This window comes from Myotis daubentonii, chromosome 1 (genome assembly GCF_963259705.1).
Source record: "Myotis daubentonii chromosome 1, mMyoDau2.1, whole genome shotgun sequence".
NCBI classification, from domain to species: domain Eukaryota; kingdom Metazoa; phylum Chordata; class Mammalia; order Chiroptera; family Vespertilionidae; genus Myotis; species Myotis daubentonii.
In genome coordinates, this window is record NC_081840.1 from 160,565,611 (window position 1) to 161,546,942 (window position 981,332).

At 40.9% G+C, this 981,332-nt stretch overlaps 1 protein-coding gene across 17 annotated transcripts; it reads left to right on the forward strand.

The window, feature by feature from the left end:
• Positions 1-415,960: 415,960 nt before the first annotated feature.
• On the forward strand, positions 415,961-973,781 carry CELF2 (CUGBP Elav-like family member 2). Of its 17 annotated transcripts, none has more exons than XM_059663928.1 (15): positions 415,965-416,124; positions 553,154-553,189; positions 810,455-810,651; positions 859,384-859,466; positions 891,283-891,331; positions 899,330-899,464; positions 908,215-908,294; positions 912,301-912,459; positions 916,783-916,846; positions 926,657-926,791; positions 952,916-953,047; positions 959,915-960,112; positions 964,718-964,861; positions 968,245-968,415; positions 969,767-973,781. In XM_059663928.1, the coding sequence occupies exons 1-14, from the start codon at positions 416,021-416,023 to the stop codon at positions 968,370-968,372; spliced, it is 1,644 nt and encodes a 547-aa protein (XP_059519911.1). In that variant the 5' UTR covers positions 415,965-416,020; the 3' UTR covers positions 968,373-968,415; positions 969,767-973,781. The 17 variants fall into 17 exon arrangements, with proteins under 17 accessions (XP_059520027.1, XP_059520043.1, XP_059519919.1 ...); XM_059663945.1 differs by having other exon boundaries at positions 952,916-953,035; XM_059663955.1 differs by having other exon boundaries at positions 415,967-416,124; positions 959,933-960,112.
• The last annotated feature ends 7,551 nt before the right edge of the window (positions 973,782-981,332 follow it).

Genomic DNA, 981,332 nt, shown 5'->3' on the forward strand with positions numbered 1-981,332 from the left:
GGAACCACGATAAGGTGGGTCCTCAGAGACTTTGGTGGTCACAAGAACAGAAAAGATATTCAGAACTAGCAGATGCCAGGGAAAATCAGTGGAAGGAAGGCAGAGCAGAAAGTGGTTGAGTTCACACAGGCATCAGGAGTCCATAGGCCATCCTCAGATGAAGACAAGATTCTCACTCAGGAAAGCACTTGTAATATGCTTCCTGTTTCATCACAAAATATATGCAACCCAGCCTACAGAGATGCAAAAATCAGAGAGCAGAAAACTGTTTGGCCTTTGAAAAGAGAAATGGTAATCTGTCTCTACATGTTCATTATATGCTTCTAGAGTAGACCAAGCAATGTTATTATCTTCATGTCACCCATACTACTCAGCACAGATTACTTAATAACTCTAGACTTTAATTTATGAATAAAGTAGTTCAAGCAAACATTCAGTATACCTGTGGACACCACAAAGGTGCTGCATTGCCCACCTTCAGGCAATGCTATTTACACAGTCATTATGAATGACAATTCCAGGCAGGCTGCCATTCTTCCTATTAGAAACTTATAAAACCCTAAATTAACAACATGTGTAATCTCTATTGCCTTAACTATAATATATAACTAAGTCTCTGTTACATAAATAATAATATTTCTGATGTCAGAGAGTATAAGAAACATAGAATAATCCTTTACTATATGAAAGTAGCCCATCAATTTCAGTTTGTCCCAAATTCTTGTTTTCCCTATTATAATTTCAACACATGTATCTTATGTCATTGAGATAATTCCATTTTTTATATAAAAATAAATTAGTAGTCCTTAAGACATGAATGTATATTTCTGTAATCACAGAGTATTACAGAATATAAGCACATTACCTGACTTCTGTGAAAATAATCCTGTCTTATTGCATCTCATATAAGAGAAGAACACGCTATATTAGACATGGCATAATAGGCATATTAGTTTGAAATCCATTTCAGGTAAAATTTCCATTTTCCAAAGCTTCGTTGGATATCAGAACTGCAACAGTGCAGTCAGACATCAAAATAAAAGTTTGTTTCTAAGGCATACAAAGGGAGACTCTATTGGGTCTTTTCTTAATTGTTTACATAGAGCAGATGTTTAATGCACATTCCCTTTACAAATAATATACTTTTCTTTTGCTTTTTATGCCAAGAGGGGCATATTGTGGACTTATCAACTCTATTTCCTACGAGTAAAATGTATTTGTACCTGTATGGACCTAATTTTCTCTATTTGCATTTGAATGTAACATGAGAGGTTCTTAATGACATTTAATGGTATCTAAAATGCACTCTTGGTGGTAAGTGTGCTTCTTAAATGTGCCCATTATTTAAATTTGTTCTTATGAAGCCTGCTTCCCATATTTGGCTCTAGGTTGTGAGCTTTTTGAAGGTATGAATGCATACTATTGTTTTTTGTATATAATCAGATATAAACATTTAATAGATGTTCATAAATATTTGTTGAATGAATAGGATTGCAATAAGTCTACACATGAGCCCAAATGGCAGAGCTATTTAACCTATTTAACAGAAAACTAAAAAATTTGATAGGACTGCAAAGTCAAAATCAACAGCTGAATGTGAGAAAGTTGGTACAGAGGAAAAGAATAACACAGATTCTCTTCCCACAGGTAGTACTCTGATGCAAAAGAAAAAAGAAAAATGAAAGGGAGGAAGAAATGAAGGGAGCGAGGAAAGGAAAGGAGGAAGAAAGGGAAGTAGGGGAGAAAGAGAGGGAGGAAAAGAAAATAAGTATTTATATTTTATTCCTGCTAAAAGACAAAGTTTGGGGGAAAGTCTAAATGTGAAGACTTATTTATATCTTATTGTGAGAACACATATAAATATAACTTTATATGTAGAAATAATATAAGACAAATTCTTACATTTATCCTCTTGCTTAATGGTCAGAAATTTATGAACACATTAATTCAATAAAATTTTTATTTAATCTTATAACATGCCACCTCTTTAGAAATATGATGCTATTAGTTTTTTGCTCAGACACAATACCCATAGTTTAGGAGGCAAAAAATTGAATGTCACTTACAGAATTAATTCTATATGAATTGTCATGCATTGTTGAAACATGGATAGTTAAGCAAAAGATTTTTAAATTCCCAAATTTCTTGCCCACCTTAAATATAAGCAAAGATGTTTTATATCTTTAACTAAAGGCCTGCGGGATTGGGCTGAAACTGGCTCTCCGACATCCCCTGAGGGGTCCCAGATTGAGAGAGGGTACAAGGCAGGCCGAGGGACCCCACAGATGCGCTATCGCACTGACAAGGCAGGGAGGGATACAGGAGGTTGGCCAGCCAGGGAGGGACCACGGGAGGGCTCCAGGGCTTGTCCAGCCTGTCTTGCTCAGTCCCAATCGGCTGGACCCCAGCAGCAAGCTAACCTATCAGTTGGAGCATCTGCCCCCTGGTGATTAGTGCACTTCATGGCAAGTGGTTGAGCGGCCTTAGCATATCATTAACATATTGTGCTTTGATCAGTTGAACAGCCGTCTGGTCAACCGACACTTAGCATATTAGGCTTTTATTATATAGTACTGGTTTTTTAATTGCAATTTTTGATCATGGGGTAGATTCAGTAATTTTTCTTCTTAATTATAAAAATAAAAAATATAGACTAGCTCTTGAGACCTCATCTTAAATTAAATATCACTTTCATCCATATTATGTAGTCCAAGCATGTCAAACTCATGGCCCACGGGCCCCATGCCACATTTATTTGGCCCATGTTAGCCTCTGAGTTTGACATGCTTGATGTAATCCATTCAATACCCATATATTCAAGTTTAAATTTGGGAAGGGAGCTTAGCATGAGAGGTACAGAGATGAGAGATGTGGTTCCTGACTTGGATTAACCTATAGTCTAATGAGGAAAACAAAGTAACAAAAACAAAGATCACAGCCTAAAGAAATTAGGGAACATTTCCTGGGAAGAGAACTTGATTTTTCAGCTGCAGGAAGTGTAATTAGCCAACTTCTTCTAGCTGCAATGTCTTTTTAATTTTTATTGTATTTATTGGGGTGACATTGGCTAATAAATTTTATAGGTTTCAAGTGTACAGTTCCGTAATACATCATCTGTATATTGTATTGTGTGTTCTCCACCAAAATCAAGTTTTTCCCCCATCACCATTTATCCCCATTTACCAGTACTCTCTTCTACCTGCCTCCACCCCCCTTTCCCTCTGGTAATCACCAAACTGTCATTTGTGAGGATTTTTTCCCCTTCATGGTCGGTAATAGTGTTTGAATTGAGAGCATACTTATCCCGAATAGCCCCAACCAGAGACTGACAAGGCTATAGCAATAGGCTTTGGTCATTTCTGCCCAACATGGGATTTTTCTGATAGTCAGTCTCCAGTGCTGAGTTCCCTGCTGGGTTGATTTAGATTCTGTAAGTATGAAATAATACTTCACTGTGGCTTTTATTTGCATTACCCTGATAATTAATGATATTGTGTACATTTTATATACCTGCTGGCCATCTGTATGTCTTCTTTGGGAAAATATCTATTCAGATCTTTTGACCATTTTTTTAATTAGCTGGGTTTATTTTTTCTATCAAGTTGTTTGAAGTTTTTTAAAAATACGTTTTGGATATTAACCCCTTACTAAATATGTGATCTTCAAACATTTTCTTCTACTCAGTAGGTTGCCTTTTTATTTTATTGATGTTTCCTTTGATGTATAGAAGCTTTTTAGTTTTATGTAGTCATACTTAATGATTTTTGCCTTTGTTGGCTTTGCTTTTGGTGTCAAAACCAAAACAAACAAAAAAAAATCACCAAGACCAACGTCAAAGAACTTATTGCCTATATTTTCATCTAAATGCTTTTTTAAAAAAATGTTTCTATCTATTTTAGAGAGAGAGGAAGAGAAACATCAATCAGTTGCCTTACTCTGGGCATGTGCCCTGGCCAGGAATCAAACCAGCAACATTTTGGTGCACTGGACAATGCTCAACCAACTGAGCCACACAAGCCAGGGCTCTTATTAGGAGGTTTATGGTTCAGGTCTTACATTTAACTCTCAAATCCATTTTGAGATAATTTTTGTATATGGAAAAAGATAGTGGTCTTGTTTCATTTCTTTGCATGTGACTCCAGTTTTTCCAACACGATCATTTAAGAAACTGTTCTTTCCCTATTGTATATTGTTGCTACTTTTTCATATATTAATTGACTATGTATGCATGGGTTTATTTCTTGGCTCTCTATTCTGTTCCATTGGTCTATGTGTCTGTTTTTATGTCAATAGTATACTGTTTTGATTACTGAAGCTCTGCAATATAGTCTGAAATCAGGGTGCATGATGCCTCCAGCTTTGTTCTTCTTTCTCATGATTGCTTTGGCTATTTAGGGATTTTTTTGGTTCCATAAAAGTTTTTAAATTTGTTCTATTTAGGTACAAAATTCTATTGAAATTTTGATAGCAATTACATTAAACTATAGATTTCTTTGAGTAGTATTACATTTAAATAATATTAATTCTCCCAACCCATTATTACAGAATATATTTTTCAATTTCTTTCAATGTCTTGTAGTTTCAGTGTAAAAATCTTCCACTCATTTGTTTATTTATTACCAGATATTTTATTTTCTGATTCAGTTATAAATGGAATTGTCTTCTTAATTTCTCTCGTTAGTTATTTGTTATTAGTGTATAGAAATGCAACTAATCTTATATATGAATTTTTGTATTCTACAACTTTCCTGAATTATCTGTTCTAAAGTGTTTTGATAAAGTCTTTCAAATGTTCTATATGTAAAAGACATGAAAGGGAGGAGAAACCAAGATGGCGGCATAGGTTAATGCCGGAGATTGCTGCCTCGAACAACCAATCAAAAATACACCTAAAAGACGGAATGGACATCATCTAGAACCACAGGAAGGCTGGCTGAGTGGAAATTCTACAACTAGGAGGAAAGAGAATATCATACCCAGACTCAGAGGAGGCGCAGTGCTGAAGTGAAATACTCAGGTGCGGAGTGCGCGCACGGAACGGGCTGGCGGCAGAGGGAGCGGTTGTTGTTTTCAATCTGGAGGGAGTTTCAGACTCTGAGCTCCAGAGCCGGGCGAGTCTCTAGGGACCCAGACTCAAATGGGAGAAGCGGGACTGTCTGGCTTTGGTCGGGACTCAAAGGCAGCTTTCTCTCCAAGGTTTGCAGTGGTTACTGGGACTCTGTGAGGCAGAGCCCCTAGGGACGGAACTGAGAGCAGCCATAACTGCTCTCTCTGGCCCGTCCTATAGATCCCTTGGACCCGCCCCGCACAAGCCCTGCACAGAGGCATTTTTGGGATAGCCTCAGGCAAATGCTAGATTAGCACCGCACTAGAGATCCAGCACAGAAGCTCTCCCACTGCAGACACAGCTGAATCTCACAGCCAGTTAGCCTGGAGGTCAAATCACCCCCCGGTATTGCCAACAACAATCAAGGCTTAACTACAACAAGACTGCGCACAGAGACCACTAGGGGGTGCACCAAGAAAGCATAAAAAATGCAGAGACAAAGAAACGGGACAAAACTGTCAATGGAGGGTATTGAGTTCAGAACCACACTTTTAAGGTCTCTCAAGAACTGTCTAGAAGCCGCCGATAAATGTAGTGAGATCCTCAAGAAATCTAATGAGACCCTCGATGTTGTGATAAAGAACCAACTAGAAATTAAGCATACACTGACTGAAATAAAGAATATTACACAGACACCCAACAGCAGACCAGAGGAGTGCAAGAATCAAGTCAAAGATTCAAAATGCGAAGAAGCAAAAACCACCCAACTGGAAAAGCAAAATGAAAAAAGAATCTGAAAATATGAAGATAGTGTAAGGAGCCTCTGGGACAGCTTCAAGTGTACCAACATCAGAATTATAGGGGTGTCAGAAGATGAGAGAGAGCAAGATATTGAAAACCTATTTGAAAAAATAATGACAGAAAACTTCCCCCACCTGGTGAAAGAAATAGACTTACAGGTCCAGGAAGCACAGAGAACCCCAAACAAAAGGAATCCAAAGAGGACCACACCAAGACACATCATAATTAAAATGCCAAGAGCAAAAGACAAAGAGAGAATCTTAAAAGCAGCAAGAGAAAGAAACTCAGTTACCTACAAGGGAATACCCATACGACTGTCTGCTGATTTCTCAACAGAAACTTTGCAGGCCAGAAGGGAATGGCAAGAAATATTCAAAGTGATGAATACCAAGGACCTACAACCAAGATTACTTTATCCAGCAAAGCTATCATTCAGAACGGAAGGTCAGATAAAGAGCTTCACAGATAAGGAAAAGCTAAAGGAGTTCATCACCACCAAACCAGTATTATATGAAATGCTGAAAGGTATCCTTTAATTAGAGGAAGAAGAAGAAAAAGGTAAAGATACAAATTATGAACAACAAACATGCATCTATCAACAAGTGAGTCTAAGAATCAAGTGAATAAATAATCTGGTGATCATAATAGAATCAGGGACATAGATAGGGAATGGACTGACTATTCTTGGTCGGGGAAAGGGGTGTGGGAGATGCGGGAAGAGACTGGACAAAAATCATGCACCTATGGATGAGGACAGTGGGTGGGGAGTGAGGGCGGAGGGTGGGGTGGGAACTGGGAGGAGGGGAGATATGGGGGGGGAAAAAGAGGAACAAATGTAATAATCTGAACAATAAAGATTTGATTAAAAAAAAAAAACACCAATGTTCTATATGTATATGTCACCTGCCAATAGAGACCATTTTGCTTTTTCCTTTCTAATTTGAACACTTTTTTTTTTTTTTTTTTTTTTTTTTTTTGCCTAACTGCTCTAACGAGGATGGCCAAAGCTATGTGGTGAAAGTGGGCAGGCATCCTTGACTTGTAACTGGTATTAGAGGAAAACCTTTCAGCTTTCATCATTGTATATGATGTTAGCTCTGTGGGCTTGTTATATAGGGCCTTTGTTATATTCAGAAATGTTCCATATTTACCCTCTATACCCTCTTTGATGATATTTTTATTATAGATTGATGTTATAAGATCATATTTTTTAAACCCTCTTTTAGAACACATGACATAACAATTTTGTTACTTTTATGGGTGTCTATAGATAGCCTAGAAAAGGCAGTGAGTATGACAACATGTTGGGGTTTTGTGATATTTTAACTTTTAATAGAATAATTAAGTAGGATATTTGGATTGAAGCCTATCCCTAAAGTAAATGATTGTCTTAAGTATGGGAACTATTCACTATCAACAACGCTATAATACTAAATTGTTTTATGTGAATAAATGTAAAGCCCAGGTAAACATAGACATAAAATTCATATCATTGAAAGCCAGTGAATAATATAAAAAAACACTAGTGGCAGAAAATAAAGACTTTCATGTTGTTCAAATAGCATACATATTCCTTTCAAGTTAGCCCCATGTTTATTCATATGCCAAACTTGGATGACTTTTTAGTGTATATATAATTTAAATATAATTTAGCATTTATAACCTCTGCATCACGTTAGTTCAGAGAGTAGGAACATGAATAGTTCAAATGAAAAATTATTATATATTTTGAATGAAATATTATATCTATTTAGAAATCAGTCTGTGTTATAGATTGTTTCCCTCTGACATCTGGAGGCATCAAGTTCATTCTTATATGTAATTTCATGTCAGTACAGGTTGCTAAATTTGCAACTTAGTTGAACTAGTATCATTGCAAAGCAATTCCACTGTGATGGTTTTAACAACTATAATAATATTTCATCCACAGTTGGCTCATAGAAATGATAACTGATAGTAACTGGCTGAAATTCCCACCCAGTGCTAAAATTCTTTGGCAATTGGCCATTCAGATTCCATTTGAATTCAGTGATGGAGACCTCACTACCTGATGAGGTGGTGCCTTTATGGTTTGACAGCTCCAGATTTTAAGCAATGCTATAGCATTTAAATATTCACAAAGTCCAGCATATTTCTTGGCAGTTAACTTATGGCAGAAATAAAGTGATTGATAAGAATAAAATAATAATAGTTTATATTAATGCCCTTTGCACATAGTATGAATTTTACAATAGAACATAAGCTGTATGAACAAAGGTTACACTGTGCGTCTCATTAGGAAAGACAAAGCACCCAAGAATTAAAACTAGCATAAAGTGCCTTTTCTACCCTAGTACAAGGATCCATGCTTAAATCTCAAAAGTTCACACAGACTGAAACTGAAGGGATGGAAAAATATCTTTCAGGCAAATGGAAACGAAAAAAAAAGCTGGGGTAGCAATACTTATATCTGACAAAATAGACCTCAAAGTGAAGGCCATAACAAGAGATAAGGGTGGCTACTTCATAATACTAAAGGGATTGATACAACAAGAGGATATAACCCTGATAAACATATATGCACCCAATGCAGGAGCACCCAAATATATATATTAAAAAAAAAACCTCCTGGAAGATATCAAGGGAGAGATCAACAACAATAGAATCATAGTAGGGACTTTAATACCCCACTGACATCACTGGATAAATCCTTTAGACAAAAATATCAGCAGAGAGACACCAATCCTAAATGACTCACTAGATCACATGGACTTAATTAACATCTTCAGAACATTTTACCCCAAAGCCACGGAATATACATTCATCTCAAGTGCGCATGGCACATTTTCAAAGATAGACCATATATTGGGTCATGAGCAAAGTCTCTCCAAATTCAAGAAGATTGAAATCATATCAAGCATCTTCTCAGACCACAATCGCATAATATTAGAAATAAACTACAATAAAAACAATCAAAAAAATTCAAACACTTGGAAGCTGAATAGCATGCTATTAAACAATGATTGGGTTACCAAAGAGATCAAAGAAGAAACTAAAAATATCCTGGAAATAAATGACAATGAAAATAAAAGAATCCAAAATCTATGGGAAACAATGAAAGCAGTCCTGAGAGGAAATTTTATAGCTCTACAGGCCTACCTCAAGAAATAAGAAAAAATGGTAGTAAATCATCTAACTCTACAACTTAAAGAATTAGAAAGAGAGCAAAAAGAAAAGCCCAGAGTTAGCAGAAAGAAATCATAAAGATCAGAGCAGAAATAAATGACATAGAGACCAAAACCAAACAAAAATACAAAATATTAATGAAACCAAGAGCTGGTCCTTTGAAAGGATAAGCAAGATTGATGAACCTCTAGCCAGGCACACCAAAAAGCAAAGAGAGAGGACCCAAATAAGCAAAATAATAAATGAGAGAGGTGAAATATCAACAGACCCCACAGAAATACAAAGGATTGTTAAAAAAAATACTATGAACAACTCTATTCCAACAAACTAGACAACATGGAGGAAATGGACATATTCCTAGAAAAATACAACCTTCCCAAACTCAATCAGGAAGAATCTAAAAATCTCAATAGGATTATAACTATGGAGAAATTGAAGCAGTCCTCAAAAAGCTTCCAGCAAACCAAAGCCCAGGGCCAGATGGCTTCAGAGTGGAGTTTTACCAAACATTCAAGGAAGAACTAAAACCTATCCTCCTCAGAGTATTCCAAAAAATTTGAGAGGAAGGGATACTTCCAAGCTCATTCTTTAAATCCAGCATTACCCTAATACCAAAACCAGATAAAGACAACAAATTAAAGAGAATTACAGGCCAATAAGCCTCATGAACATAGATTCCAAAATTCTCAACAAAAGTCTAGCAAATCAAATCCAGAGTTACATCAGAAAGATCACACATCAAGATCAAGTAGAATTAATACCAGGGATGCAAGGATGGTACAATACCTGCAAATCAATAAACGTTATACATCACATAAACAAATTGAGAGATAAAAATCATATAGTCATATCAATTGATGCAAAAAAGGCATTTGACTAAATCCAACACCATTTCTTAATAAAAACCCTCAGCAAAATGGGAATAGAGGGATCATACCTCAACATAATAAAAGCCTTATATGACCAACCTACAGCCAATAGCATACTCAATGGGCAAAAACTAAAATCATTTCACCTAAATACAGGAATGAGACAGGTGATTCCCACTTTAACCACTCCTCTTTGACATAGTTGTGGAAGTGCTAGCCATAGCAATTAGACAAGAATAAGAAATAAAAAATATCCAAATTGGAGAAGAAGACATAAAACTGTCATTATTCACAGATGACATGATACTATACATAGAAAACCCTAAAGACTCCATCAAAAAATTATTAGACTTAATAAATGAATTTGGCAATGTAGCAGGATACAAAATTAACGCCAAGAAATCTATGGCATTTCTGTACACCAATAGTGAACTTACAAAAAGAGAGACTAAAATAACAATGCCATTTACCATCGCACCAAAAAAATTAAGATACCTAGAAATAAACTTAACTAAGGAGGTAAAAGACCCATACTTGGAAAACTACAGGACACTGAAAAAAGGGATAGAGGAAGACATAAACAGATGGAAGAACATACCGTGTCCATGGATTGGTAGAATCAACATCATTAAAATGTCCATACTACCCAAAGCAATCTATAAATTCAATGCACTCCCCATTAAAATACCAGTGGCATATTTCACAGACCTAGAATGAACTCTACAAAAATTCATCTGAAATAAAAAAGACCCCAAATAGCTGCAGCAATCCTGAGAAAGAAGAACAAAGTAGGAGGGATCTAGATACCAGATATCAAGCTGTATTACAAAGCCTCTGTTCCCAATACTGCCTGGTACTGGCACAAGAACAGACATATAGATCAATGGAATATACCAGAGAATGCAGAAATCAACCCAAACCACTATGCTCAATTAATATTTGACCAATGAGGCAAGATTATACAATGGAGTCAAGGCAGCCTCTTAAATGGTGTTGGGAAAACTGGACAGATACATGCAAAAAAAAAGAAAAGAAAAGAAAAGAAAAGAAAAGAAAAGAAAAGAAAAGAAAAGAAAAGAAAAGAAAGAAACTAGACCACCAAATTACACCATACACAAAAATAAACTAAAAATGGATAAAGGACTTAAATGTAAGATGGGAAACCATAAAAATACTAGAGGAATCCACAGGCATATGCCAAAGCAATTTCATAAAACTGTCATTATTCGCAGATGACATGATATCGTACATAGAAAACCCAAAGGACTATGTCGAACAGGAATGGTGAAAGCGGGCATCCCTATCTCATTCCTGTTCTTAGGTGAAATGGTTTTAGTTTCTGCCCATTGAGTATGATGTTGGCTGTAGGTTTGTCATATAAGGCTTTTATTATATTGAGGTATGATCCCTGTATTTCCATTTTGCTGATGGTTTTTCATCAAGAAAGGGTGTGGGATTTTGACATATGCTGAAGCAATTTCTTCACTTTACAGCTCCCAGGGCAATAGAAACTAAAGAGAAAATAAACAAATGGGACTACATCAAAATAAAAAGCTTTTGCACAGCAAAGGAAACCATCAACAAAATAACAAGAAAGCCCACTGCTTGGGAGAACATATTTGCCAATGTTATCACTGATAAGGGTTTAATCTCCAACATTTACAGGGAACTCATACAACTTAAAAAAAGGAAGATAAACAACCCAATCAAAAAATGGACAACGGACCTAAATAGATACTTTTCAAAAGAAGACATAAGGAAGGCCAAGAGACATATGAAAACATTAGTTCAAATTCACTAATCATCTGAGAGATGCAAATCAATACAACAATGCAGCACCATCTCACACCTGTCAGAATGGCTATCATCAACAAATGAACAAACGACAAGTGCTGGCAAGGATGCGGAGAAAAAGGAATCCTCCTGCACTGCTGGTGAGAATATAGCCGCTGTGAAGAACAGTATGGAGTTTCCTCCAAAAACTGAAAATGGAACTCCCATTTGACCCAGTGATCCCACTTCTAGGAATATATCCCAAGAAACTAGAAACACCAATCAGAAAGGATATATGCACCTTTATGTTCATAGCAGCACAATTCACCATAGCTAAGATTTGGAATCAGCCTAAGTGCCCATCAGTAGATGAGTGGATTAAAAACTATGGTACATCTACACATTGGAATACTATGCTGTGGTAAAAAAGAAGGAATTCTTACCATTTGCAACAGCATGGATGGAACTGGAGAGCATTATGCTAAGTGAAATAAGCCAGTCAGAGAAAGATAAATATCACATGATCTCACTCACTTATGGAATTTAAAGAAAAACATAAACTGATGAACAAAAACAGATCCAGAGACAGAGAAGCATCGATCAGACCGTCAAACCTCAGAGGGAAGGTATAGGAGGGTGGGGATAAGGGTGAGAGATCAAGCAAAAGACTTTTATGCATGCATATAGCCTAACCAATGGACACAGACACCAGGAGGGTGAGGGCATGAGTGGAGGGGGTGGGGGGCAATGGGGCGATAACAACACATAGATAATACCTTAATCAATAAAGAAAAAAATAAATCTCAAAAGTTCTAGCAATTAGCTACTTATGTTCTTGCCCCTAAACACTCAACTGCTATTTGCCACCCCACACCCTTGTCCCCAGTTGGTAGTATGACCTCTTTTGGATTGTTCTTATTTAAGGATTCAAATATACCATCTTGACATTATAATGATTCCTGATTTTGATTGATCGAACTCCTGGTTCTGCATGAGAGACTCAAGGCTCTCTGCTAACCACCTTTGTAGGTAGCCTATTAATGAGAAAAACTATATGGAAATATTTAGCAAGGATAATGAGGGGGGAAAAAATAGAAGGATAGAAACATTAAATCAACTGATGAACTACGTGAACCATAACTAAAGATGAGTGACGATAGAGAGCCGAATCTCAGTGTTTACATCTAAAATTACCACTTTTCTCCTTAGGTGAGCCAACTTTGGATTGAAATTATGTAGTAGAAGAAAGTGACATATCTGGACAATAATGTGTGCTTGTCATGTTAATTGGATATCCTTAATATTTCTTATCTGGAATTTCAGCCTCAGAAATAAAGTTCAAGCACATAGCCATTGCATGATGTTCCACTGAGACATGGGTGGCCCTGATGTAGGTGGGTGTCTCAGGAGATCATTATCTGGCTGGAAGTGCTTTAAGAAGAATGTCTGTGGCAGAGATCTGAGGAGCTCACAAAATTTAGAGCAGAGAGTTTGGATCTGTAATTCAAAAACTTTTGACAAATTCTTCAAGGTGTGGAGGGAAGAATAACAAAGATTCCAGTTCCCAGTTTCCCGTGTTCCCCTGCAGAGTTTCCATTGATTTCAAGGACGTGCCAGGCTTGCATCAACTCTGTGGGGCATGAACCCAGGTGAGAAATGGACCAAAGACAGGAAAAAGGAAAGGCTGAACTAGAGAAAAGAAAAGTTCTGTGGATAAATTTTACTACAAAAGAGTGCCCCTTTTTTCTGACCCACCTGAGTGCTAATGCAACAGATATAAGCATCCATCATATATTTATAAAGCATGTTTATAATATAAACCAGATCATATATAAGGTATAGCTATGCATGTTTATAGAGCATATACAGAATAAAGAAAATGCCTATGTCTTTTTTTTTCTCTGAGAAATTTAACCTGAAAGAAAGTGGGCTAGGAGCAGTAAGGATATTAGAGAATGCCACAATAAATCCTTGTGTTTTTTCTTACCAATTAACCACTGTTGCCTATTTTTTCATCAGTGAGTTAATAATGAGAGATACCACATTATTCAAATTGATTTAGGGCCTGAGTAATAAAAGCTTAAAGAGTGAGAGGTTAGCTGGGGAAAATGTATTTTTATATGAAGGCTTTGTAGAACAGGTATATCTGTTAAGTCTTAAATTGTAGCATTTATTTGTGTGCATTTTGTGGCATGGGAATTTATTTTTTAAATTTTATTCAGGTAACAATTTATCCCAAATTGTTTATGAAATGACGTTCTTTTCCCAGTAATGCAGAGTGGTATCTCTCTCATGTTCAGTTCCCATATATGCTTGGGTCCATTTCTGGCTCTTCACTGAGTGTCATTTGTCTACTTTCTACTCTTATGCTAATGACAAACTATTCTAATTGTCATAACTTCAAAATAAATATTGAAATATTGTGGTGACCCAAACGTAGACACACATCTCTTCTTTAAAACTGGTTGGTATTTGTTTTGTCAAGTAAATTTAAGATCACATGGCCAAATTCCACTAAAACTTTATAGGTAGTTTACCTTAAAGTACATTTAGATTATATAATAATTTGAGTTCATATCTAGTATGTACTATTTAGTTTTCATACTGATTAACATATAATCAGAAGAGAATTTCCATAGATTCCAAAGAGCACATCTACTTGGCTACCAATGTTGGCATCACCACACTCTATATGTTGCTGTAGATGAACTATTCTTCTCCTCTGAAACCAATACTACCCATTTTGTACTCTTTTGCCTTATCAAGCACATCTCTCCAGCAATTCTATTCTCTTTTTTTTTACATCTCTCCAGACTTTTTCCCATTAAGATGCCATTTCTGCCATCTTAAAAAAATACCTCCTTTTGACCTCATTTCTTCCTCCAGTTCCCTATTTGCATATGACATAAAATTATTCACGAGCATAGTTTTGAATAACTCTAATTCCTCTCCTTATAATCACCCTAAAACTCATTTAAATGAAAATTTCTCACCAATCCATTAAAACTGTTCTTGTCAGTATGGTCATATTCAGTTGAGGTTCAATTTTTCTAGGAAATTTTCAAATATATTAGCATATAATAATTTGTTATAGAATTATATAATCTTTTAAATGTTGCTAACATATGTAGAGTGATTTTGTCTATTATTTCCACCATGTTCCTCTGTTTTTTCCCTTTCTTTCTAAATAATGAATATTTTTCTAAATTGATGATTTAAAATCAATTTTTACTCTTACCTTTAACATTTTTCTTTGTTGTTTTACTTTCTTTGGACTCATTTTGCTAATATTTTTTTTCTACAGATTCAAACTTAATTTTGTCATTTTAAATATTTTTTTCTAATAAAAATATTTCTTTTTCTAAAAATTTTACTTGGGGTAATTTATTACCATTAGTTTCAAAATATTTTCTAATTTTCAATATTTTTTCTGTCGCTTATGAGCTACTTTGACATGTACTGTATCTCTAATTTTCAAAAATAAAATTATCTATTATCCTTTAAATTTTTACTTTATTGCCTGGAGGTCAGATAATATGCTCTATCTTGTTAAACTCCTTTGAAATGTGTTATAATCTATACAATTAAAAGCCTAGGTGGTCCTTGTGTGTGACGTCATCACAAGATGGCCACCATAAAGATGGCCACCACAAATGGCTGCCACAAGATGTCCACGCACTCTGCAGAGGCAGGGCCCGGCGGCCATTCCACATGGTGAGGCCTGGGGGTCCTGCGGCTCTGGCAGCATGGAGGAGGCCAGTCCCGGCGGAGGCAAGTCGCAGCAGGGGAGGGCAGTTGGGGGTGATTGGGATGGCAGGGGAGCAGTTAGGTGTCAATCAGGCCAGCAGGGGAGTGGTTAGGGGGTGATCAGGCTGGCAGGCAGAAGTAGTTAGGGCAATCAGGCAGGCAGGTAGGTGAGCAGTTAGGAGCCAGTGGTCCCAGATTGTGAGAGGGATGTCCAACTGCCAGGGATGTCCGACTGGCAGTTGGACATCCTGACTGGCAGTCGGACATCCCCCGAGGAGTCCTGGATTGGAGAGGTGCAGGCTGGGCTGAGGGGACCCACCCAACCCCCTGTATACATTCCATGCACCAGGCCACTAGTTTGCTTTATAATCTAGCATATGATCAAATTCTTTACATCTTTTATGTGAACTTCAAATGAATGTATATTGTGCAGTATTAGAGTGCAGAACTTTATGTAAGTCACTAGACAAAGTTTGATAATTATGATGTTCAAATATTCTACATTCTTCATTATTTTTTGCTTAATTATTCTGTCAATTACTAAGATAATTTTGTTAGAATCTCCATTTGTGAGATTCCATGTAACAAATAAGAAAAAGATAAATGAAAGAAATACTGTGGGATTGATTGGAAATGTATTGACTTTATAGATTAATTTGGGAAGAATTTCAAATATTGAGTCTGCCAATCTACAAACATGGTACTCAAGGTAATTATTTAGATTTTAAAAAAAAAAAAACAGCATTCATTTAAATCTCCACCAAATGCTAACTTGACCTTGATGTGACTGATGCTGATTGTTCAGAGGAGTATTAGGAGGAGGGCAGAACAGAAAGGCAGGAGACTATTTCTTTCACCAGGTAGGGGAAGTTTTCTGTCATTATTTCTTCAAATAGGTTTTCAATAACTTACACGTCCAGGAAGCGCAGAGAACCCCAAACAAAAGGAATCCAAAGAGGACCACACCAAGACACATCATAATTAAAATGCCAAGAGCAAAAGACAAAGAGAGAATCTTAAAAGCAGCAAGAGAAAAACAGTCAGTTACCTACAAGGGAGTACCCATATGACTGTCAGCTGATTTCTCAACAGAAACTTTGCAGGCCAGAAGGGAGTGGCAAGAAATATTCAAAGTGATGAATACCAAGAACCTACAACCCAGATTACTTTATCCAGCAAAGCTATCATTCAGAATTGATGGTCAGATAAAGAGCTTCACAGATAAGAAAAAGCTAAAGGAGTTCATCACCACCAAACCAGTATTATATGAAATGCTGAAAGGTATCCTTTAAGAAGAGGAATAAGAAAAAGATAAAGATACAAATTTTGAACAACAAATACACATCTACCAACAAGTGAATCTGAAAATCAAGTGAATAATATGATGAACAGAATGAACTGGTGATTATAATAGAATCAGGGGCATAGAAAGGGAGTGGACTGACTATTCTTAGGGGGGGAAAGGGTGAGGGGGATGCAGGAAGAAACTGGATAAAAATCGTGTACCTATAGATGAGGACAGTGGGTGGGGAATGAGGGAGGAGGGTGGGGTGGGAACTGGGTGGAGGGGAGTTATGGGGGGAAAAATAGGAACAACTGTAATAATCTGAACAGTAAAGATTTAATAATAATAATAATAATAAAAGGCAGGAGAGTGTTACTTTTCTAAACTGTGGTTCCCTAAGCTCTCACTATTTAGACCCTAAGCCTCATCTAAGAGGACAGTGAGGGGTGAGATTCTTTTCTTAATAGTTATTTACTTGGCCATTATAGAGTCTTCTGTTTTTTTTTTCCAACTTTCATTTCTAATTTTTATTGAATTTATTGGGGTGACATTGGTTAATAAAATTATGTTGGTTTCAGATATACAGTTCTATAATTGAACTCAGTAACTGCAATTTTAGCCAAAAGTCTTTGCACATATTTTAGGTTTATTTTATGTTTATTTAAGCTATCAAAGTTTTAATCTTTAAAAAATTATTCTTTTTTGTTTTTCTGATATGTAAAAATATAATTAATTTTTTATATAAGCCTTGTATCCAAAAACCTTGGTAATTTTAATTATTAATCTTAATATTTCATTTGTAGATCTTTGTGTTTTTAACATATACAATTTTACAATGTGCAAAACTATTATATTCTCCTTTCCCCATCCTTACAATTTTATTTCTCTTTACTTGCTGAGACTAGAATGTAATGATAAATAAAGCTGGTGAGAAAGGCTATCTTTGTCTCATTCCCAACCACAGGAAAGTCTCTACAATATTTCACTATTTTTTATTTTCTTTATAGATTAAAGTATTACATACGTGTCCTTCCCCGCCCCCCCCCCCTTGCCTCCCCGCTCCCTCGCTCATGCTCTCACCCCACAGGAGTCTGTGTTCATTGGTTATGCTTATATGCATGCATACAAGTCCTTTGGTTGATCTCTCCCCCTTACCCCCACCCTCCCCTACCTTCCCTTTGAGGTTTGACAGTCTGATGGATGCTTCTCATAATTACATGCTTGCTGTAGGATTTTTCTAGATTCTCTCCATCATATTAAGGTACTCTGCTTCTATTACTGGTTTGGTAAGAGGTTTTTGGCCTAAATTAATGTAGTGTTCTATCAAAGGCTTTTTCTTCATATATTGGAATGATCATATGATTTTTTTTCTTTGTTTTCCTTCTTGTCTATGTGGTAAATTACATTATCTGTTTTCAAATGTTAAACAATTAACTGCAAATACCTGACATAAACTCAACTTGGTTAAGATGTAGCTCCACTGCATATTGCTAGAATATATCTTTTAATATTTTATTAGGATTTTTGTATCTACACTCAAGAGGTGATGGCTTGTGATAGTGCTTTCTTATAATGTCGTTTTCAAATTTTAGGTTTTTTTAAATTCTCACCTGAGGATTTTTTTTCATTGATTTTTTTTTTTAAGAGAGTGGAAAGGACAGGGAAAAGGGAGAAAGAGAGAAGCATTGATGTGAGAGAGACACATCGATTGATTGCCTCCCACATACACCCTGACCAGCTGGAGATACTTATTTTTCAACTACAGTAACTAAAATACAGGTTGCTATTGGGAAAAGGATAGAAACTAGACAAATGGAACAGAACAGAGAGTTCACAGGCAGACAAACATTTGATTTATGGCCAAGTTGATAGTGCAGTGTGGTGCAGAAAGCATTATCTAGTAATAAGTATGTGGGTGAATAGGGCATCTTTGTGGAAAAAAAATATTATGAGCCCTACCTTCTATCATATACAAAATATCAGTTCCAGATGCACTATACACCTAAATGTGAAAGGTAAAATATATATCAAAATTCTAGAGAATATGGGGCAATCTATTCTTGATCCTGAGGTAGGCAAAAATTTATTAAATAGGATATATAAAGCATCAACTATAAAGGAAAACTTTGATAAATTGGAATCTATTAAAATTAAGAGCTTCTATTCAAAAAGACAACAATAAGAGAGTAAATAGCAAACTACAGAGTGAGTAGTCAATCCTCATTTTTCCTAGATTTCACACTTGTGACTTTGCTTAATACCGTTTTTCACTTGCAACCCCAGAATCAATACTCCCAGTGCTTTCGTGGTCATATACAGACATGTGCAGAGTCGCAACATTTTGAGTCACTCAAAGTGCACATTCCCAGCTGAGGCCAAACAAAGTGACTCTACCTTCTTGTTTCAGCTCTCATAATGTAATGAAGTGTCCTTTTCCCAGGATATTTAGTTCATATTTTTTTTTTGCGTTTTGAGGGGGCTTTTGTTTTTTATTTTGCTGTTTCAAATGTCCCTGAAGCAGAGTGTCAAATTGCTGCTTATTGTTCAAAGTTCAAGAATGCTGTTCTGTGCATTATTTATAAAATGCATGTTAGACAAGCTTCATAGACATGAGTTATAGTACTGTTGGCCTTGAGTTTAATGTTTCATTCTGTTTGTTAATCCTCACTGGATGATACTGAGAGAGAAAGATAGAGAGAAGAACATTGAAGACAGACAGAAACATTGATTGTGTGCCTCCTGTACGTGCCCGACAAGGAATCAAACCTGCCACCTTTTGTGTACAGGATAATGCTCCAACTAACTGAGCCACCCTGCCAGGGTGGCCAAGAGTTTAATGATAATAAATCAACAATATATATCAAAAGAAATATATTTACACAGGAAACACATAGAATAATGTGATATATCAATCAGTTGACAAAAACGTTGTGACCAGAGGCTTGCAGGAACCTAACCCTGTATTTCATATAGAAGTTCATTATTCATTAACTCCGTCTTCATGATGACTTTATAGAACATAATTATTGCAAATAACAAGAATTCACTGTATGTGTAATACACAGGTTTTATAAAAACTCATTTTCCTAATATATAACAAAGTCTTATAAAACAATAAGAAAATAATAGGCATCCTAATATAAACATAGGCAAACCACTGTACAGATATTTCATGGAAATGAATACCCAAGTGAGGAATGTCCTTATGGAATGGTGGACTCTAAAGTATATGCCTTACCTATTCCCTGTCCCTCAGTTTCACTCAGAAAAATGATAATCTATAATTTGGATAATATAAAGTTATTTTAAAATAACGATTTGAGCTTGGTGGGTTTTTAATGCAAACATATTGTACTATCTTTACAGCAGTATGTTCTATGAACAATGGAAGAGCCATGCCTATGGGTCTTCGCTCATGGATTTCCCTGCATTCCTTGGCTTGCTGCAGTACTAACCCTAATTCACTGCCCAGCTTAAGTCTCAACTGATATGATGAAAGATTAACCATGTGACTATAATTATTCAGTCAATCAAATATCACTTGAGTTCTATAATCTATTTGCAGAGCTTAAAAAGTGTCTGAAATAATATTTGCTGAAATTCATATAATAATTAAATGTATAGGGTTTTAATTCATGGTTTTAGTATTTTTCTAAGAAAACTAGAGGCCCGGTGCATGAAAATTCATGCACTGGAGGGGGGGGGGGGTCCCTCAGCCCAGCCTGCCCCCTCTCATAGTCCAGGAGCCCTCAGGGGTGGGAGGCAACCTGGCAATCAGGGGAAGGCAAAATCCCCATCACACCTCTGCTGCTGCCACTGCCAGCAGTGCAAGCCTTGGCTGGTCCTGGTTACCTGAGCCTTGGGCAGCCCTGGGCAGCTGGGCAGCTGACATCCAAGACTTGCCTGTGCCTTGGGCGTCAGCTGGGCAGCTGACATCTAAGACTTGCCTGTGCCTTGTGTGTCAGCTGGGCAGCGGACATCTGAGGCTTGCCTGTACCTCGGGCCAGCCCTGGGCAGCTGGGGGGCGAAGGGCAGGTCCAGCCACACCTGTGGCTATGAGTGCTGCCATCTTTGTGATAGTGTGATGGTCAAATTGCATATTCTTTCTTTATTAGATAGGATAATGGGAATTATAAAATTCAATTCTTGTGCAAAATCATAAATAAATAAAAGATTTTATCAAATTATACCCAGACAGGTTTGTCAGGGCCTCTTTTTTAAAATAGATCTTTGCTCATTTCAGAGAGGAAAAAAGAAGGAGAGGGGGAGGGGGAGGAGGAGGAGGAAAGGGAGGAGGAGAGGGAGAGGGAGCGAGAGAGGGAGATGATGATGAGGAATAATCAATTGACTGCCTCCTGCACCACCCCTACTGGGGATCAAGCCTGCAACCCTGGTATGTGCCCTGACCTGGCATTAAATTGTGACTTCCTGGTTCATCTGTCAACCACTCAACCACTGAGCCACTCTGGCTGAGTTGTCAGGGCCTCTTTGAAACTGCTATTTGCTTTGCCGTTGCTCGATCTTTGCTCATGGATTTCCCCACATTCCTCTGCTTGCTGCAGTACTAACCCTAACTCACTGCCCAGCTGAAAATGTTACTACTCTTTGCTCTTTTCTGGTATACCTAGGAGTAATTTCTTCTGCTTCTTAGCTTCCATTGTACATTTCAGACTTTTAGCCCTTTCCTTTCAGTTTGGCAAAATATACATAATTATTTATGTGTAATCCCTGTAGTTCCAATCTCACATAGAGACATAAAACTTGAGAAGTATTCAATAAGTACATAACAATTTAAAGAAAAATTACTTGCTCTATAAAATAAGTTTTGCCCTAGCCGGTTTGGCTCACTGGATAGAGCGTCAGCCTGGGGACTAAAGGGTCCCAGGTTCGATTCTGGTCAAGGGCATGCACCTTGGTTGCCGGCACATCCCCAGTAGGGGGTGTGGAGGATGCAGCTGATCGATGCTTCTCTCTCATCAATGTTTCTAACTCTCTATCCCTCTCCCTTCCTCTCTGTAAAAAATCAATAAAATATATTAAAAAATAAAATAAAATAAGTTTTAATCATAGTTTTCTAGGGAATGAAAAATCTCCCAAAGAATATAGGGAATAATAGAGCAAAAACAAAGAAAATTCTCAACAACAAAAGAAAATAAGCAGTGCAAAGTAGACAAAAGCAGTTACGGACAATGTGTGATCAGGTAAAATAAGTTCCTTTTCATTGTACCTTTTCCCTCTATATCCATCTCTTCCTAGTTTTCCTGTTACTGGATTTCCTTGCTCGGCTTCCACCTTTCACTCTGCCTTTGATTTCTGAGTTCCTTTTCCCCACCCACCTGGCTTAGGCTCATGCCAGTAAGAGCTAAGACTGACCGTGACCATAGCCAGGCCTCTGGAGATCTGTGATTTCATCACTTGCAGTTTCCCTACCCCACACACTATGAAGTTTAGTGTCATGTGAGCTCCAAGAGCACCTGACCAGTGTGACATGAGACAAAAAAACAAAACAAAAAACATTTTCCTGCCTACCTTTAATGAAGCAGCATTTCCTACCCCCTCCCCAAATTTTCATAGACAGTTGACTGAAAAACAATTTCACATACCACTGATGAAACTTTCTAATGTAAGGAAGTCAGTCGATTGTTTACCGGTAAGAACAGTGTCTCTGAAAAACCATTAATCACTCAGAGCAATTTGAATCAAATTTCTTATATTTATCCCAATAGATTAATACTTTCATTTTCTGCACACATAAATAAACATATTATTGGAAGTTTTAAGTTTTAAATTGGATGGGTCACTGGTCTGCTGGAATAGAGAGAGAATAAATAAATAACACAGCACCTCACGGAGTGCCTGAGGCAAAAGCTGATTAACGTTAGTGGATGATGATGTTTAAAGCAATATTTTCTTTCCCCTTGGTTTTGAGAGAATGCACCATCCTAATGCTCTGGAGACAGCTGTTTTTTCTCATGGCAACAGCTGGAGCTACGGTACCCTGTGGGCAGCATCAGATCACTTCATGGACCATGTATTTCCCAGGAGAGACTAGTTAGAGTCTCACTGCAAACAAAGGACACATCAAAGGAAATGACACAGCAGGGCAAATAATCTAATGGAGCCATCCAACTTGTTTTAAGCCAACCTCGGGAAAAACCCTGCCTTGCCTAAATTCTATCACACTGATAGTATACACATCTGATTAAAGATCCATCCCCATCAGTGCCATAATTACAACCGTCATCAAAGACCTGGAATGAATAGCTACAGAGCCAGGGCCAGGTGGTGGGCTCAGGGGACACACAGAGGATGAGACACACACCCAGCCTTCTTCCCTGGAGCTCCAGATCCACACTTCTTTTTTTTTTTTTTAATATATGTTATTGATTTTTTACAGAGAGGAAGGGAGAGGGATAGAGAGTTAGAAACATCGATGAGAGAGAAACATCGATCAGCTGCCTCATGCACACTCCCCACTGGGGATGTGCCCGCAACCAAGGTACATGCCCTTGACTGGAATCAAACCTGGAACCCTTGAGTCTGCAGGCCGACGCTCTATCCGCTGAGCCAAACTGGTTAGGGGGAGATCCACACTTCTGATCACCTGCTGGGCAGTTGCCTCAGATGATCCTACAAATACAAATGTGCAAAAATTTAACTTAAAACGTCTAAAACAAACTTTTCTCTTTAAATTTTCACACAGCTTCTCTGCTTCCTATTCCATTCCTTTCCCTGTTAATGGCACCAGCATTCACCAAGGTAATCAAGGTACAAATGTGGGCATGATTAGATGCTTGCCCCACACCTCTCATTCACCAGCTTCTTTAGTTATGTCACCTAAGTAGTTCTTTATAACCAATTGCCACCTCCTTAGTCATTTCTTATTCAATTTACTGCAAATGTACCATGTGTTAACACATTCAGGCTGCTTTAACCTAAAGCAGGCTTAAATAACAAACATTTATCTCTCACAATTCTGGAGGCTCGGTAGTCCAAGATCAACCCCCCAGCAGATGCTGTGTTTGGGGAAGACCCACTTCCTAGTTCATAGACATCATTTTGCTGTGTCCTTCTATGGCATACAGGGTAAGAGAGCTCTTGGGTACAATTTATAAAGTCATAATCCCATTCGTGAGGGCTCCACCCTCAAGACCTAATTACCTCCTAATACCACCATCTTGGAATCTATGATTCCAACGTATGAATTTGGGGGAGGACACAAACATTCATTCCACAGCATTCACCTTCATTCTCATCCTCCTGCAATCCATTTTTTTATGCTGCACCAAAAATTAATACTTTCTATTGCTCACTTGCACAAACCATTGCATAACTTCCTTTGGCCTTAGGATAAAAATCCAAGCTCTTTAGCATAATAGACAAAACCCTTAATCATCTGAGTCCAAGACTTATCTCCTACTGATCGCCACCATTTTAAATCGTATGCTCTACTGGTACTGAACTACTTTCATTCTCCAAATGCGTCAGATATTACATGTTTCAGTCTTTTTCACATGCTTGCCTTCTGCCTGAAATACAATTATCCTTTCCCTCTCCCTACTCTTCACTAAGACACATCAATATTTCCCTAGCTTATCACAGATGTCACATGTCCAAGGACCATTTCCTACACCTCTTCCTTTAGCCCTTCTACCTGTTCCTTTGGCCTTACTTCAGTGGTTGTTCTTATTCTACTCAGCTTGGAAAGAATGCCAGCCTCCTTATCTATATATTAAACTGTTTAATGGAATCCAGGGACCATGTCTTGGATATTATCCTTGGCACCTCACACAGTCCCTGACGTGTAATAGGTACAGAATAAATATTTTAAACTGAGTGGAATTGAATTGATCTGAATTACAATCTTATGGCTAAGGGAGTGCATGCAAATAAAAGATTCAAATGCAAAGTGCCAAACAAGGGCTCATAGCTGCTCAAAAGAGTGAGTGGGCCAGGGGGAGTGGATGAGATAGGACATTTGATACTATCAGTGTTGCATTCATGGGCTCTTATGTTCATTCATTTTGGCCTCCACAGAGATACTGTAAGTGTGGAAGTGAATGATAACAAAATGCAGAGATAGTAGCAGCAGGCCCCTCTTCTAATATGTAATGTGTTCTTTAAAGGACTTGGAAAGTTAGGCAACAGAGGTGTCTGTGTGTGTCTGTTGGGGACAGAAGGGGAATTTTATTTCCACAAAGGTAGGAAACTAGAACTTCTCACATTTATTTTTCTTCTGTTGTGACAACCACTGCTGCATCCCCCATCATGGAACATAGTTTTACAGGTATAAACAAATAATTACTATCCCAATCTGAAGTACATTCCTGTGGGTCACTTTGCCAATATCCAGCATTAATCTAAGGACAATACATGGAAACTCATCTTGCATTATCTGCCCACGAGGGTGGACCAGAGACACTTCTGTCAGATCCAAGAGTCAGCCTGTAAAACAGATGGCCACTTTTGTCCATAGAGCATTAAGAGACACCTTTATGGCAGTTTTGGAAAAACATTTTGTCCCTTCTTCCAGCCTTCACCTTTTCAATAATGATGAGTTCCAATTGTGAACATCCTATTGCAAAATAAAGAATTTTAATTGTCAAAACAAAAAAATGAATATTTACATTTCTGGTTTATTTACTTATTCTTTTTAAATATTTTTATTGATTTAATAGAAGAAGAAAGAGAGAGCTAGAAACATCAATGATGAGATGCAGCCACACAATGGAGACCGAGATCACAACCCAGGCAAGTGTCCTGACCGGGAATGGAACCATGACCTCCTGGTTCATAGGTCGATGCTCAACCGTTGAGCTACGCTGGCCAGGCTATTTACTTATTCTTTAACCAGAAAGCTAAATACTGGATAGCCTCATGCAAAATTTGACACCTGTCAATCTATAGTGTTAGTTTGTTCAGGAACCACTTCTCTTTAAACCCAGGCAACCCTTCATCTAAGTAAAAATGTCACAGATGTCAACCAGAGTAGGAGAGTACTCTAGCTATCCCAGAAAACTAGGGATTCTGAGTATCTTGCACAGACTCCCTGCCCTTCCTTCCCCTGATGGCTTCTAATTTTTGAACCTGTCTCAAGGGAGCTCACCAGTTCCTAGAATATAAGTGGGAACTGTCTTTCTTGGTCATAATTAATTGTTGGCTGGGGCCATAATGGCTGAATTTCCTACATGCTCTTGAATAAACAAATGAATGGCTGCCTGAGTGAAGGGCCCCAACTCTTTCTTCCCTTATCACAGGGCTGTGACTGGAAGAGGAGGTAGGAAGACATGAACCTTTTGTGAGGAGAGGAAGTTGCCTCTCACCAAAAGAAAACTGCTACAGAACACAACTTGTGATTAAGCCAGCTCCAGACTTATGGGTTTAATTTAGAGGCCATCACCTTTCAGAACTTGCCCATGTCCACACTTTGTCTCCTGCAACCCTCAGAGCCAGGACTCAGCTTGGTTTAAACAAAACAAACAAACAAACAAATAAACAAATACAACACAACACAACATTGCCCTGTTGACTGAAGCTCAGCTTTCCTCCCATAAAGAACTTCTCTTGCGCAGAGCTCCGTTAGAAGGCCTGAAATGTTCATTCTTCCATGAGCCCTAATAACTAAATCCTGCAAAAGAAAGGTAGTATAAGTGTGTCAGTACCTATTGTATGAAGTTGGAAGTTGTGGAAAGTTGAAAGTGTGACAGCCACAGGCACTGTGCATATAGTTTTGTTGAGAAAATTTCCTCTAATTTGAAAAAAAACACGTCGTGTCAGCCTTCCTGAGCATGGAAAGCCATTTCCTTTTCTGCCAGGAAATTCAGTCTTGCAGTTCTGACCTGAGGAGATGGTGTTATTTCTTTACTGAAGCTAGAACCTGCTTAGTGATTATTTGTTCACTGGAGGCCTTGCAAGATGATATAGGAAAGAGTCACCATCCTATACCCAAATACAACCCACTGTTCTAGTCTTGTTTAGACTACATACAAACCATATTCAATGGAAGTACACAGACTTTTTTAGTCAACAGTTAAGTAGGGTCAAATATTTGTCTTTATCAGAAGGCCAGAGGGGGGGAAGGAGAGGCCTGGGTCTAGGTGGGTAAAGGGGGGAGGGACATCTGTAATAGTGTAATAAATAAATACATTAATTAATACATTTTATCAGATAAAGAAACAAATGAAAAAATATCAGGAATACACACACAAAATGGATTATTTACCCTGTCATCAGGAAGCAAACCACTATCTTGTTCAGTAAATGGTGCTTTCACAAATTATCCTATGAAGAGGTTCCTCATCTTTAAAGTATCTCCTTGAGGAACTGAGGACATGGGTTGTATTTTCTCCAAGTTAAAAAAGAAGTTCTTCAAGGTTGAACATTTTTCATTGCAAATGTAGCATTGAACTTATGGTTGTGAAATTGGACCCTAGCGTCACGGTGACTAACATAATTTTATCACAGAATCTTAACAAAATCTAGACTCAGAAATATTCCATGAAATTCTACAGCTGTTCTAATACCAGGTGGCTCACCTTCGCCTTTTATTTCCAGTTATTTATTGTTAAAATGTTTTGCAAATTACTTTCATTAGTGACCAAATGAATACACAAGTAAATGAAAAATTAGATTAGTGGTTTAAAACCGATGCCCTAACACATTTATTCATTGATTTAATAGATGTTCACTGAATATATTTCATGTTCAAACTCTATATCAGGGTGATGGCAGTGTGTTGAAGGGTTCAGGAGGAAGCAAAGGGAATAAGATAACAGTCCTGCTTGCTAGGTTCTTGCACCATAGTAGAGGGAATTACAGTGGAATGCAAAGAATTAAGTATGAGGCAGAATGTCAGATGTACTATGAGAAATGCACCCAAAATGCCAGGGTGAGGATAGAGAATGGGTCATCCATATCCAGTTAGTGAGAGTAAAGAAGACAACGCAGAATATCACATTTGAATTAGATCTCACAATGTTACCTGGGATATGATGAAAGAATGTAAATCATAGAATAGTATGAAAAAGGCTGTCAAATCAGAAAAGTGCAGGGTAATTCCATAGACCCTCAGAGAGTTTACATACTTACCCTATAAAATTCAGTGTGTAATTCCTCCGTAGAGAGGATCCCCAGCTTTCATCAAAATCACGAAGGACGTATTTGGTTTTATTTGAACATTAAGATTATACAGTGTCATCTACATAAAATTCATGTTTTTCTCTTTGGTGAAACAGCAACAGCAAAGTTCACATAAGTTCATGTTTATGAACCCTCTAGTGCAGATCTTAGAATAGCAAGATATTTGAGTTATTTAATGTGCAACACACATGTTACCCTATGAACAGTTAAGGTATAAAATCAACAATCGCCAAAAAGGAAACATTTGCAACCCCTTCATTTTTAAATCAAGAAAAAGGGACTTTGAGAGGTGATGGGTGATCAAAATCACCCGGGCTTATTAATAGACTAGATAGAAGTAAGGCTAATTTTTATAGAACCCTTATTAAAAATATGTGAAGAATAGATTTGTATTTACTAGGCAGCCTGAAGTAATTAAACTGTTTTTGGACAATGAGTGTGTATAAATATGTCTGGCAGAACTCTTAGTTTTATTGGAGAGGGCAGAACCTAGACTCAAGAAGGCCAATTGAAAATATATTGCAATGGCTCACATAGAACTAAATATGATCTAAATCAGAATGATGGCAGAGCAAATGAAAAGGAGGTAGTAGATTCAAAACACTTAATGCTGGTGAACTCCGCAACATTTAGAATGGAATAGATATGGAATGGCAAAGAAGAGGCAGATGCCCCAGATGACTTAGAGATTTCACTCTTGTAAACTGAGAGAAAATCTTTTTAAATTTTTTCAATTATAGTTTATATTCAACATTATTTTATATTACTTTCAGGGGTATAGCATAGTGGTTAAACAATAATATACTTTACAAAGTATTCCTCCGATATTTCCAGTACTCTTGAAGTATGTAACCCGTGAGAGAGTCAATTTCAGGAGGAAGTGAAATTTAGTTTGGGTATGCACGGTTTGATTAACAAAATGAATTTGCCAACTTTGTAACACCATTTATGGCTCTACAGTTAGTTTTCAATAGAGAAATGGCACCAGTCCAATAAAGAAATGGCAACAGCCCAGTTTCATGATCAGAGCTGACATCCATTTATTAGTCTCATACTGACTTCCTACTAGGGTAACAGCATCATGTGAAAATAATAGAATGCAGTTAACTGAGTATGTCTTGTGGTCATTATATGGAATAGTAGATGTAGAAAAAATCAGAAGAAATTTTATATTGCATATAGTTTATGAGTATTTATTATTATAGCTACATCAATCTGTACAACTTATAAAAATCATGATACTGACTCATTTACATATTTAATAAGCTCCTCTGATATACCAATGACTGTAATAGGTGTTTTTAAGGGAGAGTGCAAAAAATAGTAAGACATAATTCTGAACTTTAAGTGACAGGTAGTTTAGTTAGAATTGTCAGAAATAAATGCACTTATTTCATATTGGTGCCATATTGTTTAAATCCAAAGTGCTGGAAGCCTTGTAAAATATGCATATTCCTTTTGCTCTTCCCTTTAAAAGAATTTCCTTCTATTAGAATTTGAAGGCTGGTGAAGATCAGCTGAAAAGCCAAAAACAAACCTTGTCACTATATGATAAAAAGAAACACATGCGGTCTTGTTCCTTCAGCTTTGCGCTTCTCCATGAAGTTGATGGTGGCCTTTGGCTGTAAGAGTAAAATACTCTAGTTTCAGTCTACAGGTATGTGTTCTGAGTTCCAACTGTGATCCAATATGGACTGTCTTAGTATCTGATTATTCTTAGTTCAATGTCTGGGCAAACACATGAGACTCAACACATCACTCCACCTTAAACTCTCTAATTTCTGTCCTGTATGAGAGGTGTACTTCTTCATTATTCTTGAATTTCTACTTTAAGCGTCTCTCTCTGTTCACTCAACTTTTTTTTTTTTTTTTACTTTTCTATCCTATTGACTATACAAGTTTTACTTTTCTTTCAGTTACACTTTCTTAAGGTCAGAGTAAAACTAAGGGACTAAGAATTAAACAGTAAAACCAGGATGGGCGCTATTGTCTGACTCTCCTCCCACCATGCCTTTTGTCCTACTGCAAGCTGCAGGTTTCTCTGAAGAGATTCCATCATTTGTTTGAAACCCTAGAGCTCTGGACCAACAGCTGGCATATGTCATAATTACTGTAGAGTTGAACTATTCTGAAAGCATTGAAACATAATGAGATTTGCCTGAAAAATTATTAGCACATCTTAAAGACTTAGATCAAGTTTTGCCTGTTCTTATTCAAAAGTGTTAAATATGTTAATGGTGTGGCTTGAGACAAGAATACTCTTCCTGCAAGTGTGAATGGCACAGAAATCAATTTGTGGAAGTAAGAACATCTGAACTGTAAATACCAGTATATGTGGTGCTGTTGTCAGCAAGTGGAGTTGTTTAGAGAGCAGTAATAACCTCTCCCTGATGGTTGGACTGACAATAAAAGGGCATGTCTCAGGGGACTAAATGAGCTTCAAATGATAATCATACCTGAAACTGTGTATCTTAACCCCTTTATTTCAATACCCCATCTTACTGAGGCTTCCAGCAGTTAAGGCTTTCCTTCATAGGAGCAGATGGCCTCCTGGAAAGTAGCTTTGCCTATCTGAAGGCAGTAGACTATAATTACTAAAAAGTTAGTGATCCGGAGTGAGATGATTTTATCTTGAATTAAATTTCACTTGTCACTTACTAGTTGCTTGACCCTAAGCATTATTTAAACCAAGATGTCCTCATCTGTATAATGAGGGTAACAATAAGCTTTGCTTTAGAAGGTTTATGACAATTAGATACATTTAAATTGCTTAGCAAAGTGCCTGGCTCTTTTCTTTTTTATTGCTTAAAGTATTACAAAGGGTATTACATATGTGTCCATTTTTCCCCCCGCCCTAGACAGTCCCCTAGCCTCCCCTATCCCCCAGTGTCTTATGTCCATTGGTTATGCTTATATGCATGCATACAAGTCCTTTGGTTGATCTCTTACCCTCCTGCCTCCTGCCCCCCAACCCTCCCCAGCCTTCCCACTGCAGTTTGACAATCTGTTTGAGGCAGCTCTGCCTCTGTATCTATTATTGTTCAAAAGTTTATAATGGTCCCTATTATCCATGAATGAGTGAGATCATGTGGTATTTTTCCTTCATTGACTGGCTTATTTCACTTAGCATAATGCTCTCCAGTTCCATCCATGCCCTTGCAAATGGTAGGAGTTCCTTCCTTTTTAGAGCAGCATAGTATTCCATCGTGTAGATGTACCACTGTTTTCTAATCCATTCATCTACTGATGGGCACTTAGGCTGTTTCCAGATCTTAGCTATGGTGAATTGTGCTGCTATGAACATAGGGGTGCATATATCCTTTCTGATTGGTGTTTCTGGTTTCTTGGGGTATATTCCTAGAAGTGGGATCACAGGGTCAAATGGGAGTTCCATTTGTAGTTTTTTGAGGAAACTCCATACTGTCTTCCATGGTGGCTGCACCAGTCTGCATTCCCACCAGCAGTGCACAAGTGTTCCTTTTTCTCCACATCCTCTCCAGCACTTGTCGTTTGTTGATTTGTTGATGATAGCCAGTCTGAAAGGTGTGAGATGGTACCTCATTGTTGTTTTGATTTGCATCTCTCAGATGATTAGTGACTTTGAGCATGTTTTCATATGTCTCTTGGCTTTCTGGATGTCCTCTTTTGAAAGGTGTCTATTTAGGTCCTTTGCCCATTTTTTGATTGGATTGTTTATCTTCCTTTTGTTAAGTTGTATGAGTTCCCTATAAATTTTGGAGATTAGGCCCTTATCAGATATGACATTGGCAAATATGTTTTCCCACGCAGTGGGTTTTCTCGTTGTTTTGTTGATAGTTTCTTTTGCTGTGCAGAAGCTTTTTATTTTGATGTAGTCCCATTTGTTCATTTTCTCTTTAGTTTCAAGTGTCCTAGGAGCTGTATCAGTGAAGAAATTGCTTCGGCATATGTCTGAGATTTTCTTGCCTTTGGATTCTTCTAGAATTTTTATGGTTTCTTGTCGTACATTTAAGTCCTTTATCCATTTTGAGTTTATTTTTGTGTATGGTGTAAGTTGGTGGTCTAGTTTCATTTTCTTGCATATATCTGTCCAATTTTCCCAACACCATTTATTGAAGAGACTATCCTTGGCTCCATTGTATGTTCTTGCCTCCTTTGTCAAATATTAATTGAGCATATTGGTTCGGGCCAATTTCTGGGCTCTCTATTCTATTCCATTGATCTATATGCCTATTCTTGTGCCAGTACCAGGCAGTTTTGAGAACAGTGGCTTGGTAATACATCTTGATATCTGGTATTGAGATCCCACCTACTTTGTTCTTTTTCAGGATTGCTGCAGCTATTCGGGGTCTTTTTTTATTCCAGATGAATTTTTGGAGAGTTCGTTCTATATCTATGAAGTATGCCATTGGTATTTTAATGGGAAGTGCGTTGAATTTTTAGATTGCTTTGGGTAGTATGGGCATTTTAATGATGTTGATTCTACCAATCCATGAACACGGTATGTTCTTCCATCTGTTTATGTCTTCCTCTATATCTTTTTTCAACGTCCTATAGTTTTCTGAGTAGAGGTCTTTCAAACAAAAGCCCAGGCCCAGACGGCTTCACAGGGGAGTTTTACCAAACATTCAAGGAAGAACTAAAACCTATCCTCCTCAGACTACTACAAAAAATTCAAGAGGAAGGAACACTTCCAAGCTCATTCTATGAAGCCAGCATCACCCTAATACCAAAACCAGGTAAAGACAACAGAATTAAAGAGAATTACAGGCCAATATCCCTCATGAACATAGATGCCAAAATCCTCAACAAAATCTTAGCAAATCGGAAGCAGCAGTGCATCAGAAAGATCATACACCATGACCAAGTTGGATTTATCCCAGGGATGCAAGGATGGTACAATATCCGCAAATCAATAAACGTGATACATCACATAAACAAATTGAAAGAAAAAAACCACATGGTCATATCAATTGATGCAGAAAAAGCATTTGACAAAATTCAACACCCATTTTTGATAAAAACTCTCAGTAAGGCGGGAGTAGAAGGATCATACCTCAACATAATAAAAGCCATATATGACAGGCCCACAGCCAACATCATACTCAACGGACAAAAACTAACATCATTTCCCCTAAGAACAGGAACAAGACAGGGATGCCCCCTCTCACCACTCCTGTTCAACATAGTACTGGAAGTGTTAGCCACTGCAATTAGGCAAGAAGAAGAAATAAAAGGCATCCAAATTGGAAAAGAGGAAGTAAAACTGTCCTTATTTGCAGACGACATGATATTATACATACAAAACCCTAGAGACTCCATCAAAAAGCTACTAGACTTAATACATGAATTTGGCGATGTAGCAGGATACAAAATTAACCCCAAGAAATCTGAGGCATTTCTATACACCAATAGTGAACTTTCAGAAAGAGAGATTATAAAAACAATCCCGTTTACCATCGCACCAAAAAAATTAAGCTACCTAGGAATAAACTTAACTAAAGAGGTAAAAGTGCCTGGCTCTTAACAAATACTCAATACTATTGATATTGTTATTATTATTAATTTTCATTATTCATCCTAAATTTCTTATAGAGTATTAAGCCATCTATCCATGAAACATCTCCCCTAGTGACTCATTTCAGTAACCCTTCTGACATATTGATGTATCTTCCTTCTCCAAGACTTTGCTTCTGTGTGTTGATCTACAGTCTTGTGCCACTCCACTCATACCTACTTGAATCCTGCTACCACGACTGTGTAACATGAAATTTGTGGCAACTGATGGACTCACCCTCTTTTTCTATTTCTGACATTTGGTTATGTCTAACTCAGAGTTGTATCTTTTCTAGCATCACCTTCTTAAACAGTATCAATGTGTGCATGTGCTTTACCCTGCCAACAGGAATGATTACATTCTATGTCACCCTCATACTTTATTAATTTGAAACCAACTAAGGAAATGAAATTAGACTTTTAGAAGTATAATTGGAAAATGAAATCTTCCACAAAGACAGTACTTTGAAACATAATTAATTTTTCAGTTTAAGGACATAGTTTGCTATTTAGACTTACAGAAGGAAAAGAAAAACGTTTTAATGATTCCTACTTTTTAAAAAAAGGAAAAGGGATTTGCTAAAGTCAATGTATAGGTCCATAAAGGTGAATCATTATCCCTAAAGTTGGATCATGGAAGTAACAGTTTGTTAATCTATTTTTAATATGGATTCCTCCCTAAGAAATATATAGTCTAGCAAGAGAAATCATGTGTATGTAAACATAACATAAGGCAGAAAATTGGGTATAGAAGATGTTTAAGATAAAGTGTTAAGGGAGCTCTGAGGAGAAAAAACAAATTTCCCACTACAAAATCAGAATAGGCTTAGAAATTGAGCTGGGTCTAGAAGAATTAGGTTATGTGATTATGTCTTGCATATTTGTTGAGTACATTACACAAGTGTAGTGTATACAGTCAGTGAGTTTGTCTGTGGTTAACTGTCAAGCTCCCTGTCATCCTATCATGCAATTTCTATTTTATCTTTCTACCCTAAATATTCCTAAATCAACTAATGGTATCCTGAATATTTGGTTGCCTTATTTTTCTATATAATAAAGAGCCAGATAGTAAATATTTTAGCCTTTGCAGTCCATACAATAGCAGCTACTCAGTTCTGATGTAGTGTAAAAGAAGCCATAAACAACATGTAAGTGATGTGCATGGTTGTTTTCAAACAAAACTATGTTTACAAAAACAGATGCCAAGCCAGATTTGGCCTGTGGAGGGGGGTGGGAGGTGATAGTTACTAATCTCTGGTCTAAAACATAGGCTTACTGATCAGTCCAAATGAAATATTTCTGTTATCTGATATTCATGAAAATGAAACTACAGCAAATAGGGAATCAGCACTCCCACTAGCCCGAGAACCTAGCTGTCAGTAACAGTAAAGGTCCTGGCACTGTACTCTAATTGCAAGTGCATACTTTAGCCCAGTGGTCGGCAAACCGCGGCTCGCGAGCCACAGGTGGCTCTTTGGCCCCTGGAGTGTGGCTCTTCCACAAAACACCACGTGCGGGCGCGCACGTACAGTGCGATTGAAACTTCGTGGCCCGTGCGCAGAAGTTGGTTTTCGGCCTGGGCGAGTCTATTTTGAGGAAGTGGCGTTAGAAGAAGTGGGGGGGGTGTTGGTCGGTCAGACAATAGGAGATGCAGCACAGGTGGGCCGCGGGATATGCAGCGCAGGGGAGGTACATTGTTTTGAGGTACATTCCCTGAGGTCGACCCCTTCCAACTCTCCCATCCACACCCGTCTATCTGAAACAAGTATACAAGACGAGTGTGGATGGGAGAGTTGGAAGGGGTCGACCTCAGCAAACGTACCTCAATCAGATTGAGGACGTTTTTAGCAAAGGCCAGCTTAGGGGTACCCTAATTAAGTTAATAACAATGTACCTACCTATATACTTTAAGTTTAAAAACTTTGGCTCTCAAAAGAAATTTCAATCGTTGTACTGTTGATATTTGGCTGCCTTGACTAATGAGTTTGCCGACCACAGCTTTAGCCTGACACATTTTTAAGGATATTGGTGTAAGACACAAGATTTCTGGGTCAGAAACAAAGGAAAATTTATTACTAACAGTCATTGCAGAGTCAGAGCATCAATATTTCTTGTTCCACTTCCCCACATCTTAATTCTCACATGGCATCACAAAAAGAGCTAGGTAATAACTGTACACAAGGAAAAGAAAACCAGAGTTTAGAGAACACGAATCTTTTATAATGAGCAATAAGCCTGCCTGACATTTTCCCCAGTGAGATACGTTAACTTTATTACACTCAGCAGTAACTATGTCTGCCCTTTGCTCTGGAGGGAGATACCATCCCTATTTTTCAAATATGTTTATCATACATGTATTCTTGAATAGATAATGCAGAACAAAAGTTGATAGCACTTCTATCTGTGAGTCATGCAACTTCCAAAGAGTCATGGAGAATTGTCTGCTATCCCAGCATCCCAAATTATCCCCATGCTTTTGCAGGTCTTGAATCCTTTAATAGAAATGCAGGGTTAAATGAGACACACTTCAATTTAAATCTCCCAGAACTTACCAAAACAAGTATGTAAAAATGTAGAAAACGGGCAGAAGCATGCTGGACCTTTTTAATTTAAGACCCAAGCTCTTTTTCTATCCCATCCCTGGAACTATATTTCTTCAAATGGTATTACATTAAGGAGATCCAAGATGATGGCAGAGTAAATGGAATCTACACAAACCCCCCTCAGGACCAAACTGGAATTATAACTAAATTACAGAAAAATAATTCTAAGTAACCAATTGAAGATTAGTTGGAGAGAAGAATTATAACCAAGGACTTACAGAAGAAACCACATGGAGACTGGTAGGAAATGCAGAAGTTCGAGAGAGCTGTCCAAACTCTCATAGATGGAACTGAAGGTTTGGAAGGATATGTCAGCTGTTGGATGTTCCCCGTGAGCAGTGTTCCCCTGAAGCAGTGTTTGCTTCAAGGAGAAGGAGAAGGAGAAGGAGAAAAAGAACAGAGGAACATAGTTAAAAAAAATAAAATGGCAATAAATACAAACCTATCAATAATCACTTTAAATGTAAGTGGCTTAAATGCTCTAATCAAAAGACATAGGGTTGCTGAATGGATGTAAAACAAGATCCACAGATATACTGTCTTCAAGAGACCCAAGTCAGAATGAAAGATACACATAAACTAAAAGTAAAGGGATGGAAAAATAAACTTCATGCAAATGGGGAAAAAAAGCTGGGTTAGCAATACTTATATGTGACAAAATAGACTTTATAACCTAGACTATAGTAAGAGACAAAAAAGAGGAAACTACAACGGCAAAGAAAGCAATCCAACAACAGTATATAATCCTTATAAACATGTATGCACTCAACATAGGAGCACCTAAATAGGTCATGCAAATCTTGATGGACATAAAGTGAGAGATTGACTGTATTGCAGTCATTGTAGAGATTTTAATATCCCATTTATGTCAATGGGTAGATCTTCCAGGAAGAAAATCATAAAGGAGACAGTGGCCTTAAATGACACAAGAGATCAAATGGATTTATTTGATATCTTCATATCATTCACTCCAAAGAAGCAGAATATGTATTCTGTTCAAGTACACATGGAATGTTTTCTAAGTTGGACCACATAGTCAAACATAAATAAGTCTCAGTAAATTTCAGAAGATTGAAATCATACCAAGCATCTTCTCTTAACATAATTCTATGAAAGTAGAAATAAATCACAAGAAGAAAGCTGAAAACACAGCAAAATATTGAGGCTATATAATAAGTTACTAAACAATGAATGGGTTAACAATGAGATCAAAGAAGAAATCACAACTACCAGAAAACAAAGGAAAGTGAACATACAACAACCCCAAATCTGTGGAACACAGAAAAAGCACTCGTAAGACAGAAATTTATAGCATTAGAGGCCTATATCAAGAAATAAGGTAAAGCTCAAGTATCCAATCTAATTTTGCACTTAAAGGAACTTAAAACAGAACAACAAACAAAGCTCAAAGTGAGTAGAAGGAAAGAAATAATAAACATCAGAACAGAAATAAACAAAACAAAGTATTAAAAAAACGCTAAAGTTAAATGAAACCAAGAGCTGGTTCTTTGAAAAGATAAACAAGATCGACAAAACTTTAAACTCATCAAAGGTGTGTGTGTGTGTGTGTGTGTGTGTGTGTGTGTGTGTGTGTGTGTGTGTGTGAGAGAGAGAGAGAGAGAGAGAGAGAGAGAGAGAGAGAGAGAGAGAGGAGAGAGAGAGAGGAGAGAGAGGATCTTCCCTATTCAGAAACCTTAGCTGATTGTAGCATCATCCCATGCACCAAAAAGGTATGGGTTCACATCCCTGTCAGAGCACATACCTACCTTTCAGGTTAGATCCCCATTCAGGGCATGAATGGGAGGCAACCAATCAATGTTTCTCACTCACATCAATATTTCTTTATCTCTCTCACGCATCCCCTTTCTCTCTCTCTAAAATTACTAAACATATCCTTGGGTAAGAATTTTTTTTAAAAAGAGGATTCAAATAAATAAAATCAGAAATGAAAGAGAAGTAACAAATGATACTAAAAAAAAATACAAAAGATTGTAACAAAATATTATGAACAACTATATGCCAACAAATTGAATAACCTGGATTCAATTGGATAAATTCCTAGAAACATACAATCTCCCAAAACTGAATCAGGAAGAATAAGAAAATCTGAATAGACAGATTACAACTTGTGAAATTGAAACAGTAATAAAATAAAACTCCCATCAAACAAAAGCCCTGGCCCACATGGCTTCACAGATGAATTTTACCAAATTTTCAAAGAACTAACATCTATATTCTTAAACTATTCCAACAAATTCAAGAGGAAGGAAGACTCCCATGCTCACTTGATGACACTAACATCATCCTATTTCCAAAACCAGATAAAGAATCTACTATTTGCGTGCCACTTATTTAACAAAGAAAGAAAATTATAGGCCAATATCCCTGATGAATATAGATGCTAAAATCCTCAATAAAATATTAGAAAACCAAATCCAGTAATAAATTAAAAAGATCATACACAATGATCAAGTGGGAATTCTTTCAGGGAGGCAAGGTTTGTGTAATATCCTCACATCAATAAATGTGATGCACCATGTAAACAAAATGAAGGCTAAAAACTACATGATCATATCAATAGATGCAGAAAAAGCATTTGATAAAATCCAGCACCCATTTATGATAAAAACTCTCAGAAAAGTGGGAATAGAGGAAATATACCCCAATGTAATAAAGGGCATATATGACAAAAACCATAGCCATCATCATACTTGATGGGCAAAAACTATAAGCATTCCCCTTAAGACTGTTACCAAGACAGGGATATCTGCTTTCACCACTATTATTGAACACTAGAGGCCCGGTGCATGAAATCATGCACAGGTACGGTCACTAGGCCTAGCCTGTGATCAGGACCATCTTGCTGCCACCCACCCTGGTTTCCTATTTCCCATAGGAGCCTGCAGGCGGGGGTTGGGGAGGGACCAAGAGGTCAGCCGTTCTGCCCACGTGGCAGTCCCGTCCCCTCACAACCATGGTTCTCCATTCGCCATCTGACAATGGGAGCCTGATGGCTGGGGGAGGGACCAAGAGGTCGGCCATTGCTGCCGGCTTTCCAGACCCCTCCTGGCCACAGGTTGCCCTCTGTGTGTGGGCAAATGGCAGGGTGGGGGCCTTGGCCTGGCGCCACCCATATCACCCGCCACCCACCCCGGTTCCCATTTGCCATTGGCAATAGGAGCCTGCGGGCTGGGGAAAGGGACCAAAAGGTGGTCAGTGCACCTCATAGTGACTGGTCAAGTGGTCATTCTGGTTATTCTGCTATTATGGTTACTGGGCTTTTATTATATAGGATAGAATAGCACTGGAAATACTAGCCACAGCAATCAGACAAGAAGAAGTTTGCAGGTAACATGATACTGTACAGATAGAACCCTAAAGATTCTATCAAAAACTACTCTGATTGATAAATGAATTAAGCTAAGCAGCAGGATACAAAATAAATATCCAGAAATCAGTTGCATTGTTTAAAAAAATAATAATGAACTATCAGAAAGTAAAACAAAAAAAGTAATCCCATTTACAATCGCTTCAAAAAGGATAAAATACGTAAGAATAAACTTACCAAGGATGTAAAAGTCCTGTACTGAGAAAATTATAATACACTGAAGAAAGAAATTGAAGAAGATACAAATAAGTGGGAACATATCTGTGTTCATGGATAGGAAGAATTAACATCATTAAAATGTCCATACTACCCAAAGCAATCTATAGATTCAATGCAATTCCTATCAAGATTCCACTGGCATATTTCACAGAACTAGATCAAATACCCCAAAAATGTATATGGAAATAGAAAAGACCCCAAATAGCGATAGCAGTTTTGAGAAAAAAGAGCAAGTTTGGAGAATCATGCAACCTAATAAACTGTACTACACGGCCACAGCAATTTAAACAGCATGGTACTGGCATAAAAACAGACAGATCAATGGAACAGAATAGACACCAGAAACAAGCCCATGACTTTATAGTCAATTAATATTTGGTAAAAGAGGAAAAAAATACAATGGGATAAATACAGTCTATTTAATAAATAGTGTTGGGAAAATTGGACATATATATGCAAAAATATGAAACTAGACTACTTTCTTACACCACACATAAGAATAAACGCAAATGGATTATAAACTTAAATGTTAGACTCAAAACCATAAAAATTCTAGAAGAAAATATAGACAGTAAAATCTCAAACATTCCTCATAGAAATATTTTTTTCTGATATATCTACTTGGGCAAGGGGAAAAAAAAGAAAAACCTCAAATGGGACTACATCAAACTAAAAAGTTTTTGCATAGCAAAGGAAACCATCAACAGAATGAAAAGACAACCCACTGAATGGGAGTATATATTTGCCAATACATCTGATAAGGGCTTAATATAAAAAATGTATAAAGAACTAATAAAACTCAACACCAAAAAACAAACAATCCAATTAAAAAAATGGGCAAAGGACCTGAGTAGTAACTTATCCAAGAGGACATACGGATGGCCAATAGACATATGAAAAGATGCTCAACATCACTAATCATCAGAGAAATACAAATTAAAACCACTATGAGATATCACCTCACACCTGTCAAAATGGTTATCACCAATAAATCATCAAACAACAAGTGTTGGTGAGGATGTGGAGAAAAGGGAACCCTAGTGCACTGTGGTGGGAATGCTGATTGGTGCAGCTACTGTGGGAAGTAGTACAGAGTTTCCTCAAAAAATTAAAAGTGGATCTGCCTTATGACCCAGCAATTCCATTTCTGGAAATATATCCAAAGAATTCTAAAACACTAATTCAAAAGAATATATGCACTGCTATGTTCATTGCAGCATCATTTACAATAGCCAAGATTGGAAGGAGCCCAAGTGCCTTTCGGTAGGTGAGTGGATAAAAAAGCTGTGGTACATTTACACAATGGAATACTACTCATCAGTAAAAAGGAGAAAATTTCATCCTTTGTGACAGTATAGATCAAGGGTCCTCAAACTTTTTAAACAGGGGGCCAGTCCACTGTCCCTCAGACCGTTGGAGGGCCAGACTATACTTTAACAAAACACTATGAACAAATTCCTATGCACGCTGCACATATCTTATTTTGAAGTAAAAAACAAAACGGGAACAAATACAATATTTGTATTTGCATGTGGCCCGTGGGCCGTAGTTTGAGGACCCCTGGTATAGATGGACCTGAAGAGTATTATGCTAAGTGAATAAGCCAATCAGAGAAAGACAAGTACTGCATGACTTCACTCATATGTGGAATCTAATGAACAAACTGAATTAAGAAGCAAAATTGAGACAGACTCAAAAATAGAGAGCATGCTGACAATTGGGGGCAGGGGTTGGGTGGAGGGATTGAGCAAAAAAGAAAAAAAAGAGAAATAACTCACAGACATGAACAACAGTGTGGTGACTGCTGGAGGAGGGAGGTGGGGTCAGTTGGAAGAGGGTGTAGGGGGGATTAGTGGTGATTTCAAAAAATAAAATAAAAAATAAGGAATAGATATCTACACATAAAGAGATTACATTAAAATCAAACTATTTAAATGCCACTTATTTAACTACTAGAGGCCTGGTACACAAAAATTTGTGCACTCGGGCGGGGGGAATCCTTCAGCCCAGCCTGCGCCCATTTGCAGTCCAGGAGCCCTTGGGGGATGTCCACCTGTTAACTTAGACCCACTCCCCAGGGGATCAGGCCTAAGCTTGCAGTCAAACATCCTTCTGGCACCCAGGGACCCCTCAGGGGATGTCCAACTAAAGGCATAGGCCCCCAAGGGATTGGGCCTAAACCATTAGTTGGACATTCTTAGTGCTGCCACGGAGGTGGGAGAGGCTCCTGCCACCACCTCTGTGCTGGCCAAACATGAGCCAGCTTCTGGCTGAGTGGCACTCCCCATATGGAAGTGCACTGACCACCAGGGGGCAGCTCTTGCATTGAGCATCTTCCCCCTGGTGGCCAGTGCGCATCATAGCAACTGGTCATTCTGCCATTCAGTCAATGTGCATATTAGCCTTTCATTATTATTATTATTATTATTATTATTATTATTATTATTATTATTTATTATTATATAGGATATCCCTATTTCCCCCCTTTTGCCCCCTCTACCCAGCTCTTGCCCCCCACTTCTCTCTGGCCATCACCATATTGTTGTCTGTGTCCATGGGTTGTGCATATATTTTATTTGGCTAATCCCTTCTTTAAATTCACTTCTTTAAATTTTTATTTTCAGATAAGTGCTTATAACTGCACTGTTATATATTTTCTATTATATCATTTAAAATTAAGATATTTTTTAATTGAACCCTTGTAAATTTTAGCACAATTTAATAAATTCTGCTAGAAGCAATTAGGAGATTTTTCACGTAATGCAGATACATTTCAATTAATACTTTATTAATTTTTAAGTTTTTAATATTTTAATTTGAAATAATCTCATACATGTAAAAAAAAACCCTATAAAATACTACAGCATATTATATGTACCCTTCACCCAATTTCTTAGGTGTTAAGAATTTAAACATAACCATTATACAACTAACGAAATTTGGAATATATTTTTCTTATAATCTCTTTAATGTTACTTACTCCATTTACTTTGTTTTGGTTAATCTTCATCCAATGATATTTTTCCATTGAATTTTAGAGAGAGTGAAGGGAAAGGGAGAGACACATTGATTGGCTGCCTCCTACACATGCTCTGATAGGGACTGGGGATCAAGCTAGCAACTGAGGTACATACCCTTGACTGGAATCGAACCTGGGAACCTTCAGTCCAAGGGCTAATGCTCTATCCACTGAGCAAAACAGGCTGCAGCTTAATTCATTTACTTTTAATATATATGTGTCCTTATATTTAAGTGGGTTTTGTTTTTGAGTCACCCTCATAATCTGACTTTTAATTGGTGCATTTATGCCACTGACTTTCAGAGTCCTTACTGATAGAGTTACTGCCATATCTGGTGGCTCCTGGGGCTTATGGGGCCGGAGTGCCTGCAGCCCGGGACCAGATCCAGTCCCGGCCGGCAAGCAAGTGGCTTCTGGTGTCACCCACGGGGGCATGGATGGCAGCTGGCGCTGGCGGCTCGCACTGTCCCACCCTGCCTGCAGTATGCAAATTAGCTGCCATCTTTGTTGGCGGTTAATTTGTATATCTCGCTGATTAGCCTATGGGAGGTGTAGCGATGGCATGGTCAATTATCATTTTTGGCTATTATTAGATAGGATGGTTTTATACATGTGTATATAGGTTTGTATATGTGTATACATATATGTAAAAGTGTCCTTTTTGTACTTATCAGACTTTACTGGAAAAATGAAATGAAACTGAAAATAAGTTAAAATGCCTCAAATTTTAAGTAAACTAACTAGGATTTCAAATTTTTTTTATAAGAGACACCTTCTTAGAATGTTTAAATTTAAATTAGAATCTCTATAATCACAGTGCTTGGTAAGAGATGACCTATACTTTTCACAATTTGCAATACTGGGAAATAGCGATAGATGTGCATAGAACTAAGCTGACCAGGGACAATAGACAGAATTAAAACATTTCTTAATTTTAAATTTTATTTCTTTTCCAAGCAAAATATCTCACATATTTATTACTGAACCAGTCTACCAACAAAGAGGCTTTGAAATAAATTAAAAAGCCATTATTTTCTCAGTAAAACATATTCAGATAGTGGTGGCTGTTTCAATTTGGTATAGCAAGATGTTAATGACCTTGATGCAGCATAAACATATGAACCATTCCTTAGAGACCTACCTTGGCTCTTCTCCAATGTCTATTTCTGAATTGTACTTGATTTTATCACCCGTTTTTCATAAAAATCCATAAGAAGAAATGCAAAATCCTGCTTCCGTTTCTTGGCCAGGAATTGCTTGTGAGAAGACAGGTGAGGAAGAAAGCCAACCAGTCATGGAGGGGGCCCATTACTGCAGAGAAAGGGAGGGGTGTTCAATAATGTTTTAACAGAGTACATTTTGAAACACAATGCCAAGGATATTTTATAGAAATGAACAATGTGTGAATTTTGCTCTCGTAGTCACTCTTTAGGCCTTTGCACGTTGCTATGACAGTATACTACATTCTATGGAGGAAGCAGGGTGTAGGATTACGACCAGTCCTTGCAAAAGGCACTATGCACCATCAGGACGCATACCCCATACACATGGATAAGCAGAATGCATAAACATGAGAGCAGCCTGGTCCATGACAAGCAGAACGCTAATGACTGGGAACTGAGAGAAAAGGTGCCTTGTGCTCCTCTGCTCCCTTCCAAGAACACATTTGTTTCTACTTTAAACAGTTCACGGAATACGAGGAGAAATGTGCATGTGTGCAAAGGGCAAAATGATGTCGGTGTTTTCACTTCTAACGACTATCCTCCTTACCCCACTGACTCTTTGGGAAACATATACATAGTTACTGTGAAACTTCAGCCATTTTTAGCTTGAACTAAAGACAACTGATTCATTTGACAGATATTGAATCATGTCGTTCCTGTGTATAGGAATTCTTCAAGTATGTCCCTGTTTATAGGTATGGACATCAAGATTCCCACAAAATGCTATTGATGTGTCACTGTCACGCATCATGGAAATGCTAGAGAGGATTTGGTGATGAGAAAACACAACTGTGGCAGGCACCAGGTTTTAAGTTTTACTTTCACCATGCTTGCACTTTGTTCTGCTTTTAGAAGCAGCATGATGTCAATCACATTTAAATCAGATGAAAACCTGAATTTTCATATTAATTAAAGTTCAATGGATTCTTTATAAAGAATACATGAAAAGATTAGTAGTGATGGAGACAGAGGCAAGTCACGTGGGGTGGATTTTCTGCAGATTAACTGTGGCTGAGTTGAACTTCCTCCTGGGTTTTTTGGACTGGTTCCAAATTTAGAAAGAGATTGACAAACAATGTTACTTTATTCTGCCTGTGTTTTGTTGTTGTTGTTGTTTTGTTGTTTTTTTCTCTTGTGAAGAGGAGCACAAACTAAGGGAGAAGAAATGCTTCCAATGAGTAATGATGTAGACAAGTTCCTGTGTGTGTGTGTGTGTGTGTGTGTGTGTGTGTGTGTGTACTATGGTTCTCCCATGAAATAACAAATATTTGAGGGGGGGAAAAAGCTGCTCTGTGTGCATGTATCTCTAGCAGCATAAGACAAGAAACATTATAGTCTACCCCCCACCCCCAAAATTCCCTATTTCAGCTATTAACAGGTGCCTGTGACTGACGCCTGAGGATTCCATTAAAGCAGAACCTGCCCAAGTTCCTATATCATCACCAGGTAATCAGCTAAATCCATCTGCATTTAATTATTAATTTTCTAACTCATAAATCAAAATTGTTAAAACTGTATTTGGGATACAGAGGGGTAGATAAAAAATAAATCAATACTATGTAGGTGTGTATAGTCTTACTAAAATCTAAGTTTGAACTCAAAAGAAATTCAAATTATGTCTCCAATGGACTGCCTGTTACCAATTCTAAAGATTTATAGAATCTGTCACTCTGAGTGGGTGAGTTAGCTTTTGTTCTTTTTCTGTCCTCCTTGGGTTCCACCTGTCCCCATCCTGTCAGCTGTCTTCTTCCCATATGGTTTCCAGAAAGATCCTGACTATAGAATGTACAGAGATTCTCTGTGCCCTTATGAGCATCAGATTTCTAATGCCTAGGGCTTTCCACTTTCACAATCACTGCTGCTATAGTTACTGCTAGTTATTACTATTAATGTGCCTACTTTATCTATCTGTCTCTTTGTATTTGGACTGCTCATTACAATACAATGGTCTCTAGTTAGGAAAACCTAAATTATGCTTTTAATCTTTCACACTTTGCTCTTGGTGCACCAATCTGTGATGGCCCCTCTTTCCCCACATTGAATTAATTCCTCTTGTGATCCTGTTTAAATCTCCTTTCTCAAGGCTTTGCTAGCTGTTTGATCAGTTGGCATAATCAAAGTGGAGTTTAAGATATTCTGTCCTTAGGAAAAAATATATTTCTTGACAGTGATTCTCCAATTATAGAGCAAGAACTGGTAATAGTACATAAAAATAAACCAGGTATTACGGAATTTACAAAGTCATTAGTGAGGCATTAACAAAAATCACATAAATATAAAATTGTGTTAACATTTTAAAAAAGGAAAAGCAAAAGCTTAGGTTTTTATCATGGTAGAACTGAGATTCTTTTATGTGGTGATTGGTTAAAATAAGACCTGTAAATGTTATGAACTATAGCTCTGGTCACTGAGCAATGTGATTCCACTAGACGCATCTGCCTTCCTTACCATCATCTCCTCACATTGTAATTGTACCTCTATTGCTATATAACACAAAAAACATTGTACCCTGTCCTTGTGTTTTTGATAAGAATGAATTGAATGGTTTCCAAGGACAGTGCCTCTCTGAAATGCTTCTCCCCAGAAAACCATTGAAATTTATCACTGCTGTTTGTTACTATTTTTTTTAAATGCCCCAAACATCAAGGCAATGGAACAATGAGTAACATGTCCATGTAAATATGTATTTGAAGAACTGACATAATAACAAAAATTGTCTTTTAAATATTTTACTATTTTATGCTTCTATCTATATAATGAAAGTCTAAATGACCATTACAGTGGAATGACCAGAACGACTGGTCACCATGATGCTCACTGACCACTAGGGGGCAGACGCTCAATGCAGGAGCTTCCCCCTGATGGTCAATGCACTCCCACAATGGGAGCGCCATTCAGCCAGAAGCCAGGCTCATCGTTGGTGAGCACAGTGGTGGTGGCAGGAGCCTCTCTCACCTCTGTGGCAGCGCTAAGGAGCAGCTAGCCAAGCAGTAAAAAGCAGCAAGCAGGCAGGCGATAAGGAGCAAGGGGTCCCATACTGCAAGAAGGCGCAGGCCAGGCTGAGGGCCCCCATTGCACAAATTTTGTGCACCAGGCCTCTAGTATTATAATAACACTAGAGGCCCGGTGCACAAAATTCATGCACTGGGGGGATGTCCCTCAGCCCAGCCTGCAGCCTTCCAATCTGGGAACCCTCGGGGGATATCCGACTGCTGGTTTAGGATATCGGCAGCCAGATATCCCTCTCACACTCTGGGACTGCTGGCTCCTAAGGACTTCTGCCTGTCAGCCTGATCACCCACTAATGGCTCCCCTGCTGGCCTGATTAACACCCAACTGCTCCCCTGCCGACCCGATTGCCCCCAATTGTCCTCTGCTGCCAGTCTGATCACATCCCCAACTGCCATCCCCTGAAGGCCCAATCCCCCCCACAACTGCCCTCCTCTGCTAGCCAATTTGGTTCTGATTGCTCGGTTTCCATGCCAGTAAGCATCAAAATCTCTGCCTCCTATGCAGCCATTGGCTCCTCACACTTCACCCAGATTTGGTTCTGATTGGTCAGTTTCTATGCCAGTCAGCATCACTGGGCCTATCAACGAGGCCTGATCAGAAAGGTGGGGCTAATCAGCAGCCCTGGTGGATGCCTGGAGAAAAATGGAGGCACGGCTGCTGGCCAGACCAGGAGAGAAAGAGAGAGGCAAGTGCTGATCAACAGATGCCACAGAGGCTATGGATCAGACTCTGCTTCTCTCTTCAGGCCTCTCACTGGGCCTGATCTGTAGCCCCCTCAGCAGTCAGTGCTGGATCACCACGCCCACTGCCATAGCTGTCAGTGCTGGGTCACCACGGCGACCCAGTGCTGACTACAGGACTGACTTCTGGTTTGTTGAGCCTCTGGTTATGACGGACCCACGGTTTTTATATACTAGGATATCATTGAATTGCCATAAGCAAATAAGACAACTGCTGGTTGGGTTTAAAGAAGCATAGTATTATCTACAGAACTCTAAATCATTGGAGTAGACAGGGACTTTTAAAAAACTAAAAAAAAAAAATGATCTAATGATCTATAAGTTAAAAAATAAGAAACAAAGACAGGAAAAGAGCAATAAAATAGGAAGGGAGCTTGGTAGGCTATATGAAGTAGAAATGAGCAGCATTAAACTTTCAATCATGCAATTTGGTTGCAATTTTTTAAAGTCCAGTAAATAATTTATCTGATATAAAATCTGGTACACTAAATAATTAGAAAAAATAAAGTTTCATGATATTTTATCAGTGGTATTTATTACTTGAGAAATAATATAAACCCATTTTGTTCTCCCTCTCGATTGCATCTAACTTGTTTAGCACTTAGTGAAGCAAACAAGTAAATAATCCTAACTGAGACAGATGATAAATTCTGTAGAGATAAAATGTTTTTTTCAAATACTAAAGGTCAAAAAATGTATTTATAGCATAAGAGTAAATCTAACTCAAAGGAAAATAATTTTGAGTGGTAATTATGTGCCTGTCATTATTCTCAACTGGTATGCCCTTAGTTAGCAAAATTAGAGTTAACTCTCTAAAAAATAGTAAAATCAAAATATGTGAAGAATGGATATTTATAGTGAATGTTTGAGCTTTTAAAAATCATGATGGTTTGGCTATAGATGGTTTGGCTAGTGGATAGAAAGTCAGTCAATGAACTGAAGAGTCATGGGTTTGATTTTGAACAAGGGCACATACCTGGGTTGTAGGCTCAATCCCTGAGGTTGAGGGTCAGGTGCATGAGGGAGGCAGCCAATTGATGTGTCTCTCTCACATCAATGTATATATTTCTCTCTCTGTCTCTCCCCCTCCCTTCCACTCTCTCTAAAAATCAATGGAAAAATATCCATATAATAAGAAATAAAACATTGGTTTTCAAAGTTGTTTTTTAATACTCAATGATAAATTTGAATAAAACCAGCCACCATGAATCTTCTGTACTCACTCTGAATCATCATAAACAGGGCACTTATGCCTTCCTTGCCTTTAATAGTAAAAGACATGAGGGAAATGTTTTATTTGATAATAATTGAAAACCTTGGTATTGAGCAAATTTATTTCCTACCATTATACTTTTTTATGGATTGAGTGCAATACATTTTCTAATCCATCATTCAAAGGCTATGTTCATTAATCAATTTAGAATGTACTTTTCTTTCTAGCATTGCTTTTTTTTGTAAGAAAAAAGAGAATAGAAAAATCTTTAAAATTACATATGTATTTTCTATTTTCTGATTATTTAACCAAAAGAAAGTATGGTTTTATATTGTTGTTTCTTTGAGAGAGGGAGAAAAGCTAACTATTTCTATCTTGTCTCTTTCATCCTATAGAATGAATGTTTGTGTCCCCTCAAAATTCACAGGTTGAAACTTAACCTCCAATATGATGGTATTAGGAGGTTGGGCATTTGGGAGGTTATTAGGTCATCAGTATAGAATCCTCATGGTGGGATTAGTGCCCTTATAAAAGAGATACTACAGAGCCCCTGGGCCCTTTCCACAAGGTAAGGACATAATGAATATAGTATTCTATGAACCTGGAAGCAGGCTCCTATCAGATAGGAATCTGTCAGAGCCTTAATCTTGAATTTTTAGCCTCCATAACTGTGAGAAATAAATTTCTGTTGTTTATAAGCCAGCCAGTCTATGATATTCTTTTAGTAGCCTCAGTGGACTAAGATAGTGTCTGATATAATATACTAGAGGCCCGGTGCATGAATTCGTGCATGGGTGGGGTCCCTAGGCCTGGCCAGCAATCTGGTCAATCAAGTCCGGGCCAATCAGGGCCTGCCGGCCAGGGGAAGGGTCAAGGCACAGGAGTTTGGCCGCCAGCCCTGAGAAGGAAGCAGGTCCTTGGCCGCCCTAGGAAAGGGGTCACATCCACTGCCACCCACTCCCAGTTCCCTGTCCCAGTGTGGGGCCCAAAGGCCCCACTGGGATTGGAAGAGGAGGCAAAGGTTTCCAAACCGGGCACAGAAAGAATGGACGCAGCATGTTGACACTGGCGCCATACCACCTCACGGTTTCCTGCCTCCTCTCCTCCTTCCCTCATCTTCACAAGGCAACCACAGCAGGCAGGCAGCAGGGCAATAGGGGCCTGCTGGTTGCGGGGAGGAACAGGGCTTGGGAGGTTGGCCATTGGCCCCAAGGAAAGAGCCGGCCCTCAACACCACTGGGAAAGAGGCCGCGTCTACCACCACCCACTCCCGGTTATCAGTCCCAGCCTGGGCTGAAGGCCCCAGTGGGGTAGGGAGAGGAGGCAATAGTTACCAGGATGGGGGCTGACACCGCCGGCTGGCCAGCCATGGGAGATTGGATGTGGGAGCACACTGACTACCAGGGGCAGCTCCTACATTGTGTGTCTGCCCCCCTGGTGGTCAGTGTGCATCATAGCAACTGGTCAACCAGTCATTCTGGTCTCTTGTTTGTAATGGTTGCTTAGGAATTTATATATATACTAGAGGCCTGGTGCACAAAAATGTGTGCACTGGCGGGGGGGGGGGGGTGTCCCTCAGCCCCACTTGTGACCTCTCACAGTCTGGGACCCCTCGGGAGATAACGCCCTGCTGGCTTAGGCCCACTCCCAGGTGGCAGAGGGCAGGCCCAATCCCTAGGTGCAGCCCCTGGTGGGGCTCAGAGCAGGGTCGATTGGGGAGTTGGGGCACCTCCCCCTGTCATGCACAGAGCAGGCGGACCGGGAGGTTGCGATGTCACCCCCAGTCATGCTCAGGGTAGGGCTGATTGGGGGGTTGGGGCGCCGCCCCCAGTCACACTCAAGGCAGGGTCAATGGGGAGGTTGCGGTGCCCCCCCCCATCATGCACAGAGCAGGGCCCATCAGGGGGTTGGGGCGCTGCCCCCTGTCACCCACAGAGTAGGGCCGATAGGGGAGTTGGGGCACTGCCCCCTGTCACAGAAGCAGGGCCGATCAGGGGGTTGGGACACTCCCCCCCCCGTCACACTCAGGGCAGGGTCGATGGGGGGTTGGGACGCCTTCCCCTGTCACTAACCAAGCAGGGCGGATAGGGAGGTTGTGTCCCCGCCCCCTGTCACACACAGAGCCGCAGGGCAATCAGGGGGTTTGGGCCCTGCCCCGTCATGCTGCTCCAGGGGCCAGGAGGCCTTGCGGCTCTACTGATCCCAGTGCTGGGAGGCCTCTCGGCTCCGCTTAACACCAGGGCAGTGAGGCCTCCCTGCTCAGCTGATCCCAGTGCCAGGAGGCCTCGCGGCTCCGCTGATCCTGGTGCTGGGAGGCATATTATCCTTTTACTATATAGGATAGAGGCCTGGTGCATGGGTGGGGGCCGGCTGGTTTTCCCTGAAGGGTGTCCTGGATCAGGGTGGGGGTCCCGCTTGGGTGCCTTGCCAGCCTGGATGAGGGGATGATGGCTGTTTGCAGCTGGTCACATCCCCTTCAGGGTGAGGGTCCCCACTGGGGTGCCTGGCCAGTCTGGGTGAGGGGCTGATGGCCATTTTCAGGCTGGCGGGTGACTGAAGCTCCCAACCTCTCCTTTTTTTCTTTTTTTTTTTTATTCTGGGATTTATTTTCCTTCTATGGCTGTCACTGGAGCTGAGAGCCGGCTTTAGCTCTGAGGCTCGGCTCCAGCTCTGAGGCCTCGGCTGCTGAAGGCAGGTATCTGGGTTTGTTTGGCTTCTTTAATTGAAACATTGTTGCAACTCCAGCTCTGCCGGCTGGCTGAAAGCATGGGTTTTTTTTAGCTCAGGGGTGGGCAAACTTTTTGACTCAAGGGCCACAATGGGTTCTTAAACTGGACCGGAGGGCCGGAACAAAAGCATGGATGGAGTGTTTGTGTGAACTAATACATGTTAACAATGATGCTGGTGAAGGAGTGGAGGGGAGAGCAAGAGAACCCTCCGCTCTTTCGGCTCCGCGGGCCAGATAGAACAGCCAAACGGGCCGGATCCAGCCCATGGGCCGTAGTTTGCCCACGGCTGGTTTAGCTTCTATAATTGCAACATTGTTTCTTAGAGTGCAAGCTCAGATCCCAGCAGCGGCAGGCAGGGAACCTTGGCTTCCTCCTTCACTGGAGCAAGCAAGCCTCCTGTTCGCTTCAGCTGCCTGGCTGCCGGCCGCCATCTTGGTTGGCAGTTAATTTGCATATCACCCTGATTAGCCAATGGGAAGCATGTCAGAGGTATGGTTAATTACCATGTTTGTCTATTATTAAATAGGATATTTTAGTGGCCCGGTGCACAAAATTTGTGCATGGGAGGGAGGGTGTCCCTCAGCCCAGCCTGTACCCTCTCCAATCTGGGACCCCTCAGGGGATGTCCAACTGCCAGTTTAGCAGGCTGGCAGGAGGCCAGTTGGGGCCCGATCATACCTAAACCAGCAATGGGACATCTCTCTCACAATCCGGGACTGCTGGCTCCTAACTGCTCACCTGCCTGCCTGCCTGATCACCCCTAACCACTCTGCCTGCCAGCCTGATCACCCCTAACTGCCCCCCCACTTGCTGGCCTGCTTGCCCCCAACTGCCCCCTCTGCCAGCCTGATCACCCCTGACTGCCCCCCTGCCAGTCTTCTTAACCCCAACTGCCCCCCCTGCCAGCCTCACCTCCAAGTGCCCCCCTGCCAGCCTGATTCCCCCCCAACTGTCCCCCCGCTGGCCTGCTCACCTCCAACTCCCCCCCTGCCAGCGAGCTCGCCCCCAACTGATCCCCCTTCTGGCCTGATCGCCCCCAACTGCCCCCACTACCAGCCAGCTCACCCCAACTGCTCCCCGCCGGCCTGTTCACCCGCAACTGCCCTCCCTTCTGGCCTGCTTTCCTCTAACTACCCCCCCATGCCAGCCAGCTTGCCCAGATCTGCCCTTCTGCCAACCTGCTTGACCCCAACTGCCCCCCTCTGCCGGCCTGATCACCCCACCTGCTCCCCCTGCTGGTCTGCTCGCCTCCAACTGCCCCCCCTGTTGACCAGCTCACCTCCAACTGCACCCCCTGCCAGCCTGATCACCCCTAACTGCCTCTGTCTTGGCCCCACCATCATGGCTTTGTCCAGAAAGATGTCCGGAAGGTCTCCTGGTCTTTTATTAGTACAGATAGATATGTAGTAATAGAAGGTCAAAACAAATAATAAATAGAATATTAACAAAGTATGTTATTAAAAGAATACCAAGTATTTAGTTAATTTTTAGTAATTCTCTACAGGAAATTGGAAGATTGGAGCCTCTGGGTTAAGCCTTATTTAGTATCACAGCTTTAAGGACTCCATTTCTTTGCAGCTTCTGCTCTCAGAGTGGAGGATAAGCATAATAAGACTTGTGCTCATATGCAAATCACTCATTCAAGGAAAATATTTTGGAAAGGAGAAAAACTTTTCTTCCATTTTCGCTGAAGGAGTGATGCTCTTGCATATCAATAATGGAATAAACCCTGATTATTTTTTTCATTTTGATTTGCCTGAAATATATTTTTCTATCCCTTCACTTTTAGTCTCTGTGAGTCTCTTGTTCTGAGGTGGGTCTCTTGTAGACTGCATACATATGGGTCATGTTTTCTTATCCATTCAGCCACTCAGCTCCTTTTGATTGAAGCACTTAGTCCATTTACATTTAAAGTTATTCTTGATAGGTATTTGTTTGTAGTCATTTTTATTTTTTGTGCCTGTGTTCTTTCTCCCCCTCCCCCCTTTTTTTATTCTTTTTAAACAATCCCTTTAGCATTTCTTTCATTGCTGGCTTGGTAGTGATAAACTTCCTTAGCCTTTTTTTTTTTTTATCTGTGAAGCTACTGATTTCCCCTTCAATTTTGAATGATAGCTTGCTGGATAGAGTATTTTTGGATACAGTCCCTTGCATCACTTTGTATACTTCCTTCCATTTCTTTCCTGCCTGATGTGTTTCTGTTGAGAAATCATTTGATAATTTAATGGGAGATCCCTTGTAGGTAACTTTCTGTCTCTCTCTTGCAGCCTTTAATATTCTCTCTTTGTCATTAACATTTGCCATTTTAATTATGATGTGTCTTGGTGTGGGTCTTTTGGGTTCACCTTCTTTGGGACTCTCCTTGCTTGTGTACTTTTTTTCTTCCCCAAATCAGGGAATTTTTCTGACATTATATCTTCAAATAGGTTTTCTAAACCTTGCTCCTCTTCTTTTCATACCAGCGCCCCTATGATGCATATGTTGCTTTATTTCATGTTGTCCCAAAGCTCCTTCAAGTTCTCCTCCTGTCTTTTGCTTTTTTTCCCACAATTGCAGTTCAGATTGGGTGAGTTTTGCTTCCCTGTTTTCTAATTCGCTAATTTGGTCCTCCACTTCCCTAATCTCTACTGTCTAAAGATTCCATAGTGGTTTTTATTGTAGCTATATCACTCTTTATGTCCTCCTGATTCTTACATACATTGCTGATTTTCTCATCCATCTGGTTTATGAACAGTATGACCCTAATTCTGAATTCCTTTTCTGACATATTGCATGCCTCTATTTTATTTAGTTCATTTTCTGGCGAGTCCTCCTTTTCTTTGTCTCCCCATTTTGCTCTCTTTCTGGCCCTGGACTACCTGCTTTGTGTCCAAGGGGTCAACGCCCCTCACAGTCCAATGGTTCTGGATGCGATAGCCCTGGGGGTTATGTCAAAAATTCATCTGGAATAAAGCCCCTGAATAGCCATAGCAATCTTGAGAAAGAAGAACAAAGTTGGAGGGATCACAATACCAGATATTAAGCTATACTACAAAGGCACTGTTCTCGAAACTGCCTGGTACTTGCATAAGAACAGACATATAGACCAATGTAACAGAACAGAGAACCCATAACTTGACCCAAGCCATTATGTTCAATTAATATTTGACAAGAGCATATAATTGAGTCAAGACAGTCTCACCAATAAATGGTGTTGGGAAAAGTGGACAGACACATGCAAAAAAATGAAACTAGACCACCAATTTACACCATACACAAAACTAAACTCAAAATGGATAAAGGACTTAAACATAAGATGGGAAATCATAAATATCTTAGAAGAAGCCATGGGTAGCAAAATAGCAGACATTTGTCATAGCAATATCTTTACTAATACAGCTACTAGGGCACTGGAAACTAAAAAGAAAATAAACAAATGGGACTACATCAAAATAAAAAGCTTCTGCACAGCAAAAGAAAACATCAACAAAACAACAAGAAAGCCCATTGCATGGGAGAACATATGTTATCTCCGATAAGTGTTTAATCTCTAAAATTTATAGGAAACTCATACAACTTAACAAAAGAAACATAACAATCCAATAAAAAAAATAGGCAAATGACCTAAATAGACACTTTTTGAAAGTGGAAATACAGAAGGCCAAGAGACATATGAAAAAATCCTCAAAGTCACTAATAATCTGAGAGATACAAATCAAAACGACAATGAAGTATCATTTCACACCTGTCAGAATGGATATCATCAACAAATCAACAAACGACAAGTGCTGGAGAGGATCAGAGAAAAAGAAACCTTCTTACACTGCTGGTGGGAATGCAGACTGGTGCAGCCACTGTGGAAAACAGTATGGCATTTCCTCAAAAATTAAAAATGGAACTTCCATTTGACCCAATAATCCCACTTCTCGGAATCTATCCCAAGAAAACAGAAACACCAATCAGAAAGGAAATATGCACCCCTATATTCATAGCAGCACAATTCACCATAGCTAAGATTTGGAAATAGCCCAAGTTCCCATCCACAGATGAGTGGATTAGAAAATTGTGGTACATCTACACAATGGACTACTACACTGTTATAAAAAATAAAAGAACTCTTACCATTTGCAACAGCATGGATGGAACTGGAGAGCATTATGCTAAATGAAATAAGCCAGTCAGAGAAAGATAAATATCACATGATCTCACTCATTTGTGGAATATAATGAACAACATAAACTGATGAACAAAACTAGAACCAGAGTCATAGAAGCATCAGACTGTGCAACCTGTGAGGGGAGGCGGGGTTGAAGGGGTAAGAGATCAACCATAGTACTTGTAGGCATGCATATAAGCATAACCAATGGGCACAGACTTGGCAGGGGTGGGGGTGAGGGCATATGCTGGAGGATGGGGGCAGCCAGGAAGAAGTCAATGGTGGGGGGAGGAGACTTATGTAATACTTTAAACAATAAAGCATTTATATAAAAAATTTAAAAAGAATGGAATGAACCAATTAATTTATGAAAACTTTTGTGCAGACCAAAGATAATTGAGGACACTAGTGAATAATAATAGCAGTTGTTTCTTTACTGTCTACTTTGTATCTACTGTTTTGTGTCCTTATCTTTAATTCTGCAATCATTTTCCAGCCAAATTTTAATGAGCAAAATAAGATTTAAAGAGGTTAATGATGCAGACAAAGACAAAGAATTAGTAATTTTTAAAGCTAGACTTCAACAGAGCTGGGTTTTTCTCTTCTACAAATAAGAACTATAAAAGCGCCTTTATAAATAAATATACTAGAAGCCCGGGTGAAATATCATGGCCCTGCCCACCCATGTGGCCTAATTGTGCTCACAGCCCCTCCCACCCATGCACGCACCACCCACCCACCTGCCACCCTGCTGTCCTTGCAGCCCCGCCCATCCATGCTTGTATTTGGTGGTTATGGCATTAGGGCCACAGGCTTTTTATATATATAGATTTCATTAATAAATATATATATTAATATTTAGTTTGTAAGTGATAGGACTTGCTTATACAAAAAGGGAGAGAGTTTATTTTTAAAATAGTCCAATATATTGTGGAATTAAAAAAAAAGAGAAATAGAGTTGGGCTCAGGAAAAACCAGAAGCATAAATGATATCAAAACTCTCTCTTCATTTTAATGTTTTTGCTCCTTTTTAATTTTTCCTCTTTCCCTTCCTCTCTCTCTCTCTCTCTCTCTCTCTCTCTCTCTCTCTCTCTCTCTCTCTCTCATTGATGATATACTACCTTTCATTTTCTAATCCAGATTACAATATTCAGAATGATCTGTAATGTCAAAGCTGTTTTTCTTACAGACATCATCTGAGTTCTAAATTCACCTGACCCCTGATGGGGTTAGCTTGGATGAATTCTAAATCTACCTACCTCCTGAAAGGGCTAAGCTGGAGCCAGCATGAGTCTTATACCTTCTTCTGAACGAATTAGCTATATCAGTGAGCATAGGGTTATATATACAAAAGAGATCACAATGGCACTAATGTGAATAATGGTTGTAAATCCCAAAATTGAGGTATAGATCTCTAGGTGTAAAAGCTTATAAATGTCACAATTCTATACATTTAAATTACTTCTACATTGTCAGTTGTGAATAGTAGTCTCATTAACTTATCCATCTGCTCTTCAAGACCTTAAGGCATATAGGCCAGTCCTACTTGACTCACCACAAATCAACGATAAGTTTAAGATGTTTTCAGAGTTTGGACTCATGAAGCATTTCCACTGTATTTGGCATGACTTATTGAGTACACTGATAGAAGCTGCCAAAATGTGCAGAGTGTCTTTGGCAGAAGAAAAAAACAGATGGTCCCATCAAATGGATCACGTACATGGGCATTAAATTAGATTTGAAGAGAAAAGAGTGATATCTACCTAGGGAATATGTTTTAAAGGGTTAAGTAGCTCTGTTATCATAAGCTCAATCATAAACCTTCAAGAGACTGGTTATGAATTTGAGCATATAGGCTGGATTCCAGATATTGAGAAAATGACAGGAAAGAATGTTTCATGATTAGAAACACTACAACAGAGCTGCTGGGGGCTACGAAGTGGATGACATATCACACTGGAAAAGGGCGTCAGACATGAGCAAGCAATTTTATAGGCTTCAATCAAATGCTTTAGAGACTTTATACTATAAAGCAGTGGTTCTCAACCTTCCTAATGCCACGACCCTTTAATACAGTTCCTCGTGTTGTGGTGACCCCCAACCATAAAATTATTTTCGTTGCTATTTCACAACTGTAATTTTGCTACTGTTTTGAATCGTAATGTAAATATCTGATATGCAGGATGTATTTAGGAGACCCCTGTGAAAGGGTCGTTCGACCCCCAAAGGGGTCGCGACCCACAGGTTGAGAACCGCTGCTTTATAGCATAAAGTGAACTTTTAGATCCTTCAGTCTGAACCCTTCGTTTTGCAGTGAGGAAACTGATGTCAAAAGGGGCAAGTGTTCAGTGGCAGTTCTCTTAATGACAAGGATTGTGCTCTTCTTTCTAGTATTAAACAGGAACTTGGAGTTAATAATCAAAAAGGAAAATAATCTGCTGGGTAAGACTACCTTCATATGAATTCATCCAGCACTGCTTTGCCTAATAGCCACTTTGCTTCTCGCATGCCCTCCTGGTTTAGTCATTCACGTCATAAACGCAGGAGTACTGTTCTAATTTTGGGACAGGACTAAGTCCAAAATCCAAGTTATGGTTTAAAGAAGCGGATAAAAACTCATGTGTGAGACGACACTTAATAAAGAAACACAGTGACCTGAGCATTAAAGGACAGAGCTTCCCAATTACTGTGGCCCAGTGGTTGAGTGTCGACCTATGGGCCAGGAGGTCACAGTTCAACTCCTGGTAGGAGCACATGCCTGGGTTTTGGGCTTCATCCCTGGTAGGAGGGAATGTGGAAGGCAGCCGATTGATAATTCCTCTGATCGTTAATGTTTTTGTCCCTCTCTCCCTCCCTTTTCCTCTCTGAAATCAATCTATATGTGAAAGCCTAAGTGACCATTTGACTGTTTGACCATTCAACCATTCAACTGGCAGCTATGACGTGCACTGACCACCAGGGGGCAAAAGCTCAATGCACAGGCATGGAAACATGGAACAGACTGATGAATCTCAGAGGGAAGGGGAGAGGGGGAGGGAAGGAAGAGATTAACCAAAGATCTTATATGCATACTAGAGGCCTGGTGCAGGGGTTTGTGCACTGGTGGGGTTCCTGGGCCTGGTCTGTAGGAATTGTGCCCAAACTGGTCCAGTGTAGGGTCCCTCATGCATCGGTAGGGTCCCTTGGCCTGGCCAGTGGGGATCGGGCAGAAACTGGCAGTCCAACATCCCCCGAAGGATCCTGGATTGTGAGAGGGTGCAGACCAGGTTGAGGACCCCACTGGTACACAAATATCATGCACTGGACCTCTAGTATATAATAAAGGACAGGGCTAACACAAGCCTCCTACTATTAATTGATATATCAGATGGGTCAGAGTTGATTGTTGACATCCATACTTCTCCTCCACAGCACAAAGTCACCCTGAAGAGTAACTGTCCCTTCAGGGACTGCATTTCCCAGCTGTCCTTATATTATGACCAGAATGAGAACAGACGTGATGCACGTACTATCTCTAGCCAAGAGGATTAAGAAGCAGTATACTCTTTCTTGCTGTCTATTGGCTGGAATCCGAGGCCTCTAGAGCCCTGAAATATGATGGAGCTACAAGTGGGAAAGAGCATAGGTCCCTATATAACAGCATGGAGGACAGTTTTCCAGAATCCAAGAAGATCCATATTCCATTGTTACTTTTGCAAGAAATAAACCTCAGCATGACTACATTACTGAAAGTTTGTGGTTATTTGTTAAAGCAGCTAAAATTACTGCAATTGATAAAATAGACTATTTCCTTATGTGGATGCTGTGTTGGATATGTCTGACAATGCATGATAATTGGCCACGTATTTGAATAAAGTAGGCCTATGAGAAATGTATAATGTGGTGGAATTACAGACCTGAGCATCTTGTTAGTTTTCCAGCATTTCTTTGGAGCTTCAGAGCTGATCTGTCTTTGTATATCAGAAAATAAAGCTTTACACTACAATGACAGAATTTGATGTCATTGTTTGAGTCAAAGAATATTATTAGAGTGAGATTTCCAAAGAACTATTGGAGATTACATAAACTTGAAGAATTTTTAACATGCTTCTCTGGGTCTTCCCCTTTGTTAGGGTCAAAATAGCCTCATTTGTTTGTGACCAAAAAAAAAAAAAAATCTCAAAAAAGATGATCAAGGCACTTAAGCATCCCAACAAGTAGAACACAGCCTCAAATGGTATTAAGATAGTAAAAGGCATACAGAATATCTTATCAAGACAGCAGCCTGGAGTCATATTGCCTTCATTTTACATAGGAGAAAACTGGCTTTACTTTGTAATGTCACTCAGCTAACAAATGACTGAAAAATTTTGAAACCCCTGACATTTACCTTAAAATGAGAGTTTTCCACTATGAAACACTATATCTAGTTTGAATTTATCACAAATTCTTATTTTCTTTTAGTTATCTCTTCTCTCCTTTATGTCTCAGACTAGTTTCTTTCACTGACTTATGTACATGGGGGGCTTATGCATACCTAATACAGATCTTTTCTAAGTACATAAGCTTTATATAACAACTAGAGGCCCGGTGCACAAAATTCGTGCACTTGGGGGGTGTCCCTCAGCCCGGCCTGAGCCTCTCACAGGCCGGGAGCCCTTGGGGGATGTCCAACTGATGGCTTAGGCCTGCTCCCTGCCATCAGTTGGACATCCTTAGTGCTGCCACGGAGGCAGAAGAGGCTCTTGCCACTGCTATTGCACTCACCAGCCGTAAGCCAAACTTTTGGCTCAGTGGCACTCCCCCTGTGGGAACGCACTGACCGCCAGGGGGCAGCTCCTGTGTTGAGTGTCTTCCCCCTGGTGGTCAGTGCATGTCATAGCAACTGGTTGTTCCATCATTTGGTCAATTTGCATATTAGCCTTTTATTACATAGGACTAGAAGCCCGGTGCATGACATTCATGTCAGGGTTCCCTCAGCTCAGTCTGCCCCCTCTCACAGTCCAGGACCCCTTTGGGGATGTCTGCCTGCTGGCTCAGGACAGCTCAACATCCCTGAGGGGTCCTTAGCACTGACACAAAGGCAGGAGAGGCTCCCGCCACTACCGCTGCACTCTCCAGCTGTGAGCCCGGCTTCTGGCTGAGTGACACTCCCCCTGTGGGATCCCACTGACCACCAGAGGGAAGTTCCTACATTGAGCCTGTACCAACTGGTATTCAGTGGGCATCATAGCAACCGGTTGTTCCAACATTTGGTTGATTTGCATATTAGGGTTTTATTATATAGGATGTTTACTTCTTAGTTTTTCAAAGCTGTTATAGAGAAGTATACTTTTCCTTGCCACCAAATATTCCTTTGAATAATGTAAAAGTATAACTTTAGTATGTCCATATTAAACCAGGAAAAACTTTAATGGTACACAAGAATGTTGGAGGAACTTCTCCAAGTTCCTTCTAATATCCATTCTATGAGAGATGGGATGACTTGCACAAAAACTTCTCCAAACTGGCACTGATACCTGAAATTCTTGATTTTGTGTCTTGTACTTAGTTTCTTAAGTTAGAAGGAACAGTAGTATGTCATCCATATCATCCAGTATTTTGTTGTTGTTGTTGTTGTTGTTAAATAGAGTGTGTTTGAAAATTGACATTGTCACCTTTTGCATAATGAAGGCACATGATGAGTTGTGGAGAAAAAAAATATTCAGTTTTGTTTTACTTCTAAAGTGAAAGATATCATGTTCTTAATAACATGATCTCAAGTAGAAGTAAGGAAAGTAAGAGTTATGCTTAAGTTATAAAGTGAGAAGATGCATGGATTCCTGAGCTTTAGCAATGACTTAGCTGTTGCCAAGAGCCTGGAAGCCACTACACTGAAATATTGTAAACAAACAAGAGGAAAATAGACATGTGATGGATCCATGAATGTAGGAGCAATCTAAACCTACCAAAAGGAGAGACACTCAACAACTAGATAGACAGTGTTTGTGGATGAACATCAGGCAGGCCCTATCATTGACCATCTCCTATCCTTGTATAATTAGCTCATAAGTGGAGAATTAATGACCAAAATGGAGGCTATGCATGAGCCCACTGATTCTTTTTTAATTAAATTTATTGAAGTGACACCTATATATATAAAAGCCTAAGTAACTGAATGACTGAACAACCGGTCACTATGATGCACACTGACCACCAGGGGGCAGACGCTCAATGTAGGAGCTGTCCCCTGGTGGTCAGTGCGCTCCCACAGTGGGAGCACCACTCAGCTGACCAAGGGGCATCAGATGCAGTGCTCACGGCTGGTGAGTGCTGCTGTGGCAGCGCAAGCCTCTCCTGATCAGGACTGATGATGCGAGCCCGTGGCAGGCACAGCAGGGCCATGATGAGCAGGAGCCGCAGGCATGAGCGGCAGGTGGCATTGGACTGCAGTTTTGGCCCGATTCCCGCTGGCCATTGGGGATCAGGCCAATACTGGCAGTCCGACATACCCCGAGGGGTCCCGGATTGCGAGAGGGTGCAAGCTGAGTGACACCACCAGTTCACAAATCCGTGCACCGGGCCTCTAGTTGATTAATAAAATTATATAAGTTTCAGGTGTACAATTCTATAGTGCAGCATCTATACATTGTATTGTATGTTCACCACCCCAAGTAAAGTCTCCTTCCATCACCATTTATCCCCCTTTACCCTCTTCTACCTGTCCCTACCCTCTTTCCTTCTGGTAATTACCATACTGTTGTCTGTGTCTATGGTTTTTTGTTTATTTGCTTAATCCCTTCAAGTTTTCACCCAGCCCACTGATTCTTTTTCACCAAGGCTCTTTCTCACAAATGCTTGACTATCTTTGCTGTTCTGAAATACCCAATCCTGTCAGCAGCAAAGCCCAAACCTCAGCCCTCAATATGGTACCCTCATGCAAGAAGGGCAGCCAATCATGGGATAAAATCTATTACATTAGACACCTCCTATCCCAGGACTGATAATCAGCATATTGATTTTCCTTATGTACTCTCAGTGTAAGGAAACTGAGTTATATAACACTGAGCTTTCCAATTCATGAACATTTATCTATTTACTTATTTAGATTTTTTGTATCCGCTCTCAATAAAATCTCATTCGGCTTTATTCTTATCATGCACAAAATTAGATTTATTTCTTTTTCCAGATTCATTTACAAATATCCTATTGTTGATAATAATTAATAAATAGATTGGTTTTCATTTTCTTCACACACAATCATGTCTTCTGTAATAAGAGAATTTCTCATTCTTACACCTCTGCATCTACTTTATTTTCAATTCATAGGGTCTACGGCATCCAATACAAAGCAAAAACAACATGGTGATATTAGATATTTCTTAGGGACTTTTTAAAAAGGTTTTTACCATTAAGAAAGGCTTTGGGGTGGGAGGAGAGGTCAATGGGGAAAAGGGGAACATATGTAATACTTTCAACAATAAAGGTTAAAAAATTGAATGATATTTTTAGGCTATCCTTTATTAAATAGACATGCCCTAGTTTTCTAAGAATATAAATAAGAACTGGTGTTAAAATTAGTTTAGTTTTACATTTATTAAGTTGATCATATAGATATCTTTAAGTGTATTAATAGGATGATTACATTATATATGCATATATACATATATGTAAACTTGGTCTGTTTCATACAATATGGGATTATACTGTTTTAAGATGTTTTGGATATATGTTCACAATTGAGACTGGATTCAGAAATTTTCTGGTCTCATGTAATGAGTTGGAGAGTATTTTCACTTTCTACCATTTTCTAGAAGAAGTAGAATAAAGTGAAATGATCTTTCCTTCAAAATTTTGTAGAATTTACTGTGAAAATTGACACTAGTCTGTATGGATGGATGGATGTATTTCCACACTCTCTGTTTTGTTGCATTAATCACTTTCTCTATCCTTGGGCAAATACCACACTGTCTACTGCTTAATAATAGGTTTTTACACCTTGTAAAACAACACTATGCAAATATACATATTTTATCCTTAATTAGAAATTTTTAAAATTTTTGTTAAGAATCATTTGAGCTGTGTGACCTTTATGGGAAGTTTCATGAGATTATATATTTTAATCCTCACCAGAGCATATGTTTATTGATTTTGAGATAGAGAGAGAGAGAGAAAGAGAGACTGATGTGAAAGAGAAACACTGATGGGTTGCTTCGTGTTTGAGGCCCAATCAGGAATTGAACCCACAATCTAGGTGTGTACCCTGACTGACAATGGAACCTGCAACCCTTTGGTGTATGCGTTGACACTCCAACTAACTAAGCCACCTGGCCAAGGCCTCATGAGATTATCTTTAATAGTAATTTTATTGCTGTGGTTATAATAAAACTATGTTTCCTATTTATTCTTGAGCATTCTGCAATAACTTATTTTTTTTCTAAGAATTAGTCTATTTGGTCCAAGTTTTCCAATTTAATGGCGCCAAATTGTTCATGATATTCTCTAATTATATTTTCAATCTCCTGTTTCTAATTATGTCCCCTTTTGTTGCTAATATTGTTCATTTAACAAGCAGTTTGTCGGTTTCATTATCCTTTTGAAGAAACAATTATTAAGTTTTTGAACAGCTGGTATCTATCTTTATGTTCTACCAGTATGTCATTGTTTCTAATCTTTGGTTTATTTATTGCCCTTTTATATTTCTTTTTACTTTAATTATCCCCAAATATAAACATTCATGATATTCAACTTCCCTCAGTTTACTATTATTACTGCATTCAGAATGTATTGGTTTATAATTTTAATTTATTTCATTATACTTTTATTTTACTAAATTCTAATCCTATATAATAAGAGCCCTAATATGCTAAGTGTCCAGTTGTCCAGTTGGTCGTTCAACTAATCAAAGTGTAATATGCTAATGATATGCTAAGGCAGCTCAACCACTCACTATATGTAAACTGGCCACCAGGGGGCAGACAGTTGAAGAGTCAAACAGTCGTTATGACGTGCACTGACCACCAGGGAGCAGATGCTCTGACTGGTAGGTTAGCTTGCTGCTGGGATCTGGCCGATTGAGACTGAGCGAGACAGGCCGGACATGCCATGGAGCCCTCCCACATTACCTCCCCTGTTGGCCAACCTCTTGTGTCCCTCCCTGGCCCCAATCATGCACTGGTGGGATCCCTCAGCCTGGCCAGCTCCCTCTTGCAATCCAGGACCCTTCAGGGGCTGCCAGAGAGCCAGTTTCAGCCCAATCCCATAGGTCAGACCGAGGGACCCCACTGGTGCACAAATGCATGCACTGGGCCTCCAATTATTTATAAATTTTATTGTGATTTTTAAATTAAAATATGAGTTACTTAGTGTATATTTAATTTGAAAATATAAAAACATGAAAATTATCATATAATCTTACGATAACAAGATATTTCAATCTGATAAAGAAAAAAGGAACAAAACTGATAGAATTTAATAGTTCAAACCTCTACATTTCTTAATAAAAATGTAAACTTGTCTAGAAGGACACTTAAGTTTGAAAACTTGAAATAATATTCACAAAATATAAAGTTCAATATCTTTAATATATGAAAGCTCTCACTAGTTAATAAGAACATGAGCTGAAACCGGTTTGGCTCAGTGGATAGAGCATCGGCCTGCGGACTGAAAGGTCCCAGGTTCGATTCCGGTCAAGGGCATGTACCTGGGTTGCGGGCATATCCCCAGTAGGAGATGTGCAGGAGGCAGCTGATCGATGTTTCTCTCTCATCGATGTTTCTAACTCTCTATCTCTCTCCCTTCCTCTCTGTAAAAAATCAATAAAATATATTTAAAAAAAAAAAAAAGAACGTATCAAAACAGAAAGTTAGGAAAAACATGAAAACAAACTCCCAACAAGATATATAAATGACTAATATCAATGAAAAAAGTTCTTTAAATAATCTAGAAACAAATTGAATAAAAATATATGTAATTGTAATTTATCAAATTAATAAAGCCTTTAAAAATAAAGAATTCTAATATGTCAATATTTTATTGTAAATTAGTTTAATTTTCTTGGAAGGAAATTTAGTCTATTTGGTTTTGACATGTAATATATGTCAAAACCTTGAGAATTGTGTATATCTTTTGCCTTATAAATTTAACTAAGGCAAAAATAATAATAATGAGAGAAGATCTTACTGGCAAGAATGTTCATTTTACCATATTTTTAAATATATTTTTATTAATTTTAGAGAGGAAGGGAGAGGGAGAGAGAGATAGAAACATCAATGATGAGAGAGAATCATTGATTGGCTGCCTTCTGCATGTCCCCCACTGAGAATTGAACCCACACCTGGGCATGTGCCCTTGACTAGAATCGAACTTGGGATCCTTTAGTCCACAGGCCAATGCTCTATCCACTGAGAAAACCAGCTCGGGCCATTTTACCATATTTTTAAAACAATATGGTAATTTATGCATCACATTAATATTAAAAATATTAAAATAGTGGATAATATAAATTCACCCAAGCTAGGGCTCAAGGTCATGTCTAAATGACCTCATCAACATTTATTCACTGTTAGCATGGACTGGACCTCAAAAATAATTCCATTTATTTGTGTATTATATGTTTGGGCCTACTTTAAAATGCATGGAAGTTTGCAAATTATAACTTCTAGGTGAATAGTAGGTTTTATTATTATCTAGTGATCCTCTCTATCCTCAATATATTGTGTCTTAAAGTACATTTTTATATGAATATACCCATTTATCTTTATCTTACTTTCTGTTTTCTCTATGTATCTTTTTCTATCTTTTTCCTTTCAGCTTTTTCATTTTATATGATACCGTTTAAAGCTATAGCTTTTGAAATTTCATTGAAAAATCTTTTTTTAATAACTTTAGCTCATCCACATTTATTATAATTACTAGAGGCCTGGTGCACAAAAATTTGTGCACTCGGGGGGGAGGGGGGTCCCTCAGCCCGGCTTGTGCCCTCTAGCAGTCTGGAACCCCTCGGGAGATAACGACCTGCTGGCTTAGGCCTGCTCCTGGGTGGCAGAGAGCAGGCCCAATTCCTAGGTGCAGCCCCTGGTCGGGCTCAGAGCAGGGCCGATTGGGGGGTTGGGGCACCACCCCCTGTCACACTCAAGGCAGGGTCGATGGGGAGGTTGCGGAGCCACCCCCTGTCACACACAGAGCAGGGCGCATCAGGGGGGTTGGGGCTCCGTACCCTGTCATGCACAGAGCAGGGCCCATCAGGGGGTTGAGGAGCTCCCCCCTGTCACTCACAGAGTAGGGCCAATAGGGGAGTTGGGGCACCGTACCCTGTCACTCACAGAGCAGGGCGGATCAGGGGGTTGGGGCGCTGCCCCCTGTCATTCTGATCCCGGTGCTGGGAGGCCTCTCGGCTCTGCTGATCCTGGTGCTGGGAGGCATATTACCCTTTTACTATATAGGATAGAGGCCTGGTGCATGGGTGGGTGCCAGCTCGTTTGCCCTGAAGGGTGTCCTGGATCAGGGTGGGGGTCCCCACTGGGGTGCCTGGCCCGCCTGGGTGAGGGGATGATGGCTGTTTGCAGCTGGTCACACACCCTTCAGGGTGGGGGTCCCCACTGGGGTGCCTGGCCATCTGGGTGAGGGGCTGAGGGCTGTTTTCAGGCTGGGGGTGACTGAAGCTCCTAACCACTCCTTTTTTCCTTTTTTTTTTTTTTTTTAATTCTGGTCCAGCTTTAGCTTGAGGCTTGGCTCCAGCTCTTAGGCCGCCTCTGCTGCTAAAAGTAGGTTTCTGGCCTTTGCATACAATGTTGCGATCCTGCTGGCTGAAGTTGGGCGGTGTTTGTTACAGTGTTTGAAACTGCCAGCTCAGAGGCCTGCAGCGGCAGGCGGGGAACGTTGGTTTCCTCCGTCACTGAGGCAACCAAGCCTCATGTTAGTTTCAAGCTGCCTGGCTGCCGGCCGCCATCTTGGCTGACAGTTAATTTGCATATCTCGCTGATTAGCCAATGAAAAGGGTAGCGGTCGTACGCCAATTACCATGTTTCTCTTTTATTAGTGTAGATTATTTTGGAATTCCTTCCATTGCAATCTTTTAAACTTCTTTTTCTCACTTTTTTGGGGATGAACAAGATATTGATTCTAATAATGGACTTTGTAGCCTCGTCCTGAATCTGCTACTTAGTAGCTTTAAGAAATTACATGTCACACTCACTTGATCTATAAAATGAGGATAGTGGTAAAGGCATAAAGTTGTGTTGAAGGATTCAGTGAATTATAATGTGTAAAGTGATTAGGCTGTGCCTGGGTTGTACAATTACAATTCTTTCTCTTTTATAACTTTTTCATTTTGTTTGTTTGCCTATTTTATTTTCCATATTTCCCGCTACTGATTTAAAATTTAAGCTCCCTAAATCAATTTTTTAGTGACTGCCTCTAAAATTTTCCATAGATGTTTAACTTAATAAATTTAAAAAACAAATAAACCCTTTCTAGTTTGTTTATTTTTACTGCTAACTAGTATTTCATTGTATGAATCACCAAAATTTGATTATACATAATCTATTAAACATATTCTTATTTTAGTTTTTGGTTATTGTGAATAAGTCAATTATTAACATCAAGTATAATTGTTTTGAGGATATGTATTTTCTTTATCTTAGTAAAATTTCTGAGTGTGGAATTGCAGAGCAATTGGGTAGGCACATATTTATGTCATAAAATATTTCAGACTGTACATTTTTTCTTGTAATGTCTATGTCAGGCTTTGTTATTACAGTCATGATAGCTTCATAAAATTAATTGAGGAGTGTCCTGTTCTCCCCCATTTTGAAAACATTTGTGTAAAAATGGACATTATTCATTTGATAGGGTTCAGTAAGTGTATCTCAGTCTGGATATTTTTTTTTCAGAAAGATATAGTATTATAATTATGCTAATATTTTTAATAATAAAGACTTGCTGGTTTCTATTTCTCCCAGTGTCTGGTTAATATAATTTTTTCAAAGCCTTTGTAAGTTATCTGATTTCTTACTGACATTAGTTTTAGATATTTTCTTATTCTTACAAGGTCTATAAAATGTGTTATAATACTGCTAATTTTTTTCTATATTTTTTAATCTTTTGAAATGCACTAAGTCTTGTTTAAAGCCCAGGATTCAGTATATCAGTGACTGTTTCATGTACCCTTAAAAAAAAGTTTTTTTAAAACGTATCCTTCAGTTACTGGGTGTAATGTTCCGATCTTCTATATCCTTATTGATTTCTTGTCTGCTTGGTCAAACCATTCCTGAGAGAAGAGTCAAAATCTCTAATTCCAGCTTTAAATTTGGTCTATTTCTCTCTGTAGTTCTATGAGCTGTGCTTCATATTTTTTGACCTTGATTTGTATTTTGGCACATACACATTTAGGATTGTATGTTTACCTGTTGAGTTTAACTTTTTATCTGTATAACATATCCCCTTCTATCTCTGCCAATACTTCTTATCTGGAAATATACTTAGTTTGCAGCACATTTAGCACTTTGTATGCTTTCATAAATTTCATTATTTTCATATGCTTAATGTTTTCATAGTAGTAGAATATACCTTAGTTTTTCTGTTACTTTAAACCTAGTTGTATCTTATTTTAAAGCAAGTCTCATAGATTGCATTTTGTTGCTTCTTACTTTTTTAGTCCAATAATCTCTAATCTTTAATCAGAGTGTTTGATTCATTTACATTTAATGTAGTTATTGATATATTTTGGATTAATTCTACAATCTTTCTACTTGTTTAATCTCTGTCCTATCCATTGTTGCTCAGTTGTTTGTATCGTATGCCTTCTTTTGGGTTAAATAAATGGACATATTTATTTTCTTGCCTGTTATAATTTCTACAGAATATGCAAGGATGCTGGTTAGTATGGGTAATCAGTTATAATAAGTCGGGTTAATGTCTTTTTTTTAAAGAATGTTGAATTTTGTTAAAACACAAAGTTAATTTTTTGGCATCATTACTCAATTTTGTTGTAGCTTACTTTTAGGCTTTGTTAAGAAATATTACAGTAAATTTTGGGGCATCATTGTTACCCCTAAGGTATAACCATGCTGGTATTATCAGCTGAATTCTGAAGGTGTTAACAAGGTCCTTCCATTAAAATTGGGTCAGAGTACCAGCATTTCCTAGAACTGTGCAATGTCTCGGTTCCACTCTCAAAATTTTCGCAGCCACTCTCTGCTAGGCAATGCAGAATTTCACCCTCGCCTTAAGCAAGCAACTCATGAGATTCTCTCTTCATTGCTTCCTCCTCCTGGCAACCTGTCCTGCAAATTTCAGCTGTTTCAGTAGCTTTGAACTATGTTCTCAGCCTTCTCATGCCTGTGAGACCATGATGCCCTGCTTTAGCTCTACTTTTTTTGCATTTGGGAGTCTCTCCCTCGGCAGAGAGTTGAGGTGAATATGGTGCTCACTACATGTGTTCCCTTCTCTCTGGGATAACAGTCCCGAGTTGCCTATAGTTTAATGTTTGAAAACAGTTTTTTCAGACATTCTACTGTTTCATAACTGTTCATGGAAGGAAGTTTACTACAACAGTTAGTTCTTGAATCATGGATGGAAGTTGAAGCCTCCTTTAAAAATATTTTCGCTTTAAAAAAATATTTTCTTTTTGTCTTCATTTTGTATCATTATAAATTTTTAAATTCATTTTATTTGGGTGCTTCCTGAAGCTGTGGTTTTATATTTTTCATCATGAAATAGCTGGAAAATGTTCATATATTATTCCTTCAAATATTGCCCTTCATTGATTCTCTCTATTCTTACCAGGGACTCTTATAGTATACTAGAGGCCCAGTGCACAAAAATTTGTGCACTCTCGGGTTGGGGTGGTGTCCCTCAGCCCGGCCTGTGCCCTCTCGCAGTCTGAGACCCTTTGAGGGATGTTCACCTGCTGGCTTAGGCCTGCTCCCCAGGGGATTGGGCCTAAGCTAGCAGCCAGACATCCCTCTGGCATCCCGGGAGCCCTCAGAGGATGTCCACTTGCCAGCGGAGATCAGGCCTAAGCTGCAGTCGGACATCCTTAGTGCTGCTGAGGAGGCAGGAGAGGCTTCTGCCACCACCGCTGTGCTGGCAGCCATCAGCCTGGCTTGTGGCTGAGCAGAGCTCCCCCTTTGGGAGCGCACTGACCACCAGGGGGCAGCTCCTGCATTGAGTGTCTGCCCCCTAGTGGTAAGTGCGTCAAAGTGACCAGTCATTCCCAGTAGTTCTGCTGTTAGGATCAATTTGCATATTACCCTTTTATTATATAGGATAGAGGCCTGGTGCACGGTTGGGGGCCAGATGGTTTGCCCTGTAGGGTGTCCAAGATCAGTGTGGGGGTCCTGATGGGGTGCCTGGCCAGCATGGGTGAGGGGCTGATGGCCGTTTTCAGGCTGGCCACACCCCCCAGTGACCCAAGCTCCCATCCTCTCCTTTTTTTCTTTTTTTTCCTGGAATTTATTTATTGTCTATAATTGAAACTTTGTATCCTTGAGCAGAAGCCAGGCCACTGGAAGCAGGTATCTGGGATTTATTTATCTTTTATAATTGAAACTTTGTAGCCTTGAGCGGAGGAGAGACCCGGCCAGGGCAGGCGGGAAGCTTGACTTCCTCCATCGCCAGAGGCAACCCAAGCCGTCTGCTCATTCCAGCTCCATGGCTGCCGCCATCTTAGTTGGATTAATTTGCATACTCGCTCCTGATTGGCTTCTGGGTGTGGCTTTGGCATAGCGGAGGGATGGTTAATTTGCATGTTTCCCTTTTATTATATAGGATTATGTTAAAATTTCCTTTTCTCATCCAATATTTCAGCTGATTTAAGTTGCTTGCCAGGTCAGCAATACCAATACTTTTTCATTCCTGAGGGATCTGGAGCTTTTGTTGTCTTGCTCTTATCTTGCCGTGGTTGCTGTGATTGCCTGCTTACTCTATTGTGGGCATGAAAGTACATGCTTATGAGACTTGATCCTGTAAGCCAACAATATAGTCCTCGGTGTATAGTGTTTAAAAACTAAGAGAAGTATGTAGCAGGGAACATGTGCTTCTTATCACAGCAAAATAACAGAAATGTGGAACAGATAATAGATGGCATTGAAACCAAAATCAAAAATCTAGAAACAACCCAAATACTTTTCAATGGGAGATTAGACAAACAATTATGTTATATGAACAATGAAATATTCTATATGAGTGCCTATGCATTATCTAGAGCTATAATGTTTGCATGCTTATTGGATAGTTAATACTAAGTGAAACAACAAATTTCAGAAGGCCCAATACAGCTTAGTATCATTTATATAAAGCTCAAAAATAAGCAGAAATAACATTATATTTTGGGAAGGATAGGTTGTAGGTGTTCACAGCACAACAACCCTCCCATTGAGAAGAATGTGAAGATTCAGATACGCAATACACATAAAACACTTAAATATGCCATAGAGCTGTAGAAGCAATAAGAACTAAAGAGAGTCAAATTCTAAAGAAGAGACCATCTTTCAGGAGTGGAATGAGGAGCTGGGCTAGCTGTGGAGTCCATTTTCAATCCTGGGCATGTGTCAGGTACTAAGAATCTGAACTGGACCCAGACAAAGCACTACCCTGGGAAGAGGAAAATATGCAGAGATTTTATTGTGAATGATATTCTTATATTTTCTTATACTACTCTATAGTTTTCAATATATTCATTTAAATGTTTATTACATAGTACTCTTTCTAAATAAATTTTGATAGTTTTAAAACTATTAGTCTTGATCATTTTACTTTGTCTATTAACAGACTCATTTTGTTTTCCCCTTAATTCACTTAAATATGAAGAAATTTTTAAATATTCTAAATTCATTTGAGTAAAGTTGTCCATTCCTTTGTTCCCTTTGAATGTGACAATTCTATTTCCATTTCCCTAATTTCTTCTTTACTTATTTTCTTTTTTCTCTTAAGGATATCACTTCTTCTTGGAAGCCATCTCTAATCCCTCAAGTCTTAGTTGGAACTATACTTTCTTTGTCTTCCTATATTGTGCTACTAGAGGCCCAGTGCTCAAAAATTTGTGCACTCTGGGGGGGGGGGCGGGGGGGCGGGGGTGTCCTTCAGCCCAGCCTGCACCCATTCACAGTCCAGGAGCCCTTGGGGGATGTCCACCTGTCGACTTAGGCTCACTCTCCGGGGGATCAGGCCTAAGTTTGCAGTCGGACATCCTTCTGGCAGCCAGGGAGGCCTAGGGGCATGTCCAACTAAAGGCTTAGGCCCCCAAGGGATCGGGTCTAAACCGTTAGTTGGACATTTTTAGTGCTGCCATGGAGGTGGGAGAGGCTCCTGCCATCACCACTGCGCTGGCCAGCCATGAGCCAGCTTCTGGTTGAGTGGCACTCCCCATATGGAAGTGCATTGACCACCAGGGGGCAGCTCCTGCATTGAGTGTCTGCCCCCTGGTGGCCAGTGAGCATCATGGCAACCGGTAATTCTGCCATTCAGTCAATTTGCATATTAGCCTTTTATTATGATTATATAGGATGTCCCTATTTTCCCCCTTTTGCCCCCTCTACCCAGCTCTTGCCCCCCACTTCTCTCTGGCCATCACCCTGTGTCCATGGGGTTGTGCAAATATTTTCTTTGGCTAATCCCTTCTTTAAATAAACTTCTTTAAATTTTTATTTTCAGATAAGTGCTTATAACTGCACTATTATATATTTTCTATTATATCATTTAGAATTAAGATATTTTTTAATTGAACCCTTGTAAATTTTAGCACAATTTAATAAATTCTGCTAGAAGCAATTAGGAGATTTTTCATGTAATGCAGATACATTTCAATTAATATTTTATTAATTTTTAAGTTTCTAATATTTTAATTTGAAATAATCTCATACATGTAAAAAAATCTATAAAATACTATAGCTTATTATATTACCCTTCACCCAATTTCTTAGGTGTTAATAATTTAAACATAACCATTATACAACTAACAAAATTTGGAATATATTTTTCTTATAATCTCTTTAATGTTTCTAACTCCATTTACTTTATTTTTGTTAATCTTCACCCAATGATATTTTTCCACTGAATTTTAGAGAGAGTGAAAGGAAAGGAAGAGACACATTGATTGGTTGCCTCCTGCACATGCTCTGATAGGGACTGGGGATCAAGCTAGCAACTGAGGTACATGCCCTTGACTGGAATCGAACCGGGGACCCTTCAGTCCATGGAAAAATGTTCTATCCACTGAGAAAAACAGGCTGCAGCTTAATTCATTTACATTTAATCTATATGTGTCCTTATATTTAAAGTGGGTTTTGTTTTTGATTCACCCTCATAATCTGTCTTTTAATTGGTGCATTTATGCCACTGACTTTCAGAGTGCTTACTGATAGAGTTACTACCATATCAGGCGGCTGCTGGGGGCTTCTGGGGCGGGCGTGCCTTGCCGCCCTGGGACCCGCCAATGGGGTCCCCAGCAGCCGGCCTGCCCTGCCTGTAGTATGTAAATTAGCCACCTTCTTTGTTGGAGGTTAATTTGCATATCACGCTTATTAGCCAATGGGCGGCGTAGCGAAGATACAGTCAATTACCATGTTTGTCTATCATTAGATAGGATACTTTCCCCATTATTACACTCACTATCACAATTGTCTGTTACCTTGTCTTCATGCCATTAGCCTGTGAGCAAATATTGAGTCTTGTTCTCAGTTGTATTTTTAGTGACTAAGAAGGTGCCTGGCACAAATTGTGTGCTTGATATTTGTTTAATTGATTTGTTAATTGCTGTTTTCCTTGCTTGTTTTAGGGCTGAGGTGAAGCATTTGATTATTCATTTTTCCATGTAAAATGGTAATCACTTGCACTTTGAAGTAAGGTTTGGCCCACGTATGACCAAAATCAGGCCCAGTGAATATAAAATATAAATGTTTGTGTCGAGAAAGTTGTTTAATACAACATTCTGGGAGGTCTCCATGAGAATCTATGAGAGAAATGCCTTTCCAATTTCCCACCTCAAAGATCTGTATTTCTGCTAAACAACTGTTTTTTTTCTCGTCTTAGGAAGAGTATGACACAGGAAGCTGTGTTTTCTGCTTCACCTTTTTTGGGGAAGCTTAAATCCAATTGCAGAGTACCTCCACCAAAAGTACAACTTATATTATCATTGTGTTTATTAATTTAATTGCTGTTTTTCTTTTGTATTTGTACCCTTATTTTTCCCTCTTGTCCATATCTTTACATTGTATTTTACATTGTCGAAACATTGTATGTTTCCCTCAAAACTACCTTAAATCCCTTTTAACCATGCAAGGTAAATTATCATCAGGGTAGTATAGTATTATTGACGAAATTCCCAGCACTTCAACCTATTTTAAATGCTGCTAGCAGATTTGTCTTTCAGTAATACTTATACAATGATGTCTTGATTCTGCTTAATATACTTCAGTGATTTCCCCTTGCTTCTGAGACACTAGCTTCTTAAGAAGTTGCACTTGGATCTTCATGGCATCATTACTCCATGCACTTTTGATATGTGATAATTTAAGCACATCATGTCATTTGACAGAACAATTTGGAAAATAAAATATACAAATAAATTTTTATGACAATATACTGGTTTATCTTTCCACCAAAATTATAAAGTAAAACATTTTCCTTTCACAATAGTGAGCTTAGGCATAGCTATTCTTGTTTGTTTATTTTGTGTGTTTGTTTTTCAACAATGATATATATTGAACTGTGTTTGGCAAGAAGTGGAAATTCTAGAAAGTTTATCCGATGGTGCTCAAAACAGGGAGCAAGAGAGAGCATGAAGATATAACCATCAATTATTCAACTGATCATTTTAACATGCTACTCCTTATATATGTAAGTTGAGTCCTGGAAAACTACACCTGCAATCCCCAAGTTTGAAGCCCTTTAAATGAAAGAAAAGTGTTAAATTATTCCAGAAAAAAAATTAATATTTTCAGGACTTAAGTCTAATCTTTTCTACTGTGTCACCCCCTTTCTTTTTCTTCCTACATTTAAAACAAAAACTGTGTCACTTCTGGTAATTACAGAAAATCATGGCTTGAGAAAAATAACTCTGTTCTTCTCACTAGTGGCTTGAAAAGAAATTATGAGTTTTGTTATAAATTGTTATATCCCTACATCAAAGTGACAAATTCATTTGATTCTGCCTGACTAATAGAATCAGAAAATAGATGTGAAAGAGCATTTTGCAGAGCAACTTTTGGATGGGAGGATTCAACTTCCTTATAAGTCAGTTATAAAGATCTTAATTTGAGAAAAATCATAAGCTACAATAGGTCTGAAACAAGGGTAGAATAATCCCAGTTCAGATCAGTATGAAATTACATAGTACCATATGATCGCACTTATATGATCTCACTTATATGTGGAATTTAATGAATAAAATAAACTGACGAACAAAATAGAAACAGAGGCATGGATACATGAAACAGACAGCTGTCAGAGGGAAGAGGTGTCTGTGTGTGTGTGTGTGTTTGTGTGTATGTATGTGCATGTGTGTATGTCTGTGTGTGTGTGTGTGTGTGTGTGTGTGTGTGTGTGTGTGTGTGTAGGGGGACTGAATAAGAGAAGGTGATGAGATTAGCCAAAGAACATAACCCATAGACAACAGTGTGGTGATGGCCAGAGGGAAGGGAGGGTGGAGGCTGGGAGGAGGTGAGGGAATGGGATGGGGGAGTGAGGACATCTGTAATAGTGTCAACAATAAAAATAAAGTTTAAAAAAAGAAAATATAGTGCACCATTTGAAACAACATCATACATTTACACTGTGATTTCTAAGATATTTATTTAAATATAAGGTACATTAAAGTGCACTTCATGTATATATATTTGCTTAGCCAACAAACATTTTCTCAGACTATTAGGTGTGCCATAAAATTGTCTCCTTTGAAATGACACACATATATAGTACCTGCCAAATTGAATGCCATATGTTGGTAAGAGATACTTATAAATGCATTTATGTACATTTGTTATCTTCTCTGCCATATCAAAGTTTTCTCTACATGATACAGAAAGATTTCTAACATAAAGCTTAAAATTCAATTGTATATATTCCAAATAGATTGGAAGTAGGGACCTTTAAGTCTAGTTTTTCATATCCCTGATTTACCTACTTAAAACCTAAACTCAACTGCATTGCCAGATAGGACTGCAGGAAGGTGGTAAATAAGTTCTAATTAAATTAAAGTGTGTGTTTTTAACTCCATGAAATGTTGCCCTTTTTTCACCCATGCCATCTGGCAGTTGACACCACCACTACAATGAAATTGCTTTGCGAATAGCCTTCAACTTGCTATTTCTGTTTCTTTCTTTTTTAACATATATTTTCTTTTAATAATTATTTATTGTTGAAAGTATTACATATGTACCCTCGTTTTCCCCCATTGACCCCTTCCAGCTTGCCACCACTACACCCCACCCCTCACCCCCTGCCCCAGGCCTTCATCACCCTATTGTCTGTGTCTATGGGTTATGTATATATGCATAGAAGGTCTTTGGTTGGTTACCTCCCATCCACCCACCCTCCCCCACCTTCCCTCTGAGATTCTGCACTCTGTTCTATGCTTACATGTCTCTGGATCCACTCTGTTCATCAGCTTATTTTATTACTTAGATTCCACATGTGAGTGAGATCATGTGATACTTTCTCTGACTGACTTATTTCACTTAGCATGATACTCTCCAGGTCCCTCCATGCTGTCACAAAGGGTAAGAGATTTTTCTTTTATATTGCTGCATAGTATTCATGGTATAAATGTACCACAGCATTTTTATCCACTCATTTCCTGATGGGCACTTAGGTTGTTTCCAGATCTTAGCTGTTATAAATTGTGCTGCTATGAACATAGGGGTGCATACATTCTTGTTGATTGGTGCTTTGGGTTTCTTAGGATATATTCCTTGAAGTGGGATCACTGAGTCAAATGGCAGTTCCATATTTAACTTTTTGAGGAAACTCCATACTGTTTTCCATAATGGTTTCACCATTCTACATTCCCACCAGCAGTGTACTAGGGTTCCCTTTGCTCCACATCCTCACCAGAAATTATTTTTGCTAATTTGTTGATGGTAGCCATTCTGACAGGTGTGAGGTGATACCTCATTGATGTTTTAATTTGCATTTCTCTGATGATTTGCATCCTTTTGAGGATTTGATTTTATATGTCTCTTGGCCATCTGTATGACCTCTTTGGAGAAGTGTCTATTTAGGTCCTTTGCCCATTTTTTAATTGTATTGTTTGTATTCCTTTTATTAAGTTGTATGAATTCCTTATATATTTTGGATATTAACCCTTTATCAGATATATCATTGCCAAATATGTTCTTCCATACAGTGGGCTCTCTTATCATTTTGTTGATCGTCTCTTTTGCTGTACAGAAGGTTTTTTTTTTATTTTGATGTAGTTCCATTTATTTATTTTCTCCTTAGTTTCTTTTAGTAGATGTATCTGTAAACATATTGCTATGAGAGATGTCTGCCAATGGTTTCTTCTAGGATTTTTTTTTTTTTGGTTTCACAACTTATATTTAAGTCTTTTATCTATTTTGAGTTCATTCTTGTGTATGGTGTAAGTTAGTAGTCTAGTTTCATTTTTTTTTTTTTTGCTTGTATCTGTCCAATTTTCTCAACACCATTTATTGAAGAGACTGTCTTGACTCCATTGTATGTTCTTGTATCCTTTGTCAAATATTAATTGAGTGTAATGGCTTGGGTCGATTTCTGGGTTCCCTGTTCTGTTCCATTGATCTATAAGCCTGTTCTTGTGCCAGCAACAGGCTGTCTTCATTACAGTGGCTTTGTATTATAGCCTGAAATCTGGTATAGTGATTTCTCCAAATCTGGTATAGTGATTTGTTTTTCTTTCTCAAAATTGCTGCAGATACAACTTAAAGAAATAGAAAGAGAACAACAAGAATATACCAGAGTCAGTAGAAGGAAAGAAATAGTAAAGATTAGAGCAGAAATAAATAATAAAGAGACTTAAAAAAATACAAAAAGTCAAAGCAACCAAGAACTGTTCTTTGAAAAGACAAACAAAATTGATAAACCGTTAACCAAACTCATCAAGAAACAAAGAGAGAGGGCTCAAATAAATAAATGAAATCAGAAATGAAAGTGGAGAAGTAACCACTGACATCACAGAAATACAAAGGATTGTAAGAAAATACTATGAACAGCTATATGCCAACAAGCTGGGCAATGTGGATGTAATGAAAAAATTCCTAGAAAAATACAACCTCCCAAAACTTAATCAGGAGGAATCAGAAAGCCTGAATAGGCCAATAACAACTGATAAAATAGGAGCAGTAATAAAAGTCGCTAAGCAAGCAAAAGCCCAAGTCCCGATGGCTTGACAGGGGAGTTTTACCAAACATTCAAAGAAGAACTAACACTTATACTCCTCAAACTTCTTCAAAAAATTGAAGAGGATGGAACACTTCCAAACTCTTTTTATGAAGCCAGCATTATCCTAATTCCAAAACCAGATAAAGACACTACAAAAAAAGAGAATTGCAGGCCAATATCCCTGATGAACATAGGTGCTAAAATCCTCAACACCATATTAGCAAATCGCATCCAGCAATATATTAAAAATATCATACACGTGACCAAGTGGGATTTATTCCAGGATGAAAGGCTGGTACAATATTTGCAAACAAATAAATGTGATACATCACATAAACAAATTGAAAGACAAAAATCACATAATCATATCAATAGATGCAAACAAGCATTGGACAAAATCCAACACCCTTTTTTGATAAAAACTCTCAGTAAAGTGGGAATAGAGGGAGTATGTCTCCAAATGATAAAGGCCATATATGACAAACCTCCAGCCAAAATCATACTCAATGGGCAAAAACAAACACTATTTCCTCTAAGACAGGAACAAGACAGGGATGTCTGCTTTCACCACTCTTATTCAACATAGCACTGGAAGTCCTAGCCACAGTGATCATACAAGAAGAATAAATAAAAGGCATCCAAACTGTAAAGGAGGGAGTAAAACTGTGATTATTCACAGATGACATATTGACATAGAAAACACTAAATACTCCACCAAAAATCTACTAAATTTAATAAATTAATTTGGCAATGTAGCAGGATACAAAATCAACACCCAAAAAACAATGGCTTTTTTATACACCAATAATGATTCTCAGAAAGAGAAACTAAACAAGCAATTCCATTTACCATGACAACAAAAAAATTAAGATACTTAGGAATAAACTTAACTACGGAGGTAAAAGACCTATACTCAGAAAGCTACAGGATGTTGAAAAAAGAGATAGAAGAAGATATATACTAGTGAAAGAATATACCGTGTTCATGGATTGGTAGGATCAACATCATTAAAATGTCCATACCACCCAAGGCAATCTACAGATTCAATGCAGTCCATATTAAAATAGCAATGGCATATTTCACAGAGCTAGGACAAATACTCCAAAAAATTATATGGAATAAAAAAATACCCCAAATACTTGCTATTTTGTATTAATATTGTCTAGTCTATTCCAGTTCCGATTATAAATATTTGCAATCTTTGCAGAATTGGATGTCCTCAAGTAATCCAAATCATCTTGCTTAAATTCTTTTATCCCACTTTGTTCCATATTCCTTCTTGCTGCTGGTTTCATTGCTCAATCTGTCACTTGAGTTCCTCCTCCTTTGCCATCCCAGGAATCCTTCTCTGATTTCCTGGCATTCTCTTGAAGATCTCATTATGTGCTTTCTGTTACAGGCTCATGATTTTCATCACTATGTTTCTCCACTGCTCACTTACCTGAGAGCTAAACCCAGAGAAATTGGCCATCTTCCCTACTCTTTCCAACCAAGTTTCTGTTTAAACATGTTCCAAGTGGCCTTGCTATCTCCCTGACTATGCTAAACTTGAAGCTCCCTGCAGCCCCCACAGAATGAATAGCGCTGCTAGCCACCTCTTATCTAAGTGAGAAGTCACCGCTCCTCTTTGGCACCAAATGGTTCTGATACTATTCAAAGAGCTCCATGTCATTCTGTTCTGTCCTTGGTTGGTATAGGGATTGTAGTTTCCTTGGGCTTTTACTTTCACTTAACTTTCTCAAACTACAATGTCTTATAACTGATTTGTAAGGAATTTGCATTGCTTCTTTCCAATATGCTCTGCAAAGTTCTAGCAGCCAGTTTAACCAGGTGATGCACTTTTCTATAAAATCTTCTAGTTCTTTACATATGTCTCAAACTCAGGTATTTTCATTTACATTTTCCATGGCTTACATTGTTCTCTGGTTATATATTGTTTGTTATTATACCTATTAGAGGAGTAATGTATACTTTCAGTTTAGAAATAGAAATTAATAGTTTCCCATTATAAAATGACAATGACTTTGTACATCACCTGTTCCCAGCACCTCTATTAAAGGGACCATGATGTTTAATGATTTGAGCCCACTCTCATATGGGCTGCCTTTCTCTTCGGAATAGAATTCACTCTGAAAGTGTAGTCCATTTGTAGTATGTTTTCTTGTCTATAAGTGCCCATCTGCAGATGAGTGGATTAAAAAATTGTGGTACATCTACACAATGGAATACTACACTGCAGTTAAAAAAGAAGGAATTCTTACCATTCAAAATAGCATGGATGGAACTGGAGAACATTATGCTAAGGGAAATAAGCCAGTCAGAGAAAGATAAATATCTCATGATCTCATTCATTTATGGAATATAATTAACAACATAAACAGATGAACAAAAACAGATCCAGAGACAGAAGCATCAATCAGATGCTCAAACCTCAGAGGGAAGGTAGGGTGGGGGTAAAGGGGAAAGATCAACCAAAGGACTTGGATGCATGCATATAAGAATAACCAATGGACACAGACACCAGGGGGGTGAGGGCATGAGTGGGGGGTGAGGGGGCAATGGGGGGATAAGGACACATATGTAATAACTTAATCAATAAAGAAATTAAAAAATAAATAAAAGAAAAAGAGATTTTTAAATTAAAAAAAAAGAATGTGGCAGGCAACAAGATAGACATGACCAATGGAAGTTTAAAATATTCTTCTGGTATTTGTTCTATCCTAGGCTAAATATCAATTTCTGAGATGATCTGATTGTAATTTACACTAGAGGCCCAGTGCACAAAATTCGTGCACTGGGGTGGGGGTGGGGTCCCTCAGGCAGCCTGCATCCTCTCCAATCTGGGACCCCTTGAGGGATGTCTGACTGCCGGTTTAGGCCCGATCCCTGGGATCAGGCCTAACCAGCAGTTGGACATCCCTCTCACAATCTGGGACTACTGACTCCCAACTGCTCACTTGCCTGCCTGCCTGATCACCCCCTAACCGCTCCCCTGCCAGCCTGATCGATGCCTTACTGCTCCCCTGCCAGCCTGATTACCCCCAAATGCCCTCTTGCTAGCCTGGTCACCCCCAACTGCCCTCCCCTTCTGTCCCGGTCACCCCTAACTACCCTCCCCTGCTGACCCGGTTGCCCCTAACTGCCCTCCCCTGCAGTTCTGGTCACCCTCAACTACCCTCCCCTGCTGGCCATCTTGTGGCTGTGGGCGCCACCATCTTTGAGGCCATGACAGTTAATTAGCATATTCCCTCCTTATTGGCTGTGGGTGTTGCCATATTTGTAACAGCATGAGGTCAATTAGCATATTCCCCTCTTTATTAGATAGGATACCCAGACTATACTGTCCACAACCCTGTGTGTACTTGTTCCCAAAGAAAATGATTGTGAAAATCTCTTAATATCTGGAAGTCTATGTGTGTGCATTTTTTATTGATTTTTAAAGAGGGAGGGAAAGAGAGATTGAAGAAGAAGCAGAAGAAGCAGGAGGGAGGGGGAGAGAGAGAGAGAGAGAGAGAGAGAGAGAGAGAGAGAGAGAGAGAGAAAGAGAGACATCTATGTGAGAGAGAATATCGATTGGTTGCCTTCCATATGTGCCCTATAGGTATAGAACCTACAACCTAAGTATGTGCCTTGACCTAGAACCAAACCCAACATCTTCTGGTACACAGTGATGCTCCAACCATGAGACATACCAGCTAGGGCTGTGTGTGTATTTTTAAAAACTGAAATTAATTTTTTTTCATAAATTTAATAAAATTAATTTAACAATGGAAATATTATTCAAAAGATAACCGAAGAGTAGTAAACCATTTTTATGACAGTGGTAAGATATTTTTCTGGTTTTTTAATCAGATTAAAGGGATTAATAATGACAGCGATGTGTTAGAATAAATGTGAGCATTTTCTCAGAATTCTATTGAAATTAACAAAAACATTATTCATTGACTGTTATAGTCATTAAGACATCAGGGTCACAATATAACATCCATTAGTCAGTGTTTTGCAGCCCCAAAGACAAAATAATAAAATCACACTGAACATAGTTGATTTAGAATGAGGGAGACATTTACCAAAAAACAATAAAAATAATTTAAAAATATTCAATAAGTTTGAGAAACATTTCATTGTCAATTATAACACAAAAGGTAAAATGTATTATACTTAAAAAATCAACTAGCATTACCCACGCTGATGTTAAGTTTCTCTGAGCACAAACATTTACTAAAGACTATTCCTTCTCTAAAATTCAGTGTCAGGACTTTTTATTTGATTAAGACTAATATTCTGTTAATTGTAATTAGCAATGAGAACCATAAAAATATTTTTTCATCTTCATTTAAAATAGATATTTTCAGCCCAGCTGTTGTGGCCCAGTTGTTGACCATCAACCTATTAACAATGAAGTCACAGTTTGATTCCTGGTCAGGGCACATGCCCAGGTTGTGAGCTTGATCCCCAGTGGGGGCTTGCAGAAAAAAGCCAATCAGTAATTCTCTCTCATGACTGATGTTTCTATTTCTCTCTCCATTTCTCTTCCTCTCTGAAATCAATACAAATATTTAAATTAAATAAAATAAAACAGATTTCCAGAATATAGACCAACATGCACTGCTCTGTGCATATTTGTATAGTATCTAAAACTAGAGGCCCTGTGCATGAAATTCATGCACTCAGCAGAGGAGGGGTCCCTAGCCAGGCCTGTGCCCTCTCACACTCCAGGGGAATGTCTGATTGCCGGCTTAGGCCTGGGAGCAGGCCTAAGCCGGCAGTCAGACATACTTAGCGCTTCCATAGAGAGGCTCCCACCACTGCCACTGTGCTCGCCAGCCATGAGCCTGGCTTAGGGCTTCTGGCTGAGCGGTACTGCCCCTGTGGGAGCGGACTGACCACCAGGGGGCAATTCCTGCATTGAGTGTTTGTATCCTGGTGGTCAGTGTGTGTCATAGCAACCAGTTGTTCCACTGTTCAGTCGATTTTCATATTATCCTTTCATTATTTACTAGAGGCCTGGTGCAAAAAATTTGTGCACTAGGGGGGTCCCTCAGCCCAGCCTGTGCCCTCTTGCAGTCTGGGATCCCTCAGGGGATGTCCACCTGCTGGCTTAGGCCCGCTCCCCGGGAGATCAGGCCTAAGCTGGCAGTCAGACATCCCTCTGGCAGCCCGGGAACCCTCAGGGGATGTCCACTTGCCAGTGGGGAGCAGGCCTAAGCTCCAGTCGGACATCCTTAGCGCTGCTGAGGAGGCGGGAGAGGCTCCCACAACCAACACTGCGCTGGCATCCGTCAGTCTGGCTTGTGGCTGAGCAGAGCTCCCCCTGTGGGAGCACACTGACCACCAGTGGGCAGTTCCTGCGTTGAGCTTCTGCCCCCTGGTGGTCAGTGTGTGTCATAGTGATTAGTCATTTCCAGTTATTCTGCTGTTAGGGTCAATTTGCAGATTACCCTTTTATTATATAGGGTAGAGGCCTGGTGCACGGGTGGGCGCCGGCTGGTTTGCCCTGAAGGGTGTCCCAGATCAGGGTGGGGGTTCCCGCTGGGGTGCCTGGCCAGCCTGGGTGAGGGGCTGAGGGCCGTTTTCAGACTGGCCACACCCCCTTCAGGGTGGGGGTCCCTGCTGGGGTTCCTGGCCAGCCTGGGTGAGGGGCTGAGGGCCGTTTTCAGGCTGGCCATGCCCCCAGGCAACCCAAGCTCCCAGCCTCTCCTTTTGGGCTGGAAGCAGGTATCTGGGATTTATTTACCTTCTATAATTGAAACTTTGTAGCCTTGAATGGAGCCAGGGCCAGCCAGGGCAGGCAGGAAGCTTGGCTTCCTCCATCAACGGGGGCAACCCAGGCCTCCTGCTTGCTCCAGTTCCGTGGCCGCCGCCAACTTAGTTGGGTTAATTTGCATACTTGCTCCTGATTGGCTGGTGGGCATGGCTTATGGGTGTGGCAGCATGGTGGAGTGATGGTTAATTTGCATGTTTCTCTTTTATTAGTGTAGGCTAGAGCCTGATGCACATCATTCGTGCACAGGTGGGGTCCCTAGGCTTGGCCGGAGATCAGGGACTATTTGGGCCGTCTCACCAAGTCTCAATTGGTGCCAGGCTGGCTGGGGCCTGCCAGCTGCTGGATGGGCTCTGCCTATCAGGGCCTGACAGATTGGGGGAGCGACAGGGAGAGGCCATGGGAGGTTTGCCGGCTTTTGGGAGGCACTGGTGGAGGTTGGCTGGCCATGGGAGGTTGTCTATGGGAGCAAACTTACCACCTGGGGAAGCTCCTGTGTTTTGCGTCTGCCCCCTAGTGGTCAGTGAACACCATAGCAACTGGTTTACTGGCTGTTTCACTAATTCCAATCATTCTGGTTGTTCAGTCGTAATGGTTGCTTAGGCTTTTATACATAGAGAGAATATTATTTAAGTGTTATGTTACAATGATACCAAATTATTTAATACTAACATCCTATATAATAAAAGCCTAATATGTTAAGTGCCCGGTTGTCCAGTCATCTGTTTGATCAATCAAAGCATAATATGCTAATGATATGCTAAGGCTGCTTAACCGCTCACTATGACATGCACTGACCACCAGGGGGCAGACACTTTGGTAGGTTAACTTGCTGTTGGGATCCAGCTGATTGGGACTGAGCAAGATGGGTTGGACATGCCCTGGAGCCTTCCTATGCTCCCTTCTTGGCTGGCCAACTTCCCACATCCCTCCCAGGCCCCAATCGTGAATCAGTGGGGTCCCTTGGCCTGGCCTGTGCCCTCTTGCAATCTGGGAACCCCTCGGGGGATATCAGAGAGCTGGTTTTGACCCGATTCCAGAGGCCAGGCCGAGAGACCCCACTGGTGCACAAATTTGTTCACCAGGCCTCTAGTATTAGTCATAAAAATTTGTAACTATAAAGTGAGATACCAGTTTAAAAGAACCATTATCATTTTTTTCAGCTCTATGTATTTTTTCTTCTCTATAATTTTTTCTTCTACATATTTTCAGCTCTACATATCTTTCTGGCCCTCTTTTTTAAAAGAAAACTATTGAGAAAATGTCACGTGAAATTACAGAATGCTTCAGGAAAATAAAATCTCTTTTCAATTAAATCTTTTGAAAAATATACACATCACACTTTCCAAGTCAAGGCATGAGTTGGTTTTATTGCATTTTATGCTGTGACAAAGTACCATAATTAGTACGTTGGTGTAATTTACCACTGCTTCATTAAAGCTGATTGCCTAACTACCTGGGAAGTTAACACGGCTTCTTGAGTACTTGACCTACCTTATATTTCTACCCTACCCTACAGCTGTTTGTGGGAGTTCAACAAAGGCATTTGTTGCAGAAAAAGAAATAATCCAGATAAAGGTTTTAATACAAGAAAAATATGTCCTTTTGTTATTTGCTTCCGTGGTTCTTTCAATTTTTAGTGGGTTTGATTTTATGATGAGACCTCAATGACTACATAGAGATCTGGTACTCTGTTAATTTTTTACCCATTTATGAAACTAACTCATGTATATTTAATTTATATTATTAATCATTTCTCTTCTTAAAAATCTGACTTAAAATAAAAATTAAAAAAAAGAAAAAAAAATCCCCCCCACCAATGTTCATGTCCCAACCCCTGAATCCTATGAATATATTACCTTATATGACAAAAGGCGCTTTGCTGTAACTCACCTTATCTCAGGTAAATTGGGTCAAGCATATCAGAAGTAACATATGACAGTAAGTTCACATTGTTTCATTTATCTAATCCAGTGGTCAACAAACTGCGGCTCGCGAGCCACATGCGGCACTTTGGCCCCTTGAGTGTGGCTCTTCCACAAAATACCACGTGTGGGCGTGCATGTACAGTGCGATTGAAACTTCGTGGCCCATGCGCAGAAGTCGGTATTTTGTGGAAGAACCACACTCAAGGGGCCAAAGAGCCGCATGTGCCTCACGAGCCACAGTTTGCCGACCACTGATCTAACCAGTAAAATAGGAGATTCTAAATATATTTATAAAGTTCATTAAAGTCCATTAAGTCATACCCATTCTTGATTTTCAGGGTTCTACAAGTTATGCAGAAATAGTGAAGTTCATTTAAATGGCTTGAGGTAGGGATAAGAAAATTTTTTAAAAAATATAAAAACTAAGAGACAAAAGTAGATTAAATGCTGTTGTGTCAATAAGAGTAACTTTCATGATTTCTTCCGTTGCAAAGAACCATGTGCATTTTGTCTTTTACTCTCCAATCACCCCACCCCTCAACTAAGTGACAGGAAATATCCATCAGCATGGAACTCATGGTAAAGCATTAGAAGGATCTAGCAAAAATCCAAATCTTAATAGGAGAACCAATGCTATGTACCATTACAGAATCAGTGCTTCAGATCAGGAGGCAAACCTATAGAAAGCGCATACTACTTGCACGCTTGAAATAACGTCAGTACCAATGTAGTCTATAACAGCCTCATCTGAAATGAACATTTAGAAAACAACCAAAAAAACTCATTGTAAATTCTGGGTAAGCGATTTACATTCTGACAGAAGGGTGGGCTGTATGGTGTGCTGCACATTAAGGAACAGTTTTACGTTTGTTGCTAAAATTAAAGTGGATTTCTATTGGACTCACCTGATGTTAAATTGGCAAAGTAGACCACATTTATCTATATGATTTTTAGATCTTTCTCCAAATCATAAATATGAAAATGAACACTTTGGATTTGGTTGCAAAGGCTATTTGCATTAATATTTGATCCTTCTGGGAAGTTTCTGGTGTTATGGAATCTTCTTTCTAGGCCCTCTATCCCTTGACTAATTCTCAACACTACATGCTCAAAAAAGAGATATCAAAGGAGAAGTAAAATCCCTGGTAATATTGACATTCCCATCATTCCTGGAAATTTCAGTGTTTATGAATTAAAGGAAAAGTCAGGAGACAATGTGTCTTGGAAGAGAGGACAGGACAGTAAGGAATGCAACGGACAGCAGTAAGCAGGGAACAATAGCAAACATACAAATAATAATAATAACTGTAATTATTATTCAGCTTTAGAAAAAGACAAAAACAAAAGGAAAAACACCCAACCACTAATCAGACCCCATTACCACGAGCTGTGGTGAAGCAATTAAAATGGAAGGGAATTACATGCAGATGCTTCAAATAGAAAATGTAGAATACCTTTCCACTGATGATTTTTAGTTTTCAGGACAAGTGAGACCCAAGCTGCAGACAGAATGGTCCCAGCATGCTTGTTGCCTTTTTTTGTTTGCACAGTAGCTGTCAATTCCAGGCTTGCAGGTAGTGGAACCCAGCAGGAAGAAGGGGCGGGACCCAACGATGCAGACTGAACTGAGAGCAAATTTAAATTACTGAGCCTTTTTCCCCCTTTTTTATTTTTCTACTCTGCGACAAACTGAAAAGATTCCAGCACGCTAATTTAACCACCCTGCTTCTTCTTCTTTACTTTCCCCCCACCCCTGCTTCCAGGATAATTAAAAGAGAAACCTGTAAAGGCAACATTCCTGTGAGCGAGTTGGTGCTGCAACGTGCTGGTAAGAAAATGAATTTAATTTTTAAAAATCTTTTCTTTTGCTTTTTGCTTTTTATTTTTTTAAAAGAGCTGAAGGCTTTGTCTGTCTAATGCAGTCATAAGCGTGGCTTCCCTGCCGTGAGGGGTTAGCATGTAATGAAAAGGTGTAATTGCCTGATATGTGACCTTCGCGTCATACTTATAATGGGTGATAACAGCATTCCTGTGTTCCCTGATGATGCTTCTCTCTGTGAATTGACTAGCTGCCCAGTTGCAACAGGGCTAAGATTGTCACACTGTGGCAATTTGTTGATCTTTTAGGGTTGTCGTTTCAGTGTCCTGTCAGGGAGAATTCTTGAGTTATCTAAGTTACTTCCTTGCAGGGGTGTTATGGGTTTTAATAGGTGTGTGAGAGACCGTAACTGTTTTGTTGTTTACTTATCAAACAGGAAGTGTAATGATGGAACTTTTTTTAAGTTACACTGTATTGTCCAAGACTTCCTGAGTACAGATAATGAAACAGACTAAAGTGAGCGCTGAGTAAAGGTATTTTAATACCTTTCATCTGGAACTAGCCGGGAGTTGATTAGGCAGTCAACTGTGGAGATCCTAGATCATTAGGGACTTTGAACTTGAGATACTAACTTTATTCTTTAAAAGGACTAATTTTAATTCAACCCAGTTAAATCCAACAAGTATTTCTGTACACTCTGCTTGGCACCGGTACTGACAGAGTTCATGCCTGTTGTTCTGTTATGAAGAGAAACTGAAGCTAGATGGTGTAAATTTTCAGAAACTAGCTATTTTTACTACTGTTAAAGCTGATCAAGCCATTTAAGAAACACTTCAAAATGCATGACTGTTGACTATGAGATTAAGTTCAGCAGGTTAAGTCTCTTACCATCTACTCCTTTTGTGCATGTAAATTTTGTTGATGTCAATTTGCAACTATGGTCAGTGAATTTTCGGCTGCGTTATAATATTATAAAGAAGAAAACAGGAATCTTCTCTTTCTTGCAAACCAAACATGTCATTTGAGAATATATCCATGTGGCAAACTTTTTTTGAGATTACCCAGATTCTATCTTCATAAGCTAGTAGACACATGGAAAGATTTAGACTTGTCAATAAGTTTGCTTGGATTTGTGTCAAGAATCTTAGGAACAGCCTGGCCAATGTAGACTTATGAACCAGGTCACAGTTAGATTCCTGGTCAAGGCACATGCCTGGGTTGTAGGCTGAGTCCCCAGTAGGAGGCAGCTGATCAATGATTCTCTCTCAGCATTGATGTTTCAATCTCTCTCTCCCTCTCCCTTCTCCTCTTAAATAAATAAAAATAGATTTAAGAAATGAACCTTGGAAACAAAGATTCTTTCTCTCTCTCTCTTTCTCTCTCTCTCTCTCTCCCTTTAAAAACACATAAAATGTCAAGGGATATTTTCTGTTGTTCTCCAGTGTTTATAAACTATGATAGTTTGGTGTTTCTTTTTAATAGATAATTAAAAATGTAATGGGAGAGCATAAAAAAATGAAGGTACTAATTGTCCATCAGCAATGTTTTCTGAAGAAAAAGCCTCCTGTGAATGTGGGAAGATTGGATGCCATTTGCATCTGATCGAGAATGTGGCATTCCATACACTGGTAAAATCTGACTGCTAGACTCTGTAGCTATTCTAATTGTGTCATTTTTACACTTAACAGCTCTGCACTGTGCTCTCCTCCCCTGAGTCCTCACCAATGCTCCCAGATCGCTTTAAATGTCTAAAAAGACCTTGGAACATTAGAAAGTGTCAATTGTTAGAATAATTTCTGTCTCATACAACAAGAGATAATACTATGGATTTAATAGTTCATTTTTTAAAATCTGTTTTTAGCTACCAGTAACTGTCTACTAGGGACATTTCAGTTATAATTGGAATAAATGGTTGCCCAGTAACAAGCAAGTAACTCTGAAGCTACTTTCCATAGAATCAGTGACTAGAAATAGCTACAAAGAGCTAAATGCAAGTCAAATCACAGCACGTTGCTTTAATTTTTTAAAGAGTCATTCCAATTTTACCTTTCTACTTAAACTCTTAAATGTTCTACTCATTTTCTAATTGACCAAAATCTCATGTGTGAATAATAAAGGCCAATAAACCTTTGGGGGAGGGTGTCTTCCTGCTTCAAAATAAGAATGAGTGAGGATAAGCAGAACCTCTCAGAAAAGGAGTGGTAACAAGATTCCAGGCTAGCAATACCATTAAATGTGAAGAACTGCCATCATCTCTTACAGAATGTAATGTGAAATTATGGGTTTCACTGTAGGACTCTGTCATTTGAACCAGTAATCAATCCATAATACTATAGATTGCCGCAGTTATATTCTTTCCCCATTAATAAATATTGAATAACACCAAAGTTACTTTCGTTAGATTTTACCCTGTTTTTTTTCAATAGAAAAGGAACCAGGAATAACCGCAGATTCTGATATCTCAGCATAAAGAATATCAGATTATCGTTTCTTCTTCCCTCGCTGAAGTGCTCTGACATTACAATCTGAAGAGCAAAATTCTTTCATAGTAGTTCTGCATTTGTCATTGAGCCCTTGTGGCGCTGGGGACTAGTTTTCACCTTCTAATTGCACCGGTGTTGAAACAGAGTATACCTTATGGAGAGAGTAAACAGTTATTTTACACAGACATACAAACAGACAAAATTGCACATGATGCCAGAATGAAAATACAAAGTCACCATAAAAATACAAGTAATGCTTTCTGAAAATATGACACTGAATATTTGCTCAATTTATTATAAATGTATACTGAGTGTCAATCATGTTAACCTATGGGAAACTGAAAAATGAAAAAGCCATATATTGCCCATCAAGAGAATGACCATGTAGTAGATATTCAACTGGTAAATTAGAAAGTGTGCTTTAATTAAGTAGCCCATGATGAACATAGTATTGTTTTAGGCTCTCTGGATCATGAGAAATTAAAACATATTGCTTCTAACCTCTCAGAACTGGCATATTCTTTACTTCCCACCTTTGCTTCAGTTCTTTTTCAATGGCATATGTATTTTCTATTTTTTTTTTAAATATCATTGTACAGAGTGTTAGTATCTGTATTTTTTTAATATAAAAGAAAAGAAGCAAGAGGCATTTGCTTCAATATCGGTATATATCCATCCTAATCCCTAATTATCCACGGATATGTTGCTTAATCTTCTTAGGCCTCTGTCTCCTCATCTTTTCAAAGAGGAAGTGGCCCCATCCAACAGTAAAATGTTTTTATTCCATCTAGCTGAACATGGGTGACTTTAAAGGAAGATAAAGAGTATGTTACTTATGTGGCTTAGTGGTTTAAACAAAGTACAAGGGAATTATCAATGAATGAACTACAAGTCCTAGCCTCTGCATTTGTGCAGTTGATATGTGCTTATGCCAGTCCTTGATTTCACTACCTATTCTCTCTATGCTGACGTGGTCATGCTCACAAGACCAGAGAGAAACATTGCAATGGAACAATAATGTATATAAAGAATGAAAATGCTTCCACATGTGACCCAAGAAAATAAAAATAATCTCTCTCTCCTTAAAACTAAAATGTATAGCAATGCTTTTCTTTTTTAATTTATGTAACACTAGAGGCCTGGTGCATGAAATTTGTACACAGGTAGAGTCCCTAAGCCTGGCCAGCAATCAGGACTAATCAGGTTCCCTGCATCCCAGCCTCCCCGCCTCCTCTTTCCCTCACTCCCTTAGCACCCCGCCATTGCCGCTGGTCACCCACCATGTTCCACACTGCCCTTGGTGTTTAGCACACATCATAGCAAGCAATTACACTCCCAATCTCCCGCTCAAACTCCCGAGGGGACACTTTGCATATATTAGCCTTTTATATATATATACACTAGAAGCCCGGTGCACAAAATCTGTGCACTGGAGGGGGGTGTGTCCCTCAGCCCAGCCTGCACACTCTTTAATCTGGAACCCCTCAAGGAATGTCTGACTGCCCGTTTAGTCAGACATCCCTCTCACAATTCAGGACTGCTGGCTCCCAATCGCTCGCCTGCCAACCTGCCTGATTGCCCCTAATCGCTTCTGCCTGCCAGCTTGATCACCCCGTAACCACTCCCCTGCCAGCCTGATTGATGCCTAACTGTTCCCCTGCTGGTCCAATCGCCTCCAACTGCCCTCCACTGCTGGCCCAGTAACCCCCAACTGCCCTATCCTGCTGGCCTGGTCGCCCACAACTGCCCTCCCCTGCAGGCCATCTTGTGGCAGCCATCTTTTTTTTTAAAAATATATTTTATTGATTTTTTTTAGTGAGAGAAAGGGAGAGGGATAGAGAGAGGGAGAGGGATTGTGGGTTTGATCCTGAAACATCCTGAAACATCAATGAGATGTTTCATAGGGATAGAAACTGATATCTATCCTAGGGATAGAAACATCAATGAGGGAGAGACACATTGATCAGCTGCCTCCTGCACACCCCCTAATGGGGATCTGCCCGCAACCAAGGTACATGCCCTTGACCGGAATCGAACCTTGGACCCTTCAGTCTGCAGGCCAACACTCTATCCACTGAGCCAAACCAGTTAGGTCTGTGGCAGCCATCTTATGGCCACATGGGGGTGGCCATCTTTGAACACATGGGGGCGGCTATCTTGTGTGTTGAAGTGATGGTCAATTTGCATACTGGTCATGACTACTTAGCATATCAGAGCTGATTAGCATATCCTTCTCTTATTGTGTTGGAGTGATGGTCAGTTTGCATACTGGTCATGACTAATTAGCATATCTGGTCATGACTGTGAGGACATCAGGACCAATTTGCATATTACCCTTTTATTAGTATAGACTAGTGGCCCAGTGCACAAAATTCATGCACAGGGTGGCGGGGTGCCCCTCAGCACAGCCTGCACCTGCTCCAATCTGGGACCCCACAGGGATCGGGCCTAAACTGACAGTCATACATTCCTCTCGCAATCCAGGACCACTGGCTCCTAACCGCTCATCTGCCTGCCTGCCTGATCACCCCTAACCACTCTGCATGCTAGCCTTCTTGCCCCCAACTTCCATACCCCCCCACCCCCCACTGGCCTGCTCGCCTCCAACTGCCACCCCTCTGCTGGCCTGTTTGCCCAAAACTGCCCACACCTTCTGACCTGATCATCCCTAACCACCTCTGCCTTGGCCCTGCCACCATGGCTTTGACTGGAAGGACATCCAGAAGGTCTCCAGGTCTAATTAGCATATTACCCTTTTATTAGTTCAGATATAAATTGGTTAATAACATTATATAAATTCTAGGTATACAATATTATAATTTGACTAGAGGCCTGGTGCATGACATTCGTGCTTAGGGGTTTGGTCCCTCAGGCCAACCTGCACCCTCTCCAATCTGGGACATCCCTCTTGCAATCCGGGACTGCTGGCTCCTAACCACTCACCTGCCTGCCTGCCTGATCACCCCTAACCCCTCTACCTGCCACTCTGATCACTCCTAACCTCCCTCCCTTGCTGGCCTGGTCACCCCTAACTGCCTCTGCCTCAGACCCTGCCACCATGGCTTTTTCTGGAAGGAGGACCAGATGACTGGAAGATGTCTGGTCAACCTGGTCTAATTAGCATATTACCCTTTTTTTAGTATAGATATCAGTATACTCTATTTTGTTCTCACCACCAAAAGTCTACTTTCCATCCATTACCATAAATTTTATCCCCTTTCCCATTTCGCCCTCTCCCCACATCCTTTCCTTTCTGGTAACCACCATTCTGTGATATCTATGAATTTGTTTTGTTTATTTGTTATCTTTATTAATCTATATTTTTAATGATTTCAGACAAGAAGGGAGTAGGAGAGAGAAACATCAATTATAAAAGAGAATCATTGATCAGCTATCTCCTGCATGCCCTACACTGGTGATCAAACCCACAACCTGGGCATATGCCCTGACCTGGAATGGAACCATGACCTCCTGGTTAATAGATCAACACACAACCACTGAGCAATACCAGCCAGGCTATTTGTTACTTTTTTGTTTTATATTCCACATATAAGTTAAATTATGTTTTTGTCCCTTTTTCTTTGTCTGAGTTATTACACTTAGCATAATACCCTCAGGATACATCTTATGTTGTTGCAAATGGAAATATTTTATCTTTTTTTATGGCAGGGTAGTATTCCAAGCAATGCTTTGCTTCAAGACATAAAATATTCTTAGGTGTATATTAATACCTATTTCTGACACTTTAGTGAAATATTTTTAAAGTCAGTTTACAGCCTATCCTATCTAATAATAGATAAACATGGTAATTAACTGTACCTCCAACACACTTCCCATTGGCTAATCAGGGAGATATGCAAATTAACTTCCAACCAAGATGGCGGCTAGCAGCCAGGCAGCTGAAGCAAACAGGAGGCTTACTTGCTCCAGTGATGGAGGAAGCCAAGGTTCCCTGCCTGCCGCTGCCGGCCTCTGAGCTGCACTCTGAGAAACAATGTTGCAATTATAGAAGCTAAACAAACCCCAGAAACCTGCTTTCAGCCAGCCAGCCTTGGAGCTGGAGCTGCAACAGTGTTTCAATTATAGACACCAAACAAACCAGATACCTGCTTTCAGCAGCCAAGGTCTCAGAGCTGGATCCAAGCCTCAGACCTAAAGCTGGCTCTCAGTTCCAGTGACAGCTATAGAAGGTAAATAAATCCCAGAATAAAAAAAAAAGGTAAAAAGGAGAGGTTGGGAGCTTCAGTCACCCGCCAGCCTGAAAATGGCCCTCAGCCCCTCATCCAGGCTGGCCAGGCACCCCAGTGGGGACCCCCACCCTGAAGTGGGTGTGATCAGCTGCAAACAGCCATCATCCCCTCATCCAGGCTGGCAAGGCACCCAAGCGGGACCCCCACCCTGATCCGGGACACCCTTCAGGGCAACCAGCTGGCCTCCACCTGTACACCAGGTCTCTATCCTATATAGTAAAAGGGTAATATGCAAACTGACCCTAACAGCAGAAGGACTGGGAATGACTGGTCACTATGACACACACTGACCACCATGGGGAAGACGCTCAACACAGGAGCTGCCCGCTGGTGGTCAGGGCACTCTCACATGGGAGGAGCTCTGCTCAGCCACAAGCCAGGCTGATGGCTGCCAGTACAGCAGTGGTGGTGGGAGCCTCTCCTGCCTCCTCAACAACGCTATGGATGTCTAACTGCAGTTTAGGCCTGCTCCCCACTGGCAAGTGGACATCCCCCGAGGGCTGCCAGGCTGCCAGAGGGATGTCTGATTGCCATCTTACGCCCAATCTCCCGGGGAACAGGCCTAAGCCAGCAGGTGGTCATCTCCCGAGGGGTCCCAGACTGCAAGAGGGCACAGGCCGGGCTGAGGGACCTCCTCCACCCTGAGTGCACAAATTTTTGTGCACCGGGCCTCTAGTACATTAATAATATAAAATATATGATAAATATAAATTTAGATTATTTCTAATGCCTATTTCTAAAAATTTTGTAAATTATATATATATATATATATATATATATATATATATATATATATATAATTATTCGAGTAAATATAAAACTGCTTAGTTATACTGTATCTCCTAATCCTACCTCCCTGGTTTCCTTTTATTCTATGCATATGAGAAACTAGTTTACATCTTTTTCTTTATTCCCGTTCACATAGTAATTAATCTTTAAGAATACCAGGTCGATGGGAGGATGTGGAGGAGACATTAGTTGCTCTTACATTTTTTCTGTGAGAAGACCAGCAAGACTGAAGGACTTGTGATTTCTTCATTGGTTCATTTATTTATTCATTCAAAATTTGTTCTTAAGTGTCAGTTCTGTAAAAGGCACTAATATACCCTCATTAAAGAAAAAGACATAGTTCCTGTCCTCAAGAAGCTTGAACTGTAAGACAATTTTCAACAAATGACCACAAAATTTATAGTTATGAGTGGTATTAAGTACTATTAAGGAAAAATTCAAATACTGATGGCTGGGAGTAGGGAAAGATGTTCTAACCCAAAAGTATAGATGTACATTCTTTCTAAAGTTAAAAAAAATACACATTGTGCGCCCATCACCCCAAGTGAAGTATCTTTCCATTCCCATTCCCTAAACCCTTTACCTCCTCCACTTATCCTCCAACCCCCTTCCCCTCTGGCTATCACCACACTATTGTCTGCTTCTATGTGTAATACATTTGGACAGAAAAACTGTGGTACATGTGCACAATCCTGTCTAATAATAGACAAACATGGTAATTGACCGTACCTTCGCTAAGCCTCCCATTGGCTAATCAGCACAATATGCTAATTAACTTTCAACAAAGATGGCGGCTAATTTGCATACTGCAGGCAGGGCGGGACAGCACCATCCCACCTGTCCTGCTACCATCTGGGCCTGCTATTTGTGACCCGGGGCAATGGGATGGGACAGCACCACCCTGCCTGCCCTGCCGCCATCCGGGCCTACTATCTGCCACCCGGGGCGGCGGGCGTTCTTGTGCAAGCCGACCTGAACCACCGGATTGGCCCTGCTGTGTGCGCGACCTGGGGAGGTGGGGCAGGCACCGAGGGATCGGGCCTGCCATCTGCCACCCAGGGAGCGGGCCTAAGCCAGCTGGTGGTTATCCCCCGAGGAGTCCCAGACTGTGAGAGGGCACAAGTGGGGCTGAGGGACACCGCCCCCACTCCCTCCCCGGCCAGTGCAAAAATTTTTGTGCACCAGGCGTCTACTAGAATATAATAAAATAGGAAATCTTACCTTTTGCAACAACATGGATAGACCTGGAGATTATTATGTTAAGTGAAATAAGCCCATCAGAGAAAGACAGATACTGTAAGATCTCACTTAGATGTGAAATATAATGAATAAAATAAATTGATGAACAAAATAGAATCAGAGACATGGTTACATGGAACAGTCTGCTGTCAGAGGGTAAAGGGTTTGGGGGGCTGGATGAAAGAGGTGAAGGGATTGCCCCAACCTCTTTTTAATACAGCACCATGAGTGGTCCATTAGAAATAGAAGTCAGATTATGTCACTCCTCTAGTCAAAACACTGACATAAAGATACCTAGACTCCCATTTGACCCAGTGATCCCACTTCTAGGAATATATCCCAAGAAATCAGAAACACCAGTCAGAAAGGACATATGTACCCCTATGTTCATAGCAGCACAATTTACCATAGCTAAGATTTGGAAACAACCTAAGTGTCCATCAGAAGATGAGTGGATTAAAAAACTGTGGTACATCTACATAATGAAATACTATGCTGCTATATAAAAAAAAAGAAGGAATGCTTATCATTTGCAACAGCATGGATGGACCTGGAGAGCATTATGCTAAGCAAAATAAACCAGTCAGAGAAAGAAAAATATCACGTGATCTCACTCATTTGTGGAATATAATGAACAACATAAACTCATGAACAAAAATAGATCCAGAGACATAGAAGCATTGAACAGATCATCCAACCTCAGAGGGAAGGCAATGGGGGGAGGGAGTTGTAAGAGATCAACCAAAAGACTTGTATGCATGCATATAAGCATAACCAATGGACACAGACACTAGGGAAGTGAGGGCACATGCTGTGGTGGTGGTGGTGGTGGTGGTGGTGGTGGGGGTGGGGGAACGGCCAGGAAGAGGTAATGGGGTTAAAAGGAGACATATGTAATACTTCAAACAATAAAGAATTTTTTTAAAAAAATGTAATTAAATAAAAGGATAGTTAGATACTAATAGCAATGGTTGCTTGGAGGAAGGGAAATGGGATTCCTGGTGCTCAGGGGTGAGAGAAAGGGCTTGCATTTACTCTATATACTTCTATACGCTTTTGCACCTTTGAAACTGAAGATATCCATGCACTACCAACTTGATTAAATACATGATTTTAATTAAACTGATATTTTACAAAAATATCTCCAATGCTTTCCATCATAGAGTAAAAGTCTGATTTATAAAGGTCTTTAAGGTCTATGTTAGAGTGAGTGTATGATTTTTCATTTAAATCAGAGCACTTTTGAGAGTGAAAAGTGATAATATTAATAATTACCATTGGACAACCAGCATAATGCAGAGGTGTCCAGGGCCAACATATACCAAGGCCTGTATATCGCCTTAACTCTCTTGCCTGATTTGTAAGACCCCCTGTACTACAGCCACATTCACCCGTGCTGATGAAGACAGAGGCAGTGAACACATGATAAAATCAGAGGTGATAAGATGCAAGGAGTGGATTTCATAAAAGAGATGGCAAGTGAGGACGGTAATGGAAAGATTTCTGATGTTCTATTTGTGTAAAAAATCTACTAGATTGTGGGCTGGCTCATCTGGAATAAGTTAGATCTTTCTTAACCTGTAACTCTGGCTTCACTCGGATTTCTGGATGACTTTCTTAGGGAACTAGTTGACTTGAATAGTCACTAGCTGATCTAACAAGTGATAGTCATCTGAAACTAAATAACATTCAAAGGAACTGGGAAACATTTTACTAAAGTTTTTATAACCACATCGTACAATGTGTCATTTTCTATATATATCTATATTTTTATTGTTGACATATTACGGGCATCCCCCTCCCGCCATTGTTTTTCTTCCCTCTACCCCTCTCTGCCAAGCCTCTACCTCCCCAAGGTTTTCACCACACTCTATGTATTTTTTAAAGTAGCTTTTGAGCAATACATTTAGCATTCCTGAGAATCTACTAGTTACAGGATGATGTGAGCAGGGCATGGAGAAATGAACAAACGTTCTTTTGTTCATCTCTGATTCTATAATATTTCTATGTAAAAACAGCACTTTGTTTTAAAGACTATGTTAAAGAGAGATAATACACTCTAAATAGTCATCTTCTGTAAAGGTTATTAGAAGAAAATAAGGGTGTGGTGACATGCTTTTCTGGTAAAGAGATACTTCTTGATATTTTTATTATGCTGAGCCTATTATTTATCTGACCTATTTAGTGAGTGGTTGAGAGTGAATAAAAAAAATCTGCCTTAATTTTGAAAGATATTTGGAAAGGGCTTTAATCAATTAAATTGATTTGTAATTTACATACAATATGCTATACCCATAAGTGTACTGTTTGATGAGCTTTCATTAGCATGTCCACCCTTGAAACCACTACAGCAATAGGTACAGACATTCCACCCATAGGATTGCAATCAAGCCTATCCTTCACACATTGCCTTTAGGCAACCACTTATTTGCTGTCAGAATAGATTAATTTTGCATTTTATAAACTTATGTGTAAATGCAATCATACAGTATATACTCTTTTGTGTCTGGCATCTTTCATTTAAAATAATGCCTTTGAGATTTATATGTTATGTACATCAGTAGATCTTTTATTGCTGAGTTACATTCCATTGTGTGGATATGCCATAATTTCTTTATCTATTCACATCTGAGTAGTTTCCATTTGGGAGATATGAGCAAAGTTGTATGAACCTTTATATTCAAATCTTTATGTGGCCATAGGTGTTTGTTTCTCTCAGGTAAATTCCTAAAAGTGAAAATGCTGAGTCTTATGATAGGTGTATGTTGACTTTATTAGGAAAAACCAAGCAGTTTTTCAAAGTGTGTAAAAGGAATACAAGAGAGTTCCAACTGCTGCACATCTTTGCTAACATTCTAATGGGTATGTGGTGATATCTCACTGTGGTTTTAATCAGCATTCTCCTGAGAAGTAATGATATGGAGCATCTTTTCAGATATCCATTCGTTTACTGTGAAGTGTCCAAATTTTTTGTCCACTTTTTATTGTACTGTGTGTTCTCTTTCTATCGAGTTGTAGTTCTTTGCATATTTTTTATGGTTCATATGTTTTGTGTTCTCTCTAAAAAAGAAAATAACAAAGATTGTTTTACCCATGTTTTCCTCTATAAGTTTTATAATTTTAGTTTTTATTATAATTGCTATCTTTGGTATGAAATAAAAATAAGTTTTATTTTTTATACAAACATCCAATTACTTTAGCATCATTACTGGAAAACTTACTGTGTCCCCCATTTAATTACATTGGACCATTTGCTAAAATCAATTGATCATATATATGTTGGCCATTTTCTGGAATCCCTATTCTGTACTATTTAGTTACTTATCTATGTTTTCACTGCACTGTACTGACTGATTACCCTAGCTAGTAATCTTGAAAACAGGTAGAGTAAGTTCTCCAATTTTGTTTTTCTTTTTCAAAATTTCCTTGGCTATTCTAAGTTGTTTTCATTTCCATATAAATGTTAGAATTACCTTGCATTTTTTGCCAAATAAAAAGACTGCTGAAATTTTTATTCGAGTTGCATTAAATATATAGTTCAATTTATAAAACTGACATTTTAACTAAATTGAGTCTTCAGTCTATAAACATTTATTAGTTGATCTTCATTTATTTATTCTTTAGTCTTAGAAATGGGTTGTAATTTTGAGTATTTTTGTTAAATTTATTCTTAAATATGTGTAATATTTTTGTTAAATATATTCCTAAATATGTGATTTTGGGGATGTTAATTAAGCAGAATTGTGTTTTTTATTTCATCTTCAAACTTTTGTTGCTGTTATATGTAAATACTATTGGTTTTTGTATACACACCTCCTGGATAGATATTTTAACAAATGCATTTATTAGTTTTGGTGGGTGTTTTTTACATATATATTTCTTAGGATTTTATAAATACCCTCTCAACTCTTTGATCAAAACCACTCATCTTTTCTAATCTGTATTTATTTTATTTATTTTCTTAACTGATTAAAATAGCTAGGTTTGCAGTAATATATCGAATAGAAGTAGAGTGAACATATTTGAGTTATTTTCAATTTTAGGGGAAAACACATTCAGTTTTGTTTTTTTTCCAGAGTATGGTTTTAATTGAGGGCTTTTTACGTATACCCTGGATCACATAAGAAAGTTCCTTTCTATTTCTAGTTTGCTAAGAGTTTGTACAATAAAAGAGTATTGTCATTTTATATACTGAGAATTTGATTTGCTAATATTTTATTGAGGATTTTTGTGTTTCTGTATATGAGGGATACTGGTTGGCACCTTTATTTTCTTGTAATGTCTTTGTCTAGTGTGCTCTCAGAGTAATACTGATCTCATAAAATAGGTTTGGAAATATTTCTTCCTCCTTAATTTTATGGAAGATTTTGTGTAGAATTAGTAGTTTTTGTCTTAAATGTATGATAGACTATAGCTATCTGGGCCTGAAGTTTTCTTTGTAGAAAGACTTTTAGTTACAAATTCAATTTCATTTATTTAAATTTTCTGTTTCCTTTTATATTAGCTTTGGTAATTTATGTTATTTAAAGATATTTGTATATTTCATTTGAGTTATCACAATCCTATATAATAAAAGCCCAGCGACCATAACGGTGTAACAACCAGAATGACCGCTCGACCAGTCACTATGAGGTGCATTGACCACCTCTCAGTCCCTCCCGCCGGCCTGCAAGCTCCGATCACAGCATGGCAAACGGGGAACCATGGGGAACTGGGTGGGTGGCAGCGGGATGGGACTGGGGACTGGCAAGTGGACAGAAGATGGCCCTGATCACAGGCTAGGCCTAGGGACCCTACCCATGCATGATTTTGTGCACTGGGCCTCTAGTTACATAAAATGTTCATGCCCCCTTATCCTCTGAATGTTGTAGGATCTGTGGTAGTATCTACTTTTTCTTAATATTAGTACTTTCTCTTTTCTATCTCTTTAAAAACATCAATCTATTAGTTTTCTACTTCTACTATAGCAAATTGCCACAAACAGTGTTTTAAACAATATAAGTTTATTTCTTTATTAGAGGCCCGATGCATGAAATTTGTGCAAGAGTAGGCCTTCCTTCGCCCAGCTGCTGGCACCAGCTTCCCTCTGGCACCCGGGACCAGGCTTCCCTCCAGCTGCTGGCAGGCACCCGGGATCTGGGCTTCTCTCACAGCCCCGGCTTCATCCGGAAGCTCATCCGGTCTAATTAGCATATCACACTTTTATTATTATAGACTAGAGGCCCAGTGCACAAATTCACGCACAGGTAGGTCCCTTGGTGGCCTGCAGGCATCGGACCAAAACCCACAGTCCAACGCCACCTGCAGCTCCTACCTGCCACTCGCACTCATCCTGGCTCTACGGTGCCTGCCACAGGCTTGCACCCAATCGTTCCCAATCGGGAGATGCTCGCGCCACCACAGTAGCGCTCACCAGCCATGAGCCCTGCATCTGGAGGCCTCCTGAGTGGAGTGGCCTGCAGGATCGGGCTGAAACCAGCTCTCTGACATTGCCCGAGGGGTTCCCGATTGCGAGAGGGCACTGTCCAGGCCAAGGGACCCCACCATTGCATGATCGGGGCCGGAGAGGGACTGCAGGAGGGCTCCAGGGCATGTCCAGCTCATCTTGCTCAGTCCTGATCAGTTGGACCCCAGCAGCAAGGTAACCTACCGGTTGCAGTGTCTGCCCTGGTGATCAGTGCACATAATAGTGACTGGTCAACCGATTTACTGTCTGCCCCCTGGTGGTAGTGCATGTCATAGCGAGTGGTTGAGTGGCCTAGCATATCATTAGCATATTACGCTTGGTTGAACAGTCGACTCATCACCGGATGACTGGACACTTAGCATATTAAGCTTTTATTATATAGGATAGTTTATTATAAGTCTGACAGCAATTTCACAAGACTCAAGTCAAAGTGTCAGCAGAGCCACATTTATTTCAGGACACTCTAGTGGAGGATCCCTTTTCTCATTCATTTGGATTGTTGGCAAAACTGAATTCCTTGTTGTAGGAATGAGATTCCCATTTCTTTGTTGGTTATAATGGACAGTCATTTCCAGCTTCTAAAAATCATTTACATTCTTTAGCTTTTGGGTTCCTTTCTCAATCTTCAAGCCAGCAATGATGGGTCAGGTCCATCTTACACTTCAAATCTCTCTTCCTTCTTCTTCTATCTCACCTCCTAACCTAACTGGAAAAGATTCTTCACTTTTAGGGACCCAGTGTAATGATACTGGGCTGACCTAGATAGTTCAAGATAATCTCCCCTTTCCAAGTTTCATACTATTATTCACATGTGCCATCTAAAGTCACATATAGGGTGGGTCAAAGTGGGTTTACAGTTGTGAATACATGAAACAGTTTAATCTTGTATTATTATTTATAAATGATTGTATTATTTTTCATGTGAACATGTAAACCTACCTTTGCCCACCCTGTTTTTATAGGTTCTAGGGATTAATGAATAAAATCTTTGGGGGTCCCCTCCAGAAGCTTTCATATTGATTTGAGCTTTTCCTTTTTTTCTTAATATATATTTTTAAAGCTATAAATTTCCTCCTAACTACCACATTAGCCATATCTCACAAAAATTTAATTACTTTTATTGATTATTATTATTTTATTCTAAATAATTTTAATTTTTTATTGCTTCTTTTCCTATTTTTTAAGTGTGTTTAATTTTTAGATATTTGGATCTTTTCTACATGTATTGTTTTTGCTGATTTCTAGTTTAGTTCCCTTCTGGTCAGGGAACTTAATATAATTTTAAATGTATGTCCTAACATATGGCTTACTTTGGTGAAAATTTCAAATATTTATTAAAAGAATGTGTATTCTACAGTAGTGTTCTATAATTACCATTTAGATTAGAAGTGTCCTTCTGATCTTATCGTTTCTTTCTGGGTTTTTTTGTTTGCTTTATCAGTTACTGAGAGTCAGATAAAGTCTTCATTCATGCTAGTAGATTTTTCTATTTCTCCTCTTAGTTTTCTTGGAGTTTGCTCCATGTATTTTGAATCTTTATTAGGTTTATATGCATTTATAGTATAGTTGTTATAGGTTATTGTTGTATTGTCTTTTTCATTATAAAGTCTCCTCTTTTTTCCTATAGAAGTACTTTATTTTTATTAACTTCTCCTTTCTTTGGTGTTAATCAGATGTTTTAAAATTTTTATTTTAATGTATTTATTGTCTTACTAGTTATATCTCTCTGAATTTTACCCTATGATTGCTTAGGAATTATAATATTCATTTTCAACATAATATTGTTGATTTTTCAACACTATATTTAACTTTTTAGCTATTGTTGTCATACACTGCATTTCCATTTACATACAGTATGAACTCATTAATAAGTTGTATGGGTTTTTTTGCTTTAAACAATCATTTTTCTTTTAAAGAGATTTAGAGAAAGGCATACGTTTATATAACTTAAACATCTTACTTTTCATTATTTGTAATATAATTTTTCTGGTACTTTATTTATCTGATCCCCAACTGGACCCCAGCAGAAAGCTAACCTACTGGTCAGAGTGTCTGCCCCCTGGTGGTCAGTGCATATCATAGCAACTGGTCGAAGGGTCAAACACTTAGCATATTAGGCTTTTATTATATAGGATTTAGGGTTCACCCTTTCTATAGTTTCTTTACTTCTAAGAATTTCTTCTAAATAAAGCTTCTGTGGCATATCCTTAGGATTTCACTTTTGACACTCCAAATCCCTGAGGCTTCAGCTTTCTAATGCTGTGTTTCATGCAACTGGAAAATGTATTCAGCTTAAAAAGCAGCAAAATTATATATCTTGACCCATGCTTCTTTTATCTTTCAAAAGTTGATTCTTTTCTGACCTCTTCCTGCTTTGTTACCAGGCCCCACAGTATTTGCCCTCACCATGCACAGTTTATCTTCTGTCACCAGACACTATGGACTTTTTGGTTTCATTCCTCTACAGTTATCTTGCTCTTGCTCTAAAGACTTTTTTTTTCCATTTCAAGTGCTTTTCCAGCCCTGATTTCAAAAAATTTGCTGACCAGTCTGCATATTTCAACCACCATTTTCCTCTGCTCTAGCCAGGGGTTGGGAAATAAACAATACGTATGCTCTATAATTATGTGTGTGTATGTGTTTTTTTCAAGAATAAATTCTCTCAAACTTTTGTCTATAATTGGATACATCCCAGTATCTTTAAACACATAGCTATGGCCAATGTGGCTCAGTTGGTTGGAGTTTTGTCCCATACACTGAAAGGTTGGATTCCCAGTCAGAGCACATACCTAGGTTTTGGGTTCGATCCCAGGTCAGGGTGTGTACAGGAGGCACCCAATCAATGTTTCTCTCTCTCATTCTCCTTCATCCTTCCTCTTTCTCTAAAATCAATTAAAAAAACAACAACAACATATTCTTGGGTAAGAATTTTTTAAAAATTGACATGACTATAAGTGCCTTTTGTAGGCATATTTGTGAATTCTCTGTGTTTGATTTGTCACAAGGGTTCTTTAAAATGTAGGAAATAAACTATACAAAGAGGGATTTTTTAAACTTTTTCAAGTATGTCAATTTTAAACATGCCCTTTTGTCATTATACTCTGTTATTAAATAGTTAATATGCTCACATATCACTCATTTTAAGAATTGGAAGCCTTAAATTTCATAAAAAGCTCTGCGAATTAACAGCATTGTGAGATCTTTGCCATTGTACTTTTGGGTACTGCTGCGGGTTGTATTGTGTTTCCCTCCCCGCCACCCCCCCCCCAAATAAGATAAGTTGAAGTCTTAATTCCCAGTACCTCACCTTGTGACCTCATTGGAAATAGAGTCATTGCAGATGGAATTGGTAAAGTTAAAATGAAGTCATCCTAGTGTAAGATGGGCTCTTAATCTGGTATAACCAGTGTCCTTATAAATATAGTGATGTTAAGACAGAGATTAGAGTTATGTAGCTGCAAATCAAGGAACATCAGGGATGGCTGGCAAACCACCAGAAGTTAGAAAGAGGCAAGAAAGGATTCATTCGTTTGTAGGTTTCAGGAGGAGCATAGCCTTGCTAACACCTTGATTTTGAACTTCTAGCCTAGCCTCCAGCACTGTGAGACAATACCTTTCTGTTGGTTTAAGCCACCCAGTTTGTGGTACTTTTTTACAACAACTCTCAACCCTAGGAAAATAATGAAGGTGCTATTGCTAGGTATGCATTTTGCAGATTTTAGTAAACATAGACACTTTTCTAAGGAAAAGTCTTAAGAGTGAAATCCCGGTGAGGATGATATATGCCATAATGTGTTGCAGAGATGTTTGGTTGTTCTTGCTGTTCTTGAGGCATTATTTTAATGCAATGGTTATATGCCTATATTTACCTATCATATTTATTATGCAACTCAAGGGGAATACTCATTAAGTCACTGAAGATAAAACTGAGTGAGGCTCCTTATGCTAAACTCTTTGTCCAGAGCCACATACTAAGCCCTTGTAAGAGCTTAAAAAAGGAGAAGCATGTCATTTTTCACTCTCAATTTGTCCTCTAATCTACATCGGAGTCATTGAACATCAAATATCTGATATGTAACACTGATTTTTAACAACTAAAATACTTAACATCTAAAATGGAAAGAGTTTGAATTCAAACAAACTAGGAATTATATCTTTGAAAATTATTGTGTGTATTTTTAATTTTATCACCATGCTATTTTCTGTAAGATTGTCAAGGAAGATCTCTCAGGGAAAGGTAACATATTCTAGAGTGATGAGAGACAGGAAGTCAGAGGATATCTCAGAGCCAAAGGAAACAGCATATAAAATAGCAGTGTGGCAAGAACACGCATAAAAGAGTAAGCTATCAGCACGACTGGAGCAGAATAGCAATGAGAAGAGTGGTAGGAAAGGACAGGGGTCAGACCCTGTGGGTAGAGGTTTGCTAACTTTTTCTTTAAAAAAACTAGATAGTAAACATTTTAGGCTTTGCAGGCCATACTGTCTATGTAGCAGCAACTCAACTCTGCACTGTAGTTGAATGAAAGCAAACATGGGCAATATGTAAATGAATAAACATGGCTGTGTTTCAATAAAAGTTTAGTTATTGACACAGAAATTTAAATTGTATATAATGTTCATGTGACAACCATTTAAAAATTTGAAAACCATTCTTAGCTCATGAGCTGTAGAAAAAACAAAACACAAAAACCAATATTTGCCATCCTGTCCTGTGGGGTGTTGTAGGACATGGTGAGGATTTAGGATAAAATTCTCTGCATGAGAAGAAATCATCGGGAGTGTTTTGAACTGAAAAGTGACAAGATACAATATTTATTTTTAAAGGATTACAGTGTATGTTGTATGGTGGAGTATAGCCTGTTGAAGAAAGACACATGGCAGTAAACAGAATAGTTAGGTTAGTTCTGTAAAGATGATGAGGCCCTGGAGGTGGTCAAAACAGGGAAGCCTTAAGACATAATTCAAAAGTATCTCAGAGGGAAGGCAGGGTGTGGAGAGATTAATCTGGGAATTTATATGCACATATGCATTGCCCATGGACACAGACAATAGTGTGGTAAAGGCCTGGGAGGGGCGGGTGCAGGGTAGAGGGGATCAGTAAAGATAAAAATTTTAAAAAAGTAGATCTGAAAGATTTTGCTCATGAATAGGGAAGGTGCCCCCAACACAGGAAATATGAAGAAGAGGAGAACTAAGATGTCAAGGTCAGAACATCCAAAGTGGTATTCCAGAAAATAGTTTAGGAGCTATCTGATTGGAAACAATACTTATGAGCAATATTTTGAACAACTCCCTAAAGTTACATTTCTAAAGCACTTTTCTATAAACACAATAATGCCTTCCCTGTACATCTCTCTGATAGGATAGGGCATTTATTATTATAACCACTCTAAAAATGAAGCTGCTGGGCACAAGGGATTACAGAAATTTTTCAGAAGCATGCAGTAGGTGCCTATTGTCCTCTGGTTTCATGTTCTCAGACACCATGACCACAGCCTTTTTTATCACATTTGTCTGCCTCTGCCTCACTCAGATAGATGTAGATGTTCAAAAAGGCAATGGCATTGAGTTATCAATGTCCCAAGTCAGGTATTGGCAGAATTACTCAAGCTCTTGTGCTTGGCCACTCAGAGAAAAAAAACAATAGAAAAACAATTTTCTCTTTTTACTTCCAGATCAACTTTTCAGGGTGGCATTATCATGTAGAAAGAAACAAAAATGCAATTATATAAGTTGACAGCCTTTTTGTGGGGAACAAGTGTAATTCAAATCATTGGTTAAAAAGAACATAGAACCCATAATGTAAAAATTGAAATATTTCCCCCCCTAACTCATATGCTCAATATATATTGTTCTTATAGGTAATTTAAGTCTAACAAAAAAAATGTTTCTGGTTACTTGTAAACACTTCATTCAGACAATCTCTGTATATTTTATGAATAAAAGCTAACATTTAAATTATTAGCCCTTAAACTTCCAATTTTGTATAATTAAGATAATGGAGTTCATTTTTCTGAGTGAGCAGACATTTTCTTTTCTTCTTTGTATATAGTATTCCACTTTTAAGCGATTTAGGTTCTCTTTTGTAAGGGTTTTGATAATTATTTTTTATTTTGTATACTATCACTTCTGAGTGACTGTGGTACTTGGTTCTACTACAGTTTGCTGCTTTCCAATACTAAGATCATCGGGTTCTTGTGCTCTAATACCTATTCTGAGACAGAGAGTTGGTTATCAGAGATTAGTAAGAAGCAATTGAAAAATAACTTAAAAATTTTTCTCAACTCAAGAATGTCCATGGCAAAATCCCATGATTTCAACTTGCTTCACTGTCATACTATTCATGTTTATAAAGGAGGTTGTTGTTTGTAATTACTCTGCAGCTCTACTTTCTTATATAACTTTAATCAAGCCCATGAGTTCCTTGGTATGTTCCCAGAAGAGTTGAAAACCTGACCACACAAAAACCTGCACACTGATGTTTATAGCAGCTTGATTCATAATTGCCAAAGCAACCAAGATGTCCCTTACTAGGTGAATGGATAAATTGTGGTATATCCAGCAATGTGAAAGAAGCCAATCTGAAAAGGCTGCATACTGTATGATTCCAACCATATAACATTCTGGGAAAGACAAAACTAGAGAGATAGTAAAAATATTAGTTGTTTCTAGAGGTTTGAGGGTAAGCAATGATTAGGCAGAGCACAGAAAGTTTTAGGACTGTGAAACTACTCTGTATGATGCTATAATGGTGGATACATATCATTGAATATTTGTCCAAACCCATAGAATCAACAAACATCGAGAATGAATTTGAGTATGAACTACTAGAGGCCCCTCAGGGGATGTAGCAGTGTGCCAAGTGGCAGGTGGTGAGGGAGGAGCCTGAATCAGGGCTGGGAGCTGCTTGCGCTCATCCCAGCCACTGAGGAACCCGGCTTCTGGCTGAGTGGCGCTCCCCCTGTAAGAGTGCACTTGACCACCAGGGGGAAGCTCCCATGTTGAGCATCTGCCCCCTGGTCATCAGTGTGCATCATAGCGACCCGTCATTCTGGTTGTTCCACCCGTTACGGCCACTTAAGCTTTTATTATATAGACTAGAAGCCTGGTACATGAATATGTGCACCAGTGGGGTCCCTCGGTCTGGCCTGTGTGATTGGGCCAAAACCAGCTCTCTGACATCCCTCAAGAGGTCCTGGATTGCAAGAGGGTGCAGGCCAGGCTGAGGGACCCCACCAGTGCAAGATCAGGGCCAGGGAGGGATGCAGGAGGACTCCAGGGCATGTCTGGCCTGTCTCACTCAGTCCTGGTTGGCCAGACCCCAGCAGCAAGCTAACCTACTGGTCGGAGTGTCTGCCCCTTGGTGGTCAGTGCACATCATAGCGACTGGTTGACCAGTTGACTGTCCCCTGGTGGTCAGTGCACGTCATAACGAACAGTTAAGTGGCCTTAGCATATCATTAACATATTACGCTTTGATTGGTTGAATGGCCGACCAGTCGACAGGACACGTAGCATATTAGGCTTTTATTATATAGGATGGACACTATGTAATGATGATGTATCAATGTAGGTTCATTGATTATAACATACATACCACTCTGGTGGGGGGTGGTGATAGTGGGTCAGGGAGGCTATGCAAGTTTGTGTGGGTGGACAGGAAGTATAGGAAAAATTACGCTTCCTTCTTTTCAATTTTTCTGTGAACTAAAACTGCTCTAAAAAATTTGAGTCTTTAAAAGTGTAAGATTATTGGAGATAATGGATAATTAAAATTACTGTTCTGTCCCCCCTATATTGGTGCTGCTTTTGATGCAGAGGGTTTTTGCATGACTGCTGAAATATAATGAGTTGGCCCAGAAATGTTTTATCTCTCTGGTTTGCCCAAGTCATATTCATAACTAAGTAGGTAGAGAAAATGGAAATACCTGTTGAGCATTCAGACATCCAAAATTATGGAGGTAATCCTTTGTTAATTAAAAGCCTGGTCAATCCATGTCCTACCTTCGTGCCTCAATACTTTTCTTGGCAGAGCATTATCATTATATAATATTCCTAAAAAGTAAACATGATTAACAGACCCTTCAGCTGAAAATGTTTCTATATTGTTAAGGGTTGTAAAGAGAAAGCAAGACAGAGGGGAAAAAAGGAAGGAGCTTGATAGGGAGGAAAGAGGAGAGAGAGAAATATGAAACAGAAAATGTATTCCCATAGAGCCTAGAATAGTTATAATCTGGCTCTTGAGAGACAAACTTTACCAATTTATAAATTAAAGAATTCATAAATTTATTCTTTATAAATTAAAGTATTTTAAACTCTATACATAGAATACTTCAATAACTTACATTATTTTAGTAAGAATATTAATGCATGTTAACCAAGAAAAATAAACTTTGCATATAATGTGGCAGGTTATTTATGTCCTGAGAATAGCTGTAATGCAATTATTGCTATGAGCATAAGACTCTTTTACAGGTGTTTTGATTCAATATTCTTATTATTGAATCACTGCCAAGCATCAATTAAATATCACACAAACTAGTTTCCATAAGAGCAGTTTTCCTACATAGAAAAGCATGGCCTTCAAGAAAAAACATGGCCATCAGTTTATCTATCTTTTGTCTGATAGAAGATTATGTTCTGCAGCACGTAAATTGCTTTTGTCAGCAGGTAAGCCAAAATGTGGATGGGAAAAACTTTGGATGCCAATACTATTTATTTCTCTATTACCTTATAGGATTCCACCTACAAAAAGTTGAAATCTGGCCAACATTAGGCTGTTTTTAATTTTTGAAGCTTACAACTGCAGTTATACTTTTTTATTATAAAATAATATATTGCATGTTTTGTACATTTGATTTGTGTTTACTGAGATTCAAACATTTATCAGAAAATTCCTAATTGTGAAAGAAGAACCTAATGTACACATTTCTCTTTACAGCATCTAATGCAGTTTAGGCATCTATGTATATAAAAGGCTAAGCTACTGTCCAACCATCCAGCTGGTAGCTATGACATGCAATGACCTCCAGGGGGCAGATGCTCTGACTAGTAGCTATGATGTGCACTGACCACCAAGGGGCAGATGTTCAATTCAGGAGCTGCCGAGCTGCAGTGACTTGGCAATGGCGGTTCTTGGGTGATGCACCCCAGAACCAGAGAGGAGGAAGCCCGATTCCTGGGTGTGACACCTGAGAACTGCCCTCTCTCAAGCTGGGACCCCTCGGGGGATGTCAGAGAGCCGGTTTTGGCCTGATCCCCACAGGCCAGGCCGAGGGACCCCATCTGCCGGAGGGACCCCACTCACTCTGCAGGTGCCCTTCCAGCTGCAGCACTGCCCCAGGTGTGGCCGCCCTGGGAGGGACCACGGGAGGTTGGCTACAGGGCGTGTCTGCCCGTCTTGCCCAGTCCCTCCCCACCAGCCACCTTCTAATTAATTTCCTTTCAATGTGCATGAATCCATGCACTGGGGCACTAGTTGTTATTATATCTAATTTTAGATTTAAAAAACAGAGAAGTTAAATCCCTCTTTAAATTTGTCCAAAACTAAAAAAGAGAATTATATAATAATTAGAGGAAAATATATTTTTGAGTTTTATTTGGATTCATCAGGAATATAATGCATGAGAGAGAATTCTAAATAAATTATTAAATCTGAATAACATTGCAGGGTCTGTGGTTATAAGATTTAGTAGCTCATGCTTTTCTTTAGCCCCACACATTTCTGGAAGCAGACCTCCATCACTTCTGTCTGGAACAATTTTAGCTGTAAAAGCATTCACAATAAAGTGCAAATTACTAACAGCAGTTGAATATTTTATCTGGTTTGGGAACAACCAGAGGGTAAAAGCATAAAGAATTGGTTAAAGTAATTGGTTTCCTTTGATATGGTTTGATAAAACTGGACAATTTCTTCATGTCTTTTTAAAATATATATTTATTGTCCCATTTTACCTGGAAATATTCCCTCCCCAGGCCTTCCCAGCACTATTTTCTGTCCATGGGTTATGCATATATGCATGTAAGTTCATTGGTTAATCTCTTCTTGCCCCCCCCCCCCCCCCCGCGCCACTTCTCTCTGAATTGTGTCAGTCTGTTGCATGCTTCAATATCTCTGGATCTACTTTATTCATAAGATTATTTTGTTCATTAGATTCCACATATGAGTGAGATCATGTGACACTTGTCTTTCTATGACTGGCTTATTGTTCATGTTCCAGTATCTCATTGGCAAACAACTTGTACATCCCTGATTTCTTATACCACTTCCTTTATCCTCAAGCAAGGACTGCCTTTCACATTCTGCAACAGGTGGAGGAGTAAAAGGGTGCCATCTTTCTACATTTCCCTCAGTATTTATTAGTAATAGTTCATCTGGATTGATATGCAAACTGCATAAAAGTTATGATGGAAAAGAGTTAAGTATCATGACTACTTCATCAACTTGTCTATACTTCTCCCTACTAAAAACAGGCCCTACTTGTTCTGAGATGAGATCTTGTAGGTTGTGATTAAGAACATGATCTATGGGATCCAACCAATCCAGGTTAAATCTCAGGTCTGCCGGTGGACCTTGGGCCACTTATTTAATATTTCCAACCTTCAGCTTAATCGCTTTGAAAATTAAAATATTAACACTTCCTCAAAGATTCATTGTTCAGAATAAATGACATAAAGTGTTCAGTCCTGTAACTTAATGGCTTCTTAATAAAAGGAAATAATAATTATTATTCACATTTTAACCTTGTTCACCTTTTTCTGTGCAAAGAAAGCTTAACTGAGCATTAAAAATATTAACCAAGCATTATTAAGCTTGACCTAAAGATTTGGTCTGGGTCCCAGGATCTCACTTTTCATTTCTAGTGTCTAGAATTTTTGTGGACTCTGGGCCTTGCCTGGGCCATGGAGGTATAGTTCTCAGCTCTTTCTTCACTGAATAGTTCAATGGTGTGTAATTTTTTAATAAACAGAGCATTTTTCCAAGTGAAATTATATATATAAGCCCAATATATAAAAGTCAAAAGAAGAGTTACTCTAGTTTCACCCTACAGGCCTCAGAGTAATGTTGCAAGGACCCCAGACTTTCATCAATCCCTTTAGAAAACCCCTGGTTGGCAAATCCCCTTGACCTTAGTTCATTGTTGAAGTTCACTAAAGAACAAGCTTTCCCACTTTCTAACTCAATTCCTTTCTTTGCATGCAGATACCTACAGCTTAAGTTCTACTGGCCCAGCCTAGTGCTCCTTCAGTTTGAGGTTAAGTCATAGCAATACTGGGATATACTCCTTATTGGAATCACTAGAGGTACAGATGAGATATTTGTATTTTAACTAGTTTCCCAAGTGAGTCTGAGGCTCCCTCATTTGAGAATCATTGCTATAAAGGACAAGAAGGTCAAGATTTCCTAACTCCCAAATTAAAGGAAATTAAAGGCATTTTGTATGGAGCTTAAGCATTTGAAGATGGTTGTTTAACAACTACTTCAAAGAGTCATCTATATTCCAATAAATCCTTCTTTTCTAAACATTCCATTAGCTTATTTTTATCTCCAAATACCATTAATCATGTTTTGTTATTTACACATCAATATTATTCAGATGATGAGGAATCTTGCCCAGTGTATTTTGAAAGGAGAAATATTTTAATGGAACGCTATATCCTGGTTTTTTTTCTTTTCATTCAGTTCAGTCATCTCCTTAGAGATTTCTTCCTTGACTGCTGATTTCATAGCAGCAAATAAGACATTCACCTCCACATCAACATTTTTATTTTCTGTATATCATATTTTGCTATGTATTTCATGTTTACTTACTTATGACCTTAATTGTGTATTTTCTTACTAGAGGCCTGTTGCACAAAGAGATTTGTGCAATAGGCCTTCCCTTCCTCTGGCTGTCGGCACTGGTTTTCCTCTGGCACCCAGGACCCAGGCCTTTGCTCTGGCCGGAGCCTTCAGTCTTCACTGCTCTGGCCAGAGCCCCCTTCAGTCTTCAAGGCTCCAGTCGGAGCCACCTTCAGTCTTCGCTCTGCCGCTTTGTGCCTATGTATGCAAATTAACCGCCATCTTTGTTGGGTTAATTTGCATACTCTCCTGATTGGCTGGTGAGTGTAGCGGAGGGATGGTTAATTTACATGTTTGTCTATTATTAGGTAAGATTGGTTGTTACCAGTGTTAGACTTTGCTCTGTGAGCACTGGGACTTTGTCTTCCACCAAGTGCCTGGCTATTTGGGCTCATAATAAGTATTTATTGAATGAAGAATGAATTCATAAACTAGTGAAGTGAGCTTTTGCTTTTAACTACCATAAAAAGAATCTGGGGCAGGGGGCAGGAGTGAGGGAGGAGTCAGAAATGCATGACAAAGAAAAAATTCTCTCAGTAACAATTTAACTCTGAAGCTGAGGTAATGGACTTCCTTACTCTCCATTTTCCCCTTTTGAGTTGGGTCATTTTAGACTCGGAGATATCATCCCATTAACAGATATTCTGGAAGGGCTAAGATATTGTCAGTACTTTTCCATTTGGATTACATATGATGCTATTGGAAAATTTATAATTGGGTCAGTGAGACTTGAGAAGATGATGAAGGACAACAATATCATTTCTTTCTTTGAAGAGCTCAAGATTTGATGGGATGATTTTTTTTCCCTTTTAATAGTAAATTGTTGACTCATTTCTATAGTATAGAGGAAATCATGCAAATGTTATGCCTCATTTTCCTTCTAATAACTCAAAATAATTATTCCCTGGCACAAGTGTGGGCTTAGTGGCACATGAAATAATACAGTATCAGGTCTCATTGCATATGGAAAAGGTCCAATTTAGGCAAAAGTTATTTCTAGCAATGCATGATTCTGAATCCTCAATTGCCATGTTTTGGATCTTCTTAAACTTATTAATGCTAAGAATTGTTTTTCCTATATCTTTAAGCACATATAGGAATTAGCATTGTAGGAACTGCTGTAAGTGGGTGAACAATAATTATTTACACATGTACTCTGAAAAAGAACTGCAAGTTGTTTGCACATTAAATGTCTTTGAGAAGATTATTCCATTTTAGAAACTGGTGATTGTATTTATACCTTTCATTTCATGAAGAAAACCTCTGTTTAGAAAGATAACTGTTCCCAAATATCACAATGCATATATTAATTTTTGAAGCATAAATTATTATGAATACACAGAGTATGTGAAATGTGTGTTATGATTAATGTGCAACAAAAGATTTATAAAACCCACAGAATTTAAAATATGAAAAAGTTGGTTTAAAATATATGGTTTTGTAAGATTATTGTTCTGCTAAATATCAATAGGTGTTGGTTGCATAGGCCAATCAATGTAAGAAATTTTGGGTTAAACACTATTAAGAAGGCTGGAGCTCCAGTGGTGCAATCGGTTAGCGCGCGGTACTTATAAGAAGGTTACTTTACTGTAGAATATCATATAAACTTAAATATGCTAATAGGCATTGTGAATATTCAAGACAGCAATAAAGTTTGTATTATTTGTCAAATTCACACTAAAGAAAATTTTCTTTTTCAAACAATACTTTTAAATTGTCTATAATTTATGATGCTTTGACATCTTGGGGGGCCTTGCTAATTCTTGACAGACTGCTCTTCCCAGGACTCTAATTCTTCCTTTTTTTTAATCCTCACCCAAGGATATGTTTTTATTGATTTTTGGAGAGAGAGAAAGGGGGAGAGAGAGAGAGAGAGAGAGAGAGAGAGAGAGAGAGAGAAGAACATGGATCAGTTGTCTCCCTTATACACCCTGACCAGGGATCGAACCGAAAGGTTTTGATGTATGGAAGATGCTCCTACCAACTGACCCTCCCAGCCAGGGCCTAGCTAATTCTTGAAGACAGTAAATCTTCTGGCCATCTTAGCCCATTTGGGCTGCTATAATAAAATATTGTGGACTGTGTGGCTTATAGCCAACAAAAATGTATAGCTCGCATTTCTGGAGGCTGGAAGTCCAAAATCAATCATGGTCTTGTTATGGTGAGGATCCTCTTCCCAGTTCACAGCTTACACCTTCCTCCCTTTGTCCTCATGTGGCAGAAGGCGCTAGGGACCTCTCTGGGGTCCCTTCCACTAATTCCATTCATGAGGGCTCTGCTCACACAGCCTCAGCATCTCCCAAAGGCCCCACCTCTTAATGCCATCACATTGGAGGTTAGGATTTCAACATATTAATTTGAGGTAAACACAGACACTCAGACCATCACGCCTGCCAACTTCTGCAAAAACATATACAAACCAAGCAATCACCAGTCCACCCTCCAACTACCTCCCTTTTCTAATTCTCACACATTGGGCCAATATTTCCCCTGTTCCAAATCACCCCAGAACTAGGTACTAGACAACCAGGGGCCAATGTTATGGCCCACTGAAATTATTTAAACTATCCAATCCTATGCTGTGCTAGCCTTCCTTGCACCTTCCTTCCTGTGGAACAAAATATAGGCTCTGAGACTTGCATTCCTGTCACTCCTTCTGCCTTCTGACAAAGCCTGGTGCTTTCCCCTCCATGTCCTGGTGCGCCCTCTTCTCTTGGAAACTGTAAGTGATAAAAACTCCCTCCAATGGCATTGACCTCTCTGTCATCACTCAGCCACCTACAAGTGAAGTAAGTTTTACATTAGCCAATTTTACCCTCACAATATGAAGAAGACATATTTATTTGCCCATAAATAAAATCAACCAGTTTGACCAAGTTCAAGATTGCTCACTGTCTTTGGTTTTGCTTCACCTTAGTTAGTGAAATGAAAAGAGAAGTCAGGTCTTCCTAAGATTAGTTTCATTTTATATCCATTCCATCTACCAGCCTAGTCTAAAGACTTCAGTTTGTCCAATGAGAAAATGAAAGGAGGACTCCAAAAAGGCAATTCAAAGCATTGTATATAGAAAATGTTTACTCCTGAACTTTACAAGTTATAAAATTGTATTTCTCAAGAGAGCTGTCAATAGTATACTTGTGATCTTTTGTTGGGTTAGGAATATGAGATATTCTCCTATCTATATGCAACTAGCCATTGTTGGCTCATTTTAATGATCAAAAAAAAGTAACTTTGCCCTAACCGGTTTGGCTCAGTGGATAGAGCATCGGCCTGCGGACTCAAGGGTCCCAGGTTCGATTCCAACCAAGGGCATGTACCTTGGTTGCGGGCACATCCCCAGTGGGGAGTGTGCAGGAGGCAGCTGATCAATGCTTCTCTCTCATCAATGTTTCTAACTCCTTATTCCTCTCCCTTCCTCTCTGTAAAAAATAAATAAAATATATTTTTTAAAAAAGTAACTTGACTTCCATCATGTGAAGAGTCTAAAAATTAAACATACCAAATAAAACACTGACATAAATCATATGTCATTCTTAATTAGTACACCTAATAATTAGGCAGGGAGTATATGTGCTTTTCTGGATATGGGTTTTGGTTTGTAATTGTGCATTCCCAATTAGTCATAAGGAAGAGGGAATATTCCAGTAGAGTTATGAGTCCTTTGTTTAATTGTTCTTTTTAGATAGCTTCTTGATGGTGCTTCATGGTCATATCTCTTTATGTACTCCTTCGGATGCTACCAGGAATTGCCCTCAAGAGACACTATAACATTTCACTGGGGCATTAGAGTAATAATTTTCACGCGGTCTGTTAAAGTGATTGGCCTCACATGAGAGTCAATTCTACATCTCTTTATTCAGTCATTGATAATAGATTTAATTACGTGGTCTTCCATTTATTAGCCTCATTGCTAAAATAAAATTCACGCTGTTACAGCATAATCTTTATTAAAATGTTAAGAGCAATGATGAGTAATGCAAAGGACCTGCACTTGTAAGGCATGACTGTCCAGAGCTGACGTATTCATTTTCTTGTTCAACAGATGCTCTACCCTTTATATTTCAATATACCATAGGAATCTCTTCCCATGGGGTTTGCAGTGGGAAGTCCCTGCATATGTATACACTTATAAGCTTGGGATATTTATTTTCCTCTGAACAAGTCTTCAGGTGACATTTGTGAGTGATCAGACAAATACATATAAGCTGGCATGCACAAAGCAATCCAGTGAATCATTCCCCTTAAGAAATGTGAGGGAAAAGTTGTCACTCTTCGTGCAGTGAAAGAAAATCATCTCTGTTCTATTTGTGGCACTGGCAGCTTTGTTCTAACAATGTTCACAGCACACCCACCTCATGAGATGGTATGTGGATGAATACAACCTTCTTTGCAGCGTGCTTTGTGTTTATAAAGCACCCCTTCCCAGAATCCTCCCAGGGGCGGTGCAACAATTGTCACTGAAATTAACTGTCTCTTTCCTGACATTTCTGACAGAGGCATAACAGTGAAAAGCCAAATTTCAGAACCTTAGGATAATCAAGATGAATAGGAAGCTTGTTTGTGTTAAAAAAAAAAAAATCTGGAGATTGCAATGTAGGGAAATACAGGAGAGCAAATGAGATCACCCATATAATTGTCAGTGTTTATGATCAGAAACTTTCCTTGCTATACTTGGCAGTGATGTGAAGAAAGACACCATTTTAAAATGAGTTAATTGCTTTTATTGGAGCAGAGTAGAATTAGAATTATAGAATTGGAAAGTAGTAGCATCTGGAAATTGAAGAAACCTTATAGCTTCTGCAGGATTATCCTCTTAATTCTCCTGAAAGGTCAGAGAGCCTCCAAGAGTGTGTGGATGAGCTGAGAGTGGGGAAATTAGGGTTCTAATCTTCTTGCTGCCAAATTTGGACTAGACAGAGCAATAAGAAAGACAATGAACAGATACTGTGAACACAGAAGGAAAGAACCCAGACCGTTCCTGTTCTGACTGATTCATTAAGCATACCCCGACACGCAAACACATACACACTCACAGGAAAGCTTAGATGCTGGCCTCTGCGATGGCTTCTTAATACCATGATTTAGTTATTTGTGATTTAGAGACAGCAACTGCTAAACATCAGAGCTAAAATGAGTCTTTCATAATAAAGTGTATTTTTTGTCTTCTGTACAAAAGCAGCATACACATTTCACGCCACTGAATACTATTTTATTGAAGGTTTACTATCTTTATAGTGTATTCTATAAAATATTCTTTAAAAATAATTGTGGTAAACATGCCCGGGTTAGTTCCTCTGGGGTTTCTGCATGAATTTAGGAAGCTGTTGCCAGGAGGTTTAGAGCAGATCCCACAGCGATGAGGAAGAATTAGCTGAAGGTCAGAAAATGGAAAAGGGTCCTGAAAGCACTTATAAAGAACTCAAGGCGGCAAGTTGGTAAGTAGGTTGACTACGTTTTCTGTCCCTTCCTCCCTTACTTTCCCCCAATAGGAAATAAAATTTCCCTTTCTGTAGTATATGCATAGGGATGTTTATCATTTGACTAGAGGATGTATAAGCATTTTCGACTTGAGTCGTGGGGTGAGGCTGTTTCAGAAGTGGAGAGGATTTCTTCTATGGTTTCTGGAATGGCTCTCAGAGAGCAACATGTGGCTGCTGCAATGTTTTATTTTGCTCTTTCCAGACACCTCTTCTTGGTTTGTATTTTCAATTTTTTAAAATTATTATTACACATGAGTTGCCAGTGTCTCACTCCCAGCACAGATGTAAAGGGCCAAGTCACCATGTGAGAAGTCAGGGCCACATTAAGGCTGGGTGGTTATTGTCAAAAGCTTCCTTCTCTTATGTCTCAGCTTTTGAAAAGCCAAACTGCTTATTTCTTCTGAATGGTTTGTCTCATGGATTGGAGTGGATCTGAAGGTTTGTATTTTACCTCCATAAATTTCAGTATAAACATACCAAAGTACATTTGTTTGTGTTTTTAACTGTGGGTAGTTTTAGACTGGATTTTTTTCATGATTTCTATGGTCCCACCTTTCTATTGGATATTACGCTACTGTATCTACATTCTGAAGAAAGGGAACTGCTTTGGTTCTTTCTTTAACTTTGGCTATTATATAAAGAAACAAAACATTTTACTTTGATGTGTGTTTGAGAAGCTATTGAAATAACAATAGTCTATTTAACTGGTAAATTACAATGAATCATTTAGAAATTATACATTATATCCACATTTATATTAAATTAATACATCATGATTAAAGGTCTTATAATGAATACCAAATGAATTAGTAATGATGGTTTTCATGCACAACCATTTAAATAATACAAAAATATTTGTAGCAAAATAAGAATTGGAAATTGAAGTAAGGTAAGTTGTATTTGTAATACAACAGTCACAAACTTTTATTTATGACTTTTTTAGGTCCCTGTTTTTGCTTTAAAATTTTTCATTGAATGATTTCTTTTATATAATAATGAAAGCCAGTGTATTATTTATTACATAAGCAAATCCCAATAAATAGTTTGTGGGGAGACAAACATCCCCAAAGTAGAAATAAACCAGTTATAGTCTACTGCTATGAAACATTCATTTTAGTAAGCCAACATGATTTATTATTTATTTTTAAAAGCATTTGATAGGAGCATTTTCTTATTATATTACCTAACAACTCAGTAAAGTGGAGTCATTAATCCTAGTCTTCATACTGAAAGAAACATACAGCCACCAAAACAAATGACTGAACTAGTTAAATATTTGAAAAACATGGGCATAGAGTCAAACTATCCAGATTCTAGAAGTTATTCATTCAGTGTATGACTTGGTCAGATTATCTAACTTTCTGGTCCTCAGTTTTATCATCTGTAAGAATGGAACTAAAAATACTTACCGCATAGATTTATGTTCAGAAGCAAATTAGATGGTTTCTGGAGAGTGTTTTGCCTGGTGCCTGGTACCTAGATTTATTAAATCTTATTGAGTACTTGGCCATAGATCGTTATGTGCTACATATGCACTTTACATGTATTTTGTCATTTAATCATCACACAGTTACAAATATTCCCATTTTATAGATACTAAAACACAAAGAGATTAACTGCTCGATAAATGACAGGTCATATTACTATTATGATAGTGTGTCTACATTTTTATCATTGTATCCACTGTCTCTCAACATAAAGATTTATCTCTATGGGAATCTGTATATATAAAAAGAGGTAATATGCAAATTAGCCAAGAGGCCGTAACAGTCAGGACGGGTCAGGAGAAGGCTGCGGGCACAGGCGAGGCCCAGAGTGGAGACAGAGACAGGGGGCCTGCCCAAGCTGCTGTGCTGCTGCGCCGGCTCGAGCAGTCCCGGAGGGCACACAGGAAGCGGGGCACGGGGGGCCTGGGGCTGGCCGAGCTGCCCTGCCGGCTTGGGCAACCCTGCAGCGGACACAGGCAGGGGGGCAGGAGGGGCCTGAGGCAGCAGTCAGGCCTGGGTCCATGGTGGCTGGCGCTGCAGCAAGTCAGGCCCAGGTCCCGGCTGCCTGCAGCACCAGTCAGGTCTGACTTCTGCAACGGCCTTAGAAGTAGGCAGAGGTCAGACCACTGAGGGTCTTATATACCATAGCAGGGAGCTTAGATTTTATTCCACAGAAGGAGGAAAAGTGAAGAATGTTAAGCATGGGAGCATCCTGGTCTTGCTTTCATTTTAAGTGAACCATTCTGGTGGCTGTGGGAAGGATCAATTTAGACAGCTGCAGTGTTTGGGGGCCCAAGAAAAAGAGAGACTGATGTTGGGGACTAGGACTAGACAGAGGCAGTGGATCAGAGACATATTTATGAGGAAACCTGATGGAACTATTTGGCTGATTACATAGGGATGAAACCAAACAAAGCAAATGGTATTAGCCCAGGTTTTCCAGTTTGGGCAACTTCGTTAAATGAGCGATTCTAATTATTGGGAGAAGGTATAGAGGAAAAAGAACAGTGTAAGGGAGCTTGCTTAGTTCAGCAATAGCCAAACAATTAGGACAGGAGATAGACTTAGTGCTCTTTCTTTGCTGCAACGTTTGTTTTTCTGCCTTCAGCCACCACCATGTAAGGCTAATGTGCCGTCTTTTCTCCTAATCTAGGATATTATCTATCTACTACACATTACTATCAGCTAAACTAGCTTACCTGCATGATCCCTTAAAATTCTTACCAAAGTCATTCAATGCTCTGTGAGTATGGGGAGTTTCAAGATGTGGAAACATTATGAGTCTACATAGATTGATAAAGAGATATTGGGTGCTCAATTTTTAACAAGAAAAATCAGATACTGAATGTGGGCCTGCCAGAGACATAATTTTAATGAGCCAATGTCTCTTTACTTAAGTGTCACACTTCAAAAGAGATCCTCGCAAATAATACAATGCATAACACTCATCTGGGTTGCCTGTTAAAATGTAGGACCACACCTTGAAAAACATTCCTTCTAGAGCTCATTTTGGTGGATAAATCTTCCTCCAAGTAAAGCAATCCTATATAATAAAAGTGTAGTATGCAAATCGACCAAATGGCAGAACAACTGGTCAGTGGGGGGCAGGGCCGGTGAGCAGGTGTCACCAGGCCAGCTAAGGTGCATGCCAGTAGGCATAGGGAGGGGACGGCAATGGGGTGGGGGAGCAGCGGCAAAGGGCGATGGGGGCTGGTGCCATCCCCTGATCGCACACCTGGACACCTCCTGCAGAGGGAGGCCATGGGTGGCAGCAGCGGTGGGGCAATTCGGGGCAGGGCTGCCCAACACCATCCCCAGATAGGTCTGCTGGGGTTGCCTCCCGCAGAGGGAGACCACCAGTGGCCATGGGGCAATTGGGGGTGGGGCCGGCTGCTCACTGCCTGCGCCATCACAATCGGCCCGCTTGTCACCTCCTGCAGAGGGAGGCCAGACTGTGGCTTAGGTCTGCTCCCCGCTCCCCTAAGTCATCAGTAGGACGTCCCCTGAGGGATCCCAGACTGTGAGAGGGAGCAGACTGAGCTGAGGGACCCACCTACCCAGTGCACAAATTTTGTGCACCAGGCCTCTAGTACAGTATAAAGAAATTAAACAGATGTATTCTTAGAAATTGATAATAATTTGAACCAGCAAATTACTGTAGGTTCCATTCTTTTTCTTTAGGGAAAAACAATCACATAGAGAATAGGTGTTTTTGTTCAAAATCCTCAGCAAAGACAGAGATGATATACTTGAACATTCTCCCCAACTGAAAGTGGCAACATTGTGAGTGGGGGAGTGGTGATGGTAGCTAAATTAACTTCCAAGAAAAGCCATGGGAGTCCCTGTCAAATCTTCATTAAATCATCAGAGAACACAGTTCCACATGGACCTTAAACACCCAGTCCTGCAAAATGCCTCTGGGAGCACCATTACATCTCACGTATGAGTAACGTATTTTCAAACCAACTTTTTCACTAAAAATCCCCTTCATGTAATCCACACTGTGCAGAACATAAATATTGAAGGATAATAATTTAACCTAATAAGAATGACACCTCAGCTCTGTAAAGTACCTCTCTTACAAAGAGTCAAAACATGTTAGTCCTGCCACAGCCTTTACCCAGAGTGACAACCAGCCCCTGGATTAAAAAAATTTAATTAGAAAAGTCTATGTATACTGACAGTGCACTGAGATTCCTCACCTCTGACCATGTAGAAACTAGACACATTTTTCTGTGTCAGCTCAGCCTAGCATTCATTATTTTGATAGCATCCAATCATGTTGTGTTTTTCATGTATCTTCTCTCATTTGTTAATTTACATTATTTAATCATTTCAGTTAGGGCCCCCCAAATAGTCACATAATTAAATGAGTATGCAGCACTCAATTTCATTAAACTTGGATTTCTATATAAGCCAGTCAAGTAAAAATAACAATTGTAGTTAAAGATTACCATCTAGACATCACATACCAAAACATTTTGCCACTTTTAGGGCAATACTTGGGATTTTCAATATGCTGAAGAAATTTTATCATAAAGTAGACCATGGATTATTTGAAAGCAATTAAAATTTAAATGTGAGAAAAGTGACTAAAATGGCAAGATTTCAGGAGTAAAGTTGATTATTTCAATTCAATAACTTCATAAACTCTATAATTTCAGCAACATAATTCGTTTTCCATTTGTTTTCTTTTTTTATTGTTGACACTATTAACAGATGTCCCCTATCTCTCTTCCTATGCCCTCTTCAGCCAACCCTCCCCCCGCCCCCCACCGGCCTTCACCAACTGTTGTCTGTGTCCAATTTTTAATCTACATGAGTATATCCCAGATTAGGGGGAAAGTGTGGCAGATTTATATTTATACATGCATACCAGGCACATTATTTAGAACAAACTTCCAGTTTTGTAACAATTTGGTGCAGAGGTTCAGAGTATTCAGAGCTTCTAGGGTTCCATGGCAGAGTACAGAGTGTTTTATGGCATGATAATTCTTTGTTAGTTATCTGAAAAATCACATTTGATGATCCTTCCAATAAAATTCCCTGGCATGGCATGTCATGAGGAAACACATCACTCTTGCCATATTGTCATGAAATAAAAATACTAAAATACTTGAATTTTAATAAATTGTTCATCATTTTTGAGAATAATATCCATTTGATATTAAGACATGGGTAATATGAGCCTTTGATTTGCCTGATTACAGATAGCAAAATAGGTCAGTTTTGTCCAAATTGGAAACAATCCTATCGTTAAAAATTATTGGGGGAGGGGGGCAGAGACTGTAGTTGGAAATTTCAGTTTTAAAACTTGCAAAACTGCTGTGAGCAGAAATCACTTTTATCCTTTATCACATGACATCTGCCAGTTCGCCTAGTAGGACTATTCTCTGGAAAATGTCCTTCTCTGAACCATAAAGTTTTACTGAGGTGACTTTTTGGACTTCGTTCAGTCAGACACACTAATGACTACTCATTAAAGTCAAGCCTATCTTTAATGATTTTGGAGAAGAAAATATATTTTTAAAGAAATGGAAGTACCTTCTTGTGATAATGTCTGTTCAGAGAGAGAGCACATACACAATAATTTTGAAATTATTCATGCATACACTCATATACAATAATGTAAAAATATAGATAAGTGATAGATAAATAGATAGATAATTAGAATAAAAAATAAAGAAAATGAGGCAGAAGTGAAGGATGTAGGAATGTGTGGGTAAGTTATGAATTAATATAAGGATCTGGACTGAGAACGATCCTCTTGTTCTTATGAAGTAAATTGGATTGTCATCATGTGGAAACCATAAATCTGAAATTGATACAAGTTACCCAAGGAAATTAGTAAAGAAAGGCTATGTGGAACTGAAGATAAACCTTCATACGAAAAGGAAAGTCTTAGAATGGGAGATATTTCACCTCCAAAAGATGACCTCCCAAGCTGAAAATAAGAAGGTCATATAAAAATACAGCATTATTTGGGTAGATGATATGAAGTTTTTACAAAATTAATCATTATTTGCTCTCCTGTGACTATTATAAACAAAAAGAAAAAGAAAATAAATACTATTTAAATGTCTATGGGGGCAAGCTAAAGAATACTTAAATCTCATCACAATTAGAAAACCTCTTGATTCTGCCTGCACTGAGGCAGTTTATCTCCCAAGATCAAGGTTAGAGAAACTTGCTTGGCAAGAAAATTTCCCCAAGAATAATCAAATGAGTTTAGATACTTCAATCCAGCCCCTTCCCTAACATTAACATCTATTCAATGCATTGTATTCAGTGTGCTTCAAAAACTCCATCCAGACATATTCAATAAAGGCAGAATTGTCTTGCACAGAAATTACCCTTGTTTGCATTGCATATCCACTCTAAAATATGACTAAATGAAGTTTCCAGCAGCATCTCCAGTAGAAATAGTTTTAATTCACTTGGTACTCTTTTGTTCTTTCTCTTCAATATCTTCAGAAGATAATCTTCCTTCTAATTTCTCTTAAAAACATAAGAAGAGGGCCCTATGTTTCCCCAACTATGAGTGGCAACTCGACTGTATTTCTAATCTTAGGATTTTCTCAGCCAAACTCAACTGTTTATGGTAAGTTTCTTGCTTTCGTGAAAGAGTATTTGTGAATCATTTTGGAATGTGTATTCCTATCTCCAGTCTCTGAAACAAAAGTGTCTTTTACATTCACACACAAAACCAGTGAGCTCTTTTTGCTCTGTTAAACAGGCAATTCAGTTAAACCAAATGATCAAAGTGATTGAACTACCTGGACTTTTCTAGAACTACCTCATTCTTATTTGATAAACATTTATACCTCCCTCATCTCTTGCTTTGTCCACCATTTCTCAAATACATCTAAATAAAATAATAAAAAAATTTATGTTGCATATAAACCCATATGGTCATGTTTTCATGAATATATACATCAGATCAGTTTCTTTGGTCTTTTTTCTTTTTTCCTTGGATTTTCATATTCCACTCTCTCCTCTTCCTTTTCTCATCCCTTTCTCTCTCCCTCTCACTGCTTGTGCTATTCCATTCTCCACCCCTTCTGAGGTAATATAGTGACTAAGAATTTATTCTTTCCTTAATTTCCCTCATGGCAAGGACTATTATCAGTAATACCACTATGGCATAACTTCATTAAGCACTTGATTGCACCTCTCAAAAAATAAATCTCTGCAACTTATCATCTATTTTTTATTGAATTTATTGGAGTGACATTGGTTAATCAAATTATATAGGTTTCAAGTGTATAACTCTGTAATACATCATGTGTATATTGTGTTGTTCACCATTCAAAGTCAAGTCTCCTTCCATCACCATTTATCTCCTCTTTATACTCTTTAACCTCCCTTATACCCCATTCCCTCATACTATTCTTATCCACACAGGACCAGCCTTAGTTTACATCTTTCTCATCTCTAAACTGGTTACATGACAGCCTACTTCCAGCCTTCCCACGTCTTATCCATTTTCCACACAGCAGGAAGACAGTGAACTCTCTAAACCAAACTACTCAGTCTCTCTCCCTAGCTTAAAATCCTGTAATATCAAGCCTTGTTTGGGCATGTAAAACTGTAGCTACTGTGGAAAGCCATATGGCAGTTCCTCAAAAAATTAAACATAGAATTACAGTATCATCCATCAATTTCACTTTTTATGTTTTTAAATAATAGAGCTTTCTCAAAGACTGTTACCACCAAATGCCTCTGGAAATGGGGAGGAGACATTTTTGTTGTTAATCTGCACCCTAGGCTATTTTTCCATTGATTCTTTTTTTAGCGAGAGTGCAAGGGAGGGGGAGAAACACAGAGAAACATCAATGTGAGAGACACACAGCGATTGGTTGCCTCCCACAAGCACCCCTATCAGAGCCAGGATGGAACCTGCAACTGAGGTACTTGCCCTTGACCTGATTTGAACCCTCCCCACTCCCAGACCATGAAGTCTGAGAGCCAATACTTCATCCACTGAGCCAAACCAGCCAGGGCAGCAATTTTACTTTTGAGTACATATCCAAAGGAAACAAAATCACTATTCTAAAGAAATACCCATACCCCCATGTTCATAGTAGCATTACTCACAATACCCAAAAGATGAAAGCAACCCAAGTTCATCCACTGGAGAATGAATAAAGTGTGGTACATACATATAGTGAATATTAGTCACTATTAAACAGGAGGGAGCCTGGCCCAGGGTGTCTCAGTGGTTGAGCATCATCCTATGAACCAGGAGGTCATGATTTGATTCCCGGTCAGGGCACATACCTGGTTGCCAGATTGATCCTCAGTAGGGGGCCTGCAGGAGGCAGCTGATCAATGATTCTCTCATCACTGATGTTTCTATCTCTCTGAAATAAAAAAAAATATATTAAATAAAAATAAAGGAAATTCTGATACATGATACAACATTGGTGAATCTTGAAGACATTGTACTGAGTGAAATAGCCAGTCATAAAAAAAACAAATATTGTATGATTCCAATTATATGAAGAAACTAAAGTAGTCAAATTCATAGAGAAAACAAAGTAAAATGTTGCTTGCCAGGGGCTAGAGTAAGGGAGAAATGGAGATTTATTATTTAATAGGCAAAGAGTTTCAGTTTTGCAAGAAGGAAAAAGTTCTGGAGAAGGATGGTAGTGATAGTTGCACATCAAGGTGAATGTGCTTAATGCCACCAAATGTACAGTTAAAAATCATTAAAGCAATAAATTTTGTTATATATTTTACCACAATGAGTTCAATCTCATGGCAGTTAGTACACAGCTCAAATGTCTTAATAAGCCATTGCCTTCTCTGTGCCCACATTGCTTCAAGTTCTGCTGCTGATGCTTCTTCTGCCTAAAAAGTGCCACTTTGCCAACCTACCTCTGGCCTTATCCTGACAACATGAAGCAGCGTATATGCCCACCCCTTGAGGACCCAATGGTTCCTTCTTCTCAGGGCCCTACAGCATGACTACAGTGAAATCCCTGAGGTTTATGCTAATATCTCCCACAAGAGAGGGTGAATGCTGAAAAGTAGAGCAGTCTTTGCCAGCACAGAGCCTGGGCTTCATAAACATTGAGTGAGTGAATGAATTTTAATCTTGTACTATCTAGACCGTTCTGTAAGAATCACCATATGTCCAGTTGACTACTTTTCCTTTAAAAAGGCACTAAAAGACAGTTGCCACAAGATAAATAGAAGTAGATTTTGAAATATTAATAATGTTTTCCTTTAAAGTCAAATTGGATTGATATAAGCACTTCCATTCCTAAGGCTATATGGACATTTTGTTACTGATCGATAAAATGTGAAAAGTGAGTAACCCAATGTCTTTGACAATTCCCAAAGAAATGGCATTGAAATACCACAGTATATTCCAAATTCTCTTAATATTGGAGTCATTCATTTTCCATAACTCATCTTACAAATGGGAAAATTGATGCATACAAAATCTAATTGATTTGTTCTAATTAGTTTAAAAAAGCAATAGGTACATTATTGGAAGATTTGACATTTTCTTCTTCAGCTTATTATTTTATTTATATGTAAAAGTTACTCACCATGATGTTCTATAGTAAAGTTCTCATAAACACTAAACAAATCAATAAGGGTTTATTGAACATCTATTATGTATTCAGCCCAGTACTTGACATAAGAGAGTGAGTGGAGGGAGATTATGTAAAAGGCATAGTTCATGTTCCCAAAATGTTTATTATCTCCATGTTACAATCATTATCAAAGACCTGTATGAGAGGTATAATATGATTAAACTCTGGACTTTTGATATCTCAGACAAGCATTCTATTTGCTGTATTCTTCAATGGCTCCTTCCGTCCCAGCAGAGCAAACTCACTAGTTAGACTTGATCCACTCTCTGAGGACTAGAGACATTTTCTCTTTGTATCCACATTTCCCAGGAAATAGTGTATACAATCTAATTGAAATAAAAGTATTTATTTCTATTAAATAAGTGATATTTCAATTTGTCACTCTTTAAGTAGTTATATTTAACATTTATTATCATGTAAATAGTAGTAATATATTGGTCATTTAGTACCAGTAACAATGTTTAATAACCATGGTAATATATTGATCATTTAGTTCATGCTAGACCTTACTAATTGCTTACATGCATTTCCTTATTTAATCTTTGAAACAAAACCTATGAGGTGGGTTTTGCCCATATCTCTATTTTATACAGAAGGAAACTGAGGCTTGGAGAGTTAAGTAATTTGCCCAAAGCCATACAGTTAATAAACAGAAGAGTTTAGAGGAATTCAAACAGATCTGTACAGCTCCAAATCCTGATTTTTTTTTAATAAGCCACTCCTTTCTTTTATGGCAAATAAAGTTGCTTCATTTATTCAGTAAATACCATTGAAAGATGATTCTATGTAAGCCTTTTATCTCTCTCACATCTGTCTACTTATTTCCATCAATACCACCCCTCCTTTGGAAGGTACCTATTTCTTACCTACACTCTGATAGTGGTATCCTAGTTAATTGTTTTTTTTTCTTAGCTGTGTCCTTGAAACCTGGTTGCTCTTAATGCTCTTTCTATTTTTACCTCATGTTCCCAAAGCCCTAGCACAGGACCTGGCACACAGTGGGTACTCACTAAGCATCTGTTGCTGAATACTTGTTTGGATGGATACATACATGAATAGTGATGGTTCTTGCCCCAAAGCAGGTTGACAGACAAAAGGAAAGAAAACATATATTTATTCCTATAACACAAGATAGAAACTGAAGGTCTTTATGATAAACAAGACTGAAATCATCCCTCAGTGAATGCTACCTGCTCATTTGTGCCTCTCGCCCTCCAGGATCTGGAGTGTGTAACACCCCTAACTACAGTCAAAGGTCTGTGATAAATGCAACAGGGAAGGCGGGGTGACCACGAATTGGAGGCAGGGATCAATGGTGAAGGAAGATGGGGTGGTAAAAGAAAGGAAGGGGAAAAAGAGGAGACGAGAGCACCAAGGCGGAACTCTTGGGGACATACCTGCATTTATGAAGCAGAGGGCCAAGAACAAGAGAACATAAACAAACGGAGTCAGAAATGGAGAGACACAGGTTTATGGTAGGGTTGGCAGCTCATTTATGAAAGTGTTAAGTTTGAAAGGCCAATGACCTATCCAAAGGCAGATTATGACTAGACAGCTTGCAGCCCCGTATTAATGAGAACCAGGGGAGGGCAGCATTATTGAAACTGGGAAAGGAGGTGGGTGGTCAGGCCAAAAGTGGCAGATTGGCTAACAATGGGGAAACAGGGCCAAGTCTCTTGGATGATTAAGAGAGAACACTTGGAGCTCAACTACTCTGACTGCCAGTGGTTGCGAAATGAGTAAGAGGTGAGGAAGAAAAATGTGCCGCATAAGAAGATTGCAGTTAGATGAGCGGGACTAGACACATACTGTGCATGATGCCTTCTAAGTTCATGAGACAATGCCTTTTGGAGAAGCTTTATTTGGCTGAGTGTAGTCAAGCTTCCCCTTCCTCTACCCTCTTGTCCATCACAGAGCTAATAGCTAATGCAGAGCCACGCTGCTGGAAGGCGCTGTGTAACAACAACAAGCCATGTGAGTGAGAGTGTTAAATCCATGAAAAATTAGGGAGTAGGGATTTGCATCTAAACTTTGATTACCCCATTTCATTAAAAAGGTCATTTGCACACAAACTAATGTAACACAATTAATGGTCTCATTAAACTATTTACTTACAAATTAGAGAAGGACCAAAAGGAGATGGGAGAGAGTTGCAGGCAGAAGAAAGGGCAGGAGAAACATATAACTTTGGCATTTTTCTAGCCCTCCCGGTTCTCTTTCACTGAAATCCAGATGTGAAAAGTCAAAGAGAGACTACATTTTCTCTTTCCTACTCTTTTACAACCACTACCCACCTATGAACAACTGGGTCTCCCCAAAGCATTCTACCAATAGGAGAGTAATTTAAATTAATTTTGTTTCTTTAAAAAGAAACACATCCAGAAGGAGGGGTAAACTTACTAGTAACTTGCACCTGATTATATACTGCTCTAGTTTCTTCGCTTGGTAACTTGGATGGGCAGGTTACATTGGGGCAAGGATGGGAAAGGAAGGAAAGAGTGCTAATGCAGGCCTTTAAAATGGAAGCAGGCTGGGATGAGATTGCACATAATGGTAATCCCGCACCATTAATGGTGATTTCAGGCACCAGAAACCATGACTAGGGCAAGAGTGGGACATATGTGGAGGTAGGCAAAGTCAGTTTACGTTTCACTTTTGCTAACTGTAAGTTCCATGAAACATGAGGGTAAACTTCAGCCTCACCATATAAGCTAGAACAAAGAACAGTGTTTCCATAACATTTACTTGAGGCATGGGAACTGCAACCTGTAAATTGAAGCTTCTGACTATTTCAAATCTCGTTTGTGCATTAAATAATAATGATGTGGCATTTCGGGGTAAGATCTATTTTACTTTGTTGCCTGGAACATTATTACTTAGTGTATTCTCTTAGTTTTTTATTGTTGAATTGGACTTTTAATTGATATTGTTGTAGATTCATGTACAGCTATAAGACATAATACAGAGAGATCGCATCTATTTTTTAATTTATCTTTATTTGTGAAAATATAACAGATGTCGCCCTTCCCCCCCCCCCATTAACCCCCTCCCCCTGCTGAATTCTAACTCCTAATATTTTATTAAGGATTTTTGTATTATTTCATGAGGAAAATTGGTCTTCAGTTTTCTTTCTGTGAACTGTCTTTGTCCAATTTTGATAATACTAGCTTCATGAAAAGAATTGGGAAATGTTTCCTGTTATTCTGTTTTTTGGTTTTGTTTTTTGGGGGAAGAGATAGTGTAGAATTGATATTAATTAATTTTTATGTATTTGGTTTTGATATCAGGGTCCCAAATTCTCTTGTGAAATCATCAGGGCCTGGAAATTGTCTTTAGAGAATTTTAAATTACAAAATAATTTAAAATATAACTTAATAGTTATACAGCTATACAAACTTTTCATGTTGGCTGAATTGTGGTTATTTGTTTGTTTGTTTAGGAAGTGGTCCATTTCATCAAAGTTTTCCAATATATTTGTGTGTAAAGTTTTTTGCAGTATTTTCCTATTGTTCTTTTCATGTCTGTAGGTTGTGTATTTATGTCTCCTGTTTCATTCCTGATATTAGTAATTTAAATACTCTTTTTTTCATCCTTGCTAGATATTTGACAGTTTATTTTTAAAATGCTATATTATTTACCTACTTTTTCTTTCAATGTTTTATGTTCTTTATTATTTCCTTCCTTTTTTTTTTACTTGCTTTGAGTTTATTTGGCTCTGCTATTGATAGGTCTTTGAGGTGAAAATATAGCTTATTGATTTGAGACTTTACTTCTTTTCTAATTATGCATTTAATGTGCTAAAAATTTCTCTCCCCACACTGTTCTGTGTCCCATAAATTTTGATATGCAGTGCATCAATTATTATTCAGTACAATTTTTAGTATTTCCTTTGATATTTCCCCATGGCCTATGGATTATTTAGAAGTAGGCTGTTTAGTTTTAATAAGTTTAGATATTTTTATTATCTTTCCAAAATTCATTCTAGTTTGATTACATTATTATTGGAGAGCACACTGTATAATTTCAGTGCTGTGATTGATGGTATTGTTAAATTCTTCTACATCTTTGCAGACTTTCTGCCTAGTTGTTCTATCAGTGTCTTCTCATATTTGTTTTATACATAATACCCAGGGACTCCAGCAGGAGGAATAAGGAAAAGTACATCTATTCCATCTATCTGGAAGAAGTCAGTATTCACTTATACTTAAAAATTGTTTTACTTTGAATCAATTGTTAAACCTCTTGCAACAGTAAAATCAAGAAGAAAAATTTCTGGGTGGTGGGCATATGGTGCAATATATGTATCTTGTGACATAGAAACCCTCACCTGAAACCTATATGATCATCTCGACCAATGTCACCCCAATAAATTTAATTTTAAAAATTTTTTAAAAAGAAAATACAAAGAATCAAATTATATTTTAATAACAAGGCATGTATTTAAAATAATTCATACCCAACACTAGAATTAATAAAATGTACCACTCTATGTTAAAAAAAAGAAGACAAACTTCTTTAGGGTGTCCATTTTAGTAGGAAATTATCAGTTCTTTATACTTGAGTCCTGTACTCTTTTACTTTTCACCCACCTCTCATCAAATTCTCAGAATGATTATGTTGGGCGTGTGCAGCCTTGTATGTGTGTGTGTGTATGTGTGTGTGTGTGTGCACGCGCATGCCCACACATATGTATGTCTAGTGATAAATAATCCAATTCATACTGAATCTATACTGCCAACTGGTTTTGCAGTGAGTAGGGCTCTTAAAGGCCTCTTCAGATAGTATCAAATGCTTCTCAAATATTCGTTTCTCTTCCAATAATGCCAAAGTAGCATACCAGAAATCATTTGGTAGAACTTGAATTCCAGAGACAGCCACCATACTGACCCACCCATTCCCTACCCCACTCTAGTTTCCATTAAGAAAGAGAGAAGGTCCAGGACTTGACAAAATTTAAGGAAGAGAAGAGACTTCAGAACTTAACATTGGGAAACAGTTCTAACCCAGGGCTATGGGAGAATACATACATGGAGCACCTATCATTTGCCACACCACTCCATGTCCCGTGCATATTAAAATCATCTTCCATAGCGGAGATTCGGACAAGGGCTATACTTTAACCAGATGGTGGATATTTGGGGGTGTTTGGTATTCAGATTATACGTTTGGTCATAAGCAATTCACTTTCTTACCTCAGCTGCTCCTGCCTCAAGTTTTAAGGACTTCAACATTACATTAAAGTGACCCCTTTTTTCTTTCTTCTTATTTTTTCAGTAGCCTGACTGTAGTTATTTCCTGATTCTATAGCATCTAAGTCCAAAACATGAAAGGAAGCATCTAATCCTACCTCTATTAACATCTAGAAATACTTCAAGGAAACAACAATTTTGAAAAGCAAAATACCTAACAGCATTTGTACCAATTTGTGGAATATCTGACACTACCGCCAATTTCAAAGGCCTATTTGTTTTATTTATTTTTCCTTCAAAGCTGCATTGTGCTAAGTGATGGAATCACTTTACCCTCCCCACCCCACCCCTTTTGGGAGGGAGAGCATGGCAACCATTTGCCAAAATGCACGGGCTAGAGGTTGAATATTTTCCAGGTCCCACTTTACAATTGCCAACATGAAAGGGAATAAGTAGCTACTTCATCTTCCTAAATAAATCCTTGTCCCTGCAATGACACCACATTATTAGAAAAAGCAGGGCATACCTGGTTATCATTTTTTGGCACATTTAAACTCTGAGTATAAATGAAATAAATAAAACAAGCTGGAGAAACCAATAAACCCTGTGCCTATTTGGAAAATACTGTTCTCAAATCTCAAGAGGCCAGCTGCAACTGCAAAAAAAAACCAACACACACACACACACACACACACACACACACACACACACACACACACAAAACACCAGTACAAATATTAGGAATTAGTCCTGGGATTAATCATAACCATATAATTCAGAGGATATGGTATTCCTCAGCATAATCCCATGCAGTTAAGTTAGTGGGTAGGGAGGAAGTGGTAATTAAAAAAATTGCCAAATAAGTGCATCACCAAAACTGCATTGAAAATTCATGGCAATTGGGATGGGAAACAGAGGAAGTTGTGGCAAGAGCAGGATGTGTAATATCATGTGGCAGTCATCTGAATGTCTTTAAATTTCAGTTTCCTTTATCCAAATGAAGGCTGGCACTATCTAACCACATTTGGGGGAGAAAGGTATAAGGGAGAATGGTGCTAAAAACTTGAGATCAGATATAATCATTAATATTAAAAGTCCTCAAATTTAGCAGAAGTTTGAAGGAGTAAAGCCCTATTCCAGAAGTACCATTTAATTTCATCTGTAGCTTTCTCAATCAATAGTAGACTGGTGATAAAATAAAGCGAAATAACCAGCTTTACATAGTGTTTACCTTTAGTTTTATGTATTACATAAGGCACCAGGGGAAAGAGCACTTAGAAAAAAAATAAAATTAAAAAGCCATAACAACTTGGGAATACTACCTAAGGCTTACACTGGTCCAAACTGGAACTCTTAGAAGGTGTCTGTGCTGTCTCACACAGAAAAATTAAAAATTCATGTGTTTTGCAATTGGCAGCCAAATTGTGCATCCTGCCTCCAGCAGATAAGCCCTGAGGGTTGCGCAATGCTGTCTAGCAGGTAAAAGGAAAGCCACTGACCCCACTGAGCTACTCGCAGTCCTACTCGCACATGAAAATACCAGATGGATTGAAAGTGACAGACCTAATAAGCAACTTCCCCAATCTGCATGAACCTAATTGCAGAAAATCCTTAGTGCAGCTGCTTCCATTTGCTTTCTCAAATCCTTAAGCCAAATAACCTAGATCAGAGAGCCTCAGCATGCACTTGAACTGCTCAAGCCATCTTTAATGTGCTGTCGGTCGGATTTCTCTGAACCATGGCCCCAATTAGGAATTATTCAAGGAGGTTTTCCAATATTCCACAGAAAGGAATGTCAGTAATACTGGTTAAGTCTGTATCTAATTGCTTATCATTTCAATACTTTCTTCACCCAAATTTCATAAAAGAAAGAGAAGCACATTTTCTATTAATGAAATAATAATGATCAAATGTCTTAAATCCTAAGGTGGCTGTATAGTTGGGCAAGCTGAGAACATTCTTTCACTGAGAAATATGTAGTTTTTTTCAGAATTAGACACGCTCGGGGATAAAGACTTTATTTAACTTTATTCCCTACTGTTGTGTTAATTCCCCTTATATAAATGACTTGAGGTACTGGAAGAATTAGAGGTGGCTGCAGTGAGATGGGACATGATGGATTCATGGAGTCTTCTTTGAGTAAATTGTCCTATTTCCATCACGTCTACTTGTGACATTCTACTACAGAAATATTCCCAGCCTGTCCCAGGAGGAAAACCTTCATTTAGAGAATAATCTCTGAGACTTTCCTGCCATTCTTTGGCAGATTTTCTTCACGATTAACCATATGTCCCGCCAACACACTATTTTAGCTTTGGTGCAGTCTTAGAAAAGTGGGACAGTGACCACTGCACCCCACTTCAGGAAATCTCCATGATACCTTAACACATTCCTGGAGGACTCAAAGAATTAGGTGTTTTCAGTTGCCCTATCAACATGCACAACAGTGAGGTAGAAGGTGGAATGGACACCAGTGACTCTGCATCGATCTGGCCAATGAACTTGATTTGTGCTATGTCAGCAACCAAGGTGAAACACCTGCACAGGCATTTCTACACGACCAAGGAAGAGTTCGGCTTCTGAACCTGTGTGTCCTTGCCCATGCATAACACTACTAGATGCTTTCCCCCTTTTCTAGAAAATAAGTTAAAATTATATTGCCATTAATATTAATTTATTAGTGATTTCTTGGTTGAGTATTCATTTTAGTGATGATCCCTCTACATGCACACTGCATCATGATAGTCACGTTTATTCACAAACGTCGAAATGCTGTTAGCCTGAATGAAAAGTTGACATTTTCACTGATGAAAAGTCAGCCATTAATAGTTGATTCAGAAAGGCTCCTAGCTCCTCCTGCACCTACCTACCTAGAAAAATACATTCTCAGCAGAGCTTCTTTTAGGTTGTACAATTCAGAGATGTGGTACTGGAAACAGGAGAACGAGGAGAGTTGTATATAAAATATCAAAATCTTTTAAACTTATTTTTACCTGACAAAATGTTTATCTTCCCTGGAGTGATGTTTTATCAGGTTTTTTTTTTTTAATTTAGTCATTCATTTATTTACCAAATACTTATAGGAACTGATACTGTATGGGGCTGTGTTCTTGTCACTGGGGTGGTAGCAGTGAACAAAATGGATTTAATACAGCTCTACTTAGGATTTATGTTCTAGTAGAAGTTTTACAGACAGTGAACAAATACATAAATGATGAATTTTTAGATAGTGATAGCATCAAAAAAGAAAGTAACAGCAGTAAGAAAATGTGTGGGCGAGGTGATGGGATGACCATTGTAGATCTTATCCAAGAAGGTAGTATCTGAGCAGAGATCTTAATAAGAAAGGAGTGAGCCATGCACAGAGCTCAGGTACAAATCTTCTAGATAAAAGAAATAGCAAATGCATAGGGATTGAAGAGAGAATGAGCATGGGATGTTTCCAGAATAGAAAGGCCAGGGAACTAAGGGGTGATGGATAAGGGAGAGGAGGAGCTCAGAAGGACATGGAGGCCCTGTAGGCCTGTGAGGGAGTATGGATGAAGTTGTGCATTAGACAGATAGCGATTCAAGGGTTTTAACCCATATCTGTTTCTAAAAACATTATTATTCTGACTGTTTGCAAAATAGTATGTCACTATATGTATATAATCCTATATACTAAAAGCCCAGCGACTGAACGGTGGAACGACCAGAATGACTGGTCAACCAGTCACTATGATGCACACTGACCACCAGGGGGCAGATGCTCAATGCAGGAGCTGCCCCCTAGTGGTCAGTGTGCTACCACCGTGGGAGCACCACTTGGCTGACTGGGATAAGCGGCCCGCGAACCCCCAGCCCACGGGTAGGAACCTTGCCTCCTTCCCCCAGGCTTCTCCTCCTCGCTCCCTGCTGCCTCCTCCAGAAGCTCGCAGGCCATGCAGAGCTGCCGCCGGGCTTGCAGAGCTGACCCCAGAGGCTGGGAGATGGGTTTGTGGCCACAGCAGAACTGAGGCCTACTCTGCTGCTTCTCAGTGCTAATGTCCCTGGGCCCGCCCCTACAGGGTCCCCTGGAGAGGTGAGTGGTCCGGCTTCACTGAAAATGCCGGACCAGGGAGCAGCTGCTCAGAGGGTAGGTCCACAGCTGCTTGGCTGACCTGGATGAGCAGTGCTCCCACCACAGGCTGATCCCCACAGGCCATGCCTGGTCTCCCCTCCCCCTCCAGTGCATGAATCCCATGCACTGGGCCTCTAGTAAGTAAATAAACTCAACATTTGAAGCCCCCCTAACATGGGGCTTTTTGTCTGGGGGACAGCGTGTGTGTGTATGATATGTGTGTGTGTGTGTGTGTGTGTGTGTCTGTGTGTGTGTCTGTGTGTGTGTCTGTGTGTCTGTGTAGTGGTAATCAATACAGACCTGCAACTGCTCTCCTGAGCTGGGACATGAGTTCTACCATGATACCTTGGATAAGTTATATCAACCTGTCTGTGCTTCAGTTTCCTCATCTATACATGAAAAATAAAATCACCTACTTCAAGGGTTGTTGTAAGAATTAAAGGAGTAAATATAAACCACTTAGAACAGCCTATAACCCACAATAAGGACCATAAAAAGGCTTACTATAATTTTTTAATTGTTTTATTGCTTAAAGTATTACAAAGAGTATTAGATATGTCTCCTTTTTTTCCTGCCCTTGACAATACCCTGGCCTCTGCTACCCCCCAGTGTCTTATGTCCATTGGTTATGCTTATATGCATGCATACAAGTCCTTCAGTTGATCTCTTACTCTCCCCTCCTGCCCCCCAACCCTCCCCGGCCTTCCCACTGTAGTTTGACAGTCTGTTCAAGGCTGTTCTGCCTCTGTATCTATTTTTGTTCATCAATTTATAATGGTTTCTATTGTCCATAAATGAGTGAGATCATGTTGTATTTTTCCTTCATTGACTGGCTTATTTCACTTAGCATAATGCTCTCCAGTTCCATCCATGCCGTTGCAAATGGTAAGACTTCCTTCTTTTTTACAGCAGCATAGTATTCCATCGTGTAGATGTACCACAGTTTTCTAATCCATTCATCTACTGATGGACACTTAAGCTGTTTCCAGATCTTAGCTATGGTGAATTGTTCTGCTATGAACATAGGGGTGCCATATATATCCTTATAATTTTTTTTCTTTATTGAGGTCAATGCTTTGCAATCATGGTTTCTCTTTCAAATTGATTAAAATATTTTTCAATGCAAGAATTGTGTATTTTTCCTCTAACTTGTTTTTATAGAACCAACAAGAGATTGCAATTATTAGACCTTGAATAGATAGGTATCTGCTGAATTAAATTATTGTAACCTTAAAACATATGTGTATTGAAACAGATATATTCCTAAAGGACCATGAGAGTCTGTCAAAGTTACCCTAATTTTTCTTTCTGGTTATTCAATTTTTATAAACTAAGTAGCTCTTTGTATCAAGGTAGAAATAAAGTAAACAATTTAGAAATTTTCTGTCATCAATCAGCATGCCTCCCCTTCGTTTTATCTTCCTACAGTTGGAACTCAGTAAATATTTGTGTTTCTGATGGCAAAATCTATAGTGACAGGACTTAGAATTCAGGACACCATGTGTCAATAGTTCCATACCATTACATCAGGAAAAAATGATTTCTTTACTATCATGCATATAAGGTCCTTCTTCTGGAAGGTTCAGTGAAGATACTTCTGGGAACTCTAAAGAGGATCAATTAAAGACATTTTGGTTTCTGCTTCTTGGAAGCTCCTGCCCTCTTGTTAAACCCACAGTCAACTCTTTAGTTTCTTCTTGGAATTTTCTTTGTCATCAGAAGATGGAAAGATCAGCTATTATTCTTAGTGGGAAGACAAGTCAACACTCTTGCTTCTATAGCAAACTTAAATACTCTTCTGATAATTTTAGCCTATTTCTTTTCTAAGAAGCTACATGTTGCTTAAAAGGGAGGCTCAACCATTCAGTAGTGCACCTGACACAGTGAAAAGGATGTGAAGGTGGTTGTTTTCTAGAGATACATAAGGTCCTCTGGGACACCCACTCTTTTGTTTACAGATTATGGCACAATGATAATAATCAGTGTCCATTAAGAGATTCAAGCTAAGCGTGAATAATGGACCAAATGGTGGGAACCTTAATACCTGAACAGTTCAGGAGGCACTGGGGATTTTTGTCCCTTTCTTCTTATGAGTTTGCTATGCCATACTTAAGAAAGGACATTACCCTACCAACTCTAGCTATCAAAGGGCCATGATGTCACAACCATATCACCCTCACACCAGTCCTGATTTGTTGAAAGGGCAGCATTTCCTTTATCCTTCTATATCAACTTGTTAAGGTCAGAATATTTTCCCCTTTTTTCTATTTAAAAGCTTTATAAGAAGAAGATGAAATCTATCAACTCATAGGAGTAAATGCTTTTGTCAAATTAAATAAAATTCTTCTTCATTCAGTATAAAGTAGGAGAGAGAAATGCCAAAAAACAGAGTAATACAGAAAACTGTGTTCATCCTATGATCTCAGGATTGTTTTAGCAGAGCCTCCCACTCATAATAGTTCAAATTACAGTAACATAGCCAAGATGTTAGCATCATTTCATCTAAAAGATATAACATAAGTTTGTTACAAAGCATCTACTTTCTTTAAAGACTTTTAATTTTTAAAAATACAAACATTCAAAATCCAATTTGCTACAGACCCTCCCGACCTCCAAATTAACTCCAAAGAAAGGGCAAAAGTAATGTATGAAAGCAAAGCCTGGGTTCCTTCTCTAAACAAAAGCCTAGCTGCTTCCTCTTGCCAGCAGACCTCCCACCATCCATCACCTACTCAAACACCCTAAAGCCATCCAGTCCTTATGGTTGCCTCCTGACAGGCTCATTCACATTCTGTGCAAAGTACACAGAACCCCTCAAGGCTTTAGAAGATGTTATCCCCAGGTCCTCAGGGAATGTTTGCAAATATAAAGTTTTTGATGTCAAATATTCTGGAATGAGAGACGGTAAAACTCAGTTTGGAATAGTGGAAAGGAAGAAATTTATTGAGAGAAATGGCCCTAGACTAGCTATAGACTCATCCATTCATGGGATTGGTTTTCAATCATTTGGTTAAGAACACAACTGGCCTACTGATGGGTGATAATTAACTGAATCAAATATGGATTTTGTTATGAGTAATAGTCATATGTTCATAAAAATCCAGTTGAAGTATAAAATAAAGTAAAATAACGTAAAATAAAATAAAATAAAAAAGACATGGCCCCTCCTACTCCACAGTAACCCACTGAAAGAACACTAACACATGAGACAACAAGCACAAGGCAGATAAGATGATCAAGTGCCAGAAGCTTCATGGTCCAGAAAGTGTCCTAAGGGGAGTGCCATGTGTCCTGGCTGAGAGCAGAGGCTTAAGATGAGGCAGGAAGAGTCAGTAAGCTTGTGGATTCGCTACCTGGTGAGGAGAGCAGCTGGTGTGATTGAAAATAGTTGGGGGTCTGAGATAGCCGCATTGGCAAGAGAGATGCTTTTTAGATCATGTTCCAAAGGAAACAAGTAGCCAAAGATTGTTTAATCCTTGGCTTTAAACGTAGAACTAAGGAATCAAGAACGTGCATGAGTGCTAATTCCTGAAACTGCCATTGTCACCATTTGGTGCGATTCAAATTATTGCTCCCAATAAATTGTACCCTCCATTCCCTCATCAGCAAAATCAGGATGACCTCTGGATGCTTTGCAAAGCACAGCTATTTGGCATTGATGAAAAAGAAGGAATTACATAAGAGATAATATACATGTGTAATAGCAGCAAGGACCAAAATGCTTTGCCTGTGGCATTTTGACTTGAAAGGAGATATGAAAATATCGACAATAGTGTGGTGAAGGCCTAGGGCAGGGGGCAGGGGTAGGCGAGAAGAGGTTAATGGGGGGAAAGGGGACATATGTAAAAATTTCAACAATAAAGATTTTGAAAATAAATAAATAGGCAATTAAACAAAATAATAAAACAAAAACCTCCAAGTATGGTGAGAGGGTACTGAACACATGAAACACCCTCTGAACTGTCTGTACACAGCTGGACTCTACACAGTATCTGATCACGTTTTATACACATCATGCCAAGTCTTCACTACTAATTCCATATATGTAATGAAGCTGGCATGCACTAGCTGTGTAAACTCATGAAATCACAGAGTTATGCTGTGTATTAAAATCAGCCATATTTATACAATGAGATCATCCCAAATCCTCCTTGAAGTCATATCATGTATTGTCTTAATTGCTTTCACTAAAAGTCATTAATTTGAGCTGAAATCTCTCCTCCTACTGCATAATTTTCAAACACTAATATATAGTACTTAAACATTTATATTTAATAATTAGGAAAAATGAACCTCATTCCATCTGGTAAAAGAGAAATCAAGTGACCTTGAAAGGGGCCAGCAGGATTATTTGAATTCAAAACATTCCTTTTAGCCCAGTATCCCACTGTGCCTTGCTATTACTCTATTATCATCATTGTTAACTTCATGTTAAACAAAGGGAAAAAAGGTAGCACGAAGGGAATTTGTGACTACTCAAGGTCACAACGCCAAGTTAGAAAGATCTTGGGAGCTTCTATGTAAACTTTTTTTTTTACTTTTTTTCTTTATTGATTAAGATATTACACATGTGTCCTATGTAAACTTTGATCAGTCACTACAGTAGTTTTCTCCTCTGAAAAGCAGTGATTACATATTTCATAGATTCTAAGATCAGATTTTTTTTCCCCATTGAACATCTCTGCAACAGGGAAAAATCCTAACAACTACTGGTGTAGCATATTGCAGTGGACAGTACTTTTTCTTGCTTAGTGGTAAATGAAATAATGCTGGGTCTTAAAAACCATGCATGTTAGATTTGGTAAGAGACAATAATAATAACCAGCTCTGGTGAGAATACGTGAGAGGGCTATAAATGTGAAGAATATGAATATACAAATGATGAGACTGAGAAGGCTACTCCAACAAAGGAAACTTATTCAGTGGCTGGAATTTGCTACGTGGATGAAAAATTAACTTAAAAAAGTCCTCACATCTTGGTCTAGCACCAACTTTTGGAACGTCTGACTGACACCTTTAAAATACCTGGCCACAAGTAAGGAATAAGCATTGCTCAGTCAGTGCAAAAAAAAACAATCAGAAACTTCACAGAATATATCTGAAGTCTATTATTTAAATCCAAATTCCACATTAGCTTGTCATGATGATATGTTTGACAAGTGCATGTGAGGATTCTGACACCAAGGAAGTTCCCAATATACTTTTACTCTATGAAAAAATAAATGTAAAATACATAAATGTGTTTCTAAATTGCCACTGTTTATTTTGAGAAATAAAACATTCATCATCTTCAAATTCTGTACTTCTGTACACTGATTGCTATGTAGTAAGGGTGAGGGTAGCAGCAAATTATAGTCAACTCGGCAGCCCAGATAAACTGCAGCTGTTTCCAGTTCTGTTTCTGCAACATCCGTAGTGGAATTCAGAATTTACTGAGAGCTGGCTTTTCTCATTTTCCTGGCAAAGGAATTGCTGGCTTAATTACCCTTGGGGGTCCTGTGTAAATTATGTCCCTAGATGTGGAGAGAGAAGATGGCAGAAAATAAATATTCAGCAGCATTAAGGGAGAGAGAGAGAGAGAGAGAGAGAGAGAGAGAGAGAGAGAGAGAGAGAGAGAGAGAGAGAGAGAGAACAGAAAAATTCATCTCTGCTGAGTTTGCATTTCCTCCCTCGACTCCTCTGGAGCTTGGAAGGGGACATGTTCCCTCTAGTACTGGATAAAATCATCATTTCTGCCACAGCCCACTCAGCCCAGGAGCATCTTTCTCAGCCTGGTATCTACATGCACCATGATCAAACAAGCCTGGCCTTGTGTGGCTGTGTTGAACTCCATTTATCTGACACAGGCCGGCATTCCCACCCTTTGAGGGACCCCCATGATCTTGTACATGGCCTCACTCGTCGTTGAAAGCTAAAACTGCTAGAGAGATGCATGAAAAATTCACAAATTAATTAAGATGTGGATGTATTAATTTCTGCCATGAAATATCCACCAGGGACATAATAATATCTAACATTCGTTGAAGTTTGCTCTCTGCCATTTATCTCATCTGAGCTTCAGTCACCGTGGCCATCCGCAGGCATTATTGGGAGTACCCTTCACTCGGTGGCTGGACTTTGGAACAACTGGAGGAGAATTGAAATAAGATACGGGCATCCCAGTCTGGGTGGTAACTGCCCTGAAGGAGAAAGAGGTGGAGCCAGTTTTCATCCAAACCCAGGCTGTCTGCCCTTGAGTTCACTCTTTTAGCCAATGTATGCATGTTTTGCCTTCCAGGTATGAGAATTCTGGGTATGAAGAAGGACATGAGAGTAGAGTGAGAAAAGTGGGGAGGCTGTCAACCCTTCATAATCCTGACCTTGGTCAGCTCAGCTCATATAGTAAGAAATACAGTGGGGCCTTGACTTACGAGTTTAATTCGTTCCGAGACTGAGCGCGTTAAGGAGCTCGTTAACTCAAATTACTCTGTCAACTCAAAGCAAAAAATCGGTGAGAGACAGATGGTATCTCAAAAACTCGTTAGTCGGGACACTTGTAAGTCAAGGCCCCACTGTACGATGTTTTGACATGTGACTCTCTCCTGGAGTTCAGGCTGACACTCAGAGCCCGTATTTCACCTTTGAAGCCTGAATACGTTAGTCAAGTGCATTGAAGACATCAGCAAGTGCTAATGTCAGACATCACAAGAAATGAGCCCAGTTTTAGGGAGCAATTTTGATTGGCAGCACTAAAAAGGGAGACGAAGGGAGCAGGATGAGGGCGTAGTCTCAGTAGGTGCTGAAGTGCTGCCATAACTCTCCACAAGAGCTCTGACGCTCTTCCAGAAGCAATCCCACTCTGGCAATTATGTGGGAGAGGGCTGTGCTTTGCACAGAGCGTGCGATCCTGCTGAGGAATTATGCAGTTAATGTGCTAGAAAATCTTTTATAAAATGGCATTTCCTTCACTGGCTTTCTAGCCGCCCACACCTGGGGTGTGCCAGTTTTTCGTACAAATACAATGGCCTCGCTAGCATTATTGTATTTCATTTCCATTGAAAAGGTGACAAGTCGTGTCATAACCACCCACTATCTTCTTGAAACCCACCCAGCTATCTGGACACCCCAATCACACTTAGCATCTCCTTCTGTCATTAATAGACCAGGGCAGTCTCTCAGCAACAACACCTAGCCCATCTTCTACTCTCACAGGAAAATGATGCTTCCCTTTTTGTCACTTCTTTATCTTTCTCTCTGATCTTAATTGAAATTGTTGTGAGCAGGTGTGAGAAGGTGATTCTTTCCCTAGGTCCAGAACTATACTTAGAAATGGCCCTAAGACAAACATTGAACTTACACCAGCCCAGATTTCACACAAACATGTGTACATTAATTGTGTCTGATGGGAACGACTGTGATAAAGGAAAAATACAATACAAAACAGGATATATGTGCCCGGAATTTGGTCTGCCACTGTGTGTGTGACCTTGGAGAAGGGACTTAATCTCTCTGGGCTCTAGTTTTCTCTTAGATGTTGGGAGAGGACTATACTGGAGAATGTTTATGAACTCTTTGAATGTAACGGTCCTGTAATTCCAAACACTACAAGAGGAGGAGTTCTCTCTTACCTTGAACTGAAAAGTATTAATCAAAACTCATTAAAATTCTTAATTAAGTACTAAGTGGTGATGCACAGAACCTGAAAGAAGCTAAATATTTGAACCCAGTGTTGGTACATACCTTTACCTGATGGATGTCAGAGTAGATATAGCACATCACAAGGTGGCAAGAGACACAAAAGGCAGCATACTCAAGGACCATCCTATCAGTGACCCAGGCCCCAGAGGTGCAGAAGAGGACAGAGAAGCTGAGAGGCTACCATCTAAGATTGATTTCCCCAGGTGGATAGGGAAGCACTTTGCTGGGAGCCAGACACATGCGGTGAGGCCGACCGAGCTTTCCAAGTGGACAAAAATTTGTCAGGAGTTCAATCCAAAAGGAGTCAGGAGGGGGATAAATAAGAGCCAAGCTTTAGTAAAAAAATAGCAGAAGTGCACTAAGTCAACAAAAAAGTAAAACAACATCAAATAGAATGATCTGAGGCTCAATATGAATACAGGGCTAAGGGAAGCCTGGCATAGATATTGGGGAGATAGGCCAACTAGCAAACTAGAAACAGAATTTAGCCTAAGGGGAGTTGCTAAAGTATCAGAATAGGAGTTGGGCAAGTTACTTGGCTGTTTGGGGGCAGGTTCCATGTATTTATGAAGCAGAATCTCTTCTCTACTGATCTCTAGAAACAATTATTTAAAGGGTCAGGCTCAGGAAATCCTGTTAAAACAGAGACATATGAATACTTTGGATAAATCTTCTAAGCAAATAAATGTGGCTAATATTAGGCTAAATAAAAAAATAATAATTCAGACTATGAGTGAATGAATTGGAACTTTAATAAATGAAATGACCACATTACTTTTGACAGCTTTTGTTATCACATGTTAGATGTGTCTGCATTTGTACCATTTAGGATAACATTGCAGAAGCATTGGAACTTCACAAGTCAATAGCTAATTTGACTTCCTTGTAGTAGAAAAAGAAAAGAAAAATAACCCTGACAGATGTATTCCATGAAAGCAAAGTGCTGAAAATTAAAGAATGCCTGTAATGCTCCTGTCAGGTCCCATTCTCCTCAAGAAAGCTTTCTTATAGGTGAACAAATGCAGTTTTTTCCATTGATAAAAACCACCTCCCACATGCTGAGCTAGGCCAGGCTGTAAGGCCTGTCCTGTCTTCACAGCCTAAGGAGAACATGGAGTTAGACCTGGTTAAACCAGCAAACATTCAGTTCTGGAGACACCTATGAGACACAGGTGAATCGGTGAGGCTCTCTGCCTCCTAGTTACTCCAGAGTGACAGATGTGTCTTTGTAGCCCAAGGGATATAAGGAGGCCTCCAGTATAGATGAGCCCAGGAAATTCTGGCTGGTTAAGCAGGAGAGGGGTCCCATGCCCTTAGCCCACCTCCCTCCCCTTATTACTAGCTGAGGAAATCCACACCACAGTTACTAACTTCACTGCTCTGTATTTCACTTCAGAATTGGGTCTACTAAATCTTTCAGTGCATCGGGTCAGGCAATAGACAAAATATTTGAATGCGCTTCACATTTTAAAAACTATATGACAACATTAGACTGTCCCCTGACAACTGTATAAGCATGTATTTAAAGATCTATGGAGAAGCCCAATATTTCTCCCAATTTTCAGGGCAGTGGGAAAGGACCAGGAGAGCTGGTATGGAAGCCCTTTCATACCTGACACTCTGTCCAACTGTCACAAAAATCAACCAACGTTATTACTAAAAACTCCAGATTACCCAGACCATGGCCAAACGACAAGCCTGCTGGGTCAGTGTAGGTCAACTTTCCAGAACATGCTTGAATACTTTAAAATTTTTGCCAAGCACTATATACCACAAGAGCCAAATATTCTTATTCTCCAGCACTTGAGAGCTTGTCCTCAAGCTTTCACCCAGCTAGCGATTCTATGGAAAGCAAAACCCACGCTGAGTTTTAAGCTGCCAGGAGAAAATGACATGCAGAGGGAAAATGAGGGCACAGTGCTGAAGGCAAGGGTAAGGGAATAGGGCACGTGTGATATGGGGACAGAGCCGGAAAGCCAAAGCACAATACGAGATGCAACTAGCAAGAGAAACAAAGGGCAGCTAGACAATATTTCACAAATACATTAGGAACAAGACAAAGGAGAATGTAGACCCACTAATTAGGAGGGAGGGAAAACAAATAGCAGATGCATGAGAAGGCTTGAGCTTTTAATACCTATTATGCTCCAGGCTTCACAAAATGGTTAGCTATCATCAGAAGCTGAATATAAACCACAGTAATGAGCACATGGGGGGAAAAAGAAGTTTAAATGGAAACCAAACAGATTAGTAACTACTTAGTCAAGCTCCATGGTTTCAAATCTGGCCCTGACAAGAGCCAGAGTGCTTTAGTAATAAAACTAGCTTCTGAAATTCAAGTTCTTGTAAAAAATTCTGTTGAAGGAGTGGGAAGATTTCAGGTGGCTAAGTCTGAGGCAAATGCATGGTCAGCATTGAGCAAGAGGAAATGAGAGGTGGCTGGAAACAAAAGCAATGACCCCGGAAAGGGGCATGAGTGTCCCTACTGAGTGACACTCAAAGTTAGTTAAATAGATAGACTTATCTACCCCAGACCAAGCACAGAAGTGAGGGAATCTCAACTGGCCAGGGTACCATGGTAGACAAGACCTTGAGGTGAGGCCCTGGAAGTGCCACACTTCAAAATAGAGTCACCATGTCTTCATGTAAATGTCAGACACTTGGCCAAAGAAGGCAAAAGTGGGAGCCTAAAATGGCTCTGGGAACCTCAGATGGAGAGCATAATTGGGGGCTGGGGGAGGAGATCAAGCCTGGTAAGCTGAGTTAAGTACCTTTCATTTTCAGATCAATATACTTGAAATAGCTTGCATCCCTACTCTGTGTCATGCCTTGCACTGTGCTAATTACTTCATATGTATTTTTTAACTGAATATTCTCAATAACCCAATAAGATAGGCACTGTTGTAATTTATATTTTATAAACTCTAAACATCACTGGGTATCAGATCCTTCATGTAAATGATCTAAAGATCGGTGTAAGAAAGTGGTTGCATTTATCTGTCTATTTGCTCACTCTAAGCTGCATATTCTATACAGCCTCTTTGATTTGTTAACTAAAGCAAAGTATGTGTAATTCAGTTTATTATATTATTTTGCCATCTACATGTAATTCCCAGGGTTTCTTCAAGATGTTAATGCTATTTTTTTATATAATTCTATTTATTTCAGAAAGGTAGAGGGAGAGATAAATAGAAATATCAATGATGAGAGAGAATCATTGACTAGCTGCCTTCTGCATGCCCCCCACTGGAGATCGAGCCCGCAACCTGGGCATGTGCCCTTGACCAGAATAAAACCTTCAATCCACAGGGTGACTTTCTATACACGGAGCCAAACCAGCTAGGGCTGCTACTTAAAAAAAACACACAAAACAAAACAAAACAAAACAAAAAACATAAGCAGATGTGTTACTTTTAACAAAAAATATGAAGCAGAATTATCACATCCTTTCCCAACTACCAGATAATGAAGAAGAAATGAACAGGGGTAACCAGGCAGTGATGGTCTATATTGGCTGCAGTTAATGAAAGAAAATGGCCACAGTTCTGCAAGGACCTTCCAAGTGGCAGCATCTTGGGGAGGTCACTCTTATCTGAGGGCAAGGATGACAAAAATAAGCAAGCCCCTCACATTTGCTGTACCCTTGACAAATGTTGTGAAATAATTATAGCACTCTCTCTCTTGGAGTCCATGGGCCCCTAAAGTTCTTTTCTGCATACAAGATTCTGTTTGCTAAAATACAAGTACCTTATAGAGTAATTCTTCTTGGTATCAAGGTATCTTGGGCATCAAATGAACTGTCAGGATGTTTGATGAACATGGACTCAGGAAATAAAATTCCTGGCTTGATTTTTTAAAATTTATTTATTCAACAAACACTGGTAAATGTTGAGCTCAAACAGGCACATGGATTTCTTTACCATAGCACTTCTCAATCTTTAACATGCTGATTTGAATTGTAAGTCTACTTAAATTGGACATAGCATACAGAATTTCCCAAACTTGGAGACCACTGGGACCATCTTCCCACAAAGCTTGTAACATCCTATAGGGAACTCCACAGTTCATATTTTTGAAAGGTCAATAGCATATTCCTGTCAGGGAACCAAAGGTTATTGTTAATTATACTCAGTGTGATTCTTGCTTGGATGACATTAGCACAATGGTCAGACTAAGATAAGTTTAAAACAGAGTCAGGCAAACAGAAAAGATGCTCAATGCTGAGGTCCAGACTAAAGGGTTGGAACTCTTTCAATCTCTCCTGCTGAGAATGGGGCCACCCTATGGAAAGGCAAAGCAGTCCATCTCTGGGAGATGAATTGGGCAGGATCTGGCAGCCAACAATGACTCAATGGATAAACCCTGATGGATTACTATTGTCCAATTTTCCTTTTTATGTGCATGATGCAGTTACTTCAGGCCCTTGAGTTGTAATGCAGTTTATTGGATCACAACACTCTTTAGTAACATTCCATTCTTGCTTGAGTATACATATGTCTTTCAATGTGTTTATAGGAGCATTTTAGATACTTTAGCTGAAGGCACTTTAAACCATTTCTCAGAGTGGGTTAGTCTGCAGATGCCCACTTATAGCCATTGTACTTCAACTTCTATTAATTGTCAAAGATGACTTGTGCCCTGATTCTGGAGGCATCTTATTTAGAGTGATGCATACACTCAACAATATGTTGCTGGGGATCTAGTGAAACTTTGTTAACTTAGTATAAAACCAACATAGAAGACCCCGTTAGTGTGCACCACCAAAGCTGTCATTTCCCAGTGTCAAAATAAAAAAAATCCATCCTTGTGGTTGGGCTAGGGTCATCATACATCCATCCAGTGTCCACTCAGCATTCATTCGTTTGTCAAATATTTATTGAGCACAATTCTTCATTAATACTAGAGATGCAACAGGCAAAACAGATATAGTCTGTGTCCTCACAGAGCTGATGGTCTTGTGCAAAGTCAGCAGTGGAGCTGTGCAAGAGTGAGGACAGAGCCTCCAATGCTGGAGCCCAGGATTACCCAGTTTCCATTGCATATGTGAATTATTTCATACTTCAGTCTGGTTGGTCTCACAAAACATGAGATCATCTTAAACCTTAGAACATCACCATCTAGTTTCCAATGCAAGTCCTGCGGCCAGCAAAGTTACTACAACCCTTAATTTCTGTACATAAACTGTGTTAATGATTAATGCAGGTTTAAATTCAATTTTGCACACACAAGTAGATATGTAATTTCTATTTATATCTATTTATCCGGAAGGATTTTCAATGAATGAAACCTATAGATAGTTGGTACTTAATAAGAAATGTGAAAAGATGTAAAAAAATAAAATAAAATGAGAGGAATAAGAAAAAACTAGAGTGGCAAAGTATGTGGGGACTTTTAAGAGACCTTTTGCTCTTGGGATAATGTATTTTTCAGAGGGTAGAGTTCATTAGAAAAGTTTGAAAGACTGTCTCATGCGTGTGTGTGTGTGTGTGTGTGTGTGCATTCCTGGATGTGTTTGCATAAATCCAAAGGAAAAATAATCTTCTCCAAGGAGGTTCAGAGGCCTTGAGGCTCAATCAGTTTCTGCTTTATGTGAACACAAGATGAACAGACTCTTGAAAAAAATGCTCAAGCATTATTAACACAGGATTGAGATTTGGTTACTGCCACCGCCATTCGCATACACACAAAATTACACTGAAGGCAATTCATGACCTAAATTTTAAGTTGATTCAAAGGAAAATTTACTTTCAAGAATAATGATTTGGGAGATTGTCCTTAGGAATGACAGAATTTCTCTCTGGAATACCTTTAGGAATGGGTAAATGGCTTTCTTAAGAGATTGCAAACACTATCTTCTATTTCCTATCACAGCATAATTTAAATGATGCCTCACACTCTGAGAATGTGAGCATATACTTTTGAGCTAATAAATTACCAAGGTAGTTTTATAACTTTGGATGTAACTTAAGAGCTTTTGTTTAGAAGTACAGGCTGTGTATTTCTTGAGAAGAGGAACAGTATCTACTACTTATTTAGATAAGTACCTGAAGGACTAGAAAAATCTCTTATAGGCAGTGAAAGTTAAGTCCTTGTGTATGTGAATATATGCATATATTTCTGATAACATCATTGCCCTAGACCTAACAATAGAGGGTTCTGAAGTGGTGCTATATTTCTAAGTTGCTCAGCTCTTTAAAAAAATAGCTGTTAAAATTTTGCTTAATGAATATGTTATATATTGTATCTGGTTATAATCTAATTATACACATCCATTTCTTCTCTCACTATAAGCATATTAGAAAATATAAAATAAAAACTTTAACATGGCAAACAATATTCTCATAAAACTCACTGTAATTCAATACATAAATTCCCCTAAATATCTCTTTTCTGGAATTACAACTTCAGATAAAGTTATATGGAGAAACATCACAAGTAATGTCACAAAAGAGCACATGGGACTGGCCTTCTTGCCTGTCTGATGACTTCTTTAGTCAGCTCCTCTGTACACATTCAACTGTTACTGTTTGATGGGCTTCCCTCTATCATCATTACTTGCCAGCCCCATAAGTTTTCAGGGTGACTTCATACACAGCCGATGCTGATGGCTTCTAAACCAGTTATCAGGTCCAAACATGCATATCCAGGTGCCTGCTGGACTGCTCCACCGGACAACCAGCAGACACAAACTCCACAAGTCCATGCTGAGCTCATCACCCATCACCTGATCTCTTAGCCACTTTCTGTTCTTCTTTTATGGAATAAATGTTTGTTGAATAAATGAATTAAGGATTTTTAACAGTTACTAAATGAATGTCATATAGAAGACAAGTATTTATATAATGAGACGAGCTGGTTGGAATATTTTTAAACAGAGTTGGTTCTTCTACAATCTCTGGAAACCACAGGTTAGTTAAATGCCTTAAAACTGAACTTCTAGTCAACTGAGCAAAGAAACAAATTGCAGGCTAGGACCAGAGGAGACCACAGTTCATATAAACTATTTATGGCATTTTCTTTTGAACCATCCAAGAAAAGTGTTATCGTTTCATTACAAGCCAGACAAAATCTAGTTGTGTTTCTTTACACACACACTTTCTTATGTTTACTTACATAAAAGTAAAACAAGTCAGTTAATAGTTGGCTGAGGATCTTCCACCACTGCAGTATTAATGATGTCACACCCCAGTGATGTCTGAAGCCATGAATCTGGACTACTCTTTGTTAACCAACCTACAGGGTAGAATATTGTGTTAATGCATGATGCTCCTTTTAAGATAATATACACCACAGAGTATGTGGAGCTATTTGCTTTTCCAAGTAACTCCAAGAGTTGAGTTTTTCTAAATGATGCTCGTATTTCTTTTATGAGTCTTTAACTTCTTACTTAGCGGGAACTCCAGAGGGCTTTCTGGCTAACATCCAAGGAATCTCAACCAGTGATTGAGGAAACAATTATTGCTTCCAGTGTGAGACAATAGTTCTTTACAGGAAGAAAGGGACTGTTGTTCGCATAGCTTTTTTTTCCTCTGGGGTTTTGACACTGTCACGAGTATGTGCATGGACAGAGCCAAACTGTCATGAAGGAGTCACTGCAAAGAGTCCAAAGTGGCCAACACTCCTTGACTTGTCTCTGTAACCTCATTCAAGAAAAGCTTTCATTTCAGGAAGGGCAGCAAATTGACTCTATGACAGGTATGCAGAGCTTTTACTTTTAGTTTTTTTTAAAATATGCTTTGTATTTATTTCAGAGAGGAAGAGAGATGGAGAGAGAGAGTTGGAAACATCAATGATGAGAAAGAATCATTGATCAGCTGCCTCCTGCATGTCCCCTATGGGGAACCAAGCCTGCAACCTGGACAAGTGCCCTGACTGGGAATCGAATCATGACTTCCTGGTTCATAGGTCGATGCTCAACCACTGAGCCACTCCTGACAGGCTTTCTTTTAGTTTTGATAAGATTTTTTCCTACATTATATCCTTCTGTCCCTAAATAAATTAAACAATTTACCCCAAGATCAGTTAACGGATGCCCTCAAATTAGAGCCCAGGCCATCACATGTCTAGCTCATTGTGCAACATCCCTAAACAAACCACCCCACTGGATTTAATTTTAATTCACAGATTCTTGAATTTTCACACTTTGCGATATACCCCTTTTCTTTATTATCACAAAACAAATGTACCTGGAAGGGATAAGTAGTATCACCAAACTCTCTGGCAGTAGATGATGATAAGATGAAAGACATAGAGAATAAAAGGCAGTTTGCCAGAAGGGCAAAAGGAAGGCATGTGAAGGCTTAGAAATGTGATCCTAGGACAGCAGACACCTGTGGTCTTCCTCACTATCATGTTTGTAGCCATTGACATTGACATTTAATATTATTATTGAAGATTTTCTGTGAAACAAACACTATTTAAATAACATTACAAGAGAGGCCTCAAGCTAGAGGACTGACTCTTGAACCTAAGAAATTAGTATACTAATCCATCTTCCTAAATCGGCAGAAGACTTTGGGAGTAACTAATCCTATAGCATGGACCCCACACGGGAGTCTGTCTGCGATGCAGGAATGTATCAATGCTGAATTGATGTTCAGCCCACACCTGTTGTAATCCATTTTTCTCCACTTTCTTCAATTACTATGGTACTCACACTCCTGAAAAGAGCCTTTGTGCTATTGCACATGGAAATGTTTGTTTAAGTTCCTTTATCACCAAGCAAATGAGACAAAAGTGCAAATGGGGCCTTAATTAAAGAAGTGTATTTTGATCTTAAAAGGAGAATTTTGTCCTGAAAAACAGTATTCCTATTATTAGTAGTAGTTTTATTTTGACACTAGCTTTATCCAGAAAAATCTATCACAGCATAGCCAAGAATGGTAATTGAATGTGAAATTGATTTTTATTATATCTAATAAAAAGCAACTCTTACTATTATTACAAATTGCCCATAATTATAATTGTCTAGAGACTTCTTTATCAGTCTGAGTGGGATAGACATAAGCTACATGTACAATAGCACTTCCTATCTATGAGTTAAATATGTACACTCATTACTGGCAATATAAATTAGCATTATAGAGAATATAGTCTATTTCACTCTCCTGGACAGAGTCTAATACTGCTGATGAGAGATATTTAGTAGGCAAGTCATTTATTTCTGTTCTGTAACATCCAGAGGTGCATAAATGGTGGCACTGGTATATTCTTTCTAGTTAATGGAGATCCTGTCAGCCTTTCACATCAGAGCTTGGTTCATAAAATATTAGGCAGCTGTCATGCTCTTTGTGTACATCAGTCTTAAAGATTAGTAAACTATTTACTAGCCATATTTTGGAGAGCACTTATTTTATGAACATGTCATCCAGCCACCTTCACATCCAGTTCCTTGGTGGACAGCTAATGTAGATTAAATCTACCCCATCTCAGTTAAGAACACTAACGAATTCCAATGTAAAGACAACAAAAACACTCTATTCCAGAGTGTTCATCATCAACTCTGAACCAGATCCCAAGGCAGTGCCAGCATCTCCAAGCTGTGGCTTAGCAAGTACTTAAGGACTATTGTCCATCATCAACACAATATCCAAGCTTTGTAGGAGATGATCAATTTCTAGAGTTATTTTGCTACCTTCATGGGAGATGAGATGGATGTTTATGTTCTTTTCCTATTCAAGTCCCTCCCCAGCCACTACACACACACACACACACACACACACAAGCACTGATACCCAGGGGCACTCTGTTTCAGTGTCTAGAAGCCCTCCTCTGCCTGCCAGATTGAGGATGCAGGGAAGGTTAAGCCATCTGGGGAAGGGACCATTCTTAATTGCTATGTAACTATCACTTATTGAGGCCTGGTTATTTACAAAGTTGTTTGAAAACAGTGAGTGCTGGGATGGGATGGGTGTTTTGAATGAGGAAAATTTTCTGAAGCAGCAAATGTAGCAAGCTATTCACTAATTCTTACTAAAAAACTATTTTCAGTGTTGAGTTGCTACTATTCTTTTATCCCAGGTGCAGAAGAATGGTCTCTTTAATGTCATGTCTTCAAATTACATAGGAGTAAGCCAGGGGGTCGACCTACACCTGGAGCTGATGATTGCACATAGTATTTATAATGCAAAGCAGCTAATTAAGATGATGGTCAAGTGGTAGTTTTCTGGTGGTATTAGCGCAGAAAATCAGGGTTGTGTCTCTATTTTCTTTTATGCTGTACAGTATCAGCAAGCTAAAAGCTAATGATTAATTTCAGCACCAGAAATTTAAAAAATGAGCTAGCCACATCTAAGAAATGCATTTGCATTTACCTATCATCTCAGTCTAAACTGGTGTTCTTACACCACCGTCTCTCAAAGTAGGACGTGAGGATCTCGTATACCAGAATCCACTGGAGACATTTGTAAAATACAGATTCCTTTATCTCACTCTGAACTTATTGAGTTAGGTTCCAGGAATCTGCATGTTACCAGTGTCTCCCAGGTGATTTTGATGGACACCATGTGTAAAAAATCACTCTCTAAGGTAATTGACCAGAGTATTATAGTGCCTTCATAATAACAAAATAACCAGCATCAAGAGTCCTAAAAAGGAAAATACTGTTTACCAGGCTCTGATACCTGACTGCATGCTCCAGATCCAGGCCTCAGATCCTATTCCTGATCACTCTTTCAGGCACCTCTTTAGGCAACTTTGAACTCTGACATCAACCCTGCATCTCCCGCGCTGAACCAGCTCTGCCCAGGCCAGGGGCGCTAGGCAAGGCACTCTGTTCACTTAGGGCTGAAATGTCCTTACCTGTGAATTCTGCAGGAGGAGGCTGCTGTTTACATTCTCTATGTTCTATTTCATTTTCACTTCTTTTTAAATAAATTGTGAATCATAATTAATTGCCTGTACTAAAATTTCCTTGAAAACACTGTTTAATTGGAAAGATGGCAGTTAGCACTCTTTAGTCCAGTGGAGGCCCCCAGCATGCCACAGCACTCCAACCCCACTGACAGTACTGCCGTCGCAGTAATGGCTGCATCTACTCCACCCAAAGGGGAAAGTAGGCAAGCAGAGAGCTGAGCATCGCTAGGTGAAGATGGTTGAGAGAGAAGAAAATACACAATATTTTAAGTCTTAAGTATTCTGAATATGCCTAACAGTCAATGCAGTAAAATGTCCTCAAGGTCCTCAAAAGACAGGCAACATCTTTTCAGTCCCCATTGTCACCATTGTGGTTAAGTGTTAGAGTGGACAGGTCTTTTTAAAAAGTTCAGTTGAACCCTAGCTGTTTTGTCTCAGTGGATAGAGCATCAGCCTGCCAACTGGGGAGTGGTCCCTGGTTTTATTTCAGTCAAGGGCACATGCCTGGGTTGCAGGCTCGATCCCCCATAAGGGGCATGCAGGAGGCAGCTGGTCAATGATTCTTTCTCGTCATTGATGTTTCTGTCTCTCTCTCCCTTTCTCTTTCTCTCTGAAATCAATAAAAATATATGAAAAAAAAGTTCAGTTGAGCCCCTGCCAGTGTGGCTCAGTTGGTTGGAGTGCTGGCCTGTGCACTGAAAAGCCGTGGGTTCCTGGTCAGGGCACACGTCCAGGTTTCATGTTTCATCCCTGGTGGGGCTGAGCGGCATTTGGTTGATGTATCTCCCTCTGTCTCACCTCTCTTCCCCCCCTATTCTCCCTCTAAAACCAATGAAAATACTTTTTAAAAAAAGTTCAGTTGATACTATTATAAAACGCCTTAGTCATACATTTGGAAAGTCTTTAGTAATCATTTATTCCAATAATTTAATTAAAATTTAAACACACATCTGTTTGAAAACATATCTGCAGAGATAGAGGGGCTTGTTCTTGGGATGGTGATTGACAGGGAGAAGCAGATTGACTTGGCATGTATGTAGAACTCATTAATCTTCTTCAAGTACATTCCGGGAAACATGGAGTTCTCTCCACAAGCTGTTACCAAAACAGCACATTTATTCGCACAGTTGGAATTCTAATAGTTTAAGTGGAAGTTACAAGTTAAGGGAGAGAGGGATACTCTCATGTGATTAAGTTTCCCATGATTATACAACCTAATGCTGTAAACAGGGCACCACATGTTAAATAATATCACAGTGTTTTCCCAGTTGCTGCGGTTTTAGTATCTAATAGGCTATAGTTGATTGTAAGGTCAGTCTTAGATGCCATTTGATAGATGTTGATCCTTGCATGTTAGAGTATTTTGTAAATCCTTTAGGTATCAATATGTGTATTTCAAAAAAATCATTTAATCACTAGAGATCTGGGAGCTTTCTGAGTTATCTGAGTATATCATTGGGAGATTAGATGCTACAATGATACAAGAGGGAAAAAATTAAAATGTAGCTATCATTTTGTTGAAGAAGGAAATCAGTCAATCTGAAACAAATGTAGAGCAGCTGCCCTCAAATAGACGTCCTCCAATATATTGGCGGGAGGTTTGGGCTGATGGAATTTTCATGAACTTAGCTTTCTGGCTTTCTCTGAATGCTGTCTCTGCAGATTTAAATCCATCTTACTTCAGAATGCTGGGTTTATAACTGAGAAGAAATAGTGCAGATGGCTAAATTATCCTTGCTTGTTCAAAACCATGACAACTTACTATAATATAGCTTTAAGCACCTGAATTTAATTAGACTACATTTGAATGTGGAAAGTATGATTTACAATATGTGCTTCAATATGGAGACATGTTTTGATTTCAGGTTGTCATTTATTATTTTAGCTATAAATGTTGATCAAACAGACTTTGTTTTGTCTTTTAATGAAGACTGTCTTAAGGGGCAGTGGGAATGGGGTGTACTGCCCAATATTTAAAGTATATAAATTTTGGAAGAGCCAGAACAAATTTTTCTTATAATCATGACACAAATCTTTACTGATTATTGTGGGAATGTCGGAAGACACACTAACAATTTTGAAATACTTATGAAGGGTCACTAGTTTCTTTAGCGTTATTACATTTTTTAAAATGTCAGGTATATTGAGGTTTAATTTACATAAACAAAAATCATTCATTTTTTTATGTATCTTCCAATGATTTCTTTCTTTTTAAATTACAGTTGACATTCAATATTATTTTATATTAGTTTCAGGTGTTCAGGTGTACAGCATAGTGGTTAAATATTTATATAATTATTTTAATGCTTGGGAGTCATTTTATATTTTTAATTTTTTAAAATAATTCTTTTTATTGAAAGTATTACATATGTTCCCTTCCCCCCCATTCACTCCCTCCAGACTGCAACCTGCCCCTCACCCCAGGCCTTCACCTCCCTATTGTCTGTTTCCACTGGTTATGCAAATATGCATACAAGGTTCTTGGCTGATTACCTCCCATCCCCCCACCTTCCCTCTGAGATTCTGCATTCTTAGCCATGCTTCCATGTTTCTGAATCCACTCCATACATCAGTTTATTTTGTTAATTAGACTCCACATATGAGTAAGATCATGTGATGCTTATCTTTTTCTGACTGACTTCTTTCACTTAGCATGATACTCTCCAGGTACCTCCATGCTGTCTTAAAGAGTAAGTACATATAAACATACCACAGCTTTTTTATCCACTCATCTACTGATGGACACTTGGTTTGTTTCCAGATCTTAGCTATTTAAATTGTGCCACTATGAACATAGGGGTGCATACATTCTTTCTAATTAGTGTTTCAGGTTTCTGAGGATGTATTCCTAGAAGTGGGGTCACTGGGTCAAATGGCAGTTCCATTTTTAGTTTTTGAGGAAACTCCATACTGTTTTCCACAGAGGCTGCACCAGTCTGCATTCCCACCAGCAGTATATGAAGGTTCCCTTTTATCCACATCCTTGCCAGCACTTATCATTTATTGATTTCTTGATGATAGCCTTTCTGATAGGTGTGAGGTAATATCTCATTGCCATTTTAATTTGCATCTCTGATGATCAGTGACATTTTTTTCTTATGTCTCTTGGCTATCTGTATATCCACTTTGGAGAAGTATCTATTTAGATACTTTGCCCATTTTTTATTTGGATTGTTTGTCTTTCTTTTGTTAAGTTGTATGAGTTTCTTACATATTTTGAATACTAACACTTTATCAGGTATATCATTGCTAAATATGTTCTTCCATACAGTAGGCTCCCTTTTCATTTTGTTGATGGTTTCTCTTGCTGTGAAGAAGTTTTTTATTTAGATGTAGGATTTTTATGGTTTCACAACTTACATTTAAGTCTTCTTTCCATTTTGAGTTTATTATTGTGTATTGTGTAAGTTGGTGGTCTAGTTTCATTTTTCCCATGTATCTGTCCAATTTTACCAACACCATTTATTGAAGAGACTCTCTTGATTCCATTGCATTCTCTTGCCTCCTTTGTCAAATATTAATTGAGCCATAATACCTTGGGTCGATTTCTGGGTTCTCTGTTTTATTCTATTGATCAATATGCCTGTTCTTGTGCCAGTACCAGGCTGTTTTGATTATAGTGGCTTTGTAGTATAACTTGAAATCTAATATGGTGATTCCTTCAACTTTGTTGTTCTTTCTCAAGATTGCTGCAGCTGTTCAGGGTCTTTTTTGGCTCCATATGAATTTTTCAAATATTTGTTCTAGATCTGTGAAATATGCTGTTGGTATTTTAATAGGGATTGCATTGAATCTGTACATTGCCTTGGGTAGTATGGACATTTTAATGATGTTGTTTCTACAAATCCATGAACACAGTATATTCTTCCACTTGTTTATATCTTCTTCTATCTCTTTTTTCAACATCCTGTAGTTTTACGAGTACAAATCTTTTGCCTCCTTGTTAAGTCTATTTCTAAGTATCTTAATTTATTTGTTGCATTGATAATTGGGATTGCTTGTTTAGTTTTTCTTTCTGTGAGTTCATTATTGGTTTATAAAAATGCCACCACTTTTTGGGTGTTGATTTTGTATCCTACTACATTGCCAAACTCATTTATTAAATCTAGTAGTTTTTTGCTGGTGTCTTTAGTGTTTTCTATGGACAATATCATGTCATCTGAGAATAATGACAGTTTTACCTATCCTCCTTTCCAATCTGGATGCCATTTATTTCTTCTTGCCTGATCGCCCTTGGCTAGCACTTCTAATACTATATTGAACAAGAGTGGTGAAACAGGACATCCCTATCTTGTTCCTGTTTTTAGAGGAAATGGTTTTAGTTTTTTCCCATTGAGTATGATGTTCACTGTAGGTTTGTCATATATGGCATTTATCATGTTGGGATATACTTCCTCTATTATCACTTTTCTGAGAGTTTTTATCCAAAATGGATGCTGAATTTAGTCAAATGCTTTTTCTGTGTCTATTACTATGATCATGTGATTTTTGTCTTTCAGTTTATTTATGTGATGTATCATGTTTATTGATTTGCAAATATTGTACCAGCCTTGCATCCCTGGAATAAATCTCACTTAGTCATGGTGTATGATCTCTTTAATATATTGCTGGATCTGATTTGCTAATATTTTGTTGAGGATTTTAGCATCTGTGTTCATCAGGGATATTGGCCTTAATTCTCCTTCTTTGTAATGTCTTCATCTGGTTTTGCAATTAGGGTAATGCTGGCTTCATAGAAAGAGCTTGGAAGTGTTCCTGCCTCTTGTATTTTTTGGAATAGTTTGAGAAGTATAGGTGTTAGTTCTTCTTTGAATGTTTGGTAAAACTCCCCTATGAAGCCATCCAGACCTGGGCTTTTGTTTGCTGAAAGTTTTGTATTACTGATTCTATTTCATCAGATATTATTGGCCTATTCAGGTTTTCTGATTCCTCCTGATTCTGTTTTGGGAGATTGTATTTTTCTAGGAATTTGTCCATTTCATCCACATTGTCCAGCTTGTTGCCATATAGCTGTTCATAGTATTTTCTTACAATCCTTTGTATTTCTGTGGTGTCAGTGGTTACTTCTCCACTTTCATTTCTGATTTTATTTATTTGGGTCCTCTCTGTTTCTTGGTGAGTCTGGCTAACAGTTCATCTATTTTGTTTATCCTTTAAGGAACCAGTTCTTGTTTTCATTTATTTTTTTGCATCCTTTTTTTAGTCTCTATGTATTTATTTCTGTTCTAATATTTATTATATCCTTCCTTCCACTTACTCTGGGCTTTTATTGTTGTTCTCTTTCTACTTCTTTAAGTGGTGGGGTTAAATAGTTTATTGTTTATTTTGCTTGTTTTTTGAGGTAGGTCTATAGTGCTATGCACTTCCCTCTCAAGATTGCTTTTGCTGTGTCCCAAAGATTTTGGGTTGTTGTGTGTTCATGTGATTTTTCATTTGTTTCCAGGAAGATTTTTATTTCTATCTTGATCTCATGGATAACCCATTTATTGTTTAATAACATGCTACTTAGTCTCCATGTGTTTGAATTGTTTGGGTGTTTTATTGTAATTGATTTCTAATTTCATTCCACTGTGATCTGAGAAGATGCTTGATATGATTTCAATCTTCTTGAACTTGTAGAGACTTGTTTTGTGGCCTAATATGTGGTCTATCTTCATGAATGATCCATGTGCACTTGAGAAGAATCTATATTCTTCAGCTTGGGGGTGAAATATTCTATAAATGTCAATAAAATCTATCTGATCCAGTGTGTCCTCTTAAGGAGGACTGTTTCCTTGTCACTGTTCACTGTTTCCTTGTCAAGTTTTTGTCTGGATGATCCATTCATTGAAGTCAGCAGGGTGTTAAAGTACCCTATTATGACTGTACTAGTAGCTTGGTACAAAAATTCATGCACATTGAAAGGAAATTAATTAGAAGAAATATTTTAATATCGCTATTCACCCTTTCTCAAATTCATGATCAACAATGACAAATCAAAACACATGCATGCAATTGCGCCAGTGAGAGCTTTATATGTATTGCACATGCATAAGTCAACTTAGCCTTTTATAGATATAGAAAAAAAAACTTGCTTAATAAGACCTGCTTTCTGATTTAGCTAAACTTTTTCCAGCTCCATGAAGCACCCCAACTTCTCTTTCAAGTAATTGTCAGCAACACAGCAGTAAATATCAACACGAAGCAGATTATTATTGTAGATCATGCAGGGAGAACAAAGGGTAAAATATTTAACTGTAGCATTGTTTGACTATATTATGAACAGTGAGAAAACCTGAAGTCATTTTCAAGATCCACCATTTCTTAGTTCTTCTCATTCGGGTCAAGTTTCAAAACTTTCTAAATCTTCGTTTTTCGACCAATGAAAAGAAAATAAGATTCAACTGAGTCCTATGTAACTACTCTGAGACTTTTGTGAGGATCAAATGAGATGAGGCAAGGGAAAACGCTTCACAGACATTTGGTTAAAGTGTAAAATGTTTATACCTAGCTATAAAGCAAGTCATGTTCCTGGGCTGAAGAAACTCCAAGGAGGCTAGTCGGTAGGGAGAGGAAGCCGGACATTGCTACATGATGTCATTACCTGGTGCCCACAACCACTGTTTCTGGGCTGGGATGGGCTGGGCTGTGCCGCATTTTGCACCACGGGGTCTTGGCAGAGTAGGCTACGTTTGGTGGGGTGCTGCTCTGGGGTGGTGGCATGGCCTGTGTCCCACTTGGGGGAAGCCAAGTGTTGCTTTATGGGCGCCAAGTCTGTGATGCCATTTCTCTGTAAATGGTCGGTGTGCGTCACAGCAGCTCCTACATTGAGCATCTGCCTCCTGGTGGTTAGTGTGTACTATAGCAACCAGTCAGATAGATACAACATATTAGACTCTTATATATATAGATTATTGTCCATCTCTCCTTTGAAGTCCTCTAGAAGGTTTTGTTATTTTTTGTTTTTTAATTTAGATGCTCCTCTATTGGAAGCATTTAAGTTTGCTAGGGTTATATACTCTTATTGTATTTATCCCTTTAGTATTTTGTAGTGACCTTTGCTGTCTCTTATGATGGCCTTCATTTGAAGTCTATTTTGTCAGATATGAGTATTGCTATGCCAGCTTTTTTTCTTTTCCATTTGAATGGAAAAATATTTTTCATCCCTTCACTCTCATCCTATGTGTCTTTTGTTCTGAGGTGGGTCTCTTGTAGACAGCATATAATTGGGTCATGTTTTTGTATCCATTCAGCTACCCTATTCCTTTTGATTGTAGCACTTAATCCATTTACATTTAGGATTATTATTAACTAGAGGCCCGGTGCACAAAAATTTGTGCACTCGGGGGGGGGGGGGTGGTTTCCCTCAGCCCGGCCTGTGCCCTCTCGCAGTCTGGGACCCCTCAAGGGATAACCACCTGCTGGCTTAGGCCCGCTCCCCAGGGGATTGGGCCTAAGATGGCAATCAGACATCCCTCTGGCAGCCCGGCAGCCCTCAGGGGATGTCCACTTGCCAGCGGGGAGCAGGCCTAAACTTCAGTCGGACATCTTTAGCGCTGATGAGGAGGCAGGAGAGGCTCCCACCACCACCGCTGTACAGGCAGCCATCAGTCTGACTTGTGGCTGAGCAGAGCTCCTCCCATGTGAGAGCGCCTAGACCACCAGAGGGCAGCTTCTGCATTGAGCATCTGCCCCCTGGTGGTCAGTGTGTGTCATAGTGACCAGTCATTCCCAGTCCTTCTGCTGTTAGGGTCAGTTTGCATATTACCGGTTTACTATATAGGATAGAGGCCTGGTGCATAGGTGGGGACCAGCTGGTTTACCCTGAAGGGTGTCCCGGATCAGGGTGGGGGTCCCGCTTGGGTGCCTGGCCAGCCTGGATGAGGGGATGATGGCTATTTGCAGCTGGTCACACCCCCTTCAGGGTGCGGGTCCCCACTGGGGTGCCTGGCCAGTCTGGGTGATGGGCTGAGGGCTGTTCAGGCTGGTGGGCGACTGAAGCTCCCAGCCTCTCCTTTTTTCTTTTTTTTTTATTCTGGGATTAATTTGCCTTCTATAGCTGTCACTGGAGCTGAGAGCAAGCTCTAGCTCTGAGGCCGTTCCTGGCTGAAAGCAGGTACCTGGGTTTGTTTAGAGTCTATAATTGAAACTCTGTTGCCATCACTGGCTGCTCTAAGCTCTGAGGTCGTGCTGGCTGAAAGCAGGTTTCTGGGGTTTGTTTAGGTTCTATAATTGCAACATTGTTTCATCCGGAGCTCTGAGCTGAGCTGCGGCAGGTGGGAATGTTGACTTCCTCCATCACTGGAGTAAGCAAGCCTTATGTTCATGTTCGCTTCAGCTGCCTGGCTGCTGGCTGCCATCTTGGCTGGCAGTTAATTTGCATATCTCGCTGATTAGCCAATGGGGAGGGCAGCGAAGTTATGGTTAATTACCATGTTTCTCTATTATTAGATAGGATAGGTACTTATTTATTATCATTTTTATTATGTATGTCTAAGTTTTTCTTTCTATTTCTTTTTCTCAGTACAGCAATCCCTTTAGCACAGTGATTCTCAACCTTCTGGCCCTTTAAATACAGTTCCTCATGTTGTGACCCAACCATAAAATTATTTTCGTTGCCACTTCATAGCTGTAATGTTGCTACTGTTATGAATCATAATGTAAATATCTGATATGCAGGATGGTCTTAGGCGACCCCTGTGAAAGGGTCGTTCGACTGCCAAGGGGGTCGCGATCCACAGGTTGAGAACCACTGTTAGCATTTCTTGTAATGTTGGTTTGGTGGTGATGTACTCCTTTAGCCTTTTTGTTTTGTTTTGTTTTGTTGTTGTTGTTGTTGTCTGGGAATCTCTTTATTTGACTATTTTGAATGATAGCCTTGCTGGATATAGTAATTTTGGTTTCAGATCCTTGCTTTCCATTGCCTTGCATAATTCATGCCATTCTCTTCTAGCCTGTAGAATTTCTGATGAGAAATCAGGTGTCAAGATTATTGGAGCTCCTTTGTAGATAACAATTTTCTTTTCTCTTGCTGCCTTTAAGATCCTCTCTTTTGAGGGTGTGGGTCAATTGGGGAAAAAAGAGACATATGTAATACTTAAACAATAAAAAAAAAAACGATTCTCTTTATGTCTTTAATTTTTGACAATTTTATTATGATGTGTCTGGGCGTGGGGCTGTTTGGGTTCTTCTTGCTTGGGGTTCTCTGTGCCTCCTGGACTTATGTGACTTTTTCTTTTACCAGTTGGGGAAGTTTTCTGCCATTATTTCTTCAAACACTTCTTTTATCCCTTCCTCCTTTTCTGCCTCTTCTGCCACACTTGCTATTCAAATATTGTTACATTTCATGTTGTCCCACAGCTCTCTTAATCTGTTCTCCTGTTTGTTTGTTTGTGTGTGTGTGTGTGTGTTTTGTTTTCTAATTGAGTGATTTTTTCAACCCTGTCTTCTAATTCACTGATTTGATCCCCAGCTTCCCCTAATCTGCTGTGTATTCCTTCCACTGTGTTCTTTATTTTTGCTATGTCATTCTTTATTTCTGTTTTAATATTACTATACCTTTTCTCATGTTGTTGAGCATCTTTATCATCATTACTCTGAATTCTTGTTACAGATAAATTTCTTATCTCAGTTTCATTTATCTCTTCTTCTGAAGAATTCTCTTGTTCTTTCATGTGGGGCTTGTTTCTTTGTTTCCTTATTTTGACTGCCTGGTTGGTTTTGTGACTATGTATTAGATAGATCTGCTATGTCTCTCAATTTCTAGTTAGGACAGTGTTGAACACTGTTTCTGACTAATTAGATCAGGCAAAGACTCAAATACTCCAGAGACTGCCTCTGCCTACAGACTGATATGATTCCAACTTGAATTGCCCTCAGGCAATTGTCCTCAGGTGTGGTGAGAGTTTTTTCAATAGGGTGGGGCAGTTGCTTCTGCCTGGAGGCTAATTGTTGTTTTTAGTCTCTTAAGTGGCCTCAGGAACTCCACACTGGGGCAAGGTATTTTCCAATGGTGTGGGTCAGCTGTTTTCCCCTAAGGCCACCTGTATAGAAAATGTCTGTGTGGGAAAGATGTCCTCGGCTGCATGAGGGAATGACAGAGCATAGGAAACCTGGTGTCTACCTCCTGAGCTCTAACCCCAAAGCCCCCAATCCTGACTTATACTTGCACAGCTCCAGTCCACTCTTCCCTCTCTCTGCTGGAGCACAAGGTGGGTAGCTCCACAGAGAATTTTGTGAATTGGCCCTTTAAGAGTGTGCCTGAATTTCCTGCTATCTCTCCCTGGCAGACAGCAAACTCACTGCTTTTAACAGCCAGATATTATGTGGGTACCATTCTCAGTTCTGGTGCTCTCTGCTGGGGGACCCAACTTAGGGGTTAGACTACAGAGTTCTCAGTGACAACCCCCCACAGCTGAGATATCTCTCCAGAACTTCAGTTGCTAACCGTGAGCACCTGGCCAGCCCTTTTGTGCCCCCGCCTGTTCTATCAATCTCTATGGGGTCTCCATTTTCGGTCATTAGGAATCAGGGTTCTCTCTAGTGAGTCTTCTGTTGATTATTCAGGAAGTTTTTCTGTATTTTAGTTGCAATTCCAGTGTGTTTCTAGGTGCATGTCCCTGAAGCATCCACTTACTCCACCACCATTTTTAATCTCCTGACATTTATATAATTTATGAACCAATCCCCTAGTACTTACCTGATATCATACATAGTTATTACAATATTATTGACTACATCTCCTATGCTGTGCTTTATATCCTATGACTGTGTTGGAACCATCAATTTGTACTTCTTAATCCCTTAACCTTTGTACCTAGAACCCAACCCCCACCTTCTTATCTGGCAACCATCAGTTTGTTCTCTGTATCTATGGGTCATTAATTTTTTTATGATAGCATTTCCAAAACTTTATTAAGGCCCTTTAAAAACTGAAACTAGACCTTATGAATTTCTTCACCTTTGAGTAACTTATTAGAGAAAAAGCATAGTGTGTAGTGCAGTCAGACAAATTCTGTTTTGAATCTTGACTCCACAACTTACTAGCTGTATAACCTTGGGCAAATGGCTTAACCACTCTGACAGAGAGGGATTATTCACAAATGATGGAGAAATAGAATCAGAGATAATGGGGCACAGATTATGCTCAGACAGGGCAGTCTCTTAGAGGAAATAACTAATTAGTTAGCATCTATGTATGTTGAATCTGAGATGCTGGTGCACCATTCAGGAAAAGGTATATGACAGGCAGTGAGGAATCGGGGTCCAGGAGAAAGCAGGAGTATACAGATGTGTACTTGGAAATTACTGGCAGATAATATTTGAATTTATGGAAGTGAATGAAATCACTAAAGGAAATAATATAAAGAAAAAAAGAATAATTAAAGATATCCTTGGAAAATTGAAAGGTCACTAGCAATGAAAGAAACCAAGAAAGGACAATCTGAACATAGGAAGAAGTTCAAGATACTACCATTTCATGTGGTGTTTGAATGGAAGATAGTAGACCACAAGATCAAATGCTTTCAAGTGGTCAAAAAACAGACTGGAAAAATAAAAGGCAAGGGGTTAGCAGTAAGTATAGTAAGAAAAAGCAGGAACTAAGTATAGACAGCTTTTAAGAAGTTTTGAGTTAAAGGAGAGGTGACAAATAGCAATATGGTTTGAAGCAATTCAGAGAAGCTCTTTTAAAGTTTGGAGACCAGAGTATGTTTGTTGATGGGCAAAGGACTAGAGAGAAAGAGAAATTGATTGAGAGTTGCCAATGAACCAAGAAAGAAATAAGGTGAGGGACAAAGAGTTTGGGTAACCTTGGAAAAGAGAGACTCCTCTCTGAGCCAGAGAGAGGAAGGATGAAGAGAGATACCGATAAATGCTATGACAGTTCACTAAATTGAATTTCTCTCCCCTCACTTCTCTGTTGTTCTGTGCCCTGTCATTCTATCCCCCTTCTAAATACACACACACACACACTCACACCCCAGATATTAAGAAAAATTCTATTTTTGAGAAGAACAGAATGTGTTAATTTTTAAGAAATGGTTAACTTCAGGCCCTTGAGGTATTTCTGTGAAAGAAAACCAGAGGTCATCCTAGTACATCTGTGGCCTGAAAACACTGATAAACTTTGATAAAGGGAACAATGTAATTCTTTCCCCTAGTAGTTTGTGCCCTGCACCTATGAGGCTGGCCAGTGTAGAAGGTGACCCTTTGCTGGACCAACTTTAGAGGGAAAATGTATGGATTTCAAAGAACAAAGACTCTCCCTCTCTGTGCTACTTTCGGATTTCACTCATCACCATTGCAGCAAGAGGAGAAGTTGGGAGAGGTATTTCACTCCTACTATCCAGGTAGAAAGTCAAGACACAGAAAGAAACTTGCTCTAAACTAGGGCCGCATGATGCCTGGCTGCTGGAGCTACACATAAAACTCTGAACTCCAACTCCTAAGTGATTAATTTTATTTCTACACTGTGTCACTGCTTTTACTCAGCTTGCATTGAGAATGCCTCCCAGATAGAAATTTTACCACTGGGCATTAGAACCATGTGCAAAGTCCATCACTGAAAAAGGCTGAGGCATAATAGAACACATTTGAAATAGCTCAGCAAATACACATGTTCAGTTACAGAAGCTTTCAAAGTAAATGACTTGGCTACTTGAAGCAGAAAGTAAGAAAATAAGCCAGGCTAAATAAGGAAGTTCTTTCTAGATTTTTATTTCTCTCCCCTTGGGTAGTCAGGGAAGATTGCCAGGTGTAGTTCTAGCAAATTGAGGAAACAGATTACTGCAACAGAGGTAAAGGGAGAACTGGACTTTTCTGACTCCCTTGTTTGTTTGTGTGTGTGTGTGTGTGTGTGTGTGTGTGTGTGTGTGTGTGTGTGTGTGTGTGTGTGTTGTTGTTGTTGTTGTTGTTTTTTAATATTTATACTCCAATTATCTCCAAACAACATCAACAGAGTAGTAATTCCTCTTACTCCAGTGTCTCAATTTTGAAAATCAGTGCTGCTGTTAAGAGCCCTGCAACTTCTCAGCTTTTCTTGCTGGAGGCAACCTTCCTGGGTTAGGTAAAGGACTTCAAGATGAAGTTTTAATTCTGTGTCACGGTCCAAGGTGTTTCATTGCAAAGTCTGGAAGCATGCATGTCAGCACATACAAGACACCAATAAACAGAGGTCTGGGTTCAACTTAATGTGATACAATGGCCTGCATGCTCCTGGCTTTCAATGCTACTTTATTCTTATCTCCTGCACACAATTCTGGGCTTCAGGCTCTGACACTGAGATCTTCCCAGGAACTTTTTGGTTCGGGAGTTTTTCACAGTAGTCTTTAAGAAAAATCACATGGATTGCCTATTTTCCAGCCAGATATTTAAACTGAACTTGCCTTTTGACAGAGCAAAAGGGATCTTTTTAATTCCTAAGTTTTAGAAGGTCTGCCAACCGACACAGTGATTCATGACTGAACAGGAGGACGTTGCAGAACAGCAGGGAAAGAGAGTTTGATCCTTTAGTCCAAACCAGGGAATATTACCAATGATAAATTCTTCAGATAACTTCCTGATGGACATAAATGAAAAATCTGCACGGAGAGCACAGGATACCTTTCAGGGAAGGGGCCCATCTATTTCCACTAATAATTAAAACACATGAGGTGACAGGACTGAGTCCAATGTGAAAATCCTGGCCAGGTTAAGTGGTAGATTTCATGATGCTGGTGTCTATTCTCCTGCATCCTCCCTAATGACCCATATACACCCTGAAGAACTGAGTGTCTTCTTACTATTCTCAACCCTACAAAGTTCATTTGATGCCCACTGAAGTTCCTACTCACCTCACAACCCAAAAGACCCATACACGTATGTAAAGCCTTCTTAAGCCTTCGTGATATCAAATTTCAGAATTCTTCCTAGATTAGTTAATAATATTATATACTAATTCAAATGAATTTGTGAATAAATGTCAACAGTTTCAAGTGCTGCCTTTCCTAGATAGAATTTACATATTGTAGATCTTATACCTGATAATTTAGGTCAAAGGAAGGAATCAGAGGACAATGGACTTAATTGTAACAGGGCTGGTAAAAAATAATTACCACTAGAACCTAGAATAGATAGTGTTCTAGATGTTTAATGGATATCATGTCACCTAACTTGCATCTACCTTATTATGCAATTCCAGTTATCATCCCCATTTATAGATAAGGAAACTGACACACAGAGGGTTAAGTAACCTACCAAAGGCTACACAGCCAGCAAGTGTAGAGAACTGTATTCAAAGACAAGTAGGTGTGGGTCTGTAGCCCCATACCTAATTGCTATATAGCACAATGGGAAAAGAACATTTGGTGATGTGCAAATAAATGAAGAGGAAGCCAATGAAAATAGAAAAAGGCTATTTATTGAGCTGTTATTAAATATCAATATCTATATCAATTGATAGAATATATATATATATATATATATATATATATATATATATATATATATATATATCCCTAATGTGCAAATAGACTGAACGATGGAACAACCAAACAACTAAACAACTGAACAACCAGTCACTATGATGTACGCTGACCACCAGGGGGTGCGTACAGAACACGGCGGATGTCTGCAGCAGGTGGCAGAGCACGGAACATGGCAGGTGTTGATGCGGCGGGAAGGTGGAGCAGGTGAAAAGAGATGCCATACCAAGGCGGGGCACCAGTAGCTGTCATCGGACTGAGCCTCTGGTGGTTACTGAAAATTCTTTGCTCCAGCACACTGTGGTCCCACCTGACACTCACACCTGCTGCTGGTGCTGGAGCTACCACTCGCACCCACTGCCTGCTCCTGGAGCCAGCCTCAATTGCTCAGCGCTGTCAGTGGGTGCAAGCAGTGGCTGCCAGCCCCAATCACCCCTCAGGGCTTCTCCACCTCCCCCTACTCCTGAGGAGTGATTGGGGCTGGCAGCCACCGCTCACACCCACTGCCAGTGCTAGCCCCGCTCACACCTGAAGCCAGCACCAGAGCCGCTGCTCACACCCACTGCTGGTGCCTGGTGCCGGTCCCGATCACTCGGTGTGAGCAGTAGCTGCTGGCCCTGATTGCCCCTGAAGGCTTCTCCACCTCCCCCTCCTCCTGAGGGATGATCCCACCCGCTGAAAGTGCCAGCCCCAATTGCTCCACACCATCAGCGGATGTGAGTGGGGCCTGGAGTGGGGCTGCTGGCAAACAGGTGACTGGGGGAGAGGGGTGGCGCAGCAGGTGGGGGGCGCGGAGGATGGGCTGTGCCCACTGCAGCCTGGTGGCCCACAGTTCCTTTCAATGCGCATGAATTCGTGCACTTGGCCCCTAGTATTTATATAAATATATATGTAAAAAGAGCAGGTCAATGTCTTTTGTGTTTTGGCCCAGACTCAAAGGCAGGGAGAGAAGTAAGAGGGCTTTATAGAGGAAAAGTAGGAAGGCTCCAGGGATGCACTGATTGGAGGCTGTTGGTACAGGGAATCTGTAGGTGGGCTAACTAGAAGTGAACTTCCTATGTGATTAGTTAGAGGTGCATACTTGTCTTTTTCTGGTTAGTCCTAAGTTGGAAACAGATACAAAAATTAGGAAAGCTATCACTTATTGATCAAGCCCTGATCGTTTTAGGTCAATTGTTATAAGGGTTCGTGGGCTCGTGTTTAACTTCCTGGACTATGTTCTGGAAATAGTAGTATGACTCCTTACAAGTCTGACTTGGAAGGTAGCTTCCTGAGCTGGTTACTGAAGATAAGGGGTTGGTTTCTTGGACTGATTGCTGCAGATAGTAAGTCATAGTTCTATTTTTATATGTAATCTGGTCATTGTCACTCTGTATTTTCAATCTCTCATGCCGAAGAGTCCGCTGGACTCATTCATTTGCCTCCAGCATGGAAGGAGGCCTCCTGCTGGAAAGGGATCTTCAGCTAGCAGCAGGGTTTTTTACTGAAGCAGGTTGGTGAATTAGGTTGAAGTCTTGATTTCTGACAAAAAGATATCTATTGTGTTTCTTTGTGCTGATCTCTCCTATGCTGCTTAATATTTGCCTGGCAGAGAAATTGTTATTTCTAATCATGCCCCCAAAGTTAACGTCAAAGGCTGGCCAAGGTCCTAGCTGGTAAAGAAGGAAGGAAGAACATTCTCTCTCCATCTCCTCTGCATAAGCTAAAACGCAAATCTCAAAATTATCGCACAAGTGAGTTCAGCCGTTGGTCACCTGCACAGCAGCCTCTAACCTTTCATTAAGTTAGCAGATGGTTCTGTTTGCAAGAGGACCAAGCATATCCCAGAGAACCTCAAATATAAGTAATACAGGCAGGCAGTAAATGTGTCCTGAGCACATACTCTGTGTTCATTGTGATAAAGGAAGTAGAATATAATGCCTTTGCTTCAGAGGGCCCTACAGCTTTTATGTGTGATGCCATTTTTCATTGACTAGAGCAAATGATAAACAAATTCAACACTAAGCATCCAGTGAGTTTTGCCTTGAGAAATACATGAGCCCCTAATGAGATATGGCTCTAGCTGTGATTTTATTGCCTCTTTCTAACACGAAGTTAATATGAAAGTGCTTGCATTTGGGGACATGAATCAATTACATACCCACAACAACTACAGATGTATGTGACATTAAAGGTATGCCAGCATGCTATCTATTATAAGTGTTCTGATGTAACAAATGCCAGGGACTAGTGTTAAAATCGGATTCTCATACAAAATAAACAATGGATCCTTCTAGCCACCAGGGGAGCACAAACCCAGAGAAGTACATTCCCCATTGGCAGTGTAGGTGAAATGCTGGTGAAGGCATGAGGTGATTGGTCAAGGCCATGGTCTTACTCCCCTGGGCAGGGAGCAATTTGGGACCAGGGGAAGGATCACAGGAGAGCAGATGTAAAGACTATTTTGTTACATAATGTGCAGTTTGACTAACCTGGGTTCTAACCTGATTCAGTTACTACTTAGTGGAGTGACTTTGGGAAAATTGCTTCCCTTTTGGGGCTTCAATGGACATTATACCTGACAGAGCTACCTTGGTAATATATGTGTGATATTTTTTATAGATTTGTGCAGAGGCATGTAAAGTGTTTTAAATAAAAATAATCCATGTAGAAAACTATTAGTATAATAGTACTAGTATACATTAAAATGATGGCTACATAGAAGAAAAAATGAGTGGAAGATTAAAGGAAGAAAAGGACAAGCCTAGAATTTTGCAACTCTTTCTCACCATTAACTATGGACACAGAGATAACAGAGAAGAGAATTTTCCTTTTATAAGCCACAAAGGTAACAGAAAAAGGAGTGTAAGAGATCACTCTCTAACCAGTGTTGAAACCAAGTTGGACATTCCTTCCAGTAGCACATATAAAAAATAATACCCTGATTTGATGTTCTGCTGGTGAAAAGTGGTGACATAACCTCAGTCCAGTCTTTCAGGGACACTTGAATGAATGTCTAGGTGTCTACATGTGAAAGAAAAGATTTTGACCAGCTATCCTTTTTATTCTTATGCCTGAAGTGCCTGGCTTCCTAATAACTGTAATACACAGATCTCAATGGGTATTCTGCTTCTCTTTGATGGACACATAGAACTAAGCAGTCAGCCCTGGCAACTTGTCAGCTCTTCATGATCACTTGATGCATAAAATGAGAGACCACAATAACACCTGCAAGATTGTGCTTTCTATTTTTAATGTAAGGATTCCCATTGCTACCTTAAAACATTCATTTGTGATTTATTTTGAAAGCTATACATGATCTGTGAGATACATGTGGGCAGTTGCGAGTGTGTGTGTGTGTATGTGTGTGTGTGTAAAGATATGCAATTACACAACACATCCCTGCTCAGGTTATAGAGGTTTCTCTCAGATATAAATATTCCACTTAAATGTGGTATGGCTTGTAATCCTGTAATCAGATTAACTCGATATCTGCCTACAGTCAAAAGAAACCCAAACAAGGTCCACTACAAAAGAAATGGCACCAAGTATGTTTCTCTAAATAAGAAAAAAGATGTTTTAATTAATGAAAAATTATGTCCTGTCTTATAACCAATTAGTGGGTCACCCACTGCATTATGCTTAACAATGAGCCTGAAAAAAAAATAAAATACAAAGCCACAAATAAAGTGATGCTTTTGTTACATTTCTTGACTTCTAATCATAATTTCTTATTGGGTTGATATTATCCTAATAATAGAAATAGATATATAATCTTTTTATGGTAAGAAAGAGTAAACTTTCAAACAGAAGACAATTATTTTTAAAAAGAGAGAGAAGTTCAATATTTTCAGTATGAACAAGATAGCAAAGCCACTGAAGGAGGCTTTTGGCAGTGCACTAAGAAATAATAGCAGTGTGCCCTGGCAGGTGTAGCTCAGTTGGTTGGAGTGTCATCCCATGCACCAAAGGGTCACAGATTTGATTGCCAGTCAGGACACATACCAGGTTGTGGGTTTGATCTCAGGTCGGGATGCATGCAAGAGGCAACCAATCAATACTTCTCTCTCACATCAATGTTTATCTCTCTCTCCCTTACTCTTTCTCTAAAATCAATTAAAGAATCCAATTGAAAAATGAGCAAAGGACCTAAATAGGTACTTCTCCAAAGTGGACATACAGATAGCCAAGAGACATATAAAAATGCTCAAAATCACAGATCTTTAGAGAGATGCAAAATAAAACGATAATAAGGTATCACCTCATACCTGTCAGGATGGCTACCATCAACAAATCAACAAATGGCAAGTGCTGGCAAGGATGTGGAAAAAAGAGAACCCTAGTACACTGCTGCTGGGAATGCAGACTGGTGCAGCCACTGTGGAGAACAATATAGAGTTTCTGTAAAAAATAAAAATGGCACGGTCATTTGACCCAATGATCCCACTTCTAGGAATATATCCTAAGAAACCCGAAACACCAATCAGAAAGAATGTATGCACCCCTATGTTCATAGTGGCACAATTTATAATAGCGAAGATCTGGAAACAACCCAAGTGTCCATCAGTAGATGAGTGGATAAAAAACTGTGATATGTTTATACATACTTATCCTTTAAGACAGCATGGAGGGACCTGGAGAGTATCATGCTAAGTGAAATAAGTCAATCAGAGAAAGACAAATATCACATAATCTCACCCATATATGGAATCTAAGTAACAAAATAAACTGATGAACAGTGTGGATCCAGAGACATGGAAGCATGGAACAGAGTGCAGAATCTCAGAGGGAAAGCAGGGAAGGGTGGGTGGATGGGAGATAATCAACCAAAGACCTTGTATGCATATATGCATAACCCGTGGACACAGACAGGAGGTGGTGAAGGCCTGGGGCGGTGGGCAGGGGCAGGCTGGAGAGGGTAAGTGGGGGGAAAAGAGGACATATGTAATGCTTTCAAAAATAAAGATTTATTAACAAAAGGAAAAAAACAAACATATCCTTGGATGAGGATTAAGGAAAATAAAAGAAATCATTCCAGCAGATGCATGAGTTCTGGCTGAAGCAGTCCTTAAATGAAGAGTGTATCAAAATAAGGCATGTCTATGGTTAAAGGCACTGAGACAAGTGGGAATATGCCCCCAGAGGAGGAGTGTAATGTTGGCTATATTCCTAGAGAATGGTATCAATCAATTCAATGAGAGGTTCCAATAGCAGACTCTGTACTGAGAACCCTCAGGATATAGGATGACTCTGAGAAGAGTCAGGGAAAGAAATTTGACAAGCACTTCAAAAAATTATTCATATCTAAGCTACCTGGTACCAATAATCCACTCAAAATAGCTTTAGAAGTGCTGGGGCTATATATCCAATGGTGGTTATCTGCAAAATTGCTGCTAAACACTTAATACCATTGCTATAGATTGCCATACAATGGGTGTTATGCAAATTCACACAGTGCAGGGTAATGTGGCACTCATCACCAAATGATCTCTATATTGATAATTTTACCCACCAAATTTTGATAAAGAACCTATAAAGAATAGAACATGTGCTTTTGTTCACAGAGTGCAGACATCTTTTTCAAGAGATATTAATTTGGACTAGATCGATGCAGATTATGGGGAGAGAGTTTTCATGGTCATTGGTGAATTTAAGTCCAGGACACTTGGTTAGATGAACTTTATACTTTTAATGGTTAAACTGACCACATCTATAGTAATAAAAGGGTAATGTGCTAATTAGACTGGACATCATTCTGGCCATCCTTCCTGACAAAGCCAGAGCTGGAAGGAAGCAGCCCAGGTCCTGGGTGCCAGTGGGAAGCTGGTGCTGGCAGCTGGGGAAAGGAAGGCCTCTATTTATAAATAAACTTCTTGTAAGTGTTTTCATGCTTCGGGCCTCTATTTATAAATAAACTGGTTGTAAGTGTTTGAGTGAGTCAAAGCATGTTCCACTTCTACTCTGATGGCCATGTACTGAGGGGCAAGGAGCCAGCTCATCCAGATAATTACATGCCATAATTACTCTCTGGTTAAGAACACAATATATTACAATGGATTTATAAGTTGTAGGTACATTATTTTCCTGACTTATGTTTTTAAAAAGTACTTAACACAAACCTTACGCACACACACACACACACACAAGAGGAGAAAGGGAATGCAAGTACCTAATGTACATTTTCCCCCCATAATTGTTCCTTGAAAATTTATTTTCAAGGAAGCAACTATGAATGAAATGATTTTATATGTATGTTGGAGAGTGGGGATGTTAGGAGAGACAAGTGTTTTTAACTTGACCCCACTCAAAACTTGCCTATCAAGAATTATCCATTATAACATCCTGGCTGATGTGGCTCATCTGGTTGGAGTTTCATCCCATACACCAAAAGGTGGCAGGTTCAATTCCTGGTGAGGGCACATACCTGGTTGTGAGTTCAATGATCCCTAGTCAAGGCCCATATGGGAGGCAACCAATCAATGTTTTTTTTTATTGTTTCTCTCTCTCTCTCTCTCTCTCTCTCTCTCTCTCTCTCTCTCTCTCTCTCTCTCTCTCTCCCTTCTTCTCTCTCTCAAATCAATAAAAACATATCCTTGGTAAGGATTAAAAATAATAATAAAATAAGAAATATCCATTATAAGCTTTTTATTGTTTTACCTGAGCAGCAATCCACCTGAGACCATCTGACCAGCCAAGCTGTAAACTGAGTTGCCACACCACACAGTAATTACCTTAATTGGTTCTACAATGGTAAGAAATATGTTTTGGACAGCAGGGGATTTTATTTCCACTGACTTTCTCCTTCAACAAAAAGTTAACAAATAAATGTTGGCTTGCCTCCCAAATGTATACAATAGGACATTCAAAAGCAAAGCACAGAAACAGGAGGTCCTATGTCTTTTAGCTCAGTGTCTTTTGAAGATGCAACTTCTTCTTTAAGTGTATAGAGCAGTTGCCTCTTTTTCACAGGGAGTCACCCATGTGAGAGCCACTTGGTCTCTGTGGAAATCTTATCACTGTTGGGCCCTTCTCCCAAAAAATATCATTGCCTTTGTTCTTAAAACACCACAGAATACAAGTAGCCTGACAGTGCAATAATTTTTTTCACCTCAGTAAAAAATTCTATTTTAATGTCTATTTTTCTGAATAGCTTATTCATCAAATCTGTAAAATTATTAGGTCTATTGTTCTCTAACCTTTTCTATTGAGCAAGTTTTGCTTTATTCTATATAAAATATTTATGATTCCACTCTTTAAGAGCTAACATTTTATCATGTGACATAGAATAAAAGCATATGCACAAATTATCACATTTACATGCAGAGATAAATATCATTCATAAAAGGTGTGGCTCTATTTAAAAGCTTATTTTGGAGTTTACCTTCTATAGAAAGAATAGGCAGCAAGTTGCTTGTGCTATTGCTCTGGGGATTTTTTAATTATTAAAAAAAACAACTTTGCATGGCAAGAAAAAAAAAGAAAGAAGGTAACAAATAAACGGGAGCAAGTTATAGGGCATAGAACCCTGGATGATCAGCCAGGGGCTATTGGTTCCAGCCCTGACTCCAGCACTAATGAGCTTATGACCGTGGGACATCATTTAATCTTTCTTGGCCCCAGTTCCCTCATCTATTAAATGGGCTAGAGTCTCCAAAGTCCCTCCCACCCTAACATACAATCCAAAATCATTCATTGTCAACCTCCCTATTTATAATTACTATTGCAAGCATGCATTTGCTAGTTCTTATTGCATCTTCCTGAAGGGGATTTGTTATAATCTCAGCTTCAGATTTCAACCTTCCACTGCCTAAACACCAAGGTAATCATTCAGCCTTTCCAAGTACAGAGAGTAATTCTAATTGGCGAGACAAAGCTTTAAGTGATTCTAATAAGGATTTATTTTTAATTATGTATATTCTAATCAATATCCCGAGAGTAGAAATACTTCAGTACATTTGACATATTTGAACTTTAACAACTTGACCAGAAGCATCATTATTTTATGGTTATGGGAATCACAGTATTTTTAAAAATTATATACAAACTGGTGGCCCGGTGCATGGATTTGTGCACATTGAAAGGAAACTAATTAGAAGAAATATTTTAATATTGCTATTCACCCTTTCTCTATAATAGACGTGTCAACCAAATTCATGATCAACAATGACAGATTGAAACACACATGTGCAATTGGTGCCAGTGAGAGCTTTATATGTATCGCACTTGTGAGAGTCAACTTAGCCTTTTATACATATAAAATAAACTTGCTTAATAAGATCTGCTTTCTGATTTAGCTAAACTTTTTCCAGCCCAGTGAAGCACCCCAACTTCTCTTTCAGGTAATTGTCAGCAACACAGCAGTAAATATCAACATGAAGCAGATTATTGTTGTAGATCACGCAGGGAGAACAAAGGGTAAAATATTTAACTGTAGCAGTGTTTGACTATATTCTGCACAGTGAGAAAACCTGAAGTCATTTTCAAGGTCCACCATTTCTTACTTCTTTTCAGTCAGATCAAGTTTCTAAGCTTTCTAAATCTCCATTTTTCAACCAATGAAAAGAAAATAAGATTCAACTGAGTCTCCTATGTAACTACTCTGAGACTTCTGTGAGGATCAAATGAGATGAGGCATGGGAAAGCGCTTCACAGACATTTGGTTAAAGTGTAAAATGTTTATACCTAGCTATAAAGCAAGTCATGTTCCTGGGCTGAAGAAACTCCAAGGAGGCTAGTCGCTGGGGAGAGGAAGCCAGGCATTGCTACATGATATCATTACCTGGTGCCCACAGCCACTGTTTCTGGGCTGGGCTGGGCTGTGAGCTGCATTTTGTGCCATGGGGTCTGGCAGCATCGGCTGCAATTTGGTGGGGTGTCGCTCTGGGGTGGTGGTGGGGCCTGTGTCCCACTTGGGGGAAGCCGAGTGTTGCTTCATGGGTGCCAAGTCTGTAGTGCCGTTTCTCTGTGAATGGCCGGTGCACATCATGGTAGGTCCTGTGTTGAGTGTCTTCCCCCTGGTGGTCAGTGTGCATCATAGTGACCGGTTGGGCAGACACTTAGCATATTAGCTATATATATATATAGTTTTTATCTTCCAGGTTGGATCAAGAATATTCCCTGGGCTAAGATTAGATCATGATTGCTTATTTCTTAGAAAAGTGATCAAAGTTGTTCAAAGTTGTCTTAATGTCTCTTTTGAGATTGGGTTTAAGCTATTTTAGTTTTTCTAAGTAAATGCCTATTGTATATCTTGTACTTCTTTTTCATGCCATATAGTACCTTGAATTGTATAAGTTTGTATAAGTATGTTTAGTGTGGAGAAATATGCTATTTTAATGATTAATAAAGTAAATAAAAAGCAATTTGTGACTTCTTCCTCTTGATCAACCCCAATTACAAAAAAAAACTTCATTCTGGACAAAGATTAAATAAGATTGAATGTGAATTTGTTTCTTAGAATCTTGTTGGGCGGTTAACAGTTGTTACAAAGGGATCAGCAGATGGCAGTAGGAAGTTTAGATTTCATCTCATGGAGCAGAAAGACATGGACTTTGGGTCAGGACTTTTTGTATTCTGGCTCTGTCAGCTTATACCAAACTAGAGGCCCAGTGCCTGACATTCGTGCATGACAGGGGGTGGTCCCTCAGCCCAACCTGCATATTCTCCAATCTGGGAGCCCGCGGGAGATGTCCAACTGCCAGTTTAGATATAAAATAAACTTAGGGATCAGGCCTAAACTGGCAGTTGGACATCCATCTCGCAATCTGGGACCTCTGGCTCCTAACCGTTCACCTGCCTGCCTGCCCTAACCACTCTGCCTGCCTGCCTGATCCCCCTAACTGCCCTGCCCTGCTGGCCTGATCCCCCTAACTGCCCTCCCCTGTTGGCCTGTTCATCCCTAACTGCTCTCCCCCGTTGGCCTGGTCACCCGTAACTGCCCTACCCTGTTGGCCTGGTTGCCCCTATTAACTTTTTTTTTTAATCTTATCCCGTTCACACACAATTGTATTTGACTTCCTTATTGGCTTCTTCTTGTCACACAATTTTTCTCTCTCCTTTATGTAACACTTTTTCCTATTCATTCATCATTTATAAACTTTTCTTTCCTCCTTATTTCCTACTTCTGTTCCATCATCCTTCTTCCCATCTTTCTCCTACCCTCCCCTCCCTCCCCACATTCCTTCTTTCCTTTATCTTTACCCTGCCCTCCCTCCCCTTTTCCTTCCTTCCCACCTTAATTTTTTTCTTCACTTCCTCCCTCAGACCTGCTTTACTCCCTCCCCCATTTCTTCCATCTTCCCATTCTCCTTTTAAGCTCTACCAGCTCTTCTTTAAAACTTCTCATCTTGCCATAACCGGTTTGGCTCAGTGAATAGAGCGTCGGCCTGCAGACTGAAAGGTTCCAGGTTTGATTCTGGTCCAGGGCATGTACCTTGGTTGTGGGCACATCCCCAGTAGCGGGTGTGCAGGAGGCAGCTGATTGATGTTTCTCCCTCATAGATGTTTCTAACTCTCTATCCCTCTCCTTTCCTCTCTGTAGAAAATCAATAAAATATATTTTAAAAAAAAAACAAGCTTTTCTTCCCTCCCTCTTTCTCTCACATCCACATTCCTCTCTACTTACTTCCACTGTTTTAATATTCATCTACCTGCCTAATCATTCACTATCATTTATCCTTTTTTCTTTTCTGACTCTTACTTTTAAAATCTGTCTCCAGTACACAACTATACTTGATTTTCATTATAGCTCCTACAGTTCACTCACACATCCTCTTTTCTTCTTTAACTCTGCTGTCTACTGACTCCTTTATAAAGTTCTTCTCTTCCTCCTTCCCTTCTTAAGGCTTCCATTGGCGTGGGGGAGGGGGGCATTAACCCCCAGACCAGGGCTCAGCCCTGGCCAGGTATTCACTGCTCCCCTGTTTCCCAGCCTCCCCACCGCTGTCCTGCTCCCATTACCTGCCCAGGATACCTGGCCCAGAGGGTGGCCAAGGCCCGCATGGCCTGGGCACTGCTGCTGCGAAGCAGGAGGGCTCCCCCAGGAAGGCCTTGGACCATCCTTCACTCTCTCCCAGACCCATGGGCACTTCCCTGCCATAGGCCACCACTGCCCTCCTCCTGCATCTGGGCGGGGCTCTCTGCTCTGCAGCACCTGCCCCTCACCTGGGTTCACCTGCTCCGCCCCCTTTGGTCACCACCCCCCTTCCCCATGCAGTTTCCTTCCCCTCCTATAGTATCCTATCCTACCCTGGGCCTTGCAGCTGCCTGAGCAGAGGCGGGAGACGTAGCCTGCTTATACGGTCATGACATGATGCTGTAATGGACAAATTTGCATATTCCTCTATTATTAGATTAGATGTTTTGTGTCTCTGACCCTCAGATTCTCATTTATAAAATGGAGAGACAGGAGCAGTTAGAGAAGATGTCTTGGGTAGTATATTAGTTTGGTAGGGCTTCCAGAACAACATTTTGTTTTTTCATGGTTCTGGAGGCTAGAAGTCCAAGACCCAGGTGTGGGCAGGATTACCTCCTTTTGAGGCTTCCCTCCTAGGCTTGGGGATGGCTGCCTTCCCTCTGTGTTGTCACCACTGTCCCGCTGTGTGCATGTGTCTGATATCATTCTCTCTTTGTCCACAATTTCCCTTCTCAGGACTCAGTTCTGTTGGATTAGGACCCACCTTAAAGACCTCACTTTTACTTCATTACCTATTTAAAGATTTTATCTTCAAATACAGTCACATTTTGGGAGGTGAAGACTTCAACATATGAATTTGGGGGGGAACAGAGTTTTTGGGAAACATTCTGAGATGCTATCTACATGCAGCAGATTTATGGTGCAGGGATGGGAAATCTCAGAAACAAAAAGCAAAAAGAAGTGAGGGAAGCAAGAGTGGGCAGTGGGAGAATTTGAACCACGATAGAGTCGTAACAAAGGTCTGCATTGATTCCACATCGAGCTTTGGAGCTAGGATGGCCCTTGCGAGTTATCCTGAGTTGGGCAAGGGGGCGGGGTCTTTGCACCTTGACTTTAACGTCAAGGAAAGGCACACCCTCCAAGGGAGGAAAGGAGGAGTATCCTTGGGCCAGGAAACTTCCCTCATTTGAAGGTTATTTGTCTAAGCCTTCAGCTTGCTTTGGTCTTGAAAGAGGAAAGCAGGGTGGTGTGCACAAGTCCATTAAAGAGCTAAATGCCAATTTGACCATCGTATAGAAATGTGATGAGGACTTGCTGAGGCAAGTATAATCCTTGGCAGGTGGTGGGATCGCTATTGACATCATTTCCCTTCCGTGGACCCAATCTTCCCGTTCCACAAGCCCCTTCCTTAACAGCAAGATCCTCAATCATCGGGAAATCCTGGCCTCCCACACACCTCTACTTAATGTGTTTCTGCTGAATAGGGACAGAGTCCCAGGGAGCTGGTTTTCAGGGACTTTCTAGTGTTGATATTTAACTTCCCTTCCCTCTGACCTCCCTTCTGTCATCCAGATAGATCAAATCCACAATCCATAAACTCTCTGAACTCTTTATAAAAGGAGCTCTTCAGGGAGCTGCATGCTGCTCCCATACAAAGCTCAGTAATTTTCAGGGTGTTTTTTTATTATGATGATTATTTTTAATAATACCCTACATTTAACATTTCCCATTTGCAGAGCCATGGAGAAGAGCCTGTGGAACATGAAGCGCAGTGAGCACAGGAGGAAAACAAAAGAGGAGTGGGTGGGTTCAGACAAAGAGGTTGCCTTGTATCTCTGACACAAGGCTTTGTGGCGGATGTTGATCAGTGCAAATGAAAATCCAACGGGGAGAGCCACGTGCCTCTCCAAACTGTGAAATAATGCTTCATGGCAGTGAGTCCTTGGGAGGAGGAACAGTTAGGCTTAGAGAGAAGCTAGATGGCAGCCCATTGTTACAGGAGATGTAACCTAGCAATGAATGGATGGGGAGAAAGAAGTGACTTTAAATAAAGAAAGGCTATGTGTGGACGTGAAAGAAACACATAGCATCCTTCTTTTCTCAGCTTTTCCTAATGGAAACTAGCAGGGCATAAATGGAGATTTGCTCCATGTATTTGTTCTCCCAAGGACAAGACCTCCTGTGGCCTGTACTTCAATACTACCTGGACATGGATGCTATTTCCAGGTGTTAACTCACACTCACAACATAAAGTAGGATAAAAAAGCAAAATGGTTCAAGCCATGAAAGGAAACAGTTTGTTCTGACCTCCCATGAGCCTCCTGCGTGGTGAGGGGGTGGCAGGAGAGAGTTATTTCCTTGTAATGGACAAATGGGAGAAAAGGCTCTTTCACATTAAGTGACTCGGGGATCAGAGACACTCCCAAGGCAGCATTCGGCTTATTGGGCCACCATTTCCCTTCTGACATTGTTCACTAATTCCTCATTTAATTAGTCAGCTCAGGCTTCCGTAACAAAATACCACAGACTTAAAAAAACAGACATTTATTTCTCCCAGCCTCAGAGCCTGGGATTCCAAAACCCAGGTACCATCAGATTCTGTTCCTCATTGAGCTTCTCTATCCAGATTTCGCATAGCTGCCTTCTCACTGAGTCCTTGCAAAAGTTAAAAGAGGGAGAAAGGCAGTAAGCACCCTGGTGTCTTTTATTTTAAGGGCACTAATCCTATCAAGAGAGTCCCACCTCAGGACCTTATCTAACCCTAATTACCCCCCAAAGGTCCCACCTCCTGATTCCATCCCATTGGGGAGGGAGGGAGGGCTTCAACACCTGAAAATGGTGAGGGCCAAGATTCAGTCCAAGCACCCTTTATGCTAGAGAGAAGGAGAAAGTGGGGATACTCCCTGAGAGATAACATAGTTAGGAAAGTAAAAAACTTCCCCAAAGACTTGACTTAGCCAGAATCTGAGAGATGAGCAGAGGACAACTAGGAAAGAGCATTTGAGGCAACTGAGCAGTATGAGCAGAGGCCCCAGGAGGGAAACAAGGCATGTTCAAAGCCTGAAGAAGGCATTGCATCTGGAGCAGAAAGCTCAGGAAAGTGAAATGGGCAAAGGGTTGTTGGGGGCCAGACCTGGCACGGCCTTACCAGGCCTGCTAAGGAGCTGTCATTGCCCAGCACAATGTGAATCCTCCGAAAAAAATTGCACATTCAAAGTTTCCCATCTGCAGAGCTCTGGAGAAGAGCATGTGATCGTATTTACCGTTTGAGATTGTCCTGCCTCCATTGTGAAGAAGAAACTAAAAAGTGACCTGAGTTGGAAAGATACTGGTATACAGCTGGGAATAATTGCAATAATCCATGCAGGAGATGGCGATGACTCGGACGAGAATAGTGATGGTAGGAAAGATGTGTGAACTGACCCAGGAGTTATTGAAGAGGCAAAGGAGGGGACATGGTTTGGCAATAAATTAGATACTGAGGACAATGGGGAGGGAATTAGAGATTAGATCCCTGGCTGGTTAGTTCAGGCTCGGTTGGTTAGAGTGTTGTCTCAAGACACCAAGGTTGTGGGTTTGATCTCCAGTCAGGACATATAGAAGAAGCAAAATCTCTCTCTCTCTATCTCTATCTATCTATTTATCTATCTGTCTCTATCAATCTCTGTCAAATCAATAAATAAAAAATAAAGATCTCAATATCCTTGACACCTGACAGAAGAATCTGGCCCAGATGTGTGCATTCGGTACATTTCAGATCTTATACCCCTCAATCTTCATGTGGAGCCCCAGGGCATACCTCCCATAATTAGAAAGCACATTATTTCCTGTGGCCTTGGCAAGTCCTGGCCAGTTTGCTCTCAGACCTCCTCTTGACCCTCCTCCTGCTCTGCTCTACATGCAGAGAGATTGGCTCTGCAGTCTTGGTTTTCCAGGCTCACTCCTGGACGCTTTTGGCCACTGGGAGGCCCTCTAGAGCAGTGGTTCTCAACCTTGGCTGCACATTAGAATCACCTGGGAATCTTTTTAAAGTCCTGATTTCTGGGCCTCATCCTCCGGAAATTCTGTTTCTTTGTTACTAATGTTGTGGCCCCACCCCATAACAAAGAAACAGAATTTCCAAAGGATGAGGCCCAGAAATCAGGATTTTAAAAAAGATTCCCAGGTGATTCTAATGTGCAGCCAAGGTTGAGAACCACTGCTATAGAGTACAGTGGGGCCTTGACTTACAAGTGTCCCGACTAACGAGTTTTTTGAGATACCAGCTGTCTCTCGGTCGATTTTTTGCATTGAGTTGATAGAGTAATTTGAGTTAACGAGCTCCTTAACAAGCTCGGTCTCGGAACGAATTAAACTCGTAAGTCAAGACCCCACTGTATAGGGCAGGAAGAAGAAAAACGTGGATACATCTCTAAGTCTCAGGAAGTATCTATCCTCTGGGATTCCAGCTCCTACAGAACAGGTCTGCCTTGATAGTCTGGCCTTCTACTCCCAGGACACTACTTTTCCTTATTGTGCCCCAGACTAAGAGTCATAGTGATTTTCTGCAGTTACCAATCTCCAGGTGATTTCACTCTCCCCTATTTGGCTTCTCAACTCTTTCATTGCTTATATAACTATTTCCCCGAATTAGCATCCATCTGTTTGCCAGGTTTGACCTTATTTTATGCAGTTCTGAAAGTCACTAAGACCAGAAATACAACTCTTCCAACCACTTATCAATGCCTGAAATTCATTTGTTTCCTCCTCTATGAAATAGAAGACTTAAGAAGCAAATAATCTGAGGAGACTTTACAAATTGAATTACTCACAGGACATGGTATTCCTCCCCCCATAGATCAGTATATATTTGGTATAAGTAAACAACAGTCTGCAGTGGGGTAGGGTAGAGGAGTGCTAACAAGAATCACAGGGAGAAGGACAAGGACTAAGGAAGGTAGAAAAAAAAAAGTGTAACATGCTAAAGATTTACTTATTTCAAAATTTGCCACAGGCAAGCCACAGGGTGACACCATTGCTGAACATATATTGGAAAGAATGACACCCAAGTGTTAGGTGAGTTAACAATTAAACAAATAAATGTAGGATCTCAAGAGGAAAGTTATAAAGCTCCATTAGCAAAGAGAAGCGTATGAGACCAAATGTCTCTTCTGTTTATTTTTTAACTTTATCTATGGTCAAGTTAAAATAATTTCCATCTGAAGTCTATATATACCAAGCTATGATAGCCAATCAGTCTCCATTCTATACTGTTCTATACTGAATGTCATTTACAAAAGAACATGTGTTTATATAGTCTACATGTCACTAGTAGACACATGCCTAACATACTGGGGCAGGGAACTAAAGCATGAATCCAGGGTATTTTTGTTCAGAGCTTTTTATACTCATGAGGATAATTCTAGTGTAATACAAAATTGGATTTGCTTCGTTGTAAATATAACCTGTGTTTTAGTGATCTGTGGTATGAATGACTCAGGTTGTGGCTTTTACTATTTTTTATTGAATTTTTTGGGGTGACCCTGGTTAACAAAATTATACAGGTTTTGGATGCACACACACAATAAAGTCCACAGATGATGTGTTGTGGCTTTTAGAAATAGCTCACATTTATTATATCACTTGGTACATTGAACAAGCCAAATTCTGCAACCCCTGCACCTCCCTTTATGACTTCTCTCTCTCTCTCTCTCTCTCTCTCTCTCTCTCTCTCTCTCGCTCTCTCTTCCATCTTATAAACACTGTTAATGCAAGATGTTATAGTAAAGTTCAGTAAACTACAACACATGCCTTGCATACATGAATGAGAGCCTCACCTGGCTCTCAGTTGCCATGACCCTCGCTGTTCCATATTCGGACTCTTCAGGATTTATGTGATTGTAGACAATCCCTCATCACTCTCATAGTGAAATGAGAGATAGAAGAAAAATGAGACAGAGATGTGTATATATGTACTTTATTACATATATACATAGTAGTTTATTGAACTTCACAAAGCTTTCTGACCACATCATTGATGATTTGGGAAATGCAACATTTCCTCTGGGAGATGTGAAGTGTAGGAAAATAAAATGAGATTGGTAGTCTGTACTTAAATGTGTCAAGTAAAAGCTCTTAATAAAAAAATGTTTAGACCATACACTTTTTAATGGATCACATCAATTATAATACAGGTTTCCATATATTTATTTCTGTATCAGTTTTTATTTTTATTGACTCATTCCTTCATAAAGTATTCAGATGCCAAGTATGAATTGGTAACCTCCTGTGTCATTGTGCTCAGTGCCAGTCTTCACGTCCACAGCACCTACAGTCTGTATCTGTGCTGTCTGAGACAGCAGTCACCGGCCACCTATGGCTACTGAGCACTTTCAGTGTCGCTAGTCTGAATTGAGAAGTGCAGTAGTGTAAAATGCACATTGGATTTCTTTGAGATTTAGTATAAAAATTAAGTAAAATAGTTCATAAATAATTTTTAATTGGTTTTCTTTTTTTCTATATTGATGATAGTATTACATATGTGTCCTTATCGCTCCATTGTCCCCCCTCCCCCACTCATGCCCTCACCAAGTCCTTGGGTTGATCTCTCCCCCTTATCCCCACCCTCCCCTACATTCCCTCTGAGGTTTGATGGTCTGATCAATGCTTCTCTGTTTCTGGATCTGTTTTCATGAATAATTTTTATGTTGCTTACATGTTGAAGTAATTACATAGATTACATATACTTATAACTGTTAAAAATATATGTTGAAATTTAATTTTAAATGTTTATTTTTATCTTTTTAATGTGGCTACTAGTAAACTAAAAAACTACACATGCTGCTAAGGGAAGTTTAAAAAATAATCACTAGCTGATGACAGGTTATAATAAGCACTATGAAATTCAAACCCCTTCCACCACGAACATGAAGCATGTCTGACCACATCATTGGTGATTTGGGAAATACAACATTTCCTCTGGGTGATGTGAAGTATAGTAAAATAAAATGAGATTGGTAGCCAGAGAAATGTGACTTTGAATCTAGTACTCACTAGCTCTGTGGCCCTCAAAAAGTTATTAAGTTTTCTGAATCTTAATTGACTCATCAGTTAAACACCCCACAGGATTGGAGACATAGTTAGGATAATGAATGTAAAGTACCTAGTTCAGTGCTTGACATATACTAGCTGCTCAAAAATAATACCAATTATTTTGCTTGTTTTTCTTTAATTAAGTATGTAGGGGGGACAAGTGGGTAACACAGGACTGATTTTGCAATAGTGTCATCAACTCAAGCAGCCTCAAAGGCCCTGATACACAGTGGAAATCATATACTGATGCATATTGAGGGAAATGCCCCACTAGCAAAGTATTACTTGGTTAGGGCTCACTTCACCCTTTGTTAATTTCAAAACATATAAATTTCCAACCCATTCAAATGTCCTACCTGGGAATTACAAGGTAGCATTTATGCCAATGGCATAATAAGAGACATGAGCAAGGTCCAAGTCCCTCTGCTCAGAGGTAGACTTAATACTTTCACCTGCCAGCCACATTCTGCCCATGTGACTAAGGCCTCCATAACCTTAGCCATGATCTTTGGTGAGCCGCTCTAGAAGTATAACAATATGTGCTGAAATTATTATTGAATGCAAATATACCATTCTATGAAGATTTAGAAGTCTGTGATAGTTCTCTGTATTTCTAAAAAAACATACTACAAGGCCATCTACATACTGCTTTAAGTTAGATTACCAAACAATTAACCAAGTAAAAGAGGAAATCTTGAATGAAGGCTCAGTGTCAGAAAATCGTCAATCTGATTTATATCTATTGTGACTCTGGGCAGGTTTCCCAAAACTCAGGTCAACTTTCCAAGAATAGCTGTCATTTAATAGTAAGCTACAGTCTATCCAAAAGGGAATTTGAATCTGAATCCATTCTTTCTAAGGTATGTAGCTCTCCTCTTCCTTTTTCTTACCCCAGGAGAAGGGTAGCTAGGCATAAATCAAAAATAGGCATTCTAAAAAATGCATGCTATCATTGCTTGAAACACAGAATTTATTTTCCACATTGCTACAATATTTTGTATGCCTCTGGAGCATACTGAAGTGTTACTAATAGAGAACCTAATGCTCTACTATTTCTGTGGGGAAATCAGTCCACCATCTAACCTTAGTCAACCATACACTCCTTTGTACACTGATGGGATCAGGAATATAATTATCTCACCTGCCACACCCTTCTTTGATTCTCTCACTTATTTCTTCCACCTGTAAAGAAATTTTTAGCTTTTTCTCTCTCCTACACACCCATGTCCAATTGCTCTTTCCCCATCCTGGTTATCCTGCAACCTGAAAGTAGAAGACTTGCTTATATGATTGGTTAGCATTCCAGGACATTTATCAGGGTATTATCACTTGCATGGATTACTATTTTTTAAGAGGTATCCAGACATGTTCCATATTTTTTTTCTTCAACCTCTTTCATTCAACAGATATTTTAGTGCCTACGCCATTCCAGGTACTGTTTTAGTTGCTGAGATAAATTAATGAACAAGACAAACCAAAATCCCTTTCTTAATGGAATTTGTATTTTAGTTCTGAATGATCTTTAATCAACAAGCTCAATAACTTAAAAATTAAATACCTCAGATAATGATCAGTGCTAAAGAGAAAAATAATGCAGAGAAATGAGAGGGTTGTAGGAGTTTCATTTTAAGTCAGAACAGATGAGTACAATATCACCTAGAGGCGGCTTTTTGACCTAGAATCTAGGTATAGGAACAGACACTTTGCTCCTTCCTTCTCCTTGACTTCATTCCTTCATGTGGCTGGCTAGAGAGTGGTGTAACCTCAAGATTAAATTCTGCAATAAAATTCTAAACTGTGTGCTCCAATTCCAGCATCTACCAGAGGGCTTCATATCTACTAACATGACTAATCAACCCTGTCCATTGCCTAGTATTCCCTTGGGAATTTCCCCAATGTTAGCAGGGCAGGATTTTAGAAGTGCTGGCGTTTCAGCTATAATAGCTACAAAATACACTAACAACACTCTCACACTCTGGCATCATTCTCTCTCCAGCTCGTTGGGTAGGGAGGGAGAGCAGAATCCCAATATATAACTGTGAATGATGACTTCTGGAGCCAGGCCTGAGTTTCTAGTTCAGTGAAGAATGAAAAGGAGTGGTTCTGTGCAATTTCAGATAAACAAACATAAGCACTCACTTTGTATCACTGATAACTGATGTTTTATTGACAGTCCTACATTTTAACACTTTTCTAAAAAAATTGCATCTATCATTTTATTTTATCTTCATGAAAATTTTGTTACATGTGTATAATTATCCACTTCTCTCATTTTTTAAAATTTTTTTTATTGATTAAGGTATTACAAATGTGTCTTTATCCCCCCCATTGTCCCCTCATCTCCTAGTCTTGCCCTCACCTTCACCCCCTGTTGTCTGCGTCCATCACTTATGCTTATATGCATGCATACAAGTCTTTTGGTTGATCTCTCTCTCTTACCCCCAACTTCCCCTACTTTCCCTCTGAGGTTTGAGCATCTGATCAATGCTTCTCTGGCTCTGGATCTGTTTTTGTTCATCAGTTTATGTTGTTCATTATAATCCACAAATGAGTAAGATCATGTGATATTTATCTTTCTCTGACTGACTTATTTCACTTAGCATAATGCTCTCCAGCTCCATCCATGCTGTTGCAAATGATAGGAGTTCCTTCCTTTTTACTGGGGCATAGTATTCCATTGCATAGATGTGCCAAAGTTTTTTAATCCACTCATCTGCTGATGGGCACTTAGGCTGATTTCAAATCTTAGCTATTGTTAATTGTGCTGCTAAGAATATAGGGGTGCATATATCCTTTCTGATTGGTGTTTATGGTTTCTTGGGATATATTCGTAGAAGTGGGATCACTGGGTCAAATGGGAGTTCCATTTTTAGTTTTTTGGGGAAACTCCATACTGTTCTCCACAGTGGCTGCACCAGTCTGCATTCCCACCAGCAGTGCACAAGCGTTCCTTTTTCTCCGCATCCTCGCCAGCATTTGTCATTTGTTGATGATAGCCATTCTGACAGGTGTGAGATGGTACCTCTTTGTTGTTTTGATTTGCATCTCTTGGATGATTAGTGACTTTGAGCATGTTTTCATATGTCTCTTGGCATTCCGTATGTCCTCTTTCCAAAAGTATCTATTTAGAACTGTTGCCCATTTTTTGATTGGGTTGTTTGTCTTCCTTCTGTTAAGTTGCATAAGTTCCCTGTAAATGTTGGAGATTAAACCCTTATCAGAGATATCGTTGACAGATATGTTCTCCCATGCAGTGGGTTTTCTTGTTGTTTATTGATGGTTTCTTTTTCCACTTCTCTCATTTGAAGAAGCTAGAGCATAGAGAAGTTGAGGAACTTGTAGATGGTAATGGCAGATCTAAGACGCTCACCTAAGCCATCTGGCTTCAGGGCATTCATTTAGAGACCATGCAGTATTGGCCCTGAAATACCAAATGTGGTGGCTTCAAAGGAAAGGCTCTCACTGGTGAAGTTACCCACACAAGCTTTAATTCCTCAAGGTTCTATGGAATTCATTGTTCCTCTCTCTCCCTTCTCTCTTCCCTTTCCTTCCCTTTAATTTCTTCCTAATTCCTTCCAGTTAAGGATACTTTCCCTCTCAGGATCTCCAAAGACGAATAGCTCTTTCCTCTACGCAGCACAAAACCTTTGGGAACTCTTTCTAATGCTTTTTCTAAACACTAGTAACAAAGATAAAGAGACAGAAAGTAGATATTTTTTCCAGAACACTTCCTCCTTACCACCTCTCTCTTCTCTCTTACATTCTCCTGAGAATGACAGTTAACACTGTAGGGAAGGGAGGACTGTGTGTTTTATTCCCTTCTATCCTCTGAGGTTCTCCAGTGGAGGCCCTATAAATTGGACTGAAAAAAAGACAGAATAAGAGAAAAACAAACAGAAATTTAACATGAGCATCATGCATTTACATGGGATACCCAGTGATGAGTAGTCAAAGGGAGTGAAGATGTATAGTCTAGGCACCTAACTTAGTGGAGAAAGGGAGGAGAGAAAGGCCCTTATGGAAAAGCAAATGATTTTTGGAAAGATAAGGCCCTTAGGAGAATAGATTGGAGACCTAGTAATTTGTGACAATGTCTGGACGTGATGCCAGAAGAGGTTAGAATTGTCTGAGGAAGGGATTTATGACAATTGAGTTCTTCAGTGGAGGTTCTGCTTTTAGGCAGATAGGGATTTCAGGAACTCAGATGTCTCAAAATCATTCTTATGTCAAAGTGGCATAAATTTGGGGGATGGCATGTCCTGATCTCCTTCACAATGTAAACAAATGTTTGGGAAGTGCCTTCTTTCCAAAAACCCGGGTATGTGGCCCACAGTGTCTCTGGATGAGGGGGGAAGAGTTGGATGAAGAGTCTGTTGGCCACTGGGAGAGAGAAAGGCTTACCCTTCTAGCTTTTAAACCCTTGTTCTTTGTCTCTTCCAAGGCTTCTATCAACAGCCCTACCTAGATGGCACCCAATCTGAAACGGTCTTGGGTGAGAGATAAGGTGCTAGGATAAAAAACTGTGATAATGAAAGGGAGAAGAGAGCACCTAAAAAATTACTGATCCTTGGTTATAAGTCATTCTTAAATCACTATTCAAATAGAGGACACATACTAAGACTGTGTAATCTATGAATGAACATTCTGTAGGGTGTGTATTCTGTTAGCTTGGGGTCATACAAAGGTGACAAAGCTCAGCTTTCCCCTTTAAAGATCTCCAATACAGATAAAACTAATTAATTTCCTTAAAAAATATTTAACATTCTCATTGTTGAGGTTGTTGAGAGGTGATTAAAAGTGTTGATTTCGATAGAAATGTATCATTATTACACTCTGTTCAACAGACAGGAGTGTTGCTCAAGGCTTGTAGCTTGATGCTAGGCATTTTGGGTGTTTTTTCTATTAAAAATTGCAAGCAGAAGTGTAACATATCAGGCTAGTTTATCTGCATTAAAAATAAAATCTTTCTCTTTTCCATCCTTTTCCTCCCCACGTTTTGCCTCCAATATCTCTGTGTGAATATGAACCACTTCCAAACAAGTTAAACTTGAAGATCTACTTAGTTTCTCGGGCTCATTACCAAGGATTTAAAACCTCTCTATTCATTCACCAACAATGGTTTCCATGGCAATTACTGCAACACATGACATCCCCTGCAGCTCTGCTTAAAAATGCACCAGCAGAAATGGCTACACATCAACACATTCATAGGAAAAGCTAGGCTAGGCAGGTCTCCTCACTGGCACTGAGCATAAGAAATTAATTTTTATTTTAAAAGATAAATCAATCATTTTGATTTCTTTGTGTAATATTGATTTTCTCCTCTTTTTATTTCAACCTATCACACATGTGAAGATATGATTTTATAGCAAATCACTTTAATTGCATTTATGTGAAAGTGACCAAAGATGAAGACAAAGTGTTTACCATAATGTCCATAACCCTTTACCCTCTTCATCTGTTTCTGACTCTAGTCATTACTCCTAGCCCTTTCCCCTTCCAAGAGAGACGTAAATTCTAAAAGAATAAGTAAAATGCCAAAGTAGAAGCACAAATCTAGCAGAGAATCATGATTTATACAATCTGTCCACCCTTTCTATCTTCAACCAAGAAACCATAGTAAAAGCTCTGCATGAATCATTTCATCGCATGCATATGAGATTTATATTTTTACCATTGTACAAATTAAAAAAATGCATGTTCAGAAAGATAAAGAAATTGAGTCAGAATTGATATTTTTTAAACCCAATTGGCCCAGCTCCAGAACCCATGCTCTTGAATTAATTGATAAAGAGACTTATTCTCTCACTCAGGTTTCAGTGAAGATAAAGTGGCGAGAGGAGTGCAGTCAAGAGATCTAGGCTATTATCTGAGCTCTTGAGAGTCCCTATATACCGTTTGGGATCATCTTAAACAAGTAACTGCAGCATTACTCCTTCATTTTTCTGAGAAATGTTAATAGTGATGTTGACCTGCTTTCCTGGGTCATGTAACAAGGGACTGTGCAATAAACAATAGGTGAGAGTTTTGAAATGTTAAGTAATGAAGGTGACCAGAAACTTTCAGAGATAGACCTACGCACAGGGAAGACAGAGAGGAAATGTACACAATATAAATGATTTAAAATGAATAGGAAAAAGGGGCTTGCCCAAAGAGAATGCATAGTGTAATTTAATTACCTTCATTCTATCAAGTCCTAAACAGATGTGCTGGATGAGAAATCATGTCCAGATTCTGATTTCTGTGAGACCTGGCTCTAGAGATGTAAAGGTGCCTCATGAGGAGACTATCTAAGTCATTTCTGGCTGTTTCTGGTCCAAGAATATATAAGTATATAAAACCCTGGAAAACTTTATGTGTGTGCATTAATTTCTCTGCAAGGAAGAATTTTTGACTTGGAGGTTTTCTTTTTAGCAAGCATCAGTTATTTTCAGCTTGGGAGCCTGAGTGCATAATCATTAAGTAAGGAGCTATATTAGTTTCATATTAAGGTAATAGTTAGGCTTATCTAATTTTGCATTTGCTTTACTTAGGTTCAGTCCTTAATGATGTATAATACCTTTAATTAAGGGTCAGCAATTAATGAGGCAGTTGAGGTTACCATACTTGACTTTACACTTTAGTTAGCAGAAACTAGTCATGATGGTAACTTTGCATCATTTTCTCCTTTTCTTGCACTTTGGAGATTATCTAAAAGATAGCTTTGGAAATAGCACAGAACTGTGTCTCGACACATACTCACCTATATATTTATGTCACAAGCATTTATTCAGTAACTAAGGATACAAAACAAGAGTCCTGCATGGTCCTTACATTCAAGGAAGTAGGGGTCTAGGCATAACCATAACAGATATTAACAGGCATCATTTAAAAAGAACTATCGTCGATGTGATGAAGCTGGGGCCCAAAGACTTGAGGATTTTACTTATATGGAAAATGTGTAGAAAAAATGTGTCTCAATTGCCAATGATTCTTCCAAGCTCTATCAAGACAGTATCAAATAAAGGCACTTAGGAATTTTAATTTTCAGAAAAAACATTAAGCAATCACATTTTACAAACTTTTAGATTGGTCATTTTTGTCCATAGCTTACATAAATGGATTATAACTGAATTTTACAGTGGGTCTAAATGACTAGATTTTTGCTATTTGGGGATATTTTAAAAAAACACTTTAGGAAATTGGTTTAGCTTCTTGGAAATAAATAACTCTTCTAGAATGTGTTTCTTATACATAGGTCTACTTAAATGTTTATGTTTTTGCAGATTATACAAGCTATAGTCAAAACACATGAATGGCATTTTGGCTTTCAGAGACATTCCTGTTTAAATGTAAATATGCATCAGTATACATATTTAAATATTGGTCACATCTGCTACTAAAAGTGAAGAGGGTCATTACAAAGAGGAGAGTGGTCATTTAGAGAATATAATCTTGACATACAAAAGGCTAAAACTTCCAGATCAATTTATTCTAAACTAAATAATAGATATAACTAAATTTGATGAGTCAAATAAACATCTATAATAATACAAGGATAATATGCTAATTAGACCAGACAACCTTCCAGATGAAGCCGGGGCCGAGGGAAGCCCAGGTCCTGGGTGCCTGCAGGCGGCCGGAGGGAAGCTAGCCCAGGTCCCCGGTGCCAGAGGAAAGCCAGTACCAGCAGCTGGGGGAAGGAAAGCCTACTCTTGCACAGATTTCGTGCATCGGGCCTCCAGTTCCCTATATTGCTCAATTCAGTTTTAATGTTACAAGAACTGAAGAGAGACACTAAGGGAAAGTTTATCTTAAAACTAAAGAATCATGTAAGATTTCCAACAAACACATAAGGAAAAGTGCATTGACTATAATTCAGAAGACCTTGGATTGAATCCCAAGTTGTCATTTATAGTGGTTTCCTCCTATCCTCAGAGGATATATTTCACTGACAGTGGATGCCTGAAACCATGGATAGTACTGAAATATATATATACACACTAGGTTTACCTATACCTATGAGAAAGTTTAATATATAACTCAGGCACAGAAGAGATTAAGAACAACTAATAATAAAATTAAACAATTATAACAATAAGTGTTACTTGAATGCAAGCACTGTGATATCATAACAGTCCATCTGATAATGCAGATGACTACTAAATGACTGACAAGTAGCGAGTTTATGTAGCACGCATATATTAGACAAGGGATGATTAACATTCTGGACAGGACAGAGTGGGATAGCACATATTTTTATCACACTGCTTAGAAGAGCGATTCTCAAGCTGTGGGTCGCGACCCCTTTGGCGGTCGAATGACCCTTTCACAGGGGTCGCCTAAGACCATCCTGCATATCAGATATTTACATTATGATTCATAACAGTAGCAACATTACAGTTACGAAGTAGCAACGAAAATAATTTTATGGTTGGGTCACAACATGAGGAACTGTATTTAAAGGGCCAGAAGGTTGAGAACCACTGGCTTAGAATAATATATAAGTTAAAATGTAGAATTGTTTGTTTCTGAGATTTTCCATTTAGTATTTTTGGACTTCAGTTAACCATGAGTAATTGAAACCATAAAAAGTAAAATTGCAGATAAGGGAGGGAGTACTGTATAGATCAAGTCAGCCTTGGTAAGTGTTAAAGTTGAGTTCCCTGGAGAAGCCAACTCTAAAGCAGAGATTAACCTAGAGGAGCTTTAGTTAGGGGTGCAGTTGGGAACAACATCCAGAGAAAGGAAAGGAAGAAAAGGGATAGAAGCAAAATTGGGCAGAGAGAGTAGAGCTTTTCTGCTGTTTCAATAGAGGCTTCCGTTGGCTCTACTAGAAACTCTGAAGCTGGGATGGCCCTTCAAAATGGTCTTGAGTTTAGGTGAGGGACCAGGCTTCATAACTCCCACACTGATTATTCATTGGATGGGGCCTCCCTGGAGGGGGCCCTGACTTTGGGCATTGTGTCTCCCTTCAGCAAAGGCAAAAGCAAAGATCCACCTGCCATAGCTGCAAGAGGATAAAGTGTCAAAAAGGGTCAGATTTTTTCTTAAGTTTTTTTGCAAGGTAGTGAGTAGAGAGAAAGGGAAGGGTGAATTAGGAGAAAATGGATAAATGAACAAGCAAGTTTCCTGTCAAGGATTAGCAAACTAGAGCCCTCAGTTCAACCCCGCATCTGTTTTTGTAAATAAAGTTTTACACATCCATGCCCACTTGGTTACTTATTGTGTATGGCTGATTTCACACTACAACTTGAATACTTGTGATAGAGAATTTATGTCCCACAAAGCCTAAATGTTTTACTACCTGGACCTCTAAAATAAAAGTCTGCTGACCCTGGTTTAGAGGAAGCAAGATGGAATGGGATACAGTGTAGATCTGAAAAGAGCAGGTGCCCTTTGGGGGATATAATGTGAAAGAAGATATACAGACAGGTAGGTTTGTGGATTTGAGGATGTGGAAGAGAAAAATGTTCCATTTCAGTAGCTTTTAATTTCTAAGTGACAAATAAGAGTGTGAGGGGAGGAGTTCGGAAATGTTGAAAAGAGAATGGAGGTTTTGAAGTTCTTGGTTTGGAGAGTAAAAAGTTAATTTTATCCAGAAGTGAAGTAGAATCAAAAGAGGTGGTATTGAGTACCCAGTTGGAGCGGGTAGCCATAAATTTAAAGTTATAAATTTATGCTTTCCCATTACTTGCTACTCAGTTGGAACCCAGGCTCCAGAAAGAGGGTCTCTACCTCACTTGCACTTTCCAAATCTACCATGGATGTACTTCACTGGTTGAATCTAAATCACATTTGGGAAAGAGTTTACAGCCTCACCTGATAAAAGGAAGAAGAAATGGCAGGTGGGGAAACCAATCTGATATGCACCATGATGAGATGCCAAATGTGAAAAGGTTGCTGACCTGAGAACTATGAGTCTGTTGGGTTGTCAAGGAGAAGAGAAAGACCCCAGCGGCAGAAAGTGAATCAAATCACCTTCTGGATCAATGGTCTGTTGAGCCCTAAAACACCATTGTAAGACTTGTTTCTAAGTTTCACACCCAAGAAGCAGTGGGGAGGCAACTGTTAGATTAGAATTAGTGACAAGAAAGTGAGAAACAGAGAATAAAAAAACTTCAATTCAAAATTAACCTAGCAACCTAAATTTATTCTACAAAAGTTAGCAACAAGCTCAGCAATTGGAACACAAATTCACTGCTGGTGAAATTAACTATGTGTTGAGAATATTCCAAAGATAAATGAGTGAATAGTAACTTTAAAAGTATAATAATTTTTAAAAGAAAATTGACTAAAAGTAGATGGAAGTAAAAGAGGTCCACTTAAAAACTATGAATTAAAAATATGATTACTATTTTCTTTTAAATCCACAGAAGCCATAAATACAAAAATAGCATAGTTAAGTAGAGAATTAGTAAATTGGAACTCATACTGAGAAAATCACCAAGTATACTAGTAGAATGTAAACAAGGAGCTAGAAGTTGTAGAATATACCTTGAGAGGCTTTTTTTTTTAAATATATATTTTATTGATTTTTTACAGAGAGGAAGGGAGAGAGATAGAGAGTTAGAAACATCGATGAGAGAGAAACATTGATCAGCTGCCCCCCGCACACCTCCCACTGGGGATGTGCTGCAACCCAAGCACATGCCCCTGACCGGAATCGAACCTGGGACCTTTCAGTCCACAGGCCGACGCTCCATCCACTGAGCCAAACCGGTTTCAGCTAGCTTGAGAGGCTTTTATATTAGAAGTAGAGAATGCAGGAATAATGGCAAAACAACATTTGGAGACTTCTGAAATTTTTGCAAAAAGTAAAAAGATAAGTAGCTGTTCATAGATGGAATGTGCACTGTGGATACAAAGTTCAAATAAAATGAACCCACACTGAGATGAGTTGTAATTAAATAAAAGCACATCAAGAATAACGTTAACATCTTAAGAGCTTTTAGAGAGAAAATGACGATGACTTAAAAGAAACAGACAAGTACACTACTATCAGAATTATTATAAACGGTAACATAATGTTTTCAGCAGTAAAGGCCACGCTAACTTCAGAGAACTGAAGAAAAACATAAATGGCAACAAGAATCCTGTGTCTAGATTGACTAGAATTTTTTTAATGACAGCAAAACAAAATATCCAGACATTTAAAAACAGAGTTTTTACCACCATAAACCTTTACTAAAACTATTACTGAAGAATGCACTGCAAAAGAATAAAAAGTGGATATATAGTTGGCATGGGATAAAAGAAAAAGTGCACTGAGACATGGATTTAAATGTTGATAAATATTAATCACTGTTGACAGTAAAAAGAAAAGGTAAATTCAGTCACCCAGAAAATATAATTTTTCTCCAAAATCTATGTATTTTAAACAGCTCAAGAGTTGACAGAAAAAGTGTAAATAGTTGGGCTTTTATCACATGAATTCAAGAGCAGGAGAGATAGGTAAGATTGTTGTGTACCAGGGAGTAGAAATGATGGTGGGCTATGAGTTGTAAATGGAGTTACAAAGAAAGTGAAGGCATCTCAGCAATGGTAAATAAGCCAAATGGTGGGATCATTAGGAGTTCTCAGTGTGGTCAAGGAAATGTTGCAGTCAGGATGCTTGTAGGATAGGATTTAAGTCTGGGTCAAAGAGTGGATCTTTATAGTGTATTTCAGAAGTATTGTTCTGAGGGGTGGCCATGGGTATGAGTCATAAAGTGAGGCAAAAAAATAATTAAAAATGAGGTATAGAGAGTGACAGAGTTCTATCATTCTTTAGAATGAATGGGAGAAGGAATGGAGGAGAAGGCAGAGGATCAAGTCTCTGATGAGTAAATAGAGTAACAATGTGATCTGTACATGACAGCAATAAGGAGGAGGAGAAGGAATAGCCTGATGGAGTAGGGTGTTGAAAGAACCTGGGTATTGCCATGAGGAGAAGTTCTTAAATGGGGTGATGTTTAAATTTGCTCTGTAGAATGAGTCTTTCAAGGGTTCCTACTTGCAAGGCTTAAACTAGATGTAGAGGAAGTGAAAACATTCATTTTTTTATTGTTAAGGACAGTTTAAGGACTACTGAGTTCCCTTGCTCTTTCTAGATGTTACTAGATTAAACCTTATGACAATTTCAGAATACTTTGATGGGATTTTATGCCTTGTTTGCATTATTTTACAATTCCATGAGTATCCAAGGGTATGGAATTATATATTATTCATTGGGGAAGTAATCTCCACCAAAAGAGATTCAGAATTTTTTCATCAAGGAATTTACAGTCCAATTAATAGCAAAAAATACATCACTATGAGTGCATGCACTTGTATTTTTATTTTTTTATCGATTATATGCTTATCCTATATAATAAAAGCCTAATATGCAAATAGACAGAATGGCAGAACAACTGAACAACCAAACAACCAGTTGCTATGATGTGCGCTGACCACCAGGGGGCAGGCACGGGACATGGTGGGTGTTGGCAGCAGGCAGCAGAGTGCGGAACATGGCAGGTATTGACTGTGATGGGATGGTGAAGTAAGTGAGCAGAGGTGCCAGACCAAAGTGAGGAGCTGGTCACTGTCATCAGGGCGAGCCTCTGGTGGTTACTGAAAATTCTTTGCTCCTGTACCCAGTGATGGTGCCAGAGCTGTCACTGGCACCTGCTGCTGGCTCCCAGCACCAGTCCCAATTGCTCAGCACCGTCAGTGGGTGTGAGCAGTGGCTGCCAGCTCCCATTACTCCTGAGGGCTTCTCCACCTCCCCCAGCTCCTGAGGGATGATAGGGGCAGCAGCCACCACTCGCACCTGCTGATGGTGCTGGCCCTGCCTGCACCCACTGTTGGCGCTAGCCCCAATCGCTCCGCACTGTCAGCAGATGCGTGCAGGGCTGGTGCCGTCAGCACGTGTGAGTGGCGGCAGCAGGAGCAGGGCTGCCAGTATACAGAGGACTGGGGGCCATGTTGGGAGCGGCTAGGCGGGGGCTCAGAGGATGGGCTGAGACCTGCCCCTGTGCCTACTGCAGCCCCACAGCCCACAGTTCGTTACAAGGTGCACGAATTTGTGCACAGGGCCCCTAGTTATAAATAAAACTAGAAGCCCAATGCATGAAATTCATATGGGGGGGTGGCGTCCCTCAGGCTGGCCTGTGCCCTCTCGCAACCTGGGACCCCTCGCTCCTAACTGCCTGTCTGCTCACTCCTTACCTCTTGGCTTGCAGCTCCTTAGCACTGCCACAAAGGCAGGAGAGGCTTCCACCGCCGCTGCTGCACTTGCCAGCCATGAGTCGGCTTCTGACTGAGTGGCGATTCTGCTGTGGGAGCACACTGACCACCAAGGAGTAGCTCTTGCATTGAGCATCTGCCTCCTGGTGGTCAGTGTGCATCCTAGTGACCAGTCTTTTTGGTTGTTCAGCAATAAGGCTCATTGGGCTTTTATTATATAGACTAGAGGCCTGGTGCAGAAAATTCGTGCACTAGAGTGGGGTCCCTCAGCCTGGCCTGTGTCCTCTTGCAGTCCGGAGCCCTGCAATTGATTGCCCCACAGAGGGAGGCCCCCTCCAACCCACCGCAGTTCGCCAATCTGTGACCCCCCGATTGATCACCCTGCTGATGGTGGCCTGGACCTCCCTCTGTGGGGCAATTGTGAGGCAATGGCAGAGCCCTCCGACCAATTGCATTGCACCCGCTTGGCTGGCCTGCTGCCATTGCGTTTCATAGTGTGGTTGTCCAGATGTTCATTCTGCTGTTCGGCCGTTTGGTTGATTTGCATATTACACTTTTATTAGTATAGATATGCAAACATTTCATATGTAGATGAAATATGTTAATAATATAAATTTAAATCTGTAATTTAAGGCTCAGATTAAACAAGGTATAGCACATTCTGATTAATCAAGTATTTTAGGTTAACATGATTAAAAATAGTCAAGCAAAACTATTTATTGAGGTCCTTTCATATGTAGAGTAATGTTTTCAGTGTCATAGGTGAAAAAAAAGTTTAAGACAATGTCCCTGCTTCCAGAATTTTAGTTTACATATTTTAAATATATATAATCCTATCAAATAATAGACAAACATGGTAATTAACCATACCTCCGACATGCTTCCCATTGGCTAATCAGGATGATATGCAAATTAACTGACAACCAAGATGGCGGCCTGCAGCCAGGCAGCTGAAGCGAACAGGAGGCTTGCTTGCTCCAGTGATGGAGGAAGCCAAGGTTCCCCACCTGCTGCCGCCCAGCTCTGAGCTGCAGTCTAAGCAACTATGTTGCAGTTATAGAAGCTAAACAATCCCCAGAAACCTGCTTTCAGCAGCTGAGGTCTCAGAGCTGGAGCGGAGCCTCAGAGCTAAAGCCAGCTCTCAGCTCCAGTAACAGCCATAGAAGGTAAATAAATCCCAGAATAAAAAAAAAGAAAAAAAGGAGAAGTTGGGAGCTTCAGTCACCTGCCAGCCTGAAAACAGCCCTCAGCCCCTCACCCAGACTGGCCAGGCACCCCAGTGGGGACCCGCACCCTGAAGGGGGTGTGACCAGCTGCAAACAGACATCATCCCATCATCCAGGCTGGCCAGGCACCCAAGTGGGACCCCCACCCTGATCCGGGACACCCTTCAGGGCAAACCAGCCGGCCCCCACCCATGCACCAGGCCTCTATGCTATATAGTAACAGGATAATAAGCAAACTGACCCTAACAGTAGAAAGACTGGGAATGACTGGTCACTATGACACACACTGACCACCGGGGGGCAGATGCTCAATGCAGAAGCTGCCCTCTGGTGGTCAGGACGCTCTCACATGGGAGGAGCTCTGTTCAGCCACAAGCCAGGCTGATGGCTGCCAGCACAGTGGTGGTGGTGGGAGCCTCTCCTGCCTCCTCAGCAGTGCTAAGGATGTCCAACTGCAGTTTAGGCCTGCTCCCCGCTGGCAAGTGGACATCCCCCGGGGGCTGCTGGGCTGCCAGAGGGATGTCTGATTGCCATCTTAGGCCCAATCCCCCGGGGAGCAGGCCTAAGCCAGCAGGTGGTCATCCCCTTAGGGGTCCCAGATTGCGTGAGGGCACAGGCCGGGCTGAGGGACCCCCCCTCCCACCGATTGCACAAATTTTTGTGCACCGGGCCTCTAGTATTTTATAAAAGCCAATACACATTATATTCTAAATCAGCCATGGGCAAACTATGGCCCGTGGGCCTGATCCAGCCCCTTTGAAATGAATAAAACTAAAAAAAAAAAAAAAAAAAAAAAAAAAAAAGTACCCTTTTATGTAATGATGTTTACTTTGAATTTATATTAGTTCACACAAACACTCCATCCATGCTTTTGTTCCGGCCCTCCAGTCCAGTTTAAGAACCCATTGTAGCCCTCGAGTCAAAAAGTTTGCCCACCTGTTCTAAATAGAAGTATTATTCAGATTATTTTTAGAATTTCTCTGGCTGTTCAGAGTAGAAAAGGGTAAATATGGTCAGAGCTGGTCAAAGAGAACTTCAGAGAAGTATTTTAAAGAGGAATTGCAAAGTTAAAAATGGATTGATTACAAATTTGGAAAAAGATATGCGGAAGACATTTCATAGAACAAACATTCTTAAATAAAGGGTCTTTGTATGGGAATAATGGGAAATATAGATTATATGGTAAAAGGCTTTGAATATCAAGAACATTAACCCCAAAATATTTGGTGCTAACGAAAGGCTTTGGGGCAGATAAATAACATTGTGGAGGCAGCAGTGTAGGACCAGTTACTGGTGACAACATACAACAAGGATTGTGTAAGGGAGACATGAAGCTCTGTTAGTGGCATAGTGCAGTGCTCAGCATGGAGAGATATAGGCCTAATCCTGAGGTAAGGAAAAAAGTGAAAAATAGGTTGTGGGAACCACACCAGGTCCCCAGATGGTCAAGGCCAATGGGAGCACAGAGGCCTTGTTATCAATACACCAGAATGGCCAAAGGCCATTCTCAGCATGAGCTTAATCAGGATGTCCAAGGACTATAAGCCTGGGAACCATAATCAGGCCAATTGGTATAGTCGGCAGGATCCAGATGATGTACAGATGTGCAGATTGGACTAAGTTCCTAACAGTTAATACAGTGGGCAAGGTTCAAGAAAGAACCAGCCTTGGCATAGTCGGAAAGAATTTAGAAGAATATAATGGACTCAGAGCCACTCAGAGCAGTAGTGCTGAGCAATGATCCTGCTGGTCCTGACAGTGGTTGAATACAAAAGGCATTATGATCAAACAGCAGACTTTGTTACTAATTATTAGCAATGAAGTCACAACAAAGAATAAATCAGGGACTCAAAAGAGTCCAAGAAGAGTTAAGTTTAAGCAAGAAAATTATGGTATTTTTCATGAAAATAGTGGGAAATAGGAAAGAAAGCTATTTGAGCTTAAACTAAGTATTCTTATATTGTGAAGAATAATAGCTACAAACAACCCTAAAATGAGTAGCTAACGGTGTGTATATTAATGTTTTATCTCAAGCAAATAGCTTTTTAGTTTGTTAATATTAGAAATGCTAATTGCATCTAATAACTTAAAAAACAGCTTTAATGGTGGATAAACAAATAGAAGAACAATTTATCACCATGCCAGACAAAATGTTTCACTGAGTCAGTTGTTCATAATCACAGCAAAAAATGAATTAACAAATAGCCATTACTTCTTAGTTCATTCTTGATGGACACCAGATACTAAGAAAATAAGAACATATAAAAAAAAAAACCAATATAGCCCTGGCTGGGTGGCTCAGTTGGCTGGAATGTTGTCCCAAACACAAAAAGGTGGTGGGTTCAGTTCTTGGTCAGGGCACATACCTATGTTGTGGGTTCAATCTCTATTCAGAGTGTGTGTGGGAGGCAACCAATCAATGTTTCTCTTTCACATTGAGGTTCCTCTCTCTCCAAAAATCAATGAAATGTTTAAAAAGTTCAATGTAGAATAAGATCCAAATCATGAAGGAAATCTTAGCAAATCCATTCTGTGTGTTCAGTTTATACTTATTATTTTGCTTTATTAACAAAAGTTGTTGGCCCTGGTTAATTGGTATTTTATATGAAGTACTGACCAAAGTTGCTTCATGTTGGAGATTTATTCTTGTAAAGAAATTTTCATTTGCAAATTATCTGATCCAGACAGGTTTTTCTTTTGTCGACTGTGTTTTATGTGCTATGTCAGGATTTTTTTCTCCCAATGCAGGATCCATTCTACCACCATGCAAAATCACTCTGTGATTTCTCTGTCTGACCGAACATCAAATAGCAACAGTGTGTTCCGAGAATTAAAAGCTTAGTTTTCCTCTGACTACTAAGGTCATGTCTTTAATTTTTTAGGTCAATACACCCAATTAAAACAGGTTCAGTAGAGAATAGCCAATGAAAGGGGAAAGGCTTGCAATGGACAAGATATTCACTTGTCTTAAGTTATAGAAATAAGAGGAAAATAAAATTTATTAGTTGCTCTGCTGTGAGTGTTGGGCACTCTAAGTAAAATTCAATGATTCAAAAAACAATTTTCAAGATAGCATCAAAGGAATTCTGTGGCCCCTGGCAAGGTCAAGAATAATAAACAGACATTATCTCCAGATTTGGAGGAGGAAATCATATCAAAGTGATTTTAAATCAAATCAGAGTGGACGTCTTATCAGTCTCATGGACTAATATAAAAGGTTCTGCATTTTTAACCCTTCACAAAACCTGAAAAACTCAACAGTTATAGCATCCGGCATCCCGCTGCTTTGTTATCTGGCTAGGCCTTTAGCCCAGAGTTTCTCTGTTTCTCCCATGCCCAGAACTCCAAGAGCCCTGTGACATCCTTGTAGGGAGATAGAAACCACATCAGGGCTTCAGGCTGAAAGAGAAGTTAAAGAACATTTCAGAAGGGTCAGATGACTGGGTTGAACTGACTAAAAGTTTCCTTCCATTGCCCCTTCCTCTATGTTCATAGTTAACATGGCACAGGAGATTGCCCTGATTAAATTTTTTAGTTGTTTTTTGTTTTTTTTTTAACAAGTTGCACAATGAACAAAACATTTTCTTTCTTGGACCCATGTTTGGACATTTTATACACCCATGCAAGAAGACATCAATCCCAGAAAAGGCTTCTTATTCTCTTAATCAGCTAGTTGGTACATTATTACTATGAATTCCCCAGTGGATGGGTTAGGGAGATGTGTCTTGGTTCTGCTACTTATAAATGTGTGAAATCAAGCAAATTTTTTAAACACCATAGGTCTTAGTTCCTCATCTGTAAAAATAGTGTTTGCTCCAAAGAGCTGTGAAAATGAAATTGGAGCTAACACATATAATACATTTAGTCCAGTGGTTCTCCCCCTTCAAGTGCTCAATAAATGTCAGTTGTTATTATGTGGTTACTCTGTGAGCCTACTTTAATTCACAATGAAAACTTGATAGTATCAAAATAATACTCTACTTTTGTGCAATTGCCTTAATTTCCCTGGGATGACTATACATAGACATAAATTGACTATGTATTGCCAATATTGTGCCTTTACTCATGCTATTTTCCTCTTTTTTGGAATATGCATTAACCATCCCTCCACCAAACTATAAAACTTGGCATACTATTTATCTCATTCAGGATGCTTTCTCTGGCTCATGCAATTCTATCTACTCTGATCCTTTCTCTCATGCCTCATCTATTTAATAGTTATTTATGCAATGTATGCTACATTATCCTGAATAACCTACATAAAATAAACTAACATTGGAGTTACTCCTGCCATTAGCATATTTAATTGTGTAGTAAAGGAAATATAGTGTTGCTTATGCATGTGTGAGTGAGAAATCAGTTTTCATTTTAGAAAACAAACAGGAAGAGGCTACTCTATCCCCAAAGGGGTTTACAGATCTATTTCCATTACCACAGCAAGAAGGAAATCTCTAATCACACAAGGAGAAGGCATCTATCAAAGCAGAGATCTCAGATCATAGCAGAGAGAAACTCAGACGCAGAATACTGTACTTTGAACAAGTGCGTAAACAAAGCCTAAATAGGGGCCTCAAGCAAGAAGAAAACTGCCTTTGACCTTTAGTAATGATGGGAATATGACAGGACACAGGGAAGATGGTCTAGACCAGCAGTTCTCAACCTGTGGGTCGCGACCTCTTTGGTGGTCGAACGACCCTTTCACAAGGGTCACCTAAGACCATCCTGCATATCAGATATTTACATTATGATTCATAACAGTAGCCACATTACAGTTATGAAGTAGCAATGAAAATAATTTTATGGTTGGGTCAAAACATGAGAAAAGGGCCAGAAGGTTGAGAACCACTTGTCTAGACTGTCTCAGATCTGCTCGCTGACCTCCATGCTGTGGGTTATACAGGGTGTCCCAATAAATGTACACACAATGTCTGTAGATTCTTACACTTTGAAAATGAAATGAATTTTAATAAACACTGCCTTTATAATTATTCAAAGTGTGCATACATTTTTTGGATACCCTATATGTCCTAGTGGAAAGGAGCTGGAGGTACAGAAATTACTTCAGCCGTGGGCAAACTACGGCCTGAGGGCCGGATCCGGCCTGTTTGAAATGAATAAAACTAAAAAAAAAAGACCGTACCCTTTTATGTAATGATGTTTACTTTGAATTTATATTAGTTCACACAAACACTCCATCCATGCTTTTGTTCCGGCCCTCCAGTCCAGTTTAAGAACCCATTATGGCCCTCAAGTCAAAAAGTTTGCCCACCCCTGACTTAGCTCTTCAGGTGTTTTTAGTAGGAGTAAACATCTATTTTGTTCTTATTGTGAAATTTGTCCATTTATTCTCAACAAAACAATTTATCAGTTTTCATGAAGTCTTTAATTTTCATGCATCAGAGAAATAATCTAATGTGTGCAAATATTTAGGGTTTGTCCTATAGGACTATTTCAAGTGGAATATTGATTTAAAAAGTGGGCAAGGTACCCTACGATCATACTCAAACCACAATATAATTGTCCTAACCAGATATGCTTCTCTCTGAATTCTTTCAATGCAATTGCATTTTTCATTACAAAGACTTAAGTTGTTCATGTTTCATATATTTATTTGGTCCTTTCATGGGTTCAGACACTCCTTAGGCATTCAAATATTCATGTTAATTTCTTCCTATAAAACCTAAGACTAACTTTATTTTACATTGGTCATTTTAACACTCAGTATTTTCATATGTTGTTAAGATTAATAACTTTTACAACCATTAGCTGTTTATCTTGTACCTATCTTGGCTCTTCAATGACATTGCTATGGCTAGGTCTCAGACATAGGAATTCTTTTTCCTGCTTTTGAAAATTTCAAAATGATTGGCAGTTCTCTATTCATAGTAGAACATATATTTTTGTTTAATAAACAATCAAAGAAACAAATGTATAAAAGAACAAATAAGCATTGTAAGATGAAAACAGGGTTTTTATTTTTTGGAATTTCAAACTGGACATCTAGAAAAACAGAAATCCCATCAAAATTCTTCAGGGGAGTGTTATAAATTTAGTGTTTGTGAATCAATAAGGATGAAAATGTGTGATTTAAATTCATTGGGGAACATGCATGTAAGAGCTGTTTTATTCATTGTCTTTCAATGTTCTTCATGTCACTGTCTTTCTTCAGGGGACAGAGGAAGCCTCATTTTGGCTTTGACTATTTCCTCAAGGATCAGTATAGATGGTATGATGGTTACTTCAGATGACTTTTTCATTGTGTTGAATTTGTTACTGGCCTTAGAACTTCTGTTCTAAGTTTTGGACATTGAACCTTCGTTCTAAGCTTCCCACACTGGACCTAGACTATTGCATAGTTTTGGTATTAAGAGAAAAAGAAAAAGAAAACATATAACCTAGAATAAACTCTTCCTACCACCTTGAAAAGGCGGCATCTTTGAGAGAGGGTAAATATAGGCAATATCTTAACATGGCAATGCTGCTCTAGAATAATAAGAATATTCAGCCTTTGGCACCATACTATTCCCTTCAGAATACATTTGAGGGATTTTTCATCACTTTTGGGAAACATTCATTATTAGATACTACAGAATACTTAAAAGATCCAAATACTTAGAAAATAAAATTGTTTTCGAGTGTTATCTGCAAAGCAAAAAAGATATGGCCAGAACACATTGAGGTGTTGATGGAATGTCTTATAAATAGAATACAGATGCGGGGGGGGGAGAGATTTTAATTGTAGGAAAATATAAATAAAAAGGGTAGATATGGATTGACATCTGGGGATTCAAGAACATTTTGGAAAGGGTTTTCATAATTTATGCTCTCCTGCTACACAACAATGATAGTTACCACACAAGGAAAATGCATTTAAAACTTTGTCCTTAAAAGAAGGAAAAATGCATCACAAGTGTGTTTTCATATAAAATTTACAATGAGAGAATGAGTTGGCAAGGTCAAGCCATTTGAGAAGCTGGTAGTCACTCTTGATTTCATCAATAGAGGGAAGACTTTATGCAGAGGAAAGGCGAGAAGGAGGAGGGAGCGATTCTTTTCCCAGAGTCATTCTGTGCACTTTGCAAGGATTAGTTTATTTAATATTGCTGGTCCTAAAGCTCTGACTTCAATAAATTAGTACAAGGCACCGATCATAATACATGCAAAAAATAGACTCTAGATCATTGTATTTCACAGTTTCCAAGCTTATTCTTCTTGGCAATTAGGCCTCCTGAGAATCAAAGACAAAGCAATGGAAATGGCTGAACATGCTGCATTCTGTTGGATTGGTAAATATTTACTGTATTACTGAGTCAATGGTGAATTGATCTTATAGTGACTGCATAAACCATGTAGAAATCAATAGAATTGTCTGAATGCAAACAGTAGAAAATAATTTCCATTTATAAATTATTCTTCCTTGTGGTAATGTCTATGGGAAGGTTCTAGTTTTAGGGAAATAGATTTTTTTTTTAAGTCACAATTGCACCTCCATAGTTATAGCTTTTTGGTGGTCCTTGTGGCTTAGGGTGGTCATTACTGTCTGCACGTTAGAGATAATGTGTTTTTAGTTATAAAATATTGGTGAATTATGCATATTTTAATCTCCTGACAAAGATGTCAGTATGTGCACATAATGATGTTCTGAAAGATACACGGCATTTACAAGCTAATGGGTAGCATTCACTGAACAAAGGAGTTGGCCCTATTCATTCAATTTGGTTATACTTGCTCCCCAAATATTAGTTGAATATTAGTCTAAGTATAATTTTAGCTGTAATTTGTGTATTTAAAGCAGTTCTAGAAGTTGCCAATCATCTTAGTCAAGAAACAATCTATGAAAGCCAAGTTGGAAATAGGGCCAATTTTGATCCATTCCCTGTCAAGAGGACACCTTGATGGAGAAGCCCGAAGCCCTGGAACTTGGATTGGCCATTGCAAATAGGAGATGACAGTCAAGATGAAAAATGACGAGATGACTTTGGCAGGGATGGAAATTACGTCAATAGTACTCAGAAAAGCTGACACACTGACACGAGTAACAGAAAAAACTACTCTGTCACCCTTCCCTACCTCACATGTTCATGCAGACATTTTAGTCACATGTGGTTTCAACAAGAATGACTGAGAAGGAGACAGAAATTGGCAACCACTACCATGATCATCGCAGGAGACGAATTCTATAAAACCATACTCAAATTCTTTTAAAAAATCAAGAAAATATCTAGTCTAAAGATTTGGTAATTATTAAGACACCTTCCCATACTTAAGTTAAAGATAAAAGAGTCACATGTTCCAACCAGTAGGAGCAAGATGAACTCATTCTTGAAAACATTTCCCTGGTTCTCTCTATAACCCCATAAAGATTCTTTTCCAATCAAACTTAATTTCTACTTGACCCAATTTTATTGCAAGCTACCATGTGTTTGTGAATCCCAACTTGGTGTTAAGATAGGTATTTTAACTAGTTGATGTAATGTTTCTTCAGCAAATCCCTTACGAGACTTTAAAGGTTGCATCAAAACTTAAATATATCGATGAAACTAGTTGTTAAATAGCTTTTGATTATGTGTCTTTGGTGAGGCTTTTAATCATTTTTAAGTAACCAGCATATTAGAAAGGTTGCTGGTATTTTTGTTAATGCCTGACATTGCTTCTTACAATTCAAATATTTTTTTCATAGAAATATATAAATTAAGCATAGGCAGGAATCTTAGTGATTATGGAGTTCAGGCTTCTTACTTTAGTGATGAACATATTCTTCATTACCCAGAATTTTCTCCTAACCAGCTCTCCTAATCCTTTCCAATTCCAGTGAACAATCATGTTATTATATTTGTTTATTTTGTAATTTCTTTAGTCATACACATTCTCTCAGACTTTCAAGCAATCAATAAGCACTTTGTTGCGTACTCATAATATTCTTTGAACTATGTTAGCTGACCTAAGGATTGCAGATGAACTATTTACTAAATAGTTATTTTTTTGATATTTTCCTAAAATCATTATAATCTGAGAAATCGAGGTAAAATAAATGAAGGAATGGAGACCACTGGGTTACAAGCTTCTCCTATATTTTGTCAGTTTCTGCCTTCAACAAAAAGTGGTGGTGACAGCACAGATTTGTGTTACTAAATCTATAAGACTTACAAAGAAGGAAGTAATGGTTTCATTCTATTCAAAGGTGATTAAACCACATCTGGAATAAAATGTTCAGTCTTGGACTCCTCAATTTAGGAGGAGTTAGGCAAGCCACAATGTGTTAAGAGGCTAAAGAACAATTCTAATATTATGTAGCATAAAGAAAGATTGAAGGATAATATGCACTTTAGCCTAAAGAAGAAGGGATATAGGAGGATAATGAAAGATGTCTTCAAATATTTTGCAGTGCAATTGTGTGAAAGAGAATTAAGCTCCTACAGATATGTGTAACCTGAATGTCTCTAAAATCATCAACCCAGAAGTATAAATAAGGTCCCATCGATACCAGGACTATATTTTTCTGACACACCTACTGCAGGGTTTTACCCCACACCTCAGATTTATTTCTGTTTATGCATGTGTATCCTCAGAGTATTTTATAATTTGTCACCATTTGCCCCCTCATGTTTTTTCCTGCTCTTCCCTCCATTGTCCGTTAACCTCACAATGGAAGTACTTCACATCTACCAATGCTGCCAGTAGAAACACTATTTCTCTACCAAGGATGTGTTCTCTTGATGCCCCAAAGCTTCAAAAATGTTCAAATGCAAAAATATATGAGCAGCTGAAGTTGCTTCTGTGTTGATCTAAATGAGGAGATAATCCCCCCTCCCAATAAAGCACAAGACCTGGAATCTGGGGCAAAACTGGAGACCAGATTCTCTCCCATCACACCCAAGGCAGCTCACCAAAAATTTCTCTTTTCTGAAAGCCTTCCATAAAATCTATTCATAGATCACAGCACCTGAATAAGAGGACGAAGGCAAGCATGAGCTCCTCACACCCAGTTATGATCGAGCTTGGACCAGAGAAAGCTAGGACTGATGAGAGGAAGCTTCTGGGAGATGCTTCAGTATAAGGGAAGACTAGTCCATAATTGGGGGTTTTAGCAGATCTAGTGTGCTACCTTGAGAGAATTTTCCCCACCACTACTTCTGTTCCAGTATATATTCAGGAGCACCATTGGCAAGTTGTCTGGAGAGGATCCAAGCAGCAAATGAGTGTTTGGACTAGATAACCTTGAAGATTCCTTCTGACTCCAAGACTGTAGGAGTCTAAAGTTGTCTACTCACCTTGTACAATGAGCTAGGATGTTGGTGATGGAGATCCATCAGTAGGGCAATGATAACACATCATCACCACAGGCCTAAAAACAAATGAACACAAGGTGTCAGGATGTTTTCATGCCCTCTTCTATGTGTTAGCCTTAGTGCTGTTTCTCCAAGCATGATGTGTAGACCTTGCAGCAGAATCACCTGCTAAGCTTATTAGAAATTTAGATTCTTGGGGTGAAAGCTTAGGAGCCACTCTTTAAAGCCACACTATCCAATAGAACTTTCTGTAATGATGAAAATGTTTCATCACCTTCAATCCAGTAACCACAAACCACAGGAATATGTTGAGCATTTCAGATGTGGCTGGTGTGATTAAGGAACTGCATTTTTAAGTTTAGTTCATTTTAATCAATTTAAATTTGAATAGCTATGTGTGGCTAGCAGCTACCATGTTGAACAGGGTAGTTCCAAAGTCTTAGAAGAAGAAAGCTTAGAGAAAACTAAGTTTGTGATATATAGGAATAAAGGTGGGCAATTGAAGGAAAACATGAGCTCAGATCAAGGTTGCAGCAAATATTAAACAAATAACAGGACAGGACCTTATATATCATCTAATACAATTTCCCACACCCCTTTACTATGGTTCTGGAACCCTTTGAGAATTATTGCAAGCAATAGATATTCACAGTCAGTAATATATGCTCATTCTAATTCATATGATAAATTTATATGAGGTTTTGGAGCAGGAGAGTTAGAGAATCCTTAAAACTCTTCCATTGTCCCCTTTCCAAACCACAAATCCCTGACTAGAAATTCCTGATGTAGTAAAATACCCCTCTGTCTATAGACAGAAAACTAAAACACAGAGTTTCAGGATTAGCCCAAAGTCATTCATTTATCATTAAACTTGGATTCTATTGTCTCCCTCTCCTGTCTTCTGTACATCTTCTTTACTATAGGTCATGTAAACTTCACATTTTTATATGAATAGCAGAACTAGCTAAGATTTATACACAAAAAAAAATCAGCTGGGTTCAGCTGGGTGTGTTGGAATGAGCACACTTGGATTTATTTGGAAGTGCAGTGTTTTTTGCAACACTAATGCTCTCCTGTTTTGGGAAATGAAGTTACCTTTAGCTCAATAGTCCAACTGCAGGAAGAACAACGAAGTGCTTTTGATTATCTTTCCTTTCTCTTATAAAAATAAAATGTGGTTAAAATGAATCAATAAAGAGAAGTCTTGCTCCTCAGTGTTTGATTAGGGGAGCCTTTATCCAATTGATTTTCTAAGCTCTTAGTCATATTGCAGAAAGGTCCCCGTACATTTCAGGAGTATTAACTGTTAAAAATAGTTTTCAGTTGCTGGGAAAATACCAATTTGCAGCAATAGGAAAGAAAAATTTAGCATGACTGTTTACATATATTGAAAGAGAATGTTAACATCACCTTGAGCTATCTGTTGTTTGCTTGTATGTGTGAAGAGAGAAAAACCAATGCTTAAATTAATACATCACTTGGAAGTAACTAGCATTTGCTATTGTATGTTCATAAATATTAATCTAGAGAGATAATTAGCTCTTTAAATTTTACAATTAGCCTTTCCGAAAAGAAGTGGATTCTAATAAAAATAAGGCATGCTTTTAAGCTTCTCCACTGCAAATGTTTTCACTAACAACTCAGAGGCAGGGACTGTCTTTTTTTAATTTTTTCCTGAAATAGTCATGCTTTACACTTATTTCATCTCTCCCTTGAGATCATAACCTTGCAACAGGGAAAATAGGTTTTCTATTCTTAAATCTAGTTACCATATATTTTAAAAAATCTTTTTCTTTCTTTTTTCTCTGAAATACCCTGGGATAACAAAAAGGTCATAGTTCACTTTATAGAAGATTGCTCCAATTCAGGCCATCTGAACGCTACAAAAGTTTGTCACCCAGGTGAAATCAATATGTTTGTGTTTGCATGCTTTTCTGCATGTAGTGATTTTAACTAATACTCTAGTCCTTAAATCTGAGCCTTAAGTCCTACAATTTAATGTTAGTCACAAACTGGGAAGATGTCAGTCCCAAAGACATTGTCAGTACTCTCTTTTATAAATTAAGAAGAGTAGTGAGAAAACTATTCAACTGGAAGTCAGCAGTGATGAATTCTAGTTTAATGAGTTAACTAGTATAAACTTGAACAAATTGCATAAATCTTTTCTTTGAAATTAAGTGTCAGCTTGATTAGTGGATTCCTTATCTGTCTGTACATTTGAATCTATTGAATACAGATTCCTGGGCCCCTCTCTAGCACTACTAGAGAATTTATTTAAGTTAGAATTTCCAAAGAGTGGGGCCCATGAAATTTTTGTTGTTGAAAACAAGTTCACCTAATAGTTCTCAGATACCCAAAGGAACCAAATGAATTGTATATGGCAGCTAATGAACCCAATGGCTTTTACTGTTCCTTCCTGTTCTAAACATCTGTGATTGAAATATTCCCAGGAACTGGTGCAGGGGACAGGGCTCTGGAAGAAAGAGGTTGCTAGTTGGGTCACACAAATAAAATACAAAATATGAGTAGGACCAGAGGTGGGCTGCAGCCTTTCCTATTTACTCATGGCTGTTCCTTTTTTAAAAAATATATATATTTTATTGATTTTTTACAGAGAGGAAGGGAGAGGGACAGAGAGTTAGAAACATCGATGAGAGAGAAATATCAATCAGCTGCCTCCTGCACACCCCCTACTGGGGATGTGCCCGCAACCAAGGTACATGCCCCTGACTCCTGACGGGAATCGAACCTGGGACTCTTCAGTCCCCAGGCCGACGCTCTATCCAGTGAGCCAAACCAGCCAGGGCTGTTTCTTATCTATATAATGAAAATGGTTGTAAGACTGGTCAAACATTTTATGGAGGCAGCCTACAAAATTCCCAAGTTGGGGAACAATTCCTTTGTGTCATATAAACTATAACTGATTAGTGGTGAAGCCTAGAACCCCATGTTAAGAAGAACAGTAAAGGTAAGTCGAGAGCCAGCTGAGAAAGATCACCAAGATGTATAGTTAATGGAGTAGTTACATTAGCATTATATGCTTTCCTTTTAGACACTGCAAGAGGTCTGAAACCCACAGACTTCAAAGTCAGCCTAGATTCAAATCTAAGCCTTATGATCCATGGCCATGGCCTATGGAGGTCTGCTCCCCTCTCTTCACATTCATTAAAAAATAGGGGTAATAAAACTTACAAAGTAGTTTGAGGAATACATCAATAATGTTTCAAAAGTTCATAACATAGCTAGCACCTAAAAGGTAAAAACATATTCTTCACTCTCCACTTCCCTCAAGCAAAGGATTCATTATCTGCCCCATCGACATAGCTCCCAGTGAAGCCAGTACAATATAATACCTGGAACATGAGAGATACTTGGATAATACAAATGGATGGTGAATGGATAATAACAGTATTATTTTCTCTATGTCTTTCGCTTCTAAAATACTGACTAAGGCTCTGGACCTCTCTTGGACACTAGGATCAGTGTCTCAGGACATGTGAGGCCACTAAACTGATGTTCATTCACCTCCAGGGTGATGAAACCACTATTTGACCTGAAGTGTAGGACACTGGGACACAGGCAAACACACACACACACACACACACACACACACACACACACACACACACACCCTGCTGTAACCTCTCTCTATTTGGAGTGGAGGAGTGGGGAGATAAAGCTTCTTAAAGTGAGTTCTGTGGGGCTTTATTTATTTATTTGTTTATTTATTTATTTATTTATTTATTTGGCAACTGGGGTCAAGGAAAGATCGGTTATTTGGAATTCAGAGATAATCTTTAACCCTTGATTTTAGCCTTAATTTTTTAACATTTCACAGAGTAACTTATGAGCAAACTCACCCTAGAGCAAGAGAAACCAAAAACCAGAACAAATTACAAATGGAGTTATCAGACTCAACTGGATAGTAAGTTATATGATAAAGGGAAAATTATCAGCCCCAGATCAAGAATAAGTGCATAGTGACAGGCAGAATGTCACCAGGCTATTTTCATCTCTGCTTTTCTTTTGGTCAATTTCTTGCACTTTTACTACCAGCAACACTAAAGGAGCCCAGGGCTTTCTTGTGCCATCTTCAGCCTCTCTCAATATCCCACATGGCAGCCCAAACATGCCTGCTCTTCACAGCAAAGCCCTGCCACATCCCTGGCTCTCCATTAAATCCACCTGCCAAACTTTTAGGAAATACCAATGTCTGGTCCCTCTATAATCAGTTAAATCAAACCTTCGTAAGTTCTTCAGCTGACTCTGCCGTGCAGCTATGTTTAGGCTCTGGACATTTCTTTCTTTCCTTGTCTTTTTTCACCAGAACTTGTTTGTCTGTGTACCATTCTTTCAAGCCCTATTTCCTTCTAAGGAAAAATACACAACTAGGGACTATGGGAGCAGGAAAATAAACTTGTTTATCTCTACTAAGAGCAAAAGAAATGCAAATTAGAACAATGAGAGAGACCTCTTCACTTGTCACATTGACAATTTCTTAGAGTATTTAATTCCTAGTATGCACAAGAATATGATAAAACATGCAATCTCATATACCTTTAAGTGAGTATATTAAATGTTCTGAGAAAAAGGAAAAGTATGTCCTTCCTGCATAGCTCAGTGATTGAGCGTCGACCTATGAACCAGGAAGTCACAGTTCCAATCCTGGTCAATGCCCAGCTTACAAGCTCAATTCCCAGTGTGGGGCATGCAGGAGGCAGCCAATCAATGATCCTCTCTCATCATTGATGTTTCGAACTCTCTCTCCCTCTCCCTTCCTCTCTGAAATCAATAAAAATATATTTTAAAAAGAAAAAGCATCACATAATCAGAAAAACAAACATGTATTTTTATTACAAATTGCTATAGAACTGGAAGTTTAATCTGTTCCATATTAAACTTATTTACAGATAACATATTTTCACTTTTTCAGGAACCTGACTTTCATTAGGACAGAGGGTTTCCATGAGTTAAGTCTGTAGCAGTTCAGAGAGAGAAGATAATTCTGCAGAGAAGGCATTTCCCAGCCTCTCCACTACCACTGCCAGGAGCAGCTTTCTTCACCAGCAGCTGGAACACAAATGCTCTCCTGCACTCACTGTCAGACATGGGATTCTGGCTTAGCACACACACACACACACACACACACACACACACACACACACACGCGCGCACGCGCCCTCTTGTAATTGTATATATATTTGTTACATTAAATTCACCCAGTCAGCAGTTTCTGCTCTAAACAGTCCCTGGGGTCTAAAGAAAAAAAAGTCTGTAATCAACATACTACTTTCAAGTACAGCATACCAACCTATCTATAAAAGAAAATTAAGTAAAACCGGTAATTATAACTAGAGTACAACCTTTCAACATAGTCAATGAGAAATTCAATTTGCTTAAAATAATGAGCTACTCTGGCAGGAACAATCTGTTCGTGCGCTGTTCCCAAGAGCCTCGGGAGGGAAACAGGCCCTGCCTGACATTTGATACTATCTGTCAGTTTATCAACTCTGTCTCAGGGTGAATTTTGCCATGTTGCTAGGAGGTTTGGGATGGAGACAAAAAGAAAGAAATCTCTTGTCTCTCTTCTACCAGTCACAGGAAAGCGGTTAGAAAATGAATTCAGATTTCTATTTTGAACACATGAGCAAGTTAAGTAATCTCCCTCTGACCTATTTAGGGTGGGTTTAAGTTAATTGCCTTCCACTCTTCTGCACCATCATCCAAACCAAAGGGTTAACATCTCTGAGATATATGCTAGCTCACAGCCCTCTTTGCCTAAAGTTCATTTGATGTTTTCTTGTTGAGTTCATATCTTATTGAGGTAAGATGAAAACATATAAAAGTTGAATTAAAGAATGTCCACACAAGCTACTATCTACTAATTTGGGTGCCTTTCCCTAGGTAAATACAGCCTACCTTCAGATTTTCTCCCTTCCTTCCTTCCTTCTTTCCTTCCTTCCTTCTTCCTTTCCTTCCTTCCTTCCTTCCTTCCTTCCTTCCTTCCTTCCTTCCTTCCTTCCTTCCTTTATTCATTCATTTATTCACTCAAGTTTTACTGGCTACTATTAAGTGTCAGCCACTCTGCTAGATGTTGGCAGAAAATAAAAAAAAGAGTGAACAAAATATAGACCATGTCTTCAGAAACCCCAGTGTCTACCAGGGGAGTAGACCCATAAACAGACCATTCTAAAATTATTTTGAAGCATGGTGATAGGAGTTTTTGAGAATGGTTAGAAGAGGTGCCTACCTAACACAGCCACATAGAGAAGGGTTAAGAGAAAGTGTCAAAAAGGAAATAAAAAGATAAAATTGAAACCACAGCTATATAACACAATGACTCAGTATTTGTATATATTGCAAAATGATCATCACAATAAATCTAGTTAACACCCATCACCACACATAGTTAAAAATTTATTTCTTGTGATGAGAAATTTTAAGTTCTACTCTCTTAAAAACTTTCAAATATACAATAGATTATTATTAACTACTAGTGCCCTAGTGCACGGATTAGTGCACATTGAGAGATAATTAATTAGAAGGTAGTCAGCAAGGCAGGACTGGTTGAGAAGGGCTGGACACGCCCTCCCTGGCTTGCTGCACCTGGGGCGGCATCTGTGGAGTGAGCGGGGTCCCTCCAGCAGGTGGGGTCCTTTGGCCTGGCCTGCATGGATTGGGCCAAAACTGGCTCTCTGACATCCCCCAAGGGGTCCCGGATTGCAAGAGGGCGGTTCTCAGGTGATGCACCCTGGAATCAGGCTCCCTCCTCTCTGGTTCCGGGTGCATCACCTGAGAACTGCAGCTGCCAAGTCACCTCAGCTCAGCAGCTCCTGCATTGAGCATTTGCTCCCTAGTGGTCATTGCGTATCATAGCTTCCAGTCGAATGGTTGGAAAATCAGATGGTCGCTTAGACTTTTATATATATAGATAGTCATTGTGTTATAAATTATATCACCAGGACTTACTTAGTTTATAAGTAGAAGTTTGTGCCTTTTGATCCCCTTCACCCATTTTTGCCCCCTCTCGACTCCCCACGTCTGGGTACCACTGATTGATTCTCTGAATCTACAAGCTCAGTTTATTAGTGTTTTTATTTAACCCATATAAACGAGATCAGACAGGATCTGTCTTTCTCTATTTGTCTGTCTTATTTCACTTAGCATAATACACTTAAGGTCCATCCATGTTAGCAAGATTATATATATGATGTCACACTTTATTCATTCATCCAATGAAGGATACTTACGTTGTTTCTATAACTTGCCTATTGTAAATAATGCTCAGTGAACAAAATTGTGTATATATCTTTTTGAGTTAGTGTTTTCATCTTTTTGGAAAAATTACACAGAAGTGAAATTTCTGGATCTTATGGTAGTTCTATTTTTAATTTTTCGAGGACCCTCCATACTGTTTTGCATAATGGCTGCACCAATTTTCATTCCTACCAACAGTGCACAAGAGTTGTTTTTTTCCCCTACATCCTTGCCAACAGTTGCTATTTCTTATCTTTATGATAATATTCATTCTAACAGGTGTGAAGTGCTATTTTATTGTGGTTTTGTTTTGCATTTCTTTCATGAATAGTGATATTGAGCAACTTTCTATGTTCCTCTTTCCCATCTGTATGCCTTTTTTGGAAAAAAAATGTTTATTCAGATCATGTGCCCATTTTTTAGTGGATTGTGTTTTGTTGCTATTGAGTTAAATTAGTTCTTTATATATTTTTTTATATTAACCCTTTATCAGATATATAATTTACAAATATTTTCTCCTGTTTAGTAGGTTGCATTTTCATTTTATTGATGGCTTTCATTGCTATGCAGAAGTGTTTTAGCTTTATGTAGTCCCATTTGTTTATTTTTGCTTTTGTTGCATTTGCTTTTGGTGTCAAATCTGAAAATCATTACCAAAACCAATGTCAAGGAGACCACCTATGTTTTCTTCTAGGAGTTTAATGGTGTCAAGTCTGACATTCAAGTTTTTAATCTATTTTGAATTAGTTTTTGTGAATGGTGTAAGATAATGTTCCAGTTACATTCATTTGCATGTAGCCATCCAGTTTTGCCAACATCATTTATTTCCCCACTGTATATTCTTGGCTTCTTTGTTACAATTAAATTTATTACATATTCATTTGTATTTGTATGTGGGCTCTCATTCTGTTCCATTGATCTGTGTGCCTATTTTTATGTAAATACTATATTGTTTTGATTACTATAACTTTGTAATATAGTTTGAAATCAGGGAGCATGATGTCTCCAGCTTTGTTCTTCCTTCTTAATTAAGATTGCTTTGATTATTTGGGGTCTTGCATTTTTATACAAATTTTAGAATTGTTCTATTTCTGTTAAAAATGCTATTGGAATTTTGATAGGGATTGCTTTGAATCTGTAAATTGCTTGGTTATTAACACTATTGATTCTTCCATTTCACGAGCACAGAATATCTTTCCAATTATTTGTGTCTTTAATTTCTTTCATCAATGTCTTACAGTGTTCAGTATACATTATTAATGAACAGAAATGCAACATATTTTTGTATATTGATTTTGTATCCTGCAACTTTACTGAATTTATTTATTGGTTCTAACAGTTTTGAGGGGGTGTAGTTGGTCGAGTCTTTAGGGTTTTCTATATATAATATCATGCCATCTTCAACTAGTGACAGTTTTAGTTCTTCCTTTCTGATTGGATGACTTCTATTTCTTTCTCTTGCCTAATTGTGCTGACTAGAACTTTCAATACTATGTTGTTTAAAAGTGGACAGAGTAGCCATCTTTGTCTTGTTCCTGATCTTAGAGGAAAAGCTCTCAGCTTTTCATCACTGAGTATGATGTTAGTTATGGACTTTTCATATTTATATTTTATTTATATTTTAAGGAGACAAACCAGAAAAACTATGACTTCAGAGAAATCATCAACTCTGTGATAGAAGTTCATTCTCTGAAGATAGACTGACCTGAATTATTATTTTGTTGCCACTGCATTCTAAATATGTGACTTTGAGCAAGTTCCTTGACCTCTGCAAGCCTCAGTTTTTCCATCTACCCACTGGAGATAATGACAACAAATTCCTATCCTGTAGGGTTTTAGTGAGTTTTATATGAGATAAGACATATGAAGCACTTCAGCATAGTCTAAAGCTTGTGACAAGCACCCATTAAGCATTAGCCATCATTACTATTTATTATTATTGATTTGAGGAGTAGTTAGAACCCAGATACACAATTTCAGGTTAGAGATGACAAAAGCCAGAAATTGGCAATAGTAGTTGAGGCAGAAAAGAGAGGATAGATTTGAGAAATATTAGGGGTTACCATTGGAATAAAAAGGATATTGACTGTATGTAGAACTCTAAAAAGAAGGAAGATCCAAGAGAAATCTGCAGATTTTCTAGCCTAGGTTGCTGAGTACACTGCTACTAATTAATATAGCTAATATAGGAGGGAAAGCTTATTTTCTAAGGAAAAAATGACGAGTTGTATGTGAGGTGAGTTGGAGATGCCTGTGGCAGTCTAGGCAGTTGGGCATCCATTGGACAGATACTGTGAGTTTAGGTTCAAGCCTACATGTACCCAGTCATACAGTATGGAGGGGGGAAAAACAGCCTCTAGCTTTAAATTCTAACTATGATTGCAGGTAAAGGGTCAGCTTTTTAGAGGAGAATAGAACCTATTTCTTTATAAAACTCAAGCCCTAATAAGCAAATGTAGGTGGCTGGAATTCCTTGTCTTGTTCAGTGTAATTTAACTGACTTCAGTTTCCCTAAAAATAAGACAGAGCTTACCTTGTCATCCAATCATAGGTTTCCATTGGAAGGGGCTAAATTAGGGGAAATGTTCTTAAGCAGATAAGACCAAAATGAGGGAAGGGAAGCAGATACCTGTGGAAGAGGGAGAGGATTTTGCCTTCTATAAGAGGGAACAGCTATTCAAGACTGCTCAAAACAAGGGCACTGCAGATTTCCAATCAAGTGATGAGACTCAAGAGTCATGAGGCAGGACATAAAGAAAACTACAGCTTTGCTTAAGAATTGTAGAGCTTTTACTGGAAGAGTGTTGAGTACCAAGTCATTTTTTTTAGGAATTCTCTGAACCCTAATTCTCAGAACTCTGGGACATCTAGAAGAACTCCATCTGTTTCTCTGGTGGAGGCCATAGAGTCTTCTAGGCAGAAGAGATTTCAGAGGGTAGACTAGTTGCCCTCCTTTGATATCTTGAAGATTTTCTCCAGACAGCATAATGGAAGTGGCCAGTACCTCTGGCCTTGGCATTGGACAAACAAAATAGTTTTCAGACATGCTAGTGTATAGGGCAAAGGATCTGGAAATAGTGACCCACTAGGTCATTAGTTCTTAAACTGATGAAAACCAGGGACCTCCTCACCAATAAAAATTCACGTTCACATACAATTACCCATACAATTTCAGTGCTTGCAAAAGATGCTTAAGGGCAAACCAAGGAAAACCTGAGGATCAGAGGATCAAAAGCTAACAACCTGACACAGAAAGGGGGTTGGAGGGAGCACACAATTTACCAGATAATTGAGTCCTGATTTGGAAGAGTTGTGCAGGAAATAGATCAGGACAAGGATATGCAAGAAATGAACAATTTCACTATGATGATAGCTGGAATGACTGAGAGATTTAATAATGACATGCTGAAAGTAGTTAATGAAAACTATCATTACTGCTCCATTTTGGTATTATGAGTACTGAAGCTAATGGGATTGAGCTTGGTGAAAAAAAATAAGGATTTTTGGAATTTGAGAAAGGATTCCAACTTCTATCTGTACAAAAATTAGCAATACCAAATTCAAGTCTGTATTGCTTTGAAAGAGGAAGAAAGTTAATTTTCACTTTTGGGAGGGTTTCCATTATCATTACAGGGTAGTCCTCCCACTCTGTGCATTTGTCTCAAATTTGCACGTGGCTCGGTGTCCTTCCAGGGAACATTGTGTGCATGAGGCTTGGGTTTGCTTTGCTGTGGTGGGTGGGCAGCAATCTGTGCAGCAGGAGACCCAGTTGCTACTGCAAAGAGCGTAGGTGTCCCAATAGCATCAGACAGTTCTGTGTACAAAGCAAATTGGAGCCTAGAGGACACAGTTTAAGTCCTCTCGGGATACTTCACAACTTCCAGCTTTAATTAAGAGTTTGAAGTTCTCTGGTGTGGGCTCCTGTTCAGCACACCCATGTGTATTTTTTTGTTTTGTTTTGTTAATCCTCACCTGAGGATAATTTTTCATTGATTTTTAGGGAGAGAGAGAGAGAGACAGAGAGAAACTGAACCCTTATGAGAGGGTGTAGATATCCTCTTCCTGAGCTACCTCTCTGACTTCTCTCAGATTCTCCCAATGTGAGAAAAACATCAGTTGGTTGCTTCCTGCACAACCCCCAACCAGGGTCTGGGCCAGGGAGGAGCCTACAACCCAGGTATGTGCCCTTGACCAGAATCGAACCCGGGACCCTTTGGTCCACAGGCTGACACCCTATACACTAAGCCACTGGTCAGCAAACCATGGCTCGCGAGCCACATGTGGCTCTTTGGCCCCTTGAGTGTGGCTCTTCCACAAAATACCACGTGCGGGCACGTACATACAGTGTGATTGACACTTTGTGGCCCATGCGCAGAAGTCGGTTTTCGGAAAGGAGATAGATAAACAAGTATACAAGACGAGTGTGGATGGGAGAGTTGGAAGGGGACGACCTCAGCGAACGTACCTCAATCAGTTTGAGGACGATTTTAGCAAAGGCCAGCTTAGGAGTACCCTAATTAGGTTAATAACAGTGTACCTACCTATATAGTTTAAGTTTAAAAAATTTGGCTCTCAAAAGAAATTTCAATCGTTGTACTGTTGATATTTGGCTCTGTTGACTAATGACTTTGCCGACCACTGCACTAAGCCAAACCAGCTAGGGCTTTAAAGGGGATATAAGCCATGGTCTCATTGCTCTTTCTTCCTCTTGTTGAGCATTTTCCATCTTTTCCTCTCTTCAGGTTGAATTATAGGTTTGAAATGTGTGAGGATTGCACGAAATTCAGACAGAAGGGTTCAGCCTCACTGTGAGTGTAGATATCCTCTTCCTGAGCTACCTCTCTGACTTCTCTCAGATTCTCCCACTGAACTTCCTCCTCCACGGCCCACTGAAATACAGCCATTCCTCAAAGCTCACACAAGAGACCAACACCTCTCAGGCATCCACTACTACCAAAACACCAAAGCTATGTCCAAAGCCTGCCCATGTTGTGGTCACCTGTTGGATTACCCCAGAGCATCCTCTCTTCAGGTTAGAAGACTATAAAACTGAATCCCTCTCCTCCTGTCAAACCAAATCTGAGTTTCTTAAGTGTGTTAATGGAGGATAGAAAGAGACATGCTTCCAGTAACTTAAATGTTGGAAGGAGATAGAGATGATTCAATCTAAGAGAAGGAGGCACCCAATAAGTTAGACAAGTTGCATGTGGAAATGCAGTGAACTGTAGTTGTCCATATTGAACTCTGAATGAGGGTGCATCTGCAAATGCCATTCTGAACAATGGGAATATTTTCAAATAAGACTTGAGAGTATAATTTCTTTTTGTCTTATACCAAAATCTTCTAGAAAGTTAACTGAAGCAGTACATCTGACCCTGCTGTGGATATCGGACTGCCAGTTTTGGCCCGATCACTGAAGGCCAGGCCGAGGGACCCTGCTCCCTCCGCAGAAACCCTTAGAGCCCTGGCACTGCCCCAGGTGCTGCTGGCCCGGGACGGACCATGGGAGGTTGGCTCCAGGGCAGGTCTGGCCCATCTTGCCCAGTCCCGCCCCACCTGCCACCTTCTCATTAATTTATTTTCAATGCACAGGAATCTGTGCACTGGGCCTCTAGGTAGTAATGATGATAAGCCACACTCCTAAATCCTTTCCAGGCAGGCACAAATGTGACATAGACAAATCAACTCTAATGAACAAGAGGACATTTTGGATAATAACCTTTTGATATTACATAGTAATTATAATTAACTTCAAAGGACTAGTGTGTGATATACAGTCCTTTCAAAAATCCTTGTAGTGGAGTCCAAGTTAATGGTAAGATTGGACAAATTAATGCAATTAAGTGGCACAACATTAACAAAAATCACATTTCAAGTGCTCTGATCCCTAGGCCTCTTCTACCACAAAGCTCAATGTTTTTCAATCTTTCTCAAGTGCTTATTCTAATGACTCAGACACACTTGACTATAGATTGAGCAACATATTGTCCAAGTAAATATTTTCTCTTAAATATTCCCTTGTGTATTAAAAAAGAAAATGGTTTCTAAGATTAACACATATATATCACTTCTCAATGAAATCCAGGTATGAGCCCTTTATTTTATTGAACGTAGTTTAAGGAGACACCTTTTATGCAAAGAGGATATCACTTATCAATACAGTGCTCTCTGGTGAAAGGGTACCCCTTGGTGCCTGGACTAAAAAGCTTTTTGAATAATACTTTCTCTTAAACTGATAGAAGTGTTGAGTCCTGAGAGGATTGGAGTCCTAATGAATGGAACACTTCTACAGCATTTTATTTCAAATCTCATATTCCACCTGAATATTTAGTGTGAGACGCTGATATGCCCAGTGATGGTGTTTTGGAATCTCAGAAAGGCATGAATAAAATATGAACATATCTATTACATGTGGTCTCAGTCTCCCCTCATGAAAGACCCTTTATAGATTAATGTCACTCATCATCCTTTCAGAGGAGCTTTTTAAACTTTTACTGCAGTTCTTTAGGGACTTGGCAGTGGGTTATGTAAAATGGCTGTGACTCATGTTGGACAGCTGTGATAATCAATACTGAGATGTGAAACCCAAACACTGCAGCAAATGCCTTGTGTCATGCAGCTGTGGTGTGGGAAGCAGCTGGGGTCTCTGACCTGACAGCACGTGGGTCAGGGGCCACTGATCTCATTTACAGAGTCACAGTACATACACATTTGGTTGGGAGGGTATTCAGATCTGTAAAAAATGTTGTGAATGTATGCAGGTATTCAGAGCACACTATTTAGATGAACTCAACTAAAGCTAAAAATCTTAGGCATGATGAACAATCTGGAGGACTTTGTCAACTTTTGAAAATCAGGGCTGATTTTCTAAATTGTGCACAATTCAGCATTTTGCTTCTCTTCCTTCCCCATGCCCACTTCTGGGATTGATTTTTAAGCCGACTGGTATACTGGATGAAAATAATTAACTAATATGAAATTTGAAGAATAGTTTATATGGTCTGAATAATTGTGCCCCACAAATTTCATATGTTGAAATTTTCAACCCCAAAGGATAGTATTTAGAGGTGGAGCCTTTGGAGGGTAGATCCCTCATTAATGGGTTCAGTGCCCTTATTTTTTTTTAAAAAAAAGACCTCCCTAGCCTCCTCCACAGTGTGAGAATACAGTGAGAAGTTGGCGGTCTGCATTGGGAAGAGGGCTCTCACCAGAATACAACCAGGCCAGCACCCTGATCTTGGACTTTCAGACCCCAGAACTGTGAGCAATACATTGTGCTGTTCATAAGACACACAGTATGTGGCATTAGGTCATAGCAGCCCCATTAGGACAAAACAACAGCATAGAAAAGTCATTAAGAACAATGGCTTTGAATGAGATTTTAATTGAAATTTTGGCACTGCCCTTTTATACACTGACATGAACCTGTCATAGTCTCTTAAACGGATCATGAGAATTCTTGTGTTTTCCATTCTTAGGCTTGTGGCCAATCACGAGAATTCTTTTTTTTAAAAAATATATTTTATTGATTTTTTACAGAGAGGAAGGGAGAGAGATAGAGAGTTAGAAACATCGATGAGAGAGAAACATCGATCAGCTGCCTCCTGCACATCTCCTCCTGGGGATGTGCCCACAACCCAGGTACATGCCCTTGACCGGAATCGAACCTGGGACCTTTCAGTCCGCAGGCCGACGCTCTATCCCCTGAGCCAAACCGGTTTCGGCACGAGAATTCTTTAAAAAGAGATTAGCTTGTAAGAATATGTAATAAATAACTTCAAAATGCAATGGGTATTTAATTTTAAAGCATGCCTTTAACATTTATGTAAAACTTTTTTTGTACTCTTTCAATAGAAACTCATCTGGCCACTGGGTAAAGCTAGCAACAAAACTACTGGTACACAATGTGTTAACTTCTCTGAGATTCAAGTTTCTTACCTGTAAAATCCCTCTTGAGTTACTAAGAGGATTAAATGAGATGATTCACTAAAAGCACTAAGCACTGTGCTTGGCTCCAAATATCTACTTAATACATATTAGCAATCTCTGACGTTTACTGACAGTAGACAAAGTCATATTATTCTGTTTCTGAATTCCAGTTGACATCATTAAGTGTGCCCATCAAAACTGTAAAACTATGGGAAGTTGACATTAGCTTTGAAGCTAGCAGGCGTGCAAAGGAGAAAATAGAATGCATGCCGTAAAAGGGTGAAAAGATTATCACTGTGCTCTTTGCTGCCAAACCACCTGTGACATGTTTTTTAATTTTTTTTCTGTTTTCTGAATTGTTTAGTCTCTGCCCCCTTTCTTTCTCTGCCTTTATGCTGACCTCCTGCACAAATGCGCTATGACGTTCTTAACAGTTATTATCAGTTGATGTGATGGGGTCTAATGGACACTGGCTACTCTGTCATCAGGAGAATGCAGAGTAATCCGTGCATCCCAAGAGGGGGGCTCGAGGAAAGAGAAAGCTGGTTTATGATTTGAAGATCTAGACTCTGCAGAGTAAGCCTTCATTTAAGGGTAATTTTCTCAATTGGCATTCATAGGGAGTCAATTACCAAAATCTATTTTGAAAACTTGTTAATAGGAGCCTGGTCCGTCTCTGAAGTCCTTTGGATGACCACAGCATGTAACATGTCCAGTTGTCATTCTCTTTAGTATTCTTGTAATTGAAAGGATTAAAATGATTTTTGCTTATAGTTGTTGTTTTTTAAATAAAAGATTTGTATAAAAACAGAAACATGGAAGTTGCGTGCATGGTGATGCTATCTGTAGCCATGGAAACAAATAAAATCCCAAAGTAGAAAAGGAAGCATGAAATCTGGGTGCAGACCTTTGGGGAAAGCCTTCGTTCAGATGATGGATAGAGGAAGAGGAGACAAACCTAATAGTCTAAGACAGAGAAAAATCAATATATTTATAATTGACACATAATACAGAGGAAGGGACAACATTTGAACAGCGATTTTCAAATATTTTTTTAGACACAGATCCTTCTCCTCAAAGGATTTTACACAGAGTTCGATAAATAAACTAACAAGAACAAAATGGTAGGACTTACTATGTGGCATTTTGAAGCACTCATTATCAAGTCACTTATTTAAATGTGCAACCTATAAAATAGGTACTTTATTACTTTGTTATATTTGCTTATTTTACAGATAAGCAAACTGAAGCACAAAGAAATGAAATAATCTGTCCAAAGTCGCACAGTCTTTAAGGGGTAAATACAGAATTTGGATCCAGAATGACTGACTCAGGGTGAGAAAAAGATATGGAGGAGGAGAAATGGGTCTTAAAGAGGCCAGAGCAGCAGCCAGACCAGGATAAATGGGGAACAATAGAGAAGAGTAATCTCTTAACTCCAAGAAGTTCAGCCAGTATCTTAGCTATTAGAACTCCCTTATCTCCTCATTGTTCACAACCAAATGCAATGTTAATATCCCTGCTGAAGATAGTCCCAGTCTCCAGCCTCTCTGTAGTGGTTCAACCCAAATCTAAAAAAAAAAAAAAAAAAAAAAGTTTCCAGGGGGAATGGAAGGAAATGGAGAGAAAATCACTTTAAATCATTGTTATTTTGACAGGGAGAGCAGAGAAGGGGAGTAACAGTTGAGAAAATGAGAGGATGGTGCTATAAAGTTTGTAGTATGTCTCTAATCAGGTTGGTAGTATTTAATAAGGAAGCACAAAGAACTTTGATAGCCCCAACCCACACTGCACACCAAAAAACCTGCACGTAAGGGGAAAACAGACCCTACTCCTTAAAATTTGGCCCAGGAAAGCACATAGTGAATGAGGATCATTTAAACTGCACTTGGTTTCTCTTCAAAACATTCTTTCTCTAACCTTTTAAATGTCAAACTTACTGCATTGTAAATCTAAGGAATGGCCCATCTGTGCTCTATTCCCTCTTTCAAACAAAAAACAAACTTAGCTCCTAAATTTGCATTGTCTTAATATCAGTTAGGCTTAAGCATCTGGTTTCTTAATTCCTGGAGGTGGCGGCTGCACCCACTGTGACAGGCTGTGTACATGGGTTTTCCCTGAATTTCCCAAGGCTTTGCTGACCTTGCACAGTTTTACAAAGTCACTGAAACCTGGCTTCAAATCTGGGCTCCTTAAATACAGACACTCACTCTTACTCATGTCTGTTCACACCCCTCCCCCCCACAAAAAAAAAAAGCCACTACAGGTTCATGCACAAAGTTGATACTCAATCACTTTTTAAAAATAGAACTGGCTCAGTGGTTGAGAGTCAGCCTATGAACCAATAGGTCAGGATTCAATTCCTGGTCAGGATGCATGCCCAGGTTGTGGGTTCCATCCCTAGGAGGGGCCATGCAGGAGGCATACAATCGATTATTCGTTCTTACCATTGATATTTTTTTTAATATTTTTCCCTTTATTGAATAAGATATTACAAATGTGTCCTTATCCCCCCAATGTCCCCTCATCCCCCTAATTCTGCCCTCATCTCCATTGATATTTCTATCTCTCCCTCCTTCCTTCCTCTCTCTGAAATCAATTAAAAAAATAGAACTGAATTGCCTAAAGTAATATTAAAAAGCAGCAGGTACTGTGACTTGAAAATCCTTTATATTTAGGTAAATTCATTTCCATTTCACAAATATTTTACTGTCTACTGTATACCAAATTTTAGATTTGGTAATGAGGTTTTCAAAATTAATAAAAATGTTTTAATTTGGGCAATGATTTTTTTTCTCCCCAAAGCTGGAGGAAGATAAGAGAGTTTTATTTCCTAACATGATGTTCAGCTGTTTTTTGATTGATTGACACTTGGTGAGCACACATCCATTTATAAAACACAGGCAGGCATCACAAAAATATCTGTGATGGCACCAGGGAGCTGGTGTTTTGTTTTTGTCAACTCGTCACAAATGAGCCACAAAATGGATAAACCATAGGCGGATAATTTACAGATAATGTTTCCTGTATTTTCCTGACTGATATAGTTTGGGGGATTTAGAATTGCCCCTAACACATGAGACTGTGCATAGCAAAGAGAAACACAAAGAGGGAATATACATTTACATTTAAACATATTTGGGAACTCAAATGCATCTTTGCCAAGTAGTCATAAAGCTGCTCTTACACCAGCATTTTTATCATCACACCATAACCATAAATCCTTAATTCCATTTTTTATTAATTCTCACTAAAAGATGAGTCATATAAATGTATGCAGATTGAAGCACCTAGTAGATCTCTAATAGTGCCCTGCTCTATTGGATGGAGAATTGGAATTTCAGTCTTGTAAGGAGACTTAACTTTGTTTTAAAGCAATGTTAAGTGTACTAGGAAGGCCCAAAGAGTTCCATGTAGCTCCAAAATGAGAAAAATAGCCAAGAGGACAATGAACTGGAGGTAGAATTATTTTCCATATATTTTGCAAATCTAGGAAATGCATTCTCCATTCAAACCACAAAATGAATGGGCAGCTAAGGGAGCAAGCCAGAGATGAAAGCTCAAATTGCTTTTACCTTGGGGCCACTGTCTTCTGCCTCTCAGGATGCATTTCAATCTAAATTCTCTGTTTATTTTGGGAGAGTGGGGAGGAAAGGAGGCTAATTGTCACAAAGTGGATTTCATTGCTAATCTTATCACCAGAACTAAACATTGAACTTAAATAAAACTTGAAATATTTTATTGTAAAAATATCCACTTTCTGAATAAAATAAGGATAGACCTCTTTTCTCAAATAGTCTCCTGATAAACCTCTAAGCCTTTAATATTTCTGTAGAAAGTGGTCAAATCCCTTACTGCCTAGAGACAAAGTAAGGAAGCAATGTCTTGGATATTTTCACACACACAGATACACAAATCAGCCTCACAAAGAAAGCCTTTAACTTATAAATTAATAATATATTTCATCATATAAATGATAAAGGGTGGAACACTTCAGAGAGGGATAAAATTAAGAGGTTGTTTAGGAGATTTACAAGTAAAAGCTAACTCTCATAATTAAACAAATTAGCTTAAGGCTCTATATATTTAGCATTTTTTTCTTGTGGTTGACTAGAAATTAATGAAAACAAAGGTTCTGGTCAAAGAGAAGTTTGGTGGCTACAAAGTCTTGGCAAAAAGGATAAAAATTGTTGAAATATTAGATTTAGTGGGTTTACTTCCTATGAACTGAGTAAAATGACCTCTAAGATTCTTCATAGTAGAAGTAATAATAATAATTCACTGATTCATTATGTAAGTTATGGTAAGTAAGCCAGGGAACAAACATAAGTGCTTAGGAAAATTTACAAAATTTTTCTTTCTCTCAAGAGCTACTCCACTAGATTTGACTAGAATTATCTACCTACCCTAGCCAGCATCCAATCAGTTAGCAACACAGAAGTCACAAACAGATAAGGAGTAAAATAGTCAGATAAGCATATCTAACTTCACTTTTGTTAACAAATGTTTTATTTAAATTAATAATTACTGATGAGGATACCTTTATCCTTGTATTGAGAATAGAAATATTTTATGTTTATCCTTTAAATGTGTGTATTTTATGACACTATTCTATTACTTTCTTTCTAAGAATAATGTTAGAAATAAAAATACAGAATTCCAACTACAGAATGAAGTTTTGGATTTTCCACGTGATCAAGAAAACCTCTGCCTTTACAGTTGAACCACCCCTAATATGATTACTCCTTTGGCTGGCTTATTGGTCAAATCAGAGGGCATGGCTGATTCTGTGGTTTACCACAGCGTCAAAGCTAAAGTCAGCAGAGAGCATTGACTGAACCGCACCATGGCCAATTTGAGCACACTAGGCAAGCATGTTTACTTTGAGAAGAGTCCAGGAAATAAAGATTGTGTGGGTTTGCAAAATGTTCTGTAAAACTCCAGGCAAGAACATAGGGTCACCTTAGCCACATGAGAAAGAGAAAAGTGATATAGCAAGTGGAAGGCTTGCTTTTGGAAGTTTTGCTTTAATCAGTCCAAAGGACTTAGTACAGAAAGAAAATACAATGAATTATTTGGAACGTCACTAGAGCCTCATCAATTGCTAGCCTGTAAATGTGAGCCAAAAAGCCTTTGCATCATGTGCCTGAAATGCATGATCTATGCTGAATGTTCTGCCAATATCTTCAGGGCTATAAGTCATTTTACAACCCGTCATGTGACTCAGAGAGTTGGAAAGCACTGGTGTTCTGTTGTGCTCGATGCTCTTTCCCATTCCCCTCCCATTCCTTTCTGTCCCAACCTTTCTTTCCCCTTTAAACTGAGTAGAACGGGCCTTGGATTTCAGAGATTTACCAAGGGGCTGCTACAATTCACCAGCTGTGTTGGGTTCTGCACGTTAAGACACATTTAATGGAATATCTGCAGCACCAAGATATCTTGGCCGGTTTCACTCCTCCAGGGGTGCTTGGGAGGTTTTAGACTGTGATGGAAAATTCCCTGGACAGAGAATTAAAGACCTGAATTTTAGTCCCAGTCCTAAAATGAAAGGCAATTACATAATTTTTGAGCATAAATTTCCTTTATAAATCAACATATTGCTACTGATTCATGGTTAGTTGAGGATGAGATTTCAATTGGACATGATTTACTAATGATAAATTGAGGAGAAGCAGGTACCATAGCCACTCTTTGGCTAATGGCACATATTTTCACAAGTTACAGGTGTCTATTATGGCATTGTATGGGGTTCCAATCAACAAACTGGGCTCCTTGTAACATGTTCTAACCAACTGACATTTTATGAAATAAGTTATATTGGTCTCTTTTTGAGCTGTACCTCGAATCACTTTGGAGTAGCTAGAGTAAAAATAGAATACTGAAATAATAATTTATTTGATAAAATTGGAATGGGCTAGCTCTGATAAAGACTGGAAACACCTTGTTTCTCATTTATCTAGAGCTACCTGGATTTGTGGAAGGATGTCAAAACTGAAAGATAACAGATTAGGATTTTAGACAGGATCTGTTAAGAATAAACTGTGTAAACTAGGGAAAGGTTATACCCATGTTATTCTCAAGTTCTTTCTAGATCTGAAATTCATGATTATTTTAATCAAAGGAGATATGGAGGGAAAATGTCACTGATACTGTCTTTAAACACCCTTATGGGATTCCATGTTCCCCAAAGATATTTAAAAGCTATTTAATGCTAGAGGGTGACCCTTGACCTAGAGCAATTTTACTTCCTTACTCAGTTCATAACCTTAGTAATATTCCTAACACTGAAATATTCAGTGAAGATCGCTCATCAGCCAACCGCTTGGAATGAGTAATGTGAGTGCCCTTTGGTACACTCATCATGTGTTTTTGTTCAGGTGCTTCATTTTCCACAGTGTTACATTTTATTTATGTAAAGGGAATGTTAAAAATAGGAAACGGCAGCGAAATGAGCTACCTGACAGCCTAACAAAATGCCTGCCACAGGAATTGTGACTTCCATTTGTAACTGGTGGGCTTAAGCTACAAGTACTGAAATGACAGGTTATTTCTTTGATAGATCGCAAAGCCAACCATGGGTAGAATCCCGTCCTGAAAAAGCAGCAGGTGTTTTCCCCTCATCCTGATGGGGAGCCCCCGAAATACAAAGGTATCAATAAAAAAAAACACATTGTAAAGAAAGGCAGTTAAATACTGTTTCTCTGTTCATTTTACACCAAGACCACTAGGTAAATGTTCTTTCTCAGATGCAAGATGGCAGGGAAGAAGTAAAATTTTAAAACCTAGTGAGTGACTCATTTTCAATCAGGCTCAATTCCCTCCCCATGATCACTGAAAATGAGAGTCCAGGCATTTTAAAGTGACATAGATTCTGTTTCTTGGACACCAACAAAGGAAAGGTCTAAATAGTCGAATAAGGAAAAGCATATGTTATAACTTTGTTACATCCTGGAAATCCATAGAATTACACAAAAGATATTTGGTTTGGGGATTTCCAGCTTAAAGTAGCCATTTGATTTAGATGAGAGAGAGAATTTTTGAATACCAGATGTATTTACATTCAGACATTTACATTCAGATTAATACTGGCCAGGAGACCCAAAATCATTCATCCTTAGCAACTGTCCATTACTTGAGGGAGAGAGAAAAAACATCCTGGACTTAGTGCATCCCACAGGATACTTAATTAGTTCCAAAGACAAAATCAGACACTAGTGATGCCTCTGCGATTTCATCTGAGAGTTTGAGGGGTTGAATGGATCTGGGAGCCAGACTATTTCATCATCTTTAATGAGTGTTCTTTAGGGCAAGATTAAAATTCTATCCAGGTTGAATTGGAGGCAAGGGAAAACAATCTGGATGAAATCAAAGCAAATGAGGCCTGACCTCATAGACAGCGCTCAACTCTTGTTCTACCAGCAATACTTTCCCAGGTCTCCAAACTCTCTCCAGCCCAACCACTTGCCTAATGTGTAGGTCCAGAATCACACTGAGACCAAAGAGATGGCATGAGTTAAGGAGTCTCAGAGAAGTTCTGACCTTGCCAATATCGTCTCCACTTTCTGGAATTCCTCAGTGTATAGGCAGTAATTCTGAACTAAAAACAACTATCTAGAAATACCTATCACAAACGCCGGCTGAGTCAAAGGGCCCCCTGAGTATCTATATGTATAGATACTCAGCAGGCTTACATTAGAAATTTTAAATGCCCTGGAGATGGGCATGACTGTGATTTATGAGTTGAGAACATTAGCCTACATAGGCAAGGACTAAAAAGCAGTCTTCTTGCAAATGTGATCTCCACTGAGAGAGTCACTGATCTTGCCCACCTTAAATGAACAATTTCCATCACATTCTCCTATAATTTTGAAGTCAGCTCAGTCTGAGTGTTCATGTAGTCTACTCTGTTCTGCCTATATTCCAGGTGAGGGAACTAAATCCAGAGGGGGGAAAAAACATGTATTAACCAAATCACACAGATTTAGAGACAATAGCCAAAGCCAGAAGCCAGTTATTTTGTTTCTGATTCAGTAAGCATTCTACTTTGCTACCACCTGCACTGCCATTGTCAATTTGTTTATGTAGCATCCATCATGTATGTCAGTGGTTCTCAACCTGTGGGTTGCGAACAATGAAAATACATCCTGCATATCAGATATTTACATTACGATTCACAACAGTAGCAAAATTACAGTTATGAAGTAGCAACGAAAATAATTTTATGGTTGGAGTCACCACAACATGAGGAACTGTATTAAAGGGCCGCGGCATTAGGAAGGTTGAGAACCACTGATGTATGTCATGAAATATGGTCCCACTCCAATAAGTGGTAGTGAAGCTGGAATGAGAAAGTGGTACCCAGAGCTGCATTTAGAACAGAGGAAAAGGTTAATAGATGTGTCCTTTACCAAGGATCTTTTATCCCCTGAGTATCTGTACCACTCTCTTTGTGTCACAAGTAAAGGCTTTGAATAGCTGATGAGAATATTGTGGTTGCATGGGAAGTGGGTAATCAAGAGGAGTGGGTGCATGGAGGAATAAGAAGTGCAGGAGTGGGGAAGTTTAAGCAAACTTTCCTGGGGCCAGCTCTATCCCTACTAATAGAATCAACAGACTCTTCTGACAAAAGAACAGATAATTGGCTCTTAAAGACTTTTTAAAGAACAGATGGGAGGTAGGAGTTGAGAACTCTATTCTGGGATTGCAGTAATCACTGTAGATGCTGTGGTTTTTGCCAAATCATCCAACTGGCTTGTGACTCAGTTCTCTCCATCTGCTAATGTGCTAAAACCATCTTCTGCACCTACTTGCCTCATAGATATGCTTTGAGGAACAACATTTCAAAGCCTCTCAGAGACTTTGGATTAATTTAAATTAATCCTCAAGGTACAAGAAACCCAACTCATCACTATTGTGAAAGGGGAAATTAGTTTTAACTTTTGGAGTCAATGAGTTTCTGAGGTCCTTTCAAAAGGTAAATATTATTTTCAAAAGGACAATTGATCTTTGACCAATTCCTGTGGATCAATACATTTTTCTGTGCATCATATCAATTAAAATAACTAGTATAGGTTGAAATATTCTTTAATATTTTGATCAAAACTAAAAGGCAGCAACAATATGAACCTTGTTTTTTTTCGGTCAGTTAAATAAGATCTATCACAATGAATATGCTAGGAGCTTGATTGAATGTGTCACTACACTCAGCATTACTAATTAGAGCTGCATCTTTAAGATATTCATTGTTTTAAAAAATGAAAATATTCTTTCTGTACCACTGATGATACATCTTCACATTCCTCCTCCCTCAATGCTGCCTTAAAATGATGCCAAACAAAATTTTTCATTCTACATTTCGAGCATGTGTGAAAATGATTTTATTCTGTGAGTGGATGGTAACATTTTTTTAGAGTTGACATTATTTGACAGTTCATTTAAAATGATTATTGCTCCTAGTTGTTTTTGCTAATGTGAGATAACTTCAAAATCTTAAATTTCCCTTTAGACAAGCTTATACACTTTTTGAGATAGAAGTTAGAAGTTTAAAGAAAGAAAATTTCCTTGATTGAACTCCTCTTAACTTACAGAAAATTTTTCTTTTGTGCTAATAAAGGTTTGTGTTTACGTGATATCAAAACAGCAAACAGTGGATTCAGAAAGGTTAAGAAAAATACTTTGGGATAGAGAAAACCAGGTAACTCTCTCAGCGTCTCACATTTAGACCACCGACAGTGGTTCAGTGAAAGAAAATGGTAGAATTCTGGGTAAAGAAAAGAAAAATGAAGTTGATGACAGAGCCAGCAGACATTTTTGAAAGTCAATATTGGTACAAAGAAAGAAAGCCAGGAACTAAAAGACCACAGAGCTTCATAGGACTGAATTACTTTCTGTCTCTCAGGGATGAGATAGCAGAGGTAAGATGATGAGTTTGGAGGGGGCATTTCCACATGTGCCACTGTGTTGTACTATAGTCCAACTAGTATGCTGTGAGTTGAAAGGAGAGGCTGGAATTACCCTCTGGTGTCATGAAGTCAGGTGTGTTACTCTGTTCCCCCTGAGTAACTATGTGTGGGAGGAAGGCACTGTCACAGGCCTGGTGTAGATATGCCAGAGCCAAGAAGGCAGCCAGAGGCCTGTGCACCCCAGTTTACTGCATGGAGTCTAGGAGACCTCTGTAGCTGGTGAGTCCTTCTAAGGCTGGTCCTATAGTCAGACATAGAGTCCCATTGGGAGATAGCTCAGCAAGCAGTTGTTCTAACTTCCTTCACTGAGTTACTTTAAGAGAACTTTGCATGTTTCTGCATCATCTCATTTGACCTTGCTTCTTTGAGATGTAAGGATGCCACTTCCAGCTTACTTACCTTGGCAAAGCATGGCACCATGGTTACATTAGTAATGCCTTCTAGAACCCCAAAATCACCAACACTTGAAATGAAGATACAGTTGGAATAAGCCATTTTTATAAAATACGTAACTGAGATCACTTCCAATTACTGCCCCTAAAAATCCAATGTAGCATCCTTTCCTTAAATGAATCCTGAAAATCAGTGTCATTTCTGTCCATGTCTAATTGGATTTCCTGATTTGGTTAGAGATTAATGATAATGATGCCAGACACACATGAGGCCCTTTAATTATATACAAATAATCAAAAGTTCATGTGCATGCATATATACATACATAATATTATATATACATATATAATCACTTTTTATAATTCTATTTTATCACCCAACTGTCTTAAAAAGGCAAGCTATTTGTGAGAAGGAAGACCAGGCAGGAATTTAGTATAGCCCATCACAACTGGGGAGGGGCAGGAAGCAGGGGTTCTGTATTCATTTGTACATTACCTAAACATTAATTCCTGACTCGAAAGAGAGCTGTTATTTCAGTGTAATGCTAATTTGAGGGGAGGAAAGAAGCACCCTATCTACTTATGATGGTATTGTGTAGCAGAAACAATCAGTCAGAAAAATGAAAATGTCCCTTCCAGTACAATTGTTGCAATACTAGGTAGCCCCACCCATAAAAATATGGCAGTGCTTCTATCCAAAGTATGGCCAGTGTGATTCTCATAAAAGAAATAACTTTTAAAAGGCCTCATTATACTAACTGTAAGATTCCAGCTATGTTACATTCTTGAAAAGGCAAAACTATGGAGACAGTGAAAAAAAAATTAGTGTTTGCCAGGGGATGGGAGGTGGGAGGGATGAATTGAATGGAGCACAGAGGACTTTTAGGGCAGTGAAACTACTTTGTATGATACTATAATGGTAGATACATGTCATTATCCAGCGGTTCTCAACCTGTGGGTCGTGACCCCTTTGACAGTCTAACGACCCTTTCACAGGGGTCGCCTAAGACCATCCTACATATCAGATATTTACATTACGATTTATAACAGTAGCAACATTACAGTTATGAAGTAGCAACAAAAATAATTTTATGGTTGGGTCACAACATGAGGAACTGTATTTAAAGGGCCAGAAGGTTGAGAACCACTGCTACGTTTGTCTAAACCCATAGAATGAACCCAAGAGTGAACCCAAAGATAAACTGTGGACTTGGGGTGAATAGATGTGTCAATGTAGGTTCATCAGTTATAACAAATACATCACTCTGGTGGGGTTATATGTCAAACCTCTGTACTTCTGCTCGATTTTGCTGTGAACCTAAAACTGCATTGAAAAGTCTACTGTTTGGGGGCCCCATTGGAAGAAAAATGCCCGTTTGCCTTATGGATTAACAAATCCAGTTGTACATTTCATCGTCCTTGGTTACTTTCCCCAGAAAATAATAAAATGGTAAGCTTTGCTATGGATTGTGTGAAGAGGAGGAAGTACGAAGTAATAGGCAAAACACACACACGTACATACATGTGAGTTCTACCATCAGATCTGTTCCTAATTAGCTATGTGACCTTAAGCATCCCATCACCAAACAATTACTAAGAATTCTATGTGCTAAGAATTCTGCTAGATGCAGGGACATAGAAGCCAGAGGGAGAAAAGGGCAAATAAATCATTCTGATTAACAGAAGCAAGTGACTTACTCTTCCTGAACAGAGGGAACACTATTTGCAATGATATTAAAGTTCTGCAGCACAAGATACTAATAGGATGATAGAAGGAGGGTGAGCCATAATGAGCAAGCCTTTTAATTCCCCCAGATCTCAGTTACACATCTCTTTTAAAGTAATTGATTTGTACTGGACACCCTTTTTTCTGCTAACCCTATGATACCCTTTGTTACTCCAATTTGGAGCCACCACATCTAATCAATTTACATGAACTTTCAAAGCCAGAATCATTTATTGGGTTTTCTTGACTTGGCAAAGGTGACTGATAACTCTATTCTGACAAAAAGCCTTGTTTTCTACAAATAGGAAGGTCTTGTTAATGTTTGAGTTCCAAGGACAGTCCTAGCTGGACACTGCAATCAACAGTCATATAAGAGCAATTGTTTTAATTACCCAATTAACATGAAGTGATGGGTTTATGGAAAAATACAATAGCATGAGAAGAAGCAAAACAGTGTAATGAAGCCTGTATCAATGTCAAAAATAACAAAGTCTTAACTTTTAAAAAGCAGATTTTTTTGGTATTTCTTTTTTCACAAATCATGAAACAAATCTCAAATAGAATGACAAAGAGTGTTCTCTCTCTCAGTAGTAAAAATGAGGGTGGGCCATGTGGGGGAAAGGAATATTACTGTTGCTTGACAACATTAAGCTCAGAAAATATCAAAAAGCAAAGAGAGTTTAAAATGGGTATTTACATATAATATCCATGCATATTTACACTTAATATTATATTGGATTTAATTTTATTACTTTCTAGAAGGCAATTTGGAGAAAAATAAACACAGTGGAATGTTATCTCATTGCCATGCAGAATCAATATAATCACATGGCTGATATAAACTCATAAGAAAATGCTTCTGACATTTCATCGGAGCTTCTTAATTTAGTATTTACAATGCCTGTGTGAAATGATATAGTAATTTTATTGTTTAATTATGGAGATGGCAGAATGTAGCCGATTCCTGACTTTCCCCCCTTAATTACTATTAGCCTACTCTCAAACTGTTGAATGTAGAAGGATATGTTGGTCTCCTGTTAGGGTTGCTATTGCTCAGATTTAAAATAATTTGTGATTCTCCATGAAACTGCTCTTTAAAAAAAGCTTTTTCTCTCCAATATGTGGACTTTTATTATGAGCAATAATGGAACACAGGGGTATAATTATGGTGAAATAATCACAGTGCAAAATAAAAATGATGCTTTGGAGCACCATAACCTGCCTGAAATGATTCTTCATCTTGCTGATGTCCCTTAGATTTATTGCTCCTTCCTGTTAGGTGATCAGGTCTTTGGGAAATGGGGTCTGAATTTTTGTTATTACACTCCATGTGCATAATTTTTAATGACATCATTTGCACCAGCAAATATATCATAAAGGATAAGTCAATATGAGGGGACAAACAAATGCCTTGGACCTCTCCCCAACTAATATAGAATGCATGAACATGGGCCGTAACCCAGAGTAATGAATGTGGAAAGGAGACAGGGCTTGTGTTTCTAAAGTAATTTGGATTTGAGTATCTGGGTTAACTGAACCCTAGGGTTGATGAGGTTGGCCAGATATCGCCTTTTCCCTCCATTGCTCCTTAGGTAATTTTAGCAATTCTTATTATGCCCTTGAATTTAGCACCAGTTAGATGTCCATTAGCACTTCTACACTACTAGAGTAATAGAAGCATTACTTCCCACACCCCACCCCTGCATTTCTCTCCAAATAAGCAATTATTCCCATTCCTGGGACACAGGCCCCACTCAGAAGCCAGTGTGAAATATAAGGCTCTCCCCCAGCAGCAATTTCCATAAGGCAATCTCCGCAGAAGTTGTTATTCTGATGTTAAAGGCAGATTTGTCTTATGGCAAATGGCTCCATTTAAACAAAACAAAACAATAGTAATAAAATTCCACTGTCTCCAGAACTGATAGTGAGTGATTAACATTCCCCACAAATTCACAGTGGCTGCCACAAGGAACTCAGCAAGGGGGGAATGATTGAGTCGCTTATTCAAAAATAAAAATGAACAGGGTGTCAGGTTGACAGGGAGAGATATGAGTCCAGCCTTATCTTCATGTTATTGCCCTTGCCAGTTGCTATCACACTATTAAGATAAATCAAGTTATCCGGGTTTATAAGCTACTGATTGGAAGTTGGATAGTGAATTCAGGATTTTTCTCTCTGAGTATTGGCCTAGCCCAGTCAAAGATGAGTCGGTAAATGAAAAATCTATTCTCTAGGAAACAGACATAAGGAAAAAAACTAAAGCACTTAGGTAGCTACTCAGAATTTTTACCATAAAATGGTGGGTAGTGAGTGATCATGTGATGGGAACTGGTGAAGAGGGGAACTCTGAAGGGTTTGATGGTATCTATAGACATAATTAAATAAGGGTTCAATTTAGTCACTGTGGCTACTATTCCCCAGCCCCTAGGAACCATCTTCCCATCAATAAATGAGGTCTAGTAAGTTCTAGTCCTTGTTATCCATGCGGCCTTTTGTTGTAATTTCTGAAACCATGAAGTGGAGATAAAAATACTTAATGCAATTATTGGAGAGACAAGATATGTATCTAAATATAGTTGTTCCCATTCTTTGTTGATTCTATGTTGTCAATTGGCCTACTCACTAAAATTATTTGTAACCCTCAAATCAATAGTTTGTAGTCATTTATTAACACGTATAGAACAGCAAAAAATTTTGAGTTACCAGATGTACATGTTCCAAGCTGTGCCTTCTTGTCTTAGTTCCCATAATGTAAATAAGTATTCTCTTCCAGGTCTATTGTATGCCTTGTTTTCTGCATTTTTGTGCTTTGTGTTGGTAATGTTGCTGTTTAAAATGGCCCCCAAGCATAAAGTTCTGAAGTGCAAGAAGTCTGTAATATTCCTTACAGAGAAAACATGCATTAGGGTAGATCAGCTTCATTCAGGTGCAAGTTATAGTGCTGTTGGCCAAGAGTTTGATGTTAATGAATCAACAATGTATATAGTAAATGGAGTGTCATCAAACAGAAACACGGGTGTCTTTAAATTTTAAACACATAAACAAGGTTATGTATTGGTTGGTTGATGAAAATGTGACCAGAGTTTCCCCCACAAACTCTAACCAGCTTGACTCTGCCCAGGTCCCTCAGACCTTTTTTTTTTTTTTTTTTTTTTTGCTTAAAGTATTACAAAGGGTATTACATATGTGTCCTTTTTTTTTTTTCCGCCCTTGACAATCCCCTGGCCTCCCCTGCCCCCCAGTGTCTTATGTCCATTGGTTATGCTTATATGCATGCATACCAGTCCTTTGGTTGATCTCTTACCCCCCTCCCTCCTGCCCCCCAACCCTCCCCGGCCTTCCTGCTGCAGTTTGACAATCTGTTTGAGGCAGCTCTGCCTCTGTATCTATTATTGTTCAAAAGTTTATAATGGTCTCTATTATCCATGAACTAGGGGCCCGGTGCACAAAATTCGTGCACTGGGTGTGTGTGTGTGTGTGTGTGTGTCGGGGGGAGTGTCCCTCAGCCCAGCCTGCCCCCTCTCACATACTGGGAGCCCTCAGGCGTTGACCCCCATCACCCTCCAATCGCAGGATCAGCCCCTTGCCCAGGCCTGACACCTCTGGCCTAGGTGTCCGGCCCGGGCAGCGGGGACCCGCAGCTGCAGCAGCCCTGCGATTGTGGGCTCTGCTTTAGGCCCAGGCAAGGGACCCCTAGCTCCTGGGACTGCCAGCTTCGACTGTGCCCAGCTCCCATCACTGGTTCCACCCCTACTTCCTGCTATCACTGGCCAGGGCGGAAAAGGCACCTGATTCTCCGATCATGGCTGGGGGGCAGGGCAAAGGCGGCCCCAGGGCCACCTTTGCCCTGCCCCCCAGCTCTTAGCTCCCCCCTGGGTTTCGGATCACTGTCAGTGGCAGGGGGCTTCTTCCTGCTTTCCCTTTCGCCTCCCTGCATTGTGCCTACATATGCAAATTAACCGCCATCTTGTTGGCAGTTAACTGCCAATCTTAGTTGGCAGTTAACTGCCAATCTTAGTTGGCAGTTAATTTGCATATAGCCCTGATTAGCCAATGAAAAGGGTAGCTCGTACGCCAATTACCATTTTTCTCTTTTATTAGTGTTGATGAGTGAGATCATGTGGTATTTTTCCTTCATTGACTGGCTTATTTCACTTAGCATAATGCTCTCCAGTTCCATCCATGCCGTTGCAAATGGTAAGAGTTCCTTCTTTTTTACAGCAGCATAGTATTCCATCGTGTAGATGTACCACAGTTTTCTAATCCATTCATCTGCTGATGGGCACTTAGGCTGTTTCCAGATCTTAGCTATGGTGAACTTTGCTGCTATGAACATAGGGGTGCATATATCCTTTCTGATTGGTGTTTCTGGTTTCTTGGGATATATTCCTAGAAGTGGGATCACAGGGTCAAATGGGAGTTCCATTTTTAGTTTTTTGAGGAAACTCCATACTGTCTTCCATAGTGGCTGCACCAGTCTGCATTCCCACCAGCAGTGCACGAGTGTTCCTTTTTCTCCACATCCTCTCCAGCACTTGTCGTTTGTTGATGTGTTGATGATAGCCAGTCTGACAGGTGTGAGATGGTACCTCATTGTTGTTTTGATTTGCATCTCTCGGATGATTAGTGACTTTGAGTATGTTTTCATATGTCTCTTGGCTTTCTGAATGTCCTCTTTTGAAAGGTGTCTATTTAGGTCCTTTGCCCATTTTTTGCTTGGATTGTTTATCTTCCTTTTGTTAAGTTGTATGAGTTCCCTATAAATTTTGGAGATTAGGCCCTTATCAGATATGTCATTGGCAAATATGTTTTCCCACACAGTGGGTTTTCTCATTGTTTTGTTGATGGTTTCCTTTGCTGTGCAGAAGCTTTTTATTTTGATGTAGTCCCATTTGTTCATTTTTTCTTTAGTTTCAAGTGCCCTAACAGCTGTATCAGTGAAGAAATTGCTTCGGCATATGTTTGAGATTTTGTGCCTTTGGATTCTTCTAGAATTTTTATGGTTTCCTGTCGTACATTTAAGTCCTTTATCCATTTTGAGTTTAGAGTTTATTTTTGTGTATGGTGTAAGTTGGTGGTCTAGTTTCATTTTCTTGCATGTATCTGTCCAATTTTCCCAACACCATTTATTGAAGAGACTATCCTGGCTCCATTGTATGTTCTTGCCTCCTTTGTCAAATATTAATTGAGCATATTGGTTTGGGCCTATTTCTGGGCTCTCTATTCTATTCCATTGATCTATATGTCTGTTCTTGTGCCAGTACCAGGCAGTTTTGAGAACAGTGGCTTTGTAATACAGCTTGATATCTGGTATTGAGATCCCACCTACTTTGTTCTTTCTCAGGATTGCTGCAGCTATTCAGGGTATTTTTTTATTCCAGATGAATTTTTGGAGTGTTCGTTCTAGATCTGTGAAGTATGTCGTTGGTATTTTAATGGGAAGTGCGTTGAATTTATAGATTGCTTTGGGTAGTATGGACATTTTAATTATATTGATTCTACCAATCCATGAACACGATATGTTCTTCCATTTGTTTATGTCTTCCTCTATCTCTTTTTTCAACGTCCTGTAGTTTTCTGAGTAGAGGTCTTTTACCTCTTTAGCTAAGTTTATTCCTAGGTAGCTTAATTTTTTTTGTTGCGATGGTAAATGGGATTGTTTTTATAATCTCTCTTTCTGAAAGTTCACTATTGGTGTATAGAAATGCCTCAGATTTCTTGGGGTTAATTTTGTATCCTGCTACATTGCCAAATTCCTGTATTAAGTCTAGTAGTTTTTTGATGGAGTCTCTAGGGTTTTGTATGTATAATATCATGTTGTCTGCAAATAAGGAAAGTTTTACTTCCTCTTTTCCAATTTGGATGCCTTTTATTTCTTCTTCTTGTCTAATTGCAATGGCTAATACTTCCAGTACTATGTTGAACAGGAGTGGTGAGAGTGGGCATCCCTGTCTTGTTCCTGTTCTTAGGGGAAATGGTGTTAGTTTTTGTCCATTGAGTATGATGTTGGCTGTGGGCCCCTCAGACCTTTTTTTTTTTTTTTTTTTTTTTTTTAGCTACCACCATCTCATGCCTGAATTACTGCTACATCCTACTCTAGTCCCTAGAATTGAATCTTTTCAACTAATTATCTAAAATCAAGCTTAATGGATCTTTTCAAAGTATAATGTTGATACTTAAAACCATTCAATGTCCCTAGAAATAAACCCATTTCAAAATGCCTAATGAATTGGGCCATTCTTTCTACCCAAACTCTTCTTCAATTTCCCCACTTTGGTTCAATGTCCTATATTTTCCTTAAAAAGGGGTATGCTACCTATCACCTCAGGTCCTTTGCACTTCCTAGACTATGGCTTTCTGGCTCAATATAAAATTTGCCTCATGGAACCCCATTTGTCTTTTGCATATCTAATGTGCATCATCCAGGAAGTTGCCCCATATTGGATTGGGTTCAGTCTTCTGCCATGGGAGTAAAAAGCACCCCAAACAATCCCCATCACATGGTTTCTCACAGTGCACTGTACCAACCCCCATCAGACTACAAGTTTCTTGAGGACAGGAACTTCCCTTTGTCTGAAACAGTATCTCCAAGGCCCACCACAAGGTGTGGCATATAGTAAGTAGGATTTCAATAAGTATTTGTTAAAGTACTCTGCCCCTTACCAGCTGTAGAGAAAAACACTGGGACTTGAGTATCAGTTTCAAATGTGTAAATTCATGCCCACAAATCCTACCACACATCTTGCACTGGTAATCATTGGGCTAACTTTAGTCTGTCGGTTTATTGAGCAAATGCACACAGTGTTGTTTTTAAAGATCAATGTGAATTCCTCAGGGAGAGCATGCCTTTCCAGTTCACCCCCACCCCCCACCCCCGCATTTGCCCCTCCCTGTAGTCTGACCTTCCTGGCTCTGCCTGTTCTTGAGGGCATTATAGTTTTTGACCACTGACTTAGAGGATTGTTTGAGATGAAAGAAACGTAATGAGGCAGAGAACATTGTATTATCTAAACAGTTAGCACTAGAATCCCTTTTAGTAGGAAAATTGTTTCTGCTTGGAAAAACATTTTCACAAGAGTTTGGAGTAGAAATTGAGACCCCAGGGACTCAGGTACCATCTGATGCCAAGGTTCTGGAGGAAAGGAAAGAATTTCTCTGTATAGGAAGAAAAGAGAATTTAGAGTTATTAGTGATGACAGAGATGAGGAATAGGATTGACAAAAGGACTAAAAGAGAAGGAAGAAAAAACCCACAAGATATCAAAAGGGCCCTAACCGGTTTGGCTCAGTGGATAGAGCATTGGCCTGTGGACTGAAGGGTCCTGGGTTTGATTCCGGTCAAGGGCATGTACCTGGGTTGCGGGCTCATCCCCAGTAGCGGGTGTGCAGGAGGCAGCTGATCGATGTTTCTCTCTCATCAATGCTTCTAACTCTCTATCCCTCTCCCTTCCTCTCTAAAAAAATCAATAAAATATACTTTTTTTAAAAAAAGAAGAAATATTACTAAAAAAAAATAGATATCAAAAGGAATACTTTAGGGAAAAGGTGGCAATTTTGACCCAGCAGCCAGATTCATTTTTTGTTTATGTTATTGAAGCTGTATTGAACACAGCCATGATCTGTTTGCATATCATCTACAGCTGCTTTCCTGCTATAAGGGAAGGTCTGAGTGGTTGTGATAGAGACCATATGGTCCACAAAGCCTAAAATAGTTCCGCTTTGGCCCTACACTGATGTTTGCTGAGCCTTGATCTAGGGAAATAGCCAATAGGCAAACCCTTCACTTGTTAGAGTGGCTAAACAAAAGTTTTTCAATCAAAAAGGCCCAATGTGCAGTTATTGAGTGTGCAATGTAAACATCCTCTACCTCCTTAATTCTTTGGGAAGAGCTAGTTTGTACATGAAGCTTTTATAGATAAGACTTTGTATGGCAAGTTTGAAGAAAAGTTGAATTTTACATTCAGGACAAAGGAGCCTATTCTTATAAATGGAAACAGTTTATGTGGCCATGAAAGCTATGACTTCTGCTCATAATGCTCTAGAAATATCTCTCAGGAATTGAGTAGGCTATAGAGGATTGTAGAGGAGGCGTGCTAAATTCAAATCCTCCCCCCAGCCGCCCCCCCCCCCCCCCCCGCTCTCCTGTCTCCTGAGGGAGGAAAGGATGACTGACATGAGTTACATGTGTAAATGCTCAGTACAGTGCCTGGTGCATAAGGGCATTCAAAACACAGCAGGAGCCCTGGCCAAGTTGCTCAGTTTGTTAGAGCATCTTCCCAATATGCCAAGGTTGCAGGTTCAATCCCCAGTCAAGGCACATAGAAGAATCAACCAATGAATACATAAATAAGTGGGACAACAAATCAGTCTCTCTCCCCCTCCCCTACTTTCTCTCCTTCTCTCTCTAAAATCAATAAAATAAAACCCAGCAGGAATTATTATTATTATCATTATTTAGCTCATTTTGCCATTTATTTTAAAGTTGAGAAAATTGGATGACAAAAACAAGAAGCAACTCCACAAAGAATCTGAAAAAACTCACAATGAAATACACCATTAGTTGACCCTTGAACAATGAAGGGGTTAGTAGCACCGAGTCCCCCTCTCTACACAGTCAAAAATCCTTGTATAATTTTTGACTCCCCCAAACCTTAAATACTAATATACTACTATTGACCAGAAACATAAACAGTCAATTAACACGTATTTTGTATGTTATATACATTATATACTATATTCTCACAATAAAGTAAGTTACAGAAAAGAAAATGTTATTAAGAAAATCATAAGGAAAAGAACATATATTTACAGTGTTCATTGAAATAATAATTCATGTATAAGTGGACTTGTGCAGTTCAAACCCATGTTAAAGGGTCAACTGTATCACACAAATATTTATGCGTGATATTAAGATTAAATCCAAAAAGAAGGGCTCAAGTACACTTGCTATGAGAACAAAGATGGCCACTCTGATTGAACCTTAAATTGACTCTAAACTTTCTTATACTCAGGATATATAAGAAATATAGTATATTATAAGAATCTCTCTCTTCTTAGGAGAAGAAAGATGAGTCATTACTAGAAAAATAAAGTTTCCTCAGCCTTAAATTCTCAGAGGAGTTTCTCACATTGGACCTTCGGAGTACTTGGAGCAGCAGAATGGAAAGCAGAGTGGTTCCCAGGCTGCCTACACTGTGAGCCATGTGAAGTTTTCCAAAAGTGTCCATCCCTAGGCTTGCACCTACCTATTCGCCATCTCTAGGGCTGAGACCCAGATGTCCCTGATAAAATCACCATGGGTGACTCTTAGGTAAGCCAGGAAAGTCCATTTTCTGATTTAGAAAATTATAGAAGCAGATTTCAAATGAATATATTTTTGGGTAAGAGACATCTTTAACATTTAAAATTTTTTTTCAATTTATTTTTTAATTACAGTTGATATCCAAAATTATATTGCTTTCAGGTACACAACATAGTGATTAGATATTTACATAACTTGTAAACAATCACTCTAACAAGTCTAGTATTCATCTTTCAGCATACACAGTTGTGACAATATTATTGACTATATTCCCCACGTGGTACTTTACATCTCCATGACTGTTTTTGTTACTGACAATTTGCACTTTAACTTTTTCATCCATCCTCCAGCCCCCCTCCCATCTGGTGACTATAAATTTGTTCTCTGTATCTATGAGTCTGTTTCTGTTTTGTTTGTTAATTTATTTTATATTTAGATTCCACATATAAATAAAATCACATGGTATTTGTCTTTCTCTCTCTCGCTTATTTTACTTAGTATAATACCCACTAGGTCCATCCATGTTGTTGCTAATGGCACCATTACTTTTATGGCTGAGTAGTATTCCATTGTATATATGCACCACATCTTCTTTATCCATTCATGTATCCATGGACACTTAGGTTACTTCCATATCTTGGCCATTGTCAGTTATGCTGCAATAAAGATAGGGGTGCATATATATATTTTCAGATTAGTGTTTTGAATTTTTTTCAGCTAAATACCTAGAAGTATAATTTCTGGGTCATTATGGTAGTTCTATTTTTAATTTTTTTGAGGAACATCTATACTATTTTTCATAGTGCCTTCCCCAGTTAACAGCCCCATCAGCAGTGAACAAGTGTTCCCTATTCTCCACATCTTCATCAACACTGTTAATTTATTGATGATAGCCATTCTAAAAGGTGTAAGGTGGTATCTCATTATGGTTTTAATTTGGATTTCTCTGATAATTAGTGATATTGAGCATCTTTTTCATATGTCTGTTGACCATCTGTGTGTCCTCTAAAGGAATATTTATTCAGGTCCTCTGCCCATGTTTTAGAAGGTTTGTTTCTTTAAAGATATGTTTCTATTGATTTTAGAGAGAGGAAGGGAGAGGGAGAGAGATAGAAACATCAATAATGAGAGAGAATCATTAATCCTGCATGCCCTCTACTGGAACAGAGCTGGAAACCTAGGCATGTGCCCTGACTGGGAATCGAACCATGACCTCCTGGTTCATGGGTCAACCCTCAACCACTGAGCCACACCGGCTGGACAGATTGTTTCTTTTTGTTATTGTTAAGTTGTATGAGTCCCTTACATATTTTGGATATTAAACCCTTATCAGATGTATCATTGGTGAGTATCTTCTCCCGTTTAATAGGTTGCCTATTTGTTTTGTTGATTGTTTCCTTTGCTTTTTTAAAAAAAATTTAGTTTGATATAGTTCCATTTGTTTATTTTTTTCTCTTCTTTCCCTTGCTTGAGGAGACATAGCCAAAAAATAAAATATTGCTAAAAGCCATGTCAAGTAGTTTACTGCCTATGTTTTCTTCTATGAGTTTTATGGTTTCAGATTAAACCTCTGAAAGGCGGAGTGATTCTTTAAAAATGCTCGGGTTGCTGCCATGGATTGGGGAAAGAACTGAGCATTTTAAAGTTGAGATAAAGATTAGTAATTGGACTAAGGAGTGGACTCCAGCAAGGATGTATGTTTGTGTACCTGGTTTCAAAATAGTGCCTGGAGCCCTCTTTACAACCATAAGCAACCTTGTTTTAAACAATTTGATGAAATGTTTTCATTCAGCTGGGAGATGCAGCCTGTGGAATCTGCTTCTATAAATTATAGCACGGCCATCTCTAATTCAAAACTTCTCTGCAGAGAGCATCTAGGGTTCTTCTTATCTCCAGAGGGCAGCAAATGTGGGTAATCTGTGTCATAAACACACACCAGAAATAGCTCCATATTTTGTTTTACTAAAAGTAGAAGGGTAGTTTGCAAGTAGATTGTAGAGTAATCATTTAATTTCCTCTGCGTTATCTCTACCAAAACTGTATTCTAATTCTGCAAAGATGCGAATTTTAGCAGTGGGAAATTATGTCATGTTGGCAGTATTCTAATGGCATCACGCCTCTTTCCCTTGGGCAGAGTTGGCTATCACTGCATTTTCCTGAGCCAGGATGTAACCAAAGGCCACTGCAAAAGGAAGGTCCCTGGAAACAGCATCCCAGCCTGGATCTGAGGGGAAGCCTATCAGAGCTTTAGTATTAAGAAGTGGGAGGAGCCAACAGGAACCAGAGATAATGAAGGGGAAAGGCAGCCTGAAATAATGAGGATGATGAGGATAAGAGAAAGTTTATATTTATTGAGGATTTATAATGTGTCTGATGCTGTAGTAAGTGCTTTATTTCATCAAATGCCTAACACAACTCTATGAGAAAGGGTCTATTATATCAAATTTACTGATCAGGAAGTTGAGATGCAGGGAAGTTAAGTGGACTGCCAAGTGTCAGCCAATGAGTAAAGTTGGCACAGTTGGCCTAGAACCCAGGCAATTTGACTATAGAGTGATGTACTTAACCCCACACCCAAGAAGGTAGAGAGCCCATCTGATCTGTTAAGTCTGATAAAACTGGACACGAGCCTTTCTGGATTGAACTGTCATTTCTCCATTTCTATTGGTTATTTATTCAGTGTTTTTTCTTTACATGTCTCTGACTTGGAATGAGAAAGAACAGAGTGTTCTAGGCAGCACTAGTGTTGTGCACTCTTGGTCCCCGTGTTTCCCATGGGCAACAAACAGATCCCTTTATCCATGGCCTTTGCTTCATTTTCAGCATCTCCTCTATTTCAGTGACTGTTGGCATGGTTCATAGCTGAGCTTGTGTACAAACTTCTACAAATACCAGAAATCTGCGCTGTGACAATTTCTAAACAGAAAGTCCTTTTAGCACCTTTAACCTTTCACCTTTGATCCAGTACATATGCACTGCACTGGAACAAAGTCACTGCACATACATAATCACTCTGTAATACATTATATTATTCTAGTCACCTAAAAGATTTGGTCTGCATTTACACAATCAAAATGATTGTCATTTCAGTACAATCAATTAGTAAATCTAGCTACCTTAATCAGTTCACATCACACTGGAATAATTTTGTCAATCGATGCATAATGGCTTGTAAAAATGACCCCAATTAATGCCGCACCATGTTTTCAGCATATAAACCTAGTTGTGATGTTATTACATATGTTGACTGCAGAAAACCCTTAGAAATAGTTTCAAATACCAATAGGTCTAAAAATCTGTGAATAACATACTATACTCAGGTGTCTTCCTGGATTCTGACAAATTAAGACAATCATACTGAGCACTGAGATTTTTGAGAGATTACTGCACCACTAAAATAACTATCTATAATAATAAAAGTGTAATATTCTAATTAGACCAGATATCCTTCTGGATGTCCTTTCAAATGAAGCCGGGGCTGCGAGGGAAGCCTGGGTCCCAGGTGCCAGAGGGAAGCTGGTGCTGGCAGCCAAGAGAAGGAAGGCATACTCTTGCATGAATCTTGTGCACCAGGTCTCTAGTCAGATAATAATCTCCCTCCAGGGAATGAGGGAGAAAGTGCAAATGCAGGATCATAAGGAGGCAGAAGGCAGGAGGAAAGGTCCTGGTTCTACAGCTTCTGTTAACAATAAAATAAGATGTCACACAGACACCTATATTCTTGGCTAATGGCTTTTACCCACAGAACCATTACCAAGTCTAAGTGGTTGAGAATATTTATTTGAGTTTACCCCCCAAATATAATACACAATAGAATAAACAAAGTAACTAAAAAAATTCAGTCTTTGGACTGCAATTCTGTGACTTCATTTTCCCCTTAAAGTTTTCAATGTTTAGTTTTCAGTTTAATTTTATAGCAACTGAGTCATAAGGAGGTGGGAGATTTTCCCTAATCATGTAGGTATAGTGTTGATAGAAGAGACAAATAAAAAATGTCCCCCATGTGGCCTTTAATCCACTTGCTGTGTTATCATTTGCCTGCCTTCTAAGTGTCATGGTGGGCAATCTTTCTATGGAAATATGGCCATAATAACCAGAAGAACAGCAGCTATAGTTCATTGACCTTGTACTATGTGAGGCTGCATTGTGAATTAATTCATTTAATGTTCATGGTAAGCTTTTCTAAGGTACTTTAGGGGATATTAATATCAATCCCATTTTACACAGGAGGCAACTTTGCATAAGTTGGAAGCACGATAATAATGTCTTATATTCTCATGGAACAAAAAGCATCATGCTTTGCTGGATCAGCTGGAAATGGCGTAAATTTCAAAACTTCAAATCTTGATGCTCTGAACAGCTAAGTTTCCTCATAATGAAATAACCTAAGGGCCAAAGTAAAAACCTGCCATTTGATCATTTGTGACTCAGGCTGGGTTTAGAAAGTGTCCTTGTAGGGCCAGCTTCCTTGAGCTTCCCTTTCTTCCTTGCAGCTTTCCCTTCAATCCACAGCCTGAGCTCTCTCTCTACATTTGGGCTTTTCATCCATTCTCTCTTGAAGAAATGAGAAGGCACAAGGCACACGCAGTATCCTCCTGAGCTCCAGAGGATCCAAGTGTTCACATGTCACTGAGCCGGCAGCATTTGGTTCATTCTCTGCAATTCATTTTTCTTTTAAAGCTCTAGCCGTTGCATCTATTTCATGTGGTATTTTTTCTCTAAAAATACCAAGTTGTCTGCTAACAAGAGTCAAGCCTGTGACAGTGCAGTTACATCTGGTTTCACTTTCCACCAGAGTCCTGCTTTCACCTAGAAAGAGAACATTTTGGTATTTTCTCTCAACTGGAACCAAAATAAAAAGCTCACGTAGACTTGAATTTATTTTCATTAAACTTGTGTACTTGCATGCTTGCACCAACTTGTGAAGTATGTTGGTTGCTTTATTGATTTACAGTACATTCCAGGTTTGAAGCTTCAGAATCACACCTTCTCCAAACTGCTCAGGAATTACATCAGGGTTGTCATTCATATGAAAGGGAAGGGTTATTGTCAAGGCAAGACTTACTAATATGTATTCAAGTGAAAATGAATTTGTATTAGTAATCAGTATGGATTAAATGAAGTAAGACTGATCCAGGGTAGTAAATCTGCCAGATTTAAGTGAGTTTCATATGCAGTTAACATCATGTAAATTTCCTAAATGTGATTAACAGCCTCATGCATGTGAGACCGACCCATCAGCTACTGACAAAGCTTTCATCAGTGAATGAAAAAAAGAAAAAAAATAGGTCACAAATAAACAGATTTTCTTGAATTCTACCTCTAGGGTTTTGTTTTTGTGCTATAGATTTTTATTCTTTATATTTTTTCTCTTATTTTAGAGCTTAAGGTGTAATGCTTTTAAGGGTGGCTATATTATGCAGTGGAAACAGAATGACTTTTCAACTTGGTAGCTCCCATACAAGGCAGCAGTATATTTTCTATTTGGGGTACTTCATTGACAGCTTATTAAAATATGCTGTCTCTTATGTATATTAATTGTGGAGTCCACAAATCCTGAAAAGAAATCAATCTCTAATCAATTACTTGTTTGCAATATAATTATTATTGACTAAAGGCCTGGTGCACAAAATTCCTTCACAGGTAGGGTCTCTAGGCCTGACCAGCAATCAGGGCCAATCTGTGGGGTGACTGGAGGGGCATTCAGGGGGGCCCCCACCTTGGCTGGCCTGGGCCCTGTGGGCTGGGGGCAGCTCCTGCATTGAGCGTCTGCCCCCTGGTGGTCAATGCACATCATAGCGACCAGTTGTTCCGCCAGTCATTCCACCTTCGATTAGACTTTTATTATATAGGATTTTTTTAGAGAGGATGGGAGAGGGAGAGAAAGAGAGAGAAACATTGATCTGAGAAAGAGAAACATTGATCAATTGCCTCCTGATTGGAGATCAAAACCTAAACCTAGGCATATGCCCTGATCAGGAATTGAACTGACGACCTTTCAGTGTATGGGAAAATGCTCTGCCAACTGAGCCATACCAACCAGGGCTGCAATAGAATTTTAAGATGCTGAGTATTTTTCTCTGTCATCACCACATGTGTACTAATTTCCTATAAAGTATTACAGGACTCAGGGGCCTTGGATTATTTGATGGGTTTGGGGTTTGTTTTTTTTTGTTTGTTTGTTTTTTTTACTTGTTAGTTTGTATATACCTTTGGAGGGAAAGGGTAGAGTGCAGATTTTGGTGAGTTCTTTAGGGATGATTAGAATTCAGATACTTATGTCTAAATGTCACTGCTTGTTGACTAATATTAAATAAGTGAGTGGTCTCAGTACTGCCTCCCAGGGTCCTCCCTGGGCCCAGGGAGTTGATATCTGAGAGTAGAGCAAGGATAAATACTACAGGAGGTCAGAGTTCCCTAGAGTGCAGGCCTGCAGAGGGCTGAGGCAGAGCCCTAAATTATTAAAGTGCCTCTTTTCTGTCTAGCATGATATATATTCCAAAACTCTTTCACATGTTTTTCTCATGCGTGCTTCACCACCTGACTGTAGGCAACTGATGGTCTCAGTGGACAGTGACACTGGGTAGCATGCAGCATGAGGAAGGAGTGAACGTGTGTGATGCAAATCAGACCCCACCCTGAACCGAGCAGACCCAGCACTTGTTCTGGTTTCCAGGGTCTCTGAAGGTCTCAAACACTTCAGCACCTTCCCTTTGAAGGAAACTTTCTACATGACCTCTAAAAAATTGGATTCTTTTTTATTTTCTACTAGAGGCCTGGTACACAAAAATTTGTGCATTCGGGGAGAGGGCCCCTCAGCCCAGCCTGTGCCCTCTCATAGTCAGGGACCCCTTAGGGGATGTCTACCTGCTGGCTTAGGCCTGCTCCCTGGGGGATCAGGCCTAAACTGGCAGTCAGACATCCCTCTGGCAGCCTGGGAGCCCTCAGGGGATGTCCACTTACCAGTAGGGAGAAAGCCTAAGCTGCAGTCAGACATCCTTAGCGCTGCTGAGGAGGTGGGAGAGGCTCCCGCCACCACCACTGTGCTGGCAGCCATCAGCCTGGCTTGTGGCTGAGCAGAGCTCTGCCTGTGGGAGCGCACTGACCACCAGGGGGCAGCTCCTGCATTGAGCATCTGCCCCCCGGTGGTCAGTGTGTGTCATAGTGACCAGTCATTCCCAGTCATTCTGCTGTTAGGGTCAATTTGCATATTACCCTTTTATTATATAGGATAGAGGCCTGGTGCATGGGTGAGGGCCAGCTGGTTTGCCCTGAAGGATGTGCTGGATCAGGGCGGGGGTCCCGCTGGGGTGACTGGCCAGCCTGGGTGAGGGGCTGAGGCCGTTTTCAGACTGGCCACACCTCCTTTAGGGTGAGGGTCCCCACTGGGGTGCCTGGCCAGCCTGGGTGAGAGGCTGATGGCTGTTTGGAGGCTGGCCAAGCCCCCCAGCAGGGACCCTCACCCCATGGGGGTGTGGCCAGCCTGGGTGAGGGGCTGATGGCCATTTTCAGGCTGGCCACACCCCCAGCGATCCAAGCTCCCAGCCTCTCCATTTTTTTTCTTTCTTTTTTTTTTTTATTTTTTTTCGGCGGGCTGGAAGCAGGTATCTGGGATTTATTTATCTTCTATAATTGAAACTTTGTAGCCTTGAGCAGAGCCCAGGGCCAGCCAGGACAGGTGGGAAGTTTGGCTTCCTCCATTGCCGGGGGCAACCTAAACCTCCTGCTGGCTCCAGCTCCGTGGCTAATGCCATCTTAGTTGGGTTAATTTGCAAACTCACTCCTGATTGGCTGGTGGGTGTGGCTTGTGGGTGTAGCGGAGTGGCAGAGTGATGGTTAATTTTCATGTTTCTCTTTTTTAGTGTAGATTTGAAAGTAAGCTTCAGAGCAGTAGGACCATTTATATACAAATTCTTCATCGCTACATTCCAAGTGTTTAATATATTTGGATGCTGTGGATGCCTAATTCTTATTTAACCCTCTTAAAAACAATACCACATGCAATTTCAAACTTTTTATCAAGATCAGGTGTTATAGAGCCAAATATATTACTATTATGTAGATTAAGCTGTTCCCATTCCAGTAAAGAAAGCAGAGGAAAAGAGGGAAAGAATCTCATTTACAGAGCACCTACCATATGCCAGCTACTCTGCTAGATCCTTTCTGTGTGTGTGTGTTCCACCAATCCTTCCAAAAAGTATATGAAGTGAGGAGGATAAGCTCCACTTTAGAAATGAAATAAATCAAGTGCCAGAGGTATTAAGTAGCTTATCCAAGTCTCTGAGCTAAAAGTGGTGACACCAATACTTACATGTTTGACTATGAAACTTTTCTCTCTACCAGTCTGCCTTCCCATAAATTTGTGTCTATAGAAAAAAATGATCCCCAGAAAAGGAACATGACTATATATAAGAATATCATGTTCTAATATCAAGACCCTAAAGCTTCTAAAGTGTAGAGAGTATCCACATTTTTAATCCAATGCATTAATTAACTGTGCTGCAAAGATGAGGTATTCCATTCTTCCTAGAAAGGTGGTTAATGCACAGTCTCCCACTTCCTGGACTCTGGTCAGTAATTGTCCCAAACTCCTCCAGCACCCTGACCTTACACCTCTGCTCCAAACATTTCTTGGTTCTGATCTTCTTTGTCCTCTTGCTCTTTGGTTCATTCTCCTATCCTCTGATAGTAGCCTCAAGTCAATACCCCCCCCCCTTTTTTTAGAAGAAAACTGTGAAAGGCACTCCTATTCCTGGAATCCAGGTTACAATTTATTGAACTAATGTGTGCATTTGCTTTTTAATGTTAGGGTCTTTATATTCCCTAGAAATCTCCATACTGTTTTTAGCCTTCATTTTAAAATTTGATTTCCTTAAGTTTAATTAAGGCTCCCTTTACATCATCTTAGATAAACATATAACTATCATGCTTTCTGCAACATAAATTTCAAAAATAATAATTATTTGAGCTACATTCTTTTTGGATTACATGAACCAATATACTTTGGGAATAGCAATCTCTCCAACAAAGGAATTGGTGTGCTTAAAGATAGTAAGATTCTTCCAATGAAATACTTTCTAGTGAAAATGTTGGAGTGCCCATGTACTCCATTTCAAATTACTAATTGGAGATATTTGTTTTAAGAATCTGGACACATTGCACATGATGTCATGTTATGCAGTTGCTCTTTGCATAAGTGAACCTTTACAAAGCACAAATGAAGACAAAATATCAAGCTTTTGTAAAGCTATTAAACAATAGCCTATTAGTTGTCTTGGCCCTGAAGGAGTTTTACCTAATGTTTTATTTCTTACAAATCTGTACCTACTATTATTCTATGTGCTCCCATTTCAGAAGATAGATAATGAAAGAATAATGGAATAATTTCTTGCCAAGCAAGACACTCCATCTGCTTTTATTTGTTACTTTTTCCCAACTCATCTCCCACATTCCCCAAATGCTTCCTCTAATGCAATAATTTGCCTTTAACACAGACCTATGATTTTAATCAGCCCATCTGCATGGCTCTGTCTGGGGGAAGGGATTGAGGAATTAGCATTTGTCCATTTCATATTCTGAATGTAAGGGCACTCAAAGTACACAGTTGCCTTATGAGACTCAGAATTAGCAATTGTAGACACCATCCAACAGTCTGCAATCCTCATCCACTTTTTATTTTGCTCAGTCAGGGGTTGTTCTAAATATTAAGCAAAGGATTGTGTATCATCTTGGGAAGAGAGATAATTCTTACAACTCACTGTCTGTATTGGACACCACTCAGATTCAATAGTGACTGGTCCCCTAGCTATAAAAGGAATCCAAAATCATGAGTAAATGTGACAGCACTCTAGTGATTAGTTGAAACCAGACCCACTAGGTACAGATTGTCATTGTAGCTATTCAACCAACAGTTGGTAAAATGAGTGAGATTTAAATAGGAGTAAACATGGAAACTGTTAACTGTTAACAGATCTTAACCCATAAGATCTTATGGGTTAGAAGGGAAATTAATGAGTGGGAGAAATGAAATATGAAAAGAAATTGACTGATATCACTAAGCACTTATGGCATATGCAATACATTTGAATTACTGAAATTATAAAAACTGCAAAAAATATAATTGCAAATAAAACAACTGCATATATTAAACATTATAGCTAAGACTTCAAAGAGATGACTCCCACTCTCCTCTTATCTCTAATTCCCCTACCCAAAGAGGACATTTTAATACCTCATTAGATAAAACGTGATGTCACAGAGTGATAGTTGCCAGGGAGCTCTAATTTGAAATTGCCAATATTATATACCTTAAGATTCTCAACTGTAAGGCAGCATTAAAACCCTTCTTCCTGAATTTCCTTAATAAAAAACACAGCTGTGAGCATTCACTCAAATATGTACTTATCGTGTTTTATTCCGATGAGTAATCACTTCCAGATTCAGCCTGGCATTTGGAACTTTGTTTCTAAATGGAAGACTTTAGAATGAACAAAGCCACCTTTCCTCATTAGAAACAAATCCAAAGTCATGGTGAATTTGAACAAACTATGCTGAAGCTAACAAAAAAAGCTAGTTAGGAAGCATGTACACGTGTTTGGAAATTATAATTTGGACCTGATACTCTTCTATTTGTTCACAAAAGTAACTAAAAGCCTCGACACAAACCTACCATATCCATCCCAGAAATGTTCTTCACATCTGTCTCTATGTCATGCCAATCGGAAAGATGTCAGCTTTAGAAAAATTTAGAATCTCCCAAAAAGCAGGGATAAAGAACAGGCATCCCAACATAAACTAGTATACTAATGACTTAAAACTTGAAAATAAAAGTACCTAAGATACTTAAAAATAAGAAATATCTAATTTTACTTTTTGTTAGGGAAAGATGAGGGAAGCTGTATATTCCTGAAATGTGAATGAATTAAGGTTTTAGTGAATCGCCATACCTTTTCTTTCTTGTAAGAACATCACATTTGACGTTCTGCTCCTCTTTTGAGTTCTTAGTATCAAAATTTTCCCCAGTATAGGTGAAATTCTATTTATGAAGGAAGATTGGTATTCTACAAAATGGAGATAAGAAAATGGGAAAGCATTGAACGAAAATGCCAACTAATGTTCAAAGCTGTGATGCAAGACAAAGTGGATTGGCAACTTGGTTTGCCTCTTACCAACTACATCAAATGATTGTGATGATACATACCTCTTAGTGTTATGAAGAATAAATGAAATATCTATGTGAAATGCTTAGCACAGTGCTCACCACACATTCTTTTGGCTCCCACATACCAACCCATTCTCATTCCAGCTCTCCCTTTCTGCTTTCAAATGCCAAAATGTCTTAGACTATAGTCTCATAACTAAAAACAAATTGGAGAAGTTATTATTTCTGAATTTATTTCAAGACATAAGTCTGATCCATACCTTCACACACTAGAGCAAGGCAGATGTTTCATTCGTTTTTCTTAGAAATATAGATACAAAGGGTGGGGTGCGGTGAGGGATGAAATGGGTATCATATTCATTGTTCAACCTTGTAAGTAATCACCTGGCTCATCCAGTGATTTCTCTGATGTTCACACCTAGTTCTAGAAACCTCACATTGTATATTCAGTAAGCACAATTTTCTTTCTAATTTCCCCTAAAAGTTAAAAAAAAAGTACAAGATTCTAGTATATGAAAGAGGAAATAATCTAGGAAAGGTGAGAGTAAAGTGGAGGTGCTCTGTCATCTGGCAATCGGATTATTGTAACAACCAACCCTAAAGTCAAATTTGTCTGTTACAGTTCTATTAAAATTGCTAACACTTAGTAAACCTGAACTCTTCATAAGAACCCTAAACCTCCTTTTTGTTTATTATTTGTGTCTGCCAATCTTGTTTTAAATATTTATTTTAATCATTTTAATAGAGGATAACTATGAAATTCACAAGACAGAAAGGAAGTCTTCTTCCTACCTCTTGTACTAAAGGTAACCATTATTGCCAAGAATCTACAATATTTTTTCAGACTAATACTATGCACACAAAAAGGCACAAATATAAACATCAATGTGAGCATGAGATAAACATTGTTCTGCACCTAAACCTTGTAATTTTTATTTAACAATATACCTTGTAGCTTGCTCCAAATTAGTCGTAGAGAGATGCCTCATACTTTATCAAGGCTGCATAGTATTCCATTGTATGGATGCAACAACCTTTTTTTTAAACCTAGTTCTCTATTTATAATCATTAAAGTCATATCCTAATATATAAAAGGCCAGGGTTGTAACAACTGATCACAACCCGGAAGTCCTTCAGTCAGTGCTGGGTTGCCTGGTGACCCAGCACTGACTTTCCAGGGGGATGATACCCAGAGAGAGAGGCAGGGTCTGATCCACAGCCTCAGTGGCAGCTATTGATAAGTACTTGCCTCTCTATTTCTCTTCCTCTTTCTTTCTGAGCTTGGCCAGCAGCCAGGCTTTTCTTTCTCTCGTGGCCTCCACCTGTAGGCTGCTGTTCAGCCCCACCTCTTTAATCAGGTTCAGAGATAGGCTCAGAGATGCTGACTGGCATAGGAACCGACCAATCATAACCAAATGTGAGTGCTGTGAAGAACCAGTGGTTGCCTAGGAGGTGAAGTGGAGCTTCTGAAGCTGACTGGCATTGAAACTGACCAATCAGAACCAAATCTGGGTGCTGTGGGGAGCCAATGGCTGCTTAGGAGGTGGAGCTTTGGATGCTGGCATAGAAACCGACCAATCAGAACCAAATTGGCCAGCAGAGGAGGGCAGTTGGGGGCAAGATCAGGCCAGCAAGAGAGGGCAGTTGGGGGCAACCAGGCTGGCAAGGGAGGGCAGTGCAGTTAGGGGTGATCAGGCAGGCAGGCAGAGGCAGTTAGGGGCAACCAGGCTGGCAGGGGAGGTCAGTTAAGGGTCATCTGGCTGATAGGCAGAGTGGTTAGGGGCAATCAGGCAGGCAGGCAGGTGAGCAGTTAGGAGCCAACAGTTCCAGATTGCAAGAAGGATGTCCGACTGCCAGTTTAGGCCCGATCCCTGGCCTATGGGATCGGGCCTAAACCGGCAGTTGGACATCCCCCAAAGGGTCCCCAATTGGAGAGGGTGCAGGCTGGGCTGAGAGAACCCCCCCTCCATGCATTAATTTTTTGCACTGGGCCTCTAGGTTCTATCATAATCATCATCATCATTAATTATTACAGAAACTATTTGAGGGGCTATATTTGTGTCTAACTCATTGAACATTTGAATATAACTGTAAGACAAATTTACAGAAATTAAATTAGTGGTTCAAAGACAATGGAAATTTTTTTTGAAAGGTAGATACTTACCAAATTACTTCCACAAAGGCTTTGTCAGTTATACCATCAGAAATACAGGAAAGTTTCTATTTCCCTATATCTTATCAACATTGTTTATAGGTTGTTTTGATTTTTGTTAATCTATGAAAATAATCTCTCAGTGTAATGTTTGCTTGCTTGGTATCTTTTTGTATGTTTCTATTCCCTTGTATGTGCTTTCTTTTACATCCATTGCTCATGTTTCTATTGGCTTGTTAGTGTTTATATTGATTTATATCTTTTTATATTAAAAATAATAACTTCATCATATGAATTACAACTATCTTTTAAGACTTTGCTATTAACCTTTAGTATTTGATACTTTTGACCACATAGAAAATGTTTTTATTTTTATGTACCTAAGTTTTTTATTTTCACCTTCTACATCTTCTGGACTTTGTGTCACATTGGTAATACCTTTCCTACTCTGAGATTATTAGTTTTTTTTAGTAGTATTTTAAGTTTTTTAATATTTAAAAAAGTTGACTTTTCTACTATGTATATTTGTGTAAAGAGTGAGGTAGAGGTGTCATATTTTCAAAATATATATCCATTTTTATTTAATAAAGGTTACATCTTTTACCACTGATTTAAAATACTGTTTTTTATCATATATTAAATCCTTGTATGTATTGGGCTTATTCCTAAATATCTACTCTGTTCCAATTGTCTGTCTGACTATTCAAGTACTAGAATCACCAGTTTTTATTATTGTAGCTTTATAATATACTAGAGGCCCAGTGCACGAATTCATGCACCAGTGGGGACCCTCGGCCAGGCATGCGGGATCGGGCCAAAACTGGCTCTCCAAAACCCCCAAGGGGTCCCGGATTGTGAAAGGGTGCAGGCCAGGCCAAGGGACTCCACGGGGCATGATCAGGGCCAGGGAGAGATGCAGGAGGTTGGCACGCCGACGAGGGACCCCGGGAGGATTCCAAGGCGTAACCAGCCCATCTCGCTCAGTCCCAATCAGCCAGACCCCTGCAGCAGGCTAACCTAACAGTTGGAGGGTCTGCCTCCTGGTGGTCAGTGCATGTCATAGCAACCACTTGACTGACTGCCCCCTGGTGGTCAGTGCACATCATAGTGAGCGGTTGAGTGGCCTTAGCATATCATTAGCATATTACGCTTTGGTTGAATGGCCGACCGGTGGAACAGACACCTAGCATATTGGGCTTTTATTATATAGGATTTTAGTAAGTAATAAGGTAGTCTACTCCCTATTTCTCTGTTCAATTTCCCAAGAAGTTGTGCTTTTCATTTAACTGTATGCATTCTGAAATAACTTTGTCTTGATATTTTAATAAAACCACATGAAATGTACAAATTAATGTAGAAAATTCTTAAATCTTTATAATGCCATGTCCTGAATCCAAGAACATTACATGCTTTTATATTCATTCAAGTTTTCTTTTGAGTTTTTTACTAATGTTTAAAAATTTCCTTTATGTGTATTATGCACATCTTATTAATTTTATTCCTAGGTATGTTCTCAATTTGGGGGTGTGTCTATAAATAGAGATTTTAATTATATCATACTTTTATATTTATTGTTGGTTGTATGTATGAAGACTATTCATTTCTGTATATTAATTTTTCACCATTTTATTGAATATCATATTGTTTGTGTTAGTTTGTCAGCTGATTTCTTGTGGTAAGTAAGTAATATACCAAAAGTAAATATGTCTTCTTAATTTGCTTATTAGTTTCTATTAATCAGAATATGGTAGGTTATGAAGCAATTCTTACCATCCCCAAATTCTTAGAGGTTTAGCACAAGTTTATTTCGTATCCAACCAAAGTGTGCTGTGGGTCCAGGTAATTCTCCAGGACAGCAATCCTCTATGTGTTGGCTTGGCATTCCAGTTGGCATGAAACGTATAGCACCTTCATATTAACACATGATTCCATGGAGACTATGCAGCTGAAGAGATGGACAACAGGCTGGGTATCAGCAGTCAAACCCAGTAGGCGATGTGTCACTTCTGAGTACATTTCATTGCTCAAAGCAAGTGACAGGCTACACTCAAATCTAAGGGACAGGGAAGGGTTACCTTACTTCACACCTGGAAGTGGAGGCAATTAGGATACAATGCAAGGCCCCTTCTCCCTTAATTCTGTTGTCCATCTTAACAAATTTTCCAGTTGTCCTCAGCAGAATTAGGTCCTTAATGTATTTGTCATCCTATAAGTAAAACATTTACATGTGAATGTTTCAAAATTTTACTTCAAATCTTGCTGAAAGGAATTCTTATTAAAGTTTAAATGTACCTGAGGAATGATTCCAAGCCCATCTCCCTTTCTCTGTGGAAGGTCCCATGTATCAGTCTACCTGTGTTTCTTCCAGGGTCTCTCCCACATTCTGATCTTATCCCACTGTAAGGTTTGCCTCCTTGACTTTTTCTTCCATGTTTTATCCCTTTAATTCTAGATAAAGTCTCTTCCCCAGGGAGGCAGGGGTAATGAGGGGAGAGATTCTATTATTTTACGTACTGTGCATTAGATAAAATCTTTTGTATAAAATGTGTGTAGGAAGGAAATGTATGTGTGTATACATACATGTATATTTGCCTTCTCTATCTGTTCTCCTCAGAATCCACAACATAAAAAATAAACATATTCAAGTGTCTCTAAACTATTAGCAAAATAAATAATGTTGGCATAGGAGAGGAGTGATATTACATGCGTATGAAAAGATTTTTAGGCATTTTCTTTAATTTCTATCTATAAACAAGGTATTCACTTGATTGGTAAATAGATACTATCAGTAGGACCTTTAGGTTCTTTCTTTTCAGTGGTTGGCATGGTGACTATCTGTCATAATAAGAGTGTAATATGCTAATTAGACTGGATGTCCTTCTGGATGACCTTCCAGACAAAGCCGGGTCAGCGAGGGAAGCCTAGGTCCCGGGTGCCAGAGGGAAGCCAGTGCCGGCAGCGAGGTGAAGGAAGGCCTACTCTTGCATGAATTTCGTACATCGGGCCTCTAGTCATAATATAATTTCTGACAACTAATTTTTTTAAGAATGCCTATTATCTATTAGAGAAACTCCTTTTTTGTCATACCCATTTGGGTCTATCTAAACAGAAATGTATGTGACAAACATCCTAAAGACAAGGTTATTGGGCAAAAATTGTTTTTTACATAAGCAATATATCAGAGAACCTAAAGGAATACAATTTTAACACTTCTAAAATACTATCTTAATGACCAATTAGTCAAAGTTTATATTTGCATTATTTCCTTCTGATCAATAACATATTCACAAGAAAATATCTTTTTTAAATCTCTACATGATCAAAACAATATATAATTGCTACTTTACTTGACTTCCTTTGGAACAGAGCTAATATTTGGCTTTTCAACCTGTAATAAATACTTTCCTCTCTATTCTCTTCTGATTGTGTGATAATTAACACCAAGGAAGGACAAGTTTAACTATATATGACAGATATTTATTTAAAATACCTTCTGCTGCATATATTAACATTTTTCTTTCTTCTTTTTAAAGTAGCCTTGAGTTCAACAATAAAATGAGATTCACATTTCTGTTATGTTAATAGCCCCATGCCAGGGCAGAATATATTATATCAGAGGAAGTCAGTGAGAAGCATCACAATAGTGTGTTTACTGCATTGGGCAATTTAAGTAGAGAAGATGCTATGGAAATATGGCATCCTCAATCTCCCCTGCTGTCACCAGGTTCAAATGTGGAAGTTATATCCAAGCCAACTAACAGTAATCCATTAGATCAGTGCTCAATATTCAGTTTGTTTCTAATTTCTGAATTAGAAATTAGAAATGCCCACCTCTTGAGAATCTCCACCCTAATATCATTGGGCTCAATAATTTAAGTATGTCTATTGTCAAAAAGACCTTCCATGTGAAGTTAATCTGTACAAAAGATGATGGGGAGTGTCTCACCAAATTCTGGAAACCTAGACTTATGAAACACATGCATGCTTCACAGTGAAATTATTAGGATAAAGAAAAACAAGTGTTGTTTGCATGTTAGGATATATGTTTTAAAATGTATCTCTTCCTAGGGAAAATATATAGGTGGAACACTCCATCAATTCTACAAGCAAAAAATGTTCAAGGTGATATCATGATGAATGTATGAATGAGGGAACTGGGGTTCAGAGAGTTCTGATAGCCACATGGCTTGTAGGCAGTGGCACATCAATTGGAGCCCACTGCCCTCACCCACCCACACCCATTTTTTCCCATTCTACCTCATGAGTGAACAACCCCTGGTAAGTTATTATAGGAAAACTACAGGTGTTGGAGTAAAGCCTGTATCCTGTAGGGATTTACTGTGCCCACTCACAACATACTGTGGTGTCCAAAAAGCCAGGCACAGCGACAGGAAGATAATTTATTTTTTTGTTTTGTTTCAGCACTAGGTTTGGGACTAGAACCTGAGTTTTCTCAGATCCCAGACCAGAGCAGTTTCCCCAGCACTGGATAGTCTTCCTTTCCACACAGAAAGAGTACATCCCACAGCCATTGCCTTTGAGCTTGTTTTTTCTCAGAGCAGGGAAACATTCTGGACAGCATTGGCTCTGATAAGAGGTGGTCAGAGAAGAACCTGGTTCCATCATTCAAAAGTTAGAGAACATAGTGTTTTCAGAACTCTGACGCATCATCATCTCAATACCGCAAAGCAGGAAACTCCCAGCAAATGTAACTGTGGGAAAACCACTCTATTTCAGTGGGCCTGTGATCACAGCAGCTATGTGAAACAATCTGATTTCACCTCTCAAATCAATAGTGAGCCTCAAATGACTTGAACTTGTCCTAGGATCTCTGCTCTGCTCACATTAACTTGAATAGAACATTGTTGGCCCCTTTTGGTCCTTTGCATCAAATCTTCATGGTTGCAGCTGCACTAAATTCCACATCCTGAATAGGTTTAAGTAGACTTTCTGATGTCCTAAAAAGAAGCATCTTATTTACAAGGTTCAATAATAATTAACAATTATACTTATTTTTTTAAAAAAGAAAAGAACAATCATAAGGTTATTATTTACTAGAGGCCCAGTGCATGAAATTTGTATGGGGGGGGGGGGCCCTCAGTCCGGCTTGCACCCTCTTGCAATCCAGGACCACTGGCTCCTAACCACTCTCCTGCCTGCCTGTCTGATTGCTCCTAACCACTCTACCTGCCTGCCTAATTGCCCCTAACCATTCTGCCTGCCTGCCTGATCACCACTAACCACATTGCCTGCCTGCCTGATCGCCACTAACCACTCTGCCTGCCTGCCTGATCATCTCTAACCACCTCTGCCTTGGCCCCTGCTGCTGCAGCTTCACCTGAAAAGACATCCAGAATGACGTCCAGAAGGTCATTTAGCTGTCTGGTCTAATTAGCATAGTATTCTTTTATTATTATAGATGGTTTCCCCTTTAGTTCAGTTGTTGAATAGTTCATAAAAAAAGAGAATCTTGAGAAATATTTTGTTTAATTAAGGGCACTAACAAGGATAAAGTGAAGTATCTTTAAATATTGTAAGCAGTGTTGCCAGCGTCTTTCTGGTACATAGAATATAACACCTACTGAGCTGTTTGGTTGTTTGTTTTTTTTTTTCACTTATATAAATTAATGCAACCAGATAAGCATCATTGACACTTATTACTAAAGGGCCTCAACTTATATAAATGGATCCTTTCAGCTTGTGTATCCTCTGCTGCAAGCCTATAGTTAATTTTACCATCAAAGGCTCCATTCATTAATTAATACCTTCCTGAACCCATTGATTCACTCATCCGTCCATCCATTCATTCAGTCATCAATGAGGGAGAAATTGGCACATAAAAAGAGCTTGGAACTGTGAAATAATCTGTATAATATCTACTGGAAGGTCATGAATATCATGAATAAGGTTAATTTCAGATTCTCTGTTTGAGACATGAATGGAAAGAAACATAGCATTTGCTCCTCTAAGATTAGACTTTTTTTCCTAAAAATTTTAATTTAAAATTGTTAATTAAAATATAGCAGACATATAACATTTTATTAGTTTCAGATAATTTGATATTTGTATATATTATGAAATGATCACCACAATAAGTTTGGTTAAACCCTTATCATATATAGTTACAATATTTTCTTAAGTGAATTTTTAATCAACTTAATATCATATAATCTCACTCATTTGTGGATAATAATGAGCAACATAAACTGATGAACAAAAACAGATCCAGAGACAGAAGCATCTATCAGATGCTCAAACCTCAGAGGGAAGGTAGGGAAGGCTGAGGGTAAGGAGGAGAGATCAACCAAAGGACTTATATGTATTTATATAAGCATAACCAATGGTCACAGACACCAGGGGGTGAGGGAATGAACGGGTTTGGGGGGGTGGGCAATGGGAGGATAAGGACACATATGTAATACCTTAATCAATAAAGAAAAAAATATCATTTTTAATTGAATTTATTGGGGTGACATTGGTTAATGAAATTATACAGGTTTCAGGTATACAATTCTGTGATACATCATATGTATATTGTGTGTTTACCACTCCAAGTCAAGTCTCCTTCCATCACCATTTATTCCCCCCTTTTCTTTCTTCTACTCCCCACATCCCCTCCCTCTGATAATGACTATACTGCTGTCTGTGTCCATGAGTATTTTTTTTAATTCTTTATTGTGTAAAGTACTACATACATTATTACATATGTCTCCTTTTTCCCCCATTGACTTCTCCCCAGCCACACCCATCCCCCAGTGCATGCCCTCACCACCCTAGTGTCTGTGTCCATTGGTGAGGCTTATATGCATGCACACAAGTCCTTTAGTTGATCTTTTACCGGCCCCTCACCCCTGTCTTCCCTTTGACATTTGATGGTCTGTTCAATGCTCCTAGATCTATTTTTGTTCATCAGCTAATGTTTTGCATTATATTACACAAATGAGTGAGATCCTGTGATATTTATCTTTCTCCTACTGGCTTATTTCGCTTAACATAATGCAATCCAGTTCCATCCATGCTGTTGCAAATGGTAAGAGTTCTTTCTTTTTATAGCAGCGTAGTATTCCATTGTGTAGATGTACCACCATTTTTTAATGCATTCATCTGCTGATGGGCGCTTAGGCTGTTTCCAAATCTTAGCTAATGTATATTGTGCTGCTATGAACATAGGGGTGCATATTTCCTTTCTGATTGGTGTTTCTGGTTTCTTGGGATATAGTCCTAAAAGTGGGATTACTGGGTCAAATGGGAGTTCCATTTTAGTTTTTTTAGGAAACTCCATGTTGTTTTCCACAGTGGCTGCACCAGTCTGCATTCCCACCAGTAGTACACGAAGTTTCCCTTTTCTCCACATCCTCGTCAGCACTTGTCATTTGTCCATTTGTTGTTGTTTGATAACCATTCTGTCTGGTGTGAGATGTTATCTCATTGTTGTTTTGATTTGTGTCTCCCGGGTGATTAGTGACTTTGAGCATGTTTTCATATGTCTCTTGGCCTTCTGTATGTTTACTTTCCAAAACTGTCCTTTTAAGTCCTTTTCCCATTTTTGATTGGATTGTTTATCTTCCTTTTGTTAAGTTGTATGAGTTCCCTATAAATTTTGGAGATTAGCCCCTTATCTGATATAACATTGGCAAATATGCTCTCCCATGCAGTGAGCTTTCTTGTTGTTTTGTTGATGGTTTCTGTTGCTGTGCAGAAGCTTTTTATTTTGATGCAGTCCCATTTGTTTATTTTCTCCTTAATTTCCATTGTCCTGGGAGCTGTATCAGTAAAGATATATTGCTACAACATATGTCTGATATTTTTCTTCCTATGGATTCTTCTTAGATTTTTATGGATTCCCATCTAACATTTTTAAGTCTTTTATCCATTTTGAGTTTATTTTTGTGTATGGTGTAAGTTGGTGGTCTTGACTCCATTGTATGCTATTGCCTCCTTTGTCAAATATTATTGAAAATAATGGCTTGGGTCGATTTATGGGTTCTGTTATGTTCCATTGATCTATATGCCTGTTCTTGTGCCAATACCAGGCTGTTCTGAATACAGTGGATTTGTGGTATAACTTGAGATATGGTATGGTGATTCCTCCAACTTTGTTCTTTCTCAACTTTGCTGCTGCTATTTATAATATTAATTATAGTCACCATGCTGTACATTACATTCCCAGGATTTATTTATTTTATAATGGGAAATTTCTACATTTTGACCACTTTCACCCCCACCCCCACCCTACCTCTGGCAACCACCAATCCATTCTCTGTATCTATGAGTGAGGTGTGTGGTTTTTTTAATTCCACATATAAGTGAGCTCCCATGGTATTTGTCTTATTTCACTTAGAATAATGCCCTCAAGGTCCATCTATGTTGTTACAAATGGCAGGATTTCCTTCTTTTCATCGCTGAAAAAAAATACCACTGTGTACATGTACCACATTTTTTTTATCCATTCATCCATCGATGAACTCTTAGGTTGCATCCATGTCTTGGCTATTGTAAATAATGCTGAGATGACCATGAAAGGTGCAAATATCTTTTCAAGTTAGGATTTGATTTTGTTTGTTTTTGCTAAAATCCAAAGAAAAACTTTTAATATCAGACTGGCTACCACTTTATGATCATAAAAAAGCTAAGATATAGCCTAGAAAAATGTGCAGTTGTTCTGGATTGTATGATTAACATGGGCATTGTGAAATTCTTCCTAAGTAATTGAATACTCTAAGTGTTTTGAGCATTTTCAATAGCTAATATTATTGTTAACCTGTGGCATATGGTGCTTCTAATTATGACAAAAGAAATATTTTCCAATCTAGACTATTCCAAAAATTGCACTATATCTTTTGAGAAAATTATCTCTTTGGATACTGGAATAGTTGTTGCAATTTATAGTACTTGTACCGTTTTGCAAATGTTCTTTTTTAAATTAAATATTTAATGAAAAACATGTTTGGTTTATTTTTAAATTTTGGAGGACATATCTACTCTCACAAATTATTGATGCAAATGAGTTTATTCTTTTATTTTTACTATTTCCACTTAGACTTTGTTTAAACTGTATTTGTAAAAGAGTTCACAATAAATAAATTTTAATTGTTCTGACAATATCTTTAAATTTTTTCAAAAATATTATTGGAATAATGAACGAGCTCAAGGCAGTCCCCAGTTGACATTTGATAATGTGTTTTCTTTAGTGTAGTTTCTTGTTGGGGCAGATAATTGCCAAGAGTTAAATTCCAAAAGTGAGGACTTCCCTGTTGTCTATACCAAGCAAATAAGATTCACTAGGGGCAGTAAATGAAAGTAAGACTGTGGGAGGAGATGTTATCAAGGCCAGACTCCTTTCTTATTATTCCTCCTATGTATGCCCTGCTTCAGCCACAGGAATAGCTTCCATTCCTGGAATAGGTCACAACTTCCTGTCTTTGTGCAAACTCTTCTTTCTACCTGCAACACCATCTTCCAATCCTGTCGATTAACAAAAGCTTGCTCATCAAGCAAGCTGCATTTCAAATGTTATCTCTTCCAAAAGACTTTCCTGATTCCTTAATTAATTATCCCTTCCAGACTCTCAGCATGCTATTTTCACCCTGATTTAACACTATTTTCATTATACATTTATTTTCCTTTATTTGTGACATTATTTATATATGTCTCTCCAATGTGATCTTAAATATGCTAAAAATAAAAACCTTATTCTCTCTTTGTATCATTGTGCCCCTAAACAATGTTTTGACCATATTAGGTGTTCAGTAAACGATTGGCTTCAATCATTTGTGCAGTTATGTGAAGACATTATTTCTCCCCTTTATGTCTTTGTCCATGCTGTTGTTCCTTCTGCCTGGGATACCTTCTTTCAAGCCCTACACCCTTCTCTACCTAACTCTCACTCAGGACCTCCCGGATTATCATGCCCCTGTATTAACCTTTTTGGATTTTTACCTTCTCCTGCACTGTCAGGAAAGATCTGAGTCTTTCTTCTACACTTCCATAGAAATCTATGATTCCTCAATCATATCAGGAAATGCCTGATTTAAAAAGTGGCTTTTTAAATGGCTTATTTAAAAAGTGGTCTTAGTCAATAATCTTGTGATTTCCTTGCAAACAGAAATCATTTCTAGCATGTTTGAATTTTTAAGCCCAGCATAGTAGGCACTCAATAAATATTTGCTAAATGAAATAGATGGATGGATGGACCCAGTTGTGGCAGTGGGTGGCACACCTCACAGACTTCTTTGTTTTCTTCCATACTTTCCTTAACACTCAATTCTACCTACTTGGCTTTAAGGAACAGAGAGATTCTAATGGCTAGAAGTCAATTATATGAGTACTAGGGGCCCAGTGCACAAATTTGTGCACCTTGAAAGGAACTGTGGGCTATGAGGCTGCAGTGGGCACAGGGGCAGGTCTTGGCCCATCCTCCATGCCCCTGCTTGACCCCTCCCACCGTGGCCCCTGGTCCCCTCTCTTCTGGCAGCCCTACTCCTGCCACCCCTGCTCCCACCCACTGACAGACTAGTCCCTTTCACACCCGTTGATGGCACAGAGCGATGAGGGCTGGTGCCATCAGCAGGTGCGAGGGGCAGCTGCTGCCCCAATCACATCTCAGGAGCAGGGGGAGGTGCAGAAGCCCCCAGGGGTGATTGGGGCCGGCAGCCGTTGCTTGCACCTGCTGAAAGTGCCGAGTGATCGATACCAGTGCTGGCAGCAGGTACAAGTGGGGCCATCACCGGCAGCAGGTGAGAGAGATGGCTGCCAGCCCTGATCGGCCCTCAGGAGCAGGGAGAGCTGGAGAAGACAGTGACTGGCACCCCGCTTTGGTCTGGTGCCCCCACTCACGTGCTCCACCATACCGCCATGGCCAACGCCCGCCATGTTCTGCGTGCGCCCCCTAGTGGTCAGCACACATCATAGCCACTGTTTGTTCAGTTGTTCGGTTGTTCCGCCATTCAGTCTATTTGCATATTAGGGTTTTATGTATATGATATACCTTCATTAAGGAAAAAAGAAATGTTTTAAAATCTGACTGGCCCAGCTGATATGTCTCAGTGGTTGAGCACTGACCTATGAACCAAGAGGTCACGGTTTGATTCCCAGTCAGGGCACATGCCCAGGTTGCCGGCTTGATCGTCAGTGGGAGACATGCAGAAGGCAGTCAATCAATGATTATCTCTCATCATTGATGTTTCTATCTCTCTCTCCCTCCCCCTTCCTCTATGAAATAAATAAAAATATGTATGTTAAAAATATCTGACTGGAATATAAGCTACACTACATCAACCTTAATTATATGTTACTGGAAATCCTGGATAAATACAAAATTTTACCAATTTCTCATAGTCTGAGCTCATCAACAACAATAATATTTTCATTTGGAAGGCAGCAGGTAGTTGTATAAAAAATTACAGACTTTGTATACAGGCAAATCAAGTTTTAAGTTGTATACATTCACTTCCTAACAGACCTTAAGCAAGTTACTTAGTCTCAATTTATTCATCTGTACAATGGTAATAATGTAGTACTTTGTCATATTGTTCTTAGGAAGTAAACATATATGTCTATACTTGGCACAGTGTCTAGAACATGCTAAGTATTATTTTTCTTCTCAGTAGCAATAAAGTGTTAAAGAGTTTTAAAAACAGATATTTCATTATCTATGCTGTCTCACATTTCTCACCCAACTTTCTATTATCATTTTTAGATTGAAATGGGCTGAAATAAATATCAATATTAAACTCAATAAACCTCAGGCAGTATCAGGTCTCCCTCCTTGTTTTCCTGACATATCGTGCATTTTCTGCTGTTGTATCATTTTTCATGCTGTTTATTTTAATAAGCCTCCAAACCAGATCAAAACCCCTTGAGAAGAAGGACACAGCTTTTATTTCTGATTCCGAGTGCCTAGTAAAGGCCTGACAGTAAATGGTCAGTAAGTGATTGATTCACTCATTCATTTATTCAATAGCCAATCAAGATCATCCTAGAATAAAAAAAGAAAACAGGAATTCTGGTACACATAGACAGAAGAGCTGAAACAGGTGATTCCCTTTGCCTTGGAAAGGATATTCATAAGAGTCCCAGAATTGTCCACTTAAAAAAAAAAATTATCTGAGGCAAGTTTTCCTCCCTCTCACACCACTATTGCCCCATACCTTGCCACAATAGTGGCGGAGCAAAAAGGACTTTGGACAGGTCACACCAACTATCCTACTCTGAAACACTTCTCCAGGAAGGTCCCAAAGCCAAACTCAGATTACCTTAAAAACCTGCATTACCCTACAGACAGGAGAGTTGCATGGTTGTTGCATTAATAATGATGTCACAGCCAGACTAAGGATGTCTTTCTAGCAAAGAGCAAACGGGAAAATGAAACAACTAGGGAGAGAAAGTGTTTATTGAAATGCAAATGAATCCTTTGTGCAAGTGCCTTAGAGCTCCTCAAAAAGAAAATCTGTTAGGAGATAGCATTTGTGTTTCTCCCTCCCTTGCTTATCTCTACAGTGTTATAGGGAACAAATAATATGAAAATATATAAATTCTGGAGACAGAATATTTATTTTAAAAACGCATACTTCCTCTAAAATTAGCAATATATATATAGTAAAGGTTCCCAGAAGAGTAATTTAATGTTGGTTCAAAATCATTCTTTTTCCCAATGGGTCCTTGGACAGCAGGAGTGCAGGTAGAGCCGGCCCCTTCCCAGAAGCCATTGGTGGGAGTGCCTGTTGACATCCCCAGGCCTGTCAGGCCATCTGAACTCCGTGCTGTCACTCCGCATGGGTTGCTTCTCAGACAGCCTGGCAGCTTCTTCCCAGGCTCAGAGAGCAAGGACAGGCCTCATCTTCACTCTGGTAAACAGCAGTTGTGAGAATTGGAGCTGGCACAGCCCTTTGAGTTCTGCAGATGAGAAAGTTCTCTTGAAATGTAAAATATTAAAAACTGTTTTAAGATCATGAGGTGACAGTCACTGGGAGGCTGATGGGGCCAGCAGAAGAGATGTGTGTTTCTTCATCCCGGTCCAGTGAGACCTTTTCAGGCTCATATTTCTGACAATTATTTAATTTTTGTCAATGTGAGTTTTGGAGAAGTTGGAGCACAGAGTTTTAAATATTTTCTCGGTCTATACTGGACTCTGTTATCAAATGCTCTCTTTTATTTGTCATGGACCCTATGGACCAACATCTAAATATTGTGCCCGCTACGGAAGAAACCATCTGGGCTTTTCCATCAATCTAACCCCACTTCTCCTAGAACTGAAATGGAATATCGCTTGTTTACTTTCTGTTTTTATGTACCCTCTGAAATTCTAGATTCTTTAGTCATAAGCGGCAATTTCTTAATCTCCATTGGCATTTTGAACATCTGACATGGTTACAATTAAATCGTTTATAAATAGTAAACTCATGTAGTCCCTAGTCAGAAATAAGCACTTTCTCTCCATCTTCCAAAAGATAACTTCTTGGATATTGTCTTAGCCCTGAGGTAAAATGCAAGATTATGGACATCCTTCCATTCTGTCCCCCACGCCCCAACTTTGCTTTGTTTTTGATTAGGGACCAAGAGGTTTTACCCTATGGCTAATAAGATGCTATTGCAATTTAGGCTTCTTCACAAACTCATGTCTTCTCTCTACCACCCCATGATAAATAGGATCTGTACTGCCTGACACTGGTGAACAATGGGTGGAATGGATATTAGAAAAATCTCATTTATCTTCTGCTTTGTTTCTTGATAGGGGTCCTTGTCACTGGAGCTATTGTGTGGCCAGCTCTGGAAAGGGCAACTCATTAGTTTTTCTTATCAAGATAGCAAGGTCGTTTTAAGCAGCAAAGCACTTACATTTTAGATTCAATTAGGAAACTGCGTTGTGTGTGTGTGTGTGTGTGTGTGTGTGTGTGTGTGTGTGTGTGCGCGCGCGCATTCACTTCAGAGCCACTGCTTTGAGATGGAGTAGTGTCTCACAGATTCGGTGTTCACCGCAGTTGGAACCAGTGGACCACCCACTTGAACTCCTTGACCACCTCCATGGGGGATGGGCTGGCTGGTCAGCACACTGTCATCGGGTCCCATTGTTTTATAGGAAACAGAGTCCATCTGAGCAGGTACAGGAAGCAGAAGGCCATAGGCATATTGAGGGATGCTCATGGATTTCTTTTCTGAGGTAGTTTGACTCAAAATTAAACAAAAGCCCTTTTTCTGAAGCTTCCCCTTGGTTTCCTCAGTCCCCTCTCACACCCGGGGCTCTCTTGACAAGTGTGCTTTTCAGAATGCCTCACAGTTGCCACCTGGACAACAGGGAGAATGTCAACAAATCAGCAGTATTTCTAATATGTCAGATGGAATTCAACTTTTTCACACCATTTCGAAAATCATAGTGACAGGTGAAATGGGACAACTGCGTCAGGCCACTAGTTGGTAAATGTAGCCGACACACTAAGAGAGAGCTCCTCTCCTCCAGCAGCTGAGAAAACAAACCAAAGTGGAAACATCCTGCCAGGGTTGTGAGTGATCTCCTGGGGATACTGCCTCTTCTGAAAACACAGTGATTTCTTTCAGAACAGTAGGATGCCATGTAGCTCACTTGTTGAGTGGCTATGGTAAGTAATTGGCTAGCAAGGTAGAATCCCCTCTTATGGAATGCTGTTGAACTCCCTCTTGTCATTCACTTTCCTTGGAATAGTCACCACTCATGACTCATACTCTTCACAGTTATGATGAAGAAATGATTTGCTTGATGGTGGATAGGCTCTCAGAGTGCTGGATGAGTGTTGTTCATTGAGTACCCCTATGTCTGGCAGATGTCTGATGGAAAAAAGGCACTCAGGACATTTCTTTGTGAATGGACTAATGTCTGCATACAAAGATGTTCCTGTCTAAACTTTATTTCCCTTTTTGAAGAAACTCCAGTCTGACATTCTATGGGACTGCCGTGTAGGGTGACTGAATCCAGCTTCTGGCTTTGTGGACTGATATCAGGGCTCTAGCTTCCTGGGGCCTCAGTTTATTCTCATATGATAAGTAGTGTTAACTCAAGCTTTCCCAGATGTTCTAATCCTAGTCCCTCAGGGAGCTTGACAGTTTACACTTATCTGAATGTGCAAATTCTCAAAAAACGGTTAGTACATAAGTTTGCTAACAATTTATTATGTTGTGTTGGTCCTATTTTTTTCTTTCAGTCAGGGCATCTGAGACCACCTAAGGACCACAAAGAGTCAGGGGTCTTGAGTAAAAAAAGAAAGGGAGGTAGAAAAATCACCCAAACCAAAACTCACCTACTTCACTAGTTTCCCAATTACCCATCAGTAAACACCCACAAATAAAGGCAGAGTACATTCCTGGTAAGCATGAAATCCAACAAACCCATGCAAATGAAAGCCATACCTAATGGATACTAATACCACAATTTTTCCATAAAACATAGGTCTGTCATGAGTCGCCTCATACGAGTGCTTGGTTCCCCGCACATCGTTATTTGACCCCTTACTTTGCTCCCACATTATTTCACCAAGTACCTTCCATCGCTACAGCACTTGACAATGTTCAATATTAGAGTAGTCACATCCATGTTCATGCATAATTAAGAAATGGATTAGATACTCCGAAAATTGAAATAACTGCTACAACTTCCAAGGCTAGAAAAATTACCCAAATCCAGTATTACTTGCTGGGTTTTGTTTCATGGAATATTTATGACAAGCGCTGATAAAATATTAAACCAGGCTGTTCTGACTAGAAACAGGTGTCACTGAGGTGGAGCTTGCTTGGCATTTGTTTGCAAGAGCTCTTCTCTGATACATGGGCCTGGCTTTGCACTTGCCTTATCAGCTCTGCTATTTTAATGCTAAGAATGAAGAAATGGGCCCCAGAAGGGTGAGTGGCTTGCTCCGCATTAATGAATTATCCCTACTTTTCAGTCAGCTGTACACATCCTGCCCATTGTATTTGCCGTCAAGCCCCCTCATTGGTGTGAATAAAGATGAAGGGAGGAATATATCATATTTCCTGCCATCAGATATCTCCATGATCTTATAAATATGGTCATGGGAACATAATTGATTTCCCCTTCATCTTGGATTCAGCCCTGAAATCTGAGTTTGATGACCTGGCTCCATTCCATAATGCACAGTCCATCCCTTGCACCCTCCCTCACTTCACACCCAACTCCTCTTGTCTCATTTCTCTTCCAAACTAAACCCTAAGCCTCCTACAGGGCTTGACTGAAGCATCACCAACTGTAAGATATTCTTGCTAACCTGGTCCCTGAGGTTTCCTGCCCATTGAACCCACTCCCACACTGCCCCATGTGTTGGAGTACACAAATATCACTGCCTGTTCCTAACAACTGTTTTTCAAATTGATCTCAACTCTTCTGTGTGTTTTTAACCAATAAAGAATAAGTTTTGAATGCAAACATAAATGTGGCTCAGGTTTTGCCATCAAATTCCAAAGCCATTTTCTCTATAGCTGACGTGTAGCTCTTGCTTGGTGAAGATTTAGATGACTTATCAATAAATGATGAATGCAAATCAAGACCACCATTTGAATAGACCCTGCTTTTTATCCAGTGACTCCATAGCCAGCACTTCTCAAGAGTTTCCCCCCCCTGACACAGTGGATGTACCCATCCCTAGGATTTTGGGATATACACTGAAAATACAGACAACATAAAACATTTTAAGCCTCTTGCTTTGTTTTAAAACTTTGCCGAAACCGGTTTGGCTCAGTGGATAGAGCGTCGGCCTGCGGACTGAAGGGTCCCAGGTTCGATTCCGGTCAGGGGCATGTACCTGGGTTGCGGGCACATCCCCAGTAGGAGATGTGCAGGAGGCAGCTGATCGATGTTTCTCTCTCATTGATGTTTCTGACTCTCTATCTCTCTCCCTTCCTCTCTGTAAAAAATCAATAAAATATATTTTTTAAAAAAAACTTCATGTGAACATTTTATCTTTCATGATTAACCTTCTCATTTTCAATTTTTAAATGTTTTAAATTACTCACCATTAAGTAAAAAGACCAGTCTAAAAAAAAAAAAGATCTCATGGGTCTACAATACCAGATTGAAAAACATGTCGTTGAACATAACCCTTTTCACCTTTCAGTAAAAGAGGCGAGACATTTGTTCTTAACTCCTTGTTATAGGAGAGAAAATAGATCCTCAGTTTGATTCACTTCCCTGAGTGACAGATTAGTGACATGTCAGGATTCAAACCCAAATGTGGGAACTCCAAACCTCCTGCAAAAATGTATTTGCCCTTTAAGAAGTTTTCCTGTGCCACTGGCCTAATCTTATATGACAGTGTGTCTTTTACCTACCACTGGCTACCTAGAAGCAGAGCAGTGAAAGACAATGCCCACTGCCCTGCACTACTGTCCCCATGCTCAGGCTGGCTCACTCCACTGGAAACCACACACCCAGCTCTCAGTCTGGTCCCTTCGGCAGCCCCATCCCTCATCCAAACTAGAAACCCTGGGGAAACTCTACAGACTCTCTCTCTATTCCCATCTCATAGCTCCCTGGAGCACATTATTGGCCTCGTTATTATCATGCCTCTGTGTTTTTTGTTTGTTTGTTTTGTTTTGTTTTTTTATAAATAAGCTATAAAGCCTTTGGTCATAGTAATAAGATCTTCTGCACCTTAGTGCCATTCCTCTCAGCTCAGTGTCTGGCTTTTTGTAACGCTCTTCTCTTTGTGTTTATCAAATGAATGAGCTAGCTTCCTCATTTCCCAAGACTGGGCAGGGAGAGTTGGAGTGGGTTTAAAAAAAAAACAAAAAAAAAACAACAAAACAAACAAACAAAAAAACAACAACAAAAAAAAACCATGAACCATTTACCCAAAAGCCAAAGCTGAAAATAACTGCAACAACGAATCACAGCGCAGTGTCACTCCAACCCAGGCCACAGCTTTCCCTCTCACTGTAGGTAATGACATACAGCATTCTTAAAGGACTAATGGTTTATATCCTAAATGAGCCAGGTATGTACTCTGATTTCCTCTTACTGGTGAAAACTATTTTACAGTTTTGTAATTTTGCTTCTTAATATCCAAGATGATTGACCATACCACCCAGCAGCCTGAAGGAAGACATCCTTACATGTCATGATTATTTATCCCAAAATATCAGAACAATTGTATTTGAAATTTGATTTTCTCAAAAATATTCCTATAACTGCCTTCCCTTTGATTGAATGACTGGAATAGGAGGGAGGGACAGGCTGCTTCCAGGCCTGTCGCTTTCCCATCACTCTGCTTCTCCCCCACCCCCAAGAGAGCCATGGAATTGAAATGTTGCATGTCCCTCATCTTTTCTTATGATATATTGTAACTTCTCAAGGCTTGAGATTTCAATCCTGGATTTTCAGCTGATAGGCGAAAACTGATTTCCTATATATTCCACTTTGAAAGAGGTGCTATGTCTGAAGAAACCATTATCCTCTGATATTTTTACTCTGGTGAAACCATGGATCCTCGCAGATAATCCTACACATACTTACACACTCTTCAACGCCAAGAATGGCGAGGCTTTCATTTTTCTAAATGACCTAATAAATCAAAGGTAACTGCATTTTCTGAATATACTCGCCTTCACAAGCAGGTCTATTTTTCTATAGGGAAGGTTGGAAATTGTTATAAATGGTTGGGGAATGCATCTTCTCTTTCATAATTTGCTTTTATATTTTCTTGTATGTTATTCAGGTCAATTTCTTCTGGGGCGGGGGACACGGGGGGGGGGGGGATGAGCTGGACCATCCCCCAAGGTGGTGTTTATATGTTTCACATGTGGATACATACTATAGAGAGGCAAATAGCATCAGAGGCCACACAGTTGTCTTAGAGGACAGTTTTAACTCACAGGCATCACCTGTGTGTAATAAAAGACTTGCGGAGCAGATTCTAAGTTGAATCTGGAGGTGTAACGATTCACAATTCTAGAAGGAACAAGCAGATTCCCATAGCCCCAGATATCTCTGGAGTTCCCAAAACTCTGGGTCCTGACTGCACACTTGCCAGCATGGGAAAGACCCAGCCTGCAGTGTACATAAACTGAAAATCTCTAGCCAGGCCCACTTGCTTTTAGGGGATACTCTGTCGCCTGAGAGTCTGCACTCAGATCCCCTGGATTGTGGCAGCCCTCCTGCCCACTTCTGCCACCTCCACATTGATCTCTGGGGAGGGGGGGGTGATTTAAGTGGCCATTTAGATCAATTCCTGAGACAGCCCAACAAAGATACCCACCCTGCCATAATCTGCTCATTCTCCATGGAGTGGCGTGGGCTTAGCTCCTGGAACGCCAATCGCACTGCAATCTGCTGAAAACATCTACACTGTTGAACATCCACACTGTTCCCACAAATGTGGAATCCAAGGAATAATAAAAAGCAATGCAAAGTACAGTGTCCCTTAGTAGTATTTTATTAAAGCCTCAATTTGAGGCAATAAAAGGTAATTGAAAATAAAAAATCAAACAAAGAAAGCACTGTGCCACACCAGCACGACCAAGGGTGATCCTGAGTTGGGGGGTGGGGGGGTGGGGGTGTGTGAAAGGATTAAGGAAAGACAGATAAGAGAATAATAGCTGGGTCTCGCTGGGACGCTGCTCCCTGATGAGGAGACAACGACAGTGCCCACAAGCCGTGTCTTTATTTTATAGCAGATGCCAGGAGGCAAAGTAGGGGCCTGATCAAGTTGTTTACAGCATTCTCGTGAGTTTCAACCTCACTTAACTGCATGCACCCGAACTCTATCACAAGGCACGTGGGGCTACGTGTTTGGACCATAGGGTCAAGCTTACAACCACAGCTGTTGGCTATAATTGTGCTGGGAGGGCCCTGCCCTCCAGCTGGGACTTGCACGTGTCAATGAGAGGACCCTGTCCTTTCATTAGTCCGAGGCTTGAACCTGGCCAAAACACTGTAACTACGCCTCACAAAGCACAACCAAAAGCCCCTTGGATGTATTGTGAGTATTCTATCAAAGCGTTCACTTCTATAAAAAGAACCCACAAAGAGCAAGATATCTTAATAAGGGAATAAAATTATTTTCATTGAGCATATTCACACTTCAGCTATCCATTTTCTACTCATTTGACTCAAATTCTTTGTTAAAAATTAATTAGCATAATTTTTCAAAAAGTTGAAGATATGCATATCCTGAATATATTCCTAAAGGTGCACAGAGAGGCCTACATAAAAATATACATACAGCATTATTTTAAGAGGAAAAAGAAGAAATAACCTAAGTATCCCCTAATAGGAGAATGAATTTTATTAAAACAAATTGAAATACTAAACGGGATTTAAAAATGAAATAGCATCACAAGATACTGTTTCACATTCTCTGGGATAGCTATGATAAAAAAGACAGAAAGTAATACATGTTGGCAAGGATGTGGCGAAATTGGAATCCTCATATATTGTTGATAGGAATGGAAAATAGTGCAGCCACTTTAGAAAATCAGCTTGGGAGTTCCAAAAAATGTTTAACATAGAGTTACCATCTGACCCAGCAGTTCCACTCGTGGGTATATGATACCATATGTCCACTCAAAAACTTATACATGAATGTTCATAGCAACATTATACAGATAGTGAAAAATGGAAGCCATCCAAATATCCATCAACTGATGAATGGATATATAAAAGTGGTATAAGCATACAATGGAATATTATTTAGACATGAAAAGAAATAAATTACTGATGCATGCTGCAACATGGATGAACCTTGAAAATGTTACATGAAGGAAACTAGACACATAAGGCCAAATGATGTATAAGTTCATTTATTTGAAACTAGGGGCCCAGTGCACGAAATTCTTGCACAGAGAGGGGTTCCTCAGCTGGCCTGCACCCTCTCCAATCTGGGACCCCTCGGGATCGGGCCTAAACTAGCAGACAGACATCCCTCTCACAATCTGGGATGACTGGCTGCTAACCATTCACCTGCCTGCCTGCCTGATTGCCCCTAACCCCTTTGCTTGCCAGCCTGATTGTCCCTACCTTGCCCCCCTGCCTGCCTGACTGATCACCCCTAACCTCTCTGCCTGCCTGCCTGATTGCCCCTAACTGGGTCAGTGGTGCCTGCCGGGCTGTCTCAGAGGATGTGGCTTAGGTTAGGTCCTGTCCTTTGGCGACTTTAGGAGGGGAGGCCATGTCCTCCACTCCCCACTTTGACTCAGGGACGGAAGTTCTCCTTGCTCTCTGGCCTCATAACTCAGTGGATCATGGTGGGATGCGGCAGGCAGGTGGCTTCTGGGGTCACACACAGGGGCCTGGATGGTGGCTCGTGCCAGCTCATGCTGTCCCACCCTGCCTACAGTATGCAAATTAGCCACCATCTTTGTTGGAAGTTAATTTGCGTATCATGCTGATTAGCCAATGGGAGGCATAGCAAAGGTATGGTCAATTACCATGTTTGTCTATTATTAGATAGGATAGAATTGCTTAAAGTGGGGGAGTTTTTTTCAGCAGGAGGAGATGCTCTTGGCAGACAAAAACACATAATTCCTATATCTGGACTGATAGCCAGCCATATGCACTATACTGCCAAACCAATCATTAAAAACTTGAATCATTTTCCTATACCTTACACCAAACAGTTGTTGCCTTTAAAACCCTCCTCAGCCCCCACCTTAGGTTCTGCCTTCACAGTTCACCCAGAGTAGGTTCTGATTGGTAGGTTTCTATGCCAGTCAGTGTCAAAAGCTCCACCTCCTAGGCAGCCATTGGCTCCTCACAATTCACCCAGATTTGGTTCTGATTGGTTGGTTCCTTTGCCAGTCAGCATCTCTAGGCCTATCTCTGGGCCTGATCATAGAGGCGGGGCTGATCAGCAGTAGCCCTAGGCTGTTGGCCAGTGGGCTGAACTGCTGACCTCTGGGAGAGAGAGAGAGGCTTGGCTGCTGGCGAGGCCTGGAGAGAGAAGCAGGTCCGATCACCCTGCTGGTCTGATCACCCTGCTTCTCTGATCACCCTGCTTCTCTGATCACCCTGCTTCTCTCTCCGGGCCTTGCCAGCAGCCACTGGCATGGCTGATCAGCTCTACCTCTCTCTCCCTCTGAGAGGTCAACTGTTCAGCTTGCTCGCCTGCTGTGTTCGCAGCCTGGCATTCGGTTGAGCTTTTGTTCATTGTGGATGTTATGGACCCTGGGTTTTTATATATACTAGGATATCTAGAAGATGCAAATCTACACAGACAAAAAGTAACTTGGGTGATGTGCAGCTTTGTGAGGAGGAGGAGTGATTGCTAATGGGTACAGAATTTATTTTAGGGAGGCATGAAAATGTTCTAAGATTCAATTGTGATGATGGTTGCACATCCCTGTGATTATATGTTAAAAAATTGAATTGTATTCTTTAAATGGGTGAATTGTATGATGTATTAATTACATCTCAATAAAGCTACTTTTTAAGTTACAAAGGAAAAAATGTTATCAACATGATTAATTCCTACAACATAATGTTGAGTAATAAATGAAAAAGGCTGCATATAATATAACTAGAGACCCAGTGCATGAATTCGTGCACAGGTGGGGTCCCTTGGCCTGGCTTGTGATTGAGGCCTATTGGAGGGCTGGCTGGCTAGGGGGTGGGCCCGCAAGAGGTTGACCAGCCAGGGGGAGGGACCATGGGAGATTAGCCAACCAGTCCCCCAGTTGGGGCCATCAGGGGTGCTAGCCAGCAGGAGGGAGGAACTACAGGAGGTTGGCCTGCTGTCCCCTCTCATCAGGGCCTAGGGGGAGAGACCACAGGAGGTTGCTCAGCTGGCCCCCAATTGGGGCCTATGGGGAAGCCAGCAGGCCAGGGGCAGGGAGGGACCACAGGTGGTTGGCTGGCCGGCCAAAGGGGGAGGGCCCATGGGAGGTTGACTGGCTCAGGGAAGGAGCCGTTGGAGGTTGGCCAGTGGGGGGTAAGGGCTGTGGGAGGTTGGCTGGCCATGGGGGGGAAGAGGCCATGGGAGGTTGGCCAGCCAGGGGAAGGGGCTGCAGGAGGTTGGCTAGCTGGCTGAAGACGGGGAGGGGCCATAGGAGTTCGGCTTGGGGAGTGCACTGACCTCCAGGGGGCAGCTCCCACATAGTGACCAGTCGTTCTGGTCATTCCCTTCATTTGGTCATAAAGGTCACTTAGGCTTTTATATATATATGCCTAAGCAACCATCCAACCATCAACTGTTCAACTGTTTGACCATTTGACCAGTAGCTATGATGCACATTGACCACCAGGGGGCCAATGCTCAATGCATAGACATGGGAACATGGAACAGACTGATGAATCTCAGATGGAAGGGGGAAGAGGGGAGGGCGGTAAGAGATTAACTAAAGATCTTATATGCATACTAGAGGCCCGGTGCACAGATCTGTGCATTGGTGGGGTCCCTCGGCTTGGCCTACAGGGATCAGGCTGAAACCAGCCCAGTGCACATATTAATAAACCAGTGGGGTCCCTCGCCTGGCCTGTGGGGATCAGGCTAAAACCAGCAGTCCGACATCCCCCGAGGGGTCCTGCATTGCGAGAGGGTGCAGGCCAGGCCGAGGGACTCCACCAGTGCACAAATCCATGCACTGGGCCTCTAGTATTTATATAAAATATAAATATATGCCAAACAATACTACATTAGTATTAGGTATGTATATGCATATATAATAAAGGGGAGAAAAGAGGAGGAAGAAGGAGAAGCTATTCTTAGAGAGTTCGTACACAAGGTTTCCAATTCCATTGGTAGTATCTTATTTCTTAAGTTTGGTTGAGGATACAAGATATTCATTATAGTGTCCTTTATGCATTTTAATTTTTAAGCAATATTATAACAGAAATAATAATAATTACTAATAAGCACAATCATCCAGAAAGGGCAGCTGTATTTTATCAGAACCTTCTTTGCCCTATTATTAGTTTTCTGCTCCCATTAGGTTTATATTGAGTTGTAAAATCAAAGAAAAGTTAAATTTCCTATTATTTTTTTGGCTGCAACTTTAATATCCCATTATACTAGCAAAACTCAAAGGAAATTAGCAAATATATCCCCACATTTGCCTTATAAAATGTCAAGGCTTTAAGGTTTTTTTTTTTTGCTATTTCCCTGTTGAAAATGGTTACTAATAATTTTCTATCTGATTCTCTCTTCTAAAATCCAAATTCCAAACTTTAAAATTGTGGGCCACTGGGATCATTGTGCCTCCCTCACCCCCTCATTTGCTTATCTCAATCTTCTGCTGTTTGACCTTAAGAGTGGTGAAGTATATGGTTCAACATAGATTGTCAAACAATTGCTTAATCATTCTTCTTTAGACCACTTCTACACTCTTTGAGATATTTAATTTTAAATCTGGAATCCAGAATAATATTGAATTGTTATAAGAAGGATCATCCTTTCGCTATTTAATGACTGTTTTGTTTTTATTAAGAAAATTTGCACATGCTGGGTCTGGGACCAAATCGACTACAGACTGTCTAAGCAACTTTGTGCATTCATCTGATAGGAAACCCAAATCTTGGCCTGGTTGCCAATTTATATGAATGCTTTTATCATTAAGGTATTTTAAGCCTATTATGTATCTTTCAAAATTTTTGCTATAGATAAAGACTTACATTCAGGAAGTTTAAACATAAAATATATTCCATGTTGTTACAGTTTCTGAATATATGAGCATATTCTATATAGATCATTCATGTTTCTTTTCCAAATCAAGTATTTAACATTTTAACTGGGCTGATAGATTTTCCTCTTTACAGAGTCTAGATGATTGGAACTTGCCATGTTCTATGACTTTGTCCATCTTGCCTGAATAATACAGAGAAAATGTTGAGGTCTCTTGGAGATTGTAGAACCTTCTAGCAAGATGAAGGAGCATTTTCTGTAGTTTGAGGAGCATCTATAGTGTTTTACCTAGCGGCGATATTGAACTCATAAATGCATCTGCATAACTGAGATGCTAAGAAAATAAATGCTTAAAAATTGTTTGACTTCTGATTATTAGAAAAAGCAAGCATAAGCTATCTAGTTTCTTGCTTAAAAAAAATGCTGTTCAAATTATTTTGTTGAATATAAAATGACCTTAAGAGCTTGATTATAAGGGTTTTTGTTCTTTAATGTTTTCTTGACCTGTCTAATACCTCAATTCATAAAGAAAACAATAGCCTGATTAAGGAGATTGTTCCCTATATACAAATAATTGGTCACTGTTTTCATAGTGAGAGAATCTTCTTCCAATCAGGTTAGTCAGTGAATTGTTTGCTCTTTAATTAAATATATATGTTTTTAAGTCTAAAATGCACTCAGTGTTGTAATATTTTTAAAAATTTCAAAGTGAATACAGTCATGCACCCCATAATAATGTTTTGGTCAATGACAGACAATATATATGATGGTTGCATAAGAATAAAATGGAGTTGAAAAATTCATATTACCTAGTGACTTTGTAGCACAGTACATTATTCAGATGTTTGGGGTGATGCTGATGTAAACAAACCTACCTCACCTCCAGGCCTATAAAAGTATAGCACTTATAATTATGTACAATATATATTGCTTGATAATGACAATAAACTGCTATGTTACTGGTTTATGTACTTACTATACTACACTTTATATCATTATTTTAGAATGTATTCTTTCTACTTGTTAAAAAGGTTTGCTGTAAAATAATATGCTGTATATGCAGCAGCTTCATACATCTCCTTTACCATGTCTATTGATTGCATCATTTTCTCTTGTGCTTGATTTAATCTTGTGTAGTTTTTTTTCATCATGGCCTGTAAGACTATAAAATCCACTGCTAACATTGCCAGTAAGAGGCCATTGAGTGATTGACCTGGAAGTGAAATTAAAACTGCTTAAGGATTACGAAGGGGGTGACAAGGATGCTCATTCATTTCAGGCATGTCCTATTTCGCCATAGCTATGATTGTGAAGAACAACAGTGATGAAAGCTGTTAAAGAAGTTGCTTCGTTGAGGGCAAAGAGACTGATATAAGTTTGAAGTGTGCCTTTATCAGACATGGAGAAACTTCTAGTGACCTGGATTAAAGACCAGACACAGAAACTATCCTTCTCAGCACCATGATGATCATGGCCAAAACAAAAATATTTTTTAACATGTTAAAAATAAAAGACTAGGCCTGACTACAACGTTGCATTTACTGCTAGCTCTGGGTGGTTTAAATGATTCAAGCGTTATTATTCATTACATAATGTGAAAGTGAGTGGTGAGCTGAGTGCTGATGTGAAGGCAGCTGAAGAATTTTTGGAAACTCTAGATAAGCTGATTGTGGAAGAAAATTACTTGAAAGAGCAAATATTCAACATGAATGACACCTCCCTTTTCTGGAAACGATGCCTGAAAGGACCTTCATCCTTAAGGAGGCTAAATCAATGCCAGGTTTCAAGGCATTTAAGGACAGGATAACAGTTTTTCCTGGTTACAGGCTACAAATTGAAACCGTTTGTGATCTGGCACCGTGAGAACCCCGGGGCCTTTAAGCATATCAATACGCACACGCTGCCAGGGGACTACAAATAATCCTGTAAAAGTTACTTTCCTTTAGTGACTTACCTGTTCTGTCAAAACTCCTGAAAAAAGAAATCCACGCTCTCCCTCCCCTTGTCCTTCTCTTGTTCTTCTTGTCTTCAATCTCTTCCCTTATTATGGTGTTTAAGGATGAAATCCATCTTGGACAAGACTAAGAAACTGGTGAAATTTCTAGTTTCACCTGGTCCATTGAAATGACTTCAAGGTTGTGGCCTCCCCTCCAGTTCCCAGATCCTTCCTGGTCACTCTCCACCCTAACCAGAATCAGCTCCCCGAGCACAGATCTAAGCTTATCAGTGTGAGGCTCCTTTGGTGTCTTTGGGTCTGGTGCCCTTTCAATGGTATACAAGATTTTTTTTTCTTGGCCTCAACCAGCCTTTTGTTTGGTCCGTCCCACCAACTTTACCTTTCAACTATTCAGAATCTCCGAAATGGTCTCAGGGTAACTTACACCTTTATTCTGTGGTAGGCTGCATAACGCCCTTCCCCAGGAATGTGCACATCAACTCCCCAAACCCTGGAATATATTACTGTACATGTTAATGGGAATTTTGCAACAGTGATTAAGTTAAGGATCTTGAGATGGGGAAATCTTCCTGGCCTGAGTGTCCTCAATGGTATCACAGGGCCTTTAAAGAATGAGGTAGGAGGGTCTGAGGGAAAGTAGGCCATGTGATGGCAAAAGAAGAACATAGGTGATGTGACAATGAAAGCAGAGGTCAAAGGTTGAGACTTGAAGATGCTGCACTGCTGCCTCTAAAGATGGAGGAAGGGTCTAGAAGACAAGTAGTGCAGGCAGCTCCTAGGAACTGGAGACGATAAGGAAACGGACTTGATTTTGACCCCCAAAATCAAACTTTTCCAGTAATCTTTGCTATTATCCTGAGTTGCTAATCTGATAAAGCATAATTTTAATGGATGATCATGACTTAGATATATCACCTTTCCCAGAAAATAATAATAGTGAGGGATGATGTTATAGCAACACTGCAAGGTTGATATTATCCCAAATTAGAAATTATGAGGAGGAGGCTGAAGAGGAATAAGAAAACTGGCCAAAGTGAGAGTATGTTGCAGCAAAGGTGCTAACTGATTTTCCTAAATCCAGAATCCTCAAACTTTAACAGTACCACACTGTCTCTTGTGGTTTACTAACACCTTGGGTGTCCTAGCACAAGCATCACTTTCTTTAGCAAGCTTGTCCTAGTATCCCAGATGGATTTTTCTATCCTTCTCAGTTCAGCATCTGCTGTGCCCAGTACAGTACTTACTTCTACCACAAGTCTTTTATCTCCATAATTATTACAATCAGTTCCTTCAACACATTCTTTGAGGCTGAGAAAATGTCTTATTTTTCTTTATATTTCTGGCATCTTTCAGGACTTGCAATGCTGTTAAGTAAACCACAAATGTTGGCTGGAAGAAAATGAATGAATGATGGGACTTTTTATATTTTTGCAAATTGTCATCAAAGAATATGACCTATTGCTTTTTAAAAGCAATCTAGAGAATCAATTCTCTCTCTCTCTCTCTTTCTCTCTCTCTCTCTCTCTCTCTCTCTCTCTCTATCTCTATCTCTATCTCTCTCTCTCAACCTAAAATAAATTTGAGCCCAAGTGGAACACTCAACACTCTATAGAATACGTAAATGCAGAGGGATGCTAAAATATTGCAACCAAACACTTTGATCTGTCTTTGAGCTAACTTCCTCATAGTTTCTGTTCAACACAAGTTTATGATCAAAATAAAACTCAGAAAATGATGTTTCTCCCATGTACTTTTTTAAATTGAAGGATAATTTACATACAGTGAAAGGGGCAGATTTTCATTGTGTTCTCCCATCAGTTGTAATGAATGCAAATCAGCAAATTATTTCTATCACCCTAGAAATCCTACCTGCCCCCTTCCAGTCACTTCCATGCCTTCCTGTGAAGTAATCACTGATCTCACTTCTGTCACTTGGGATTGGTTTTGTCTATTTCAGACATCCATTTAAATTGAACCAAATGGTGTGCACTTCCTTGTGTCTGCCTTCTTTCACTCACCACAGTAATTTTGAGATTCACCTATGCTGTTGCATGGGTCGGCAGTTCATTTTCTTTATTGCTGAGTTGTATCCCATTTTAGGAACACAGCACAGTTTACATTTCCTTTCTTCAGTTGATGGGCATCTGGGTTGTTTTGAGGTTTTGGCTTTTATGAATAAATCTACTGTGACTATTCTTGTGCAGCACATATGTTTTCATCTCTCTTGGATAAATACCTAGGGATAGAATTGCTGGTTTACACTGTAAACATATATTTGCATTTTGCCAGAGGGAGTATATCCATCTACATTTTAAGATGTTCAAGGACAATGTAAATTATTATAATTGTCCTATAACTGTTAGTGCCTTGCAATAGTAGAATTATTTACCATGTATCTCGTTCCCGTGCAGTGGAGGCAGAGACTGGGATTCTTATGGAGGTGATATATTGAGAGACTGCTTGTGGAACAAAACCGAAAGGGAGTGAGGGAAGCAAGGGAGGGGAGGGAAGACGATAAGCAAAGAGGTGGTTTTTGCTGAAGCCCAACCATAACCTTATCCCATTGAAAGCTCTGGAGCATCTCATCTTATGGTAGGAGAGCTGGGACCTTTGTACCTCACACTACAGCTGGTTGTTTGTTGAAGACAGCCCCCTCCAGGTGGGTGAAATTTGCATGTGGGAAGAAACCTCCCAGGCATCTCTTGGCTTGAGAGACTTCTGTGGGGATCAAGAGCAATTCATTGAAGAAGGGAGCAGTTGGGAGACCTAATAACTCACAGCAACTGGGGAATGGGAACACAGCCTGATAAAGGGGATCTAGGTGGGGCTCTAAGAGCACCCACTCTACCAGGTCAGTAACTAGAATACATAAATTCTCTCCATGCCACAATTTACCTGCACTTGTTAAGGATATTACTATCACACACACACAAAAAAAATCACTCAGACATTAATTTGAAAGACTCACCTCCATGGTCCAGATCATGTAGTTCTAGATGACAGATATCTGTCCAGGCTTAGTGCATACCTCAAAACCTGCATGGCTTCTCAAGGAGTAAAAAGCCAACCGTGGCCGCCACCCTTTGAACTTCTACCTGGTGACTTGCACTTCAAGGATGACTGCCCTGAAATCTTTTAGCACTGACCTAGCTCCTAGTATCCTGGCGCTTTAGTCACCATTTAATATTGCAGATTTGTAGGTCTAGCAGGCTTGGCAAGCATATGAGGAAGGATATGACTTGTGATCTGAAAGAAATGTATGTGCCCAAGAAGTTTCATCTTGCAGCACTAAAACTGACTCCTCCTCTATAGACCTGTCTTTGGAGCAAGTGGTGTCTTTCTGTGAGAGATATGTGAATCCTAAATCACATATAAAAGTAAAGAACAAAAGGTCACAAAATGGCAAAAATAAATAATGTATCTTCTTTTTAGTCAAACCTGTAATAGTGAAGGGGTCCATAGGCAAAGGGGACTTAGAAACCACCCGATGATCTTTGACCCTGTAGCATCGCTTTCTGATGTGTTAATTGGAGTGAACATGAAGCACTTGCTAAAAAGAGAGGAATGTCACTACAGCATCGTAATGCTTCCATGGCAACTCAATGTCAAGATGTCATTCCATGATCCTGTGGCACTCTGTAAGAAGAAAAGCTCATCCCAGCTTCTCAATCTCACTGCTATTCTGGAGGGCCTTACTGACAGCAATATAAGGAGCTATTGTTCCACTTCTTAGAAATGAGATAGTGGTAGGAACAAGAGCTGTTATTGAAAACTCATCATAGTTTATTATTTCCATCAAAGAAAAGAAGGAAGTCCTCAGGCAGGCCTAGCTGAAATATTACAGGGGCTAAAGGTGAACTTGAAAAACCTTTCATTTTAAGCTTGCAGCTGCTGTGTACACTTAAAATACTGTGAGGAAGAACTTGCCTGAGAACAACAACTATGAAATTGAGCAACATTTATTAATCCTTGGTTATTTCTCTGTAGTTGTTCAAGAGCAAGCAGCCACAAGTTAATATTTAGGGCCATTTAAGTGGAATAGTCTCATAAGTTGGGACTTCTCTCCAGTTTACCCAAAAGAATAAAAGCATAGGAAAAAATGTAGGATATTCACACACTGAATAACAAGAAGTGATCTTTAGGAAGTCACACATATTATTGAAATTTTGGTCATTCTCAAATTTCTATGACATTGATTTTGGCTAATAAAGCTGTCCAATCCATTTGATAACTGTGGCCCAAAGAATGTCTATGTCAGCAACTGAACCAAGGGGAAAACAGGCAAGAAGATATACCTAAAGTTTGTTATTTATCATTTAATGCCCGATTGTTAGAAAAAAAAAGAGTAAGACAGTTTGTAGATACAGGAAATTACATGGTAAGACGATAAGAAAAGCCTCAGATGCTTGGCCCATTGAGAAGTCTCTTAAGACTGACTTATTGTTTGAAATAACTGATTAGTGATATCAGAGACTCATGTCCCTGGCCCTGGATATCTATCCCTTCCCTGAGAGATGAATCATAGCATGTAGCAGAAATATTATTATATTTCTAACTCAAAGGTAGTGACATGTGATGGAATGATAGCACAAATAGATTCTTCAGTGTGTCATCTTCAGTTTAGTACCAGTAGTTAACCTATTGGAACAAAAACAATCCATATTGTTATAAGTGGCATTTTGAAAGAGATATCGACTTTGAAAATTCACATTTATTTAGCCTTATGGAGCTTATCTCAAAGAACTTTGAACTCTCAAAACAAATTAGTTTAAGAATAAAAACCATTGAAGATATATGCATATTAACATCCTTACAATTAAAAAAATCATGAGTTCATTCAAAATCTGGATCAAAGACAGGTAGACAAAAGTACAAAAGCACAGTTTTGATGGTCTAGCAGATCACAAGCTAAAGATAAATTTTTAGCAACTAAAATGGTAGACATATTGATATAATAATGTTAACAACAACAGTATGGATTCAGAATGAGATGAGTCAGGAAGAAAACCACTACTTGCTTTCAATATTCATTGTAACACTCTTTATTGCAACCATTTTGGGGCACAAACTTTTAAAAAATGGATATTGAAATATAAACACAAAGGGGAATGAGACACACTCCGTGACAAAAGGTTAATGATAATGGAGGTGTTTTAACTTGGAAAAGTAAAGCTAAAAAACTAACCTCACAGCCACCCTTGGATATTTGAAGCAATAGTACAGAGAAGATATACAGAGAATTTTCTTTATTTTTGCTAAGAATAAGCCAAAGAGAAAGTGCAGAAGCAGACTGGCTAGAAATTGCTGCACATACTTTTTCATTTTAATACTGGGATGAGCTATCAGGGGAAATTTTGGGATCCTAGAGATCTTTAAAAATAGCTAGATAGAAAACATACCAGGATAGAAAACCTTCTGAACGATTTGCCTTCAGTTCTGCAAAGCACACAATAAACTGAAGAGGAATTTTGTGTTCATCTTCATGGTACTAACCCCAAGTGTGTGGTTTAGGAGAATCTGTCTTCATATGCATAACTTGTACTTGAATTCTTTCTCTCAGAAAGTTGGATATGAGTCGTGTAAAAATTTACTGAAATAGTTATGACATTTTTTGCAACTGCAGGGAGAGATTCACATTAACTACATAAATGAAAGTCATTCTAAAAAATCAAATATACCCAAGGAAAACAACAATACCAACAAATGAAGCCAGTGTGAAGCCACTCAGCACTGTGGTACTGGATTAATCACATTGCTCTTTGAGAATTTAAAGCTTTTAATCATGTAGTGCTGCAGTCTTTGGTTAAAATTCATGGGCATTTTATGGGTTTATTTTGACCCTCAGGATCCATGTATTGCACACTAAGTACAATGAAAACCAGTTAAGAATAAAGAATAAAAATTAATGTCAAACTGAATAAAGGAGCTGAAAAGGTCAAAACTTGTTCCTGGGGTCAAGGAATATGCTTGCCTGTGGAAAAGACCACAGTAATCAAAATTAAATAGAGAGCTTATATCTATAAATCTGTGGAAATAGCAAAATTACCTGCAAATCAGATTTCAATAGCTCAGTGGTACAAACACATAGAATATATTATGGATATATGTTAACATGTGTAGAATCAAGAAAGACATTTCTATTTTTTCTTGGAACCCAAATACCTTGAAATATCTCTTTGATTATCAATCCTCAAGAAGACGGAGAATAGGACCCCTCAGAAGACCCATGTCTACCTTAAATGTAGAAACCTACCAGCAGGCATTAAAATTTTATTATCTTATGATCTACGGGGTACTTATTTTATAATTGAAAATACACATAAAACTTATATAATAGAGAATATATGATTATATTTATTTAATCCAAATGTCAATCCATTGCAAATTAGTTTTAAAAGAAGGGGGATTCTATAATTTCACAAATCATCCTATATAATAAAGATGTAATATGCAAATGGTTGTTATGCCCTGAAGCATAAGGACTGACTGCATAACAACCAGATCATGGATCAGCAGGAGGGTGGGGAAGTGAGCTACAAGCAGGCGGTGGAGAGCTACAGGAGGGGGCAAGGCAGCAAGCTATGAGGTGGGGGTGGGGCAGAGCAAGCTTCAGGAGGGTGGGGCAGTGGGTGGAGAGCTATTGGCGAGCTACTGGGGCATGGATTCATGATCAGGGCTACTAGTTTATTAATAAACACTAGGATTCAGGATTGCTCAGGGAGGTAGGATTGGATACATCAACATCTTGCAAATTATTCCTAAATGTTAATGTCCACCAATAAAGTCATTTTGTGGAAAAATTCTAAGGAAAAAGGAAAAAAAAAGTTCTACATAGACTATTTGTTCAAGTTTATTCCACACAATCACAAGCAGTTGAAGATCCACAAATGAAGCCAAGTCTGTGCCTAAATTAAGGGTGTTGTCTATCCTGCCATACCCATGTGACTCTGATGGTTGGGGTCCTTCTCAGCAGGCTTCATCCTTCTCCCTGCTTGAAAAGGGCAGAGTATTCTTCCATTGGTTTTGTCACCACCCTGGCTAGGTTCTAGGCATCTTAGCTTTCCTTTCTTTCATAGTCATTGTCTGTGTTTCCAAATCTGTTCTTCAACCTGACAGTGCAAGTTTATTCTTTCCATTCAGGACCCTCAGAGCTTTAACATTTGCCTATTCCAGATGAAAAGAACCAGCCAAGCACCAGTGACTACCTGTGTTCTATTGTAGATTCCACTAGTCAAACCAGTTCCTGGTGGAAGGACCTCCATTGGCTTGGTGTTTCCCCAGGGAAAATGAGTCAGGGGAGGGCAGTTCACTGGTAGGTATCCAGCCCAGCCCCCAGGTAGCCAAACACTGGTGTAGCTCTGCTTTCAACCTCTTCATCCCCACCATGACCTCCAGCAATCCCCACCATGTTTGTCCCTTTAGCATAGTAGGAGGAAACAGGATGGTCCTCAAATGGTAATGGGAGTAGCAGATGAAGAGGAAGGAAAGCCTTTAAATGATTTGTCTCAGAAACAGCCAAGATCCCCACCTGAGGAGGACGGCTGTGTGCCATCAAGAAAGAAGTTAGTTCGCCTTGTACCCTATTTGAGAATGTGTTTGCTTGATTGCTTGTTTATTTTTAGCACACATATGCATACACACACACACACACACACACACACACACATCACCATACATTTATAAGCCAGGGGCGCTCCAATAAATTAGATGGGTATGTGATGAAGGTGGAATAATAGAAGGGAAAATGAATATGCATTCTGGGCAATCCAAATGAATCCATTTCATTTGAAGACATTTTTAAGATGGCAGGTTGAAAGGCACCATTGCTATTTAAGTGAATTGGTCATCTGGCATCTGGCAGATGCAGTTATGGTTACTATTTCTCAAACAGCTGACCTAAAAATATGCAATAGAATCAAGAAAAATGTCAGGGGTCAGGTTCTTATTTTAGTAACTGCCTATATCAGTGTATTTTGTGAAAATCAATGAAGCATTTGTTTTAGAAGAAGGAACATATTCAAAATGTATTCCTGAATTTAGCTCCTTCCAAGTGACTGAAAGAAGAGTCTGTGTTAGTGACGGCGGGCTAATGTTCTCAGGTGTCCACATGTTGAAATGGAGGTGCTTTGAAGCCCAAAAAGCCACAGGAATAGTTACCAATCTAATCACAACTATAAATTGGTGTTTATTGGTGAAATATTTCTTATACCTTAAAGATCATGTAATCTGGAGTTATTGAGTATGTTCCCCACATTTCAAGGAGCCTTTTTATTTTTATCTGCAGGAATAATGTTATACTTATTGATGGATCTTTTAAGCACTCTGCAGTGTGTGGGCTTATGCAAATCAATTTTTCAAAGGTGCCTCTGTGAGTGCACATGCATTAGCCCCCAATCTACTGGAACACCTGGAATAAGTGCACAGGTGAAATCAAATGAAGGTCAGATTGAAACAAAATTGAGCCTTTCTGCTCGCTCAGGGCATAGCTTATACCATTTTTCAGTCAGGAGTATTCTGGGCATCTTAGAATAACAGTTCTGTTTAGCTTTTTACCCTTAAAACTAACCCCATGATTCTCTGCACACCCTTGCTATGAGCACAACCCTTTTGACCACATTAGCTGCTCAAATTATGTCCCTCAATAGGGCACAGATTCACAAAAGCAGCCATGCCAGTCCTTCAGTTTTATTTACTGTTCAAAAGGATGAAATGGACTTTCAGGCAAAACAGCAGCTTAAAGGGAAAGACTGAGGTACCTGGAGCTTGAGAATGAGCATCTCTATAGTTTTGCAAATTGCTTTCAACATTCACATTTTAAAAGTTATATTGCAGCATAGCTAACATTCATTAAACTGTGCATATTTAAAATGTACAATTTGGTAAATTTTATTTTACCCCTGAGACCATGACCACAGTCAACAGAACATGGCACTTTCTCTCGGGGTTTCTTTTTAAATGTTTTAAAACATTTTTATTGATTTCAGAGAGGAAGGGAGAGGAAGAAATAGAAGCATCAATGATGAGAGAGAATCACTGATCAGCTGCTTCCTACATGCCATAAACTGGGGATTAAACCAGCCACCCACGCACACGCCCTAACCATAAACTGAACAGTGGCCTCCTGGTTTTTAGGTTGACATTCAACCACTGAACCACACTGGCTGGGCTCTTGGGGTTTCTTTTTTATCCTGCCCTCCCACCACTCACTGCACTCTCCAACCCCATTCCACAATTTACAACCTTAATCTGCTATAAACAGAACACCTGCTGGAACACCCCACCTTCTGGATTGGACGGATTGCTTCTTCTTGGTGACATTTACTGGATCCCTCTATAGCTCACATTTCCTATACAGTGGAAGGTATATCTGAAGGTCTGGTGAAGACACATTATGCGTTGTGAGCTGAAAAGAGCATGTGTATTTTATGAGGCATCACATCAAACACACTTAATATCTGGTTGGCCCAACGATTTCTATATAACTTTCTCTGCTACCAGTTTTTATTTGCTGTTGTACTTTTGTTCTTTGCTTTTAAGGATGTTTTTTGTTTCAAGTTGCATGCAAACAAATCTAGCCACATGAATGTGAATATTGTTTGGGTTATACTTAAGGGAGTTTTAATGTTGCCTCTATTACGAAAGATTTTTCTATGCACCCTATGCACTCCGCACTGTGAGAAGAGGAAGACAAGTAGGGAGCTGGTGGCAGTAGACGTGAATTGCGGCTCTCTCGTGGAAAGCAATGTGGCCTTTGGACAATTTACATGTTTCCCTCTGAGCTTCGGTGTCTCACCTGCAAAATAGAGATTAAAATGTCGGCCCCAAATACCTGAAAGGTTTGTTATACAAACCAAAATAGATAATACATGGGTTGATGTTTTGTGAGGAGTAAAGTCCTAATCAAATAATATTTTTATTTTGCTGATGTTCCTTTGAGATAAAGAGGAATTCTAAGTATTATATTGCACAGGCAGATAAATAGAAATACAGAGAGAACAAGTGACTACAAACCCAGAGAACAGAATGGTATCTTCTTGGATCCCACCACTATAATGGATACTGATTTGAAATTAGTGATGCCTTAGTACAGTGGTTCTCAACCTTGGCTGCAAATTCTTTCATGAATTTGGCTCCTGACTCCTACTAGGCAGTGGTTCTCAACCTTGGCTGCACATTAGAATCACCTGGGAATCTTTTGAAAATCCTGATTTCTGGGCCTCATCCTCCGGAAATTCTTTTTCTTTTTTATGGGGTGGGGCCACAACATTAGTAACAAAGAAACAGAATTTCCGGAGGATGAGGCCCAGAAATCAGGATTTTCAAAAGATTCCCAGGTGATTCTAATGTGCAACCAAGGCTGAGAACCACTGCCTTAGTAGGAGTCAGGAGCCAAATTCATGAAAGGACAATAGTCTACAGCTGTATCATCTGCTCTCCCTTCAAAAAATGCAGTCTACAGATCACCCAAACCGGATTATGTATTTTCTCAACACACCCTTGCTTAACTGCCATTGCTAATGCCACCTCTTCCATGATATCATTTATCCTCACAAGATATAATTTCCTTTCCTGCTGAACCATAGACAATTTAAACTGAACTACACATTTTTCATAGTATCATTGCTACTGATTGAAGATTGCATGCCTCTTGGAAATAAGGACTGACTTATACACATGCCTTACACAGAGCATATACTCAACATATATTTATTAAATTAAATTAAATTGACTTTCAATCCCAGACTGAGTTTCCAGTGAGAGTACTAACATCCTTACTTGCTGGCCAGCCCAGTTGTGACCATTGAAAAACAAACACATCACTTACCAAATAACAAAATTATGATTAAAAATTGATAAAAAGTAAAATAGGTTGTTTATAGTTTAGCTCTTACAGTTTTAATAACTAGGAATGCCAAATTTAAATTAGGGGAATTAAATTGACACTGCATAATTAATCATTATTCTAAGGGCTGGATGAGCTAAATACTTAACCTTTAATTGCCTCCATTTATTAACAATATAAAGTCTGTTAGTATGGTCAAAAAAATTAAAAAGCAGACCAGTTTGGGCCAGCTGCTCACGGTTTTATTGGACAGCTGTAAGGTAATGACAACTGTGGCGAGGCAAGATCTGGGGGGAAAACCTGCCAAGATTATTCTCTAGGGACACTAGTGTATCCATTTTCATGATGTTACTAAAGTACTTTGGAGAGTCACATCAAGATATCCTCAAAATTATATAAAAACTAAGTAGGTGCCATTTATACAATGGCCAAGGGAGCCTTAGCTTGTGGACAGAGCCACGAGGTGCAACTTCTCTACTGAGTCATAGAGTGTGTGCTTGCTAAAATGTTCTGGCATTAAGCACATGAATATATGGTGACAATAGAAACCAACAGCCCTTTCAGAAGCCTAGAAGCAGTTCTGTTTGAGCTACGGGACAAAGAAACTTAGTGTTTCTCTAAGGTTCTTGGAGACCAGCTGTATCAGAATGACTTAGGTACTTATTGAAAATGTAGCCGAAACCGGTTTGGCTCAGTGGATAGAGCGTCGGCCTGCGGACTGAAGGGTCCCAGGTTCGATTCCGGTCAGGGGCATGTACCTGGGTTGCGGGCACATCCCCAGTGGGGGATGTGCAGGAGGCAGCTGATAGATGTTTCTCTCTCATCGATGTTTCTGACTCTCTATCTCTCTCCCTTCCTCTCTGTAAAAAATCAATAAAAAATATATTTAAAAAAAAAAGAAAATGTGTACCCCTGAGGCCCCAACACAACATACTGACTAAATCTCTCTGGAGTGGAACCCAGGACTCAGAGCTTCTACACAAGTTCTTTTAAATGATTGTCACACATAATGACATTTGAGAACTGCCCTTTGTGTGTTCCAGCTCTGCCTGCAGCAGTATGTGGTGTGTTCTCTACGACCATATTCTTTACTTGGAAGCAGCCTGGTGGTTAGTACTTTAAATGCCCCAAATGTAGCCACCACAGGCTTTGGAGGATCCTAACTGGTATATGCTAAACAATGAAACCAGTTGCCACAGGGTCAATTTGATTGAGTTGTTCAGTTGGCCAGAACAAGCCAGTAATCAATGAACAGCCTGATTATTTAGGGCCACATGAACAGTAGAATCAGGTGAAGCCAGGTACTGCAATTACCAGGAATTGACTTGTGACAGTCAATCCAGGTGACTTGAAAAAGGCAGTCATGCTATAAGACGACCCAGTGAGTTTCTGCCTTCGGTCTACATGTATCCCTCCATCTGTCTGAGCGGACCACTGATGGAGGGAGGTCTATGGCAAAATGCTGCTTCTTTAGCATACTTTCACTCTTCTACTCAGCTGGTTACCAGCCATCTTCATCATCTTTTTTCCTTTGTGACCTATAGTTATATTATTTTATAGGAGATACCCTTCCCCCAACATCTAGCAAAGATGTTTCCAAACTGGGTTGACTTGTAGGTTATTAGTAAAGGTCAATAAATTCCATCTGATACCTTAAAGAAGTTAAATGAATACTTAAAATTATTTCACATTACTGTGACCGTATTACAAGATCTCGATTTTGGAGCTTCCAGCTCTGTCAGACATTAAGCAATGGCAATTGCAAAAGAAGTTCAACGACCTGGCAGTTAGGAAACAAGCTTTGTCTGAGCTGCTCTTCCTACATAGAGATGATGGTGGTCTTTCTGTGTGTGTTGTGTAGACATGAAATGACGGCACAAAGACCAGACACTGAGCCTGAAAAGATCTCTTTGGGTGCAAGGGACCGACGGTTAATGGGTTCAAATCCTCCTTATAGTCAACCAATGTAAAATTGTTTACTGAGGCACACATTAGTCCCAGAACTGAGAGAAGTGCTGAAAAGGGAAGAGAAATCACAGTTCCCACTGTGGAGGAAATTACAGTCACTGTTCTGAGCATATGTAACTCTCCTAGGTAGTGGAGGTTTGGAGGTCATTGACTCTAAACTTTACAGGCAGGGTTCATTTTGCTGCAACCTAGTCATAAAAGAGACATCACATTCACTGTTCCAAGAGATACATGGAAGCAATGGAACAGAATTCCTAATACGGTGGAAGATAACAATCAATGTTTTATCACACAACCATGACAATTGTGATCATAATCTTGGAATAACTAAGTGAGTTATTCCTTCATGAAAAATAGGTAATAGTTCTTGAGCAATGAAACCAAAGACAAAATAGCAATCATTTGTGTAGCTGAATACATTGCTACACTGGATCCTGTGTGTGTGCGTTTGTGTGTGTGTGGGGGGGGGGGGAGAGGGCGTTATTTAAAGTAATGTACCCTGTGGAGAGTTTTTTTTTCTCTTTTTTAAATAGTGAGATATTATAAATTCGCAATTATACATAAATGCATATATACAGATTAAAAAGAATTATATATTAATATCTATTTAACCACTATCAGGTGAAGAAATATAATATTGCTACCACCCTAGAAATCACATGTTATGCCAGCACCCAACCTTGGTAACCACTACCATGATTTTTGTGATGTGTGTGTATGTATGTATGTGCAGATTCAAATAAGAAATGTATATACACTGCATTTTTTTCAGAGGTCTCCAAGACTACCCTCACTTATCACACCAGTTGCAAGTTAGGAGTTCCCTAAAACCAGCTTCTGTTTCTATAACTTCCTGGAAGAACTCACAGACTTCATCAAAGCTGTTATGCTCACAATTATGTTTTATTACAAGGAAAAGGAAGAGATTGAAATCAGCCAGCCCATGGAGCAGGCTCCAGAGGGTTCCAAGAGCAAAACTTTAGTGGTCCCTCCCGTTGAAGTTGTGTGGACAGTGCTTACCTCTCCCAGAAATGATGTGCAACAGTTTGTACTGACAACCATAGCCTATCCAAACCTTGGTGTCCAGAGTTTTATTTGAGGTTCAGTCACAAAAACATTGTTGGCTATTTACAGGGCTGACCTTGTAAATATCTCCAGAAGTCAAGTTGATACAGTTTGGTCCAAGGCCCCATCTAGGGGTCATACATCCCATTGGTGGCATATATTATCTGGTATAGCCAAGATCTCCAGGTAAATGACATTCTTATCAGACAAGATATTCTAAGGGTTTAAAAATTATCTCCCAAGAGCCAAGAACAAAGACTAGACCTTTCTTTGAGCAAAGTTAAGTCTTCACTAAAAAATATGGTTGGGTTGTGCCTGATTTTGATCTTCATATAAATGCTTACGTATTATATGCATTATATGCATACTTCAAATAAATATGTAAACCTTTTGGACTTCATATAAATTATTTCATGTGTACTTATATATTGTTTTGCTTCTTTCAAGAATTGTTCTCATTCCATGTCGAGTAAATGTTCTAGACATTCTTATCAAATATTAAGGAGAATCTTGAAGTCTTATTATAAAATAAAAAGGAGATTTGCTGTAACTATAGTACAGCAATGAAACCACTCTAGAACTTGCTGCACAAATAGCCAAGTACTCCATTTATTCATTAGTGTCCCCCTTATGAATTTTAGTGAGCAATCTAAATGACTCCAGAATGAAATGCAGTCCTTTTTAATGGCCTGAAAAGCTATTGCTGACCTGCCTATATGATCAGCTTAAGTTATTATTATCTCATCACTTTACCTCTCAATACCCACAAGGAAGATAAAATCAACTATAGCCTAAGACAGGGGTCAATACATTTTCCTTCAAAGACAAAGTAGTACATATTTTAAGATTTGAAGGTCATATTCTGTGTTATAACCTAACCTCTGCCATTGTGGATAAGAGCAACCATACACAACATATAAATTGTGTCTTATGTTCCTATAAAACTTTATTTATGAACACCTAAATTTAAATTTTGTGTAATTTTCACATGCTATGAAATATTATTTTTCTTTTGATTTTTTCAATTGTTTAATAAGGGAAAAACCATTCTTTGAGTCATACAAAAAAAGGTAGCAGACTGGATATAGTCCCCAAGCTCTAGTTTGTCAACCCCTGGTTAGGCCAATGGATTTGAGGATTCTAGATTGGAGTTCAAGATTTCCATTTATAATAGAATATTCTTCCCTGCTCCTCATTTGTCAATCTTACTCCACTGACAACCACAAAATTAATTGTAAGTCATTGAAAACATTTTAGACCCACTTTGTATTGCTTGGCAAAAACAATTTTTACAATAAGCAATTTTACAATAAAGCATTGGACCAGAACAACTAGCTAATATTCTAGATTTTGCCACATAAATAAAACAAACTAAGCAGATTCTCATAATAATCTTCTGACATTAAGTTCCTAGATAACATTTCTGTGGCAGAAAAAGGGCATTCATTTTCATCCTTTCACACAATTCAATTGATATAGATAAAATAAAAGGTATACACCAGGTATCAAAAATTCCAAGTTAACATAATAGACAAACCCTAGTCAAACTCTCACTGGCATGGATGTGATAACAATCATAAATCAATAATAGAGCATTATCATTTTACTCTGATAAGAACTGAACAAGTCCCCACTACTAAATTTCACTCCTGCCTTCACATTAGGTCAATGAGCATAATGAGTAATTTGCAAGAGCAAATAAAAGAATATTCCTCTCATTTGCTAAATTGTTATACTTTTAATTCCTACTTTTTCTTTAACAAAAATTATTTTTAAAAATTATGTTAGCCTAGAATATCTTTCTCAAATTAATGGACTTAACTTAATTACTTCTACTTTTTTCATCTTTAGGGCTACAGAACTAGAGAAGAAGTGATCCAGCCAAGCAGGTAGGAGCTTGCTTCTTTTGCAGACTTACTGTGGAATACCTACTAAAAGGTAGAGATGGTGGTTAACTCATGTGGATAGATTTTCTGTCGTTTATGGTTTATGCTTTCTGGTAAATAAGCATGTCTAATGTTTCCCTTTGGGTTTTTCTCTCCTGGATTTTGTTTATTGTTGAGTGTGATTCACTGTCTCTTTGGATCACATTGTTGGATATTGGCATTTCTGTATGACCATTTGATTTCACATTCCAAATACTTTTGTTTTATTGTGTTTATCCAAAACATTGGCTTCTTTTAAAAATATATTTTTTAATAAGGTTATTGGAAGATTGTTTAGAAAATTAGGTCTATGGGTATGGTTAGAAGCAATATACTATATGCCAGTCCCGTCATTCCTCAACTGATTAAAGGGCACCTATTCCCAGTGACTCTCTGAGTCACCTATTGCCTGTTCATAATACTCAGAAGGACTCTATGGAAAGAGATCATATTTTATTTTTTTCTTTTCTGTGACTTTGAATATAAAAATAGCAATACTTAAATTAAAGGAATAATTAATTCTCCTTCTTAAATAATTTAATACAGGGGCACTTTCCCCAGTGTAATATTTCTATAGCTAGACTTGATAAAGATTTATGCACTGCCCATTTTTCAAGACAGCCGGGAAAATGCACACAAACTAATCAACCATTTTAAGTCATCCTCACCGATAGGCTTTTCAGAATGTTTTTTCTTCTCTTAGGTTTTTAAATGTCATTGCAATTGAATTTTGAGGACCACAAACTCTGGAATATTGTTACTTATAAATGACTCCTATGAATAGCAATTTCATTCATTCGAGTTTTTACAGTTATTTTGGTTTTGTTGATTTTCATGCTTGTATTTTTTTTATTTTTTCAAAACATTCCACTTTTCTGTTTCTTTCAATGTTTTTAATCCAATTACCAGCCCTGTAAATAAGCATTTGTCACATCTACAGTAGGTGCACTGAACTGTGAGTAGAAGTGATTTTTGATTACAGACAGGCTAATTTTCAAGGGACAAGAGGAACAAAATGCAGTGAACTGCATAAAAGAATAATGGTAAATACCTTGTTAGGTGACATATGGCACAGAGTTAGAGCACAGATGGGAAAGGAAAAAGTTACTTAATCCAAAAATACATATGTATTGCATGGATAGGAATTGCTATCTGGCTCTTTTATGATCTGCTTGGTTATAAAAAGAAAAATATTTTATACATTTTATTGCTCAAGGGTGTTTTTTAATATTAGGATTAGCCTCTCTAATTGACAGGGTGAAAAAAAGCAATTTAGATTCTTTAAAACCCTAGAGTTTTGTCAACCAGGCCAATGGCAAAACCATTAGGCAAGAGTGTTTCCAGGATTTTGGCATTTTCAATTTCTTATCCTTGTTCTTATTTCTCAGTCCCCTTTCTTCACCTATTTTTAGAATTTGTAGTCTCTACTTACACACACACATGCACACACACTCACATGCATACAACTGTGCATGCACACACAAATCTCACATGCTTCCTACATTTTGAGGTATGATTACTAATGTCTTAGTGAGTTATTTTTATTACAGCCTCATATATTATCTGGCATTTATGCCTTATGATAAAGGGAGGAGCCAACAGATTAGCCAATATTCTCGGGAGTCCGGGGACCATCATGGATCCCCTGAAATCATGGGGTCTCACTGCAAAGTGGGTTGCTCCTTCATCAGTGTGAAAGCTGACCAAGATTGGAGGCAGAGTCAAAACAAAGCGAGTGTGCAACACTAGATGGCACTGGTTTTATGGGCCCATTCTTACCTAGGATGAGTGAGAGGTATGGGGGAAGGGATGGAAAGCCCTTACCATTGGCAGAGGACTCAGTCAAAATAATATGAAAAATAACAAGAGCTTTGTCAGATTAGGCCGCTCCCATCACAATAAGAGAATGTCCTGTTCTGAAGCTTCTAAATCAGAGTAACAAGGTTTATAGGCTACAGTCTTCAAGGGAACCAGCAAGTACCTAATAGTCATAACACTAGAAATGATTTCACTGTTCCTCAATCATTGCGAGCTAAGATTCCTACATAATGATGAATTCTCAGCAAAGCTAACAAAGACAGGAGATTTAAGCACAAATAACCACCAGAGATCAAAATATCAGTTTCTTAGAAGAAAAGAAGAACTTTCAAGGATTGTCAGAGCAAGTTAAGTGCAATGAATGGAAAGCGGGTAAACTTAATTTTCTATGTGCACAGTGTGGACTTGATGAGCCTCTGGGAATGAGCAGCCAGGGGTATATAGATCAGCTCAAACTTGGACCCTGTCCTCCTCTTTTCAGAGGCCAAAGGAAACTGCATCAAACATCTACCTTCGGCTGGTTTCATACAGCATAAACTGACTGTACTAAGTAATGCAGCTTAACACTTTTTTAGTTCTTTAGGCAAACATTAAATCATAGAACTTTGAACAGTATTTAAGAGACATTTAGCTGCCAAAGGATGAATAAAATGAGTGATTTAGACACTGAAATCTAAAGCTTGGTGCCACTTTTATTATCTCATTTCATTATATATTATAAAATAGAGAGCTTATAATGACAATTACACACACTGTATTTTGTGAATTCACTTCTAAGACTAGCAGGATGCATTTTAGACAGACTATATAGTATGTATACATGTAGACCATGGGACTTTTGACTTTGGTATCAACGGTTTTACATAATGTCTCAGTGGCCTAGAGCTAAAGAGTCAGGAGATGTTCATTTAAATTGGACTTAATTTGGGGCTGACTTATATCCTAGAACCCCTGTTGATAAATAAGACTGTTGAGGATATGGGTGTGAAGCAGTCTGTTTCCTTATAGACTAAGGGCACTTGTGTGAGCTAGGGAAAGAGAGGGAACACAAGTAAGACTTCAGTAAATAGAAACTGACATTTAGAAGGTGCATAATCTAATTTGGTTTTCTACATTGGTCAAATTAATTGAATAATTGCTGAGCAGGCCTCTTCCTTTACTTGAGGGGTCAGAGGAAAGAGGCCAGTTCAGAATGGTAATGGTGGGGCAAGGGCTGGGCTGCCCTCTGTGGTTCTCAGTCACAGCAGCTCCGCAAGCCATGGCTCCGTATTTAGGCCCCTGCTGCATGACAGGGAGTCTTAATTACAATTCCTCTGTCAACATGGTGACAATTTTGTAAGAAGCTGGACTTCATTGTTGGCACATAGTATCAGAGTCTTTTCATTTGCTGCTAAGGTGGAGGAGTGTTTTGCTTTGCATGGCCCTATGCTTTTTGCAGATTAGCTGGAAAGGAGTTTGAAGTTATCACCAGGGAAGTCTAAATCAGGTAGCTTTAACAGGAAATTTAATTGCTGAAAAAAATAACACCTTAACTGTGTGTGTGTGTGTGTGTGTGTGTGTGTGTGTGTGTGTGTGTGTTTCACACCTCTTGTTCACTCATCCCTTTTGCGGTCAAGCAGGGCAAACTTCCCGTCATATCCTCAGGTTGGTCTACCTCCAATGCTCCAATGACTGGTGCTGTGATGTGGCTTTTTCATCTGTATTTGGGAGACTGAGTTTGCCTTGATTTTACATTCTTGATTACACCTTAAATAATAGTTCTTCTACCTAAATTTCCGACCTCTTGTAATTATGTACTACTTAACCCTTATTTCAGCCCTTATTTCAGGAAACTAGCCCTCACCTCTAATGTATTGTGGTTCTCTTCCTAGGCCTGGTTTATGCCCAAGGACCACTGTCCCTTTTCTGTCCTCAGGTCTATAAAAACATGCTATGCTTAAACCCAGGGGCCCTTTTTCCATTTTAGTGTTTCACAGAAGAGTCTCTTGTAGAATCACTGCTCAGATGGGCATAGTTACAAAGTACTAATACTGTGCTTCTGGGCTGTTTTTTTAATGGATGCCTGCAGTCTATGCCCAAAAGGACTACCATGGAAATACTAAAGGTTAACTTGCCTCCACCTCAGACTTACTACTGAAATTAGAGAGCTCATTTGAGAGATAAATTTGTTCTTTAAAAATTTATTTTCTCTGCATTCATTTTCTCTTTCTATAAATGGGAACCTGGGATCTCATAAAACTGAATTAAAATTATCAAATACTATTGAACCAACCTAATGAAAATTTTAACCAAAAGTCATTGTAAATTAGGTATGTGCTATACTGAGAACACAAGTCTTTTTAAAGTAGATATTGTTCCTATCTAAACTCATGAATGGGGACTTTCTTGAATAAATTACTTCTTAATAACATCAGAGAGTCATTGGCTGGGTAAATATCTCCCTAGAGTATTCACTGAGGTTCTTGAATTTAAATGTTCAATAGAATTTCATATTTGTCACCTTTACTAACGAGTTTTCCTTTATGAAATCATTATTAGCATGAGAAAGTTAAATTTTTTGTCCAGTTTTTAGAATTAATGCAGTCTAAAAGATCTTGAGGGATTAGAATTTTTCCTCTGGGAATGCAATATTTACATAATTTCTACTGCCCCAACATTTACTTTCCCCAGTCCACTGTCAATTTACTACCTGAGGCAGGAGGGAAAAAATGATCAGAACCACAAAGTGTCTGGGAATTTCTGCTAGGAGGAGGAATGGGCCCTCTCAAAGAACCAGAAAACAAAATCATGTCTTCCATTCTAACATGTGCTTTAAGCATCTAAAACCTTTACTGTTGTCCTTTCTAGCCACATATGCCCAGCAAGGGCTATGGTGGCTGCTACATATATAACACTAGGTTCGATTCCCCGAATTTTAAGAACCAGCTTGGTTATGCTTATTCTGGAGTTTTTTGGGTTTGTTTTTTTGTTTGTTTTTTTAATGTAGGATTTTAGCTGATTTTATTTCAACATGGCAGCACATGCATTAAATGTTCTCATATCAAGATAAGAGTTTTAGGTCCTGTAATTTCAGCTCAGAATTACCTAGATACCCCATTCTGCAGAACCCTGTGAGGTAGAAGATTAAATGCTTGCTTATAAACAGACCTGAACTGTTTCTTTCACATAGGGCATAGCAGGGCTATGCTGTGAGATTTCACAGAGGCCACTCCCATGACCACTCAAAAGAAAGATGCAAACAGATTGTCATCACTGTTCTCCTGTGCTGCCCAAATTCTACCCAAGCTCCTCCTGTTTGGGGCTAACTATATTCTCTCATTTACAGGTGACTTATACCACAATGGGCAAGGTCAATAGGGTTTTTGCTGCATGCATATGTCAGGGAAAGTCCTGGGTGCAACATGGGACCTTCCATGCATTGCTCCCTGACCACTAAGTATTTATAGCACCTTTATAAGGTTTACAGCATTTAGCTTTCCTGAAAATGGAATCAGCACCTTAACACTAATCCATGATGTCTTTTAATTAGATTTCTATTGATTTTTAGAGAGAGAGAGCAAGGAACAGGGAGAGAGAGAAATATCTACCAACTGCCTCCTGCGTGCCCTCTACTAGGGATGGAACTCACCACCTGGGCATGTGCCCTGACCAGGAATGGAACCAGCAACCTTTTGGTACAGGTGATGACATAAAACCAACTGAGCCACACCGGACAGGGCTAATTCATGATGATTTGATTGGAAGGGAGAAAAATTGATACCCTTCTAAGTGCCATATTTTTATCACCTTTGTAGTATATAAGGTCAAAAAACATTTATTTTGTATATTTAAGAAAACCATAACATGAATAATTAAAACTAGCATTTGAACATACTTAATATTACTATAAAAATTTTAACAGATAGACTAATGATATTAACAGCAGTTACTCAAAGATGGTTTTATGTGAGTGAATTTGCTCCTAAGAAAACATTCAAGAAGGCATACAGATTACTATGGCACAGGTTTTCAAAGAACCCAGATTAGCGAATAGTTGAGTGTGTACCCCAACCTCCACAAAGAAAACTCTATATTCAGCCAAAGATTTTAAACAGAAGTGGAAGTTGTTTCCACATTATGCTACAGATTCATTGAAATACATATATTCTAACAAAATTCTATATATATACAGAACATTTTTCTACTGAATTTCAAATCAAATCAAGTCAAATCTGACTGAAATCAAATATAAATCCCCATAGAAAATATTTCCCAGGTTGAGTCATTCAACAAGTATAAGTTGAGAACAATCTAAGCACCAGACAGATTTTAGTGGCAGGAGTCAGAGTAGAGGAATTGAAAATGAGGTTTAAACAGTGAGTGGCTCAGGGCAGCAGAGTTGGACATGCACACAAGGTTGCTGGGTACTACAGTCTATGGTCAATACTGTGGTTTCTCTTTGTATCATTTCTACAAACTTGAACTCTCTCCTCTTCTTCATTATCTTCCAAGACTGTAGGGATTTCCAGAAGATCCTCTGACCTCATATTTGAAATTTCTTTTGATTGTTTGCTTACAATATCTGTGTTTCTGCTGTCAATCTTGATGTAGAATGTTGACCAGTACAAAATTCCCTTATGTTTGAGGCTTGAGTTATACAAAACAAGTATGTTTCCTGTCTATCGATTCTTTATAATTAAAATAGTCAATTTATCTTATTTAATGAATTATTCATATCTATGACAAAGCAGTATCCTATATAAAATGCTGATTTCCCAAAATAAAAGTAACAAACTAAATCAAGAATGTCTACTGCTCCCATCAGTGTATACCCTATATTGGTTGGCAGTAGTGATAGTATACCAGAATGCAAAATCCAAGATCAACCTCCTTGAAGCTACATGTCCTTAGGGAAATTTTATTTTCTTGTCTCAGTTTCCTTTGTAAAAAAAAAAAAAAAGAAAAAGGAGAATCACAGTATTTTCTATCTCATAGTATGGTTTTGTGGATTAGATAATAAAGTACATTTAAGATGCTTGGTATCATCACTGAGACATATTGTTATTATGACATCCTGCCTTAGAACACAGCAAAAGAAGTAGCTATCAACTTGAAGCAAGAATCCTGTAGAGTTCTGCGGGAAGTTGAATACAAAACCTGATGGTAGAGCATAATAAATAGCAAGATGGGAACACCAACAAGGCCTGGGAATCTCCAACATGGTAGTGTTTTTTATGCAGGATGTTTACAAGAGCACAGAGGTGTATAGAATTGGTGATAAACTAACAAACAGCTCTTGGATGACAGCTGTTCATTGCAAATAAGGAGGACCACAGAAAACCCATCTCTCACTAAGAGTGCTCCCAAGCAATGCTTAGGGCAGGTGTAAGAACTGGGAGTTGTATAGACAGACAAACTCTCTAGCTATCTGTGAGGGGTGGTGCGGCAACCTCAAGCCCCAGCATAGTACCAGTCATTTCATTTCATAGATCCTAGAAATTTGTCTAATATGACAGTGAACCTATGGTGTAACATTCATTTTAACTGGAAGATGTCTAGGAAAATATCTTAAGCCAGTGGAATTATTCATGGAGCTCAGAATGGTAGAACGGTTCTGCAAATCAGGCTACACCTGTTACGTCATTCAAATTAACTGACTTCCTCACTATACCATATCAGTAACAGTACCTCCATTTCTTAAGGTGTGGGGAGGGTTAAATGACAAAGATAAAACCTGAAAGTAATTCATGCAAAATAAATATACACACGTGTAACATTGTTTTCTTTGTTTTTCATCATTCCATCTACTTAAAAAAAGGAGAAACCCTATGGTTTTGCAGAATTACTTACCCATTAGTTCTCAGGATAACCCATCCAGACCATGTAGCAGCCCTCTCAGTAAACCACAGGTCTGGGGCTCTAGTCCAACAACGTGCTTGTGCCACAAATGCATTTTGAGCTCACTGCTCCCGACTGATTTCTGTTTTATTCTATCTCACTTTACAGAAGAGGTAGCAATGAAAGGTTTCCCATTGCATCCATCTATTTATTATTAAAGAAAACAGCAAAAGATTGTGCTAAAATTAAAGAGCCATTTTCACACATGCCAACACAGAAAGTAGTGTGGTCTGAAGTCAGTCTTTTCAACAGCATCCACATAGCGCTAGCTCTATTTTAAGCATCACTCTTGATTATAAAATTCAGCAGTGAATTCTGTCTTTGCAACTAACATGCAGTGTGGTTTTAAGTAAATATATATATAATATGCTGGTAAATTTTTATATATAACACAATATCTATAATGTATATTTAGCATATAAGTAGAATACACTAGTAAAATAGTATATATACAGTATATATACGTATATATTACATCTACTTTATATTATATATACTGTATACATATCTACTATAAACTCTAGTTTATAAAAGGTATCTTCTATACTATATTAAGTATCTATAGTAAATATCTGTTACATATTTGACCTCTTATAAGATATCTATATACATTTTAATTTCTTCATAATAAAATTTCCTTACTTACCTCACAGATTTTTTATGCAAATATCATAGAAGATGAAAAAGATCCTTTAAAAAATTAAATATTATCCCAATTATGCTGCACATTTCTTTGTGTATAAATATGCACACATACTTATCAAACTTACCAAAAAAATACTGTGTGTTTTTAAGACAATTCAGTTTAAGTTACTTCCTTTCTGGTCAATAAATTAACTATAATAATAATTATCAATCAGAACAGAAGGAAATTTCTACAAAACTTTTTAGAGCTCCAGTATAATTTGTCAGTCCTGTACATAAGTTGGTTGATATTATAAGTACTTCTTATTGAAGGCCCTGGGCCAGGCAGTATGCTAGAGAAGGGGATGTCAATGATGAGTGATTCATATGCAGTCCTTGTCCTTGTGGAGATGGGTACTTACACGTTTGGTAAATAATGGCACAAACAGATGTAAATTCCAAACTGTCTCAGCGCTGTAATGGGTACGAATAGAGCACGTAACGAGGGGATGGGTCCCAATCATCAAAGCATTCCCTGAGGAAGTGACATTTGCTCCAACATCTGAGGGGTGATTTGATGGGACATTGGGGCCCAGAATGCACGGAAGTAGGCGGGGGGGGGGGGGCGGGGGAAGGGCTGCCTTTCCAGGCAGAGGGAGCATCAGGCATCACTTCTGAGGAGATGGTTGCTTGAAGCAAAATGGTTGCATGGTGGATGAACTGGAATGATAAACTGATTCTGGCTTTCAATTGGAGTGAAGAGATCTGTGTTTTCTAAATGGCAGCTCTGGTGAGTGATTGTGAAGAATAGAATGCTATCTTCAAATATTTTCCAGAGTTCACATTTTCACCTTCATCTTAGGGGAAACTAGTCTTAAATATATAGAAAAGGCACCTAAATAATTAAATGTTGACATTTCAATAATTCTGGGGAAAAAAAACTCAACCTTACCTTAAACTGAAATTATGGTCCCTGCTAGATATCTGATATTCCAGACAAGAGGTCTACTCCTTTGGCTTTAAGGCTTTGTTCCTGGGGCAGGCTAAAAGGAGTTACTTGGGGCAGGGGGAAGGGGGACATATATAATACTTTCAACAATAAAGATTTAATTTAAAAATAACATTAAGAATAAAATACTAGAAATAAAGAACTAAAGTTTTTAAAAGGTAGCACATAAACCTCATCTGTCAATTATGCTTTATTAAGGATCACTGACTCCTTCCATGGAAAGAGGTTTTCTTTAGGAAGAGACAGAATAAAAACCAAATATAGAAAGATGGGTAGGGTGGAATGAGTAACAGCTGGAGAAGAGAAAAGAAGAAAATGAGAACGTCCAAAAACAAAATACACAGACTGTAGTGTTCATTCTGATCACCAACCACCCTGTGTGTGGAAAGCTTGCAAGAAGCTTCCAAACTCCAAGTTCTGGCATCAATATTCCTTCTGTTGTATCTCAACTCAAAGATCCAATCTGGGCTTCTCCCTTTTTCCTACCGTAATGAATAACAACTCTGAAACCTAAGCTAAGATTTATCAGGGGCACTCAGATATAGCAACTCATTAAAGCTCAAAGTAGTCTCTGCCTTTTTCCTGGAATAGAAAAGGGAGGAGGGCATTTGTGAGCCTCGTGAGCAGACGAGAGCTGCTTCCGACCTGCTCAGAAGGATTAGACAGACAAAACCTAAACACAGAGGAAGATGCAAATGTCCCCAGGAACTGGGACACATATGAGTCTCAGCTCCAAATGTCAATTACTGGAAGTCTCCAGAGCCTGGTTAAAAATAGATATGCAGGTTTCTTTGTTCACATGTCAGAAAGGGGCATCCCATCAAGTCAGATTCCCATCACCTTCTTTTTACCCAATAGCTGAGGTGTCAACCATTTGCAACTGTGAATCTTGGTTACAGTGCTGTCACAGGGTCTAAATTAGCATGTGCCCTTTCAATTATATCCAGATACCAGCATCTCCAGGTTTTCACAGAATGTGCATGATACGGGACACACAGAGACATAATATGTGTAAACTTTGTTATAACTAGCCCTCCACCCACCCACCCAAATAGACTCCATTTGGTTTGTGCAGAGAGAGAGAGTAGGGGCAGAGAGCAGTTACAATTGCTGTCAGGCAAGTTAGGCAAACCAGGAGGCAGGACCGGGTGGAGATGGGAGAGAGAGCCACATCTCATGTTCTATTTCTGCTGCCACCTCACTAAGGGACCTTAGAAAGTCCCTCACACTGCATTTTCCCTCTTCTCCATACTTAGGTGAATCCGTAGATACCCACCTTTGTCCAACAAGTATTGTACAAATGAATGAGGCTTAGACTGAAGGACTCATGAACTTCTCCTGCTAACTGTGCTTAAATTTGCAGTCAACTCCAAATTAGACTTGGTAATTGAAGGAGCTGCATACAGATATCCCCAAATAACAGACAATTTAAAAGTTGTTTTTGACTTGATTCCAGTTGGCAATGTTTGATTTTTGAGGGGAGCTGAGGATTTGCTTCCCTAATTACTTTTAGCTTAATCCAGTATTAAACTTGTATGTGTTCTATTTTGTGAGCCCTGCCTTGCTTGAAACAGAAAGATATGGAATAGGAAGGAGATGCCCAAAATGTAAATTCACCACTAAAAGGGGAAATATACAACAAATTAACAAGTTACAAATTGTCCATAAATATAGGTTTAGCTTTAGAGAGAGCAATGTGGTGGTATGTTTAATTTGTTATTTTTGCCAGAAGTTTCATTGTCACTTAATGGACTCCTTTATGTGTTCCTCAACAATAAGCCTTTGAAATGGACCCGTGCTGAAAGGTAAACACCCACCCTCACTAGCTCAAATGAAGCACTCTGGTTTGGGGACACCTTCACCAACATTATTACATCTCTGCAGTAGTTCCACAGATGAGCAAGCATTTTTAAGAACTCATCTTCCCTCTCTAAACCATTCCAGATCCACTTTTGGTGGTGAATAGAATTCATTAGAGTAATTTTATTCCCCTGTCCATTTTCTAACATAAATGTTCTTCCCCCAAATATGTACAAAATAAAAGATCTACTAAAACTGACTCCTTTTCAAACCATGCCTGGTGTTTACCCAGAAGGACTGCCCTTTTCCTCCTGAGAGCGCCAGCAATTCTGCTGTCTCCTGGGGACCCAGCCAATCTTCTCAGAACCTACAGGCATTGTAAAGCACTACCTTTGGCCTCCTCTGTCCTGCCCTTCGGATTCGTTTGAAGAACAGCTAGCAAGTTTACAGTTCTTGCCAAGTGCTGAGAACCGAACCCTTCATGTAGATTAACTCAGTTAATCACAACTCTGTAGATCCTTTTATTATGGGAATTTTACAGAAGGAGAAAACTGAGTATTGGGTGAGACATTAAAGTAAATTTCAGTACAGAGCACAGCTAGGATGGGATAGAGTGAGAAGTCACACCCAGCATGCTGATTCCAAGGCTCATGCTTCTACTCTATACCTCCACCTAACAGTGAGACCATCCCTACCTTGTCCTGGAATCTACACTGATCCTCACTACTGTGGCCCAACTAAGGACCCAGATTACAATATTAAAGATTCAGCCCAAAACACAGCTTTTCATGGGTCCTTTAAACTATCAGTGATCTTGCAATGGCTCGCAATCCTTATTTACAGCAGAATGTCTGCAGATGGGGAATGGTGAGGTCTCTTCTGCTTCAAAAGACCCATGATTGCAGAGGGAAAAATATTATGCTAACACTAAATGGCAACCAGCAGATGGGTTAAACTATCTTCTTATCTTAGTTCCTCACCCTGCATTTGCAGAAGAACTTCCATGGTTCTCAGTTCAGTACTCTGTAAGTCAGATAATTATTTGAAACCCTCTGCAGTCCCAAAGCTATCTCTGCACAAAGATTTAATGCCTGAGTTCCATAGTGAGATTTCTGATTACCCAGACTTCATTATCTTTATGAAACAAGCAACAATCCATTTACTGGTGTACAGGAAAGTTTTATCATAAACTGTTAAGTCTAAACTACCATTGTCAAAACAAATGGATAAAGTATATTGTGTGATTTATTTTTCTTGATTTTTTCTGTCTGTTTGCCTACCCATTCATCTACAAAATTTGGTAATTCACAATGGGGCTCTCTGTCATTAGTCTGAATTAGTAAGTTTCTACTACATTTTAGAAATCAAATTGAAGTCCTCAGGAGGTTGAAATGCTTGAAATTATCTAAATGATTTTCATTACCAGACCTCAGATTTTATTAAACATGTTATTACTTTTCAGAAATAATGAGTTATAATATAATAATTAATAATCAAATATCAAGGAGTACTATATTTCCTACTACAGAGTTAAATGGTGATGGTCAGCAGCATGGCAGTGGAGTCCACTCTCAGGTTTCTGTAGTCTGAACTTGATGGAGAATTTGGGCTGAGTTAATTCCCCGGCTAGCATCCTACTATCTCCCTCATCCTGCGGATGTCCTGGCACTTTGTGTCTATTGGGTCTCAGCACAGGCTCTTAACCATGAAATAGAAGTTTCAACAATGTTCATAGTATTTAATGCTAAGAAACTGCCACTGTTCCCTTTAAAATGCCCTCCTGACCATTCCAGAAGACATGAAGAAGCTTATATAAGAATTCATGTCGCCCTGGCCAGTTTGGCTCAGTGGATAGAGTGTCTGCCTGCAGACTGAAGGGTCCCAGGTTCAATTCTGGTCAAGGGCATGTACCTTGCTTGCGGGCACATGCCCAGTAGGGAGTGTGCAGGAGGCAGCTGATCAATGTTTCTCTCTCATCGATGTTTCTAACTCTCTATCCCTCTCCTTTCCTCTCTGTAAAAAATCAATAAAATATATGGAAAAAAAGAATTCATGTCTTTATTCTTCCCTCTTATCCATCCAACCCCACTTCCCTTCCAGATTCTTCCATGAATGAACATAAAGTTACAGAATAGATTGTGACGCTCTCTAACTGTGCGGATATGTGCAACCCATTTTCTTCTCCTTTCTCCTCTTGCTCCGCATCTCTAAAGGAAACTCCTCCATATCAATGGAGTAACTCTCCAAAGCATTTGTTTTTCCTGCTACAAAATGAAAGGCTATATTTGAACTTCAAGGTGGGGGTAGGTGCAGTCAGTAATGGTAGTGCTGGGTAAAAATCATATACACAAAAATCTAACATGGAGCCTCAAACTTCTTGCTTACTCACTTAGCACTTTGGAGGTTAGAAAAAGGCTATATTGCCGAAACCGGTTTGGCTCGGTGGATAGAGCGTCGGCCTGCGGACTGAAAGGTCCCAGGTTCGATTCCGGTCAAGGGCATGTACCTGAGTTGTGGGCACATCCCCAGTAGGAGATGTGCAGGAGGCAGCTGATGGATGTTTCTCTCTCATCTATGTTTCTAACTCTCTATCTCTCTCCCTTCCTCTCTGAAAAAAATCAATAAAATATATAAAAAAAAAAGAAAGAAAAAGGCTATGAGTTTGGCTCAGATCTTTCCTGCAAAGCACCTTGGACTATGTTTTGCTCCCCTGCTGAAATCTTTTAACTGTTTTAATTTGCCAATTATTCTAGGTGTTGTCTCTTCCGTTCCTCCTGTCCCCCATTGGTATTTTGGCCTCATCGGGCTTCATACTCTCACTCTTCCTCCATGAAGCCAAGCCTGGGCTGGGGTCCCTTCTTAGTGCACATCTCCCAGTGGTACTTGATGAGTCCTGGTGCTTTGATGGTATCATCCATGTGGGCCATAAACTCTGAGGGCAGGAACCATATTTGATTGCTTGTCTTTATCCTTAGTACCTAACATAATACTCATCAAATTTTTGTTTCATGAAAGTGGGTAAACGAATAGATGGATGACAGTGATGCAGGGAAAGTTTGAATGATTTCCTCTCTCTGTTCATACCACTACCCCTGGTCCAGATATCCCTGCAGCCCTTCTCATCCTGCTGGAGCCTTCAATCAATATCCTCCACTTATATTATCTTAACTCAGAGTGTTTTCTATGAAGTGAAGCCTCCAGCCTTCAGAACACTCAAGGATGGGAAGGGAAAGCATGTGCAGAAATAGAAAGAATCTATCCAATAGGAGACTATTGTAAAATTCATGGGACCCTCTGTAAAATGGGGAGCAGGACTCCAGGTTTTTCAAGGAGCCAGATGTCAGAATCAAATACTAAAAATGATATTGGTTGCAGGGGTGGGGGTATAAAGTAAGGGGAAGTAGCCCATGGAATTATGGAATCAAGTGAATTTAGTGACACTGACTATAGATATAAAAAATTTTGACAAAATTAGAAAATATTATTAAAAATATGTTTTAAAAATATGTATTAAAAACTTTAGTGACACTGACTATAGATATAAAAAATTGACCAAATTAGAAAATATGTATTAAAAACAAATTAGAAAATATGTATTAATTATAACACAAATTGAATTAATTTGCATAAATTGCTTATAAATTTTGCCTAAACATGATGCTGTAAAATAATAATTTTATTTTACAAAATATACAAGTCAATGTTTACCCTTGTGGTCAGCCTTTTATTAGTGGAATGACAAACCCAACACATACATTTTTTTCTTCTTCAATTATCTGTGAATTTAGCTTGGTCAACTCTCACAACTTTAAAAATCTATGGAGAACTCTATCTATGCATATGTTGAATTTTGCACCATTAAATGTTTTAAATAATGAAATTAGCTTTATCTAAATGGTTTGTCCATTTGGGAATAAAGTGGTAGCAACTGACAAACCTTTTTCATCAGAACCTACCTTTAACTTGTCTAAATTTAATTCAACCAAAATAAATTACAACTTCTAATGTAACCAATTTTATAAATGACAAAGAGAGAACTTTTGTCAAATCTCCTACCCCAGCTAGATCTTTTAGGGAAACCAAGCCCAAAATTAGCTAGGGCTAATCACATAACCAACCCATCATCAACAGCAACTCACCACCCTCATACTAGAGACTCACATCATTTAGAGCACACTCCCTTTTTCAGCTTGTACCTTTACAGTAATAAAAGTCATGGGCATCAGTTTGGTATGGAAGGAAGGTACCTGAATTATAAGTACTATTTAATAAGATATCAACCAAATACAACTGAACTTTTAGTCATTCCTGATAATGGGGATCAAGTGAGCACATGTATTAAAATTCTCAAGTAGTTCATAATCCTTCCTTGAGTACAGTGGGGCCTTGACTTACGAGTTTAATTTGTTCCGAGACCGAGCTCGTTAAGGAGCTCGTTAGCTCAAGTTAACTCTGTCAACTCAATGCAAAAAATTGGCCAAGAGACAGCTGGTATCTCAAAAAACTCGTTAGTCAGGACACTCATAAGTCAAGGCCCCACTGTATATTTCTGTTGAGCATGAATGAATCTTAAAGATATCCACCTAGATTAGTGGTGGGCAAACTCATTAGTCAACAGAGCCAAATATCAACAGTACTTCTTCAAAATAGACTCGCCCAGGCCGAAAACCGACTTCTGTGCATGGGCCACGAAGTGTCAATCACACTGTACGTGCACCTGCATATGGTATTTTGTGGAAGAGCCACACTCAAGGGGCCAAAGAACAGCATGTGGCTCGCGAGCCACAGTTTGCCGACCACGGACCTAGATGATTCTCTCAGATTAGGTATTAGGAAACTAAGATCCAAAGAACTCAAGTGAATTGTCAAAGCTCACAGAAGCAGATAGTGGCAGTCAAGAATAATACTCAAGTCTCCCGATACATAGTCCAGTGACCTTTCACCGCCTAGATTTTACAATGTTAAGCTTTATAGTTTCACCAAAACTTTAGGCAGAGAGATTTGCCAGCCATATAAAGATTTCCTCAGTCTTCTACTGATTTGAATGAAAGAATTATTGATAAAGCAGATGAAAATATCAAAGAGAAAACTCAAAATTTTACAAGTAAGAGAGCAACTAGTTCATCAAGACTGACCTACAAGTCAGATTTTAATCTTCCAAAAACAAGCCAGTTTTACAATCAAGTTTAATCCTGGAATCAAAACTAAAATCATGAGTTCTGACTTTTGGGTTGATTGACTCTTCTCCCATATATCAATTTTGGTTAAATATTCAAAATCATTGGAAATACTGGCTGTTTGATTATAATGCTATGGTTGAAATATAAAAAATAACTCTACTTTAGGGCATAATTACAGAAGCCAGACTCTATAATCAGTGCACAATTTGATCTAGAAATCCTCCAATGAAGTATGTATCCTCTGTCTAGATGTTTTATTTAATGTCAGCAAAATCCTAGACATCTGATTTAAGTAGGGTCTTTTGATTATGTCACATAGGGTGAAAATAAATTTCTTTCTTTTATTTAAGGTAGGAAAAATTGTTCAACCAAATGAGGTTAATGTTGGATAATTTAAATGATAGTTGTCATTAAATACTTGTATGGTGAGAATGTTAGATGAATTTCTTGTTAATGTAGAGGCAAAAATAGTTTAAAAGATGGCTGAAATACAGGGAGATAAATTTTTGGTTCATGTGGAAAACACAATCCCTCCTTCTAAGAACTGATCAACAATATAAATGGCCAGCCATTAGAATCTGTGAGCAACTAGCCACTGCAGAAGCAGAAGCAGAAGCAGAAGCAGAAGCATACTGGATGACCACCTGTGAAGATGGTGTAAATGGGATTCCTGCATTGGGTGGTTGGATTGAGCAAAATGATCTCCTTTTCACTTATTCCCTTCTAATAGCAGGCATTATACAATTCAGCTTCCATCCATTGATTTAAGTAAGGTTTGGAGTATTAGTTTAATCAACCATTACTAAGCAGCTAAATTTGTACTTTGCTAGACATTGTAGAGAGAGCTTCAGGGACATGGACTTAATCCTTACAAACTTAGATATATGTACACAAACATTGAGATAGGTCTGAGTTCACATTCTATGCTTTGGGGATCATCTAAGGAAAGGAAATCATGAAAACTTTGAGTGTTTGAAGCCGGGAGCAAAATCAAATGCCATAGAAAAAGAAATATCGTTGTATTGTTAAATAAAGTTTTCCTGTTGCACAATATCTCGTAACACTGGCTTGGTCCACAAGCCAAGAAACATAGGGTCATATTTAGATACTATAATGGACATATGTTATAAATAAATACACAGGTAAAATCTCATAGGTAGAACAAACTCCAGAATCCCATCATCTTTCTTTATAGATGAGGAAATTAAGACTCAAGAAGGTGAATGACTTCCCTACCATCTCATGGGATTATTATGGTGCTGAAGGACTGAGTCCTGTTTCTAGCCAAACTAATTAGCTTATGTAAAGGCTAATGTCCTGAGACATAAGACAATGGCATTAAGTGGTTCTGAAGAAGGAAAAGCAAACAAATGACTTGGCATGCATAAAATACCTCCAAATTAAAACATAACAAAAATCATGTCAGTGCACAAAGCTCATAAGAAAGAAGAAAATGTTATAGAGCTTCATGATAAGAAAACTCAGTGACTCAAGAAAGAAGAGGAAATCATAGGGAAGAAGTTATAGATTATTTCATTTTAGAGCTATTTCTCTTGTTTTTCTCTTTTTGTTAACTCTTTGTGAGATCATTCCTTAGAATCTTATATAAATGGAATTATTGAGATAAGAATTAAATCTAACACACAGGATTAAAATGATATTTAGGTTAAGAAATAATAATTCTGTTAGCATATCGGTATTCACCTTGAACCTTACACACACACACACACACACACACACACACACACACGCTAAATTTTTGTCTAAAAATGAAGTCATCATTACATAAACTCCATAAAGGCAAAGGTTATTCCTGTCCTGTGGTCTTTAAACTGCCTGCCCTGCAAGGTGTTATATACATAATATATGTTTAATAAATACTCATATATGAAAAGGATGGTGATGATAATAACCTTTGCCAAATGCCAATTACAGGACATCCAGTCAAAGCTTCATGGATCAATACATCAGCAGAAAGAAAGCAGCAAATGGAATTAAAATAATGTATCTGTTTGTTCATTGTTAATGGCTGCTATGAATTTGAATTAGGCCAGTAATTGCTTCCCTGATATGAGAGCAAAATGCCAAGGTAAAGACTGTAATTAAAATTCAGAAAGAATGTAGGCCCAGAGTATGGGGACGCCTTAGAAAAGAAATATCATTTCCTCTGTCCCTTTTCCAAATCTTTTCCTAATTTCTTAGAATTCTTTGCTCTCAAAATTCTTTATTTAATTTTTTTATCTCTCTCTTCCCATTACTTTATCTATTTATCAGCTATTATCCCCAATTATGAAGCCAGTGAAATTCTTGTGTTTAAAGAATGCAACTTCTTTTCTGAGAAAAGTTAGGAAATAGGAAGTGTTAAAAAAATTCAGCTAAGTAAATTTGAAGTTCTAATTGCTTTATTCAGTGATTCATGAGTCAGGCTGCATCCTAGCTAACAAATATAAAGGTGCTCCCAAGAGCTGTAGAAAAGCAAAGGCTTTTATAAAGGCAGAGAAGGAGAGGGACAAGGATGTTTTCTACCAAAAAGCAGATTGTTTCAGGCTTATGTCACTTTCCTATAGGGGGTAGGAGTCAGTCAGGCACTTTACCTCACTTTTGTGAGTCAGGTGACTCCAAATTGACTGGTTAAAGGTTACATTACTGGGAAAGTCTGGAACTGAAATTAGGTATTAAGCTTTGGTTTGCTGATATGAGGCTTAGCACCAGCAACTCCAGGTTGGGCCTATTACTTCTCTTCCAACTGCCCCACCAGCAATAAAAGGAGTCCTGATGAGGACAGTGTGGAAAGACCTCTGAGATACTCAATTTTTAAAATAAGACTTACTATGCCAGCTCCTCTGAATCCAAGGGGAGACAAGTTGCCTGTGTCATATCTGATCACTGCTTAACAGGGAAGGCAAGAATATGGCTGACCATTTTATGTCCTAAGGAAACCAACTGACACAGCTGCATCCATCAAGAAATAAATAATAGTAATTATAACAAATTTTGAAATCAAACACTCAGATTTTTCTGATTCCAATTAGTTGAGCTCAATCTGTGACATCTTACTGCTTTTACTAGCTTAAAATATGATTGGTTGATATATCTTAGAACGTCCTCAATTCCCTCTCAAAATCACAGGATTCCACAAGGAAAATAAGTGTCCTCAAAGGAAGCTGATGGCTTGGGGTTTGGTGAATAATGCTAAGAGTATTTGCTTTGTTCATTGCTTCCCTCATGACTGCTAGCTCTTTGCTGGATCCTACCACCCTGTAATAATGTTTTGACTGGGACTCCACAATGTGTCATGAAAACTCACAGCGTCCAACCTGCCCCTTTGCAAGGACTCAAACCCTAGTAGCACTAAAAGAATGCTTTAAATAGCAAAGGGAAAACAGTCTTCCACCCCAAGGTATGGGGCACAGGAACAGTACATTTGAAACAGAATAGTGGCCTTAACTGGTTTGGCTCAGTGGATAGAGCGTCAGCCTGCAGACTCAAGGGTCCCAGGTTTGATTCCGGACAAGGGCATGTACCTCGGTTATGGGCACATATCCATTAGGGAGTGTACAGGAGGCAGCCGATCGATGTTTCTAACTCTCTATCCCTTTCCCTTCCTCTCTGTAAAAAAATCAATAAAATATATTTTTTTAAAAAAAAGAAACAGAATCGTGGCTGGACAAATGCATTTCTCAAAGTAAAATCTTCAGGCAGGTTGTGGTTGTTACAATAATAAAGTGGAGTATAGAAATATATTTGAAAAAGGCTTCATTGTCTAGGGATAATTAATGTCCCAGGCAAAAATTTTCTAAGACTATCATTTCATATTTAATTACAAATAACTAGAGGTCGGGTGCATGAATTCGTGCATGGGTGGGGTCCCAAAGGTGTGTGTGTTGGGGGGGAGGAGGGGAGGGAGGAACCAGGATGAGCTTGCCTACTTGGGATCCAGATCTGTCCCACTGAAGTTCTCACTGGTTGTCAGGAGCCACCTGGTGGCTGCTGTTATATCCTTTCTTCCTTGCGGAGCATCTAAGGAGGGGAAGCGGATGTGGTGCCTGAGGCCAACTTCCAGAAGTATGGTGCTGTGGGGATTATGCCCGTGGTGCTGGCCCATTGGTGCCTGACCCATTCTTCGGAGATTGGCCTGCAGGCCTACTGAGGGAGTGAGTGGCTACCTCCAGTCTGGTGGGCCACCGGGTTGGATCTATCAGCTGAGCAGCACTCCCACTGTGGGAGTGCACAGACCACCAGGGTGCAGCTTCTGCATTGAGCGTCTGCCCTCTGGTGGTCAGTGCTTGTCACAGTGACCGGTCTACCAGTCATAAGGGTCACTTAGGCTTTTATATAGAGAGATTACAAGGACACGGGAAGCACAGTTTTATTGGAGAGCATCACATATTTAGAAGCATCTATTAAGCATATGCTGCATGTATAGCACTTTCTTATACGTATAACCGAGTCCAACAGAAGTATGTTTCTGATCTTGTATATGATTAAGGAAAGAACTGTTTGGTTGAAAATCAATTGCATTGGATACCTACTACCTGGTGAGCTTTAAATCTGAATTTGATTATGGGGTTTTTTTGTGTGTTTCTTTTTAGAATGACTTTAAAATGTCAAATTTTATCTCAGGAGCAGAAGGGGTTTTTTGTTTGTTTGTTTATTTGTTTGTTTTAATTTATCTTTATTGTTCAAAATATTACAGATGTCCTTTTTTTTTCCATTGACCTCCCTCTTCTCCCCATTACCATCCCTCCCCAGCCTTCACCCCACTATTGTCTGTGTCCATGGGTTATGCATATTTGCATATAAGTTCTTTGATTGATCTTTTCGCTCCCCTCTCTACCTCCTTCCCTCTGAAGATCCCCAGTCTGTTGCATGCTTCTATGACTCTAGATCTATTTTGTTTTTATTAGCAATATCAGTGACACAAAAACTTCACAATAAATGCTAAAGTGCATTAATGGAATCGATAGTAAGCTATCGGCACCTCTGTGTACTTCCCATGGAACAGCTTTCCCATTTTCTTTTTACAAATGTGAAACCAATAGCATAAATTTGAGGCATTGGTATTGTTAGGTTCAGGTATTACAGTTGAGAAAATGAGCTAACAGGATGGTACTCTCCATCCATTTTAAAATTAAGACTAATTCTAAAAATTAAGTATGATTTTTAGTTTTCTTTATGTCAGAGTTTTCAACCTTGACATTATTGGCATTTGGCATCAGATACTTCTTTGCTGTGGGGCACTGTCCTGTAGGTTGTAGGAGAGTTAGCGATATCCTGACCTCTACCCTCAAAATGCCACAGCAGTCCCTCCAGTGACAACCAAAACTGCCTCTGTCTCCAGACATGGCCAACTATCCTCTGGAAGCACCATCCCTTCCCCATTAAGAACCTCTGCTGTATTTTGATGTCTAATTGTTTAAGTCACTATTGCCCATAAGAGAAAATATTGAATTCAATACATCACCTTTGCTGTAAGCTTAACCAAGAAATCTCATAGACAGGGAGCTATAACTTTATGGAATTTATACTGTTATTGACCCACAGGCTTCTTTTCCTAAGAAAAGGATGAAAGGCATTGAGTGTGCTCGTGCCAGGGTTGCCTTTCTGAGTCACAGTGGATGCCAGGTCCAGCACTAACCTTCCCTGAGCAGAGATAACCTGGAGCAGTTGCTCTAATCTGCACACCTGGGGGTAGTTATAATGACTAACCATTTTACCATGAAAATAAAGGGGTAAGTGAGTGTCTTTAGTCTACAGCCGGTTTTCCTGATTGGAGGATGCCAACCTGTTTACCTCTGGATTTCCAAGGAAGTGAATGTGATAGGTGTACTGAGTTTAAGCAGTCCTCAACTTTTCTAGGCCTTCATTTTCCTGTTTATAAAACGTTTGGTGGCCCTAAATTCTCTGACTTTTCTCATTTCAAAGGTTTTTAGCATGTCTCTATAGTTTAGCAAGTTCCCTGGAGATTGGTAAGATATAACTACAAAGAACTGGAATCTAACAGGACAGGGAAAGTGCAATGCTTTTGGTGAGCGGGTCTGCTGATACTCAGGCTTACATTATAGATCAACCCCTAGATAAATCATTAGATAAGATTTGCATTCTCACAAAATATAAGAATTTTTGAAGTGAACAGTTCTTACTTAACATTTCAGCACTTGTCATGATTGAGGGAGTATACTCTTCTCTAATCATTTTATTCTCTTGACTTCTATGATCTACATTTGCCTGGTTTTCCTACTATACAACAGGCCCTTTTCTCCTAAGCTCCTTGACTGGATTTTTCTTTCTACAAAACCTATAAATATTTCAGGGTTTGCAGGACTCTGCCCTCAGGCCTCCTCTCCTTATATCCACTCCTCCTGTGTGATCTTATCCAGTCCCATGGTTTCAAATTCAACCCATATAACAGTGATTTACTTCCCCAGCCTAGACCACTCACTGAGGTCTGTCCTTTTTTATCCAACTCCTACATGACATCTTCATCTAAATAACTAGTGGGCATCTCCAGCTCAAGGTGCAAGAGTTAATTTTTCGTATGCACTACTATCTTCTAGTCCACTCACACTCCAGTGTTCTCAAAAATCTACAAGTCCTTTTTTTTTTGCTTCACACTCATATGGAGCTCTCCAAAATATATTCCTAACCCAACCACTGCTGGCCTTGTACACTCTTATACCTCAGTGCAAACCTCTGGCACCGCTCCTCTGGGTCAAGGCTATAGTCTTTGAAACTATTGCTCTGTCAACAGAGTATTTCTAAAGCTTTAAATCCTTTGTGTTTCCCATTATACTTGGAATGAAATCCAACCCTTACTAAAATATGCAAAGCCTCCAAAACCTGCCCCCACCTCTCCCATCTCTCCCTTCCCCTCACTTACAACACAGTTGTTACACTGACCTTGCTTCTGGCACACACACAACACATCTGGTTTTGATCACAAGGTCTTTTTGCCTGATGTTCCTCATGTTTGTGACACTCATTCCCCAAATCCTTGTAAGGTGCCCTCTTCTCATCATTAAAGTCTCAACTGGAGTGGGCCCTCCTCAAAAGCCTTTCCACCTGTTAAAGCAGCTCCCACCTCCATCCAAGCAGAACACTCACCTTTTATCTTATTCATAGTATGTATTCTTGAAATTATCTTTTTATTTGGTCCCATGTCTATTGTCTACTCTCATGTAGAATACATGCCCCTTGCTGGCAGTGAATATATTTTTTCAGTTTTTTCAATGCTATATACCTGTAGCCTATAACAGTGCCTGGCATATAGAAAGGTTAAATAAACACTTGTGGGATGACTATCTAGAAAGTTAAATGCTGTCTAATAAGCCGACTGCTTGGCTCTATCACATGACTACCTACCTACCGCCAGACTACATTTGTCCATTTGAGACCTGAAGATAATCCTGAATTTCCCTTCAGTCATTTTAAGACCCATATATTAACTAATCAGGTAAACTCCTGTTTTCAGATAGCTTGCTTCAAATGCTGGTGTGTCATGCAATCCTGCTTTCATAATTTTTCTTACTTCTAAGACCCAGTGATGCTGGTCTTATGCAATTTAATCAAGAATGAGTCATCGTGAATTAATCGAACTAGCACCAAAAGAAAATATGGGTATAGATACTTTGAGAGCAAAGAGATCAACCAAAGACTACTTTCAGACAATGTTTAGATGGTGATTAAAAATGTAAACCAGAGAAACCAAGATGGCGGCATAGGTTAACGCCGGAGATTGCTACCTTGAACAACCACTTCAAAAAACAACTAAACGACGGAACGGACATCATCCAGAACCACAGGAAGGCTGGCTGAGTGGAAATTCTACTACTAGGAGGAAAGAGAATATCATACCCAGACTCAGAGGAGGCGCAGTGCTGAAGTGAAATACTCAGGTGCGGAGTACGCGTGGAGCGGGCTGGCGGCGGAGGGCACGGTTGTTGTTTTCAATCGGGAGGGAGTTTCAGACTCTGAGCTCTAGATCTGGGCGAGTCTCTAGGGACCCAGACTCAAACGGGAGAAGTGAGACTGTCTGGCTTCGGTCAGAACTCCAAGGCAGCTTTCTCTCCGAGGTTTGCAGCGGTTGCTGGGACTCTGTGAGGCAGAGCCCCTAGGGATGGAACTGAGAGCAGCCATAACTGCTCACTCCAGCCCGCCCTGTAGATACCCGGGGACCCGCCCCACTCAAGCCCTACGCAGAGCCATTTGCCAGATAGCCTCAGGCAAACGCTAGATTAGCACCACCCTAGAGATCCAGCACAGAAGCTCTCCCACTGCAGACACAGTGGACTCTCATAGCCAGTTAGCCTGGAGGTCAAATCACCCCCGGTATTGACGACAACAATCAAGGCTTAACTACAACAAGACAGCGCACAAAGACCACTAGGGGGTGCACCAAGAAAGCATAAAAAATGCGGAGACAAAGAAACAGGACAAAACTGTCAATGGAGGATATTGAGTTCAGAACCACACTTTTAAGGTCTCTTAAAAACTGACTAGAAGCCGCTGATAAATGTAGTGAGATCCTCAAGAAATCTAATGAGACCCTCGATGTTATGATAAAGAACCAACTAGAAATTAAGCATACACGGACTGAAATAACGAATACTATACAGACTCCCAACAGCAGACCAGAGGAGTGCAAGGATCAAGGCAAAGATTTGAAATGCAAAGAAGCAAAAAACACCCAACCAGAAAAGCAAAATGAAAAAAGAATTCGAAAATACGAAGATAGTGTAAGGATCCTCTGGGACAGCTTCAAGCGTACCAACATCAGAATTATAGGGGTGCCAGAAGAAGAGAGAGAGCAAGATATTGAAAACCTATTGAAGAAATAATGACAGAAAACTTCCCCCACCTGGTGAAAGAAATAGACTTACAGGTCCAGGAAGTGCAGAGAACCCCAAACAAAAGGAATCCAAAGAGGACCACACCAAGACACATCATAATTAAAATGCCAAGAGCAAAAGACAAAGAGAGAATCTTAAAAGCAGCAAGAGAAAGAAACTCAGTTACCTACAAGGGAATAACCATATGACTGTCAGCTGATTTCTCAACAGAAACTTTGCAGGCCAGAAGGGAATGGCAAGAAATATTCAAAGTGATGAATACCAAGAACCTACAACCAAGATTACTTTATCCAGCAAAGCTATCATTCAGAACTGAAGGTCAGATAAAGAGCTTCACAGATAAGGAAAAGCTAAAGGAGTTCATCACCACCAAACCAGTATTATATGAAATGCTGAAAAGTACCCTTTAAGAAGGGGAAGAAGAAGAAAAAAGGTGAAGATACAAATTATGAACAACAAACATGCATCTATCAACAAGTGAATCTAATAATCAAGTGAACAAATAATCTGGTGATCATAATAGAATCAGGGACATAGAAAGGGAATGGACTGACTATTCTTGGGGGGGAAAGGGGTGTGGGAGATGCGGAAAGAGACTGGACAAAAATCGTGCACCTATGGATGAGGACAGTGGGTAGGGAGTGAGGGCGGAGGGTGGGGCGGGAACTGGGAGGAGGGGAGTTATGGGGGGAAAAAAGAGGAACAAATGTAATAATCTGAACAATAAAGATTTAATTTTAAAAAATGTAAACCCTCCCCCCAACATCAAATATTTTTGGACCACTAGAAAATATGAAATTTCCTTTAAGAGCAGCCTTTAAATTGAAGCTCATTTTTTACATTTATATCGATGTCATTATGTCTCTAGTTATTTCATTATCAACAACGTCATCAGCATTATTGTTGTTAAAAGAAATTTTGAACTGGGAAAACAAAGAAAGTATGTTGCAGAGTTGCCAATAATGACCTGAAATGTAAAAATGAGATGGTAGCTAAATTATAACTAATTAAAGACTAGCCATCAGAATTAGGATGCCCTGTTGGTTAGGCATGTTCAATTTCAAGAAGAAAAGAAAGTGTGAACTAGGGGGGGGGAAATCACATAATCTTCCTTGCATCTTTCTACAGTTTGGCAAGTAAATGAAATTCACACCAATTGAGATCAAGGATGCCTGTAGGCTGACACAATAAAGGAAGGTTTTATATGCCCATATGACACATTGACAGAATTACAATCATTTCAGTACTAGAAGGAAAGGGAATTTTTGATGAGTTCCTTACAAGGAATATCTTTTAACCATAGGGAAAATAACTTCTCAAAAATATGAAAGTGGGCATGTTAAAATGTTTTCTTTTTTATCCACATGCTTATATTTTAATTGGCAAATAATTATGTTAGCTTAGATCTACAATGCGCTCTTCCTCTTTTATCCCCATACCATATAAACAAAGACATTTTAAAACTCACAGATTCAAAAAAGCCCAACTTATTGAAAATACTTATATTACTATCAGAGGAACAAATTTTTCTCTACTGTCGAGGTTCATCTGGCTGGTCTAATACTCAAATAGACATGAGACAGATTAGTAAAAGAAAATAACCAAATTTAGTGTATACATATGTATGGGAACCCTGCATACATGAAAGAGTCAAAGACCCCACATGTAGGAGAGGTTCAGAGATAGAAAAGGGGATGGAGGTATATAAGACATCTGAGCTAGAGATGAGGTAATGCACTTTGAGGGCTTCAAAGGGTAACTGCAGGATTATAAGAAGAGCAGATATCTATAATATATATATATATATATATATATATATATATATATATATATATATATATATATATATATATATGCCTAAGCAACTGTTAACGACCTAACGACTGGAACAACCAGTTGCTATGATGCACACTGACCACCAGGGGGCAGATGCACAATGCAAGAGCTGCCCCCTTTCAGTCAGTGCGCTCCCACAGCCAACCTCCTGTGGCCCCTCTTCCCTGCCGGCCACCCCTCACCCTCCTGATAAGCCCCAATTGGGGGGCCAGCTGGCCAACCTCCTGTGGTACCCCCCCCCTGTGGATGGCCGGCCCCCTCCCTCCTGATAGGCCAGGCTGAGGGACCCCCCACCTATGCACAAATTCATGAACCAGGACTCTAGTTTAGTAAATAAAAGTTTGCCCTGCCATACAAGTGGGTTGGAAAAGTTATTTCTGATAATCTTCTATGAGCAAGGCCTCTAATTCTAATTCTTTCAGGCAGTTAAGGGTGGGTGCACAGAAGTTTCTCCTGAGTATGGGTTTAAATTTGTGTTTAGCTCAAACCAGTCTGCATACTGCAGAGGCAAAAGTTGGAGTAACTTGTTCTGAAATCCCCACATTACAAAAGGGTTTTATTCCTTCCATGTAAAAGATTCATCTCTGGATGACTTATAAGAAGCTTTCCTGTGTTTTTAAGTGTTCAGTTGGAGATTATGACTGAACCTAGATGACAGGAGGAAATTTAAAGTTCACATTCTAGGAGGCATAACCAATTGAAGAGCTCTCAAAAATAAAAATAAAGCACCTCCAAAATCATTAAACATGTCAATGAGAAAGTAAGTTAACATTTTAAAAACTTCATAGATCATTTTTTAAAATGATATAAAAAAAGGACATTGGTAGTTCATCAAATACTAGGAAGCAGAGAAAATAGACCCTCTGCTTCCTCAGAAACTGGTAACAAAAAAAACCACGTATTTTTTCATACTATGTCCATAGAATTTTCAACACTTCAGCCTCCAATACATAAGCCAGACAATCAAATTGCATATCTAAAATAATAAAAGGGTAATATGCTAATTAGACCAGACATCATTCCAGACATCCTTCCGGATGAAGCTGGAACAGGAGGGAAACCCAGATCCCAGGTGCCAGAGGGAAGCAGGTGCCAGCAGCCATAGGAAGGAAGGCCTACTCTTGCACAAATTTCATGCATCAGGACTCTAGTATGAAATAAGTTTTCACATATCAAGACTCTTTGGCTCGGTGTTCAGTAATCTCCTTTTACTATTTTAAAATTTATCTTTGACCCCCCTTAACTCCACATGTGCCCCCTCCTCCAAGACTAAACATTATTATTGGCCAGAGATTACTTTTCACTGTTTTATTAAAGCATATTTTTCAATATTTACCATTAACTACCTTTATAATTAAAACTTCAAAATCCTAGTTACCTTTATTAATTTGTTTCATAAAATTGTGGGTTTGGATAGTTGGTATAAATCACTATAGCACTGTTCTATGAAACCAAACATACCTGACACATTTGTCAAAAACTCTGCTAGAAGAGCTGGTGACCAGGATTGAATTTGACTCCCATTACATAACCATCATTTCCTCAGCAGTAAAATAACTCATCTATCAGTTTTCCTGATAGAGTTACTATAATAATCAGGTGGACTGAGATATCTAGAAACTCTCTGAGAAGCATAAATAGCTATACATAAAGCTAGGAGAAATAATGGCATCTAACACTGATATTGGATTTACATTTATAAGCAACAGATGATTAGAAAGTCCTTCCATGGAGTCCATGAAAGATTGATCTTCCTCATTTGTGGTGATGGCTCACTATCTCTGCCACGTGACTTGTTCTTTTGAAACCGTTAATAGAGTCCAACTATGATTTGCTCTGTATCTTAAAAACAAAATTCATTCTTCATTAGTTAGAAAAATTCTATTTGAACATCATGAGAAACCATGTGGAAGGAAATAAGAAGGTATTTAGCTGATTTTCCTCGATGGCCCGTGGATCTGAGCATGGATAGAAATTCTATTACTACTAGCACTTAAGAGCAATTTTTATCAATTATATTTTTCTATTAGTATTCAAAAGATGCAGATCAGAATTCATGAAAGTTTTATAGTATATGCACTTTCTGTTTTGAAAACCCATTGACAGCAATTATTTAAAAAACAATTCCTTCAAGGTTTTGCTTTTTTCATTGAGACAGGTCAAGTTCTCTTCTCTGTTTTTATTTTAAGCCCAGGTAGTCACCATACTGAATGTCACAGATCAAAGTGGTCCGTTCCAACTAAAACACTAGCAAAGAGGATCTATTGTTGGAACTTTCCTCATTCCTGCAGTATTTGGGTTTTTGTTTGATTTTTGCTTTTATTACCATGCCCAAAGTTCATACCTAAATCTCATGACCCAAATGCTTTAATTATGCTTGCCATAACTAATCAATATCAGTGAGATGGTTCCATAACTTGATAAAGCAGAGAAAGCATGGATGTCTATAATCAGGATAAACCATGGGGGCATGTGAATCAGTTTTTATCAGAGACTCAGTGGGACCATAATGTATTCTTTCAATCTGTACAAAGGTGGTAGCAGGAAGCTATTTTATAGATTTCTTGGTAATCTGAGCTGATGTTATACTTGTTACAGGACTTTTCCAATAAAATAAAAACACAGCAGGATAAAAAAGATACAATTGGTGATTTTATAACAGTCAATAAAAGCATGACTCTATAGTAATGGAAAATTTGTTCATGAATCGTGAAGTATCAGTGCTCAGTTGGTGGGGTAATAAAATAATTTGTGTCCTGCCACTGGAACTTTTTTTACTGTGCTAGCATGTACCTTTAATTTACTGTGTTTTTTTTTTCTTCCCTTTGAGAGAGGAGTTACCAAAGGCAATGAAACTTATTAAGAAAATAATGTATCTTAGTCAAACACAGACACCTAATCAAAACAGCCTCTTAAATGGCTTTTTAAACTACTTTATAAGCCATTACTTTTATTCATGAAAGAAATTTTCAGCCCATTATGTGAAAAATAAATTTATATTTAGTTCTTTCATGTAAATGAGAATGAACCATTTTATGTATAAAATAGTTAACCTCGTGCCTCCCAAATTAAGAGCTTTCATTACCTTTTAAGTCACATGTTAAATGCAAAAAGAATGAATCACCATTTTATGTGAGCATTTAAATGAAAGCAAAAAAAAAAAAAAAGTGAAGACAAAGGAACCAGGGTCATTTGGGGGAAGATGGCAGAAATAATATGATATTCTATTTGAACCATCAAAGTATGTTCTATCCAAAAGGTTTATTCCCAACCCTTTCCAAAGGGAATGCTATTATGCAGGTTTCTGTGAGTGTCTTTGTGGATATTAATTTGCTAGGAAAACTTGCTTCTCCCTGACCTTACCCCAGGGTTACCAATTATTACAAATAATTAAAATAATGGAAGAATCCTGTTTCCTAGTGAGGCGATACTGTCAATTTTATAAATTGTGATTATTCTCCCTCGGTGACCAGATGCATTTATTTAAATTGTGACTTTATATTTGCTATTAAAGACAGGGAGAGAAGATAATTTTTAACTCTAGAATACAGGAAATAAAATCTGGAAGGGAGCAGAAGCCTCTTATAAATGCTTTCTTGCCTGAAAACTAATCCAATTTTCTTTTAATTTCTAAGGTTTTAAATAAACAAATCTGAGAGCCATAATTGAAAAGATGGGTGCTATCTTGTTCTTAACAGGAACCAAGAGAACACTAGCAAATTTGAATTAAAGACACCTTTATTCTGTCTACTCTTTTGCCCTGACATTCCTACCCATGAGTATAGTATGTCTTACCAATCATTTTTATGTGATGGAAAAGCTTTAAAGTGCCCAGCAGCATAGATCATGAGGATGTTACCATAAAACTCCACTACACTGTGTGGTGCTAATCAATATCACAGTCCTGGTCAGTTGTTCTGCTTAGCTCACCTTCCTTCATATTGGTCTGTCTCCCTCCTCCTCTGGGCTGATTGCAGACTAGCCAGACCAAGGGGACAAGACAGAAGCAATATCAAAACTCCTGCAATCCAGCTGGCAGTATTTGCAGGACCCTCGGAAGTAGAGTAGGAGCAGCTCTGCTGACTGTGTTTGCTCAATTAACACAATGTTAAATGTGCAAACAGAGCTGGAGTGCAGACAACATGCTGCTGCAAACAATCATGGTCACACAAGAACTGAGTGGTGCCTTGCTCAAGGCAGCTGTAGGGTTAGTTTTCCCACTCTCGACTCACTTTTGAAAAAACAGCTGTATGGGAGGCTCACCAGACTCCTGCTGAAGAGTGTCGCTGAAACCTAGGTGTCACTAGGAAGTCTCCTCCAAAAAGCCAACCAAAGTTAGGCCACCAAAGACTATGCCCTGTGCAGCTCTTGTATCCTCCTCACACAGAGGAAAAGGCCAGAGCAGCAGGTTTCCTATAAATACCAGTGAACCTGTCACCCTGGGTTAGGGAACCAGATTGCCCTCTATACCAACTCCCCAGATTTCTTTAGCCTGAATATTTGAAGATTTTTGTAATTTAAATTTTTAAAAAGTATTAAAATGACTATTTAAATATTCCCATTGATTCTAAGGGAGCCTGTCTAACTTCTTTCCAGAATAATGAATTATTGGAACCTTTATATTGCTTTTGTGTGTTGTATGACAGTGGCCAAGAGCTCCCTTCAAGTCTATGAACTGAAGTATGACACCAGAGCCAAATTTTCTGAGCTCCTTTCCAGATAGTTTTATTATCTAGCTGTGTGACCTTAACATCTCTTAGTGTCATGTATCTGAAGAGGAGGAATTTAAGTAGTCCCTACTCCATAGGGTGCTTAAAAAGATGGATAGAGGTAAAATTGTTAGCATGGCATGAATCAGCATACAGTGAGCACTCAATAAATGTTAGCTATTGTGCCGGGGTCCAGCCCCAGCGGGTCCAGGGGTCCCCAAAGGTGTGGACGGAGTCGGCGAAGAAGGAATGACACGGAGACAGCGTTCAGTTGATCAGCAGCCTAGCCAGGATCTCTAGCCAGGATCCCCAGCCAAGTTCTGGTCTGGATCTCCAGCCAGGTGCTGTGTCCATGTTCTCTTGCTAGGTTCTCCAGCCAGGTTCAGTCACCAGGTTCTGTAGCGGGGTTCTCCAGCTAAGTTCTGGTTCGGATCTCCAGCCAGGTTCTGTGTCCATGTTCTCTTGCTAGGTTCTCCAGCCAGGTTCCGTAGCCATGTTCCCTCGCTAGGTTCTCCAGCCAGGTTCTGTCACCAGGTTCTAGTCAGGTTCTCTTGCCAATTTCTGTAGTCAGGTTCAGTCCAGGATCTTTTGCCATGTTCTCTCGCTAGGTTCTGTCTCTAGGTTCTGAGGCCAGTTTCTGTCCAGGATCTTTTGCCATGTTCTTTCCAGCAAAGTTCTTCTGTCTCTAGGCTCTGTGTAGGTTCTGTCTTCTGAGTTCTGTCTTGTTACATCTGTATTTATACCAGTTGATTCCAATCCTATCAATCTCTATTCCAAAGGTTAGGGCGTTTCTTATCTCCATTCCAGGAAGTAAAGATTATGTAGCTTAAGCATGATTGTTCGTAGTTAAAGTGATTAATTACCCGCCTGGCACTTAGTTAAGAGGTTTTATTCCCTCCCTAACTTCAGGGGAAAATCCCTACCTGGGGAAACAACCTTTCTCAGAGACCTTGGTTAAAACACATAGTGCCAAGAAGGTGAGCAAACATATTAAGAACAATATGACATATATGCCAGGTCCCTTGAAACAGCAAGCATGGACTGGCTCCCGGCACTATTGATTCTGATTTGGGGCATTATAGCAATCCATAATCTAATCTTAAAAGGACAGGAGCAGTTATTTGCAATCTAGTGACAGCCATCCAGTTAGTCACAGTTATGGGCTTATCATTAGCCCCTTCATCTGCCTGAATTTCATCATCTTAGGGGATCTTGTTCAAACTTATGATACAATTTAGCCGAGTGGAGTGATTCAATCAGTCTTCTTTTCATTAAATCTGACAGGAAAATGTGATGGTGAATACTGGGCTTTGGGCAGTCAGAGGCCCTGGGACTCTAGGTTTGGCTTAACCACTAGGAAGAACACGTGGCAAGTAACTCATTTATGAACAGAGATAGCAGTAATCCCACTTATCTTATAGGTTTAGTTTATTAAACAAAAATTTAATGCATGATTATATTAACTATAGAATATTGGACATAAAGGACTGTTACCTTATTCAGTAGCATACTGCCTGCCTACCACTAATTTGCCTGCTTCCTCCCTGCTTTTAAAACTGTCCTCAACATCCAATGTCTTGAGATGTCTTCACTGCCTGCACCACTCTTGGAAACCCTACTAAACCATAGTACAAATGATTGCATGAGATCACTTTTGTAAAACAACTAACAAATAATAGGACAGCATCTTCAGATACTAGATCCCTTCCCTAATTCACTTGTCCACCTATATCTGTATCCCTTCCTTGGGAGGAACAATGGTACAGAATCTGGAGCACACAGATTTTGAGAAGACAGGGGCAATGCCAAGGATCAGATTATCATAGCATGTAGTGTTGTTGACTGGGTAGTCTTGGTTAAAAAAATAATAAAAACATCTGAAGATAATATGAGAAGCTGAAGAGCACCATTGAGGTCTCTAAATTGATTCCTGGATTCAATTCCAAGGAGGGGAGTGAAGGAGTGGTTTCTCCACACATCTACAAACACTCCCCAGATCAGCATGGTATCCAAGAATTCAACTATATCCTAACACTATCTACCCTGAGATAGACTCAGTTTCCACAGGGTAAGGGTTTAGTCCTATAAGACTGTCCCTTCCTCCCCAACACACCCACACAAGCACAGTTCAGACTTTGGTTGCAAGTCCAGGCTCTTATCTGTGCTTCTGGCTATCAATTGAGGATTCCCACAATCCTCTCTACTTGAGTTCAATTAACTTGCCAGAATCGCTCACAGAACTCAATAAAACTCATTTACTGATTAAATTACCATTTATTACAAAGGATATTAAAGCATACAAATCAGCAGCCAGATGAAGAAATACATAGGTACATAAGATAGGTTCCAAACAAAGGAGTTTCTGTCCTCATGGAGCTTGGGCCCCAGACAGTGGTACATGAAAGTGTTTTGGTTCCCCAACACAGAATCTCTCCAAAACCCTTTCTTTTGGGTTTCATGGAGGTTTCATTACATAGGCATGATTTGATAAACTCATTGGCCAGTAATGATTGATTCAACCTTCAGCCCCTCCACTTCCTTGGAGGTGGGGGTGAGGGGATGGGACTGAAAGATCCAACCCTCTAATCACATGGTTGGTTCCCCTGGCACCCAGCCCCCAATCCTTAGGTACTTTCCAAAACTCACATCATTAACATAAAAAACTACCTTGATTATTTTCAACACTTAGGAAATTTCAAACTGTGAGACAGGAATTGTAGACAAAGACCAAATATACATGAGAAATATATTTTGGTCATCTGAATGAATAAATAACAAATCACCCAATATAAATATCTTTATTCAAAGTAGCCCTTGTTAATCCTGAGTTCAGTCATCATTTAATCTGGACTCAAGTAATCTTTATTTATTTATTGAGAGCCTACCATGAGCCATGCGCCAGAAGACTCTTTGCATATCATGTTTCTCACCCTCACAACCACACTTGGGATTATATATTGTCCCTGGTCTATAGAAGAGGAAACAAGGTTTAGAGAGGTACAATAGGCCCCAAGCTCACACAGGGGTTGAATGGCAGAGTCTGTATTCAAACTGTGGGCACAGACACCCAACCTCTTCCCCTATTCCACAGTCTTCACTGTGGGGCAGAGATGTTGGGCCCAAGTCACCTTGATGAGCAACTGTTGCCAAACGACAATAAAATAAGAGAAATAAAATTTTATGAAAGCCAGTTGCAGGGGTGGGGGGAGAATTCATGCAAATCCTAAAACTATCGTGTAAAACCCCTCTGGATGGTCCTAGCCAGTTTGGCTCAGTAGATAGAGCATTGGCCTATGGACTGAAGGGTCCTGGGTTTGATTTCAGTCAAGGGCACATGCCTGGGTTGCAGGCTCAACCCCTGTAGGGGGAGTGCAGGAGACAGCTGATCAATGATTTTCTCTCATCATTGATGTTTCTATCTCTCTCTCCCTTTCTCTCTGAAATCAATAAAATATATATTTTTTAAAATAATAATATTAAAAAAAATCCCCACTGGAAGTAAAACAAAATGTTCTTCATGGTAACAGATTAATAAAATAATTAAGCCATGTTAATCAGGTAATGTTTTTGTCAATTTAGTGTGAGTAAAGCATTCTAGCACAGATTGCAATTTCTGCTTAGAGACTATAAACATTTGCATTTTATGAGTTTTTAAAAGCATTTCTTATTTCAAATTCAAGGCCTTAATGTCACATACAACTGCATTTGACAAAAAGTTATTCCTGTGCTATTTGGAAAGAAAACCCAAATACTAGATTTTGGCAGAGGTTTTGAGTAGGGTGAGATCAATCTGTAAAAGTAGCCAAATAGATCTAGCTTGAAATATTAATCATTTATGTACCCCTACTTAATATATTTTACCCCGAGTTAAAATGCACTAAAATCTCACTTGGAATTTTACAGCAATCTATACTCAGCCATCAAATATTTAGTGTCTGTTTAGGAAAAGTAATTGGTAGAACGCAAAGCTACTATTTATTCTGTTTGATTAATGTTTACCAAGTGGAAGTTTTGGAACAAAATACATCAGTGTTCCACACTCACTGATGGTCTTTCTACTTATCAGTACCTTATCTCCTGATGCTGCTTTCCATAATCCTTTGACAATGGAGCACAATGATTATTTTCTTGAATTAATTTTTAATTTCTGTAAAGAATTTGCATTGCCACTGAACAACAGATGTATCACCTTTCAAAATCCACTCTAGATTAACATATCCTCTTCTCACTGCATTTGCCTTCTCCTCACAACCACTGGGGACAGTCAGCTGTAACAGAGAGCAGCATTCCTCCTTTCCTGATGCCTCTCTTTGCATTACTTCAGGTGAATGCTATAATCTCTGGGGGCAGCCAAGCACCTCGCACATGCTATAGGTTCAGGATTTGATGACTGAATTAATGAGCTTCCTTATATGATAATGGAGTCCATCCTGCTGATTAAACAGGTGGTTTCAATGATTAAACAAGGCATAGTGTAGGCATGACACCTGATCTGCCATGACCAGTCATCCTATGATGACCAGAAAAGTTAAGAATAACTTGTGTGAGTTAATTGAATGTCCTCACTCTATTTCCAGAAGCAAGTGTTAGCATTTTCTTTTGCAATACCTTTGATTATCTAGGCTTGGGCAAGGTGACGGCCGTAGTGAGGTTTAGGGACAAACTAAAATATAATAAAGCAAGGCCTTTTCTGTCCTGACAAAGAAATGATACTTCTCTTCTTCAATTTTGGGTGTTGATATTAATCTTATTTTGATTCTTCTAAAAGGAAAATCTGAAGTCTTAACTGTACTGTGCAATTGATTCCTTCCTCATAAATGTTCATGTACTATGATGACCATGTGTTTTGCCTTTTCTCTGTATTTTAATTGAATGTTGTCTAAGAGGAACAATATTTTTTGACTCAGTTGATGTCAATTGGGAAGACTAATCAGCCCTAGATTGATCTTTTTTTTTTTCTTTTTTAATGTGACTCTGTACCTGGTTCATGCTTTCCTTGGGACAGTTGTTCTTGTTGTTGTTTTCATGGGAAGCATTACATGATGAATATATTAAAGTGAGTATAGCTCTTTCAAAAATAAAAAGGTCCAATATTCCTTGACTTTTGGGAACCTGAGACAAGAGAGCTCCTGGTCCAAAAGATTTTCTAAGTCATGTCTCTGCCATCCTAGAAGGGAAATTCTCAGTGGCTACCCAAACAGATCTGATGAAAGAGAGATTCTATATCAGAGATTGGTAAGGACTCCTCAGCATTTTGCAAATGTGTCTTCAGTCCTTAGTTAATTATCTTTTGAATAATGTTTGAGTTGCTGGAAATTGTTCCAGAAATTCCAAACAGTTCACCAATTAGCATGTACCTTAAAATGTGAAACAGTTTTTAGGAACATGTTTAAGCCATCTAGAGTGTCCTACATCTTACATAATCCGGGTTTTTAAAGCACAAAACCACACTATCTATATGAAAAAGAGAATGGGGGATGCTAGGGAGAAAAAGTGAACAAAGCACAGAGAGACCCTGGAAAGGACCTGTGTGCCATCTGGGAAAAGAGAGAGCGAATTCTAGAGGAGAAAACTAAGAGCACTAGTGTATATTTCAAGAACAGCCAAGGCATTTGCAAATGACTAGTTACATTTGTTTAAAACCACATCTCATTGGCAGTATTCTTCACTTCTTGGTCAGATAGTTGCTCTAAATATTATTTTAAGATAGTAAGAAGATGAAGACAAGGGTTTGTTGTTTTTTTTCCTCTTAAAGCAAGCATGATACTTGATCTTTAAAGAGCCAGTAACATTATATGTCAATCTATTAAGACAAAGCAATCTAGAATTAACATGTTGATATATTCAGTAAATGAACATTTGAGCTCCTCTCACTTTTGTCCCAAGCCAAGGACTATGATGGCTGACTTAGGGCTGCAGAGACATCCAGCCCCACCCTTTAACTTTACAACCGCAGTAAATCACCTCATCTCTGTATTAAAAAAAAAAAAAAGTTATCTTCCTTTTATTTTGAGTGAAAACAAATCAAAAACAAAGATATAAACACATGGATAGTGATTGTGACACGTTTTTACTCTGCTGCCATCTCTCTAAAATTCTTGCCTCCTGTGAATGTTTCTAGCCCAGCAGTTTCTATATAAGTGGCTCACAGTGGCCCCATGGAATTGACTTAATGGTTGTGTCTTTTGGGATATGTATAAGAGACATTAATTTTGACATAGATGTAGAAAGCTCAGGAAGATGTATAATTTTTAGCTTAATCCTAAAATGCACAGCTCTACTTAAAACAGTTTGTCCTGACTAACAGAACTACTTCTCAACCCCGGTGTTATGCTGCTTTGAAAACCTGTTCAATCTCAGCACTAACTTTTGTGAATTATTCTTTGGTGTACTGTTGCTTTTACCAGAAGTCCAATCCTTAGTTCAATTATTGACTGTAATTTCCCTAAGGGTAGCTTTCTTTCTGTATTACTGAAAAATCAATGTTTTTGTTCCTGAATATGAATCAAAAAGTGACTCTAATTAGCCACCACTAACAGGGATAATAATAACTACATTGTAAGTGCTTACATTTATATGGGATATTATTTGTATCAAAGGAGGATAGAGTCCATCTCTTGTTTGACAGGGTGATAAACAAACCCGATCACAGTGATGGATTCAAGCTCCTGGAGTGAAATGTAGTAGCTACTAAATAGTCCACAGCAGTACAAGATTGAAGGGTAAAGAACAAAAAAGATTTATTTATTGCCTCATGGAATGTATACCCACTGCTGGTGGTCCCTCTTAGCCTGCCAGAAAAAAATACCAATTTGCTTGTAACAGGATTCACCTCTAGTCACTTGTGTTTCCACGTTGGATGCAGTGTTGGAACGTGTGTTCAAATGAGACAATCACAGGCTTAGAGCCAGAAGAACCGGCTCTCTAACTCCACTTCTTCCACTTACGAGCTCATCAACTTGGGCCCAGAATACAACCTCCGTGAGCAGCATTGCAGCATTGTCCCTGTGGGGTAAACGCAAGATGAGATGATGACTGTCTTGGCGGGATGTTATGAGTTTTAAGTGATGTTCAATATTTGGGCTGCCTGGTCTGTATTTTAATACTCCACATGTGATCATTCCTGAGGGAGGACAGTAAGGAATTGGCATTCAGGATTGAGAGTGGAGCTGTGACTCTTTTCCATTGTATTGGCTGGTTACTGTCTACAAGTTTTTTTCTCTTGCCAATTTGCCCCTTTCCTGGTCTTTTGGCTAGAGAACAGATCTTTCTTCTGACAATTTTGGGGGGAAAAAATTCTGAAGTATTCGCCTTGATTTCTACCTTTATAAGCATCTCATATAAAACATAAGTTGATCTTTTAATAATTACAAATAATGCTATATTGTCCGTCATAACTGCACAGTAGAGTAGGTACAGATGCAGTCGGGGATTAGCTCCCACTGTAAGTTGAATCCAAAATATTATTTCAGACAAAAAATATAGTTTCCTGCAGGAGTTAAATCTGTTTGCTTGCATTTTCCTATGCCACTTTTGTTTTTCTATGCAGCCACTTATTCTAACATTATTAGAGGATTTTATACCTCCTTCCCAATCCTTCCCACATTGTTCCTAAACCACTCCACTATGTAGTAATATTGAACTAACCTCCTAGCTGGCTTTATAAATCCTCATCAGCAAAATCACAGAACACCTTGATTGCTTTATAAAGAAAAACAAGGTGCAATCTTAAAGGTTGCTTTATGGTTTACAATAACTTTGTCAAATAGAGAATATTTTCTATTTAATCTAATTCATTTTTATGGGACACTACAATAAGCCAGGCACTGAGCTGCTAGGGACACCAAGATGAATAAGATCCTCCCCCAAGTTGTCTGCAGAGGACTGAGGAGGAGGTCACACACACTTAAGGCCAGGTGAAGGCAGCATGACTAATGCTGGCCTGGGTTGGGAGAAGGGGGTTGGGAGAGCCTCAGAGTAGAGGTGACCTTTAATCTGGATCTAGAAATATGAGGAGGATTTTTATTTTGTTTCAGAGGAATAAAGGGCTAGAGAGAAAAAAATACATGCATGAGCACAGGGACAGGAAAGCACCCAGAGAAGCTCAGGGCTTGGCACAGTGCCTGCTGCTTCGGAGATTCTCAGCAGGTCTTCACAGAGTTATCGATTACGGTTGCATGGTGAATAGGAGAGGGTAGGACATAGTTAAAGAATTTCGTAAAACGTTTCTTCTTTGTCTTTTTATACTTAAGCACCTTTACTGTGTTCTTTCTTTTCACCTGCCTCAGGTAAGTAGTCATAGGATATGCACACTGCAAACTGCACAAAGTGAGAATTTACTCTCTTAGGAAAGCAGACTATAAGCAGGTTTTATTTCTCTCTTTTTTTAAGTCATAAGAACTGAACTGGTTAAATTATTTTGTCGCTTCTAAATGTGGAATATAGTTGAGTTCTGGAGGGGAAAAGAATTGATTGCCATAACAAGGTCTACTGCTAAACTGAACATATGTTGCTCATAATGTCACTTTCTAAATCAATGAAATTATCATTATAGAACATGTCGACAAATTAGACATGTAAAGTGCCGGCTGTATGTGGGAGAGATGTAATTTGGCTCCATAAAAAGAAAATTAAACAATAAAATATCATTGACAGATGTAGTTAGCTAAAGGTTTTGAGGTTTAAATACCAATTTGTGGGGGAAAATTATGCAGACAAACTGAGAGTACTAGATAAAAATACCAGTCTTCACAGGAGAGGAAAATTCAGTCTTTTGACCAGATGTTCTAAGACTTTCACTGTGGCCTTTTTTAACAGATGGGTATGCTGACAGTTCCTAACTTTTTCAAAGCCAAATAAAGTAGGTTAGTGATGATAAAAGAATAAAGCCAATTAAATATATAGTTCATGTCTCTCATTTGGAAGAGTAGATTCGGTTAGATTAGGAAGGCCAGGTCCTTCCTCACAGGGCTTCTTCAAGCAGAATTTGTCTTGTGTTTCTCTCCTTAGAATGCAACATGCCAAAAAGCCACAGGTTTCTACATTTTTGTAGTTGTGGTTACTTATTCCTAATAATAGTAGCACCATGACATTATATGAGAGTCTTAAAGATAGTATGAAAATTAAGCAACACCATTATTGATGGTAAGCTGATTGCTATTACTATGAAAGCTGTGTATGAGACATTACTTGGATAGTAAAACAAGTGAAAGTTAATCTTCTTTTATACTCCACTACAAAGGTTATTCCTCGTGAGTTTCAGATTTATAACAGCCTTAGCTTGAAAAATAGGTGCACCCACGCTTTTCTCAGTGTTGAAGGCTGAGACCGAGCAATGGAATAGAAGGAGTAGAAAACACTTGGTGGTGGCTTTGACAAAATAGTCAGCGTCACCTGTAGAGTAAGATGGTAAACATGACATATACTGAGATGATAGAAACAGTATGAGAACATTTTAGCATCAATGAGATTTATTAAGGGACTTCTTCCATCTTTTCAATGCCCTCTGCTTTTATTTTTCTCCACTATGCCCACTAATCCTGGGAAGCAATAGTGGGTTCATCCTTTGTCCTCTAGCACTCAGCACAGTAACTTGCACATACCAGGTAGTAGTAACTAAATGAACACATGTTGAAGTAACTTACAGATGGATAGGGGCAGAGAAGAAAGAAGATTAAAATATTTCCCAAAATATTTTCTACTCCTTATATTCCTGTTTATAAAATAATTCTGCCTTGCATGTTCCAGGCACTTGGGAGGGTTGTAATTCTGACCCCCATATAGTTGATAGGAGCTGCATGAGCAGGACTTCTACCAAGCAGTTGTGAGGGGAAGTGCCCCGAGTCACTTCTAGGCTGTACTCTCTAGTTACTGGTGTGAGACCCAGCAGAATGTTCTTTCCCTTTCTCGGTGCTCTTGCTAGTTGCTCTGTCAACCTGAATCCCAGGTTAAGTAAGCCCAAGCTAACATATGGGTGGACACAATGCATTAGTGAGAAATAACTGTTTGTCCCTGAGATGATGCTGGGTGGTCAATAGGCAACGATAGAGTGGCCACTAATATTTCCCAGGAAACATTGCTTCTCCTATTAAAATGCCACATGAGCCTGGCCAGTGTGGCTTAGCTGGTTGAGCCTTGTCCCAGGCACCAGAAGGAAACCAGTTCAATTCCCAGTGTGGGCACATGTCCGGGTTGCAGGCTGGATTCCCCTCAGGGGACGTACATGTAGGAAGCAGCCGATTGATGTTTCTGCATCTCTCTCCCTCTCTCTTCCTCTCACTGAAATCAATTTTAAAACTTTTTTTTTAAATGCCACATCTTTGAAAATATCTTACCCTCACTCCCAATCTCCATCCTATTTCCAAAAGAGCAGAGTTAATTGAATGTTAAATATTGCAGTAGTCCATACCTCAAGATTTTTGTCCCATGAAAAAATTCTTTCCAAAGTGGGCTATATGCTAATGAGACAAGGATGATTCTGCAGAAGATTACACATACTCACAGACACACACTACATCCTAAGTAACTTTATTCGCTCTTCTTAGCCAAAAGAGAAAAACATGCTGATATAAATAGCGGGATGATCATGGTCATTCAGGTAGATACTATTTTCTTGAGTTTCCATGACTAATGGAAATTGATGGTTACATTACATTTCACACAACATAATTAATAGCAAAAAAATGACAAAATTACATAAGTGGGAAGAAATGAGGATTTAACATAAATGACATTGCCATCTGAAAGTTGTGGGTAGAAAACTTCTCCCAGCATCTGTTACAGAAATATGGAAATTGATATTTTTAAATGCAGTGTGAAATGTGAAAAAAGAGATAAAATGTGGTTAGTCCATATTTGAGGATTCTTGCTTGTCAAAAATAACATGTCCAAAAAGAAAACCACCTAAAAAGGTTACCCCTCAGAATACTGCCACCAATATGCATTTTCAATAAATGGTGTATTTCATTTTTCCATGCAACATTCAGCATTACAAACCTAATGCCCCAAGACAACCCAAAAAGAACAGAGAAGGAATGTACCAGTACATTCCTCCAGACTGTGTGAAAGAAGCCATATTTCAGCAGGCAGGTCAGGACCAGGGAGTCTATACCCAAAATCCCAATAAAGATAAAGAACTTATAACAGGGGTCATTTCACCAGCAATGGAAATTAAGAATGAAACATCAAGCAATGAGGAATGTGATGTAGCATAGAATAAGGATGACCCCTGAACAGCACAGGGTCAGGGCACCAACCCCCAATATAGTCAAAAATCTGTGTATAACTTTTGTGTCCCCAAAAACTTAGTCACTTATAGTTTACTGTAGACTGGAAGCCTTGCCAATAACAAACAGTCCATTAACACTTATTTTTGTATTATATATACTATATGCTATATTCTTATAATAAACCGAAATCCCAGGTTAATTAAGCCCAAGCTAACACATGGGTGGGCACAATGCATTAGTGAGAAGCTAGAGAAAAGAAAATGTGAAGAAAATCATAAAGAAGAGAAAATCCATTTATAGTACTATAGGTATTTCTTTTTAAATCCTTATCTAAATGAACCCTCACAGTTGGAACCCATGTTGTTCATGAGCCAACTACAATTATCTCCTAAAAGTTAACTATAGGACCATTATTTTTAATATCAAAACAGCATCAGAGTGTAATCCAATAACAATTAACCAAAGGATGGAGACCACACTCCTCAGGGGAAAAGAGGGAGTTTGAAGAATGTTTAAGCCCCTATGTCTGTTTGCCCAAGGTGAAGTATATACCTAAGCCTATTTTGCCTGTCAATATATAAGCCAGTCAGAGAAAGGCAAGTATCACATGATCTCACTCATATGTGGAATCTAATGGGCAAAACAAACTGATGAACAAAATACATCCAGAGACATGGAAGCATAAAGCAGACTTGAATCTCAGAAGGAAGGCAGATGGGTGGGTGGGTGGAAAGATATCAACCAAAGAACTTGTAAGCATATATGCATAATCCATGGACACGGACAATAGGGTGGTGAAGGCCTGAGGTGGGGAGTAGAGGCAGGCTAGAAGAGATCAATGAGGGGGGGAAAGGGGACATATATAATACTTCCAACAATAAAACAACAATAAATTTTAAAAAATAAAATAAAATACACCCCATAAAAATAAATTTGCTATTCTTGTCTAGATCTGCATGTAGCAGATCCATAATTTATATTTTTCCTTCAAACTTTTCCTCCTTCTATCTGTCAATAAAGATACATGTTTCCACTTCAGTCTTCAAAGAAACAAACTTTGAGTATGTAAGGAATTAGGAAGTGTGGCCAGGTGAGCAGCAGGAAGCAGACATAGCCCATGGAAAACATCTCACCTGAGACCCAGGTCATCCAGGGACATCCAGGGATGCTTCTAGGTTTTGCGAGGCCTAAAATTTAAAGTTGGTAGACCCTCTTTTAGAATAATATAAAATGACAAAAATAAAATAACTTAAAAGTGTCTATTTAGAAAGAGAAATCATAGGAGATTTAAAAAATTTAAATATTAAAAACCCAGAAAGATATCATACGTGTATTTATTTGTAACTGTTTCACAACTACACTAATAAAAGAAAAAAATGGTAATTGGCATACGACGCTACCCTTTTCATTGGCTAATCAGGGCTATATGCAAATTAACTGCCAACTAAGATTGGCAGTTAACTGCCAACAAGATGGCGGTTAATTTGCATATGTAGGCACAATGCAGGGAGGTGAAAGGGAAAGCAGGAAGAAGCCCCTGTCACTGACAGTGATCGGAAACCCAGGGGGGAGCTAAGAGCTGGGGGGCAGGGCAAAGGCGGCCCCCGGGCCACCTTTGCCCTGCCCCCCAGCCATGATCGGAGAATCAGGTGCCTTTGCTGCCCTGGCCAGTGATAGCAGGAAGTAGGGGTGGAGCCAGCAATGGGAGCTGGGCACGGTCGAAGCTGGCAATCCCAGGAGCTAGGGGTCCCTTGCCTGGGCCTAAAACGAAGCCCATGATCGCGGGGCCGCTGCAGCTGCGGGTCCCCACTGCCCGGGCCGGACGCCTAGGCCAGAGGCATCAGGCCTGGGCAAGGGGCCGATCCTGTGATTTGGAGGGTGATGGGGGTCAACGCCTGAGGGCTCCCAGTATGTGAGAGGGGGCAGGCTGGGCTGAGGGACACTCCCCCCCGCCCCACACCCAGTGCACAAATTTCGTGCACCGGGCCCCTAGTATCTCAATAAAACCATTTCCCCAGTATGATTTTTTTGCCTTCATAGTCTTTGATCACTTTTTGATATGATAATAACCTTGTGTTCTTTTTTATGAAGAAAATGGAAAGGTATCCAGTCTTCCAGGATGACTGATCAGAAACTGGTGGGGATTATTATTGCTAATGTGAGTTCTTCCAGGCTCACAACTTGTCATTGGTAACAGCAGGTACATATTTAGGATTGTAATTAAATTTGGGAGAACCTCTTCAATTTTCTTTTCTAATGAGGTGTAAGACTTGGAAGAATTTTCTACAGCAGAGTCTCTGGATCTGCACATTTCACATCCTGTTTTTCCTCCAGTTCCCACATATGTTGGATGCAGGGTGCTGTTAAGAAATAGTTATGGCCAAAACCGGTTTGGCTCGGTGGATAGAGCGTCAGCCTGCGGACTGAGAGGTTCCGGGTTCGATTCCGGTCAAGGGCATGTACCTGGGTTGCGGGCACATCCCTGGTGGGGGATGTGCAAGAGGCAGCTGATCGATGTTTCTCTCTCGTCGATGTTTCTAACTCTCTCTATCTCTCTCCCTTCCTCTCTGTGAAAAATCAATAAAATATATTTAAAAAAAAAAAAGAAATAGTTATGTCCTGATTGGACCTCTGTCCATGCATCAGTAGGTTGCAGCGTGAGATGGGTTGGCCAAGCAGGCATAGGAGCAGTCCTGGGAACCTTTCCTAATCTGGTATTGTTGGCAAATTAATTGTGCACATAAGTAACTAACTGTGAACCACATAAACACAGTACATCCCTCTAATTGCAGCTCAGCCTCCTTTTCACTAGAACCCAAAAGTACATGGGGCTATCCCAGCAATACAAGAGTGGGTAAGACAAAAGTAAAGGACATCTGAGTGGGAAAAGGTAACTCTCTTAATCATCGTCACCATAATATCTCATTTAAAAAAATGTTTTTAAATGTTTCTCTTTTTTAATGTTTTTATTTATTTATTTAGAGAGAGAGAGAGAGAGGTGCATAGAAACATCAATGTGAGAAACATCCATCAGTTGCCTCCCACATGTACTCAGACCTCAGATTGAACCTGCACCCCTCATATCTGTCCTGACCGGGAATCCAACTGGCAACCTTTCAGTGCATGAGACAACGTTAAACCAACTGAGCCACACTGGCAAGGGCTCATTTAAATAAAATTTTACAAACATATGATCCTGTATAATAGGGTAGCCAATCATCTCAGTTTGCCAGGACAGTCCCAGTTTTATTACTGAAAGTCCTGCATCCAAAAACCCTTTAGTCCCAGGCAAAGAAGAACAATTGGTCACCCTATTTTGTGAACACATTTCCAGGGCACTGTGATGCAAGAAGATGGTTGGTATTATTTCAATCTTCTTGAATTTGTTAAGACTTATTTTGTGTCTTAACATGTGGTCTGTCTTTGAGAATGTTCCATGTGCACTTAAGAAGAATGTATATTCTGCTGCTTTGGGATGAAATGTTCTGTAAATATTAATTGAATTCATCTGATCTAGTATGTCATTTAAGGTTGCTGTTTACTTGTTGATATGATGTCTGGAAGATCTATCAAGTGAAGTCTGTGGGATGTTAAAGTCCCCTGCTATGATTGTATTGCTATCAATCTCTCCTTTAAATCTCTCCTATACATATGGTCCTATATTGGGTGCATATGTGTTTACAGGGGTCATATTTTCTTGTTGGATCAATCCCTTTAGTATTATGTAGTGACCTTGTCTCCTTTTATGGACTTTGTTTTGAAGTCTATTTTGTCATATCTGAGTTTTTGCTATCCCAGTTTTATTATTGTTTCCATTTGCATGATTTTTTTTTCAGCCCTTCACTTTCAATCTGTGTGAATCTTTTGTCCTGAGGTAAGTCTCTTGTACACAGCATGTATATGGGTTTTCTTATCCATTCAGCCACCCTATGTCTTTTGATTGGAGCATTTAGTACACTAAATTTAAGGTTATTATTGATAGGTACTTACTTATTGCCATTTCTTTTCTTTATGCCTTTGTACCTTTCTTTCTATATTTCTTCTTCTTCTTCTTCTTCTTAAAACAGTCTCTTTAATATTTCTTGAAATGCTAGTTTGGTGGTAATATACTGCTTTATTCTTCCTTTTTCTCAGAAGCTCTTTATTTCACTTTCAAGTTTAAATGATAGCATTGTTGGATAGAATAGTCTCAGATTTAGGTCCTTGCTTTTCATTACTTTGAATACTTCAAGTCAATCCCTTCTGGCCTGAAGGGTTTCTGTTGAGAAATAAGCTAACAATCTAATGGGAACTCCCTTGTAGGTAACTTTCTGTCACTCTCTTGCTGCCTTTAAAATTCTGTCTTTGTCTTTACCATTTGTGATTTTAAATATAATGTGTTTTGGTATAGGTCTCATTGGGTTAATCTTGATTGAGACTTTCTGTGCTTTCTGTACTTCTGTGACATTTTCCTTCACCAGGTTAGAGAAGTTTTTTGTCATTATTTTATTATACAGGTTCTGTATTTATTGCTCACTTTCTTCTCATTCTGGTACCCCTTGATGAAGATGTACTTACATTTCATTTTGTACAAAATTTCCCTTCAACTATCATCCTGCTTTTCAATTCTTTTTTTTTAAACTATATTTTATTGATATTTTACAGAGAGGAAGGGAGAGCGATAGAGAGTTAGAAACATCGATGAGAGATAAGCATTGATCAGCTGCCTCCTGCACACCCCCCACTGGGGATGTGCCTGCAACCAAGGCACATGCCCTTGGCCGGAATCGAACCTGGGACCCCTCAGTCTGCAGTCCGACGCGCTATTAAGTGAGCCAAACAGCTAGGGGTCTTTTTTCTTTTTGTTTCTCTAGTTGAGCTGTTTCTCTGCCTTGTCTTCTAATATGCTGATTTGATCCTCTGCTTCATACAATCTACTTTTAATTCCTTCCAGAGTATTGTTGGTGTCAGATAAGGTATTTTTTATTTCCGACTGGTTCTTATTCATGATTTCTATTTTATTTTTCATGCAGTTGTAGTTCCCACTAATTTCCTTGTAATTCCCACTAAATTAATTGAGCACCCTTATAACCATTACTTTGAACTCTATATCTGATAAATTCCTTGCCTCCATTTCATTTAGCTCTTTTCTGGAACTTCCTCCTTTTCTTTCATTTGGGGGTTGTTTCTTTGTCTTCCCATTTTTACTATCTCATTGTGTTTGTTTTTACGTATTAGATAGGACTGCTATACCTCCCAGTCTTCAAGGGCTGGCATTATGTAGTAAGTATCCTTGAGACCCAGTGGTGCAGTCTCTTTGATCTCCTGAGCTGGATGCTCTAAGAATGTCTCATGTGTAGGTTACTGGGTAATTAGGTCTAAATTGTTGTTGTCCCATTCATGGGTGAGATCTCCCTTCAGGCTGGCTGACACTGAGGCTCAACCCTGACCACATCATGCAAACTACTATGCAGGTGTTTTGAAGTTTTTTTTGTGTATGAGGGGATCTATCTTGCATGTTGTGATGAATGCAAACCTAGAATTCATAGAAAGCAACATTTGTAACCTGTCCCATTATATACAGATGTCAGGTAGATTCTGAATAGTCAGTAATTCTCTAAATCACAGAAGAGAAATCTACATTCTCTCCCAACGCTTTGATGTACAGTTCCACTTCACTTCTATATTTCCATTTCCTTTGTCTTGGCAATTATTATTACAGTCGATTAATAACCTCAGGATCCAACTGACTTCCATGAATATATGACTTCAATATTTTATTTTATTTTATTTTATTTTTTAAAAAATATATTTTATTGAGTTTTTACAGAGGGGAAAGGAGAGGGATAGAGAGTTAGAAACATCGATGAGAGAGAAACATCGATCAGCTGCCTCGTGCACACCTCCCACTGGGGATGTGCCAGCAACCAAGGTACATGCCCTTGACTGGAATCGAACCTGGGACCTTTCAGTCCGCAGGCTGATGCTCTATCCACTGAGCCAAACCAGTTAGGGCATGACTTCAATATTTTAGTGTGAAGTCAATAGTAAAAAAATTTTAAAAGTTAAATTCTGAGTTTAACTTTACAGTAAACTTTTCAGAATCTTATCTGTGTGATAGTTCATGAACTATTCCTATGTAGCAGTATTTTGTGGTAAAAATGCCAATATAAATACAGAAACACAAGAGCTAAATTATTTTTATGAAATTTATCACCTCAGAGAGAGTGACCATGATATCTTTTATATCAAAAACAACCTTGTAACTAAAAACCTTGGAATTAATAGTTTGAAAGGGACCTCATGATGTACACAATTAATAATTTTCAAGAAAACTAGAGTTGAAGATGCTATATATTTCACTTTATACTATCAACAAATACCCTTGATCATTTCAATGCTTAATACCATGCCATCCAAGAAGTTGTTTCTTATTTTTAACTAAACTTTATTCTGCTGTAACATGAACCCATTTGTATTGCTTGAATCCCAACAGTGATAATAAATGGTCAACAACTTCCTCAGAATATTTCATACCCTTGTGGACAATTATTGCCCTATTACCTGTCCTAGTCTAAATGTAACAATATTATCTTTTCGATATTTATGAGAGAAGCAGGGTGACAGACTGAATATAAGCTGTATGATGGCTCACTTGCCACTATCTTTGATGTGCCTTAAATTCAATAATATTCGCTATATACCCAATGTAAAGCCAATAAACACCTGCTAAATGAATAAGCCTGCCAAAAGTTCAATGTATGAATTAAGTCACCAAACCAAAATAGGATTAATCATTCTCATTCCTTTGAAATAAAGGAATTACATTAAATTTTCTTGAACACCTTTTCCTATCCTGAAGTTCTGCCATTTTAGAATCTTTATTTATTTTTTTTTCATTCTTTGTCCTGGATTATTTCTGGACAGCCCAAACAAAATACAAAACCCTAAGAAAAGGACCCAGTCCAATGTACTGACAGGGCTTTATCCTTGCCTCTTGTGTTATTTTATTAAAAGGTCATTAAAGCCTACTTGCTTTTAAAATAAAAGTGCTGGGGATGTAGTCCACTGTGTAGTTCAGAATTTCTTTCTCTAAAATTAGTTTGTTTTTTCTTTTGCAAATCTCCTGTTTTGCATTCTCTGTTTACAGAGATGTATCAAGCATGTTAAATTGACAAAATCTGAAATTCTGTAAATCAACATCTGATAAAAATAATCCATAGTAATCAACACTAATAAAAGAGAAAAATGGTAATTGGCGTACGAGCTACCCTTTTCATTGGCTAATCAGGGCTATATGCAAATTAACTGCCAACTAAGATTGGCAGTTAACTGACAACTAAGATTGGCAGTTAACTGAGAACTAAGATTGGCAGTTAACTGCCAACAAGATGGCGGTTAATTTGCATATGTAGGCACAATGCAGGAAGGCGAAAGGGAAAGCAGGAAGAAGCCCCCTGCCACTGACAGTGATTGGAAACCCAGGGGGGAGCTAAGAGCTGGGGGGCAGGGCAAAGGCGGCCCCAGGGCCACCTTTGCCCTGCCCCCCAGCCATGATCGGAGAATCAGGTGCCTTTTCCGCCCTGGCCAGTGATTGCAGGAAGTAGGGGTGGAGCCAGCGATGGGAGCTGGGCACGGTCGAAGCTGGCAGTCCCAGGAGCTAGGGGTCCCTTGCCTGGGCCTAAAGCGAAGCCCATGATCGTGGGGCCGCTGCAGCTGCGGGTCCCCACTGCCCGGGCCGGATGCCTCAGCCAGAGGCGTCAGGCCTGGGCAAGGGGCCGATCCTGCGATTGGAGGGTGATGGGGGTCAACGCCTGAGGGCTCCCAGTATGTGAGAGGGGGCAGGCTGGGCTGAGGGACACTCCCCCACACACACACCCAGTGCACGAATTTCGTGCACCGGGCCCCTAGTAAATAATAACAAGAGAGAGAGATTGCGTTTCTGTTTTTGTGTTTGTTTGTTTGACTGCTTGTTTTGGCTCACAAAGTCATCCCTGTACAGTGAGATGATTTATTTGGAGGAAAAGAAAGAGAAATAACCTTAAGCCCAGTCTTTTTTTGTTGAATTTATAGGGATCACATTGGTTAATAAAATTATATGGGTTAAAGATGTATAGTTCTCAATCTTTTCAGTAGCCAAAATATGTAGGATTCAGTTAATAAGATGATTTAATCATTTTTTTAAAAAGAAACCACCCAAATCAATCTGTTTAATAGTTTCATATGAGCTCTGACTAATAATTTTGAGCAGGATGATGCAGTACCTGGCACACAAGTTTCTAATACTCTAGGGATGTAAGGAGTCTGTGCCGAGGGAATTGAGAATAAGCTGAATTGCCATTGGACAGGTGAGACACGAGACTACCCGTGCTGAGCTAGAGGTCAAAGATTCATTCCAAGGAGGTTCTAAAAATATCAGCTCTAACCTGCCAGGTGACCTAGCCATGGAAAACCTCATTGGAGCCTCACTAGATCTGACCATAACTGGAGCTCTTAAAAACTTTTCCCATCAGAAAGTATCAAGAATGAAAATAAGATATATACCTACCACTTCAAGTAAGTTCCTGTACCTGCAACAGTTTTTCAGATGAGCTAGTTTCTTTGATCATCAAGCAGTAATATTAATGCTACCAACACAAATGAGGAAAATGTATAAATCAATGTTTTTCACATTATGTATCATAAAATTGAGTCACAATAAACATTTTTAAGACAAAATAAAATATCAAATATAAAAAGTAAGTCAATGTGCCTTTCAAATGGCACAACTGAATCCCACAGAGAAAATTACTCTTGGTATGAGCTGCCCCTATCTGTGTAATTATAAATTATAAATAAGTAATTAAAGATTAATTCCAAATCTCAGTAGGCCCTCTGACAGATTGGCCATCTGGTTGTTCCTGCGATGTTTAAAGAACCTTGGTACTTATATGTCCCAAGACCTTTTAAAGAGAAAAAGTGCAAGAAGTTTTAGCATTTTATTCTTTAATGTATTTATTTGTCCCATCTAACTATTGCCTAGTCAGAGTTTTCTGATGAGCCTGTTTAATGTTTAATGGCTCATGTAATAATATAATTCTCTTTAATCATATATATGTATATATATATATATATATATATATATATATATATATATAGAGAGAGAGAGAGAGAGAGAGAGAGAGAGAGAGAGAGAGAGAGAGAGAATTCAGGAGGTTCCAGTACTTTATATTATTCCTTTGTCACCCCAAGTGTGATAAATATCTTTGCATGAAGAATTACTAAGTCACATCAAAAGATAGATCTAGTATCTCACACAGAATTATCTCTGAACAGCTCTTTCCGATGCTTTTTTTATGTTCTCCTTATCCTCTGTAATGTATTTCTGCCAGGATTCAAAACTAGCAGAAAACTGTCAGCTGTCTGAATGTTGTTACTTTTATCTCCCTATTGCTCCTCATGTCAAGGTGGGACGCTATGTATAGCAGGCAAGGTTACATTCATTAGCAGTCATTCAGACAGCCTTCAGCAGTACAGAGGGTCTTCCCGTTCGTTCGTTGCCCCTTCCCTTCCCATCACCCAACTCCCTCCCTCAGAATAAATACTTTTAGCACTTCCTCTTCTCTTTCCAGTCCTACATTCTGCGTTTCCCCCACTTGATAGCAAGTTAAAGTGGTGTAAGAAAGAATGGAATGTCATATGCATGTTACCTTTTTATTTTGATGACCTTGAGCCAAGCTTAAAAGAGAAACACCCAGCCATAATCTAACAGCCCATTTTAAGACATGGCACATATCACATTAAGGAGCTCGGCTCTCTCCTCTGTTAGGAAGCTTCCAATGGCCTTCTATTACACTGAGAATAAAAGGTAAACTCTTTGCACACCCTACACAATTGGGCCTCTATCCATCCACCACTCCAACATTATCTTGCATCATGCATATCATGCTCAATCACTCCAGCTACACAAAAGTTATGTAGAGAAATGGCATGCTCTCACTGTTACATGTTTGCTGCTGAGACTATGGTTTGCCATAGATATTCTGGAGATCCATTTTATACTATGCATCAAAAGCCTCGCTCTTCATATACTATGACCAACAATTCATTTCTTGTTTTTTTATTTGTTTTTTATCCAAAAGAAATAATCAGTGATACATTCAGAAATAAATATTCTAGGTTAGAATGTACTGCAAGGTTTTTTAAAGTAATTAAACATTTAAATCCCTCTACATATCTACCTAAAAAGAAATTATTTAACTAAACTGCAATACACTAATAATTCTGAAACCATTAAAATTAAACTGTATCCTTAAGTGTGAAATGTGCATAGTGACTTCCTTCCAAAAAGTACCATATGAAAAAATGGGGAAATGTGTAATTTTTACAGTGAAGAAGCCTGATGAACAATATCCAGGTGGTCAATGTCAATACCTACATGTTGACATGAACCATGTTGGTAATATGTACTCTTGATATGTTATGAGAATGGCAATTTACTTCTGTGGTCTTCCTCCAATATAACATTATTCCAATCTTATCAAGAAAGTATCAAATTCTAATAGAGGGATTTCCTACAACATACCTGACTAGTAATTCTCAAAGCTGTCACATTCATGAAAGGTAAACAAAGTCTGAGAAACTGTCACAGTCTACAGCAGCGGTTCTCAACCTGTGGGTCGCGACCCCTTTGGGAGTCGAATGACCCTCTCACAGGGGTAGCCTAAGACCATCAGAAAACACATATATAATTACATATTGTTTTGTGATTAATCACTATGCTTTAATTATGTTCAATTTATAACAATGAAAATACATCCTAAATATCAGACATTTATATTACGATTCATAACAGTAGCAAAATGACAGTTATGAAGCAGCAACGAAAATAATTTTGTAGTTGGGGGTCACCACAACATGAGGAACTGTATTAAAGGGTCGTGGCATTAGGAAGGTTGAGAACCACTGGTCTAGAGGAACCTGAGGAGACACAATAAGTAAATGTAATGAGGAATCCTGGAGGGGATCTAGAAACAGAAAAAGGAAATTAGGCTAAATTTTTTAAATCTAAATAAGGTATGGACTTTACTTAGTAATAATGTATTAATATTGGTTCATTAACTGTGACAGATGTACCATACTAATGTAAAATGTTAATAGTAGGAAAACTGGGTATGGTATATGAGAATTCTTTGAATTCTATTCTCATTTTTTCCATAAATCTAAAACCCTTTTAGAAATTAAGGCCTGTTTTTATAATTTATCTTTTAATTACAATTTATCTTTTTTTTAAAATATATTTTATTGATTTTTTACAGAGAGAAAGGGAGAGAGATAGAGAGTTAGAAACATCGATGAGAGAGAAACATCAATCAGCTGCCTCCCGCACACGTCCCACTGGGGATGTGCCTGCAACCCAGGTACATGCCCTTGACCGGAATCGAACCCGGGACCCCTCAGTCCGCAGGCCGACACTCTATCCACTGAGCCAAACCGGTTTCGGCTACAATTTATCTTTTAATAAAATAATATTATATTAATATTAGGTGTAAAACAGTGTGATTAGACTTCTATAAGACTTATGAAGTGATCATCCCAATAACCCTTGTACCCATCGACACCATACATAATTATTACAGTATTATTGACCATATTCCCTGTGCTGTACTCTATATCTCTGTAACTGTATTTATAACTGGATATCTGTACTTCTTTAGAAAAAGTATTTCTTTTCCCCTATTTATATATTTATATTGCTATGAACTTGTGCCATTCTATGGGTTATTATCCAATACTGTTGCTCAAATTGTTCCAGACTTTGCCATTAGGAACACTTTGGTTTGACTCCTTTGTTTAATTGACATACTTCCATCAGTTCTGCAGCAATTGCTTACTTATGGCACCACAAGATGTTCCAGGCTCCTCTTATATTTCTCTGCTCCAACCCGGAAATCACCTACCTCTCCAAGGCACTCTGGTTTCTTTTATTGTAAAATAGTGTTTAGAAACCAAAATCTAGACTCAAGATAGTGCAATTAATATTGGAAAATCATTGCTTCTAGGACCTCTAAACATAGGAAATATATATGAGCTCACATGTACACACAAATATCTATAGTTCTATACCATATAGTTGTGCAGATAGATAGATAGATAAAAATATAACACCACAGATTTATTTCACCTTTCTTGCTTATAACCTTTCTCCAACAGTGAAAAAAGTAGTCTTTGTTATCCACAGTTTATTCACTTATTTATCCAATCCTGATGTATATGTAAAGTAGTTTCAGAACTGCTAACAAATATAACAAATTTAATTATTGAAATGTGTATGCTTTGTTTTGGCCCTTTAGTTTTACAGAATGCAATCAAAGTTTTTTTCCAAAATGACTTTTGTTGTTTCTTTTCTTCCTCATCCCCTTCAGTATGGTTCTGTTATCAATTTATAACACATTTTCAGATTCACTTGTTATTACTAATATTTCATTTTGGGTTTTCCACACATTTTGGTTTATTTATTTATTTATTTATCTATTTTTGTTCCTTGGGTATGTGAACCAACACTGTGGTTCTAAGAGTCAGAGGTATTCAAGAGGTACACTCAGAAGCATCAGTCCCTCCTCATCAAACTGTCCATTCCCATTCTCCCTCCACCTTTCCCACCCAGTCTGATTTGGGAAACCAATCTCTTTACTTCCTGGTTTATCTCTACTGTAATTTTCAGTAGAGCCAATACTTGTGTATTTTTTTATATCTCTCTCTTTTTTACATGAAGGTAGCATACTATAGATTCTCTTTTATACTTTGCTCTTTTCTCTTAACAGTATATTCTGGAAATTTTCTATCAGTTCAGAAAAATCCCCCTCAATCTTTTTTGTATATTAGTACAGTTCTTCATCGTGTGGTTATACAATACTTTATTCAATTATTCTCTGATATATGGGTATATAGATTGCTTCTGATATTTTGCAATTATGAACAATTCTATAAGAAATAACCATAGGCCTATATATTTCCATATTGTTGTAGGTAATCTCCAGAGTAAATTCCTAGAAAGTGGGACTTCCAGGTCAAATGATGAATGCATACCCCATGTTCATTGCAGCATTATTTACAATAGCCAATATTTTGATGTAGCCCAAGTGCCCATTAGTAGATGAGTGGCTAAAAAAGCTGTAGTACATTTACACCATGGAATACTACACACCTATAAAAACGAAGGGAATCTTAGCTTTTGCAACAGCATGTCTATATGGTTTTATTCTTACATTTAGATCCATATTCAAGTTAAAGTTTATTCCAATGTATGGCCACACATGCCTTTTCCAGCATCTCATAAGAACATGTTCACTCAAGTGAAATCACCTTTGAATAAATCTGGTTAGGGAAAGGTGTAGCATTGCATTAGCTATGGAGAGAACGAAATTGTTAGAGGCAAAGCCAGTGCTTACTACAATTCACAGTATGGTTGAGTCTCTACCTGCCTCTCAGCCTCTTTTCTATAAAAACAGGGCCATTTCCCTCCCCTGGCCAGGGTCTTGTGCCTCACTGTAAATGTACATTATGGCAAGACTTCTGATCTCTATTAGCAAATAAGGAGAGTGGCAGCTTCCTGCAAAGGAGAGATTCAAGTTGATGTTCTTTGACCTGAGGTTGGAATCTTAACTTTGTGGTGAAACATTATGAAAGTTATTCACTAGGTATTTCTGTCTTTGCTCTTATGGAATCTACTATTACATTAATTAATCCTTGATTTAAATACTTTTATTTAAGACTGTTTCAGTTTCTAGGTAAGTGGTGAAGGAAACAATCTTGCCTCCCATGGGATTTGCCTCTTAGTTCAAAAGATATTTTTTCACAGTTCCTAGATTCCTGGGATCTCTTAGTAGTCTCAGTCTTACTCCCCCAAAAGTTCCTCCAAACTTGGAAAGTACCCAGGGATGCCCACTGGGATTAGTGTGAGTGCAGTGACAGCCTCCCTTGGAATATTTAGAGGCAAAGCACACTTCTTTAGGCTGGAAGAAATTGGAGCACTTTTTTCTGGGGGGAAAAAAAAGACAACTTATAGGTATATACAGTAATACAGTTTTTTATGTAAAGTGTTCCATGGTGTGCAGCCAGATAGAGGACTGCCCTTTGAGGAACTGAGACTAGCTCTGATCTCTAAATGGCTACATATAGTTGGCCCATTATCACCCTGATGAGAAGACACCATCTGCCCAAACTCACATTTGAGGATCCCCTCACTGACAGGCAACTTCCAAATGCAATGAATTTTTTATTGGAAAACACTATTGTTCCATTTTGTCTCTTTCCCACTCATTTAATGTACAAGCAGTAACTTTGTCTGCGTGATGTTCTACTCCTGTTGTTTATCCCACACCTGAAGTCTTAATTCTGTTTGTGACATTTTAACCCATAAGCAGTTGCTATGGAAATGATTAGAATGTCATACACAAAGGATTATTACCTTTGGCTGTGTACCTTCCAGACAGGGTACCCAACCCGGAGCACATTATTTAAGGCAAATATTCTAATAAGAAATTAGAGAGAAAATAGATTTGTAGAATCATAAGTATATTGATATAAGTAAAATGCTCCTGTCCAGTATTGTTGGTTAGCTCTGATAATCCTAAGGTGTGACATACAGAGGTGCAATTTTTCTTAGTAAATCCTTTTCCTTATTCACATTAATTGTGTTCTATCCAGTTTTTTAAATGTTTATAGGTTGCTGTTTTTTCTAAAAAATTCAGATAAGATAGTTTTACAAATATCTGCTACAGTGAAAATGACCCAAAGCTACTCAAAGATACTCTAAAATCTCAAGCTCATATAAGCACCTACAAATATTATCAGCTCAATGCACCACCTACATATTGAAAATAGTATTAGAAGCTGCACTCTCTTCTAAATACATTTATTCTCTTTGAGGTTAAAAATATCAGTGTTATTTTACATCCTGAATCATTCAAATGCATATAATTTCAGTGCCTGAAAACGTTAGGTGTAATTATTCACATTTGCAAGAGACAAGAAGAAATCTGTTGGTCATAAATTAGCAGTAATCGGATATGCAATTTAGCACTTATTTATTTTAGTGCATTTCCAAAGTGTTTAAAGACTACTTTTCAAAGCAACTCTCCATGATATTTACTCTTTCCCAATTAAGGGAAAGTTGGCACAGTGATTATATTTTCATAATCCCTACCCACCATCTCTAGCCATTAAATACCACTGTGGGTGGCACACATATCTCATCCCATCCATCCAGCACCTCACCCTCCATGTCAATTCCCAAAAGCCTATGCAATGAGATGTTGCATTTTTTTTACTTCAAAATCTGCATTTATATATGTGCCTGTTGTGCTGGTAAAAATGATCCTATTTATCAGCTACTTATTGAGTACTTACTAAGAGTTAGGTCCTTTGTAGTCTGACATTTAGCTGGCCAATACAGTGTTAATTTTTGTCCCTCATGCTCTGACTTACAAGTGATTTGTAAGCCAGAGTGGGCCTCAGTGAAGAGGAAGGATCTTTTCCTACCTAAACCCTCCCTCTACCTAAATTGGAAGCCAATTAGCAACTTTACTGCTTTCAGATTACCAACATTTCCTGGTATATGGTTCATACATTGTTCTCAAAATGCTCCACTCATCTCCAGACATGACCACAGACAGCATCAGGGCTCAGGAAAGCCAGTGCAGAGACGGGAATATTAGTTTATTCCTGTGGGAGAAGCTTCTCCATAAAAGATATGTGGAATGTGTTTGCTGTCAAATCCGTCAAAAGTATGCCATGTGAAGCTATAGGAGGAAAAAATACTCTGATAGGAACTGAAGAGACATTTGCAAAGAGGCCTGTTTTGCAGACATGGCCTACTTGTGATTTTTTTTTCCCTTATCATCACTGAGCAAGCGAGCAGAAAAGTTACAGAACTGGGGTTCAAACTCATGTGCAAAATAACACTATAATGGTCAAAACTGCTGCTTCATCTCCTTGATGTCTTGCTAAATTATTTCCCCTATTTTACTTATATCTCTTTGTATAGTTTTCAAATTTCTAGCCCATGTGAATTTGTTCAATCTCTGCTCCTAGATCCATGTAAACATTTTCACATGTTCATCCAAATTCTTCTTTGTCTACACCCTTACTGAGCTCTCTTTGATGTGGAGAACTTGGCAGATCCTTCCCAGCAAAGCAGCATGCTTCCTCCTGGGGGGTTGAGTGGTGTGTGTGTGTGTGTGTGTGTGTGTGTGTGTGTGTGTGTGTGTGTGTGTGTGTGTATTTAACCTCCTCCTAACTGGCCTGCTTGCCAAAACTTAGTATAATTTTAAACCAGTTTCATTTCCCTCCAGTGAATATATTTCAAAGACCACCTATCTTGGTTCTGCTTCACTGTTGATGGATTTTTTTCTGCTGGCCTCTGTTGAATGGAGAAACACTCCTCTAAAATGACTATGGAACAGTCCCCCGAACATCAATGCTCCCTGTCTTTGACCTGGATGTAGGTATCTTTGGGTAAGTCTCATAACCCTTGGTAACTTCCCAATATTTTTATGCTTGAACAGGGATGATATTCTGGTCATCCCATCTATTTTATGCTAAAGGAGGGCAAAATATTTTTTAATGTTGCCTGCAGCATGTTGATATTTCCTACCTGTCATTCAGATTGGGTGACATAGACATGGAAATGAATATTCTTAAAGATAGTGTCCCTATTTTGCATTAGTGCCTGATTATTAATTCCCCAAACTGCTTAGCATCTGCCTGTGCCATTTCTCATTTTAATTAGAGGGCCAGTCCAGGGCATAAATCCTTTTGTCACCTAAATTTTAGCCATTCATCTAAGGCAAATCAGCGCCTTGCCTTTTGCTGCTTTCTTTCACTGTCTACTTTTCAATCTTGTTGCAGCAGGATTGGTTATTATGAAAACTGAATAATCTGTGTTCTTGAAGGGCAACAAAGAAATCTACAGAAAACCCAATAACTGAGAATATGGTGAATATTGACACAGACTTTAGAAATAAGGTATTTATATTCAGTTATACATTTATTTGGTAAAACGTGTTATAATCATCCTGCTTGCATGTGAAAAATACCAGAATATGACTAGTGCTGGCAGCCTCTTGGAAAGACGCTGCGTCAAAAAGCTCAGCCAAGGCCCTGGCCCGGGAGGGTAGCTCAGCTGGTTAGAGCATCGTTCCGATACCCCAAATTGTGGGTTTGACCCCCAGTCAAAGCACATACAAAAAGCAACCAATGTATGCATAAATAAGTGGGACAACAAATCAATGTTTCTTTCTCCCTTTATCTCTATCTGTAGAATCAATTAAAAAAATACTTATCCAAAAATGGGACCTAGCTATATGATTAATTAGCCATCCTATACAGCTTTCTAATTCAAAAAATTTAAAACAGTTTAAGTGAATTATTTTAACTTTAACCAAACCTGAAAAATAAGTTTCAGTGCATGTTGTAAGAGAATTCTCATTATGCTTCTGATGATGTTATGTCTCTTTGTTCAGAACTGAATAGAAAGCAACAATCACTGTGAAGCATTTTTCTTTTTAATTTTCAAAACCTGTTACTCAATCTCTTAGACCTCAAAATTGGGGATTGGGATGATATTGATTTTAGAGTTGCTATTCTTAATAAAAATAAAGTAATTATATTATTCAAGTAGTGGAATCATAATGTAAATATCTCACACACATAAAAAATAGATAACTGTCATATTACCACTGAACCATGTTCCTTAACAGTTTTACAAGTAGAGCCTTAGCTTCCTGGTATCACCATGCATGAAGCAGATAAATGTAAGAGAAGTAAATGATTGTGTCAACCTCTGAGTGAGAGCTGGGTGGCATCAGAGTGCAGCGCCTCCATAAGCTATGGCTATCTTGAAGTGCTTAGAAACTATATTAATTTATTAAATGGTAATCACTTTTTTCGGGAGAGAATGTTTTTAGGGAACTTTGAAAAAATACTGGAATGATTCCTATGGCTGTCCAACTAGGAAAAGATCCATCTTTCAGAGCCTGTCAGCAGGTACCTATAGATGGCTTGTTCTAAGGTATCACTCCAGCAACAAATATTATTGAAAGGTCTCCTACATGCCATGTACTGTGCTAGGCATTCAATAAAACACCATAAATAAAATAGATACTATGGCCCCTTAGAGTTTTCAGTCATGTGAGGGAGACAACGAATAAATAAGTAAATCAATAAGTGTATTTACAAAGTATGGTAAGTGCAGTGAAGAAAATGAAAAGGGTACATTGATAGAGTGATGGGTGTTGTAGAAGTGGCATACTGAAATATGAGAAGGATCATCTTTGTCAAGGGTAACAGTGAAGGGGGAGACACTGAGCAAAAAGGATAGCCTATCAGTGGTTGGCAAACTATGGCTTGTGAGCCACATGCGGCTCTTTGACCCCTTGAGTGTGGCTCTTCCTAAGCCTTAGGAGTACCCTAATTAAGTTAATAAGAGTGTACCTACCTATATAGTTTAAGTTTAAAAAATTTGGCTCTCAAAAGAAATTTCAATTGTTGTACTGTTGATATTTGGCTCTGTTGACTAATGAGTTTGCTGACCACTGGCCCAGGTGATGCTCTGAGAAGGATACTAAAGGGCCTGTGTGCAAATCAGGTAGTGCCTTATAAGCCATGGTAAGGAGTCTGAGATTGTGTTTTATTAAAAATGCTAAGTGAACAGGTCAGTATTGTATTGTCTTCAAAAGAGGAGGGGCATGAGCCTCTCCCTGGAAGAGGCCAATAGTGGAGATGGGAAGTTCAGAAAGAAGGACTCACCAGTGAACTGATGATGGTGCCTTGGGTCAGGGGGTAGCTGTGGTGATGAAAAAAGTGGATGGATTGGAAGTGATTCTGTACAGAAAGCAACAGGACTTCCAAGTGATAGAGATAACAGTGTTAGGGATGATTCCCAGTTTTCTGCTTTGACAAAATGTGTGAACTGTGGCCCAATTTGCTAAATTGGGGAGGAGGGAAAGAGACAGGTGATTTTTTTGTTTATTTTATGGGAGATTCATGGCAGTTATTAAGAGTTCAGTATGTGGGTGTGCTAAGTTTGAGATGCCTGTAAGATAATCAAGTAAAATGTCAAATAGACCCTTGGATATTCAGTTTACAAATAGTTATTTAATAACGACTTCGTGTCATACAATGTTCAATTATGAGGAAGACGATTTTGCATGTAGGAGAAGTTTGGGCTTGATAAACAATCAACTGAGCCCTGCCTATGTGTCTCAGTTGGTTGGAGCATCATCTTGTGCATCAAAGTGTCGCAGGTTCAATTCCCACCCAGGGCACATACTCTGGTTATGGGTTCAATCCCCAGTTGGGGCACAGGTAGGAAGCGACCAATCAATGTTAACTCTCTCACATTGATGTTTCTCAATCTCCCCCTTTCTCTCTCTCTAAAATTCAATAAAAACATATCCTTGGGTGAGGATTAAAAAAATAAAATCAATTTAGAGATGCTTAATGCTGGCTTCATTAGAAGTATACATGGCTTTTCTGCTGCCCCTCTAATAGGCTATGACATGAGACCTGTCATGACTAGCTAAAAGTTACTAAATACTCCTGAAGAAGGAGATAAATTACAGCTTTATATACTACCCATCAAACTGTGGATTAAATGGCACCTGAGTGACTAGAGCCAGTCAACTCAATGTGCAAAGAATATTATCACTTATTTATAATAGCAAAATATTGATACAATCTAAATATGTAGCACAGAAGGAAAGATTAAGTAGGGTATCCTATATAATAAAAGGCTAATATGCAAATAGACTGAACAGGGGAACAACCAACCTGTTGCTATGACATGCCCTGACCACCAGGGGGCGTGCGCAGAACATGGTGGACTTTGGCAGCAGGTGGCAGAACGTGGAACATGGTGGGCATTGGCCATGGCGGGATGGTGGAGTAGGTGAGCAGGGGTGCCAGACCAAGGCAGGGCGCCAGTTGCTGTCATTGGGGCAAGCCTCTGGTGGTTACTGAAAATTCTTTGCTCCTGCATGCCATGGTCCGCCCTGGTGCTCGCACCTGCTGCCGGTGCTGGCCCTGCTCACACCCATTGCCGGCACCCAGTGCCAGCCCCGATCACTCGTGCCCTCAGCGGGTGCCAGTGGCAACTGCCAACCTCAATTGCTCCATAGGGCTTCTCCACCTCCCCCTGCTCCTGAGGGGCGATCAGGGCAGCAGCCCCCATTAGAATCTGCTGACAGTGCCGGCTCTGCTTGCACCCACTGCTGGTAACAACCCCAATTGCTCCATGCCATCAGCAGGTGTGAGCGGGGCTGGTACAGTCAACACATGGGAGCAGCAGCAGCGGGAAAGGAGCTGCCAGCAGACAGGGGGTGGGGGAGGAGGGACACAGCAGGAGGGGCCAGGTGGGGGCATGGAGGATGGGCCGAGACCCGCCCCCATGCCCACCACAGCCTCTTGGTCCACAGTTCCTTTCAAGGTTCACAAATCCGTGCCCTGGGCCCCTAGTATGTATTCCTATAAAAGAATGTTAATCCCAGCTGGTGTGACTCAGTGGTTCAGTGTTGACCTATGAACCAGGAGATCACAGTTGGATTCCCAGTCAGGGCACATGCCTGGTTTCAAGGGTTGATACCAGTGGGGGTGTGCAGGACACAGTCAATCAATGATTCTTTCTCATCATTGATGTTTCTCTCTCTCTTCCTCTCTCTTCTTCTTTGAAATTAATAAAGATATATTTAAAAAATAAAATAATGTTAAGCACTCATAATATATTTGGAAAAATATTTAATGAGACAAGATAAAATATTTAATAGCATGAAGTAATATTTTAAATATTTAAATGAAAAGTAGGCTAGTAAGTCACATCTATAATGTGATTTTAGCTTCCTTTAAAGACAAAGTAATATATGCATAGGAAAAAGATGAAGGAAATGAGTAAAAATGTCAGTTATAGTTATCAATAGCTGGTGAGATTTAAAATGAGTTTCGTATTTTCTCTATGCTTTTGAGTATTTTCAAAATGTTTTATAATGAAACTATTTTACAGTTCTAAGTGGAAGGTGTTGGTGTTTATTTAAGAGAAAAGAAAACCATGATAGGAACTTTAGGAAACAGAAGGAACAAGTCAATACGACTCCTATCGTAAGTTACATGAATAGACTAGATCTGTGAAAAACAGGTCTATTATTTCCTCTTACGTTACTTAAGGGATCAGCACTTCTGTATATTATAGCCAGGATATCATATGGAGAGGCATTGTAGGGAAAGTATAATAGAGAGATATTTTCCATAAGAGCAGGAAAACAAGATAACATGTGAAATTGTTATCATTAATTAACATTTATTGTGCACTTATGTATCAGGCACTCTTTTTACATATTTTGCATTTAAGAAAGAAAATTGGAGAATGTTAAATGTACACTAAATTAATTTGTATTAAACACCATTCCTTTACTTGCTCTGATGTAAAAAAAAATGGAAAAGTTTAATTATTAAACTAGTACATACATACAATATATGTGTGTTCCATCTACATATTAAGTAATTAAGACAAAGTTAAAATTTAATTTAAAATGTTGTCACTAATTCTAACTGCAACGATAAGCTGGAAGAATATAATGGTTGTCACCTGCCTGTCTGTTGATTTATCATTAATTAAAGCCCAGGTGGTAAAGATGTCCTTGAAACTGAAGCAGTGAGACAAGGCTCCAATGTAGTTGCCATGGGTGCAAAGAGTGAGGTCCCTAGAGTCTTTAAATTTGTTCCATTCTCATTCCAACTTAGACACTAGATTTATAAAATCCAAGTCCCTTTGTTAAAGCATATATGAAGACCTACAAAAATAACAAACATCACTTTTCAAAATAATTGTTTCAGAATTCAGAAACATTTCAGTGATATCTAGAAATCCCTGAATATTTATTGGCTTTTTACAGAACCTAGCAGGCTTATGATCCCACTAGAAGCCCGGTGCACGAGTTTGTGCACGGGTGGGGTCCCTCAGCCTGACCTGTGATTGGGCCTATCAGGGCTGGTCAGCCAGGGAGAGGGACTGCAGGAGGTTGGCTTTGGGAGCACACTGACCACCAGGGGAAACTCCTGTATTGAGCATCTGACCTCTGGTGGTCAGTGTGTGTCATAGCTACTGACCTGTTATCTGGTCTTAATAGTCACTTAGGCTTTTATATATATAGACTAGAGGCCTGGTGCACAAAAATTTGTGCACTCAGGGGGGAAGGGGGGGCCCCTCAGCCTGGCCTGTGCCCTCTCGCAGTCTGGGACCCCTCGGGAGATAATGCCCTGCTGGCTTAGGCCTGCTCCCTGGTGGCAGAGGGCAGGCCCAATCCCTAGGTGCAGCCCCTGGTCAGGCTCAGAGCAGGGCCGATTGGGGAGTTGGGGCGCCGCCCCCTGTCATGCACAGAGCAGGGCGGATTGGGAGGTTGTGATGCCACCCTCAGTCACGCACAGAGCAGGGCCAATCAGGAGGTTGAGGAGCTCCCCCCGTCACTCACAGAGTAGGGCCAATAGGGGAGTTGGGGCACCGCCCCCTGTCACACACAGAGCTGGGCCCATCAGGGGGTTGGGGTGCCACACCCTGTCACACACAGAGCAGGGCCGATCAGGGGGTTGGGGCGCCGCTCCCTGTCACAAACAGAGCAGGGCAGATAGGGAGGTTGTGGCCCTGCCCCCTGTCACACACAGAGCCACAGGGCGATCACGGGGTTTGGGCGCTGCCCTCTGTCACGCTGATCCTGGTGCCGGGAGGTCTTGCGGCTCCACTTATCCCAGTGCTGGGAGGCATATTACCCTTTTACTATATAGGATAGAGGCCTGGTGCATGGGTGGGGCCAGCTGGTTTGCCCTGAAGGGTGTCCTGGACCAGGGTGGGGGTCCCCACTGGGGTGCCTGGCCAGTCTGAGTGAGGGGATGATGGCTGTTTGCAGCTGGTCACACACCCTTCAGGGCGGGGGTCTCCACTGGGGTGCCTGGCCAGCCTGGATGAGGGTATGATGGCTGTTTGCAGCTGGTCACACACCCTTCAGGATGGGGGTCCCCACTGGGGTGCCTGGCCAGTCTGGGTGAGGGGCTGAGGGCTGTTTTCAGGCTCGCGGTTGACTGAAGCTCCCAACTGCTCCTTTCTTTCTTTCTTTTTTTTTTTTATTCTGGGCCAGCTTTAGCTCTGGCTCCAGCTCTGAGGCCTCTCTCTGCTGCTGAAAGCAGGTATCTGGTTTGTTTGGGTTCTATAATCGAAACAATGTATAACTCCAGTTCTGAGATCCTGGCTCGCTGAAAGCAGGTTTCTGGGGTTTTGTTTAGCTTCTATATTTGTTACAATGTTTCAAACTGCAGACTCAGAGGCTGGCAAGGCAGGCAGGGAACGTTGGTTTCCTCTGTCACTGAAGCAAGCAAGCCTCATGTTAGTTTCAAGCTGCCTGGCTGCCGGTCGCCATCTTGGCTGGCAGTTAATTTGCATATTGCCCTGATTAGCCAATGGGAAGGGTAGCGGTTGTACGCTAATTACCATGTTTCTCTTTTATTAGATAGGATATAGTGCTAGGAATATCTTCATCACAAGGAAATAGTGGTGTGTCGAGTTTGTAGGGAATTTTTATGTAATCTTATAATACTGTTTTAGGGTCTATTTATAAATCAGATTTTCTGAGAGCCTCCCCCCCTATTCTTTTGTTAAAAAATAAGTGTCCTATAAGTGGGATCACTGGGTCAAATGGCAGTTCCATATTTAATTTTTTGAGAAAACTCTATACTGTTTTCCATCATGACTATACAAGTCTGCATTCCCACAGCAGTGAACTAGGTTTCCCCTTTCTCAACATTCTCACCAGCACTTGTTTGTTGATTTGTTGATGGTAGCCATTCTGGTAGGTGATACTTCATTGTGGTTTTACTTTGCATCTCTATAATGATTAATAACTTTTTTTCATATGACCCTTGGCCATCTGTATGTCTTCCTTCAAGATTGTCTATTTAGGACCTAAGAACCCTTGACACCAATTAGAAAGAATATATGCACCCATATATTCATAGCAGTGCTATTTACAGTAGCTAAGGTCTGGAAACATCCCAAGTGCCCCTCAGTAGATGAATGGATGAAAAAGCTGTGGTACATTTATACCATGGAATACCATGCAGCTGAAAGAAAGAAGGATCTCTTACCCTTTGAGACAGCATGGAGGACCTGGAGAGTATTATGCTAAGTCAGAGAAAGACAAGATCACATGATCTCACTCATATGTTGAATCTAATGAACAAAATAAATTGATAAACAAAATAGATCCAGAGTCATGGAAGCGTGGAGCAGACCAAAGAATCTTAGAGGGAGGCAGGGAGACTGGCATTGGGAAGATATTAACCAAAGAACATATATGCATAAGCCATAGACACAGACAATAGTGCGGTGAAGGCCTGGAGAGGGGGAGGGGCTGGGGGAAAGGGCTCCATGGGAGTAAAAGGGGGACATCTGTAATACTTTCCACCATAAAGATCAATTTAAAACAGAAAGTGTCACTGCCTTATGAACAATTGCACCAAATGGAGAGACTGCTTTCAGAGGACATTTGCTTTAAAGCAAGGCCTGCTCGAGGTGGAGTAGTGAACATTCTAAAAACTAAAAGAACATAATTCCAATTCAGTTATAAATCCATGTCTGAGATGGAATCAAGCTTGCATCTGAGAGGAACAGAATTAAAATATAACCCCCTCAGAGGCAAACTAGACCACCACAGACAGAGCCCCTCCGTATCAGCCATCTTGGAACTCTGCCCAGAGGGTGCCTTTTGCCTTTCTCTCCCACAGCCCTTTTGAGAAGATCTTCATGGTGATGAGGCAAAGCATTGAATTCTCTCTCAGTACTGATCAAAGTACCTCCCTTTCAGAGCTAACATTTCAGGACTAAGCTTTATTAATTTTGACACCCTGCTCAGAGAGGAATACAATGAAAATAAATCAGCACAAATGTTGCACTGATTTTGAAAAAATTAGCTTAATATTTTACTTCAATGAGTCCAAATTAGGTGTGTTGGAGAAAGAATAATATTTCCAATTTACGAGAGAAATTTTGTAATTGAGTGAGAAATTAAATACTCAAGTGTGGTTTCCGGTACTTATGTATTCTTATGTTGCTCTTCTGACCTCATTTTCTTTTATTAAAGTTTGAAATATATTCCTAAATCAAATATACCAATATCATTACTGAGAAAAGATGTGCCAGTAACAACAAATTATAACCGCCTTAGGTCATTGAACTGACAAAGGTGAGGTTTTACCTAACCCACTGGTGCTCTAACTGAAAACACTCAAGTGGTTGCAGGGACATGTTAATATCAGCATTTGAAACAATAGGGCATATACCAAATCCAAACACTGTTCCATTTGACTTGTTCTCCTCTTGGGAGAGACTCTGGCTGTAACCCAACCCATGAATACCCCTGGATGTTATCTGTCACTATCAACACTGCTAATCTATCCTTCACATTGTGGAATACTCCTGCTCTAAGATGCCACTAGGAGCAAGGGGACAGCTGGAGTTTTAAATAAAGTTGGTTCTAGAAATAGGACATGGCAGGAATGAGATCCTTCATTGTTTCTGTATATGTCAAGATATTTCTGGAGATCTAAAAGAATTCGGGCTAACTAATTTACTGGTATTACCCAGGGAAGGAAAAAGTGCTGGTAGTAAAATATTTCCACAACGATAGGCATTAAAAATGAAATACTGAGCCTCAAAATTATCCTATTGGTAATTCCTGGATTAGAAGACTCTTGGTTCACATATAAACAAACCAACATTACATATTTACATACATTACAGTTGACCACAAACATAATATATTGTACCTAAAGACGGTGTTTTACAATTGATGTGATCCATTAGCAAGTTGTGAAATCAATGTTGTGAGCTGAAACTTTTCCCTTTTTATTTTTAAATAGATTTATAGAATTAAAATGTATCTGAGTGCATTTTATATTAAAAAAGTAAATATGGCTTAATAAAATGCTCGTTTCCGTGTGTATGTATTGGGTAGGTATGTATATTATATTACAATGTGAAATAAAATTTAAAGCCACTATCATAGGAAATTTATGTTTCTGTGATAATAATGAGTCACAGTTTAAAAATTTCTCTCTAAAATTGAATTCTAACTTCCAAAGCTCCCTGTATATGCCTGTGTGTGAGAGAGATTATGCAATAGAAAGTCAAAAACACAAAAATATGTTACCATGGAGTTCCAATTATTTCCATATCATTTCCAGCCCTCTCAGAACTAGCAGAATATCCTCTTCTCTGGTAGTATTATGGAAATCTGCTAATGAACAGTGTTTTATGAAGAGTGAACCCATTCCAATCTACACAGCAATAGAAATCAATAAAATAACAAGAGTGCCCACTCCATGGGAGAACATATTTGCCAATGATATATCCAGTAAGGGGTTAACCTCCAAAATCTACAAGAAACTCATAGTGCGATGATAAAGCTAACAAAAGGAAGATAAACAATCCAATTAAAAAATGGGCAAAGGAGCTCAATAGACACTTCTCCAAAATGGACATATAGAAGGCCAAAAGACATATGAAAAAGTGCTCAAAGTCACTGATCACCTGAGAGATGCAAACCAAATGACAATGAGGTACCACCTCACACCTGTAAGAATGGTTATCATTAATAAATCAACAAACAACAAGTGCTGGTGAGGATGTGGAAAAAAGGAAATGTGTGCACTGCTGATAGGAATGCAGACTAGTGCAGCCACTGTAGAAAACAATTTGGAGTTTCCTCAAAAAATTAAAAATGGAACTTGCATTTGACCCAGGGATCCAACTTCTAGGAATATATCCCAAGAACTCAGAAACAGCAATCAGAAAGGATATATGCACCCCTATGTTCATAGCAGCACAATTTACCATAGCTAAGCTTTGGAAACAGCCTAAGTGCCCAACAGCAGATGAGTGGATTAAAAAACTATTGTACATCTATACAATGGAATACTATCCTATATAATAAGAAAGGAATATGCTAATTATCCATTACACCATAATGTCACAACCCATCTATAAGTGGTGGAGAGCTACAGGAGGGTGGGACAGCAAGCTATGAGCAGAGAGCTACCAGTGGTGGTGGGCAGGTGGCCAGCTGAGGCAAGCAGCAGCAAGCTACTCATGCACAGATTCATGCACAGGGCTACTAGTGTAGCTGTAAAAAAGAAAGAACTCTTACCATTTGCAACAGCATGGATGGACCTAGAAAGCATCATGCTAAGCAAAATAAGCCAGTCAGAGAAAGATAAGCATCACATTATCTCACCCATATGTGCAATCTAATGACCAACATATACTGATGGACAAAATAGACCGTGAGACATGGAAACATCAAACAGACTGTCAAACCTCAGAGGGAAGGCAAGGGAAGTTAGAAGAGGGAAGAGATCAATCAATGAACTCATATGCATAATATGCATAACCCAAGGACACAGACAGTGGGCGGTGAAGGCTTGGAGGAAACGGGGAGGGAGAGGGCAATGGTGGGGAGGGGAGATATGTAACACTTTCAACAATAAAAATTTATTTTAAAAAAAGAAAAGTGGGGAGAACCAAGATGGCGGCATAGGTTAACGCCGGAGTTTGCTGCTTTGAACAACTACTTCAAAAGTGAAACTAAAAGACGGAACGGACATCACCCAGAACCACAGGAACGCTGGCTGAGTGGAAGTCCTACAACTAGGAGGAAAGAGAAACACATACGGACACTCAGAGGAGGCGCAGTGCTGAAGTCAAATTCTGAGGTGCGGAGTGCACGGAGCAGGCTGGCGGCGGAGGGCGCGGTTGGCGTTTTCAATCGGGAGGGAGTCGCAGACTCTGAGCTCCAGATACAGGTGAGTCTTTAGGGACCCAGACTCAAACAGGAGAAGCGGGACTGTCTGGCTTCGGTCAGAGCGAGTGCAGCTTTCTCTCCCAGCTTTGCAGCGGGTGCTGGGACTCAGAGAGGCAGAGCCCCTGGGGACAGGACTGAGAGCCGCCATAACTGCTCTCTCTGGCCCACCCTGTTGATCCTGTTCGACCCGCCCTGCCCAAGCCCTGCACAGAGGCATTTGCCGGATAGCCTCAGGCAAAGGCTAGATTAGCACCTCCCTAGAGGACAGAAGTTCTCTCACTGCTGACACAGCTGATTCTCATAGCCACTTGGCCTGGAGGTCAAACCCTCCCTGGTATTAGCTACAATAATCAAGGTTTAACTATAAGACTGCGAATAAAGACCACTAGGGGGTGCACCAAGGAAGCATAACAAAATGCGGAGACAAAGAAACAGGACAAAATTGTCAATGGAAGATATAGAGTTCAGAACCACACTTTTAAGGTCTCTCAAGAACTGTTTAGAAGCCGCCGATAAACTTAATGAGATCTACAAGGAAACTAATGAGACCCTCGATGTTATATTGGGGAACCAACTAGAAATTAAGCATACATGGACTGAAATAATGAATATTATACAGACTCCCGACAGCAGACCAGAGGAGCACAAGAATCAAGTCAATGATTTGAAATGCGAGGAAGCAAAAAAACACCCAACAGGAAAAGCAAAATGAAAAAAGAATCCAAAAATGCAAGGATAGTGTAAGGAGCCTCTGGGACAGCTTCAAGCATACCAACATCAGAATTATAGGGGTGCCAGAAGATGAGAGAGAGCAAGATATTGAAAACCTATTTGAAGAAATAATGACAGAAAACTTCCCCCACCTGGTGAAAAAAATGGACTTACAGGTCCAAGTAGCGCGGAGAACACCAAACAAAAGGAATCCAAAGAGGACCACACCAAGACACATCATAATTAAAATGCCAAGAGCAAAAGATAAAGAGAGAATCTTAAAAACAGCAAGAGAAAGAAACTCAGTTACCTACAAGGGAATACCCATACGACTGTCAGCTGATTTCTCAACAGAAACTTTGCAGGCCAGAAGGGAGTGGCAAGAAATATTCAAAGTGATGAATGCCAAGAACCTACAACCAAGATTACTTTATCCAGCAAAGCTATCATTCAGAATTGAAGGTCAGATAAAGAGCTTCACAGATAAGGAAAAGCTAAAGGAGTTCATCACCACCAAACCAGTATTATATGAAATGCTGAAAGGTATCCTTTAAGAAGAGGAAGAGGAAGAAAAAGGTAAAGATACAAATTATGAACAACAAATATGCATCTATCAACAAGTGAATCTAAGAATCAAGTGAATAAATAATCTGATGAACAGAATGAACTGGTGATTATAATAGAATCAGGGACATAGAAAGGGAATGGACTGACTATTCTTGGGGGGGAAAGGGGTGTGGGAGATGCGGGAAGAGACTGGACAGAAATCGTGCACCTATGGATGAGGACAGTGGGTGGGGAGTGAGGGCGGAGGGTGGGGCGGGAACTGGGAAGAGGGGAGTTATGGGGGGGAAAAAGAAAAAAAAAGAAAAAAAAAAAAGAAAAGTGAACCCACTCCCAAAAAAGAAATATGGTGAAGAGAAACACAACACCATGTTAATTGATTGATTGGCACTTTATTCATGAGGCAACTAAACAAGAGTAGCATTTCTGTTTCTTATATAAAGACATTCAGAATTTTTTTGGAAGAACTTATCGGATGAGCAGTTGATTTTATAAACTGTAAAAAAAATTTGTGAGGTCCCTACATTGAGGAGGCAGTCACATGCCCCTGACTTCCCAAATTAAAACTAAAGTTATGCAATAGACAATGCAAAGACATAGGGCCTTCCTGAGGTTATGTACATAGTTCCAGGGAAAAATGTATGACATCTAGAAACAGGCCTCATCGCTTAACATAGAAGTTTAATTTGAATGTTCGATAAATACTTATAGTAAGGGTTTATTATAAATAAGCTGTTCATCAGATTAAATGCATGGATTTAATTAAATTGCTGCTTGTTGAGACATGTTTTATTGCTGTTACTATAAGTAAATAACACATAAAGTTTGTTTGGAGAATTGTGCTTTTTTAAACATTTGACTTGAAAAGCATTTTAAATGAACCATTTAAATTATAAAGTAGAATCATTATTCTTCATCTTCTTTAAGATACTAGAGGAGAAATGAGGACACCAGACCAGCCTCTAGTGATGGACATGAGTAAGCAGGATAATAAATAAATGGCTTTGGAGTGAATTCTGCTGTCTTAGGATTTGATGAGATAAGGGGTGCTTAGTCACAGGTCTATTTTTGTTGTTCATGGGTTCTTTAGATCTTTTTCAATAGGCGTCAACCATTTTTGCCAAACTTAGTCTCCTGCTACATTCTAGCCCAAGCCCTCCTTGCAGATCTGAACTCTTACTTGTTCTTTGAAGCCCCTAGTCTCTCTGCCACTCTCACACCTCTCCTGATTACCAAAGGCGTAAGTGATAAGATCCTCTGGAATTCCTGAGCCATGAATTATCTACTTCAATCACTTGACAATAGGAATATACTTTGTGTATTGTGCTAGTTATTACTGATTTTTAAAACTTAGATACTTTGTTTCCCTAAATGGATTAAATGCTTCCTTTGAGCAGTCACCATCTTTAGTGAATTCAAAGATAATACTAATCAGTAACATTAAATTTATTCCAAGTTCATGTCAACAAAAGACAAACTCTGGGATGAAAACTGGAAATAGAAACAAAGAAAACATAAGGAGTGATAAAATGTGGGTTTATAATCTCAAAATGTCATTAAAATATTCACATTAGGATATCTGGAGAATTAGTAGGTAATTAGCAGATAATGAATGTAACCTTTTATCATTTTATGCCAGATATTTGGGGTTAGAGTAAGAGTATGTGTTTCTTCCATTCTCATATGTATCTTCTATTGCCTCTTTTTCATCATATGCTAATATTCCAGTTACTTTGGAATTATTTAGGATGACTCTGGTTGCAAGTAATAGAAATTGGTGCCAACAATAAAGGCATTCACTGGCTTAAAGCACTGGCAATACAGAAGTAGGACAGGTTTCGATTTGCCTTAATCTACTGACTTTGTAGATTTTCCTGTGATTCATTTGGTTCTGCCATCCTGTGTCTGATGACTTTCCGTCAGATTGGTCATAAGATAGTGGCAATAGTTCCATGGCCAGTATTTTCACATGACAAGTTGTTCAAAGGGAAAAGAAAATGGGACACTTTTATCATCTTTCCCAGAACAACAGGGTAGAACTTTCCTAAGATGATCCTGCATGTGATATCCCAGTGCAAGTTATATCATGTGACACCTCCTAGGAACTTAACCAGACCAATCACACCCACTCTTGCAGCTGTGAGTGGGCCATGATTCACCTAAGAGACCTGAGCTGAGTGGAAAATAAGAAGATACTTTAACAAAACTGGGTTCTCTTGAAAAAAAAAAAATGAAAAAAAAAGATGCTGAAAGGCAACCAAAAAATATCCCCACTCCAATTTTTCAGAAAGTCTTTTCTTTACAAAAAGAACCTGAACATACTGTTCTAATGATCACCTCTCTGTTTCTCAGTGTATGTGTTGGCTTTGTTAAATATAAATGCTTCCTGTATTTCCCACAATAATCTCACAGACATATCCTTGGGTAAAACTAATAAATATTTAATTATTTTGGAGGAACCCATCCTATCTAATAATAGACAAACATGGTAAATGACCATACCTTCACTACACCTCTCATTGGATAATCAGCAAGGTATGCAAATTAACCCAACCAAGATGGCGGCCGGCAGCCACACAGCTGGAACGAGCAGGAGGCTTGCTTGCTCCAGTGATGGAGGAAGCCAAGGTTCCCCTCCTGCTGCGGCCCAGCTCTGAGCTCTGAAAGCAACAAAGTTTCAATTATAGAAGTAAACAAACCCCAGATACCTGCTTTCAGCAGGCCGTGGCCTCAGAGGTGGAGCGAGCAGGAGCCCGGCCCTCATCTCCAGTGATGGCAACAAAGTTTCAATTATAGAAGGTAAGTAAATTCCAGAATAAAAAAGAAAGAAAAAAAGGAGAGGCTGGGAGCTTTAGTCTCTGGCCAGCCTGAAAACGGCCCTCAGCCCCTCACCCAGACTGGCCAGGCACCCCAGTGGGGACCCCCACCCTAAAGGGGGTGTGACCAGCTGCAAACAGCCATCAGCCCCTCACCCAGGCTGGCCAGGCACCCCAGCAGGACCCCCACCCTGATCCGGGACACCCTTCAGGGAAAACCAGCCGGCCCCCACCCGTGCACCAGGCCTCTATCCTATATAGTAAAAGGGTAATATGCAAACTGACCCTAACATCAGAACGACTGGGAATGACTGGTCACTATGACACACACTGACCACCAGGAGGCAGACGATCAACACAGGAGCTGCCCTCTGGTGGTCTGTGTACTCCCACATGGGGGAGCTCTGCTCAGTCACAAGCCAGGCTGATGGCTGCCAGTACAGCGGTGGTGGTGGAAGCCTCTCCTGCCTCCTCAGCAGTGCTAAGAATGTCCTACTGCAGCTTAGGTCTTCTCCCCGCTGGCAAGTGGACATCCCTCGAGGGCTGCCGGGCTGCCAGAGGGATGTCTGATTGCCAGCTTAGGCCCAATCCCCTGGGGAGCAGGCCTAAACCAGCAGGTGGTCATTCCCTGAGGGGTCCCAGACTGTGAGAGGGCACAGGCTGGGCTGAGGGATCCCCTCCTCCCCAGTGCACAAATTTTTGTGCACCCGGCCTCTAGTTTCATATAACATCACTAATAACATTTCCTTTGTATTCAGCATACCTAAATCACCAGGAACATGGTGATTCACCAAAAATGCTGATGCTATTTCTTTCCGTTCATATGTATTTTCTTTTAGAAAAATGTTATACTTTACAAATCATTTACTATTTTGATGCAGCAACCCTATAAAAGTTGCTCAGCCTATGTTAAAAGTGTTTAAGAGCCATAACTGGTTTAGCTCAGTGGATAGAGTGTCGGCCTGTGGAGTGAAGGGTCCCAGGTTCAATTCCCGCCAAGGGCATGTAGTTGCGGGCACATCCCCAGTAGGCAGTGTGCAGGAGACAGCTGATTGATGTTTCTCTCTCATCGATGTTTCCAACTCTCTATCCCTCTCCTTTCCTCTCTGTAAAAAATCAATAAGATTTTTTTTTTAAAAAAAAAAGTGTTTAAGAACATTTAGTTCATTGATTACTAATGATGAAAGTAACCTCTCACTATTGCAATGATAGTTTTTCGTAGTAAGGAAATTTCATTTTCATCTCTTCATGTATAAGGGATAAAGTAAGAAAATACCACCCTGGCTGGTTATCTCAGTGGTTAGAGCGCCAGCCTGCCAAGCAATGGGTCTTAGGTTCAATTCCCAGTCAAGGGCATGTATTTCATTTGCAGGCTTGATCCCGGGCCCCAGTCATGGCATATGTGGGAGGCAACCAGTCAATATGTCTTTCTCACATCAATGTTTTTCTCTCTGTCTCTCCCCTCCATTCCACTCTCCCTAAAAAATGGGAAAAAAATATCCTCAGGTGAGGATTAATAACAAAGACAAAAGAAAACCCTATGCTTATAAGCATTAGCCCATAATATCAAATAGTCTCGTTATTAGATATTTAATATAGAATTATGATGTTTAGAATACAGTATTTTTCTCCTGAAAATAAAAGCACACTCACAATTTTTAACTAGAGATTTTATTTTCACTTCTCCTAAATTAATATTATATTACATCTTGATTTATAAAGCATATATTATATTACATAAATTTATGTTATATATGTTTAGTAATTTTTTAGTGAACATCAGAGGTACTTCACAGGAAGTAAATTTCTAGTGAATATATCTCTCTGATATGTTGACTTTTAATGGCTCAGTGGTATTGATTCAAATTAAATTAACTGGTGATAATATTTTTATTGATTATTTCATTTTTTTCTTGAATTATCATTTTAATAAATTTCATTTTTGATTAGTAATTTTCTAGGAATCATTGTCCTAGAACAGTATGAATATCAAGATCCTATAAATCAGACTAACTAAAAAGAATCAATAGGTTTTGTTAATCACTAGACAAAACGCCAATATACATAATAATAAAAAAACTATTAATTCATTGAAGTCAGCAATGGCAACAACAAATACATATACATACTAGGACACATGTTCATATATGCATGCATGTCTGTCTGTCTGTCTATCTTTATGTATGTAAATGAAAGGAGATAAAACCAAATGAAAAAGAAAAAGGAATGATTAAGAAATATATGAAAAGAGATTCAACATCCTATATAAATAAGCTACATGATTGAATATATACCAGTGATATAACACAGTAATGCATAATGGCAAATTACTTTTCTACTATAAATTGAAAGCAATGTAGAGAGAAATAGAAGGCACAGTTCTTGCCCTTGTTATCCTGCCACTGAATCTGTTATAAGACCATTTTATTTTATATAGTTTAAAATGTGTAAAGAATTTTGAGGAAGCAAAGTTTGTAAACAAGGCCCCTTGTAGGCACAAATTGTTTGAGCCCCAGGACTTTCCATTTATTGATGGGTTCAGATGCCTGCACTCTTCCTACAGGCGTCACAAATAAAGTGTTGTTAACAGTTGAATGATATTGACAGAGCTATCAGCAATTTGTGGATTTTCATTTTGAACTGTGGCATCCAGAATAAGTTGAAGCAGAAATAATATCTCTGTGCTGAAAGATTTCAAACTCCTTTTATTGATAGGTGAAATACTGGGCTAGAAATAAGTGACTGAAGAACGCTTTGAGAGGGCAAAATAACAACTGGATGGCTAACTACAGTTGTGGAAGGGAAAAACAAGAGGAAGGAAAAAGAAAATAGCCTTGTATTGGTGTATTAAGCTTCAATCCACCTTAGGCTCTTTATCTACTTTCATCAGGTTTGCCTCTCTGCTTTATTCTCTTCAGAACTCTAGAAGGAATTATCAGCAACTCAACCCTTTGGCAACACTTAGTGAGAAATGCTAGGAGGTTAGCGAGATGAACCAGTGTAATGACATCTTCCTGCCTGGAACAAAGATACCATTCATCATCGTTTAAGTAGACACACAATGTTGCTGGACAAAACCTCAGCCATGAATGACATCAATGTCCCACAGTGAGTTGACCCTTGTCCCAATGTCTACATGGAGTGGGGATCTCAGGGCTGGATAGTGTGATCCTTGCTAGAATTTCTGGGAAAATTAATGAGCTAAATTAGTTGGTTAATTATCTGTATCATTGAACTTGGTGCCTTAATGGGAAAAGATAGTTCAGACATGGCATGGCTGTAAGCAAGGAATGATAATGTGGCATATATGCCATAACTGACAGACTTGAGTGCACTTAAATAATGTGGAATGAAATAATCCATCCACTCCAAAATAAGTGTCTCCATTTTCTTCCTTTATTTCATACATTTCCTGTTCCGACTTATGCCTCACTCAGTTTCCTTAAAATCTATACAGCTTTCCTTCTAACTTCATTTGTCTTTTGATTGATACTGTCTTTGTTGAATAAAGCTACTCAGAAAGCTTCCTCTATCCCCTACGTGTCAGATAGTGCTCTGAATGTTTATACCCTTACCAAAAGCTGAAGTTCTCCTCAGTTTGCATGGGTCTTTGCTTCACAGTGACATGGGAATCTAATTGTTGACTGCTTCGTAACATGGTTTTGCCATGCATTCTCTGAGCCTGAGCATAACATACAATTCATCATTAAAGCCAAATCCCAAAGGCATAGTACTCAATGAAACAAGAACATAAAATGCTAAGCCTGACACACACACCCCTACAATAAAGCAGATATCAGTGAGTATTGAGTAAACTCAGTCACCACACTTGACAGCTACCATGGCTCACACTGGGCTTCACCCCCAACTGAAGTCACATGGCTTTAGCAACATATAGGAGGAGAATTACCATTATCATAGAAGGTTCTGTTACTGTAGACAGTCAGGGAACACTGGGGAGTCTCCCCCACTGGCCAAGATGGTGCAGGGGGAGGTGATTACACTGAGCAGGGAAATAGCTAGAAAAACAGAGCCCCAATGAACCGAAGCTAGAAAGATGAATGGATGGGGCCCCAGTGCATCAAAAGCTAGCAAGATAATAGGATAGGAAAAAAAAAACCCACATCTCCCTATTCCTATAAGAACCTCGGGCTTGAGCAAGAAGGTGAGATGGTCTTTGAGACCAGAGTCCACCATTCTCCCAGGTCACAGTACTTGAATACACCTCTTCCTTTTGCATCAGCACCTGTCTCATGAGTTGGCTTTCATTGAGATAGGCAGCCAAACATGCATTTTTGGTTACAGTTCTTCCAGTAGTTTACAAGTCTAACAATTTATTATCTCTTCTTCATGAAAAGTAAAAGTATTCAATATGAGATGCCATGTTTTTCCTAAATATATGCCTCTTGGAAACCCACACAGAGCAAACATTATATTCTTGAAAAGACGTGCTATTTCAAATAGAAATAGTAGCTAAAATAGCCAAGTTTTTATCAGCTTTACCATTGTTCACCTGACCCTTACCCTTTCTGACCTGGCACATCAGAATTCCTCCTATTCCCTGAGAACATGGGACTATAGGTATCATATGCTATTGCCCTTTGATCCTCCACATGATCCAGACTGATGAATGGGGAAGAGATTCAGCTACTATTACTTGGTTTGGTATTTGAATGTACAGGAAGAACCAGACATTTAATTGGCTCATTCATTCACTTACAAAATTATTATTAATTTATTTACCAAATGGTGCATACCTTGTATAAGCCCTGCTTAATTTAAAAGATGCAAATAATTTAGACGGATAAAACTTATGGTATGGTATGGGAGAATGACATTAGGGCATTAAATGTAATTACAAAAGCAGTAAATTAATGATGCCAACAATTAGAGCTGTAATGGGGAAGCAGGGGTGCTGTGAGTCTGGGAATACAGGAACTCAGGAAGACTTCCCAAGGGAAGTGACATATCATATGAGTCCTGAAAGTTGTATAGAACTTTTCCAGGCAAAGGCAGTAAAAGGCCAAGAGCGTTTTTATCAGAAAGAACTGTCTGTAACAGTGTTGAGGAGAGAAAGAACCCAGTGTGTGGGAGGAACTGAGAAAAAACTCCCAGCCAAGCATGGAGAATGAGAAAGATCAAGATAAGGCTAATGATATTGGCAAAGGTCACATCATGCAAGGCTTTCTCCTACTCCTGAAGGAGTGTGGATTTATCTTAAGAGCAATAAGAAGTCATTGAAGAATTTTAGGTTAAGTGGTAAACCTATAAAATAAAAGGCTAATATGCAAATTGACCAAATGGAGGGATGACCAGTTGCTATGACAACCACTGACCACCAGAGGGCATACACTCAAAGGAGGAGCTGCCCCTTGGTGGTCAGTGCACTCCCAGAGTGGGAGTACAACTCACCCAGAAGCCCTGAGCCAGGCTCAAGGCTGAAGAGCACAGCAGCAGTGGAAGGACCCTCTTCTGTCTCCATGGCAGCATGAAGGATGTCCAACTGATGGCTTAGGCCAGTGATGGCGAACCTTTTGAGCTCGGCGTGTCAGCATTTTGAAAAACCCTAACTTAACTCTGGTGCTGTGTCACATATAGAAATTTTTTGATATTTGCAACCATAGTAAAACAAAGACATATTTTTGATATGTATTGTATATATCTAAATGCCATTTAACAAAGAAAAATCAACCAAAAAAATGAGTTCGCGTCTCACTTCTGACATGCGTGTCATAGGTTCTCCATCACTGGCTTAGGCCCTGTGGGGAGCAGGCCTAAGCCATCAGTTGGACATCCCCCGAGGGCTTCTGGACTGCGAGAGGGCAAAGGCTGGGCTGAGGGACTTCCCCGAGTGCATAAATTTCATGCACTGGGCCTTTAGTATGATATAATGAGCATTTTAAAAGATCACTCAGTGCTTTATGCAGCATGGGCTTTGGTGGTTACAATTAAAAGTCTGCAAATCAGTTTAATCAAGTGTCTTAATATGATGACCTGAATTAAGTAACAATATACATGGAAAGAAGTAAACAGCTGCAATAAATACCTAAGAATTGCAATTGGCTGAAACTGACGATTTGGGGAATGTGGGGAAAGGGAGGCAGAAAGGAAGATAATGGCAGGTGAAACTAAAACATATAGCATTTTTGTCTTTTGAGCCATTTTTGCAGTTGTGTGGTTATTCAAACTATGGAGCTGTTTTAAATAGAATTAAGCTTAAGCATGGGAATAGAGGCTCAATGTATTCTCACTAGACAGACATATAAAATCCAGTTGGAAAAAGACTGTTAGGACATAGAGAAAGGGGGAGGAAGATTAAAAATGCAAAACAGAAGGAAACTGTCTCCTTTCATATTTATTTGTGACAGGTGAGGCAGTCCATCAAATCACCTGAACCGTGGAGAATTGTGCTATTGTATTAATTACTCTCTTTAGTGACTCTCTGAGCTTTGGACTATTTAAGTTCCAGGATGAGAAAGCACTAATGGATATGGCATTGTAGAAGTAATGAATTAGTATTTCATGCTGTGCTGCTGTCTGAGAGTTTTAAATGGTAACCCACAGACTAGCAGCATCCCATGCTTTTAGTGTTCATTCAGCCATTCACTCCTATTAGTAACAGAGCAACTCTGGGCTCATGTAAAAATTCAAAAAGAAAGAAAAGGAAAGTAGATGTCAGTGGGACACTTCAGGAAGATTAACATGCTTTTCTGTGAGGCTGTTTATGATTCACTGTATTGTGTACATTGACAATAAAACTCCAATAGTTCATATTTGAAAGGGAAGTCATGGGTCCTTTGAAAATTCCAAAACAAAGCTGCTTTGAATGAGTTGTTTTAAGAGGTGTACTTTCCACAAAAAAATCCATTTGGCAAATTGGCACTGGCCACATACTGTGCCTTCACACTCAACCATTTCTATTGGCCTAACCTGGGCTTCCATGTACATCACAAGTATAAACAAACATGCTTATAGCAGAATATTTTGGAGCTCCAACACAATTGTTCATGAAAACCTAATCAAACAATAGAGGAGCTCTGTGCTCCACACAAAGTGACTTCTGATAAGAGGCAAGGCCAAGTGCTTCAAGAACAGGAAGGAGGCTGAAGATCACCGAGAAAGGCACTGGGCTTATGTTAACGTCAGAAAAAGCACATATAAAATGCTTCGCTTGTCTCATTATCTGACTTTTCCATTCCCTCTATTGATCCTTTATAATGTTATAAATTATTGTGCCAATACTGCTTTAAACTGTCCTGAATTGGGAGACCCAGTCAGGAAGAAAAAGGCATCCCCCACTTTTCAGTCATGTCTGTCTCACCCCCACTGCCTGTGAGTCATCTGCTTCTAGATCTTCTGTACAAGCTAAATATCTGTTTCAGATCTCTGAATCGTTTCTTCCATTCTGCCTTGGCTGTGCTCCCCCAGAAAGCAAAGCCTGAGGCAAAAGCTTATGTGTAGTATTTTATTAGGGAGTGTGATCCCAGGAAGGCAGGATTGATAAGAAAAGAGAAGTGACAAGGGAAGGTGAGACTCAATACAAGAACAGGTGATCATTACCCAGCTGTCCACCTTTGGGGATTGAGTGTCACTGATGGCTTGATCTTATAGGACTGGTGTCCAAGGAGTCATATGATCAACTGTAACTTCAGACCCTGTGTCTGGGGGAGGAGGAAGGAAACATTTATCTGCCAGCTCTCACTTCCCACTGGTCAGTGTTCACTTCATGGGATAACCACCCCATACTTCTGATTTGCACAAGGGTAGTACTAAGAAGATCTCAAAAACTCTCTTGCTTCAGTTTTTACAAAAATAAAAGGCCCAGGGCAGGAGGCTAGAATGCTTGGTGCAATGATGGAAGGTGCTTTTTGGTTATTCCTGCATGAAATTGGCCAGAATCCCAGGAAGGCTGATTATATAAGAGCAGGTAAGCCAGAGCCAGTGGCTTGGGCCCTGGAGTTAGGGAGTCTGTCAGACTTTTCCAGGCCCTTGCCTTTTATTGACTTCCCTGTTACAATGTGGGCTTCATTGCTAGAAGAACAAGATGCCCTGAGAGTACATATGAAACCAATCAAGGCAGCAGCCAGCCTCAATCTCTGAGGACCTGAAGTTAAAAAGTAGGTGAAGCAAACTACAGTCCTCACTCCTGCACTTGGCCTGGAGGCAATGACTGATCACCCCCCACCAACCATTCTACATTGCCCTTCTGCTCAGCCAGCACGGAGACTTCTCCGTGTGGCTTACCTAGAGGACTGACCCACACTTCTGTCTTTTCCCTGTCAGGCAATTGTCCATTTTTCATCACCATCACTCATCATCAAAGTACAAGAGATACTCCAGTGAATCTTGGATTCCAGATATATTTCCCCTGCCTCATTGTGCAGCAGCCCTCCTAGATCCTCTTAAAAGATAGAACTACAAATTTACAGTAACTACTATATTGGCCTCTGACACACTGACCTGAGAAACCAAGTGCCCTGTGGAAGTGTCCCAACCACCAATCCTAGAAACAGGAACTTCTAACCTGGTAGAAGTTAAGATTGCAGGGCGGCAAACGTCAATTATACAGTTTGGTCATTGGGTAATGGTAAGAGGGGCCAATTCTATTTCTGCCCCTTTGGTTCCAGTAATCATATATTCTAACTGCTGAGAACACAATATATATGACACCGGTTAGTATGAACTGCATGTATACTAATGTATATAGGATCACACACTGACCTGTAGGGTGTTTCCCTAAACTGGTGCCTTAATTGAGCCTTTAATAGGCCAGTCCTATAAGGCCAGCTCTTTGAGGTGATGAGTCACAGAATAGCAAGAAGATTATCTTGCTGTGTGTCCATCATTATACTTCTTTTGCCATAAAATGTGTCTGAGATGACCTTGTATGGGACTGGTCAATAGGTTGAGGCCTTGAGAAGAGGGATGGTGAACCAGATATGGAGAATATATGGGTTCTCAGAAGGGCAAACTGCTGTCTTCATCAGAATGAAAGGGTCTGGTGTAAGAGACTGCCCCATTGTGCAATAGTCCTCCTAGCTCCTCTTATAAGATGAAGCTATAAATTTACAATCATCTAATAGGGCTCCTTGAGAAATGGTGCATGTGAGATCTCAGCATCAGTCCCTGCTGCTGGAAGGCTGAGTATCCAGCAGTAGCAATAGCTAGATCAGTCTTGGTGAGGTACCCCATGCCATCAGACTCATGTTTAATCTTCATTCCTAACACCATGGCCACTCTGTTCATGGCCAAGGCCCATTACACCTTCACTGGGGTTGCCAAAGATTCAGATTCTGGATGACATCACAGAAGGAGTCATCCTGTCCCCTGATTTTTGAGATGCTGCCCCATGGGCATGACCATGAGACACAAACATCTGCATATTTTGTGCCCACACACATATGTCCATCCACATGTGTCTTCCCTAGAACCTCATGTCCCTGATCCTCCAATCTTTTTTCTTCTAAGCCCCTGACTAATCAACCAATTCATCTGCCTTTCCCAATGATATATATATATATATATATATATATATATATATATATATATATATATATATATATATTCCATATCTCAGACCATTTCTCCATCAGTACAACAGGAGTAACTAAGTGTATTGCATAAAGTTCTGTACAGTGAGGGTATCTCCCTTCATCATTGTGTTTTTGGGTTATGCTTGATTGGCACTGAAATGTAAAACTATTCTAATTTTTGCTAACACCAATATATCCTGCTGACATAGCAGTAAACTGTAAATTACTTTCAACACATTTAGTTGATCATAAGCACCCACCAACATCACCACCACCATAATGCTGGAGGTGTACATAGAAGGACAGGTATCAGTACTTCAGAAGTAAATGACAAGATAGAATGGTCCACCTCTTCATGTAATTCACGTTTTCTGGATCTGCTTAGGCCTGATCCCAAATCTAGAGTTTCTAAAATACCATCATGAGGGTATTTAAGGGCCACACCTGGCACCAACTATCTCATCCTAGGTCCCCCAGAAAGTATAGCCTGGGGTTAAAGCAATAATAATTAAATATAAGCTTATATGTCACTGCTTTAATAGGAAGTACAATGCAAGGGAAATAGAGGGAGTGAAGCAGAGAAAAAGAGAGCGCCTACCTAGAGTGTGTTAATCACCAGACCATTGTTCGGTGTTCCGTATAATTGATTTCTCAGTCTCATAAGTTTCATCTTCAGACAACCCATCTGTGGGTTTATCTGTCAGCTCCCATATCCAATTGCTCAAAGCAGTTGCTTCCAGTCCTCTGGGGTTGCACATGCGTGGGTCCTGGATGCATGTGATCATCTTACACCTCAGTCCCAGGGTGGAGGATAAGAGGTAACATGGTTGGAACATGAGGCAGAGTTCTAACAAGTTGAAGCTCCATGAATTTGATTGGAGCTCATAAAGAGTTTTCTGAAGCAGCTACTGGGCAGGAATAAGTGGCCAAAGGCTCTGGGAACCAGTAAGGTCAAGGGGAACTGACAACTCTGGCTGTCTGATACAGGATTTTTTTTTTATTTTTTTTTACCTTTTTCATTTTCCTTCTCTAGATCCCACTTTTATTCCCCTCCAAGCCCCACCCTGATTTCTTATAGATCTATATCCCTACAAATCACTGTTATCTACAGTGATAATACTGTACTCTTCCCTCAATCCTTCCTTCTACCCTCAAATATATGCTCTACTGTACACAAAATTATAAAATAAGCAAAGGGAGTTTTTGTCTTCTCACTTCTTAATTTTTCTGTGTTCTTTTCATTCTTTTGGTATTGTCTTGCCAATATATCTACAGTTCAATACAATATATATATATATATATATGTGTGTGTGTGTGTGTGTGTGTGTGTGTGTGTGTGTGTGTGTGTGTGTTTATTACAAGCTTGGCATTTGTACGGTGGAATAAGAATATAGAGATTAAAGATGTGGGCCTTGTCCTGATCAGTTTACAGTCTATGAGGAGAAACACTAGAAAAGTGGGACATTTCTCCTAACCTCGAGGACTAACCAATGTTTCCTGGAAAAGGTGACTTTCTGAGCTGAATCTTAAAGGAGGAATAGGAATTGATCCAGAAAAGAACAATGAAAATGCATTCCAAGGTCAGAGGGTCACCTGACCAAGTCACAGAGGCTAGCACAAGGTCAGAAAAAACTGGAATCAGTTCTATGTTACTTGCACATAAAATATGATACAGTGACTGGCTAATGGGTAGTAGATCATGAGGGATCTTTCATATCATAATAAGGAACCATGTATTTATTCAGTAAGTGATGCCAATCCACTGTTAAATTTTAAACAGAAAGGGTAACAGTCAGAATTAACTGGCTGAGGAGTAGAGGATCAACTTATAGCAGCATCAGGGAGACAAATTGTAGAGGTAATACAATTTCCCAAGCAAAGGATAATGAAGGTCAGAACTAGTAATGAGGTTACAGAGGGTTAGAGAGAAAGAATGAGGTTAGATAGAGATATGTTTAAGTAGTAATATCAGCAAAGTTTTATAAGCAATTAGATATAGAGATTGAGGAGAACAGAGGTATTTTGGGTAGTTCAAAGGTTTCTGAGTTGGGTTCCTAAGTGGATGTGATATAGGTTTGTCAGAAAAGATGCAATTAGTTCTGGATTTGTTAAGATTGATATGCCCATGGGATATCCAAATGAATGTCTAGAAGCAAGCCATGCTGGAAATATTTGGGAACCATCAATATGAATTTGGTGGTTAAAATGTAAAAATATTGAGATCACCCAAAAAAAGGGAGTATTAGAAGGGAGGAGATGAATGGGTCATAATTATATTTTATAATTATATTTTATGTATAAAGAGTGGACAGGAAAAAAGCTACCCACAAAAAGAAAGAGTGGGAATGTGAAGAGAGATAAAACAGGACCCAAGGAAGAGTTTATTTTTTATTATTTTTTACTAGAGGCCCGGTACATGAATTCATGCAACACTGCGGTCCCTTGGCCTGGCCTGCAGGGATCAGGCTGAAACCAGCTCTCCAACATCCCCTGAGGGGTCCCGGATTGCGAGGGGGCACTCTGCAAAGTTGTTGTCACTCAACAGCTCCTGCCCCCGGGTGGTCATTGTGTGTCATAGCTACTGGCTGGTCGGCTGGTTGCTTAAGCTTTTATATATATAGATTGATTTCAGAGAGGAAGGGAGAAGGAGAGAGAGATGATAAGAGAGAATCATTGATCGACCTGGGCATGTACTCTTGACTGGAATCAAACCAAGGACCCTTCAGTCTGCAGGCTGACATTCTATCCACTGAGCTAAACCAGCTAGGGCTCAAGGAAGAGTTTTGAAGAGAGTAGAGAGGCCAGCCATGAACAAGCAGAGGAAAGCTTCACTCTCTGAGAATAGAGAAAGATAAGTGGGAATTCAAGCCTACATGCAGATAAATTTGATATTAGAGTTGGCAATTTGGATGGCCCCAGTTTTCTGGGGAATGAAGGATATGATGGGCATGGGGGTTGAGTGGGTAGCTTCATTAGAACAGGGCAGGTATGGCTAGTCTCTGATGGTAATGAGGTAAAGTGATAGCATGATAAATCGAAGGTTTGTGGGCAGCCTTGAGGACAAGCTGATCATATACACCATCAATTTTGTGGAGTGTCTTCACACAAAATTCTCAACAGTAAACAGCAGCTGGTAAGCAGGCGGAAATAAAGCAAAATATGGGAATGATGGAGGACTGAGGTCTAGTGAGCTAGGGCACTAGTAGAATGAGGTTACAAAGTGGTTCAAGCAGCTCTATGCTCTAGCCTAGTAGGGGAAGAGATTGAGAAAAAAATTAAGAAAATCATGAACTAGAAGAATGAGACTAAAGAGAAGTTATAATAAAATGAGAATGTGGAAAAGCTGAGAATGTAGAATAGATTATGGTCAGAAAATGAAATATGAGTTTTAAATCATCCTTAACTAGAGAGGGCCCTGCTGTAATTCTATGTTTCACCTCTCTACCCCACATCATATACCCCATTAGTGCCAGCCCCAATTCATTTCTTCTTCATCAAATTGTATTTATCCTGTATTTCATGCTTTTAAAATCCAGCTAAAAGAACTAATCTGTTGAACTAATTCATGATAATATATTGATTGTTGATGAATGCTTGCTATTTAGCCATTCCAGAAAATACACTCCCAATGATAATGTTTTAAAACAGTGTTCCATAACTAGAGATGGAGCAGAGAGTCCTTTTTGGGACTGTTTTATTAATACACTACTTCCCCATCCTGGGCTCCATCCTAAGAAATTCTGATTCCGTTGCTCTGGGATCAGAACTAGACATAAGAATTTTTGCAAGCGCCTCCAATAAAGAGGTAGGTCAATGGAAAAGCAACTGGGTTGTAGATGAACTTTTCTCCAGCTCCTCAAATCAATAACTTGTATATGTACTTGACTTTGGTAGTTACTGTTCTTGTCTCTTCATGAAGCTTTTCTATGCCCCCTCCTCTGGTTTTTATCTTCCCCTGACCCAATTTGCAGTAGCCTAGGACCATGGTTGGCAAACTGCGGCTCGTGAGCCACATGCAGCTCTTTGGCCGCTTGAGTGTGGCTCTTCCTAAGCCTTAGGAGTACCCTTAGGAGTATCCTAATGTACCTACCTATATAGTTTAAGTTTTAAAAAAAATGGACTCTCAAAAGAAATTTCAATCGTACTGTTGATATTTGGCTCTATTGACTAATGAGTTTGCCGACCACTGGCCCTAGGAAACTTTGGTATCGTTTTCTCTGGATACAATGAGACATACTGACCAAACAGAGTCAGTCAGGTTTTCTTTGGGGGGGGGGGGTTAGATTCAGAAATAGATTTGGAAGTCATTCTTTACAGTTGTGTTGTTAATCTAGCTAATCTAGTATAAATCTCAGGCCACTTTCCCAGATGTTAGTAGTAGTCTGTCTATGGAAGGAAGCCAAGCAGAGGTAAGTACAATTACATGAGTCGCTAATCTTGGCCCTGGTTGTGGTTCTTGAAGTTCTTCCTTTAATCCTGTGTGCTGTCCCAATATTCTCCCCACTTATGGGAGCCAAAAGTATCAATTTTAGGCACTTGCAACCAAAAAAGCCCTGATTAATACATATAGGTAAGGCAGACCCTTCCTAAGCACACCATTGCCATTCACTTCTCTGGGTTCCTTTAGCTGTGTGGACAGGAAGACTTTTACAATTACAAATCCTATTAGAGCAGAAAGAGTAGACCCTCATTATTGTGACTAACCAACAAGAATGGAAATTAGGAAAAAGTTCTAGATTGTAGAAAAGATTTTATGAAAGGTAATATTACATTCAAGAACAAAAACAGCCTTGGCCAGGTACCTCTGTTGGTTAGAGAATCACTATAATACACTAAGGTTGCAGGTTCGATCCCAATCAGGGCACATATAAGAATCAACCAATTAATACATAAATAAGAGGAACAACAAATTGATGTTTTTTTTCTCTCTCTCCCCCTTTGAGAGAGAGAGAGAGAGAGAGAGAGAGAGAGAGAGAGAGAGAGAGAGAGATGATATAGAGATAGAGATAGAGATAGAGATAGAGATAGAGATAGAGATAGAGATAGATAGAGATAGAGATAGATAGAGATAGAGATGTGTGTGTGTGTGTGTGTGTGTGTGTGTGTGTGCGCGCGCACTTTACAGGTGATAGCTCAATTGATGTTTCTTTCTTTTCAGATTTAACCCACTGGAATTACTAATTATTCAAAGTGTGTATGCATTTTTGGAGGACGCCCTGTATATATAGAGTAAAAACAACTAGAACTAGCACAAGAGTTTCCTGAGGACCTGTTTTTAGTGGATAAATAGAAAGATAGTGTGGCATAGAAGTGACTTTGGAAATTTGCTTTCTGATCTTAATTTTGCTGTAATCCAGTTAAATAATATTGGGTAAATCTTTTGAGCTCTCTATTCTTATTTCAACTGTAAAATGTAAATTATGTGAGTCTACATTTTTTTTATCAGTTTTTTTTTCTTTTTTTTTTAAATATATTTTATTGATTTTTTACAGAGAGGAAGGGAGAGAGATAGAGAGTTAGAAACATTGATGAGAGAGAAACATCAATCAGCTGCCTCCTGCACATCTCCTATTAGGGATGTGCCCGCAACCAAGATACATGCCCTTGACCGGAATCGAACCCGGGACCTTTCAGTATGCAGGCCGACACTCTTTCCACTGAGCCAAACCGGTCTCGGCATCAGTTTTAACTTATTAAATATAAAATACATAAATAGAAACATTAAATAATTTTGTGTTTAAAGTTGCATAAGACTAGTTTGGTTTTCCCTCTTTTATCTTTTTTTTGTTTTTTACTTATTCTTTGTTAATCCTCACCTGTGGCCATTTTTCCATTGATTTTTAGAGAAAGAAACATCAATGTGAGAGAAACTCACCTATTAGTTGCCTCCAAAAAGCATTCCAACTGGGCCGGGGATCAAGGAATCAAACTCGGGACCCTTCAGTCCACGGGCCAAAGCGCTATCCACTGAGCAACACTATGTAGGACTCTTTTATCTTTTTATATTCTATTAATTTGCTAAGCAAATGTTTGTGATACTCATGCAGTATATGTCAGCCTAGTCCCAAACTGAACATTCACAAATTAGAGTCTGAATCAACGAACTTGGGATGTACCCAAGTGAACAGGTGGAATTAGTGCTATCACAGAGGGAACTGTGAGAAATCTCTATCAGTGGCCAAAAGCTATAAACTCACCATTGCTTCTTATTTCTCCTTAAGGCAGAGCTATAGTGGAGATGCTCTGGATTTCCCTTTAAATGGTCCCCATGAGATAATTAAACACAGATCCTTTATTTCCTAGGAAGTCTCCCACATGGGTAAAAGATGTGAAAGATCAAGGCAACATGTGTGAAAATGTGTCAAGTAAAAGGAAAACTCACTTATTTGAACATCTTAAATAATCAAGATTAAAAAAAAGAGAGAGAATACCCAGGGAGTCATGAAAAGTTAGCTCTAGGCCAGAGAAATGTTGCTTTTAATTTCTATACAGTAGAGAAAAATTTAGCACATGAATACCATTTCATTAAAAGGTATACCTTTAAAGATTTATATTATCAAACTAGGGGCCCAGTGCACAAATTCGTGCACCTTGAAAGGAACTGTGGGCCATGAGGCTGCGGTGGGCACAGGGGTGGGTCTTGGCCCTTCCTCCATGTCCCCTCCCAGGCCCTCCCACTGGTGACCCCCTGGTCCCCTGTCTGCCAGCAGTCCTGCTCCCGCCACCATTGCCCCCATGTGCTGACAGCACCTGCCCAGCTTCCACCCACTGATGGTTCAGAGTGATTGGGGCCAGTGCCAGCAGTGGGTGCAAGTGGTGGCTGCTGCCCCAATCACCCCTCAGGAGCAGGGGGAGGTGGAGAAGCCCTCAGGGACGATCAGGGCCTGCAGCCACCGCTTGCACTTGCTGAAGGTGCCAAGTGATCAGGACCAGCGCCAGGTGCCAGCAGCAATTGTGAGCGGCAGCTCTGGTGTCCGCTGAGGGTGTGAGCAGGGCCAGTGCTGGCAGAAGGTGCAAGCTCTGGGGGGGACCATGACATGTGGGAGCAAAGAATTTTCAGTAACCGCCAGAGGCTCACCCCAATGACAGTGACTGGTGCCCTACCTTAATCTGGTGCCCCCACTCACCTGCTTCACCATCACACCATGGATGACACCCACCATGTTCCATGCCCACACCCTGGTGGTCAGAACACATCATAGCGACCAGTTGTTTGGATGTTCAGTTGTTTGGTTGTTCGGTTGTTCAGTTGTTCCGCCATTCAGTCTATTTGCATATTAGGGTTTTATATGTATAGATTTGAATGAGGAAGATAGCATTAAGTAGTTTAAATTGTCTGACATATGCTAATTTAGCATTTATTTGCTAAATAGTATCTTTCACTTGCTGTAAAAATATATAGAACATCTCATTAAACACAAATATGGTGTAGATTTCAAAAGACTATGAAACAAAGAAGGGAAAAATAACCCCACCTTTATTTTGCCCACTTTTTAAGACTATTCTCAGTCACATGGCTCACTGTGTCCCTTGTGCTCACACAAGTCTCTCTAAGGAGCCCATCACTGCAGGCATTATTACAAGCATAAACAAAGGTATGAAAATTGAAAGTGAGAAATTCTGCTACAGCTTTTCATACTGAAACACAAACTGGAAGGCTTTGGCTTCATTTTGTAGTTCAGGCTCCAGCATTATTTTTGCTGGTTTGGTTTAGTTATGACATTGAAAATTCCTATAGGCATTTTTACCCATATGGGCTTATTCCTTTGATTTAAAGCTTAGCATATTGCATCAGTAAAAATAAGCCATTAGAACAACTTAAGGCTCACTATTTGAGCAGAATGCTGGGATTTAACTTGGTCAACCTGATACATTTGTTCCTTGACTTCAGTGGTTTTCCAAACCTAGCTGCATATTAGAATTGAGTAAGGCACAGACATCAATGTTTCTTAAAACCCAGACCCCCATCCTGCCATTCTGTGATTCTTCATCCTTGGCTTTGACCTTTCCCCTATCAATAAGTGCTCTCCTCTCTTCACTTCCTCCCCTACCTGACCCAGACCCCACTGCCCATCTTTTCCATCACTTTCCTCCCAAGAATTACCATAAACCTACATTTCCAGTTCAGTCCCACACTCACAATTTTCTATTCCTATGGACAGAATGAGCTGAGATCCGTGCTGCCAGTGAGTCACAGTCCCATAAACGGGGCCTTCAATACTGCCTGGAAACTTTTTAAAAGTTATCTTTATGTGTTTCTTCCACTTTTCAATCAACCAAGAAATGTTCATTGAACATATACTTGACATTGTTTTCGATGCTGAAAATATAATTTTGAACACCACAGGGGAGCTTATATTTCATGAAGGAACATGTAACAAATATAGACAAATAAACAAATTGCTTATACAGAGGGCTGATGCACACTATGAAGAAACTAAAATTGTATCATGTGGTAAGAGGGTGACAGTGGATTGTATTTGGTGGTGTGTCTCCGCATTGCTCAGAGAAGACTTTCCGGTGAGGGGACTTTTGAGTTAAGACATGAAATATGAGGAGACAGGCCTAAAAGTATCTGGAGAAGAGCACTTCAGGCCAAAGACAAGCAAATGCAAAGACCCTAGAATAGCTATGAGCTTGGTATGTTTGAAGGGCAGAAAGGAGGCCCCTGTGGTAACAGGGTGGTCAAGTGATAAAGTAGGGAAATGGCGTCACAGAGATAGACAAGGGACAGATCGCGGGGACCTGTTAGCTCATGGGGAAAATGTCTGATTTTATTCAAGTGCATTGGGAGGTTCAGGGGGCTTTTAAGCAGGGGCCCCACATGATCAGATGATGGCTTCTTTATGTCCCATTCACTCATTGGCCTCTGGCTCTTGTTCCATCATTCTTCTCACAATAATTTGGCAAAGGCCACTGTATCCTTCTTGTGGCTAAGTCTACTGCATTCTCTTCACTTCTACTCCATGGCATTGGTCCCTGTCACCTTCGTCCTGAAACCTTCATTGGCCTTCGTCCTGAAACCTTTCTCCTGTGACTTCCACAACACCACCCTCTCCAGAATTTAATTCATCCATTCTATCCACTGTCCGACTTCTCTGTCTCCTTTGTGGAGTTCTCTTTTCTAGTTACCCTTAATGGTTAGTATTCCTCAGTATTATGTCCTGGGCTCTGATTTTGACTTACTTCAATTTTTTTCTATTCCACAGGTTTTAAATACATCTCTGAGTATTAGCTTCAGCCCAGATCTCTCTCCCAGGATCTGGGCCAGTGTATACAATCGGTCTCTCTGCATCCTCACATGGATGTCTCCAGCATTACATTTTCATATTCTAAACTAAATTCATAAGTGTCTCTTCATTGCAGAGCCTCCTTCTACACTTCCTTAAAGAATGCCACTTCATTTAACAAGTTTCTCAGGCTGGAATTAAATATGCATTATCTGAGTCCTCTCTCTCCCTCACCCTTAACATCTGATGAGTTCCTTAGTTCAGTCTGATACTACCTTCATAGCAACTTTCTATTCAACCTAATTTCCTCCTCCACACTGCCTCAATTCAGATCCTCTCTTATCTCTTGCCTTGTCAACCCCATACTCCCTGTATGGTCTTCCTGCCTCAAGTCTCATGCACCGGGCCTCTAGTATGTATATACATTCTTTGGTTAATCTCTTTCCCCCCTCCACCTCCTGCCCCAAGAAATGTTAGTCTGTTCCATGCCTCCATGCCTCTGCACCTATTTTGTTTGTCAGTTTATTGTGTTCATTAGACTGCTCTGGCCATTTTTAATCAGAGGGCAGACACCCAAAGCTTCTCAGTGTTATCAGGTCAGCAATCCAGCTCAGTTACTCTAGAGATCTGTCCCTTCAGACCTAAGAAAGTCGTTTGATAATGGAGGGAAACACTTGGAAAGCCAAGGAGCCCAAACATCTGTGGCTATATTTGCAAGGGTTTCTGTGCATGACAACATTATCTAGAATCCTACACATCAATACAACTCTTATTAGTTTAACTTGTCAATGGGTTTATTACAGACTCTGAATAACTGTTCCACTTGGGGCTCAGCAGGTTTCAAAAAGCAATACACCTTGTTGAGGAAACATTCTACTCCTCTTGAGTCATCACAGAAACACTAAGAAATCAAGTAATTCCATCAATGAAAGCATTTTGAGAAAAAGAACCCACATACCAAACAGCTAGTGTCCAGTGTCCTCTCCCTTGCCAGTAAACAGTACCGACCGAAGCACATAAAATGGTAACAGTTTTTTGTTCTTTTTTCCTCAGTATCTCATCTTGAAAGCTCCACTTTGTGAGGAAGAACATACTCACCTTCCTTTGCCTTCTTGGAGCCCTTAATTGATTTTGGGAGAACAATAGATATAGGTGGAGTTGGATGCCTGAACTTCAACCAAGGATAGCCCCCTCTTATTAATTTTGTGGCCTCGAGTGTTTAAACAACTCTCTGATTTACAATTTATTTAGTAAATCTAAAGGTCTGGGAAGACTGGGAAGTAGAGTTTCTATGAATGTTATAAGCTTTAAAATCATATACACATTTAAGGTATAGTCTTATCTATTTCTTTTCCAGAAAAATAAGGAATTTCCTCTCTCTAGGGCTTTTTGCAATTTCTTGCTTATGATAATTTCTTGCAGTTGGCATAACGTATTTGTTATTGGTTGAATTGTGTCCCCCCAAAAATATTAAATCCCTACACCCTAGAACCTATGGACATAGGTTCTTTGTAGGTTATTCCATTAAGATAAGATCATTAGGAAGAGGCTTAATCTAATATGCCTGTGTCCTAATCAAAGGGGGAAATTTGAATGTAGAGATGGAGAAACATGAAGAAAGGAGATGGCCATCTACAAGCTAGAAATGCGGGAGGCAAACAGAAGCTGGGAGGGAAGCCTGAAACAGATTCTCCCTCTCAGCCCTAGAAAGAACCAACCTTGCTGATACTTTGATCTTGAACTTATAGTCCCCAGATGTGAGATAATAAATTGATGTTGTTTAAGCCACTCAGTTTGTGGTATTTTGTTATGGGAGCTTCGGGAAATGAATTCCTACTAATTTTCAGAAGGCTGACAGGCCATACAGCGGAAGTTCTTGGTGACAATCTTTTCAGTCTTCCACAGAGCTATTCCAAAGCAAAATAAGAACTGAAGGTCATGATCTCACACTGGCTGCCTTGGGGCCATGTCTCTGGGGTTTAGATGGCTTAAGATATTTAGCTGCACACACCTAGACCCATTTCATCTGCCTTCCAGTACCCTCACTGCCTCCGCCAGATGTCATATTGGCAGGCTTGGATCTGTGAATACCCACAACCAAACCTCAGTGTTTAGTTACATAATTTTAAGTTTTTCAAGCAGAATTCCACTGCATTTGAATACTGAAACCATTACAAAGCATTACTGTAAAATATAAAATTTAGATTCATGAAAATTCCCAGTGCCCTTGACTCAAGTGTGAATTATAGCCTGTCCTCATCTTGACTCCTTGTGGTGGGCAATGAAGTCCATGTGGCACAGTGTTATCAACCCAGCCACACATTAGCGTTACCTGGAAGTTTTAAAAAATACTAATGCTTGGATGGTACCACCCTCCGAAATTCTATTCCAGTTTCATCTGGAGGGTGTCCTGCTGTTGGTATGATAAAGTTCTGAGCCAAGGTTGAGAACCCCTGATGAAGGGTGGGTTTTGTGGTCAGTCGCAGATGAGTTTGAACCACTGCTGCGCTGTTTAATGCATTTTGGGCTTGCTCCCATTCCCCAATATGTGAAACAAGGGCAATAATAGTACATACCTCATAGTGCTTATGTGTGCATAAAAAGAGGTAACGCATATAAAATTATTGGCCCATATTAAGTGTTATCAAGAATAAACATTCCCCCTTTAAACTGTCTACAAGTGGATTTGTGGTCATGCTGGGAATTTAGAGAGGCAGTAAAAATGATCCTAGGCAACCACATCACAAAGGCACACAGTTGGCCAATCATAAAACTTAGGTCTGGATGATGTCTTTTATTATTAGTATTGATTTCAGAGAGGAAGGGAAAGGGAGAGAGAAATAGAAACATCAATGATGAAAAAGAATCATTGATTGGCTGCCTCCTACACGCCCCACATTGGGGATAGAGCCTGCAACCCTGGCATGTGCCCTGACCGGAATTGAACCATGACCTCCTGGTTCATAGGTTGACTCTCAACCACTGAGCCATCCAGCTGGGCAAAGATGGAATGTCTTCAATCATTCCTTATGACTCACCTGGAAAATAAATTCCTACAATGGGTTAATTCTTTTAAAAGGAAATTAGAGAGTAGAAACCCTGGAACCATTGCTATATTTCTCCATTGGCTATACCAAGTTTTCTATACTCTGTGATTCAACTCAAAGAATGGAAAGCAAGTTAACAGAACACATTTGTTTTCTGACCTCATTTGGAGGAGGTCACAGGGAAGTAAGAAGAGGATTGGGGAGATACATGTCCATACTGGTCAGATGGTCTGCCATCTCACCTGAAAAGTGATTGGGAGTAGGAAGCAATCAATAATGAAGCAAAGTTTCAATGATAAACATAGTGAATTTAACCTCTCTGCACCCTCTGCCACTTCAGGAAATATTTACCTCTATTCCTTTCCATCTTTATTTTCCTTTAAGGATTGTATTATTAAAATGCATTAAAGGAAAGGCTATAGAGTAATCTATCCCCACTTTCATAGCAAACTCATCATCTCAGAAAACTATTTTCAAATTTTAAAGTGAGAAATTTTTATATACATACTTTGTAGAAAGAAAGCATGAGCATAACGGGGCAAGAAGTACATTATGTGGTTTGTGTTATAACTTTAATATGCGTTAAGTATTCAGTTATAAAAAGTTCCTCCTTGCATTTGTAATTATAAACTGACATACTCATTTAAACATTGTCAACAAGATATCAGAATTCTCACTTTTGAATGCTTCAGTGGGAAGAAAGCCCTCAAGGTTTGATATCACACATAAAAAAAAAGTTTTCTCATTTTAAAGGTTATATCAAGCCTTTCTTTGAAAATGAATTACACTATGTCCTGGTCCAATGACGTCATCCTAATAGCTAGGATACACTTGTTTTGATGCTGTGCTAATTTGAACATTTTTTTCTTTTTACTCAATACTTTTAAAAACATAATATGCTTCCAGTAAAATAGAGGAATTAGAAAAAAAATAGCTAAAAATGAAAGCCAGATTTTTCTCTCTGTTTTTCCAGTTTTTCTAACACACCAGCTTTATAAACAAGAGAAATGGTCCAACCATCTTGTTTCTAAGAAGCCTCACCCTTTATTTTTTTTTTTAATATATTTTATTGATTTTTCACAGAGAGGAAGGGAGAGAGATAGAGAGCTAGAAACATCAATGAGAGAGAAACATCGATCAGCTGCCTCCTGCACATCTCCCACTGGGGATGTGCCCGCAACCCAGGTACATGCCCTTGACTGGAATCGAACCTGGGACCCTTCAGTCCACAGGCTGACGCTCTATCCACTGAGACAAACCGGTTTCGGCATGCCTCACCCTTTAAACATAAGACACCCGGAGGGGGAGGTGCATAAAGATTATTGTATGTGTGCAGTAGTGATTCTGTAATTAATTTGTTGTGAGCTTTGTCAAAAGCATTCTTTGTCCTTACAGACAGGGAGGACTTTGTAGTTTTTGCCAGTTATTTTATCATAACCCTCAATCGGCTGAGCCTATTACATTCTTTCTTTTCTAGATTTAGTACTATACTTGTGACTGCATTCCTTTCTCCTTTTTTAAACCCCTTTTGTAGGGTGACTATCCAGAGAAGCCTGTGTCTGAGAGATGGCATGACAGTGCCAATTAAACCTTAAAGCTTTCTATTCTCTCAAAGCCACGCCTATCCAAACACTTAGGGGATGTTCTAATATTTTAAATAAAGGACACTTTGGCCAGTGAACTGCTAAAATTGTACCAGCAATGGAGTCTAGTACTAGAATAAAAAAATTTCTTAATATCACCTAGCTATAATTGGAAGGGTAGATAGGATTTAAAGGACAAAAGAAAAATGCAGATGAAATTAGGGCAAGATGATTAGGTTATGTCTCAAGGGAGTAAAAAAATAAGATAAATGTTTAAACCCTTGTTTTCTAAAGAAGCTTCTGACAGCTTAGAAATAATGATTTCATAAATAATAACATGATCTATAACTATGTAGAAATGTGGACATATTTAGAAATATAAGATCAGAGACAAACTGCAGAAAAGGACCCTTCATATTTTAAAAAACAACTTTATATCTCCTAAGAGGATTAATAAATAGAAAAAATAATATGATAATAGAAAAAATAATATGATAATAGGTCACACTTTTCTGTTTATAAAAAGAAATAGATGGAAAGAACTTAGAAAACAGAAAAAGTATAAAGAAAATGAAGTTAAAATGATTGAAATTATGTAATATTGTATTATTTTTGTATTTCATTGCCAGTCATTTTTGCATTCATACACGTAAGTGTGAATGGTGGAAGTCACAAATTTGAAGCCCCTTGATGTGCTTTGTTTTGTCTTCACAGTATGTACAGGGTGTCCCAAAAATTCTATACGCACTCTAACAGCTGACAGCTCAATTTTGAAAATGAAATGTATTTTAATAAACACTGCCTTTGTAATTATTCAAAGTGTGTTTATACATTTGTGAGGACACCCTCTATATACACCTTTTAGATAGGATGGTGATGATAGATGATAGACAGATGATAGATAGATAGATAGTCAGATATAAAATGTTGAGTCAACAATTAAAAATTAGAATTTACGCCCTAGCCTGTTTGGCTCAGTGGATAGAGCATCGGCCCTCAAACTGGAGGGTGCTGGGTTTGATTCCAGTCAAGGGCAGGTACCTAGGTTGCAGGCTCAATCTCAGGCCCTGGTCAGGGTGCATACGGGAGGCAACCAATCCATGTGTCTCTCACACATCCATGTTTCTCTCTCTGTCTCTCTCCCCCTCCCTTCAACTCTCTAAAAAAATAAAATAAAATAAATGGAAAAACATCCTCAGGTGAGGATTAACAAAACAAAAAATTAGAATTCACATAAAAAAATAAGATTTATGTCATCTCTGAATCAAGTGCAGATTTGGCCACACTGCCATGACAAGAACAGGTGAGAACTAGATAGGGTACCTGTCCTCAGGGGCCTCCTTCTCCAGGAAGCCCCACTCCTACCTCTGCATCCTAGTCCTTAATCTGATGCTGAATTCTCATTGCCAGTGATTATTCTTTCTTGCAGTAAAGAGAAAAGTTGAGTGAGGGGTGGGGGGGGACAAAGATAATTGTAAAAGGGAAAGCTAGGCAAAGAAGGCTGAATGTTTCTTGAAAAACTGGAGAAAGGAAGATTATTGAATTTTAAAAGGCATCTTCCCTGCCAGCATTACTCACTATGATACCAATGTGGACTCTTGGCAATTGAGTTTACAACCCTGGTAGCAATGCCAAATATTGATAATGCATCATATCCAACATGCTATGACCTGCTTTTTTCACTTATTTTATTGTGAACATCTTTCAAACTTATTCCACCAAAACATGGTTTTCAAGGCTTCATAATATCCCAATTGTATACAGACATATTTTTTAATGCACCTTTAATTGTTGGATTTTTAAGTTGCCTCTAATAGCTCATTAATGGAATTAGTACTGCAATAAATTGTCTTCTATATAAATCTTAAAAACAAAAATTTTTAAAGTATAATTTCATTATCAAATGGAAGAAATGTTTAAACTTTTTAAATACATACCATCAAATTGCTTTCTGGACAGCATTTAAACATTCATATATGAATGGACACATTTAATCATATCTCATTCTGCCATTAAATATAATCTTCTAAAAGTGTTCATTAATTCAAAAGGTAAAACACTGTATATAACTCATTTAAAACTTTTATTTCTAGGATTCTTATAGAGATATTACATACATGTTTTTATTTGAATTTCTCCTGTATATTATTGTTGTTGGCATTTGCCCACAATTTTCTAGTATTACATCCACAGAGTTTGGCTCCATTATACATGCATATGTTTCTTAATTTGTTTTTCATATTTCAATGTTATGTATGTTTTGACAAATGGAATTTTATGTAGTAAAATGTAAAACTTTTCTTCATGTTTTTAATATTTGCTCTTATTTAAAAATTGTCTTTATAATTTATTTTACTTAAAAAGCAGAGAAATTTATTATGACAAAGGCTTGCCTCCCGTAGATTATCCTCTAATTTTCTGTAACAGTTTTTACATTTAGTTCCTCAATTTATCTACTATTTTTGTTTGTTTGTTTCTAATACGAATTGAGAGCCTAATATTTTTACCTCCATGTAGTCTCCACATTTTTTCAAATGATATTAGTTGAGTCATTATTCTAGTTCTTCTATTATATGTCCTTTCATTATTTTTCTATTCATGGAAAAGTATAAATACTGTGTTTAATTTTGCACCAATAGAGTCCTGTGATAATTATTGTCTGGGTATGTCTTCTTTCCTTTTTTCCTCTTGGAAATATCTCCTTCACAATTGTACTTACATGCATATAGTTTTGTTTGTTTGTTTTTATTTTTACTAGAGGCCGGGTGCACAAGATTTGTGCACAGGGGGGCGGGTGGGGGGGCCCCTCAGGCCGGCCCACACCCTCTTGCAGTCTGGGAGCCCTCAGGGGATGTCCAACTGATCCAACTGATGGCTTAGGTCCGCTCCCAAGCAGTCAGTTGTACAGCCTTAGCACTGCCATGGAGGTGGGAGAGGCTCCTGCCACCGCTGCGCTTGCCAGCCATGCTGGCTTCTGGCTGAGTGGCATTCCCCCTGTGGGAGCGCACTGACCACCAGGGGGCAGCTCCTGTGTTGATTGTATGCCTCCTGGTGGTCAGTCCACATCATAGCAACTGGTTATTGTGCCGTTAGGTCGATTTGCATATTACCCTTTTATTATATAGAACTAGAGGCCCATGCACAAATTTGTGCACCAATGACCTACGGGATTGGGCCGAAATCGGCTCTCTAACATCCCCCACGGGGTCCCGGATTACGAGAGGGTGCAGGCCAGGCCGAGGGACCCCACTGATGTATGATTGAGACTGCGGAGGGACGCGGGAGACTGGCCAGCCGGGCAGGGATCATAGGAGGGCTCCAGGGCGTGTCCAGCCCATCTCGCTCAGTTCCAATCGGCTGGACCCCAGAAGCAAGCTAACCTACCAGTCGGAGCATCTGTCCCCTGGTGGTCAGTACATGTCATAGAGTGGTTGAGTGGCTTTATCATATCATTAGCATATTACACTTTGATTGGTTGAACGGATGACCAGACACTTAGTATATTAGGCTTTTATTATATAGGATTTTTAAGAGTACTACAGACGTAAGTTTTAGTTTTTATGGTGAATAATAATTTCCCTCTGAGCACCTGAAGAGCTGTATGACTTTTGTTGCCAACACACTCAAAGACTTTGATCCTTTGTAAGCTTTGGTAGAGTATGTATAAATCATACAGAGATGATAATTAGAGGGGATATTGTTTTCTCCTTTAAATGAACAATTAGGGATGGATGTTTACAAAGGAAAGTATGAAGGAAAATGAGTAGTCATCATCCTATATATTAAAAAGCTGATATGCAAATAGACCAAATGGCGGAACAACCTAACAACCAGTCACTATGATGTGCGTTGACCACGAGGAGGCGTGTGCGGAATATGGCGGGCATTGGCAGCAGGCGGCAGAGTGCGGAACATGGTGGGCACTGGTTGTTGTCATCAGGACAAGCCTCTGGTGGTTACTGAAAATTCTTCACTCCCGCACGCTGTGGTCCTGCCCAGTGCTTGCACCCACTGCTGGCGACAGCCCCGCTCACACCCACAGCCAGCACCAGAGCCACCACTCACACCAGCTGCCAGCTTCTGGCACTGGTCCCAATCACTTGGCACCATCATCAGGTGTGAGCAGCTGCTGGCCCTGATCACCCCTGAGGGCTTCTTCACGTCCCCTTGTTCCTGAGGGGTGATCGGAATAGCTGCAGCCACTCACACCCATTGCTGGCGCTGGCCCTAATCACTCTGCACTGTCAGCGGGTGTGAGCGGGGCTGGCACCATCAGTGCATGGAAGCAGTGGCTGTGGGAGCAGGGCTGCCAGCAGACAGGGGACTGGGAGCCAAAGTGGGAGGGGCTGGGCAGGGGCGCGGAGGATGGGCTGAGACCCACTCCTGTGCTCAATGCAGTCTCGCGGCCCGCAGTTTCTTTCAAGGTGCACGAGTTCATGCACTGGACCCTACTATTACTATAGTTACCTAACTCGGAAAAGACAATTTTAAAGGGAGGTGAATAGATAATCAATACATCTTCAGTATCTAAAAAAATAAACACAGGGGTTTGCCTTCTGCCTTGATATGTTCATGGTCAAGTTTTATTTAAATTGTGATGCTCATTAATTGAATTCTCCAGTGGAATTGCATTTATGATATTAAAAATGCTTTCCCCTTCTTTCTGATTGCCCATGAGAGGATGCCCCTTGTGTGTGCATGAGAGTGTGACTCTAAAGCCAGACTGCTGAGTTTCAGATCATGCCACCTCCTCACTACGAAAATCATTTACCCTCTTTGTACTTTAGTTCCTCATCTGTAAAATAAAAATAGAGTGTGCATCATAGGTTGCTATGAGGATTATGTAAGTTCATTTCTGTAAAGCCTTTAAACAGTTCCTGATACATAGTAATTGCCATGTGTTTGTTAAATCAATGAAATTTCCCTCTATTTTCATGTCTAGGCCCTTCTATTTACAAAACTGTGTCTCAATTGTTTAGTGATAGTGATCTAAAAAGATGCTTATGTACACTAGAGAAAATTAATAGGAGCCCTCCAAAATATTTTGTAATCTAAATGGTTTTTCGGGAAAAATACATTTGGACTTTTACCTAGTGAGATATTTTAAATTGTGGCAAGCTGCAGTTTTGCTTTCCTTTCTCTAATGTAGAAGAGGAATCAGTAAATAAAATAGAAATGAGAGGAACCAGTTGGAGCTATGTCACACTTACTAATTACCACTTTACCAGTCAACAAAGAAGTATTTTCAATGAACTCAAGTTCCAATTTAATAAATGACTTAAAAATTTCTCATTAAATGGTGACTTTAGGATTGTTGAACATCAGGTGGCTTTTAAGTTCATTTATCTTAATTTTTCATTATTTACTAAAATAGTGTGTATTTTTTTCTTTCTTATCAACAATACAAATGGATATAGTTCCTATTCACCTTGGCTCATGTAAGCCTTAGTTCAATACAGATCCTAAAACTAGTCTTTAAACGACTCAATAAATTGTTTTCTTATTATTGTTGGATACTTTTCATCAGTACTCCTTAAAGCAGTGATGGCGAACCTTTTGAGCTCGGCATGTCAGAATTTTGAAAAACCCTAACTTAACTCTGGTGCTGTGTCACATATAGAAATTTTTTGATATTTGCAACTATAGTAAAACAAAGACTTACATTTTTGATATTTATTTTATATATTTAAATGCCATTTAACAAAGAAAAATCAATCCAAAAAATGAGTTCGCGTGTCACCTCTGACACGCGTGTCATAGGTTCGCCATCACTGCCTTAGAGTCTGGAAAGCAGACCAATGCTGGTCTGTGGATTGTTTGTTTATAATAAATTATAACAAATTTGTAACAATTAGGAGTAAGAGTTTAGACACATAACAATTTTATGGAATAATTTTATGTCTTAATAGTCAAATAATTTAAAAAATTGGGCCCTGGCTGGTGTGGCTTGTTGATTGGGCATCGTCTCATGCACCAAAAGGTTGCCAGTTAGATTCCTGGTCAGGCATGTAGGAGGCATAGATCAATGTTTCACACTCTCTCTATCCCTCTCTCTCTAAAAATAAATTTTTAAAAATAATAAAAATAACTAAAAATTGGGGGTTACACATAAATTTGTAATTCAATTTTATTGTATTTTGCAAAAGTATTGATAAGCAACATATTGGAAATTAAAAAAAAAAAGAAACCTGATCATTCATTATGGTGAGAGGCACTGCCTTACCTATTAGACTAATTGGAAAATGCTTTGACATGTTAGTGGAGCATTTGATTGCCAAATAAACACTTTATACAGTCAATCCATAATCAATATTTTTGTTTGTTGTGGTTACCACTGAATTAAATGAACAAGTCATTAAGTATTTAAATCTGTGTCTTCAAGTGAATTTGTTTCACTCTTTAATTCCACTTAGGTCTGCTGGTTTTTCCTTCAAGGGTAACAATGGAAAGCTTATCTATTTCATTTAGTGATTCAGGATTTGTGGTTAGGCAGTCCTTCCCCATGAGCAGATGTTGACATTGCTGCATTGACTGGAGACTTGGCAACACTGATTTTGCTCTAAAACTCAGATTTCCCTCTTAAAACCCTGTGAGGAGTCCTGTCTTTAGGCACACAAACACCCAAGTAATCTGAAACTGCCATTTAAAGAAAACAAAACAAAAAACGATTATAAAATCAATGTTGCAGGTTTTATTCCCTGGCCTGGGATATGGGACTGTCTGAACAATGCATCTTCCTTCTGGCCATTCCTTTGTCCCTCTTGGTAGAAGCCCTGAGTGCTAACAAAAACAGACTGGATATTAAAAGAAGGACATTACTCAGCTTTTAAAAATCTCATCTTCCTTGGCAGTACAGGAGTTAAAGCTCTATTTTATTTCCACTGTATGTACCAAATTTGGCCTGTGATTCCTTTGAATGGCATGAAAAGCAGCAGGCTGGGTGTGAGTCTTCTCTCCTCTCTTCCTTTCTCACTTTTAAAATATGCCTGGCAGAGGCTCAGCACTCCCCCTCCCCCAGCTCCAATCCATTTTGCCCTCCTGCTCAGCTGACTAGGACTCAATGAAAGACACATTCCTTCTCAATTGTTAGGAGGGCCTTGGCCTGGTGGAAAATATTTCATACATATGTAGACGCTGAATAACAGCACATTTGGTCTTTCCCCGCGCTTAGCAGGTTTTGTAGCTGTCTCTTTAGAGACCCTGAAGATTTTTTAAAATTTCCATAATAGCATTTTTTTTTAGTATCCCATAATAGCAATTCTCAACTCATTGACAAAGCACCTAAATACAGACCTTTGCTCATAGCGTTTTCATCGTATCGGTTCTTGTGCGTCAAACAGGAAAGCACTTGAAATCCCATTAAAGTTATAAGTGAATGCATTTATTTTAAAAGGAGAGGAAAAACACCATCTTTGGAAGTGTGTCTCTATAGACATCCTTAAAGTGAAAATATGTACAGTGCACATTCTATGTAACCGAAGATGAATGATTAACCGTTCAGGTGCAAATTTCTTATGGTAGGAGCTGATGCTTGGTTCAAAAACAAGAAAACACAGCAGCTGAGTTAACTGCCAAGCCACTGTATAAAGTAAACAGAGAGATGCTCCCAAATTTCATAAAACAGGAGCTTCAGTGCTTCTGAACACATCAATCTTATCAACACTTAAAATGCAATCCGCTAGCCAGTCTAAAAACAAGAAGGCTGTGTGTCATTTCCTTATTTCCAATATTGGAAGACAGACATGTTTTAATCATATCACTGCTTTGTTGAAAAAGCAACCTGAAGTAGGGCTTTTTATGTTTGGCTTATCACAGCTAATACAATTTTTATAAAGCTTTAAGAACCTTTAAATAAATGTATTTTGATGCCTAGTTAACGACATTGGAACACCTTTACAAAAATCCATAAAAGAAAAATGATAATCACAGTGATGTTGCCATTTTTATTTAAAAGTCAGTCGAGCATCAGGTTGCCAGATTTGGCAAGTAAAAACACAAGACATGGGGTTAAAGTTGAAGTTCAGATAGTATACAAATGATTGGGTTTTGTTGGGGTTTTTTTTTTACTGTAAATGTGTTCCATTCAATATTTGGGGCATACTTACACTAAGAATGACCTCCTTGTTTTTCTGAAATCCCACTTTAACAGAGGGTGCTGCACTTTATCTGGCAACCCGTGTTTATCAGCCTCGCCACTCCATGGTGTGCTATGAAAAGCATGCAAAGCTGGATCCTATTTCGAGGGTCAAGAACAAGCGCTGGAGTTTCTGAGCTCACTCCATCTGCCAACTTTAAAACTCTGGCACATCCGAAGACCAGGAACACTTCTTTAACAGAAGTAGAATGCATTTCCAATTAGACATTTCCGTTTCTTAAAGGGAGAGAGAGACCCTACCCACTTGAGGAAAAGGTTCCAAGCTGGCAAGGAAGAAAAAGAAAAATCTGGAACAAGTGGGAGGGGAAATTTTATCAGGAAGTAACTGAGTTGGGAACAAATAAGTTTGAAGCAAGAAAATGAAACACTTAGCTTAATCAGATTCCTAGGAATCAGGAATTGGAGATGAAGAGAGAGAAAATGAAAATAGGACATAAAGAAACATTTTCCATTTTTCCCTAGGAAGGGTGTGTGTTTTTTTGTTTTTTTGTTTTTGTTTTGTTTTTGTTTTTTGTTTTTTAATTCCTGATGATCAGAAAGTTAGACATTTGCCCTGACCGGTTTGGCTCAGTGGATAAAGCGTCAGCCTGCGGACTCAAGGGTCCCAGGTTCGATTCCGGTCAAGGGCATGTACCTTGGTTGCGGGCACATTCCCAGTAGGGAGTGTGCAGGAGGCAGCTGATCAATGTTTCTCTCTCATCGATGTTTCTAACTCTCTATCCCTCTCCCTTCCTCTCTGTAAAAAATCAATGAAATATATATATATATATATATATAAAGAAAGACATTTTATTGGAGAGAAATTTCCTGAGACATCATCCCTCTCTTTCTGAAGCTCTAATATTTAATAGTTCGGCCAACAGAAACCAATAGTTTTCCTTCTTCCTTCTGCTAATTCATACCTCCAGGTGCTTCCTGCTCCTCTGTATCCTATAAGATGAGTTCCCACAGATCCACACCTCTGACTCCAATGATATTGCCCACAATCATATGGAAGCCCACCTGGGATGCTGCATGACCAGGGTAGATTTTCTGCTTGCTAGCTCTGTCTTAGCATTTCCCAGGGTGCTCTGTGAGTGCCTGTGTCTGCTAGGAAATGCAGATGCCTTGGCTCCTGCTGGTGTCTCCTCTGAGATTCTGCATTTCAATTTGTGTCCTGGTGACTCTAATCCCAATACATGTGGAATTCACAGGCTCATAGGGTTTGTGGCTCAGGGCATGGGGTGTTGTTTGTTTGGATGAAAGAGGTATAAACAGTGGGTTGCTTTTGGTTTGGATTTGGATTTTGGTTTGGGATTCTGTATTTGAGGAAAAGGATGGGTATCACAGATTTTATTTATATGAAAAGGAGAATTATAAGTCTTGCTGATGGTAATAGTAGGACAATCATGAATGTTGCTTTAAATGGATTGATTCACTTTTTTTTTTTTAACACATTGGGACCATTCAGAAAAGCCAAGTATTGAAGAGCCATTATAAGCAACAACAAAATTAGATTTTAAAAGGGGTAAATTTGTCAAAATGTAAGAAAAAGAAGATAAAGGAAATGAAATTTTGTAATTCATATCACAACACAGAGGAAAATCTGTTTCTGAAGGTTAGTCCTAACCTTTGAGTTTTATGTATAGAAAGTTTATTACTGCTTTTCCTGAGTTACAGATAAATAGTTGGCCCCATTTTTGGATGGGGCAGTCTTTGTTTGTTTGTTTGTTTGTTTGTTTTTAGTGATCACCCTCATAGTTGAAGGTGAGTGGTGAATCACTCTGATTGTCTTTTTCTTGGTAAGAAATGGATCCATTTGATCTGAAGCTGTTCAGAATCAGGGAATGCTTAGGGGAATAGGAGAAGGAAACCTGCAAGCTATACAGCCTGGAATTAATCTAAGCCTATAAAGAAAACACTTGATCTTCAAAATTAAGAAAGAGACGAGCAAATTCAGCCCATTTAATACAACCTTTAAAAGATCATTTAACTCCCTCACATCAAATACGTTTAGGAAGTGGATTTCAAAGTGCGTCCTCCTTAGGAGTGAAAGCACAAGATTCATGCAATCTTTCTTACTCACCCTTAACCTGATCCCAATCCCAGTCCTACCCCCAAACAGATGCACTCACTCTGCTTCAATATTTCTGCAGTGGTAGCTCCAATGAGGTCCCAGAGACACACCTTCTAGGACCCACATACACCCTGCGCATGACTACCTCAGACCAGTTGCTTTCTTCTACATGTGCAAAGGTCCTAATGTGTGTTAACAAAATAGGGGTGCTCCTGGTAACTCACCCCATTAACAAATTAGTTATTAGGACAGAAACAGTTAACACACCCAAAGAAATTAGAACAGTGCCTAGTACCTGGTAATAAACTTTCACTATTATTTGTTTCTGTTCTTGGACTGGGTACAAGATTTTACTCAAGGGAAAGTTTCTACTGCCTTTAAAAAGTTTTTGGAAGGCCTACTGCTTCGAAACAGTATTTCATAATTTATGAGCATGCTTTTGTCCTTTTGTCCTTTGGCTGAAAGCTAAGTCCCTCCCCCTTTCATCCATTAACCCTGAACTCCAAGGGTTAAAGACATATCCCCTTCCTTTCCCAGATGTGGGCTCAGGGGTGTGGTGGTTAATGATATAAGGATGATGTCATTACAGTACCAGAAACTATTGCATTATAATCTGTTGTTTTTCTCTTGCTAGCTTTTTAAAGGGAGAAACATTTTATTCATTATCTAAGCTTTCAGAACCCTTTGGAGGTACACTCTGCACAAATGCTGTTATTATCACCCACACTCGGTGAAGTACTTGGGGATTAGAAGCGTTATGTAAATGTTTACACATTATTACACTGTGGCCCAAGATCCACAGTGGGACAGCAAAGACAGCCGGGAAAGAAGCAAGAAGACCCAGAAAGTCAATGGTTTTTGTAAAAGGTATGAAATTCTCTTTAATTTTAGCATAAAAATAGTTGCATTTCTGAAGAGTAATTTTATAGCCATTAAGGAAAGTGCATATGGCTGTATAAGAAAAAACATCTAAACGGAGGATTTGCTGCATACTTTAAGGATAGGGTTCTTAGAGAAAAGGCTACTAGGGACTGGATTTAAAATGCTGGGAGGGGCATTTGGAATTGACTGGAAGAACTTCCTGGCAATAAAAGCATGTTTCCCGAAGCTGTCACCACCTCTTTCCCTATGGAAGGAACAGATTCTCTTACTCGGTAGGTTCCGCCTGAAGGCAAAAACTTGGAACCCTGACTCCCAGCTGACGATTTTAATTAGTAAGGTCATTACAGAACATTGAATCACACCATGTTCTCTTCAAATCTTTCCTCTTCCTCCTGGGGAAAGCCTCGGGTTAGTGCAAGGGTGTCCTGAACACCCCTAACACTCGCTAGACTCTTTTTAACCAAGGGAAGCAAAGATCAGTGTCTTTACCTGGTCCGCGTGTCTAGGTAAATCATAATTGTTGTGTTAGGCCAGTGAAGCTGACTTTCCATGTATGGTAATGATCTTAAAAATTCCTTTTAAAGTAAGTGTGAGAAAAAGAGGAATCTGTTATCAAGAGACACTACCAGATCAAGTACAGCGCCTATGGCATGGCATGTAATGAAAATCTTGATGACCTGAGGAACCAAGGTCTGGCTGTGCCTGGACTAGTTGATTTCACAGTCTTCAGGATCCTGCGAGGACAAGGGAAGCGCCCGGGCTGTGGAGTCTTAGGTAGGGCCCCGGAAAGCACAGGCAGTGCCCATGACAATAAGAAATCCATACACTCAGGAAGGATCTACATCAGCACGGGCAGCACTGTGGGCACTGAAGACAAACAGTCCTGCTCTTGATGCTTAAAACATATCTGCTATGAACCGCTTCAGATGATTACCGAAAGGACGTTCAGTTTTAAATAAAGGGCAAAAGATACACAAGTCGAAGGAGAAAAGCCATGCCCCTTTTTCTCAATGTTTAGAAAGATTCTACACCCTCCCCCCTTCATGTTATTTAAAAGCACAAGAAAAAGAGAAGGAGGGGAGAAAAGCAGTGTAGCAAAATCTCTGCCAGAAAACACAGTAAATTCTAGCTTGTTAGCAGCCCAGTTCCAAATTATTTTTAAAAAACAAATCCTAACAGTCATGTAGTTACAGCTTCTGAGGGAAGCTCTAAGCCCAAGGCTGGTGTCCCAGAAACACACACACACACACACACACACACACACAGAAACCTAACCAGTCTTCTGACAGGAATCTGAAAGCAAACTCTCCGAGGCAGCAGCAATGCCCCAGAGGACGAGAGGGCTGCAGCTTGCAGTAATCTGTAAATGATTGCGGGTAAAGTCTGGAGGCTTCAGGCTTGATCTGTGTTTGTTCCAAAAGAAAGCCAAGGAGGACGGTGTTAATAAAGAGAGCTTTAACGGAGAGCTGTGCTTGGAATAAAGTGGGCTACAAAAAGGTCAAATTTGATCAGTTGGAGCAGATTACAAGGGCTTTAAACGGTGGTGTGGAGAAATGAGCCAGGGCTGGGAAGGAATATAGCACAAGATTGATTTGGGGGGTGGAGAAAAGCCAGGACAAGTGCTTATCAATCCTAGAAGTAAGAAGAGCTGTGCTGGGCGCCCCATGGCTCTGGCCTGAGCCAAGAAGCAGGCTGGCTGGTTTCTCCCCCTGCACCCACCCCTTCTCCCCTCCTCTCGGATTGGATTCGCCTTCAGCTGCCTCTTAGACAATGGTTTCCTTAATCTCTGACTTGGATCCACTCAAAGACTGGAAAGTTTTAAGGTAGGCCTGCTTTCTTTCTCTCCCATCGCTGTTGCAGTTCAGGGCCAAGTTCCTCCCCACCCCACCCCACCCCAATTAAGGAGCGCTGGATGAGAAGCGAAATGCCTGTGGTGGCTTTCAGTGACCACCGGATCTGCGTGGAGGAACACTCCTTTTCCTCAGGGCCACAACCCCAGCAGTTGTGCAAAGCGAGGTGTGAGAAGTCCTCAGTCTCACTCTGAGAGGGGAATGCGGTGCATTTTAATGAGCGTGTGCGCAGTCTTACTGAAATGATTTCTGACACCAGCTCAGTCCCAGGAACCTGTTCTCATATTTATTATTGTGTTTCATGGGGCCCTGACGAGATGAGAGGGGATGCAGCAAACTTTTTGGGACTTCAGATTAAAAAAAAAAAAAAGGCAAACTATTTCCAGAAAGCATTATTTATTCCTGCTCTTCTTTTTACAATCTGTGGAAATATGTTCCTCCTAGGTCCTCTCCTTCTCCCCAGGTCAAATTTGGAAAAGCTAGAAAAACTCAGCTGACCTTAACACTGAATGAGTAGAACTTATAAAATGAGGTCTTTCTCTGAATGCTCCTAAAAATGTGAACTCTGATCTTGGCATCTCTCAGTGGCCCAGGAAAATTAAAACCAAGGAGCTCAATGTGGCAACAGTCATGTATGTATTCCCTCCACCTGAGTCTCAGCCTACGCTTTTTGCAGAGTTCACAATGAATTCAAAGGTTTAGCATAACACCAAATGGTATTTCCCAGGAAAAAGAACTCATGGCAAGTTTTAATATATAAAAAAGTAAAATTAAGGGATTTTTATCAAAAGTGATTCTATAAAATATCAAATTGTTCTAAATATCTACCCCAAAACATGGTTCCATTGGAACTAAATATAGAATTAGAAGTATGTGTGTTTGTGGGATCTCTTTTTCCTGACATTTATCTTGAACTAGAGGCCCGGTGCACAAATTTGTGCACAGTTGTGGTCCCTGGGGGTAGCCTGCAGAGATTGGACCCCAGCTTGAACGTCCAGCCTCGCAGCTCCACCTGGAACCCTGCCTTGGCCTGGCCCCACCCTCTCACCTGTTCCACCATCCCACCTGCGGGGCGATCAATCCAGGCCGGGCGCTCCACCTGGCTCCCTTAGCACCTGGGAGCTGGGCAGCAGCTCTACCCCCTGCCACTGATGGTCGCTGTCTGTGGGGCAATCAGCGGGGCAATTGGGCCCCCGCTTGCACCGGCCTTGGCCTGGCGCCACCCACTCACCTGCTCCACCATCCCATCACAGTTCTGCTTTCATCGGGGCCCATTGGGGCTGGCAGTGCCTCCACTGTTGCCCGGTTAGGCTCTTATTATGTAGGACTAGAGGCCCGGTGCACAAAAATTTGTGCACTCAGGGGGGGAGGGGGGGCCCCTCAGCCTGGCCTGTGCCCTCTCGCAGTCTGGGACCCCTCGGGAGATAACGCCCTGCTGGCTTAGGCCTGCTCCCAGGTGGCAGAGGGCAGGCCCAATCCCTAAGTGCAGCCCCTGGTCGGGCTCAGAGCAGGGCCAATTGGGGAGTTGGGGCGCCGCCCCCTGTCATGCACAGAGCAGGGCGGATTGGGAGGTTGCGATGCCACCCCCAGTCACGCTCAGGGTAGGGCCGATTGGGGGGTTGGGGCACTGCCCCCTGTCACACTGAAGGCAGGGTCAGTGGGGAGGTTGTGGCACCACCCCGTGTCACGCACAGAGCAGGGCCAATCCGGGGGTTGGGGTGCTGCCCCCTGTCACATACAGAGCAGGGCCCATTAGGGGGGTTGGGGCTCCATACCCTGTCATGCACAGAGCAGGGTTGATCAGGGGATTGGGGAGCTCCCCCCTGTCACTCACAGAGTAGGGCTGATAGGGGAGTTGGGGCACTGCCCCCTGTCACACACAGAGCAGAGCGGATCAGGGGGCTGGGGCGCCGCCCTCTATCACCCACAGAGCAGGGCCGATCAGGGGGTTGGGGCACCACCACTGTCACACTCAGGGCAGGGCTGATGGGGAGATTATGGCTCTACCCCATCACACACAGAGCAGGGCCTGTGGGGGGGGGGTTGGGGCGCCGCCCTCTATCACCCACAGAACAGGGCCAATCAGGGGGTTGGGGTGCTGCCACTCTCACGCTCAGGGCAGGGCTGATGGGGAGGTTATGGCTCTACCCTGTCACACACAGAGCAGGGCCTGTGGGGGGTGGAGGGGTTGGGGCGCCGCACCCTGTCAGGAACAGAGCAGGGTCAATAGGGAGCTTGTGGCCCCGCCCCCTGTCACACACAGAGCCACAGGGCGATCAGGGGGTTTGGGCGCTGTCCCCTGTCACGCTGATCCCAGTGCCGGGAGGCCTCTCGGCTCCGCTGATCCCAGTGCTGGGAGGCATATTACCCTTTTACTATATAGGGTAGAGGCCTGGTGCACATGCAGGGGCCAGCTGGTTTGCCCTGAAGGGTGCCCTGGATCAGGGTGGGGGTCCCCACTGGGGTGCCTGGCCAGCCTAGGTGAGGGGATGATGACTGTTTGCAGCTGGTCACACACCCTTCAGGGTGGGGGTCCCCACTGGGGTGCCTGGACAATCTGGGTGAGGGGCTGAGGGCTGTTTTCAGGCTGGCGGGTGACTGAAGCTCCCAACTGCTCCTTTTTTTTTTTTTTTTTTTTATTCTGGGCCAGCTTTAGCTCTGAGGCTCCAGCTCTTAGGCCTCCACTCCTGAAAGCAGGTATCTGGTTTGTTTCGGTTCTATAATCAAAACTCTGTATCAACTCCAGCTCTGAGATCGTTGGGCTCACTGAAAGCAGGTTTCTGGGGTTTTGTTTAGCTTCTATATTCGTTACAATGTTTCTTAAACTGCAGGCTTGGAGGCCGGCAAGGCAGGCGGGGAACGTTGGAGTCCTCCGCCACTGAAGCAAGCAAGCCTCATGTTAGTTTCAAGCTGCCTGGCTGCTGGCCGCCATCTTGGCTGGCAGTTAATTTACATATCTCACTCATTAGCCAATGGGAAGGGTAGCGGTCATACGCCAATTACCATGTTTCTCTTTTATTAGGTAGGATTACTTAGCTATAACTTATTTCCCCCTCATTAAGTCTGCCTTTTTGTTTGTTTACTGTTTTTTTAAGCAACAATATTATACAAAAGAGCAAATAGAAAAGAAAATACCCAATATCCATCTTAATGATTTTCTTGCTTTCTAGAACTCTTTTTGTACTAGTATATGTGTTGTAGATCATATTGTATGTGCTATTTTATAATCTGCTTAGTTTTTCCAGATAAATATCAAACATATTTTCGTGTTTCTGTTTACCATTCATAACCATGATTTTAATGGCTAAATAAAGCACCATAATGTTGGTGTACATTATTTACTAAATTATCATTTATTGAAAATTTGGATTGGCTCCAGTCCTTGATTTGTATTAACAACAACACAGTGAACATCTTTATGCATATAGATTTTTTGCTTTCATTAAATAATTCCAAGGATTTCTAGGTGGAAAGGCACAGTTTTCTGGGTCTGCCAGTGATGTGTTTTTTTTTTTTCTGTTTATAGATTTAAATTTTATTTGTAACTGAGAGATGGTAAAGTACTTCTACAAATGTTCTTACAATGCTGCTTTAGAATGAATTTCATTCTCTTTTCCTTTAACTGGATTAGTAGTCTATTTCTAACATTAAAATATTTCTTAACAATGCTTTTTAAAAATCATTTTTGGTGATTGCCTTATTAATATTATTGCACAAGTAGATAAGGTTGGCCCTAGCTCTAAGAATGTGTGGGACAGCCCTAACTGGTTTGGCTCAGTGGATAGAGTGTCGGCCTGTGGACTGAAGGGTCGCAAATTCAATTCCGGTCAAGGGCATGTACCTTGGTTGCGGGCACATCCCCATTAGGGGGTGTGCAGGAGGCAGCTGATTAATGTTTCTCTCTCATCAATGTTTCTAACTCTCTATCCCTCTCCCTTCCTCTCTGTAAAAAAAAAAATCTATAAAATATATTTTTTAAAAATTTGTGGGACAATACAACTTTTGATGATGCAGCCCTTAAAAGTCCTTTTTGGATGATGATCCCAATTCTTAACCCATTTAAATATCAGTCATAATGTTGCCTTTTCCCTAATGTGTCCCTAACATAAGTGAAATTTACTTTATGGCTACAGTAAGTAAAGCTTCCCAAACTTGGATTGGCAAGACCTGGCAAAGATATAAATTTTTGCATTGACCACTTTGGGTATGCCAGGCTCATTGTCTTCACCTCTTCTTGGCAAGCACAATTTTATCATCCTTTTAACTGTGTGTAATGCTTTCCAGAAGTAAAGGGGATAGTATTTATGAATTGCATTTTATATTCCTTAATTGTTTACAATGAGGAATTTTGTTTGGCTGACTCTGATTCATTGAACCAGTCAGTCACTGACAATGAGTCTCTGTCATCATATGTGAGAGAATCAAAGATAGAACATGGCCTTATAAATGGGACAACTAGCCGGAGAATGAAGATGTGTGTGCTGATGCCATACAGGGTTGTATGTGATATGACTTACATCAATAAAATGCTTTAGACATCCCAGAGGGGAGAGACCCCATTCCGGTCAGGAAAAGGAGCAGTGTTACTGCCCTTGTCTGATTAATAAATGAGCAGAATGCTTAATTTATGACAGTGGAAAGGTTTCAAACCTGGAATGTTTTCCGATGTTGCCTCCAGGTATGCAGCCTGGAATTCTGCCAAACCTGTTGCTCTTGAAAAGTGATCGCAAGGAACAACTTTTTAAATCTGCTGACACCATAATTTAGTGTTTTAAGATATGATCTGCTGCTGGGCTACAAGTTCAGGTCATAAACCTTTCTCAGGAACTGTATATGTCATTCTAGGTATATTTTGTCAAATGGAAAAATCAAGGCAGTGAGTCATGCTCTTGGCTGTTTTAATGTAATGTCTATGTTAAGGGGCATTAAAGAAATCTAACTTCCATCTGAAAACATGCCAATAATTTTCAACAGTAAGACTCCCCTCTTGACCATTGAGAAAGGACAAACACAAAAGTTTCACTCAAAGAAAACATTCAAAATCAGCTAAATCAATAAAAAGTATTCTTAGTGCACAGAAGAAATAGGAAATGACAATTTAGTAGACCTCAGATTAAAAGAATTAAGAAATAAAACACCCTGGCAATATGATTAATACAAGATTGAATGTTTACGAGTGTTACTTGAGGGGAACATAGTTGACAGTGAGGGAGAGTTAACAGGGGGTGAACCTCTGAATTCCTGGCCTTTGCTATATGCTTCTAGCCCCTGCATCACTTTGTTGGAAGAGTCTAGAAAACCCCAAATCTAGTTTAACTCTACCATTTAGAGAAGAAGGCATTGAGCATAGACTAGATGAGGTCACAGAATTCATTAACGGAACAAATTGCTGCTACACCCTTCTCTTGAACTCCATCATGTTGGCTGAGGGATTTTATTCACTTTCTCTTCCCTTCCCATCTCTCCTCCTGCAATTTAAGACAGCTCAACCCAGGCTTCTCCTCTGAGTTCCTAGACTTCTCAGTACAGCCAATGGTATGTCTTAAAGATGACTTGAGCTCAACAGGCTGTGAACTATATATACAATCTCCCCCAAGACCTGATTCCTTTCTGGTGCTCACAAGCTAGAGTCACACAGCTATCCAGCCAAGTACTCAAATTGGAAAGCTAGGAATCTTCCATGAGCCCCCACGTTCTCACTTAATTGCATCCACACTGTCACCATCTCCTGTTGATTTCAACTCCTAAACATCTACAGGCTCTTCACTTGTCTCCATCTTTCCTTGCTATCATCTTGTTGTTCAGAACTCCGTACGACTTCCTAACACATCTCCCTGCTTCAGTTCTTGCTCTCACAGTCTATTTTCCACACAAGAGGAATGAAAAAAACTTCAAAAGACATAAATCATATGGTGTGGCTTTTCTATTTAAAAGCCTCCCATTACTATTCAAATAAAAGCCAGTATCCTTATTCTAACCTGCAAAACTCCATCTGACTTAGCCCTGACTATCTCTCCAGCCTTATCTCCTCCCTCTCCCCACAGACCATGTTGCTCCAGCCACTTTGGTCTTCTGTCTCTTCCTCAGACAAGTCAAGGTTATGTTGGACTTAGGATATTTTTACAAGCTACTCCCCTCCCTACCTGGAAATCTTTGCTATTGGCAGGGCAGAATGCTGCTTATCATACAAATCGTAGCTCAGATGTCACCTCCTCAGTGAAGTCGTCCCAGACCCCACAATTAAAGTCATTCAAAAGCTACTCTCTAGCATGTCTCCCTGATAGGTTGAACCATATACAATTGCCAATATTCAACCATTTTGACCCATTTAAAAAAACACCTCAATCTCACATGATTTAATTAGCATTCTCCTCATAGCACTTACCAGTACCTACCATTTTCACATGTACTTATTTATTATCTCTCTGTCTCATTAGAGTATATGGTTTGTGTGGTTAATTGGATATACCCAGTACCTAAAATATTTCTGGCACATAACAGATAATGAATGAGTGAGTGAATGAATGAAGCACTCACTATTTGTCTCTCTCATCAACTTTACCTTCCCTAAGGCCAGAGGCTTTGCCTATTTTGTTCACACTCTAATGCCAGTATTTACTGCAGTAGTGGTGGTATGTTATGTGTAATGAATGAATGAATGAATAACTCACTTCTAACTCCCAGCTTACTATTTCTATCTCCAAGTCCTCATTTCCATTCCAATAAGTAAAGTGTCTGAATTTGATAACATGGAAAAATTTTAAATTGTCTGATAGAAATCTATTATTCAAGCAGAATTCATTCCTTCTACACAAGAGAATGATCTAGATTGGGATTATTCTTCTATAAAGGCAAGATAGTAAATACTTGATAAACTTCTTCTATAAAGGCAAGATAGTAAATACTTAGTTTTTGGTGGCCACAGAATTTCTATTGCAATGATTCACCCAGTCTGCCCATTAAAGTGAAAGTAGCCACAATATGTAAGTAACTAAGCTTAGGTGCAACTCAATAAAACTTTATTTACAAAAATAGGCAGTGGGCTGGACATGGCCCATGTGCCACTGTCTACCACTCATCTATATATTATCTAGGCTAAAGATCTGACCAACGAGAAAATAGAAGTGTTTTTTGGTGTATAATTGGAAAGAAGTTTTTGATTTCACATGACTAAGTACATTTCATAAATTTGCCTTTTATTGGGGAAAAAGATTTTTAAAGATCTTGGTAATTTTTCAAAGCTCAAACATGTTTTAGGTCATGAATATTTAAACTCCCAAAGATGATTATAGCCTGGATAAAATGTACAGCTTACTATATCCCTGAAATTTTTGGATGAGCCTTCATGCTGTATAACAAAACACACTTTGCTTTCTTCCCTTTCTGGGTGCGCAAGAAACTCCCATTAATGAGAACAGCACATGGTGATTGAGAAAATAGACCAGACGCTGACATGGTTGGCCTTCTTTCTTTGTTTTTCATTGCTTTCTCTAGATCATTTAGGGGACATTTCCCTTTCACATGCCTGATAAATCTCCCAAGATAAATTCCAAATTCACAGAGGAAAGCGTGCTGTGTACTTTTGAATGAATGCCATGTGTAGAGACTCTTCAGCTCACATTGCATGACAACTTGGAGATATTTGGAGTAAGGAGAGGTTATGTGGAAGCTCTGTTGGTGTCCACGGAGGGAAGGCTACACTCTGACGTTCAGGTGTTAGTCTTCCTAGAGGATGAGATAATAATTATGAATGCTTTCTATATGCCAGGTATTATGCTAAGTGCTTTATATTTTTAATATGTCATTTAATCTTTGCAACAACCCTATGAAGTAGGTGCTCCATTTTGTCACAATGTGAACTTGGTCTTTACTGAGCTAGAGCACTTAAAAATGATGCTATATACTGTCCTGACATAGCACCTTTCCTTGGTACATTGGAAACTTGACAACACATGTTGCCTTAACTATGCCTCAGGTAGGAAAAATTTGCACCACATTATTCTTCCTTTTCCCACAGGAAAGTCTGAAGAATCATGACCTACTTAGCACAGGGTATTTAAAAAAAAAAAAACCTTTGGGAGAGCAGGAGGAATTAGACTATGAGAATATAGAGAAGATTCTATAATAATTCTCTAGGTAGACTGAATTACAGTATATGTTTATGAAAGTGAATACAAGATCTGGGTCTCTTAAATAATTTATTATATTAGAGAATAATCTATTTTTCACAAAGCATAAGTAATGTAGCACATGATATAACCAATAATGACAAAGATTTTATAAAATCACATAAAAATGCCATTGCATTTTCATCTCATTCTAAAAAAAAAAAAAATGCCCTCATGAGTTATTTTTGCTTCATTGACACAAATAATCACTAGAAAAATATTCACTTGACAATTACCTTTTCCCCTTCTGACTGGGTCTCTTTCCCTAGTGGGCTGAACCAGCACAGTATCAAGGACAATATCACCAAATTCAGATCATTTGACTTCTCTGTTAAAAGAAAAAAAGTAAGAAATTCCTCGTGTTATCAGTAAATATCTCCCAAAGGTCATAGACCACAGTGAAGCTATTTTCCCAAAACAGAGGAGAACCACCTAACACTTTTATTCCACCATTTGGGAATAAAAAAAAAATCAGAATGTGTCACTTACTTCCCTACACTCTCCAAGTATGTGCTCAGGCTCAAAGTCCCAGAACACTAGAATCATATGCTACAGATAGTGTGTGCTGTAGGAGAGGACTCTGTGTGCACATTTTCTGTCTGTTCTCATGCAGAGCCTCTTTGTTTACCTGCACTCTGTATTTTAATGCAACAGGATGAGGTACATCAAGAGCTCAACTAATCCACTCTCCTTTCTTCAATTCTATTTTTAAAAAATCTCTACTCCCCACACCACTAGTTTTTCATGAAGACATGGACTGTCTTTTTTATCACTGTGTCTCCAGCAGTGTCTAGTCCTGATCCAGGTTTGTTACTTCCTAATTTAAGCTGAGAACTTTCCACTAAACCTTCCTTGCTGCTATCCCACCTTCTAAAAGAGAGACATCCTTCCCCTGAATGCTTAGAGCTCTGAATCTAAACCTGAGATCTTCAAATGCAAGTGCATATTTTCTCCTTTGTAATACATATATAGATACAGATGTAGATATAGATAAATATATAGATACAAATATAGATATAGGTACAGGTATAAATATATAGCTATAGATATAGATATAGATATCCTATATAATAAAAGAGTAATATGCAAATCAACTGAACAGCAAAATGAGTGGTCACTATGACTCTCACTGATCACCAAGGGGCGGGCAGACAATGCAAGAGCTGTCCTCTGGTGGCCAGTGCACTCCCACATGGGGAGTGACACTTAGCCAGAAGCCTGGCTGATGGCTGGCAAAAGCAGCAGCAGTAGTGGGAGCCTCTCCCACCTCTGCAACAGCGCTAAGGATGTCAACTGCCATCTTAGGCCTGCTGTCAGTCAGACATCTCCCGAGGGCTCTGAGACTGTGAAAGGGCACAGGCTGGGCTGAAAGACACCCCCCCTCCCCACCCCACCCCTGTGGAGTGCACGAATGTCATGCACTGGGCCTCTAGTAGATATATATCTTTGTTCCATTAGTATGCTGTAAACTCTCTGAAGATAGATAAGGTCCATATCCAATTCATCATTGTGTCCACTTGCATCCTTCATATCACTAGACACTGCATTTTGCCCAGCCAGTACTTGAATGGATATCAGTACATTCCTCATTATAAGATGAGAGATTGAACCAGATTATATATCTAAGGAGCTCCATTCATAAAATTATACGATCAGTGAGATAGAACAAAGAAGCATTCTCCCACAGATCCTGAGTCCCACCTCTGAGCCATACCATGAAACCTTTGCCCATACTGTAGGGTTTTTCTGGAAGCCAAGCAATTCTCTTTATATTGATCCTCATTTTCCTTCAAAGATCTTTTATTCCAAATCTTTCTGTAGAATTGATAGACTGAACTATAAACCTGTTTTCAGATGTTTTATCTCTGAGCTAGGGCTATAATGTAAATCAGCTGTTGCAGGGATGCGTTCTGCTGACACCTACTGACATTAGCAGTCATGTGACTATCCCTATGGGCTGAGTATTACAGTCTAACCAGATTGCAGGTGTTATCCTTAACCATGTCTTTGGAATTATATTTTGTTTTTCATGGCACTAGTTTTTCATTCTTATAGAGACACAAATACCTAAGCCAGAAAGAATTGTTAAAGGCCCATGGAAACCACAATGTTATATATTTTATCATGTTTCCTGGTGGATAAGTGAAAGATTTTGTAAACTGGAAAATTGTTGTCCTCATTTAAGTTTGGCATTTATGAATGGAGCCTCATGCTTCTTCTGAGCCTTGGAAAATGACTTCCCACCATCATTATCTTCATTATTGACCATAACAGCCATTAATAAATGTTCAAAAGCTGGAATACTCTTCCCTTCTTCTCCATGAAAACACATGTTTAAAACGTCTGTTCTAACCTGAGCTCCTCGGTGTAACTTTGCCTAACAATCCTATTCAAATTGGCCACTTGCCTCCTTGTAACTTCCTCAACACTTAGTTATCACTCTCCAGAGATGTAGCTGAAGTAACTATTTGAAATGTGGATTTTTTTCAGATATAATTAATATATGACGTTATCTTAGTTTCAGGTATAGAACATAATGATTCAATATTTGTATATCTTGGGAAATGAGCACCACAATAAATCCAGTTAACATCCATTACCACATACTTAAAATTTGTTTTCTTGTGATGAGAATGTGTAAAAGAAGGAATTCTTACCATTTGCAACAGCATGGATGGAACTGGAAAGCATTATGCTAAATGAAATAAGCCAGTCAATGAAAGAAAAATACCACATGATATCACTCATTTATGGATAATTAAGACCATTATAAACTGATGAACAAAAATAGATACAGAGGCAGAGCAGCATAGAACAGACTGTCAAACTACAGCGGATAGGCTAGGGAGGGTTGGGGGCAGGGGTAAGAGATCAGCCAAAGGACTTGTATGCATGCATATAAGCATAACCAATGGACACAAGACACTGGGGGGTATGGGAGGCTAGGGGAAGGTCAAGGGGAGAAAAAAAAAGGGGGACATATATAATACTCTTTGGAATACTTTAAGCAATAAAACAATTAAAAATTAAATTAAATTAAATTTTTTAAAAAAAGAATGTTTAAAACTTACTCCTATCAATTTTCAAATATATAACATGGTATCATTAACTATAGTCACCAGGCTGTACACATCCCTAGGACTTACTCATTTTATAATGAGAAGTTTGTACCTTTTGACCCTCTTTTCCCATTTCAATCCCCCATCTCTGGCTACCACTAACTAGTCTGTTCTCTATATCCATGAACCTAAAAGCTCAATTTGTTTTTTATGTTGTTTTTAGATTCAACATATAAATGAGATAATATAGTATTTTCCTTTTTCTGTCTGACTTATTTAATTTGGCATAATGCCTTCAAGTTCCATCTATGTTGTTGCAAATGGCAAGAATTAATTCTTTTTTATGGCTAAATGATATTCTACTGTGTATTTAAACCACATCTTCTTTATCCATTTATCTACCGATGGATACTTATGTTGTCTTCATATCTTGACAATCTATACTAATAAAAAGGTAATATGCTAATTAGACCAGATTGACCAGATATCTTCCAGACATCCACCATCCTTCTGGACAAAGCCAGAGTGGTGGGGGCCAAGGCAGAGGTGGTTAGGGGAAATCAGGCTGGCAGGGGAGCAAGCAGTTAGGGGCATGATCAAGCTGGTGGGTGAGCAAGCAATTAGGGGCAAGATCAGGTCAGCAGGGGAGGAGTTAGGGGCATCAGGCCGGCAGGCAGAGGCAATTAGGGGCCAGCAGTCCCGGGTTGCGAAAGGGATGTCCAAGGGGCCCCAGATTGGAGAGGGTGCAGGCCAGGCTGAGGGACACCCTCCTCCCCAACCTCCATGCATGAATTTCATGCACTGGGCCTCAGGTTGTAAATAATGCTGCAATAAACATGGGGGTGCAAATACCGTTTTGAGTTAGTGTTGTCATTATTTTCATTATTTTGGTTATATACCCAGAGCATATTACTGAGTTATATATATAATGGGCCTATTTTTAATTTTTTGAGGTACCTCCATACCGTTTTCCATGGCTGCACCAATTTTCAATCCCACCAACAATGCTCAAGAGTTCCATTTTATCCATATCCTTACCAACACTTGTTTTTCTTTCTGATAATGGACATTCTAACAAGTATGAGGTGCTATCTCATTGTGGTTTTGATTTGTATTTCCCTAATGGCTAGTGATGGTGAGCACTTCTTTATGTACCTGCTGGCCATCTGTATGTCTTCTTTGGAGAAATGTCTATTCAAATTATCTGCCCATTTTTATTTTAAAAAAATATATATTTTTATTTATTTCAGAAAGGAAGGGAAAGGGAGAAAGAGACAGAAACATCAATGATGACAGAGAATCATTGATCAGCTGCCTCCTACACCTCCCCCCACATACACACACACACACTAGGGATTGAACCCACAACTTAGTTATGTACCCTGCCTGGGAATAGAACTGTGAACTCCTGGTTCATAGGTTGATGATCAACCACTGAGCCACACCAGATGGGCTAATCTGCCCATTTTTAAATTGGATTATTTGTTGTTGTTGTTTGTTTGTTTTTTGTATTGGGTTGAGTTCTTTATATATTTTGGATATATATTATTATATATATATATATGATTTTCAAACACTTTCTGCCATTTGGTCAGTACCCCTTTCATCTTGTTGATAGTTTCCTTTGTAGTACAAAATTGAATGTGTTTTTTATTTACTTATCTATTTCTTTGGGTTACAGAGTAACTTCCATGAAAGCAGAAACTACATTAGAATGCCACTCTGGTAGAGTGTTTATGAAATATGCACATTTGCAAAACATAAAAAATATAATTCTTTTACACAGAGATGGAAAAAGTAAGATTGGGTACTATTAAATGGTTAAATGGCATTTTGCTTAGGAATCAAAGAATATTTGGGTCCTGAGGTAGACCCCTCATGTACAAATTTCCAGAGGGACTCAGGATAGAGGGACCAAGATGGGGCCCATCAGTTTCTTAACTGAGGATTCTGAAAAACATTTGTTGAAACTTTCTATAATACTTAGCCAGCCTTCTCTGCTGCCAGTTTTGCCAAACCCTGACTCTCATGGCCAAAGAGAAACAATGGAAAATTGAGAAGTAGTAGTGTATAATTAAATGTGCATTGGTTCAAAACGCCAATATATATAAATTGAATGAGTTGGGCTGGACTATTAGGACACTCATTTTCCCCTTACTAATCTAGATGGTCCCAAATGATTTCTGCTCCGTTTTACGCTGAAACCTCAGTCTATTAGTTAGGAATGTTTCAGTTGTATGTAACCAAACATTGAATATTTCAGGTCCATTTTACAGTGATCTGAACCAAGGGATGGCAAATTTTCTCTATGAAGGACCAGTTAGTAAATATGTTTGGCTTTGCTGACAAACCATATGGTCTCTGTCACAACTACTTAACTCTGCCATTGTAGCACAAAAGCAGCCAGAGGCAATATATAAATTAATGGGCAAGATGGGATTCCAATAAAATTCTACTTAAAAAAACAGGCAGAGGTCTGGATTTGGCCCACAGGCCACTTTGCTGACTACTAGGTTAGCCAATGAACCATATATGCTCCATTGAGATTTAGACCTTTCAGAGCCAAACAGCCAGGTCAGCAAGAGGGAAATTAGACCAGAGAAATCAGCAGAGAAAATGTTCCGTATGTGTTATGTACTGATCTGACCTGAACTGCACTGGGCTTTAGCCCCTGGGAAGAAGAGAGTGTCCAAAGAGTGAGGGAGGGAGAGTTGGACTTTCTGTGACCCAGGATCACCTTTCACTTTGGCTATATGGAGGCAAGAGCACACTGCCTTTTAAGGAAGAGCCAACCCTTGTAACCCATCTGACCTTGACAATGACCTGGAATCTCATCAAGGCATATCAGGAACTCCTCCCACTGGGGAAGGGGACAGATTTTGAAAAGAGGGAGGGAAGAAAACAGGATCCTTGAAAAACCTGGCCTAAGAGGATTATAGGAGTTGTGGAAGGAAGGCAGCTGGGATAATTTATTGTCCAATGCCCTGGAGGGCCAAAAAATGACTTCTGAGGAAATAAAACTTGACTCTCCATGCCTTTGGTCTGTATCCACAATTGCTGTCTTCATTACCACAAAATCAACCTCTTCTTTAGGATGTGGTTAGGCATTTTATTATTAAAGAAAAAGAAAGCTCATTCCAGGATTGAATGCTAGATTGAAAACATGCATGATCATAACAAGCAAAGATGTTTGCATCTCATAAAAGCCTCCTATTCTGTTTATAACAGGTACCTCTTTGCCCCCATGGTGATGGGTCATTCATCATAATCACCACAGAACAAAAATGGAATTTTTAAAGATATGTAGGATTACCAACTGCCCCTGGCCAAATGAAGTAACATGGCATTTCCAACTTCCTTGTACTTTAGAAGGTTCTTCAGAGAAATCTATCATTTATAAGCTTCCTATGAATTTAAACCAACATAATTTGACATCAGGGAACTTACATTTTAAGACTTACTTCTAGTGTAGAGAGGGGAGGGCGGGGAGCAGAAGGATGCAGGGATCAGAAGCTTGATGAGGCCTCCTCTGACCCATAGGTTCTACCTTGAAGGACTGAGTCAGGAATACTCAGGTGTGAGCCAAGTTCCTGTGTGTGTGTGTGTGTGTGTGTGTGTGTGTGAGAGAGAGAGAGAGAGAGAGAGGGAGAGAGAGAGAGAGAGAGCACAAGTTTGAGAGCTTTCTCTACTCTTGAATCTTAATCAATTACCACTTTACAATAAATTACCCTTAAATTACTAGATCAAAAGAGTCGGTGTTCTTTATCAAAGAACTAGAATTATATAAAAAAGGACTTTAAGAAAATCCCTGAAGAGGGAAGTGGTTTGAGGCAGAATTTCTTTCTTAAAGACTTTAATTTCATGACATCATCCTCCCAAATGGCAAAAACCCTCTTGAGCACCTGCCCTGGCCCAGATGCCACTCAGGTCCCCTCCTGACTGTGGCCTTTGTCCTCCTCCTCCTCCTTCCCCTCCCCCTCCTGGAGCAGGAGGCAGGTTTCAGCTCTGGGCACTGGCATTGTGATGAGGGACAGGTAGTGGCAGGATGGAGCAGTGCTGCATAAGGCATAGTTTTCTCAATATTTCTGTAGGAAAGGAAGGGTCCTTATTTTCATCTTCCATCTTAAGTGGAGTGAGTGTGTTTGAGGAACACAGCTCTTGAGGACATGGATTTTGTAAAGCCTGGGTCCCCAGCCTGAAGGAGTATTTGCATCACTATCTTCTCATTACCCAAGGCGTTTAAGGCGTTTTTCATTTATTGAACGTATCTTGGGCAGAGCTCTTTTTTTTTTTTTTTTTTTTTACAGATAGGGATAGAGAGTTAGAAACATCGATTAGAGAGAAACATCGATCAGCTGCCTCCTGCACACTCCCTACTGGGGATGTGCCTGCAACCAAGGTACATGCCCTTGACTGGAATCGAACCTGGGACCTTTCAGTCTTCAGGCTGATGCTCTATCCATTGAGCCAAACCAGTAGGGCTTGGGCAGAGCTCTTATAACGGAACTAGTTTGTGATGCTTTTGAAACCTGGTTTTGAGCTCTGTCCACAATCAGGCAGAGCTCTCTAGAGGAGAAAGCTATGTTAAGCTTTACTTCTCTAGTAAATTTTTTTGTTTGTTTGCTGCTGTGAAACTGGTTTCCTCGTCTTTGCTTATTCTCTGCAGGTCACCATTCAGTATGTCAGCAGCATCACCAGCACTCTCAAACAGCCCATTAGATGGGAGTCAGAGAGAAATATTTTGCATATAAGCTTCCAACATCATCAAGTGGAAAAAGTGGAGTAAGAGGATTTGAAGTTCTGAACTCTATTCCATAGCTTGGGTTTTTCTCCCCGGTAATTGGCTTTAAATCCCTTTTGATCATTATTTCTAGCTCTTTTGCCAATGTTTTTTTCTTTATAAAAACAGTGAATGTTCTTTTAACTTGTGGTCACAGCATCCTCCCCCATAGATCTTTTACTTTCATTGACCCCTGCAACTGTATTTGCTCAGAACTTTAATCTCGCAACCATAAAATAAAAGCTTAAACCACATCTTGAGGCAGTAGGTTTCTGCTTTTGCCATTCGTACACTTGTAGGCTTTTGTTACTGAGAATTCAGATGAGGAAAAAACAGGAAAGATGCCCCAATGTTCCACAAATCTATTGATTTACATTTTGACTTCTCTTTATATGTGATTTAAAAACTAATCGAAGGCAAATTTAGTTAATTTTGTGTTATAAGATGATTCTGAAAGCTGCCTCTCTGCTTATGACTTTAAAGAAATCTCTGTTTAAAAATATATTTGCTGAAAACTTAATCTACCTGATTATAGCAATCAGGATGTTTCAGGTATAGAGAGTGTATTTTTGCAAATGCACGGTCTAATTATGATATTCTCTGTGTCCCCTTTTCTTATCGTTATTTTTCCCTGCATTATGCACATACTGAATAGCCAAAGAGCTATCTGTAAGGGGGAAATGAATAAGTGGAAAATTAAATGTCCAGCTCAGTAGTGACAAGCCTCTGTACAGATATTGAAAACAAGTCATATCTTAAAAACACAGCCCATTCTTCCGAGGGACCTTGAATAAACAAACTTAGTATTAGTCAAGCTAATCATAAGGTACTAATTTGCTGCCTCGCTTTTCCATTAAAGTCTCCCTAGGTGATTCTATATAACAATTGGGTTTGGTGTATTCCAAATTTTAAGCAATGGATTAAAGTTAAGCAGATATTCTTTTAAAAAGACAGCATGTGACAAGAGTCTGTACTAGAATTTTCAACATGAAAACCTTTAGTATGGAAAAGATAAAAAATGTTAATATGCACTACTCTGGCCCTGCCTTAAGAAAGGAAGTTGGGAGTTGGAAAAAGAAATTGAAGCCTGTAGGTCAGAGTTATGTGGTGTCAGCAATTCAGACAGGTGACTTGGAAAGTGGTTCTGGAAGTTTCTAAATGGCACACAACAAACATGGCAGTCATTGGTGAGGCAGAGATTGGTGAGGAAAATTGATGCTTCTCATGAGTTAGAGCGTGTGGACATATCTGTCTGGCTTTTTTTGTCCTGAATTTTGGGCATTGACACTATTATGTAGTAAAATAATGTTAATGAACCTGCTCCCTTTTTCAGCATTACTTATCCTAATTTGCTCCTGAAGCCTACTATGTGGAGGGAGAGTGGGCTTCAGAGCAAGATGAACCAGAATTCAGATCCAGTCTGTCACTTAATAGCTCTGTGACCTGAGGCAAGAATTGATCTGAGGTGGCCTACCTTGGACACGTGCTGTTAACTCACAGGTGATCTTTATAAAACCCCTGGCACACTGTTCTCACTCACTCACTCACTCAATAAACAAGCTAGTAGTTCCGTCAATATTACTTATACATAAAATCAAACACTTCTGATATTCCTGGGGTTTACTTTGGAGTAAATAACATTGTTCTGGCAGCATCTTTTCGGAAACTGTATTTTGAGGCTACCAAGCAAAATGTCAAGAGGTAATCATATGCCATTAGTTTTGTGTCAGTAAACAGCCCTGAGACCTGTAGGTACACATTCAGTGACCCTGACATCTGACCTGCCCAGAATGAGATCGCCAAGTTGCAGACACGGGCATAGCGATTCCATGTAGCAGCTACCAAGCAGATCCCACTTCCCAGCCCCTCAAATCGTATATCTAAAAGAAGGGCTTTCTCACTAGAGATGAGGTTCAGCTTCCAATAAAGACATAACCATAGAAACTACTTACTTGCAGGGACAGATAATAAAAAAGCAGTCAGCCTATCTCCTGTAGTCTGAAGAAGGTCCCAACTTTCAGAGCTCCAATAAGCAGCATGACTTTTTCCAGGTGGGGAGTTGAACTTCTGAACTATGGTCTGCTGGGCTTGCTCTGTGTCCATAAGGGTGGCTTGGGGGGCAGGGGAGGGGAGGGGAGTATTTCCTTTGGTAGAGGTGTGTTTGGTTGATATTGGTAATAGCATGCCACCAAGTAGACTAACCAGGAAGGTTCCAGATCAGCAATATGGGAGGAGCCCAGATTGGCCCTAATTATGGTTGGAGCATTTAACTGGTTGTGTGATCCTTGATAAATCCATGACCTCCCTGAGCTTTTTACTCTTACCTATAAAAAGGAGACAATACTTATTCTATGTACTACTCCAGGTAATTGGATATTCAAATTATAGTAATATGAAGCATATTCAAAATAACAATTGCTTTGATTTTATTTTAGTTGTATTTTAAATTTTATTTTTAGAACTACATTAACCCTTTTCGGTCCAACCTGGAGGCCGATTCGACAGACCAGGCGCTAGGAGCAGGTCCAATGTTGAGCAATAAGAACATTAAAAAGTTCAACATTCAATCCCATCAATTAATTTGGACCAGACTGTTTGAATTCCAAAAATAACATTGGACTGCAAAAGGTTAAAGGAGAATGTGAAACCCTAGCTGGTTTGGCTCAGTAGATAGAGCATCAGCCTGCAGCTGAAGGGTCCCAGGTTTGATTCCAGTCAAGGGTTTGATGCCTAGGTTTCGGGCTTGATCCTCAGTAGGGGACATGCAGGAGGCACCCGATCAATTATTCTCTCATCATTGATGTTTCTATCTCTCTTTCCCTCTCTGAAATAAATATAAATATATTTTTTAAAAAGGAAAATGTGAAATATTTATGTTTAGTAAAAGGGACTTGAGTAAAATAAGATAAGAAACAGTGCTCTGTGGTAACTGGATATGTAGAAAAAGTGCCAAAATCAGCCTGACTCAAAACTGAAAACTGGATTTTAGTTTGAGTTTAGCATGAAACTGCTTTTGCTGAATCCTAATGGCCAAATCCGTGGCCCAATTTTAATCCTCATTGTACTTGAACTCTTCAGAAGCATTAACACTTTTGATTCACCCCTTTTTCCTTAAAGCAGTGGTTCTCAACCTTCCTAATGCTGCGACCCTTTAATACAGTTCCTCATATTGTTGTGACCCCCAACCATAAAATTATTTTCATTGCTACTTCATAACTGTAATTTTGCTACTGTTATGAATCATCATGTAAATATCTGATATGCAGGATGTATTTTCATTGTTACAAATTGAACATAATTAAAGCATAGTGATTAATCACAAAAACAATATGTAATTATATATGTTTTCCAATGGTCTTAGGCAACCCCTGTGAAAGGGTCGTTCGACCCCCAAAAGAGGTCCCGACCCACAGGTCGAGAACCGCTGCCTTAAAGAGTTCCCTGTCTTGGCTTCTAAGAGATTACCCTCCTTCAGTCTCTCTTCTATGATCATTATTTCTTCCTCTCCTTCACAAGCTGCTCCTCTATATATCTAGGCTTTATCTTTGACTTTATTTTCCTTCATTCACCTTGATGTCAATCAGTTCTCCAAGAGGCTGAATGGAATTTGCAGAAGTGTTTTGTTTTGCTGCTAGGATGTTTTGTTTTAATCTGATTCTGCATACCTTACAGCAGAGCACACATTCTCCAGTTCACACCTACAGCCACTTGCCTCCTACTTCATTATTTCACATGCACCTTTTCTGGGTGGTCCCTGGAGGCATTTGAGCTTGCAATTTTTCTCTGTACCTGCCCTCTTAGCACTGCAAAGTTTCAAGTACATGTGCACAATGACTCCCAGTTTCAACTTCTCTCTGAAAGTATTTTGAATATTCTACCACCTACCTGGGTATTCTATGGAGATCTGAAAATAAAATCTAACCATGTCCCAAACTGAATTCATCTGCCCAACTTTTCACATTGTCCAACTCTCTTCTCTACTTTGATCAACAACTTTATCCATCTCCTTGTTCTTCCTCATTAGAAACCATGGGCTTGTTCATTTAGTCTGTGTTTTTACTCAAGCATTTATTGAGCGCCTACCAGGCTATGTGTTAGAGAATTCAGTGGTGATCATAAAGACCTGGCCCCTGCATCATGGCATTTACCATTGTTAGGGTCACCGAAGGAGGAATACATGAGGTCAAAGTGGTAAAGGATTATGAATTTATTAGATCATCTGCAAACCAGATGGGCTGAGCCCCAAAATGGCATCAGCACCCAAAGATGGGGAGTCAGAGTTGTTTTAAAGGACATTGGCATTTTTCTGGGTGGAGAATTCTCTGTGCAGGTCCAGATCCTGGGAAGGTCCAGAGGGGAAAGATAATGATCTTAGCAAGTGGAATGTTGTCTAAGCCAGTGGTCGGCAAACTCATTAGTCAACAGAGCCAAATATCAACAGTACAACAATTGAAATTTCTTTTGAGAGCCAAATTTTTTAAACTTAAACTATATAGGTAGGTACATTGTTATTAACTTAATTAGGGTACTCCTAAGGTTTAGGAAGAGCCACACTCAAGGGGCCAAAGAGCAGCATGTGGCTCGCGAGTCGCAGTTTGCTGACCACGGGACTCTAAGCGAAAGGGAATGTCCATTGTGAAGTGGCCTAAAGGTCAGTTCCCAGGTTATGGGTATTGATTTAATTATTTTATCAAACCTGACAACCATCTAGTCAGAAACAAAAACATTTATGAGATAATATAAAAATAAATGCAAAATTGTACCTGTGCTAAGGGGTAAATAATAGGTTTATCAGTTAATATTGCAGATTTTTTTCAATAGATGGAGTTACACATACGTTGATATATATGTGATTTGATATGTATGCTATTTTGTTGTATTGACAGCAAACTTCAAAACTTCATATGTCAAATTTGCTGAAGGTGTTAACATCATAGATATTTTTACACTTAAAAATGTCAAATTATGTGCCCAAAAAAGCATTTGCAGGAAGTTTTAATTCATTACTTTATTTTGAAGAAAAAGTTATTGTATACTTCAAGAAGCTTAGGGTAAACATGTTCCATCTCAAGATACTTGTGAACACTGGTTTAAACACTTTAAAAGTAATGATTTCAGTGTAAAAGACAAAGAGCATCCAGGTCAACCAAAAAAGTTTGAAGACCAACAATTACAAGCATTATTGGATGAAGATGCATGTCAAACTCAAAAACAACTTGCAGAAAGATTAAATGTTGCTCAGAAAACAGTTTTCGATCATTTACAGGCAATGGGAAAGATTTTAAAGGAAGGAAAATGGGTACCACATCAACTGAACTAAAGACAAATGGAAAATTGAAAAGTCATCAGTAAAATGTTGCTTCAACGGCATGAAAGAACGTCTTTTTTGCATCGAATTGCGGCTGGCGATGAAAAGTGGATTTATTTTGAGAATCCCAAATGCACAAAATCATGGGTTGATCCAGGTTAACCGTCAACATCGACTGCAAGGCCAAATCGCTTCTGAAAGAAGACAATGCTCTGCGTTTGGTGGGATCAGGAAGGTGTGGTGCATTATGAGCTTCTAAAACCAGGTGAAACCATTAATACTAATCACTACCAACAACAAATAATGAATTTGAACCACGCTTTCATCAGGAAACCACCAGAGTGTTCCAGAAGACACAGCAAATAAATTTTGCTTCATGATGACGCACCATCACACACTTCAAAACCAGTTAAAGACACGTTAAAAGATCTTGCCTGAAAAGTATTAACCCACCCGTCATATTCACCAGACCTTGCTCCTTCAGATTAGCACTTGTTCCAATCGATGGCACACGCAGCTTCTGAGCAGCACTTCGAAACATACGAAGAAGTGGAAAATTGGGTCTCTGGTTTGCCTCAAAGCAAGAAAAGTTCTATTGGGATGGTATCCACAAATTACCTGAAAGATGGGGAAATGTGTAGCTAGCTATGGACATTACTTTGAATAAAGAACTTTTGATGTTTCTCTTGAAATTATCGTATTTTCTTTGATTACAAAACCTGCCATTATAAACCGATACACCTAGTAGAGACTACATAGTGCTATGAGAATTATGTATGGGCTTCCGACCCAGTTAGGGATGCAGGAAAGGCACTCCTATGGAAAACTAAGGTCAGAACATGATGTGGCACAAAGTGAAGGAGAAGATGTTAAGACACATTCTAGGCCACATTGAGGATTTTGTTCTTTCAGCCTAAGAACACTGGAAAGCACTCAAACAGTTATCAAAAGAAAGAGATGCTATGAAGAGGTTTATGTTTCTGAAAGTTCATTCCCACAGTAGTCGGGAGAGTGAGTACGGATGTGGGAGGAGCATTTTGGAGGCTATTGTGGATATCCAGGCCAGAGAAGATAGTAATTTGTGGTGGGACAAGAGCAAGGAGACTGGAGATAATGGACAGATTCAAATGAAACTTAAGAAATAAAATCTAAGGATTTTGAGTGATATTAGATATGAGAGTGAGAAAAAAAGAAAGTATCAAGGACACCACGTGGGTTTCTGGCATGGTCAAAATGTCATTCACTGAAATTGAATCCTGTAAGAGAATCAAATTGGGGTTGATTTTGGACATCTGAGTTTGAGGTACATCTAATATACCTAAGAAGACATTTCAAGCTGTGAGCTGAATGTATAGATCTGGAGTTCTAAGCAGATGGCTGGAGAAATCTACTTATAATTCATTTGTGTAGAAGAGGAAATAGAAGGTATATGTGATAGTTGGATGCATCTATGTGGCATTGGCATGGAAAGAGAAGAGGATCTAAGACAGAAGCCTGAAAAATGCCAATCACCAATGGCTTAGCTCCTGTCTCTCACCATGTATAATGGTCATTAATTCACTTTCTTGGAAGTACCTCCTAAGTTAAGGTTCTCGTCTTTCTTACTCCCCCTGCCATATGGAGGTCTTCATCGTTACTCTCAAATGCTGTTAGATTACAGCAGGGCTTATCCCAGACCTTCCAACACAGCTACCCAGCTCTTTTCTTAAAAGAATGGTGTGATCCTGTTTCTTCACTACTCAAAGTTTCTGGGGCTTCCCATGCTCTCGGAGCACACTATTTAAATATCTGTCCAGCAAGTGTCACATTGCACTATAGCTACTTATTCAGGAGCCTTTGTTTCCTCCCCAGCTGGAGTGCAACAAGCTCTCTAATAGAGGTGATTGGACATTACCCACCTTTGCATCTGCAAAGCCTGAAAAGGCATTTGGCATCTAAGAGGTGTGCAGTGATGCGAACTCTGCTGCCCTCTGACTCTGACCAAATAAAATCCTGTCATCTACTTCTGCCTTCATTTTCTTCTGTACAAACATAGATAACAGCTATTGGCTTTCTAACTGCTACCTCAGGGGCACATTTTGCTACCAGTTCAAGAGATCTCCCTGCCTAAAGGAGGGGAGTTATAGAAACATGCTTACAAGAAATAACAGTAACACATTTGCAATCACGCATTTTTAAGTCAATAGTTAAAGCTGCTTTACTAGTTTAGGCATGACACTATTTTTACTCAAAATAAAAGGCCTTCAAAACCCCATCGGATTAAATTCCACAGATGAATTATATGGGTTCAGTGAGAAAAAGTTCAAACTTCAATTTGAAGAACCTCAGGAGAAAGATTTTTTTTAAGCAATTAACTATCTGTACTGATGTGTAGAACCGATTTACTACTTCCCCCAATTTAGGTTCTTTCTCTATTCTCTTTTCATATGCAAGAGACATAACTAGAGATAGAGACACACAGAGGGATAAATAACATTTTAAAATATATTTTGAAGCCTAGTTGTCTGGAATAAAGTAATTCGGTTACTTACTTACTAAATATATTTATTTTTTATCTTGATTGGTAAAGAGCTGGTTGCCTAGGATTAATGCATTTGGAATAATCTACTTAGAAAGAAAATTTTTGTCCACTTCTAGGATTTGTGGGGCAATGATGGATACAGATAAATCCAAAATGGAATTTTAGAAAGTATTTACTTACTTGATAAGAGCTTAGATGTATTCAGGCTCTTGAAAATAAGATATTTTTTTAAGTTGGAACAAAAAGGCCCTTAAAAATGACACATGTAATTCTATTCTTGTTGTTTCCTTGAAGAAAAAATCACAATCAGATAGCACTTTTTAAAGCATATTTTTGGTACACAGAAACATAAAGAAAAAATAACATAGCCTGTATCCTCTAGAGTTCTAATTAAAAAGAAATGTATAATTAGACTATAGTTGAAATTACATATTATGTCAAAATTCAATATCTAAGCACTGCCTTAAAGCAGATCAGCTGTACTAATTTTGCACTCACAGACCTTTCTGGCAATCTTATGGGATGAGGAGGGAAGAGCAAGAATCAGAGCACTGGTAGGAATGGAATTGGCTTATAGGGCTAGAACCCCATCTGGGTTATAGAAATAAGGAGTCACAATTCACCTCATGCTATGACCTTCCAGATTTAAGATTTCCCTCTTCCGCTACACATAATGCATTTTAAACTATAGGCAAGAGAAATATAGATACTTTTTTAACTGAACTGTATGTGTGTATCTCTGTGTGTGTGTGCATAGTTTTCTGATTCGAAAATCAAATGTTTATGTGTGTGTTTTCCTACAGACAAAAGTGGAGTGACTGAGTTGTATTAAATATCTATAAAATCCATCAAAACCATTTTATGCATTTGAAAATACTAAGCTAAATATGGTGGAGATAATAATATTAATAATCAACACTTTATAATTGTAGTATCACCTGCCATTTAAATAATAACCACATGCTAAGCCCCGTTCTCCACACACACTTTAAATCTTTCATCTCAGCCCATCCAGAGTGGCTCAGTTGGTTGAGCATCCTCCCATGCACCAAAGGGTTGCTACCTGAGTTACTGATCCCTGATCAGGGAGCAGGAGCATGTGGAGGGCAGTTGATCAATGTCTCTCTCTCTCTCTCTCTCTCTCTCTCTCTCTCTCTCTGTCTCTCTGTCTCTCTCTCTCTCTCTCTCTCTCTCTCTCTCTCTCTCTCTCTCTCTCTTCCTGCCTCTCTCTGGGCATGTCCTTGCAACAACCCATGAAGCAGGTACCATCATCATCCCCATTTTATAGAGAAAAACAAAACTTGCCCAAACTCATACCATTAGTGTGTATGCTTATTTTATATCTTTTGATAAATGAACAATAACTACATTAAGCAATATATATATATATATATATATTATATGTACATATAATTGCGCATACACGCACCACACACACATGCACACACACACGGTGTTTTATGGCTGATAGAATTGAAACTCACCACACTGAGAGATTCTAGTTCATTTCCCTTCAAGTACTATTTAGAATTCATTTCTATAATACAAATAATCTTAGTTATTAAAGTTTAAAAGTATAAAGTCTAGCATATTAAAATCTATGTAAGAACTTTATAAAAACACTTTGTTTTATTATCTAAATAATGAGCTGTGTTATATGGGTAACCCATACTAAGGAATGTTATTAATACTAGTAGTGTATGCTTGTTTTTTATTTGGCTGACACAGACATAATTTCCCAGAATTTTCTTTTTCTCTCATCTCACAATATTTCTCACCTGTCAATTGTATCAACAGAACCCCAACATTCCAAATGCCTATCTGGAACCTGAGATACTTTGCCAAAACTCTGCAAAGAATAAAAGTAAACTAAACTTGAGAATGTGAAATTCTTGTCAAACCAGCCTTCACATCGCAGACATTCCTGCTTCCTTAGCCACCCATGCCTTGGGGATGGTTATTATGCAGTCTTTTACTGGAGCATTAACACTATTAATGTAAAGCCATACTTTTAGGAAGAATGTAAAGTGTAAAGCCACTTAAAATGACCATTTGCTCAAGCAATGTCAGAAATATTTAGTCTCTGTTGCAGAACAGACTTGTGAGCCAACCTCAGCCGAAGGAGGTCAGCTCAGATATGTGCCTGCACGTTCAAGCTGCCAAAAAACATAAGAAAATGTTTAGCACAATGAATCGCAAGTCGAAGGTTTCGGCTCTCATGGAAAGTTAACTCTCCAGCACTCACTCCCACCTCTGGTGATGAGGGAAAGTCGGGGAAATAGCATGGAACGGAGCCATCTAATGGAAATATTTCATCAGGCAGTGACCTTTCTGTTTGTCATTGTTTATCTTCGCTGCTTTCTTGGGCATACTGTTTTAATAAGCATTTGTAATTTTAATCTGCACAATCATTTTAATAGTTTCCAAAGAGACTCAGAGACTCATTTGAGCTGTTTCGCAATTGGAAAGTGGTGTTTATTTGGAGATGGCTCTAGTAGGATCATTAGCTTCCATCCCCCTGGTGTTCCCTGTATGATTTCAATGGGTCTTTTTTGGGAAGGATGCCAATGTTTTATGCTTCCAACCATGATATTAAGATTTCTGTGTTTCTATAAACTTTCATAACAGTACAGTTAATGTTTGCACACGTGTTTAAATAGGCCTGGTATTTTTACTTTGTAGGGGTCAATCCTTCAGGAGTTATGTCACCTATCTAGATACCTAGAGCATTAGTGTGCCTCTCCACACGGCTGCATGACATAGCAGTAAAGAGCACTGAGGGCACCAGCTGTGCATCTATCTGGCTAGGACACTTCCAATAAATCCCTTTTCTTCCCAGCCTCTGTTTTATCTGTAAAATGATCAACTTAAACCAAATCATCTCTCAGATCTGGAGCTCTGATTATATGATGCTTGTAAACTCATCGCCAAAGAATATAGTAAGGTTTTGGGGGTAGGTTGCTCATACAGAGATGTTTTAAGAATAATAATAATATTATTATCTTCCTCTAATGAGCATGTAGTCTGTACAGTCTCTAATATTAATCATTACTGATTTTGGATTAAGGGGCTTTATTAAACAAATGCCAAGGTAATTAAACCACAAGAGGTTTGGTTTCTGATAAATTAAAACCTCTCATTTGAGCATTAATTTATTATTAAAATTAAACAGTTTACTCCTACTTTCACAGAATAAATTTCATGTAAATATTTAACAAATATTAATTGGATGGGGAAAATCATTCATCTTTCCAGGGTCCCCATTTTTCTTGAGCCTGATCCTCCTTTGAGAAAGATCATCATTATTTCCACTGGACAGGTAAGGAAGCCAAGCAGCTTGGAGGCTGTGTAACCTGCTCAGTTACTCATCCACATGTGGCCAGGATGGGCTTCATACCCACAGGACTCATGCTCTCATGGTTATGAGATTTAGCAAAGAAAAATATAGGACATCCAGTTACATTTGAAATTCAGATTAGCAATAAATAATTTTTAGTATAAGTATGTCTCAAACATTGCATGGGAATACTTATGCTAAAAAATATTTGTCATTCATCTGAATTTCAAATTGAACTGGGCATCCTATGTCTTGACTGGGCAACCCGATCTATGACAGAATTCTCTGATGGAATCTGATCTCCAGGCTTTGGTAGATGCACTGGGGATGAACAGGAGGAGGCCCTATTTCTGGAAAGTTTGAAATCTGATTGATGAAACTGAAACAATAAATAGAGTGAATATGGAAGTATTCACAAGAGCATCTGAGTAGCCTTAGAAAATAAAGAATACTTGTGTACCTTAGGGCCTTCTTGCCTTTGGGGTCTAGAATTTGTACTGCCACAGACACCAGGGCGGTTTGTACAAAATAATCATGAGAAGCAGATTTATAGAATTTCAGTGTTGAGAAGTGAGTGGCCTCAAGAATCCATAGATTCAAATCCCTTATTTTATAGGTAAGGACACACTATACACAAAGTCAAAGCTAATTGGGACTGAAATACAAAGACCTGATTCCCTTCCCTAGAACCTTTCAGGGAATGGCAAGTGAAGGAATGTTCTAGGTGGCATGAGATTAATCAGATAGAACTATAATGGCATGGCTTCCTGGAAATGTTACTCTGATCAAACTGCTTTTGTAGGTAGTTAAGTAGGGAATTCTACTATCTTGACACAGATCCCTGGGCCACTTAAGGGCAGTTTTTCTTCATTTTGCAGATATTTTTATATTTTCCTGAACAGATACTACTGTCCACCCATGAATTTTCAGGAGCTAAATATCTAAATACCAGCAAAATAATATTTACCCAGATACTTTTGCCCTTCTTCCCTTATTTTACTAACATGCTAAGAATTATTTCATAGCCAATACTCCCTCTCAGTAATGTCTGCTTCAGAAAATAGGGGAAAAAGAAAACAAAAGTAAATCATTTGCAACCTTGAGAACAGACCACTTTGGAAAAGCATTAGGCAAGAGAAAGTGTTTAAAAATAGCTAAACAGGATTTATCCATAGATTTTACTAATTTATCATATCCTTGACCCTAGCTACCAAAGGTGGGTATACTAGCCCTACCTCTGGAAAAAGAAGTCATTTATGGTCGCTAGGGTACCACAGTGGAACTGAACTATGCTTGAGAATAATAGTTAGTTCTTAAGACATTTTTCAAAGGTACTCATGTGTCAGATCTAGTATTGATTTTATATTTCTCTATGCCAAGAATATTGTTACCCAAAAACATGTGTGTGTTTTAATGAATGTGTATGTGTTTATTACAAAGATGAAATGATGAAAGCAAAAAATGAAAATCATGAGTAGAAAAGTGTGAATTACAAATATCACTTGTCACTAGTGCAAATGTCTCTCCAGAGTATAATAAAACACCTTTGAAAAGAAAACTAATTTGGATTAGGGAAATATAAAACAAAACCACAAGATACTACCTCACACCCATTAGGATGGAATTATCAAAAGAATATGGGAAGTGTTGCCCAGGATGTGGAGAAATAAGAAACCTTGTACACTGCTATTGGGACTGTAAAATAGTGCAGCCACCATAGAAAACAGTATGGCAATTCTTCAAAAACTTAAAAATAGAATTACCAAACGATCCAACAATTCCACTCTGGTTTGCACCCAAAAGAACTGAAAGCAGGGACTGAAAGAGAAATTTCAATACGCATGTTCAAAGTAGCGTTGTTCACAATAGCCAAAAGTTGGAAGCAACCCAAGTATCCATCAAAAGATGAATGGATAAATAAAATGTAGTATATACATACAATAGATAGAATATCATTCAGCCTTGAAAAAAAAGGAATTTTTGACACATGCTACACTATGGGTGAACCTTGAAAGCATTATTCTGAGTGAAATAAGTCAGTCACAAAAAGACAAACATATGAAATACTTAGAATAGTCAATTTTATAGAGACAGAAATAGTAGGTGCAAGGGATGCAGGGCGAGGAGAATAGGGAGTTGTTTAATGGACATAGAGTTTTAGTTTTCTAAGATGAAAAGAGTTCTGGAGATTAGTTGTACAACAATGGGAATGAACTTAATGCTACTGAACTGTATATTAAAAGTGGTTAGGATAATGAATTTTATGTCATGTATATTTTATCATAATTAATACTAATCAAATAAGTAAATGGATAAATAAGTCTAATGTGGTCATTTACAAATTTACTGAACCAATATTTATTGAACATCTATCTATTATGTTCTAAACAATATTCTACACCAAGAATGTCCAGTACTAAGACTGATACTCTGAGGTTCAGTGGTGGGCATTTAGTCAATAATTGTGGAATGAAGTGAATGAATTAAATAACAAGTAAATACATAGGCTCACTGGAAATGATGCTGTGTTTATCATAGGCATAAAGAGAAAGGGAGGTTGAAGAAGTTCGGCAATTATTATGTATTTGCCTTCTATCAGAGTCCACTAAGTCACAAAATGCAAGGTAGCACCTGCCTCCCAGAAACTCCAAGTCTAGATGAGGAAGTAAAAATTGAAATCACAAGAAATTGTAATGTGAATTACAAGTTATGATCCTCAGAATTAACTCATAAAAATTATCTCTTATATAGAGGAATGGTTCATTATTATCAATCTCACCTTCTTATATTTGTTATCTTATCAGTGTATATGGACTAACATTTATCTTGAATATTGACTTTTCAACCTGCCCATGCTGTCCACTTTTGATTTGTTTATTTAAAAAATATATTTTATTAATTTCAGTGATGAAGAGAGAAAATCATCCATCAGTTGCCTCCTGCACACCCACTACTGCGATTTGAGCCCACAACCCAGGCATGTGCCCTGACCAGGAATCAAATCATGACCTTCTGGTTCATAGGTTGATTCTCAACCACTGAGCCACACTGGCCAGGCTGATTCTTTTTTAAAAATATATTTATTGATTTCAGAGAGGAAGGGAGAAAGACAGGGATATAGAAACATGATGAGAGAAGATCATTGATTGTCTGTCTCCTGCATTCCCCCTCCTAGGGATCAAACCTGCAACCCACGCATGTGCCCTTGGCCGGAATCAAACCTGGGACCCTTCAGTCCACAGGCTAATCCTCTATCCACTGAGCCAAGCTACCTAGGGCTGATTCATTTTTTATGAAGCTAAAATAAGCAAGAAAAGAATTATATGATTACAAAAACAGTCCTTGGTATTTGTTTATTAACAACAGAATTGTTTAAAAGTACTTTTTATTGAAAATCAGTTCCACCCTGGACAGTTTGGCTCGGTGGATAGAGCGTCGGCCTGCGGACTGAAGAGTCCCAGGTTCGATTCTGGTCAAGGGCATGTACCTTGGTTGTGGGCACATCCCTGGTAGGGGGTGTGCAGGAAGCAGCTGATCGATGTTTCTCTCTCATCGATGTTTCTAACTCTCTATCCCTCTCCCTTCCTCTCTGTAAAAAAATCAATAAAATATATTTTAAAAAAAAAAAGAAAAGAAAATCAGTTCCTAATTAAGGAGTCAGGAAACCTTTATCTTTGACTCTACCTAATTATTAACAAGTGGTAGACCTTGACTGGATATATCACATTTTCTCTGAGACTCATTTTATTTTTTTAACTATTTTTATTGCTGACAGTATTGCAGATGTCCCCATTTTCCCCACCTTTGCCCACCTGCACCCAGCTCCCAAACCCCCTCCCTCTGACCATCACCACACTGGGACACATTTTAGGATTCATCATGTTGTTAGACTTCTGGAGAAGGTTCTTTCCAGAAATGACTTTCTATTAGTTAATGAATTTGAAATTTTGGTTGCTTCTAAGCACTTTGTGCATAAGAGATTGGTATAGAGACAGAGACAGAGACAGAGATGATACATATATATTTTTTAAATCCCTAATCATTTTCTGGAATTTGGACTTAATATCTTCATTTCTAATCAGAAGTTAATCCAAAGGGATTGGCCCTGTCAGATTTATAGGTACAACAAGCTTTGGGATGTCAAGTACAAGATTTCTTCTGATTACCACTCTACTGAAATCTTTTAAAATGTACTTTTGCTTCTAAGCCTTGTACAGCCAACATTGCCAGAGGTTAAAAAAAAAAGGGGGGGTGGGGGGAGCGACTGAGGTGATTGGGACACAGGTGCACACAGAGACCCCGGCAGAGCTGAGATGGCTGACTATTGGCCCTGCAGAGGTTGACTTCCTGGGATGTGATGCATATGTTTGAATGGAGTCCCTCAACTTCCCATGTGGTTGGTTAATCTTTGGAACTAAGTAATATCGTTTTAATGTGCAATTGCCTTTTGTAAAATACAATCGGAGCAACCCATAACCCACTGGCCAAGTTCTAATTGTTTCTCCCCATCATGATTTCTGTCTTATTTACTTCTCTGCCTGCCTGGCATCAGTATAGAAAGGTTATTGAACGATAGCCAGACAAGGGTCAAGATATGGCAATTTTCACTGAGAAATTTTCTACGACTCCTTTCTTAAAACTGCATGGGTGATCTACAGTAATAGAAGTCTTCCCACTTGGATACATAAAAGCAATTGTTTAGTCTAGGCTGTGCAAAGGTTTCCAAAGGGTAATACAAATTGTGGGCTATTCAATGGCATGGATTTAAAAAAAAAAAGATCAACAGGAAGCTATTGTAGAATTACAATTATAATACAAACAGTATTTATTACAGGTTGTTGGAGTCTGAGTTGGGATGCAATCATAGCTATTTCATAGCAATAGTCTTTACTTCAATTCCATTTTATTTCCTGAAAGCTTTAAAAAATGTAACATAGTTCATATACTGTGTCACCCCATAATGAAGCCAAGTAAAATTGACTCCTCATTTTATGTTATTCTTCCTTGGGTCCTTGAAGGATTTTTTTTTAATTAATAGCTTACAGTCCACGCCTTTTCTTTTTACAGAACTTCCCACTCCTGATACCCTGTGGGAAAGATTAAGAAAAAGAATAAAGGGACTGTGGGAGAGAAGTCAGTCAAAAACAAGCCCTCTAAACTCAAGGGGCTTTATTCTTTTAAATATCTTTTTTTATTTTACATAAAGAATATTCACATAGAGAAATCAAGATTTATAATTTCCATTATTTGGCTAGAAGCACCACACAAGTACATACTTCCTGTGTGTTAGTCATTTTTCGTTGCCTAGCTGCAGAACACAAATATATTGCAAAACTATTTTATTTTCAACACAATTGTACCCATCTGTCAAAGAATCCACTCCCCTAACTTGTTTTTAATATGTTAAAAGCAATGAACGTCACCATATCAAATTCCAAATCCCTGATTGCTCCAACCTTGCTTAACTTTCTGTTTGATCCCTGATGTAGCTTAAATGTTGGGTTTCTCTGAGGCTGCATGAGAGAATTGCATAAAATAAACCTAAATACCTGGAAATGGGCAGTGGTGATATCCTGAAAGAACTCCCCTCCCCCCTCCTCCAGCACCCCCCGAAGCCAGTAGAACAAAGAAATAAACGTTCTTATATGCTGGGATGAATTAAATTCCCAATTGCAAATTTCAAGTATGTTAGCATTATTGTAGAACAAATTGCTCCAGTGTTGACTTCTGATGGTGTAATGAGTATTCTGAGATACTTGAATATGATCCCAGATTCCCCGGTGTTTACCTCCTCAGGGTTGGCTGAGGGTCATGGCTAACACAAAGGGCAGCAAAGGCGCTTCTGGAACAGGGTTCACAGAGCCACTCTGTCTTCCCTGTGCCACGTGGTGGGCACAGTTTCATGTACCCAGCTTCTTACAAGGTCCTGGGCCTGAAGACATGACTCAATAAATCCTAAAGTGCTGGACGAAGGAGGGGAATGTGACAACAAGCTCAGTTTTCTTGGACTTGTCCTGTCCACAGTGTAGGGGTATTGACAACTCTTTATTCTTCCCTGTACAAAGGGACCCAACTCACGAAGACGTTTTAGGGACCTGTGATGTTATACTCAAATACTCAAAGCTGACCTCTACCTAGATGACCTACCCCATAGCAATATCACCCAAGAAAATGAGTGCAGTGTCCCATGTGTTGGCTAAATGTACAATACTCTGGGGAACTTTGTACATATGGGTTCAAGACAAGAATTCTACAGCTACTCACAGATACATGTGAATGACCTCGGGGCTTCTTGTAATATTCCAGGCGTGAAGACAAAAGGGATCACCAGCAGCACAGTAATCATCTTTAAAAAGCCACAAAGTAGGTCCAGGATCTTCTTTTGCATGTTACATTGCACTCAACTACTTTACAAATGTCATTCTGACTAGAACAAAGGGGAGAGTAACCCTTTCTAAGAGTGAGCATAGCTTCGTGCCGGGCATGAAGGTGAATCAGTTCAGTAGAACAGTGGTGGCCAATTAATCAGTTGACTACATAGTCTATAATTCAGGGTCATGGACCCATCTTGATTTCAGGATCTTCTCCTTAGGGTCTTTGCTAATAGCCTCAAAGTTACTTCTTTCTTCCCCAGTGCCTTGTTTTTAAAGTGGAAATATTGTTAAAAACAAAAAATGAAAAACAATAAAAAAAAAACCCTTCTGCGAACATGCATCCATGGCACTAGAATTGGTGGGGAGAAAAGATGAAATGCAAATTCAGCCTATTACTTAAAAATAGTAAATAAGATGTCTGGCTTATAACAACTAGCTCTCTCAACTATCTAGGAATCATCCTAGGACACAATTTTAGAGTTCTCCATACCAGATATATTAACAACATATCCAATTTTGAAGTTTTTAGCCTAATATAAAAACAGTAGTGTATAAATAAATACTTTTAACATGAGTTCTGCAAAGAAGAAAAATAGAACAAAGAGAAAAAGTGAAGCCACTTCTTACCCTTCCGAGTTTTGAGGATCTACTTTCATGCATGATAATGCCTTATGTTTATGATTTGTCTTCTCTCCAAAAATCATTGTCTCTTCTGAATTATGGCAGGTAGCCCACTCTAATCAACCTGGTTAAATGTAAATGAAGCAATAGAAGACATAATTCAAAACCACAAATAATTTAAAAAGGCATTTATGCTTGATTCTGAAATATACATTGTATTTTTCCTTCCCAGTTGTGTTTATTAGACTGATGTTCAGTTTGAACTCCTCCATAGCACACAGCCACTGACTGTATAAAGAAGCTGCCAAGATATCTCCTATGGCCAGGATGGTGCCAAACCAAGATTAAGAACTTGCTGTAAATAAGCTACAAAATGGGTAATTAGGAGCAGATAGCATATCTCATTTGTTCTCACACTATCCCTTGAAACTAGGTAGAAATATAAGCAAGGATTTTGAATCACAAAGATCACCACAGAAAGTGTGGGAACAGACCTGAGTTAGAAAGAATGAAGAGTCAGTTGGATTTTAAATACACAAGGGCCATGGCCCTTCTGGACCCTGAGTATTACCTAATTTTAATTTTCACAGCAGCACAGAGTTCTTATCCCCATTTTAGAGAAGATTCCAAGAATTTGAGAGGTCAGTGACCATGCCAAGGATGTATATCCATATGGAGTGGCAGATCTGGAAATTATACCCAAGTTTTTACATGATCCCAAAGGCTTTCCTTTTTTTATAAGAACTAGGAAGCTCACCAAACATCTTAAATGTCAAATTTGGTTTTCTGTGATAAACAATAAAATTATAGAATTCATTAACAGCCCAAAAGGAAACCTGATATATTTATGATATAGTCCTAATCATCCCTATCAGATTCCCAATAGCCGAATAGTTCAGGGTGTTTTTATCCTGCTTTCCTTAAATTCTGTCTGCTTTACCTTCTTAATATCTCTCATGTTTGTGCTCTTTATATAAGTAGCTGGAATACAAGTCACTGGGCTATTGTATTAGCCTCCTAACTTTAGCTTTGCATCTTGGACTACCTATGCCTTGTGGCCAGATTAATTTTTACATGTTTAAGACCTTCCCATGCATCAGCCCCTGAATTTATATGTCATTTGGAAGCCCTATCCTTTTGGAGTTTATGATCTAGTGGGGCAAAGAGTCAAAATCATATAAACAAATATGTAATTATGTTAGCATTGAGATCTAAAGGATATAAATAGGATGTTGAGATAAAGAACAGTGAGAAACCTACTTAAATAAGGACGGCCAGGGAAGGCAACTCTGAAGTGGTGATATTTAAGCTCTGATGGAGCTGATCTTATAACAAGTCAAGAGTAAGTATTAAAGCCAACAACAGTGTGTGAAAAGCTCCAAGACAGAGATTATCTTGTCTGGCTGCATCTTGATGGACAAAGGGGAATGTATCATAACATGAGATAGAAAAAGTGAGCATGAGTTCAATCGTAAAAGGCCTTGTAGTTCATGTCAGAGTTTTGTGTTTTGTTCCATGTGAGATGGAAGTCATTGTCAGTTAGGGTTTCTGTATGATGAGACTTATGTTTTAGGTTCTGAAAGAAAGCTGGTGTGATTGAAGTATAAAGAGCAAGGGGAAATTCAAGCAAGATGAGGCCAGAGATGGTGATGGAACATTCTAGGCAGGGTACATTTTTCCTAGGAGCCACAGGCAGCCATAGACATATTTTAAATAGGAGATGACTTGACCAGATTTGTTATGGCAGAGGAAAAGGACTGAGGTAAATGAGAGAGAGGGTGTAAGGAGACCAGTTAGGAGACTGTTTTAAATGTTTATGCCAGAGATAACATAATGGCTTGGACTAGGGCAATGGAAAAGTGTGGACAAATTTAAGATGATTTAACAAGTTTTTTATTTACTTATTTTTTAAATATTTTTTTCTTTTGTAGTAAGAAAAAATAACATCTTCTCTCTAGCAAATTTTAAGTGTACAGTACAATATTAATAACTATATAGCCTATGTTGTACTTAATATATCTCCAGAACTTGTATATCCTGCATAACTGAAACTTTGTACCTTTTGGCAATACCTCTGCATTCTTCCCATACTCAGCCCCTAGTACCATTCTGCCCTTGATTTTATGATTTTGGCTATTTTAGTTTCCTCATATCAGTGGGATCATACAAGATTTGTCTTTCTGTGTCTGGGTGGTGAGGTAAAGGGCAGAATCAAGGATGATGCTCAGGTTTCTGTATAGAACTAGGAAGAGGGTAGTGCCATTTATGAAAATGTAGAATATTGGGAAACAATTTGAAGAGGAGGCGACCAAAAGACCAAAGCTGGAGTATTAAATTTGAGATAGCTCTTACATAACTCCTAGGCATCCACACAAAGGGTCATGTAGGCAACTGTATCTGTAAGAATGGAATTCAGAGAAGAATTCTGGGCTAGAGATATAAATTGTGGCATAAAAATCAAACATATAGAAATGAGCCATCCCACGGGAATGAATGAGGTCAACTAGGGAGAGAGTATAGAGAAAAAGAAGAAAACTAAGAGGGTGGACAAGAAGAACCCCATTATCTAAAGATTGGATATAGAAAGAAGATCAATCAAAGAAGAGTTGCCAGACAGATGAGGAGAAAATCAGGAAAGGGTGGTGTTACAGAAGCTAATAGAAAACATCGTTTCAGGGGGGAGCGATCAATAGCAGAGTGAAATGCTACTGAGGAACTGGAACTAAAACCAGAAGTGTGACTTATTAGAAATGACAACAGTGGGGTAGATAATTACCAGTGGAGAGGTGGCTGTGCAGAAGTCATTCTGGAAAGAATGGAGAGAAAAAAAGAGGAGACAGTGTGTACGGGCAAATCACTGCTTAACATTCTATTTAATCCTATTCTGTCACTTCTGTAGTGAGAAACTATAGATGGCTCCCTACTTACTGCCTGTACATAATATCCACATTCCCTAGCCTCATTTTGCACTTGCCTTCCATAAGAATACTACATTCTGGTTAAGCTGACTTAATCTTACTACTTTCTTTCCTCTCCACTTCTGCCCACAATAAATTCCTAACCCAGGAATTCCCGGCTCACTTCTGTGAGACCCAGCTCCTGCATGGAGTCTTTCATGATTGCCCTGATTGTTTTATCCCCTGAATTTTTATAGCACATTCTGTCTATAACCACTGTTGTGGCATTTATTTATGTTATCTTTCATGCCTTATCTTACCAAATGGTCAGATTACAATGCACATTACATTTATCATTTTCCCAACACAAAATATTACAATATTAGTACACAATATTAATTGTCTAAAAGGTGGTGGCATTTGCCACTCATCAACTCCTAATTTGGAGTCAATGTTATGGAAAACAGGAACTACCCATACACCTCCCAGATTCTGCCCAAGGAAAAATACTGCAAAAGTGACAAGATCCTGATCTGGTGACCATGTTCTGTTTTGTTTTGTTTTTAAATAAACTTTTTTTAAATCTTTAAAGTAGTTTTAAATTTATAAAAAAATTGCCAAGATAGTAGTAGAGTTTTCATATACACCATACCTAGTTTCCACTATTATTAACATCTTATATTAATATGAAACATTTGTTACAGTTAATAAGCCAATATTATTATGTATTATTATTTATTATTATTTATTATTATTATTATTACTAGAGGCCCGGTGCATAAAAATTTGTGCATTCGGGGTGGGGGGTGGTCCCTCAGCCCGACCTGTGCCCTCTCGCAGTCTGGGACCCCTCAAGGGATGACCACCTGCTGGCTTAGGCCTGCTCCCCGGGGGATTGGGCCTAAGCTAGCAATCAGACATCCCTCTGGCAGCCCAGCAGCCCTCGGGGCATGTCCACTTGCCAGAAGGGAGCAGACCTAAGCTGCAGTCGGACATCCTTAGCGCTGCTGAGGAGGCAGGAGAGGCTCCCACCACCACTGCTGTACTGGCAGCCATTAGCCTGGCTTGTGGCTGAGCAGAACTCCCCCATGTGGGAGCACACTGACCACCAGAGGGCAGCTCCTGCATTGAGCGTCTGCCCCCTGGTTGTCAGTGTGTGTCATAGTGACCAGTCATTCCTCATTCCCAGTCTTTCTGCTGTTAGGGTCAGTTTGCATATTACCCTTTTACTATATAGGAGAGAGGCCTGGTGCACGGGTGGGGGCCGGCTGGTTTTCCCTGAAAGGTGTCCCGGATCAGGGTGGGGGTCCTGCTTGGGTGCCTGGCGAGCCTGGGTGAGGGGCTGATGGCTGTTTGCAGCTGGTCACACCCCCTTTAGGGTGGGTGTCCCCACTGGGGTGCCTGGCCAGCCTGGATGAGGGGCTGAGGGTCATTTTCAGGCTGGCTGGAGACTGAAGCTCCCAGCCTCTCCTTTTTTCTTTTGTTTTTTTATTCTGAGATTTATTTACCTTCTATAATTGAAACTTTGTTGCTGTTACTGCTCTGAGGCCACAGCCTGCTGAAAGCAGGTATCTGGGGTTTGTTTAGCTTCTATAATTGAAACTTAGTTGCTTACAGAGCTCAGAGCTGGGCCACGGCAGGCGGGGAACCTTGGCTTCCCCCATCACTAGAGCAAGCAAGCCTCCTGCTCGCTTCAGCTGCATGGCTGCTGGCCACCATCTTGGTTGGCAGTTAATTTGCATACCGCCCTGATTAGCCAATGGGAAGCATAGTGGAGGTATGGTTAATTACCCTTTTTGTCTTTTATTAGATAGGATTATTACCTAATGTCCATACTTCATCCAGATTTCTTTAGGTTTTTGTTTGTTTTGTTTGTTTTATATTTTGTTTTGTTTGTGTGTTGTTTCCATGTTGTTGTTGTTTTTTACCCAATGTCTCTTTCCTCTTCCAAGATCCCACCCTGGATATCACATTACATTTAGTCATCAAGCCTCCTTAGTCTCCTCTTGACTGTGAAAGTTTCTCAGATTTTCTTGTTTTTGATGATATTGGCAGTTGTGAGGTATAGTTGTCAGGTATTTTGTAGAGTGACCCTATTAATTTGTCTAGTGTTTTTCTCATGATGAAACTGGGATTATGGGTTTTGGGGAAAAAGACTACATAGGCAAAATGCTACCATTATCATCACATCATATCAAGTGTACATACAATCTATAAAGTTTGTGACTGTTGATGTTGACCTTGATCACCTAGTGTTTGCCACATTTCTCCACTACAGATTTGTTCTTTTCCCCCTTTCTATACTGTGCTCTTTGGAAAGAAGTCAATGTGTAGCCCACACTTAAAGAGTAGAGAGTTATGCTCTACCTACTTGAGGGCAGTGTTATCTGCAAAATTATTTGGAATTCTTCTGCATGGGAGATTTGTCTCTCATTCTCCATTTATTAGTTATTAAACAATTTATATCATGGATATTTATTTTATACTCTGGATTATAACTCAATATGACTTTATTTTGTTGCTAAAATTGTTCCAACTTTGGCCACTGGGAGTTCTTTTAGTTGTCTCCTATGTCCTTTGAGAAATCTCCTTCTTTGCGTTTTATGTTTTGTTTTGTTGTTGTTGTATTTTGAATACTTCTTGTTCAAACACAAAATCTTCTATGTGTATTGTGTGTATTTCCAGCCCCAGTCCTATAATCAGCCATTTCCCTAAGGATTCCTGGTTCCATTTATGGGGGAATGGAATTAGAAAACAAGATCATGGTGCAAGGTATACTCATTGCTACTGTGTTGTCATCGCATCTAGGCCTCAGCTGACAGCAAAGAAATATGTGTATATCTTAACACATGCATATATTTTAATATATTTTAAATATATTTTTGTTGATAGTATTACAGATATCTTCAATTCCCCCACTTACCCCTCACCTCCCAGCTCCTAGCCCCCGCTCCAGGCCTTCACTTCCCTATTGCCCATGTCCATGGGCTATGCATATAAGTATATAAGTTCTTTGGTTTATCTCTAAATATTTCTATAGGTAACTATCTATAGCTCTACTAAGTTAAACATAAGTTCATGCTAATGTCTCCAGCTCTAATCTATTATCTTCTACCCTTGTTTATTTGCAAACTCCCACTCTATCAGTGAGACACCTGGCTCTCACCTTATGCCTTCCATTTACTTAAATGTCCAATTTCACATGTATAGTGGTTTCAGGATGTCAACCCATACTTATACTCTATTAGGAAACAACTATAGCAACTAGCGTACCATGCTTCTGTATAGGTCCTTTTGCCTTTAGTCTTGCAGATTCCACTCATTTGCATCATTTTTGTCACATTCTGAATTCCATCTGATATCCCTTTAACTCCTAAGTGATTTTTAAAATTTGCATAAATTAAAGTTCACTCTTTGTTTGCTGTAAATTTCTAAGGGTTTTGACCAATGCAGTGTCATGTATCCATCATTGCAACATCACGCATTATGGTTTGACCACCCCAAAATTTCCTCTGTGCTTCACCTAATCAACCTCCCACCACAATCCCTACAACTATTGATAGTTTACTATCTCCATATTTTTGGCTTTTCCAGAATGTTGTATACATAATATTATACATAATGTAGACTTTTCAGACTAGCTCCTTTCAATTCACAATATGCATTTAAGATTCATTCATGTATTTTCAAAGCAATTTGATAGCTCATTCTTTTTATTATTGAACAGTATGCCGGTACATAGATGTAGCTGTTGAAGGACATCTTAGTTGCTTCCAACTTTTGCCAATTATGAATAAAACTGCTACAAACCTTCATGTGGGCATAATTTTTGGATCAGTTGGGTAAATACCTAGGAGGATAGCTGGATCATAAGCTAAGACTGTGGTTAGCTTTGTAAAAAACTACCAAATTCTCTTAGAAAATGATTGTACCATTTTGTATTTCCACCAGCAATGAATGAGCATTTCTGTTGCTTCACATCTTCACCAACAATTAGAAATGTGTGTTCTTTGGATTTTAGTCATTCTAAAACATGTATAGTGGTATCTCATGTTCTTTAATTGGCATTTCCCAAATGATAATTATATTGGGTACTTACTTCCCATGTGTAGATATTTTTCAATGAGGTGTCTATTCAAATCTTCTGCTCTTTTGTAATTAAGTTGCCTATTTTATTGCTAAGTTGTAATAGTTCTTATATATTTGGATACAAGTCCTTTATCAGGTATATTTTACAAATATATTTTTCCAATCAGTGGCTTATCTTTTCATTCCCTTAATAGTATCTTTCTTAAAATAGAAGTTTTTAATTATAATCAAATCCAATTTTTTTTTCTTTCACGGGTGATTTTCATGTTTTATGTATTAAAAAATCCTCATCACCAAATCCAAAGTCATATAAATTTTCTCTTATGTTTTCTTCTAGAAGTGTTATAGTTTTGTTTTTTATATGAGTTGAGTTTTTGGAAGGTATAGGACTGGGTCTAGATTCATTTATGTGTAGATGGATATCCAGTTGTTCCAACACCATTTGTTGAAAAGAGAAGAGAGTCGTTCTGTATTAAATTCCCTTTGTACCTTAAAAATCTGTTGATATCTGTGTGGGTCTGTCTTAGCTTTCCATTTAGTTTCATTGATCTCTAATTCTTTTCTTCTACCACTACCATACTATCTTGATTATTGTAGCTTAATTATAAGCCTTAAAATTGGGTAATATGGATCCTCCAACTTTGTTTTTCCTATTTAATGCCATTTTGGCTCTTCTAGTTTTTTTGCATTTTGATATAAATTTTAGAAACAGTATATTGATAGTCCAAAATAACTTGCTGGGATTTTGATTGAGATTGCATTAAATCTATAGATCAAGTTGGGAGCATTTGCCATCTTAATATTGAGACTTTTAAACCATGGACTCAGACTGTCTCTGAACTTATTTAAAATTTCTTTCATCAGTGTGTTGTAGTTATCTGTATACATGTCCTGTTTTGTTAAACTATTGCATTTTTCTTGGTACTATTACAAATGTTTTTTATTTCAAATTTTAGTAGGTATATAGGAAAAAATGCTTTTTGTATATTGATCTTATATCTTACAATTTTGTTATATTTTCTTAGTTCCAGATTTTTTTTAGATTCCTTGTAATTTTCTACATAGACAATCATGTTGTCTATGAATAAGAATGGTTTTATTTCTTCCTTCTGATTTGTATACCTTTTATTTCTTTGTATTGTCTCTTTCTCCATTAGCTAGGACTTCCAGTATTATATTGAATTGAAATGATGTGAGAGAACATCCTTACTTTTTTCCTGATCTTAGGATGAAGGTGTCCAGTATTTCACTATTAAGAAGGATGTCAACTGCAGGGGTATTTTGCAGATGTACTTTATCGAGTTAAAAGTTTCTCAATATATATTTTCTTTTTCAAGAGAGTATTGTTTTTCAAAACATGAACCGGTGTTAGAATTTTGAAATGCTTTATACATAGAAACTGATATGATCATGTGATTTTTCTGTTTTAGCCTTTTATTATGGTATATTACATTGATTGATTTTTTAAATATTAAACCAGCCTTTAATAACTGAAATAAATCCATATGGTTATTGTGTATATTTTGACACATTGTTGGATTTCATCTGTTAATATTTTGATGAAGACTTTTGTATTTATTTTCATGACAGTTATTGATCTATAGTTATCTTTCTTATATTGTGTTTATCTGGCTTTGAGATTGGGATAATGCTGACCTCCTAGAATGAGGTAGGAAGTGTTTTCTCTGCTTTTATTTTCTGGAAAATAATGTGGAAAATTGGTATTATTTCTTTCATAAATGCTTGGTAGGATTCACCTATGAAGCCACTTGGACCTGATTTTTTAAAAAGATGATTAATAATGGGTTAAATTTCTTTAATAGATATAGAGCTATTTAGGGCATGTGTTTTTCATGTGAGTTTTAGTAACTTGTGTCTTTCAAGGAGTTGGTCCCGATAATCTAAGTAATCTTATTTGTAGCCATAGGGTTGTTTGAAATATTTCTTTATTATCCTTTTAATGTAAATGGAATCAGTAATGGTGATCCATCTTTTATTTCTGATATTGGCAATTTGTGTCCTCTGTCTTTTATTCTATTTTATTCCACCTGAAATAAATCCATTTGACTATGGTGTATATTTTTAATACATTGGTAAAATTAATATATATACTTAATAAAATAAATAATCTTATTTATTTTTTTCCAAAAGAAAACACAAAACAGCTTTTGGTGTTTTTTGTTGTTGGTGGTGGTGGGTTTTTGTTTGTTTTTTTGTTTGTTTATTTATTCATATTTTACATATTTTCTTTTTTATTAATAAATCTTTTTTTTTTAATATATTTTATTGATTTTTTACAGAGAGGAAGGGAGAGAGATAGAGAGTCAGAAACATCGATGAGAGAGAATCATCGATCAGCTGCCTCCCGCACATCTCCTACTGGGGATGTGCCCGCAACCCAGGTACATGCCCCTGACCGGAATCGAACCTGGGACCTCTCAGTCCGCAGGCCGACGCTCTATCCACTGAGCCAAACTGGTTTCGGCATTAATAAATCTTTATTGTTCAGATTGTTACAGATGTTCCTCTTTTTTCCCCCATTGCTCCCCTCCACCCAGTTCCCACCCCACCCCATGCCCTTACTCACCACCTACCACTGTCCTCGTCCATAGATGCAAGATTTTTCTCCAATCTCTTCCCACACTCCCTACACCCCCTTCCCCCTGAGAATTGTCAGTCCACTCCCTTTCTATGCCCCTGACTATTATATTCACCAGTTTATTCTGTTCATCAGATTTTTTATTCACTTGATTTTTAGACTCACTTGTTGAAAGATATGTATTTGTTGTCACTTTGTTGTGCATAATTGTTATCATAACCTTTTTCTTCTTCCTCTTCTTAAAGACTACCCTTCTTAAAGAATACTGGTTTGGTGGTGATGAATTCCTTTAGCTTTTTCTTGTCTGTGAAGCTCTTTATCTCATCTTCAATTCTAAATGATAGCTTTTCTGGGTAGAGTAATCTTGGTTGTAGGTTCTTGCTATTCATCACTTTGAATATTTCTTGCCACTCCCTTCTGGCCTGCATGGTTTCTGTTGAGAAATCAGCTGACAGTCGTATGGGTACTACCTTGTAGGTAACTAACTGTTTTTCTCTTGCTGTTTTTAAGATGCTCTCTTTGTCTTTTGCTCTTGACATTTTAATTATGATGTGTCTTGGTGTGGTCCTCTTTGGATTCCTTTTGTTTGGGATTCTCTGCACTTCCTGGACTTGTAAGTCTATTTCTTTCACCAGGTAGGGGAAGTTTTCTGTCATTATTTCTTCAAATAGGTTTTCAATATCTTGCCCTCTCTCTTCTTCTGGCACCCTCATAATTCAGATGTTGGTACACTTGAAGTTGTCCCAGAGGCTCCTTACACTATCTTCATATTTTTGGATTTTTTTTTTCTTTTTGCTTTTCCAGTTGGGTGTTTTTTGCTTCTTCATATTTCAAATCTTTGCCTTGATTTTTGGGATCCTCTAGTCTGCTGTTGGATCTCTATATAATATTCTTTATTTCAGTCAGTGTATGCTTAATTTCTGATTGGTCCTTTTTCATGTTCTTGAGGGTCTCAATAAATTTCTTGGAGGTTTCTAGAAGATTCTTGAGTAACCTTATAACCGTAGTTTTGAACTCTATATCCAGTATTTTGCTTTCACCCATTTCTTTCATTTGTGACTTGTTTCTTTGTCTCACATTTTGGCTGCTTCCCTGTGTTGATAGAGTGGCCTTGTGTGGTAGGTGTCCTATAGGGCCCAGTGGCTCAGCCTCCTTAATCACCTGAGGTGGACACACTTGGTGCACCCCTTTGTGGGCTGGGTGCACAATCCTGTTGTAGTTAAGCCTTGATTGTTATTGGTATCACTGGGAGGAATTGACCTCTAGGCCAATTGGCTGTGAGGATCAGCTGTATCTACAATGGAAGAACTGCTGTGCTGGAGACACTCTTATGGGGCAGGACTTGCTTCAGTGGGGCTTTGGTGCTCACTGAGTCTGCCCCTTGAGTGTGTGTCACTTATGGATGTGAAGAGTTGTAATCTGGTATGGTCTCACACTGACCATTAGGTACACTGGCTCTTGGATTTCCAAGGAGGTGCTAAGTCAGCCACTGCTTGAGGCCAACCAGCAGGAGCTACAGAGAGATCTGAAGATTCCTCCTCTTTGTTTGGGGTTTGGAAGTGCCCAATGAGGCCCAGCTGTGAAGCAAGGCAGGTTGCTGCTGCTGAGCCGTAGGCCTTCTTTTGGAAGCTTTGGAGCTCTCTGACCCAGCTGCAGTTTGTTAGGCTTTATGCTATGAAATGATGGGCCATTCATATGCAAAAGCTGCTGCGCACAGCTTGGGTGGGGTTGTAAATTGGGTGGGGCAAGGTCTCTGGGAATCACCGGTGTGGAGCAAGCTGCAATGGCTGCCAGTCGGCCCTGCATCGGAGAGGTCCCTGCGTCTCTGCAATCTGCACCCCCGAGCAGGAACAATGATTGCTGTGAACACCTCTATAGGAAAGCTGCCCTCATGTTCTGGCCCGATGCAAGACAGTCCAGTTTCTTCCCATATGAGTCTGGGTTCCCAGAATCTCGCCCAGAACTGGAGTTCAGATCAATCGGGAACTTGTATCTCCCTCCCGATTGAAAAAAACAACAAGAGCACACCCAGTTGCCAGACCGTTTTGCACGTGCCTCCGTACCTCTGCACCTCCTACCAGTCTCAATGCGCCTTTTTCTTTCTTTCTAGTTGTGGAACTTCCACTCAGCCAGCTTTCCCGTGGTTTTGGATGATCGATGTTTTGTCTTTTAGTTGTAGTTTTGATATGGCTGTGAGAGGCAGCAAGTACATGTTTTTACTTATGCTGCCATCTTGGTTCCTCTTCCAGCTTTTGGTTTTATTAATTTTCTTTATTGTTTTTCTATTTTCAATCTTTGATTTCTAGCCTAAATGTTTTAGTATTTCTTTTCTTCTGCTTGCTTTTATCTTGAATTGTTCGTCTTCCTTTAGTTTCATAAAGTGAAGTCAGTTATTATTTCAGATATTTCTTCTTTATTAATATATTCATTTAGTACTATAAATCTCCCTTTAAGGAATGCTTTTGCTGCATACCACAAAATTTTTTAATTTGTAAATTTATTTAAGTGAGATTACTTTAAGTATCTTAAGGCTGCTTATTCAACCCATGGCTTATTTAGAAGTGTGTTGTTTAATTTCCAAAAATTGGGGGATTTTATAGCTATCTTTTGGATATTGATTTAGTTTAATTCTATTGTAGTCTGAAAACATATTTTCTATGACTTTTATTCATCTAAATTTAAGATGTATGTTATGGCCCAGAATGTGGTCTATTTTGGTGAATGTTCCATATAAGTTTGGGAAGTGTATTCTGCTGTTTCTGGATGAAGTATTCTATAAATGTCAATTAGATCAAGTTGATGATAGTACTGTTCCAATCATCTATATATCTCTACTGATTTTCTGCTTGCTTGATCTATCACCTATTGACAGAAGGATATGAATCAATGACCATGTTTTGATATTTGAAACAAAATCACCCCTCTCCCAACACTGCAGATCCAATTTCTCCTTGGATCCAGTCAGTTGTCTTTCCGTGACTTATAAAAATTAATATCCTTGACAGGTGATGGTAGTCAATTCCTTGGCATAAGGGTTATGAAAAAAAATAGTTGAACATCCACTTGTGGAAGATACCGTGAAAGGGAATCATGAATCAGTTCAAAACTGAATTATGATTCCTAAGATCCCTCTCACTCTGGGATTCTGGATTCTCTTAGTGATATTTTTACTTGACTTTTCTACTTCTTTGTTCTCATTCTTGTTCCTGCTTCACAGTTTTTCTATTTTTTCTTCAGTAATAGAAGTTATCTGTTAAATGAAATCTAATATGAGACCTCTGACCAATATACAAGAGTACATTTATTGGGAGACCTAGTGTGTCAAATATTTTTCTATATGAGTGCCTGTCTGAAAACATTCAGAACAAGGGGAAAGCAAGCCATACCCTCCAGTGAGCCAGACAAAGTGGATAGTCTGTAAAAGTTGGAGAAAGGGAATGAGTCTTTATTAATACTTCTAGCCAAAACTGCTGCCTTGAGAGAGAGAGAGAGAGAGAGAGAGAGAGAGAGAGAGACTCCCTAAGACACCTGAACTTTTTATGTCAAAGATTCTGCTAAGTGGGGAGAAATAGTGCAGAGATGACTTGATCTACTGCTATTTGCACTTGTGTCCCCATAAAAATGAGAAGCCTGGGGAAACATTGACAGATGACTCCTTTATAATGTCCGCAAGTCAGTCATACAAATTAACAAATGCCTAATGGTAAAGACATTTCCTAAGCCTTTCCTCATTGAGTTTTCTTGGGATTCTCTGACTTTAGGAAATTTTAACTATGTCTTATGTCCACGAGGAAGAAGGGTTTGGTTAGGGTTAGCATAAAAATTTGTCACAAAGCCTGACATATGACCTGACAAAGGGAAATAAAATCTGCGATCAGAGTTGTCTTGGAAACTGAGGAAAGTACAGGTGCTATTTATTACTCACCTCTCTCTCCCACAAGGACTTCCTTTTGAGAAAGAGCCTTGTAACTATTCATTAGTTCTCAGAGCTTCATGTTAGATGGATGAATAACTAGAATTTTCATTCTGTTCTTGTAGACAAGAATGAGAAAGAGCAAGGTTTTAATTATTTGCTCAAGGATAGGACTGGTCTTCTAATTCCAGTTCCTGTTCACTGCCTAAGCAGTTTCATAGCCTGTAATATTTAAATTACTGCTTAAATGTTTTATTTAATGATGAGTGACTTTTGCCATCATAGATGGGAAATAGCTTTGGCCATTTTCTTGGTTGAATAACCAGAGTCTCTGAGAGGGTAGCCTTATTCTTCGAGGGCCTCAAATGAGAAATCTATTTTAAACATGTGTCCAAGTGCAAATTAGTTTTCTTAAAAGGAGAAAGAAAAAAAAACAGTCCTAGTTTCGAGTCCATTAGCCTTCAGCTATGGCTCCAAAGAAAATGGGAGTTGTTTTGCAAATAGCACCATATTATGGTGATATTATTTGTGGAAACTCTCTAAAACTTTAAAACAAGATATAATAATAAAACAAAACAAAATTATACACACACACACACACACACACACACAGTTGTGGCTAAAAGTCTGCCATGCGTTTCTGAGCGATATCTTCCAAGATAAATACTGTCTTGGGAAACTCTGTCAAAGAGGGATTCTAAAAGCAGAAGATGAAATTGGATACATCTAACCATTTGGTTCAGTGATGTGCAGTTCATTAATGCAATAGAGTGAGTCAAGATGTGTGTCTATGTACCTCAGTTTCCCCATCTGTAAATTTGTTTATTCTGATTTGGACAGCTCCTCCCATAGAAGCGGGCATTTCCTTTGACAAACCATTTTGAATACACAATGAAGAATCTGCTCTCCCCTCCACTTCTGCTAATACTGGGCATTTTCATGTAAACTCACACTTTGAACAATTATAAAGACTGTTTATTAAAATACATTTCATTTTCAAAATTGAGCTATCAGGTGTTAAAGTGTGTGTATATTTTGAGGGACACCCTGTATATAGTACAGCCTTCTTATATCCTGAGGTGTCAGTGCTGTGTCCCAGCTTCTTTGTGCTTTCCAGGACCTGACTGACAATGAAATCTTTCCACTTGCCACCCAGAGTCTTGCACAGATGTTCCCTGTATCAACAGAGCAGCAGCTGCTGCCTGGTCAGTGTGAGTCAAAGGAATTTGCTGGTGTCTTTTCATCTTGGCAAATACTGTTGGGATAAGCAAATACCATTCCAAAAATCCCAGAAGAATCTATGAATGTGGTCGTTTCCTTGTCACTTTCTGTTCAGGAACTTGTCTTCATTTTGATGTTTTTATCACCTGATCTAAAAGGGATCCAGAAATTGTGAGAAAAAGCAAAAATAGCCTTCAGAGTTGACTGTAATGTGCTAAGCCAGGCTGGGAGCCTGAATGGTCCAGATCTGTACTGGATGTTTCAGAATTGAGTTTAACGTTAACACAAAGCAGAAGGACACGCTTGTAGGTCTGCCTGCAAGCAGAGTGCGGTGCATATGAATCTTGAGATCAAGCTCTATTTTGCTGAAATGAGGTTAGAAAACAATCTAAAGAAAAGTTTTATTTTCCTAAAATAAAAATTGAGTTTGGGCGTCAAACTATTGTCCATGCTGTTTAAATAAGATTTGAGCACTTTCAAGTGATGGCAACTTTCAGGTTTCTCTTTGTAATTCCTTCTTGCAATTTCACTGTGCCTCCTCACCTAAGGTTACGAAAGCTACATCTAGTGTGATTTCTTTCATTGCCTACATATTTGATGTACAATTTTGATAACTAAGTCCATTATTAGTCTTGAAGAAGATAGTCTAAAAACACTAAGCAGTACCTTAATATTTTATTTGCAGGAGATACATACATATTATATATATAAACATGTATGTATATGTATAAACAAAAGTGGAAGATATAATATGTAGTAATATGTATATAAATATAATAATATATAGTATATATAATTATATAGAAGTATATATTATATATAAATAATTTTATATTTAAATTTATATATTTTTATAGGTAAAGAGAGGAAGAAAAAGCACTGCATTAGGTGCAAAGTAGACTATGCTAATCCTGTCATAAAGATAATTTTAAATGTCATTTCAATTCTCCCTCATCAGTCTGTAAAATAATGATGATACTGTATAACCTATGTGCATCATCAGCTCAAATGAGAAAATGTTTCAAGGAAAAATGTAAATGTGAAGCTTGGGTGGAACCTCCCCCCTTGATGTCCACCTGTGTGAAGAAATACACATGTTCCAGGGCAGGCACCTCTCTCTGTAAACCTTCACAGGATTTGAAGCAAATACAATATAAAGAAATTTCAGATTCACGTTTCTAAACGGGAGGGTGGCTTGTTGAAAAAAAAAGTGCCATTATAGAATGACTTTCACCATCAAGTTCTAGTGAAATTTGAAATGTTTCCATTTTCAGGAGCATATCTATTGTAGAAAGCAGAATGTATGTTTTAAAGCAGTAGTTCTTGTCCTTTGTTTTTCACAGAATCGCTTGGCCCCATCCCAGAAATTCTCAGTCACTGCATCTCAACTAAGACTCAGGTATGATGCAGTTTTAAGCTCCTTCGGGATTCTAATGGGCAGCCAGATTTCATAGCAGAATTATCTCTGAGTGGAAGATACAATATTTAACGCACATCCAGGGAAAAGTGACAACATTGAAATGACTACACTCAAGTCAATATTGTGAGCATCAAATTTTAACCAGCAGGAGACTATCACAGCACATACTACATAGGATGATCTCTCTCACTCTTTCTCTCTCTCTCTCCTCCTCCTCCTCCTCCTCCTCCTCCTCCTCCTCCTCCTCCTCCTCCTCCTCCTCCTCCTCTTCCTCTTCATCTCTCTCCTTTTCCCTCTCCCCCCTCCCTAACTCTTCATTCTTTCTCTACTTTTCCTTACCCTCCAGGTATGCAAGTCCGTCAGATAGCTGGAGATTATGATTTCCTGCTACATTGTGCATATCAGTTCATATTAAATCCTTTAGAGAAAATTTTATTTCTTTTTCCTATGGAACTGCCCTTTTAAACAAGTGCATTTTAGATAAAAGCTTTTCTATTTGATCTGTTGACTACCTCTTCATTGCAATAAAAATAGTATGGCTCTGAATAAGTTTGAATGCCCTCGAGTTAGGGAGTGGAACCATTTTGTACACCTAATGTTCATGCTGATTCCTTTCCCCTTTGTGTATTGCAAGCTTTAAAATTAGCAACAGTGACTTGAATGTTGCGATGAAATTATTTTATGTATCACACTTCTTAAGAGGATGACATGTGAAACTTTAAAAATTGCTAAAGATTAGGAATATTGTTTTTCAGAAGACACTTCTTGAGAAATTAAAGCTTGGCTTAAGTTTATGAATTAGATTAAGACAGAAGTCTTTAATTAAAGCAGTTTAGAGCCGCACATAACAGAAGGCTAGCTTTGGCAAGAGTTGTGTTTTCTCCCACCTTCTGGAAGGCTCCCATGGTGTTGTGGGATTTTGCTGGTCTCTTTTCTTCAGAGTAGGAGGGGGAGTGTTTGTTTTGGACTTCCTGTGGCCTGGGTCATCCTCCCAGGCTAGTGGGGGAGACAGAAAAGAGACATCAAAAAGGCCAGGTTCCTATTCCTGCCTCTATCAATCAAGTAAATTGAAAAGGCCATTTTATTTGTCTATCAAGTTTTGTCAACCATCTAGGAAATGGTGATTACAGCAATGAGCTTGAGAGGGAGTCTGAGAGGGGATGCCACAATGTTTAGCAGCTTAGCCCCATGTTTAAGGAGTCCCTCTCTTCCCCAGTCCATGTCTGTTGACTGCCCTCACATTGTCTCAGTAGAGATTGCCCAGGTGTGGGGGGTAAAGGGGACAAATCACCAGAATAACCTTCCTGTCTGCTATAGACTGAATGTCTGTGCACCCCCCCCTCCTCAAAATGTTGAAGCCCTAATCTCCAAGATGCTGGCTTTTGCAGGTGGGGCCTTGGGGAGGTAATTAGGATTAGCTGAGGTCAGGAAGGCGGTGCCCCCATGATGGGATTATCAACTTGACAGGAAGAGGAAGAACCAAAGTTTGTGCTCTCTCTACTATGTGAGGACACAGCAAGAAGGGAACCTTGAGAAGAAGAGGGATCTCACCAGACACCCAATCTGCAGGTGCTTTGCTCTTGGACTTCCAGCCCCCACAACTGTGAGAAGTAAATTTCTATTGTTTATTAGCCACCAGCCCATTTGTAGTAGCCTGAGCTGACTAAAACAGTCTTTATCCTTGACTCCTCGTTGTTCTTCTGTATTAGTAGAGTTCATAATCATAAACAAGAAAATCCAGTAGGGCTATTGTTCCCCCTTATTTTTTGTAATAACTTTAAACTTGTAGAAAAATCACAAGACTGGTACAAATAATATCATATGACTCCCAGATTTTCTATTTCTTAACATCTTGTCATATTTGCTTTATCACTCTTTCTATACATATACTTTTCTGAATCATTTGAGAATAAGTTACAAACCCAAATCCCTTTATTCCTAAGTTGTTCGGTGTATATTTACTAACAACACGAATATTTTGTTATATAGCCATAGTACAATTATCAAAATCAGGAAATTAATGTGAAACAGTACTATGAAACATTCTGCCTCATTCATAATTCTCCAGTTGTCTGAATAATGCCTCATATATAAAAAAGTGTTTTATCTATTATATGTGGCTAAAATATTTCTGTATTGGTATATATATATATATAAATATTTATGTCTAACAATATTGATATTTTTAAGCCACACACACAGCTTTTAAAAATTGGATAATTGAAGTGACAAGGGAAATTATTAAATAATAAGACAGTTTGATAATCTCCAAAAAGGACAGACAGCTATACTCTGAAGCTATAAAACTAGGGAAAAGAGCCCAAATGAGTGACAGAAAAAAACAATGCTTCACTGCTTGGCACCTATGCACTTGGGACTGAATTCTAGAATGCTGCTATGGCTACCCCGGAAGATGTTTGGAAGAGTGAATTGCTCATACATGGCCATCTGCTTTTATTGTTCACTTCTGAATTCAAGGCCTTGTAGCTATGCCTGATTGGTAAAAACTAAGACACAGGTCATTACCTCAGCTTTAAGAAGAGATGAGAATGCAAGTTTTCTGGCTTTTTCCTGTGATCTTATAATGTGGGAAATTATCAACAACATGTAGGAAGGGTGTTCAAAGATGCTGGGCTGTGACAAGGATAATAGTAGCAACACCAACTGCAAACAATAACACCTAACATAACTGGTCATGCCTTACACACTAGACATTCTTTGAAATATTTTGCTTTTTAAATGCAATGAATCCTCATAGCAACCCAATGAGGTGGGCAATATTATTGTCCCTAGTTTATCAATAAGGTAACTGAGGCACAGAGATATTTAGTATGTTGCCCCAAATTACTAAAAAGTAAGAAGCAGAAACCAAATTCATATAGGTTCTTAAGCCTCATAACTTCCTTTTGAAAACATGTACTACAAAATAGTTTGGCAGTTTTTCATAAATTCAGCAATTACATTCTTGGGCATCTATCCCAGAAGATGAAAACTTAACTTCCCACAACAAATGTTCATAGCAGGTTTTTGGTACCAGACTTGCCCTCCCACCATAAACAGCAAATGATGATAGAACAATTAGACATCCATATGCAAAAACTGATCTTTGATCCTCATGCCAAATTTTAAAAATGTATTCAAAATGATCACAGACCAAAATATGAAACTTAAAGCAATAAAACTCCTGGAAAAAAGGCATCAGAGAAAATCTTTATGGCTTTGTGCAGGCAAAGATTTCTTAGATATGACTCTAAAACCATAATCCAAAAGTTGATAAATTGGACTTCACTAAAATAAAGCATAACAACATTTAAAAAGTCTTATTTTTGAAAATTATCATTATGAGAAGGAAGAGACAAGCAACAGGATGGGAAAAAATATTTGCAGATTGTATCTTTGATAAAAGAATTATATCCTGATTATATAAAGAACTCTCAAGCCCTAACTGGTTTGGCTCAGTGGATAGAGCATCGGCCTGCGGACTGAAGGGTCCCAGGTTCGATTCCCGTCAAGGGCATGTACCTTGGTTGGGTGCACATCCCCAGTGGGGAGTGTGCAGAGGCAGCTGATCGATGTTTCTAACTCTCTATCCCTCTCCCTTCCTCTCTGTAAAAAATCAATAAAATATATTTTTTTAAAAAGAACTCTCAAAATGCAACAATAAGAAAACAAATTACCCAGTTTTTAAAAATAGACAAAAGATTTTAACAGGCACATCCCCAAAGAAATTATTCCCAACATCATAAGTCATTAGAAAATGCCAATTAAAACTAGAATGAACTACCCCTGCCACTTGTTAGAATGGCTACAATTAAACAACCATTTCAAGTGTTGGTGAGAATGTGAAGGACCTGGGATGCTCTTACACCACTGGTGGAAATGCAAAATGATACAGTAAATTAGAAAACAGTTTGGTAGTTTCTTAACAAGTTAAATATGCAGCTGCCATCTCGTGCAACCATCTACTCCCAAGTGCTAATGCAAGAGAAAAAAAAATTATATTTCCTTACAAAAATGTGTACTTGAATGTTCATAGCAGCGTCATCTGTAATAGCCAAAACTGGAAATAACTTGAATGTCTTTCAACGGGTGAATGTTTAAAGCAACTGTACTACATCCGTACCATGGACTCTACTATTCAGCAACAAAAAGAAATAGATTAGCTATTTATACAACAACTTGAATGAATATCAAGAGAATTATGCTGAACAACAACAAAAAGCCAGTTCCAAAGGTTATATGCTACATGATTCCATTAATATAAATTCTTGACAAAATTATAGAATTGGAGAACAGATTGGTGATTGCCACTCAGGGACAGGATGAGGCACAAGAAAGGTGTAAGATTATAAAGACCAACATGATAAATTCTTGTTGGATGGAACTGTTCTGTTTCTTGATTATAGTGATGAATACACAACCTTACATGTGTGATAATATTGCATAAAACTAAACATGCACACATAAATGAATGATAAAAACTGGGGAAATCTGAGTAAGATCCATGGATTGTATTGATGTCAATATCATAGCTGTGATATCATACTTAAGTTTTGCAAATGTTACCATTGGAGGAGGATGGTTAAAGGGGAAAAGATCTCTGTATTAATTCTTATAACTGGATATGAATCTATAATTATTTCAAAATGAAAATTTTCATTTAAAAAGCATATATATATATATATATATATATATATATATATATATATATATATATATATACAACAGCATGAAATGAAATACCTTTATTCAGGTCTTCAGTTTTCAGAAACTGACATTGGAAGCAAAATAGGAGACATACAGGTTATTTTTGTGTATTCTTTATTTAGAACATAGGATTAACATTTTAATTTTACTTGGATGCAGGACAATTTGTACATATATAATTCAACCATCAATCCTCATTTTCACTTTGGCTTTTACATCTTTATCAGTCTTAGATTCTTGGTTGCAATAAGAACAAGCGTAATTATCAGGCAAAACAGGATATTTAGTGAAAGGATCTGGTGAGCTCATAGAATCCTCTGGGAGGTGACAAAACCAGTTTTGGGAATTCTGAGCAGAAACAAAAGCAGTTCTGGAGATTGAGGAAACAGAACCTCATAAATACAGTGGTCTCCTGGTAGCTGGGTGGCAGGTAGGTGGGTGGCATGGTGGCTGGGAAGAATGCACTCCATGCATTTTAAGTAAAAACATCACTTACTCATGGTCAAAGTCTAGCAAAACATTCTTCCCATTGAAGGACCTCCATCACGTGCCCTCCTCCTGGCCACATAGAGACAGTGAGACCAAGGACCTGGCCCTCTTGGTCTTCTTAATGAGGTGGGTGCCAGACTTTACCACTGGGTATGAGGAGGGGTCGGTGGCTTCCCTAGAAACAATAGGAGGCAGTTGGAAAGGGGAAATGAATGCTGGCTGACCACGTGATGAAGAATGCCTGCTAACAAGGGTGTTAAAGGGGAGAACAAGATTTACACATACAGGCTAGGGCAAAAGTGTGTTTACAGTTATTCATATGGAAAATAATACAATAATTAACAAATAATACTCCAAGAATAAACTGTTTCAAATCATAGTTTATCACTGTAAACCTACTTTTGCTACTCCCTTATATAAAAGGAGTGTGGTATTTAAAGAATGCTAAAAGGCATCTTTTCTCTGCCCCAAATTCCTTCTTTGTGTAGTGTGATGTGACTACAAACACGATATTGTGCCAAACCTACAAATAGCTCCTTCTGAATGACCATTTACTCTAGAAATGAATATACAAGTACCAGTCAGCTAAAAGGCCACAGGTAAGAAATTGATTTGATTCAAACATAATCCAAATAAACCTCAGGGTCCACATAGCCTATTCTTGGCACAATAACTCATTCAAAGGAGCACCGTCCAGGAACTAAAAAGAATTACTGGAAAAATGATTCCAATTTTATTTGCATTTCCCTCAGAAAGATTAAGTGAATTGTGTTCAATTCATAACCCACAATATTTCCCCAAGCTCCTTTCCTCGTTTCTCTCCTCTCTACTTTTCCAGTACACAGCAAACCTGAGCACTCTTTCTCTAACTTTCAACTCTCAAATCCAAATCCATTTTCATCTCTCATCTCTCTGTCAACTGATTTCCCTCCTTTATATATAAACTAGAGGCCCAGTGCACAGATTCATGCATTGGTGGGGTCCCTCGGCCTGGCCTGTGAGGATCAGGCTGAAACTGGCTCTCCAACATCCCCTGGAATTGGGCTCCCTCCTCTCTGGTTCCGGGTGTGTCACCTGAGAACCCCAGCTGCCAAGTCACCACAGATCGGCAGCTCCTGCATTGAGCATCTGCCCCCTGGTGGTCATTGAGCATTATAGCTACCAGTCGGACAGTTGAACGGTCAGATGGTCACTTAGGCTTTTATATAGAGAGATATTAAACCATCTAAATGCAAATCAGTTACCACCACTGCTCACCTCATCACACCCGAATCCAGTAGGTGATTTGAGGGCCAAGGGCACTTGGGGAACAAGGAGAATGAAGAACCCTATTCACTCATAATAATTTTGGGTCCTCTTACATGAGGATTTAATCATATCTAAGTGGCAGAAGGTGGATCCCAGGTGAGGTATGTTAACAACAGAGTCCTCCTGTCAGGCAGGCAAGAGTAAGTCCACATCATCAACACAGTGAGGGTCAAACTCAGCCAAGTAGACAAAAGTCTTGTCAGACCTTTGCCCCCCAATAGGAAACTTCATCTTTGGGTCATAATTGTAGATCCTCCTGCCTCTTTCTGGTTCCTGAATTGTTACCACTTAGTGCAACTGGATTCCAGTCACAGTGAGAATCTGTGCACAACGCACAGGCTTTATATATTTTCACAGTGCTCACTTCGAGGGTCTCCAGGCCCCCTCTGCACGTCAAGATGTCCATTTGGCATCTCTTCTCCCAGTCACTTCCTCCACCTTGTGATTCAAAGGTGCTCTTGGCTTTCCCATCTGCAAGTGTGATCAGGTGTAAAAGAGGATGGGATACCAAAGTGACACTGCTGTCACCTAGGATGGACTTCCTGCAGCTGACATGTGTACACACAACAGCAAGGTACAGTCTGCTCATCTAAATCCATTGGCACCAGGGTGAGAGCCAAGAACAGGGACTCTGATAATTGGAAATATAGTGCCCTGTCATCAAAGACTAGCAGAGAATAAAAAGGTTTAATCCTTTCAATATCCCTGGCACATCATCCTACACAGATTGCGACTTTCAAAGGTTTAGCTACCAGACTTGGATACAGCCTGTTTCTGACACACACAAAGAAAGAAAGCTTCCCATTCATTGTGCTACAGAGGCTTTAAAAGAGAGGAAAAGAATCAAGGTAGTTAACTTTAACTCATTTATTGCCATGACAACAGTTCTCAAAATTTGTTTCATGGAATACTAGAATCCTTGGAGGTATTAACAGGCACTAATGTTCAGCATTAATTCCAACTTAGTATTTACCAAGTTCCTTTCCTATTATGTAGCAGGCATGATTCTAAGCTCAGGAGATCCATCAATGAACAAAAGAGATAAAAATAAGGAAAGATGATAAGGAAATCTCAGTTTGGGGAAACTGGATCTAAGAATAATTCCAGTAAGGGTATTTGGAGGATAAAAAAAAAAACAACTAAATTCATTAGACTTTTTTGGTGGATGGTATCTAATGTCTTCTCACTTAGTTAATCTTTCCAGAGAACTTAAAATTTATAAATGCAAGACACAAATATGTGAGCCAGGACTTCCACCGCCTAGGGAAGAGGAAAGAAGGAAGTTGGTATTTCAGTAACAAGCTATTGTTGACAAATTAATTATATTTTATTTAATCTTAACACTAACCCTATTTGTGGTATCAATCACATTTTATATACAAAATTGCATTGGTTTTCCAAACTAGAAAACAATAGAATGGTAATGTTTTATTTAGTTTTTTAAATATATTTTATTGATTTTTTTACAGAGAGGAAGGGAGAGGGATAGAGAGTTAGAAACATCGATGAAAGAGAAACATCGATCAGCTGCCTCCTGCACACTCCCTACTGGGGATGTGCCCGCAACCAAGGTACATGCCCTTGACCGGAATCAAACCTGGGACCCTCCAGTCCGCAGGCTGACGCTCCATCCACTGAGCAAAACCGGTGCTGGCAAATGTTTTATTTTTAAAAGCAACCAGTTGACCAGCATAAAACACAGAATTTCTCCACAATCATTCAAACATAGCATTTTTTTAAAATCTTTTATTTGATTCTTCTGAATATAGAGATACTCAAAAGAAAATTTCTGCATAGTAAAACAGAGAGATTAAATATTTAAAGGCTTATAATTGAGTAAGAAAAAATGATTCCATTTTTACCAAAGGTAAGGAACAAATGCTTTATTATAAAAGGTGGGACAAAAGAAGATTAACAGTTGTTTGTATAAAAAATAATACAATAATTAATAAATAATAATACAAGAATAAACACTGTGTTTTGTGTACTCACAACTGTAAATGTACTTTTGCCCAACCCTATATATGCTGTTTTGCTCACTCAAATAATTTGATCAAAGAATAAATAATGGAAATAGATTTTGTTACATATTATTTTTTTCTTTATTATTAATTTTACTTTATTATTAATTTTAATTAAATTTTACTTTTTTATTCTGACTTATTAGCACCTTTAACTCTGAGTTAATAGATAAAGTTACCATCCTCTTTATTAAATTCAACCCCTCTACTCATGTACTGCTTTATATCCATTTTTACATTTTCGAAGGATTTGGTTCCAAAATATCATTTCTTTCAAGTATTCCCAGATTTCCCTTCTTAATTGGATTATTCTCATTGGCATATGACATTACTATATTATCTTCCATTTTCAAATAAATAAATAATCTTCTGGATTTCCACTTGCATACTCAAAGAAAAATTAGTAATGGACTTGGCCTCCCATCATAAAGAGTTCGAAAATTGGACAAAATACGTAAATCAAATTTGTTTGGATATTGGACAACTGGCATCACAGGATTCTAATTCCTTAGAGAATGGAATCAAGTGAGGTAAGCCCCATGATCACCCAAGATTTCTGCCTGTAGGCACTTCCTGGACTGTGGCACTGGAAGGGGGACCCCAAGCAGGGAACAGCAGTCTCAATGAGTTGAGAAGACAAAGATTTGAGTTTGGAGACACGTAGGTAGCTGACATTTTAGGTGTAAAAAAATCCCACAAATATACAGAAAAGAAGGGGCTTTGCAGAGAAGGAGCTCCCAAAATTTATGAAATAGCCCAGAGTCTTTGGCTGAATGCTGAAATTCCCATATATTGGATGAATCTCCACAAGGCTGGGAAAAGGAAAACCAGGTATCCTATACGTTAAAAAATTTACAGAGTTCTTAGGAGGCTGGGAATGGTTTGAATTCCAACCAAATGGAATGGAGAGACTTTGTTGAACACCTGAACTATGCAAAAGATACCCCAAAAGGGCTACTTCTTAGTATTAGAACCAAATTAGTTTTGGAGTAAGAGCTACTGTTGATTCACCCTTATAATGCTAACTAACAAATCTCAAAGGATCAAGCAGGCCCACCAAAACACACTTTAAAGAAGGACAATCGAGTAACATTAAAAATGTCCTACATTCCATCAAAAGTTATTAAATGTACAAAGAGGCACAAAAATATAATCCATAGTCAAAAGAAAAATTAACCAATAGAAAAGGACCCAGGGAAGACAATGATGATAAAATTAACAGGAAAGGACTTTAAAAACATCTATTATAAGTACATTCAATAATTTAAAGGAAAAAATGACTGTAATAAGAAAAACAGAATATTTTAATTACAACCAAAGAGCATTTCTAGATTTGAAAAACACGCTTTCTAATTTAAAAAAAAAATCACTAAGTGGGCTTACTAGCAGATTAGAAACTATCAGAGAAAATATCAATGAATTTAAAGGCATAGAAATAGAAATTATCTAAAGTCAGATAGAAACTCAGAGAGAATAAATACTTGGGAAAAAAAGTGAACAGAGCTACACTGAGCTATGGACCAATTCTAGTGGCCTTAAATATAATTTGGAGTCAGAGTGAAGTAAGGGTAGAATAAATAGTTGGTGAAATAATGAGTGAAAAATTTCACAACAAACCCACAAAACCAAGAATGTCACAAATACCAAGCAGAGATGGGAAGGTTACCTTAGGCCTCTCTCTACGTGGTCTTTCATCATCCAGTAGACTATTCCTGGCTTGCTTAAATGGTAAAAGGTGTAAAGAGAGAGGGAAAATCCCAGTGTATGACTACTTTTTTATTGTTTAAAGTATTACAAATAATAGTACATATGTCTCCTTTTGTATGACTACTTATTAAGATAATGCTTGTGCCCCATTTTCTAGTGTTTCATTAGCACAGCAAGTCAGTCAAAGGCTAGAGAATATACTCTACCTTTTTATTATTTTGTTGTTGTTAATCCTCACCAAGGATATATTTTTCATTGATATTTTTTTTAGCAAAATTAGAAGGCAGAGTGGGAGGAGGGAGAGAGACATCGATTGGTTGCCTCCCTCCCATATGCTCCCTGACTGGGGCCAGGGATTGAACCTGAAACCCAGGTATGTGCCCTTGATCAGGAATCAAACCCATGACCCTTCAGAGTGTAGGCCAATGCTCCAACCACTGAGCAACACCAGCCAGGGCTATACTCTATATTTTGTTGAGAGAAACAGCAAAGTCACATTTCAAAGAGACAGGCATAATGAGATAGAAAGAGTAAATGGCTATCAGCAATCTACCAGCCACTCTTTCAGAGAAGCCTTCCAGACCATCGCATCTATGTTCCCTTCCACATCTCATCACACTTTATATTCTTGTTTTAGTTTCCTGACTCACACTTACAATTAATCAAAATTATATTAAATTTTAATTTATCTACTTTATTAGAATATAAAATCCATGATATTCTGTCTTTTCCAATACATTATTTCCAGTGCTGGCACATAGTCCATAGTCAACAAATAGTTGTTGGATGAATGAAAAAAATGCAGGAATATATATTCTAAGAAGTACATAGGATGTACAGTCTGTACTTTTCAAGAGGACACAAAATTATATCATCCCTTTTAAATCAATTAAATAATTTAGACTGCCAGGAGAGTTTAGAAACCTAAACTTAGGTTAGGACAATGTGGTCTATTTATTTATTTTACAATTTTATGTACCCACAAAAAAGCCTAATAACTAACAGATAATAATAAGTAAATGTTTATCTTTCTTTAAAGGACTGACTTTTTGAGAGAAAATTCAAAATCCTAAGCCAGCACTGTAAGAACTGAACTTTTTCAAAAAGTCTTATGACAAATATATGGGTTATTGTTACTTTTCTGTTATACTTAGTCACTCAATTTTGAAAACAAATGTGATTTTAAAGACCTAAAAGAAAGTCATCTATATATATAAAAGCCTAAGCAACTGAATGACCAAACGACTGGTCAACTGGTCAGTATCATGCACACTAACCACCAGGGGGCAAACACTCAATGCAGAAGCTGCCCCCTGGTGGTCAGTGTGCTCCCATAGCGGGAGCACTGCTCAGCTAACTGATGGGCACCTGAAGCAGGGCTCACAGCTGGCCACCGCAGCCTGGAGACCGCAGCGAGCCTACTGAGCAGAGGCAGCAGGCACAGCAGGGCCGGGATGAGCAAGAGCGGCAAGCAGGAGTGGCAGGCGGCATTGGACTGCTGGTTTCAGCCAGATCCCCCCAAGCTATGCCAAGGGACCCCACTGGTGCACCAATCCATGCACCAGGCCTCTAGTTAAACAATAAAAGAAAAAACAAATTATACATTTCCTTAAAAATTAACAGTCAGACCAAATATTGGCTGAGGGCTCAGGTTGGTCAGAGTGACTAATTTTCATTACCCTGATTAGATTCTAATTCCAGGATATCTTAATCAAAAGTGATTAAGTATTCTTATTTTGTCAGTGAAGAGGAAGGGACCAACGAAGTAAGTATTGACAATCTTTGGAACAGAAAGATCTCACCATTTTTCATTTTCCTCCTTTGCTAAGAAAACATGGAATTTATGACTAGCCACCATAGTATATGACTCTTACCTGGTCTGAAAAGAGAACGGGAGAGAAATTTAGAGAGAAGAGGACCTGATTCTTCAACTGATAGTGTTTCATATAGAAATTTTTTCTAGTTAATCTGCCATCCTGGCAAATAATCTCACAATACACACACACACACACACACACACACACACACACACACACACACACACACATCTTTTTATACTAGCCAGTCTTTGATTCAGAGAATTCAAAAAAACTCTATGTATGGCCTATCTCTGTTGATCAGTTAGGCCATATCTTACACAATAATGTTTCTTATTCTTACTAGAATTGTTGAGATCTGTAGCATACACACATTTAGACGTTTATCATTTCTATTTACATAGAAGTATAAATGTTACTAGTTATTATCAGTAAAATAATGTTATTCTCTAAGATAAATTTCTAACCAAGCAGTTCTCAAATGTTTTTAATCTTGGTCCTTTTTTTTTAATATATTTCATTGATTTTTTACAGAGAGGAAGGAAGAGGGATAGAGAGTTAGAAACATCGATGAGAGAGAAACATCGATCAGCTGCCTCCTGCACACCCCCTACTGGGGATGTGCCCGCAACCAAGGTACATGCCCTTGACTGGAATCGAACCTGGGACCCTTCAGTCCGCAGGCCGACACTCTATTCACTGAGCCAAACCAGTTACAGCCTTGGTCCTTTTTTACTTTTGAAAATTTTTGAGGATCCCAAAGAGTATTTGTTTGTTATGTCTGTCAATTTATACCTTATGAATTAAAACAGGAAATTTAAAAGGCTTTATGAATTCATTCAATATAATAATAAGTCCATTACATACTAATTTTTAAGAAAAGTATTATTTCTTGATACTTGTATAAAATAATTATATTTTTCAGAAAATAGTGTTTAAAGTGACATTATTTTACTGTCTTGGAAACCCTTTTTATATTTTATATAATAAGGCAACTGGGTCATCACATATAGTTCTGCATTCGCTCTGTTGCAATATCACACACCATGCAGCCTCTAGAAATCAGTGTGCTCATGACAGAATGATCTGAAAAACAGCAAATCAAATGTTAATATCACTATGAAAATAGTTTGACTTCATAAACATCCTAAAAGGGTATCTGAGACCCAAAGGCAACCTCTGGCCACACTTTCAGAATGTCTGTCCTAAACAGTTCAAAGAACTGTTTTCTTTGACGGTAATCTCCTGATGGCAATTATATGACTCATAAAAAAAACGGAATGAAATGTTATCAAAGGTATAAGAGAAAAAAGTAAACTTTATTATTTTGGTTTCTATGATAAATGTCAATTTTAATTCATTTGATAAAATTTATATGATGAGACTTGGTACATTTTTATAAACAAAAAATATATCTGCATGGTGTTGTGAAAGCTAATGGTCCCTGGGATATGTCTCAGCTTTTAAAGGTGCCGTAAGTAAGACTATCAGAAGAGTTAGCATCCAGCCACTTCAACCACCAACCAATAACTCTGTGCTTTCCCAATCCCCCTCCTTACCTGTATATTCCTAATATCTTCAAGAATTGGAACTTCCTCCTTTAGAAATTATAAAATTACTTTCTTCTAAAGTGAAAAGTGTTCAAGCTTTCTCTCTTAAAAATTCTGATTCTCCTAGGAGGCGTGTGCAAGGCAAATAAAAATTACTTTTTTTTGTGAAACTAAGACAGAGAAAATTAGTATGCTCAAAGGTAGGCAAAGGCTCTTGACTCCCTAACCATTATTAATTAGAAATAGTCTTTAAAACACAATAGGTCTAATGAAAGCAGTTGGCAGAGGGAACCTATTATTATTTTTATTCTCATTGTGTCCAGCTCTCCAAAATGCTTACAGTCAGGTTCTTGGGACATTTTAATGAAAATAAAGCTTCATATTAGCACATAATTTCTATCCCTGAGCATATACTTCTTTGGAAACATTCATATATAGTTTTTAAGACTATAAGTTAGACCAGATGACAATGAATAGAGGACATTTAAACATGCAGTGGCTCTAATATTCTGAGTTATGGTTACTAGTTGTGAACAAATTATCACCAAGCTTAGCATCTTAAAACAATGATTTTATTTTGCTCACAATTTTATAGGTGAGGAATTCAAGAAGGACTTGGCTATGTAGTTTTCACTGAGGGTCTTTCATGTTGGCTGAACTGTAACATGATCTGAAGGCTCAACTGGGGTAAAAAAAAAAAACAATTTGCTCACTCATCTGTTGATATTGATCAACTGGAACTCATCTAGGCTGTCAATCAGAATTGTCTATATGTGGACTTTCCAGTGTGACAGCTTCAAACTTCTTATGTACCCCTCCTCCTACCACCCACTAAAACAAGCATCTTAAGAGAACTAGGCAGAAGCTCCTTGGCTTTTTATGACCCAGCCTCAGAATTCACTTAGCATCACTTCCATAGTACTCTATTGGTTATAAGCAAGTCATTAAAGTCAACCCAGATTCAAGAGGAGGGTACAGACCCTACCTTTCAGTGAGAGGAATGCTTAATAGTTTGCAGACATGCTTTAAAAGCGATACACCATATAACGTTGAAAGTGCCCATCTTAATATTTTTAAGTTAACAGAAATATTTCCCATGAAGACTATGTAATGTAACATTCATTCTATCTTTATTGTAATTAAAAACATTTATGATCATATGAAAACAACTTATGCTCAAAATTCTTATTTCAATTCTGTTAAAAATGTTGTAGTCTATGTAAAGGAAGCAACCTTTTTCGGAAAACATTCTAAAGAAATCTTTTTTTTTCCCTAAAGTTAATTTGTTAAAAGCTGCAGATTATTAGGCTGTTGATAGAGTCACTGTTAAAGTAAGTATTATTGTGTTAACAATTGTTAAAATAAGCTCTGAGTCAGGAAACTTCTGAGGGAAGGATATTTCACTCTTCTAATTGATGAAAACATACACATGAAGGGAACATTTGTATATTGTCAACAAAAGGTTGACCAATATAGCCTCATTTTCATTATGGAAGTAAAAAGGGACAGCGAATAAAACATAAACACACACACACCAAAAAAAAAAAAAAAAAAAAACCTCTATGCAGAATTACAAGCACTCCAAATGTTGACAATAAATGTAAGCCAAAACAAAAAGTGAACATCACTTATGAGTTGAAAGACACTGTAAAGGCTTTGGAAACTGTGTTGTCCTAACGTTTCAGAGTTGAACCAGATCCAGGACAGATTCATGGTGGAGACAGAATTTAGGGTAAATTGAAATGAACTATTCTAATGTAGGACTGAGAATTAGAGCAAAGTTAAGTTGAAATTCATAGTAATTTATAGAGACAATATGCTACTTCTCTTTTATTTTAGATGCAGAAAATTTGTCATAAGGAAAAGCTTGAAAATAAATCCCCATGTCAATTTTTAGATCAAAAGTTCCCCTTTACCTTTTTTCTGGATTCTTGCCATCACTTCCTAACTATGCTCTATGATTTTTTACCCTGGGCAACAAAATTATTCTTTTCAAGCCTAAACCAGTGTCACAATTTTCCAGATAAAAGCAAGGGGCCTTAGGATGACCAGTGAGGCTCTTCATGAACAACCACAGCAATTTCAGTAGAACCTTCTACTGAAACCACCCACAGGGAGTGGTGTGTATACATATTATAACAAGAACAATATGTGAGTTAGTGTTACTTTTCTTCACCATTTTTCAGCTGTTCAGATGAACCCAAATAAGGAGAAAGAAGAAACTTTTCTATAGGTGGCATTTTCCATTGTCAAAGAACAAATAACACCAGCAAAGCCAATTGTATTAACTTTTCAGGCAAGAAAACATGTACCAGTGAAGAAATACTCTGAGTAGTTGGTTGGAAGAAAATGTCAGTAGTCTTTAAGTATTGGGAGTGGGACCATTCATAGTGATTATGTCAATTAAAAATTGAAAACTAGCACTCTAGAGAGAATTGAATTAATCCCTAGGTCTGTACAGGATTAATTTTAAAAGTTCTATTACTTACCAGTGGCCCAGTGCACGGATTCATGCACTTTGAAAGAAAAATAATTAGAAGAAACATTTTAATATTTAACATTTGATTTTGTATTCCCCATGGTCCATGTACCATATTTGATTTTACAATTTGAAAAAGTTGAGTACATTGGTCTTCATTTGGAATTTCTACCTTAACTATATGGTCAATGCCGTGTTCTGTTTGTCATTTGGATTCACTATCTAATATCAATAATATGTGAACGTGAGGCAGTCCATGTTTCTGAAATTCAGTGACATTAATTTTTGCTGTAACTTTGCTAAATAAATCGAATTTATATATATATATATATATATATATATATATATATATATATATATATATATATATCATTTAAAAGAGCATTCAGCTTAATATTAAAAATCCTGAGTACCAAGTCAGGTCTGTTTTCAACTTTTTGCCAGCATTGTAAATTATTTGTAATATCTGCCCATTTTTGGTTGCACATCATGGTTAGGAATAAATCGGGCTTGCCATACTTCATTACCATTGCCATAGCATCCTGATATCACTGCTGCATATTTCTGGAACTACCCTCAAAAGATGATGGAAGTATTATCATTTTACCAATCAGCACATTGTGATTTTCAGATCTAGATGTGAGATAATCCATCAAACCCCTATACTTTTCAACTCTCAACTTAGATTGGTTTGCTTTAATGAAATTTATCCTATTGGCTTCCATTTTTTAATATGAATGGACAATATACTGTTGAGTTAATTTTCCTGCATTTAAAATAGGATTGAACATGTCCCAGAAAGATGAAATCCATACTACTGCATTTGTGTGACTCAAGTCCTTACATTTTGTCTGGTATTATTGTCGACTACACTGTAGTCTCTGAGTCTTAATGCAATATTCGTTCCCCGGCCTTGTTCACCATGTGGAAAAAGAATAGGATATGTCATTGCATCTAATGTAGGAAACAGGATACTAATTTGTTTCATTTTAGTGGCATTCGGATTATTGGGATCTGGTTTACAATGAATGAGCAGGTCCCTTTCAAAAGGAGGTTCTCCATCTTCGTTTCTGAATATGACAGCAACCTTGGTTACATGGGGATAATTATATCTACCCAGATCAACTATTATGATTATATTTAATCACCATTGCTACTTCCATGGGTGCAATATCTTCTGCTGCTGCTTCAGATTGGGCTTCCTTTTCTACCTCAGGTAGCATCTTGTACCATTTTGTTAATTCATTTATTTCTTGCATGAGGTTGTTGATGTTGATCATGAGTCTTTCTGAGCAACCTTGGTTTTCTGGCATTGCTAATCTTTTACTCATTGCTTTGGCAGTGTCTAAAATGTAGAGTTGAGCAAACTTCTGAAAACACCACCTGAAGGATGTAAAGTTCCAGTATGGTGATAAACTTGACCATGTATTCTAAAACAGTATGGCCCATATCCTGATGGCGATGTAATATTTGCACCCATTGAAGCAAAAGAGCTATTTATAGGATGAATATTTTCCATAAATTTTTTACTGTCAGAGTCTTTGTTTATCATTAATTTTTTTAAAATATGCCAGGTATTCTGGAAATTTTATATCATTTGGACAAACTTTACCTTTGCTGCAACATTGAGTAAATTTTCCATCAGATGGTTTTTCAATGAAGAAATTTAGTGATAGGCAAAATTGACATGTAACAGTCATTCCACCACAACTATGTTCACTAATTGCATCTTCATTTACTTCATTTTTGCGGTGAAGGCAGTTCCTACCAGTATTGGTAGTACTTGTCGATGACAGTTTTTCAGACATATTCTGTTGACGATGACGCTTTCTTTCGGCTGCAAAGGTGCGTTGTGCCAATAGTTGGTCTTCAGACATTCCGGTGATGACACCAGCTTCTTTCAGCTGCAGAGGTACAATTTGAGTGGCCCAGCAAGGGAGTGAATGCGGGAGATTGGACTGCCTGGAAGGGACTACAGGAGGGCTTCAGGGTGTGTCCAGCCCCGTCTCACCCCTGCAGCCCAGCTTGCACCCCCAGCCTCACAGCCCTGCAGCCCCGCCTGGCACTCCACCTTGGCCTGGCGCCACCCACTCACCTGCTCCACCATCCCGCCGCAGTCCTGCTCTCATTGGGGCTTTTTGGGGCCAGCAGTGCCTCCACTGCCGCCCGCTGCCCAGCACCACATCTCTGACACCAGTCATGTTCCAAGCTGACCCCTGGTGGTCAGCGCATGTCATAGTGAGCAGTCCAACTCCCGGTCTCCTAGTCGAACTCCTGAGGGGACAAGTTGCATATTAGGCATATATATAGATTCGTCAGGAAAGAGATTTCAAGTAGATCCAGTAAAGTCTGCTGTTCTAGGTCACTCAAAATTTGTTGTCAGCTTCAGCTGTTAGAACCAGTTGTAATAAAGCACAGCACTGCATTTTGATACCTCCTAGGCAAGGGCTTTTGTAAGTAGGAAATTTTCCCTCTGGCCATGTAGAGGAGAAGAAAAGAGGGAAAGACAAGGAGAATGGTGCTGGTGCAGGACAATGGAATCTAAGATGACTTAACAGGAAAGTGATGACAAGAGGCTGAAAGAGAATGCACCCGTGTGTTGGGCAGTAGTTCTCTATCCATTTGAAGGACAATACCTTCCCAAAACAGTGATGTTTCAGGTATCTGGGTTTAAAGCCCAGCTCTGATTTTTCTAGCTATGGGACTTTGGGAAAATTTGCAAATCTCTCTCAACCTCAGTTTTCTCATCTGTCAAATGGAGCCAGGTGCTTGTGAGGATAAAGGTAGATACTCATGTAAACATTTATTATAGTAGTTAGCACACAATAAGGGGTCAATAAAAACTTGCTGAGTGATTGGAAAAGAAGTGTTTATTTATATAAATGCACACACACACACACACACACATATATACAATGCACACACACTCTTGTCTAGTATTCTGGCTCTGCCAACAACCACTTTTTTACTCTGGACAAATCACTTTAACATTTGGGCACAGTTTCTACACCCAATTGCCTATTAGATCTAAGAGAAGAACCAGTTTATGTCTTAGTCATTGCATTAGCACCTCACACATACTTCTGCCACAGTATTTATTGAAATCATGTATGCACTTCTTTCCCCTCTAGACTAAGCTATTGAGGGCAGAGACCATGTATCAATTAGCTCACGCTACCATATGTAAATACCACAGCCCAGCCGAGTTACTTAAACAACAGATGTTTATTTCTCATCGTCCTGGATGCTTTGAAGTCTAGGACTAAGGAGCCTTCAGATTCAGTTCCTAGGGAGAGCTTTCTTCCTAGCTTGCAGAGGGCTGCCTTCTCACTGTGTTCTAAAGAGAAAGTGAGAGAGTGAGTGGGCTCTGCCTTCTCCCTTTTGATGAGACACTAATCCCATCATGAGGGCCCCACCCTCAGGGCCTCATCTAACCTTAATGACCTCCCAAAGGCCCATCTTAAAATACCACCACATTGGGGGCTAGAACTTATGTATATGGACTTAGGGAGAAAATAAGCACTCCTCCCATAACAGACTAAATGTAATATTTATGTCCACGGGACTTCATGTGCCCTTTGTTCCCCAGGAGAAGCTTGTTGAAATTTTAAAGCCCCATATTTGTCCCTAAATTCTATCATCTAAAAGTAATGAAAAAATATATATTCACAATATGGTAGGTTCCCCTTATATAAAATAAAAGAACCTGGGGTATTTTCAAAATATCATAGTGTGGTGTTTTGATATAAGGAAGCTTAATTTGCTGTATCATTGCATATTCATTTAACAATTCCATTTTAATAAGTGCACTTGGAAGGAAAAAATTAGAAAAATTATTTTTCCCTGTTAGGTAATTTTCATTCACTAAACAGAGCAACCATTAAAACAGAATTTACCATGTGCCTCACTTTCATCTGTTCTCAATAGGAAATAAGGTCAGTTTCATACTGTATTCAAAAGAAAATATGGAAGGAAGGCTTCTGGTGACTAACATAACACCTGCTAATGTTTAATGGGATTATCACCTAAGCCACCTGATAAAGAATGTCACAAAACAGAGTTCAAGTGGTGTGGAGGTTTTGTTCATGCTTTTGTTCTGTCTCAAAATATCACCCTGCATCTCAACACCAAGTTATTACATATTCATCTCTTTTAATTCTCTCCAAAATAAAAAACACATTAATGTATTCCCATTTAATAGAAACAGAACAAGATAAAAGGCTTCTATTTTTAATGAAACCATCCAAATCTATATAAAAGTTCTGAGATGACTCAAATAGTTTTATTACCCATTATATTCACATCTAAGTCATTCTCAGTAAGTTTTTTAGCGCGTGAATGGAAAAAAATAATATAGTTTAGTGTACTAAATAACAGTTCAAAATCCCCAAGTTTGCCTGGCCTACCAGATAAAATTTTTGTGTCTTATTTCAAACCTACTAGGTTGAAATTCTCTGAGGATTATGTTTTCATTCATAGTCCTAGTAACATTTTCTTTCATCGTGATAACTCATTAATTTGTGTTACTATCCTAAAGCAAAATGAGGCAGAAAGAACAATGCAGGAATTATTTGAAAACTGAACTGAAAAAAAAAAAGCAAAAAGATGAGCTGGGAGGATGGGCCTGTCTGGCCTTCCACTATAATATACTAGCTACACTATTGGGCGAATAGGGGAGGTTAATACTAGTATTTTTTGAGCGATTGATTGATTTAGCATTCTTTTCAGTGCCAATATGATAATGTTTGAAAACTAAAGAAGGAAGGAATATGGACATTTTGGAGTGAATTTCAGGTCCTATGACTTCCAAGGAGCAGGGTTGGGCGATCAATTCCTCTTCACCACAGCTCGCTGAGAAGAGACCAAAGACAACCAGTTTTCCCCTCTTAAAATCATCTTCTCACAGTTCATCTTTTTTTCAATTCCACAGTTGCTACAGAACCTCCATCTTAAATGGAGTGAACTTTGCTTACTTCAGCTTGTTTTGTTGCCTTTTTCCTTCAGTCTTGGAATGTTCTGGCATAGGAAAGAGGGCAAAGTCTATCTTCACATGTAATAAATCATTTATGTTGAATCCAACAGTTGTGCTTTATGCAGCTAATAAAAGTGTGGTGAAATGATGTTCTACTCATGTCCTCTGCAGAATAAGGCATACATTAATAAAATATGTAACAAAATTAAATTCTCTTTCTTGGGGTAAACTGAGCATAGAGCAGGGGTGAGAAGTGGTGTGCTGAAAAATTAACAGCCCACTCTCTGGGCAACAAAAGCCCTGATGTGCAGTGTCTGCAGATTTCTGTGCTGTGAATGTACCACCATGGCCAATTTCAAGCTACCAAGGTGATGTCACTGATCACAGATAAAAAGAGAGATGCTCTCAATTAGCTCTCACAAGAGGATAGGAGCCAGCTCCAGCACACCACTGGACAAATAGATCTTCAGTTTAGCCCTCCATTGTGAATTACCTTCCCACCCAGGGATGTTTAAAAATTACTCACAAATAGCTGGTTTGGATTTTTAATTTATTAGTCTTTAAATATTATATAGGTAAAACACTTAATTCCTAGTAAGATTATAAATATCCAAACATATGAAAGAATTCAATAATATGGTATTTCTGTATCTCTCTAGAGACTTTCTCAGTCCTTTCTCTCACATAGCTCATCTTTTGACCTCTAATTTCTACACCTCCTTTTCATTCACTTCTTTTGTCAGGTCTCTTCTGGTTCCATTTCCTTTCCCTGCACAGGCTAAAATCCATGGTCCATTGCTTCAACTAATACCTACCAGAACCCACAACTATCTCATGCTCTCTTCCCTCCCCACCTACTCTTTAAAATTGCAATCAAGATCAGTCCACTCATATGATTTCTCTTTTCCTAACTGGAATAGCTGAGCACAGATTGGGAAAATCCCAACCCAAGGCAGATGGTTTTCTTGCAATTTATAACTTACAGTATCACCATGGCCTTCAAATATGTCAGTGAACTTTTGCTGGGTTCTGTTTTTAATTGCACATATGTGATACTCTAAATATTAATCCCCGTTTAAAACCCACTACCTTATCTTTGTCTCTTTCTTACCAAGCAATATTGCTCCCAAATTCTGTCTTCTCATTTCTCAATCATTCAATCTGTAAATGTATCCATAATCTTACTTGTTCTTGTCTCTTGTCTGCCTTCTTCTTGTCAAAGCCAAATTGTTCTATCTGTGTTTTGGTACTGGTTCCAGTTATCTGTTCCTGGTTAGTACACCACTCCAAATGTTAGTGGCTTTAAAATCATTTATTATCTCTTGTGGTTCTGTGGGCTGACTGAGGTCACATGGGCATTGCTCACTGGGCTCTCTCATGCAGGTGAAGTCAGATCTTGGCTGGGGCTATAGTCATCAGAGGTCTTGAATGAACTTGATATCCCAGATGGTACCTTCCATGGCTGGCAATTGATGCCGGCTGTAGGCTAGGAGCTCTGCTGGGGTTGTGACTAAAGCAACTCCATGTGTCCTTCCATGTGGCTCTGCTTCAGTGGTTTACGGAACACCAGTAAGTCACTGAGAAGCTGTAAGGAATTCATACATGAACCAACCCTGTGTGAACCATTCAGATCTTCTGGTTCCCAATGTAAAGCTGTTTCAACCTACATGTATATATGTGTGTATACATATGTGCATGTGTGTACATATATGTATGTATATTTTGTATTTATATATATGTATATGTATATATATATATATATACAGGGTGTCCCAAAAATGTACACACACTTTGACTAATTATTAATTCCAATGGTTTAAATCTCAAAAGAAAGAAATATCAATTGAGTTATCAGTTGTAAAGTGTGTATAAATTTTTTAGGGAATATATATATATATATATATATATATATGCCACATCTCAGAAGCAGAAGTTCCCAAATTAGCAAAATCCCTTCTACAAATCTTTGTTTCTTTTTATTTCCATTTTTTAAATTTCAACCTTAGATCCACGTCATCTTAACTCATCACCTGCCCAGCTAGGCATCAGTGTACATCTGCTGCATCCCAGGCAGAACCAGAGCAAAGTGCAGCCTGCCAGCCTGAAAACAGTCTCCACAGAGTGAAGAGTGATTTACTGCCTCTTTTTTGTCAATGCATCTTGGTTGCCTCCAGCCTCGTTGATTTTCTCTAGACATTACTGGACTTCGGAAAGCAGTGGCCCACAGTACACAGGAGGCAGAATGCACTTCACCCCACCCCCAGCTTGCGGGGGAGAGCAACTCCCTGCTATTGCACCATAAATAATTTAAAAATCTCTTCCAGGCAACACAGTCAAGATGCAGATTTAATTTATTCCCTGGGAGGACTAAAGGTGGATATATAGATCTGGTTCACAGTCAAGCTCAGTTGGGGACAGTAGTTTCTTTCAAAATGTGTCAAACTTACAGAGCTCATGCCCTCAGGTCTAGCGCTGGACTTCATTGCAAGAATGGTTGGGGGTTATTTTGCTTTGTTTTATTTTGTTCTCCCTGAGTGCTCGCCATTAGGGAAAGAAACCTTATTCTACAACAGAAAGGGAAATAAGACTGATAGAACTGTGTGGCATTTTGTTCACAGAAAAAAATGTATGCACGGATTCTAATGTGGTTGGTGACAATGGGATGGGGGTCGGATTAACTGGGGGTCAGGGACAAAGAATAATGGACACACAGCTAAAACACCCAAAAATACTTGGTTCACTATTAAATACAAAATTGAATGAGTTGATTTCTACACATTAACCTTCTATCAATGTTTTATGAAAAATATTTTGCATTTTAAAGAAGCATATATTTTAAAGATCTCTGACCTGCCTTCAAATTCCTCACTTTAGAAACTGCTTAATGGTTTTCATGTGAAGTATTTCCTTTTGGAAAGTATGCCTTTTACTCTTCCTCCCCCCCAGCCCCCCTCAGCATCCACTATGAGGGCATTTTCAAACTATGTAGAGTATGAATGGAGCCTTTTTGACAAGTACTTAATAATATCAAGCTTTTGTTTGCAAGGCTGGGTTGTTATGACTGTATTCCTAAGGAAGCTTGTTAAGTTTTGGAAAGACTATACAACTGGGACCTGTCCCTCTGACCTCTGAGGTGATTTGAGGAAGTGACTTCAACAAATTAACTTCTCAACTGTTTCAAAATGACTTTGAGATAGAGAGTTAAGGAAGTCACTGCAGAAGTTCAAAGTAGTGATGTTCGGCTGAACGCTTTACAAATTTTTAAGTACATTTTTCCAAGTCATGGAAAATCATTCCAAATAATGTCATCTGATTCACTCCACACAGCTCAGCTGTCAGCTGACTGCAAACATTTATGGTTCCCATTAAGACCTTAGAGGAATGAGATAAGAGGTACTTCTCCATCTACACTGATAAAAGTCTAAGGCTGTGTTGACTCTATTATAAACATGTAAAATAAACTCACAGAAACAACCAGCACAACAAAGAAGATAATTCTAACAACATTTTAAAAGCTCTTCCATAAACTCCTGGGCTTTTTGGCTTTCTGGGCACATAGCATGAGGAAAGGGGAGAATTTTGTCCTTTTGGTGAAACCTCTTGCCAGAGAGGACTTGTAACATGGAAAATTATGTTATTTATGGAATGATATGTGCTTTGTATTACACATACAGAATCTGGGGGAGAATGCACTTGGGAAGGACTCTGAGTTCCCCTTTACAAGGTGTTTATTCCAAGAATTTCTGGGTGACCCTTTTGGGTAGATAAAATAAAACACAAACTTAAACCACTTAAATTTCTCTCCCACTTGTACTGAGTCAGCTCTCCTAATTCAGTGTGCATTTGTGCAAATGTGCACACATCTATACACATTGCTGTATGTATACACATATATTGTACCAAGCTGGCCAATGCAATATTTATGCTTGTACTTTGAGCTGCCTAAGATTTTGTCATAAAATCTAAGCCTGCTGTAGGGGAGAGAGCACATAAAACTTTCATGACTAGTATAAAAAATACAAAATGTTATCATTAATATTTAATAAAATTTGCAGCACTCAATGAGCAAAATCAATGTTTTTTAATTAAGTTATTCATTTGTAATACGAGCTGTACATTGTTGTGTGTTAGCATGGAATTTAGTAGGTTGAACTTAAAATAAATAAATAAATCTAATGTTATAGCCCTTGGGGTGACGGTATTAGTAATAAAACTCTTAATTGGTTGCCTTGCTTTGATAAGCAAACAGGGTTTCTTCAGTGACAACATCTTGTATTCCAAGGTGCTATATGGGTCTGAAGTTGGATGCTGGCCAAGGTGTTTAAAAAGATGAATTGCAGCTCAGAGTATTTATAACAGGTATCTCCATGCTCCTAGCATATTGTCTGTTCGCATCAGGTCTCTTTAATAAGAAGTGGGGGCAGCTGAGGGGTGGAAGTTTATATAACATGAGTAGGTTTTTTAACCAAGGTTTTAGAGCCATCATATGTTAAAGAAATTAGAAATAAACCAAAGGCTTATTCATCTCTCCCCCTCTACCTTACTGTGTCACTCATTTTTCCCACCTGCTGTCTCTGTCCAGTTCTCCTTTCCTCATGGTTGATTTTCACACTCTCACTCCTTGGTCTGGCCTTCTTTCTGAGGGTGTAGAGGAAACAGTTTTCTAGAGCATTGTACTGGGTGGTACAATGTTTTTTCCTTATAACCATTCAAAATACAGGTTTGGTTGGCATGATTTTAACCCAGCCTCTGTATAGCCCCTAAACTAACTTGATTGAACAGCTCATGGATATGGCATATTCAAAACCATACCACTGTATTTAAAATACACTTTACCCATATTGCAGGGGAAAGAAAATACCTTCCCTGTACTATACAGTGGTGTCCTTACTAGTTGTTAAACATGAGTTGAAAACTGACTAAAGACTTCTGACACAGGCTTTTCAAGGGTTGAAGGAGGAAAGGGCATTTTATTCCATCAACCATAATTATTAGAAAAACACAAATTATTGGTATAATTTATAAATGCAAAAAATTTAGACCCATTTTATTATACACTAGAGGCCGGATGCATGAAATTCATGCAATGTTCTTGGCCCTGGTCCCCGCCTGCTGCCACTGCCATGGCCAGGGGGGCATCTGCCGCCTCTGCTGCAGCCCCTGCCTGCTGTAACTTTGTCTGGAAGGAAGGATGTCCAAAAGGACATCCAGTCTAATTAGCATATTACGCTTTTACCAGTATTATTATATATTAGTGTTAATTAAATATAAAATCTACCTAGTGGGGGCATTATGAAATCCCTGAAGGCTCAATGTGAACAAAATAACTTAGAATGAATAAAAAATAATATACATTGCTATGATGTGGTGTGTAGAATTTGGAATTAACTTCATAACTTCTAAGGAGTAAGCAAAATGGGACATGAATCTGGATAAATGCTCTAAATTCACTAATAATATGAAATTAAAGGTGTGAGGGACAATTTTGATTTATGAGGAAAGCCACAAAAAATTTTGGTTTGCTTTAAAAATCTCAAGAAATAAATATCAGATGAAAACTGGATTTAATTAGCATAGATCAAAGATGATTTCCTGATCAAAATGACCAAGAATAGTTAATATAGACCCTCAGAGGTTTAGGATAATGTGGGGAGAAAGTGTGCTAGCTTACAGTTTGATCAGCTTTTTTTGTTGTTTATTGAAATGTGTCAACTTTATTGCTAATGTTTCACTGAAGGTTTGTTCTTCATTTCTTCAATATAGAATTCAATTTAAAATAAAACCTGATATTCCATCTCAAAGTTTCAATTCCCACCAGCAGTATAATTCAACTAAGTTCCAAATATTTCTTTTAAAAATACAAAATAAAATCATTCTTTCTACATATGCTATTTCTGCTCAGCTCCAAAAGGATAAAAAACTGCGTTTGTTTAGTTTTGGTTCATCTATCACTTTGTACATTTTTATGGATTTTTATGTGTAATCACATTTTCAGAGGGGATTTTTATAAAGTCTGCTCCATTTCTGCAGTTATTATCTTTCAGCCTTAAAATTATAAAAATTGATACACAATCTTTGGTTTCTCTCTCCTTGGCAAAGTGATAGGTAGCCATTCATCATTCACTGTGACAAGGAAAACTCACTTTGTTTACTGTAGTGAAAGATGACTTTTACTCCTGCTTCCCCTCTTCTCCCTTCTTACTAACAATGGTGCTGATGATGATCGTAGTGGTTCTGATGTGTGTGTTGGAGTGGGAGGTTGGGGATAGCATCTTATTTCTAAGCCTCAGAAATAATCTGCATCTTTCTTCTAAAAGCTCAATAAAATGGGTCATTTTAAAGGAATTTATAAAAGAACTCAGACTTCCATCTGCCTCTCCTGTTGAGGCCACTCTCCATACATTTCTCCCACCTGCCTCTCTCTACCAATTTGCTCTTTACAAGATGATGGCTCTATCACACATAAAATTCTGCCTTTTTCACTTACCTATATGACAGCCGCTCTCTGTGGTTCTGGGGCAGATTTAATGGTGCATTTATATTCCTTTCAAACTTGAACACCGCAAGAGAAAACCTACCCACAGGGATCATAAGAACTGGTGGCATTTGTGGAGATCTGAAAGCTTTGCATATGGTGTTCTATTTACCGGAGCCATTCCAAAGTGTTATAATTAATACACAACTGTGCTTTCCAGGTGTCAGCTGGGCATGGGTGAGGTTAAGAATCATTTTCATGCTTTTGTTGAGGCTCATTTTAATCTCTGTCGGAGCAAAGGGCCATAAAAAAAAAACTTAACATATGGGGTGGACAAAAGTGGGTTTATAATTTAATACAATTAAATAATACAATAATTTGTAAATAATAAAGCAAGAATAAACTCTGTGTTTCATGTACTCACAACTGTAAACCTACTTTTGCCCACCAGTGAAGGGAGCGGAAGACACGGAGCAGACACTTCCTGTGGGTGCACCGGTCCCGTTAGTGAAACCTCGAGTCTCACCTCCTCTATCGTGCTGTCTGCTCGCCTTCGCAGCTCTGAGGTCCAGCCTTCTTTCCCCGCTTTGAGTCGATGGTACATGAAGATCTTTTTTTAAAAAATATATTTTATTGGTTTTTTACAGAGAGGAAGGGAGAGGGATAGAGAGTCAGAAACATCGATGACAGAGAAACATCGATCAGCTGCCTCCTGCACATCTCCCACTGGGGATGCGCCCGCAACCAAGGTGCATGCCCTTGGCCGGAATCGAACCTGGGACCTTTCAGTCCGCAGGCCGACGCTCTATCCACTGAGCCAAACCGGTTAGGGCGGTATATGAAGATCTTGTAGGCAAATGTCCAATGAGCCATCCTAGACCAGAGCCTTGCCCTAAAAGCACCTTCTGCAGTTGTACAGATGTACTCAATTTTGGTCGAGTGTCCTAAGGATGGCGGTGTGTGCTGACCAGGCTTTCCTTATCGCGGGTGAGTGGAGAATTTTCCGAGTAACAATACATAACCACTTGTGGAGGAGAAAGTGTCTGTTTCCAATTAGAATTGAAACGACATAATTGTTTAGGACAGAGAGCATGATTTCTTTTTCTACAAACACACAGATGAAAGCAGCTTTGTCCCAGCATCTCCTTGTCTCTTTCAAGCTCTAGGTGAAGATCAGGGTCAGGGGAAATGAAGAGCTACAACCACATTGCCGCTGAGTCCCTCAAACACATTGTCTGGAAAAATAAACAAAGATTTTTATCCTTTACTTTTCACATGTCTAACTCCCAGGCCTATCCCACATCCGTTTTGTTTTTGCAAGCATGCACCAGGGGCCATTAATTACTTGTTTCTCTATATCCAGGGGAATAACTGGGGAAATTGTACCCACAGGTAGATATCCGTTAGGTAATCAAATGAAAACAGTTAATTCTAAGCCTGCACAGTGATGTTCTTCCTTATAATGGAAGGTAAACACTGTGCCACTTTTCTCACACAGCTGAACATTTTGAAAAGAGGCTGGCAAATCCAACTCCATGCATCTATCAAGGACAGAAAAATGATGCTGGCTGCTCCTCTCTCTCCCCTAGTACCCACCCCTCAACTTTTTTCATTGCCGGGGTTCTTGTTCCAGCATTAAGAAGGGTTCAGCAATCTGGAAACGGGTTGTGTGTAACTTAATAAAGAGTCCAGAGACGAAATATAATTTTGAAAGGCATTTGGGGGTCAGAGGAGCCTAGTTAAAGAAACTAAGATCTCCTCGTCTCAGGACCCCATGCTTTTTATTAACACAGATTGTCCTGAGGCGAGGTGGAAATATACGCTTCAAAGGGTAGGGTTTCGTATACAGTGTCCATTGTCAGACTGGAAGAATCAGCCCAGGGCTGTTCAGGTGTTTGGCCAGTAGGAGGCAATAACATGTAGATTAAGATGCCCTGAGCTGTCTGGCAGCTAACAATCAATTTAATGCATCATTTTCAGGTTTGGGGAAATGACCTCAGCCATTCCCAACAGGTGACAACATATATGACTCAGCCCTTGTTGAGTCCCCAAGTTCCATCAACCTTTTGATGAAACTCTTGCAATTATGACATGCTAAAATTGGCTCCCAGCATTTCATATCTACAAAAGAAGCCATGCTACACACTGGCTAATGCTACCTAGTTAAACCCAAACTCAAACTAAACTGGAACTTCACTTTGGCCTATCCACTTAAAAAGGGGAATTAAATTGGATAGAGCTGAATTGTTGCAAATCTCCTTCTTGACATGGTTCTTACCATAGATTCTCAGCATTGTCCATAAAATATGGTATTGAATTTACCAATACTTTGCCAGGAAGCCCAGCATTGAAACCATCCTAAATGGATAGATGACAATTCTGTTTTTTAAAGTTCTCTAGGAAAAGGGTCCATGGGACAACTGTTTAAATCATTTGATACTGAGTTCAGGAATCTCTTCTTCTGCCTGATCTGAATTCCTTCCAATCAAACGAAATCCCCGCTATTTCATGTCCCATTCGGCCTTCTACATGCAAATAAATGCTGCTTCTCTCCAACTCTCCTTCAATATCTATAATCATTTTCCTAAGCCTTCTCTTCACCAGGTTGAATGTTTCCAATGTTTTCAAACAGTTGTTCTGCCCCCTCCCACCTGCCACCCCACCAACCCCACACATTTTGTGGACTCTCTTGTCTAGCCACAGAGATGACCATCTTCGTAATTAGAAAAACTGACATCTAACCTCCTGAGAAATCTGACACAGAATAAACTCAAGCAGTTCAATTTTCATTTTTAAATTCGTTTGGCAAATATTTATTCATCCTGCTAAGTAGAAGAAAATGTGCTCAATCTAATGGGAGTCAGGAAGGGTGAGATAAGGTTCCTATCTTCAAGGACCGTAAATCTTGAGTCTGTGAATAGCTAAATAAAAGAACATGGTCATGAGTCCAGCAGTAGCATAAGGAAAGGCAGGTCCCTGTTCATTGAAGAAAGATTGGTCTCTTATAAATTCCATGGAGACCTTCAGGGGCTGGGCATACTAGGGAGGATAAAGATGGGATTGTGGTTTGGGAAGAGTTATTTTCTTCCATGCCTACTGGTAATGGGACACAAGTTGTGGTTTATCTGGTCTTATCTTACAAGTAGGAGGAAAGGTGAGTGCACTTGCATTTTAGGCCTGCATAGTCCAAACAAAGAGACAATTGGGGTAATAGGTGTGCTCTAGAAATTCTTGAGTCTCATTTCTTAGGATGGCCAAATAAAGGAGGATTCCAAGGAGCACATCTCCTTATCCACATCCTTTTACAAACTGTGATTCTAACCTGAACCTGCACAGGACGGCCCAGTTTCTGAAGCATGAAGAGCAGACTGGGGGAAAATAAAGGAAGACCTGTAAGATTACACATCCCTGACATTACCATCTTCAGAGGAGCTGCAACCGGGCCAGAGCCAGCAGAAGTAGAAATAGGTCTCCGAGAGGGATGTGAGGGAACAGATGCCTTGGGAGAGGAGGAAATGACATTTGCTTCTGACCCCCCAGACGAGGATCTGAATAACACCTCCTGTCCAAACAAAGGGTGACTGCCAGGGAAGAAATGTGGACAAAGCAGCATGTCTTTGGGGCCTGACAGGGCTGTGTGGCTGGCTGTTCAGGACCCACAGAGGATTCTCGCACAATACCGGTTTAAGCACAGTACTTCTGATGTTTGCACTTAAATTGGGTGATGATTTTTGGTTTAAGATCTATAGACAGATTTTTTTTTTTTTGCATCGTGTTAAGGAAGATTACTTTTGATCCCCTTTTACCTACAGTTTTTTTTTTACACCTGTTTATGGAATCTCTGAATTAATAGATTACCAAATATATACATCCTTACCTCTTGGTGGCAAACCATACGAATTTCTTGAGTTATGATTCCTTTATTCTATATCAAGTGTGATTTCCTGTGACTTGACTTAGAATATTTTTACATCTCTCCTCATAAGGAAAATGTCTTTAATTTCCTTCCTTCTCTTTCAGATTTTGATAGTAGAATATGCTAATTTCACCAAATAAACTGGTTATATGTTACATTTTTCTATTTTTGGAACAAATTATATTGTAGGACTGATTGGTTCTTTTTTAAATAACTTTCTTTTTTTAATTTTGTGTTGAATTTATTGGAGTGATGTTGGTTAATACATTTATGTAGTTTCAAGTGTAGAATTCTATAATATATCATCTGTACATTGTATTGTGTGTTCACTACCCAAAGTCAAGTCTTCTTCCATCACCATTTATCCCCCCTTTTCTCTCTTCCACCTCCCCCCACCCCCTTTTGCTCTGGAAATCACCATACTGTTGTCTGTGTTTATGAATTTGTATGGTTTGTTGTGTTGTTTTGTTTTGTTTTTGCTTAACCCCTTCATCTTTTTCAGCCAACCCATCCCTCTCCTCTCTGAAAACTGTCATTCTGTTCTCTATATCTGTGGGTCTGTTTCTATTTTGTTTGCTTGTTTATTTTGTTCATTTGATTCCATTGGTTCTTAAAAGCTTGAGTTTGTTAAAAGGTGGAGCATTTAAGAAATAAAAACCTCACCAGTAAAACTGATATTTGAGTCTAGGAAGGATATTTTTCCTACTTATTTCTTGGTTTCATTCTTTTTTCAGCTCCACTGATGTAAAATTAACAAATACAATTGCAAGATATTTAAAGTGTACAATGTGGTGATTTGTTATACATATATATTGCAAAAGGGTTCCCCACATTGAATTATTTAATACAGCCATCACCTCACCTATTTCCTTTTTTAAATGCTAAATAATATACTTTTGTGTGTGTATATTACATCTCTTTTATCTATGTATCCATCAACAAACTCTTGGGGTGTTTCCGTACCTTGGATATTGTGAACAATGCTGCTATAACTGTGACAGTATAGATATCTTTTCGAGATAATGACTTTGTTTCCTTTGGATATGTACCCAGAGGTGGGATTGTCAGATCATATGATAGTTCCATTTTTAATTTTTTGAGGAACCTCCATAATGTTTTCCATAGTGATTATACCAGATTACATTCCTACCAACAGCACACCTTTTCTCTACATCCATGCCAGCATGTTATCTCATCTTTTGATAACAAAAATTTCAACAGGCATGAGCAATATCTCATTGTGGTTTTGATTAGCATTTTCCTGATGATTAGTAATGTTGAGCACTTTTGTATATACCTTTTGGTCATGTGTATGTCTTCTTTTGAAAAACATATCTATTTAGGTCCTCTGCTCATTTTTTATTGTTTTTATTTATTTATGTATTCATTTTGCCATCAAATTGTATGTGTTTCTTTATATTTTGGATAGTAAATCCTTACCAAATAAATAGTTTGCGAATATGTTCTCCTATTCTGTAGATTACCTTTCATTTGGTTTCCCTTGCTGTGTGGAAGCTTTTAAACTTAATGAAGCCCCTTTTGTTCATTTTTGCCTGTTGCCTTTGTTCTTGTCAAATTAAAAAAAAATATATTGCCAATCAAAGTCTCGAAGACCTTACCACCTGTTTCCTTCTAGGAGGTTTACAGTTAGCAGTCCTAAACTTAAGTTTTTAATCACTTTGAGTTGGATTTTGTGTTTGGTGTCAGATAGGGTCCAGTTTCATTCTTTTGCATGTGGCTACTAATGGTTTTCATTGCTGTGCAGAAGCTTTAGTTTGATGTAGTCCCATTTGTTGATTTTTGCTTTTGTTGCCTGTGTGCCTTTCTTGATTTGCTTTTCTTCCCCAAATAATCAGTTCATTGGTTTCTGAATTAATTTTTGTTTTTCCTTTCTATAATTATCTTTTATAGCCTTCTGTTTTATCATCTTTTTGTTACTCTCAGAGATGTAATGCTTATTTTCACTCATTATTTAATGAATCTACTCCATTTGCAAATTTTATATGTTCTTTTTAACACTTTTATTCTCTAATAGTTTGTAAATATTTTATCTTTAAGAATATTTAGTGGGGACATTTTGCATTGTTTTGTTTTAGATTTCCAACTGATTTGATGTTTGCTTAAATTAAATTTTTTATTATTTTCTGGTTTTATTACATTACAGGCAGAATCTATGACCTTTAAATTTTATTTTTTAAATGAATTTTAAATTTTTTGATAATGTATTTATTGGATCAAGGTTCTTGCTACAATTCCCTAATGGTTGCCTTATATAATATGAAGTTGAGTAGGTGTACTTATTCAATTCTATCTATTTTATGATATTTAAATCATATCTCCTTGCCTTTTTTTTTTATTCTTCACCTGACAAAAATTCTCTCAGAGAGATGTAATTTTCACAGAATTTTGTTTTTGTCCATTTCTCTTATTTCTAAGTTTTTTACTTATTGAGATGCTACCTGAATTGTCATCTGTGTGTTTGAAAATTTCTTTGAGGATTTTTAACTTTTAATAATGAAAATGAGGCTATTTCTTATTTAATGTTTTTTGTCCTGAGTTCAGATTTGGCTTGAAGTATTATTTTCACCTCTGCTTCTTTTTATTTGTGGATGCCTGGTATATATTAGCTCATCTTTCTTTTCTTTTTTTTTCTTTTAAACATTTATCTGTCCTTTTGTTTCCCTTAAAAGCAGTTTATTGTTGGATTTTGTTTTTAACAGATTCTCAGAGTCTTCATTTTTAAAGGGGATCTCAAATTTTGCTCAAAATTGATTTTCTGTCTGAAGCAAAATGTTTGAACAAACTTCTATTGTGTTATTTTATACATTCCATGTTCTTGTGCCTTATTCTTTCATAATTTTCTGCTTTTTTGCTTTTATTTTTTTTTCAGTGATAAGGGCGGTACATTACTGGAAGGTAGACAAGCTTTATTTACTATACTGGCATGATTCGGGAACTATTATTTTAGTTTCTTCCCATGTATAATGAGAAATTTATAGTGCTTTTTATTTTTCTCACTTTCTGGCTAATCTTTGTGGGATATAGAATTCCAGACCCTGATAATTACTCATTTATAACTTTTATTTTAAAATTGTTAATTGTTACAACAAATATATATTTTTTCTTTCAAAAATTATTATTTTTAAATTTATTTTTACAAAGGGAGGTAAAAAGAGGAAGAGACAAAGGGAAGCATTGATGTGAGAGCAAAACATCAATTGGCTACCTCCTGCACACCCGGTATCACGCATCAAGCCCACAGCCCAGGCATGTGCCCTGACCAGGAATCAAACTGGCAATCTTTCAGTGCACAGGACAATGCCCAACCAAGTGAGCCACACCAGCCAAGGCTCAAAAATTATTTTTAACATTCATACTTAATTTTGCAACTTTATAACTATTATTTCAATGTATTTAATGGGTTTAACTTGTTGAATTGCTCACCACAGTCTGTTCATACCTTGACTTTCCCATGCTGAATTTCTTGTCTTAGATTCATCTTACTTATAACTAGAATATATTTGCATAAATTTTTAGAACTGGTACATGGATGATATATTTTCAGAGACCTTGCATACCCAAGATGACTTACTATTACTTTAAAATCTGAAAGCCAACTGGCTATGTACAGAATTCATGAGTAACCACTTATCCCTTCAGAAAAAAAAGTTCTACTTTATTTTTTCCTAGAATTTGCATTTGAGAAAGAGAAATCTGAGCAAAAGAGGCTTTCTTTTATTAGAATAGCAAATATTCCAAACCACTGCCCAAATATTAGTTAAATTAGACAAAGGTAAGTCCATCATCCACATTAAATATAATTAAAATTTTTTATATATATTTTAGTTCTGTTTATTTTTTTAAGGAAGTAAAATGTTAAGAGTTAGATAAATTTTCAATATGATTTTTTATTGCAATATAATCTTTTAGTCTTGACATTCTATTTTTTGAAAACATATGTTTATTGATTTCAGAGAGGAAGGGAGAGGGAGAGAGAGATAGAAACATCAATAATGAAAATCATGATTGGCTGCCTCCTGCACGCCCCCTATTGCGGATCAAGCCTGCAACCTGGGCATGTGCCCTTGATCAGAATCAAACCTGGGACCCTTCAGTTCACAGGCCAAAGCTCTATGCAATGACCAAACCAGCTAGCCCTAGTCTTGACATTTTAAAAATTTCAGTATGTGTCCCTTTACCCTCAATATTCTTTTCTGGAACACAAATGAATATTTTTCTGTTGACTCATTTTTCTTAGTTCAAAAAAGTGTTAACCTAATTTTTTGGTCCATTTTAAGATGCCACAAAATGTAATATACATACATCATTGATTTATTCATATACTAGAGACCCGGTGCACGAAATTTGTGCACGGGGGTGGAGGGCGCCCCTCAGCCCAGCCTGCAATGACACAAGAGTTCCATGCCCGGCCTGGCCATAGGCCCTCCACAGCCTGGTGCAGAACACTTGCCTCGTTGGTGTGGCAATGAAGCAAGCATTCCGCCAGGCTGCTCACACTGCCTGCTCTCAGCAGCCGCCCCCCTGGGACTGGGGGACTCCAGTGGGGCTGAGAGGACTGGGCACCATCATCTTTGTGATGGAGTGACAGTTAATTTGCATATTGTCTTTTTATTAGATAGGCTAATTGAATTATGTGTATATCTAGTATACACACATAATATGTGATACATATATACTTGGGTGTGTGTGTATATCTATCTATCTATCTATCTATCTATATATATATGTGTGTGTGTGTGTATATATATATATATATATATATATATATATATATATACTAGTGGCCCAGTACATGAAATTTGTGCGGGGGGAGGGGGTTCCCTCAGCCCAGCCTGCACCCTCTCTAATCAGGGAACCCTTGGGGGATGTCCGACTGCTGGTTTAGGCTCGATCCCTGGGATCCCCCTAACTGGCAGCCGGACATCCCTCTTTCAATCTGGGACCACTGGCTCCTAACTGCTCACCTGCCTGCCGACCTGATCTCCCTAACTGCTCTCCCTGCTGGTCTGACCCCTCTAACCGCTCTCCCCTGCCAGCCTGATTGTCCTAACTGCTCTCCCCTGCCGGCTTGATCCCCCTAACTGCTCTCCCCTGCCGGCCTGATCACCCCTAACCACCTCTGCCTCGGCCCCGCCACCATGGCTTTGTCCAAAACGACATCCAGAAAGTTGTCTGGAAGTTGTTTGTTCTAATTAGCACATTACCCTTTTATTAGTAGAGATTGATTTCAGAGAGGGAGGGAGATAGAAACATCAATGATGAGAATCATTGACTGACTGCCTCCTGCACACCCCACACTGGGGATCAAACCCATAACCCAGGCATGTGCCCTGACCAGGAATTGAACTCTGGGCCCTTCAGTCCTCAGGCAGAGGCTCTATCCATTGAGCAACACTGGCCATGGATACACTTTCCCTTTCCACTGGGACGTGTTCTGTTTTCTGGAGCTGAAACACTGAAGCTGTCTCACTGGGGCAGAGTGGGGTGCAGTGGGTTGGAGTAGGTGAAGCCCCCTGAAAGCTGGAGAGGGGCCTTGTTTAACAGCCAGACTATTTCATGGCTGTGCTGCCTCGCAGTTGAATGGCCACACTGTTGGGCTGTGCTACTGTCAGTGGGAGTTTACACAACTGAACTGTCTGCATGGATAGCTTCCTCCTCACCACACCCCCAAGCTGGGGGTTCCTCTTAGGGTTGAAGTGACACCGACCACCCTTGGTTGGTAGCCCAATCGGTCACTTTGGAAAGAGAAGTGGGGAATCCTGATTTTATGTGAATGCTCCAATTTCTTAAGTTTGCAACTAATGCGAACTTCAGATGTTTGGGCCAAACCAGAGAGGTGGTCAGCTCTGGTGTCCAGGCCACTGGGCGGCACTGGGCTCAGCCCAGCTATAAAGGGACCCTAGGCGTCTGGGCAGGTGAAGGGGTTAGGGGTACGCTTGGGTAATTCCGATGTCACCCCACTTGGTTTTTGGTTTTTTTCCCCCACTGATGACAATTTATTATAATCTGTTGGCAGCATAGATAGATATTAGTTACCAGAACTATGTCTTCATAGAAGTGGACAGTATGTAGCCATTCTATGGGGAACTGTGTGCACTTAAGCATCAGCATGATCTTTCAGTTTCTTTTTTTTGTTGTTAATGAACATAAGCTTTATTACATCAAGTAATAAATACAAACAAAGATGCAAACACTATTAGTCACTGTCTTCCAGATGTTTGGATCCACTGATGGGAAAGGCGGGACTGAAATGTACATACACCCTTAGGGGAAATTTCAGGGGTCCTTGTCAGGCGAGGTTCAATAAATTGCTCTTTCTTCTGTATTTATAACTTGTGCATTTTAAAGATTGACTTCAAAGTACTAATAGTCATGCAAATGCTTAAGCAAAAAAAAGAAAGGTTACATTGAAAAGAATTTATACTGTGTGGTGAATGGGCACTGGCTACTAAAGCGCTGCCTCAGGACTCACTGAAACAAACCCTCAGAGTTGGATCAGCTCAGAAGAGAAACATAAAGAACCATGTGAGTAACAGAAATGTATCCAGAAGAGAAACCCGTATCTGGGAGGCCAACTACAGTTTGCTGTGATGGGTAACTGACATGCATCATCTGAATCAATGCTTAAAAAAAAACACACAAAATGCCCTGGGTAGTTCCTAACTAATATGTAAATCTAATAACTGCAAAAATCTCTTCTCCATCTCAGCGATGGGAGGTTCAGAGCCTGATGAACCACGGGAGGGGCACGGGGAGGAGAAACCAAGCTGTTACCATTTTGAAACCAAGTTTCATCTGAAGGGGGTGCAAGCATGAGCTGTCACTTCTTGGAAGAAGAGGGAAAGCCTTTCACGCTGACTGAGGGGCTAGTACCTGGTGTTCCGCTCCATCTCGTCCAAGCACTCCTGAACCAGCCCTGTTGTGTGGATGATGCCTCATTTCAGTCTCTCCATCACGCTCTTGCTGCCCGCTTATGTGAGTCAGATCTCCTTCCCTAGTTCTTCGATGATGACCAGCAGCTCAGCATATTTGCTCTGGGGCACCTAGCTGTTCTCTGTTCCCTGCGTGTTAGAGATGGTGGTCCTAGTCACTCAGCAGCTGGTGGTACTGGGAAGACGTTGCCATGCTGGTGGAAGGCGGGTGAACGCTCCCAGAGGCCTTGATGGAGGTGGCGGGCATGTGCATGGTCAAGTTCGGTTTGTAAGACATCCCCCCCGCCCCCCACCTCCTGCTGCAGGGCACAGGCAGGGGTCCAGGGGTGCCGGCTGGCCTGCACTGGGGCTCTCTCTGCCCCTGATCGCCACAGAGATCACTGGGTAGCAGGCCAGCCGGCACCCACAGCCCCGGGGAGTCCGGGGGTGCTGGCTGGCCTGCGCCAGGGCTCTCTCTGCCCCAATCGCCATGACCCCCAGGGGTGCCGGCTGGCCTGCGCCAGGGCACTCTCTGCCCCGATGCCATGGCGATCATGGGGAAGCAGCTCTCTCTGCCTCCAATCCACAATGCAATCATTGATCACCGGCCATCTTTGCCAGCCCCCCACCTCTTGCCTGCTGGCTGGGTTTCCGATCCTTTTCCCTTCCCAGCATTGCGGCTATGTATGCAAATTAACCACCATCTTTGTTGGTGGTTAACCGCCATCTTGGCTGGCAGTTAATTTGCATATCGCCCTGATTAGCCAATGGGAAGGGTAGCGGATGTACGGCTAATTACCATGTTTCTCTTTTATTAGATAGGATATATATATATATATATATATATATATATATATATATATATATATTAGAGGCCTGGTGCACAAAAATTTGTGCACTCGGTGGGGAGGGAGTCCCTCAGCCCAGCCTGTGCCCTCTCACAGTCTGGGACCGCTCAGGAGATGACCACCTGCTGGCTTAGGCCTGCTCCCCAGGGGATTGGGCCTAAGCTGGCAATAAGACATCCCTCTGGCAGCCCGGCAGCCTTCAGGGTATGTCCACTTGCCAGTGGGGAGCAGACCTAAGCTGCAGTCAGACATCCTTAGTGTTGCTCAGGAGGCAGGAGAGGCTCCCACCACCACCACCACTATACTGGCAGCCATCAGCCTGGCTTATGGCTGAGCAGAGCTCCTCCACATGGGAGCTCACTGACCACCAGAGGGCAGCTCCTGCATTGAGAGTCTGCCCCCTGGTGGTCAGTGTGTGTCATAGTGACCAGTCATTCCCAGTCTTTCTGCTGTTAGGGTTAGTTTGCATATTACCCTTTTACTATATAGGATAGAGACCTGGTGCACGGGTGGGGGCCGGCTGGTTTTCCCTGAAGAGTGTCCTGGATCAGGGTGGGGGTCCCGTTTGGGTGCCTGGCCAGCCTGGGTGAGGGGCTGATGGCTGTTTGCATCTAGTAGCACCACCTTTAGGGTGGGGGTCCCCACTGGGGTGCCTGGCCAGTCTGGGTGAGGAGCTGAGGGCTGTTTTCAGGCTGGCCGGTGACTGAAGCTCCCAGCCTCTCCTTTTTTTCTCTTTTTTTTAAAATCTGGGATTTATTTACCTTCTATTATTGAAACTTTGTTGCCATCACTGGAGCTGAGAGCTGGCTCTTGCTCACTCCACCTCTGAGGCCACGGCCTGCTGAAAGCAGGTATCTGGGGTTTGTTTAGCTTCTATAATTGAAAGTTAGTTGCTTTCAGAGCTCAGAGCTGGGCCGCGGCAGGCGGGGAACCTTGGCTTCCTCCATCACTGGAGCAAGCAAACCTCCTGCTCGCTTCAGCTGCATGGCTGCCTGCTGCCATCTTGATTGGCAGTTAATTTGCATATCTCGCTGATTAGCCAATGGGAAGCGTAGCGAAGGTACGGTCAATTACCCTCTTTGTCTTTTATTAGATAGGATATGTATATATGTATATATGACACATAAGAAGATAACCTCTACTTTAAGAACTATTAAAAAATCTATGTGGAAGAGGGGAAATTATCTTAGCATCACAAAGCTATGGCATTGCATATCTATTTTTTCTTTCTGTTTCTTGAGAATATGGAATTACTATTTATAGGATTACCAAGTTTTTGTATTTGATATTTTTCACTTAGTTGTTGCTTTCCTATAAATTATCTGTAATTTTTTTCTTAGCATCAGTGTGCTTTCCTACTCAGTCAATTCTGTTTGTTCATTGCCTTAAGTACACATTTTCATTTACTCTGGTATATGTGTTTATTTTTGTGCATGACTTTCTTCTCTCTCAGCTGCCTTTTCACACTTTGTCTAGATCCCTCCCCTTTAATATTTTAATGTCTTACTTTATAAACTGCATGCTTCCTTTAGTTCTATAGTGTATAGTTTTACATAATGATGATGATGATGACAATGAAAGCAAGCAATGGACACTTCCTTTGTGAAGAGCATTATGTATGTTAATTCATTTAATCTTTGTACCACGTGGTGATATTATGCTCTCCATTTCATAGATAAGAAATCTGAGTCCAAATAGATAAATAACTAATAGAAGAAAAAGCTAGAATATGAGACCAGAAATTTGGCATCCAACTCCCCACTTTTAACCATGAACCTATAGTATGAGTGCCACACTGTGTAATGCTTTCCACCTGTAGGACTATGCATTCTATTTTTTTATGCTAGCACTTTTTTTCATAGACCCCCCAACACACACACATTAAATATTTGTTTTGTTTTTGCATACTGATTCTCAAAGCAAGAAAGATGTGCCTACACCCAGTGTTTGTCTGCTGACAGATTTATGGTCCAGAGTCTACCTGGTGCTGCTAGAATCCCTTTTCCAGATCTGAAGCTTGATAGCCAGTTGTTGGGTACATGTTACACATCATTTTTGTGGCCTAATAGTTGTTTGTCCAATATGATCCTACTTCATTGAGTTTCCTAAGTCTAGGTATGACTAGATATTATTTCTTCTTCAATATGGTATACGTCTTTGGCAGTTTTGGATAATTGGTCCTAAAGATTAGTGATATTTTCAATTGATAGCTTTCTTTACTAGGGCTGCTGCACTTTTGCATCTTTTCATGTGCTTTGAAGGACTTGCAGAAAAAGCAGGCAAAAAGTGAATCTGGCACAGCTAGCAGATCACCATCATCAGTCTTGTTTCATAAAATAAAGCCATGAGCAAGAAAAGGAAAGAACACTCAATGAGAAGAAGGGGGAGAAAAGGTAGAAAGCACAGAATCTGTGGGTGACCATCATATTGCTTAAATTCCCATTGAATAGGGTAGTGGAAGTGTAGTTTCCCTCATAGTTTGTTTTCTTAATTTTACCTCCACTCTCATTACCTGACCACAAAGGAGAAGGGTTCCATTGTCACTACATTACTTGCCTGAGCAGGGAAGGTAGTTTATATTACTTTAATTTTCATTCATAGCTATGAAAATATGCCCTCTCTTTCTCATGAAATTCATTATTGCAGAATCCCACTGCTAACATGAACAAATTGAATGATTCCATTGGGTTTTATTGCTCCAGGAAGCAATTCCTTCAATTGATGAGAAAGGCTCTATAATATACTAAAAGAGAAAAATATAATTCTTAATGACAAGGATGCTCCCATGTGAATTTTCTCTCCAAAGGCTTTCTTGTAAATTGGGCCCTTAATATATAAAGTGTATTTTATTATTCTACACTTATTATTCTTTCATCATTCTATTATTCCAAATTTTAAAATACTGAATTAAAGTCATCACATTCTGGGTACAACACTAAACTTTGGACCATTCTCTTGTCCCTCAATATAATCTCAGGCTAAGTAGGCTCTGATATATGATCTTGTGACTATATGGTGAAGCTCATTTTACCTCTAGTTTATGAACTCTGGATATTGGAGGATGGCAAAAGTGCTTATTGTCATTCTCCCTGTTTTCTTTTAAATACTAGTTCCACGCTTTTTAATTAAGATAAGATAATACTGGGAGTAAAAAGTAGCTTACTTTCATTTTTATATTTTAACAGGCCATCTTAAGATATCCACCAATACACTCATTTTGCTAAAGAGTAACAGATACATTCACTCTTTCATGGATAGCATGCATACCTATGGCACTTACCTTCGGAAAGCTTTGCAAATTTAAATACCGACAAGAGGAGCAAATGTATATTAAAAATAACAAACTGCCAAGCAATACTAGTACATGAGACTGTATGTTAACAGAGTTTCGTGGTGTTTCTTTCTAGTTTCAAAATTCCTCATAGAAATTGGACATTAATAAATAAAATTTGAGAAGTACAGCATTTTTCATTTTCCCAAATTCCACTTTCTGCTTTATAAGGAAAAGAAAATGTTTATTCGGTGGCGATGTTGAGATGGCCCAAGAGGACCCTGTTTTAGATGAGTGTTCTGCATATGAGCTGGCACTCTTTGTTCTTTCCGACCCATTACCATCAGAGGGGCTGCTGCCCAGAAGAGCATTTTTAGGCACATCTGCAATGAACTGTGTGCTCCTCCTGTTGGGTCATTCACAGGAGTCCCGGGATGGGGGTGAGAGGGGAGGCTACTGTGACACTGCGATGGGAAGGTGGCCTGCTCGGTGCTGCCACATGCCCTGTCGCTGTGGTTGAGATGACACTGAGCCCAGAGGTGTCCAAAGGGGTTTTGTCTTGGTGGGAAGGAAGGAGGGGAGGAGAAGGATAGGTTAAACCAGATCAAATTGCTGATATTTGACCATTTTTACCTGCAAAGATGACTATTTCATACGGCTTAATACAGTCCCTGCTGCAGCCAGTATGAAAGAGATGACTTGGGCTAGGGCTCTCTAATCATGATTTCCCTCCTCCTCCTCCTCCTCCTCCTCCTCCTCCTCCTCCTCCTCCTCCTCCTCCTCCTCCTCCTCCTCCTCCTCCTCTTCCTCCTCCTCCTCCTCCTCCTCCCCCTCACCTTTTTTTTCTCTTGCTTCCTCTCATACCGCTCCCCTTCTTGTCATGGTTGTTTGTGAGTGTGATTTAGGAATTAGCAAGGAACCCCACAACTTTTACCTCTCTCTTTTTCCCCATTATATTTTGAAAACAAACAAACAGTGAAAATACAGCCAAGGCTGAAAAATAAGCAGTCATCTCCAGGGCCCTTCTCTGGTTTCACAGGTCTGTAACAGTGACTCCATGAAAAAGAACTACAACTAAGTGGGAGTTTGCTGAGAGCGGGAGCTGTGCTTCCCAGGGGCTGATGGGAAAGCAGCACCAGTGCATGCCTGCTGCTGGCAGTGAGGTTTGGCCATTTAGATGGTGACCAGTGATGTTTCTTACCCCAGTTCCTAACTTAACCACTGTCCATTGCTAATGCTGCAGTGTTTTTTTAAAAGGTCGAGGTCTCAGTGCACACAAATCTGAATGGCAGTGCACTTTCAGAATTCCCTACTTTTTAATTTTATTATGTTCAAAGTGAAGTCTATCTTCTTTAGTGTGATATTTAAAGCTATGAACAGAACTTATCCTACACTATCAACACACACACACACACACACACACACACACACTCACACACACACATTTCTTGACTCCTTGCCACTTCTAGAATATGTCTTTGTACTTAAATGACCACAACTCTTTATTCATGTTTTCCTGAAATTGAGAAAATCTAAATAAATTAGGGTACAGATGCAGTTCTGTCTTTACTTATACAGGGTAACACTGCATGCTACTTTTGGTCCCTTGGTCTTTGTTGTGTCAGGTGATTATCCATGTATATGCATGTATCTATAGGTTATTGACTGTTCCATTCTCGGCTCATGGGATAGGATCTGGCACATGGTAAGTGGTTTTTAACATTAAATAATAGATCTTTATAGATAATTAGAGGCCCTTGTGCACAAAAAATTGTGCACTCAGGGGAGGGGGGTCCCTCAGCCCGGCCATGCCTTCTCACTGTCTGGGACCCCTCAGGGAATGACCACCTGCTGGCTTAGGCCCGCTCCCCAGGGGATTGGGCCTAAGATGGCAATCAGACATCCCTCTGGCAGCCCGGCAGCTCTCGGGGGATGTCCACTTGCCAGCGGGGAGCAGGCCTAAACTGCAGTCGGACATCCTTAGCGCTGTTGAGGAGGCCGGAGAGGCTCCCACCACTACCACTCTACTGGCAGCCATCAGCTTGGCTTGTGGCTGAACAGAGCTCCTCCCATGTGAGAGCACCCTGACCACCAGAGGGCAGCTCCTGCATTGAGCGTCTGCCCCCTGGTGGTCAGTGTGTGTTATAGTGACCAGTCATTCTCAGTCCTTCTGCTGTTAGGGTCAGTTTGCATATTACCCTTTTACTATATAGGATAGAGGCCTGGTGCACGGGTGGGGGCCAGCTGGTTTGCCCTGAAGGGTGTCCCGGATCAGGCTGGGGGTCCTGCTTGGGTGCCTAGCCAGCCTGGATGAAGGGATGATGGCTGTTTGCAGCTGGTCATACCCCCTTCAGGGTGGGGGTCCCCACTGGGGTGCCTGGCCAGTCTGGGTGAGGGGCTGAGGGCCGTTTTCAGGTTGGCGGGTGACTGAAGCTCCCCACTTCTCCTTTTTTTCTTTTATTTTTTATTCTGGGATTTATTTACCTTCTATGGCTGTCACTGGAACTGAGAGCTGGCTTTAGCTCTGAGGCTTGGCTCCAGCTCTGAGACCTCGGCTGCTGAAAGCAGGTATCTGGTTTTGTTTGGCTTCTATAATTGAAACACTGTTGCAGCTCCAACTCTGAGTCCCGGCTGGCTGAAAGCAGGTTTCTGGGGTTTGTTTAGCTTCTATAATTGCAACATTGTTTCTTAGAGTGCAGCTAAGAGCCCAGCAGCGGCAGGCAGGGAACCTTGGCTTCCTCCATCACTGGAGCAAGCAAGCCTCCTGTTTGCTTCAACTGCCTAGCTGCCAGACACCATCTTGGTTGGCAGTTAATTTGCATATCACCCTGATTAGCCAATGGGAAGCATGCCGGAGGTACAGTTAATTACCATGTTTTTCTATTATTAGATAGGATATGTAGGTATTTGCTTTATACTAAGGCATATATTAAAGAAAAATGTTTTCTAGGAGTACTACCAAATGAAGCAAAACAAAGTTATCAGTGGTAGGTGATTGATCTTTAAAATTATATAAGAAATGTCAGAAGTACAGTTCCCATCTGAATCTGGAATCTAGGCTCCGGATTGACAGGAAACAAGCACAAGACAGAAATGTTATTGTGCTGAGGAATTTATATAGTTGAGAATCAGTTTCCTTTACCTTTCCAGCTTCTAGGGGCCTTTTGCATTCCTTGGCTCATGGCCCTTCCTCCATCTTCAAAGCTAGCAGAGGAGCATCTTCAAATCTCCTTTTCTGTCCAACCTCTCCTCTTCCCTGACAGAATTTCCTGCCCCCTTCTTTCCCTTGTAAGGATCCTTGTGATAATGTTGCACTTACTTGGATAATCCAGGATAAAGTCCCATCTCAGTATCCTCAATGTAATCACATCTTGAAGTCTCCTTTGCTGTGTAAAGTAACATAGTCACAGGCTCCAAGGATGAGGGCATGGGTATTTTGGGAGGGCTATTATCCTGAACCACATCTCATGACCTCAGAAAGAGCTCAGTCTTCCCAGGTATTCCAATGAATTGGGCAGATAGTCTTTTATGTTTGTAAATCAATGTTCTATCCAGGGTCATTTCCCCTTCCTTTCTTCTTCTTCTTTCCTTCCTTCCTTTCTCTCTTTCCTTCTTTCCTTTCTGCCTTCCTCCCTTTGCCCCCTTTCTGTAGACCCTATTGAATCCCTGCTGAGGAACAGGTACTGTTTTAATACTATCCGCAGAAGTCACTTGGCCAACTCCCCTTTGGCTGTCCCTTCAAGACAAAGCTATTAGGATTCAGATGCCACCCAACTTTGGAATTCCTTGTAGGAATTCCAAACAAGTTTGAGCATCATTGTGTTAGAGCACGTACTGAACACCTCAAAATCCAGAATTATGGCAAAGTGCTAACAGAGGGGCTGCCCTCCTGATACTTACACTTCTTGACAGATAAGACTGTTGCAAAGTGCTAATCAAAGACTAGTCTGACAACCAAACAAGCATCGAACATTGCCGTGCATTAAAAAAGTAAAGGAGGAACGTGTTGCTGTTATTTATAATCTGCTTGTGGCATGCCAACCAAGAAGCTGTCACAGGAATTGCATTTCTAGACAGGGTGGGATTTGCGGGTGGTGGCAGGACACAGATTTTTGTCTGGCTGTCACAGCTTCCTGAATTTGCAGTCTAGAATGGATGCCTCTGCAGCCTCTCTTAAGCCTTAAACTCCTGTCGCCAGGTCTAAAATAACTGAGGACTGGCAGAATCCTGGAGCTATTCCTTCCAGGATTTGTAGCGATATTATTTTTTCTAAACCCCACTTGTGGAATGCTGAATGCCAATCCAACTGGCAAAGGCATCTGATAAGAGCATATCATCCTGAAAGCATTTCTGACAGTCAGTGTCACTATGCATCTTTTTTATCACCCTCCTTTTTACAAGGTATCACAGATAGCACACGAAGTTCAACTGTGATTAATAGGACTCTCTCACCATTGACTTCACTGGGCTCCAGCCTATGAAAAAAAATGTGGCTGCTGATAAATCTCAGATGATAAGAGCTGTGTTATATAAGCAGTTTGGGCAGGCATTTCAGTACATATTATGACATGGTGGTAGTTTGCAACACTCAGTTGAATCGACAAGGCCTCTTGTTCCATTGATTTTGCTAAGCGTCTGTACAGGGAAGCTAAAAAGTACTTCTAGTATGAAACCCATGTATACACAATAGATATTAGACTATTTGGCTGCTGGTACATTGGTTTTTTGGAACCATTTCCTGAGTATTATATATACACTGAAAAGGTTTTTCTAGGTGTCCTTTTAATTTTTTTCTTAGCTATTATTAATATGTCAAAGCTTCTGGTGGAACACAAAGTTAAAAAATTAAAAATTGTCTAGGAAAGTCCTGGGAGCAAAGACAGATGCAGTTGTTCTGTTTCAACTTGCGATGTAGCAGGGGTGGTCTGGTTAGCATGTCAAGTTGTATATGTGCTTAAGATTTAAGGATGAAATGGCAAATTATTTAGGTTACTAAATTTCTAAATGACAAGAGGTTTAAGTGGTAGAAAAATATCACCTCGGATTTATGTGAGCATAAAGAAAACTCCTTCAAAGCATGACTTGTTTACTGGGAACATTCTGAAGGAAATTTAATTGTGCACACCGGGTATTACGGGGCACAGAGATGGCCTTCCAGAGAATTGAAGTCTGTTGTGGGGCAACTTGGAGGAGCAGTTTTCATCTCGAACCATAACTTCAAGCACAGGTAAAAATCATTTGGTTATAGAGCAGCATGTAATGATTAGGACCAGTTATGTAAATGAGTTCTGAGGTTTATGAACATAACACATGGAGAGCAGAGCCTTGTATTTGAAAGGCCTTCTCCAGCAGCTCTCACCTGTGTTCCATGAACCCAGGACTGAAGCCACACTAGAAAGACTACATGCCCCTCACTTGAACTTTTTCATGCTTCGTGCCTTTGCTAGAACCATTCCTTTGGACATCTATTTATATTTGAAGACCCAGAACAAAGACTTCATCCAAACTAGTGAGTATCCCTTTTCTGAAGTCCATTAGTGCATTGTACATACTTCTTTTATAAATTCATTGTTATTTATCTACAACACTAGAGGCCCAATGTACAAAATCCGTGCAAGAGTAGGCCTTCCTTCCCCCAGCTGCCGACACTGGCTTCCCTCTGGCACCCAGGACCCGGGCTTCCCTTGCAGTCCCAGCTTCATCCAGAAGAATGTCCAATCTAATTAGCATATTACACTTTTATTATTATAGGCTAGAGGCCCGGTGCACAAAAATTTGTGCACTTGGGGGGAAGGGGGGCCCCTCAGCCCGGCCTGTGCCCTCTCGCAGTCTGGGACCCCTCAGGAGATAACGACCTGCTGGCTTAGGCCTGCTCCCGGGTGGCAGAGGGCAGGCCCAATCCCTAGGTGCAGCCCCTGGTCGGGCTCAGAGCAGGGCCAATTGGGGAGTTGGGGCGCCGCCCCCTGTCATACACAGAGCAGGGCGATCAGGAGGTTGTGATTCCACCCTCAGTCACATCAGGGTAGGGCCGATTGGGGGGTTGGGGCACCATCCCCTGTCACACTCAAGGCAGGGTCAATGGGGAGGTTGCGGCACCACCCCCTGTCACGCACAGAGCAGGGCCAATCAGGGGGTTGGGGCATTTCCCCCTGTCACTCACAGAGCAGGGCCCATCAGGGGGGTTGGGGCTCTGTACCCTGTCACGCACAGAGCAGGGCCAATCAGGGGGTTGGGGTGCCGCCCTCTATCACCCACAGAGCAGGGCCGACCAGGGGGTTGGGGTGCCGCCACTCTCACACTCAGGGCAGGGCCGATGGGGAGGTTATAGCTCTACCCTGTCACACACAGAGCAGGGCCTGTGGGGGGAGGGGGGTTGGGGCACCGCACCCCGTCACACACAGAGCAGGGCCCGTGGGGTGGGGGGGTTGGGACGCCACACCCTGTCACACACAGAGCCGCAGGGTGATCAGGGGGTTGGGGAGCTCCCCCCTATCAGGCACAGAGCAGGGCCAATCAGGGGTTGGGGCACCTTCCCCTGTCAGGAACAGAGCAGGGCCGATAGGGAGGTTGTGGCCCCTCCCCCTGTCACACACAGAGCCGCAGGGCGATCAGGGGGGTTGGGCTCTGCCCCCTGTCACGCTGATCCCAGTGCCGGGAGGCCTCACAGCTCCACTGATCCCGGTGCTGGGAGGCATATTACCCTTTTACTATATAGGATAGAGGCCTGGTGCACGGGTGGGGGCCGGCTGGTTTGCCCTGAAGGGTGTCCTGGATCAGGGTGGGGGTCCCCACTGGGGTGCCTGGCCAGCCTGGGTGAGGGGATGATGGCTGTTTGAAGCTGGTCACACACCCTTCAGGGTGGGGGTCCCCACTGGGGTGCCTGGCCAGTCTGGGTGAGGAGCTGAGGGCTGTTTTCAGGCTGGGGGTGACTGAAGCTCCCAACCGCTCCTTTTTTTCTTTTTCTTTTTTATTCTGGGCCAGCTTTAGTTTTGAGGCTTGGCTCCAGCTCTTAGGCCTCCGCTGCTGAAAGTAGGTTTCTGGCCTTTGCTTACAATGTTGCAATCCTGCTGGCTGAAGCCCGGCAGGTTTCTGGGGTTTTGTTTAGCTTCTATGTTTGTTACATAGTTGCTTGCAGCTCAGAGGCCTGCAGCGGCAGGCAGGGAACGTTGGAGTCCTCCGTCACTGAAGCAAGCAAGCCTCATGTTAGTTTCAAGCTGCCTGGCTGCCGGCCACCATCTTGGCTGACAGTTAATTTGCATATTGCCCTGATTAGCCAATGGGAAGGGTAGCGATCGTACACCAATTACCATGTTTCTCTTTTATTAGATAGGATGATCTGTTCCCCACCTCCCTATCCTCATAGATTGTGTGTTTCTTGGGCCTTGATACCCCCGGCCCCCGTGACTTCACCTTTGTATTTCTGCCCTGCCCAAGCAAACCATAGACTCCTGGTGAGTGCTTATTCAGTGACAGAATGAATTTGGGGCCAGAGAAGAGACACCAGATCCTCAATGGGATAGCCCATCACCCTCCTTACATTTTTTATTTAGTCAAAGAATGTAAAACTATTATAATAAAATCTTCCCCGATGAAGAAAGCAGAAAAAGGTTGTAGAACTTAAAATCCTCTAATATAAAATGATCATGTGGACAGATCCAACAGAGAAGAAACTAAGCCTAGGGGATTTTCACTCTGAAATCCATGGATTTTCTTTCTTGTTGTTTTCACCTCTTTCCAGTAATTCCATGTGATGGAGACATTTTGCTGGGGTTAATCTACACGTAATGAAGTTTCAAAGAAATCATATACTGTACTCTCCTTATCAAGCCCCAGGGATTTTCCTTTCTGGGCAGCATGATACAAAACAGTGATAAATAAGCTGATGTTTATCACTGTTGGTAATACTTTCCTTTACTTTTCTTTTCCCATCCCCAAAACAAGCATGTATTCTTGAGAGTTGTTTCTTTATCAAAATTAGAGGTTTTGCACACATTCCGTCAAGACTGGAGAATTTTTGATAAACAGAAACATGAAAGATCCAGATCATAAATTTTATTTCAAAAGACCTCCCTTGGCTTCAAGCTCATGTCAATCTGACCTTTGCTTCCTAATACAAATAATGGGCAAATATCTGGGTCTAGCCTGAGCTTGAGCCCTGAGATCAAGAACTCAGCTCTGCTACCTCCACATACCTGCTGGCCCAGAAAGCATAAGCACCCTTCCCTCTGGAATTGCAGCAGAAGAGTGTAACACAGAGGGTCCTCCAAAGTACCAGGATTTCAAACCTGGTCCTGATTATAACAAAAGTGAATAGCCCACCTGGAATCCTCAGAAGTGCTTAGAGAATGTAGAGTCTCTTCCATGCTTGATAAATTTGGGGAAGTTACAGCAAGGAGAGTCCTACACAAATGCTGGTCAACGTTAAACTTGATCCTCCTAAAATCAGAAGAACACAGATTCCTGAGATGTAAAGAATGGGGTCAAAGTGATGAGAAGGAAGTTTGTTTCTGCCTAGTGTCAATTTTCCCCACAATCCCAAATGAAATATAAATGTGATTGGTTTTCATGACTTTTTTCTATCTGGTTTCAAGATTAAAGTAATATTCAAGATTAAAGAGTACTCAATCAACTATTATCCAGAATTCTGGAAATCGGTGGTATTCCCACATAGATTTATATCTAAATCTGGAATTCTCAGGGAGAATTGTCCACATCATGGGGATGAGGGATGGAGGAAGGAACCCAGATGTGGAGTTCGAGGACATAGAACTGCACGTCCCCTTTGCCACTCACTATCTGCAATGTACAAAAGCAATACACAAGCCTGGCTGAGATCCATAGGGTGTCTTGGAAAAAGTGTTTTGTGAACATAATATAAAAGTGCCCTGTAAGCATAATATAAAAGCATTCGATTGTTCATAATTACAACTAATCCTTAAACATGTAGCTTTATAATTGTACTGATTTTTCCAACCAATCTGATTAACACAAATGTGATTTTGTGTATTACTTACCCATTTGTTGAAAGAAAACACCTTTGAAGCCTAAGTACCTCTCTTTCTTGGAAGGTGGGATGTTTACTGAGAGAGGAGAGCTCTGCTTTTGGTTGCTCTGCACAACATTGTGCAAGATGGCACCTTTCATTTCCACCACAGAAAAGGGAGAAGAAAATGATGACAGAAAAGAGCACTGTGGGGAAGCTTGAGATTCAGAGTGATTTTCTCTTCTGTTTAAAAATATTTCCAGAAGATTAGACATACATACCTTAGTGTAAATCATTTTTGGATGGCCTGTTTAGGATTATTCATAGTGCTTTTCCTGTACATTAGTGAGAGCAACTAGGAATTAATTGTGGTGGTAACCCTTTCAGATAGAAGTCCCTAACCAAAGCAGGCAGGCCATTTGGGTGGGGAGCAAATAAGACTTACCTGACCCTGATAGCCAAACTCAAAGAGATTTGGAAATAGCTATTAGTGTTGGAGATTAAAACCTGAGACAAAATCTAAAAGCTTTTTCTTTCATCATTATCATCAATCTATGCTAATAAAAGGATAATATGCTAATTAGACCAGACATCTTCCAGGCGACCTTCCAGACATCCTTCCGGACAAAGCCATGGTGGTAGGGCCGAGGCAGAGGCAGTTAGGGGAGATCAGGCCAGCAGGGGAGAGCCGATAGGGCAGTGGTTCTCAACTTTCTGCCCCTTTAAATACAGTTCCTCATGTTGTGACCCAACCATAAAATTATTTTTGTTGCTACTTCATAACTGTAATGTTGCTACTGTTATGAATCATAATGTAAATATCTGATATGCAGGATGGTCTTAGGCGACCCCTGTGAAAGGGTCATTCGATTGCCAAAGGGGTCGCGACCCACAGGTTGAGAACTGCTATGTTAGGGGGGTCAGGCTGGCAGGGGATAGCAGTTAGGGGGATCAGGCTAGCAGAGAAGAACAGTTAGGGCGATCAGGCCAGCAGGCAGAGGCGATTAGGGGTGACCAGGCAGGCAGGCAGAGGTGGTTAGGGGCAATCAGGTAGGCAGGCAGAGTGGCCTCTAGTAATCTATAATAATAAAAGCATAATATGCTAATTAGACCAGACATTCCTTCCGTATGACCTTTCAGATATAGCTGGGGCTGCAAGGGAAGCACCGAGTCCCGGGTGCCAAGGGAAAGCCGATGCCAGCAGCCAGGAGAAGGAAGGCCTACTCTTGCATGAATTTCGTGCATCGGACCTCTAGTAATAACAATAATAATAATAATAATAATAATAATAACAACAACAGACAAATTTTACTAAATTTCTTCTATGTGCCAGATGCAGCCCCAGGTACTTTCATACATAAGCTCATGAAATTTCACCCTTACAACCCAGAGAGGTATGTATCATACTCTCCATTTTTCAAATGAACAAAGAGCAGCTCATGTTATTGATGTAATAACAATGACAGCTTTTGAAGAGACAGAGCTGGTACTTCAACCCAGATCCAACTTCAGGCCTCACTTTATTCCACTACTCCATGCTGCTTCAGTGTTTATTAGCTAGATGAGCTAGATGGGTGGATTTACACAGCTACAGGTCTTGAGGTCAAATAACCTCTGGCTTCACATCTCAGTTCTGTCACTTATTACCTCTGTGGTCTTGGAAGAGTCTCTTAATCGCTCTAAGCCTGTTGTTTCATTTGTAAAGTGTTGTTATTATTTGGCCTTCAATCCTCATGGGGTCACTGGGAGGGCCACATGACGCAATGTACAATGAGTGCAAGAAGATACAAGGTCTCCTTGTGAATCTTCCCTCACGGTGGTGTTGTTTGCAAGGCTTATTCTTAGAAATGCATTTTCTTAAAGATTTTGTATTATTCTAAGACATGGGCATTTATCAAGGAGTAGAAGCAATGATATACAGTAAAACCTTTATTTAATTAGAGCCTACATAAATAGGCACTCTTAATTATCTACACTTTTTTGTTGTGTTTTCCTTGAACTCATCTTTTGAGAGTAAGGACACAATTAGTAAGAAAATAAGTAAACAGTAGGGGTTTGCTAAAAATCCAAACAGCATCTCAGGTCTTTCTAGGGTCACAATCAGAGACTGTTAGGGCAGGCTGTTCCCCAGAGTCCACCGATGTCCAGTCACTGGTCCTATGTCTCTTCGCTGCCATGAAGCGTGAAAGCCAGGTTCCTGTGCGCTTTCTATCATGTCCCCCCATTTCTATCCCACCTCCTTGGCCGGATTGTAAGCCCGCACAGATGTTCAGAGTGACTGCGCTCCAGATCCACTCCATGCGCATGGGGAGGCGGAGGTTTCTGTTCCTGTAGAGTGTGCTTATTCGTGGTGACTTGCTTCATTGTATAAACACTTTCAACCACAGAGGCTGGAAATAGAAATCTAATTATCAAAATTTTCCATTATACAAACAGTTTCATTCATATTTCTTTTTAAAATTGTTGTTATTTGCCTTATAAATAATGGCAAAACAAGTTCACATGGTGGTTTGAACTGTCAGGGACACATAATGAACTGGAATTAGTCATTCTCACAATGCAATATTTGGCTCTGCATATTGCCCAAATTCACTAGAAAACTGCCAATCACACTACTACATTCTGTAGATCCATCCATCACAGAGGAAAGCATTGTGCAGGATTATAGAATATAAAAAAAGCACATGACGGTGATTTAATTGTTATTGTGTAAGGCAAACACAGAGAAATGTTGTGTTTGAAGAGGAGGATTAGGTCTAGTCATTCCTTACTTTCCAGTGGAGGGAATAGTCTTGAAAGAACAGAGCAAGGGCCAAAAAGAAGAATGGGGGTGTCATTTTTCCTGGTCCTTATTTTCTTATGATTGTTTCATCTTGATTATTTCCTTTCAAACACTGACTCCTTTGTGGCATCCTGGATAGCAGGAGAACAGAAGATTCTAACATTTTGTTTTGAAGCAAGGATTAGAATTAACTGCCCTTTAAATACAGTAACAAATTAATCCAGCCGAAGTCCCAATGAGAAAGTTCAGTCAAATTCTTATTTCCCAGATATGGGTATTTCACACAGAGATGCAAGAGAGGGTAAATTACTTGCTCAAGGACACACAGCAAGTTACCGAGCAGCTTGGAAGCAATTACACATACAGAACGATCTTAATTAGTTGAGCCCTACGATGATAGAAGTGTCATGATTTCTGAGGCATCCAGCAGTTCTCTGCGGCCCCAGCGGTTGCCATATCAACTGCCATGAGGATGGGAGCCACCAGTCTAAGCCGAGGAGTCGGACAGGAACAGAATGCAAGATTTATGAGGGCACTGAACCCCCACTACATTCTTGTCCACAGCTGCAGGACCTAAATGAAACTGTGGCCTTGGTCTACAACGCAAGGTTCCCAGAGCAAACCAAGGCTAGGAAAGTAAGCACTGAGTGCTCTTCATGTTTCTGGAATAAAAGCTCTTGGACCAGAGTGACCGTAGTAACTATAATGAATATGAATCAGAACCAAAGATAATTTCAGCAAAATACGTTTTTAACCTGATTCTCAGAGGGCGAAGAACGTCCAAGTGACAGATTTTTCATTTGGGGCCAAAAACAATTGAAGGTAACCCTGGAAGCTTAACTAACTTTTTGGGCCAGAGGCCAAAACTTGCAGCTCAAAAAAAGAGCATAATATGAGCTTTAAAATGGATTATAAAGAGTCAAATAGAATAAAAGTGGGGTCTGAGTATGAGTCAGTAGCATGTTACTGGGTTTCCTGAGATGAATCATCTGACCAGGTCAATAGCATCAACATGATATTTTTAATGTAATGTCTAAAATTGCTAAGCTTTGATATTGTAAGTAGCCTGAATACATAGTGAGAGTCTAAGAGTAACTTGATTTTGCTGGTATTGTTCTAAAGCGGATCCTCTTTATCAAAGCCACAGATACGTGGGGCAGTTTTAAAGATAATGTGAAAATTCCTCTAGCATAGGGACTTCACAGTTACCGGTTTATATCACCTTTCATTCATAATAGAAGTCTAGTTGATAGGCAGTTGGTTATAAAGGCTTGTCTGAACTTAGGAAAGAGGTGATTAACTAAAAATAGTAATCTACTTTGATGAAATATAAAGTTAGCTGCCTGAAAAAATATCTGTATTAAATATGGACAACCTATCAGGCACAATGTTGTTAAATGGTACTAAGTCAATTCCCACATTTATTCTGCTACCCTGTGGTGAATCCCCTGTCTTACCCCTGGTGAATCCACTCTGATGACCAACCCACTGGGAATCTAAGATGATTTCAAGTTCTCCCTTTAGAAGCTAGAAAATATTTGTCCATTGAGAAACCCAAAGTTGTATTTTTAAAGAATTTCTCCTACATTGCTCACATCTGTATTCTCTAGGCAATACCACAGAAGTAATCATAATGGCTAACATTTATTGAGAATTGAATGATGGTTGCTACGTGCCTAGCACTGTGCTGAGTTTATTAGCATATGATATCACATTGAATCCTCACAATAGTCCAGATTTACCTACGTTTTATGGATGAGGACACTGAGGTGGAAAGGGGAGAAAACTTGCCCAAGGTAACACAGCTGAGACAGAACCAAGATGTGAATCTAGGTGGTCAGACTCTTGACCATTATTGTGCCTCCTCCTAACATCCTTCATGGACTTTCCCTATAAAGCTATTTTCCTATGAAAGAAATATTAGTCATCTTGATGTGAACTTGACAGTGTTAGCTACGCTACACATTTTAATTTGAACTGTAATTGTGAAATTTAAAGCTTATTTTCCAATTAAAGACAAGATCGTAGGAGGATTTCTGCTTCTGACCAAGATGGAGTAACACGGACTAGATTTACCTTTCTGTCTGATGATGAAACAATTTTTAAAAGTACAAAGTATATTTCATAAAAATAGTAAAAATTAAATACATTTTTGAAAAAGAGAAACAGCGTGCAAGGCACAAGACGATGATCCTCAAGGAATGACAAACAAATGAGGTGACAGGATGAAATGGAGGAAGACTGATGGACTTCCCCGATCCCACAAGCAGGAAACGGGCTGATAGAACTACTCCACTACAAACATGCTCTATTCTTCCAGAAAATGGAAGAATAACACTGAGAATGCAGATACCTTTGCAAAGGGCAGAGCAGCAGACACAGAGGAGAGGCTAGTGAGCCTCCATGGGCTTCAGAGGTGGGTTCACAGGATCTCTGACAGCCCAAAGGAGGCAGGAGCTGGTTCAGCCTTCATGGGCCCAGAAGGTGGATCAAGCCTTAGAGAATTATTCTTAGGCCCTAAAACCTAATGGAACTTGCCCTAATGGATTGCAAACTTATCTAGACTAGTGGCCCCTGTTATTCCTTCATTTTTTCTCTCTCTTTCTCTCTCTCTCTCTCTCTCTCTCTCTCTCTCTCTCTCTCTCTCTCTCTTTTGAATGGGGAATGACTACCTTACACCTGTCCACCATTGTACTTTGAAAGCAGATAACTTATTTTCTAGTATCACAGATCCACACATGGATAGGAATCTCCCCAGAATGGATTATATCCAGAATCTCACCCATACCCAATTTATAGTATTTATATGATGCTATTTAGAACTTTTTTGAGGTGATGAGATTTTAAATTTAAAGTAAATTCTGGAATGGTTTAAGACTTTTGGGGTGTTAAAATGAGGTGAATGTATTTTGCAAGTGATATAGATATAAATTTGGGGGTCCAGAGGGCAGACTATACTGCATTGAAGAGTGTCCCCTCAAAATCATGTCTACCAGTAACCTCAGAATGTGGCTGTACTTGGAAATAGGGTATTTGAAGATATAACTAGTTACGATAAAATCACACTGGATTAGTGTGGGCCCTAAATCCAATATGACTTGTGTCCTTATAAAAAGAAGAGAGGCACTTTTGCCAGGTAGCTCTGTTGGTTGGAGCATCGTCCTGTACACCAAAATAGTGTGGGTTAGATTCCAGGTCAGGCATATACCTAGATTTGGGGTTCAACTTCCAGTCGGGCATGTACAGAAGGCAACTGATAAATGTTTCTCTCTTCTCTTTCTCTCTCTCTCCCCCTCTTCCCTCCTCTCTCTCTAAAAATCAATGAAAACATACCCTCAGGTAAGGATTTTTAAAAAAAATAAAAAGAAAGGAGGCAACACACAGGAAAGATGGACATGTGACAATAGAGGCATAGACTAGAATGATGCAAGCCAAGGTATACCAAGGATTATTAACAACTACAAGAAACTAGGAAGTTAAAAGGAAGAATTCTCCCCTAGAGTCTTCAGAGAGATCATGGCCCTGCTAACATCTTGATTTGGGGGCTTCTAGCCTTCAGAATTGTGAAAGAATATATTTCTGTTGTTTTGAGCCACACATTTTCTAGTATTTTGTTATATCACACCTGAAAACCAAATACACCATGATAATATTAATCAAAAGAAAGTTGGAATGGCTCTATCACTAGTATGAATACTACCAGAGATAAAGAAGGTCATTTGGTTATGATAAAGGGGTCAATTCATAATTGATTAAGAAGACATGCCAATCCTTAACTTTTATACATCTAATAACAGAGATTCAAAGTACATGAAGTAAAAATTGATAGGGGAAATAGATCCATACCACTCAGAGATTTCAATAATCCTCTCTCAAAATGGATAGAACAAATAGACATGAAATCAGTGACAGTGGAAGAGAAGTGAACAACACTTTAGGCAACTTGACCTAATCGACATTTATAGACCATTACACTCAACAACAAAATTCATATTCTTTTTAAATGCATCTGGAACATTTAACAAAACAGACCATTCTCTGGGCCATAAAATAGCTTTCAATGAGTTTAAAGTATTCAAGTGATAAAAAAAGTACACACTTTAACAAAATAGAATTTCATTAGAAATAACAGAAAATCTCCAAATATTTGAAATGAAAGTAATATACTTCTAAATAATCCAGGTGTCAAATAAATCAAAAGGAAAATTAGAAAATATTTTAAACTGAGTAAAAATAAAAACACAGCATATCAAAATTTGTGGGATGCCACTAAAACAGTATTATGGGGAACATTTTAGTGCTAAACGCCTATGTTAGAAACAAACAAAAAAAAGTCTTCAATCAATGACTATAATTTCCAGATTAAGAAATTATTTAAAAAAGCTAAGTAAGCACAAACTAAATAGAAGAAATGAAACAATAAAGATGAGAGTAAAATAGATACCAGAAAGACAGCAGAGAAAATCATTGAGACCAAATGCTGGTTTGTTTGAGATCAATAAAATTGCTAAACCTCTAGTTAGACTAATTATGGGGAAAATAATTTAATAATGATAAAAATGAAAGATATGACATAATTAAATTTCTATAGATACCTAACAGAAAAATAAGAGACACTATTAATAACTTAAAGTCAATATATTAAACATTTAGATTAGGGGCCAGCGAACTAGAAAAAGGCCACACAGTAAAAATTTTAGTCTTTGAAGGCCACATATGGTATATGTCACACATTTATTTTTCAATTGTTAAAAATGTAAAAACAAGTTCTTATTTTGCAGGCTGTAGGCCAACTGCTGACTTAGATGAAATAGACAAAGTCCTTGAAAGACAGATTACTCAAACTCAAGAAGAAATAAATAACCTGAATAGCCCCGTACATAATAAGAATTGAATTTATAGTTAAAAACTTTCTCACAAAGAAAACTCCAGACTCAGAAGGTTTACTGGTAAAATCTATCAGATATTTAAGGAAGAACCAATACAATTCTATACAAACTCTTCCAGAACATTAGAAAAGAGGGAATACTTTCCAATTTATTCTATAAGACCAGCATCACCCTAGTACCAAAACCAGATAAAGAAAATAAGAAAACTAAGATCAATATCTACTTGAACATAGATGCAAAAATGCTAAACCATATTTTAGCATATTGAATCCAATAATATGTAAAGAGGAAAATTCATGATGACCAAGTGGATTTTAAGCAAGGCTTGCAAATTTTAAAATAATTTCATGTAGCCCTGGCCGGTGTTCTCAGTGGTTAGAGTGTCAACTTGTGCACCCAAGGCTCACAGGTTCTATTCCAGGTCAAGGGCCTGTGTTGCCAGTCAGGGCAAGTGGGGAAGGCAACCAATCAATGTGTCTCACATCAATGTTTCTCTCTCTCCCCCTTTCTCCCCCTCCTTTTACTCTCTGAAAAGCAATGGAAAAAATATACTCAGGTGAGGATTAAAAGAAATAAAAACATTTTTTAAAGTAATTTAATGCAATTCACTGTATTGGCAAACTAAAAAAAAAGTATATGATCATCTAATAGGTACAGAAAACGTATTTGACAAAATTCAACATTTATTCCTGAAAGAAAAATAAAACAAAACTCTCAACACACTAGAAATAGATAGAAACTTCCTCAACCTCATATGCAAAAAATGCCCATTATTATCAGACTTAATAGTGAAAGACAATGATTTTCATCTAAGGTCAGGATCAAGACAATGATGTCTGCCTCTCCCTTTCTATTTCACATTATACTGGAGATTCTAACCAGTGCAATCAAGAAAACTCTACTATGGTCCAACCAGCTTGGCTCAGTGGTTAAGCACCGACCTATGGACTAGGAGGTCATAGTTTGATTCCCAGTCAGGGGTAGGGGGCTCAATCCCCAATCTCTCTCTCTCTCTCTCTCTCTCTCTCTCTCTCTCTCTCTCTCTCTCTCTCTCTCTCTCCCTCCCTCCCTCCTTCCCTCCCTCCCTCCCTCTCTCTTCCTCCCTGAAATCAATTAAAATATACTTTAGAAAAAAAGAAGAAAACTTTACTATGAAAGACAATATAAAGGACATGAGTATGAAAAAGGAAGAACTGAAATTGTCTTTTTAAAAGCAACATGATTGTCTATAGAATCTACAAAGAAGCTACTAAAACTAACAAATAAGCTTATAATTTGGCAGGATATAAGATTCACATGTGAAAGTAAATTGTATTTCTATGAACTACCCCATTTATGATACCACCAAAAATTTAAATGTTTGGGAATAAGTCCAACAAGAGAGATAAATATCTATACATTGAAAACCACAAAAATTGAGGAGAGAAATTAGAGAAGACCTAAATAAATGGAGAGAACATCAATTCATGGAACAGAAGACTCAATATTGTTATGGTGTCATTTCTCTCTGAATAAATCTATAAATGTATTGCAGAGCCAACCAAGTCCCAGGATAATTTTTTGGTAGAAAAATTGGCTGAAAATTATTTGGAATTGAAACAGGCCTAAAATAACCAAAATAACTTTGGGGAAAAAAAAGAACAAAGTTAAAAGGGCTAACACTACATGACTTCAAGGCGTATTATCAAACTTCAGTAATCAAAACAGTGTGAAATTGACACAAACATAGACAAATAGCTGAAGGGAACAGAAAAGAGAGCCCAGAAAGAGATCCGTACATATATAGACAACTGATTTTCAACAAAGGTGCAAAGACAACTTAGTGGCAAATGATGTTTTTCAATATATGATGCTGGACCAATTAGACATCCACATGTAAAAAGGAAATAAGCTTTGATCCTTGAACTACATAAAATAATTAATTCAAAAGTATCACAAGACTAAATATAAAACTTAAAACTATAGCACTTCTAAGAGAAAATATTGGAGAAAATCTTTGTGACTTTGGGTAGACAAAGATTTCTTAGGTATAATTCTAAAAAGAATGATCCAAAAGCTGGTAAATTAAAATTATTCTTTTTGAGAAAAACATTAAGAGACTGGGAAGATAAGTCACAGACTAGAAGAAAACCTTTGTAAATTATAATTTGAGAAAGAACACTGGACATTTAACAATAAGAAAGCAAACAAACCAATTTATAAAAAATTGGGCAAAAGATTTGAACAGGTAACTAACTTCTCCAAAGAAGATATACAGATGTCAAATAAACACATAAAAAGATTCTCAACATTATTAGTTACTAGAGGCCTGGTGCATGAATTTGGGCATGGGTGGGGTTCCTCAGGCTGGCCAGTGATCAGGGCCCATCGTGGCCAGGCTGGTCAGTGGGGAGGGGCCACAGGAGGTTGGCCACCGGCCCCCTCCATTGGGGCCAATAGGGGCTGGCCAGCTGTGGAGAGGTGCAGGGGAAGTTGGCTGTGGGAGCACACTGACCACCAGGGGGCAACTCCTGCATTGAGTGTCTGCCCTGGGTGGTCAGTGAGCATCATAGCAACCAGTCATTCAGTTCATTCATTCATAATGGTCACTTAGGCATATATATCTACACTAATAAAAGAGAAACATGGTAATTGGCATACGACCACTACCCTTCCCATTGGCTAATCAGCGAGATATGCAAATTAACTGACAGCCAAGATAGCCGCCGGCCGCCAGGCAGCTTGAAACTAACATGAGGCTTGCTTGCCTCAGTGACAGAGGAAACCAACGTTCCCCGCCTGCAGCTGCAGGCCTCTGAGCCTGCAGTTTAAGAAACTATGTAACAAATACCGCCAGACTTCAGCCAGCAGGATTGCAACATTGTAAGCAAAGGCCAGAAACCTACTTTCAGCAGCCAAGGCCTAAGAGCTGGAGCCAAGCCTCAAGCTAAAGCTGGCCCACAATAAAAAATAAAAAATAAATTAAAAAAAAAAAAGGAAAAAAGGAGCGGTTGGGAGCTTCAGTCACCCCCAGCCTGAAAACAGCCCTCAGCCCCTCACGCAGACTGGCCAGGCACCCCAATGGGGACCCCCACCCTGATCCAGGACACCCTTCAGGGCAAACCAGCCAGCACCCACCCGTGCACCAGGCCTCTATGCTATATAGTAAAAGGGTAATATGCCTCCCAGCACCGGGATCAGCAGAGCCACGAGGCCTCCCGGCACTGGGATCAGTGTGACAGGGGGCAGCACCCAAACCACCTGATCGGCCCTGCTCTGTGGGTGATAGAGGGCAGTGCCCCAACACTCCCCCCCGCCCCCCCACGGGCCCTGCTCTGTGTGTGACGGGGTAGAGCCATAACCTCCCCATCAGCCCTGCCCTGAGTTTGACAGTGGCAGTGCCCCAACCCCCTGATGGGCCCTGCTCTGTGTGTGACAGGGGGGAGCTCCCCAACCCCCTGATGGGCCTTGCTCTGTCCATGACAGGGTATGGAGCCCCAAACCCCGGATGGGCCCTGCTGTGTGCATGACAGGGGGCAGTGCCCCAACCCCCTGATTGGCCCTGCTCTGTGTGTGACGGGGGTGGCACCGCAACCTCCCCATTGACCCTGCCTTGAGTGTGACAGGGGGCGGTGCCCCAACCCCCCAATCGGCCCTACCCTGAGCGTGACTGAGGGTGGCATCGCAACCTCCCAATCCACCCTGCTCTGTGCATGACAGGGGGCAGCGCCCCAACTCCCCAATCGGCCCTGCTCTGAGCCCGACCAGGGGCTGCACCTAGGGATTGGGCCTGCCCTCTGCCACCCGGGAGCAGGCCTAAGCCAGCAGGTCGTTATCTCCTGAGGGGTCCCAGACTGCGAGAAGGCACAGGCCGGGCTGAGGGACCCCCCCCCCTCCCCCCCGAGTGCACAAATTTTTGTGCACCAGGCCTCTAGTCCTATATAATAAAAGGGTAATATGCAAATTGACTCTAACATCAGAATGACCACTGGACCATTCACTATAAGGCACACTGACACCCCTCTTGGTCCCTTTCCCTGGCCAGCAGGCTCTGATCACCTGATGGCCACCCACTGTGGGGGCAGAGCTAGCAAGCAGCCAACCTTTCAGTCCCTTCCCCCAGCCATCAGGCACCGATCACCCAATAGCGAACGGGAACCAGGGGATGGGTGGAGGTGGGGGGAGGGGATAGCTTGGGCAACTGGGGAATATGGCCCTGATCGCAGGCCAGGCCTAGGGACCATACCTACGTAAAATTTTGAATGCTGGGCCTCTAGTGTGTGTGTGTGTGTGTGTGTGTGTGTGTGTGTGTGTGTGTGTGTGTATATATATATATATATATATATATATATATATATATATATATATATTAGAGGTCCGGTGCATGAAATTTGTGCACCGGTGGGGGGGGGGGTCCCCTCAGCCCAGCCTGCACCCTCTCCAATCCAGGAGCCCATAGGGGATGTCCAACTGCCAGTTTAGGCCTGATCCCAGGCAGTCAGACAACCCTCTCACAATCCTAGACTGCTGACTCTTAACTTCTCACCTGCCTGCCAGTCTGTTTGTCCCTAACTGCACCCCTGCCAGCCAGATCACCTCAACTGCCCCCCTACCAACCAGGTTTTCCCTAACTTCCCCCTGCTGCCAGCCTAGTCACCCCTAACTGGCCCCCCTGCTGGCCAGATCACCCCTAACTGCCTCTGCCTGCTGTCCAGGTTGCCCCTAACTGCCCCCTACTTCCAGCCTGATCACCCCTCACTGCCCCCCCTGCTGGCCTGGTCACCCCAAACTGTCCCCCTCTGCCAGCCTGGTTGCCCCACGCAGCCTGCTGTTTGGTCATTTGGTCGTCCCTCACTATATATATATTAGGGAAATCCATATTAAATCTATAATGAACTATCACTATAACCTATTAGAATGGCTAAAATTTAAAGTCCTGATCATACCAAATTATGGTGAGAGGGGAAGTACTGGAACTGTCAGTCATATATCCCCATACACTGATGGTACAATGTGAAGTGTTATAGTCACTAAAAAACAGTCTGGCAATTTCTTAACAAGTTAAAATATACCTACCATATGATGCAGTCATTCCACTCCTAGATGTTTACCCAAGAGGAAGGAAATCATACAATGTTCATACAAAGATATGTACATGAATGTTTATAGCAGTTTTATTTGTAATAATTAAAAGATGGAAACAATCCACATGTCTATCAAGAAGAGAATGGATAAACAAACTGTGGCATATTCGTACAATGGAATGCTACTCATCAGTAAAACAGAATGTACTATTATTGATATAGGCTCAACATGTATGAATCTCAAAATGATTATGCTAAGTAGAAGAAGCCAGACAAAGAAAAGTAATATTGTATGATTCTATTTATATCAAATTCTAGGGAATGCAAACTAGTGTAGAGTGAGAGAAAGCAGGTCAGAGTTACTTGGGGGATGAGGCAGGCTGGAAGAGATTACAGCTGAAGCAAAAAGGAACTTTGGGGGTTGATGGGTACATTCATTAACTTGATTGTGGCAATAGTTTCATGGGTGTTTACATATGTTGAATCTGACCAAATCACATACTATAAGTATATGCAGGTTATTACATGTCAATTGTATGTTAAGAGGGCAGATCAGAACTCTTCCTAAAGTAAGAGAAGGTGGGGAGGAGGAGAGTAGAAAGGAGGGAGGGAAATTTCAGATCTCAGAGAAGCAGTTTGGGAGACTAGGTTAGTAAGAGGAAAGGGAGAATTTCCTTGAAGCTCCCCACCATCATTTCCTAATCTGACTATTCATATAAGCAAACTGACAGGTTCCACTGGAATGTTTGCTCAGATGGCTCCATTCAAATTTACTTTCTACAACTTTTCTGTGATATTTGTGAATCATCAGGGTTTTATCTATTCCAGATTGTTAGATGAAAAAATGAATGACTACATCTAGAACCCAGGCCACAACTGACATCTAGGATTTATTATTTTATTAGTATAAATTCTACCTTACTCTCTGCTGAACCCTGACTGTAGAGAATTGATTTTCAATAAGCAAACCTAATTTATGAAAATACAAATTTATAGAACAAGTAAGAGATTGATAACATTCATTACCAAAACAGTCCCCTAAGGGCTCCTTTAAATACAAAAGCTTCTTGGGGGCACCTAAAATTGGTTCAATATATTTTTAATGGATTTTCACAGGAAACTAGAAACTACATCTTTTTTGGGGTTCGGGGGGAGGGGGAGAGATGCTGTTATTTTTTTTTTAACAAGTGGTGTCCATACAGGTGCAGGGAGTTAAAATTAAAAGACATGAAAGCAGATTTTTTAAAAAATATATTATATCAGAGGCAGAAATGATCTGTCACAGATGATAATAATACTGGTTGTCTCTTCAAATCCATTACACACAGTACCTACATACTCTTAAACCAGCCCTACCAAGCAAAATGAAGTTTTGAATAAGCTATTTTGAGTGGGCCTCACCGGTCATAGGTCTCCAGCCTACATCTCCCCCCAAACTCCCGGCCTGGCAGCTCTTGGTGGAGGTGGACCTGGGAGTAGAGCTGCGCCCCTGCAGAGGGGCTTCTGGGGAGTTCCATAGCGCCCCAAGCGGACAGGAGGCCACTGCGCAGCTGTTGGGAGGGACCTGCTCACTGGCCTTGCCAGTGGTGCTGGTCCGCAGGCCGCTGCACACCCCAACACAATGAGCGACCGGCTTGGGCTGTGGCTGGACCTGGCTGGGCTGCGCGTGAGGTGAGTGTGTCCTCCCCAACCCCACAGGTGACTGTCACCAGGGGAAGGCAGGTTGCACACAGAGCACCTGCTGCCCCAGTGCCATCTTGGATCCCAGCCTGGGGAGGCCCTCCCCACCCTCACCCCACTCTGGGGAAACAAGAGAGAGGGTGGGTGCCCAGCTCCTGCTGCCCTTCCGAGAGAGAATGCAGTCAGCTGGTGCACCATAGTGAGCCCTGGCACCTCGTCCCGGAGCGCTGGGGGGCTCTGCTGCTGCCTGGAAGTGACACTCCACTCTCTGGGCCCTCAGGTTGGCTGAGCAGTCCTTTATAAAAACAAATTTTACATGTAAGACTAAAACTTTCTATGCCCGCCACCGGCCTTTCCTCAGAGGCTCTACTACCCACCTGCTGAATTTCCTTCCAGGCCGGTTTCTAGGCATTTCTCACTCAGATGAACCCCTGAAACACCTTGTTCTGCGATTGTTTTAAACATCAACCGCGTAAAACACACCGTATTATTCTAGAACTCATTCTTTTTATCATTCAGCAGGCCTGAGAATTCTATTCTATCCATGCCTGAGAATTCTGTTCGCTCTATCCATGCCTGAGAATTCTGTTCCCTCTATCCATGCCTGAGAATGTCTATCCACAGACAGCCACCTCATTCTTCCTAACTGCCCCATAGATATTGCAGTCTGCAGATGGCCCAGTTTATTTAGTCATTTCTTTACTTGTGGGCATTGAGATTGTTCCGTTACACACGGTGCTGTGATGAATGGCCATGCCATCCCTTCTTGTACATTTGGGTAAGGATGATACCAGAAGTAGTTTAAAATAACCCTAAGCCCTAGACTTGAGCCTGAGAAATGCCATTTGACCCCATTTCTGCTCTCAGTACCACCACTACATACAGATCTTTTTTATAGAAAGTATCTATGTCTGAGAACCACTTTGCTTACAGATCTATAAGTAAACTTAGGGCGTGGCATTTGTTTTCTTAGATCCTTGTTCCTCTTATTGTGGCTGTTAGAGTGCTATAGAAATCTACACAGATTATCATCCTATGCTTGATGTCTTTTGAACATGATTAGCCATGTGCTATTTTGTTTTCTTGTTTTAAGCATTCATTTTAGAGTTGGACAGGCCTGGATTCAAATATAGGTGATTTCTCTAAGTCTTAGTTTCCTTATCTGAAAAACAGGCATCATTATAACTAACAGTTGTGGAGAATGAAATAGAATTTATGTAAAGTACTAAGCAAAGTGATTAAAACATAGGAAGTAGTTAGTAATTGATGGGTGTTAGGGGATAAATGATAAATTTTTATAATATAAATTACATCCAAGTCTATTTTAGTATTTTGAATGCTGATGGTTTTTTCACAGGAGCAATTTCTCAGTGTATTAGCATCTTTAATACTAATGGATGGGATTGCACTTATACACCCCCAAACAACTACACTTGTCCTTTTAGGCTTATCCTCATTGTTTTTAAGATTTAGTCTAAGTGTGTTAAGCTATTCAATAATCTCAAGACTGTAAAGGAGTTTAGGAGATGATCTGTTCCAAACCCCTCCCCGCCCCCCACACACACACACACACTCCATTTCCAGGTGCACATCCTTTGTATAACAATTAATTTCCCAGGACAGCTAATTCAACCAGATAAGTGGTGAAAATATCCTTAATTTCCAGACTTGTATTACCCAATTTTCTTCTATCTTCAAAGTCAACTAGGTGATTAATTTTCAATTATTCCCAACATAAGTGGAACTGAAAAAAAAAACCCTCTACACCTATCCAATATATTCAATTTATTGAGCATTTTACAACTCTCTGTTCTGGGTGCTGGTGGCGGAGATGGACAAGAAGTCATCCCTGCCCTCAGGTACTTTACAGTCTTCCTGGGGAGACAATGGGGAAGTGGCACTGAGTCAGAGTCCAGATTATGAAAAGGTAGCATTTCACTGATCCTAAAAGTCTAATATTAACTGGGCACTTACTAAAGGAGAGACAGATTGGTCACAATCCAGGGACTTCTTAGTTTTTGTACTGTATAGTTTGGGCCCTGCATAAATATGTAGTAAGTAAACAAAGAGGCAGTGTTCTCTATTATAGAACTAGAGTACACACCTTTCTAACAAAAGCAGGATTGTTGTTTTCTTTGCCTAATCTTGAGCAAGAAAACATGCTCTACAAATACAGAATTCATTTTTTATTAAAAGATACCACACACGTATGCACACACACACGCATATACAACTAAAAGGGAAATTTTTTTATAGCTTGCAGTAGGCCTAGAGATTTAAATACTGAAACCTTCAATTTGTACCAATAATTCATATACAGCTACATGGGGTGAAAAAGGTTAATGATGAATTTTTTTAAATGTGTTCCATTGACTATAAATGGCAGATCTGACAGTTAAAACAAAAATTGTTCCTGAAGAAACTTTAGTCAAACTAATTATTGGAGACGTTATAAGGATGTATAATTATATTCTTCACCTTTAAAAAAAAGTTTTATTACAAATGTGCTTTTAAAGAACAAGTACAGAAATAAAAGCTGTAATTGTTCTTAATTATAGCTAACTGTAATTGCACTCAATTGCAATATGCTGAATATCACCAATGGCTCAAGAAATCCTGGCATACAGGCAGTGCACCCACTTTCATGAGATGAGGTATAGTTTTCTGAATATTCTGTTATGTATAATTTAGCTCTTTTACTGTTGATTTCATTTCTGTTGGTTTGATTGATTTATTTTTTTAGTGATTGTAGAGATAGAATTGTCATCTATGAATGTGTGAAAGGTTGGAGATTTCATCTGGGGTTGGTTCAAAATTCTCATTGACACAAAAATGACATATTGGCAATTGTTAAATGAGCAATATTGATAAGACCCACTATGGCTGAATATACAGATTTGAATTTTCAGAGGTAGTGATGAATAACACATTTAGTTTACCCAGCAGGGTCTAAGAAGTGACCTGGAAAATATGAAGGATCTAAAATGTCATTAACTACCCCTCTGTGGATAACGCTCGGAGTCATGGAATTTCAAATGGGTTAATTTAAGTAGGATGATGGCTTCTATGAATAGGAGCGTTTTTTTCACCTGACTCCCCTGTGCTAAGAACTCAAATTGAGTGCTATGTTTTGACCCATACCTCTGATGTTCCTGCCTATCTTTATGGTGAGAAAGTCTGTGCCTGAGTTCCTGACGTTTTAACAAAAACTCTTGCCCAGCCAGTGTTGCTCAGTGGTTGAGCATCAACCTATGAACCAGGAGATCACTGTTAAATTCCCAGTCAGGGCACATGCCCAGGTTGCAGGCTTGATCCCCTGCAGGGGGCATGCAGGAGGCAGCGGATCAGTGATTCTCTTTCATCATTGATGTTTCTCTTCCTCTCTGAAATCAATAAAAATTCTTGAACCTCATGGCAACCCACTTAACTCTTCTGTGAAATGAGGTAAAAGTAACCATCCTGTGTTTCACTGAGAACTGAGAAGGGTGGGTTTTAAAAAAAAAAAAACAAAAAAACAGTGAACACACTATTGTCGAAAAGAAGCAGCTTCTTCAACTTCAGGAGAAAGAAGCATTTTGTGATGTGTTTATAGCCACTTTTCTGAAAAGTGAAAAATAATGAACAAAAAAAACAATATTCCTCCATATCACATCAGAACAACCTTTATTACTGTTCCATTTCCATGGATGGCTGCTACGAGCTTTCAACCCCATAGCCAGTCAGCTTTGACATAATTTCTGGTGCATTTCTTAATTTAAAAACGGGGGGTACTCAGTGCCTTGGCCTGAACCCCATTCCTGGCTACAGGTTGGAAGTTGGGGCCTCATAGAGAGAAGCCCTCTGAGATGTCCTTTTGGCAGAGCTCATGGCTACACTACTCCCCAAATAGAAGCATCTATGTTCCTTCCTTTGGGTATCAGGTAGAAATAAACATGAGTCGGAAGTTCCAGCTTGTGTTTCTCAAAGCCCTACCGCACCCAGTGCTTGCAGGCTCTGCAGGTAGCTTCTGTGAATGGAGGGGAAGGAATCAGACTCAGCTAATATCAAACAGAACAGGAGTCTAGAGCTGGGGTAACCCGTCTCCATTTCTTTCATTGTCACCTCATCACATATGGAGTTTGATTGTGGCTGTCGGAAGCCACCTTCTTCTGCCTCATTCCTCCATGTGTCCTGGCCCACTACTCTCCTCCCCCAGGCCACACCCTATCCTGGAAAAGTGCAGAAAGTCCTGGAAGTACTCACATCTACTTCAAATTGGACAGTTTTTGCATTTTAGATTCTATAAGAAAAAACATCCTTCCTCTTGCTAAAATATGTTTATCAGTCATGACTTTGGCATTATTACACTATTGAAGTCTCTGGATTTGTTTTATTAAAAGCCTCTCCACTAGGGAATTGATCCTGGATGGGGTGGATAAAATCTCGCCCTGCTACCTCACTATTAGACATTCACTTGTGTAAGCCTTTGTTTGATGGCTTCCCCACCAAGATGCCCAACCTCCTGAAGGAGGAGTCTTTGTTTATTTATTCCCTGCTCAATCCCCAACACATGGAAACTGGCACATAGTAGGAGCTATAGAAATATTCATTGGGCAAATGAATAAATAAATGAACATTAGTGAATTCAATACCAATACTTCTCAGTTGATGGATTAGGCCATTAGTCAAACATTACATTGCAGGCTGGTATTTGCAAATCCCTCTTTGATCCAGAAATTATCTGGAATGAGGATGATTTTCTCTCATTAAAAGAACTTATTAGTGAGATTATGTCTCTGGGAGCTAATAGAGAAAAATTACTCTTTATAGCAAAATGGGCCTCCTTTTAAACTGATTTATCCAAGAAAAATTTTAATTTGATTAATGATTTTTGGAATATGTTCCCTTAAGAAGCCCACTTATGAATTGCAGGACAGCCTCCAGCACAATAATGAAGCCTTATTAAATGCAGAGTTCTTTTACAAACCTGGTACCCCTCCCCATGCAGAAACATAGTATTTGAAGAAAATACAGCTCTTTATTTTTATTTTTTGGAGAGATGTTTTGTTAACAATGCTTTGAAAAACCACGCACACACAGCCTTACATGTACATTGTCTGTTTTTTGGTTGATTTTGCCTTTTCTTTTCTGTCTCTGAGAGCACAAGTTGGTAAATAGGACGTAAGGTGCCATTTCTAGGGTCTGCAACTGTCCCTCAGGGCTAGTTACGTTCGCCATTGCTAAAGCCTAAATAAGTGAGTTTTAATGAGCAGGAATTGTTCCTATGGCTAAACTCAGGTCCTTCCTGGATCACATCATTGAACCGTGTTAGGTTCACAGAACATGAGTGTGGTGACTAATAGGTAAACTCAAGTGTTCATGGAGACGTACTCCTCTCTTCCTAATGCCACCAGCAGCGTCTCCTCTTCAGGTGCATTTCTGAGCTAAGTGTCAAGATGACATTTTTGAAAGAAAACAAAACACCACCTGGAAATGATGGGAAAGCAGTGCTATTTGAACAGTGGCCGCCTTCAGAGACGACAGTATGGCCTGTGGGCTGTTTTGCAGAATTAAGAGAAACCTTTGGCAATTGTATTTTCAAGGCAGTTGAGCACAAGAACACAAACAAAGACACATAATAGTGGTTGGTTTATATAAGGAATACTAAAATAATCTAAAGAAGTCTTAAGTCAAGTAAAAGCTTAGCAAGGACTCTGAAAGGACTATTCAGAAGGATGCTGGATACATGTGATTAGGTGACATTAATATTGGTGCAAAAAGTCTCCTGACACCCCAAATCCAAGGCAGGCCTGCTGCCTCATGTAGGTCACTAGTTCTAACCTTCCCTTCCCCCAGTACATTCCGGTTTCCTGAGGGACTTGGGACAAAAGTCCCATCTCCCCACAGTGGTGACCCTCAGCCTGAGCTAAATACCAAACGTGGTTTACAGATAAACATCACCTTATAGACTTAATTTTTTAGCTAAGGGATGTGGAAGGGTTAATCCCTGTGAACACAGGGTAGGCAGAGGGAACCTGGAGGGGTTCCTCTTGTGAAGTTGGTCTGCAGTCAGGATCAAGTCTGTGAATGCCCCTGGCTGGTAGCTCATTCATTTCCACAGAGGAGTGGATTTGAGAGGCTGGCCAGCCTCTGTAGTGATGTGAAAGATCTCTGTCTACACCTACAGTTTTCTAAGAGATGGGGGGAGTTTATCTGAGGGTCTTGTCTCCCCTTTTAGTTTGTCAGTGTTTTGAATGTACAGATCCAGACCTATCATTTTTTAAGCCACAGTAACACCTAGTACTGTCTGCTCCATGCAGTGGGTACTGGGTGAGTACTTGCTGAAGAGAAGAGTGAAGTGAAATAACGCAAAGGAGAGAATCAGCATGAGGTTTAAGGTGGGAGGAGTTCAGGTGTTTCATGCAGTCATGTGTTCACTGAGTCTCCTTATCCGAGAGCCCTTTCTGACGACCCTATAGAAAATAATAGCATCCTATGACTCCCACTATTCCATTCTAGCCCACCTAGTTTATTCTTCTTCCTAACATGTACTATGGAAGGTAGTGTCGATCTCCCCCTTCCAGATTGTAAAGTTCCTACTAGCAGGACCATCGCTTTTTGTGGGTTTTCACTGCTCTAGCACAGAACCCAGACAAATGAATGAATGTGTAACACATTCATTATATATGTAGCTTGTATGTACTTGGTATCAGTGTAGAATAGCTAGCAAAAGCGAGGGCTCTGCGGCCCGAAGGCCAGGGTTCAACCCTGGCTCCGTCTGTCCCTAGCTGTGTGGCTTTGGGAAGCAATTTAACATTTTTGTGTCGTGTTTTTCTCATCTCTATTGTGTTTTAATCATAGTGTTAACTCCATGAGGCTTTTATGAGAATTAAGTGAGTGAACACATGTAAATGGCTGGTATTAAGTAAGTACCCAGCAAGTGTGTGTGTGTGTGTGTGTGTGTGTGTGTGTGTGTGTGTACATGCCACCAGGTAATTGCTTGTATCTATATACAGACATACACACAGGTACACACACACACACACACACACACACACACTAATAGTGTACTCATATGAGTGAAAATTGAGGAAGGATAAAAGTGGGAGAGAAGAAATAAAGAACAGCCACAATAAAGAGAACATAGGGACTCATAAATGGGGGAGAGAAAGTGGGAGCAAGAGGAAGGAGCAGTGTCTGGGGCTTTCCTTATGTCAAAAGGAACTTCAGTCTCTGAGGTGTTTGGGATTTCCCAGAGCTAAGGTTCACCGTATATGACGTAGTCTGTCCTAAATTAATATATGGATTTGTAATGATGCCTTTAAGCTAGTCTTCTTGCCTTTGTATTATTTGGCATTAGATCCAACTTTAAAAGTCCACAATTTGCCCGAAGCCTGGTGACCAAAAAAAAAAAAAGAAAAGAAAGGAAAGAAAAAAATCTGCTTGATTGTAATATTTTACCCTTAATTAAGCTAAAGAAAATTTCAGTCTTTCTACAACCAGAATGTTAAATCATTTGCAGGACAGGCAAGAAAAAAACAATGCATCTTAACACTTTTTAAAAGTCTTTGTGCTTTTGGAAGACTGGAAGGTACCATTGGAGAGAAACACTCCAGGTCTTAAAAATATTTCTCAGGCTGACACACAATTAGCATGGGGGCTCATGTCCTCTGTTTTATACTTGTCAGCTAATTTTGGAAACTGGCAAGCTGCACAGAAATAGATGGTGTGCCCTTGCTTCAACACTTCCTAAAAAAAGAACTGTTTGAATAGTTCAGGAAAGGCAAGGAAAGGAGCAGTGGAGGAAGAAAACTATTTTGGACAGATGATCAAAACTGGCATCACTCTGCACTGGCAAACAGTCTACGCATTTAAAATTAAAGTTTTTTTAAGGAACTCTAAATCTACAAAAACTGTGTAGATACACATGGGACACTTGTCTGCTTTTAGAAAGACATTAGTCTCTACTGTTTTTTTAACTTCGATAAATTTAAATTTATAGCATAACTTCAAATATGCAGAGAACTTTCCTCTCTGTCCCCATTGATGGTTGACCCAACCACTATAGATCAAAGGTCAGCATTATTATTACAGTCTGGGACTTGGAGATCTGAGAGGCAGAAGGAATTGCCCAAGGATATGCAACCTATCAGAAGTGCACACCCTCCATCATTTTGGTCTGCTTCTTAGCCCCTAGGACAACTCTGTTTCTCAGAACATATAATTTCGCCTTGTCATTTTTTCATCATTGTTTTCATTCAATTTTTAGCATTCTGCTCTCCCCTTGAAATCAGATTATCTTGGCAATGATAACTAAGGAAAGGAAATTAGTGCAATTAAACTCGAATACTGCTATCACAACAGCAGGCACTTTTAAAAAAATGAATTGAAGAGATTGGAATTACCTTCAAGTAGAAAACGTTTCATGGTTCTATTGCACTTATATTTACTGAGTGTCTGGTGTGTGCCAGCCACTGAGTATTTAAGTTTTTAAATAAGATGTGGTCTTTGGCTTAGGGGAGCTTTCAGTTGTGGGAAAATAAAAAGTACTCACCACTTAATACCTTGCATAATATCCTTTACTGGGGTATAAACACTTGGAAAGAGGGTCAGGATCTGACTCATCTTGGTTCGCTTCAAAGCAACCAAGCATGGTGCGTGCTGAACATATTCGGAGAGCTCTGTGAGTATATCAGGTGACTAAGTATTAGTGATGAATATCATTTATGGTTAAAAACCAATGTTAATAGTGGACATTGGAGCCTATAAAAATTCATTGAAAAAAAAGCATGGTCTTATGGAACCTTCTTTTTTTTATATACTTCATTTTTTAGAGCAGTTTTAGGTTCACAGCAAAATTGAAAGGAAGGTAGAGAGATTTCCCACATACCCCCTGTCATGACATGTGTACAGCCTCCCCCACTATCAACATCCCCCATCAGAGTTGAACCCTTGTTAGAACTGATGAACCTATATTGACACAAAATTTTTAGCCAAAGTCCACAGTTGACATTAGGGTTCCCTCTTGGTGTTGTTCAGTCCATGTGTTTGGACAAATGTATAATGCCATGTATCTACCATTACATTATCATACAGAGTCATCTCACTGCCCTACAATTTTTTGTGTGGCACCTTCTGTAAGTCCTCTCAGTTGGGTTATGAAGGAGTTTTGTCTAGGTGAAGCATAGCACATTCTGCTAAATTTAGTCTCCTCAGGGCTTTTTTTTCTACAAAAGATATAAATTTATGAAAACGTGAATAATTCAGATTTGTTAGCAAGTGTAAACAGATAAAAGTGAATGATTCATCATTTTAAAAGCTGTAGTGTTTTGCTGATCTCAATAATACCTATTGGTTGGTGAATCCTAGCAGCTTTCTTTGTATTTTTTAAAAGCATGGGGCTACATGCTCCAATGGAATCACCACATTTTTAGCTAACATGTTATCACTTAAACTGTGTTCATCCATTCATTTATGCGAACAAATACTTACTTTTCCTATGAAGTAATGTCTACAACTCTAATGTAACTTTTTGAAAAATATGTTTGTCTTGATTTTTAGAGAGATGGGAAGGGAGAGAGATTGAGATATAGGAACATCAATGAAAGAGGAATATTATCGATTAGCTTCTCCTGCACAGCCCCAGTACTGGGGATTGAGCCCAAAGCCTGGGCACGTGTCCTGACCCAGAATCAAACCTGTGACCTATTGATTCAAGAACGAATGCTCTTGAACCACTGAGCAACACCAGCCAGGCTCTAATGTAACTTTTTGAGTACATGGTTGTTTGAAAGGTTTTCCCTCTGCTAGTGTTTACTGTATGAGAGCACACTTTCCCCACCATTTGTCTTTATTTGTCTTTTGCTATAAAGATCAGGCCAGCACTTTTCCTTTCCACGTGTGATCTACTGAATGGAGTTAGGCACTGTCTTTTGTGCATAAATCACACCCACAATTCATTATATAGGAATTTCTGACTTATTTGTGAAGAGGAACAAAAATCAAAAAGACGCTTGTCAAAATCTTTTCTTTCTTTCCCAGCATTTATAGCCTCTAGACCTAATTCAGCATCAGTTTTTCTTAAACAGATTTAAGAATCTTTCCAAAGAGTCCAACTTAGTTTTCAAAGAAACAACGTTTTTCAAATTCATAGTTTATCGGTTTTACATCATGTTTAATTAGATTTAAAAATTAGCATGAGTACCACTAACATAAATGGGTTGGGGAACAAACACAACATACTCCTTGTGAGCATGCAAACAAACGTAGGTGGCAGGAGCCACAGTGAGACCAGCATTCTTGAAAGGGCTGTCACTATGTTTTTCCATGGGCATGGAGAGTGTTGGTTAATCCGGTAAGGCTTAGAAACAGCAGTCAATTATGGATCCTAAATTTTATTGCTGTATTGCTGTGGTTCTCCATTACAGCAGTTTTGACCCTAGGAGATATGTGACATTGTATAGAGACATTTTGATTGTCACAAATGGAAAAGGAAGGGAGTAGATACTACTGTGGGTAGAGCCCAAGGATAATGCTAAACACCTTATAATGCACAGAACAGCCCCTCACAACAAAGGAATATCTGGCCCAAAATGCCAGCCTAGCACTAGTACCAGGTTGAGAAATGATATAAGTGGGCTTATGATAACGTATGTCCAAAATAGTTTTAAAAGATACCAAGAGGACTCATAATATTAAAATATGGATAATCTGGAAAGCAAAAATAAAGAGATTAAAGATTAGAAAGAAGGAAAGGTAATTATACCTCAACCCTAGGTTGTTGCTGTTACTATGATCAAGTTCTAAATGTAGATCTAGCCGAAACCGGTTTGGCTCAGTGGATAGAGCGTCGGCCTGCGGACTGAGGGGTCCCAGGTTCGATTCCGGTCAAGGGCATGTACCTGGGTTGCAGGCACATCCCCAGTGGGGGATGTGCAGGAGGCGGCTGATCGATGTTTCTCTCTCATCGATGTTTCTGACTCTCTATCTCTATCCCTTCCTCTCTGTAAAAAATCAATAAAATATATTTTAAAAAAAATAAATAAATAAATGTAGATCTAACATTCAAGGGCAACAGAAGGTCAGAAAAGTTCATGAATTCATTCCTAACAAATTGAACACAGATTTAATGAGTATTCACATATGTTGGTCTCAAGTGACAGAATGAGAAATAATAAAATTTAAAAGATAGTTCTGTTGTGATAAATGTCATAAAGGCAGACGAAAAGGAGGGGTGTCTCTTTAGCTAGGGTGTCCACAATTCCAGCCTTAAGCAGACACTGAATTCTTGGAAGAGATGAATACAGGTGAAACATTCAGCAGTTCAGTGGACAAATCTTTCAACTGTGGATTTTGCTGAATGAATGAATACTTTCTCTCAAAAGCCAGTTTCTATACCAATAAAAGCTGAAGGTTTAATATTGTATGATTATTTAGGAAAGAAGATTTCTATAAGAGCTGAACTTAGAATCACTCATTTATTTAAGGCAGGATGGCTCTACAGGAACCAGAATGTCCCTACAATACCCAGGTGCTATCACAAATAAATAGGAGAAAGTTCTAGAAGCCAGGAGGGCCCCAGACAGTTCATGAAGGGGGTCCTGTATTTGAATTGACAAGATGAATAAAGATAATGTGAGTTTAAAGCTGAGATTCCTGATCCATGGCTGGCATGTTTTCTTGGGGAGGTTCATACACCATCTACATTTGTACACCACATTTTGTGTGTGTATGAATGGGTATATTATTTTTTTCTAGGTAAATTTTTTTCTAGATATATTTTAATGAAATTTTTAAAGGGATCAAATGACCCAAAGAAGTGGTTTTACTATTGTTTCTAAGAATTATGCTTTTTTGATAATACAACCATCAAATATCATTTTTACTTTATTTTTTTACTACATTTATTAGCAGAAAAAAGGCTGTATTGTAAAGCTAAACATATTTACTGAAAGTGTGTCCATTCCATAATTAAACTTAACAGAGAGACAGTAGTATAGTATAGTATAGTATAGTATAGTATAGTATAGTATAGTATAGTATAGTCTGTATAGTCTTAGGCAGATATCCAGACAAATTGTTGGTAAATTTCTCTTCTATGTCTACAATTCTCTTGACACAAGAATGTGAAACAAAAATCTGAGACTCTAAGGCAATGTGAGCTGTGAATAGCACTCAGAGAAGGACAAGTCCAGGGGAAAAAAAGAGGGCTGTTGAGAAGCTGTGAAAAGAGAGATGAGCCTCAAATCTAAGAAACCAAATGATAACTTCATGAAAAGAGGATGGGGGAACCTCCTTGTTAGCAAATACTAAAAAAAAAAAATCATTATGAGTGCTTAAATAAATAGGGTCAGCATTCAGCAAAGAATGAAAGTCTCATCATCTCATATGTAAATTGAATAGTAGAAACTCAGTAAATATTAAAAGCTTTTCCTCATGTTACTTATGAACCACTGAGAGGCTTTTCTCTTCCTGGAAGTTTCATCAAAATGATAATCTCTTTCTGGAATTCTTCAAACTGTCATTTCTTACTAAGATTATAAGATTATGGTTGCCTGGTCAGTGTGCTCAGTGGTTAAGCATGCTCCCATGCACCAGGAGGTTTCGGGTTGGATCCCCTGTAGGGGGGCATGCAGGAGACAGATGATTGATGTTCCTATCTCTCCCTCTCCCATCCTCTCTCTGAAATCAATAAAAAACATATTTTTAAAAAAATATGTTACTAGTAATATCTAGGTGTCTAGGTTGTAAAAACCTAACATAAGTACCACTTAAGGTCAAAATACAAACATAAAGGTATTTTATTTTTTTTATTTTTTTATTTTTTTTAAATTAAATGTTTATTGTTCAGATTATTACATTTGTTCCTCTTTTTTCCCCCCATAACTCCCCTCCTCCCAGTTCCCACCCCACCCTCCGCCCTCACTGCCCACCCATTCTCCTCATCCATAGGTGCACGATTTTTGTCCAGTCTCCTCGCATCTCCCACACCCCTTTCCCCCCCAAGAATAGTCAGTCCATTCCCTTTCTATGTCCCTGATTCTATTATAATCACCAGTTCATTCTGTTCATCAGATTTATTCACTTGATTCTTAGATTCACTTGTTGATAGATGCGTATTTGTTGTTCATAATTTGTATCTTTACCTTTTTCTTCTTCTTCCTTTTCTTAAAGGATACCTTTCAGCATTTCATATAGTACTGGTTTGGTGGTGATGAACTCCTTTAGCTTTTCCTTATCTGTGAAGCTCTTTATCTGACCTTCAATTCTGAATGATAGCTTTGCTGGATAAAGTAATCTTGGTTGTAGGTTCTTGGTATTCATCACTTTGAATATTTCTTGCCACTCCCTTCAGGCTTGCAAAGTTTCTGTTGAGAAATCAGCTGACGTCGTATGGGTATTCCCTTGTAGGTAACTGAGTTTCTTTCTCTTGCTGCTTTTAAGATTCTCTCTTTGTCTTTTGCTCTTGGCATTTTAATTATGATGTGTCTTGGTGTGGCCCTCTTTGGATTCCTTTTGTTTGGGGTTCTCTGCGCTTCCTGGACTTGTAAGTCTATTTCTTTCACCAGGTAGGGGAAGTTTTCTGTCATTATTTCTTCAAATAGGTTTTCAATATCTTGCTCTCTCTCATCTTCTGGCACCCCTATAATTCGGATGTTGGTACGCTTGAAGCTGTCCCAGAGGCTCCTTACACTATCTTCGTATATTCAGATTCTTTTTTCATTTTGCTTTTCCAGTTGGGTGTTTTTTGCTTCTTCGCAATTTAAACCTTTGACTTGATTCTTATGTTCCTCTGGTCTGCTGTTAGGAGTCTGTATAATATTCTTTATTTTAGTCAGTGTATGCTTAATTTCTAGTTGGTCCTTTATCACAACATCGAGGGTCTCATTAGATTTCTTGAGGATCTCACTATATTTATCGGCGGTCTCATCAGTCTTTTCGAGGGCCTTACTAAGTTTTCGGCGGCTTCTAGACAGTTCTTGAGAGACCTTAAAAGTGTGGTTTTGAACTCTATATCCTCCATTTCTGTCAGTTGTGTCCTGTTTCTTTGTCTCCACATTTTTTATGCTTTCTTGGTGCACCTCCTTGTGGTCTTTTTGTGCAGTCTTGTTGTAGTTAAGCCTTGATTGTTATAGGTAATACTGGGGGTGATTTGACCTCCAGGCCAACTGGCTGTGAGAATCAGCTGTGTCTGCAGTGGGAGAACTTCTGTCCTCTAGGGAGGTGCTAATCTAGCCTCTGCCTGAGGCTAACCAGCAAATGCCTCCATGCAAGGCTTGGGCGGGGCAGATCCCAGAGGATCAACAGGGCGGGCAGAGCGAGCAGTTATGGCTGCTCTCAGTCCAGTCCCCAGAGGCTCTGCCTCTCAGAGTCCCAGCAACTGCTGCAAACCTCGGAGAGAAAGCTGCCCTCGAGTTCTGACCGATGCCAGACAGTCCCACTTCTCTCGTTTGAGTCTGGGTCCCCAGAGACTCACCTGGAACTGGAGCTCAGAGCCTGAGACTCCCTCCAGATTGAAACAGACAACAGCACCCTCAGCCGCCAGCCCGCTCCGCATGCACCTCCGCACCTTTGTATTTTCCGCACTGCGCCTCCTCTGAGTCTCGGTATGCTTTTCTCTTTCCTTCTAGTTGTAGAATTTCCCCTCAGCCAGCCTTCCTGTGGTTCTGGGTGATGTCCGTTGCGTCTTTTAGTTGTATTTTTGAAGTGGTTGTGCGAGGCAGCAATCTCCGGTGTTTACCTATGCTGCCATCTTGGTTTCTCTGTATTTTATTTTTTAAAAGAGAAAATATGTGTAATTAAATAAGTCTGTCTTCCAATATAAACTGACAATTAGTAATAGAAAAGTAATCATATAATCCTCCTCTTTATGATATAATTAACATTTTTCTAAAGTGAGTCTTGCATGGATTTTTCTCCTTGGAAATTATGACTTTTGCAATTCAACAGATGATACATTAAGTTTGAATATACTTTTTTCCCTACAGAATCCTCAAATTTTTCTCTGAAAATGGTTTTATGAAGAGAGATGTCAACAGTGCTAAATTGAAAGCCATTTCATTTGTTTTAATTTATACAAAACTGAATCATATTTTTGGCTCCCACTAAGTGGAAGGTCATTAGAGAGTAATTGTCCCATTAGTGACAGTCTGAAGATGTAGGCATAAAGCCATCAAGGATAAATTCATTTCCTTGATCCTGTGGGGTTTGTCTTAATGTCTCTTCTTCTGTTAGCTTTCCATAAATGTTGGACATTGTAGACAAAGATGAATTTATCTTCATTGAATGAAAATCAGTGAAGACTGGTCATACTCACAGTAAATTTAATTTTTTATCAGTTGGTTCCCAAGTGAATCATTAACAGGTGAGCAGTTTCATACTGATCATCGGAAGGTGATGTTCCTGCTTTGTTTTTGTTTCCCCCCCCCCCCCCATCTCTTTCCAAAGTCATTTCTGTCTATGTTAATAATTTAAGAAAAGGAATTAGAGGACACTTGATAAAATGCTTTTTGCTGAACTCCCTGAATAGTACTTTGTTTTTCTACTTGATTCTCACAAGGAAAAGAGTAAATAATGTGGAGGGATGTGAGCTTTGTAGCTGTGGGGTCACTGGAACAAGTGTGATCTGAGGATGAGCCTGATATGCACCATGCCGGATATGCTCAGCTTCCTGCTAAAAAAGTGGTTATTTATACATATGGGATACTTATACATATGGGCTATTTATACATATGGGTTTCTTATACATATGGGTTATTTATATATATGCATTATTTATACATATGGGTTAGTTATACATAGGTGGGTTTTTTTTGTTTTTTGATTTTTAAGAGAACAGAAATTTATTGCATCACAGTCCTATATCAAGGTATCAGAAGGGCCACCACCCTCTGAGACTCTGGGTAGAATTCTTTCTTCCTTGCATCGTCCTTCTCCTCTCTTGTGTATCTATTGTAGGTTTTTTGCTGTGTGGTTACTGGAGCTTATATAAAACTTCATCTAGATATAAAAGTCCATTTTACACTGACTACAACTTTGATTTTATACAATAACTTCCCTTTTATTTCCTCCCATTTATGTTCTTTTTTTTCTTCTGGAAATACACAGACATTTTTTAATGGGAGCAAAATGGGGCAATGGCGTCACAGCCAACGGGGATTGAGCTCAGGCGAGGCAGGGCCGGTGCTGTGCCCGGGTCATGGAAGCCACAGCAGCCTGGCGGCACGGGGGGGTGGGGGGGGCGGCCTGGCCATGGGGGGCCTGCGAGGAGCCCAGGCGGCCTGCTTCATCCCTGGGGAGGAGTGGAGGCTCTGGCCCAGCTGGTTCTGTGAAAACCTCAAGGGTGGGCACCTGGCAGCTCCGAGTGGCTCCTCAGCTTAATTACTTAATCACACCCCGCGAGTAATCAATCAACCCACGAGTATTTAATCATAGCACGCTAGAGTGAGCCTGCGAGCTGGAGGTGGGCCGGGTGCGAGCTGGAGGTGGGCCGGGTGCGGCGTGATTTTCATTTCTTTGTTACAGGAAGAAAGAATTCAAAATTGTACACAGTGTGATTTCACGTATGGAAAAATGCATATAGACATAAGCACATAGAAATAAATACTGAATGGTAATAAACTGAAATTCTTTCTATCTTATATAATTACAGGGGTTTTTTTATTTTGGGGGGTTTTTTGTATTTTCCAAATTTTTATCAAAAAAAAAAACCTATGGATTTCTATATAATTCAAAATCATATTTGGATATTGAAAAGTAATATAAACATTTAATTGCAAATGATATTTAGAGAGAGCTGCCCATGGAAAGTGAAGGGAATCCCCACTCTAGCTGTCTAGTGCTAAAGTCTTAATTCCTAGATGAGAGCAAATTCCCTTTCTAAACCCTGGGACTCTGTATGACTATAAAGATGATATAGAGAATTGCTCCTTCCACATTTTATTGTCCACAAGAAATGGCTTTTAGAAGACCTTTCACTGTTGTTTTCTTCTAAGAAGGTTTTTATAAGAAAAGTAAATGTCAACTTTATTTTGGATCTTAATATTTCCAGAATGCCTAAATTCCATCGGATATACAGCCTAAATCTCCTCTTTCTTCTCTTTATTTTCCTTTCCCATTTACTCCTCTTTACAGCTCTCCCTCCCTCCCTCTATCTCCTTTATAATGTCTAGGACGGTGTACCTCTTAAATACTGTCCTCAGACAAACATGGTAGCTCTTTCTTTGATTTCTTCTATACTTAGCATCATGTTCAGAATAGCACCCTCTATTCAAAGACAACTTACAAGTATCAAAACTACAACTCAATTTCAGTTGCACTTTTACTATGTTTTCAAGCACTGTAGGACAAAATTCTCTTTCTCTCCACACACACACACTCTCTCTCTCTCTCTCTCTCTCTCTCTCTCTCTCTCTCTCACACACACACACACACACACACACACACACACACACACACACACACACGAAAAACAGTATGTAAGAAGTCAACATGATATTGAGTCAAAAGAACATGTGTTGAACTCCTGCTTTCAGAGCAAATCCTCAGTCTATGTTGGGGCTGGAGCAGGAAGTAGAATCTGGCAATAGCCCACCACTAGAGAGGGGGCAAAAAGTGGTGGTAACTCATTAGCCATTTATTTCCCTTCTCTGTCTGTTAGTTTTGAGGACATCTGATGGAATAAACAACAAGAATAGCTATTCATGGATTGGGCAGTTGGGAAAGGTGTTCAGGGATGACACGAGGATGACCTTCACTGATAATGTTGATAATAAGTCATACACCGAACATTTTGTCAAAAACTTCCAAATAAAGATCTAGAGCTCCATGGAATATGAAAATGGAGTAACACCACCAGATGGTTGTACCTTTTTAATAGAAATCTCATTGGAAAAGTAAAACAAAAAATGCTAGACTTTATTGCTTGCAAGGAAGTGTCTGGAGAGTAACCAAAGTTGTATTCTTCCTGTTGAAATCTGAGTTTTATCTTCTTGTTTTGTCTAGAGGTCTCTTGACAAAAGGCATCCCTTAGTCATACACACCCAGGCCCCACCAAAGCAGTAAATCACCATCTGTCACTGTGTCACATGATTCACACCAGATTACTGGTTTATTATGAAAGACAGGACTCAACCAAATGGAAGAGATGCCTAAGACAAGGTATATGGAGTTTCCATGCTCTCTCCAAGCCCATCAGCCTCCAAGTTCAACCCAGAAGCCCTTGGAATTACACTTTAAATCCCTCCATCTAAAGTTGAGCCCACCTCCACTTTTAAAATATCTCAACATCAAGCTCTCCTCATCATCACTTCACATTGCTATCAAGAGCACATCTCTGATAGAAGGGCAAGATATTGATTAGGAAAAATTCAGTGTTTAAATTTGTGTCTGGTCTAGTGACTTGTCTTTTGTGCCATTTGCATTATCATAAGCATCTGTCTTCAATAATTCCAACTGGTAGGACATTGTAACAAAGACGTGAAAAGCAGTCATTTGCCACTAAAAGAATTGGATTTTGTGCTGTATTTGTTCTTTTACAAACCTCAGATGACAGCATTAACACAAAGACACAACCTTAAAAAAATATGTTCCTGAATGATTCTTGGAAAGAGAAGACAGATGATTTGTTTAACTGAAAAATATCTAAAAAGATAGTTTAGGATTCCCCCCCCCCCGCCGTTTCCTTCTATATGTTGTACATTTTTAAATTTTAATATTTTAAACTTAATTAAGTTCTACCACCAGGAAGCAGAGGAAGATATTTTGCATGTGTGTAAAATTTCCTTTGAAAATAACCATTGAAATATTTATGGGAATTAATCAGAAATGTGATTAATCAATATTGAATTCCTGAAGAGCTGCCTATACAGTATCTTTTGCACATATATGGTACTGCTATGCCTTGGAACATTATATTTTGGTTTTATTGAACACGTTTTTAGAATTTAACAAAATAAGCTCTTTATGTGTATCTTCTTTTTTCCCTCTAGAGAGACGACCACAGAGTTGGCTGGAAGCCTACCAAGGTGAGCAGATGTGCTGTGCTTATTCTGTGCCTGATCTCTGATGTTCCCATATAGAAGTGCCGCGTGCTCTTAGAGAGGACTTCTTAATTTTATCTCCCTCATATTGGATTTAAAACCTCATATTTCACTCTGTAAATGCCAAAAACTGTGTGTGAGTCACATAGAAGTGATATAACCAAGAAGTGATGAGGGTGATGTCCACATATGCCTTAGAGAAGTTCTCATTCCTTTAGAATAGATCCTGTACTTGGGGATGCGTAGATGAGCTATATTCTTCACAGGAATCATCAACATGCTTTTTCCTTTATTATATTCGTGGAATTGGATTTTTTCCTTCAGTATATCCATTATTGTTACTGTGTTCAAGGATTTATAGATTTATAAAAGAATCTTAAGCTTCCTCTAAAGCATTTACATCATAGTTTTGATGATAACATAGATATGTTTGTATTTCTTATCATCACTGAATTAAACACTTAGTAATACAGTGGGGCCTTGACTTACGAGTTTAATTCATTCCGTGATGGAGCTCGTAACTCAAATTACTCATATGTCAAATCAATTGTGAACGAGTAGACACGTGATGCTGGGCTGATGTTGTGGCGTTCACTGTGACATTCACTGCGCCAACTAGCGGTGGGGTATCTGAAGCTGGCTCGTAACCCGAATTTTAGCTCGCAACTCAAAGCAAAAAATTGGCCGAGAGACAGCTCGAAAAACTCATTAGTCGGGACACTCGTAAGTCAAGGCCCCACTGTATTATCTCACCAGGGAAAGAAATCAATATATAAATGGTCAGTCTACTTTATGTATTTTTTATATTTTGTCACTGTATGAAATAAGATATGATTAACAGGATGCAAATTATAGAGAGCTCTCTATAAAAAATGATTACCACTATTTATTAGAAGAAAAAAGAAAAAGAAGGGAGTGGCAATTCATTAAGAGATATTTTGCTGAGCATTGCATATAGCACCTAGCATCATGCCTTAGCTTTACAGGTGTTCAGTAACCATTTGTGAACAAATGAATAGGGCATAGGGTATTGGGAACTATTAGAAATGGAAAAACAAGAGAATCCTAAGAATAAGAAAAAGAAGTGTGAACAGACTATGATAATGAACAGGGAATAGGAACCGTACATATAGTCACCATCTGTTACAGGAGATAAGCACATTCGGTTGCTTTTTTATGTAAAGAAAATCTTTGCTTATAGGATCATGATTAATTATGGCCAAAAAATGGTTTCCTGTGATCCAAATATTTAAATTACTCCATGTCTTAATTCTTTGGATAACGTCCCAAAGAAACATTTCCACTGTGTGCTGGTTTGCGGGGTTAAAGCAGATGTGTGCTCTGGTGTATGTATCCCCTGTGTGTGTTTGTCATTGTGCCTTCCCTATGGAGAAGGTCCACTCTGAAGGCTTCAGCATCACATCATTTTCAGGGACAGAGAGTTGTGTATTTGCCCATGCCTGTGGTGAAGAAGTTAATCCCCAAATAAGGGAACAGAGAATGACTTTCAAACTCTCTAGAATGGCTAAGCAGCGGACCACCCTCAGATGAGACCCACACAGAGCTGGAACATGCAGATACAAATTACTCAGATGTCTGAAAAATCTGGTGTGCACCCTGAATTCTATTAAGCAACAATGCTTATTATTGTGAATACCAAGTGGCATTTCCTATATTCACTGCGAATTATCTCCTTTTGAAGCTAGTTTATTACTCCAGGGAGAGTTCTCTCTTTTCCTGAGTTTGGTGGGAGATATTTTAGTAATGAGCCTATTTTTTTTCATGAATTTTTGTTATTCTAATGTTGGATCATGTTGAAAATAAACATGACAATAATCCCATTCAAGCTGCAACTCTCAGTCGTGGTAATGGCATAGCAATAAGGGTGTGAGGAATATGTCAGTCAGTTATTTCTCAGTTGGCTTCTAATGGAACCTCAGGTATTCTTTTTACTTTCTCCACAGGCATTTTGGACATATTCATTCACAATTATGACCTTTCCTTACATTAACATAAAATAATACAATTATTTAATGATGAATACTTCTCTTGGCATTTGGAATATTTCTTTTGGTAGCATTTGTTTGTTTGTACACTCTTGTGGAATGCAATCAGTTATTTAGCTTTCAGCCTTTTTTTCCAATTTCTTCAGCCTGTCACTGGGAAAGTGCAAGTGAGCCCTGGAAAACCTTGGTGCTGTTAAGAACAAGGCACCTGTAGTTATTTGGTTTGTTATTTTGTAGTTAATGATTAGTGGAACATGACGCTGGGGGGTTTATCCTTTTAGTTCTAAAGTATGCTTATTATGTGACATCTAAGAAAAACAGAAAATTGCAATCCAGGCAACTGCTAACTGGTGATAGGAGGCTGGGAAGGAAGACAATGGCATTTTATAGCAGTTTTGTGGTTTGGTTTTCATTGGCCTTGACTGTCTTGAAATTTTCCGAAAGGCCATTTACAAATATTGCACAAGGGTGGAGTATTTCAACTTTAATTGCTTTACATAGCCTTAATTTAAAGTAGCTGGCCGCTGGTTGATAATATTCTGTGAAACTGTCCCAATCGTGTGGTGGATCGTGTCCGGTAGTTAAACATCTTTGAAGTTGAAATGAGATACGTGCACAAGGTGTATGAACAGGCAGCAGGTTTGCTTTCCATTACTAATGATAAGCTACAGTGTTTCGGAGTTCTTGCCATTGCTGAAATTAAAGCATAGTCATAATATGTCACCAGGAAAATTAGATTATATGAGCAACATGCACTAAGCATTGTACTTATAAATATTAAGACCAATGATCTTGTCGGGATTAAAACAAATATTTAACTGGCTGCAGATAGTACTCATGCTGTCCTCCTTATCGGGAAGCATGGCGGAAATGGGATGTATGCTTACATTTCTTGAACTGGGAAAAATATCACTTTCAATCTTACATGTGACTCCTCACTCCTGTTTTGCTGTGGCAAAGAACAATGTAGCCATCAGAACAATTGTTGTTGTGTATTCCCCATTAAAGCATGTTTTTCAAGAAGTTTTTTAATGGTGAGGAGTTTAGTTTAGGTAAATGTGTTTTAATTAAATGATGGTAATATCCCAATTGTTCAAAAGGAATGCAGGCATTAAATTCGTTATTATGAGCTTGGTTTTTAATGTAAATGGTGCCTATACAAAAATACAACTTTATTTTGGATAGCAGAGTAAATATTTAAACAAGGTTTATACTAACAGAGTTTTTAATGTGATCTGCAATATTAGTAGCTGTTTTTGAAAAAGAGAGAGCATTTTAATTCCTTGTTAATATAGTCTACTGTTTCTCGACCTAAACTAAACAGTATGGAAAATAAAGTGGCTTAATACACCTTAATAGAAGTAGCTTAAGTATTACGGCAGAGATCCACAAGCTGGTTCTTAAAGCACACCACTGAGAAGTCAGGGTAATTTTTGAAGAATATAAAGTATTGGTAAATGAAGCTTAAAATAATTAAGTGTATAAATCAGATGTCGTCTTTTACTAAATTTTAGCATAAAAAGTGGAGGCAGAGGCCAAAAAGTAAAGTTATGCAGGAAAAACTTAGCCTTTTTTTCTTGTATTTTAACCTAATAACTTGATCTCTTTTTCTATGCCTTCTTTGAGGGGTCTAAGGAATATAAGTACTCAGTATAAGAAGCAGAACTCCTAATTCCTAGACTACCACTATTCACCATAGGATTACTGTTTGAGACATATTCATATGCATATCTACCAAAAAGATATGAACTGCCTGCTTTGTGTGTCTATCAGAGACAAAAGTCATTCATTGCATTGCAGTTTCCAAAATGCAGTTTTTGTCTTAAATCATTGAACTTTGTTATCCAAAATTTGAACTGAACAGATTCCATGTAGTGGAAGGGCAAGAGTGAAGTTTCTGATTGACCACATTTCTCAGTCATGGATCTGGCTGGTCAGGTATCAGCAACAAGAAAAGGAGGAGAATCAAAGTAAGTTCTGCTAGTTCAACTCACCACTTATGGCTCTAGAGGGGTTTTAAATTAGATACTCTGTCTCCTGTGGAGGCCTTTAGTAGCTAACATAATCTCACATTTCTCATTGTCCTCAATACGAAGTGATGACTTCTGAAAGACCTTTAGAAATTAGAAGATAAAAATGTTAGTAACCAAAAGCAAAATAAGCAAGTGGGACTACATCAAGCTAAAAAACTGCTGCTCAGCAAAAAAAAAAAAAAAAAAAAAAAAAAAAAAGGGAACCTAATGAATGGGAGAAATATTTGCAAATCATATATCTTATATAATAAAAGGGTAATATGCAAATAGACCAAACTGCAAAACAACCGAACAACCAATCAAAACGTAATATGCTAATGATATGCTAAGGCTGCTCAACTGCTCGCTATGACAGGCACTGACAACCAGGGGGCAGACAGTCAACTGGTCAACCAGTTGCTATGACATGCCCTGACCACAAGGAGGCAGATGCTCCAACTGGTAGGTTAGCTTGCTGCTGGGGTCCAGCTGATCAGGACTGAGCCCTCCCACAGTCTCTCCCCTGCCCAATTATGCACCGGTGGGGTCCCTCAGCCTGGCCTGCACCCTCTCGCAATCCGGGACCCCTTGGGGGATGTTGGAGAGCTGGTTTTAGCCCAATCCCACAGGCCACTCCCCTTGGGAGGGCACCAGAGGCAGGGCTCATGGCTGGCAAGCGCTGCTGTGGCAGCGCAAGCCTCTCCTAATCGGGACTGATTGCAGCAGGCACAGTGGGGCCGGGATGAGCGGGAGCAGCAGGTAGGAGCTGCAGGCAGCATTGGACTGCAGGTTTCAGTCCAATCCCTGCAGGCCACCCAGAGGGACCCCATCCATGCATGAATTCATGCACTGGGTCTCTAATATATATATATAATAAAGGACTAATATCCAAAATATATGAGGAAATTAAACAGCTCCATAGCAAAAAAAAAAGCAAACAATCTGATTTAAAAGTGGGCAGAGGAGCTGAATAGATATTCTTCCAAAGAAGACATCCCAGATGGTCAACAGGTACATTAAAAGATGTTCAACATCACAAATCATCAGGGAGATGCAAAGCAAAACCACATGAAATGTCATCTCACACCTGTTAGAATGGCTATCATATAAAAGACAAAAGATAACAAATGTTGGCAAGGATGTGGAGAAAAGGGGACCATTGTGCACTATTGATAGGAATGAATTGGTGCAGCCACTATGGAAAACCGTATGAAAGTTCCTCAAAAATTAAAACTGGAAGTACTATGGGATCCAGCTTCTGGGTATATACCCAAAGAAAATGAAAACAGGTTATGGAAGAGATATATGCACTCCCATGTTCATGGCAGCATTATTCACAATAGCCAAAATATAGAAAAAAAAACCTGTCTGTCAGCAGATAAATGGATAAAGAAGATGTGGCAAATATATATACAATGGAGTATTAGCCTTGAGAAAGAAGGAATTCTGCCATGTGACAACATGGATGGACCTTGAATGCATTATGCTAAGTGAAATAAGCCGGACAGAGAAAGACAAGTACTGCATGATATAACTTATATGTGGAATCTTTCTTTTTTAAATATATTTCATTGATTTTTTACAGAGAGGAAGGGAGAGAGATAGAGAGTTAGAAACAGCTGCCTCCTGCACATCTCCTACTGGGCATATGCCCGCAACCCAGGTACATGCCCTTGACCGGAATCGAACCTGGGACCATTCAGTCCACAGGCCGATGCTCTATCCGCTGAGCCAAACCGGTTTCGGCTGGAATCTTAAAAAAAAAAAAAATTGGTAGTTCCAGGCCAATCTCTTACTAATTAATCTAGATCAGATGAACATTTCCTGTCTTCTTTATAACCCCTAATAAAGAACAGTTCCCTCTGGTTCAATATTTACAGAATTTATCATTTATTCATTAATTCAGCAAAGGTGCATGGAGCACTAGCTATATGCTAGAATGCTTGTAGGCTCTGTGGTAGATAACAAACAAAACATCAGCTCTTCCCCTAAATAGTTTGATCTAGTGTCGCAGATACAGACAATCATAGTGCTAGGTGGAACACTTAATGCCCTGAGTAGAAAGACATGTCAGTAAACTAAATGCACTAAGGGATTTCAGCAACAACGTGGGCCACTTCTGATTGGAGGAAGCCAGGACAGCATCATGAATCAACATTCTGAGCAGGACTGAGCAGATGGGTCAGGTTTAAATATGTGGCAGAGGAGGGAGCTGTGCACAGAGGGAATGTCATCATTAATGCCTAGTGGGGGTATGCAGGGAATGTGTGTAGGGAACAGAAAGTAGTACCATCTTGTTGGATGGAGTGCAGAAGCAGGAAGGAGAGCTTAGGGGATGATTGAATGATGTGAAGGGTTTAGACACCTGTGTGAGGAGCCATTATTCTCTTTGATATTGTTCATCCAGGGAATGTTCTAAGCTGCTCCTTAAGAAGAGTAATCTGGGCAAATCAATAGAATAGATTTGGAGAAAGAAAAAGACTTGAAGTTCTCCATATAGAATTTCATGGTACTCCTGGGCCTTACAATCCTCAGAGCCCCTCTCTCTCCAGTTTTACCACTTGGCTAATAATAAAATACAAGCCCTCTGGCTTAAGTGATTGGTTCCCAAACCTTACACCTTACACTCAATTCCCTGCTTCCAGCACCCAACCATCATATTGCATACTGATGCTGAGGCCACAGTCACAGTTGGTAAGATGTGACTGGTAAACAGGCCTGGTCAAGATCAGTAGCAGCCTTCATCTAGCTAAAATCAAAGGCCATTTATCTGTTCTCTTGTTTGGTTTCTCATTCAAGATAGGGACTTCTTCCTTCTCCATGAAATGCCTCTTTGATTTCTGGGATACCAAACTTCCATTTTCTTCCTCTCTCACTGGCTATCCTTTCTCAATCTTTCTGCCTGTCCTTCCACCCTGCCTAAACCCCACCTCCTAACTTTATACAATGCATCCTTCACTCGTGGTCAGTGACTGAATTCTTTCCTACATAAACCTTGTTCTAAATATATATATATTTCCTTTATTATTTTCTCAGGTTGAATCTATCTAAAAGGCACGGTAGCTATATCAAGCTGGAAAATGCAAATTGAGTTTGTAGCTATAGTTCAAGAGGTTGGAGAGGCCCAGTGTTAATTCAGCATCCTGGTGCAGTCCCTTGTTCTTCTCCGCCATCCTCAGCATGCTGGGCATGGTGTGCTTCAAGCTCACAGTATCATTGCAGCAGCTCCAGCTATCACATGGAGACCTGACCGCATCTAGTGAAGAAAGGCATCTCCTCTCAAGTATCTCTAGTTTAGGGAAGAATTTCCTGCCCATGTCTAAACTCTTAGAGAATGAAAATTGGACTTCTGGTATTTGAAGCCTTTATAATGAGATATATATTCTGCCATCAAGGAGGAAGGTAGGAATCTGGGTAGGGGGAAATGGCTTGTACATACTTGAGGAATGGTATCTGCCACAGTTCTCTTGTTTCTTTTTCTTCTCGGCCTATTCCAGCCAGACTTCTGACCCTTTGATTCTATTAAACAGGCCTGGTCAAGATCAGTAGCAGCCTTCATCTAGCTAAAAAATCAAAGGCCATTTATCTGTTCTCTTGTTTGGTTTCTCATTCAAGATAGGGACTTCTTCCTTCTCCATGAAATGCCTCCTTGATTTCTGGGATACCAAACTCCCATTTTCTTCCTCTCTCACTGACTATCCTTTCTCAATCTTTCTGCCTGTCTTTCCTCTTCTACTTGACTCTAAATGGTGAGGCAACCAGGTTTCCCTTGCCCACTTCTATCTTTAATTGTAGAGGGTTGTGGAGAGAGATTTCATCTAGTTCCATGGGTTTAAAGATCATCTTATATGGATAGTTTCCATTTTTATATCTCCAGCCCCAACTTCTTCCTTGAGCCTCAAATCTGAATATCCAGCTGTCCATTTAACATGAATACTTAGATATAATATCCTAAACTTGATGTGACCAAAAAAATAACTTTTGGAGGAACCAAGATGGCGGAGTAGGGAGTAGACCTGTGCGTGCTGCCTCCTACAACATCATTGAAACTACCAACTATAAGACAAACAACCACCATTCAGAACCATGGGGAAGTTGGCCCAGTGGGAGATCTACAACTGGAAGGAAAGAAAGAAGCGCAGTGAGACTGAGTAGGAGCTACAGAGGCGCCAAAAACAGAGGTACACAGTCACGCACCAGGCGGGCTGCAACTGGATGCACGGCTTTTTTTTCATTCAGAAGCGTTTACGAACCCTCGAATCCTCTGGGCTTGCTCGGGGCGGGTCTCTGAGGCCCCAGGCCCCACAGGGAGAGGCGGCACAGCCCTGCAGCGGTCTGAGAGTGGGGGAGGCTCTGGCGCGCAGCTGCTTGCCGGCATTGGGGGACGCGAAGTCCCGGTGTCCTGTAGAGGTGAGGAGCCATGGAAACGCCGCTTCCTGAGACCCAGCCCTAATCAATTTACATCCCCATCCAAGCTGTGCCAGGTGCACAAGAAGACCCACCTGTGCTTTTGCAGCCTAACCCAACAAATTGCAGACTTCAACTCCTCACACCCATGGGAGACGCACTCAAGAAGCAGACCCAGGAGAACCAGGATAGCGGCGTAAGGAAGAGACCTGTGCGTGCTGCCTCCCACAACAACATCGAGGCTACCAACTGTGGGACAAACAGCTATCATACGGAACCATGGGAAAGCTGGCCCAGTGGAGGCTCTACAACTGGAAGGAAAGAAGAGCATTGAGACTGAGTAGGATGTGCAGAGACACCAAGTACAGAGCCCAGCCCAACAAACTGCAGATTTCAACTCCTCGCATAGAAAGAAGAGCAATGAGACTGAGTAGAATGTGCAGAGACACCAAGTACACAGCCCAACCCAGCAGGCTGCAGATTTCGGCTCCTCACATCTGGGAGGGACGCACTCGGGGGGCGGAGTCAGGTTCGGGGCAGGCCAGGGCCGCGGGCTGGGCCTGTGATGTGGAACCGCTGTACCAGCAGGCGCACAAGCACGCCCACTGGGGGACAGCAGATGGGCAGTCTGTGCACTTGGTGGAGGGCGAAGTCTGAGCAGGCGTTCTGAATGTTCAGCCACCAGGAAAGCCTGGAGATTTTGTCTGGTGGGGAGCCGCCCGGCAGGAGACAGAGTGCCAAACTTCGTGTTTCCCCGGTGAGGTCGAAACAGCCCTGGTGAGGTCAGGATGGCCCCAGTGAGGTTGAAACGGCTCCGGTGAGGTTGGGACGGCCCCAGTGAGGCCGAAATGGCCCTGGTGAAGTCGGAATGGCCCTGGGGAGGTGGAGACGGCCCCGGTGAGGTCGGGACGGCCCTGGTGACATTGAAACGGCCCTGGTGATGCCGAAACGGTCCTGGTGAGGTCGGGACGGCCCCGGTGAGGTCAAGACGGCTCTGGTGAGGACGAAACAGCCCCGGTGAGACTGGGACGGCTCCAGTGAGATTGGGACAGATAATGGGGACCAGTATAGACTGATGAACAGGGGTAGATGCAGAGGCAGAGCAGCATTGAACAGACTGTCAAACTACAGTGGGAAGCCTGGGGAGGGTTTGGGGGGGGGGGGTTAAGAGATCAACCGAAGGACTTATATGCATGCATATAAGAATAACCAATGGACACAAGACACTCAGGGGTAGGGGCCAGGAGAATGTCAAGGTGGGGGTGGGGAATAACTTTTGGATCCTAGCCATACCCACATTACCACCATGCACCCAACTGCTCAAATGAGAAACCTAGAGTTACTTATATTGCCTTTCTTTTTCTCACACTTAGCAGACCATCCATCAGCAAAGCCTTTGGCTGAACCTCCAAAATTTATCTCTAATTTTTCTACTTTCCCCATCTCTCTCTAATCCATTGGTTCTCAACCTGTGTGTCGTGACCCTTTCAGGGGTCGCCTAAGACCACTGGAAAACACATATATAATTACATATTGTTTTGTGATTAATCACTATGCTTTAATTATGTTCAATTTGTAATAATGAAAATACATCCTGCATATCAGATATTTACATTACAATTCAAAACAGTAGCAAAATTACAGTTATGAAGTAGCAACGAAAATAATTTTATGATTGGGGGTCACCACAACATGAGGAACTATATTAAAGGGTCGCGGCATTAGGAAGGCTGAGAACCACTGCTCTAATCCATCATAAAGCCCCACTGTAACTATTAAAATGCCCCTCAACTGGTTCCTCATTTCCCTGTTGCAATGTAGTAGTCATCAATCAAACTCTCTGTTCTCTTCTTTTAAGGGCTTTAATCCCATAATGAGGAACTCCTCTTACAGCTTCATCTAAACCTAATCTCCCCCAAAGGCATTGGGGGTTAGAGCTTTAACATACAAATTTTGTGGAGGGAGGTTCACGCAAACATTCAGTCCATAACAGGGAAAGAGAGAGGGAGCTTTGAAGAAACTTTCTCCCACAGAGCCAGTGGTAGACCAGATATATGATTTCTGCCTTCTATCACCCTTCCCACTCTACTCACTGCTTTACATTCTTGGCACCCAAAAAAAAAAAAAACTCAACTTATTGGCTGAAAGCAATTAACCTAAATTTGTTACCAAGCTCTTTGGCTCCACTGTTGTTGAGTGTATATTGGTATAGAGGTTAAGGCATTGGGCTGTGGGCTCAGACACACTTGAATCTTGTGTCTGCCACTTCTTAGTCATGTGACTGTGAGCCAGTTAGTTAATATCTCTGTCTCCATGTTTCATTTGTGAATTTGGCAAAATTGTGATGCCCATCTTATAGTGCCACAATGAGAAGATAATCTATATAAAATATTTAGCTCAGAGCCTGGCAAACAACAAGCAAATTAATACAAGGTAGCTATTATAGTGGTTCATTCAAAGATAGCTTTATGCTACTTATTTTTATTAATACTTGGGTAGTGTCTATGTCCAAGACAAGACACCTGATTGCATTATAAGAAACAGCCTAGTGAATTGGTTCCACACATGTGCCCTGGAGCCTAATTCCAGCGTGTTTACATCTCAGTTTGGCCACTTACCTAGTTCTGTGACCTTTGTAAGTTTTTAACCTCTCTGTGCCTTGTTTTCTTTACCTATAAAATGAGGGGTAATACATGACCAAAAGTTCTGAGAATGAAATGAGATGATACATGTAAACTATGCAAAATAGTGCTTACTTTGTTATTTTAGTACTAGGGGCCCGGTGCACGAAATTCGTGCACTGGGTGTGGGGGGAGGGGGCGGGGGGAGTGTCCCTCAGCCCAGCCTGCCCCCTCTCACATACTGGGAAGCCCTCAGGCGTTGACCCCCATCACCCTCCAATCGCAGGATCAGCCCCTTGCCCAGGCCCGGGCAGCGGGGACCTGCAGTGGCAGCGGGGGGGCACCGCGATTGTGCGGGCTCCGCCCCTGCCCCTGCAGGAAGCCTCTGGCCTAGGCGTCCGGCCCGGGCAGCGGGGACTCACAGCTGCAGCGGCCCCGCGATCGTGGGCTTCGCTTTAGGCCCAGGCAAGGGACCCCTAGCTCCTGGGACTGCCAGCTTCGACCATGCCCAGCTCCCATCGCTGGCTCCACCCCTACTTCCTGCTATCACTGGCCAGGGCGGAAAAGGCACCTGATTCTCCGATCATGGCTGGGGGGCAGGGCAAAGGCGGCCCCAGGGCCGCCTTTGCCCTGCCCCCCAGCTCTTAGCTCCCCCCTGGGTTTCCAATCACTGTCAGTGGCAGGGGGCTTCTTCCTGCTTTCCCTTTCACCTCCCTGCATTGTGCCTACATATGCAAATTAACTGCCATCTTGTTGGCAGTTAACTGCCAATCTTAGTTGGCAGTTAACTGCCAATCTTAGTTGGCAGTTAATTTGCATATAGCCCTGATTAGCCAATGAAAAGGGTATCGTCGTACACCAATTACCATTTTTCTCATTTATTAGTATAGATAAGAAATTTGAGTTTTATACTAATTGAAATTTGAGATGGGCAATGAGGAGTGTCAAGCCATAGGCTATATGAACCTCTAATTCAGATATTAATTATTCAGTGGCTATATTTTTGCTTTGCTATGAATGATTATTGATTTAGAATAAAAATACCCAAACATTAAATATAAAATTCCCTTGACCTTGTTGTAATACATGAAAATGACAATTACCCAAAGAAAGTAAGTATGCAAATATTTCCCATCTATCATAGCCAGTTCTATCAGGAACATGATTTTCATTAATTCTCCAAATTACCTAAATCAAAACATTTCATTCTTTATAGATGTATATGAGTCCATAGTGACTGAATTAAATTACACTTGTTTTGTAATATAGTGTTCTGATGTGTAACAGACTATTAAAGGAACGATCTTTACAAGGAAAACTTTAGAATATTGTTAAGTTACTCACTGCGTGACCTATTTAAACTGCTCAGATTCTTCTTGTTGTAGACTGCATAATTAAATTTTAAATGGAACATGATAAAGAAATTATACTGGTGATCTCTAGAGATTTTGATACCCTGTTTTGCTCTTTTTAAGAGTATAGCAAAGGCAGACTTTAAAATTTAATAAAGGCCTGCCCTAATTTTTTTTCGTTTAGATTTTTCTCATTGGCTCAGTAATCCAAAGCTATGCTGTATTATCCACAAGTGCTACCTGAAATAAATGATCAAAATAAATATTCTACAAAGCACATTTATCCCAATTTTGAGAATTTCATTATTTGTGTGTAAGAGCATTTGTAGAGCAGTTAGACTCCTTTAAGATAAAACCTGCCATATCCTGAATGTGTTACTGTATAGAATTGGAGCTTTATTCATTCATTGTTTGTGGAAGTATTCATATCTTCAGAGTTTCTAGAGCAAGGGGGTAGAAGATGGTTTTCATGGAAGATGTAATTTTGGAATTAGAATTTCTTGTTTGCTATGTAAAAGTTGCACCTCTTGAGAGGATGCAAGGAAGCGCACACACACACACACACACACACACAAGTTGTGTGTACAACTTGCAGAAAGCAGAACCAATGGCAGAATAAAGGAGAATTCATGGCTTGAGCATTCTAACAGCCATTACAACCTCTTGGGTAATAATTTTGGGTCATATAACTTCCTTTCATTCTTTTTCCTTTGTATTTAAAGGGGCCCTGCCAAGATAAAATTCTGTGTCACATACAGCTATTTTATATTTACGTAATACCACTTTGTTGTATGAAAGCTTCTCTGGCCTCCTCAAAGGGATTCCGCTTTTGCTGTCCACTGAGCTTTGATAGCACCAGGTGGGAGAGCTCCTCTTCCTGTTCAGGGTCGGTTTGCTTTCTGCATTTGCCTCCATGGGTGTTTGGAATTGTCAAGCTACCAAGAGCATGTAAATTAATAACATTCATTCTCATTTATGCGTACTTAACTTTATACCTTGTAAACCTTTCTTTTCAGATTAGGTTTTGTAAATGTTTCTATTATGTATTTCCCTTTTCCCTCTTTCTGGCACATATACAGATTTCCTTTTGGGCCCAAATCACTCAAGCATCCTATGTTGTTTTCATTTTTCAAATAAGCAACATTAAACTCACATAGCACTTTATAAAACCAAACTGAAGCAGTGACACAGCCAACAGAGAAAATAAATTCACCATTTAGCCTGACTATTCATCCTTAGCCCTCTACAAGTATGGGTTCATCCCTATTCATCCCGAACCTACTAGATATAACTTTAAGGAGTATTCCTGAGCTATATAAAGGATTATAAAGAGCAATCTAGATTGGGAGCATTGTTATCCAGTGAATAAGTAGAAATTCTGTTTACTACCACAATACAGCATTTGAGACCCTCTCTCACCAGAATCAGACCTGTGGCTCTCAGGCTGGTATCTAGAAGTGTGTTACCTGGGGCTTACAATTCATTATAATGTATAGAGCTCTTCTTCCAAAGTAAAAGGAAATCATTCCCAAATTATACTTTTATTGAAATAGGTTTCTACAACTGGCTCACAACTAATTTAAATACTTAATGAATAATGAAGATGTATATGGACATAATAAATAATGAAACCTCAAAATAAATCTGTGGATATTAATGATATTATTACTAGTTGCATCTTTGAGAACCTATATGAACAAGGGAATATATGGAAGATACAAGGTACAATGATCCCTGTATTTAAGAACCAAAGATTCTAAAAGTAGAGATCTGATTTATAGTAAGAGAAAGTATGTTATTCCTTGGATCCCAGTGGAAGCACAGAGTCTGTCACATGATAAGGTGAAAACATTTTTATTGAGTACATTAAGTACTGTATAAATTGAGTAAATATTTAAGTTCACAGGAGAGAGAGAGAACATATTTTGTATGGCAATTAGAAAAATATTACAATGGGAGGTATAGATCTTCTGGGAAACGAAATAGCAGTAACAAAGCAAAGAGCAAGGACTATGGAGTGTCCAGAAGTGGAGATTCAGCCAGCTGGTTTCAACCAGATGATTTGTTGAGAGAATAATGAAATATGAAATTAATGAAGTCTATAGAAGCCAGCTTGTAAGCTTTAAAATGATAGAATAGCTTTGCTGTTGTTTTGCTTTGTTTTCTTTTCAGGAGGCCATTAGAGGCATTGAATATATTATTCAGAGGGTGTGTTGGCAAGGTTAATCAGATGGTGTCCTGCAGAATGCATTGCAATGGGAAGAGCTCCACCGGCCCAGAAACTCCCTGAGGACTAGGACCAAGTCCGTTTTGCTCACATTTTTATCCTAAATACCTAGCACAGAGCCTACAGCACAGAGTAGATGCTCAAATATTGGCCAAATGAATTAATGAGTAACTGGGAGATAAGGATTTTTCTAACAAGTCCAAATTAGGATAATGAATACATGAAGTAAACTGGTCACTGTAAAAAAAAAAAAGGCACTGGTTGATTACAGAAAATGGTGGGAAAACAAATCAATAAAACTTAGGTGATGAAGGAGAAAGCCAGTCCAAATGCTGGTCATGTTTCCAGTTTGGGAATCCTATATAATAAAAGCCTAAATGCTTAGTGTCTGGTCATCCAGTTGTCTGTTCAACCAATCAAATCATAATATGCTAATGATATGCTAAGGCCACTTAACCGCTTACTATGACGTGCACTGACCACCAAGGGGAAAATGCTCCGACCAGTTGGTTAGCTTGCTGCCGGCGTCCGGGCCAATCGGGACTGAGTGAGATGGGCTGGACATGCCCTGGAGCCCTCCCGCAGTCCTCCCTGGCCCTCTTGCAATCTGGGACCACTTGGGGGATGTTGGAGAGCCAGTTTCAGCCCGATCCCACAGGCCAGGCCAACGGACCCCACTGTTGCACAAATTCATGCATTGGGCCTCTAGTGTCATAATAATTCCACCACAAATCATGGAGGTCTGCCAGAAGAGCTTACTGGGAAATATGAGCCTAGAAAGCGGGTTGTTTTATATTGAATTAGAGGCAAAGGCCAGATATCTAGATGAACATTTCTGGTGGAGGTGAGGGGCACTGTGGACATGGAACTGAAGATTTGAGAGTCTGGTTATAAAGCATCTTGGAAGTAGTTTGCATGGAAGTTTTGTTGAAGACATTTTTCCACATAAATGGGTTTTGAAGTTGTCTTTTATGGTGGTATCCTTTGCCAAATTAGGCAAGATGCCAATTTGGAAGGGAATTCTTGAGGACAAATAATATTGAAGCAGTAATGAATGCAACACTCAAATAGCCTCTAATTCATTATGGCAATTTCTCAGGAGAATAAAAAAGGAGTTCTCTGGGGTAACATTTCCCCCTTTAAATGCCCTCCTCAGTGCTTGACTTTCACTATGAAAATTTGTACATGACCCTGATAGCAGAGTTCTGCTGGCAACAGAATTGTGTTTGCTGCCTGCTCTCATTTGGCCTTTCTCATATTGGCCTGGTGCTTCTTGGCTAATCCATCATGTCTGAAGTTTCATGTCTTCTGGGTTTTTGCCCAAAGCTCTGGCAGCTGACAGCATTCAGTTGAGAAAGTCCTATCCAAGTTCAACTTCCATGATGCAAGAGTCTCCCTTTAATACCAGGGTAAATTGAAACCCACGTTGAATGCAACATTTTAGCTCTTCAGTTTGCAGGCTAGTTCCAGTATTGCTTAAATATTATAAATGAAAGAGCAGGGATTATTTTGGGGATGATTTGGAACAATTTTCTGTGTAACAGTTAAGGAAAAATAGGTCATGAAGCAATACCTGGTAGCTTGTATAGCATTAGCTTAGGGGTGGTTGAGCCATGAATATTTTAGATTTTGTTGACAATCATACAGGGATGCTTGTAAGGATGAAAAGGTTATACTCCTGTTTCTAGATAGAATAAGGGACAATACTACTTTAGAATTAGAAAACGAGATCCTGTAAAGGTAACTGAGGCCTGGAGAACAAGATGAAGTCAAGGTGGTTGTCTTGAACTCTCATAAGCAGCAACTCTGCAAAGATTTCTCATACACTTCACTCCTCCCTTCCTCTTATTCTCTCATGGGAATCTCTCCCTTCTCTGATATGCATGTACATTGTAGCTGATATTTGTAAAGTAGAAAGAAGCAATAAAATCATTAGAAGGAACAAAGGTAAAGAAGTGGTTACTCTCACTCAATAAAAAACATAATGTAATAAATATTTTTAAATAAGTAAATGCTTTTCCTAAAAAAAAAAGAAAAAAAAAGAAAGAAAGAAAGAAAGAAAGAAAGAAAGAAAGAAAGAAAGAAAGAAAGAAATGGTTCCTCTCGGAGGAGTAATAATTACATTTTAACATAAAGGTTGTCCAAGAGCACAGTGTAATCTGCAGGAGAATTGTGCAAATATCCTTATGTGAATGTTCTACCCCCCATATACACCCGGATTTCTTTTTCGTATGTTGAACTTTAGAGCTAGATGGAACTTACATTGTATCATCATGTTTTACAGATGATTAGACTGAGCATGACAGACTCAAACGCAAGTCCTCAAACTATATTTGCTCTTGCTGGACAAGCTGATATTTGCTTGGTGTAGGTGGAGTCCAGTTATTATTTCAGGGCCTATTTTGAGGCCATAGAACCAGAAACCCTTTTAGCTACTTTCTGGTTGTCTGCACCTCCCCCCACCCCGTCCTTCTTTGGTAACTTCTGTCCTCCTTCCACACCTGCCCCCAGGGACAAAAACCTAATTTCCAGTATTCACACCAGAGCTTTGTTCTTGCTAAATGAAAGCAAAGTGCTGAAACAAGTGCTGATGTTAGATGTATGATGGTGTACACAATATTGTTTCTCAAATCTTAATGTGCATGTAAGTGGCCAGAGAATTTTGTTAAAATGAATGTTCTGATTCAGTTGGTCTGGGGTGTCACCCAAAATTCTCCATTTCTAGCAGCTCCCATAGGAGATCTGAGAATTCTGGTCTCTGGGCCACCCTATGAGCAAGAAAGGAACTGGGAAACCACCTGTCACATTTTGTTCAAAAGATGTAACAGTCGCTTTCCAAGTTCTACATCTATACCTTTAGGAATATGATGCTTTTATTTATATTATTTTTATTTATATTATTCTACCTTATATCTTTGGTTGGATTGTTGTTATTTACTTTTTCAGAAAATGCTACAAAGCATTTTGGAAACTGCCACTGCAGGAGTAATTTCTTTTCAAACTCTGAGTTATTGTAAACTTGCTGTAGACATCTGTGGATTGAAAAGAACTATATAAAGGCAATATTATGTTATTGAGTTGGTACAAGTTTAGAATACTGTATCAATCAAGGTTTGACTTCCTATTCTGATTTTATGATGAGTAGCTATCATTGAAGCAGAGACCACAGTTCGGCTATTAGGAAGCTTTATTTTACATATATGAAGTCTTATTTATGTCAAGTAATTTAGTTCCCAGGTGTCCTCATTCTGTATCTGTGACTGTAGACAGACAGTATATGTCTAGGTAGTATGAAAGTATGAATATGTATATATATATATATATATATATATATATATATATATATATAGTATTATATAAGTATATATTAATGCACATATATTATACATATATATGCATATTCAGGAATCAGCTTCAAAATTAAAAATTAAAGTCAGTTCACAGGCTATATAGCTGATTTGTGGAAACTGATATTTATGGACTACACAGATGTTAAAATTATCTTTGTTTTATTTATTCTGTAGGAAACTGAAAAGTGTTATAGAAGCAATTTTACTTCTCTCCTTTCACCTCTATTTCCATTTATCTCATCCTATCCCCTCTACTAAAGTAAACTGGGGTGTCTTGTTACAGCAATCTAATTTGGGATGACTCAAGAGATAGGAAGAGAGACAGGTAACATTGAATATTCAAAATTCAGTAATGAAAAATAATCACTTTAGTGAAAGGCCAGCTGTTCTTTGTTTTCTAATAGGCATGTGATATTGATGAAAAATAGTGTTCAAGTAAACTTTACCAAGTAGAATTCATTTGATTCAGGGTATTATATTATTTTGCAGAATAGGAAATATTATTTAGGTTTAACAAAAAGCTAAACAGTACAGCCAATTCAAAGACCCAAATAACAAAGGATTATCTTTACATTTAGAGAATGAAAAATGCTGGGGCATGATATTTATTAGTAAGACATTACATCATAATTCTTTCAAAAAAATATGCCTGTGTTTTCTACATTTTTCAAATTTCATTTGAATTAATGCTTTATGGATGTTTGTTAGTCTTAGAGGTATGTTAAAATGTCATTGCAAACAGGTCAGGCAACTTAGGTTTAGATGATTCTGGATTTAAATCCTCACATGCTTCTATTTTCTTAGTTGGGGGAAAAAATGGAGTTTTGTGACAATTTGGAGTTACTTTTCTATATCTCCCCAGTGAGTTTGCAAATTCAAGGAGCTTCCCCAAAAGCAGACTCTGAGACAAGGATTGGAGTCCAAGGACATGAGGGAGTGAGGAAGTGAGGCAGGGAGGGAGGGCAGCTAGGAAGCATATGTTCATGAGTAGGTTACTGCCTGGCAACAGGGACTGGAGCCCGCTGGGACCCTGCTCCACTGAGGGACAATAGATTTGATAATGCCGTATCCTTCCGTGGTTGACATCGCTCCAGGTGTGCTCGTTCTCGGGCAGTCTGTCTTCTCATGCTCAGGCCAGTCACTCCTAGGGCCAGAGAAAGCCCTCTCTAAAAGGCCGAAAGAGGCAAACACTCAGAGACTTTTAGGGAAGGATCTTCAGTTGACCTTCAGGGCAAATTCAGGGCATAAAAGCAGGGCGTTGATAGTATCTATTTTATCAGTGTGATCACATTGTATTCCCAGCAACTGGTATAGTGCCTGGTACCTAGCAGATGCTCAGTTAGTATTTATTTGGTGAATGAAGGAAAGAAGGATGGGAGAGAAGAAGGGAGAAAAAACGCAGGATTCCAATAGAATTGGAAAAGCCAGCATTGGCTTCCTATCAGCCAACAACTGTGTTAACCTCATAACTTATAGTCAAGGTGGTCTTTTGTTCCCTTTTCTGGGGCCTGAGTGATATTCTACAGAAATCACCCCAGAGGAGGAAGGGGGCCTGGGAAAGCAGCATCAAGTTTATAGAGTTTGACACTATCAAAGAGTTAATAAGTTAGAAATATGTGTTCCTTGCCAGAAATATGAGCAGAAAGAGCTTGCCAATGATTAGTTTCCTTTTTCCTGAAAGAGTAGAGAAATGTGCTACAGGGCCAACCTGGACCCAAAATACTGAAGTGTTTTCATGCCTAATGCTGTCTCTCTCCCTCAGCCTCCCGTGGCCCGGGCACTGGGTGGCAGACCAGTCACAGAGTGAGTGGGAATTCATCCACAAACACTTGCTTTCTTTAGCAGGACTCCTAGCTCCTCCTGACAATTTCCTCATACTGATTTATTGATTTAATTTTTTGTTGGCGATAGTGGTGGTTATAAAGTAAATTTACCCCAGAAAAAAAGGGATTTGGGGAATTCATTAAGGCTAACATTGCACTTGGATGCTAGACTCACTTTCCATCTGCCCAAAACAGCTACATAAAAGAAGCAAGTGACACCAAGCTAGTGACAATGAACTGTTTCCTCCTTTTATTCTGTTGGGAAGGTGAGAATAGAAGGATATGAGTGTTATTTTCCTCTTAATTGCTAACCTTGGAAATCAAAAGCCAAATGACCCTCACAAACACCATTTTTGTCCTCATGTTTGAATTTCAGCCATGTATTTCTCTTTTTTCAATTTGATTTAGGACTAAAAAGAAAAATTGTCTTGGATATATGTTTCCCTACTCTTGACCGTGCTTTTATGTAACAAATTATCCCAAAACTTAGCAGCTTAAAACAACAAACATTTGTTATCTCATTTTCTCTGGTTCAGGAATCTGGGTATGGCTTTGCTGAGGGCTTATTCTCCCAGGTCTTTCACAAAGCTACAATCAAGGATTAGGCTGGGACTGCAATCTCATTTGAAAACTCAACCGGGGAAGGATCCACTTTCCAACTCATACACATGATTGCTGGAAGGATTTAGTTTCTACCAACTATTGGACTGAGAGCCTCAGTTCCTGGTTTTCTGTGGACCAGGGCCTCCCCTACTTCCTTGCCATGTAGGCTTCTTCACAAGGAAGCTGGCTTTCATTGTAGCAAACAAGTAAGATGGCAGTCACAGTCTTTTTTAAACCTGATGTCCTAATGATATACACTAAATATTACTGTGTTCTCTTTGTCCTAAATGAGCCACAAGGTCCAACCCATACTCACAGAAAGGCTAATACAAGGACATGAGTAGGAGGTGTGAGGATTATTGGGGGTCATTACAGAGGTACTAGAGGCCCAGTGTACAGATTCATGCACTGGGGGGGTCGCTAGGCCTGGCCTGGGCCCTCTCACAACCCAGGACCCCTCAGGAGATGTTGGACTGCTGGTTTCGGCCCAATCCCCACAGGGCAGACTGAGGGACCCCACCAGTGCACAAATCGTGCAATGGGCCTCTAGTATGTATATAAGATCTTTGGTTAATCTCTTCCCACCCTACCCGCGTTCCTCTGAGATTCATCAGTCTATTCCGTTTCCATGCCTGTGCATTGAGCGTCTTCCCCCTGGTGGTCAGTGTGCATCAAAGCTACCCATCAAAGGGTAGGCTTTTATATATTATATACTAGAGGCCCAGTGCACAAAAATTTGTGCACTCAGGGGGGAGAGGGGGTCCCTCAGCCCGGCCTGTGCCCTCTCACATACTGGGAGCCCTCAGGCGTTGACCCCCATCACCCTCCAATCGCAGGATCGGCCCCTTGCCCAGGCCTGACGCCTCTGGCCTAGGCGTCCGGCCCGGGCAGCAGGGACATGCAGTGGCAGCTGGGGGCGCCGCTATTGCGCGGGCTCCACCCCTGCCCCTGCAGGATGCCTCTGGCTGAGGCGTCCGGCCCTGGCAGCAGGGACCCGCAGCTGCAGCAGCCCCGCGATCGTGGGCTTCGCTTTAGGCCCAGGCAAGGGACCCCTAGCTCCTGGGACTGCCAGCTTCGACCGTGCCCAGCTCCCATCGCTGGCTCCACCCCTACTTCCTGCTCTCACTGGCCAGGGTGGAAAAGGCACCTGATTCTCTGATCATGGCTGGGGGGCAGGGCAAAGGCGGCCCTGGGGCCGCCTTTGCCCTGCCCCCCAGCTCTTAGCTCCCCCCTGGGTTTCCGATCACTGTCAGTGGCAGGGGGCTTCTTCCTGCTTTCCCTTTCACCTCCCTGCATTGTGCCTACATATGCAAATTAACCGCCATCTTGTTGGCAGTTAATTTGCATATAGCCCTGATTAGCCAATGAAAAGGGTAGCTCGTACGCCAATTACCATTTTTCTCTTTTATTAGTGTTGATTAGTGTTGATATATACTAGAGGCCAAGTGCACAAAAATTTGGGCACTCGGAGGGGAGAGGGGGTCCCTCAGCCCGGCCTGTGCCCTCTCGCAGTCTGGGACCCCTCGGGAGATAACGACCTGCTGGCTTAGGCCTGCTCCCGGGTGGCAGAGGGCAGGCCCAATCCCTAGGTGCAGTCCCTGGTCAGGCTCAGAGCAGGGCTGATAGGGGAGTTGGGGCACCGCCCCCTGTCACACACAGAGCAGGGCAGATCAGGGGGTTGGGGCGCTGCACCCTGTCACACTCAGGGCAGGGCAAATGGGGAGGTTATGGCTCTACCCCGTGACACACAGAGCAGGGCCCGTGGGGGGCGGTTGGGGCACCACCCTCTATCACCCACAGAGCAGGGTCGATCAGGGGGTTGGGGCGCCACCACTGTGACACTCAGGGCAGGGCCGATGGGGAGGTTATGGCTCTACCGGCCACACACAGAGCAGGGCCCATGGGGAGTGCGGGGGGTGGGGGTGGGGGGTTGGGGAGCTGCACCCTGTCACACACAGAGCCGCAGGGTGATCAGGGAGTTTGGGCGCTGCCCTCTGTCATGCTGATCCCGGTGCCAGGAGGCCTCCTGGCTCTGCTGATCCCAGTGCTGGGAGGCATATTACCCTTTTACTATATAGGATAGAGGCCTGGTGCATGGGTGGGGGCTGGCTGGTTTGCCCTGAAGGGTGTCCTGGATCAGGGTGGGGGTCCCCACTGGGGTGCCTGGCCAGCCTGGGTGAGGGGCTGAGGGCTGTTTTAAGGCTGGCGGGTGACTGAAGCTCCCCACTGCTCCTTTTTTTCTTTCTTTTTTTTTTATTCTGGGCCAGCTTTAGCTCTGAGGCTTGGCTCCAGCTCTTAGGCCTTGGCTGCTGAAAGCAGGTATCTGGTTTGTTTGGGTTCTATAGTCGAAACACTGTTTCAACTCCAGCTCTGAGATCCCAGCTGGCTGAAAGCAGGTTTCTGGGGTTTTGTTTAGCTTCTATATTTGTAACAATGTTTCAAACTGCAAGCTCAGAGGCCAGCAGCGGCAGGTGGGGAACGTTGGAGTCCTCTGTCACTGAAGTAAGCAAGCCTCATGTTCACTTCAAGCTGCCTGGCTGCCGGCCTCGATCTTGGCTGGCAGTTAATTTGCATATAGCCCTGATTAGCCAATGGGAAGGGTAGCGGAGGTACGGCTAATTACCATGTTTCTCTTTTATTAGATAGGACTAGAGGTCCGGTCCACAAGGGTAAAGATGAAAAACCATAGGGTCACAAGCAATGTGGTAATTATTTCTTCAATAATGGAAAATCGTCCCACTTTGGCTAGGAAGGAACTGGAGTTGCAGCCCAAGATAGTCTCAGGGCAGGCCCCATAAATCTGCTCTTATGGGTAAGAAACAGGTATCACTATCAAACTACCTTGAGGGGCAGTGCTCTCACATGGGGCTGAAGGAAGAGTTGGTTAAACTTTGAAAGGAGTATGGCATTCAGATCTGGAACCTAGATGAGATCTCAGGAGCAGAAGCTGAAGTGTGCACTCCTTAGTAGAATGAGTGAATTATGATAAGGAACAAGGGTGTGACTGACATAGAACTGGACTTAGAAAGTGTGGGATACTCTGGTAGGACTCTAGAGCCTTGGGCAAAACACTTCTCAATGAACTAGTTCTCTTCCCTACCCAAGATGGCTCCTGAATGGACTCCATAACTTGACCCTCTGCGGGTAGGCTTAAAGGAAGTGCTCTTCCCACAAAGGAGAAGGGAAGCTCAGTCTATACTCACTATGGAACAACTGTCAGCCTGTCTTGGGCACATGTTGAACTGGTAAGTCAGGGTTCCTGTTCTAGCACTGGATTTATCTAGGTATGTGACTTGGAGCCTCTTCAGTCACTTTGCCTTATGGGGTATAGGTAGTTGATTTGCTAAATGAGAGATATGTCCCTTTCTCCCACCAATAAAATTTTACAAAGGTTGCCAGTGACCCAGGTGTAGCTAAATCTAATCCCATGTGTAGACATGTCAGTACATATATTGCTTAGTCTCTTGGTAGCATTTGATACCCTTGACCACTTCGGCAGCTCAGTAATTATAATCACTGAGGAGCAGTGCAAAGGTGTATCCAGGAGAAGTATTGACCTGAGAAGTAAGAAGGTAGCCAAATGGGAGTGGACTTAGACATGAGTAGTAAGTGAGCAAGCCTAGATGATTCATTTAAGAAGCTCAACTTCAAAGGGGATAAGAAAGAAGCAGTAGTGGCTGGTGACTTTGAGGAAGGATGTATCTTAAAGACAGAATAAACATACACATTTTTAAGTGCATACAAAACGACAATGTGGTACCATCTCACACCTGTCAGAATGGCTACCATCAACAAATCAACAAACAACAAGTGCTGGCGAGGATCCGGAGAAAAAGGAACCCTCATGCACTGCTGGTGGGAATGCAGTCTGGTGCAGCCACTATGAAAAACAGTATGGAGTTTCCTCAAAAAACTACAAATGGAACTCCCATTTGACCCAGTGATCCCACTTCTAGGAATATATCCCAAGAAACCATAAACACCAATCAGAAAGGATATATGCACCCCTATATTCTTAGCAGCACAATTAACAATAGCTAAGATTTGGAAACAGCCTAAGTGCCCATCAGCAGATGAATGGATTAGAAAACTGGTACATCTACACACTGGAATACTATGCTGTGGTAAAAAAGAAGGAATTCTTACCATTTGCAACAGCATGGATGGAACTGGAGTGCATTATGCTAAGTGAAATAAGCCAGTCAGAGAAAGATAAATATCACATGATCTCACTCATTTGTGGAATATAATGAACAACATAAACTGATGAATAAAAGAACAGATCTAGAAACAGAGAAACATCAATCCCTCCCTCCTACCTTGCCACCTGCACTTTAGCAGTAGGGTCATGTGCATGCAGGAGCACAGGCAAGAAGAGAGGAAGAGGGGAACTCTGTCTAATGTGGCCAGGAAGAGAGCAGTTAGAGCTGGCAAGTCGGAGACGGCTTCATGGAGGAGGTAGGACTTGTTGTGCTCTTTGGAAATACTCAGGACTTAGGTGTTCAGGGGACGGGGGAAAACAGGTAGCAGGTGCTGCAAAACGGCATCCTGCCAGACTCTGGCATATGCCACCTGTCCTCACCAGAGCCTTTTGTCAGAGAAGTGACAAGATCTGTCTGCGGTCTTTTGGCTGGTAAGAGGAGGGGCCAGCTCCAGACCTGAGGCCTGTGTAGCCTGGAGGACCATGGGCCAAATGAGAGCCATGTGTCCTGGACATAGCTGGGCTCCCCAGAACAGCTTCGATAGTGGTGAAATCTGTGCCTCGCTGACCCAATGGTGTCGGTAAGCCTGGGAGTGTCATTCCAGGGACACTGGAGGTGGTGCTGTCTTTGTGAACCTCCGTGTGCATCTGAGTGGCAAATGGTGTTCATGGCAGTCACTGTGGATGCTGCATAGCTAATGTCCAAGAGTTAGTGACAGCAAGGGACTGTCAGCAGTGTCAGCAGCTGTTCCAGGATAGAAGCCCAGGAAGGTGGCAGTTAACTATGTTGACAAATTTCTGATGGGGCTATTACGGTATGGTAATGTGCATTCTGGAACAATATGTTTCCATCTTCTCCCCTTTCCCCCTGCTGGTTTGATTGAGAAAACCATAGCGACCAAAAGTGCAAGATTTATACAGATCGCATAGCGGGGAATTGGGTTATGAGCAGGGGAGCCCCTTTGGGAGGAATTTACCTTTTAAAACTAGAGGGGGAACAGGTGCTCTGGAAAAGGCTTATAACTTCATGAGGGTGGGGGTGGCATTCCTGGAGGGAAAGGTTACTTAGATTAACAACACTCTGTTGAAAATGATGACATCCTGGCTCTGCCATTAAAACAGGTGGCTGTCATTATGGCTGCTCGCTCGTAATGGGAAGATAATACAGGCAGAGAGAGATTTATATAGGCCCCAGAAAGATGAAATTGCACATAAAGGAGGAAACAAGGCATAAAGAGGGCCAACTGGGGGGATCCCTCTGCCCACAGGACTGCATGTGATACTCGTTAATGGCGCAGCATTTGTGTCTCTCTATCCAGAGGCTTACATTCCTACAGAGCTTCCATTTATTTAGGTCTATTCAATTAGCATTTGGGAAATATTTTCTTCCTCTTTGGATGTTTTTCTTCCATTTAGTAGAGTAGTAAGTGTAAAATTTTACTGGATATGACAAAATTTGCCCCTCTTCTTTTCTGACAAATCGTGTTGGCTGGAAATTGGGTGTTGCCTCCGGATAATGATGAGGTCATCAAGGGTTCCCACACTAGGTGAGGCCATTGATGGGCTGTGTGGCCTATTTTTCTTTTTTTATATAAAAAGGTAAAGTTTAAAGAGGAAAAAAAAGGATGAAGTCTAAGAAATTATTTTCTATTTTAATAAACTCTTATATGGCGCTAATTATTGCCAGGTACTGTTCTAATCATTTCATAAATGTTAACTAATTTAACACTAACAAGAACACTTTTAAAGTAAATACTGTCATTGTCTTCATTTGCAGTGACATGTCCAAGGTCACACAGCCAGTGAGTTGGGTTCCAGCCCAGGCAGACTTGCTCCAGAGGCCATGTTCCCAACCCCTACAACACACTGGCTGCACTGTACATATTTTGTTCATTTTCAGTTTTAAGGGTCATTTAAACTATTCACCTGTCCTCTCTCTGAGTCTCTCTTCTGGTAAAAACACATTTTAAAATCTCGGCATGTTAGATATTGTTGCATTAGGGGCCGGTAAGATACCAGAGTTGCACTTTAGCTTGAGCAGACAATGGTGTTTTCATTTCATTGGGGCGTCTTTAAAATGTGCAGCACATGTCACATTGAGACCTTCAGAGCCCTGCTCTGCTTGCTTTGTGTACAGTCAGAGCAGGTGGACTAACCTTTTAAATCGATTAGGATTGCCCATGCTCTCTCTCAAACATAAAAGATCAACCTAAAGTTTCATATGTGCTCACACACTTACTACAGTCAGCTCCCTTCCTACTTTTATATGCACATTTGGGAGGATCTCTCTTTGGCCATCCTGAGCATATTTTTCCTGGAGATTTAAAGCTGAGTGGGCACAGATGGAAGCAGGGTAATTTACCCTTTTCCTCCCCCTCCCTATTCACCATTTGACACAAGACATGAACAACTCTTTCGCCTTACAAGGCCTAGCCAGATTGCCGAGTAATTACCTTGATTTATGAGGGTGGGAGTAGAAGGTAGCACAAAACATAATTGTTATCTGAGTATGGTTGGATTATCACTTCTGTAATTTGTAAGTTATTTCATGTTGTGTAAATTACTTCAAGCATATTGAAGAAGTAACAGTATCTTAATGTCTTTGTGGCCTCAGTGTCTAGAACAATGTCTGACTTTCAGTAGTTGTGGAATAAAGAAATTAATGAATAAATGAGTCCCTAGCAACTGAAGTCCTCCCTTCTAGAAAGATTTAAGAATACCTTTAACTTTCTGCTTTCAAGGTCATCTACATATATAAAAGTACTAGGGGCCCAGTGCACGAAATTCGTGCACTGGGTGTGTGTGTGGGGGGGAGTGTCCCTCAGCCCAGCCTGCCCCCTCTCACATACTGGGAGCCCTCAGGCGTTGACCCCCATCACCCTCCAATCGCAGGATCGGCCCCTTGCCAGGCCTGACGCCTCTGGCCTAGGCGTCCGGCCCCAGCAGCGGGGACCTGCAGCTGCAGTGGCCCCACGATCGTGGGCTTCGCTTTAGGCCCAGGCAAGGGACCCCTAGCTCCTGGGACTGCCAGCTTCGACCGTGCCCAGCTCCCATCGCTGGCTCCACCCCTACTTCCTGCTATCACTGGCCAGGGCGGAAAAGGCACCTGATTCTCTGATCATGGCTGGGGGGCAGGGCAAAGGCGGCCCCAGGGCCGCCTTTGCCCTGCCCCCCAGCTCTTAGCTCCCCCCTGGGTTTCCGATCACTGTCAGTGGCAGGGGGCTTCTTCCTGCTTTCCCTTTCGCCTCCCTGCATTGTGCCTACGTATGCAAATTAACCGCCATCTTGTTGGCAGTTAACTGCCAATCTTAGTTGGCAGTTAACTGCCAATCTTAGTTGGCAGTTAACTGCCAATCTTAGTTGGCAGTTAACTGCCAATCTTAGTTGGCAGTTAATTTGCATATAGCCCTGATTAGCCAATGAAAAGGGTAGCTCGTACGCCAATTACCATTTTTCTCTTTTATTAGTGTTGATAATATGCAAATCAACCAGACAGCAGAATGACAGATCGCTATGACATGCACTGACCACCAGGGGTCAGACGCTAAACGTAGGAGCTGCCTCTAGCCGCAGACCCTGATCACCCAATAGCGCCCCCCCGCACCCCCCCTCCCCCCATCCAGCAGGCTCCAATTGCTTGATGGGGGATGGGAAACTGGAGGTGGGTGGCGGTGAATGCAGGTGGCACCAGGCCAAGGCGGGTGTGAGCGAGCAGGGCCTCGATTGCCCCGCTGGTTGCCCCACACACAAAGGGCGACAGGCATTGGCGGAAGGCAGGGCTGGCTGCTGGAAGCTGGGGAAGATCAGCCCTGATCACAGGCCAGGCCTAGGGACCCTACCTGTGCATGAATTTCATGCACCAGGCCTCTAGTAGTGGTATAATAGGACAGAGATAGACATCTGAATCACAACTGTGCAAGACAAGTGCAGTGTGTTAGAAGAGATAGAAAATGCTTCCAGTTTGGAGCACTAAGCAAGCCTCATACAGAGAGAACTGGAGAGAGCTGGGAGAGGATGTCTGGGACTTAGAGCATGAGACAGGAAGGCTCAGAATGTAGTCAGAAGTTTGCACATCCTCTGTCAGAGAGTTAGATATGTACAGGTTATACAAGGGAATAATGAAGCTGGGGACAGGTTTTGACACATTGTAGGGTGTAGTGACTACAAACTGGGGCCCTTGTGTCTGGTACACTAGGCAACAGGAACAGTTGAAGATTTTGAATCCAGGATCACAGCTTGCTCTGGCATGTGGAGCTCAGAGGAGTCTGGAGTGAGGGGCAAGTCTGGGGATTGTGACCAGTTAGGGTGCTATCAGAGTTGTCCTGGGGAAGGGAAACTGCAAGGAAGAGGGTGGCTGTGGGAATGGGAAGAAGTCTCTGAGGCATAATTTATAAGAATTAAAATTATTTGGTTGAGAGCAACAATCCAAGGAAGATTGAGTTACAACTAAAAGTCTGAACCAGGGTAACTGGTGGTTAAGAAACAGAGTGGCGAAAAGGAAGAGAGAGAAGCCGTGGAGTTGAGTTTGGTGGGTGGGAAATAGGAAATCCTATCTTGCACTCTTGGAAGTTAGAGAGCAATGGGCCAAGAGTTACAGAGGCCACAGTCATCTCATCTCCATGGAAGTAGCAGTTGAGAAAATGACTCACAATCCTGTGGGGAAATAAGTGAGGTGAGGTTATGTGGGAATGAACTGTGCACAAGTCAGCCTTCCCATTAATGACTGCTATGAAAAATAGCAGTCATTAATATTTTGTGAGCACAAGGTGGCCAAGACCAGAAACTCGCATTTCTTCAGTGGTGACCAGAATCTACCCCCATCCTCCCCAGTAGGTCTGCAGAGCTGCTCAGCTCAGGGCAAATGTTCACACTGACTTCAGAATGACTCCAGGTGGGAGGTCAGGCCTGCCCATCCCCACTGTCTGGTGACCATAGTGACAGTTATTGGGTTATTGGAGTTCAACAATCCTCTAACTGGTTTAGCTTGCCTTTGCCCTGAGTTCCTTAGTCTCTTCCCAACATAGCAACAATAATAATGATGTTATTAAAAATTTAGACCACGTCACTCCTCCCCTCAGACTCACCAGACTAAAAGCCACAAGCACTCCTGAGCATTTCAGAGCCCTCTGCAGTCCAGCCAGAAAGCTTTGCCTCATCACCGGCTGGTCTCCCCTTGGTCACCCTACTCCAGCTTGGCCAGCCCCTCTGTCCTCCTTGCTCCTCTCTCCCTCCTGCCTTGGGGCTTTTACAATGGAATGATCTTTGCTCAAATAAACTCCTCTCTCCCATCTTCACCTCTTTGTAGGATTTTCCATGAAGCCCCTATTTAAAATCACACTGCCACCCTGACCCACCCAAGTATTTCTTTCTCCCCCTCCCCACCCCACTGACTCTTGCAATGACTTGCAGTGGTTCTCAACCTGTGGGTCGCGACCCCAGAAAATGCATCCTACATATCAGATATTTACATTACAATTCATAACAGTAGCAAAATTACAGTTATGAAGTAGCAACAAAAATAATTTTATGATTGGGGGTCACGACAACATGAGGAACTATATTAAAGGGTCGTGGCATTAGAAAGGTTGAGAACCACTGATAGAGCATGGACTCTGGCCTATACCGCACAGGGGGGAATCTTGGCTCTTCTGTTTCCCAGATGCATGATCTTGGGTTGGTGACATCAATCTCACAAGGCCTCAGTATTCTCATCCATAAAATGGGGCTATAATAATAATGTTTAGGGAGAACAGAATAGGTTCACATATATAAAGTGCTTAGAACACTGTCTGACACACAAAAGTTCTCTAGAAGAGGTAGCATTTATTATTCCATAGCATTTACCACCATTGGGCACACTACTAGTAAATACTTATGAGTTTATTTTTATTCATTGGTCTATCTCTTCCCACTAGAATGTTAGCACCACTAAAGCAGAAATTTTTATCTTTCAGCCATATTGCCAGGGCCTATAATGGGACCTGGCATATACTAAGTGCTCAATTAATATTTGTTGAATTAATAATCAACAAATATTGTGTCTGTTTGCTTGATGTTGTCTTTAGGAAAAATAGAATTCATAAGTTGACAAAATCAGTTGGTCTGGGTAAGGGTTTTGCTATTAGATTCTAACTAGCCATTGCAACACAATTCCTTCTCTGAGGGTCCTCCAGATACTGAACTGCTTCCCACTTCTCAAAACATGGTTCTATGTGTAATACAAAAGACCCTTTGCCATAAGTCTGCTCTGGTACTTTGATCATTGGGTCTGCTAGCTTCCCCAATGCCATGTCTCAGTTCCCAGTGCTTCCCAGAACCACTGTGAACCTTCTCATTCATTTGTTCATTCATGGGCCTGCCTCATGCCATAGGTGATGTCGCTGAGCTGGTTATCAATCATCTTTGACAATAACCTCTGAGCCCTCATGCAACAAATTGTTTCCCAGGGTTGGTAGGATGGGCCTGAGTATAGAGCAGAAGTAGATTCTGGATATGTGATACCTTTTGCATGTACTGTGTTCTCTACCATTCACTGAAGTGCCACAAAATTGACACATAGCTAAAGGTAGTTTCAAACATCCCCCTGTGGGACAATCCAGTACCTGATTAAGGTGCCATTACTCATGCTCCCTGAAAGTCCCTCTAAATCTAATATCTTGTCAGAGAACACAGGCACCTCCAAATAGTTCATTTTCCCAACTAGGTTCTCCACAAGAGGCTGAAAGGTGGCACAGGCCATGGGATCCACTGAGGCATCCTCTCTAGCTGGACAAATTCCACGTGCAGAGTGCTAGTCCATTCTCCTCATGCCTCTCTGCCCATCTCCCAACATGATGCAGAAGACCTGACTCTGCACTAAGCTTGGAACACAGTCTCACCACCACTGCTCTAGGCCTCACCAGCAGGGCGAGCTGGAAGGCAGTTCTCTTTGCTCCCAGCCTCCATCTGGCTTTAGCTGAAGGCACATGGGATATGCAGTGGAAGTAAGCCTGATGCTGATCACTGACTTGATACTTCTCACACTAAGCTAATGATCAGAAGGGACTGGACTTAGTATAGATCCAATATCCTGGCCTGCTACCACTAGGGTGTCCACTTCTCTCAGTTCCAGCTGGGGGTGAGCCTCTGCATGTTTTAAAAAAACACAGGAAAGTGGGCAAGTTAACACATATGGAAGGACTTTTGGGAACCACTTCCAGAGCACAGCCTGGCTCCAGCTTGTTTGCCCATGATCCTACAATGACATATTCCTGTGCAGGCCTGAGACAGCCCTCCCCCCCCCCCCGCCCCCCAGCAGAGCTCATGCTGCTTTCAGTTTGTCTACCCCCAGGAAGTTACTGCATTTACATCTTGCCATTACAAGGTGTACTGGTTAATAATGGCGGATTCTGTAATCAAAGAAAACATGATAATTTCAAGAGAGACATCGAAAGTGCTTTATTCAAAGTAATGTCCATCGCTAGCTACACATTTCCCCATCTTTCAGGTAATTTGTGGATACCGTCCCAATAGAACTTTTCTTGTTTTGAGGCAAACCATTCAGAGACCCAATTTTCCACTTCTTCATACGTTCTGAAGTGCTGCTCAGAAAGTGCGTGTGCCATCTATCGGAACAAGTGCTAATCTGAAGAAGCAAAGTCTGGTGAATACGGCGCGTGAGTAATATTTCCCAGGCAAGATCTCTTAACATGTCTTTAACTGGTTTTGAAGTGTGTGATGGTGTGTTATCATGAAGCAAAATTACTTTGCCATGTCTTCTGGCCCATTCTGGTTGTTTCACCATCAAAGCGTGGTTCAAATTGATTATTTGTTGTCAGTTGCGATCATAATACACCACACCTTCCTGATCCCACCAAACACAGAGCATTGTCATCTTTCCAAAGCAATTTGGCCTTGCAGTCGATGTTGATGGTGGATCTGGATCAACCCATGATTCTGTGCTTTTGGGATTCTCAAAATAAATCCACTTTTCATCGCCAGTCACAATTTGATGCAAAAAATACTTTCTTTTATACCATTGAAGCAACATTTTACTGATGACTTTTTGGTTTACCATTTGTCTTTTGTTCAGTTGATGTGGCACCCATTTTCCTTCCTTTAAAATCTTTCCCATTGCTTTTAAATGATCAGAAATTGTTTAATCTTTCTGCAAGTTGTTTAATCTTTCTGCAAATTGTTTGTAAGTTTGACATGCATCTTCATCCAATAATGCTTATAATTGTTGGTCTTCAAAATTCGACATTTTTAAGCGTAAAAATATCTATGATGTTAACACCTTGACATTTGACATTTGAAGTTTTGAAGCTTCCTGTCAATACATCAAGTAGCATACATGTCAAATAGTATATATATCAACATATGTGTAACTCTATCTATTGAAAAAAATCCACATTATTAACTGGTACACCTAGTAAATGTCCTGTCCAAAGTAGAAGCAGAACACAGAATAGCTTCAGAAGGATGCTCTGTAAATTAGGCCTAGACCTCTGTTCCCTTGAAGGAAACAGTCAGGTGATCCCTAAACTTGGGGGCTGCTGCCAGAACCTCACACTGTCTTGTGATGGCACCTTCTGTCTTGGCCATAAAACTTGGTATCCTGATGTTTTATCAACCTTTTTATGTGTGTGGGCTTCAACCCTTTCTTCCTTTGACTGAGTTAGCTGTTTTCAGAACATTTCAGAGGGTCTTAAGGATGTTCAGAGGCCAAGGCTAAGTCGGCCATCAGTTGGAGATTAGGGGCTTATTCTCTCCACTGGCGCCATAGCTTACTTTGCGGCCAATGGTCTGAACCTCTGAGCATGTCCCCTTCCCTTTAGACCTGGCCTTATCCCTCTTTAAGGCAAGCAAACTACCTTTCACAAGGCTGTCACATTTTACCTTCTCACTCATGGAACCTTTAAAATTCCCTATAATCCTTAATGTGATTAGACCCCTATTGAAACTCCTTCTGTTTCAGGCACTGGCTGGCTCTGGCTTCCTGCAAATGTTCTCAGTTGCCTCTATACTTACCTGAAATAGGGGGTAACCAAAAGGGGAGCAACTCCTTTATGTATTTCAACTACTGCTTATGCTACTGTTTAGTTCTTCAAATGAACATGCATACAGTAGGTAAAAACCAGTACTTATTCACAGAGAATCAGAGGGGCAGGAGGGACAATCTTCAAAGGGAGGAGAATGAAAGTTGGGGTGAAAAATATTTAATATGTCCTAAATATTTGTGTCCCACCCCCAAATTTGTGTGTTGAAATCCTAACCCCCAAAGGTGATGATATAGTGGGTGGGGCCTTTGGGAGGTGATTAGGTCATGCATGAGTGAGATTAGTGCCCTTATAAAAGAGCCTCCACCTCTTTCATAATGTGAGGACCGTGTAAAGGTGTCACCTAAGAGCCAGGAAGAGGGATTTTAAGAGCCCATGACCATGCTGGCACCTTGAACTTGGACTTCTCTCTCTCCAGAACTGTGAGAAATAAATTCCTGTTGCTTTTAAGCCACCCAACAAGTACCTGTGGCATTTTGTTACAGCAACCCAAACAGAGAAGGCTCCCCTCCCAGAATTTGAGGGTGCTCCATACAGGTGTTCCCTCCTTCTCTGAACCTACTTCATCCAACCTTCTTCAAATTCATCTCCTTTCCATATTCTTTCTCTCTTTTTTCATCTCTGTCCCATTCCCGAAGCTCCTACATTTTCTGGAACAACCTCTCAGTTCCGAATGAAGTGTGACGCTTAGGGAACTCTCCCTAACCTTGCTTCACCACTGTGGACAAGAGAGAGGGACACTGGGTGTAAAGTGGAGGACAGGATGGAGTGGACAGAGGATGGCAGGAGGCATCTCACTCGGGGGTGCGGACAGCTGTTCCTCTTCTTTTTAACCCCACCTGGAAATTCACTCTGTTCACACCACAAGGCTCACCTTCTGGCTGAAAGCACTTCTCTTGCCTACATAAGAGACTCACATTCTTCAGGTTGGCAGAACTTTGACTTTTTTATGCTGAAGTATCATTTCTCCTTTTTCCGACCCTGGGTTGCAAGAAGGGCTTCTCTGATGACCTTGACGATGCAGGGAGCCTGCCTCATCACTCCTGAGTTTATCCCCATCTGCAGCAGGGGGTTGGGGAAGGCCAGGGGTGGGCTGGTGGATATCCTTGTCTATCTTAATTCTTTTCAGGCTCCATTTGCCTCTGTGTTCTTGAACAGAGTGGAAGATTGAGCTGGGGAAGTGGCTTGATCTGAACGGTAAGAGCACTCTGTATCTTTGAATTGCTAGAGCCTCAGAGAACATTACTGAGGGAACACAGAGGCAACATATTGCAGGTGACAGCGTGGTGACTCCCAGCCCTTTAAGATCATCCGTTTCTGTCCATGGCGTCAGCAAACAGTGTATCCGAGTCACTGGGGCAAGAGGTTTCATTCAACCTGTAGAGATTTCAGATGGGGGCCTGGACAAAGGGCAGAACCATGTGATGTTCTCGTAAACAGTAGCAGCCTCAGGGGGAGATGCGTGTGGTTTGTAATATTCTGCTCAGTTTGTTTGGGAGTGGGGGGCATGTATGATTTCTTTAATACTAGTAGGCCACCAGGGACAGCCCTTTCCAGGGAAGTATGGCAGAATTGCAAGGCTCTCACAAGGGAGCTATAAAGAGAGACTGTTTCTATGCTTTCCCACTAATGCCATCTCTTTTGGAAATTGGATACCATTTATGTATTTATCATTTTTTATATAAAATTGCAACTTATGTAATTAAATTGCCTCAGGGCAGAAGTACAAACCATAAAAGTTCAGTTAAAGTATATAAGACAGAACAGCAGCAGCTATCAGCACATATTTAAATACCTACCTTCATAACAAGAAGGGTTATTATGAAGAGAGGTCACGCATGGCGTTCTACTGTGTAGGCCTGTTCCAAACAAAATAGAATTTCCGTGAACAGCTCCTCATAAGTCAAGTTTGAGAATAGTCATATTTTATCTTTGTGTTATGAGTATATAGCAGCAGTTATTATCTCACAATAGTATGATGGTAACTTGTAAAAATAGCTCATGTCCCATTGCTGACCTTCTGTATTCCTGATCTGCTATTTAGCCAGACCCTGGGTGCTTCTAAAAGCCAGTTACCACCCTAGCCGGTTTGGCTCAGTGGATAGAGGGTCGTCCTGCGGACTAAAGGGTCCCAGGTTCAATTCCAGTCAAGGGCACATGCACAGGTTGCAGGCTCCATCCCCAGTGGGAAGCATGCGAGGGGCAGCCAATCAATGATTCTCTCTCATCATTGACGTTTCTACCCCTCTCTCCCTCTTCCTTACTCTCTGAAATAAATAAAAATATATTTAAAAATAAAAAAATAAAAGCCAGTTACCAAAACCACCAGAAGAAATGCTTTAAGCCTATTGGCAGCTCACCTTCAGTGAGCTAAATAGTTCCAAATAGGTAGGCCCTAAATTTCTGCTCAGTGAACAGCCACCAGTGAAGGAGAATGGTGACTGGGTGGCGAGCGCAGCTTCATGCTGTTGTGCTCCTATGAGGATGTCAGTTTTAAAGGTTGAAACCACAGTCCTCCAATTCCATGCCTTCTGTTCAGTCTTTCCAGTTGAGCTGGTGTTTCCCCCATAAAGCCCACCCTTTTACCCTTGAGCACAGATGAAAGAAGGCAGCTTGTGCTTTTCCAATGAAATCACACTCTAGGGGCCTAGAGAGAGAAGAGAAAAAAAAGAGGTTGTCTTCTGTTGTCTCCCCGCCCGCCTCCCCACCACACCCGACCCTGCATCTCTTCCCTTTTGGCCCAGCAGCCCCGCTGTAATGAAGCCATGGCCAGGCAAACACTTGGAAAAGGCATGCTGTCTGCAGAGATGTCTGGGGCCAATCTCTAAAAGCCAGATTTCCCTTCGTCCTCCACACTTTGAGTTTCTGAAGTTGTCTTACTGGCCCAGGCTCCACCCGCAGAGTGGAGGGCAAATAGAGTCAGGATGGTACCAAATCGGAGCAGTTTTCCAGGTGTGTGGCTGCCCTCGGGCATGGGAACCAAGGCCCCAGAGCTGTTCTGTGGGAGTCCAAGGAGAATATCTGCGGGCATCTTCTCACATCAGGAAACAGCAACAAGGAGTACTGCATCCAAATTACTGTCTGGGCTGTACATTCCGAGGAAAGAGCCATGTCATAACAAACTCTTACTCCTTACCCGGCAGAGTTTTGCACCTATTATATACTTTTCTCATCACAGCTGTGCAATCCAGACCAACTCAGAAAAGAGCCAAACTCCCAGCCCTTTGAAAAATGAGGTGTTGGGCCAGACCCCAAATAAAGGAGCTACAGTTGCACGTGACTTTGAATATGGAGCCTCTTGAGGTGAAGAAGGCAACTGTTAGAGAAGGAAGACAGAGAGGGAAGAAGATAGACAGGAATTGGAAAGGTGGCGGGCAGAATCCCCTGGAAAGTGATATTCACTGGGGAGTCCCAGTCTCTGTTTATTGTTCCTTTCTCTACATAAATATTTTAACATTAATCACTGTCTAGCTACATCTATTTATTTATAAAGAATTAATGAGTGTGAGAAGGGCCAGGGAAAAAAGGGTTATAGTTATTTAAGTGGCTACTTTAAAGTTATTTTTAACCAGGCATTTATTTGTAAAATGTAATTATGGCCTATGGTTTAATGGGAGAAAAGTATAGTTTTAAGTTTTAAGCAAAGATAGAATGGAGAAGTGATGCCCTGATTGTTGTTCCCCATTTGATCTACAGGTAATAATTTTCCTCATTCTTCCAATAATCATGAATCTAGAATAATCTGTATACTTTTCCAGGGCCCAGGTTTGGTGGTGGTAAAAGATGGTGCTAAAGAAAAAAAAAAACAGATTGGTGAGTTGTTTCAGATGTCTACATGATAGAAAAACAGTAATAAAAATGCCATCATCTACATATTGTAGAAAGATAGAACGCAATGCTCATCACGGATGAATGGTTACTCTCATTCTGTCCTCGAGCCATAATCAATTGTATATCATTAACAAGACAGAAAATCTTTACTAATTAGCTTTTATGATGATATTGTTATTGCACTGAAGCATTTAAAGCATTGGAGATAGAGGAGATAGGATGCCCACAAAAAAAGGAATTAATCGAGAGAGGAGGAAATAATGGCCCATCACCCATATCATCTTCAGAAATTTTCACTCACTGTTACCATCTGTAATTTTTAATTCAATTCACAGTGAAGATTAATATTTTTAGTAAATGAGTGACAACTGTTGAAAAGAGGGAGAAGAATATTGAGCGTGCTTTCACACTACGAAAATGGAAAGACATTCAGCTGTTGAAGTTATATAACAAGAATAATTGTTCATTTTCTCTTTGCTTGAAATCTTCAAGGATGTCTTTTTCCTACCCTCCATATAACCCCTTATAAATTGTTTTTCTATAAATATATGAAATAGAATTCAGCCAATTAAAAAAGAGTTTGATCCATACCTTCCACCATTTTCAATGGATCAAAGATTTAAATGCAAAATATAAAACAATACATTTATCAGAAGAAGCCATGAAGAATTCTGGGTTGAAACAGCTTTTCATCAGAGTGAAAAGCTTTTTTAAAACCATGATTCAAAAACCAAAGCCATTTAAGAAATATGAGAAAAATTCAACTCCAAAAAAGAAAATTCTGCAAACTAACAAATACAGAACAAAATAGCAATAAGCAAAGTCAGAAATAAATGACAAGCTAGAAAAAAATATTTGCAATTCATATCACAGACCAAAGCCTGCTATCGCAAATATATAAAGAGCTGCTATAAATCAAAGTGACAAAGACCAACAAACCAATAGAAGCAGGAGGCAAGGGATATGAATAATCATTTCCCAGAAAAGGGTAGTCAGATTGTTCCAAAACATATGAAAATATGCACAATTGTTCACATAATAAGGTGAATGCAAATTAAACTACATGGAGATAGCACTTTTGATTATCAGATTGGCAAAGATCAGAAAGTTTGACAAGAGATCGTGTTGATAGGGGCATGAGAAACAGACTCATTGCTGATCTGAATATAAATTGGTACAAACTCTATGGAGAGTGGTTTGGCAATTTCTAACAAAATAACAAATGTATAAACCCTCTGATCCAGTAATTCCACTTCTAGGAATTTAACTCACAGAAACATTTGTGTAAAAAGATTTATTTAAAAGTTATCCATTCCTGCATTGTTTGTAAAAGAAAATGCTAGAAAACAACCTAAGTGCCCCTCAATGGGGACTGGTTAAATCATAAGACATCAATTCAGTGCAATAGTATGTTTCTGTAGAATAAAAATGAGTATCTTTATGTGCAGACTTGGAAAAACATCCCCAAGATACATTGTTAAGTTAAAAAAAAAATACAAAGGCAATATGTATTGAAGAGTACATAAATTAAATATGTTTTGTTCAAAAGGGGAAAAATACCATACAGGTATTCGTTGCTTTAAAAAGGCAACTAGAGCCCTAACCGGTTTGTCTCAGTGGATAGAGCTTCGGCCTGTGGACTGGAAGATCCCAGGTTTGATTCTGGTCAAGGGCATGTGTCTTGGTTGTGGGCACATCCCCAGTAGGAGTCAGCTGATGGATGTTTCTAACTCTCTATCCCTCTCCCTCCTTCTCTGTAAAAAATCAATAAAATATATTTTAGAAAAAAAATAAATAAAAAGGTAAATAGTAATTCATAGTTCTTAAAAGATTAACTCCCTGTTCCAAAGGCTCCAAATAGCCAGCATTTCTCCCATCTCTATTATCTTTCCTCTTGGCTTGATCAATCTATATAAGGATAAGTAGACATTATTAAAGCATCATTTGTTGATTGGCTGCTAGAGCTTTCATAGATCAACCTTAAGCTTCACAACGCTTTCAGAAAGATGGTATGATCTCCATTTTAGAGGTAAGAAAACTGAGACTCGGAGAAGACACATAACTTGCTCAAGGCCACATGGCTAAGCAATTGTGAAGCCTGTGTTTGAACCTAAGTCTGTCTGAGCCTAAAGCGTGTGTGCCTCTCACTCAACCATAGAGAGCAAGCGTGCCTTGCCTGTCTCCAAGGGCCCTTGTGCTCTGCAGAACTGGAGTTTTCGCTTCTGGCTGGTGGACATTGCAGCTTCTTAGGCCCTCGCCCAAATCTATTGATGGAACCCAGAACAGAGCCTTTAGAGTGGGCTTTTTCAAGCTCCTCGGATGAGCCTGATACAGGGCGGTCCAGAACCACTGTCACTCAGGAAGAATAATAATAGCACACGGTCACATTCAATCATTTATTCATCAGACAACCATGTGAATTAGCAACTACTGTCATAGATGCAGTAGCTCGCCCTTAGAGAGAGAGATTGGCCCGGCTGGTGTGGCTCAGTGGTTGAGCATCAACCTATGAACCAGGAGGTCACAGGTTCAATTCCTGGTCAGGGCACATGCCCGGGTTGTGAGTTTGATCCCTGGTAGGGGGCGTGTAGGAGGCAGTCAATCAATGATCCTCTCTCATCATTGATGTTTCTCTCTTTAACTCCCTCTCCCTGAAATATATATATATATCCATCCATCCCACGTTTAAAGGCTGTTAAATTGCGTTGTTTACCCATATCTTCAGAAAAAAATCACTTCTGTTGTGGTAAACAACCTACTTCCCTATTTATAATGGCCTGGCCCTCTAGCAACTTCAGCTCGAAATCATAGCTAATTTGCCTACAAACGTCAGGTGGTCATAATAATCTGGCCACTCAGTGTGTGTGTGTGTGTGTGTGTGTGTATATATATATATATATATATATATATATATATATATATATATATATATATATATATAAAAGAGAGAGATATTAAATATTTAGCCCTGGTCACATAGCTAGTAATGGGATGCAGGCTGAGACTTAAGGCCAAATAGTCTGAATCCCAGGCTGTTATCCATTATACTATATTCTTAGGCTCATGCCATGCTCCTATACAGTAATTGCATAAGATAAGACCTTGGGATATTGTTGTAGGGACATGCTGGTGTTCATGTGGGCTGAGGTAAAAGGACCCCAGGGGTTTCTTCCTGTTCCTCCTAAGGAAACCAGGCTCAGAGAGGCAAAGGGTGACAATAGTTTAAACACTTAACAGAACCCCCTGCGTCCTCCCAGGTCCATCACTGCAAATCAAGTCATCATTTGGAATTGTTCTGCCCTACGTTAGGAAAGATTACACTTGTTAGAAAGAAATGGGAAAGAAAGGGCAACGGAGAATCTATTTGCCCTGGCGTTTAAAGTTGTGTTCCGTGGATGGATCAGTTTACAGACATTTTTATAGCAACATCCTTCTTCCTTTTTTTCTGTGTTTGATGGGGAGCTTACCGAACGTCGATACGGAGTTATTTTACTTTATGGCTGCCACAAAACTGCTCTTAATAAGAACTGAAAGAAAGGGGAGTGAAAGCTTATGGTCTTTCCACTCTATTTCTTCAAGAGAGGCCCGTACTCAAAGTTTTAGGGTTTTAAGATTCTTTTTAGAGAAAATGCTTTGCTGTCACAAGTGCACAGTATTCCGGGCGCCATATGTACTTGCATATTTCTCTCCCTTTGTGGCAGTAATTTTCCCCTGGGTGGTGGCTGTTCAATGGGCCCAATCTTGGAAATAGCCCACACTTGGAACAAATCCTACCCCTGCCTCTTCTAAGCAGTGTTACCTGAAGCAATTGTCTTAACTTCTCTGAACTGTGGCTGTTAAACTTCTCTGCCATGATATTAAATACTATCTACAGGGCAGGGTGTGAGGCAGGCAGTTCAGTGGTCTGCCACGTGTCAAGCACCCACCAAAGCATTTTGTACATTGTATAGATGCCCCTTACATTTTAGATCCTCTTCTAATGACAAAAACTCAGTGACCAGCCCCAGCTCCATTCTCTGAGCACTCAGGGTTAAGTCTAGTCTTCCACAGGGCACTTTCCCAGTATTTAAAAGCAACCATCTTCTTCAAATTCTCTCTTTGCTTCAACCCTCTGGAGTTCTTGACTTTTTCCGTGTATGATAATTAGTCTCTTTATCACTTAACCAGCTTTCCCACTAATTCACACAAACTGGTTTATGTATTTAGCTGGTTAATTTATTGAAAGAAGTTTATTACTAGTTATGCTATAAGGTACTGGTTAATTTATTGAAAGAAGTTTATTACTAGTTATGCTACCTTAGGGCTGTGATAGAATTAGCATTCTTTTTGTGTGTATGTGTCCTCAGGGAGCTATTCACTCTCTGAAGGATGATCCCAGAATGCCTTTTGTTTGAATGTAAAAGGATGAATCGATTCACCTGTGAAGCAATGTGAGCTAAGGCCTGAGAAACCCCTTGGGATTAACCAGGTTGTACTTTAAGCAACCATTCAGGCCTAGTGGATTGTTGAATAGTGCTTGTTCTCTCTCTCTCTCTCTCTCTCTCTCTCTCTCTCTCTCTCTCTCTCTCTCTCTCTCCCTCCCTCCCTCCCTCCCTCCCTCCCTCTCCATCTCTCTTCTTCTCTGAAATCAATAAAAATATTTTTTTTAAATAGCCAGCTTAAAATAATCCATAGTCCAAAAAGGTATACAAACTCTATCCTCCCTTACCTCTTACCAGGAGACTACTCTAAATGATGACTTCTACTCTCCCACCTCATAGTAAAATGACAGGTAATTGCTCAAGTTGTACAGCTTTTATCTGTATGCAATACAGCTCTTCAAAAGAGTTTGTAGCTGAGGGACAGAAACCTTTTCCACACAAACTCAGTTTCTTCAACTTCCTAATTGGAAGATCATATCGGGATCACAGTTTTCTACTTCATTTACTTTGCACCATGGCATGGAGATATGATGAGACTAAACACGAGAATCACTTCAAATGGTTCAGAAGAAAGTCATTTTGTGAAGTATTGTTAGTGTCACTGTGCTCATTATGTGTTTCAGAGGAGTGTGGGGACTTCAGGAATGTTTATGAAGTGTTCAGCCGGCTGGGATGAAGTAGACAGATTAAATGTGAATGATTCTTTAGGAGTAACTCGTTGAGGCTGGCTGGAAGCTGTGCTTCATCAAAGAAATGTTTAGACAAAAATAAGCATGTATCTGTCTCTTTGTCCATCTGTCTAGAGAGCGGGGTGTTTATAGGGAATTTGAGCACGTTTCAACAAGAAAGAGAAGCTCGTTCAAGCATGAGGGAGATGTTTCACTGAAATCTGCTCCTGGCTTCTTCCCAGTTAGTGCTTTTCCCAGGCTTTGCAGCTGAATTCTCAGGGACCTCTCCTCAGAGGCACTCTGTGTACCAGTCCATCTGCTTCCAGAAAGAACCACATTTTAAAAGGGGAACACAGAACAAACAGTGGAGCCAGGGAGATGGAAGTGAGAAACCCAGCCATCTGCCTGAGATATTTGGCTCCCCAGCCTGAGGTTCTCCAGAGCAAGCACGTGGAACATGGAGCGTCCTGGCAAACCCGTGCCAGAGGGCCTCTGATTCCAAACTGCCCTGCCCTCCACTCCACTCTGAAGTGTCACCTCATTGCTCTGTGTTTCAAATATGCTAGAAAACAAGGAACAGGGCCACAATATCACTACAGTGCATGTAGGTACTGTGCTTCCGTGCATGTCAAAAACTGGGCCAAGACATTTTTCTAGTCCCAAGTAGTCCCAGATCCAGCTTAATATGCCATGGACTGCATGTGCACATCCCCCCAAAACTCACCTGTTGAAGTCCTAATCCCCAATATGGTGGTATTGGGAAGCAGGGCCTTTTGGAAGGTGATGAGGGTAGAGCCCCCGTTGAATAGGATTAGTATTCTTACAAGAAAAGAAAAGTGAGAGATGATCTATCTCCCTTATCCATGTGAGGACACAGTACAAAGACAGCCATCTGCAAACCAGGAAGAAGGCCCTCACTAAGGACCCAGCCCTGCTGGCAGCCTGATCGCAGACTTCTAGCCTCCAGAACTCAGAAATAAATGTCTGTGGTTTAAACCACCCTAACTGTGGTGACTGTGTTATAGAAGCCCAAATGAACCAAGACAAAGCCCTTTTGTGGCACTTCACAATGATGGCTTTCTGCATATCACTCATCAAGGCCATCCATTTTATTATGGCCCCCTAGTTCCTCTATGGTATTTTCCTTTAAATGGGAGATGGGAGGCGGTGATCAGCCTACAGGACCATTATGACCGGATGATCCGGCCGGTAACTATGACGTGCACTGACCACCAGGGGGAAGACGCTCAATACAGGAGCTGCCCCCTGGTGGTCAGTGCACTCCCATAGCCAACTTCTAGCAGCTGGCCAACCTCCTGCGGTCCATCTCCCCCACTCCCCACACTCCCTCCTGCCTGGCTGGCTGGCCTCGATCACCAGCCAGGCCAAGGGACCCCACCCCTACATGAATTCGTGCACTGGGCCTCTAGTCTTTCATAAATATTTACTGAACTTTTGAAATGCTTTGAGTTCTGCTCAGAAGAAAACAAATACTTTAAAAATAGTTATATGCATTTCACAAGGGAGACTGATAAGGCTCCAACTGGATGATTTGTCCAACGTGGAGAACCATGCTGGGATTCCAGGGGTGTTCTTAAAGTCCCAGCCTGTGCTGTTCAGTGCAGTTCTACCATCTTCCTAAGATTAAATATTACATCTTTCCTCCTTGGATATTTCTGGTCCATCTGCAGAAGGTGTTGTTATCACATCATTATTGTCTGGCCTTTTCAGAGACAGAGGATGACCCCATACCCCAGAGGGAGTTACCTTAGATTATTTTCCTTTGTAAGAAAATGTTTTTCAGTCTTCTGGATGAAAAAGCATGAGGTAGGCGCAAACTGTTACAGCATCGAATTATCGTTTTCCTTTTCAATTAGCACCAGTAGCTGTCACCTTGTGTGACCCAAACTGAAAAAAGGATTATCATCAACACGCTTTTATTCCAACACAGTGGCTACCTACATACACATGAAACTGTCAGGATTCCTGCTACCAGCTTCAAAACTCTCCAACCACTGCATTTTGGATTTTGCAGTGAGATAGTAAGCTTCTTAGACAACCTTTCAGCATGCACACACTCCTTCCCGGGGGGATACTGGAGGTCTAAAAGCAGAAGATGTTTGCAGCTGGAAGGCTCTCTGTTATGTGTGCTGCAGGAACAATGGTGGAAGAATGGAAAGCAACTCCTCACTTCATTCCTACCCAGCTTTAGTGTCTGAGTCTTCTTCTCTCAAATCTTTATATCACTCAAACCACTTGAAGCCAGTACTGTTTGAGGCACTGAACCAATGGACTGTAAAAATGCAAAGAAGAAAACCCAACTAACTGGTATTCCTGTTTTGTCAATTACCCATACAGCAGAAACAATATACTATTAAAGCAGTTGTTACAATATCCTGTCAAATAGAAACCTCTATTAATTGATATTACCATACTTCACTGGACATAGTGAAAACTGGGGATCATTATGGTGACCAGAAGGCAAGGAAACATTAGAAAATTTCTTCATCAGGGAAATATTCAAATAAGTTTAGCATTGTCTTAGTATTGAGTGTGTTTCATTGCATCCCACATCTTTCAAATTGGTAATGCATACCCAACACTTTTGGCAGTACCTTATGAAACGGAACGCTTGATTTGACCTCATGCCTCACTTCTTAGCAGAGCAGGATAGCAGAGACATCTTGCTGGTTATACTGCTCAAGGAAAAGTTAGGTCATTCTCCTTTGTTATAGGGAACCTAGTAGGTAAGAGTTAGAATCTGACTCCTTTTTCTTGTTAATTGGGCATTAGCTTTCTGATTTAAGTACACTAAGCATATTTTAGAGGGAGGTATTGTAACTGGTGTGCCCCCAGCCGGATGACTTCCTGCTTCTAAATTTCTCAAGGTATAGCATTCTCTTTGGCTAATGGTATTCAAGAGTACATAGCAAGGATGGGACTCCCTTTCATTGCTCCACCTCTGCCTGTTTCTGTAGCTCAGCCCCCAGATGCTCAATGGACTTTGAATCCCAATATGATCCTCTTGCAAGTAATTGTTTTAGGCCTGAGGAAGGCCGAAGAGTTAATTTGGAATTGAGAGACTCCTGTTCTTTTTAAAAAAAAAAAAAAAGTAAGTTTTTTAAGTAGGTGAGGGGATTGGAGTAGGGAGATAATGATCTCCAGTTTTAGAGGAGACCCAGAGGAAAGCTGACCTCATTTTATTGACAGAAGATTACACTGCGTATTTATAGTTTGAAATATTGACTTCTTGAAGAGAAAAAAAAACAACACAAAAAATACATTGTAAAGTGGTACCATATTAAAGACGGAGTGCCAGACATTTCCATCCAGGTAAATTTTTTCATTTGACTTATTTAACAGTGGTGCCCGTAACACTGAAGATTTAGTTTAGTTTTCTTTTTTAAAGATATTTGAAATTTTTTACATATCATTTAATTGGGGCTTTTTAAGTTCATCTTTAATGTCTTCCTGAATATACTTTTTCCTCTCCCTTCCCCCCACCCGGATCTTTTTTCCAATTCAAGTATGAATAAAATACAAAATCTAATAAAAAATTAGATAAGGCTCTTTCTTCTCTCCCATGTTTAACCCACAAGCCTCATGGCATGACATAGTGGAGACTTCAGATGAAACAAAATGGGGTGTGGGTATCAATCCCATAGCCCTGCTCTGTCCCCAGTCCCAGAGCTCTACTCTGAAGCGCTCTTGGAGCCACCGCTTGTTAGAGGAGAACACCATCATTCTGCCATAAGACGCTTTCTGCTTGAAGTAACAGAGAAAATAGAATGTCACAAGAAATCTCTTTTTCAACAACTAGAGTGAGAAAATGGAGGGAAGAGGAGAGAGGATAGGAGGCCTCGAAAAGTGAGCCAAACCCTTGGCTAATGCTGGAGTAGGTTCTGCCCTATTGTGTGGGTGTCCGAACCCTGTGTTTCAAGTGTCATGTCCTCATCAAATGTGAGATGCCATTTTGGTAAGTTAAGTGGATTACCCTCCTCTATAAGTAAATTCTGTTTTAGTCTACACAGAGAATTTCCTTCAGTTCCACACTTAAGGTTGTCCTTTAGCCTGTTTGCTTAATGGGGCCTTTAACATTTCCCACCAAGGGTTAGAGCTTTTCCTTGAAATTTGTCATAGTATATATACAAGCAATCCATGAAGCTGAACACTGGAGAAACTTATGTGAAGAATTGGAAGGGAGCCCTGGCTAGTGTGGCTCCGTTGGTTAGATTGTTGTCCCAGATACCAAAATGTTGCAGATCTGATTCCCAGTCAGGACACATACACAGGTTGCAGGTTTGATTACTGGTTGGGACACGTGCACGGGAGGCCAACTGATCTTTCACTCTCACATCAATGTTTTTCTCTCTCTCTCCCTCTCCCTTTCTCTCTCTCTAAAATCAATAGGAAAAGCATGTCCTCGGGTGAGGATTAAAAATAATAATAGCAATAAATTAATTTTTTTAAAGAATTGGAGGGGAGCACACACTGGCTAGCTTTTCCCAGACAGTGTGAAATCTCTACATAGTTCCTCTATATGTGGACATCTATTTATAAGGTTCATTGTATCATATATATAGGGTGACCCAAAAAATGTATACACACTTCAATGGTTATAAAGTCAGTATTTATTACCACACATTTCATTTTCAAAATTTAAAAGAATCTACAGAAATGAATTTTTTTTTGCAATGCCTGTTTTCAAACTGATGACCATCCTGGTCCAGGCACTGCTGATGACACAAAGCAATGGAATTGCAAACATCAAGAATAACTTCGTTTGGTATTTGTGCGTCCTCAATTCGTCAACCATTGCCAATTTTGTACTGTAAACTTTATCTTTTATCTATCCCCATGAAAAGGTCTAGTGGATGAATTTTCTTTGTTCGATGTTTAGTCTGACTTCACTCATTATTTCAAATCAATTAAATCTGTGTCCCCTCAAAAAAGTGTATACACATTTTGAATAATTATAAAGGCAGTGTTTGTACTTCAACTGCGTTTTCAAACTTCCAGTAGCATTTTAGGATGACTTTTCTTTCTTCAAAGCTTAGTCTGGCTGAAAAGAAAGAAGTATTAATTGAGCTATCAGCTGTTAAAGTGTGTATACATATTTTTGGGACACCGTGTGTGTGTGTGTGTGAGAGAGAGAGAGAGAGAGAGAGAGAGAGAGAGAGAGAGAGAATTATTACTCTTGGGAGTTTTTAATCATTGCTTTATTGGAAAATGATAAAGTAGCTCATGAGCTCGGACTTAATTTATGAATTTGGGGAAGAGTGCTGAATTGAAGTCAGAGTGAATGTCATATACAAAGATAAAGTGGATAAAGGTGCCCATCTAAGGTGAAGAGAGGGGTTTAGCTTTCTGAAGCTGTTACCCTGATCATGTTGATCCCAATTTAATGCAACAATTAATTTTCAGTTTTTCCTACTCCAATATATTCACCTATCCCCTAGACACTCCTCATGAACAAGGTTATTGAGTTCCTTCATATTCACAATTGTCTCTAAAAATTCAGAAAGATCCTCTTCTACACCGAAATCTAAATTCTAATAGAGACTGAAATCTAAATTCTAATGCCATATGCTCCCATTCAGCCTGAAAGCATAAATTAGAATCAAGGAGATACTAGACTAGATGTCTTCATTAGCATCATAATGCATGACCAGTAGAAAAGAAATAGCAACATTTGGATAATATTATTTTCAAGTATTGCACAAATTTATAATTAAAATCTTTGAAAGTCAAGGTGTTTCTTTAACTTGCTACAGAAATTCTAAAATCTTTTATTCAGGCTCCCTCGTCCCCATCCTAAATGCAGTGTTAATGGTGAATTTTATGTCTATAAAAGTGCTTTATGTTTATCAGAACCTAGTGCTAAAGAAATTGAAGCTATTTGGACTGATGTTATCAGTGATTAAGGGATAAACTGACCACTTTTTGAAGGTGATTTAACACTTTCAGAGCTTTAAGATGTCATTTACTACCTTGGAAATGGTAATTCAGTAAATGATACTTTTGTAACTTAAAAGAATTAATGACCACCCAAAGTGAGCACATTATTCCTTTTTTAGTTTTAGGATCAGGCTTATAGAGTTATATGTGAGGCCATCCACTTTTCAAAGGGGGTTGATTCTATCTCATTGCAGCAACTTAAAAAAAATATATCATCTTGAGAGTAAAAAAGCCTGGGGCTTTTGATTTGTCTGTTGGACATTTTCCGGACAAATCTACAGAAGGAATAAGAAAATCAATTTTTTTAAATTTGAATGTGAACATCCCCTTCTCCTATTGTCTTTTTAGAATCAACAAAATCATTCAGCCTCTCATGCAGAAAGACCAAACAATAATAATAACATATCTAACTTTCTTTCATTCAATGTTTCATTCAGTGTTCACAAAATGCTTTCACACCCCACCATCTCGCAGTGTCAATTATGAATTAGCTATGAAGAGCTTTTTCCTGGTCAATAAGAAAAGATTTTAGCTTAGCCCTGGCTGGTGTTAATCTATGGTCAGAGCGTTGGCTCACGCATGGAAGGGTCTCGGTTTAAATCCAGGTCAAGGGCACAAATCTGGTTTGCAGGTTCGTTCCCTGCACATTGATGTTTCTCTCTGTCTCTCTCTGTCGCTCCCTCTCTCTGGAAAGTCAGTGTGCTCCCGAAAAATGTGTCCAGTGAGAATTAACAAAAAAAAAAAGGAAGAAAAGATTTTAGTTAGGCAGGAAAAAGCTCTCTTAACTCTCACAGTGGTATAATACTGGCCAGGTTTCCTAAAAAAGGCTGTGGAGTCATTGTCTTTGATGATAAAAACAAAGCACATTTAGAAACACAATTAAATATACCTCAACCCAATTCTTGGGGTCCAGGGAAAATGGCACTAACCTCTTATTGATCATTTACTATAAGAACGTCTTGCCTTCCCATTGATACTGTTATAGAAATCTAGTTGTTATGAACAGGAAAGAGGTAAACAGAAGACTAGAAAATATAGGCATGTCATTTATACAGTTTTGCTAATTTAACATTTCCATGTCTGTTCCCCACTGATTGATAGGGAAGGGACTGAACAAAGGCAGTTTAGACGCATGCCCAGTGAGGTCTGAATGATATGGGCAGGTGTTTATCTGTCAGTCACACCTGGGAGTGCGTCGGTGGCCAGAATAGGATGGAAAATGTGACTATTTAAACTTCTGAACAAAGGAGTGCTCTCGCTCTCGCTGGAGCACCAGGTTCCTGGCTCCCTTGCACCCACGTGCCCCATCGCCTTGTGGGCTCCACACAATGGACTAATGGACTTTAATTAACTGATGCTGAACTAGACCCAGCTGCAACATGGAACGGAAACTGGACGCTGACCTTGCTTTTGGCTCTTCTAGAACTCCAGATGCCCCTCTTTCAGGACTGGGTTAAGGGGCATGGGACTTTGCAACCCAAGGATGTAACTCCATGCAAATAAAGCCTTTTACCACATTTCTCCTGTGGGGGCTTCTGAAAATGCTTATTTAATCAGTATCCCAAGAACTCCACTAGTGTTAGAGAAATTGGACCCTCAAATTTCTCCCACAACATCATCAATATTAATTATATATTTGTAAGGCAAATGTTGAATCATACCCAAACAGATATAACCCAATGAATATGGGGCTCTCTCTTGAATGTCCTGTGGTACTGTTTGATTTCCACAATTTTAACTATTTATGGTATATCAGTTTTCTGTTAATTTCGTGTGTGTGAGTTTCCCCAAATTGATGGAAAACTCTTAAAAGACGAGACTCATTCTTGGAGCTATTTTTGTACTCTCCATAAGGATTATGACAAATAGAACAGCTTTAATTGACTCATGATTGATCCAGTTTCTGGCCTAAAGATAGTAGATACATGAGATCAGTGGTTCCCAAACTTGAGCATGGATCAGAGGGCTTGTTGAAGCACAGTTCTGGGCCCCACCCTCAAAGATTCTGATTTAGGAAGTATGGAGTGGGGCGGATAATTTGTGTTTCTAATGATTCCCAGGTGATGCTAATGCTACTGGTTCTAAGACAACAATTTGAGAATCGTTGCATTAGATTCATGTTTAAGGTCTCCTTCAAATTTTACTTGATGATATTTAAGATTTGTGCCAACTTTTAATTGGTATTGAAGAGCACACAGCAACATTATTCATAAAACAAATGCACTTAAACCAGAAAGTTAAAAGTTAGGAACTTACTGCTAAATGCACAAGTTAAAAATCCTAAAAGAAATTAAGCTGGGCTTCAGATATAATAGGCTATGAATGAATAATTCTAACTGATTGATGATAATTTTCTAAATGAGGATGTATCCCACATCATTAGCTATTACCCAACTTATGAATAGATCATATTTCACAGTTTTTTGGGGGGGCCTGTTGTCTGAAACTCAAAATGTATTTTGCCACAGAAGAATTTTGATAAGCAATTGTACAGATGTCTCTCTGATTCAATTTACCCAAGCATAATAGTACTATGGTTCCTGATCCTGGATTTCTAAGGGGAAACTATAAGTTTTACAGGTTTATATCACCACCAACTAAATAGAGTAATGGATAGAAGACCAGGAAGGAAGGAGATTGAAGTTCCATTTTGAACAAACTAAGTCTGAGTTTCCTTTGCCACATCCAGGTGATGCCCACTATCTCCACCTCAGTGCAACAAACTGCTGGTTTCCTTTTGTCCTTCCCTTTTTGTCACCCAGACAGTGATGGGGAGCCTGATGGTGCCTTTTTCCATGGCTGGGTCAATGAGACTCCCATAGAGGGGTTGAAGAGTTCATAAACCACTGAGGACACCGCTCATCTTTTTCATAATCCCTCTATTTGCTTCCAAAGGACCAGTAATAGACAGGCCTACTTAGATATTTCAGCACAACTTACCTTTGACCCCTCTCTTACCTTCTCCATAGGCTTCCTACAAGACAATCCTTCCCTTTTTCTTTTCTTATTCATAGTTACAAAAGGACTTAGAGCAGATAAAGATGTGTTGGGGATACCCGTTCCCCTATAGTACAGGGGGAAACCACAGTCACCTGGATTTGAGCAGGTGCTCTACACTGAGAAGCAGCAGAATGTGTGGGATTAGATTGTTGAGGAATGTGACAGGACCAGGTGACCAGGGAAGGACCAGGATAGTTGCTGTGCATCAATGAGTTAGTATCAGTCCTATAGTCCTGTGTCATTGCATGAACCTCCTCAGAACTTAAACTGAATTCCAGGAAACACCGGTCTCTATCATTTTAGGATAATGGAAAAGAGTAGAAGAAAGGAATCCCTGTTGTCAAATCAGACACCTTATTCACATTACTTAGGGTGTACAGAATAGCTATTCAAATTGGCCATTTGTGAGCCAGGGAATTTCTGAGAAAACTCTCTCTCTCTCTCTCTCTCTCTCTCTCTCTCTCTCTCTCTCTCTCTCTCTCTCCTCTCTCTCCCTAATACTTGAATGGATTTCATTGATTACTAATTCATACTTTCCTATACCTGAGTTCAAGTAGAATTATAGACTGTATGAGTCTGGGTACTTTGAGAAGTAAGCACCAAGAGGGAAACAAACATGTAGGGATTTTATTAGGGGGAATACCAGTGTGAGAAAATGGAGAAGAAGCCAGAAAAGACTGAGTAGCCAGACTGCAATGCCAGACCCCTAGGGAAGGGAAGGTTGAAGGGAAGCATCTGAAACCCAAGTTCAGTCTGAGGAAGGTTCTTCAAGTCCTTGAGCAAACTTGACCACCAGAGCCATTGTGTGTCCCCCAGGAATGGGCCTGCCTTCATATATATCCCTTCTCTATCAATGGCTGTAGCAGCCAATGGAACACATGACCAAGAGCAAAAATGCGGATGGATTTCAGAGCACAGCTACTGGGGCCCTTATCTTTTTGCCTCCTACAGTGGGAGTTCTATGAGGTATGTGTCTTTCACATAGACCAATAGCCAAAGTGTCTTGGGTAAATGTAGAAATTGAGCTTTGCAATGGGGATGGTATGTTATTGATTACTAAAGGGAAAAAAAAAGATGTTTCATTATCTTTAGTACTTATAAAGAAGAAAGCGTAGGTCATTAAAATCTACCATTCTGAAAATTTTAGTTTAAGCCAACCTTAATATCTCTAGACTGGCATTAAGAGCTGGTTAAGAAGAGCAAAATGAACTGCCTTGGCCTCCACTTTCCCTCAGTGATTAATGAAAGGACACCAAAATGCCATAGAGTTTGAACCAAGAGGGAGGGGGTGAGCATGGGGGTAGGGGAGGGCTGGAAAAAGCACCAACTTTGTAATTGCTGCTTAATAATCAAGAATCGGCAGTGCATCTTTTTTCTTTTTTTTTTTTTTTGATTGCTAAAATTTTCACTCTTTTGATCCAGAAAAAAATCTTGGCCTTTAAATATGAAGCACCTAATTTTTCATTTTATAAATAATCTGTGTTCCGTTCCACTGGGTGGAATGCATAATGATGTTTAGAATACCAGCTGCCACCTAGCGATGTTCCCAAAGTGAAATATACATACATCCTGCTGGATTTTAAATTATGTAAATAATTTGCTTTCTGTCTCTTCTGATGTTGAAATGGAGAAATGAGGAGTAATGATTTCCAAAACCCAATGGGTAGTGTATATTTTATGCTGTTTGTAAGAGGTGGAGGTGCACGGGGAGTAGGATTCCTCTTGAGATAATTTTTGAAAAGCTTAACTAATGGGAAGGTCCCCGTGATGATGCATGTGCATCGTATTCTAACTGTATCACACTTCACCCTGTTCTTTTTCTTTTTTCCTCACTCTGTTCTTTTAGGCTTAAAATAATGTGGAACAAAAATGACAGCATATCAATGAATTTTGCTGAAAAAAGTGATAAATGACATTCAATCATCAGAGTGGGACAGTTGCCTAATGTTTAGTATTATTTGGGGGTCAGGGGGAAGAATACATACACGTCTAAGGACTGGAGTTGAAAATTAATGATAAGATAATGACTTAGAATAGAAGGCCTTTTTTTTCTTGTTCAGAATGAAAGTATATTAACCAGCTCTACTAATACACAAATGAGATTAACAAAGACTTTAGTTTTTCTGAGATGGAGAACAGCTAAGATAATGATAATTATTATGACAAAAATATCCAAGGACAGTTTCAACATGTGGGACTTATCAAAGCCCAAAAGCTTGGAGTGAGTTCCTATGGGTCTCAGGCTCCAGGTACAGTAAGCAGTGAGGTGTCTGGAAGAACTGGAACTAGGATGGGCTTCCAGTATTGCAGGAGGTTCATTTTCTCAGTGAAATGGAGATTTAGCCATTAATTGCCTGTAGATCAACCAGAATATACCCTTAATTTACGTAATAATGAGCACTTCCTCCCCTGGTCTCCCTACCTTTGGTGCAGGCAAGAGTACTCACTTCCGGGCACACACACACACTCATTTATGCAGCTATTGTATTAGAAGGAAGGTCCTGGCCACTGTGGCTCAGCTGGTTGGCGCATTGTCCTGTGCACCAAGGGGTCCAGGTTTTGATTCCCAGCTTGTGGGTTTGATCCCTGGTCTGGGCATGTATAGGGAGGCAACCAATTCATATTTCTCTCTTGCATCGAAGTTTCTCTCCTCCTCCACTCTGAAAATCAGTGAAAACATATCCTTGGGTGAGAATTTTTTTAAAAAAATTTAAAGCAAGGAATGGTCTCTATACCTCCTTGCCAATACTTATGAAATACAGTTAATACCACTGAACTAATGCATAGTTACTTGAGATTTATAAGCTTTTATAAGCTTTACTTAAGCTTTTCCCGCATGGAAGATGCTGAATTATCTGTGGCAATTAAAGAAATGTACATTTAATGGTCCTATTTTCAATAGGAAGTTGTCTGATACTGTCTTGCCACCTAACAATTGTTTAAATACTTGTTTGGGATGGGAACCAACTTTCCCCCGCTGTAGTCTAACAAGGAGGGGTCATCAAGCTGCTGAGTGGGGCAGCTTTCTGATTAAACCTGATTAAAACTATATCTTTAAAATGGAATAATTTCCATTTCTGTTATTATTTTTAATATGACTTTAGCTAAATGATTGAAGTGTAATGTTATAAAGGAAAACAGCTGAGGAGCTTCTGCTTATGCAGTTCGCTTAGAACAAAATGTTTTGCAGAAATGTCTTTTGAATATGTCCAAACCCCAACATTGACACTTTCTCCAAAAACAGGAAGTAGCTTTTGGATTGTTGCTTGGAATTGCACAGGCAAGAAAACCACTTTAAAAAATTGTCTTTAAAACTATCGCCCAAAATACTGATTAATTCATATCTTTAAGTGGCAAACAGTAGTCACTCAGAACAACTCTCATTTTCTTGTCTAGAAAGGATGTGATTTCAACAAAGTGAAAAACACTATTTTGTTCCGATCTACTCCACTCTTCTTGTTCAAGATTCTGGTTTTGCATATATTGCTTGACTCAACTCAGTTCAAGATTAGCAAAATGAACAACATGTACTCATAAGATTTTGGTTTGTTTTGGCTTGGCTTGTGTACTTATACTCTTCAATTCACCAAAATTTAATTATGTGTTTCTTTTTTCTTTTTACTAGAAAATTTGGGTTGTGAAACTTTAGATGTTGGGAATCCTATATAATAAAAGGGTAATATGCAAATAGACTGAATGGCAGAACAACTGAACAACCAATCAAGCAAAATATGCTAATGATATGCTAAGGCTGCTCAACTGTTCACTATGACATGCACTGACCACCAGGGGGTAGATGCTCCAACTGGTAGGTTAGCTTGCTGCTGGGTCTGCCTGTTCAGGACTGAGCGAGATGGGCCAGACATGCCCTGGAGCCCTCCCGCAGTCCCTCCCCCGCCCCATCCTGCATCGGTGAGGTCCCTCAGCCTGGCCTGCACCCTCTCACAATCCAGGACCCCTTGGGGGATGTCAGAGAGCTGGTTTCAGCCAAATCCTGCAGGCCACTCCCCTTGGGAGGGCACCAGAATCAGGGCTCATGGCTGGCAAGCGCTGCTGTGGCAGCATGAGTCTCTCCCAATTGGGAATGATTGGGTGCAAGCCTGCAGCAGGCACAGTGGGGCTGGGATGAGCGGGAGCAGCAGGTAGGAGCTATAAGCACCTTTGGACTGTGGGTTTCAGCCCCATCCCTGCAGGCCACCCAGAGGGACCCCACCCATGCACGAATTCATGCACTGGACCTCTAGTTAAATAATAATGATATGCTAAGAGCCCAAAATTACAAATGAACCCATGAATGATGTGTGTTGGTGTTAAGGATCCTGTAATCAATTAGACATCCTGTTCCATGGAACCACCTACATGCAATGAGAAAAGAATTGGCTAAAACTGAAAACTGCTTGGATTCTAGTCCCAAATGTCCTTGCGTGGACACACTCTTCTTTAGTGTTCCATACATTTTCTTCTGGCTCCTGTCCCTTTGCAGTGGCTTTCGTTTCCTGCTTAACTTTCTTCTCTGCTCCTTTGCTCCTTACAGGCCCGAGTCAAAGGCTACCTCTTGCAAGGAGCCTTAACAACGGCCCTCCCCACCCAATCAATCCTGAGCTCCTCCTCCTCTGTATTCTCATAGATCGGTACTTTATTTTCATGTGAACACTCCTCATAGTCCATCTTAACGTGGGATTCCTTCCCATATCTTCAATACCTTGCTCCAGCACTTCTCCCTTCTACCCTACTCTCTCACCCCTCATAATTTTGGCTTTTCTTTCTCTCTAATTTTTGTCTTTTCAGGCTATAAATTTGCACAAAGGTCTCTCATCCTGAAATGTCCTACTGATGCTACATCCTCTCTAATTCCTATCCTGTCTATCTTTCAAAACAATCTTTTGAAAGAGTAATCAACATGCACTGTTTTCACATCCTCACTTCTTATTTACTAGTCAGTCCTTTGTCACCTTGCCTCTGTCCTTACTGCTCCACTAAAAGTGCTCTGCTAGAGATAATCAGTGATGTGCTAATTGTTAAAATACAGTCCTTTATGAGTAAACATAGAGTGGATCTTTCTGTGGTACCAGTATCACAGACAATTTCTGGTTTAGGGAAACTCATGCTAGGTTTTCCCAAAGTATGGTCCAAGGAACATGAGTTTTGAGGGATAGGAATAGGTTTTATGTAAAATGAAGAGTTCTGTTGTCAGATAATTTTAGAAAGCTCTGCATATAATAATCGCCTTTAAAGATTTGCAATACAAATTAGCAAGCTAATTTTCCTTTAATTTGTAAAACTCATTATAAAACTAAGAATATCCTTTGGGAAATACTCTTCAAACTTGATTCCTTCATTTCTCTTCTCTCCTGGTCCTCTGATCCCTCTGATTGTCCTCCTAATTCTCCCCTTGTTATTGGTACTTCCCAGCATTCTACTTTGAGCTAGTACTCTCTTTCTATATATTTTCTCCTTGGGTGAGCTCATTCATTATCTATGGTTTTAATTATCTCCTAAATGTTGATAATTTCCAAACTATGTCTCCAGACTCACATATCCAGTTTTCTAACCATACGGCTCCACCTGGATGCTCCTCAGGCAATTCACACTCAACATGTCTCAGTTGATATGTCTATTTTCACTCCCCCTCCTCATTTTTTACCTATTTCTGCTCCTGAATATATGATATCAGTTAATGGTACTCAGAGAGTCACCCTCATCAGAAAACATGGGGGCACAGTTAATTTCTCCTGTGGCTTTATTCCCAATTCAGTCAACACTGCCAGGCTGTCACTACAAGGCGATCATGTGATCCATGGGAATATGGGAACAGAGAATGGAGAGTTTCTTTAATGCCAAAGGACAAAGCAGTGGAAAACAGAGCGTGCTTCCAGACGGGATGACTCCAGGGGCCCCAGCTCACCCTGACATGCCATCTCAGTAGAGTGCGCATTCCACTAAGTGTAAGAATTTAGCCCATGACATTTTAAAAGGGTATTGTAGCCTGGCACCCACCCACGCCCGGCTATTCTGGAGACCATCCTTATAAGCCTGCCTACTCACCATGTGGATAAAGCCTGGTGGGAGTGGGAAGATAAGCCACAGCTCCTTAGAGACAGGCTTGATATAAAATGATGACAGCTTGACCCAAGCTTTCTTCTTACGTCCCTGGGTTCCACTGCCATCCTGATTTGGGCTTTTGCTTTACAACTCCATTTTTGGTGCCTTCCCCACACTTCATTTTTATTTTCTCATCAGACATACAGTGATTATAGGACTTTGTAGACAAATGGAACCTCATCGACTTGGGGTCAGACACACTGGTGTTTATATCCCAGACCTCCCACTTCGGCTCATGTGACCTTGGACAGGGCATTTTGAATTCTCTGTAAATGAGGGAGCAGAGAGGATTGAAAGAGATAATTCATGTTACATGACAAGCACGTAGTGGTCACTCAGTACTTAGTGGTTTTATCACTTCTGTTAGATTCGCTTCCTGGACTGGGTCTTTTCTATATCCCTTCCTTCACCAGAACTGGCAGATCACACATGTAAGTAATATAGCTCATAATTCCCTCAAAATATTCTCATTGTACTTAAAAGTTTTCACATAATTTCCTCTCTACATGCTGGGAAGGTGTTAGAGACAGTAAGCCTGAAATTCAATACTTATATAAAGAAAACATACAAGGTATTTAGAGTCTCCATAAGATAAACCGGATTTGGGTTTTAAAGCCTTATTTGAGTCTCACACATAATAAAAATCTATGAAATGTAATTGATCAAACTCAAGGAGATGAAGAGTCATACAGACTCTGCTGGGATTTGAACTTGAGGTTTTAAACAGCCTCGGCATAGCAAACCTGAAGCTTAGTGCACTAAGCCATGCCCTCTGGCTATGATATTATATATAGAAAGTTAATGTCCATGAAAAGAGAAGAAGGCTTACTATAGTGATATTTCTCTAGTCCCACCTCTCAACTATGGTAGCTAAGCTGAAAATACCACTTTCAAGAAACACTGGGTCTTGTCTAGTGAAATTCTCATGAAGACGGAAGTTAATTTTCAGTTTATGCTGTAGAGTCAAGCTTCTGTTTTTACCATAAAGGCAAAATGTATGCTGATTTTGACATGTTCCAACTCAAAACTTTAGCTTCTCATATTGACAGGACACTATTTATCTGAAAATGAGTAAATGTCACTTGTAATTAACACAGGATTGAGGGTGAAGAAGAAAGCCAGCAAGTTTTAGTTTTCATGGATAGTAAAATGTATAGACAATGCTGTTTCTCAACTCCTTCCTAGCTGTGTGGCTTTGGAGACATTATTTAAGTGATTTCTTTTCCCTAGTGAAAAGATCCAGGGATCAGAAGTTTAAAGATCTAATTTCTAAGGTCAGGTCCACAGACTGACCACTCAATTTCAATTTGCCTTCCTTGGAGAATGGGAACAACATCTAACTCATGGAGATCTTAGGCTTGAATTTGTTATACTGAAAAACATGTGTAAGTGATTGATGAAAGGGAATTTGATTATCACTTGAAGCTAACATTTTCCCATACCTCCTAAATGCCACATGGACTTACGTATGGCAAACGACACGGCCACAGTTACACAGTTGGTCACGTACTGAGACATGTCTACAATGTGGATCTTCTGAGTACAATCTAATGCTTCTTCCAAGCATTTTAGAAGATAATATTGCACACAGAGTCCGTGCCTGCATTTATCTCCATGAAATGAATACGTCTTATGTCAGGTTTGGTGTTTCTTTCTATGTTAAGCTCTGTTACCCTTCCTCTTTTCCACACCCTTAGTTTCAGGAAGGGGAACTTGAAATCATCTTTAATTTCCCTCCCTTTTTCTCCCATTCCCTTTCTTGGGTTCAAGACCTATTTTCCAATCCAGGGTTCCTAATCGGCCCAATGACACAATGAAGCTAATGAGGCTTTGGAAATTGCAGAGTGCTTGTAGACATAAGGTATTGATCACCAGCACTGTGACTAATATTGTAATTATTGAATGTTACTTTCTCTCACCTTTTACAATCTGGCTTCTAGAAATTGCCCCTCTCTTCCCCCAAGGGAAATGCTGCTCATTTGCAACCCTGCTTCTCTCCTTGGGCCCCATCATGTACGTGTCAGTTCTCATCATTTACTGGGCGTTTTCCAGGTAGCTGTTCTTCCTGCCCTGCTCAGCCACAGTCTTTGCTGCTGTCCTTGTCACTGAGTTATTTTTGAGTGCAGCTTCCACCTACAGATCTGTGTCCTGGAAAGACACTAAAAAGTTCCTCCGGTTAATTTCCTTCTGTCAGGAGCATTGCCCTGATTTGGACCAACTCTTGACAGCTTCCCACAGGCAGACACCTGCAGAAACCCGCCTGTAGCCACAGGTGGATCCCAGGATCTGCACAAGCTCTAAAGCTCCTTTCAGACGTTTAAGTGAGGATGCAAACTCACCCATTCCTCTGAAATTGTTGTGGAAAATTGAGGGGAACTTTAGCCCCGCACAAGTCATTTTATTATTCAAAGGGAACAGCAGCAAAAGCCCAGGACATCTGTTGTTTCAGATGCATTGACACAGACACTTCGTGATGCAGCAGGTCCAATGGTGTTTGTGTAATTTTTCCAAAGACTGTATCAACAGGGAATATTTTTAGTCTCTGGTGAATATTGTGCATGGTAGACTTATCATTGACATCTGCCTGGTTCACATGGAACCACAGAGATTTTTTCAAAACAAAACTGTTGCAAAGGATATTTAAACCCAGAATGTCACTTGGGAATAAAATGTTCCCTTCTCTGACTGTCTTTCCTGGTGCGAAATGTACAAATTTTAAAGATTAGGAGAAAGTCCATTTAGATATTCTGAAGCACAGAAATGGAGAAAATGCATTTTTCTGAATGTCATCCCTCTCTGAAATTATGGGGGGAAACTTTGCAATTTTTCTTGAAGAAAAATGGAAGGATTTTATACATTGTCTTCCCTGGGCTTATTCAGGTACATCATTGCATACTTGGCAGTTCAATGTTGTATGCCCTGGAATGGATTAGACTCAAATTCTGCCTCCATTGCATCACAGGTATATGGCCTTGAACACAATGTCTAAATCCTCAAGGCTCAGATTCTGCCTCTGTAAAATGGAGATCTTGATAGTCCCCATCCCCTACAATTGCTGTGAGCAATAACGGTCTTACCTACAAAGAGTTAAAACCAGTGCCCTGGTATAGGAAATGCTCAATAAATGTTAGCTACTATTTTGCTATTACTCTGAAGTGAATATGCTAAAGAGGGTATAAGTCATTTTTTTTTCCTTCAGAGAAAGGTGGTTAACTATAGATAATATTTTGAAGTTGATAATAGATTTACAAAAATATTCCTATGCAATCATCATACTTAAAAGACTTCTGGAGACCCAGTTTTATATCATATTCAGTTCTTCAGGAAACAAATACCCAGTACTTAGCAAAATCCATCTGGCATAGTCGAACCATTTTATAACCTACTTGTAGCTTGATAATGTAAAATGTTGGGGGAAAGCATTCAAATGTTAATCAAACTTGATTTGCTTTTTTTTAACAAGCTACCTCAAGATATTTTGATTGTATTTATGTTTTTATTGAAGACATCGACTGGTGGCCAATTAGGGAGGCAAGGACTGAAGCATTCTGTATAGCCCTTAGGTCTCTGAGGTGCTTTGTATATTTTCAAGACACAAAGGTGATGGGCGACTGGCAATTACAAGTGAATCAGTGTCCAGAATAATTGTCTGAATTGGAACTCAAAAATTGTATTACACATGCCAAGAATGCAATAAAAACAATTTGGAATATTATAGTAGCTTATGAATGGAATACCAGAGCCATATCTAGCAATTGCCTAGGAAGAGTGGGACAGGCATAATTGGCAAGACGCAACACTTCCAATTTGTTGGAGGCTATTACCCTAAGCCTGGAAACTGAATATGAAGAGAGAAGAAAAAGAGTTATAAAAATAGAAAGGGACCATTTTAAAAGCTGCTGTCCAATAACATCAGTATTACTGATGCATAAGAGAAAACTTAACACAAACATTCATGAGCAAGGAGAGCCTTATGTAAGCATATTTGATGCCTTTTGAGAAGTCAGAAACTAGACAGTTTTGGCTCCTTGCCTGGATCAGTTCATGGTTTCCTCATGGCCCATTTCCAGGATTCCAGCCGTCTTATTTCCAAAAGCCTGAAAGCTAGACTCTAGCTCCAACTTCCACCAGTTTTCTGCCCTTGAAGTACTTCTGTTTACTCTTGGCTCCAGTTTGGTCACCATTTTCCAGGAGAAAGGTGACTGAAACACAGGGGAGATGGAGATGGAGAGTGCTTGAGTCCCTCAGGCACTCCCAGGTCTTTCACAAGTGAGGGTATCCTCTCTGTTCTCTTGGCTCTATGCATGTGCCTTCCAACCCTCTAGATAAGATCTGATTGACACACTTCAGATTGTCAACCCAAGAAGGCATGACAGGGGAGAGCCATGGGAATTGCTTAATAATCCTTATGGTAATAACAAGTATAATGAAAACCACATTGGATTATAATTTTACAACTTGCAAAGTGCTTCAGCTAAAAAGCAAATCAAGCTTTACGATGCTGGTAAGAGCAAGCAGAACATCAGAACATATCTGTTGAAACTTCTGAAATGGGGGATAATGGAGTATTGTTAATAAACTGGAAGAGGAAAACTCTATGATTGCAAAGATCTTAGTAACTATGTTTCTGTCCCTTTTTGATAAGAATAGATTATTTTTTATTAGCATGGTTGTTTTAAGAAAGTCAAAGGGCATCGTTTTCAGAGAAAATGTTGACAGCATTTGCCCAGGCAAAGCAGAAGGTGATAAATAAGGCAGTGTTAGGGAAGCACTCAGCAAGCCAGCACACTAGGCCCCATAATTCAACTAAAAGATATCTGACTTTTTTTCTAATAAGTTGATAAAAACAGATGGAAGAGAAAGGAATACAAGGAGAGAGAAAGAGAAATTGCAATAACTTCAAATGTCAAAGAACACAATAACAGCAGAGGAGCAATCAAAGATTGCCCTTAGATTTTCAAGTGTACAACAGAGCACTGTTAACTACAGACACAGTGTCAAACAGCTGATCACTAGAAGGTATTCATTTTGCATAACTGAAATTTTATACCCACTGATCAGCAACTCTCCATTTCCTCTTCCCCCCAGGGCCTGGCAACCACATTCTACTCTTTCCTTCTATGATTTTACTATTTAGATACCTCATATAAGTGGAATCATGCAAAATCTGTCCTTTTGTGACTGGCTTATTTCACTTAGCATTATGTCCTCAAAGTTGTTGATTCATGTTGGCACATATTGTAGAATTATTTTTTAAGGCTGAATAATATTTCTGTGTGTGTGTGTGTGTGTGCATATATTTTCTTTATCCATTTATCCATTAATAGCCATTTATGTTGTTTCCATGTCTTGACTATTATGAATAGTGAACATGGGAATGCTAATATCTCTTTGATATCCCGATTTCAATTTTTTTAAAAATCCTCACCCAAGGATATTTTTCTATTGATTTTTAGAGGGAGTAGAATAGAGAGGGAAAGACAGAGAGAAATATCAATGAGATAGAAACAAATCAATTGGTTGCCTTCTGCACAAGCTCCAACCAGAGCCCAGGCCAGGGAAGAGCCTGCAACTGAGATACATGCCCTTGACTGGAATCAAACCTGGGACCCTTCACTCTGTAGGCCGATGCTCTATCAACCAAGCCAAACCAGCTAGGGCTCAATTCTTTTTGATATATAAACCCAGAAGTGAGATTGCTGGATTGATCGTATGATAATTCTATTTTTAATTTTTTAGGATCCTCCATACTGTTTTTCATAGCAACAATGCCTTTTGGCACTCCCACCAATAGTGATCAAGGTTTAGAGTTTCTCCACATTCTTCCCTTTGCTTGTTGTCTTTTGGTTTTTTTATATAATAGCCATACTAACAGGTGGGAGGTGATATCTCATTGTGGTTTTGTTTTGCATTCCCCTGATGATTACTGATTTTGAGCATCTTGTCATGTACCCATTGACCATTTGTATACTTTCTTTAAAGAAATGACTATCTAAGTCATTAGTCCATTTTTAATCCAGCTGTTAGGTTTTTTGTGGGGTTTCTTTTGTTTGTTTGTTTGCTTGTTTGTTTTGCTATTGAGCAATAGGAGTTCCTTTTACATATTTACTAGAGGCCCAGTGCATGAAAATTCATGCACTGGAGGGGGGGGGGGGTCCTTCAGCCCAGCCTAACCCCCTCTCACAGTCCGGGAGCCCTCAGGGATGGGAGGCGACCCGGCAATCAGGGGAAGGTGATGCCCTATCACACATCTGCTGCTGCCACTGTAGGCAGCACAAGCCTTGGCCAGCTCTGGTTACCTGAGCCTCAGGTGGCCCTGGGCAGCTGGGCAGCCACCATCCAAGGCTTGCCTGAACTTTGGGCCAGCCCTGGGTGGCTGGGGGGCTGAGGGGACTGGAGGACTCCTGAGGCAGGCACGCAGAATGGCTGAACCTGCCTGGGGGCAGGCCTGGCCTTGCCGTGTGCCTGCTGCCCTGGCGGGGCTGAGGTGACTGGGCACTGCCATCTTGTGGCTGTGGGCGCCACCATCTTTGAGGGTGTGGCAGTCAATTAGCATATTCCCTCCTTATTGGCTGTGGGTGCTGCCATCTTTGTGATGGTGTGAGGGTCAATTAGCATATTCCCTCTTTATTAGATAGGATTGGAAGTTAACTTCTTATTAGATACATGGTTATAAAATATTTTTCTTCCATTCCATAGGTTACTTTTTCACTCTGTTGGTTGTTTCCTTGGCTGTGCAGAAGTTTTGGGACCTTTTTTTTTTTTTTTATCTTACAGCACACACAAAAGTCAATTTAAATGGCTTAAAGACCTAAACATAGCACCTGAAGTGGTGAAAGCATTGGGGGAAAGCTTCATGACATTGGTCTTGGCAGTGATTTCACGAATACCAGTATGACATCAAAAGCAGAGGCAACAAAAGCAAAAGTAGGCATATGGGACTATATCAAGCCTTGGTTGAATTTCACTTTCTACCTTTTCCAATGCTTATGCTCTATTGTGTTGCACATTAGTTTCCCTCCCCGTATTATAGAGTTTTATTTTTACAGATGTCATTGTTTATTTAAGAGAAGCTGGGGGTTTTATCCTCTTCCTTCCCAAGATGGGACCCATCATTTTTACAAGGATTATTATATTTATAAGTCCTTCTTGGATGTGAGACTCAGGTATATCTCTATTTTTACTGTGTCCTACAAAGTCTGCGTTCTCTGTGGCCCAGTTCTCTTACTTCCTGTGCTCTACCTAGCTGCCTCTGCTCGGCTGTGCTGGCCTCTGGCTGGTTCTCAGAAATCCCCAGCTCGTTCCTGCCTCAGGAGTCTTTACTTGCTCTTTCCCGTCACTGGAATGCTATTCCCATGGCTCCTGTGCTCTCCCCCAAACCCCCAACACCCTTGTCAGTCAAGTATCTGCTCTAATGTTACTCCTTCAGAAAGGCCTTCCTTTATCAGCATATATAAAATGCCCCTTAACCCACCCTCACTCCTCTCATCATTTATTCTCCTTTTCTCTTAATGCCACTTCTCATTCTTACCCATCAAGAGATCATATATTAATTGGTGTATATCAGAATCCTAATCTACTAGCTCGTGGGGGCTCTGGGTTGGTGGCACATCAGGGCCCCAGGATCTTCTGATATATTAACTGAATTTCCAGAGCTGGTATATATTAGATGCCTGAAAAATATTGTCACATGAAGGAATGTTTACCACTTATTTCATTCCCTTCTTTCACTTTATTATATAGACTTCTGTAGAATACCTGTAATCAGAGGTCTTTTTTCTTTAGGCAGTGTGCATGTGGGAATGGTGTGACTTGTTGAGAGGTCGAGTGGGAAATGAGCTCTCTAGACCATTGGTTCTCAACTTTCTGGCCCTTTAAATACAGTTCCTCATGTTGTGACCCAACCATAAAATTATTTTCGTTGCTACTTCGTAACTGTAATGTTGCTACTGTTATGAATCATAATGTAAATATCTGATATGCAGGATGGTCTTAGGCGACCCCTGTGAAAGGGTCGTTCGTCCACCAAAGGGGTTGCGACCCACAGGCTGAGAACCGATGCTCTAGACTATACCCACCTGTCAAAACATTCATTGGCTTTTACCACACACTCAGCAATACCCTACTGAAGCTGCATTTTGAGAGCACTGAAAAGTCGTAGCTGGAAGAAGTAAGGTGCATATAGTCTAATACATTCAAAGTTGGAGAATCTGCATCTACAGTAATTTGCACAAGTTAATAAGTGCTTCACAGGGTGGTGTCTATATTTTATTTAAATATATTTTTATTTAAAATATATATATGCACAATGGTCTGATGATATTCTTATAAAATGTAGGTATTTTGAACAATGCTGGCCATAGCTATTCCCCTTTCTAGGACTTTGCTAATTTTATTATATTCTACTAGTACACTAATCCTTTCCCACTGATTTATTGTAGAAATAAGAATAGTTAACATTTTGGGGTACTTTCTATGGGCCAGGCATTGTCACTCTTTTTATACATTTCCTCATTTAATCCTCTCTACTCTATTAGACAGGTAAAATTATATTATTCTCATCTTACTACTGAGAAAACTGGGACTTAGAGAAGCCACACGGTTACTCAGGATTTAAACCGTGGTCTGTCACATACCTAAGCCTCTGCTCCCAACTGTTTTGTGGACCACTTCCTCTACTTTCTGTCAACCTGGCAATCAAAATTCTTTGGCACGTGAAGTCACATAGAAATTACAGGTGGAGGTGTAAGAGGTCTTGTAATGACCCAGGACCACCCCCTCTACACACACACACACACACACACACACACATGCATGCCCCTCATGTTATATTTCTAAACTGACAAAAGAAAATCAGTTTCAAGAAAACTTAGAAATGAATCATTAGCTGCTACAGAAATTTCTGAACCTGGCTATGTTGGGGCCACAATTGAAGTTAATCAAGCAGCTGTGGGTGCCTGAATGGAACCCAACCCTGCCAGGCTCAAGGCCCAAGAATAAGGAGATGTGGCCAGAGCAAACAGGAATGAGGTCCCGGAAAGAGCGCCTCATCAGATCAGAGGATGTTCAGAAGTAATATATAACAGCCTATTACCCTGTACTTTCAGCTTTGATCTGAAGGGAAGAAGTTGGTTCTGTCTCCAGACTAGATTCATTTTTTCACCTGAGGCATATTCATTCAGGCAACCTGAGTGTTACATTTTCCCACAGCTATTTTAAAGCTAATTAATTTATCAAGCACATGCCAGTTTTTTCATTCTTGTTCACAACTACCTCGAATCTTCAATTTTTAAAATGATTTTGGTTTTGAAGTTTCTTTTATTTCTTATGGTCTGCTAGAGCTTTCCTCACTTTTTTCATGCCTGAAATTTTAGGGGAATACTGTACTTCTAGATTTATTCATTTAAATTGTGTCAAAAAGTGTGTTCTCAGGATTCTATGCTGAAGAAGTCCTTTACCCCAGCAGTTTGCTGTATTAATGGGGTTATTAACCCTTCACTGACTTCAGGGCTGCCTCTTAATTCAGCAGGTTAGCTGAGGTACTAATTTATTTTAAATCTTTACTAGAGGCCCGATGCATGAAATTTGTGCAAGAGCAGACCTTTGCAGCCCTGGCTGCTGCCTCGGCCCACACAGCCCTGGCTTCATCCGGAAGGTCATCCAGATGGTCGTTCTGCTGTTTTGCCATTTGGTCAATTTGCATATTACACTTTTATTATTATAGATTGTTGAAAGTATTACATGTGCCCCCTTTTTCTCCCACTGACCGCTTATAGCCCACCCCCAGCTCCCCCCCCCCCAGGCCTTCACCACCATACTATCTGTGTCCATGGGTTATGCATAGATGCATACAAGTTCTTTGGTTGATCTCTTCCCTGCCACCCACCCATCTTCCATGATTTAAGCCCTTTTTAAAATAATTTGTCCCAGTTTTTTCAGAAAGTAACTTCAGATACATGGGCTTGTACAAGATGGAACTCTTAAATAAAATTAGTGATACATTTGAACAATGTATTTTAAACATGTTCACTTAAGTACCACATGCAATACATGTACACATCATAGTACAAACTAAGGGTGTTTGGGAGATGCTATTCAGTAAGTAACCTGAGCCTAAGTTGATACATCCTCCCTAACTTAACGTTTACTTGGTTAACTTGATTGGGGACTCTTAAAAAATAAAATTAGCCTTAACAACCAAAGAGTAAATACATAGTATGGTTCTTCTTTGGACCCAACAATTCAATCTACAATGTTTACTGAGTGCCCTGTGTTGTGGTAGAAGCTATGGAGATACAAATTTTTTAATATAGATTTTTATTCTTGTGCTCAAGGACTTAAGACCAGCATTTCAATTTGCATGTATCTCTAACTTCAATTACTGAGCCATTACATTAAGAATGGAAAACTTGCCCTGGCCAGTATTGTTAAGTTGTTAGAGTGTCGACCTGTGTGCAGACTGAAGGGTCATGGTTTGGATTCCAATTAAGGGCATGTACCTGGGTTGCAAGCTCATTCCCCACCTTTTGGGAGGCAACCAATCGATATGTCTCTCTCACATCAATGTCTCTTTCTCTCTCTCACTCACTCTTTCTCCCTCTCTCTCCCCATCCCCGCCCTCCCCCCACCCCACACACAGATACACACACACTCTGTAAAAAAACAAAAAATCAATGGGAAAAAAATCAATGGGGAAAATATCCTTGGATGAGGATTAACAACAAAAACAATAAAAAGAATGAAAAACTCATCTATGTGAGTTTGCAGATGTTTTTAAGGCCTCAGGATTGGAGAGATCATGCAAAGGAACAATAACACTTATGAAGTATCTATTATGTGACAGGTTCTTGACAAATATTCCATTACTCTATCTTTGCAACCTTTATGTAAAGTATGCATTAGCCCCAATTTACAGATGAAACTTGCTCAGGGAAACTCAAAGGGTCAGTGAGTCAAAAATTGGCACCAAGCTCAAACTTACTCTGAAACCCTATTCTTTCCGGTGTACTTCACATTCAATCATAAAATATAAAATTAAAGATTAGATACCTGTTTAAGAGAATGAGTGCAAGTGGCCAAATAGAATAAGTAAGACTCTAAACTACTGTTTTGCTTTGACTATTTGGCTTCTTTAACTGACTACAGCTCCGAGATGAACAGATCATTGGAAAGTGCCTGAATTACCTTAGGTTATGTGGACATATGCCTGATGCCGTTTTATTCTGACTAATTATACTTAATTTTAGGTGTATAATAGCTCCTAGCTTAGTTGGTGTCCTAGAGGGGATGCTTCCAGTTGTGTGTGTTCACTAGTCCTTAGAACTGGACAGCTGTGCCCCCTTTAAAGAAACTCTGTTCAGCCCTAACCAGTTTGGCTCAGTGGATAGAGCCTCAGCCTGTGAACTGAAAGGTCCCATGTTCGATTCCAGTCAAGGGCATGTACCTTGGTTGCAGGCACATCCCCAGTAGGGGGTGTGCAGAAGGAAGCTGATTTATGTTTCTCTCTCATTGATGTTTCTAACTCTCTATCCCTCTCCCTTCCTCTCTGTAAAAAACCAACAAAATATATTTTTTAAAATTAATATAAATAAATAAATAAATAAATAAATAAAATGATTGTTCATGATGAAAAAAAGAAAAAGAAACTCTGTTTAGGAAAGTCAGGCTCATAGAACTATACTAGGAAATAATCATTTGCTGACAAAACCACTATTCTTTCTTAAAGGTAGTCACCCCAAATTTCATTTCATTAGTTGGATCCTCTAGTATATTTAAAATATTACTTTAGCATATGAATGTGAATTACACTTCTTTTTGGAAATATATCTGTTATTTCATATCTTCTAAAACTTTGGGAGGAAATGTAATATGTTGCCCATACTTCTTTTCCAACTTCTGAAGAACCATTTTGACTGGGAATTAGATAAAATTTATTTTATACATATTATACATGAAGGTGTTTAAACTGTAATTGTATGCTATTTGAAGGAAATGTTTTTTCAATAGAATGAAGATTGACCTACTCAGGAATATTAAAATGTATAGGGATTCACACTTTTATGATAATATTTTATCATTTTGAAACTTATTCTTAATAGACCCCCACATTACAATTCTGTAAAGTAGTTTCATTTTCTTTAACAACCATTAATAGCTAATAGAGGTAAAAAAAAAAAAAATAAGGCTTTAAATAGATCATTAAAGTACACTTAAGTAATTTAAAATTGACAATTAAGTCAGCATGGCAACGCATTATCATAAGTTTGATAGGTCTGCCTTTTTAAGAAGTACTGAGAAGAAAGGGCCCCTTTGTAAGACACCCCACTGCAGACTATTCTTGCATTTTAATTGATCACAAAGAGCACATTGTCTTCGTGTATGTGCTTGGTAATCATCTCTTACAAGTTTCCTTTTGTAAGGCTTTTTGATGCTGTGTGTGGGAGTTTGGTTCATGCTAGAAACAGTGTCCTTGGTGAGATTGGGAATGACCAGCAGCCAATTTTAAACCTTCCTCTTTGCCATTGTCATGATACTTAAAATAGTTAGAGCTTTACTCTTTGAAAGCCCAGATTCCTCATTTTCTCTTTCCTTCTCCTTTTCCTTCCTCTCTTTAAAGGCCAATGAATGTGTACTAAGGAGGCTACTTCTCAATGTTACCATGACGATGGCCACACTGATGGGGAATGGTCCATTCCTGAGCAGCCAATGGGCATTGCCCTTATCCTGTCAAATTATAAAAGAAGCTTGCAGACTATATTTGTTTGTTAGACTTGGACTCTTTTTCTTTGTCCTAGGATTGTGGATGTAGCATCTATAAATTATTATTAAAATAGTGCCTATCTTGAGGTCAAAATACAGAAGTATAACTCCATTTGAGAGGGAATTCTAATCATTCATATAGTTTTCTTCCTCAGGTGGAATTCTAAATATTTATTAGATAACTGATTAATTTGAACTTTTCTGTATTTCCTTATGCCATGCAACAACAATGGAATTATCCATTTAGTGTAAACCTTAAAAAACACAGAATTTATATTTCAAAGTATAAAAACAAAAAATTAAAAAGATTAATTTCCATATAATTTGCTACACTCTAAGATAGGTCAAAGTACCAATAGAGCTTATTCCCTCTAATATCTAAGAAAGATATTTTATAATATGGACATAGTCAAGTTTTATGTGAGGTTGACTACTTTTATAAAGATGTATCTGCTTTATTATATCTTCCTGCTATTAAGTAATGTATATATTTTATGAGTTTTAATGTGAGATAAATGCTTCACATTAAAGGTGGAAAGGATAATGGATTATTTTAAAGTAGTTTTTAAAATGTTGAAATTAGTTACATATTGATACCCAATCAGTATAAATTAAAATTTTGATTTAGCTAGAAAGGAGAAAGGAGTCTTGCATAATCAGAATAAGTATTTTATACTGTAGTGTAGTTCCATGCATACAACAGCTACTCGGTGACTTTATTTATTTTTTTAATCCTCCTGTGAGGATGTTTTTATTGATTTTAGAGAAGAGGGAGAAAGAGAGAGAGAGAGAGAAAGGAGAGAGAGAGAGAGAGAGAGAGAGAGAGAGAGAGAGAGAGAGAGAGAAAGATGGATGTGAGAGAACAACATCAATTGGCTGCCTCCCATGTGTGCTAGGCATGTGTCCTGAGACTTAGAATCAAACCCTCAAACTTTTTGGCATATAGGCCAACACTCCAACCATCTGAGCCACCAGCTGGGCTCAGTGATTTTTTTATTTTTTATTTTTTTTAAAATATATTTTATTGATTTTTTACAGAGAGGAAGGGAGAGAGATAGAGAGTTAGAAACATCGATGAGAGAGAAACATCGATCAGCTGCCTCCTGCACATCTCCCACTGGGGATATGCCCGCAACCCAGGTACATGCCCTTGACCGGAATCGAACCTGGGACCTTTCAGTCCGCAGGCCGACGCTCTATCCACTGAGCCAAACCGGTTTCGGCTCAGTGATTTTTTTAAATTAAATCGAATTAATGAATTTAAGAAGTTCAAACCACAGAGTGTAATTGGTAATTCAACAGACCTCCATGTCTACCTCACTGCAGTGAAGCCAGACTCGCTGACAGGAATGTGTGAAGTGTGAGCAGTGAGACTGCATGGTCACGTATTGCCATATAACACTGGTAATATGAGCCTATAAAAGGGGGGACACTGCACTCAGAGAAGGCCCTCGGGACTCTCAGCAGTAGTAGGAAGCTGCAAATCCATGGGGTAACTGATGAAAATGGTAACAGGATGCTTTAGGGGTGGATCAATGGTTTATTTCATGGGAAGAAGACAAAAGTCACTGAGAGATCTTCTGAAGGTCAGCCATGGACAGACTTCTTGGCGGAGGTGATCTTTAATTTTTAAGTCCCGCCATCTCAATTTGGTTCGACTGCTGAAATGTGCTTCAAGGTATTAATGAAGATTGGCAAGGTGTAGAGATGTTTGACTGCAAACAGGCAGCAGAATGGCTGAGCACTTTAAAATATCTGGTGTGTCAGTAGTAAAAACATTTTAACTGACCTTCAGAGATTTCTATTTTCCCATCTCTGATAGAGCACGAAAACCTCACTAATTCAAAACAGTTCTTCCTAAAACTGGAGAATTCCCCAAATCTAAACTATTTTTATAAATATTATAATAAACTAAGGCAAGCATATAGTACTTAGCTGAATTAAGTGTGTTAAATGAAAGCAGATATGGCAGAGCTATATCAACTGTGTTTCCTAAACTTTAACATTTCAAGTTACATAATTTACTTTTGAACATTTTACTCAAAAATAATAACAAGTCCTTTGGGATTTCCATTTAACATGGTGTTTTGTCTCTGGCCCTTGACATCATTCCAAGATAGAGCTCGTGTGGAGAATCATTCTCTATCACTATTTATGGTGTATACCAAGAATAAAATAATATTTTAGTTTTGGAAAAAGGTAATGCATCCATCACCTTACGAGGTCAATAAGAAAAAAATGACCTCAAAAGACACTCAATAAAATTCAACCCTTATTCCTAAAAGGGGGAAACCTCTTAGAAAATCAGGAATACAAAGGAACTTCCAACACGTAATAAAAGATAGCTATCTTAAACCAACCAGTGGATGAGAGATAAGCAAGGGTGCAAATTCTCATCATTCATTTAATTATGTCTGGAAGCTCTGGTTATAGCAATAAGATATGGAACTGAAATGACATATTCTCAGAGGAAACACAAAGATAAAAACTTGATCATTGCACATGATATGATAGAAACATGAAAAAAACAACAAAACAACCAACTAAAAATCTCTAAGAATGTAAGGAGTGTGTGATAAAAATGTTTTAGATTAGGCCTGGCCAGTGCGGTTCAGTTGCTCAGAGCATCCTGGGCACCAAAAGGCCACCAGTTCCATTCCTGGTTAGAGCACATGCTCAGGTTGCAGGCTCAATCCCTGGTAGGGGGTGTGCCCCAGGCAGCCGTCCTGCTCTCACATTAATGTTTCTCTCTCTCCAAAAAACAAGAAAATAGATTTTGAAATGTTTTAGATCAATAACTCTCCTTTAAATCAGTAGTAACAGATGTGGAAACTATTCGAAGAAAACGTTAAGTCCTCCTAGAAAGAGAAAGAAATTAAGATTTCAGTAAATTTAAGGCGTGTTTAAAAAATAAAAAGGGAAGTACTATAAAGATATTAAGTTTTCCCAAATAAATCCAAGGGCTCACTTCAAATACCAGTCACCAAAACATCTAGAATTTTTTTTGAATGGACAAGGTTATTCAAAACTTTAAGTTGTATTTCCTTTTGCAAGGGGAGAGTAATAATTAGGGTAACTTGCCATACTAGTTGTTATAAAACACAGCTGCCAAGTTTTTCTGTTTAAAACAGTGAGGCACCAACGTAACAAATGACAAGAGATTCAGTAGCACTGAGTCTAATGCATCAACATACACGTCACACACCAAAACCACGGGAAAGGAATGGATCACCTAGTAAACAGTACTGCCTACTTGTGAAAGAGGGAAATCTCAGGTTGGAGCTTTCTCTCCAAAATAATCTTAGATGAATGAAATAGTACAAATAAAAACCAACAAAATACAAAGGTAATGGTTAATCCAGTTTCAGGGTAGGTAAGACCTTTCTTTCATGTAAAAAAGAAAATTATAGGGGAAATTATGGAAATATTTAATTACATAGAAATTTTAAAACTCAGTACCAGAATAATTGTTTTAAATTAAAAATAAATGATGATCATGAAAAAAATGTATAAGTCCTTTTGTAAGCATTAAAATAAGAAATATATAGAACGGCTACAACTGAATTAAAAAATCACTAGTAATTGTCTAAGGCACATAAACTAGCCATTCATAAAGGAGACAGGCAAATAAATGACAGTAAACATTGAGGGAAATATTTATCTTCATTAGAAAGAAATGCAAATAAAATCTGAGATAGTAGCTTTCGTTCCTTACAGTTGCAAATATAAAATTAAGTTAAAGTCAGTATGTTTGAAAGCATGGCAAGTCACTCATTCTTATCCTGTGGGAGAGTGCCAGCCGGTGCCAATCTTCTGCAAAGCAGTATAGTAATATATGTTAAGACTCAGTTCACGTTACTTTCTTCTCTCAGAAGAAAATGTAAAGAATGAAATGTTACCTCACTATTTAATTTGCATTTCTTCCTAATGAAGATCAATATTTTTCCCAATGTTTATTGTCATTTGTTGCTGTTGTTTTTTATGAATGGTCAGTTTATGTACCACTATGCTGTGGACCTGAAACTAATACAAAATAATAATGCATGTAAACAGTAATTGAAAAATATACTTAAAGAATTTTCATCTCAATGTTACATATAAAAATGAAAATTTAGAAACATTGTTAATATATAATCTTAGGGAAGTAGTTAAATAAATTTTAGCACATCAATTAAATGAAATAACATGTAATCCTTGGAAAACATTTTTTCAAAAATAATTACTTATGGGAGAGAAATAGCTCATGATGTTTTTAAAAAGGGACTAAAAACTATAGGATCAACACAACACCAGTTTTATATAAACAGATGAAGTTTATTAATTGAAAATTACCTAAGGGAAATATATCGATAGTTGAATAATTTTTTCCCAGTCGGATTTAGGTAATAATAATCAACCGAAGGACTTGTATGCATGCATATAAGCATAACCAATGGACATAAGACACTGGGGGGTAGGGGAGGCCAGGGGATTGTCAAGGGCAGGGCGGAAAAAAAGGACACATATGTAATACCCTTTGTAATACTTTAAGCAATAAAACAATAAAAAATAATTTTTCTTTTTACTTATCTACATTTCCCAACAAAATTATGAATATGAATTGTTTTCATAGTCAGTACAAATACACCCTAACTGGTTTAGCTCAATGGATAGAATGTTGGCCTGCAGACTCAAGGGTCCCAGGTTCCATTTGGTCAAGGGCACATGCCTGGGTTGCGGGCTCAATCCCCAGTAGGGAGCATGCAAGAGGCAGGCGATCAATGATTCTCTCTCATCATTGATGTTTCTATCTCTCCCTCCCTATCCCTTCCTTTCTGAAATCAATAAAAAATAAATAAATGTTATTTTTAAAAAGGATCACAATCTGTGTCTATATTTTCACTAAATTTGAGTTAATAGCATCTAACTTAGGAACATTTTAATAGTAAAGGTTTAATAGTATGATATGTGCTCAGTGGGAATTCAGTATAGTATATTGATAAGTTATATTTGTAGAGAGATGCTAAATACAGGCTAAAAACAAGGCAATTATTTCCCATAAATATTTAGATAAATAATTGTCATAAGACAAGTTTTGTGTCAGCCTGAAACAGCCTGGAAACAGGGTTCAGCACATTGCTCACAAATACCCCAACTGGCACACGTTTCTATGTATGTCAACATGGTTTGGGTATCATTCAGGGTGGTTTATGTTCCCAGAGGTTTTGTTCAACCCGAATGGCTTTGCAGATGTTCAGCAATTGAGCCTCCATTTACAGATTCCTGGGAAATGCTCTTCTCATTTATAGAAGTGGGAATGAACAGGTGTTTACAGAATCTTTCTGAGGTGTGTGTGTGTGTGTGTGTGTGTGTGTGTGTGTGTGTGTGTGTGTTTTCTTATGAAATAATCCTTTTGAAGTTCAGAGCTTAGGCAGAGAAAGCATGAATTTGGTGGGTGTAACTTTCAAACAGCACCTTTAATCTCCTGTTATGATTAGCACCAAACAATATGCAAACTATTTTTTATTCTCCGAAACACAGTGGAATGTGTGTGCCTGTGGTATTGGATGTGCATGCATACACTTGTGTTGTTTGCTCAATGTAAGACAAAAGTTTGAAAAGTTCAACTGCAAACACTAATGAATTTGACATCCTTCAGGCTGTTTCTCAGGAGGAGCAATTCTCATGGCAGGTCCATGACACATGCTCCTCGGAAATGTGACAAGGGTCTCAGCTGGGAGGACTGCTGCTGAGGAGAACTGCTTTCATCTCCCAGGTGTTTTGCCCTGGATGCATAGACCTTTAGGGACCAGGCTAGGAGCTTCAGATACAGTGTCACACCACCCTTTCAACAACAGAGGATGAAAACGATCTGTGAGTCCAGGGGGCTATAAACCGACCACATCAGATTAGATGATTACAGAGACACAATCACCTGAAGGAAGAATAGGAATTCTTCCCAGGAATTTTGTTTTCTTAATATTTTCTGAAGGAGGTTCAGGGTTTTCAACTATTGTCATTTTCCCTAATATTATACATGGCTACAGACTGGCACTGCATCTTTTAATGCCAGCTGCTCCCAAAGACTCGTGCAAGTTTAGAGTAGGAAAAAAAATACTCTTTGAAGATGACTAGAGTAACATGGAAGCTCTGTGGCCTTTTGAACATTTGATCATCCTATCCTACATAATAAAAGGCTAATATGTAAATCTACCAAATGGCGGAAGGACCGGTTGCTATGACGCACACTGACCACCATAAGGCAGACGCTTAACACAGAAGCTGCCCCCTGGTGGTCAGTGCGCTCCCTGGGAGCGCCGCTCATCCAGAAGCCGGGCTCATGGCTGACAAGAGCAGCAGAGGTGGTGGGAGCCTCTCCCGCCTCCACTGCTGTGCTAAAGATGTCCGACTGACGGCTTAGGCCCGTCGGTCAGACATCACCCAAGGGCTCCTAGACTGTGAGAGGGTGCAGGCTGGGCTGAGGGACCTCCCCTAAGTGCACAAATTTTCTGCACTGGGCCTCTAGTCAGAAAATAAACGTCAGGTATTCTATTATATGATTGTGCATGGACCACATTCTGCTTATACTTGCTTCTAGACTTGCTCCCCTCATTCCCGCCTTATGCACCTCTGTCAGTTTCTTCTTCCTAACACCCCCTTGTGTGATGCCTCCCTCCATGTGGTCCTTTGATCATCTGGTCATTTGTTTATTCTAGTATGCAACAAACATCTATTTTTTTTATAGATTTTTTGTTGATATTTTATAGAGAGAGTAAAGAAGAAGGGGAGAGAGAGAAACATTGATGCAAAAGAGAAACATTGATCGGCTGTCTCCCCAGGTATGTGCCCTGACAGGGAATCAATCAACTGGACCACACTGGCCAGGGCTACAACAAACATTTATTGAACACATACTATGTATGTATTAGGCATCTTAGTAGGCATTAGAGAAATGGAAATCGTCACTGTGGTCCCTGGTCTCAAGGAGCCAACACTGGAAATCGGGCACAGTAAAGAAAAGTAATTTACTAGTCAGTTGCACAAATTTTCTGCACTGGGCCTCTAGTCAGAAAATAAACATCAGGTATTCTATTATATGATTATGCATGGACCACATTCTGCTTATACTTGCTTCTAGACTTGCTGCATACTACTTACTCAACAGTACAGTGGTTTGAAACAACACTTATTCTTACACTTGTGAGTCTGCGGGTCAATTGTGGTTTGGCAGATTAGGTTGGGAGGCTCTCTTTCAGGCTGAGTCAGCTGTGCTTGGCTCTGGAGGATGCGTTGGGCTCAGATCTTTTCTATGTGTGTTTGTTCTGAGGCCCTAGGGCATGCCTTTTTCATAGGAGATCACATAGTGTAAAAACCCAAACTAAACCACACAAGCACATTTAATATAATGCCTTCTAACTTTTTAAATATATATTTTTTTTATTGATTTCAGAGAGGAAGGCAGAGGGAGAGAATGATAGAAACATTAATGATGAGAGAAAGTCACAGATCAGCTCCCTCCTGAATGCCACCGACTGGGGATCGAGCTAGCAACCAGGGCATGTGCCATTGACCAGAATTGAACCTGGGTCCCTTCAGTCCAGAGGCCAATGCTCTGTCCACTGAGCCAAACCAGCTAGGGCATGTCTGCTAACTGTTTAACAGCTGAAGCAAGTCACATTGTCAAGCCTGATGTCAATGGAGTAGGGAAATATATTTCACCTATGCTAGTGCACTACAAGGTCAGATGATAGAGGCAGGGCATGAAGAATTGGCAAGATAATCTAATCTACCAAACAAATTATGACAATAAAGTATGATAAATGGTACAAGAGAATTATACTTAAGATTTGGAGAAAGTACAGAGACATATCTAAAAAGAGGAGTATATTAGGGTCAACCAGAGAAGCAGGGGCAGTAGGATAGACAGATGAATGATAGGTGGGTGGATAGATGAAAGGTAGGTAGGCAGATAGATAGATGATAGATAGATAGATAGATAGATAGATAGATAGATAGATAGATAGAAGATAGATGATGGATAGATAAATAGATAGATGATAGATGATAGATAGATAGTTGTTATAGGGATTTGACTTCACATAGTGGTGGCAATGGGTTAGGAAGCCTCTGTAAAGGTTTTTCCTCTGCATCTGATGCTGGAAGTTGATGCCCACAGGCCAAACAGTCAAGAAAAGAAGGTGGAAGTAAAGTGGGGGGAGGTCGAGGGCAGGCTATAATTCAGAAACGTGAGCTGGAACCCCTCAAAGATGGACTGAAACACATGTCAGGTCTTGTTGTCTCTGCCTTGGGGACCTTGGTGATAGGGGTTAACACTCACAACCTGGCTCAGAAATCAGAGACACTCAGGAAGGATCAGGGGAGGGTAGAGGAGTTGCAGGCCCAGCACATCAGAACAATGGCAATTGCTTCCCTTCTGTTCTTTACCTCTCCCAAGAATCTTCCTTGTGGCATACTCTCACCAGAAACATTAAAAAAAAAAAAAAAGAAAGCCCTGGCAGGTGTGGCTCTCTTGGTTGGAGTGTTGTCCCATGCACTGAAAGGTGTTGGGTTAAATTCCTGGTCAGGGGACATACCCAGGTTGCAGGTTGCAGGTTTGATCCTCGGTTGGGGTGTGTAGGGGAAGGGGGAGTAACAAATGATTGATATTTCTCTCTCTCTCCCTCTCCTTTCCTCTCTCTGTAAAATCAATAAAAACATATCCTCAGGTGAGGATCCTATCTAATAAAAGAGAAACATGGTAATTGGCATACGACCGCTACCCTTCCCATTGGCTAATCAGCGAGATATGCAAATTAACTGCCAGCCAAGATCGCGGCCGGCAGCCAGGCAGCTTGAAGTGAACATGAGGCTTGCTTGCTTCAGTGACGGAGGACTCCAACGTTCCCCGCCTGCCTTGCTGGCCTCTGAGCCTGCAGTTTAAGAAACATTGTAACAAATATAGAAGCTAAACAAAACCCCAGAAACCAGCTTTCAGCGAGCCGGGATCTCAGAGCTGGAGTTGATACGGAGTTTCGATTATAGAACCTAAACAAACCAGATACCTGCTTTCAGCAGCAGAGGCCTCAGAGCTGGAAGCAGAGCTAAAGCTGGCCCAGAATAAAAAAAAAAAAAAAAAAAAAAGAAAGAAAAGGAAAAAAGGAGCAGTTGGGAGCTTCAGTCCCAGCCTGAAAACAGCCCTCAGCCCCTCACCCAGACTGGCCAGGCACCCCAGTGGGGACCCCCACCCTGAAGGGTATGTGACCAGCTGCAAACAGCCGTCATCCCCTCATCCAGGCTGGCCAGGCACCCCAGTGGGGACCCCCACCCTGATCCAGGACACAACTTCAGGGCAAACCAGCCAGCCCCCACCCATGCACCAGGCCTCTATTCTACATAGTAAAAGGGTAATATGCCTCCCAGCACCAGGATCAGCGGAGCCGCGAGGCCCCCTGGCACCGGGATCAGCATGACAGGGGGCAGTGCCCAAACCCCCTGATTGCCCTGTGGCTCTGTGTGTGACAGGGGGCGGGGCAACAACCTCCCTATCGGCCCTGCTCTGTTCCTGACAGGGGAAGGCGCCCCAACCCCCTGATCGGCCCTGCTCTGTGCCTGATAGGGGGGAGCTCTCCAACCCCCTGATCGCCCTGCGGCTCTGTCTGTGACAGGGTGTGGTGCCCCAACCCCCCCACCCCACAGGCCCTGCTCTGTGTGTGATGAGGTGCGGCGCCCCAACCCCCACCCCCGTGGGCCCTGCTCTGTGTGTGACAGGGTAGAGCCATAACCTCCCCATCGGCCCTGCCCTGAGTGTGAGAGTGGCGGCGCCCCAACCTCCTGATCAGCCCTGCTCTGTGGGTGACAGGGGGCGGTGCCCCAACTCCCCTATTGGCCCTACTCTGTGAGTGATGGGGGGAGCTCCTCAACCCCCTGATGGGCCCTGCTCTGTGCGTGACAGGGGGGAGCTCCCCAACCCCCTGATTGACCCTGCTCTGTGCATGACACGGCGGAGCTCCCCAACCCCCTGATTGGCCCTGCTCTGTGCGTGACAGGGGGTGGTGCTGCAACCTCCCCATTGACCCTGCCTTGAGTGTGACAGGGGGCGGTGCCCCAACCCCCTAATCGGCCCTATCCTGAGCATGACTGAGGGTGGCATTGCAACCTCCCAATCTGCCCTGCTCTGTGCATGACAGGGGCGGCGCCCCAACTCCCCAATCGGCCCTGCTCTGAGCCTGACCAGGGGCTGCACCTAGGGATTGGTCCTGCCCTCTGCCACCCGGGAGCAGGCCTAAGCCAGCAGGTCGTTATCTCCCGAGGGGTCCCAGACTGCGAAAGGGCACAGGCCGGGCTGATGGGTCCCCCCTCCCCCCCCCACCCCGAGTGCACAAATTTTTGTGCACCGGGCCTCTAGTTTAAAAAATAAAAAAATAAAGTGAATTCTGGGAAATGTGGCTCAGCCTAGCCAAGTTTACACATTACAGAGCCAGCACAAGAGAAATCTAATTTCAGTATGAGGAAGAATAGATTAGGAAATGCTTTAAGGGACGGTGGTATGTGAACTGAAGTGAATATTTGAGGATGAGCAGCAGGTAACCAGGAAGGAGAAATGGCAATTCAGGCAGGCAAAGGCTTGGGAAAGGTAAGGCTCAGGAACACGGAAGGTCCTGGTGTGGAAGCCCAACAACCAAAGCCACCAGGAACACACCCCAAGGCAATGTCATGTTTAACTTTGCCCCAGCAAAGGAGCATGCACACCAAGGGTATGGGGCATCTTAGAACAAGGAAGTGGGAAGGGACTTAGTATAGATGCAGAGCTTGTGCACATGCTAAGAACGTTTTAAGGAAGTGGGAGTCAGTTCTCAATTGTGTGTGTGTAAGAAGCATAGAGTATTGTTATGGACTGTTATGGACTGGATTGTGTTTCTCCCCATCTCACAAAATTCATATATTAAAGTTCTAACCCCCAGTATCTCATAATTTAACTGTATTTGAAGATAGGGCCTTTAAGGGGGTAATTAATGTTAATGAGGCCATAAGGGTAATAAGACTGGGTTCTTATAAGAAGAGGAAGACACTCCAGGAATGTATGTGCACAGAGGAAAGGCTATGTGGGGACACAGAGAGAAGGTGGCTGTCTGCAAGTCAAGGAGAGAGTCCTCATGAGAAAGCAAACCTGCTGACATCTTGATCTTGGGCTTCCAGCCCCCCAAACCATGAAGAAATAGATTTCTGTTAAGCCACCCTGTCCGCACTATTTTGGTATAGCATCCCTAGCTGACTAATCCAGGCATCTTGGCAGTTTTATCTAAGAGATTAGGAAGATTAAAGCAGAGCTGGACATCACTAGGAAATAAGCAATTGGAGATACTTCATTATTTTTGTAGTTGCAATGTCTTTGTTTTTCTCTTGTTCTACAGCGGTCTCAGAGTGGGATTATATCTATGTTCTGTACGTTTTTTATGAGTTGGAAACATTATGGCCTACCCATCAGCTACCAGCTGCCAGAGCTGTTTCTAACTTTCTCATTGGCATATTTGGAGAGGATTCTCATTTACTGATCCAGAAATTACACTGAATCCCTATTTTTTATTATGTTGAATCCAGAGTCCTTTGCTCAGTTTACAAGATTCACAGTCTGGCCTCACTCTTCCTAATTTCTTTTATTGACATTTGTCAATACTTGTGCTACTTTATTTAGGCTTTCTTTTCACTGTCTCCCACATAAACTATCTTTAGTCTGAGTCTGGTCTCCCCTGCTTGGGGTGTCCTTACACTTACCCTTCGTGGCCTCCCCAAATGGAATCATACTCTTCAAAATTGCCTCAAATCTTATTCCTCCATGAAAGACTCTCAGCTTACTCCAGCCAACTCTTATCTCTCCTTCCTTGGAACTCTTATGGCTCATTAACTACTGCAGTAGTAGACACTGTATTGTTCTTCGTTTCATATGGATAAATTCTGTCTTTCTAACATGATCATTATTTCCTGAGGGCAGGGGCGATGACTAGTCCTTCTTTTGAATTCAATTTTAAATAACTAACATTGTTCCCTTCCCCCCCCCAAAAAAAAAGGTGTGGTTGATTTATTTCATCACATTTTTAAAAACTGGGCCCATATTTTGACATTTTTTGTATATCCTTGCTTCTGAGATGATGTCCTCAAACTATCCATGTATTCAGCCAGCAAGCATTTTTGAACATGTATTTTTGTGCTCAGCAATCGACGTTTCAGCTGAATCCTGAAGGATATGCAGAAATAAACCTGGTGAGGGAAAGAGGGACAAACATCAGAAGAATTTTGCATGAGTAAGAAACAACATGAACAAATGCACAGAGGCAAGAGTAATCAGGTATGTGAGGGCTCAAAAGAGGTTTATGGAGAAAAAGTATAGTGTGCCAGGTGAGAAAACCTGCAATATAGGTAGGTCTTATGAACCAAATTATGTGGCTTGGACTTCATCTTCAGGGCAAGGGGAAAGCTCTAATGAGTTCTAAGCAGGAGGCAACTATGAACATATTAGAGACATAACTCATGCAAGTGTGTAGCATGGATCAGAGCTGGTGAAACTACAGAAAGAGACTCCTTGGGAACCCTGAGAGCCTGAATTAGGATAGCATAGATGGCAAAAAGTAGGTGGGTTCCAGAGAAAGTATTATTCAACTGGCTCTTTGTCTCTCAGGCAGTTTTTACTCATAAGCATTCTAGTTCTTACATATTTACTAGAGGCCCAGTGCACGAAATTGTGCACAGATGGGGTCCCTTGGCCTGGCCAGCGATCAGGGCTGATCGGAGCCACCTGGCCCAGTCCCAATCAGGGCCGGCTGGCCAGAGGAGGTTGACTGATCACCAGGCGGTAGCTCCTGCATTGAGTATCTGCCCCCTGGTGGTCAGTGCGCATCATAGTGGCCAGTATACTGGTCGTTCAGTCGTTTGGTCGTTCAGTCATTTAGGCTTCTCTCTATATAGAATATGCATCAAGTCATGCTTGGTTTGTGGAATGAAAAACAAACCCAAATTTGTATTGATCTGGGTAGGATGTTCTCTCTGTAAATATACTTCTGGATACTTTTCTCTAAGTATATGATACTTCATTAAAAAGTTTAAAACAGTTGAACCAGGAACTGTTATCCAAGTCTGGAATTTATAGTTCCTGATAACTTTTAGAATCCTCATCTGGAAAAATTCTCAGACACCTTCAAAAAAACTACCTTTGCTGGCCCAGTCAGTGTGGCTCAGTGGTTGAGCATCGACCTATGAACCAGGAGGTCACAATTCCATTCCCTGTTGGGGCATGTGCCCAAGTTTCAGGCTTGATCCCCAGTGTGGGGTGTGCAGGAGGCAGCCAACCAATGATTCTCTCTCATCATTGATATTTCAATCCCTCTCTTTCTCTCTCTCTCTCCCTTCCTCTCTGAAATCAGTAAAAATATATTTAAAAAACAAACAAACAAACGATCTTTGTTGCTGCCTTCTTGAACTGTTGGCCCCGGGCAGAATTCGGGAAGCCTATGAGCTTGTTCTGCACTGTTGCCTTCCTGTTCTGCATGCTGGCTGTGAAGATGCAGGTGTGGAAGTAGTCTGCTTCCCTTTCAGACTAAGCTGCCTTCTAGAGTTATTGCCCCAGTTCTTGACTGACTCCTGAAACTTTCTTAACTTTCTTGCTTCTCATTTGTACTGCCCTGCTTTTTCATTTAGCATCCAAACAAAAAATTCATGAGCTCATATACAGCAAGGTAGCTCAAAAGTTGATAAGCATATGTTTTCTCCCTTCAGCTAAGTTTCAGCCATTCAGTGATGTATCCGGACCTCTCTTTCACTGGCGCATCCTCCTTCACCTCCTCAATTTTTGATTTGCCCTGGGGTTCTGGTCTTGGTTTGTTTCTCATTTTTCCCCCTTCAGCACTCCTCCTGGCTGATCTCGTCCATGCAGTAAGTAGTTCAGCTGCCTACTCTACTTGGAAGACCTGCCTGCAGGCATCTCAAGCTCAGTTTGTCCCCAATGGAATCAGTTACCTTCCCCATCTACCCTATTTTGCCTTTTTTGTTGTTTGTTTTCATCTCAGTTAGCAGTGTCATCATTTGCCAAATTGTCCATGTTAGAAACATCAGAATTATCTTCAACTCATCTATTTTCTCCATTCTACCTATTCAGTTGTCTGTATAATGATTCTGGCACTAAAATACATGTTTACCCCCTTACTTCTGAGGCACAGGGAAGAGAGCTAAGCCTGACGAACATCTATCTCTGCCACTTACCGCAAATCAGCTTGGCCCTTTCGTCATCTCCCAGGCCCCCAGTGTCCTCACTTGTGTAGTATGGACAATGATACTGACTTAGTGGATTGCTCTGGTGATGGGTGATTTATGGAGAGTCTAGAACTGAGGCCAACAAGTAGGCAGTGGTCCATGAATGCAAGCACTGACCTCGCAGGCCACACCATCTCCTAGTGAACAATGGCTTCCCCACTGCCTCCCTGACTCCACACTTTGTCTGTTCTCCTTCATGCTTCATCTGAAACCAGAGTTAACTTTCTAGTTAACTTTGATGGCCTCTATTGCCAGTGGTTAGTGTGGATTGCCATGTCTTTTCCCCCTCAGCTCCAAGCTACTTTCTGCCTCATCTCCATCACCCTTTGGCCTCTAGGAACTTTCCTTTGAAGATCATGACTTACTCATGTTCTTAAAACATTTTCATTTATACCATAACAATACATGTGTAACAGGAATAGAGAAGTCAAAGTAATGTTTAGCCTGCAACATAAAACAGAATAAAATTAATGCACTTTTAAAAGTGAGGATACATCTCATTAGGTAGGAACCGACTTAAGGCAATAAGTGTGGCATTTAATAGCGTTTACTGTTTTGTTTTGGTTTCAATAGCAGACAGAGGATGGAACTCATAAGAAGATAACTTGCTGTAGGTCCCTGGGGACTCCAGTGAGGTGAGAGAGGAGTAAGCAGGACATCTCTTTGAGAAAGGGAGTGACTCGCGTTTTTAAATATATGTTTTGATTGATTTTAGAGACAGAGGAAGGAAGAGAGAGAGAGAAACATCAACTAGATGCCTGCTGCACGGCCCCTACTGGGCATCAAGCCTGCAACCTGGGCATTTGCCCTGACCCAGAATTGAACCAGCTGCCTTTTTGTGCATGGAAGACATGCTCAACCAACTGAGCCACACTGGCCAGAGTGTGAATCACTAACTTTTGAAGTTGTGGCACCATTAACTAAAGAGTTAAACACATAGCATAGATCTACTCCTAAAAATAAGCAAAGCAAAAATTAGACCAACTTCTGATTCTTTTTCCTTGCTCATAAGGACACTGGCTTTTTCTAAGATACACAAAAATCACCCTCCAACTGACATTGCTCTTAATTCTGGAAGTTTTTTCCACTCATCTTATCTTCAATGCCCTACCTGCTTGCAGTTCATCAACTCCCAAACGTCAGCATTATGGAAAGTAATAAGGGAAATATATGAATTTATTGCTTCATTTTCTGTGTGCCCATATAAATGGTGCTTTAAAGTTAAAAATAAATAAATAAATAAAGCAGCAAGCTTATCATTTCATCTCAAGGAATGTATAAAGTCCTTAAAGTCAGGAACAAGATCTTCCTGTCCTCAATCCTTCTAGCCTAATGACTGCTCATAGTTGAGCAAGGTAAATTTTTTATCCTTTATGTTATACTAGAGGCTTGGTGCACGAATTCGTGCATGGGTGGGGTCCCTCCACCAGGCCTGTGATCGAGGCCGATTGGGGCCATCTGGCCCAGTCCTGATCGGGGCGGATTGGGGCCAGCTGATTGGGGAGAGGGGCCGTGGGAGGTTGGCCAGCCACAGAAGGTTGGCTATGGGAGCACAATGACCACAAGGGTGCAGCTCCTGCATTTAGAATCTGCCCCCGATGGTCAGTGTGCATCATCGTGACCAGCTGTTCAGTCATTCAGTGATTCGGTTGCTTAGGCTTTTATATGTGTAGATAGCTGTAAGCCACTGAGATTAGGTCACTTAACAAAGAGAATGCTTCACAGAGAAATCCAGCCATCGAACAAATGTTTATTAAGTGTCTACCATTTGCCATACATTATGCTAAAGTGGTGATAAAATGGAGTAAGTTCCTGTTTTTATGCGACTTAGCTGCAGATGCAGGAAAGAGGTTATAAACAAGTATATAAGTAGATAATGTAATTTCAGAGAGTGATACAAACAGAAATATAACATTTAAAGCACCTGCACATTCAGTAAGAGCTGTGAACATGTTATGGTTGTTTTGAAAGCATCTTTCCCAGACCATCTGGGCTTCTCTTTCATCTCTGTCATATAATCACACGAATTCCAATCTTGGACCACTTCCTTGCAAGGAAAACTCATCTACTCCACCCACAGCCTTCATCACGCTTGTGCTCTTGACTTCTTAGGATTCCATAATATCAAAACCACCAGGAAACAGGGAGTTCCCAAGTGCACCAAACTCTCCATGTCCATTGAAGACTCATGAATAATAGTCAAGTTACAGAATCTCTCTGACATGGCAGTTTGAGCAGGTAGAAAGGTGGCTGTATGTGCATTTGTCTCTCTTAAAAATAGCAGTAATAAACTTGCTCATCTCCCATGCAAATGTTGATGCCTAACTTAATGTATAGCCAGTCACCTGTAGCCTTCTCAGGGTTTCCCATTTGCCTGAGGGTGGCTGTTGGCAAAGCATTAGGCCAAAAATAATCGCTCAATTGTGAACATGTTATTTGATAAGCTATAAGAGTTCCCTGACCAAAATCAGTTATTTTAACAACTAGGCTATTTATGTTGTTCTATTGTCATGGGAAATTCTTTAGTTTCTTAATTCTGTCTTCAACAAACCTTTCCCTGCGTACACAGAAAGAGTTCTCCAAACCCACTTCATGGATTCTGTTTTCATAACTCCTTTCCTTTATACACTGAGTGGCCAGATTATTGCGACCATCTGACATTTGTAGGCAAATTAGCCGGACACTGCATCGTATGGGATATGGAAACCGAAGGCCTGTTTGAACTCCTTTGCTGTCTGCAGTTACCAAGATAAAACGTCTCCAATTCGCACAAGAACACAAGGATTGGACAGTTGAGCATTGGAAAAAAGTCATGTGGTCCGATGAATCACGTTTCCAGTCGCATCATGCAGATGGCAGAGTGAGAATTTGGCAGAAACAGCATGAAAGCATGTACCCCACATGCATGAGTATAACCCTTCAAGCTGGTGGGGGCAGTGTTATGGTTTAGGGCATGTTTTCCTGGCATGATTTGGGCCCTTTAATTCGTGTGGAACAACGTCTGAATAGCACAACATACCTAAGTATCATTGCTGATCAGGTTCATCCTATCATGTTGATGGCATATCCCAATGGAGATTGCTTCTTCCAACAAGACAATGCGCCATGCCATGGTGCTCGTATTGTGCAGGAGTGGTTTCAAGAACATGAGGGAGACTTTACCTTGCTTAGGTGGCCCCCACAATCACCAGATCTCAATCCAATGGAGCATTTGTGGGACAAAGTTAAAAGAGCCATCAGGCAGCTGGTTCCACAACCATCAGATCTCACAGAACTGGACAGTGCTATTCATCAGGCATGGTGTCACATTCCTCGCATCACCTTTCAACATTGTGTGGAGTCAATGCCAAGAAGAATCACCACAGTATTGAAGGCAAAAGGTTTCACAACAAAGTACTGATGGGGTGGTCATAATAATCTGACCATCAGTGTATAGCAAGCAGTCATTATTCCTTTTTATAATAATACCTCTTAAATTTTATCTAGTGTCTATTTTCAAGTAGCCTCTTGGAGCTCTATGTACTTTACAGCTTATTATTTACACCTACTTATTGATAAAGATGACACTTTATATAATTTTAAGGGGCTTTACAATTATTCTTGCTAATCACTCATCCTCATGCCCCACTCATTCTAGAAAACATCACCATTTTGAAGATGATTAAGTAGTCCCACGACTTAGGGGAGGAATATCTGTTTGGAACTTAGGGCCCATGGAATTGTTACTAAGATAGTGGCCTCCTGCTTCTAAATGTGACTTGGGGGTAATTTTTTGAGTGCTCAGGTGCAAGGAACTCATGTTACATAGATCCTCAGATTGTATCAAACCTTCTCCTTACTAATGCTGCTGAAGTGTCACTTTAAGCCATCTGTCAGTTTTATGTTTCGGGTTGTGATTTGTGATTCCTACATCCTTTTGGCTTCGGAGGGTTTTCCCCTCGAGGCAAGGGGGAGCACTGAAGTCTGGAAGAACAGGATTGCTCCGTATTCCATTCATTCCATCTTCTGTCGAGTGTTGCTCTGGGCTTGCCCCTGTGCTCACACAGCACTGCCTTTCCTCAGTTTGCCCTTTGAGACCCTTCCTCAGAGGCTAACAAAGATGGTCAGAAGAACTTTGTATCTTCTGCTCGATACCAGCTCTGGGTGGGAATTTATCCACTGACACACAGACTTATCAACTTGACTGAGCACCTACTGTGTGTCAAGCACCGAGTATGCCGGAAATCATTTCTTGTAGACTTCAGTCATTGCTTCATATTTACTTCACAAATTCTCTATGTATTCTTTCCATCTTTCATAAAAACAAGGCATTTTTCTTAATTAAACCTGGCAATTCTTGGTATCTGTCCCCCCAAAATTCATATGTTGAAATCCTAATGCCTTAGGCAATGGTATTAGGAGGTGATTAGATCATGAGGGTAAAGCTCTCATTCATGGGATTAGTGCTATTATAAAAGAGACCCCACAGTGTTCCCAAGACCCTTTTGCCATGTGAGTACTGAGGAAGAAGGTGCCAGCTGGCACCTTGATCTTGGACTTCCAGACTCCAGAACTGTGAAAAATAAATGCTTGTTGTTTATAAGCCACCTAGTCTGTGGTATTTTGTTAGAGCAGCCTGAATGAACTAAGACAGTATGTGAAACTAACAACTAAAAGGATGTAATGAATGTCCTTGGTACCTCTACATTCCAGAGTGTTCTTTCGGGATGGGAATCTGAGAGGCACTCTAGATTTTTTTAGTGTTCCGTCCATCAAAGAACTAATCTTTCCTTCCCGACCCTACTCCAGCGCATATTATGCACTTCCATTGAAATGGTACTTTCTATTACCTTGGCAATGTAAATGTCCAAATTCGAGACAAGATAGGCATACAAGGCAGAAAAAGTTGGCATTGTTAATGTTGCATTTAGAAATTTAGCTTTTTATTGTAGAAATTACCTATAACATGTGAGTGCACCTGTAATATACCTTTAAAAATGTTTTAGGAAACAAGAAATTTGGCTGATTCCAGCTCACCCCTATAGCACTTTTCCAGTTTTGCCCTCACTAAGTTTGCATTCATAGCTAACCATTTAATTTACAAAGTTAAAAATATATTTTTGGATGTAGAGAACTTTGAGATAAACTGAGTTTTTGTTGTCCTTTGCTAATTATCTCTGTAATACTTTTCAAAAAATGTTCCCTACAAAGTTAGTAATCAGGATTGTTAAAAAATTAACTGCAATGGTAAATAACCCCCCAAAGAATAATTTGTCCCCCAAAGTGCTTAGTTTATCTATTTTTAATTCACCCTTCATTTGAAAAAACTTTTTGAAAGGAATCTCTCTATATATAAAACCCTAATATGCAAATAGACCAAGCAGCTGAACAGCAGAACAACTGGTCGCTATGATGTGCACTAACCACCAGGGGGCACACAGAACATGGCGGGCGTCGACCATGGTGGGATGGTGGAGCAGGTGAGCTGGGGTGCCAGACCAAGGCGGGGCGCTGGTCACTGTCATCGGGCTGAGCCTCTGGTGGTTACTAAAAATTATTTGCTCCTGTGTGCAGCGGTCACGCCTAGCACTCGCATTTGCTGCCAGCAGTGGCTCCCACTGCCTCATCCACTGCCAGCACCCAGCTCCAGCCCTGATCACTCAGCACCATCAGCGGGTGCAAGCGGTGGCTGGTGGCCCCGATCGCCCCTCAGGGCCTCTCCACCTCCCCCTGCTCCTGAGTGGCGATTGGGGCAGCAGCACCTCTTGCACCCACTGCCAGTGACAGCCCTACTCACACCTGCAGCCAGTGCCAGAGCCACTGCTCACACCCACTGCCAGTGCCTGGCATGTCCCGATTGCTCGGCATCGTCAGCGGGTGTGAGTGATGGCTGCCCCCAATCGCCCCTGAGGGCTTCTCCACCTCCCCCTGCTCCTGAGGGGTGATAGGGACAGCAGCCTCCACTCTCACCTGCTGATGGCGCTGGCCCCACTTGCACCCGCTGCTGGTTGCTGGTCCCAACCACTCCGTTCAGTCAGCCAGTGTGAACGCGCCTGGACCATCAGTGTGTGGGAGCTGCAGTGGTGGGAACGAGGCTGCTGACAGGACCAGGCACCGTGGTGGGAGGGGCGCTCAGGATGGGCCGAGACCCGCCCCTGTGCCCACAGTTCCTTTCAAAGTGCACCTTCTGTGGGCAAGTTGCTCCATCTTTCTGCACTTGAACTTTTTCAGCTGAAGAAGTAATAGCACCAGCTCTGCCCACCCCACAGCATTGTTATGGGGATTAAATGAGCTGACAAATGTGAAAGGGTCTTGAAATTTAAAACATAACGGCATGAAAAGAATTTTCAGTGTTGTTCACTGTGCCAACTATATGCCCGAATGAGAATAAAAAGAGTGTGTTTTTTTATTTCTGCATACATGTCATGAAAACTACATAAAGGAATTTTGAAAATAAAATACAGATGACCTTTGAACAATGGGAGGGTAAGGGACACAGTCAAAAATCCACATGTAGCTTTTGACTCCCAAAACACTTAATTACTAAGAGCCTACTGTTATATGTATTATGTACTGTATCCTTAGAGTAAAGTAAGCTAGAGAAAAGAAAATGTTATTAAGAGAATTGTAAGGAAGAGGAAATGCATTTACATTACTGTATTTATTGGGGAACAAAATCTGCGTATAAGTGGACCTATGTAGGTCAAACCCCTATTATTCAAGGGTCAACTGTGGCCTCTCTCCAAAGTTCCAATAGTTAACAATAAATTCATTTCTTTATTTAATTAATATTTATTAAGCACCAGCCAGCGGAAAGTTATTCGATTGGGTGGATTAAGAAGTACCAAGATTAATGAATGTGGACTTGGAAACAAAGACTTACAATACAATATGTAAATGTCAGAAATGACATACCTTCTTTCCATTCACTCATCTTTATAAGCACAAGTTCAGCACATAAAACTGGTGGGTGTAAGACCTTCAATCTGTCAATAGTAGAGTTTAGACAAGTACTACACTCTTACCTTGATAGCCCTCTCATTATTTAGGTACCTAGACTAAAAAGGACGTGGAGAGGAAAGAAAATATTTACTGGTTTGGCTCAATTCCTGTCCTTACTACTATGGACCCATAATTCATGTCATCATAGGAATAGCCTCATGTCCTGGCTTCTAAGGCTAAGACTCTATTTATGGGTAAGCAGGAGCATTATCGTTATCTTAGGACTTGCCTCACAGTTCAGGCCACACTAGAAATTGGAGTGTTAAGAAAAGAGATTTCTGTCTGAGCAGCATATTTTTACCTTTCTATCACAGACAAAACTGTGGCCAATGGCAGTTCACTCAGCCTGCTTTTTATTAATATTGGTGGTGACAGAACACACCCAGTTTCATTACCAGCTCTTCAGGTGCTTTCAAACATAATGGCTTTTGTCTCCCCCATTTAAGTGCCAGGGCAAGGAGAGCTACGGAGCGGTGAAGGGACAGCTGTCTCAGCACCCGCCCCGGGAGCAGCGCGAACCCTTTATCTCCAAGGTCTCTCTAGTCCTAAACTCATTTACATGAGGTTCATCTGGCTCCCAAAGAACATCTTAGATTTTAGATACTCTTTTCCAGGCAAGGTCATTCATATGTATATATTCACTCCATAACTTCCACATGCCATAATGAACGGAGGAGATGTGAACATATGGTTGTCTTAGGGACAGGACTCTCATTTCCCTATTTGACCTTTGCCCACTTATTCATCATGTTACCTTCCTTCCTTCCAGAAATAGCAGTGGTGACTGCTACCAGCCACCTTGGCTTATGGGCCTCAATCCAGTGGATTATCTAAGCAAGATTACTGTGCAGTGGAGAGTAAAGAACCTTCATTCCCCTCCAGGTGGACTCCATTTCCCTAGCTGTGGGTCAAGACTAAGTTCAGAGGTCAGAGATCTAGCAAGATAGTGGGGTGTATTTCAGGTCTTCAATAGGAAGGAAACGGAGCGGAGCACACCCTTATTTCCCTTCCCCACCATTATTCCCACGAAAGGACCCCCGGTTAGTACTGAGGAGCCTGATTGTGGTGATGGGGGACAGGTGGGGACGTGGAGCCTGGGAGTGAGGACACCAGGACTCAGTGATCCAGATCTGTTTCGGGCTGCGTTCTGCATTGTTCCATCCAAGCTGAGAGCACTCTTGGCTTCCCGTCAGCTCACACCTCCTGGAGCGGTGCCTTCGTCTGCACTTTTGGACGACTGCCTATTCTGTCTGTAGCATCTCATCTTTTCTCTGTGTGTTTAACTTGCTGTTTTCTTGGCTAATCTGCATGGAATTCTTCTAATTCCAATAAACTGCAGTGCAATGTGTATTTCCCTGGCTAACAATATGCTAAGCCCTGTGAGTATAATGAAGTAGGGAAGCAGGTTTTTCTTATTTGGGAAAAGAGCGCCGAGTTGGTCTTTTGAGGCAGATGCGCCAGTGCCAGGCAGGACTTCAGTGTGACCAAACAATCTTTGCATCGCCTGCCTCCTTTAGACGCTCTGCTTCAGGTCAATCATGGCTCCGATCGGCAGGAACTCTGGTGCCCACAGAGTTAAAATATTTCCCAGGTCCCCAGTCCCTGTCCTCCGCATCCAGGACCCAGGGTGGGGCTAAGGGTCTTGACCTTGTCACTCTTCCTGAGGACAAGAGCAGAGGAATTGATGAATCCAACTGTGAATTCCGTGTCCCGGAAAAAAAGAAGCAAAAATCCTTTCCAGCACAACAACTGATCCAAATCTTCTCTTAGTCATCCGTGTTGCTTGCTGGTAGCTGAGAGCAAAAAGAAAACGTGAACTTGGCTTTGCTATTAAATGTAGAGGAGCAAGGTAAACGAGTCCCTTATTTTCCTTTCCAAATTTTTAAGATGGTAATTAGGAGAACTAGCACCAGGCAGGCCTGAGTGAATACAAACAAGACCCCTATAGGCAGTGCAGTGTATTAATGTAAAAATATGCCTAGACAACGTAACTTGTCAGAGAGGATTATTTCTACTTAGTGAGTCTGCAGGAGCCCCTTTGCTCCACCATTCAGAATTTGACTAGAGAAGAGTGTGGGGCAAGAGAGAGAGAGAGAGAGAGAGAGAGAGAGAGAAGGAGGGAGGGAGGGAGAGAGAGCGCGCATTAGTGAACAGCTACTGTGGCATTGATGTTTGAGCGCACTTCTGAACTGGCTTTGTTGAGACTATCAGTGTCTCAGTGCAGAAAGCATGCGCTGTCCCAAATCCGCTGTTACTATGAGAAATGAGGAGCTGCTTTTAAGGTATGTTCGGTGGCCTTTGTTTTAATGTGTCTTTTTCTCGTTTCCAGAGCTGGTTGAAACAATTATCCTGCTCTGAAGCAAGTATCTTAGAAGAGGGGGGGGAAAATCTAGAGAGAGAGGAAGAGAGAGAGAGGGAAACAAAATTGAGACCAAGAGATTGGGAGAAAGAGAGAGCAAGCGAGAGAAAGGACAAGGACTGCTGCGTGCGAGTTCTATTTGCAGGAGTTGCCTTTTGAAAGCATATCATGTTTTTGCTCCCTGCGATTTGTGAGTGGCCAGTGGCTCATTTTAAAGGCTCCGAATCTGGCTCTTGGTTTGTCTTTTCCTTTGCAATGTCTAAGCCTCTTTCCTTATTATGCACTCTGCATGGAGTAATGACCGAAAAAGGAGCTAAAGAGACCCCATATTAGACTTGCGTTCCAAATACCGCTGTAATCTGGACTTAGCCTACCTAGATAGTCCTTCTGTGTTACCAGGTTTGGATCACTTTATCTGTTTGCCAAAATGTGTACCTTTTAAAGACCTCTGTTCATGCATGGCGTCCTGGGTCCCTATGTATTGAAAACAAATATTTGTTTCCTGTATCTGTGTTAGGGTTCTATCGCATACCAAGAATGAGCCACCACTGACCTTTTGGGAAGCAGAGAAAGAATTATGAGAGATTTGGCATCCTGCTTTGAAAAATGTAGTCTTTTGTTTATTTGCTAGCAGACATTGTAGCACTGAATACATCTTTGGGTCTGACAATGGGACCCGTTGAACAATGGAGCTGTCAAACTAGCTTAATGCATGTCTGGGCCCTTTTTTTTTCTTTTTCTTTCTCAACGCCCTTTTTATCTGCTATAATCTTGTTTGTATAGACTATACGGAATGAATAGCTTTTGGTACTGCTTGTTTGTGGTCTTGTGCTTTTAAAAAATTTAATATCTGCCGTTCATAGAGCTTTTTGCATTTTGCAGCTATGTTGGTTGGATTAAGTTAAAGATTTATTGCTTACCTCTCTGTTAACTACAGAAAGAAATGTATTGATTGAGACTGCTTGTAATACCATTATCATTCTGGCAAATACCTTGTTATCAGACATGCCTCTACAGTATTTATGCTTGGGGATTTAAAATTTGTCTATTTGGTGGGCTTACAGAATGTAGCAAGAAAGAAGTTAAGAGAAATATTTCTGTGTTGAAGTAAATTATAATTTTTAATCTTGATCTCCTCTTTTGGCATACAAATAGAGAAATGGTTTAGAAATTCAAAGATAAGTGAGAACTTTTGCCCTTATTATTTTGGTCACAAACTATTATTATATAGTCTGTTAAGTTAAAGGTCTCTGTGGAACATATTGATTTCTGATATATGGTTATGTGCTCATAAAAATGCATTTCCATGAAGGGCAAACATTTCTCACATACATCCTCAATTTTTTTTTCTTTTTATGACATAAGCATCTATTTCTAATGTGAAAACAGTGAGACTTCAAAAAGAGAAAATGGAAAAATCTGTTTTGAACTTCTCATAATATTAAAATCGCTTTTATTCTCAAAATATATATAAAAGAATGGACCTTATAATATTAAATGGTGCCCTGGCCAGTTTGGCTCAGTGGATAGAGCGTCAGCCTGTGAACTGAAAGGTCCCAGGTTCAATTCCGGTCAAGGGCACATGCCTGGGTTGTGGGCTCGATCCCCAGGGGGGGACTTGCAGGAGGCAGCCGATCCATGATTCTCTCTCTATCATGGATGTTTCTATCTCTCTCTCCCTCTTCCTTCCTCTCTGAAATCAATAAAAATATATTTTAAAAATAATATTAAATGGTAATTTATTCACATGACAATCATCACATTGAGATTGGTTTCTGTAAATAATATGTTTTTTACCTAACATTTTAATGTTTTGTTTTATTTAGCTGCTTGTGCCAGAGCAGTATTTTGAAAAATATCAGTAAATTTATGGAGAGAGATTAAGGACCTAATTTTTAAAAACAGAAGGAGACTCATTATAAAGGGCGAAATTTAAAGATATTTAGTTACAATTATTTCCTCTTAGATTATATTGTGGTTTAAATTAGTGAAAATACCGGTAAAAAAGGAACAAGATATATTCTTTATGAAAACACAGTTATGAAATAGTAATTGTTTTTTAGAGTTTGGACTTACATTTTAATTTATTAAACTTAAGTTGAAATGTTATGAAATATTTAACTCAGAATAATTTAAATTAATGTTACAGGCTAAAAAAAAAATTGCCTTCTTAAGTATAGATTTTTCTATGGACAATATTTTCAGAGCCTGTGTGGGCCCAAATGTATCTGCAATATAATGATATTTTTAAAGTTATCCATTGTGAATAGAATGGATTTTAAATGCGTACTTATTATGTTCTCTTACTCCCAATGGGATCTGAACTGCTCACTCCATCGGGTATGCCAATAATTGCTTTTAGGATGAGCTCATAAAAGGTAATTGGTGAAGCTTTATAACTGAAGCTGGCCCACTGTTACTAGCACACCTAGATGCTGCTTTCATGGGAAATTTTTATTCCAAAGCAAAGGTTGAAAGCAATTTTTGTGTGTGTGTGTGGTTTGGAAGAAAAATAGTTCCCTGTGCTCCTTAGCTGCCTGTCAGTAGCACACTGAAATAAAGAGATAACTTGGGAACCTCCATGTTGAGTTTTTGACTAAATTATAATCATTTCCCTGAGATCTATTCACTTGGATTTCTAGGTGGTCTTGAGATCCCCTTTCCAGCATTCCACATCCATATTCTCTTTTCCTTTAGCCTGCTGGGGAAGGTAGGAGATTGCCTAAAGTTGGCAAACTTGTCTGCATCTATGTTCACAACAGTAACAAGATGTGTAATCTGTATCTTGCCATCAGTGTGGTGATCCCCCTCCATAGTGACCTAAAGAAATGTCAAAGTACATTTTAATTCTAAGCCAGGACTTGCAGAAAAGAAATAGCAAAAGATTCAAACTGGGAAAATGGCTTCTTTCAATAGAGTGACCAGTGCACCATTCACACACAAACCTCCGGAATACCCACGTAGTCATGCTCAGCAGGCCACAGGCTGAGATCTATAACCTCGATGTATTGGTATTCCTTTATTTATTAAAATAAAACTTCACCCTTTTCTCTCTCTCTTTTTTTTTTTTTAACAGTCGTGTATACAATAGCAAAATATTCTTCTGGGACTGAAAATCAGAGAAGAACATTTGATTAATATGCATATCTGGAACTTTATAACAAGTACAGATTGTGCTTGAATAGGTAGGAAGTCATTCCAAGAGTGAATCAATACTAATTATTGTAATCAGGGGGGTTAATTAGGTGAGAATGTGGCTGATGGGAAGTTCATTGCTCAGAGCCCTGGAAATACCCAGGTTGATGAAAAGAAAGGCAGGAAGCAAAAGGAAGAGTGCTGTGTAGGAATGATTGCTCCGACTCGGGGGTCAGTGTTCGCAGAGGCGAAGCACACCTGATTTGGTGTGATCATGGTAGTGAGGAAATTAGAAACCTCCAACTTAGGTCCTTGCGTAGAGATTTCTGTAAAAGTCATTGGAACTGCCGCTTGCTTAGTGGCATCTCGCCCAGATCCATAGCCTCTTTCTGCACCTCTTCAAACAGTAACAAGTACAGTCTATTCCGTCGCAATCATGCCTTCGATCATCCTTATTAGCCTTCCTGAATTTCTTTTTACGGTTTGGTGATTCCTGGGGATTTCCCCTTTCATAAAACTATTGATTGCTTCTGTAATGTTTATTGGCTTTGGGAATTTTCTGAACTCACGATGACTTTTTCTGTAGGAAAGATGAGGCGCAGTGGTTTGGAGAAGATTAAAACCTGTGGCATTTTCCTTAAGGGACATGGGGAAGAGGGTGTCAGAGGAAGGAAAGCATATGTGAGGTTTTAATGTTGTAGCCCATTAAGACTGGAAATGAAGTGTCCTAGAGCTGCAGCACCTTTCTGATCATGTGACACCAATCTACAGAGATTGGGCTGAGATGGAAGCCAGACATACTTGTAAGAGTGTGTGTGTGTGTGTGTGTGTGTGTGTGTGTGTGTGTGTGGTTAACCCTGACTTGCGCTGAGATGCACTTGGTTCCCAAACGCAGTCTTCTGCTTCACATGATTATCTTTAAGGATTATCATGCACAGGTATGTTTGTCTTTTCCATAGCATTCTCCTCCGTGGGACTCATCCCAAGCCCATTTCCTTGTATGTCAAGGCCATCAGAGCTAACGGAAACTGGCATCTGTGGGGAGAGGATGACAGTGGCCCAGAGTGACAGGTATTACCAGGACAGCTCGAGCTGCCACCTCAGCCCATTCCAAGTTGACCCTCCCATGACTGGCTGCTTAGGACTGTGATGAATCACTGGAGTTTATGAAGCAGGACTTGCCAACATGCCCTCGGAGCAAAAGAAACACTAGAATTTTCCTGTAAAATCATTCTGTTCAACCCGCTTTGTTGTCTTGGCCAAGAAGAGCTGTCCGGGGCTTTTTAAATGCCTGTCTTGAGAAAGGTGGCAGCTGCAGTCCGTAAAACTCTGCTGAAACCTATGGATGGCATTGCTGGCTTCTAGCTGGCGTGTGAACAGACTAGAATGGGCACAGCTGTGCCTGATGCAGACATGGATCAGATGCTTCTCACCCTCCCGGGATGCTGTGCATCTCAGTAATTCAAGGGCCTTGCAATGTGGTTGTCTTTGTCATGGTATTCCTTTGTTAATATCTTGGTCTGGGACCCCAGCTCTCTTTTGGGTTCTGTGAGACGGCTCGCTGCTCATTCAGAGGTGATTTAAGAAGCGCTTCTGTAAATGAAAAGTGCACTGAGTTGGGGGTGGTTGGCATGAGTTCCTGGTGGCAGCAGTTAGGATTCCTTTGACCTTCTCTTTGGAAACTGACTTGATAAAAAAGGATGGAGACCTCGTTCCAAGCCCCAGCGCCTACTCTCCATCAACCAGAATCGTCCTCTTCCCTCTGGTTTAGATTGTTGGTCTCAGACGTCCGCGGAAACTCTAATGCTATAGAACAATAACATTGAGACTGGCTTTCTTTTTCTTCCCACCTGCCAGTTCCAGGTTTAAACAAAGATTGGAGGGTGTGAGTGTTATGATTGGAGGTAAGAAATAACATCAAAATTTATTAACCATCGACTCTATGCCTGGCACTATACGAGGTGGTCTCTTTTATCTTTTCTAATTTAACTCTTACATATATCCAAGAGGTCTGTTATTCCCATTTTAAAGCTGAACAAACTGAGCTCGAGAAAGGTAAAGTAATAGGCCTAGAGACACAGTTTGTAGTGGAAGGGATTCTAACTCAGGGCTCAAACAACTCTTTCCTTGGCCTACTTGAAAGTATAACAATTGGATATTTGACACATAAAACTCAAGTCTTCCTCTGGGCCTGCATGCCCACTGTGGACTTTGATTGGTACACACCTCCTGGTTTTGCCACTGAGTAAGCTGTGAAGTCAGAAAGGGAAAAGAAAGCGAACAAAATCTCAGCAGTGTTTTGCTTCTGAGTTCTGACCACAACTCCTCTCTGTGTCCCGGCTTGTTCATGAGGTCTCACATTTCTCAGGCTTTATTCTGTATAATGGGAACAAATGTTGGAAGGAATAATGGAGTGCTTTAAAGCTTTATGAAGTTGAAACATGACTTTTTATCTGTATGCATGGCCAAAATATGTCATGCTGGGATCATAACCAATCTGACAATAAAGACATATTGTGCTCAATATAGGACAGAGCCTCAGCCATCAAGAAGCTCACAGCAGTTGTGAGACAGAGCAGTGGGTAAGAAAGTATCAAGTGGTGCAATGCAGAGGAGGGGGACATTGAACTAGGCCTTGAAGGACCGATGAGTGAGGAGGAGAGGGAAGATGTTCTTAGAACACCTTCGTCTTATCTTTCTATTGAAAAGAGCAAAACAAAATCTTTAGCCTCGTCACCTTTCTTTTTCAGATTCTCAATGTCATTCACATCTCTCCTTCTCTCTAACCTTGCCACATTCCTATGAAATAGGACAAATGTAGCTATTAGCCTCCAGAGAGTATGGGGAAACTAAGTGATTGGGTAACACAAAGGTTTATACTCAGCAGTAGAGACAAGATGAGAGAATACATTCCACTTAGCTTGGGTAGGTAGCTACACCACTTTTCCATGAAAATTTTAGGTAGGTTTTTTGTTTGTTTGTTTGTTTTTTAAGAGAAAGGGACACAAAATCTTTCTTTTTTTTTTCCCTAATGGACTTCATGGGAATTAACATCAACAGCAAGCTTAAATAAAAAGCCACTTGGGATCTTTTGAAAACCCCTATCATAAGCTAAAAATGGCTAGAGATTTGAACCATATTGTAGGGAAAAAAATAAATTTCCTGTGCTCAAAACCTTAATGTATTTTCAACCTCCATGTCACATTAATAGCTTGGTTATATAATTGCGGTGGGAATAATTAGGCTAACACATTGTACTTCTTATCTGAGGATCATGGTAGGTGTTGATTTTCCAGCCAGTCATCCCTACAAGGAAATGAGGGCCACCCATGTGACAAAGGTCTAGCGAGGAATCAGAAAATTAAATGGCGTTCCCAGCGTCCATCAACTCTGTGGCAGAATCACATGCAGAATGCAACAGGTGTGGTTCTTAAATCGTATAATCTTTTTCACTCAGTTTGAAAGCAGCATTTGCCTTAAAGAGTCTAGTCTGCATGCACCATATCAGATGACTTCTGATCCTCGTAACCAGAAACTCTTTGATGGGGCTCTGTCATCAGCGTGGATAAAGTAGATTCATGCATTTTGTTTTGCAGAACCCCAGGCTTTTGCTCTCTAATCCTCACTCTAATTCATTTGTTCAGGGAAAGGAGAGACATTCAGGCAAATGGGGCTGTCATGCCTGCAGAGATTTCCTCTCAAGTTGAGATTGTGATTCTTGTCAAGGGCTGCCTAGGGCCGTGGTTGGCAAACTGCGGCTCGTGAGCCACATGCGGCTCTTTGGCCCCTTGAGTGTGGCTCTTCCTAAGCCTTAGGAGTACCCTAATTAAGTTAATAACAATGTACCTACCTATGTAGTTTAAGTTTAAAAAATTGGGCTTTCAAAAGAAATTTCAATCCTTGCACTGTTGATAGTTGGCTCTGTTGACTAAAGAGTTTGCCAACCACTGGACTCTAGGGCAATCCCCCTCCCCCTTAGGCTAAAACTTCCATTGCGCTTTCTTTCACCCCCTCCTGTTGCTGGTTTCTCTCTGGACCTAGTATTTTGCCTGCTACTGTATCCACCCAGCTGCTGCCACTCAGCTGTTGTCCTCCATCAAGCAACCATTTCTCCTTTTTAAATTTAACAACACGTGACAGTAAGATGAGAACTTTGGGCCAGTTGGGGAAAACCTTTTGTGGGGGTGGGAGTGTTGAAGGGCAGATTGCCAAGAACTAAAACCCTCATTCTGATAGGTATAAATGTTGTTCCTACCGCCAGCCTGGCACCAGATAAGGGTGCCTGGTATAGTCTGACAAATCTCGGCATCTTCAAGAGGCCACTGAAGCATTCCTTCAGAGTTTTTTTTTTTTTTTCCTGGGTGCCTTTGTGTACAAATCGCCATGCTGGACAGACAAGCCTTGTTTGTCTCCCCATCCTTTCTCCATTCTCCTTCCCAATTTTCACATCCGACTTACTCACTTCGTGGGACACAATCGTACAGCCTCCCCCTCCCACCCCTTGTCTGGAAGGAAGCCCAACTCCAGAGACAGCTGTTCCTAGGTCGGAAATCAGCCTTGGTCAAGGCTAAAGCAAACTTGATTTTTCTGGCAGATAAGCAGCCCACAACAACTCATTTCACTTTTGTAGTCACCTGCCTCTTCAGACACCAGCTGTAGAGGGAAGCTTCTGGTATTGTCTGGCTTCCATTTGAGAGAGAGCGAGAGAAAAGAGAAAGCCTAGGGTGGGGGGAACAAAGAAGGCAGCAGCGGTGTCATGGAGAAAGAAGGAAAAAGGAAAAGCAAGTTAGAGAGGGAAGTGATGAGCTGGCTGGGCTCTGGCTCTGTCAGATCCCCAGTGTTAACCTTTCATCCCCTTGGAATGGAAGCTTCTGAAAACCCTAGGAGGGCACCGCATTTGAGAGCCAGAAGGTATGTATGCAAAGAATGATCTTCAGGTTGAGGGCCTCTTCAGAAGGGAGAGAAATTCAACAGTATGTGTTTTTGCTCTATTAAAAACAGATTCAGAAAAATACAATATTGCAAAAAGCCAGTAGCAGCTGTTCTCAAGGGAGAGTGACTATTTAAAATTCCCGTAAAAATGTAAAATATGAATTTAATAACGATCTCATCTTTATTGGCATTTAATTTCACTTAAGTTGTTTTAAGACTGTGATAAAATCTCCATTCCAGAAGGTTTCAAAAGTGTGTGGGGGAGATAATAAGGCGATAATTTTGAACTTATGATTGGTGATGTATTTATTTTTTAGATGATACTTTTATGAAGCTAAGAAAATATATATTTATAATGTCTCACTTAAGGATCTGTTTGTTTGTTTCCAAGTTGCTAATAAAACTGGGTAAACCCAGAACAATCCCATGGCCACAAAGTCAGATACTCTCTCAGGTACTTAAAATCCATGCAGATTTCAATTTTATTGGCTGGAAATGATGGGAAATCCCCTCATAGGGCCTCTATTTCCTGCTCCAAATGGCTTTGAGCACACTGGGCTTTTTTTTTTTTTTTTTTTTTTTTTTAACATAAACCAAATAGCTATGTTAATAAAATTTGAATTTGGAAATGGGACAGGGGAAAGATGTTTTGGATTCTTGTTTGTAATGATGAGCCAGAAGTGAGGAGGGGAAAAACCCTTTTATGAAGGTGGCTTTTTGAGTAGACAAAGTAGTGCTGGTTCATCTATAGTCACGTAGCTGATAGGTTGCTTTTAAAGAGATTACGATGCATAAAGTTATGTGTAGGGATATTTTTTAATGGAGATTTGTCATAAAATAGACAGGGTTGTCTGCAGGAGAAGAAAATTCTACAGATGAAACCCCAGTCTCTAAGTTGTCATATATACATGTACAAAGATGCTGAAAGGTCTGTAGTTGAGGGACTGCATTCTGGTTCATTGATTGAAGGGGGTGACAGGAATAGGATTGTTTGATTTCAAGCAGTGTGTGCTCTATGTACAAATGCATTTATTAGCATTCTGTTTCTATTGAGGGTTTTGTTCTTTTTTAAAAAATGCCAGTGATAATTCAGTGCTCAAACAATGACATTGGACAAAACTCAGTTTGAGATGAGGCATGAGGGGGAAAGGGGTTTGCTGAAACAGCACAGTGCACCCCACTGCCTTGGAAGGCCTCATATAAAAATGAGGTCATTCAGAAACTTTCCCTTGAAGAGCTTCCAATTCTTGAATTGCCTTTTGTTTGGGAAATGAATAGCAAGTTGATTAAAAAAAGAAGAAAAAAAAAAAGGAGACAATTAGGGAAGGTAGGGGGATGGGCCTAGGGAAGAGCTTGAGGTTTTTCTGCAACGAAGCTAAAACTATGAGGAACGTCCTGGCTCCCGACAGCTCTGTCCTTCATGGTGTCACCAACCAGGTGGCATCCACAAGAGGAGCCTGCTAATGGCCCCATCCTCTCTCACTGCTGTTAGTCAGATCCTTGGCTATAAAATAGCTTCATTGAACCCGAATGTTCAACAGCCCCCAGTGGAGCTGTCTGCCAAATAACTCTAACTGCCAAAACATGCTACCTGGTGGCTCATTACTGCACGAAAATTTAAAAAGGGGCCCCACTGAGTTGTATTCAGATATATACATATTTGCCTTCTGTCAAAGCATTGAAATGAAAAATTTAAGCTTTTCATCAGGTGGTATTTGGTTGGGTTTTCGTTTTGTTTTTGGTTTTCTGCTCAAACCTTTGAAATTTATGTACATATGCTGATATCATGGAAACAAAACCCTATGGGATGTGTGTGTGTGTGTGTGTGTGTGTGTGTGTGTGTGTGTGTTTTGTTTCTCCCTGGCACCTACATCAAGTGCATTCGCTACATTACTTGTGTATTTGGCTGCCAAACTATTTAAACTCAACCGTATCCCATAAGCTTTCCTTGGCTCATGCCGTCACTGTATCCCACATAAGAGTGATCTTTTATATTTGACCCCAGTTTTGCTTCTCACTCTAAATGGTAAAGCAAGTGTGCTTTGAAAACTCTGGTACACTAGCTGTTGAATAAGGCACTAACCTATGCACTTGTAATTCTTTCTCTATGACCTACTTACATACTACTTCACCCTCCTTATAGTATGATTAAAAGCTTCTTTGAATCCACCATCGCCTCCAGGGATTGGAGGCAAGAATTTAACAAACTGCTGAGAAGGCTTAAGTCAGTAAGAGGGCTTCCCTACAGCTTCTCCCAACTAATTCACATGCAATTAAGGGGAAAATAAATATTTCAGAAGTGTACATGTTAATGAAGCCTTTTCTACCTTATGGAATGTAGACATAGATGGAGCTTTATTCCAGAGCTGATTTGAAAATATTTTTTCTTTTGATTAATGCAGTTGTGCTCTGCTTCTGTTCATTCATTTTAAAATAAATTTGTTACATAGTCAGCTCATTATATACATTTGGGATTTATGTAAATAATGGGTAGAAATCCAAGAACTGTCAAGGTTTGTCTCATTTATCCAGCTAATTATTAAAATCATTGAAAGACCAACAGAATTCTTAAAATTTTAAAGGTAGCCTGCAGTAGCTGAGGGAGGGATAAATGTAACCTAGTATTATTATTAGGAAAAGTTTGGGCATTTTGAATGTACAAATTCATTTTATTGCACCTGCTTTTCAATTCCTTAAGAATCTAGACCTGGTTCCTCAGAAAGGCAATGCTTTCAAATGAAGGTTAGTCCTAGCCTTACATTCAATGCTCTTGGAATTGGAATTATCTTGGTCAAAAGCCAGATATACTGTTCAGCTGAAGAAGGAAACGGAGTGAATTATGTATGTTTGCCCTTAATTGAATACTCCAGGCCTGTTACTCTATATTGCTCAATGCATCAAGCCTGGATTTAAATTGCTATGTAAATTTAATTGGTATATACATATCTATTTTCCTTCATAACCTCTAAAGATGGTCAATTCTCATTACCACACAAGAAATTGGTGAGAAAAAAAATATTTTTTCCTCCATATTGTGATGTCTGATACATTTAGCCACAAGCAGTACATTTACACGTGACTAAATTGTTTAACCCCCTGGCTACCGTGATTACCAAGAGGCAAACTATTAAGGTGAGCTCTGCGATTTATGAGGTTGTTTTAGAATGTGAATTAGTCCATGAAGTAGTTTTACATACTTGTGACATTGTGAAAAGTTCAGTTTCATCCAAATAACCAAACAATAAAACAATAATGAGAATGCTAAATTAGAATGCCACCATTATACATCATTTATCTTTCAAGAATTTGAGCAAATCACCTGGGAAAATCAAACTCACCTGCTTCTATTTATTTGTAAGTGTCTTGTCATTTTTCTCAATTCCTATCAGTAAATCAGTCACAAATCTGAAATGGGTATTTAAGCTTCGTGGCCATGTAGACCTAACACTGTTCCATGAAGTCAGTGTTGCTTTTTTAATCCTTGTATTAAATACTGGGAACTGGCAAATTCATGATTTATCTTTTTAAAAGAAAACATGATTTATTACTGTTTCTTATTTCCATTCCTTTATAATTCTTCGTGCTTCCAAGATGATACAAAAGGAATCATAACTGTACAGAGACTGATTCGTCTTTCTCCTTAAAGCTCTTTGATAAGTCCCGGAATGTCACTTGGGCCATTTATGAGATAGTTACTTTGGCTAAACCACGAATCCTATTTCAGTTATTTTGGTTCGTTCACACACAGACAAGGGTATCACACCGAGAGCATGCAAACCTTGGGGATGATTCTGTCTCCGGTGACTTTGGGATATGGTTTTGACTGGCCCGTGAACTAGGCTTTGGCCACACAGTGGCACGAAACCTAGCATCGCTTCTTGGGCCTCTTGCCAGCGCCTGGAAACGGGGAATTAAGAGGAACAGGGCAGACTCCGAGCGTTGAGTATCTCTAGAAGATGCTCTGAGACCCTAGGAAAAGTCGGGCTATTTTTAAAGCCGGTGAGCTCAGCAGCCCCAGCCGCCTGCCTGGGGCAGGTCCCTCCCCCGGGCGGGCCCTCAGGGGTTAAGCGGCGGCGCGCGGGCGCGGAGCTCCGCCTCCGCTCCCCGCACCTGGCGCTCCGCAGCCCGCGGCCTCGGCTCAGGCTTTCGGAGGGGATTGGCGGAGCGCGGGAGGGGGAGAATGTGACAAGTGCCGGCTCGGGCGGCTGCCGCGGGGAGGCCGCGCGCACCTGTCCCTGCCCGTCTCGCCGGCCGCGGCCGCTCGGACGCGCGCACCGCCGCCGCCCCCCGCCCGCCCTCCGAGCGCCTCGTGCGCCGCCAACATGACTTCTGCCTTCAAGCTGGATTTCCTCCCGGACATGATGGTCGAGGGGCGCCTGCTAGTTCCGGACCGAATGTGAGTGGGGTCCCACGGGGACGGGGGGTCGCGCGGGCGTTCTCCCCGCGACCCCGAGCGGGCGGCCTTGGCCAAGTCGCCTTCTGAAGCCCCGAGGAGGGAGAGGCAAGCGCGGCGGCTCCGCTGCCCGGGGAACGCGAGTGGAGACTCCGGATCAGCCGCCGCCTCGGGGCTTCGGAGCCGGCGCTGGGCTTGGGGAGGAGGGAGAGCGTCCTGACCGGCCGAGCGGCGCGGAGACGGGGGTCCGGGATCGGGTTCGCGGAACCGGCGAGCCAGGGCAGCGAGGAACGGCCGGCGGGGCGCGGTGTCCGAGGGTCTGGGCTCGGGGATGGCCAGCGGGGCGCGGCGTCCCGGGGAGGAGAGCGCGCGTGCACGCTCGTGGCTTTGGAATTGCGGGGCTGTGGGAGCTCCGGTGACCCCTTTAAAGATCCCTTCTTACCATATTATCCGCTCTTCTGACTTTCCATTTGCCAAGATTCCTTTCCTGCGGTGGGAGAGTGGGAGGAAGAAGAGGGAAGAAAGAAAAAAAAAAAGGGGGGAGGGGGCGGTTAATTATAAAGCATTACAATAGCCAGGTGTGCTCTCTGGCAGAAATTAGTGGTAATTTTTACGTAATCGTGGTGGTTTTGTCTGGGATGCAGCCTATAATTTAATAATTAATGTGCTTCTGGTTGTTTTACATGTCGTCAAACGAGGGTAGTTTATTGGGAGAAGTAGGGAGCTGGGGTTCCTGAGGAAAGGGAAGTATGCCTCATTTTTATCTGGTTGGTTAGTCTTGCTGGTGCCTGAGCTGGTAAGAGAAACTTTGATCCCCTCAGCAGGACCTCTCTGTGTGTCAGGCGAGTGGTGGAAGGAAAACCTGAAGAGAGAGACCAGGGATTGCCAGAAGTGGGTCTAAAAGGTCTGTGTCCATTTAGAACTGGAATATGTGAGATTGCCAATTATCGGGCAAGATTTTTGGTAGTGAATCCAGGCTACAATTAATCTAGGGAAAAGGGACTGCTATCCTTGGTAAGAGTCCACATAGAATGTTCCCTATTCTGCACACTGTTAAGACTTAACATCCATATTCTTTCTGGCACATTACTGTACTTGTAGCAATTTTCATGCCATTCCGAGCTTTATGATCCATTTCCCTGGCAACTAACTTTCCCCTACGGTGCTAGATTCTTTTTCTTGTATGTTAAATGTTATGAGTTGAGAGATTGTTGAGAAACTCCGCAGCGGCCAATTATTTGAGCCCCTAGGAATTTTTTTTTTTTTTTAATGGGGGCAGGGGATGATAGTTATCTGTTAAATGAGAATTGTCTTTTCACTCGATATTAAGAACATTAACTTGCTTGTACACACGATCAGGTTCATTATCTCAACTAAGGTAATCAGATAATATAAATTAAAATATTGAATTTCTTTTTGGCAGTTTTCTCAGAGAAATTAATCTTGGTTAGTCACATTCCCATGATACTTGTTTTAAAAGGGCTCCGTCTTGTCCTCCTTAAATGTGTGTGTGTGTGTGTGTGCGTGCTATATAGATATATAATAGATGTTTGCACATTAGCTTTTGAAAGTTTTGTGTGTGTTTTTTCCTCTCCAGAGGAATGTGGGGCTGAACTGAAGGATTGGCTTATCATGATTTTGAATTTCTGGTCACCTGCTATGTAAGTGGCCATAATATATCTAGCTAATGAATGCTCTATGAATTTAAAGTGTTAGTGGCCTCTGAAAGGTGCTGTCTCTTGTCAGTTAAATTATGAAAGTTTAATTTGTCCTTTTCATTAGGTGGATAAAGGTGGCTTGTTCAAAATATTTGCTCTGAATAGAGCCTTTGTATTTTAGCCACAATATCCATACAAATCCTAAGGTCACTTCTACCCCACTTCTCTTCCAGATGTTAGTTGTTTCCAAATGATGTCCTTTGGCATCAAACTTAAATTGTTTTCAGGGTTTGCCAACTATTGCTTAATTGACCTTTTACAAATAGAGGAAAAGTAGAGGATATGTAAATGATGATCTTCTTATTTGTCTCCTTAGCCCTGAGAATACTGTACCATGTTTTCGAAAGAGTTTGCAATTTACTCACATTAGAAACTAACGTTGGGGATATTGAAGGGTGTGGGGGAGGGCATTGATCAATCGAAAATACTTTGGCCACATTCATACAGTTGATATGATAGCTGTGTGGCTTTAATGTTGTCCAGACTGGTTATCATGTATGGTATATTGCCCCTTGCATTGAATTTCAGTTGACTAGATATTGGCCTGTTCCTATAAGGAAGTTAAATAAAGCATAGGGGCTTTACTTGTGCTGATTTCTTTTAGAGCAGTAGGATGTATTTTTGATGGCATTTTCCCAGGAGAATGAATACATTAGATAAGTTTGTAAGATGTAATATGTTTGAGTCCTGGAGGCAGATGAACAAATAGCTTTGGAGATGAATTATTACGCTTCGTGGCCCCAAAAGCCATCCAGTGTTTAAAAAGCCCAGGTCACTGAAGGCTCTATGGTGGTATAGAATTATTAGGACATATGCTTCTAAGTCTTGGGGTTTTAATATTCATTAATAAACTGTAAGTGGAAATGGACCCTTTAAATTATCTTAACTAGTAAAGTTTTGTTGTATCATGTGCAATAAAGATGAAAATAAAATAGGAACTGTTTTTTTTTTTTTAAATCTGTTCTAAACTGGGGTAGCTGGTTTTGGATTGGTCTTGGGGGTTTCCTCCCTTGTCTCACCTTTTTAATGATCATATATGCATTTAGGGTTTCTAAAAGTTTTTTAAAATTTTGAACAAAAATATAAGAAATAATATCTCGGAAGTGAGAAATTACAGATGGGAAAATCTATAAATGCAACTGCAAAAGTACTAATTCAGATTGTGATGTTAAAATAACATGCTGAGAAGAAGCTACCAATAAATTAAAATGAAATCTTATTTTTCCCCCCACAATCGGTAAGTAACCTTATTGAAAATGACAAAAGTTATCCTGAGTGTATATTCATCAATTTGGTGAATTCCCCTGCTGTTCATTAAATCCTTCCAAGTATAAGGATAACTAAGAATATCTATTTGTGTCTAATTGAACTGAAACTTGGTTCTAGGGTTGTCATTGTTAAAGTTGAAAGGGGCGTTAGAGACCATCTCATCGGCCCTTGTTCTATAGATTAAGAAATTATTAGAGGGACAACTCGACCAGTCCAAGAAGGCAACATAATTACTGCTTTCCTCTTTTCCTCCCTGATAGGCCAAAAACGTGAGTCATTAATTGAATGCCTGCTATGTCTCAAGACACTTTATCTACAGTCTCTAACCTTCACAGTAGATCTGCAGAGTGGTTATTACACTCATTACACAGGTGATCCTTAAAGAGGTGACATGCTTGCCTGTGCCACATAGGCAGGAAGTGGAAAAGCTGTGGATGGCTTGTGGGTGTGTGTTACATAAATGCATGCTCACATGTTAATTCGAGAGAAGAGAGATCAGTGAACTAAATAGGCCTTTATTTTTGTCAGAAAAACAAAATGGTGCCACGTGGGAATGATTGAGCATTATAGGAAATGCATACCAAGTTTTCAGACTTCACTATCTAATTTTATTTAAATTGAGTTTATTATTCTCTGATTTGATTCAAATTTGCACTGTATTCCATATTTCAGTTAACTAAAGAGAATCTGTTTTAATTAAAAATATATTTTTGTTTATACAGTACCAGCAAAATGAAAGTCAGAAGCAGTGTGTCCTTTTTTTTTTTTTTAGATGGCATTTAAAGTGTTTTTGGAAAATGCCATTATAAATATTAAAGTACAGAGATTACTGAGATTTATCACCTGATCCATAATGGTCATGAGAGAAAATTAAAACGAGGAGACTCCAAAGAAAAGAACTCCAAAGATCTATGCATATAGTTCTTTAAAGATATTTTAAAAATATTATTTTTCAAGTGGGACTTCTCAGGTAACACTGCATATTTTCATATCACCTGCCTCCTGAGACCCAAAACTCACCCCACGTCGGCATTTAGAACACTAATGTTATCTTTGATCTGGGTAAGAGGTATTACTTTACTTGTTAAGTCTTGCTGTTTAATTGTAATTTGCTGGATTGAGGTTACTTTGGCATCTGTTATGGAGATGCAGGGAACTGGCGGGGACAAGAACCTTGCAAAAACAAGTTAAAAAGGACATAGGATTTTCAGATATGAACCTAGTAATTAAGATTTCATGGGACCACTTAGAATGTTTTTCACCTCAGTGTTTTTCCTACCCAACAACAGCAATAATAACAGTATATTTGGCCTCTGATAAAAGACTGCATTCGTACTCTCCATCCCCCGCCTTTTCTTTTTAACACAAACCCCCAAACTTTTCTTTCTCTTTAACCCTTACTTGTGGCTTGTTTCTTACAAGTTAAAGACTCATTCACTTCTTATAAAAAGACAGGTAATGTTTGGGCAGACACAGTAATCTGATAAACTGTCAGACAACCAGCACACATATGATGTAGGTATTTGTGCCAAAATTTGGGTGGAGTTCCTTGAGGAGGCTTATGGGTAGACTCAGGAGACCAAATATCAACAGGGGTCTGATGTCACCGTAGTGAATGAAAGACAAACCTCACACTGCTAAACAACACTGTGAACATCCCTTACCGTGTTGGCATTTCAGTGGGAACTTGATATTTTCAAGGAGTTGCAAGGAGAGGAGTTACGAAGCCATTCATGTGTTGTACTTCCTGTGCTGAACTTCACCCAAACTTCACCTGTATTTCCAGTTTAGAGTGTTAATGCCAGCGGGTTCTGTTCTTTTCAGGGGAGGGTCCCATTTTGCTTTTTGTTCGAAGATTAGGACAAGACAAAGGAGTCAGCCATTTGTCCATATAGGATGTGTTCTAGGAAACTGCAGAAGGGAGTGCTGGGGAGGTGGTACCGGTACCGATTGGCAGTTCATCAGCACCTGCACGTGCTCATGCCCTCGTGTCTGTGCCACTACCGGGGAGGGATGGTAATCTAACAAAGCCAACATCAGCCCTGTGCTACTTGTGTAGCAGAGCAGAAAATGTATTTTTATTTTTCCCTAAGAAAAAGCTCTTGCTCAATCTAAGAGAAATGGAGTTGTGCACTCCTGGAAAAACCTTTGAGGGAAACAAAAACCAATTAGCTCAGTAAATGTGCCGCTCTCAGGTAATTGTCAAATAATTATTCCCCTTCAGCGTCATCACTGTGTAATTGTGCCATCCAATATTCTGCTCTGAATGTGGATGGGAAGGGATGGAAACCTCACTTCCCTCCTGGGATTTCCTTTTTCATTTACTGCCAGCCTGAGACTCCTCTTAAAGGACTTTTAAAAGAAAGGGGAGACTTTGAGCCTCTTTCCTCTTCCCATTTGTCCTAAGTCACAACAGAAAGTGGTTACTCCCACTAGCTTTATGGAAATGCAATTCCAGTTATGCAGCTGAAATGCCAGTGAGCCTGTCTGAGATTTCCACTGTTGTTCTGCGACACCCAGAGCTTTATGAACGGTCTGTTTTCGGAAGTGCAGGTTGTATATTATGCTCTGAGACTGAGAGCGATGTTTTCAAATCGGCTGATGATGTAAAATGGAATGCTAATAAATATGTAATCATATGGCTCTCAAAATGACAGATGAGTACAAATTCGGGTGTGTTTTTTTATTGTTGTTAAATTTTAATTACTCCTTGGAATGAATGCCTCAAAGCTAACTTGCCAGCAAATTATTAGACTCATTTTTCCCCCTCCTGAAGATGTATGTAAATTAAGTTTAGGCTGCATGTGGACTAAAATACCATTTCAGTTTATTATTCTGGACTTTTCCACCAGACTCATTTGGCTTTTTACATAAGGTCAGATTTTAAATAAAGAAATCTATTCTGATGAGACCTCAGTTTAAATGAGTTGTGCTCCCTTTTTTGAAGGGTCGTATAGATAGATGACCTATACATAGGATTTCTTTGACTAATTGTGCTTTAAAGAGGGGAATGCAGAATGTTTTGATTTTAAGCCTTAGGAATGAGAGAAATCAAGGAGCTTTTTCTCTTTAATGAAACCGTATGGTTCTCTCTGTTATGACCACAGAAATAAGTTCCCACAACCCACCCACCAGCTGCTTTGTCTGACATTTATAGGCTCAAATAAGACTGGCGATTTCCTACTTTCACATGTGATGGTGTTGACTCACTCCTCAGAGGGAATACAGTTAATTTCAGTTGATTTATTTAACATTGTGACATAACTTTGGACAGCGTGAAACTTTTTATGTTTTAGTACCATAGGAGTGAATAGTTCTTCAGCTTCCATCGTAGGATAAAAAATTCTATGATGTTATGCTGAAAGGCTTATTTTCCAGGCTTTCTCTAAAGTTCATAGCTTGACTTAGGCTCATTAAATTTTAAGGTGGTATTTTATATTCTTTCCCATGAATTATGTCTTTATTTCTTAGTCTTCCCCTGAAGCAGGAAAGTTGTACCACATTTATCTGATACAGACTCAGTCCTGTAGGCTAAAAGAGCAAAATATGTTTTTATTGACCTGGCTGTGGTCAACAGACATAAAATATGTGTACACACGTATACACACACACATGCACAGACACGTATATATGGAAAACTACTTATTGGGCATAATGCTTTACCTTCTTGAAATAACTTACATTTAATGGTCTTTGGCTATAAAAGTTATGAAACTGTTGCACATCATAATATGTATTTACGTATTATTACCTTTGTAACTGAAAGATTAAAGATTCAGGAAGGTTTAACATCTTGACCAAAGATATGCTTCAAATTAATGATACAGCAGCAAATTGGTCTCAGGGCTAGATTTTGACTCTTTGCCCCAGAAGCTCAGAGTGGCTTCTATTAAAGGTGTGAAAAGAAGTTCACTCTGGTAATCCTGTCACACCTGACTGGGTGACAAGCTTGACCCAGTTTAGTGACCCAGTCTATCCTTGCTGCAAACTCCCTGGACCCGGGGCCATTTCTAGTTCTCAGTTACAATGAAGATGTTGCTACTGTTGAGATATTTTAGGTTTAGAATAGGAAGAAAGAAAGACTTTTCCCAGGAAAATCTGGACAGTAAGACCTTAAATTGATTCTTGGGTAGACACAGCTGGCCCTGGCCAGACCACATTTCTGGCTGCTGCCCCATTTTATGTGACCCATTTATATTAACTCATAGCTTCCTGTCACTATTGAAAGGAATCCTTGACATTGTGATTGTGTCTAATGGGCAACCAGCACATAAACTGAGCCTCTCAAAAGGCTGAAGTTAAAGGAGATTGATGGACCTACGAGGGGGCAGATGGGTGTAAACCAACTTAAACACGCACGATCGCTCTCACACCCAGCTCTTTTCTCTCTGCATCTCCAGAGTAAGACAATGGGTGTCACCCAAGTGAACAAATACAGGTTGAAATCTGACATATCATTTCCCCTTGGAAACTCTTAGAGGAATAACAAAGGGGAAAGCTGCTATGAAAAAGCATAAAGGAGGAGGAAAGCTTTTGGTATAAAGGTTGTATGTGTATTTTGTTAGGTTGCTTTTTCTTCTTCCCTCCTGAGTCTTTGTGTCCCAGCTTAGATTCCTGTAGGTCATGAAGAGTATAGCTATTTTTGATGTTTTCTTTCTGCCTTTTTTATATTTTCCTGATTTTGTATCTTTTCACTCTTCTCTAAGATGAAATGGACTTCTCTAAGCCCAGTTTATTATCCGTTTCTGAGTCGTTTTCTAAATTTCAAGAGAAGGGGGCCACATCTGTCCCCCACACAGTTCTGAGCATTGGAGCCCTGAGAGGGGGGCGGTCTCTGAACAGCTCCGTCCCCACTGGGAGTAAAATTCCACTGGAGCAGCTGCATGTTTCTGCGCATAAAACTGTATTTTGACTTCTTCCTACATTATGGAAGGGGAGTTGAGTTTTCTGGTGGAGCATAAGGGTAGCATATTTCAGAATGATTAACTTTATGGATGTCACTGTCGTGGCCAGCTATATTTGGCTCTGCTGCAGCTGTGTTTGCTTTCTCAAAATTGTCACCAGGAGGCCTCCAACTGCAATTATTCCCTTCCGTCATGCTGGTAACATCTTTCCTTGCGACTCTCGTTGTCCACCCAGCCATCTTTCCCGGTGTCAGGATTTAAAGGCAACACACAAGTCCTTTGAAAAGCCCAAATGTTGGCTAACACCATGGCAGCTCTATCTCAAGGCGATTTCTTCATATGAAGTCATCTTTATTTTACATCATCATGCTCCCTGTCAGGATCCTTTCTTTTCACAAAAAGCCATGATTTTCGTGATCCTTCTTTTCCTCCTTTTCTCTTACTCTTGGATGTCAAAAAAGTCACTTCCGGCATCTACTGATGGTCAGTGTCCCTTCCTTTTTTTGTGTGAAGAGGGCCTCGGAGCATGCTTTCACTTCTGCCTGCTAGAAGTGCCTTAGAAACCCTGTGTGCAGAGGAGGTTGAGGGAAAACATTTTTTTTCTTCTTCATGGAACACTTGCCATTGAATTTACTTTCTCTCAGGAAGAACCTAGGAAACATTTATTTTTCTCCATACAGAAATCATTTTAAGTCCATGGGCTGTTGGGTGAATTTTAACTTTTAGCTAGAAATCACGTCCTCTTGGATTGTTTCTGCTTGCGGGGGACACTCTCCCTGCCCCGGGATCTGCTCCTGTGCCGCGGAATGGAATCACCAGGAAGACTGCTCTGGGCCTCTCCAGCTGGGGGTCAGAAGGTAGATCTTCAGGGCTGAGCATCCTTCACGAAGCAGCAGCCTCGTGCGTCGTTCTCTTGGCTGTCTTCTGACTCGTTCCATGCCCCTTCAGATCTCAGTTGACTTGTCAGGATTTCTCATCTAGAAAATAAGGATAACAAGATACGCTTCTTGCCTGTCCCACAGTATTACTGCGAAGCTCATACCGGGAAAGGAATGACAACCTAAATATTTTATGGCTTCATGGTACTTAAAAGTGACCACAAGTTCATCTGCATTGCCTGGGAGAATCAAATACAATGGAACTTCATTACAACTGGCCAGCTAATGTTTCCCCCCTTGGAACATTCTTGCTTTATAAAGTCGCAGCCGAAAACCCAGTCTCAGCCAATAATGCAGTATTGCTCCCATATAAAGTCTCAGAAAATGCTCCATCCCCAGGACACCATTAAGAAGATGGATTTTCTTTTCTCTCCTCTTTCTGCATGGTGATGGAGAAATAAAATGCAGTTTGTGGGCCAACAGCTGTGAACTTGTGGTCAGACCTTCCCTTTTGGAATGGGGTGAAACAAAAAGCAATATCTCCCTGTCCATTATCCCCCGATGCAGGTTCTGCAAGAGCCCATCCCTAACCAGCTGAAACCGATTTTGATTTTCTTATGGGATGAGAATTAGCCACACAATATGAAGGCTGGTTCTCACATAACAGGACTCCTAGCCCCTCAGAAACACCTAGGCCATTAAGAGAACAATTTTGATGGTATGAATATGGAGGGGGAATTTCATAGACCTGCCTCCTAATGGCTTCACTGGGAGCTCAGGTCACGAAGCCTGGAGAACAAAGGAGGAGGAGGAGTGGAGTCTCCGAGGAAGGAAACCATTTGGAGAAAGAATCAGTGATTTTTGCCTTAAGAGGTGGCGCAGGGGGTGTAGGGTATGTATCCAGGTGGTGCCTAGCTGCAGGATGCATCGAAGTTATTCTGTTCTTGTGCTTTAACAAGCAGGCGCTAGTTTCTGCTGACACAGCCATTAGGGTCCTTGAAATCTAAGAGATCAGAGCCACCATGGTTAGTGGGAAGATTTGCTTTGCACATTGAAGTGCTTTGATTTGTTAGATCAGACGTGATGAGATTCAGTTGGGAAGCTTAAAGCATGATCTGAGGTCTTTGTTGAGGAAATACCTCCCTACCTGGCCGGCCAGGGGAACACTCAGTATCTACTCTGGCTAAGAAGTGATGTTGGCTCCGAGAAACTCCCTAGGCCATGAATGTGACCTCCAAACTTAAGGATCCCTTGCCTCACATAACAGAACACTTTGCATTAGGGGGAGCCAGGGCAGGCACTGAAGGCAGTGGGGACATAAGCAATATCAGAGATTACTGCTGTTTCTGAGATGGGGAAGGAAAACTAGCCAAGTCTAGCAAAGTTGGCAAGAAGAGATGGGAGTCTGCCACCCAGATACTAGAAATGTTTCTGTACAAATTAATTGGTACTTTGTAATCAGCACATTTCAGTGTCTACGAAGTCTAAGTTTATTGGCAGTCTTTCAGTGAGCCAAGATTTTGTGTTCAGCTATTACAAAAGGTGACTAAAATGGGACTGGTAGCCTCACAAGCTACGTGAAAGCCTTTTTCCTTGCCTCTAACTATGTCTTGTTTTTCAGCCTATTCAGAACATAATACTTTTGATCCACATTGATTTCTAGTTGTCTATTCAATAAAACGATATAGACCCAGAAGCCAACAAATGTTTTCTCGCATCAACAAAACTGTAATTCAGTGACAATCAAATATTTTTTGGTGTGTATGTTTCTCCTATTTCTGATGACTCACACTTTAAAGGACACTGCCTTCCCAATGGTTCATGTTCTGAAATATTTTATAATATCACTTGTCCTTGATTTAGAGCATAATGTGGGACAGCCATTAGGCTAAGGGATTTATATAAATTATCAGTCATTTCCAGACACATGTTGCAAGGTAAGTTGTATCACTCCTATTTTGCTGGTGTGGAAATCGAGTTCTAAAAGGTGGTAGCACTGAATGTTCGAGCCTGTGTCTGTCTATCTGTCTCTGTCCATTTGCAAAGCCCGAGATCACAGTTTGGCCCAGGAGGTTGCTTGTAAGTCTTTTGGGAGGAGATTCTCAGATCCTTTTAAAACCATAAACAGGTTGAATTTGTAGAGATGTTGGTGAATTGGCAGCTGAATGGGTGGATTTGAGTGTGAAATATAGTTTCTTAGCTGTGTCCTGATAATCTGCTTATTCTGTGCTCTTTCACATAAATTGCTTGTTCTTGGTTTTTTAGTTCATAGCCAGACCACTTTCTGAGTCTAGGAGGCAAGAGTGTTGTAAGAGATGTCAGTAGAATGGGGCACCATAGCAATGTGATGTCAAGATCTCCTAATGCCTGAGGCAGACTCTCACTTAACTGCTGAGATAAGGAAGCAATTAACATGGAATGTTAAGGTGAATTCCCATTTTTCATTTAAGATACCTGTATATTTAATGAAAAGGTTTTTTTTAAGGATTTCATTTAGAAAGTCTGGATTTCCTTCCATTTACTTCCCACGGTGAACACTTGGCCTTTCTCAGGGGCCCTCCAGCCCACAGCCTTCTTGTGAATTAGAAAAAGGTTTTCAGGTGGAATTAGGTCTTCTCTGTCCCCCTCAATTGGTGACTTTATGCAGAATCCTTTCTAGAGTTGCATGCACTTCTACCTCCTTCTTCATAAGTGGGTCAAAATAAGTAGAGTCTCTGAGCAGGATGACAAATGGATTTAAGTGATGGACAGTTGTGACCCACTCAGTTCTGGTACCCAGTCCATTTCAAGTATCAGTACATGTTTGAACTCTCCATAGGATTCTGGGTTTTCAGCAAATCATAGATATTTGTTTCGTGTGTAGACACCCAATGTAAAGGAAGGGGTACTAGAAAAGTTAGAGTAGAATTCATATGTATGGGTTGGCCTCATCCACAAACCATTCCCAATATTAGCTTGTCGAAATGCCTTGGCGGGAGACAAGCATCATAACCTAAGAGGATGTGATTCGAGTGGAGTTTTCATGCCCTGTGTGCTTATTGTATTCTTGCTACTGATGCAAACATTATCTATAATTACATTTTCAAGTGACTGAAAATTGTAGGCTTTGTTGAACAAAAATACAGCTAAAGAATGGAATGTATATCTGCTCCACCCTCATTATAAGGCTTTCAGAAATCAGCTGATAAGGCCCAATACCATGTCTCTCAACTATGTGATGCCAGTTCCATTCTCTGGTGTTTGAACACTTTGTTGAAGTCCTGGGTTCTCAATGAGGATCATATAATTGGAGAAGACGCTATTACTCTTCCGGCACTTCAGTTGCTCCGTTGTCAACTTGATCACAGCGGCAGCTCCTCTCACAAACCCTCTGTTTTCAGGATGTAAAACAGGAAACGACATTTGATTGAGACCCAAGCATGATGGGCCAAGCTGAGAGAGTTGGTTGGGATCCAGACACTGTTGCTGCCCTAGGGCAGGTGCTGTTGCACCCTGTGACAGCAAGTTGTCTTTATGATGCCCTCCTCCCATGAAAACAAAACCATTGCTCCTGCAGGAACCTACTGTAATGTGGATTCTTCCCTTGGTCTTGAATTCTGGCTGCAGGACAAGAAAAATATCCTGAAAAATTTTCTTCTTCTAGACCAGTGATGGCGAACCTTTAGAGCTTGGCGTGTCAGCATTTTGAAAAACCCTAACTTATCTCTGGTGCTGTGTCACATATAGAAATTTTTTGATATTTGCAACCATAGTAAAACAAAGACTTATATTTTTGATATTTATTTTATATATTTAAATGCCATCTAACAAAAATCAACCAAAAAAATGAGTTTGTGTGTCACCTCTGACACGCGTGTCATAGGTTCGCCATCACTGTTAGACAGTAGATAAGATCTTAGTTCTAATTTCAGTGAGAGCTTAAACCACTTGGAATTTTAAAAGAGAGAGAGAGAGAGCCTGAAATGTTATACCTTAGTGTTTTGCTCATCATTGATTAGCATTTTAAAATCCAAGGAACCCATGTGATAGAAAATGCTCCTTGGCTTTGGGTAGAAAGCAGATGGGGAAAAATGATGATGACCTTGTGAGTATTATTCTGTTTCTAAGGCATTAAATTTGTCACACGTGAAGGTTCACAATGTTATACCTCTGAAAAACTTAAAAAATATTATAGTGAAGGTTTAAACTAAAACAGAAGCAGAACCTTACTTGACTAAGGTTGCTAAGAAAACCCACAAACCACCTCAGATTCTGCTGAGTCCTGCTCTGACACGTAGGACAAAGATGTTAGCAAACACAGAAGGGCGCGTCCTAATGAAATTGTGAACAGTTGAAATCCATTTTGGTGTATGCCTAGTTACTTCTTAGTTCTTTTTCTGACATAAATATAGTTGGGGTTCTGGCAGGCCACTTTATACAGTACTATGAAAGTTAGCAACCATATTCAGTATTTGTACCATTCATAGGTGACTGGATAACTTTGGGATCCAAGTAAAATGGGTTCAATGTAATACAACACATCAACAAGGGTTGTGGGATTTTTTTTTTAAAATGTAAATGGACTGTTGGAGCTTTTGAAACAAGGCCTCGGCACACACAGCCAGTCTCCATAATATAATTGCCCAATTGTGAGTTATAAATAAGTGAGGGCAACTCAATTTGTGTCTTTCATGAATTCCCTCTGTGAATTACCACTACTCTCTCTTATGTTCAGGGCACTGTTTTTGACAGGTTATGTGTTTATGTTTCTAAGTGCCTGGGCTTTTGATAGCTTGGATTCTTAACCAATCAGGAACTCACTTTAAGAAATGTAATTAGCCGAGAACCAAAGTAAATTAGCGTTTAAGGTTATCTAATTCCCGGGGTTTCTTGTTTGCCTCTCCAGTAGCAAATTGATTCCACTGTGGTGTAAGCACATGGTGGTTGTACAGTTTGAAACACAGATTCAATAGTTAAAATTAAGTTGGACAGCTGAGGAGTTGAGGATTTATGAGTCACACTGACCGCTTATTTGGCGGAATCGATTCGTTCTTCTGTCGTCATGTGGAAACCACCTAGACATTTTCTGTGCTGAGAGTCAGGTTCCTTTTTTTGGCTCCGTCGTGCCTGCCAGTGATCAAGAGTTGCAGCTTATATTAAGTAAGCTCCATTCTCAACACAGATATTGAAAGTATCACGATGTACAGGTTGTTGCCTGTGCTAGGGGTTACACCATTTTATAAAGTATTCACAAAATAGTTATTACTTTAAGTCCGACATCTGTTGCTCTGAGCTTTAGTTGATCACTATTGATTGTTTCTTTTTTGGAGAAACACAGGTTTAACATGAAGGATCTGCCCCGTTGTGTTGTTTTGGGCTATGTAAGATTAATAAAGGATTTTCTTGTTCTTGAAACAAGAATGTAACTGTTCCATCTTTCTGAAGACCTTCATTCTTCATCCTGTACCTTGGATGAGATGAACATTACAATATTGCCTCATCCAGTTTTTGACATTTCTAGATTCTTCCTAGATTCCTTAAAATAACATTTCATGTGTTCTTTCAGAACACAGTAGAGGAAGTAGTCTCCTGGTGGATGTGCATGTACATGAACACTTTTACAGTCTTGACCATTTGGATTATAGAATCCAGGTAGTTTGAGAGATGGGAGAAAAGTCAGCATTGATCGAAGCTGGTAATGTTACAGTTCTTTCCCACCTAGAAAGCTCCAAGAGAAGTAGTGCCTACTCCTTCAGTAGGTCAGACAGGCCCTGGTGTGATCCACAGACTTCATTGCTCAGGCAGACATCTTTTGCTTCCTGCACTCCCTTTTGATGAGTTCTGTAATTTATTCTAGATCTAGAATCCCGAGAACAAATAGGTACGGATGAAAGGAAGCCGATGGGTAGCAGCTACTTGATTGGCATTGCAGATAGGACCTCAAGCTTTTTCATGCTCTTGGCACTCAAGATACAGTGAGTCTGTGCCCTAGTTTCCTGTAACACTTTCTCATACCAGTTGTCCTGGCATCGTCCTTAATGGTGCCCCCTTTCACTCTTAAAAAGTGAGTGATGAATGAATGATGTGGTCCCTTCTCATGCCAGACCCGTATCACTAGCTTTCTTAAACACAGAGTGGGGCAAAAGTAGGTTTACAGTTGTTTGTATGAAAAATAACACAATAATTAATACAATAATTAATAAATAATGATGTAGGAATGAACTCTGTGTTTTGAGTACTCACAACTGTAACCACCCCCCCCCCCCCGTATAAATGTATTTGCCAGCTTTTAAATGACTATGCATAGGACTAACCCAGCCTTTCTACAGACATGGTGGGTTATCCATGCTTTTTAAATTTAAATTTCCAGGAAAAGTAATTTCTAGCCTCTCCTTCTCTGACCCATTCCCTTACCAAAATCCTTGTAAATAGAAAAATTACTCAAAATGTAACAGAGGTCTGGTTGGTGTTTCTACTGTGTTGGCACCCTGCCGGGCATTTTGGGATGTGCTGTCTAATTAACTTACATTTCTTTCTGACCTAAATCTCTTGTGCTGGAAATTTCTGTGGACAGCTTTGTCTGAACACTCTTCCCTAGCACCTGGGCTCAGCGTCGGAGGACTCTGGGATGAGACTTTCAGGGCAGCCTGTCCATTCATCCCATTCCATTCATGAAATAACGACTCCATTCTGGAAACCTCACATAGGAGGAAGCTCAGTTGCTTCTGTTAACTTTTAACTGCAGTGTGACCAGAGCCAGAAAATGACCTGATGATTCGGCCTCTTGTTTGTTCTCCCACTGTCCTTCATGGAACAGTAATGGAAGAGCCCCTTGTTATGACACCAGAGTGCCCAGCTTGATTCTTGAATTTTACCCTCTGGCTATTTTCACTCTCTTCAGTGCTCATTGGTCTTTCCCACCCAGTGCTGGAATTTCAAAGGATTGGTGAAACGTGTGCATCTAAAATCGATTTCCTGATTTTACATTTATACCCAGCTGTTTGTTATTCAGGGCAGCCATCAGCATGGGAGTCTCAGCGGACCATGTAATGTGCAGCTGTAGCCAGATGTAACGCTTCTGCTCCTAAATGTTTCCGTTAGAAGCTTAGAGAGGCAGGCTAGAGGCTGCTGATAACCGAGTTGCCTGCAGTAATTTACTCTCTGGAGCTACACAAATTCTGCATGGCAATTGTATTTCATGACCAACAAGCAGAGCAATGTTTGTGATCTCTTTCCCTGGTAGTAATGTTGACATTGTATATATCAAGTTTATCTGCACTGTTATGAAAGGTACTTGTACAGCTAATTCAAACCACAGGAAGCTGTCTGATCTGTATGCATACAGCAAGCTTGTACTCAAGAAACATCAGCCAGGATTCATATCAAACCTTGGCCTAGATTAAAATAGGTTCATAAACTAGTCTCTTGAACAGAAGATTTCTAAAGGAAAATAACTTTAGGATCATTTCTCTTCAGTCTACACTCAAACCTTGTTTCTCATTTGCATTTATTATTCAGATCTGTGTTTCCTTTTGTATTGGTGTGATGTGTCTTTGTTTAGAGGCTACAGCTTCTACTAAATTTAATTACTTCCCTTCAAGGCTTTAAATTGAGGGCAGGTCTATTAATTGCTAATTACTTTCCCTTGCCATTTACACAGCAAAGGTACAAGTTACTAATTGAGGGTCCCTTCTTTACAATGACAAGAGGCTTCTTCACAATATTTACCTTTATTTGGGGGCCAATTTTTATTTCTCTAATCTTATCTTTTTTAACCATAAAAGTGGACATTTTAATGCTATATTGGCCATTCCTCTGGACCAATGTTGTTGAGAGATCCTGGAGAAGGATTGGGAATCATATTTGGCTCTGTGTTGCCATCTGGTGGTGTCTTGATCTCTTTTAGCCTCCTTAGACCAGTTTCTCATGGGAAGATGGTATCCCTGGGTCTGTTGCTGTGCTAGTTTTACCCCACAACCTCTCTGGGGATTTAAAATTAGCCTTGTTCTTCACTGGTGACAGAGAGAAGCATCAGTATGGCCTGGTGCTTTTTATGTCATTAAGTGTTCATTGCATGTGTGCTAGATGTTTGGCAATTTTGACTATCTCCTTAAAATTCCTCACTTGGCCTCTGTGTTATGTGGTTCTTTTTCCATTTCTGTTTCTTCTTATCTCTCATCTCCCCACACCCAGTTCTTCCTGCCTCCTGACTGTGGGCACCTTCTGTTACTCACTCTTTGGCTCCCAGCTTGTCCTTCTCAACCTTCCCTTTCTAGAAAGCTGATATCCTCAACTACCCTACCATAGCTGATTGGAGTAGGGGCAGGGGACGCTATGTCTCAACATTTGAATGTTATTTCTGTCTGGATGGGTTTCTACCTGGATGTACTTCTGCCTCAATAGTCTGGGCTCAGAGTCAGTCATAGGAGGTGGTGGATGGAGCCTGTCCATCAGGGATGGCTACTCCCTGAGTGCTCTTGGGCTGGCCACAGTCCCATTTCAGCGCTTTATTAAGAGCATTATGAATCCCAGGAAGGGTTTTATAATTTATAGAAAGAACAGTAAGACTTGTCTCTTCATTTATTTGACTCAGTATTTCACAAATGAAATTACTTTCCAGCCCAGCTTTGGACTATTTAATTTTCTTCCTGACCTTTTAATCTTTGCTTTGAAATGTATCTGCTGATACTTGGCTTTTGTGTTGTGATGGTACTCCTGTTACATAGTGCTAAAACATTTAATTTAAAAAAACAACATAAAGGTGAAAAGAGCAAGAATCAGGGTGTAGATTGAATTAATGGGTAGTGGCACAGTGAAAAGCTTTAGAACCCTTGTTATTACTGGGAAGTTTAGGTTTAAAGCAAAATCAAAGTAATTTGAGTTTGTGGTTGTTGTTGGGTTTTGTAAAATGTTCTACAGTGCCTAGAAATTCAGGTCACTATCCATGAAGTTATAAGCCTACCATCTCGGATAGTTCTATTGGGCAGAGGAGCCAAAGCCTGCATGGGGGATGCTGTGTGTCCCTCTGTCCCTGGACGGGGTTGCCTCTGAGAAGAGCAACCCACACTAGCAAGGATGAGCAGGGGCCAGGGTTCAGGAGGGACCGACAGTTCAGCCCTTTCCCCACACAGATCCAGGCTCCTCTTTGTTGAGTCCTCTTGCATAGCCTCTGGCCTCTCCCTAAGAGAAAAGTGCATGTCTTCTAGAGAGAACCTGTGTAAGGTGGTGTGCACTGGGTTACATATGGCTGGGTTGTGCCGGTGGAGGTATGTGGTGTGTGAAATTGAGTGGTCTTTCAAACTGTAGTGCTTATTAAGTTATTGATGGATGGTTGTGGACTCAGACAAGGTGGGAAGATAATCCTATTAGAAAGTGATTACTCTTCTACCAGAATGCATTAAAAGAGTAGTAGTTATGGTGCTGGGACAGTAAGAATTCTGACAGGATTTCTGTGATGAACCAAACATTATGCAGTCCACAGCTATAAAAATTCATTCTGGAGTGAAACATATAATATCATGTGCAGCACAGTTTCGTACATATTACACATATGAATTTACATATCATGCAAAAATTACGAAGAGGTGGAAGAAGACATCTCAAGGATTATCCTTTTAAAGTGTGCTATAACCTTTTTATAAGTATCTCACAAAAACTATTTTAATATTTAGAGCTCTGTGTGTGGGCTTGAAATAATAATTATTTCAAATTATACAGGTTGAGTTTATTTTTATTAAAATATTTCTAACAGCAGTGAAACTCACTTATTAAACATGATTTTGGAATTAAAAATGGGAAACTTTACAAATTATTTGAAATGGAGGTAGGTAGGACCTTCTGTAGGAAGCCAACGGCCTTGTCTTCTCTTTCCATCTCGCACCCACCACCCTAAGCTGAGTGTGCTGTGCTCCCACGGTGTCCTGTATGTGTGTGTGCACGCACACATGAACCATGCTGCTCTTAATGGCATTTGCCACGCAGGTAATGGGAGCATTCTTAGTTCTGTTCAGTCTCTCCCATTGCACTGTAGGGCCCTGAAAGCAGAAACCAAGATTCAGTGAGCCTTATGGCCTCAGCACCTAGCATTGAACGTGTCCCAGCGTAGGTGCAGGATGGAGAAAGTCAAGAACTAACATTGCTAGTATTAAAATGAACTGAGCAAATTCCCATGGAGCACCTACCATATGCTGGAATGTAAGACATAATGACAAAAAATGTTTCGTGGAACCTGACATCAGTACTTAACTGAAATCCTCAAAGTCAGACTCTGAGGATGGGAAGTGCCTGACACCGGACATCAGTGCTTAGTCATTTATCTCAAGAGACACTGCTCTGCTCCTTCTGTATTTGTCCACATACATGTTGTATCCCTTATGTAAGCTTTATAAGATTCTGAATACACATTGTTGAAGGAAACCTTTTGAGTCACACGTTTATTTTTAAAGCTTTATTTAAAGCCACTCAGTGGAAAATAGATGATAACTGTGCTTCATAATTTTGGTCATTGAAGTAGGAACTTACATATCAGGGTTTGTTTTTTATTTTTTTGCTAGTTTTATAACAAAATAAGGAATAATTGTGAATTTATCACATTGTACCCATGGAGGAGACCATGGGCCTATGCCTTTCAAATGTGCAGGGAGAGAGATTTTAAAATTTAGAATGTAGTATATGTTGGGGGCTGAGGTGAAGAGGACTGTAGTGTTATCATCTCTGTTATGCTTTCATCAAGCTAATGTTACTATGTCACCTCTACAGGAAGGATTACAAAAACATCCTAGGGATGGAGAAGAACAAAATGTGTTGACAGTCTGCATTGCAAATTGATTTTTAATAGAAGACTTCTCATTTCCTGGGAGTTCAGAATCTTGTAGGGAAATGGTCAATTTTTAAACATTTTATACTTTTCATGTTATTGACAAGGGGAACGCATGATTCTTCTAAGGGAACTGGGACAGGAGAAAGGGAAATAATTTCTATTCCAGTGCAAGACAGAACAAAGGGGTGGCATTCATGTACCTGATGCGTCCTCACTACGTTATCCTTGCGATTTGTTGCCAACAGGATGGAGATCATTCAAAAGAAGCATTAATAAGACTTAGACACAGAGTGTTGGAGGAGAAATAAAATAGGTTCTTGGTTACATAAACACACCAACTTAGGTTTAGTGCTTGATAAGGTCTTAATTTTCTGTAACATTTTCACAGATAATTTGCATCATATAGTAAAACAATAATTTATAGAAACTCTAAAGGTATAATTTGTATGGAATTTTAATTATGGAGCAACAGAACTCTTAGCTACTGGGCAAAAACTCTTGTGTCCTGTATTTCCTGTGTAGTAACTTATTTTGCTGCAATTATTTATCGTTCTGGTCTAGTTGGTCTCTTCCTTTTTCCAATATAATAATTTTAGTTGTTATTTCTTGGTTCAGCAAACATTTATTAAATGCCTGCCTATGTGCCAGTTACTAATCTTGGTGCTGGGAAGATCCTGCATCCTCACAGTTGTATCCCCATTTATAAAAAAGATAAATTTGTATTCACCTATTTTGTGCGTTCACTTCTTTTGAACATTTCACCTTGGTGCCTTCTGTCACTAATAGTGTCTCAATCTATTTGGGCTGCTAAAACAAAATACCATAGTGTGAGCAGCTTATATAACAAACATTTATGTCACACAATTCTGGAGGCTGGGAAGTTCAAGATGAAAGTGCCTGCACATTTGGTTCTTGGTGGGGTTTGCTTCCTGGATTGCACACAAATAACTTTTTGCGCTATCCTCACATGGCAGAGAGAACACTCTGGTCTCTCCTCCTGTTCTTACAAGGGCACCAATCCCATCATGGGAGCCCCCACTCTCATGACCTCATCCAACCATAATCACCTCCCTGAGGCTCCACTTCTAAAACCATCACTTCAGGGGAGTTAGGGCTTCAACATATGATTTTGAGGGGAACACATTCTGTCCATAAGGAATAATGAATGATACTACCAAGACACAGAGCACACCCCAAGAGAGGGACGGAGGGACCACAATCTACACTCCTAAGCAGAATGGAGTTGGGACGGTGGTAGTATAACATCAAGACTGACCAGCTATAAGTAGTGGCTTACTCTCAACACACATTCTTTGGGATTTCCCTTTCCAACTTGGAGCAGGAGCACTCGGGAAGCCATACCAGAGAAACTCCCCAAACTCTCTCATTTCATGATGCTCAGAAAATAACTAAAATTGCAAATATAGATGGTATGACCATCGTAAGACTTCATATTGAAAGTAGGACTTGTATTTCTTAGGTCTCTCAGCACATTTTTAATTTCTGGTCAATCAGATTCCACAAACTTTTCTCATTTGGTTTTTAAGATGATTTTTCTTAGGAAAAGTACCCCGTGTAAAGAGATTTCTCTGGGCCTTTTCCCACGACGTTTGCCCAGCAGGTTCTCTGTAGCCCTTTCATCAGAATATAATAGCAATCCCTTTGGAATGGAGTGCATCCTGGAGAGTTGGCAGTGAGTAAGCTGATGTATTTGTATGTTCACAGTCCATTACTATAGATATAAAAATAATTCTGTCAGGATTATTTAGATTTTTATTTTTCCTAGCTTTAGTTTTTTATGCTTAGTCCCATTATTCTGTATCTAGAGTTTATTAAAATTAGTTATATTATGATCGACTCTTTGGGGACAGTTATTAGTACATGGTTAGTGATGGGTAGAGTCAGGATAAACTAGATTGTGACAAACTATTTTTGCATGATCAGGATTTTTTAAATTTATTTTTTGTTAATCCTCACTAGAAAATATTTTTTTCCATTGACTAAGAGAGAGTGGAAGGGAGGAGAGGGGTGGGAGAGAGAGAGAGAGAGAGAGAAAAACATTAATGTGAGAGAGGCACATCGATTAGTTACCTTCCACACGCGCCCCAACTGGGGCCAGGGATTGAACCTACAACTCAGGTACATGCCCTTGACTGAGAATCAAACCTGTGACCCTTCCGTGTGCACGCCAAAGATCTAAACACTGAGCAACACTGGCCAGCGCCTGAACTTTATTAATGAAGAGAAAAGGAAAGCTGGGGGCTTAGCACTATGATTTTTTAAAATTTATTTTTCAATTACAGTTTACATTTAATATTATTTGGCTTAGCAAAGGAAATTTTATATTCCTGTGGTTTCCTTTAATATTTCTGTCTTTATTCCATAGTATGCATTGTATTTAATTCAGAGCTTTATAAAGCTGCTACCATTGCTTTAAGTTGAATGTTTTAAACTGTGCACTCAAAGGTTCGAGTTCTCTGGAAGCAAAGGGCATAGTCAAGGTGGAAATGAGAACACGATTGGCAGGCATCATGGCCATCCCAGCAAACAAATGATTTCACAGTCCCTCTTGAATTGGAAGAACCACATTGATGTTTCTCCTAACAACAGATTTAGCCTCATTTTCTTTCCTTTTATCTGAGGAACTATGACTGGCTGTCCTTCCCTCACCCCTCTAGTCTCATTCTTGTTTGGTTGGTTGTTGTTTTTCATTTTACAAAGATATAATTTGCATACCATCATAGTCACCCTTCTAAGTGAACAATTCATCGGTTTTAAGTATATTCACTGTGCAAGAATCATGACTGTTTTCAGAACACTTTCATCAACCCCCAAAGAAACCCCATATACCCCTCCTTAGTTGTCACCTCCCAGGGCCCACTCCCATTCCACTAGCCCCTGGGAAACCGCTCATCCATTTCTGTGCCTATGGATTTGTCTGTTCAGTACAGCTTGTTCATTTGTTCATAAGTTGATGGACATTTAGGTTGTTTTGGTTGTTATGAATATTGCTGCTATGAACATCCATGCACAAGAGTTTGTGTGAACATATATTTTTAGTTCTTGGGTATATACTGGGTCATATGGTAATTCTATGTTTAACTTTTTGAGAAATTGCCAAACTGTTTCCAAAGTGAATGCACCATTTTACTTTGCTACCAGTAGTATGGTTAAGGTTCTAATTTCTCCACATCTTTGACAGCCCTTATTAATGTCTGTCTCAGTGTCATTCTTAGTTAGTTTATTTTGTAGTTGAGAAGGGTAAGATAGCAAAGGTAAACCAAGGTCACAGGCAGGGCCAGGGATGGAATTCATCTTCTGATCATACTCACCATTCTTTCTGCTACACTGTTCCAGGAAAAACCGGATGAGACAATAAAAATTGTTCTGGAATTATCTTTGTGTTTCCCCAGTATAAGAGTAGAGCCAGTGGTGTGTCTCTTGACCTCAGCCTTTTCTCTTGAATAAGCAACACCAGACTTGAATAAGCAACCACTTCCTCTTGTCCCCAACTTGAATGTGTTTAATGCATCTCAGACTTGAGTTGTCCCAATTCCAACTCTAGATCTCCCCCTGTCTCCATCTCACTCAATGGTACCCAGGTGCTCCACGCAAAAACTTTCGATGATTTTTAACTCTCTTTCCCTCATTCTCCACATCCAGTCCATCAGCAAGGCCCGTGGTAGGTTCTGTGTTCATGAATATCACTCCTATCCACACCATTTCTTTCTCACTACCCTGACCACATCACAATCCTCTTACCTGGACTTCAGAGCATGCCAATTCCCTGCCCACACCCAGTGGCTTCCTTTCAAGTCCAGAAATAAATCCAATGTCCCTGCACTGTCTTAGCCCTGACTGCCCCATTGCACCCAGTTCCTGTCGTCTTCTGCTTACTTCACTCTCCCCGCCATGGCTTTTTTGCTGTGTGAAATGCCAACCTGTTCTCCTATTGGCACTTCTCGCTTGCTGTCCTCTCTATCCTGACCCCTCATCCCTGGAATGTTCTGCACCTCATCCCTGGAATGTCCTGCATTGGCATGCACCCTCATTTCCTGCGTCTACCTGAAATGTCACCTCATCAGAAGAATGCCCCTGACCTCCATTATAAAGAGAGCAGCCCATCCCTTTCTAGCTTCTCACCCTACACGACAGCTCTCACTATTTGATAACATACACGTTAAGTTTATTTGCTTATTTGTTTATTTTCTGTTTTATTTACTGGGAAGTAAGCTCTGAGGTGGTAGCACCTCTGCAGATTTGGCTTACTGCCATGTCCTCGTCGCCTGGAACAGCACTTGCTTAGCACATTCTGGTACTCAGTAAATGACTGTGGAATGAGCAGGTTATCTTATTCTTTCTGGCCTCACTCAGGATCCTTTGCTGTCAACTATATTTGGAAAGCTTTGAATCTTTCCTACATTCTGCCAAAGACTTCCATATATTTATGTATCAACTAGAGGCCTGGTGCATGAAATTTGTGCACGGGTAGAGTCCCTAGGCCTGGCCAGCGATCAGGGCCAATCGGGGCCTTCTGGTTGCCGGCTGGGACCTTCCTTCCCTGGCTGCTGACTGCTGGCTGGGGCCTTCCTTCCCTGGCTGCTGACTGCTGGCTGGGGCCTTCCTTCATTTGGTGCCGCCCCCTGGTGGTCAGTGCATGTCATAAGTGAGCGTTCAAACTCCTGGTCTCCTGGAAGAACTCCCAAGGGGACATTCTGCATATTAGCCTTTTATATATATACTAGAGGCCCAGTGCACGAATTCGTGCACTGGAGGGGTTCCCTCAGACCGGCCTGCCCCCTCTCACAGTCTGGGACCCCTCAGGGGATGTCCCTCTGCAGGAGGCCACCAGCTGATCAGGGGAAGGCACTGTCCCCATCACCCCCTTGCTGCTGCTGCCTCTGGCCTCCCTCTGCAGGAGGTGACGCCCCCATCACACCTCTGCTGCAGCCACTGCCAGCCGCTGCAGCTGCCTAAGCCTCAGCCCGACACTGCCTGGCAGCGGTAGCTGCCAACCACGGCTTGCCTGAGCCTCAGGCAGCTGCTGCAGCTTTGTCCGGAAGGACGTTGGAAGGATGTCTGCCCTAATTAGCATGTTATCCTTTTATTAGTACAGATAGATATGTGTAAGCCTTTCTGCAGCACAGTTTCTTCATATACACGTTTGTAATAATGTGAGGCAGGTGCTCTGAGGCCTCATTTGAAAAATGTTTTCCCCCCAAGTATTGAAGATTATGATTATATTATTGTCATTTTTATTACTCAATCTGGGTTTAATACATTATAACAGTATGGCCCCTATCAGCCAAGTACGTGATAATAGCCTTATATTATAATACCCTAGGACATAATATTGTAATGTAATAATGTCTTATTACCATGGTTCTAATAAGAATCTCACTTATACACACATAGAGCTCTGCTATTTTTATAATAAATATCCAGGGGTAAGAATCTGCTGTTGAGAATCTTGTGTAAAACATAAAACAGCACAAGGGATATCAACAAAATATGTCCATACATATGTTGTACATTCGTAGTTTTATTCTTTCCTCTGGCTATGCTGCACATTGTTACCTACAACTCTCTCTTGTTCAGGTGCCTTCTAGCCTTCCTCTTGTCTGTTTATTCCATTTCATGAAATTGCCCAAAATAAGTGAAGCTAATATTAACTTGGTTGAAAGTAATGTTCTAGTGCAGGGGTGGGCAAACTTTTTGACTCGAGGGCCACAATGGGTTCTTAAACTGGACCGGAGGGCCGGAACAAAAGCATGGATGGAGTGTTTGTGTGAACTAATATAAATTCAAAGTAAACATCATTACATAAAAGGGTACAGTCTTTTTTTTTTTTTTAGTTTTATTCATTTCAAAGGGGCCGGATCCGGCCCGAGGGCTGTAGTTTGCCCACGGCTGTTCTAGTGCCTCCCACTACACTACATGATTCAAGAGAATGGAATGCAGTGGGATGAGTTCTTGCTCTTTACAGCAGGGTTACCTGAGCTTGAATCTTAACCTGAGTAAGCACTGTGTGTCAGTGAGGTGCACTCTAAGTCTTTTATCTTCAATTTTCTCACCTGTCAAATGGGGTGACTAAGAGTAAGTAGCTCCTTCGTAAGGTTGCATGAGAATTAAATGAGATTATTTATACCAAGTACCTAGCACTGAATAAAATGTGCAACCAATGTTAACTATGATTATTACTACTATTGGTATCTTAAAACATTTGTACACTGCGTGTGAAGAAATAAATATTCTTTAGCAAAGTGATGCTAGAATGACTATCAGGTAAAGAGTAGTAAAAGGGCTTTCAATAGGGCAATAAAATGCAAATGTATTCCCATCGCTTTTCCTCCCCAGAACTGTATTTCATTCCGGCTGGCTGGAAATAACAAATATAACACAGATAGAGACCCCCTTAAGGTACCATATATGTTTATAGCCTATTTAAAGAACAAAAATGGGTTTTCCTGTAGCACTGAATCTTGGCCGAGATGCTCCGCATACTCATTAGCTTCTGCGCTGGTTTAGTTGTTATAATGAAAGTTCACGTTCTTTCCTCTTCTTACAAAAGCCTCTGGGGGTGGAGGTGAGAGAAACAAAATAGAATGTAAAATGCCTTGGGTTTGTTTTCAAAGGCAACACCTGATCAGAAAGAGTCTGCATGTTGAATGAGACTGACAGCGCCGTAGACTCTGGCGCGGTGTTGTGATGCACACTGTTTAATGATTTCATGCTTTCTGGACTAGCCTGGATGCCAGTGGTTCTCAAACATGACCTTGCCTGAGAATCACTGCAGAGCTGTTGTCAAGCCTGAATGCAGGGTCCACTCCCAGATGTGTTGTTGCCCTGGGTCCAAGGCAGGGCTGAGAATTTACGTTTTGAACGAGTTCCCAGTTGATTCTGCTGCTGGTGGTCAGGAAATCAGACATTGCAGAGCACACAGCTTGCAACTTGAGATGTCCCCAGAGCGCTGGGCTCAGAGCTGGGCACAGAGTATGCACTCAATAAATACTTGTTGGTTTGCTGCATCTAATGACACCAAAATGAAATATAAAGGGAAGATAAGTATATTAAGCCTCTCATTAGGCACACTGCCTGATTCTCATTAAGACTGTCCTGATTTCTTTTATGTCCTGGGCATGTGGGCGCAGTGCTCATTTTCATGGTGTCTGTGTCCCTGATGTGCTGTTGTTTTCATCTACTCCACGTTTCTCCTCATTGACCCTTTCCTTTCTTGACTCATTTCAGACTGAACAGAATCCTCAGGATGAATACATGAATGAGAACCCTTATTCCTCCCAGAGAGTTTGTAGAAGTCCCTCATCATTAATCTCATTTCACTCTGTCTCTCCACCCTGTTCACACAGAGCTGAAACTCTGTGGCTTTGTTTTCTAAAATGTTAAATGTTATTGCAATTGCCTTGACTAAGCTGACATCTGATGGCGTCACTGGGGAGAAGAGAAAGATTTATAGAGAAGCAATACAAAACAGATTGAATTTGTAGAGGAAGGGTTGTTTGGGATTACGATATTGCCAAACTCACCGCTGATTTCACTCACATTTTTCTGAGTGTGAGCACGTGGATATTTCTTCACCAGAAAAGAATTTGGCGGGTTTTCCAGGCCGGGGAGGGCGGGGGAGGTGTTGTTTTGCACATGCTTTGGAGGCTTTCTATTTGAGCATCAACAAATTTTAGAGGAAAGTGATGTTTTCTTTCGTTAAAATAGAAAAAATAGTCTCTGTAAGTTTGTTTTTGCTGACCCATTATTACTGACAAGAAGAGCCTTTTCTGCAAACATATTAAAGACCTTTAAATATCTTTTCCACCGTTTCTGAGTATGACTTTCGCTCTTTGCTGTCAGCCAACGAACATATAGGGTCAGTTTTCAGATTAGTGTTTTGCAAAGAAACTTCATGGATCACAGGGAGGGTGCTAAATGAATGAAAAGGATTCTGTGGCAAAAATGAAGAAACCTTACAAACTCGGGTATAGACCAAGTTAAGCAGGTGTCTTGCGTTCTGTAATTCGGGGCCATCAGACTCTGTGGATAAAAGAGAGGGCAGGGCGCTCCTGAAGTCTCTGTGGCCGGGAGCTTCGGCAGAGCCTCTCGTGGCGGCAGTGCTGACAGACTCGGGGAAGCACGTGTGAAGATCGCGTGGCACTCTCCTGGTATCGTCATCTCTGACTCCCAAAGGGGCCTCAGAGGTATTCTAGCTCCTCTTCTCTGTGTAGTCAGATATGATGGACAGCATTGTGGTTCCTTTTTGAAGCAGAAAAAGAAAGTCGTCTTTTTTTAAATAGAAAATTTACTAAAGAGATCATGATGGTCAATACTTTTGTCATTCCCTGAAGGGCTCCATGCTTCTACCAAACGCTGATTCGGGGTTAATTTTTCCTGGAAGGATAGACATTTACATTCTGTATTTTTATATTTAGGAAAACTTTCACTGCCCAATCCACCCAGCATTCTGTTGGCCAAATTTCTCCAGTACTTCAACTCCAGGATGAAACACTGGAGAAAGGTCAGGGGTTTGTCTGTTTGTTTTTTTCTCCCAGGGATCAGCTTTCAAAATTATGGAACCTTCAACTTAATATTAATTTGAAACTCATTCATAGTTCAAACAAGCCCATGAAGCCATGTATCCAAATGTAAGAATTGCTGCTTTTGTGTCTGTCCTGTTTCAAGTTCATTGTTTTTCCCAGACCCCTCCTCTTAAGACCCACCCTTAGGGCTACATTCTAGTTAGCAATACTCAGCCTGTCATGTCGCTCTTGTCAGTCACCAGAAAATGTCAAGGAAATGCAGTTCGAGTGGTGGAGGCCATTACTCTCTGGACACTGTCGCAGGAAAGGAGTTTTATAGCTGAAGGTTATTAACAGCACGGACAATAGAAAAATTGACATCGTTTTTCCATTGCATTTTGTCTGTTGCTTCTTTTTTTAAAATTGGCAATGAACAGAATATGCATCTGTAGCTGTTTCAGTAGTGCATCTAGAGGTGGTGGAAGATGAAGCCAAGCCTACATTTTATAAAGAGATGGTGGCCTTCTGAACATAGAGCATTCTCAGTTACCTGGTACAATTGGACTTTTCGTTTCAGGGTGGTTATTTGTGACAGTGAAAGTGTCAGTGCCACCATCCCTATTTTCCCTGTTACCCTCACCTCCCCCCCCCCCCCTGCCACGTGAGGAATACTGGCATCTGGAAGGAGTTAGATCACCCCCATTTGCCAGCAATATTATGTTTGTTAAGAGCCACTGAACTGTGAAAACACATCCATAAAACATCGAAGGTAGACATTAGGAACACAGTCTCCTTCCTCTCTTCTTGAGGGGCGATCCAAACTTTCTTCATTGTGATGCGTTACAGAGCACTGTCATTGTCTGTTTCATCCAATCTGGGTCTTATTCCATGACTGTCATTACACGTGCAGGTATATGAATTATTTGCTCAAAAACTAGAAGATGCACACAGACAAAAATGTGTTGCATGCGAACATTCTGAATACAGAATACCTAATTTAAATAAATGACAGGGAGCACAACATTATTGAAATTGTCAGGGAAACAACAATTAGGTGCTTTACGGCCCTTTCTTTACCTCTTCGTGCTGCCTTGATGTGTTAGAAGCTGGATGAACTTCAAAATATGTACAGAATTGAGTGAGATCTTGGGTGTAACCTATTACCCTGAAAAATTGGCAAGAAGGAAATCATGTCTTGTGTTCAGTGTGTTATGTAACTGTGAACAGACTGTTCTGTTAAAAAAAAAAAGTCTTTACTTTTCCTTTGCTGAAAAAATAAGTAAACTTCAGCCTTGTTTGCGATAACTGCACTGGTTGGTGTGCTTTTTCATTATTTTTGAGCTGCCTCCCTCCATATGCTTTTACCCAACAACTTCCCAAGTGTTAGATCATAGATGTGAGCTGGGATTGAGAGTCACAGCAACTTGACTTTTAACAATATTTTCATTATTTGGAAGATTACAGCGTGTTCAGATGTGCGGGGTTCCATCATTGCTTCACTGCTGCAATCTGATGTCAACAGGTTGTGCTGGTCCAGATGCCCTTGTTTGTAGCTAATCATTTTGTGGCAAAAATAGATGGGAGAGGTTAAGGGCACGGTCTGTGAAAACATGGCGTGCCTGGGCTTTGATTTTCCAGAGCCTGAATCTCTTAATAACCTGCCTTTATTTTGTGCTTTCCATTCCCTTTTCTTTTTCCTAACAAGTTGGCATTTTTTGGTCCTTCCTCTCCTTTGTTTTATTTCTGATCTTTTTCCTTGCCAAAGCAACAAAATTTACTTTATCATTTTGTTTCTGCATTTCTCCTTTTCTGCACCATCCCATGCTTCCAGTATAGACTCAGACTCCCAAGAATTTAGACTAGAAAGATCCACGGAGACACTGTTCATTGTAATGTCTTGCTTGCCTCCTTCTGGTGGTGAGGTTGTTTTTTTGTTTTCTTTGAATGGGCTGTGTATGCACTCCGGGGATTATGGGGAGAAAAATGCTAAATGTGATAACCTTCACAAAATATCTCTGCACAGCTGGGAGGAGAGTAGGTTATCACAAAGGGAACCTCATGAGAACATGACCAATCTAGTGGACTGCTGATGTCCTCGTGGATCTCTGTGGTTTGTAAGAAACATTTGCTGGCCCCTCCATTGTGCCACCTGTGGGTTAGGAGCTGGGTGCTTCCGTGGCTTCCTCAGAATCTGAGGCTCAGCTGGCTGTCACACTCAGTCCCTCCCTTGGGGTTTGCTGACAGAGTGGCCTCCTGCTGAGGGCAGGGAACTGCATGGCCAGGGGAGGAGTTAATGGGCCACAGAAAATGACTCTCAGAGAACAGAATGTAGTCTGTGTTTCAAACTCTTTATCCCTGCATTTGGCAGAGAGAAATCCAGTGTAATGATCTTAAAACTGCCCTGCTTGCGTTGCTCTCTTTTGAATGGTGAGAGAAAACGCCACATTTAAAAGTCATTACAACACATTGTTTTACCATCTTGTTGGTCTTGGGGTTCAGGTACTTCTGGGTCATGCATGAGACATTCAGCACGACAGCAGAAATGGTCATGTAGGAGACGGTTGTATTTGGGGCAGTTGGCCCTGCTTGCGCCTGGGTGTTAGGTCTAATCTGGTTCTTGTGGACTGGGGCAGCGACTACGGCACCAGTTCTCACCGACGCACAGTTGTGTGCAGACACTTTTATACATTCCTATTCCAGCCGATGTGTTTTCTTGAGTAGTGGGTTGAGCACTGGGTTCCATAGGCCTGTGTCTCATCATTCCTCACATCCCTTTTCCAACATCACCCCTCTGTCCCGTAGACTGCTGTGCCCATCTCCAGGCCCTTCCACACAGCATGGCCAGATCACTCATCTTAAGGCCGTCTAGTGGGGCCATGCCTCTTCTCAGAACACCGGTGGGTGCCCTGACCTCCGTCACTCAGAGCTCTGCACACCATCTTCTCTGTCACGTCTTTGCCCACTAACCCAGTAACCATGTCTCTCACTTGCCTCCTGCCTCTGTCCTGACTCCTTCTGGCAAAGCTCCCACCTGTGCGGGAAGGAGAGTTGAACAAAACCCCACACCATGAGAGAACCTCGCCTGTTTCCCGGGCTGTGTCCCCTTCCAGCAGCCGCTGACTGAGGCACTGACTGACTGGCATTGTCTTCTGTAAAGCAGAGGGCAGCTGTTAGATGCGGGAGGGGAAGGGTCTGGGAGAGGTAAAGATTCTGGGCTATATCTCTGGCATCTTTGTTTTCTAGTTTTTCTTCAAAAGACTCTCCTCAAAGAGGCCAGCCTTTGTAAAAGAAGACTTGCATTGGGTTGATTAGGGGCTGTACAGTGAGGTGGATGCTCTGTGGAAAACATCCTCTCTACTACATTTCACATGAAATGCGTACTTACACTTGGAATAGTGAAAATAACTGAAACATACAGTTCTCTTTTGAATATCCATTTACTTATGGAAAATATTTAAATCCAGCAGGGTTCTAGCCTATATTCTTTTGTACTTGTCTCTCCAACTCAGCTGGCTTCGGTAAAACGTAATAACTAAATGGTGCACAATTATGAAACTCAACCTGGTGACTCCCCTTCAGTGTATATTGCACACCCACTAGTGTGACAGACTCCACACTCGAATTTCACAACAGACGAGGCTTGCACTTGAGAGGAAACCTGCTATTAAATAATTACACAGATAAGTAATTACAAACTAGTTTAAGATGTATAAACAAGGGATTTGTCTTCATTGGTGACCGAACCGGTCAAGGAGATGAAATGTTTAAGCTTCCTGTTAATAAAGCTCTAGGTTGCCTATGACATAGGATTGCCAGACAACTTAATGGCCCTAACTGCTTTCTGGACTTTTAAGATTTTTGATCTCATGTGTGTTGTGTGCACATATGTGTGTGTTTGTTGTTAATATTTTCTGCTTTGCTTAATTGGGCCTGTAGAAGACTTAACCAGTAGAGACCATTCCCTTTTTTCAAAGACATTGCAAAATTTAGTTCAGATAATCTAATTTAGTTGCTATGATTCAGTCTTGCTTGACCCAGGCACCTAAGATAGACATTTTTTTTAATACTACAATCAAACTCTAGGTTGTTCTTTGGTCCTAAGAACCACCAGACTAGAAAGTGCTGATGCACATCCATGCTTTCTGAGGAGATGGTCATTGTTGCAAGGGCCTGGGGTGCTGCCCTGTGAGTTTATCAGATGGGGCCTTTACAACTGTTGAGAGCCAAGCAGTGCTATGTTTAAAAATGAAAAACAAACTGCAGATATGTAAAATACAATTCACTTTACATAACTGCATGGTCTTGCTGGTTGGCACTTCTCTGGATCCTTATTATATCATTGGACGCTATCCTTTACAAAGAGATATTCCTTACAAAGAAGGCTCTTTCACATCAGCGTTTTGTTTGATCCCAGCAAAAACTCTGTGAATTAGACAATGTTGTTATTACAGTGGGATTTAGAGGATGAAAGTGGAGCCCAGGAAGATTGAGTAAGTGGATTTAGGTGCTACAGCTAGTAAGTCATGTGGCAGAGGTCTTCTCATTTCAAAATCTAGTATTTTTTCCACAATATCACACAACCTCTCTACGCTAACTCTTTGGAGCTTGTTCCTCTTCTTAGAGTGACATGCCTTGTTGTCTGATTTAACTTTTCTCCTGACTGGAGCCCAAATTATTATTTTTTAAATGTTGTCTTTTTCATTGTAATCTTGTGGAATTGGGTTCGTTATTTCAAAGATTTGTCTTTTATAGAAAACCAAGGTCATAATAGTGTAAGTTGTATCTCACAGGTTGGAGCATTCCTTTAAAAGAATCCAATTTATTTATGCCTTTAAATTATCAACCATAAACACTGTAATTATGTGACACATTCTCTGGACATTAAGCATTATTTTTATTAGTACAGTCACTTTCCCAACAAAATGTCACATAAGACCATTCTTTTGTTCCTTGGATCAAATGTTAGTTTTTCTTCACTAGACCTTCTCTTCAATTAAGTAGATAGATGCTCTGGTCTTGTTCGGGATTTTCTAGTGCACAGATCCTTTCCTAAAATCATCGTTGGTCCTTTTTTTTTCACCCTAGAGACACCCAAGGAAATAAAATGTATTCAAACGTATTCAAAATCAACTTGAACTATGTCTTGTGGCTGGATTAGGAAGAAACATCTCATGTTATCTTTTTTCTCTCTCTCCCATTTGTAGACTAAAAGAATTTTTTCTTTTACATCAACAACTTTCTGTCATTTTTGTTCTAAGAAATGTGTTTGAAAAAGACTGAACCAACCCTGACTGGGTGACTCAGTTGGTTGGAGCATCATCCCATACACCGAAAGGTTGTGGGTTGGATTCCGGATCAGGGCACATAACTAGGTACTAGGTTGCAGGTTTGATCCCCGGTCAGGCACTTACAGGAGGCAACCAATCAGTGTTTCTCTCTATCTCCTGCCCCCCCCCCCCCATCTCTAAAAACATATCCTCAGGTGAGGATTAAAAAAAAAAAAGACAACCAATTTATTTGAGCAGTCATAGCCATACTCTAATTTCTGTCTATATTAGTTCATCTTGAATATACTTTGGCAGTTCTCTTTATAATTTTTGTTAATAATATTATTATAAGTAATGGAACCACATTTGGGTAATTTGGAGAAGAAAGAAAAATAAATGCTACATTTTGGTACTGCTCAAACATAGTCACAATCTTAACTTTGATGTATAATGGCTGTCTTTAGAAAGCAACAGATTATTTAACTCAACTCCTCAAAAGGTTGAGAAGTGAGGAGGTAATGTCCATAAAACAGTTAGTACAGAGCCTGACACATGGGAAGTAGGCCTTAAAGGCTCTGATGAGTCCTACAAACCTGTCGCACATTTAAGTGGCGGAATGCCTTTCTTTCCGTTGCGCCTTTCCCTCACCAGTGCTCTCAGTGTTCGTCTTCCCTTGTCTTATTTTACCCTCCCCTCGTTACTTCGGTGTCATTAGCAAGAGGCAGTTGATATTTAGGGCAGTGGTTCTTATACTGGGAGGGGTGTGCATTGGTGCTAAGATTATATTCTGACAGGGAAGGAGGACATTTTTAAAAACCTGTCATCAGCTTTTATCAACTTCTAAAAGGAGGCAACCTCAGTGTCTATTAGTAGGGCTGTCTTTTAATTAATTTCAATTTTTGAAAAATCTGCATTATCCTTATTGATCTCATTTCACAACGGATCATGGAAACTGTGGACTGGCACTGCATAGATGAACTGTGAAGATCAAATGAAGGTCAAGACGAGAGTTAAGATACTGTTAAGGGAAGACTATAAACTCCTTTTACTACATATTTATTTATTCATAGATTTAGTGTATGAGAAATAAATCCATGAGCTATAATAGATGGTGAAAATCGATTGAATGGTGGATATTACCATAATGGTCATAACTTACATTTCATGTGTTTATATGTCATTTATACAAATTTCCTGTTGCCTAAAATAACTGAAAATATTTCTAGGAAAGGTGTCAACTCATGTTTCATCTGTCTTTTCTCCTTGTGTATTTTTCTAGTGCAGAGTGAATGTGGTAAACTCGGATACACATTCACACAAAACAAATAGGTAGACCTGACATTTGTAAAGTGCCTTTAGGAGTCCAAGTTCATTTTTATTCTGTTATATTTAATACTCCATTATAATAAGAGTACTTTATAAATAGGACAAATTCCTGTTTCTACTGAGTTTTCCAATTGGAATAACTGTGGGAAGAACAATAAAGGGAATGATTTGACTGACAAAGTATAATTTCATATGGAATAGTTTTAATAAAGGTACAGATAATGCAAGTTCATGCAAGTACATTTTCTCTGTCATTCATGTGCCCTTGTTTTTCATGCGCTTTCGAGTGGATGAGTGGGATAGGTGTGCAGGTCTTCAATGTTTCCGTAAGATCTGTTCTGCCAGGAGGTCACGGTTTGATTCTTAGTCAGGGCACGTGCCTGGGTTGCAGGCTCCATCCCCAGTAGGGGACTTGCAGGAGGCAGCCGATCCATGATTCTCTCTCTATCATGGATGTTTCTGTCTCTCTCTCCCTTCCTCTCTGAAATCAATAAAAATATATTTTTAAAAAAGATCTGTTCTAACACTGATATCCTGTGGAATAGGTTCTGAAGTGGAAAAACTTTATTTATTTATTTATTTTTTGCTAAACATGACCTTGTTTGGATCCTACTTGCTTACTCAAACTCTTGATGGCATTTAGAAAGCTTGGCTCGTTCAGAAACCCAGCCCCCCCCCCCCCCCCAAAGCTCTTGCTTCCTTTCCCCTCTCTCACCTGGAGGCTCCCCTGTCTAGCCATTTCTAAAGGTTCCTTTTCAGTCCCAACTGCTGTATTTAAATCCATCTCCAGCACTCACTACAAGCAATGCTCAAATCTGCTTTTGTCTTTGAAAACAAAGCTTTAAAAGTAGCCAGGGGAGCCACACAGAAGAGTGATTTTGTGACAGTGGCCTAAATCCAAGCAGTGCATTTAGAAAGACTTTGTTTTAAACAGACTTTGCTTCAGCATGTGTGTCCATTGGACATGGAGAATACTGAGCTCCTGTGCAGATTTTAAAAACTGGAAGGAAACTGGAGATTTTTGTTAATGATAGAAATATATGTGCACCATGGTACATTATATTCCTCAATAATATAAATCTATCAAAATGCACTTTATAATCATACAAATAATTCACTCTGCATATAGAATGTCCCCTTTAACACTCCATATTATTTTTAGGATCTTTATGTAAATGGGGCTTTGATGTTCCTATAGGATATGAATAGTTAGATCTTCTCCCTTTTCTACTAAAATGAGTAGGTGGCTAATGGTATGCCTTGTAGTTTGCAATCAATTAGGTAATAATGGTTTATTAAACTTGTACAAGTTTCTTAGTACTGTGGCAGTCTTCGTACCAGATAAAGAGAAGTACATGATTCTATTATCAGCATAAATTCCATAAAATGCACTCATGATGCAAATTGAGAAAGAGGAGGGAGAGAGAGATAGAGACACACAGACAGGGATGGGGGGGGGGGGGGGTCCTGGGTCTTGGAGGAACTCTTGTGCAGGGAGGGAAAGTCATACAGGAAGGGAGTCAAGGGTTAGACAGTAAGGATGAAATGTTCACCAAGAGTGCCGGCGTGTTTCTGGATGGAAGCATCACAAAACATTGAAGACGAATAGGAGAGGATACTAAGAGCCGGTGCCAGAGTAAATCATTTTGATCCATCAGGACATTTCAGTCAAAGAAAAAATTAGAAGTCAGCAAGGCACAGACATTAGAAATGATTCTGTAACTTAGAGTAAAAAATTAAGTCACAGGACGGGGGGAATTTTCTACCCAGTCAAGAGGGAGGTCTGGAGGGGGACAGTCAGGCCCCAAGTCTAAGTTTCCAACCACACACTACGGTGGGAGCCCCCCTCTGGGGGAGGGAGAGGGTTTTGAACCGCTGAGTGAGCTGTCCAGTCACCTGCTCTGAACTGAATCCTGAAGGGTAGGCCCAGGGGAGGCTGTGCTAAGATTAGCAAGCAGCCCGGCCAGGAGGCTCTGGAACCGTCTGCAGAACGGAAATATCTTCCCTGGTGAAAACACCATTTCTAGAGGCAGCAGGTCCCAGACCTGCCTTGAGGTGAGATGCAGATGGAGCTAATGAGCCCAGGCAGGAGAGGGTGCAGATGGCCACACACACACACCCCCACCCCAGGAAGGGGAGCAGGGATCACGCCCAGATCCGGTGCTCTGTGAGAGGAACCCCTTACCAGAGCAAACAGTCGTTTTTATGAGTGCCTTGAAATACAGCCAGGCAATTACCTGGAGGAAATTTTCATTTAGCTAAATGTTAATCTGTAGAGAGAACAGAGAAAAAGGAAAAACAAGTTAATGGCATGATAAACAACTACTCACTATGGAACCTCTTATAAAGAAGCCCCAGACAGCCCTGGCCGGGGCTTAGGACGTCAGCCCTCAGACTGAAGGGTCGTGGGTTCAATGCTGGCCAAAGGCTTGATCCCCAGCACTGGTCAGGGCATGTGAGGGAGGCAACCAATTGATACATCTCTCTCACATTGATGTTTCTCTACTCCTCCCTTCCACTCTCTCTAAAAAAAACAATGGAAAAAATATCCTCAAGAAGCCCCAGACAGTCTTGTGGGAAGTTCATTTGAATAAGTGTTAATCCAAGAATGCTTGGCCTTTATGGGTACAAGCACTAATTGTATGCTCAAAGCATTGAAATGTTATCCCTTTTTTGCTTCTGGTGAAGTCCTTGAAGTTGGCTTTTAAGTGTTAAGTGTCTAACTAGGGATGATGAGTGTCAGAGTATTCCATGGGGAGTAAGCCTGACACCCTTAACCTCATATGATCAGAAAGATGCATTTTTAGGTATTGCATCCAACAAGATTATAACATTTTTTGCAGTCTACCACAAAGAACAATTATATTTAGCAGGACTAATTCTGCATTTTACTATTAGCAGGACACGTTAGGCTGAATTTTCTTTTCTTTTTTGTCTAGATCTTAGATTGTCTGGAAATAAAAAAGAGGCTACACAAAATGAAAATACTTTATTCCCAACCAAATGGGAATATATTATCTAATGGGGGGAAAAATTGAAATGTAGTGTTAAAATCCCGTCTTGGGACCCCAGAGAATTCGCATGCCCAAGCTAGGTTTTAATATTTAAATACAATGCAAAGGAGGATAAATAAAACAGAGACCAGGTTCACCTCAGCTCAGCCGTGTAATAACGTGTGAAGTACTGTCTGCAAATTGCCCTGTAGGCGGAACGTGTTCAGCTGCTATGGCTCTGCTGTATGTTTCAAGTTTTAAAGCATTCATTGCAGTGGGTTACACTGTATGTCCTTCCCACTTCACCTCTACTGGCTTTGAGTGCTGTTCCAGTGCTTTATATTAAAGGGTAAAGCATTATTTCCAACCACTTATGAGCCAGCTGGGTGAGGCTTATCGTATTCAGTACATGAGAAAATGAAGTTCCAGACACCAGTGAACAGAACGGCCGCTGGAATGCAGGTGTCTGAGCCTCATTCACCGCTTTTCCTTCATGTGGCCTCACCAGGTGATGCTGCTGTTTTTATGCGTCAGCCAAGGTAATATGCGTTCTGATCCTTAGTCCGTGACTTTTTGCCTTGTTGTGAATCTGATGTCTATTTTAGGTGGAGATCCTGTGCTTGAGTCCGTCTTTACTGTGGGCTCCAGGATGTGGCCTGCCTCACAGAAATTCGGGGAGTCTGGAGCCATTTCATTTTAGTGGAAAACACATCAGTGAGAGCCCTTACTGAATAGGCGCTCTGGAAAGCGGGCGCTTTCCTCGGAGCCAGGGGAAGTGTTTCGCTTACATAGCGAGCCCTTCTCAAAGCTGAGTCTGTTGGAAGGAGAACTCGGGTGTAATGGTGGAAACACGTCCCCTGTGATGGCCTTCGTTTCTCTTGCATTGAGGATTTTAAGTCTTGAAAGGAAGGCAGAGTCCAAAGAAAGAGTTGTGCAACTACAATAAGCATGCAGCCACACTCTCCAAGTTCACAGCTGTCAGGACAGAGGGAGGATGCAAGAATTCTGCCAGCCAGGAAGAGCCTGGCCTCAACGTAAGGAAACTTAACTCTGGGCCTCCCAAACACATTGCGTTGAACGTGTGACATTTCTCAAACATGAAACGTTTTCATCTTCTGACAGTGTGCCTCAGTGAGGGCACCAGACCTTAGCATCAGCATTATTTGAGTTTATCTGGTTAAGTATAGGTTTCAGCTTTCAGATGCTGAAGCTTGGCACAGAATAGGCACTTAGAAATAGTTGACTTGGCCATAGCTCTTTTTCTTGGATTCTCTTCCTTTAAAATCTTATCTGAAACACATCTTTGCAATTAGGCTTTTGCTCAGAATGGAAGAGGAAGAGAGATCTAGTCAAGGTCGGGGGTGGAGGCTGTTGGCCACCCGTGAACGAAAATAGTGCTTGAAAACTCAAATTCCACGTTGTCTCAAGTCTCTGAACAGACCTGTGCTCTCAGAGGTACCTCCAGTGATTTAACTTCCTTCTAATGCCTGTGATAACACGGAGAACACCTTGTAATTGAATTCTGCCCATAGGTATTGAATGAACATCACTCAACTCTCCCAGTATTGGGAGCCCAGGAATCCACTTTCCCACCACCATATCTTAATGATCCAAAAGGCATTGTGCACCTGCAGAGGAGTGAGCTACCCCTATATAAGATTTGGTTGTTACAATCAAATAAATATAGGCAAGGTATAATTTAGAAGTATTTTATATGGTGGGGTTTCTTAATGTTATAATGTTCTCTGCATTTTATAACGGCAGACCTGCTGCCTTGACCTTTCTCCTTTGCCATTCTTAGACTTGAGTGCCCCCTTTCTTTGATGTAATTTGAGATAGAATATTTAGGAACATACTACATGTAAAGAGGACTCTCTTTTATGTGTTTGCTTCCCATTTGATATCTATGAAGTGATTTGAAATCATTAAATGAGAAATGCTGATTTCAGATGGCCAGGCAACTATAACACTTGTGATTTATCTATGAAATCTAGGCAGAAACACGAAGACATTGACATATGAGCTGGAGGATTTTATTTATCAATTTTTATTTAAAAGCACCATTGTGTGTCAGGTACTGAGGATAGCATTTCTACTTCATAGTAATTTGGGGTCGCATTTTAAGTGTAAGCATCATGGGTATAAGGTTTATTTCTTGACTCAATATGAAATAAAATGGTCTTAGAACATACTTATAGATCTTAAATTTAAATATTTAGATTCTGGCCTGGCTGGCGTGGCTCAGTGGTTGAGCGCCAAACTATGAACCAGGAGGTTATGATTCGATTCCGGTCAAGGCACACACCTGGGTTGCAGGCTTGATCCGATCCCCAGTGTGGAGAGTGCAAGAGGCAGCTGATCAATGATTCTCTCTCTCTCTCTCTCTCTCTCTCTCTCTCTCTCTTTCTGTCTCTCTTTGAAATCAAAAAAAATATATATTTTAAAAAATAAAATAAATATTCAGATTTAACACTGTCTAAATAAGTGGTTCTCAACCTTGGCTGCACATTAGGATCACCTGGAAATCTTTTTAAAATCATGATTTCTGGGCCCCATCCTCTGGAAATTCTGTTTCTTTGTTATGGGGTGGGGCCACAACATTAGTAACAAAGAAACAGAATTTCCAGAGGATGAGGCCCAGAAATCAGGATTTTAAAAAGATTCCCAGGTGATTCTAATGTGCAGCCAAGGTTGAGAACCACTGGTCTAAATGTTACATGCGTGTGGCAAATGCCTGCTTTTTCTTTTGCTTGTCAATATGGATAAAACATTATGTAAAAATGTTTACATTTACACATTTAGTGTTATATAGATCAGTGTTCTTCATTTTTGGCTATTAGAATGACCTGGGTAAGTTTTTAAAAACACTCATGCTTAGGTCCTGCTCTGACCAGTTAAGTTAAGCTATCTGAAAGGTGGAACCTGAACATTTTTGGGGGGGGGGCAGAGAAGGGGGTTTAGGGCGATTTGTGCCTTTTGTATTCCATATAGATAATTGCTCCTGAAGAAAAGTGTTCATCTAATGGCATTGTATTCACTCAACTGAACTACAGGGAACCCTTTATTCACGAGTCAGTTCAACAAATATGTTAAGGGTCACTGTGTATCAGACACTATTCCAGCCCCTGCTGGGAAAGACTTGATCCCCTCCTCCTGGAGGTTATATTTTTTGATTTTTGGCAAAAGATCGTTTATTGAATCTTTTCAAAGTCTGAATGTAGCACTAACAGGATCATCTTGTTCCATTGGTAGATTTAACCTCATTCTCAAGTCTGGGCTAGGTTGTCAGAATCAGTTCAGAGTGCTTGACACTTCTGACTTTTGGTTATTGTTTCTTCTCAACCATATTCAGTATTTGGATGAATTCACTATTTCCAGCAAGTCACTCTGTGCTGTGCGTCCCTCACACTGTTCTGTGGTCATTTAACCAAAGAATCATTTTTGTTTGCCTGTTTATAAAGAAACAAAGAGTACATTGCTTTTATTTTTCTAGAAACCTAAGCTTCAGAGTTAAAATCAAACAGCAGTTCTTGGTTAAAAAAACAAAAACGTTTAATGCCGCGGAAGAGGTAGTAGGTAAGCCAGTAATATCAGTTAAATCATAGTGATTCATTGTATAAGTAAACCCATCATTTGAATGAGACTTTAAATTATTCTTGTATTTTAAATTGTTCTGCCTCAAACCAAGTGTAACTACTATAGTTCCTTCTGCATCTGATACCAGTATTTTCCCTCTTCCCCACCCTCCCAATAACTATCTACAATCTTGATATATAGAGCATGAACACCGGAGATAAAATGCACATGCAATTAGGCAGAGACTCTTAGCTGACCTAAATAGCAGTTCATTCATGAGATAATGTGACCTGCAGTCATAGAGATGAAAATCTGTTGCTTGAGCTGGGGTAAACCTGGCATAGTGCAAACTCAGTGCTCAGAGAATTGTCTAAAATTAGATCAGGCAGAAAAATACTGCAAAAGCTTTGTAGACCTGGTCTCAATTTCAGGAATATCTTTTTCTCAAGATGTGTATGTAGTGTATTCCAGGTAATCCTTAAAGCTCATCCTTATTAGTATGAAGAGCCTCGGTCTCAAAGGAATTCAGCAATTAAGCAATTTATATATTTTAAGATTAGTCTTCTGTTTATAACGTGGGAATCACACCTTCTGTGGAAGAGTTTCCTCTTTGGAGATGGTCGATGTATGTTGGGAATTTTTTGATGGGCACAAGTTTGACTATCGTTGCCATTATCAGAACATCTGTACTTGTCCTAGAAACCAGGACTCTGTATTGTGTATGCAACTGTATTTTTCTTAATCATGATGATTCCTTGTGCAAAAATGTGAAATTATCTTTTTGTGTAATTAGGTTTCTTCTAGTATATTGCTAAAGGGACATTCCTTACCATTGAAACTATCTCAGATTTTTCCCCCTAAACAGAGATGGATAGAGATAAATTCCATGCACAAGTTCTTTTACTACCTGGTAAACAATGTCATGTGATGGTTAGAGGATTGCTGAGTCATTTAAATCATAAGGGACTTTAGTCATTGTTTTGATGTATCCAAGTCAGAACTGGAAAAAGGCAGGAATGAGGTTTTCTTCTTTGAACCAGTGTGAGGAAACGTAAAGGAAATCTGAAATAGTAAGCTGGGGCTCTATTCAACAAATATTTATGGAGCATCAATGAACAAGACAGACAAGTCCCCCTGCCTTTTTGGAGCATACAATCCAGTGGGAGAAATAGAAACTGGACTCTAAGTAAAATAACTAATTTATATTAGGAGGTGATGAATTCCATGGGGGACTGGGGACTGAAATCAGAGGAGGGAGATTGAGAATGCCAGATTTGGTGGGGGGAGGGCTGCAGTCTTAAATAAGATGTCAGAATGGCTTCATCAAGGAGATGTTGGAACAAAAATAAGTAGGATATGGGGGATTTAACCAGGTGGTCATGTGGCATAAACACTCCAGGCAGCAGGTACAGTTGGTGGAAGCACCCAGAGTGTGTCTGGCAGGTTGGAGGAAGAGCCGGAGGTTAGTGTGGCCAGATTGGAGGGAGTAGGGGGAACTAGGAGATCAGTCACAGAGCTGAAGGGGTCCAGACCGCTAGGGTCTGGTGGGCCTTGTTGAAGATAGTGGCTTTGCTCCTAGTGATGAGTGATGTGGAAAGCCCTTGGAAGTGTTTGAGCAGAGGGACTCCTGTGTGTCTTAGCACCCATCAGATGTTTAGTAATTGCTTTTTATTCATAAACTAGAGGCCCAGTGCATGACGTTCGTGCTCTAGAGGTGGGGGAGTCCCTCAGCTCGGCCTGCACCCTCTCACAGTCCAGGACCCCTCAGGGTCCTTAGCGCTGCCAGGGGGCAGCTCCTGCATTGAACGTCTGCCCCCTGGTGGTCAGTGCATGTCATAGCAACTGGTCGTTCTGCCAATTGGTCAATTTGCATATTAGAGTTTTATTATATAGGATTATATAGGACAAGAGGCCTGGTGCATGAAATTCATGCACGGGGGCGGGGAGGGTGGCCCTCAGCCAGGCCTGTGCCCTCTCGCAATCCAGGACCCCTTGGGTAGGGTCCCTAGGCCTGGCCAGCGATCAGGGCCTTTTGGGACTTTCCTTCCCCCGGCTGCCGGTAGCTGGCCCCACCCCTTGCCACTGCCACTGTTTGCCATCTGTGCGTCGCTGCCCCCCTCTGAGGGTGCGATTGCTTGGCTGGCCTGGGTCTCCCTCTGCGGGACGATCGCTGGCCGGCCCCACACAACCGCCACAGCATCACTGGCCGTTGGCTGGGCCCTCCCTCTGTGGGGTGATTGATCGTGGGGCCCCCAGATCGATCGCCCTGCAGAAGGAGGCCCCACCCACCCACTGCAGTGCTGCCAGCTGGGTGGCCTGGGCCTTCCTTTGTGGCTGCTGGCCGGGAGGCCTGGGGCGATCGATCACGGGGCTCCGCAATCAATCGCAGCACAGAGGGAGGTCTCACCCACCTGCCGCAGTGCCGCCAGCCAGGTAGTTTGGGCCTCCCTCTTTGGGGTGATCATGAAACTATCCACCCCCCGCCCCTCGCGTCGATAGCCCTGCCAGCTGGTGGCCTGGGCCTCCCTCTGCGGCACAATCATGGGGCGATGGCAGGGCCCCCCGACCAATCGCATTGAACTTGCCTTGGCTGGCCTGGCACCAGTGCAGGTCATAGCGTGGTCATCCGGAAGGTCTTCCAAATGGTTGTTCTATTGTTCGGTCGTTTGGTTGATTGCATACTCTGCTTTTATTATTATAGATTTCATATCATGTCTGGAACCACCCACTTTTTCCTTCATTTTTGTCTCAAAAAAATAGGACAATGGCTAACATTTGCTGTATTGGGTAAATTGCCAATCACTATATGTAGATTATACCCCTGTAACCCTTACAAGTTTAAGCAACTGTTATCATCATTTCCATTTTATAGGTAAGGAAATTGAGATGTAGCATAAATGACTTACCCAAGGATCTTGGGTCACGTAAGTGGCAGAATTAGTATTCAAGCTCGAGAGTTTTCTTCAGAGTCCTGGTGCTTAAGCACTGTGGTAAAACACCTGTGCCCTTGCCCTAAGTCAGCTGCAGACCTGCTGTTGAGCAGCTCATGGATTCATCAGCCCCCTGCCTTTCCACTCCACAGACCTGGTTGCCTGAGGACCATGTAAGGTCAGCCTAGGAGTGCACATGGGTTGTACCATGTGGCTCTCTGTGTTTGCCAGGAATTAGAAGTGGGAGCTGTTACTGCTTGTGTCAGAGTCATCTGTGGGATTTTATCCTCATATATAAAAATCTAGGGGCTGTCACGACCTAAACGACCAGACGGACAACCTAATAGCAGGCTGGTGGCAGGAGGGGGCTGTGGGTTCATGTCCAAATCAACCAAACAAATGGTCACCCGAAGGAGCATGGAGGCGGGGCGCCTCGCACACATGGGCGGGAGGCAGGGGGGCGGGAGGAGGGAGGCGGGGCATCAGTCTGGGTCCTGCCTCTCGCTGGTGCGGTGGGAGTCAGCCTGGGGAAACTTTCTCAGACTTGCTTGGTGCTGGGACTGGAGGCATCTGAGCTCACGGCAGGCTCCGCGGAGCTTCCTGGTGGCCGAGGGTTCAGAGCCGGAGTGCGGGCGTGTGGGTGTGCGCATGATTGTGGACCCGAGTGACACACACTCACGCACACACAGTCACACGCCCGCACCCACACAGGGCCCTCGGCTGCGCCACCCACGTCTCCCGGGACTTCACCCTCCAGCCTGGATCCTCCTGGTCCCGCGCCCGGTGGCCTGTCCCCGCTTAAGGTTTCTCAGTAACACAATGTACAGGATTTGGGAGTCAGGACTGGGAGCGATGGTGTGGTCTCCCCACCACCCACTGCCCCCACCCACCTGCCCAGGGAAGGGGACGGGGAAGGGCGCCGGGGGCTCTTACCACTCAGGGCTGGTGAGGATGTGGCCAGAGGGGGACATGGCCAAGCTGCCCTGCCCCATGTGCCCTGCCCCAGCCCTGGAGGGCAGGGGGCATCCGGGCACACTCCTCTCCCAGCTGGGAGGGTCCCTGCTATGCTTCCTCCTCCTTGGAAAACTTTGCTTTTCCAGCTCTGTCCCCGCAGGAGAGCCATAGCGGTGGTGGATCCCTTTCCTTCCTTCAAAAGTGCCCTGAAAAGCATGCAGACAGCTATGCCAGAAAGGGGTTGCTCAAGTTCAGCAAGAGTTTGTGATTTGCCAAAGGCACGTTGAGCAGTTTTCTCTTACCCCGTTTGTGGGAATGTAATCTGATTTAAAACCAATGGACTAAACAAACAGAAGCACTTTCTAGAAAGTCAGTTTGGAAATGTGGATCAAAATTCAAGTGAATTAGCTTTGGGCCCCTCTCTGCTGTGGCAACGGCCTAATCAGACATTCCCTTTTATAGGGCTGGTTTCCTTTTCTCCTTTGTCCAAACCATGCCTCTCCAACAAAAGGATATTAACCAAGCAATCCTAACAACAAGTTTTATTGCCGACTGCAACTTATGCACTTTTACGCAAATGTTGTTGCTTTCAAGCCTACCAGGTTGTATTTCAAAACTTTTATTATTCTGCAACTTGACCATTTTTTTATTTGCTTAAAATATTCTAGGATATTTTAAATACAGAAAAGTAGAGAATAGTATGACAAATATTTATACTAATAAAAGGGTAATATGCTAATTAGACCTGACATCTTCCGGACATCCTTCCGGAGAAAGCCATGGTGGTGGGGGCCGAGGTAGAGGTGGTTAGGGGCAACCAGGCCAGTAGGGGAGAGAAGTTAGGGGTGACCAGGCCAGCAAGGGAGGGCAGTTAGGGCAACCAGGCTGACTGGGGAGGGAAGTGAGGGCCAACCAGGCAGGCAGATAGGTGAGCGGTTAGGAGTCGGAGGTCCCAGATTACGAGAGGGATTCCTGTGGGATCGGGCCTAAACAGGCAGTCGGACATCTCCTGAGGGGTCCCAGAATGGAGAGGGTACAGGCTGGGCTGAGGGACCCCTCCTCCCTGATGCATGAATTTCATGCACCGGGCCTCTAGTCAAGTTATAATCTCCCAGGTGTCAGTTTCCTATGTGCCAGAATGTGGGAAGGGGAAGATGAAGAGATCCATGTGTATGTAGTGAATGAAGAAACTCAGTAGTGCTGGGTCCCTCTCCATTGAGTCGACTGGTGTAGATGTTGCTGGGTTGCAAACAGAACACGTGGGGTGACCCTTTTCTTGGGTCTGCAGGAACCATCATCTGGCACAATGGATTCTCTTGCCTACAGGTAACATTATCATGAGGGAGTTAAATTTGCAACTTTCACTCCTCTCTCAATTGCCTTCTACATCCAGTTATTAGTCTTGTAATGTCACTCTAACCTTTTTATGGACCTTAACGATATTGTCTCATGAATTTGCATTTGCACTTGAAAGGAGGAACCTAAGCATCTAATAGAAATGTATGAGGTGAAATGAGTTCTAAGGAGGGAACCATTATAACGTCTTGCAGGAGGACATAAATGTGTACATTTTAGACAGATTTAAAAACACTGGGCTTACTTTCCTTCATCATCTTTTATGGAAACAAGCATTGTGATAGCCAGTGGAAATATATTTTTGAGGTGATGGTAAAAGGCAAATCCCTGATTGGGGAACTTTCAGATTTTGCTAAGGAAAACTTCCTCACAAATGTATGGCATCTATAGTACATTGTTATTAATACATTGGAGCTGACTTCCTGTTTTCCAAGGAAAATGAAAATGCAGGTTAGTGTCTCTGTGGTATAGATTCCAATCTATAATAATCTATAATAATAAAAGCATAATATGCTAATTAGACTGGACTTCCTTCCAGATGAAGCCATAGGGCAGGGGCCAAGTCCCTTGCACAAATTTCATGCATCGGGCCTCTAGTTTTAAATAAGATTCTACACACAAGGCAAAGAAAGTACAGGCTTTGCAAAAATATTAAAAACTAACAAAAGAAAAACCTCCACAGATAAATTAAATCTAAATATTGATTTAAATGAAATCATAGTTCCTTAGACAATACCACCTAGAACCCATTGTTTCCCAAGCAAGAAAGTCTGTGTTCTGGATAGTTATAAAAGAAACTCGAGGCCCAGTGCATGAAATTCATGCACTCAGGGGTGGGCCCTCAGCCCAACCTGCATCCTTTCACAGTCCTGGAGCCCTCTGGAGATGTCTGACTTATGGCTTAGGCCCGCTCCCCAGGGGAAGTGGGCCTAAGCTAGCAGCTGGACATCCTTAGCACTGCCGTGGAGGTGGGAGAGGCTCCCACTACCACTGCAGCACTTGCCAGCCGTGAGCCAGCTTCTCGCTAGCCATGAGCTGCCTCTGTCTCCTGCATTGAGTGTCTGCCCCCTGGTGGTCAGTGCACATCATAGCGACTGGTCATTCTGCCTTTTGGTTGATTTGCATATTAGCCTTTTATTATATAGGATAGAAATGCTTCCCTTGTGTATGTTTGGGTGGAATAGAGATCACAGGTCAGAGTCAGATCAGGCCTGGATTTTAATCTATTTTTTCTGTTTATTGATGCTGTGACCTTGGGCAAATTATTTAGCCTTCTAAATCCAAGTTTCTCATCTGTGAAATGAAAATAATATTCACTTTATAAGATACTGAAAATTTGAAAACAAAACAATACATGTAAATCACCTGTCCACAGTAGATACTTAGATCATGTGGTTGGTGGGATTTGGGGGAGGGAGAGAATGAAAATATGTTATAATATGAAAGGGAAAAATTAGGAAATAATAATGGGCACTTATAGGCATTTCTCATAGTGTAGAGAGAAAAAACCTGAGTTGGGATTCATATCCTAAGATCCCCATGGGGAACCTACTATGTGCCATGCTTTATTCTAGGTGCTGAGAATGCACTGGAGATCAGAATCATAAATAGTCTCTGCCCTCATGATATGCACCGTTTGGTGAGAGAACAGACATTGATTACATACTAATGAGACCAATAAATGTCAAATTGTAACTGTGCTTAGTGCTGTGGAAGGGGAAAATGATGTTATAAAAATGAATAAGGACATTTGACATAATTGGGAAGAGTTTCAGAAAACCTTCCCTGAAAAAAGGAGCAACAATGCTGATAACTTAAATGTGAGTAGGTGCCTTTAACCCTATCAGGGCCCATTGGGCCCCATTTTGGTTTTGAAATTTCTTGTTTGAACAGTCTTAACTATTTTTACAGATTGCTATCTCATAAATTTATCTTTCTTAGAGGTCTTCCAAAGAACAAAGAAAAGTTATTTATTTCTTTTAAAGCAGGAAACAACTCATTCTGTCATACTATTACACATAGTCCCATTGGACTCTTGTAAATCTAAGATACATCGTACAATCATAGTGATCTTATCTTTCCTGTATCTTAACATTTTGCTGTTTCATCATCAGAATTAGCTCTCCATTACTCATTAGATATTCCCAACCATGCTAAAACAAACACACAAAAATGGTAAAAATGGCAAGAAAGGCAAAGAATGATGGAATCATCTATAAAGATGATGCAATATTGAAATAAAAGTTCACTATTATGTTATCCCTGAGTTTTCTTCCTGCATTACTCACTGTTTTACTTCATCTTTCAAGAAGATATAAAAGAAGTCTAGAGACTTCGTACTTTTTAAAACCTTTAATTGAACATAGGTAATCATTTAGAATTTTCTTCTATAATACCAAAGAGAGGAAAGTTAATAGGAATATATCTCACGAGTATTACATATTCAGGAAATAAATGCAAGAAGATATATAGAAGCACTCTAGACTCTAATGAGGATGGTGAAATTGATTCTATAAGTGACATCTCAGACTGATTCTTCTTAAAAAGGTATCCTAGATGAATTTTCCCTAACTCAGGATTCAGTGATTCAATAGTACATTTCAAAGTACTAAAAGGAAATATGGTACTCTTATCCAGTTAGCAAATTCAGTAGGAAGTGCTTCATTATACATGTGCAGCAAAACCTCCATCAGCCTGGCCTGTGTGGATCGGTTGGTTGAGCATCATCCCATGCATCAGGAGGTCAGGGCACATGCCTGTTGCAGGCTTGATCCCCAGTAGTCCCAGTAGAGGGCATGCAGGAGGCAGCCTATGGATGTTTCTCTCTCATCCATGTTTCTATCCTTCTCCCTTCCTCTCTCTGAAATCAATTTAAAAAAAAAAAAAAAAGTCCTGTATTATCCTGTTTTGCGAAAAGCACATTTGACAATATTCTTGTCTTTTAAGATGTTTATACACCAAAAATTTACTTCATGTGGTTCATAAGTGGACAAATGTTGGTGTATATACAAAGGTGGTAGAAAGAAACAGATCATATAAAAATGAAAAAAAATCATTGGATTGGCTTCTCATTGGTGTTACTAAATAAAAAAAATGATACTGCTGTACAATTATTGAGCCAAGAATGCGACTATCCTCTTATCAGCAAGATTATTTGCCATCAGAATGTTAAGGATACTGTGTTTTGATGATGTAACTTCAAGGAGTAATGACAGGTTAGAACTTATTAGAGATGTATTGGAACCTGAAATCAGCATTTGCAAGATGAATATGTTTCAGCACATTTGCTGAGCACTCAGTTGAATTCGAAGGATGTTGCCCATTTTGGGTACCTTCAAAGCCAGGAAAAAATATGGAATATAAATTTGCTATTTAAGTCTTTATTAACATTTTAATAAGGTTATTTTTACCCTCCCTGTATTTTTCTATATTCATTAAAGTCATTCAAAAAAAGTTTTAAAAATGTAAAGGGGCCATTGAACAGAGATGGTAAATGGTGATGATTATTTTTCTTGAAATATAAAGGGTTCCGCAGGCAAAAAAAAAAAAAAAGTGAGGGAAGAGAATTTCAGGCTGAGGGAACAGCACTTGCCAAAGCTCTGAGGTAGGAGAGAGAACTATTTCAAGAACTAAACAAAAGCCATGTGGCTGGAATGCAAGGAAGGCAGGATAGCAGGAGAGGGAGGTGTGGCTGGAGAAAGGAGTGAGGACTCATGATGCATGCTTTGTAGCCTGTTGAGCATTTTCTCTTCATCCCAAGAGCAAAGGAGCCAACCAAGGGTTTTAAGCAGTGGACTGACCTTTATCACATTTGCATTTCAATAAATGAAGCTGCATTTGAGGTGATTTTTGAAGTATCCCAAGTGAGATATCAGGTAGACAGCCATGTATGTGAGAGGTTTCTGGGCTGGGCATTTTAAGCTGTGGTTCATCCACAGTTAGTTCAGTTGAACAATCTTTAATTACTAATATCTTGATCAGTGTGAAACCAGCCAAGGGAGAGAATGAAGTGAGAGAAGATCCAGGACCCAGTCTCTGGGACGACCAATTATTTTTGTCCCTGAAGAGAAGATGAGCTTGTAGAGGAGACAGGGGAAGGAGGACCAGTGGCCTAAAAGAAAACCTGGAGAGTGTTGTGTGAAGGAAAATGGAGGAAGTGAAGGTTACGTGAGCAAGGGGTCCACAGCATTGATTGCTGCTGGGATGGGGGTGGGAGTGAGCTTTAAAAATTACTTTTGAATTGAGCAATGTAGAGATTTTTGGTAAACCTTAGTGAGAGATATTTCAGTAAAGCAAACAAGCCAGATGGAATTAGTTATGGAATAGAAAGTGAGGAAATAGAGACAGCCTAGATAACGGCTTTAAGAAATGTGTCTGTGTGAAGGGAACAGAGAAAAAAGACACAGTAATATCAAATAGCCAGATAATAACTATGACAGTGAACTTAACTCATTTTAATCCTGTTTATGTTTTTATTTATCAAGGCAGATTTTGTTTCAGTGTTAATCAGAGTGCACTGAAATAGAAATGTTGAGTTTATGAAGGCAGCAGTGGCTTAAAGATGGTCTTGCTTATTATATTGTTTTGATTTCATAGTGGGATCAGGCCCACCCAAGTATAGCTGGGATCACAAATTCCATGTAAAACAGAAAGAGTTGACAGAGGTGAGGTAGAGCCATACTGTACTTTGGTTCTTTTCTAGGGTTTTCTTCAGGATCAAAGTCCCTGCTTAATACCATTTTCAGCCTATAGAAGGCACTATTTTGAAAGAATTGTGCCTTTTTCTTTCCTAGAGTTCTGTTCCTTTTCTGCATCTCTCTAAAGGTAACTCACACAATCTCTTCTAATTGCATGTGACAAGGTGTTACTTTGCCTTGCGGGGAAATTTATGGTGTCACAGTGAATGGTGTTAGGACTGAGGCATTTGTTTTCTGCACGTTGCCCAGACCACTGTCAGAGTGGAACTTCTGATGCCTGCGCTCACTCTGTGAGGCTGGAACGTGACACTGGCCTCTGTGTGTCTGTTCTTTATCAGCTTCACTTCTGCGTATTCAGGTCTGAGCACTGACCACCCCCATCCTGGTGGTATTTCAGACTGGGGCCTGGGGGCAAAATGATGTTGATGTTCTTTCCTAAATATGAACTTTACTCTGACTGAATTTTAAAACAAAGATTTGCAATGAGGCAGCCTCTGCCATAGATACACAAATGTATAGTAGTCCCCTTATCCGTGGGGATATGTTCCAAGACCCCCAGCGAATGCCTGAAACAGTGGCTATTACTGAACCCTATATATACTATTGTTTTTCTATATATGCATACTTATGATAAAGTTTAATTTATAAATTATGCACAGTAAGAGATTAACAACAACAATAATAAAAAAAGAACATTATAACAGTGTACTATAAAAACATCATGTGAATATGGTCTCTCTTTCCCCTCTCAAAATATTATATTGCAGTGCACTTACCTTTCTTCTTGTGGTGACATGAGATGATACAATGCCTGTGTGATGAGATGAAGTGAGGCGAATCATGAAGGCATTGTGATGCAGTGTTAGGCTACTATTGACCTTCTGAAAATACGTAACAGACACTTTACCCTTCTCTTTGGCATGTCTGTCTTGCCAGCATCAGTACTCTTGGGCTTTGGGGCCATTACTCAGTAAAATAAGGGTGACAAGTACTGTGATCCCAGGGCAGTCGGTCTGGTGCCCGAGGTGGCTCCTCAGTGACGAAGGGGTGAGGAGCTTTTGCAGCGTGGAGACTCCGGACAAGGTGATGATTCATGTTCCAGGCGGGACGGAGCCAGACGGTGAGAGATTTCATCATGCTACTCAGAGCAGCGGGCAACTTAAAACTTATGAATTGTTTATTTCTGGAATTTTCCATTTAGTATTTTCCAACCGTGATTGACCATGAGTAGCTGAAACTGGAGAATAACAACATGGATAAGGAGTAACTACTGTAGTTTTCTACTCCTATGGAGTTCACAGATGGTAACTAAGTTTAAAAGACACCTTGCACTAGTATGTATCATGAGACTGATACCCATTTGGTTGATACCCTTTAAGGTGAATTCATTTTTCCCATTATACATCACAGGTACATTAGGGATGGAAGCAAATGTCCCTGAAATACATAAAATTCATTTTGAAACATAAAAGTCAAAGAAAATAACATTTAAAATAAGTAGATTAAACAGCCATACTCTTCTTTGGTTCTTTTTTGGCCCGGTGTATGAAAATTGTGCACTGGGAGGGAGGGTCCCTCAGCCCAGCCTGTACCCTCTCACAGTCCGGGACCCCTCAGAGGATGTCGGCCTGCTGGCTTAAGGCCTAAGCCGGGGATCGGGCCTAAGCCGGCAGTCAGACATTCCTTTCGCAGACCCAGGGCTCTAGAAGTCTGGGACCCCTTGCTCCTTACCGCCTGCCTGCAACCGAGGTGGGAGAGGCTCCCACCACTGCTGCTGCGCTCACTGAGCTCACCAGCTGTGAGCCTGGTGGCGCTCCCCCTGTGGGAAAGCACTGACTACCAGGGGGCAGCTCCTGCATGGGGCCGGGGAGGGACGCGGGAGGTTAGCCAGCTGGAGAGGGACTGCAGGATGGCTTCAGGGTGTGTCCGGCCCATCTCTCTCAATCCCAATCAGCCGGACTCTAGCAACAAGCTAACCTACTGGTCAGAGTGTCTACCCCCAGGTGGTCAGTGCACGTCATAGTGACTGGTCAACCGGTTGACTGTTTTCCCCCTGGTGGTCAATGCACATCATAGGGAGTGGTTGAGTGACCTTAACATATCATTAGCATATTACGCTTTGATTGGTTGAATGGCCAACCAGATGACTGGACACTTAGCATATTAGGCTTTAATTATATAGGATGTAAATTATAATACCCTTATATGTGCATTAAACAAAATACATTACACAAATTATAAATTATGTTACAAATTATATAATTACACATTTTATAATATAATTAACATTAATATAATTATTAGAATATTAATATACAATTTATAGCCATGATACTTAAAAAAACATTTAAAATCTTAAAAGTTAGAATATAGTGTAATGCCCTCCAGCAGTGTGATTTTAGTATGTGTCACAGATTGCTCTCACTATGAACGCAACTGTGGCCATTTGGTTTCAAATTCCTGTAGCATTTTCCTCTGAGAAGGCTTTCTTTGGGAGGAGGGGAGGAATGGGTCTTCTCCCCCAATTATCATGATTGTGATTTTTCAGATAACTTTTACTAGGAATAACCATACATTTCTTTAAACCCGAGGGATGAAAATAGAAGCAAGGAATGAAAATTCCAGTGAACTTTTAGGAATCTCTGCAACATATATCAGTATGGAAGGTTTTCTAGCATTTGGTATACATTGCTAAAAACAAACACCCCAAAATCCATGTGAGTAAATTTGAAAGATCTTATTGACTTTATTCAATGATTCATGAATCGGACAGCTTTCAGCAGCTAGAAAGGAGCTCTGAGGAGCTGAACCAGATGAAAGACTTTTATAGGCAGAAGGCAGCAGGAGCCAGGAAGCCACCGGAGCTGAAAAGGCGGGTTGGTTGTTGTAGAGTCACTTTCCTTTGGGGACGGCAGGGTCTGTCAGGCAGGTTACCTCACCAGGCCGTTCCTGACTGACAGGTTTAAGAGTCCATTTTTGGAAAAGCCAAAAATGTAATGAAGGCTTGGCTGATGATGTGGGGTTTAGCATAAGCAACTCTATTTTGAGCCTGTTAACTTGTTTTCAACAATACCCAAGTTTAAGGAATTACTGGCCTATGATATGTTGTAAGAATACCAAATCTGCTACCTACTCTCCATCAGACACTATGCCTACACACTTTGTATGCAGACTATTTGGTTTCTAATGGAAAGATGTTTATATTTGACTCTGCTGTAGTTTTCTGGTGAGAGATTGTCATAGCATTAAATGGCCTTGTGCTCCTCAGCCTACCGATCGTAGGCATACCCACCTTGCTGAAGAGGCGGGCTGTCCCCCCCATGCAGGTAAGAGAAGGTGACAGAATAGTGACATGGAAACCCACATGTGTACTTTGTGTTTTACATAGTTTTGTGAAGCAAAGTTATGATTTAATTCAGAATTTATTTACAGTCATTATTTTGGCAATTACATTTAAAATAATTAAGAAAATATTTTTAAAATGTAACCAAATGTAAAGTAAGTGAGAGAAATTAGTTTTCGTGACATAGAGTTGGAAACTTGGGGTTTGAAAGACTATTTTAGAGAAATTATTTCCAGCCTCTGAGCCCAAGGCCCCAGAGGAGCCTGCAGAGTTATTACAAGTTCTAAAACCCTTGAACACATTAAGCATTTTCTGTAGATGGAGGTGTATGTGAGTGTATGTTTGTTATAACATTTGTCCAATCTATTTTGTTGCTATCTTGATTAGTAAAATAAATAATTAGTAAAATAAAAAACTAAGTTTGAATCACAATGCTCAGTGCAAAGTAGCTTTATAACCTTTTATATTTTCTTCCGTCATCTGATACCAGAAGTTCAACTATTACACAGAAGGGGGGTAAATTTAAATATATATATTTTTCCCCAAAAAAGGATGGGAATTACCATTCAAGGAAGTTTCTAAAAAATAGCCAAAGACTGGAAATGACTTAGTGACTTTGGCTTCTAACCTGGTTCTCCATTCTTAGAAAGGAAACCAGCTTTTTCTAAGTAAAATGTTGTCATTGAAATGAATAACCCAGTTCTCAAAATATCTTAGCACTGCCTTAGAAGCAACTTGGAATTAAAGGGAAAGATTTCCAGCCAGTATCTGGTTGCTGCTCTTTGGTTCCCTGAGTAATAATAAGTGTGAAATAAATTACCTCTTAGTCTTTGCATCATGATGAAAGAGCCCTCCTTCTATTCACTGATGTGATTGGCAACACTGTGTGTGCAAAGACAAAGCATGTGGCACAAAAATATACCAACGCATTGGTATGCCACAAAAGGCATAACTTGTGCATTACAGATCAGAATGATCCAATCGGCATAGCTCTATTTGAACCTCTGCCTAGGAAAACACACATTTCTTTAGTAAAAACTCACTGTGATCTTGCCCAGCCATAGGAACAGTGGGTAGTTCTGTGGTCACACATCCAAAACAAAACAGTTTGGTCTCCAAAGGGCAAGTTAGTCAAAACTCTAAGTCACTTATTGGAATTTCGGAACGTCATTTCTCATAGAAATGCTTTACATTCAGGTTCCCAATTGGATTATTTTAAAAACCCTCTTTGGCTTAGAAGGGATGGAAAATATTTTTGATAATATTCTCACTTGCTAAGGAAAGATGTTCCTCCGTTCTAATGCCTCAGCCCTAAAAGTGAACGATCTTCCTTTCCTTGCCTAGCATGGCATGGCTGTCCCCTTCCTTTGCCGCTACTTCTGCGTGGCAGAAGCATGGAGGAGCCCCCATCATGTTGGTCTCCATTTATAAGGGATGCTCATAAGTCACCTGAACATGTTTTTATTTCCTTTGCAAAGTAGTTGAAGAAAGCATAGTGCCCACTTCACCTGGAGCTTTTAGCATCCCCTCAGTTCAATTCTTAGAATTCTTAGAAATTCTTAGTAAGAAATTCTTAGCAACAGGGAATGGCATTCATAAAGGATCCAGGCTAGTAGATACTATGAAGTTTCAGTCAGGAACTTTGTAGGCAAGAAAAACTTTACTAATGTTAGAGCAAAATCTCAGTTAGCTGACATCTTTAATGTACTGATCACATTAACATCTAAGAATGAGCAAAACAGAAAAGGTTTTTTCCTCCCTGTTTTAGTTAAAAGGCATGTAAAAAATGATGCAGGAGCATATTCTTAATGTGAGAAAACACTGATTAATTCAGAATATTAGCTTGTTTAAGGAAACTTTTGAATTATTTAGAAAGAAAAGTCACGATCCCTTGTTTTTTTAAAAAAGTCCAGTTAGATTGCTGATAGACATAAAAAAGCAGAGAGATGTGTTTTTAAAAAGTGGCTGGAATATTTATGGTCCTAGATGGAGGGCGTTTGACCAAGCTTAACTCAAGCAAACTTGGCTCCTGGCTGAGGAAGAATACTGGAGGATAAAGATAATGATCGATGGGGCATTTATCTTAGAATCCTCAGTGATAGAGTCCGCATTTAGCAGCAAGCAGAAAAGAACAGAATTTTTCATCTGCACAGTGAAAAAGAAAAGGCAGATGCCGTGAGGCTCATTTGCATTGCAAGGAGGTAGGCAGGCTGTATTATACAGCAAGGCGCGGATAAATATGGCCGGAGGGCTTTAACTGTGCACTGCCTGCTTTAATATCTGGGAGCAGATCTAGATCCACAGCTGCTTTCCAATGCTTGACTGTTTTCTTAGGTGAACCTTATGAGAATGTTTTACAACCCAGAATTAAGTTAAGCAGTGATTGATAACAAGGAAAGTTTGAGTTAGCAATGCCACACGTAGTACCTAGCATTCTCTTTCACAGGAACACTGGCTGTAGAGGAAATGGTATACTGAACCTCTGTTGGTATGTACAAAAAATGTGGGTGCATTCAGAGGTTTGTGAGACAAGAAGCGTTGCTTGGATGGTGGGCATTATCTGTTTTCAGCTTCCTAAACCTGAGGAAAATTTAAATTAACTGGTGTGAGCTCCACAAATCAAGGCATTGGTAGTCAGTGGTAGAATTTCAAGCTTAAAGAGGATTGACCAGAGGACAACTTGCCTTGCAAATCTAACTTGGTTACTGGTAGCATGCAGTTTTACCGAAAAAAAAAAAAAAAGGTTGTCATAACAAGAGAGACTGTGAGAAAGTCTTGAATGTGTAGATTTGATCGGGCTTTATATTCTCGCTCTGCCATTTAATGCTCCATAACCTTAGGCAAGTCACTTGATTTTTCTGGGCCTCCTTTATTCACCCATAAAATGGTGATTTCCCAAGTCCTTTGCAGTTTTAAAAACCGTTAACTCTGAGATGTGTTAATGTCTCCTTGGTGATGTAGTTCATAGATCCTAGGGTTATCATCATAAATATCAGATTTTTAGTGTATAGAATGGTTGTAGGAACAATGTGTGAAACGATGGGAGGTGGATGTGCCGACAGTCACCGCAAAAGAGTTATCTTGCACTGGTTTTATTTGATTAAAGGTTTCGTGATGACTGAGTGCCAATATTCTCTCATCTCACAGCCAAGCTCAGATGCAATAAGGACTTACTACACTATAAAAAAAATGCTAAATAATCCCAAGTGGGTCAGTTCTGATTGGTCCCATTTTTTAAGGTGTTCTGATAAGGTTTGTATCACTAGAGATTGGACACTATAAATGCGAGCAAAACACCAAAAGTAATTAGGGCAACTGGTCAGCATTAGAAACTTCTGTCTTCCAAGTACTTGCGAGTGTGTATTCTCCCTCCTGGAAAATAAGGCAAGTCTTCTGAGCTGTATTAAAAAAATATGTATTATTAGTTCTATTAGTAAAATTTGAAGTTGAACCCAGAAAGTCATTGTTTTCTAAGTTATTTATTGCTGAGTATGTTAAACAGGGTAAGCCTCTTGACAGATGAATTATGAACAGTTCGTGCATAATCTTAACCATACCGTACACATAAACATAAAGTTAATTTCAGTTGTACAGAATCCAGTCCCAGTGTTCCAGAAGTTGTTGTGAGAGTAGAAGAAAAGTATAGACAAGTCTGATTTTCAAACTGTTACATCAGGATGTAGACATAAATAATACTTATGAAAGCATATTAGGAGTTTTGCAATTAAAGCCCCAAGTAATCCTTGAGAAAAGCATATCAAAGGGAATGAAAAGTACAAATTAGTGTTTGGGAAATAACCTGCTTAGGTCGACTGGAGCAGACCATTTTCTGCGAGTTCAAGGTCATTCCCTCTTACATCCTTTACATTTCATCCATTTAAGTTTTGAATGCCTTCCTTGGAGGGCAATTTCACAGTCTAATAGGTAGAGGTATTTGGGAGTTTCTTTAAGACATTCAGCCTAAATTTTCTTTTAATTTCCTCTTCCAATTTCTACATAATTGCTCTTCCCTCGTATTATCCTGAAAGGAGTTTGTGGGGAATGTATGCAATGGGAAACAGAGTTCAACAGCATTGCTCTCTTGGGTGCTACAAATTTCACCTTTCATAAATGTATGCTTTGCTCAGAGAAAATGATTACAAAGGTAATGAACTCACTGCTTTTCCAGAGTTGAACCTGATATTACTGGAAGAGAGAAATTCCCTCGATGTGTATTTTTCTGGCCCCACTCTAGTACCTGACCCATTTTCTAGTCACCAGTTTCACTTTTGACTCTTCTTCCTTTTTAAGTTCTCTATCTTCCAAAACCTACCCAGACCCACTCCAAACCTACTACTCAGAAATGTGACACTGCAGTGTTATATACCCATGAAAAGCTTGTTGAATGAATAATTCTGTCAGATCACAGAAGTGTGGCTGGTTCTGTCTCCTCATGCACTGCCTACAGAAAATAGAAAAGTAATCCAAGCCTGGCCAGTGTGGTTCAGTGGTTGAATGTCAACCTATAAACCAGGAGGTCACGGTTCGATTCTTGTTCAGGGCATATGCCTGGGTTACAGACTCGATCCCCAGTTTGGGGAGTGCAGGAGGCAGCCAATCAATGATTCTCTCTCATCGTTGATGTTTCAATCTCTCTCTCTACCTTCCTCTCTGAAATCAATAAAAAAATATTTTTTAAAAGAAAAATATTCCAAGGCAGCCATTCTTTATTCTCTCACCTCTTACATGTTCTTGTCGTAGGCAGAAAAGATGACAAACCTTTGGATGCTCAGAAGATAAGATCTGAAAGTGAGGATGCTTTGGGGCGTGTCTTTCCTTTCAGAGCATCATACTGCTCCTATCTTCAGTATAAATGTGATATGGTTAAAGAATTAAGTAAGCAAACACTTTTGGACCAAAAGAGATTTGTTTTACAATTGATTAATTCACTAGAGCAGATAGCCTACTTTCAACTGTCATTTGTATTCCGAGTGTACAGTGGAGGTGTGATAGTGCAGTGTGTCCATCATGGACTGAATGTATAAAACCACCCTGCCTCCTCTGTTTTGCCTCCCTGCCCGCACTGTGGTATTAAGGTACTCTTTGCATCTGTTGGCCTAGAAGTAAAAATGAAAATGTTCTTAAAACTTGTTCAGAGGGATAGGGAAGGAAGGACATCTGAAAAATATATAAATTCGTAAGATTTTAGGATCGAATTGAAATAAAGTCCTATCACATAAATGATCTCTTATTCCAAATAATTTCTGCAGACCTTGGTTTTAGTGTACACCCAGTTTTATGGGTTGATGTACAGCTGTCGCCAAAATGAAAATACGGGTGAAATGCAGGTCAATGTAATTTAGCTATTCAAAGTAGAAAGAGAAGTCACCCAGGCCTCTTTCTTGGGTCAGCATTTTGCTGTCACCTGGCTGTATCATTGTATGTGATCAGAATTACCACAATGCAGTGCAAAGAGCAATAACATTTAGTAATAAAAATTAGGCTGTTTGTACCACTCCTAACACCAAAAAAAAAAAAAAGAATCTGGCTGAATAATCAAGGTTATAAACTATTATCAGTTGCTTCCAGATTAGTAAATGTTTTGCCACATTTACGAGAGCTAGTAAGGTAGAATAAAAAGAGTTTTGCCCTTGGCAGACACTAGTTTCAAATGCTGGCTTTGCTGTTAAATGTCACCTTAAGCAAGTCATTTAACCTTTCACAGCCTTAATTTCTCCATCTAAAGAAAAATGGAGAAACAGGCTTATTATGAGAATTAAGTGGGGTAATGTATAAAAGGTCCAAGTAGGGGCCCTGTTGATGTTCACTTTGCTTTTTTTTTTGTCTCTGTTTAGTAAATCTGTATATTTACAAGTCTTTTGCCATTATTAATGGACTATGCCTTAGTTTGTGCCCATTTCTAGTTCATCTTGATTTCTCAGTAAATGTTCATGGATTGAGTTAGTGGATGTGGCCATTATTTCCTCTACTGGAGGCCCGGTGCATGAAATTCATGCACGGGGGCGGGGGGAGGGGGCGGTCCCTCAGCCCAGCCTGCTTCCCTTAACATCTGGGTAAGGAGAAGAAGTGCTGTTCTGGAGAGTGGTGGATGGCCCTCACTGGGACAGTGTTCAATTTGAGTCAAAGTCTTAATACTCGTTTAGTGAAAAGGAAATTGTGTGAACCTTGATTTGAGGCAGGTCTGTTGTCATTAGAATCAAGTCTAGCTGCTGCCAGTTCCTGGAGGCGGGCTACAGCTGTCTGCTTCAGCCGCCTTTTGTTTTTAGTTTCTAAGTTGGCTCTGTTAAATGAATTAGTTTAGTATTTATTTGAGAAAAAAAAAAAGCATTTGTTGAATTTCTGAAATGTTGTTTCAGCAGCCATTTCGTAGAAATTAAACTTTAAAAAAAATATTCTTGAAATAAAAAGATACTTATTTTGGAGGATGGCAACTCAACTTTTAACAAATATTTTAGTAAAGAGAAGAATCACTAACTTATCTTTTTTAAAACACATAAGATTTTTCGTATACTAGGGCATAGTCTCATGTTAAGAACATCAGCTGGAAAGTCAGAGGCTTTGAAGCAGCCACCTTTTACCTGATTTCCTATCGGCTAGCTTGGCAAAGGACCAACAGGAGGCGAGGAAGAATTGAAAGAGTACCTCTTGAAAATCCAAGTTCAACTAGCAGCCAAGTTCACTTTTTTACATTTTACATCAACGAAGTCACACCTGGGACAATTTGAGTCTTAAAAACTGGGTAACGGATGTTGGGACAAGAGCATTTACATTCCCTGTAGCCAACTACGGCTCGCGAGCCACATGCGGCTCTTTGGCCCCTTGAGTGTGGCTCTTCCTAAGCCTTAGGAGGACCCTAATTAAGTTAATAACAGTGTACCTACCTATAGAGTTTAAGTTTAAAAAATTTGGCTCTCAAAAGAAATTTCAGTCGTCGTACTGTTGATATTTGGCTCTGTTGACTAATGAGTTTGCCGACCACTGCTCTATAGCATTGGTTCCCAGGAAAGATGGAAGTTCTACTTGAAGACCGTCTTTCAGTATTTTGGCACTATGGGTTCAAATACCAGCCAGAACCTGAGAGGGTTGAGATAGGAAAAAAGAGGATTCATTAAACTGACACATTGGAACCTCTCAAAGGTTCTCATGGATGATTAATTTGGAAATAGATGAAAATGTGGACAAGGGTATTGGGTTGCTTGGTTTTATTTTTCTCTGAAGTACTGACGGTCCTCTTGCCCACTCTGGTAAATAAGCACTATCAGAGGGTTTCCACTGTGCATCAACTAGGCATCCTTGTTGTTCTTTTTCTTAGGAAAGAAAGGCTTTCAGGGCATGTCAGGCATTTACTGATGCATTTCCTTGGATTCTAATTTCCCTTTATCCTGGTGCTTTCTTTCATACATTTTTAACTCAGGGAAGAAAAACAGAACAAGCTTTATTCTGGGGCCAATACACCGCCCTGACCTACTTTGCTTTCCCTGAAGGGACTTTCAAAATGCCCTGTAATTTTGGCCAGTTTATCACAAAATGGTCAATATACTATTGAACTGGGGGCTGGGACTCTGAATTCCTTGTTTCTAGTCATAGCCAGGGTTCTATGGAGGAGAGAAGTAAAGAAGGTAACACATCATGGACTTTAGTCCTGTTTACCTTCTTACCCTCCCCACCCCTGCTTAACCCACAAGCTCTCTCTCAGAGTTCAAAACCAGTTACTTCCCCCAAATGATATCCATCCTTTACTTCCTTGAGCAGAGGACCCTAGAGAAAAGTCTGTCCACTTTCAGGCAATGGGTGAACTATCTTTTCTTTTGAAATAACGGGAGCAATGAGTCCCATGACCTGGCCCAGGTCTTTCTCTCTAAACTCTATTCCCTCCATGTTTTCTCGATTCCCAGATCACTTAGCTGCGTATTCAGCAGCAAAGTCTTGGCGGCTGATGTGGTCAAGGCAGTGTGCTAGGTTTCTCTGCAGAGTGGAGAACGCACCGCCTAGGAGACGGAAAACTTGGGTTCCAGATTCCACTGTGATGTGAGCAGCTGAGAAACTGCGTGCCAGTCACACCTGCCTGGCTCTCTTCTCTCAGCTGTAAGATGAAGGGAATGCTTCGCTGAGCCCCGAGGTCCTTTCCGGGTCTCAAAGCGCTGTGATTGTCTGATTACCAATCTCTGGAGCCAGTTATTTCACACTTCCAAATTTAAGCTGAAAACAAAATTCTTTCCATTCTCAGCAAGAAGCACATGGCAGGCTCTGAGGAGTGGCGTGGTTTGTGCTCAGTTGTCTCATGACAGGTGTTTATTGTAGCAGCAGTGGAGGCCAGACCTCCACGCAAACACATCAAAGCCTTGCCGCCCTTTGGAGTGTGTGTCTTGAACAGCCCCTTTGCATCTAACAACTCGCTTTTATGAAATCACTCTTGTCTGAACATTATTTAGAACAGGGTTTCACTTCATATTAATGTCTCCAAATAAATACCAGGTAAAGAATTCCATTTATATAAGAAAAAAAAAATGTTCCTGCTCACAGAAGAGCCACTTGTGAAGATGGATCCCAACACCAGGTTCCCATCCCAACAAGCATTATTCCTTCAGCTGTGGATTTTATTCTGTCCTGACTGGCAGTGAGGTCAGAGGCCCCTTCTGTCCGTACCATGGAATCTGTGGACGGCTGACAGCTCTGTTGGGAAAATAAAAACCAGCTGGTAAAAGGACTATTGTCATGTTGACAGATACCCATTACTGGGGACTGTGGCAACTGGTAAATTCCTAATAACAAAAAGCAAATGTGTATTTCTGCTTCTTGACTCACTTTGAGAATGGCTTATAGGAACCTGTGAACTTAAACGTAATTGAATTTAAATAATAGAGAGGTGGAGAGGCCAGTGGAGACTGGTGTTAAGGGTAGTGTGATGACTGTCATGTGTATTTCTGTCATCGAGGTGAGTGAGAAAGTGCCAAAGCACTAGCCTGAGTGACTGAAACTGACTTGAGTTTTACATGAAAGCTTTTAGGAGGGTGCTGTTGTGTGCCCTCTCTCAACTCTCCGCTTTTCCCGTCTTCTTCCCACGTGCCCGACCCCACTTTTCCTGAAGTGGTGAGAAATGCGTTTGTCCCTTGACCCTGCAGCCAAGTTTCGTGGTCAAGAGCAAGGGCTCTGCGGTCAGACAGCTTGAATGGACACATAGTTCCATCAGCTCTCTATCTGGGCAAGCCACTTCCCTCCGAGGCACCTCAGTGTCTTCATCTTTAAAAGGGGAGTGAATAGCCCTAGCCGGTTCGGCTCAGTGGATAGAGCATCGGACTGAAGGGTCCCAGGTTCGGTTCCGGTCAAGGCACATCCTTGGTTGCAGGCACATCCCCAGTGGGGGGTGTGCAGGAGGCAGCTGATCGATGTTTCTCTCTCATCGATGTTTCTAACTCTCTATCCCTCTCCCTTCCTCTCTGTAAAAAATCAATAAAATATATTTTAATAAAAGGGGGGGTGAATAATGCTTTTCTCATTTGGTGACAAGGAGGATTAAATCGGAACGGATGGTGAGGGCTTGGAAGCCAATGCTGTCCTGTAGTAACCACATCTTCACTCCGTGCTTCCCACTGCCCATCTCAACCAATACAGCACGGGCCGATTGAGACTTTAGTTACCGTTATCTCCACCAGTGAGCTGAACTCTGTGCTGGGGGCTCAGAGCAGTTACCAGCCCACCGTGAAGATGCAGTGTGTGCTGGCTGTCAGTGGTCTGAGCAAACAGTTTGGGGTCGAAGAAAAGAAACTGACACCTAGATCTTTCATTTCCCTCCCGAACAGTGAAGAATCCAGAAGGATCCACCTTCTTGCTCTCTAATTGGATATAACCCCAAGGAGTGAAATAATTAAATCTCTCACTTATATTGAGCAGCAGCTTTGTGAATGGATGGTATAATCCAGGAACTGGAGGGGAAACAAGCATTAATTAAGACATACGCATCGTCTTTTTTATCTTGTTGGGTAAATAGAGGAATTGACTGTATCTCTGAGTAAATATGGATCAGAGATGGCCTCTATGCCTAGGGTCTTATTGGGCTGAATGAAGGGGCGCACCAGCACACAACTAAGTGTGGGGGCAGGCTGCTACATTAGAGGTGCGGAAGGCTTTGGGGCACCGAGAAGGGAAAAATGAATGTCATTTGGAAAGGTGGAAGATGACAGCTTGGAATTTGACTTGGGCCTAAAAAGAAATGGATAGTATGTTAATGATCAGAGTCAGGAGTAGGATTGGGAGACAAGGAATCAAGAAGTCAGACTTTTGAATTCACAAGTGATATAATTCAGAAGCAGTAATTTCTGCTTTTAAGTGGAAAATACGTTGCTGAAAAGAAACTAGCCAGTTTGCTGTTGGTATAGTCATCTCAGACTGTATACGATAATTAACTCACAAGTCTCTGGGAAAAGAATAAAAGGGGCGGGGGACTAAGTTCTGCCAAGGCAATGGGGAAATTACGGTCTAGGAAGTATAAACCTCTTCACCAAAAAGTTCGTTACCATGTAACTGCTAAGGTCATCAGTATATATGCTTTTAAATAAACCCAATGATTCTCTTAATGTCATTATGGAAATGCAGGCTCCAACACATTAAAAGTATCCTATTGGGATGCTCTGCTATTCCTGTATTTTGCAAAGTATGTTTTTAGAGGCTTTGACTTTTTATAATTTCTACTAGGGGCCCGGTGCACGAAATTCGTGCACTGGGTGTGTGTGGGGGGGAGTGTCCCTCAGTCCAGCCTGCCCCCTCTCACATACTGGGAGCCCTCAGGCGTTGACCCCCATCACCCTCCAATCGCAGGATCGGCCCCTTGCCCAGGCCTGATGCCTCGGCCAGAGGCGTAGCCCCCCATCACTCTCCAATCGCCTGATTGGCCCCTTGCCCAGGCCTGACGCCTCCGCCAGAGGTGTCAGGCTTGGACAGGGGACCCCCATCTCCCCCTGATCACTGGCTCTGGCCCCCGCCCAGGCCTGAGGCCTCTGGCCCAGGAATCATGCCTGGGCAGGGGACCCCCATCTCCCTCTAATCGCTTGTTCCACCCCCCGCCCAAGCCTGACGCCTCTGACCCAGGCTTCAGGCCTGGGCAAGGGGACCATCATATCCCCCCAATCCCCGGCTCCGACCCCACCCAGGCCTGATGCCTCGGCCAGAGGAGTTGACCCTCATCACCCTCCGATCACCAATCACCGGATCGGCCCCTTGACCAGACCTGAGGCCTCCGGCAGAGGTGTCAGGCCTGGGCAGGGGACCCCCAGCTCCTCGCGGTTGCAGGCTCCACCCCTGCCCAGGCCTAACGCCTCTGGCTGAGGCGTCCGGCCTGGGCAGCTGGGACCCGCAGCGGTAGCGGCCCCGCGATTGTGGGCTCCGCTTTAGGCCCAGGCAAGGGACCCCTAGCTCCCGGGACTGCCAGCTTCGACCGTGCCCAGCTCCCATCGCTGGCTCCACCCCTACTTCCTGCTATCACTGGCCAGGGTGGCAAAGGCGCCTGATTCTCTGATCATGGCTGGGGGGCAGGGCAAAGGCGGCCCCAGGGCCGCCTTTGCCCTGCCCCCCAGCTCTTAGCTCCCCCCTGGGTTTCCGATCACTGTCAGTGGCAGGGGGCTTCTTCCTGCTTTCCCTTTCGCCTCCCTGCATTGTGCCTACATATGCAAATTAACCGCCATCTTGTTGGCAGTTAACTGCCAATCTTAGTTGGCAGTTAACTGCCAATCATAGTTGGCAGTGCAGTTAACTGCCAATCATAGTTGGCAGTTAATTTGCATATAGCCCTGATTAGCCAATGAAAAGGGTATCGTCGTACGCCAATTACCATTTTTCTCTTTTATTAGGTAGGATAAGTAAACACCCTGTGTCTTTATTAGTTGATAATGCTGTGATTTTCTAAATATTCAAATGTACCTTTGTTAGGTTTTCTTTCATATGCATACCATTTCAGATAGATTGCATTAATTTTGCAATCACTCTTGGTACTGTTCCTCCTCCTAAATTAACAGAAAGACAAGTGTAACTGTGTATGTGGTACCATCTTTAAAGACATCTGAGATCATTTTCTAATTCTGTATTTTGTGGATAGAAAAACTAGACCCAAAGATAGAAAGTGCCTTGACCAACATCATACCTCATTGGTTAGTGACTGACCTGGGTCTAGAAGCCAGACCTTTCAGCTCTGAATTTGGGGTTCATCCATTATACCCTCATTCTGTCCATTGACAGAACTGGCAATTTATAGGTTGATATGGATTAAGAGTCCAGGGGATTTTAAGTACATCTCCACTGACACATGGTTATTTAAAAATAATAACAACCAACATTTATGACGTTTACCTAAACACTTGCACATATTTTAATTCATTTAACCCATCACTCTTACTTTCTGAGGTTCACAGATGGCGAGGTGCAAATGGCTTACGTGGCCAGAGGTGGGGTGTGTTCCTCAGCTGGGATGCAGGCACTGGGGCTCAGGGTCTTTGCCCCTACCCAGCACCTTACTCTGCTTCCTCCAAGTGAGTGCTGGTCATTGGGAGCTTTTTGTCCCTTCTTCCCATCCATCTTTTGTCAGAAGCTGGCTTTGTAATTTGATTATTAACTTCATAGTTGGAACAGTACTGTGGCAATACCACTCAGGTTTCCTTTGCATCCTGGATCACTGTTCCATTTCCAGTGGTGCATAGGATTCAGAACTGTCCTCAGTCGATCCAGAAATTTGGGACAGAATGGTGGCAACTGTTTTTCCACGTACAACAACTCTATCAGCCACAGGGCAATTCCACAGCGGAAGAGAGCAGCACCTCCCTGGCTGGGCAAGTGATTGAAAAAACTCCCTTGGCATTTGCAGCAATAGCATCCATATTTTACACTCCATCGAGACTAAATCTTGATTTTGGGAGAGGATGCTTAAGTGGGCAATATTATTTGTTTGTGGTCCCTGGGCCATGGAGGGTGTGAGCTAAACACTCCCTCACTGTGTCTAAAGCAGGATAGGGACTAGACTCCAACATTATTATGTGGAATAAAACATAATTGGGAGAGGTGGGACTGAGCAATCCACAATGTTTGATAACATTGAAAGAGCTTTTTTCCTCTTCCACAGTTAATCCATATCTCCATTTGCATTTGTAAAAAAACTCCTGACAGCACCAACAACACAAGGAGAGAAATGCACAGCCTGAGCAATAAATCTCCGAGGCATTCAGCAAGTGCCACAGGCCTCATTAATCTTGGTTATTCCCCGGAATAGATAACTTCACAAATCAGCTATTATTCCTAATCACGCACATAAAGATAGCGGACAGATAATAGCTTCCTGCATGGCGAGACCAAAATAAAATTTCAGTTAAAAATATATTTCTGAAAATCCCAGGGAAAGGTATTTTCTTCTGCCTTCTTAAAGGGGCCAGAGGAGATGGGGAAGCAACCACCAAAAGGGAAATTGATCCTTGAAGAACGGGCTTTTATAAGGAATTGGGTGTGTTTGATTTTCTTGGCGATGCCAGCAAGCCTGTATGTATCATTGCATCAGTGTGAGGTGGGTTTGAGAGACTGCGGGATAGGGGATGAAAGAATTGTGCAGTTCCAGCCTCAGGTGGAATTTAAGAAGAATTTGCAAGGACCAATAAGAAGTGCAGGGATGTCAGGGACATTCTATATCAGTAAAGTTGGCACTTGGATTTCAGGAGTTTTTGCTGGGTTTGATGAATTCATTTATCTTCACAGAGTAGATGGATTATCATAGGAATGGTCATCAGATTCCAGCCACCAAACAGAATGTACAACTATGAAAGGGCTTATAGGTGACATACTTGGGAAGGGTGTGGACAATAGCATGTTTTTATGATCAGGTGAGACTACATTATCTTACACCTAAAAGCTCCCAGCTCTTTGGCAAGAGGAAAAATCATGTATCAAATTAAGTGCTGGAAAGAGTGTTAACTAAAGTTGTCCAAGTGAAGGACATTAGCAACCAGCTTCCCGTCCTCAATTATGACTTTCTGAAGGCATTGAATTGAGAAGGAAAGACTTTATCATACAACAGTAAACTGCCCTGTCTATTACTTTACTAACATACTAGGGGCCCAATGCACAAATTCAGGCACCTTGAAAGGAACTGTGGGCTGCAAGGCTGCAGTGGGCACAGGGGCGGGTCTCGGCCCATCCTCCACGCTCCCACCCAGCACCTCCTACTTCGGCCTCCGGTCCCCTGTCTGCCAGAAGCCCCACTCCCGCTGCCACTACTCCCATGCACTGACAGCGCCAGCCCCGCTTGCACCCGCTGATGGCATGAAGTGATTGGGGCTGGTGCCAGCAATGGGTGCGAGCAGCAATGCAAGCAGTGGCTGCTGCCCCAATCGCCCCTCAGGAACAGGGGGAAGTGGAGAAGCCCCCAGGGGCGATCGGTGCGGCAGCCGCTGCTCGCCCCCACTGACAGCACCAAGTGATCGGGACTGGCGCCGGGCACCGGCTACAGGTACAAGTGGGGCTAGTGCCGGCAGTAGATGCAAGTGGCCGCTCAGCGCTGGCAGTGGGTGTGAGAGATGGCTGCCAGCCCTGATCGCCCCTCAGGAGCAGGGGAAGGTGGGGAATTTCTAAGGGTGATTGGGGCTGGCAGGCACTGCTCTCACCTGCTGATGGTGCCGAGTGATCAGGGCCTGGGCTGGCAGCGGGTGCAAGTGGCAAATGCGAGTGCTGGGCAGGACCGTGGTGCGCGGGAGCAAAGAATTTTCAGTAACCACCAGAGGCTTGCCCCGATGACAGCGACCGGCGCCCAACGTTGGTCTGGCGCCCCCACTCACCTGCTCCACTATCCCACCGTGACTGATGCCCGCCATGTTCCATGCGTGCCCCCTGGTGGTCAGCACACACCATAGCAACTGGTTGTTTGGTTCTGCCATTTGGACTATTTGCATATTAGGGTTTTATATATATAGACTAGAGGCCCGGTGCACAAAAATTTGTGCACTTGGGGGGGAAGGGGGTTCCTCAGCCTGGCCTGTGCCCTCTCGCAGTCTGGGACCCCTCGGGAGATAACGACCTGCTGGCTTAGGCCTGCTCCCGGGTGGCAGAGGGCAGGCCCAATCCCTAGGTACAGCCCCTGGTCGGGCTCAGAGTAGGGCCGATTGGGGAGTTGGGGCGCCGCCCCCTGTCATGCACAGAGCAGGGCGGATTGGGAGGTTGCAATGCCACCCTCAGTCAGGCTCAGGGTAGGGCCGATTGGGGGGTTGGGGCACCGCCCCCTGTCACACTCAAGGCAGGGTCGATGGGGAGGTTGCGGTGCCACCCCCTGTCACGCACAGAGCAGGGCCAATCAGGGGGTTTGGGCACTGCCACCTGTCACGCTGATCCTGGTGCTGGGAGGCCTCGCGGCTCCGCTTATCCTGGTGCTGGGAGGCATATTACCCTTTTACTATATAGGATAGAGGCCTGGTGCATGGGTGGGGCTGGCTAGTTTGCCCTGAAGGGTGTCCTGGACCAGGGTTGGGGTCCCCACTGGGGTGCCTGGCCAGCCTGGATGAGGGGATGATGGCTGTTTGCAGCTGGTCACACACCCTTCAGGGTGGGGGTCCCCACTGGGGTGCCTGGCCAGTCTGGGTGAGGGGCTGAGGGCTGTTTTCAGGCTCGCCGGTGACTGAAGCTCCCAACTGCTCCTTTTTTTTTTTTTTTTTTTTTTTATTCTGGGCCAGCTTTAGCTCTGGCTCCAGCTCTGAGGCCTCTGCTGGGTTCTATAATCGAGACACTGTATCAACTCCAGCTCTGAGATCCCGGCTCACTGAAAGCTGGTTTCTGGGGTTTTGTTTAGCTTCTATATTTGTTACAATGTTTCAGACTGCAGGCTCAGAGGCCGGCAAGGCTGGTGGGGAACGTTGGAGTCCTCCGTCACTGAAGTAAGCAAGCCTCATGTTAGTTTCAAGCTGCCTGGCTGCTGGCCGCCATCTTGGCTGGCAGTTAATTTGCATATCTCGCTGATTAGCGAATGGGAAGGGTAGCGGTCGTACGCCAATTACCATGTTTCTCTTTTATTAGATAGGATAGGTGCCAGTGAATTGCAGCAGGGCCTGGAATGAGATGTGCCACACTTATGATGGGATTTGAGTCATTATTCAGTCAGCAGGAATAATTGACTTAGAAGAACAACACATACCAATAAAAACAGGGTCTGGTAATGCACATCTTTTAAACCCAACTACATTACCAGATGTAGCACCTTATCCTGCTTCCCCCAAATGGGAGCTGGTCATTGGGAGGTTTTTGTCCCTTCCTCCCAGCCACCTTTGGATTGCAAATACCTGTTCTTTTACAGTCCTCTTCTCCAGGCACCTACCGTTAAAATTTAACTATAAACTCCTCTTTTTACCTAACATGAAGTACTTCTTCTTTCTCAGACCTTCCAAAGGAGGAAGTGGAGGTGGTCATTCCATGGCTTCCTACCTTATTTGCATTTATTAAGTGTTAAGGCAGAAGAATTTACAGACCAGGTGATCACACTTTTTTCCTGCTAATGATGTCCGAGTTTCTGGTATGTTCCCAGCAATGACAGAAAGGCTGAGTGGTCTTCAGTGGCACAGCAGTGGGTCAGGGGCTGGGGAAAGAGAGATGTCCAAGGCGTGATCTGTGCTCGGAATGAACTCGGCAGTCCGATAGTGGAGGGGATGTAAAGACAAATATTTGTACAGGAGGAAAGATGGGGCACGCAAGAGTAAAGGTAATGATGTGCTGGGGACAGTCCAGTGAGGCAGGCCTGTGTGCTGAAGGAGGCGTAAACCGATGCCCCTGACTGAGAGGAAAAGACACTCGAGGCAGAGTCGACAGCATGAGCGAGGCAAAGCCATGGAAACATCTTGGAGGTCTCGGGAGTATAGTGACTGACTAATCCAGTTGGGTTGGAACGAGCAGTGAAAATGGGAGGTAAGTCAGAGAATGTAAGTGTAGGCCACATTATAGAGGACTTGTTCCATAGACTTCAGAGATCTATGAAAGCAGCGGTCGCCAACCTGTGGTCCGTGAGGTCCGAAAGGTTGACGACCGCTGTATTAAAGGGATTTTAGCAGGGGAATGATGGGGTTAGACCTGTGGTTTCAAAAAGATTGATTCAGCAACATCCAGAATGGAGGGAGAGCATAGAAGCAGAGCCAGTGTGTGTATCCGTGCTCACTAGACTTGTAAAATGATTACCTGCGTCACCTCAGCTGCGTAATGGATAGGAAACATTCATTGGATGACAGTGGACATGCAGAATTGGTGGTTTTGCTGCACAACAAATCATCTCAAACTTTGTGGCTGAAAACAACAACTACATCATTATGGAATCTGAGGGTCAGGAATTTGGACAGGATGTGTCTCTGAGGGCTTGTGTCTGCTCCTTGAGGTCTGGGGCCTCTGCTGGAGAAATTTAAATGACTGGTGGCAACTCAAGGCTGAGGACTGGGATCATCTGGAGCCTTCTTCAAATTCCCATGTCTGTGTGAAAGGTAAATAGTGCTGGTTAAAGAGGTCAGGGCAGATTTTAATCACTAATATGTTATTGCAATATGGAGAGAGTCCAGTGTGAACTGAACTCAACTTCATTTCGTACAGAGGTGACTGGGCATTCCAAAGGGAGAGTGAGGGAACAGGGAAGGGGTGAGAGGCAGTTCACAGTCAGGGAAATTGGAAATTACAAAAAGCAGGAAGGAGGGTTTGGTCCACATAAAACCTGTCTGGATTTGTTAACTGGCTCTTATGGAATTTAGACCCCCCTACCTCCCACTGAGGCTGGGAGATAGAGACCCTATCTTCAGATGTTGCCTGGAACAAAAGGCATATTCTTTGGTATCCTTGAAGTTTCCCAGGTAGATATTTTAAGGGGGACAGGAGTTACCCTGGGGATGGAGGTGTTGAAACTCCATTAGTGCTTGTTAAAGTCTTCACAGGCCTGCGTAGGGCCGAGTGGAGGAAGGGCTCAGAGGAGCCTGGCTGGAGTTTGCTCCAGGAGAGGATCTTTGTCATCTGACACCTGGGATGGGGTAACTCAAAAGCTGGGCTCAGCTGGACCTGGCGATTGAAGCACATGCATGGCCCCTCCATGCAGCAAGGCTTCTGGGGCGGGGGGGGGGGGGGGTGGGGGGTGGGGAGAAAGAGAGAGAGAGAGAGAGAGAGAGAGAGAGAGAGAGAGAGAGAGAGAGAGAGAGAGAGAGAGAGAGAAAGAGAGAACGCGCGCGCGCGCTTCTGTAGGGAGAGCCTTCGAGTAGAACCAACCGGGCAAGAGCTGCAGGCTCCTCTAACCCAGGTTCCAGTCACAGTGCTCCTTCTGCCACTTCTGCTGCTTATAAGAGAGTCAATAAAGCCAGCCAGCTCCAGCAGGGAGAACTGGGCTCCCTCTCGGAGGGTGGTGGGAGGTCATGTTTCAGAGGAGCATGTGGGACAGGGGTGATGATTGCAGCCACCTTTGGCAAACACAGTGTGTCATGGTGGAGGTTGGCAGTTGACAGCAGCAAAAATGATTAATTCAGTTTTGCACTGGCTCAGTTTGAGGCAGCCATAGGACTTTGGAGGTGAAAAGGGCACAGTAATTTAAAATGGAGGAATTATGCTCTAGACTGGAGATAAGGAATCATGTCCAGGAAGAGGGTGTGTGCTGAGAAGGTGGCAAGGACAAGCTTGGCCCCTTCTGGCATCCTACATGGAGAAGGCACGATGAGGAGCCCGGGAAGGGGCAGTGGACCCGGGAGAGTATAGTCCTGGACTCTGAATGGAGGGAGAGTGGTAGAAGGGAGTCGTTTTGGTGGCTGGCTGGAGGCAGAAGCCAGAGAGCAAAAGGTAAAGGAGTAAGGAGACAGTGAAAAGGTAGAAGCAATTAGAAGTAGCCTGGCCTCACAAAGGGTACTGTGAAATTCAAACTGTCGTCATTTTAAGTTACATCAATATGTAAAGAAAATACATGCCACACAAGCTAGGAATGTGGGGAGGCCTGGAAGAGGAGGAAGAAAAGTATGAGCGAGGTTAAACATCAAACCAACAGCCATACATGCCTATCTCAACTTTTATAATGTCATCACATTGGGCATCACCGTGGAGCTGTTCCGAACATCAAGCAAACTTTCAAACAAACCCGGTACTCCTACTAATCCACATATATCAAACAATGGAACGATTTTGTATTGACCAGGGAACAGCTTCCTTACGTGCATATCCAGGCCCTTTTTTTCCAGCTGAACCAGCCAGTCAGTTTTGTTAACGTGGCCCAGACTGTCCGTGTGATCACTCATTTCTTGATCTGTTTTACGGCTCGAACCCCAGGATGGCTAATTAATAAGGTCAACCTGTGATATGATTATGATAGCCTCAGACTGCATCTCTACCACTCAGACTAAATGAGCTCTTCTGAGGTTGAGTCAGTCTTTTCCATCATTGTCATGGGCAATTAGTAGCCACTTAGGATTGGTTACAGTTCATTTCTGCTAATGGTATTAGGAGGAGACCCTCTGGACCATGTGACAGTCCACGTGAGTTCTCAGAGACTGGACGTCCAGGTGGTAGATTGGAAGCCATTCCATTGTCCAGGCCCGCGTGGAACACTGCGTCTGGCGGATTCCGGTGCTTTATTTGCATTCATGTTTATGAAAACGTGTCTTTATGGCAAATTAACTTGCTGGAGACCTAGCTGCCTGACTGAATTGAATTGAGAGCAGTAACTTTACACTAAGTACATAACAATGGCAACAATGGTGTGTTATTTTAGAAATCTGGGAATGTGTCTTCTTTTTCTAAAATGCCGTCATTTGTAAGAGTAGCTTTGGAAGAAAAGCCTGTGAGAATCAGCTGTCTTTTATGCAGGTTCCAGTGACTGAGTTATGCATCCATTTGTGGGCAAAGGGCTGCATTGTTTTTGGAAATCACCTTGTGGGTCTCTTCTCTTCCTCATTCTTATTATAATGAACTTGGGAATGTTTAGTAGATCGGGTGACTCAAAATGGTTGAATGTTTCCCAACCTCCTAATACTGAAGTGGCTGACAGTAAAGCTTCCATAGCAACCAGCCTTTTCCTGAAAACATTTTCTCTGGAAAGGGAAACAAGCCAAAGGAAAGCAAGAGCCATGCCTCTGTGTTAAATACATTTGCTGATTTATTCTTAAAGGTAAAAAAGGCAGCGTTTCAAGCACTGTGGGAAAAGACCGCCTGCTAAGTGTCCATGCCAGAACGTCTGTCACTTGGTTTCTGAATGTTCCCAAGGAGGAATATGGCCCTGGCAGATACACCTTAAACATCAGATAAACACACGTGAGACTTTTCGGCATAAACTCCTAGAGTAGGGGACGTTGGCAAGAATTCTAGTGCAAAGCCATGAAGGATACGCGGCAGTTGTTTTAATTGAATATCATTTGTACATTAATTAATGTGTCCGTTCTAATTTCCTGAAATGGCAAATAATGATGTGTGAAAACAGTATAATTACATTTTGATATTTTTGGAAGAGTCATAACTAGATTCGATGTGCTTTTGATCTGGAAAGTTATTTATTATTCTTATCCATCATTCATCCTTTTTAATTGCATTTATATTCATTTGCGGTTTTTCTTTTTTAATTCTGCGCCGAGATTGGCACCGGCCCCGACACATCGCCCAGTAAGACTTTGTGCAGGGGATTGACGTGATGGGGTTTCTTCCTGGGCTTGTTAGCAAAACACTAGTTAGTGCACATGCACACAAACGCACTCACACACGCAGGCTTATTAAGCAGAGCTGGCGACGTCATTAAAATGAGAACCCTGGTGTCGTGTGGAAGTAGCCAGCTGTCTGGTTGTCTGCTGTGTAATTCCGGAATCTGTCACGTGGATTGGAATCTGAGCGCTGTCACAGAGCTGCCCATGCTTTAGCCCTCCCATGTGCAGTTTATTCTCTCCTTTCCCTTGTGATGGTTTTACCTGTAACCAGGCTGCGGATCGGGGATGTTTTAATCTGTGCCCCGCAAATGGCCGGGGCAGTGATGTTTACCAGAGGCCCGGAAACTTCTGTCTTTCGCTCACATTTTCACAGTGACAGGGAGTTGTCACTTGGAGACAGCCTCTCAGCTTGGGAAAAGGCCCCCTTGCCTGAAAGAGGTGGTGATGGAATTTCTGTCTGGAGACCGGAAAAGGAGAGTGTCGGAGGCAGAAGTGCAACACTCTTCACTCGGAGAAGCCGGGCTTCAGCATCCGTCATAACGACAGGAGACACTTTGAAATGCAGTTCCTACAAAATAGGAGACCAGCACTTAGACTCGGGAAGCCCGTGATGGAACAGCTTGTGAAACTCCTCAGTGAAAAAGGATGCATTATTTTAGTTGATTTGTTGAGTAAAACTTTTTTAAATTTAAAAAAAATTTCCTTGGTATTCACAATTTGTTTGAACATTTTGCCATTTTAATTGCATATTATCTTGGAAGTATGTTTGCACATCGCAACCTTAGGTATTAATAGCTCCTTTTAGGGCATCTGGCCTTTGTACTGATAATCAGTTCTGATTTTGCAAAGGCAAATCGGTAACCTCATATTGACCTGCATTTGTTCCAATGGCTTTCTGCACCAAATGCAGAATAGATGCAGTTACTTCTAACACTAAACAACTAAGGCTTAAATAATGCATTTCAGCAAGTAGTCTATTAGAACAGCTCTCTTGAGAAGTGTTATGTTATGAGTGGATTCTGCATTCAAAATATCCATTTTGTTGCTTCCCTCCCACTAATTACTTCTTTCTTTGTCTTACCTCTAATTTGCATCATTTAAGCAGAAGAGAGGGCATCTAGTTGGCTGCTTCCCCTTCACAAATCCCTACACTTAATCCCTGCAACTGTAATGTTGACTTCAGCTCATTTCTGTTAAGGAAAACTGCATGGCCAAAGAAAAGATGCTTGCTAATAGTTAATCGCTACATCTAATTACCAAGAAAAGTAAATCACTAAAAACAAATTATCTTAAATAAAGTGGAAAGTAAAAGCAGTTACAAAGAGGCAAAGTTCTGCCATCTCTCAAGTCTGTGTCATGTGCTAATTGAAGGTCCACTGGGTTTGGATGGATGGCCAAACTGGGGGTTGGCAAAGCTTTCCCCCATGGAACCCCTTTTTGAGGCATTGATCCAAAATGACGAAAAAGAAAAACCAAAACCAAAACAGAACACCATCGTAGATTCTAACAGGCATAAGCATCTTTTGACAATTTGAAAGCCGCAGGCACCCTTTCTGTTTGGCTCTATGGACGTACTCACACATTCTTCTCCTTCTTAGCCCAGGATGATGGAAATGACTTTCAGATCACTGTAACCCTAATTTAAATAAACTGAAAAGTAATGAGAATATTATACTTGACTTTAATCTGAAAAGGTCTGAAACAAACTTTTATTAACCAAATCTTCCTCCTCCTTGCCTTTTTTTTAGAACTACCCACTGTGTTTTCAAATGCATGCCAATCTTCTGATGTTAATGCCAACAACAAAGTGAAGGTTTCAAAAAAATGTGGTTTGAGGAATACTATTGTTCCTAAAAAATTCTCCTGATCATGTTTTAATTTGACACTTTCCATATTTTTCTAACTAGTGTAATTTAGTGATTTATAATATTTCCTATACGTATCTCCACAAAAGTAGGGGTGACCATTCCATTCATTTTTTTGTGGGCATCAAATAAAAACTAAGAAAACAGAATTATTTCATTGAAACTTTGATGTATGACATTTGCCATTAAAAATGCTTATATCTTTTCCTTTTAACTACATATCCATAAAGGAATTGCCATTTGCTTTTTAAGTTCTTTGTCTGTTCTTGATATAGATGAAGAAAGATCAGAAAGTTTTAAAGTTTCTGAGTTGGAGGGAATAGGAGAAGAGAGATGGTGGGAGATGGAAGCTGGTCTGGGAAAATTTAAATACCTAATAAACGGGCCTGCTTTAGTCAAATGATTCATTACCTAGAATCAGTTGAGACCCCCCACTCTTAGAAGATTCCACTCTACCCTGAACTTCAGGACCATAGGATTTGAAGGAGTCCAGTGTTCTGTTTTAGTAGCTAGGTGTCATGTCACCTTTACTGTCTGTCTGTCTTAGACCTTATGCCTCAATTCAGAAATCTGTCTTTGCCTCTTTTTTTTTTTTTTTTTTTAGCCAGGTTCCCACATGTAGCATAGCCCATCCATCCATTTCTGCTTTAGAATCCCAAGTTTCCATGGCATTTTCTAACACTATGCTCAGCCTACTAGGAACACCCTCATTTGATGGGTCTCTCTCTCTTTCATTAACTGGTAAACTCTGCCACCAGGATCCCTGTCATCGGGGCCTTCCCAGATCGCAGTAGGCTGGTCCCGCTCCAGATTCTGACCTCCTGAGGCGTCACCCAGCCTGCCACTCACCACGTGAAACTCTAACATAGTGAGCCACACGAAGCTGGGTGTTGCACTTCAGTCCTAAAGTCTGACAAGCACGGAGCACTCGCCAGAGGCGAGGAGGCCTTGTCAGTGAAGCGCATGCAGCCCCAGGTACTGGTCAGAAGAGCAAATTCAGGATAATTATTCAAAGAAAGGCAGAGTTAGTGAAGGTTTCGAGTTTTGTTATTTTGAAGAGTAAAGTGTATTTTGGATTGAATGGACCTCTTAGGACTGGGGGGAAAGAAGCTGGTTAGTAGAATTTGCTGTGGACAGAGCCACCACATTTTCTTTCTGTGAAGGGTCAGGATCTTGCGTGCTCCTGGCTCTGCTTCACCCAGGAGCCGTAGACGGGGGTCTACAAATCTTAACAAGAAAAGGTGTATGTCCAATGCTGCCATGTTCTCTGGCCCATTCACTCCTGGATCAGGAGCAGCTGGGCATCGGCTCAAACCCCAGTGGATTGGAGAGGAATGAGGGCGCTAGCCTTATGGGAGGAATTACAGAGGAAGGAGGACACAGGGGAGAAGAAAGAGGAAAATGGATAAGGAAGGGGATGAAAGAGAAGATGATTAACACCGAAAACATGTCTATCTCTTTAGAATGGAGACTCTTATTTATAATGGGCTCTCGTTACTTTTCTATTGAAGACAACTCATGATATACCAATATGTATAAGAATTACATTGTTTTCTCTGTGAAAATAATAAAAGCCCTACTAAAACAGTCTGTCTCAGTGATTTTCACCCTTTTTTATCTCATGGTGCATACAAACTAATTACTAAATTCTGCGGCACACCAAAAATATGTTCTTTGCCGATCTGACAAAAAAAGGGATGATATTGACTGATTTAAGATAATAATAATAATAATCATAGTAGCTACTCTTTTTGCTCAAAAGTGACTTTTTAAAAAAATCAAAATCAGATGCCTATACTTACATATAAGGATTTCTGGTACCAAGAATTAACCAATCAGACCCAACCTTATTATGTGACGTGACCAATAAGATACAGCTCAGTTATATGTCCTATATATGGTTTAAGGCAGGGCATTCACACCAGTTATTGTGTTGACGTCATTTTTTTTTTTTTTTTTTTTGGTCAATCTAAGGGAAAGACGTCAGTGCCCTTGAATAGTTTAAAAATTCTTACAGCACACCAGTTGAAATTCACTTGTCTGATGCCTCTTTTCTGTAGATTGGGCCTCCCTCTACCTCATCTGTGTGGTTAATTTCTTTGAACCAATAGGCAACTGATTTCACTGAAGCTAGACTCTGCCTGGGGTGATAATATTACTTGGGCAGTTGCCTAGAGGTGAGAGCCTGCAAGTTCTTCATACTTCTCCCATCCCTTCAGCTTGAGTACAGTCCAGGAACAGAATATATAAAACTGGGCTTAGTTTAAAATCTAGATAGGGGACAGAAGTGCAAATAGTGTTGTATGATATGAAACACAGGGGTGGCTGCAGGTGAAAGTTTGGAGATAGAATTGGGACCGTCCAGGGGCAAAGTGATAGTCCTCTATCACAAGCCAGCCCATTTTTCACAACCTGCAGACTGTGCTAGTCAGTAGGAAGAAACTATTTGAAAACCAAGGGATATGTGAAATGTGACTTTATGAGGAAATGAATGTACTCTCAGAATACCCTCACCTTTTTAATAGCAGTATGTTGCATGGGCTGTTCTGTTCTTCAGTAAAAATGATTAATAGTCCCCATCCATCACATTGTACAGTATGGTATGGTACATCTGAGTAGCAGAGAGCTTATAAAATATACTTGGCAATAAGTCACGAAAACATTCGTATTTTTTAATAACATTTTTGAAGGAGAAAAATCTGTTTTTCAATAAATTCTGGCATGGCTTCCCTCCAGATTTTATTTCTCATTTAAAATTATCTTGGGGTCGATTTTTTTTCCCTGTTCATTGGCTTTTTACTGGTTTCTGCCTAAGACAAATAACATTTCAGAGCCGATTAAAAAGAGGAATAGGGCATGGGCAGAGAATTCCCAGTTTCCTTCTATTTCTGCTTTTTGGTTGTGATGGAATTAGCACCAATGTAGTCACTTAAATTTCACTGAAATTTTATAGTCGCTGTTACTCGTGATCAGGTAAAATTATTTCTCAACTCAACACCTTGCTCTGTTATTGCCTATATATTTGGCTTTTCTTAGAGAAATATTTTACTTATATTTACTGCTGTGTAAATTAGTCTTTTTTATAAAGGGGTAGGTTGCTACCATTTTTAATGGTAGAATACTGAATTTATTATATTTACATAGTTATCCCTATTACTGGAACTAACCATCCCTACTTTTTAAAAAAACAGAACTTATAATTACAGTGCCTAATTGTCCAGAGTCAACAAGTGAATGCCGTAGAATAGCAGCTGAGGGTGATACTAAGTGTAGAAAATCTCTCCCTTGTTTCATTCTTAAGATGTTAACACAATATTATTAATAAGTGACATTGGGTCTTCTTTGTTCACAGCCAGATGTGAGTTCCTAATAAATATAAGTAGTGTATACTGGCTAGGAAATGAAAAGGAACTTTTAGAAGTCCTTGAAATTCATTCTAATATCTGAAAGAAAAGATGACACTTAACCCCATCTTTCATTCTTCACACCCTCACTACCTATTAAACATTAAATCTATGACTATAATAATAAACATGTGCCTGCCCAGAAAGAGGTCCCATACCCTTTAATAATATGAGATATTTTTAAAGCAAGGAAAAAGTTGCTAGCACACATATGTAAACATTCAGAGCCAGTGAACAGGTACTATGGGGGAGGTGGGGAAAGCTCATAAACCAGCTGTTGGAGTTTCTTCTCTTTTAGGAAATGGAAATTTCATTCAGTGAAAACCTGCATTATGGACACAGATAATAGTGCAGTGAAGGCCTGGGAGGTGGTCAATGGTGGTGTTGGAGAGAGGGGGACATTTGTAGTACTTTCAACAATAAAGGTAAATTTTTTGAAAATGTAGATGGCAAAATGGTGGAAAATCTGGGCAAAGAGAAAGAAGGCACTCTTTCCACTAATTACCCTGGGTGCTGTCTCATTAGATTTTGAGGCTTGATGATTATTTCTAAAATATTTTGTTGTTGAATCCTTCATAATTGAACATTTGAGAGATTTTTAGAAGGAAAAGCCCATAGGACTTTGTGATGGATTGCGTAGGGAAGGTGAGAGTGGAAGGCATAAATGATGCTGCATACAGGAGGGTTTCTCTGTCCTTGAATGAATGATGGTGGTAGTCAAGCAGAAGGCTAGTCTCTGGGAGGGAACCAGGTTTGAGCGAGAATGATCAGGAGTGTTAGGTTTCAGGTATGAGGAGTGAGATGCCATACTTCAAGGCATCTCAGTGGTGATGTCCAGTAGGAGTTGGGTGTATGGATCTGGACTACAAGGCAAGGCCTGGGTGAAGATATAGATTGTCACGATGTGTATATAGGAATAATTTCAGTAGTGTGTGAATGAGATCTAAATGACTCATCAGCTGGTAAGAAGATGGGCCTGCACAGAAGGTAAAGGAATAGCCCAGGAAGTAGGGACAATTCCAGGACAGGTATGTCACAGAACCCAAGTCAGGAGAATATTTCAAGGCCAGAGGAATTGGCAGCCCAGACAATGGAATGTGAGACTTTCTCCATTAATTCACACAGTTAGATAGATGTTGGCAACATCAGAGTCTAAACTCCTTTGTAGAAAATCATCTGTGCTTTCTAAACAGAAGGATTCACCATGGCTGGCTGGTATGTTTTTATCACCACGACACAACAGAAACCCTTCCGTCCTCTAAATACCAAGCATCATTCCTCCCTCGCCTGGAATAATTTTGCTTTAATATCACCCAGTGGGAAATCTATCTAGTTTATTGCGCCATTCTTTCTATCTTATATGGGATCATAATGATCTTCCCTTTTGTTGACAATTTGGATAATGACATTTGGATATTATTGCTGAGGTATCCTGGTTTAAAGCAGTTTCCTGGGAGAAAGTATCAAACTCCCCAAATAAAGTTAGAGTCCAAGTTTAATAAATATATTTTAAGAATGGTGTGCTATGTATAAGCAGTTGGGCCTCTATTGAAATAATTCCAATGATAGGACTCTTACTAGAGCTGTGATGGTTGAGGAAAAATGAATGTCCTCCCTCAATTTACTTACCTCATTCAAGTTTCAGAGTTTGATACAGTTTGTCAGACTGTAACCCGGTGAATCCATTGCATAAGCAGAAATAAATTCATAAGAATAGCAATGTTGTTTACTGAAGCTTTTCAGTCTATGACAAAAATAGAACTTCAATAGATTGCAAGATGTTTTCCCCAACACGCCCATTTTTAAAGCATCGATTAAAAGAAAAATATATTAACTGTTTGTTTTGGGGGATATGAGGTAAGAAAAAATGTAGATGTCTAAGCAATTGTTCATAGAGTAACTTTACTTTTTCCATATGTAAATAATCTCTGCTATAGCTGAAGATAGGACAAAAGCATATGCTATTGATTCTGTTGGCAACTTAAACTCTGTCTCACTCTTGAATCTTGCTAATGCTAAAGAGTCTTCAGGTTTTAAAAAATGTGGACTTATCTTCTGGCATTAGAAGCAGATGGTTGCCTGTAACTTTTCAGGGGGGGAGGTGCCATTTTCACCTGAAACTGGGCACTATTATCCCCTGGCCCCAAGTTCAGCCACCCTTGAGGCTTTATACATCATCCATATTGCATTGATTTCCAAGTCTTAATCTCAAGCCCCACTTTTTGCTTGAATTTTAGTAATTCTCTATTGGAAATGTCTACCTCTGTCTCCCACAAGCAGTCATATTTCATGTAAAATGGAATTTGTAGCTCCCTCTCTTAATTTGTTTCTACAAATTTGTTGTACAAAATAATCCAAGCAATGCATAAGAGTCCTTTCTCTCTCTCAGTACCCACAGCTCATGAGACCCTTGGTCCCATATTTATTTCTTCCTAATTACACTGTAAAAAATCAGTCCCCTTCTTTTCAATGTGCATAGAGAGATCGCCTCTTCCTTGCACATTGGCAGTAATCGGTACCTCCCTGCCTCCACACTGAAGTCACTGATTTTTCTAAAATGTGAGTCCCATCACATCACTTCCTGTTTGAAATTCTGCGATGCCTTCCCTTTGTCTCCTGGATGAAGTTTCAAATTCTTAGCATGTCCTACAGGTTCTTCCCAGTGAGGCTCCAACTGCTTCGTTAGCAACTCGTATCTGCTCCTCACCCAGCTAGACAAAACCATGTGCCAGCATTTGAGGAAGTCCATACTTTGTCCCAGCCAACCTCACAGCCACGCTTGCACCTTGGAGCTTCTGTTCATCACTTAAGATCCACCTCTGATGTAATGTTGCCCTGATGGCTTCCTGTACATTCAGAACTAAACTCCCCCTTTATGTTTTTCCATGATATTGTGTATGCACCGAGTGAATACATTTTTAATACATTTAATTAACACTTTACAAGAGGCAATATAGCCTGGTGCCTTTTAAAAACCATAAGATTTTTAATTGGTTTGAAACCTGAGCTCTGAATCTCATTTACTCATCTGTAAAATGAGACTCTAGTATACCTATCTCAGAGGGTGATCAGAATTATCTGATATAAATTGAATAAAGCACTTGGATCAGTAAGTCCAGTACTGTGCCTGGGACACATTTATTTGCGGTGGTGGTGATGTTTATCTTTCTCTTGAGATTGTGGGTTCCAATAACTGGTCCTTAGTAGAAGCTCAGTAAATACTCAATGAATAGAAAACAAGTGAGTGAATTCACATATGAATGTAGTTTTGTCGGCCCGAAGATTACAATAAGAACCATTCTAAGACATGATAATATTATTGGGATCAGAAGGCTAAATTTATTGGATACTTTAAAATTGGATGAGCAAACTGTAATAATTCCTAAATTTATCCTCCTGAAATGTGAGAAATTGGGGTTATGATTTTTATGCTCATTCCCTCTGTTTTCATTCAGCAAAGCCTGGGAGATATTTCGACAAAGAAATATGGATTGACCTCACCCTTTGGCTCTTAGGATTTGATCTCCAGCTTTAATCTGATTATCACTGATGTTGACTGCTCTTCATATCATACCATGTTTAATATGCCATTAATTAGGTTACACAATTCCATATATTTAGAGGAAAGTAATTTTGCAAGAGTTTAATTCTTCTAGTATTTCTTTTGCTTGCCTTTTTCATGCCCTATAAACTATAATAATCCTCTGTCAGATGGCCTAATAACTCTATAATTTTCAGATTAAAAAAAAATCTGGTTTTCAATTTGCAGGAAATGACATGCAAAATGTTCTGGTGAGGTTTACCTCATGAACTTTACATATTTACCAGGAATAGTGAGACCTAAGAAATAACCTTGAATTAAGAAAAAAATCCACTGAATGTACAAAGAAAAAAGATCATTAAAAACAAGTGACAGTTCATGTTCTAATAATGTTCTTTGGAGTTGATATGTGGAAGAACCTTTTGAAGAAATAATGGGATGTTCCGAGCCTTAGCATCAGTGTGTATAGTTGGAGTACAGATTGGTTCCGTAGCGTGGGACAGGCACAGGTGATTTGGTGAGGAATATGGAACAGGAGAGATTGGAGCCACTGCCAGGTCACTTTTTTGAAGTTCCACATTTAAAGAGTGAAAACCCTGGTCCAACTGAGATGGAGTTGGGACAATCATCTTCTTTCCAACCCTATGATTTCATGACTAGGCAAATTAAAACAGTAATTCAAATACCCATCCAGTTGGGTTATGGAATGGGGACTAAAACTTTAAGTCCAGAGCAATCAAGACAGTTCCCAGTTTCCACTGGGTGAAACGTAAGAGTCTATAGTAGTGAGTAGGGCACAGCTTCCGGAGCCAGACCATCTGGGTTTGATTCAGGTCTTGCAGCTTTCTAGCTGTGACCTTGACTCAGTTCAGTTCTTTAGGGTTCAGTTTTCTCATCAGTAAAATGGAATGATTAATTACCTTTATCAAAGAGGTGTGGTGGAAATTAAGTGAGATTATGTGTTTGTAAAACTGTGCAATAGCTTCTGCACAGAATCAGAAGTGGGAGCTGATTTTTCTATTGCCTTTCAGGGTGAGTCAGCTAGGACTTCATTTATCTCCAAAATACCAGTGACCCCTGGATACCTCTTCAGCCCCTGCCCTTTTTAACATCCAGTTGTGTTTTACAACTACCCACTACAGGTCAACACTTTGTTTTCTTTTGGGCTCTGTATACCTCTACCTAATTCATTTTCTCTCCTCTGTTCCACTCTAAATGTTCTCGTTCTCTCCCATGTTTCTTTAGTCAGTTCAGTCACTCTCCAGCACACTGGGCCTCTTGTGCTTCTTCAATCACCTAATGCCCATGTCTGCCCCAGGGCCTTTGCACATTCTCCCCTGGGCCTACAATGCTCTTCCCCATGCAACACTTAACTTGGAGGCTCTCTCACTTGGTTTAGATTTCTGTCACAATGTTAGATCTTTCTTGACTACTCTCTACAATATTACATCCCAGTCACACTCTACCTCCTACCTGTTTTTATAGGGTTGTTTGGTTTTTTTTTATAACCTGTACTATTACCTGCTACAATATGTTGTTTACTTTCAGATTCTTTTTCATGGAAAAAAAAAACAAACAAACAAACAACAAACTCAGAACAAAGCATATAAAAGTAGTACCTTACCTGTTTTGATAGAAAATTCTGGCTTTATATATTTCAAGGAATTGACATAAGGTCCTTATCAATCCTACATATGTACCTTATCAGATATGCCCAGATCATTTTAAGATGGTCCTAGCCACTTTAAAGACAGACTTAAGCAGAAAAGGACATTTAAACTCAGAACTTAATCATCTTGGCACTTTTAATATTAATCTTAGGACATGAGCAATACTCATTTCCATAGAACTATGGAATGAGGACAAGGGCCGTTATCCTCAGAGTATTTGATGTGGATGTTTTAAGCAAGGATATGAAAGTTAATGTAAATTAAACCATGAATAGTATATGGAGCAGACAATCATTGCTTGTTTTTGTCACCTTGATAGGAGATAACATCTGAGCAGGGAACCGGGAGTCAGAGTTACAGGTGTATTCACTTTGAAAGGAATAATTGCCCTCAGGACCATGACTACCCAACGACACAGGCATCTTCTCAATTCTTGCTTACTCTAAACTTTCTTTCACACAACTTGTTGGGTCCTTGCCTGCTGAATATCTTCCTACCACAAGTGAACCGGTGACTCTCCTTCCCCTGCCCCCTTTCCTCTGCTGGTTCCAAAGGGAGCTGAGCCCTCCAGGACCCTCTTGAATTGGGCTCATGCTTGTTTTAAGCTGGGACTTACATTGTTCTCATTATTGGCCTGCTCTGCACGATGACCAGTTTCCTCTGTGGCTCAGGGCAGTCTCGCACACTGTCCCACTTGGCAGTGAGTGACTGACAATAGCAGTGTCCCCATCTTAGCTGTCTAGAAAGGCCTGGCAGGCAGTGCAAGCAGGAAGGAGGGCTGGGTGGGACCTGTGGCAAAGCCGAGGCCACACTGATGTGGGAAGGCAGCCCCAGCAGTTACAGGCAGAACTGGTAGGCGGGCCATCGTCCCAGACTTTTCCAGTTTTCCACAAGAACCAGTAATCTAGACTTAATGTAAAACCTAGTATTGGCAGCTAGTTCAATAACATGGTCTAAACTTGTGACCTTTGCTCTTGAAAATAGACTTTACACTTTGTCTAAGGTTCACTCTAACAGAAAGTATTCCAGGTCATCATGCTACTCCTAGGATAAAGAAAATTGGTTTGGGCTAAGAAAATATATGTGTGTGTACATGTGCATTTGTGCATGTGCTGATAGATAGATAAATAGATAGATGAATAGATACATTATTAGATGTGTGTGTGTGCGTGCGCACATTTATACTTCTGAGCTTCTAGGAATCTTTTCCCATTCACCAGTAGCTATCTTCCCTTTTTCAAGAGTCCCATCGATTTGGGAGCTGAAGTGGTAAGCCTGTCAGAGATTATAGGAGTCACAACATATCCATAGTAGAACTGGTTTTAGTTTGCATCTACACCTACTACAATTTGAAGTGTCTGATGTATATTCTTTTTACCAATTAAAAACACTCTTTATTGAGGTATAATTGACATCTAAAAATCTGTATTTAATTTATATAATTTGATGAGTTCAGAAATAAGTATATACCAGTGAAATCATCACCACAGCCAATGCCACAAACATATTAACCTCCAAAAGTTTTCTTCTGTCATACACACACACACACACGTGTTAAGAACGCTTAAGATCTATCTAATCTCTTAACAATACAGGATGGCTTACTGTAGGCTCTATGCTATACAGCAGATTGATCTGTATAACTAGAACTTTGTGCCCTTTTTCTAGCCCTTCTCCTTTCAAAGAGATCTTAATCTGGCCTGTTTTTTAAAACATTCTCATTCAAGACATTTATTCAGCTTCAATTTAATTCTCCATCTCAAAGAGAAATAATGATACCTACCTATCTTGAATAGTAAATTATTGTGTATACAATGTTCTAGTGAAAACCAATTAGTAAGTCAACATTTAACCATAATAGAAAACATATATCCCTTTGTTTTTAGAAATAAGTAACTACTTTTGTCAGTCCGCAGGGTTGTTGAGCATTTGCTCTTCCTAACATTCCATGGAGAATAACCAAGTAGAATAATAGTTTATTAGTTAGAGCTTGAAAATACAAATGTGGGACAAATGAAATATTAGACATAACCACTACCTATGAGCCAACAGGCATATTTTTCTTTTAAATTCTAACATTGCAGTGAAAAATAAACTATTTTTTAGTTCCATTATAATAGATATAAACAATACATAGGTATTAAAATGCATAAAAATAACAATTTAATTCAGCGTGAGAAAAGTGCAAATCTGCACAGAAGAGCTTATAGTGTTACTTGAGTTTGCACAGGTGGGTGAGCTGTAGTTCTTTTCCTACAGAAGACAGTGTATATTGGATCTGGGCCTTCGCAGATAGTGGGATATGACTTGGTGCATCCATGGTCCATGTTTGGGCTCTTGCTACCTCACAGACTAAGAAGAGAATTTTTCTGCCAAAGGTCGTATCATTTGTTTGTGGTTTTCTTTTTTTTTAAATATATTTTATTGATTTTTTACAGAGAGGAAGGGAGAGAGATAGAGAGTTAGAAACATCGATGAGAGAGAAACATCGATCAGCTGCCTCCTGCACATCTCCTACTGGAGATGTGCTCGCAACCAAGGTACATGCCCTTGACCGGAATCGAACCTGGGACCTTTCAGTCCGCAGGCCGACGCTCCATCCACTGAGCCAAACCGGTTTTGGCTGTTTGTGGTTTTCATTAGACCAACTGGGATCTATGTTGAATGGGTCTTTGAGTGTATAGGACTGTGTTGGGTTGCTTGTGTTCAAAGATTAATAATATTGATAATGCATTTTCTCCATAAAAATAAGTATTAGCTCTCACACGACACAAAGTGAAATAAAATCAATTTAGCAAAACACAGACTATGTTATTCATGGATTTAGACCAGTGATGGCAGACCTCTGACACTCGAACTCATTTTTTTGGTTGATTTTTCTTTGTTAAATGGCATTTAAATATATAAAATAAATATCAAAAATATAAGTCTTTGTTTTACTATGGTTGCAAATATCAAAAAATTTCTATATGTGACACGGCACCAGAGTTAAGTTAGGGTTTTTCAAAATGCTGACATGCCGAGCTCAAAAGGTTCACCATCACTAATTAGACGCAAAGATAATAAGTTAATGAGGGTTAATATTTAAAAATATTATATATGCTGATGAAAAAGCAGCCCTAAATGTGAGCTGATCCTCTGTTTTCATAATGAAAAGGTACCAAAAGCTTTTTCATCAACATGAATATATAAACATAATGAATGTTAATATGATAGCCACTGTTTATTTGAACTGTATAATATGACTTTGGCTACATAATCATGTAAAATTATTTTATACAATATGTCACTTTAGAAACACTTCTCATTTCAGAAACAATTTTACTCAAATTCTTTGTTTTGACACAATGTCTTCATCTACGGAAGAGTCACCTTTTTTGCTAAAAATATATTTCTTTTATTTATTTCAGAGAGGGGGGGGAGAGGGAGAGAGATAGAAACATCAATGATGAAAGAGAATCATTGATTGGCTGCCTCCTGCACATCTCCTACGGGGGATCCAGCCCGTAGTCCGGGCATGTGCCCTTGACTGGAATTGAACTCAGGACCCCTTACTTCACAGCTGACACTCTGTCCACTGAGCCAAACCAGCCAGGCAAGAGTTACATTTTGAGACATCTAACAATTGTCCAAATTTAAATCTTTTGAATAAAAATACCTTGAATTGCATATAATGCAATAATTGGGAATTTTATCTACAAACAGAATAATAACTGCGTGAGAAACATCGAGACAGTTGCTTTTCATTGTCTTGTAAGACATATTTCTTATTTCCACAGGATAAACAACTTGCTGAATTGCTTTATGAAAAAGTGATCTTCATAGTCTTGTTTACCTCCATCCACATTCCAACACAAAATAGGAAGGTCCTAACTAGAAGAATAATGACCAAATCTGTACTAAAAGTCTTTGTCTCCTCTTCTGCTGGTTTCATTAGAAGCCTTATCAAATTCCTAGCATTGATTGCTTTATAACTAGTTCTTTTTTTTTTTTAATTGAATTTATTGAGGTAACACCAGTTAACAAAATTAACAGGTTTTAGGTATACAATTCTACAACACATCATCTATACACTGTATTATGTGTTCACCACCCCAAGTTAAGTCTTCTCCCATCACCATTTATTTGGTAAATACTTTTTTTTTAAAGATGATTGAGTTTTAAAAATATATATGTTTTTATTGATTTCAGAAAGAGGAAGGGAGAGGGAGAAAGAAACATCAATGAGAGAGAATCATTGATTAGCTGCCTCCTGCATGCCCCTTATTGAGGATCAAGCCTGCAACCCAGGCATGTGACCTTACCGGGAATCAAACCTGACCTCCTGGTCCATGGGTTGATGATGCTCAACCACTGAGCCACACTGGCCAGGCTATCTGGTAAATACTTATTAATTGAATGTCATGCTATCTTTTTTAAAATATATTTTTATTGATTTCAGAGAGGAAAGGAGAGGGAGAGAGAGATAGAAACATCAATGATGAGAGAGAATCATGGCTCGGCTGCCTTCTGCACTCCCCCTAGTGCGGATCGAGCCTGCAACCTCAGGCATGTGCCCTTGACCAGAATCGAACCTGGGTACTTCCAGTCTGCAGACTGACACTCTATCCAATGAGCAAAACCGGCCAGGGCAAACGTCATGCTATATTTTAACTAGACTAGTATGTCTGAAAAGTAAGCTATCATCTCTCATGCATCCTCTTTTAAAGTCTTTTATTTTAGTGGTTTTGCCTCTTAGCCTTTGACCCTGTCTACATTCCAGTATCAGAAGCAGTAACCACTCTTCAGCTGGTTCTCCCCTCTCGCACCCTGGTCAGGTGCACAGAGCTGGATCACAGAGTCATTCTCCTCTGCATGGCACATCCCGTTATCAGGCCATACAAGGACCCCCTCATTTCGTTTTGTTTCCCCTCTTGCATTCAGTGTTACCTGAGATGTATGTGTGTCCTTGAAAAACACAGGTTTGCATGAATGAATTTTGTAATATACATACATTGTATTATAAATTCTGGTTCTTTTTTTTTCCAGTCAGTGCTGCTCTTAGAGCTACTTATGTTGCTGGATATGAGTCTTATTCATTCCTTCTGACAATTATGTGGTATGCCATCATAAATCCTCCACATTCATTCATTTCCCTAGTAATAGTCACCCCCAGCTGCCTCCAATTCCCAGGTGTTCCAAAATAGTGCAGTGCTGAATATCCATGCCCTCTTCCGGCTTTGGGAGTGAGTTCCTGTGGGGTATAGTCTCAGGATTGTGGGGCATGAGCACACTTAATTTCACTAAGTAGAAGATTGCTATACTTCTGTAGCATGAGGAAACCAGTTTGTCCTCCTATCCTCCAGAATGAGGAAACCAGTCTGTCCTCCCAACAGCTGGGAATGAGCCTGGCTGTGTTCCCACATCTCCACATGGCAGTGTTTGAAGTTCTAGCTCTAGTCAGATAGCTGTATCATAGTCTTTTTTGCATTTCTCTGATTACTAGAGAGATTGAACTTCTCACGTTCTGCTCAGCTGTTTGGATTTGTCCTTCTTTGAATGGCCTGTACATATTTTATATACATTTTCCTTTTGGGTTTCTTTTTTTCTCACCGATCTCTTACTTAGTCTGGATATGAATCCTTTGTTCGTTTTTAGAGATAACAAATACCTTCTATCCATTTTTTTCTGTCGTATGTTGTTGTAAACACACCCATCAATGTATTCCTTTATGACTTAGAAAAATCATGTTTAAGGAATCTTTCTTTATCTCAAGCGATCGAGAATGTTTTCCAGTAGCTGTTTCTGTTAGCTTCATAGTTGTATTTCATATCTAGATCTTCACAGCATTTGAAGGGGAGGTTTTTGGGGATTTGTTTTGTCTTTATGGCAGTGAGGTATTGACCCAACATTTTCTCTCTACAGTAAGCAGTTTTTCCAATACAATCCCCTAAATAATTTATTTCCCTGTAATTGATATTGCTACTTCTTTTGTATAACAAGTTGCCACATATACATGGATCCATCTTAGGAGCCTGATTCTGTTCTTAGAACAGCATACAGACTTGGGCATCTTAGGTCACTGGAATCCCTAGAACTTCAGGCAGCTGGGGAATGGACTCAGGAGTTTTCTATCTAGAATTTTAAAGCCCCAAGGCCTTTAAATATAATCTACTTCTTGCTCTCATTTTTTAAAAAATATATTTTATTGGTTTTTTTTTTTTTTTTTTTAGAGAGAGGAAGGGAGAGGGATAAACAGATAGAAACATCAATGAGAGAACATTGATAGGCTGCTTCCTGCATGCCCCTTACTGGGGATTGAGCCCGAAACCCAGGCGTGTGCCCTGACCAGGAATTGAACCAGTGACCTCTTGGTTCATGGGTCAGCATTCAACCATTGAGCCACACTTAGCCGAGTGTGCTCTCATTTTTACATACAAGAGTCTGAAATTTAGATCAAAATGCTCAGAGTCACAGGCCAGTGGCAGATGCAGGACTGTTACCGGTTTCCTCCTGCACAGCCCAGTGTCTTTTGAATTCCCCAGGCTGCCTCCCTGCTCTCCAGGGCAAAGCAGGTTGTTTTCAGCCTCCCTCTCTACTCCTGCGTGTCACAGTTCTGTGGGTTTCCAGTGACTTTGTTGAATGACCTTCTTCAGTGACCAATGTGTTTTCTATTTAGGCTGGTGATTCTCTTAACTACTGGGTGCAGATGTTTCATATCCTGCCTTCCTTTCTTCCTCCTTCCCTTCCTTCCTTTCTTCTTTTGTAGCAAAAGGGAATTTATTGGTACCAGCCTAAGAAGCAGTTGAGAATCAAGGCAGACTGGATTGCAAAGGTGACAGAACAGCCTCTTGGTGCTGTGTATTTTAATGTATGTCTCACAGAAAACATCTCCCTGGCATTGCTTCCTAGATGCACTGTGTTTATATGCATTACAAGGACAGGTTTGTCAGTGTGAAAATCTCTCTCTCTCTTTCTCTCCCTCTGTCTCTCTCATTCTTATTGAGTGGAATAGAAAAAAAAATGGTTATGAAACAGAAAGAATTTTAAGAAGCCATGCAACTCCTTCCACGTGCCCCCATCTTCTGCCTACATCTAGAACAAACCCTGCCTGGGCACCTGCATTATTTCTTTGTCTTCCTCAACACTGGTGGATTCGTGGGTGTATTAATTCATGTAATAGAAACAGAGGAGCTTTAATAAGGAGTAGTGTCCCACAGCGGAGAAGTCAGAGAGGAGAGGGAAGAGGGAGGCTCGGTGACTGCTGCTTACTGTCTGGTGACTAGTGAGGGAAGGCAGTGAGGCTGCCTGTGAGGCCTCGATGGGGTCCTCCGAGGTTATTGCCTTCTCAGCAGTGCACCAACAAAGGGCTGCTTCTTCCCGAACAATAGACTGAAGTGTGCCAAAGGGAGAGTCTCATCTGGTGCTCTTCCTACTCATGGCTCAGATCCCCAAGCCTGGCCTTCACCGCCACCCCATGTAACGCCTTGACCCCCCACTAGCTAGGTCTCAGGCCCCTGGGAATACACTACAGCCACACACATTTGTACCCCTACTTTCAGAACTGCGTAAGCACTGGGGTGTGTGGCACGGTGCTGGGAGAGGGGCTGGCAGATTGAAAGACCATCAGTTCAGCTGCCCCCATGCTGCAAACGTTCACCTAGGACAGTGATGGTGAACCTATGACATGCATGTCAGAGGTGACATGCAAACTCATTCATTTGGTTGATTTTTCTTTGTTAAATGGCATTTAAATATCCTATCTAATAATAGACCAAAATGCAAAATGACTATACCTTCGCTACGCCCACCATCGGCTAATCAGCGATATGCAAATTAACCGCCAACAAAGATGGCGACTAATTTGCAGATACTGGCTGGGAGCGAAGACTGAAGACACCATAGAAGGAAGCCAAGCAGCAGAGCTGAGGTAGCGGCGACGGGCGGGAGAGAAGCGGCAGAGACGGGTGGGGTAGGAGTGGCAGAGACGGGCGGGTAGGTCCCCCAGAGCCGGAGCGGACACAGACAGGGACAGGGGGTCCAGCACCCAGCCTCTGCGGCCAAGTACAGGCCCAGAGAGGAGATGGCGGGCCCACCTCCCGCAGAAGCGGCGCAGGTCCCTCCTGGCTCCCATGGACACCAGTGGCTTGCTTCTGCGGGAAGCTGAATGGGAAGCAGCACGGCTCCTGGCTGCAGTTCCCGCTGACACCCACAGAAGCGGCAGGCGGCCTACTACGTGCAATATTGCGCGTTGGGCTACTAGTATAAAATAAATTTCAAAAATATAAATCTTTGTTTTACTATGGTTGCAAATATCAAAAAATTTCTATATGTGACATGGCACCAGAGTTAAGTTAGGGTTTTTCAAAATGCTGACACGCCGAGCTCAAAAGGTTCGCCATCACTGGCCTAGGGCCTAGGGCCTAGGCCAGCCGTGGGCAAACTACGGCCCGCGGGCTGGATCCGGCCCGTTTGAAATGAATAAAACTAAAAAAAAAAAAAAAAAAAGACCGTACCCTTTTATGTAATGATGTTTACTTTGAATTTATATTAGTTCACACAAACACTCCATCCATGCTTTTGTTCCGGCCCTCCGGTCCAGTTTAAGAACCCATTGTGGCCCCCGGGTCAGAAAGTTTGCCCACCCCTGGGCTAGGCTGTGCTTTGCTGTTCTGTTGTCTGCCTCTGAAGTGGGAGCTGCCATCTGGGAGGGAATTGAACCCTTTGATGAAATAATACGTAGCATTCGTGGAATAATTTTCGACTCAGGGGCTCAAAAACCTTCTGGGCCTCTTAATATTAATCTTCGTTTTTCTGCTGGATATTTTATTTATTTTAAAATTTCATGTTAACGTTGGGGGGAAAATGACCAAAGCTATTAAACACCCGACTGCTCCGCTAGGTAGGTCACCTAGTGATACCTGAAGGCGGTAGCCCCGGACAGTAGGTGCCACATTTTGAGGCTTTTGTTCGTGGTGAACGTTCGTCAGTGTGGTTGAGACGGATTCCTAAAAAGAATCTGCTTAGTTTCTCTTTGATCCACCTTCAGTGAAATCTGCCTCATAAAGTAGGAAATGTTTTTCCTCCCAGCAAAGCCTAACAGAGTTGTAGAGGAAAGCTATTTTCAATTATAAAGAGGATTTATTTTTCTCTTTCTTTAAATGGGAGACCGTTCCTGGTTTATGGGTGGAAAAGGATTCCAAATGCTTGTCTGTCTGATGGGAAAGCTTTCTCCCTTTTACTAAGCAGCTTGCCCTCGTGTCATGGGGGTTACAGATGAAAAATGATGAAGATCGCACGGCTGGATCGTCCTTGGCGGTGTCTGTAGTACAGGCAAAATGGCCCGAGTTTGTGGCGCACACACCGAAGCTCAGTGTCTCCACAAGCAACTTGAGAACAGATCAGTACCTCAGACAGTAATACATTTTAGAAAGAGACTTCTCAACAAAAGCAGTGGAAGGTGCACTGTGTGAATTTGGTTGACTTGTAATATTCAAATATTTTGGGTAGGAGAGGCCAATTCTCTGACAAAAAGAGTCAGTGCAACCTGTGATAGACCTGGTTTTTGTAAAGCTAACACGCTAAGTATTTTAGGGATACTACAGAATAACATGTTTAAAATCTACTTACCTGTTTATTTCTTGTATCCATTTTTGGCTTTTAAGGGGAGGGGCCCATACTGGCTCATTTAAATACACATGAAGTCCTAGAGCAGAATTTTAGAAATGCTCTGTATCAGTGTGGATTCTGAGCTGACACTTTTTGACATACGGCTTTTGTGTTGGACTTTAATGTCTTCTCAAGAAAATCTTGCTCTGTGGGCTCTTTCATGTACTGCTTCACCTACGGTAAGCTTTTTCGTTTCTTTAAGATGTAGTGCAGGAAGTGGAAGGCATCAGTGACAGATCATTAACTAGGCTAGGGACACATACAAAATTTGAGATTATGGGTTATTTGATATGGGAAAGAAAATCTGAAACTACTACAGGAGTTAAAGAAAGATGAGGCCAAACTGATTGCTGGTGAAGTGTATATATACATATATACATAATACACATACATATGTGTGTATGCCCCTAACCCTAATCTCTCTCTCTCTCTCTCTCTCTCACACACACACACTCTCTCTCTCTCTCTCTCTCTCTCTCTTTCTCTCTCTCTCTCTCTCTCTCTCTCTCTCTCTCTCTCTCTCTCTCTCTTAAATTAGAAAGACTGTAGTTATTGGTTGAACTAGTACTGATTCATCAATTTCCCAACTGGCAATGGAAAGGAAGGATTCAAAATGAGCTGTGCTTGTGGTTTCCTTGTTAGTTTATATATATTTTAATAGAAGTACAAACACACACACACACACACACACACACACACACACAAAACACAAAAAAGAAAAAAATAGAAATGGAAGTGTGGATAGCCAAAGAGATGCCTTTGTGTTTATTTAAGGAGGTGTTCAAGTGGCAGTAAACTATGGACACCAATATTTATTTGGGGGAAAGCAGTAGTAATAGTCAATTTTAAAGTTAGACATCTGTGAGGCAAGAGAAGTTTGGGCAACAAAAATGATTTGTAGACAAAAACAAGGCAAGTGTAAATGAAATTATGATGGAAGATTGTTTTGAAACTGAATCATAGTAAGTAAAAGCTTTGCATTTCCAAATGTGTAGCTCATAGCTGAAGCCTGTGCCCCAACTTAAAATTACTTTATTGGCTTACTATCAGTATTTGGAAAGCCAGTGAACAAGGAAATGCAATTTTCAATTGCTTAGTAAATCAGTATCTTCTTATTTTAAAATACAGATGGTTTTAACTTGCATTTTAACCTGGAGGCCATGGTGATTCTTGTCAAGGTAATATGAGCATTTTGTTTTTTGGGAAATGTTTCCAAAAGGAAAATCCTTCACTCATTGTTAAAATGGCCTTTTTCGGTTTTTTAAATTCATCAAGATTCCCATTATTAGCATCATCATTACTGTTAATATAATTATCATCACCACTAGATGGTGCATGGGGAATTGGGGGCACCGAATATTATAAGTTATTCTCCTGTATGCTATACTAATTGGCTGATCAGGGAATATAGAAATGTATCAGAGGGTGAAGGAAAGGGGGTGATAACATTCAATGGACTTGTCTCATTAATTAAAATTACGCTGCAGAGAGAGTGGTGGAGGTAGGCATGGCAGGAGAGGCCGGCCCTCTTCCATGTTTGCATCTGCAAATATACATGGAATACTAAAGCAGGGAAATGATGTCTACATGATACATTTGTCCTGTTTTGGAAGGAATATTCCTTAAATCGGAGTTGGAAGTGGCTTCTGCTTTTCTGGTGGAGCTGGGTTCTTGAGAATCCCTCATTAAACACAACAGTTTGTCTTGACCTGGGCCCCAGCAGACCCCCCATGTGTAGAGTTGACTGAGTTGGGGGTCCTGGCTTGTCCACTCTGTGCAGCTGGCCCAGGAACATAAGAAATGAAATCAAGGTTCTGGATTAGACAGTGTCATTTGCCAGTACCATCCCTTCTTGTTTTTTTTTGTTTTTTTCTTCTAGTGATTTTTATAGACTTTCAGGAGTCTCTGCTGTCAGAAAGTGTACTGGCTTCTGGCTTCATGTGTAATATCTTGTGTCTGGCTTCCTCTAGACTAAAACTATAAGTGGAAAGAATTATAGATGGTTCAATTAAAGTAGTAATTGAGCAAAAACAGCTCCTAAGAAATCCAATTCTGGCAAATGCCTCTATGCTTTGATTATTATGTCCCTCGCATTTCTCCTGCTTAATTTTTTAAAATGTGATATGATAGCTCAATTACAGATTCCCCATTTCTCATTTGTCTTTCTAGCCCTAGTGCCTAGCACAGGGCCTGGCTCTCAGAACATATTGGGAGTAAACACAATGAAGGAGAGTGAATAATGATTAAAAAATAAAACTTTTAAAAGTGTTTTGAATAGGAAATAATTTTTTTTCTATCCACAAGCATAATAGGCCAATAGTATTTATGTAAAATTCCAGGGGGTGGGGGCGGAAACAGATGTGAAGGGATATTAATGAGAAACACTGAAAGTATCAGTAAATAGATAGCATATTGAAGACAATTTGACAGTTTTAGATGTTATATCAGGCCTTTTGATTACACCAAATTTGGATAAGTCACACGTCACTTCATGGCTGTTTAAAACTAGCTAATGCTCTTACTTAGCTATACTCTCAGAGTCATAAATCAAAAGAAGACTTGAAATGAAGACACATGGATGGAATTTCAACACAGTAAAGCTCTGCTCTTTGTGTGAGGTTGAGTGAGTGGGTAATCGTGGTGGGTTTTGAAATGAAAAGATTCTTAGTAAATGATTGTCTAATTGTAATGGGTTGACAAAAACTCTTTAATTCTTTAGAGTTGAGAAATTTTAAGTGTACCTTACAGAGTTAGACTTCACAAAGATGTATATACTCTGGAAAGACCATTACCTTGTCTAAACACCCACAGCAGAATATGCAGTAATCTTAGCATAAAGCATAACATTTTAAGCTTTGCTTAGCTAAAACATACAACCAGTACATCAGAATTATGTTTTTCACTTCAGGTTATCAGTTCAGTAGGTAATTGACTTTCTGTATGTATTTCTGTCCATTTTGTATCACCTCTGCCCCCCCACCCCCACCTCTAACATGTAGCATATAGCTTCTGGCACATAATAGGGGCTTAATAAACATATTTGAATGGATGAATTCAAACTACACACCTAGAGAATGTAATTTTTCCTACATAAACCTTGCAGATGAACTTGTTGCAAATTGTTCAATATGCAGATTAACCACGTGGGTGTATGGGGGTTAGGGAGCTAGAGCAGCGAGATGTATATACTAGTATACGCATGTATATACTAGTATACACGTTAATATTTTTTCTCAGCTTCATTTTGATTGGTCACATCAAATCAGATACTAATGGGTTTTCATGGGTTAAGGCGATGTGTGTCTTTATATGCAGCCACGCAGCTGCAGAAAACTTGGCACTCCAGGCATTTAATAAATTTTTGTTGGGTGGTTGAGAAGCGGAAGGGACGGATGTATTGGGTCATTAAGAGTCCTTGCCCTTTCTCATATCGAAAAGAAAAGGCTTGCTTGTAGTAGGAGGGAGCCGAATTTGTGAGTCAGAGGGATCCATTATCTGTATCTGCTGAAGGGCTGTCAGATATGAAGTAAATTTAGAGACCTACTTGTCCCTTTAGCTATTCATCACTATGGATTGGCTCCGGCGGCAGGCAGCCGTATTTTTAGAGACGCGAATGATATGGAATTTCTTCATGTACAGAACATTAGCTGATCCCATTACTCAGAGCTCCTCAAAAAGTCATAGCTGACACTTGACTGAGCTGCAGAGGAAAAACAATAGACCCAAGAAACAAAATACTAATGTGTGATGAAAATATAGGCAGATTCAAGTAGCTCATCACTACTGTTAACCCAATTTGGTGCTGCTAGTTGTCAGTGGTATTAAAAATCTAATTTTCATAGGGATTGATTTTATGTGTCTCTTCGCCCTGTCAGAAAGTGAAAAATAGGTTGATTTCTTTGCACCTTGCACCGCCCTCCTTTGAAAGATACTTGACGTCTCTGCTTTGACGATTGGTGTGAGAAGACAGCACAAAGGACTGTTCCCCTATAGCATGACAGTGTCCGAAGGGGCCTTGCTGTCTTCCGACAGCAGGCAGTATGGTACTAGTATATCCTGGTTTCCAAAACATAAATGCAGGAAGATAGTAAATCATTTTTTAAATGGCCATCATTCAGTGAGATGGTATTAGTAATTTTGAAGATAAAATCTTTTTAATTAATGCATTTGACCACAGGTGTTTATAGATTATCCCTTCACAAGAGCCAAAGACCAAGCCCTATGTAATTGTAACTGGCAGGAAGTGGCCAGATCTTATCCAGGGTAGATCCCTTTCACATGCATACTGTATGCATAAGGTCCCCGAAGGTGGAGTGATAACCAAAGCCTGGTGGTCAGGGCTATAGGTCTCAAGCCACAGTGCACTGGTGGAGGTGGTCACCACTTTGGCTGAAAGAGTTTCTATCTTTGATAAACCCATGTAATTATTTGGTGAAATAATTATTTGGTGAGTTTTCCAAGCCTCAGAGAGAGGAGAGACCCTAGTGAGTCTGGGAAATAAGTCGGATATCCTGGAGTGGTTGTTGTGCTTTTTAAAATCAATAAGGAAAGAGGCCTGTCTTCCCTTTGGTCGTGATAAGGAAAAGTATCAGGATTCGTTAAAAGGAACTTTTAAGAAGACCTCAGTGAGATGCTGTGTCTTAAAAATTTATCTGTAAGCTGTTAATGACAGTTGGAGAAGAACCCTCCACATCAGAGTAATTTATTCATTCACTCAGCCCCTGCGTATATAGCTGTCATTATATGGCAGATGCTATTTTAAATGCTTTACAGATGTTAACCCATTTAATTCACATGAGAGTCACATGAAGTAGGTTTTGTTATTGCCCTCATTTTAAAGATAAGAAACTTAGCCACAATTGGTTAAGAAACTTGCCAGGATCATATAGCTGGTAATGGCAGAACTTGGATTTGAATCTGGGCGCTCTGGCTCAAGACTGTGCTCACATGATTATTCTTTTTCCATCAAGTAACACAAGGCATGGTTTGTAAATCACATGACAACCAGGGATAGCGTTCCTTTTACTCCTGTATAGCGTATCTCTCCACTCATCTTATCAAACACCATTAAGAGACTTCGTTGAATGCCAGGCGTGCTGGTTTAGAAGCCCCATCTTTGAGTTCTGACGTGTAGTAGCTGTGTGACTTTGGAAGAGTCACCTCTCTGAGTCGCCGTCATTGCCAGACGAGTATAAGGATACGTTCTGTAAAATGTAAAACACTGTGGAAATTGGTTAGGCCACATTCAGAGAGACCAGTGATTCTGTAGTGATGAGCGTGTCCTACGGGGCCTGGCTGTCTTCCTGTGGCCCCAGGCTTCCTGTTACTCCCTGTAGGTGCTCAGGAGGCCACCTCTAGACCTAGGACTAATGTGAGGACATGCTGGACATTCATGATTAAAACAAAGACCAGGCTGTGACACTATCATGAAATAAACACGATCCCTGTTCACATTGAAATAGAGAACGGAGTCATCATTCTGGGTGATAAATAGCACATTTGCTCAAATATTTTTTTAAATGCATGACTCTCCAGAGAGGGTACCTTTGAGCAGCTCTGCCACTGACCCTGAGTGATGTGATACTGAACTTCCAGCGCATCGGCTCAGGTTGAATGGTATTCATCTTAGCTCCTGGTTCAGATCTTGTAAGAGCTAACTCATGCATGCACAACATGATAGGCCATGTCACGCCTCACAGCCCTTTGCTGTGCTATCCTTTTATACATTTTTTATAAGGCAGAATGTATTCAAAGCATTCTGCCTCAAAAGGCATTTTGCTCTAATGGTTGTGTAGAAGTGTTTACACTCTGCTTCTATGTTTTTAAAAAACAAAAGGGTAATCAGAAGCATTTAATTGTCTTAGATGCTCTACAAATAGTAATTAAAAGCTCTCAGTTATGCAGAAGTATAAGCATGTCTGTGAATTAAATAAGGCCCGATGTCAAGCCTAATTTGCACAGCAAAGGTGATATATTTTGCAGGGCCGAACTGAGGGCTCCTTGCCCAGTTGCATGATGAGTAAGCCCTGTTTTAAGTGATTGTTTATTCTTCATCCCTGTTCTCAGTAGTCCTGCTTCAGGGTGCAGTGTACTGTTTTCAAGATGTCCCCAGCTCTTGATTCTTGTTGTCATTGTAAGAGGCATGCTCAAAAACCATATTTATATCTTCCGTTCCCGTTCCCAAAGCTTTGAGTAACAATATTCAAGGATCTGTTACTTCTGTTAAAAGATTAGTGTACTTAATGAGTTCCTAAGGTCCCCAATTTCAGAGAGAGCAAAACTGAGACCCCACAGCTTTCAGTTTTTGCATAAGGTTATAGGTAGTCTCTGGAAAAGCTGACGTTATTAACTTTTGGATTCTTGGCCTTAAGTTTTCCCCACCAGTTCAACAGCCTCTCATTCGGATGTCCAGATAGATGTTAGACCAGATAGATGCATTAGCTCATCCTGTTCAAGGATAAGGAAATCAAAAGCCTGTCGTGTTATTTTACAGCTCAGGAGTCACTTCTCTTGTCCTTGATTCGTCTGAGCAGGAGACAAGGAGGTCAGCAAACCTTGATTCTATTTTGGGCCTGACCAAAGACTGGTTGTTTGACCTTTCACAAGCCACTTAACTTCTCTGTCACTCTCTGTGAAATGAGGATAGAGGAGCCCTGGTCCCCTGCCTGTCCCAGAGGGTGACTTCATAAAGAAAGGAGAGTGGAGAGGCTCACACAATGGGCTGCTGAAGGCACGTCCACTGTCTGGTTGACCAGATACACAAATGAGGCTGAAATTCGGTGGGGACTAAGAATTTTTCAGTAAGAAGATGCATCAAAAAGGCAGTATAACCTTGTCACCTGTTTCTTTGTATTAATGAGGTATGATGGTCTAGAAGACATGGGGGTTTTCCCCCTCTGAAACTAGATATCTTAAGTAAACTGAACAGATAAATTTGAGAGTTGTTTGATAAAATAGAGCAATACACTGAGTTGGTGAAATTCAGGGGACATGTTTCCTAAGAGTCAGATTTTACTTTACTGCCATCCATCTTTCTTAAGGAACAGTCGATGTCAGCCACCTACCTCACAGCCAGCTAGGAAATGCCCTGTGGTTCAGGAGAGCGAACGTAATTTCTTGTGAAAGCATGTGACAAGCACTCTTCATGGACTCTTTCATAGTGTTTTAAAAACGTGTTTTTTTTTTAAATTTTGTTATACAACCAATCAAATTTATGGTTTCCTCTAACATAGTCTAACCATTAATAACTTATCCTATCAATTTCAGGAGAAATGTCTTGTTCAGAAAAGTCATGTTCAGAAATGTCATGTTTGTACTATAAATATTTAGTTCTTTTATTGACAGAGTTTATATATTTTGATATTTAAAATATTTTACAGATTATATTTCAGAATTCAAAGCCCCATAAAGAAATGAATAAGGGATACAAATAAGCTTTTTGTAAAATAAAAAAAAATTCTAATATACACATGCAAAAACCTTCAGCCTGATTCTGTAATGATCAAAGGGACTGGAACATTCTAATGGTCAAGAGGATAGCTATATCTGGGTTTAAGTCCTGACCCACACTATTTACTTGGCTGTTGGATTTTTCTCTCTTCTCTTTTGTTTATTAAGGTATTATGTATACACTACTTTATGTGTGCAGTTTGCTGCATTTTGATAATTGTGTATAATCTTGTAATGCCACCCAGTCCATTTCATTCTTTTTCATGCTTCAGTTTCCCAGAAGTCAGTTTTCCTGACATGTGCAGAATTTGTTTAGATGCAGGCACAGTGCTAATTCTACATGTGAATGGGCTCATTCAAGTCAGCAAATATTCATTGAGCACCTGTCATATGTCAGGCACTTTTGCCAGGTGCAGGGAATACTGTCTTCAAGGAGTTTCTGTAGCAGGAAGTATGCGTACTTGCAGTTGGAAAGTGCATATTTAGTTACTAATCACACATTGATGAAGTAAAGGATAGCAACTTAGCAATGCCAGGAAGCATATTCCCAGAATAATCAATTTTTCAAGTGGACAGATTGTCCACATCCCCTATACTACCCCTGTCCTTTTCCAGAACCCCCACCACCACCACCACCACCAACTTTCAGGAAGAAGAAAAACTTTGCTGGGTTTTACTCTAGATACTTCATGTTCTAACATGACTTCATTACTGATACTTCCATCATTGTTAAATAAGATATTTACCAAGAGAAAGTTAGACTTGAAGCTTACTTTACGTTATTTGGAAACATGCTAACCCCCATCATCTTTGAAATTGAAATTCATCTTTGAAATTGAAATATCAAGCATCTCCAGAGACCCACCTCCAAGTACCAGCTTTCGCTCTGGGAGCTCCCTTCAGACCTGAGACCTTGAGGTGCCTGTGCTTCCACCCTTCCTGCACCTGGGCCCGGGTTCTTCCTTCACCCACCCCTCCCCCAGCCCTCCCAGAACCTCCATCCACTTGGTGCTGTGGGCCCTTGATTTCCAAGTTACTGTCTAGAGAAGGAAGAGGGCCTTCAAGAGCCCTGCAGCAGCGCTGGAGAGAGCGCCCGGCCTCTTACACATACTTCACTGGTGCTCCGCTCTGACGCCTGCAGTCCTTCAAGTGCAAAATTACTGCAGGTGTGGTTCAAACAGTGCTGGGATTGGCCAACCAGTGCCTCTCAAATCAACAGCTTTTAAGCGTGTCCATTTGCGCGCCTGTGCCGAGAGCTTGCAGGTAGATGTGCCGCCTGTGAATGAGTTCAGTGCCTAGGTTTCCCTCTTGACTTAGACCCCTAAGGCATGCTTCTGTCGGTGACAGAAGTGACCAACATAGACCCTGATCTGGCCTCAAAAGTTGGTAAGTCTGCACGATTGGACTTTTCAACTAAATGCTATTTTGAAAATTCAGAAGTAATAAAATTCCCACCAATTTCCAGGCATAGAAAACCAATTTCTCCCTTGATGGGTCCAATTACATGGTTGGTATAAAATTTTAAAGACCTAGCTCAATGTTTTCTGAGGCTAGCCACTCTCTGTGAGCTTGTGAATATATAGGTCATGTAAGATGTCTGAGTATTTGTAGGTCAGGACTATTTGCATGAAAGAAATTAGGCAAACTCTTCTAATGCCAAACTGTTGAGCACCTCTTTCCCTTATCCCCTTCCTCTCTGACTCTCCTCCCCTTCTTCTTTCTTCTTCCTCCTTCCTTCCCCAACAAATATTTAAGGCCTTACTACCATGCCAGGCTCCATGTAATGCTTGGCACACAGTAATCAACAACAACAAAGCCGGTTCACATTCTCATAGAGCTTGTGATCAAGTAGAGGAGGCAGACATTAGCCAAATCATCATGAAAATAATCACAAGTTACAGACTCTGGTTAGTGTGTGAGGAACACGTGGTGGTGCTGGTGCCGAGAGGCGAGTGTCTGTCCTTTCATTTGGGGGGAAATGGTTTTGCCATGTGTCTGTCTCTAAATGAAGGGTTGCCCCCACTGGGCATTTTGCAGGCACTGTTTTTTGGGAGGACTTATTCTCAGTACATCACGCCCAGCATGCTAAGAGAAATGCTCTGATAACAGAGGAGAGTAAAGATTTTTATGACTTCCATGGAAACTATTATGCTTTTTACTAAGGAAGTTGACTCTGCCAGGAAGGGCTCATGCAGACTGATGAGGGTGGTTATTCTGTTCGTATTTGCCAGATAACAATAGCCTAGAAGGATGGCAGAGTGTGAAGACGTTGTAAAGGCTGGGTGCACTTCAGATCCAGGTGAGAAGCTCCTGGCAGTTCAGGCATCCCTGGATACTCCCTCTGGCTTCTGTCCTGCCTTCCATCATAGTTGTTAAGAAGCCAGTGAATGGAACATCATTTTTGAAATGCACAGCCCTGTTGAGCACGAGGAGCAGTGTTTTTGGAAAATGGATCTTTGCAGACAGTCCAAGGCTGTATACAAGGGTCCTTTCTGAATGTGACATCCTGTTGTCCCTAGTACTGAGCAGAAAAGGCTTTCTTTGCAGCCTTACTCAACTATTCCCTCTCTTTTTCTGTAATAACGATGGCAACCATTAGAATAATATAAACCACTTACTAATCAGTTTAGTAACCAAGGACATCTGCTTTACACAATACGAAGCCAAATTAAGAAGGCTTTTATGATGTTCAGAAATTGCCTGTTAGACAAAGTCAAAAAACCTAATGGTAAAATCAATTGACTCTTTGTGCCAGTTTCCAACCAGCTGTACCCTCCAAACAGTGACTGCACGAAGCCGCTGATTTCGTGCTCATTCGAATGTCTTCAGAAAGTAATCCCGTCATAGGTAGCATTGCAAAATCTTCCTGACTCCGTAACCTGGTGGTGGGAGTGGAGCCCCCTTTTCCCTCCACCTCGTGGATTTGCTCATTGGAAGTCAGGAGGAATGGGCCTCTGAGGAACAAGCAGCCATGGAGAAAAACACACTGCCTCGCGCAGATCGGTTACAGCTTGATTTGGGCATATCAAGGATTGCGGATGGCCAAGCGCGGTGGCTTACAAAATGTAATTTTTGTCTTCAGGAAACTTACTATTTTGGACACAAAGATAGGAAGTTATTTTAGAGTCTGAAATTGCTGGCAAGAAGTTAATAACTGATCTAGGGGACCTGGAAGCAGGGCTCCTGGTCTCTGTAGGGTGAAAATTGGAGGAGGGGGGCAGCATCTGTCCAAGACCTGGCAGTGCAGTTCCAATATCTGGGGCCAAAACTTACAACTTTGAGATCCCGTCTCCCGGAAGTCACAAGAAAAGCGGAAAAGGGTAAATAAGTGTGACCCCAGGCGTTCCTCATTTGTTCCCAGGCCTTCAGTTTCCTGGTGCACATTCATGGAATGAAAGTCATCGATGTGAAAAGAGGAGGCATCTTCCTTAGCCAGGAAGGGTCATGGTCTCCAAAGTGTCCTTGTCTCTAATGGCATTCTGCTGGGCCACCTTCAAGTACAGGAAATGGGCAGTTTCTAAGGCCACACACCATTATCCAAGTCGCCAGGGCTTCCTGAACCACACTTCCTGTCTTCCAGCATTTTTTATTCGCCCTTTAGGATTAGTGTTCTGACACACTGTTCCTCTCATTATAGCCACTGTAAAATCCATCCTACACCAGAAGCGAATGCGTTAAGAGCAGGGGGCCTGAGAAAACTCAGCCATGACTCTAAAACCGTACACAGTTTGGGGAGCTCAGTTCAGAGGCAGGGTTTTGATGGGTGGCCAAGGATCAGAGTTTGGTGGTGATGCCCTGTCATGTTGGCAAGGTCTCGGGTGCTGCAAACCACATTGGGCCAATCCCTTAACAGTGTGGGAAGCTTGCTGTTCACGCAAAGAGAACCAGCTGCTCCGGCCGTGCAGCACAGTGGCGCCTTCTTCAGGGCGGGCACGGACAGATCGCAATCTGGAAGTGCTTCGCCCTGACAAAGCAGAAAGACATGGAAGCAATTATAAAGCTAATGTATACAGAAACGTGAAAACATGTGTCTTCTCTCTCCACTCCCTCTCTTCCTCTTCTCTTGCCTTCCCCGCCCCCTTCTCTCTTTGAATGCCGAAAGGCTCGACATTTATGTGAACACACCTCCCGACACACACTCAGTGCAGCCGTGCCTGTCATTCTTGATGACTTTCCTGTGCAGTGAAATTAGCTCTAACTGTCTGTGTGCCCATTTGAACAGGGGATCATATCACTTAGCTTCTTTATCCCTGGTAAAGTGGGAAATGGGTTGGGATAAAGGTTGCTCTGTTGAAAATAAATTGCAATATAAATATGCATGTAATTCAGTTCTGTTTTTTTCATATCTAACAGAGAAAGGGACTCAGCATTTTAAAATGTAACGTTAAATGACAGTGTTTAACATTCTCCAAAATTTAGTGATCATTTTTGTCAGGCGAATAGGAAATTTCATAACGCGTTATCGCGCATTCATTTATACAGCAGGCATTTGTTGGTCTGCTATATTCCAGTCACTGTGATAAGCCCTGGATCTATAGTGGTTCATACAACATTCGTGGTCCCTCCTCTCATGGAGCTTACAGTCTGTCATCATATATGAAATTTCAAAAGGTATTCAACAGATTCAAATCCTGTTAATATGTTTTCATAAATTCCTCTAATAATTACTTTCTGTAGCATGTGGACAGCATAATATTTCACTCTGATTCACATATGCTCATTTTAAAGAAAAGCATGAGGTTGTTTCCTATAGGCCAGGATGGGGGAGGAAAACACCCACTGAAATTACCTTTCTTGCCACAACAGGAAGGTCACCAATCTGCATAAGGCAGAATTTTCCCATGTTAATGCATGACATTGTTTTACAAGTAACTTCAATGTCAATGACTTCCTTTCTAATGGGAGCCACTTAGCTGGACCATTAAGGATGATGGTTTCAGGTTCAACAGGCTCTCTCTTGAAATTGACCTGATCAGTGGTGGAAATGGCCTCGAACTTACACAAATGGAGTGGGAGGACCTCGGGGCCCCAGGCAAATGCAGATCATTAAACAACAGGTGTCCTGCAAACCAAACTCCCGGGCTGGCATACACTCGAGGCTCCGAGTGGGAAAGAATGGTCATTTTTCTTTTGAGTGTAAAACTAACTTGGCTTGGACATAAATCTAAACATTTGTGAGCCAGGAATTGGAATTATTCAATGGCCTTTGTTATTTGGAGTGTGGCCATGGGGCAAAAAGCCCCTGAGTATGATACATTGGTAAAGAGAGGCAGGCTTAGGATGGGTAACTTGATAAAAGATGAGGGTTTCACACAAACAACCAACAGCTCAGAACAGATAGCTCAACCTTCACAACTAAATTTTGAAAATACTCCTGTAAAGGATTGAGTTCCCCCATTCACTCCCCTTTGTAATAAACTGATGATCTATTATCTAATAAAGCGCCTTCTTCATTTTAAGTCACTCTAAAATGGCACAGTGGTCCAGAGTTGATGCTATTAAAATAGTGATGGTAACGTTTTGTCACACTGCCTGTCACCTCTCAGTTTCGCTGTCCTACCTCCTTACTTTGTCACTATAGCCTTAAATCCCTGCTGTCCCCATTAAAGTGTCTACTTGTCTCCTAAAACTCATTTATAGTGTTTGTTTTGATGTCCTCCTTGGCAACTTAATTTATATGTCTGCGATTTTTCAGAGTAATACTCTGCGCTTGCTCTAATTTCCTGCGTTTTTAAAATCGCAGCCTTTGGGTTTGTGTGGCTTCTACCAATGTAAACCATTCATCTCATTTCTCTGTCAACACCCGCTTCTAATTTTCAGTCTATGCCCTCAAATTTTCTTTCCATCACTTAGAGTAACATCTTTCTGTCCATTTGACAGAGGTATTAAATCCTTCAACTCTGGTGGCTTGAGCCACTTTTCATCTCCTTTGAGTAACCAAAATGTGCCACCTAGAAAACAGTGACCATGGAAGGACAGTTCATCGATAATGGCCAGTGTTGTAGAAGAGAGTAATATCTGGACCTAAGTTTCCAGTTCTCCATTCTATATTTATTTCTATTATCTTTCATAGATTTTTCTGTAACAACCAAGGAATCTTGAATCCTTTCAGAACCAGATATCACCCCTGCACCTGTTAAGCACTTGCTTTTTCTCTCACACACAACTACTCATGTTTCAGGATATCAGCAGTGGACCAGTATACTTACAACAATGTCAATATAGCCCTTGCAGAGTGTAAGAGAGGGGTTTAACATAGCCCCCCAAATTTCCAAGGTAGCATTGTGCATACAAGGAGATGCACATACATGTGTGTATGTTTTTGTAGCTATATCAGAATACGGTGATGATCTTTCCAACTATTATCTGAATAAAACATTGAAACATTGGCAATACATATTAAAAAATTGGTTTCCCTTCATTAACTTTTGTTGCGGCTAATTAATATCATTTACAGAGCTAAAGCAATGATGTTGAGACATAAAATGTAATATATTAGTGAGAGGGTAGGGGAAAGCATTCGTATCTGTGGACATGGAATGGGTCTTTGAGGTTTGGCAAATTTCATGTTATTAGTGGCCATTAGCATTTTATCTTTGTTATGGCCTTGTAATAATCTGAGTGTTTGCCTGCATAATTTATTATGCACCCCCAGGAACATTCTCGCTCTTCAGTCATCCATTCGCATTCATACTTTAACCATTCATTCAACAAACTCTTTATGCCAGCATTGCTACAGTTCAAATTTCCCTAATACTAGACTTTGGGGGACAAAATTGTCTCATGAAACCAGTGAGGCAATAGGAACCATGGCCATCATATCCATTGAGTGTTTAAGTTTGGCCCCCTTGCCCTGGCCGACTTGGCTCAGTGAGTGGATGGAGCATCAGACTGAAGGGTCCCGGGTTTGATTCTGGTTAAGGGCACATGCCTGGGTTGCGGGCTTAATCCACAATAGGGGGGTGCAGAAGGCAGCCAATCAATGATTCTCTCTTATCATTGATGTTTCTATCTCTCTCTCCCTCTTCCTTCCTCTCTGAAATCAATAAAAATATGTTTAAAAAAAAAGTTTGGCCCCCTCTTCACTTGCCACCATGAAGTTTTTTCTTACTCTGATGATCCAAATCCCTTAATACTTACGTACTTACATGTATATATTTATTTGTAATATGTATTTGTATTAATGGCCCTGAGTCTTGAAGTATAAATGATTTTTATTTTTCTAATTGGATTACATGTGTTTGAGGGTACAGTGTGTTTGATTTATCTTTATTCCCCACATCACTACTAGCATAACCTTTTACATTCCTAAGTTTATATGTCTGTGTACTTGTGTATTTGTAAGTGCTAAACAAATAATTGTACTTGAAACCCAGTCTGTTATTAGTTCACAAAATGTCAATTACTTTCTTTTTCTGCTCTACCTTTGCACTAAATGTTGAAACTTAGAAAAAGGCAATCCATTTATTGTTAGAAATCTGTGGATCCCCTAAAACTGCATTTGCTTCTTAACAGAGATATTCGTTGACCATTCAAAATGAAATCCTTTGTTACACGTTAGTTGTGGTTTCTTAACCAAAAAATAAATTAAAATGCCTCAAATTGCAATTTCACTGAAAAGACTTCACAGTAAAACAGCTTGGAAATTTGAATATTTGACTTTTCCAGAAACGTGGCAGGACCATAATTGAATTGGGGATAACGTTGACACACTGCCTCAGAAGCCTGAGGACAAGAAGATAATTTCAAAGATCACAGTGCCCTTTAACTATGTCCTAAAGGAAGCAGCTCTCCTATATGTTTGGTTTCGTGAAGGATACACTGTACCAAGAAGCATGAGGCCCCCTGGGGCTCATTATGGACCTGGTACACTTGGTCACAGAAGAAGTGTCATGACATTTTTACAGAATTCTGCTGCCCAATTTTAAGCTCTGAGATTCATCATTTCAGCTGAGAAAAGGTTTCAGTTAGTGGCTAGGGTTTATCCTGCACTTAATAGACCTGTTCTGAAAGCCGACTTTGACCCGTCTTCATAACTGGTTTGTGAAGTCCAAATATATCAAATAACCACCACAAATTTTGTGGACAAAGAATTTTTTTATTAAACTTATTGGGGTGACATTGGTTAACAAGAGTACATGGGTTTCGTTTCTAGGATGCATGATCTGTATATGGCATTATGTGCTCACCACCCAGTCAGATCATCTCCTGTCACTACATATTTGCCCCCTTTACCCTTTACTACTCTCCATACCCTTTCCTTCTGATAACCACCAAACTGCTGTCTGTGTCCATGAGATTTTGTTTGTTTGTTTTTCTTTTTTTTTATTTGTTGCTTCTAGCTTTATATCCCACATGAGTGAAATCATATAGTTCTTAACTTTTTCTGTCTGACTTATTTCTCTTAGCATGATATTCTCAAGGTTTATCCATGTTGTCGAAAATGGCAATATTTCTTTCTTTTTATTAAGATTTTTTTTTATTGATTTCTAGAGAGAGGGAGAGAGAGGGAGAGAGAGATCTATGTGAGAGCAAAACACTGACGGGCCTCCTGCACGCACCCCCACCAGGAATCGAGTCCACAACCCTGCACAAGCTCTGACCTGGAATGAAACGGGCAATCTGTCGGTGCGCAGACAACACCCACCAACTGAGCCACACCGGCCAGGGCAAATGGCAGTATTGCATCGTTTTATGGCTCAGTGTTCCAGTGTCTATATGTACCACATCTTCATTATCCAATCAGCTAATGAAGGACACTTCAGTTGTTTCCATGTCTTGGCCACCGTGAATAATGCCGCAGTGAATGCAGGGATACATATATCTTTGCGAATAAATGTTTTCAAATTTTTAAAGTAAATTCTCAGAAGAGGGGTTGCTAGGTCAGATGGTAACTCCATTGTTCTTTCTTTAACACATTGTATGCGGGAAACGTATCTATACGTTTTACGTTGACTGGTAGTAGAGCGCGGGACACGTATTAATACGTTTTTTTATAGACTAGCGGTAGAACGCGGGTAACGTATAAATACGTTTATTTTTATACTTTTTTATTGCTCTAAAGGGATGCTAACATGCAGATACACGAATTCCAAAGGACAAAATTTGGGTCTCTAACACATACAATGGTGAATTATTTATGTACTTCCAGGTATAACAGTAATCAATCTATTCAACTGCAAAAATGGCTCGTGCCACCTGTTAGCGCGTGATAAAAACTACCCACAAACAAATTTAAGGAACTGCCATTCTGTTTTCCATAGTGGCTGTGCCAGTTTACATTCCCACCAGCAGTGAATGAGGGTTCCTTTTTCTCCACAACCTCTCCAACACTTGTCTTGTTGATAATAGCCAGTCTAACAAGTGTGAGGCGGTATCTCATTGTCGTTTTGATTTGCATTTTCCTAATAGCTAGAGAAGTTGAGCGTGTTTTCATCTATCTCTTGGCTATTTACATGCCTTCTTGGGAAAAGTGTCTTTTCAGGTCCTATGCCCGTTTTTAAATTGGATTGGTTTTTTCTTGGTGTTGAGTTGTATGAGTTTTTTATATATTTTGGATATTAACCCCTTGACAGAGCTGTGGTTCACTTGGTTGCCTTTTTCTCTTGATGGTTTCTTTTGCGTGCAGAACATTTTAGTTTGACATAGTCCCATTCATTTATTTTTGCCTTTACTTCCCTTGCCTTTGGGGTCAAAGTAAAATCCTAAGACCAAGGTCCATGAGTTTAGTACCTATGTTTTCTTCTATGTAATTTATTATTCCTGGTTTTATAGTTAGGTCTTTGATCCATTTTGAGTTAATTTTTGTATATAGGGACAAGCAGTAGTACAGTTTCATTTTTTTGCAAGTGGTTTTCCAATTTTCCCAGGAAAATTTACTTAAAGAGGCTTTCTTTTCTTCATTGTATATTTTTGGTTCCTTGGACAGATTTTCTACCATTCTCAGGCCTCCTCCCCAGCATCGTCTATGACCGTGGTTCTCAACCTTGGCTGCACATTAGAATCACCTGGGAATCTTTTTAAAATCCTGATTTCTGGGCCTCATCCTCCAGAAACTCTGTTTCTTTGTTATGGGGTGAGGCCACAACATTAGTAACAAAGAAACAGAGTTCCGGAGGATGAGGCCAGAAATCAGGATTTTAAAAAGATTCCCAGGTGATTCTAATGTGCAGCCAAGGTTGAGAACCACTGGTCTATGACCTGCATTCATAGGCTACCGTCGGAACGTTGTACACAGGCTGTACTTTGCAGTAGTTGCAGCTCAGTAATAAGTTGGCCTTGGTGATTTCTTCAAGGAAAAAGAGGAATTTTTGATGAAAGAGAGATCGTTTAAAAGGTTTTCTCAGGGATCTAGTTTTGCAGCTGGTTAAAGCCAGTACTCCTGAATTACCAAGCAAAAATAAAATGATTGGTTTTCTATTTTTCATAGATATAATTATAGCAGAGTTTGAGTAATATTTTGGGTGGATGTTAAATTTTAAATCTCACATTCATGGATTAAACTCTATTTTAAAAGAGCGAAAGATTAGTAATTATTTAAACCTTTTTTTACACAAGGTATAGTTTATATCTCTATCCAAATGTGTGTCCAGGTTAGTTATCTTCAGGTTTATCCTGTCCTTTTATCCATGTCTCTTGGTTTCTCCCTCCCTCCTGTTTTGTTTTGAAGAATTTTGCTACCAATTAAATATGTCCACCATTGTGTTGTCAAGACCAAGGAAGAAAAAGGAAAGATCATCCATGTTACTTCTTGCAAGAAATTTGCTTTTTGCAAAAGATCTAATATTTAAAATGAGCTTCTGGGTGGATATCCTTTTTCTTCATTTGTACCAGTTCTTACAAGCAGGACATGCTTTGAGGAGGGCAAAAGCCTGGTGTATTAGGAGGTAGAATATCAAGGGGAGGAAATATCAACATACTTTGGTCACGGTGAAGCTGAATCAGCTCAAGAGCACAGTAAAGGAATGAAAATGAACCGCCTTCTTCTTCCAGCACATGTGGAAGTAGAGGCAGCACCTTGGGAACCCACAGGATCCTGAGGAATCGGGGACTGTGTGTTAAACAGTGACAGGGCCCAATGAAATGGTCTTTGTGATATAAATTTTCAGTTGCAGAAGGTTACAGCTCATTCAAGATGTAATATCCATAATGGAGTCTGACAGCAACAAAATCACTCCACCAGCAAAAGACTGACATGAAGAGCAATGCTAAATGTCCGTAAGAGAAGAAGTGACACAGTGTTATCTAATCACATGTCCAAAGGCCGTCAGAGAACACAGGAGAACAGGGCCACCAAGGGGACCTTTAGGCCACCGTTCATCATGCACCCCAAATATTGGTCATTTATACAATGGAATTTGCTTTGTTTAGGCACCAGAAGAGTTTCCCAGACCCACAACAGAGCAGATAAGGACTGAGTAATCTCAGGGGCGGGACAGGTGGTTATCTATAGCAAAGCTACAGTGTTACGAAAGGCATGGCAGAACTGTTGGGCCAAATGTGAGTGTGAAAATGCCATTAATTAAAGCATGAAAGTATAGCACTGCAAGGAGCGTGAAGAAGACAGCTGGGATACCTGTGTGATCTACTCTAGAAGACCAGCGAGCTTTCCATCATTAAACAGGAAACATCAAAGTTTAGGAAAGAAGGAAAACACCCCTAATTTTTCCTAAAGAGATCCTGTGTACATTATGAATGAACCAGAGGGGCCAGGTCAAATAACAGGTTTTGGAGCCGTGAGTGGACAGATGTAGAAAACCTAGACTTCTTGCCTTAGATCAGAATTCTCTAACAAGGGTTGAGGAACCTTTGTTCTGGCAAGTGCCATTTGGATATTTATAACATCATTCATGGGCCATACAAAATTATCAACTTAAAAATTAGCCTGCTATATTTGGTCAAACATTTAAGTAACTCACCCCTAATGCCTTGGTAGGGCCAGACCAAATGATTTCCCGGGCCTTATATGGCCCATGGGCTAGATGTTCCCCACCCCTACTAAACTGACCCTAAAAAGCTAGATCCATTAAGTGTCCCTCAGTTCAAATATTAATCCCCTCATTCAAATATTGATCCCCCATTCAAATGTTGTCCCCTCTCTCCGTTGATATACTGAATCTTTGATCCAACAGCTTCTGCTGTGGGACTAAGAAGAAAAATACAAGTTTCTTTAAGTTTCATAATTGAGACGCCTGTGCAAGGATACTACATTTAATTGTGACAACAATAGTAATTGTGAAAGGGAAGTCATATATATATATATATATATATATATATATATATATATATATATGGACAAGTTATGGAATATGTTATTAATGTCTGAAAAAAAAGTGCAAACATATTCCTTAAAAACAAAATGGGAAATGTGTACTAGGCTCTCTAAAACATATTCATATCACTTTATTTAATCCTCACTCCAATCCAGTGCAGGTACAGAAAATCTGAATCTCAGAAGGGCCCAGTAACTTCTGTGCTGGAGACTATTCCCACCTGTTGCACCTGTCACACCTGTCACTTTTGCCTGACTTCTTGTTCTCTGCTCATTAGTCTCTCTTCTGTGGAGGTGCAGTGAAAGACATGGCTTTCTCTCAGAAGAAGAATTCCTTAGGACTGGACTGGAAAAGACCTTGAAATTGCTAAAGAACGCCCCCTCCCCAAGTTAGCAGGTGTTAACCAGAGAGTGAAAACATCAACACGTGCACAACAAAGTTTGTGCTAATTTCACAGCTGCCTTTTCTCTGCACAGATAGGTTCTCTGTGTACTTTTTGCTTAGCATTGTGTGTCATCGGCTATTTTCTACAGAGTGTGCAGTCACTAGCACAGCAATACTTGTGTATGTTGGACCAAGGATAACAGGACACTTTTTTAAAATATATTTTATTGATTTTTTTATAGAAAGGAAGGGAGAGGGATAGAGAGTCAGAAACATCGATGAGAGAAACATCGATCAGCTGCCTCCTGCACACCCCCCACTGGGGATGTGCCCGCAACCAAGGTACATGCCCTTGACCGGAATGGAACCTGGGACCCTTGAGTCCGCAGGCCGATGCTCTATCCACTGAGCCAAACCGGTTAGGGCAACAGGACACTCTTTTAAAGAGAAGTGAGCACTGCTGTCCTCCCCTCTCTCCAGCCCGATGGAGGGATGCATTGCAGTCAAGTCCAGCGTTCGTGCCTGATGCAAAGGTGCTCCACTTAAAGAGAACTTTCCCATTTTCCTGTGAGTGTAAGGTTACTGTTCTCAGGGCTGTATTAGATCCCAGGGTTCTCCTTATTCGTAGTGGAGGTGTGGTGGGTTTCTCGTTTGGCGCTGTGGAAGCACTGATGATGACAGAGCAGACAGTCAGATGTGGCCTCAGAAGTGCAGCCCCTTGGATATGGGGGATGGTCCCTAGTTAAGTAGCACTCGTTTTTACCTGATGAATGCCGTGGGCATCACTGTGAGACAAAATTATCATGTACATTTTTTCCCTCTCAGCACTCCCCTTTCTTGAAATTATCACTAGTTGAGCCAGTCCTTCATGCTAGGGGTGTTCATGAAGGCAGCGACCAAGTGCCCCTAGTTCACCACCGTCCCAGCATACCCACTATGTCGCAGACCTTCAGTAAACACCTGTTCAGTTACTGCATGGATGAATGCTTATTTCCTGAGTATTGGTGCTTCTGCTGGCTGTGCAGTCTGAAAAGTAGGACCTTCCTCCCAGCCTCTACCCATGCAGGCAGAGCCGTCCCGATTGGAAGAGGTAGGGTGACCTGGGAACCTAAGAGGTGCATGCCACTGTAATTTGAATTGAAACACTTTCCTTTTAAATAATAGAAATAGCTCTTGCCAGTGGCTTGAGAGGGTATCATCCAAATCACACAGCCTCATGTCAGTGTTGTTGAAAGTCTCAGGTTCTCATGTGATCCTCAAAGGCCCAGGTCTGCAGCAGCACAGAATTTTTGAAGGTTAAGTGTTTATATTGACTGATGCTTGGCGAGAAGGGTGACCCTGAGAAGCAGACTGGCATCTCTGGTCCTGACTCCCGTGCATTTTCCTTCTGGGAAGTCACCTGCGCCCTCCAGTGCTGGTGTAATGGGCTGTGACATGGTCTTGTGCCCTCTCAATGGAAATACTGCCTAATTTTTCTCCCACGGTGCCAGTGAGGTCCCAGTTCTTGTTCTAACATAATGTATATGCAGTTTCTGTATTAAACTTGCACACCTCTTTTTAGCAATTTCTTCCTTCTCTGACATGGTGGAGGTCAGGAGCCTGGATCTACAAGGGCATGGCTTGTACATTATGTATCTTTTGCCTGGTCAAAAAAAAAAAAAGAAAGAAAGAAAATTGAACTCTCATTTATTAAGCATGCATTTCCCTGACTTGTCTTCATTATAGTTCACGACTTAGCAAACAGATTTTCTCAAATCAGTGCCTGTGAAATATGCTATCAGAAAGATCCTTGGCCCTGGCCGGTGTGGCTCAATTGGTTGGGTGTCATCCCTGTCCACCAAAGGGTTGCTGATTTGATTCCCAGTCAGGGCACATGTCCAGGTTATGGGCTTGATCCCCAGTAGGGGGCGTGCAGGAGGCAGCCAATGAATGTTTGTTCTCACATCAGTGTTTATCTCCCTCTACCTTCCTCTGTCTTTAAAAATCAATGAAAAAAAATCTTCTAAAGAAAAAGAAAGACCCTTGCCTGAGAAATATTCTAAATATCTACAGTCATGTTTTTCTCCTTCTCAAGAGCTCATAAAATTTAAGGTCATAGGAAAGGCCTGCTCTCAGCTGCTTTATAAAATTCATCATGACTGTCCCCCTTGCATTTTGGTCAAATAGCTTGGGCAGCCCTGGCCAAAGACCTTCCCCAGCATTATTCTCGCAGCAGAGGGGTAATCTGTAAGTACCAGTGTCACTTGGCGCAGCGGTGCAGATGCTGGGATCTCTCTCTAGACCTGCGGAATCAAGCTTGGGGAGTGGAGCCCGGGATGTTTGCCCTTCTGCTGAGCTCCCAGGTGATGCTTGGCCCTTTGAGATCAGTTACAGCCATGCAGCAAATATTGATTATGGTTGGTTACGTCCCAGGCACTTCACTAGTGGATGCTGGGACTAGAGAGATGCTCAAAAACAGATGTGGAGCCTGAATGTGCTGCTTTACACTTGTTTTGAGATGTGACTGAGCCTCATATGGAGAGGTTCAGAGAAATGCCTGCAAACCTGGAGGCGACATTTTCAGTCAATCAGCCAATTAACAAATATTTATTCAGTTCCTAGGAGAAAGGCATTGTGCTAAACACTTGAGATAATAGAGAATAAACCATAGTTCCTGGGCTCGGAGGGTTTTCTAATCTGCTTGGGAAAACAGCATATGAAAAGTTAAACAAGAGAGAAGTCAAATCATTGAGTAGGACAATGCAAAAGAACCACGGTCTGATGCATGACTGATTGTCGAGTGGTACTAGTGATAACATCGGTGTCTTGGATGTTACTCTTCCCTGTGCATCTTCTTCCATCTGGAATTTTCCCCACCTTGAGTCCATCCTACTTCCAGTATTTTGAAAAAATTAATGTATAATATTAAATATCACTCTTAAAGTAGTGCATATTACCAGAGAATATTTGGAGCTTTTGAAACCTTTGTTCCATATCTTCTGCTGACTTCACGTTGTCTAACTATAAAGCAAAGGTTCATTACCTAGTTATGTAAAGGTGTATTTAGATAAAATGGGAATTTTTTTTCTTAAAATGCCACCCAGTTTGAATGTGTGTGTATTTGTATAGGCACACAGTGTATGTGTATGAGTGTGTATGTATATACCTGTGTGGATAACAGATATTATATATTTGTTAAGTGTATACACACATTAAAAATCCAAGGAGAAAGAAGATATGCTTGGGAAATATGTGGTTCCAAAATACATCAATTCACCTGAAAGTTAGGATACAAGGACTTTTTTCATTATTTGAGATATTAAAGATTGCTACAGGTTGGTTTTGTAGAGGAAACTGGAATATCCTCTCCAGGGAATTTTTAATAGGTCAGTAGACAACAGTGAGTTAGAAATGTTCTGTGTCATACTCTCCAATAACTCCCCTCCCGGGATCTCCTGGGCTCTGCCCTCTAGGACAGTGGTCAGCAAACTGCGGCTCACGAGCCATATGTGGCTCTTTGGCCCCTTGAGTGTGGTTCTTCCTAAGCCTTAGGAGTACCCTAATTAAGTTAATAACAATGTACCTACCTATATATTTTATGTTTAAAAAATTTGGCTCTCAAAAGAAATTTCAGTCGTTGTACTGTTGATGTTTGCCTCTGTTGACCAATGAGCTTTCCCACCACTGCTCTAGGATGTAAGTGTTGGAATTTGAGGCCCTTAAATGCTTTAAGTTGGATGCTTGTAAATCGCAGAGGGTGGAGACGCCATCAGTACAGCTGTGTGTCAGGGCTTTGGTTTAGAACAGTGGTTCCCAAACTTATTTGGCCTACCACCCCCTTTCCAGAAAAAATATTACTCAGTGCCCCCTGGAAATTAATTTTTTAAAATTTTAATAGCAATTAAACAGAAAGATATATGCCCCCAAATGCACTGTGGCCATTACCACCCCCCTGGATTGCTGCAGCGCCCACTTTGGGAATCACTGGTTTAGAATCAGACACTTGTCTGTTCCTGGCAGGCTCTCTCACTGTGTGGCCATGGGACTTCGTTCTTAGACTCATTTTTCCCAACTATAAGGTGGCCTGAACCAGAGTACTTATCTAATAGAGATATAGGAAATACTAAATAAGTTAAGATGTTAAGCACTTAATCAAAGGTCTGGCGAATTAAGCTTTCAATAAATATGAGCTCTGATTATTATATCACTATTTATTATTTGTTGGAAGAACCCATTGTACCATTATTTATGTGCCTTTGCCTAAAAAGTAAGACAAACTAGGTTCTACAAAACAACTGATCGGTCTTTTTCAACAACTGATTCGTCACGTATGTCAGCAATTTGGTACACTTTGTAAAAACAGAATTATCCATATTCTTTCAATTATCCAAAATCTTGTAATTATGGAGACAAGCTTCAAATGTGTTTTTGTAATCTATACCCAAAGAAGGGTATGAATTTACAGACGCGTAATTTAGTAGCTCATAGCGCGTACACCAACTAGTATATGCTCAATTTAGGATGGTGAAACTCATTTGAACAAAATTAGCCCCGTATGAAACGGCACTGAAGCAGAATCTGACAGTTCCCATAAAACAGGCCTGGAAATATTGACAGTGATGATGGAATTTCCACTTCCCAGCAGCCGTTGTTTCTTGGAGCTGCTTACATATTAAATATTAGAACATTTCTAAAAAATAAACTGAGACACAAAGTCAAATGACCTTTCCCCTGAGGCTAACAGGCCTATGGACTCAGAGGGGACCTACCCATGCTGGGTGATGACACTCCCTAGGTGTTTGAGCCCTGGCTCTCGACCATCCAGGCCCAGCTTTCAGGGGACACATGGGGGACTTCTGAGCAACCAGTGCTGTAAAAGCCACACAACTCTCACAGCCTCGTCCTGTGTGTGTCTCTTCCTTTCTCCGCTCAGCAGACACACATCCCAAGAGCACAGCATGTGCAGGATTGTGCTGGGTGCCGTGGGGATTAACACAAGGAAACTTACCTTCAAAGGATTTACAGTCTAACAAATAATTAGCCTGAAGACATGCTCCCAAATTTCTATTTTAAAAATACATTTTTGGCAGTTTGTGAATTATTTGTTCAGTGTATATCAAACCTTGTTTTCTTTAGGACACCAGGATACTAAAGTGAACGGCATGTTTCAATAGGAGACCATCTCTTAAGTGTGTTAAACAAAGCCATGTTCTCCCTCCTAAGCGATTTATAATGGTTTCAGATGGAACCTTGGGTGCTGTGATTGAGAAAGGCCATAACTTAACCAAGTCTAAGAGAGAAAGTTAATGCTTTTCATTTAGCGTAAGCCTGGAACGTATTCGAGGCATTAAGTGCAATGGTATGTGACTGAACTGATGGGAGTTAATATGTAATTACTGTTTTTTACAGTATGGTTATAGTGATTATATTCTATTTATTCTATTTTCCTCTGGAAATACAGCATAATGTAATTATAATTAATAACTCTGAAGATGGGCTCAATTACTTAAGTCATGAAAATGAATTACCATCATCACATTGAGAATTTTTCAACCATCCTGTATAGAGCCGACTATAGAAATACTAGTGCTTCTGAGAATGTTACTTGTAAAGAAACTGCAATGAATAAAAGCTGAGTTTATGCTGGTATCAGTACCATTTTAAACAATAAAAAAATTACCAGAACGTTGTAGCTTGTGGTTACCTTTAAGTCTTTTTACATATTTTATGAAACTTCCACTTTAATTTGTAACTTAAAATTTTTTAAATATAAAAGTTGCATTTTAAGAAGCCTTATCTTTGCAAAATATACTTTAAAATAGTTTTAAAAGAGTGAAGAAAGAAACCCTGTTAAAATTCAGGATTATTTTTTAATCATTGATCTTTTTGAGGAATATTTTTAAATGACAAAAAAACCACATATTTATAAAATGGCATTATGTTCAAAAAGGGGCCATATTAATGTTTCCTTATAAATATTTCAGTTACCTTTTGGAATGAAACCTTTATGCAGAGTATGTGATTTTTATGTAAAAGTGAAACCTACAGGGAAGAAGTTACCACCCAAGTTTGTGAATTATTTCAGTGCGACTGTTATATACTTTTCCCTATTGTTATTCTGGAAGCTCCCTACAGCACCATGACTCTCTCACAGAACTAACAGTCTTCATGGTTATAAACCCTATCAGACCTTTCCCTTTTCCCTTTCTCTCTCCCTTCCACCCCCCCATTTGGTTACTTGCCTTATCCCATAAATTTTAGCTCTACAAACGCTATCCTATTCTTTACTTATTCCCATTCCATTCCCAACACCCTAAGTTAGGCCTCATCATTCAATTATGTTTTATTCAACAACCCCCCCCCCAAGTCATGTATACCAGTCCTCTTCCTCTCCTCATGGCCGCTGTTACCACCTTTAATTTCTCATCCTCGTTATTTCCTAGAAGGTTAAAGGTAGACAGTTTCTTGGGGTTTCATTTAAAGTAAAAATTTTTTTTAATCTTTAATTTCTTTATTGATTAAGGTATTACATATGTGACCTCATCCCCCCATAAACCCTCACACACTCCCCCCCCCCCACTCATGCTCTCATCCCCCTGTTGTCTGTGTCCATTGGTTGGGCTTATATACATGCATACAAGTCCTTTGGTTGATCTCTCCCCCTTACCCCCACCCTCCCCTACTTTCCCTCTGAGGTTTGACGGTCTGATCGATGCTTTTCTGTCTCTGGATCTGTCCTGTTCATCAGCCTATGTTGTTCACTACATTCCACAAATGAATAAGATCATGTGGTATTTATCTTTCTCTGACTGGCTTATTTCACTTAGCATAATGCTCTCCTTTACTTCTTATGGGATGATGAGCCCAACATACTTTGGGAAGCAGTGTCACTGCTCAGTCAGTTAATGGAAACTACGGAGCAGGAACTGAACTCGCCTTAACAGAAATCTAGCTGATAAGTTTGGATGGTTCCCCAGTGACAGGTACCCAGCAGGACAGGAATTATATTTTAGACTTTATCTTTTTGTTTTAAATATGTTTTTATTGATTTTTAGAGAGGAAGGGAGAGAGATAGAGAGATAGAAACATTGATGAAAGAGGAACATCACTGATCCGCTGCCTCCTACACTCCCCCTACTGGGGATCGAGCCGCAACCCAGGCATGTGCCTTGACCAGGAATGGAACCAGCAGACTCTTGATTCCTGGGTTGATGCTCAACCGCTGAGACACACTGGCCAGACTAGACTTCATCTTTTGATGAGTGGCCCATTTCAGCAATCTGGTGTGATTCTCTAGGAAATACTGTGAACCTGGAATAATCTTCCATTCTGCCCCAGCTGCCTTTTAGCCTCAGGCACCTCACTTTTTCAGTGGTTTTATTCGCTTTGACTAGACTCATGTCATTTTATGAGAACATACTTTTAATCATGAAAAAATATTTTGAAATGTTGAAAAAGTGGATGAAATACTGAGCTCTTTTCATTTTGTCACATTTAGTTCTTTGACATTGAATGCCTTTGGATTTAAGTCCTAATAATTTTCTGAAATAATACCCATCGCTTATTTGCGTTAAAAAGATAGATTTTGATAACATTGTTTATTTAATTCATCCAGAGAGGCGTTCCTTTAGTACTAAATTTTAAACACTCACCATGTGCCAGGCCTGTGCTAATCTCTGGGAATAAAAATCTGAAGGCATGGCCCTTTGTCAGGAAGCCTACCATCGAAGTTATATTTGTGTTGCTGTGGCACTTAGTTAGCACAGTGCCTCCAAACCAGTTCTAGAGCTAGGGGCTACAGTGGGAGAGGAGTTCCCTGACGGGTGTTACAAAGCCTAATAGGATTTGACCAAATGAATGGAACTGAGAGGCAGCCCCACACTGAGGGCGGTGGTGGAAGAGTGTGTTGGGTCCGTTTGGAGCAGAGACTTTGAGGGGTAGGATAGTATGGAATTAGCCACAAACCAATTTCTAAAAAGTCGTGGTCATTCAGAAGAGCTTGCAGATTACTTAAAGGACCTTTAAACAGTTTTTAAGGAACAGAGTAACAGGGGCAGATTTACATTCTTTTTTTTTAAATATATTTCTTTATTGGTTTCAGAGAGGAAGGGAGAAGGAGAGAGAGATAGAAACATCAATGATGAGAGAGAATCATTGATCGGCTGCCTCCTGCACGCCCCCCGCTGGAGACTGAGCCCGCAACCCAGGCATGTGCCCTTGGCCTGAATCGAACCTGGGACCCTTCAGTCCGCAGGCTGACGCTCTATCCACTGAGCCAAGCCGGCTAGGGCAGATTTACATTCTTGAAAGATTCCTTGGGAGCCACGTGGAAAATGAATTAGTGTGATGGAGACTAGACAACCCTAGAGCGAGGGAAATACAAAGCAACAGGCCCTGGTTCCTCAGACCCTTTGCTGTTCGACTTTGAGTGCAGAATACTGAAACATTGCATATTCATTTAGTTCCTGGTGCATTTGTTTAGATCCTGATGCTGCCTTGACAAGTGAAGTTGGGAATTCAAAGAACTGTTGAACCTGGTTCCTGCCCTTAAGATCATCAGAGTCTAGTTGGGATGAAAGATAAAAACATGTACAGTGTGTTACTAGTTTGCAGAGTACTTCACATACAATATACCTCTTCTGATTTTTAAATCAACAGTGATATGTCACATTATTACAGCCGACATTTCATTAATGGAATACTGCAGCCCATCTCTGTCCATGTTCTGTGGCCCAGTTTGTAAGTAATGGAGCTGCAGCTCCCACCATGGTCTTTGGACTCCTGGACAGGAGATGTTGCCACTAGGCAACACTCTCCCACTTGTTAAATAATATAATTAGGTAGCTGTATAGCTGTATATAAAAAGAAAATATATGAGATTACATAAAATGTGATTAGTCATCAGGTGGCTTACATAGGCAAGAAGTATGTGGGGAGTTTGGAGAAGAATTGATCCCTCCCTGTGTCTTGAATTGTAGTGTGCTTCTTGATGTGGTAGGGAGCCAATTCTAGGGTGAGAAGTGAATGGGCAGAATGTTTGTGCCCAATGCTTCTTGTAGGGGAAATAGGGAAAGAGCCAGAAGGACCAGTTGGATCCAATGTGAAGAACTTGAATGTCGGGATTAAAAGTGTGTGGGCCATCCTGAAGAGATTGGAGACTACAGTGGCTTAGAAATATGTCATTAGATAAAAGAAGTCAGCCATGGTGCATGGAATGAATGGGCAGGTGAGATGTGAGGCCTGGCCAGTTGGGAAGAAATTGCTGTAAAGCCAAGGTGTGTCCTCCTTCCCTCCTGCGTCTTCAGTCCCTCCTGTTCTCCTTCGCATCCCTCTGTCACTTCCCCCTCAGCCCGTCACTTCCCCCTCAGCCCGTCACTTCTTTAGGGTCTTCTTTCTGTCACTTTTTCGTGATTCTGATATCCAGCTCAATGAAGTGTTTTGCTGACTTTAATAATTGTGATTCTAGTACATTGAAAATCTCCAAACCCTTGAAAATGCTAGAGATTTGCAGAAAAACACGGTCACTTCTCTTCAGGTCCTGGGGACTCTGCTGGTTTTTCTTTTCTTTGAAAAAAATTTTTTAATTGATTTTAGAAAGGAAGGGAGAGGGACATAGAAACATCAATGATGAGAGAGAATCCTTGATCGTGGTATCGAACTGTGACCTCCTGGTTCATAGGTCGATGCTCAACCACTTAGTCACACCAGCTGTGCTGGCTTTTCCTTTCATTCCACATTAGATTGGGCATTGGCTTCCTTATCCTCATGTCAGACAATTCTTCCCACCTTCATCAGCACTTAGAATATGTAGGTTCTGGATGATTTTCACCCAGGTGGATTAATTGGAGGTGTTCTAATGGACATGTAATTTTTTTCCTCTCCCCTCATTTCTAATCTCTTGCATACCTCATTGGCTACTTCAGTCCCACTCACAGTTGAACATGTCCTGAAATGTTTTATTCCTCATTTCAGAATTCTTACCAAAGGCACCCCCCATCTGACTCTAGACTCTGCATTAACTGTTCATTCCCTACAAACATCTCCTTACATTTGGAAGTCTCCAGGTATATCTTTGAGATTTATTGCCATTTTTATCTTATATTTTATTATTCATTCATGCATTTAAATATTTATTGAGCACCTTACTATACATCAGATACAATTCGAGGAGCTAGGAAAATATCGTTAGCAAAAGATACACAAATTTATATCCTCATGCAGCACATATTCTGTGACTACAGATAGCCACTAAACAAAGACGTAAGAAAATTGTCATTTTTATGAAAAGATATTTCTCTCCAAAGGCCAGACCTGACCTTTTTTAAAAAGAATTCTTTTTTAGAGTGGTGAAACATCTTTACCTCAAAAAAGGGGGAACTATTAAACGCACAGACCTGCAGGAGACAGCCCCCTAAATAATATCCACAGCCACCGTCCACCCATGGAATCACTGCAGCGACTAAGCTGCCTGCAGCATCGCCACAGTTAATGCGGGGCGCGTGTTACATTTTCTTTTCCTTCTAAGGTCCACTCTCAAGGCCTCCGGTTGGTGTGTGTCATATGGACATTATCTAGTGAAAATGCCACATTTCATAATGCTGGAACAAAGTTTCACCGTAATTGCCTCTGAAAGACACTCGCAGCTCTGGATTTACAGCTCAGTATCTCACTAATTTATGGCAAGGTCAGAAAAGCAGCAGGCTTGGGAGTAAGAGGAGAAAAAAAACACCCTGTCCTTCATGCTCATAATGATTTGTGCAGTGGGCAATTAGGCAAAATATACAAATTGTAGTTTGATGCTGTATTAATAGATTTAGCCATGGGATATAGAATCATACGGAATGTCACCTTCTCAGGACAAAGCACAGTGCCACATGCAAAATTGTTACAGTTTGGCTCTTCACAATGGGCAGTATGTACTTCCCAATGTATCATAGTGTTTCTTTACTTTGTTCTACTGACGCTTTTGTTGGCTCAGTGTTGGGAAAGCCGATTACAAAACGTTAAAGGAAAGAAAGAAATTTAAGAAACAAACTTACAGAAACATTGACTGTTTTGGTGGTGGTGGTGATGGTGGTGGTGGTGGTTTTTTTTAAAGGCCTCTCTATCCTCCCCCATGGTGAAGCCCTCAGGGACGTGCTGGCGGAGGAACAGGCCGTTGAAAAATACACTACACACTAAGCCTGTCTTGTTTATTTGCATGTTGAAGGCAAGGCAGCTTAATAGAATTTGAATATGACTAAACCCAGCCACTTAGCGTAACTGTCGGTATCCCTATAATGCAGTAGCCAAAGGTAATGTGCTTGTTAGGCACTTTCCTTTATGATCTCGGCAAGTCCCAGTTCTGGAAGCAAATGTTGTATTTACCATAATCCACGAGAGGGAAACGCCAGGGCTAAAAATACAAAACAGAACAAATGTAAAACATTGCTGCCGCTCCAGTCCTGTAATTGGTCTATAAATGAGTCTCAGGCATCTGTGTGGCAGAGATACTTTTATGTATCTCTGAGAGAGCTGGCTGCGCTTCACATAGGTTTTCCAGGGCATCAGAATTCATAAGCGGCTCCGAAAGGCGTTTTGTGCTGACCAGGCAAATCATAGCAGGTTGTATGCAGGACTCCCACGTTTGCAAACACAGTGCCTGGTGAGTGATTACATTTAATATGAGAATCAGGTAAAATTGTTTGCACAGAACCAATTGGTGGGGTGGAGATATTAAAGAGTAGAATTGCTCTGGGAAATCTATATTCTCCAATCAGCCACTGAAGAAAGGTGGGGATGCTGAGGCAGGAAGAAGAGGGTGAAGTGAGCTGTGGGTAGATGCGTGGTGACTACAGAGAGAGAATTGTAAATAGGGAACTCCCTTCAACCACAGATAAACCAAGTAGGGTTTAGAAAATTCAGCCAGACCTCGGCAGGCTAGAAGAAGTTGCTTAATTTATTTTTCTTCCTTTAGCATCATGATCAATATTGGTTAAGCTTTATTTAGCATTCTGAGGGCTTGGGATTGTGTTAGGCCATGTGGCTTCCATTTAAAATCTGGCTGATGTATGCTGCTGCTTATCTTGTGTGAGAAACAATTATATTCCTTACTCGTTTATGCATTTTTAAAATTTTTCAGTTATTACTTAAAATTAGAGAACACTTTGAGAGCAGCTATACTCTTTCCAAGTGTTGTTAGGCATTTAAAATATCTTACTTGATCCTTACAACGGCCTTACTGTGTTTATTCTCTAGCTGAAGAATTTGCCCGGGATTGTGTCTCAAGAAAGCTGCAGAGCTGGGTTTGAATTTGAATCTGGCTGGCATCAAACCTTCCCCCTTTTCCATTCATGACACGTCCTAGAAATATTTTGTAGTATTTTATAGACATTCAGCAAATCTGGAATGAATGAATGATTTGAATAATACTACTTTATTAATAGTATTTAAATGCATTTGTATGAACCTTTCCAAAAGGACTCAACAAGCTTCTCATCAGGATATATATTTTAAATCTCAGGAATATGTCTGTCTCTCTACACATACTGTAAAAGAGGGTGGGGGGAGGGAAGGAGAGAAAGAAGTACGTTTCAGGTTTGAACAGTCAAACTTTTTAAAATTTAAATTTAAAATTCTTTCCAGCTTCAAGACATATAACATTGTGTAAATTGAAGGTGCATACTGTGATGATTTGAACAACCAAACTTTCATAATAATAAAAAGGGGAAGAAACATCCTTGTTACAATCTAAACAAGAAACTGTTTTGCCCCCTTCACTTTATGGTTATCCCTGGAGTGGCCTGCGCACCTACCATCCATCCTTAGCTGGCTGAAGGAAATCACACGTAAAGTGGATTCGGGGAGAATATCTTTGGATCGCTGAACCACATTCCATCATTCCCTGATGGCCACGTGCTCTCGTATTCTATCTGTGAGTTGTTGCTATTCACGTTTCCAAATAATGGAATCTTTCCTATAATCTAAGAGGTCTTTTCGAATTCTTTCCTTCTGAAGCCAGAGCAGCCTTGACTCTCCTTATCATTCGATAGCTCATCTTTCACTTACAACCCTCAGCCACATCTCAGTGTCTTTATCCACCTAGTACATCTTTGTCTGATCTCCTGATATCTCTTGGGTGAGAAAGGAAAGCGGTATGGCAGCCAGCCCAAGGCCATGGCACATGAAGACAGATCTAGATGGGAAAGGATGTGTTCATTTAAAAGAAAAGGATGGAACCAAATGATGCCTTAATTATTAGAAAGTGATTAGAAATTATTAGAATGTTAGGTGAGTACTTGAACTAAGAGACAGATTACTATATCCTATTTACTTATCTGATCTATGAGTTCATGCCAGCAGTAGTGGCACCGTCAGAAAGGTCGCATTTTAGTTGATGTTGGAATGTTTAAGGAACTCTTGGTTTTAAGATTGTTAGCCTCAGAGGTAGCAGTAATTAAAAACCAATCCTACTTCCCGCCTTTTTTGTTCTTTTAATATGATGAGCCCCAAGAGCTTCTGTAGTCATTAAAAACTAAAATGCTTGTGCAAAGCTTGTCCCCATAAGCCTTTTTGAGCGTGGCCCCCCATGCATACCAACCAGGATGCCTTTGTTAAGCAGGGTAAGCCTGTTAAAATGATTGAGCTCAGTGTTTCATAATCGCACGGCAGTAGCTGAGAGGCAAGTGGATTTCTCTTGCACGGAGGGTAGACTATAAGTTATAGAAACATACATAATCACTGTTGGCTAATTTTATTAGGAGGAAATTGCTCTGATTATAAGATCTCCGTGGTGTAGAGTGGAGATTTGAAGTTACTGTGTCACTTGAAAATTCATTTTCATGAACGCCTGACCACGAGTGTGTAAAGCTGCCAAGTAGAGCTGTGCCCAGGCCTCTCACGTGGTGAGATTTCCTTCTTCCCAGCAGGGCGGTGGCCACCATGGCAGCAAAGAGGGTCAGCCTCCCCCGTGGAGAGCAACACATCAGAATGACAATTGGCCTGCCGGTGTCAGAAATACTACTTATGTGTCAGGTTAAATAAATTTTACATTAAAGGTAGACTAGAGTTTAGCACCATAGCAGCTGCCAAAAAAAAAAAAGAAAAATGTTCTTGTTTATTTGAGTAAGTTAAGCAGCAGTGAAAGTGGGAATTGTATGGCAAGGACCTGGTTTAATAAGGAAGGGGCTTTTCCTAACTGCATTCTTTAAGATCCCTGTATTAAAAAATTAACAAAATAAAAGGTATTCCAACCATACTAAAAATCAGTATAATAAGCAACAAAGAGACTCCCACGCTATGATGCATTGTGCATCATTCAGAGTTTGCCAGAGGTGGTCCTTGGGCTCATTTTCACGGTATAGAGCAGATGGAACTGCTTTTGCTGACTGGTTAAAACAGGCAAAGTGTAAATATTAGACCTGAATTTTGCCCAATGTGCTTCTTTCCCCTATCTTTAACCAGCAGAAAAATACAGGGCTGTAAATAATTGAAGCTGAGACTCAGCCAGGAGTAGAGACATATATGAATTTTAATAAAATCCAAGGACAGTGGATACTTTGGCCGGCTGGCAAAATGACACACTTTTTATATCGTGGGTCATGTTATTGTGTCCTTTCTAGTTCTTGAGATGCTTGGCTTCCTAAAATGACCATCTTTATTTAGATTAAGGACCCATTTGGAGTAGTTTTAATAATGTATGGTTTCATACATAAGTGGTTCCATAATTTATTTCACCATTATTCTCTGTCAGGGTTTTGAATGTTATTGTTAATTAAGGAGAAAGAGAGAAAGAAAGACTGTACAATGTCTCCCTCCAGCCAGTCAAGCTGGTTGCCCTTGTTTTTATCGATTGTTGTCTTAAAAACAAAGCAGAAACACAGCCCTAGTAGCCTGTCAGTAATGGCCAGTTAGTGAATTAAAAATTGCCTCGGTAAATCTCATCATTCCAAGTTCACAGGTGAACTGCCTTGGCGCTGGAACCCATTTATCACAAGTAACCCATGTACCAGAGGAACTTTCTACTGATTTACGCCCAATCCCTCCCGCCCACACCTAAATTATTAACACAGATATTAAGGAGATCCCTTGCCTTCCTCCGCTGATGCAGTTTGATTTCCCCACCTGGCTGAAACCACAGATTTTATGGTTTTCTGTCATCTAGCTGAAAATTCTAAAAGAACAAATTCTATCAATACAATGCACGAATATATGGCCAGCGGAGGTGGGATTTCCAGAAGCAGTGTCTGATATAAACACGGGGCTTTGCACTTTCTGAGTGTGGCCTCGGGACACATCTGGCGTTCCTCTTATTTCTAGATCTCTCCATGCTCGCACTGCACTCGGGGTCCCGAGGGCTGAGGTGGACCGTTGCCAGCCGTCCGCAGAGATCAGGATGTGTTGGGTTGCTAATGAAAGCTCTGTGTGGAAGCTTCAAAAATAAGCCGACCTGAAAGAACGAGTGCAGTTATAGGTCCACTGTTAGGAAGTCACCTCCCCGGGACTCTCCCTGACCAGCGCACTCTGTTCCTCCGTGTTCGTTCATTTCCGTGAACCCTCCGGCCAGCTGATATCCAAACATCCCTGTCCTTTCTGCTGTTCAATACGCTCCTAGTTCTATGGACACAGAAAACCTCCACAGTTATATATCCCAGGGGAAGTGTGGTTTCCAAAATTGATGCCATATGACTCTGGGAGGGGAGTTAGAATCATTTTTATAGCTCTTTGGGTTGTTGTTTTTAATATTTCTGTATCTTCCTGTCCTGGATGACTTGCGAGGCTTCAGTGTCATTACTATTTCTGTTTCATTGTTGTTTTCCGTAATAACAACATAACAACAACAAAAGACATAATCCAAGTCGTTTTGCTTTCCCTCAATCAGGCTTATGAAAAACAAGCAATCATAATGATTTTTCAAAGTAAACATGGAGCTGAAGGCACTCTATCACACTTATTGTGTTTTATACTTTCTGTGCTTTGGCAGTTACTAACTTTGTGACACTACTTCCATTGTAGTAAGTGTGTCTGTTTTTTACATAAATGTGACCCCGTCATCTCAATTTTAGAGCAGCTTACTGTCTATTCTACATTATTTTGGAACTACTTCTTTCATAGTAGTTATTTTAATGACTCCACTGATATGAAAATTCCTCTTCAATTTATTTGATTTGATTGTCCTTATAGCATTCTCTGTAAAAGTAAACATATGAACCTAAAGTCTAGAAGGTATTTGTAACACCTTTCAAAGCGTGTAATCATGGTGGTCAACTCTTCCCTGCTTTCCCATCAGCAAAAGCCAAGGTGCCTCCACTTAATCAAATCTCTCAACATTAAACAACAAGAGGAAAAAAAATCCAGGCAGCGCTTTGTTTTCGGCTTTCACTTTTAAACTCACTACTAGAGCTGTGCCACACTTAAATTATAATCTCCTGTTTATTTCCCATGTGTAAAACCTCCTTCCCTTCCAGGAGTCTATTTAGCAAATATTGTCAATTCTGGAAAATTATTATTGTAATTTCGGTTGCCCCAGTTTAGAGCTGTCATTTTAAAATTGAAGAACTGTCGTAATATGCTTCGTGTTGTTGTTATTAAAGATAACAGTAATTATTTCAATGATTTAAAAATACCAACAATAATAATTGCAGGTGACTTTTTCAGGTCTATATTTGAGTCCGCAACACCTTTCAAGAGCGATCATGAAAAGTTTAAGAGGAGCAACAATAAGTGAGGAGTACTGATAAAAAGAAAGTTGTTAAAAGATGAGGATGTTTAACTGATGAGACAAAGGCATGCTGTTTATAATCTCTTCGTTTCCATGACCACAGCTGTTTACTCACTCAGTTTTTAGTAACAGAGTATTGAGCTTTGATTTGCAACTGAAAAGTTTTCAAACTCAGGTCTCATAGTCCAAGTGGAGTTATTAAATTTAAACCTTGTGATTTTTCCTATGTATTCCCTGGATCCCAGTCATCAAATAGATCCTAGTGAAGAATCATATTGCTAATGCCTTGAGTTTTGTGTGCTTTTGAGTTTTATTTTTTCATGTGTTTTCCATGGTTGGAATAACAAGGAATGATACCGTGAGCACACATGAAGATGTTATAGGCTGTTGTTGTTGTTGATAGTCTGATATATGTGTGTTCTTGCATTTTGCCTGGAGGGAAGGAGATAGGAATTCCTGGCATTTGAATGAGGTGGATAGCATTTTGAACTCCAGGAGCCTTCTATCAGCTTCACCACTGCTGCAGACGTACCATAATGAATGCTTGGGGGACACTGTGTGTGGCCACGAACCATGGTGTGGAACCCCTGCCTCTTGGCCAGAGGAGAACCTGAAGTTCTTTGTGCTCTGTGAGCTAAGCCAGAAACTGAAAGGAGTCCTGGGGACTGTTTCTTCTAACCACACCCTAACTTGAATCCTTGGGTCTTCACGACGACATGGTGAAATCAGTCCGGAAGGAAAGAATGTAGGGAAGGCCTCTTAGGAAAAGCAGAACAGCCTTTCTCCTTCAAACCAGAGCATCTGGCTGAGGACATTCATTTCCCTCCAGTCTCCCCTGGGTCTCACTCTGCCATGCTAGATGTGCAAAGATGGGTGAGGCACCACCTCACAGAGTGGGATGCAGCCCTAGTCCATTCTGCACCAGCCAGCCATATGGAGTTAGAGGGGAGCACTCCAAAGAGAAAAAGAAACACTTTATGGGGAAATAAGAACCCGTGTGAGCTTCTTCAAATGCTGCACTGGAAGTTCCTACCCCAACACCAGGGCCTAGTTATATCCCAGACCTGGGGTTTGACCCCGTTAATTTTCCTTCTGAAGAATGGAGTGGGGGGAAAGGAATCAAGAGTGGTAGCAAGTATGCAGTGATAGACTGAATGTTAGGGTCCCCCCAAAATTCATGTTGAAATCTAACACCCAGAGTAATACTATTAATTGGGAGGTGATTGGGTCCTGAGAGTAGGACTCTCATCATGGGATTAGTGGCCTTATAAAGAGACCCCAGAGAGCTCCCTCACCCCACCCTCCATGTGAGCACACAGCAAGGAGATGGCTGTTTGTAAACCAGGAAGTGGGTCTCACCCAACAACCAGTCTGCTGTGCCTTGATCTTAGATTTCCTGCTTCTAGAACTGTGAGAAGCAAATGCTTGTTGTTTATAAGCCACCCACTCTTATGGTATTTTTGTTATAGCAATTGAAAAACAAGGTAGGTAGAGGCGGATTTGAGCAGCCATCTGTTCCCACTGCAGAGTTGTAGCAAAAAGAGTTGTCTCACTCCAGAAATACCTAGTCAGGTAGTCACTTCAAAATGGACCAGACTTTGGACAGAAAACACACACACACACACACACACACACACACACACACACACACACACACACACCAAAGCAAAACAAAACAAAACAAAACAAAACACCAAAAACAAAACCGTGTGATACTTTGTTCAAGATCTTGGATATTTGGTTGGACAAGCTGTTACAATGAGAGATGTAAGGGCAGTGACAATGTCTTACCTGGCACTCAATAAACAGATTTTTAATAATAAAGGAAAAGCCCTGGCCAGTGTCACTCAGTTGGTTGAACATCGTCCCATGAACCAGGAGACCATGATTGGATTCCTGGTCAGGGCGCATGCCTGGGTTTTGGGCTGGATACAGGAGGCAGCCAAAAAGTGATTCTCTCTCATCATTGATGTTTCTCTCTTTCTCCCTTTCCCTTCCTCTCTGAAATCAATAAAAAATATATTTTAAAAATAATAAAGAAAAAATATGCTGTGAATGAAATCATAATGGACACTATGGCGAGGTCAGAGAGCAGTTACTGTAAATGAGGAGTAAATATGTATAGGTCTTTCTTTTGTGTTTCTGGAGAGACTTTGATTTGGAGAATTATCACCCTTTTAACTGTTCAGGGTTCTGAAGGATGTTCTTGAAGAAAATATAATTTTTTTTCTATTCCTAAGTCATCTTTTCCCAATAAAACTTATTTTTCCTTCACTTTCTCTTTGTAGAACTTAACCTTGAACTGTATGTAGTTCAAATTTTTACTGTCTCAACCTGTAAATTCAAAATGCATCAACCTTAACATAAAGCCATAGTTGTCAGTTTGGGGTTTTTTTACCTGAAAGTATTTCCTGGTAAAATTTCAGTGGCACGTGTTTGGTTATAGACTAGTCAAAGGTGGTTTTGGATTCTGGATTCTAGCAATTGAATCATAATTATCCAGTATCATAGAGAGAGAGGAGGCAGTGGCTTACTCAGTCCAGTTACCTGAGATTGGTTGTAGCATTTATTTCTCTGAAGCTCAGTCTGCTATGGTCAGACTTAATGACGTGAGCTCTTAGCTTCCATAAACAAAAGAGATTACTTTAGCCGAAACCGGTTTGGCTCAGTGGATAGAGCGTCGGCCTGCGGACTCAAAGGTCCCAGGTTCGATTCCGGTCAAGGGCATGTACCTGGGTTGCAGGCACATCCCCAGTAGGAGATGTGCAGGAGGCAGCTGATCGATGTTTCTCTCTCATCGATGTTTCTAGCTCTCTGTCCCTCTCCCTTCCTCTCTGTGAAAAATCAATAAAATATATTTAAAAAAAAAGAGAGAGATTACTTTAACCACATCATAAGAAAAACTTCTGTCTGTTACTGGGTAAAGTAAGGCATTTCTGGATGTCAGCTAAAGCATCGTTGAGAGCCATGATTGGTGCCTAATTTTCCCAAGAAACCAGTGATTACATTTTTTCTTATTCAGGTTGACCCACCAAAGTTAAGCCACTCTAGAGGGGTCTCTCCCTTCTCTTAAGTATAAATAGAAAGATATTTAATTTTTAATATTCTCTTCCAGGTTTTTTGACAGGTTATACATATGCTAATAGAAATAAGCTTATTATTTGAAGCACAGAGCTGCTTGTCACCGAAGCTTCATTAACACCGTTATCACTGCCTGACATTTATCTTATAATTTTCTAGAGCTGACTGTTGTGTCTCCATGGAAACCCAAATTGCAATTGAAACAAGTAGGATAATAAAGGCATCCACTGAGATTGACAGCATGCAAAGCCTGGCTACATTTGTTTATAGTTCCTTCAGTAGCTACAGCTAGAGATAGAGAATATACACTTTTGGTGCTTAGAAATTTAAAAAAAAAAAAGATAACTCTTTTGTCATGCGTGTTACCTGACTCTGGGTATATGGCAAGTTTACCATAATACTGTTCGTTCTCATGTTAGTAATTAGGTGGCTCACCTTTACTGGAATCATCTCAAAGCATTGTGAATATTGGATGTAAAATTAACTATGATTCTATTTGGATCCCAAAGGAAATTCTTCCTGGATGATTTTGACACAATGAAATGTTGGTCAGACCTTAACCTGGTGGTTCATGGTGTCTGATGGATTTCTTTCTGGACGTGGGGAGCAACCACACACCGGTGCCATTTCATTGTTCCCCCTTGATATAGAGGAACCTGTGCTCTTCTAAGTTCATGATTTCACATCAGTTTGGTTGGTGCCTCAAAGCAAAGAGTCATGAAACTGGAGTGGGTCCAGAGTGAATTAATCTGAAATTAATTTGATTTTGAAAGACTCCATCTGGCTGTGTTTGGGAAAGGCAGTAAGACAGATATATAAACAAATCTATATTCATTGTGCCAGATGTAGTGTCAAAAAAATGAAGAAATGACTTCAAAAAAATGAGCTATGGGAATTTTGATATAATGATATTCTACCTCTTAGAATAACAACCATTATAATGTAGCACATAATCCTCTTTTTATTCTTGTTAGCGGGTTAGATCTGATGGGGTGGTTTTTTTTTTTTAAAGAAATAAGCAAATTAAATGTCAAAGCCTATTTTAATTGCTGATTTAAGATGCTAAATGAAATTTATGACATACTCACAAAGTGGTGGTGGGGGGGCAGGACTATATGAATCAAAATGTGTTTGGTATTGATTTCATCTTAAGATGTGATTTAGGGATTTCAAAACTAGCAGAGTAGAATGTCATTTGGACTTTGCCTTTTGCCATGTAGTTTTGTAGCATGACAAATGTATGCTTGTATCATAGGGAACCAAACACAGAGCTGACATGCATAGAATTCTGGAAGTCTTCTCTGAGTCAATCTACAAAACTTGGCACTATTCCTTTTTGTTATTTTGCAAATTTCTTTAAGCAGAGTATCGGAGAGGCAACTCTTTGGATTGCTATCTAGGAATTTAGTACACTCATTGTAGAACATCTCATTGCCTTTTCTTATATCGGGACAGAAAGAGTCTAGAAAATTCATGATTAGTCTCTTGAATGGTATCACAGTTGTCTCTTATGGGCCTTTCATTTCCAGTTTTTAAACTTCAAATATCATCTTTTGTCATGTCTTGAAGAGAATGAATTAAAGTTTACTTCTTGATCTGTGAACAAGCATAGTGTACTTTAGGGAAACAAGCTCCCCAACGGCAACAACTCATTTCTCTTCAGGCCCCCTCCCACCTCCCTCACTTCTGCTAGCCAAGCAACAGCAAGAACAATGATAACAGGAGGTAAAAATAGGGCAGAATACTTAGCACAGATTTATTTCCCAAAAGCTGAAGCGTCTTGGCAAAATCGGTTGCTGCATTTAATGACAACAAATTAGATGCTACACAAAGCTTACATTTTGATACTCATGGGAGTGTTTGAGAAAGTAAAATCTGAGATACCTGGAGTCCCTGGGGAATGAAACAGGCTTATTAGCTAAGTTTGCAGTAGAGATGAAAGCTTATCCTTTATGGCACCAATTCTCTTTATTGTTTCATTTTAAAGAAATTCTTCTTAATAATAAATGATATATTTCCCTGCCTCCTTAAACAGAAGGTACTGAGCATTGAGCACAATGTGACCCTTCAGCGAAGACAAGATTGTTGTTATGCAAATTAATTATTCTGCTACACTGCTGTCCTTGGGAAGGTCTGGGGAATATAAGTTGGCTCAGCTCTGAGTGGGCTTTCCCTGCTGGGCCCATTCAGATTCTCACGTGCGTTGGCCATCACTCCACGGGCCTCCTATTACAAGCCATCCTGTGTGCTCCTTCTGATCTCCTGTGGGTTTAAAATGCAGGTGACAAAGGCTGAAAAACCAGCATAACATAAGAAATCTCTGAGGAAGGGGTTGAGAAGTTCCCCAGAGGGTTTAAAGGGCATGACATCAGGGCAGGAACTTGGTGACACACATGTTGACAGCTCTGAAGTCCTTTATGTCTTAACTCTGTTGTTGGCATTTCACAAACACATGAGCTTGAAGGCATTACCAAAAAAAAGAAAAAAGAAAAAAAAGAAACACATCTGAATCTAATAAATTAGGTTAGTCTACAGAATCACATTTCTTCACACATGGATTCTGTTTTCTGACCTAAGCTATAGTCATTAATATGACGTAATTAGGTACTATTTACTGTCAACTTTTGATTTTCTGGATCATTGGAAGAAGCAGTGACTTACTAATCTCTCACACATTTGTATCAAACCTTACACTGCTGGCTGCACCCTTGGGCTGGCATTCAATTTACGTTGTATTCCTTGATTACACATCATTTATGACGGGAGAAGGTTGGCCAAAAAACAGCTTGAGGAGAGACCAGCCTGAGATTCAATTCTGCCATTGTTAAATGATAAAATGAATAATGAATGGACAGGTAATATTTAAGGGAAGGGTAGATAGAGTTCGGAATGCCAGGTGAGCACAAAGCTCAGTAAAGTCTGTCCTTTAGGTCAGAGTAGGAGGCAGAGCTCTCTGAACAGTTTTGCAGTGGTTTTCGCATCAGGATAGCTGGGATGGCGACAGTGGCTGTGTTGGAACAAGTGGACTCACTGGGCGTTTAGACAAAAATGGGCACGTAACTCATTGGCAGTGAGGTATATTGACCCTCAGATAAAATGGAATAGTACTAGATGGGACAATACAGTTTTTTATAATAATGGTGACGAATTGTGTGATATGTGATTTAATTTTTTACAAATTGTAAGACTTCTTGCTGTATTAAATCTATTCATTCAGGAAATATGTACTGAGGATATCCTGAGACTGTGTTCAAGGCACTGTGCTCACTTCAAATAAGTTCTTCTCTGAACACCTATGTAGCATTGCAATCCTACACCCAATACTCCCTGTCTTTCTTCCCTGCTTTATTTTTCTCCTTTGAAATGATTTCTTTCTAATCTCAGGTTTGCTTATTTAACTCATTTTATGCTCCCCTCTAGAATACAAGCTTCATACAGGTAATTTTACCTTATTTTATTAATTGCTGTATTCCCTAGCACCTTAAATAATGCCTGGATTGTGGAATCACTTCATAAATACGTACTGAATTAATGATTAAGACATCCTTGTCCTCACAGTTTTAATCTCACCATGTAACTAACTGATCAGGAGCCCAGTAGTATTGTTTCTATAGGTTCAGTGGTCAGAGAAGAATTAGAGATTAGACTAGCAATAACTCGGCGTTGAGTGTGTGTTCTGTGGAAGACACTGTCCCTCTTCTCAGACTTGGGGTAGGATGGGGTACAGTTTGAGCCAGTAAGAAAAACAGGGAAGTTGAACATGAAACCCAATTGGAGGACAAGATTATTTTTGGATATGCTGAGTTTGAGGTGGGGCCAGACCTCTCTGTCAGCTGTAGCTATAGATGATCAGATTAGAGGGTTGAATGGACATGCCCAGAGAAGTGATTTTCACATGAGTGGTAGTGAGTGACAGGAACATTGGAGAGATGGTCACCTCTGGAGGAATTAGGTCAGAGTAAAGCTCAAAGATGGGTGGGGCTTTATGGATGGTAGTAGGTTCCCAGTTTATGGCATTGCAAGCCAGCCTAGGTCGGGGACTGGGCTGTGCCCCCAGTGTGAGGGCCAGCAGTGCACAGGCTGGTCCTCCAGCCATGGGTCTGTGTGGACACTCTGTCCAGTGTTGCACAGGCCCCCTGTCTCAAGTGCATGCTCGTGGGAGAGAAGCACCTGCTTTCTCTCAAGTGTCGGCACCCTTGTCACAGCCTACTTTTTTCTTCAGTTACTTTCTTTCAGTCTCCTTGTCAACTCAGTAAAAGAGTACAGCTTATCATCCGTTGCCTCTGAATTTTTCACATTCCATTTAAAAATGTGACCACAGGGGTGAAGTGTGGTTTAGAATGCTGAATGCCAGTGCCCGCAGCCAAATTAGTCACTTGTTGCTGGCTTTCTGCAGGCCCTATATCGCTCTGTTCTGCGCCTTATCCCTTTGTATTTTGGTTTTATGTTGTGCACATGTTTTGTCTCTTCTCATTGGCTGAGTAGCTTAAGGGCATTAATTGTTTATTTCTCAACTCTCTCCTTCACACCTTGCACCATGCCTGACATAAAGCGAGTCTCAATAACTGTAATCCGAATTTAAGAAAAGGATCGCGTGTGAAAATAAAACTTAGGCGGGTTTAGTATTTTTTCAGTGGGTGGAGAGTGTTGAGAATCCCCTCTGGTTGCTTTCTCTTGCATGAATAAGTACCAGCAAAATGTTTTCTTTTAGACAGCTGTGAACGCGGGGATTCTTTGCTTTGAGAAGCACAGTTGCTAAAACCCAGGTCCAGGGTACCTGGCACCATGTCTGTTTTGTTTGTGGCTCTCAGTGTACATCCCTTATTTTCATCATTTGCTGCTAGAATTGGAATTTTAGTAAAAATCAATTTTTAGTAAAAATCAGTATTCAGTTTGGGAAGTTCAGATGACTACTTAGTTTCCTCCCACATGTGTCTTTGTTTCATAAGGATTCATGTTTCAGTTAATTAATTGACGGGGGCACATCTACAAGTACTTGCCCAAGCAAACAAGTGAGTTCTGCAGCAGTTAGCCATGGACACCAGAGCCAGGCCTCTCCCTTCATTTCCCCATCTGTAAAGTTGGGGCAGTAATCCTGACCTCAGCCAAGAGGGGAGGATTAATTAATGTGCGCTCTTGGCGCACTTGGAAAATGTGAAGCCGATATAAATCTTCTGTGTGATTATTATTTCCCCATTGCCATTTCTGAAAGTTCATCTGAGAAACCTCTCTCTGTGCAAATGCCTTCTGCTCTGCTCTGCTCTGCTCTGTAGTCCCCTGAACTATTTCTGATAAATCACCGAAGGAAATGAGTTCCCTGGACAGGGGTTATCCAGGGCTGCTGCCTCGCTGCCTTCCCAGCGAGGGTCATTGTGTGTTCAGACTCCAGGTCCTGCCTGGATGCCTCCACATTTACTTCCTTGTGGGGGTGTTCCAGCTTTATGCCTTTTACTAGCGGTCAAGTTGAGGTAAAGTAATAAGGTTTCTCTTTCGCTTGGTGAATCCTAAGGCCTGTGTTTTGCAGCCTTTTCCTCAGAAATAGGGTTATGCTTCACCCTGTTAAACAAATGTACAGATGTCCCCTGATTCAGATTGGTTCAACTTGAGATTCTTCACCTTTCTGGCAGTGCAAAAGCAATATGCATAATAAATTACATGAGATATTTAATACTTTATTGTAAACTAGTGTCCCGGTGCACAGATTTGTGCACATTGAAAGGAAATTAATTAGAAGAAATATTTTAATGTTGTTCTTCGCCCTTTCTCTATAATAGAAGTGTCAACCAAAATCACGATCGGCAATGACAGATCGAAACACACGCCTGCGATTGGCACCAGCAAGAGCTTTATATGTATCGCGCATGCACGAGTCAACTTAGCCTTTTATATATATATATAGAATAAACTTGCTTACCTATACCTGCTTTTTGATTTAGCTAAACTTTCTCCAGTCCAGTGAAGCATCCCAACTTCTCTTTCAGGTAATTGTCAGCAACACAGCAGTAAATATCAACACAAAGCAGATTATTATTGTAGATCACACAGGGAGAACAAAGGGTAAAATATTTAACTGTAGCAGTGTTTCACTATATATTCTGCACAGAGAGAAAACCTGAAGTCATTTTCAAAGTCCACCATTTCTTCTTTTCAGTCGGGTCAAGTTTCTAAGCTTTCTAAATCTCTGTTTTCCAGCTAATGAAAAGAAAATAGGATTCTAATGAGTCTCCTATCTACCTACTCCAGGACTCTTGTGAGGCTCAAATGAGATGAGGCACATGAAGACGCTTCACAAACATTTGGTTAAACTGTAAATGTTCGCACCTGGCTATAAAGCAAGTTGTGTTCCTGGGCTGAAGAAACTCCAAGGAGGCTAGTCACTAGGGAGAGGAAGCCGGGCGTTGTTATGTGACGTCATTACCCTGCGCCCACAGCAACCATTTTGGGCTGGGCTGTGGGCTGCATTTTGCACCATGGGGTCTGTGATTTGGTGGGGTGTCGCTCTGGGGTGGTGGCACGGCCTGTGTCCCACTTGAGGGAAGCTGAGTGTTGGTTTGTTGGTGCCAGGTCCGTGGTGCCGTTTATATTTTATTTGATTTTTCATTTATTTTTTGTAAATATATTTTTATTGATTTCAGAGAGGAAGGAAGAGAGAGAGAGAGAGATAAAAACATCAATGATGAGAGAGAATCATTGATTGGCTGCCTCCTGCAAGCCCCCTACTGGGGATCAATCCCACAACCCAGGCATGTGCCCTTGATGGGAATCGAACCCAGGACCCTTCAGTCCACAGGCCGATGTTCTATCCATTGAGACAAACTGGCTAGTGTGGTGCTGTTTATTTTTAAATGGCCAGTGTGTGTCATAGCAGCTCCTGCATTGAGTGTCTGCCCCCTGGTGATCAGAGTGTGTCATAGCTACCAGTTGGACGGGTGGACACTTAGCCTTTTATATATAGACTAGAGGCACGGTGCACAAAAATTTGTTCACTCGGGGGGAAGGGGGATCCCTTAGCCTGGCCTGTGCCCTCTCGCAGTCTGGCACCCCTCAGGGGATGACCACCTGCTGGCTTAGGCCTGCTTCCCGGGGGGTTGGGCCTAAGATGGCAATCAGACATCCCTCTGGCAGCCCGGCAGCCCTTGGGGGATGTCCACTTGCCAGCAGGGAGCAGGCCTAAGCTGCAGTCGGACATCCTTAGCGCTGCTGAGGAGGCAGGAGAGGCTCCCACCACCACCGCTGTACTAGCAGCCATCAGCCTGGCTTGTGGCTGAGCAGAGCTCCTCCCATGTGAGAGCGCCCTGACCACCAGAGGGCAGCTCCTGCATTGAGCGTCTGCCCCCTGGTGGTCAGTGTGTGTCATAGTGACCAGTCATTCCCAGTCCTTCTGCTGTTAGGGTCAGTTTGCATATTACCCATTTACTATATAGGATAGAGGCCTGGTGCACGGATGGGGGCTGGCTGGTTTGCCCTGGAGGGTGTCCCAGATCAGGGTAGGGGTCCTGCTTGGGTGCCTGGCCAGCCTGGATGAGGGGATGATGGCTGTTTGCAGCTGGTCACACCCCCTTCAGGGTAGGGGTCCCCACTGGGGTACCTGGCCAGCCTGGATGAGGGGATGATGGCTGTTTGCAGCTGGTCACACCCCCTTCAGGGTGGGGGTCCCCACTGGAGTGCCTGGCCAGTCTGGGTGAGGGGCTGAGGGCCGTTTTCAGGCTGGCAGGTGACTGAAGCTCCCAACCTCTCCTTTTTTTCTTTTTCTTCTTTTTATTCTGGGATTTGTTTACCTTCTATGGCTGTCACTAGAGCTGAGAGCCGGCTTTAGCTCTAAGGCTTGGCTCCAGCTCTGAGGCCTCCGCTGCTGAAAGCAGGTATCTGGGCTTTGTTTAGCTTCTATAATTGAAACACTGTTGCAACTCCAGCTCTGTGGCCCAGCTGGCTGAAAGCAGGTTTCTGGGGATTGTTTAGCTTCTATAATTGCAACATAGTTGCTTAGAGTGCAGCTCAGAGCTGGGCGACAGCAGGCGGGAACCTTGGCTTCCTCCATCACTGGAGCAAGCAAGCCTCCTGTTCGCTTCAGCTGCCTGGCTGCCGGCCGCCATCTTGGTTGGCAGTTAATTTTCATATCATCCTGATTAGCCAATGGGAAGCGTGTCGGACGTACGGTTAATTACCATGTTTGTGTATTATTAGATGGGATAGATTAGGTTTTGCATTAGATGATTTTGCCCAAATGTAGTTAATATAAGTGTTCTGAGCATGTTTACGGTAGGCAAGGCTAAGTTGTGATGTTGGGTAGGGTTAGGTATAGTACATGCATGTCCAACGTACAAGATTTTCAACTTACAGTGGGTTTATGGGAACATAACCCCATCATAAGTTGAGGATCATCTGTATAGCTTTTGGACCTCCAACCAAATACAGTTTAACCTTAACTCCAGCAGTCGACCAGAATGCCTGTCACATATGTGTTCTTTCCCAGCTGTCTGTGAATAAAACTTGTACATTCTTAATGAAATTTTATTTCAAATTTGGCAAAGCATAGGGATGAACATATTGCATGTAAGTATACTTGTAGGAAACTTGAACATTTTCTTCAGAGGAGCACAAACTAATTTATTTACAGTTTGAGCCCTTGGAGAAAGAAAGCCTTTGCCTCCTTCAGCTACTTAAGGCGGTGATTTTCAACCAGTGTCCTGCAGCAGGCACAGGTAAGCTGCAAGAATTTTTAAAATATGCAATACCTGACTAGTTATTCAGGGGCACTGACCTCTTTTCCCTTAAATTGTCAAATGAAAATTGACAACAGCCAACACAACAATAGCTGTCCAGTGTGAGTGAGTCAAAATGATACCTTTTTTTGTCAGATCCACAAAAAAATATAATTTTTGATGTGCTGTAGAATCTTACTAGTTTATGTGTGCCATGAGATGAGGAAGATTGAAAATCGTTGACTTAGGGTATCATCTGAGCCAGGAAATCATCTTTGAATTCAGCCGATTTCCAGAGGTCTCACCTCTGAGATTTGGGCCCCCATTCTGTATTGGTGTGGCCACGATTCACCAGGCTTTGCTACACTTGGTAAGTGGTAACAATACCTTCCAGGTAAATACAGGAATGGCATTGGTTTGGTCTTCTTATTGGTGAGAAAACATGTCCAGAGATTTCTGTTGAGCTTGCCAGAGTCACTCAGCAACCCAGGAGGCCCCAGGGTTAAGATGTAGCTGCGTCCGTCCGTTCATCCGTCCGTCCGTTGGTGCCAGAGGCGCTCTGTGGAAAGGCAGACAGATGAGGCTTTCTGAAATGAGAGGTGCAGTTCCCAGCGCAGGAGGTTGGATGACAGCCGATCCCTTCTTCTAAACTGAGAGGCTGTGGTGAGTGGAGAGGAGAGGGAGGAGGCTCCTGAGGAGGCCTAGTCTGAGGCTCTGGAATATTCTCCGCAGCGCGGGAAGGAGCTGCTGCTGTCCCCAGGTGCCACACTGCCAGCCAGTCGGGAGAGAATTCTGTCCTTAAATAATAACAATGACTTGGACAATGTAGGTGGGTCACAATGTTGGATTTCATGCCCATCCTGTTGCCCACTAGACGGCACCAGGCCCATCACCAACTTCTTGCTGCTTTTCCCTCGTTCAGCTCATTCTTGGACAATTTCCTGTGATTATCAGACAGCGTTTCTTCATGTGCTCTTATTTAAGTACAGGCGATTATTAGAAAACAATTCCCGGGCCTGTGAAAGAGTGGCCTGTCAGCTGACTGAAATGGTGGGACTGCGGTTGGGATATTAGGAAGAATTAGCACAAATTGAGAGAGATGATGCTCTGACAGCAACCCCAAGCCACCAGCTACCCAGTGGCTCTGAGCCTGCAGGCTGCACTCCCACAGTGTAGGTGACACTCGTCAGCTCCATGGCCCATGCCTTAGTCACTTGTGAGCTAAATTGGACACAGACAGGGAATCATCCCAAGGTTTCAGGCAGCCGGTCATGTTACGTAAATTATCTTTTCCACATTATCATCATCAAGGTTCCAAACCATAACTATAGAATAAGCGAAATTAAGAGCCAGAAGGAAACTATTTTGCTCTTTGTTTTACAAGTAAGGAAACCAAGGCACAGAATGACTATATGATTTGCGTGGGATTCCACGCTTAATTGAATGCTGAACCATGACAGGAGCCCAGGCCTGCCAACCCACTGCCCCACTGTCCCACCAACGCGCTGTCGTGTGCTTCAAGCCTCCACGTCATTTTCCCGGCTCCTCATTCCCATTTCCCCAAAACAATCTCATGATGGAATAATATTTTAGTGAATGTCAACGCCAATTAGTTTTTTTTAAGGTGTATATTTGCATTTAGAGCTATTTAGATTTTAAGTGAAGTAAAATTAAAAATTCAGTTTCCCAGGTGGACTAGACACTTTCAAGTCTTTAGAAGCCACATGTAACTAGTGGCTACCATATTGAGGGTACAGATTATAAGACATTTCCGTCATTGCACAGAGTAGGACAGAACTGATGCAGGATATTCCACAGAACAAAAAAAGTACAAAGGATAAAAAAGCATGTGAATAATAAGACTATTAAGTACCAGGGAGATTAGCTAGCTTTCTACAGAATTTTTTTCAAGACAAGGCATCTTTGTGTGTTGGTTTTGGGTTTGAATGTCTTCTGGACGTGGCATTTTATGTCTTTTTTTCAGCATTAATATAATTATTTATAGCCACTTGGCATTTCTCATACCCCTTTTGTAAGTTTGTTGTTCTTCCTTTTATGTAAATAAAGGAGATGTGATGCAGAAAGTTGCTGTCCAAGGAACTCAAAAAAGCACAAAAATATCAATTCTTTTGTTTCCATTCTCCTAAAGAAAACGTGCAATTCTCTGGGCCTTATAAAAGCTTGCTGTCCTGGAATTAATAATAGTAATAGTAATAATAATAATCATTTATTTTAATCAGTTATTATAATTTTGACATTTTGCTGCTTAGAGGAACCTCCAAGGATTTTGCATATCTTCTGTTGATCTACTTCTCTTTACTCCAAAATGGAGTAGGGAAGTAGGTCAATGCCTGTGCTGAAAGCAGAAAGTAAGCATTCTCATTTTCCGCCAAACATCGTGACATTTCCCTCTTGGCTCTGAGACTGATACCACCAGTGCCCACCAGCTTAGTGCTCCCTAACTTGTGATCTGGTTCCATATGGCATCTGTCCGGGGGGAGGAGCCTTATAGTTGGCTCTTTGCCAAAAGCAAAAGCGTAATTGGCACTCAGGCTCTTGTTGCAGTTTGTCGGATTGGTGCCAGCAGAGATGTATGTGCCTGTGTCTGGGGCCTGCACATGGCCACTGAATCCATAGGAAATGTCCCTCTAGACTCCAGAGCAGCAGTTCTCAACCTGTGGGTCGCGACCCCTTTGGGAGTCGAACGACCCTTTCACAGAGGTCGCCTAAATACAACCTGCATATCAGATATTTACATTGCGATTCATAACAGTAGCAAAATTACAGTTATGAAGTAGCAACGAAAATAATTTTATGGTTGGGGGTCACCACAACATGAGGAACTGTATTAAAGGGTCGCAGCATTAGGAAGGTTGAGAACCACTGCCCTAGAGGAACCCGGTTTATGGGATATTGAGCAGTGACAGGTGGCCTTCACATCTTCATGTGTCCAGATTCTGCAGGCACCTCTTCTAAGGGGTGTGACATAGGAAAAGTCACTTTACCTCCATGACGACTCTGTTACTTTCTTTCCAAAATGGGGATAACGATTTCAACTTCCTGGAGCTGTCATGGTACTGGATGTCAAACACTTGGCAAAGGTTTCTAGAAAAGAGTAGGCCCTCGATAAATATTATTTGAATTAGAATTAATTCCTGTACTGTAGTGGGGTGAGTGCTGAGGAGGTCTGGGGAGTGCAGAGAAGCGAGCTAGTCTAATTTTCTAAGCATAATATCAGATTCTAGTAAATAGGTCTTACTGAGAGTCTTGCTGAGATTTGGGGTGTCTGTTCCCATAATTATTCCTCTGAAGAGCACATTGGCTCTCCGTGGCCTCTGGCAAGTACCCCCAAAGGGTTAATTGTGGGACACAGTGTTTCTGGCTTCCTTAGACGTGTCAGTGCTGGTAGCCCCATGAGGACAAAAGAAGTCAGTTAAGTCTCTGCTAGAAATGAGCCTCAGCCAGGCAGAAAGTTGGGAGTCCAAAGCAGGAGTTTGTGTGCATTAGAACAGAGTTAACTAGGCTATTGCAGTACAGTGCGGGGGGGGGGGGGGGGGGGCGGCATGGGATTCAGCATCACATGGATGGGGGGTGGGGAGACCTACCTGTCCTACAGGGAAGCTTTCCTTGAGGAAGATGTACTCTTGTAGTCATTGTTGAATTTGTATAACAGCTAGAGGTCCTTGGATTTACTTAAGGAAGGAATTGTTATGCAAATATGATGCAAATATTTGGGATAGTTGTTTGCAAAATGCAAGTAGTTAGGAAGGGATTTGGATGTGGATGAGAGGCACTTATTGAGGTGACTGGGAATAGAGAGGAAGGAAATCTGTGGAGATGGAGACACCTATGTGATTAGTGAGGAAATGTGGGCTGTAAAGTAGTCCTAACAGACTCTTCAGTTCAGCAGGTCTCACTGACAGAAAGAGGACAGGTGTGTGTCTTTCTTGTAGTGGTACCTTTTATTTGGCGCTGGGCTTCCAGGGACCCAGTATGTTTTGCTCTTGGCCTTGTCTTCTCATAGATTTGCTGTGAGCTGTACACTCTCAGTCAAAGGCAGACCTGATGCAATATTTGGCAACATGATGGATTAGAAATATTTTGTGCTTTGGGCCTAGGTTTGAATTCTGCTTCTATAATTTGTGAGCTGGTAATTTCAGGAAAGGAACTTATTTCTTAGATACGTGCATCTGGAAAATAATATTTTCACTACAGTTGTTACGAGGGTTAGAAATAATGTATGTAAAGTAGCTAGCACACTATCTAGCTTATAAATGCTCATTAAAAGATACTCATTATTATCTAGGATATGAGTTGTGTTTGAGCCTATTCCATGAGAAAATTAGGAATGAAAAGTAGACATGTGATGGTCACTCATTTCAAGTGTGTCACAACTGCAAAGAAGAGATTAAAAATATAAATAGCTAACACTTATTAGACACTTACTCTGGGCCTTTTCCTGTACTAAGCACATGACTGTAGGAGATGAAGTCTCTATTCCCATTTTACAGATGAAGAGTCTGAGGCCCAGAGTGGCACAGTTAGGAAGTGGTGGTGCCATGATTCAGAGCCCATGCCCTGAGCTCCAACACCGCACTGCCTCAGGGTGATAAGAAGTCTCCAGGCATTTCTGAAATGGGAAGGGGGTTATAAATATGGACTCGGCAACATAAAGACCAAAGGTATAAGAGATATCCTCCATCTCCCCTCCTTTGCGCTCCTCTACAGGTGCATTTTTTGAGAAAGTAAAAATGCCCTCTCGTTTGGAGAGACATGACGGAATGCGTGCTCTAGAATTCTAAGTTTAGGTCCTGGGCCTGGTATACTCTCACCCGGCTCCTTCATTGTCCTAGCTGCTCTGTGCAGACAAAATGCACCAGCCCCATTTTTGAACTTCCGTTCTCTGTTAGCTGAGACCTGTGGCAATGCCTTCCTCTTTTCATTCTAGCTCATTGTCAACAGCACTAACCACAAGTCCTTCCTGCCCCAGAAACGAGTCTTGCCACACTCGAAGCTCTCACGGAGTTGTGAACACTACATTCTGCTCTGTGTAGGGCTCTGTCACCTCCACCCCACCAGAGTTAGCTCTTTGGGGTTAAAGTGTTGATTGAATTCTCATAGGATGATTTGAAAAGAAATAAAGGTGCACAGGAACAAGATAAACGATTGATCTGTAATATAAACAAGCATTGCGTTACACCTAAATTGTTGCAAGAAGATTTTGTGCTCAATATTTTACTTAGCAGAACATGGTTTATAACAATAAGGTTGATTAGCGGAACCTCTGAAAGTGTTTCAAGCTACATGGTTTGATTGTTTATCTCACGGAGAGAAAAAAAATAGAGTGGTAAAATTGGGCGATTGGAAGAAGTAGAAATTAAAGCCAGGTCCCTAGGGAAGAGTATTTGCCATCATTTTGAATACCTTGTTGTTACAACCCCAAGACTACATTGAAATGACACCTGCCAATTGCAGTGAAGTTTTAGTTGATGTGGGCCCTTTTTGATCTTTCTGCCTCTTGGGCTAGGGGCCGGAGGACGATCGTGGACCTGACTCTGTAGATATTTTGTCTGCCAGGTGTGCAGTTATTTAGGCACATTTTATTTTCACGGGCTGAGATGCTAAACCAAGAGCGCAGTACTGCAAATGCATGCTGCTCAGGGCATTCAGCCCTGCCTCTTGGCAGAGTAGGTGGGTTTAGGGAGCATTCAGAGGAGGGAAGACAAAGAGGATATGTGATTTTGCTTTATGATTTACTGAAGGTCAAACGGGGGGGCGGGGGGAATCCCAATTAAAAAAACGCACACCCTCATTATCATGTTTCATGATGGTGACTAGAATTGCAGGCTCTCTTCCAAATGGGGGCTTTTTAAGTCTTAAGGAAGATGGATATGTACAGGCTTATGTTCTTGCTTTTTGTATCCTCCCCAAATATTTACTGAAGCTGGGAGAAGAAAAGGCAGACTTCCCTCTTCTCTCTTCCAAACGTGTGATTGTTTAGAACTCAAGTGCAACATCTGGAAGTCAGACACACAGAGAGCAATTTATGGAGTGTGAAAGATTTGAAATATTCAGTGTCCTTTAGCGGGAACTCAACTTTCTGCGGCTGCATTTTTTTTTTCGGCACAAAGCAGGCAGTTCTGAGATCGCCTTTGCCTCTCTGAATTAAACCCTTTGTGCCTGGGTCCCATAAACAATGTGCTTTTTAAACGGGAGCCCCCTCCCCGCCCTGGCCCTTTTCTCCAGCGTAAGCAGCCAATCGGCTGCAGCCAGCCGCATTGCTGGAGCACTTTCCATTCTGAGCAGCAACAACGTACTAATTTGATGCACACATGGATGCCTCGCGCACTCTGCAAATTCATCCTCAGCATCTTGCATTAGTCATCTGACGGACTGCCAAGTGTTTCATTTTCTTTTCATGTGACTTTATCATTATCACCTCTCTTCTCCTCCCCCAAAAAAATCTCCAAAGAGGGGAGGGGAAGGGGAGCAATCCAGCAGAAATCCAGCCCTGCCTTTCTTTTCACTCGAGAGCCAGTGTGAGGCTGATAAGGCTGCAGATGCATTGATGGCAGCCTTGCAGAACGAGACCTGCACTTAACTTGCAGCTGCCTCCGAGCTGGGTTTCAAGATGTCCACGCCCCGGGTGACAGCCGGCGGGGCGCTGCCCTGGGCTCGGGCTGGGTGCTGAGCAGCAGCAGCCTGCAGTGCGAGCCCGCCGCCCTGCCACCGAGGAGCAACCTAATGGTGCCTGTGCTTTGTTTTAGTTCATCAAATTTCTACGACTCATTAGGCACTTTGCCCCACGCTCCTCTTCCTCCTCCTTCCGCCTCCCCGCCCCCACCCCGCTATTTTTTTTCTTCCTGTCCCTCACCGTGCAGCCCTAACTCTGGCTCCCGGTTCCCTTTTTGACAGTAACGGCACAGCCAACAAGATGAACGGCGCTTTGGATCACTCCGACCAGCCAGACCCAGATGCCATTAAGATGTTTGTCGGGCAGATCCCCAGGTCTTGGTCGGAAAAGGAGCTGAAAGAACTTTTTGAGCCTTACGGAGCTGTCTACCAGATCAACGTCCTCCGGGACCGGAGTCAGAACCCTCCCCAGAGTAAAGGTACAGTCCGCGGGGTGTGCGCGGTTGGGGGCCTTCCTGGGTGTCCTGGGCATCGCCGCGGGAGGGAGAACTGCGAGCGGGAGCCGCCTGCTGCCCCTGTGCCCGAGGCCAGCCCGGCTCCTCCCCGCGCCCCCGCCCGCCCGCCTCCCGGGCAGGTGGACGGAGCGGGCCTGGGACGCAGGAAAGGAGGAGCGGAGGGAGGGGCGCGGTCGCGCCTCTGTCCAGGCGCGTGATTGCTCTCCCGAGGTCACTTTCTAGGCAGCGCAGGCTCCTCTTCCCCGGTGGAGTGCCTGCCTCTCTAAGGAATCGTGTTTCTAGTCTTGCATTTCAGGAGTAACTCTTTCTGCCCCTACCTTCCCATTATTGCTCATGTAATTACAATTGCATTTCACTTTTCCGTAGCCCGTGGGGATCCTGAGATGCCTTATAAACAGTTGGTGTGATCCCACTGGTCTAAGGAATAAAGGGTACACTTTTAGGAGGGATATCAATTATTGGGGTCCAGATGGACATCTTTAGGTGAAGTATGCCTTCGGGGGCGGGAAGTAACGCCCTAGTGGCCTGAGATAGTTAGCACACCTTCCAAATGCTTGTGGTTTACGCCCTTACCAGTGCGAAGACTCACGTGTACAATCTGGTGGTTTCTCCTGCCTCCATTTTAAGATGAGGGTGATGTTGGGAGGGTGGGGGGACAGTTATTAAAACAGAGAGAAGCCAGAAGCCTCTGCACCACATTGAAGCTTCAGTGTATGAGAGTCGTCCTTTGCAAGCTCTGTGCAGACTGAATTTAACTCCTCTACTGCCACTTGCTCTCTGTTGATATGTTAACCTTGCTTTAGTAATTTTGTTCTTTCTCTGTTCTTGATCTCTTGGTCTTTCTGCCCAGGGCTCCTCTGTCTTTCTGTGGGTCCACACTTCCTTTTTCTCTATATCTTCCTATCTCTGTCCGGCCTGTTATTTTATTTCTTTGTAGCCTCTCACAAGAGCTCCTGCAAGCTCATTAGGGAGCACATAAACATGAGCACACACTTGTCTCTGAGCCTCTTTCTTACTGTCAAGGTGAAGGGATGGGACTAAGTAACAATTAAAACCCTGATGGTCATGACTCAGAAAGGGGTCATCTCTTGTGCCCTATAGTTGCAGAGGTCTGATAGGATTTTTAGAACCTTTTAAGAAATGTAAAAGCCTAATACGTATTTTATAAAGGTGAGCAAACATACCTTCTGATTCCGTTCATAAGGCTCTCATTTTCTATCTCAAAATATAATCATGTACAGTAACACCAAGAGTACTTTCAAAAGAACATACATAAAATTTTGTTGCCACACACTTGGTTGTCCCTCAACTTGAAAAATAGGACATTAGGTATATAAAACAGAAGGATTAAACCCATCACAAATTAGGGCAACGTTAAAAGAGCCTTTCTGAGTCATATTCCTAAACTGTTTACCTACATGTTTCCCAAATGGAAAATTCTAGAATTTGGTTTTTGATACTTAACCCCTACAGTATCCTACTTAGGAAAGACAGTATAATGCCCTGGCCTGAACTTAGCAAATGAGGGCCCCCTACCATGCAGAATGACACCCACAGGAAACTAGGCCAGAGGCAGGAAACTAGTGCTTCAGAGCAACAGCCACCCTTCATCCTTGGCTAGGAAAATGTGCCTCCAAATTTTAGTGAATTCTGCATTTTTCAACATGTCCTCTGGTAGAATGCTCAAAGCTCATTTCTTGCTGTGATGCCTGGTTACTTGCATTTTATCTTTGTATTCTATTTGTGTTACTTTAGCCAGAAAGACCTTTCTCTCAGTCAAGTGAGTACTTGTACACGGCCTAGTTCTTTTACCATATTCTCTCTTTTTTCCTGATGTTCCTCAGAGCAGTGTCTTCATCAGGGTATGTTTGAGACTATACACTTCATTAACTTCCTTCACTGGGTTTGGTAACTAACTTCATTAAAATAGTTTGCGTAAGCCCACGGTCTTAGAGGAAAAGGGACACACGGTACGGGCTTTTTGAGCCCATGCTCTGTACCAAGTCCTATGTGAGAAGTTTTACATATGTTCTCTTCTGTAGTTCTTACTGAAATCCTGAACGTAGGTGGTATTAGCCACATTTTGCAGAGGAGGCTCAGAAAAAAAGTTAAGAAATGTTAGCCCAGTTTGCGCAGCTAGAAAGAGGTAGAGTAGAAATTTGAGGACAGACCATCCGTCTTCATGTGCTACGTACACCAGCTTCCTTCTCCATGAGGTCAGGCCACACATCAGCCTTGCTCTGCCCCGTTTCAGGGTTGGGTGAGAGGCCTTCTCCTTGACCACAGTGTTCCCCAGGTGAACAAAAGGGAATTTTGCCCTTTAAGAGCAGGGTTGATTTGTTTGTGTCTTGGTGTTCAGTTTTTATGCTCCTGGGTTTAGATTGTACATCACGCCAACTCATGGTATCATGGGATAGAAGCTACAGAAGAAATCATTCAAATCTTACCTTTGGAAAGATAGGTCAATTTCCATTACTGTGAACTCCAAGTCTCACATCAAATATTGCTAGAAGTACGTGGGCTGTCAGCCAAAGCCTGAAAGGGTTTTTGTTATACAGACATCTCTGTTGTAACGGTATTTGTTGTGATGGGATTTGAGCTGTATAATGACATTCCTCTTGGAGGATTACAGGCCTTAGCCGCTTACGTGTAGAGAGCAACAACCACCGCTTTACTTTACACTGATACCTGTGCGTGTTATATGTCATTTACCTGGGTGTGTATAAAATAGGACCCCACATTTACACTTGTCCTGACTATACTGGCAAAGTACAATTATCATGTTTTCTCACGGCTGATATCAGAGTTTCAGAAATTAGAATTTTGAAGGCATTCTCTAAATGTGGTTTAAATGATGTAAGTGAGGCTCTTGGAGTGGCCTTGATTCATTGCCTTACTGACATCAGTGATTCCAAGGAAGGAGACCAGGTCAAGGAATTACCTAGTCCAGGTGATACAGACGTTTCTCCCACATTGCATCTGATATTCTGTTTAGTCTTGAGGCATAAAACTTTGTTCCATTTTTTGAAATCATCCTTTAAGAGTTAGGCCCTAAGCTATCTGTTTCTTCTCCCTATAATTGTATTTGTTGATCGTGTAGGCTCAGCCACTTAGGGGAACCTGGCTAAGTCAACGATCCCACCTATTAGGACTTATGGAGTGGCTATCTTATTCCATGGTTATTGGTCAAGTATATAGATGATGAAAAATACCGCATAGTAGTTAAGAGCATGGCTTTTAAAGTCAGACAAGCGTAACTTCAATTCCTGGCTCTACCACTCCTGAGTGTTGGCCTTGGGCACATTATTTAATCACATCTGAAAGTGGAGACAGTCCTCAGAGGGCTGCTGAAATGGAGTCATGCTTTCACAGAGCTGGAATATGGTAGGAGCTTATGATGGTGGTGGTGATTATTATTACAGTTATTATCATCATCATCATCACTGTCCTCAAGAACTTGAAATCTAATAGGGACAAAGAGGCTAGCCAGTACACAGGTAACTAGAACCTAAAAGAATATGAAATAAGAGGAAGTAAGAAAGATATGAGCATATTTGAACTCTGGAAGTTCAGGGGAAGAATGAATAACTTAAAACTATGTTTAGGAAAAGATGGCATCTCTACCACATCTTGAATGAAAAAAAAAAGATTCCAATAAGTAAAAACAATGTTGGACATTACACATGGATAGACTGGCTTGATTCAGGAATGAAGGTAAGAAAATGCGGGGTGGCTTCTGGGAACTATGAATTCTCCCAGAGTCCAGAGGAAATGTGAAATACATGAACTGAAATGGAAGACGGGAAGGTCATGGTGTCTAGAAATATAAGCTCGGTCCAGTTCTTGGAGGGCCTTAATTCTCAGGATAAGATATTTGAATTTTATTTGCTAGATTTTCACGAGTCCGTGAAAGGAGAGAGGCTGGGAGATCGGTGCAGTGTGTTATCTGAAGTACATGGAGTTAAACAGGGAGGCTGTTTATCTGTCATGGCAACAGAGAGGGCGGAATTGAATGGCACAGACATGACCGGGTGGAAGGAAGAAAAACTTGATAACTAAATTGAGGCAATGATGACCAAGAGATTTTGGCTTAACTGGGAAAAATGGAAAAGCAGTCAGCAATGGTGGGAACAGGGAAGGAGAGGCCTACTCCGTTCAGTTTTGATTATGTTGAGTGTAAGTGCCACAGGAGAGTCAAGAAGGATGCAGGCCAAGAAAAGCCATTGGACTTGGCGGTTGAGAGGACTTGAGAGTGCTTCAGAAGGGTGGAGGTCGGGTTTGGGAGAGGATTGCTAGGTTTACGTGCAGGCCTGTGAGTGGAGTCTGCCCTTTCTGGGAGTCTGGTCATGAAAGAAAGAGAGCTTAGATACAGCTTGTTTTTTAAACAAGAGATAAGAAGGCAGAGCAAAAAGTGATAGTGAAAGTGTAAGGATGATAGGAATCAGGGTCCTTATTGAGACCAGAGAAGTGGCTGAAGAGCACATGCTAAAGGGCGGAAAGAACCGACATTTGAGACGGCAGGGCAGTTAGGAGGAAGTAACAGAGAACTTCAGTCTAATGGGGGTGGGAAATAGACACTCAGTACAGATGCCTTCAGTCTTCTCAGCAGATAGCACAAGGTCGGGTGGAGTTGAAGACTTAAGAAGAATGGGAATGGTTTAAAATGACAGCTTTGGGAAAAGCTGATAGGGGAAAGAGCAACAGGACGGACCCACTTATACCTGGGTGGTGTGGATTTGGAGTGGGCCTTACTAGTGTGGCTCTGTGCCTGTCCCTCAACGGGTGAGCAGAGAAACAGAATCATAGGGAACCTGAGTTGGAGATGTGGTAGAAGGTCAGGAAGGGTGCTGAAAGCATTAGAATGTTCTCGGAAGTCTAAGGTAGGGAAGCTGGTGAAGACAGATGGTAGCTCCCGGTCTGGAGAAGGAGGAGAGGTTGAGGAGTTGGAGATCGTGGCTGAGGGACAGTGGAAGAGGTGGCAGGTCTAGATGGTGTTCAGTGAGACCAAACTCAGAACCTGTAAGTGGTAGGGAAATTCTGTGCCGTGGATCATCACTCTCTTAATACTTTAATTTTCATCAAATACGCAACCCAGGTTCATAGCACCCTGTAAAAGCTTACTCTAATGACTGCTAGTTACCTTTGTCTAAGCTCAGTTGGCTAGCCTTTGCTCATCTGGTTTTACAGAAAGGAACACTTAGGAGCCTGTGCGAGTGATTAGAATAAAATCATTTGGCATTTCAGACTGGAAGGTGGAACCGACCCTCGGTCCTGCCTATTGCTCCATTGATCCCATGTTACCCTCTCTTTGGTGACTTTTCAGCCAGAGAGCCAGAAATAGGAAGTAGCTTGTGTGGACTCTCACTGCGTGCCACAGGCTTGAGGGACAAAACTTCCCTTTTTCTAGAATTGTGCTCAGGTCATGGCGTAACTGCGGTGCAGCTGCAGCCCTCACAGTGCTTGGAGCCCAGAGTGTTCTGGGTGGAACAAAGATTAAATTCAAGGCTCCTCTGGGAAGGGTTATTAACTTTAAATTTCAAAAAAGCACCTTTTGTAGTGGCTCTGATGCTGTTACCAGTTCTTGTTCTTGATGGTCAGGCAGCAGTTGGGACGAGGGGACTGCCCTGGACAGCAGCTCGCCTTCCCCTTCGGTAATTTGATGCTTCTCCCCACCTCCACTGAGCTTAGACTGGGACAGAATATGAGTCCCTTCTTTCCATCGTAAAGGCTTGACTTCAGTCTTCAAGAATTCATTAATAAAATCTGAGTTTGTTCTAATCTCTTCCCAGTTCAGTACAATGGAAAAGTTTCTGGAGGATGAGATGGGATGGCCGGAATTAAGAGGGAGAGGAGGAGGGGAGAAGGCTGAAAGGCACCAACGCCTAATTTTACTCATTTCAGAATTTGGCAGGAGGACAGCCTTGAGGGCAGGAGATTCTTCTGTGCTCTGGTAGAGTGAGAGCAGGCCCTGGGAAGTCCGGACACTTACAAAGTTCTATCAGAAACCAGTTTAGGGAACGTGCCTCAGGTTTTTTATCCTTACAATAACAGTAATACCTACCCCAGAGTTGTTTGACATATTCTGTGAGAGATCGATGCGAATGCTGCTAGTCTAAAGGGAGTTGGTAATCTTATAAGCTTTATTCTTCTTTAAAATGTGGAAGGTTTGTAAAGAACATTTTTGACCTTTTTATTAATGGAATCATATTGGAGGAGTGCAGTGGGTGCCGAGAGGTTCATTTTCATAGTTTATGTCTTTCCTTTATTTCTTTTTCTTTTTTTTAAAAAAAAAGGAACTGTCAGAAACTTCCCTTAAGTAATAGAAATGGACTTGGAGCCAGTTTTTTTAAGGCAATGTCATCTTGAAATCAGTAATTGAGGAAGAATTGAAAATGTGGGCAGATGAGCCAATTTTACATTTTAATGCATACAAGCAAGGGCTGGGATTTCTGCCCTGAATTTCTTGAAAACTAGGGTTGCTGCCCTAGATTTTCTGGGACGGTCCCAGTTCTGTTAGTGCTGCCTCCGCGGCCTACAGGAAGGCTGCTTTTCATCCTGATTAACTTTACGTTAACAGAAATCACTATGTAACTTATTATGACGTCTTTTCTTTGTGGGCCGTCCCAGGTCCTACCGGTTAACAGAAACACTGTCAGAATTTTTGTCTTCATACAGGATCCTTATCATATCCTTGGAAGAGATGGAGTCATTTGTTACATTATATAGTTGTGCTTTTTTTTTTTAATTTAATATTCTTTTTTTTTTCAAAATGGAGGTTTTAATTATTTCCACATACACAGATTGCACTCATAGAACTGAGATAAATGAGATTTTAAATAACTTTCTCTTTTAAGTTATCGTGAGAAAAACATCTCTTTAAATACTCCACACCTGGTGCTTAGAGACCGGACCACGTCTGTCTTGCACAGAGCTGGATTTCTGTTGTTTATATCAAAGAACAGCTTCTAGCCTGGCACATAGTATCTCTCCTGGGCACATTTTGAGTCTTAGATCTCTGGGGAGAAAAAAGAAGTGAAAGTGGGGGAGGGATAGAGAGGACACACCAGTAGAGCCCAAATCAAAGACAAAAAGAAATTACTTCAGGCTGCTTCTAACCATTTTTGTTTCCTTCTCCTCTGCCTGGGGGACATAACAGGTTCCCAGTCCTCTTGTCCCCAGTGGACCTGCATTTCTGGCATTAAAGTCGCAAAAAATAAAGAAAGTGGCTCTGGACAATAGGAGGACAGACTGTTGGAACTCCTCCAACACATATTACAGGTTGACTGAAAGAGCTTCGCCTGGGGCATCTCACCGTGTGCGGTTCTCACGGTGCATTTATAGTTTGCCTAGGAGTCGTAGTCTCCGTTTATCTGTGCCCAACGAGATTGCTGGACACTGGAGGTGCTTCACCATCCGTTACACAATGGTACCACTCTGGGTGGCCATCCTGTGGGTCATTATGAAACCAGCCTTTAGCAAGGAGAGGTCCAGTTTCCTACCCGGAAAGAGATGTGTTTCAATGGGTAACGCTATTAGTCACTCTAAATACATGTGCTTCACCTGGGAATTGGCTTCGCGTGACCTGCTCTCCCTCACTCACTCCCACTCCAGAGGCCCCAACGGGGTTGCAAGGTTTCCTTCCTTCTTCAAACTTTGCTTCTAATGAAAATTTAAAATGCACCATAGCTAAGTGATATTTCAGAAGTGTTCAGAAGGTTAGGATTAAAAATATAAATAAAATCATCACATACCTTTTAAAGAAGTTTATTATCTGTAAAAAGTCCAACCATAGTAAAACGCACAATGCTCTTAATGCAGTTAGTACCATTTTCTTATCTTGTGTTCATAAATTCTTAAAGGTCTGAATGTTCATTCCTGGACATGTGGCCACAGATGCTAAAGAGATTTCACCTTGAGGTCTCTGGTTCCTTCTTCCTTGTCCAAATTTCACTGGTCCTCAGCCCATTCACTCTCCTGCTTTGTTTTCTAATATTGGCTAGCTTAAACCTCTTACTAGAGCAACTCTCTCTCCAGCGAGACGTGTGTGTCAGGATGTACCATCATGAAATGCAGAACAGTCATTATGATCTTCAACACCATTGGAAGCTAAAAAGGGATGAAGAGAGAATTGGCCAAATGGGAAAAAGTAAAAACTAAACTGAAATAATATGGTTTAGCAACAGATTGGTATAGATTATATGCTCTGGTAACAGAAATGATGCTAGTGTGTTGGCTTTGAGGACAATTGGTCAAGAGATTTGAAAATGTTCTGGCTCAAACTGTGAAAATCAATGGAAAATCAGTTAGACATTAGGTATCTCAGTGCTACATTAGGTACCACACTAGAGAAATTTTCAGTGAATTAGATCAAATAAATGTATAAAAGAATCTGGTTCTTCAAATATCTAAAGTGTTCTTCACTATAAAGATATTTTCAGATCAGCTTTGGTGAGCACATGTGATGGAGAAAGGAACTTGGAAAAAAAAAAGGCACATGTGGCATGATGGATTATGATGTACTTGGATTTCACAAGGCCTCTTTCTGCTGAGTCACATTGACACATAGGTAGCAAAAAAATTTAAGATAAAACAGGTTTCACTATAAATGGAAAAGGGAGCTAGTTAGCTGAATGGGCAGATTATAATGGTAAAAACTAATGGGTCCAGGAGAATGGGGATGGCAAATGAAACACCACAGGAATTGGTATTGGGATCAATATTTTTTCACTTTCTATGTAAATGACTGAGAAAGCTGTCCCTAATCCAGTATCCACATTCTGGCATTAATTCAAATTGGAGAAACCAAATTGGAGACATATACTCTGGACAGTAATCAGTTTGAAGAATAATGTAATGAATTTCTCAGTTTCCATTAGAGGATCATAAATTAGAGTTCGAGAAATGAATTAAATGATTGAAACAGAATATCACTTAATACAGTCTAGAAATGACCCAAAATCTGGACATTTTAAAGTGTTTTGGGGTCTGTTAGGCCTATGTAGGCCAAGTTCACAGCCTGACCTGCATGTGGATCAATACCTGTCTCCCCATAGTCATCTTCATGGTTGTGGCAGATAAGTCCATGAAATGCTGCTCTTTTGTTGCCTTCTTTTTAGTTTAAGGTAAGAAAAAAAATACTTCCCCAAACTCTTATGGTTTAATGGAAACAGCACCCAGCATCCCAGACATGGAGAGAGAGAGAGAGAGAGAGAGAGAGAGAGAGAGAGAGAGAGAGAGAGAGAGAGACAGAGACAGAGACATCATAATAGGGAGAGTGAGGGTCATAACAAACAAGGCCTCAGACAAGTTAATGGTCAAATGCTAAATATTACAAATGAAGATACCAGACACCAAGTGTTAAGGGGCAGGTAATTCACCACTTATCACAGAGTGCTTTTCACTCCTATGTAGGCCACTGTGCCCAATATTAGGACACGTTACTGAAGATATATCAAGGAGATGGAGGTTTTCTGAGGGAGAGCAGCATGAGTCTCTAAGGTCCAGGAAGGTGAGCCCAGATGGAAAGGTCAGGAGGTTAACTTAAAAGGCCTGAGAGCATTGAGTCACAAGAATGAAAAGAGGGGAAAGCTATAGCAAAACATAAAAGGAGGGATTGTACTTTCAAAAAAAGTTAGAAGAGAATACGATTGAAGTTTTGAAGATGCTAAAGTACAGTGTGAGGCTATATATAGATAAGCTCTTTACATTAATGCTAAACCCCAGGATTCTGCTGCTTATACTTAAAGTGTTGGAACGGCAGGAAAAGTGTAGAGTTTGAGCCAAACTTTTACACAGAAGAGGTGGTGAACTTAGAGAACATGATGAAAGTTAAGGAGAGGGTGGGGGCAGCTAACTACAGATCCCCAGGAGTGGACCTCTGGCCAGCGCTCTCCCAGGGCTAATGCCCAGCTCTTTTGTAAGAGGAATTTGGAGGGTAGGGTAGCCATGAAAGTCTTGGGTCCCATTTAATATTGAATTTCATGTAGAATAGAAAAAAATGAAAGGTTTGACACAGAAAGTTAAGTATTTACCAAAGTACCAGTCATGTGGCAATAAATATTTATCAGCTCCTAGTGTGTGTAAGGCATTGTACTTAGTGCTGAGAATATAAAGGTGAACAGGCCATGTTTTTTGCCCCAAAAGGAGAGAAGGTACTGAGAGCTATGAAAGACAGGACTTTATTTTTTTTTAAACAGAGAGCCAGCTTTGGGTTAGCAGTGCCCATTTGATGCGTGCGTGCGTGCGTGCGTGCGTGCGTGCATGCGTGTGTGTGTGTGTGTGTGTGTGTGTGTGTTCTCCCTTGGAAAATGTATTCAGGAGGCCTCAGGGACAGAGAATCCAGTGCTGTTCATACAATAAAGGTGAAATGAGAGTGTTACGAGATCATGTGACGTAGGAGTCTGCCCCTTTCCCTTTCAGCCACCTGCCCTGTACATCCTTTTCCTTCTTCTTGCTCCTCCCTTTGCAGGGGTGGGGAATGTCCGGCCCGCGGGCCCTGTAAGGCCCATGAGATCATTTAGTTTGACCCTGCCAAGGCATTAGGGTGAGTTAAATGTTCGGCCAAATATAGCAGTCTGACTTTTAAGTTGATAATTTTGTATGGCCCACAAATGATGTTACAAATATCCAAATGGCCCTTGGCAGAAAAAAGGTTTCCTACCCGTGTTTTAGGGAGTATAGGACAAGAAGAGGATGCAGTTTCACCTAACAAATCTTTCTTGGGGTTCTCCATTAAGTCTAAGGATGTGTAGTTTGCAGCCCTCCTGTTAGCATGGCTAGGATGTTGGTAATGCGTCAGCTGGCCCTCACCACCCTCCTCCTGTGTACCAGTGTTTGGCCCAGGATCCTGAAGAAGAGAGTCCGGCTGCTACCTGATAGAGCTCCATCCAGTTGACACCAATAGCCTTGCCCCTCATGGGAGGTACTTGTGTACATGTGCTCATACATATTTTTCAAACTTTGTGGTAACCTCGAATTTTATTTCTTTGCACATCATTTCTTCAAATGGCTGTGTCCACATAGCAGACTTGTGAGGAGTAAATTGTTTAAAGAATAGTAAATGTTAAGTTGCCTCATGCAGTGCCTGGGGGAAGGTGGGAACGGACCGAAGGATAGTAAGTCATATATGATAGATGTAGAAGAGGAAGACAAAGGTGAAAAATTAGCCGCGGCATAATGTTATCTTGATTTTGTGAAGTGTGTATTAGGAAGGGTTATTTTTAAATGTTTGTGCACAGAAACCTTCTGGTGCTTCTTTCTCAACTAGTTTGCTAGAAAACATTATACTGCACAGTTTAAATCAGCACTCTGTGGGCAAAGAGAAAGACCTGGTGGAATAAGGCGGGGGGATAGGCAATCAAGAAAAACAGGGGTCTGTGGGGAAAGAGTGTCAGAGAGTTGGCAAAACCAACACTTAAGACTCAGAATCAGACACCGGATTCCAAACCTCAGTAATTTTTCAGAATTTTTGATCCTAGTGTCCCTGGCCCTGAGGACAGTGGACTCTTTCAGAATAATTACATGTTATGATTATCTTGCTTTGGCCCGAACTTCAGTGGACAGTCTGTAACCACGGGAGGCCTCATGTCATGGCGCACAGCACACTGGACTGTGTTGATATTGCACTAGACTTCCTGTTTGGGATTTTCAGGTGTGGTTTGCTTTTATCTTCAGCACACAGAGCTTTCTGTATGATTTGTTCCAAGTTGACATTGTGGACCAGTTGACTAAACTCCCATCAACAAGATGATACTTTTGAGTTATTTTTGAAAGTGTGTCAATTTTTTTCTCATTCTTTTACACGGCCTCTCTTACCCTCAGCTGCCCTCGGTTTTGAAGGTGGCTGATTGGAATTAGAGCAGCATTCTGTGACCATGAAGGGAGTGAAGTGTACTGACTTCCACGGCAGGACTCTCTCTGCCTCCTGAACTCTAACCATCCTCATGAAGATCATTTCCACACAGAGGCCAGCTCCTAACCTACCCAGAATCACCCTGGGTTTCAGAAGCCTATGTGGGCTCACTCATTTCGGACACAGTATCATTAAAAGAGTCACAAGTGTGAAAAGGAAATTGGCACATTAACATCAGCTTTTGTACACACGAACATCCCTCTCTCTAAAAAAAAAAAAAAAAAAAAAAAAAAATTATGTTATGAAGGCAGCCCTTACATGGCACTTAGTCTGTTTAGTAAAGAAATATTGTAATAATTGATACCATATCTGAGTAGTTTTTTTTAACATATAGTTAATGGAATCTAATAAAGAAGTAGAGTTTTTACTTTTCACTTTCTATGTTGCTTCTTAAAGATTCTCTAAGTCAGGTTGGTTGGTGTTTGTTTAGTTGGGTGTTTATGTGTGTGAATTTTATAGAAAGAATGGTAGGTTATTAAAGAGAGGATGTGAACCAAAATGTTTGCATGAGTGAAGAAAATGAAAAAGCATTGCTTAATTTGTACACTCTACTGCTTTTGCACTTCCCTCCTTTTGCACTTCCGTCAAGGAAGGAGGAAACAGACCCTCTTAGTTTCCCTGTCTAGATTGAATCAAATACCTTCGTGGCAAAACAGTAAATAGTGCTTCCATTGTTTTAACTCTAGGATGCTAATGAGTTGTCCAGGTAGATAAGGCATTTTGGACCATTGTTCTTCCCCCTTCTTTTTAGGACTCAACAATAACATGTTCATTTAGGGTAAGAGTGCACAGTAGCCCAAGGAAGGTTAAAGGGGACCTTTCTTGGCCTTCCCTGCCCAAATGCTTTCCCATTACTATGATGGAAGCTGATGGGAGAGCACCAGGGCACTTGGCAGCTCTGTCAGTCCCTCATTGAAGTCAGTATCCTGGAGGTGATCTTAGAAGACGGCCACTGTGTGGCTCTGTGAGCCAAAGCCTACTTTGGGAAAACATGGCTTTGTGGTAGGATAAATGAGACAGTGTCTGTGAAGTGCTTTGAGGTGTTTTGTAAGGAGTCCGATGGATCAGCAAACATAGCGTTCTCCTCCAGGAGCTGCTGACATACTGCCTGCCCTCATCTCTCCCGCTCGCCTCAGTCCGACTGAGTAAGCAACCTGGTTGGGCAGAACAAGTTCATGCAGTTCCCATGCCCAGTCCTGTCTCCTCTTTGCCAAGTAGGCTGCTGAGTGTGATGCTCTCTTTGTGAAGTGGACATCTGTCTAATGGGAACTGGATTGCGACCACCAGCTCATTTTACGCAGGCCACCATACAGCTGCCAGATGGTGGCGGGTCTGAGCTTGTTTGCAAGTCCAACATGGCCTGTGTCCCACTGGAGGGGTGGGGAAGTGATGGGCCCCTCCACTAAGCCCATGTCCCTGTATCGGGCAGTGCTTCCAAGAGCCAAGGCTTTGCTCTAATCTCTTTGAAGGAAGAAAAAAGACTTAAGAAAAGGTAATGAATAAATTAAAGACACATATTTTTTTTTAAATCAGGTCTTTTGGGTTTTCCTCTCTACCTAATTGTACTCTAATCTGTACTTAGGAGCATAGTGTTTAAGTGGGACATGTCAGGCTTTTACACCACAGATTAAATTCCAAGGCAAATGAAATGGTGACAGTTTAAGAGGGGACAGGACGAGCCTGTGTCAAATGGCAGGGTGTGATTGTTGCGTGTGGACTCATCAGTAGTTGAAGGGCCTGCCACATATCTTCAGGATGCCATGCTGAGAACGCTAAGAAGATAAGAGAGGGGCCCGCCTCTCTGTGGCTTTCTCCCCCCTGCATTAGCTGAAGGGCTGCATGAGGATATGTAAAACTATTGGTGGGATCGCCCTAGCAACACAAAATGCTGTGTTGACACATATTCCATCACATGTTTGCAGTGAAAACACTGTATTTTTAGAACACTTCAAAGTGAGAAAACTGTTAAGCCATATCACATCCTCCCTTACCCTCTGGCCACTTCCCCCACACCCCTAGGAATCGCCCCCACTTTATAGAAGGGGAACCTAAGACAAAGATTAAGTGATATTTTGAGCAAGGCTGAGAATACCTGGGAAAATTGCTGATCTGGCCTTAAAATCTAATACATCCTTCGAAGTAATTTTTATAATGCTTCTTCTTCTTTTACCTACACCATGTGAGTTCTTTATGACCTTAACTCTAAGCCTTAATATTGTATATGGAGTTCAAAAGACAACTGAGTCGCCCATTTACTCTGCTGGCATTGATTCAAATAAAAATAGGCACAAAATACTGTACTGTAAAAATCAAAGCTCCAGGCACACTTTGAAAATCTTTTAGAACTTATAACACTTATTTTCATAGGTATCTTTCATGTGAGCAGCTTAAATTGCTTGTTAAAAAATTTGGCCTTTTGTATCTCTGAACTTCCTGTGCCTAGCTCAGTGCCTGGCAGGGCAACAGACATTCAGAATTCGCTGCGGATTGAATGAATGGAGTAACTACTGCTTACCCATTTTTACAGAGTTGCTGCTGAGAAACAGAGAGGCTTCCATTCATTCCTAGGACATGTTTTGAGAGTCGTGTGTGCTAGGCAGTGTGCAATGTACCAGGGACACAAAGACAAAAGGTGTGACCCTTGTCCACTGGGTGTTCAGATCTACTGGGGTGGGGCACATCAAGGCCACGGAGGGTAGGGCCAGGGGTGGGGGCTTGGGGAAGGAGTCTATCATATTCTTCCTTTTTTTCCCTGAAAGCTCTCCGACCCAATAAAGGTTAAGAACAACAGCAATGTACATCTAGGCGGAAGGAACATCTGAGTTGTTCAACTTGTATAGTGTTCTGCTAAGTACGGTAAGGCCTCACTTAATGTAGTCGTTAGGTTCTGTGACTGTAGGCAAAATAATGTATAACGAAACCAATTTCACCATAGGCTAATTGATTTATAAACAAGAGTTAAGTTCCCAGGGCATCTCATCAATGTTATAAAGCAAGGACATTATTCGAGGCTCCACTGCGCATGCTGAAAATCAAGCCTTCAGCTAGGAAAGCTTGTTAGATATTTGGGGAAGGCTGGACCCACCCTTAGCCCTCAGCACTGTTTCAAAACAAGAAACTTTCCCCCCAGTCTTCTCAGTCAGCACCTCAGACACCCAGGGCAGAGGTGTTTCTCAGATGAGCCTGTGTTTTTTTAGCCTATAATTTGGGGCCAGAAAGGGGGAAAAGTGGGCCAAATAAGTTAAAAGCGTTTTATAAATTGTAACACTCCATGCGAATGTGAGGTGTGATGTTTAGGTGTGTGCTTTCGTGGTTTTGGGTCATCCCATGCCATGCTGAGCCTCTGTTTCCCCTTCGCCTACCACATACAATGTAGCTTAAACACTGCGTGTTCCAAAACAGGCCTTGGAGACAAAGTGCCTAGGTCTCTGACCAGCCTCTCCCACCTGCTTCCTTTGTGTCACCTGACACTACCATGCCTCAGTTTCTTCATCTGCAAAATGAGTAACAGATTGAATGACATCACTAATGATGCATAGCACTCAGAAAAGTGGCTGGCACATAGTAGGCTGGTTTTTCCCACTTTACTCTACATGAGACAACTGAAGGTCACAGAGGTTAGGGGAGTCATTACAGCCTAACGTTGACCCCAGCAACAGCTCAGTGTGCAACCTGCATTCCTGACAAAGTGGCCTTTCAGCTAAAGCAGGATTAGTTCTCAGTAGTATCAACAATAACAACAACAACTAATATTTATATGGGATACTTGCTATGTGCCATGTCCTATGCTAAGAATTTAATACACAATATCTTGTTATAACATACCCTCACAACAATTCTATGTGGCAAATACTATTTATTGCACCCATTTTATAGCCAAGAAAACTGAAACTTAGATAACAGATACATCCAAATGAATGGCAGACATGGAATTCTAACCTAAATAGTTGGTTTTTAGAGTCTGTGCTCCTAACTATTATGATGCCCTGCCTCTGGGGTTCCTACAGCATTCTGGGTATATCTCTATTCTAAATATTTATGATTATTGTACTAAAATTATCTGTTTCACTTCAAAAATCTATCCTTTTCTGGGGTAAGAGTTATCTGTGACATCTCTGTATGTCTACCATTTAGCGCAGTATGTGGTAACCTACAGGGGCTTAATAATGTTTGTTGAATTATATTGAATTACTAGAGGCCCTGGCCTGCTTACATCCCCCGAGAAGTCCTGGATTACGAGAGGGTGCAGGCCAGGCCTAGGGACCCCACCAGTGCACGATCGGGCCCAGGGAGGGACAGAGGGAGGGCTCCAGGGCATGTCTGGCCCATCTTGCCCAGTCGGGATAAGCCGGATCCCAGCACAAGCTAACCTACCGGTTGGAGCGTCTACCCCCGAGTGATCAGTGTGCATCATAGTGGCTGGTCAAAAGGTCGAATGAATGGTCAGACACCATTCATTCATAGCATATTAGGCTTTTATTATACACTGAGTGGCCAGATTATTATGACCACCCCATCAGTACTTCGTTGGGCCACCTTTTGTCTTCAATACTAAAGCGATTCTTCTTGGCATTGACTCCATGAGATGTTGAAAGGTGATTCGAGGAATCTGACACCATGCCCGATGAATAGCACTGTCCAGTTCTGTGAGATTGGATGGTTGTGGAACCAGCTGCCTGATGGCTCTTTTAACTTGGTCCCACAAATGCTCCATTGGATTGAGATCTGGTGATTGTGGGGGCCACCTAAGCAAGGTAAAGTCTCCCTCATGTTCTTGAAACCACTCCTGCACAATACGAGCACCATGGCATGGCGCATTGTCTTGTTGGAAAAAGCCATCTCCATTGGGATACGCCATCAGCATGATAGGATGAATTTGATCCATAAAGATACTTAGGTATGTTGTGCTATTCAGACGTTTATAATGATCTGGCCCTCTAGCAACTTCAGCTCGAAATTATAGCTTATTTGCCTACAAATGTCAGGTGGTCATAATAATCTGGCCACTCAGTGTATAGGATTCCCTGGACACTCCTTGATCTTGGTTCCTATGCTCTGAGTCCTGCCAACTTCCTATACCTAGAGGATTATTTCTTTTTCCCGATTCTGATTGTTTCTATCCTGGCCTTTAAAAGCCTAGTGCAAATGCCATTTCATTCATAAGGGTCCTTCTGGGACACTCCGTTAAATTCCGCTCTACCGAAATTCCCATGGCATCATGCCCCCCCTTCACCCTGCAGGTTCTTTCGTGTCATACTGAAGTTGTGTATGTACTGGTCTTAAACTTGAAACTTCTTGTAACCGGGCTATTGTAGTCCATTGCTATAACTTACAGAACCTCCTAGAACTTCACACAGTGCCTTAAAACTGTAATAAACATTGATTGGGTGAGTGACTACAGAACATTCAAGAGAAGAGGGTATTTTTCCCACCAGCTAGTCTCCGTTCTTTCCCCTTATTTTTGTTTTCATGCGTTGGAAGAGAGGGCCCCATTGCACTCCTGGTTTGAATCAGCTGCTGGGCACTCTATGGAGCATGAAAAAATATTGTTTCAACTGAAGCAACGGAAGTAAGAGAATCATTTTAGGGTGTCACTGTAGTGTGAAAAGTTTGACATTTAAAATAAAATAAGGAAGGAGAAAAACAGTTCTCTCTGTAGTTGGAGCCCTCGGAGCAGCACGCTTACCTGAAACCCCGCCAGACTCACAGATGTTTCCTTTGGCTCTGGAGTGAAGAAGTGCGCTGCCGTTCTCAGGAGCCGTGCCATGCTGGCAGGACTGGTGTAGCCGGGAGTGGGGCCGCAAACAGAGAAATGACTTCATAGGCCTTACATTTCCAGTTCCTTAGCGCCTGTGGTGCACCTTGCCTTTTCCCTCCCAGTGTTCATATATCACTGTATTCACTTAGTGCCAACACACACAGCCTTTTTATATGAGGCTACAAAAGCTCCACTTGGCTGAATGCACTTTTGAAACACTGTGAGATGAGGACCTGGTAGACTTTGCCTCTCTTCGTGATCCTAGAAATTCCCTCAAGGTCACATGTAGCTGAATGGAACTCTTCCAGACTTGGGTTTTCTCCCCTCAGAGACGCAGCTCGTAGCACAGAAGGAAAGGTATCCACCCAAGGGGAATGCGGGAGGAATGTCAAGTTGAAAGTGTGGAATTCCAGAGGCTCTGTGTCTTGCCTCTCACTTCTAGTCCCAGGTTTTAAGCTGCCCCTTGGAATGAAATGGTCTGCCAGCATCCAGCGTGTTCAGAACTTGAATTTACCTGCTCTTCCTTTGGTCACCCTGTTGCTGTTAAGGGTGCCACCTGCCTTCCTGTCAGCCAGTCTCCAAATCTTGGTTATACCTGACTCCTACCTTTTCTTGCCCTCGCACCCAAATCTTGTGAGTTTGAGACTTTTGTATTCTCACAGCCATGTTTTCCCATTCCTACCACTTCTTTAGGACATTGCAAGTAGCCTTTCAATGGTTGTTTCTACTTAACAGATTTCTTGAAGCATAATTAATACTAATATACAATAAGCTTCACATTCCAAATTTGTAAAATTTGGTAAGTTTTAACATGTCTGTACCTCTGAAACCATCACCACAATCAAAATAACAAACATATCCATCACCCCTAAACACTTCCTCATTTTCCTTTGAAATCCCTTCCCTTCCCCTCCTCACCTCCCCACCCACTTGCTGTCACTGTAAGTTTTCATTTCCTAGAACTTTATGTAAATATAGTCATATAGCATGTGCCTTTTATTTTATTTTATTTTATTTTATTTTATTTTATTTTAGTCAGGCTGCTTTCACTCAACATAATTATTTCAAGATTCAGTACTAATAGTTCATTTCTATTGGTAGTTCATTCCTTTTCATCTCTGAGTAGCAGTTGTTTGAATGGATATGTGCACTGCAGTTTATCATTCCTCCTGTTCATATACATTTGGTGATTTCCAGTTTTTTACTATTAACAAAAAATGCTGCTATGAACATTCATGTACAGGTATTAGTATGCTTTTGTTTCTCTTGGCTAGACATTTAGGAGTGGAATGGCTGAATCGTATGGTAAGTGTATATTTACCTCTCTAAGAAACTGGCAAACTATTTTCTAAGGTGATGATACCATTTTATAGTCCAGCAATATAGGAGTTCCTCCACATCCTCAAAAACGCTTGGTATAATCAGTATTTCTAATCTTAACCATTCTGATAGGTGTATAGTGGTGTGCGTCACTAATTTTCATACAACTAAAGATGCTAAGCACCTTTTCATGTGCTTATTTGATATCCGTATATCTTCTTTGATGAAGTGTTATTAAATCTTTTGCCAATTTCTTACCTGGGTTGTTCCCTTATTGTTGAGTTTTGAGAATTCTCAATGTACTCAATATTCACGTCCTTCATAGGATACATGTTTTGCCAGTTTGTGTCTTGCCTTTTTATTATCTTAACAGTGTCTTTAAAAAGCAGACATTTTTAATTTTAAGTCATTGGTTTTGTATCAAAGAAAACCTAACACGGTCACAAGTAAAAAAAAATAATTATAATAACAACAAAAACAGTTTACTTCTTTTCTAATATAGGGACCTTTTTTTGTCTTGCCTGATTACACTGGCTAAAGCCTTTAGGACAGAGTTGAATAGACATGGTGAGAGTGGACATCATTATCATGTTCTGTATCTTAGAAGAAAAACATTCTGCTTGTTGCCATTAAGTAGGATCTAGCTGTGGGTTTTTCACAGATGCCCTACTCACGTGAGGACGTTGCCTTCTATTCCTATTTTGCTGAGCATTATTATCAGAATGGATGTTGGGTTTTGTCAAATGCTTTTTCTGCATTGATTGAGATGATCATATGGTTTTCATTTTTAGTTTGTAAATATGGTGACTCACATTGATCGGTTTTCTGTGTTAAAGCAGCCTTGCATTGCTGGAAATAAACCTCACTTTATCGTGATGTACAACTCTTTTGCTTACATTTTTGGATCTGTATTCAGCAGGAGTGTTATTATATTTTTTTCTTCTCATTTCTTTGGCTGATTTTGGTTGAATATAACCCCAGTTTCATGAGTGATTTACAAAGTACTCTCTCCTCTTCAATGTCCTGGGAGAATTTGTATTAAATTGTATTATTACTTTCTCAAATGTTTGCTAGAGTTCATCACATAATTCATCTGGGACCCAGGTTTTCTTTGTGAGGTTAAGCACAAGTAAAATTCCTTTAGTACATATAGACTTACATGTACTAAATCTGTGTACATATGTGTACCTATATGTACCTATAAGCCTATTCAGATTATATATTTTTCTTGAGTTTCCTTTAGAGGATATGTCTGTTTCACCTCAGTTGTCAAATTTATTGGCATAACTATATATAATCTTCTTTTATCTCTTTAATATCTGTAATGATGTTATATCTCTCATTCCTGATACTGATTATTTGTGCTCTCTTTATTTCCTTCCTCTGGCTAGAAGTGTCTCAATTTTTTTTTTTTTTTTTTTTTTTTTTTGCTTAAAGAACTAGCCTTTGGTTTTATTGATTTTCTCTATTGTTTTTGTTTTCTCTATTGATTTCTACGTTGATTTTTATCACTTTTTTTTTTGGCTTACTTTGGATTTAATTTGCTCCCATTTTTATAGATTTTAAGGTAGAAGCTAAGGCCATTGATTTGAAATCATCTTCTTTTCTAATGAGCACAATTAATGGTATACAATTCCCCTAACTACTGCTGTACCTACATTCCACACATTTTGATGTGTTATAGTTTCATTTTCACCTTAGTTCAAAATGCATTGTAAGTTCTCTTTTGATTTCTTCTTTGACCTGTGGTTATTCAAAGTATGTCATTTAGTTTCTGAATATTTGAGGGTTCTTCAGAGATTGCTCTGTTACTGATTTCTAATTTAATTTTACTGTGGTCAGTGAATATAATATACCTTGAATGTCTTAAGACTTTTGAACTTATTGATAATTGTTTGATGTCCCATAATTTGGCCTATCTTGGTAAAAGTTCCATGCGCACTTGAAAAGAAGATGTATCCTGCTGTTCTTGGACTGTGTGTTGTGCAAATGTCCATTTGGTTGATAGTATTATGCAAATACTCTGTGTCCTTACTGATTTTTTCTATAATTGTTCTATCAATTATTGAAAAGGGCTATTGACATCTCCAAATGTTATTGTGGCTTTTTCTATTTATCCTTGTGGTTCTATTAGTTTTTCCTTTGTGTATTTTGAAGTTTGTTATCTGTTGTATAGATGTTTAGAATTTTTATGTCCTCTTGATGAATTGACCCCTTTATCATTTTGAAATAATCTTTCTTATTTCTGATACTATCTTTTACTTTGAAATCTACTTCAACTAATAAAATATACCAATCAAGGGTTTTTTAACTAGTATTACAATGGTGTATCTTTTTCCATTATTTCACTTTTAATCTATTTGTGCCTTTATATTTGAAGTTAATTGCTTGTAGATAACAAACAGTTGGGTCTTACCTTTTTGTAAATCACTGTAAAAAGTTCTACCTTTTAACTGAAGTATTTATATAATTAATATTTAATTGATTGTTGATAAAGTGGGGTGTAAAACTGTCATTTCACTATTTGCTTTTTATTCCTCTTGTCTGTTCTTTTTCTCTTCTGTTTCTTAAGATTATTTTTTTCCATTTTATCTCCTTTTTTGGCTTATTAGCAATAAAACTTTTTTTTTTTATTTTAGGGTAGCCTTGGGATTTATAGTATTTGTCTTTACCTTAGATTATTTTCCTTCAAATGATAGTATACAACTTCACATATAGTCTGTGAATTTTACAGTAGTGAACTTTCATTCCCTCTGCAGATTTTATGCTATTATTGTCACATATTTCACTTTTACATATGTTATAAACCTCATAATACATAGTTATTATTTTTGTATAGATGTTTAAATTTATTTTAAAGAGATTTAAATAATAAGAAAAATATCTTACCCATGTTGTTACTATTTCTGGAACTCTCCATTCCTTTGTGGAGACCTCTGTTTTCTTCTGGTATCATTTTTTTCTGATAAAGAACTTTTATTAACATTGCTTATAGAGTAGGTCATTTGCTGGTAAATTATTTTACCTGTTGTATGTTTCACCTTTGTTTTTGAAATGTATTTTCACTTAATATAGAACCCTAGGTTAACAGGGTTTTTTTTCTTTCCATGTTTTATTTATCTTTTGTAGTTCTTGAGATTTAATTTACATATAACATTGCATCACTTTTATGTGTACAGCATGATTTGATAATGTGTATATTGCGAAATGATTGCCACAATAAGTTTAACATCCATCATCCACATAGTTACAGAGTTTTTCTTGTGATAAGAAATTTTAAGATTTATTCTCTTAGCAACTTTTACAAATACAGTACAGTATTTTTAGCTTAAGTTACCATACTGTACATTACATCCCCAGAATTTATTTATTTTGGAACCGATAGTTTGTAGCTATCTTTGGCAACCACTAATCTGTTCTCTGTATCTTAAAGTATTTTAAAGATCCACTGTCTTCTCACTTTTATTATTCCTGCTAAGAAACTTAATATCAACCTTATCTTTGTTTCAACATTTTTGTCTTTTTTTCTCTTTATTACTGTGTTTAAGCAATTTGATTATAAAGGGTCTTGATTTAGTTTTCTTCATCGTTCTGGTACTTGGGCTTTATTGAGCTTCTTCATTTGTGATTTCATAGTTTTCATCAAACTTGGAAAATGTTAAGCCCTTACTTCTTCAGATATTTTTCTGTCCCCTTCTCTCCTTCAGGGACTCCACTTTCTCACATAGTCGGCCACCTGCAGTTGTCCTGGGGCTCATTAATGTGCTCTTCTGCTGCTGTTTCTTCTTCTTTTAAAATGTTTGCTTCTCTCTGTGTTTTATTTTGAAACACAGCTCACTAATCTTTCCTTCTGTAATGTTAATCAGCCATTAATCCCATCCAGTTGTCTTTTTAATCTTAGATATAGTTTTTAATATCTAAAAGTCCATTTTGGATCTTTTTTATTATCTTCTAAGTCCCAATTACCTTTTGGGGTATACCAAATACAGGGATATATAGTTATATTAGTATCCTTGTCTGCTGATTCTAATATCTGTATTTGTTCTGGATTGGTTTCAATTCATGCTTTTTTTTTTTTTTCACTCAGGATCATGTTTTTCTGCTTCTTTGCATGCCTAGAAATCTTTGATTACTGAGATACCAGACATTATCAATTTCGTCTTTTTGGGTGCTGGATAGTTTTATATTCTTCTAAAAAAAATTGAGCTTTATTCTGCAGTGCAGTTAAGAGACTTCCAAACAATTTGATCCTCTTGAGTCTTGCCTTCTTTTATGTACTAGGCAGATCTGGATCATTATTTCCTACTTCTAAAGTTAGGCTTTCCAAGTTCTCTACCCAATATGCTACGAATCATAAATTTTTCTAGTCTGGCTGGTGTGAACGGCACTGTTCCTAGCCTTTAATCCTTTGGGATGGTCCTCCCCTCCACCTCCACCCACCTTGGTCTGTGGTAGTTACTTTACTCACATGTATGATCAGTACTGTTCTGAGTACCCCAGAGGGACCATGTGCATCTCTTCAGGGTTCTCTCTCCATGTAGCTCTCTCCTCTCCAGTAGTCTTTCCTACAAATTGTCTCACCTCCGCAGACTCTCAGCTCCAGATCCTCAACTCAGGATGTCTACCAGCTTGCCCCAGCTTCCCTCTTCCTTTACTGTGGCCTGGAAACTCTTGAGGGTTGTCAGCCTTTTTCAGGCTGTAAGGCTATCCATCTAGACTGGAAGCGGAGGCCTGCTCTTCTGCCTTATGTTTCTTATCTCTGATTCTTTTCTCATAATGCCTTCCTGTTTATCCAGAAGAATCACAGTACTGATTATGGTACATGAACATTTAGTGGCACCATATGGCCCAGTAAATAAAGCCTAGAGTACAGGGCCATGCTTTCCAGATCTTCCATAATCCTTCCTGTTTTTTTCTAATTCACTTCCATATTCTCCATGCCTTCAGATCTATGTTTTATAAGCTAGAATTCCTGTACTCGCTCTCTTTCTCTCAACAGACTGCCTTTCTTCAAGACCTACTATTTCCTACAAAGTTTTATCAAATCTCCAGGTTGAAAATAATCTCATCTTTCTCCAAACTCCTATAAAGACTTACATATGCCTCTTTAATTCATCCTATTATCCTTCACCATGTGCTAACTTATTTATCCACATGTTTTAGTTCTTCTAATTATCAATAACTCTCTTGGGTACAAAATTTGTGTCTCATTCTGATGCATTTAGAAACATACGGTGTGTACATATTAAAGCAATCCATACATGTACATTCAAAACACAGTTATTGGAAATCAACACTAACTAGGTAATAATGAAATTCTAGCCCAATGATAAAGAATATATACTAGGCTAAAGTAACTGGAGAGATGCGTTTGGCTACAGGATGCTTCAGTCCTACTCCCAATTTAGCTGATATATCTCTTCTTCCATCTTGCTTTGCAAGTGAGAATTGCCATTGTCCCTTTAAAAGAATGACTGTAAAGGCAGGGGTTTTTATATGGGAATCTGTATTCCCGAAACCCAATATTGTACCTGGTTCAAGAAATAGCCCTTTAGTCGCAGCAGTAATTCCCAATGGGAGGTCCTCTAAAAGGAATTATTCTTTAAAGTAAAATTTAAAAAGCCACAAAGCAGTATGGCCCATGGATGTGGTATGGACAGCTTTGATCTTTCAGAATCTGCCTGAAATACTGAAAGCATTCAAAGAAGGAGAAAGCGTAAAACTACACTGTGACTCCCTCTGTTTTGCTCTTTAAAAGTCCATTGACATGATTCCACTTTCATGAGATGCCTGAGGTAGTCAGGTCATGAGGGACAGAAAGCAGCATGGGGTTGCCAGGGACTGGGAGAAGGTGGAGCGGGGAGTTGTTGTTTAGCGGGGGCAGAGTTTCAGTTTGCAATGATGGAAAGTGTTCTGGAGATGGTGGTGATATTTGCACAACCACGTAAATGCACTTACTATCACTGATGCGAACACTTAAAAATGGTTACAGTGCCCTAACCGGTTTGGCTCAGTGGATAGAGCATCGGCCTGCAAACTCAAGGGTCCCAGGTTCGATTCCAGTCAGGGAATGTACCTTGGTTGTGGGCACATCCTCAGTAGGGAGTGTGCAGGAGGCAGCTGATTGAGTTTCTCTCCCATCGATGTTTCTAACTCTCTATCCCTCTCCCTCTCTGTAAAAAAATCAATAAAATATATATTTTTTAAAAAGTGGTTACAGTGGGAAAGTTTAAGTTACATATATTTTACCACAATAAAAAAGAAAAAAGAAATTGTTAAGTCCTGGTCATATTTAGGGGAAGGTTATAGGTAAATCTGGGTTTAAATTCTAGTTCCCAATACTTACTAGCCCGCTGTGTGAGGCTGGGTGAGCTGCTCATCCCCTCTGAGTCTGTTTGCTCACCTATAAATGGGGCCTAATGTATCTGGCGGTTTCTGACCCAGTGCCTGTAACATAGTGGGCACTCACCTTGTTCCGACCTTGTCAGCTTTACAGTGGCTGTCTTCTTACCTAGAAAATCCTGCCCAGTACAGGCTTGGAGAGTGAAGGGGACATGATTGGTGGCTTGGGAAAGAGCAGTGGTTAGTGTGGCTCAGCCTGGCCTCCTGTTTGTAAGTGGCTGAAGCACACCACCAGGACCCTGAGGCTGTAGTCTTTGGAGGTGTCCCTGGGCAGGGAGACTCAAAGGTGTGCCAGCTCCTGATGTCGCTGTGGGAGAGACCTCTGGGCCAGGACCCACCATGGCACCAGCTGCCAACCTGGTGGTCCCAGGACAGTGACCTGTTAGGGGCAAAAAAAATGGGGGTACGCCTTGAAATCTGAAGTCACTGAGTGCAGGAAAGTAGAGCTCGGGGTAACACTCTGCCTGTTCTTGCATTTCATTTCAGTGTGGACCCCCCAGGATATATTCCCCTAAGTGTCCTCATTTTCAACGCTTAGATCTCTTCCAAATCATCAGACTTCTTTTATAAATAAAAAAGTGATTGTTTCATTAGCATTCGGATTTCTGAGCAAAGCGATGATCCGGAGTCTGAATGTAGAGCAGTGAGTCCCAAGTGAAAAGGAAGGGAGGGTGTATGTGTGCAGATTCCACTTCTCTGGTTTATGTTGCACGCCCGCCCTGTCCTCGGAGTCCCAGGCTCTGTGTCACTTTGGCTTCTTGGAATTTGACAACAGGGGATGTTCCTGGGGAGGTATGGAGTCCGTGCCGTTTAATGGGTTCCTGCTGTTTGCCCGGAAGAGCCAGTTAGTAGTGAGGGATTGTCATCTGCTCCTCACGTGCCTTCGTGCGAGCACGTCCGTCAGTGTTAAGGAGCCATCTGTCCCTCGTGTACAGATGTGCAGGCCCTCGGGCTGGGATCTTGTGGAAGTCACAGGCTCCAAACAGGGTACTGGCATCTGGTTGTGGTTAGGGGGGCTCTTCCAGCGCAGTCCCAGAAGGCCCCGCCCCGAGGAAGCACCGCCCTGGTTAGGTCCCCTTGTCCCAGCAAGGCTGCCGGTGAGAGGAAGCAGTGCGGTTAGTCGGAGCGCCAGCCATGCTGCTCATTCATGCTGGTGCGTTCTGGTTATGGGGCACCAGCTGGCCTTGACTCCCAGCAAGTCATTGCTCACGGTGCTGTGTACCTCGAGGCAGAATATGCTGCCACAGCCCTACCTGGCCCTGCCGCCCTGCGGCTGCCCATTGAAAGGGAGACGGTCAGCCGCTAATACGAACAGACTAGATTTCAGGAGAGCCAGGAGTCATGGAAGTCAGCCACTCTACTCTAACTCACCCCTCTCCGCCAATCAGAACTGCCCCGTGACAATTGGTTCCAGCAGTTACAAGGGAGCCAAGTTATATTGGGAAGATGTCAGGGACTTTGACTTCTGACTTTTGACTTGGAATTATCTCCTGAGTGACCTGGAGTAAGTGGCCCACGCGCTCTGAGCCCTTTTCACAAAGCTGATGTGAGATGCAGGTACGACACAGTGGTTTGCAGCCCAAATGTCAGCGCCTAGACTCCACCCCCAGGAATTCTGAATTCCTCCGAGGAAGGGCGCAGTCAGCATCTGATGGTGTTCCAGTGATTCGGATGCAGAGCCAGTGTTCAGAGGGCTCAAGGCAGGCCAGGCAGGGATGCCTGAGAACGTATCAGCCACGCCAGAAATTCACGGTGGTGGCAGTCTTTGTATTTCCCACCCGTTTTTGTTGTTGTTGTTGTTGTTGTTGTTGTTGTTGTTGTTGTGTGTGTTTTTTTAAATCTTTATTGATTTCAGAGAGGAAGGGAGAGGGAAAGAGAGATAGAAATATCAATGATGAGAGAGAATCATTGATTGGCTGCCTCCTGCATGTCCCCTATTGGGGATCAAGCCCGAAACCCAGGCGTGTGCCCTTGACCGGAATTGAACCTGGGACCCTTCAGTCCGCAGGCTGGCGCTCTATCCACTGAGCCAAACCAGTTAGGGCTCCCACCCGTTTTGGCGATGTCGAACAGTTTTAACCCTGCTCACGGAAAGATACTGCAATCATTCATGACCTGACTTCTTTTATAAATAAAAGTTTATTTTTGGTTTTTTAACATTGCCTCCAGCACCCACCCGGGCCATTGTTAGAGAGAGGGAGACACCGTTGTGCACCTCCCTGAACACAAACGCCACCAAACCTCCCTGGGCGTGCAGTGACTTTTCCGCGGACTTTCGTAATAGCCTCTCCCTGGGAGAGCCTGGTTTCCTGGGGACTGTGGGAACCAGGCCGGCCTCGCAGATGTTGGGCTTCAGGTGGCAATCATTGCTTTCTGGTGGGAAACCCCTCCAGCTCCTTCAGCGAGATAGGTGCCAACTGTAAGGGTAGGGGAAGGAACGGTTCTGATGGGTACGATCCTCAAAATCTTACAGCGAGGGGTCTGCCGGAAATCACAGGTGTGATTTAACTCTATAAGAGAACAACTCAAAAGTTTCAGTGACAAGATAAGTGCAGTATTTATATTTCAATGAGTACAGAAGAAAATGTCACTGGAACCTGAACTTGCAATGGAGTGTAATTTAATTAACGTTAAGATCTACCTGTGTTCCTGCTAACGCCCTGCGGGTTCTGTTTGGGGCTGGTCCATTCTTAGCAAAGCTCTCCTGTTCCACAGAGGACTGGGCTAGGGTGTGAACCAAACCTGCCTAATGGGGGATATTTATCAGAAGGCAGAATACCTTCTGAGGGCCCAGTGCAGTTTTTGCTGCAAGGAAAAGGTAATGCCGGTTTAGTGGGAAGTGTATGATCATTTAAGGCACTGTTTGGCTCTGTATGTGTTTGGAGTACTTCGTTAATGGAATAGCTTTTGCAATAAATGCTAAAACACATGTGTTTATATGGTGCTTCACATGGACTGATTTATCAAGTATTAATTCTCAGTGTTATCCTGGGAAGGAGGCAGAGGAGTCATTCATCCTCAGATGTGGGTGGGGAAACAGATTGGCAGTTTCAATGATGGTCACCTGACTAGGAATTTTGGCATTTGGAGTCTTGTGATCTTAAGATTCTCCTTTTGATGCTTTTTCTATTTTATGAGTTTTCACTTCTTTTATTTTTAAAAGTAAAGACATTAAAACTGTTTTCATTTTGAATTGAGAAAACGGAAGATTTTGAAATGAGAAAATTAGCCTTTGTCCAGAAACCCAGATATGTCTGCATCTTTGCATTGATCTAGCCCTTTAGAGTCATTAAGTCCTCATTCTGCAAAGGCTGCCCTGAAACATTCAAGGTCCAAATATAGATCACAGAGGGGTTGGAGCAGAAGTATAGCAAACTGCCTGGGTCCTTGAAATAAGCTTTTCCTAACCACACCCCCCACACACACCACCTGCTATTATTAGCAAAGATCAATGACATGTTAACATATGCTATTTTACTAGGAATATAATGTCAAATGTTAACAGATACAGAGTCAGGTAGCATTTTCTGACTGGAAGAAATTGACAGGAGATGCAAACACCCATAGGTATCACTTTTCATGGAGAAGTTCAGCTCAGTTCCTATTTGCTGTCTGTTTCACAGACAACAAGAAACCATCCTGTTTTCTAGTGCCACATGGGTTACAAAAATACGGGTGGCTCTGTGCTAGACAGGCCATAATCTCAGGGAAGAATGGAGGTGAGCTTTGATCTCGGTGGCCTCTGCTCTAACTGGTCATTTTCAACAGGCACTTTCAGGCATCCCTGGCACTGGTCCCATCTCAGAATAATGGGGCCCATAATGCCTTTCCTGTGCATAGTTCAGAAGGAGCTTTGAAAGTGCCCTTGTGGATGCTGTATAAACCTGCGATATTGATTGTCAGTGTTCCACTATGCACTTCAAATCACCTCCTATCGCACCTCCAGGTGTGATAATATTTCTCATTCTGTTACAATACAGTAATGTCACACTCGGCGCTTTCACTGTCCTTTTCCTAGAATATCCCCAAAGTGCTTTCTGAGAGTGTTAACTGCCATTCGGCTCGTTTTTCGGTACTGGAGAGAGCAGAAACGCACCAGACACCTAGAGATTTAGGGTACAGTAAGTAGGTGGTTCCAAACAGCAGTGTTTGGCATTCCCTAACCCCTCCGTCTTTCCTGTGCGGGTCACCGGGTCCTGATAGCCATAGCCATGCTTAGCTATCACTTCTTTGTTCCCCCCCCCCTCCTCCCTCATCATCCGACTTGGTTCTGCACCTGCCACGACCCATCCAGGCCCGCAGCCATGCACAGGAACAGCAGTGTCACCTAAGAAAAAGAGGGCTGGAGATGAATGGTGCTTGAAGTTTGGGCTGGCAACTGTTGAGAAATAGGACAGACATTAACTGATCATTACCTGGGTACTCACTCCATTGGCGGGCTTGGGTGCCACAACTCCACGTCTGCAGGAAACAAAGTGGGGGAAGGAGTCGCCGTCACTGAGACAATAACCAGTCATTTCTAATCTGGTAATATTTTATACTAACTGGTGCTGGTATGCTTTATGTCATTCATCTTCTGACTCCTTGTTCCACGTTGCCTCCCACTTGAGGCCAAGAACATTACAGCTGTGCCAACGAGTGGGTGGAAAAATAGCCTTATTATTAACCTACGTTGAAAACATAATGGTTTCTTGAATGTCTTCATTCACAGATGCAGTCACACAAGATACTAATGCTCTTTCTTAAGCATAGCAGAACAGAGTCTTCATTTAAACCTCCTCTGTCCACCTCGTGGGGGGAAAAAAAATTAGCCCCTTGGAAATGACTTAGTCCTTTACATTTTCGTAGAGCAGTTTGAATTCATCAGTGGGCTGCTTTTATTGGTTAGCTGTAGCATCATATAAACCATGAATATGTAAGTAAGAGTCATTTAGACCAATCATCCACAGGGAACCTGTGAAACTCATGAGCGGAGTAAGCTTCTTTGTAGAGGGAGAGAAGACATGGGAAGTGATTTGCCAAAAGCTGCTCAGCTTCTGCTACACCCAGTCCAGGGTTATAAACCACAGAGTGCTGATGCCCTCTGTGATAATAACTCCCATCTGTATAGACTCCTTCTGTTTGTAGTGCATCCTCACATCATCTCTCACTTATTCCCTGTGATGACCCTGGGATAGGCGGTGGGCTGGGCATCTTGCTTTTACCCAGGAATCTGTGGTCGAATGTCAGTGAGTTAGCCCCGCCAGGAGACTTGGGACTACAGCCACCCTCTCGGACTCAGGCCGGTGCCCTTTGTTACACCAGGCAGACTGTTTAGTCCAGGGTCCGTCCATTGGACGCCGGACAGCTCTTCTCTCCATTCACATGTGTAAAAAGTCTTCAGATGGGTCCATTTTCATCTCAAGTTTCAGTTCCCATAAAATAAACTGATACTAGGGTCTCAAAGGATCCCTTATCAAATGTCACAGGGGAAAAGGAAAACCAAGCTCGTTTTCTGTACTCGGCAGAAGACAATTTAGCGTCCAGGTTGCCATAATACCTCCAAAGAAAGCAACAGCAACGTTTATTGGTGGCCTCTCAATGGACCGACCACTTTTCTGTTAACAATGCACAGTGGAAGGAACAGAATGGCCTTGGGCTGCCCTGCTCGGGACATTGAATAGAAGCTCACTGCTGTTTGACTCCCATGGTTGATGGCAGGGGGCGGGAGAAGCAGCTCTTAAATCTTTATTCCCAAATGGATATCTGATATTTAGGTGCTTGTACACAAACTCTGTCTAATTCCTGCGTGTTTAGTTTATTGGTGTGTATGTACTCCTGATTTTAATTCATGTCTTCATGAAGAAACTTCTGTATCGTTTTTGATGCTGACAGTTTTATTAAGGCTATTTCTTTACATTTTGGTGTTATTACTCTTTTAAAAGTATATTGTTGTGGCAGCTTTGAGGCAGTTGCAAAATACTTTTTTTAAAAAAAAAATATGGAAGTTGGATTAAAATATACAGTAACTGTCACCTGGTAACCAGACCCCATATAACTATGTCAACATTCACCAGTGATTTATTGCTTTAAATTGGAATCGGCTGATATTTGGTTTCACAGTTTTTAACTCCGCAGGGTTAATCTGGAACCTGCTGGTACACATGAAATAGTTGTTTTATCTGCTGCCCTAAGACTGATGAAATGTTTTAAACATGGCTGTGTAATCAGTCAGTTATCTCTTAGTGTTACAGCTTATTCCGTACAGCAGTGTACAATCTCAAAACTAATTATTCTGCTGTGGTTAAGACATGGGAGCAGAATGCAGTAACTGATAAAGACTGCAGTCAGCCAGTCCCTGACTGAATGAGGTAGTTCACCAATATTTTGTTATCTTCTTAGAGGAAAAACATGGGTTGTGATGGTCAGACCTCCTAGGAGCCTGCAAGCTTAGGGCAAGACCTGGGAGACAGAACACTTAATCTATTGTCAATGTCTTTTTTTACTTAATCTACTGTCAATGTCTTTTTCTACCTTTGATCTTTTGTTTTTAGATAAACTTGATTAGACTAGACTTTCACTCATCTAGACATGGATAGGCCCCTTAGAAATAAGGATGCTGGTGCTTAGAATTTTCTTTTGTTCTGAGTACAATAATAAAAAAAAAAATCTAAGGTTATGTGAACTACGGAAAAAAAAAAATTCTAGGCCAGTATCCACTTTCTAACATTCTTTTTTCATAGCCAGCTACCGCAGAAGGCCTGAAAGAGAGAGGTCGTTCGGTCTGTTCCAGACCTCACCTTTTTTACAAAGCTCTTCTGAAGGAAAAGCATCATAGATTTTTTTTTTTTCATAGACTCTGTCTCCTCTAGAGATAATTATTCCTGCTTACAAAGATGTTAACAGCAATCCATATACGACTTATTGATGTTTCAAGGAAGACCCAAGACTCAGAATAAAATCTTGGATATAAAGGTCTGCCAATTAGATTGCACAGCCTGTCTTTGAACTACAAGTCTACTTTCAGTCTAGTGTGTGTGTTTCAGTTCATAGGGAGGAAATGCAGTGAGTTGTATTGTAAGGTTATTCTCATTTTGTGGACCAACCGCAGTTTACCTGTCAGGTAACCAAGGATTCCAGGGATTTGGAAAACTGGGAGTACAGTTGTATGATTATTTTTTACAGGTGACAGATTATCGGGGGTAAAATGATAGTTTGATTAGAACCCAAGAATATTATCTCTGGCACCAACATCTTTAATTGGAGACTAGTGAGAAGCCATTCGGTTAAGAAAACAGTACAAGATGTTTTCTCTTTGTTTCTGCGATGTTTTCTTACTCTCCCCAGTTCAGTTACTAATCATCCTGTTGGCCCCTCTTCTTTCCCGCTTGAATATATAGCAAATTACTTCCAAACGGACTCGTATCCCTCCAGCCAAACTCTTCCTGTGTCATACACGGGCCGGCTTGCCATCGCTCTCCAGCCAGAGGTGTCAGAAGTGAGTGTCAAGCTTGCCAGCAGCCCTCATATTACTGCACTAAGGCCAGAATAGATAGAGGGGGCCTGCAAAGGGGGATTGATGGATGTTGCCCCCACCTTTCTTAGTGTACTTTCTCTTGAAAAATATATTTAATTACATGGAGTCCATTTCTAGTCACAGTTAAGAGCAGGCCCTCCGGACTCCACTTGGCATGTGTGTTATGAGGAAAAAGCCATCAATATTTTAAAAGCGCTGACAGGCAAGAAGTTAGCCTTGATGGCTAGAAATTTAGAGGGATTTTTAACTCTATAAGATATACTCATTGCTTCTCTACAGCACTATGGAGGGGAGGCTTAATAAAGAGCAAGGGATGTGGTGAAGAGTAACCCAGTCAGTCTTCAGGCTTTAGATAACCTAGATGTGTCCTGATTGTATGGCCTGAATTTCTCACCCCGGAGCTTTCCAGAGCAGCCAGCACCCAGCGCCTCCCCGACACCAATGTCACAAAACTGGGTCGTGGGAGGTGTGCACCAGAGAATCTATTTTAGGGCAGATCTTCCAGGGACAGATGTTGACAGGCTTTCTGGATTTCCTGTGGTCGGAACAGAACGAATGATGTTCAAATTCACCCAGACTTTCCAGGTATCACCTTCCAGGTGCTGTAGTAATCAGGGTAGACTAAACTGCTGCAACAAATAGGCCCGAAATTGTATTTCAACTAAAAACCTAGTAGAAGTTGCTTGCTCATGTCAGTAATCCTTTTTAGTGTTCGGTTGGTGAATGGCTTTCCTCCAAGTAATATTACAGGGATCCAGCCTTCTTCTTCATCTTGTTGCCCTACCTCCTCCTTATATTTTTTGTTACTTTGTCTGTCATCTGCATCCATCCAAAAGGAAATATGAAAATATCTGTTCCATTGCAAGCCCTGGCTCTGAAGCAGCAAATATCACTTCCATTCACATGTTCTTGTCCTGTACATAGTGACATGACAAGAAGCTAGCGGGTGTGGTTTTGCCATGCACTCTTCTTCAGTCCTGGTGCTGTGGCAGAAGGAGGGAGGAGACCCGCGTGGACAGCTGCTAGTCTCTGCTACAGGCGGCTGGTTGTATTGTTCCCCAGACTTCCTTGAGGATGAGTCTTACTGGGGACCCTGATATACAGATTACCAGGCCTTTCTCCCTGAAAATCCTGACCCAATATGTCTGGATTAGTTTTAGGAATCTGTGTTTTTATAAACATTCCAGGTGAAGGTCTTAGGAAAGTTTGAGAAACACCGTAAGATGTAATGAAATTTGGGGAGGGCAGTGTACATTTGTTGCAGTCTTAGGATCCCATGTTGTAAGGAAGGGTGGCAGACTAGATGGCCGAAATCTAGTTCCTGGCACCCTTTACCTATCTCTGTTCTTAGAATTTAGAAGCAGAGTTATATTGTATCTATACTATATAACACTAATATATCCGTTCAAACCTGAATTTTTCTTTGAATTAGCTCATTGCTTCATTCAGTTGACCAAGGTTAGCAGACATTTTGATATACGGTTGTTTTATGGATCATATCAAATACTTTGAACATATCATGTCATGACAGCTCTTTAACACGTAGGTCAATGTATAAGATTGACTAGGAATGAAATATTGGGAGTTCCCTGGTCCCCTAGCCCCCGTCCCATCATAATGTTGAATCCTTTGAAGCTTATCATCATGGAAATTAGAAACATAACTATATTGGAGAAATAATGGGTTGAATTATTTATCAGTGACCTCTGTCCCAAACTGGAAAATAGAAAGCTGCTCCACTCAGCCTCCTGAGCATGCCAGAAGAACGCCAGGAGATGTGTGGAATTTCTGTTTCATATGCTCTTCACAGCACATTTGAATCCTAGTCTCTGTGTACACAACAGCGGTGCGGACCAAGACCCTTTGGACAAATTGAGGTGTGCTAGGGGAATTCCAACCAACTTTAATGTTTGCCCATGACAGTTAATATTTAGGAAGATAATTCTTTCTCTCAAAGTATTCCAGGACATCCTGAAAAAATATTTGGGCTACCTACTGTTTTGGATTGCCTGAGTTATTGGTGACAGAACAAAATTTAGAATAAGGAGGCCTTCAGTGGCAGGAGAACCTCTTTTGACTACTAGGAAGTATTATTGTCATTTGTTATCTGCACAATTAGGAAGCAATCGAGTATAGCAGAGGCTTTGCTGCGTAAGTGATCTTTGTTGCCTCCAACCCTTTAGCTCATTGTTGAGTGTTTTCCAACACGCCTTTCTTCCCACTCCCATCTTAATAAGTGTGTGTGTGTGTGTGTGTGTGTAAATTCCACCCAAGTTCTGGCTCTTAAGTCCAAAAAGGGCTGAAGACTTTTAATCCATCTTCATGCAGTCATCTTGAGGACAGAGTGGGAGCCTGTGGGATATTTCTTGTCTCTCTTTTCTAAAGGTTTGACCGAAGAAAGAGTGTCGTTGACAATGATTGAGAAAAATGAAAGTTTTTAGATCAAACACTGCTTCGGTGTGCATGCAGCGCGGGGAAGGCTGATAGATGGCGTCTTCCTCGAGTGAAGCCACATAGCGGCTAATCAGTGTGTGGCATGTAGAGCTTTCTGTAACCTGGAAATCAGGGAAATATTTCACTTTCCCTCTGAGGTTTCCAGGGAGAGAGTCTGTGGCAAAGAAGATGAATCTTCTTCTCTCTGCCTGCTGCAGGATGGGCAGTTCACTGTGCAGCTAGATTTTAAACACATCAAATGCAAGGACCATGATTATATTTTTCTTGTACCCGTAATCAGTTATGTTTATTTAATTTCCTGGAAAGTGGAAAGCCATGCTCAACATATACCTGGGTTGAGATTCAGAACAATCAAGCAGCATGACAGTCTTTGGCAAAAGCGAGTCCACCTGATTGGATCCGGGCCCAGGCTTTGTCCAGGCCCCAGAGAGTTGACGCTGTGTCCAGATGCCACCTCTCTATGTCCCAGTTTCTTTTTCCTTTTCTTTTATAAAATATATTTTCATTCATTTCAGAGAGGGAGAGAGAGATAGAAACATCAATGATGAGAAAGAATCATTGATAGGCTGCACGCCCCCTACTGGGTTTCAAGCCTGCAACCCGGCCATGTGCTTTGACCTGGAATCAGGAATCCAACCATGACCTCCTGATTCATAGGTCGATGCTCAACCACTGAGCCAACTTGGGCGAGCTATGGCCCAGTTTCTTTAACTGGAAATAGACTAAAGCTGCACAGTTGCTAAGTTCTCTTTATTCTCTCAGTCCAGCACTTGAAGGTGATCACAGTCAGTCAGGACCAGCCCTTGTGAAAATTATGATATGTGCGAAGTTTCTTTCCTGCAGCCACCCCAGTTTTTGTCTCTTTCCCCCTTTCATGACACCACCTCATGCCCCAGCACCCGCCTTGTCACTGAACAAACTCATATCAAAACCTATTGCTGGAGATTTATTTATACTATAGTGTACATCACTGGAAAAGTAGATCATAGTGTTGCTTTTGAGGAGTGTTTATTTTAATATAAATCGGAGCTTCCGGCTATAAGGATGAAGCTCACAGGAGAAGAGAAGCAGTTGAGAGAACGAAAGAGAGGAGTCTTTGTGTTCGCTTGTGACAGCCCTCGTTTTGTTCTGTTGTCCCAGAATGACTATTAATATTCTCCCCTCTACTTCCCAGAGTGTCCCCACTTGGTGAGTTATTTGATCACCCTAGATTTAGAGGAAGCCTCCATGGTACCCCTAAAATTATATCACAAGTAGAAGGAAGAAAAGAAGCCAACCTTCACTTCTCTATGCCAGAATCCAAGGTTGGCACTGTGTACAGATTATCTTAAGAAGTGGATTGAAAAAAATCTAGCTCACCTAACCAGCAAACTACACATGTCTTAGGCCAGAAATTGGTCAGCCATACCAGAGTCATTTCTCGGGAAATGAGTGTCACATGGCCTGTTTTTACCACCACGAATAGCCCACATCAGAAAGGCTCGTAGAACATGAAATATAAAAGAAACCGAGTTTCTCTGGGGTGAACTATGGAGAAATGCCCTGAGGACAATCAATAAGTATTTAAAAAGCACCTGATGCCCCGACTTAGTGGTTGCGCATCAACCTCTGAACCGGGAAATCGTGGTTAGATTCCCGGTCAGGGCACATTCCTGTATTGCAGGCTAAATCCCCAGTGGGGGTGGGGGTGGGCGTGTTGGGAGGGGGTGGGGAGACATGCAGGAGGCAGCTGATCAATGAGACTCTCTCATCATTGATGCTTCTATCTCTCTCTCCCTCTCCCTTCCTCCCTGAAATCAATAAAAATATTTTTTAAAAAAAGCACCCGATACCTGGCACAGTGCCATGCCTTATTAAGGGGACCACAGGGGACCTTTCGATGTGGCCCCTGCCAGCAAAGAGCTTCAGTGGTCCTAGGTAGCATGATAGCAAAACAGGAACTGAACTACCATTGGAGACAGCAGCTTATCAGGCAGTCCAGGGATTACCCTTGTGTGATGATAACTCTCCAGATGAAATCCAGCCACTGGAACCTCATTTTCAGGTTCCTGAATTCTCCCGAGGGACAGGCACCCCAGTTCTCCTCTCTTGCCGCTCTCGGCCCTACACATCGAGAGTGCCGCCTCTTCACGCGAAGCCCAGGTCACTGCTTTTCCCTCCTCCTTTGTTGCTGAAATAAGGGGAAGTGACACACATCTGTGGTTCAACTCCTTTCTTAGTAATGAAACCTGGGTGTGCTCATTAGACAGCAACAGGTTTTATTCCAAAGAACAAACTGTTTTAGGGAATTCTGGGCTCTTGGGGGAGTACCATCAAGGGTACAGTTGGGGAAAAATTTGTCATACCCTGAGCAGGAAAGTCACCACAATGATTCCATTAAAATTGATTGACTGTTCAGAGGCCATGTAAATGGATGTGCCGGGTACTCAAAGGCCATGCAAATGGGTGAACTTGGCTGGTTCTGAGTAATTACTTCAGAAAGCAAGACAACAAAATCAATTCCAAACCCTATTAAAGGGTGCGTGGCCATCATTTACAAAGGGGCTCGTGTGTCTCCCGTCCACCCGGAGGCCAGCGGGGAGCAGCACAGCACTGTGGCAGGCGTGTTGACGCTGCCTTTCAGTCCCTCAGGTGCTTCTGTTATAACATTGGGGTAACACTGCCTGCCCCTCACCGGTCTCCTAGGGACCCTGCATAGATCCTGCCTGCCTTGGGGCTTTATGGAGGAACATAACAAATTTAAGGTGGACAGTAATTTGTAACATTTATTAAGCGCTTTGAGGGATATGCCAGGAGCTGTGCCATACATTTTCACAAATTATTTTGTTTAATGTGACAACCCCGTGATACAGCTATTATTGCTAACTCGATTTTATAAATAAGGAAACAGAAGCTTGAAGAGGTAAAGAGCTGTGTCACATCCCCAAGTCAGTCTGAAATTCTCATATGGGGTGACTGACTACTTGACTCACTGCGAAGTTTTATGAATGAAGCAGGAGAGAAAATCCAGTGTGACTTTGAAAACTGTCAGGGTCTCTGCCATGAGAACTCTGGGACTTCTTATCCCTGGAACATTAACTAATACTTGGCTACATAAGTGCATCCCTTGCATGGGTTCTGCTGTTCCAGGAAACTTATAAAAGTCTCTCCCTCCCTGATCTACATGAAAAATGACGCAGGCATCGTGGGAGTGGGTGAGGCAGTTACAGTGGTCTTAATAGCCACTCTCTGGAGTCACGGCACAGGAAACAGGCTAAAACCAGTGCAGAGCTTTCCTTTCGCCAGCATACCGTTTCTATAGCCAGAGGGTGGGCCTCTACATTTCACTCTGGCTGTGAAGACTGGCGTCAGGAAGTGGATATGATTCCTTTCTCCAGTTTCTGCTCTGGATTGAAATGCCTCTGGAGAGTTCAGCCCCACCTAGATCAGGACCACAAAAAGCTAGAATACCAGTGATATCCACAGAGGGACAGAGCTGAGCCGTGTTTTACACTAATGATAAGGGGTCTATATTCCTAGTCTCCAAGGACAGATCACCACACCCTCAAAGCAGCACAATGAAGTTGAGACTCAACAGATTGGTCTAAAAGCCCAGTGTGCTGAACTGAGAATCCTAGCAAATTAGACGTGATTTTGACCTACTCCCATTGCCACCAAACTCCTAATTAAAATGCCAACCTGTCCTCAAGAGAATCCATGCTATGAAATAACCTTATATTAAAAACTTCCTTTTAATGAGGTTCCTCAGTACTTTAGAAACTAAATCCTTTTTAATTGCATTCAAGGCAGAAGTACCTTCTCCCACAGTTAACCCTGAGCCGCCTTCCTTCCTCTGTGTGAAGGTGTCTTGGTTAAATCAGCCTGGAGGCCTACTGCAGCCGTGGGCTCTTGGGAAAGGAGACATTGCTGCCATCCTCAGGGGTGCCATCTCTGCCTCATCACCAAGACTCCTGGGAGACCCACCAGCCTAGGGAGTCTGTCCAGTCACCCCAAGTTTAGGGATACTGCCCAGTAGGCCTTTTAGTTGGCTTGTCAAGTTCAACCTGAAATTACTTTTTTTTCTTACCTTTAGAGAAAAAAATATGGTCCTTCTTCCTAATCTAGAATTAGTATTTAAAAATAAAATCACAGTCTGGCTGGATGTGGCTCAGTGGTTGAGCATTGGCCTATGAACCAGAAGGTCACGGTTCACTCCCTGGTCAGGGCACATGTCCAGGTTGTGGGCTTTATCCCCAGTGTGGGGCAAGCAGGAGGCAGCCAATAAATGATTCCCTCTCATCATTGATGTTTCTATCTCTCTCTCCCTCTTCCTTCCTCTCTGAAATCAAAAAAAAAAAAATTATTAAAAATAAAATTGTGATAGCTACACCATTTGCTTATTACCTTGTATTCCAAAGCTCAGGTGACCTTCTCTGTAACAAAGGAGATTGCCTGCTTCCTGTATCCTGTCCCAGGTTCCTTGAAAAGCATGTGCATCACCCGTAAACTCACCGTCCCCTGCTTAGAGCAGAGTGGGAGAGTTTAAGAAGCGGCTAAATGCAATGATGGTCACATCAAGGGAAAAGGGTGACATTAAAATTCTTCAGATACTTTACAGGTATTGGACGTTTGAAATGGTTCAACATAAGTGGCTTATTTCAAAGGCCCAGGGTGAAGGGGAAAAGCAGATCCCAGCAGTTTTGCCCTTGATACCTTTTCTGCTTGTGTCCTGCTCTCCTCGTGTTTACATAATAATGGGCGAGGAGTGTTGCAGCACACACAGAGCTGTGCACATTCCTCCTCAGTTGCTTTTCCAAAGGGTTTGAAAATGCAGTAGATTTAATCTAGGGTAAAAAAAAGAAAGAAAGAAAGAAACTCAATTTTCCTGGCAGATTTAGAGAGTGAGCCTGTCCTCACGGGGCCATGGAGCATCAGGAGATGGTTTCTCTGAGAGAAGTCCCCAGGGCAGCAGGAGGCTGGCAGTAGCCTAGATCTGTGGCCACTTAGAACGTGGTCATGTGGTCACTGCACATCAGGCGCGGCGTCTGAGGAAAGAGTGCAGGATTGCAGGGAGATCACTGAACGGTGAGATCACTGTTCTCTGCCTGGTTGATAGGTTGGCTCAGATTTGCTGCAGAGCGGTGGTCCTGCTAGGAACGTTGAGTCAGAGTTCTGGGAGGAACAGAGAATCCCTGCGCCTGGCAGCCAGAAGTAAAAAGTACAGCTCCTGCTTTGTCAGTGAAATTCCCAAGGGATTCCCTGGGGTTTGCCCTTGGTGACCCAAACGATGACAGCCACGTAATTCAAGCACTGAGAGCAGAATGGCAGCGTTGTTTTTCTGCTTCCCAGGTAGTGGCCAGATGGTAATAGTTTCTACATCAGGGTGCCAATTATATCAAACTCTGTAAAACTACGGTAATTGGATATGGTTTCATTTGAAGTTGATTTGTGGCATTTGTGTTGGGTAGCTGTCATGCTAGCTATGGAAGACCCACTTTTAGATAGAGAAAAAAGGTTTGTCCTAGGAGACTGTTAGAAGTTTCAAGCAAGAGAGGTTTCGGTTATAAAAGGACATTTTTGGTGACATGAGGGAGGTTGAAAGGGTTCCAGACAGAAACTGTTGAGTGGTTCATGGCACAGCCCCGTGTGAAGGGTCTTGTCAACCAATAATGGTTAGGATGGTTTTGCCTTATCTATTAGCTTCTCGTTAGGGTAGTTGAGTTAACGAATTATAAAACTCTGATTCTATGGAAGGGGCATAGAAGCCAAGAGAATGCCATGTTCACTTCCTCTGATTTTCTTTTTCTGAGTTTAAAGCAAAAAAAAGTTGGAGGGGGAGGCAGTAAATGACTTGCAAAACAAAACGTCATCTCTTTTAGGTTCTTCCTAGAACTATTTGCCTCGAATGCCACTTTTCTCATTCCTGGCCTTCGTGTCTCTCAGTTTACGTCAGGCACTGTAGCCATCTGGGTGCAGTATCCAAGTTGAGAGGAGCCCAGGTAAGGAAGTGGAAGCAGGAATGCAAGCCCATGCTGTGCAGCATGGGAGCTGCATCTTAATGTAACCATGTAGTTTAGCGGTCACCAGCCTGTGGTCCGTGAGGTCCGAAAGGTTGGCAACTGCTGGTGTAGTTGGTAGCAATACTTGGGACTCATGTTTTGAGGACAAAGTAAACAAAATAAACACTTAGGACCATGGAGGCCACAAATTAATCGCAGTACATTTGACATGGTTTTGCTCTGGCAGCACTAGTTCTTGGTGGGGGAACTTTGGGCCAAGGAAAGGACACATCTGTGTACTTTTAAAGAATGGTATTTGCGTCAAGGCGCTGAGGATCACTTTCCAGACCACTGGTAATCTACTTCTTTTTTTAAGGTTAACACTAAGTTTTCTTTAAATATACAATTCAGGGGACTTTTGATGGAGTGTTTGAACCTTTAACTGCTTTGTAGAAACTGAGAGTCCAGGGTGCTGGCAGGGGTGAGGCCGATGGTTGACAGTGGAGAGCTTGGTGTGTGGGAGATTCACTTGGACACAACATACACCACTTAGATCAACAACCTTTGGACTCGGAAAAAGTATTAAATTCTCTATAGAGTGGCGAAGATTGAGGGAGGAAATAGATCACAAGGGGAATCAAGGGTGAAGAAAGAGTGCGTCCTCTTTTGACTTCAACTGGCCTGGATGCGACTGACTTGATGAGAAGCCAAGATCCCAGTTGCAGTGCAACTTGTGTAATGCAGGCACCTACTTTGCTTGCAAATGTGCACAAAAGAGATCTTCATTCACAGAAAGAGAAAAGCCACAGCGGGTTGGCTAAGTTAGCCTTCCAGGGCCTTTGTCCCTCGATCTGCCAGCCCCTTAGAATTCAGACGCAGACGTTAAAGGGGTTTTCAGTTCACAGTGTGATGACTGTTGACATCCAGAATTCAAATGTATTTTGAATTGAATTTGTCTGCTACAACCATCAGATGATCATTCTGTGGCTGTTTTCAAGTGTTCATTTGCTTAGATTAATCAAATAACATCGATTTCTTATGAGGATGATGTTGAATGGCCTTGAAGACATGGCAGGCCCCTGTGTATCCAGTGGACAGAGTCCATCTGAGGAGACAGGTGTCCACGTGCACAGCGCCATGAGCTCCAAACCTGAGATACATTTTATTTTAGTGGCTTAGCCTACAGAGTTGCAGGAAATCATTTTTTTCACCTTCTCTCTTCCATCCTCAAGTGTACAGTTATTTCTGTGTACTTCAGAGAATGTCCCACAGTTTTCCATGTGAAGATATAACTGGAGTGGCATCAGAAAACGAATTTGCCGTTTAGAATGTTTTTAGAACATTCTAAAAAGGCCGTTTCTCCCATTTAAGAGAGCACCATTCCCAGGAGAATTCATGCTCAGCCCAGGCTGGTGGCTCCAGGAGATGTGTGAGGAATGACACTAGACCAGCCGCATGCTGGGCTGGCTTCCTAATCGTTGGCCTGTGATCTGAAAAGTCTACACGACAGCTGACAGGCGACTGTTTCAATAATTGAAAACCATTCAAGTCACTGACCTCTCGTCCTTATACCTGGATTCCTTACAACAAGCACGCAGACATGATGCAAACTGCCTTGTTGTCTATATTTTAGAGTCAAAGGCTCTTCAGAGCCTCAGACCTTTGTTCCCTTCCGCCCCACCTTGGTGAGGTCTGGAAACCTCGGAGGAAGCCCCTGCCACGAGTACGGGGTCAGTTTGCTTCGGGGCAGAGGTACTTTTACAAATCTGACCTCTGGCATCATTCTCTGGGGCTGTGTCTACACCACCCTCCACACTGGACAACGTAAACAAATTGCTGTTTGACTCAGGGCAAAACATGGTGTAAACTGGTGGTTTCCACAAACGAAGTGCATTTTTTAAAAATTCTGTATTACCAAGAGTTTCCAAGCAGAGATTTTCAAGAGAAACAGCTGTGGTTTGAAAAGATTTATGATAATCCAGATGGTTTCTTTGAGGATAAATCTACTTGATCATTTAAAATTAAAGTCTTTCAGTAAAGTTGAGTGTCTTCTTTATGATTTTAAATATACTACCATTGTGTGTGTGTGTGTGTGTGTGTGTGTGTGTGTGTGTGTGTGTTGGCCTGTCTTGTTCAGAGCTATATCTTTGGAAACAGCAGAAACCTCAAGACAGTGTCCCAAATTATTCAGCAATTTAGCCGGCAGAATACCTGAGGGAACCTTCATAACAGCAGAAACGGTTTGTGAGGAGATACAGTCAGATGCATCTCCCCTGTCTGGACTGTCTAGCAGTCAGCCTCCCTGGGAACCGCCACTCTCAACTTCTGATCCAAGATGCTCTAATCTTACCGCACAATTATAATACTGATTACATGTCGCTTTCCAAGCTGAACATGGGCAACTAGATTGCTAAACTTGTCCACTTGTGGGAACCTGGGTGTGAAAGGCTCCCAGTCCCCTTGTCGGGGCTCTGAGGAGACAGAGGGGTGGCAGACAAGAGGCTCTGGAACCAGGTGGCCTTTCTGTATGTCTCGCCTGCCCTCAGTGCCCAGCGTCCACTGGCTTGCGGCTCATGTGAGGCCCTGCACCTGGCCTTCACCGAGGACCCTCTGCACCCCGGGTCTTTCCCTTCCAGGCCTCTTCCACCGACCATCGCACTTGATCTGTCCTACAATGCCTGCCTAGGGGCTCTGCTAGGTGTACAAATTCAAGCAGCAAAATAAATTCTCAGGGAGATGTAATGTTCACCGTGCATTAATGTGTTACCAATGATGTTTCAGACTCATCGTCTCTTGATGACCAGTGGAGGAGTCATCAGCAGTGGACATGTGAGCTCTGTGTAGGCCTGGGACAGGTGTTTGGTTCACTTGACCGATCTCATCTGTGAATTTGAAAAGCCCTTCTAAGGAGCAGTATACTGGGGTTGATAAATAGACACGTGAAAGATGGATTGTGTCAATGAAACTGGGAAAGCAGGATGCCATAAAGTAACTTGGGTGTGGAAGGTCATGTTCATCTTTTGTAAGTTGGCTACTGCCACTGGCAGAAACTCCTGAATGAGTGGATAAAGGTGGCGAGAATTGTGAAGTCCAAGTGCTTATTAGTGTCAAACGAGCAAAGCAGAAAAATGTGAAGTAGCAAAAATGAGCAGCATTAAGCAGGAAAAGGAGTTGGGCTTGCTGAGGCACCTGACTCATCAAACTGCATTAGCCTCTGCTCATCCCCCAGAGGCCCCAGGGCGTCACTTCCCTTGGCTGACATTCATGAACGTTCCTGGAACCCCCAAAGCTGAGGGCTTGTCCCCTTGGTGCCTGTGGCGGCTGCTGACCACTGAAGAGACCTGTGGATGGTGTAGTGTCTAACCACCCACCTTACGATGAAGTTGGAAGCAGATCTGCTGGAGGAGGAGTCTGTCCCCAGAATCAGATTGCCGAGCCATCTGGTGCTGCAGCTGACCTGGAAATGCATCCAGTAGATTTCAGCCCTGAGTTACAGCTGGTGTGGGGAAATCTCGGAGACAGGTGGTTCCCTTAGCAGCTGTACCTCCGGTTAGGGTAGGCAAGAAAGAAAATTCCATCCTTCTTGAACCTTCATGGATCTTCTGGGATCTGTAGTAGCTCCCTGAACTTTTTCCATGGTAATTACCATATCAGGGCAAATAATGATATTTCTCCCTTCCTTTGCTGAAATAATCTCTGCGAGTCAATGAATCGAAAATTTTAAGTGAGCATATCAAATGATAGATGGATAAAAAAGACTATGGTTTCTAGAGAGTACTCACAGAAACGAGTCTTTAACACATTCTTATGCTGGAAGTATACAGACTAAAGTCCCATCAGGGGAAAAATAGATTGCTGCATTTAAGGGAACTATTTAAATTGATAATTCTGTATTTACCCTGCAAATTTTAAGATAATTTAATCAAACACTGTTTTTATCAAGTGGATCAGTATGCATGCTGAATGAAATGCAAGACATTTTTAGCCCAAGAAAGATAAAGAATACTTTTGACTTTAAAAATTTGTTCTGAATGAAACACTTTGCCTTTATGCCCATATAGTTTGGGGAGGATTTTAGGCAGACCTGGTTTTTATTCACTGACTTAGCAGTGATGAAGCTAAAGTAGCTAAGGTACAGAGGAAGTTAGATGTTTTCCCGCGTCACTCAGGATTCAAATGTTAGAAACCAAAGGGAAGAGTCTTGGGGTGATATTCCCCAGCACCCCCACCTTTCTGCAAGTTGTTCACTGCATGGTGGGGCCCAGTGGAGGCTGCAAGTCGGAGCAGAAATTCAGCCTGAGCGCTGCTCTCCAGGCCACGGGCTGTGCCCACCTGGAGCTGGGACACCTTCTTCAAAGGTGCCTAGTTGGGTGCTGAGCTGTTGGGTTGGGTTCAGCGAGTAGCGAGGGACGCATATCACCAGTGTTATGCCAGGGCTTCTCCAATGCATTGCAACCAGAACTAGAGCTGATCTGGGCAGCATTTTTAAAAAACAGCACCCGTTGTTTACATGAGCATGGAGTGAGAGTTACGAGCTGTACACAGTTTAGAAAGGACCAGCATCATGAATGCCTGGTTTCACCTTGTCAGTTAGACAGGCAGTGAAGGCCCCCGATTAAATTGGACAGAGTTTGAGATTTGGGGCATCTTCCCATCTCCCCTTCTATACGTTAGACTCCTCTCTTCATTTCTTTTCCCCCTTCATCCCCATCCTGCACTGCGCAGCCCTCAGCTTCAAACTTGCCTTTTCTCAAAAACCAACGAAAACCACCTTCCATCCACTAAGAACTTTGTTCAAGAGGAAAACACTTCAGCCAAATTTATACTAAGATGTTAATAGCTAGGAACGGTGAAACATTGCCACCCCCGCAAGGACACCCTGTTAATACTTAAACAGGAAATGAACTGTTCTTCCCAGTGGGTTTCAGGCAGTGGGAAATGGTCGGCATTCTGTTTGGGGTTTAAGGCAGGAGAGCTTGCTTTATTCCTGAGCCCACTGCGTGTCCGTCAGAGCTCTTCAGGTTGGCCGAGCATACAGGCTTCCCTCAGTTTCCATCATCTTTGCTGCTTGTACGTTTATCTTAGCATCATGTTTAGTTCTCCATTTCTAGCTCCTGTCACTTCTTTAGACCAATCTAAATGCTTCATTCTTAGCTCTGAGCGTGGCCAGACTGGCTTTGTTTTTCATCTTCCTTAACTTCCTTCTTCCCAGGCAAGCAAACTATCCTGTAACTTCTACCCCAGCCCTAATTTTTTTTTTCAAGTTTCACACTTCCAAAACCCACCTGCTTGAAAGTATCAGATTCCGCTATTTCTGAAGCTTTGATTGTTGAGGGGAAATTCCGAGCCTTCCCTACTGCATCCTTACCTGGCATCTAATCCTGTAAGCCCAGGATCGGCAGAGAACTTACTGAGAGTCTGGTTGTTAGAAGCTTTCAGAAGGCAATGGGTGGCACCTTCTCTGCTTTTCTTTCTATGCCAAGCCTAGAAAAGCATAGCTGGTAGTTTTTCCTCTTCTTAGAGCGATTATGATGGGTACTGGAAGCTGGGACTTGACTTTGCTGTACATATTATTATTCCTTGACCTACAGCCATTCCTATAGCTTTTCTTGGGCTTACCTAATGCCAGAGAAACTAAAACCACTCGCTAATTTGATTAGTTCAGTAAAAAATCTACCATCAGGCAGCATGGCTAAATGAACTCTGGTCAAAGAAGTCCAAATAGCTGAAATGAAAGCTCATATAAATATGGTCAGGCTGTCCACCTGTGATTCTTTAAGGAAACCTCCTAATTTCCAATTTCCTCTGTCATGCCAGTGATATATATATATGAAGGGTTTCCTATCTCTCGATGCTTGTATTTTTAAATGCCAGGAAGCTATGCTCATACTCAACTTTGTCCTTAAGGTAAAAGGTTTTGCATATTTCATCTCAATAGGTTCCAATAAAATCAAATATATGACAGGTTTCCAAATTTCTTTCCAAACGAGGAGGAGGCATCTTTCATGCATTTTGGAATGCTCTCTGAACAGTATTGTACATTTGTTTCCCCCTCTACCTTTAAATGAGCATTCGGTTTGAAAAATCAGAGTGGCAGCTTAGCACTCCAAAGATGGCCAGCGGTGCCAGCTCCCTGCCCTCCAATTGTGCCTTTTTTCCCCCTCTTCGTCTTATTTTCATCATTCCCCCAAATAGAGCCAACCAATGTTGATGCCTCGGGGTCATGTGCTTCTCTCCTGTTACTTGCTATCCTTGCATAGGAGAACCTCTCAAAGCTCTCGCCATCTCTGTGAATTAGGATCCTGTACTGGAGAGGGGTAAAATACGTACTGTCTTGGTGATGGTGTCTCTCCACCTTTTTTTCTCAGCCCAAAGACAGCCAATGTCAGAGGCAGCATCTTTTTTCTTTAAATGTTTAGTTTTTGTCCACACCTTTTTTCTAAGCCTGGTTGTGCTAAGAAACTGTGTGCTGATTAACAGATTGTTAACTGGTGTCTTTATCTGGTTTAACCAGATCTGTTACCCAGTCTTCTTGGCTACATGTTGAGGGAGGAGTCTGCCATCCTTCAGAGCACAGAAGGAATGGTCCAAGGCCCTGACACCATTTCTTTGGTGGAGGGAGTTGGCTGTGTGGAGGGTGGATGCCAGCCTCTCCCAGAGGGGCATGCTGCCTGGACCCCATCAGCTCTGAGATAAGGAATCAAGAGGTTGCCACTCGATGTGCCACAGCCAGGTTTAAGACGTGGGACAGAGTGTGCAGATGCCTATTTGGACATGTGGCCACCTGTACTGTAACGTAGTTGCTAACTGGTAAAAATAGAGTCTTTCATTCTGGTAAACAAATAGTGAGTGTCTCATGTACGGGACTTTGCATTATGTACTGTGGTGGAGATAAAATAGAGCATTATCCAGGCTTTTAAGAGGCTTATAATGCAGTTGTCTAAACCACTGAGTTTAGAAAGTGTTTTAAAAGTGTGATGTCCTAGAGATACCCTTTAAGGAAATCATAGTTAATGTTTCTGCTATTGTTGTGATTAAACACTTTTCTTTGTGCGGCCCTATTACCAGCTCCCCCCCCCCCACCCACCCACCCACCCTCATTTCCGAGGGGCTGTGTTCCAGGTGGCTGGTGCACAGAGCTATGAATTTATCTCAACATGGGCAAAGCTAATAAATATGATTCAGGATGAAAGGCACTGTGTAAATGCTTGGGATGTTGTTATTACTGTTCTCATGCACTTTATTATTTTTAAATTGTGCATCCTTTTAAGTAGATTATTTGTTCGCCACAGTCTCCATTATATCTAAGCAAAGCTTTCACAGACATTTCTAAAAACCTTTTCATTTCTCTCTGTAGGTTGTTGTTTCGTAACGTTTTATACAAGAAAAGCTGCACTTGAGGCCCAGAATGCACTGCACAATATTAAAACTTTACCTGGGGTGAGTCGGTTTACTTTTGTACCAAAATCACTTTATTGCTTGAAAATGGTCCTTTCAACTGAAGGTTCTAGTGATGGGCTCTTAGTGCCAAAAATGACTTTGGTCTTTTGAGGAGTGTGTGCTGACCCTCTGCTCCCCTGCGGCAGCCAAGCCAGCTGGCCGGCCCATCAAGAGCACCCGCATTAATGCCGGCGGAAAGAGCTCTCAGACCGCGTGTCCCCTGGTTAGAAAATCAGAGTGACCCCACTGGGTCACAGCGGCTGCCAAAGGGTATTGGGTGGGCTAAGATTTTAAAAGGGAGGGAAAAAACCAACTCACACAAGAGAAGCAAATGGAAAAGGAAAAGCTTTTACTCACCAGGAGCCCCTTTTCAAATTTAGTCTTCAGATTTTTCTTTTGAAAGAACAAAATGTACCCTGTACAGCTATAATATTAAACCTCATAATGGCTTCTAAGCAGTCAATGGTGGTTAACAAAGTCAATGTTTTAATGCCCTGTTTGTGGCTTCGTGTTGATAGAGAACAGAAAATACAAAGCTTACTTTTTTTTCCATTTCCTTCCCGATAATATCTGATGATGAGTACAGTTCTCTAGAAGTGAACTGATTTATGTGACTACTTTATGAGACTACATGATTTCTGGAGTTTGGGGGCAATTTTATATAGTGCATGCTAGTGTGACTATCCCTGTGCTGTTTGAATATTTCCCCCATTGACTCAAATATCAGTGCCGAGTTCATTGAATATCATAATGTTGTGCATTGGTTATATGAAGAACCTGTGGGTAAGTAGTGTATTGCTAATTATTTTATTGAAATGTGGTTTGGTAAGAATAGAAGGAAGGGAACAGAATTCCCCTAATGTTTTCAGGGTGTAATTCTACCTCTGTGTCACTGCGCTGTCTCTGTAGATGCACGCACACGTCCGGATTTTACCCCCCATCACACCCACAAAAGAGACCATTTGTGTAATTCACCTTAGATCCATTGAAAAGTTTATAATATTTGTACTGGCAAGACTCAACAAAAGGTTTTCACAACATTAGCTTCTTAATCACCCAAAAATAATAAATTGTGACCCTCGTCTTGAATCACACCACTTTGCCGTTCCCCTTTTCATGTGAGCAAATCAAAGAGAAGGTCCAGCAAGCAAGCATGTGGCCTCCCTCCCACTTTGATTTAACTACTTCTCTCTGAAACTTATGAGGGGTTTTTTAGTATGTCTAAGTGACTTAAAAAAGAAAGTAGTACTTCAGCTTCCATTTTCCATGTATATGGGATTTTTTTCCCAATGTAAATTCGAAGAGGTTGCAATGTTATGTCATAATAACACAACCAAATCCCTTCTACGTATGATATATATATATTTGAAATCTTGAATGGTCATTTGGTATTTAGAGTATATTGATGCCAAATCACATCCTGTTTTAAATGAATGCAAAATTTGGTTGGCTTGCGTTTGTCCCCAGTAGAAGCACAGCTCTCAGCATGCCATCTTCATGTGTGAACTGGCTCTCAGGAAACCCGGAGTGAACATGGTGACTGAGCCACGTTGAAAAACACACAAGTGACTGATGAGCGTGCTTCTGTTTGGGACATCTTACTCTGACCCTTTTCTTAGCAAACCAGTAGTATCTTCTGTATTTTAAAAGAATGTCACCTTTGTGTCTCTTTTTTTCTCTTCTTGAAACTTGTACATGCACAAGTCAGGGATGGTGATTTTGGAGACCCCTGTTTAAGGACAATGATTCTGGGGTTGGAAAACATGGTTTGTGGATTGTTTGGGGTTTTCTTTTTATCCTGTTCAGTTTCATATGCCCAATTACTTGAGGCGGGTTAAATGAAAATTTTGAGATGTTGGGTCTGATTTGTAGGCTCATAGCCTTCGCAGCACGCACACTGCCGCCACACTTGCCATTTCCAATTAGGTAAATGGGAACAGAGTTCCCGGTCTTGCATTTATGTATAGCTTTATCTGATAAACATCACCCTTAACAGCTACAGGAATAACATGAAAGTGGTTTCTTTTCAGCTGTGAGCTTTTGGTGGACAGGAAGAAATGGGACCAGACATAAAAGATTAATGCATATTCTTAGGGAAAAAATATTACAGGATGCCTTGCTGTTTGATTACAAGCCTTGGAATTAGTCAACATTTCCATAATTCTAAACCAATACACACCTGTTTCCCCACTGCGATGTGAAGGCACAACTTAATTTAACAGAACCCCTGCTATGCTCAGTCTCTCATTAAATACCAAGGAGCTCAGTAATTTAAAGTTGTATTGCCACTATTTTTACTGGTTGCCTTCATATTATGAAATTAATAAGAAATTAATGATGCACTGTGCCATATGCCTTTAATATCTCTCTGAATAAAAATAAAAGGGATAAAGAAAAACGCATCACCAGCTGACACTTTAAAGCTTTCCTGCTGTAATCATTTTCCTGCAGATAAAATCCATTAAAAAGGCACTTGCTGCCTATCTTTTTTTTAAGTGTCCAAAACATTCAATTTAAAACAAGATCAAAGAGTGCTGGGTGTTTAGGGTTTTTTGTTTTATTTTTTTTCTATTTTCTTTTGTAGTTGGTATTTTGTATCATATGGAACCTCTGTCATGCAACCAAAATTAGGTGTTTAGGGACCATCTTTCTTTCCTTCCTGAGAAAGACAAAGAACTTGGTTGCTATGGGAGAGGTGAAAAAAAGCCAGCGGGTCTATGTGTCATGCAGTGGACTGTGTCTGCTCTTCGATTTTTATATACAGACACCCTTCCCCTCGTGTCATATGTGGGTTACAGAGACCCTGTACAAGGAGGGTGCAGGGCATGTGGTTCAGGGTCAGGGCCGTACTCAGCAGTGCAAAGCCATTAGGGACCCATCGCTCAAGCCTGTCTCTCATCCTGTGACTGAGAAGCACTTTGAGCCTTACGTATTCTGAAATGCTCAACACGAATCCTAGAAATAGAATATTAAAAATAAAGGGAGTAAATTCAGTAGCTCAACCCATAGAACAAGGAATGGGCATCTGGGGTTCATTTCCCTGGTTTGATCATGTTCTTTCAGAAATGGCAGCTTGAAGTATGAGCAACAGATCAAATCTTATGTGCAGTGCCCTACTTATGACTGACATCTCATCAGATTAACAAATCACTAATGATATTGAGTGCCTACTGTGTACTAAGGGGACTAAGCTGTTCTGATCTCTCACACACATACACACGCACGCACACACGTGCGCACACACCCTTGAATTCCCTGTGCATCATGCTTCCATAGCCTGCAGAGCACACTGCAACTGTGTCTGCACAGGCCACAGGCTGGGCTACTTGATGAGCCGTTGAGTTTGGTGCAAAATTGTTAGACTGACTCTTTCCTTAGCTGGGCCATTTGTGTTCTTGGACAAAGTTTGGTTGCCTCTGCTTTGACAGCAGGCCTTTGGCTTAGGGCTAGCTTCCTTTGTTTAGAGTTTCAGGTAGGCACAACATAACTAGTGGGATCATTCAATAGAAATGCCATCATCTGCCTTTGTATTTCCCAGAGAGAAACCCTTGGAAAGGCAACTTGCAAGATTCATTTTGTTTACACTGACCTAATTTAGCTTAATTAAAAAATAAAATGAAGACCTTAATTGCGGCGCAGAGCAACTACCACAATCTTTTCAATAATCAGATGTCAGGGCCAGATATCCCTGTGCCAGTGACGGCTCTGTGCCTGTGTCATTCCTTTTCAAGGTCCTAACACACATTGTCTCTAGCAATAAGGCGTTTTGATTGAAAATCTACAGCAAGTATCATTAGAGCATTCACTGTATAAATTAATTTAATTAAGGATGTAATAACAGAGAGGAATACAGTTTTGAAAAAGCTCTTAAATTTTAACAGCAAGAAGGAACTGGTGGAATCTAAATGTCTTGTAAAATATTAATTGCAAATTTCTTCCAGACGTTTTCTCTGAATATGCCTTACTCTGTTCCCTCTTAGAGTCACTACCAGTTTTATTAAATGCAGTTTATATTAAGGAGTTATTGCCGTAGGAGAACATGTGTTTGGAGCACTCCCTTTTGGCAGTGGCATACCAAAAGGTGTTTTATAATAACACATGCGACATGAGCACCGACTGCAAATAGATTTGAGATATAAAAACAAATGAGCCTGATCCGGGGGAAGAAGCTGTAAGTAAAACAGCCACTTGGGACAAGTGTGTTCACCCACACGAAGTGAATGAACCTCTTCCTGGCTTGCCCTGGAAGAGATGATTTACCTGTGGGGGTGGGCGCTTTCCTCCCAGGAGGACTTTAACTCCACTCTCCATAGAATTGTCCCCTGTGCCCTTTCACAGGCTTGACTGTCCTTTGACTAGGACAGTGTGGCTCTTGCAGAGGCCAAAGTCAGTCTGTCCACAGTAATGCATTTTGACATCATCACTTACTTTGAGCCACCTCCTCTAATTATTAATATGTATTTAATGCCTTTATTCTCAGAGTTATGATGGTATTATTTTATCATTATCATTGTCATCTATTTCTGTCATCAGATCTCTAAAACCCCATGTCATCATTATCTTGGAAATTTCCCCCAAAAGCATCCTATTTGAATCAAAGCCTAACTAGGTCAAACTAGAGAAAGTGTTTTCTCCGATGCTTTTTATTTAAAATTGTTATGAAAAACAGCCAAAACATTTCTCTGCACAAACAGGTTTGACTCCTTAAAATCATGGACCATCTGAAACATTCATAGACTCATTCAACCAATATTTGCTGAGTTTGAGTGTTTGCAAGGCACTGTTCTAGGTACTAGGGAATATAGTAGAAACCATCCTATATAATAAAAGCCTTATATGCTAAGTGTCCAGTCAGCCGGTCATCTGTTCAACCAACCAAAGCATAATATGCTAATGACATGCTAAGGCCACTCAACTGCTTGCTGTGACGTGCACTGACCACCAGGGGGCAGACAGTCAACTGGTCGACCAGTCTCTATGACATGCACTGACCACCAGTGGGCAGACGCTCTGACTGGTAGGTTAGCTTGCTGCTGGGGTCCAGCCGATTGGGACTGAGTGAGACAGGCCGAACACACCCTGAAGCCTTGCCAAGGTCCCCCCCTGCCTGGCCAGCCTCCCGCGTCCCTCCCCGGCCCCAATCATCCACCAGTGGGGTCCCTGGGCCTAGCCTGTGTCCTCTCACAATCTGGGACCCCTCGGGGGATGTCAGAGAGCCAGTTTCAGCCTGATCCCACAGGCCAGGCCGAGGGACCCCACTGATGCATGAATTCATGCACCAGGACTCTAGTGTTTAAGAAATAGCTCTGGAATAGTTAATACTGGAATGGGTTCGTTTTATAAAATATTTCCAGAGGAGTCAAGTTTTATTCCAAAGAAATGATAATTCTGACCACAGGTATTCCCAAGGCTTCAAAATATAAGATGAATGTGGATTGGTTATTACATGTGTGTATAATGATGTAACTTATTTATGTGCAACTCTAAATGCACACATCTCTATGTGGATATCAGTTCAGTCATATAAATACAGGAAGATTATAGCTTAAAACCCATTTTCTATTTGGCCTGCCAACATACCCTTAATTACTATGTAGCCATCTTTCTGACTTTAGTCTCAGTGAAATGTCTTATGTTTGTTTGTCTGTTTCTGCTCTGAGCCAGAATCATGGCTAATTCTGGTATGTGCGCAAGGTTCTTGAGAAGTGCCATTGGAATGATGATAATCCTGCCTCCACCTTCTTCGCAGGAGGCTTGGGACTGGCTGAGATAATGCATGTCAAGCTTTCTGAGCCCCTGGAGAAAGGTGCTTCTACAACATTGTTTCTGTGGGTGTGCACTCTCCTTTGGTAACAACCCAATGTACAAAAAGCAGTTGCTTTGGACGGTACCACTCAAAGCATCTATCTGGGCGGCATTCTGCAGATTTGCATTTGCAGAATTTGGTCTGGGCTGAAGTACTTGACCTCATAGGACTGTCCCAAAGCAACTATTCTCCTGCTGCCTCTGTTGTTTTAATATAACACTTAAGTCCCAGAGGAAAAATAAGCTAAACAAAAAGGAAGGCCTTTCTTTAAGATGACTAATGAAAGGACTGTGGTGCAGTGCCACGGTGTGGCTACCGAGGAGCTCTTCTTGAGGGTGCTGAAGCCCCTGCCCCCACCCTGGGAGTCACGGCGTGTGAAGGAGAAAAGCCCCAATGGAGGAGCAGCCCCAAATGGTCTCAACCATGTGACAGGATTGCTGGCCAGCTAGCTCCTCAGGTGAGATGAGAGAGGTAGAGATGAGAGAGAGAGAGAGAGAGAGAGAGAGAGAGAGAGAGAGAGAGAGAGAGAGAGAGAGAGAACATGAAGAAATGTCTGGCCCAGTGCTTCCCAGCCTTCAGACCCAGGCCCCAGAGAGTTGGGAAAGTGTATTTTAATGCTCCATAAAAAGCCATTGAAATTGTCTGTTCCACCCACGATGAAATTTTCCATGCCACCTGAATAGGGGGTGCTTTTGCTTTGGGCTGACAGTCAATTCAGTAACTTTGAATGACAGCTATTTATGTGTGTCTGATTAACTAATTAAAAACCTAGTTACTTTTAAAATAGGGACTACTTAATGCAAGCAAGTCTATAGGAGAAAATGAATGAGAGGGGTCCTTGCTGGTGAAAAAGTTGAAAATGACTGAAAGCAGCCCAGCTAGCACAGGGCTAAAACAGGGAGCAGTGACACCGCTTTTTGGAAACAGAACTCAGTGTTTTACTGTACAAATCACATAGTCTCTGCTACAGACCTAATTAGTAGGGCTGCTGTGAGGTTTACGAGAGCACGTGTGAAAGTGACCTGGCACAGGAGCTTGGCCAGATGTGCAAAATTGCTGGGTCAATGTGTGAGGAATATTGGTGCCTCGTTGTTATGTGAGGACATGGTAGGATGACACAGTGGCAAATGAAGTAATAGTCATTTCTTTATATCTCAAGTTTAAATTGGGGATATTAAGTTCACTTATATAGACTTCAGTTCCCAAGAGGTTAATAAGATTTCAAAAGAAGATTGTGGAAGGAAAAATATGTTCATGAATATGATAAAGGTCTTTGTGGAACTACGTGAGGAGCTAGCTGGCCAACAAAAGAACGGGTTGGTTGTGACAATTAGTCCAGGGAGGGTTGGCGGGGCGGACGGAGGAGTAAGAGATTAACGGAAGGGCTTGTATGCATGCATATAAGCATAATCAATGGACACAAGACACTGTGGGGTAGGGGAGGCCAGGGGAAGGTCAAGGGGAGAAAAAAAAAAGGAGACATATGTAATACTCTTTCTAATACTTTAAGCAATAAAAAAAAATTAAATGAAAGGGGGAAATCAAGCTGGAAAATTGTCCACATTTGGCCTCTAGCGTATGTGGTCTCCATGAGAACTCATCACCCAAAAATAGGACTGATAGGCTAGAAAGCTGAGCTCGGGAGACTGTCCAGTTGAACTGGGCTGGCCAGTGCAGAGCCTCAAGCTCTAGGCCACAAAAAAAGTATAGCAGGTCCTCACATGATGTCATTTCATTATAAGGATGAGATGCTGTCAAAAACTTAACTCTATATCATTAGCCAGTGGTAACATTGCTTTCATTATAAGTCGTTTTGCTTAGTCACAGAACCTATTGATGACATTAAGTGAAGACTTAATGTGTATAACATGAGCCCCAGGGTGAAATAGAGCGCTGAGGGAAGGGAGGCCAGGATCTCAGGGAGTCCAGACCCCACCCCTGGGCCACATCTGCTTAAGGATAGGGGAGGCATACTGGCCACTGGGAAGGACAGAGGCAGGGAGAGAGCGTCATGTGTCCTTTACTTGTTTTAGCCATAGACTGTCCTTGTACACAGGTGCTCATGAAGCCCCATTAGTATTGACATAAGCTATTACCTTTGTTTTCCTAATAAAGCCATATTTGAGGACCAGTCTTTACACTCTCCTTACCCACCAATCACAAGGGGAAAGGATAAGCAATAAACAGTACCTGAGGGAGATTACAGAAAGGGACATTGTGACAAATGTTGTCTCGTACTTTCTTGTTCTGTCATTACCTCCCACTAGTACTCAAAACGCATACCGTGCTGTCATTCCCTCCTCCATCAGTACAGTGGGGCCTTGACTTATGAGTTTAATTCTTTCCGAGACCGAGCTCGTTAAGGAGCTCGTTAACTCAAATTACTCTGTCAACTCAATGCAAAAAATCGGCTGAGAGACAGCTGGTATCTCAAAAAACTCATTAGTCGGGACACTCGTAAGTCAAGGCCCCACTGTACTTAAAATGCTTCACAGTCCGTCCTTTCTTCATCTGCAAAACAAAGTAGTGGAGTAAGTGATTCTTAGAGCCCTTTCCAGTGTCACAAAACTGTTCTTCACCTTCCATGCACTGCCTACAGGAATGTCGAATTTAGTTTTTAAAAATCTAGATAGTTAGGTAGATAGATAGATGATAGATGATAGATAGATAGATAGATAGATAGATAGATAGATAGATAGATAGATAGATAGATAGACAGACAGATGCTGGATAGAGATGGACTGATTTACATGACTTGACTTGCTTTAGGTATTGGTTAGTCACTTCAGAGTCCTTTTATACAAAGCTGAACCATTCAGGCTTTGACTCTTTTGAGACTCGTGGGGCATCTGCTTCCCTCTCCCCTCTGATTGGGAACCAACAGGGGTCTTAGCACTCATCCTTGTTCCAGCAGGGCACAGAGAAACGGAAAGGGAAGGTGGCGGACTCTAACCAGTCAGTCCAGTTCCTCGCTTACAGCCTTGGTATGACAAGTAAGGGCATTTAACCTAATGAGGTTTCAGGATTATTGGTGGCTTTCTTTATCTGTTTGAGTCCTGTCCCCAGTCTCCATGGATAAGTGAGCCGCCTGTGTTTGTAGATGGCTTTATGGTGCTATTTATTTGTTGCCCCTTCTAAAAATATTTCAGGTGATGTATTGATAGCATTCACCTTGTTACACTGAGGACACCGAGGTGCCACAGATTAAATTAACTTCTCTGCCCTCCCCTGGCAATGCCGCGACAGAACTCAAATTAGAAGTCCCAGCTGCTAACACTCCCCAACAGCCTGGCCTCCTGACGGTGGATTTTGGCATGACATTCACCACATTGTAGAGAGTGGGCAGCATGACTCAGGAGGTCAACACAGCACAATAAGAACCATGGCAAAGTGACTGTTTATTGATTGCCCGCCTATCAGGCACCACGTGCAGGCCCCAGGACTATATTACTTGGAATTGTCACAACTTCGCAAGACATGTGTCATAAAGCCCCACTTACTGATGAGAAAGCAGAAACTCAAAGGAAAAGAGTGACTTGTCCAGGGTTACACAGCTGGTGGCTGTGAGTTGATAGACAGTCAGGGTTAAACCAACACCCCTGGCTTCCAATGCTTGGATCCCATGAGCCCCACTGTTTCAGGGGACCTGCGTCAGGAAGCGCGCCCCCCTGGAGACTTGCATTGCTTCTTGATATGCTTAGAATGGCCATGTTTGCTGCCTTTGGAGCTGTCCTAAAGCAAAGCCAGATCCTCAGCTACTATACTGGTGTCACCTGGTGAGCTCCCCGAGGGCAGGGCCTCCGGCCCCGTGCTTTGCTAAGTGCACCTTCCTAGAAGTCAGTTGGTGCCCTCCCCCGAGAGCCAGGCCTGACAGCACGTGTGCCCGGGCCCCATGGTGTGCAGCTTTGCCCTCGATGTGCATGCAACCATGCTTTCTTGCACAGGCAGAGGTCATCAGGAATACTGGTGGGCGAAACACTGGTGGGCGAGGCACTCCGTGCAAGGTAACCATCACTAGCGCTCTAGGGGGAGCTCCAAATCAAAGGCTGTGTGTACTGTAAGAGGGCCTGCTTTGCAAAAATGATTATAATGCAGCACCTTTCTTCAGAGGAGTATAGCTTTACCAACATCACCTCATTAGCATTCATGTTATTAGGGTGCCTTCTTTATCTGCATCCACAGGCTTTCGGTCCCAATCCACAACCTGCATTCTAATGCCAGGCTCTATCCAGCTGGCCTCCCGCCCCTTCCTCCCCACCCCCAGCTCTTGTCCATGGGAAGGGCAGATGGGGGCTGAGCTTGCAAACCCTATTACTTGCCACTGAAGCACGAAATAGCAGACGCCAAGAAGGCTGTGGGCGTGTCCTACGGTTGGGAAGTAACCAGGAGTTCCAGCCCACCCTCGGTCACCACACCCTGCTGAGCTGAGGAGACCTGGAGCTCGTAGAGAACCACCGGGCTTACCCCTTATTTTATTGATAGGAACACTGGGGTCTGGGCAGTGAAGTCTGTGTGGCCATATCGGTGTCTGAATTCTCTGCTTCTGAAAATGGGGGATCAAACTCTCCACCACAAACATAGGCACTAAGAAATTTGCAGCAAATTTGTGCACAGTCCCCTCGGCAGCCCCACCAAGTGGCAAAGTCGAGGCAAGGAGACTGGGCCCGTGCGGTCCAGGGAGCTCAGGTGTTCCTTCTTTCTCTGCCCCCATCCAGCCATCTGCTCTGTTCTCCCTTTTAGTCAAGAAGCAAGTTAGAATCAAAGGCTGAAGTACTGACTGAGATACTAGGGCAAGGTCTGCGGTTAATCCTGTGTGGTCATCACGTTGTGATGTCTGTGTTGATGGGAATGTACACAAGCGGGTGTATTGTGGAGGCTGAGGTCCCCTCCGCCGCTGTCTTGGTTGTGGAGCAGGAGCTGGGATGCTGTGTGACTGTTAGTTAGCTAGTTCATGGGTCAGACCAGGAGTTCTGTGATCTCAGGGCCGCCACTTCCTACATTCTTGTCCTACATCAGGGGCAGGAAGACCAAGTAAGAGTGACTAGGTTCCCTGAAAACTCACCTTCACCCCTGAAAGATTAGACTGGGTGACTATGGGTCAACAGAGTATCTTTTAGTGATAAAATTCAGTGCTTTATTGTACTGGCCCAAACATATACTGTATTAGAGTTCCTTCAGAAGAGGGTATATTTACATACAGACCAGAAAACTGTGCCAGATGCTTTGTATTAAAGGGTATATGGGGTCCAGTGCACAGTAGATGGATTGTCAACAAGTTGTAAGGATAGGAAATAGAGAATGAATTACTGTCATTGCATGTTAAATGCTAGGTATAGTATCAGAACAGTAGTTTCTGGCACATTTTGGTTTTATAAATATTTTGTCTACATTTGTCTATATTTCTCAGTGGCTTTCAGAATTTCAGTAATTTTAACCAATAACAATAAATGTTCAGTTAAAAAATATAGTAATAGTTAACATTTACTGAGTGCTTACTATGTCTTGGGCATGGTGCCAAGAGCTTCATATACCCCTGACCTCATATAAATAATAATATACTAGGAAATAAAGCAGTAAGTAATAATTTGTTTTCCCACTCTGGTTGACCTTCAACTAGAATTCTATCTTTCTAAACCCAAGAGAGTTAAAGTTGCTATGACTATAGAGAAAATTTCTCTGACAAATCAGTGACTACCCCTTATGGCTAATAATTGGCCTCCTCCAACTAGACACAAGTATAACGTAAAAGACAACTGTCAGCTGATAAATGCTAACTCCACCCTGTCATCCTAATCCATTGCTAATATCTTGTTTATGATTTACTAATATTTATAAGTTATCATTTAAACGGGAAGGGGAGCTTGAGCCAAGATTTTGATGAGTTCTGTCTTAATTTCTTCTACAGCTTATGGAGGCCTTAACTCTAATCACAACTCCTAAAAAAATAATAATAATAATCTCACAAGTACCACTGAGTCATTTATTAGAGAATCTCATCTCTAAGTCCCCTAAATCACTCCTTGAGCCTAAGTTTCCCAAATGTAAAACCCCTGGAGGTCATTAGACAAACTCAGTATCAGTAAGGAAAATGAAAGTAAGAGTCACGAGCCCACGCAGTCTTGTGGCTAATTTCAGTAGGTTTCTGTTTATTTGAATGATGTTCTCTGGGTCAGCTAAGGAAGAGAGGGCAGGCATGTGGAGGAAAATAGGCCAGATCTTACTATAGGACTGTAGAAGCTAAAAGTGTTTTTTAGAAACGATACTGTCCAACCCCCTCCCTTTGTAGATGAAGAAACTGACACCCAGAAAGGTTAGGTGACAGGCTGCAGGCCACACAGCCACTTCATGGTGGAGGTAGCCCAAAACCTCATGTCTCCTAACTCTGAGCCTGTTGCTCTTTTCGACAAATCATGCCCCCACAATTTTTCTACAAGATTATGACAACATTGTTTTAGCGAATCAGGGATTCAGAGTGCAAAGGCCAGTCTGCCCGTGGCATGCACTCTGTGATGTGAGGGTGGTAGAACAAGGTGATATCTTTTCTCATTTCTATTTTCTAAGAAAGACAATATAAATATTTATCCTGGCCATTTACCTAAAATGATCGATGAACCAGATGAATTTGTAAAGGAAAGGATGACGAAAAGAAAAGTGTTCTTAATATTTCATTAAGCCCATTTGCATGGACAGCTGGGGCCGTGATCCCCAGCTCTATGCAGTAGGCTTATTGGGGAGCTGCCCAAAGTACATGTGCCCCGGCCACACCTTAGCAAATGAAATACGACTATCTTGAGGCGGAAACTTGGCATCAGTATTTTTAAAGTTCCTCAGGCGGTGGCAGTGGTCAGGCGACTTTGAGAACCACTGTTGGGAGAATAATTCATCAACCCCCAGGGTTAGGAGGTGGTGATTACCTTGTTTCCATCTCCCACTGTTCATTCGGACACAGTGAAGTACTCTTACCTGCCCACAGGCACAGCAGAGCCTCGCTACTCAAAGTGTGGACTGAGGACCAACAGTGTTGTGTCATCCTGGAATGCACTGAAGCTAGATCGCTGGGAGACGAGTGTACACGATAAAGTTTGAGAAGCACTGTTCTGTAGGCACAGACCTCTCACCCGTTTTCCGGGGAATCTGTCACAGTTCCCTCTAAGGCAGTATTGGATATGTGTGCATACATTCCTCTGGCAACCGTCAAAATGATATGTAGTCTCATCTGAGTGCTCAAGAGGCCAGAGCTCCGCCTCCGCGGTTTCCTGTGTTCATCCGGAAGGTGCACTGGGATGACCTGACCATGTGGGACAGGTGGGGAGGCAGATGAGGAGGTGTACTGTGTGCTAGCATGTTTGTATGGAAAACTGTATTTGTCCATCCCATCAGCAGTCTAAGACCTATTTCACATGAATGAGACTTATGTAGAATTAATGCATCCCATTCTGTAAGAGGACGAACCGAGTTGGTGCTATTTTAAGCACATTTTTTCTGGCCAGACTAAGCTCATTCTAAAGCATTAGGAGCAGTTCTCTGTCCCAAAGAATTCATCCCTACTACTTGGCAGCCCGGGCCCACCTTGTAGAAACAATAGGCATGTAGAGTTGCTGCTGCCTCATCATCCCTGGGCTTGAAGTCCCTTACCCGGCAAGCAAAGCACTGCTTGTCCGGTTTCTCTCGCTGTCCACGGCTGGACAGACTTGTGCTGACAAGGAAAATGTAACCTCTGCATGAATGGGAGGGTAAAATGCACTCTCTCCTAGTAAGGGGTGCTTTATGCATGTATGTTTCTGCAATTTGGGAAGTTTAAAAGGAATGTCATCTGCCCAAATAGTTGTGAGATATCCCCTTGAATGGGCTCTTGTTTCCCATCTTCTTGAGGATCTGGATGCATTTTTCACGTTTGGGGTTATTCCTAATCACCTCAAGTACAGCCAACATCCTAGGTAGCAGTCTATAAGCACAGAGTCATTTATTGCCACATAAAACTTACCATGGCCAGCATTCGCCTGAGTCAGAGCTTTGCTTATCAGACCAGCATCAAAGCACAGACTGCAGCTCGTTGACCAAATAAGAAGCAGAAAGTGAACAGAGGAGCTGGACGGAAAAGGAAGGGGTGTAGGGCAGGGCAAGAGAGAGTCTGTGCCCAGACAGAGAGCAAATCCAGTGTAGCAGCTGCTGATGGTGTGTTAGACCTGAACAGAAGAGGGATCCAGGAGTCCATCAAATGGAAGCGAAAAGCTACCAGGACTTACACCAGCACACACACACACACACCTTGTGTTAATTTTGCTTATCACGACCAAATGACTGAGTCATAAAGATCCTGTCAGCTGAGTTCATGTACAGGTGACACCTTTTATGCTCACATTCCTCTACCCCATTCTTTTTCTATTTCAGGATCTGGTCAGAGCTAAATTAATAGGATCAGGGATAAAAAGTAGCTTCTGCCTCTTAATTACGCATTTTGGAGATTGATAGATTCTGTTTCTCGTGGGTGTTGTGTGCCCCTGAGTCACATGGGCCAAGTCCCCTCCCTCTTGGTCTTAAAAAGAATTAGAAGACTAACTCCAGGGCAACAGGATCCGGTGGTGGTCGGCACCTAAGCTCATTAGTGAAAATGAGCTCCAGACTCCCATCCTCAGTGACTAGCCACGCGGTCTCCTTGTCACTCGGAAAGGGAGGAGAGAGTCGTGGTAAGGATGTTTCAGTCCCTGTGGCCATCATTGCGCACACCTCCTGAGAGGTGCCTTGAAGTATGGCACTCTGAGGCCACACCCCTGTTATATTTCTGTGTAACTTGCTTCATAGGTGTAGCTGCTCACATTCATGGCTGGGCAAAGGAAAATGCAAGAACACTGCATCCAAGCCCAGGAACCTCAGGGGAGGCAGGTCTCTCTACGTCAATTGTGCCAAGTGCCCGGTTTCCAAAATAGCATCCCAAAGTCTCAAATGAACCTGGACCTTCAGTCTCTGACCGCATTTGGTGGGATAGATGTTTTAGTTCGGATTTCTTGGGTGCGTTCGAAGGCGTTTTATCTGGCCTCTCTTCTCTAAACAGGATATGCTCTTTAAGTTCATAGTAATGCAAACGTTAAATGTTTCCCATGGTAACTTGAAAAAGCTTTCCTGGGAAAGGGAAAATTTAGCTTGGACTTTAACAAAATTCTAAATAGTGAAGGAGTAAACACACCAGCTGGCTAGGCCCCATATTGATTTATGAAAGGGGAGGCTGGGCCTGGCCTAAAGCTTGGAACATTGGGAAAACTGGATCGGAGTAGAGAGCTGAGTGTAAAAGAGAACATATTCTCTGTGCCTTCCCAGTGCCTTCATTGTGACAATGAAGAGAAATTATTAAGGACGTACTTTCTCCCAGTAGAAAGAAATTTGATGTTTTTCATATGGGTATCAAGCAAAGAACTATGCCTTACAGGTTCTGTATTCACCCTTTCTCAGGCTGTAGGATTCCCTGAAGTCTCCACCAGCTCACCGTTTCCAATAGGCTGCTGGCTCCCAAGTCTTGATCTTGAAATCACACTTTCCTGCTGAGCCCCAAACCTAGATATCCAATATCTGTTATGGAGATGTTTCATTCACGTGATTTGTAAGAAATTCCAATACTTAATTCTGTTCCCCCACAAACCAGGCCCCAGGCAGGTGTTACCTGTCTGAGCGGATGGGTGGTCCCACCAAGACAAAAAGCTGAAATCATCCTCCACTTCCTCTTCCTGTGCCTCCACTCTCCATGGCCCATTTCTAGTCAGTGAGGAAATCCTGGATTCTACCGTGGTAGCATCTCTAGAATGCTGCCCTCTTTACCAGTTGGGACTTACCAGTTGTCATCACAGCTAATAAAAGCACAGAAGGGATTAGGGGGCTTTTGAAGTTATCCCTGTGATAACTGCACTTGTTAGTCCTCCAGATGCTTTCTTGAATGGAAGAGGACAGGTGCAATCACAGGACACTGGAAGTTACACGTCACCCTCAGCATGTGTGAGCATTGTTGTGTTGCATGTTAGGGCAGAAAAACTGGATGCAACTGCAGAGTCTTAAGAGTGAGATCTGCCCTGGCTGGATTGAAGCGTCATCCTGTACACCAAAAGGCTGCAGATTCGATTCCAGGTCAGAGCACCTATAGGAGGCAGCCAATTAATGTTTCTCACATCAATGTTTCTCTCTCTCCCCTCTCCCTCCCTCCCTCTAAAATCAATAAACATATCCTCTAGTGAGGATTTTAAAAAAAGAGTGAGATCTGAACTTCATACTATGCCCCCTCCTTTTTCTCCAACTTCTGTGACATTCTTGCTCCCATGCTGTGTCCCATCCATGGGACATCATACAAGTGCAGTCTCACATGTCTCGGCAGGTAGAATTGAAGATGCTTTCATTGTAATCCGCTGTAGTATGTGCTGAAATTCACCCTGCCACCTGCTGGGTTTTATTCCCCCGAATTGTTTACATCTCAGCCTTTTCCATGTTAAGCTCCAAATTCCTTGAGGAGAAAGAACATTCCGAGAGCCCAGCGTAATCACCATAGGTGCTGCTCAACAACTGCTTGCTGAATAAATGAACTCTCAAAGGTAGCTTTTATTTATAGATGCCCTCTCCATATAAAAATATCTCAAGGATTCTTTACAAACTGGTGGAGCAGAAAGTGGGAGTTAGGTGGGTGGTCTCAACACTTTCATTCCCCATTGAAATCCTTTTGGTCAGTTAGACCCCCCGCCCCCACCACCCTCTACAAACTAGAAGCACAAGGTGAGACATGGACATGTATAGTCACAAGGCACTTTACACTCTCATTGTAATCCTTAAATGAATTAAAATAAGAGCGTATAGTCATATGTTACTTTATACATTACTGTGTACTTTCACATATATTATCTGATTCAAGCCAGACAACCATGAAAATAATCATTTTCTGATATGATCCTTGCTATCAGAAATGGTAGGAGTTTCTGAGGCTTAAAGAGATCAGATAGATGGTGGCCTGACTATAGGTACTTGCAGTTGAGAAAGCCAAGATTTGAACCCAGATCTTCTGGTTCTAACTGTGATATTCTTTACATTACAAAACAATCATAAAACAGCTCTAGTTTCCTCTAAAGCAGCAGTTCTCAACCTGTGGGTCGCAACCCCTTTGGCGGTCGAACGACCCTTTCACGGGTCGCCTAAGACCATCCTGCATATCAGATATTTACATTACGATTCATAACAGTAGCAACGTTACAGTTATGAAGTAGCAACAAAAATAATTTTATGGTTGGGTCACAACATGAGGAACTGTATTTAAAGGGCCAGAAGGTTGAGAACCACTGCTCTAAAGCCTCATTCAATACTGCACGCCCAGAGAGGTAGGAAATCATCCAAGTAGATTTGCTATTGTAGGTCAAGTGCTGTCAATGAAGGGTTCTTACTATCTTTGCTTAATATAAAATTTCTGCCATCTTCTTGGTCCATGTAGCCCCTTTCCTTTTATTTATTTTTGTTTGTTTGTTTGTTTGTTTGTTTGTTTGTTTGTTTGTTAATCCTTACCCCGGGATTTTTTCCCATTGATTTTTAGGGAGTGGAAGGGAGAGGGAGAGACAGAAAGAAACATCGATGTGAGAGAGACACATCAATTAGTTGCCTCCTGCACACACCCCGACCAGACCCGGGGAACCTGCAGCCAAGGTACATGCCCTTGACCGAATCGAACACAGGACCCTTCAGTCCACGGGCTGACATTCTATCCACTGAACCAAACCTTTCCTTTTTTTTAATAGTTTTTTTAAATATCTTTTTTGTTTTGTTGGTTTGTTTTCATTTATTTCAGAGAGAGGAGTGGAGAGGGAGATAGAGATAGAAACATCAATCAGTTGCCTCCTGCATGGAGCTCGATCTCCTACTGGGGATCAAGCTTAAAACCTGGGCATATGCATGCCCTGACTGGGAATCGAACTAGGGAGCTCCCAGTGCGTGGATCAGCACTCAAACAACTGAGCCACACGGGCCAGGCCCATGTATCCCCTTTCTGAGTTAACCTTTGCCATTTAAACATCGGTTCCATGCCCTATTTCAGTGACAGTGAACCTATGACACGCGTGTCAGAGGTGACACGGGAACTCATATTTTGGTTGATTTTTCTTTGTTAAATGGCATTTAAATATATAAAATAAATATCAAAAATATAAGTCTTTGTTTTACTATGGTTACAAATATCAAAAAATTTCTATATGTGACACGGCACCAGAGTTAAGTTAGGGTTTTTCAAAATGCTGACACGCCGAGCTCAAAAGGTTCACCATCACTGCTGAAGGCCCAAGCCTTGAATTTGATCTTCAGAAGACTGAGCTTCGGGATAAGGTTATTTATAGAATTGAGCCGTCATAATTTCCCTAAGCTCTGCCAGCAGTAATCTCCAAAGTTGGTAAACGATCTCTTGCATTAGAGAAGAAGGTGGAAATCAAAATAAGACAGTAAAATTAAAGTCAAACTCATAAAGAATTAGCAGCACTGGAGGAGATATCTTCACTTGGCAAAATATCAACCAAAGTTTAGTACTACTGTGGAAGATGAGATGAATAAATATAGCTGCTAAAAACAATATCAGATGTCTTGCTCAGATGTTTAATGGATTTGCATTTTAAACATGGGTAATATGAAATAGCCCTGAAGGCATTTTTTTTTTTTTTCAAACTTGCCATCTATTTTTAGTTGGGAATTTTTTTTTAGCTAGCCTCATTTGTTTTAAAAAAGAGAGAGTGATACTTAATCATTTTTGCTTAAACATGATTAAGAAGGAATATTACACTAGTTATCTACTTTCATTCACTTAGTACAAATCCCAAAGGCCATGGAGGTAGTTAAATAAATAAATGGGGAAAGACTGCTGAGTGAGGTATGGTATTTATTTGTCTGTTGTAAATGAAGTTGTCATTCCTAAGCCAATCAAATCATGCATATTTTATGAGAGGTTGCAACTTGCAGAGAGATGGAAATGTTAGACACTAATTAATGAACGTGGCTGGCAAAGCAACTCAACTCAGGACTCAGAAGCTAAGCTATGGTGGGATCATTAGAATACAAAATTCACTGGAGCATTTTCATTGATTTGATGAAACGCCTTACATCCTGTCAGAAGGTTCATGGTAAAGTACAGTTGGCTTAAGTTTTCCAAGTCAGGTTTGAACCAGAGATTTTAACGATTTGCTTGTTAGAGGAGTATTCTGGTGGTGGCTTTAGTTTGCCTTAGATTTGAAAGGAAACCATAGATTACTGGGTAAAGCCTCACTGATCTTAACAGAGCATTGAAGCTGCCGCTGGCCCATGGAGGGCGCCCTGCGTTGCACAGTTGGTGTAGAGGGCAGTGTGGTTTTAAGTCATCAAGTTCATGTTTAACTTAAGTTGTACAGTTGGTAAATAGTGCAGGTGAATTACAGGAAAGTTGTCTAAACCTTACAAAGGAGAAAGCCTACCTGAATTAAGATTTGGGGACTTTTTATGAGTCGTGTGACAAGAAGATAAGGCAGTTCCATTGCTATGCAAGAGATGAGGTTGAAACATGAAATTGTTGCTATTCAACCACTTTTTTAAAAATCTATCTTTATTGTTGAAAGTTGTACAGACGTACCCTGTTTTTACCCATTGACCCCTTCCAGCCCTCCCCCTGCCCCTGCCCCAGGGCTTCACAACACTATTGTCTGTGTCCATAGGTAATGCATATATGCATATACGTTCTTCGGTTAATCTCTTCCCACCCACCCACCCAACCCCGCCTTCCCTCTGTGATTCATCTGTGTGTTCCATGTTTCTGTGTCTCTGGATGGGGCAAAGGACCTAAGAAGACGCTTCTCCAAAGTGGGCATACAGATGGCCAAAGAGACATATGAAAAAATGCTCAAAGTCACTAATCATCAGAGAGATGCAAATTAAAATGACAATGAGGTATCACCTTACACCTGTCAGAATGGCTATCGTCAACTACTTTTAATCTACAGATGTGGCACACGATTCAACCTAAAATCTTGACATATAGGTGTTTCTGTATAACCAACAAATAACTGTCATATTGGCAAAGGAAATACTGTGTTTATATGCATGAGAAGGGTCATTATGCTTTTCTGTGGATGAGCAATGACAGAAGTTACAGTAGTAGGGAGTTGTCCAATTTGACTAGAAGAGAAGAGAAATGTAGACCCTGAAAAGGTAATTTGGGGCCAAACCATGGAGTTCCTCGAAAGACAGGCCAAGAGCTGGAATTTAATTTGGTAGAAAATTGCAAGTGTTTGAGCAGTGGAGAGAAATGATTAGACCTAAGATTTAGACTGATTAAAAAGGCAGAGGGTAGAAGAGGCAAGGCCCCGAGTGGTGAGGAGGCCATTGCAGGAATCTGAGTGAGCAGGAAGGACAAGCCCAGGAAAGTAGCAGCAGTGGGAATAGAAAGGAGTATAGAAGAAAAAGCAAGTTAAGGGAGATAGCTCTAAACTGAGAATGCCAAGGGGAAGAAAAGGAAGCAAATTTGGTCCAAGCCTGAGTGTTCCCAGGAGGGCTCTGGGAACCCAGCCCTAGCAGTTGCTCCGTCCGAGAGATGATGCTCCATTAGCACCGCACATGCCCAGGGAGTGCCCAAATGCAAGTGCAACCTGGGCATGTTTCACTGCCCACAGGTATTTCCTGTGGGGCTGAGGCACGGGTGTGGCTGAAGGAGTCTAAGGAAAGAGAATCCTGGGAGCTGTACCACGGCCTGTCGGGAATGGAATCAAGCCCTGGGAAGGAGAGAGACCCAGAGGAGGAGAGAGACCCACGCAGCAGGACCCGTGAAACACAACGGTCATTGCCATACAGTGAAGGTTAACAAGAGAGGTGCAATGCCATCCACTCACCAGCGTGCTGGGCTTGGTTCATCCCAGTTCCCTGGGCGCTGAGAACTGGGTCAGGGTGAACGACCGAGAGCAGCTGGGGTTAGGGAAGGAGCCACGGGAGCCGGGCAGGCTGGGTTCTCATTTATTCTCAGGCCATGTGAGAACTGAGGACAATGGTGGTCATTACGGGAAGAGACCAATGTCAAAAGGACCATTTTAATTTTAAACCAGGCTCATTTGTCTTAAAATAAGAGATTATACTAAGTTTTGTAGCCAATAGGATCATAGCATTGGAAATGGAAATGAACTACCGGGTCCTTAAACAACTCCGTAACGGCCAGGCCTGACGTTATAATTTCAATGTGATTTGGCATGACTCTGGGAGGCAGCGTGTCTGATTTAGCATCTGGGTAACATCTGGAAGAATGACTCTTGGAGCATCCATCGCTGATTTTGGAAGACAGTTCCACAATCAAAAAGAAATCACGGTTAGAGAGGATATCTGTATATTCCCCAATTAGTGAGAAGGGCAAAATTACTACCTTTCGGCTCATTAATCACCAGTGATTGTGATCTTCCAACCGTCACACAAAACCTTCCAGTGGTCCACTGCTGCTATATAGTATTGCTTCAGCAGTGAGATGATCCTACACACCTTTTCCATTTCCAAACTTGTTTTATACCCTCCAGTTTCTTCTTATTAGAACATCTCTCTCTAGACAGAGGATTCAAGACAAAGCCTAGATATACTCTTTTAGTTTTAACTAGCTTTGCTTTGCTATTCACCAAATTTATTTGGGCGCTCAACTGACTGGATAAATTATTTGTTATATCCCAGAGATGCAGAGACAGAGAGGGAGTAACTGAAATGCTATCAAAACACCACTTTCTACTCGAAATAGCATTGCTATACACAATAACATGACCTCATCTACTGAAGTGACAGCTAATTAGGTACCCAATATGACTAGAGGGTTAAAAAGTATCATAGATTTACCTCTCTGTGTACTATGCTATAATAGTCCCAAGAAAAATTAAACTAAGAAAGGATTAACATTCTACTTGAACAGCAGTGCTTCCAAAAGCATTATGTTCTCAGTTATAACAATTATTTTTCATTCACGTTCCATGCCTCCTAGTTTGAGCCTATTCATTTTTCTTCTCATTTTAAAGAGTAAATGAGGCAACATGGAAGCCTGTGTTATTATTTAGTGTGAAAACAAAGAACCTAATCATAGCTAATGAGTATAATAAATGCCGGGTTGTACCTACCCCCTCTTGTCTGTATGTGTTTTATGTACAGAAGGTAACACGGGCTGAGTAGCTAGGATGCCAGGTTATAGATGGGGTTGTGGAATGTTCTTTGACAGCCGATTAGAGTAATCTGTCAGAAATGATGACTTAATCACCATAACAGACTCCAAATTCCCTCACAGAATTCTACCCAGAGTAATCTAATTTTCCTATAATATTTTATTGTATTTATTTTATTTTATTCTTTGCCAGGTGTAAATGGTTTCAATACCCCATGATTGTTACAGAAACGGGAACAGGTAGGGTAACTCCAGGTTAAACAAGGCATCCTTGGAGCCTGATAAGCCAAAAGCTGTGATCAGTTGGGATTCTATAGGTTTTCTTCTTCACTGGACGATTGGTATATATGAAGAAAGCTGGGAATTGAGCAATACTAGCTGTTTACTTCTCAGGTGACCAAAAAAGGCCATTCCTTCCAGTATATTCTCTTAGCTTTCAAATGGGACCTTTTCCCTCAGGGAAACTCTTACACTAAGTAAAATAATGATAATGATGATTTTTATTGGGCACTTATTACACAGTTCATGCTGTAATCTCTTCACCTGTATCAGTGTCTATGAAGAGGAAACAGTCATTTATTTTCACTACTAGAGGCCCAGTGCACAAATTCATGCACGGTTGGGGTCCCTCGGTCTGGCTGGCAATTGGGGCCGATCAGGGCCGTCTTGCCCAGTCCTGATTGGGGTGATGGGGGCCAGCCGGCCGGGGAGGGACCGTGGGAGGGCTCCAGGGTGTGTCTGGCCCTCTCTCTCAGTCCCAATCAGCCAGACCCCAGCAGCAAGCTAACCTACCAGTCGGAGCATCTTTCCCCTGGTGGTCAGTGTGCATCGTAGCGACTGGTTGAATGGTCGACCGATCGGTCAGACACTTAGCGTATTATGCTTTTATTATATAGGATAGTTTTTCCCCACTAGTTGTGATTTGCCACAGGAAGAGAAAGTATAACATATATCACTTTGTTATTATCACACTCAAATACCCTTTTATTCTTGGCTTAGGTCACTTTTATAAAAATACATGTCAGCAAATATCAGTTGAAAGTTTTCTGCGCACCTACCATGTTAAACAGCTAATGGGGATGCACAAAAGAGCAGTTTGGAATAGCACTGTGACCCCCAGCATGGCCCGATCCCATGCACTCAGCGTCCACCAAGGAATTTGCATCTTCAGAGGACAGCAAGGCACTCGGTTTTCTCCAGAATTTCCGAAGCAATATTTGAATAAATAGGCATCGTACAATCCAGTCCATTCACATACAACCATGTGCCAGGGCCTTCTTGCGTAAATGCTGGCTCAGCCAACAATGAGTGGTCCACACTGATTCATTCTGTAGATTCCAGCATACTTCTTACACTATCAGTTTGTGAAGAAAGCACAAAATGCAGCGTCTATTAATGTAAGCAATTCAAAACTGTCATGTTCCTCTCACGTAATTGTCAGCTAATCCTGCTCATGATCAACTTGCTTCTCGTCAGCATAGGTATCAGATGTTTCTGAGGGCTTGGCTCCTTCCTCCCTCTTCCTTGGTTCCTCATACACACCTTGCCTCAGGGTTGTTGTGAGAATTAAATTATTAACATACCTAAGGAGCCTGCAATAGTTTTTGGTACAGGAATATTGAGAATGGAGGGAAGATTTACCTCAGTATTCTCAAAATTGCCTAAATTCTATACTTAACAGGTATAGCTATGAGCTCCGAACCTGGCTATATCCCGGGGATAAAAGCTGGTTTTGACTGGCCAAACACATTGTTTTTGTCATCAGTAAGCTTGCAGAAGTATCATTCTACTCCTGATATCTTAGCAAGATTACCACCTTTTTATTACCATTTTAAAAATCAGAGAAATTCATAAGTTCTTACTAATGCTTCTAAGTCAACATCCCTAAAGCTGCTTTTGTTTCACCCACTCTTTCTCAGGGAGACATAACGTAACAGCAAACATACCTACCTAGAGAGCTGGGGAAACCTGCCTTCCTGTACTAGCAGATCCCGTGATACACATGGTCATTAGGGGGATGGGACGGTGTGCCTCCAAGTTGGTGGCAATTCCTTTGAAAGTATCTTTGCCATTTATAAAACTTTTCAAAGAAAAGTTCAGAAAGCGCAGGCGCGTTGGGTGGTCCCCAGTGTGCACAACAAGACACGAAGTGTTCTGTGTCCACCGTGCGTGTGTGGTCAGGGAGTGAAAGGGAAGTTCCGGTTTGTCTGTATGGCTGGAATCTTTTCCTTTTCTCATACAGTGCAGAAAACTCTTCTGTGAATTCACCTCTGCCCCTCCCCTCTCTGTCTCCCTTTAAATATTTTATGGGCAGTGCGCTTATAATATGTACCACCGCGGCTGCTCTCTCAAGGGGTCAGGACAGGTCTACTAATGGGATGCGAAACAGGGACTCTGTAAAACCCATTTCACGTTTAAAAATGGCATGTTTTATTGAATCTCGTGTTAGAGGTGGTTCACTCATCAATTGGCGATGGCTGGGGTTAAACAGGTTTCAACACGAGCTCACCTGTGTGTCAGGAATCCGCCCCATCACCTTCCCCTCAGCCCGTTTCCTTCCCGCAGACCCTCCGTCTTGAGGCTCCGCATTGGCTGTGTCAGCGCAGCCTCTCCCGTTTGCATCCCAGGACCACGGCAGAGAGGTCCGGGCACCTGCTGGACCTCGCATGTAACGGGAACTCCGGAGCATGGGCGCTGCCGCTGGGTAGCCCAGCCTCAGCGCTGTCACCCAGGACAGGACTCCCATGTAGGCAGGGACCGCTGCTGCTGGGCTTACAGACAGCCCCTCTGGTGAAGTCACCCCCACAGACTTGGCAGTATGTCTTGGCTGTGCAGATGTAGCCTCATTTTCACTTTCTTGGGCTGCAGCTGGCTCTTGGCTTCGAATGGAAAGTCACTGCAGTCAGGAGTGAGGAGCATCAGTCCTATCAGAGACCTGCAGACCAGAGCCAGGGAAACCAGATCTGGGGCCCTCTGTGTGTGTGTTGGGGGAGGGGGACTAAAGGGGGGACTGAATGCCACTCATGTCTCGGGAAGTGGGGCGTGTCCCCAGCACCCACAGACAGCATCCTCGCTGGGACAGTCACAGGCCTGCATCTGTGGTCGTCAACACCGTGCTTGGCGTCGACACAGAGGGGACAGTGAGATGCAGTCCCTGTCCTCAGGCAGCCGCAGCTCACTGAGAGCCCAGTCAGACCCGAAGCGAGCCCTCCGCGGAGCCATGGCACCAGAACTCTTCCCCAGAGGCCCCACCTTCCTATGCACATGGCGCAGTGCTTCGTTCACAGACTGAAATTCAACTACCATTTCCAAGGAGCATGCTTGGCCCCTCCCCTCCCCACTAGGAGGGAAGGAGGGAGGGAGCTCTTAAAATTTCCCTCTTCATTAGACTTCACTGGTTCTTAATCAAACAGGGTTAAATAGGGAACAAGATGCTAACCAGTACCTTAATGTGTAACTTGAGACAAAATGTTGTTCTGCGATAAAATGAAAAGGAAATTCATATGCAGTCAAAGAAATATTCAAGGAAATGGATTTTGAAGGCTTTCTTTATACAAATGTAAACTTGATGAAATATGCTAAGTCAAATTCATTGCCATAAACCAGGACCTATTTCAAAAACAGTCAATCTTGGGATCTCCCTGGAACAAGCACTCTGCGCACAGGGAGCGTGGGTTACGACAGCCGCGCCCTCCTGTGTCTCACTGTGCTCCATTGGTGCAGGAGTTTTCCAGCCACAGCCAACTCTGCATGGCCTTCGAGACACAGCCTCAGTTTAATTCACGCATGTCTCTTAGGAGACTCCTTGCCAAAGTTCTTGAAGATCATGTGTTTACTTGCTCTAGGCAGAAGGAGGAGGGACCCCCCACCCCCCAGAGAACTAGGCTCCTTCCTGACTCTGAATTCCCTTACAGCAGGTGAGACGTTAGGAGATTGGAAGAGTGACTGTCAAGTTCTCTGGCCCATCCTCTGGTCTGCTGCTGTCAACTGGGCCCCTAAGTGCAGAGCACAGAATGGAGCGCCAGCCTCCGCTCCATCAGCCCTGGCCGCAGATCAGGCCAGCGTCCCCAGTAGCTGCAGCAGCAGTGCTGAGAAGCAGCAGTTCTGACACCAAGGCTTTTGTCTTTAGTTGTTGAGGAATGCAGTGAGGATGTGGCCACTGGCTGCCAACCATGGCTCCTGTGGCAGTCTTAATTCAGGTTGAGTAAACTTGCATTGTTGTCTTTGTACACTTGAAATATTTCTACCCATGAATACTTCGCTCACTCTTAGTCTTGTTGTGCTTTGAGTATTTTGAATTTGGTGCATTTTATTGCTTCTTCTGTTGGTTAAGATGTCCTATCATTTTATTTATATATATATATGCCTCAGTGACCAAATGACCTGGCAACCACTTGCTATGATGCACACTGACCACCAGGGGGCAGACACTCAACACAGGAGCTGCCCCCTGGTGGTCAGTGCGCTCCCACAGTGGGGAGCGCCACTCAGTTGACCGACGGGCACCTGGCAAGCGACATTGCGATGGCGGCGCAAGCCTCTCCCGATCGGACTGACTGGGCATGAGCCCGCGGCAGGTGCAGCGGGACCTGATAAGCAGGATAAGCGGGAGCAGCAGGAAGAGCAGCAGGCAGCATTGGACTGCCGGTTTCTGCCCGATCCCCACAGGCCACGCCGAGGGCCTCCACCAGTGCACCAGTTCTTTAATGACAATACTACCTATTTCTCTTACACTGTACCTTCAAATATGCTGTTCTTTTCCTGAGGTACCCTTCACTAATGTGCTGGTTAGCATTAGGGTTCCTTCAAGATTGAACTCAAACATTGCTTCAGCTGAGACACCTTCTCCACCTTGCCCTTCCTTCATCTGTGTTGGGCATCTCTCCACTGGGTTCCCACGCTGTAGGTCTTAGCACAACACTCATCACCTGGGGGTGATGGCTGTCATATCTCTCTCTACCACTACATGACAGGCTCAGTTAGGAAAACTCTCTTCCGCTGTATTCCCAGCAGCTAAGAGTGTCTGGTAAAAGCAGAAATAAGGGAATGGATGAGTAGTCCTGGTGTCACACCGGATCAAATCTTTGAAACCATTTCCTGTTTAGGGAAAGGTCCCTCTGTTATAACTAGAAACTTGAAACTAGAATGCCTGATCCTTTACAATGACTTCTGTACTCCATTCAGTAAATCTCCCAACAGTTTTAGGAGTCATGGGATTTCAAGGGAGTGAAACATTATGAGAAGGACTCCTCCAAACCATTTTTTGTCTTCCTTGACATTTACATCCTGTATCTGATCAGAAATTTATAACTCACATGAACTGTTCATGATAATGAGCCATTCTTAATACAGAACTGATTGAACACCTCTCTCCAAGAAGGTCATGGTGTTTTACATATATTATCTAAGAACATACCTGAAGTATGGTGACTACCCACTCAGAATTCACCAGGGTCTGACAGTTGCAATCTCTGTGAAGTTGACTTTCACCCCCTCTTGGCCTAGGAAAGACCAAAACAAAGTTCAAGTCCTCAGTGGCAGTAGCTGCTTTGTCATCATCATTGTCCCTTAACAACAGGGATACGATCTGAGAAATGCATCATTAGGCAGTTTCATGGTTGTGTAAACATCATAGACAAATCTGGATGATATAGCCTACCACACCCCCAGACTATACTATATGGTATAGCCTATCGCTTCTAGGCTACCAGCCTATACAACGTGTTACAGTGCAAGACAGCATGAGATTCAATCAAGCACAAGACCGAATGATGCAATCAAGAGACACAGTACACAGGATATGTATGAGGCTGCTGCCAGCATAGCAGGTCATATAGTGTTACAGCAAACATTTTTAATAAGTAGAAAGAGAACACTCTAACACAAGCATGTCAAACTCACAGCCCGCGCGCCACATGCCTCGTTTATTTGGCCCATGTTAGCCTTTGAGTTTGACATGCTTGCTCTAACATGATAGTAAAAAGTATAGTACAATAACCAGTAACATTAGTCATTTATTGTCATGATCAAGTAGTATGCTGCACATAGTTATATGTGCTATACTTTTATCAGACCGGCAGCGCAGTAGGTTTGTTTACATCAGCATCACCACAAACATGCGAGGAATGCATTACACTAAGGTGTTCTGATGGCTACGAGGTCACTAAGCAATGAGTTGTTCAGCTCCATTACAATCTTCCAGGACGACTCTAGTTTATGTGATCTGTTGACCAAAACTTTGTGTGTGCACGTGACTATACCACCACCACTGTGTTCCTGAGCCTTCTGGGTAGTCTCAGGTCACAGACTGAGCTAATTCTCTCAGCAGCCGCAAGGAAACCAAGAGTCAAGTCTCAGTATAATACTGGTCGTAAAGCTGCAGAGATAAAGAGTTTGGGGAGTTTAGTGGGGGGAAGACTATTTTCATTAGGGGATTTTTCAGGCGCCTTCAAACGAGTGTCTGGCGCCTTCAGTGAGTGCGGCCTGCAGTTCTTCATCGTGGGCTCATGTGTCCAACTCCCCTGTGGGGCGTTCTGTGGAGAAGCAGTGTGATGGGGGGATCAGCTTCGGGTAAGAGCAGGGAGCTTGATTTCTGATCCCATCCCAGTCTTAACCAGCTGTGTGTCCTTAGTGAAGTTGCTCAGTCCCCTCAGACCTATAAATTGAGAGCATTAGACTAAATGATTGCCAGGGCCCTTTACAGCTTGAGAGTAGAATGATTCTGTCCTCAGAACTACAGCTCCCGGATTTCCTCCGCCAGCCCTCCGTGCACTTCACAGATTGAGTGCTCTCGGCACTCTGACATTAGCCGCCATTTTTCTTCTTTATGTGAATATCAACTACCATGATGGATTGTCAGTTCCCTGAGGGCAGGAGTCCTAGTCACTTCATTTTGTGCCCATACAAAATGTAGGCATACTTCTCTCCTCTTTCCTCTCTTTAACCTGTAGGTCTCACCTGAGTCAGCACATTAACCTGCACAAGTCTTTGCTACCTGGAAAGGAAAGACTCCACCCCATCCTCCATCAGGCTTCCTGTATCTCCCCCTTTGCAGCTACTGTTCCTGAAATAGAAGTCTATATTTATCATATCCACTCTTACTTTCCCTACTACCCCCCGACTCTCTGCAAGCTCACATTCTGCCCACCCTCCCCACCCCACCCCCACAGAAACATCTTCTGATTACTTCCCTCCATTAATTTCCTTTTATTGTCAAATCCAAAAGGACTCTTGGGCATTTTCATCATAGCATTTAGCAGCGCCACCTTGTTCTTAAAACTCCTCCCACTGGCTCCTGTGAGTTGTTCCTGCTCCTACTTCTCCCACTGCCCCATGGTCTGTTGCTCTCAGACCCCGTGATTTCGCACCTGGCTCTTGGCTCTTGGCTCTCTTCACTTCACATTCCCTCTGTGGGCAGCGTCACCCATGCCTGTGGCCTCCGCTGCCACCTCCCAGAGCAGTTGCACAGCTTGAAACACACATCCCCAACTTCTCTCTCATCCCAGTCACATCCAGTGTGCCCCGTGCAGCCCTATGCTCATCAGTCTCCCCCCCCCCCCCCAAACAACTCCTTGTGTTTTCTTTATTTGATGATAATCCCACAGTCTATCTGGTTGTCCAGGCCTGGGGTTTCTCTCCCCCTCTTCCCTCCATCCATCCAGTTTCCCCTGAAGGTTAGACCTTCATCAGTTTCATACAGATGTTTGCAGTAGCCTCTTTGTTCTCCCTGCCTGCTGTGTCCCCCTCCTATAATCTGTCCTCCACGGTAGCCAAAAAGGCCTTTTCTAGAATTCAAATTTGATCTTGTTGCCTTGGCTGCTTAAGTCTTCTATGCCTGACATTGACTTTTAGACAACATTTCAGTTTCTTAGTACACAAGGTCCTCTGAGAGCTGGATGCCCACTCCCTGTGCAGCCACTTCTGTGCCCCTCCCCACTCATTTTGGGTGACTTGCTATGAGCAATCGTGCTCTCTCTTATCACTGTGTCTGTACATGGGCTTTTCCTTTGTCCCTCCTGTGCTGACAAGTCCAATTTGGCCTTTAGGACACAGATCGGACACCACTTTGCTGAGGAGCCCTCCCTCCCCACCAGCGCCTGCTCCCTTGGGCTCCCGCACACCTCGCTCCTACATCTGCCATAGTTCTTCCCGTGTTGCTCAAGGCTGCTTATGTGTCAGTCTCCGCAGCCACACAGGGAGCACCCAGAGCATCTAAACTTCTCCCCTTGTCCTTCATCCCTCACTTCTTAGCCTCGATCCAGGGACACAGTGGTTCCTCACACACACTTGCTGAGCGAGTGAATAAGGCCTGTGGGAAGAATAGCGTACTCAACGACTCAGCCCGTCTCCCCCCAGCACTGAGGTGGGGCCAGTCTCTCCATTCTTACCTGTAGGATGGAGGCCACATTCCTTAGGCTTCGTCAGGAATTTCCATAGTTTACTTCTGCCTGCTTTTTAGGTGTATATTCTAGTCCTTTTGGAAAATTCTGATCTGTTTACCTTTAAACATTTCATTCTCATTCCAGACTCTTCTACAAATTGAATAGATTAATGAATGGAGTGGGAATATGCATAGGCCCCACATCTCAAGGCCTATGTTCTGTGCATAAGAGCATCTTGCCTTTTAGCATAAACAAAGCGGCTCTGAATTACTTAGCCTCTCATCCCCTGGCGGTTCTCCCTCTCTCCTCTGCCTCTTGTGTTTGGAAGACCCTGGCAGGCATTAGCTGCACATGGTCCTGACTGCCTGATAATAATTTCCCATCGTTTAAGTGCCAGAGCCAAGTACCATTCCCCTTTCATTTAAATTAGATAAAACCCGAGCTGTGGCTTGCAAGTGATGGAAGTCCACTGGGGAAATTAAAGGTTCAGAGAGAATGGGACCCATTATAATAAAAGCATTTGCAACGCCAGTGATTCCATCTACCCTGTGGCTCCCATGCTCCTTGGGGTAGGATGAAATATGAAGCAAGAGGACCTTTGAAAGTAGTCTGAGGAATTTATTTTAATTGGAAATGGTGACGGCATTCTGCGCTTAGCGTAAACTCTGCGGATCATGCACAGTGGTGTGATGGGCATTGGGTAAAGGGCCGGAGGGCACCCAGTTCATCTCGGGTTCTTTCTGCTCCCACATATGTACTGAGCAGACATGGCCCCAAGGCCCGTGCCTCCCTCCTTCTCACCTTCTCTTCCTCCCTCCTACCTTCCATATGATCCCACAGTTGGTGTTTAATAAAAAATTATATGATGGCACCTAAATCAGTCAACTGCTAGACCTTCAATTCTGTTGACTCTGAGACCTCAGATTAATCCATGCAGCAGACAGAATGGCCAGAAGAAACACGATCTGCATTCAAATTTGAAATAACACAAAATAATAGCGCGCTTTTTTCCCCAGCACATCCTATGCCCTGTCAATTAAACACATTACTTGCATTTCTCATTTAATTCCCACAGCCCTACTGTGCCAGTGGTATCTCCATTTCACAGATGGGGAAACCACATCTCAGAGAAATAAAGATACGTGTCCAAGATCACATAGCTATCATAAATGGCAGGACCAGAATCACTGCTGAGATACAGGAGAAAACCACGTTGAGTGGCAGAACCAGGTTTCAAACTCAAGACTGACTGCAGAGCCCATGCTTTTCTAGACTGTGTCCACATGACTTGAACAGGTTCCATTCCTGAACACAAGACACAGGCTGGAATTTGGATTCGGCTACTTTCACCTGGGAGAGGTCTTGTTATTATGCATGTGTCCTATCACAATGTCAGTGTTCAAGTTTAATAGTGTGGGCTTTCTGAGACTGTTGTTATACAGTTGTTCAATCTGCCTTTACCATCTCACTTTTGTATTTTAGATGCATCATCCCATTCAGATGAAACCTGCGGATAGTGAGAAGTCAAACGGTAGGTGGTGACCAACTATCTCATCTAATGTCTGTGTCTGTGAGTCAGGGGGTCCACTGGGGGAGGGAGGGGCCAGCCCCGGCGCTTCTCTCTCAGCAAGGTGGAGACAACTGCTCCAGAAATTGGCCCTGTAGTTGGCTCGTCTGGGGAAACTTGAGCTTCGCTCTCTTCCCTCATTTACCTCTGGTGTGTAAAGGTCCCTGAAGATGTTACCAGAAATGGTTTTTCGTGTCCCTCTGTGTGGGCTTGCTCTGGGTGGTGACCCTGTGGCCTCTGGCTCTTGTTATTCTGCTCCTACAGAGCAACACAGGACACCTGATGGGGAGGAATGACCTTACACTGTGCAGAGAAGGTGAGCGGGAAAGGGAGGCTCACGAAGAACCAGGCTACCTCTTCTCTCTCTTCCATTTATTCTTCTGTGGCCTGGAGGCTGACTTACTGCACTATGCTCTAAATTGTTCCAATGCATTTGCATCCAAATTCATTCAGAATTCAGTCTGCTGATTAAATAAACATGCACATGGTGCAAAAATATGCATTTGATGAGGTCCACGGAATCATTGAGACTTGACTGTCCGAGACACGAGAGGGCTGATAGCCACGTTTCTCTCTCTCCGGCTTTTGCTTCCACCGACACCAGCCTTTTGTCCCTGTTTTGTTCTTTGAATTTACTGAAATGTATGTTAAAGGACTCTTCTACCTTCTTCGACCTCAGAGCTTGCCCGTCCCACAGGACTGACACGATCGGCACGCTCCCTTCCGCAGGCAGCTCTGCACCTCATTCATTAGTAATCAGGGCAGAAGCCATGCACTCAGAGATCTGCATATCTGCAAATGTAAATTATGATTGGGCTCTAAGTCTCTCTACAAGGTATTATTTGCTAAGTGCAGTGCATCCCATTTTCTGGCTTCTTCACAGGCTAGAAAGTTTTGAGGAGAATCCCATGGATTGTGGGCTGCTAGCACCTGGTTTGTGTGGCAGGGAGCAGACCTCAGTGCTTTGCCCACGATCTTCTCCTCAGCCACACCTTCTTGGAGGGTTACCTCCCTATGTCCTCCTCTACTTCATCACCAACACGCACTTAGTGTCGGAGGGTCTCAAACCCGCCACTGCTTTGTTGTGGGATCTCGGTCAAGCCCCTTCATTCCTTTATTAGTGCGTTCTGATTATGTACTGTGTGCCAGGCACAGTACTGGCTGGGGCTGCAAGAATGAATTTTAAAAAGAACCGTCTGCAGAAGCCTGCCCTGACCTCATGGAACTTACATTCAGTCTACTGATCTCTGCTAGTCACTCAAAGACTGAACTTGAATGCCCTCATCCATAAAATAAGTGATGGCAACTGCCTCACATAAGTTGACCTTTTTTTTCAGACCTGGACAAGGTGTTTGTCACATTGCTTTGTAAAGGATGGAGCACCTCTATACATATTGACTATTGCTATCCAGATTTGTCCCTGGCCCTAAAGGGTTCTGCACTGGGCATGTCCACCCATGCTGAAGGCCGTGCACCCATGCCAGTTCCCAGAACCCTCTGCTCCAGAGTGCACATTTACAGTCTGTTCTGCTCTCTGTGGGAGAGAGGAATCTTGTATTCATGGGATGAATTCTGATAGTGAAGGTCCTCTTAGAGTTCTGGCCCAAAGAGATGCTCCCTGTCCTCTGGCCCTATCACTCTGTAAACTGTGTCCATCCTGGGACCAGGGAATGAAAATCTATGGAAAAGGGATCATCTTATTTCTGAACCTTAGGTCATAGTTATAAAGACGTGATCAATTAGAGACCTGAGTAGGAAACATTTGACCTGAAATACCCAAATAATTGAGCCACGAAGGGATTTCTTCTTTTGCATTTTCGGATGTCCTGGAGCACAACCCCAGACTGCCATAGAACAGCTGCAGGGGGTCTCAGAATGGCCCATTGCCCTTGCTGTCCACTGTTTACTCTGCACACTGAGGGTAATGTTAGCCACAGCAACAGAATAAAGCTGCCATGATCTCAAAAACCAAGCAGGGCTGGGCATTGTTTTACTAAGATGAGAGAATACCTAAAAATAAGGCTATTTTTCAGGGAGCATCCTAGAGTAGCAGTTAAAAACCAGTTTGAGGAGCCTGGACTTGACCCCTGACCCTGCACTTGTTAGCTGCATCCTTGGTCATGTTCTGCAAACTCCCCTGGCCTCCTGTGTTCAACTGTAACGGGGCTGCGGTGATCGGTAGTTGGAATTCCCCTGGTAGCACTTGCCTCACAAGGGTGTCTGAAGGGTACATAAGTCACCATCTATGAAGACTGAGCATAAAACCTGGCACATGGTAAATACTTGCAGTGCTGTTACCTATGTGAGTCCGGCTCGCTGAAGCTGATGCTTCCAGCCGTGGCTGTTCATACCAAGCATAGACCTGTACACACAAAGGAGCCCCCCAAAACCTTCTTGTTAGATCAGTGCTCCCTTTGCTTTGTAGATTGGCCTTCATTTCCTGAGTTTCCAATAAAAAAAAGTCAAAGTATAAGTGGACCAAAATCTGCTTTATCACGTGCTCTTCTTTTCGGAGGCTCCCGTGGAGCCCACCTTGCATAGACGTGAACAGGGCTCCAGGTTCTCCTTGGACCTGGTGGAGGAGTCGGGAGGAATGTATACTTTCCCAAAGCAAGTGAAAAGAGCTGCAAGCCTTTTCTGATTTCACATGGCAGCTTTAACAGGTAAGCATAGTTTCCAAAGCTCAGAGAGCACCAAGATTGCTTTGGCTCAGATGCTCCAAATAGCTCCAGTAGTTGTGAAAGACGTCTGACGAACTCTAATTGCACTTTTATTGAGTTTGCTGACATTTATGGATAGCACAAAGGGCTCATCACAGTTAGACAGTTACTGCCTTCATTAGCAGGATGTTCTGATTTCTAAAACTTTATATTTTCTGGGCAAGACAGGCTGCTCATCATAGATTAATTAGTGATGGACACATGAATTCCAGAAAAGCAATCACTCTTTTCAGCCTTCATCCATGCAGAGATTCTGACCAAGGGAACCTCTGTGGTGAGCTCAGAAATGTTGGACTGCTCTCTGATCTGCCCTGCACATCCGTATTTTACTGACCGGGCTCCCAAAATCTCCCTGGCTTCCTCTAGTCTGTCCTTTTCATTGGCTCTGATTTAAGCTGCAGCCTCTAGCACATTGATGCCAACTCACTCGTTTTGCTCCTGCCTTCATGCTTCTGTGCAAGGTGTCTTCCCCGCGCACACACAGTGCATTAGCAATAAAATGATTCAGCCTTTAAGGAGAACACACTGAATCAGTACCCAAATTTCAATAGAACCCAACTTTTTTTGTTATTTCTCCATTGCACATAGTCCAGTGATGGTGGGGAAGGGCATTGGAGGAGGTGTGGCTTTCAGGGCCAGCATATGCCAGCACAAACATAGTTACTCTCTTCAATTTTGTGTTATCATTGGAGGGCCTGTTTTCCACCTTTTAATCCTTCATCACTACACAGGAAAAGATACCAGCAGTGCAGTATTGAAAATTAAATGCAGTTGCTAGATCTAGCCGTGCGTGATAGGAAAAGCATAGAGTTGCCTCCGGTTCTGTGCTTGGGGCCCTGGTGGCCGAAGCTGGTGCACACTCTTGCATCATGCTCCTGGGTGAGAGGCTTGCCCTTGACTCTGTGGCCAGAGCATAAATCCATCCTGCTTTCACTCTCCTCCCTCACAACTTGTAGGGTTCCTTGAAGCCTCAAATCCAGAAATGCCATTCAAGACCCCTGTCTCTTTTCCCAAAGCCTCCAAAATCCCCAGGGTGTCCATGTGCTCAGTTCAGAGCTCTCAGGGGTCAAGATAACCAAATATTGCCCGGGAGAGTCAAGACCAATAAGGCTCCAATACACATAGTTATACAGGGCGTTCCCATCTGGCCCGTTTCTGATTTACTAGAAGATGAAGAAATAATTCTGAAATTCAAAGTGGAGAAACACACAGATTTGGAGGCAGTAATTAAATGCCATATGTTAGTACTAACACATTGAAAAGTTGTTAATTAATTCAGGCCACCCCAAATCCAGGTGTGACTTTGACAGGTTGTATACCAGGGTGTAAGCACAGGCTTACAATTAGGAATTGCTTTAAAATTTAAGTTCCTCTTCCCGGGACTTAAAAATGTTCCCACTTATCCTATTAACACTTTCTTATTTAAACTGTGGAAGGAAAACCTGGAGTGGTCCCTGGTCTGGAGACCCTTCCAGGCCTGCCATTGTTGTTACTGACGGCGGTAACCCGTCTGTGCAGCACTGTGGGCATGTGTCTTTCCCCTCATTCCCCCGCTGGTAATCCTAAAGGAAAACAGGCTTTTTCCCAAGAGGACAAAGACCCTCTCTTTTCTTTCTTTTCTTTTTTTTTTTTTTTTTTTTTTTTAATTTCCCTAAAGCACTTAGCAGAATACTGTGAACATGGTTGGTTTATTTAAACAATCAGCATTCTTGTGGATTGAAAAAATAAGTAAGATATTTACTGCCTGTTCATCAAACATTGATGGAAAAGTTAAGTGAATTGGAGATCATTATATTTATTTAAAATGTTGACAAACCTGTTTAGAGGGATCCTTAGCGTGGGAGTCCCAGGAAGAATTTGTATGAATAAATTTTCACTGGAAAGTCAGGGAAACTCAAGGAAGAGGGAGGGTGGGTATGTGTAGTTATCCCCATTTTGCCATCAAAGCAAACATGGCCCAGCTGTTAAAACCACAAAGCAACCTTGACTAGCAAAAGATTGCAAACATCCAGCTCCCTGTATGCGCGTGCGCACACACACACACACACACACACACACACACACACACGCAGACTAACATTTTGACTAGGATATGGATGGTATAGAGTCTCATTTTTTTATTTTTAGCTAATAGGTGTAATTGAAAAAAAAAAGTGAGAGTTATCGCCCATCTCCCTGCCTGTCTCAATCAACCCTTCATGGTAACTAGGAAGTCAGAATTTCTTAAATGGCTTTCACTTTTAATATTCATCTTAGTTTTAAAAAATCATTTTTAGCTTACTGAGGAGTTGCATGTTTGTTTATTATCGTATCCCTCTGAAGCTCAACATCTACAAATTGTTTTAGTTAAATACCATAATCATAGGTTTACCAGTGAAACCAAGGACCGACTGGGAATGTGTTATTTGCTTTTGTCTAAAAGAACTAAAAGCAGAGTTTTTAGGATTAGAAAAAATAAAACAGGAATTTATTGTTACAATAGCAGCCGCAGCCTCTCCCAGGCAGAGCCCCAGAGATGAGAGGGAGGACGGAGGGTAAGAAAGACCCTAGAGGTGATTCCCTTCCCGCTGCCCCTATCAGTGGGTTCCTGCGCTCCCGTTCCAGCCTGAACGATATCATGTCCTCACAGTGGAGGGTGTCCTGGTGCTGGAGCTCACAGCACCCCATGGGAAGGAAGCTCCATTCTCAGGTACCCCATGTTTCCAGCACTCAGATCATTGTTGTGCCAACGCTGCCCTCGACTTCCTGTGCTTTTACCAGTTCCCAGGAGGTCATGAGTAGTTCACTTACTCTGCAGGGAGAAAAGATAAATTAAAAAAATGTTTTATCTACATACAGGAAGTCAGGTCCTCACTGGCCTCCCTCCAGGAATCAGCAGTGACCCCCAGGGCCCATGGCAGCCTTGGACCCTCTGTTACCTTCCCTATGCGCTGAGCCGCTCTCTACAGAAGAAGCAAGTCACGGTGCCTGTTGTGCTGAAGCCAGGCTGCTTTGTCCCTCAGCCCACAGGCAGGCCTCCTTACTCCGGGTCCTGCCCCTGCCCGGTCAGCGTGTTGTCCCCCTCCCACTGCCAGCCTGTCCGGACCCTGCGTGCATCTGGAAAGCCAGCTTCACGTCCATCTTCCATCAGGCCTTTCTGAAAAACGATGGGCACGGTTCACAGTGGACAAGTCCTGTGGGATTGTGGTTTCACCCGTGTTCCTTGGAGCCCGGAGTTCCTCTGCATGGTCTTCGCAGCAGCCACAAGTGTGGGAGAGGCTGCACAGAGGGGCTCTGGGCTCCAGCAGGCCCCCCACCCCATGTGCTTCAGTCAGCCAAAGCTTGTGGCTGGGCCACTTCTCTCCAGTATTTAAGGAGGAGAGAAAGGAAAGAGGAGAGGGAAAGGAATAGAGTTTAAGCCTTCGTTTTATAGATGACAAAACATGTCCGCAGAGGTCGGCTCATTCTCCAGCAACTGAATGGCTGCCCTGGACCTGGGACCCGAGGTTCCTAAATCCAGCCTCGCTCTCCCCTTCAGGCCTCATCTGCCGCCTCTGGGCTGCCAGGCCACACAGTGGAGTGGAGAAAAGCCTGGGCTGCCCTAAGGTACTGGGTCATGGTCCGGGTTAGACCACCTCCTTGCTGAATGACCCAAGCAACTCCCTCCCCCGGCCAGGCCTCGAATCTCTCTCAGAGCCAAACAACACACCTCTCCAGGCTCTCACGTCCACCCTGGGGTCCTGTGACCTGAGCAGCTAGCTGTCTCACCTAGACCCCTCGGAGCTGCGCTGTCCGAGAGAGTAGTCACACATGGCTTTTCACATTTAAATCAGCTAACAGCAAATTACACCAACCTCCAGCGCCTCAGTCACAGGAGCCACACGTGCTCCAGCCACTGCAGGGACGCCACTAGAACTTTCCCTTCCTGCGAGCTCCGCTGGACAGCCTCGGAGTCGGCGCCTCGAGCCACATCACTGCCGCCCCCGCAGCTCCGCTGTCCCCAGCCGGAGGCAGAGGCCGTGGAGTGCGGCCGACGCGCCAAAAGTAACTGGCCTGGAAGGTCTAGAGGACAGTCTTGTGGGTTGGGTGAAAAAGAGACACTTACTTTCCAGGAAAAGGATGAGAGAAATAGGTAAAAGATTACGAAGCACGTACAGGTGTCTGCGTGGCAACGTCTGGGGAGCCCTTCCCTAGGCCAGGCCGCTCTGAGGGGCTGCTGCAGCCACGGCCCTTGCCTCTCATTCTGTGATGAACGGACAGGAACATGGGAGCAGCAAGCCTTCCCCCTGAGGGTTCGGTGACAGCCTCTTGCTCTCTCCGGAGAAAGGACTCCCGGCCCTGTCCTGAGCTATAAGGTCACCTTTGAGGCTCAGGGTGGGCCAGCCGTCCTGAGCACAGGCGTGGAGATTTTGAGGAAAATCTCCCAGGTTGTCTGAGGCAAACCTTCCCTCATCTTTTCCCTCATCGGGTTCCAAGGTTAAAATGTGCATGTTGTTGTCATGACATCCAAAGTGCATTCCTGTTCATCACGAGCCCTGCCTCCAAGTGGGAGGAAAAGTACTGTTCCCTCCTTGTTCTTTTTTTTTTTTCCCCCCCACCCCCGGTAAGGGCTTCACCCTGAGCATGGGGTCAGGATAGGGCCATCCTGACGTAATCCTCAAGTAGCTGCAGCCCCATTCTCTTCACTGGGTTCGCCTTTCTCTCTCCTTTAAGCACACAGACGCCTGCTGTCCTGGTGAGGGCCGCGGGGCCCAGGCGCAGGGCAGAGGTCACTGGCTGGGTTTCCAGAGAAGCAGGCGTCTCATCGCCGACCCTCCGCTGGATCTGTGGGGACCCAGCTACGCGAAATCGAAAAGGGATGTTGTCTTCCCTCCAGTGCTTTGTTCAGAGTTTTGTTTACTGTTCCGCTACATCTGTTCCTTTAGTTTTCCCTCTCCTGACCTTTTTCTTTCCCTGTCATTCAAAAAAATTGACTCCAAAAATATCTCTGTGGCATGGTCATATTTAGCCGCTACATGGAACTTGTCACAGTTTGGTAAACACATGACCATCAGTTTCCAAAAGGGGGGAAGAACTCCTTGGCGTCCTGTGTCCTGTGAAGCTCTTTATTGGTGAGAGGAGGGCAGGTGGGGGCGCGGAGATGGCCCTGGGCCCCAGCGCAGGCTCCCGTGGCCGGCACGCGGTCCGACACGGTCGTGAAACATTGATGACAAGGAAAATGAGGACAGTGGCCTTTGCCTCATGCATTATTTTTCCTTCCTAGCTGTGGAAGACAGAAAATTGTTCATAGGAATGGTTTCGAAGAAATGTAACGAGAATGATATCAGGGTGATGTTCTCTCCGTTCGGCCAGATAGAAGAGTGCCGGATCCTCCGGGGGCCTGACGGGCTGAGTCGAGGTGAGTGTGCTGTCGCGCAGGTCTCCTTCCTTAGGCGCTAATTGGAGCTCCGTGTCACGGTCAGGGCAGATGCAGCTTCCACACGCAGCCAGGGTTACCCCGTGGTACATCCCGCGTGGTACAGTTATCCAAGCTGAACTTTTCACCGTAGCTCAGATGATCACATTTTATTTCTCAAGTCGGAAGGTCCTGGTGCCAACATATTAGCTCAGGTTATCACTGTCAGATGGGAAGCCGGGCAGCCTGCCCTGTTGTTACACATGCCTTTTCAATCGCAAATTGAAGTAGGTCCTGGGGGGTGGGGGTGTAAATGTGGGAGAGGAGCAGGAATACTTATTGTTCTCATCTTAGTTGCTGGCTTTCTGGTTGTGCCTAAAAGAAATGTGGAGGGTGTGGGCCTCTTGACTGTGATGTAAACCAAGGAAAACGGCCCACACTGCCATGGAGAGCAGGGCAGATAGGCGCTCAGAGGAGCTGGGCCCTTCCGGGGGCATCAGGGTTTTACGTCAAGACTCCTGGAGTCCTGGACGCAGGGAGCCCATTTAGTGACAGGGAAGTGACTCCGTCCAGAAGACTGTCACTGTGGTGGAAGCAAGGCTGCGGCTCGAGCACCGGGAAGTCGGTATTTTTGCAGGCAGTTACACAAAGTAGCTGGAAATAACTATTCTCTTTCCATGTTTGCCGTCTCCTGTGACAAGGCCACCCCCTGCCTTTTTAAACCACTCATAAGGGCTGCCGCTGAATGTTAACATTCTTCTGGTAGCAGTTTCCCGAACAGTCCAGCGAGGCCCCACTGAAAGCAAGTACATAGAATACGTTTCTTCTAAGAAATCTGTACTTCTGCAACACTGAAAGGATTTCATTCCATTAATGCAGTTATCAGCGCAAGTTCCGTGGGGCTAATGAGAACCGTCTTTTCCTTCCCAGTCTCTGGTTCTGGGGCAGCACTGCCATCCCAAACCGCACGCGGAAGAAAAGGCTGGGCGCCAAGTATCACAGCTCTGACTTTCACCCGTCTCCCTCGTTGACTTAAAGTCAGCACCACGTGCGGGAGCACATTTGTTCTTTTGACTTTTAGACATAGCGCGTCAGGATGTCAGCTGTCAGAATGGCAGGCACAGAGAACAAACGTGTTCCACCCACATCCACCTCCACGTCCCCAAACGGAGGGGCTCTGGAGCAAAACCAGGAGGCGGCGGATCAGCCTCAAGCTTGCCATCCCTGCATTCTGCAGGTGGTTAAAAAAAATAGAGAAAGACAGTGGGGAGGAGGCACGGAGATCACAAGCACGCTCCAGCAATTCTGAAACTGTCGTTATGAAACCCTCGCTGATGAGATGTGGTTCTCTAAAAACTGACCAAGACAGTGGTATTAAGGGCTATCCTAAACGGCAGGCCCAGCGCCTCCATCTCATCTGTCGTCGCTCTCCACCTATGGCATACCCAGCAGCACCCAAAGCAGTGCGTCATGCTGGTGACCCGCACAACCTCTGGCTCCTGTACAGCCTCCCATCAGAAGGCCACTAGGATTTCCTTCCTAGCCCTCTGTGCCGCCCTGGCAGATTCACACCATGAGAGCTTCTGATCATATGTGGTCACTGGTTCTCCTGCAGTTAGGCCACACATGTGCCCACTCAGGCAGACAAGCCAGGAGAGAGAATTCCAAGGGAAAAGGCAGGGTGGCAGACAAAGGGTAGAATGTGTAGGAAACACACAATAACATTTTTCCAGTCCCTTTCTGCTGCCACGTTCATCACTGGAACCACCATTCTCTCCTGTTGCTATTCTCAGCCGCTCTTCTGTGTTTTCACGGTATTTGTTCATGCACCAGGGCCTCTGGCACTGAGAGCAGAAAGGCAGCCCCTTCAGTTACTCACAGTGGGATTCACAGAGGCCTGAGGTCGCTGACCCCCAGGGCCCACCTCAGAACTTCTCCTGACGTGAAATGTCACTGCAGTCATGTCATCTTCCCACCTCTCTGCCTCAGTTTCCCCATTTGTAAATGGCAGAAGTCACAATACCTGCCCTGCGTATCTTATAATGCATCATGGGTGAGCACTGTGGGAGATTTTTAGTACAAGCATGCCATCCGCCTGGTTTAGTAGAGACCTTGACCATGAGTTAGGAGGGCATGACTCCCACTCTCCCTCTGTAGGGCTGGGCCTGTTGGTCCAATGACAGCCCCCGCCCCCCACCCCCACCCCCCGCTCGCTTTGCATATGTCCAGTGGGGACAGTCAGGAATGGCTTTGGTGCCTGCAGTGTCTAGAGCAGTGATGGCGAACCTATGACACGCATGTCAGCGGTGACACCCGAACTCATTTTTGGGTTGATTTTTCTTTGTTAAATGGCATTTAAATATATAAAATAAGTATCAAAAATATGTCTTTGTTTTACTGTGGTTGCAAATATCAAAAAATTTCTACATGCGACCCGGCACCAGAGTTAAGTTAGGGTTTTTCAAAATGCTGACACGCCGAGCTCAGAAGGTTCGCCATCACTGGTCTAGAGCTCCCTGAGCAGCCGTGAGTTATTTCTGCCGATGAGACTGTAAAGCTGCCCGAACTTACATAGGAAAGAGCTGTGCACAGGACCTGACGAGAGTTGGCCAGTTTGATCGGCCATTTGCTTCCTTAAACCGGCACTAGACCCAGCAGCGGCCTGCTTCTGAAACAAGTCGGGGAAGACCTCATCACCGGTTTATGCGAATGCTGGCTCCATGTGAACAGCAGAGTCCTCCTTCCCGCCCCCACTCCTCTTTTTCTGAACAGAAAAGTAATTTCTGATGAACTGATGAGCATTCCCTATGGCAAAGAAGAAAATACTCATTTATAACCATTTGTTCTGAAATATAAAGGCAGACAGTGGTAGATTTTTCAATTAGCAGGACCCAGGGACTCCTGGGTACAGGGGACCACTCCTGAATCAGTGTATTTGTTAAAGGAACAATTCTCTCCCAGGCTACTATTCTGCTTTCATTAAATAATTGCAGTTTTCAATCAAATATTAATGTGTCTCCCATTAGTGGCACCGCAGATAAAGGGCGCTCAGCACTTCTGGTCTCAGAGCCTGTTGCCGGCTCAGCTGTTTCAAAAATAAATAAATATTAAGTGAAACGAAAGCTTGGCTGCTCTGAAAACTGCCTGCTAACTAAGCCAGGGTATAAACTAGTCAATTAAAAAAGTGTTTATTGGGTGGTTCATTTTTCTTTTTTTGCTTTTCAGCTACAAGAATGATGATGCTCCCCCTCACGTGTCTCATGTCATTTCTTCTCTGTCACATCAGTGGTTTAAATTCCACTCAGGTTTCTCCAGGCTTGTTGACTCGGCCTGCCCCCCTCTCCCCCCGCCCCACTGAACCAGGCTAGTGGGCTGCCAGGACGCACAGCTTGGTGCCCATCAAGCCCCACTATACTCTCAGTTAGCACCACTGTCTATAAGGGGGGAAAAAAAAAAAAAAAAGCCTGTTCTGCCTATTGGCAAGAAAGACTATTTTAAAAGTCCCATCATTACTCACCAGCACCCAAGTCAGTCATGTTTCAGGACAGACATCCCCAGCCCCAGGAAACTGCCGTGACTGTGCACAGACAACACCTGGCCCCTGCTGCTGATGCTCCCCCTCAGGTGGCTCCTGTCATTTCTTCTCTGCCCCATCAGTGCTGAGCGTGCTGAGGACGCTCAGCAAATAGCAGGGCTCAAGCAGTGCAGTGCGCCCACATCTAAGCATGCGTTTCCCCTTTGGGAGCGGTAACCCATTCTGCCATCTTTCCTAATTTGGCAAGTTTGGTTTGAGCTGCTGTCAAGCACCTTCATGGTCTTACCTCCTTCTGCGATGGCAGATGGACCTCCCAGGCTGCTGCAGGAGCCTTCACTGAGAGAGCAAACAGCATGCAGGGAGCCCGCACCTGGCAGGTCAACTGAGACCGGAGCTCTCAGAATCAAGGCCTGAGGCGTCCGCACCAGTACACTTACGTGACAGTGTGACCTTAGCGTGTCGATTTCCTAAAATACACATGTTTGTTCTCACCCCCGTAACCTCACAGTCAGAATAGACTATTTGGGTACAACCTACAGGGTTTTCTGCAACTGAACATTTGTAACTCAAAGACAATGAAGGAATTTATTTCATGTTTTTCCACCAAAAAAACTAGAGTCAAATCTCCACTGCCATTTAAGGTAACTTTCTGCTTGTTTAAGAATATTCCAGCTGTGTTTAAGGCGTTCCAACATTCTCCTGCCAAAACCCCTGACAAATGAATTGGCAATATTATCAGGGATGTTGGCGAGCACAGACTGGACTCAACCATTAAATCCTCATTTGTTTTTGGTATATCTGATCAGGACGTTAGGATAGGGCTTTTGGCTCTTAAGATATGTACACAGAGAGGGACTCGGGTTTGATCACACCATTTTAGTCTTGCCCACATAGTACCTAAACCAGGGTTCCTCAAACTTTTTAAACAGGGGGCCAGTTCACTGTCCCTCAGACCATTGGAGGGCCGGACTATAGTTTAAAAAAAAAAAACTATGAACAAATTCCTATGCACACTGCACATATCTTATTTTGAAGTAAAAAAACAAAACGGGAACAAATACAATATTTGTATTTGCGTGTGGCCCGTGGGCCGTAGTTTGAGGACCCCTGACCTAAACATTCAGAAGTGTAGGGACTTTGATCTGATGCCCCTGGACTATTAACTATATCATATCATCTTGCTCTGTATACAATCTTCCAATCCCATCTCAGAGATGAGATTTTGCCAATTAAGTCCTTGTCTGCAGCCACCCTCAGGTGCTGTAAATGACTGATCCCTTCATGCCAATTTTAAATAAGTGGACCCAACATCAGGAATGATTCATTGGAGTATTAATTTTTGTGCTCCAATGTTATTTTACTGATAACATGTGTTTAGTGACCCCTGCCACTGCTAAAAAAGATAGAGCGAGGAAAATTGGCTGCATGACGATCTTTTGTCAGCGGGATGGGAATTTATTATAAACAAGTTTCCCATAGGTTGAAATCTTCATGCTGCACACGTTATTTTAAATTATGCTTTTTTTTCTGTTGAAATGTAGGCAGGCTGCTGCATCTCTTTCAAAGCCCAGGCATTGTAGGTGCTTTTAAAAAGTGCCTGTAATTTTTTTTTTTGTATGTACAGAGCAAGAATTCATCTAGTTCTCCAAAAATTCTCTTGCAGCCTAGAGAAGAGGTAGAACACCTGAGTTCAAATATCCTTTCAGTTGAAATGACAAGTGTAATAGATGTGTTCCAAAATCTCCTCTGTGACAGGTCACGTGCTTTCCTTATCCTGTCTGTAGGAGGAAATTACTTTGAGAAACCTTCCCAGTCAATCATTTATCTGTTTTAGCAAGAACGCAACCTCACTGAAATAAGAGAAATTCAACTTCTTGCATTTCCACTAGCAATCTCTGACTTTCTGAAAATGGAGACAATAAATAGTTACAAGATTGGCCGCATTCACAGACACAAATTTTTCTTTTGCTGTTATGTATTTAGAGGCTTTAAGACAGTGACATACAGGCTGTCTTATCTAACCCCACCCTCCCCCCAAAAAATATGTAGCTTCATTGTTTGGGTCCCTGTATCTTTTCTTTCCAATCTACTTTCTCTTTCATTTCTCAATGGCCTGAGAAGTGACTGCTAAGACAGCACATCCAACAGTCTAGAGAAGTTAAGGAGTAAACCTTTAAGACCAGAGCCATTGTCCTGGCCGGATCTCGTGACACACACACCCCCCCACCACCACCACCATCACCACCACCAACCCCCTTGCACCCAGAAGCCATTTGTAGTAGAAGATAATTTAGTAGGGGGAAATTATGACCTAAGTTACTTCTGTCCAGTGGAAAGGCATCTAGGTAACTTGTAGAAGGAGCCAGCAGCCAATCTTGATGGTAGGAGCTGAGGTTAGTGAAAAGCCATCAAGTTGAGGCCTTAATCCTAAATAGCCACCGCAAAGTTTTCCGCGGTGGTGAAAAGGAAATTGAAATCTAACCAGAGCACTACCATGACCTACTGCTTTAGAGAAATTACAAAGGTCAAAAAGCTACCAATCCATGAAACATTTGGTTCTGAAGTTGCTTAACATCCTCCAGAGTCGCGTAGAGAGTGAAATATTTCAACATAGGCTCTCGCTTTATAAACGACACAGTGATTTTCTCTCCTGAGTAATGGGACACAGCGCACAGGACAAAACTTGACAGAGCCCCTACGGAGACAACTTGTCTCTTACTGCACCGCTGCCAGTAGAATAAGAAGGTTAAAGAAGTCATCAGATTTGTCAGATCATTTTTTTTCAGATGGGATGAGGATCATATAATTGGAAGCACCAGCCGAGCTTTAATTGCACGTTTCACAGGAAAGGGCAATGGGTTGAGCTTATAGAGGTATAATTTTATTGTTCTGTCGCTAATGCTTTTCTTTTTAGACCTGTTGATTACCGTATCTCTCTCACTAAGTTATTTACAAAAGTTCTGGTTGTTCTGAAATTGTAGTAAATGCATAAACTGTTCCTTATTGATTTTTGTTGACATTTTATATGGGGTTTTTTTATGCATTCTTAACCTCCGTTTGGAAACTGTCAGTTTAGCACATGTCCCTGGATAATAAGAGCAAATGAAGTGAATGACACAGTTCTTCTTGACTGTTCAAAGCAGTTAGTCCAGGATTCTCATGGCTTCAGATATGCCTCCATTAGATTATTTGCTTTTGCCTCCATCGTACTCTCAAGATAAAAAAATGGGAAAAGAAAAATCTGTTCGTGTTATTTCCTCCATTAATAATGACAATGTTTTTGAAGAGACATGGCTTGGAAATGGATGGTAAATTTGGGACTCTGTTATTTTAGAGCCGAGTATCAATATGGAAGCCAGTACAGGTGCTGTCACCTGCCTCACACACTATTCCGCTCGTCATCTAGGTTCCTTAGAGAGGTTGCCAGATGGCCTTCATTGATGACAGAACCTGCAGCCAGGATAGGCACAGGCAGCATGTGGATATAGAGAACGATATGGAGCAGCTCAGCATTCATAGTGAGCTACCCTCAGGCTTCAGAAGGCCTGCTGAACTGGGAGGGGGATGTGAGATGAATCTCCCATGCACTGAGAATGTTATGTGTTAAAAATTACTGCATAATGCAAAAAAAAATGCATTGACTTATTTTATGACTGGATGTTGTTGTGCTTTGGGATTAATGGGCAGGCATTGCTGTTTGATTAAAAGGTGCTAGTACAGTATTGACTTGATAATCTCACCAGGTACACATGCAGAACAAAAGAAGGAATATGGTTTATGGCTCACAAATGGGTTTACATAAACCAAACAATCCACTGGCTGTTTAGACGTAGGACATTCTTTTTGCCTGGCTGGCAACAGGGCAGCCATCCGCCTTGTCAATGCCTGAATTCCGCCTTCTTGGATTCATTCTGAGATGACAACGGGCTTTAGCCTCTCAGTGTTTAGATCTGCTTCATTTGGAAATCTTTTAAGTAGTAATAATAATAAAGTTTTGAGGAAATTGAGTGGAACACTAAATTATTCTCTGATACCTAAGTTCAAACTGTGCAATGCTAAACAAGCTTAAAATCAATGCACTTTTATAGTCATTAGAGATCATAAGTGAGCCAAGTCTGCGTTGCTTTAGCTCAGATCTTAGTGTGTTGTGGTTTTATTATAAAATCAGCCTGAATCTGCATTAATTTCACAGTCTTTTTCTCTTAAAAGCCCAAGGGTGCAAGATGAATAAAATGTGAATTTCAAAAAGCAGTGTTTTTATTAGTGCAAAGGGCAATGAGCCGTGTAGTTGGAGTGGTGGCCTGCATGCTAGCCAACACTGTGACAAGGAGCAGAGACAGGCACTATAGATTCTAGTTATTTTTCAGAATGAGAAAAACATAGCCATAGCAAGTTCGATGGGCCTCACAGGAGACATCCAGAGAAATGTACATTGCCTTGTGAGTGTTAGATTGTAGGTCAGGTTGCTGATACATGTCAGAAAGTCACAACTTCCTAAAGTCATGAAGATTCTATACCAGTAAAAAATCCAATGCGAATTTAAAAGGTTTGCTTTATATGCACTGTTGAACCTTAGAGTGATAGAGCATTTGTTTTTGTTCGTAATTAATAAGTACTGGTTTGTGCAGGATTTGGTATATTGGTCTGCATTTGAATAGCATTAATGTATATTTCTACACTTACACTTTTTAACTACCCTGAAGTGATTACATATATTTATTTGCTGACGTTTTTGAGTCCTTGGAATTTTATGCTCATTTGCCCTTGGAGTGAGGGTTTTATTATTTGCTGCTTAAAAATCGATGCTAAATTTTGAAATCCAGAGCCCTAATGTGTGGGTGCCTAAGTAAAGATAATCAACCAGCCAGAAAATGTAAAAGAGCAACTTTTTATTTTAGAAAATGTTAACTAGATCTTGCTAATTTCAAACCTGCGGTTACAAAGAGTACCTGACTTCCTTCTCCTCATCTCCATTTTTAAAAAGTAAACTAATCAATCAACAGATCTTTCTACTCTGGCCAGATTAGCAAGTCAGCACTGTGTGTAAAAAAGCAAAGTACGATAAAACCAAAGAGGGAAGTTGTTTATTTTTATGTACTACTGAGAACAGTGTCGTCCTGTGGCAGTTCTCGTAGACCGTGTTGGTTTAACAAGCGTCCAACCCTTTTGTCTTGTTGTTTTTTGTCTTTCCTGCTCCCTGTCCCCTTGTTTCCCACAGGCTGTGCGTTTGTCACATTTTCTACAAGGGCAATGGCACAGAATGCAATCAAAGCCATGCATCAGTCTCAGACCATGGAGGTACTGTATCATCTGCCCTTTCTTTGTTTTCTTTGTGCAAATGATGGGGAATGGTAACGCAATTCTCTCCTGTGTGGATTGTTCCCATGACAATCACAGATTTAAACTTTCACCACCTCTCTTTCCATGCATTCATACTCTTTCTCTCTCCCTCGCTTTCTTTCTCTCTCTGACTTTCCCCCTAATGACTTGAAATGGACTTAGGAAAGCCTTCCACCTGCTCCCATTATTTTTTGAGCCTCTTATTGCAGTGGCCCAGGGCCTGCCATGTGCAGTCACGGTGCAATTGAAGCCAAGTAGTATTCCGCACCTGAAGGGTCCCATCCGCTCCTCAGCCCAGGGTTGGTATGGATTAAGCATGTGAACAACCCCCACTCCAAATTGCAACTTGCCCTGTGCTAACTCACGGGGTTCTTTTTGGTTTTTGGTTTTTTTTTTTAATGTGGGATCAAGTTATCTTTAGTTACACGGAATTGTGTTTTTGCATCAAGAATGTTGGAGAAAGTTACTACTTCTCCCACTTCATTTAACCAGTGAAAACACTCATGGATGAGAGTCCCCTAAAAAATTAGATTTCTCCCCTTACTGAAAAATGAACAATAATCCAGAAGCATAAAGGCTCAAATTTGGTCTCCTAACGAGAGATATGGCTTTAGAGGAAAATAAAGATGCGTGGGTGCTCACCCGCCAATGCAGATAGATGGCTCTATACTTTTAGTCTGTGATTTGGGTCATGGCCTTTCAGGATTTTGCACAAAAGCATTCCAAGAGTGATATGCTGTTACTTATTCTGTGCTGTCTGATAGAATCATTTGGGAGTGCATGTGCTGCTGTATTCTGTACACTGTATCTCTGTGTATGGGTGATCTTTTCCACAGGTGGCCTTGTGGCGTTATCTGAAGTTACGTTTGTTTTTTTTTAATCTTTGGGGAAAAAATATTTTCCGCTTTACTTAATTAGCAAAAATTTCTTAATTGATCGTTTGAGCTTCTTTTTTGGCCTCCATTTTTGGGGGGGTTTATTTTTTGTTTGTTTGTTTGTTTTGTTTTTTTTGCAATGCTGCATCTCCCAAAGCATGCTGGGAGCTAAGTGCTCATTATGCGTCATGTTTTGTGGCAACTTTTTTACAGTGAGCCAAAGGGTGGGTGGGAAGGGGGTGGGGGGGAGGAGTGTGCATGGCATTGTCATTAAGTGTTTACTGTACTTTTCTAAGTTTTGATATCAGCATTGCAAAGCCTATTGTCTTTTTCGAACTTCATTTTGACTTTGATATTCCTAACATATCTTATATAATCACTGTGTTTTCCTTTCAGTGCAATGCATTTTTAAGACACTCCCACCCCCTACCTGAAGGCACGCTCAGGTGAAAATCGGCCATGATAGGAGATAATTAGCAGGGTTTGAAATATCTAGGAGCCAGTTTCCTATGTGACAGTTTTTGTACCCCCGGTCCCCCTAACTTCTGCTGCTCCATCATTGTGGATCAGTCTGATTTCCAGCTTCATGTCAGTGTAGAGATTAAAATGAAAGTACTATTAGGAAAATGAAAGTACTATTAGGAAAAAGAAAGTCTTTACCTGTATTTATTACCTTCCATGTACGTGCTTCATTCTTAATTATTTTTATTTTCTGTAGTTTAGTGATTTGTACCTAAATTGGTCTCATCTTAGATAGTTTTTTAGTCTAAATTCTTTCCTCTCTGTTGGAAACATTGCCGCCCCAGCTGCTTCCCTCAGCGCCCCCTGATAAAGCCCCAGAGGGGCTGGCAGGGGCCCAGGTTCCCCCCATGTCACAGCAGAGGGAGAGCACAAGGAGAGAAAGCAGAACTGGGTATGAGCCCGACCCTAGGAACAATGGGCTCTCAAAATGAAAAGATTCTGCGATAGAGAATGGGGTGTGCTGGTTCTTAAGGAGCCCTTGGTCCTTTGTTATGGATATCTATTATAAAAAATAAAATTTGGTGCACTTGTTTGAAACCTGGACATCCATGCCTAAAGAGCAGGGCCCTCAGACACTTAAATGTCTCACTTAATTAAAAAATATTGGCATTTAAATGGAAAATTAGACATTACTCAGTTACGTTATAGTCATACAGCTGAAGTTTATTTTCTTCATTTAACAGATTACATTATTTTCAGGACTCTGGCTCACATCTTTAACCAAGATGTGTCATCTAAGAGATTCGGATTCAAAACGATGTGAATGTCAAAGTTTAAAAGAACACGTTTTTAAAAATAATTGATTTTTAATATTGTACCTTCTATTTTTCTACTTTCCTCCAATCTCTCCCTATCCCATTTTTCCGTGTCATGGTTTAAACAAGTAATTTTTTGCTATAGTCATTGGCCTGATTTTCTACTTTTATATCATCTTATGGTATTTAAGGAAGAAAAAAAATCAACAGTGAATGTACTTCTAGGAGGAGATGCTATAATTTGTTATGGAACAAATTTGATAGAGCAATAACAACCCTTTTCCATGCAAAACCCTTTCTCTATATAATTTTCACCTTCAGAGTATTTTGCCCTCTTTAAGGAATGAAGTGCTGAAATATGGAGCTGATGAAGAAAAATGAAGCATAGTTTTTTAAAAAAAATGGTGGAAATACTACTTTTATGCAGTTTACTGACATTTAACATTCTGTCCTGTGACTATGGCTACCAGAGCTAAAGACTGATACGCTGGAAATTCAACAATCACCTCATTTTTCTCCCATTTTTTTGGTAATACAGACATGATCGCCTCACATGGTCATAGCTACCTCCCCAGTAACTACCCAAGGTGATAAGAAAAAAATGTAAGGGAGTTTTCTAGGAGAAAGAAAGTGACCCGGTCCAAGGGAAGAGAAAGGAAACGCTCACTTAAAGTAGGAAAATAAAATTCTGAGAGGAGCGAGAGAGGTCTGTTATCATGCTGAGTTTCAATAAAGAGTTTTTGTTTTTTTAATCACTTGGGTAGAATTCTTTTTACCTCAGCAAAATTTAACAACTGTAATTGTGATGAAATGTGTAGACAAGCTGTACTAAGAAGGACAGGAGAGTGGGGAGGGAGGAGAAACGTCTCTGCAGATGTTTACCAAATGCAGATGTTTAACAGGGCTTCTAAACGGAGGTCTTCTTCATGCCTCAAGGAGTTAGGCCCTTATTTCCCCTATGCTTTTATCTGCATCAAACATGAACTCGTCCTATTTTATAACCCTTGGCCATTTCTTACTACCCCTACTCCTTGCCTTTTAAAGGAAATGAAAATTGAGAGAAGCACCTAGAAGGGTGAGATTTGTTAGAAAAAGAAGCCAAGTGGACTCCTTCTGCTGCCTTTTATTCTGTATCCCCTTTGACTGGACGATACTGCTAAGGTTGTGGTTCACAGTAGCTCAGGGGACTGTGGCTAGTGTAGACGTGACACAGGAAGGGAGATCTTTCTGAAAACATGGGAACAGTTATGTTGGTCAATGCCCATGTGTTCTGACTATCTCCTCCCTTCATCTGTGTTTCTAATACAAATCCCCTTCTCCCAGTTATATTGCTGGATCAGTATTATCCCCACAGTTCCACAGTTAAAAAATCCATAAACTGAAAATCAGAAAAATTCCAGTTTCCTTGTCCCCTGCTCACATGTGGAAAGAGGTAGACACAAGAAACAGGTCTATCTTTCAGACAAGTGAACCGTGCAGTTTAGTTAAAGAACATAGATAAGGTCTGTTGTCTCTGAGGAGGTTCTGGGAAGGCTGAAGGAAGACACACAAAGAAGGAAGGAGAGGCAGTTTCATAACCTGAGCAAGAAAGCAAATGGCTCCACCGACCACCAGATCCCCAAGGGAACCAATGACCGTATCTGGAATTTCCTGTTGATGGTACTATTCCAGAGAAGAAGGAATATCAAACCATTTTAAAACCATTCCATGTGCTCCAAGGTAGTTCAGGAAGATAGATCCAGGGCTGAGTCTGATGAGAGGATTGGACCAGGCTGTAACTCCCTCTTCACTTTCCGCTGTGTCTGACCACAGGGCTGCTCTTCACCTATCGTGGTGAAGTTCGCTGACACTCAGAAGGACAAAGAGCAAAGACGCCTCCAACAGCAGCTGGCGCAGCAGATGCAACAGCTCAACACTGCCACCTGGGGGAACCTGACGGGTCTGGGCGGACTCACCCCACAGTACCTGGCGGTAAGTGCCGGAGGCCAGTCAGTGCGTGGTCCCCAGGAGAGAGGGAAACATGTCCACTGTTCCTCCTACAACCTACTTGTCCCCTGAGTATGCTAAAGGATTCATTTGGGGGACACTTAGAATCTCAGGGAATTATTGAACTCAGCATTGATGCAGGATATTTTAAGCACATGAGTAATTTAATTCTTGACTGATAGAGACTGAGCAAAGTCCCACAGGCTAAATTTCTAATCCCTGTTTCAGAGACATCATACAATTCCCTTGATAGACTGTTGTTAAGGAAACTGAGGCAGCTGTGGACGGAGCGCTCACTGCCTCAGGTTCATCGGTTCCATGTCAGGGCCCCAACTGGAATCCCCGTGGAACTTTCCTTCAGAGATCCTGGGTCTCCCAGGACACCCTATTGACTAGACCAAATATTTCTTAACTTTATCTATTAGATACCAAAAAATTAGATCCTATTTCAGGCCAAATAGACCCAGTTCTTTCAGTCATCGCTCACATTTCATTGTTTCTAAGCTTTCACTTGCTCGGTTTTCCCATTTCACCCTGTCAATGTCTTTGTTAAATACCATCACCTTAAGTTAAGACAGTTCCCCTGGTGAGACCTTAAATAGCACAGGGCAGTGGCCATTAGCATGGACTCTGAAATCTCTTAATGTAGCTCGAGAGTGGCATTTGTAGTAACATGGAAGGCAGCTAATACACCTCTAGTTTTTATTTATCTTTGCTTGAACTGCTGTCAAACCATGTTACCCTACTCCGTTTTTCTGTTTTGGATCCTAAATGCTGGTCTCATTTATTAATAGAATTTCATGTTGTGAGATTGGGCCTTTTTCTCAGCCTCTGTCAGTATGTGTGTGTGTGTGTTCGTCTGTGCCCTAACTCTGTCACTGGACCTAACTGTCCCTCTCAGGATTGTCATCCACTAGACTGACTTGGTCGCAGAACTTGTGCTGTTCTGCCAGACAGTCCTCCCTGGGCCCTGACAGGTCAGACCACTTGTCTGTAGAGGAGAGAAAAGAGAGACTCAAACGGGTGACATCACTTGCCCCAGGAATGTGCTGCTGCTGGCCCCAGGGGTGCGCCCCTCCGTGTTTCCCCTCCGTGTGTCCCCTCCATGTGTCCCCTCCGTGTGTCCCTTCCGTGTTTCCCCTCCGTGTGTCCCCTCCGTGTTTCCCCTCCATGTGTCCCCTCCGTGTGCCCCCTTCGTGTGCCCCCTCCGTGTGTCCCCTCCGTGTGTCCCCTCCGTGTTTCCCCTCCGTGTGCCCCCTCCGTGTGCCCCTCCGTGTGTCTCCTCCATGTGCCCCCTCCGTGTGCCCCCTCCATGTGTCCCCTCCGTGTGCCCCCTTCGTGTGTCCTCGCCGTGTGTCCCCTCCGAGTTTCCCCTCCGTGTGTCCCCTCCGTGTTTCCCCTCCATGTGCCCCCTCCGTGTGCCCCCTCCGTGTGTCCCCTCCATATGCCCCCTCCGTGTGCCCCCTCCATGTGTCCCCTCCGTGTGCCCCCTTCATGTGTCCTCTCCGTGTGTCCCCTCCGTGTGCCCCCTCCGTGTGTGTCCTCCGTGTGTGCCTTCCGTGTGTCCCCTCCGTGTGCCTTCCGTGTGCCCCCTCCGTGTGTGCCCTCTGTGTGCCCTCCGTGTGTGCCTTCCGTGTGTTCCCTTCCATGTATCCCCTCCGTGTGTTCCCTTCCATGTATCCCCTCCGTGTGTCCCCTCCGTGTGTTCCCTTCCATGTATCCCCTCCGTGTGTTCCCTTCCATGTATCCCCTCCGTGTGTCCCCTCCGTGTGTTCCCTTCCATGTATCCCCTCCCTGTGTCCCCTCCGTGTGTTCCCTTCCATGTATCCCCTCCGTGTGTGCCCTCCGTGTGTTCCCTCCGTGTGTTCTCTCTGTATGTTCTCTCCGTTCGCCACATTGCTTCTCAGAGAACAGACATGCTCCTGTTCCTTTATTCCCCAACCCCTGCCCAGTGCCCACTGGGTCCTGCATATAATAGCTTCTCGGTGCTTGTTTGGTTAATAAATGAGGAACCAGCTTCTCCGGTCTTCATCTGAGTCCTTACGAAAGCCACTGACCGAATTTGCTGTCATTTTCAGGCCATTCCTCCACGAAGGCACCGTAGGAGGTTTTGCCAGGTGTCCTGCTAAAACCTATATAGGATCTGCCATGTCTTCTTCTGGTCCTATCAGTGTAGAAATGTTACGAAAAAAGAAATGAGTCTGACTTAATAACTTGTTTTTCACAAACTTGTGCTTTTCAGATGTTCACAGACCATCTGTTCAGTGGTGTATACAAGAATTTTTATCAGAGATTGAAGTCAAGCTCCCCTTTTCATGGTTTCTAAGCATCCAGCTCCCCACTCCACCGTTTCCAAAAATGAACACACATGTGCCGGTCCCTGGTCCCCAGCACAGCTCCATGCCCCACAGTGTACAGAAGTCGCTGGCTGTTTCTTTGGTCACAAATGCAGTGATTTCTGTACCCTGGAAGAGAATTAGCCTCATTCTCATGTCTAACACACATTTCTGTGCGCTCCTTACTATGCTTTCTCCTACTCGGAATCGGAAGCCCATCTCTGCAAGGGCCCGTGGCCTTTGAGGCTCTCCCTGCCTGTGTGTTGAGGGGCGGATTCTGAGCCCGACTCACCAGAGAATGGTTTTCGTGGAAAGAGCCCTCAGTAGTAGTTTCATGACACTCCAGCTTGAGCCTGCTTACCTCAGTAGGCTCTATTAATTCCTCAAAATATCTTCAAAGTGTATTTAATTTTACTTAACTTTAATTTTTTTAAAAAACCTAATAGGAGGAGTAAGGGGTTGCAATCACAAGAGAATGAAAAACCCAAGTAATCAAACCAAAGTAAGGGACTTTTCTATTAAAATGGATGATCCTTGCCTTCTCCCTCTTCCTCCCTCTCTTTGTGTGTGTCTGTTTCTCTCTCTCTCTTTCTGTGATACCTAGGTAATATACAGGGGTGAGCAAAAGTAGGCTAGATTACCAGCCATCATTGCCTAAAAGATAAATAATAACTAAGATAAGAAATAATAATAAGACAAATAAATACAATAATTGATAAAGTAATGATAATACAAGAATAAACTGTTTCGTGTACTCACAGCTATAAACCTACTTTTGCCCACCCCTGTATTCAGCAAGTGGAGAAGGATGAGAACGTTAGAGACCTTTTTCTGGTAACGGTTAAAGTTAATCCCTGTGATACCATTGTCACTCAATCTTTGGTTTAATTAGCCACTGATACTCCACTCTGCCCAGTGCTTTCAAGTGAACTGATCAATGCCTACTTTTGAGTCATATTTATCACGGAGTTTTGTTCTTATTGAACCGAGGGAATGATGGTCCTCTACGTTTTGTTTCGCAGAGCTCCAAGTAAACTCTGAAAGCTCTCTTTTAGGTAGTGAATCCTTCTCCTCCTCCAAAGCACATAACAGCTTTTCAATAATAAATTCGGTGTGAATCTATGCTTCTTGGTATTCATGTAAATCTGAGTAGTGGAGGCAACTATATGCTTGTCCCTGTATACAAACTATGTCTCTATTGATCAACCTTAACAGAAAAAGAATAGCAATACATTTAGTCAAATACTTAGGATAGCACCTGAGTGTTAGCCTATAATTCAAGTCGATTGGGCCAGTGAAGGAGCATTTTAGGGCATTAGCCACACGCCTGTGCCTTGTGGCAGCCACTGAGTCCACGTGGGGAAAAGGTGATGCTGACATGTTTGTGATGCAAAGTGCAGCCTCACCAGCTTCCAAGTGCTGACAAGCAGCATGTTTCTCGCTGCAGTGAAGACCCTGTTAAAAGGGACCGTCATGGCCATGTAGCCGTGGCTGTGAAGAGAGACGTCATGTCTGTAGTTATCATGATGATTTCTCTGTTGGCCCAAGAATCAGTGGCTCCGTGAGCATCTAATAAAGGATGAAGGGAACAGAGCTGTGAAGGGACGTGGAAGGGACCGAGGCAGGGACCCTGATTGACGGGACTTACAGTAACGACGAGGCTGCCGAGAGATCGCATTAGTCACGCCACGTTGGTTTCAATAGATTGCACACCTGGTTGTTAAAAAGAGTGAATTGATTAATTGTTTTAAGGCAGCAGTGTTATTGAGTTTCCCCGGTGTCTGTGTCTCTTAATAGAGATCAGACAGTGCTATGGATTTACAGCCCCAACTCTGGGAACCTTCAGTCCATTAAGAGACAGCAGCAACCAGCTGTACAAACGTAACAGAAGTGGGATGTGTTAGTGTAGTTTGGAAGCCACTTGGCCCTCACCTCGAGGCTTGTTAACGGTTGCGTCTCCCTCCGTTCGCAGCTCCTGCAGCAGGCCACCTCCTCCAGCAACCTGGGCGCCTTCAGCGGCATTCAGCAGATGGCGGGTGAGTGGTGAACCACGCCTTTCCTGTGACTGTGCTGTTGTCTGAATCCAGGGGGTTCAGAGGGCAAAGGAAAGCAGCGGGGACAAAGAAGAACAAAAGCAATTAGCAGCCCTCTTTGCTCTCTGGTTGGGGTGTTAAAATTAGACTAGCTGTGGGAAAGTTGCCCTCCTGCCTCAGGCATTTCCAGCAGTAGTAACATGGGGGCACAGCGCGTTCCTGCATAGTACACCCGTTGTCTTATTTTTAAAATTGGGATTGGTTACTGGGGAATTTCCAGCAAGATTCTTGTATCCAGGGCAGCCAAAATGATTAACGTCCTTCTAAAATCTTAATAATAGGCGCTCAATAGAAAAACAGTCTGACCTCCATAATGAAAGCCTGGACTGCAGGCCTGTCTCTGTAATGGTCTGCTGTCCCCTGACGTCCACAGACAATGAACAGGGTGCCTTTTCCACTGTAGTCCCCCAGTTGACAGAATTGGGCATCAGACGCTTTTATGTGAAAGCATAATCTTTGTTCTTGAGAGAAATCAAAGTGTGGCTGGATTCGAAAGGCAGCGCGCGAAGGGTTGCCTTTTCTAATGAGCTGTGTCAGCGGTGAGGAGGTGCAGTGACCAGTGACAGGTCACTCCTGCTGTGTCACCTTCAGGCTGGTCCCCTAACTTTCCACAGGGCGGGGCAGGCCGCTTGTGCAAGAAATCTGAACACAGGTGCCATTCACCTGCCGCGAAGAACAGCCAGAGCGCTTTTCCCTCGTTTCTTTCCGGAGAGGTGGGAGCCAGGGCAAGGAGAAGCACAGGTTTTTGGCCCGTTAAAATCAGGCAGTTTGTTTTAATCAAGGACACCCTGAGTCAGTGTGCAGAATGAAAGCCATGATGAAAACTCCTTTTTTTTCCTTTCTTTTTTTTTCTTTCCAAATACATACCCTAGGTGTTTTTTTTCTTGTTTCACTTTGAATGGATCTGGAAACACTCTCCATGAGTGTACACAGGTTTCCCCTCCTGTGTGCTGTGATCCTCAGCCCAGCCTTTCATTGTGGCTTCACAGGCTAATGGTAGCTTGTCTGACGGGACAGATTGGCCCACGGTAAACATAATGCAGAATTAGTCGCTGGGCTCTAAATCTACTGGCACTGCCAGCTTGTTCTGTTGTAATTACAGCTTTTGGATTATTGGGGAAAAATGTATGTTCAAATGATAAGTAGTTAAATCATTCATCGGTATCTTCATGAATACAGTTTGGGAAGCTGGCCTTGGAGCTAAGAATCATATCGAATGGTTCATTTATTTTTAGTTCTGTGAAGGGAATTGGAGTGACATAAGTAAAATATTCAGGAAGTTTTCTGTGTTTTAAAAAGAGAAAACCTCCAGATTGCAAGCGCTAAAATAAATGGTACGGTTTGTCCCATTTTCCACGGAGGCTAGATTTGTTTTCCTTCTAATAGAAAGAATGGCTGCACCTAGATCCAAAGTTGGGGTCCTTGCTTCGAGGAAGCCTCGGGCTCTCATCTCCCACCGCTGAATTATGCTCTGGCTGCTGCCAAGCGCACTTCCCGGGCGGACAGAGCACCCTCACTTGTTAGCTGTGTGCTTTTTTGCCTCGCAAGCCACAGGTCAGGATGGAGTTTACATGCTTAGCGTGCTCATTTACACACAGGTATCTGGGTCACCTTAGGGGGTGCATGGATCGGATGGCTAATGTGAGGCCTCTGTAAATGCACTGGGCTTCCCCAAATGCCCCGTTCTTGAACCTTCAATATATGAAGTTCAGCACCCTGTGTCTGCACAGGTCAGAAAATGAAAGGCTGACAGTCCATGGGACCACTGCCTTGAATATTCAGAGTGTTAAGGATGTAGATGTCAAGGCGGTCTGCTGGTCCTGTTTTCTATAAAGGGTGCCCTTCATTCGTAAGCATAATTGTGTCGTGGTCCTAATTGTTTGAAGCATTGTGGTTTGGGGTATTTTTTTTTTTTCAGTACGGTGAAGTTCAGTGGCCTGCTCTTTCGTCTTCTCCCAGGAATAGGGCTTCCTTTTTTGTCTTTGCCAGTCATCTCACCCAGTTTTAAAAGGTGACCTGTGATAGAGTCCACTTGCTAGAGAAAGCCTCCCCAACTCGCCAGATGTGGGAGGGGTGCCCCTCTCTCTTGTGCCCCTGACTGCCTCCCCGTCCTCCCTCACCTGTCTGGCACGCCTGAATCATCAGTGCTCCGCGAGGCCGTGGTCTGGGCTGATGGACTCAGCCCTCACTCCTCCAAGAGGTGCTCACAACTATTTTTGAGTGAGTAAATTTATAAACCGACAAACTCAAATTTATGTTTTGGATACATTCCCAATGAGGCTAAAGTTAAATGCCTGCTTTCTTAATTAAGAAATTTGGTGTTAGCCTTACATCTAAGCCCCCCACTCACACCCCGACAAAAAACCCACATTATATAAACTAAGGACAGTATGTTCACGGGTAAATTAGAGAGCTTGTACAACATCACGCATGTTATGGTGCAGATACTCTGCAACACACATGGCACACATTGGAGGAGGGATATGAAGGCACACGGAGGTCATGGGTCCCAGACCCCCCCCCCCCCGAGGTTAAAATGCTCCGCAAGTAGTTGAGGTTGTGGCACAGTGCGAGGGGCACCTACACAGTCCGGATGCCGTCTGTGTGTCTTCAGTGCCGTACGTGAACTCCACATGTAAAGTTCAGTCACTCCTGCATGGAACACTCACCAAAGAGCGTGAAATATCACCGCGGAAACCAGTCGCACGTGGCTGTGAACCACTCTCAGGCATGGCCCATGGTCTGCCCTTCAGGAGACTCAGATTTATCATAGTCTGAATGTCTCCTTTGAGTGAGTAAAATACTCACTGTTGGAGGAGAAAAATGAAGTAAATTTTTCAAAAACAAGAAGCAGAAAAAAATTTTAGATGAGAAGTTACTAATAGTTGCATCATTAAAAGTGAATGAGACATCAGCTATACTTTTTTATCAAACTAAAAGTAACTCTAAACGTGTTCCATGATTTTTTTAAAGGGTATCTTTATTAAATATGGATTTTTAAAGCAGAGAGGAGATTGGGATGAAATCTTAATAAACTGAATGCTTTTATGGTACTTTTTGTGCATCTTTGAAGTGGATTTTCCCTCTTAAAACTCCTAGTAAAAAACTTACCCATTTTCCCACTCAGTTATTTGTTGCATGAATTTCTGAAATCTCAGAAACTTGGGTCTGAGTTTGGGCTCAGAGTCTGGATTTTTCCTCAAGAAGAAGGAACAAGGGAAAAGTGGCTTAAGGTCATTAATTCCTTTTAACAAAAGAGGATTGTTAGAAAAACAAGAGTCGTATTTGACAATTTTGTTTTTAACAGAGCTCCTTGAAATAACCATGCCATTTATCCTCACAGCATGCCCAGAACAAAATCACCCCTTTGTTACTGCATTGCAGTTGGGAAAACTGAAGCAGGAAGAGGTTAAATAAGTTATGTGAGCCCACAGCACCAGTAAGGGGCATAATAGGGACAGACGAGGATACAGAATCCCCAAGTATCAAACAGCTTTATGAGGTAGGGACTGTTAGTACCCCATTTTACACGTGGGGCAGCTGAGGCTTAGAGAGGTGAATGAAGAAACTTGCCCAAAGTTACTGAGCAAGTAGGTGGCTGATCCACAGTTGACATCCATTGCAGCCTGATCCTGAAACCTGAGCTCTCCGTTGCCCCCAGCTTGGGAAGCAGCGCTCAGTGTCTCAGCAAACGCAGGTGTGCTTACGCAGGTACAGCTGCAGTGACTCGCCCATACCAAGGGTTTAGCAGGCCAAGTAACACTCAGGGGCAAGCTGTAGATAAGTAATACAGCGAGGGCCGCAAATCTGCCCCCAAAAAAAGCAAGTCAGAGACAGGAAAAGTGCCTCCCTCTATTCTGAACCACGTTTCAAGTGTGTAAGTGTGGTTTGCTTTTGTCAAGAGAATTTGTTTTCTAGGGTGAGGAATTGTTACTAGGAAACTATAGAGATTCTGAAGCAATCAGTGGCTGAAGAGTATCTTTTTTTGTTGTTGTTTTTATTGATTTGAGAGAGAGAGAGAGAGAGAGGAAGGAAGAGGGAGAAGAGAAACGTTCATCAGCAGCCTCCTGCATGCCTTCTACTGGGGATCCAGCCTACAACCCGGGCATGTGTCCTGACCGGGAATTGAACTGTTGACCTCTTGGCACACTGGACCATGCCCAACCAACGGAGTCACACTAGCCAGGGCAAAGAAGAGTATCTTTTGAAAAACAAGAGAAAACTTTCACTTTACTTCTGACATTCAGTAAAGCTGCAAGTTACTCCATTTCAGAATATCTAGTCTACGTTTTAAAAGTAACAGTAAAATTAGAGTGCAAGTATTTGCTTCGAACAACAACAAGGCGATGCTTTTCATCAATTTGAGGTCCATTCCCAGAGAAGACTGGCTTAGAATATCTGTGATGAGTGGAAAGAAGGAAGGTATTTTAAAAACTGTACTGGAGGCTGGGAACCTGCCATTAGAGACCCTGCCCAGGTGTGAGGTGTGCAGCCCCGTCCCGGACCCACAAGGATTCCCGCTCTTCCCAAGGCCCCTCTCCCACCCTCCACCACACACACTTCCTGCGAATGTGCTAATGGGCCTTATGAGAACCTTTTATAACCACCCATCTGTCACTTTCTAACAGACCTGATTGGCAAGCACTTGTAACAACTGACATCTGTTCTCGCTTATTGATATGCAGATTTATGGTAATTGCTATGAACAATAAGACACAGAATTACCTAAGGTGAACATTAAATTAAATTTTCATGCCCTCTCCTTATAATTTCTTTTTAAATCTTAAATTTCGAGTGGGCATATTTGCACATCTGTTTTCCACACCATTTCTTTCCTTTGAGAAGGACCTACTTTTCCCAGGAATGAGTGAAGCGGGCAATCTCTATATTCCCAACATTTTTTTTTTCCTGCCATCTTGATCTTGGCACACTATTGGATTTCATAAAACTCGTGTAAATGCATTGCATGTCTAGTCACCCAGATTATCGCCCCTCTTTTGAGGGGTGTCCATCCGAGCAGATTTCTTCATGAGGCTCAAGGCGGAGGTTTCTCTTAGAAAAGAGCCCTGCGCCCAGTCAGACCCGACTTTCCCGGGATGCCGCCCTCTCCGCTCTCCTCGGCTGCCCTTTCTGGATCATCCTATGGGAGCAGCTAGAAAGGGAAGGTGGGACCCAGGAGGCGCCTGTGAAAGGAGCTGAGACAGAGGAAGGATGCACTCAGACTCCCCCAAAGAAAAAAAGAAAATGTCGGAAAAGCCCAACTGGCCTGGCTCAGTGGTTGAGCATATCAACCTCTGAACCAGGAGGTCACGGTTTGATTCCCCGCCAGGGCATATGCCTGGGTTGTGGGCTCCTTCCCTGGTGTGGGGCGTGCAGGAGGCAGCCAATCAATGATTCTCTCTCATCATTGATGTTTCTATTCTCCCTCTCCCTGCCTCTCTGAAATCAATAAAAAAATATTTAAAAAATAAGATGAAAAGAACCAGAAATGTGAATTCGAAGTGAGCAGAAGCAGAAACTCCCTATTAGTGGACTCTGGGGCCTCGATGTTGGCCCAGCGCAGAGTTAAAGGAAAGAGACCTCACTCCAGCAGGGAGCAGGTGGTCTGCGACGGGTGACGCCTGAAGAGACAGAGATGCAGTCAGCGTGCCAGCAAGTCTGGTGCAGTTAAGGAGGCAGAGAGAGGAGTTGCAAGCAGGTCCCCACAGGCTTTCCAAGCTGCTTTCTGAGTTTCTGGAAGCAGTATGGCTCCCAAGCCGCCTTCCTTAGTGGGAAGTCCACACCATGGATGAGGACTCCTGGGTTGGGAGAAGCAGGAGGAGCCAAAATATCAGTCCCCAGGGACACGTGCTGTAGGCAGGACGGGCTCCGTTTTATTCCCACTTCACAGCCGAGAAGTCCGAGGCACCGACAGTTAGCAGTTTGCTCAGGGAGGTCGGTGGGCGGGAGGTGAGGCAGAGCCCCCTTTGAAACCCAGGCGTCTGAGAAGGCAGCCTGCACTCTTCTCCACCAGCCGCGCTGCCTCCAGTCAATGGCAGTTGTCACATTGTCACCAGAAGAGAAGGCTGTGCATTCCAGGCCCTGGGAACTCAGGACGGGGAGACAAGAGATGCCTCTGCATTGAGAAGCAGAAACGTGGGGGTCGGGGCCGGAAATGAGGCCCCACCCAGCATAGGGGGCAAGGAACCACCCTGACCACCTCTGGTGTGCTAAGCACTTCTGTCTGGGAGTGAGTGGGGAAGGGGCACCTCGAAACCTGCCAGGGTCAGCCCTGAAGGGACTAGGATAGAGGATGGGCGTGCTCCCCTCCCCCTGGAGCGCTTCAGCTGCCCAGTGCCTTCCTGTGCTCTGTCTCGTCCCCGGCAAACTAGAGACCAGTGAGAAAGAGTCTCAGTTCCAGAAACTGTCGCAGCAGGATGATCCCCCAGCTCCTGGCTCCTCCCCGCTCCAGTATACAGCAGTCTCTTCGCGGGCAGGGACTGTCTTGTTTTCTGCTTATTTCTCAGTGCGGTACCCGTTTGGCTCATATCGTCACTCAGTAACTGATGGACAGACAGACAGATGGACAGATGAATGGATGGATGGATGGGTGGGTGGGTGGACAGATGGATGGACAGACAGGTATATAGATGGGCAGGCACATACATGTGCTATTCTCTGCTGGTTCTCCTCATCTAACCCTTCCCTTCCTCCTCCCCAAATCCCTCAGGTGGTAGGGATCATTGCAGTCTCTCCTTTCCACGCACCATCTCTGCTTCCTTCAGCCCATATTTTCTTCCTTTCCATGTGATTGTGAAACAGAGTGCCCCCCCCCCCCCGCCCCGGCCCCGTGCAGTGTTCCAGAGCTGAAATCCTGCTGCCTGGTGTTTCTAGCTGAGGCAGGGGGAGCCTGACCAGCTGGCACACTCCGGTGGGGGAGTGTGGGAGGGGCACACAGGGCCTGGCCGGGCTCCTGAGCAGAGAGGGCAGTGGGTAGTGCACCTGAGTGTTGTGGCCAGGCTCCGGGACCTATAAGGAGCGTTAGTGCTGAGATGAAGAATACACATGGCTCTACTAAATATTTGTAGAACAGATTAACTAACGATTGAGGGAAACCGTCAATACTTGGTGCATTGTCAATACTGACAAGCTGATAAAACCTGGAGAAAGCTAAGAACTTGGTTGGATCTATGGACAGTGCTGTTCATTACTCTGTCAACTCATCCTACATGGAGTTGTCCATCCCCTGCTATGTAGACAGCAGTGTGTGTGTGTGTGTGTGTGTGTGCATGCTTATGTGCTTAGATGGACTTGATAATGAATAAGACAACATCTTGTATCTTTGTCCTCGAGGAGCTTGGTATCTAGCTATAAAGATAAGAAGTACACAAAAATAGCATCAAAGTGAGATATGGTGAATGAGTGACCCCAGAGTTAAGAACAAGGAGATGAGGGAGTTTGCAGGTAACACACAGAAAGTGCACACCCGTGTGAGGTGCGGCTGCAGCACCGCCTCGGATGGGAGGTTCTGCCACTGTTGGTTCTGTGCCCTCTGACCTGAGCCTTGACCCAGGGGAGTGGGCTGAGCTCCTTCCAGCTCAGGAACTCTGCCCTCGGGCACGTGGCTCCTGCCTGGGGCGGGTCGGAGGAGCTATCCCTGAGGAGGACCCTGCAGCCTGCGCCTACGAGAGTGGCTGCGTATCAGTAACTGGTGCCAGATGTGCGTTGCAGGTTTCCATTTTAGTGCTAAAGCCTCCCTTGCTGCACAGCCAGCTGTGAGCAGTGTAGCCTGGTCATCTGGTTTCTATGATTAAAACATTAGAGGGAACATTCGTCGCTGGAGAGCCAAGAGGGGACAGATGTGTATACACATGTTCCTCACTCCTGGCAGCGGCACTTGAGGCCCGAGCTCTCATCACACTCAAGTGTGAGGTGCGTTCACACAGCCTCAGGAGTTGCCCCCCTCGCCCCTCCCCCCTCGCCCCTTCCCCCCCTCCCTACCGGGCCCGGATGGGTCTGCACGGAAGCCAGGCAGCTCCTGTACTTCCCTGGTTCCGTCTCCTGGAGCAAACCTGACAAATAAGACCCTGCTTCCCCGACTCCCGCATCCTCATAGCATGACCTGCAGCGCCTTGTCCCGTGGCTGTGCTTGCCAGCAGGTTGCACTCACAGGACTCCAAGCTGCATGTGTCCCGCTTCCCAGAATCCCCAGAACTAAGTGGGTTTTGGAAAACAGGTGTTGGCTGTCCCCCTAAGCCAGTAGAGCTGGGTGTCCCCGGGAAGAAGGTAGTGTCAATTTGAGCAAAAGGAGAGCCCATTTTGCAGGAAAGACCTCAAGAACTCTTTTCTGAATAGATAAATCCTGACTGAGGGGTCAGGACAGAGGGGCGGGGGAGCCTGGCAGCCCTGTGCGGAGGCTGTTTAGACTGAAGGCTGCACCACTGTGGCTTGGGGCCTTGGCAGGTAGGTTGCTAGAACATTCTCTCGCCCCTCGATCCACCACCTTCCCCAACATTTATGGAAGCTGTCATTAGGCCACTCTTTACAAAGCAGATTAAATTTGCTCAATGGACATTTATTAAGTACCTGTATTTGAGACAGGAAAAGAAGGTAAAATTAAGCTGATTACTTAACTCCAGTATCTTTCTATTGAAAATCCCTGTGTGTAAGGAGAGAGCCATTGCTTTCTGCTTCTCAGATGTGCATTGCTGTGACGTGAGTCACGGAGAAAGACTTTGAATGCTCTGAGAACTTTCCATTGAGCAGTAGAAGTAGAGAGGAGAGAAGACACTGAACGTGCTTCTGGCCTGGACACCAGCCCCCGGGCCCTTGCGGGGCATGGCCAGTCCCCCCTCCCCCCCCACACACAGGTCACCCCCAGAGCTCTCCGCTGATCCCACCTTCCTGTTGCAAAGTTTCATTTCTCACCGCTGTTTTTTTTTCCTCAATTTTTACTACCCACAGATTCATTCTAGTTAAAAGTAGCCCCTCCTTGAAATACAAATATCTTTAACATGCCAATACAGGTATTTTACAAGTGAAAATATAAGCCACTGCCATTTGTATATATTTATTCTCGTAGTCATCATATTTTTTTGGAGTTCCTACTATGGATACATTTTAAAGGAGTTCACGTATAAAATAAGTCTAGACAGAGCAGTTCAGTGGCGACCGTAAGAACAGTGGTCACTACCATCGGGGGCTGACATTGAACCAATCACTGTGCTAAGTGATTTGCATTCACCATCTTATGTAGTCTTCACAACAACCCTTTGAGGTAAGATACAGTTAATATTTCCGCTCCCTGGACAAGAAACAGAGAGGTTACATAATTTGCCCAGATTTGCACAGCAGAGCCAGGAAGCCTTATCAGTTCAACTTCAGAGCAAAAGCTTTTCCCCAATAAGTTTTCATTTTCTCTCTAATACCTTTTACATGCAGCTATCAAGTTTAGAGACTGAGAGTTTACCCCTCAGCCCTCCCACCCTGTCCACGCCCAGACCTCACCTCTTCTTGACAGCTCTGGTGGAAGGCCCGGCTGTGGCCAGTCCACACAGAGCAGTCTCTACCTGTCTTTTCTGGTGATCTCTCCAGCCCTGAGCTGATCTGGGAAGGGCATCCTGGGGTAGGACAGGCAGCACCACAGGGAGGTGACTGGGCTGAGAAGTTAGGAGACACACGAGTCACCAGGGCTTACATCCCAGGGCTCTGTTGCCGTCATCTGCCCGGCAAAGTGGGCCAGTTGCTAACGCTGCCTTTCTCTTCCTTTCGCAGGCATGAACGCTTTGCAGTTACAGAATCTGGCCACGCTGGCGGCCGCTGCAGCTGCAGCCCAGACCTCAGCCACCACCACCAACGCAAACCCTCTGTCCACCACGAGCAGCGCCCTGGGAGCCCTCACCAGCCCTGGTAAGAGGACGTGAGAAAGGGGACCCAGGTCTGCACACACCCGGTGCCACGTGCAGGGTAGGCGTGCCCAGGCAGCCAGGGAACTTACCTGGACATCGGGGTTGGCTTGTTTCTTTATTTTTAAAGAACCAAACTTTCAATGTGTTTGTGTTCTACTTTCCAACGGGAAAAAAAGTTTTCTCTGAGAGAGTCCACCGTGCTAGTGGTTCTCACGCATTCATTTGGTTTAAAAATGTGTTGTCCACTCAATCCTTCCTAGGTCTTCACCATTATGAAGAGCTTCAATCTCTTAGTCATGCTTTTTCTCCTGTCTCTTTTTTCTTTTCTTTTTTTTAGCAATTTAAGAATTCTCTGTTAAATCTCAAAATCCCTAGCCATTGCAGTGTTACATTTCTCACCACCACCATTCTTCTCGTTTGACTTTAAAGTCCACGGTCTAGAGGGACCACATTTGTTGCTTGTTTATGGTCATGTCTGGGCTGTGTCATTTAAAGTCTTTCCTCACATATGTTGATGCCTTATTCCAAAGCAGATGCCATTTTTCTTTCACACAAGCCAGACCTAATGTGGTTGCTTGGATACCATGATTTGTTTGTTAAGAAATGTTTCGCTGGCTCCTCCTCTCTGAATTTTCTAGACCTTGATAAATGACCTCACCTCCTTCTCTGGTGGGTGGAGGAGTTGACCTGGACAATCTCCAAACTTTCTCTAACTCTGAAAACCTCATGACCCTCCACCAGATATGCCCAAAAGACTAGCTAAGTGTTGAAAAAACTTTCATGTAACAGCACGGGGTTTTCTTTGAGAAAAATAGAAAATGAAAACTGCAGCACACCGCTGACCAGCTTGCTTAAGGCTTCTGACATCAGGGAGCAAGGCAGTAGCCCTTGGTTTGTTTCTAAAGCAGCGTAAGACATTTCCCTCGGAGTGCAGTTTGGAGGGAGAAATCTAGGGGATACGTAGGAAGAGCTGGGGGATCTATCCTTAATGTGCTGTAACCTCTCATAGCAACAGCCCATAGAGCATTGGCTTCATTCTCTAAAATGTCTTTTAAAATGTACCATTCCTCTATGTGGGCCTCGTTTCCTGAAACAAATGGTATTCCTGAGAAACAACTTTGTCATTTCTTCCAACAAATTAAGTTATAGCTCTAATGCAATAAATGATACATTTGTTATTAAATAAATCATATAGTGACTCTTCTTAAGAAATAAACATTTTTGACACCATAAATACCCCTTATAAAAATAAGGATTTTTCTTAAAAACAATTTTTAAAATTAACCTCTCTGACATATCTGTTTTGTAAATCGGACTGGAAAGTATTTTCTCAAATAAGAATTTTTATCTCCCCTATGAAGGCTATGAAATGATTATATTAAACATCACACATTTTATTGTATCTTTAGTCAGAAACTGACATTTTAACTATATCTAATTGGAGAGAAAAAAAACTAAAAGTCACTCAAAATCTGAACACTTTGTTGTTTATTTAAAAATGAAGAGGATTTGCACCTTTTTTAAGAGAAAACAATATTAACTTTATTTTGTCTAAAGTAAATTTTTCTAATTTTTCCAACCTTGGAAAAATTACCTTCTCTCCCTTTTACTGAAAACTAGAGGCCTGGTGCATGAAAATTCATACACTGAAGGGGGCGTCCCTCAGCCCGGCCTGCCCCCTCTCACAGTCTGGGAGCCCTCAGGTGCGGGAGGTGACCTGGTGATCAGGGGAAGGCGACACCCCCATCACACCTCTGCTGCTGCCACTGCCGGCAGCATAAGCCTCGGCCAGCCCTGGTTACCTGAGTCTCAGGTGGCCCTGGGAAGCTGGGCAGCCGCCATCTGAGGCTTGCCTGCACCTCGGGCTGGCCCTGGGCGGCTGGGGAGCTGAGGGTGGGTCCGGCTGCACCATGCGCCTCACCTCCCCCCGACCCCTCTGGCTGGGCTGAAAGGATTGTGGGATGCAGGTGCAAGGAGCGACTGGACCACATGCCTGCCACCCCTCCAGCGGGGCTGAAAGGACTGGGGGACTCCAGCAGGGCTGAGGGGACTGGGCTCTGCCATCTTTGTGATGGTGTGATGGTCAATTTGCATATTCCTTCTTTATTAGATAGGATAACCAGCAGGAACTGGTCAAATCATTGGTAACAAGGTAGAAAAAAGAAAATTCTTTTTCTTATGAAAACTCTCTTCCTTGTATGGCAAGGAGCCATATAGCCCACAGTTTGGGTCATGGGTCCTTACATTAAACTTTGACATATTATTATAGTTATATTAAAATTATGCTGCTATTCTGACAATTAGGCTAAGGGTATGTGGCCTATTGTTTGCTTGCTAAGGGTTCATTTGACTTTATTAAAATATATTCTTCTGTCATGGTATTTGTGCTTAGTTCCAGGGAATCAAAATTAATATTCAAACATTTCATTCTTTAAAAGAATGAGAAGCTGAGCGAGAAAGCGGGTGGGAGGTGCTCCGTGTGGTAATGTGACTGATAGATAATACAGTCAGACGGTGTGAGGCACTGCCCTGGGAGCTGGGACAGAGCAGCAAGCAGAAGGGACAGTCTGTTCCCTTCTGTCTATCAACTTCCAGCCCATCAGGGTAACGGACAAGAAGCAAAAAAGTGTGTGCCCCGCACATGATGGACACACACTGTGAAGAGAGACCAGGCAGCAAGGTGGAGTGAGGAAAGGGGTTGAAAGAAGCTTTCTTTCTCTGAAAAGGTGATATTGTGACAGAAACCATAAAAAAAGAGGAGGGGAAGCCATGTTGACATCTAGGGACCAGGCATCGGGTCGAGGACTGAGCAGGGGTAAAGGCTGGGAGGCGGGAGAGAGCTTGTCATGGTCACACCCTAGCAAGGAGACCATGGTGCTGAGCAGGGTGAGAGGCGAGGTCCACATCCATGGCTCCACATCCATTCCCTCCAATGTTGCCAGGAGCACAAATATGGTATAACCTTCTTTTAAAAAGTTATTGATTTTTAGAGAGAGGAAAAGAGAGGGAGAGCTGGAAATCAAACCAGCAGTCTCTCGGACGAGACGATGTCCAACCATCTGAGCCACACTGGCCGGGGATGGTATAACTTTATTAAGATGCAGTGTACTTAGGCAACCTAGGAAGATGGCTAAAGTATTTAAGGAACTTTAACTATATTTGACCCTTTTCAGATTTTTCCTGGGGCCTTACAGAAAGGGACCCTGTGTCCTGAGATGGGTCCCCTCCCTTCCTGCCCACCCCCAGCACGGTGTCCTTCCCTTTGCTCTTAGAGCTGTCCTTCCACAGCCTGTGCTAACCAGGAATCATGGAGAGTGGCTTTTCTCCCTCCACTGAGGAATGCTTTGCATAATAGCTGAAAGTATTTCATTAGAATCCTGAAGTGTAGCAGCAGAAACGATTTAAATCTACATTTCAATTATTTTTCTTAAGTGTAACTAAAAAAAAATCTGGCGTTTAAGTGAAAGTAAATTATTTGTCTAATTTCCATCAGGGACTCTTTCAAAGTCACAGAAAACGTGGTTAGTAGAATTCATGGCTCTCCACTTCATCGGAGCAATTTCCTATGGGGAGAAAAAATGGTTGCCAAGGCCAATGTCATTGCTTATTTTCTTAAATAATAAAAAGCCAGGCTTACTATTGTTCCATGAACAGCTCCGTCAGACTGAAGTGCACCACTCCTGTACAGGCCTTGGTTTTGCCCTCTTTTTAAAGATGTCTCTTATGCGTCAGACAAATCTATCTAGAAAGGAAAGGGGCATTCAATCCCCTAAACTATTAATTCTTTTAATTGTAAATTTATCATTTCAATTTTTCCAGGAACAGTCTCCCTATAGCATTATTATAAATGATTTTAAACCATCTATGCTTTAAAACATGAAAGATTAAGCTTTAATTTTTGTTAAAAAAAAAATCCCCTTAGGCAATAAGTAGGTTCCTTTGTCTTGTGGCCTTGAAATACAAATTAAAATGTTCTAAATTGCCCATGGTTAGAATAAGTGTTTCATGCAATTATCAGATGGTAGTGAATAAAATAAGAAATTAAATCCTGAAAGAATAAAAACCAGGTAAATGCATAGTATCCCTTTATAAGTTTATCCCAGGTCTTTTGAAACCTACCTTAATCGTGTTTCTTGTCTTTCATTTTGATACTAGTGAGCCGGTGCACAGATTCGTGCACATTGAAAGGAAATTAATTAGAAGGTAGCCAGCAGGGTGGGACTGGGCTAGATGGGCTACTCGCACCCTGGAGCCAACCTCCCGCAGTCCCTCCCCGGCGTCTGTGGAGGGAGCCGGGTCCCTTCTGGCGGGTAGGATCCCTCGGCCTGGCCTGCAAGGATCACGCCGAAACCGGCTTTCTCACATCCCCAAGGGGTCCCGGAGTGCGAGAGGGCACTCTGCAAAGTTGCTGTTGTACAGGGTGTGGAACGCAAACGCAAGTGTGCAGTAAACCAGATTCCGGGCCTACAGCGCCCCAGAAGCAACATAACCTACAGCCAGAGGTGGAATCACGCGGCCCTGTGAGGAATCAGGCTCCCTCCCCTCTGGTTTTGGGGTGTGTCACCTGAGAACCACTGCTGCCAAGTCACTGCAGCTCCTGCATTGAGCGTTTGCCCCTTGGTGGTCAGTGAGCATCATAGTGACAGATCAGACAGTTGGACACTTCACATATTACCTTTTATATATATAAACTGGAGGCCCAGTGCATGAAAATTCATGCACTGGAGTGGGGGGGGGGAGGTCCTTCAGCCTGGCCTGCCCCCTCTCACAGTCCAGGAGCCCTCAGGGGCGGGAGGCGACCCGCCAATCAGGGGAAGGCGACACCCCCATCACACCTGCTGCTGCCACTGCCAGCAGCGCAAGCCTCAGCGGTCCTGGTTACCTGAGCCTCAGATGGGTTGGGGGGCTGGGGGGCTGAGGGGACTGTGGGACTTCAGAGGCAGGTGCGCGGAGCAGCTGGGCCCTCCTGGGGGTGGGCCCAGCCTTGCCATGCACCTGCCGCCCCAGCAGGGCCAAGGGGACTGGGCACCACCATCTTGTGGCTGTGGGCACCACCATCTTTGAGGGCATGGCAGTCAATTAGCATATTCCCCCTTATTGGCTGTGGCACCACCATCTTTGGGGGTGGGACAGTCAATTAGCATATTCCCTCCTTATTGGCTGTGGGTGCCACCATCTTTTGCGACAGCGTAAGGGTCAATTAGCATATTTCCTCCTTATTGGCTGTGAGCATCGCCATCTTTGTGACAGTGTGAGGGTCAATTAGCATATTCCCTCTTTATTAGATAGATAATAATTTTTCCTTTGTTTATTTCAATCTCCTATTTAATTAATTCTTGGGTCATTTCTTCTTATCCAATTTTGAACCTGTTTTGAGGAATGTGTCTGTATTGATAAAAAGAGGCAAATTGTCTTTAAGGCTTGCAGCTAGGTCATAAAGAAAGGTAATATTTGTAGATATATTGTTTTGCTTGGTAATTCTGAGAGCTTAGGTGAGAGCATTGTTATTTACCACATATGAACATTTCTTTGGCATTTTCTGTCTAAAATATAATATTGTGTTCCTATGCCACATTATTTCACTGAACTACTTCCTTTGGGTTTTGGGGGTTTTTTTATGTTTTAAAATTTTCCAAATGCTCTTTAAGTGCACTCAATCAAGTGCACACTTTGAGATAATAGATAATTTCTGTCGATAGTGTAAAGCATTTTAAAATGCTAAGGGAGCATTTTTCCATTCCCACCATTGACTTTTCAAATGGTTTTCACTTGAAATTCTAGGCAATGTTGCTTCCTCATCTTCCAGATGTTCCCTGCCTCCTTGAAAGCTGTGACAGACACAATAAAGTCCCAAGAAAAGGTGTGGCTTCCCTGGGGACGGAGGTTAAGAGTCTGGGGGTGCATTCCCGTGATTGGGGCCTCTCCCGCACTCCTCACACAGGAAGGACAGGGAGTGGCCCCTTCAGTGTGGAGAAAAGCCGCCGCCAGCTGGATGGCTGGAGGAGCAGTGAGGCATCAGAGGTTACCCTCAAACCTTCCAGTGTTCCCCGAGGCTTCCGTCCCCCTTAACTGTGCCTGCAGGGTGCCATTTGTGGGCTCGAGCCATGGAGAGAGATGGGGTCCATCCCCTGAGGTAACCCCATTTTCTAGCCTTCTGCTTTTGCAGGGCAAGCACGTCATACATTTCTGCAAACACTTACCTGATTCTGCACCTGAGCCAGAGGCCACTCCTTCCTCAGCCGCTGCACTAGGAGCTCTGAGGGCAGAGACAGAGGGGAGGCTGAAGTGTGGTGCATGGGGGAGGGGGGTACCCTTCCCTGCTACCAAAGTCCGTTCCTCATACTCCTACCAACACATTCCACACCTTCCCACTGCGGGGTAGTGCTTGAGCTTTGCCTCTCACCATCTAGAGCAGCGGTTCTCAACCTGTGGGTCACGACCCCTTTGGCAGTCGAACGACCCTTTCACAGGGGTCGCCTAAGACCATCCTGCATATCAGATATTTGCATTACGATTCATAACAGTAGCAACATTACAGTTATGAAGTAGCAATGAAAATAATTTTATGGTTGGTCACAACATGAGGAACTGTATTTAAAGGGCCAAAAGGTTGGGAACCACTGGCTAGAGCAGCCGTGGGCAAACTATGGCCTGTGGGCCGGATCCGGCCCGTTTGAAATGAATAAAACTAAAAAAAAAAAAAAAAAAAGACTGTACCCTTTTATGTAATGATGTTTACTTTGAATTTATATTAGTTCACACAATCACTCCATCCATGCTTTTGTTTCGGCCCTCTGGTCCAGTTTAAGAACCCATTGTGGCCCTCGAGTCAAAAAGTTTGCCCACCCCTAGGCTAGAGTAAGGCCTTTCAAAGCTCGGGTGGTTTATTTACTTGAATCCCCCTTGCATTTGGAACAGTACCTCGCACCCAAATAGTGTTTAATTCCATTAACAAGAGCAAAATGAAGATGTTCTCACACAAATGTTTAAAAGCCCTTTATTCATTCTAGTCCAGGGTGAATCTCTGAGCGGGAACCCCAGTCTGTCACAGTGACCTCCAGCAAAGTCAGTATCCCACCTGACACCCCCAGATTTGGTTCTCAGTAACCTAAAAATAGCCACCCCTCACAGTGAGGATTCAGGTCTGAAGAATGAATCTATAGTAATTTACATTAGAGCAGTTTTGTATTCTAATAATTTTAGGAAGATTGGCTTTCAAAATGGTCTGATGTCATGATATGGAATAAGGAAGAGTCTCATATCAAATAAAGGCATTTTATTTTCAAAAGAATCATTAACTCTTGTGTGGGCTTTGGAAAGCTCGTCCCCCAAAAGTACTCCTTAGTTATGAGAGCTTCGTGGACTTCACAGCGTCCGGGGTGCACCTCCCCATTTAACTTTTCAGGGTGTTTGTCACATACACTTCAGTGTTTATTGATTCAGGACGAGTTATCTGAACCTCCCATCATTCTCCTTAGGCCCGTCTTGTCTCATGGCTTATTTTCAAGGAAAAGAAGTAAATCTCAAAACAGTTTTCTCCGTCACTAGCTAGATGGTTCATTGTTTCATTCAGGCTGTTAAACTTAGCTATTTATTTGTGGGGTCAAATCAGTCAAATAGCTTACACCCCTACTGCTACTGAAAGAGAACTGACATCCCACTCTTCCCTCATTTCCTGAAAGTTCCAGCATTTTGTGCATTTTTTTATTTTTTGAGGTATCCACATGTTAACTCGTTCTTTATTTTCATAACTGTTAATGGAGGTTTGACATTATGTAAAATGTTCCTTAAAGTGTCACTATAGTGACTATAATTTCCCAATATATTTTTCATTCATTCAATAGTATTTATTGAGCATCTGCTATGTACCTGAGATATTCTAGGACATTTGAAACATATCAGTGGTCAAAGCTGACAAAAGTCTCTGTCCTTGTGTAGATTATATTCTAGCATTAGCTTTTTAAAAAGCATTATTTTCCTAAATCCCTACTGTAATAAAACGATTTCATTGGCCTTTAAGCATCAGCAATAACTTTTACACCCTTTGCGAACACTTTTCACAACCATTATTTTCGTGGACTTTACATTAAAAGGTTGTGTAAGACCACAGTGGGGAGAAGAGGGAGCCTTCTCTCGCTACGTTCTCCCCCTTCTGTAAACTGTACCATTTTTCTATACATTTAATGCAACAGGAGCTCTGGGAGCAGTATTAGCCATTAGGGTGTATTTGGTAAATCACAAAACAGGGAAAAGTGAGACACATGCTTGGTGCTCTGCTCTGTGGCTTCTTCAGAGAAGCATTTCATGAAAATCAAATATTTCAAAAGTTCTAGGCATTTAAACCATTTTTTTAAAAATACGCAGCAGTGGTCTGCTTTCTAGTTAATGGTTCTGTATTTGGTATTGGTCGTCCGGTTTCTAGGGTGACAATATAAAACATGCAAATCCTTCCCAAACCGAGGAGTTTTGACGGCCCCATCATGGGCTGGGCATTTTAGGGTGGAATTACCTTTAAATTTCGCTTATTCTCAAGAAAATGAGAAGTCTCTTGGTCCAAATAGAAAAGCAGCAGGTCCTCGAATTCATTCTGGCGTCTGACCTGCCAGAGGGTCCCTACCTCCTGCCCTCAGAGCACCTTTGCATGGTGGCTGGATGGCCCCTAAAGCAATGAGATGCCCTGCCCTAGGTCTCTTAATAGTCCTGAACCAATTTAGAGCTGAAGGAAGCTGAGGGGGAGGGGTGTATGGTTCATCCCACTGCGGAGCCCGCACTCAGAGTTACACAGCCCACTCCACCTCTGCCCTGAGCACTGCTTGGGTCCCGCATCCTGTGGGCGGCCATTCGTTCAGAGGGCTGACACTCCGTGCTTTGCTCTGGGCGCACTTTTTAATATCCTCAGATATTGGCTCTCATGCTTCGTGTGTGTGTGTGTGTGTGTGTGTGTGTGCGCGCGCGCACGCGCGCCTTCAGTGACTCTGGCAGCTGCGCTGTCCCAAGTGCTGGCGATTCATTGTACATATGGCCCTGCAGTCGCCTGCGCCGCGGGCAGAGCCACAGCAGGTGCCCTCGGGTTGCGCATGAGCTCAGAGGTGTGTTTTCTGTGCAGCAGGACCACTCTGTGTTGTCTCCTCCTAAAGTCTCGGTGTGGCTGTCTGTTCTAACCATGTACCACTGCTCACACTGGTACAGGCATGTGTACATTGTTTACGTGTGTTTTAGATGAGAAAGCAACAAAACTTTATTCTGGTCACAACTCCTTCGAGGTTCATGATCCAAGGCCCATGTATGACGACTCAAAAGCAGCCAAGTAGAAATGTTTCGTTCCTATGTGGTTTAATCCCATGAATTGCTATAAACTCTTTGCAGTGGCCACATACAAAAAAATAAGCAAAACACACAAAGCTGGACAGTCCAGTTGGACAGCGGAAAGTCAGGTGGGCACAAGGTGTCAGTGACGGGAGAGATTTCATCTTCAGGAAATGGGGGACATTTTTAATAGAAGGGCTGACTTGGGAGCCAAAATTATAAGATGAGGTAGGATTTCAAAAGGTAGAAACAGAGTAGGAGATAGAGAAAATGTGTCAAAGATGAAAAAAATGCAAAAAAAGAATTTAGTTGTTCCCAAAGATGAGGGTTGTGGGAAAGAATATCCATGGAAGACTCTGAAAGCCATGGCCAAGGAGCTGGGACTCTCTCGTAGGACTTTGAGCACGAGAATGTCAGTGCTGGACTTGGGTACTGAACGGACATGGGAGAACAAGAGGAAGGAGTGAAGAAGACGGAGCATGGTTAGTCTGAGGGGCCAGTGGCACAGTGTGTTCCATTAGCAGAGAGGAGGGCGGCAGAGGGAAGGTTTGTGTGGAAGCTGATTGGGCTTTGCACGTGCGAACAGGCCTTCCCTGTAAGTGCACCCAACAGGCACCTGGCTATCTGACCCTCGAGTTTATCACGGAGACCGGAGCTGAAGTAATGCATTGAGAATGAACTGCAGAGGTGAGGCAGGCCGAGTTACTCTTGGGATGGGTGAGATCGTTAAGCTAGAATCATCCAACAAAACAGAAGGGACTGGGTATTCGGTCTGGCCGTGACTCTGTCTGCTGGACAGAAGGAAGAACCAGGTGGTGGAAGGAGCTCCCAGGTAGCACAGTGTCAGGGAAACCAAGCAAGAGAACTTGGAGCAGGACTGTGCTCAAGGTGGGAGGAGAAAAGAGGTTCTGTAGTCCCTCTCACCCCCCCATCTCCCCTAACCCCAAACATAAATTTAATTCATAAATTTAAACTATGCACCGTTCTGAGTAGTAGGATGAAATTTTGCACTGTCCCTCTCCATCCTGCCTGGGACCTGAACCATCCGTTCGTCCGGTGTCTCCACACTATAATATGCCCCCCACCCTTTAGTCACTTAGTAGCCATCTCGGTCATCAGCTCAGCTGACCTGGGATCATGCTAGTGTTCAACTCACCCTTATTTTATTTCACGGTGGCCCCAGAGCCCGAGAGTAGGGATGTTGGCAGTTCAAATATGCCAAAGAGAAGTTGTAAAATGTGCATAAAGTGTGAAGAAAAAAACATAGTATGTATAGGGTTCATTCTGTCCATGGTTCCAGGCATCCACCGGGGTCTTGGAGCTTATCCCCCACAGATAAGGGGGAGGACTGTATTTGAATTTGGCATGGGGTCCATTCACCCTAACAAGTGGCCAGTTCACTACAGCGGTAGAGTAGATGCCACAGTTCCGTAGGCAATGAGACAGAAGGGATACAAGACTTATATATTTACTAGAGGCCCAGCGCGTGAAATTCGTGTACTGGTAGGGTCCTTAGCAGCTAGCAGCGGCCAGCCAGGTACTCCCTCCCTTCCCCCAGCCGCCTGCTGCCACCTCGGCCTCCCTCCCTTCCCCTGGCCGGCCCTGCCGCTGGTCAAACTCCCAGAAGAGCTCCTGGTTGAGGGAACAATTTGCATACTGGGCTTTTATTACATAGGACATATGGAATTTTCATGAAATTTGTGATTTTTGTTTAAGTCTGTAAAAGTCGGGTGAATAGGAGGAGAAAGTTTAAGATGGAGAAAACGTCAACATATTTCTGAGGTGAAGAGAAGAAGCCAGAGCAAAGGGAGAAAGGAAGAGGCTAGCAAGAGATGAAAATTGATGGACTGAAGTCGCAAGGAGGTTGGAGGTTAGAGTCAAACTCCCCTATGGAGCGGGCTGTAAGGCCCTGCAGTGTGTCTCCTGTGCTGGGTGGAGGGCTCTGCCCCAAGCTCCTGGCCAGCAGCCCCGGGCCTTGCCTTTCCAGCTCTCCTCACCATGTCCCCATCATGTCCCCACCATGTGTACACATGTTAATATGTGTGACGGGCCAGAAACCCATAGTAAATGCTGAGCAAGTGATGGGGTGGCCTTAACAGAGGGAATGCATTTGCCTCTGTGGCATGAGCAGAAGTCAGGAATGATAAGGATGTAAAAAATTTCAGACAAAGTATTTACATCACATACAGGTAAAGAATTTCAGTATCTACAAACAACCAAACCAAGTTCATACCCAGAGCAGAGCTTTAGAAAATCCTTAGCCTAAAGAACATAAGAGAGGAACTACAGTTTCATTTTCTTTCTAGAGGCTGTGGACATCTTGACCAAGAGCTGAAAGCCTATGATTTGGAGCAAATCATTTCATCTTTATTTCATTTTCTCAGTTGTGAAGTTGTTTGCTTTTACAGTGGGAAATTTGACTTGAGATTGTAGGACCAACACACCCTACTTACCAAAGGCGCAAGTGGCACTATTAGAGTAAACCGACTGAGATACCACGTGCAGGCAGGGTTGCGGTGTGGCTGTCGCCCCCTGGAGCCAGGCCCAGAGCCCAGGGGAGCTGTTGGTTCTGTGTCCGGCAGCACCTGGGGCTGCGCTGGGAGGTGGGCTGTGTGGGGGGCAGGCAGCTTACTTGGCCTGCCCTGCAGGTCACGGCCTCTCCAGTCTAGAGCTTTGCTGGACAGTCTCCCGACCCTTTGCCAACTTGGGCGTCATAGGAAGATCTGCCCCTTAGAAAGGAGTGTATACCCGTCTGGGCAGACTGCCCCTCCTCCAGGACCTCCTCAGACCAGGATGCAGACGGGTTTGGGTGCCTCCCGTGGAAGTGCATGTTTCTCACTCTCTCTGTAGAGTCTGGAGCCTGGTCACATCATCACATTCTATGGTTGTAAGGAATTGTCAAGACCTAGCCAGGTGCCTCATTCATGACCCACGTGGGGTGACGCACAGGGGTACCACCATGAGAGGTTCGAGCAGGAACTCCTGGGGAACCGGAACTATACCTCTGGATTTTTGCACTTACATGTTCTCAGCCTCATGAGGAAATCACTAACATTTTTTTTTTTCAATCTGTGTCCATGACCATCTGTTAAAGCAAACATCTGAGGTCAGCTGAGGGAAGGTTTGTACTTTTATTTATCTTGGTAAATTGCAAGCAAAATACCATTGGAAGAGAAAGTAGGTTTGATTTTTCTCTTTCCTTTGTCCCATTCTTGTTAGATCCAAATATTGAGTTTATATAAGCTGGCTTTTTCAAACTCACGGCCCAAATTTCATCTTAGTTCTTTAAGTGTCTGCCCTTTATGGGACTGGGGTGGCTGGGGGAGGCTGTTACTAAAAATAAGGTTAATTAAGGAGGTAACCAGATTTAGTGACAACTAATAAAGTAGATTTCTGTCTTAGAAAATCAGCTAGTGAGAGCTCCACCAAGCACGTGGAAATGAAAGTGACGAAAACCGTGGGACTGCTTTGGACGTTAGGAGGGTGATACTATCCACATCCATTTCTGTAGCGCTTTCTCACCTTCCAAAATGTGTATCATCGGAGAATACTGCCTTCAGAGTTCAAACACGGAGCATTTCCCCTTCCCCGTCTTCTAGAAGAGAACCAGTAATGGCTTGTGCGGCCCTGTGTTGCACCACCGCGTTGCTCGCCAGCCTCCTCGTGGCTTGGAAGTGGTGGCGTGAAAGCAGGCAATGCAGATGCTTCCGGGGCGGGGGGTGTGCCTTTTACAGGGTGTCAAGCAGTGAGATCACACCTCAGCACCTATCAGCGCCATCGGCACTGCAAACAGCCTCCTCCTACCCTGTCTCATCCCTCCGCGTCCCACCCTCCCAGTCCTCAAAAAAAAATCTTTTAGAGATGAAATAAAATGAGAGGTGTGGTTATTGTGGCATAATTAGGCCCCAGGGGAGAAGAGAAACTGTACTGTTACTGCCCTACGGTTGTGATTAGCTAATAACGATAGTGCCTGTGTCGCTGCTTAATTATTCTACGTCCTCACAGTCTTCCCTGCGCTGTTGGACTCCAGCCTCCGAGCTCGTCTGAGGCAGAACACAACCGCAGGCTCCGGTGTCCTGAAGTCTGGTTGGTTGATGCAGGCAATTTTCTGTGCTTACAGCTATTTTATGTCCTAACCCACAAAGCCACCGTGCTTGCACCATGCCATTGTTCTGTGGAAAGCGTTTAACGAATGCACCGAAGGCAGATTCTTGCTGTCTCTGTTAATGTTGTTTCATTGTTTCTTAAAAAAAAAAAAAAAAAAAAAAAACACAACTTGTGCTGTCCAGGAGAAATGGGAAGAGAGTTAATATGAGGAAATAAATGCTTTTGGTTCCTAGAAAGCACAGCCGCTTCTGGGTCGGCCTTGATGATAGACATGACCTGCAGTGAAAGACAAGGAGGAAAGGGCAGGTTCACGTAGGAAGGATGACGTAGATGAAGAAGTGGTCAGTGTGAAAGGCTGACAACCCCGAATGGCCACGTAGTTACTCTTTGTGGATCTGGGATCTGTGAATGGGTGGAGGGATCGCCGAGCTCCCCACAGTCAGCAGGCAGCCTTGCCCCCCAAGTGGGAACCATGTTCATTGCCCCACCTTCTACCTGGCCTTTACTTTGTCCCCGATTCCGGTTCAAGCAGAAGGCGGGTTATCAGGCTGGTCTTTGAACTTGGCCCTGTGCATGCTCCCGGCTCCTCCTGCGTAAGTTATGTCAGAGGCATGACGGGTCTCTCTCCCCATCCTGGTGACAAAGCTGCTATTGGCTTCATTGATTCTATTTCTTACAATACCCACCCTCTCTCTGGCATGCAAGCAAAAAGGAATGGTTTGCTGCATCTTTCACTCAGCCACAGGCTCAGTGTGCCATTAGGAGCCCTCTGGGAGGCCGTGAGGTGGAATGGGATGCCCCTCGTCCAGCTCATTCAGGCCTACAGATTGGCCTCATCCTAAGAGAAACCGGACATGGAGTCTCCAGTAGAATTTCCATCTATTCACTCAGCAGATATTTAGTGCCCACGATATGTCAGTTATTCTTGTAGGTTCTAGAAAATAAGGCAGAACTCCTGGTCTCTATAAGCTTGTCTCCTCACGGGTTTTTCTTGCATAGACGATTGTGTCATAACTTAATAACCTTACATAGTATCTTGCTCCAGGTTTCCTGCCCCCTAGCATCTGTTCCCCTTTCTTTTTAAACTTTACCTCCCCCTGCAGCCTTTCATCTCCTCTTGCCACAAACAAAATGCTCCCCACAGCCCTGGTGGAATTTGATGGCACTGCACTTGGACAGCCCTGAGACCGGGGTCCTCAGGCTTTATTGAGCCAGACACACCACAAGGGCTTGTTGAAATCAGATTCCCGGGTCCCACCACCAGAGATTTCAGTTCAGAGGTTCTGAGGTTACTTGCAGGTAACCCTGCTGCAGGAAGTCCAAGACTGTTCATTCTTTAAAAAGTGGGCTTTGATGTTAAATGGGTGCGTGGTTACTGTGCCCGCACTGTGTTCCCTGCCTCCAGCAGGCAGAGCGATTCTGACCAAGTGGCCGTCAGAGCGTCTCAGCCTCCCTGGCCCTGGGTCAGAGGGGCTCACACCACACAAGTCTGGCCTTTCTCTCGGTGATCATTTTCCCCGCGATTCGGTCATTCAGGATTTGAGCTGGGTGTGCTCAGTGGGGCGGCTGCTGTGTGCATTCCTGGGAGAGGAGAAGGCAGACGCTGCACTGTGTATTGATCAGGCTTGTGTTTGGTCTGCAGTCTCTAACTAGACCTGAGGTTTTCTCATTGTTCAGCTGTGCTGTGGGCGATGGAAATTGGAATCTTGACCCAAGTTCAGCCTTGAACCAGTAGAATTGTGCCTCTTGCAGACCTTGTTCCCCTGCCAGGAGACGCAGCCGGTGGGTGTTTGGCACTGGTAGAAACAATAAGAGCTTTTCGAAAGTGCGTTTCTTGGCCCTCCAAGGCTACCAAGCATCGCCTCAGGGCCTTCAGAACCCCATCCGTGACCATCGGAGGCCTCCGGCTTTCATATTTCACAGACGGGGGAACCTGCCTCTGAGGCAGTGGGGCCCACTTTGGAAGAATTCTAATCCGCTGACACTTCCTTTGTACTGAATCTGCCTTCTTATAGCTATCTCCCACTGATCCTCATTTTCGTCTCTTGAGCTATAAAAAAAATATCTTTCTGATGTCAAAACCTAAGACTGTCTCTTCCTTTAGTATTCTTCCTCTCTAGGCTAAATTGTACCTTTTTATCAACTGTTTCTCACTCAACTTGACTTTCAGGCCTGGACACTCTCAAAACTATACACACAGACTGAGTTTCCTGATGATCAGACTAATGAGAAAGGCTGAAAAATTTGTCATCCATGCAGCGGCCTCGCTAGGGGGGGAATGTCGAACCTTCAAGTGTTGTAAAATGATGTGAAAACAATGTCATACCTCCTTCTGAGGACAAGATAACCAGATTCTCATCCTTCAGATATGGACCCAACAAATGCTTATTGATCATCTACTAGCTATCAGACATCAGCGCCACCTCATTTGATTATTTGATTATAATGTCACTTCTCGGTGCTGAGTCACATTATTCCAGCTTGGCAGATAATTACTAACCCTCGCTAAGTCAAGCCCAAGGTTTTACAGATGAAAGGGACAAGGCAGAACAGTAGGGGTGAAATCTGAGTGACTGCAAATGCATTGCTTCTGCCAGTAAATCTCCCCAGTAGCCACAAGATATGTGCAAGGTGCAGAATAGGAATTGAAGTTCAATAACAGGATAATATTAACTCTTTGGAGCCAGACAGCTGGGTTAGATCCTGGCTGTACCACTTACAGCTGTGTGACTTTCCACACATGACCTGAGAAGATAGTTATAAAGGATTAAAGGACTAATACTCATAAAATCCTTAAAACAATGACTGGCACATGGCAAGCACTCAGTAAATATAAGTTACCATCATGCTTAGCTTTATTTCTGGCACAACTGAATTTTCTATTACTGCTCTGGCTCTCTCTCCACTTCCTCTTCCACTGACAAGGACCCTGTGATGACCTGGCCCTCCCAGATGACCCAGGATCATCCCCCATCTCTCAAACAAGCAGCACCTTTGACTTCCTCTTGGTCACGTAGTCTCGCATAGTCACGGTTCCAGAATCGGGACATGGGCATCTGTAGGGAAGGAGTCATTATTCTGCCTTCCACAGAGAACACAGCAGCACTGCTGAGCTCCCGCTCCAAGCACAGCCCCGAGGACCCACACAAGTGTAGTCTGCCTACCCAGTAACGCGCGATTGGGACAGAAAAGGGCCAGAGAGCTGGATGGCTCTGTCAGACACCCACTGGTGTCGCCTGTCCTTCCCCCACCCTGCACCCCCCCCCCCCGGGCCACTGTGGGTGTTGGGTCCTTCCTGCCCCTCCAGTCAGGTTAGTCACTACCCTCCCTCAGGGAGATCAGGGCTGGGGGGGATGTCCTCCAATTATCCATAAGCAGAGAGAGAAGTGGGGTGAGGGCCTTTCCTCTGGAAAGCTGAGGAAAAACTAAGCATGTGTCTCTGGCACACATAAACGTAAGAGGAAAATAAATGAAACTTTCTTTTAAAGTTACGAGTAGGCTTGCTTGTTACTTGGGTTGGTTTAAGAAAGTTTTCTTAACCACCCCTCCCCCACACGTTGCACATCTGGGTGGCAGGCTCTGTGTGGCCCCTCATCCAGAGCGGTGAGGAGTCCATGTCTGGGTCACGGGCTGCCAGGGAGGACCCACCCTGAAATGAATACGTGTGAAAGACCTACTGTCCTTTGTTACTGATGGGGATTCAGGAAGAGAAATACTTAAGCTGCATGGGCAAGTGCAGCTCTCAGCTCTGTCCCATCTGACAGCGGTTATCTCGCGGGCACTGGGAGCATTATTCTCTTTCCTTCCTTCCTTTCCTTTTTTCTTTGCTTTCCTTTTTTTTTTTTTTCTTTCCTTCCCTCCCTCCCCTGCTTTCTTTCCCCCTCGCAGAGCAAGGGACCTGATGGCTAAGCCACTGTCTGGGACCTGCAGTTTTGATGTGGGCCAACAAACTATAGATATATTGTTCTTCTAAGGTGCAGCTCAGCCCTGAAGAGAAAGCACTGGCCCCCACAGCAGGGTGGCTGCTTGGAGACTGCTCAGCTTAGAGTCCTTCCAGGAGTGAACTAACCTGGTCAGAGGAGCAAAGAAATTCTGTAACTAGGTCAAAGTTGGCACATCCTCACCACCAACGTCCCTTTCACCCACCAGCTCCCCTCACGAACACCCCACTGTCCCTCACACATTTCATTTTTTCATAAAAAATCACAGAACTATGTTACCATGTGAGGTAATAAAAACATGCCTTCCGGCCATCACATGACCATTTTATTCCTGGTTAGCCAGCTGGTCATAACATCTCTGGGCTGATTGGGAGTTTTAACCAGTGGTAAAACAGGCACAAAACGCAACACGTGACGAGTTAGTGCCACTCGTGAGCGGGTGAGGCGGCTCAGCTTCCCCCACTGCTCTGCTCTGGGCTGTGACCCTTCTCTCTGCAGGGAGCGGCCTTCCACGGAGAGAGTGCTGTGGGCGTTTATGATCCTACATTTATGTACCACCTTCTCCCGAAATGCTCCTTCTGTAAACAGTTTAATTGAGAAAGCAAAGGATACAGTTCTCAGTGGAGGCGAGGGAATTTTAGGTGGGCGGAATGCAATTACCCAGGCAGCACCTTGCCAGTCTGCCAACCCAGAAATAGGCAAGTGTGTGTGTTGGTGGCATTTAATTTGTCTCTCTGTTGTGTCTTGGGTCTATTGACTATTTAGTTTTGATTGAGGTTGGCCATGTGACAAATTTGATTTTTTTCTTTTGCTTTATATAAACTACTTGTTAAAAATCAAAAGGTCCTTAAAGGCATCTAGATATGCAGTCGAGATGTCTCTTCCAACTTAGACTGAAATTGGGGCAAATTTTCAGAGTCCTGTCCAAAGGTCTGAAGCACATGGCATCTTCTCACTTTAGGCAAGCTATTAGTCTCATGCTTGATTCCTCTCCTTCCTGTTCTCCCTGTCCCCATCTTTCTGCGGGGACCACCTAAGAACTGCATAATAATAAGGCAGAAAACTTTCGTTCGGTCTTGGTTCAGTGTAGCTGGTCTCCCTGAGTTTTTAAATAAATAGAAAACCAAGACATAGAGACCTGTAGTCTGCATGCTATTTCTTTATTATCTGTCCCAAGATGGGCCCAGGGAGCTACCTAGCCTCGTCCACCTTTCCCATCACCTCCAAGCCCAGGCCTCCTCTGGGATCCTATGACTTAGGTGTCTGTAATGAATTCTCTCTCCAGCTCACTGTTCACCATCAAAATTGTGACTTATCCACACAAGCACGGAGTCTGACTTTAACCCCCTCTTCCTCAGACCCGTCTGAGACAGGGAGGATGTGAGAAGTCACCCATGAAGCATGAGATGAGCCGGCTCTAATGTCATCCAGCTCCTTGTCCCTCTTGACACTGAGTGAGACTCTAGCTAGAAGTTGGTGACTGATGAGTCTGCTTCCTGCTGCTTTGATTTCTCTGGATGAGAGAGCAGCGGGCAGCCTCGTGGCCAGCGGTGCCTGCCGTGGCCTTTGTGGGAAGAGAGGCCTCATGGAGTAGCACGTGGGCTCCCCTCTGGAACTTCATGTGAGATAGAAGAGGGTCATTCAACAGGAAAACACCATTGGTTGTGTACTCATCAGTAATTGAAGGTGTTTAGACTAAAGGGGAGAAAGTCTTATCCAATTTTTTGTTGTTTTATGAAATATATGCTGTATAGGCTCAGCTCCATCTGTACCCAATAATGGAGGACCTAAAAATCCCCAAGTGGTGTCAGATACAATGCCAAGTTCATTACATGGCTTACTTTACTTAATCCTCATGCCTTTTAAGTTGGGTTTTGTGTGTTTTTTGTTTTGTTTTTCTCCACTTAAAAAAAATGAAGGAGCAGAAGCCTGGGAAGAGCAGGAAACCGTTTGAGTCCAAAGCACTCAGTTCTCACTACAACCCCACTTTGCCTCCAGTGTTGTTTTTAGAAGAGGATGATGAAATTGTAGTGTTTGTTACTTATTTAGAGCTATAGGCTCATTTTTCATTATCTCTGGGGTCAAGCTAGGGCACTTTTTCCTGTGGTCCTCAGGGATGCCCATGCTAACCAACCTCATAGATTAGACCAGTGATGGCGAACCTTTTGAGCTCGGCGTGTCAGCATTTTGAAAAACCCTAACTTAACTCTGGTGCCGTGTCACATATAGAAATTTTTTGATATTTGCAACCATAGTAAAACAGAGATTTGTATTTTTGATATTTATTTTATATATTTAAATGCCATTTAACAAAGAAAAATCAACCAAAAAAAAATGAGTTCGCCATCACTGGATTAGACGGAGGGCACAGAGGATTAGAGACTAATGAGGTCTGAAAAGTTTAAGCTGCAGAGACTAAGGTAATAAGACCCTGTCAGAGGTTTGTGTTTCCAGCAATGACATTGAATACTCCACAACAGCATCCTAACTACAGCTCCATAAAACTTTAGGAATGTAGGGTGTCCCTTCCTGATAAGCGGCTTCTCCAGGTGATTGCTCTCAGTGCTTTGGCACCCATACTTCTCCATCATTGGTGCGTGTGACAACTGAGACTGGGGGCCTTTCTGACAATAGCAGCAGCTCCCACATGTTTGTCAGACGAGTACCAGAATATCCTCACCCAGTCACCCATTAGCTCCCTTCCACACCTCATCCCAGTTTGCTTCCTGTTCATGTTCTGTGCTGTGCAGGAGTATCCCATCTTCTCACTGGGTTCCTTCCCACTCCTTTCCCTTCTCTCAGATCTAAATGAGGAGTCTGACAGAGGTAAAGAACAGAGCCTGAACTATGTAAGAGTTTTCTGACAGTCATTGTATACCTGCACTGGAGTCCTTTTTTAGCTACATTTCATCAAAACAAAAACAGATTTTCATGAAGGCATGTTAAGGTCCTTTGCAATGCAAGCAGTTGATCCAATTCTCTTTATCCAAGATTGTTAGAAAGTCTCCCATGCTTGCTGGTTGCATAGTATATATTTCCATCCTTTTACTTTCAACCCATTTGTGCCTTTGAATCTAAAGTGTGTCTCCTGTAGACGGCATAGACAGAGCTGGTTTTGGGTTTTCTTTTGTTTTTTTTAAATACCTGAGGATATTTTTTTTATTGATTTTAGAGAGGAAAAGGAGAGAGAGAGAGAGAGAGAGAGAGAGAGAGAGAGAGAGAGAGAGAGAGACACATCGATCGGTTGCCTCCCAAACACACCCCAACCACGGATCAAATCAACAACCTTTTGGTGCGTGGGATGACATTCCAATCAACCAAGCCACCCAGCCAGGACTAGTTTTTATTTTTTTAACCCAATCTGACAATCCCTGCCTTCTGGTTGGATTGTTTAATTCGTTTACATTTAGTGTTGTTATTGATATGGTTGCATTTACATGTTGCCTTTGTACTTTTTGTTTTCTGTATGTCACATGTCTTTTTGTTCCTCTATTTCACCTTTATGGCTTTATTTTTCATTAAGTAAATATTTTCTAATATAATACTTTAATTTTTTTCAATATTTTCAAATTTTACTTTCTTAGTGGTTTCCCTAGGACTTACAACAGACACCATAACTTACAGAATCTACTTCAGATTTATGCTCACTCCATGCCAGTAAAATACAGAAATCTCCTTCAGAACTCTCTCCTCCTCCCCTTGTGCTATTATTTATACACACATTACATCTGTATGCTCCAAACCCAGCAATGTATTGTCATAAATATTATTCCATAAAATCTGCTATCTTTTAAAGAAACTGAAAGAAGAAAGGGGAGCAAGTATATATCAACAGAGTTTGTTTGTAACCCTCTTATCTATCATTTTTGGTTCTCTTCGTTTCTTTTTGATTAACCGTCCGGCATAATTTCCTTACTCCAGTGTTGTCCTCACAACCGCCTTTGTGCTTTTATTGTCAAATATATTACATTTCCATATGTTACAGCCCCAACCAATGCAATTTTAGACAATTGATTTTTAAATCAGTTAAGAGAAGACAAGAGGAAAAATGCAATTACACTGTCTTTTATAATTGCATAATTACTTCATCAGTGTTTTTTGGGCTTGTTTGTTTGGGGGTTTTGTTTTTTGGGTTTTTTTGGTGTGTATATGTGTGTGTACTGTAATTACTGTCTGGAATCATTTGCTTTCAGCCCAAAGAATTTGCTTTAGTGTTTCCTGTAAGACACATCTACTAGCCACAAATTCTGTTTTTGTTCATTTAGGAATGTCATTGTTTCTCCTTTGGTTTTGGAAGATAGTTTTGCTGGATATAAGATTCTCAATTCATAGATTTTTCTTTTTAGCACTTGGAATATGCCTTCCTGCAACCTTTTGCTTCACTGTTTGTTCTGAGAAGTCAGCTGTTAATCTTATTGGAACTCCCTTATACATAAGGAGTCATTTTTTTTCTCTTGCTGATTTCAAGATTTTTATCCTTAGCTTTCAGCATTTTCACTATCACATGTCTAGGGATAGGTCTCTTTGTTTAATTCTATTTGTAGTTTGTTGACTTTTTTATATGTATAAATTAATGTTTTTTATCAAAATTAGGGACTTTTTGGTCATTGTCTCTTTGAATATTTTTTCTGTCGTTTTCTCTTCTTTTGGTACTCCCATTACATGTATGTTAGTGTGATTAATGGTGTGCCACATCTCTGAGGCTCAGTCTTCTGCCTGCTCAAATCAACTGTTGAGTCCCACAGTGAATTTTTCATTTCTGTAGTTAACTTTTCAGTTCCAGAATGTCCTTTTTGTTCATTTTAGTAATTTCCATCTCTATTATTTGATGAAACATGATCAGCACACATTTTTTAATTCTTTTTTTAATATATTTTTATTGATTTCAGAGATGAAGGGAGAGGGGAGAGATAGAGACATCAGTGATGAGAGAGAATCATTGACCAGCTGCCTCCTGCATGTCTCTCACTGAGGATCAAGCCCGCAACCTGGGCATGTGCCCTGACTGGGAATTGAACCATGACCCTCCTGGTTCATAGGTCAATGCTCAACCACTGAGCCACACCAGCTGGATCATTTTTTTTCTTTAAGCCTGGTTTCCTTTAGTTCTTTGAACATATTTATAGTAGTTGCCTGGTGTCTTTGTCTAAGTACAGTATCTAAACCCTCTCAAACAGTTTCTGTCACCTGTGTTCTTGCTGTGTCTAGATCACACTTTCTTGTTTCTTTGCACTTCCCATAATTGTTTAAAACTGGACATTTTAGGTAATATAACAATTCTGGACACTGATCTTTCTCACTCTATTTCCCCACCCCCAGACCCAATTTATTCTTGTTTGCTTATTTGCTTAGTGACTTAGCTAGACTAGTTCAAGGAGACCTATTCTACTACTGAATGTGCCTGCTGTCACTCCTCACGGGACACAGCTTTGGGTTGTAACATTCTTATGTTTCCTTTTTTTAAATGGCATGACTCTTCCAAATGGCTCTCTGACTGCCTCTCTGCCCAATTTCCCTTCTGTGGGTTGGTTTCTATTGTTATCACATCCAGCCGTTAGCCTCCACTAATTTCTAGTTGTTTGGCCCTGGTCATAAAATGCACCTGCAGCCTGATTCAGTTCCGGTCAGACCCCTGCACAGGGAGCCTCTTCAAGGCCATTGCTTGCAGCTTGCTCTGACCCCAGGAGGACTCTTCTTAGCTGCCTCTGTCTCTGGTTCTCTCTGTTAAGCCCCCAGCTGGCCTCTCACTGCTGTTATGGAGCTGTGACTCTCCTCTTAATGGCTCACCACCAAGATTTCTATTGTTGTCAACAGCACCTTAGGCTTTCATGCCAATATAAATTTGAAATCTTAAAATGCACAATTTCTTAGAAAGCTGTGACTCAATAAAACTAATTCAAGAGGAAAAATAAAAGTTGAATAATCCTCTTTATTAGAGGAATATAATCAATATTTTAAAGCCATACCATCATGAAATATCAAGTCAAGATCATTTTTACTGGCAAGTTCTACCAAACATTTAAATTATATGTATTCAATCTTTTTAAAAAAAATTCTTTATTGTTTGAAAGTATCACATATGTCTCCTTACGTATTCAGTCTTATACTGTCTCTTCCAGAGAATGGAAAAATGAGGACATTCTCCCAGTCATTTGTTAGCGAAACTAAGGACAGTACAAAAAGGTCAAATAAAGGTCGATCTTATTCATACACATAGATGAAAAATATCCTAAACAAGGTATTATCAATAACAAAGCCAAGGAAGTATTGCTAGTTTTGTAAGGTTTAATACTGTTTTGGGGTTGTAAAAGAAAAGGTCCACAGTTTTAAGAGTTCCTTACGAAATTACGTAGAAGTGAAATGTTATAAGGTCTGAGATTTGCTTTAAAATACACTTCGATTTGGGGGTTGAGTTGGCTCTCAGCTATTCTAGGATGTGGAGATGAGTTTATGCGAGTTTGTACTGCTGTTGTCTCTGCTTTTGTCTGTATTTGAAAAGATTTATAATATCAATGGACTAGAAACATTGGTTTGATTCTATGTAATTTACTTTTTAAAAGAGAAAGAAAAGATACACACATAATGAGGTGTCAGAAGCCAGTGTCGTACATGGACAGAAATATGACAAGATGGGGAATTCAACTTTTAGACATTTGCTCTGGCCTCACTCAAAAGGGATCCCAAGCCAGGCGCACTGCAAGCAGTGTTGGGTGGCCTGGGAGGCAGAGCAGGGCGTCTCCTGCCGGCAGGAACATCCAGGGTGAGGAGGAAGTTCCTGCCGGGCCAGATGGAAAGAAAGCTCCATACTCACAGCGATTTCACAGCTAGAAACAGACCACAGGTTTCATTTAGCTGTGGTTCAGGATTGAGTTTAGCCTCTGTCTTCATCAACAGGATAAAGATGATTTGTGTGAAAAGTCAGCAGATTGTAAATCTATGCAAATGAAAGATAGTTGAAATGCTATTTACAGAAGCAGTTATCCATTCCAGAATTTCTATTTTGTTCATTTTGTAATTTTTATCTCTAGTATTTGATGAAATGTTATCATTATACCTTTATTTAATTCTTTAAGCACAGTTTCATTTCGTGTTTTTTTAACATATTTATAATAGCTGCTTTATAATAGCTATAAAAAGGATAGAGAGTACAACTACTTTGGAAAATAGTTTGGTGTTGCTACAAAAAGATTTCTCATCTGACCCAGCAATCCCAGTCCTATGTGTATACAAAAGAGAACTGAAAACATGTCTACACAAAAAGTTGTACACAATACTTATAGCAGCATTATTCCCAATAGCCCAAACGTGGAAGCAACCAAAATGCCCACAGCTGGTGAAAGGATAAGCAAAGTGTGGTGTTTCCATACAATGGAATATTATTGAGCAATAAAAAGGGAGAAAGCATTGACACAGGCTACTACATGGATGAGCCTTGGAAGCATTTTGATAAGTGAAAATAGTCACAAAAGGTCACATATTTTAAGATTCCATTTATATGAAATGTTAATAGGCAAACCCATAGAGAAAGTAGATCAGTGATTTCCAGCGCTAGAAGGGTATGGGTTTCTTTTGGGAGTAATAAAAATGTTCTAGCCCAGCCAGTGTGCTCAATGGTTGACCATCAACCATGCACCAAGAGGTTGCCAGTTCAATTCCTGGTCGGGTCACATGCCCAGCCCAGGTTGCAGGTGTGCAGGAGGCAGCCAATTGATATTTTCCCCTCTCATCAATGTTTCTCTCTCTTTCCCTCTCCTCTCCTATCTCTGTAAAAATCAACTTTTTTAAATGTTCTAAAATTAGATAGTGGTGCTGGTTGTTCATTCTGTAAATATACTAAAAACCACTGAACTCTATACTTTAAAGGGGTAATTGTATGGTATGTGAATTATATTCCAATAAAGCTGTCATTTAAAAGAGATGGGGGGGGGGTCTGGTCGGGAAGCTCAGTTGGTTAGATCATCATCCCAATATACCAAGGTTGTGGGTTCGATCCCCAGTCCAAGCACATACAAGAATCAACCAGTGAATACATAAATAAGTAGAACAACAAATCGTTGGCTCTTTCTCTCTCTCTCTCTCTCTCTCTCTCTCTCTCTCTTTCCTCTTTCTTCTCCCTTCTTTCCCTCCCTCCCCCCTCTTCTCTCTAAAATCAATTTTAGAAATAAATAAATAATAAAAAGAGGTATGGGGGGGCGGGGAATGGGGGAGAAAGGGGAAGGAGAGCTTGGAGCAAAATGGTTTTCTCTCCTGTACTCCACCCTGTTTATTACCACTGCCACCAGGGTCCTGGAGTCTTCTGTCATACTCAAGAAGATGTGATTTTTATTTTTCAAAACTTCATTGAGAAAGTGCCCACTCTGCAGCAGAAACAATAAGGAAGCCAAGCGTTACCATTTTACTCCTCCACTTCTTCATTTGTTAACCTGAGGAGGAGGCTTAGAGGACTGGGGCCTTTAAAAATTGATGGACTGGAAATTAGGACACAAGAGGACTACCCATCTCTCAGGCCCCCTCTTCTCGAATTTTCCTCAACCAGCAATGAGGGTATTCACTGCACTGGCCAAATAGAGCTATGATCATTGTTTATTAATCACCAAATCTAATGGTCAAAGGTGCCACAAATACAGTCCCCTGTGTTCTCCCCACCCAATACACAAGCATGACTCCCTGGCTCCCCTTGCTGTGCGGACAGCTGACTTAACCGGGCCAGTTGGCTCTCACTCACCTTGTGCTCTCTCCCCCCATTTTCCCATCCTCCTGTTGCTTTTCAGTGGCTGCTTCAACTCCCAACTCCACTGCTGGTGCGGCCATGAACTCTTTGACCTCTCTCGGGACTCTGCAAGGACTGGCGGGAGCCACAGTTGGACTGAATAATATTAATGCACTCGCAGGTACCATAAACAGTGAGTATTTGCTGCTCTGGTGGACAGCCTTCCCCCAAATTCTCCCCAGAAAACGGTCAGCCAGAAGTGACCTAAAAAGGATACGTAACAGGGAGAACTAATACTTGGGATGGAGGAGCACATGCTTTGATAGGCAGACGCTGTCTAGGTTCATTTTGCCACAAAACTCCCAACCTCTCACCACCACCACCCCCACCACCACCCCCATTCCTTCTAATATGCAGTGGATGCGTATCCATCCATACATTTCTGGGGTTGACAGACATGTGTAGGTTTCAAGGGTTTGGTTGGGTTTGGGATTTGTTCTGTTCTTCTGAGAGGCAGTGTGCTAATAATAGAAAAATTGATGAACCAGAAATCGGGACGCACGGGTCCCGCTCCAAATCTGGTAGCAATTACTTGCAGGATCTTAGGCAAATCACTGCCCTGCTCTGAGCTTCATTTTCCCATTTGACAATCGAAAGTTCTGGATCAGATGATCTGAAAGGTGCCCTCCAGCTCTAAACCCCAAAGATTCCTGCCAGTTATGTAGAGGGGAAGCGGGGCCTTGGAACGAAGGAAGTCCAGCTGAGCGGAGCGGAGCCGCTGCATGCGAACGTGGTCTGGAGTCTTTATGAAGCCTCACGGGCTGGTTACTGAGCAGTGCAGCTCCCAAGGGCTGTTGTTCTCCCCCCACAGGTTGAGGCAGACTCTTACAGAATCACAGTTCTGAGCCGGAGAGACTCACCCACGAACTCTGGTCTCTGTGCTAAGGAGCTTATCCACGCTGGCACTTCAGACCTGGGGGCACAGTACCCACCCGCAGATCCGCACATTGCAGGCTCATGCTTGGCGTTGGCTCCTGCCCTGGGGAACAGCCCTGAGCCCACAGAGGGGCACCCTGTTTGTCTTTCCCTCAGTCTGGTCCCCGCTGGGTGCCTGAGAGCAGCCACGCCCAGCAGTTCCGTGACAGCCCAAAGATCCCGATTTGGGGATCTGGTTACCCACCGTGCAGCCCAAGCAGAAAGTTGCCCTGTTTTAAGCCATGATTCAGTAAGTGGACTGTTTTTAAAGGGTGATCGGGCAGTACAATTTTGTTAAAAAGGCAAGAAATAAAAATGCCAGTGAGTCTATACTTTCAAAGCTCAAAAAGAATACCTTGCAATTTATTTGGTGAAAAGGGGACCCAGAACTCATCCAAATGAAGGCTGTTATAATCCCGATAAGAAAATTAATCATATATTTAGAGGTAGGAAATATTCAGGTTTTAGTAACTCATTTTACTCAGATGCTCTGGGAAAGACAAACGAAAACATGAACTGAGTTTTATCTGACCAGGGGCCAAAAATGGAAGAAATGAGAAACATGTTTCCTTCCAGATACGATGGCTCTCGATGAGCAAATAGTGTATGAAGTGGTTCCCGTGCGGCAGCACAATGTTTTATTCCAGTAAAGCTGCCTCCGGCGCCCCGTCAGGAGCCCTCATGGCCTTGACTCCTGTTTCTGACCTTGTTCTGCAGACGCTCCAGCCCACTTGTCCTTGCCCTCGGTTGCAGGTGTGTGTTCGCACACAGCCCTTCATGCTGCTTCTCTTGCCCCAGGACCTAGTTCCCCTAAAACAAGGACTTTGATTTGATCGCCTGCCTGTCCTTGGTCTGCAAAGTAACAGGCCAGTGGGAGTGGCTGTCCTCCTCAGCACGTGCTCATGATACTGTGTTGTCCTTCCATCCGTGCGTCCGCCTCTCTCCGTCCTGTTGTGTTGTACCTGCTGGGATTCCCCATCGTTACCAGGGGCTAGCGAGGGACTCTGTTGAATGGCGGAGAATCTATGACTAGGTCTCGTGTGGGATCTGTGTTGTACAAATTTTGCTTCTGGCAAGGACAACAGGCTTCAGTTGTTTTGTTTTGTTTTTAATTCTTGGCCATTGGGTTAATGTAAGTGTGTGTAGCTCATGGGAAATGAAGAATGTGTCTAGTTTCAAACAACCCCTACCAGAAAGGATGAACCAGGAGAATGTTTAATTAAACCAAAAATCATGATAAAACAAAAATTCTTTCTGATTTGGGGAATGTTACTAGTGCAGGGCTATTGAACAATCCCAACAATGGCTGGGAGCTAATATTTGCTTCTTGTCTCAAATACAAAGAGAAAACCTTCTAATATATGCAGAGTGTCCCCTTTCAGACCGTTCTCCCTCAACAGATAGTATGGTGCTACCTGTCCTACCGAATAATTCTCAAAGCAGGTAGTCAAGAAACAGCTACCTGACAGAGGCAGCTTCTAAAATAGTTGGCCTCAGCTTCCCTATCAAAGAGCCAACTCTTTTCCATGGACAAAGGAGCCAAGAAGTAGGTAGATGGAATCCACACTCATCTTAGTGTAAATTTTACCCTCTTCCCTGCCAGAGGCCTCTCACCTCCCCCTTAAGTAAGTCTTGGTTAGTAGACGAGCAGCTAAAGCGAACTGAGCTTGATCTCCTTTTCCTTCCTTCATGCATTCATGAATGGAGGGGTGGGGAAACAGTACAGTACAGTAACGCTACAACCTGAAATTGTCCAGCTCAGAAGTAAGGAGTGTGGGTGATTCACTAACTGGGCTCACTTGTGGATTATTTGAGGGTTCTCCAGGCATGTTTTGTATGTTCATATCTAAACTAAGATGAAAATCTTTTTGCCCATATGTCCACCCAAGAATCTGTATCTGGTTTTATGCTTTTAAATGTGTTTTTCCTTTTTTTTTTTTTTTAAATGGCATTAAGCCTTCCAAGTGGCTTATCCATAGACTGCTTAAAATTAGGATGGTCTGATATAACCAGCCACAAATGCCTAGTGAATAGTATTTATGGAAATATTCTTTTAAAGGAGAGAAAAGAGAAGATGCATTGGGCATATTATTATTATTGTGGCTTTGTCACCTGTTATTGGCATCGTGAAATGACTGTTTTAATCTGTATCATTGGAATATACAAAGATATATGTAGTTAGATACATACACAAGCACATACAACCTCACACACACTTGTGACCATATTAACACGAGCATACATATGAATGCCACTAATTGTGCCTATTCACACTCATCTGCCCTGGTTCTAGATACTTCATACTTAAGTTCTCATTACCAGCTTGCAGCTTAGAGGGATATGCTTCAGCTACACCAAGGAAGCTTACCTCAGTAACCAAACTTCAGATCTACATTCATACATTCCTCACTTTTGCTCTATTTTTGTTTGGTATGAAACTTAGCGGAGTGGCTTGAAAATAACTATGGTTCGCTTATGGGGCTCTGCCTCTGATCCTGCATTTCAGTGCCACCTTCCTCGTGGCCACAGAGATGTCCATGCTCCTATCTATGGTGGGCCCTCTCTCATTTTCACAGATTTACTCAGTAATCTCACCGTTCCTTAGGTCTCCATCGGGTGAGAACCTTGGAGGGCAGTTAAGTTTAAAGTACTTAGTAGTCAAGATACACACTGACTTTATTGACAGGGCATTTGCAAAGGTTTCCCTGGGGGAGCTTGCCACACCTGTCATTCTGCCCCAGCCTTCGCGTCCAGCTGCCTTCCAGGGGAACCAGATTAAATGGGATGAAATGACCGATCCACTTGGCCTTTTCAAAGAAAAGCCCTATTCTTTTAAGGGGAAAAGCATTTTATTCAACTTAACCTTCTTCCAACCTGTTTCTGCTGCCCAAGTTTTTAGATGTAATCAGAGCCCAGCAGCTGAATTGGCCAGTGTTATCTTTGATATGACTATTTAATATAGAATAACATTAGATAACTGATAGGAACAACTCTGAGAAGTTGAAATCTTCCTTTGATGATCCTTCAAATTCTACCAGGTTACCTACTCTGCCTTGGGTTTTGGCAAATACAACAAAACTTCCCAGTTTTTATTTTAAATATTCTCTGCCGAAACCGGTTTGGCTCAGTGGATAGTGTGTATCCCTATTTTTTTGTTCAAAAGGATGGTTATACCATGGAGGAAAGCTGGCGAGGCCCTGACTAGTCCCCTCTTTGGCATCAACACCCCTTTTACTTGTGCCTCTTCTGCTACCTCCCTCCCCAACCCCGGCAAGTGAGGCCAGCCCTGCCTGTCTGCACACACATGGAATCGGCTGAAATAAGCAGAAACCTTCAGAAAGCAAATTTGCCCTGAGGTCAAGTCCAGAAACACAGCCAACCCCTGTGGGGTGTGGGCAGGCAGAGTGTGAGGAGGAGGCTGAAAGGTCACTGGCCTGAGCTGCAAGCTACACAAGGACTCCAGTCCTGAAACACGGTCCAGCCTTTCAGGAGCACGAAGTGCGTGCTGCTTCTGTGTTTCCGAAGGGGAAACGGCAGCGGATAATTCACCTGACCTGGCCAGCAGCAAGGGCATGTCCCAGACAGGAAGGGAGGCAGGGCACCAGTGACCGTGCCCAGTAAATCCCACCTGTGTGTCTAGAACCCCTGACGCAAAGACTACAGATCACGCACGGGAAGGCACTCCCACACGGTGATACATGGGAGGCCTGAGAGCTCAGGGTCCCTGAGCAGGCAAGGCACCGTGGACGGGTAGTGCTTTCAACCACTCCATGGGTGTCAGGGGACCTCGGAGACATTCCCTGTAGTCGAGCTTCCGTGTGCAGCCCCTATTTGTCAGGCCGCTGCGTTCCACACAGCTCTGTAGGCCACGAGGCACACCTAGACCCGTACACCTTGGGGTGTAAGTGGAGTGGCAAGTGGCTGTTCCCTCCTAGAATTTCTTCCCACCCACACAGGAGCTTGACTTCCTGGAGGGCTTAGCCCATGGCATTCCCGTCTGTCTGTATCCCTAGCACCTATTTGCAGCCTGACAAAAATGAAACCAGCAGCGCTTACCAGCTATGCACTGCTCTGCTCGAATTATTTTACAGCCTCCTCTCACCTCTCAGAAAAGCAACACTGATATTTCTTTGCATTCACACAAATACCGGCAGGTGAAGATGAAATAAGACCAAAGAGGAAACGAGAAATTACTCCCCAGCCTTTGAGCAGCCATAGGAATAGCAGGGATAGAGAAGACAAGAGGCAGTGGGGTACCTGTGATTAGTTGTTGTCTGAGGGACTGTTTAATGAAGAGGACAAACTATTTCCAAGCTCTTAGCACTAACTTGCCTGACCAAAAAAGAAAAGGGAAAAAAAGAGAGTAAACTCCCTCATAAGAAGAAATTTAAAGCAGAGTGAGCAGGACCTCTGCTGGCCACAGCTTTTTAGCTTTGTTCACATTCTAGATCTGCTTGACTTCCTTTTCAGTAGGCTTGTTCCATTCTCATTTCTTTCGGGCTCTCCTGGCCACTCCACCCACCCCAGTCCTGTCTGTACTTGGTGACATCACCCAGGGCCCAGTTCTGTCTCCTCAAACCTCCAGGAAGAATACTAGACCTGAGACACTATGAGATTCCCCTGCTTAAAGCGGTGGTCTCATTCACATCTTGCATGTAGTTCTTTTCATTGAAGAGATGAAGTTGAAAAAATAACCAACTCGCGTGGAGTAAGGAGAACATTCCCCACCTCTGCTTCCCAGGGGTGGCAGGAAAAACACTCTGACGGGAGTGTCAAGGTGATGCTGGCCTTGGATTCCTCTATATAATTTCTAAACATTCCTTATCTTAGTTCTCTGTTCTCACTGGACTTCTTACCAACTTTTTTCACAGTCATCTTTGCTGTTTCATAGCCTTAATCAATAACCCTAATTCCTTTAAGGTTTTCATTGTTTTCAGTGAGTTCTTCCCAGAAACAGATCCTTAAAAAAAAAAAAAAAAAGTATTAATCGTAAAAGGAACTAGAGGCAATTATGATGTCACCTCTTCCATTTCCTGAGTTCATATGGAAGTTAACACTCTATAAAGTCTTGCTTGTTTTGACTCAGTATTCAGGGAAAATGTGACACAGTCAGCAACCATAATAGAGCAAAAGAGCAGCCAGGATACAAGGAGAAAAAATGAAAAAGGGTGCTGGCCAGCCTCCAGTTCACATCGGTGACTAGCCAAGACCCAGCCCGCGGACACGGTGCCACTTCAGTTGACTGAAAAACGTGACACAGAAGCTCTTTTCCTTGGCAGAAGCCCCAGTTACATGGGCACTGGCTCATATTCGTGTGTGCATATTCTGTCTGTCTATGTGCTGCTGAAAACAAACAGCCCCATTCCACGCCCCGCCTCTCACCCTGGAATAAGCAGCTTCGGCCTCTGCAGTGAGGGGAGGGCCCGCCCTCCTTCCTGTGCCTTAGTTCTTCATCAGCCAGCCCGTTCCTAGGCTCCTCGCCCTGACCACTCTCTCCTGCTCTTCAGGAAAGTCAGTTCACGGAACTGCCAACCCGCTGGTGTGCTGAGTACAGAGCTTGTCTGCTGTGGCACTTCCTCACCAGACAGCTGACAGGAGAAAAGTTGTATTTCTTCCTTTTCTCCTCAGCCTCCTGGTCCTCAAAGAGCACAGTAAATGCATTTAAGTGTACAGATGTATCAGGTCTCTGCCAGTAATGTTTTTTTACCTGCTTCTAAGCTCTAAGAAACAGAGGTTTTATTTCAAAAAGATAACCCCAGTACTTGCCAGTAGCACCCTGCATGGAATTAACATGTGCTGTGTCGCTGTAGCACCTCAGTGAACGTTGATCACAGGCCTAGGGAGAGAGGGACATCATTGCTCGGGGGGGGGGGGGGGGGGTTGTTCCCTGTTGTTGTTTGTTTGTGTTTTTACCGTTATTGTGAGCTGTGACTTCATAGTTTCATTTTAATTTCATGTTGGTTTCGTTGGTGTGCTAGCTGCATGCTCTTGCTGTTGTATTGTGTCAAATGATTCTCTAACTTCCTTTGGAAAGCACTAATGAAAAGTGCTATTTCTCTTCTCTATTGTTGGGTTTTTTGTAAAGTTGCTCAAATGCTCTCAGGTATGGCGGCTCTGAATGGAGGACTTGGCGCCACGGGCTTGACGAATGGCACAGCAGGCACCATGGACGCCCTCACCCAGGCCTACTCAGGGATTCAGCAGTACGCAGCCGCGGCACTGCCCACTCTGTACAGCCAGAGCTTGCTGCAGCAGCAGAGCGCAGCGGGCAGCCAGAAGGAAGGTACGTGCCGCCCTCGGCCCAGGGCAAGGCCTGGTGTGGCCAGCCCAATGGGCAGCTTTCACCTTCACAGCATGTTTTCAAAGACATTAGACTGAGCCAGTATCATAGAGAAAGCCATTGTTTTATTTCTGTTATTTGTGTCTTTTTTTTTTCAAGAAACCTGACAAACCTAAACCATTTGGTTTGATCTTCTTTCCTGTTCAGTCTTATATTTCGTTTATCTTTTGATTTAACTTTTCATCTACTTCTTAACATGGATTTCTCACCCACTGTGTGTTTTTACACCATTACTTAGTAGTTGCTGCCATCAAACATTGCCAGGAACCCCCTCTCCCAAACCAGCATTACTTCCTCCCCCTTACACGAAACTCTTCCTCAGTGGGCAGGATGAAGTGCTCCAGTCCTGTGGGTGGAGCACTGTCCAGCCAGTCCTGGGTTCTCAGCCACACATGCTCTTACTAGGAGTAGGTGGTGGTTTCCAGGTTAATGATAAATCCACTGTTGGGATCGACTCTGTCTTTAATTGGGGGTCTTCTGGGAAAGCAAATAAGTGATGGATTACCTTGCTTCCCTGCCAGTAAAGCAAAATGAATGCCAGGAAGTTAAAGTTCAGAATAAAGTAAGGCTAATTATGAAATAGTTAATGAGCTAGTTGAAAAATAGTAAGAGCTTGTCTCTTTCTCTTCCTTCCTTTTGGTTTCTCCTTCCTTAATTGAAGTTGTTTTAAAAGCAGAATCTTCAACATTGCATTCATTCACTTTCTGACTTGTTAAGAATCCTGTATAATAAAACCCTAATATGCAAATCGACCAAACAACCAGAATGACCGGTGGCTATGATGCGCACTGACCACCAGGGGGCAGACACTCAACGCAGGAGCTGCCCCCTGGTGGTCAGTGCGCTCCCACAGGGGAGCACCGCTCAGTCAGAAGCCGGGCTGGCGAGCGCAGCGGCAGAAGCGGGAGTCTCCCCCGCCTCCACAGCAGCGCTAAGAAGCAGTGAGCCCGTGGGCGGTAAGGAGTGAGGGGTCCCGGACTGCAAGAACGTGCAGGCCAGGCTGAGGGACCCCCTCCCCCCAATGCACGAATGTCATGCACCGGGCCTCTAGTATAGAATAAGAAGCTAGAATGGGGAAATATTGTGGACGTTTTTTAAAGTTTCTTTCCCTTCTCCTTTACCCTCACCCCATAATTCCACACTGGTTTTGTCTAATTACTTCGACTTTAAACATGGCATTCTATCATAAAGAAATAGAATAGTTTTACTTTACAAACTTGTGAATTTTAAAGGGGACACAGTTTTAAAGATACTCGTATGTAAAAAAAAGGGGGGGAAGGGTGTCTATTATAAATAACAGATTGTTTAAAATAAAAGGTTTGTGAAAATCTAAGTTACTTTTCATTATTTCAACGTTCTCTTTACTCCTAGTTGTGGCTGCTATTGTAGATTTTTTAACGCATACACAGCCGTTCAGACAACTATTTCCCCAGGTGTGTGGAGATGCTATGTCATAGATACACAACTTCACAGAGAAAAACTCATTTTTGAGGTCCCTTTGTCTGGAGTCTGACTACAATGGTGACAAATAAGGGCAGCAGGAGGTCCTGTAAGGTAATGACTTCCTCAGAAGAGACCACGTCCTTCTGGCGTTGGAGTTACCCCTCCATTACCCAGCAGTGTCTCTCAGTAAACTGTAGACCCCACGTTGCTGGGAAAATGTCACCAGAAGACTCAAAACCTCGTGGGTTAAGGATAAAGTCTGGACCCTGAAATAACATCTCCTCAGCTGCTTTACCCCGGCCCTGCCCCAAATTTAGTCCCTACCTTGAGTTGTCAGGATTGCTTGTACAGTAGCAAACCCTCTGAGATTAATGTAAAATAGTTCGAAATGATGGTTGCCAAATGCAAATTACATACATTTAGGTATTTAGGCTACCAGTGGCATGGTGTAGGATTTTCTGTTTTTTTGTTGATGGTGTTTTTTGTAGTTATTTTTAATCACTTCTCATCTTTTTATACCTTCTGTATAAAAAGATCCTCTTCTCCTCCTAGCTAACATGAACTCAAGAAATATAAACCATCTTAATATTAGTTTAACTAAAATATAATACAAAAGACAAGTTATAATGGGAAGGGAAAGAATCTCATTATATAGAGTTTTAGATTTGCTACTACATGGTTCTGTCCTTTTTTCAGGAGACTTGCAAGTCAGCTTGATGTTTAGTCATGTGTCCTGGTGCATGTTAGCCCACAGGAACACATGTGCAGCATATGGTTTAAAATCTTCTGAAGGGTTATGGCATCCCTCTTGATCTAAATCCAGCAAAGCTGACCACCTTTCCCACCTAAATACCCTCTGGCCTCTTTCATACCTTCCCAAGCTTGCAGGAGGCAAATCTCTCTCTCTCACACACACACACACACACACACACACACCAAGTAGGAAGACCTTCTGACACCCAACAGGAAGCCAGTGGTCTGATAGAAACCCCCAGGGCTTTATAGAAGTGCCGTATGAGAACCACAAACATGAATAACAACCAGCTGAGAGCAACAGTATAACACTCAAAAAAAATATATTTTGTTATTGACCATTGGCGTCTATGGCAGTAGCTGCCTTTCTTGCACCCAAGAGAGGTTTTCCTTGTTGTCAACTTTTTTTTTTTCATTTTAGTGTTAACAGTGTTGATGGGAAAAAATGGGGTGGGGGGGTCTGTAGTAGGAGATGGTGGCACTTTTGAGAAAGTGATGACTAAGAAGACAAGCCTCCTTGGGTTGACCTGTCTTCATTTTTTTCTTGGGCCCCTGTCTGGCAGGAAGGGACACATTCAGACTGTGGCGCAGCCTAGCATCCCAGGATTGTGCACATAGACAGTAAATTTGCACTTTTCTCCCCAAGCTTCAGGAGGTGAGATGACCTCACAATTCAGATTAGGTACCATTAGTCCTCATCTGTGAGTTTGGGTCTTTTATTTGAAAGGAACATCCAGATGTGCCCATATGTATACTGCAAAGGATGGGTGTGGCAGAGCGCATTCAGAACACTCTTTTCCAGTGTTTTGGTTCTACATCTATTCACAGTTTGCATTTTTAAGAGTTTTCTTAACCCAGGAAACATTTGGGGATCAAAGCCTGCAGCTGTGTCCCTTCACACCCAGACTGCCTCCTTTGCCCTGGGGGGATGTGTCCCCGGAAATGTGAGTGATGCCACAAATAAACTGGTCATGCTGACACTTAAGGAAGAAGTTCTCGTGTCCAGCTTCAGAAATGTGCTTCAAGAAGGTTTCCAGCGAAAAGCTCCTTTGTTAGAACACCCACTTTATGAAATTTTTTGTAGAAAGAAACTGGTTTAACTTTTCTTTGCAAAGATATTCATTCCTTTTTTCTTTTTTTTTTTTGTACAGAGTTCTTTTACCCCATTTATATTTCTTTGACTCATTCCCATGGACTCCCTCCCCCACTGCAGCCTATTCCCTGGGCTTCTCAGTGGGGCCGCCAGTCCTGGGTCCTCTCCTGGGAATGCCAGTTAAGGTTCCGTGAACCAACTGCAGAGGTTACTTCACCAATTTTATGAACTCCTTTCCCTCCCAGACACCATGACTAGAGGCATCCCACTTGGGGCCTCTCCAGACCCTCTGGGAAAGAATGTGCCACTAGCCCCAGCACCCTTTGAGCTGGAAAGCATTCTTGCCTATTATATATTAGAAGATAATTACCTTCTATCAGATCATTTGGATTCTCTCCTTTCTCCTCTTTTGCTCTTTTTAACCCTCAGATAGTTTTTGTGTAGGCAGCTAGAGAGGTGGGAGAATGAAATGGAAAGAACCTCTCCAGCCAGTACAGCTCACATCTTCCTCACGCTGCCACTGTTTCTTGTATTTGTAGGAAGTGGTAGTTGAGAGTCAAGAGCCTGGCTTAGCTTAGTCTTTGACTCACTGCTGCAATTCATGCATTCATTTCCAAGGCTAATTCCCAGTGGTATAATTCCTATCACAGTTGTGAAACTCTAGCTACCTATTTTTCCCTGCCTTGACTCATTGCCAGTCATTTCTAATAAAGATGATTATTAGACTGTGTGTTAAGAGATTTGGCAAATCAAAACTGGATGGATAATTAGGTAAATGATTGAGAAATTCAAGCAGCATTACTGCTATATCCATTATTCTCAATTGCTGCAATTTGCTTAGAATGCACAGGACACTCTCTCCCCTAAGAGACACTCTATACATACAGCCAAGCACGGCCACCCAAGCAAAACCCGTGCCTGTGTTCTCCTCCCCCCCTCTATCCATGTCTGCCACCTTCACCCTATGAAGGGATTGAAATATTGCTCATGTGCAGTAAGAAAATGTGACCCACAGAAGATTATAGGTGAAAAGGAAGCTATTATTAACCAGCATTTCTGAGGAAATGATGAAAAGCTGGAGGATGTCTGCTTTCCTAAAAGACACATCAGCACATGATATTTCACCCATCCATTCCGTACTCTTTCAGTATGAGGGGAAGCGAATGCTTAGCCTGCCTGTTACTAAGACACTCCTAAGAGGAGGCGGTGGGAACTAAGAAGCGAAGAATACCTTACTCTGATTTTTGTTTCCTCTTTAGGTCCAGAGGGTGCAAACCTCTTTATTTACCACCTTCCACAGGAGTTTGGAGACCAGGACATTCTGCAGATGTTCATGCCTTTTGGAAATGTTATCTCTGCTAAAGTCTTCATTGACAAACAGACCAATCTGAGCAAGTGCTTTGGTATGCAAAAGAAACCAAGCTAGACTGTTATAGCACACCCCCAAGTGAGGAGTCATGGGAAGGAAGGTGTAAATGGCAAATATTTTAGAAGTCAGGATAGAGCCTTCCCTGTGTGGTGGTGTTTTCTGGGTCTCTGGATCCATGTAAGCAGAGTTGGAAAAGTTGTTTCATTAGAGAGAGACACACATAGACAGAAGAGAGAGAGAGAGAGAGAGAGAGAGAGAGAGAGAGAGAGAGAGAGAGAGAGAGAGAGAGAGCGCGCAGAAAGGGCTGTAGAAAAAGGAAGGATCTAGGAAAGTAAACCAAATGCCCATCCATACCTTAGGTAATGTTGTATACTGTACTATGGATATATCTTGCTACATATGTCTACTAGTTGGTCATTGCAGACCAACAGCAGTTTCTTTAAACCTCATAGACTGAACCACAAACTCTGCCCAGTGGGAATACGTTAATGACTTGCAGTTTAGGCTGTCCTGGGACAGAATGGCACTATGGCCACCTTACTACTAGTTCCTCACCCTGCCAGGTGCGATGTCACTGAGCCACTGTGGATGCAGGTGACACTGCACCGGGACCTGCTGTTCTGCACCTCAGTTCACTGCACGCAGGTGCACACCTCGTCCCAGGAGCCGAGTGCTCCGGCCGCCCCCACGTGTGGCAACAGCAGCACAGGGGTGGGGGGCTGGCTGACGTAGCTCGTGATCACAGGAAGCACCGTGTTGTGCTGGGATTCTGGAGCCAGAAGTCGGGATGCCGGGATCTGCAGACACTGCCTGGACGGATGCAGAGCATGCAGGTGCCGGCGCCGAGGACACGGGGAGACTCGGCTGGCTCCTCGGCTGCTGGCTGCCATGCCCTCCGTCCTCAGGCAGCCCAGAGTTTGCCTCCCCAGGCGGTCTTTGCCCCGAGAGAGGACGGCACTAATGCTTCACGCCAGGAGGAGAGCACTCATTACATTATTGCTTGTTTCTTTTTTTTCAAATCCTTGTAGTCCCCAGAGGAGTTAGAGGCCAGAATGTTCAGAGTCTCTATTACTCACGTGAGAAGTTCTGGCCCAGTTTGAGAAAGAACATTAGCTTGAGTCGCCCCTCCAATTAACTAATTCGTGTTGGTAGTAGGTATTAACAGGAACATAAAGTAAAGTAGAATACCTATGGGCCAGTGGAAATACAAATAATATTCTATGGTATAAAGAAAAACTCCAAAGGTTGGGGGTTCTCAGACAGCCAAAACTCAAACTTAGTATCTGGCCAACTAATGGGCAACCAGAATGCTTTGGCTTCTAAATCTCCATTATCATAGCATCTTTCTAATCTCTGTGCTACTGCCCAGGAAGGTCTGAAGCTTCTGTTGTTAGGGGAATTAGTATGTCAACCACTTCAGTCAGTTTTTACCCAAGTGGAAGGCTGTCAGCCTGAACCCATTACCCCACGCGGCAAGCGTGTGAACCCTGTAATGGTTCAGGAGACCGGGAAATGGAAGTGAGTTGTTACACAGGGTGAGTTTCATAACGAGCTTACCTTTGGGAGCTTCCCTGCACAGGTTTGAGCCAGACTTTTAGATTCCTCGTCACCAGACAATATCCTGGGTTTATCTGGAGATTGGAAAGGGATTGAGCTTCGTGGTTTGATTTTGAGAAAATACTGCTTTTAAAAGAGCTTATGTCACAGCCCACAAGCTACTTAACCAGTGTGTTCATAATAATGCAAGTTATAGAAATGAGTATCAGCAGACAATTGTATTAGTATAATGGATGGTGTTTTCAATTTTTATTAAAAGACATAGCATCCCATACTGAGGTTTCTCAGTGGGTCAGTTTAATTTCTTGGGGAACCAGGTTTGCTAGTCATAAGGTAGGACCCTATTTTTCATCCTAACCTCTTGGCCATGTTTTGTTATCCATTCCACCCTTGACCCATTCCCATTCTTCAATCATCTTGCTACTTCCTGATGAAAACTCATAGGGCAAGGAGAATATCTGAGCAATTGTCTTAGATTCAAGATCACATTTATTGGGAATTAGATTTCAAAAAATGTTAACCACCATTTTGTGATATAGCCTGCCTTCTACTCATGTTTGTCAGCTAAGAACTCTGCTCAAGATGTATTTATTTCCTTTTCTTCCTCCTCTAGTGTGTGAAGGAATTTTCTCTTTAACTTTAAACTTTAATAGTAGGTATATGGAGAAGCTTAACACATTAAGCGCCCTGTCAGTCACCAGTGACTGACACTATACTTTCTGTCCAGAAGACAAAACAGGCTGGGTGCTTAACGTGTTAATATAGAACCGTCTGAACAGCTGATGTTCAGAACCGAAATGCAACTAGTATGAGAGCTTCCTTTCACTACCAAAAGTAAGTAGGGACTATACAAGCTCAACACTTTTGCATAGGCATTAACTAAAGAAACCATTGCGGCACCACCACACCTGCCCTCTCCCCTCCCTGGTGCTAGAACAAACTGTATGATCAGAATTGTTTCCTAATCTTTACAGAGCATCATCAGTTTTTCAAAAGCATGCCCTTTCTCTTTTTTCTTTTCTTTTTCTTCTTTTTTTTTTTTTTTTTTTTGGCAGTGTTGAAACAGAGGATGCTGGGAACTATGTTAGGATGGTTGTTAAGCCCTGAGCTGTTTAGACTGTTTATTTTCCAAGACTCCTGGGAATACAAGGGCAGCAATTTCCATTCTGTTGAACTCAGTGGAGCTTTGAAAATGGAAGTTAAGACAAGGAGAAAGGCCCAGCATTTCCCCTGGTTGCCGAGGTGCCTCTCAGTAATAATTCTACAATGTTAAAAATCAAGTGTAAGTTATTCTAGACTAGAGTTAACTCACTGAACCCTTCCTGTAGCCAAACAGGTGTAGGCTCTGTGACATGGATGAACTAGAATGAAAGCTGGCTGGGGTGTCGGGCAGCACACCCCGTTAGCCGGCCCTTCCCTTAATTATCCTGCCTTTTAGGCTCTACCTGGTTGGGACACGGGGGCCTCTGGGCCTCCCAGCCCCGCATGTTTATACTTCTTATCTGAGCAGCACTTACGTTCCCGGGGTTCTTGCAGAAGGATTCCAAGGGACTTTAAACACAAGTGGATTTGGCTGAAATCAGTAAGCAAAGAGACTAAATTTACTCAAACATCTGAGTTGGAGATTAGCTTCCTGCAGAGGGGTTTTCTCATCAAACCCAATTACCCATCCAGCTCGCTTTTTCACGGCTTTTCAGTGGCAATTTCCAATGTTGCCCCTAAAACATGCCCTGTTCACCATGGGATTGGCCCATGTAACCCACCAATTGCAGTTACACTGTGCAGGGGGCCCCGACCCCCCTTCTCTAGGCACCGCCTCTCCATCTTGATTTCTGCCTCCCTTCCCCTTCTGTTTTCCAGGTTTTGTTAGCTACGACAATCCAGTGTCCGCACAGGCTGCTATCCAGGCTATGAATGGCTTTCAGATTGGCATGAAACGCTTGAAGGTCCAGCTGAAGCGCTCCAAAAACGACAGCAAACCTTACTGATCCTAACCCCAGAGGCCCCTGCTCTTGTTTTAGCTTTCTTAGGGTAAGTCCCACGAGCCAGCCTGTTCTCACAGGGAAGGCAGAGGAGGACCACATTGCCAACTTTTACCAAGAGAGACGGTTATTTTTACAATAAGGCCTCCATTTCCCCCTCCCACCCCCAATCCAGTTCGCCATATTTCAACTTGGGCTACCTTGTTTCTATGAGTAAACTCCTCCAGTTGTGCCACTGTATTCTCCTTTGTTTTGCAATTTGAATCTCCACTTTTTTTTTTTTTGCTTTTTTTTTTTTTTAAAGGAAAACATACATACACAAATAAATGACATCTTGATCATTTAAAAGGCAAACAAAGGCTAATGTGCAATTCTAACTCAGAGACCCCCTGGTGCCCTGAGAGCACTGCCTGGAGAATTCACCCCCTCCTGTCCTGTTTATCCCTAGGAGGGCACCAGCTGTTTAGAGGTCAAGGTGGTGGCCTAGAGCAAGAGAAAAGCCAGGAGACGCACTTAAAACAATACAAACGTCTTTCCACTACATTTGGTTTGTTTTAATAAGTAGGAATTTATTTTAGGGTTCAAAGAAACATGACATTTATTGGTCAGGTTATTACACTGGTTGTCTATTTTGTTATTGTTTTATTTTAGTTTTTAGAAAGGATTAATGTAAAAAAGATTTAGAGATCTGTTTCTTAAAGCTACAGGGTTTAAAAATAAAATAACAATGAATGAAAATACTTGATGTTTCTTGAAAGATAAATTTAATAATAAATAATACATAAATAATACATAAATAAAAAAGAAAGCCACAGGCCTGTAAATTTTATTTGTAAAAAAAGCATTTCTATTTTTGTACAAAATTTTTACTGCCTCAGAAATAATGGAAGTTATTTATTGCCTATTGTTAACTTATTGGGTACCTAAAGAGCAGTTCTCTGTGCTAGTTAGATCCTTCTGAAGTAGTCTCTAAAGGAATCGTTCTAGGAATGGGTTTTTTTTTCACCGTTGAACCCTAGGCCTGAAGTTCATGCTTTATCCTCTTGTTGTTTGTATCTGTCTGATTATTTTGTTTGTAACTTCCATTATCTAGTTTGCAGTTCAGTTGTCTGACTTTCCCCTTATGTTACATTTGTTGAAACTGGATCCTCCAGTCCCTTGCCAGCCCCTCACCCCAAAACACTGGGAATCCATCCCCTCTCCCTCTCCGGATGGATTCTCTTGGGGTTCCATTGTGCTGTGATAAAGATTGTTAAAGAAATGCAAATTATGTGGATGGCTAGTAGGCTCCCTAATGACCTAAGATTTGCATTAGTTTTTCTCCTGCACCCTTAAGAGTGATTTTGTTGCTGCTGCGTAGACTCTGTGTAACTTTTTCCTCTCCCTTGTTTTCTCCCTAGACATCTTCATGCCTGTTAGTTCACCGTTTGCCTAGCATGTCCCTGTGGCGTCTCAAAAAAAAGTTTCATCGTCCCGTCATTGTTTCTGATGTCTTTCTGACCTCACATCATATTTGGTTCTCCTACTGACCTTTGATCTAGTTTGACCTTTGAAATTTGCATGTGACCTCATCTAGCTATGAATTCTGGGAAGTCAATGTGAAAAACATTGCTGCATTCATGCAAGACTGAAATTTATTATTAGAAAAAATAATTATAGAAAAAAACCTGTGGCAAAATGTTTTTCTTATTTTTTTTTTTCTTTTCATAAAACAGACTTGAAAGTATTATACAGGGATTGGCATTCTTCCCGGTCACTGGTAACAATAGCAATATGTGTCCAGGGACACAGAATGTTGGTTTCTAACAGACTACTTCCAAAAACAGTTTGAGAAAAAAACTGTCTGATTTTAAGTCTCTAGAGGTCTGTAATAGTTTTTACATTTTTCAGGCAGTGTAAAGTTTTTTGATAAGGCCATTTTAGGTGGCTCACTTTCTCATTAAGATATATATATAGAACCACTTTTTGTAGATTAGTATAAGAAAAATATTTACCCTGTTTTGGGGCAAATGCTACCTATTTGTGTCACCTTTTGCTGAACTGACTCACAGTTAGACAATCCATGGTTTAATGCACATGAAATTACCTATATTTTATACTGTTTCAATGTACAGGAGAAAGGTTACTGTAAACTGTGTTGCGTTGGTGCTTCTGTGAATTAAGTTGTGGTTTCATCATGAGTCTTATGGTCTTAATGTTCTTTGTTGATAAGACAAGTTTAGAATTGATTTACTTAAAAAAGAATTTCAAAAAAAAAGTTGTTTGCTTAAAAAAAAAAAATTTCATGTGAGGGGGGGGAAAAAAAACTATTCCAGAATAAGTTTTGTGTTGGCTTGTAAAGCATTGATGTCATTTTTTTTTTATTGTGGACTATTTAGATGTGTTTGTGTTCAGCAAAATGTGATTTTTTTTTCTTTTAAAGAAAAAAAGTGAAAATATATAGTGCCAAATTCCAAAGGTACTTCCTTCCTAGAGCTTCAGTGTGTTTCTTGTGAGAAGTAATTTGATAACATGGGTATTTTATTATGTGTTTTGTATAAATCCCTAATATTTAAAAAACAAAAAACAGAAAAAAAAGAGGTTAAAAAGTTTGTTAACTTGCTATCCTGTGGTCTTGTTGCCTGAAATTGTTAATGTTTGTTATTTCTCTATGATGTTTTTTGTAAGACATTGTATAAGTGCCCATGTCTCACTTTTTTAACCACTCTGCACATCAATGCTGTGATGGCAACCTCACAATGTATTTTCTTCATAATATATGGAAACCTCTAAGGTGAGAAAGTTTTGAACTTTTAACCCTTTCTACCCAGAGCTATCTGGAATGTTGATAACTTTTATACTGTCATTTAGTTTGTTTTGGGGTGATTCTAATTTGGATTTTTCCCCCCTACATATATCTTCTCTGAGTTGTTTTTGTCTTTACTACTTTTTTATCCTTTGGTTGAGATCCAAAAGAAAAAAACTCCACAAGGCAAATCTGCAGGAAAAATATATAAGTATCTTTAACCCTCTCTGCTTTTTTCCCCCCTTCACCATTTTGGGTTTTTTTACTTCTGATTATTTCTGGTCATTTTTTTAAAAAGAATTCTTAATGTGCTGCTAGAATTCCTTCTGTTTAAAAACAGTTTATTAAGTAAACCTTCTGAGAGGGATGGTGGGTAGATTCAGCACCTAACTAAACCTTCAATTCTGTATGCTATTGAGATCAGATGTAGTGGTATGTTCCAGTTAAGGATTTTTCATATACCTTCCAGATAAATGATGTGGTAATGGGGTAGTTTTTTGAGGTACTTTTGCTTTTGTTTCCTAAATACTCCTAATTAATATTTCTAATCAGCCATTGTGCTGGGGATTTCTCTGACTCCGTGGGCACCTCTGATAAGCAAGGTGTCTGGAGTTAGTTGAGAGTCCTTTCCCCTTCATATGTGTCTAATTTTTTAATTGAATGCATGTACTGACCACTTAAGTAAAACTCAGTTCTCTATCCCAGTTACTGACCAAATACCCAGCATCAGTTCCTGCTGCCACTTTTTAAAGTGCCATGTTACTTTGACTTTTACTTCACGTAAACAGATCTCCTTGCTGGCCTGACAAAGCCCAGTGTCCTCCCAGCAGCCCCAATACAAACTCCTGCTCTCCTGAAAGCGGGCCCTGGAAGCTTCTTTGTCTCTAACGGAGTTCAGAAACTGCTGGCTCCCTGTCCTTCCTCCTTTTCCCACTCACCACCCCACTTGGTTTAATCTGTGTGTGGATGTGATAGCCCAGGGATGGAAAGGACTAGCCTCTAATGATGCAAAAAAAAAAAAAAAAAGTTTCCTTCTTACGGCACGTGCACTTATAATGACGTGATTTGTATTATCCTCACACGTGTTTACTACTGCTGGGGCCTTCCTTCATCCTTTGAGGGCTATTTTGTACTTCCTGCAGCAATCAGCTGAAACAAAAGTTATCACACACGTCTCTCTCGCGTATAGTATGTGGTGGTGTGTACACACATGCGTAGGAACACAAGAGAACACCATCTGAACTTCTTAGATTCGTTCTGAATCTCTTCATGTACCAGTCTCTACAGAGATCTCAAAACCGTTTTTTCCGATTTCTTCACTGAAGCAAACTGCCCTCCCCCTGCCCGCCTCTCTTTTCGCCCACCTGCACCTCCCCCGGGGGAATGGAGTGCAGCTGACCAGAGGCTCAGGGTGGGCCCTTTGAGTTGAGTGTTTCTTATTTTTGCAGGCAACTAAGACACACGGAGTGGGAAAGTCCGTTCTTCCTGGGTTATTGGGGGTATTTTTGGCATGTTTCATTGTTCAGAAGATAACCCTCCTCAGAGACAAGTTGTTCTTTTAGTCACTTTATCTTTTAATAACAAAAGGGAAAAGCTGCAAGGGTGCAAGGGCCTGTGCCAGAAGGAAAACACACAGCGAAACTGCTTTTTTAAAAATCGAGTGTAGAGAACAGTCATTTTTAAACTAAATTAGAGAATTGTGATCCAACGGCAGTCCTTAAGGCGGAACAAGTTCATCTTTCTTTCACCGTAGGGGTTCTAATTCTTTGGCTTGTGCTACTCTGGACTCATTTTACTGTTGTTTTTATTATTATCTTAAGTGCTAATTAACAAGAAGAAATAAAATTTTAAAAAAACCTGTAGTTTCATTACCTTTTTGAATAATGTCATACAAAAAATGTATTTGTGTTTTTTTGTGCTGTGAGAATTGTTGTTTGTAGATTAATATCATTTTGTTTAGAATTACAAAATAGTTTTTAAATATTGTCTGAGAAAAGCCAAAGTTAATGCAACCTAGTGGAAACTGTAAGACCATTGAGTATTGTTTGTTTTATTGATGCATTTGGATTTTGTTGTTTGATGGAATTTGAGCCAAAAAAAAAAAAAAATGCAGGCTTTCCTATTTCTACAATTGATTGTACTTATTATGCATTTTGTACCAGTGGAACTTTTTATACTGGAGATTAAAAAAATGGAAATTTTTGTGGCTTACTCTAGTGGGCCCCCTGACAATGACTGATTTCAAGTTTGATTTCTGGTTGATAGAAAGAAAGTTGGTTTTCTTTTGAGAATTAAAAACTTTGGCTTGATTTCTTTTTTCCCTTTGCTTATATCTAGAATTAGAATTTTGTCTTAAAATACAGCGGTAAGTTTCACTTTTTATTCTGTATTGTGCAGTTACACAATAAGGTAATTAGATTTAGAAGTACTCAGTCACTTTAAGTGGATAAATGTATTAGTTAAAACTTTAGGGGTTTGCTTTTTGCTGTTTAGATCAAAGTTTTTTCTGATTCTTCTGTCCTCATTGTGAACATAACCGTGTAGTTGAAACAAACTTATTTTTGTAACGTATGTTATTGTGTGATGCAGTTTTTTGCTTCTGTCTCCAATATTAAACCATTTTCCTAATACTTGTTTCTCTCTCTGCGTGTTGTATTGTTGGTAGTCATTATATGTTGGTGATACATCTACACACCTCACTGTTTCACGTATCTGTTTTTTTCTCTATGTTGTGTAAAAAGATACAGTCGATTCCACCTAAGTGAATATCTGATTTGGGGGAAGGAGAAACTGCACACCAGCCACCTCTGGTTTACGTCCAATGGCCATTCTAACCACTGCTTCCACGATTTACACTGATGTCTGTGATTCACCTACATAACTGCCTACACATTTGCCAAGACCTTATATTCTGACCGCACTGGGAAATGTCACCTCTTCTATCCTCTTCTGACCTCTCTCCCTCTATCATGGGTGTGTGTATGCAGTTCTTCTTCTTGTTGTTCTTTTCCAGGGAGAGGAAGAGGGAGGGAGAGATAGAAACATCGAAGAGAGAGAATCATTGATTGGCTGCCTCCTGCATGCCCCCTGCTGGGTATTGAGCCCACAACCCAGGCATGCGCCCTGACCAGGAATCAAACTATGACCTCCTAGTACCTAGTTCATAGTGGATGCTCAACCACTGAGCCACGCAGTCTGGGCTATATGCAGTTCTTAACATTCATTTCAAACTGCTGCTGCTTTGCTGCATAACCTGAAGAAACTTCAGAAGAGAGGCAGTAGAACTTCTACCTACCCACAGGTCCAAAGGCATAACATTATAGCCATATTCTTCTTAGAAACTAATCACATTTTTAAAAGAGGTGAGCTCTCGAGGGCAGAAAAAATAAACTTACTTGGTGAATAGAAGATGTGAAAAGAGTTAAGTCTGTGTGTTGTGTCAACCAAGAGAAAGAGAGAGAGAGAAAAGTAATTTAAATGATGTATGTTTAAGAGTTAATTGAATCCAGGAGCAACTTTAATCATTAAAACTAATAAGGAAAGAAATATATCCCAGAGCTCAAATGGAAGCTCTGCTCAGTGGGTGGGGTGGGAGGGGGAGGAGGTCAAGTTCCTCAGGCTTCAGTCTTCATAATCCATGGCCCCTTTCCAAATGACAGCCAAGAATGTCCCGTGCACCTGCACACTCCCTCCTGAAGGAAGGAATGCTTTTTAAAGCCTTGTCCCCTCGCTAGCACCCCAACCCCAGTTATCAGAAAGAGAACTAAAGAGTAAACTAGTCCTTGCATGCCCTCTAACTGAAGCCACAGGCCCTCTGCCCCGTCCTGCCCACCTCTCATGCTCAGGAATCTGATTGCTCTCCAAGTGCTCTTAAAAGATTCCATGATGTTCGCTCCCTGTCGTTGCCCTCCCTCCACCGTCTCAGACGCACAAGCTCTGTCTGACTCCGGCCCCCAGCACCAGGAGCCTTCCTCTGGCTGCCAAGCAGACGCTCCGTGCAGGTGCTCAGGCCTTTCGCCTGGCTTCTGCAGCCCTGTCAGCCCTAGATTGTCTTTTCTAGTTGACTCAACAACCGAGGGGCCTGGTAATGTGGGAGAAAAAAGGCTCTTTCCTCCATAGGCCAAACCCTCAGTGACTTGCAGCAGCTCCAAACCTGCACAGATGGGAGCTGACTTCCTGCCATTACTTCTATTGTAAATCTCGTCTTAGCCTTCATCAGTTTGCCTCTGAAAAGCCACAGTTACATTAGTGGTAAAAGATGGCTAAGGGTGTGGTTTTTGTTTCCTTTTTTTGCTGGGGGGGGGGGGGGGGCTGTGAAGGAGGGGAGAAAGGGAATTAGGTAAAGAGGGTGAGCAAGTGTTTATTTTTTAAATATGTAAGAATATATATATATATATATATATATATATATATATATATATATATATATATATATTCTCCACCATTTAGCACAAGGCAAATACTCATGCTAAGTAAAAGAAGGGAAAGACAAAGCCAGTTTTTTGTTGTTCTGAAAAAACAGCAAAAACAGTAATTCTCCAAAAGGGACAAAAATGCTAGTTTCCTTAAGCACTCTTGACTACTGCTTAAATTCATACTTATTTGATTCTGTAAAACACCGCCGCAGTGTTAGCAAGGTGCATGCACGGCCCACCTTGGGAAATTACAGAGCTGTCCATGTTCACCTTGCTGGTGGAAGCCACAGGCCTGCCCAGCCCACAGCAGTTAGTTATGAGCAGTCCATGGTCTGGGACTCTTAGCTGGCAGGCTAGGGAACACAGTGAGCATAAACGGACTGTGAATCGTTCCTGATAAGTGAATAAAAAATTGTGACCAAGCAATCAGCTTATTCACTTATCAGGAATCGACTGTTCTGCTAATGCGCTGTTTCTGTTTTTCATCTCTGTTGTAGTTCACTATTTTTGCTGTGTTCTGTTCTCTCCTCTCATGCTTGGGCAAAATCACTGGGAATAGTATCTTCATATGACCATAAAGCGTTTATATCGAGTGAAAGTGATATCTTAACAAAATCTATGCACTTGCTATCAGGAACACAATACTGGATGTGTCTTATATATATTGAACTATATAGTACTCGATTTCTTAAATAAAGCTTAAGAAAGGACTGTTGTGTGTAATGTTAATGTGATTATTTTTCAAAGCAGTGTTTCTAAGGGGCATTTTTGTCCTTTTCAGTCTTGAGTGATACAGGATATTTTTCATTAAAATTATATCACTGGCTTTATGACTTAATGTTCAATAAATTGACTTTGGAATCAAAATGGAGTGGGGGGAGTTCTTCCGAGCACACTTGAGCAAGAGACAACTGGAAAACCATCCCCTTCCAGGTGTCCATGGAATGTCTCTACCCAGGGCGCTGCGGGTGGCAGAACAGGGCAATCCTTCCTGCCCAAAGGCTTCTGGAAAGCATCCAGCATCTGCCCTAACCTAGAAACTGCCCAACTGCCTTTATGGCTATTCCCTCTTGAGGCTCCGAAGAAAGAAAAAGAAAGACATACCCGAGAATAATGCTGGTGTGCATTGATGCTTTTCCAAAACGACTGACACTAAAACTAGCCCCTGCCGGGGAGCAGTGGCGGGTCTATTCAGGATGCAGGGCGACGGAAAGCAAGAGGAGATGTTTGATCATTCAGGATAAGAAGGGTAAAATTTCAAAGTGATATGAGAGAGACATCCTAAAACAGTTGCAAAGCTTAAATGGGAGGCCTGCTGCTTGGCCCTTTGAAGGAATATTTTTGAAATTTTTCCTACAGGCCATAAGTTGGCACAGAATGGCATTTTATGTTGGATTTATTTAGCTGTGAGGTTTTAGATTTGTTTTTCTTGCTTAATGTTTGATTCTAAGAAAAAAAATCCTAAACTGCTATTTGCAAAATGGCACCAGCATCCTAATCCTTCACAAAATAAATCTTAGTTACCCCTGGTAATGAGGGACAGAGTATGATTAATGAAAAGCCACAGAAGATCTCCCAGTCTCTACCTCTTCCCACCCCAAACTTCCTACTGACAGATTTGTCGACAGAAACAAAGACTAGTGAAACTGATCACAAAAAGAGCAAAAGGTAGCAAAATCAAAAGGTCTAGAAAGACTGCATTGCTGGAGCCATGCAGCTTGGGATTGGGGGAGAGGTTTAAAAAAAAAAAAAAAAAAGCTTAACATTCTGGAAACCGCTGGTCTACATGCGCAGAGCCCCAGTGCTGAAGCGCTGGCTGCACATGGAGGTGCCTAGGAAATACTCTCTTCATAGCTTTGCCCTGAGCAGCAGTCACACAGCTAGAAAGCATCCTCGCTTTTAAACAAAACACATCCGAGGCAATAATGTGTAGGGGAGCACGGAGCCTCGGTCAGGGAACAAACAGTGAAAACCCACATATTCCCGTCACAGCCTGCAGACCCAGCTCAGAGGGACAGCTTGAGGGCCTGTCAGGTGGGACCCGCTTTGAGGTAAATACATTTCTTTTAGCCCTTCTCTACAGGGCAGCAAGACAGCCTGGTACCTTCTACCTGCCTACATCCAGAGCATTTTTTAACTAAAAAATAAATATATTAATATACATTAAATATGTTATATATTAAATACATAAATATAAAAGACATATTGTGTTCTGCAACTGGTCAATTACAGTTAAAGTCCCAGGTAAGACGCTGCAGTTTTGAGACATTGGATGATGCTTCCATCACAAAGCTGGTCTTAAAAATACAGAAGGCACTTAAGAGCATTTCTGGTGAGTCACACTGCCTGTTTAAATGCCAACTCTACTACTAATTACCCGTGTAGCCTCTCTGTGCCTTAATTTCCTCACTGGCAAAATGGAGGTTAAAAATACCTAATGCCTATTGCATGAGGTTGTTATAAGGATTAGCTAAGCCTAGATATAGAAAACACTTAGACCAGGACCATCACCTTGTAAGCACTCAGTACATTCAGCCAGTTGGTAGCAGTGATAGTATCTACTGACATGGTCAACTAAGCTCCCCTCTGCCGGCCTCGTCTCTTTCTATCTCCTCCCAGGGGTCCTCTCAGCCATCCACAGGGAGCCCCATGGCCCTCCCTCAGTTCCTTGGACAACTAGGGACAAGGATCAACCAGAAACCACACCTCCTCCAGCAGAGATCTCTGCACTAACAAGTTCCAGGGCAGGCTCTTCCCCTCAGGAGAAATTATACGCTGAAGACATTCCCACCTTACAGGCTAGCACACCCACACAGTCCTGCCCTACGCCGTGAGGCCTAACAACTAACTCCATTCTCAGAAAGGGAAACTGATTACTCACTCTACTCCATCCCTGCTTCCTACATCTAAGTATGACACTGAGCCATCTCTTTTCCAGAAGAAATGCCTGGCTATCCATTTGTGTCCTAAATGGCAAAATCACCTGGAGATTTGCCTGTAACAAGCCTGTAGGTTCTATGCCCTCCCGAGGCCAAGCTGTGTCCTCAGCAGCAACCTGAACTGATACACCTTTGATCACCTTGGGAAGAGCAGTGATCAGGGCTCAGAAGCCTAGATGTAGCCAAGCAGTGAACTCTGTAGACCAGTGGTCGCCAACCGGTGGTCCGCAGACCACTGGTGGTCCGTGAGGTCCGAAAGGTTGGCAACCGCTGCCACCACCCCCATCTTCACCGCCCCCAATTTAGCCAAAGGCACTCTCCTTATTTTATTTATTGGTGGTCCATGTAGAATTTAAAAAGACAGTTTTGCTACTAAACACACAAAGATTTCAAACCACTACTTCAGAAGAGGGTATCTGAGAGAAGCTCACCAGTACCTAAGCTTTGTGATAAACATTTATTGTCTTTGGAGTCATCCTCTTCTGCCCTTGTCTCTCTATCCCTGCTATATCCCCATAGTTCTTTGTCTGCAATGCATCATAACATTCACTCTTAATTGTGCACTGTTTACATCCTTCCTTATGTCTGTCTCCCAAGCCAGACTGTGAGCTCTGAAGAAAGTGACTGTGTCTCATTCATCGCTGTATCCCCAGTGTCACACAATGCCTATAGTCAGTGTTCAAAATATTGGATGGGTGGGTGGATGGATGGAGGGGTGAATATAGCAGGCGATCTTGCTGGAGCTCAAGAAAAATATGCCTTATTACATGGACAACTCAGGAAATATCTGGAGAGAGAGGTCTGCTTATGGGATGGGATGAAGATGGTAGAAATAAGAGGCAAAAGTCAGGAGCCACTATGGGAGACCTGGACACAGATAAGGATGAGGAATAACATTATTTTGTTTATGAGTCCCCAAATTCAGCTTCTGACGTGTTGCTACAGAGCTAATCACCTACTGGGTCCCAAATGGAAGAATATTCCTGCTACCCTGGTGTAGCTACATTTTTTACCTTCTCAGCAACATTTTAGAGATAGGGAATCCCTAGATGGATGTGTGACATCTAAGAGACCAGAAAAGCCACATAAATAAGTACAAATCAGTAGAAAATAATGAATAAAGGCATCTGATTCTAAGGCATTCCTGAGAAGCAGGTAACTCCCTTTAACCTTCACTTCCAGCTGCAGCTATTTATCCTGCCAAGTTAGTACCTGGAGCAGGATGGGGCCCAGACCATCCCACAAGCAGAAAAATATAACCAAGTCTTTAGAACAGCCTTGCTCCAGGCCTCCAGGAAATGTCCCAATTTGTCAATAACTACCTTAGGGACAATGCATAATCTACTCATCATTCATTTGTTCAAAAGACAGGTATTAAACAGCGTGTCATGCAAAGCACTCTGTAGGAGCTGGGAGTGCAAAGAGAAGTACTACAGGATCCTGCCTCCAGGATTTTGCCATAATTAGCATGAATCTGCCAAGTAAGAAGAAACCCTTCAAACCACTAAAAATGGATGATCCAGACAAACCCCTCTCTCCCCACAGCAAACACTATATCACCATGGTACCCACACGAGATTATATACTAAAGATTCACAAAGAGATGGAAACTCTTTCAGACTTTCTAGTCCTTGGCTGAGCTCAATGCTACTCGGACACAGTGTCTACCTGGCTAGAGCTTAAAGGTCTTTCTGAGGGGAGAATCTATAATAACAAAAGCATAATATGCTAAGTAGACCAGACGTCCTTCAGGACGTCCTTCCTTCTAGACAAAGCCGCAGCAGGTGGGGGCCAAGGCAGAGGCTGCAGAGGCCCCCTGGCCACAGTGGTGGCAGGGCAGGGGGGTATGGGGGGGCCAGGACCAAGGCCCTTGCATGAATTTCATGCATTGGGCCTCTAGTTAAACAGAATGGTTAATGGGGGCAGGAGAGCCGGTCCTGAGGTTTTCTCCATGCCAATGTCTCTACCAAGGGCAGAGCTGAGCAAAGTGGCCCTCTGTACTCTAATCATGTCTCCCAACTAGCCAGCTATGTATGGCACATTCTTACCAGTCTACAGAATGTGTTCCATACAATCTTTAAAAACTATGACCCAGCCTGGCCAGCATGGCTCAGTGGTTGAGCATTGACTTATGAACCAGGACATCATGGTTCTATTCCGGGTCAGGGCACATGCCCGGGTTGGGGGCTCAATCCCCTGCTGGGGTCCAACCCCAGCAGGTCCAGGGGTTCCCAAAGGCGTAGATGGAGTCGGCGAAGAAGGAATGACACGGAGACAGCGTTCAGTTGATCAGCAGCCTAGACAGGATCTCCAGCCAAGTTCTGGTCTCGATCTCCAGAGAGGTTCTGCTTCGGATCTCCAGCGAGGTTCTGTAGCCATGTTCCCTAGCTAGGTTCTTCAGCCAGGTTCTGTCCAGGTTCTCCAGCCAGGTTCAGTCACCAGGTTCTCTTGCCAATTTCTGTAGTCAGGTTCAGTCCAGGATCTTTTGCCATGCTCTCTCCAGCGAAGTTCTTCTGTCTCTAGAGAACGTTCTGTGTAGGTTCTGTGCCTAGGTTCTGTCTCCTAAGTTCTGTCTCTTTCTGTCTTGTTACAACTGTATTTATACCAGTTGATTCAATCCTATCAATCTCTATTACAAAGGTTAGGGCGTTTCTTATCTCCATTCCAGGGAGTAAAGATTATGTAGCTTAAGCATGATTGTTCGTAGTTAAAATGATTAATTACCCGCCTGGCACTTAGTTGAGGGGTTTTATTCCCTCCCTAACTTCAGGGGAAAATCCCTACCTGGGGAAACAACCTTTCTTGGAGAGGAGACCTTGGTTAAAAC

What these genes read in the sequence shown, in the direction of transcription:
- CELF2 (XM_059663936.1), top strand. Translation starts at nt 416,021, where the DNA reads ATGTTTACACATTATTACACTGTGGCCCAAGATCCACAGTGGGACAGC. An exon ending in GTCAATGGTTTTTGTAAAAG is followed by an intron (nt 416,125 to 553,153) that starts GTATGAAATTCT and finishes TTTTCCCTCTAG; the next exon opens with AGAGACGACCACAGAGTTGG. An exon ending in ATATTAAAACTTTACCTGGG is followed by an intron (nt 859,467 to 891,282) that starts GTGAGTCGGTTT and finishes TTTGTATTTTAG; the next exon opens with ATGCATCATCCCATTCAGAT.